Source organism: Microcebus murinus, chromosome 22 (assembly GCF_040939455.1).
Source record: "Microcebus murinus isolate Inina chromosome 22, M.murinus_Inina_mat1.0, whole genome shotgun sequence".
NCBI lineage: Eukaryota > Metazoa > Chordata > Mammalia > Primates > Cheirogaleidae > Microcebus > Microcebus murinus.
The window spans coordinates 1,790,859-2,944,291 of NC_134125.1; the positions used below are offsets into that span (position 1 = coordinate 1,790,859).

General features: G+C 48.2%; 4 protein-coding genes across 7 annotated transcripts; 2 read left to right on the top strand and 2 right to left on the bottom strand.

Moving 5' to 3' along the window:
• The first annotated feature begins 7,987 nt into the window (after positions 1–7,987).
• TMEM132D (transmembrane protein 132D) lies at positions 7,988–536,564 on the top strand. The gene is made up of 12 exons (XM_075996848.1): positions 7,988–7,992; positions 9,216–9,382; positions 12,652–13,305; positions 13,506–13,691; positions 160,171–161,059; positions 258,496–258,642; positions 384,496–384,679; positions 454,747–454,890; positions 524,960–525,165; positions 527,249–527,522; positions 530,080–530,271; positions 534,198–536,564. The coding sequence occupies exons 1-12, from the start codon at positions 7,988–7,990 to the stop codon at positions 535,389–535,391; spliced, it is 4,242 nt and encodes a 1,413-aa protein (XP_075852963.1). The 3' UTR covers positions 535,392–536,564.
• A 37,376-nt stretch (positions 536,565–573,940) lies between these two features.
• Positions 573,941–630,319, bottom strand: GLT1D1 (glycosyltransferase 1 domain containing 1). 4 transcript variants are annotated; one of them, XM_075996434.1, is made up of 12 exons: positions 630,109–630,318; positions 621,135–621,283; positions 615,349–615,454; positions 611,613–611,664; positions 601,031–601,067; positions 599,490–599,546; positions 594,921–595,016; positions 594,217–594,266; positions 590,038–590,081; positions 588,440–588,560; positions 581,248–581,346; positions 573,941–575,794 (listed from the first exon to the last, which is right to left on the bottom strand). In XM_075996434.1, the coding sequence occupies exons 1-12, from the start codon at positions 630,174–630,176 to the stop codon at positions 575,645–575,647; spliced, it is 1,029 nt and encodes a 342-aa protein (XP_075852549.1). In that variant the 5' UTR covers positions 630,177–630,318; the 3' UTR covers positions 573,941–575,644. The 4 variants fall into 4 exon arrangements, with proteins under 4 accessions (XP_075852549.1, XP_075852547.1, XP_075852548.1 ...); XM_075996432.1 differs by lacking the exon at positions 573,941–575,794 and adding an exon at positions 580,268–580,908 and having other exon boundaries at positions 630,109–630,319; XM_075996433.1 differs by lacking the exon at positions 573,941–575,794 and adding an exon at positions 580,268–580,862.
• An 11,771-nt stretch (positions 630,320–642,090) lies between these two features.
• On the top strand, positions 642,091–664,725 carry SLC15A4 (solute carrier family 15 member 4). Its single transcript, XM_020283023.2, has 8 exons — positions 642,091–642,642; positions 648,176–648,471; positions 652,645–652,813; positions 653,263–653,340; positions 653,924–654,092; positions 656,285–656,440; positions 658,818–658,976; positions 663,603–664,725. The coding sequence occupies exons 1-8, from the start codon at positions 642,091–642,093 to the stop codon at positions 663,755–663,757; spliced, it is 1,734 nt and encodes a 577-aa protein (XP_020138612.2). The 3' UTR covers positions 663,758–664,725.
• A 32,971-nt stretch (positions 664,726–697,696) lies between these two features.
• Positions 697,697–851,871, bottom strand: TMEM132C (transmembrane protein 132C). The gene is given in 11 exon segments (XM_012784859.3): positions 697,697–700,492; positions 703,535–703,726; positions 706,324–706,600; positions 708,341–708,546; positions 722,690–722,833; positions 749,496–749,679; positions 781,787–781,933; positions 841,594–842,482; positions 847,322–847,544; positions 847,661–847,804; positions 851,851–851,871. Coding segments are annotated over 11 exon segments (3,828 nt in total). The 3' UTR covers positions 697,697–699,091.
• Positions 851,872–1,153,433: the final 301,562 nt, after the last annotated feature.

Genomic DNA, 1,153,433 nt, shown 5'->3' on the forward strand with positions numbered 1-1,153,433 from the left:
ACGACCCCTTTACCTAGCAACTGTACGCCTCGTATTTATCTTGAGGAACATATCTCTTTGTACGCTAAAATTTACCTATGATAATGTTCAAAGCCTTTTTATAACTGCGAACGATTACAAATCACCTAATCTCCAAGGGAAGGGAGTTAGCAGGTTAGTGAAGAGAGGTAGCTTCATACGCCGCGTCTCTGTAGCTGTGAGAAACCACGGCACAAGTGTGGCCACGGAACAATATTTAGTGGTGATCTCGTGGGCAGGGGGAAAGGGGGAAGGATAGAAACAGGTGCCCGGTACATATTCATGGAATAAATGAATGAGTGGGTGGATGAATGCTGGCCAGTGGAATCGCCTCCTGAGTCACATAGAAATATTAAACGAGTAGGTACCACGGAAGCCTGCGTTTGTCTGGCGTTTCGCTAATCTGCTTCATGATAGAAACTCTTGCCACGTACTGAGTGGCTGCCCAGTTCAGTGTCTTCTAGCTGCGCACCCAAATGCCCCCTACTCGTGACCTCACTTTAATCCCACACCACGCCAACGAGGTGGGCGTTACCATCGCCTCCACTTTGCAGGTGAGGAAACTGAGGCCGGAAGACGAAAGGTAAACTCCCCAAAGTCTCGTTCGAGGCAGGTAAGCCTGTGCGCTAAGATGGGCACTGCCTGACTCCAGCACTCATTTTCTGGAACCAGGACTTGGGGCCTTTCTCCTTGCGTTCTCGGTCCCAAGTCATTCTTTTATGGAAACTTAAGAGCTACCTCCACCTGCACGGATGCTCTCGGCCGATCACGTGTCCATGAGTGTCTTGAGCAAACTCCATTTCGGGTGCTGCGGGTGCTGTGACGGTGATGAGTGCGAGGCCCTGACCTCACGGAGCCGCCGTTCTGGGGGAGAAGACAGACAGACCGTGACAAACACCCAGATAGATGAAGTGCATCTCAGAGAGCATGAAGCTTATGGGGTGCAGAGTCTCTCCGGGGGCGGGGAGACACTTCCGAGGAGCACTCGGGGGAGGACTTTCTTAGGAAGAGACACCTCCGTGAGACTTGGGGAATGAGAAGGTACCTCCCGTGTGACGAGCCGGGGAACCGCACCTGTCCTGATCCACCCAGGTCCAAGGGCGGAAAGGTGGACTCGTATCTGCACAGCAGTGGGGCTGAGCAAGAGCTCGAGGACTCCAGGGGGTTCCTCTTGGGAGAGTTTGAAATCCCGAATACGTGGAAGGGAGGCAGGCGATGAGGGGTGAGGTCCGGAGGACACGGGGCTCCCGTGTTGGGGTCAAGCATGATCCAGAGAGCGCTGGGCAGTCTTGTCTTGAGAGTCCCGGCAGGTGGAGGAGGTGACCATTGCTTGCATTTTCACAGCATTGGTCTGGTGGGTGTGCGCACAGAGGCCCGGAGAGAGAATTGGGAGGATCCGATCCTGCAGCGTCTGGCCAGGGCAGGGGAACTGACATGAGGATGGGTTACATGTAGGGACGGGGACCTCCCACTTGGAGACCCTCAAATGCAGTGAGCCACCGGGATGGGAGGATAGAAAAAGAGGCCAGAGGTGGTGTTTTTGCTGCTATTATAGCGCATTTAAAGGTTAATTATCTGAAGAAGGTAGCCAACAGGCAGCTTGGAGCTCGGTATGGATTTCAGGAGCAATTTCTCGGGTAGATATGGGGCCACCTCTTCCTGGTTTGCATTTGAAATTGTGCTGTCAACAGGAGGCAGAAGGGGGGGGGATGTAGAACTGAAGAAGGAATATATTCCCAGAGAATATTTAAGAGGCAGGGAGATGAAAAGAAAACCCACAGAACAGTATCGATGGAGAATCGTGAAGCAGGAAGAAACAAAAAATGATTGTTAGAAAACGAGGGTATCACAGCCTCGGGGGCGGGGAGAGGTGGGGAGAGACGGGCGGTGTTGAGGGTTACAGAGCAACGGGACAGATGAGAAATTAAACGCGTCCCCAAGATTTACAGTCAGGAGAACACTTGTAGCGCTGTTGGAAATGGCTTCCGAAGACTAATGGGAAAAAGATAAATTGCCGTGGGCCGAAGAATGAAAAAATGTATCCAGTATTGGCAGGTGAAAGACATTTTGGACAGAACCCTTGGATCTGACAATTAAGGCCAACTCATTATTTGTGTGCTGTGACCAATTAATGAGTGAGGCTTCCCGTGAGCCTGACCCATGAATTCGTGATGGCGACACGGAGGATCAAAATGCAATAAATACAAAATACGCGTCGTAGGTGGAACCAGAGAGGTCAAGGCCAACGCAACGTCCGTACCCTTTGAAGGAGGTCTATCATGGGTATGCAGATTGATGCTGCTTCCACGTGGGTTGAGCACAATGGAAGGAAAGCTAATATTTTTGAATGGCCCTTATGAGCCAGAGACTTTGCGCGTCTCGTCCGATTCCGTCCGTCCTTGAAACGCCAGGCTGTGTGGAGCCCTGGGGGACAGAGGGAGGCAGGGACGCCCGTGCTCGGACTTCAGTGGCTTTTGGTTCTTCCCCTGCTTGTCACCCTTTCTCTCTCCCTGGGACTCTTGGGTACAACCGGGGAAGACAAGGTGCCGGCTGTCACCCCTCCATGGGGATGGCGTCTCCAAACGGCTGGGGCAAGTCCACAACTCCTCGGTCCACGTCACAAAACCCGCTTAGAGAGCAGACACAGCTCTGGGGGCGAGAAGGACTTGAGCTCTCAAATCCCCCCAGAACTCGCTCCCTTTTGCAAAGGGAATGTTGACTTAATTCTCTCAGATCTGTTTCCACAACCATGTCAAGGTTATTCCTGGTGAAAACCGCACTTCCTACCCGAGGTACATGTGGAGTCGGGGGGAGGGGGTTCAGCACCTCTGTGACTCAACTCTCATCCCTCCAGATTGTCCTGAAGCTCGGGTTATGGGGATTGATTGAGCAATGGGCCTCTGGCCCTCTTTGGGGTGAAGATCTGAGTTAACAGCATAAGGCAACTTTTTAAAATGGCGAGACTGAGTGGGTCATGAATTCACACGGCAGGGAGGGGCTGTTTCTGCTCCACACCGAGTGGGGCTGCAACCGGGAAGACTTCCAGCAGGGCTGGCCGGCCGGCCGGGCTCTGGCATCTCCCCAGGTTCCAGCTCTCACATGTGTGCGGGGCTTCTGCTGGGGCCTCGGGAACGAGGCTGCCCGTCAGGACGAGGCCACGGCCTCTCCAGGTGGCTCGGCCGCCCCTGCCCCGGGGTGGTCAGCCTTCTCTCCCGTGTTGCTTTGGGGCTCCCTCGAGCCACATGGGTGGGACCTACTCTGAGCTAGCCTCGGAAGCCACCCGGTGTCACCTGTGAGGCTCATGCCCACCTGGGCTCCGGGGGAGCAGACAGGGACCCCACCTGTGGAAGGGGCGTGGCGAGATCACGCTGAGAAGGGCGTAAGGTTGAGAGGTGTCACTGCGGCCGTCCTGGGAAAAGACAACCTTCCACGGCGAGCTTGGGAAGGGGCGTTTGCCAGGAGGGAGGCGGGGGGAGACTGGCACTATCGGGCGAAGTCAGCTATTGGAATCAGCCGTGAATTGTTACCGTTAGCACTCACCCACGTGGTCCTGGTGCCCCCTCGCCCGGCGTGAAGAAGGCAGAGTGACCCGGCCAAGTGTGGTTTGGGGGAGCAGGAAGGGGAAGAGGGTGCCTTCACCAGTCTCGGAAGGGAACGGAGAGAACCTCTGCCTTTAGCGTTGGAGTCGCCGGGTCACGGTCCCGGGCTGGCCGTGGAGCTCGCCAGGGAGGGGCGCCGTCTCCCCAGCCCCGGCTTCCCGCCGCCCCGCGTGCGCGATCCGAACGCCCCAGCAACACCGTCTAAAAAGGCAAGTCTGACACTCAACTCGAAACCCGGAGGTGCAACAACTCAAGTACAAAACCTGAAAGTGTTACACCACGGAACGGTTTCTATCGTCCCAGTCAGCGTTTTCCCCAGCTGTGTGTGTGGAAACGAAAAACCCACAAGCAGAACCGACACCCGCCGCAGACTCCTCGTCACGGAAAATTTGCAATTACGTAAGGTGTCACCGCTGCTGCTGCTGCTGTTTTCTTCTTGCCAAGACTTGGAGTTTTGGTTTTTTTTTTTTATGCAGAAAAGCAAAACTTTCACAAAAAAGACCAAGGTTCTTATTTTAAACTGCAGGATGAGTAAAGTTGATTTGTAGGAATTGTTGCCCTGGTTTCCTGTTATTGATGCTGGCAGAGGTTGAACGTGAGCGTGCTACAGAAAAGAGCTTTGCTTAGGAGCTTTGATCCCCACGGAGGCAGTTTACCCCACGCTAAGAAAATCCAGGCCTGAGATCGATCCTGCAGAAACCCAGTCAGTTATGTGAATAGTCAAAAAGGGAGTGAACAAGGAAAAACATAACATTTTGAAAAACGTGTGCCTCTTCCTGTTGAAAAGAGTAACCACCGTTGGCTTTCTTTCTGCATGTTAACCCTGGGCCGGGTGCCGGGCCGGTGTTTTCTGTGTAAATTGTTTAACAGCCCAACGAGGTAGGCGATAACAGAGTCTACGTTTTTTTAAGGTAAGGAAACTGAGGCTCTGGCAGGTTAAGGAACGTGGCGGCCAGGGTCACGCAGCCAGTCCGGGCAGAGGGTTTGCGCTAGCCACTGTGCTGCACTGCCTCAAGAGCGCGTCGCGTGAGAGAACCGGGAAGTGCTAAGTCATTGTGAGTTTCCCACGAACGCCCCCTTCATGGGAAAGAAAAATATATGCTCGGGGCAAGTCACGTTGCTTCTCTGGGCCTCAGTTTCCCCATCAGAGAAACGGGTGGTCTGACCCGCTGAACTTGTGCGCAGTCTTCGCTAAGCCGAGCAGTTGTTCGGTCAAAAGATCGCGAGGGTGAGCAGCCTCCGCTTCAAACACGATGGCGGACGCAATTGCTCTCAGACTGGGGGCGTTGGGAAGGGCGTGGGGAAGAAAAGCGGTCCGTTCATTCCTTTATTTTAGCAATGGTGCAGGGGGTCTGGGTCATTCTGCACAGTTCTGGGCAGTGAGAGCAGAGCAGTGGGCAGAACGGACAAAGCAACGGCTCTTGGGGAGCTGAGGCTCTAGACCCTCGGGGAGACAGACACTCGACAAACACAACACGTAGGTGTCGATACAGGACACGAAACGCAATGCAGGAGAAGGGGCAGGAGGGTCTGGTCTGGGGGCTGCCGCTGAAGTATGGTGTCCAGGGAGGGCATCGGCGATAAGGCGACGTGGAGAGGAGCAAGTGAGGGAGAAACCTCACAGGCACCTGGAGGAGGGCGATCCCGGCGAAGGCCCCACGTCGGGGATGTGCAGGTGAGTCGGAGGAGGCCTGGCGGGTGGAACTCCAGGGAGGTCCTGGCCGTGGGTGGAGAAGGCGGTTCACCTTCATACCAGGCCTCGAAGGACGTCGTAAGGGCTTCAGCTTTCCCCGGAGTGGGCCAGGGTCTTGAGCCAAAGAGTGGCAAGATCTGACTTAACCTTTTTCCAGGATTTCTTCAACCAGGGTAGACGCCGGTAGATGCCCCGCTAGCAGGTCGAGTTTGAGGAGAGATGAAAGAAGTGGGGGGCCAACTTAGCCTAGACCGGCTTAAGTGAAAAGTGGGTTTACGTGGAAGTGGAGGAGCTTCATGGGACGTGAGAAGTGACCGTCGTCGTCGGGGGGATGGTGGCAGGCAGACACTCTCTGTGTCTTGGATCTGCTTCTCTCGTGTGCGGCCTCCTCCGGTTCCCCATCACGCGGTGGGGAAAGCGGCTGGCAGCTTCTAAGCGTTGCATGATATATTCCAGATGTCCAGAGAGAGATGGCCTTCCCCTCTCCCTACAGGTCCAAGGGCCTGGGGTCAGGGCCGTGACTGGCCCTCAGTCTTGTGCCGTCCCGTGCAGCGTCAGGGCGACACGGTGGCTCCAGCTACGGCAGCCAGGCAGACGACTTGAGAACCTGCCGTCCATTAGCGAGCATCCACTCCAGGTAAAGCACCTGTGCGATTGACTAGTTTTCCCAGCATGGACCGTCTAGCCAAACTGTCACTTCTTAATGGCTAATTTGGGAAAGCATTTTGAAATATTTGATAAATATGTATGTTTTAAGCACAGATTTCTCATAATGGATTTCCTAGGAGCTATTCCCAAAACGGCTGCGGTGCAGGAAAGCCAAACTAAAAGCAAAAGAAAAGACAAGGGGGAGAAAACAAAAACCTCTCAACAGCTTGGATTTTAGTACACTGGAAACGTTGTGAACAAACAGCCACACACACTCCTGAGCAGAAAATTCCAGACCAAGCTGGGAATTAGGACCAGGAGGGTCAATTTGGACAGTTAGAAGCAATTTATCCTTGGATATTACCCTTATGGCAGTGTTTTTAAAAGGCAACAATAAGTCCATGACTTCCCTCTCTGCTTTTTTTTTTTTTTTCTAACACGAGGAGATTGTATCAGGGTGTGGCCAGGATGCTCCAACTCTAAGACTCTCTGCTGTAACTGCCACTGGCCACAAGGCTGGCACCATTCCCACCTCCTACGGCCCCCAACTCACTTGCAAAATCACATTCCTCCAGAGCAGGACACAGCGAGCTCCCTGGCTGGCATCTTTCTGTCTCAGGCCACACTTTAAGCTTCCCACAAAGGAAACAGTGTTTTCGCCTTCACTCCAGAGGCCCACTTGATCCCGATGAATAGGAGACTACATGTTTGCATCCCCCCCCAAATTTGTGCGTTGCAACCCCAGCCCCCAGGGTCATGGTGTCAGGAGGTGGGGGCTTTGGGAGGTGAGCAGATGCAGAGCCCTTGTGATGCGATTGGTGCTAACGTGAAAGAGGTACCAGAGTGTCCCCAGTTCTCCCCTGCCGTGCAGGGTTGGGGCAAGAAGGTGTCGTTTGTGGACCGAGAGGTGGGTTCTCATCAGACACCAAATCTTCCGGCATGTTGATCTTGGGTTACCAGGCTCGGCAACCATGAGAAATAAATGTCTGTCGTTCAAGTCCGTGGCATTTTTTGTTATAGCAGCTTGAGGAGATTAAGTCAATGGAGTGACAGAGGTCAGGGAGGAAGTGGAGGGTACAGCTTGGTGACCTCTTGTTTGGAAACGATTCATTTGAATAGCCAACATTATAAGACCCCAGTGCCAGGTCCCTACACCCATTTAAAAGTAATCAGTCACTTGGCAAGTTTTAAAGGACGAAAGTTTGACTCAGGTGAAGGCGCACGCACGATGCAAATGCTCGCGTGTTCATCTTTAAGTCAATTCCGTGATGCTTTGATTTATAGTTTTAGCAGCAGGTCCAGTGCAAGCTGTTACCAGTGGACGCCCAATCACAGGATTTCCTGAATGAGGGTGCATGGGCTTGGCTACTTTCTTCAATTGTTAAAACGAGGTCAAGGCTGGTTGCGGTGGATCACACCTGTCATCCCAGCACTCTGGGAGGCCCAGGCGGGCGGATTGCTCAAGGTCAGGAGTTCGAAACCAGCCTGAGCAAGAGCGAGACCCCTGTCTCTACTATAAATAGAAAGAAATTAATTGGACAACTAATATATATAGAAAAAATTAGCCGGGCATGGTGGCGAATGCCTGTAGTCCCAGCTACTCGGGAGGCTGAGGCAGGAGGATCACTTCAGCCCAGGAGTCTGAGGTTGCTGTGAACGAGGCTGACGCCACAGCACTCACTCTAGCCTGCGCAACAAAGCGAGACTGTCTCAAAAATTAAAAAAAGAGGTCAAAAGAAACATCTCCAGGTGTTAAAAACGTAGCTGGACTGGAGAAAACATCGCAACAGGTGCACGCAGTCACAATGGGAAATGCAGCTCCTCTGTTCTGGGATGGGGAAGCAGGTGTCCTGAGCTGCCACCTCCGGAGCACTAGGGGTCACTGCAGGCCCACCGATGCCGCGAGGCCCGGCGCCCGGGCGGTACCTCGCCGGCTGCCTTTGTCCCGGGCACCACGGGGGACAGGGACGCAGAGCTGTCCTGGCTGGTGGCCCCTCTCAGCCTTTTTAGTCCCATTAAAATAACGACAATGACGTCAGTCCAGTGTCACATATTTTACCGTCTAAATTATCTTTTAACCCATCCCTCCAAACAGGCAACGCCACCACCGCCTCCCTGCCCGTGCACTGGCTTGCAGACCCAGAGAGCTCTCAGTTGTCACCAGTCTCTGTTTCCGAGCCTCCCAGCCACCAGCTTACAGACAAGCGGTCATATTTAGTCACATCGGATTAAGCCCTTGTCTGCCGAAGTCAACACCAAGCAAACACAGACCCCACGATACGGCGGAAAGCTTGCATTTGAGAATTGTTAGAAAAAGTCTTTCTCTGGCAGAGCCGGGGTCTCCGCGCCCTGCGGTGGACGGACACCCTCGGGGAGACGGGAGGACAACGTAGGTCTTTGCTCTTCCGTCACTGAAATCTCACGCAGAGACATTCGCCCTGTCCGGGGGGAGTTCATTTTCAGGAAGAAATTGGAGCTTACACACTATTTTGCTTGATGCACTTAGATGGGCTTTCATTAAGAGGGGGAAAAAAAATGGGCTCTTCTAAGCCAGAAGTAACCCCGACGCCATTATTTCAATTGGTATATTCCCCAAAGCATCCTTTAAAAATGTCTAAATTGGGCCATTGACAATATCCTCGGATTTCGGCTTTGAAGCTGGTATACATGGACAAGCAACAACATCTCGCATGTTTACATTCTCTTTGATGTTGGCAAACTCAACAAATTGCCGGAGAAAGCCTTTCCCTTGTTGGCCACTAAGAACTGCTCTAGGGCAGGATTAACTGCTCGTGTATCCATTTCATAATGCTTTTTTGTGTGTGTGTGGACGGGCTAGGGGAGCTATTTTCTTCAATAACAATACCGGGATATGTGCATCTGATCTGCAGATCTATGCAATGGGTTAATTCAATCCCACAGGGCCCTCTGTCATCTAATAACCCGGCGCTTCAAGTCCATTAGGGACATTGATTTTTACCGGACAAAAGAAATCAAACCCTCTGGACACTCAGAGAAGTAAACTGATCCTTTCGACACATGTACAATGATGGACTCATTATGGGACACATAGAAATGCCAGTTTTCTGTTTTGTTTGTTGGCCAAGTCCTCTTGGAGAGGGGACGGGGGACTGAATCTGCTCCCGGGGAGGCTGATCTCCGACCGATGGACCCCCACCCCCACCCCGGTCTTCCTTACTGCGTGCGGACAGCCAAGCCCTCCCCCCCCCAGAGGCAAGGCCACCTCCTGCGAACAGCCTGCAAAGTACCCGCTGTCAGTCTTTGCAGCGGCGGGCGCTCCAGACTGAGCTGGCCCAGCGGCTCACGGCCAACGCCGCGCCGTCGAACGGATCCCAAGTCTGGCCTGGACTCCAGCGTCGGCCGACCCCACCGCCCACCTTCTCCTCGGCCCCAGAGCGCAATGGCAGCCCAGCGCGGGGCGTGTTCAGGAGCTGCACAGTGGACACTTGCTAGACGGGGCGTGGAGAGAGGTGTTCTCAAACCAGAAGAGCGAGATGGAAAATCAGAGAGGAGAGTGGAAACGGGCAGGGGGCTGGTCAAACCATGGCGCTGGCACGTCACGGCTGTCCAGGTTCGAGCTGTTCCTGGGAGGCTGCTGTCCCCACCCTGGGTGTGTAATTGTCAGCACAGCCCTTCCCTGGCACACACAGTGGGGGGGGGGCAGGAGGCAGGGGGCTTCCGGGAGGGATGGGGTAGAACCTCAGAGAAGACCACTGAAGGCCTGCTGACCTGTGTGTATCGATCCATACGTCAGTGACGCAAGGCAGGTGCAGCGCTAGCACTGCCCTACCGATGGCCGCAGAAGAGGCTGTTCCTCTGGGTTCACCTGGCGGTCACCTGGAGATGCCAGGGGTTACCTGGGGACCCCAGGTAGTCTGGGATTTTGGCCTCTCTGCCTGTGGAGACGATTGATCGGATCGGGCCTTTCTATTCCCCGGCCACTTCTCATATTTTGGAAAACTGGGAAGAAAGAGAGTGTCGAAAGGGCTCTCGTTTCACCCTGACGACGTTGCCCAAACTTCATTTCTCGCCGTCTTCACCAGAGTCGTCGTGGAGAGAAGATGGCGCGTGCAGCTGCATCGGTATTGATCACCAAGCCACTTCTAAGTCTCCCTTCTTCCAGAACATACGTAACTTGATTTAAAAAGGAACACACCACCAAAGGGAGAGTGAGAAAGCAAAAACATTAATAATCAAAGGAAAAGCGGAGCAACGTTAATAACCTCTACCTGGACTTTGCCACTCTGCACAGAAAGATGTGTTTTCTGTGTTTTGAAGACGTGGACATTTGCAATTGTTAAAAAAGGTGGTTCTAGAGTGGGTCAGGCCTGAGCCTTTTTTCTAAAGGTGACCAGAAAGACTGGAAGAGAACGGGCTTGGTTTTACAGGACGTTCCATCTTTGTAGCGCCTAAAAGCACCCTCCAAGGCTCCCATGGCAAACGCCTTAACATACGTGAATTCCGGCAGGGACACAGGCTCCTTTCTCCCTGGATCCGCTCCCAAACAAAGTTGGTTTCTCTTGAAGCCGCCACAGGGAACGTTTTTGTTTTACTGGAGACCAACAACAGAAACTGCCTGGTGTAAAAGCCTCCTCCACACAGCACGAACAATTAGCGCTATCTAATTACCGACAAAATCAGGCTTACAGATTGATTTATGGCCCTGCGGATGGAACTCATGCTCGTGGAGAGAGGCAGATTTCTTACAATCAATTTGAGAGAGGAAAGGCAGGTGGCTCTGACGGGAAGTCACCCCAGAGGCGCGGGCCGGAGCTAAGGCCTCAGCAGACATCTCCCAGTCCTCCGATACTCCTTCCCCCACAGTTAGCCGTGATAATTACCCAAAGAGGACTAGACGTGTTCTTGAGAACAGCGTACTAGTGAGAGAGAGAGAGAGTGAGAAGCCATTCTTACATCTTATTTTAGCCACCGGTAAGGCATCTGGAGTTGCAGCTTCCCAAGAAAGCTTCCACACCAAACAGCAGAGAAAACTTTCGTCTACCCAACCATGCATAATGAAGCAACAGCTTCACAGTTTAGGCAGCAGCTAGAATTTGTCAATCACCTTTTATCTTAAGGATGCAGATAGAAAAATCTTTTGTAATCACACACACACACACACACACACACACACACACACACACAAAGGTATCTGATGATTGCAATTCAGGGAAAAGACTCACTTTGGTTTAGAAAAATATAAAATGCTTGTTTGTAATGAAGAACAAGGACTATTCATTTATAGCCAGTAAATCTGGGAAGTCTTTTAAATAGAGCCTCAGCTGCACATCAGAATGGAAGTGTGGAGTTAAGGAAGGGACATTGAGGAGGCTTCTCGTGCAGACCGGCTCTGGCCCTCAGAGGCCAGGGGAGGGTGTTCGAGGGAGGAAACCTCGGTTTCCCGGTCATGAAGGAGGGAGGACACCAGCGGCCCCAGCGTGTGTCCCACCACCAGGCAGCATCAATGTCACCTGGAATTTTTTGGGAATTTAGACCTCAGGTCCGCAGACACCTGCTGAATCAGCTCTGGGGATGGGCCCAGGTTTGGACGAGCTGTCCCGGTTCTGCGTACTCTGGCTCAAATTTCAGAAACAGTGAAATGCACGACCTTTCAGGTTCTCTGCAGTTCTTAGGAATTATGTAGGAGAGAGAGATACAAAGAGAATAGGCAGAAAATTTAAGAAATAAACAAAAGAAAATCAGAAAGACAGACACTCAGCAAAGTAAACATAGAATAAAGACCTGCACATCTCAAAGACAGTGAGCCCAGAAAGACCATCTTCTATAGAACAGCAGTGGTTTTTTTTTTTTTTTTTTTCCTGATCTTCCTTGAAACTTTGAAAGCTAAAAACTCTTACAGCTTTGGTATATGTTTGCCACTGCAGGCACATGGAGCAAAACATCTATTGCTCCCGTAGCCACATTGTAATAACCCAATTTTACCCACGGAGGTCAATTCACCTCCTTCGATTTGGCGGTGGTTGGTTCACGATATCGCTTAAAAATTCAGCGTGGTTTCCCTCGCTCTGATTTTGGGTCTGGTTAATTCAGAGACTCCCAGGGAGCAGAGCAGTCCCTGGGCTAGAAACCACAGGTTGGTGCTGAGTGATCTTGGTTTGGGGGGGGCGGTGTTTCGATGAGAGATTCAGGAAGGTGGACATGAATAATCTTGTCTTCTGTCTTCCCAAGGCAATGCTGTCTCTGTCCCACTGGGCCCGCTGCTGGGGAGTCCAGATAATGAAATTCTTCCAGGGACAGTAACCTGGAGGGGTGGGGGTGAGGGTGGGGGTTGGGTTCATTCCAGGGCGGGGCCTGGGGCCAGCAGGACCTCAGGGTGGCAAGTGAGAGGCTCCTGCGCGCTCAGATCATTGGACGATGCCCGCTCGTGCGGTCTGTGCGCTCCCAGCCTGGCCAAGCGCATTAGACCTCCCCACCCCAGGCCGGAGGACCTGCCTCAGCCCGAGGTTCTGAGGGGAGAGGGAGGCGGGTGGCCGCCCTGACACCTGTTGGGAGAGTAGGCGGCTCCCTGCTCCCGGCTCCTCCGCGCTGGCCCTGCACTCGCCCGCCCCCATGGTCCCCTCCCGCCCGCACGCGCGGGGAGGGGCGGCGGGGAGGCTGGGAGCCGGCGGACCAGTGGGAGGTGGGATTTACTTTGCGGATTGGGGCTCGCAGCTGTCACTCCGAAAGGGTGGGGCTTTTTGAAAACGGACAAATTTTTAAGGCAAAAGCCCAAGCCCGCTCCGGGCACTGTGGCGGGCGCCTGCGCTCCGGATGCGGTCCTCGCCGCCGAGCGGGGCCCCCGCGCCGGCTGGCAGGCTGCAGCTGCGGCGGCCGGCCGCGTCCCCGAGCCGCCGGGTCCTCCCCCGCGCACATCTGGCCCGCCTCCCCCGGGCGCAGGGGGGAGCCCCGCGTCTCCGGAGCCGGCCGTGCGCTCTGCGCGCGTAGAGCCCCGCGAGCCCGAGCCGGGCCCGGGCCGGCGGGCCGAGGCGGCGGCCGGGGAGCAGCGGCACCCGCCAAACTTTGGGCCCGGCGCGCGCGCGCGCGCGAGCCCCGGGGCGCAGCGGCCGGCCCGGCATGGGGGCTGCGAGCCAGGGCGCCCCGGGCCGCTCCGCGCGCCCGGCCACCGGCCCGGGGGCCTCCTCACAGCCTCTGCCCGCGCCCCGGGCGCCGCAGCCCCGCCGCCGCCCCGCCGCCCGCCTCAGCTAGCCGGCCCGGCCGCCCGCCGCCCGCCTCAGCTCCGCGTCCGCCTCAGCTCCGCGCCCGCCTCAGCCCCGCGCCCGGAGGCGCCCCGTGCTGGCCCCTGGGGCCGCGCTTCGCTTCGCTTCGGTGAACAGGAAAGGAAATACCCCTCGTGGATTAAAAAAACATTTTAAGGACCCTGTTGGGGGCGAGGGGGCCGGTGGGGTTTGCCCGCGCGCCCGTCACCCCGGAGAGCACCTCAGGAGCCCGCGCGGCCGTCGCCTCCGGACCCGGCCATGGCCCGGCGGGAGGAGGGCGCGGGGCGCCGGGGCTGCGCGGGCCCCTAGCCGGCCGCGCCCTCGCCAGCCAGCCGCGCTCCGGCCCTCGGGCGCTGGGACCCTCCCTTCTTCGCCTGGACGGCGCCGGGAGCAGAGGCCCTGCGCTCCGGCCCGGGACGCGCGCGTCTGAGATGGGGACGCTGTGGCACCACTGGTCTCCTGTGCTCATCTGCCTGGCCGCCCTGTTTTCCAAAGGTGAGGAGGCCGCCGCCCCCGGGCCTGGGACCAACTTCGCTGGGAGTGTGTGTGTGAGTGAGTGTGTGTGAGTGTGTGTTTGTGTGTGTGTGTGTGTGAGTGTGTGTGAGTGTGTGTGAGTGTGTGTGAGTGTGTGTTTGTGTGTGAGTGTGTGTGAGTGTGTGTTTGTGTGTGTGAGGCCGCGCGCGCGCCCGCGGGGGGGCAGCCACGGTCCTTGCTGGGCCCTCGGCCGCAGGACCTGGGTGTGTGTGTGGGGGGGTCCCAGGTGAGGCTACAGAGGAACGTCACTGTTTCCCTCAGGGAATTTTTGTCATCAAGGGAGGGGCGTGGGGGGAGACCTCCCCAGGGGAGAGGCGGCCTCCGGAGTGGGGGGTGGGGGAGGCGCTGAGCTTGCTGTCAGGGCAAGCTGGTCAAGGCGACCAGGACGGTTCCCTCCCGGAATCTGGAAACGACTTTTCCCTGCTGGCGCTGAGCTGTTCGGAAACCACAGGGACGATTTCCGAGGGGTCCTGGAGTGGCGGGCGCGAGCGGGAGCCTCCCAGGCCGCGGAACAGACGGTGCTCTGGAGCGGCGGGGTCGAGCTTTCGCCCCACGTCGCGGGTGCCCGCCGCACGGGAAGCAGGAGGAGTCTGAGCTGTCACTTGTGACCCCGGGCATCCCCGCAGGGCCTGGGGCTCCTGCCACTGAAGGCAGAGCTCCCCAACTCTCCTCCTGTCCCGTGTGTCAACGTCCCCGCCTGTCACAGGAAGAGCAAGGTGGGAAGACCCCCCAGGCCCCCCCCCCAGCCAGTCATTCCTGGAAGAGAAATTGTTTGATTTGCGCAGGAGATGGTGCCAGAGGACCCCCAGTTCCTTCTCGTTGGGGGCTGTTTATTTGTGTGTGGTCGCGCCGCCGCCAAGCTCCTCTTTCCTGGGCAGAAGTCTACTGGGAGGACAGTGGAGCTTCTCAGCGGTCCCCAGCCTGGGCCAGAGACACCCTGTGCCCGTATTTCCCTGAGGGGCTTTGGACATGAGGTCTCTCTTGGAAACTTCAAAAAGCTGATTATCACGCACAGGATCTTTTAATTACACGAACCCTCTTTCTCTGAGTTCTCCCAGCATCACCAGGGGTTGCCTTGCCTTGCCTCTGGTGACAGCTTGAGACAGCTCACTTGTTGGGTTTTTGTGCAGGCACGATTGAGGGAGAGGGTTTTATGCCCACCCTACTCTACTGCCTCCCAAGTGCTGTTGAGCAAGGGGCTCGGTCTCCTGATGATGAGTTGGAACAATCTCTAGGACCAGAGCTTCCGGGATTTACGATGAGACAGGAAATCAAAGAAGAGGCTGGTGAATTGATGAATCCAACTCAGGCAGACATGAGGTTACAAAAGAAAAAAAATAAATAAACCCTAAATTCGCAGCAACAGCAGCTCAGCTGACTTGAATATTGCTACCAGGCATTTTTTTTTTTATTATTGGTTGTCACTTGGTTTCATCATAACTAGGCATAGACTTCTCTGTTTTTATGCTGCAATAACAAGGTTTTATTAAGAAAGGTAGAGCACAGCTTTGTAAAAATGACCTGTTGTGTTTTCTCAGTTATGTACCTAGTTCTGCCACTGATTTCTTTATGAGACTGAGCAGTGTTGAAGAGAACTGTATTTCCCCTGGTAATTTTTGAAGTTTTTTCAAGTGGAAATGCTGAAAATGTCCTTAAATGAGGTACTCTCTGCTGCGGCGGCCTGTTTTCTAGGTGTCCAAAAAATCAGCTTGTGAAATGACACTGTAAGCACAGCATGTGACATACTTTGTGTTTTGAATTTGGAGAACGCAGCCAGAGAGTTCAAAAGAGAATTTGTGATGTGTGGAGACTTTATATGGCAATTAGCTGGGCACTGAACACATGGCAGGTGATTCGGTCATTATTCACAGTATGACAAAGAACAAGGAAAAAATTAACACCCCTAATGTCATCAAATTGTATGGAATGGAACTTCATGGTGCAGATGTAATTTATAAACTCAGGGACAGCTCGAGTTCTTTTCCCAGTGTGTTCCTGTTACCTCCCATCTAAGACTCTCCAGCCACCTGAAAGTTCTCAACCAGCTTGAAATCAAGCGTGGATGATATTTTAAGGGATTTTAATTGGGAGTCAACACACATCTCAAGGGTGCCCAGTTTGTTTAGGGCTGATTGAAAAATAATCATTATCAAATATTAAATTATCTGTTTCAGCAAATTGTCCTTCCCAATAGGAATCCTTGAATAGGAATCCAAAATACACATTTTAATACCAGGCTAATGCCCTTGTGCCCTACCTGTGTTTAAATTTCATGAGCAGAAAACGGCTAGTCATAGAGCAAACCCACCCTCTGATAGATCTTTTAAAAAACAAAAATAAAGTTTCATTGCTTATCCTTCTATGCCCTTGGGACCTTGGAGCTATAGATGAAACAAAAAGTTTTACCAGCAACCTTGTCCCAGGGCCCCGGGCTCTTCTGGAGACTGGCCTTATATCAAAGTGTGAAGAGAGCCGGTGTCTTATGGTTAAGATCTAACCTTTGTTGGAAGCCTGTCTTAGGTCACAGTGGTGCCAGCCTGCTGGTGAGTTTTAACACAGTGCTCCTGACTTCCCCAGAGGGGCGGGTGTATGGAGGGTAGGTGGAGAAGAAAAATTAGTGGGGAGGAGGTTGGAGCTGGGCAGAGAGCCAAGCGATTGTTAAATTTGAAGTCACGAAAGGTTGCCACATGTAGGTCACCTGTCACCACTGTCACCTGCGTGTACCTCTCCAGTTATGTTCTCTCGCGAATGCTGGTGGGAAGTGGACGCTCAGAGACCTGCTGTGCTGCTGGTCCGGGGGGCTGTGGCAGTGATGTGGTCCCTGCATCTGCCAGGGCTGAGCTGGCTGCACCCTCTGCCGCCTCCTGCCGGGGCAGCCACTTTCCCGAAGAGCTTGCACGTTCAGGGCTTCTTGGTGGCAGAGCACCACCTCTCACCTAGGGAGTGCTGTTCTCCAGCCGGCCTGCAGGGAAACAAGCTTCCCTGTGCAGCGATCCCTTCTCCAGGGGTCAGGGGCTTCCCAGGGGAGGAAAAAATATCAAGAAGGGAGCAAGTTAGGGGTGGGGGGTGCATGTGTATCTGTGAGCGGGGGTGAGGGGAGAGGGAGGCTGGCTTTATCGTTTACCTTCAAACTCTGCCTAAACTAACAGGCTGGAGGATGGAAGCCCATTAAGGTTTGTTTCCTCTGAATTAAAGAGTTAAATACAAATAGGATTATATTAAGGCGTATGCACAGAAAGGTAGAATTCGAAGTCTGAGGATCTATTTAATTTAGTGTCATTCTGAACGCCAAGAAAAAAAATGAAAAAAAAACAACACAAAAACTTCAAAAATATTTTATTGTAGAATCTTATACTCTTCTGTATTTCTAATTAATCTATTTATCCATCATCAATTTATCCAATCATTATTTATTCATCCATCCATCCATCATTCCATCAGTTCCATTCATCCATCCATCTATCCATCCATCCATTTATTCATTCAACAAATATCAAAGGCCACGTGCTTTCAGTGGGCACAGAACTCTGCAGGGGCTATTTTCAGGTGCTATGAGGACACAGGTACTAAAGGGTCCTTAGACCAGAGATGCTTAGTGCCAGTCTTCCTCTAGAAGTCAGAGAGCCACAAACCAGAGCTCCATCGCTTTGAGCTGAAAGCCCGAGCCTGGGCCGTCCCATAGCCATGCGTCCCCTCTTCCTCTCTGTCCTTGGCTCTCTCATTCCCTCCCCTCCGCTGCTTGATAGCCACAACTTCCTCCTGCGCACGGAGAAGTGCCCCACGCCAGGCTGGCGCGGGGAGTACGGACGGACGGCAGTGAGGGAGGAACCCTCTAACAGATGCGGGTGCTGCTCTCGTGGGACTTGTAGCTCGCGGGGAGATAGAGAAACATGTTAGTTGCACAAAGGGACCTAAACTTAGCACCTGTGCTAACTGTGACCTGTGCTCCCAGGACAGAGCAAGTACCTGTGAATGCAGGTACCTCGGCATTTGACTGAGAGCAGTTGGGAAGGCTCCCCGGCCCCCCATCTGCAGGTGGGATGGTGTGAGCTGGGTGGCTGGGGCAGGTTGTGCAACAAGAGGGTGGGAAGAGATACCGGGGTGAGAGCACCGTGGAGACCACCATGGTGCTGCACGAAGGCAGGGGGCAGACCGTGGCCACGGGCGGCGAGGGCTGGGCGTGGTCAACACTCTCTTTGACTCTCGAACTGTGCAGGTGCGTGGTGATGAGTCCCGCGTCTCCATTCCGTAGGCTGTGTTGAGGGGCTGTGTCATTGTTTTAACAGTGGGAGGACAGGGATGGATTTTAACTCACACACACAGAGCATGCATGTGCTCCCTGGCTGCCGTAGCAAGTTGCCACAAACGCGGTTGACTTGGAAATTTATCCCGCCGTGGTTCTGCAGGCCGAAGTCCAAAATCAGAACCATGGGGCTGAAACCGGAGCCTGAGGGAGGGAGGCTTTCGGGGGTCATCCTTGTTTGCCCCTTCCAGACCCTGGTGGCGGCCACAGTTCTTGACTTGTGGCCGTGTCACTCAGACCTCCAAAGCAAGGTCCGCCGATCTCTCTCCGCTCTGTGCCCACACCACAGAGCAGAGATAGACCGGAGGACCCTGCTTTGGGTCCTTTAATTGTTTCCTTATTCAAAAATAGTACTGTCTTGCTATACATTGTGATTTTATTATATAAAAGAAAATCAGAGTTTGATTCACTGTATCACTAATAAATAAATTAGGGCTAGGTGTGGTAGGTAGCTCATACCTCTAATCTCAGTGCTTTGGGAAGCTGAGGTTAGAAGATTGCTCAAGACCAGGAATTTGAGATCAGCCTGGGCAACATAGTGAGGCCTTGTCTCTACAAATAATAATAAATTAGCCAGGCATGGTGGCATGAGCCTATAGTCCTAGCTACTCAGGAGGCTGAGGTGAGAGGACTACTTGGGGCCAGGAGTTTGAGGTTAGGGTAAACTACGACTGCTTTTCCCCACCTCTGTGTATAAAACCTCCGCCCTCCTCCCCTTTAAAAGGATGTCTTGCGATTGCATTTCCAGCTCACCCAGATAATCCAGATAATCTCCCATTTTAATTTGGTCACATCCTCCTCTCCCCCCACTTTTTAAAAAATATTTCCAAATAAGATGATAAACACTCATCAGGTTCCAGGGATCCGGACATGAATATATTTTTGAGAAGCGCGTTTTTCTGCCTTCCAGGAGGTTGACATTCTAAAACCATTTTCTGTCCCTTCCTCCAAATTTTAAGTTCCTCTTGGGGCGACTGATGTGTATTTTTCCATCTTCGGTTTCTGTCCGGTATTTAGGATGGTGCTTTGGACATTGCAGGGGTCCGATGAAATTTTTAAGCGTGCTTGTGAGAGTGTGAGTTATTGCCCGGAGAACCTTTTACCCGGCAGTAAAACGGCTCGACGCTGTCTTTTTCCGTAATTCAAAGTCCTGCAGGAAATACTTTGGACGGTAATAATACCAGCTAATTTTTTTTTGAGTATTTATTGCATGGCAGGCACTGTGCCGAGTGATTTATGAAGATAATTTTGGCGACTGTGCAGGTATAAACCTCGTGGGGTAGATAGACCTAAACTGGTGCAGAAACTGAGTATATATAACCTTAACATTTGTACCCCCATGATATGCTGAAAAATAAATAAATAAAAAAAAAAAAAAAAGGAAAGAAACTGAAGCTCGGAGAAGTAACTCATCTGAGCCGCGGCATCTCGGGAGGCAGGGAGGGTCTGAATTCTGATGCTGTGTCCACACCGCTGGCCCTCTTTCGACTCCTCACGGTTATATTTAATAACCAAGAACTAAGCCATTTTGTCCGGCAGGAATTACATGCGAGGGCTGGCTGAGGGTTGAGTGCAGAGAGGTCTCCGCTTGAGTCTCTGCTCCGGGGCCTAGCATATAGCTGACCCTCGGTGTTTATCGAACAGATGAGTGAGCGAATGTCGTGTTACACAGTTTTCTCAGCTTTCGTTTTCCCAATAGCTGTCAGGAATAACAGCGTCCGAAAGGGACTATTCACAGACAGATTCAAGTCCAAGACGGGCAGGGAAGGTCGGAGGGGTTATCTGATGGTGTGAGATGTGCCCGGTGGTCTCCTAGGTGAGGCTCCTTGAAGTCCTTCTTGAGAAGAGCTTGCCCGTGGGCTCAGTGAGCCGTAGTTCGTGATCCGCTTTATCTGTCTGCTTCGCTGCCGTGTGTTCGTGGAGTCTTAGCCAGGGAGGACCAAGACGTGGCCTCCAGCCTTCTGGGGTTAAAAGAGTAGCTGCCGCCGTAGCGGCCGCTGCTGGGAGATTGTACAGAATGAGGAGGAAGCATGTACGGTGAAGACAAATGAATGTTCCCATTTGCAGATGGAGGATGCTGGAGTTTGTGAACTTGCGGATAGGTGAGTTTGACTTTTGATGCCACACAGCAAGCCTGAATGGATTGGGGAAATATTTCCGGGCCTCTAGCACAAGGAAGAGGAAACCAGGTTGGACTTGTGAGATGAGACCAAGGATTCTGAATATCCTTCTATGACTTTTGTCATTTATTTAAAAAAAAAAAAATCTGCTGTAGGAAGAGTAAGAGTAGCCAGCCTCTGGAAGCCGGGGTCACCCTCCCCTTTATTTTATTTTATTTTAGTTAATTTTTTTTTTTTTTTGAGACAGAGTCTCACTCTGTCACCTGGGCTAGAGTGCTGTGGCATCAGCCTAGCTCACAGCAACCTCAAACTCCTGGGCTCAAGCGATCCTCCTGCCTCAGCCTCCCAAGTAGCTGGGACTACAGGCATGCACCACCATGCCGGGTAATTTTTCCTCTATATATTAATTGTCCAATTAATTTCTCTCTATTTATAGTAGAGACGGGGTCTTGCTCTTGCTCAGGCTGGTCTTGAACTCCTGAGCTCAAACGATCCTCCCGCCTCGGCCTCCCAGAGTGCTAGGATTACAGGTGTGAGCCACCGCGCCCGGCTGATTTCAGTTAATTTATTTTTTTATTTCAGGATTTTATGGGGTGTGAACGTTTAGGTTGCACGTATCGCCTTTGCAACTTGCCTGAGTCATGGCTACAAGTGTGCCCATCGCCTGGACAGTGCACCTCTGTTCTTAAACATTTGTTTTTGGGGGTTCATCACCCAAGAAGGCCCCTCCCAGACATTATTGAAGAATTGTTAGGGGAGGGAAGCCCTTGAACTTAAAAAATGAACCCATCTGTGGCATGCATTTGAAAACAGATGAAAGTCCATTTCCAGAACAGGGAAGGCTTTTTTTTTTTTTTTTCCTAGTAACCAAGGCAAAAACACATACATTTGAGAGACGATTCAAATATCCATTTCTACCTCCCTGTAGAATGAAAGTCTCTTAAATGAAAAGTGATCCCGGAGTACATCTGAAAAGACAGGAGGTCGTGGAGAGCTGTTAACTTTTCGTGACGTTATATTTTTTTTCCGCGAGAGTGACGTGAAACGTTCACGTTTATGGGGCTCTCGCTCAGCAGCAGGCTCGCTAAGGAGACCTGGGCCAGGCTTCATCGCCGTCGTTCGCCTGTTTGTTTTTGTTCTGGTCGGAGAAGCCGCGCCGGCAGGAGAGAGAGGACGCTGAAGTTGTCAGAGAGCTCGCCGAGAGTCGGGCGCCCGGCGTCTCCCGGGATGGCGTGGCAGGAAAGCATGTTGACGTGGGGACCCAGGCCGGCACCGCCCCGCGCCTGCCCACTCTCCCTGCCACCCCGGAAGTCTCTCTCTCACGGCTCTCACGGTGGGGTGAGCACGCGGCAGCCGCCGCCTCTCACTGCTGCAGAGGGTGCAAGCTTTGATTCCAAAAGCTGATATCCAACAAAAGAGAAAAGATTTGGAAAAACATATGTTCACAGGCATATGGCTTCTGGGCCTCCCTCTTCTTCCTTCGCTACGTAAATATTTTTTTTTTTTTTTTTTTACTGCGGTGGGGGAAGAACAGGAGATTGTACACAGCAGCTTAGCTGCTGGTGTGTTTTTGAGATGCTCTATGTCACTTATTAGGTCAGTTCTCCAAAGAGTATAGGTTTGAGAGTCACACAGGGCAGCACCTGGCAAAGAAGCAGGAGCAATGTTTTCGTGTGGTGACAAGCCAGCGTGCCCCGGCGCCCGGCCAGGACCAGCTTTCCTGGGCCGCTGGGAGTGGAGCAGACATGGCCCCGGGGAGCCCAATCGGCCCGAGGAGGCCCGTGGCCAAGACCAGGGAGGCACGGCCATGGTCCGCACGGACTGACCACGGGAGACCAGCTGGCGTTCAGACCCCTGGCAGGGCCCTCCTGGTTCTCCCGGTCACTCTGAACCTCCTGGGACGTAGAGCTGATCCCTGAAGTTTTCTGCAGGTGGAGGGGTTGGGCACAGCATTGCCAGAGCCTTTGTTTTGCTACTGGATGAAACATGAAATGAAAATAGAGATTTTCTTCTGTTGTGTACACTTGGAGAGGTCTACATTTGGCGTTTACTGACGTTGGGGACCGAGATTTGTGCTCCGTCCAGCGCTGCTGCCCTCACTACTGTGAAACGTTCCCTGGGAAGTGTTGTGCTCAGGTGGATTCACGGAGCTCGGTGCCTGCAGGTGGCGCGGTGTCAGCACGGTCCAAGGAGGGGGACCCGGGACTCCACCCTCCGATCTTCCCAGGTGCACCTGTGTAGCTGTCAAAACAGGTGGGGTGCCGGCGCACACCTGGGAAGGGCAGGTGCACAGATAGAACAGGGAAGCTGCCCACACGGCAAAACTGTGACCCGAAAGATCTCCTGAGGTTAGAGCAGCCTAACACGTGAGACCGAGGGGGACGCATGACACGCACCGACCCGAGGTCCGTGTGTGCGTGCCCACGGGAAGTCCGGGGGAGAGGCGTTTGGGAGGAACCTGTGCAAAAAAGACTCGGGGATTTGCACGAAAACAAGCTCTAGAGGGGTCGGCAGAGTCGCATGGCTGCCAAGGAAGAAAGAGCAGAAGCCCAGACGGCCAGTGGCGAGATGGGCGCTCTGGGGGTGGGGTTTCGTCGCCACGGCAGCTTAAAGAACCCCAAGTCTGGAAGGCCAGCGGCACTAATGAGTGCTAACGATCGTTACCGTCCTTGGTGCAGAGCATCATCGTTACCTGGGCACCAGCGGGACTCCTTATGTCGCACGCGCTTTAAACGGAGTCGTCCCAAGTGACTTCCAAGTCCAGGCTGGGGCTGGTCGAGGCTGAGCTTGATGCAGGGGCTCTGCCGCTCCCACGGGAACCCCCAGCTCATCCCTCTCCACCTTCCGGCTCCGGCTGGCGTCTGCTTCACGCATTGACCGGCCCGGGCCTGGGAACGGCCGAATGGCCGCACGCCGGGGCCTCGCCGGATGCTGCAGGCGTCTTCCCTGGTGCTGCAGGTGGAGCCTCCTCGGGGTCAGGGCAGAAGGGCCTGGAGGTCACGCTCCCCTGCGATCTGCTCACCACAGGGGCGGGGCAGACTGGAGCCGGGGGCGTCAGGCACCACGGCAGGAGGGCTGGACCCAGGGCGGGACCCGGCGTGGCTTCCAGAGGCGCGTGGAGGCTGAACCACGACGCCTCACCCCGTTACCGCTTATGGGGCGGAGAAAGTATTCTCACCATGCCGCCTTGGCCCTCGTCACATCAGATCCAGAGAGTCCTGCTACGTTTGGACGACTCCTTTACGTGGAGGGGAAGAGTGGGGGACTGTAACTTACTCAGAAAATGAGAAGCCTAGGCGCCCCGTCACAGCGAGGACCGCGAAGGGAGTCCTGTGAGTCTGACTTGGAAAGAGGATGACCGGTTCTTTCTTTCTTTTTTTTTTTTTTTTTTGCCCAGGCTAGAGTGAGTGCCGTGGCATCAGCCTAGCTCACGGCAACCTCAGACTCCTGGGCTCAAGCGATCCTCCTGCCTCAGCCTCCCGAGTAGCTGGGACTACAGGCATGCACCCCCATGCCCGGCTGATTTTTTTTTGTATATATATTAGTTGGCCAATTAATTTATTTTAATTTATAGTAGAGACGGGGGTCTCGCTCTTGCTCAGGCTGGTTTCCAACTCCTGACCTTGAGCAATCCGCCCGCCTCGGCCTCCCAGAGTGCTGGGATGACAGGCGTGAGCCACAGCGCCCGGCCTGAGGAGGACCGTTTCTAATGACAGGGGCAGCTCCCTTTTTAAGGAAGGATGTGCCCATCTCTGTGGCTTCAGGAGGCAGAAGCAGACACGGCAGAACTCCAGAGGAAGGCCTCCCGAATGAGTGGGGGAGGGTTTCTCATCACTCAAAAGAAACAGTAATAAAAAATAGTTATTTTATTATCATTTGTCAGACACTCATTTTTGTGCCAGGCAGGGGTTCTAAAGGTTTTTATGGTTCTTCACTCATTAAATACTCATCACTATCCTATGAGTAGAAGTATTCCCATTTTACAGAGGGAAAAACTGAGGCACGAGAATTTGAGGTAAGTAGCCCAAGTCAACAAAAAGGAGTCCTTAAAACAGGCACAGTTAATATTTAGAGAAATCAGACCATTTAATGAGCGTGTCAGTTTTGAGTGTCTCTGAGCAAAGGCTGCAAGACCTTTTGCAGGAATTTCGTGGCTAGAGTAGAAGGACGGGATGAGGATGGGAGTGGGAGGTCCCTGGGTTTTTGAATAAATCGCAGCATCCCAAGGGCTGCTTGTGGCTCCAGCAAGTGTCAGAGCCTGAGTGTGAAAACGTCGCATTTGCGTTTCAATGAAATAATTACTTTGGTCATTGGAAAAACAATTTATTCAAATTTTGTTTAATGCAAGTGCATTTTTGCAAGGTGTGGAGTGTCCACAAGGGTTGGAAGAAGAAAACAGGAGGAGGAGGAGGAGGAGGAAGAGGAGGGGAAGGGGGAAGAAGAGAGAGGGAGAAGAGGAAACATCCTGAGGCCCATCTGCTCGCTCAGATCAAGCCAGGAAACTGGAAAGCCGGGCAATTTGACTCTCACAGAGTTCTTTAAATTGAATTATACTTTGGCATTAGGTGATTGGCCAGTATTGAGGAATATTCAAGAAACACTTGTAGGGCTGTTTTAAGAACATTATCTACTATAACATAGGTTTTTTTCCCCCCTATTCCAAGAAACATTGGAAAACATTTTCTGGGGTCTTACCGCCAGGAGAAAATAAGCTGTTTATTCTGAGAAGTAGTTTAGACTCTACCCTACCAACACGGCGAATCGTATAAGTGATCACATGTTCGTTTTTGCTTTGGCTGCTGGAACTCTCGGAGCTCAATCTGCTATTTATAATGTGGGCATTTAAGACATGCATCCTGTAGGTGAGCTTTGTCTTTGGCTTTATTCTATTTTCCTGTCCTTGTTCTTTCTCTCTCTCTGTCTGCTTTCTTGCCTACTTATTTTATCTCATTGCATTTCTTCTTCTTCTTTTTTTTTTTTTTTATGTAAGCTGCTTCAAATTATTCTTGAAATGAGAGGTAAAAAGAAACAATTTCACTCCCGAAAGGCGACTGCTTCACCTTTTGAGGTATCTCATTCTAGCTGTTTTTCTATGAATTTTTAAGCTGGTTGTGTTTCTCTCTCTGTATGGCACATATCATTTGTTTTCAACTTTTCCTGAGTTTATGCGCTTATACAAGCATTCCCTCATGTTTAAAAAAAAAATGTATCCTGAATATAATTTTGACGTCTGTATCATAGTGTGCAAGGTTCTGCGTTTGCCTGACATACTTTGTAGTTTTTCTGTTATCTTAAGAGATAATTATCTTTGTGCGTAGTTTTTGTTTTGAGTTCCTTCCCTAGATAGATGCATAGTTGGTTATTTACTGGGCCAAAGCATGCGAGTTGAGACTTTGCCCCCCCCACCCCAGGTTCTTTCTTAAAAGCGCTGGACCATTGTGCACGGGTGCTCGCGATACATGAAAGCCCTTTTGCCGGACTCGATGCCCTTGAGAACGGCAGTGTCCATCTCTGCCGTCCCCGACAGCATCTGCGGGCTGCTGCTGTGTCCCTTGAAAAGCGTTCAGACGTCTCTGAGAAGAGGGTTGACTGCTCTTTGGTGAGGTGGCTCTCGACGCCCCGAAACTCTGTCTTGCTCAAAGTGTGGTCTGTAGGGGACTGACATATATTTATTTTCCTAGTTTAAGAATTAAAGTTAGTGAGTAATGTACGCGTTCTGCCCAGAGCATTTGAAAGTAATGTGTTCCCGACAGGCTCCCTGTGATAAACAGAGGTGTTGCCTAGAGGCACAACACAGGGCCTGAGCTGGGAGTAGCAAGAGCGGCCCCGCCCCACGGCATTGGGGGTCTGGAGGCCACAGGATAAACACCCCATGAGATGGCTGGTTAGTCAATGACGGGTAAGACCCCTCAGGGGAGGGGCGACCTAAGCCAGGCATAGCCGCCGAGGTTCAGCCGAAGATCTTAGGGGGTCACCCTAAGAGAAGCTGGGGATGAGAAATGCCCCCTGTGGCTCACCTTGCCCATCTTTCCTAATCTCGGTCCTTTATCTCTGCCTAGTGCCTAGAGCAACCACCTTGAAATTCAGGGGATGTCTGTTTCCCTAAGGCTACGCATTCTGGAATTTATGGCTATCGCGGCCACGCCTGGGTGGTTACGTACAAGGAACTAACTTTAATCTTTTAGAGTATAAAAATAAAAATTTTTTTATATAAAAATTTTTATATAAAAAGTATAAAAATAAAACTGGTGTATTATCCCGGTGTATTATCACTCGAGTCAACCGTCTGTCTGTGTGTCTGCGTTTTTCTTTGTGTTCTGTGTTTGTGTTTTATGTTCTGCGTTCATCCTCCGTCCTGCAAAAGGGCCACGACAGTGGTCCTTTGCTCTGAGATGCCTTGGCTCTCGGAGAGCGAGCGATTGGAGTGGACGAGGTGACAGTGTCTGTGGGCAGTGAGGAAGACCCAGAATGGCACGCCACGGTGTCTCCAAGCACACACTCTCCCAAGTGGGCCTCGGCAAGAGAACCTCAGTGGGCAGGCCGGGTGGAGATAAAGAGACTTCGGCTTCAAGGCCTCGAGGAAAAGAGAAAATGCACTTAAACGTGGAAAGGAAAGGGCGCAACCCAGTCCGCTGGGAAGACGGAACCTCTGGGGCATGCCGTTTGGGCATCACTGGCATGAAACGGAATCAAAGCAACGGGTCTGTATCTTTAATTTGGAGTCAGAGTTCTTCCCTGATTCTCTGATTTCCACAGTATTCAGGAGGCCCCTGCTGCCTAAATGCACACACAAAAAAATATTCAAGTTCAGTCCTGGGATCTACTTGGTTCTAGTATTGTATTTCCTATAGGGATTGTCACAGGTGTTGCAGAGTGAGAGTTTGCATCTGTTTATCCAACAATTGCTATTTAAGGACAGACGGCAGAAGGAATAAGATGGGCTCTGGGGATATGGATATGAGTATGAGATTAACTGTGCCCTGGCGAGATGACAGTTAAAAGGGAGAAACCGAGGCACGAACAGTTATAAGTATCTATGGCAAGCCTTGTGATACAGGTATAGAAAAATTCTTTGACTATGTGCTGAAAGGAATCGACTTTCCCTTAACCCTCTAGAACCCTCTTTTCCGTGACTGTGGTTCCTTCTGTTTCTTAACTGGTAATGGCTGGTAATGACAGAATCCACTTTGCAAGAGAAGGACTCATTAGAGCGTAGGAGCTAGTGTGTGCTATGGATTCTCTGCACGCACGAAGGAACAACAAACAGCAGCTGGCGGAAACTCTCAGCCACCGTGAGCTCCTGTCCTGCCCCAACCCCACTACCACTACTACCTTCTTTCCAGCACCTGTGGCGTCAGCCAGGGCCTGGGCGCTGCACCTTCCGGCAGGGCTACCCCAAAACACCCAACGCAGCACCACTGCGCTTGTAAGAAGGGCTGATCTCGTGGGTGGCCACAGCCCCAAATCACTCGCTGTCCCACCCCACGTCACAAACGGATGCGTCTGTTCAGCGGGACCTCAGCAAGGCTGGGAACCCTGGCTGCGAGAGATTCCTGCACGTCTGATTCATAGGATTTTAGCTTCTTCAGTTCACCCAGGTACACGAGAAGGGAACTAGAATCGGGGTTAAATGTGCCCATCTTCGGTGCTCGCAGAAATTCTCATCTTGTTAAAATTGATTTTTGAAGCCGTCGGTGTTGCGAGAAGTCATGTTAGAGTATTTCATATAGGTTATTTTGTTGTTGTTGTTGTTTTCCAAGAGGATTCTAGGAAAGGGGAGATAAGGATCTTTATTTTGTGTTTCTCACATTCTTTTTCATAGTATGGGCAAATTAAGGACTCGGTGAATAGCTGATTTGATTTTGATTTTTCTAGGTAGTTCCTTGCTCTTCTAGCGTTTTAAAGTGTCCGTGTTCCTTTACAGCTAGAGTCCTTCAACAAGAAGAACTAGTCCGCGTTTTACCGTCCCGAAGTCTTCCAGACTACCGTGCTGGTAGGACTTGCTGTAAAGAAAGAAATCGAAGTAGGTCTTCAGTTACGAGCATCCTTCTTTAGAATACGAAACAAAGTATGAGAGAATCCCCAAGAAACTGTGGATTGGATGGAAGAGTTCCAGCTAGTTTTATTGATTTCAGGAAACACTTTCTAGTAATGATGTTTTGATAGCAGGTACAAAAAAAAATAATGTTGTATTGCCTGAGGGATATATTAGTTAAAGCTGGCTGGCCGTGATGCAGTGATGGGTACATGTCCGTGTCTCAGTGGCTTAATTTGAGAAAGGTTTATTTCTTGTTCACTTACAGACCATTGGAACCCTTTTCCATCTTGTGGTTATTCCCTTTAGAACATACAGCCTTTGAGGTCAACATCACTGGGGAGGGGCGGGGTGGGGAGCCTGCAGCCTTGGGTCCACATGTGGCCCTCTGGATCCTTGAGTGTGGCTTTTTGGCTGAATCCAAATGTTACAGAACAAATCCTTTTAATAAAGGGATTGAATGGCTTCCTCACTTGAGCTCATATCCCATTGGTTACTACTTAGAAAAGATGGTCTTCATCTAACCTCGAGGAGGAGTAGGAAATACAGAAGAACACGTAGGTATTTGGGCAACACTAATAGGCTCTGTCAAAAGGAAATGTAGGGATTCACATACATAACTGATGTTCTGGAGACAAAAATGGCGTCAGGTAAGGCTTGATCCAGGTGCCTAAGGGAGGCCCCGGGGGACCTAGACTCTCTTACTTCTCCTTAAGTTCTGTTCAGACACATTGTTCCTCATTGAGGGAAGATGGCTCCCTAGCTCAGGATTACACTTTCTTACCCTGAACTTAGTAAACGGAAAGAACATTTCTCTTAGTTCTATCAAAGTTCTGGGCCTGCTGCTTATCGGCTCACATGGCTCCATGGGCCTTCCCGGAATCAGTCCCTGTGTCCAGGAGGATGGGGTGGGCTTGGACTGGTTGGCTCAAGCTTGGACACCAAGCTCTCCCTTTAGAGCCTCGAGCAGGAAGCTGCCCGAATCACTTGGTATGGAGATGGGTAGGGGGTTAGACAAAGCCATTGGGGCGGCCGTTACCCGAGAGGGTCAGTGGATGCCGGGTGGCTAACAAAACAGCAATACTCGACTCTTAGGGTCGCTTTAACTTTAAAGCTAAGATTCAATTGTTCAATTTTCTGTAACATTTAACCACAGAGGGAATTTTGCACTGTTGCCTAGACGGTGACTCAGTGTAGGATTTTACCCTCCTGGGGAAGTTACTTTGTCCTTGGAGTGTTTGTTTAAAAGTGATGTAAGCTTTTGTTTTCTGTGATTGTCATTTTTTCAGGGCCCTTAATTAGATGTAAAGACTATGCACAGTGGAAATTACTGTCCCGAATAAATATTTGCATTATGTGCCATTTAAAGCGAGTACCAAAGCACACAACTCCTTGTTTCACAAGCTTTCAGTATTTTGAGATGCGAGATCAGTGAAACTATGGAGAAATTCCGTCGAAAGGGAGACAGGGCGTCTCAAATGATATTATGCACATTTTAAGGGAACGGCGTCAACGATGGGAGGGAAAACAGTGGTTTTGATGTACAACCATGGTAAAAAAAAAACAAAAAACAAAACAAAACAACAAAAAACAGCTTACAAATGAGTTCTGCCTTACCCCCTCAGGGTCTACGTCTCTTGCCTCCAGTAGAGCATTTTACTTGATTTCCTTAATTAGGGAGTACACCTTAGGGAGTTGGATTTTTGCCTGCAGTTCAGATAAATGTAATCTTAAAACAATAAAGGAAAACAACTTCTAAGATGTTATAGATAGCCTAATATTTAAATTTTTGGAAGGACAAAAGCGTGCAGTGTGCATTTGGGCCGAGTGTCCCATTGTTACTCTCTGGAAGTAATTTTCCCAGAATTGCATTGCACGTGTTAAAAAAGATTTTTTGATAGGAAAGGGAAACTGTTATTCATACCGTCCTTTTACAATCTAAATTCAAAAGCATGCTGTGTGAATCAAACGCATGTAAGACACATGAAACAACACGGCGATGGAGGCGAAGGAGCAGCGTGTACTCAATAGCTGGAGAAGAAGGAACGTGTTTTTGTCGTCCAGTTTCTTGCTGTGGTGTCAGAGGTGTGGCTCGCAGTTGACAGATAATGTCAGGTGTTCTACTGTGGCCTGTAAGTCGATTAAATGTGGCTCTACTATGGATGTCTCGTCAGTATTTTCAAATCAGGGGATTTTCATGAGCAGGTGGATTTTCCTGCTTCTCTTGAGGTTGGGGCAGCACTGGCCTGACAAGTCCCGGCAGGCGCGATGCGGAGGCTCATCCCTTCTGCCCAGGGTCCACTCTTACTGCAGCACTTCTTTGTTTTCTCTACTGGTTGCCCATCGCTGGGCTTTAACGGCTGTGTTTCCTATAGCGGCAGAATATTTAATAGTTCTCCGGCAGCGGAGCTCTCTCAAAAGTAGGGAAGTGGAAACCAGACCGAGTGCCCTGTGTTGTCTCAAGTCTGAGAAGCATCCTGCATTTGTGTTGTCGCCTCACCCTGGTGGTGTATGGATTTACCGTCCCTTCTGTGTAGTGTTTACCTTTAGTTTCAAGGGACTGCTTGGTTTTTGCTTCGTGATGTGTTATGCGATTGTGTGCAGATCAGTTCCCTTTAAACAGGCTGTATGAGTGGCATGCAAAGATGTTCTGAGGGGTTCGGGAATGGCGATGTCTTAAAGGGAATTTGTTTCCATGTCCTCAGCTTCTGTTTTCACTCTTCAACTTGATCTGTCCAGATTAATTCTCAATTGCCTGCTCATTCATTCTCTCTCTCTCTCTCTCTCCCTTTCTCTTTTTTTTTTTTTGAGACAGAGTCTCGCTCTGTTGCCCAGTCTAGATTGAGTGCCGTGGCGTCAGCCTAGCTCACAGCAACCTCAGACTCCTGGGCTCAAGCGATCCTCCTGCCTCAGCCTCCCGAGTAGCTGGGACTACAGGCATGCTCCACCATGCCCGGCTCATTTTTTCTATATGTATTAGTTGGCCAATTAATTTATTTCTATTTATAGTAGAGACGGGGGTCTCACTCTTGTTCAGGCTGGTTTCGAACTCCTGACCTTGAGCGATCCTCCCATCTTGGCCTCCCAGAGTGCTAGGATGACAGGCGTGAGCTGCCGTGCCCGGCCCTTTCTCTCTTTATTAGACACATACTTGCACACACTCCTCTTTGATTTTCCAGTAGAAAGGCACCTCTCTTCTAATGTCTCACTATGATTCATTCCCCTAGATGTAAAAACCTTCACAGTTCCCAAAGTGCAATTAGAAAATTCCTTTAATCAAAGAAGCATAACACTCCCATCCCACAGCTCATCAAGAGATACATTTCCAATAAAAATTACTTTTTGTTTTAAAAGATATTTATTAAAATGTGTAATGTATTTCTATTGTTTTGATTGTTCAGCAATCCACTGTGATAATGCCAGTTGGAAAATATTGTGGAATACTGAGAATCTTCCGGAGAGAAGAGACTTTAAAGAGTTTCAGGTCAATATAGAAACACATTTTTACACACTATGTAAATACATTTTTGTTTTGAGAAGTCGTAGCAAGGTAATGAATACACTACTTTCAAGGTTAAAAGTGTGTTATGTTAGGAAAACATTCAGTGAAGGAACTGGAAAGGAAGGATGAGCTCAAGGAGAAAAGGGAGCAAAATAACATTTCTGATGACTAATGAAGAACTCACCATGGATTTTATAGATGGGTGATGGGTGTCAAAGCCATCCTGTCATTTATACTCCAATGCATACATTTTAATGAGTGATGCAACAGTGTAGTGTTCAAATGTCAAGGTTCACAGTACCCTAGAAACTTCATCCTTTCTAGCAACTATGGAAACTCTGGCGAAAAAGATTAGATGTCGATTTTAAAACGTACAAGCGGGTACATAGCTGTGAGCGTTTTCTGTTAGGGGTTACAGGAGCAATAATGTGGGAAGACGCTTGTTTTCGGAATGGTAGTTCTCAGTCCTGGTTACACGTGAGAATCACTTGCAGAGCTTTGCCACTTTCCCCGGCGCAAGCCACAGCTTGGACCAATGAAATCAGAACGTGCCAGGCCCAGGCCCAGGCACTGGCGTTTTTGAAAGCTTCCCGCGTGATTCTGGGATGCCCTATCAAGGCTGAGAACCCCGGAGCAAAGCCTTTTGGCGGAGGCCATCTGTCCAGGTGTGGAAGGATGGAACCAGGGATTCAGAGCTCTCCTGCTTGTTGAAACCACGTGAGCAGGTGTTTAGGAGGCGGAGGGTCAGGTTAATGGAAGTGCAATTTGCATAGAGTAAAATTCACCTTTTTTTTTTTTTTTTGGTATAGTTCTGTGAACTTTGACAACTACGTATATAGTCTTGTAACCATCGCTATGATCTACAATTGTAACCATTGCTACAGTGTTACAGTACAGAATGTTTCCATCAACCCCAAAAGTTTCCTCTTGCCTATGGATGTCTGGTCCCTGCCTTCATCTCTTTCCCCTGGGAACTACAGATCTGCCTCCTTTCTTTATGGTTGTGCTGTAGCCAGAATGTCATGTAAATGGTGTCATATAGGGCATGGCCTTCTGAGTTAGGCTTATCCCACTTAGCAGAAGGCGTCTGGTGTTCTTACAGGTTGCTGGGTGTACCAGGCGTTCATTTCTTTTCCTTCCTGAAGTAGCATGCTACGGTATGGGTGTACCGGAGTTACCCAGATGAAAGATGCCGGAGTGGTGAATAGTATTTAGCTGTTATGGATACAGCCACCATAAGCGTTTGTGTGCAGGTTTTGTGTGGACATATGTTTTCACTTCTTTGTGGGTAAATTCCTAGGGATGAGATTGCTGAGCCCTCTGCGATGTGTTTTTAACATTATAACTAACTGCCAAACCGTTTTGCAAAGCCGTCGAACCATTTGGCATTTACACCAGCAACGGGTGAGCTTCCAGCTGTTCCACGTCCTTGCCAACACTTGATATTTTCACGCCGTGATTTTATTTTCGCTATTCTAATACGCTGGTAATGGTACCTCATTGTGGTTTTAATTTGCATTTCCCTAATTACTAATGATGTTGAGCAGCTTTCAGTGTGATGATTTGCCATCTGTGTGTCTTCTTGGGTAAAGTGTCTGTTCGAATCCTTTGCTATTTTAAAACTGGACAACTAACCGGGGTTGTCTTCCTGTTCAGTTTTGAGAGTTGTTTGTTTATGTGTATGCAAGTCTCTTAGCACATACGTGATTTGAAGACACTTTTTCTCAGTCTATAGTGTGTCATTTCTTTAACTTGTCTTTTGCAAAGAAGATTTTTTTTTTTAATTTAGTGAAGTCTAATTCATCCTTTTTTTTTCCTTTTATGACATTGCTTTTGTTGTGGTATCTTAGAAGTCTTTGCCAAACCAAAGTTCACAAAGCTTTTCTCTTATGTTTTCTATCCTAATAGTTGTAGGTTTTATATTGAGCTCTGTGACCCATTTTTTGTTAATTTTTGTGTATAGTGCAATGTATGGCTCAATGTCCACTTTTTTTTCACATGAATGACCAATTGTTCTGGGGTAGTTTGTTGTAAAGTCTATTATTTCTCTTTTAAATTGACTTTACATTTTTGTCAAGGTCATTTGACCCTATATGGAAGGAATATTATGGACTTTCCATTTTGTTCTCCTGATCTTTGTGTCCAGTATTGATGTTCTTTGTAATAAATCTTGAAATAAGATACCATGAATCTTCTAACTTTATTTTTTTCAAAACTCTTTTGGCTAGTCTATTTTTTTTTATTGGCAATATAAATTTTGGAACTAGCTTGTGAATCTCTAAAGCAAACAATCAAAGAGGTACTGCTGGGATTTTGATTGGAATTGCGTTGAACCTGCAGAAAAATCTATCTTAGTAATAATGAGAACCGTCATTGTAATAATGATGTGTTCTCCATTTCATGAACATGGTATATCTGACCATTTACTTAGGTTTTCTTTGGTTTTTGTCATCACTGTTTTATAGTTTTCAGCATATAGATGCTGCACATGTGTTTTAGGGTTATACCAAAGTGTTCCAGATTTTGGGGTGCTATTGGGAATAGTATTTTTTGAAAAATTTGCATTTATAATTCTTTATTGCAATTATATAGAAATGCAATTGATTTTTGTATATTGAACTTATATCCTAAACTCACTTATTTGTTTTAGTAACTTTAAAAAATGTTTATGCCAGACTTTTGGGAATGTTCTGTGTGGGCAATCATGTCATTTGTGAATGAGGTTTTGTTGCTTAATTTTCAGTCTTTTTGCTTTCCCCCCCTTTTACCTTTCCCCTGTCTCTTGCACTGGCTGGACCCCCACTTGATGTTGAATAAGAGAGATCAGAAGCACACAGTTTTGCCCTGTTCCCAGTCTTACGGGAAAGGTACTGTATTTTAAACCAGCGTGATGTTAGTTGTAGGTTTCTTACAGATTTGTTTTTTTAAAAATAAAGACGAGGACGTTCTTCTCTATTCCTAATTTCCTGAGAGTTTTTTTCATAAGCGGGCATTGAGCTTTGTCATAGACTTTTATTGCAGCAATTGCCATGATCATGTGATTTTTTTTTAAAATTAAATTTTTCATTGGCATATAATAGTTGTACACATTTATGGGGTGCACAGTGTGAAGTTTCGATACATATACTGTACAGTGGTCAGGTCAGGATAGTTAGCATAGCCATCATCTCAAACGTTTATGATTGTGTTGGGAGGGGGCACACATTCTGGTGTTTGGGATTTATTTCATGCTGTTGATTTCCCTCGTGGCGTTATCAATATTTCATATATCACTTGGGGTCTAAGCAGGGAAACAGGAAGCATTCCCAATATTTCAAGCACAGGGAAATTTAGTAAAATAAATTGGTTTTGCAAATGGTGGAGAAACCGAGTATCAAACAGGGAGAGGTGGGGCACTCAGGGATTAGCTACAACAGGTTGCCACTGTTGGACCAAGCAAGGAGAGGGTGTTCCCAGGGTCCAGGTGCCAAGACAAGCGTATCTTACAGGAGGAGCTTCCGAGAGAAAAGATGTGGCTGACACCTGAGTGGCCGCCCCGGGCATAGTACAAGGGGTGGCTTCTCTCTTCCACCCCCCAGTCTCCTGCCAGCGGCTTTCATTGGTCCACCTCAGCCTAAAACCAGCTGGCACGGAGTCCTTGGAACGTGGCTTGTGAGGTCAGTCCACCCACTGTGTGGAAACAGAGTGGAGAAGGTCATGGAGGGACTCTGAGGTGGCAACCGTCTGCATCTCAAACGACCATGGTGTACCTTCTTAATCAAGCGCATCTCAGTAGGATTTCAGGAAAGGAAGTTCAAGATGAGACAGTAAAGAGTTTTAGGGTTTGACCCCCAAGTAGCTTCAGGCAGCTCCTTCAACATAAGGGTCAGAAAGACACAGGAAAGCGGGGGACCTTCAGCAAATCTTGATAGACCGTCATCTTGTAAGCAAGCTTTTAGCCCAGGCGGGGGGCAATAGATGGTTTAAATAAATCGCTTTTCGGGAGTTTCCTGAAGCAAATGGTGAGGTCATTTATTATATTTCACAGTCTTGTGTGGCTGGGCAGGAAATTCCTGGCACAGACAGGACAGGCATTTTGATAGAGAGGGTCCCAGTTCTCGGTCCTGGTCATTAAGCTCCGCGGATGCAGATGGCCTTCGTTCTCGGGGAGAAACTGCTGGAAACCGGCCCCGGTCTCCCGTGTAGACGCCTCACTTCCGCTGTTGCTCCAGGGCTGGAGATGATTTCACGCAGCCTCACAGGCGTGTGTTGCAGGGAGCGGTTAATGCGAAGACATTAGAATAACTTATCCTGGCACGACTGGAGGAGAAAGAGCGAGCTCTGTGCTAATCTACGGGCACCCAGGAGTCAGATTTCCGAAATGAGTTGTCATCGCTGCCTAGGAACTCTGTAGAGAGGCAGAAAAATGAGGCTTTAGCTTATCCCTGTGAGTGTGTGCATGTGTGCGTGTGTGTGTGTGTGTGTGTGCATGTGTGCGTGTGTGTGCGTGCGTGTGTGTGTGTCACTAGCAGGTAGTATTAAAGCCGCTGCTCTCAAATAGCTGCACCTGCTGTTTTTTTTTTTTTTTGTTTTTTGTTTTTTTGAGACAGAGTCTCGCTTTGTTGCCCAGGCTAGAGTGAGTGCCGTGGCGTCAGCCTAGCTCACAGCAACCTCAAACTCCTGGGCTCAAGTGATCCCCCTGCCTCAGTGTCCCGAGTAGCTGGCACTACAGGCATGCGCCACCATGCCCGGCTAAGTTTTTCTATATCTATTAGTTGGCCAATTAATTTCTTTCTATTTATAGTAGAGACGGGGTCTCACTCTTGCTAAGGCTGGTTTCAAACTCCAGACCTCGAGCGATCTGCCCGCCTCGGCCTCCCAGACTGCTAGGATTACAGGCTTGAGCCACCGCACCCGGCCGCACCTGCTGTGTTGACCCATGGCTGCTTGCAGGCTGACCATGGGAGGGCGGATGAGTGGGGTTCTCCGTGACCTTCTCTGCTTTACGCATTTTAGGATGCTGCCCAGCTGAGCGAATGGGGTGAGTCTGCCCGCTCCCAGCAAATGCCTGAGCGCCAGCTGCCGGTCAGCTGTCTTCTCCAGAAGTCTGACGTGGGTGCGTGAAACGCCTGAGATTTGGGAAAGATCACAGGCCTGCCTTTGAAGTTCTTCCTACCTGTCGTGTAGTTCCGTGAGTGCGTTTTGTTTGCCCGCAGCCACGGTGAACCTTCCACCTGGCTCTGTCTCCGCTCTGGGAGGGCAGGAATAGTCCCCTGTTCTTTTCTTGGCAGCATCTAAAGGAGGTTATTTCTTCATGAGGATTGGGGACACGAATGAGATTTGCGCCCTCACCTTGGTTCCAGCTTCTCATGACAGCACCCTTTTCCTTTTGGGGAACCACTGCTTCCTCTCTACCCGTCCCCTTCTGGAGGTGGGGGAGACAGTGCAGAGGCTGCCAGCATCTTTACCTGGCTGCAGTGACTGGGCCAGGGGCTGGTACCTTGCTCTCATTCCAGCGAAAGAGAGACAGGCTCATGACTTTTGGTGGGAAACCGTGGAAGAAATAAGGTCACATTTTGTGGGAGCTAATAGCAGTAAGGAGGATACAAGCTGGCACTGCTGGGGCCCACCTTTTAGGGCCTGAGAAGGAGGCCAACACAAAGACACAGACAGAAGACAAACACAACGGCATTGTTGCGGCTTGATCCGGCCCTACCTGAAGCTGCAGGCGTTACCCTGGAGCTGTTCGGTTACGTGAGCCCCCGATACGTTATCTTTTTATCTTTGAGCTGACTTGATTTAGGTTTCTGTCGTGTGTTGCTGAAGGACTCCTGGCTAATATACTCATGAAAGGAGCAGAGTGGAAGCCTTGTAGTGACTGCGGAGAAGCCGGCCCCAATGTCCCCAGGCAGAATTTCCAGTGCGTCTCAAAGCAAGCTTCCAAGCAGAGGAGGAATTGCTGAGCTGGAAATGAATGGTGACCTGTCTGTTCTCCCTTTTGCACTTTGCTGGGGTCACCAAATCAGTGGTTAGTCCTTGTTCTGTGTGATAGGGTTTAGTGATGAGGATGCAAAGGGCTAAGTTCAGATTAACAAGTAATCGGATTTGGGAACACTTCTTGGCTCATGGCTCCCTTCCACAGTAGCAGCGGGAATCCGCACACAGCCCGAGGGGCCCCGGCGGTGTTGATTTTTCTGACGCATTTTACCCGTGTGTCTTGTTTCTGGAACCAGACAGTGGGTTGCCGGGAGACCAGAGACTGTGTGTCGTGGGTCTCTTGCATGCAGTCCCAGCATTTCAACGGTGCTGAGAACACAGCCTGAGACCACGTTCCAGCCCCGGTAAATGATGCATGGACGGGCGGGTGGAAACCGCAAGGTTGATGAAATCGGAAATCTCCGGGCCAGAGCTAAGAAGGTGGCAGCCGGCAGCGGGGCCAGACATCGCCTACGGACATGTCGTGTGCGATCGACAGAACGTCGCCGGTGGTGTTTGCCTAATTGGATCGTCAACATTTTTCAAATCAAGAAAATTAACACGAAGTCGGACTTCTGGCGTTCTTGGGAAAGTCGAAGCAGAGCTGGCGTTGCCAGGGGCCCCCATCCGTGGTGGCCGATTGGATCGCACGTCCTTTGGAGGCACACACATGCTCTTCTGTGCCCCTCACCCCCGGCGCCCCCAACCCCTCCAACACCCCTCAAGCCAGCCTCACCCGTTTTGTTATCCGCCAGCCCCCTGAGCTGCAGCTCTGGCCACGGGGCGGCCAGGACAAGCCACCGTCTGTCGTCCCAGCTGTGCCCACGGGGTGTCCACGTGTCCTCCCCGGCTTCTGTCGCTGTCCGAGTGCACCAAGCCTTTCTCCGGTGGAATCCAGATGTCACCACCACCAGTTCCATTACCTTTTGAGTCTGTCGCTACATTTACAAAGAAGAAAGAAGAGGGGAAGCAGAAGAAGAAGAAAAAACGCCCACGTGCCCAGACGGAGCTACCCACGTTCCCGGTGTGCATTCAACGCTTTCATTTCATAAACCAACGCTCCTCACGCACAGGCAAACGCAAGGGCCCTTTAAGGGCTGGTTTGCTCATGAACAATGGTGAATGCTTATCTGCCCTGCGGGGAGATCCTTGGGGAGTGGAATGCCAAAGCCGGGCTCTGTCTGCTGTAAATCTGTTCGTCCATTCAGGCATCATTCCTCCGATGATGCTCGGGGAGCGCTGAGAGCATGCGGGGCCCGCGGTGAGCAGGAGGGGTGTGGGCACGGCTGCGGAATTTGTGTTCCAGTGGGGAGGCAGAAAGACGGGAGAAAGTGACAAATGGAATAATTGCAGAGAGTGCCGGCTGCCTGCAAGGAGACAGCAGGAGTGGATAAGAGAGCGAGCGGGTGCTCTTGGGGCGAGGTGGTCCGGGAGGCCTTTGCCGGAGCGGTGGTGTTTAAGTCGGGACCTGCAGTGGACTGAAGGTCTCGGCCTCTCCAAAATCCGGAGGTTGAAACCCTGCGCCCCAAGGTGATGGTGCTGAGAGGTGGGGCCTTCTCGAGGAGGTGATCTGTGAGGATGTCTGAGACCAGAAGTGTCTAGGGGCAGCATGCAGGCCCTAAGGAGCGAGCGAGCTTTATGCTCTAAGTCACCGCTCGGCAAACCCTCTCTGTGACGGGGCTTCGCGGGTACTCAGCTCTGTGGGTGCGTTTCCAAAGCAGCCCGACCATCTGCAAACGGGTGTCCGTGCCTCTGTTCTGATAAAACTTTACTTATAAGCACTCACGTTGGCATTTCATATCCTTTTTAAATATGTCATGCAATATCCTCCTCTTCTTCTTTTTATTGTTTTAGCCATTTGAAAATGCCAAAAAACGTTTTTTACTTTGCGGGCTGTACAGAAACCAGTGGCGGTTCAGGTTTGGTCAAGGAACCGTGGGTTTTGGATCTCTGTTCTTTTTATTCCTCCCAGCTTCATGGAGGTATGATTGATAAGTAGAGTTGTACACATTTAAAGTACGCAGTGTGATGATTTGATGTACATAGATAGTGTGAAATGATTACCACCATCAGGTTAACTAACACATGTCACCTTGCAGAGTTCCTTTTTAAAAACATTATTCTTAATTGATAAGTAAAAGTTTTATGTATGCATGGTACACAACATGGTGTTTAGATGTGTGTGTGTGCATAAGTCGACCTATTTAATGCATGCATTCCCCCGCATGCTGATTTGTTTTGCGTGGTAAGAGCACTTCAAATCTACTCTCTGAGTACATTTCAGGTATACAGTATAGTGTTACTAACTATGGTCACCATCTGGGCATTAGACCCTCAGAAATATTCACTTTTATATCTGAAAGGTTGTACCTCTGACTCCACCTCTTGCTCCAAGCAGGGTCCTGGGGCTGGTTCGTAGCAGATCAGAGGGCAACGGAATCAAAGATGGGCAGAAAACAGCTCACTTAGGGCAAATCAGCGGGAGTTGCCAGAAGGCTTTTTTTTTTTTTTTTTTTTTTTAAAACGAGTCCCAGGATCCAATCTACATTTTCAAAATTCACCATCTCATTAACTCTCAGTCCAGTCTAGGATACTTTTCTCTTGCAAATTATATGAAATGTATCCTCCTAAAAGAGCCTGTTTTTCATCTTTTTGTGTTTTTCCCTCCAACCCACAAACGGAAATGAAAACAAAGGGCGCAGTTTTGCTCTGGTGAAATCAGACCTTTGGGAGTTTCACTTTGGGTGGGTTTGACCCTATAGGGTCAGCTGCCTGTTCAGGTCTCTTTCTGGAAGAGGCGGCTTGAAACGGGGTGCCAAAGATTCTCGAAGAGACAGACCCTTCCTCCGTGCTGCGGGAGTTCACGCAGGTTCGGAGTCTGGCCGTCGAAACGGTGCAGCCCCCGGGCTGGGGTTTTAAAAATTCCGTCGCCGCCGAAATTTCCTGCTGCTTCCGACAAATCAGCTTAAATTCCTATTGTTTGTTTTCGCAACAGCGTGGGCGACAGCAGTCTGCTTCTCTCTTTAATTGTCTCCGTCTCTGCCCTTCTGAGAGAGGCGGCGAGTCAGGGGAGGGGTGTGAAGATGACAATCACAGCGGCTTGCCCCTTCTTGGCACCCGCTCTCCCTTCCCGTTTTGTTAATCACAGCCGGAATAATGCCTCTGCGTGGAGGCCCCTCCTCTGCCACTCTTGGAACTCGAGACAGAGAGATCTGAAGGCGAGTAGTCTGTGTGCTGTGCTCATCTGATGCCATGCACTCGGAGAAACACAGCCGTCTGCACGCTTCGATCAAAAGAGTGACTTCCGCCCGACAATCCCAGCACAGGAATGAGCGTCCCTCCCTCACCCCCTTCTGTGATGAGCTACCAGTGCCATCACACGTGGGACTCGCCTAGGGTCTCTCTCAAGACACCAAGGAAACCACACTTAGGTTTTCCTAGCAGAGCTGCCTGCTTCGGAAGGAGCGAGTTTCACAACGGAATGATGCTCTCTGATTTTCTCGGAGAGACACCTGGGCCCCTCTTCCTTTATCTGATTGCGTGAAGGGTGGGGCGGCCTGATTTCCAGGTTCCCGTTCACGTACCTGAATCTTGCACGAAAGCAGAGCTTATATTAACGGGTTTGTCGCTGTAGCGGGAATTGCCTTCCCCATGCAAGCATGGGAGGGGGGGTCGGCATTCTGTTTGGCATTTAACCCCGAACCTTTGGTTTGAGGTGTTTGGAAATGTGGGCCTGAGACAGGCTTGCCGGCTTTTGCACCAAAAAAATTTTTTTAGCCAAATCCGTCGGTAGCTTTTAGAGGGATGCACAGCCACCGCCGACATTGTGTTTCTAAACGACGCTCTTAGGACTTTTCTTCCTTGAGGGGGTGTGGGCCTGACCTTTCATGATTTTAGGCTGGTAGGAAGGTTGGTGCTTAAGTTATTCCGCAGTCGGATGAGAAGTCTCTTTGCACGGGGAATGCCTGGGAGATAATATCGCAGTCGGGGGTGGGGGGGCCCCCAACCCCAACGGGGGGGGGGCATCGTAGTGGGTTGTGATGTTCAAACCGGAGGTCAAGAAAGTTGTGTGATCAGAACGTTCACCACGTCCACCGAGCTGTAAATGCCTTCCGCTTTTCCACTCCCTGCACAAACCGGATTAGGGACTCGGTTGCCTCTGAACTCCTGGTTTTTCCTGGGGCGATTTCCTCCTATCGGGAAAAAGAGACTTAAGGATGCAAAGAGGCTCTGCTGTCCGCCTCTTTAGCCACTCAGGAGGGGCGTTTAATCCTGTTTGCGCCAGCTGATGTTGGCTCCGAGAAGCCACGGAGTTAGAAGGGGATGTTGTGTGTTTGTCTTTGAAGTTGGAGGAAGGTGCTCAGCAGGGTGTGTCCTGGGAGCATTGAAGAATTTGGGGACCTGTATCTTTGCCTGAGTCGAGCCCGTGAGTGGAGGGAGGCAGCTCGCTGGAGATGACTGTAGACCCACACGAGCATCCTAGGGAAGCTGCACGCTCCATCCTTCCTTTCCAATCCTTTCCGCCCGGGAGGCTGGCTATGGAAAGGCCACACCAAAGCTGCAGGGGCCAGGGGCAATTTCCAGTGGGCTTCCGAGACTGTCCTTAAGCTCCCCTATGGCCTCTGAAGATAGTTTTTTTGACCCAAGAGCTGGAACCCATTTCGTGCCGGTAAACGTTTAATAAAACTCGGTTCTCACACCACTCACACCAGTGGCTAATTTCACGCCACCAAGAGTTTAGCGACTGACTTGCTAAATTCCTGAAGATTTCACAGTTTGGCTCTCGCAAGCCTGTCTGAGCCGGTTCCAGCACGCCACAGAATAAATCCGATATCTAGAGGCTTCACTTCCGTCTGCCGGAAAAATTTGAGTGCATTTCGGCTTGGCGTGCTTTTCAGGAATCATTTGGAGACAAGGGACAGAAAACCCAACCCAAACCGGCTGGCACAGAAAAAGGGGGGACTTACTGCCTTTTTAACTAAAAGGCCGGGGGTGCTCTGCCATCCGGCTTGGCTGGACAAAGATACTGTAGAATATATCATGAGGACACGAACTCTTTTTTTCGCAGCTCGGCTCTGTTTTGTTCGGTGTTGGTTTGGTTCTCGGGTAGACCTGGCTTCGTGGTCGGAGGTGACTGTTAACTTCCGGCCCAGGTATCATCTTCTCGGCAACTGTGGCAGGGAAGAAAGAGAACACCCCTTTCCCTAGAGGGCCTCCAACGCCTTTGAGACTTCCCTCTCATTGAATTCCAGATGGACCACGGACTTACCTTGAACTTAGCCACTGTTTAGTTCTGTGGTTCATCTTCTCGGGCCTAAGGCCCGCACGGAACCGCGGGTGGGTCAACAACGGTGGATTCCTGCTGCTCCAGGGTTCGGCGCAAGCCAATTTGAGATGGAGACGGGCCTGTCTCACAGCGCCGGGATTTCGGGGGCTGTACGTCGCAGTGGGAACCGAAGAGCTCTCTGCCTGCCGTCTGGGTCCCGCCCTGTTGGCGTGGGGGTCAGCACTGCGTTCCGGCAGCAACTCCGTTGCCGCCTGGGTATTGTGCAGTTCTGTGCAATTCTGATGCCGGCCACCCGGGGTGGGTGTGGACCCCACAGGTTAATGGGCAGAGCCCCCAACAAGGCTGTCTTCATTTTCGGTGCTGGCTTCAAGGTGGGGTCCCCCCCGGGCTGCCTGCACGTCTGAGCAACTCGGCTACGAATCGGTGTGGGGGGGTTCTCAGGATCCCCTGTAGGTTCAGGAAGCCTCTAAAACAGAGTTTAGAGGCTCTCGCAGTTTAGAGTTCTCACAGAACTCACAGGAAGAGTGCCACGGTTATGATCTCAGTTTTATTACAAAGAGAACGACCCTGGGAACAACCGCACGGAAGAGACACCACAGGCACGTTCTAGGGATGGGGCGGGGGGCGGGGGGGGGGGGCTGGAGCTTCCCTGTCCCCTCCTCCGGGAATCCCTGCATCTCCCTCTTAACATGTTGTTGATGAACGTGTTCACCCAGCAAGAAGCCCCACCCAACCCGGCGTGCAGAGTTTTATAGGGGGTTTCGTTTGGTAGAGGTGAGAAGGGCTAAATCACTGGTCCCCTCCTGTCCTCAGAGGTTGGGGGCGGGAGTGGAAATTCCAGCCCTGGACCCATGTGCTTGGTATCTTCTGGTGGTGGGGGGAGCTTTCAGCCCCTCCCTCGAAATTACCTGAGGGCCCATCCCCGAGCCACCTCATTAGCATAAACCCAGGTGTGTAGAAACACGCCCATTACGATGACAAAAACACATCACCCAGGAAACTCCCAGGGTTTTCTAAGCTCCGTGCCAGGAGCCGGGGACAGAGAGCAGGTGGCAGAGCCGGGGACAGAGAGCACCATCAGACAAGCTGTGGCTGTAGCAGTGGGCGTGGCCATGGAGACGCAGACCTGCTGTGTGTTAATATTGTGCTGTGACCCATCGGCAGAACAATTCCTAATTAAACATCCAACCAACCCCTACCAACCCTTGCATAAATTTCTACTCGGTATCTCAGAGCTCAAGAAGCATGTCAAGATAATTGCTCCTAACGCAGACAAAAAGGGGCTGTCATGACTACTTAGAAAAATAATTGCTTTTTGTTGTTTACTATTAATATACGGTTGGTCTTCCATATCTGTGGGTTCTGCATCCCGGATTCAATTAACTGCGGATCGAAAATATTAAAAAAAAATAATGATACGATATAAAAACTAATGCAAATATAAAAGCAATACAGTATAACAGGGATTTACACAGCATTTACATCGTAGTTAATGTAATTCAGAGATGATTTAGAATATGCGGGAGGCTGCATGTAGGTTGTGTTGTAAATATCACATTATTTTACAGCAGAGACTTCTGAGCATCCGAAGACTCTGTTATCCTGGGGGGGAGGGATCCTAGAACCAAACCCCTTTGAGGACACCAAGGGATTAAGCTGAGACCACCGGGCAGTTTCACAACTTGCTTGTTTTCACCCGGTGTCTGGTGGCATCTGCCGGAAAGGGACATGCTTTGTCCGAACCAGAGCCGAGCGACTCGGTCATACTTAGGCACCAGGCTGGTCACCTGCTGTGGGAATCTGCCAGGCATAGGAGCAGGTCTCAGGGGCGCCATGGGGACCTGAAGCCCCCGTCCTGCCTGAAGACATCTATGGTTAAAAAATAAGCAAAAAGCAAAACCAAGCAAAATAAAAAGGCTGAGCTGGCTGAGGAAACAGTGCTCAGGGCTCGATGGATGTGCTGAGTAACCGGCCCATTTGGCAAACCTGCGGGGAGCGGGTAAGTGGAGTTCAGGTTCTTGGGAGTCTGTGGCAAGTGTTGAATCTCTTATGCAAAGCCAGTTTTCTCTTTCACGAGGCGTCTTCCTGCCGTGGTCCCTGTCTTTTGATGGCCGGATGAGGCGCCTTGGAACCTCACTCCTTCTGCTACGTGGTACCCCAGAGACCCTGGGGGCAGGATGGAGGGGCGGCGTTATCCTGAGTGCCTGGACAAACGAACGTCTTGCTCCCGCCCTGGCAAGCCAGCTCTGCACCTGCTAGGTTTTACCTGAATCACCTGAGTGTGCAGGTGGTCCCTGCTCACCCGGGTACAGGGCATTGAGTGGCAGGAAGGGGTTGGATCAGCCCCGATGTCTTTACTCCGTGAAATCTTGTGCAGGTGGAGTTTGAGTTGACCTCAGTGGCCGACCAAGAAGTGTTTGCTCAGGACTGTACCTTCTAGTGAGTGCAGCTGGAGCCACGAGATGACTTTTCTTATGCATATAGGACCTACTTCCGAAAATCCAAGTAAGAAGCTATTTACTAGAAGTGAAAATAGACTTTAAAAAACATTTCAAATCGATTTTATAAAGGTGTCATTTGCACACAATAAAATGCACTTTTAAAAAATGTATGGTTGTTGACTTTTTTGGACAAATGTAGGCACCCTGTAAACACCGCCGCGGCCGAGAGAGAGAACAGTTCCATTCCTGGAAGCACCTGCTCCTTTTTGGATTAACCTGACTCCCTCCATCGCCCCGGCAACCACGTTTGTCGCCGTAGCTTAGTTTGGGCTTAAATAGACATCTTTTACATTTTTGCAGTGTCTTTAGTTTTATTGAGATATAATTGACAAATAAAAATTGTATCTATTTAAGGCGTACCGTCTGATCTGTAACACATGTGCATGTTGCGAAGTGGTCACCACGATCAAGCTAACGAACGTATCTGCTGCCTCATATGCTGATTTTCTTTTTTCCTTTGTGTATGGCGAGAGCACTTAAGATCCGCCCGCCCTCTTGGCAAAGTTCAAGTCTACAGTACGGAATTGTTAACTATAGTCCCTGGGCTGTACCTTAGATCTCTGGAACACGTTCACTTCGCGTAACTGAAATTGTGTTCCCTTTGACCAACATCCCCCCGTTTCCCCACCCCCGCACCCCAGCCCTGGCAACCACCGTTCTGCTTTCTGCTGTGAGCTGGACATCTTGAGACTCTGCACAGCAGTGGCGTCACGTGGCATCTGTGCTGCTGGCCTGGCTTGTTTCACTTAGCGTGATGTCCTTCACGTTCACCCATGTTGTCGCAAAGGGCAGGGTTTCCTTCTTTTAATAGACAGAGTAATATTCCATACATACACACATATGCATTTGTACACACACACACATACATGCATACAGACACGCATATACATATATACACACACACGCACCACGTTTCTGTGTCTACTCATCCAGTGATGGACGCCGCCTTTGACTCATCACGTATGACTTCGCCGCCGTGAAGAGTGCACCGCTGTGAACACGGGAATGCAGACATTTCCCTGAGATGCCGATTCATTTTCTTTGGATCTACACCCAGAGCGGGATTGCCGCGTCCTATGCTAGTTCTATTTAAAAATTTTTTTTTTTTTTTTGAGAAACCGACATGCCGTTTCCCATAACGGCTTTACCAATTTGCATTCCCACCGAGAAGGTGTGTGAGCGAGGGTTCTCTTCTCTCTACGTCCTCACCCACACCTGTTGTCCTTCGCCGTTTTGAGGGTAGCCGTCCTAACAGGTGTGAGGTGGGGCTCCGTCGTGGTTTTGGGTTGCATTTCCCAGGTGCAAGGTGATGCTGAGCATTGTTTCATCTGCCTGTCGGCCGTTTGGATGTCTTCTTTTGGGAATGAACGTGCGTTTTTTTTTAAACCCAGGGTGTGTTGAATAAAAGCACAGCGGTGTGGGAGGGAAACCCAAACCAAACCAAACCAAGACCTTAACAATAGCCTATTAGTTTTGAGGGCACACAATCTGAAACAGCAGGACAGCCCCCTGTCCTACAACACCACAGGGACAGTGCAGCACCACGGTGCAGCTCTGGGGTTCAAATCCAGGCTCCTCAACCTACTGGCCATGTTGCCACCATCTGTGCCCCGTTGCCGTGTCTGCCAAATGCAAATTGTAAACACCTCCTCGTGGGACTGTGCGAATTAAATGAGATAATACCTTGAAGAGCTTAGAGCAGAGCCTGGCACAGAAGGATGCCGAACGGCCCAGTCGGTTGTGCCGGGTTCGATGTTGTGCCCTGTGTGCTAGACTGAATGCCGTTGCTCCCGGCAGTCTGTTCTCCACACGGCAGCTGCAGCACTTAAAAACTGCAAGTCAGATCGTTGCGCTTAATGATAAAACCCAAATGCCTTCCACACCTGCTCATTGCATGACATGTTCGCTCCTGCCCCTTGGACTCTCCTCCTAGCATTCTTCCCTCTGCTCTCTGGTCACAGTGGACATTCTTCTGTCCGTGGAACCTGCACCCACAAATCTAACTTCCCTCTCTGTGGTTTTCTGTCCCTGGACTTCTGCGCCTTTGCAAAGCTACCCCCAGAATCCCAGCGCCAGAAACTGTCGTGCAATGAGAGAGGTCTTCCTTGCTCAGCCCGTGGACATTTAGCCTCCAGAGTATCACCCTTGTGGCACTTACCTCCTCCTGAACTCACCTTGGGTGTTTGTTTCTGTGTGTTTCTGTTGTCTGGATTTCCAGCCTCTCCTACCAGAAAATAAATTCTGCTGTAGGAGGCTCCAGGATGAGCAGAGGTTCTGCGACAGCAGGTCCATGCTGAGCTCGCAGGGAGTTTGGACATAGCGTACTTCCTAGGACCCGTGTCTTGCACCAAACCTTGGTCTAATTGGCTGTGGCTAAGGTAGCAGGACAGTTTTTTGCTCCAAACTTTAGTACTTAGTCCCTTCACTCAGAAGGATATAGTCCGTCTAGTGGACTATCTCGCGTACAATGTGAGGGGCAGTTCAGGCACACTGACTGTATAGAGTCAAGGATATTTGAATACTTAATGACAGACCTTCAACCCAAACTTCCTTAAGGTAAAATTGCAGATGGCTAGAGGAGGTATTGGCTCAAACAACTAAAAATTCTATGGGTGGCTTCCAGGTATAGCTTGATCCAGGGATTCAAGGTTGTGAGCACTGGTCTCTCCCCATCTCTTGTCTCTGCTCTCCTTGGGCTTGTGTTTTTACGAAGGCGGTCTCCTCATGTGGTGGGTTCCAGCAACTCCTCATTTACATCTTCCAAGCTTCAGGTTCAGCAGGAAAAACTTTCCTTTTCCAACGGTTAAAACAAAGGGCCCCTCCGTGAGTCTTACGTGTCTACCCGGGGGCATGTGCCCAGCCCTTGTATTAGTTCTCAATTGCCGTAAAACAAGCTACCCCAACACTGTGACGGTGACTTGCAGCAAGGTGGTTATTTATTATTTCACAGTTTCTGTGGGACAGAAATTCAGACAGAGCCCTGTGGGGATGCCTCATCTTTGCACGACTGAGGCCTCAGCTGGGAGGCTCCAAGGCTGAAGTCTGGGGTCATTTCCAGGCTAGGCTGGGGCTGGAGTCCAGCTCTAAGGCGGTTCATGCGAATGGCCAGCACGTTAGTTTTGGTTCTTTCTGCCTGGACCTCCACAGGGCTGCTTGAGTCTCCTTCCAAGATGGCGCCGGCTTCCCCCAGACAGCAAGACAGGAGTGCCAATGCCTTTCATGACCTGCCTTTGTACGCCACGCTCCATCATCTCAACTGCATGCTATTCATTAGGCGCAAACGAGCAGGTCCAGCCCACCTGGTGGTAGTGATGGTGGGGTTGCGCACACCCTTTAGAGGAATGAGTGATAAAAGAATTTGCAAACTTATGTTAAGACTACCACAGCCCTAAATTTATCGTCGTTGCTAGAGAGACAGACTCTTGCTGATTGATGGGGGAGGGGGGATGATGCATGAGTTCATGTGGACGCCGTTACCAGAAAATGACAGAAAAAATTCTTGTTTTGTTCTCCTCCTCCCCCAAAATCCCAGAAACAAACAAAACCTAGATGTCACTACACTAGCATTTAATTTATTAAAATGCCCCCAGGGATTTAAGACTTTCTTCTTTTCTGGGGAGGACGACTGGTTTTATACTGATTTCCAAAAATGTTTGAATTCTTGTTTTCCATTAGCTCTTAGGATACAAGAATTATACCAAAGCCATTGCTAGCAAGGCTCACTAACATCTTGCTTGAATGGAAAAAATTTTTTTTCTTATTATCACTAGTATTGAGGTTGAATTGAATGGAAATTTTTAAGGCTTGATATGGCCAAGTCGATGCAAAAAAAAAAAAATGACGTCATTATAAAGTGGAAAAATTAAGGTGTCTAAAATAAAGGATTCTTTATTTTTGCAAAATAACTCACCCACAGGTAAGTTTGAGTACCAGACTCCTCCTCCTGTTGTGAAATGCTGTACGTGTTGTACCTGCTCTTTGCACATGTAGCAGCACAGTGAGCAAGGTGTGTCCTGCGGTTTCCTGGGGAAGGATGCGCTTTGGCGTCTGGGAACCCAGCGGTTTTCAGCTGGGGAGGAGGGGCAGCTGGCGGGCCCTCTGGCGACCGTCCAGAATCCATCCCTCTCTGTTTTGTGAGGGTTTCGCAGTGTTCTCAGACAGACACAAAGCCCTATAATTCCTACTTTTGCCCAAGCTAAAAAATGACAGTGACTTCCATGCGACACAGCCCACATTTGTCTGACAACCAGCCTGTTCCCGATTCCAAGCCCAGGCTCCTCCACAGTTTTCAATGCCTCCGTCCTCTGAATGAATTGATGAATGGCCTTACATTCCCATTTAAATCTGTCCTGGAATCCCTCCATCGCTGCGGAAGGCGGAACTGCGCCAGCCAGCCCCGTTCAGTCCCATCAAGATGCAGAGTGTGTTGTGGTGTGTGTGGTGTATGTGTGTGTGTGTGTGTGTGTGTATGTTTTTAACTAAGCTCATCTTGCTGCTGCTCAAAGCATCGAGCTTTCAGCCTAGGCCTTGTCGACATTCGGGGGTGCTTTTATTTTATTACAATGGAACAGTTATCTCCAACGTGGGGTAAATGGCTCGGCTAAGTGCTTTTGAATCACAGACCCATACTCCGATTCTACTTGTGCCCTCTCTTGATGGAATTCAAATAAACAGCTCTCTGGCGTGACAGGCCCTCTATTAGATTTACTTCTAAATTCTCTTAAGGATGTCAACACGTAGGCCCTGGATGTGACGGGAGAGTCATTGCCCATCAACCTCTGTGGCTGTGGTGGATTGGTCTGAACCTGTTGGAAATGGAGAGTTCAGAGAGCACAGATGGGATGGATTGAACTGGTGGCTCAGAGTGGATTGCAAGGGCAGGCGTGCTCCGTGCAGAGAGACACGTGTGCGGTGGAGTGGCAGCACACACACAGCCCTCTGGAGAATGCCTAGGCTCTTGGTTCCTTGAGGCTGGGTCTGTTTGTCTCTTGTATCATCAGACATAGAAATCATAGCCAGCCCCAGCAAGAATGAATTTTCCCAGGGTGGCTAGTTTGAGATCCTCACCCCATATGAAGCTAGAAATTTAGAGATTAGAGTGTCTGCGTTCTGTGGCTTCCTAAACCACAGTGTTTTCAAAATCATTCAGCAAGGCTGAGCATTTCTTGTTTCATTCAAAAAAAAAAAAAAATAGGGAAAGGTTTATCAAAGCATAATTTTCTAAAAATTAAGATTTTCAGAAAGTTAAACATTTCCCAAAGATCAAAAACACAATGTAACATCATCAAATAATTACTTAACTTTTTAAATGAGAAGGCCAACAAGATGACATCACTAGATCAAAGGAGTAATTATATACACAGAGGAAAAAGAATGCTGAGAAAGATCGCAAAGTTTGATGCAGAACAGGTTAATACTCTGTGGTCAATAGAGCAATAAGCTTTGAGGTTTCCTTTTGTATCAGAAAGAATTATTCTCATCTCTATTGGACAAAAGTCATTTGCGACTTATCAATCTTTTATAAGTTAACATCTACATTTCAGAGTCTGGGCCCTAATCAATAGTGAGTAGTAAGCCAGGTAAAGTTTCCTTCCCCTGGAGTCCTCCATGACATTTAGGTGGGCTTGTTAAATGTTCCAGCATGACTTTGAAAGGGCATGCAGTAATCATTTTGTATTATTTCCAAATTCTGCATAGTTTTTCTTAACAGATTGCATTCTCGAATGCCTACAGCAGCAAGAAGGCTAATGGAAGCAAGAGAACAGTCAGGGTGGGGCTGTGGTAGCCGGGGTGTGTGTGCCCTGTCTAGGGAAAAGCTGCTACACAATGCCAAGGGTTAGTTCCCAAGGGCAATGTGAATGCCCTGTGACCAGAACCTCAAATTTTCCATGAGAAAGTATGCATCCAAATTTTTATGTGAAGTGTCTCAATTTTAAATTGTGAGCAGTTAGTTCAATGAAAAGAAAAGGTGATACTGTCTTAGTCCATTTGTGCTGCTATAAGAGAGTAATATGGACCGTGTGGCTTATAAATAACAGAAACCTATTCGTATTTCTCACAATCCTGGAGTCTGGGAAGTTCAAGATTAAGGTGCCAGTAGATCCAGTGTCTACCAGGGAGGACCCACTTTCTGGTTCATAGATGGTGCCTTCTCACCGTGTCCTCTCATGTCAGAAGGGGCAACCGAGCTTTCTCAAGTTTATCTTATGAAGGAGATAATCCCATTCCTAAGGGCTCCACCCTCATCATCTTTCAAAGGCCTCACTTCCTACTAGCATCACTTTGGTTAGGATTTCAGCATAGGCATTGGTGGAGGGTTCAGGGTATAAACATTCAGTCTATTGCAATTACCATGTAGGCCAAACAGAACAGGCCAAACAGAGCCATGCCTTCTGGGACAGCACAGTCAGGAGTGCAGTCTGACCTTGGACAGGCCTTTGCCTCATGGTGCTATCCTTCCAGCAGGCTGAAACAGACCCTTGCTCATGGACAGTGTTCTCTGTGCTGCTTTTTAGGGGTTTAGGACACTGTGGCATTCCCCAGTTGTCCAAGGAAGCCCCTTTCTCTTATTTAAAAACAACATTGATTTCCAAAGTTAAATTTAAACCAGAGTGGATTATGCACATCACTACTTCCCCTTTCCTTTTGTAATTAAGAACTCTGACAGGCTTGGATGGAGGTGGTACAAATAGTTTTAAAAAATGCTTTAAATGAATAATTTTTCCATATGTATTTCTAAAGCTATGATTGGGTCTGGAGCACCCCTCCCCCACAGGAAGGCCATGCTCTCAGGTGGGGAACATTCTCCAAGTTTGATCATATCTTAGGTCACAAAACATGTCTCAACAAATTAAAAATAGAAATTATGCCCTGTATCTTCTCAGACCACAATGGAATAAAACTTGAAATCAATTCCAAGAGAAACACTCCACCTTTAGACAAAGTCATGGATATTAAGCAACCTGCTGCTCAATGATTATTGGGTCAATAATGAAATTAAGACAGAAACCAAAAGATTCCTCAAACTGAATGACAAAGGGGACACAAGCTGTCAAAATCGGTGGGACTCAGCAAAAGCAGTCCTCAGGGGAAAATTTATGGCCTCAAATGCTGACATTAAAAAGACAGAAAGATCCTAAATCAACAATCTAATGACACATCTCAAGGTACTAGAAAAGGAAGAGCAAACCAAACCCAAACCCAGCAGAAGAAAAGAAATAACTAAGGTCAGAGTAGAACTAAATGAAATGAAAAACAACAACAAAAACCAAAAAGCAAAGGATCAACAAAACAAAATGTTGGTTCTTTGAAAAGATAAACGAAATTGATAGACCTCTTGCTAGATTAACCAGGAAAAGAAGAGAAAGGACCCAGATAACTTCAGAAATGTAAAAGAAGTTATTACAATTGATACCACAGAAATATAAAATATTATCTTTAAATACTATGAAAATTTCTGTGCACTGAAACAGGAAAATATAGACAAAACGGACAATTCTTGGAAACACACAATCTCCCAAGACTCAGTCAGAAGAAATAGAACTCCCAAATAGACCAATAATGAGCAGTGAGATCAAAGCAGTAATAAAAAAATCTTCCACAACAACTAAAAAGCCCTGGACCAGATGGATTGACAACTGAATTTTACCAGACATACAAAGAAGAGCTGGTATCCATACTGCAGGAATTATTCCATAACATTTAGAAGGAGGGATGTTCTACAACTCATTCTTTGAAGCCAGTATCTCCTTGATACACAAGCCAGGAAAGGACACAATAAAAAAAAAAAAAAAAGAAAAACTACAGACCATTATTTGTTATAAATATATATGAAAAAAATCCTCATGAAAATACTAGCAACCTTAATTCAACAGCACATCAAAAAAATAATTCACCATGACCAAGTGGGCTTCATCCCAGGGATCCAAGGATGAGTCAATATATCAATTGATGTGATGTGATTCACCACATAAACAGAAGCAAAAACAAAGACCATATGATGATCTCAATAGATACAGAAAAAGAATTTGACAAAATCCAGAACCTTTTCATGATAAAAACCCTCAACAAACTAGGCATAGAAGGAACATATCTCAATATTATAAAAGCCATATATGACAAATCCACAGCCAATATCATACAGAATGGTGAGAAGTTGAAAGCATACCCCTTACGAACTGGAACAAGACAAGGGTGCCGACTGTCACCAACTCTATTCAACATAGTGCTGGAAGTCCTAGCCAGAGCAATCAGACAAGAGAAGGAAATTAAGGGTATCCAAATGGGAAAAGAAGAGTCAAACTATCGCTTTTCACTGACAGTATGATTTTATATTAGAAAAACCCAAAGACTCCACCAAGAGACTTCTGGAATTCATAAATAAATTCAGCAAAGCCTCAGGTTAGAAAATCAATATACACAAATCAGTAGCATTTCTGTACACCAATAACAGTCAAGCTGAGAGTCAAATTAACGACTAAATGCTATTCACAATAGCTACAAAATAAATAAATAAATAAATAAAATACCTAGGAATATACTTAACCAAGGAAGTGGAAGATCTCTACAAAGAATACTACAAAACACTGAGGAAAGAAATTACAGATGACACAAACAAATGGAAACACATATAATGCTCATCAATAGGTGGAGTCAACATTGTTAAAATGTCCATGTAATGCAAAATAATTTACGAATTCAATTCAATCCCCATCAAAATACCAACACCACATTTCAGAGATCTAGAAAAAATAAATCTTTTTTTGCTTCATTTGGAACCTGAAAAGAGCCTGAATAACCAAAATAATCTTAAGGAAAAAGAACAAATCTGGAGGCATCACATTACCAGATTTCAAACTGTATTACAAGTCTGTAATAACAAAAACAGCATGGTATTGGTACAAAAATAGACATACAGACCAATGGAGCAGAACAGAGAACCCAAATATAAACTATCCACATGTAGCCAGCTGATCTTTGACAAAGCAGACAGAAATATACACTGGAGAAAAGAAGCCCTATTCAATAAATGGTGCTGGGAGAATTGGATAGTCACATGCAGAAGAGTGAAACAGGATCCCTATCTCTCATCACTTACCACTCACAAAAGTTAATACAACATGGATAAAAGACTTAAATGTAAGGCATGAAACCATAAGAATTCTAGAAGAAAATGTAGGAAAAACTCTTCCAGATATCAGCTTAGGCAAATAATTTATGACTAAGACCCCAATGGCAACTGCAGCAACAAGAATAAATAAACACATGGGACTTGATTAAATAAAGACGCTTCTGCACAGCTAAGGAAATAATCAACAGAGCAAATAGACAACCTACAGAATGAGAGAAAATGTTCATATCTGTACATCAGATAAAGGGCTAATAACCAGAATCTACAAAGAACTCAAACAAATCAGGAAGAATAAAACAAACAACCCCATTAAAAAGTGGGCAGAAGCCATGAACAGAAGCTTCTCAAAAGAAGATAGACAAATGACCAAGGGACATGTGAAAAACTTCTCAACATCACTAGGGAAATGCAAATTAAAACCACGACGAGCTATCACCTTACCCCTGTTAGAATGGCTTTTATTAAAAAGTCCAAACACAATAGATGCTAGTATGGATGCAGAGAAAAAGGAACACTTATCCACTGTTGGTGAGGCTGCAAATTAATACAACTTCTATGGAAAACAGTATGGAGATTCCTCAAAGAACTATAAATAGACCTACCAGTTGATCCAGCAAGCCCACTACTGGGTATCTGCCCAAAGGAAAAGAAGTCATTTTATCGAAGAGACACCTGCACCCTCAAGTTTATTGCAGCACAATTCACAATCGTAAAGATGTGGAATTAACCCCAAGTGCTCAACAATTCATGAATGGATTAACAAAATGTGGTATATGTATCCCATGGAGTACTCAGCCATACTTTTGCAACAATTTGGATGGAACGGGAGGCCATTCTCCCAAGTGAAGTATCTAAAGAATGGAAAAGCAAACACCATATGTACTTGCTATTAAGTTGGAACTAACCGATGGGCACACATGTGCACAGAGGGACGTAAAACTCAGTGGAAATCAAGCAGTGGGGGTGGGGAGTGATGGGCGAAACCATACCTGACAGGTAGGTACAGCGAACACTGTCTGGGTGATGGGCACACTTATAGCTGTGGCTCAAGCATTACACAAGCAATCCATGTAACCAAAAACATTTGTCTCCCCTTAATATTTTGAAATACAAATGCATATATACACTCGGCAAAGAAAGTAAAACTTGCAAAATCATCTTTCACATCTTTTCTCCCCCCCTCCCCGTGTGGTAGAGGTAATGGCCCTCAGCAGTTTGGTGCAATGTTTTTCAGACTTTCCACATTTGCACAAAGCTCTCATGTAAGTTTTTGCAGATAGTAGATGGTGCAATGTCTGTTGGTGACAATAATATAGATCGGGCACTAGCAATCTATAGCCCATGGATCAGTTCTGGCCTGCCACCTGTTTGCTATGTCCTGTGAGTGATGAATAGAAACAGTTTTTACACTTTTCAGTAGTTAAAAAATCCAAAAGAAGAAGATTATATGATGTGAAAAGTGTATGAAATTCCAATGTTGGTGCCCAAGCACTAAGTTTTATTAAAACACAGCCACGGGCATACGCTAGTGACCGAGCAGGATAGTTGTGGCAAAGACCCTGTGGGTCTCAACCCCTAAAATCTTTACTTCCTGGCCCTCAACAACAGGAAGTGTGCCGGCCCCCGACATAGACTGTGATACGAATGTCTCCCCTGCAGTTTTGCAGTGCACCACATGTACAGCTGTTAGCGAGAACTATGGACACATGCACGCATAATTTAAAAAATAAAACAGTGCTATCATACTGTAATTTACTTTATCGCTGCTCACATTTTAGTTGTCTCTAATTTTTCACAATTACAAATAACGCTGCAGTGCAGAAAGTACAACATCCTTGTACTTTCATGCAGCCTTTTGCATGTTACTCAAGTTACAATTATCTCCAACTGAGAGCGGCGTTAATGCTGGCATGTGTACAATTTAATCAACAATGTGGCGACTTGCGGTAAATGAACAATTTTTCAATTTGATATTTATTGGAGCAGCCCAAGAGAAGAAAATCTGTTCTGACTGGTTAAAAAAAAAAAAGAGTCTATAATAAGTCAGGAGATTTTTTAAAATCCTAAATGTGAAAAGCAAGTCAACTAATTTCCAAATAATTGGGAGACTATTCGGCATAGAGGAAATATAGCTGTTCATGGGCTTGGATTAGCTGTATATGCAAATTTGATCTTGATTAACTTCCTAGAAGTCGGTTTTCCCTACGGATAGCAACATCCACCTGTCTGCATCTGCGCTGGATATTTGGACAGAAGCATTCGGAATATATATAAGCTCTGTTTTCCAGACCGAGCTAATATTTGCATGCGTATGGAGATGTTGTTCCCAGTGCAGTAAATGTCGACCTCAATTTCACCTTTATTTTGGTGCTCAGTTAGACATGCGCCAGTCACTGCTTGTGAGCTTGGGGTTTCATCATGGTGGAGTCTGCAAGAGCCAGTAAAAAAAAAAAAAAAAAAAAAAAAAGTCTGGCTGTTGCTATTTCTGATGAGCTTTGTCTTTTAAAAGACAAATATTTAAAAGAAAAATATTCACGTTGTGTCTTCACATTGCAAAGTCTCCAGTGTGTGTGGCATAGCATTGATATTAATACATCCTCCCTGGGGACAATTCAGAGCGTTGGTGCTGAACACGGAGCCTCAGCCTGTCCCTTGGAGTGAAGGTGCAGATGCCCCTGCAGGAGGTTCCAGGTCCCATGACACCAATTTCTGAACTGTCAGGCAAGTCTTTGTTCAGTTCTGGGAAGTCCTTTAGAAACCATTCTGATTCTTACAGAGAACATGGGTATACAATGTCCTGTGCACAGCTGGACCCCTAAGCAAACTGAACCAAAGCCAAGTTCCCAGCAGCAGGTGTAAGCCCCAGCACCCACCTGAGCCCCTTGAAGTGTGAACCTCGTGTTTGCCAGAATCTGGATATTGTCTTTGACTGACATTTTTGTCCCAACCATATCTTTTTAGCATGTTTCATCTTTGCATGGTGAATTTCCCCATGAGCTTTAAAATAAGTGACTTTTTCCTCACTGCAGGGGTGGCAGTCTTGGCCCGTTTAAAAGACAACTTCATTGCAGGGTTCAGCGTTGAGTTATTACGTAGGGGCACTACGGAACGTCCCTCACCCCGAACTGGGAAGAACTCTTCTGGCCCCTCCTCCCGTCTCTCTGAGTCACATGTCCACTGTCCTCCCAAAATCAATGTGAGCACACACACACACACACACACACACACAGAGAGAGAGAGAGAGAGAGAGAGAGAGAGAGAGAGAGAGAGAGAGAGAGAGAGAGACCCATCACTGCTTTCAGACTCGGCCTGTTGGCTCCCCAGCTCTCATATCTGACACCCCAGATATGAAGTCAGGGATCATAGTTTTTAAGTCTACTGACACATGGGAAATCCGCATTTCAATGGAGGCTCTTACCAGATAGGAAGCCATTGCGATATAGGCGTGAACATTTTTCTCTTGCTGTCGAGAACTTCTGCAGATATTCCCACTTAGTTGATAAGACGGGCTGGGTGGGGTGGGGTGGGGTGAGGTGGGGTGGTATGTTGGGAGGCCCATGGGTTTGTTCAGGTGCTCACATAGTTCCAAGATAGAATTTTGGCCATGGTATTTACTAATTGTTAAATCTGAACATTCTCTGATCGATTCTTTTATCTGCATGATGGGGTATATACTAATGTCATAATTGATAGCACCGTCGGGGAGATTCAAATGCGATAATGTACACAAAATACCTACACCAGTGCCTCCCAAGGAGTTGACCTCAATAAAATTCAGCTCCCTCCCTGAAGTTTTGGTCTCCAGCCTCCTGATCATGACCAACTAGTTTTTGTAAGTGATAAAGCCATAATTTTTTTTTTTTTTGGTTGATGGTGGTGTAATTTAATACTCATGTTGCATATATATATATATATATAATATATTCATGATGTGTAGCTGTGTTCACATAACTCTAGGAGATTCAAATCCGATTATTGCATAGAAAGGACATGGCTTTTTGTGCAGTCAAAGCAAACTGCATCCCAACATTTCCGTTTCCAGTTTTAGACGGATGACTCAAGCTAAGAGGAAGATTTGCTTTTCCCCCCTAGAAAGCTGGGAGTGTGGTTTTATGCTTGTGTTTATTTTTTTAGGGGGGAATATTTAGTTCTGTATTTTAGAAAAGCTTGTTCACATGCTTAAAAATGATGTTTAAAAACCCTGAATATTTATATATAAAAGTATCAAAATGGAATACACTTGGGTTTAGAACATGGCGATTGATCCAACATGGTTAAGCTACCATGGGGGCTTTGAGAGGTCCCTTTGTAAAAGTGGAAACTGGAAAACCAGAGATGCTTCAGGTCTCATTTTTTGCATTATAAACTCCTGTCCAGAACTGCACAGAACACGTTTTATCTGAAGGATCTCCCTCTTAATTACTGCTTTTATATGCAAGCCTGCCAAGTGAATGAACACACCAGCCTTAAAATGATAATTTGCAATTAGTGGAGAGGCAGGAATGGGAAGAAAGTTGGCTGGGCTGCAACAGGAGGATGTTAACAGGAACCATGGCGTGAGAGTTAGGGCAGCAAAGAGGAAGCTGAGTGATGCTGTAAGAACTTGCCTCCTCATCACTGGGGATGTCTGACTTCAGGCCTGTGCTGCAGGGACCTTAAAAATACTTGGTTTGAACTCAAGACACTCAAAAGAGTTGGCCAAATCTTTGAGAGAAATCAGTAAAGTGGGCCCTCAGAATTACGTTTCATCTCATGATTTATATGAAGAAAGAGGAAGATTTTTTCATATGTTTATTGGCCATTAGTCTATCTTCTTTTGAAAAACTTCTGTTCATGTCTTTTGCCCATTTTTCAATGGAGTTGTTTGTTTTTTTCTTGCTGATTTGCTTGAGTTCTTTGTATATTCTGGATATTAGCCCTTTATCAGATGTGTAGCTTGTGAATATATTCTCCCATTCTGCAGGCTGTCTATTTGCTCTGTTGATTGTTTCCTTAGCTGTGCAGAGCTTTTTAGTTTAATCAAATCCCATGTATTAATTTTTATTGTTGCCATGATTGCCATTGGGGTTTTCTTTATAAATTCTTTGCGTAGGTTGATATCTAGAAAAGCTTTCCTACATTTTCTTCTACAATTCTTATGGTCTCATGCCTTGTATTTACATCTTTTATACATCTTGAATTAATCCATGTGAGTGTTGAGAGAGAGGGATCTGGTTTCATTCTTCACACGAGGCTATCCAGTTTTCCCAGCACCAGTTATTGAATAAGGCTTCTTTTCCCCAGTGTATGTTGTTGTCTGCTTTGTCAAAGATCAGTTGGCTGCAGGTAGATGCTTTCATATCTGGATTCTCTGCTCTATTCCATCAGTCTATGTCTCTATGTTTATACCAGTACCATGCTGTTTGGTTACTATGGCCTTGCAGTAAAGTTTGAAGCCTGGTAATGTGATGCCTCCAGATTTGTTCTTTTGGCTTAGGATTGCTGTGGCTACTCAGGTTCATTTCTGGTTCCAGTCCAAGTGTAGAATTATTTTTTCTAGATCTGTGAAATATAGTGTTGATATTTTGATGGGAATTGCATTGAATCTGTAAATCACCACAAATGGCCAATAAACATATGAAAAAATGTTTGACATCACTAATCATCAGAGAAATGCAAATTAAAACAGTAACCAATGAGATGTCACCTTACCCCTGTTAGAATGGCTTTTATTAAAAAGTCGAAAAACAACAGATGATGGTGTGGATGCAGAGAGTAAGGAATGCTTATATACTGTTGGTGGGGCTGCAAATTAGTACAACATCTACAGAAAACAGTTTAGAAATTCTTCAAAGAACTGAAAGTAGACCTATCATTTGATCCAGCAATCCAACTACTGAGTATCTACCCAAAGGAAAAGAAGACTTTTCCTCAAGAAGATTACTGCACTCAAATGTTTATTGCAGCACAATTCACAATTATAAATATGTGGAACCAACCCAAATGCCCATCAATTCACGAGTGGATTAATAAAATGTGGTATACATATACAATGGAGTACTGCTCAGCCATAAAAAAAAGATGAATTAATACACTTTGCAACAATCTGGATGGAACTGGAGACTGTTCTCCTAAGTGAAGTAACTCAAGAAGAGAAAAAGCAAACACCACATGTGCTTGCTGTTAATATTAAGTTAGAACTAACCGATGAGCACACATGTGCACAGAGGGAAGTAAAACTCAGTGGGAATCAAGCAGGGGAGGCATGAGGGGAGGATCAAAAAACTACGGAGCAGGTACAATGAGTACTATTTGCATGAGAGGCACATTCACAGCCGTGACTCCAAGATTACAAAAGTGATCCATGTAACCAAAAACATTGTAAGCCTTTAATATTTTAAAATTAAAAAAATAAAAATATGTAATTCTAATATCTATTAATAAATATAAAATCATTAATAATAAAACAGAAATTGAGCGAATCAAACAGATAAACCCAATTGGAAAAGCCAAAGCACCCAAATTGTCCTGAAAATAAAATGTTTCATTTGCAACTGACATTTCTGCACCTCTATCAGAGAGTCCTTGCTAAGAGTCATATATAGACTATGTTACCTTCTTGATCTATTTTTCTACTTTTTCCATGTTGGAAAAAGAGCCTTTTTTAAATTTTTTTCAAATCTTCTGACTGCTAGGGCCAACTTATCAAAACAAGACATTTTTATCTCAGGATGAAGCTAGAGTGTTTATGTACTGGGAGACAGTTCTCATTACATATCAAAGAACAAAAATTGTCACTTCTGTGTCCCACTTTCTCCATGTTTCATTTCAGGAAAGATTCTTAAGGGACCATATGCACCTGAAATTTTTACAAGGTTGTTGTGATAATTTCCAAAGGAACCATTAGGAAATTATCTTTGAATATTTCAGATGTCAGATACAAAGGAGGTACCCGCAGCTCAGAGAAGAGACCCTACACGCATAAATAGCAGTGCTCACATTCTGGGGCAGGCGACTCTCACTTATATGAGTTAATTGAATAGGTTGGTCAACAGATTATACAAAGCCATTGCTAAACTACAAATTCCATGCCATGCTTTTAATTCAGAGCAGGCACACCTCTGTCAGGATGATATTCATTCTCCCTTATTTAAGAGACATCATGATAATTTGGGTGAGGGAGGTAAATGGTTTGCTTTGGAGAAAATATCAAGTTTGGATTGTTATTTAGCTGTGAACGAAATCTAATAAAATTAAAGCGAATATGGGGATAAATGATTTTTAATGAAATCCTGCTCGTGGTCTTTAGTGTATCACGGGGAGAATTATCTGTCATCTCTAAGACATAGTTGCTTTTTAAATATATGAGGATGATAATTCACTTAAATTGGCTCTCCGTGGACAGACCCTTATTGAATGTCAACTCTATGTACCACCAAGGCATTGTTCTACAGCGGCGATCATAGGCACACAAAGTCCTGCCAGAGGCAGTCAGGTTGGGCTATGATATGCTCAGGTAACAAGTAGCCCCTCACTTTCTGGTGCTTATAACAAAAAAGATTAGTGTCTCTTCTCTCCACGTATCTATTGTTGAGTTTCAGCTGTGGGTTTTGGCTGGTGTCGTTCTCCCTCGGAACCCAGGCTGATGGAGGCAGCCGCCCATCCCCTGGGACCTCAGTGGCCACTCGGCAGAGGGAAGACACAGGTGGCAGAGTGTGCCCCAACTCTACAGATTCAGTCCTGAAGTGACACGAGTCACCTTCACTCCCCTTTCCTCTCCCAGAGCGAGTCACGTGGCCGTGCATGACTATTCCCTGGGCAGGGAGGTGTGAGCCTGGTGTACGATCCAAGGAACAAGAGAACCACGTGCCGCAAAGAGCCGGAGACTGTCACACAGCCCGTACGGAAATGGCTCTGCAGAGGGGGAAGCACAGACGTGTGGTGTCACGTTGGGATACGCTCTATGAAGAAAATGGAAAGGCAGCAAGGGGGTGGGAAATGGCGGACCACGGTGTCCGCTAGAGGCCGGTAACAGCGTGGATCTCTGACCAGTTAACGCCAGAGCAGAGACTGAATGCGGCGAGGGGACCAGCCCTGGGTGTTACTCTGAACACAGCAAAAGTTGCTGCTTGCTGTTACGGCATAACGACTCTGTGCGTAGGACGGACATGACCTCTGTGTCCAGCTACAATTGGCTGCCTCGAGTTGGACCAGGCCTTTTACTGAGATCAAGTGGGTGATATTGGCTAAGTTTAATCTCACACACACACACACACACACACCCTGACACGCACACACACACAGAAACACACACAGACACACACACAGACACACACACATACACAGACACACGCACAGACACAGACACACACAGACACACATACAGACACACATAGACACACACAGACACACACACACACATATACACACAGAGACACACATACAGAGACACACATAGATACACACACAGACACACACAGAGACACACACAGATACACACACAGACACACACAGACACACATAGAGACACACACACAGACACACACAGAGACACACACAGAGACACACACAGATACACACACAGACACACACAGAGACACACACACAGATACACACAGAGACACACACAGATACACACACAGACACACACAGACACACACACATACACACACACATACACACACAGAGACACACATACAGAGACACACACAGATACACACACAGACACACACACAGACATACACAGAGACACACACAAAGACACACATACAGAGACACACACAGATACACACACAGACACACACAGAGACACACACACAGACACACATAGAGACACACACACAGACACACACAGAGACACACACAGAGACACACACAGATACACACACAGACACACACAGAGACACACACACAGATACACACAGAGACACACACAGATACACACACAGACACACACAGACACACACACATACACACACACATACACACACAGAGACACACATACAGAGACACACACAGATACACACACAGACACACACAGAGACACACACACAGACATACACAGAGACACACACAAAGACACACACACAGAGACACACACAGATACACACACAGACACACACAGAGACACACACAGACACACACAGATACACACACAGACACACACAGATACACACACAGACATACACAGAGACACACACAGAGACATAGACATGCACACGCACATGAGGCTGGCAAGCATATAAACCGTGAGGCAAGAGGGTGTTGTGTTTATCCACCATACAGAGGAAGGTCTACCCCAAAGTCAGTGCACGAGAGCAATAATTTACCACCGTCCTTCGTGGTTCTTGGAGCCCAAGAGCTCGGTGGTGTGGTCCCTGCTTGGGGTCCCTGCTACCATCGTGGGCAGGAGGAAGCTGTGGCCAGGGCTCCTCTCTTCTCGTTTCTGGCTTCTGGGCCAGACGACACAGCGCAGCTTCTCCACACGGCTGCCTTGGGCTTCTTCACGGCGTGGTATTTTTAGGGGAGGCAGCTGTTTCACGTGGCGCCTCTTTTCTTCCTCCAGGGCAAGCATGCAGGAGGCAGGCAGCGGGAGCCGCCAGGCTGTTCAGGCTGCGCCCTGAGACTGGCAGGTGTCCCGCCAGCCATGTCGCCTAGGTGGGTCGGGGCAGCCCCAGGGCCGGCTGGGACCGGAGGACACAGACCTCAGGTCCCAGGCGGAGGAGGGCCCTCGGACGTGCAGGGCGCTGTGGTCCAGCCCAGAAGAGGACGCTTGGGACCACTTTTTTGGCCCAGTGCATCAGCTGATTTTAAGCCGTGGCTGGGAGGGGGCAGAGCAGAGCAGAGCTGTCCGACATCCCCAGGCCTGGAGTCCAGGGTCCCCAGGGCAGCCAGGACTGAGGGGAAGGACCCGGGGTGGAGGTGGAAGCTTCTAGAAGGGATCCCAACATACTGCATCCCTGTTTCTCTTGAAAGTGTTTCCCAATTCATAGTGGAAAGGCTGAGGAATCGCACAGGGATTGTCGGTGAAGCGACTGAGAAGGTAAATGAGAACTGGAAAGTATTCAGGAGATGGAAGTAAAACTCAGCCCCCACCAAGGAGGACGGGCCACACACATCCAGGCTTTTTGCTGGGTTCCCAAAGGGCTGGAATTTAGGAATGAGGGTGAGACAGAAATGGAGTAATCCTCAAGAAAGCTCAAAATCAGCTTGGGAATCATTCTAGCATAGGCTGTGTTAAGATCATCTCTTCTTGCTTTAATTGCCTGCTTGAAGCAAAACAAATCCGTGCTGGGGTAAGTTAACATGATCCAGAGTCTTTATCATTTTTTGTTCGCATTGCTGGCATTCAGTCAAAAATTCCCAGGCTGTACCAGAAGCCAAGGCCAAGGCCCAGAAATAAACAAAACAAAACAAAACAAAACAAAACAAACAGTTGTGTACTGAAAAAACAAAGTGTAGAATTTAATATTTTCAATAGAGACTTTCTTCACATTGTAAAATCTATCATTGGGCCATATTCTTTCTTGATTGGAAAAGTATTTACATTTTTTCTTATTCTGAGAAAAAACAGTCTTACGTGCATCAGGGACCAGTCTTTGGAGATTCCCCTTCCAAAAAATGGGTTCTGCAGGCAAACACATTGGAAAAATACTGTTGGAGTCAAACAGCCCCTTAAAGGCAGAGCTATTTAGATATGAATGATATACTATATTCACGAACCTTCCCAAAGGTTTTCAAAGTTAAGTCATTCGTGTTTTACTTTTTTGTTTCTTTCTTTTTGCCATACCTGGAAGCAACGGTACTATTATTGGCTTAATGTTCTCTGTGTGAATGAGATACCTTTTCAACAATAACAGTATTTTATAGTAACGTTTTCCATTACTAATGTAAGTGGGAAACCAGACTTACTTTTGAACAACAGAAGGTAAAAATCGAGCACAACAAAAACGAACAGGATGACCCTTTTCTCGGTAGATACCATGTCCTGCTCTGTCTCCATTAAAAGGTGGGCGTCAGCAATGTTAGGGAGAAATTAAAGAAACACCAGCACCAAACAGAATCTTTTTTCCTTGGTGGAATCAGTAGGGTTGGCAAGACATGGAAAATAGAATCAGTACGGTATGAGCCTTACCATGCCTTCCTCAAAATGTTTAAGCCATCTAAGATCCCTGTGTATACCGGTGGAGGTCTCTGACTCCTTGGGTGACGAGATGTTGTAATTGTCGAGTGGAACATCCAAGTTAAAGCACAGTAGGGCTCACAGGGGGGTCGGGCTCTTAGTAAGTGCTTGACGGACATCCACTGTCATTATTATTATTATTATTACTTAATTTTCTCACATACAATTTTAGTTTTTATTCAAAGGACCAGAGACCCGTTTATTCAGTAGAATATTCTGAAGGCTACTGCTTCGGTACCTTCAAGGGGATTCTCATCTAAATGCAGGGGACGTTTCAGCACCGATGATTCCTGCTTTTTGCTTCCTCTTCCTGCTTTCTATTCTCTGCCCCGCCTGCCGTTCTCTGCGACGTAACTTTGCCTATTAAAGAAATAGAGAACTTAGGGCAAAAGTTTGAGAACTAGTTTAAGCGAAAGTCCCAAATAACATTAACATTCCAGCGCACCTCATTATTATTACAGAGGAGAGGAGGAAATACAAAAGGTAAAATTAACACACTCTTGGCAGAAGTTCATGGCTTTGAAGAAAAAGTTCTCTCTGCGGAGCCCCGGGAACAAGGGTTGATTAAACTGGGATTTCATCCTCTCTCAGCCCTGAGCGAATGAAATAAAAAGTCATTCGATCTAATTAGACAGTCTTACGGGGGCTTTGAAGCACCCACCTATGGTGATATCTTTTTTTTCTTTTTCTTTTTCTTCATTTTAATCTTAGAAATAGATTTCCAGAAGTACATGAATCTTTTCTTTTTTTTTTCCTTCCTTTTGAGGTTTGATACTCTCCAAGAAGGAAAAGCACAATACTGAGCACTTTGGAAACTTTTGGTAACTGCATTATTGAGACTTTTTAAAAAAGTATATGTGTGTGCATGTATATGTCACCTGTGTTATGTGACATGTAGTGTGTTACCTATGTATGTATAGACATGTGCAGGGCTCAAATCTGATTATCTCTGCACTGCGATGAAGTTGACTAAACCTAATCTATGCTATTCCACAGACTGCCCCAGTTTTATAACCGAATAGCACATTCGACTAATAATTATTCTTGAATTTAGTCATCATATTAGCAATAACAATTACAGGTGATATTTATTAGCCAGCCCTTGCACTAGGGTATTGTCTTGTTGAATCCAGGAGGCCTGAGGGCAGGTTGCACTGTTATATTGAGCCGAGATTCACAGGGCCGCGGGACAGAGAGACAGAGTCACCGAGGCTGTAATTATCAAAAGGAGTTTTATTGTCTAGTTCAAGCTAGGGTCCCAGCCCCCAGAGTGCCAGTGCAGTGGCCTCTTCTTCGGGCAGGGACCCCCCCCCCCTTTGTGCTAGTGAGCCTTTTACACCCAAGCTGTGTACACACTGGTCATGCATCCGCCCCCACAGTGATTCTTACTTCATCCTGCCCCTGATAGGCTCCAACCTGTTCCGGGTCCTAGCTGAGAGACTCCGGCTTCCGCGTTCTTTGTCTTTCTCCTCTGCAAACCAAACTCACATAATGCCTTGTGGTTAGCAGACAAGCAGTAAACAGAAGCTGGAAGGTGTCCGTTGTCCTAATAGCCCAGTGTCTTACAGCACAACCCACGGGACTGCACCTCTTACTTCCAATGTAGGCAAGTTTGCAGATAACTAAAAATAAAAATAAATAAACAAATAAATAAAATAAATGTATGGAAAATGAAAACTAAAAAAAAATATTTTTTATTTTTCTCCAAGTAAACTTCCTTTTGTGGATTGAACTTGGAAAGTTTTTGTTTTCCGATTTCTGGGGAACTGTTTCCTAAGCATTTTCATCATGAAGAACCGCTAGACGTACACTCTAGGAAAGGGATTTAACCCTCGGTGCCGGAAACTTGGCAAAGGCCCTGTGGTTAATCCTCAAAGAGGCTGCACGGGGTGGGTGTGAGGCTGGAAGCTCTGGACGGGGTCACTGCCCAAGGTCGCTAGGAGGTCAGGTTTGCAGTCACTCCTAACTCTGTGCCTTCGCACCCCCGTGCCAGGTACGCTCTAAAGAGGAAGGAGTGTGTGTGTGGGGGTCTCTATAGTGGTCGGGCACATGGGGAGTGTGGAAGGAACATAAGAGAGCTTTGATTGACAGTTTAAATTTTATCCCAATTTTTAAAACATTTATGGGTTATATTTTGTAATGCACATAATATATTAATACAGCAGTGTGTGTACTTAATGCAAGCATAATCACATATATTTGGCGGGTGTGTTTTAAGATATTTCTTACTGGTCAGGGGTGCATTTGATTTTAGTAATGAGAGGCATGGATGCCGGTGGGTTTGACCACTTGCTCGCATGGCCTATGAGCCAAAACCTCAGGAAAGTCCGGCGTGGGAGTTTGACTTGATTTGCTGTCACCTCCCGGGCACTGAAGGCCTCTGACAAAACCATATACTATTTATGTGATTCTTTTGGCTCCAGATCTCCTCTTTTTAAGCTCCTATTCCCTTTCCCTTCAGATCTGCCAAGTGACCTTCTGTGATTTGGCTCAACATTCGTAGCGTTTTCAATACTGTGCTGCTGTAACTCTCCTTATATCCATAAAAATGTACTCCCATAATATGCTGAAATAAAAAAAAAAGAAAAGCATTAAAAAATTTGTATGCCATAATATTCCCCCTTTTAAAGTGTACAATTCAGTGGTTTTAGGTTATTAAATATGAAATGTCCAATTTTGGGGAAAAATGTGCCCAATCTTTTTTTTTTTTTTTTTTTTTTAAGGCGTATTCATTCTTAGAAGGGGAATTTCTGGGGCCAAGAGTGGGTACTTCAGAAAGACTTTTAAGTTTAGAAAGTCCTATTCTAAATTTGCCTCCAAAATTTATAGCAGTTCATGCTATTAGTACCACATATGGAATATTAGTGATGTTATTCTCTTACCTACAAGTAGAGATTATGGTTAAAAGAAGAAAAAAAAATATCTCGTTACTCTTTGAATCTGCTTGTCTTTGATTACTGTTAGGTTAAAGAGTTTTCTTGTTTGTTTACCCTCTCCCTACAGTTTTTCTTTGGAGAATCATTCTTTCGATTCATATCCTACGAATACTATTTTAAATGTCGGGGTGTTGATTCTTCTATGAATGTCTAAGAGCTCATTTTATATTGAGGATGACACTTGATCAAATATGTCACATATATTTTTTTAAAATCAAATTTAGCAGACAGAACCCCATCTGCCTTTTCTTGTTTTCCTTTGCATTCAGTTGTTGAAGGGGAAAGTTTAAAATCTGAGTAACTGAGGAATCAGACCTATACAAAGTATTTGCTGGATTGGCAAGACATTCCAACAAGGCAGAGCTCTGTGGTGGTTTTGTCTTTCTCTAGACGAAGAACTGTCGAATTCACTCAAATTGCATCCAGACACAGCCGTTCACGTCAGATTTGTAGGACAGAGGATAGAAAGGGGTCTCCTATTCTAGAACATACCTCAGGGCACTCTTAACTTACTCGTTTTTACCTGGGCTGATGAGTGATTTAGGAAAGACACTGTTGACATCCTGGGTCAACAGTAACTCGCCCGTGGTTTTTAACCTTGATTTATGGCCAGGGTTTAAGACCAGGAATCCAGGGTAGCAATTTCTGTAATGGAGAGAGGAGCAGCTGCCCCTGAGAAACACGTTGGATGATCAAACAAATTTTATTGGTTCATAAAAACGTCAGAGGTTAATGTCATTGGTGGGACAGCTGTTTGAGTCTAACTCTAGGCAATTGCTTTATTTTTTATCTGAGGAGAGGGAGAAAAAAAATTAGATGTTTTGGATTCCATTTTGTGTGTAATTGTATATGGCAGATGTATTAAATTAGGCTTACCAGGGCTTTTGGAGCTCTGCCTCCAAACTGTAAATTTTATTTGACTTTTTCATCTGCAGGTGGCAGGGAACCATTTCATGTATATTTCATGGGCTTGGAGGTCCAGGAACTATGGTGATGTCGTAGCTCATTCATTCTGAGGGAGGCATGGGCATGTTGTTGGAAGATAAATCATCTGCATTTGTGCTGGGTGTTAAAAATATTAGCAACAACTCAAAAACAATAAAAGCTTTTTGTTTCCTGAAAAAAAGAGTCGCTATCAGTAAGGTCTGAACAAGTTTGGAGTAGGAATAATATTTTCTTCTCTTTTGTTTCTTCCTCTTTTAAAGCATAAATGTTTCTGTTTGGAGCTGTTGACTCATTGAGGAAGATAAAGGTGATATTCTTTTATTTATTTATTTATTTATTTATTTTTACCTGTTTCTACTATTAAAAGCTTTAAAAGGTGTTTTGTTTGTACACTTAGCAACTTAACAAATTCATCTGGATGTGTGAATTTTGTACTAAAATCTTCCATACAGGAGTCCCTGCCTTGTAAATAAATCCAGGACTTGCATTTTGTTTGGGTATTTCTAGGTTTATTTCCAATTAAAAAGTAGTATGCTTATGAATACATTCTTTCAGGGAGATGCCCAATGAGAGGATTGTCAGAAAGAAGTTGCCACAAATGTGCATCTTCCAAATAAAATAAGGAGCAGCTATACAAAAATAATTATTAGACATAGGCAGCACATCTGTTGTTGTATAGATGACATCATTTTCTGTGGAATAATTCCTTTAAGTGTTCGTGGTCACACACAGTACTGTTTATTGACAATCAACTGTCCTGTTTCCTAGCAGGTATTTTTTGAATCAAATTCTTCTTTTCTTGTAGGATAAGAATAGATTTTTTTCCTTTTTCGTCCACTTTTTCTCCTTTGATTTGCAAAATTTATAATCAATTAGAGGGATAGATTCCTTAATGGTTGCCTTAATTAGTCTGCTAATAGCTATAGCTACAAAGTGTTTTTTTTTTACAAGCTTCCCAAATGTTTAAGTTTGTAGCGATGTTTAAGTACTGTATAGTAACCATCGCCTCAGACTGCTGTGTTTTAGTAACTGTGTGTGTAAACATCCATAGATGGCTAGGGAGGCATTTTATGCAGTAATTTATCTCTTTTTATGGTGTCAGGGCTCCTTTTTGTGATTTAATGATTCATGGGAAATGTTCATTTTATCCACGTAGAAGGGAGACAGTGTCGTTATGTTGTTATATAAGCACTACTTTTACTCGATAAGGAGCTAATGTATACATCGTTACATTTACTAAATGCAGAATGTACTTGTGTCATAAACACATTCTCTCAATTAGTATTTGCGTGTGCACACACATGCACACACATGCACACACGTGCACACACATGCGCACACATGCGCACACATGCGCACACATGCACACACACACGTGCACAGCCTCCATTCTTGGAGACACAAGACACCCACTTCCATAAATGGACTTGTTTAGTTAACAAACAGCAATTCTACTGATAATATGAAACAACGTATCGAAACCCAGGTCTCAGCCCCAAATGCCTGCAGAGGTCGGGCAGCACATATAGACCAGCGAATTAAACCAGATATAAAATGAGAGTTGGGGAAGGCAGGGCTCTCTTAGGGACTTTGTAAGACCTAAATAAGCACCGTGACCTTGAGAGATTCCATTGCAATCCTGTTATCATCAATAGGTGAAATGCACCCTCCCTCCACGTGAAAGATGACTCGCAGGTAGACAGGCTAGCAGTCGAGTTGTAGTCGATGCACTGACACAGTTTCACATGTGGAGAGTAGTAGCGGGATATGCCGAGTACTGTGAGGTCCCGGGACTTAGAACAACAGAGTTTATGTCTCATCCCTGTTACATATTTAGCACACAATGGTTGAGTCCTGTTGCTCAGAGACCAGGCTGAGGGACACTTGAACATCTGGGAGTTGTGCCACCTGGCTCGGGCGGGTTTCACTGCGTCCTGCGCAGGGGGAAGAACACCTTCGCACTGCAGTTCTGACGAGCTCCGGCAGAGAAGTGGCCAGGCTGTCTCTGCCCAGTGCAGCCGGTCACCCGGCCTCATCTGACTGCAAAGGGGCTGGGGCCATGAGGGGGTGCACGTGGACGTGGGGTGCTCGGGAAACGTCCCTGCCACGCTCAATTAGACAGCTTATACATTTCGGGGATTTTGCATTTTGCCAGTGAACACGATGGGTTTTCACATCACCGTCTTTATTGGGTGATTTTTAAAAGAAAACCTCGTATGCAGAAAATCGAGTTAACCTCACAGTTTGAGGACAGACTGTTATTAACCCCAGCACGGCTGTTCTTGCTTTATTTTCCACTCTTCTCCTAGCGCTAGGTCCGTTTCTCATGCCCTATGGGCACCTGTTCTAGTGTGTTTGATATTTGAGCCTCGGATATGTCTGAATCTTTGTTAAAGAAGCGTTGCTTTGCAGCTGGGAGTTTTGGTGTATTTAGCCAATATCGGGCTCTCTCTGTCCTTGCTTCTGTTTGGTACCTATTTCTTTCAGCAAGTGTTGTTTTGTAAGACCTGGGCGTGTTGCTGTCTGTTCATATAACGTCTGTTCGATTTTCCGTAGCATCTGCTTGCCGTCCCTATCAGTTCCTGGTAGGACATCGAACACTCACAGGTTCTATCCAAGGTGCCCTGAGTTCCCGGTGAGTGACAGGCCCCGGGGTGCAGGCTTTGGGGAATAGACCACGTGGTTTCCGCCTGCGCCGGCTGGGGTGGCTCCAGCCCCTCCGTGTGCTGGGTCCCATCTGTAGATCTCCAGGGTCACTGTGCCACCTGTTGGCTTTGCTGCAAGAACAGCGCTCATCCCTGCTCCTCTTCCTCCTTCTCTTCTCTTTCTTTCCCTTATTCTATTTCTCCTCCTCCTCCTCCTCTGGCTTCCAGCCCTTTAGAAATGCTAAGCCCGTCCGTCACGAGATTGAGTTTCATGATGACAAGGTTTATGGCTCAGAGTCCCCCCTTTCCCACGCTCTGTGAGGAAGCCACCTGGCCTCCTCTCGGTCCGCACCTAGGCTCAGTCTCGGTGCTTATCTTCTTGGCAGAAGTAGAAGTTGTGGGAACAGGAGACTGAAGCAGCTCCGCTGCCACCCCTGGTCCCGGGACTGTTCCAGGAGAGGCTCAGGACCGATGTCGAATTCGACAGAGGTGGTGAGGCTCCGAGTTTGGGTGGACTGGTGTGTTTGGTCTCATTCTTTAAGGGGGTATTTTGTACCGACTTCTTCACTTTGCTAATCCCATAAAAACTCCTTTATCCTGGCAAAAATTGTGCAGTAATCAGTAGTGGAATTGGATTCTCACAAGCTTTTCTTTTTTGCTGCTATCTCTAAATTCCCAGGAAGAGGGAGGGGTAGAGGAAGGAACCCATCTCTTCTGGCCATAACGTTCCGGAAGAGCCACTGCATTCTCCAGAATTTTCAATAACGACAGTCTTGGTCCCTTCATTTTCCAGTTCTCACCGTGATTCGATGCCACCACTTTGCTAACGGGCTAACGTGTGGTTAGGAATCCACTGGCTGCAAGTAAAAGAAATGAGATCGCAGAGCCTTCAACATCTCTGTGTGTCCCACGTAAAGAGAAACCTAGAAGTCAGTAGCTGCTGGCGTGCTTGGGTCGAAAGCACAGTGGTTTTGGGGAGTCAAAGTGGCTTCCTGTAATCCCCCGGCCTCCTCCTCATAGTGCTAACGGCTCCATGTCCTCCCACCTCTTTCAAATGAAGGAAGCAGAAGGTAGTCTGCCATAGGGAATTTTGCATGTTTCTCTCTAATCAGGGAAGTTTCCTTTTTTCCCCTACAAGACTCCAGCCTTCCTTCCTTCCTTCTCTTCCCTTCCCTCCCTTCCTCCCTCCTTCCTTCCTTCTCCCTCCCTCCCTTCCTCCCTTCTTCCCTTCCTTCCTTCTGCCCCCTTCCCTCCCTCCTTCCTTCTGCCCCCTTCCCTTCCTCCCTCACTCCCTCCCTCTTTCCTTCCTTCTTTCCTCCCTCCTTTCTTCTCCCTCCCTCCCTTCCTCCCTTCTTCCCTTCCTCCCTGCCTTCTTTCTCTCCCTTCCCTCCTTCCTTCCTTCCTTCCTTCCTTCCTTCCTTCCTTCCTTCCTTCCTTCCTTCCGCCCCCTTCCCTCCCTCCCTCCTTCCTTCCTTCTTCCTCCCTCCCTTCCTCCCTTCTTCCCTTCTTCCTTCCTTCCTTCTCCCCCTTTTCCTCCCTCCTTCCTTCCTTCTATCCTTCTCCCTCCCTCCCTCCCTTCCTCCCTTCTTCCCTTCTTCCTTCCTTCCTTCTCCCCCTTTCCCTCCCTCCCTCCTTCCTTCTATCCTTCTCCCTCCCTCCTTCCTTCTCCCTCCCTCCCTTCCTCCCTTCTTCCCTTCCTCCCTGCCTTCTTTCTCCCCCCTTCCCTCCCTCCCTCCCTCCTTCCTTCCCATACCCCACAGAGAGGGTAAATGTCCTTTGGTAGCAGATCCACCGTGCGTGCGCCACAATTAATAACACGCCTCTACTCTGCGTGTTCGTGCTGCGCCAACAGAATTGGGGACGGCTGTGGCACTGGGGGGCGGAGGGGGAAGGCTGCAGTGACGCTAATGGATATTTTGGGTGTCTCTGTGTGGCAGAATTAGAGTCGTTAACGTTGTTTATAAAGATAATAATTATATAATTTCTAAATGCACAGAAATAGTTTGGCTTAATGATTTCTAAATGCACATAGTCTAACATTAGGCGGCTTTTATTAATTCTATTTATGTACGGGGAAGCAAAAGACTTAAGATCCTGAATCTTAAATATGCCCAGAGAACAAGCTGAAGAGAATTCCCTTGCCCTGTGAGATGAATTTCTGAGCCTCGGCAAATGGGGGGAGCAGGATCCTTTCGCTGAACCTCCACTAAATAATTCCTGCTTCCCCAAGTGGGCCCCCCACTTGGCCTTTATTTTGCTGCTGCGGGTGCCTTGGCATATAGTTTGCACACAATCATTTTCTCTGCAGTAAAGGAATATAGTTATTAATGTCCCTGCTCCAAAGTTGGGCGAGCATAAGCTTTCATTTACAGAGTCTGTCTTGAGGGCACACTTCATTTCACTTAGAATAAATTATCATACATTTATCATTAGTTAGCAAGTCATTAACATTAATATAAACAAATATGTGGCACATTTCTTCAAGGAGATTACATTTTTAATCACTTAGCGCACGTAGCAGGCAGCTTATACATATTTTATATTTTAACGGGCGCTCTCCCCCTCGGTCTCCACGCTCACGGTAGAGCCGTAGTGTTCAGCTCTTTGCATCCGTTAGCCCAGACTGCTCTTAATTGAGGTGAGTGGGTTAAAAAATTAACTTTTCCCTCCCAGTGACAAACGAGAACTTCCTCAGACACCTTTTCTACACTTGAGACTTGATGCAGTTCGTGCGTTTGAGGCCGTCTCCGTCTGCGGGCGAGGAATGTTTTAAAATTTAATTTAGCGAAATGTCACGGTAGGAAACGAGGCGTGCTGGCTCCCCTCGGAGGTACCTGCCCAGAACACGGGTTCTAACAAGTGATAATTAGGCAGGACGGAAAGTGCTGTGGACTCAGGCTAATAAACCACAAAGCCAAAACAGCGCCTGTAAGTACTTTGCAAATTCTGCTCTTTGCTTATCGGAGAACCAGGCGTAGAGAAGTGGCCAGTGTTGGTGTAGATGCCTGTATTTTTTTGTTTGTTTTTTTGTTTTGCAATTCTACCAGCTTTTTATTTATTAAATCAGTGGCCAATTTGATTGAGAAAGTGACAAAAGCAGCAGTGGACCTCTAAACCGATTAATAAAGCCCTCTACTTACAATCCAAACCAGTAACCTCACCATTGTCCTTGTCCCAGGCAAGCACAGGGTCAGACAGCAGACAGAGAAAACAGAGAACAGAGAGTCAGAAAGGGCACCAACAGCGCACTGCCAGACAACAGTGCAGGAAACCTGTGCACATCTGCTTCCAGATTGTAGATGGATTGCTCACCCCCACCGCCTTCGTGATTCAATCAGGGCTCGTGACTTTCGGATCCAGTTGTGGCCCATCCCTGAGATTCAGTGTCCGCTGCTCCTTAAATGGAGGGTGTCTGGTAACTCAACTCAGCAGCAGGCTGTGGCAGTCTCCCACGTAGGGATAACTTTGTTTACAGAGTAATCGTTGTGCTTGCGTTTTCTAACGCAACGCACGCCACCACGCTGAGGGACCAGGGAAGTCCTGCAGTGGGAAAGTCTGTCTCCGGTCCTTGAACCCAGTATTTCCTGAACGTTTTGGACCATGGTATGTCTTCTACTACAGAATCTAGAAAATGAGAATTTCTGCTTTAACGTGCTGAATTTCAGATTCGTTCTTAAAACAGGCGTAGACGGGGGAAGGGGGGAGGGGAGGAAGGTGAAGAGAGACGACCGAGGCGCGGCCAGAGAGGCCGTGATCGCCACACTTGTCAGCACTCGGCCGAGCCTTTCTTGGGTCCCTTTGGGTTTATTAACTAAAACTTGGGGGACGGTTGATTGGATTTTGCCTTTTTCTCTAGCTTTTGCATGCCTGTAAACCATGTCTTTGCACCCAAAATTTTTGTCCTTCAAGGTAGAGCCACTGTGCATATTTTACCAGTGATGTTCCGGAAGGTATTGGGCATAAAACAGGAGGGAGTGTGTTCGGAATTAGATGGAGTTCTGGCACGCCTCCAGTTAAATAAGAACACGCCATTCAAAGAACTGTGGGGCTGCCTCCGAGTTTGGGGTGTCTGTCAGTCCCCAGAGCGCAGCCCACACAGGTGTGCATCCAAGGACCTGGGCGGCGCCCCGGCTCCCCCACACCCCAGTGACCCCATGGGCGCCCGGGTCTCAGTTCCTGGGCACTACTGGTCCCCACTGTCCCCCCAGGGTTGTTGCAGGTGCAAATGAAATCATGGATGGAAACGGGCTTCGCAAAGACTCCGAATGAGCGGAAAAGCGGTGTTTCTGCCGGCCGGCCCCCGAATTCTAAGAGAGGCACAGTGGTCTTTGAGAAGAACTCCTGAGGGGGCCTGAGGGGACTCGGTCTTGGCTGGGGCCAGCATCCAGAGATGGGGCAGGACTCCCCTGTGGGAGGTCAGGAGCTTCAGAGAGGGAAGGGCGAGAGGGGAGAGGGGAGGCGGGGAGTGGGGTGGGGAGGGTGGTGCTGGGCTTTTTGCACGGAGGAAGGGCTGGGGGAGCCTCAGGCACTGCAAAAGGGATTCTTGGGAGCAGGTGCGTGCAAGGTGCAAGTGGCGTCTTTGGCCCCGAGACACGCCCTCTGGTTCCTTCCCGTTCCACGACCCAGGTCCGGAGCGTGTGCCACACTCATGCGTGCCTGGGGTGGGCAGCACGCTCTTTGTCATTGAACCTGGTGAAAGGCCTGCCTGGCATCCAAGGAAAACATACAATGAAATGACCATTTAGCCACAGCTAAATTGGAATTTATTTAATACAGCCTAGTTAATCAATGCATTATTAATTATCAATAAATCAATTAATAAACTATCAATAAATCACAACCAACCAATCAATCAATAAATCAATAAATTATTAATAAATTAATATTAATCAATACAATTAATTTAATTTTAATTAATGATGTTAATTTATTGCTTAATGCAGCCACATCTGTATTAAGTAATGCAGAAGATGGTAATAACAGTGATAGGAGTGCTAGGGCCGCCCCGCCCCCCACAGCAAGGGCGACAGCCGCAAACACTCAGCACTTGGAATGTGCTGGGCTCTGCACAAAGCCCGTCACGCTCCTCATCGATGGTGAGGGCTGTCTTTGTCCCCATGCCGTAAGTGGAGCGTGGGTCCACCGGCTTCAGAGTCTACACAGGCGACAGAGCCGACCGGAGCAAGCTCTGTGCTAAGTGCCACACGCGAACCTTGGGGCGCAGTGGTGCCTGGTTGATTTGGGGGCTCGTCCTGATCTCAGCCAGGTCTCAAGGGCATCCGAGTTAACTTGTGCACGGTATCATTATTATCTGTTAGCGTATTTTATTTGTCCAGTTAGGTTGTGACGCTAGGGAAAGACGAAACTAGGTTCCAGCTCCTTCTGGTCGCTGTGGATTCTCGTTCGCCCGCGAGTTCTCCAGACGCGGGCTCCACAAGCAAAGCCCGGAGCTCGGCTCTGCGGGGCGGGGGTGGCTCTGACAGAGGATCAGCCAAACTTCCTTGGCTTTAAGGGAATTTATAATCGATGGAGGCGTTCTCGTGTTTGATGGCGTGGATGTATGTCTTCGTTCTGCTTCCAGGCTTTCTCCGGAAAGACGGGAGCCGGGTGCCTTTGGCAGGGGAGGAGGAGGAGGGGGGTGGGCTGTAGTGTGTGAGCCCTAAGACTCCCTCCATCCTTCCTGTCTGCCAAGCTCTGGCTTCCCTGGGCTCTCGAACTGACGACGAAAGGAGCAAGCTCCGAGACTTTGTAGACAGAGCCCCTGAGAAGGAAGGATGGAGAGGAGTTGGTGGTCTAGAGCCAGGCAGGCTTCATTTCCCCCCCGGCTCTTAGATGCAGAGACGAAATCTGTGAACTATGTGTTATCACCTCGGAATCTGTGTGTTCACAGAGAAGGCTGACAAATTTCTCATTGGTTGATTTTTATTTTATTTATTTATTTTATATATATATATATTTTAATTTATTTTTTTCAGCATATTATGGTGGTACAAATGTTAAGGTTATGTCGTATATTGCCCATGCTCCCTCTCTCCCCTCGAGTCAGAGCTTCAAGCATGACCGTCCCCCAGATGGTGCACATCTCACTCATTGTGTTTGTATACACCCATCCCCTCCTCCCTCCTCCCACCTGCCCGACACCCGATAGATGTTACTCCTATGTGTCCACTTAGGTGTTGATACGTTAATACTAATTTGCTGGTGAGTACATGTGGTCTTGTTTTTCCATTCTTGGGATGCTTCACTTAGTAGAATGGGCTCCAGCTGTATCCAGGAAAATACAAGAGGTGCTATATCACCATTGTTTCTTATAGCTGAGTAGTACTCCATGGTATACATATACTACATTTTATTAATGCACTCATGTATTGATGGGCACTTGGGTTGTTTCCACATCTTTGCAGTTAGAGAACTCCACTCTCGCCTGCCACCCGGGGCACTGGTAGAGCACTCAGTTCCTCGTCCCTTGCAGAAAGATGTCACCCGCATGGAGAAACCTAGCAGTGTCTGATGTTCAGTAGGTTTTCAATAAATACACCTTAAGTGAATCAATGCAGGTGCAGAAATTTTGACTGCAGCCATTGCATATTTATAAGAAGTTCATTAACTTATCATTGCTTCAATTTCATGCATTATACCGATTTTAACCGTGCTTTTGCAATCGTAAACATTTTTTTTGTATAATCCATTTCTAGTCTTATAAATGTCAGCTACTTATTAAACTGACTCCTGTCTAATTAGCCAAGTGTTATTCTTGGATAAAATTAGAGGAGTGTAATAAGAGCTGACTCACTATTTGAATAGGAAAATAGGGTATCTATTTAGGTTCCTGTTTTGTGATGAAATTCCAGAATTCTCATCTTTGAGAAAACTATCTCAGTATTTTAGAAATATTCATGCACACATGAGAACATCGTCTGCATTCGGTTTTAGCAAATGCTGTCACCGGAAGTCCTCGTATCAGAGAAGACACATAAGCTATAGAATAAATAGTCCCACGATGAGCTCACGGTGAGCCTCTGACATGTATCTTGGAGAGGAACCTGTTCTCCAAGACTTGGGAGGATTTGTGCTTGCCAGAAAGATCTTTCTTCCATTTCACCTTAATTGTGGTTTTCAACATTTTTATCTTTCTTTTATAGGCCCAGAGATGGAATTTGATGCTCTTTTATTTTGACTTTTCTATTTGTGTGTGTTTTATCTTACCCATAATTAATATTTAGTCTGTCTTTGGTGCAAGGGGATGGAAAGTTGAGTAGGATTTTTGTAGTCAACAGCCTGCCCGACAGTGTTTAAGAAGGGAGTGTCGGTTACCTCCCATAAGGAGCCAGTGAGTCAGCTGTTCCGTCTGAAACAGAGCTGCCACTTTTCCATGTTCCATGGCTCCCAAAGTTTAGGATTCTATAAATGACAGATATTTTAACACGTGCTAATAAATGAAAATTATAAGATGCTCAAGTTTTTATTTGTAGTCACACGCACACAAGTATTTATGTTCTGACAGATCCTTTCCTGCGTTCTCTAAACAGACAGAAATGGCCCTAGAAAATACATCTTGAAGTGTGGAAGTACAACGAGGACAACTAAAAACAAAGTCTGAGTCTAGCTGCCTGCATGGCAGGTCTCTTTGTTGGAGAAAATGACAGGCGCGTGCAAACCTGGGGCGTAACAGCCTTCCTGCACACAAACTGTCCCACACAATGTGGCCAAAGGGGGGACAGAGAAAACAAAATGCCACCGACAAGCTGGTTTGCAGTCGCCACTCTGATGTTTCTTATGCTTACTGGGTATATGTGAGCAACTAAACCTTCCACAACTTACACTGAATTCGTACATCCATGCCATTATTGCATTTGCCTACATTTCAAAAAGGATAATAGCTGTAATTTCTGACTATAAAATAAATACAAAGTAATTGCAGAAAATTCAAGCAGTGCAGACAAGCCCCAAACAGAAAATAAGCTGGACTCCCACCACCTAGAGAAAATAAAACCAATTGCTTTAGTTGGGGGGGAGGGAATTTCAGACGGTCACACAGAGACACATGCGCGCACACACACACACATACACACCCCTTTCTAAACAAAAATTAAGTGCTTGACAGTTATCGCATATGCATCTAAATTTAAACTTGATGCCTGGAAAGTTCTGACTTAAAGTATCAGCTTCACGGTGTTGTAGAAATGCAGTTGGGTCCCTGCAGGTTTGGGGTAGCACCTGGAGCAGTTGGACAGTCACCCCCCGCCCCACACCTGCAGGCTTGGATTGGGGCTGCAACTTCTGTGCTCAAGTAGAATTCTATGTAGATGCACCACTGTGAGAAGTGGCAGGGACTTATTTATTTATTATGTTACTTAACAAGTCTCTCGAACAGTGCCTGGGAGAACCGTATATACACTATTTTGAAACCTACTATTTTCACTCAACAATACATGCTGTGACTTTTTTTTTTTTTTGGTAGAACTAAGAGCTAAATCACTCTCTTAATGGCTGTGTATGAATCCACCACATGTATATTAACCGTTATTTAAAAGATGCCCTTAGGTTGATTACTATACACAATTAACATTCTGGGACACATCTTCACGTAGTTTTACAACAGATATTCATTAGGCGTCTGAGATGTTCCAGGGAAGAGCTCCAACCTCCTGGAGCCCTTCACCTGGGGAGGAAGATTGATGCCAAACAGATTTGCACATAGGTAAAAAGTAATTACAAATGGAAGGAAGTGAGAATGATAATTTGATTGAGATCACCGGGTTGGGGGGAGGTGCTTAGATAGGCTCTGTTCTGGAACAGCCTCTGGGAAGGAAAAGTTCCAGCTGAATCTTGTAGGATGAGACATTCGCGATTCAATGAGCGGCAGGAGAAAGGCATCATGGTTGTTGGGAACAGAGCCCTCGTCCTGGGTCCAGCTGTGTTCAAGGAACTGCAAGGAAGTCAGAGTGGGGGGACCCCAGCCAGGAGGGAGGGTAACAGCTTAGGGGGAGGCGGGGAGGCCGAGCCGAAATCAATACCTACTACGGGACCCCCTACTCCAAGTGCGTTAGATTTTATCTGCAGGAATACATGAGATTTTATTCACAATACGATAGCAACCCAACGAAGGGTTCTAAGCAGAGAGGAGAGGGAGGATCTTATTTATGTTTCCTCAAGTCTGCACTGACAATTGCCGAAGCATTCACCAGCCGGAAGCAAGGGAGGAAGGAAGACCAGAGACAGCTGTTAGCAATGGTGCACACGCGAGATGATGGCGTGGAATCGGGCGGTCGCTGAGGATTTAGATACCGTTGGCTAGATGCACGAGATATTTAGCCGGTGCAATTAATTAGATTTTCTCGATGGATTGAGTGGGAGAGTGGGGAGGGGAAGGACTCGACTATTTCTACTGTGATACTGCTGTGATGGTGCCACGTGCAGAGATGGGGAGAAATGCACACCCAGCATTGCTCTGGACGTTTGAGAAATTTGCGCGGCATCCGAATGTGTGTGACGAAGCCTTGCCCGTATAAATCTGGGGTGGAGTGGCATCGTGAGGCCTGGGGATGTACAACTGGGCAGTGGCAACTTGCGGATGGTATTCAGGGTGCAAGGGGTGCAGGAGCTCTCCTTAGGGGAGAGTATGGAGAAAACAGAAGGGACAGAGTCTTGGGCGTATGACAAAGGATAGTCCGGTAGAAGAGACAGGGAAGGGGAGAGATCTGCCAGGTAAAGGGAAAACCGAGAGTCTGCGGCATCAAGGCATTCTTGATTTCGTTTCAGTTGAGACACGCTCTTTATTGAATTTGTTCTCATTTGCCATAATTTTCTGTTACTCTTATTGGATTTTCTAGGCCTCCAATGCTATCAATGGCAAATATCAGTATGTTTTTCTTTTTCTCTTTGCAAATGTCGCTTTATTTTATCTGGCTTGGGGCTTAATTTTTACATAGGAATAATTTCGGTTTTCCTTAGAAGGGTCATTTGGACGTTGCTCAAGATTGTTTTTCCTTCTTCAAGCTATTAACATGTTGAATGATAAACTAATGTTTTAATGTCCCTTTATTCCCCGAATGATACCCTGTAGTCACAATACTGCTGACATTTATTTTATTTAGATTTTTAAAAATTTTATCGAAGTACTATCTCTTACACATTTTTGCGTCGGTATTTCTGGGGCATGCTCTTCTTCGTGTATGCTGAGGAACAGTGAGTGGTGTATATACGTATGTTTTTCCTGAACATGTGAAACGATTTGCATGTGAAATCCCCAGGGCTTAATTTCCATTCCTCAGCAAAATCCCCACTTTTGTAAACATTAAACACGCAGGTGCACACGTACTCCCAGAAACAACGAAGCAATCACTCAATTACTGACAATCCAAAATGAAGAAAATGTTAACTTTTTTTTTTTTAGGTTTTTTTTTTTTTTTTTAATGAAAACAGAATATTTCAGACTTCTCAGGGGAGTATTTTATTTTTTAAAAATACACATAGGCAATCATTTTGTCTGAATTTTTTTTTCTTTTTCAAATCTGTATACCTTATGTTTTCTTGGTTTCTCCTTCACTAAGTTCTCTACACATAAGTGCTGTAATTAGAGGTATTCTGCTTTTGTTCTTAATATTAAAAGCTCCAGGAATATTGCTCAGTTAATATTTGTGGTTTTTGTTGTGTTTGGATTGCGGGCTGTGAAAATTGCCTTCTGTTATTGATTAGCTATGTGTTCCTCCCCCACTTCCTCCTCCCAATCATAACTGCTTTTCTGTAGAGAGAGCTCCCTGATAGCTTCTTGTGATTCCTTAGACATTTACTTTTCCATTTTAGTCATGTCTTTTCCATAGTGCATTTTTTCTATTCTACAGTTTCCCTCTCCTCCAGATTTTCAAATTTATTAACATAGAGTTTTATGCAGTATGATGTCTCTAAATTTCCTGGGCATCTGTGTTTATTTACCCTCTCAGTTCTAATTTTCATCATTTTTTTTTCTGCTCATATTTCTTCAGGCTAACTGGGTGCTTATTTTTTTATATTAGTCTTTCTAAAGGACTTTTTTTTTTTATTAAAAAAATGCACATCAGCTGCCATTTTCTCCAGAACTTCAGATTCACTTTATAGATGAGCTGCATCGAAGTCAGTAGATTCACAGAAACAACTTGATGATACTTACCATGTATTCACTTGGACACGGAACCTTAGAGCACAGATAGACCCTACTTCTTCGTGCTGGAGATATTTTCCAGCTGAGAGGCAGCTGTGGGACACATCCTCACTCCTGACTCATAGTCAGCTCCTCCCACCCCCACCCCCACCCCGGGTCCCACATCCCTGTTCCCAATTGTGTGTTTTGTCGGTCAACCTGCGTCACGGTTCTGAGTCCCAGCTTGCACCCGAGATTTCCTTAAAGTTCATACATTTGTAAGTAGTTGGCCTGTTGTTGCTATTTTCTTATTTCAAAATGACTTATTACCGGATTCCAGTCCAAAAAAACGTATTCTATCCTAGTCATACTTCTGGGACTTATTAATTTTTCTTGGGGTCAATTTTCCTAAGTGTTCTTGGACCTTTTCAAAAGTATATTCTCTGTAGTGTTTTCTTTAATGTATAAAAATATTAACTGCATTATTCAGTTTAGTATTTATTAGTTTCTTTTATGGTCTATCAGAATTAAAGTAGTTTGCTCGCTATTTCTCTGTTCTGGCAAATTTTTCCTATTTTTTTTTTATTTTATTTCGGCATATTATGGGGGTACAGATTTTAAGGTTTCAATAAATGCCCATTTCCCCCCTCCCCCCACAAGTCTGAGTCTCCAGCATGACCATCCCCTAGATGGTGCACATCTCACTCATTATGTATGTATGTACCCACCCCCCTCCCACCTGCCCAATACCCTATTACTGTAGTACCTATGTGTCCACTAATTTTTCCTATTTTTACCAAATCTTGCTTTATATCAACACTATGCAAGGAAACCCTTAATATGCATTGTATTTTCATTACACACTTTATTCTTCATGTTCATAATTTCTTTGGTCTTATTCTTTTGATCTTGAATTTAACTGTTTCTCATTGCTACGGTGCCCCCTGCCTCCTTAATACACTTGTGCCCTATCGTTATAGGAAACTCCGAAAGGGTAGAGAGAGGGAGGTAGATCTTGTTTTCTGAACCAATCTGAGAGTTTGTCTTGCAGCAGGTGAGTTATGAGAATTTGGGGCCCTCATTCTTGCCCTGCGTCTACATTCTAGAGCTAATGGTATTGAACTCTGCTATTCCTCTGGCTTCCCTAAAGAACAGAGCTCATTAGACAGGAGGGGCAAGAGAATGTGGTGTTGAGCTGTGCTCCACAATATTTCTGTGATTTAAATTTCTTTTATCACTAATAATAACGTTCAGCATGCACCCAGTTCCCTTTCAGCTTAGAATCTAAATCACTGTTTCCTAAATAGAGTCCTGTATTTTGTAATGACATGGTATGAAATAAGAAGACAAGACCTACCGTATGAGTTTTCTTAGCAAAAATAATTACTTTTTTTCTTCTAGGTTTTTCTCATGCTAATTCCCGAGACTTCCTGCAGCTTCGGGGGTTCATTGTTAGTCTAAAGCAGCACCCTTAAGTAAACCTCCTTGTATGATGCTGAGTATTAAAGCCAGGGTGCCAAGATAGCACAGATTGCTTTAAAAGGAGTAATAATGGAGTAATGCAAGGTGGCTGTAAGCGAATGGCTATTTGATTATCGGCTGCGGCTGGACCTCAATCAAATGGAGCCATTTCCATCTGGATGGGCCCAACCTAATCAGAATGGCTCCACGTGGAGCTGCATTCAGGTAGAAGACAAGGAGAACCAGGAGACAGGTTCCAATAATCAGTATTCACATCCTTGCTTAAGTTTGCAAAAATACGGCGTTAAAACCAGCACCAGCCGTGTGCCAAATAGAAGTGATTTATACACGTGCATTGTGAGAGTGAGGGACTCTGGGATGTGGCCTATTGATCAAGAACATTCTATTTCCAATACAGTGGCTTGGAGGCTCCAGGTGTGGTGGGCATTGGGATGGAGAATTTTGTCCATCTGTGAGCTTCGATGCCTGCCTGGCCTCATGGGCGGATGGCACCAAGGGAGACGTTATGTCAGGCCTCACGAGCTCACACCCGTTCTAGGCAGGTGACAGAAACACAGAGGCCAGAGCCAGCCGTTGGAGGGCACGTAGGAGGGGAACAGGCCTGGTCTTGGCTGCAGGAGGCAGCTGCTCCGGGGCTCTTGAGAATCATGGTCACAGCCAAATGAGTGTCCAGGTGGCCTTGTGAGCTCCAGAGAATTCAGAAAACCTGTGTGTGCATGTAATATCCTCTGAATTTTTTTCCCCCCCATTTGGCTATTACTTTAAACCGACGAACAAAAATCTGTTGCTTTCAGGCCAAAGCATGTGCTGGTCATTGTCGAATGAAGCCCAAGAGTGAAGTTGTGCAGGGGAGGTGTGCGTTGTTCAGCCACCTGTTACACCGGGTGACCCCAAAGCCGCCATACACAGGGGAAAATGGGAAATTGCAGCTAAATGTACCTTTTACTTACAAAATATTCATCACAAAGTCTTACAACGTTTTTCCTTTGTACGGAGACTTTCGGGGGTACCGTTCAGGATCCGACAGCGTCCACTGCTCCCCTTTTGTGACGTCAATGAAGACATAATCACACAGTATCTGGATTCATAACTAGACAACCGAGGCAAGGGGAGAAGGGTCTCAAAGGGGCCAAGTCTGGCCCGGGGCTGGCGCAAGGCCCTCCTCATATACTCGGTGAAAGATGATTTATTTTTTTTCTTTGCTGCTTTGACCTTTTATTTCCTTCATCCATTATGTCCCTATCTGCCCCCAGCCTCTTGATTTAAGAGCTCAGGACTTCCAGTTTTGGTTTTAAACATGCCGTTTCCCTACACACTTCTTCTTACCCTTTAAGATCTTGGAAGGATCCTACCAAGATTTATTCCCTGCTTAATGGAATAAGTCGTTTTCTGGAGAAACTTCTGTCGAGCCGCATAGTGAGTCACGTGATGAGGCTCCCCTGTTAGGGGGAGTTCAGGTGTGGCCGGGCAGACGTGTTGGGGTCAGACCTCACGGCACCTGGGAGGCGCTTTGAGGACTTGGCGATTACCAAGGACGACGTTTTTGACTTCTGAAGCTCCTGTGATGAATAGGCACGTACGCCCGAGGCAGCCTGGCCCGAGACCGGGGTATTTCTGTGCTGCCGTCTCGAGGGATGGGATGAGTTTTGGCAGAAATGTGACAGACTCGCAGGAAGGGCCCCCCGGGAGGAGGGCGGGCTGTGCTCCCAGGCTGCGGAGCTGTCTGACGGCAGGAGACCTTCCCAGGACGAATGCCAGTCCCCCCCACCGGGCTCGCCCCACGCCCTTGGGTGGCTGGTGTCACTCTGTCCTTCGTGTCCTGCCAGTTCCCTGCTCTCCCTCCACCTCGGGGCTTCTGGAATCCTCCACGGCAGGGACGGAGAACACGCTTGCTCCGGAGCGCGGTGGCAAGTGCGGGAAACTCGCTGGCCCCTGGTGACCCGTGGCCACTGACATGGCGTCACTGAAGGGGGGAGGAACTCAAATGTACCCGTGAGGACATCAAGAAAATACTAACGAGCAAGTGGGTGATGTCATGTGTTAATGCACCAGCTGGTGTTTTACAAACGTGCAAGAATGGCGTATTAAACGTGCCAACGGTCATCTTGATAAAAGCCAAGGTGCATTTCTGATTTAAAGAGATAAAAACAGTGATATGGGGAGGGAATGACGCTTCCCCTACGTCCTGCATGGCATCTGTCGTCTTAATCCAGCAGCAGTTACCTGCACTTGCAAAGCACCAGTGACAGCTAAATGCAGGAGGTCTGTTGTGGACACCATGACTCAGCAGGGTTCCCCCCACCCCCAGCTGAAGCCAGCAGCACTAGTGCCCTCAAACACTATTTTTGTCAGAGTCACTTGGGAGATTGATCAAAACTTAATTTTTTTTTTCTATTAAGGTGTATGTTTATCGATGTCCATAAATTACTTCAAGGGCTCCAGTGAAATCTGGCTAATCTTGTCATTTCGAACCAGGTTTCAAGCATGTGGCTTTCGTTTGGGGAGCAGGGAATTGAGCCAGGTGTACCGTGCACACCTGGGGAGCTCTCTGGGGTGTGGGCGTCGCCGGTGCTGAGGTTAACAGTGACCGAGGAACTTTATTGCAACCGGTGCAAGGAAAGGATGGTGGCTGAGTACTGGCTGGGATGAGAATAACTACAGTTGAAATGGATTATAATGTTAAGTGGTTAATTAATATTCTTAAGGAGGTTTTTTGTGTTTTTTTTTTTTTAAACACAACACTAAAATAGTGCTAATCTGCTTCTTCTAGGTAAACCTCCTTGTCATTGAGAAACAAAGGTAATACCCTTTTATGGGTTAGGATATTCAAGTACAGTGGTGCAGACAGGTGTCCAGCGAGCACCCAAACCTACGTCCCTTCAGTCTGACTGCTCACAGGTTCAGTTCTGAATACTACTTAAATTCCTCCCAGAAATGCATATATCTGTGTGCCTTCCTTTTTATTTTCCTAGGAGGAAAGTCGTTATTTAGAGATGACTCTTTCTAGAGAAGTAAAGAAAAGCAAGTGCCTATCAATCCAAGAATGGATTAATAAAATGTGGTATATGTATACCATGGAGCACCATTCAGCTCTAAGAAACAATGGTGATATAGCACATCTTATATTTTCCTGGTTAGAGCTGGAACCCATACTACTAAGTGAAGTATCCCAAGGATGGAAAAACAAGCACCACATATACTCACCAGCAAACTGGTATTAACTGAGCAGCAGCTAAGTGGACACATAGGTACTACAGTAATAGGGTATTGGGCAGGGGGGAGGGGGGAGGGGGGCGGGTACATACATACATAATGAGTGAGATGTGCACCATCTGGGGGATGGTCATGCTGGAGACTCAGACTTGTGGGGGGAGGGGGAAAGGGCATTTATTGAAACCTTAAAATCTGTACCCCCATCATATGCCAAAATTAAAAAAAAAAAGGAAAAGCAAACCTTGGCAGTAAAGCCACGACAATCGTTTTCCCGATAACAGCCATGTTTATTTTGCAAACGATATGGAAATCAAAGATCCCACTCATTAATGACAAAACTATAAATGATCTAGGAATAACTTGATAAAAATACCCAATTGAAGGAGTGAGCTGACAAAACTAAAATCTATAAGACATGAATGAAGGCAAAAGAGAACATGTATAAAAATTATGAAACGGTTAATGTCATGTAATATAAGTTTCTGGAATTGATCTATACTTTTAACTTTCCAATCAGAATAATGGTGTTGCTTTTTAAAAAAGGCTAACTTGATGAAATGACCCTAAAATTTATCTAGAAATATAAGTGTAACATGTCAAATACTTAAAAGAATAATGTTGGAATACTTACACTGCAAGATGTTAAAACGCCCTATAAAACAATAAAATACTCCAGTATAGATCCAAGAATAAGGCGTTCAATGGAATAAAATAGACCCAGTATGTATATGTAAGTGTGCTTATATTTGTATAATAAAACCTTTAAAGAAAAATCTTGATAGTTCTCTTACTTATAAAAATTAAGTTCCTATGTGTTTAAAACACCACAGTTAAAGAGTTGTAGATCTGTGACCACATTTTCAGAAGACCTTTGTGGGTTTAACAACCAACTGTTGACCAATAACATAGAAAAAGTGAGGCAGGAACTTTGAGGCGATTAACAAAAAATTGAGAATAAAACATGAAAAAATCTCATTTAAAACCCAAGATATATAGGCACCAAGGAGGTGCCATTTTTTTTTTTTTTTACCTAACAGAGGTTTGAGGACTCTGTTTTGGACTAGGATGGGAAGGGGGCTCCTTCATGTTCAATAAGTAGAAACAGGAAAATGATAGAAAAGTTTCAAAGGCAATATGCTAGTGCCTATTGGAGACGTTGACACATCCCCATGTTTCTGTCTCCCAACTCCAGCTGGAGTTTTTACCCCATAAATAAAAAAAAGCAAACCCAGGAAGATGCGCAAGGATCTACTTTCAGATACGTTCTCTGCTATAGTAGCGAAATCTCAAGATACAATAAGTGAAAAATGGTGGTTTTAATGCACGTGCCCGGGCATCAGTGTATGTACATATACAACATCTCAACTTTATTGTCCTAGAAAGAGATATTTGGTAGAATGAACACCAGCTTCCCTCCCGATGGTGAGATTATGGGTGACATAAATCTTCCTCTTTGTACTTTCTGTATTTTCCATGCTATCTAAATGGAAATACAATATAGTCAGAAAAAAAAATGCCAAACATGAGCTCTCTACCCAGCTCTGCACTTTGATAATGTCTACTTAATATTTTATCATCGCCTTAAGCTCATTTCATTTATGGGTTTTTTTCCTCAGAAACCCCCCGATCTAAATTTAGAGACCCATTGTTTTCTTTTATGGCACTTATTACGGTTATTACTTCTGGATTTATCGGTGTGCTGATTTCTTTAATGCCTGTTTCCCACTAGACCACAGATCCCATGTTATCGGGGACCACGTCTGGCTTGCTCCTATATCGGCACAATACCTGGCACCCCGTAGGTTGGCAGTCAGTATTTACCGAATGGAGAACGAATATGTGGAATGAACCTCGATGGTTATAAAATGGCTAGCATTTATTGAGTTATTCTCATGTGGTAATTTAACACACCCTGTCTCGTTTATCCCCACAACAACCCTGTACACATTAAGCCCATTTTACGGTAAGAGAATTGCACGTAGAGATTAAATAGCTTATTCAAGGTGGTATGCACGGTGAGAGGCATAGTGGGTGTTTGAAATGAACTCCAGGGCTGGTTTTAACTGCTGTGTCCTACTCTTATTTTTTCAAAGTATTAAGGGAGTACAAATGTTTTAGGTTACATTGATGGCTTTTGTAATGCTTCAGTCCCGGCTATAGGTGGTGTGCCCATCACCCAGATAGTACTCATTGTCACCATTAGGTAGGTTTTTGCCCCTCCCTTCTTCCCCCCCCTTCCCCCCTGGCTGATTTCCACTGTTTTACTTCCTTGTGTGCACGTTAGTTAGTTGCTCATTGGTTAGTTCCAATTTAATAGTGTACGTGTAGAACAAACATTTTAATATTTCCATTTGTAGCCTCTGCAGTTAGAGTTTTGCAGTTCTCTTTGTAGAGATTTTTCACCTCCTTCGTTAAGTATATTCCTAATATTCTATTTTGTTTGTAGCAGTTGTGACTGGTATTGAGTCATTGACACTTGGCTTGACTGCTATTGGCATATAGAAATGCTATTGATTTGTATACATTGATTTTTGTATCCTGAGACTTTGCTGGATTTATCAATTCCAGGAGACTTTTGGTGGAACCTTTGGGGTTTTCTAGATCTAAGATCATATCAGCAGTGAGGAGTGATAGCTTGACCTCCTTTTTCCCAACTTGGGTATTTTTTTTTCTTTCTCTTGCCTGATAGCTCTATGTTGAGTAGCAGTGGTGACAGGGGCATCTCGTCTTGTTCTAGTTCTTAGGGGAAATGCTTTCAAGTTTTCTCCATTGAGACCAAAGCCAGAAAGGACACACAACAAAAAAATTAAACTGCAGACTAATATCCTTTATGAACACAGATGCAAAAATCCTCAATAAAATACCAACAAACTGAATATAATAGCACATCAAAAAAATATATATATAACCACCAGGATAAAGTGGGTTTCATCCCAGGGATGCAAGGATGGTTCGATATATGTAAATCAATAAGTATGATTCACCACATAAACAAAAGCAAAAACAGACCATATGATTATTTCAATAGATGCGGAAAAAGCATTTGATGAAAATCCAGCATTCTTGCATGATAAAAACCCTCAACAAGCTAAGTATAGAAGGAATATATCTCAGAATTATAAAAGTCATGTATGACAAACCCACAACCATTTATTTTTGATCAGTATATTTTCAGAGTTTGCTTCCTGAAGCAACTCACATAAAAACCATAAGCCTTCGTGATTCTAATGAGCTAGGACCTGCTGATTTCCTCCTCTGACCAGACACTGCCTAATTTGATTGTGTCTTGCTGGGCAGCACTATGCAAGCTATTGAAATTAAAGAAACGTATGCAATTTGCATGAAACTTACAACACCTCCAGTAGAGAATGTAATAGAGAGATGTCATCAGAATACAGATATCAGAAATAAAACATTAAAGGCCTTAGTACTTCTGACTTTTTGACAATTGCCAGCTTTAACATTTTCCCCATCGAAAACAAATGCAGAATTGTATAGATGCAGATAACTTGACTATTTGGAAATTCGTTAAAAGGCATTTCAATTAACGTCTATTACATATCTTTCTGGTTGAGACACTGTACTCTGGATGATACAGAAGGTTTATTTGTAGGGAAAACAATTATGACTATGATACCACAGCCAGTGTAAAACAACCAAACAAAAAAAACAACACAACAAAAAAAAGTGTCTGTGTTAATCTGCGGAGTTTGGACACGAGTGATTTCCAAATCGACCATCCCATGAGAGAAAGACTATTAAGTTTCTTAGTAGACTTGGAATGGTTCACAGAGTTAATTTCCATGGATAAAAGATGGTGTGGCATGTTATTTTGCGATTATAAGGCAAAATAATGTAGGAGACGTTGTGATTCTTCTCAGCACATCCCAACCCTTGGCTTCTCTCTGCCTCTGATCCCATCCACGCTCCGACCTTTCCCAGGGCATTCTCGCCAGAGCTACCTGGTCTCCTTGCTTCAACTCCTGTCAATTATACCCTTGTCAGCAATGAAAAAGCTATTTCAAAGCATAAAAATCAGAGGATTTTGGTTGATTCTTGATTGAAACTCTCCCATGGCTTGCAGCCACGTTCAGAACAAAATCCAAAACCCGTACCGTGACTCACTATGCAAGCAGACTGTTGTTCTTCTCTGGCTTCTCCTGTCATTCCTCCGAAACTCCAGGCATTGCAGCCTCCCGGGCCTGCCTTCCGTTTCCCAGACATTGCAGCCTCCCCGAACGATGAACAACTCTCCCATCCAGAGGCACGGCTCTTTTCCTTCTGCACCTTGGCTGCTTGTCATTTGTGTCACATGCCACCTCCTCAAAGGGAATGTTATCTCTGCAGGAGCAGAGACCCGTGTGTCTTGCTCCTTGATGAGTCATCGAAACTCGGCACAGTGTGTGGCGTGGAGCACATGCTCACGATGTTTGTTCGGTGGATGAGTGACTCAGTCCATGCAGTATCTCCTGTTTCTCCCTCCTGAGCCTAACTATGCTTCACTTAAATATTTTGTGTGCCAAGGTCTTTTTGCAATACTTGAGCTATTTGTGTTGACTTTTTCAGTTTGGCGATCTATATATCTTTATAACTGTTTCTTCTAAAAAAAAAAAAATCACCATTCCCTTGAAGATCATTAATCACGTTTCTTACAACTACGTGCAATCTATTAAACTACATGCATTTGAAAATCTAAGTAGGTAAAGGGCAAAATCCCGACTCTCGCAAAAAAATCTGATCTAGTGTTTGGAGTTGATCCTGGGGCCATGCATTAGAACACAGGGAATAGAACGTCAAACGGAATTTTGCAGGTGTCTGCTATAGACTGCCTTTCAAGAAAGTCCAATTCCAGAGGGTCTGTGTACATAAGAGAAAAATATCCATATTTCCACCAACATGCGGACCCTTTGCCATGGCCGTGCCCCACCAGCTACTGGTGAATTCAGAGAATGCACCATTTTAATGCCTCGATTTCCTTCTTACTCAAATCTGTGTGAATTCCCTGTGTCCCAGCTGATGGGGGGCAGGGAGGGGTGGTCACCTGGATGCACAGATGGGTGGAGGTCGACTGAAGGTCTCAATTGTTGTGTGATGTTTTCGGGGTCCTGCCTTGTGCCACCTTCCCTGGCACCTGGTGCTCCTTTGGTTGGGGCTTCCTGGGAGTGAGCAGGGATATTCCTGTCCTGTCCTTGGGCTCTGCCCTTCTCTGCAGGATTTGGGCTGCTGTTTGCTCTGCAAACCCAGCTGTCACCGCTTCCCTGGCATTTTGTCTTCCCCAAAATGTCACGGTGCATCTGATGCCGTCTTCTCCCGCGTGCTCTATACCCTGGCGGCGTCTGCCTCTTCCTACCTGCTCCGTTCTGTCCCGGTAATGGAGTTTTGGGAGGAAGCCGAGAGGAGCTCACGGCTTACCTTCTGTTTACCCAGGGGTGGTTTGCACCTTCTCTCATTAAAGGAAAGTGGCCCAGTGGCCTTTTGATTAATGGACAGGACTGAGGCTTTTAGGGAGAGTGAATTCAATGTCTTTATTTCTACTTTCTGATCAATTTGGGCAAACGAAACCTCTCTCTTTCTGGCGCTGAGACTAAGCCGAAGAGTTTTAGAGATCATCTCAGTATAGGGCTTCCATTAACCGTGGAGAAGCAGACTCAGAAGGGAGAAAGGAAGTCCTCCAGGTCACGGCACTTGACTTTGGCCGAGCAGGTGCTGGTGCCTGTCCAGAGGTGTCCTCCTGCCACCTGTGAAACGAGGAGGGTCCTTCCAGAGAAAACGTTCTTCTCCTTCCTTATCTACCTTACATCCCTTTGATCTTTCCCCCTTCCTCCTGTCCTTCCATCAAATGCCTAGAGGCCGCAGTGTTAGCATCTACAAGTTCAGGGTCAAAGCCAGATTAAATGAAGGGATGTCACAGCAACATGGTTAGTGTTTTATTATTTTTTTTTCCTGGTAGAAATCACAGAGAGGAAGGAAAGTGGCATTTCTTTGGTTGAATTTCAGCTGATTTGGGGGTGGTGGGGGCAAAGTGTTCCCAGCCACCCACGGCGTAGCACTCGCCCCTCCCTGGGCCGTCCTGCGCGTTCGCTCTTGCCGGGCAGCCGGGAGCCCTGCGGCTCCTCCAGCGTCCTATTCTAGGATTTCCCTGCCGCATTCCAATGCACAGAGCGGAGATTCTCCCTCTCTCTATTTCACATGGAAGCATGAAACCAGCCAGTTGGATGCAGAGCATGCCATGGCCCTGGAGTGTAGGAAGAAACACGACATTAAACACGATGCCACGGAGCTCTGTCCTTATTCCTACCAGGGAGCTGATTGATTATTGCAAGTCTCTTTTCTGCAGGTTTTTGTTTTTTTTTCTTTTTTCCCCAGTGACAAAACAGGGCATGTTTGAGCAGTACGTGGGGGCTTTGGCAGCTATGATTGACAAGTGTCAGCAGTGACACTTTAAAACCCACATATTTATAATTGGACAGACAAAATAGATTCTTCTACAGGACTGGAGCTATGTAATAAACAGGGCCAATAAAATAAAACTCCACGTAGCTGCCACGAGAGTCAAGGAAAATTAACCTCCTTTCCGATTACTAGAGATGTTAGGTACACACAGAAGCCGTGTAGGGCAGGGCCTGTCTTCCCGTCCCCTGGGTCCTCCCTGACTTGCTAAGACAGTTCAATGGAATATTTTAATCCTGTGGCCATTCTGAGATGCCTGTACTCCTCTGGGGAGCTGTCCCCATGAGACAGGGACATGTCAGGAGGGTTGGTGGCTATGCAAATGGCCTTCAGGCCAAAACCTGCATTTCTGACACTGTGGACCTCTCTCGGGAGCTGCTGGGAGGAGCAGCACATCTTTGCGGATACATCAGCCCCGGAGTCTTGTATCTTCTCATCCCCCAAGGAGCTCCGTATTTGACTTTCTCACGACATACATGCACTAGGGTGTGTGTGTCTCAGTAACTTTTTTTTCCCTCTTTAATCTTTGCTCAGTGTGTCCTAAGATAGCATTCATTCGTGTTTTAAAAATATAAGGAGCAGTTGGGTTTTTTTGCTTCATGTAAAATCTGTGGAAGCCCCGTGTGTGGCAGGAGGGACAGCAGGTGTGGGTGATGGTGGGAGCAATGTTCCTTCACCCCCCAAACCCACCTCTTCCTCTGGTCCTGACAGCTGCTCTTGGAGACCCCCTCCCCCCTGCATAAGCACCGGCCTCTCCCCGGCAGGTTCAGAACCACGGCGCTGTCCGGGGACTTGTTCCCATGTTCGTGCATTTAGCAACCAGTGTTCTTGGGGACCTGCTACTCGCCAAGCAACTGTTTCAGATGCCAGATACTCACAAGCGCACAGAGATGAAGGGAAACAGGAAAGCAAGTAAAATGTGACGGATGTGGGGAAGGGGCCGGGCAGGGGAGGGGAGGTCTCTCCACTGCCCGTCCGTCACTTATATATCGACGCACCAGCTTATTGCCTGGCGGATCAGGGAGTTAAGAGCTCTGGGGGAGCCAGGAATGGACAAGGACGTGGCACGTGAAGACACCATTGGCTCTTATTCTCTCAAGGCACGTGGTGGTGGAGGAGCCACGGGAGCTGAGAGGGGCGGGGACACCGGGAAGGGGTCTTGCCAGGAGTGTGCAAGGCCCTGAGGCTCCCCTCCCCCTGACGAAGGGGAGATGGAGCCCAGGGGTGTGGGGGAGTTCGTGTCTCCCTGGAGCACTTGCACCCAGACCACCCCTGGCTCCTCCTGGGGAAGGATGGTCCTTCTCAGAAAAAACACGGCCACTCTGAGCTCCCTCTCGTCCCCTGCTGACGGAGGTGAGGTCCTCTCCAAAATGTTCTGGATCTCCCGCGAAACCTGTCTGGGCGACGGTGCTAGGGGTCACGGTGCGGAGGTTACAGAGGACCCCTCGTTAAGCTTGCAAAGCATCAGCTCTTACAGTAGCTTGGAGAATTTGTATAATATTAGCTTCCAAAAATTTAAAAGTTGAGAGAGCTTACAAAAAGGTGGGGATTTTTGGTTTTTTGTGGGCAGCCGTGGACAAAAAAGGTCCTTCTGGAAGCGACCAGCCAGAGCTGAGCAGCCGCAAATGCTTGGATGGTCCTGGCCACACCCCCTTCCTTATTTCCTCCTAGACCAGGTTCGAGTCACTAGTCTTTGTCTTTTTTTTTTTTTTTTTTTTGAGACAAGAGTCTCACTCTATTGCCCAGGCTAGAGTGAGTGCCGTGGCGGCAGCCTAGCTCACAACAACCTCAAACTCCTGGGCTCAAGCGATCCTCCTGCCTCAGCCTCCCGAGTAGCTGAGACTACAGGCATGTGCCACCATGCCCGGCTAATTTTTTTCTATATATATTAGTTGGCCAATTAATTTCTTTCTATTTTTAGTAGAGACGGGGTCTTGCTCTTGCTCAGGCTGGTTTTGAACTCCTGACCTCGAGCACTCCACATGCCTTGGCATCCCAGAGTGCAGGGATGACAGGCGTGAGCCACCTCGCCGGGCCAAGTCACTCGTTGCTTCCTGCCTGGAACCTATTGACATGTGAGTTTAATGAACAGCTGGCTTAAAAACAGGAAGTTGCTACCTGTCCTAGCCCAGGTGTCTAGAAAAAAAAGAACCTGAGGCAAAGTCTGTGTGCTATTTTGAGGGTGGGGGCTCAGGGCCAGGGCTGCAGGAGAGAGAGGGAAGAGGGGAGACGAGGGTGGGGGGAGATAGAGGAAAACCAGGACGGGGTGGCAGTTACTGAACTGGCCGCGGCTTCACGGGAAAAAAACACCCCGGTTGCTCGGCCCAGAGAACTGCCGCTTTAGAGAAGCGAAAACAGTGTTACGGTTTTTGGGTTTAGGGCAACGTTCACTAGCAGAGACTGCACCGGCTTACTGCAAAGACAGCAGACACGAGCAAGAGGAGCCCAGCTCTGGAAACAGGATTTAGGGGAGTGTCGTGAACAGGAACAGAGTCATTGTCATGAAGAGCCTGTCTCCTGGTCAGAACATTGAGGAGGGAAAAGAGTGTCCGGATCACACTTCCCACCTCCCCAGCGGTGGGGGAAAGCTGTGGGACTGACGCAGGTGTACAAGGGATGAGCCCAGGCTTCCCTCCACTTTCTTCCTTTCCCCCTGGCGGGTGCCTGGGCAGGGTGCCGGGGACTATTTTGTGACCTTTGCAAGTGTTGTGTCACGTAATTCTTTGATGGTCCCCTGAGCTATGTGCAGTCTGCACCCCCTTCCTGCCATTTTTTGCAATGAAACAAAGGCCCCCCCCCTGCTGTTTTTGCAATGGAACAAAGGTGCACGCACGGGAAGGTCAAGCAGCCTGTCCACGATGGAAATGCTAGGAGGTAGCAGAAGCAGTAATCAAACACAAGGTGTCCAGTTGCAGAGCCCTTGGTCTGAAGTGCAGGTTTTGAGCATCCCGAATCCAAAAAACCTGAAACCCAAAATGTTCCAAAATCCCGAACTCTTGAGCACTGACACGGCACGCTCTAAGGAAATGCTCACCGAAGCATTTCGGATTTAAGGGTTTTGGGTGCAGGTTGCTGAACTGGTAAAGCGTGGTGCAAAATATTGCAGAAATAAAAAATCCAAAATCTGGAACACTTCCTGTGTCAAGCATCTCGGGTAATGGGCGCTCATCCTGTGCTGTGCTATGTTTTCACGTGTCTGTTATGTTGGGGGACATAGGATGTGTTTACCCCATCACGAATGTCCCTCTGTCCATTGCGTTACACACAAGGGTGTGTTCGGAAAGGACGTGAGCATTTTGACATTTTTCTTTCTAATGCAAGAAGAGCTCTCTTCTCCACCATGGTTCTGACTGCTAATTGCACAACAGGATGCTTTCTCACCTGCTTTCTTTGATAACGTAATTCCCGAGTTTTAGCTGGGCCTGTGGAGACCCAGCTGACGTCTGCATTTCCCAGCCTGTGCTGCATCCCAGGGAGGTCAGGCAATTAAGCTCCTGCCAGTGTAACGTGAGAGGCAATTGATGTACCAGTTAGGCCTTTTCTTTAAAAAGGGTAAATGTGTGTGCCCTGGTTCTTTGCATCCTGCTGGCTGGGATGTAGATGTGATGGTGGGAACTGTAACAGCCACTTTGGATCCAGTGGTGGGAGCCACATATTGAGTTTCGGAACTGCCCTACTAACCTAGAATTCTCTAAATGTGAAGAAAAAAAAAAAAAACACTTGTGGGTTGTATAAGCCATCGTATTTGGGGATCACTTTTTAAATGACAAAAATTGATGTACAACATGACTTGAAATATGTTACGAGTTGCTTGTTTTGGGTGCTCCAAATAAGACTCTCAGCAAACGTCCAGCCTCATGTCCAACCGTCGTGAGAGTTTTCTCAGCCTGCTTTGCGGAGTCTGCCTCCTTTGCTGTTTGGAGCTGTTTTTATAACACACAAGACAAGAAAGATCACGACACTCCCATAGATTAAGACAGATGAGCCACTTAAACATTTAGACATAAAAGGCTAGGGAAAAGAAACGTGGCGATTTCTGTGTTGCTATCTGTAGGATTGTTAAGAGACTTAAAACCAAACCCTGATCTTAGAATTTTATAGATAAAAAAAAAAAAAAAAAGTCTTGCAATAAACCTTTTGACTAGACACAATAACCTGTTGTATTCACTCTGTACCCCCACAACATGCCTTTAAGCCCACAGAGCTCAAGCTGCTATCGCTTCCCCGCAGCGCGCACGGCCATGGCAACCAGAACCGTCCTCTCGCTCGCGTGTTCGGGAGCTCGTTAGAAATTAATTTACTATGAGCGTGCCTGACAATGGCTGTTGCTGGAACACTGCTAAGTTCCGTGTTAATCAGCTCTCTCCCCGGAAACATGGTTATTAACATCCCTTTGCTGTAGATCAAAGAGAGATCCCAGCCACTGTTTCAATTTTCTCTTCCATTTAACGATGATAAAAGGTACCAGATTAATAGCCCTGCGGTCCTTTTCGGTTATTTATCTGTGTACCAGGTGCAGCGGGGGCTCGCGAGGCCTGACATCCAGCGATTACAGCCTTGTCTTGCCGCACGGCTCTCTGTCTTCAGACCCTCCCCCTTCCCACGGATGCCCACGGAGCCAGGCAGGTGAAGCAGCAGGTGGTAGTGAAGCGGCCAGGTGAAAGCACGGTCCCCATGCAGATGCGCCCTGGCTTAGAGGTGATGGCAGCGCCTCGGTTTCCGAGGGATGGTTGCCGTCGGGGAACGAGGGCCCGGGGTTCCTGAATCTCCTCTCTCCCGAGAACAGGCGGATGTCCAGATTTCTACACAAAACCTCCCATTTTTAAAGGTTAACATCTAACTTTGACAAAAGCATGCTGGGCCCGAAAGATTCTGTGAGCTAAGTTAAAACCCTGGGCTTCCCCTTGGAGACGTCTCTGCTCACCTGTAAATACCCGAGAGGCAGGAAGGTCATGGCTGTTCCCAGCGGGGACAGAGTAATTATCTGTGGAGGTGAACTGTTCCCCCAGGTGAGAATAGGCGAGTGCTACGCAGTGTGCCACCTGGGGCAGTTCAGTCTGCCGGGCTCTCCGTCCCTCAGTGATGAAATGGAGGGGGGAGTCCTGTTCCGGGGGAGGGTGGTTGTAAGGATTACTGGGGCCAATGGGAGTCAAAGATCTATGATGATGATGATGATGATATTAAAACATGAGACTTGTCCACAATGGGGCTATGACTAAAAGTGTGTGGGACCCTGACTATGGTTAGAGTCTTCTGATATTCGTTCTCCTTCCTTAAAAATAGAACCCCAGTTTAAACTGAGCCCATAGCCAGCTGGGGTAAAAACCGTACTTCCTGGCACTTCTTGTAGCTAGATGGTAGCCATTTGACTCAGCAAGTGAAAGTGTTAATGGGAGATTTCCAGAGCTATCCTCGAAAAGCAAATGCCTCTTATTTTTTTATTATTTATTTATTTTTTTTATTTCAGCACATTATGGGGGTACATATTTTAAGGTTTCAAATAATGCCTTTGCCCCCCTCCCCCAATAAGTCTGAGCTTTAAGTGTGACCATCCCCCAGACGGTGCACATCTCACTCACGTATGAATGTATATACCTGTCCCCCTCCCCCCTCCCACCTGCCCAATACCCCATTACTGTAGTTCCTATGTGACCACTTAGGTGCTGCTCAGTTAATACCAGTTTGCTGGTGAGTACATGTGGTGCTTGTTTTTCCATTCTTGGGATACTTCACTTAGTAGAATGGGTTCCAGCTCTATCCAGGAAAATACAAGGTGTGCTATATCACCGTTGTTTCTTAGAGCTGAGTAGTACTCCATGGTATACATATACCACATTTTCTTAATCCACTCATGTATTGATGGGCACTTGGGTTGTTTCCACAGCTTTGCAATTATGAATTGTGCTGCTATAAACATTCGAGTGCAGGTGTCTTTTTTTGTAGAGTGTCATTGGATCTTTTAAGTCTTTCATCCTTCCTGCTGGCTGGATTTTTGGATGTGATGCCTGGAGCTGTTGCAACCTCTGTGTTGTGTGAGGATGCTTTAAGAGTAGTCATGGGAAAAGATGGAAAGGGTCAGGTTCCCTCCTGGTCAGGGAGGTGCAATTCTAGCCCTGGAATGCTTAGCGCACTAGACAGCGTTTACATGAGACAGAAATAAACTTTTACCTTTTTAAAGTCACAGTTCTTTTTCATTCACATAGCCTTTATTATTGTCCTTTTCATTCAGAAATCTAGAGTCCGTTGCCACATGCAGCAGTAAGCACCTGAATATCGATGATGGAAAAGTCCAGATGTGGCTCATAGAGACAGACCTTAGAACACCCTCCTCCTACGGTAAAAACCAAAATAACATACAAAGCTTAAGCTCACGACGTTAGGATTATAGCAATTCCTCCCACACTGCCCCCTACCCAAACAGGTAAAAATAAAACCATGTTCAGGCTACTGTTTTTTAGTGTCACCGATTCCAAACATTTATTTGCTGTAAAAGACTCATATTCTCTAAAATCATCCAAGTGCATCAGCAGCTTGCAAACGATGTTCTAAAGCATCCTCAACGCGCGGGGTCACTGCACCCAGTGGTGCCAAGTGTTCCCACGGGCCTTCCAGGGACGATAAACAACTACCGACACGTTCTCCAGACCCGTCTTACCCCTGTGTCGGAAACCGCGTAGGATCCAGATCGGCGCGAATCATTGAGACGTTTATAGGGTTGAGCCCCGAGACCCCATCCTGGGTTGTGTGGGCAGCCAAGCCCGGGAGCGAGTAACTGGTGAGATTCGAGAACTGGGTTCTCTAATTTGTCGAAACTCACAAAACTTTTAGAAACTTAAAGAGGGCAATTTCTGGTGATTCTTTTTAAGAATGGGGAAGAAGAAAAAGTTCGTGGTGATTTGTCTTTTTTTTTTTTTTTACTTTTTTTTCTCTTAGATTTTTAAAAATCCTATGGAGGCAGTAGAGTGATAGTTGGCTTGTTCTTAATTTTGTTTTTGAATTAAATTTATTTGTAGTTGGGATTTTTTTTTAAATTTCAGGGTATTATGAGGGTACAAACATTTTTGGTTACGTGTTGTCTTTGCCTCACCCTAGCGTGGGTTAGAGGCACGCCCTTCCCCTCTACAACGCTCACCGAGTCCTTTAGTTGTGAGTTTGACCTCCCCCCCCCCCAAGCCCCTAATCCCTGGTGAATATTACTACTACCGTGTGGGCACTGTAGTAGTTGGGATTTCTTTTGTTGTTGTTTTGATATTTGAGGTGCTCTTGGTGGAAACTAATGATTCTTGCATCTTGTAAAAGGGTGTGATGAGAAATTGGGATGTTACAAGGGAAGAGGAGAGTCCTCCTCTGGAGTGGTGTTTTTTTTTTTTTTTGGAGACAGAGTCTCACTTTGTTGCCCAGGCTAGAGTGAGTGCCGTGGCGTCAGCCTAGCTCACAGCAACCTCAATCTCCTGGGCTTGAGCAATCCTGCTGCCTCAGCCTCCCGAGTAGCTGGGACTGCAGGCATGTGCCACCATGCCCGGCTAATTTTTTCCATATATTTTTAGTTGTCCAATTAATTTCTTTCTATTTTTAGTAGAGACGGGGGTCTCGCTCTTGCTCAGGGTGGTCTCGAACTCCAGACCTTGAGTGATCCTCCCACCTCGGCCTCCCAGAGTGCTAGGATTACAGCGCGCCACCACGCCCGGCCTCTCATGGCAGTTTTGTGTCTACCGGGTGGTGAGTGAATGTGCTTTGCTGACTCTGGCAGGAGGGGGTGCAATGAAGCAGGCCGGGCTGGTGTTCTGGCCCAGTACGGAAACTCCTAATCGGAGGCTCGGAAGTGAGACTTTGCAGGCTGAACCCAGCTTACACATGTATATCCTGTTGGCCCCACACAGAGATTTTTAAAAGTTTGAATTAATTGCCAGTTTTTAACTGCTAGGTGATATGTTGCCACCCAACCGGGTCCATCTGTCCGCTACCTAAGAGGAAGCCAGTACGCTGAGTCAGCAGGGAGTTTACGGCAGAGAAAGTTCACTCTGCAGGGCGCTAAGTGGGGAGATGGCAGAAATTTCTCGAATCTGCCTCCCCGAGAATTTGGGAGGCAGGCGTTTTAAAGGCAGTTTGCCGCAGGCCATGGAATCTGCTGATTGGCTGGGTTTGGGACGGAACCACAAGGTGGTGGGAATTGTCGTCTTTGCTGGCCAGGCTCTTGGGCGGGGGCCACCAGACCCAGGCGAGTCAGTTCCTGGGTGTGGGCCGCTGTCCTGGGTGGGCCAGCTGTCCCACTGGGATGCAGGGCCTGGAAGATACCCCAGAAACTACCCCTGGGTTTCCAAAAGGTGGTGCTGCCTGTGGGGAACGCTGAGAATGGCCACCAGCCCGTGGCTCCGGAGTGGCCATTGCAGAGAAGCAAACGGGGGGCAGGGGGGCAGTGGATGATTGTCATCATTTTTAGCTGGGTCCCCATCACTGTTCTCATTGTGCACCTCCCCTTTTTATTAATTTGTAAGGGCAGTTTCAGTATTACATAGTAGAAAAAAATGAGTCTAGTCTCTCAGTAACGTGGTCTGATTCTCTGACCCCCACCCCCACCTTTGGTACCCGTGGTTTGCGACCAGCCCTGAGCCGCTGCTCTTAGAGAAAGGGCTTCCCGTTCCTGCTTAGACAAGCGTCACACGAAATCACGGTAACAAACATCACAAGTGGCACTTCGCCCTGGGGAAGGTTTACAATTTATAGACCCGGCTGATGACAACTCTTAGCCACTGTCTGGGGGTTTCTAAAGTGACTTAAATCAGACATAAGTGGTGCAGATATTTAACAACACCTTTGTTAACACAAAAACACGTCCAAGAGCCCTACTTTGTTGTTGGAATTGCCGCTATTCAGAGGTATAGATTTATTTTCCTTCCCGAGGGTATAGATGTCGATTAAAAGCAGCTAAAGAAGGAGTGGATTTCATGATAAAAGGCGATGTCTTTTTTTTTTCCCCCTCCTTGGGAGGAAGGAATTTTTTTTTTTTTTGAAGGCTATTATCTAAAAATGTAGCTACAGACCTGACAAGCCGTTCTTGTTACTTGTCTCCTAGCTAAGAAGGTCTCCTAGCTAAGAAGGTAGAACTCGCATAAATGATTAAGGAACACGGTCTTAAGTATCCAATTTCTTAAGTATCCAATTTAAATATGTTTGTTACCAAGTACGCTGCTGTTCGAAAAATAGATTAAGCAACGTTTACAAAGTAGCGAACCAAAATACAAGCAGCAGAGCGGGGCTGTCGTTTCTCTGTGTCTTATACGGAACAAGAGGGGTAACCGTTAGGCTTTCTTGACTAGTCGTCACCCCCTGGTCCCTGAGAAAGATCCAAAAAGGGGGGACACTATGGAAAATTTGGGGGTGAGGGCGTGGGGGACAATATTTGGCAAACGTTGTTGGAAGGGGCTGAGCTTTTCTGTTCCGGCTTCCGAAAGGACTCCCCAAGCGGCAGGGGTGACACCTCTCGAGTGGCAGCTTCAGAGCCCACACCTGGCAGAGGTGCCTTGACCTCAGCCCTGCAGGCAGGCGGTCCCCTGCTGGGTTCTCCCTTCCCTGGGACCCCGGTCAACGCCCGGGTGGAGTCGCTGGCTTCCTGGGAGATGGCCAGGCGTTCCCGGCATGGGAATGAGACCTTTTCCCTGTGTTTCCTCCTCGAGGCTTTGCTTTTATGGAACAAAGGGGATGAAGATGTATCTTTCCCCAGCCTCCTTGGAATGATTCCTTTGAAATCGCCGGCACAACACAAAATTCATTACGGCTCAATTTTCAGGCTCATTAGGTGTGGATATTGGTTTCTTACCAAGACTAAAGGAGAAAGTTCTTGTTTTCTTTATTATTGAAGCAGGGTAGCTCAGGGTACCGAGCATTAGGTAGATAAAGATACTTTATAGATAGAAGATCGATAGGATATAGATTAGGCGGGTAGATCGTAGAACTTTTATAACCTGATAAATGTGTAGTTAGAATTCTTCAAGGGTAGGTGATAGAATAGTGTAGGTGATAGATGATCGATAGGATATGGGTGAGTGATAGATTAGGTGGGTAGATCATAGAATTTCTTATAACCTGATGATAAATATATAGTTATAGACTTCTTTATAGGTAGGTGATAGAATAGTTTAGGTGATAGATGATCGATAGGATATAGGTGAGTGATAGATTAGGTGGGTAGATCATAGAATTTCTTATAACCTGATGATAAATATGTAGTTATAGACTTCTTTATAGATAGGTGATAGAATAGTTTGGCTGATAGATGATCGATAGGATTTAGGTGAGTGGGTAGATCATAGAATTTCTTATAACCTGATGGTAAATATGTAGTTATAGACTTCTTTATGGATAGGTGATAGGATAGTTTAGATGATAGAAAGAATTATATTTTCACCATAATTGTGACTGTGGGATTTGCCAGATGTGTGTTTCCGGGCAGCAGATTCAGTGCCCCCCGATACTGGAATGCGGGGGCAGACGGAGAGGAGGAGGGGTGGCCCAGGGAGTTGAGCATAAAGGCAGACCCCTGGTAACAGGTTGTGCCTTGATGCCGTCCGTGGCGGTTTTATCCCCTTCCTGGGTCTTCCCCTACCTCTCGCCGTTACCTGCCGGAGCCCCCCGGCATCTGCCGGTCACTTCCCACCCCTTTATTGTTTCTGTTGCAGAAATGCTAATGACAGCAGAAATGTGGCAGCCCCCAGCAACCATAGCTGGCAAAGGGGCCATTTGTATTTCCCCCCAGCAGCCCCTGCACGGACAGGGCCGATGGTTTTCCAGCGCCCGACGCTAGCGGATCGCGACGTCTGCTCCAGAGAGAGACTTTGCAAGGTCGTTGCTCACTCTGTGCAGCTGCGGTGGCATCCCGCCCAGACGGCGGATTTTTTCGTAGTGTTCCTGTTGTCATCCAAAGCCCGTGTTGCAGAAGAGTGGGGGCGGGGAGGGGAGGAACGAGCAAGGGGGGGGGACCTCAAATAAACGCAAGATAAAATCAGAGCTGACAGCAGCACCTTCAGTTATCTAACATCTAAAGGGTGCAAGTGTGTTCCTCTTTGGGTCATGCAACTTCCGGGGGAATTGAGGCTAAGCATTTTATTGAGATCGTTCTATTTTTTATTTTTAAAGACTTGAAGATGATAGGAAGCTACATGCCAAACCTGTGACTGCAACGATCGTGGGTAACATTTACTCACGGCTTTCTAAATGCCCAGCACTGTCCTGTGCCCCTTACTTATCCGTGTTTGCAAACTTAATCCTCACAGTTGCGTGAAATAGGGGCTGTCAGCATTTCCTAGTTTGCAGGTGGGGAAATCGAGGCACCGAGAAATCACTCAGCTTGCCCAAGGCCATCCTGTGGAATGCGGCGGACAGGTTAGAATCCCCACAGGCCGTCTCTGGAGGCTAAGCCGGTGACCATTTCAGTGGTTCTTATTTTTGCCTGTTCCTTCGCAGTCTTTGCCCACATCCATGCACAGTTGTAACCGTTGTGTATGTGAAGTTTTTTCCCCCCTGCTTTTGTTCGCGTCACACTGTGTCAAACTTCCTCGTAGTTTCTGCTCTTGTTACGATCTCTGTATAGCTGTAGTGGTCATGTGTTTGGAGCCTCCGCCCAGGTTACAGTTCGCTGTTTGATTACTAACCACTGGGCTTTGGATCTTTGGTTACCGACCCCTGGTTATTCCTCACCCCATCCCCAAACTGATTTGACGCAGGGGGGCCCGCTCCCGTCTGGTAACTGTGTGGAGCTTACCTGGGGGTTACACCCCGTTGAGGAGACATCCGTGAAAACCTCTGCATGGAGAACACAGAGTTGGAACCGAGACAGAGGTGTGCAGCCTGTGATCGTGAGGTCGGACCCGAAGCAGGTTCTCTCGAGCTGTCGGGAGGAGGGCCTATGAAGAAGAGGGAGATGAGTGCATGAGGAGGAAGGAAGATTGAAACCCAAGTCCCCAAAGAGGCAGAGAAGAAAGCAAACGTATCCCAGTGGACGTGTGTGATGTGTGAACATTGGGCTGCGGGGAAAATTGTCACTTGCCCGGGGAGACCTGTGACACACTGCTGATAAGGCAGTGACCCTCTTTATGCCCTCGTGATGCCCTGCAATTCTTATCCACGGAACTCGTAACAGATGCAATTTTACATTTTATATGCGTGATTATTCGCTTAGTGTCCTCCCGACCTCTGTTCGCTGTGATAGTCCCGATCTCCACTTTAGTGGTGAATATTTGTAGCGTGCGTACTGCCTTCCCAGTACCGTGCACCGTGTTCGTAAGTGTCATCCCGTTTAACACAATAACCTACAGAGCTTATATCTCTCATCCCCATTTTACAGCTGGGAAAATCGAGGCGTGAGGCATTTTCCTGAGTCCCCATGGCTAGTGAGTGGTGGAGCCTGGGATTCGGATGAACTGCGCTCAGTTTGCGTTATGAAAACACCACGTCCTTCGTGGCAGCTCAAGTTGATTTGTGCTGCTTCCAAGCAAAAAAAAAAAAAGTCCTAGTGAATATGAAGATACTTTATTCGGTATTATGCTCTTGTTTGGTTTTTTTTTAACCATTCATATATATTTTTGTTTCTGTGATTCCTTAGTCTAGATCAGGGGTCCTCAAACTTTTTAAACAGGGCGCCAGTTCACTGTCCCTCAGACCTTTGGAGGGCCGGACTATAGTTTTAAAAAAAACTATGAACAAATTCCTATGCACACTGCACATATCTTATTTTGAAGTAAAAAAACAAATGGGCAAAAACACCCCCATGTGGCCTGCGGGCCGTAGTTCGAGGATGCCTGGTCTAGATAACCCTGCTCTGAGTGTCTTTTGGGGTGAACAACGATGCCCTCAATGCACCCCCCTTCCCCAGACACACAAGCCCTCTTTCTGTTCTTGGGAGAAGTCCAGCTTGTCTCTACCCCAGGGCCTTTGCACCAGCTCTTCCTTTGCCCGGAGCATCCTGCCGCTTCCGTATCTCCATGCATCCGACAGACTCTTTCTTGAGGGTCAACCCTCACCTCCAGTTTCTCCCCGAGTGAAGGCTTTCCTGCTTCCCTTGAAATGACCTCTGCCCCCCTCACCTGCTGCTCCACGTCATCTCGTGTTCTCGGCTTCGTGACATTTCACATCCTCTGCGGTGGACTTGTGGGCTGCGTACCTGCCTGTCACCTGCTCCCCTCCGCTGCGGCACGTCTGCCTGGGTCACTCTTGCAGTCCCCACACCTGCAGTGCTGCCCGGCATGCAGCGGGCTCCCTGCGTGGAATGCTTAAGTGGATGCCTGCACCTTTTTTACTTTAATTGTTTCATCGGGGTGAATCCCCCAGGAGTGGGATTGCTCTGCCTCTAAAGGGCATTTGTATCCAAGATACGCGGGTGCCCGGGAGCGGCCGGTGCACGGGAAAGCAGGCTGCATCTCCTCCTCCTCCTGCTCCAACAAACCCCCGACTCTTCCCCTGGGGATTTTCTGCCCTGCAGGGATGAAAAGAGTTCTGTTTGCTCGGCTTCCTCCTCTTCTCGGCGTGGCAATGAATCTTGTGCACTCTGTCAGCAGTGCCGTCTTCTCCATTCCCCAGAGGTGCTAAGAAAGATAAATGACCCCGGGGAGTCCAAGCGGGGACTCGCTTAAATGCGTGGTGGCTTCCGCCCTTTGCAGTCCCCGGGAGCTCTGGAAATACCAGCAGAGGACTTGCACAGTCCTGCGTCTCTGATGGCTTAAAGGGTCTCTTTTGTGGCTCTGACTTGTCCTTTGGCTTCCTATCCCGCTTTTAGAAACATCTACATTCTGTTATGTGGGGAAATGGAGAAGAAAAACCGTGGGAACGGACGATAACTCACGTGCTTGCTGACATGCGTGTTGCGGGAGGGCTGTGCTTTTGGGGACCTTTGCCGGCAGCGGGCTGGATTTATGACACGGGGGGCACTGAATGCTCGTGTTATGTGGAGAGGAAGCTCTCTCCCGAGCCCTGGGCTGGATTTAGGTGGTTGAAATGGAAGCATACATTTATTTCCCTTTAAATACGCACCTTGTCCCCTTCCTTCTATGATTCTGTGACTTTTTTTTTCACATTAATGGGCTCACGTTCCTTACTACATAGGGAATCCAAATTATTAAATTCATAAGAAAACTTGCTTTCTGTAAAAGTCTTACTTTCTTACTGTAAAAACCTCAAATTACACAAACTGACTTTTTGATGCATATCCTAATAAATTTAAACTACCTGTGCATGAAATTATTCCAAGAACAATCCTGTTACAGTTTCACTTTGGAATGTTGCCCACCTACTAAAAAGAATGAGACAGGTTGATAGTTTCTCATGCAGAAATGATCTTGCAATACGTTAAGTAAAAAAAAAAAAAAATTAAGCTATTGGTGACAATCAAACCTCTGCTTTCTCGGGGCGGGGAGGTGTCATGGCTGTCCATTGTTTGTGTGACTTCATGTGCCCCAGTTCCTTTCTCCATGTGATAAGGATCCATGATACTGGCCTCATAGACTTCTTGTGCCCACTGATGAGTTGCAACTTGTAAAGTACTAAAGGTTTTGTTAAACTTTTTACGGGTCTGAGTATGTATGAATGTGATTGATGCATTGACCCTAATTCTAATCAGAGATGCACACTGCTCAATATGACCTAGTAGAAACATCTAGTTGTTGATGGGCTTACCCAATAGAAATGGCTCTGCAAATGGTGCTAGGTGGCAGGGATCTCAGGGAGAATTTAACCTTCTTTTTGCTCTGGAGACCTTTTGGCGTTAAGGACCTTGTTGATTTTGGCACACGCAAGCACTGGAAATTATTCCGAAGCACGTATGTGGCCTCGTCGTGCAAGTCGGTAGGCCTGGCTGTGGCGAGAGGCGTAGCTGCGTCAGTTCAAATGGCGACCAAGAAATGCTACTGTGTCTTACTGTGCTATGGATAGCAGCAGACACTGCAATTATTAAGCACCAAGCCCCAAGTTAGGTAACATGCATGTATTATCTTATCCAGTCATCACCAGAACCCAGTGTAGCAGGTACTATCATTATCCACGTTTCACACATGAGGATACCGAGGCACAGAGTAGTTGACTGGCTAGGAACTACACAGTTGGTAAGTGTCAGAGCCGGGATTTGAACCACTGTCTCATGCTGCCTCGGGAGCAGCCTGTGCAAAAGCAAGAAGCACGTCACCTACCGAGGGACCTGGAATGCCAAGTGGAGTCCATGCTTAAGGTGCTTAATGTATGCAAATTCTCCAGACATGTACCCTGGGCAAGGGGGAGAGCCAGGTGCACCCTGGTGCAGGCCACCTCCTGTGCCCTGCTCACAGCCCGGGAAGGAGAAGGGGTGGGTTTGTGCCCCCAAGGACCCCCATGGCCCCCTGTGCGTCTCAGGTCTCAGTGAGATGCAGGTATTTAATTAAACGTTAAGACAGCTATGGAGACTCCCAACTTACCATGGCTCGACTTAGAGTCTATCAACTTTGTAACAGTGCCAAAGCCATGCACATTCGGCAGAAACTGCCCTTTGAGTGCCTACAGGACGGTTCCGGTTTCCACTTTGAGTGCGGTATTCGATAAATGAGATGAAATCAGCTTTATTATGAAATCAGCGTTGCCTTAGATGATTTTTGCCCAGCTGTGGTCTAGTGAAGGCATCCTGAGCTCGTTTGAGGCAGGCTAGGCTACGATGTCCTGTAGGTGTGAGGGACGTTAAGTGAATTTTTTGACTTAAGATATCACCAGCTCATGACGGGTTACCAGGACGTGGCCCCGTCGTCGTTAAGTCAAGGAACCATCTGTACTTCCCTGGTCCTCAGAGATGCGTTCTGGTGCCACATTAGACTGACAAGAGAGCATTCCTGTTGCCAGCGTGGTACACGGATGTGCCTGAAATAAGGAAACCAGCCCCTTCCGTCCTGCGTGGCATCCATGCTGCATGTTCTAAATGCACAATCCTGACTCGCAGGACCACCCTTAGCAGTTTGCTTCCTGGGGCCGCTGTGAGTGTCCTCATGACTCTCAGCACTTCACTCCCTGGATAAGCACCCCTGAGTAGACTCAGAAACTCGTACCCGATAAGTACTGTGACCTCCTTCAAATGTGCACCATCAGCACCTTTTTCTAATAGCCTTCCCAGTATTGGTTAACTTAAAAGATTTCTTCCCCTGCAGCAAGGGTGTCCTTGGGAGGGGGGCGGAGCTCGTGCACTCAGGTTTTCAAAGAGACTTGACCGTCCCTCTGTGTTGGGGACCCCGGGGAGGAGGGGCGCTGCCTGCTTTTGGGCTAATAAGTGTTCTCTCGCCCCCGACAGTGCAGTTCCTAGAAAATGATAAAATCTTTTCAAGCTGTGAGTCTGAGCTTTTTCTCCACGATGGCCACAGTGGTACAGGCTCTCTCACACCGTGTTTACTGTACTTGACGCATGTTCCGGGGGCTTTTCAAGGATAATTGAAAACAAACGTGGTTTTTCTCCTTGCCTGATAACTTTAGAACCGAACTGCTGACATAAGATGCCATTCCAATCTGTCCTAAAGAGTTTGTTGAAAAATCCACAGTAGATCTTCATGTGCCTGATGTATCTAAGAATGCGTTTGGCTAAAATGAACAGAAATCCCAATTTATTTGTGGCTTGGGCGAACGGCAGTGCATTGTTTCTGACTTAACGAGAAGTCTGGAGGGAGGCAGCTTCTACTAGCCTTGGTGGAGCTGCCTACAGGGCCACCGGGCTCCACAGCTCTGTCCCTGTGTCCCACCATCTTTCATGTCTTGCTCATTCTGTCACCCGGAGACCTCAAGTTGTGACAGATGTAGTTCCAAGCTTCATCCCAGGCAGAAGAAGGAAGAAGCAGAAGACATTCTGCTAACCACAGTTAGATAACTAACACACCTGTTAGGATGGCCACTGTCAGAAAACCAGAAAATAACGAATCTTGGTGATGAGGTGACAGTAACATTGGAAATCTTGTGTAGTGTTGGTGGGAATGTAAAATGCTGCAGCTACTGTGGAAAACAGTATGGCAGTCCCTTAAAAAAAATAAAACAAAATTACCAGATGATTCAGCAATTCCACTTTCAGGTGTATAATAGCCAAAAAATTGAAAGTAGGATCTCAAAGAGACATTTGTGCACCTATGTTTATAGCAGCAGCATTCACAACAGCCAAGAGGCAGACACACAACTCGAGTGTCCACTGATGGATGAATGGATAAAGTATGGTGTATCCACACAATGGAATATTATTTAGCCTTTAAAACAGATGAAATACTGACACATGATACAACGTGGATGAACCTGGAGGACGTTGTGCTAACGAGATACCCCAGTCACAAAAAGACAAATACTATATGCTCTCAGTGATACGAGGTTCCTACAGTGGTCAAATTCGTGCAGATGGCAGTAGAGTGGTGACCGTCAGGGGCCAGGGGAGGATGGAAGAGACATTGTTTAATGGATACAGAGGTTCCGTTTGGGAAGATGAGTTCTGGAGATTGGATGGTGTGATGGTGGTACCACAACATGGATGTACTACTGTAAGGAGGCTATAGTTGGCATCTACCCATCTTAGTTCTTCATTGGGATCTTGGGCTGGGGTTACGAACCAGATTAACACAAAACAGATGAACAAAACATACATGTTGTATTAATTTCACACGGGCATGGGGACACTCACAAGAGTGAAGACCCAAATAATTGGCCAAAGGGGTCTGGATTAGGGAAAATAAATTCCGGGAGAGCCACTGGGAGGTAGCTAGAGGGTATAAAAGCTGGTGGAGGATAAGGATAGTTTTGGTAAGTTTATTTATGTAGATCAATTGTCCCAATTCCCAGTCACTGGACATAAGGGTTGTCTTATGTTGGTCCAGGGAAAGTGGCTTTCTAGCAGGAATATCTGTGGCTTGCTCCAGGTAAGAAAGCACAGCTCGTGTAGCCCTTTGTGCTACTGCTTGTTAAGTGCCTTCAGCTCAAAAATATTTGTCAAAGAGGAATATTTTGGGTGATACATTCTGGTTTCCTTCAGTAGTTAGCTATTGTACTGTACACTGAGAAATGATGGTAAATTTCCTGTTATGTGTATCTTACTACAGTTGAAAGTTAGGAAAAACCCCCATAGTAATATAGAATTTTGAATCATAAACACACATACATATACACTTCTCCTAAAAAGACTTTGTTGTTTTATTTGGGGGGAGGGAATGGATTCTAGTCAGCCATAAGTTTAGGGATAAACTAACAACCTCTAAAGAACAGTGGCTTTAAACAAGTAAGGTTCAATTCTGGCTCGTGCTACATGTCCTCTGTGGGTTGGCAGGGAGTCTCTGCCCCTGATGGTCACTTGGGGACCCAGGCACAGCTAGCACTTCTGCATTACTGGACAGCATGCAGGAAGGAAGTGAGGAAGGCAGTGTTGTGCAGGAGTGCTTAACCATCCAATCAGAAGCTCACAGAGCACTTCTGCCTTCACTTCATTGGCCAGAGAAAGTCCCAGAGCTCTGCCTATCCCCAAGGGAGTCAGGAAGTGCAGTTCTGCCACATGCCCAGAAGGAGCAGATGTGAGTGAACAGAACAGCCGACTTGCAGAGCTCTTTCCAGCGCTGCTCATTGGCTGTGCTAAACAAATCTTCAAAGAGAGGCAAAATTGGGGCTCCCTTGCAGACATCAACATGAACACAAATTTAAAAACATTTTACTTGACTCATGATACCAGGCAGATGTTATAACCAGTTCAAAAGAGAATCCAAAGAATGGACATGAATATAGGAATATTGAAATGATTGTGCAAAAGGGAGCAAGCCGGGCTTTCCTCATAAGGGGGTGGGAGAAATGGCAGCATCTGCAAACTTATAGAAGAAATAATTTGCATTGCTATTATCTACTACTTTCAGAGATGTAGAATGGATTCCACAAAATCAGATAACTGAAAAATGTCCCCTAGGATCTAGACCAGGCATCCTCAAACTACGGCCCGGGGGCCACATGTGGGTGTTTTTGCCCATTTGTTTTTTTTACTTCAGAATAAGATATGTACAGTGTGCATAGGAATTTGTTTATAGTTTTTTTTTAAACTATAGTCCGGCCCTCCAACGGTCTGAGGGACAGTGAACTGGCCCCCTGTTTAAAAAGTTTGAGGACCCCTGATCTAGACAATACACACGTTTCCACTAAAGCACAGATATTTCTGAACAGTCAGAACCAGGTCAAAGGCCCACGTTTAGACCAACCACAGGTCAAGAAGAGTGGGATCCTTGTGGTGCGATTATACCAATGATTCGATTCTGGGGCTCCTGTAGGGCCAGCTGGTGCCTGACAAGGATTGATGTTTCCTCACTACCTGAGCAAATAAGGTGTTTATTCTCAGGGAAGAGGTGAGGGTTGGTTATTAGGAAGCAATGAATAGAATTTTCTATATTGCCTTGTCATTTATATACACACAGAAAATAGCATTTTTTTCCTATAAGGACTGTAACATCGATTTCTCAGAAACTGGTTGTGGTGCAAAATCTGTAACCTGTTTATATCCAGCAAAAAGACTACTAGGGAGAGAAGCCTAGAATTTGTGAAGCTCTTTTAAAATCATCTTCCTGTTGCATTGAAGTAATTCTGCTTTTCGACCTTTCTTGACCCTGCTGTTTTGTTATAGTTCGAATTGGAGGTGGAAGTTCGGGAGAGAAGACTCTGTGTGATTTCATATTTTTTCTTTCCTACTTTCCTATGCTGAAGAGATGCCAACGCACATTATGTTAATATACGCCATACACCTCTAGTTCTTATGAGGCAAAAGAAAGAAGAGTTAATATGAAATTATTATAGCTTATGGTTTATACACTGAGGGTTTCTACTCAATGCATTTCTAAAAATGGGGTAATGTCTTATTGGGAAGAATTTCCTGGGTGATCAAACGTCTCAAAACCTAAAAACAATAGCAAAAATACTAACAGGACTTGCTTTAATGAGAGTGCCATCAACTCCCATAATAGCAGGGTCCAGTTACCCATATGGGGAGAGCAAAGTGGGGTGAGACTATAGAGCACAGTGGGGCTTGTAGCTCAATGTCAGTAAGTTATCTGCATTCCAAATACCACACCTGAAGCTTCTGCTGTTTTGGTGTTTCAGAAGAAGAGCCAGAAATCTAGATGACTCAAAATTTCTCAGGACTTAAAAACTGAGTTCTGGCCGGGCGCGGTGGCTCACGCCTGTAATCCTAGCACTTTGGGAGGCCGAGGCAGGCGGATTGCTCAAGGTCAGGAGTTCAAAACCAGCCTGAGCGAGACCCCGTCTCTACCAAAAATAGAAATAAATTAATTGACCAACTAAAAAATATATATATATACAAAAAATTAGCCGGGCATGGTGGCGCATGCCTGTAGTCCCAGCTACTCGGGAGGCTGAGGCAGGAGGATCACTGAGCCCCGGAGTTTGAGGTTGCTGTGAGCCAGGCCGTTGCCACGGCACTCACTCTAGCCTGGGCAACAAAGTGAGACTCTGTCTCAAAAAAACAAAAAACAAAAAACAAAAAAAAACTGAGTTCTGATACAATCAAACACACACACACACACACACACACACAGAGTATCTATCTCTGGGTGGCTGTTTCACAACCTCTGGTTTTAACTGTGAGAGGAGTACTTCTCCTTTTAAATGTAAATGTTAAAAAAAAATATGCCTTGGAGAGCTGTAAGTTAGTGGGCTGTTGATTCCATCTGCATAGGATGTATCCTTTTGTGTATTTTGAGCAAGGTGTGGGAAGAACCACATCTGCAGCGTTCAATAGATACATTTCCACCCACCCTAGTGTGCTTGCACGGGTAGCACAAAACCTACTCGATAGCTTTTTCAGCTAATTGATGCATGCCTGGAACTGTTACAGTGACAACAATAGCTTTCAATCCCTCTCCCCGAACGGGGATAAACCAGTTGATTTGCACAATGAATGTCTAAAGACTCCAGAAACAGACTGCCTGGCTCCAGTGAACTGGGCCGGGCGCTGGGTCAGGAGAAGTTACGCGAGACAGAGAGCCCCAAAGCGTGCGGCTTTGATGACGCATCTTCAGCCGTTAGTACTGTCTGTCTCACCTACTTGCTTACGGAGACAGAATGCTAATGCTGCACTTGAAATGAGTGCACCTGCCTGAGACTTCAGGGGAGGGGGAGAAGAGACGGTCAGAACACCTGCACAGCACAGGGCCTTGGCATATCTGTGGACCAATGGGCCGGACATTAAAGGGGGATGGGCACTGTACCATGGCCTGACTCTGGGATTAAAAAAAAAATTTTTTTTTTTTTTTGAAGAAGCATCAGCTGATTTTATTTGAACTCAATGCACCCATCTTAAGCATGCAGAGATTGTCAGCTCATGTTCTAGGAAATCAGTGTTGACGTACTTTAGTCAATCTCATATCCGTCCGTGTCCTCACTTAGGGTGTTTTGTTTGCAAATACCAGAGAAGACAGCCCAGACTGGCTTAGGCAATGGAAAGACACTAATGGCATATATACGTGAAGCATTTCAGAGCTAAGTTGGCATCAGGGACGGATGGATAACAGGCTTACCGTGTAATGGGAGCTCTGGCTCCACTTCTACCTAATTGTCCAACGTCCATTCTCCATGTACCAGCTTCATCCTCAGGCATGAGTTTCTCATGACAGAAGAATCGCTGCGTTGATTCCAGGCCTGAGGCTCGAGGTGAGCCCTTTAACCCAGTGTTTGAATACAGTTTCTTGATACTCGCTCTGTTAGGGCTCATGTTGGGGTCATGCGCTCACTTGTGCACCAGTTACTGCTGATCAGGAGAATCAAGAGTCCGACGGCTTAGCCTGGATCTTGCAGGTTCGGTTCTGGGGTAGGGCTGTGGCTGTAGCTTCCCAGGAACCTGCTGTGGCCTCCGACAGAGCTGTTTGCAAGTGGAAGGGGATGGAGAGGCCTGGGGAGGTGTCTCGGCCCACGTTCCCTAAAAACGCAGACCCCGGGGGGAAATGTGCATGGGAGGGAGGGGAGATGTGGACAACCCCAGGGAACCACAAGAGAGCAAAAAAGTGACGGGAAGAGAGAGGAGGGAAAGCGAGGAGTAGGAAACGCAGAGCCGGGCAGCAGTGGACATTCAGGAGGAAGCACAGATGGTTGGTCATCCTGGTCAGTGTGTCTGGAGAGGCCCTGGGAGCCCTGGCGTGCTGGAAATGCCCAATGGGGAGGATGCTCGTGGCTTGTTCCGCCAACTCCCCCCTCACCCCACGACTCCTGAAGATCACCGGACAACAGCCCCGTGGGCGGTGACTGCCCTGCAGTGCCAGGCTGCTCCGAGGCAGGTGATGGGTCTGACCTCCAGCAGGCAGGACGGTCGGACCCATCAGGGCGCTACACCTGGGCTCAGAAGCGGTGGACAGAACTCTGTTACGGTTCGTCAAGTTGGTCCTGCCCGGGAGGCTTCCCCCTGGGGTTGGAGACGGTGGGCTCTGCTGGTGGTGACCAAGGCATGGAGTGCACGGTCGAGGCTTGCGGGTCCATGTGACTCTGAGAAAGAGGAAGGGACAGCACTTGAGTGGGGTCTCACCTGTGGGACGCGACAGAACCGGTGTTCATCGCACCCCTTGTTTGCCCCACTGTGTCATCTCAAGAGAAGCTCTTGCTCTCTGCTAACACCGAGTCGGGATGTGCACGACTTGTCAAGAGGTTTTTAGAGGTTACGATCGGGTCCTCTGGTCCCACGTTGACTTGAGTTATCCTCCTAACGTTCACGAGACGTTTGTCTCCTGATGGAAAGAGACGTCCCGTGGACTGTATAGTGACCAGTGTTTCCCGGTTGCCCTCACGGTGTGCCGTGTGCGATGCCAGATGTGATTAGATACACATAGACGTGGGCTCCTGGCAGCTGTGTGTTTCATGACTCAGATTCCTCCCTTTAGAGCATATGTTCTCCACGTCGTCACCTGGTCACGGCTGCTTGGGGACTTCCTGCCCACGTGTCCCGACGCCACGATGATCTGGATGAGCTCAATGCCAAAGGCTTCCCAGGGTGAAGTCGGCTGGGTTGGATTTTTTGTGTTTCTATTTTTTTTTTTTTAATTTACTTTGAAATTGAAGATGTTTTTGCTTATGAAAGCTGTATGTGGTATATATAGTAGACAATCAAGATACAGTAAAACAATGAAGAAGAAAATTTCACTTAGTGTGTTAACACTCAGAAAGAGCCACTGTTAGCATTTTGGTTGAAGATACTTCCTTTTTTTTCCCTATGCATATTTATGGCTTTTTATTTATCCGGTGTCATAAATACTTTGACTTTCTTGTGTGCATTTTGACATATAGCCCATCCTAGCTGGACTAATAGTTATGTTATGATAGAGAAATCCCTAATGGTAGTAATTTCATGCAAATACTTTCTTCTTAATTTAACGCAATGGCTCCTTCACATAAAATTCCTGGTTGGAAGGCTCTCTCCCTCTCAAGAGGAATTCCTCCACGCCTTGACCCAGACGTCCGGCTGTCTGCGTTGTGTAGTTGTTCATCTGGAATTTATGGCTCTCGGGATCACTGTGAAAAGGGAAGAGTTGGAGATTCAAAAGGGGAATGGTTTTAAGGATTAGGTTTGGAAATGACTCACATCACCTTTGTTCCAATAACACTTAAGTCACATGACCTCATCCAAATTTCAGTGGAAGCTGAGAATGGCAAAATCCCTGTGTGTGTGTGTGTGTGTGTTTTAAAATGGCAGACTCTATGTATGTGTGCATGTGTGTGTATGTGTATGTGCGTGTGTGCGCGCTGTGTGTGTGCGCGTGTGTGTGCGTGTGTGTGTGCGCACGTGTGTGTGCGCGTGTGTGTGCGTGTGTGTGTGTGTGTGTGTGTGTGTGTGTGTGTGTGTGTTTTAAAAAGGGGAGGAAGCAGCAAGGTCAGCGGCATCACCAAATCTCCAAATGTCCTTTTCAAAATCCAATTTTAATGTTGTATCTTCTCAAATTGGTTTAGAAGCCTGGTGGTTTTATGGTTTCATGGTTTATAAAAGCGATTGCTTCTAGTGTTTATTATTAATAATGTGCCACTAACCACAGTAGTCCACATTGACATTTGTCTATCTCTGATTTTTTTTTTTTTTGGATAGATTCCTAGATGTAGAATTTTTCTTTTAAAAAAAGTACTTGCCCAAACATGTTGAATTATTAAGTACATCTGCACTGTGATTTTTCACAAACTGTCTCATCTAATGAGCACGGTATTGTAATAATCTCCCTTTTTGTACAGATAAGCAATCGGAAGGTCAAGTAGTAAACCAACCTGTCCACATTCAGTTACTGAGGTGTCTGATCCAGCGTTTTAGATTTTGTCCTGAGAGTAGAGCTTCCACTCCCAACCGCTAGCTCAAAGGGCCTTTGGATCTTAGAGCCAATTTCTCTCTCATAAAGGTTTTACTAATTTATACTTCTATTGGCAGCATATAAAAATGACTGAAGGCCAAATTCTTACAAGTTTTTTTTTTTGTTTATTTTGTCCAAATTAATACTCACAATGACAACACAGCTCAGTGGCTAAGAAATTAAACAAGTGCTTGCAAAGCCGTTGCTCAGGGTTCACTGCCTTCTGATTGCTTTGGTCCGTGCATCTATACTATTGGGAGATCACCTCCATAGACTTTCCACTAGAAAGCCACACAGCATTGCTCTGAGGTTCCAAGAATGTTCTCCAAAAACAATAATTATGAGCAGAATGTTCCAAGGCACTGAAGTTTCAATATTTCTAATTCTGGACACCTCCAGAAAATATTTAGGTTGGAAGGATTTGAAGCAAGTACAAAAGCTGCCAAATGAATTAAATTTCGTATCTGTTATTAGAGGAATTGGCACTACCTATCATACACATTATGTACGTTCATTCACTGGTTCATACAACAAATACGTGTTGGGAAATACTGCCGAGGGCTCTGGGGACAGAGAGGTGAATGAAACAGGTGCAATTCCTCCCAGATTGTTTGTTCTAGTGTAGGGAACAGACACCAGAGCCAAAGACATTTTTGCATTAATAACTTCACTTTTATTAAGGAGGAGTTAGAGTGCTGCAAGAGCTTACAACACGGAATCTGCTCTAATCTGGAGGGTAGGGGAGCATTTCCCCGAGTGACCTCCACTTTGACTGAGTCATGAGCGAGTAGGAATCCTGCAAATTGAGGAAGGGTGAAGAACACCAGGCTAGGCAGATGCAATGACATAGGCAAAGGCTTTGAGGCAGGAAAAAGGCTGGTGTCATTAGAAAACGATAAATAAATGGGCAAGGCCAATACGGTGGTGCAGAGAGAGGGCTGCACTCAGGGAGGTGAGTTTTAGACGTTGTCCTAAGCTACGAGATCCTGTTGAGACATGTTGATGATATCTGCAATTAAAAGAAAGAAACGAAAAGTTACTGCGGATGCATTGAGGGATTTTAAGGGGGACTTGTAGGTAGGGACTTGCAGTTCTAAGGTGGGTGGAGTAGGGTGGCAGCTTTGGGGAGAATGCCCAGGGTGTGTCCGCGTTTCTGCCTTTTGCTAAGAATATATCTGAGAAGAGGGAGTTGGGGAGGGAAAGAGCGTGAGCTCGGGGAGCCGGCAAGACGTCCACGAGGAGCTGTTGAGTAGGCAGCGGGATGCAAGGGTCCGGAGCTGGATGGCAGGATTTTGGCTGAGGATGTGAATTTTTGAGTCACTGGCATATAGATGGTATTTGGAACCACAAATACATAGTCAGAACAAACTAAATTGGCAACCTTTAAGCAATGACCCCTGTGCAAAAACATGAGATTAAAAAATTTAAAAAAAAAAGACATCTCATAATGGATGATTCTTTAACATCAGAATTCTAGCATCCCACAGGCACTATTAATTTCCAAGGTAATGACAGGGTCTGCATGCCGGCGAACCGGGCTGCGTCAAAAGCTCCTTTTCGATGTTAAAACTTTAAAGGCATGTTTCGTAGTCAGGAAAGACAAACCCAAGAACAAAATTGGAGCATGCTCGCTCGTTTTTTCCCCAAGATCTTGGTTTGGCTTGTCTTCCTTTTCATGATAGAAAGACATTTTTCCTTTCTGTTTGTTTCTTTTTTTTAACCCACATATACAAAACTACAGGGCAGAACATCTTTCGAGGAGAGGGGGTGTGGGGTGGCTGAGGGGAAGAGCGAGGGAGGCAGGCACGGGAGGGAGGAAGACCCTGGCTTCCACCTCAAAGGGCAATGACAAAGCACGATCTCTCCCCATCCGAGTGGGTATGCTAGGGAGGAGGGGGGCAGCTAAACAGGCCAGGTTTCAATTGTTCTGCTGCCGAGTAAGTCATTCCTCGGAGCACTTGCTCTCTTTGCTTTTTTAACATTTTGTTTTTCCACTGTGGTAAAATTTACATCGCGTACCGTTTACCATCTCGCCCATTTCCGAGCGTGTGATTCAGCGGTGTCACGCACGCTCGTGTTGTTGTGCGGTCGGTCTCCAGAGCGCCCGTCACCTTGCAAACCCGAAACTCTGCACCCACTGAACAAGCAGCCCCTGCCCCCCCCTCAGCCCGGGGCACCCACCATTCTACTTCCTGCCTGTGTGAGTTCTACGAGCTCCCCGCTACTCTGGGGAGCTCATAGAAATGGAATCGTGTGCAGTATTTGTCTCTTTGTAACGGCTTGTGTCACCTAGCATAGTCCTCCACGTTCACCCGTGTTGCAGGATGTGTCAGAATTTTCTTCCGTTCCGTGGTTGGACGATCCATCGTATGCATGCGCCCCATTTGGGATTTGTTTTCCTTTATTGTGGTCGGTGACAGTTAACGTGAGATCTACCCACATAACAGCGCTGTGCTGTGCATTTAAACATTTGTTAACTACACAGGCACGATGTTGCAGGCAGATCTCTGGAACTCGTGCTTCTTGCATGATGGAAACTTTGTGCTGGTTGAAGAGCAATTGCTCATTTTTCCCTCCCTCCGCCCATTGGCCACCACCATCCTGCTCTGTCTCTGCCCCTGTTAGAGACCTCATGGCAGTGGGATCACCCTGCTCATCGTGCCGAGTGAAGCCACCCTGCCACGGAAGGTCAGAGCACCTGCTCTTGGTTTCGTTCAAATTCGGGTGTCATTTGGTTCAAGCCAGAATTATGGGAATTTTTTGGTACTATGACTGCTCTAGGGAGTGTTCCCCTGTGTGTTTGGGGGCTGGGTGGGCAGGACTGGGGCTGAGGAACCCAGGCTATCGCAGGATAGGTGGGACACTGTGATAGGTAGGCTCTGTCTGTGCTTCAGGCAGGAGCAGGTGGGAGTGGGGAGAGGGTTTCCCACTCTGTTTTTCCTTTTCTGAGATAGATACACTGCTCTAGAAGATGATGACTAGTACCTAGAGGCAAACGACGAGTTTGGGTGGCACCAATTTCCCTTGTTTACCTAGGTACCCAACCAGAGCCTGATGGGTATGACCGGGTCGCAGGTGACTCATGCCCCCGGGGCTCAGACCAGCCCTGCTAGCGGCTACACATGTGATGGACCAGTCCGGAAACTTGCCCACCCTTGTGGTGCCAAAGTATAATTTTCAGAAGCGCGATGGCACACTTTTCATAGAAATATAACACGAGTATGCGTTCACAATTTCATGCACCCTGTTCATTTATGAGGGAACCAGAAAAGATGTTAAGACAAACAACTCGAAGAACCTTTTGAGGAGCTGGGTGTCGTCATACCCAGTCTGGGAACAGAACAAGGTGTGGAGCTGGCTGCGTTCGCCGCTGCACCGGCTCACGTCCTGTCGGGCAGTACGCCGTGATGGCGAGTTAACCTGTGGCTCGACACTGTATCGATGCCAATCCAATGGTAATTAGCAAAGTCGTCGAACACAGGCGCATGTTCCTAGGTAAATAAATAATCCTTGGGTGGTGAGCCGATCAAGCAGTGATACTGACAGGACAGGAGTCGCCATCTTGCTGCGTCCCGAGTTTCGGATGATGTGCTTCCTTACAGAAATGTTGCTGCTATAGGGGAAGGCTTAGATGTCACTGTGTGTGGTCGTGGTGAAAAATGTGGTGGCATTTCCCAAACCCCACTGCCTGCCTGGCTTTCTAAAGATAACGCGAGAGGCCTGCGGTCTGCCCTATAAGTGCGAGTTGAAATGTTTCTCTATTTTCATCTCGAAGTCTCTGTCTAGACTGTGGTAGGGAGGGAGGCGGGACTGCTATCTCTGTGCTCTTTTAACCCCCTTAATGGATGTGATTTGGGTTTTTTTTTTTTTTTTTTTGCAGGCTACTTAAAGGTAAAAGCACTTCAGTTTTAAGCTTCATCTTCTAGCACTTTCTGGCCACCTCCTTTTCTCCCGGGAAGCATCTCCTCCTCTTTGTGCCACCTGGGTCTCGGCCATCGCGACCTCTCCACGCCGGCATCTTCGGAGAGCCTCATCTTCTCTGGTCCCTGGCCGTGTGGGCCAGATCCCGTTCTCTGAGACACCTTGACTCTTTCAGAGCATGACCCCTTTCCGCTAAAGGACTGCGTTCTCCTATTCCTCCTGGGGGTCATGCGACTCTTAGTGCTGCTGCCTCAGTTTCTCAAAGTTCCTGACTTAGCAGCCAGATCACATCACCTCTCTTATAAGAACATATTCATTCAACAGCTATCCGCTTTATTATCATCTTGCCACAGTGGAGTTGGGGAATGGATAGGTTTTAATTCCTAAGATTCTACATAGAAATTCAGGGCATAGATTCTATTTTTTTTTTTTTCCTTTGGATCTGCTGGTATATCTGGAGCTGAGGGGCTGGGGGTGGAGAAGGGATTCTCTCTCATCTCTCTCTCTCTCTGCCCAGCTCCCCTTGCTGGTATTTCCAAGGAGCAAGCTGGGTAAAGGGCCCTTTCTCAGAGACTCTTTCCAGCACCTGCTTTTCTTGCTCTCTCTCTCTCTTTAAATGTATACATATCTCCCTCCTCCTCAGACTGGAGAATTATCCTCTGAGAGTTGGGATAATGTACACGGTCTTCAAAATCTATTGTCTGATGCCAGGTGGACCTCAATTTTTAAAACTCAACAGTCAGGAGTTTGCTTTTATTCTTCACTTCTATGCTGTAACATAAAGGGGAATTTGAGGCCGGTGGAGGGGGTGGTATGTCTCTGGGTCTAGTGCAGAAACGGAGACGAAAGGCATATGAGAAAAGTAAGGAAAGAATCAAAGGTAAGGGAAAAACTGAGTAATACTTGAAACTATTTTCCCACCACAGTTAGCGGAGCGCTTTGCGTACATAAAGATTCCTACGCTGGATAGCCACTGAGTGGGCAAACGTGCTTTGTATACTAATACGAAGCACCCCTGAAATGTACCATTTTAATATCTTTTTCTTGAAATGGAAGGATTTTTAAGTATTTCATTTCCAGTACTTGCTGAATATCACGCGTGTGAGCGCACACGTCTTTTTTCAATTAACTTGTCACTCTACCCTTATTTTTCAGGAGGTTAAAGGAAAAAAAGCATTTTAAATCGTTCTAAATTGTTTAAATAAACGTGCTTTTCCTGATTCGTGAAACGTCCAGAATTGGGCCTGCGGTGTGTTTTTTTTTTTTTTTTTTTTTTTTTTTTTTTTTTTACCGGAATCGCTTTGTGATTTGGAGAACATTTGGAAAGGCCCTTACCAAAACAATTCTTAATCAATTGGATTAAGTGTAGGGGGAAAAGATGCTTTCTGATTTCTTTCAGATGTGAGTAATGCAAGAGCTATTGGCTTTAAAAGGACTCTTTACCTTGCGTTGCACTTTGTTAATTTTCTTCCATGTCGCAGCCCCTTGGGCACTTTTTTAGACAAAGACAATGAGAAATGCTGAGCACGTTCCATTCACTCTGGGAGGTTCTGATGTCAATGCTGGGTGCAGATCAAAGGGAATTTGGAGGGGTTTTATCCTTACATCCCAAGACAGCTGCACAGACGGACCAGGTTCTAGGGAGCCTAAGTTCACAGAGAAGCATATGTTTAAACGACTATCTTTTTTTTTATTGCCCAGGCTAGAGTGAGTGCCGTGGCGTCAGCCTAACTCACAGCAACCTCAGACTCCTGGGCTTAAGCAATCCTCCTGCCTCAGCCTCCCAAGTAGCTGGGACTACAGGCATGCGCCACCATGCCCGGCTAATTTTTTTCTCTCTCTCTATATATAAGTTGGCCAATTAATTTCTTTCTATTTATAGTAGAGATGGGGTCTTGCTCAGGCTGGTTTCGAACTACTGACCTCGAACAATCCGCCTGCCTCGGCCTCCCAGAGTGCTAGGATGACAGGCGTGAGCCACCGCGCCCGGCCATGACTATCTCCAGCTTTGGAGAGAGAATGTTTCGCTTCCCTTGCCCCTCACCGCCACGCCCTTTGGCCCTGGAAGACGTATGTGACACCCTCATGCACAGGGCAGAGGGTATCTGTGGCTCTTGCCTGTTCAACATAGCCATTCTTTTTTCTTCTAATAGCTTCTCGTCCAGGCTGCTTTGAGGGACCACCCTTGCCCCCCCTTTGAGTGCAGTCTTGGTTAAAAACATCGGCCAAGACACCTCCCTTCTCCTAGCCAAGAAATGGACGGTCTCACGTGCCGGACCCGGGACCCGTGGATGCCGTTCCCCAGTGGAATGGCGCACAAAGACCAGCAGTGGTGAGAGTCTGTCCATTGCGGTTGGGACATCTTGAGCTTACGCCTGGGTCCCCAAAGCTGCTCTGGGCCCTGTCGTGTCTTTCGAGTTTAGTTTTGTTTCGGGGACCAACTCTCATCACTGAAGCTCCCTAAAACACCCTACATTGCACAGCTTGGCCAACAACGTTGCTCTTGCTTGCTTGCAGCTGAAGAGTCCTAAATGAATCTTGGATTATCAGGCAGAACTCTCTGGATGAAATATTAGAGACGTTTCAAATTCCCAAATAGCATAAAAGGATAATTTGACAGCTTACCTGGGCACACAAAGGTCTTCCGGCTTACTGCGCCCTCCGTTCTGATGCGTGCACATTTGATGCACTGGCTTTTCCTTCCACAATTCCTGCTATCCAGGTGTTGACAGGATCAGAGCCTTTTACATCAGAGTGCAAGAGGGGAGATGGTATTTACAAAGGGCTGTTTGACCCAAGTCTCACAGTCTTCAAGTTTTTTTACTTTTGGACGGTTTGAGTTACGTTCCCATGATGATACACATATATATGTTGAGGTGTGTATTTTGGGGCAGGTGTTAAATTGTAAACATAAGCATTTAAAATACAGTAAAACCGGCCAGGTGCGGTGGCTCACGCCTGTAATCCTAGCACTCTGGGAGGCCGAGGCGGGAGGATTGCTCGAGGTCAGGAGTTCGAAACCAGCCTGAGCAAGACCCCGTCTCTACTAAAAACAGAAAGAAATTAATTGGCCAACTAAAATATATATATATTTATACAAAAGATTAGCTGGGCTTATGGTGGCACATGCCTGTAGTCCCAGCTACTCGGGAGGCTGAGGCAGGAGGATCACTTGAGCCCAGGAGATTGAGGTTGCTGTAAGCCAGGCCGTTGCCACGGCACTCACTCTAGCCTGGTCAACAAAGTGAGACTCTGTCTCAAAAAAAAAATACAGTAAAACCTTGACCCCTTCTTGACATTTCCTCATGTGTTGAGGTCACCTGTGTTTCTCTCTCTGCCTCTGAGTGGCTGGGGATATGATAGAATCCATTAAAAACATCTTCACAACAGTGTGGGGGCGGAGTGTTTGCAAATCGATGCTTCTCTCATCATCATTTTTAAAGAACTGGGATTTCGTTTAAGCAAATAACAGTTGAGGTTTGATGACACATTATACAAGATTAACGTTGTGTGAATTAGAGTCCCTGATGAGATTAGTTTTAATTAAGATCGCAAGGCAGAGAAAGTATCGAAGGGTGGATTGCAAAGTGAGGAGTTGAGATTGTGCTAAAATCAGCTTTCTTTCCAAGAGAGCTATTCGAGAATGCCCATAAGCTTTTCTGAGATTCCTCCTTAACAGAAGACCAGGTCATCCCGGGTTGGCAGTGGGGTTGCCAATCTCAATGAGTTATGCAATCCGGGGCTTATCGGGCGATCTGTATTTAACGCACAAAAACCAAGCAGCTCTTTGCAGTTTATCACCGGGTGATAATGCAAACATCAGTAATCTTGGCTGGGGGAGGGGAGTCCAACAGCGAATGCCTTCTGAAGCTACCTTTACGTCTCAACCGACAATTTTAGGGCGTGGTCCTGAATCTGCATCTCCCAGCACCCTGACAGTTGCCTGGAGGGTGGGAGGGGGGCAGATGCCCAAGAGGGGCTGTGGGATGCACCCTCCTCTGAGGACTCGGATATTCTGGTTGCGCTGTGGGGGTGTGGGCCCAGTGTCGCCCCAACTTCTGAAGTTGGAGAAAGCAGAAATAGATTTTTAAATGTGAAACTCTTGGCTTTTTAAAATATATATTTATGATACAGAATAATTATATGTATTTATAGGCTACCCTGTGATGTTTCGGTACATGTATCCATTGTGTAATGATTAAATCAGGGTATATATTTGCATAGCCATCACCTTAAACACTTATCATCTCTTAGTGATGAGAACATTCAAAACCCTCCCTCCTAGCTATCTTGAAATGCATAATGCATTATTGTCAACTGCCGTGCAAAAGCACATCAGAACTCATTGTTCCCGTGTAACTGTAGCTTTGTACCCATTGACCAGTCTTTCCCCCTCTCTCCCTCCTTTCCCCTCCTCATCCTCTGGTAGAGGGTCAAAGTCTTGGCTTTTAAAAGTTAACCAGGAATACGATCTCATGAACATGACACAGCTCTCATGGCCTCCTAGTTCAGTTCCTTACTGCTAACCGCGCGCCTTCTATCTGGAAATACTCTTGGCCTATGATGCTGGCCCCTGGGTGTGTTTTGCCACATTGATGGCATGGCAGGGTAAAACCATGTGTTAACAGATGCAGAGTCAACACCATTGATGATAAAAATTCTGAGAGAACAAGGAATAGAAAAGAACTTTCTCAGTGTAACAAAAGACATCCTCTGACAGGCAGCAGCTATCGTCCGTATTGGTGGCACTGTGGCTGCTTTCTAAGACAGGGACCAAGGACAGGATGCCTGCTGTCTGCTTCAACACGTGGCTGGCCGTCCTACCAGTGCAGTAAAGGAAAAAGACAACGAGTAAAAGGACGTCCGTGGGTGAAGATGCATTAAAACTGAGGGATGGAATAGGGTGCAGAGAGGGATTGGAATAGGGTGCATAGAAAATCTTCAAGAATCCACAAATGTCACGAGTCAGGTCAACCTACTATAGAGAGTCTCTTGGACAAAGTTTCATACCTTGGGAAGGAAGGAGAGATTCTTTCAGACTCATTTGTAAACAAATACACTGAAGAGCCAACTGCTGTCTCATTGGAAGGAGGTGCCTGTGGTTGATGACAGCTCATGAAGGTTTCACCTGTCTGACACTGAGTGGGAAGGAAGGGGCACCTGTGCAGGTGTGCGTGCGCCCCGCCCCCAACCCACACACCTGCAGAGACGCCAGGCTGGTTCACGGTGGAGGCTCTGGAACGTGAGACATGAGCCCAGGCCCTGCCGCCTTCTATCTGAGACTGCATTTGCAGCCAGTCTTCAACTCTGACACCGTGTGAGTGTTGTGTGCACGTGTGCAGAGTCAAAGTGTGAATGTTCTGAAAAACAAAGCCAATACCGACGATGATAGTAACAAATCGATAACAACCACTACTGAAGAACCCAGGTGGAGCAGCCGAGTCCCTTTTCTCTTCCCGCCCCTTCTTTCTGCCGATCACTCCTTGTCTGTCTCCTTTCTCGGCCTCTTTTCTTCTGTTGTTTCCGTAGCTCAGAGGTTGTTTAAACAAATCCCCAAGTGGTCCAGGCAGGTGATGTCAGGGTCTGAAGGTGCAGGTATGAGAAGCGAGGGGTTTGGTGGAGCCCAGATAACAAGAGCCGCTGTTTTTAAACTCTCTGTGGCGAGGGACCCACTTCTGCTTCTTAACGTCATGGGCAGACACCTGTCCACATCCAGGTTTTTGGGTGGCACCAGAGGGAGGAGGCTCTTGTCAAATGAGACGTATCCGCAGCCCCCGGGGCGGAAGGATATAGGTGGTGGATGCTCTGGGAGCCCTTGGTGGCCTTCTCTTCTCACTTGGTGTGCTTTGTATCAGAGGATCCAGCCACTCCTGAGTTCCAGAACCTTCTCTTCAGCCACATAGTGGACATCTCCATTGGAATATTGCCCAGATAACTTTGAACTCAACCTGAACTCGTTCTATTTTTCCAGCAACCCTGCTTCCTTTCCTCAATTCCTCTCCCCATGAATAACATCACACGCTCCCAGTTGGCCAAGCTCAAAATTCTGAGCTGCTGCCTCTTCCCCCATTGCACAGGTAAAGCTGGTCGTCCAAGCCTATTTTTTTTTTTTTACCATCAAAATAAAAACCACCCTTGTCAGTCTCATTGCCTCCATATTAGATCAGATGCAGTTGGTACTTTCATGCTTTTGACTCTTTTACCATCCTCTGGGAACGAACCTTCCTGCAATGGCACCTGGAAGATTCTTACTCATTCTTCAGACCCGGGTGCCTTTTGGTGCCATCCTCTAACCTCAGCAGGCAGAGAGCCTCTGCCGCTTCTGCGCCTAGGTGGTTCTGCAAGCCCGTTTCACCGCTTGCCGCTTTCTCAACAGTCATCCATTCATTGCATGGATATCTAGCACGTTCCGTGAGCCAAGCCCTGAGATAGATGCGTGGGAAACTCACTCAGGTTCTTGCCTTCGTGGAGCCTGCATCCTAATGGGGGGAAAGGAAGTACTGCGTGCATTTGCCCGCTCATTCGTGTATGTCAGACGGTGATAAGTGCCGGGTAGGAAAATCGGGGAGGTGAGTTGAGGTGCATGTGTTGTGTGTCCACGTGGCTTCCGAATGTGTGGAAGTGGGGTGGGGCACGGGGGGACCACCAGTCGGGCAGCTCTTCAGGAGGCAACGGGATGAGCCGAGGAGACATCGCAGAAGAGCAAACTCCAGGTCGAGGGACCGGCAGAGGTCAGGACCTGCAAGGGGCGCCGTCGCTCTGCAGGTGGGAAGAAGTGGTGGGATTTGCGTGTCTTCTAGACCCGGAGCTGCTGGCGTGAATGACCCGTTGGATGAGGTGCAGGAGGAGACACAGAGAAGTCGGTGATGGTCCCCAAACCGGACGGCAGGACGGAGTTGCCGTCTACAGAGATGCAAAGGCTGCCGGAGCAGCAGGCTCAGGAGCACGAGAGCCCAGGAGTGTGTTGTAGAACTTCCTCGTGTCTCTCCCACACGACACTGGATCCTTTAGAGTATAAAATGTTTTACTCTCATCACCAAAACCCTAAGCCAGGCATCCTCAAACTACGGCCCATGTGCCACATGTGGGTGTTTTTGCCCATTTGCTTTTTTTTTTTTTTTTTTACTTCAAAATAAGATGTGTGCAGTGTGCATAGGAATTTGTTCATAGTTTGTTTTTTTTTTTTTTAAACTATAGTCTGGCCCTCCAACGGTCTGAGGGACAGTGAACTGGCCCCCTGTTTAAGAAGTTTGAGGGCCCCTGCCCTAAGCCTCAGGAGGCCCTCCACGAAGGCTTAAGTAACTGGTGAAATCTCTGTGCTCCCACCAAGTATGGCTTATGCTGTATGAAGAGAGAGCGTTTCTTTATTGAGAGAGAGAAAAATAGAAGCTGCTTTGTTCCGCGCTACAAAGCGCCCCAGCCCACTGGCCACCCCCATGCCTGGCAATGCTCTTCAAGGCCCGAGCTCTCCTCTGGTGCGTTCTGAGTCCGGTGACGTCCTCCCATCCCCCAGCCTGCTCAGCGGCGACGTCATCTGTCTCCTCATTAGCCCCCAGCTTGGGTTGGTCCCCCCAAACCTGCCCTGCAATCCATTGCCCCCCACACACAGCAGCAAGCATGATCTCAAATGCACGCAGGATCAAGTCTCTGCAGCGCAGAATCCCTGGGTTACTTTTCATTGCCGTGAAGACGAGACACAGACTCTCCACCTACGAGCTCTTGCACAGCCTGGAGGCCGCCCACCCCCACCCTCTTCCCTGTTTCCTCATTGCGCGGTTGCCCTGGTGCGCTCCACCTAGGTAGCTCAAACCTTGCCTTTTCACCAAGGCCTCTAAGTGCAGCTTCTCTACCGCGGGGTTCATTCCTGGCCTTTTACCGTTCCCTGGGAGATGCTGTTCCTCATCCCAGAAAGCTACTCCTGGCTGGTTATCCCTGTGGTCCAGGCCCCTGGACAGGCATCACCCTTCTGAGACACCTCCCCAGCCCTGCCCCAATCACCGAAGGGTTTCTCCAGGGTCCTCGTTCAGCAGGGCTAGGGGGGCAGGGCTGTGTGCACCTGAGAAAGACTGAGTTATGGGATTCACGTAGCACCAGAGACCTTATTACCTCTACATAGGCGAACAATTCGTATCATGCTTAACCTTTGGAAGTTGGTTCCTCCAGTTTGTTTGCTTTTTGTCTTACTAATTTAACAAAGGTCATATTAAGTATATACTGCGTCTTGTATCTCGAGTTACCCCAGGCAGGAGCAAAACAGGTAATATATTTTTATGGTGCTAGGAACAGCTGACACTAAATAGTCCTTATTCGTGTGCCAGACCCTGTCCTAAGCCCCAGACCTGGGCATCGATCGACCTGCTTAATCTGAACGTGGGTGGGATGCGTGGTGGGGTGCTGTTATGATTTCCACTTTGAAATGGAGAAAAGTGAGGGATGGAGACATTGGTAAGAGAGAGAGAGTGGGGTTGGAGCCCTTGCATTTGTGAGCGAGAATTTACTCGGGGGATGGCTGGTCGTGGGAGGGCAGCGATGACCAGGTGACCTGAAGGACAAGCCCCTGGTCTGTTACCAGGTCTTCTGGGGTTTTGCGGGTATCATTTCTGCAAGAGTGTCCCTATCACAAGGAAATATTCTAAAAATGAGCAGATACGATGAAGTGCAGAACTTTTCCTATCCGACATTCCGACCAATCTCAGCATTGGTTTGGAAGGGGATGTTGCACAGGTTAGCAAAACTTTCCTGCCTTTATGCCGTTGCGTGTTCTCCTCTGGGAGACTTTATAAACCTCTAGTTTGAGGACTTTTCTATGCATTCGTGTTCTCTCGGGACGTGGAGTAGGGAGGTCCCAGTAAGGAGCCCAGGGCATAACACTTCAGGAAGTGTCCACTGTCCAGGTGGCACCTGAGGGTGCATGTCCTTAAACCTGAAGCTCTTGGCACCCTGACTCCCTCACCCTGGTCTCAGCCCGGTCTCTGCTGGAAGCCTGGACATCTCACAGACACCATGGTGTTGGCAGGGCTGCAAGACGTAATCTCTGCACTCAGCACTGCTTTTTATAATCACACAAAGATGTGTGTTTGTCACAGACTCCATTTCTGTCTCCTCCGGCTTGGGGGGGGGGCAACATAAACTCTCCCTTCCCTACTCGCTTTTAATAATTAAATGGAAATCTTTTGAACACCTGAGATTCTGGAGTAGAAACTTTGTATCAATACCACTTTCAGTGCAGAGTTGGGGAGAGCACATCCCTGAAACTGTTGTAACTTTGTAACAGTTGCAAGACTAAGCAGCTGAAAATTGACATTAAATAAGTGACAGCTAACATTCATTTTAGGCATGGTATAAGCTGGGCACTGTCTCTAGGGTAATAACCATGAAAATAACTCATGGGATACCGTTTGCCATTACCCCCATTTTGCAGATGTGGAGGCTGAAGATGCCCACAGAGCTAGCGAGCCGGTCACTCAGAATCCACCTCTGCTGGCTGGAGAACTGTGTTGCAACAGTGTAGACACCTGTGGTGGCTTCCTGTTGCTGCTGTAACACACTAGCACAAATTGAGTGACTTAAAAACAACTCACATTTTTTTTTCCCTCTATGACATTTCTGGATGTCAGACGAGAGAAACGCATCTCACTGAGCTAAAGTCAGGCGTCTGCAGGGCTTGGTGCCTTCTGGAAGCTCACAGGGGAGACCCATTTCTTTGCTGTTTCCAGCTCCTAGCGGCTGCCCAAGTTCCACCCTCTGCTTTAATCATCATATCTCCTTTTGTGCCTCTCCTATAAAAGTCCACCATGATAATTCAGGATAATTTTGCTGTCTCAAGGTTCCTAACTTAACCACATCTGCAGAGTCCTTTTGCCACACAAGCAGGCAGGTGGGCAGGTTTCCAGAATTAGGATGTGGAGGTATTTTTTTTTCCCTAAGGGGGAGGGAGCAGCATTCTGTCTGCCACGATCCCTAAGAACAAACCAGGAATTTTCCAGCATGGGGGAGAAGCTCTGTGGATGTGGGAAGACATGGAAAGCAGGTGTCTGAATCGAGAAGTGCAGGGGATGTCGAGGGAAGACCCAGGCCGTGGAGGCAGACCCCTCACCTGTGCATCGGGAGGGGCTTCCTAAAAACGTTCTTGGGGACACTGACATAGTGCGATTCGCCCAGTGTATGTATCCTCACTGAATTTAAACTGAGGTGGTGTGTTCATTTCTTCAATTTTGTCAGGTCAGTGTACTTGGTCTAACTTCTCAGTGGGTTCCTATTCTAGAAGCCAGAAGGCAATTGAAATTGATGCAATTCTTGAATTCTGGTGCTTCAAAGAAAGAACTGGGTTTTCATGAATTTCAGTCCCAGGGACAGAGCCAATCAATGGAGTCATGGGGCTGGAGGCCACTGAGTCTGTACCAGGTGCATGCAGATGGCAATTTGTTCTGCAGGGGCCTGAGGGAGGGAAGACCACAGGCACCCCAGGAAGACAGACTCGGGGCGCATGTTGTTTGTATTGTGGGAGTATTGATGTATTTCCACAACTGTACATGGAGCCAAATTTCAATTGTTTAAAGGACCCAGGAGGGAATGTGTTTTTTGTGTAGCCTACTTTTTGCAGATGGCTGTCCTTTAAAACTTTTTGGTATTTGGACCCTTAAGATGCTTTCTCTTGGAAGTTATTGTAATGTACCTCTGCTACAAGACACTTAACTTTTGTAAGGAGAACACACCAGAAAATCATCTAACATCATCAGGATCATTATTTTGCATACTTTGCGGCACACTAGAGAGACGAATGTTGTCTGTGAACAAATAATGACCTCAGTCGTGATCCTGGATTCTTTGAAACATCTCTGAGGTCAGCTGTGATTATGTGCCCCTTTCTCTTAAGGATAAAATGTCAAGATTTCCTGCTCGGTGTGTCAATATGTCAGACGTTCGAAGCTAAAAACGGCAGCTTGACGCCCGCCCTCCTTTTGCAAATAAGCGTTAAGCCCCCAAGACCTGATGTTCTTCGTCCGAAGTCACCATAGACAGGACTTGAGATCATTTCTCCTGACTTCCAGTTTGGCGACCATCGCCAAAAAGCCCAATCCTAATTGCCCTGGTGGCTGGGATGCCGTTTTGCAGAATTTACAAGTAGAGCCACAGGTGAGGTGGCTTCCTCCTCTTACTTTCCTGCTATCCAGAGACGACGGGTGATCTTCACACTTGCTGTTGAGCATTGGCTTATTAACGTTCAATATACTGTTGGTTATTTAATAGGATCTCGAGACTCTATCACTTTCCCGCTACTCCGCTTTCTCTTGCGAGTAGCAGGTGGTTAAGGAATGCATTTCTCTCTCTAGTGTTCTGTGACAGTAGCTTCTACTTGCTGAAGATGAATAAACAACGCGCCAGGCACTCATTTTCATAGATTTAACACATCAAGGACGACCGATCTAGGAAACGGTCGCTGTTAATACCCATCGTTGACAGACGAGAAAACTGAGAGTTGGAGAAGTCAAGGGAAGTTATTAAAACCGCAGAGCAAACGTGGGCTGGAGCCCAGATTGGAAGCCAAGGGGTGTCGTCCCAGGGCCAGGCAGTAGCCCCTCCCCCCACTGCCCAACACTCCCTCCTGGTAACTGGAGTCTGTTTCTGTTCTGGGCCCCACTTCACAAGGGAACTGGGTGGACACTGCTAATGGGATCTCAGCCCAGGGCCTTCTCTCATCTGCAAGGCTTTGTCTGCGTTCTGAGAACATAACCAATGTGCCAAGGGAGGATCTGGGGGTGGGTGTCTGATTGTTCGTGTCATTTGTCTACACTCAACGTCTTCTGACGTGGTCATGATTTTCCCTCTCTGATACTTGCATATTGATCTGTGCAGGTTTCTGCTGAGTTGTCCTTCTGAAATGCTGCACAGGAGTGAGCCTGCATCCATAACCCATCTCTCTCCACACCACCCAACAGCAGGCTGGGGGTAAGGCTGAGGCCAGTCTTCCGTTTGCATCGCTTGGAAACCCAGCCCTTGGGCTGGAGCAGATGCAGGTGGAACCTACGTTCCTCTCCCGAGGAGGGATGCTGGGACAGCTCTGGCCCCTCGACTTGGGGGGAGGCTGTGAGAAGGTCAATTCCAAGTAAGACTCCTCCCTAGCAGGGGTGTGTGGTGCTCCTTCCTTCCTTCCTTCTGGACAACCTAAGGTGAAAAAGCCCATTGGGGTACGTGTTAATTGTCTTCTGTGGATAAGGTGGTCTTGCAGGCTGAAAACAGGCTCTATGCTACTCGGTTGGCGCTGACCCTACTCCTTTGGGAATGAAAATCTCTGGTACTACTGTGCTCATTGTTTGCTTCTGTCCTGAACCTCCTATCTTTATAAAGGACCCTAGATCAGTGAGAACTGGCCTGAAAGAGAATGAGTTTGCCTGAATCATTTAGGACAGGTGGCTCTGTTTCCAAGTAGAGCTCTCCTGATTTCCAATTCCTTCTCCCAGTAGAAGGTGAAGATTTACAGGGTATCCTGCGGTAGGAACGTGTTCATGTCTTGCTACAGTGTGTTGAGATTTTCTTCCCTTCTGTGTCTCTGCAGTCTTTTTAGCTTGATGCATATTGTTGCATTCACATAACCCAACTGTTTCGCTTCCCTCCCTCCCTCCCTTTGTTTCTTCCTCCTCCCCTTTCCTCTTTTATTTTTCTCCTCTCCTCCCTTGCTCCCTTCCCTTCCTTTTCTCCTCGCCCCCCACTCTTCACTCTTTCCTCCTGCAGTGGAGTCTACCCAATGGGTTTGGTGGAGGGCGTGTGCAGTGTGGAGACAGCTAATGATTATTTTAATCCTACTCATCATGTAGCAAGGATTAATATGACCTCTTAGATTTAGCAGCCAGATTTCCAATCTCATTGATTCTTCCCCTCCCCCTGGTATTTGGTAGAATATTATAATCTATATTCTCAGCTGTAGCTGAGGCATTTTAAATAAGATCTTGAAAAATGAGTGGGAGACTCATTTAATCTGCTTAGCTTGTTCAGTAATGGCTGATCAATAGAGTGCATTATTGGCTACAGAATTGCTGTCGACTTTGTTTCATGATGGATGACCCCGATAAATTATCAGAGGGCAACAGATGATTTTATTACCACTCTGTTGGTTGCAGGTGAGTCTTTGGGGCATTGCCACAAGGATGCAAACCCCAGAGAGGGATGAGCCCTCTCAGAGAGCACAGTGCTAATTTTCACCCAACGGGTCAGATGACGGGCAGCTATCTCGGGCCTCAGTGGGATCATGATGAAGGTTTTCGATGTTGATCTTTGGGTAATTCCCTTACTGATCTTTGTATTTCATTTGCCAGAAACTCTTTATTCATAGCAGAACTTACTAGGTCCTTCGCTTTTTTTGGAGTAGATGCTGCAAATTCAAATGTCACAGGGGCCAGAGACTTTCTGTCTATGAAAGAGACGGGCAGGTGTAAGACGAAAAGACCAGCAATAGGCCCAGTGCTAAGTGCGACAATGGACACAGCTGCTGAGCAGCAATAGGGAGTGGTATAGACTGTAGGAAAATGGCAGATGGAATACCCTTCCTAAATGGGGCTGCAATTTGTGTCTAGCCAATCCATACAACAGTGGAACGTAGGCTGGGAGATTCCTTATCTCTGATAACTGAAGTGATAGAAGAAATGAAGATTTCGGTGGGAAATATGCCAAGTTTTTTCAGTGTGGTCGATGAACTAGAAAATACTAAAACACCATAGGATTAAGCATTGGGAGGGCTAAACAATACTTCTTTTTAGATCAATGGTTGTCAAACTAGGTTGACTTTTTTTTTTATCCCAGGGATATTTGGCAATGTCTGAAGACGGTTTTGGCTGTCATAGCTGTAGGTGTGCTATTGGCATTGGTTGGGTTAGGGGCCAGAGATGCCACTAAACATCCTAGAAGACACAGGACAGCACCTCCCCACCCCCCACCCTCCAAAGAATTATCCAAATGGATTGGTAGTGCTGAGTTAAGAAAACCACATCTTAATTTGATTTAATGCATGGTCCACAAAGACATTCATATTCCTGGAAATATTGATTCCAAAGACTGACTTTCTCTTTTAAGAGGTAAAAATTCACTTTTATAGGAAGCGATGAACAAGGGTATTTTTGTTTCTCCTAGAACATTTTTATCTTGAAGTTTGTATGTGGCAAGTTTACAAGTGTGTGTTGTTTTTTCTTCCAGTGCTTATAAAACTTACTGTGTTTCTTTGAAGTAGTAATTCCTCAAGAAGCCTTGTGGCTCCACTTTCAGCTGCCAACCTTTGTCTCGCTGAACGATGAATGAGTCTTGAATTACACAATCCCTTTTCACGTTAATCTCTTTGCAGTCCCTGAAACATAGTATATTTGTTTCAGAATTATTCAACATTTTATATTATGGGTAAAGTGCTTATAAAAATACTTCGGAAGGGCAATATTTCACAAACAAAATACATTTCCCCCCCCTCTGTGTGAGTCGTGTTTCTACAGCCAGTAAAATAATATTTATTTCTGCCGTGTGAAACCAACATCAAGGGAAAATAGTTTCCATGTACCATAAAAAAGAAGTAGTATCGCACTGTTATGAGTGAAAAATCTATAAAGAAGATGACTTTTGTAGGGCGCGGGTTCCTCTTTAGAGAAACAGCAATAAACACAATTTGTTTCTGAGATTGTCTATTACCTAAAAGAAAGGGAATAATGGAAACAAAAGAGACACCCTTGTGGAGTGGGTATCTGGAGCAGAGCGGGATGTGGATGTGCATTTGCAGGGCAGGGAGGAGAGGGAGTGAGAAGGAAAGTGGGCGGAAATTGGGCAGCCCAGGCACTCGGGATCTAGCATGGGAGACAGTGGAGCAAGGGAGGAGTCCAGGGTAGGGGCAGTCACCTTCCTTTGCCTCGTACGTTCATTGTCCAGCCTTCCCCTACCTCGTGTGTGCCTCAGGACAATGGTCAGTAGGAGTTGCAGGAGGGATGAGACTGGGACCCCATTGCGTTTTCCCTCTGGGCATCACAGTGGAATGGACTCTCTCCTGGGGTGGTGATGGCTCTCTGGGGGGGTTAGTCTTGCAGCACTGCAAGGTCCCTGGGAGATTTCACTGCATTGAGCTCTGCCCAACCCAGCTGGAGTGTTCTGTGTCTCTCCTGATGCATCAATCCATGGCATTTTTAGCAGTGGTCCCAAATCCTCTAATGAAAATAAAAATAACTTTTTATTATATATATATATGTGTGTGTGTGTGTGTGTGTGTTATGGGAGTGTTATAAAAGCAGTACCTTGTCACGGCAGGAAATAGAAAAGAAAAATGAGGAAAAACAAGAAATATCAGTCATCCATCATACATTCTATACCCCATCAGAACCTATGTCGATGTCTTTAAACACACGTGTTTGTTGAAATGTAGCGTCTACAAAGTGAACGGCATGGACAACTGGTTACAAAGTAACATATTTCTGATCAAGAGACAGAGTAGCCTTGGCAGCCAGAACCTCTCCTCAAATCCTCCCAGCAGCCACCCCTCATTCCTAATGTTAGTTTTCCCAGTTTTTGAGTTTTACATAAAACTCATAGTTTTATGTAAAATACAGTGGTGGCCTATAGCATGTACTGTTTTTTTTTATATGCCTTCTCATGCTGCATGTTACATTCAGGAGTTTCATTTGGAGCTTGTTATGTCCGTTCAAGCCTTTTGCCTAACTTACTGTTGGGTTTTCTATTTTTGTTACAGTGTTATTCCTTCAGGTGTGTTTATTTGCATAGGTACGTAGGGGCCTTTGTTTTTGTTTCCGAAAGTATAGTAGCATTGTGTATTTGTACACATTTGTATATTGGAATCATCCTTATACTGTTGCATGTTTTTATTCTAAGGTGCCATTTTAACTGACGGCTGCCTAATTTATGTAACTATTGTGCTTTACTCAACAATTATATATTGGATCAGGGCCTCCCAAATGCCAGGCATTGTGCTGGCAACTGGGAATACATGTTGAGCAGGATGAAGTCCTTGCACTCTCAGTGTTCTATTCCCAGATAATTAAATAAACAACAATGCAAAATGTGATAAAGATGGTGATAGGGAATGTGACACAATTTAATTAACCAGTTTTTCATTGCTATGTAATTAGGTGGTGGTCAAATAATTGCTGTGAATTTTTTTTTCCTGAATCGTCATATTTTGAACAGTTAATTGTTATGAGGACATAATATTTTATTTATGGGGTACATGCAGTGTTTCGATACAGGTGTACAATGTGAAGTGATCGAATCAGGGTAATTGGGGTATCTGTCACCTCAAGCATATTTATTCCTTTTCTGTTAGGAACATCCAAATTCCACTCTTTCAGTTACTTTGAAAAGTATATGATAACTTATTGTTGACTATTGTCGCCATGTGCTATCAAATATTAGATTTCATTCTACCTAATTGTATAATTGTATTTTTATACCCATTTAACCATCTCCCCCACCCCTCCCTGTACCCTGCCAGCCTCTTATAATATCATTCTACTGTCTCCAGGAGATCAATTGTTTTAATTTTTAGCTCCCTCATATTTGAGTAAGAGAGATTTGTCTTTCTGTGCTGCTTTTGGTTGTCCTATTGTAAAATTGGCAATTCATATTTATTTTCACATCTAGTATCTATGGGACTATGGAAGTAACATTGAATCTCGATGCATTTTCTCTGATTGTTAGGCTAACTCCCTTTCGTATAGTCACTTTATTTGGTTGTCTCCTGAGCTTTGTATGCTATCACCACTGAGAAATAAGATATTTATTTAAATTTAGAAATTTAAGTGATGTTTCCAGCATGAGGCTGCCTTTCTGTGATTAAAGAAACCAACGTCTTCAACACTTCAGAGTTTAATCCTTTTTTTTTTTTTCCTTCCTGAAGCAAACTGGGTAGACTGGAATTAAATTGTAAATTTAACAGAATTATTTTCTTCTTTTGTTAATACACAGAAATGTTCTGATTGTAATCAGTGTGCCCAACTAATACAAGATCTTAATTTGAGCAAACTTGCTTTTGATTGAGTTCATGGGGTTAGAGTTTGATAAAGTATTATGTTCATAAAATCTAATCTAAATAGCAGTTCTAGAATAATAGAAGGAATGTCACGTGGAACTCTGAGGGCTAAATTATACAATGAAATGAACAAATAATAATTGCTTTAGAAATTTAGAGAGAAACGGGATCTAAGATGATGGTGGTCAGACAAAAAAGCTTCACTTTGGAGGTGGAATTTTTTTTTTTTTTTTGGCATATTATGGGGGGTACAGATTTTAAGGTTGGAGGTGGAATTTGACCTGATTCTTAAAAGATATGAATAGGGTTTAGGTTAAAGGAGCAGAAGGTCACTGCAGGTGGCTAGAACACCAAAGGTAACCGGCGAGGGGCTGTTGTTGATGTCCTTGATGGCTTTTGTAAGTATGCTCTTTATTCACAGCGTCTTACATGTTCTTTAGGTGAAACGCTGGCACAGCCATGAGTAGAATGAGTAATTTAGCTAATTAAGGGTAATTAAATATGATTTAAAAAAAAATTATTCAAAGGGAGGACTGGCTGGGTCTTACCCTACTGGCGAATGTCGTCCTTTTTCAGTTGTGAGTGACCCATGTTCTCAGTGTCAAGCTGTTTAAGGGACACCATCTCTGGCATTGGATTGGCGACTGTATCTGGGCACAGAGGAGTTGGGCTCCACATCTTAGTCCTGTTCTTCTGTTGTACTTTGCAACGGAACGGAAGATCAGTCTAGGAGATGGGGTTGGAATGCAAGGTGAAAATGAGAGAGGTCGGCTTGGCTGGGTAAGTGCAGAGTCTGTCTCGTGCTCCACGTCCAAACAGCAAATCCTGTCGGCTCTACCTGTGGCATAGACCTAGGTTTTGGCCGCTTCTCACCATCTGCACTGTGTCCTGGCCTGGTGCCAGCCATCATCCCCTCTCACCAGACTGGCCGGGCGCAGTGGCTCACACCTGTCTGTAATCCCGGCACTCTGGGAGGCCGAGGCGGGCAGATCGCTCGAGGTCAGGAGTTCGAAACCAGCCTGAGCGAGAGTGAGACCCCGTCTCTACTATAAATAGAAAGAAATTAATGGGTAAACTAATATATATAGAAAAAAATAGCCGGGCATGGTGGCGCATGCCTTGTAGTCCCAGCTACTTGGGAGGCTGAGGCAGGAGGATCGCTTGAACCCAGGAGTCTGAGGTTGCTGTGAGCGAGGCTGACGCCACGGCACTCACTCTAGCCTGGGCAACAAAGCGAGACTCTGTCTCAAAAAAAAAAAAAAAAACAAAAACAAAAACAAAAAACAAAAAAACAAAAACAAAAACAAAAAAGTAAGACAGAGCAGTGTTTCGAAGGAGAGCACTTTTCTCTTCCACTTGGCCAGAGCCTGAACACAGGGAAACATGATTTACTCCCAGAATTAAAAACGACCATTACTTCTCAGCCCCAGAAATTCTAAATGAGGGCAGAACCTTGCAGATGGGGGTTTGTCCACATTTCCCGATTCCTGTCTGCACTCTGCCATGTGATGTCAAGGCCTTCAGAGTCCTCACGAGAGAGAGAAAAGTGGCTGATTGCTCTAGAAGGAAGAATTTCCAGGCAAAACTGGGTGGACTTCCTATTAATTACAATTACTCTTATTAAAGAGGAAAAATACGCTGTTCTCCCTCAGAAACAAAATTTTTTTGCCAAATGAATCGGGAGAGGAGAAAAATATTAGTTGTGAATTGCTAGTTGTTGGTAAAGCTTTATATAAAACAGTTTTATGTCTGTCCTGGTTTTACGGAACTTTCTGTGCTAATGTATTTCCCCCCTTTTGGTTTCTTACCATATTGCATTCTTTATACTCAGTGTCTGTGTTCATTTTTATTTACAATGCAATGATGGGGGCCTCCTGGGAGGGACCCCTCTTCTGCCCCACCCGATACTTTCAGTGGGTCACCATCCTCCCGGTTTCTCTTGTCTTTTTTTTTAATGTTCTTTTAACACGCAATACAAAAGAGACGCAGAAAGAGAGACAGCATAATGCACCTGGCAGAGAAATGCTGACACGCTGGATACGACCATGATCAGAAAAGAGCATAATTTCCCGATTGAAAAGGATGGTAGTGGGGGGGGGGTGAGGAGATTGTACGACCGTCAGCGCGGCCGGCTGTCTACCATGTTAATAGGGGTCTCTCCTCGCTTTTGCTCTGCAAGATTAGCTTTTATTCTCTCCCCCCGCTCCCCTACCATTCAAAATTTATGTGTAAGGCTTTTAAGGTTGCAGTTTCAAATTTTCTTCCAGTGATACCTATTAATCCACCCACACTTAACGTTCCATGTCTGAATCATTAATTTGATGGTAAATCACTTCAGAAAGGAAAAAGTGTCTCAGCCTGGCTACACTGGATCTCGGTGGTCTGAGCCTGGGGGGGAGCTGATGGGCGGGGGCGGGGAGACCTGCGGCTCCGTCCAGCTCTCCCTCTTGGCCTCTCTGTGACCTGGCCCGTGTCCCCTTTATGTATTTATGTATAGTTCGGGTCACTTCTGTGACTTGAGTGTCCCTTCCAGAACTCATGTTGAAAAGGAATCCCCGCTGCGAGGGATGGTGTTGAGAGGCGGGACCTTTCAAGTGGTGACTACATCGCAAGGGCTTTGCCCCCATGAGTGGGTTAATGCCGTTGTCGTGGGAGCCATTATTCTCTGCAGGGGGCTCCTGATAAGAAAGCGAAGTTCAGCCCCCGTTTTCTGTCTCGCGAGATCTACCGCATCAGCATGCAGCGTGGAGATCCCAGGAGCGCCAGCTGTGGGCGCCGTGCTCTTGGACTTGCCAGGACCCGCACTCAGAGCTGTGATTTGTTGCAGGGGAAGCGTTAAAGCCCGGTCAGCACAGGGAACAGGTGCGTGGGGTGGGGAGTCCCAGGTTAAACCAGGTGCCGGCTCCCAGGCGTCTTCTCCCAGTGGAGTCATGGGGATGTGCCTAATGCCTCCAGCAAATCACACGTGCGATCGTCCACCAGAGAAACTCCTTGGAGACTCAGAACCCCATGTCTTTGCTGGGGGGCTGGTCACGTAGGCATCCTCTGCCCAGCACGTGCTAAAACTCCATTCCCCCAGGAGGGAAGCAGGTGTGCAGCATAAGCCCATGTTGTACAGAAAGCCTGGGCAGGCCGGGCGCGGTGGCTCACGCCTGTAATTGTAGCACTCTGCGAGGCCGAGGCGGGCGGATTGCTCAAGGTCAGGAGTTCAAAACCAGCCTGAGCAAGAGTGAGACCCCGTCTCTACTATAAATAAATAAATTAATTGGCCAGCTAATATATATATATAGAAAAAATTAGCCAGGCATGGTGGCACATGCCTGTAGTCCCCACTACTTGGGAGGCTGAGGCAGCAGGATTGCTTGAGCCCAGGAGTTTGAGGTTGCTGTGAGCGAGGCTGATGCCACGCCTCTCACTCTGGCCTGGGCAACAAAGTGAGATTCTGTCTAAAAAAAAAAAAAAAAAAAAAAAAAGCCTAGGCACAGGGAGGCACTGTTACCACTTGGGGAATGTTTTATAGCAATGCAGGGCCCTGTTTATCAGCCAAGGGACAATCTTGCAAGGGGACTGTCCCAGGAGCACAATCTGTGATGTTAATTTTCTTCTTCACAGGGGCTGTCCTTACCTTTTGGGGATAAAAGTGGTCCTCTTTCTCTGTATCTCCCCCGATCTTTTCCTCACGATACTGGCCATCGCCTGGTGTGTGTGTGTGTGTGTGTGTGTGTGTGCACATACACTTGTGCACATGCACAAACACACACTTAAAACATCTTTTCCATTTAACGTCTTCTGTACAACATGAGCTCCGTGTAGACAAAGGCTGCTTTTGCTCACTGCCGTACCCTAACACCCAGCGCTCACGTCCTGGGGCTGTCTTACACTGGCATGTCGACTTTGTGCATTTCCTGCCAAATCCAGGTTTCAGTAGCATCACAAGGGCTGATTGATATAAGTCACAGTGGGAGCATCTACCCCATGGAAGTTGGAAAATGCTACAAATCAGTGGGCTTTGATTTTTTTGTTTCTAGAAAGCAAGTGTATCGGCACACTACCTGCCAGGTACACAGTAAATAAGTTATTGAATGATGTGCTTCTTCTACCATTTACTTTGTTTCCTTAAATTGACTCTTCTTTTTGGCGTTAATGAGCTCGTTAAGGGCTGCTTGCCTGGCAGTGAGGGAAAAGCAGCTCGCTTGCTCGTGGGGCATATCACGATGACGATGGGTTGGCTTCACGCAGACACTCGGGACCCTCTGCTCCATCTCAAATGCAGCTCCCGCGGTTACCGGAGTAGGGAAGAGACAGCCTGAGGCTCCCAGGGGCTCTGTGGCCAGGCCTGGACACGGTTTCTTAATCACTTTCGTGGACAGCTCACTGATAAGTCAGACACGTGATCCCAGCCCACCTGGAAGGGGAACCTGAGAAGATGATCTTCCTGTGTGCCCAGCTGTGTTAGTTCCCTGTTGCTACTGTAACAAATCGCCACAAACGCAGTAAATTAAAACAATGTGAATTGTTTTAATTCTGTTTTAATTCCTTTGACAGCCTCTGGGGGCCAGAAGTCCAAAGTAAAAGTCCAGGTGTCAGCTGGACTGTCTTCCTGGAGACTCCAGGGGAGAACCCATTTCCTCCTCTCTCTGGATTCCAATGGGTCTCTGGACCCATTCTGGGTCGTCACCTCCATCTTCAAAGCTGTAGCATGAAACCCTAGATCTCCCTCCCTGGCTGGTGCACCTGCTTCCCTCCTCACATCTCCTCTTCTGACTCTGACCCTCCTGCCTTCCTCTTACAAAGACCATTGTGATTATATTGGACCCACTTGGGCAATTTAGGCTCCTCTTCTCATCTTAAAGTCCTTACAGCTACAGACTCCCTTCCACCCTGTAAGGTAACGTAGTCGTAGATCGGGGAATTTATTAGCACGTGGAGGTGTTGGGTGTGGTGGCAGGTGGTGTTCAGCTCACCACACCAGGGAGGAAACTCAGTGTTTGGTGTCTGTGTCCACATTTGTCATCAATAGATGGTGACTCTGTGCTGGGTCCTGGCATGGACAGAACTGACTGCAGCTTCAACGAAGGGGCTGTTTAGAGAGATGCCGACGGGATTGGAGAAGACAAGAAAGATCACAAGGTGTCCGGGAACCAGCAACAGTGGGGGCTGCCGTCAGCCCTGGGAACCAAGCGTGGAGGTCGGGGAACAGGGTCAGAGACTCCAGTGGAGATGGGAGATGCCGAGACCACAGAGGAAGGGTCCCGGTCCCTTTGTCTTCTGGTCCTGTGATACCCTGCTGCTTCCTCTCACTGGCCCAGCCCAACCAGGACCTGAGAGCAAGGAGTACGGGTGATGCCATTGGCACGGGCCAACTTACTGGGGTGCAGGGAGCATGTGGAGGGACAGACAGAACAACTCACACACTCACAGAAACCAGTCAACAAATGCAGAGCGTGTCTTATAGAGCTGGATGCTGTGGTCTAGACAAAACTCTGAGCTCTTCCCCATCTTAAATAAGACGAGAGATTAGTGAACGTCAGGGAAGCGTTAAAGACACATTAGCACTAAACTGGAACATTCTTCTTGGCTTAAATGGAGTGATTGAAAAGTAATCAAAACACGTTCCACTCTTCTGGATAAACTATTTACTATCAAAACAATAAAGTAATTGAAAAGGGATCTCTTTCTCCTTTCTAGCAGCTCCTTGTTACTATTAATAAATGCTATTTCCTCAGACCACTAAATCCTTCTTGCTCCTCTGATGCAGAAGATTATTAGAAATAGCTGAGAGATCTGTGAAAACGACCAGGTATGTGGTTGTCACCCCGAACTCAGCCACAGTCCTCACCCTGGTGACACAGCCAGTTGTGAAATGAAAAGGAGGACCAGCTGGGCTTGGAGAGAACCCAATTCCACCCATCACAGCCGGGAGAAGCAACCCAAGTCCGCGTTCTGGTGTCGGGTAGTTGAATCCAGAAAGGGAGGACTAAGCATTTAAGTCTCTGATAAGGTGTTCCATTTTCTTTGGCTCCTCTCGTTCTAGTATTCCAGAGATGGGGCCAAGATGTGGAGAAGCCTTTTGTAGAACACAGACTGGTGTGGGATTAGACACGGACGTGGCAGGTGCTTGTAGGTGGTCTCGGGCTGGTGTCGCCCCAGGCAAATGGCATTTCAACTCTTATCAGATGCTGCAGCCCGGTGGTGCTCTGGTCCTGCCCGTGCTGGGTTCCGGCAGCAGGTCGTGCGTGGGCATCGGCAGCCTGCTTCTCAGGGATCCCACGATTCCTCGTTGGAAAGGAGGAATTGGGAAACTAATGGGCTATTGATACGGAGGAGGGGGAATTGATAAGATTAGACAACACGGGAAAAGCAGCGTGGGACCTACGTGGATTGTCAGTCATGTGGGCTCGTGGGAACTCTACCACCTGCACACGTGCATGGTGCAACTTGGACATAACACAGGGAAAGGTGGAGGCAGGGAGCTGAAAATGGACTGAAATTAAGTTTATACCACACAGCAGAGTGAGAATCCCTGTAAGCAGTTAAGCCGTGTTATAGACGAATTAAGAAAACTAGATTTCCTGGAATATCTTTCTACTTCCACCCGCCGGGAATACTGCCTCGGCGAAGGCTGGGATGCCGCCACTTAGTGCAGACCTGTCATATGAGTTGATTATTGATTATATAGGTGATTACAGATTATTGATGGTATAAGTGCACTAATGATTGCCTCTGTGAAATCCCAGATGCGGAGAGGAGGCAGTAGCACAGAGGGTCTCCCTTCTCATTGTTGACGGAAATTCAGAAGGACCACTGGGGAGAGGAGGGTCCAGATGGAAGCCAGGTGCACCAGCACACCTGAACCCTCTCTCTGTAGGCCCAGGGATGCCCACACATCCCGAGATGCCACGGCCCTGCATTTTGATTTCAGAGCAAGCAAAGAGAACTCCACTATCTTCCGCCAAATGATGGACAGGCTGCCTTTGAAAGTAATTCAGTCAGAAGAATTTTGCAACTTTCAAAGACTTGGCCAAATTTGTTGGCGTCACTTATATTCATTTTTTCCCCCTGGTATTTATTGAAGAAAATGTTCCAACTAAGCAACGTCAGACAGATTCTGGAATCCTCAAGAATGTGTAAATGTTGAACGTTTAGGAATCCGTCAGCGTGTGAATGTTCTGCCTCTACATGAATTTCTTGCCTAATGATTCAAAAGTAGAGTATATAAGAATAACATTTTAACACCTTCACCCGTGTGAGTTTCTAAGAGCATTGCTGTGAGTCACTCCAATATTTTACTTTAACTTAGGGGATCTTTGTAATTAGTCTGACACCAGGGAAAGAGACACCATTCATATGTGTTGAGGTTTTTTAATAAACCATGTTTTTAAACATGGGTGTATTGCATGTCTAGGGCAACTCCAAGCCTTAGTCCTAGTACATTTACTGCATCCTCCATTCTTTATTTTGTATCTTTTTTTTTTTTTTTTAGTTTCAGAATATTAGCATACAAATGTTTTGCTTATGTGAATTACTTTTGTAAGTTTGGGTCTAAGTTACAAGTGTTCCCATCCCCTGTAGATAGCATGCATTGTACCCATTAGGTGTGAATTTACCCATCCCCTCCTTCTCCCTCCCACCTGCTTGAGTTCCATTGAATTTTCTGCCCTATGTACTCATGAGTGTTGATCATTTAGTTCCAATTTAATAGTACACGGGGTGTTTGTTTTTCCATTCTTGGAATACTTCACTTTGGATGGAACTGGAGACCATCCTCCCGATCGTTACAAAAGGTATTAGTTCTCCATTTTCTGTGGCTGAGTAGAACTCCACGGTGTACATGCACATTTTATTAATTCACTCATGGATTGATGGGCACTTGGGGTGTTTCCACATCTTTGCAATTGTGGATTGTGCTGCTATAAATCAAGTGCACGTGTCTTTTTTATGGAATATCTTTTTTTCTTATCTTTGGGTAAATACCCAATTAGTGGGATTGCTGGATAAAATGTTAGTTCTACTTGTAGCTCTTTGAGGTATCTCCATATTTCTTTCCACAGAGGTTGAACTAGTTTGCAGTCCCACCAGCAGTGTAGGAGTGTTCCTATCTCTCCGCATCCACGCCAACATTTGTTTTGGGATATTTTGAATCTGTAATGGCCTTTGTTTATTTTTTATGGTGGAATAAAGCACCCATGACCCACTGGTCATGAAATCTGAAGGGCAAATCCCAACTGCTAAGCAGTTTTGAAGAAGACAGCAAACGGAGACAGAAGCCACAAAAGCCCTATTTTTAAGAGACTCGCCTAAGTTTGGAACCAGATATTTCCTTTGTCAGGGTGGAATAAACTTGTCACAGAGAGGCATAACATTTAATCAAAAGTTTAAAGTGATTATGGTTACTGTTTGAAGCCGGTGCTCGACTGCACCACTAAGAGCTCTGAAATAAGCACTTTCTGGTAGAATAAGTAATTTAGTGAATCATTTCCAAGGTGTCTGAGCTACCTGATATTTTCAGAATTCAGCACTTGAAGAAGGGCTTTCCATATGGGAAACAACTGAATAAAGGCCCACAGACATGCATCCTATGTGGTTAAACATCTGACTGGGAAAATAAACAACTCGGGTTTTCCTGCATCTGTTGCTCATATGGATTCAGAACTTTATAGAAGGGGGAGCTCCTGAAAGATGAACTGTTTCTTATTGTGGTGTGCAATCAAAGTGTGTCTCTAGTTTTGTTACATTTAAATCCTTGGAGATTTTTTTGCATTCAAGAAATGTGTTTTTCTACTTAGCTGAAGTGAATCTGCTAAGCCTGAAATCACAGCTCTGAGCAAGGCAACTTGGACCTCTGCCTCCAACAACCCACTAAAAGAAGAGGGGTCTGCAGATTTTAATCAAGGAAACAAATGGAAAAGACAGTTTCAGATGTCAGGAAACTAAAATGGCACATGGCAGCCACGAGGAAGGGCTACACCGGGCCATGTCCATGGTTGGGGGCTGCTCTGGGCGGGGGGGGGGGGGGGGGCCTGTTGTGTTGAGATTAGATGAGGTGGAAGAACTGGAACAGCCTCTCTCTCACCTGCAGGTACCAGACGGGCTCATCAGCACAGGTGTGGGATTCGTGTGCAAAAGCTCAGGTGAAACATGCTTGGTGATGATGAGGCCAAACTTGCCTATCAGATTATCTGACTGCCTGGCTAGTTATAGCGCAAAAATAATAAAATAAAATAAAATAACCATTGCATTGGGTTTATCTTTGATTTTTCTTCCCAAAACATACAAAGCTCTTCTGCACACATTATTTAAGGCACTCTTGAAATTTTTATTCAAAAAAAACCCTCACAAAAACATGAGATAAGAGGGACCTCTATTTATTGTTTATTCTTCTACAGATGGATTTGTATACGTGTGCAGTTGTGTATCCATGTTTACGAGCTGTTCTATGCAGAAGAACCATTTTAACTCTGGTAACTTTTGGGCTCTTTTGTAATACTTAAAACATAAACACATCAGACATCTGCACCAAAATATTTTCTTTATAGCCTTATTTTATGAGAGGTATCCTATTTTTAAATTTCTTTCCTTTTAAACTTTTTTTTGGTTATAAAACTAAGACACCAACACACACATCTGCCTAGTCCTACACGGGTCAGGATCACCGATGCCACTGCCTTCCACCTCCACATGTTGTCCCACTTGGAAGGTCTTCAGGGGTGATAACGGGCATGGAGCTGTCATCTGCTATGGTAATGATGCTGCCTTCTGGAACACTCCCTAAGGACCTGCCTGAGGCTGTGTTGCAGTGGACTTTTAGCAATTACAGTATAATTGTATACTGTAGTAATTCTATATAATATAATAACTATCAGGACCCAAGGATGGAGCAAAGAGACAATTAGGAGGCTGCTGTGGTGGTCCAGGCAGGTGACGTTGGCTGTTGGGTTCAAGGTGGTTGTACTCTCTACTCACTCTTCTCCCCTGTAGACCAACTCTTCACCCTTTTCCTCCGCATTCTCCGTCCTGAAATGCTAAATGTTTGTGGACTGCATCAACCAGTCCCCTTTGCTCTCTCTGGCTTCCCTTTGGCTGATGGAAGACAGTGGCGGGTGACCCAAAGCTAGGGGCAGGGCACGGGTTGGCAGAGACGGCGCTTCTGTGCTGAAGACGGCAGCTGGGCCGGGCGCTGGCCTGTCCACCTGCAGTGGCTGCCCGGCACCTGCTCCGCCCTGGCCCTGGCACGCCTGGGACAGAGCTGCTTGTACTCACAACTGTCGCCAGCTCAGGCTGCTGCTTTCTCTCTGCCTTGCATTCTCTGCATAGTCCCGTTTTAGACAACCACCCATCTGAGCAGACCGATGCTTTCTGCGTGGAGCCTTGGCAGAGTGGGGCTGGGATGCAGAGGCCGGTTCAGAGTCCACACCTGTGTCTGAGGCAGGGCGGGAGCCCATGCTGTGGACTGTGCAAGAGGCGTGTGAAAGCAGAGAAGGGGTCCCACAAGACCAAGGCTTTGCCATTGATGCTGCAGTGATGGAGGAGGCAGACAGCTGTGGGGCAGGGGTTTTAGGGGGACTGATACAATGATACTTAGGTGGCCAATAAAGAGTTACGGGTCGAGTGTTGGGTGCTTATTGGATCTCCAAGGCAGGTGTTGGTATGGAAGTGGGGTACGTGGAGTTCAAGGAGGAGGTCCCATCTACAGATGCAGTTTGAAGCCGAGACTGCAGATGAGGTTACCGGGGGAGTGTGCGCAGGTACGAGAGGCACTGTGGGGACCGAGCTCGTGCACCTGCAGACATTGGGAGGCGGAGACGGTGAGGAGGGTGGCAGAGAAGATGGTGCAGGGAGGGGACTGCAAATGGCAGAGGGAACCAGAGCTGAATGCTGTCTGACACCCATTCCTCTCCCTCCAGCTCTGTCTGAATTCAACTTTTAGATGGGGGATCCCCAAGAAAGACACTTCGGAATGCAGTTAGATATTTGGGATGGGCAAGAGATTATTTTGTATGATACATTATTCTAATTAAAAACAATAAATGATCATTAGAGATAATTAGAACATTTAGAGGGGGAAGAAGATCTCAGGAAGAAAATGAACACCTGAATCCCATGAGGGAGATACAATTATTATATTTGGTGGACTTTCCCCAGCCTTCGTTTCTGTGGATTTCCTGTATTTCATTGGTTCTGAGGCTTTTCCGTATGGTACCTCTGAAGTCAGAATGTGTCTTACAGTCCACAGTCTCTCAACATTTCTTTTGTCCTGAAATTCTGATTTAGTTCACGTGGCTAGGCATGGTCATAAATGTTCGTATTTTCATCACTTCTATACGTAAATGCTTTCAAAATAAATTTTCAATAAGAATAAATAAAAAATTCCAAGTGATAAAAGGTTTTGTCAGTTCAGCCTCTCAGTGGTACATAACATAATGGTTCATATTAAAATTAATGGTATCTTAGATTCTATGAAATACGATATGATGCATTTTTGTGTTATAAGCTAAACATCCTTATTTTTTTTTTTTCAATCAGTAATAAATTATGTGATATCTGCTTCAGGCCACCAGGCCAAACTTCCTACTGAGAACAAGTAGAAAAGCTGAACAACACAATGAAAAATCTGCTTTATGGTATTAGAGAGCTTTGGAGAGAGACAGCATTTAAGAAGTGGAGATGTCGGGAGGAAGGAGCCTGCTGGGCAGACTGAGGGTTGTGAGATGTTTTTCTCTGGGGACGTTTGTTTACACTGGCTTGGTGCAAGGCAGAGAAATTCTGAAGCTGGGAGAAAGCAGTGGTTTAAGAGGAAGCTGAACAACGTTTCTCATAGTCTCACAAGACAAAATTGGAGCTCACTTTCTGCCAAGAGACAGAGTTCCTTGGCTGTTCTAATAAGCAGTTACATGTACTTTCTATCAGATTTATAGTTGGTAGCTGATTTTTCAACTTTGTAGCTAACACAGCATTAACTATTCTTATAGACGTTTCTGAACATTTCTGTATTTTTTTCAGAATTGATTCCTAGATATGAATGGGGCAGAGAGATGGGAAATTTCAAGCCTCTTTTAGACATTGTCAAATGATCTCCCTCCTAGAAATATGCTCCCGACTACAGAGCTCTGTGCTTGGCGAGTGTTGCTGTTACTCATTTAAAAAACTCTTGGTCCATTTTGGAAGGAAAAAATACATATATCACTGTGAGCTTGGTGCGACCTTGCCTCTATTTTTGAGAGTCCGGTAGTGACAACTCCTGGTCTCCACGTCTCATTGGAAGTGGGACTTCCACACTCACTCTCTCCGGAAAGTTATGTCACAGTCGTTCCCTGTCTTAATCTGCATGGTCAGAACATTTGCCGTGTCCTTTCCATGTATTATCCATGACGCCTCACCTACGCATGTACCGTCTCCTAAACCATAACACTGAGGCACCGGCTCTCAAACCGGAGTGATCCTGTTCCCCAGGTGGGGTTGCAGGATGTAGCGAACACAACTGCGTGATGTCGAGTAAAATGTCACCTTCAGGTAAAAACGGTTGTCCTGTGCCGTGTGGGGGACATACTTACACGGCAGACTATTCTCTTATTGTGACATTCACATCCGAATGAGTGCCCTGTGTTTATCCGGCACCTCCACCGGGGAGGGGCACTGGGCGTGGTCTGGAGGCATCTGTGGGGTGACCCTGGGCTGGGCGTCTACCGGCTTCCAGTGTGCAGAGGTCAGGGATGCTGGTGTGTATCCGACAACGCACGGCGCAGCCCCGTGCAGCCGGCCACCCCCTTCCGTCCTGCTGAGGTTGAAAGTCCCTGACCAGAGGTATCTCAATTTCCACTCGAATTTCCAGGGTTTTGTATTTAGCATGTTTCCCCCGAAAATAAGACACAGGGTCTTATATTTATTTTTCCTCAAGAAGACACCCTAGGGCGTATTTTCAGGGGGTGTGTTTTTTTTTTTTAAGTACGGCACAGCCATCTACATTTATTCAAATAGAGTGAAGTCATCATCTTCTGGAACATCATCGTAACTCTCCAAACCCCAAATTCCATCCTGAATTTCTTGCGACTCTATTTCCTTTAGAACCGTCGGCCCTGATCTCTCCTGTTGAGCCACAGAGCTCTCACCGGGTGGATGAGAAGGGCTGTGCGTGTTCTTTCCTGCTCTGCGACGACACGCACGGATTGTGCAGATGCGCTGCATGGCCCGCCCATCACTAGGACTTATTTTTGGGGTAGGGCTTCTATTGTGCAAATGCTTAGAAATCCTGCTGGGGCTTATTTTATTGGTAGGACTTATTTTTGGGGAAACACAGTAGCTAGTAAGACGTAAAGATTCATGGGCTAAATAGGATTCGTGTATATGGGAACATACACCTCCCTCATGCCCTCTCCCTGTCTTGATTGAGCACTTCATTGATTGGCTACATTGCTTCCCGTCCTCAAACCCTGTCTCCTTTTTCTCCACGCTCCTTACCCCGCTGTCTGCGGTTATATTCCACACGTTTCCTTGTGTCTCAGTCTGGCCCCCTCCCTAGAATATTACCAGCCTTATGGAGTCACAGACGAGGCTTGCCTTGTGGAATCCCATCCCCCCAGCACCTAGGACAGCGTCTGGCCCGGATATTTGCATCATGAATGGCACCATGAATGGGTGAAGACAGAAATGTATCTTTTAAGATAATCTCACAGTCTCCAAGCCTCGTAACAGATGATCCCCCATGCTCGAGCGCTGCTCACACTTGCGTCTTCATGAGGGTGCTGTGTTCGACTCTGGCTCTGTCTATCATCCTTGTGCACCTTTTAATACTTGGAATTTTAAGACATTTTGTTACATTAATTTGGGGGCTGTATATTTTTACATAAAACATTTGACTATATACTTGAATCGCATCTTTCATTGAAAATTAAGACCTTTAACCCAGTTAATTATTTTTCCCCTTGAATTTAACTTTGTTGTCATATATTAAAGTTGGGACACCAGTTTTCCTTTTCTATGGGATATTTATGCCCATTTTTTTTTAATTCTTAAAATTTCTCTATTTTAGGAGGTCTCTTGGAGATAATTTACAGTTTTAACTAGTTTTTTTCTTTTAACTTTTGAGCCAGACTGAGAGTCTTTGTCTTTTACGAGGAGAGTTTAACCCACTTATATATAGTATCATAACTTATAAATTTGTTTTCTTATTATCATATTTTGTTTTCTGTTTTTCTTATTTGCATATTCAATGTGTTACTCAGTAAACTGTTTCTCTTTTCTCTCCTGACTTCTCTCTAATCTATTAGTATAAAATCCTAATTTTAAGCTTACAAAAAAAGTATAGTTGAGCATATCTTTGGTTATCCTAGATAAAAATAAAGGCACATATGACATCTATAAAGATACAAACTTAGTACACTTTTACTCTTTTTCCCTATTTCTATTGGCATTTTAAACTAAATTTATAAATTTTAAATTCTCTGGGAGGCCGAGGTGGGTGGAGTGCTCGAGGTCAGGAGTTCGAAACCAACCTGAGCAAGAGCGAGACCCCGTCTCTACTAAAAATAGAAAGTAATTAATTGGCCAACTAATATATATAGAAAAAATCAGCCGAGCATGGTGGCGCATGCCTGTAGTCCCAGCTACTTGGGAGGCTGAGGCAGCAGGATGGCTTGAGCCCAGGAGTTTGAGGTTGCTGTGAGCTAGGCTGACGCCACGGCACTCACTCTAGCCTGGGCAACAAAGCGAGACTCTGTCTCAAAAAAAAAAATTTTTTTTTTTAAATCACTATAGTGTTTGGATTATAATGTTTGGATTTTGTTAGGTTTTGTCTGCATTTAAAACTCTTTATTTGAATTCCATGCTTAAATGTTTTCAGAGCTCAGCTGGTCCTCTTTTAACATGACCTTCCTATTCTTGAATATTGCACTGTGATTCGCCTTGTGGTAAACCTGAATATGCCTGAAAAAATACGTGATTTTTCAAGAAGAGCAGATAGGGTGTATACATTTGTATCTTTCTGTTGCCCACACAATTACCAGGAAAAAATCCAGGGCAGATAAATGTTCAGTTAGAACATCTTTCCTCATGCCTGTAAATTATTTCTTTGTTTTTTTTTTTTTAACATCCAATTTTGCACAGTGGACAGGACCGAAGCCAGCCTGATTTCTTTCATTTTTTTCTTTAGTTTTTAAATAAAATTTATGGAATTATTTTTTACCCTTGACATTAATATGTCTCTAGTAAATATCTAAAGGTGATGTTTTCTCTGGAATCCAGTGAACTATATGTGATATATTTTAAAATATGTGTAGCATTGCATAATATCTAATGTATATACGCACACCTACTTAGTGATGTTTTCTTTTCCTTTTTGCCTTTTAAGATGTTTCTGTTGCACTTGCTTGGCATCCTCATTAAGAGCCCTGTCATCCTGTATTGAACGTCTTACGTGCCTCTCACATGGTCACAGCCTCTTACTGATCATTTTCATTTCTTTGCATTTTCCGTTTAGCTGCAGAGAAAGCTTCGAAAGTTCCCCTTCTTGTACGATAAATTGAATGTTCTGCATTTTCAGATCTGTGTTATTACGTCTGTGAACCCATCTTAAATTCCTCAGTCATTTCATTATAAAACAACAAAGGGTCTGCTTTTCTTTTTTTTTTTTTATTTCGGCATATTATGGGGGTACAGATTTTAAGGTTTCAATAAATGCCCTTCCCCCCTCCCCCCACAAGTCTGAGTCTCCAGCATGACCATCCCTCAGATGGTGCGCATATCACTCGTTATGTATGCACCTTTTCTTGATGCCTGTGCGCTCAAACGTTCTTCTGCATGAAATGTCTTTTCATGTTCTGTGGCAGACACTCTTCCAAGGTGTGTTGTTCCTCTACCTCTTGAATGTCTTCCTGAATATTTTTCTTCTGCGGCTTTTATTGATAGGTCCTATTCTCCTTCTGTTTTTTTTTTTAATTAATTTATTTAAATATCCTTAAATGATAGGTGGTCTTTCTTGCATTGGAATTGCACATGACCCTGGGACCACTAATGCACCAGGTGTGCGAGGATGCACCTGCCGGGTGTTGGGTGGGGGTGAGGTACGGGGGCTGCTGACATTTGCATCAGGGGAGACCCAGTGTGCCAGGTGCCTCCTGTGAGGTTGGTGAAGCTGCTACCTGGGCACTGGTTTCCTGCAAGTGATTGTAGGTTGGACCCGGGCTCATTCCAGGGATGGCCCCGGTGTGGCTGTGTCAGACCTTGTGTGCTCCCTTTCCTCCCCACAATCCCTGCCCCTGTCAGGGAGGAAAAGCACCAGCAGGAAGCTTCTGTCAGGGCTTCTGTGTGCTGCGGCCAAGCTCGCTCCTGCAAAGCTTGTTGGCCGCCAGCACTGGGAATACCCCCAGGTGAGGGAGCGTCCCTGCGGGCCATGGCTTTTGCTCTTGCAAATATCAGTGTGGTTCCCCCAGGGGGACAACTATTTTCTTTCTGTGACACCGTGCTGAGAGGTGCCAGACATGCAAATAAAAATACGAGATGCCCAGTTACATTTGAGTTTCAGAAAGAAGACGACACACATTTTTAACATCTATTTTTTTTGTTTATTATAAACGTGCCCCATGGAATACGTCTGTTTGCCCCCATAATATGCTGAAATTAAAACAAAACCCAAATTACAAAAAATAAGTGGGTTCTTGTGTTGTGTCTGGTGGCCCGACCCAGGCCATGTTTTGTGCATGGGGTGTCTGAGTCCCCTGTGACTTTCCAGGAATTCTCGAGGTCCGGAGCACGCAGGTTGTATGTAGTTTATAGCAGGGAGGCAGATTTTTCACTTATTACCATATATACTCTTACTTATTGCTCTTGAGGTCCACTTGGGGGAAAAAAAGTAGAGTCCTGTGCTCAAATTGCCATCACCCTCATGTTTTTTAATTATTTAGGGAAAAATCATCTTTTCAAAAATGCTAACATTACTATACAATCTCTCTAAGATGACTGAGTTGCTTAAAGATGTGAACATGTCAGTTTCCTTGAAACAAGTGTTTACAGCTGTGGCTCCCAAATGTGAATTTTTTTTTTTTTCTTCTTGAAGGATTATTAAGTGAGATTTACTGTGCATGGCTTCCTTGTTGTTTGGCACTTGGCTCATTTTTATGTGGAATAGAAATGGTGTCCTCTGGTTACGAGAGCCGCCCCTGTGGGGATTGCAGGATAATGAGTTTTACTTCGTTCATTCTGTGCATTGTGGAATATAATTGGCATTATTATTATTATTTTTAGTTTATTAGAAAGGAAGAAACTGTAGCTTTAGGTGAACGTGGAGCATTTTTGAGCAATAAACATGCGGGTCAGCTACCAGGCAAAAAGACTATTAGGCCGTTTGTGGAATACAGCGAGGGAGTCACTTACCCTTCCAGTGATGTGCACCCTGACCCCTGATGTCCTTATGGCTTCCCTGAGTAAAGTCAGGGGACCCCACACCGCTGCCCTTGGAATGTGTAATTAGTTGCACAATTAAGTTTCATGTCCGCCAGTGGTTAGGGGGTCAGATGTCCAACAGAGAGGTTCACGGAGCCCTGGTGTGTAGCATTAATGTTTAACCACCTGCAATTTGGTTATCTGGCTTTGGCAGTTTCTAGAATGAACGGCAAGCTTGTGCCAAGGTAGCTGTTCCGAGGACCGCCAAGGTGTGTTTTTAACAATGGGGGGCGCTGTGTGATTCCGTGTAGTTCTTTTGGGAATCTCGCTGTGCAGAGAGGCTCCTGTCTGCGCCTGTCCCGTGTTGGTGAGGTGATGTGGAGCTCTTAATGGGATGACAGGATTGAGGTTCTGATGGCCATGAGGACAGAAGACAGCAAATGAAACCCTAATGTAAAAACTAAAAACTAATCTCCTCTTTGTAACATAGAAAAAGCACAATCCATTCATTGATTCATTCAATCACTTGTTTATCAGATATTTGAGTCCCTGCTATCTGCCAGGGACACTACTGGAGACTTGTGAACAACACAGTGGAGAAAAAGCCCAGCAGGTCCCCTCTGCTCACTGGCGTGTGACCCGCTGGTGCCTACAGGGACCTTGAGCACAGCGTGGAGCACTGTGGCAGAGAGGTGCGGGTGCTAAGGAGAAACACAGGTGGGGAACGTGACCCACAGTCATGCAGTCGAGGAAAGTGTTCCAGAAAAATGACTTTCATGGTGCAGCTGGTGGTGGGACAGGAACAGGGCCGGGCCAAATGGGGAGGGAAGGACACCCAGAGAAAGGGACAAAACACCTTAAAGCTTCAACCCAGAACATGGGGGAGGGGGGGAGAAAACCTCACTGCCTGTTCTTTTCCTTCGCTGTAAAACTCACCTTTGAAAATGCAAGTTCGTAGAAGATACACAGACCAGGCGCCATCTCCAGAAACGTAAAGCATAGTCTTTTTAAGGAAAAGGAGTCTCTTGTTAGGTCTTATAATATTTTGTTTTTTTTTTTTTTAAAAAAAATCCATCCTTTTACTGGGTTTGAACCGTATGAAATGGCCCTGGGGGTCGGTGCAGACCGCTCGCCTATCGTAAGCAGTTCCGAGTGGTTCGGCACCATCAGAGCCTCAGTGGTTAGACTGGAGCTTCTTCGGCTGGCCCGAGTTGGGTGATGCCATTGTTGCTTCCCCCGGGGCTGTGATGTCATGTAGACTCTAGTTGAATGTATGTGGTGGTGTCGGAGTGACGTTGGAAGCAGGTCGGCACCCTGCGGTGTCTCGGCGGGACCGACTGGGGCTTCTGCGGAGCCCACGGGAAGCAAGGGGGGGGGTCGGGGACTTGCTGGCTGCTCGCAAAGCCAGGGGCAGGACCCCGTCTCCGAGCTCCTTGCTGCTGCTCACAGACAGCTGCTGCTGCGAGGGGTCCGGACTCGGGTGGGCGCGTGATGCTTCAGAAAGCGCGTCCGCGGGGGCCTTTGAAACAGGTGCCACGATGGGTGCCAGAATAAGCAAAGATAATTACGCGGCTACTGGCGTGAGAAGGGCTTCAGTGCAGCCGGCGGAGCTTTGCCGAGAAAGCCAGCGTTCCCAGAACCGATGATTTCCATCTCTATGAAACTCCTTACATTGGTGCTTCGGGTTATGTAACCGCTCTGTCTGTGTGTTTCTTACAGCGACCTGTAAAAATAATGCTTTGGATGCTTTCCCCCTGAGGGAGGGGTGTGTTCAGGAAGGGAAAACCAAAAATGTGTTTTTGCTCCTCGGTGACAGGGCAGTTTCGGAAGATGCAGGGGGATGTGACGGAAGTGGGTGCTGCTGCCCTCGGTTCTTGGGTTCTAGGGTCCAGTTTGCACAAGTGACTTGGAGAGCCAGGTGCTTCATACCTGGCATTTTGCTTGGCCCTGGCATTTTGTGGTCGTGTCGTTGTCTGTTTCAGGAGGGCTCTTCCCAACATGCCCTTCCAAAGTCTTTTCCCTGCACCTCTCGGCGTAACCGCAGTTATAACTCGCAACGTCCACGTGAGTTTGTGAGTGCCCATCTGACTTTATCTTGGCCCTGAGTCCTTAACCGTTTCCCCTTGCACGCTGCGTGCTTAGGTGGTGGAGTCTGTGTGTATGTAGGGGTGGAGTGTGAAAAATCGGCACATGGGCTGCAATCAAACCCCGTGCTCAGGAAGTTGCGCCTGTTTGCAGACTGGCGTGGTCGAGTCAATGGGCAGGTACCTCTCTGGGTGATGGGTGATACCAGCACGTTCTCAGCACTTTCTAACACTTGCTAATCTCTGCTTTTAACAAAGCGAGAGCGAGTCTTAGCCAGAACCCCTCAAAGGCACCATTATCAGTAGAGATTTTATTTTATTTTATTTCATTTATTTATTTATATTTTTGAGACAGAGTCTCACTTTGTTGCCCAGGCTAGAGTGAGTGCCGTGGTGTCAGCCTAGCTCACAGCAACCTCCAACTCCTGGGCTCAAGTGATCCTCCTGCCTCAGCCTCCCTAGTAGCTGGGACTACAGGCATGCGCCACCATGCCCGGCTCATTTTTTCTATATATATTAGTTGGCCAATTAATTTCTCTCTATTTATGGTAGAGATGGGGTCTCGCCCTTGCTCAGACTGGTTTCAAACTCCTGATCTTGAGCAATCCGCCTGCCTCTGCCTCCCAGAGTGCTGGGATTACAGGCGTGAGCCACCACGCCCGGCCAGTAGTTGAGATTTTAAAACATTATATATTTTTTGCACGCACAACTTCTTTCTATTGCACACGATACTGGTTTTCTGCTGATGTCAGTGGCATCCCTTTCTCCTAGGACAAAGGTATGTATTGTCAAGTGGGTTGATCTGAATAAGAGATTTGGGGCAGAGAATTGCAGAGGTGGCACGAAGACGGGGTGATCTGTCACAAGGGGGGCAGGCAGGCGTCCGGGATGTTGGCGGCCGGCCCCAGAGGTACTAACGCCCGAACTGCGCTTCCTTCCCTCAGTGTCCGAGAGCCGCGGGATCCTCGACAGCATCCAGAGGTTCTCCCTGCTGCCCACCTACCTCCCGGTGACCTACCACATCAACAACGCGGACGTGTCCTTCTTCCTGAAGGAGGCCAACCAGGACATCATGAGGAACTCCAGCCTGCAGTCCCGCGTGGAGTCCTTCCTGATCTACAAATCCAAGCGGCTGCCCGTGCTGAACGCCAGCTACGGGCCTTTCTCCATCGAGCAGGTGGTGCCCCAGGACCTGATGCTGCCTTCCAACCCCTTCGGACTTACCAGCAAGTTCTCCCTCAACTGGAAACTGAAGGCCTACATCCTGCGGGACAAGATCTACCTGAGCCGGCCCAAGGTGCAGGCTCTGTTCTACATCGTGGGCAGAGACTGGGATGACCACAGCGCCGGGGAGAGGCTGCCCTGCCTGAGGGTCTTCGCCTTCCGGGAGACCAGAGAGGTGAGGGGCAGCTGCCGGCTGCAGGGGGAGCTGGGGCTGTGCGTGGCGGAGCTGGAGCTGCCGCCCGGCTGGTTCAGTCCCCCCACGGTGGTCGCCGGGAGGAAGAAGTTCGTGGACCAGCAGGAGGGCAGCCCCGTGGAGCTCTACTACAACGTGCAGCCGGGGGACCAGAGAGGGGACTGTGCCGGGGAAGACGTGAGGAGAGGCGGTGGCATCCGGGCAGGCCACAACGACATCGACGAGGCCGGGCCCCCTCTGCACAGGATCGGGAGTGTCTTTCTGTACCAGACCCTCGGCCAGCCTCCCCTGCACGAGCTGCGTCTGGACAGCAACGTGGCCATCCATTACGCGCCAAAGGCCGTGAGGCGCGGGGACGTGCTGACTTTTCCCGTTTCCGTCTCCAAAAACTCCACGGAAGACCGCTTCACCTTGAGGTAGGTCGGCCGGGAAGGTCTGTCTGCACCAGCCCCAAGGGCAGGGGTGCTTTCGAGCAGCCCACGGTCTGGTGGAAAGAGCTGTGTGCTCTTTGCCAGGTAGAGCTGGCCTGCAAATCTTTCACCGGACTATTCCTTCGCTCCATAAAATGCAGGGAGACCAGCTTGATCTTTTTGGGCTGGCAAATCGGTTGTGAAAATGCTCTCATCAGTAGATTTTCCCAGGCCGTGGCAGAGCTGCTGGGGGGCTGGGGAGGTTTGCTGACGTTACCCCTTCTGCCTTGGCTCAGGGGGCGGGGTAGGACCGGCAAGTTTTCAGAGTGCTAAAGTTTTACCCACCAGGACTTTGTTTCCGAATTGGAGGGCTCCGTGCCTCACAGCTGAAATGCAACCGCAAAACGGGTTCGCAACAGTTGTCAGAGAGGATGGATAGAGAGCGTGGTTCTGCCAGCTCCAAAGCGATTCCAAGTATGCGCGTTCTAAGTATAATATGGTAGCGAGCTCTCGGAGTTATCGTTTTGTTTCTCCCTGGAAATAGAACTTGGTGCTCAAGAAAATAAATGAGCATAACGTGTGAAGCATATACAGTAGAATTTGTTGGATTTCTTATATAAGAACATAGCAAAGACAAGACATTTAAAATAACTACTGCATGCTTTAGAATAAATATGGGCCCGCTTTCTTTTTGGAATGCAGTGCGGGAGAGAGGAGCTACTTGCCTTGGCTTGATCGTGTTCTCATTATGGAGTTTTAGTACTGTTTTGTTTTAAACACAGGCAAGTTTGCTCATAACAGCTAGTTAGTCTGAGTGTTACCGAGTGACTAACTACGTCCTAACATTGCTACGGAACGCAACAACTTGACCTGAAGGTGCAACATAATAGAACTTGTGTTGTATAACTTCTGAAAATAGGAGTGCAACTGTATCTAAGATGTATTTTATATCTGAGTTTTTGAAGTTTGTCCGATAGTGAGCAGTTCTCTCGTAGCCCTTAATGTGGGATTCCTAGCTGCTGTTTCTTCTTGTGTGCGTTTTTCTTGCCTTTTTGTTACTTTTGAAGGATGGGTGAGTTTAAGAAAACGTTGTTTTGATTCTACTTTGCACATGTTCGTTGTGATGATTATGCCCCAGTGTGAGAAATGCCTTTTCCATTTTAACTAAAGGAGTGGAGACTAATGGACAACGTTAATCTAATGCTGGAGCTTGCCTAAGCTGTGGAGGGTAAAAGCCTTTGGCTTGGACGGACATGCTTACGGGGATTAGCCCCAGGGATTTAGGGCGAGTAAACACATCTGTGGGGCTGTCCCTTCTGCTCCTCTCTGGAAATCAGATCTAAATGCAGCTGGTCACAGGTCTTCTGTGTGGGCTGCTAGCTTTGTGTGTGGCTTTTCCAGGTCCAATGGTCTTGTAGAACGTTCTTTGGGGAGATGGCTGCTTAGGTAGAGAAATATTTTGGTCATAGAAACTAAAGGTTTGGAGTGAGGGGAGCTTTGTTCTTAGACCGTCTCCCACTGTCAGCCCTTCTTTGTGTTTGCCAATTACTGATGGTTGATTTCCCGGACCTGGGGTTTAAAACCAAAATCCTCTAGAGCTTTGCCTGTCAGGAGATGAGATCCACATTCTAATTTTTTTTTTTTTTTTTTTGGAAGCAGTTGTGTGTGTAGTATTGAATTTCACAAAGAGCTTTGTTATCCTGTGATTATGACTATTTATTGTGCACTAAACCTGTCCATCCGGGTCTCAAGGGTGGTTTTTATCTTTAGCAATCTGTAACAAGACCAAGAGAAATTCACTTTGCTGGGCTACACAGCATAAGGCTCCAAACCTTTGCAAATTCAGAAGCAAATGCATTTGAAGGAGCTACATTTGGTGGCTCCACTCATCAAAGATTGGAAAATATATTTGTAGATTTGTTCAGAGTCCATCAGTTAAAATTTGTTTAAAAGACAGTTTTCCAGATGACAGTGAAATAAATATTTCACGACTGTGTTTCACTTGGTAAAATGCTATACTGTTTCTTTAAGGGCTTGCATTAATAATGTGCTTGCTGCATGCTCAAAATGCTCTAATTACGAATGAGTCTCCTCCATTTATGAAAAAAAACTGGAGGTAAACTAGAACCTGGCAATATTACTGGCCTTTTGTTTGAATTCCCATAATTAGAAAATAATAAAACTGTTATATCTTTTTAAATGTAGCCAATTTGACACTAATTTAATTCAGCTTCCAAATATTTAGAATTAGTGTGTGTCTGTTCTATTCGGCCATCTGCTATAAATAACCCAGAAGGATCCAGACAAATATCCTTGGGTGCTCCTGTCTGGATTGAGACTTGTGTTTCTGGACTCTGTGTTGAAGGTGCTATAGCACGGTCCAGAGGGGGGCTCATCTTTCATAGGTCTGGTGCCAGGAGGAAACCATCGCTACCTCGGGGGCTAACCCCAGCCCACCGGAATTTGCAACTCCTGGACTGAGGCAGCAGCTGTGGTTTGAATTCTTTGTTGATGGTGGCCAACCACCACTGTACACCTCCCCGGTTATCTGTGCCTGCAATACAGGGTGGTGTCGTGCTAAGGCACAGGAGGGGGTTTGCACATGCATGCATGTGCATGTGTGTGTGTGTGTGTGTGTGTGTGTGTGTGTGTGTGTGTGTGTGTTGAGAACAAGAAAACCCAGGTGGGGCTGTTGGTCATCTTACAAATTCCATTCTACCCTGCTGCCGGTGTCTCCCAAAGCCGACATCTGCAAAGAAAAGCAAAACGTTTCCCCTCCCTTAGACATCTAAGGATTCCTTTTCATTTCAGAAAGAGTTGCCTTCAAGTGAACGACGGAAGCTCCCCACAGCATTTGAACCCTTCCTCCCGTGTGCTTCTCTCACACATTCTTCTGTCCCTTGTCCCTCCCTGAGAGGGGGGGGGGTCCACAGGTGTTACTGGATCGAGGTTCTGGAGGATGATAAGAACTTGGCTCTTGCGTTCACATCCTCACCTGCTACTCCGCAGGGTCTCTTCCCCTCCACCGGGAGTCAAGTTCAAAGGAGTTCTGGTCCTCAGATGAGAACGAGAGGCTCCCGCCAAATGTTTACGCTACACGGCATCAGTTAGGTTCCCTCTCAGCCTGCAGAAATCAGGTGGAAGGCGTAGAACGGTGGAACAAAACTTAGAAGAAGTGAGGGCTTTTCTTAAAGCCAGGGATGTTCTCAAATGTGTTGAATGAATGAACAATCTGTTGGTTATTAACACATACACATACTTTGATCAGCATTTGCAGTTTCAAATGCTCAAGAATGTAAGTGCCGTGAGCCTTGCTCTAGGATCAGGTTTAAGACCGGCCCGGGGGAGACAGTATCACCGAGGAGACACTCCCGCTAAGATCAAATTTACTAGGGAGAGACTGAGAAAGTAAAATAAGAATGTTTGATGGGTGGCAAGGGTGAGTCTGGGATGGGTAACATGTTAAGGATATCTGTTGGTGATTTGGGAAGCCGGCTTTGCTGAAGGTTTTAAGCTCGTTAGGAAATAATGTGGTGGTTTGAGACTGACCCTGAGCTTAATTCACTTGAATTGGAGTAACCTTTGAACCTACCTTGGCCCTGAATATAGGATCTCTTTTCTTTCTAGTTCAGGTTAAAATGTGCCCTGGGGTGTCCAACAGTATTCTGTGTTGCAGCCCATAAATCCCATTCTGGCTAATTTAAGAAAATAATGAATAAAAGTATTATTGGATGGGTATTGTGGGTCAGAGACAGGGAGGCGGGCTGGGCAGTGCAGGGTCTGGCGGAGGCTGGACAGTGGGTGTGGACACCCTTGACAGCCCCCTCCCACCCACCCACCAAGCAAATTCCTTAGACAATTTTCCCCTTTTCTTGTTACACTCATACAAGACATGACAATCCCCAAGACGCTGCCACTGGCTCACATATTTACTGGCTGGCTGAGGGACCCGAATGGCTTCCACGAAGAGGGACGAGTTCCTATAAGGACACAGCTCATGGGACGGGGCAGCTCCCTCCCTCGGAGAACTGGGCTCTGTTACAAAGAGGGCGGATGCTGGTCTCTCCAAATCCCACCTTTGTCACCTCGTGGGGACTGGTGGAGTTACTTGGAGAAAGGAGTTGAGGGGTGGACAGGCTGTCTATTTCAGAGTAGACTCAGACTTACAGAAAAATCATAACGTCAGTGCAGAGTGTTCCCATGTGCCCCACTGCCAGTTGTCCCCTTTCATGGATATCTTACATCAGCGTGGTGCATTTGTCATTGTCACCCGATGCCGAGCCGCTATGAGCTGATGGCCACGCTCTGTTCGATTTCCCCTGGCTTTTTCCCTAACCGCCCTCGTTGCTGTTCTGGGACCCTGCTTAGGATGTGGCATCACGTTTAGCTGTCATGTTCCCTAAAGTCTTCCTTTTGTTGCCATTTATTAGACTTCCTCTTTTTTTTTTTTTTTTGTGACCTTATCAGTCTTGAGATCCGACGGTCAGCTGTCTCTCAGAGGTTCCTTCAGCTAGGACTTGTCTGTGCTCACAATTAGACCGGGGGAGGGGGGTAATGGGTTCTGGGGAGGAAAACCGCAGAGGTGTGAAGTGCCATTTTCGTGACACAGTGAGGCTACATGTGTAGCCCACGTGGCATCCCTGTGGATGTTGTCCTTGCGCTCCTGGCTGAGGTCACGTTTGTCAGGCTGGTTCGCTGTCAAGTTAATTTCCCCTGTCCTCGCCCCACCTACCCCCCCATTCTTTGGAATGGGAGGGGAAGGATACTCCGTCTCTTTGAGGAGGGGGAGATACATCTCCTTCAGTTCTCGTTATTCTGCAGGTGACATTGGTTTGTTTTTTCCCTCATTTATTTAATGCATTTATTTCAGTGAGGGCACCTGGATATTTATTTTATACTTTGGGTTATAATCCGGTATTTTATTTATTGTGTTTCTCAGACTTTCTCACTTTTGGCTGTGGAGAGCTCTTTCACTTGGCTCTAGTGCGATTTAGAACAGAAGCGGTGAGAAGTTCTCTTGCCTTGTTCCTGATCTTTGGGGAGAAAGCATCTAGTTCCTCACCGTTAAGTGTGATGTTACCTCTATAGGCTTTTGTTTATACTCCTTATCAAGTTGAGGAAATTATTCATCCTGTGAGTTTGATTAGGGGTTTTATTTATATTTTAAATCAAAGCTTGCTGTTAGATTTTGTCAAGTTTTTTTTTTTTCTTCTGTGCCAGTTGATATGCTCATACAATTTTTCTCTTTTACCCTGTTAATGTGGTGAAGTACTGGATACATTTTTGGTGTGTTTATTTAGAGACAGGGTCTCCCTCTGTCCAGGCTGGAGTGCAGTGGCATGATTATAACTCAACAAAGCTTCGAACTCCTAGGCACAAGTGATCCTCCTGCCTCATCATCTTAGGTAGCTGGGACTACGGGTGTTCTCCACCATGCCTGACTAATTTTTCAAATTTTTTGTGGAGAGAGGAGAGTCTCTCTATATTGCCCAGGCTGGTCTCCAACTCCTCACTTCATGGGATGCACCTGCCTCAGCCTCGCAAAGCGCCAGGATTACAGGTGTGGGCCACCACACCTGACCACTTAATAAATCTTTGAACGTTAAATTGGTCTGTATACCTGGGATAAGCTCCACGTGTGTGTGGTGTGTAATCCTTTTTATATACTTTTGGGTTCGGTTTGCTAGTACTTTGTTCAGGAGTTTCATGCTTATGTTAATGAGAAATATTAGTCTGTACTTTTGCTTTTTCCTGTAATGTCTTTATATGATTTTGGAATTATGGTTAGAAATTTTTCCTTATATTTTTTGGAAGAAAGTGTGTATAAATGCTATTTCTTCCTTAAATGTTTGGAAGTTTCTACCAGTGAATCAGTCTGGGTCGGGTGATTCAACTTTTGGGAGGCTATGATTCAATTTACCTAATAGGTTACTTATTCAGGTTACTTGCTGTGTGAGTTTTGTTAGGCTTTGTATTTCAAACAGTTGGTGCATTTCATCTAAGTTACAAAATTCGTGGCCATAGACTTGTCCATCATATTGATATCTTAACTCTGTTTGGGTTTTTATTTTGTAATCACAAATTGACAGATAATGCATATTTATGGGGTACAAAGTGATGTCATGATTTATGAAGACAATGTGGAATTACTAAATGAAGCTAACATATCTGTCACTTCAAATACTTATTTTTTTATGGTGAGAACATTTGAAATGTATTCTCTTAGGAATTTTAAATGTATGATACGTTATTTACTCTGTTCACCAGGCTGTGCAATATATCTCAGTGTGGAAAAAAAAAACTTTTTAATTTCCATGGGATCGGTAGTGATGACTCCTCTTTCATTTTTGTTATTTGTAATTTTTCTTTTCTTTCCTTGTTGATCTAGCTAGCATTTTACCAATTTCATTGACCTTTTCAAAGAATCAGCATTTGGTTTTGCTGAATTTTGTTTCCAATTTCATTGATTTCTTCTTTTATTTGCATTTCCTTTCTTCTGCTTAAGGTGTAGGTATAATTTGCTCTTTCTAGTTTTCTAAGGCTAATTGTAGATTAGGATATTGATTTTTAGATTTTTTTCTAATATATGCTTTTAATGCTATAAATATTTCTCTAAGCATTGCTTTACTTGAATCCCAGACATCTTGAATAAGTTCTATTTTCATTTTAATTTAAAATACTTTAAAATTTCTCTTCTTTGATTCATGTGTTATTTAGACGTGTATTGTGTTATTTTCATTCATGCTTTAGATTTATCATCTGTCTAGCATTGATTTCTAGGTCTGATTACTATTGTGCCCTGAGAAAAATATACTTTGTGTGGTTTATACTTTTTTAAAATTTAAGGCTGTATGGCCTAGAATATAATTGTTTTTGGTGGCCATCTAGTGTGACCTTGAAGAAAATGTATTCCAGTTCTGTTGAGTGGACTATTCCGTAACTGCCAATTAGATCAAGTTGATAGATGGTGCTGGTCAGGTCATCTGTATCCTCACCGATTTTCTGCCTGCTGGATCTATCAATTACTCACAGAAGTGAAGTTTTCAGCTATAATAGAGGATTTGTTTATATATATATATATCAGTTGTTATTTCATAGAGTTTGCGTGTGTTGGGTGCATGAACATTTAGAATTGTTATAGCTTCTTGGACAATTAACCCATCTGTCATTATATAAGGCCTCTTTTCACTCCTGATACTTTTCCTTGTTCTAAAAGCTGCTTAATGCAAATACTGAAGCTCTCTTTTGATTATTGTTGGCGTGTTTTATCTTTTCCCATCTCCTTTTAATCTGTAAGAGTCTTTATAGCTGAAGTGGGCTTTTGGTAAACATTATATAGTTAAATCTTATTTTTTTATCCACTTTGACGGTCCCTCTCTTTTAATTGGTGTACTTAGTCCGTTTGCATTTAAATAATTCTTACATAGTTGGATTAATATCGACCATGTTTTTTTTTTCAGTATAATTGGTTTCCTGTGTAATTCTGAGTGTGTTTTCTTTGATTTAAAACACTCCTCTGAGAAGGAGCTTCACCAGACTACTAAGAGAGGTCAATGTCACATAAAAAGCTAAGCTAAGAATCTTTTATTTCCATAGATTTAGGGGTACAGGTGGTTTCTATTAACTGCATTTGTTCTTTCCCATCACCCCCCCCACCACCACTTTTTCCTACCCTTTTTGGTTCTAATATTTTATATGATTCCATTTTATATTCTCAGTGGATCAGTGATATTAAAATATCGTTTCTCTAAAAATTTTTAATATACACTTTTAACTAATTCAGGTCCATTTTTTTTTTATTTCAGCATCATATGTGGGTACAAATTTTAAGGTTTCAGATAATGCCCTTCCCTCCCTCCCCCCACAAGTCTGAGCTTCAAGCATGACCATCCCCCAGACGGTGCACATCTCACTCATGTATGAATGTATATACCCGCCCCCCTCCCCCCTCCCACCCACCCAATACCCAATTAATGTAGTTCCTATGTGTCCACTTAGCCAGGTCCAATTTTATGTAACACTGCAAAGCACTGGGAGGAGTATCATTTGGGTGAACCTAACTCACATTTCCACTCCCTGATTGTGCCAGAGAAAGGAAAGGAAAACACCCGCCTCCTTCAGGGTAAACCAGTGTGGGACGTGGACCCTGCGTTCGGCATCCACCAAGACCAGCCCCAGTGGGGAGGGCAATGGATACCTCTCCCTGGAGAATTCAGCATGCCTTCAGGAAGGGGGAATAGACGCTGAGTCCCCAAAACATGGCAAACATCTACTACAGCCTCCTTGAGGGATTGTTATCTCCATAGTGGGGAGAAGGAAATGGACACAAATCTGCTCTCCAAAAAGCAGACCTGGAATTCGAACCTATGCACGTTTCACTCCACACTCCTCCTCCCCGCACTTGGTGCTGTGTTGCCTGAGAGTCTCCAGGGCCCCACTTTTCTCGTGCTGCGTGAGCTTCTGCAGCAGGCTCAGAAGAAGATGGGCCCTCCAGTGAAGTGGGTACCACCAGGGAGCCCCTGGGACTCTGGGCAGGGACGCAGACAGGATTCGGGTTGCTCCCTGCGAGGAATTTGAGATAAACACGTTTGAAAAAGGAGGAAGTTGCTCCTAGTGGCTCAAAGCATAGAACCTCCGAGGAAACTTAGAGGAGGCTGGCGCAGTGAGATTCCCATACCCAGATGACTGAAAAACAGCCAGGAGGAGAAAACAAACAAGCATATTTCTATATGTGCATCTCATCCACCGTCCTGTCATTCTCCCGGGAGTAGGGATGGGCTGTTAATGGGAACTTCTGGGAAGCAGAGTCCTAAAGGGGTTATCCGACATGGGTGGATGTGAGCATGGTGGCCTTCCTCTCTCTGTCATGGCTACAAGAGGCTCCTCAGGATGTGGCCTGGGCAGGATGTGAGGCTAAAACACCCAAGTAGTATCTGCCACTGTTATCTTTGATCCAGCTGCTTCCATAAAAAGGATTTTTTTTTTAGCATGTCAGCCTTTTTTGTTTCAATGTCACGGTTACTGTTATTTTAGGGATGTGCACACAGACTAGGTTGTTTCGCAACTAGAGTTGTTTGTGATCATCTTTGGCTATGCCACTTCCAATCGCTGACTTCACGCTCTCTCACCGTGTGGCACCCTTTATCTGGGCATGGGTCGTGCATTGTAGTGGCCTGCACTGCAGGTGCACTGGACGGTCTGTTTCTCAGCCGGACTGGAAGCAACAGGAGGGCCAAAGACCTTTGGTTGCTTCTGAGCCACCTCTGCATCCAAGTGCATGCTGCCACAGCTGCTGGGAATCCCAGTCTGCAGATTTGGGTGAGAAAATGCAATCTGGGTCATTTCAGAGTTTTCCTTCCCCTCTCCCACCCCCCGGCATTGCTGCTACTTGGGGGAGATTAAGAGGCTGGGGTGGAGGAGGATTCTATGATGTCGAGGACAGCAGTGGGTGGGGATGAGGGTGGGTCTTGAACATCGTCTAGGTGTCCACCAAGGCCATTGAAGGAACATCTCCGTGTCCATCACGTTCTTCTCCATGAAACGCTCATGTCTAATTCTCTGTGCACCACTTCTGGTTCCTCCTGGGAACACGGGAGCAACGCGCTAGGTTTGAGAATTTTGTGTGGTTGCTGAATACAGCAGTAATGATGGCCAACACTTACAAATATCTCTGTGTGCCATGCACTCTTCTAAGTACTTAATTTTAAACACATTTGATGCTCAGAACAGGTCCAGGTTGTGGGTGCTCTTATTGCCTGCATTTTTCAGAAGGAGAAACTGCAATACAAAGAGGTTAAACAGTTGGCCCGAGGCTTCCAGCTTACAACAGAATCTAATCTAAGGCCTTGAAAACCTACCCTCTCTAACCCACAGCACCAGAGCACACGTGTTGGAAAATTCATCTTCACGAATGTGAGGTGCAGACAGGCACGGATGCACCAAAATTCCATTTTTTTTTTAAAGCACCAAGGAGAGTGAATGAACTAAAATATTTCCCTCACTTAACATGCATTTGTAGAGCATTAACCTTGGCGCTGGGGAAGTACAGGGAGTGAATCGCACCAGCACAGCCCTGCACTGAGTGGTGGATGCCGTGAGGACAGGCACTTGGAGTTCAAATCGGAGGACGAGGTGCCGATTTGAGTCGGCACTTTGCAGAGGAGACCCGGGGATGTTGCGTCCGCCATTACCAAAGTCTGTAAGTCTTAACTGTCCCTGCAAGTTAAAGAGCTCTGAAGGGCATTGCGTGAATTGCAGTGGCCTTTCCGGGCACTTTACACACTATGAATTACTGCGAGGAATGGCATTTTCCAACACAAAGGCCAGCATTTACCTGTGGGAGACCACAGAGGGTTTACGAGGAAGAGCATGGAGCCCGGAGTCCACGCTGTGAGCACCTGTCTTGACGTGTCTGCCGACCAGACACCTCGAAGGACGTCAAAGCTTGCTGAGTCTCTGATGCTGGGCTGTTACTTCACCCAGGTGTTCCAGGGGCCAACCAAGAGCAAGGTGAACTTTGAGCACACTCTGTCATCCATGGTTAACATTCAATGTGGGATCAATCCTGTCAACCCAGAAACATGCCAGGGACTAGCTGAGACACAAAGACACGCCACTTAAGGTTATTTCTAACTAAGCAGCAACAATTCATTGGGAAAGAGGGCTGATGTCGGCACAAGTGGCAGGTTACCTCTTACTTTAAGCTTCAAGGAATAAATTTTGAAAAGGAACATGTACAAAGCTGCCCAGGAGGCATTTTCTTTGGTAACACAGGGAAGTACCTGACTTAGCGTATTCCAGTGGGAGGTGGCAGAGCTACCCTCGAATCTGAAGTTATGAGAAGTAAATTGAGTTTTTTTAAAAGGAAAAAACCCCAGCATCAACAAACAAAGCCTGTTGTGGGGGAGGTCTTCCGCTAAAGAGTGAGACACATGTCACCCCAAATCGGCTCAGTGCATCTGACCACGGCTGCGGATTCCCCTCTCCCTGGAAGGCTGGTGCAAGGTGAGGTGAGAGAGTACTGAGGTGTGGAGATGGCTGGGTGGTCCTCCACACTCTTACCCTGAGATGTGGCATCTAATCCCCCACTCTTGAACTTGCATCTGGCTTTGTGGATCGCTTAGCCAGCAGAACATAGCAGAGGTAAGATGATCTGGGACTTCTACGTCCAGATCATAAGCTGTGACCTTCCACCAGCATCTCCAGGAACACATGGTGTTGGATCTCCGAGACAGTGTGTGAGAAATCCAGCTGTTGTTCTCAGAGGCCACATGAGAGGCTCTGAGGCTGCGTGGAGAAAGGGAGAAAGGGACCAGGTGAGCTCAGTCTCTCAGTCTCTCCTGTCAAGCCACCAGACACATGGGGGAGGCTCTTGGATCCTCCAGACCAAGTTGACAACCCAACATCAGCAAGTCTAATTCCACGTGGAGCAGATGAATCTCCCAGCTGAGCCCTGCTCATACTCCTGGTACACAAATTCATGACATAGAATAAAGCAGTGTCATTTTAAGCCACTGGGTTTTGTGGTATCTCGTTAAGCAGCAACAGGTAACTGTGGAGTAATGAGTAAACAGGAGTCATGCAAAATGTCCCTAATAAAGCCCCTCTTGCAAAATGGCGGGGGAGAGTAGGTGCAGTAGCTTGTGGTCTGTTTGCTGTTAGATCTATTCCTAACCCGTACCCTGCTGGGCTGTGCTTCTCAGTGGGCAAGCCTCCGCAACCTGCATGTTCTGGATTCCTGCATCACCCAGCTCTGGTTTCTGATGGGGGTTTAGCCAGTGGGAGCCCCTGGCAGGAAAGGGGAGAAGTCAGAAGAGAAGTTCTCTTCTCTCTCACTCCCTGGGCCTTGGTCACGCCAGATGGTTCCTCTACCCTGGTAGGGTCCAGCCCCTTCCAGGCAGCACCTGCCATGGCTGCAGTTGCCACAGGGAGAACCTTATCCATGGCTTCTCATCGCACCACCTCTGTGTTTTGTCCTTGTAGCTCAGGAATAGGGACTTCCTGTGTTGATTAGTATCTGGGCTGCATCACCGTCCTCTAGTTGTCCTTTTGGCAATTTCAGCATCTCTATAACCACTTCCCAATATTAAAGCGCCACTGCTTAGCTATCTGGTCTGGGTTCTGTTCCCCGATTTGACCCTGAGGATGTTGAGGAGATATGTTCTTTCGTTATTAGCTCCCTGTTGTACCAGAGGCAGAGACAGTCACTGTCCCCCCAGGGGCCAGACCAGCTGAGATCATTGCCCTAAGGGAACTTTTCCTGCTTGTCATAGGGTGAATGTCAGTGGAATTCCTGATTCCCGCTGTAACCTGTGCAGTAGTTTTCAGCATGCTTTGTGTCCCTTGCTGCTGCTTTTACTTGTTGTGATTTAAATTCTTCTATCATCAGCTCAGTGTTTTCTAGGCGTTTCTCATGCCTTACTGGTGGGAAAACTCATTTTTCTCTGAAGACAATCATGTTACCCACTTCCTAGATGGTACTGAGATGAAAGAAAAAGCGGAGGAAACTGTTTATTTAGGGACCAAAATGTGTACAGGACAAAAGCAGCCTGCATAGAACAGCAATGACAGCTCTAGTATAACGAACTGCGGTACAGATTCTACAAGGGAAAGCCTCCCAAACCAATTATGGCTTTGGGTTAAAACAGAAAACAAATGGAGAAGTTAGGGTTTAGGCTTGAAATATTTTTTTTTTTTAAACCAAGAACTAGACAAATAAGAGGATAACTTTGCAATTACGGACATGATTTGCTGGGAAAAGATGCCTGGAAACAAGATCACTCCTGGTGAGACTTAAATACACATTCTCAGAAGGAAATGAAAGTTTGACATTTTCCATATAAGTAAAACCTAAGTGCATGAAAAGCCACATTTTTAAGGCGAATTTATCCATTTTCTTTGCCAGAAGGGACAGCTATGCAGACTGTCTGGGTTTCTAGCCTGATGCTCAGAAAACGTGCCTTTGCTGAGCCTGTTCCAAGTCTCTGATGCCTCCAAAATTAGCACCTGATGCCCTTTTTCACTGGTTTGAGGAAGATTTATTTTAATTCTGCTTTTCCAACTCTTGACTGTATTACAGCAAGGAAAACCCAGGGGTGCTCGCGTTCCAGACAGGTACAAATGGAGAGATGCCGGGAGGCACCTAGTTAAGTCTTCTCATGTCACCTGCAGACAGCGGGAGTTTTCTCCGCGCTCTGAGCCCATAGGATGGCTGCGCTCGTGCCTAGAATTAGGTCTGTCCTCCTTACAGGCCTGTCCCCTAGCAAAAAGGGCAAAACCCATATTTTGCCATAGGTTCCCCTGATGTTAGATAAGATCTGTTTTATGGAATTAACTGGCCCTATTTCTGTTCTACTGAGCCTTTGAATCAGACACGTAAGGGACGCTGAGATTGGTGAGGAGTGGAATTTGATGCTGGTGTTTGCCAGAGAAGTGGGGCATTGCAGATTGGCTCTGTTAGACACTGGGTGAAGTCAGACCCTTGGAGTGCAGACTCAGAAGCTATCGGCCCGGAATCTCGACTGTCCACACCCTGTGTCTTGCAAGAACATAACCGTAATTCCAGCACCAGCCTGGCCAGGCTGCTCCGACTCTTTGCTTGGGCACCAGGAGAATGAGGGATGGCTTTTCTTGGTCCTTAAGTCTCTGGTTTCTTTAGTTTTCTTTCACACAGAAATTTATTCTGCTTTGCACGTGGCTGATGTCAAACTGAGATTATTTTTCTCAAAACTTGAGAACTTTTTTTTTTTGAGACAGTCTTGCTTTGTTGCCCAGGCTAGAGTGAGTGCTGTGGCATCAGCCTAGCTCACAGCAACCTCCAACTCCTGGGCTCAAGTGATCCTCCTGCCTCAGCCTCCCAAGTAGCTGGGACTACAGACATGCGCCACCATGCCTGGCTAATTTTTTCTCTATATATATTAGTTTGCCAATTAATTTCTTTCTATTTATAGTAGAGATGGGGTCTCGGTCTTGCTCAGGCGCGTTTCGAACTCCTGACCTCGAGCAATCCGCCCGCCTTGGCCTCCCAGAGTGCTAGGATTACAGGCGTGAGCCATTGCGCCCGGCCTGAAAACTTTTTATCACCAGGATTTTCAGACATGTATGGAAGTCGAGAGAATGTGAACAACGGATCCATGTGCAACAGCACCCAGATGCAACGGTTATCGATTTACGCTGGTTTTGCGTCATTATTCACTAACACCTTTTTAAAAGTCAGTTTTAAAGGCAACCTGCTGAACGAAAGAAGCCAGTCACAAAAGGCCACATGTTTGTACCCTTGCATGTGTCTGACATTCTGGAAAAGTTAAAATTTAGCGATAGAGAACTTGATCCATGGTTGCTGGTGATTAGGACGGAGAGATGTTTCTGCTACAAGGCAAAAGCACAGAAGTGTTTTGGGGGATGATTAAACTTTCTGTGTTCTGCAGTGATGTTTACACGAATCTTAAACACGTCTCAAAACTCAGAACTGTACACGGAGATAGTTATATATGCGTACATACATATATATACACATATGCATGTCTATAGATTACATGATTGCGTGAGTCTTTAAAATGTGAAAGTTCAACATACACTTAAAATGGATGAATTTAATCCCATCTTTTATGATCTAACAATGTTGGATCATATGATCATAACATGTTGGATTTATGATCATAACATGTTGGAACAGGTCATCCGCATCTAGTTGCTCTCTCTTTTTGCCTCTTCTCAGGTGTACAGGCTCTGGTTAACTTGGGTTACCTAAATCATGTTTTTCTCCTTGTATTAGTTATGGTAGGTAACAACGTTCTATGTTCTTTTAATTGACTCAGAAGTGTGTTGAGTTCTAAGAGTGCTGAGAAAAACCTTCTCTGGCTGGGGTGCTGGCCATGTTTATTTCTTCCTAAACATACCCACTTTAGTTTATCAGGGCACATTTTTTTTCATGGAAACCTGTTTTCAAGGTAATATTGGAAACCTGTAGCAAACTGTCATCCCACAACTGAAGCACGTCTATTCTGCAGAGCAAGATACACCAATGATCTCTTAAATTGCTTCTCTTCCCTCGGGAATAAAACAAATTTTTTAATATGAAACGTGTTTTGCACATGGCTTTTAGTCTCTGGCTATGAATTTTTACTTCTCAGTTCCCTTTGCTAGGAATATGATAAAGTGATGTTTTTAATATATTATCTCAATATCTTTATTTTTTTTTGCTATCTTTTCTGTCAAAAGAAGTTTTTAGAGGCTCTGAAAAGAAGGAAATATAAGAAATATTTGAGATTTTAACAAAGGCTTGGAACTTCAGATTTTTTTCTTTTGCTTTTGCAAATGAGGAAGAAATTATTGTGCTAACTCCTCCAAGTATAAATATGTGTATTTGCTCAGCGTTTTCTGATCTCTTGACTCAGGCTCAGAGCTCAGTTTAGATTTTTGGTGGTATTTTGAGGTCTTCTGAGCCATTTCAGAAGTGTGCCTAAACTAGAAATGAGGGTTTTTTTTTCCTTTATAGAGTTAGTTTAAGAGAATTAAAATACAATTTATTTCATGTAAATAGAGAAAATGATTAAAGATCACTCAAGACTTCCTAATTGCAACCTGGGTGGTTTTCAATTATAGAAAAATGTCATAGAATATTAGTTTTGCAGATTTTTCAGAATGAGCTAAAATAGATCCACACTTTGAAGTTCTTATCGGACAATAAAGAAATCAAAATCCATTTGAGCATCTAGTGTGTGCCTATCATTGCGTATGAAATAGAGATATTATGTATACTAGAAGAGGTAATATAAACTATGAATGTGATAGGCAGTAACAGATGGATCAGTAGCTAGTTGGAATATCTAGAAACTGACATGAAAGTTTGCAAGTGACTCAGCAAATCATGAAGCGTTAGGTCCGTGTATGAAAGAGGTCAGTATTTTAAGTGGAATATTAAAATGCAGCACATTTTCCTTTTTGACTGAAAAAAGCCTAGAGACCCTCTGCCTTCTGCTTTTAATTTTCCCTGAGCGCCACGTTTTATGGCCCTTTGTCCTGAATATCGAATATCTTGCCCAGGCACTGATTTCCTGCTCCTCTTCCATATTCATCAAGGGACTCTTGAGTTGTGCTTGCATGGCTCTGAGAATTGCAAATGTCACTGACAGCACGAGCAGTTCCCAGTGCTATACATCTAAACCTTCCTCTGGTTCTTAGTTGTCTAAGTAGCTTCGGTCTGGGCCAGCCCTTCTTGGAGAATCTCTGCTGTTGTATGCGTTGTGGCAAATTGCCACGCCCAGGATGGTACCCTCAACCACACTCGGAAAACCATAGCTGGGGTTGAGGTAGGGTTAGGGATTGGAGCCTACACCTTGCCAATTTTTATGTACAGATGATGTTGGAATCTTTGCAGGTGGTGGGCACCAGGTGCATCACCGTGTGTAGAGCGGGTGATACGTGCAGTGTTTAATCTGGAGACAGGATGCGTAAGTCCTTTGTGCCCTGATCCCTCAACCACAAGAGGGGCACGACGAAAGCACTTATCATTCTGCTGGTGAATGCATACAGATCACGTAGAGCCGTGCCCTGCACATAACAAGTTCTCAGTGAGGGGTAGCTGCTGTCGCTGTCCATGGTGCTGTTATATCCAGGGGTTGAATGATCGTGAATCAATAGTTTTTATTACAAAGTATTTCAGGACCAACAAAAATTGAGGATTCCTACTTTCTCTGAACAAGCCTACTTTGAGATTTAAAAAAAAATTTAACGATTCTAATGAAAATTGCAGAACATCAAGAGAAAGCATTTCAAAGGGTTTCAGTTTCCCTTCATTAGCACATTCTCTTATTATCCCACCAAGTCTGGTTCCAAGCTAGAGCTGGTTGCAGTTCACTCAGCCTTTGAAGGTGGGATTCTTCAATTATCCAAAGGTCCTAGAGGCTGGTGTCCTGAGCTGGGGTGTGGGGAAGCCACGTGGGCTGGCCTCCCTTCCTGGGAGGGCTGTGGTGGGTCTCTCAGATCGAATGACAGTCTCCTTACCTCCATTCAAACCCTGATGGCAGACTTCTCCCTATTCTTTCTTCAAACAGAAATCAAAAGTGAAGCACTGATGATTGCTTGCATCAAAAACATCATGCAGGTGAAGTGCAAACATTACATTTCTCCTCCTTTCTTGTGAATATATAGCCTTCCTTTTGAAAGGGTTCACGAATGGTGATTTTCTTCCTAATTTGAGAATAATGGGTCAAAGTCTGTAAATCCCATATGGTTTGTTCCTATGGCAAATGGAAGGTAAAAAGCACCACATGCTTGTGTGGACAAGAGATTTTTCCCAAGGGTATCTCATGATGCAAAGTGAAGTATTTGGGGGAGGGAAGATACATTCATTGCTTTGGATTAAAAGTCTCTCTTCTTTTGTCTTTTTTTTTTTTTTTTTTTTTACTGGGATGGTCACAGAGACTGTGTGTTACTTTGCTATCGATTATTCAGAATTCTTAGTCACTCTGCCAGAAACTGCTAGTTGCTAACATCCCTTTCTGCCTTATTCCTTGCTAACAGAGTTCTGCTTTTATTCTGGGGGGGGGGGAGAGCGTGTCCAGTTAACATCTCCACTTCCTGGGCTTCTTTGTGCTTTAGTGTTGGTTGCATGATCTGGTATGTTCTGGTAAGAGCTCAGTGGAAGTCTTCAGAGGGTATTTGTAGGGACCCTATTCTTGGGCAGATATAGGTAGGATACACCTTTTAACTGTCACCCCTTCTTCTTGGAAAGGTGTCATGCTGTCTGAGGGTAAAGCTTATAATCTTGAGATGGGGACCCTGAAATTCAGAATCTAAATTGCATATAGCAGGAAGCTGCAAGGGGCCTGGGTCATAGGTGACTATTTTAGTTCACTAGGTCATCTAGCTTGTCTACACCTGGATTTTTTAATAGGAGAACGATAGATTATACTTTTTGTTAAACCACCATGTTTGATTCTGTTACTTGCAGCCTAGTGCAATATTGACTGTTAATGACTCATATTTCTCCCTGTCTTGGTAGGTCGATTGATCTGAGCCTTGACCAAAAAAAAAAAAAAAATAGATTGTGAGTTCTGTCCACGTAGGTCATTGGCTTTACTGAATAACGAGGCTGGCGTGCCTGAACCTGGTCACAGCTTGTAAATGATTTAGCGACTGGTGGGTAATGGGGGCTCCGTGCATGGATCAGACAGCGAAGCCTGTGGCAGAACACCTACAGACACGAGTGCAAGGTGAATTAGTGCTGTCTTCTCTCTGAAAAAGACCTGAATTTAAACCTGCGAGTTAGACATCTCATCCTCTTTGTGGAATTTGTGGCCTGGGTAGCAACAAAAAAAAAAGAGGAAAAAAAAAGTTCAAACTTACATTCAGCTCACCCAGCTCATGTTTGATCTCAAGGCTGAGACCGCATGCCCTATTACAGGTAATTCCACCTGCTCTTATCCAAGTAAAATATTCACCCACCTAAAACTTCTATTACCCTTCTGAGCTGCAGTACAGAACAGTTAAACAATTATACCTTAATGGTTTCCCTCTGTTTCTTTTTTTTTTATTTTAGCATATTATGAGGGTACAAGTGTTAAGGTTACGTATATTGCCCATGCTCCCCCTCCCCTTATAAATCCTATTTACCCTTTTAGTCCGTAGTCTATGAAGATATGACCAATCACATTTTTATATAACCTGAGTGTCTCATACAACACACCTAGATGGTACTGATTTGTAGACTCAGTAAAATCTTATCTGCTCAGTTAAATGGGAGCATATTTGCAAAACAAAGTGATAAAATGCCAGCTACGTCTTTACCAGACCACTATTGTGGTGTTCCTCGTTCTCCTTTTTGTGGAGACAACACGCTCATGTTTTCCCAGGTGGGTGCAGAGCTCCGCTAGAAAGGGACATTTTAAGGGCAAGTGCTCTCACCTGATACCTGATGGGGATCTGCATCAGCAAGTCTCGCCCTCCGATTGTTTAGATGTTGACAACAGCTTGGCCTTTGTGGAAGTCTAATAGAGTCGACACCCACTACTTTCCCGCCTAATGGAGCTCCAGGGACTAATGGGTTAGCACGCCGCCGAAGCGCTGTGTGTTTCAGAACACTGAATCACCTTTCTGCCTTTGCCTTTTCCATTTCTGAAATGTGTTTTGCAGTCTGTGAAAATTGGGTTTTCAGTAAGTTTCTTTGTATTTGTTAACTCCAGAAGCTGCTGAGGAGCAGAAGTCAACCGCTAGCATTTGCAGTTCCATTTCCCTTACAATGTAATGGCCCTGGGACAGCCACTCGTGTGCGCACGTCCATGGCGCTCTGAACACCCCGCGCAGAGCCAAGGAGAAATCGTATGCAAATGGCCACTGCCGGGAGATTTGCTCCAGCCTTGCTTAGTTGCAGACCACTTCTCCTAGAAGGGACTGTTTTCCCCTCTTTTTAGATATTACTTCCTCTGTTTGCCATAATAGTGGCTTGTATTTTAGCAGTGTCGTTTGTGAGTGGTCCCTGTAAGACGGTAGAAATAAATGGAGCTATGAAAAACTAAGTCCTGTGGGACGGATGGTGGTGGCGGTGCATTTCGGTCCTCACTCAGGGAGTTCTGCTACCTCGTTCCTGGTGGGAACCACGGTGATGCTCTGACCAACGTGTGTCTATTTGGGAAAACGAGGGGATGTCAGTTTGAGAAAATACAATAGAGACCATCTGTCATGGAGAGCCCTTTGCCAAATCCCATAGGTGTGCGCTACTCTCAACACAAGGCAGATCGACAGCACCCAAGAAAGGAATGTCGTGATTGGCACATCTTGGTTACAAGGTGTCCAGACTCTTGTACCTCCTTACTCGAGCTGCTCCTCATACTTTACTGGACACCCCATTTTTAACATATAGGCTTTATGCCATCCAAGCCTGCTACCCTGGCCACAGATGGATGGATCAGAGCTTGGGGTCAGCACAGAAGCCCACGAAAGACAGGACATAAGGGTGGGGTGCATCTGTGAGTGGTATTTGCTACAATGCTAGACCATGCCAGTGCACCTGGCATGGCATGGTTCTCCAAATTGCATGGCTGCAGCCTGTTCCACCAGACTTCTGTCAGGAGTATCAGGAGCAGGAGAGGTGAGCAGAGGGGGCAGGAAGAGAGGAAGAGGCTGTCTTTTGGAGGTGGTGATAAGAAAACTGCATCATCATGACTTTCCGTGGAGCTGTTCTTGCATCCTACACACAAGGCACCACAGTGTGCTGCTCCAGGACATCTTAAAGTGGCTACAGAGTGGATTCCCTTTCCCATTTATTTATGACTTCCCCATATATCCATGTAATATTATATCACCTACAGTAATTTGGGCATAGTTTTTTTTTTTTGGTAACATGTATTTCATCTTGTCTCCTGACCTCACCCTTTCCTTTGTTATGTGTTACTCTGTTGGACTTGCCTCTCGCCCCTTCCCGTTAGGCATAACTCTTTCCCTTTCCTGGGAAGGGGAGACAGCTCAGAACTGTGACCCAGCAATAATTCCTCAGAATAACTAACATAACTCTCTGCCCAGACTCTAAGGGACTTCTTTGCATTAATGCCTCCTGGTAACACCATCCATTTTACCCTCCACTCACAGGTGTGCCCAAATAAAATCCCTTGGTCTTGACCCTAAGGATAAGAATAAGTTTTGTTCATAAGATGAAAACTGCAGCTACTTTAGTGACTTAAGAGAGCACCATTAAAATAAACCCAGCCGAACCATTCTTTGAAATAGCTATTATTTTCTTACAAGTAAATTCTGTTTCATAAGAAAATGGTTGTAAACAAAATCTCCACTGTTTCATGTACAATAATGTTGCAAAAGCCATTTACAATAATCTACAAAAAAAGTTATTCTGTATTCTTAAGACTAATTGCATGAAATTTAATGGAGGAGAGTAACAGAGTTTTGGGTTTTATCCATTTATTATTTTACCCATTATTGGAAAAAAACCAAACTGTCAGTTCTCAAAATAACTTTTCAAACTGATGATTCCCTTATGCTCAGTAGGTGCGGGAGATGTGAGTAAACAGATATTTGCTTTTGAGAATTTCTAAGTAGTTGGAACATAAGAAAGTGAATGTTTCTTGTTTTCATGCCAAACACTTGAGGAAATTTTCTTGTGAGTGGCAGCTCAATATAGGAATAGATTTTGTAATGCTGGGATTCTTGCTAAAAAAAATATACATTGTGGTTATTTCTCACAGCCTAAGTAACCACCCTGAACTTAGTGGCTTAAAATAAACTTTTACTCTGTGGTCAGTTTATTATGCAAGACAGTGAGGAAAGGCTCAGCAGGGTGGTTCATCTTGGCTGCAGGTGGCATCAGCTGGAGCAGCTGGTGGTGGAGGTCCCACTTCCAGGGTGGCTCCTAAAACCACATATCTGGCACCTTGGTGTTCCTTGGTCTCTCTGTCTCTTTCGCACAATCTCTCATGCTTCATCGCCTGTTCACATGGCTTAATCTACTCACTGCTTGATGGGCTCAGAGTAGTCACACATCTTGCATACCAGGTGGCTTCCAAAGATGAGTATTTTAAGGGATAGGCTGAAGCTCCAAGGCTTCCTATGATCTAGTCTCAGATGTCCCAGAATGTCATTTATATCACAATCTAATCGTTAATGTGCTGAGGCCAGCCTAGGTCTCAGGGCAGACTTCCCTTTTGATGGGAGGGTGGAATTTTAGCAAATAATTTGCAGCCATCTTCAGTCTGCTGCTTGGTCTTTGCTAATGGGTCTGACAGTCTGTAAGTGCCAGTTTGTAGAGATGGCATGTATAGGATGCAAAGGCTTGAAAACAAGGGAATTGTTTAGGGGAATAACACATGCATTTTTTAGTAATGACAAGGAATAAACCCAGCATTAGACTAAGGGGATTAATTCTAAGACATTTCTGAATTACTTTATCCTAGGTATTTGTAACTATATATCTAAATTACTCTAACTGCAGTGTTTTTTCTAACCAACAAGGGATTATTGGATTATTGATGCTGTTTCCTTTTCCTAGTAGGCTTGTTCCCCTTTGTCTTCGCATAGTTTATGATTTCTTCACGAGCAGGTCTTGGTCCAAATGTTACCTCCTCATCCACCCTCTCAAGCACTTGTCACTATATGAAATTGCCTCATTCATGTACAGTGCACAGTTTCAATGATCACCTATCCCAAGCTGCTGGAAGCTATGCCCACTAGCAGGATGGGTCTGATTTGCTTACTTCTGTACCTCAGAGCCTCACCCTGTGCTTGTGCAGAATGACAATGTCATGATTCCATGCTGAATTAATAGCTGAATGAGCAAAGGAAAATGCAGACACCAAGCTTTTTATCCCCCCCCCCCCAGAAACAAATGTGATTCATCTATGAGCTCAGAAAATTACATATTCTCAGTGACCTGCATTACACATTCAATTTCTAAGTTTAAGGACACCCTCAGACAAGTTTTTCTTTCCTTTGGCCACAGCTGTTTCCCTGTCGACCACGGCTACCCATGACCGGGTTGCCAAGTGCTTTTGAAATGAGAGAAGGGGCCCATGGCCCATTGCATCTGCCGTTAACTTACCCGTGCAGTTTTATTGACTGCGAGGCCTTGTGGCTTCAGAGGGGAGGCTGCCCTCGAAAACCGTGACCTTCACCATTTATTTTAATTACAAAAATGTTTGAATGATGGTTAAAGGGCCACTCGGAGACTTTTATTTCCCCGTTGATGGTGGAAATGAGATACCGGCGGCCCCGTCCTAGCCCATTGTTTCCTAACACACCAGTGCCGGTGATCTCTGTTCAGTCTCCAGCTTCTACACTGTCCGTGTGGGGGGAGGCACCGGGGGCTGGTGCAGCGGAGACGTCCTTCCACTTAGAGATGCAGCTCTGTGCTGCTGGAGGGCCAGGGAGCGTGTGCCTGTCTCCCCGATGAAGGCTGAACTGGAAATGAGAGGCTTGTGCATCCCAAGGGGCTTTTGCTTCTGTGTGTCCAAGTTAGAGATTGCTAACAGGCAACACCAAAGTGGCATCCTTTTGGGCATGCACAGTGTTTTTGTTTGTTTTTACATTTTTTTTTTTTTTTGGATAGTAGATGCTTTTAAATCTATGCTTTATAAAGATCTGGATTTCTGAGTTTCTCGAGAGAATTCCAGAGAGAGAGTGTAGTGCCATGATTAAGAGCACAGGTTCTGGATCAGACAGGCAGGGTTGCCTGAGCTCGAGTCTGAGCTGGGCAACATCAGGTTGGGTTACTTAACCTCTCTGGCCCACACCCTTTTCAGTAAAATGATAAGTATCCATTTCACATGGCTGATTGAATATTAAATGGATTATATGCAAAACAAACAAACAAAAACAAAGTGCTTCAACACAATAAATGCTCAAAAGTTGGTTCTGGTCGTTGTCAATACCAGGCTTACATTTCCACATGGCAACAGTCATCTGTAACTGAGCGGTAGCTGCTACCTGTAGGTGGGTAAGTGCTCTGCATCCAAGTAGCCATCCCTTCTCTGTTGGACCTGGCCAGATTGCTACGTTTAGCATGCCTGGTGTGTAGGTAACAGCACACTCTGGAGCCCGGCTCCTTGAGTGCAAATCCCCACTCTACCACCAGCGAGCTCTGTGTTCCAGGACAGATTGCTTAGTCGTCTTGGCTCCCGCGACATTGAGGTTTCAGACCTTCGAGTTAAGTAGTCATATAACCACCTGTTCCGGCCATAACTGTTCTGATCCCACATGGCCAAGGGGATCTTGAACCCTCCCTCCCCTCTCTCTCTCTCCCTCCTTCCCTTCTTCTACCTGACCTATCTTCTTTCCTTTTGTCTCTTTTTGCTAGCAACTATACCAGATACATTTTATCATGAGGCAAGATTAGCTAACTCGAGTTTACTGGATGGCAAACAGAATTTATGGCTTTGCTAAGTGACTGATGGCTGGGGTTGTGCTATAATTACAGGCTGGGAAATATATTGCTTGCGATAAAATGGGTTTGAGGCAGGCGTGGTGAAGCTGCATCAGTTCTGGTAAATTTGATGCCTGGCAGTAGTCTTGAGAGAAACTGAAAGAGAAGTTTGGTCACTTTAGATTTTTATCTCCATGACAATACTTTACGGCTGCTTTTTTTGTCTCCAGCCCGAGGGGCTCAGAGGCAGGAAGTCACTGACATTTTCCCTTCCTTCTGTGTGTTTGTGTTCCTTGCATAATGTCTCATTATCCAGAGAGATACTACATACAGTTCCATCTTAGAAACAGCTCTTGCAGGATGATGCTGTTTTCTGGTTTGGCAGACAATAGCTCACGGGCAGCTCTCCAGCCGGTATAGAACCTATGCAGGCTTTGCTGCAGGGGCTGGGAGGGCGGGAGCCAGGGCTCTCTGTGGGTTGTAGAGCCAGCTCTCTTGGGGCTCTTAGGTAAATCGTGAAAACTCAGTCCTCCCACTGCGTGATACACAGAAAAGGAATTCGAGGAAATGAAAGTGCTTTAGGACAATAGGGTTTTTGCTTGCTGGTTTTAAAATTTCAATAGATTTAGTGGGTACAGGTGTTTTCTGTTACATGGATGAATTGCCTAATGCCGAAGTTAGGGCTTTCAGTGTGTGCCCATCACAGAACAGTGCACCTTATACCCGACAGGTGATTTCTCACGCCCTGCCCCCTCCCACTCTCTCCCTTCTTAGTTTTCAATGTCCACTACCCCACTTCATGACCATCTATGCCATCATTTAGCTCCCACACTGTGTAGGACGTGACACGTGGTTTTCCCTTCCTAAGAAACTTCACTTAGGATAATGTTCTCCAGTTCCACCCAAGTTGCTGCAAAGCACATTAGTTCATTCCTTTTTATGGCTGAGTAGTACTCCATGGTGTGTGTATATATGCACACCACATTTTCTTTATCCATTCATCAGTTGACAGGCACTTAGGTGATTCTGTGTCTTTGCAATTGTGAATTAATTGTGCTGCCATAAACACTCAAGTGCAGATGTCTTTGATGAAATGACTTATTTTCCTCTGGGTAAATACCCAGCAGTGGGATTCCTGGATTGACTTTTGGTACACAGATTCCTCAAAGAACTAAAAGTAGACCTGTTTTTCTGTAGAGGTTGTGCTATTACAATTTACATTCCCACCCACAGCGTATAAGTAGCGCATATTTTTTCATATGTTCATTGACCATTTGTATATCATCTCTTGAAAAATCTGTTTGTGTCTTTTGCCCATTTTTTGATGGGGTTATTTATAATTTTCTTGCTGATTTGTTTGAGTTCTTCATAGATTTTTGGATATGAGTCCTTTGCCAGATATATAGTTTACAAATATTTTGTCCCATACTATCTGTAGGTTGTCTATTTATTCTGTTATTTCCTTTGTGCAGAAACTTTTTAGTTTAATTAGGTCCCATTTATTTTTGTTGCTGAATTTGCTTTTGGGGTCTTAGTTATAAATTATTTGCCTAGGCCAATGTTCAGAAGACTTTTTCCTACATCTTAATCTAGAATTTTTATGGTTTTAGGTCTTATATTTAAGTCTTTAATCTGTTTTAATTTTTGCATATATTGAGGGACAGGGATCCAGTGTCATTCTTCTGCACGTGACTATCCAATTTCCTTATCACCATTTATTGAATAGGGCTGTGTATGTTTTTCCCTAGTGTGTGCTGTTGTCTGCTTTGGTTGGATTTTTAGAAGCTCTCTTTCCGATTCAGGGACATGCCTTTCATTTGTCTCTGAAATACGCATTTTTCACTATAAGATATCAGACATCCCAAGTCTTTGAGTTGCTCTTGGGGAGGTGGGGACAACTGTGCATTGGCCAGAGTTGATCATTTATCCAATAGTCTTGGGAGAATTGAGTACTTTTAGCAAGAAGAGGGTCCAAAAAAATTGTTGACTCTGGAAACGTTATACGATGACCTAGCGTCACAATGTGTTGGTTTTATTGGGGCTTTCCGTTGTGAATGTGTCTGGTAAAAAGTGTAAATATAAACACAGATACAGATCATGCACTATCAATGGTATTGAAATTGTAAGGGCATAAAATTGGTTCTTGGGGGACAAAAAATATTCTTACTCTCTTCATGTACACAGTACAGGTATACTTACAGTACCTAATAGATGCACGGAATATTTGTTGCCCTAAGATTTTGTTGAGTGGTTGGAAAAAATATATTACCAGAGCTTCTTAGAGCAGAACGAACACACACACACACACACACACACACACACACACACACACACACACACAGAGACAGAGACAGAGACAGAGACACACACACAATGATGGGGTATGTCAGAGAGAAACCTGGGCCGACTGAACCAGCTCCGGGGGCCAAAGCTGTGTTTGCACCCCTGATGCAATGAGAGGAAGACGTCACTTTGTATCCATGGTCTTCCTCCCAGAGACACACAAACTCAGTCTGTTCATGAGAAACTCACCCAACAAATGCCAATGGGGAGACACCCTACAAAATTCCGACCATCTCTGCTCCACACTGCCAAGGCCGTCTGGAACGGCGGGGAGAGAGCCTGGGAAATGAGTCCCAGCCAAGAGGACGGTGAGGAGATGTGATGCCCACATGGGAGGTGGGCGGGGTCCTGGGAGAGCCAAAGCCCGTAAAAACCCTAAGACACTTGGAATATAACACACGGACTGTAGATCACGGTGTGCCAACACCGGCCCATCAATTGCAACAAGCGCACCGTGCTAAGTTTCGATGCCGGAGCAGGGAGCTGCCTGTTGGAGTGCGTGGGAACGTTCTGTGCTCTCTTAGCAATTGTTCTGTAAACCTAAAGTGGTTCTAAAGTAAATTTTTTTCCCCTAAAAGGCTCTATAGGGAGCAGTTAATGTAAAGGGCAAGGGCTGAGAAACGCTGACGTAGATGTGGGTGCAGAGACGCACGGCTGGGGGCTGTTGGTGGCATCAGAGAGGTACACAGTCTGCGTTGCAGGGCAGTCTTCAGACTCGGCACCAGTCTGAAGTTACTGCTGGTTTTCCTGATAGGAATTATCTTAGCCAGATTACCCATTCTCTGCTGTCTCCCTTATCAGTTAGTCTTAAAGAAATGTAATAGAATAGAGGGAGAATAGCAAGCTAACTTGCAGCATGTCCGGCGGAAGAAAAAAATCTCTTTCCTGCTGTGTCATTGTTTACTGGCCAGCGCCTCGGTTGGCCATCTGCACAGCTGTTCCCTGGCTTCCCGATGCCTTCGACTGAAGTCCCGGCTGTGCTGATGACCGAATACCCCCAGCGCGTGGTCCCGCCTCCCTCTCCCGCTCCGTTCTCGCCACTCTCCCCCTCCTATGCCCAAACCACGCGGCCTTCGTCCTACTGGTCAAACCACCCCCTGCTTCGGGGCTTTGCACATCGAGACCCTCCTCTCGGAACTCAGGTCTCTTCTCTGCGTGGCAGGGCCTGGCTGTAATGCCGCCCGACCCCTTCCCTGACTATCTGACGTGGAAGGCGTGGACTCGTTTTATTCTTTAACATAATTCAGGTGCTCTTGCTTTCAAGTCCTAAGGCAATTTTAGACCAGGTATGGTGGCTCACAGCTGTAATCCCAGCACTCTGGGAGGCCGAGGCTGGAGGATAACTCGAGGCCACGAGTTCAAGATCCAGCAAGAGCGAGACCCCGACTCTACTAAAAATATAGAAAAATGAGCCGGGTGTCACAGTGCACACCTGTGGTCCCACTGCCACCGTAGAGCAGCAACTCTGGCCGTACCGCGGTTTCGCACACTTGCAACGGCCACTCTTTCGTGCCGGCCCCAACCAGCCTCTGTGTTCTACTTGGGACTAACACCCATGACAACAGCTGCTGCCTCCCAGGGCCCTTTGCCTTCTTCCACCTGGAATCTGACGAGATGATTTTCAGTAACCACAGAAAGTCAAATTTTAGGAGTATTTTGTTTGGTTAGAAAAAGGCAGATTAATGCCTTTGTGCTTGTAACTGTTCAAAGACTATAATAAAAATTTCTCTTCTTCCTCTGTCTCCATCTCCCCTCCCCCATTGCTCCCCCAAAGCAGAGCCCCCTCCCCCCCAGTTCAGACCTGCAGCAGTAGCAGCAGCCCTTCTGCCCAGAGTCCCCTCCGTCCCCTCCCAAGACCGTCACCCCCACACCTCTGAACTGCCGGATTTTCTGCTCGGCTTAAGATGGGATGGAGCTGTACAGTGTTCTCGGAGACGCGTTCGGTTTGTATTTGGAGAATTTGCATTGATATAACACAGCTCAGTAAGCTACAAAATGAGCTGCAATGAGACATTTGCACTGTTAAAATCTGAAAATAGAATAATGGGCTCTTCAGAGGCATTGCTGCAGGACCTGTTATTGTAGAAGGAGAAGCATCTTTGGAGCTGGTTGGACTCATCTGAAAGATAAGGGCATTGGCGTGGAGCCCGGCGGTCTCGGCCCCCTCCACTCCGGAAGCAGCGACAGTCGCCCAGCCATCCAGCAGGACTCACGGGGCTGTGTGTCACTTGGGCCCTGGCAGCGTGGTGCCCTGACTGAGCAGAGGGATGTGAGGCTGTATCTGCCACATCAGGAGAGTAACTACCCAGAGCCGAAGAGCCCCTGGGAACGGTTTCCCGGTGGGTCTCTGGAAGGCTGCTTTGGAATTCACGTGAAATTCATGAGAGGACCTGGACTGGCTTTGGAAGTTGTGTAGATGCACCTCAGTAGCATCTTGTGGTCTCCCTTTGATGCCAGCCCTCTGCCGGCTGCAGGGTCCATCTGTTCAGTTGTCACGGAGACCGTGTCCTGGGTACCTCTTCTAGGCTCTGGAGACCCTGAGAGGAGCAGACAGACAGGTGGTTGCCCTCACAGAGCTGCCTTCAATTGGGTAGAGAATGCATGAGTGAATTAAACAGATGGATACACAAGTCATGAGTGCACGTTTTTTCAAGAGTGTTGGGATAGAGTAGGGTTTCTTCCGTCCATCTCCTTATCATGCCGTGTGTGTATAGGCAACGATAACGCCGGTCTGTGACGGGGCGGGTGGATGCGTCAGGTCCTGACCAGACGATGAGAGATGGGGTGGGTGATCTCTCCAGCACAACGCCTTAGCGTTTCCGCAGTTCTTTCTCCGGCAGCTCGTCGTGGAGCTCCAGGGTGGTGCCGTTGGGCGGCGGTACTTTGGCTAACGTGGCCGAGAGACACGGTGACTTTTGAGCAGAGGTCTGGTGGGGGGAAAAGAAGCCACCCCCGGGGATGTGGGGGCTGGGGGAGGGCGTTGGCACAGAAAGTGCCAACAGCAGGGCGGTGAGCCGAGCTGCGGCGCAGGTGTTTGTCTGGCCGCCCGCACGCTAAGCGTGGGCTTCATGGAAAAGTCTGATCAGGACACGGCCATGCTTTGATGCTACATCTGTGGGCAGTGTTCACGCTACAGCCGCACAGCCGAATGGTAGTGCAATGGCGATTCCGTGGCCGGAAGCCTAAGGTGTTTACCATCTGGTCCTCGAAGTAAGCGAAAGAGAAAAAGTGTAAGGGAGAAGGTAGTTAGTGTGAAAGGCTGTGCCGTACAGTCTAGTCCTGTTGTTTTGGGAATTCTACATGCTTGTGCATGTGTGTGTGCCTGCCTGTGTGTGCACGCGTGTGGGTGGTTTCCATTTCACGCTGAGAAAAGTGTATGCCAGCTTCCTGTATCACATCAGCATTGGAGGGTTTGATACGAGGCGGTTCTATGTCTGGAACGATAGCAGTTTTCTTCATAAATGCAAATTACTGTTTTAAGGCATTAACTGCCAAGTGAGTTGTATTTAACTCAGGCTAGTTTGCAGCCTGGGGCCTCACTGAAGTATAAAACCCTGCAGTGGGTTCGTGACAATCTTTCTTGTTGATGTTCTTACTGTTATAATTAATATTGACAATTCTAAAAACATGGATTACATTGCATACAAGTCACAGAAAACATTAAAAAAAAACACATTAGAAAGGATTGTTTTGTTTTAATAAAACACCACGGTGGCCCTAAGGAAAAATTTTTTTATCTGGTATGTGGTAGTCAGTGTCTTAACTGATTAAGTTATCTCAGATCTGGACAATGGTATTCAGTTGTCAAAAAAAAAAAAAAAAGGAAAGAAAAAAAATTGCTCTGCATAAAGGGCGGTTCCAGCCAGATGTTTGGACCCAAGTTCCCATAGTTGCCTGTCACATAGGGCCATGCAAAGGACATCAGCGAATTTGGATGTCGTTCAAAGCAGGAAGAAAAACCCCTGGAGGGCTGTGGCCAGAGAGAGAGAGGGCCTGGTTTGCATTTTCAGAACTGCTGCTTGCTTGCGGGCTGTGCAGAAATGGTCTGCAGGGAGCCAGGCGCGAGTGCAGGCTCGGGGGGACGGTTCTCCCGGGGAATGTTCTCCCCAGGGACGATTTGGACAGACATGGTACCAAGAAAGAAAATGAACAAGAAGGCCAAAGGGGGGTGGTAATTCAAAGCCCCTTGGAGTGGAGAAGGACGTTCTGTTCAAGAACATACTGAAACTCGAGATACATAAATGTTTCCCTGACTTTGACTCTTTCAAAATGAATATTTTTCACCAGGAATTAGAAACTGCCACCCCTACTGAAATCCATTTCCAGTTGACTTCTTTTGCCATGTTAACACGATGGCTAGAAATGCACCCCCTCTGACCCTTCACCGCCGGGTTTGTTTTTGCCTTTGAAGCTCCCGATGTTCCGTGGGCTGCAGGAGTCTCCAGTTAATTCAGTGTGCTCTCCCACTTGCCATCCTGAGTGGGGAGGTGGTGTGGACGCCTTCCAGGCTGATTACTCCTTAGAGACATAATCACAGGGACTGCTTATTGCATTAGACCTACGTGGGAATCTCGCTCACAAACATCACACCTGTGTAGTTGATGCATTTCCCTGCCAAAGCCAAGAAGACTTTATAATCGAAAGATGGCAATGATAATCCCGATTGCTGGAAGAATTCCATAATTCCATTTTCTGTGTGCCTTTAGAGGTTCCAGGAAGTCATATTTTGTGATACACTTTTGACAGTGAGAAAAGGAAATTATAAATCGTTGTTTGTGGCTTTTGCTACCCCTTTATTGATAGCATCATCCGAGTAAGTGCTAGACCTGGAACAATGCCCTTTCTATCCAGGATGTATCTCAATATTTGGAATGAAGGTTACAGGTCATTTTATCAGCCAGTAGGAAGCAAAGCTGGGCTTTCCATGTATGGTGGGGTTCACTCTTACATCCCCACTTTTGTAGGAGAAATAATTTTCATAGGTGAATGATTTGTTTGTCCTCTAGAATAATTTGCAACTTCAGGGAATTTATGAAGAAGAATAAAGGAGAACTGGAAATCTTAGACAACCTTATATATATTAGGGCTGGGTGGAGTGGTACATGCCTGTAATCCTAGCACTTTAGGAGGCTGAAGCTGGAGGATCGCTTAAGACCAGGAGTTTGAGATCAGCCTGGGTGACAGTGAGAACCCATCTCTACAAGAAATTTAAAAAAAATTAGGTGTGGTGCACTCCTGTAGTCCCAGCTAAGTGGTTGGCTGAGGCAGGAGGGTAGCTGGAGCCCCGGGGTTTGAAGCTGCAGTGAGCTATGATGATACCACTGCACTCCAGGCTGGGCAACAGAGCGAGACCTTGTCTCCAAAAAAGAAACTTACGTATTGGAGCTGTTTCAGGCAGAGTTCTCTATCATTCTGAAACCAAGATGATGGCACAAGACCAAATTAATAAACCAAGTGGCTCCAGTACTTTTTTCCACTTTCTTTTTGGTGTACTGTGACTTTTTTGAAATTTCCATAGATAATGATAGAAAATTTCTTACGGTTCCTGGCTGGAGGGCTGATTTCTGTGCCATTTTAGTCTTGCAAAGAGGCATTGTGTGGCACCATACCCAGCCCTTTTCCCCAAGTCTGCCAAAAGCAACAACATGGTGGTTTTAGGCCTTTCAGTAGAGGCATGCAAGCTTCGCATAGCTCACGTTTCTTAATCTCAAATTTTGCAAATGAAAGGAAGTGATCCTTAGCATTTCCGGGAAAGATTTTGCTTAAGTGTGACAGTTAAGAAATTTAGCCTGTGAAATGTGGGCAGGGCAGCATGTCCCTTTTTCGTTCTGGAAGTTTGAACTTTTTTTTTTCCTTTTTTTTTTTGTTGTTGCTACCCAGGTCATAAATTCCACAAAGAGGATGCGATGGTCTAACTCGGGGGTTTAAATTCAGGTCTTTTTCAGAGAGAAGACAGCACTAATTCACCTTGCACTCCTGTCTGCAGGTGTTCCTGCCCCAGGCTTCCCTGTCTGATCCATGCACGCAGCCCCATTACCTGCCAGTCGCTAAATCATTTACAAGCTGTGACCGGCTTCAGGCACGCCAGCCTCGTTATTCAGAAAAGCCAATGACCTATGCAGACAGAATCCACAATCTATTTTTATTTTTTATCAAGGCTCAGATCAATCGACATTCATAACACTGACCCATTTGAGAGACCAGGTGATGTGACACCCAAGGTCTTGCAGAACGTGCTGAGATGCAAACTTCAGGGTTCTGCAAGACCTTGGGCGTCACATGGCCTGGTCTCTCAAATGGGTCAGTGTTATGATGCTCCCCTCACAGTTTGTGCGTGTGAGTATTAATGAACAAATGCAGGCATAAAGCCCTCTGTAGAGTTCGACAGAAAAGGAAGACTATTCAAGGCTATTGCAAGCTGGTAAGGAGACCAGAATGCAGTCTGAGCTCAACTCTGCTGAAACAAAGAGCAAACGTTTCTTTTAAATTGACAAATAATAATCGTACATATTTGGGGGTATGGTGTGATGTTTTGCTACATGCATGCATGGTGTGATCAGATCATGGTATTTAGCATATCCCTCACCTCGTAAATCTATCATTTCTTTGTAGCAAGGACCTTGAAAATTCTCTTCCAGCTATTTTGGAATATACAGTGCAATATCCATAACCATTGTCACCCTACTGTGTAATAGCAAACCAGAACGTAGTCCTCCTAGCTGTGACTTTGTGCCGTTGAGCAAACTCTCGCACACCACCCACGGCCTCTGGTAACCACCCCTCTACTCTCTGCTTCTGAGATCAACTTTTTTTAGATTCCACATGTGAGTTTGATCATGCATATTTCTGTGTCTGGCTGCTTATGTATAAATGTGGTGTACACACACATGCACACACACAGTGGGATACCATTCAGCCAAACCAGTGAATGAAATCCTGCCATTTTCAGCAATGAACCCTGGGGGTTATTACTTACGTTAAGTCAAATAAGCCAGGCTTGGGAGAGTTTCAGGAGTAGGGGTGAGATCGGAATAAACGGACCAACTGAGTTTGCTAATTGGTTTTACTCAAAGGAAAAGAGAAATTTAATTGCATCTTCATGATGAGAGGGAGTTTTACTACTTGGGGCAAGAGTCTCACCTGGGTTAGACTCCTTTCTTCCCTGAGAGACAGGGAGAGGCAGGGGCTCTATCTTCCTGGATGGTTACATTTCAAAGAGACTCCCTGCCCCCTCGCACAGAGAAAGATAGTCCTGAGTTGTAAAACTTGAAAAGAGGCCTTTAAAAATATTTGCATCTCAAAGGAGCAGAGAAAGAGCTTACAGGGACTAATTTGCTACAGTAAATGCTCTAAGCAAAGGGAAGGAGGAGGGACCTCAGTGGTTTGTAAGGTTGGTGGGAGGGAGGTCACAGGCCTGGGGCGGGAGCCAGGCTGGGGTTTGGTCTGGCAGTGGGCATGCTGATGCCTTCTCTACCCGCAGGTGAAGTGTCAGAACTGTGTGCACGCCGTCACTGGTAGCTGTTGGTCTAAGCGAACCTGAAACCAGAATATTTGGATTTGTGTGAAAAACGAATTAGGGAGTGATTATTGAGTTTATGGGTGGATTCTCTACAGTTAACACTTGCCCATAAAACTCCTAATAAGGGTCTTCCCCATGTATTCAAAACTCTCATTTATGAAATTCCAACCCAAAGCCCAGTTCCCAAGTTCATGTTTTCAGTGTAAATTTTAGAGAGAGAGTATAGATTTGAATACAATGTAACTGAAAAAAATGACTTAGTCCTTTGTACAAGGAGGGAATACAGTTGACATAGAAAAGGCTATTTGAGTTAAAAACTTTCTAATTAAAAAACAGTTGTAGAGTGATGGGATATTATCTAAAGCAGTTAGAATAAGCTACCGACCCCTGAGTCACCTTTGCCTTGGAAGTTTAGCGTGTGTTTCCAATTCATACTGAGATGCGTGGCAGCCGTCTGTGCTGAGGGATTGAAAGAAGTTGTGTGTCTGTGACATGTTTAACATCATTCTTTATTGTGCTCTATAAATTCAAGTCCTCATCATAACTGTCTAGTATCCATGTTGGTCCTAAATCTTGACGTGGTCTCAGTTGCCAAGAAATGGAGAAAAGAAATTCTCTCTGAATAAAGGGAGGTTCACACCAACTTTTGAACCTCATCAATCTCTCTCACACACACACACCCCTTGCACCTGTGTAAAGCCACAGAATGATTGATTGCATGAATGATTTAGTATAGGTCCAAGAAAGAGGTATACAGAAAACATCGGGTTTATTTCTAAGATTTTGATAGAATTTTAAGGCTCTACAAATGATTCAGCAGATTGACAGCTCTTAAAATGCAAAGCCATCTTGGCCAATTTCTGAAGCAGGCACCGTGTCCTGGGGGCTGAATTGCATTCGAAGGATGCAAGGATCCAAGCTCAAGGAGGTGACAGGGCTGATGGGAGTGGGGGGGAACAGGCTGAGTATATACTGTGTTCCGAGAACTGTCACAGTCTCAGCCAAGCTCCCTGGGCAACAGGAGGTAGATCTTGGGGGGAGGGGGGTGGGGATAAAGTTGGATTTTTTTTCTCTTTTTTCCTTTTTAATATTGTTCTATTAACTTTATAACTGTTAATATTGTTCTATTAACCCAAGTCTCAGTTTTTTGGCGGACCTGTTTTGGGCAGAGTCTTGTTAAGTTTCAGGGGCAAAAGCCTCCCAAGCCCCTGTGTTTGCCTTCCTATTGCTCCCGAGCCCCCTGCGAAGCAAACGCTAGTGGTTTTTGGCGATAAGATGAAACAATATGAAAGAAAAGCTGTCGGCCCCCACCGGTAAGTGGGAGATGGATGAGGAAAGGGATGTCCCCTGACAGCATGGGGTCCCCGGCATCCTTCACACGCCGCCAGGAAAGGGAGGTGTTGGCTGATGGACTGAGATTCCCAAGGAGCCCATAAAATGAATCTAGGTGGGGGGAGGCTCCCAGGCGCCAACTGTGGTCTCCTGGGCTTCAAAGGGGATTAATGCAGATCCAGAAACCCAAACCAGCAGTCTGCACGTGCTGATCCCTCAGGGGGCTCCACGTCCTGTGGAATTAACCTCTTCCCACTCGCCTGTTTGTTCCCATGTGACAAATAGGGAAACTATAACGAGTTTTCCACCTGCCATGGTATCGGCCAGGAGTTTCACAAAAGCAAACTCCTTGGGTTTATGTTGTTGTCTGAGTTTAAATGGATAAGCGCTCTTTGTAAGGACTGGGCAACAGCATAACTTGGGAACCTTGGGCTTGACTGGGTTTCAGCATGTTGTGCTAGCTGGTCGATCCATAACGGTGCATTAAGTGTTAGAGAATGTTGGGAAGAAGTGCAGAGGAAACGCCAGGCCAGGGTCTGTGGGGGGGGGGGGGGGAGAATGCTCGTGTCCCGGTACGTGATTTTCGCTTCGTCCCTAGTGTGGCGGTACAGTGCAGTTTGTTGTTCCGTTGGAAGGACGGATGATGGCTCTGTTGGAATTGAGATTTCAGCAGTGTTGACTACAGGAAGATCCTATTTACAAGCCAAGCTCTGTACTTGCCATGATGTGGGATGCAAAGTGAATCAGACATGGCCGAGGCCCCAGGAGAGTTTGCAGTCTGCAAAGGGCGGTGGGCGGGTGACAGCCTAAGTGGAGAGAAAAAACACGGGGAAGATGAGTGAATGAACCCAAGTGGCTGGGACAAGGGACATCAGTGGTGACGTCTGGTATCCACAAGGCAGTTGGAGGTCAGTAACTGCAGGAGACAAGGCCGCAGGAAGGGAAAGAGGAGGAGGGGCGGGGGGGGGGAGGTCATGCCTGCTTGGTGGGATAAGAGAATTGTAAGATTATCTTTGACAGCGTGGTCAGACTTCCGTGCTGAGCACTGAGAAAACTCCCAGACACAGTGAGCTCGAGAGGGGGAGGGGCCAGCAATGCGCCCAGAGTGGACAACAGCCTTGTCCGTGGCCCGGGGGCTGGCCTGGCACAATGAAACACGGCCAGAGGGAACAGGGGATGAGAATGAAAGGAGAGATTGGAACCTTCCGGTAATAGGTCCTGAAGGCTGAGCTCCAGAGATCGGATCTAATTCTGCGGGAAGGCGCGGAACAGCAGAGGGTTATAAACGAGTTTTGCACCGCGGACTAATCTCATCAGAACCGAGCATGATATTTCTTCCCTGGTTTTACTGCCTGAAAAGCTTCAAGAGGAAGCAAAATAAAACTCTCAGATCCTGCCATTCCAGCTGAGCAAGCCGTCCACGCTTGTTCTGTCTTCTCGTTCTGTTCTGGGCCACCGAGGGTGGGATTTTTTACCCAGTCGAAATTATATGTAGACACGGCTCAGGTTCAGCTTTTCACTTTATATATAAGCATTTCCGGAGATGCTAAATGGTAGTCCTGTGATTTTTCAACCCTCTTTAATAATAGTCTTTCGTGAGTAAGCGCCAGAACACTTACTGGTAATTGTAAGTAATTACTGTTCACTCTCTGGTAATTGCATATTTATGATGCCTTATAATGTTCTGTTGTAAATAATGATGCAGCGAACATCTTCCCATGTTTTCCTTTTGCCTTTATTTACACAGGGATAAGTCCGGTGTGTGTGAATGAACGGTCTTATAAGATTCCTACGTGGTTGAGTTTGGCGATCTTATTTGAACTTCTCCGGTATAGGAGTTAAGGTCATGGTTCCACCAGCCCATTAACGAGGGATTCTTCTCTGAGATGCCTAAGGCTCCCCAAGTTCACATCTCTCTGGTTGTCAGTCACAAGCACATTGGCAATTCACAGCTATTCGGCGATGATCCCAGCTGCACGGGCATCGAGACTTTGCAGGATCCTGCCGTCTCATTTTGTCTCCGAATGATGCTTGTCCAGGCGAATGTCTGTCATTGGCTGCATCCTCAGGGCCACTGGTCAAGCTTTCCTCCCCACCTGCTCCCCTCCATTTCTGTGAGAGCCGCTTTGCTTTTCTAAGTGCGCGAGGAAGTGAATCACTCGGTTGGATTGCTAAGAGTTTTCCCTCAATAGGTCTCGCGTGGCATTTAGTTAACTTGTCGGTCTGCGACTTGCTTCTCGAGCCACGGCCGAATTTGTTGTGTGGACACCATGGAGTGTCCTTTCACGTGATATAGCTACTGCACACCTGGGCTGCAGGTACAGCCTGTTGCTCCCAGGCTGCAAACCTGCCTGGCAGGTGGCTGTACTGAATTCTGTAGGCCAGTGGGCCCCAACCTTTTTGGCACCAGGGACTGGAAGGCAAGGGAAGACAATTTTCCCATGGACCGGTGGGGGTGGGGGATGGTTTTAGGATGATTCAAGTGCATTGCATTTACACAAGTGCATTGTGTACTTTATTTCTATTACTATTATATTGTAACTTACAATGAGATAATTATGCAAATCATCATAGAATTGGGGACGCCTGCTGCAGGCAACTGTAACACAATTTGCGTAGTAAGTATTTGTGTATCTAAGCATGTCTACTAAACATGCGGAGGGTGCGGTAAAAATACAGTATTATAATCTTAAGGGACCACTGTTGTGCATACATGGTCTGTCATTGGCCGCAACACCATCACGCAGTGCATGGCTATATTCTGGGGGGTCAGGTGAATTTCTCTCTCCTGTTCCTGTCCTTCCTGGAGGAGGTGACGGTCGTATTTTTAATCAGGGCAATGCTATCGCCCTGATTAACCCTGTCACATCACAGCCTCTCACGTCACGTGCTGCGGTTCCCAACTCTTCATTGTTCACGTTCTACTTTCTTGAAACAGGTGCTTTTGAGTGCAAAGAAATAAAGTATTGACAGGTAAAACCAGTCCTAGCCAATGCCGACTTTCCTGACCCTGTACGTAGACTTATTGGGGAGCGTATGCTGCTCTCTTCATTCCATGACCCTTAACAGTGAGGACAGAAAACTTCCTAATAAAAGCCATTAAAAAGTTTAAAATCAGCCAGGATACAATCATCATAAGAAATGTCGCACTTGGAAGTAGAAAAAAAAATAGTACGTGTAAGTAGCATAAAATTACCGTGCCCATTGCATGTTGTTTTCTTCCAAAATAGTCTAACTCTTGGTTTTAAGGATAATACTCCTAAATTCTGAGATAATCGGGTATCATTGTCTTGATTGTGTTTCTTCGGATGTTAAATTTTCCAAGAACAAAAGCAAATAGGTTATCATTAAATAAGCTTGGAGAATACTGCATTCTTTGTCTTCCTCGTGGAGAGTCCTGAAGCCTGGACCCATAAAGGCTCTGAGAAGTTGTGCAGAGAAGAACCTATTGCTTAGCTTTACTTAACCAGTGTCTTTGCAGATTCACAGACCATGGAACTTTCTTTTTAGCTTCCCATTGGTTAAGACCCCATAAGAAACTAGTGTTCGAGGAGACACAATTGCAAAACAACTATAAGTTAATAAGTTTGTAACAGCCACGCACCACTTAACTGCTACTGTGAGTTCTATACTTTCCAACCTTAATTTGAAGAGGAGTTCTCCAAGTTAAGTTGTTTAAAGTGAGAATTATTTGTGTAATTTTCGACAACTGCCATCAACTTTAAACATCCCAAATTGAGACTTCAAATACCCTGTGAGTGGGCGTTCATTTAAATGCAACTGTGCACAGGTCCAGGGGAACAACAACAACAAAAGAACCCCCGTAGGTGTAAAGTAACTAAATGTGTTGAAGACAATAAATCCTGATTTTAAATAATGCAGCCATGATGCAGGGCTTTGTCTGAAATATACCTCCTGTTTGACTAGTATTCCCAAAGGGCTACAGATCTCATCCACACTCTGTCGGAGATACGGTGATTGCCTTGCTGGTCTGTAGTCTGCAAGAACTATAGGGATACCGTCAGCATGGAGCCGTGAAAATACCTCCTGTCGGGGAGACCAGAGCGAGCGGACGTGTGTCAGTCCAGCAGAGGAGACTTGGGCTTGAGTAGCTTTTGTTTTACCTTCTCTGGCTCCCCTGCGCACAGACACGAAAATAACAAAGATTTTGACCTGTAGGTGCCGAGAGTGGGAAAAGAACGGCACTTTATAGAGAAGGAAACACGTTAAAAGAATAATGCCACTTGATTTGGGGAAATTACGTTTTTGTGTCTTTGTCTTGAAACTTAAAAAAAAAAAAAAAATGTACCTTGTGCCATAACTGGCTGCTGCTGAAAAGAACGGCTGAGTAGTATCGAGAGAGTGTATACGGCCCTCTTTACATTGTAAAAGCCAGTGAAAAAGTATAAATTACCACAAAGGGAAAAAGGAGAGAGGTTGGGAATGGACAATCTTAACCCTTTGCACTCAGATGTCTAGTGTGACTCGACACCGTTAGCAAAAATTATAGAGATTAAAATTACTCTTTGAATGTATCAATAATTTGAAATATAAAAATATCCAAATAAATAAGTTTGTATGAAAAGAAACTCCAGTTTTTCATCCTACTGCTGTGCTCTGTAAAATCTGGGGTATTTAAAAAATTAAATCCCAAGTAGGATAAAGGAATCGAGGAAAAAGCAAGCGAGTGCAAAGGGTTAAAGAGGGCGCTGGGAAGAGCCAATGAAATGATGACTAACCTTCTTAGGAGTGATGGGGACACCTGGGAGTCAGACCCCCGAGCAGACGGCACCCACACCTGTCAGGTTGGCAGACGTGAAGACATCTGTCCACACCTGCCGTGGGGCAGTGGGAACTTGCACCCTGCCGGGGAGACTCGCCACAGTTTCCCAGCGGCACCTGCTGGGTATTTGCCGTTTGTCCCTCCAGGTCCCTCCTCCTCCCTTTGCCGCTCTGCCACGTGACCCGGGAGTCTGACCCACAGCGAGCACACCCGTGGGGTCACCTGTTCTCTCTGTGGTTTCCAGTGCTCTCAGCCAGCGAGGGGCATGGGCGGGAGATCAGAGAGCAGAGGACAGTGAGGGCTGGGCACTGTTCCCCGTCTCCACCCTTGAGCAGGGCCGCGTGTTGACGGTGGTTGCATCCTTCCCCCGACTCTCCTCTGTGCCCGTCTGCAGTGGCCTCGTCCTGCTGGTCTCGCTGAGCTCTGGTCGCTGCTCTGTCACTGTGTCCCTTTGCAGCTCCCAGCTCTGGCATGATCTACTGTCCCTCATTGCTCTTTCTGTGTCTCACCCACATCTTCACGCACAAGGCTCTTCCTAGAACTCTGCACGATTGCTCCATTTGGGCGTCCCAGCTTGCTTTTGCCGGGTGCACGAAGGGAAGTGGAAGGCACGTGGCCATTTGAACCTGGAATTCGTTCTGAGTTAAAACAGAACCTCTGTGCACTGGCCCTCTAAAAGAAGTAGTAAAGGATGTTTATAACAGCACTGAGGTGGTGAAACAGTATAAACCATCTGCATGCCCATCAAGAGACAGGTAAGATAGATGATATGTTCATATAATAGAAAATCATGCAGTCTCTGTATATAGCTTTCCAACCACACAGGGTAAACAAAGACAAGGGAATATGACTAAGTCATTCACATACTGATTTGTTCAGCCACATATTTTATTTAGCAGTGCCCTATAGGCAGGACATCTTGCTGTGCTGGGGTTGGGGCCAGAGAGTTATACAAAAATGCGTTGTGTGTGTTTAACTCCAAAGTACCCAAGAACCCAGCTAGAGGAACAAAACGAAAGCATAAAAGTATTAAATAAAATTTGTAGTTAGGAATAGTTGGCTGCTGTTTATATATGAGAGAAAACCCAAATTCAACTGGTTTAAACAAAAAGCAAGCTCCTTGCTTCAGGGGCAGCTGCTCAAGTGCCGTCATCAGAAATATCTGTGTTTCTGTCTCTCTCTCCCCTTCCCACCTTCCTCTGAGCTCTGAGTTCCTCTGAGTCATTCTCATCTCCTCCTGTTGCAGATGAACTTGCATTACATCACGTAGCTCAGAGAGATGCCTGCTTCCAGCCTCCATTTGTATTCCTCCACTAGCCCAAACCAGGTCTACCCCAGTGGCTTTAACTGGGTGGGTCCGAGTGAGGGCTCTTCGAGTCCTTGATGGGCTTATCTGCCCAGCTCTGGGCCAGGCACCATGGCAACGAGGATGGGCTGCTTTGATTGGTCACCCCATGTCACATGGCCACTGCTATAGCTATGGGGTGGGGCGCCATGATTGACAGCCCACTGGGGCCACGTGAATGAGTGAGGGGTGGCCCCCAAAGGGGTCTTGGTAGAGAAAACCAAGCTCGTCTCCCCTACAGGGACAGAGAACCGTTCCTGACACTGATAATATTTAGTATAAGAGTTGAGAGAGAGGGACCACCGTGTTGGCTGACATGGTTATGGATGTCTTCCTGAGGCAGGTGAGTGATGGTTATAAGGTATTTCTAGGTATTTCTAAGCGGGACTTGGCCTAGGATGTAGGTATGGGTTTGTCCGAGTGTCGTTTCAATTCGACCTTCCTTTGAACCTTTACTTGGGTACAATTTCCCCGAATTTATCCACACTGCAGTTTCTCACCTTACATATTAGATGTTCAAGGATTCCCCACTGACCCTGCGTTTGCACACAGAGCTGTTGCTAATGCACAGGCAGGTTTCTTCCCATCCCCCCCCCTGGTTCCCCCAGGACACAGAGCTCAGTGACAACTGGGACCCTCCTGGTCTCTCCTGAGTACACCTGTCCCCAGGGCCTCGTAGACACCTGCTGGCATCTGCTTGGTTTCCCCCCTTCAGAATGCAGACGTTGGGCTTCCTCACCATCCACTTCTGTCCTGGACATTTCCACCTCCCCTGGGGTCTGTGTGTGTGTGTCTAAAAAGAGAGAGCTCTCCCAGGTTATCTCGTGAATCTCTGCTTGAGAGGAGGAGAAACTGCCTCGCTTAGGTGGGGAGCACTTGAGGGATGTAACCCAGAGAGGAGCACAGACTTCTCTAAAAATCAGGTGGGTGTCAGGTGGAGAATGGATTGTATAGTAGACAAAGTAGGAAGAGGGAAGGAAGCAGGGAGGGAGGGAAGGGAAGGCAGGAAGACATGAAGTAAGAGTTGCCCACAACTCGAGGTGGTTTCACATATACATGGGAGCTCTGGTCCCAGACCCCCTGGTTCAAAGCCTGCCTCTGCTAAGCAGCTGCGTGTCTTTGAGGGAGTTACTCAGCCTCTCTGTGCCTCAAAGACTCTGCTTTAGAGATGACCGTATCGACTTCAGTTGGAAGATGGTAATGCATTCCTTAAACACAGTACCATAGTAGTTGAAAGATTTATCGTGTTAATTTTTTAAAGCACTTGGAACGGTGCCCTGCACGCTCTGTAGCTGCCCCGAGCCTCGCTCGCTTTATCCAGGGTTGTCAGATCAGAGGAGCAGAGGAGAATGTCGGCACCGAACACCCGCTGAGTGGGCGAGTGGCGCCAGGCTCTCGGTGTTGTCCGGCGGGGCTGAGCAGGGAGCAAGTGGACAAAGGTCCCTGCCTCCGGAACTGCATGCACTGGAGAAGGGACAGAGCAAATGCACGTGTGGATGTATAGCATGTCGGGGGCGGGGTGCTCCGGGGAGAACCTCAGCAGGACGGGGCACGGAAGAGTGTCAGCTGCTGTCTAGGCAGGAAGCTCATGGGGTGGGGGAAGAAGGCTGGTTGGGAAGGTAGCACCTGCCAGGCAGAGGGAACAGCCCTGGAGGAGACCGGGAGGCAGAGTGTGCCTGGAACCTTCTAGAAAGCAGGGGGTGCATTGTGGCTGCAGTGAGGCGGGCACCGGAGGCCGCTGAAGCCGCGGGAGGGACATCAGCGTTCACTGGGAGCAAGACGGGAAGCCGTGGCCAGCTTGGACCTGGGAGGCGAACGTGGCCTGACGTGTTTTTAGGGGACGTCTCTGGCTCCTGTGCGGAGAACCGGCAGGAAGGAGGTGAACGCAGGGAGGGAGGAGGTGGCCACCGTGATTCTAGACCGGATGTGCCGCGCTTGGGCCGGGTGGTGGCTGTCCGAGGGTCCACATGACGCAGGAGGCTGGGAGCTGGTGGTGAGTTTCCAAGGTCAAGTGGCCAGTGTGGGCCAACGGGTTGGTTGTGTTTTTTTTTTATTATTATTTATTTCAGTATATTATGGGGGTATAAATGTTAAGGTTACGCACATTGCCCTTGCCTCCCCTTCCCCCTCGAGTCAGCGCTTCAAGCGTGTCCATCCCCCAGACGGTGCACGTCACACTCACTATGTATGTTAAATACCCATCCCCTCACCTTCCCGACACCCGACAAATGTTTTATTTTAACATTTTGGTTACGTTTTATATCTTCCCCTCCCCCTGTGGTTGTGGTCTTGAAAGGATGTGCAGAAGCCAAGATGACCCCAAAGATGCGGCAGCAACAACTGGCAAATCGCTCTCGTAGGATGAGCAGGTTTGGGGACAAAAGCCAGAGTTGATTTGTGTGGCTCAGGCATGCTGCAGACTTGGGCTGGGGTAGCTCTGGGCTATTTTTCAGGGTCCTGCCCTCTGAGACGACTGATTCTGAATCCTTTCTAGAGTGGAGTTCTGGTTTTCATGTCCTAAGTGCGCCCATTCAGTCAGGATGATACACTCAACTGTAGAATGAAATGTCCTCTCAAAAAAAATGTCTCGCGGTGTTTAAGAACACGGTCACTGAAAATCCGTTTGATTCAAAGAAAGTCTTTTAACGACTCTCATTAACACCACTGATCGAGACCTTTACACCAAAGGTCAGAGGGCCCTCCTACGTAAAACACGGAAAACGGGGAATTTGTAATGGGGACGTTAAGAGAATTCAGTTCAGCAAATGGGATTACCGTGATACCTTTCCTTTTAAAAGTTAATTGAGTTTAAATGAAGGCAATTTGGCTGAAGTTAAAAAAATCACATGTGTGATGGGGGGAGCTGGGCAGATAACCGGAGACAAATGGACGCCTCAGGAAATAGGAACACTTTGGAAAATCATCTAGACGTAGGGGAATTGGCTAAGTGTTTCCATATTTAATTAGGGAGCAAGTCCTTCATGGGCAGGGACATTTCTGCACGTGCATTTAGCCGCTGTGTGGATCCGAGCTGGGTGGGGTGTAGGTGCCCCAGTGCTGTGAACGTATCCCTTGTAGTGCACCCTATTCAAAAGAGCTTCGGCAGGAATGTGGGCATGTTCTGTTCCAGTGTGTGCGTTCTTATGTGCTATGTATATGTATATCGATGTGTATTTTTTGGGGGGGGAGTTCTTCCTTTTTTATTTTTATTTATTTATTTATTTATTTTTATTTTATTTTATTTTTTTTTTTGAGACAGAGTCTCGCTTTGTTGCCCAGGCTAGAGTGAGTGACGTGGCGTCAGCCTAGCTCACAGCAACCTCAAACTCCTGGGCTCAAGCAATCCTGCTGCCTCAGCCTCCCGAGTAGCTGGGACTACAGGCATGCGCCACCATGCCCGGCTAATTTTTTTATATACATATCAGTTGGCCAATTAATTTCTTTCTATTTATAGTAGAGACGGGGTCTCGCTCTTGCTCAGGCTGGTTTTGAACTCCTGACCTTGAGCAATCCGCCCGCCTCGGCCTCCCAGAGAGCTAGGATTACAGGCATGAGCCACCGTGCCCGGCCTATTTATTTATTTTTATTTTGGTGTATTATGGGGTTACAAGTGTTAAGGTTACATATATTGCCCGTGCCCCCCTCCCCCCTCGAGTCAGAGCTTCAAGCATGTCCATCCCCCAAACGTTGCACATCTCACTCATTGTGGTTGTATATACCCGTTGTGGTTGTGTATACCCACCCTCCCGACACCCGATAGATGTTACTCCTGTGTGTCCACTTAGGTGTTGATCTGTTAATACCAATTTGCTGGTGAGTGCATGTGGTGCTTGTTTTTCCATTCTTGGAGATACTTCACTTAGTAGAATGGGCTCCAGCTCCACCCAGGAAAATACAAGAGGTGCTAGATCTCCGTTGTTAAAACTGAGTAGTATTCCGTGTGTATTTTAAATGTTCTAAATCTACAATGACTTTAATTATCATGAAGCTGTAATGTAAGGTGTTTGATTCTCACTATTTGGGTGAGTAGAATCGGGCAGCTGGAAGACACTGTATGATTTGGAAAGCCAAGAAATATTTATTGTTTGGACCTGCACGGGAAAAGTTTGCCAAACCACGGGATGGGACGCTGGCTCGCCCAAAGTGGGCGCAAACAGAGTATCTGTTAAGTGAGCAAACACATCAGATACGTTGAGCCGGGGAGTAGAGTGCAGATTGCTGTCTGTGTCAGTATGATGTGTAAAGTGTCACTACTCTGGCCTCATTATTTTGTCTTTGCTTTCAGTAATTAAAAAAAAAAAAATTAGATTTTTTTTTTATTTAAAAAGAAAACCCCTCTTAAAAAAAATAAAAAAAGCCCTCACAACTATGGGTCCAGGGATGAAGTGAGCATGCCGTCTTTTGAAAACAAAACTGGAAAAAGATCTTTGCGTTCGTGTAATATTTTATATTCGTGGCACCTCACATTGCTGTATGTGATTTAAATCTTACCACCCCCAGGGGCTGTGCGTGGCAGGTTCCCCAGGTTGTCTCCGGTTCTTAGAACAAACCCTGCATGGCAGTTACGGCTTTCCCCGTTTTACAGTTGGGAAGCGAGTGCACAGAGAGGCACAGTGATATGCCTGAGGCCACACAGCTGGGAGTATCAGAAAGGGTCAGACTTCAGATCTGAGACAAGCCCAGTGGGCTTCCAAAGTCCTCTGCTATGGTCTGAAGGCTTGTGTCTCCCCCCCCCCCCCCGCCAAAGTTCACATGTCGAAGTCCTTCCCCCACCTTCCCACCCCGCCCCAGGTGGTGGTCTTAGGAGGGTGGAGCCTTTGGAGGTGATTGGCACGTGCGGGTGGAGCCCTCGTGGATGGGTGGTGGTGGGGGCAGGTCTGTGTTCTGAGAACCTTATGATATTTTTTAAAAGCTCCCATGCACAGATTTTTAAGTACATTTTTTTTTTCCAATTTAAATGTCATTGCAAATTAAACTGTGGGCCCAATTACACATCTCCATGATGGGGAACTGCAAGCTCTGTTCCTGCAACCTTTTCCCCGGACCCTGACTCCAGGGTCCGACAGATACCTGCAGACGTGAGCTTCGTGCAAGACACAGCCGGGACGGTGCGGTTGCCGTGGACACCAGACCCCGCCCGGGAGTGAAAGGGCTCAGTGACGCATCCGCATACAAAAATCCCCGTTCCCCTGTCCCGTGAGTCTGTGCCCAACCTCACGATAGCCCCTGGAGTGCTGTGTGATGAGCCTTTATTTGGGCAACATTGGAGGACACAAAAGCAAGCAAACGTGCCTTCATTGGGTCTGTAAGATTTATCCAAGTGTGCTTTCGATTTCAAAAGATATAAATTACAAGACACGGGGGCCAGGGTTAGATGTGTTGATTAGGTCAGAGTTTTCGAAATGGAAGATTCTGAGACCAAAGATGGGCGTTGAGTTTGGCCTCTACATCAAAAACGTAACTAGGCAAGGCCAACTTTTACGAATCGGGACAAACCACGTAAAATCGGTATTTCCAATATCATCCCAGGAGACCTGGAATTCCTGCGTTCACGTGGCCTCGGCTTGCTCAAACTGAGAGCAGTGGCGTGGGTATGTGTACACATGTGTGCGTGTGTCTTCTAGTTTTCCACAGTCCACACCCAGCCTGGTTGCACTCCTCCTCTTATCTTTTTGGACCCGGGAGGCATTGGCGTTTGCAACTCCTGGATTCAGTTTTGCTGCTTTCTAGCAGAATTTTGTGCTGTCGTTCACAATGGCAAAGAAATTTGAGAGACACGAGTTGATATTCAAAGTCCAGAAATAGAACTGTTTGAACCGAGAGGGACTGCAGCAGCGTGATCACATCGTTATCAACTGCCCATCAATCGCCCTCCTGTCTCCTCCCTCTGCCGCCCAACCCGGGTGAATCCGGGCCACTCACGACAGCTCCTGTCCCGCACCTTTGCGGCCTCCGTGCAGCTGGGGCTGACTCATTCTGGCCTTGGAGTCACGGAGCTGTTGGGACTTTGTCAGAAAGAGAGCAGACTTCTGGACATTCGGTGATGTGAGGAAAATAGATGCCTTTGGTTAAGCCGCTGTAGCTGGATTTCTGTTAAATGCAGCTTGAGCATACTCCTCACTGATGGGGCGTTCAAGAGCTTTGGCCCTGGAGCCGGTTGACAGCTCTTCCTAGATGCTGCTGAGACAGCCACGACGCCCTTGCTCCCGTCCACAGTGTCCCCTGCGTGTCCAGCCGCCTCCGGAGTTTAAGTCGGGGTCGTGTGAACAACCCTGCCATAGATTTTTGTGCTCCTGGGGTGCAGCTGAGATCACGAGTCAGGGGGATTAATGAATATTGCGGTTCTCCCCGATGTAGGTGGATGCTTGGACTGGTGCCTCCATCGGTCCGCTATCGGAATACTGGTGCAGTTGTCAGACTAATGCGCTCTGCGGTATTTAACCTAACGGCCTCGTAAATCCCTCCGATTACGTGCTGTTTACTTCGCAATATGTCCTAGGAACCAATTTGTAATTCACTTAGGGAAGGACAGAGCAGCCTTCTAATAGTTCTCTGTTTCTGTTAACATCGTCAATTACTTATAATTTAAGGGAGAGAGCCCAGCCCGCATGCTCATAAATTTGAGAATTGAAGTGATGCTGGGCATGCTCCTGTGGAAGCCATGGGGCTGTGTCCTCCCTCCCCACGGCTGGGTGACAGAGACTCTCAGAGCGCCCGACCCCGCAGGGAATAGCCCGACTTCTAGAAAAAGAAGCCCAGGTCCTCTGAGTTTGTTTGTTTTAATGCTTTATGGAACTGAGTAGCAGAGAGGAAAGTGGAAGCGAATCTGCTATGTTGGAACAAGAAATAGATGTGTTGATAAGGCAGGGAATATAGCTGTTGAAGCTATTTTGGGGAAATGGAGGCACAAGGTTTGAGACGTAAGACAGTATAGTGCACCTGTCGATTCGACGGTGTATTGCATTTCCCTCTTTCCTTCACTTTATTTAGTCCTGAGGGAGAAGAGCATGCCATCGTCCCCACTGTGCCATCGTCCCCACGAGCTGTGGCTGAAACTCCTTTCTAGGATGAAGGTTGAAGGATAAACTCCCCAAAGCAGGGGGCAGTATGTGTCCCAAGATCCTGGACTGTGTCTTAATTGGACACATATGATGTATGCACACATATGATGTATGTACACATATGATGTATGTACACATATGATGTATGTACAGACATGATGTATGTACACATATGATGTATGCACACATATGATGTATGTACACATATCCTGTATGTACACACATGATGTATGTACACATATGATGTATTTACACATATATACACACCATCCAGTCCACACTGACACAGGTGTGTGGTCCTCATGACCTCTATCTTTCTAGGATGGCGCACAGAAGTCTAGCAGGTGGGACATCAGATTAGGGGACGGGGGCCCCACCCTGGAGCGTGATGAGGAAGGCACGGTCCCTATTCCGGTGTGATCGGGGGGACCAGAGCGTGAACAGCGTTACACGGCAGAACCTGAACTCGCTTCCACCCTGCCTGCCCAGCACCTGTGCTGGGTGGAGCTCCAACCACCTCTTTTTCCCTGGTTGGACCAAGGCTGGGTCCAAACCTTGTCAACGACCAAGACCGATGGCCTTAGGCGTTGCATCATTGTCACTTTTCCTGTCACTTTGTAAGAGGCCATCGCCCCCCTTTTTGGGAGGCCAACCGCACCGACAGGAAGACGGTGGGATGGGACTTGGAGGAGACTCTAGGAGGTGTAGAACCTGTCCGCTTTTTCTTCTGCCTTTTACCATGACGTCCTGCCCTGAGGAGGTTAGAGTTTTCTTTCCAGTGGCGGATGGATGAATCTCTAACACGGTAGTTCTCAGAGGGTGGTTCCCAAGTCACAGGTGTTAGCACCACCTTGGGAGCTTGTTAAAAATGAACAATTTGGGGAGGGGGCCCAATCCGGACCCACAAAGTAAGAAACTTTGAGGGGAGGCCTAGAAATCTGTGTTCTAACAAGGCCGCCAGGTGATTTGGGCACACCTGAGCTTTGAGACCCGCTGCTCTAATAGGTTCCTGTGCAGCCAAGCTAGGTGGAGATTTGGGGATCGTGGAATAGAACGCAAGGAGCAGGGTTATAAACAAGAGGGGAAAAGGCTTCAGCTGACGGCTTTAATTGACTTTGATGTTTGGGGTTTTATCCATTAATAGAAGCCACCTGCTTTTCTAAATAACACATAGGTGTTTGTTTCCTTACCTGTAAACTCGCCATGCTTTTTTTTTTTTCCCCAGAAGAAAAGTCAGTATGAAGGAGAAGCTTGACAAGTGTCAAAAAGAAAATCAATCGCATTTCCATCCCAGGAACAAACCCGTCTCTCATTACCAGTGTCGGGAATTTGCCAAATGCAAGGTTGGGTTATCTGAGACCTATCTTGCTTCAGAGCTTTTGCGTCTTTTTTTGGTGACCGCTGAGTCTTCATCCTTCATCTTATGTCTTTGTGCTCCAAGTTTGCAGGCAGAAAAACACCTCCACGTCTGGGCAGAATGAAAACTGGGCTTCTACAGAGAGACGCTCAGCCTCCTGACCTGGGCACCTGGGCACCTGAGCCCACTCCCTGCAGAAAAGTTGGCATTTGCGTAGTCTTTTGCAAACTCTTCCTGTCTGTTAATTGAAAAGACAGAGCCTTTCAAGTGAATAAACATCAGGGTTCTCATGTCTGCCGCTTCAGGGTGAAGAGGGCTGAATTAAAACTCCTTAAAACACACTTCACTGTTCCTTCACAGTGATTTTAGCTTAAAAGCCAGGGATTTGTGGGTGATTATTCTGGCTCTTCTTGCAGTGTGTTATCTGCTTTCCCCTCACAGAAATCAATATTTCACAGACTGTAGCAGGAACAGCCGTTCATCTGTCGGGTCCCGCACACCCAGCCGGCGCGTTCGTGGGGGGCTGGGCGTTGTCATCTGCGTGGTGCACTTGGGGGGCAGTGACTCTGGGCTTGGGAGAGATGAATGGATCAGTGGAACTAAAAGCTGGATTTGGGCCATGAAAAACCCAGCAAGAAACCTCTAAATTTTGGAGGGTGGTAGTGTGTGTGTGTGGCGGGGGGCGTCTACAGGTGCTCACAGACATGGTAAAAGGCATTTAAAATTATGCATTTCATTTAGTTTTGGAGTTGGTCTCCAGTCCTTTGATAGTCAGCCATTCTGTTTGTTGAATGAATACATGGTGTGTGCAGTATAGGATTAACTATGCCGGAAAATGGTTTGGCCCCTTGTCTTGGGCCCCTGGGTGATAGCCTCTAAGCTTTTGGAGTATCCTGCCTGTTAAGAGTGTCTTTGCTTACCTGGGGGCCTTGGGCCAAGACAGAGAATCTATGCTAGTGAGGCCCTTGATGCACTCAGCATCAACTCCTCTCTGGAGGAAAGCTAGAGATGAAGGGCAACCTTGATGATGGCACTACCCCCAGTAAAAACTCTGGACACTGAGCTCCTGGCAAGCTCCCAGCCTGGCCCTGCTCTAAGTGTGCATTGAGCGCAGGTCTTTGCTGAAAGGAATGCACACCCTGTGCACCTCCCCACCGGGAGACACACCTGGGAATTCTGTATTCTGTCTCCCAGGCACCTGTGTCCTGTTGCTTTTCTTTCTCCTTGCTGATTTCAATCCGTGTCCTTCCTCTGTAATAAACTGGGATGGGGTGGTTATCAGGACGTTGCTGAAATTTGTGAGTTCTTCTAACCAGTTATGGAGCAGTGGGGTCCATCTTGGGGCCCTGCTCGCTTGCAGAGTGACCGCTCAAAAATCCAGGAACGAAGCTAGCACTGGAGGCACAGAGATGAGGACAAAGTTCCCTTCTTTCTTTGTTGCTGAGATGGACGAGGAGAAACACAGAAGAGCATAATATACTTGTAGAAAATATGAGGGGATGAACAGCAGCACCTGTTACCTCTCACTTGCCCCTTCTGTGGACACATGCATTTTTTTGGGACAAGGTTGAGCATTCTGAAAGTTGCTCTGTAAAAACATGCATTTTTGCAGAGGGTGTTTGAATCGGATGATACCCTCGCATGCGTAAGAAATGCAATTTTTCCCACATTTCCCTCTAGAATTTTTATGGTTTCATGATGAGGCAAAGAATCTATGACCAAGGACCCCGAGGGCAAATACAGAAACAGCAAAAGTAAATAAATGGGATTTAATTAAATTAAAAAGCTTCTGCACAGCAAAGGAAAATAAACAGAGCAAATAGACAACCTACAGAATGGGAGAAAATATTCACAGAACTATACATCTAATAAAGGTCTAACATTCAAAATCTACAAAGAACTCAAATGAGGAAGAACAAAGAACCAACCCCATTAAAAAGTTGGCAAAAGACATGAAAAGAAACTTTTCAAAAGCAGATAGACAAATGCTCAACAAACATATGAAAAAATGCTCAACACTACTAATCATCAGGGAAACGCAAATTAAAACCACAGTAAGATATCACCCTGTCAGAATGGCCGTTATTAAAAAGTCCAAAAACAGTAGATGCTGGCGTGGATGTAGAGAGAAAGGAATAGTTATACACTGTTGGTAGGATTGCAAATTAGTATAACCCCTATGGAAAACAGTATGGAGAGTTCTCAAAGAACTAAAAGTAGACCTACCATTTTACCCAGCAATCCCGCTACTGGGTATCTTACCCAAAGGAAAAGAAGTCATTTTATAAAAAAAGACACTTGCACTCAAATGTTCATTGTAGCACAATTCACAATTGCGAAGATGTGGAATCAACCTAAGTGCCCATCAATTCACGAGTGGATTAAGAAAATGGTGCACACACACACACACCCCATGGTTGTATTACTCCACTCAGCCATAAGGAGTGAAATAATGTCTTTTGCAGCAACTTGCATGGAACCGGAGACCATTATCCTAAGCGAAATGTCTCAGGAATGGAAAAATAGACACCATATGTTCTCACTAATAATTTGGAGCTAAACTATGGGCACAAAAATGTAAAGGTCATTGGAAACCAAGAAAGGGGGGAGGGAGGAAAGGAAGTGAGAGGCAAAAACTTACCTATCAGGTGCAATGAACACTATTCTGGAGATGGGTGGACTAAAAGCCCGGACTTAAGCCTTATACAAGATACCCACGTAACAAAAACATTCATGCCCCTTTAATACTTCGAAATTTTAAAAAAGTGAAAAAGCAATTTTTATTTCCCCCATTTATTGTAATTCCTCTTGTCTCCCACTTTCTACCCAAGTGAGCAGAAAATGTATCTGTCAGTCACAGGGAATTTGTCATCTTGTGTTAGTCAATTCTGAGTTCTTCTCATCCTTTGTCAAAAGTTGCCTTATAAGTTTCGGGTGTTTTTGTAGTGCCTGTCCTGGGGCTGGAGTTGGGGGAGGGGGATGACTTTGGTGTGGTCATCGGTCCACACTGTCTGGTCCTCAGTTACCCATCTGCTCACACCACAGCTGTGTGGTCGCCCGGTTGCTTGCCGGCTCTCTGAGCTTGTCCACACCGCCTCTGGGGTGCAGAAGATTCTAGCAGCTTCCCTGCGTGGCTCTGGGGCTGTGGGGGGCAAGCTCTGAGCCTACCTTAGGGGCTCTATACCTTGCACACGACAGACCACGTCCACCCTCGTGCATACTTCTTGCTAAATTCCCCCAAGCCCTACTCAAGGAACACTGTGTAGTCTGTGGTTTGGCTCTGCCAACACTCACCCCAGTTTGCTTCCAGCTCTCTGAACTGCAAAGGATGGAAATCAAAATGACATCACAGGTGTAGGGTTCTACCTGTAACCTCAGTACCTGCGGTCTGCCGTGAAGACCTAAGGGGGGGAGCAGTGGGCGCCACCCAAGCTCAGGCCATGCTGTGCACAGGAATTGGCTTTCTTTCATACCAGCCACGGTGGCCGAGGGGTCTGGTCCTTCCTGCCACCTTGACGTTGTGTCCATTTTTCCATCTCCAGCACACACAGCTGCACAGGAGGTCATGGAAAGAGCGGTGGGTTTGCCGTGAGACCGGTTCCGTGGTGTGGGTGGGCCATTTCTCCAGCTGTTTCCTTGGCTGCGCTGTTTCTAGTTTTGTAGCATCTGTGCTTGTCCATTTGGTCTCTGCAGATTCAGTGTGCCTTATGGTGACTGCAACCGAGAATTCTGGCCCATAAAAGGGGGTATATTAGAAGCCCCAGGGCCAGTTTATTAGCTTACAATGGGAAATATGACTGTCAAGGTTTCCAAATGGGTGTTTGCTGATCAGCACGCTTTCTCTCTACCTAGAGATGTATATGGAGCCAGGTGCGGTGGTGCACACCTGTAATCCCAGCTACTTGGGAGGCTGAGGCGGGAGGAACTCTTGAGCCCAGGAGTTCAAGACCAGCCTGGGCAACATAGACTCTGTCTCCAAAAAAAAGCTATATATATATATATATTTTATATATATATATATATATATATATATATATATATATATATATATATGGATATATGAAACCCATTTCCCATAATAGTTTAAAGGCTGTTTAGGAGGCATGAAGTAATTCCAAGGGGAACTATGTGGTTTTTAGTGCTTGGGTGCAGCATTAGTCAAAGACTATTTTGAAGCATGCAAGATCTGACAGTGCCACTTTTCTCTGGATGTGGAAGGCGGATAGAACCCCCCTGTGATGTTGGAGGTTTAAAGCTGGTACTTTGGTGTTTTCCTCCAGAGAGCTTCAGTTGCCTCTTACTTTGTATTTTGCACATACGCTTCTAGACATGAATCCGTAAGAGGTGAATCCACAGTACCATGATTAAAAAAAAAAAAATAACGTCCCCACGAGTGCACATCATTTTGATAGCCACGCCCATCACTCCAGAAAGCATTTGGTGACACGCTGATGTGTTTTGCACGCTGCACGGCACAGCACACGTTGCAGAATATGTAGGGGGGGGAAATCATAAACTGGTACAATGATTGGGACATTCAAGAGTGAAGCCCCATCCAGGCTGTCTCAGATTTATATCATAGCACATCTTTAAGGGTAAACGATTCATTTTTATCAGTATCTACACCAAGAAAAATACCAAAATTAACATGCTCATAGGTTACTAAAGTGGTAAAAAGGCTCTGAATTAATATTTCACACCCTCTCGTCTGCTACCCCTTCTCTCCCAAAGCCGAAGCTGTTTTAATTAGAACTGTTTTCTTAGGAGAAAGGTATGCATGTGGGTTGTTTAATATTAAGCCTGCTAACGGCGTCTTAATTTTGCGCCTTGGCGGGGTTCTGCGGCGTGGAATTCATTTGGAGCTAGTCAAGCTTAGGTAACGGTAATGATAATTAAATCTCATGCCTCAGTGTCTAAGTATGATAACGCCTCGGGCATATGAGGGAGGGAGTTTTCTTCCATTTCTGCCATTTTTTTCCGATTGGCTAGGTGCATTGTAGTGATTCGAATGCGCCTTTTCTTCCCTGATTCAACGGGAAAACAATTATCGGAGGCTGCACGGCTGGGTCGGGTCTGGACGCGCTGACAGGTGTGGCGTTCTGAAACGGCAGCAGCCGCCACGTGACCCAGCAGCCACGCTGCTCCTCGGTGTTCACCCGAAGGAGTTGGAAACTGAGGTCCACACACACACACACTCACAGGGATGTTGACAGCAGCGCCATTCACGATTGCCAGAACTTGGAAGCGGCCGAGATGTCCTTCAGTCGGTGAACAGACAAACTGTGGTGCATCCAGACAACGGAGCATCATTATTCAGTGCAAAAAAGAAAGACGCTATCAGGCTGTGAAAAGACGTGGAAGAGGCCGGGCACGGTGGCTCACGCCTGTCATCCCAGCACTCTGGGAGGCCGAGGCGGGCAGATCGCTCGAGGTCAGGAGTTCGAAACCAGCCTGAGCAAGAGCGAGACCCTGTCTCTACTATAAAATAGAAAGAAATTAATTGGCCAACTAATATATATGTAAATATATATATAGAAAAAAAATTAGCCGGGCATGGTGGTGCATGCCTGTAGTCCCAGCTACTCGGGAGGCTGAGGCAGGAGGATCGCTTGAGGCCAGGAGTTTGAGGTTGCTGTGAGCTAGGCTGACGCCACGGCACTCACTCTAGCCTGGTCAACAAGCGAGACTCTGTCTCAAAAAAAAAAAACAAAAAAACAAAGACGTGGAAGAAACCTTCAATACATTTTTACCAAGTGAACGAAGCCCGTCTGAAAAGGCTCCATGCTGCCTGTTGCCAACCGGGCGGCATCTGGGAAGGGCAGCAACGTGGGGATGGTGGGAACGTCAGCGGCTGCCAGGAGAAAGGGAAGAAGAACAGGCAGAACATGGGATTTTTAGGGCGGTGAAGCTACCCTGTGTTCTGTATGATGCTGTAATGGTGGAGACGCACCGTAGTACGTGGGTTCAGGCTCATAGATCAGGGGTCCTCAAGCTTTTCAAACGGGGGGGGGCCAGTTCACTGTCCCTCAGTCCATCGGAGAGTGCGCACTGTGGGTCCGGGACGAGTCGGCCGCTGAGCAGGACAGGCAGCGGCGGCAAAAACACCCGGAGGGGCCGGATAAATGTGCTGGGTGGCCCACGTGTGGCCCGTGGGCCGTAGTATGAGGACGCCTGTCATGGAATGTACAATACCAAGCGTGAACTCTGACGCCGACTGTGGACCTTTGGTGACAGTGATGTGTCAGTTGTGGGGTATAGTTCACCGGTTGTAAAGACTGCACCATCCTGGCGGGGCATGCGGTGGGGGAGGGGCTTGGGAGATCTCTGCGCTTTCTGTTCAATTTTCCGTGAACCTTAAACCGCTCTAAAAAAAACAAAAACAAAAAACAAAAAAAGTGTATTAAAGTCATATGACCCTGTGACTGAAATTAGTAGCATACCCAAAGAATTTGAGTGACTGGGCCAACATGTTGATGTCATGGGGCTGGGAGGGGACTGGTATAAACTGCTCTCTTTCTCCTTTATTCTTCTTTCCTCCCTTTGTTCTTTTTATCTCTTCTTCCATTTTTTTTCCCTCCCTCCTCTTGCCATTTTACCATCGTCTTTTCCCTGCAATATAAACGAGCCAGTGGAATCCCAGGCAATAGTTCTGTCTACTTTATGGAGCAAACTTTAACAGGATTATTGATGGTGATATTGGTACTTTAGTCTCCCACGAATACTAGTTTTTCGGTACATTATTTTTGGAAACATAGAATATTGAGATATAGGAGTAGATATTTGCACATTCTGACCTACAGTGTGGTTGCAATGATTGCACAGTCTGTTCAGCTTTTACGTTTTACCTTTTACCTGGTAGTCTTTAATGCTACAGGATGAACCTTGCAGCTCTTCTGTCGGTGGAGAACTAACCTCTCTGCCAGGTGCTATCCCAGGTACCAAGGTGAGAGTGAACAGACTCCAATAACGGAGGTAAAAGAAGTAGTTATAACACCACTGTGTACAAGTGACAACGAAAGCACAGGCATACCTCGTTTTACTGTGCTAATCTTTACTGTGCTTCACAGATGTTGTGATTCTCACAAATTGAAGGTCTCTGGCAACCCTGTGTTGAGCAAATCTATTGGCGCCATTTTTCCAGTGGCATGTGCACATTTTGTGTCTCTGTGTCACATTTTGGCGATTCTTGCCAAAATATTTATATTACTTATTGAAACAATATTTCAAACCTTTTCATTATCATAGTATCTGTTATGGTGATCTGGGACCTGTGATCTTTGATGTTGCTATTCTAATTGTTTTGGGGCGTTGTGGACCACGCCTGTATAAGATGGTGAAATTGATTGAAGTGTGTGATGACTGCAGTGTCAACCAGCTGTTTCCTCTCTCTCTCTCTCTCTCTCTCTCGGAGCCTTCCCTGTTCCTTGAGACATAATGATATTGAAATTAGGCTAAATAATAGCCCTAGAGTGGCCTCTGCTTGTTCAGTGAAAGGCGCAGAGCCCTGCGTCTCACACTTCAAATCATAAAGCTAGAAATAATTAAGCTTAGTGAATAAGGAATGTCGAAAGCCAAGACAGGCAGAAAGCGAGGCCCCTTAAGCCCGTTAGCTAAGCTGTGAATGCAAAGGGAAAGTTCTTGAAGGAAATTAGAAGTGCTACTCCGAGGAACACACGAACGGTAAGAAAGCGAAACGGCCTTATTGCTGATACGGAGGCAGTTTTTCAGGGGTCTGGACAGAAGACCAAACCAGCCACGACCTTGCCTTAAGCCAGAGCCTAATCCAGAGCAAGGCCCTGACTCTGTGCAATTCTGTGGAGGCTGAGAGAGGTGAGGAAGCTGCAGAAGAGAAGTTGGAAGCCAGCAGAGGTTGGTTCATGAGGTTTAGGGAAAGAAGCCGTCTCCATAGCATAAAAGCACAAGGTGAAGCAGCAAGTGCTGGTGTAATAGAAGCTACAGAAAGTTATCCAGAAGATCGAGCTAAGATGATCGGTGCAGGTGGCTACACTCAATGTATCTTCAGTGTGGATGAGCCAGCCTTCTATTGGAAGAAGATGCCATCCAGGCCTTTCATAGCTAGAGAGGAAAAGTCAGTATCTGGCTTCAAAGGGCAGGCTGACTCTCTTGTTAGGGGCTAATGCAGCTGGTGGCTTTAAGTTGAAGCCAGTGCTCGTTCACCATTCCAGAAATCCTAGGAACCCAGAATTATGCTACTCTGCCTGGACTCTATAAATGAAGCAAAGCCTGGATGACAGCACATCTGTTCACAGAGTGGTTAACTGAATATTTTAAGCCCACTGTTGAGACCTACTGCTCAGAGAAAAGATTCCTTTTTAAATATTACTGCTCATTGACAATGCACCTGGTCACCCAAGAGCTCCGATGGAGGGAGGTGTAAAGGGGGGATTAATGTTGTTTTTGTGCTCAGTAACGCAGCATTTGCAGCCCATAGACCAAGGAGTCATTTTGACTTTCAGGTATTGTTATTTAAGAAATAAATTTTGTAAGGTTTTTACGGGCTGCCATAGACGGTGATGCCTCTGATGGATCTGACAGAGCAAATTTGAAAACCACCTGGAAAGGGTGCACCATTCTTGAAGCCATTAAGATCGTTCATGACTCGTGGGAGGGAGGTCAAAATATCGACATCAACAGAGTCTGGAAGAAATTGATTCCAGTCCGCGTGGATGATTTTGAGGGGCTCAAGACTTGAGTGGAGGAGGCAATTGTAGATGTGGTGGAAACAACAAGGGAACTACAGTCAGACGTGGAGCCTGAGGATGTGGCTGAATTGCTGCAATCTCGGGATAAAACATGAGCAAATGAGGAGTTGCTTTTTATGGATGAGGAAATACAGAGGGCTCTGGAGATAGAATCTACTCCCGGTGAAGTGAACATTGCTGAAATGACAACGCAGGATTTAGACTGTGACATGTAAACGTATTGGTAAAGCAATAGAATTTCAGAGGACCAATCAAAAAGCGATGATCATTATCAGTTTGTAGCAATAAAATAAGGCATGCACATAATTTTGTTTTTTTGTTTTTTTGGTTTTTTTTTAGGGATAATGGTATTGTGCACTTAGACTACAGTATAGTATAAACACAGCTTTTATATGGGCGTGGAAACCCAAACATTTGTGTGACTTGTTTTATTGTGATGTTTGCTTCATTAAGGTGGTCTGGAACCAAACCCATGATACCTCAAAGATAAACCTGTAGGCACTAGATATAGGTGGCCCATTTAAAATATATGCATTATAAAACATATGAATTCTGCTGATTGATGGCAGCCAACATTTTTATGGTTCCAAGGTTATGCTTAATACGTGGTGACTTCAGAGTAATTATAAATTCTAACTGATAAATTGGGTGATACCAGCAGTCATGTCTTGGGTTCAAATTCACTTTTATTTGACCGGAAGGAAATTTTGTGTATGCGGAATACACAACCAGTGGTATTTAAAGCTTCTATAATTCAAAAACACATATTTACTATTTCTTTTGCCTTAGATTACAAGCAAAGGATTGCTAATATATTCACCAGAATGTATTAAGTGTGAATATGTTAATTGTAAGTGACAGAAAACCTACTCAAACTGGATTTTAAGAACAATTAGGAGTGTATTGGTTCATAAACTGGAAATTCCCAGCATGACTGGCTCTGGGATTTAGGGGAGTCGTGGCAATAAGTCCTTTTCTGCTTCTCATCTCTGCTTTCCTCTCTCCACCCTCTGCTTGGTCCCTTCTCGGGTGGAAACATGGCAGTGACCCTAAGCAAGCATTCTGCTCTCAAAAATCCTGGGGGAAAGAGACCCTCTCCAGTCTCCTTCAGAAATCTAGCGATCTTTGGCGATTGGCTCGGTGGCAGTAATGTCCATTTCTGATGCAATGCCATGGACGGTCTGACCAGCCAGGTGGTCCTGATACACCTACCTCAGCTTGGGGTAGACTCAACCCAGCAGTCCATATGGCTTATGGCACCAGAGAAAGAGGGAATGGACTATTGGAAAGCAGGAGAACAAGTGTCTAACATCATTCATATCTAAATCTTTAGAAATCATAGATCTTTAGAAATCATAGATCTTTAGAAATCATAGATCTTTAGAAATCAATACAATTTTTTTGTATGAAATGTGACTTTTTGTGTGCATGTTTTTCATTTCTTCTCTTGTTATTTCGCTGGCTTATATTTATCATATTGTAGCAGTTCTTGCTATTTACTGCTGTTACTGCCGATAAGCACTTAGAACTATAGCAGCCACAACATAAAAGGCAAACACACAATGCATTTCTAATTTGCGGAAGAGGTAGGAACCCAATTCTGGGGGGAGGGGTGCTGATTCTAGTAGGGGTGAAAATTGCATAGAAAATCTAGAGTGTGGGTTGTTTGCTAGGATGACAGTCAGATCCATCAGGGATGAGCTGAGTGTGTTTATGTGGCCAAGGGTTTTCACATGGAGCACCCCCGTTTTTACAGCCCTCTTAGAGGAAGTCCCCTGAGTTCCAAAGTCTCAGTACTCCTTGATAACCCATAAAGAGCAGTTTATGGGATGTCTTTTCCTCACAGAAGGTGTAGTGTGTGCAAACACACTCCTAAACTTCATAAGAATCTGTCCAAAAAATTCTGGTTTATAACATGCTAGAATTCTACACCTTCCAAATGTGTACAATTTATATTTGTGATTGAATTCCTTTGTAGATTTTTCTTTACAAGTATGTCATAGCTGGGTCTACTTTTGAATTTCTTCTTCTATTTGCCCACTTGGTACTTTAGATTGGAATTCCATATGCCTCTGACCTCATTCAAATGGCATTTTTGAGAACTCATGCTTGAATATATACCCTTTAACCCGTCACCAATAAAGTATTTCTAAATACAGAGCCCTGTTTGGACTCCGTAGGGGATTCTGTGATTGTCTGAGCTCCACAGGTGGGCCAAGCCAGGCAGGAAGAGAGAGAGATTCTGTCCCTTGCAGAGAGAACCTAAGCTGGTGTACCTACACCTCCCTAATGCTGTAGCGTGGTTGAAATGCAGGTGAGAATGTGAACATAGTGTTCGAGTTTCCTGCCTTATATATTTTTATTTTTAAAGTGATTTCTTTCACGTTTCACTTAGGGGAATAGCATTTTAGTCCTTGGACTGCCCGGGGGAGCGTGGTTACATGATGGATTGAGAGACGCTACCACTGTCTCAGGGGACCATCCTGCTTGTACTGCGTGGCTGCGTTATTTGCTTCCGGGGAAGCCTGATGGAGCATTTCTGTCTGTAATTGTTTTACTTACCTTGCCTGGAAGTGCTACCGCTCTGTGTTATGTAAATACAGCATTTTCATTATAGAAAAGTAGGTTGATTTTTATCTGTAAATACCTTTTTTTTTTTTTCAACACTTCAGGACCTGAAAACTATTTTATGATATTATCAGCGACATGTGCAAATAAAGTAAGCAGGAGCATATTGCTGTTTGTTTTAAATATTCCCCCCACCCCCTTGAGATCAGCACAGATACTGTCCTGTGTCTTGGTCATATTCAGTCAACTCTCCTTTTCTGTGGTCTCCTTATGCATGGATTCAAGCAACCGCGGGTCAAAAATATTCAGAAAAACAAAAAGTCTCTGAACTGAACATGTACAGATCTTTTCTGGTCATCATTCCCTAAACAATACAGTATAACAACTGTTTACACAGAATATACATTGTACAAGGTATTATAAGTAACCTAGAGGTGATTTAAAGTGTACAGTAGGATGTATGCAGGTTATATTGCAAATACTGTGCTGTTTTATATCATGGACTTTGAACATCCTTGGATTATGGTTTCTGTGGATTTTGGTCTCTGGGGGGGGAGGGCGGTGTCCTGGAACAAACCCCCCACAGACACTAAGGTACAACTGTATGTAAGACATCTGATATATCTGATTACATACAGGTATCCATACATATGTGTGTATATGTACACATACACATATGATATACTTGTTCGAGGAAGTGAAGGAGGGTTTTGTCTCACCAGAACCATCACAGTAGTCTCTCTTCATCAGTCTGCCTTTGTTCTCACCTGCTGGTGTCCTGTGCTCTACAGAGTAGCCAGGTGTCTGTGAACAAGACCTGTAGATCATGCCAGTCCCTTGCTTTATGACTCTCCAAAGTCTTTGCATTGCACTTGTGATGAAATGCTGCTCATAGGCTGTGGGACCAGACCCTGTCTACGTGTCTAAAATCACGTTCTATCATGTCATCACACAAGTAAAGAGCTGCTCAGTGATACCAGACCTGTTTGTGTTCCTCAGACTCTCACCTATACTCTGAAGCCTTTGAACTCATACCTTTTGCTGGAATACCTGTTTCCAAATTCTTCCCCAAGTGTATCAGGGGACTATGGCCACCAGTGCTACAGAAAAGACATTCAAAAAACATGTGCAGCATAAAACAACCAGTATCTCTGTGGCTCGTGTCTCTGGGTGGCTGAGGGTCAATTGGAGATCGGCTGATGCAGGCTGGGCTCAGCAAGGTGGCTCTTCTGGTCCCACCTGGGCTCCCTCCATGTCTGCAGCCTGTTGGCTCTTCTAGGGGTAGCTCTATCCTGCATACCTCTCAACTTGCTCCTGGGGGGGTCAGCAGGCTGTTCTTCATATGGCCACAGCCAAAGTGCAGGAGCACAGATGGAGATGCCTGAGACTGCTTGGGGACTGGCCCAGAGGCTGATCTGCCTTACTCTGTTGACTGAAGCATGCCCCAGTGGCTGAATTCAGACTCAAAGCAGGGAGGAAAATCCACTGCCCCCTTTGGGGGAGGAATTACAAAGTCACAATCGCAAAGGTTGTGCACACTGGGAGGGATGAAGTGTTGGGTGGGATATTTCAAGCTACCATGTCTTGGCTGTCTCCTGACTATTTGGCCGTTAGCTCCTTTGAGACTCCTCCCAGAAGTTACAACCATCCTAAAGAAGCATTGCACCATTACGTCTCTATCACATCACTGTACTTTATGTCCTCAAATTGTCTTGTTTGCGTGGGCTCTGTGTCCCTCCTACTTCCCTAGAACATAAGATCCATATATCTCCCGCCCGGGATCTAAAAGACTGCTACAAGGTAGACACTCAATACAGTGTTGTCGAATAGATGATAGGTTTAAATGTCAGTTGCTGTTCACATTTAATTTTGCATATTATCTGATTCCAGTTAGAATTAACGAGGAGATTAGGTTTCTGGTCTAGCATCTGTTTTTAACATTCTCCGCGTCTTGGAGGAAGTTACCCCTCTCTCACCCTCACTTCCTTATCTGTAAAACAAAGCTGTTAACCTATATAGATTGGCTCTTTGCTCTCAGCTCTGCCCGTCTGTGATTATAGAGCCTGAGTCTATAGAACAAGGTAAATTTGCATTGCCTCATTCCTGAGTGCCCTGGGAAGGGATGTGTCCACAAACCGAGCAACAGTCCCAGATAGTGAATGCTGTCTTGGCAAGTGTCAATTAAGTCCCTACCATGTACATAGCCTTGTTAGAGTGAGAAGGGGAAGACAGGATACCAGTGGAGGGGGGATGAGGCCCCTGCTCTGGGGAACATACGAGAGTAGCAAATGTGGAACGGGAGTATGAAAACATAAAATGTGCAGTACTGAGAAATAATTTCCATGGGATTCAGGAAAGCTCTGAATGCATGGGTAAAACACTATAATTTCTGCAATCATTTGTGTGTGTGTGTATATATATACATTCCCTGATCTTAGTGAAAAACTATTTAGCCACTTTTTGATAGAGTGCCATACTTTCAAATATTGTATATATGTTGGCTTAACATGCAGTATGTGATATTCCCTTTCTACATTTGTTCTGGTGGAAATTAGAGGCAACTGACTGTGCATTGCTGAGGGTCTCCCCTGATTGTCACTCCCCCGCCCCCCCGGCCAGTTATGAAGACAGCATAGCAGTTTCCCCTGGACTTTGACGTGACGTGACTATCAAGAAAATCTCTTGACCAACCTTAAATGTACAGATCACACAGAAGCAAGTCTTGGTCTTCAATGGGGCCATATTGGCTTATGGGATTGCTAAGTGGAACCAGCGTTTAAAAGCTTTTAAAACTCTTTCTGAATTTCGAGGGAAAGGACTAAAAAGTGGCCTGTGTTAGGATCTTTAAAGCATCCCTGTTTCCTCAGTGTACCCTACATGTCAGAATGACATGTGCTCATGGACTCCTGGCTTAAACGTGAACTGTGAAAGCCCACAAGTAAGTGCCTTGTTTTTCTTTTCCTTTCCTTTTTTGTTAGGATGCCTCGGGAATCTGTCACAATGAGACCTCTGAGGACGTACCTCCATCTGACACTAAATGATACGTAACAGGGAGTTGCTTCATATCGGGACGGACGTGCAAAGCTGAGGGAGGGGAAGCAAAAGCGTTGGCCAATTGTAATTGAAATCTTCCAAGCCTTTTACAAGCCCTGGAAGCTTTAAGGAATTTAATATTTTAGAGAAACACACATCCAGAGGAACAAGTTCCCTATGACATGTGACCCAAGCCACACCTCTCTATACCACCCGATGCTTTAACAGGTGTGAAGCAGGGACTTTAAGTTTATCACTATGCTGATTGATTTTAGCCTCCAATATTGAATATTCAGCAAGTAAAAGAAAGACATCTTCCACTCTGAAGTTGGCCTTAACTCCTTGGTAATAATTGCTGGTCTTTCCAAAAATCCCAAACCACAATATTTTAGTGTTCATCATTGATATTTTTTTTGCCCATTCATCACTGCCTCCTGTGCGCCCCCTACTTTCCAGCATACTGAAACCAATCGAAAACTCTTCCCACTTTGCAAGTGTCTGAGATCTGGTTTGTGTCATGGGTATATTAAAAGGTACTTGGATCCGGCCAGGGTGTGTGACCAGCTTTACTTGACTGTCTCCTATGCTGGTAATGGAATTTTTATAGCATCATAAAATACCTGGGGTCACATAACATTTTTATCCTCTGTTTCCTTGCGTTGGTATGGTTTTACTAGCACCCGTTAAAGATGGTGTACTTCACTGCAACTGTGTTAGGAGGAAAAACTGCCTAGCATTCCTGCACCTGCTAAGCTTGCAAGTCAAAGACCAGCTGGCCCATCCATCCATCTATCCTCAGGTCAGTGGGATAGGCAGGAAATGTATTCCCTGTGAGGTGGAAGTTCAATAGAGGAAGTCCCGTCACCAGCTTTGTCACGTTTGCTCACATCCCATTGGCTAAAGCAAGTCACATGGCTGAGCTCAATGTCAAGGACAGGGGAAGTGATTTCCACTCATCATGAGGACAAAGGAAATCACATGGCCAGGCACAAAGGTCCCTAAAGTGGCAAGTCATGCTTCTTTACAGAGACAGTGGAAAGGAGGGTGTGCTTTTAAATAATTGGTATATATCAAATTATCTGCATCAGTCTCTAAGATATATTATTAAGTGAAAAAAACTAGTGGTGAGAATAAGAGAAAGCTATCATTTATGTTAATAATAAACCAGAGATAGAAATTGCGTCTGGGCGTGAGAAGTAGCACATTGAGCAGCAGAGGGGAAAATCATCTTTTCATTTCTTCTTTGAAACTTCCAAGACATCTTGAACTTTTTTTTTAACCTTGTGCTCCTTCAGTAAAAACCACAGCAATCAAAAGTTCTCAAAGTTAGGATGAATTGTTACCAACTAATTACTTCCTGCTCCATTACTGTGGAGTGCAATTTAAGATTCCTGACTCTTGGATCATGTTTAACAGAAGGTATTGTTAAAAAAAAAACAAAACACAAAAAACAAAAAACATTAAGTGCTCCATGTTGAACAAAAGGCTGGCAGCTTTCAGATGTTGAAACATTTATCGATAGAAGAGAAGGGGTATAAGAATACTCAAATTAATTATCAAAGAGGTCTAACTAATCATCAAAGAGACGTTAACTTAAAACAGAAATAAGCTACCTTCTCCCTGCTCCACCACCTTTGCCTGTTGAATCAGGAAATAATTAAAGGAAAACTCCAGATGTGTTTGGGAAAGCTCCTGTATTTTTTTCTTAATTCTACATGCGGCTGATCTCCTAGCCATTCCGTGGTCAGCCGGAGACCTTCCTGGGAGAGACCCACTTCGTTACTGTATCTAAGGAAGGCTCAGTCTTCCACTGATCTTTCTGTATCATGTTATCCCATTTTATTGTCTTCATAGCATTTATCTTGGGTCTTTGTTTCCTGATCTGTCCGCACCGGAGTGTAAGCTCTACCGAAGCACGTGTGTTTACCTCTGTGTCCACGGTTACAGCAGCAACTGCCATTGATCAATTTAGATCTTAATTTATACACAACAGATAGCACTCTTTCTGGTGTATAGTTCTATGAGTCTTGACAAATGCATGGATTTCTGTAATCGCCGCCATCCGTATATAGAATGCTTTGTCATCCTCAAACTTCCTTTCACGCTGATATTCTTTAGTGAAACCTTCTCCCTCCCTCCCTCCCTCCCAAACCTCTGGTGATCAACAGTTTGATTCCGATCACTAGACTGTCAAATAAAGGCAATTATACAATATGCAGCCACAAGTAACGTTTTGGGGGGTTTACTTATGTGCCAAACTTTATTCTAAATGCTCTATATGGAAATCTCGTAAACACTCTTTGTATGGGCCACCCTCCTAAATAAACCAGGTTTCTGATGAGTTTCCACTGCAGTATAGCTGATAAAAATGGAAAGAAACCAAATGTCCAACAACCTTGGTGAAAGTACAACAGCCTCATGCCCCCTAAACTTCTAGCAGGAAAAATAATTTTTGCTGCTGTCAAAATTGTGATAGCAGAATCAAAGGTACATGGGATTGGTGCATGTGAGCTGTGAAGTAGAAGTCATTGTCCTGCTGAAATGGGGAAAACCAGACATGTTTCATCAAGATATGAAATAAAACGAGAGAAAATGCTGCAGCTCTTGGGCATGGCGCAGTCGATACCAGCGCTTCTGTTTGTGCCAGCACTATCTCGTTGACGCTATTGCTGTTAGCACAAATGCCCTGTGGCCTGCGGTGGTGGTGTGGGCACGTGGGATGGCTTGCAACTGATGTTACAGCAGAGGTTGTGTTTTGACTGTCTTAGTCTGTTTGTGCTGCTATAAAGGGATACGTGAGGCTGGGGAATTGATAAAGAAAAGTCTATCCGGGTCATGGTTTAGAAGCAATGGTGCAAGCATGTGTGTCCAGTGAGGGCTGCAGGCTGCTGCTGCCCATGATGGAAGGGAAGAGGGGGCGGCTGTGCAGAGATCACATGGTGAGAGAAGAGGGTAGAGAGAGAGGGGAGGGAGGTGCCAGGCTCTTTTTAACAACCAGTTGTCATGGGAACTAACAGAGTAAGAATTCGCTCATCACCATAAAGAAGGCACCAGCCATTCTTGAGGGATCCACCCCCATGACCCAAACACCTCCCATGGGGCTCCACCTCCAACACTGGGGCTCAAACTTCAACATGAGGTTGGGAAGGTCAAATATTTCAACTACAGCATTGACCACAAACATGCTCAGAGTGCATGGAGAAGTAACTGAAATTGAGAAGTCTAGAACAATCAATTGTTATCAATTATTAATCATTGCCTATCTGATGCTGATTGGGAGGTATAGATTTTCACACTGAGATCCCGCCCATGACTTGAAATTTCTAAAGATCAGTGATGGACTGTGTCAATCTAATTTACACCAGCAGGATAAAAGTCAAAACAAATTGTGGGTTTTTTTTTAAAGACTCAGTATTTGGATGTCTAGGTTTTTTCAGGAGATAATCAAAAGTGGAATTCTGCTACTGAATGAGGATGATCTAGATGCATCTAAATTTCCCCAAAATAGTTTATGTGGGGAACCTTCTTCTATAACACAATGCATTTTTGTGTCGGACACCATTGGGCACTATTTCGAATTTTGTCAAATCTGACTCTAATTCGAGATGTGGATGTGGTGACCAGTCCAAGACAGGCTTCAGCTGGGTTGGTGCAGGTGCAATCTGACAGCTTTGTGTTTAGGTTATACACTGTCCTGTTTCCCACCCCACAGTTTCTCTCACTGGGGAGAAACCACTTGGCATTCAGGCCTGTGCATCCCAGACATGTGGAGGAGGAAAAGCCTCACGGGGTGGCCTTGACCGACTGGGGAAGTGGGGCCAACAGGTGCGCACCTCCCCTCCCCCGCCTGAGTAGGACAGACAGAGAAGGGGAAGGTAGGATTAGCTCTACCTGACTGCTGGGGTGTGACCTCGACCTTTCAACCCTCTCCTGCCCTAAGCACTTGGGTCTGTGACCTGCAGACCCAGAGTGGAATCTGCACCATCAGCCTGCCAGGCCCACATCGATCCCCCACCCCGACCCTTCCATCCCCCAGTTATCGGGCCTTCAAACCGCCTCGCTGGATTTCCCAGGTGGCAGAACGTGGGATGTCTCGGCCCCTGTGGTTCTGTGAGCCGCGGCACCTTATAATAAGTCTCTTCCTAAATATATGCTGTACTATTCAGGGTTCTCCAGAGAAACAGAACCAATAGGATATATATAGAGAGATACATAAAGGAGAGTTTATTATGGGGTTGGCTCACAGGATTGTGTAGGCAGAGAAGTCCCGTGACCTGCCTCCTGAAAGCTATAGATCCAGGGAGACCGGGTCTGAAGGCTTGAGAACCAGGACGGGGTTGCTGGGGTGTGCTGGTGTAAGTCCCCGAGTTTGGGGGCAGAAGAGCCAGGAGCCCCAGGGTCCAAGGACAAGAGAAAGATGGGTACCCCAGCTTGAGAGAGAGAGAGAGAAAAATCCACCCTCCTCTGCCTTTCTGTTCTAGTTGAACCCTCAGTGGATGGGACGATGTCAGCACCTTGGAGAGGGCATGTCTACCTTATCCAGTCTGCTGATTCCAATGCTAATCTCCCCTGAAAACACCCTCCCAGACACACCCAGAAATGATGTTTTAACAGCTGTTTGCATATCCCTGAACCCTGTCAAATTTGCCACGTTCAATTAACTGTTCTCTCTCTCCACCTCTTACCCCCCTGCCCCTCCCTCCCCCCCCCCCCCCCACACACACACTTGGCCCTTTGAACAGCCCAAGTTTGAATGCCTGGGACCACGTAGAAGCAGGTTTTTTCCAACAAATATATTGGAGAAATTTTGGAGACTTGCAACAGTTTGGAAAAACTTGCAGGTGAAACTTGTAGCCTAGAAATATATAGGAAAGACTTAAGAAAAAGTTAACTGTGTCGTGAGTGTACAAAATATATGTGGATACTAGTCTATGTTATCAATTGCTGTTATAAAACATACAGAAACCTTTTGTTAAGAATTCATCGAAACTTCTGCACACACAGACCATCTATGGCATTGTTTGCAGTCAAAGAGAACTGCAGACAAAGGTGAAAGTGCGGTATCGGATCATAATTGCATAAAATTAACTACAGCGCACACTGTGCTGTCGTGACAAGTTCCCAGTCACCTCCTGTCACTGCTGGGGTAAGCTCCAGTGTCATGATTGTCTACTTAAAATGCCATGTGATGCAACTCATCTTTGAGCAAGCAGAGCAGTCCGTCTCTCCGGGAAGCTGTGTTGCAGTAAAAGTGACCTCTTGCAGTTCTCGTGTATTTTTTTTTTTTTTATTGTGTTCGGTGCAACACAGTAAACCTTCACTAACACCGGGAGACCCACACAGAGCGCCACTAGTGACACTGGAAGTGCTTCCAAGGAGCAAAGTTACGACGTTACAAGAAGCCGAATTGCTTGACGTGTCCTGTAGATTGAGGTCCGCAGCTGTGGTCGCTGCTGTTTCGGACAGTTCATCCCGTAAACGGGCAACATAAACTTGCGGTGTCGACGAATTCAGTACAGCACTGTAAATGCATCTTCTCTCCCCTGTGATGTTCTTAATATATAGCATTTTCTCAAGCTTGCTTTATTGCAAGATTACAGTGTGTAATATGTATAACATACGGAATACGTGTTCATTGACTGTGTTATTGGTGAGGTTGTAACAGTGGGCTATTGGGTGGGTGTTTGGGGGAGTCAAAAGTTGCACGTGGATTTTCAGTTACAGGGGAGGGTCCCCTTCACCCCTGAGTTGTTCAAGGGTAAACTGTTTTGTACAGGTCTTGTTCTTCCTGTTTCTCTGGGGAATGCTAATACAGTACCCGATTTCTTGGTGCTCATTCTGTGAATTTCAATTTTAATTATAAACTCAGATCATTATTAATTATAAAAAGTCATATTGAAATACCTCCCCCAGGAAGTATTAAGGAAAAAATGTTCTTTTTTTGACAGTCTCTTACTTTGTCTTCCTGGTAGAGTACAGTGGCATCATCATAGCTCACAGCAACCTCAGACCCTGGGTTAAAATGATCCTCTCGCTTCAGCCTCCTGAGTAGCTGGGATTACACGTGTGCGTATCACCATGCCCAGCTAATCTTTCTATATTTTTTATAGACAGGGTCTCTTGCTCAGGCTGGTCTCAAACTCCTGAGCTCAAGCGATCCTCCCATCTTGGCCAATGTTATCGTTTTGACCTGCAGAGTCAGAGTGAGCTTGTTAGGCAGCATTGTCGTTGATATGGTTGACTGACACAAGGTATGACGCTTCCTCCCAGAGAAAAGAGAGCAGAGGTGGCACCAAAGCCTCATAGGCTGAAATTGGCTCATAAAGATGAAAATTGGGCTGAAAAATATTTAAGGTGTTCCCGTATGCACGTCATTGAATTAGCCACCGACAAATCTACAGATTTCCTTCAAGAGAAACTGGTGTCTTGTCTTTTCGTTAAAAAAAAAAGAAGACCTGACAGCACCAGGTCCACATTTGTACTTGGCAGCAACGAGTCTGAGCTTTCTAGCATTTTCTGACTTTAGCAGGGCATGGATTTGCCATTTGGCAGGTATTCCCACCACTCCCTGTTTTTATTTTTATTCGATGCTTAGTTTGTTTACATTACCCACCAGCCCTTGGGATCATTTCAGCTTTTGACCATTGCAATAAAGGGTTATCTCCACACTACTTGGGAAGAGCTTTCTAACATCTGCATGCAAGCAAATGGCCCCGAATTATCTCAACACAGCAGGTCGGAGCCGAAGTCATGCATGAACCAGCAAGCGCGCTGAGCAAACCCGATGTGACCGGCCTAGTCCGTGGAACCGAGGGCCCCCACGTCAATGTTCGCCCGGAAAATGTCCTTATGTGTTCCGGGTGGCAGTGGATCTCCTCTGATCTGATACATAAGACCAAGCAGAAGCGATGAGAAAATGAGCCGCTTCCTAAAGAGTTTTGGCCACATTGGTTCGCTGGCTCTGTTTCTATGAGCAGCAGCAGGGCTTGGTGGAGCATTTATTTGGCTTTTGCATCTAGTTTTCTCTGGCATCGAGCTTCTTCTCGGCTTCCATCGCTTTAACCTGGCTGCCCCGTAGCCGGGGGTCTTTCTCGTTGAGTTTGTTTTGTGCTCTGTCATCTGCCATCAGATGTCTGGGTGCACCAAGGGGCCCAGCACCCCTCAGAGTCCCAAATGGCTCATGTCGGGACCCGGCTGTGATACTGTCGAAAGAGCCCTGGACCCGATTCTCAGATTCTTGTCCCACCTGGGATGCCGGCTGGTTACGTAAGTGTGGACACATCACCTTTTTCTTCTCTGAGCTGCAGTTTTCTCCACGTTCAAAGAGGCATTAACAGCATCTGACCCCCGTGCCTGGCCCTGGTCTGACAGTTAATGGAGACGAAAACGTCTCAAAATGTGTATTTTGCTCCTTGCACATCTGTTGCTCTGGCTAGCGTAGCATCATTCCACCCCTAGTAAAAGCAGAAAGCCAAATCCTGGTGCAGATGTTGTCTTTGCTTGTTGTTAGCTTGTTAGCTATTTTTTTTTTTTTTTAAGTTTTGCGGTTTTAACGCTTTGCACTCGGATATCGAGTGTGACTCGGCACGGTTAGCAAAAATTATGGAGATTAAAATTACTCTTTGAATGTATCAATAATTTGAAATATTAAAAAAATCCAAATAAGTAAGTTTGTATGAAAAGAAACTCCAGTTTTTTATTCTACTGCTGCACTTTGTAGTTAAAAAATTAAATCCTGAGAAAAAAAGCAAGTGAGTGCAAAGGGTTAATATTCCCAAAGATTTTAGTGGAGGTAGCCTGCCCATGTGTATTTCCCTGATATTTTATTAAAAATTTTAGACATGTAGTTATGCTGATTAAATTTTACAGTTGACATCCATGTGGCCATCACCTAGATTCTATGGCATTTAAACCATATCTGCTTTATCATGTATCTGCCGATCTTTTCACCCTTCTTTGCATGTACTCACTTACCTTATTTTGAGGTATTTCAAAGTAAGTTGCAAACATAGGTATACATCACCGAAATATCTCAGCATGCATATCATTAACTAGAGTCTAATATTCATAGTTCTTCTTAATATAGCATTTACGTGCAATGAAATGCAGAAATCTTAAGTGCACTAGTTGGTGAGTTCCAGTAAAATGCACACTCCTTTTAAGATGGACATCATTCCCATGACCCCATAAAGTTCCCATTTGCCTTCCCTGGTCAATTTCTATCCTTAGCCCACTAGGAGAAATCTATGATTTTTCCATTACAGAGTAGATTTGCCTTTTTTTTTTTTTAGACTTTCCTTATAAATGGAATTGTGTAACATACTCTTCTGTATAACACTTCTTTAACACAGAAGGTATCTCGAGGCTCATCCATGTAGTTGCGTGTTATTAGCATGTTATCATTGACTGCTAAGTAATCTTGCATTACACGACTATACCATCGACTGTTTATCCCTTTTCCTCTTAGCAGACACCTGGGCTTTTTCCAGTTTGGGGCTATTATAAAGTCCCTATGAATATCTGAACAAGGAAAATCCACTGGCATTTGTATACCCTGAATCACCATGATGTATAATTTTATTTTTTAAAGTTTCCAGCGGAGACTTTGGATTGTGACGTCTGATCTGAGGACAAATTCCACCCCTTTTGCTGACCGGGTGATCTTAAGCAAGTTGTGTTAATGTCCCCGAGTTATTTTCTGAATTGCTCGTGGTGGATACTCCACGGATGGAAGCTGCTAAGTGCTAGCAGGGGTCCTCAAACTTTTTAAACGGGGGGGAGGGGGGCAGTTCACGGTCCCCCAGACCATTGGAGGGCTGGACTATAGTTAAAAAAAAAAAAAAAAAACTATGAACAAATTCCTATGCACACTGCACATACCTTATTTTGAAGTAAAAAAAAAAAAAAACAGGCAGAAACACCCACTTGTGGCCCACATGGACTGTAGTTTGAGGACACCTGTTAGATGATCAGCGTTGATACATGTTACCAGGGCAACCAAAGTATCCCGCCTCGGTCTAGCCTCACATCTGGCTCTTGTGTCCCCTACAAGGAAGTAGACGCTCCGGTCTCGGGTCTCCCCGGCGTTGTCCACTGTGGACTTCTCCTCCACACACACCCTCTGTGCTTCCCTGTCCCTGGCCCCCAGCCGGGGTGCGGACAGTCCCCACGGCAGTGATTCCAGCCCGTGGGCTGAACGCAGCCCCCTCACGAGAGTCGCTTTGCTTGGGTGCGGGGTCTCCGTGGCCGCTGCCTCGGCTGCGCCGTCAGCCCGAGACCACCCCGCGGAGCTGCTGTGCTCTCCGGGGCCCGTGAGACTCACGCATTTATTTGTGTTTCTGTAGCACACGAGAACTATTTTAAGTAACGCCTTCTAAACGTATCCATCAGATCCTCACTACGAGCATTCATGCACAGTGAGATGACATTGTCCTCAACTAATGTGTAAGTAGCATGCTAAGAATCATCTTTTATTTTTTTATTTAAATTTCCATGAGAGTAACTAAAAAAAAAAAAAAAACACTGGCACTCAACTGGCTTTCCTCAGAATCCAAGTAAAAAGAGCTAAGGAGTAATTATTTCAACCCCGGAGGTCCTGCACTCTGTGAACCCACACTTCAGAAACAGACCCCTCCGCCCTCAATCCACGCCTGTCTCCCAAATTCCCTCTCCCAGCTGCTCTTCTGACCCCGCATGGGACGCGTTTGCTCAGGGCTGTCCCCCTCGTGCCTGAGAACGCCGCGTGATGTAACACCCAACGTCGAGTCAATTCGACGTTGCTCCAAACATTGTGCATAGAGTGAAGCTTGGTCTGCATTTTTTATATAGCCCCCTTTCAAATTCAACGTGGTGCAAGTTCATGTGAAACATGAGCTGTGTCCCCGTGTCTGAGTCAGTCGGTGCAGGTCCCTCTCCAGGGTGTTGGTGGAAAGAGCAATGAGGCCAAGTGCCATCCACAAGTGGCATCCACCCGAAGTCCTTAGCAGAGAGGATCGGAGCTCTCAGTCCCCACCAGGTGAGCTAGCACTATTGGAGCTCAGGTTTCCTCGAGGGTAACACCATTGGCATAGATTTGGGGGAATATCTGGTTGCTTCTACCTGTTACTTTGGATGAATGATCCTCCTCGTCCTTGTTTCCCCAATCACAAGCATGTACCGTCTGGGATTGTGCTGTCTAAATCCTATAATCAGGGATGAAGTATTTTTTTTTTAACTTGTTCACAATGCTTTCCTGTTAAATTTCTGAGTATCGTCCTTCTATCCGGTGGTGTGTGGAATCTTTCTTTCCTTTGCATTGGGAATAGCAGGTTAAGAACGGGAGCGATTTGCTTCTGTTTGCTTGCTCCCTAAATTCAGGGAAACACGCTTTGACCGTGCCCAATTTTTGGAAATGAGCACAAAGTGCACAGGCAAGCTCCAAACACACTGTATATTTTAAATTAACACTTGATTAGATAATGAAGAGTAACCTTCAAGTAACTTCTACCGTTTGTAGAGACCCTGTAGTAGGAATGGGATTAAATCCCTGTTGAGCAGTGTACATCTGGGAAAGAAGAAAGAGGATGGCCTCTCTTTGGCTGCATACAAGTGGGAACGGGATTTGCTCTAATGTCGCATGATTACAGCAAACACATGGATTTCTCACCCATCAGCCCCTCCCCTCTTTTGCCTTGGGTGATTTTTGACCTTGACTTTTGTGTACGGATCCCAGGTCTCAGACGCCGGTCACTTCACGGTGGAGCTTGGTGGGATGAGGCTGTCGCGTCCATGGACTTGCTGCGTGACACCTGCAGGGGCAGCCCTGAGGGTTGTCCCCTAAATCGGCATGCCTCCTGACCTTGAGCAATGCTTTCATCTTGTGCTGCCATCTTTTGCAAATTCAGTTTTGAAAAATTCGAATAAACTGGTGTCTTCTATTTTGAATGCAAAAATGTCTTTCCTTCCACGGTGTGACACAGTGGAGAAATGCTTTTATTCTCCTCTCTGTCATCGTGTACTTCATATAGATCTAGCATGCAGCAGGGTCTCGGCGCATTTTAAATCACAGGTCAGACCCAAAAGATGGTGGTGGCATTTGCATAATCGCTAAGCCCAGTGCCAGGAGTGGTACTATTGTGTCAGTCTGAAAAACATTGTGCATGTTTTTGTACCTATGTAATGAGACTCTCTCCGAATAATGTCCAAGTTTACCTTCAGTTGAATTCCAACCGTTGTTTTCTCTGGGCGTTTTCGCACTTTCGATGCACTGGTGCGATAGATAAATGGATCGATTAAGTCAGAAGGTCTCTATCTTATTGTGTAAGCAAAAGGAGTATCCATCTGAAATCTTATTGATCAGGTTATTAGGTTAGGACACCTGCTGTTCTCCCTCTTCCTACTCAATTCTTCTTCCTACTCAAATCTTTCCAAATCTGGGTTTCAGAAGCTTTAGCAGCTGAGAACGGACCATGTCGTGGAACGCCGAGACACTGTAGGGTGGGTGAGTGGGTTCTCGTCGATTAATAGAAAAGAGAGCACAGTGAAAAACATACTGGTTTTATTATGGGGAAAAAAGTTTGACTTTGCAGAACCCCTGAAAACATCTTGTGGTTTCCCCAGGGGTTTGCAGGCAATTCTCTGAGAATCACTGACTTAAGCCATCCAGAACATCCCTGTAGCTAAGAATAGGGTCATTTCCATCCCATCCACAGGGCCTGGGAGTGGGCGAGGGAAATGTTCTCTGGAAAGACAACAGTGAGCTGCTGCCTTAGCAGAAGAAGGTAAAAGGGAAAGTGGAGAGTGACAAAAATAGCAGATGCTCGAGATAGCTGTCCAAGGAGAGGGTAGACGTCTCCGTCCACAAAGTTCTTCAAGAGGAGGAAAAGAAAAAAAAAAAAAAAAAAAAAAAACACCTTGTCCCAGACGATTCAATAATCCCCTTGCCGGAGGCACCGGGTTGTCATACCACGTCGCTTCTAGTCTGTTAATTCTGTCGGCTCTTGTGACCGTGCTGTAGCAGCTTCCGTGTGTTTTGTGGGAATGACGCCACGTGACCTATCAGAAAAATGCCTGCTTTTGCTTCAGCACACTCGACACGTCAAGGAGACTTAGACTCCGAGGCCGGAGCTGCCGCTAATTAGCATCCTGTCTTGAGGCATGTCATCCGCTCCTCCTGGTGTTGGGTTTCTCATCTATGAGACGCGGCAGGTCGGCGAAGCAATCGCTGAGATTGTTGCATACCCGATTCTCCGGGACTAATGAGTGAAAAATCCCGTGGAGCGTCTCAGTTATGCCCGAACCGTTTTCAGCGTGTGTAAAAGTAGCTGTGGCCCCACCGTCAGAAAGAAGGGCTCCTTCCTATCAGCTGGGGGTTCGAGTCTCTCTTTGGCAACATTTCCTTTTACTGTGCACAGTGTCTCGGGTAAGGGACTCCAGTATAGCCATATGCCCATCCTGATGGGCTCCTTAATATTATTGAATATTTATTCTACATGTATTTTTTATTTCAGAATACCACAGGGGTACAAACACTTGGGTTACGTATATTGCCTTTGCCCCATCCGAGTCAGAGCTTCAAGTGCGTCCATGCCCCCCAGATGGTGCGCTGCACCCATTAGGTGTGAATGCACCCCTCCCCCCCTCCCCTCCTCCCACCTGCCCAACACCTGATGAATGTTACTACTAAATGTGCACTTAAGTGTCGGACAATTAGTGCCAATTTAGTGATGAGTACATAGGGTGCTTGTTTTTCCATTCCTGTGATACTTCACTTCGAAGAATGGGCCTCCAGCTCTATCCAGAACTCGGGAAAATTAACAAGAAAAAAAAAAAATGAAACAACCCCTTTAAAAAAGTGGGCAAAGGAAATGAACAGAAACTTTTCAAAAGAAGACAGACTAGTGGCCAGGGAACATGTGAAAAAAATCGCTCAACATCTCTAATCATCAGGGAAACGCAAATCAAAACCACAATGACGAGATTATCACTTAACTCCAGTGAGAATGGCCTTTATCAAAACATCCCCAAACACCAAATGCTGGCATGGATGCAGAGAGATAGGAACACTCATACACTGCTGGTGAGACTGCAGATTAATTGAGTATTTTGAGCTTTACCACTGGGTGCAAGATTCCCTCTCAGATGGTCATTCAGCTTAAGGGTTTGATGTTTCTGGGGTAACCCTCTCTCTTCCCCATAATCTTGGATCTTTTCCAGCCAGGCTGTCCTTCCCCCGGGGTCCTGAATCCATCCTGAAAGGACAACTTTATTTGGCTTTTGATGTTCAGTGTAGGAGGCGGCTGTACGTACTTCAGATTTTTCAGGATGAAATATCTATCTGCCGGAAACACGGACCAGCTCTCTTCTAACCTTCCTCCCAGGCTGGCTGCAGCACTTGGTCATGCAGACTGACTCTGCATCTCTGTAGCACGTCTTCCTACTCTCCCCTCCAGAAGGACTAAGAGGGAGATAAAAGAAACAGAGATGGGAAGAGATGCCCATATATACCCTCAGCTATGCACAGACACAGACTCATAAGCCAAGAGCGATGCGTATCAGAAATACGTGAACAAACAAAAGCTGTGTGCAGCCTGGGCACGGTGGCTCATGCCTGTAATCCCAGCACTGTGGGAGGATCGCTGGAGGCCAGGAGTTTGAGACCAGCCTGAGCAAGAATAAGACCCCGTCTCTACTAAAAGTAGAAAAATTAGTCAGGTGTTACAACGCATGCCTGTAGTGCCAACTACTTGGGAGGCTGAGGTGGGAGGATCACTTGAGCCCAGGAGTTTGAGGTTACAGTGAGCTATGATGACACCACTACACTACAGCCTGGGTGTCAGAGGGAGACTCTGTCTCCAAAAAATAAAATTTAAAAAAAAACCTGTGTGCGTTCTGGAAAGGCAGAAATTTTTGTGACTATGTCCCTTGAGCAAGATCTTGAAGGTTTTATGGAAATGGACAAGAGAGAACAGAATAATGTCATATATTTCAATGTTCTTTTAGAGAGTTACATCTTGCAGTTATTCTCTGCTGCCTCCTTTTAGCATCCCAGGTCTGTATTCTTTGGAATAAACCAAAGTAACTCCCCACCTGACAAAAATAATCAATACGCACACGGTGATTGAACACGTGTGTTGAGCACATCCTGTGCACCGTGCTCTGCTGCAAGCCAGAGCTATCTTGGTGAAAACCACACAAGCATAGGAACTTACTGTTTGGTGTGGGAAATCACATGCTGGTTGCATCGCTTCTAGCACAGGGTGGCAGATGCCATAACAGAATTATCTACGGAGTACTGGTAGGGTACTAGAGGATGTTCATATGATTTGGGCCAAGGAAGATTAAATCGGGGAAGACTTTCTAAGAGGACCGTCTGTAAACCGAGTCTCAAAGGAAGCAAGGGACTTATCCAGGTGGGCGAGGTTGGAGAACCTTCTAGATCAAGACACAGCATAAGCAGGAGTGCTTTGATGTGCCTTATAGGAGCTTGCAGGTGGTTTGGAAGGAGGAAGGAGTGTAATGTTCTTGTGCAAGCACAGTCTTAGCTAACCCCCTGCGAACCCTGCAGGTTGGGCTGAGCGAGTTATCACCATTTCCCCCGTCAGAAAATTGCAGTTCAGAGATGCTGTTGTCCACAGAGGAAGAGCTGGTAAACGCCAGGTCTTGGTCTGGCATCTGGGTCTTCCTTCTGCCAGAGCAGAGATGTTTCAACTCTTCCATGAGTTTCCAGGATGGGTGCAAGGACTCGGGGCTGGCTCACAACCTCCCTGTTTTAATCTGCCCTCTGCGTGGTGCTTTATCTACCTGCAAACGACTGGTTTGATAACTTTATGGGCAGTAAGGCTGCCTTCTACTAGGGAGCGACCTTCAAACTGGGTAAACTGCCAAACGGCAGCAGCCTCTTGCATGTGCCCCACATCCAGCACATTCCACTTTGGAAGAGTTGAGTCTTTAGACACGTGATTTGGGAACCCAAGTATGACCTGGCTGTGGACCTGATAACCAGCTAAAACACACTATCCGCAAGGAGAAGTGTGTTCCTTTGGGCCAGATACCTGGGATTTTGGAAAACTCCTCAGTTAGTTGAAGCCCCAAGTCCCCCATGAATTTTATGGATTAATTAATAAATGCACAGCGTATCTGTACAAAATTCCAGTGTTTCACTTAAAACGTTTCTCAAGAAGGTTTTTTTTGTTTTTTTTTTTTAGATACAAAGGCCATAAAAATAAGATAACATTTCTATTTCCAAGAGAGAAATCCACTTCTGCTCTGGATTAATCTACATAAAAACTTTCACCTTCCTTCAATTCAAGCGGGCAGTGTCTGACTCTAACGCACGGTGCAAGCAGTTCATAAGCTGAGTCCCAGTTGGTCTTCTGCCCTTTTGATAATTAAATTTATCTCTGAGAACCTCCTGAGATTTATATTCTTAATATCTCGAGTTGGATGAGGGCTGTCCTCGTAGCTGGACAAGAATGCTTTCCCTTCTGAAATGTTAATTGGGCGGAGAACCCAGAGATAAACAAATTGATTTAATTTTAATCTGTTTTCGTGGTAATGCATGATGATAGCTGGTTGCTGTCTCACAGGGTTGGAAACCACAGCCCTTCACAAGAGTTTGTGGGTATATTATGCAGCTTTTAAATAGCTTATGTTGTGCTAGACTGCTCCCCATAAATTATTCTAACTCATTCTAACTCCAGCGGCGTCTCAGGGACTCCCAATTCTTGTCCGCTGCGCACTTTCAATCAGCGAAACTATTAGTGTGACATGAAGAAATTCGGAGCCCTGTGCTATGAGGAACGGCAGAGACTCCATGCCCAGCGTTCCATAAATGAGATTAGTTCTGGAAAAACTAACATCGCTCTCTGTTGCCAGCCGAAAAGCAACACACGATTCGGGGAGGAATGCAAAACCCAGGGCTTCCGTGCACGGGCGCTAGAAAGTTCTGCGTGGAGCAGGTGCTCACGTGTGGGTAGGATGGGTGGTTCGGGGTGTTTATTGTCAATCAGGGAGAGTTGGCATCTGGTCAGAGTCAGACAAGTGAGGTCACAGACTCTCAAAGATGCACTTTTACATATCAACTGATATCACCTCCTCTAAGAGGCGCTTCCTGCGTCCCCGGACTCAGGTTAGGCGCCCTGTTCTTCTCTCTCATGGCACCTTAGACTTCTCCTTCATTGCACTTGCCACTCTCTGTCACTGCGTAATCATGTTTAACGTGTCTCCCTGCCGTGCCCATCGCTGGTGTCCGTTGGGCAGAGAGGTGATTCCTCCTTCCCCATCACTGTGAACCTAGAAATGCTTGTGTGATTCTCTCTGCCGAAGGGAAAAATAGATGAAAGTGGCACGTCACTTCCAGGAGGGACGCAGGTGGAACTAGCAGGCGAGTTTCCACCTCTCCTTCTCTGGTGGGGGTGTCCGGCGCCGACCCAGGTGGTAGAGCCGTCTGGGCGGCTCCCCGGGGAGGAAGCAGGTACCCGGGTGGGAAATGAGCGTCTGTTGTTTGTTCTGTGGATGCTGTTTGCTCTTAATATCATCACCTACCCTCACCTGGGATTCGCTCCTACCTGGTGGTGAGCTCCAGGAGCGTTTGAGGCAGGACTGTTTTGTATTCTGATCTCTCTCTAGCAGTTCACCTGTGCCAGACACACAGAAGATGCACATTAAATGCTTTTTTAAAATTTCAGCATATTATGGGGGTACAAATTTTAAGGTTGCATATAATGCCCTTGTCCCCCTCCCCCTACAAGTCTGAGCTTTAAGCGTGACCATCCCCCAGACAGTGTGCATCACACTCATTACGTTTGTTTATACCCATCCCCTCCTCCCCCCTCCCACCTGCCCAACACCCGATAAATGTTATTCCTATGTGCCCACTTAGGTGCTGAACAGTTAACACCAGTTTGCTGGTGAGTACATGTGGTGCTGGTTTTTCCATTCTTGGGGTACTTCACTTCGTAGAATGGGTTCCAGGTCTATCCAAGAAAATACAAGATGTGCTAGATCACCATTGTTTCTTGGAGCCGAATGGTATTCCATGGTATACATATATACCACATTTTACCATTACTGGGCATCTACCCAAAAGAACAAAGGACACTCTAAAATAAAGACACCTGCACTCGAATGTTTATAGCAGCACAATTCACAATTGCAAAGCTGTGGAAACAACTCCAAGTGCACATTAAATACTTTAAAAAACTTATGACATGGTATCTCTCTGGGTCTTTTGCACAGGGGGCTCATCAGGGGATAGTTGAGCCAGTTCTTGGAAACCTACATGTTGCCACACACGCGTGTTCACCCACTGAGGTTTCAGTTAGCTTTGAGTGTGACGACGCTTTTCATATTGAACTATAACATACCTTCCTTTAACAATCACCTGTGGTTCTGGCCTCCACGCTGTTGGTTTCCCATCCACTCGCTCCTGCACTTGACACCTCTCTCTTTATTTGAAGACAGCACCTGTGTTCCACCTGTGTGTGATTTTTATTTTATCAGATTTTCTATATGAAAATGCTCCGTGTATGGTTGCGCTTAGATTAGGTTCACATGACAGAAAACGAGGCTGTGCTTGTTCCTTTCACATCAAAGAAAAGTATAAAGAAATTGAAGTCTTGTAAGGTGGCTTCAGTATCAAAGAGTCTATCAAGCTGCCTTGCTTAGGGGGGTATTCCCCTGTGGAGACCAGGGTAGAAGGGATTTTAATACATGGTTCTGATTTACAGAGCAAGCAGAATTCTAGGTTAAATCACGACATCTATGTTAGAAGAAGAGGATGAAATTAAAATAGAGGTTTACCACCTATGCACTCAGGTGTAACTCATGTATCTTCTCAGGCATATAAAATATTGCATGTGCGAAAGACTCAGTCTTTGTACCTGCTGGGGGGGGGGGAAGTAGCAGGTGTCTTTGGTTTGAGTTGCCGGGTTGTGCTGTGATTATTTATTTAGCAGACCCCTAGTCTCCTTGTCAACTCCGGAGGGAATTTTTAAATTGCAGAGGTCTTGAGATTTGAGCACCTGTGCTGCCTTTCGTTGTGCAAAACCATTCAAAGGGGGAATATAGATAGTTTCAAGAGAATCTGTGTTCTGAGTTTTCTACTTCCACATCTATCCTAGAGTCCATCTGCCTGAGCAAATACCTGGAGTCCGAGGGCTCAGCCTCACATGTGCCTTGCACCTGCCTTATAAAACCACAGGCATTTTGCTCGTCCACCCAGGATCTTGCTAGGATGGCTTGCCCTGGCGTTAGGGGACCTTCCCAGCTGCCAGTCCCCTAGACCAGGGCTCCTCAAACTTTTTAAACAGGGGGCCAGTTCGCTGCCCCTCAGACCGTTGGAGGGCCGGACTATAGTTTAAAAAAAAAACTATGAACAAATTCCTATGCACACCGCACATACCTTATTTTGAAGTAAAAAAAACAAACAGGCAAAAACACCCTCTTGTGGCCCACGGGCCGTAGTTTGAGGACACCCGATCTAGATCATTTGGTGATAATCGCATCTCTGAGAAAGCGGATCGCGCCGATGAGCGCATCACAAATCCTTCTGCGGGTTGCACAGTTTCTCATGCTTTGCTTTCAACAAAGCAGAAGGAGGAGAACTGGATCAAATTGTCAGATCTGTAACCCTTTGCACTCGGGATGTCGAGTGTGACTTGACATGGTTAGTATTGGTTATAGAGATTAAAATTACTCTTTGAACGTATCAGTAACGATTTGAAATATAAAAAAATCCAAATAAGTTTGTATGAAAAGAAACTCCGGTTTTTTAATTCTACTGCCGCACTCTGTAAAATCTGGGGCGCTTAAAAAAATTAAATCCCGAGTAGAATAAAGGAATCGAGAAAAAAAGCAGGCGAGTGCTAAGGGTTAAATATCACTTCTGATGGTGGATCGCAGTGCAATTATGTCACAGGAGGAGCTGAAAGTGTCCAGTGTCGTTGCTGTGACAGAGCGGGCTCGATTCAGTGTCTCTCACACGACGTCTATAAAATTGAAATGTAGGGAATCGAGCGGACGCCGCCATGTCTCGCGCTGGCAGTAAGTGGGTTGCCCTCGCCGGTCCTCCGACACACACGTGTCCTCGTCGGGGAAGATTGTCCCCGTGCTAGCTCATCTGATACGTTGATGTCACCATCACGGAGGTCTCCTTTGAATTCTCTCCTGCATCTCAGGGGAAGCAACTGCGCCTGCCCTGGTCAGGACTCCCCCTTTCTCATGCGGTCCCGGGTCAGGCTTAGCCCACCAGAGGCGCGAGATTCCAGAAGGTAGAAAAGACGCCACTGTTCTCCCGAGGCTGCTTCACCAAGATCCCCGATGTCCCTTCCCAGCAGCTTGGGAGCTAACGCTGGACACCACCCCCCGGGACGGGACGGGTGTGGGGGCGGGGTTGCTGGTAGCGGCGGCGTCTTGACTCTTACTCCCGCCTTGCAGGTGGTTTCTATGACATTTCCTCATGTTAAATGCTCTCTTCTTGGAGTTTCTGCAGTTGCCTTAGTTTTTAGTTTTTTTCTGGCCAGATGGGACCCTACAGGGCTTGTTACACTTCCCCGACCCCGTGAATTAAGGCCGAGTGACTTGCTGCGGCCAAAAGCAACGTGTGTCACCTCCGTGCGGGAGCATTTCTAGGCTGGACTGTGCTCTCTCGGGCTGTGTCTTCATTTGGGAGATTCGGGAGCTCTGTGTGGGTGAAGGCAGGGTCAGATGAGAAGGGTTCCGTCAGCCCGTCCCACGCAGAACCCGTCCCACCTATCCACGCAGAACATCAAGTTTCGGCAAAAACAGATCTTTGTTGCTTCATGGCCGGTAAGAGATGGCGTTGTCTGTTCCTTCAGCATAACAGAGATGATCTAACCCTGTTCCTGATAGCCATGCATTTCTGATGGGGTACTGCACTGCTTTATGCTTGAATAATTGTTCTTGAAAACTTGCATTTTAATTTTTGCTTTCTGCTTAAGTGTGTATCTTTTTTTTTTAAATTTCAGCATATTATGAGGGTACAAATGTTAAGGTTACGTACATTGCCCTTGCCCCCCTCCCCCCACGAGTCAGAGCTTCAAGCGTGACCATCCCCCAGACGGTGCACGTCACGCTCATTATGTTTGTATATACCCGTCCCCTCACCCCCCCACCTGCCCGACCCCCGATAATTTTTTTTTTTAACATTTTGGTTACATTTTATATCTCTGCCTCTCCCTAGCAAGGGTTTAGAGGTATGCTCTTCCCTTCCACAATGGGTATTGAATGTAATTACTGTGAAATCCCAATGTAGAATTTTTGTTTTCATTTTTAACTTTTTGTTGTTGTTGTTTGTTTTTTTGAGACAGTCTCACGTTTGTTGCCCAGGCTAGAGTGCTGTGGTGTCAGCCTAGCTCACAGCAACCTCAAACTCCTGGGCTCAAGCGATCCTCCTGCCTCAGCCTCCCGAGTAGCTAGGACTATAGGCACGCGCCACCACGCCTGGCTAATTTTATATATATATATATACACACACACACATACACACACACATACATATATGTATGTTGGCCAATTAATTTCTTTCTATTTATAGTAGAGACGGGGTTTGGCTCTTGCTCAGGCTGGTTTCGAACTCCTGACCTTGAGCAATCCACCTGCCTCAGCCTCCCAGAGTGCTGGGATGACAGGTGTGAGCCACCGCGCCTGGCCTAAAATGTTTAATGGATACAGATTGTGCATATTCAAGGCACACGGTTCTGGTTCCACACAGGCCTACGTGGGGTAATGATTTTCACAACCAGATTAATGAACACAACCATTGCCACCCACGCTGGACATTGGATCCCCGGAACTTGTTCATCTTGTGATTGAAACTCTGTGCCCTTTGACGAATATCCTCCCATTTCTCCCGTCTCCCAGCCTCTGCCAACCACTCTTCTACTCTGTTTCTGCAAGTCAACATGTAGAGCCGGTAGACACAGAGAAAAAAATAAATTTGAACCTACGTACATGTTTTTGTCACAGATAAGTTGTGACAGAATGATCCATTAAAGACACTCAGATGTAAAAATAGAACACACGAGAGTAAAAGTCTGTGGAAGACGTAAACTAGAAGTAGAAGCTAAAAGAGAAAGGAAATAACCAATATAAAATTCAAATCCGGTAAGGAAGAGGCTGTCTATGTATTTCTTTAAAAGTGAGTAATGGTGGGTATCAGATCACTCTGGTATTTAGATTCCAGTGAATGCTTTTTAAAAAAAGGATATAACGGTTTAATTTTAAAATGTCAATAGTTACAATGTACTGAATTTTTCAACCTTTGCAGCTTGGGAGGGGAAAAATTTAAATGTCAACTTTAAAATGTGCCTGGGATGCAAAGTTTTGTCGAACCATGCCAGAGCGTTGAATCACTGCTATGGGGCAGGATTTTCCCCGGAGACGGCAGCATTCCGTAACCGCGCCCTCCCATGAGGAAGCCCCCACCCATGTGTGGGCGTGAGTTCTGGAGAGGTTGAATTTATTCTTTTGATTTGAACTTATTTGAAATGTAAACAGATGCACGTGACCAGGGCTGTCGTTTTGGACAATGCGTTCTGGGTTGTGTGCAAGTGAGGTCACTTGGTTACCGGACCACCGGGTATAAAAAAGATGCGGGTAAAATTGCAAAGTTATTGATATGTCTACTCACTGCTTTAAAAGGAAGTGAGTACTCTCCCTACTCACCTATGATAGTAGCATTTAATTTGTTTCCCTGCAGTTTTCAACCACCGTTAAGACGACCCTCTACTTCTCACTAAGATACCTTGAACGATAAGTCCCCCACTCCATTGTCCAAGCAAGACCTGAGAGGACCCCATGTCGTGATGAGGGGTGTGTCGGGGTCAGAGCTGAGCTTGGACTCAGGGAGCGGAGGCGAGGCTTTGGGGTCCCTCTCTGCCCAGTGCTGACTCAGGGGCAGGTGTGAGCAGGTGCGGGCAGGTGTGCCCAGGTGCTGGCAAGGGCTGGTGGCCGTGGCAGAAATGGCACCTCTTCCTCCACGGTTGGAGCATGGACAACTGACGGGTGGGATGGAAGGCCACAGAATGCTTGTGTTAGAGGATGAAACAGAAACAGAACGATCATCCTTCCCCACCCCCTGCACCTTCCTCAGGACAGTCTTCAGGTAACTTTGACACGCATGTAGTGAAGGCAAGAAGGAAGTGTGAAACCTCACGTGGCGACTCCTATGCTTCACCTTAGTATGTCCTTCATGCATATTAATGACAGAAAACTGGTATTTTAATGGAGAAATACCAAACAGAATATGGTAGTCCCCTGTAACCCGATCACCCAAGATTTACCTATCAAATTTTGATGGGTACGTCCAGTTTTCTTATGCATGGCTGTGTTTTCATCTGTGTCATCTACGGAGAGAAGCGTAATTCAAACCGTAATGTCAGAATATCTGTTCACTTATGGGTCTGTCATAAACAAGTTTTCTTTTTTTTTTTTTCTATATTTTTACTTTGTTTTTTTTTTTTTTTATTTCATTCAGGTTCCAGGGTGTCACATTGTGGATTAGCAGAGTCACATTATTAAAAACTGGAAAAGGTATGAGCGCAACGCAGGGCATACCACGTTCACCTTTCTGTGATAATTAGTTTGAGATGTGAACAACAAACTATCAACCACAAGATAAGTTTTAAAAGGTCCAAAAAGTCTCTTTATTCCCCGATGAGTATTTTGATCAGAATCTTTGAAATAAAAAACAGTGGCGTTTTCCTAGTTACTTTAACATGTGTATAGTTAGCACGGCCTGACATTTATTCTGCTTATTAGATAATCCACCCGTGCTCAAGCCCGGAGGTCATCCTGGAGTGGCTCCGGGGCTAGCGGACCCGACCTTCATCCCCTTGTTAGGCTTGTTCTTGAAAGGTGCTGCCAGAAACAGACCTCCCTTTTTGTGAGGGCATTCTCCAATTAAAGCATGTTCTAGTGTAGGCTACACGTATTCTCGTACATTAGTTACCGGCAACGCGCACAAACCTCTGTCTGGACCCCCCTGGGCTGTGGAGCACTAATGAAAGATGGGATGAAGTTCTGTGTAATCAGCTTCTCTTTGCAATTTGGAAAAGAAGGTGTGGCCGTGGATTTAGCAGCCACGTGCCGTGGCTTCTGTTACTGTCCTTGTTTCCACTGGCAGCCTAAGAACTGGCAGGCTATTTGGTGTCTCGTGGTAGACGCTGGCTGTCCCCTGGGACCAACATCGGCTGGGTTTATGAGGCAGGACCCCGGCTCGTGTCTCCGCCCTAGGTTGGGGCTTCCTCACAGCATGGCGGCCTTGGACCTCTTAACCCTTTGCACTCACTTGCTTTTTTTTCTTGATTCCTTAATTCTACTCGGGATTCAATTTTTTAAATACCCCAGATTTTACAGAGCGCGAATAAAAAAACTGGAATAAAAAAACTGGAGTTTCTTTTCACACAAACGTATTTGTTTGGATTTTTTTTATATTTCAAATTATTGGTACATTCGAAGAGTCATTGTAATCTCTATGATTTTTCATGGTGTGATATTTTTTTGAAACATTCACCCACACGAAGACCTGGTTTACATTCACATGTTTCGCAAATATGAATCGTCTCTCCTTCCTTAGATTTTTTTCTGTTAGAACAAACAACACAATCTTTGTGTTTATTGTCAGGGTGAGGTGTGATTATATGGAGCTTTCCATGTAAACGTTGCTCTAAGTCAGTGGATAATAGTCTACCCCTGGAAGTCAGGGTGCTGTCTCTGCATTTACATTTTACTTCTCCTTTCATGCTAATGAAAACAAGAAAAGATACTGAGAAAACAGACAAAAATCCCCCTTCCCCACCGCGGCGAAACTACGTGTCGAGTGCGGCTCCACATACGAGCTGCTACCGATGCTAACCGTGTCGAGTCACACGCAACATCCGAGTGCAAAGGGTTAAAGTGGTGGCTCCAAGCTCCAGATGCAGACGCCCCAAGAGGAGGCAGGAGGGTGCAGGCTGATAGACCTCAAGTAACCTGACTCACAGTCTCCAACCATCCCTCCTACCTTGAGTGCATGGCTTCCTCCTCCTCCTCCTCCTCCCCATGGGATGGGGAGGATGGGCACAAAGGATGGGAGGTAGATGCCTCTGCTGTCGTCTTTGGGAAAAACAAACCACCGCATCTGCCGAACATCAAGTGGCCGTAGGCGACAGGAAGGGCGCCGAGTGGAGACTTGAATCTCCAGCGTGTACGAGCCGTGCCTTCTTACTTACACAAGAGCCTGTCTTCGCCTCCCCTGGCTCTCTCTGTGTGTGGCGGACAACCAGCGTGGCACTTAGCTTTCCACCGGCGTCATTACCGCAGACTGGTGATGGCTGCCAAATTGTCGCCTAAGTGTGGTGGGCAGTGGAGCCGCTGGCCAAGGACAAACACCGGGGTTTCGGCGTGGGGGCTGCCGAGCGCCGCGGCGCAGTGACCGGTGGGCGGGGGGAGCGTGGTGCTCACGGTCCGTCCTGGAGAGGCTGGAGAGATGGAGCCAGGGCGATTTCAGAGGGGCTGTCGGCGAGGGGGGGTGTGATTCAGTAAATCCCATTTTACGATCGTGAAAGCTGAGACGCGAATGTTCTCTTCCAGTCCCCAAAGCTACCAAATCAACAAGTTTCTGTATCAGGGTTTTTTTTTTTTTTCTCATCCCTTTTTTTCTTTTTTTCCTTCTCATCCTTTTGTTTTTCTTAAATTTATTTATTTTTTTCAGCATATTATGGGGGTACGAATGTTAAGGTTACGTATATTGCCCTTGATCCCCCTCCCCCCTCGAGTCAGAGCTTCAAGCGTGTCCATCCCCCAGTTGGTGGGCATCTCACTCATTATGTGTGTATATACCCCTCCCCTCCTCCTCCACCAGCCCGACACCCGATAGATGTTACTCCTATGTGTCCACTTAGGTGTTGACCAGTTAATACCAGTTTGCTGGTGAGTACATGTGTTGCTTATTTTTTTTCCATCCTTGTATAGGAAAAATATCAGTGTGGAGTGATAATTAGTTTTGTCAAAAATAGGTTATGCCCTCTGCTTTTTCATTCAGTGCTTGTAGAGTCTGGAAAATTCTCTCTGCTCTATTCAAAGAATCCATCTTTCTAACAACTGCCAGGTCAGTGTGCCTCTTACGTGATCAGGGTTGGGTAAACATCCTCGAGTTCATATCCCGGCTTTGGGTTTCTATGTTTCTATCCTACTACGGGAAAGAGCCAGAGGAGGTTTTCTCTAAGAGCCGTATAGTCTAGGTTGTGCCGCAGCGGTAACCCCAACACCTCCGCGTTGTGAAGTCATGGGGTGTTATTTCTGTCTCACGGTATAGATGTGCTGAGGTTGTGCCTTAGTGGGTCCTTCGGCAAAAGCCCAGGGGAATGGAGCCAGGAATCTTCTAGAACATTTGCGATCACTGATGTGGAAGGAAATGACACCAGAACAAAGCGCTAGCACTTTGAGCTTCCATCAAATGTGATATGAGTCCCCTCATCTCATGCTTCCCTGGACAAAGTGAGACATATCACCATGTCTAATATCGGGGGGTGGGGCTAGGCAGGTGGATTCTGCCTGTACCTGGAAGAAAGGTGAGAATGAGTCCTACCAATCGCCACACTCAAAGAGTCGCACAATTTCATACGCACCCTTTTCGCTCTTGTGTCCAACAGCCTTCTCCAGTGATCTAAGGCCGTGTCCAGTCTCTGTAACCTCTTTGAAATCTCGGTGTTGTCGTTTGTGAAATGGGAAAGGTGCTCATTTGCTGAAGGAAAAGACTTTAATGTGCTTTGTCATCTGCATTTCTGGGCATGTGACTTGTACACACATATACACACATACAGAGGGACCTAGACTTACAGTGATTTGACTTAAAATTTTTTGACTTGACTTGGCTGGGTGTAGTGGCTCATGCCTGTCATCCTAGCTCTTTGGGAAGCTAACGTGGGAGGATCACTTGAGGCCAGGTGTTTGAGACCAGCCTGAGCAATGTAGCAAGATCCTGTCTCTACCAAAAAAAAAAAAAAAAAAAATTAGTTGGGCATGGTGGCATGTGCCTGTAGTCTCAACTACTTGGGAGGCTGAGGCAGGAGGATCGCTTGGGTCCAAGAGTTGGAGGCTGCAGTGAGCTATGGTGACGTCACTGCACTCTACCCTGGGCAACAGAGTGAGACCCTGTCTCAAAAATGACAATTTTTTTTTTGTTTTTTACTTTGTGCAGAAGTGATGCTCATTCAGTATAAATTGTGCTTCAAGTACTCATACAACAATTTTGTTTTTCAGTACAATATTCAAAAAATTACATGAGACATTCAACACTTAATAATATAAAACAGGTTTAATATTGGGTGATTTTACCCAACTATAGTCTAAAGTAAGTGTTCTGAGCACGTTTCAGGTAGGCTGGGCTCTAAGCTACGATGTTCAGTAGGTTAGCGGTATTAAATGCATTTTTGACTTATGGTATTTTCAGCTTACAGTGGATTTACTGGAATGTAACTCCATTGCAAGTCATGGAGCCTGTGTGTGTATATACACATACAGTCATGCATCACTGAAGACAGAGATAGGTTCTGAGAAATGTCAGGCAGTTTTGTCCTGTGAACATCGTGGAGTGAACTTAGAGCTAGATGATGCAGTCTACTACACACCTAGGCTATGGGGTATAGCCTAGTATTGATTGTAGGCTATAAACCTGTACACGCATTTTACTCGACTGAATACTACAGGCAACTGTAACACAATAGTATTTGTGCATCTGATAGTATAACAATGTGTGCAGTGTGTTGCCATTGTATATATATTTTTAAATCCACATATCTAAATACGTGGATCTCCCAAAAATGCACACTGAGCTGGGGCGAGAAGATTGTGGCAGGAGTCTACTTTGAGAGAACTTTTTCTGTATCTTCACTCTTATTGTTGGAATATTTACTACTTGCCTGTATTATTTTTCCAATGAAAGAATGTTAATAAAAAAGCTAACAACCTCCCAAAAGACATCCCTGAAAATTTCAGTTTATGAACCGTAGTTCTGGTTTTGATTTAGATGCTTTCGTTAATTAAAGAAGTATATTTAAGCAATTCCTCTGAAACGTGGGTAACCAGGAAGGCTGGAGAAAACAGCAAAACAGTTCTATTACGTGTTGTCGTGAAATTAGAGGGTTGGGGCTCTCAGCAGACAATAAAATTAGGTATTTTTCCAAACCCAGAAAAGCAGACACATTTCGGCTCCCCATGAATTGGGATGCCTGGGAATGTGGAAATTAGTTGATTCGAGTGTCCTGAAACACTGGGTGACAGGGACCCCCTCACCCACCCACCCCGAGCTGCTTGTCTGCAAATATCCGTCCCGTGGCTCTGCTGAGAGAATTGACTTGGCTAAATTTGGGACTTCTTAGGCTGATTTGAACTTTGGATCTGTATATATATTACAATGCTCCCTTGCATTGGAGTGCAAGGATTGTGCCGATTTTTTTGTTGGTGGTGGTGGTGGTGAGAAGAATCAAGGCTTTGGTTCGCAATTGTTGCATGGATGTGATGGAAAGAGGGTGGAAATTGATTCAAATAAAGAGGCGTTCAGGTTTCTGTGTAACAAGAGAAATAATGGTGGTAACAACAACAATAATAGCTAAAATCTATTTTCCACCAGATCCCATGTTAAGGACCTGACTTGGCTTAGAGTTCACCATGCCCAGCAAGGAGCGGGTCTCCTCTTTTGCACGTCTGCTGGTTGATTTGATGAGTCGGTGTTAGGAGATTTAATAGCGTGTGTGGAATGAAGCTGCCCCGTTCTAATCACGGACCCATGGGCAGTTCAGAGGGTGCTGCCATTTATGGGCTTGGTATCGATGAACCGAACAGTTGGATCTGTCTTTCTAGAAACGGTGATGGGCCAGTGTGGGTCCCCTCCAATGTGGGCATCCCTTTCTGGGAGGCTGCATCAAGTGATGCTGTCTAGAGCCAGCAAGGTTTAGGTTTTCCAAACGAGGACAGCTGGCTGGCTTGCACAAAGTCATGATGATTCCTGCGAAATCCATAAACCACGTTCTCACCTGATAATCTGTGAAATATTCACATACCATCCTCGACTGTTGGGTGGCGGTTTATCTTCAGCAGGAACAAGGAGAGTGTGTGAGTGAGAGTCCCACTCACATACTAGGCACAGAGAAGACCGAATTTAAGAAGATGTCTGTCTATGTGTGTGTTTCCCTTCTGCCTGCTCATGTGTTTTAATTGCTGGCTCCACCGTTTGTCAGGACTGTGGGTAAGAAAATAAGGTGTAAGTCGTTTGAAGATGGCCACTCCCCATGCTGTGCCTTCTGCCCTCTTGCTTTTGCTTTGTGTCTTCATGGAACTTATCGATATAACGAAAGTGTGCATACGTGCATGTCCCGTTTCTCCCACTGGGATGCTAGTGCTATCACAACAGGAAACATGTCTGTTTCCTTCCTAACTGCCTTTCCAGGATGGCGAGGAGTTTCGGGAAAAGAGGCGGGTCCCGGAAAGTGTTTGTTGAATGAATCCGTCAACAAAGAAAGAGGCAGGGGTGGGTCTACTCACCTGGTGTTCGTGGCTGCCTGCGCCAGTGCTTTATGGCCAAGGCTTATTTATTTACTTGTGTGCTTTTGTGTGGTGGGGGCGGGGTGGCTCTCTGCAAAGCTTCTAACAGCTGGTGCCGGGCTTGTCACGCCGGCGAGGTTGCTAGCTGTTGCCAGGTGCCTCCAGTCCTGCGTCTACCATGCACAAGCACGCATCTCCCCTGAACTCTAGTGCCCGCTGGAGGACTGGCCGTGTGGGCCCTTCTCATGCACTGAGAGTCAGGACAAAAACCAGGCGCTTGCAAAGACTAAAGATGACGTGCAGAGACCATTTAGCTCCACGATGGCTTTTAAAAAGTCATTGAGCATCTGTCTGTGCTGGCAGAGAGAGCCCGCATGCCAGGTTTAACGGGACGAGACAGGTGGGCTCATGGATGGGAAGAGGTGGGGGGGGCATTTCAGGGGCTGGTGGTCAGGTGACAACCAGGTTCAGAGTTGTTGAATATTCCAGGAGCCAACGGACGGTTGCACCAGAGCCATGGTGCTGAGTGAGGATCCTCCAACTTTTTTTCTTCTTTCTTTTTTTTCCTCTTTTGCTGTATCTCTTTGCTCAAGATTGAGCTCCAGAGAGACAGAGCTCTGCGTTGCACTGGCATAGGTCAGGTGTCCACCGCCTTCCCAGGGGGGTCGGATGAGCCCCTGACTTACAAGTCCATCGCAGTGGTACAGAGTGGCAGGAGGGTGAGTCACACGAGCAAAATCGGGGCACTGTCACCCAGGATAGGATAACGGGAGTCAAAACAGTAGTTGTGCACCCCAGTTCTGAGCCCGCATTACTATTGATGGCTGCTTCAATTATATATTACTGGGTACTGTGCTTGGAAGATTGTGTTTGTGTATGTTATATATATATATATAATGTATATAATATGTGTATTGTATATCATATATGCATGTGTATATAATTATAGATGTGCAATATATGTTTTAGTATACACATACACTGCATGTATGGCTCTGTTATGTTTTAACAATTCAGCATTGTATATCATATATGCATGTGTATATAATTATAGATGTGCAATATATGTTTTAGTATACACATACACTGCATGTATGGCTTTGTTATGTTTTAACAATTCAGCATACCCTTAGCCTAAGAAGGTTCTGTTTGTGCTAACCCTCGGTGCGTGTGCACACGCCATGGGGAAAATTATGCCTTTTCCCCTATCGCCACAGTGGATATATTATTAAGTATAAATCTGCAGCACACTGTCTTCAGAAACCGAGTGCTGTGTTTATCTCTGCGTAATGAGACTGTCAGGGTAACCTGTGTTTATTGAGCCACAAGTAGGTTGTAAAACTTCCATTAATGAACGTAAGTAACTCCGTTGTCATAAACAAAGGAAGAAATTAGCGTCTGGCTGGGGCCCGGTGGAGCGGAGCTGCCCGTGTTCCCAGGACTGCCTTAATGGCTTCAAAACGCTGCCGCTTACGGCTCCGAGACGGGTGTCTCAAAATTATTAGCCCGACACAAACCGCGTTCAGTACGCACCACGTGTACGTCTCTAAGGAACAACCACCCAGTTTCTTGCACACATTGACGTTCGGTATTCACACACCAGGCACGGATGCCCCAGAGCAGGTGTGGCCACCCCACTTCAGAACGCCTGAGGCCAGCGTCTCCTCTTGTGAAAATGTCCTGTGTCTAGGAAAGACAATTCCCGGGGTCCTCTCCTAAATTCCACAAATCGTTTTTTTTTTCCCTCAGAAATGATGCTATAAATTACAGCTTCCTGTAGCTACAGTAGAATTATTAGCACCGAATGCTGGATACTTTATGGATTAAATAAGCAACGGTGTGTCCTTTCTTAAGAACTTGAAAGCAAGCCATTGGAGAAACATCATATGAATTCCAAATCAGCTACTTATAAATCACATCTCAGAAAAACATAAGCCCACCACTGCGCACTGATACCTTCTGCATAACCAAAAGGTTGTCAGAGCCAGGGTTGATGACCTATTTATTTAAAGCAAAGTTGATTCGATAAAACTCCAGTGCGCAGTAATTGGGACAGCTGTTAGAATTCATCTTAATAGAATAGTATCTGTCCACAGAGGATTGCACCGTCTTTCAGCACCGCATCTGCTCGCCTGCGATTTAATTGAGCTTCTGCAAGGCGGGAATCCTAACCGTGGGCCTGAGCGTGTCACCTGCGTGTCCAGAAGGCCAGGTGGCTTTTTGGCCTATGCGTGCCGTTCCCAATGCATAAATCACCATGTTCAGGATGTTTGCTTGCACGATGATTGTTTAAGATGCAGAACACGTCACTTTTTTCCCCCATAGGAATAACGTCACGCATGACCATCACTTTCTAAAAATGCTAAGTTTTGCACCTGGGGCCACGCCTCAAAAGCAGCCCCTTTTCTCTTTGCAAACTAGGCAGGTCGGTATGCGTGCTGGGCGTTCGGGAGTCCACCCCCAGATTTGGCGAGTTGCTGGGCAAACTCGGGGTCATGATCACTGCTGAGATTAAAGCACAACCGGCAAAGGAAAAGGGTGCGTGAAGAGGGGGCAGTGGGGAGACCAGGCACAAGATCCCAGGAGTCTCCCAGTGGAGCTGCACACACTGAATTCCTCCAGCAAATAGTTGTGACGACACTCGTGCTTTCTACTAAGGACCCTCACCTAAGCCTGGGAGTTCAGGGTTTTTACTGGGGACTGGTCAAGTGGGGCACCCTCTGCCTGGATGTACCCAAACTCCAGACTCCCAGAAGGAAAGCAAGTGTTGAGCGTGTAAACCACAGGGTTTGCTCATTTCAGGTACCTCGACCCCCTTTTAGCTTGGGACAGGGAGAACCCTCCCCAGACTCAAGTAGGGACAGGTGTCTCCAGCTTTTTCTCCAAGCTCTGGCCCTGGGAGTGCCATTGTGCCCTCATTCCTTGTTGCTAACAGCGGCAGGTGATCTCCCTTTCTCCTCTGATTATATTAATAACGGGATTTTAGCAGTGTGGACTCTGGAGCCATTGCCGTGTCTGTATGTTTGTGTGGACACAATGATTGCAAACCCAGGGTGTGCAACCCCAGCTGGACACCCCTCGTGTCATCTTCCTGGCCAACACCATCAAAGCACTCCAAGTGCCCCTTGGTCCTTTGGCTTCAAAACTTTTTCTGTTTTCCCCTGCAGGAACTAAGAAGAGAAAATGCAACAGGAAACATGCAGTTTTCAGACGTCTAGGCTAGTTTGTGAATGAAACTGTTTGCAATGTAAAATCCTGTCCTCTTACCACGTACTTCCCATTCCATGTGTGTTCTTGAAGTTTCTTAGAGAAAAGTGAGGACGCACATGGTGGTCACATTCACTGGGTGTCGTCTGGCAGGTGGGAAGGGGAGGAGGGGATGGGTATATTCACACCTAACAGATGCGGTGCGCTCCATCTGGGGGTGGACACACTTGTAGCTCTGATTTGGGTGGGGCAAAGGCAACTTATGTAACCTAAACAATTGTACCCCCATAATATGCTGAAATTATATATGTGTCGCCAGGCGCGGTGGCTCACACCTGTAATCCTAAGACTCTGGGAGGCCGAGGTGGGAGTATCCTTTGAGCTCAGGAGTTCAACACCAGCCTGAGCAAGAGTTGAAACCCCATCTTTACTAAAAATAGAAATTAGCCGGGCATGGTGGCGCATGCCTGTAGTCCCAGCTACTCTGGAGACTGAGGCAGGAGGATCACTGGAGCCCAGGAGTCTGAGGTTGCTGTGAGCTAGGCTGACACCACGGCACTCTAGCCTGGGCAACAGAGTGAGACTCTGTCTCAAAAACAAACAAAAAAAAACACCCAAAAAAACGTGTGTGTGTGTGTGTGTGTGTGTGTGTGTGTGTTTGTGTGTATAGATAATAAGGACACACGAGAAAACCAGTCCTGCCAGGCTTCCTCCTTCCTCATGTGTCCAACTTTTCTTAAGAAACAGAGTCACCGATGTCTAGGAGAAAAGCCTTTTTTGGGCATATCATTTATCCCTTCCATGAATGAAAGAAGGAAGGGAGAAATGAAGGAGGGGGAGCAGGAATAGGAAACGAAGTCAGTGATGGGAAGCACGCTTGCTTTGGTAAATGAGTTTTTGCGACAGTCCGAGTAGATCCCAGATAACGCGGCTGGCACCGGCCGGTGCTGAGTGACAAGGATGGGGACGGGGTCAGGTCGACCAGCCTCAGCCCCGCAGAGTTTGATATGGCACAAGGAGGCACCGGGCGCATGGTGGCCGGGAGCCAGTTCAAATCTGCTCGGTGAAAATTTAAGTGGTACTGACCTCATAGGGCATATGTCAGAGTTAAAGGAGATATAAAGTCATAATGAATCTGGAAGAGTGTCTGATTCAAGGTATGTGATCAAAGCGTATTAGTAGTGGTGATGATGATGATGATGATGAAGTAGGAAGAGTGCAAACGTGCAAGTCAGGCCTGTTAAGATCTCAGCACCTGCCTTCCCCTGGGGGCATCGTCATTCTCTCACCTGTCAGGGACGCGCCTCCCTCACCTGGAAACTTGGGACGTTGGTGGAAAGTTAGACGGTAGAGGCCAGCTGCCCAGCGCTGCCTGGCACATGGGAGATGTGGTCCGTGAATGTGTCCTCTTCCTGTACATCTTACCTTTGCACTTTTAATTCATGTCCTTTTTCTACTTAGTTTTTACCATACTAAGGGTTTTCGGGGACTCCTTTGTTTTGTTTTGGTTCCACCTGAAGGTATTACATAAGCCAGCACTCTGGCACTAACGTTCGCTTGCTGTCAGCCTGCTGTCACTACTGCTTTATTTAAAGGCAGGGATGACTGTGGAAGGAAATCGGGGCAGATGGGTTGGAAGGTGATTACAGATTTGTGTCTACCTCCTGCCGTCCATGATCTCACACCTGCAAGGCCGTGGCATGCTGTCAGGGTCCCCCCGTTCCCAGAACCTGAGGGGACTCTCCCAGAGCTGACTCAGACCACACTTGTGTCTCCACCAGGGCCAAGGTGAAGAAAGGCGTGAGCATCGTGGGCGTGCGAGCCAGCAGCCCCTCCATCTGGGACGTCAGGGAGAGCAGGGACTACACTGGCAAGTATGCACCAGCTGTCATCGTGTGCCAGAGGAAATCGGCTGGCTCGGAGAACAGGTGAGTCCCGACCGGCCTCGATGTATTCAGATGAGCTGCTGCGTGTGGCCGCCTCCTTCCTCGATTTGCTCACAGCCGTTTCCCACTGAGGTTTGCACTTGCTGCCTGTGTTAGCAGAGCCTCCAGGTTAAAGGGGGATGGAATCCTTCGTCTGGGAAAGGTGTGTAGTTATTCACAGTGGGCCCACTTGAAACCACAGCACAGCTCTGTGCCTGTCATCTGCAAGGCCTGCTCCAGGTGGGACAAATCCCACAGGTGGCATTAATCCACAGAGGAGGTTTGCTTCACCACCACCTCTTCCTCATCTATGATGTTAGGAGAACTGAGGGTCTGGCGCTCTCCTATGAAATGTCCCGTTTTGCAAGCGTTGAAAGCAAGAGCACGCAGCTCTCTTTGCGCACAGGCGTGCATTCTGCGTGTGCCGTGTAGATTTAAATACAATGCACGCCATGGGATCGGTGTGCAGGCATTTTCTAAGACAGTACAGCAAACTATCTACTGTGGAAGTGGGAGGAATTGTGAATCACTCTAGGGAGAAATTAAAACCCGGATCTGTCTCTGATCTCCACCAAATTAGAAACAATCAGTTCACAGCTGGGCAGAGAGAGACTTGGAAACTCGGAGGTTCTTGTTTTATTACGCGTTCCCGAAATCTCATTTGCGGCTCTGGAGAATTCCTAGTCTGGTCACGTATTTTTTTTGTCACTGTTAGGGTTGCTTTTTTGCTCTTTATGTGACTGAACATTTGAACAATAATTGAAGGACAAACTCAGGTATGTAACACGTTATTTCTGGAGTGCATTTTCCAACTCCGTAGCTCAGTGTTTGGAAAATCCTACTCATTTCTCGTTAGTTACTCTAATAGAGAGGTCGTGAATCTCAGCTGATAACTACTTACAGTTTTGCGTTTGGTTTCTTACCAAGGAGCATTTGAAGTTGATTTGGAGATGATTTGATTTGGGCTCTTGCCCCTGTGCTCAGCGCCGGTGTTTGAGAATTTTGGTTATTAGCAGCTCCGGTCTGCATTCTCCCTGCTCTTCCTTTTGTGACCATGTGAGCAGGGTTTGCAGATTTCTTTCTTGAAGAATTTGCTTGTAGAGAAAATGAAACGAAAAGAGAGAGAGAACATCGGCATTTGAGTCCTGCCCTCAATGGTTAGGTGGTGACAGTGTGTCATGCTGATTAACTCGATGAACTTGCAGCTGTGCACATGTTCACGTATGTCTGTGCCCGTAATGTAATTTGGGAAATAAGGTGCTACCTCGATAGAAGGTTTCCTTTGTGTGTTATAGCTGGCAGAAATGAGGACAAGTGGACGTGTGGATGGGCAGGTGCATGAATGAATGGGTGTATTGATGGGGAGAAAGATGGACCCATAGATATGTTCATCCTTTAGCAGAAGAGGATCAGTTTTGGGGGGCAGAATCTCAACCAGTGCATTTTCATTTTCTCATGTGCTTTTTCTACTTCCATGGATTAGTGGTTGTATTGTTGCCTGTGAAATGTGGAGGGATATGAACCATTATAAAGCATTTGTTTTTTAATTTTGAACTTATGACTAAGAATTAGTTCAGTCCATCTCCTGCCTGGAGAGGACTATGGGACTGGCCAAGGGTGGCTCCTTCCTTCCTACCAAAGTATAAACTGCCTTTTTGTGGCTCTGGGGGCTTCCAGAAACTCAGCACATTCAGAGTATATACAGAAATGCAAATGCGCATGGTGTCTGGAATTTATTTTTCTTTCATTTGTGTCGGTATCTTTAAGAAACAAGCACCCTGAATAGAATATCAAGTTATTCCTTTAAAAGTCCTGATGTCAAAAAAAAAAAAGTCCTGATGTCATGTGGCCATTTTCTATGGAGAATATTCCTCATTTCTTTGCACATTCTGACGCCAGCTTTCTGCTTGCTACCATGGGCCCAGGTGATGGAAAAAAGCTTACACACACGTGTGTGTATATGTGACATGTATTTGCACATGCACATATGGAATGTTATATGTGCATTTAGGACATATATGTGATTAGTATGCAAATGCATGCCTATGCATGTACATCTTAAAAGTGTTTTAGGTATATACATGTATATGTTGAAGTAGAGATTTCGTGCTACACCCAGGGAGGTTTTGCTTAATGAGGAAGCTCTACAGTGGGACCTCTTCCAGTTTGGGAATCGGGTCTTGTCTGCAGCTGTGTTCCCAGCCCTCACGTCAGCATCTGTTACACAGTGGACTCTGTGTAGATATTTGTGTAACAAATTTCTAGCATTAGACCCTATCTTAATCACTATCTATGTTATGATGCTAATCTATATGTGCATATGTTTGAAGGGTTTCCGATATACCTGTTCAAAAATATACCTGTGCTTAACTGCATGTGCAATGGAACTCCATTTGGGGAAGACAAGAGAAAGGTGCTTTCACGAGCGGATTGTGTCTCAGGAAGGCTACGCAAGAGACCGGCAGCTGCGATTTCTGCTGAGGGAAAGATGGGAAGCTGGGGGAGAAGGCTGAATGCGAATTACTTTTCACAGCGAACCATTTGGACTTTGTTTTTATTTTACCATGTGTATGCATTATCTATTTAATAGAAAGTATATAGTTAAAATAGTTTATGAACATGATAAATTCATCCACTTTTATCCTCACTTTAAAACTTTTCATTTTGCTTTGTCTTTAGGAAATTAAATAAAGGGAAAAGAGCACACGCCATCATTTCCCATAGTGATGGACTGGGATGGGATCTTTTCTCCAGGGTAATTGGAGAACATCATACAGAGTAGATGCTTTAATAATGTCAGTGGGTTTTGCTTCAGAAGCCGTTCTGCTTTATACAGCCCTCACACTCTCAGAATGTTTTCCAGTGATTCTTGAAAGTCAGAATCTGTTGATCGTAATGCAAAAGAGGCAGCCTTAATTAGCTTGTGAGTTACAGATTTTGTATTGCTAATAATTTACCATGGATCAGGAAGTTGCGTTAATGAAGTTAAGCCTCTGTGACAGGTGTGAATTTTATGGATGAAGGGAGACACTTCTGTGCTTGTGATAACTCAACAGGAAAGAGTGAAGATCTCTTATCTAAGTTGAAAGGCATCCTTCCTCGCTGAAAGAAGTTTGGTTGCTGAGAATCTAATAACAGTATTAACACATGAATGTCATCACAGCTATCAGATCTGTTTTGACTAAGCGTTGCCAGTGAATATTACCAAACAGAAGCAGAATAACTGAGTATGCTCTGTCCCTCAAGTTCCATTTTGCATTTCAGGGTCTTGTTCCCTGCAGTCCTATGTCAACTTAGATAAATGTGGAACAAAGGCCATGCATTTGTATTTCTTTGTAGCTCTCCGCATAGAGGTTTCCCAGAGCTTACCACAGTTGATATGTAGATGGTTTTAGGTGGTACACAGAGATGAGATTAAATAAACCTAAATGACAGAAGCATACATTTATTTCAGTTCTCCGGTAGGACTTCTCATTAAAGATAGTCCCTCTCTTTTAGGGGCTTGTATGCCTTGAAAGCCTCTATACATTGCTCATAGATTGTAGACAGGCAAGAAGACATGGCTAGAATTTAATCTCTTTTTCATAGTTATCATCTGTTCATTCCATGCCATACCAGTTTTACATTTATTTATAGGTAATATGTTTTATCTTAAAACAAGCAAGTTGTAAGTAATAACATGAGCTGCCATAAGTAGAGGTAATTGATATTTCAAATGTAGACAGATGTGATTATAATCGTGAAAGTATACTGAACATTAGGATAGGATAGCCATCAAAATAACATGACTTTCCTGTGGGCAGGTGTGATTTTTTTTTGATGCCTTAAATAGTTTTGATATCCTCATCATTGACTGAGGATTACCATAGCCATAATTATTGCCATCCGAATGAGGATTCCTTGAAGAGAGAGGAAAGAAGACGACAGGTGTGAGATTCAGAAAAATCTAATGTTGAGCTTGTGTTTTAATGCTTTTCATGGTGGTGATGTCTGGCAGGTCATCAGGGAGGGAAATAAACATCCTCTTCCATTCTCCACTGTCGTGAGAACCAGATATGATCATACATGTGCACACGCTTTGCAATAACCAAGAGCAGCGTTAAAAGAAAACCATCTCTTAATTGTGTTTAGACTGTTAAAATGCCTATATAGCATATACAACACACATATCCAAGTCCTTTTAGGCCATGAAAGATGCTTTTGTTTCCAGCATCTAAATTTAAATTTCCCAAAGTATGAGATGAATCACATTAGTTGTACTCAGAACCCATATTGAGTATGGACAAAATTTCCCTGTTGCGTTTAACTTTAGAATCTGTCAGAAGCATTTCCAATCAAGTTTGTTTTAATTACTTCTGCATCAGGGAGACCACAGAACAAGATGTTGTTTCCACTGCTGGTAGATATCATTTCTCTTAATTATATTGGCGAAAAACAAAGATGAAAATATGTTTTTTTTCTGAGGATGAGGGAGAACAGAGAAGTCTTACACACTCCTGGAGGAATTATGAAATGGTTCATCTACTTTAGAGATCTGTCAGTATCTGGCTAATGAAATTTAAAATGTGCATCCATACGACCCTGAAATTACAGTTCTAGATCTACAATCTGCTCTAGATAAAAAGGTTTAGCCATGGATGTGGAGAGATGTGTGCAAAGCCATTCATCATAGCATCCTTTGAAATAACTGACAGTTGAAAACAACCTAAATGCCCATCAAGAGGTGAATCGGTTTTCTTAAAAAAATGTACAATACATTCATATAATGGAGTCTCATGCCGCAATCATGAGGCATACTGTAGGTCTGAGTATATCGATATCAGATTGACCTGAAAAATGTAGTATTGAGTGTGGGCAAAAACTTGAGTAGTAACACGAACAGTATATTACCACTCATGTCATACATATTTAAAAAGCCCTACAGAAACGTGTTGTTTTAGAGAAAAGTGCTGAGTTAACACAGGCGTAGATGGGGGTGAGGATGCGGCTGCCTCTTGCAAGACCAACGTTTGGGAGACAGGTGGAGGTGTGCAGTGATGTTTTTCAGTCATAGAGGATAGAGCTTTAGATGGCTCTAAAGCAGAATTTTGGCTCTGAAGCACTAAGTTTTGCCCCAGTAAATGTAATGGATCTGTGTGCTCTCTGTTAGAAACGTGTAGACTATACTAAGCAGGGAGGCAACAATGATTCAAGCACAGAGTGTTGTAGTTCAGGGAAATGGTGAGCCCAGTTCTCTGAGACCATTCCTCAGGCTGGCTCCTTCTCCACGTCCAGAACTCATCCAACCCCGTTTTACACGGCAGCACGGGGGAGCGCTCGGTTTGCCTTAACTTACCCTCGTTGTTGCTTTATCGCATCCATACATTTGGTATTTAACATCTTCCATTTCCAAGTGGAGTACTGACTTCAGAATTAAATTATTTAACATTGGCTTTCCGCGGGTAACAGCCGCAAGTTACCGCTGAGTGCCTTCATGCGCAGAAGCTACCATTGCTTCTCGAATCGCATCTCCGGAGTGCCGTAAACACTGAGATACTGACTGCCCTTTTTTACTGGGGCTGCAAAAGGAATGAATGCAGCATAAACAATAGCCTAATAGCAACATAATTACGTGATGCCTCTTGCCTGGTGTTCATCAACATGCTTCGTATACGCACTCTTGGTGTTATAAATCATGGCTCAGGTTTGGTTTCTGCGGGGTTTGTGATTTCGCAGAGCCCTACTGAAGGGCAAAACTCTGCGTTTATTGGAATTACCAAAAGTATCCGCAGTAGCAGAAATATCTAATGTGACACGTGACATTCCATGCGGAAAACCACCGCGTGCTGCTCTTTCTTCATGTAAGTTTCTGAACTCGGAACTTCAGAGCGCGCGCGCGTGTGTGTGTGTCTGTGTACGTACGCACATATCTGTGGCCCTTAGAGATCTCTCTGAGCATACACATCTTCAGTAGTAGTCCTACAGGGAAAAATGTGTCTATATAGTTTGACATCTATATACTCATATCTCTGTCTTACTATGTATATATGTGTATATATATGTGTATTTATAATATATATGCATACTATAAAACCCAAAAGTATCTTTTTGTTGCTTGCTAAGGATCCATGACCATTTGTGGTCAAAATGGTTCTGCTAAGTGTTCACTGAAGAAAGGTGAATACATTTCTTCACTTCCCCGTAAGTAGCCTGGGGTGTTTCTGAACCTTTGATCACTTGGCCACATGGGGCCACCACAGTCTGAGGTCTGCACCTTCGTTCTCCGTGACAGCCCTTCACCGTGAGTACTTTATCGGACATCCCGAAACCTGTGGATTTCCCCGGTGAGCTCAGCTTGATGGGGAACCAGGGCTGTGTTTGGATGATCTGTTTCCAGGCAGGGCAAGGAGTCTGCAGAGGCAGGTGTCAGAGGCGGCCGGGGAGCAGTTTAGGAAGATAATTGTATTTCATGGAACATTAAAAAATAAAAAGAGAGAGAGAGAGAGAGAGACAAAAGAAAAATTATAGGATCCATCTGAAGAAACTTTATTTACAGTCCAGCTGTTTCAAGTCTCCTCTTGTTTCTTATGTTCTAAAATTTTCATTCTAATTCTCGTTCTCTTGGACAGGATGTCTTATTTTAGTTTTTAAGTACGCACGATTTGGGTTTCCTATCATTCTGAAAGCAACTTTCCTTTGGCAGCTTTCAGCTTCCACAATGTGTGTTGATTAGTTCAAGAAGTTTCCTTGGTGACTTCTTAGTCTTTTAACCCCGACTAACGATGACAACAAGTCCTACTTAGAGACTTTTCTTTCCAGCTCTTGAGTTATAAATCATGTAATACGCAATTAACCCATTCTAAGCATGCAGTTCAATGAGTTTTAGAAGATGTTTTTGACTAGCTCAGCCATCACCAGTTTTCTGTCACTGAAAGTGTCTTTTTACCCATTTGCATGGATTTCGTACCTCAATTCCGATTCCATGCAATCAGTGGTCTCCTTTCTGTCTCCAGTTTTGCCCTTTTGTAACGTCTCCAAACTAAATAACCCAAATGCCTGTCAACATTGAGCGTGTAAACACACCATGGCGGGCTTAAGCAATGGACTGTTACTTGGCAGTGAAAAAGAACAGGCTACTGATACATTGTAGAGCACAGATAAACTTCAAAAGCGTTATGCTCAGCGAAAGACGCCAGAAACAAGAGAAAGCCATATTTTGTGATCCCATTTATTAACTAATTTACTAATTTTAGATCTCATTTTAAATTAATTGATTTTCAACTTCTCACTTGGATCCACTAAATTCTTGAGCAACTGGTTAATTCTTTTTGAACTGCTCTTTAATTTTCTTTTTAGTTTGTATGTATGCTCTTTTTTTTTTGTTTTTAACACTTTTTCTAAAAGGAATGCCTCACTTCCATGTAAACACTGTGTGATGATCAGCCACAGAAGAAATGACCTACTCACTGGCCATTCTAATCACAGGTAGCATTAAATTTTTTTCATCTCACTATATTGAAGAGGCTTATCTCTTTAAACAAATGATTCTATTCAAGAAATGCAGGGTGGTTCTAGATGTATTGGTTTTATTAATCACAAAAAAAGTATACAGAGATTTTAATTCTTCTTACAAACTTGCCGTAAAGAAATGTAAGCATTTCTTCAAGTGTGAAATTGGGGTTGATCTGAGGTGGGGGGGACCCTCAAGGTATTGAGAAATAAAACTGTACCCTTGGGAGGAAAAAAACTTCATTTGAAAATTACTGCATTCTGATGGTCTTGAAGTGACATTCATCAAAACATTTTTTTGTGTTGGCATTGAAGAACCCAATGCCAAATTCTCTTTTGGCTGGAATGACAGAAATACCCAAAATGTTTAAGTGGAAGGCTGTGTACTGATGATCTTCTTGCCAGGTAAGTTTGCATAGACCTATTATACAATCATCTTAAGTTATGTATTAGACACAAGATAAATCAGTATATGCCGAGGCAGTGGATGGTGTTGGAAGTGGGGTTTTTCCTTTAAAGCATGAATGTCATCAAAAAGAATCCAGGCATAATTTCTCCCCGCTCCTTATTCAACCATGCCTGCTACATAGAAAACTGCCTCCAAACTCATTTTGGGGTGACCTTGTGATGGGGTTATGAGCCTAAGAAATTGTATCGGGAGCCTCAGGCAGGATTTATGAGAGGATGTGAATTGAATTTTGCATGGGGAAGGAAAATTTCATTTAGTATTTATCGTCAAGGGCTATTTTAACATCGGGCAATGAAACACCCTGATGCCCTTAAAGACACCCACCGCTCCCGCGCGCCCCACCCGTAATCAGTCGCCGTCTCAGAGATGGAGCCAGCTAATGCCTCCCCCCAACCCCCGGTTGATGGTTGTGTCTTTCTCTTCCCCAGACATTCCCAGAGCCTCCCACTAGCCCCCTGCCATTAAAGTGCCACATCTACCTTTAGACCCCGCCCATCGGTGGTTTGAATAACTAACATCTCTCATTTGTGAATAGATACACATGGACCAGCCTCCTCTAGGTGTTTTTACCTTCTCTCAGTGTAGAGAAGGTAACTCCTAACTCGAAAGGTAGGCCAAAATAGCACCCCCACCTCATGGGTGGTGAAACCGAGGCACCCGGCAAAATTTACGTACCGTGAATTGCTCCCCATGGTGGCTGAATAATACCTCCCACTCCCGCCTACGCCCTCAGCCCAGACCTGTGTGTCCCGGATCCTGTAGCCTGTGAAGACGTCGTCTTGTGGGGTGAAAGAGGCTTTGCAGAAGCGATGTAAGGTCTTGAGACGAGGAGGTTTTGTCGGGAGGCTCAGTGTCGTTACCATGGAGACGGGGGGGGGATTTTGGACCACCGAAGTGGGAGGTGTAACGACGTGATCAGATGGATTTGAGGAAGGCGCCAGGAGCCAAGGACTGCCGGCAGTCTCCAGAAAGGTCAGGACAGGTGAGGCAGCGGGGCTGCCCTGAAGTCTCTAGAAGGAACAAACTCTGCGGACACCTGGATCGCAGAGTTCTGACCGCTGGAACTGAGAGAGAGTAGATCTGTGCCGTTCTACGCCTCTGTGTTTGTGGTGGTTTGTGACAACAGCTGCGTGAACATGGGGCACTTCCCTCGTTCACTCCTGTAGTGATGACGGGAACCAGGTGTGGGACCCCAGGGAGGCAGGCGCAGAGCTGCAGATCGATCTTCTCCATGATGCTGCACTCAAAGGAACTTGGACAGTGAGGTCCCAGGGCGAGAAAAGCGAAGCAGTGGCGTGAACGGAAACGTGGACTCACGTGGTCTGGGTCGGTCTAACCTCAGCCCTGCTCCGTCAGTCGTGTCTTTGGCCACGACGTGTGGCCTCCCAGCCTTCACTGCCCAAAATGGCATAATGGTGACACCTGTTCTAGGCGTGGTCCCGAGGACAGAGGAAGGTAATGCACGAAGAGCACTTCGTCTCCTCAATGCCGTCGTCAGGGAGAAAGAAATACCTTTCCTCACTCGTTGCGAGCTTCGTGGCTGACACCCCTATAACAAAAGGCAGGTTAGCAAGAGGAAAGCGTAACAAATGCGTTTAACTGAAGTTCTGTGTGGCCTGGGAGCCTTAGGGCAGACTGCGTTTCTATGCTCAGATTTGGGGAAGAACAGACCACCGTGTGGGAAGTAGGATCAGACAGAAAGGGTGTGGTGGTATGGCAATGAACTTGGGGGATGGAGCAAGGCCTCCAGGTGTGGGGCAGGGCACCTCTGGAATTGAGGTTCTTGGGACCCACTTGTAGGAGAGGCAGGTTAAGGAATTCCTTTATGACCGGCTTCAGAGGAGAAAGGCAGGTGCAGGTCAGAGAACAAGAACACCTTGCTTCTGCAGTGTTCTGAATTGCCAAAGTGCCGTGTTCTGGGCCCTGGCGTAGTGAGCACATTCAATGATGTGTCACGGCGGGACTGCATAAGGACATACGGGTTTCAAATGTCAAATTCGGTCGTGTTGCCAGCACTGTACATTTGTTCATTCACTCAAATTTATTTTTTATATTTGTAATTAATATGTAGGGGGAGGTATGTGTGTACAATCTTTTCTGAAATGAGTGCAAAGGATTGTGAAGAGCCGAAACACGTGTACTGAAAGCGGCGTGCCCGTGATCTGACTTCTGGGGAGCGTTTGGTACGTGGCAGCCGGTTTCTCGCCGGGGAGGTCAGGAGGCGTCTAAGCGAAGAGAAAAGTGAGATGACGTGGGCGGTAATGTACACGTGGTGCTTATGGAGCAAATATTGACTGAGAACACACAGAATCGGGGCTCTGAGGACACACAAGAGTTAAGGCTCTTCCAGAAAAGGGTCTCTCGAGCCATAAAGCAGCGGTTTACGCTCTGGGGCTTTGATTCAACGAGTCTCTCTGAGTGACGAAGGAGCCACGCTGTTGTGGACAGTCCTGGGTTTCCATCACCAGGCTTTCTGTAGCATCGCTAATCGCGGTGCATGTTGTCTCTCACGCTGGACCGCATTTTCCTGCAGGAACGGTGCTGCAATTTGGAGAAGGGGGTGTTGCATCCCCTCCCGAGGGGCTCCAGCTTCAAACAAATCACTGTCACCAAAAGAATGTATCCTAAAAGCAACATCCTACCTTAAAACATCAACCATCGTTTCAAGCAGTGACGATGTGTCAGTTCTCTCCCGTCCGGCAAATGCGTGCGAGGCGTGCAATCGACGCCAGGCACTTTGTTAGGTGCTGAGGGTGCGGCAGGCGATAGAACACGGTCCTGCGCGCTCATGCAGCTCACAGGCACAGGTAAATCGTTTTGCTTCACTGAGGCGAGCGTGACCAGAGCTGTGCACGCTTGCTAGTGATGTTCTGAGAGTCTCCGTTGTTACACCCGCAGCATAAACATCTAGCCGTTAAGCGTCAAAACTCAAGCCGTAATTTGTCAGCTGCAGCATTATTGGGAGAAAACTTAGAGTGCGAAGACACATTTTTTTTGCATTTCTGTGTTGGAATTTTCTCTGTCTATTGCAAGAGACAGAAAACCCAGCTCCAACCAGTTTATTCAAGGGAGGATAAAAAGAAGATACAAAGAAAATGTTTTGAACGAGATGACGGTGGTGGCGGCAATGGAATTATCAGATCATAAAACAAAAAGGTCTGGAAGGAGTGTGTCCCCACCAGAACTCACGCTGACATTTGGCCCCCACCGTGGCGGTGCGGGGAGGTGGGTCTGGTGGCAGGTGTTTGGGTCCCGAAGGTGAAGGTGGGTCCCTCGTGAATGGTTTGCAGCTGTTCTCACCGCGGCCAATGAGTTCTCTTGCTCTCACAAGACTGGATTGGTTCTGGGGGGGACTGGGTCAGTTCCTGGGGGAGTGTGTGTGTTGTGCTAAAGCCAGGGCCAGGACGCCCCTCAGGTTTCCCGTCTTCTCACGTTTGCTTCCTTTTTGACCTCCTCCGCTTGTGTTGGGCCGTGGCACGGAAGCCAGCGCCATGCCCTTGAACTTCGCAGCCTGCAGAACCGTGAGCTACAGAAACCTCTCTCCTCTGTCATTTGCCTAGTCTCAGGTATTCTTGTGGAGCAGCACAAAAGCAACTACGACAGAGACCCTCAAGTGTGGCTGGTGTGGTGGTTTCAAAACCTATCTAGCAATTCTTTTGACGCTCCTGCCTGTAAGAGGCAGAGTCTGGCAGCCCTCCTCTCGAACGTGGGTCAGACTTGGTGACCTGCGGCTAACGACTAGAGCCCGGCGGGATGACGGGTTGTGACTTCCGAAATTAGATCAACGACTGCGTTTCCACTTCTGCTTTGCTCTTTCTGGAAACGCTCACTCTGCGACGAGCCGCCCAGCTGCCGGGACTTGCGGACACACGAGCAGAGGGGTGCACGTGAGGTGAGCTGAGGACGCCTGCCGCGGTTGGCACCGGCTCACGGGGGGACTCACGTGAGCCTCCTTGGGGAACAGGAGGACTACAAGTCCTGGCTGACCCGGCACTGAACCCCTGAGCCGCAGTGCCCCGACTGACTGCTCCCAAACCCCCGACCTGCAGAGACCATGAGGGCGTGATAGATGTTTGTTGCATGGTTTTGTTACATCACCACACGGCAGATTTAAGGCTTAGGATCAATACTCGGCATCTGTCTCTCTCGGTTGGCTGTGTTCTCAGAAGGGCTCTCCTGTCTCAGTGATAAAGTGGATACAACAGTTCCAACGCCACCCCATGTTCAAGTTCGGTAGGAAAGACGCCGCAAAGCCCCTCTCCCGGGGTTCCTCTGGTCATGCCAGCCTCTGTCCCGTGCTGCTCCCTGGGGCAGTCCTGAGGCTGGGACAAGCTCAAGGTGCAGGAATAGGGTCACGGCCACTGCAGCTCAGGAAGAGATGGGGCGAGAGGCCATGTGCCACCAGCTGGGACTACGGGCTTGTCACAGAAGGAGGGAGAAATTTAATCAGTAGTTATTTGAGTAGCTACTGTGTGTCAGGCACAGTTATAAGCACTGGGGGTCTATCAGGACAAAACAGCAGAACAGAAATTTCTATTCCACACAGCTTTCTTTCCAGTGGATGGATTCCGGGTGGTTAAACCCACTGTCAATCCAGCAGATGGTCCCATAGTGGTCATTTAACAGCTGTGTGACATTAAACAGGCCACTTTCTTCTAAGTCTTATTGTCCTCATCTGAAACATTAAGGTTTAAATGTCTTCTTTCTCCTCGGCAAGTTTTTCCTAAGGATAAAAGGAGGTGACGGATGTGGAAAAAAATACAAAAAAAAAAAAAAAAAAAAAGAACCCAAAGAATATTATTGTTTTCGATATTGGAGGCGAATTTGCAGCGTTGGGAAGATATTTGCAAGTCATGTGCTGAGAAAGGACTGATATCTGGAATGGAAGACAAATGACCCAGTTAAAAAAAAAATGGGCAATATGTTTGAGCAGAGATTTCACAAAGGATGATAAACAGATGGCAGATGAGCACATGAAAAGACACTCGGCACTATTAGTGATCAAAGAAATATAAATTTAAACTACGATGAGATACCATCCCATGTCGAGTAGAATGGCTGCATTTAAGCAGACGGACAAAGACTTGCACCTATGTATGTATAGCAGTCTATTCACAATAACTCACGGTCCAATGTCAGGCGAATGGAAAAAATTTTATGTATCCATAAATGGAATAAGATGCAAAGATAAAAGAGTGAAGTACTGGTGCATGTAACATAGATGCATTGCAGAAAAAAAAAATTGGGTGAGTGAAAATTCAGACGCAAATGATTATATAGTGTACCATTCCATTTATATGACATTCTATAGAGGGAAAATCTGATCAATAGTGGCAGAAAGCAGGTGAGAAGTTACCTTGAGCAGGGGCAGAGCTGGGATTGGGTGCACAGGAACTTACCTGGGTTGCTGGGTGTGTTTTGTATCTTGAGGGTGATTGTGTTTACAAGACTGTATTTATCAAAGTCCATCCAACTGCATTTTTTAAATGGGTACACTTTACGTAAATTGTGATTCAACAAGTTTAACTTAAAAATAGTATTTAACTACAGCCTCATCGACCTTCGGAGATTTCAGAATGGCGCTCTGAACATGTGTAAGAAGAGGGACAAGTGTCTCTAAAAGTGGCCTCAGGAAACTTTAGCTGATGTAGCTTTTATCTGCTCCACGCATCAGGCAGAGGCATTCGGAATCCCAGAGTGGTGTAGAGTTCAGGAAAATGTGTGTTCGAGGATTGCAATGTAGTGAACTGCTGCAGGCCAGTTCAAAGTCTACGGATGTGTTCTAGCTCACAGACACAGTGCTTTAGAATTGGGAAATTTCACATGCAAGCGTAGACCTCTGGCTTCTCCTGGGAAATGATAACATCAGCTACACTGGGTCTGTTGTGTTTGTAGCGACAGTCATTGGGAGTGGGGGTGTCCGGTACCCTCTGCAAGAGAAAGTCTGCTCCGGTTTGCATCAGTGCACCTTCCCCATGGACCAGCATCCATCCTCCTCTTTGAGATCTGATTACTCCTCGTAGGGTTTTTTAATACTCTTAATTTGCTCAGTATACATACTTTGGTGTATGCATTTACAAGCACGTTGATGTGTAGGCAGCATCTCCTTTAATAATTCTGCAAGGTAAATACTCTTATTTCCCTTTTACAGGAAAGGAAACATTAAGGTCGGGAAATGAAGTAACTTTCCACAAGCTCACTTAGCTAGGAAGCCCTAGATCTGGAATTCAAGTAGTCTCTTTCTCTTATGTGATACTTCCTGTTAGGAGGAGGAGGACGAGGAAGAGAAGAAGAGCAATTATTTAAAACTAAGAGCTGGTTGTCATTGTCTGTCTCCTTTATGCGTTCATATCTTAGTTTATCCAGTGGTCAGACAGCTCTCACAGTTAGTGCTTAATTGTTGCTGTTGACCTAAATTGATTTTTCTCCTCAAATAATCCCAGTTTCTTTTTTTTTAATCAAATATTTCCTCCATGCTGACACTCAAAAATAATTTCCAGAGCATTTGTGGCTTCTGTGTATTATATAACTCGAAAAGAGCATTTTACATTAACAATAAAAATTAAACTCTTTGGCATAGTATGTTCATAGGTAACCATTCACGTTCTAGATTCTACTTGTCTGTTCCACATGCTTTGCACATAGCTTCCATGATAACAGCTCGCTGCTCCAAAATGCAGTGAGAGGTTCCACTGCTGCCTCCACTCTCTAATGCTAGGATGGATCGTTTATCACAAAGCTGATGGGTTGGGGTTGTATACTCGAGAGTACACGGAAAGGGGGACAGTGTGAAGACCACACACTGAGATGCCATTGGATGGGATAGAATGTGGGAGACATCAGGGCGGAGCCATGGGAAGTGCCAGAGATGGAACCAATGGGATTGCAGTTGTACTTGCAGGAGCCATGCAAACTTTGGAACTCCAGAAGGACAAAAGAACAGTAGCTGAAGAATCAGGTGATGATGGTGGTGGTGGTGATAGGGATGGTGATGAAGATAATGATAGTGATGATGGATGATGGCAGTGATGGTAATTGTGATGGTGGCCATGATGATGGTGCTGGTGATGATGGTGATGGTGGTGACAATGATAGTGGTGGTGGTGGTGATGATGGTCATGGTGGTCATGGTGGTCATGGTGATGATGGTGATGATGGTGATGGTGATGATGGTGATGGTGATGATGGTGGTGGTGATGGTGGTGGTGATGGTGGTGATGGTGATGATGGTGATGATGGTGGTGGTGGTGGTGGTGGTGATGGTGGTGATGGTGGCGATGATGGTGGTGATGGCGGTGATGATGGTGATGGCGGTGATGGTGGTGGTGATGGTGGTGATGGTGACGATGGTGGTGATGGTGGTGGTGACGGTGGTGGTGGTGGTGGTGGTGGTGATGGTAGTGATGGTGGTGGTGGTGATGGTGGTGATGGTGGTGATGATGGTGGTGATGGTGATGATGGTGGTGATGGTGGTGATGGTGGTGATGGTGGTGATGGTGGTGGTGGTGGTGGTGGTGGTGGTGGTGATGATGGTGATGGTGGTGGTGATGGTGGTGGTGGTGGTGATGGTGGTGATGGTGGTGATGATGGTGGTGATGGTGATGATGGTGGTGATGGTGGTGATGGTGGTGATGGTAGTGATGGTGGTGGTGGTGGTGGTGGTGGTGGTGGTGATGATGGTGATGGTGGTGGTGATGGTGGTGGTGGTGGTGATGGTGGTGATGGTGATGGTGGTGGTGGTGATGGTGGTGGTGGTGGTGGTGGTGGTGATGATAGTGACTATGATAGTGATGGTGGTGGTGATAGTGATGATAATGATAATGTGGTGATAATGATTATGGTAATGATAGTGATGGTGATGAAGATGATGATGGTGATAATGGTGGCGGTGGTGGTAATAATAGCAATAAGAGGAGAGGGAGGAAGGAGGAGGAGAGAATCTATAAAATTATATTTCAAAACTAAAAAAAAACAACTCAGAATTAATTATTAGACTCTCAGATGTAGCTACAGAGAGGAGAATCATTCTGGAAACTTCGAATCCATCTTCCTGTCTCTTGTCCTTCTGGACACACATTTCAACTCCCTCCATAGTAGTATTGTGGTTACTTAAATAGTTTTTAAAAAAAAAGTTAGCTTCATAGATTATTGTGGATACCATTCGGGGGAGTGGATGACCCGTGAGAAGTGAGTTGTGGAGCTGTGAAATTCAATCTATAAAATGACTGCAGTTTCTATATTAAAAAGGTGTGAATAAAACATTTAAGATTGTTTTTAAAAAGTCCCTGTGCATGTACATATGCTGTTTTCTTTGCCTGGAATGTCCTCCTCTTCCCTCTTTTCCTCTCAAAATATACTCATCTTTTATTATTTGAAGTGAATAATGTCTCCAGTTTTGGGGGTCTCCAACCCCAGCTCCCTAAACAAAGATGAAAGGATCTTGTCCTTCCTGTCTAGTCTCAGAGCATTCTGTTCATAATCCATTTACCTATTTGGATTTTTATCTCCCTATATGGACATGTGGACTCCTTTGATTCTTTCTATAAACTCTTTCCATGTAGCGTGTGCATATTAAAGGGAAACTAGAATATAGTAAACAGCATACAATCACTTTGACTTAGCATCCGTTGTCTAGAAGGAAGTGCAGATTTTTTTTTTCATTGCTACCAGATACTTCATATTACTATACAGTTACACATTCTCCCACAATACCGGGCTTCACTTGCCTTTGAGTAACCATCACCCATTCCTCTTTTTCATTCATTCTTCAAATATTTATTCAGTATTTATTATATGGTATGCAGTATTGTAGGGAGTTGTACAGCGATATGACAGATGAGATTCCTATCCTTATGAACATTACATTCTAGTGGGAAAAGACCAGCTAAGAAACTTGCAAACAACCCCTCCTAATACCTAGTTCATTTGCTTGTGCTAGAGCTAACCAACCCCATCGTCTGACCCTCAGGAGGGAGTGGTGTGGTTCCAAATCTAGCTTATTCCGCTGGCCACACATACTGGTCCGTAGGATGGATGGGTCAGTGGTATATGTAGGTCCAACACATTATCGATACCAGGAATTTTACAGGAAATAAGCTTTCTTTCTTTCTGGTAGACTGCAAACTTGGAGCTGCTAGCAATTAGTTTGCTATTTCCTAGCATAGCTCTGCCTGAGAGTATACTCAGAGAGGAAAGAAGCCAATCGAAGGAGAGGAGGGGTGGAGAATCTTTATGGCCATATTTGTACACCTGGATCCAGGTGTGCCTGAAGTCAGTGTTTTCCATGCACTTTTTCATGAGCTAGTAATATCTATTTGCTTAAACTGGTTGAAGCTGAGTGTCTGCCATTTGTAGACCTGTCCTATACACCAAGTTATGGTTCTATTAGGTAATTAGCATGGAATTTTTATGTTTCATTTCACAATCTATGACATGGTTGCTGCTTACAGCAGCTAGCAAAAGCATTTATTTATAATTACTAAGTGAATAGAGCTTCAGATTACTAGGGCTCTAAAGTTGGGGATCACTCATAACAAGGATACTTTGAGTCTTTGGGGAAGAGTGAGTACCTCTTCACTTGATCTGCGACTTCAAGTGGGAAATATATCCATATTTATTCTGTGACTTTATGTCTTTTGCCTAATGGAGAAGCCATTATATCTTGTGCTTTTGATGTTCAATCTCAGTGATGGTCCCAATGTCAGGCGGATTAAGAAAGTCACAGAAATAAGGGGCATGGATTACAAAGTCTGAGACATACATTTCATAGATAGAGGAATTGAACGTGTGATGCACTGAGGGTTTTATTCTGAGCCTAGATGGTTAGAAGCCAGTTCTCATAACATCCAAGGCAGTGATGGCCACAGACCCTAATTTGGCTGTTAGCGCTTGTCGAATTTCAAATCTGCTGCTAACTTCTTGGTTTTTTCCTGTGTATTCTTTTGAGAACATTCTGGAAATTTGGAAGTTTTAGAACATTTTAAAATGAGAAATGAGCACATCTCTCTGATGGAATCAGATTTCTCTCTTTTCTTTTTTTTCAAAAAAAGAAATTGCAGAGTGGCTCCCCAAGCTACTTTGCTTAGCAACCTCAGAAATCATGAGACGTGAGATCGTATTTTCGGATTGTCTAAGTAAACTTCCATTTCTCCCCTCCTGCCTCTTTTTTCTAACCTGAGGAGATAGATCTTGAGTCCTTCAATCTCTGTGAAATGGTTTTCACTTGGTTGTCACATTAAATACGAATTTCCCCTTAATCCTAGAAGCTCTACTTCATTTTGCACCTTTTCCCATAGCCTGGGAATTTAATTTTGCCTTAATGCTACAATTTCTAGATTCTGTTCTTTATGGTATTGTTCTTTGGGGTAGACAAAAGGTGCTCAGACTATATCCTCATTTAGAGGAGAGACCATAGAGAGAGAAGAAAGCAGCACTCACATAATTGAAATCATAATGTTTTGAAGCTAAGCTCATTTTACCTGCCCGGTTTTCTTGCAATCCACTGGAATCCATCATAAAAACCTTATTAGTGCCCTGTGTGATGTTTTATGGGGTACCTACCGAGGACCAGGGTCATCTGTGCAGGAAATGAAATGCATAAAAACACAGATACAATTGAGCATTGGGTCATTTTGGCTGTCCAGGAGCTATGAATAGCTAGTTTATTTTTAATTGGAGAGGGACTCAGCTCAGGCACAATTAGGCACTTTCCTGGTGACCTGTGGTAGAACTTCTCTTTGTCCATTCGGACAGAGGAAGGAGGAAAATGGGTCATCGTGGCTGAAGTGGAGCTTCTAAATACCTAATAGCGTGTTTTGTCCATCAGAGGTAGAACTTGATGTTCGATATCACATCCTGTCTAAGGTAGACCCCACCCAGTTCCCTTTGGGCAGGTTCTACCCTCTGTGGCGGCAGCCAGAGGTGGAGCAAGTGAGTGTGAATGCAGACTGCACGGTTGCTGGCAAAGCCATCAGTAGACTGAGCTGTGCCCTGCAGGCTATAGGACTCTGTCTACACCACACCAGAGATGGGGGATGGAGGAATGAAGCCATGTGAGCTGCCGCCTTTCTGGTGTTATGTGGTGTTTGTAGCTTACTGTAGGGGGAATGTCAAGCAACGCCATCATGCCTGAGAAAATGCTTTAATTGCCACCTGACCAGCACGGGGAAGAGGTCCATCTCTGGGGCATTGGGAATGAGTCTCACCTATGGGCTCTGCCCCACTTGTGCTGTCAGTGCGTGAGTTTTTGCTGTTCCAAGAAGGTAAAAATTCTGCCACCTCTTAATCTCACCTGTGTCCTCGTTTATCCCCCACCTGCCAAAGTCGATCGGTAGAACGTTCGTTGCATTTCTGATACTGAAACATAGAGACTACCTGATGCGTACTTAACCCCTCATAGTCATACCTTTGCATTCTATATGCTAAAATGACTGATCCTGTTACATTTATTCTCCTTGTATGATAAGTTTCTTTTCTGACCAATGCTACCCATGAGTTTCTTTCCAGGGACTTTGGTTTTACAAATGCAAAACTATCTGAACCTTAAACATACTACTATGTGAGTTTATTATTTATTTATATGACAGTAAATTAAATAAAATATATAGCTTTTTTGGTTTTTTTTTTTTTTGTAATATTGACTGTCTCTGGAAGAAAGAGTCCGTAAGAGCAGTTATCTGTCACTTTCCTTTTCCTATTCCCATACTCATTCCAGCTCCTACAATAACACAGCACATGGGGGGCAGCCCCTAAACACTTCTGAATTGATGAAGCAATGGAGGCAGGTTGGCACTCTACTGTACTTGGCAGATATATCATTTGAAGATAGAGTAACAGAAGAACGTGGCAGGGAAATAGGGAAGAATGAAGTGGTTCACCAGGAGGAGCAGAAATGAGGAAAAAGACAAAAAGAGCCCTGACCCTGAAGCCCCCAAATTTCAGTTCTTCTTGGAGTCCCCTTATGTCTGAGCCTTAGATCCCATAGGCTAGTCCCATGTTCTCATGTGAGCCTTTCTTTCTTCTCGAACGATTTTGAGTAGAATTCTCTTACTCGAGACCACGGAAACTTAACTGAAAAAGTTATACAGGAGGATCATGATAGATACGTTGATCTACACTGAGCAGGATATTTCATCTACTCCGGAGTGCATTTGGATCATGTGCTTGTACCTCAAACCTTGCCATCTGACCCAAGCCAGCTGTCCGAGTTCCGAGCGGGAGAAAGACGTGGGAAATCACAGTTAGCACGGCTTCTGTTCATCGAGATTTTGGACAGATGTGTCTCATCGTGAGCGAGCAGCACACCCCTGCAGTGGTTCATTCTGACGGCGCTTGGAGATGCTTGTCCCGCTGAGAATTCACCGAAAAACCTCCTATTCCCGAGCTTCCCATGGTGTCTTTCTTCCCTGGCTTCACGTGAGACAGCCATCCCTGCAGAGAGAGTGTCGGTGTGATTTTTTGCAATTTCATTTTCACTGCTCAAAGGGGGAAAACAACCAATGCTGGGAAACTTTGTCAGTTTTTGTGGCTAAACAAGAAAAAAAAATTTTTTCCCCAAATAACAGGATTGCTCTAATCTCTCTGGATGCCAATGCATGGTTGGTTTGTGCCTTTTAGTCACAGATAGGCATGTGCCGTTTCCAGACCAGGTGTGACTTTGGTGAGAGAATGCTCGCAGGGGCCGAGAGAGGAGACGGCAACGTTGGTAGACCCAGAGACCCATGGTGTCGGGGGCTGTCATGACCCCCAGGCCTGAAGAGACAAAGGAAGGGAACAGTGTCCCCGGACCCGGAAAGGGTAGCTTCTTGGAGGAGGGGCCCCTTTACTGTAAGCTGCAGTTTAGAAGGAACACAGGGACCATGAAGAGTGTGGGGCAAGGCGGAGAAGTGGGGGGAAAAACCCAAACCCACCCGGCCCCGTGTTCTCCTGCCAGGAACCCCCCGTGGGCAGGGTCCACCCGGAGAGTGGAGGCCAAGGTAGACCCCCTGGTGTGTGTGGCTCACCCCTGGGAGCAAGAGCAGGTGAGAATGGATCATAACAAGGGGACCGGAGAGAACAGTCAGAACAGCTGGTTGTCAATAGTTTCCCAGCTTCCAGGTTTGGTCAATTTGTAGTGTTTGCAGTGAGAGAGCCATTTTCTCTTAATGTATTAACAATGTAATATTTTTATTTATTTATTTTTGAGACAGAGTCTCGCTTTGTCGCCCAGGCTAGAATGAGTGCCGTGGCGTCAGCCCAGCTCACAGCAACCTCAAACTCCTGGGCTCAAACGATCCTCCTGCCTCAGCCTCCCGAGTAGCTGGGACTACAGGCATGCGCCACCATGCCCGGCTAATTTTTTCTATATATATATATTAGTTGGCCAATGAATTTCTTTCTATTTATAGTAGAGCCGGGGTCTCGTTCTTGCTCAGGCTGGTTTTGAACTCTTGTCCTCGAGCAATCCGCCCGCCTCGGCCTCCCAGAGTGCTGGGATGACAGGCGTGAGCCATATTGTTACTGCTGAGATCCATATTTGTCTCTCCTTCCCCTGGAATACTCCTTGCTGTCAACTTGCCTATTACCATCTCTGGCAGGTTTCCAGACGTCATGCTCACCTTGGTTGTTGTTCATGCCCGAATCACTTCCCGCATTGCCTGGTATAATTTCCTCCTTTAGGATCTTCTTTATGTCCCTACTCTTCACACATCAGGGGGGTCTAGACTGAGTCAGCCAAACAATTTTCTTTCTCAACAAGCCAGCTTTGTCATCAGCAGTGAGAATAGGCTTTTCCCCATTGCTCTCTATAAACCAGTCCAGGGCGGCATTCCTAATTCTTAAGATTCCTCACTAAAGGACTTAGTCATTTCTCCGAGTGCTTGCATGCTTTAAAACTCATTCCTAGACTGGGCGAAGTGGCTCACACCTGTACTCCCAGCACTCTGGGAGGCCAAGGAGGGAGGATCGCTTGAGGCCAGGAGTTGGAGGCTGCAGTGAGCTACGATGACGCCACTGCACTCTAGCCTGGGCAACAGAGCGAGACCCTGTCTCAGTCAATCACAATAAAATAAAATTCATTCCTGCCACCTATCTTATGAATGCTTCAAAATAGTTCAGCTCTCGTTCTTGAATGGCTTAGTATGCTGCCTAAAAATTTCCAGGTATTCCATAAGTTAATTCCAGAGAATATTAATTATATGCATATTAAGTACTATACTCAACATGAGGGGTTCTGTAGTGAGTATTGTAGGGAATTTGTAAAATTAGAAATGAAGTTCCTCAGTGCTTTGTAATCACATCAGCAGACATTTATTGAAAGGCTGCTGTTTTAATCCTAGGACTGAGCTGGGTTCAGACACCTGGGACGCAGCCCTCACCCCAGGGAGCGTAAAGTAGCGTCTCTTCTGCCGGCAGGGATAGGGACATCTCTGCAAAGCACAACCATGGCATGCCACGCCCCTGCCGAAGCCCTTCAGAGCTGTCCCTCAGTCTAGGTTTGCAAAGAAAGGATGCTTCCTGATCAGTTCTCTCCCGATATGCGAGGGGAGTTGTAGGAACAGCTCAGGGAAAGGAGGGAGGTCCCTCAGCCTCAGCTTCTGTTGGCTCGCAGCCCTCACCTCTTGGCATTTGCTGGCGGGTGTGCCTTTTTCCCTTGCTCATGCTTCTAGCAGGTCCTACCTGCTCCGCTAGGACAGCTCATGGCAAACCTGGAATGTGGATTTATGGGATGTGGCTCCTAGGAAAACCTCTCAGCTATGTGTAACCCTCTGAATATAAAATGAAGGTGCTTGATGACGGACCAGTCCTTCTGAGTGGCCTCCACTGTGGACATCAGGGGGAGCTTTCAGACAAAAACCCGGGCCAGCTGTGCACAAGGTGGGGAGAGATCAGGGGGAAAGGTCATGCACCTGCTTCGACTGTTCCAATTGGTCATGTGTCGTCTTGAAATTATTGATCTCTGATATGTGTGACTCTGATTGGACAGTGCAAACTTTTGCATTATCTCAAGGCTGAACTCTTTCCCCCTTTGCAAAGAAAAGGAGGCTTTTCAGAATCTAAGCAGAGCCTTCCCTGCCTCTGCCCACTCCCCTTCTGTCTTCCCCGTGGGCAGGGGCTGTTTCCACGCCGAGAAGCTGCCATGGGCCCTGACTCCCTGGCCGGCTCTGACACCTGCCTCTGTGTGCTCCTTGCCCTGCCTGGACAGCCCTGCCGTCCCTGGCTCATTTTCTCAGCTCATGTTCTGAAAGCCTGGGCCCAGTGTCAGGCACTGTTGTAGACACTGGGCGTCCACTCCTGAGTGCGGGAAAATACGTCTAGATGTTTGAGGGTCTCAGAAAGGCGGGGACGACTGTAGCTGGGAGGAGGGGGAGGGAGGGAGGCAGGAGAACAGAGAGTCAGGCAAGGACTGGGTCACATGGGAACTCAGAGGCCAACCTGACGACTTTGGACTTTATTCAGTGAACGGAAGATATTGGAATATTTGGAGGAGGAACATACCATGTTTCATCCTTTTTTTTTTTTTTTTTTAAAGGATGCGGTAATTACCGTAGAGCCGTATCAAAGCTCAGCAGAGGCACAGAAATAGAAATCGGGGCTATGCCAGCGATCAAAGCTGAAAAATCTATTACATGTAAGCTGATTCATGTTGCTTTGTGCACTTCTTACCATGCAAATGTGGAGAATTTCCATACCCCGTCCACATGGCATATGCTTGTGACGTTAAGGAAATCAGATGCACGAGGAATGCCAGAGACAAGGCGCGTGCCTACAGGTGGCTTCTGGTTGTCGGCCCGGCGTGTTGCTGGGAGCTAGCTCGGCGCCGTGGGGGCTCACGCCTTTTGGAGCCGGACCATTTTCTGATCCTGCCATTGGTGCTTAGGCATATCTCCTACCTCCTCTGATCCCCCAAGTCCTCGTATGTTAAATGTGATTTGCACTGAAAAAACCACGACTCGCTCACCCTCATGTTTCCATGCAGAGCCCCAGGGGAAGCACGTCTGCTCGCTAACGGGCTTGGCGGTTGACTTCCACCGATCCCGGTTTCTATTTAAATGCCTCAATCACGGAGGTTTTATCTCTTCGTGTTCCTCTCTATCCCGCAATAGCGTGAGGCAGCGGGAATCTTGGATGAGCGTGCATTTGTCGACTCTAACTTTTAGCCAGGTGCAAGCTCCAAACTCCATTGGATGGTGGCAGGGGGACACGAAGGGGGAAAGACAACGTCACCTACGTTGCTGCCTGCACCTCAGCCCTTATCACAGCACATTTTGAGCTCTGTCTCTCTGACTCTTTACTCCTCAATTTCTTGCAAACCCAGCTAGAGAATTGGGGTGCTCTCACATGCCCTATTCCCTAACATGTCAGCGGAGCAGGGCGGTTGCCACCAATTCATGCTCCGAAGGCTGCCTGCCTGGTTTGTCTCCCAGATTACCGTCTGGACACCAGCTTCTGCTGACATCACCTGCCGTGGAATGTAGTAAGAACCCAGTAGGATAGCAGGTGCATTGCAGCATGCTTGCAGTGTGCTTAGCACATGGTAACAAGTCAGTTAATGATAGCTGGTGTTTGTTAAAGATGAATGCACACATACATAGAGCTGCACGTTTTATCATGCATATTTCTTTATATAGAATATTTCCGGAAGAATACAGAGTGACTGGTTGTGGTACTGATTCTGAGGAAGAAACCTGAGAACTGAGGTCTTGGAGTTGGTGGAGAGACTTAATCGTATACCAGTTTGTGCTGTTGGAATTTTTTTTTTTACAATGTGTACATATGACTATTTCTCAGTATGTAAATCATTTAGAACAATGCCCAGCATATAGCAAGTACCTAATAAATGTTAGCTGATATTACCCTTTGTGCTGTTATAGATACTCAAGTGAGTTGTATCAATTAGCTTGGGTGATGCCCTTCACGTAATAGACTCTCAGGAATGGCAGCTAATGGAAAAGATCTCCCATTAACCGTTAGATTAATTTGGATTCTTTGGTTGATTGATAAAGAAACTGAGATAAGATTAAGCAGGAGGGATGAGACTTTGTTATAGTTTATTGGCTCAAGAACCTAGAAAGTACGTGAGCACGCTTAGCTCTAGGTACAGCTGGACACTGGGGTGCGCGTGGGTTCATGAGGGCGTGGTTTCCCCACAAGTGGACTCAGAACGCCTCGAGTCGTCGCTGTGGTTCTCGGGAGGTTCCGTGTGGTGTGGCCTGGGCCTGCCAACTCGGTAGCAGTCTCAGAAAAGGGGGATTGTTTCTTAACAGCCATCCCAGCCATGGTTCCAGGGCTGTGTCTCTCTCTGATCTGGCTTGGACCACGTGCTCTTCCCCCGCCACGAGCCTCTCAGAGTCCGGAAAACCCCAATCGTCCAAACTTTGTTCATGGGTTGGCCAGTGTGACTTGAGGGTAGGGGAGAGAACGCCCACAAAATATTTAGGGTGCCTTTGCTGAGAAAGGAAGAAGAGAAAGATGCTATCGTCAGGTAAAAGGGCAAAAATCAACAAGGAGGATGACTAAAGCCAGCTTCTGACTGTACGTGCATGATATTTCCTCTGGACATCTGAGAAAACAATTTCTATTGAGCAAAGCAACAAAAATAAAACAAGATGCTATTAGGTAACGCCACGTGGGTGGAATGTGCAGTGTGATTTAGGAAAGTAGGGGCCACTTATGGTTATTTTCTGTGAGCCAATTGTCATGCTATTACAGTGGCTTTAATGCTGTGATGTATAATTAGATGTTCTCTGCTGTATATTTAAGTGTACTTATGTTCCGTCACTTTATAGACAAATTTCTTTCTTGATTTTCATTGCTCTGCACTGAAAAAATCTTTCTCATGTTTCCTTAAAATAAAAATTAATTGCTTTTCAGAGGACTCAGTGAGGCACCATGATGTGTCTCCCAGGAAGTATTTCATAATCAGTCAGTTTCCAAGTACGGCGTTTGTAACCAAAACTATTCTTAATTGGCTCGAAACTGACATTTGCTAATTTTCCTCACTAATTTTAACTACAGAAGAGAGAGAGAAATAGAAAAAAGACACTCAATTCAGGAAGTTTTTCCAACTTGACGTTCTCTAGACATCACAAATTCCTGGTTAAGTGACGCTAGGTGTTTCACAAACAAACCCCCAAATTTGATCACGGCTCATACACAAGGGAAGTTTCTTTCTAATGCATGTGAGATGCAAACAGTATTGCTTATAGATAGCTTTCCAGCAAGGAAAGATTCAGAAACCCAGGCTCCTGCAAACGTTGGTTCGGCTGTCTCCAACGCATGGTTTCCAAGGTTACCCAAGCATCTACATCAAGGCAAGGAAGAGAGGAGAGAGCAGGGAGGATCCTGCAGGACTTTCTTGGATGAGCCCGGAGATGGTGCAATCACTTCCCTTCGTGTTCCATCGGCCAAACCGGCCACCTCTCCCAGAGGGGAGGCTGGGGAGTGGTGTAGACCAGCACCGCACCACGAATAAAAGGAGATTGTGTCCAATCAGTGGTGGGCTTTTTATCTGTTTGGCTTTTGTTGCCATGAAACTTGCACGGAACTGTGCATATTTGATAGAGCAGGAAGATTCCCCACTGGGTAGAGGAGCGTACCCCGCCCGTCTGTTAGGCATCTTTCAGTATTGGACGTGAGTTCCCGCAGGTGAGATTCACCAGCACCATGCAGGTGAGCCTAACCCGGTCATGGTGACCGATGGGGAAATTCATTCTCAAAGGGACTCAAGCGTCTCAAGTCAGGTATCTAGTAAGTTTAGAGTCGGGACCAGGTGGTTTGGCCCAGATCCCAGGGTTCAAAAGCTTAACATAAGGTCAGTGTCATTAAGTGACCAAGAAATGTGTGGGGAGCAGCAGGGGGCCATGCAGATGCCTGTTGGGGAGAGGGGCAGGTGGGATTGTGAAGGAACAAATGAAGTGGGGTGCAGGAGGGGGGGTCTCATAGCAGGCAGGGCCCAGACCAAATGGGTCCCCGAAACTCAGACCTTGCCAACTGCTGCTGTCCGGGACTATGTGAGTTTCATGGGAATTCTTCCCTCATGAAAAGGAAGGAATTCAGATGCTCAGGTGAAGCGTTCAAATACATCAAATATTACATAGTGCAAACTAAGCCCATCTATGGGGCCATCCGACGGCAAACTCTTGGCTCAGGGTTCGAAGAACTGATTTTTTGGCAGATGTCAGAAACCCAAGTGGATATAGAGAGGTCCAAACCCGAATAGTTTGGCAAATTATATCAGGTACACTAAGACGAATGCAGAAGATTATTTGCTTTTGAGTATTGTATGTAGCAGCTTGGTATTAGGAAAAAAACCCTCAACTCTCCAGTGGATATTTGGAATTGACTGAATGAATTGTAGCAGGTACATTTAACAAGATACAATGTGGCCCTTAGATGTGATGATATACATTTGGAAAGACATCCTGGGTGTCGGGTTAAGCCCAGACATTCCCCCCTCCCCCCTCCTCCCTCCTCCTCCTCTCCTCCCTTCTCCTCCTCCCCCTTCTCCTCCTCCCCTCCCCCTTCCTCCCCCTTCCTCCCCCTTCCTCCTCCTTCCCCTTCCTCCCCCCTTCCCCCCTCACTCCCAACTGACCACATGTACAATTGACAGGCGGGCTTAGTCTCTTTCCCCGAGGTGGTAGGTCAGCTCGCTGTCTGGGAAAGGATTGGGTTACAAATGTTATAGAAAAGGCTTTAGAAGAATCTGCACCAAAATGTTAATGTGATTATCTCCAAATGGTGAGATTACATAATAATGATTTCTAAAATCCGCTTGCTATATCTGTAATTATAAACTCATCTACTGTTTAAAAACACTATTTGTATGTTTTAGAAAATAATGAAAGTTTTAAAAGAGACAATAATATTCTACTGTGATGATTTCCTTTTTCTGCAAATGGTCTCCCAGGAATAAAATACATAACATTAACATTATTTAAAAGGCCAAGACCGAATACCATTTACAGCCGCAATTGTCCATATCATAGGCTCCAGGAAATGTGTGTCACCTAACATATGTGGGTATCTTTGTCATTTTATTTTAATACATGTACGGTATTTCCAAACTATGACCTAAGGGGAAAAGATCCTATCTTACGCGTCATTTTATTTCAGCATCTAACCTGGTATCCAAACGCCATTCCCCACCTGATACGAATTGACAAAGCATGATGTACCCCCATATCCTGCAGAGTCTCTGAGACCAGGAATGCTCATGCCTGTTATTTCTATGGGGGTGAACAGGCTGTAATCCCAGAGCAGTGAGTGCCCCACACTTGTCCTGTGACACAGGAAGAGGGACACGTTAAAGGAGACAGACTTGCCTTGTCTCTTAATGTGATTGTAGGACTCAGCTGCCCCTTCAAAATAATTTTTATTTCCATACGAATGTTAAGAATGAGAGACTTTCCTAGAGCCGACCCCCACATCCCTGGTGTTCAGGTTGCATTTTTCTTTGGTTTGCCTTTGGCTGTGTTGTTATTGATGGCTATGAACGATTGATGGCTATTGACGTCACTGGGGTCCCTGACACTCCCGGAGGGCTTGCAGTGGCCGCGTCACCTGCTGTCTGTGATCCCAGCTGGAGCTCTGACCTGTGCAGTACTGCCGCTCTGCACGTAATGAGGTCTACTGGGCTGAACGCTGTCACCCAGGCAGGCCGGCCGGGAAGCAGGTGAAGTGCAAAGTGCTCTGGGGAGGAGAAGAGCGTTTGAACTAAATGATGCTAATTTAGTGGCATGAGGAGTTTGGAATACAGGAGTCCTGACGGAGAGCTCCAGGGTCTGGGGAAAGACACAGTAAGGTCCCTGGATATGAGGTTGAAAGGGGGTGGAGGGTTGGGGTGAGTCCTGACAGTGTCATGGTCCACTTGTGCTGCTCTAACAAAATCCCATAGTCTTGGGTAATTTAGAAAGGAAAAAAAAAAAAAGGTATCCCTCACGGTTCTGGGGGCCGGGAAGTCCAAGATCACGGTGCCGGCGTTAGTGTCTGGCGAGGGCCGCTCTGGAGGGAAGGAATGCATGTCGTCACATGGCAGGAAAGACGGAGGGGAGAAACAGCACAGTTTTCTAACACAGGGGCCTGGCCCGGGAGGGGTACCACCTGCCACTTAGTACGCACCTAATAGACGGTACTTGTAATTATTATATAATGCGTTTTTTAAGAAACTAGATTTCTTGAATTCTTATTTATTCAGATACATGCCAATCATTTCCAACATGTGGAAGAAAGCTGCATTTAGGTGTGATTTTCATTAATAAGCCTCCTTGAATCATCTGCGGAGATCACTGCTTAAACGAGCGAAGAATACTAAACTTTCCTCTAGCTTCCCCAGAAACTGGGGATAGAACAAAGAGAGGGGAGAAGATTCCGTCGTTTGCCCCATTCCGGGAGCCAGAAGAAAGCACGTTCGCTCTTCTGGGAAAAGCAACACCACGCGGAGTCTGTCTCACTGCCGACTTGCCAACCCCCGGGAGAGCTTGGGTGACTTTTCCTCAAATTTGCCCGCATCCCCGCGACCTTTCTGGAGCACAGGATGATATTTTACAGCAAATAGAGTTGCTGAGCAAAAATATCAGCCGAGGGAGCAGACATTTAATCACTCTGTGGCCGCACACCTGGCCCAGCGGGGGGCGGACGTGAGCCCACGGAGAGGTGTCCGTGCAGGTAGAGAGTCACGGGACGTTTGCTGCAATGAAGCAAGCGCCCATGGCTCGGTTTCAAATGTAAGGCACCAGATAGAGATCAGTTCAGAGCAAGTTCAGGGTTTTAAATAGAGTTCATACACATACGGTTTGGCAGGTGCAAGCAGCCAAATCACAACAGAGTCATCTCGGGAGTGCAGAGGGTTACTCTTGTGGAGGGTTGCCCTGCGGAAGGAATCGTGTGAGTGGAACTCTACCGTCCTGCTGCAATGCCCCAGCAGAACCGAAAAGTGCTCCCCCGTCCCGGGAGGAATGCCGCGTTCTGCACCCATATTTTGCGCTGACACAGAGTGGCCCGTCGACATTGGCATTTTGGTGGGAACCGCACGTTTCGGCCTCTTCTGAAAGCCGGTCCTCTCTGCAGTGAGTGCATGAACTCCACTCGGTGTTCCCGGTTAACTGAATGTCCACACAAAATGGCTTTTTTTTTTCAATACCCATTTCCAAATGAGTCAGCTTCAATAAAGTGTGGTCCGTCTTACAACGATGTGGAGCATAATTCATTTTTTTTTTATTTTGGCATATTACGGGGTTACAGATTTTAAGGTTTCAAGAAATGCCCTTTCCCCCCTCCCCCCACAAGTCTGAGTCTCCAGCATGACCATCCCCCAGATGGTGCACATCTCACTCATTATGTATGCCTATACCCACCCCCCTCCCACCTGCCTAATACTCTGTTACTGCAGTACCTATGTGTCCACTTAGGTGCTGCTCAGTTAATACCAGTTTGCTGGTGAGTATATGTGGTGCTTGTTTTTCCATTCTTGGGATACTTCACTTAGTAGTATGGGTTCCAGCTCTAACCAGGAAAATATAAGATGTGCTAGATCACCGTTGTTTCTTAGAGCTGAATAGTCATAATTCAATTTTTCATCCACTCAGAAGATACAAGATTAGAATATTTTAAACGTTCATTGAGAATGTTTATCACTCCTATTCGATATAGACAGATGTTTCTTAAAACCTTGGGTGTATGTTAGAATCAGTGCTTCCCGAATCGCAACGTCCAAGCTCTGTCCAAATTACATCAGAAATTTCAGAGGTGGGACCCAGGCATCTATATATTTTTTTTTCCCAAAGCCTTCTGGAAGATTCTATAAGGAAGCTAAAGGTGAGAAACCACAGGATTAGACCAAAGAAGGAGCAGTCAAGCACACTGGCACGAATGTGTCCAGATTCTATTGTGCATGCAGGTAAGTCTGTCAAAAAAGAAACATAAGGACAGGTATCTGACAGCAGATTTTTTTCAAGCATTTGTTTAATGAAAACGATCTTTACAAAACAAAATCTGTTTTTAAGCGTTCAGATGATCTGAATTTCAGAGTAAAAGGGATTTCTGAAGGTTTGGTTGTTTGCATACTCCTTGAGCCTCACATACACACGCTCTCACCCGCACTGCAAATATGTTCTCGGAGATAAAGCCAGAAGTTTGCCCTCCTCAATGGGACATGCTAGGAAAACAGTGAAATAACCGTATTAAATGAGTCTCGAAAACCCAGGTGTACAAAAGCTTAATGAGACTTTTCAGAGTCAACCTGAATCCAAGGTTGGCAAAAAACGACGTTGCTTTTAAAATCAGAAAAACCTTGGAGAGACCCCTCTCAGATTTATTCTCAGAGTTTGTTTGCAATTAATAGATAGGATTTCAAATGCTGATCGTTTTTAAAAGCTGTTTTGTTCTGCTTTTTTCTTCCTTTGACTTTCTTTGTTTACCTGAGCAGTACCTGTAAGGAGGGAATTACTTTAAAAAGTTAATTGCGAATTTAGTAATCTCCACCTCTCCCCACCCTCCTGAGAAAAACATCCCACTCTCCTGAGAAAAACTAGTGGCAACCACCTGGTGTAGGCGTCCACATTTTTCTGTGTTGCTACAAACATTTATTTTGCATTTAAGGTTTAAACATATGTTTACCAAACTGTAATCATATATGAAGCTGCCATGTGCTTTCTCACTATATATATACCGTGGTTATGCTCAGATTGGCAGACGGAAAATTTCTGTTGCTATAATCCTCACACAATTCTATATTATGAATGCAGCACGATTAATTCAACCATTCCTTGATTAAGGGACACTCTGGTCACTTCCAGTTTTTCACCTATTCCGCACACAGTGGTGCAGTTAATGTATCAACACAGCGGAGGTGGCTCGGCCGTGCTCCGTGACGTCTGGGGGCCCAGCCGGGGCTGCTAGCCTGGCTGGGGGGTGGCTGAAATAGCTCAACCAGGGCCATATGTCTGGGACCCCCTTCTGGATGTCAGCAGGGTCCTCGGTTCTGTGACAGATGGCCTTCTCCACATGGCTGGGTTGGAATTCCTAATGTCGGGGCCTCGGGTTTCCAAGAGGGGTTGGTGCAAGAGGAGAGACCTGGATCCTTGGGCAAGGCAGTTGCCTGACCAAGCCCAGTGCCTCTGTGTGTGTGTGTGTGTGTGTGTGTGTATGTGTGTGTGTGTGTATGTGTGTGTGTATGTGTGTGTATGTGTGTGTGTGTGTGTGTGTGTGTGTGTATGGGGGGGAGTTTACATCATAGCGTGAATAGCTATGGGACATGATTCATCAGAGGCCACCAAAAGAACAGGCTGACTTGGTCCAAGGATATACGTGGCTTTAATTTTCATAAACACTGCCCAATTACTTTCCCCAAAGGTTGTGGTAATTACCATGATCACCGGTAATGTCTGAAATAGCTTATTATTTCCTAAGTCGATGCTCACAATAAATGCGAATTCTTTTAATTTGACAGTGTTACAGCTGAAGACGATCGTGTTTAATTCCCATTTCCTTTACCGTTAGGTTGGAAATCCTTTCCTTATGTGTGTTGGCAAATTGTGCTTCCTCTTCTGTAAATGGTTTTATGTTTTTCTCTGCTTATGGGGTTGTTGGGCATAGTCCTGTGGGATTTTTTTTTTAAGTTCTTAAGTTCTGCTTTGATAGGAACTACTGTTCTAGAGGTCTGAACTGGAGGTCATCCTAGACCTTGCTCTGGGTCCTGCAGATCCCCAACATGACCCTGGTTTGACAATCCGTCTACGTCCCTGTGTATATTTCTGGTTGGCTACATCTCGCTGCTTCATAACATTTCAGTGGGCTCGTCCACCACGTTTGTTTACAATGTTTAATTATTATGGGTACGTGATGGTCGTATATATTTGTAGGATACATGTGATGTTTTGATACAGGCAAACGATGTGAATCAATCCAATCAGGGTAATTGGGGTATCCATCACCTCGGGCGTTTCAGCATTTCTCTGTGTTAAAAACATTCCAGTTCCACTGTGTTTGTTATTTTAGAGCACGCCCTAGCTTATTCTTGATGACAGTCGCTTTGTTTTGCTGTCACCTCCACCACGTTTTGTTGACTTGTCCCCAGGGAGGGAGGCCCGGGCGTCTCCAAAGTCCTGCTACCCAAACTCTGCCGTGACGAAAACCCTTACACATGTCCCCTTCTGGTCCCGTGTGAGAGCCGTTCCGGGACACATCTCAGAGGCGGATTGCTGGGCCGAAGGGACGTGCCCGTTTTGTCCCAGCAAGTTCTTCCGGTTCGCTCCCTGGGGGGTTGTGCCGGGCACCGCGGAAGGACTCCGCCTTCCCCCACTTTCTTGCCGACACTTGGCGCCGTCCAACTTTCTGAGGTTTGCGAACAAATTAATCTGGACCCCGGAAACCCATCGTCCTCCAGTTGTCCCCGAGGAAATGACTGAATGTGGGCTTTTACAGAAGATGACGGCTCGGAGCTACAGGATCACGTGTTATAGAACATTCGCAGCATTGCAGGAAGGTCTGCTGGACGGCCCAGCCCCGAGCTTCCTCCAGGCTCCTTTCTGATCTTGTCCATACACAGAGAGCAGCTCTCCCCTGGGTGACGCTGGGAGCCTCCTGGCTTGGGGTCCCTCCTCCCATCTCGACACAGCAGCCAAACAACGACACTGTTAGAATCGCATCCGGTCGCTCCTCTGCTCCCGACCTCTGTGGCCACAGCCCCCCCTTGCACTCCAAGCACCAGAGTCTCTGCTGTGCTCCACAGTGTTTGCACTGGACTCCCCTCATCCTCCTCCTGCTTTCCTGGTGTTTTCCTGAACCTCATTGACTCTCCTGCAGCCCACAGCCCTCCTTTCTCTCCCCGGCGCACTCACCAGGGCTCGTGCCATTTGCACCTAATATTTCCTCTGCCGGGAGACTCGCTCAAAGATCCAGTTCCCAGCAGCAACTTTCTCCCACCACGCTCTTAAGATGACTCCACCCGGGCATCCTTCAAACCCTGGTGTCATGTGTTAACGTTTTCCATGACCTTGCCATGTTCTTTCCTGCACCCCCGGCCCCAGAATGTAATCACCACGAGGGCAGGCATTTGTTTTGTTTTTGCTGGTTTTCTGCTTTTCTGTGTCCTGAAGCCGGTGCCTGGCACACGTGGGACCTCAGTGAATGGGTGACCGGGTGGCATGCCGGCTGTGTCCATCGGAATTCCACACTCCCGGGAACTCCGGATTCCCATCTTCTCTCCAGAGACCTTTAACCAGTAAACATCCTCCTCTCTCTCCCTGAAATCAGTACACTTAAACAATAGCCCAGGGTCCTTAAATCGGACGCAAAGTGGATTTTTTTTTTTTTAACCTGAGCCTTTCCACACGGTACCTCCCAGTCTGCTTCTCTTAATGAAAAGGGGACCGTCTTCAGCACACCTTTCCACAAAGAAAATCAAATCGTTCGGTGCTCATTTATTCAGCCTCTGCCCTGTACCAGGAACTTTGCTGGATTCTTGGAAGAAAAGGATGATTTAGAGGACACCTTTGTCCTCGGTGAGCTCATTCTGAACACGGGGTGCTCCAGGGGGTCTCAGCTAACTATGGTGGAAAGAAAAAAAAATGCACCAGAAGCCCACAGGGAACGTAAGAGAACAAAGAGAAGGAACAATGACTTCGGCTCCAGCAGTGGCCTGCGAATATATCTGCGCACAGGGTGTAGGGTTTTTAAATTACGCTTAACATATTTAACATTTTTTTTAAAAAAAGTCATTGCAAGGTTGGGGGAGGACAAAATGCCAAATAGTGAAGGAAACAAAAAAAAGAAGGGAGGACGGAGGAAGGGAGGGAAGGAAGGAGGAGAGAGAAAAAAAGGGGGAGGAGGGAAGAAGGGAGGGAAGGAAGGAGGAAGGAGAGAGAAAGAGAGAAGCAGGCACTCACATTTTATTCTGGCTTCAATCCCTTTTAAGGAGCACTTCTTCATAAAGCTCAGATTCTAAGATTAGGCATCGGCGTCCTGCAAAACCCTCTCCCAGGTCTGGGGTGAATGGTCATCGGGAATGTCTTCCAGCCTCAGATACGAAGAGTGAAATAAGATTTATTGAACGCAACAAGATGCCTAATCAATTTTGAAACCAAGGAAATCTAAGTGCTAAAATGCTCTCAGTAAACCTAAAAGGGTTTGGCGTGTAGGGCGAAGAGACTGCATGCCTGAGTCTATTTCCGAGTATAAATACTTGACTGCACATTCTGAACCATGCCAAAGGTGAAAGGCCATTTCAGACAGCCAGACTTGGGAGTTTAATTTCATTTGGATGAATAAGATTATAATAGAGCTCAGAAATGTCTATCACCTAGTGGTGTCCCAGCCATCGTGACATCATAGCATCATTATTTTTCTTAAATGTGGTGCACCCTGAATGTCCAGGTGCTTATAAAGTCTACTGCGGGTGTGCAGTCCTGTCCTTGGACTTCACATGCACTGAGTGTTCGTTCACTAACTCACCCACCCAGAGGAACTTCCAGTCCTGCGAGCTCCATTCATGCTCAGTGCCCTATACAGGTGCAGCGTGCCATATTTTTATTGTACCTTTTCTGTGTTGAGGTGCGTTCAGATACGCAGATACTCACCATTGTGTTACAGCTGCCCACAGTATTCAGCACAGTGGCACGCTGCACAGGTGCGTAGCCCAGGGCAGTAGGCTACGCCGTGCAGTCTAGGTGTGCGGCAGGCGATTCCAGGTAGGTGTGTGTAAGTGATGTTCGCACAGCAACAAAACCATCTAATGATGCATTTCTCAGAACACGTCTCTGTCGTTAAGCGAGGCATGACTCTCTCATATATGCACCAGTATGTGTGCATATAATTATATATTTTTTAAAACTGATTCTCTCTAAACTTAGACCTTAAACCATAGGCAAGGTTTAGGAGGAGGAGGTATTTTTGGAATGGAGGACGGAGATCTGGTGAAGAAAAAGTGAGACTTAAAAAAAAAAACAACAACAACTAGTCTGTTGCTCTTCCCGTTGGTCCTGAGGTATCCAGAGAGCAGGGGCCAGGCTGGTTACCTTCTTTTCCTATGACTATAGGGAGAGATCAAACACCTCATCTGACAGCCGTGGTTCTCAGCCTTGTGGATCTGGCAACATCTAGGGACGGTTTTGGTTGTCACGACTGTGGTTGCTACTGACATCTTAAAGGGTAGGGCCCAGGGATGCTACTTGCCAACCCTATCAAAAATAAAATCACATTTTTAAACAATATTAAGGATTGGGTGCGTATACTGTCTGTATAAATGTTAGCTTGGCTTAATTATCATGGAAGGCAAATTTTCAACTTTGTTGTGTATTTAGTTTCTTCTGTATTTTTACTCTGGACTCTTGTCTTTCACAGTAACAAAAAGCAAATATGACAGTGAAAAAAAAATAACAAATGAATTTTTAGGGTTTTTGTGCATATACAGAAGAGCAGTGCTAGAACCAGGTCTCAAATGGAAAACGGTGAGACATAGCGAATGAAGCAGTGACGGGTACGTTGTAATGACGATGATTGCTCATTACCGTCAGGACTCTAAGATGATAGGCGATTGGTTAAAAGTGACTGTCTTGTGCTATTTTCGGAAGGCAACTTAAGTTCTGTCTGTGATGGCCAGAGACGTAAGAAATAACTTAAGTTTCCCTTGCATTAAGGCTCGATTAACTTTTGCTTACTTGGCCTAATTGGTTTTGTCTGCTCGGGGAATTCTTAAGCCTGGTCTCTGTTTAATTTATTTGAATTTCTTATAGTGCGATCCAGCCCTTGCAACAAATGCTTGTTTGGCCCAGAATATCAAGGTCGAGTAAAACTGAGCCTGACCGAGGCTACTGCAACCTGGGCCACTCGGGTCTGTGCTCCTTCCTAATTTACAGGGTGTGAGCTTCAGCAGGAAGGTGAGTAGCAAGCAGGTGGCATCACACGTCCTAAGGAGGAGGGGTGGGAAGATATAAGGCCGGAGCAGCTTGGCGTCACTCTGCACACCCAGGCGACTCTGCCACCTAGGCGAGGTGTGGCGCACCTGCAGCATCACTGACGCCTGTTGGGCGCTGCAGGGAGTTTGTGTAGTGGGTCCACCGTTATGTTTACATGTGGGTGGGGGTCACTTGGTGGTGTGAGGTTTGAGAAGTTATTCTCTTCCCTCCCTCATCCTGATCTCTGGCAGCAATACTTCTCAGAACAGCGATTCCTAACAAGAAGGAATAGCCCTGTTTCCAAAGCATTGCCTCCCCCTGTGGGCAACAGGCCACGCAGATACATGCACACGCATGCACATGCATGCAGATACATGCACACGCATGCACACACATGCACACAGCCTAGGGGTACTTTATCAACATGAGGGAAGTATTATTTGTGGCTGTCACACCTGTTGGGGGGTGCTGCTAATATTTGGGGGACGGGGAGCAGAGATGCTAAGTGCCCTGCAGTGTGGAGGCCAGTCCATCCCAACACAAAGCACCGTCCCTTTGCTTGGAAGACCCTCCATCCCTCCAGTCTTCCAATGGCCTGCTGGACACTGATGTAGGTGAAAAACCTACTTACAAATACTGGAACATAAAACGACCCCATTTTCTACATAAACAGCACGTTTGCATAGTTTGACTATGTACCAAATTTCCAAGGAATGCAGTCGCTGGTTAGTTAGATCAAGGCAAGATTTTGTCTTGTCCAGAACTTTTTGGAAAGTTGTTCAACTTTCCAGAAAATTCTGCCTCTTCCCACGGAACAGGCCCCCTGGCTCCCGCTTCAGAGCAGTTTGGCCTGGGCATCTGTGTGTTGAAACGGCACATCGTCTGACCGCAAATCCCTTTCCCTTTTATTTGTTCGTTTACAGTACGATTAGGCCATCGTATTTCTTTTGAATTATGTATGCAGATAATTATTTTATCCATGAATTTCACTTTAGTGACAAAAGACACAATATGTATCAGAAAATGGCTCTCAACCAATGCCATGAAAGATTATGCAATCTTGAGAAAATAGGGTCAAGCAAAATGTAGATTACTCAAACAGGGCTTTGACTTTATTACAATAAAATGGCATCTGCACTCAAAAAAAAAAGAAAGTGGCTCTAGCGCCGTTTGGCATAAGAAACGCAATCTCAGATTGAAAACAAAATCTATTTTTCGGGAAGGTCCGACCCCCTTATTTCCCATCTCTGCCTCTCAGAATTTTCCTTCCTGGCTGCTTTAAACTGAGGAAGGGATGGGGGTGGAGGAGGCACTTTCTTGGAGGTCCTGCCCCACGTGCAGGATTGGGACACTCAGGAACAGAGAGGAGGGAGGTCAGTGTCCCACTGCCGCTCCCCTCATTGTCCGGAAGGGCCTGCACGGTGGCTGCCTTTGTGGTTCCAGAAACACCCGGGCATTTCCGGCACTGGGCCGGCCCTCCCCGACTCACACGGCCGGGCCAGCTTATCCCCTCCCACCTCAGTGCGCAGTCCCTTCCTGATCGTCCTGGCTGAGCGGGTGTCCCGAGTTGTTCTCTTTCTCAGCACCGTTGGTTACTAGCTAGCAATCGCCAGGTTTGTGATTATGCGTAGATCACAGATACAGCTCTCGTCCCCTTGAGTGTTTTCTGTCCACCCTACCCGACGTTCAAGCCGCAGAAGGGCTCTGATGCCCCTGTGCGTGCCCAGCATCCAGCAGGCGATCTGGGGCACACAGTAGGTCTGGAATAAACACTCACATGGTGAGTGGATTATGGCCAGCAGCCCGTGAAACCCCTGGCCGTCCATGTGTCCGGTTCTGTCTCAGGTATTCAGGAACTAGAACGTGTTGTCATCCTCTGGAGGTTGATGTCACCTCTTCCAGAAGATACCCCTGGGCACCGTGACCAGAGACCTGAACTGGACAAGAAGGATCGGGGGACCGAGCTGGTGGAGGCGTCGCATGGTGTATTCCTTCTCGTTGCCCTGGCTTGCCTGTGCTGGGGCCTGTGGCTTAGTGTCAACGGTGTCCTGGCCAAGGGGCATTTGGCTGTCACCGAGAAGTGCTGAGGAGCCTGGCAGTCCACTCCTGCGTCCCTGGACCCCGTCTGCTTCTGACAACGGGGCCGGAGATGGCAGATTTGGTGCCCGCAGGACACTGGGCTGGAAGTCAGGCCCACAGACATTGGAGCCGTGGACCTCATCCGAGCACCAGTGGCTCCACTTGTTTGTCTGTGAGCTTAGGTGAAGCTTCTCACCTCTGGGTTTCCGTTTTCTCAGCCCTAAGCTGAGGATAATTATACCCCATTTCATCAGGTTGATGAGTCGACGTGAGAAATGAACTGTAATAAACTACTTAAAATGCCAATTGTAGGTGGCCCGGAGCAAGCTCTCAGTAAATTGGTAAATACGTGAAGTCCAGAGAGAACATGAGCACGCACACATTTATCCATAGTGAAACTATCACGCCAGTTTTGGAGACTTTTTGCATCCTGTCATCCTCTGTTGCAGTGCAGATGCCTTTAAAGCGATTAGTTAACAGCCAAGAAACAAAAGTGTCACCCATTGACCAGAATGAACACAGGTGTGGAACTATTCGAAGGGAAAAGAGGGCCGGGCGTGGTTACTGTTTCTCTGTTAAAGTTCCATCATGACATCGAAGCAATTCACTCATGTCTTCGGGCTCTGCTTCTAATTCTAGTTTTCTTGCTATTTCTACCACATCTGCAAGTTACATCCTCCACTGAAGTCGTGAACCCCTCAAAATCACCCACGAGGTTTGGAAGGTAATCTCTTTCCAAACTCCCGCTCATGTTGATACTTTTACCTCCTGCCGTGCATCACAAATGTTCTTAATGGCATCAGGAATGGTGACTTCTTTCTGGAAGGTTTGCAATATACTCTGCTCAAATTCATCAGAAGAATCAGTATCTATAGCACCTTGCAGGCTTACCAAATATATTTCTTTTATTTATTTCTTTTTTTTTTAATTTCAGCATATTATGGGGGTACAGATGTTTAGGTTACATGTCTTGCCTTCCCCCCCCCTTCTCCCCCCTTCCGGAATCAGAGCTTCAAGCGTGTCCATCCCCTGGACGGTGTGCAATATATTTTTAAAATAAAACTTACAAGTGGAAATTACTGCTTAATCCATGGGCGGCAGGATGGGTGGTGTTGTGTTAGCAGGCATGAAAACACATTCATCTCCTTGTGCGTCTCTGTCAGAGCTCTTGGGTGGGGCCGGGTACCTTGTCAATGAGCAGTGATATTTTGAAAGGAATCATTTGTTGTAATAGTTCTCAACAGTGGGCTTAATAACTGCACCATGCTGTAACCAGATGAGCTGTCCCCTGGGCTTTGTCACACCGTTGATAGAGGACAGGCAGGGTAGATGTCACATAATTCTTAAGGGCCCTAGGATTTTGGGGGGATGGTAAATGAGCGCTGGCTTCACCATAATGTTGTCAACTGCATTAGCCCCTAACAAGAGAGTCAGCCTGTCCTTAGAAGCTTGGAAGCAACCCAGTGACTTCTCCTCTCGAGCTATGAAGTTCCTAGCAGGCATCTTCTCTCAATAGAAGCCGTTTCACCTGCGTTAAGAATCTGATGTTTGCTGTGGCCACCTCGATCAACGACCTCATCTAGACCTTCGGGATCACTCCCTGCAGCTTCTCCATCAGCACTTGCTGCTATACCTTGCACTTTTATTAGGCTTTGGCTCAAGGGGATGGCGCGGCTGGTTTGATCTTCTATCCAGACCACTCAACTTTACTCTCTATCATCAATGAGCCTGTTTTGCTTTCTTATCTGTGTGTTTGCTGGCAGAGCACTTTTTATTTCCTTCAAGAACTTTTCCTTTGCATTCACAGCTTGGGTAACCGTTTGCCTAAGACGCCTGTCTTTCCACATGCCTCTGCTTCCGACACGCCTTCCCCTCTCAGCTTCATCATCTCTAGCTTTTGATTTCAAGTGAGAGGGGCGAGTCTCTTCCTTTCACTTGAGCCACTACGAGGCCGCTGTAGGGTTTATTAATCGGCCAAATTTCAGTATTGCTGGGACTCAGGGGATCGGGGAGGCCCAAGGAGAGGGAGGGAGGGAAGTGGGTAAAATGACCGGTTGGTGGAACAGGTAGAACACACAATATCCATCAACGAGTCATTGTCATGTCTGAGGGGTGTGGTCCGTGGTGTTCCGGGACAGCCACAGTAAGTAACACCTAAGCTCACTCACCACACATCACCATGACAGGTTGACGATGAAAAAGTGTGAAATATTGTGAGAGTTGCCAAGACCTGGCGCAGAGAGACAAAGTGAGCACGCGGTGTTGGACACATGGCTCCGATAGACTTGCTTGATGCAGGGTTGCCTCAATCCTTCAATGTGTAAAAAACGTGACAAAGTGGAGCGTTGATAAAACCAGCTATGCCTGCAGCTGCTTGCTTGGAGCTTCCAGCCAGGTGCCTGCCTAATTAAGGGGACATTTGATTGCCAGGAGGAGAAACTCCTTCCTTATGTCATGAAGATTTATAGGAATGACCCAGATACTAAGCCTTAGTTTGGTCAGTGCTCAGCGGCCCTGGAAATTTTCATGCACCTTTTGTCTCTACCTGTGGGTTCTCACGATCTGTCTTCTGTACCCCATTCTACTTCTTTCTTCTTACGCTGAAGATCAGGTTCCCTGGTCATGTCTTGACTTATATGTAGCACTTCATAGTCACCTCAAAATTCTCACAATGACCATCTTTCTCTACTTTCTTGGGGAAAAAAAAGGTGATGGGACTACGTACGGATCATTTTAGCCCCCTGGAGGAGCAGCTAGTTTAGTCAATGTCAACTTCTTATGTAGGAATCGGTTTAGAGAATTATACAAATAATTGTATCTTGTCATATGGCCGGGGACTCTGTGTGTACACTTTCCACACTGTTTATAATCCCTGGAAGAGTTTGAAGCTTTGGAGAGAGAGACAGACCTGAGTTTCCATCCTTGGCTAGTTAGCTATGGGACCTTGGGCAAGCCGCTCTGCTTCTGTGAGCAGCCATTTCCTCACCTGAAAAATAAGAAAAAAAAATAAAAGGTACCCACCACATAGAAATTATCAGGATAAATTAAATTAGGAAACCTAAGCAAACCCCCTGGCATATGCCTGATGCAGAGTAGGGAGGACTTAGTGAATGTTACTAGTGTCATTGTCATTCAAAGGACCTCAGAGGACCTTCGATATACACTATATTTCAGATAGGTTGGTATTTGCCTAAAATGACCACACACACAAAGAAAGAATAGGATATGCTTTAAACTATTAATAAAATAATAGAATTGGAACGTTCCTAGCACGAAGAAATGCTAAATGCCTGAGGTGATGGACGCCCCAATTACCCTGATTGGATTAATCCACATTGTATGGCTGCATCGAAACAGCACATGTACCCTATAAAGATATACAACTACTATGTACCCATGATAATTAAAAATTTTAAAAAAAAATTTTTTTAGAACCCTTAGAACCTGCCTTGGTAACTTCACAGAGAAACCTGCTCCTGCAAAATGTTGCACGGTTTCCCTAAGGAATTGTCTTTGAAGTTAATCATCCAAATGCATTCATCTTATAAGACCGTCCCCCCAAAACAAATCGCTTTTATAGTCCGCACTACAAATTTAGACCTTTGGATCAATACCTCCATTTTATGAGCTGTCTATAGGGAGACCTGGAGATGCTGCCTTGCCTGATTGCCTGGGAATAAAGATTGATCGGTCCAATATCTCCCCAGGTATAGATTCTGGGTTGATTCACATACTACTCATAGGCCCAGCAGCCAGACTCCATCCCTCTTCAAAATCACATAGTCAATACCTTTTCCGGGCAGCGCACCTTATAAAGGCTTGCCGGGGATATCGGCCCCAGGTGGAAAGACCTGGGAAGGAGCCAGCAATTCACGGAGGTTCACTTTGCATCCAACGGAGACCCTGGGGTTTTGGTGTTGAGTTTTTCAGCACCGCACATTGCAGAACGTGTTCCGATTCTACTTTGGAGGCGCTTCTGGGGCTCTGATCTTCAACAGAGGCGAACGACAGGACAGAAGTGATGTGAAGACAGAAGCTGAGGTTTGTCAGTTCTCCTCTCTGCAATCTCATCTCCTCCTCTCACCAGATTGTCCCGGCGGGGAGACTCGTGTTATGCTTTTTGTAAGGAAAGGCTTTGGGTTAAATTAAGAAATCCCAAAACAACAAATGCTGGTGAGGATGTGGAGAGACAGGAACACTCTTACACTGCTAGTGGGACTGCAAATTAGTGCAACCTTTGTGGAAAAGAATTTGGAGATACCTCAAACAGCTAGAAATAGAAATACCATTCGACCCTGCAATAGCATTGTTGGGCATCTACCCAAAAGAGCATAAGACATTGTATTATAAAGACATCTGCACACAAATGTTTATGGCGGCACAATTCGCTATTGCACGGTCATGGAAACAACCCAAGTGCCCGTCAATTCATGAGTGGATAATTAAAATGTGGTATATGCTCACAATGGAATATTACTCAATTCTAAGAAACGACAGTGAGCTAGCACCGCTTATGCTATCCTGGATTAAGCTTAAGCCCGTTGTCCAAAGTGAGGCGACACAAGACATGGAAAATGGGCCCCACATCTACTTGCCATCAAATGGTGGTAGTATTTATTCACCAGGGATTTGGGGGTGGGGGGAGACCCACATCTTAGGGATGTGGCGAGCATTGTGCAGGGGAAGGGCATACCTCTAACCCTTCTTAGGGAGAGGCAAAAATATACAATGTAACCAAAATGTCAAAAAAAGCAAACATACAAAAAAAAAAAAAAAGACCCTTTTATCGGGTGGTGGGCAGGCAGGAGGGGGTAGGAGGAGAGGGGTGTATATTTACATGTGTGCGGTGCGCACCGCCTGGGGGCTGGACACGCTTGAATCTCTGGCACATCGGGGCAATACATGTAACCCTAACAATATTTGTACCCCCATAATACGATGAAATGAAAGGGGGGAAAAATAATTTCGGAAACACGCCAGGACTGTTCTGGAGCCTGAAGACAGGGGGCGCTCTTCGCCTGAGCAGCAACGCGGACGCTCTGTGCTGAGTGAGCCGGCATCGCCACCTACCTTGGACAGAGCAGGTGCTCAGCGACAGCTCCGGTGATGGATGCAGTGAGCCCTCCGTTCCCTTACTGGGATGTTCTGATTTTTTTTTTTTTTTATTTTGGCATACTATGGGGGTACAGATGTCAAGGTTTCAATAAATGCCCATTTCCCCCCCTCCCCCCAAAAGTCTGAGTCTCCATCATGACCATCCCCCAGATGGTGCACATCTCACTCATTATGCATGTATATACCCGCCCCCCTCCCCCCTCCCACCTCCCCAATACCCTATTACTGTAGCACCTGTGTGTCCACTTAGGTGCTACTCAGTTAATACCAGTTTGCTGGAGAATATATCTGGTGCTTGTTTTTCCATTCTTGGGATACTTCACTTAGTAGTATGGGTTCCAGCTCTAACCAGGAAAATATAAGATGTGCTATATCACCGTTGTTTCTTAGAGCTGAATAGTACTCCATGGTATACATATACCACATTTTATTAATCCATTCTTGGATTGATGGGCACTTGGGCTGTTTCCACAGCCTTGCAATTATGAATTGTGCTGCTATAAACATTCGAGTGCAGGTGTCTTTTTTGTAGAGTGTCACTGGATCATTTGGGTAGATGCCCAGCAATGGGATTGCTGGATCAAATGGTAGATTCACTTGTATCGCTTTAAGGTATCTCCATATTGCTTTCCACAGAGGTTGAACTAGTTTGCAGTCCCACCAGCATGTTCTGATTTTTAAATCCTCATGTAACCTACGGCAGTGGCTCTCAAAATGTCACATCCATCCTCTTCACCTGGAGGGGTCCCTAAAACACAGAGTGCCGGTCCCACTGCCAGAACTTTTGATTCAGTAGAACTTGTGTTTTTATTTATTCATATTTCAGCATATTATGGGGGTACAAATGTTAGGGTTTCGCATATTGCTCTTGACACTCCCTCCCCCCTCGAGTCAGAGCTTCAAGCGTGACCGTCCCCCAGACGGTGCACATCTCAATCATTGTGTGTGTATGTACCCGTCCCCTCCTCCCCCCTCCCACCTGCCCGACACCCGATAGATGTTACTCCTATGTGTCCACTTAGGTGTTGATCCGTTAATACCAATTTGCTAGTAAGTGCATGTGGTGCTTGTTTTTCCATTCTTGAGATACTTCGCTTAGTAGAATGGGCTCCAGCTCTATCCAGGAAAGTACAAGAGGTGCTCTATCACCGTTGTTTCTTAGAGCTGAGTAGTAAGTACTCCGTGGTATATGCCGGGGCACACCCGGAGAACCTGAGGACGGTGAAGGCAGAGTTGTCTTCCCATTCCGGAATCGTTCTCAGGGTCTGCAGAATTAAAAGCAAAGATGTCTGCTGTCAGGGTTGGGTCTTTGAAGGAGAAATGTCCCGGTTCTTTGGCTCCTTGCTCGGGAGAATCGCAAGCAGGGCGGGTGTGACGGAGTGACCGCACACAGGAAGCGCTTACACACAAACAGCTTTCATTGCAGAAAAGGAGGAAGAAAGAAGAATGCTACACACTCTCGCAGAGAAGAAGGAAGCTACCCAAAGTGAAAATACGTTGCAGAGAGGAATGGGTTAGTCTCCAGGATTGGAGAAAGGTGTTAAGGACTCCCAGGTGGTTTCCTCTTATTGGCCTGGTCAGGGAGGGCTTACAGGAGGCGTGGGATGTTACCAGGTGATTGACATACCTGCTTGTCAGGTGTGCTGTGTTTTCCTGCAGTCTCTCCCCTGATGGGTCCTGGTTTCTCCACCCCTAGGAGCCTCCTTCCTGGTCCGTATCTGCCACCTGCAGATTTGGTCCCTGCCTGATATCTACCATACAGGGAAGCCAAAAATAAAAAAGGGAAATATTTTTAATCTCTTGGGTCAAGGCAGTGAATAAGTGGCTGCTGTACTAACGGAAACAGCAAGTAGCTCCTGCTTTTTCTCAGTGATTGAGCAGATGCAAGAGATCTTCGAGACATAGAGTAGCATGCTTTTACTTTGATCTTAAGGTCCCTAGTGTGTGGACCAGCTTTCCTTCTTAAGTGAGCAAAAGAAAGAATGTTTTAACGTCTTAGGTGATGTGCAGGTTTGGAGCACAGTGTAGGAGGCAGAGTGTTTATTAAGCTGCATGCCGTTACCCACTTGGGCGTCCTTCGGAGAGTACCATATTGAAACAAGCACCACTGAGAAAGCAAAACATCTGTTTCCATCTGGAAGAAGCCAGATTTTAAAGGTGTGACATTAAAATTGATTTCTCTAACCATAAAGAATAAAGCAAAATAAAATGGAGCGAGTAGCCTAGGCTTGCAGTAACTAGAAATATACATACGGCTGTCGGAGGGAAGTATCGTTTGCAAAGTATTTTATGTGAAATGTTTTATGTGGTTGGTGTAGAGAGAGGGAGAGGAGTCCGCCCAGGGGCATCGAGAGGAGGAAGAGTAATCACCGAGATGAAATTGGGGGACTATTTATGGATCCACTTGCATTTTTGATTAATGTCTGATGACTTTCATTTTTTAAAAAATACAAAAAGGTAAAAACATCCATGAGTAAGGACAACTGTTATTTTTAAAAATAAAAAAAATTAAAAAAAAAAAAAGGTAAAAACAAAGCAAAAATCCCGTTGGCTGTGGCGGTCTCCAGGCACCGGCCAGCCCCTCGGAGCCTCTCTGAGGCTGGAGGTGTGGACGGGTTCCGTTCGCTTCCTGGTCCTCCTGTGGGTGCAGAGACGACACCTGGATGACCTTTGAGTCCACACCTTTCCCATCTTCCTTTGCAGTGACCAGCACCGATCCGCGTGTGTCAGGGAAAGGAACGGGGGTGGGTTTTTTCCGTCGCCTGAGTCCTCCGTCGTGACAGCCTGCAGAGGAATCAGCCACCAGTGGCCTCGCCACGGGGCCAGTCTGCAGATGAAGATGGAGCTTGGCCTTATTTGCTCACCGCCCCACTTCTGTCTGCAGAAGAGAGAAAAAAGCCACCCTTTCCGAGTCAGAAGCCAGGAAAAAAAAATTAGAAAAAAAAAAAAAAAAAAAAACCACTGCAGCTTGTGTAATGCACAGTAATGATAGCCCGTGAAAATATCTTTGCTTTGTCTCTTAAATGCCAGCCTCAGATGCAGAGTGGCTGCAGCAGAGTGGCTGGCTCGGGGAGAAAATACTATTTCAGGAGTGTCAATTATGTCCCCAGCTGCTCCCGAATCCCGCTGTCACGTGCGCTCTCTTCTCAGCACGCGGAGGGCTTCCTTATCTGCTACCTGGGCTATCCCCATGCTCTCTCTGCGTTCCTTCTGGCACATTTTGCACACACCTGTCTGATTAATCTTTTTGAACTGTGACTCTGGCCCTGCCTCCTTCCAGGTGAAAAGATTAAGTGGCCTTCTGCTGCCTTCTGAACAAAATTCCGATCCTGGGATCTGGGTCTAACCTGCATTTCTAAGCACGTGGCTCATTATAACCTTTCAAGCACAAAACTAGCTCCTACTCATTCTGCCATTGTCTCCCCCACGGGCCCAAATGCTTCCTGGTTTTCAGGCAGAGTTCACATGCCTTGACCTCCACATTGCCACCTCCATCCTCATTCCAGACTCCGACGATAGCGCTTCGTTTTCTAAGTTTTTTTTTTTTTTTAGCCTAAGCTTTTATTCAAAAATGCCAGGCAAGAGAAGGTTCCAAAGGAGTATTGGAACATGAGGAAGGAAGGGCAGAAGTTTCTAAAGGGCTTCAGCAGGAGGGGTTAACTGGAGTTCAGGTAGTTTCAGGAATAGTTGGATCAGGACAGTTCTCAGAAGAGGGGGGGCATTGTGCTCAGGAGTTAGCCTTTGTTTGGGCAATTTGAATTTGATTAGGAGGGATAGCTTTATAAGGTTCTTAACGTGGGCATCCGCTCTCGTGTTGGCCCAGCATCTCTTTCCCTTTTGATAACTGCGTCCTGAGCATGTCGGAAGAACCTCCTCTCTCTCTCCATCTCTTCCCAGCCCCCAACCCAGTAACAGGTGTAAGTGCATCACCCAGCCCCAGCCAATCAGGATGCTTAACCTACGGGCCACAGCGATTGGTTGAAGATGGTCATGTGATTCTACCACGGCCAATGAGATTCTGTCTTGGGACTTTGGCTGGAGCTGTAGGGAGGGCAGCTCTCTTCCTAGTGAGGATGTGGGGCTGGTATCACTTAGGCCCTGAGCTGCTCCTCGCCATCTGCGAGAACCTGCTTGGGAATAAAATCGAGGTGGAGAAAAGCAGAGCCAAGAGCATGTTCCGAAGACAGAGTCTCAACCACATCTGGGTCCAGATGCACCATGCGAATTTCCCTGTCATATAATCCAATTAATTTACTGTTTGAGCCACAGTCGCATTACTGTCTGCTCCTTCCAACTACTTACAAAAGCAGTTCTTTTTTTTTTTGTCAGATCATAATTACCGATGCATATTTTTAAGTTTTTAGTTATTCCTTTAACATACGTTTTCATTAAACGCTTAATATGTGTCAGATCACACGTGCAGCACTGCGGAACAGTCCTGCCTTGTAAGTTCCATCCATCCAAGAAAGGGAGGAGATAGAAATAATTAGAACAGTGCAAAAGTAGGTCAGTGGACGCTTTGGAGAACCTACCTTGTTCATGAAGCCTGGATGTAGCTGAGAAGGCTTCCTGGAGAGAGTGGCATCAAGCTGAGTGTTGAAGGAAACACAGAAGCTCCCTAAGCAAGCCGCAGGGAAAGATGGGACTGGCATCCCAGGCTAAGGAAATGATGTGTGAGAATAAGAGTGAGCATCGTGAATTGGAGGAACGATAAGTAAGTCAAGGCCGGGCCCCGCAGTGCCTGACGCCTGTAATCCTAGTACTCTGGGAAGCCAGGGCGGGGGGGATCGCTTGAGCTCAGGAGTTCGAGACCAGCCTGAACAAGAGCGAAACCCCTACTCTACTTTAAAAAGTAAAAAAAAAAAAAAAAAATTAAAAAGTAATTCATCATGGCTGAAAGACTGTCTGGTGTTTCCTCCTGAGGTCTCAGGCACTTAGAGAACAGTGTGTTCCCCAGGGATGGTAATTAGTAGCTGTTGGGCGAGTGAGTTAATGAACAAACGTCACTGGCAAGGTTGTTACAGGTGCTCGGGGTTTCATAACAGTGAGTAAGGGAGGAGGAATGATGAATTGAGGCCCAGCTAAATAAATTGTTAATTAAAAAGCACTCAACCAGCCATTGATACATCGGCACTCCCTGTGGTACCAACTTTCTGGTGACTTGGGTGAAGAAGCAGGTACATTGGCTTTTGTCACTTAATTGGGGAAAGCCCACAGAAAACTTTAGTGACCGTAACAAAAACGTTATCGATAATAATGACTCACTTGTGGAGTGTTTGCTACGTTCTAGGGAGGGTGCAGAGCAACGTACTTGCATTGTGTCAGGTGGTCTTTACCTGAGCCCCGTAACACAGGTACTGTGCGTGAACCCGTTTGTAAAATGAGGGAGCTGAGGCTGAGGGGTGTTGTGTAGCTTCACCCGGTTCAGTCACCTGCTAAGTGGACGTGCTCGCTCAAACGCCGGTAAGAGAGAGTTGTCAGAGTTTGACCCCAGGCAGAACCGTGCGGGTTCAGAGCTCTTGTCCTGAAGAGTCTGGTGGACGGTCTTGGAAACAAGTGATGCTGCTGAATTCACTTTCCCTTTGTGTGTCCCTTGGGTCCGATCCTTTTTTATTTTTTCAAAGTATCACCAGGGTACAGATATCTTTGGTTCCATGGATCACTTTTGCAATGCTTGAGTCATGGTTACAAGTGTGCCTGTCACCTAGATAATGTTTGTTGTACCTGTGAAGTAGGTTTTCTCCCATCCCCTCCTCCACCCTACCCCTGCTTGATTTCCACTGAGTTTTCCTTCCCTCTGTGCACATGTGCGCTCATCAGTTCCAATTTCATAGCAAGTACTCGTGGTGTTTTTCCATCCTTTAGATACTTCACTTAGGATAATGGTCTCTAGTTCAGTCCAAATTGTTGCAAAAGGCGTTAATTTATCCTTATTAGTACCTGAGTAGTATTCCATGGTGTGCGTATATCATATTTGGTTAATCCACTCATAAATTGATGGGCACTTGTTTTGATTCTACATCTTTGCAATTGTGGATTGTGCCGAAACAGCATTAAGAAGTCCCAAAACATAGATGCTGGCGTGGATGCAGAGAGAAAGGTACACTTTACACACTGTTGGTGGGGCTGCAAATTAGTATAACCTCTATGGAAAACAGTATGGAGATACTTGAGAGAGCTAAAAGTTTACCTACCATTTGATCCAGTAATCCCATTACTGGGTATTTACCCAAAGGAAAAGAAGGTCTTTTATCAAAAAGACATCTGCACTTGAATGTCTGTTAGATCTGATTCTTTAGGTTAAGAATGTCAAATGTTTGTCAGTTTGAGATTACTGGCATTCATCCTGGGCTGTGAGAAGTCCTGGGCTGGGTTTCCCAAATCTAAGGCAGTGGAGCCCACCTCTCTCTCTGTCCTTCTCATAGGAGCAGTGAAAGACATGGATCTGGCATGGGTAGGCTGGCATCCAATGGGTTAATTCTCTACTGCCTTGACCTCCCATTCTCAAAGTCCTGTTTGTAATTAATTTGAGATCATTAATGGGACAAAATAATTCTTTATTACCATATCCCAAAGGTAGCCGAAATGTAATTGCCAGAGCCTTGTCTGTGCAAGTGGTTTCTGTTTAGCAAAGAGGAATATTTAGTGCTGCTGTAAAGTTAATTAGGTGTGCGGTGCCTCGCCCCCCCCCCCATGATCAGAGGGTGACGAAAGGGGCAATGTGAATAATGTTTATTAACCACATGGCTTTACCAATGATTTCCCTTGTAGCAGCAGCAGTTATGTTCTGTCCTAAGTACTGTGTAATTTCCATCTGACAAATGTGAAAGTTACAATTCAGAATGCAACAGTTATGTGTGTGTTTTTTGTTTTTGGTCTGTGATACCATTTCAATTTTTAGAACTCTTTGCACAGTTCAAGATGAAAGTTGAGCCCTTCTCCTTCCTTTTAGGTTTCCTCTGAGTGTCTCTGCTTTTCTTTTTCTGCCTCCGTGGTCTACCTCCATGCTTTCTCTGCACCTCTCTTCAGTGTAGTGAGCAGCTTCCTGAGTGCTTGTTTATCCTGTGTCTCCAAAACCCTCTCTCCAGCAACTTGCAGAACAGAAGGCTCCTCCAGTACTCTTACTCCAGAGACTCACTCTGCCTCAGTTTGTTTATTTCTCCTCTTCCCTCTTGCTCTTCCTGGCTAAGGACACTCCTCGCAGTAGAAAAACCCTGGGTTTTTATATCATTCAGAACTGGCTGAAATCATAGCTCATAACCCGTTGGCTCTGTGGCCTTGAGCAAGTTTACTTTGCTCTTTTTGCTTATTATTATTTTTTTTTAAATCTGTAACATGAGATGATAGTGCCTTCCTGCTTGGGTTTGGGGACATCAAAGAAATGACTTTTTGGAGTTCTTGGAAAGTCTTTCCTGGAATGCTTCCCTGTTTTCTCTTGGTCTTCCTGAATTTATTCATATTTGGTAAGAATATGCATGTGTGTGTGTGTGTGTGTGTGTGTGTGTGGCTATCGGACTTTCCTCTATGTATCAATTGATATCAATCAACTGATATCTACCAATTATCTGTCTCTCCACTGCTTATCTAATCCATCCATCCTCTATCTACCAATTACCACATCCATCCATCCATCCATCCATCCGTCCACCCACCTGCTGACCTGTCTACCTGCATCTCTCAACTGCCATCCTTGGGTTCCCTCTCTCCTTCTCTGCTCTCTATCTCTGCGGCTGAGCTCATGCATCTGCTGTGCTACATGTTGTCTTTCTGTCGTGATGTCCAGACCTGTAAGAAGGCCGATCAGTTATTGGAGGGATGAAATTTTAGCTCTGTCCATTCATGTGACACGAGGAGCAATGGTCCATCTCATTTCCCAGGCTCTGTTTGTGTCCTTTACTTTTTCACACCAGCCAAGCTCCACCCATCTGCACACTGAACACCCCCCATCAGCTCTCAGACCACGGTACAAACGCAGCCCTTCAGTGTGGGGTCTTAATCTGTGTTTCTGCTCCTGTCCTTTGACTTGCACTTCAAATGTGTCCCCCTGCATCCACTGACAAGCTCAGATCAGACGGCGCACCTGGGCTCGGCTACCAGAATCCGCCTTCTAGGTCCTTCTCCTGGGTCTGGCTTCATCTCCCCAAACTGCACCCTCTGTCTCATGGAAGCACATCTCAGGCTACAGGTCTCTGTGCTGTTCTTTCTCGCGTCCCCTGCTCCACCAGCCGATCTCTCCCGAACCTCTCCTCTTCACAGTTCACGGGGACTGCCCCCACCCCTACCTTTGACCTTTCTCAGCAGAGCAGCATCAAAACTCCCAGCTCCACTGCAATTCTACCCCATACTGGTGAGTTTGACGCCAGAGAGCATTCTGAGGACCTCTGCCGTCAGCATCCGGCTGGCTAGAATTGGCCTAACTCACTTGATGCACCTCCGATGTGTAACGATGCACAGTCACATGTTTGTTTGCTTCTTCCGTGTCTCTGTCGCGGGCAGCCTGCATTGCCTCTGTGACCACGGCCATCTGAAAGCGGAGCTGTCCTCAGTACCCTCGTGGGAAACATGGTCTTTGTGACTACCTAAGCTGTTGTCCGTATGGCTCTCCTGGTTTCCTTCTCTTCCTTATCAAGGTGACCAAGTTACATAAGTGCTCATCACACACACATAAAAAACACATAAGAAATAAGTCATTTACAGCCCGTGGTCTTCAGAGACCCATCCCTGACCATCCATAGATGGTACTAGCTCTCCCAGTGCTGCCTCTTTAACAAGAACTAACATTTTTTTTTGGGGGGGGGGACTGCTAACTGCCTGCCAAACACTGTTAGGGCTGCTTTTATATATTATATATATATATATATATATATATATATATATATATATATGAATTCGATCTCGCTGCAGCCCCATGCCAAAGGTGTTCATTGTGACACCATTTGGCAGATGAGGGAGCAGTCGCATACAGGTAGATGACATGCCTGTGATCCCAAAGCTCTGGCAGGTGCTCACAGATGACACAACTGCTCCTCAGACCCAGGTGGCAAGAGCTGGCCTTCCCTGAATTTCCCAAGAACCTCATCTGCTTTTTCAAATCCCCAATCCTGGAGAGAGAGAGAAAAAAAAAAAGAAATCGGTGGAGAAATTGGGGAAACGTTAGGGTTCCCATGTGTGCACTAAAGCTTAATGATCCACATAGAAATGTCCCTGGTTTGCAAGACTCCGCCAATGGCGCATAAGAAAGGGAGAGCAGGGAATGCAGAGACTGGTGTCAGGGGCTGCGGTTTGACATTTGGGGTCAGTGGGGCTGGAGCACATAGATGTAGGGCTCTTATGGTTTCACGGGTCAGTCTTGCTTGTGGCCGTGGCCGTGTTATGATGTCTGTTGGTGGCCCTGTCTGCTGCCGATAACAGGCATTGTTCCTGATAAAAGAAAGGCTAATATGTTTATACGCGCTGTACTTGATGCAAATCCCAAGAAAGATGCATCCAAAATATTAATAACACACCTTGGGAGCAAAGTAAGCTCTTAAATTGGCAACTCTGACACCTGATTCTGTGCATTGCTGCTAATCTTAGTATGAAAAATCCTGATGTAACATTATCCAAGTTCTACTCAATCATGTCTGCTGGTGTTCTACAGTGTCTGAGTATTCACTATAGGCTGCAGTTACTTGTAAATGCACCTAAATTTAGTATTTCCGATTCATTATGCATCCATAGTCATGAGTAAAGGACATGAAGAACGTTTGAGATGTTTTAAGAGCAACCTGTGATTTCAGGAATCCCTGAAAATCCCTGGGAAGTTGCAATTTCTCTTTCTTGAATCCCAAATGTATTCCTATCTGTGAAAATTCAGAGCCACTGTCCGGAATGCAGAGCCACGCTCCCAGCCACATGTCCGGAATCCCCGTTGGCATGCTTTCCTCACTGTTTGAAGTAAGTGTTTCCATCTGAAGTGGAAATCATCCTGTTTACGGTCTGCCCCGCTCCCTGGAATGGAAGCTCCCGGAGAGAAAGGCTCCAGCTGTTTTGTTGCCTGTGCAACGTCAGCACCTAGGACAGCTCCGGGCCGTTCTATCGGAGCTCAATAAACATTTGTCGGATCGATGCCTGCGATTGCATAGCCAGTCGTTAAGAGTGTTCCAGGGAACACTGCAGGAGAGGAAGGAGTGTTCTAAACCTGGTCCTTGAACAAGACAAGACAAAGGCTTTCTTGATTTTTGGCTGCAGAAAGGATCCGTGCATGAAATCCCGGCGGTCGCCTGGCCCTGCCTTGTCCTCATTCCTGGGCGCTGTGCTGAGCAGTCCCGGGCCACTCATCAGACAGGGGCTCCCCGTGAGTCAAAGTGCAGGGAAAGTCACGGAGACCTTTCTGGGGGGGACGTGGAGGAGGAAGCGTTTCTGGTGCCATTACAACCCGCTGAGCTCAGCGTCCCCATGTGCTTATTCAAGTAGCATGTGATGTTCCGAACCTAGGACAGCAAAGCTAGCCTTAGGAGTTTCTTGGTAATTGAGAGAAAAGAAAAAACCTGCCTTTTCCTTTTCTGTAGAACGAAGAGAGTGGAGTCGGAGGTTTTTGAGATGCCTTCCAGCTCCGACATCCAGGGTCCAGTGCGTCTTAGATCCCCACCCCTGAGCTCAGCGTCATCTCTCCCCACTCCAGCTGGCCGGGACCGTGTCGGAAGCCCAGAACCAATTTTTTTTTCCTGCCTGTTCCACCCCTGTCTTTGTAGCGCCAGCTGAATGTCAGGGCTAATGTGAGCCCGCGCCTGGGAATGATTTAGCACCTGCCAGGGGCTCCATCCAAGCGCCGTTGTTTAGCACGCTGCCCGTTCCCCGGCATGTGTGACTCCTGGCTGGAAGGGCGTGAGTTCAAATCCCCTTAGGACCCGGTTTCATTAGCGGGTTTTCCAGATCCATTCCTCTCCCTGTGTGATGCCCAAAATCACACCATGTAATTATCCTTATCAGACGTATCTGATTAAGCCGTTTCAGGAGGTCTTTTAGCAGAAAAGGCAGCAAGTGGTGATGAATTTAGCTCGAGCCTCATTAGCAGTGGACCCAGCCCCACCTACGCAGACAGAAAACAAAAGCCTCTGCCCACTCTGATATAGGCAAATACTAGCTTGAGAAATACCGACACTGTTATTTTATTGGCTTTTTTTTTGTGTGTGTGGTATTTATTTTTTCATATGGGGATAGGGAGGACTGAGATTTTTGCCCCACTTGTTGTGACCATTAGGAGCTCAGTAGGGAAGAGATGAGATGCTCACTTAGGGTCTGGAGGGAAATCTAGTGAGGGACCCTTTACAGGGGGGTGGGCAGAGTGTGCAAGACCCCACGAGGGATATTGAGGCACCAGTTTCTGGAGGAGCCATCTCCCCTGGGGCTTGAAAGGAGGAGGGGGGGAGGTAAGGATGATTTGGGCAGAGCCCCCCGGTCAGAGCTGAACACCTGGGGGATGAGCCCAGGGGTAGGAACCTAACCACAGAGACACACGGCTGCTGTTGGGGACCAGGCAACATCTTGGGGACGGGTGGGGAGTGGGGAATACATACTCCCTCCTTCTCATCTCCTACCCTTCAGTAACCTGCTCGTACCTCCCTTTGGCCAAAAGCAAGCAGAAACCAGAAAGCCAGGGGCTCTGAGAGATGTAGCCCATAGAGAGGGCAGGGTGTGGATTGGGGGTGGCATTTTTGTGGGTGGGGTAGGGGAGTGTCAATAGAGAAAAACCAGCTCCGTTCACCACTTACTTGTAAAGAGAACAGATGAATAAGATTCGATTACCTGTGGCTAAAAAGAGAATGTTTGACAGTTCAGCCGGCTTCAGTTTCCAGGGACAAACTCGAATTCTTAATTTCATGGACAAAGAACCATTTGTATCACACCTGCCACAGGAGAGCCGCGTGGACGACAGCTCCGTCAGGCCCTGGAAGAACCTGGCCAGGTGCTCGGTGACCAGAAAGCAGGGCAGATGTCGGGGTTGTTCGGTGCCGAGCCACAGCACCTGCGAGACAGGTGCACCAGGCAGGGACCTTTCTGAGAAAGGCGAACCTCTGTGTCCTCTTCCCAGCTGAGGCTACCTCAGTCGTATTAATAGTAACGTAGGGATAAAATCGGGGATAACAGCAGGTGACATTTATGGAGCGATTTCCATATACCCGGCGCTGTGCTCATCTGTTCTCTTATTTAATCCTTATGGTGATCCTAAGAGCCACTACAATTATCTCCAGTTTAGAGATGAGGAAACAGCGTTAGTAGGCATTGCATTAATATTTTCAGTAGCGGCACTTACAAGTGCAATTCAGTTAAGCACGTAGCTTTCCATGCGCTCTGCTTAGCTCTTGGCAGGAAACAAAGTTCAGTGAGACACGGAACCAACCCCAAGGAATCACACTCTGGCCTGGAGGAGGATCAAGCCGGATGCAGATTTGTAATGCAAGGTCTAAACCGGCTGGTGCTCCATAGTGCATGTCGTCGTGGTTGCTGCGTGGTTCCTTGTTAGAGACAGATCTCCTGCTATCTCTGGGAAACTGCCCTTTCTGTGCTGTCGGTCCACGTGGTTGAGGGATTACTGGCATTACACAAGCTCCGGGGGCAGATGCGAGAACAGGGTCAGACCAAACAGAGCAACACACACACACACACACGCACATGTGCACATACACGCGCACAGTACTAACAGCGATTAGTTCAACAGTGAGCGTAGGACCCGAGCCAAGGCAATGGGACTCAAGGAGACTGAGCTCTAGGACTTTTGGGGAGCCATTGAAGGAGAGACATTTCCAACCTCCTGGATTTAACAGCACCGGGGAGGCAAGCCTGGAGCCGCCAGACCTGTCCACAGTGGCAGGTGGAGTCGGGGAGAAGAGAGCACAGCCTGGAGCTAGTCGGAGCCCCTGGGTCCAGCCAAGCCTGGATGTTTTCATCCCATGTCAATAGATACTTTTATAATATATATATATATATATATTTTTTTTTTTTTTTTTGCTTCAGTGAGATTGAGGTTGCTATCGTTTGCAACCAACTGAGATAAAAATGTGTTGTTACCAGGAAAGGTCATATCTGGTTGAAAGGAGCAGCCCTGACCCTTTCTTTGAGCACTGTGTGGATGCAGACAGTCTGGGATGTTGCGGGAGGGAACTCCAGGCAAGGGGACGCCACGACCAAAGGCAGGATTGCAGACAGGAGCGAGCAGGTGTGGACGTTCACTCAGCAGGTGCACCTTCTCAGACTACCTACGGCATGCCTGGATTTGTGCTGAGGGCCAGGATGCAAAGATAATCCTGAGATAATATAAAACAACCTGTGCACTGTATTCTTGTTTGTTAGGAGGGCACTGTGTGTAGGGAGGGGTAAAGTGGGACCAGGAAAACAAAATAAGCAAAAAATAGGCAAGTTTCTCCCTGTCTCCCTCTCTCTTTTTCTCTTCCCCTCTTCTTTCTTCTACCTACATTTCCTGGCTTTCCTTCTGTCTTTCCTTTTTCTTCTTTCTTTTAAAAAGTATTCCCCATGCCAGGTGTGGTGGCTCACACCTGTAATCCGAGCACTCTGGGAGACCGAGGTGGGAGGATTGAGTGAGCTCAGGAGTTCGAGCAAAAGCGAGACCCAGTCTCTACTAAAAATAGAAAAATTAGCTGGACGTCGTGTTGTGTGCCTATAGTCCCAGCTACTTGGGAGGCTGAGGCAGGAGGATCACTTGAGCCTGGGAGTTTGGGGTTGCTGTGAGCTGTGATGATGCCACAATACTCTAGCCCCGGTGACAGAGCGAAACTCCGTCTCAAAATAATAATAATAATACTCACTAGGAGTCATGAATCCACAAAGGTTCCAGAAAGCAATATTACCATCACCTTATGGATATCTGGGACGTTCCCACTAAGGTCACGTGAGTGCTGACCTGGTCATCTCTTTAATGTGCCTCGACAATGAGTAGGGGACTGAGTTGCAGACCAGGGCCCCCCGCCAGAGCACCAGTGCTGAGTTGCAATGAGGATAAAGCCTCGTGCAAGAACTGAGTCAACATCCACTAAGACCAAGAGGAAGGGCTGTGCCCTGGAATCACTTTATAAACGTGGAAGATGAAAACAGCACCTGCCTCTTCAGAGACGGCTTCCACGTTTTACGGGTCGACTGCAAAGTTAAGTTTGAAGCGTTTGGTTCTTAGTCCGTCAAACCCAAGTCTGTTTATAGTCGTCCTCACGATTAACGGAGAAGTTTTTCTTCCGACATTTGGCATGCTATTTATTTATTTTTCCCCCAAGACAGCCCCTTTCTCAGGCAAAATCCAATAATTCTCTCCACTGTTCTGCAAAGTGAGCCAGAGGGAACGGCGCAGAGAGATCATCCATCATGATTCCTGTGTGTGTCTCTCGGTGGAAATGCGGAGCTGGGAGGAATTCACCACCGCTTAGAGATGGTCTTTTATCTTTTTAACCTGACCCCTGGGAACCCAGATTCAATACCTGCTATTTATCCCAGCTTTATATTGCAATTTTCCCACGTAAAATCCTTTCTGCCTCTCTCTGACTAGCAATTTAAGGTAGTGATGCTCCAGGTCAGCCCCCTCCCCAGACTCCCTTGCAGCTACGAGTATCCATGTGCCCCAGTTCTTGCCAACTGAGTGCAGGTGGAATGTTCTAGGTGGGGCTTCTAGAAGAATATTTTCCCGTGGCATATTCCTGCAGTCTTTGCCCTCTTCCTTCCTGCCTGGGTTCCCATTAGCACCAGGATGCTGCTGTACCAGTCCTTGGGTGTCTTTTCTCTGGAGTGCTTATTACATGATGAAAACAAAAACAAAAACAATTTGGGCATGCTTCTGTGGTCAAGCTTTCTAATTTTTGATGCCCTTAATGAATCCACTTTACCAAGGCTTCGTGATTGAAATTCTTTCATTGGATTTACGTATTTTAGCATAAGACTTTTGTTTGGTTATCAATATGCTAGCTCCCCCATTGCGTGACATTTCACCAGTTTACGTGATTTATTTCCCTGTGGTTGCTACGCAAACTTCTGCGTGAGGCATCTGGCAGCTGTAAGTAATGCTCACCCCGCGGCACCAGGTATGCAGCAGAAAGTTCACACGGGAGAGCAAGACGCAGGAGAAGGGCAGCTCTGCAATGATGCAGGTCCGAGTTTCAAAGACACTTCTGCCACGGTTGCTGCCTGCTTCTGGGAGTTCCGTGTTGCCAGATGGGTAAATGCTGGCAGGTTTTTCTGATGCATGTTTGTGAAAACCTCCTTGCCAGCATCTGTGCTTTTTATTTACCGTACCAGTCTTGGGCAGCTTCGGTCACTTGGGAGGAAGCCCATCAAGGGAGCATTCAGGAGCAGGCAAAGCACCTTTGCACCGTGGTTGGAGCTTCGTGCTTCAGGAAGGAAAAGCTGACACTTTTTTTTTTTTCCCCCGCTGGAGCCCAAGAAGGGCTGCTGAGAAGTTATGGAACCTTCTCGTTGCCAAAACGCCCTTCCGGATGCTCAGGGCTTGCTTTAATGAGCTCTGGTGGGTGCCCGGTCATAGGGACGCAAACAAACGTGCAACTCCAGGTTTGCTGTCTCCCTGCTGATGCACAATCGGCACATCGGCGTCGACCTGTTTTTGAGAGATGGCACTTTGTGTGTTCTTTTTCCCTTTGCAAACCGAAGTGCATTTCATCCCTACTTCAATGCTCATGTTGGATCTTAACTTAGGTGAGGATTAGACTGTGAAATCAAAACATCATTGAAACTCATTGAGAGTCAAAAATTGTTTTCGGAAATCCCTCGCCCCAAGACCTTCGCACCCAACTTCAGCCAAGTAAACTGGTGTGCGTTTGTTGCCCAGCCCTGAGCAGATCCCTGTGTCTGTTTCCAGTGGGGGGGGGGTTGCTTTGTTTTGATTGAGCACCCCAGGAAGTGGTTGGCTTTCCCGGAGAGAGATACAGTATAAAACTTAAAAGTTTTCAGACGTTGGACTGGAACTTGGTGTGCTGAGATTGCTCATACCGTGAAACACTGGACAACAGCATGTTCCTGACTTCTAGCTCATACACTTGTAGGCATTGAATGACCTTTGAGAGTGGCCATCATGGTTGTCAGTAGCATCGGAAGTTGCATTTGTGTAAGTAAACACGCGTGTGCAGAGGTTCCTGGGTGCCTGTGTTGGTGTGTAGCATGACCGAGGAGAGCCCCGTGGACATCGTAAGGTGTGAGTGTGTGTTGCACCTCCATACCTTAGAGCTCTGCTCCTAAGCCCCAGATAGTCTGGTGGATGTGGGAGAAACCTACACTGAGTTCTTACCTAACTCTGCATGATTAGGTGCAGGAAGTTGAGCTGTTGGGTCCTTCATCCGGATGTTTATGGCGGCACAATTCACTATTGCACGGTCATGGAAACAACTCAAGTGTCCGTCAATTCAAGAGTGGATAACTAAAATGTGGTATATGCTCACAATGGCATATTACTCAATTCTAAGAAATGACAGTGAGCTAGCACCGTTTATGCTATCCTGGATTGAGCTTAAGCCCGTTATACAGAGGGAGGGGACACAAGATCTGGAAAATAGGCTCCATAGCTACTCGCCATCAAATTGGTACTGACTGACCAAAACTATGGTGCTCAAATAGTGGCGGTGTTCACCAGGGATTTGGGGAGGGAGGGAGACCCACATCCTAGGGATGTGGCAAGCATTGTGTGGGGGGGGGGAGGGATGGTTACCTCTAACCCTTCTTAGAGAGAGGCAAAGATATACAGTGTAACCAAAATGTCTAAAAAAAAACCTGGGGGTTTTTTATGGGGAGGTGGGTAGGGTGGAGGGGGGAGGAGGGGAAGGGTGTATACTTACATAATGAGTGTGGTGCACACCACCTGGGGGTTGAACACACTTGAAGCTCTGGCATGGCGGGGTGGGGGACAGGTGGCAGGGGCAGTATATGTAACCCTAACAATATCTGTAACCCCATAATATGAGGAAATAAAAAGAAAAATTATTTACAAAAGAATATCAGACAGGGCTATGCACTGTGACAGACATCACCTAACTTACTCTCGAAGCATTCCTACCAACTCGATGGTTTTTCTTTGAATTGTCACCACTGAGTTGGGTGAAGGTCTGAGGGTTTACAGAGCTTTCCCAGGTCAAAGATGATGTAGTGACTGACCTTGGCTTTGAACCCTGCCTCTTCTAAAGCCAACAGGCAGGGTCTTCCCTCATGATGACAGCACCCCATTCTCGTCACGGACAATGGAATCTCGCTGTATCAGACCATGATTTTTAAAAAAAAAACAGACAAAACAGAGCGCTACAAAATATTCTCCATTTTCTCACTGCCGATGGCTGGATGGAATTCCATGATGTGTCATCTTCCCTTCAGGGATTCAGGACACCTAACACGTCTTATTGCTTCAGATCCTTCAGAAATATTTGATCTGTGGCACGTTACCGGCATTGCGTTAAACAGTAAGGAGAGCGTAGGAATTAATACGTCACGTAGATCACTTCCAGATACCTTAGCCTCAGAGTATCAGATGAAGCAAATATGGCAAAACTCAAACAACTGTTTAAATGCAGGTACATGTGTTCATTGTACCCTTCCCTCTGATTTTTCCTGTAGGCTTGAAGTTTTTCATAATAAAAAAAAATTTATACTTCAGAATTTATTCTTTTAAAAAGTTATGTAACCGGACTAAGCCTCAGTTTCCTCATCTGTAAAACAAACATAATGAACACCACGTTGTATGATTGTAAGGAATAAAAGGATTAGTACATGGTGATGGTGAAAGTGCATGACACACTGCAGTGGGCGCACATGATTCATTCTGCATTAATTTATTGAGCACTGCAAGTACAAACATTTTACTCAAAGCTTTACAGACTTTACCTCATTGCGTGCTTATTCTCAAGATACAGATTCTTTAAAAAAAAAAAAAAATACTACTTGTGGCCAGAAGCAGTAGCTCATGCCTGCAATCCTAGCACTCTGGGAGGCTAAAGTGGGAGGATCGATCAAGGTCAGGATTTCAAGACCAGCCTGAGCAACAGTCAGATCCTGTCTCTACTAAAAATAGAAAGAAAATTCGCTGGACAGCTGGACAACTAAAAATATATATAGAAAAAATTGGGCATGGTGGCGCATGCCTGTAGTCCCAGCTACTCGGGAGGCTGAGGCAGGAGGATCGCTTGAGCCCCAGAGTTTGAGGTTGCTGTGAGCTAGGCTGATGCCACGGCACTCTAGCCCGGGGGACAGAGCGAGACTTTGCCCCCCCCCAAAAAAAAATTAAAAAAAAAAAACCTACTTGTTATCAAGAAACTGTTTTCCAGAGGCTGAAAGACATCTTGCAGGTTATAACAAACCAGAGAAATGTTTCCCCAGATGGGCAAAATGATTATCACCTGGCTCCTTGGTGACAGTCAACGAAGAACTAATGTCCCCGATCCTAATGCTACTTCCCTGTCACCAAATGCTTTCGTTTGGGGAATGCTGATGCATCTCTTTTATTGTACTCCTAGGAAAGTCTACTACCCCAGCGCTCCCCAGAGGAGAGGATGTTAGTGTGTATAGTGTTCACGGACGTGGTTTTCATGTAGCAAGGGACCTCTTGGGGAGAAGGTTGTTGACCTCTTTTCAGTTCTTTTCCAATCATTCTGATCACCTCAAGGAGAAAGGCTCTGTTTGATACCAGGCTGTCTCTAAAGTCTAATGTTTGCTCACCTCATTTTCCCCAGGAGAGAGCAAGTTCAGAGCGGAGCCTTCAGCAGTAGTTAGAATTAATAACATCGCTTTATTTGCTGCTTGGTGGTGTTGGCGGCCGCCTTCTAGAAATCGTGGCGGGATGATCCCGGTTTTCACTTAACCAGCAGTGCGATAAAGCTCCCTTTCGAAATGAGGGCGTCAGTACAGAGAGACGCCAATTTAACAGGAAGCGCCACGTCTGCGTCACGGGGCCGGTCGGAAATGCCTCGGGGAGGAACCCCGGCGTGCACATGCAGACTGTATCCCCAGATGAAACGGACTCTTCTTTGGCGAGCAAGCGAGATGGGACAAAGTGCTGGATTTGGGATAGCAGGTGGAAAGGCAAAGCGTCGCGTTGCCCGTGTCCGGGAAGGCGAGCAGAGAGACGGGGACGGTTGGTTCGCGCTGGGCAGGGCAGCCCCAGGGCCCCCTCGGGCAGGACCGTCTCTGCCACTGCAGGCCAGCCTGCTCTAGACTCGAGTGACTCGAGTGACGGCGCCGCATCCCACGCATTTGCTTCCTGAAGACGGTTCACGCCGGCGGGTCTCACGGCCAGACGAGCTGATTAAAACTTGGCAGGCACAGTTGCCGTGCCTAATAAAGAAATCACCGCGGCAGCGTTCCCCCCTCCCCCTTTTTAAGTAGCAGAAGGAAAAATTGTGAAAAAAAAATCAAAGCCTGAAATACATTGACGACAGTGGCTTTTAATTTCCCACTTTTAATCGGCGTTTGGCAACACCTGCCTTCCCCGCTGCATGCGGAATGATGATGTTGTGGATATTGTCACTGCTCGTCAGCACTCGGGCGGGGGGCAGGGAGGACTGAGATCTTTAAGGGCTGAGATTGGAGAAATGTTAATGTGACGAAATGGACATTAAATGTCAATTAATAAGCACAGTTGCACGCTGCACTGACATAATGTGTTTATTTGTTGCAAGAGGCAGCGATTCTGTCTCTCTTTCCCTGCTACACCCTCCGCTGCTGAGACATCTTATCCTCAGTAAATACCTTCAAGTGAATAGACGCGTGGGCTTCTGCAGGGCAGTTGGCAGGGAAGCTGAGTGCACGGCGCCAGAGGGTACCAGCCACAGCCCTGGGGGTCGGGCTGTGCGAAGCCTGGACATCAGTATTGTACCGGAAACTCGGTGTTCCTGGGTGTCGGGGATGGAAAAGCTAACCGAGTCACGCCATGTCCTCTCCAAGATGACCCCTTTCCCTGTGTCCTCAAGGACCCACGGCACCATTGGTGGGGGCCTCGGTTCCTCTCCCAGTCCCCCACCCAGTACTGAGATTCTCACCCCGCCCCTGCTGCTAGGAGGGTTTGGTGCCGATGCCTGCCACCCAAGTCCCCTTCTGGACTTGCCCTCAGCAGCAGTGAGCCACCTGCCCCTTTCTGACCCTGATGCAGGTAGACAGAGCTGTATAGAGGCCCGGCCCCTGGTACCCATTTGGAACAACCCTGCAGGGACCCCCCCCCAGATTTTTACCTCCCCAGAGTGATCTGGGGCCTCTGCTCTCAAGCCAAACTCAGTCACAGGGACGAAGGTACCAAACGTGGCCAGGGTTGTGTGAGAGCAACTCACACCTGCTCTGCGGAGGGCAAACAGTCAGAGGGAGGGCGTCATCGCTGTGGATGTGGGAGGGGGGAGGCTGGGAGCAGGGAAAAGGGGGACGGATTGTACTCAGGGAGCAAAGCAGCAGGCTGACTGCAGTGGGGAAGGCTGAGTGAGGAAGGGCCGGAGATGGAGGAAAGGTGCAGAGGGGACAAGGGAGAGAGAATCACAGGAGAAAGAACAGGTCTGCAGGGAGGAAGGGCAGGAGGTGGGGAGGAACCCAAGGACACCCCGCAGGAGGGTGCCCTCGGGCACGAGGCACTGCTCACCAAGCTGGGCTTCTATCTTCTCGAGTTTGCCCTCAGCTCGGAGTGCACGTGGAGCGGTTTTGATGGTATCAGAATGGGACTCAGCATTTCACACGCTAGCGCTTGGCGGCACCCACAGGTTTATACAGACCTTGGAGTGTGGGGACAGCTGTGTAGGCAGCAATCTTGAGAGTCCCCCGGCCATGGTGTACACCTGTCTAGGGAGGGCTTTGCCAGGAGCCAAGGAGGAGATGGAGACTCATGTGCAGGGTGTCTTCCAAGCAAGGGTGCCCACGCTGAGAAGTCACCGTATGACGCTTCCTCCCCAAGGGCCCCGGCCCGGCCCCGTGGGAGGTGACTCTCTGCAGCTGGGGAGTGGTTCCCGGAGTCCCCCAGCCACCAATACCCTAAGCAGCCAGGGGAGTGGCCACCTCCGTCCTGCACGGGTGACCTGGGCCGCACGCCATGGCATCCCCGACAGTCCCGTGTGGACCCCAGGGTGGGTGGAGGGTAAGACGTTTAGACCATACGCCAAATGCGTCTGACCCCGTCTTGGTCCTGGTTGGGGTCGACATCCGGTCTTCTCCGAGCATGGCCTAGATGCGTGTGGGTGTGGAGTCTAGCACTACCCAGCAGACAAACGTGTGTGCGGTTTTCTGCCGAGCTTTGAGACGCCAGCCGTTCCCAGCTCCCCTCCTTTGAGGATGCTCGAATGGTGGAAGGTGGTTAAAGAGGGAAAACTGTTTAAAAATATTGACTCGTTATAAAATGCAAACATGATATTGGCCGTCAGATGTTTGGGCTGAGCTTATTCTTGGTGGGATTTGTCTGTTGTCAGAGATGGGCATTTGGTGTGAACAGAAGCTCTCTGACTTCTGTTTCCGCAGCTCCCAGAGAAAGGAATCTGCCGCTAAAGGTAAGCTCGGCTAGATGTGTGCGTTTCGGTTTCGGATATTCAGTACTAATTCTCATTTATTTAGTAATTCCCAGAGTCCCAAATCCTGTTTCACTTTCCTTTCCACCCGACTTCCCACGGCACCGGTTGTGCAAGGAAAGCCCCACAACACAAGGAAGCCGCGAATCCTGGGGCTGTGGGTCTATTTTTAATCCTGGGCCGGGAGTAACACCTGGAGATCTGTAACGAGGACACGGTGGCCAGCAGCTGTGGCCGGAGCGGTTCCAGGGAGAATTGCAGGAAGGGACTTTCAAAGCAGACCCCATATGGCATCCTGCACGTGGGACGGGTGGAACTACGTGTTGCTCTCTGTGAAATTGCGTCTGGAATTACCCTTTGCCCCTTTTGATTGCGATTTATTTCTGTTCAACGCCTAGTTGACTGATGCTGTAAGGGAATTTTAAAAGTTTGTTTATCGTTGAGTCGTAAGATAGAAGTGCAAACGTCCTAAGTGTATAGGATGATTAAATTTTGCGTGGGATGCGGGCACCTACCCGGGGGCCAGACCTAAGTATTTTCTCTCATCTCAGCAGGTGACCTCCTGCCCTCCCCGAGCAGTTCCTGTCCCCACCCAAGGAAGAGAGTTAGTTATTCAGGCCTCTTTAGCCACAGGACCAAGTGTCTCCTGTTCTTGAACTTCGTGTGAATGACGTCATGTAACGTTACACCCTTTTGTGTCTGGCTTCTCTTCATCACGATGCTATCGGCGAGATGTGTAATTTCGATGTGATCGTGTGAATATTTTTCCTGTTGGTGTCTGTCGTGCACACACCGCACATTGTTCATCCAGTCTGTGGGTGGGTGCTTGGTCGTACGCCTTCATTCAGACTTAACTCTTACTAGCATTTAGAAATGAGTTAATTCACGCATAGGCTCGGTGGCTATACCCCAAGTATTTAAAAGGCAGCTGCTCTAGCCGAAAGTGTCTTCTCTCTCTCTCGGGGCGCTGTCCAGAGCAGGGGGAGGGCCCTGATCCGAGGGATTGTCCCGGGCGGGGCAATTGTGTGTGCGGGGGAGGCTCTGCTGTCCCTAATCTGTGGCTTATCGGCCATTGGGCCATTACAGTTGTCCATCCCCAGCTGGCAGGAGAGGAGCAAGACTTCCTCCTTGACTCGCAGGGCGAAGGCATCTGTCTTTAGTAAGGCGATCCGATCCAGATGTTCCTCGAGTCTTTTCCTGCCCACATTCCGTTAGCACAGACTTTGTCATTGGCCACACCTAGGAATTCTAGGAAGTGTGGACTCTAGCTGAATAGACATGTCCCCAACTTAAACTCAAGGGGTCTTATCACCAAAAGGAAGGTGAGGCAGAATCTCACCCATGGGCAGTCCCCATCACAGGCCATTTTACTTACCTTCAGTGCTTTTTCTCTGCGTAAATGTGACTGAAGCGCTGTGACCAGGTGGCTGCCGTGGAAACTGGGAGGGGGGTGGCTGTGGCTTGGGCAGGGCAGGAGGGTGACAACGGTGCCCTGCAGTGTGAGACCCTGGATCCGTCTTTCGAAGCAGAACCCACAGTGTGAAACTCAGCACCCAAAAGGCATCCCACGTGCATGGTTTTGGAGAAGACAAGAGATGCTCTGAGCATCTGGATGCTCAGGCTCTCCCCAGCACAGATGTGACAGATGTGGATGTTCCCCAAATCTCCCAGGAGGCACGAACGCAGGAGGGAATCTGGCTTCTGGAAAATCCGAGGCAGACAGGAGGAAGCCTTTGGGGGAATCCGTAAATGCACCACCTCTCTCCGGGAAGCAGGGACGGGCTTCAGGCTCAGCTGCTGGGATTGCTGAGCAAGTGGCTGAATCTCCCTGACACTCAGCGTCCTTGTCCCTAAACGGGTGATAACAGCAGCGGGAGGGGACCGTCATCCCAGCTGCTGTCGTCACAAGCAGAGCTCTCGTCCCCCCTCCTGGAAGCCCCCAGCACAGGACAGGAGAGCGTTGAGTCCCAGTTCTGGGGTTGCACCTGCAGGTCTCGGCCGACCACAATTGATATTGAATCGCAGAGAAGGTTCCCTCCACCAGGCGTTTGCCCTGAAGCCCAGCCAGGATGCTCCAGGCATTCAAATGATGTGGCTTAAAAGTGAGCCCGTCTCCCCCACTCTCCTGAGTTCTCCTGCCATCCACCTCTCTGACTTCAGAGGAGTAAACACAGGGACATTTTTTTCCTTTTGGTAAGTCTCCGTCTCATCATCGAGTGCGGCGGTTGGCAGCTGGGCAATGGTGCCAAGGCACAGGGAAGGAAAAGTGAACCAACCAATGCTTCCTGTGTGTCTTCCTGGTGCCGGGGGCTTCAGAGAGACTGTTTTAACTCTCACAGTCAACCCTATGGGAAAGGTGACTGTATCACCATTTTACAGATGAGAAAACCGAGACTGAGTGGAATTCAGCAATGTTGCATAGCTAAAGAGAAGAACTGGATTAAAACCTAGATGTGGTAGGAAGTCTAAAACGGCCCCCTCGACGGCTGTGCCAACATCCTTCGGGAATGGCAAAGATTGAAAGCTAAAAACTATGCTTTCTGCACACCCTTGCAACCGGGGTTTCAGATGGGATTGAGGATCTGTTAACCATATGCTCTCGTGCAACAGTCAAAGCTTGGAACTAAGATGGTGAGAAGCAACGGTGCGTGAAGCATCCTTTTGCTGGTGTGGATCCACCTGGCCCACGTTGCACTGGATCTGACAATTCTGGTAGCACCTACCTGCCAGATGAGGTACAGCTGAGGTGTGTTTTAGACGACAACAGCGTGAGACAAAGGTTTTCTGATTTTCCAGTTTCCTGGTGGTAGCCAAGGCAGCAGCTCCCTGGTGGGTTGTTCCGAAAGTCACTCCCGAGTCCCAACCTAGAGCCTGTGTTTCTTCGACAGGGATGGAAATGTCGTGAAGCAATCCCCTCTGTTCAATACCTTTCTGCTCACAGCCACTGGAGTGGTTTCTGGGAATGGCGGCTCTACCCTGACTGACGGATCTGGCCAGCCTAACTCTAAGTCTAGGTTCTTCCCTTTGAGTTCAGAACAGAATCCCCAAAGACTTAAGACAACTTCAAAGATTTTGGACTATGGGGAATTTGAACTGGTCAGTTAAGTGGCAAAATTCACACTTCAGCTGCTTTCATTGAGTTTTCTGTGTTTCCAAAGGAGCCCTCTTCAGCTTTGCCCAGACCAAATTCTGGGAGCCTTCCAAGTGGTTGCTGAAGCAATATCCCCCTGTCCCCTCTCACTCAGTGGTGATATTAATTCACTGTTCTCACCAAGGGTTTTCTTGTGGAGTAAGGACTAAGCAATGGAAAGAAATAGCTTTTCCCTTGAAAAAATGACCCATGAGTCATGCATTTACATAAAAAGCATGATGCCTTCTGAAGCCTAATATTGTTTTATATCAGCTACCATGAATATGTAAAATTGAGAACTGACCATGGCTAATATGTTTCTTTGCCAAGGAAAGGGAGATATTTATTTTTTGGTCCCAGGGCTCAAAATAAATAAATAAATAGAAATCAAAGTTTCTATCTGAATTCTCTCTAGCATGTGTAAGTGATGAAATCCCTTATTCAAGTAATAACACAGGTTAGGAATTCTTGAACATGTATCACATTTGCTACAAAGTTGCAAAGTAGAAAAATGCAAATTTGAAGCCTTTTCTGCTTTGGCATTCATCATTTAAATTTCACACTTGGGCTGTGATGGGTTTTGTTTCTTGGTGTTACTGTTGTTGTTTTTTAAAAGAGTGATGTTTTTGAATATTCTGGTAATAAGATGCTATTGTGTTGTGGAATCTTTGCAAAGAACACCTGGAGGCTGAACTATCCAATTTAAACAATGATTTTAAAATTTTTCACTTTAAAAATGCATTTATAAATTCTTGGAAAAAGGAACAGATTTTTGTGCCCTCTAATGACATCACACCTGACATTTCATCTTCTTGGTTTTCTTTGTTTCTTGGCCCCATTTTCACTCTTTCTCTTCATGGATTTTGTGTTTGGGTTTATCAGGTAGGTGAAATTATTTATTATTATAGATAAATGTGTGCAAAAGTATAAATTTCTCATGGAGAAATTTCCGTTGATCTCAGAGAGGATTGGGAACACAGAGCAGTTGGATCAGAGACAAGATGGCAAGGTGTTTTGGATCAACTCGGCGGGACTTAATACCTGCAAAAATCTTTTAATACTGCAATTAAAATAAAACCGTCTCTTGAAGTGAAATCAAAGTCTTAATACCTATTGCATTGTAGCACCCTAAGACTTGTGGGGTTTTTTTTGTGTGTTGTTTCCTCCTCTAGGAAATTGACAAGACTTACTTTCTTCTAGAAATGCAATATTTTAAAGTACACTTTAGTTTTATCTTTTTCTAACAAAAACTGGGATGCGCAGTGCACGCAGATGACTAGGATCAAATCCTCAGGAGGGGACTTAGATGCTTCCTCTTTATGGGGCTTCACCTCCCAAAGAAGAGAAGGGAGGATGCATGAGGCATGATTGCTCTACCCTGTTGTGCGAGCCTTCACCGTCTACCTTGGCCTGCCTTCCTGTCTTTGACCATCCACTTATCTTTGTTTTTACCCTAAATAAGATTACAATCCATATACCAGAGGATAAATGCAACAGGAAAGATGTATTTGAGCACGGTTACGCCGGGATTATTCAGCAGGTGGGCTTCACATGTGGGATCTCGTTTATTCCTCACAGACGTCGAGGTTTGTCTCACCACCTGCTATATTACCAGGAGCAAATTAAGCTTTATCAAAAAAGTGACTTGCACAAGGCCCTGTGTCTCTTAAGAGGTGCAGGTCTCTAAATGAGTCTGCACGTTCTGCCTGCAGGAGGCCATGGGGCAGAACAAATACCCACACACACGTACCACACTGCGCACACAGAGCAATGACTCCCACTTCTGCAACCTCCTAGCTGTGTGGCTTTGGGGAAATTGCTTAACCTCTCTGTGCCTCAGTTATCCCTTTTGAAAAACAGTGATGATAACAACAGTCCTCTCCCCACATGGTTGCCGTGGGATTTAAATTTAATTCTTATGTATGGAGAGTTTGGCTTAGAGTGGGCACCATATGTTTGCTGTTATTATTATTAACCCTTTGCACTCGGATGTCGAGTGTGACTCAACACGGTTAGCAAAACTTACAGAGATTAAAATTACTCTTTGAATGTATCAATAATCTGAAATATAAAATAATCCAAATAAGCTTGTATGAAAAGAAACTCCAGTTTTGTTTTTTTTATTTTACTGCTGCACTTTGTAAAATCTGGGGTATTTAAAAAAATTAAATCCCGAGTAGAATAAAGGAATAGAGAAAAAAGCAAGCGAGTGCAAAGGGTTAATATTATTTAAAATCTCATGCCCAGTGAATGCTCCCACCAGTATTTTAACAATCTGAGACAGGACTGGAGAAGGAATGTGTTCAGTGACTCTGAATGATGAAGGACATTTCTTAATATGGTTCTCAGACCACTGGAGCCTGACCGATGGCCTGGCTGAGACACGAATGTGGCAGCCACTGCTAACTGCCCCCCCACAGCCTTTTACCCCCTTGGTTTACAGAATCCCGACTTTGTGCAGGGCGACGACAGGCCCAGGTATGAGACTACATTTCTGGGTCTCCTCTCCTGCTAGGTGTGGTCATTTGAGACAGTCCCCGAGAGGTTTCTGGAGAGGTTTTGCTTTTCTGATTAACACCTATTACATTGCATTGCAGTTCCCCAAGACCTATTTTACTTTCTTCTAGGAATGCAAACTTTTTTTTAAAAAAAAGTACACTTACATTTCACCTTTTTCTAACAAGAACTGGGGTGCATAGTGCGTCCAAATGACCAGGATTAAAACTAAAAGCAGAGGACTTTCTCCTTGTCGTTTTCTTCTTCATAATCCCCCTCCCCCCAATATGTTGGCCGAGGGAGGGAGATGGTGCAGCCGTGTTGTGACCATGAGGCAGTCACAGATGATGAAAGCCACACATTCATAACAGTAGACCTTGAAAGCAGAGGCTGTCGTGCAGGCCCTGGCGTACCTAGTGCTGGACTCTCGTTATTCAAGGAAAATGGACCTTTCCTGTGGTTTTGGTTGTAGGCATCTGAACAGAACTGGAACCAGTAAGAACAGGGATCCTCCTTGCAACCTGGCTGGGCAGGTGGTTATCTTTGTGCTGCCGCCACGCTCTGCACATGGCAACACTCTTCCTCAAAGCGCCTGCCGTTTGTCACACTCTCCCGCTAAAGATTCCGAGATCCAAGGGCATCTCTTCCCAAGTTGGTGCAATGCTCCACTTCCTGCTTGACACTGGGGACTCCACTCAGCTTTTCCAAACGTTAGCCTCCACGTCTGCAGACTGGAGACAGTAGCAGCCGCTTCACGGGGGTCTTTAGTGATTACACACAATAAAGCAGGTAATGGCCTCGGTAGGGACCTCTTCTTGGAAAGCGCCCAGTAAACATCAGCTGTGGGTTCCGTGCACTGCCCACCGAGTTGGCATCACAGAATCGCCTCCGTTGATGAATTGTGTCAAATAGGAACAAAATCCCACTCCGGAAACAAAAGGCGGGATTAAAGTGTGCTGGTGGTGTGTGTATGTGGCCGCTTTATTCTTGACCACGGTGTTGTTTGTTAGCCATAAGCATGTTTATGCTGCTTCCAAAGTGCGGTTTAAAGAACATTAAGCCCATGATGTTCATCGCTGTAAAATCAGCGAGGCTATAAAAGTTTCTATTATGGTAGAAGGAAAAGTAGGGATAAAAAAAAACCAAAAAAGCAAAGTGCCAGCACTCAGGCAAACCAGGAACCCTCATGCGTGGCTGGTGGGTGTGGAGAATGGGGCAGCAACTTTGGAAAACTTGGGGAGTTTCTTAAAACACTAAACATAAACAATGTAGTATATGACCCAGCAATCTCAGTGCTAGGTATCCACCTGAGATCAATGAAATCCTATATCCACACACACACTTGCACATGGATGTTCTTAGCACCATTATTCATAATGGCCCCAAATTAGAAAGAACACATGTGTCAATCTACTGAAGAATGGGTGGACGCAATCAATGTGTTCCACCCATAAAATGCAGTACGATTCAGCAATAAAAACTAAGGGCTCCTGATATGTGCTTTGACACGGATGAATCTCTAAATTATTGCCCTGAGTGAAAGAAGCAGACATCAGAGCCCACATATGGGATTCCGTTTCTATGAAATGTCCAGAAATGGAAAATCAGTAGAGACAGAAAGTAGATGGCTGGCTGCCTGGGGCTGAGGGTGAGAATAGGACTGACAGCAAGCGTTAGGGATCTTGCAGGAGTGACGAAAATGTCCCAAAATTCATCTACGGTGACCGTTTCAGAACTTGATGAATTTAATTATTAATAAAATCATTTTGTTGTGTAGTTGACATGGTTGAGTTAAATCATATTCAAAATGTATCTCAATGAAATTGTTTTTAATATCCTCAAACAGCTTGAAAGCAAGGAATTCCTCATGTGTGTTGAGATAAGCCCTTCGAAAACACAGAGAACCCCGAACGATACAGAGTAGTTTATACAATGGGTGGGCACTGCCTTTCCTAAGCTAAAATCAGGGAGAAGCAAGGAATAGATGATATAGAAAAAAATTTGAGTGTGTGACTCTAGAGTCAGTATCGATATTTGGTGCCTACTGTCCTGGCGAGAATTCAGGAGAAAACTAAGATTTTTTTTTTTCTTGAGAAACATAGTGTTGAAAACTGCGCTTTCCTCTTAGAGAAGATTCTTCATAGATCCCTCTCGATCACAAACAAAAAGATCTACAAATAGCTTCTTGGAAAGTAAACCATTCCATGCAGAGAGATGCTCCTCCATTTCATCAACATTATTCATGTGAATTGTAGTTATTATAATGCTATATATCGATAATCAACTGCCATGATTATCAAAAGAATGTACTGCTTCTTTGCTGAGATGATAACAAAGGGCTGGAAAAATTTTTATGTAATTTCCTAAAAATGTCAAATATTTTCTCAGCCAAAGCCGCCCAGGAGACCTGCCCTATGAGGCTGTTATGAACAGAAGTAATTTCAGACTTGCGATCTGTTTGTCTTTAATGAATTGAATTTCGTGCGCTAAATTGCTCTGATTGGAAAACATTATTTTTTTTTTTTTAAAATGAGGATGCAGTGCGTGTCGGCTTTCTTTGTCAAAAGCTGTGACGTGTTTCTATTTCAAGTTAATGGATGTTTCCCTAAATGATACTGGAAGTTAAAGTCTTTGAGGACATTTTGTAAGTGTCTGGCCATATCTGTGAGCCAGTTCTGTTGACGGGCACAAGGTCCTCTGCTTCCCATCGTAGAGTGCCTGCCTGAGCACACCTGGAGCTAGGTTAGCAATTTACAAGCCCTCTTGTCTTCCACGGGTCTCCCTCCCGAGTGGAAGACTTTGATAATTAATCCCGGACCCTTTTCCACCAAACCCTGATGACATGGTTTTCAGGCAACCACCACTGGTCAGCTGCATTTGTCTCCTGAGATCAAATCCATTTGCTAACCCGAGCCTGGAAGAGCTAGACCTCCTAATGAGAATGTCACCCAGGTGTTAGGGAAGAGAGTGGCTTTCTGTTGCAAGACAGGGCAGACACGGTTGCCGCCGATTCAGGACGTGCAATGCATGATCGGAGACACTGGGTCGTGTCATTGCACTGTGGCTTATTGTCATCCTTAGTTTTATTCTAGTTTAGAGAACATTATTTCATGTTTACATGCAGGGAAAGGAGGAAAGAAAGGAAATTATCAAATGGTACATTTCAGACTTAAAAACGTCAGACACACCAGTCTAAATGAGTGTTTGTACAAATGTGTGTGTGTGTGTTTTTCTGAATTGAGGTTAACTTAACTTACTTAACTTAAAAATTATCCCGTGGGCCAGGCATGGTGGCTCACACCTGTAATCCTAGCACTCTGGGAGGCCAAGGCGGGAGGATCCCTTGAGGGTCAGGAGTTGAATACCAGCCTGAGCAAGAGTGAGATCCCATCTCTAAAATAAAATTAAAAAAAAAAAAATTGTCCTGTATATTCTTCCAGATGAATATACGTAGATCGAATTATTTCTTTTTAAAATATCTGCATATGATAATTAACAGAATAGTTCTATCATAATTTATTCAATCATTCCCCTGTTGACAGGGAGTCTCTTCCCAACATTTTCATCAGTATAAGTAATTCGGCCATATCACGGCCTACTGGTGATTGCATTTCTGTAGATAGTTCCCCAGTGAGATGGACGGCTCAAAGAATACGTGCACTTTTGATGTTGATGGACATGGCCAGATTAATTTCCAGAAAGTTAAAGCGGTCCGTTTGCCCAAGAACATTTGCAAAAACACTAATTTACCCACAGCCTTCTCAGACGTCGATGTTAATCTAATTCTTGCTAATCTGATGAGGGAAAACATTATGTTTGTGGCAAGAGTCTGCATTTAATTGACTACTAATGAGAAGAGCATTTTTCAGATGTTTACTGGCCTTTGGCATCTCACTCTGTGACTTGCCTGCTGATGCTCTTTGCTAATATTTTGTTCTGTCTCCTTGTTTGCCTTTATCTTATCGCTTTGCGGGAGCTCGCGTGTCCCATCACGGCTAGACAGCACGTATCTGATACTGATGTTGTAACACTGTGTCTCTCCCTTGGTTTTGTGTGTGGTCATTCTCACTCACAAAAATGTTTAAAATGTATGGGTATTCTCTTTTTGCCTTTTGCCTAGAAAGTTTCCTTAAACCCAGATAGGTAAATAGTCTTCTTAAATATTAACATTAGTGCCACTTTGGGGAGGGTTGCAAAGGGGAGAAAAGTAGAACAGCATTTTTAAAAATACTGCTGTGTGGTGTATTTAATATGGTTGAGTTTAAATCATATTCAAAATGTATCTCAATGAAATTGTTATTAATATCCTCAAATAGTTTGAAAGCAAGGAATTCCTCATGTGTGAGGATTAATTGCCATAAGCATGGATTAATTTGATAATTAAAAATATAGTTTAAAAAAAGGAAAGATGGGGGAGGATTTGACCATGAAGGGGCAGGGAAAGGGAATTATTTTGGGGGGATGATGGGTCCGTTCCGTGTCTTCACTGTCAGGGTGGTCACATAACTGTGCATTTGCTGAAACTCACAGAACTATACTCCAAAAGAGTGGATCTTCTTGCATGTTAGTTAAAATTTTTTTAAAAAAGATAAATTTTAAAAGGGAAAAGATTCCTCCCTCTTCTTCGAGTCTAGCTTTACCCTGATGACAAAACTTGGCAACAATAGTTCAAAAATAAAGAAAAACGTATGCTATGTCACTGTTTATAAATGTAGGCACAAAAACCATACCTAAAATATTAGCAAATCAAGTCCAGGAATATATTAAAAATATGGTCAAGTAAAGTTTACCTTGGAATGTAGCTCATTATGAAATCAATATTAGATTATCAAGGTCAATATTAGAAAGTATATCGAGTCAGGGTTCTCAATCTCAGCATTGTTGACATCTTGAAATAGATAAATCTTTGTTGTCAGGGTGGTTGCTTTGGGAACTGTAAGATGTCCAGGAGCATCTCTGGTCTGTACCCACTAAATGTCATAGCATCCTCCTCCTGGGGGTGTGGCCATCAAAAATGTATGTGGAGAGACAGGAACACTCCTACACTGCTGGTGGGACTGAAAACTAGTTCAACCTCTGTGGAAAGCGATATGGAAATACCTTAAAGTGATACAAGTGGATCTACCATTTGATCCTGCAATCCCATTACTGGGCATCTACCCAAAAGATCCAATGACACTCTACAAAAAAGACACCTGCACTCGAATGTTTATAGAAGCACAATTCACAATTGCAAAGCTGTGGAAACAACCCAAGTGCCTATCAATTCATGAGTAGATTATTCAAATGTGGTACATGTATATACCATGGAGTACTATTCATCTCTAAGAAACAATGGTGATCTAGCACCTCTTGTATTTTCCTGGATAGAGCTGGAGCCCATACTACTAAGTGAAGTATCCCAAGAATGGAAAACAAGCACCACATGGACTCACCAGCAAACTGGTATTAACTGAGCAGCACCTAAGTGGACACATAGGAACTACAGTAATTGGGCGGGTGGGAGGGGTGAGGGGAGCGGGTATATACATACACAATCAGTGAGATGTGTACCATCTGGGGGATGGTCATGCTTGAAGCTCAGACTTGTTGGGGAACGAGGGGCAAAGGGCATTATTTGAAACCTTAAAATTTGTACCCCCATAATATGCTGAAATAAATAAAAAACAAAAAGCATAGGAATTGTGGATGCATTTTGCTTAATGCAAATTAGACCTCAATAAAATTGATTTGAATATACTGCTCTTAAAAAAAAAAAGTGTGCAGACATTGCCAAATATCTCTGGTGGGGGTGGGGCAGACAAAATCTCCCCCAAATGAGAACCACTGGATTGATGTAATTGATTTGCAAAGTGAAAAAAGAAGCGTGGTTATCTCAGTGGATACTGCATACAAATGTCTCATAAAATCTAATCCAATGCCCTCCTCTTTAAAAATAGATATACAAATAGCTCAAACTGTTACACAAACGGGAATGGATAGGAATTACCTAGTTCAAGACTTGTCTATAAAACAAACCTAAACTCAAACTCCGTACCTAATGATTAGATGTAAAAACACAAACACCTTCCTGGGATGTTTGCTAGTTAGTGCACTCACGCTGGGTGTTCTAAGTCCGTACCCCAGAAGGTATTGGAGGTTGCAGTTAGTTTTTTGTGATGTTAGTTGGAGACAGATTTCAGAGTGAGGCAGAAGACTCCGGTGTCGAGCTGGGGGGCTTTCTTTCTCCCTTGCTGTCTTGCTGGGATGTGGTTCCGCTTGACGCATCCTCGGAGGCAGGCCTAATTATTTGCCTTATGACTTCCTGCAGGACTTGGGGTTGGTGAGAAGGCACCCAGCTAATTTAGCAGGAGTAGCAACTTCCCTGAGCTTGCTGTGGCTGTGCTGATGGCTGGAATTCCCCCCTGCTGTTTTCTTCATTTATTTGACGGGTCTTCGGTGATGCTCTGACTGGAAGCCTTGCTTGGCTGTTTTTGAGGTGGTTCGGGGACTGGGCTGCGCTCACTTGCAAACTGGTGTAGGGCCTGTCAGAGGCAGGTGATGTGTGGGAGATGATTGACAGTCATCCTGGCAGGTGGCGGTGGCCCAGATAATGCAAAAAAAACACAAGTGTGATCATTTGCAATGAGCTTTACAATGTTGTTTGTGATACATTGTGTGCCAATACAGCTACAGTATCTTGGCTCTGCGTTTCTCCCTGCCAGGACCACATCCATGATAGGGGTCCCGCTAGTGCCGTGTCAGAAGTCAGGAACTGCCCACGGCACGCTTCTCCTCTGAGCGGGCCTGCGTTTGCGTCTCTCTCAACGCAGCTCACCGGGACGTTACTACCGAGCTCTAAGGAGGGACTTTCAGGATGTGAAACAGTTTGCCTAATGTGTCTCAAATTTACATTTCCAAGAGTTTCAATCTTCTAGGCGTATTTTGGTTAGATGGTGAGCTTGTTGGTCAACTGGTACAAATCTTCAGTTATTAGATGAGTAAGTTCTGGAGACCCAATGTACAGCATGGTGACTACACTTAATAATAATGTATGCCTAAAATTTGCTTAGAGAGTGGATCTCAAGTGTTCTCCCCAGATCTTCCCCCCCAAAAAAATGCTAACTAGGTAACGTGTGATGAGTGCTGCATATGTTCATTAGCTTGATTGTGGTAATCACTTCACAAGGAATGTGGATATCCAAACATCCCATCATGCACCTTAAATACATACAATTTGTATTTGTCAGTCATACCTTCCTAAAGTTGGAAAAAATGGCCTCTGCGTCAAACCAGATCTGGCTGCAAAGGCAGAAGTGGCTTCTGTCTAAAGCTTAAGAATGACTGTTAGGTATTCATAATGCCTTCAAATTACTGTATCTAACATATAGCTTATGGAGTGCTTGTTAGATGCTTGCTGCTAGGATACCATGATGAACTAAAAGAGCCACTCTCTTCTCTCATGAAGGCTTCCATTTAATTAGTTGAAAGGATCACAGAAAGAAATGCATAATTTCAAATTGCGGCAGATACAGAAAAGAAAAAAAAAAAGGTGCATGGTGTCAGCAGGAAGAACAATAGCAAGGCATTCCGCTTTGTTCAGTGGGGCCCTCAGGTGGGACCGAGTAGAAGTTAGCCAGACAGACAGTTTAACTTTGGAGACCTGATTTTTGTTTCTTCATCATGATGCAACAGAGCACCAGTGTCCCCATAGACGCGTGCAGGTGGTGTCCTGTCTGGAGTCACGGCCAAGTATTTTGATTCCATTTAGAAAACCTTGTGTGAGTACCTGTTGAGTATAAGGCATTGTCAATTCCTGGCCAGCGAAGATATTTCTGATAATTCATATGACTTTTCATAAAAGGAAAAAAAATGACATTTTTTTTTCCTGTGCATCTCAATAGCTCACCGTACAAACCTCTATGATAGAATTTGCCATAGTGTTTGATTTGCCCCGAGAATAGAGCGTGGCCTCCCTAAAGTTGCATTAAGGCTTGCTTTTTCATTTTGCAAAGTACTCTTGGTGTCAAGAAGCATCTGTGGAGCTTAGACACCTCAGGGGGAAAAGTGTCATCATACTCGAAAGACTAATTTTAGTAGAGGGGTGCTTGCTGAAAAGAAGGAATACTTATGATTCTCCCTAATATCGCCTATATTTCTCTAAGGTGAGAAAAATCACCCCCATTCGTCAATTTTATTCCCTGACTGCAGAAAATGACATAGCTTACAAACTATAGGTATTTTCGATCTCAAACTAGTGGATAGTGAATAGTAAGTACAGAGCGTGTTAATTAGATGAGCTTTGTCTCTCAGCTTCAGACACTGGACTACCGTAGTTTATCTAATAGAGGACTATGCTTTGCGCAAGACGTGGCCCAGGTGAAGCTTCTCACTGACCCCCACCCCCACCCCAACACTGGCAGCATCGGAGACTGGCTCTCTCTCCCCACTCTTCCATCCCAAAAGTGTGGCTTTTGTCCTAGTGGTTTCCAGACAGCTCTTCCCTCTCCTCCTTTCTCTATGAGAAGGAGCCACACTCGCAGCAGGAATGAAAAATGTTTCCAGGATCCCTAGTGGACTCCCGCATCTTAAAATATCAAGCAAAACTCTGTCCTTCCCGAACCCGACCGCAAGGAGAGTCCTTGTTTGTTTTCCTTAAGGCTAGGCTCATTGCCAACCCAAACAAAATTAAAATTCTTTTAATAAGGGGAGGGGGGGGATGAAAATGGGAAATGGATTTTGCATAGACAACCAACCATGTCTTCCACAAAGCATTCCTGAATAAGCAAATCACCAAATTTAGGCTGTTTTGTGCTTCCGGGAGAGAGAGCCCAGCCGTGTTTTCTTCAGGACGGGAATTTTGGACCCTGCACAAAGAAACGTGTTTCATAGTTTTTTAGAATGGCTTTGAAATGGGATTTTCTGATATTTTGGCTTATTGTTCTAATGTAGATTATTGGCTAGAAGCTAATTTTCAAAACAAACAAAACAAAAAAAAACAGGCAGATTATTAGAGTACTGTATTTTAGTCAAATTGTCATTTGGTGATTCTAGTTAAAGGGGGAGAGTTAAACAACCCTGTTCCCTTCCTGGCCTGCAAGGGTGCTATGTAGAATACAGGGAAGAAATGGAAAAGGCAATGAACGTAGCACAGTAAAGAGAAGGGCCAGTGGGGGCGATTAGGGGAGAGTGGATCTCAGAGCACCTGTGGAAGACAGAACTCACGAACGGGAGATAACATAGCCGAGGAAGGAAGACTAGTGCTGAGATATTTGGTCTCCTCCAAACGCCAGTGAAGGTTATTGCTCACAAATACCAAGTCTAGCTGAAAGCAGATGTTAAAAAAAAAAAAAAATTGAAGTAGAGGAATTCACTAAAGTCAGGAACACGTCAAAGATGCCCATTCTCTCCACCACCGCGGAGCGTTGCGTTGGGGATTGTTAACTCCTCGAATAGAAAAGTGAAACTATTAGGGGCATAAGAATTGAGGAGGGAACAGTAAGACTCTCTCTTAAAGAATACATCATCACGCACCCAGAAAATTCCAAGGAATCAATGGGAAACATACGAAAAGCAGAAAGAGAAATTAACAAAGTAATGAGTTCATAAAAACCAATGTAAAATCAATAGATTTTTATATTAGTAAAACACCACCACCACAGCAAGACTGCACTTATAACAGCAAAAATAATTAAATAGTGATCTCCTTAGGCATAAACTTAAGAACAAAAACAACACAAAAAAAACAAATTTAAAGCATAAATATAGGAAAGCATAAAACACCCTTAAATATCCAAAAAAAAAAAAAAAAAGAAAATGCTAGAGTTGGAAAGATATATTGTTACTGTGCCTTGAATAAGAAGTCTTGATATCATGAAGATGCCAGTTTTCCTTCAGGTAACGTATAGATTATTCAATGCATTTCTAATAAAATTGCCATCAGGTGAGTAGCATGAAGATATTGGGATTCTAAAAGGGATGGCTTTGTAGCATGCCCCCTAAGAAAGATATAGAGTGGAATGGGGAAGGGGTGAATTCGTTATTGCTTCCCCATGAAAGGCTAGGAAAAACACAAGTTGTAGAGTCAGAAGTCTAGGGTTCAATTCACGTCTCTGACGTTTTCATGAACAAACCCAGGGCTAACTTTCCTTCAAAAAATTCTGCTTCGGAAAAGAAAGAAAACCCTTATGCCCAAGTCCTTACGAAGTTTCTTGTATTATAACCTTTTATCAATATTTTGAACACATACCCAAACAACAACAACAAGGTCTATAACTTTTGAACAGCAGAAAAGGGAAAAATCAAGGATTACAGTGACACTAAGTAAAATTGCTTATGGGAAAAATGCCGTCTCCTTGTATGCTTGTGAAAACAAAGATTTTCAGAGGAAATATTGCTCAGGGGAGTGAAAGCCTAAGTTCAAAGACAGGGATGGGCGTATGAGACCCTCTTATTTACTTACCAGTAACTACTTACGGAGGATGCCTCAGCTGAACCTCACTCACTCAGTGCTGATTTTAGGTGTTTACAGAGTTCGATTTGGAACCAATTTCAAGTAAAATAAGGAGGTGATGAAGTTTAACAAAAACGTAGTTGTTAGTCCTGAGGAAATGACATAATTGTAAACAAGATTTATGAGATTCAGCAGAAAAAGCAAGGCAGTCAGTGGATGCGTTTTGAGGCTCATGAATATTATACACCTACTGGGTAAATGAAGAAACCAACTGTCAAGTATTCTATGAATGAGTTCTCACAAGGTGGAGTAAAACGCACTGTGCCCACATCATACGTGGTTACACGTGTGTCTCAAACAACTTCTGTGGGAGTGACAGGCAAGTGCTCTGACACTGTGATGAAAAATGACATCTGTGATAAAGCTATGTTGAAAAGGCGTGTGAAGAGTTTGCACAAAATTGTGTCGTGAGAATGGAAAATATGAGTATCTCTAAATCAATATACCATTGTACATATTGTGCAATTCTAGATATGTATGTGTAAGGGTTGAGCAAATACTTGATAGTTGTTCCTTTATAACCCTACAGGAGCATATACCCAATTTGCTTAAAAGTAAATTGGAGACGTATTCACACTGGGAAAATAATATAGTTAAGTCATAATTGGGGTGAGTTGGAATCTCAAAGGTGACAGTGTTATCCAACCAAGAGATTCTAGGACATAGAGTCCCTGTAAAATAACAGTAAGTCCCTGGGAAATGTGACTATAATACATTGATCAGCATCTTTGCTAACTGTTAGGAGCCAGGATTTGTAACAGGATGCCTGAGTGCATGGAACGGTGATTTTTAAAAGCAGCTCTGCAAATTGATTTGAAAATCAGTCTTTTCAAATGTGATTTCATTCAGACTGGACTTAGATTTGGGCAACTGTTCTCCTTTTATGTTGTCAATTAATTGGCAAGGTGACAACCCGAAAAGTTGGGGTTTTTTGTTTATTTGGGGAAGGTTGTTTGTTTTCTAAATCTAAAATCTAAAATCCCCAACCCTGAATTACAGGCCACTCAGCTGCTGGGTGACCCCCCTGTAGGTGGTAGGTAACCTTTTAAATTGTGGACTGTACCCTGAAAATGCAATGGTGATGCTGTTCTATCTGGCTCTATTCATGTAAAGTACATTGGCCAGTGATCTATTAATAATTATATAGAGTTTTTTGTTTCTTCTCGAATTACTCTAGCCCATTCAAATGATTTTCTATACTATTATGATTAATCTACTTTCTCCCCTTGAAATATAAATAACTGAATTGCTTTTTCTGGTTATGAATTTTATTATTTGAATGGTTATTTTAATAGCATTCAAAAATTAAAAATGTGTAGCAAACAAAACACGTGTTATAAACATGCGTGTTCCCTCCCTTAGTATACCAGAGTTAATCGAATTTTACAAAACTTTAGTTTTTTTTGCTCTGTGCATTTATAAATATGCTCAGCACTCAGGGTCACTCAAGCATTTGAGTCGTGTTTGTGCGTGCAGATCAAATCCCGTGAATGATGCTTACCAGTTTACATGCATCATATGCTTCACACTGTGAGCTCAGTAACAGAAGAATGTGAAGTAGCATCATGTTCCAATATGTGTTTACTATTTATAGGTGCCCAGTGTTTTCACACTCCATATGTAAAGGAATGCTTTTATTTATTTTAGAGGAGTTAAGACAATATAGGAGGATTTCATCATGTTGGTGACAAATTAGCTTCCCAAACTGCCGAAAGTGGTAATTCATAATTTATATGAGTGATTCACCCACCAGGTTCTCAGCATCTACAGGATGAAAATTTCTTTCACGTGGTGCATTTTGTTGGTAGAACAGAAGTGACTAAAAAACATAGAAAGCTTTTTACACATTCTTCGAATGTTTACTCCATGATTATCTGGTAAAATGTTCACATTATCACGCTTCCATGGCTTGTTCCCTTCCAGGTACATGCGTGTGTGTGTGTGTGTGTGTGTGTGCGCGTGCGCGTGCATGAGAGTGTATTGTCGTACGTGAGTCAGAATTTCTACCTTAACTTTATGTTTTACTCTTCTGTTTTTCCCAAAAGAGATGTGAGTAAGTTGGAATGCAGACAGACCTATATAATAATCACTTTGAATAAAAGAGCACTTCTTTCTGCATGTGTACCAGTCTCTCTCCTTAGAAAGTATTGCAGCAGGTTTGCCTAACATGTGGCCCGTGAGTAGATTCGGAATCCATGTGTGTAGACCTGGAACAGTGTGATCTGACACAGTATGATGCATGCACACACACATATCTGCACGTGTGTACACATATGTATATATATATATGCACACAGATACATATGCATGCCTTTATTTGTACAAGAGAGTTCATAAATATCTTAAACCATCATGCTCACAGGGGGCTTCTAACTCAAAAAAGTTAAGAGCTACTGATTTAGAGCATACTTTTTGTTATTTTTTTTTCCTGAACAGCTCTCAATGGTATACATAAACTGTCTCATGTAAAAATTTAAAGTACCCAATAACAAATTCAAGAACAATGGTTTGGGAACAATATGAAAAAATACTCCCAGACTTTTCTAGGGGAAAAGAAATGAGACTTAAGAAATTGGAATGGCATTTCATAGTCTCAGAGGATAAAACAACATCAAAATGTGGTTGATTCACCACAAAGTAATCTGTACATGTAATCTGACACTCATTCAAATCCTAAAAAGTTAAATGTTCTTATTAGTATTTTGTTGTCTTAGAGGAAGTTGAAGGTCTTTGAAGGAGACTTCCTGGCTACCCTCTTTCACCCAATCCCCCCAGCAAATCCTGCCCAGCAAATCCTCAGAGAGACGTCCTGCCCTGGCCACGGGTCAGCAGGTTTGCCTAACTCCCACCTGCACCCCTGGTCCAAGCTGCATCATCTGTCCCTAGGGCCACTGGGTCCATCCTAACCCATCTCCTTGCCTCTGTCTCCAACCCCACAGTCTGCTTTTCCCAAAGCAGCTGAGGATTTCCTCATATTTGTTTATTTTTTTCAATAACTAATTGCTGTGGACTGAATGCTTGTGTCTCCTCAAAATTCACACATTGACACCCTAACCCCAAGGTGATGGTATGTGGGGGGGGCAGGGATTTGGAGGTGATTAGGTTTATGTGATGTGAGGTCATAAGGGTGGGCCCTCCCCATAATGGGGCTAGTGCCCTCAGAAGGTATCGGATAGCTCCTTCCTCTGGGTCTCCCCAATGTGAGGGCGCAGTGAGAAGGCACCTGTCCATAAGCCAGGACCAGAGCCTTCAATGGGAACCTTGGTCTTGGGCTTCCGGTCCCCAGAACCGTGTGGAATGCATTTCTGTTGAGTACGTCACCTGGTCTCCAGTGTTTTGTTATAGCAGCTCAAGCTGACTAAGATCTGATGCCTTCAAATAGTTTCAGAGACTAAAACGATACGGAAAGACATGCCTTGATGAGTCTGGTCCCATTTCATTCACGTCCACCCCACGGTCCCACTCTCATGCTCTTATAACATTATTCTTATTTTACATGCACTTTTCCATTTTAAAAAATGATCTTTATGAAAAAATGCTCAACATCTCTAATCATCAGCGAAATGCAAATCAAAACCACAATGAGATATCACTTAACTCCAGTGAGAATGGCCTTTATCAAAAAGTCTCCAAACAATAAATGCTGGCGTGGATGCGGAGAGAGAGGAACACTCCTGCACTGCTGGTGGGACTGTAAACTAGTTCAACCTCTGTGGAAAGCAATATGGAGATATCTTAAATCGATACAAGTGAATCTACCATTTGATCCAGCAATCCCATTGCTGGGCATCTACCCAAAAGATCCAATGACACTCTACAAAAAAGACACCTGCACTCGAATGTTTATAGCAGCACAATTCATAATCGCAAGGCTGTGGAAACAGCCCAAGTGCCCATCAATCCAAGAATGGATTAATAAAATGTGGTATATGTATACCATGGAGTACTATTCAGCTCTAAGAAACAATGGTGACATAGCACATCTTATATTTTCCTGGTTAGAGCTGGAACCCATACTACTAAGTGAAGTATCCCAAGAATGGAAAAACAAGCACCACATATACTCACCAGCAAACTGGTATTAACTGAGTAGCACCTAAGTAGACACATAGGTGCTACAGTAATAGGGTATTGGGCAGGGGGGAGGGGGGAGGGAGGCGGGTATATACATACATAATGAGTGAGATGTGCACCATCTGGGGGGTGGTCATGCTGGAAACTCAGACTTGTGGGTGGAGGGGGGGAATGGGCATTTATTGAAACTTTAAAATCTGTACCCCCATAATATGCTGAAAGAAAAAAAAAGAAAAAAAATTAAAATTATAAGAGTTTAAAAAAAAAATGATCTTTTTAATATGGAAGTCAGTTAGCTTCTCTGCTAAAAAAAAAAAAGGAAAAAGAAAATCTTTCCATTTACTTCCCATTTTATCCAGAATAAAATCCAAAGTCTCTATCAAGGCCATCCAGTTTCTGGTCCACTTTCTCTCTGACCCCATCACCTCCTGACCCCTTCTCTGCTGATTCCTTTCCACCTGCACGGACATTGATGCCGTACCTTCGACATGTCAACCACACGTCAGCCTCAAGGCCTTAGCTCCTGCTGTTCCTCCTGCCTGGAACAAACTCTCCTTTGATACCCCTTGTCCTTCCCCTCACCTCCTTCCAGCCTTGGCTCAAATGTCACCCCTCTCCCGACCAACCCTCCGGATCAGCATCCTCTCTCCTGCCTTCCTCTGCATACGTGTGCCGCCGCCATGCACTGGCTTTTGGTCTGAACGTCCCGACCCAGAGCCTGTCCGTGGAATGCCTGTGGAAGCAGCCCGTCTCTCTCTCTCACCTTCCCCTGGCACCTGCCTGGCACGAGGCAGATGCTCAGTCAAGGGTAACTGGACACATGCGTGAATATTAGCAAGTTCAGGAGGGGCCCTTTGGTCTGGTTTGCTTCTCCTGCTACGAGTTCATTGCATTTCCCACAACAGATGTGTTCCTCAAGAGCGCGTGTGAGCTGAATTTTCCCAGGGCAGAGTCTATTTTAAATGCATTGATGCTGAGCTTCTACCTGCGATTTCTCGCTCCACACAGATGCTTTGCAGTCACGCCTGACATCTGCTTCGTGGCTGCAGTCCTTGCTGTGCTGCTGCTTTCGGGGGGAATATGTGCGAGTTCTAAGAGCATGTCTGGATTCTTCTGAGACACACATGCCTGGGGGCAGTCTCCTAGCCCATTTGCTGTTCCTCAGCATCCTACACGAACGTTCCAACCTCGCTGGTGGGAGCTTAGCCTTACCGGACGAGTCTCTGCGGTCCCGTGAAAGGAATCGTTCAAGTCATAGTACCTTTTTCCCTTGGAATACTGAGTTGGTTTGCAAGGAGGGTTCCAGGTGGAGACTGCTGTGTGTGCATAACTAACTCTTGCAATCATCTGTGGTTACACCCACTTTGGGTGGATGGAGTGCCTACCGCAATTCCGGTGAACGTTTCTCTGGCCGCTGGGTCTCCTTCAGTGGCCTGTGACTGAAAGCGCAACCCAAACTGGTAAAATAACACAGGATTCACTGGTTTGCATACGTGGAAGTTCCAAAAAGCTGACTCTGGGTGCTGGAAGAAATACCCCGGAACTGGGTCCCCAGAGCTCGTTTTGTTCATACTTGCCAAGTGGCAGCAACCCCACACCCAGACGCCCGCCCGCCTGGCAGCCTCGTGGCCAGTGCAAAAGAATTTCTCTACTCTTTCAGTTAAAAAAAATGAAATAGTCCCCCCCCACCCCACCCCCCGCCCTGTCCTTGCCCCTGGGGGTTTATTGCCTGTTGATTAGCAGAAATTTAGCATTTCTGGTTGAGCGCTGAAGTAAGGGAGTCTCGTGGACCTGTGTCGAATGCAGTGTGACCTGTGCCTCCCCGCACGCCTTTTCAGAGGGACTCTGAGGGACTGTCACATCCGGGCCGCCTCCTGGTCCCGCAGTGAAAATGCCGTTGCGGCCGGGTGCGGTGGCTCACACCAGTAATCCTAGCTCTCTGGGAGGCCGAGGCGGGCGGATTGCTCAAGGTCAGGAGTTCAAAACCAGCCTGAGCAAGAGCGAGACCCCGTCTCTACTATAAATAGAAAGAAACTAATTGGCCAACTGATATATATATATAAAAAAAATTAGCCGGGCATGGTGGCGCATGCCTGTAGTCCCAGCTACTCGGGAGGCTGAGGCAGAAGGATTGCTCGAGCCCAGGAGTTTGAGGTTGCTGTGAGCTAGGCTGACGCCATGGCACTCACTCTAACCTGGGCAACAAAGCGAGACTCTGTCTCAAAAAAAAAAAAAAAAAAAAAATGCCGTTGCGCTAGAGCTGTGCAGACTCCAACCAATGCCGGTGTACAAATGGGTGCACAAATGTCATGGTTATGTATATTGCACATATTTTTGAAGTTTGGACCGTATGTGTGCCTCCCCCTTTCGTGCTCTGAATTTGGGGCCTGACTTGTAACTCCTGGATACGGGGTAAGTTGTTGGGTATCGGGTACTCTCCAAATTCCTCTGAACCTGTTCCTGGAACATACTAAATGAAAACATCCTATGTCTCTGTCTGGAGTCTATTTTTATAGACAAGTTGAGAGGATCATGACTTCACTTTTTTCATGTAGCGATCCATCATCAGAATCACTGGTTCATCAAATAAGTTGTCTTTTTCCCACTGACTCTGATACCACCTTCTGTAATAAACTAGATAAAACAACCCAAGCTGGGCCAAAGCGAGCTCAGTGTAGCCGACGCAGGTGTCAGTTCCCAAAACTGGATAGTGCTGTGGAGGTTTCAGCCCTGTTCTACGCAACTTTGCTGGGGGAAAAAAAGCTCCGGCAGAAGACATTGGATCTGTTTGTAAAAAATGGTCCAACCAACCAGTAAGAATCACTAATGATGTCAGACGCATTTCTGGGCACTGGGATGACGCAGGGAGATGTCATCCTCTCCGTCTTCCTGCAGTCCCAGCCCCTGGTTTCCTTTCTCTGCTTATTCTCGGTCTGAAGACAGGCTTGATGTGATCGTTTGGACCAAAATGGGAAACTGTTGGGTTTTTGATGGATACCACTCTCACTGCCTTCCAGAGCTATATTCCGTGTAGTTTTATGGTGCACGTGGAAAGGCTAAACGCGTAACATCATTTAGAGTGAGCATGTCTTAGAGACCCCTGTTCATCAAGACCGCAATTAAATCTAGTCTCTGGCCCTGCCTGGCAAACACACACTTGGTGAGGGATGGGCATGGAAAACTCTGTCTCCCACACACCTGAGACGGGACTCTCTTCCGGAAGCTCACGGGGCAAAGATGAATTTATAGAATCGAAGAGGATAATAAACATTCATTGAGTTTTCTGTACTGAGATGTTCTGAGAGAGCTGACCTGGTCCAAGTGGGAAATGTTCTCTGTATCTACCTTTGAACCAGGAAACTAGGGGAATATTGTCAATACACCTACAAGGTTAAGAATAGGGCTATTTTTTCTGCTCGGGGCTTGGGAGAAAAATATGAGGCGGCGAATCAATTTACCTGCAATCCAGTAAGTGTGTTTACATGGTATATCCCTGGTGGAAACAAATCCTGAATCGCAATTTCAGTTGTGTGAGCAATGCGCCTGTCTTTATATTTCTTTGGATAGATGCATACATTTCAAGAAAACATAAAAAAGAAGACCAAAGACATAGCAATACCTAGATAGACATATCTCACCTCTGTAAAAAAAAATAAATTAACAAGAATATGGTTTTATCATATTTGGACTTGAGTTTTTTAAGGAAAGAAAAGTGTTCAGGTATAAAGACATCTTTAAACATGCCGTGCCTTTATGTAGAGCGTTGAGTTTAGGTACTTTAAGACTCATTAGCTGTGTGTGAAGAAGATAAAAGGTTTACTTCTTTATTGCTATAGACGCCAGGGCTGCTAAGAGACCCAGGAAAGGAAGTCAGGTCTGTTCTCCATGGGCTTCCAGAGACCCAGGTTCCTGCCGTCTTCTTGCTCTATGGTCTTTTAACGTCCTTGTCCACGTATATGGAAATGGCCCAGGGACATCCGGTCCTCCTCCCAGCCAGCCGGTAGGAAAGGGAAAGAGGAAGTAGCTGATAAGCCAGTCCCTTCTGTGGATGTGATCTTCAAATTGTGCAGGTGCTTTGAGCTCCTCTCCCACTGGCTGGAACCCACTCACATGCTCGCCCTAAGCACATGGCATGCTGTGGGTGTACGGCAGGGGTCCTCAAGCTTTTTAAACAGGGGGCCAGTTGACCGTTGGAGGGCCGGCCATTGGAGAGTGCAGTGCACACATTCCACACATGTGCACTGTGGGTCCCGGACGAGTGGGCCACTAAGCAGGACAGGCAGCGGCGGCAGCAAAAACACCAGGCGGGCCAGATAAATGTCCTCAGTGGTCCACAGTTTGAGGACGCCTGGTATATGGGGTATATGCCCAATCTGCACATCAGGGGCTTTTGTTTTTAAAGAGGAAGGAAGAAACGTGAAACGAGAGATAATTAGGAGTCTCTGCCACAAACACCTTCTCCAACCCCAATCTCGTCCCCGCTGTCTCATTGGGCACTTCTGCCCTTTGGCGTGTACCTTTTACTTCTCCGTAAAAATGTATTTATTCCAATTTTACATACATAATGATAGAGAACATGCCATTCTGCTATTTGTATTGAGTTTGATCTTAAGATTTATTCGTAATAAGACATATATATGTGCCTATATAAAAATATTTTTATTTTATAAATGTATCTTTTCTTTTTTGGCCATTTGCCTATTTGGACGTTTTTGCTATCCCCCTTTTCACTAGGATAAATGTTGCCGTCACGAACATCCATGTGCCTATTTCTGTAAGCGCGTGAAAGAGAGTTTCTCTTGGGCATATACCTAAAGCGTGTGTACTTTCAGACTCCAGGTTTTGAGGAGTTTCTGTTTCATCGAATACTGACAAATGTCTCTCCGAATTGCTTTCCCAGTTTAAGGCCCTGTCAGCCTTGTCTTAGAGAGCCACTGCCCATTCTCACTGCGCTTAATATTGTCAGGTGAGTTTCAGCTTGCATCGGTCTAGTGGGTAAAAGTGGTACCTCGAGTTTTCCATAATAAAAATTAATGTCTGTCTGAGCCGCCCATTCCTCTTCCCGGTGGAATTCCTGGGGTGATTTGAGAGCACGAACATCCTTGGAGGGACGTTTACGGAGAGCCACGGTGGATGGATTACACTGAGCCCTCAGTGTCGTTATCTTTTTAGGAGATTTATCGGGCTGTCATTTACATTCTGTGAAATTCGTCGGTGTTAAGCATTAAATTCTGGGACTTTTGAGTGTATTTACAGAGTTGCGTAACCATCACCGAATCCAATTTTAGAACATTTTGTTCATCCCCGAAAGATCCCCGAGAGCTTTTGCGGTGAATCGATCACCTCCGGCTCCAGGCAACCACGAAGTTTTCTGTGCATGGGTTTGCCTTCTCTGGGCTTTCCCTACAAATGAAATCATACGGCACATGTTCTCTTCAATGTCATCATGTTTCGAGCCGGCGAGATGTCACGTGCCATTACAGCCACGCGTGGGCATCGCATGTGTGCGGTTTAGGACGCGGGCACTACGAAGCCTGGAATGTCACCCAGATGGAACGCTGCTACCCCCCGATTCCCGAAGTCCTCCCCGGGGGCATTGCTTCCGCCTCCCCCCCCCTCGTCTCCAGGGTGGCCTCTGTTTGGGGATACTTTGTCGTCGTCCCGTGCCGCACAAACGGCACCCAAAACTTCCCAGGAAATCACGCAGGCCCTGAGACACTCAGCTGTTTCCGTGGTAGAGATGAGTGAGAAAAACACTTACTGTCATTTCCAAGCCGACCCATCTCAATAATTTCATCGACCAAACGGGGTCAAGCGGTTGGGCTCCGGGTGGCGTTTCAGTCCAGGCAGGCGGTCGAGACGGTCCTTTCATGTTCCGGGTTTGCATTCCCAGCTCTCGCAGAAGTGTGTCGAGGGAGGCGGCAGCCGGCGGGATAAAACCTCCTTATGTTCTGGAGCAGAAACCGTAACTGAGAGCAACAGCCACAACTCCCAGGCAGAGGCCAGTTTTTCTTTCTTTCTTTCTTTCTTTTTTTAAACCCATCAGTCTGAGAATTGCACGGTCTGATCAATGGCGTAGCATTCCCAGCTCGTTACTGAAAAATGCGCCATGCCACAGAACCACTTCGGGAATGGAGTTATTTAATGCAATGTGTAATTTTGCCCTGTTAAAAAGGAAGGGGAGATAATGAAAAACATTGTTGCTGTGGTGTTTTTTTTTTAAATATTAATTTTAAATGATGAGCCTGTCCGGAAAATTATTTCTACTGCAGGGCGGGATGGATGTCTTCCGAGAAGCCTGGAAGATGAGTGACTGAGTTCTAGGGGGATGTTTATGTTTGCCAGGGAACAGTCCGACTGTGGTGCCTTCATAGCCTTTCTTCACTCCTCCCGCAGTGCACCTGTCACTGCAGGTTTGGTGGGTGTGTCTGCGTGATGTACCTTACCTGCTGGAGGGAAACCACCTCCGTGCGGCGTGAGTTCCTTGCTCAGGTGCTTAACCCCTTCGGCACGGCGCTCACTGGCCGCGAAACCTCGCCCACAGCCGGCACTCACAGTCCGCACGATAGTTTGCATCGTGCATTGACGACGAGTCCGTTTTGCTCTTGTGTGACGAGGAAAGCTTGAAAGCCCTGAAAGCTTGTTTTCCTTTACAGGAAGCTTTACTTGTCATGTCAATCAGAATAGGTAACATATACCTATATGTTTTCACTACGTTATTTTTAAATGTTCACAATTTTATTTTGATAAATGAAAAATTAGGAAAATCGTATCGCGGCTGTCGGCTAAAGTTGCTGTGCGCGTTCATCTGTGGCTGTTGACTATAGTTGACGCTCGTACCGAAGTGGTTAAGCTACAGTCTATCCGTCTTCACATGGGGAAGCCCCCCAAGACTTCTCAGGGGGAGCCTCTGAAAAGTTTCTTGGCATGGGCAGAAAAGAGTGGATCTCAATGTAGCTGAGTTCCTGGGAAGCAGCTACAGCGATTATGTGAACTTTGCTCACCTCAAAAAGAAAACATGAAAGTGGGTTTGTGTCTTTGGCAAAACCCCCTGACATCCTCTCAGCCATCACCTTCGGACGCAGCCACTGCTGTCCTGGAAGGAAACAGGTAACATCTCCAGGAAGCCACTGCATCCAGATTTCGATCTGTTAAACAAGCTGCCCCACCAGAGACGTTGACATTTTAACTAACAGCCCAGGTGGTGCAAGCCTGGGTTTGTTCATTCATTCATTCACTCCCTCCCTCCCTCCTTTAATTCAACACACGTGTCTTCCGAACCTCCACGATCATGTACACGGGGCAAGGAAGATGCGACTCTTGCTTTGAAAAAAATTCAGATCAATTATCAGAAATTTGCAGCCGTGGGCTAAATCTGTTGACAGCTGATTCTTGGATTGGCCCGTATAGTGTGGTTTGAACTTGGTTTAAAATGACATTAATCGCATGCCTTGTGGGAAAAAATCAGTAGCTTTCACCTAAAAATCTAGGCTTCTAGCATCTTGAAAAAATGTCCAGTCTGGACTTGTGTTCCCCCCCAACCTCTGTCACACAGATGGGAGACGGGTGGGGGCTGCCCTCCCCAGGTGTGATGAGGACCCTCCCAGCTTATCACGACCCCTTCCCCTAACGTTGAGAAGCGTGCCGTGCATCATTTATCACGCATCCTGTCGTCTTATTTTTCTCAGACCTGGCCCCGTCTCTTCCCTGACCTGCCCGGTCCCCATAGGCATTTGAGTTTGCCGCGCCAGGTGGTGTGTGGCTGTATGCAAATGGGGTGGTCCTGGGACTTCACGTGCAGAATCGCTGGGGAGAATTTGGGGGTGACTTGTGGTGTCAGGACCGGGGCCCCCACCCCAGAGTGTCTCTGGTTGGGTAGATGTGGTAGGACGCTGTGAGTTTGCGTTCTAACAAGTTCCCGGGTGATGCTGCCGTCGGCAGCCTGGGGACCACAGCCTGCGAGCCCCTGGCCTCTCAGCACCCCTGGGGGAGGGGCGTCGCCAACAGCAGGTGCGGATTGTGTGTCTGTGTGCGTGCAAACCCATGAGCTCAGAACCTCTTAGAGAAGAAGCATCAGAGGGAAGGTCTCCGGCAGGTGTCTTCTGGAAATGCCCTGCAGGTGGCTCTGACTTGCCCAGTCTTGACTGTCAGTCACCTGGGAGCTTTCTTTAAAAAAAAAAAAATGCTGATGCCAGCCCAGGACAATTTAATCAAAATCTCTTGGAGTGGGAGCCAGGGTGGGTTTTTAACACACACACACAAAATAAAAGCACAACTGGTGATCGTAATGTGCAGCCAGGGTTGAGAACCGATGGATTAGGGGAAGAAGATGATGAGGGCGGAGGAGAAATGTTGAGTTCCGAGACTTCGCTGGGGCTGAGCCAGGCAGTACCTGGGCAGGAGAAACCCCAGCCGGACCCAGGGTCCCCTCGCCCGTCTACACCTGAGCATCAGTGCTCCGTCCTTTCTGACAGCTCTCGGTCTCTCTTTAGACATCTCCTCCCCTTCCGTGACTCCACTTGGTGGCCTTCTAGACCCTCTCTTCCTACCCCACGTGTCTCCTTCTACATCTGCCCTTCATCGCCCATAGTTTGTTGTGAGAACCGTATTAATTAACACCTTCAAGGTGTTTAGAGGTATTGCAAGCACACAATAAATAAATGCTTGTCTGCTAATGATTGTATTCGTATTATCATATCATTGTCGTTATTGTGTGGGTACAAATGAAGTCTTGAGAGTAACTGAGTTCACTTAAGGACAACAATGACATCACAAGTGTGTTGACGACAGAACCTTGGGGATGACTTTATCAGGGCAAGCGGGGAAATAGCAGCTATGAAAAGAGGAAAGGTCTGACGAATCAGCAGAGACAATAATCACCAGACATACAGTATGTGCTGTGCTATGTGCTGGAGATGTTTTAATATGTGCATGTGTGTGCGTGAGGGTTGGCACATATTAAATCACTTATGTCTCACACAAAGCCTATGAGGTAGGAAATATTAAAAATCCAAATTTTATAAATCAATAGACTGAGATGAAGATAATGTAAGTCACTTGCCCAACATCCCTCCCATAGCGTGGAGCTGGGGTAAGAATGAGTCCTGAACCCGTGTCCTCAATCACGGCGGTCTCCTCCCCACGCGACACCCTGAGATAGAAAGGGGTGGTGGAGGTAGGGTCACCTGAAGTAGCTGGGGCAGTGGGTTGTCGGTGTCAGTGTTGGTGTTGGTGTTAGTGTTGGTGTTTGTTGGTGTGGGTGTCAGTGTGGGTATTGGTGTCTGTTGGTAGTGTTGTCAGTGTTAGTGTTAGTGTTGGTATTGATGTTGGTGTTTGTTGGTGTCGGTGTCAGTGTGGGTATTGGTGTTGGTGTTTGTCGGTGTTGGTGTTAGTATTGGTATTGGTGTTGGTGTTTGTTGGTGTTGGTGTTGGTGTTTGTTGGTGTTGGTGTCAGTTTGGTGTTGGTGTTTGTTGGTGTTGGTGTCAGTTTGGTGTTGGTGTTTGTTGGTGTTGGTGTCAGTTCGGTATTGGTGTTGGTGTTTGTTGGTGTTGGTGTTAGTGTTGGTATTGGTGTTGGTGTTTTTTGGTGTTGGTATTGGTATTGGTGTTTGTTGGTGTTGGTGTTAGTGTTGGTATTGGTGTTGGTGTTTTTTGGTGTTGGTGTTAGTGTTGGTATTGGTGTTGGTGTTTGTTGGTGTGGGTGTCAGTGTTGGTATTGGTGTTTGTTGGTGTTAGTGTTAGTGTTGGTATTGGTGTTGGTGTTTGTTGATGTTGGTGTTAGTGTTATTGATGTTGGTTTCTTGGTGTCAGTGGTGGTGTTGGTGTCAGTGTTGGTGTCTATTGGTGTCAGTGTTGGTGTCAATGTTGGTGTCTATTGGTGTTGGTGTCAGTGTTGGTGTCAGTATTGGTGTTGGTGTCAGTGTTGGTGTCAGTATCAGTATTGGTGTCAGTGTCAGTGTTGGTGTTGGTGTCAATGTTGGTGTCTATTGGTGTTGGTGTCAGTGTTGGTGTCTATTGGTGTCAGTGTTAGTATTGGTGTCAGTGTTGGTGTCTATTGGTGTCAGTGTTAGTGTTGGTGTCAGTGTTGGTGTCTATTGGTGTTGGTGTCAGTGTTGGTGTTGGTGTCCATGTTGGTGTTGGTGTTGGTGTTGGTGTCAGTGTTAGTGTTGCTTTTGGTGTCAGTGTTGGCATAAGTGTTGGCGTCTGTTGGTGTTGGGATCAATGTTAGTGTTGGTGTTGCTATTCGTTGATGCTGGCATTTGTTGGTGTTGCTGTCAGTGTTAGTGTTGATGTCTGCTGGTGTCGGTGTTGGCATTGGTTGTTGATGTTTGTTGGTGTCAGTGTCAGTAGCCCTGGGAGAACACTAGGAATACTGTGTTTTTCACGTGGTACTCTAGCGACTGGCAGTGCTCCCACCAACTGGGCAAGGGGATGTTCTTGGCGTCACTAACGAGTGTCAGATATCCCGACGTGGACCGGGGTTGAGGGCTGTGCATTCCCCAAACCACCTGGTCGCACAGGGCTGTGCCTCGGTGAGCCGCCAGGAGACAGGCTGTTCTGCTCGGCCAGTTTGTAAAGAGAACACCGGAGACGGGAGCTGCAGGGACAGCGTGGGGACCGCGTATGTGGCACAGTCACTCAAGGGGCTGCTCCTCCCCCAGCCCGTGTGGGGATCGTGGGAGTTGGCGCCCAGCCTCCTCCCTAATTGGCCTTCTCTCCGGGGAGCACGTTAAGTGTGCGCCAGGGGGTTTTGCCTGCTGGCTTGTTGCTTTCTGAAATTCACAGTCATAAAATATGCAACAGAGATATTGTGTGCCTTCTGCACAAACAATTCAAGCTCTAAATTATTAAACCTGAAGATAAAACGGAGAGGCATTTTTAGCAGTTAATCTTGTCTCCCTGCTCTCTTGTCAGAACATAGGAGATGTGATTTGTGTTTTCAACTAATTTTGCTGTGTATCCGGAGGAAGAAGGAAATTTCAGTTTTGTTCTCTTAAAAACCAACCTGGCAGTCACATAGCAATAACTGGGCTGTGGTGGATGGCCTGGAGGTTCATGAACAATCTGTTTAATTTCGGGTCACTGGGAGTAACTAGGATGCAGAACTGTCTTCTCCTAAATGCCCGAGTAAATCTACAACAACCCAGTATGCTCAAGAAGTACATCTGAAATGCTCTTTAGGATGCTGGAATGGACACACCTGCAGGTTCAGAGAGTGCAAGGTATAACAGACAATTTGCAATGGATGGAACCGTGTCAGACTGTGTGGGTGAATAAACACATTCGGTCACAGCAGGGCTGATGGGCTCAAATCTAACAAAGCAGAAAGCTGCTTCTTTTTCTAGGTCTTCAGAAGTTCTTAAAGAAGATGTCATGTGTCAAAATGCAGCCTGCATACAAGCAGTCTTAAGAAGTGGGAAATATAGAAAAGTCTTGTCCCGTGTTCTCGGACTTTAACACATGTGTAAACGGACCACCTGGAGATTGTGTTGATAAGGTGCAGGTCATGGGGGTCTGCACTTGTAGCTCCAGGTGACACTGGTTCATGGACCACACGGTGAGTAGCCAGGGTCTGTGCTTGCAGAAGAAGCCCTTCTGAAGTCACGGGAACTCGGGTGCAAACCCTGTAGGGCCACTTCATCATTGATAGATAGAGCAAAAGAAGCAGTGTTGTTATCTCATTCGTTTCCCAGAAGCCCATGCAATAACTTTGAGTACGGAGATCCTTTTTGTCTGCAGAGAAGATGAAAGAGTGGTCTACACCCCCGGGAGTATTCTGCCTAACATCTTTTCCTTGGAGATCAGCCTCAGACAGCTTGGCAGAGCCACCCTTTTATGGGCGGTGCGGTTTGTTGTGGGCTACTACCTTTTGTTTATTTTCCTTGGTTTTGTACTGAAACTCTCAAAGTTTCAATAAGCTCTTTTAAATTTCCAGAAGTCGACTTAGCAGCTCGAGACTGCATTTTCATTGTTCTTGCATGAGCTTCTGCTAATTAAAATGCCCCCCAAACACTTGGGATGGAGTTTATGCCCATGATAAGCAGGTGCTATGGAAGCCTTTGGAGTACGATTTCAAATCGTGTGTGTGTGTGTGTGTGTGTGTGTGTGTGTGTTTTGTTTGGGCAGTTCGGTCCTGACTCAGTAAGCACAACTTGTACACAGTCCGTGGGGTTCTATGGCTTGCAGAAGACAGCAGCCCTGAGTGACCGCAGTGCCGCGTAGCTCCAAGCTGATCGGCTCTGGCTGCGCCCACCAGGCTGAGTGAACCAGATCTGGGAGCAGAGCTGGGACCCAGATTTCTGTACCTTTTAGGTTTTCCACAGGAATCCGCTGTGCATCAAAGGCAGAAAACCATCGTTCCAATCAGTGGAAATCTCAACTTCGACGAAGGTGGTCTGCAGGGTTGGCTTACACTCGGGAAGTGATGAAATGGGCGTTGTGTGTTTCTGTTGACCGTGTCTAAACGCTGCGTGCCGAGGGCTGGTCGGCTCACGTGTCCATCTGTTCTCGTGAGCAGCTGAGGACCACGTTTCCCAGAGGTGCTTTGCAGTGAGGGTTTCTGGGTGTGATTTAGGCTTCTCCAATCAGATTCACACGTGCAAGTTTGGGTTTGGACCTGGGCCACACGTGGGGAGGGAAGCAGGCCAGGGTCTTTTCCATTGCTGGTGCAGACTGGAGCTGACAGCTCACATGGGCAGCCCCGGATCTGGCTGGGGCAGAGGCTGCAGCTTCTTGGTGGTCCCGTTCTGCCCGATGTGGCTTTGGGAGTTATTCCTACGAGCTAGAAGCTCGGCTTAGCGTCTCAATGATCCTGTGTGTCATTAATACCTTTCCACAAACAGAATAGGGTTTGTCCCCTGCAACTAAGCTCACGCCAAGAGAAAACACAAACAGGCAATTACAGATTTAATAGCAATTCTACCGAGGATGGAGAGGGGGGAACACACTGCAATAGCACCGACAGCCGTCAGCGAGGACTTCCCCTCCTGTCCTCGGCTCTCTGGCGCTCAGGAGAATGGAGTCTGTACATTTTTTCATTCCAATTCTCATTCCTTCCTTCTCTCAAAACCCTACGTAGTCACACAAAGAAGCCAGCTTTCTAAATCCCTTTTGCAAGGTAGACAAACGAGATGCTGTGGCATGTAAACATTGACTTTTGATGCTTATAATTAGGGTCTCCCTCTATTCTCTGTGGCTGATTCAACTGAATCCATATATATATTTTTTTACACCTGAGATTTAGGACTTTATGTTGTCTGTTATCAAATTGGGATTGCCAATCCCAGGATTGCCGCAGTGGATGGGCTGCACTGTTGCACTTCACAAACCACCTTAGCTGTAAGCCCCCCTGGCTGGACCGGAGGGATCTCGGGTCCAGCACTATCTTTCAACGTGATGGACAGCCAGCAATTATTATTTTGCTAGAGCGAGTCTCTAAGCTGTGAGCATTGCCTGGAGACGCTTTCCCAGTGATGATTATACTATGGTAATTGAGTGCCCCTTGTCAACTTAATGGACTGGAAGGAATTTAAGTGCTCCAAAAACTGTGATCAGATGCTCCAATCTTGATTAAAATGGCAATGGCTTTGAAAGGTGGTAAATTTCGAAGAAAGAGCCTTGTAAACCAGCTTCTCAGTTTATGTTTGATTACCAGACAGAAGTGGGAGGGTTTGATATTTAAATGGGCTGCTGGATTGAAATTCCTTTTTGGTAGCAGAGTGGAAATTTGAATTGCTACTGAAATTTAACAGGCTCTTATGATATGTACCTGCACCACCGGCAAAAGTGGTTTTCAAGAACGAGACCAGAAGAGCTACAACTGCACACGGCAATAGCTCACGTTAAATGAAAGAAGCCAGACACAGGCCAGTGCAAACTGTATAATCTGTTTACATAAAGTACCAAAGCAGGCTAAGCTAATCTGTGCTCTTAGTAATTGAAGCCACATAAGTGCTCAAGTTGGGCAGAGAGTAGAAACTGGACAGGAACTTCCAGAATGCTGCCAGCCTCCTGCGACTTCATGCAGATACAGACCACAAGGGGACCTCATTCTGTGAGAATTCGTCAAGCTTCACCTGTGTACCACCTGTGCCTTCCCGTAGACCTCACATCCTTCCACAAAAAGTCTGAGAAATACGAAGGGCAGAGTATAGTCAGCTCTGGAGTCAGACTGCCCGGAATCAAACACTGGCTTTTCGTGTCACAATCATAGAAACCTGGGGGTGGGGGGGAATATCTGATAACCTGGCCATGTTGAAGTTTCCTCCTAGGTACCATGAGCATCATTACAAATTTACCTAAGAGATGGCAGTAGACACTCCAGAAGCATTTGCTAAGTCAAGTCTCAAACACAGAAAGGATGTCCCAAACCTAACTGCAAGGAAAAGCTGCAAGTACAGGTTGGTGGGAAAAGTGGAAGGAAGTGTTTTCTGATATTCTCAAAGGCAGATGATCCTTCTCGAGCCATGCAAAGCGTAGTCTCCCTGCTTTGCTAGGTTTTCTTTGGCGACTTTGTCTCTGCTTATTTGTATATCTGTAAGAGTCCCTAGGGCGAAAGAAAAGAAGAAATCAAATTACCAGTTGGCATAGTTGCTCTTAGTTAACAACTTGGGCTCAAAAAGAAATCACAGGGCATTTGAGAGGAAGGGTTTCGGGAATTTGCCTGTGAGTTTTATCTACTTCCTTCACCCCTTTTGTTTCTTTCACAGGCGTGATCGGATGACTGGGGTGATTTATATCAAAGTTGCTACCCCCCACCCCCGGCGTGTAGGGGCTCTTCTGTTACCTAGGGAGGCCACACAAATGACATTCTATACACACTTACCTAGATAAGCATTCCATACAGTTCTCAAATGATTGCATACCCATCTTCTTTCTTTAAAAAATCCTTGGTTTAGCCATACAAAGGATTGAACTAACGGTATATGCAGTAGCTTGGAAGAATCTCCAGAAAGTTATGCTGAGTGAAAAGAAAAAGTCCAGTTCTAACAGGTAGCATACCGTATGATTCCATTCGTATCACATTTTTGAAATGATAAAGGTTTGGGCATGGAGAGCCAGAGTGTAGTGGTCGCTGGGGGTCGGGATGGAGGGAGGAGGGGTGGGTGCTACTATAAAATGGAAACAGGAGGATCCTCGTGGTGCTAGCTCTGTCCAGTATGTTGACGGTTGGGACGGATACACAATCCGATGCATGTGATGATGTGATCTAGAACTAAATATGCATGTGCGCACACACACATATGCAAATGAGCATGAGAAAAACTGGGGAAATCTGATCTGTGAACTGCGCCGATGTCCACGTCCTGACCCTGGTATTTGCACTACAATCACACAAGACGTTACAACGGAGAGAAGTTGGGTAAAAGGTGAAGGATTCTCTCTCTGCTATTTATTGTATTAAATAACTGCCTGGGAAACTATGTCTATATAACTTACAATGAAAATGCTTAATTATCAATACGATAGAAATAGAAACATTGAGTATTGACCATTTTAGAATCATTTTCTGTAAGAAATGGGAAATTTTCCTCTTTGAATTATATGTTTGCTCAGTGAAACATAAAGATAATTAGCAGTTTATTATATATTTGTGGAATATTCCTTAACATGGACCTTCTTTTTAAATAATTGCAGCATCGTGTAAATGGATATTATTTTCTACTGGATCTAAAATACTATAGATTATAGCATATACTATTATTTTGATAAGGAAATATGCCATTTGAACCATGATACATTTCATTTTCATACTTTTCTATACTTAAGGAACGATCCCTTTTAGACTCAGCCTTTTATCATGTGCTACTACTCTTGTATATACCTAACAGTAAAGTAAAAGCAGCATACATTGCTTATGTTCTTTCCAGCCTCTTCACATCGAGTATAACTTTCCTTAATCACGTCAACTCTAAATTGTCACCACCCATTTTTCCAAAGCATGGCCCTCTTACTTTCAGGAGGCAAGCATCCTGTGAAAAGGGATTCTCAACTATTGTCTTCAGAATTTCCTTCCAACCAGTTGCCACCTCTTCTACACATTAGATTTTGGCTCTTTCTTGGTATTGACAGAAGATGTCGGTAGACAGTTTTCAGAGTACTTCCAGGACTCACATTCCTCCCTCAAATGTTACTTGAAACGGATTGTCGACTAAAATGTCAAAGGGTTGCAGCTGTCCAGTTATACCACCAGTAAAAGCAACCGAGTTCACAAAGACAACATCGTCACGCCAATTTCATGGATGTTAAAATGTAAAAAAAAAAAAAAAAGAAGAAGAAGAGAAAAACACCAAGCAAACAAAAACCCTCATCTCAGAATTGAAGCAGTGCAGAAGTACCAGACCCTCTCTCTAAGGTGCCAGGGCATTCTTAAGGTCCAGGAAGTCACATATAAAGACAGAGGTGTCATAAAGCCATATAAGACATCTCGAGTTTGCCACGTGCATCCTGAGAAAATGGACTACACGTTTCAGCAGGGTTGCTGTGCTCTACCTGTGTATGACCCCTCCCTAAGTTCACACGTCGAAACCTGACCCCCGGTGCAATGGTTCAGCAGGTGAGGCTTTGGGAGGTGACGAGGTCATGAGGGTGGAGCCCTGGTGGATGGGGTTAGTGCCCTTATAACACAGGCTCCAGACACTCCCTTGCTACCTTTACCGTGTGAGAACATAGCAAGAAGCCAAAGCTTCTTGAGCCAAAGCACCAAGAGCAGACCCTTCCCAAGCACCAAATGTGCTCCCCTTCAAGAACTGAGAGAAATAAGTTTAGGTCGTTTTTTTAACCACCCAGTTTTGTGGCATTTTGTTACAGCACCTGAACAGACCACGAACAAGTGGTCTATAGGCAAACGACTTCTCTCTTCCTGACATCCTAATTTATATGCAAAACCTTACTGTCAACGACCTCATAAGATACATCTTTTCAGTGTCTGTCTTCTATAGAAGCCCAACTACGCCAGGTGAGGAGTCCTGGAATCTGGACATATGTAATACGTATACATGCTATAACAGGTGCGTGGGGAAATGTGGGTTTCACGGTTAGTTCCCAAACAGGTTCAACAGCTGTGTTCCCATGGGTTCTCAATCCAGATGTCTGGTTGTGGGAGGAGACATTTCCGTCACAGCATCCTTCGTTCATACTTCGTGAGTGCTGCCACCTGGCAGACAGGTACTGCTCTGAGCACTCTAAGCACCGTGCAGTCTCGTTTCCTTTCTATTCTTACTGACCACGAATTATTAAGCTTGCAGTTTCACTACTATGCATCCCTTCCCGACTCCGTGTGCGTGGAGTGGACGGCGGAGTCTCGGCCAAATTCAGGTCCGGAATGCACAGGAGCAGCGCTGTGAAGGACAGGGCTAACCAGCATTTCCGCGACATTAAATCACGTGTCAGAATGGAAGCTTTCGCCAGGGCGACCCGTTTCCATCGTTTATTACCCATCATCGGGCTCGTTACACACAGTCCGTTGACTGAATGAGCGCTGTGGTCCCGGGGGAACCTATCCGGGTAAGATCGCCAGCATTCCCAAGTGATTACCTCCCGACAGCATCCAAAGGCACATTTGGACGGAAAAGAGCACTCAGAGTTTGTACGGGTCATTCCCCTCCCGGAAGCTGCTTAAGACGTTCCGAAATTTACACCATCGGCCTCCGAGAACTCTGTGGACTGGGCGAAATTTCCCCGTGGCGTCTGAGTCCCCGCCAAAAAAGTGCAGCGAGCAGTAACGGCAGTGGCCGCGTTACAGAATCCCTGGGCTGTGCCACGGTTCACGGAGCGTCCGCAGCCGGTCAGTGGGGTCCGGCGCGTGGCTGGGTGGGAACCGGCGGCCCTCCTCCAAGCAGAAGCAGCCGGGGGCTGTGACCACACCTGCCTCAGGGCACCCCGCCCTGCAGAGGAACTAGCACAGCTCAGGGAGGACCCCATTATTTAATTCTCCGTTTCAGCCGAAGCTCTCCAGCTTCCAGCTGCCTTTGAAATTTCCCGTCTCGGGGTCCCCAATAAAACCTTTGATTAGCTCCTGAGGAAAACCGACACCTGGCGGTGGAGAACTTTAAACGTGTCTGCGTTTCCGAGCACAGCCTGACTGAGACTTTCAATTAGTTTAGAGAGTGCCGGGTGGCGAGACCGCTCCCGGCCGAAAGAGACGTTGCTTTGATCAACGTGGGATTATCATCCATGGTAGCCGGTAGCCGCGGAGGGCGGCCTCAGAGGCTGGGTGCGCTTGTCCCTGCGAACCTGCACGTGCGATGTGCGGATTCCCACCCTGGAAACATCCCCGCATCTCCTAATTACGGCCCCCTTTGCGGCCTGGGGCACCTAATTGTTCTCCGGTATGTCTTGAAGTTTCGCTCTGAGGGAGTGATTATCCCAGCGTGGTCCTGAAAGAAGGAAGAGGCTGTCATGATTACATGTCTTTAAAAAGGGTGGGTGCAAAATTTCAGAATGCTGTCCAGCAATAGCAAAAACTGGCAAGATTACAAAATAGGGTGATGTGTTTTGGCTTTGTCTGAAGATGGCGATCACCGGTCAGGAACACTGAAGATCGTGTTTCGTACTTTATCCTGACGGCATTCCAAAAAATGATTTGAAGTGACTGGGTTACCCTGTTTAAACACAGAAAAGAGAAATAATCAAGGGAGTCCACACAAAAGGAAAACATGGGGAGAAAATAGAACATCCAAGCTAGGATCCGCAGCGGGAACTCGCAGCACGTGGTTCTGCGCTGTTGGCGGGAGGCAGGCCAGGTATTTCTCTCTAAACGTCCTCGTGGCCACCAGACAAAAGAACACGAGAGTGAGTGTGAGATTCGCAGCCACCACAAAGCGAAACCAAACCAGCTCCTGCAGGGATGGGCGGTCCCTCTTCGTGACAAGACTGGAACGAAATGTCTTTTGTGTGTCTTCACAAGAAGGGACATCGGAATACGGTAGAAGAGACCTTTGACGACATCTCGGCAATTAAAAAGGAGAGTTAATTTTATTCTGCCTTTTCTCCGAGCATTTCTCTGTGCAGGTTGACAGCTTAGTGCTCTCATGGTCGAGAGAAGAGACATGCTCTCCTCTCCGAGGTCCCCTTGTCACCCCTGTTTCAAATAAGGACACCTTCGAGATGTCCAGTCCCCAGAGACACGCCCTCTGTGTTATTTTTCTAGGGCTGTAAAAACAAAGTCCCACAGCCTGGGTGGCTTTAAACCACAGGAATTTATGTTCTCACGGTGCTGGAGGCAGGGAGTCCAGCAGGGAGTAGGTGACGGTGGGGGTGGTTTCTTCCGAGGAGGCCACTGTCCTTGGCTGGCACGTGGCCAGATGGCCGCCACCTCCCTGTGTCCTCTCGTGGACTTCCTCTGTGTGTGTCTGCCTCCTAACCTCCTCTTCCCCTAAGGTCGCCAGTCTTACTGGATTAGGACCTGTTACAAAGGTAAACTGAGGCACGGTAAAAAAAAAATGTTTAAAGAGTCTGAGGAAGCAGGAATTCATGCATATGTGGAAGCTTCAGACCGGAAGTGGTTCGGGAGCTCCACTGAGGGGTGGCTTGGGCTGGGGAGGCTTATAGGGTGGGGTTGGAAGGACAGCAAAGGAAATGATTCAACTGCAAATGTTGCAGTTACACAGCTGCCTCATTTGCTCTGTTCCGTTGGAAAACCCTTAGTTGTGGAATTAGAAGTCTGTTGGCTGCTTTGGATTGATTGAGCTTCAGTCCCATTTGTCTTTAATATATAAATGTATGAGAAATAGCTCCAGTTACGTTCGTTTCACGTATGTTTGCAAATCAAGCAAGGTCAAGGTCACGGGGGAAACCTAACTGCTTTTAGTCTGCTCGGGGATGCTTCAGGCCTGGCCTCCAGTTTAACTCACTTGAACAAAACCTACCCTAGTGACTTCATTTACCCCTAATTACTACTTTAAGAGCCTCGCCTCCAAATAATCACATTCTGAGGTGCTGGGCGCTAGGATGTCCACATATCAATGTTGGGGGGCGGGACACGGTTCAGCCCATGGCACCTTCGCTGGCCACCTTATTTGAAATGGGACTGTGGCAGTTCCCCCCGGAAAGCTAGAGCTGACCTTTTTCTTCAGGAACCCAGAGTCCTGACGCCCAGGTTCATCTCCTGGACGTAAACATCCCGTCTTGACCCTCGTCACAACTGTGCATCACTCTGTCCCCCTAAAATGTTTACACCACCTGTCTCCAACTCTGGGTGCTTGTAGGGTCCCCTGAGATGCTTAAAAAAAATTATTGCCAAGATCCTCCAGATCGATTTAAAATCAGAATTTCTGGGGCTGGGGCTCGGACATCGGTTTGTAAAAGTCTCAGGTGATTCTAATATGCTGAGTGGGCTGAGAACCCGCAGTTAAAAGCAGGAGGTCTCTGCGGCATCTCACCTGAGGGCTTTGAAAACCCAGGTACCCGGGCAGCATCCTAGAGCAAGTGGAACCAGCGTGTCTGGCGTTAACCCAGGCTCAGCTGCAGTTGCAGCTTCCCAGGTGATTCTGCTGTGCCGTTCAGGTTGAGAACGACTGTTTATTTGTTTACTTATGAAGAGTACAGGGGTACACGGATTGATTACACGGATCGCTTCTGTACTGCTTGAGTCCAAGTTATTAGTGTGGCCCTCACCCAGACAGTGTACATTGTACCTGTTAGGTGTGATTTCACCCATCCCCTCCTCCTCCCTTCTCCCACCTGCATAGTTTCCACTGAGTTTTACTTCCATCTGTGCACACGAGTGCTGATCGTTTGGCTCCAATTTAGTAGTGAGCACACGTGGTGTTTGTTTTTCATTCTTGAGATACTTCAGTTAAGAGAATGGTCTCCAGTTCCATCCAGATTGTTGCAAAAGGTATTCATTCACATTTTTCCTGGCTGAGTAGTACTCCATGGTATGCATGCACCACGTTGTATTAGTCCAATCGTGTAATGATGGGCACTTGGGTCGATTCCACATCTTTGTTGTTGTGAGTTGTGCTGCCACAAATGGAAATGCAAACCCAAACCACACTGAGATATCACCTAACACCAGTGAGAATGGCTTTTATCAAGAAGTCCCAAAACAACAGATATTGTTGTGGCTGCAGAGAGAAAGGAATGCTCACCCACTGTTGGTAGGACTGCCCACTAGTCTAGCCTCTATGGAAAGTAGATGGAGATTCCTCAAAGAACTAAAAGTAGACCTGCCATTCAGTCCAGCAATCCCACTATTGGGTATTTACCCAAAGGTTAAAAAAAGTCATTTTATCAAGAACACCTGTGTCCAATGGCACATTCGCCCTACTTCTTCCACAAATTTGACTAAATTGACTGCCCCCGTACAGCTTTTGGTTTCCTTGTAGCTCAAAGACAACGGTGTCTTTACGTTTGTATCGTGGGAGGAATCTTTTGAAACACCGGGGGCGCGCCCAACGTGTGCCCCAGACAAATTAACTCAGAATCCGTGGCAGGTGGGACCCCAGTGTCAGCATTACCTGAGAATACAGGTGGCCTACCCACATCCTAAGCCCCTGTTCTAAAACGACACCAGTTTTGTCTGCAGTGTAGACACACAAGCACAGACGCCTAGCCTGAACCATAATGTCTCATGATTGGGCCGTTTATAAATTGCTCTGTGTTCACTAACTGCTGCGCTGAATAATTTATTGAATTACAATGAGGCTGAGCGTAACGTTGTTGATGTTGATATATCGTCTCCTGTGCATAAAGTGGCGTTGCCACCGTTGCACCTGTCGTGGCAGAAACAACGGGGGAGGGGGTGAAGGAGGCCGTCCCGCGGCCCGGGCGCCCTGAGCAGAGGGTGCGGCTGAGGTCGATGCCGCTTGGAAAATCCCCCAGGTCTGCGGTGCCAAGGGCGCGGTGGATCCAAGGGCTTCGGGAGGTCAGGCCCCTGAGAAACGAGGCCCAGGCGGGGGCCGTGCTGATGTCCAGGTGCTGGGCGGAGCGCCATATCAGCCTCCCCGCTTCTAGGAGGGCAGCTCTCCAAGCAGCGACCTTAAGCCCCACCCGAGCTCGGTTTTCAGACCTTCCACGTCCCGTCTCTGCCACCCCTCCGGCCTCCCTTCTCCAGTGCTTCCTGGGATGTGGTTAGGTCAGCAGTGGGTTGTTTGCATCGAGCAAGGCAAACTGGGCCAGGCAGTCAGGGGGTGAAAACGGGTGCCCTCCTTGCTGGACACTTCAGTGTTGTGGCTGTGTTGAAAGGAAACACTGACCGGCAGCCGCTGGAAGGTCCCTGGGTGGGGACCATGTCTGTCTCTAAACGAGGCTGAGCATCCATGTGGTGGCCCTCCTGTTCCAACCCTCTCTGCCTTCTCATTCTCCACCCCGCAGACCCCCAAATTTCCCCCCCAAATTCAACTGTGAATCTCCTCCTACTCCCAGGCCCAGGCATCTGCCGTTGCATCCCCCAAATTCCCATGTTAAAGCCCCAACCCTTCATGTGACTGCATTTGCAGGTGGGGCTTTTGCCAGGTGAATAAGATTAAATGAGGTCTCACGTGTAGGCCCTAAGCTAATAGGACGAGCATCATCTCAAGACGAGGTGGAGAGAGATCTTGCTGACGGCAAAGTCTCCCTGCTGCCCACGCCCAGCCAGGGACATGGGGGGAGGGGGGTGTTCCAGACCCTTTCTTGTTAGCAACCGGAATTGTATCACACGTGCAGACTGACCGAGGAGTGCTGGCTGCAGGAGTTGGGGCTTGCAGAGAAGACAGAACCAGTGAGATGCAGATGCAAATATGGGTATTTATTATGGGCATCGGCTTCCATGAGCATAGAGGCTGAGAAGTTGCGCCATTGCCGTACGCAGGCGGGAGCCCAGAGGTATATATCATTCGGTCCGAGTCCAAAGACCCCAGACCCGGGAGCCCCGATGTCCCAGGGTAGGAGCAGGTGGATGTCCCGGCTCAAGGAGAGAGGGAGGGAGCTCACCCTTGCTCCGCCTCTTTGGTCCTATCTGGGTCCTAGATGGGTCGGAGGTCACCTGCTCACATGGAACAGGGCAGAGCGTCCTTAATCTGTTGATTCAAGCCCCAGTCTCTTACAGAAACCCCCTCCCAGACACACCCAGAAATGACACTCTGCCAGCCACCTGGGCATCCCGTAGCCCAGTCAAGCTGTCACGTGAAATGACACGGTCACGCTGGCCTCACGGTGACCGTCACGGCAGCAAGAACGTCAGTGTCGTGGGGGTCCGGGCTGTATGTAGCACGCGCCTCTCTCACCGCGAGTGTGACCCCAGCACGGGGACATGGGGGCAGCTGGGACGTAGGCTGTCTCTCCTTGTCACCACGCCACCGCGCTGGGTTTAGCAGACACGCACAGCTGTGCGTAGATTTCCTGGTCTTTCCCATTCTTCTGGTCAATGCCTCCTTCTTATCGTCATCACAACAAGAATAATTAATAATAATAATACAAGTCATCTTTTTAAAAGTCAGAGGGTCAGTGCTGCTTTGTTTTGGGAAGTTTTTTTTGAGACAGAGACTCACTCCGTTGCCCGGGCTCCGGTGAGTGCCATGGCGTTAGCCTCGCTCACAGCAACCTCAGACTCCTGGGCTCAAGCAATCCTCCTGCCTCAGCCTCCCGAGTAGCTGGGACTACAGGCATGCACCACCATGCCCGGCTAATTTTTTCTATATATTTTTAGTTGGCCAATTAATTTCTTTTCTATTTTTAGTAGAGATGGGGTCTCGCTCGGGCTGGTTTCAAACTCCTGACCTCGAGCAATCCGCCCACCTCGGCCTCCCAGAATGCTAGAGTTACAGGCGTGAGCCACTGCGCCCGGCCGGGAAGTCTTCTCTGCAAGTTTTATTGCTCTATCAAGTTTTATTGCTCTAGCTGCACATATGTTGGGGTACACGTGCTATTTTGACAAATGTTTCTAGTGTGTGGTGATCCAATTGGAGGCATTGGAATATCCATCACCTCAAATATTTTTAATTTCCTGGTGTCGGGAAGATTGCAATTGTTCTCTTATTGCTGTTTTGAAATATGCAGTAAGTTATTGTTAACTTACAGTTTTCCTACTGCTAGAACTTACACCTTTTTTGCAACTGTACTTTGTAGCCCTCGACCAGCCCCTGTTCATCGCCCCTCCCGCCTCCCTTCCCCACTGCTGGTAACCACCATTCCACTCTCCACCTCCGTGAACCCCACCTTTTCTTAGCTCCCCCATGTGAGCGTGAGAGCATGTGATATTTGTCTTTCTCTGCCTGCCTGATGTCCCTTAACATGACGACCTCCATTTCCGTCCACGTTGCTGCAAAGGATGGGATTTTATTCTGTCTGTGACTGCATAAGATACCACATTTTCTCCATCCACTCCTCCCTTGACGGACACTTGGGTTGATTCCATATCCCGGCTCTTGTGAACAGAAGTGTTTATGAAGAAAAGGGAGCTCTCATGTGATCTGGAGGGAGGGAAATACATCTCAAACACTGAGACTGGGACCCGTCGGAGACCCTCTGGGACAAGGCTGATAGCACAAGTTGTGCCTCGCACGAGAGGCTCCGAAATCCAGCTGCCGCCTGCCGTCAGCCTTGCAACTGGCATGCCCTTCGGGCACAGAGAGGAGGAGCAATTTATTAATTCACACTAAGGTACCCAAAACCCCAGCCCCGTCCCGAAACCGTGGATTTGTGAAACTACTAAGGAGGATTCTCCAGAAACCCTTCAACTGTGGCAGCTCCAAGAACAGCAAGGGACGAAATGCGGAGTCGCTACGTGTGTTTGCAAACATCACAAACCAGAGGGGACCCTGCGCCAAATCCGGAATGAAGAGACAGATCTGTTGGGCCTGCTTTATTTAAAAAAAAAAAAAAATCAGAATGTGTTGACAATGTTTAAAAATCATGGCTTTCAATTTTCTAAAAATGGATTTGTGACTTTCTCGTGGGGGAAAAAAATGAATCAGAAAAATCTGTTGACACTGGCCTTATGCTCTTTTCCTGCACAGCAGGTGAGACCTGGGTGGGGAGCAGCTTGGGGGGGGTTCCAGGCAAGTTGGCCGAGCCCCACTCCCACTGCTGCGCCCCACGCCCACGGGCTGTGCCCCTGACCGGGTGACCCACCTGGCCGCTGCAGTGTGAACCGGGAGGTCCTTTCCCCATTGCTCTCATCCTTGTGTGCGTCACAGGTGCGGAGAGCTTACAAGCACGTCCAAGTTGCTCCATCTACACCTGGACTTAATGCCTTCCTCTCTCCTCCCTTTCCCCATCAGTAGGGGCTCGATGACAGTTTGCACGGTCAGCTGTTCTCTTTGCCGCTGGAAAACCCAGTGGTCACGTCTCCTGCCACTTGCAGCGTGCGGCAGTCGTGGCAGGTAGAGCCCCGGCTACTCAGATGTGCCCCAGGCAGCTTCTCACCGCGAGGTGGGGCGTTCAAACAAATAACACGGGGCCGGCAGCCCCTCCTGGTCTGACCCAGCCGCCCGGGAGCGTTTCAGATGCGATGGCCGATTCCTCGATTGCGCTCCCAAGCATCCTCGCAGAGATTTAAGGCAGCGGGAGACAAGTGCCACCAGCTTCCCGCTTAATTCACCTGATAAGTGAGATCAGATACCACACTGCTAACACAGTGGGACCGATAGATGAATTCGCTTTTTAAAAAGCAGCATGAGGAACAGATAAGTCTTATCAAGTGAGATTTTTAAGAGACAGATCGCGGGTGAAGGAGGTGGGTGAGGAGCTCTGTGTGTGTCACCTTCTATCCAGGAAGACGAACATCGTTTTCCCAGCATGGGTGTTGCTTTCTGCATTCCAGCAGGTCTGCACGCAGAAGCCACAGGCATACCCACACACACACACAGAGGCATGTGCCTTCCGTGTTGTTAGCATGACACTCAGCTTCGTGAAACAAAAACCTGCATGTAATAGCCTTTCCATGCAGGTTGGGGTTTGTGTGTGTCAAAAAACAAGGAGACATAGGTAGGGACCCCACGGCTGGTATGATGGCTAAATGATGATGCCACGGGGTCTCTCCCTCCACCCTCCCGCGTGGTGCCACCTCACCTTCACAAGGTGGCAGCTGCACTTCCGGGCATCACATCAGTATTCCAAGTGGGAAAGAAGAGGAAGAGAGGGAAAAAAGCCTCTGCCCTCTGAAATAACACCTCTTTATCAGGCAAAAAGACTTGTTTTCTGGAAATTTCATAGAAGAGACTTCTCCTTACAGCTTATTGGCTGGAAGTACACACGTGACCTGGAGCCAGAGCCTTTTGTGTTTTTTTTGGTGGGAATATTGACAGCTTGAGTGAACTGGTTTCTGTTGGTGAGGAGGACGAAGACAGTGGATTTTGAGCAAATGGTTTGCAACATGGGCCACAGTCATGGAATCCCTCAGTCACCGAATACTCTTCTGCTCAGGGCCCAGAACACATGGGGGTCTATAAGGTTGGGCATTAAAAACATAAGTAAATAACAGTTGGAAGGAGAGGAAGGAAAGAAGGGAGGGAGGAAAGAAAGAAGAGTTTCTGTCCTAGAAGCATTCGCCTCCGCTAGAGGAAGCAAATATGCAAATAGATATTTAGATTAAGTGAACATAGAAGACACTATTATAGGGCATGGTATAAGCTCAAACAAGAATGGGAAAATGGCAGAGGGGTCAAGGAATATGTGAGACAGACAGACATGCATGTAAGATGAGGTTACATACGATGTGAGCCTATACACAATGTGCATTTGTGTACGTGTAAACACACACGTTCTGTATGTGCAGATTATCAGCTAGAGTTTAACTGCATGACAGGGATGACACCTCGTTAGCTTTGAGCCACGGTGCAGAAAACTAGGAGTGTCACTCAGTATTTCAGTTATAAACAACAGCAAACCAAATTTTAGAAATAAGGGATAGAAAAAGAAAAGGGTTCATGAACCTACTGAGCTAAAAGACATCCTGGGGTGGGAGTAGCATCAGGTCTGGCTGGATCCAGGTGCTCATATTGTGCCCTCAGGACTTTCTGCTTCTTTCTCCTCCTTTGACATGTGATTGTTCCTATTAAACAGCTTGTTCCTATTAAACCCCAGTACCTGTTTTCAAGAAACCCCGCTAGGACAAGCACTAATTACCCCCTTGCTCAGAGCCTCAGCTTTGGGTAAGAACAGTCAAGTCTCTTACGACAAATTACCTCTTGACAAGGGTATTGGCGCCTCGCCTTGGGGAGAGCAGCGTCTTTGCTCCCATGGGAGGCAACTGGACCACCTGCAGCAGGCGGGCGGGGCTGTGCCCCCAACCTGACGGCGAAATTGCAGGTGGAATCCGACAGACACAGAATCTAACACCGCCAGCTCAGTGCTGAAATAAATGACGAGCAAAGACGACGTGTGTTTATCTAGCCATGATCTCTCTGAGCGTGCAGTTGAGTTGCTGGGGTGGAAGGAAATGCTCCCACATTCACTTAGAAATGCAAGCGGGATTCTTGGACAGCGGCGATCACTGCTAAATCTACCAATGGTTTCCTCCACTTCCATCCGACGTGACAGAGGAAGGTGGAAAGTGTTTGGGCAGATGTCAGCTGCCCTCTCCAGCCCAGGGGAGGCTGAGTTTTTACCTTCCACGTGTTTCCATGGCGATCGCACATCCACTGGGGCATGGTCTCCATGAGAGCAGAGGCCTTTCCTGCCGGGGTCATCCAGCACCACGAACAATCCACCGCAACAACCACGCGGGGAGTGGCTGAGCCGTCTTCGAGGACTGAGATGCGTGCTCCTTCGATTCTCACAAATGGGCCCATGGTGCAGTAAGAGGTCAGAGCCCGATGCTAGACAAAGTGAAACCAAAGCATTAACCTGGAAATAGCAATTAATACCACCTAGGAACCCCAAAAACACTAAACAAAACTTATGTCAGGCTTGATGCCGAATTGCAACTGCATGCAATGCCCAATTGCAACTGCATGCAATGCCGAATTGCAACTGCATGCAATGCCGAATTGCAACTGCAAGCTGACGTTAGATGTCTCCCAAAGGGCTCTGCGATCTTTGCACAGGTGTGGTCCTGAGCATTTCACGTAGATGATCTCGTTTAACCCTTTGCACTCGCTCGCTTTTTTCCCATCACCCACTCGACATTATCCACACTCGACATCCGAGTGCAAAGGGTGAGTTGTCAGGCCAGTGCTAGGACTGCCTCATACAGCTGTGCAGGGCGTGCATTGCACAATGTAGAGATGCACCGCATTGACTACACGAGTGATACCACGTGGAGTTGTTCAGTGCGCTGCCCGCAGTCCGTACCTAGAGGCCTGGTCATCACTCAAAGAGATAGTTACAGTTGTTGACCATTTCATGGTTTGGAAACCTGAGGCTTAAGGAGTTAAGTATTGTATGGCATAACTAGCGGCGTATGTGGATTCTATTCTGGGTGTAATTCACTCCAAAGTCCATTCTCTGAACCACTCCGTTCCAACTGCATATACTGAGATCTTACCTGGGGAGCGTTCGTGATGAACGAGTGATTTTTCCACCCTGGAAAAGCTCTCAGCGAGTAACTTGAACTGTTATGGTGAATAGATGGGTGTCCGAAGCCTGAGATAGAAGCAGATGCAGCCGGCTCTGGCTCTGTCTCTTCGCCGTGAAACTGATAACAAACACACCTAACCGGTCGTATGAGAAAAGCAAACTTTCTGATCAAATTCTTCTTCCCTGCGGCTTTGTGAGATTTTTTAGTAAATCACCCCTCATCCCCCAAACCGAAAAGGCAACATTGACTTAAAGTTTGTCTTTAATTATATTTAAATCGCGAGGCTTAACTGAATGTATTGACATTTATACCAAGAAATTAATTGACATTCTATTAACCTCAACCAGCAAATTAATTCTTCAGCCGCAGACCTTGAGCACTCAAAGGCTGAGACAATTATGTATTGATCGCTGATACCGCATAACTTTCCCACTTGGGAATTTAGCAGCCGAGCCTCAGGGAGCAGAATCGTCTCTTTCACACGAGGAGTCAACTAGATACAATTTTGAAACTCTTTAATCGCAGAAGAATAAAACATCGGAGCCTCCGAGCACTTGGATCTGTCCTGTCGGATGGAAGCAGAGGGAAACCACTGGTAGATTTGGCAACGATCATCTCTAGCCATTAGGAATCCCGTGTGTATTTTCAAGTGAATTTGGGGCATTTCCTTCCGCCCGGCAATTCAACTGCACTCGTAAAGAGATCATGGCTAGATAAACACAAATGGTCTTTGCATTTATTTCAGCACTGAGCTGGCGGTGTTAGAATCTGTGTGTGTCTGATCCCACCTGCAGTTTAGCCGTCAGGTGTGGATGTTTGGTGATGCAGCCTCACCTCTTGCCGGAGAGACGGAGATGTTGCTTCTCCTAAGACTTGTCAGGACCCTAAGATTCCCACGCAGAGCTGTCTTCTTTTTTGTTGTTGTTGTTATTTCATATTATTACAGGGGTACAAACACTTTGGTTACACAAATTGCTTTTGTACTGTTTGAGTCAAAGGTTCATCCATCCCCCAGATAGTGTGCATTGTACCTGTTAGGTGTGAATCTACCCATCCCCCTCCTCCTGCTTGATTTCTGATGAATGTTATTTCCATTTGTGCACACAAGTGTTGATCGATCAATTCCAATCTGATGGTGAGCCCATGTGGTGCTTGTTTCTCCATTCTTGAGATGCTTCACTTAGTAGAATGGGCTCCAGCTCCACCCAGGATAACACAAGAGGTGCTAGATCGCCATTTTTTTATGGCTGAGTAGAACTCCATGGTATACATGTACCACATTGTATTAATCCACTCGTGTATTGATGGACACTTGGGTTGATTCCACATCTTTGCAATTGTGAATTGTGCTGCTGTAAACATTCGTGTGCAGGTGTCATTTTTTTATGGAATGTCTTTCTCTCCTTTTGACCTGTCTGATGATATATCCTGCAGAGATGGAGTGTTAGAGAAATCCCTCCTTAGTGGGTTTTCTCTTAAACAATAAATATGGAGGAAGGAGTATAAGCAGCAGCACTGAGTTTCCAGATGTAGCAGATGAGACGTTTCTAATTAAACATTCTTGAGAACAAAGTGGATGGGGGAACGCTGGACCACGTGCAGTCGTCAATTCGAGTTAGTGGGTTGAAGGAGTCCGTGTGCAAAGCCAGAGCCACCCGCTTCAAAGACAGACCCTGCTTCCCATCCCAGGGGAGGAGAGATTTAGACATTCAGGAAGTAATCATGTCTAATTGGTTTGCTTGCCTTCCTCGCCAATTCCACCTTTTTCCGATCTTGGATTTTCCACCCGAGTCTCAGCCAGGGCTTCTTGGCAGATGCCAGGCAGAAAGAGTCCACGGCAGCCCAGATACCTGTTTATGCAGACGAGATGTGATCTCCAGCAGTCTGCGGCCCGGCACGAATGCTAATGTGTCTGTGGCATACAGATTGGATTTTTTTTTTTTATGGAGAAAAATTTCCCAACAAAAAGAAATATATAAAAATATCTCTGCATCTCCAAGTGGATGTGTTTTCTCAAAAAAAAAATGTCATGATGCAGAGATGAAAGAGTTAGCTTTATTTTCTCTCTATATTCGTCTGTAGGAGAGATTCCAGCTCACGTGTGGGAGCGCCTTCAGACTGAGGGTGGGTGGGGAGGGGCAGTTCCAGGAGGATTCAAGGACGTTTCACTTATAAATAGAATTTTGCCTTTTGTTGTAGGCTTCCGGTTCTACACCTCCCACCCTAGTCCCGCCTTTATTTTACCTTGGGAGTGTTGGAAACCTTCTTTCACGGGAGATAGCAGGGACCCTGCGAAAGATGGTTGAAAGTCAGTCTATGTAAAACAGAGACTGAAAGGTCGTAATAAAGACAGGGATAAATGAGGTTTGATTGGCATGTTTGTAAATGAAGCTTCAAGCCGAGAAGGTAAGGTTGTTTCATCTCAAATCAACAGAAGTTATGATTAGAACTATGGGTTTATTCTTAAAGACTGAAACTGGCATTGATTGTATGGAAAAGGTAATCTATCCGGAAAAAAAAAATAGTTTAACACTCCTTCAGTTTTGATCAATTTGGGAAAACTAATCTGTGTCCTCATTAAGTTTTCCAAACAGCTTATCCGAGGCTTGTGTCAGTCACATAGCCTGTGTTCAAAGTGCCTAACTCATCGTCATCCTGGTCAATTTTCTGGGGTTTTTTTTGCCCCTAACATATTTAATTCTACCACATCCTTGTTCAGCGATCATTTTATGTGTGAATCAAGTGGTACAAGCAGTTTTCTCCGAGATGCCATTCTTGTTTTGATTATAGATGGCATCTTTTAAGAGAATTGAAATACCCCTTTGCCAATAGCATTGTGTGGCATTTGCCTGTCATTGTTTTAATTTATTATAGATTATTCCCACCTCAATTAAGATCATTTTGTGACTTTTATCATCTACACAAGTCTGATCTATGATTTTTTTTTAATTTTTTTTTTTTAATTTCAGGAACATATGAGAGTACGAACATTTTGGTTGCATTTTACATCATTGCCTCTCCCTAGGAAAGGGTTAGAGGTATGCCCTTCCCCTCCACAATGATCACCGCATCCCTCAGATGTGAGTCTACCCCACAACCCCCGAATCCCTGGAGAACACCACCACCGTTTGAGCTCCATAGTGTTTATAAGTCGGTACCAAATTTGATGGTGAGCACATGTGGAACCCATTCTTCTGGTCTTGTGTCACCTCACTTTGGATAATGGGCTCAAGCTCAGTCCGGGGAAAATATATAAGCGGTGCTAGCTCACTGTCCTTTCTTAGAGTTGAGTATCCTTATTGCAACTCATGTCCCAGTGCCGTGCGCATCTCTGCCCCTTCGTTCATCTTCCTGTTCTTCTTACCCGGAGCAGTCTCGGGTCGACTCTTAAATTCACACTCACTCATCATCAGGGAGAGTGAGTATCTGACATGTGACGTCATACTGTCTTCTAGAGAAGATGTTCCCAGGCAAATCACCCATTGAAGTAAATGTTATTTTATTATCTTTAAAGTCTTTAATAATTTCCCATTTGTCTCATGACAAAAGACCGGGGATTGGCAAGCTTTCTTCCTGCGAGAGTGAGATTGCGATTATTTTGGGGTTTCTGAGCCATACACTTTCTATGCTGCATATTCTTTTTCTTCTGAAACTTAAAAATATAAAACCCACTTTTAGCTCAGGAGCTGTGCATAAACAAGCTCTGGCTGGGCTGGACTGGCCAGCCGCAGTTCGCCGACTCTGAAAAAGATGATGCTCCGTGTGGTTTAAAACGACCTGGGTGGTCTTGTCCTGCCCACAGCTCGATGCAGCCCATGCTGCAATCCCAGGCCCCCTGGCTAGTCCTGCCACACGGGTTTTGTTGTTGTTGTTGTTGTTGTTGTTTTGGGGGGCTTTTTGTGGCCTGTTCTGGTCTCTGCAGCAACAGAGCCTGCATGCATGGGGATCTTTCTGCCAGGAGTCCCCTCTGCCTCCCCATTCACCCTTCATGACAATCACACTCCCAGTAAGGCTCCCCCGGGGAGCCACCCTTAACCTGCCTGAGGTCCTGGAAACAGGCTCTTCTCTCACACATTCCTCTGCTTCTCATCCTTTCTTGCGGGTGCCAATTTGCATGTGCCAGTCCGATTGTTTATTAAATGCCTGTCTTCCCCACAGACGTGGCTGTGCTCTAGAAAAGCAACCACTGTCAGCCATGTGCTCTCTGGGGACTGGGCAGGGGGAAGAAGCCCTGGTTGTTGGTGGTTGCCAATTCCCATGGTGTAAACACTCCCCCGTGGCCAAGTTCACGCTCCCCGCCTGATTGCTGCTGCCCCTGCGTGTGGAGCCGGGCAGAGACCTGCAGGGTCAGACCTCAGGAGCCAGTGCCTGCCCCCGGCCACCACTCGAGCTGAGTCTTCCGTAGCTAACCCTCGAGTCCCCGCCACCCAGAACGGTGGCCAACAAAGGACAAGAAACCCACAAGTATCATTTGGATGACTGAAGAGACGGCGGAGATATCGGGATACAGAACAAGGAAGCACAGGAACAAAAGGGAGAAGAAACGCAGCCTGACTCAGCTCATGCTACAACCTGTCCACTTTCTTATTCTCCAGAATGACCTCAGGGTATTATAAGGTAGAAGCAGAGGACATGCGAAGACAAATTTATGGTGACAAAAAAAAAAAAATCTCATTCTGCAGTACATACATTCAAGGGATCATGCATATTTTAGTTTATAATGAAAGGTTTCTTTAATACTGAAAATGCTAATGAAAAAGTCAGAGCGAAGATGTCAGTAATGGAAAACTTTAATGCTGTGATAATATCTAAGCAGCAGCAATTGGTTTGAGTAATATCCTTATTGTAATCTTGGGAATGAGATGTGAAGGAGGGGAGACGGGGAAGGAGGACCACAGCTCCTCCGTTTGGGAGGCGACTCGTGGCCCATGTCTGATGCAAATTTCCAAAATGCCAGCGCGGGTGGACATGGGCTTGGTCTGGAGAACTCGTGCACGCTGGAGCTGGCACTGCCCGGCGCCTGGGACGACGCCATCTCCACCCGCCACTCCCTCCTCCTCGCTCTCTTAGTGCCAGAATCTTTCACATGGCATTTGCAAATTGACTTTGATATCCTCTTTATTAAAAAATAAAGTAAAATTCCTTCAGTTTCCCTAGAAGCAAACTCTGAGACTCGGATCTGTGTGCAATTGCTTTACGAGGCAAATGCTCCCGGGAGAACACAGTAATGGCCCAGGGGAAGCGGAGCGGGTCGGGCAGAGCCCTAAGGAGGTTTCAGGTGAAGTCACAGGGACGGGAGCTTCTGCCTGGTCCCGTGGGAGACCCTGGAGTGTGGGCAGTGCCCCACTGACCCCTTGACCCTGAGGCAGGGGACCGGGGCAGGCATCCTCTAGCACTGACAGGGCCACCTGGCAAGGGCCACCTCCGAGGGCATTTTCGGCTCTTTGCACCTGTGGGCCAGGTAGCACCAGAAACTCAAAAAGACTCACCTGAGAAAAGTTGCAGGTACAGATTGTTAAGACCAAAAGCACACAGAAGCCAGGGTTAGGTTAGATGGGAACAGTAAAAGGGATGTGGGCGGATTTGGGAAGAATACCGACATCATCCATCATGATTTTCTACCTAAACATCGATGTCTCTCATTCAGATGACCTTTAGAAAGTGCTCCGAATTGTGCAGGAACATTCTAAAGACAGGGTTGTTTCTTTTCTAAACTTTCTAAAGAAAGGGTCATTCAGATGCTAGATTAGCCCCCTCTCCCTCTCTCTCTCTCTGGCTTCACTTTTGTTTGCAGAAATTTTACCAATTTATGCTTTCGTGTACCATCTGGAAAATCCTAAGTTGGGAATGGAATTTCTCCCTCTGCTCTCCCCCACCCACCCCTCCACGTTATCCCAACACTCACGCAGTCGCTGGCAGCCAGGCGCCCATGTGGGAGGCTGCAGGGTAGTTTGGTCGTCGGCATGCTTGTTAAGGACCTATCATAATATGTTGGTTTTCTCTTCTGGAATAAAAAAAAAAAAAATACAGGTAGCTTTAAGATGCACAGACTTGCATCTCAAATGCGTTTCTCTAAATAGTTCTAGTGCCCACGGGTCAATGTCTACATTGATCTGCGTTGTCTACAGTGTCTATTTCCATCTCCCCACGTGGATGGAAAGCTTTCGTATCTAACGCTGTTGTTTCCACATCTCTACTTTGATTTACAGACATATCATGCAACTTAAAAGTTGGCAGGAGACCCTAAAGGCAAGGCTGATTTCAAAGTATCTTGTTACAGAAATATCCCAGCTTCGCTTATGAACGACGGATTAGAAGCGTCTGTAGCTAAGGTCTCAGGCGAGCTCGGTATCCCGTGCTGACCTGTGTTTGCAGAGGGGCGGGAAGTTGCGTTAGCGGTCCTCGTTCTCAGAAGGGGGTGCCCGTCCTTGCACTGAAGAAAGAGGTGAGGACGTATAACGTGGGGGATTAGGGGGGACGTTCTGTAGCCTGATCTCCTGACCCCTTTGCTTATTAGTGGGGTGACTGGGACAAATGTCTACTTTCTTAAGAGACCAGGTTTCTCCTCTATAAAAACTGGGAGGACTCACATCACCTTATTCATTAGAATACTGTGAACATGACATATGAGGTAAGACACAAAAAGCTCTTAAAATCGTGCTTGGCACATTAAAAAAAAAAACCCAATAAAGGTTAGTTGTTGCATCACACTGGAAATAGATGCAAGAGAATCCCAAAATAAGATTTACTCTCTTGGGAAAGATGTCCTTTTTCTGGCCTTGAGAGGTGGCCACTCGAGGTGGCCCTGCAGAGCCTCAAGTCTGGTTTTTGTTCTTGGGCTTCTGAGCTTTGGCCTTGGAGGGACATGGTCCTTGTCTGTCCCCGAGCTGCCCCAGGGCCGTGTTTTCAGAAAGCACATGGCGGGCTGTCACCGATGCCCACAGTTTTGACTGTGTCTGTTTAAATGAATGCCTTTCTAGTGGAACAGTCTAGATTTTGAATCCAATGCACAAAGGAGTGTACACCGGTGAAGGTTATTGAGAAATAAGGAAGGCTGTCCAAATTAAGGAGGTCTTATTCCTTTTCCTGCACGAGAGGACTAGACTGCTAAGAAGACACCTCCAAATCCACGCATGTGGAGTCAGCCAGGTGGTATTGGAGGTGCACGGAAGAGGCTGCACTTCCCTTCTGTTCCCTTCCATGTTGTGGACAATGGCCACATGGCCAGGAAGGAGGATGGATTTGGGGCTCACCTATGCTTGGGGCAGGACACCTGTGGGAGAAACTAAAACTATGGGCAGGTGCCATGCCCAGAATGCTTCCAGGTTTACAGGTTTGATAGAACTCCGAGCCTTTCCCTGAGCAACCACTCTCTGTCCTCCATGCAAAACCTGCCCAAACTCAGCTGCAATGCTGCCTTCTCCACAGGCTCCCAAATCAAGTGCTGCTCACCTTTGCCAATAGTCACCTATCGATGCTCACCTTTATCGACTCACCTGTCGGGAGGAGGGGGAGGCTGGCTGGCTGGGGCTGTGTCTAGGGCCACCCCAAATGGTGTCTGAATAGTCCAGGTCTGCACAGACCCTGTGTTGCCCTTGGCTGAAACTGTCCCCTCCTGGATCACACTCATGGACACCTAAAATTCGAATTTTTTTCTCCTCTTTGTTTCACCTGTGTCTCCATGTACTCTCTTTGCAATGAAACGAATTGATAAATCAGCTATAATTTTTGTAATGTAGACTAATGTGATCCTACTTGAAATGTTTATTAAACAAATTATTTACTAAACAAATTATTTCAGCATAAAGCAAAGCATCTACCATGGCCAACAAAATGGGTTTCAGTAGCTCCATTTATTAAATCATTGCCAATCACGTCTCCCAAATCCGCCAGCTCAGTCCTCTCTATTTCTGGTGTCGTTATATAAGGGCTACTTCCGAGAGCACAGATACCCACACGGGTAAACTTTTATAAGCCTCCAGCTTAGTTGTTCACAATCCCGGTTGCATGTTAGAATCTCGTGGATAAGAAAAGACAGAAAAGTAGAAGGAGGGAAGGGAGGAAACTTATGCCTGGCCCTGCTCAAGAAAAACCAGGAATCCGTAGGGCAGTGCCTGGTTGCCAGGCTTATTTGAGAGGTTCCTCCAGGCAATTCTGATGAGTGGGCAGGGGTGGATACTACTCTGACCGGACATAAACTTCCCTTTAACCTGCTGCATCTGTCTCCCGTAACAGACAGAGTGTAAGTCCTGACAGTCCTCAGATTCCCTTCTGTATCGTACGTGCAGAACGGGGTAAGGATAAACATGTCTCAGGACACACGCTCTGACAATCAGACCGAAAAGGCACCCTCCCTGGCTTTAGAGTTAAACATGAAAGAGTGATCAATATTGTCATACTTGCAAGAGCCCTGGAAGCTCTCGGGTGTTAAACGCTTACAAAAATGGTACGAAAATTCAAATCTCCACCGATTCTCCAAGATTCAACGTGATGAGATACTCCAAAGCGAGATCTCCCTGCGCAGAACGTACAATAGAAATTGTCAGGAGCTCGGCTCAGGACCTCATCGCATTAGAACTATTGAGAAGCCCGTGCAGGGGAAGGAATCTTTCAAGAAACACACGGGCACGCCACGTCTTCCACGCAAGGTCAAGATGCACGGCCTGCCGGAAGGTCGCTGTGCTCCCAGGTTGCATCTACACTTCACCGAGAAGAGGACACAGACAGCTCCAAAGGGACCTGCTTGCTATCACATCTCGGCTGGGGAGGAGACCTAAGGAAAAGGAAGAAGTCTAATTTTTATAGAACAACTACATAAGATTACAGAGAGAGTAAAACTAGATGAAGTAAATAGATCACTTATTGCATTATTGCAGTTGGCGGTGGTGCCAATGGATCTCGTGGGAAGAACTTAAATATATGGAGAGATTTGTTAGGTATTTCTGATACAGTGAACTCCAAAAACAGAAGTGTGGGGCTGGGTGGTGAGAGAAGCCCGGTGTTGCAGTGGAGGGAAGGATTTCTCAGTTGTAGATGCGGCCAAGGGTACCCGGAAGGAAACGCGGGTAGACCGTGATGCGGGGTGGATGGGTGGCGTAGGGTCACCTTACTGTATGTGAGGAGTCACCGCTACGTGGGAACTGCCACGGCCCCACAGTCGGATTTGAGTAACTCCGTCCCATCAACCTCCCTTTCCTTGCGACGAAAAATACAAGGTGTGTCCCAGCGCAGCCCAAAGAGAGGTCATCCCATTCTCAGCCAGGGGAAAGTGGTACCCAAATTCTCACGCATGCCAAACACAGAAACTAAGGTGCCTTCTAGCACCCCCATCCTCTGTGTCCTCTAGTTGTGGATAATGACTTCAGCTTAGGGGCTCCAAAAACACACCTGCCTGTGGCTTATGAAAAGAAAGGTCGGGGAAGGGAAAAAGTCCACAGCGACCAAGGTGGGTTTTGTTTTTTTGTTGTTTTTTTTTTTCCTTTCCTGGTTCCTATCACAGCTGCTGCTTCTCAAAGAGCTAAATGCCTGTCTTTCAGGATCCCAGAGAGAGTGCATCTTGCAGGGTCCAAGAAACAGGTGTGTTCTTCTGCCCATGCTCTGCTCACAGCCGGCCGCGGCCAGTCCGGTTCCACGCAAGCGGCGGCGGACTAATTAAGCTCTGAAACTGGGGTTCTTTCTCTCGGCAGTTCTCCTGATCTCGTTACTCTGCTCCCTCTCCCTCCTCCCCTTCCTCCTCCTCTCTCCTCTCCTCGTTGGAGTCAGGTTGCAGTGCTCCCCCTCATCCTTTACCTTAGGATGAGAGCGTAAGGGAGCAGTCGCCCCTCCTCCCACAGGTGTGGGAGGGCAGGGGGCGCCTCTCGCTCTCTGGGCTACAGGAGATGCCTGTGCTGGGGAGGTCCCGGGTGGAGGTGTCAGGATTCCCTTCAGAGACGAGATGGAGATAGGACAGTTAAAGTCATCAACTGTAGCTGAACAGCAACTGCCTAAAACTAAGAACCCACCCTTCAAAAGCTCTGCGTCTCTGCTTATTATTAAGATGTGGACATTTTTAGACTGGAGGCTCCGTTCTCTTCGTTTGCCGACAAATCAATAAATCTCTTTCCTTCTCCTCCAACCGCTTGTCCTCATTCTTCCGATGGGGCCTCGAGGACGAGGGCCGAGCTTTCGGCAGCAGAAGCTCCCGGGAGCCCCGCTGTCACTTGTCTCTGAGCTGCTTACTGAGAAACTCGCGCAGGTTGGAGGGTGTGATAAAAAATGTCCCCATAGCGTTGTCACATACACAACCTGATCCTCCTAAACGTCAGAGTGTGGGCATGGTTTTGCAAAGATGTAAAATTTGAATCTTTAGAAATGGATCTGACAGGTAGGCGTTGCGTTGGTCACGAGGGCTCTCGAAGCACCTTTCTCAGCTGTCACCTGTGTGAATTCTCACCTGCATGCTCTCATCTCCCCCTCAGGGAGTGGCGGGCACCAAACCTGCCTTTTTCCACCTGTCACGTGGAGGAACAGTTATTATATTAAAAATTGGCTATGAGAGGCAGAAGAGGCAGCTGGCTAATTAAACCAACTTAAAGAGCTGCAAAGATAAATCCTGAAAACCCTGGTTGAATTTCTTCCCGGGTGCCTGTAGGAACACGGGATGTCTGCAGACTAGCATTCGTCACAATTACTCCTGTCTCCAGGTGACACCTGGCGAGGAGTCCCTTGGCCCTGCCGTCTGCTTCACGCCTTGCCTCTGTCCCTCCCCAGTCCCTGCCCCACCATCCCCGGGCGACAACCCGCATCACCCTCCGGAGCCCTTAAAACCCTGTGCCCTCAATTGCAAGGCTGTGGAAACAGCCCAAGTGCCCATCAATCCAAGAATGGATTAATAAAATGTGGTATATGTATACCATGGAGTACTATTCAGCTCTAAGAAACAATGGTGATATAGCACATCTTATATTTTCCTGGTTAGAGCTAGAACCCATACTATTAAGTGAAGTATCCCAAGAATGGAAAAACAAGCACCACATATACTCACCAGCAAACTGGTATTAACTGAGCAGCACCTAAGTGGTCACATAGGTACTACAATAATAGGGTATTGGGCAGGGGGAGGGAGGCAGGTATATACATACATAATGAGTGAGATGTGCACCATCTGGGGGATGGTCATGCTGGAATCTCAGACTTGTGGGGGGAGGGGGGAAAGGACATTTATTGAAACCTTAAAATCTGTACCCCCATAATATGCCGAAATAAAATAAATAGATAAAATAAACAAAAAAATAAAACCCTGTGCCCTTAACTCAAGCGGGCTGTGGCTCTGGGAAATCCAATATAAGTAGTGCAGAAATTGAGGGGGGTGAAGGAAAGAGTCCTTGTGCAGAGAGGAAGGACCCAGTTAAGAAATGCAATCACGGTTTCCTGTCATCATCCACCAACACCTGCTCTCGAGGGCAGCTGAGCCCCACCCCCGGGGAGAGAGGGGGCTGGGCACCTGCAGAGATGGCGTGGGAAGCGGGGCAAATGCCGCAGAGGATGGCTTTTCCCTTTTGGGGATTGCGTCTCTGAATGCTGTTCACGGGCGTGGTGTAAGCACACACGTGTGCAAACGGGTTACACGGAAACAGCCCGAGAGCCGCCTGTTACCTGCCGAGTGTGGCCGTGCCACAGCCCCTCAAAGCTGTCCTCCTCTTTCTCTTCCCTGCAGCGTGGGTGGCACCTCCCACGAAGTCATGCAGATCGACCTAGAAGTAGAGGAGCCCAGTGACCTGCCGGCCACTCAGCTGGTCACGTGGCAGGTGGAGTACCCGGGAGAGATCACGTCGGACTTGGGCGTGTCCAAGATCTTCGTGAGCCAGAAGGACCTGATGGGGATCATCCCGCTGGCCATGGTAAGAAAGTCCCTGCCTCGGGCTGTCCCTGCGGAACTCCGGGAAGGGGACGCCTCTGCATGGTGACCAGAGCTGGCGGGAAAATGTCAGTGAGTCAGGAACCCAGATAGGGGAGGGACTGGACCACAAAGCTCACTGCTGGTAGCCAATGCTAAAGCATATATTTTTCTAAATAATATTCATAAAGTGTTATTTGGAAAACATGCAACCCCAGGTATCAGTTTGGGTCTGCCATTGCATGAAAATTAGTGATGACTTGAGTTGTGCGTTTGCTTCCTACAATGCAGGTTATTTGCATGATCTCAAACACACACAATTGCGGAGACCACGTGGCTCAGGTATGCGCACCTGACGTGTGCTGAGGGGATTGGCCAACACCTGCCCCACCTAAAGGCCTCAGCCGATGTTTGCCAGGCAGGAAAAGCCAAGCCACACTGCAAACTTTTAAGATCTACTGATTTTTAAAGAGAAGCCACAAATAGTTTTAACGTGAAACATCAACTTGTTTATGTTGGTGACTTTTTTTTTTTTTTAATTTAAAGCACTACCTAGGAAGGAGTTAACTGTATTCCATTCATAGGCCATCCGTAACTTGTCATGTACAGGATTTGGTACTGTGAATCTGTCCATGCATTTTCTAGAATTCGTGTGACAGAGATGGGCTCTAGGGTCACCAGCAGACATACTCAGTCCCTGTCTGGGGGGCGGTCACTCCCTCACGTGCACCTAATCAGAACACGCTGCCGTCCTGCACAGCCCACCCTGCCTGGGACGCTTCCGGGGCCCCTCCAAAGGAATACTTTGCCGTCATCGATGTTGTTTTAATTTGACTTTTCACAACGCAGATACTCGGCTATGGTAGTCTGCCGACAATAGCTTGGGTTTTCTCTCGTTACAAAATTACTTTTCCTATCGGGGGTGCGGTATGAGTTGACTGCTCTAGGTTTCCCCTAGACCAACAATTAGATTTTTTTCTTGTTCTAGCCCACCTACTATGCCACCTCCTCCAAGAAGCCCTCCTGATCCTCATAGCAGGATATATATGCTTAACTTCATTGTTCCTCAGTTTCCTCATCTGTAAAGGAGGAAAATTCTTACTCATAATGGTTAGTTGTAAGGATGAAACAGTAACTCAAGGGTACTTATGAGAGCACCCAGCCTAGAGCAAACATTCAAGAAGTGTTAGTTGCTGTTACGATTACTTAATTACCAAATGCAAAGACACAAACAATACCCTGGCAACAATGTTGCAAAAGAGTTTTATTTTCAGGAAAGGGACATGCCCATAACCCCCGTATCTCATGGTGGCGTGTGTGTGTGTGTGTGTGTGTGTGTGCGTGTATGATAGTCTTTTGACTGAGATACGCCAAGTATTCTTGCCAATTTACCACTTGCCTTCTAATTTCACCTGTAATATCTTTTTGGCATGCAGAGGTTTTTGCCTGTTTGTTTAATTTTTACCGTGGGCCAATCCATTGATTTAGTTTCCCATAATGAAAATCTCTCATCTCCCCCTAATTTTTTCCAACAGTAAAAAAAAAAAACAAAAAAACACGAAAACTCCAAATATTAGAATATCCGCCCACCATGGTACATCTAAATAACTCGATCTACAGTCTTCACAACATAGTGCTGAAAAGAAAGTCAATGCAATTATGACACCTTTACACTGTTATTAAGGATGTGAGATCAATTTGGGACAGAGCTCACAGACTCCGTTCTCTGGGATGTATAAGTTCAGCTCCAGGAAAGCTTGAAAATGAGATGCAATTAAGCACTTGCATTCAAAGCCACTTTCCCAAAAGATGTTTCTTTTTTTTTTTTTCCTTTTTCAATATTTTACATTTTGTTTTCTTGACATCTTCTTCACTATTTTTTATTTTCCCACTGATGTCCGGGGCTTTGAAAGCTTTTTTATCTTCTTAATCCAGTCAGGTATTTCTGTGAGTTTTATTGCATTATGTTATTCTGTTTCGGGAAATCGCGCCTTTCTGTGTGGTAGGTAAATGTTGTTGTCTTCAGGGAGGAAAAAATTCAGAGGAAAGGGGCCATTAAATGTGCATTATCATTAATCTAGCAAGTGTGTTATCTGTAACCAGATATTGGTGTCTGAGTCTGGAAAACGGGGGTTTGCGCCTCTCCTAAGACTCGGGGTTTTCTTGGCAATGACTCGACTTTCCGAGGAGGGAGGTCTCAGTTTCCCAAAGCTCTTCGACATTCTCCTCGCTTAACCGCCCCCTGAATTTTGGCTAAGCCGAGTGTTTTGGGCTCATGCCAGGGTTCAGAGACGGCAGTGCAGATACACGCTTTATCTGTGCGCGTGCCGTCTCAGCTTAGTCCTCGCGAAGGACACATTACGCAGTCCTCTTCACGCCGGGATGAAGCAGATGTTATTGTCATTCCTCTGGGGTGGCAGCCGTCTGGGTACGGTGGCGGTGGCTGTCGCTGTCCATGTGGGGAGGGAAGTAGGGGACTCTCCTCTCCCGTGGGATTTTGGGAACATACTGGACCCCTGACCAGCCTCTCCTTTTGCTTTGTGTCTCCACTTTGGCCACCAAGTTGGAGTTTTGTTAGAATTGACCTCATCACAGCCCCGCCTCGAAACACAGCCGCCACCTGGGGGATGAAGTTCCAACACGAGCTTTGGAGGGGACACTCCAGCCGCAACACTCACGCAGAACCCCCCAACCTCCGAGCCCCTCTTCCAGAGTGGACGCAGCGGGACTCTGGTGCCCGGCCCCTGACACACCCGATTTCATACTCACGTGTTGTCTTCTCACAGCCCGAGAGTAGGACCCCATGACCCGGACAGCCAGGGCGGGAGCCGTGCGGTCATCCTTGGCCAGAGCCTTTGCCTTCGTGGTTGGACGCTGAGTTCTGCCCTTATGTAACCCCTGGGATCACGATAAGTCATCGTTAAAGAGTCCCTTCCCGTCCCACTTGCATCTTCTCAAACCCCTGGGATCACGACAAGTCATCGTTAAAGAGTCCCTTCCCGTCCCACTTGCACCTTCTCAAATCCCTGGGATCACGACAAGTCATCGTTAAAGAGTCCCTTCCCGTCCCACTTGCATCTTCTCAAATCCCTGGGATCACGACAAGTCATCGTTAAAGAGTCCCTTCCCGTCCCACTTGCATCTTCTCAAACCCCTGGGATCACGACAAGTCATCGTTAAAGAGTCCCTTCCCGTCCCACTTGCATCTTCTCAAATCGTCCCGATGAAGGCACCTTCCTCCTACATCTTTGCTTCAGTGGGAACACTCCATTTCTGTGATCCTAGCGGGCAAAACTTACATTCTCATCACCACGTATTAATAATTTTACTATCTACACCTTCTGATGGGGAATACGTGTTAAATAAAGCTATGCTGAGTCGAGTAAATCTCTCTCTTTAAATAAACGTCCTTTTCGCCCATCGTTCTCTCCCCTCCTCTGTGGAGCCTTCAGCACTCGTCCCCCGGGCACAGAACCTGCTTGGACTCCTTCCTCCCGGCACCGTCCCTGCCCGCAGTCCACGTCCCCTCCCTGGTGGCACACCCAGCAGACGCATGGAGACACCCACGTAGACGCCCCGTAAACGCTTGTGCGGGAGCCGTCTTCCCACCTGCTGGAATCCACGCGGGCCCGTGAAGAGCGGGCTGCACGGGGTCCTTCACCTCCCCGCACTTTCGACTCTGGCACACGTCACGTGCCGTGACAGTCACCTGCTGCCATCGGGACTTGAGAAAGGCCCTCCAGATTATGGGCGTAGACCTCCGCTCCCTGCTCCGGTAATAAAATGTCTTTTTATTTTTGTCATGAAAGCATAACCGTGGCTTTTTTTGTTTTTTTTTTTTTTTTACTTTCCATAGCATTCCTTTCCCGTGTCAGCCTGTTAATTAACATGCCAGGGACCCTCTGTTGTTTTACGCAGACTTTTTGAAAATTCAGTCACACCGCGCGGCACACTCCCGCGTTCATTTTGATACTTTCTCAGCCAAGTGCAAATTAAGACGCCAAAGCAGCCCTTGAGAAAAATCTCTGCTGTGAGGTGCCGCCTTGTTTTGCGTGTTGAGTGGCCATCGCTCCCCGAACAGCGTCCTCGATGATCCCACCACGTCCCTGTTATTTATTAGGACCAGGTCTGGTTCCACCTGCTCCCTTGTATACGTTAACTCATTTCATTGCCACGGTGACCCAGTTGAGGTTGGTACCTCAATTACCCCCATTGCACAGATGGACGAGGGCTCAGGGCTTGAAGAGTGGTTCCCGGCTACCCTGCCAGGAGCCGAGCCGGAATTAGATCCCAGCTGGACGTGCTCCAGGGTCCAAGCGCATAACCAGGACCCTGCCCCCCACCCCCATTCTCCTAGGTGGAAACTGAGAGTTCAGGCTGCTGATCAGTTCAGTATGCAAAAGGATCTTTGGAAAATGCAAGTTCAAGGACGCGCACTCATAAAGCTACGCGATCGAGCAGTCCTATTGAAATAGGAAAATTCTTCTGCAAATGAATTATGTGTTATGCACAAAGCCACTGCCTTTTCTTCTCAGCCCACTCTGCTGCCTCTGACGCCCGTAATGAGCCGTGCTCTCCAGAGGGGATGTGTAACGAGGCAGTGGTGTGGTGGGACTGCCGCACCTTAAAGGCACATAGGACAAAACAAAACCAGCGGAGGCGTTGCTGCTGCTGTTTGCCCAGCTGTGGTGCAACCGGTTGCCGACAGCAAACAAATGCACGTGATGCCAACCGGGTTTGCAGGCTCTGCCGCAACACGGCCCCCTGGAAAACCAGGTACTCCGAGCCCCCACTGCGCGCCAGGTGTTGGCCATCCTGTGGGGCAGGTGTAGCAAAGCTCCTGTTCCCCTCGGGGAAAGTGGCTGGTAAATAAGTCAAAAATGACCGAGCAAGGTAACTTCAGAACTGATGCATGCTTGGAAAGAAGGAAGACAGGCTGTCTCGGGGGAGGACGACGTCGAGGTGAGCTCCTTCCGGTTTAGGGTGTCCCTGCGGAGGTGACGTGTGAGTTGGAGACATAGCGCCCGGAAGGGCCCCCAGCCTGGAAGATGAGAGAGGAAGGGCTGGCTCTCCAGATGGAAGGAGAAGTGGATGCCAAGGCCCAGAGCAGGGGCCAGCTTTGCAGCGCTTTGCAGCAAAAGCCCAGCATAGCTGGGTGTAGCAAGAGGGGAAACAGAGGCAGGAGATGCAGTCCGAGCAGCCAGCCTGGCACTGAGCGATGCCCTCATCACCTGTTGTTCGTGCAGCGGAGTTTCTGACTCGAGATGTTTACATCTGACCTGATTCACGGTTTATGTTTAAAGTATCGTTCTGAATGCTACGAGGATAAGGGACACCGGGGAGGTCAACAGTGGAGCTAGAAAGCCTCTCTGGGGGCCCTGGTGACAGTGCGGGCAGAGAGGGTGACAGCGTGGACTTGGGTGACGCTGGTGACATCGAAGGCAAGTGACGTTCTCAGGAGGTCTCTCCAAGTGTAGACACCAGGACTCGCCTGTAGACTGCGCAAGGCGTGCATGTGAACAGGAGAGAGCAAGTACGCGTCCGGTGCAGACAGCGCCGCTGAGCGCTTTCTGAGATCACGTGAACGTTCCACACTCTTCTAAGCCGCCCGAGACGGCAGCACGGCCACTCGTGGCTATTGAGTTCTGGAAACTCGGTAGTGTGACTGGAGAAGTGAGTGTTTTTTAAACGAACGTAAATGTAAACAGCCACGTGTGCTGGCTCCCGGGTTGTGGCCGGGGAGGTTCGGGGGGCGTCATGCTCCCTGCTGAGACAGTGCTCTGCTGCGTGTTCTCCGCTCGCTCCGTGGACCCCGCTGCTGCTCCTCCTCCGCTCTGCTTTGTTACCCCTAGGGTCTTTCCTTTGGGGGCTGCACCAAATGGTTCCTTCTCGGGGTGAGCCGATGCACGGCACTGGGAGGTCAAAGGAAGCTCCTTCCCTGGCAGGCTGCAGTCTGCCGGGGGCTGTGTGCCCTGCCACGGGCACCTGCTGTCATCAGTCAACTCATTAAGCCACAGCGGCGCTACCCGCCGTGGTGTTCGGGTCTCCAGCTCGACACCTGTCCCGACCTGCACTTGCCGTGGTCTCGTTCCCACCCCTCTACGGAGAGGTGCAAGTACCTGAATGCACCTGGACTGTGTCTTACAGTGCAGTTCCTGCCCCAAAATGTATGCGTTCGAATACGTATTATTTTATCGTAAGCTATGTGCTATTTCATTCCTCTTTTAGAATTCAGTTAAAAATAGCATACCGGTTTTTTAAAGTATGCGCGTTGGCGGATTCTATTCCTGGTTCTTATTTCAGGACGATAAAGTAAGTGCAGCTTTATTTGTTACATAAATATTTGTTATATAAAAGGAGCATTAGCTCAGATACAGTCAACAACAATGGGGCTGGGAAATATTTTCCGTGCAGGGATGGGCAGTTATACATTTCCACACGGTCTCCGTTGCAACAGTGTAACTTCTGTGTCTCTAGTCCAAAAGCAGCCATCCACACACAGGCAAATAGACGTAACTGCTTTCCAACAAAACTATGTATGGGCACTGGAATTTGAATTTTTATATAAATTTTCACGTGTCACAGAATGGTGTCCTCCTTTCGACTTTCGACCCTTCATACGTGTGTAAACCATTCTCAGTTGCACGGCGTACAACTGGCCTGACGCCGACGTAGCCTCTCCTTACCCAGGTCCTCTGGTGAAGAGGAGGCGTGAAGAAAATTGCCCAGAAAATCCTTAGCAGAAAAACACAGGACACATTTGACTACAAGGAGTTTTGAGCAAAGGAAGTGTCTGTCTTTCCATTTTATTTACAAATCTTTAAAACTTTCAAAAAAAAAAAAATCACTTCCTATAGAAAAGGTACTGGAACAAAATAAAATAATGGAGGGATGTGAAAAAGTAACCCATGATTACTCTTTGTAATACACGCGTGTACAACAGGACAGAAATCGCTGCCCTTTTCAGGGGGACGTTACTGGCATTGTGTCCCTGACAAAGCCAAACATGGTCATCGATACCTGTAATGTAATGTAGATCATTACATACCTGTAATGATTACATACATACAATGATTATATAATGATCAATGATTAATAATGATAATTGTCATTAATATAATTATTAATTATCAATAATTGATTGTCAATTATCAATAAATATAATCATTAATTATCAATGATAATAATGATAATGATTAATGATTACATACATACGATGATTACGTAATGATTACATACCTGTAATGTAATGTAGATCATTACAAAGTGCTTGGTTGGTTGGTGATATTAGAAGTTAAAGGTTGGGCATAAGCCAAGGTGTCAAGCTTTGAAAGGGGTTTGTTTATAACTTGTGAACTGTCAAAAAGGATTTAACAAGCACAGAACAGAGTTATTGGATCATCTTAAACTCAAGGGCAAACTCTGATACTTCTAATCGTATTTTTTTTTCCTAAAGAATCAGCTATCTTCTTCAGAATCAATTTATTTTTCCTACACTTGCCAGCAGTGGTAATTTTTGCTTTGTTACTTCATCTAACGCTGGATCTCTTCTGCCTGTTTTTCTGTGTGGAAGATTCTCAGAAGGCAAGGCGTTAGTCCTCAGGGCACAGCGAGCGGGTGTGTGTCCATTTCTCTAACGGAGTGATGGTATGTGTCAGGTAGCAGGATGACTAGATCAGAGAAAATAGGGAAAGTTGTTATTTAGGCTTTTTTTAATTGCAAAATCATGAGAAAAAATAGTAATAGGAAGGAGGGACTTTTTTATGCTTTGTGGGTAAGCTGTATCATAAAACAACAGAATGGCCACCCAGCAATAGGTACTCTTTAAAATTACCACCTAAGGGAATATGGTAGTTACAGTTCAAAGTGACTTTTTATAGAACTTTATTTTTCCTAAACCTAGCAGCAGCAAACTGAGTGGAAGGAAGTATTTAATCTCTTCTGTGTGTTCCACGCAGATCTATTTTCCTGACGATTTTAAAATGGAAATGGAGTCTATCAGTCTTTATAAATTTGTAGTTATATGCAAGTATAATAAGACAACATATGGAAAAGCAATGGAATGATTAAGAAAAGGATTTTGCAAAGCGTGTGAACAGGGATTGGAGAGATGTATCCATTAAATCTTTCATTTCCATTTTGAAAATGTGTGTGACTACCCAGTTAATTATTTTACTTAATGTAAGAATGTTAGGTATTGCACAACCTTACTCTGTAGAACAGATCCGTCTCTAAAACATAGGAAAAGGTTAGACTCCTTCCTGAGATATGAAACAGGTGGTGAATTTAACATGCTGGTGTATAGATCGAGGTATCATGGTGGAACCCAGGACCCATGTCTTTCTAGAAAAATTTGTCCTTGGTTTAAAAGAATTCCCCTTTATTGTAATGAAATTGGGATGTAATAATAAACATACAATTCAACTACTGAGAAAAACAATTAAACCCTGCAAAATAAACAGCCTGTCTGCTTTGTTAAGCGCCTAGACGGTTATGGTATTTTGCTACCTGGTTCACCGTGCAGACCAGGGGTCTTCCAACTTTTTAAACAGGGGGCCAGTTCACTGTCCCTCAGACCGTTGGAGAGTGCTCACTATGGGCCCAGGATGAGTCAGCTGCTAAGCAGGACAGGCAATGGTGGCAAAAACACCTGGAGGGCCGGATAAATGTGCTAGGCGGCCTGCATGTGGCCCGCAGGCCATAGTTTGAGGATGCCTGGTGTAGACTCTTTACAAAACATCTTATTGATGCTTTACAGTGAGACCACTAAGAGAGGCCTCATGGTGGGAAAACAGGGATTTGTGGAAAGAAAATAAGTTACTGAAAGTCACATGGCTAGAAGGTGCAGCGTCTACACAGCCCCCTGAACACGCACAAAGGGCAGAGCTATATCTGTGCACCTGCACAAGAGCAGAAAGTAAAACACTGGCACCGCACACAGGTGGATGGAAAGGCCTGCCTCACACAGTGGCCCTGGGCACATTAATCTCTAAATGGAAGGTCATAGAGCAGAGCTGTGTGGTGGACGCAGAGTATGAGGAGCTTTCTGAATGATGGGAGGAAATGACCGAGACTCATGAGAAGGAAAACCCGTGTTTCTGTCACCTCTTCTTATAGCAGCTCCGGCAAGTGTCTGACTTGAATGTCACCTCTTCTTATCTATGAAATAATGTCCCGTTGACCTCATCCGTTTTATAGAAGTCTTGACATTTTCTTAGATCAGTGGTAATGTGTTTTGAAACAGCCTATGAATTTTCCATATTATGACTGAATTCTCTCTCTCACGTCTCCACAAAGGAATTTGCCTAGCTCTCACTTATCTTCTCTGGAACCGGATATGATGCACTACCTCTTTATATGCACAGGTATAGACAGGTAAAGATAACTATATATGGGTAGAATATGGATGTGGCTATCAATGACAGAGAGGAAGGCAATAGGGCTAGAGATGCTATTAATGTATATGATACAGACATAGATGTAGATATGGAGATATAGATATGGATATAGACATAGATAGCTGACAGACTGATAGATCTGTATTGTTGGATGTCTAATGATGACTCTTCCATTTTTTTTTTTACCCATTTAAATCATTCCTGGCATCTTTCTTTTCCATGTCCTTATATCCAACCCACTAATGCCAACTCCTGTGGATTTTACTTCTCATCTATATTTCAAACTCATCCTTTTCTTCCTATGTCCACTGCCCCATTGTACTCTAAATTATTCCTGTTTCTAGCCTAAATCATGACAAAATGTCTCATCTACTCAATCCATCTCCACTAGTTTGCTACACTGCGGATGGTTATCTTGTAGATCTTCACCTTTCATGATCTCTTTTCTCTCCTCCTCAAAACACATCGGTGACTTCCTTTTGCCCTTAGAAGAGACACCAGAATATTTAACATGCGTACAAGGTGTCCCACCTGTGATCTAACCCCTGCCTGCCTTCCCCGCCCCTTCCAGTAGTGTCTTCCTCTACTTTTCCCAACTGCAGGACGGCTGGGAAGCACTGTTTCCCCTGCCTAAAAATGAGGTGGCAGATTCATAACAGTCCCCAGCACAATGCTCCGCGATGCGTCTCTTTTTCAGATCAAAGCATCCTTCAGTGGCATCAGCATTGTCCTCTAGCTGTTGTGGGCATTCTCCGCCAGGTACCCGGGGACTGAGATTACTGTCTGCAGAGGATGACAGTTTATCTTCTTTTCAGCATTCAGCTGTCCCCCAGTCTCCGTTTGGATCCCAAACTCAATCTGTAGTTCCTGAACTGAGCATGGTGTTCCAGGTGTCAGCCTGGCTTTAATATACCATTTTAGGCACCTCGTTTTCATTAATGCCGGCCAACTGCGGTGACTCCTCTTGGGAAGCCGCAGTGCATTGCTGTCTCCTGAGTACCTGCATCCCTCTGTCCTTTCTACTAGTCCTCAGCTGCACCTCCACTGTGATTGTTCTAGTACAGTGAGGGCTTCGAGCCTGGAAACTAAATCTGGCATTTTTCTCCAGAATAGAATTGCACTGGACACAGTCCATCGCCATTCCAGCCTGCTGAAATATTTTGGGATCCCAAATCTGTGGTCGAGCATTTTGAACATAGCTCTCAGTTTTATGTCGCGTGTAACTGAGATTAGCACACCGTCAATTTCTCCTTTGGTTCATTAACTGAAATCCTGAACACAGACAGGGATGGATGATACCTTTGCTCTCAGGTCCAACATCCAATCTCTCAGTTGATCCTAATAGTTCTATTTTCACAATCCTACCCAGACTCGGACCATCTCTGCTAACAACCTGGTCCGGGGCATCCTCTGATGCACCATCTATTTTACTTGTTTTTCTGCTTAGTGTTTCTTCTTTTGCACTAAAATATACATCCAAGGGGGGTGGCAACAATTTTTGTCTGTTTTGTTCACATCTTTATTTTGAGTATCCAAAAAAATTCTTAATATACAGTAGGTGTTCAAAAAATGTTTTCAGATGAATAAATGAATGAATACATGATAGATACCCTTTCCTTCAGCTTAATATCACTTCCTGTTGTCCGCAACAAGATCGTAAGATACTTTATCATATATGTGTGGCCCACACCAGATGCACTATGCCTGCCGTATTCTAAGATGTAACAAATGTTTTATCTCCCCTAAAGCTTTCCTTCCGGAGGTTTTTACACTAGCTCCATAAATTGCACCTCCGTCCTCCCAGTTCCTCCAACTAACAGGTGGGAGCTCTCCGTGGTCCTGATTTCTCTCCTGTCGTCCCAGAGGCCGTCCGTTAGTTTCGACTCCAGAGTGCACATGGCTTTTCCACACCGGCCACTTGCAACTTGGGTGTCATGTGGGAACTTTCAAGGTGTCAAGCCTGACTCTGTCATGGCTTTTAAGAGCAACTTTCTGGCTTTGCTTTTTTTTCCCCCAGGAGTCCTTGGTTATCTTCTTTGACCACCTCTTAACCTTCAATGAGTTTGGAATGCACTGTGCTCCTCTTTCCAGTACGAGCTTTCTGGAGCACGTCTTAATTGTTCAGTCTGTGAGACGCCTCGCTCTCCTAGTGTTTGCAGGCCATGTAGCAAATACCGGCACCAATGAGGAAGATCGTGTTTCACCAACCCTGCATAAAACGTCACCCTCCTCCAAATGGTCAGGGTGGGGTTGCTGGCGAGATTGGGCTGTAGGCTGATCACCTGCATAGGATCTTTAAACAGGGAACTACTGGGTCAAAATCCTAGAGACAGCCACAATCCCATTCCTAAGGAATTTTACCCGCTCCCTAGTACATTGTTATTAGAGAGAGAGAGAGAGACAGAGAAAGGGCCGAACGCACATTAAAGAGACAAATCCAAGAGGACTATAAAGACCAATACTATTTGGATAATTTGGTGCCTAAGCAGTGATCAAGTAATTATTAAACCGGTAATTAGATAGGTAATTGGACAGTCTCTTCCCTCCACATTTAAGCATGAAAAAAAGTCACCAACAACCATGAAAAGAACATTAAAAATTGACTAAACTTACAAAAGGACCAGAGGGAATGTATGCTCCAGGGTCTAAGAAGAATTCCCTAGCTGAAGAAGATATTTGCAAAGCGTTTTGCTATCAGCAACCAAAGGACATGAGTGACTTTTGAGTGTGTGTGTTCAGGAGGTCACACGGTGACATACGGAGCATACAGAGAGGGAGGGTGGAATTCTGTCTACGTGAGCTGGTGCTCAGAAGCTGGGAAGAGCCCCCAGTGTGCCCTGAAGGTGGAGGGTCCATGGCTTTTCACCACCTTACACAGTAGCTTACCATAGACCAGGCGTCCTCAAACTACAGCCTGAGGGCCACATGCGGGTGTTTTTGCCCATTTGTTTTTTTTTACTTCAAAATAAGATATGTGCAGAGTGCATATGAATTTGTTCATAGTTTTTTTTTAAACTATAGTCTGGCCCTCCAACGATCTGAGTGAACTGGCCCCCTGTTTAAAAAGTTTGAGGACCCCTGCTGTAGACACTCGGCCTTGCAAATTTCGACTAAAAGCTAGTTACCTGCTTCTCTCTGCACAATTTCACATCTAAAATGGTGAGCTAATATCCATCCTTAGCTACTATTTACCTCTTCCAGGCACATAAAGATCTCTTATCTAGGATGTTTTTATTCCATTGAGTACTTCCTACATGTGTGTATCTTAGAATAGCGCAGGAAGAATGCCTGAATTACGGCCGCTCTTTCTTTTCCCAACCTCTAGTTGATAAATCCATCCAGCGTCCAAGTGGTATGTGCTGCTTATTGTGTGTTGGTATTCATCTGAGAACTAACTAAGAGGCGTTCTGCTCCTTCTGAAGGATTGTTTTTATCTCGCCACTATTTTCAAATTTATGATCTCCTAAACAAGGCAACGGGTCCTTGTGTGTTTCAAAGACACGTAAGAGTAAACAAGCCCTGCTTGCATTTTGATATGTTGGCTAAAGTGCTTTTTGTGGCAGGGAAATGGAAGGGAATTAATTAATGAATTGTCCTTTCCTGGATGCTTTGTAAATTATTTACATGATGCACCATAAATTCGAATTAGATTCCTCTCTTGTAAAGAACCCTTTGTAGGGTTTTTTCCTCATTTGTGCATGCAGATACTCCATGAAGATTTATATATCATGCTGAGACTGCATTAAGTAAAGTTTAAGGCTTGGTAAATGAGTCAAGCCTGGGTCCCACTCCCGTGGAGTCCGCAGTAACAATGTAGGCGACAGGTAAGGAACAAGTAGACAGACAAGTTATTCGATAAAAATTACAGGAAGGGACAGGAGAAAACCTATGTAAGGGCACAATGAACAATAATTAGGTGATGGGCACTCTTGTAACATGACTCTAGCATTATAAAAAGGATTCATGTAACCAAAATTATTTGTATCCCATAATACTTTGAAATTAAAAAAAAAAATTGCAGGTACCAAGTAGCATGCTCTAAGATAGCAAACAGAATATTGGGCTAGAGAAGTAAAGACTGGGTGAAGACTGGACCTTACTTTGGAAGAGCAGAGAGGGCCAGCCTCTGGGCTGAGGCCCGAGGGATTACAGAGGTGTCAGTCTTGCAAAATATAGGGGATGCAAATGTCGCAGAATGCAAAGGTAGCCAGTGTGGCCGGAATGCAACAGGTTCGAGGAAAACGTCTCGGGATGAGGTTGGAGAGGGTGTCTGGATTTTACTCCAAATGCAATAGTTAGAATGTGGGACACATCTGCTAGAATAGAAGAAATCACATACATTTTATAGTCTTAAAAATACTTTGAGACTGTTTGCGGAGACCATTGTAGAGTCTAGCTGAGGAACAGTCATGGGTTGGACAGTGGGCAGGGTAGGTGCATAGGGAAGAGGGAAGATTCAAACTATCTGTAGTCCCAGTCCTGAGAAAAAGCTCTCAAGACTCGCTCCTGGGTGGTCATGTGGGTGTTCAGGGAAAGAGGCCAATTTCTGTTGGCACCTGTGTCTCTGATTCCAAATAAATAGGTGGGCTCAGAGGTGGCATAAGGAAGAAGAGGAGACTGTGTGTTGGTTTTAAAGAGAAATCAAGCATTTTGTTTCGGATAAGTAAATTTTGAGAAACCTGGGAAGGGGTGAGGTTATGGATTTCTTTTAGATTGTATAATATGTTCACTCCTCCCCCAATCAAAAAAAAAAAAAAAAAAAAAACTCTAGACTTGAATTAGCAACTAAGTACCAAGTTGAAACATAAGTTGTGGTGGTGAAAAATTAGTAACAGTAACAAGGTGACAGGTGGTCCTACTTTACTGACCGCCCACTCTCTGCCAGGTGCAATAGGAGCCTCAGAGCCACTGTCCTTTGGACGGGTCCCATGGTGATCTCAGGTTTCTCCCCAACTCTCCTGGAAACTCTCTAAAATCTCTCCGCGTTAGCATGCACAACCATTTTAAAACTAGTAGCACTAATTTTAAAACAAATTTGAATAGTACCTCTAAGAATGTCATGAGTTACATTTGGAATGGCTAAATTTGCTTAAGCAAAGGGAAGAAAAAAAAATCAGTCTTTTGATCATTGTCTTATGTGAAATCTGAACATATCTGAAATTTGAGTTAAAGGCTCATGCAATAGTCCCCCCCCCCCAAAAAAAAAAAAATGATACATGTTTCCAGGCTTGCCAGTCGTTCATTAGCAGATGCTTGTAGTCACTCACGTCCCTGCCTCTCCTCCTTCTGCAGACCCTGGCTGCCAGGTCTGCAGCCCGCCCGGAGTGCACTGACCTGGCCCTAGATTTCTCCGCCTTGTCCTGGTTGCTCTTCACACCATGACGTCCTCAAGTCAGTGTTTGCTACGTGAATGAGCCACAGGACACCAGTGCTCTGAACGGCATTGATTTTATCCTTTAAAAATGCTCTTCCAAGAACATGAATTGCTAGGTTAACCAAATTCTGCATGCCTCTCTGCTGCAGGGCCACTCAGAACCATAATTAACATGACGAACATGGTACGTTCCACACAGCTGTTTTGGTCTCGGAATGACCCAATGGAATCAGTCAGTGGAATCTGTAGTTTCCCAAGCCACAGCAACCAACATCTGCATTACTCCAGGGAATGCAGTTTATGATAGCTTATTTGACCTTTTAACTAGAATACCAATTCCCTTTTAAAAAAAAAAATTTTTTTTTTTTTTTTTTTTTGGAAAGAGGTGAAGTATAAGTAAGGAAATTTAAAATGTGAAATAAGGTAAACTGCAGAAGGCGTATGATGCTGGGGTTGGTTTTCAGACCTTTTTTTTTTTAGCTGTGAAACTTCTCTACTGGGCGAGCTGAAGAAGTCACTTCTTTTTTATCTCTTCATCTACAAATGGGATAATATTACCAAAGTCTCTTAATTTTGCATGGATATTGTGAAAATAGACATAACTACAACACTTGGATGTGCTTTTTAGCTTTGGGGAGCCGAGGTGTTATATAAATCCCGGGCCTTGTTTATGCTGCGGTTATAATAAGCAGTGCAGCTTTTCTGCTGGGCAGCCCTCAGATAACATTGTCAGCGAGTCAGAAGGGGCTGAACAGAACCACTTCTCCGAGTTAAACCCGGTCCCCGACAGCTGGCTGGTGGGTGAGTTGCTGAGCTCCAAGATTTGAAGTGGCATTTACAGAAGACCTTATTTTGAGAAGGCACCATGGGGAAATTATAACAAGTGTTATTTAACAGTTCTAATTATGATTTTTTTTTCTCTCTCTCTCTCTCCCCCTGCTTTTGTATCTACAATTGGGTCCAAATTAATATTTATTTATACTAATAATAGCAAGCCCAGATGGATTCTTACTATGTAACAAGCACTGCTCACAAAGGGCTTTGCACGAACTAACCCATTTAATGTTCCTGATACCCTAAGAGGCACACACGCTTTTATCCTCATTTTAATGGCTGTGAAATTGAGGTTCTGAGAGGTTAAGAAGAAGCATCTCCAAAGCTCTAACTCAGGCAGTCTAGCTCCAGAGTTCAGACTCTTACCACGTGGACTTTTATCCAAATTGCAATGCATCCCTTGAGCGGTCTGCAGTCTGTCGGATATTCACACCCAGTTCCTGTACCTTTGCCTTGTAACTAACACGTAATTTGACATCCTGCTTATTTGGGGGTTGCAGGAGGCCCTTTGTCAGGCCTCAGGAGAGGCAGTGGAAGTTGGACTCCCTACAGTTCAATCAAGCTTCCATTTCCCAAGTATCAGAGATGTGTGGAGAGTGTGTTGAATTTGAAGAACTGCTAAAACTTATAACGTTATTCTTTAGGCTTGGGTGATTTCTTTCTCCAACTTTCTGGAGTGCCTTTCAGTTCATGTGCATTTTTCTCTGTCTGATTATATATATATTTTTTAATTCAACAAATGTTTAGGGAGCCCTCACTGTTGTAAACTGGCACTGTGCTTGTTACAGGGGGCATAGTGGTGCATTGAGCTGATCAAGTCCCTGCTCTCAGTTAAACTCTTTTCTATGAGAGGTACTGGCACTCCCTAAGTAAAAAAAAAAAAATACTGATTAGCTCATTAGTTAGTGAGTGGTGGATGTCGGGTGGGTATGTGCTTCTGTAGACAGACAGGTAAGCAAAGGTCTTGGTGAGGTCACAAGAAAGAGCTGGCGATGTGAGTATCTGGGGCGAGGCAGAGAGAACAGTGGATTCCAGGAGCAAGTTACAGACCCAGATGTGTTTGGAACGCAGGAGTGCCTTGGGGGGACTGCGACAAGATGAGGTCCGACAGGTGGGCAGGGGATTGGGGATATATGTCGGGGATATGGAACCACTTAAACCACGATCTGGAGCAGGAGTCCTCAAACTACGGCCCGCGGGCCACATGCGGGTGTTTATGCCCGTTTGTTTTCTTACTTCAAAATAAGATATGTGCAGTGTGCATGGGAATTTGTTCATAGTTTCTTTTAAACTATAGTCCGGCCCTCCAACGGTCTGAGGGACAGTGAACTGGCCCCCTGTTTAAAAAATTTGAGGACCCCTGATCTGGAGTTTGCACCGTATTGCAAGTGCCCAGTAGTAAGGGAGGGTGTTTGCATTTCAGAAAATCACACCGGCCACCGCGTGGTGTCAATACCACTGCTTACAGAACACGATGGTCAGTTTTACATGTCGACCGGACTGGGCTAACGGGCGCCCAGATAGCTGGCAAGACATTTCTTCTGGGTGTGTCGGGGAAGGGGCTTCAAAAGAGACTCGCACTTCAGCCAGTGGGCTGAGTGAAGAGAGACCCACCCTCACCCACATGGTGGGCACCTCCAGCCCAAACAGAAGAAAAAGCGTGTAGGAAGGGAAAATTCTCCCTCTCTCTCTCCTTGAGCTGGCATAGCCATCTCCTCCTGCCCTCGGGCATCGGAGCTCCTGGTCCTTGTGACTTCGGATGCTGAGATTCACACCTGCAGTGGTTCTCATGCTTACACCTTCCCAGTCCTCCATCCTTCTGCCTTGGAACTGCACCCCCGGCCCTCCTGGGTTTCCAGCCTGCAGGTGGCAGATCCACAGACTCTCTGTGTCTGCAATCACATGAGCCAACTCCCATAATAAACATCCTCCTACGTGTCTGCACGAAACGTAGCACGTTGGTTCTGCTTCTCCGGGGAACCGTGACGGATGCAGAGGCTCTCGGGATCCTGGCGTGTGAGCGGTGATGGTCGTGGGCTGCGATGGAGGGTCGTGGTGGTCAGGAGCGGACAGCACCAGTTGACCAGCATGCTGCCTGTGGAGCCGCCTGCCCTTGGCACTGGACTGGACGTGTGTGGCAGGTGGAGTTAAGGGTGGGAGCTTGTAAGAGGCGTGGAAGCATTGAGCTATATGCCTTGGTTCTTGCTCCACTGAAGCAGCTGTAGACATGAGGGCATCCCAGCCAGGGACTAAACTGGAACTGCACAGCCTGGGCTGGTCGACCTCTAGGGTCCAGCCCTCTAACCCTCGTTGTGTGTCCATGTCCTTGCCATGGTCTCACGTGGGGGGGGGGCTTCTCGCTCGCTCTCCTGCCATCTTTGAGCTTGAGCGTGCTTTGGCCAAGGCGGAGTTAGCAGATGTGAAGAGGGAACACACTGAAAATGCGCTTGCAGGCTGGGTGGGTTGTCCTCCTGCTTCTGCCGTCATTGTGAGAAAAACACGTCCCTGAGGCTGTTGGTCACAGAGGAACAGGAGGTACGTGGAACAGCCCTGAACCCAGCCTGGAGCCTGGAGCGTGTCCCGCCGACCTCCTGAGCCCAGCTGACCCCCAGGTCCCAGGCTGCCCGCAGCAGAGCATCGGGCTGCCCCCAGGCAGGGATGGGGGGGTCTCGCCCTTCCCGTTATGTGCCAGGTTCTGGCTGGGGGTGGAGCCGGCCAGGGACACATCCCACCCGCCACAGGAATGGAACAGATGAGGCTGACGGCCACAGACAAGCCCTTTTGTTGCTTTGCTTAAGCAAATGTTCTGAACCCAGAAAACCGCGAGGACTCACAGGAGCTACAATTTGTGTCCTTTAGAGAGATGTTGTGACACTAGGCTAGCATAAAAAGACCTCTTGGTGCCATTGTAGTCTTTTTCAAGGTACCTGCCTAAAATATTATGTCCCCTCTCAGCCACATCATAACCTGAGACAGCATAATATGATTCTTACGAGGCAGGTCCTTGGAATCGTATGATGCTGGTGTCGAATCCTGAGTCAATTCTTTGCTAGACCAGCATCAGGTGTTTTGTTTCATCTCTCTGAACTTCAGTTTCCTTGTTTATAAAATGAAGTGATCACACACACACACACACACACACACACACAGCTTGAGGAGGAAGGTAGGTTTAATCCGACAGTGTATAAAATCACCTAGAGCGGTGCCCGGTACAAAGTGATACTCAGTAAGTGTTAGCTGTTGTCTTCATGGTGGTGGCCGTGATTGTTGCTGTCGTCGTTAGGGATGAAGGTGAAGAGGTCAGACTCTAACCTCTAACTGTGCCTCAGTTGCCAACCTAGAAAATAAGAATGATGCCTGTGCTTTTGAAACCAGTTTGATGATGAAGTCATTACCACGGACACTTAAGGTTCCTACCTGGGCCTCTTTTCTGTAAGCATGCCTAGCGGGGTCTTTGTTCAACAGTTATTGGGCGAATGTTAGGAAATACGGGGAGAAGGAGGTAAGAGAACTTGGCCCCCGAGCCGCCATAGCCTATATGACGTATGCTGTATACCAACACCCAAAGGAGATTCAGACATTTATAATATAGCGACTAGGTAAGACCAACGTTTGGAAGAAATATAGCATTACCAAGAAGCTGAAATAAATGGAGCAGCAAGACCAGGGGGCTGGTTCCCTTGGGGTGGGAGAGTTAGTTCTGTGATGCCCACCTCTTGATTTCAGGACTGGGGAGTGCTAAACCATGTGCTCCCCGGCCCCAGGTCCACACCCCAAACCCTAAACCCAGGCACCCGTGAATGTTGACTTTCATGGAGGAACAGACTTCGAGGTTGTAGATACGGATGAGAGATGAGATTGTCCTAGTCATCGTGCATATGAAATCACAAGTGTCCTTTTGAGAAAGGGGGTGCGGGGTGTATGTTAACTGCGTTAGGGACAGTAAATACAAAAGAGGGAGGCTGAAAGGAGGCAACAGACCGGGGTGTGTATGTGAGGAAGAACCACACGCAAGGAGAGGCAGGCAGCCCCGGGATGTTCGAAATGACGGGGGAACAGATTCTCCCCTGAAGCCCCCGGGGGGGCACACGGCCCTACCAAGGCATCAGTTTTATACCTCCAACCTCCAAAATTTAAAGATAACACGTGTGATGCTTTGATCCAGTAAGTCCGTGGTAACGAATTACAGCGGCAATAGGAAGCAAGAGCAAGGACCTCACCAGGTCAGCTGTACGCGTGAGGTCTCTCAGGTCAGGTAGGCGCCCAGCCATCACCTGCGGCCGTATTCTTCCGTCCCAAGCCCTGGCTCCTAAGCAGACATCGACTGTCTTTTTAACCTTAGTGGGTCCATGACATTCCTATCTCTACGACTCTCAGAATCTTCTCCTCTTTTGTAAGGTAACCATTTGGCCACTTGCCTTGCTCTGTGAGTTAATCGCTCCTCTGTGCCTTGTTTTGGCCTTGAGAGTACCGGGTCCAAACCACACGCTCCTGCATCTTTATTAAGTAGCTCAAACAGCTACCATGTCCTCTAGGATGACTCACCCCCTCCCCCAGCAGGTTTTGAAAAGCCCGTTAGAACAGCCGTCATGCCACGAATCTTCTTTGTGCTCAAGTTGCAAATGTGCAGAGACTCTCGAAAGAAAAGGTGTGAGGCGTTATTTCTTCAGTTTTGCACCTTTTCTCATCAACCTTTTAAGCACTTAAAGGGATCTTTGCGTGTTTGACTAACTTCAGATTTTGAAAGCACAAGGAAAGTACTTGAGGTTTGAAGTTTGCCTGGGAAAGTGATGAAACGCGATTGGAAAGCATTCAGCCCGGCATGGTTCATTGAAGAAACCTGTTTAACTTTACAGCACAAAAGGCTTCTAGAAATATTAGCTTCCTCCTCGCCAGCACTACTGAGAGAAGGCCTTGAAGGACATCCGGAAACAGTGCAATGTCCGTTTCTCTTTTGTCTCAGCGGTGAATTAAATCTGATACCAATGAAGCAGTGAAAATTCCAACCAAAACTTTTCTCTACATTTTTTTGTTTTCTCTTTCTTCTCTACTTTGTACTTCAACAATTCATCCCACCAAAATGGCATAATTAACTACGTACATGTTACGTAATTGATGATTATCAATTATGTAAACATGTTACATAATTGATGATTATATTGCGCAGTATTAAAAATCATTTCCTTATAATCTCAATACATGCAGTAATAGCGAGTGTACTTTCTGGGCGATTATACTTGAATTTATCCACACGTGTCTGCACCAGCAAAAATTGGTGGCCGGATGCGAGGAACCAGAGGTGTAGGTTGATAAATCCGAAACTGGAACTCAGATGCTCAGGAAAGGGGTTGGAGTGGGCTAGTGCGTTTTCCTTTGGTAATTAACCCTTGCCCTCCTCTAATTAAAGGACTCTCTGTGGAGGATGGATCGATCTTATCCACCCTCCTGGGTGTGCGCTGATTAGCAATGAGGGCCTCCCACAGCTCCCTCACTCCTGTCGGGATCTTGGGCTACTCGGGTGTTAGTTGTGGCTGCATTCAGGCTGCATGGATAGCAAGGACGCAGGCTTCTTCCCTGGTTTCTCTCATGACCACATTCGGGCTGTATTTTACTTTTTTTTTTAAATTGTAGAGTATTATGGGGGTATAAGTGTTAAGGTTACATATGTTGCCCATGCCCCCCTCCCCCCTCGAGTCAGAGATTCAAGCGTGTCCATCCCCCAAACATTGCACCTCTTACTCGTTGTGGTTGTATATACCCATCCCCTCCTTCCCCCTCCCACCCTCCCTACACCCAATAGATGTTACTCCTATGTGTCCACTTAGGTGTTGATCCATTAATACCAATTTGCTGGTGAGTACATGTGGTGCTTGTTTTTCCATTCTTGAGATACTTCACTCAGTAGAATGGGTTCCAGCTCTATCCAGGAATATACAAGAGGTGCTAGATCACCGTTGTTTCTTAGAGCTGAGTAGTACTCCATGGTGTACATATACCACATTTTATTAATCCACCCATGAATTGATGGGCACTTGGGTTATTTCCACAGCTTTGCAATTGTGAATTGTGCTGCTATAAACATCCGAGTGCAGGTGTCTTTTTCATAAAGTGACTTTTGCTCTTTTGGGTGGATGCCCAGTGGCGGAATTGCTGGATCAAATAGTTAGATCTACTTGTATCGCTTTGAGGTGTCTCCATATTGCTTTCCACAGAGGTGGGACTAGTTTGCAGTCCCACCAGCAGTGTAGGAGTGTTCCTCTCTCTCCGCATCCACGCCAGCATTGGTTGTCAGAAATAGGAGAGAAAGTGCTGTTATGAGAACCAAGCTTCTTATCTACCCGTGAAACAAAAGGGAAGACTTCAGAGTCGTCTTATTGGTGAGAGTGGATTTGTTTTGCTAAATCACAGGGAGACTACAAGAGGGCCACTAGATGTGAACGCCATCCCATGTTTGTGTCCTCCAAGCTCATGCTCATACTTTCCTCCCGATACGACAGGCAAGCCCTACTCATACCAACCTGCGACACCTCCTCCCTGCCACAGCTCGTGCTGTGGGCTCACACTAAACAGCTCCCTCCTCCATCCCCCGTGAGGGAAGCTGGGGGCCCTAGGGAGACTGGTGAGGACCCTGTGGGACCGGTGCCGTCAGAATAACCTAATCAAAATCACTCCCGGAGAGCCTGGGTCCTGACCCCACAGCCTGTGCCCCGAGGTTTACAGGCATCTTCTTCCGCAGCCCCTGTGCTCTTGCAAAAGTAATTCAGGGTCTTGAAAGTTGGCCCGTCCAGGTGCAGAGAGAAGAGATGAGGGCCTTGATCACAGTTTAGGGAGCAGCACACACGCAGGCAAAAAAAGGCATCTAGGATGAAAAGAAAACAAGAGATTTATAATTATTTGAGACCGTTATATGGAAGAGTCAAATGGGAACAATATGGACAGGATGCCCTTTTCTTGAAGAAAGCTTAGTGGAGTTGCACTGTGATTCCTCTTAACCTACGAGCTGCCTTTAGAAATGAATCCAGGGGAAACGAAATTTCATTGTTTAACTTAATCCCCCAATAATGCAGTCATCGATTAGCATGCATTAAAATTATTGCTGCATCATATTAAAGCAAAAGAGAACACTTCTTGCAGGTATATGTCCTCAGCCATGTCTCATGGACCGATAGGGATTTTACGGTTAACTTCCAATGAGAAGAATTTATTTAGCCCAGACACCTGCAACTAAAATTTCATCTGATTTTTCTCATTAGCCCAGTGTTTCTTTAACATTCAAGTCCATGAGAATCACTTCAGTGCTTTGCATACATAAAACCATCTACACTCTACTTTATGGATGATTTAAGGAAAATTTGAAGAGTAAATGAACTTTATGCAATTTCTGCTTTTGGCTCTGACTCTGGGATTGAAATTCCCTGGGAAAATGCAACTTCATTGTAATGTAAATAGAGAGTCTGGCCCTACTAAGTTAATGGGGTCTGTATTGAAATGTATCTTTGTCGCGGGTTACAAGTCATTTAGTTGAGGTCAACAGCTTTACAGAGTGCCTATTTTCATTGTGAATTTTAAGTACACGCATGATTTCTGAATATGGCATCATGTTCAAAATACAGCTACTGCCCTGATGCCTTCTCCCTTCTTCAGAAATGACCACCATTTCAAGCTGAATGTCCTTCCAAACCTCTTTCTATGCTTTTATATACACATTCATACACACATAAAACCTATATTGAATGTTTGTGTTTTTTTTTTCTTTGCAACATAAACGGTTTCATTCTGTAGCTCTTGTTTTACAACTTACTTTTTCCTTGATCAACAATAATTCTTGAGAACTACCCAGGTCTGTATGCATAGAAGTAGCTCATTCCTGCTGATTGCCACATAGTTGCATTAATCAGAACAGTATAGGCTATGCCGCACAACGTTCTTTGAAGCATCGGTGACTTAGCATAGTAGAAACACGATTCTCATTCGTGCAAAAGTGACTTAAGGTTGGCAGGGATGTTCTTTCATGCGGTGACTCAGGGATCCAGACTTCTCTGATTTTGAGATTCTCCACGGCAATGCATGGCTTCCAGGATTAACCTGGAAGTTCGAAGAAGAGAAGAATGAGGAAAAATACTGACCTTCTTATTTGTTAACTTTTCATCTGGAAATAAATTGAGGTTTAAATACATGTTACTAATATAATAGAAAGAACTCCCATAGTTCCTTTACTAAGCTTCCCTAAATATTAACGTGTTATGTAGCCACAGTAGAGTTATCAAAACCAGGAAATAAAAAGTGATGTGAACCTATTAACAAATACAGACCTGTTCCGTCAATTGGCCCATCAATGCCCTTTCCTGGCATGAGTGATATGTTGTGTAGGGTGGCCACGTCTTCTTGAATCTCCCTTAATCCAGGGTAACTCCTTGCATTTTCTTAGTTTTGTATGGCCTTGTCATTTTTAATAAATACTGGCCAATTATTTAGTAGACTGCTGCTCAATTTGAGTTCGGCTAATGTTTTCTTGTGATTCAATTCAGATGGTACTTTTGGGGTTTTCTTTTAATTGTGGAAAGAACAATTAACATGCGATCTTTCCTCGTAACAAAATTTCAAGTGCCCAATACGCCATTGTTAACTATAGACACAATGTTGCACGGTGGCTCTCTAGAATGTATCCGTTTTGCATACCTTAAACTTTGTATCCATTGAGCAACGTCTCCCGTTTCCCCTAAACTCCCAGCCCTTGGCAATCACCATGCTATGCTATGCTTCTGTGAGTTTGGAGCATTTTAGAGACCTCCTATTAGAGGAATCATACAGCATTTGTTCTTCTGTGACTGGCTCATTTTACTTGGCGTAATGTCATCAGGGTTCATGCATGTTATCACGTGTGGCAAGATTCCTTTCTTTTTGAAGGCTGAACAATAACGTGCATATGTAGCACATTTTCTTTCTTCACTCATTCATTTATGGACATTTAAGTTGTTCCCATGACGGCTATTGTGAACATTCTGCAGTGAACATGGGAGTGTGGAAGTTTATAGATTTAATAATAATTTTTTGCACCATTTATGTGTCTTTTTGATGATTTCTGTTGACTTTGCTCTGAATTTTCCTTTTTGAGAGGGATTAAAGATTAAAGAAATATTGTGAATATTAGAAAAGCAAGTGGTGCTAGGCCAGACATTCATGTGCAAGAGGTTATGCTTTTGGATGTGAAACCATGGAAGTTACCCTGGGCATTCTCAGCACATCACTTGGAAGGTGTATGATGTTGCTATGTCCTGGTACAGGTGATGTTAGCTTTACACCTTTGGTTAAGATAGTCTCTGCCATATTCCTCCCCTAGAAGGCTCCTATTTTCCCTGCGTATTAAATAAATGTAGCAATATTTTGAGACTATGTAAATATCCTATAAATTGTCATGTTGCCCACACTTTTTAGCATCCATTGATGATTCTTGTCCAAAGCTATTGTCACTGTGACATTTGCCAAATAGCGATTTTCTATGAATATTACCACCATTCCCACTACTTTATTAATTGGAATTAATTTAAATTTTAAGTTATGTTCTTCTGTCAGCTCAGAACTCATGGATACTTCTTTTATCCTATGAACTATAATTTGCTACCATCGTTATTTATTTTCTTGCAGAGTGTCCCAGATTTGTTCATTCGTAGTACTTCAAGTCACTCTCTGTCCTCCCAACATGCCTCCATCCTTTCCTGAGCACTTTCCTTGTTTTCTGCCCTAAGAGGTCCCAGCTCATCAAGTACTTTTTCTGTCTAAGGCTGGAATCAGCAGTTTGTCCAAGGATATCTGGCTCCTTTGATTGGAGAACGTTATTTAGACTCTGGGTTCTGCATGCTGAGGGTACCCGCTTGCTCTCAGCGGCTTCTGAGAGAGAGAGAGAGATGACTCGTCAACATTCCCGATGGCCAGAGCTCGAGCACATGAGCCCAACCTAAGAGCACGGGACGCTGAGCAATCTCTATCCTGGGTTGCCAGAAAAAAAAAAAAAAAAAACAGTGTGACGGACAGGTGGCATGGCCACCTCTGCAACAGAATCCCACCATGTGGAGATCTCTCTGTTTATTTAGCCGCATACTGTGTTTTTAATTGTTCGTGCTTAAGGCAACCCTGTGGGGTTGTTTTAACCTCATTTGAACCTGCCTCCTTGCTCACATTCCCAGTAGACCACCCCTGCTCACCCGCCCCTAAGAAATATAAGAAGGTGAGGACGGCTTCTGATATAGCCACGGTGATGTGTTTTCCGAATTTCATTGAACACCGTACATGAAACACCAGTTGCCCACGTGTATTTGGAGGTCTGTACTCTTTCTGGTTTGCCGTGAGCTATTTTTCCTGTATAACCACCTCAAGTCGATCGTGACAGGCTGGGCATGTCTGAAGCTCAAACTCTAGTCATTTTATTTTTAGCCCAACTTCCTTCCTAATGAACCTAAAACTAGAGAAACTTCCCTTCCAGAATTGGACTCCGAGGAGCTTGCTTTCCCACAGCCTCCTCTAAACCGCTCACCTAAAATAAACCTTTCTTGTTAGCGAGAAGAAAATCATGGGCTCTAATAGCATATTTTTTTAAAAAGCGTGTCGTCTGAATCAATAGAAATATGAGGCTGTGAGTAGTGTTGATAAAGAAAATCCGGAAGTCTCATTGCTGACGGGCAGGTCCCAGTGAGCTGACTGGGGAAGCAGGAGGCAGGTGCTCTTAGGAGAGGGAGAGAAGAGTGATGTGGACTGAAATTACATTTTTTTTATAGTGATGGAGGGAGGTAAAAAAAAGTTACTTTTCACGCCTGTATTGTAGGCAGCTTGATTTGAATGCAAATTGCTGCACTCTATCGAAATAGATATTTATTTGAGAAAATGATGAAAGTAAATTTCAGTTACTCTGCTTTTATCATGATATCTTTTTCTCCGGTCAAGTAATATGCCGACAATAGCGAGCCCAGGAGTGGTTTTTTCCCCCACTTCTGGGATGGGAGCCGTAGCTTCCGTCTCGTTTTACCGTGCAGGTTTCCGCACGCCGGTCCTCCCCTGCGCCGTAGCGCCAGCTGGTCCCTCCTGCACGGGGGACCCCATTACCTCTAGGGGTGTCGACGCCAGGGCGTGGAGTCAGCCACGGGGGTTTCTCCTGTAGGCGACTGACAGAGAGGGATCGTTCTCTGGAGAAACCTGGAAGGATGACACCAGAGTCCTCCACCCTCTGTGTGCAGGAAGGAATTCGAGTTCATAGGCACGAGAGAGGGAAAAGAGTTCACACACAAGATATGAGCAAAAGCAGAGAGGTTTACCGAATGCAAAGGACACCCTTACAGAAAAGAGAAGAGTGGAATGACTGAGAGAAGACAATGCCACCCCAGGGGTAGCGTCTGTCCTTTTATGCTGATCCCTAACAAGATATTGAGCTGGGAGTGGATTATCCATGGGTTTTCTGGGAAATGGGGAAGAGTCCCTAGAGCTGGGAGTCCTCTCCTTTCTTGACTTTATAGGGAAACTTGCTGGAGCTGCTGTGGCATGTGTATGCTGTCATGGTGCTGGTGGCTGTGAGTTTTACTGTGTCAATGAGGGTAGTTCATTTAGGGGACACTGTCCTCTCACCTCACCTGCACACTTGCCCCAGTTAAAGGAATTCCCCTTTTTACCTCGGATAAAGATGTTATGAGCTGGGCGCGGTGGCTCACGCCTGTAATTCTAGCACTCTGGGAGGCTGAGGCGGGCGGATTGCTCGAGGTCAGGAGTTCGAAACCAGCCTGAGCAAGAGCGAGACCCTGTCTCTACTATAAATAGAAAGAAATTAATTGGCCAACTAATATATATATAAAATTGGCCGGGCATGGTGGCGCATGCCTGTAGTCCCAGCTACTCGGGAGGCTGAGGCAGCAGGATCGCTTGAGCCCAGGAGTCTGAGGTTGCTGTGAGCTAGGCTGACGCCACGGCACTCACTCTAGCCTGGGCAACAAGCGAGACTCTGTCTCAAAAAAAAAAAAAAAGATGTTATGGCAAAAGTAAAATAACCAAAGGGTCCCTACTGTTTATGTTTGTCTTAGCTGAGCACGTTCACATTCTTGTGAATCTTTCCTAACCTCTGGCCTTGTCCTGCCCTAACTGCCTGCAGGCATCCGGCTCCCATCTCAAGAAGATGAGGAAGGGAGGGCAAGGAGCCGGGCAAAGAAGTGGGTCCACGGGAGGCCAGCCGCAGCGGATGCCCAGCGAGCTCTGGAGCAGGCGTGGTGTCACTGAGTTGAGCCCCTTGAGACAAGGAAACCGGCCTTGCGTTCTCCCTCTCATCCACGCACTGGCGGTGGTTTGGGGTGGCTTGCGGGAAAGGCATGCCCTCCCAGGTAATGCCGGGAGAGGCGGCTCCCATCGGCCAAGGCAGGTCTTGGGAGAAGGGCGAGCCATGAGATGTTAGCATCAGCCGTCTCAGTGGATAAAGGAGCATTCGATTGTCTTGTCGGTCTACAATCTGGATTAACCACATTATTCCAAAGGCTGCCAGACACATGCCTTTCCATGGGCAACAGCCAGGACCATGCCTTTGAGAAGTGAGTGAGTACGTGTCCACCGGCAGTGCCGGCAGGAAGCTGGTGTCTCACTGTCTATGGTGGAGTGGAGAGTGTGCTTTTTTTTGACCTAGAAACCTAGGGAAAAGTGTATTTGTTGTGTGTAAAAAATAATAATAATCTGTTTTTCATTTGTTTGTTTTGGAAAAAAACAAACCCTATGTTATGAATCTTACTGTAAATACAACTTGTAATTATATTGTTTTAAATTGCACCTGCAATAATAAGCCAGCTTCGTGTGTTCTCAGGGTAAATGTATGTGTAATGGATATTGAGTATGTTTTATAGATTGGAGCCTTTATAATACTCTACTGCTATCCCACCAGCCTTTAATCCCTTTGATGAAATGCCTACTAATACTTACAAATTAGAGAGATGGCGAGAGCTATTTAAAGAACTCAACAAGACAGCGCTCCTAGTTTCTATCTCCACCATTCCGTGTGTATTCCTCTTCCTTTCCTCTCTATGCAGCTACAATTGTTAGGCCTTAATTAGAACGTTTAAACGCTATAGTTTCCCTTTATGAAGCCAGTAGGGTTTTTCTCTGCTGTGAAATGAGCGATTCAATTACCCTCCTCCTAATGGACAAAGTGTAATTAACATTGTCTTGAGGCTAATTTCCATTTACGCTGCCGTGCCTTATAAGCCGAACATCACTCTCTGGAAAAGTCAATGTGTCACTTTTATTAGCCTAGTTTGCACTTTAACACCGAGAAAATTAATTCGAGCCACATTAGCACCCTTAACTTCAGATAGGATGGAATTATCTGACCCTGTCCTTCATGAAGTCATGTCATGTAGGAGCGAGTTGCACGCGGCCACGTGAAAAATGAGATCACCATCTGATTTGGAGGCGGCCATTGATTCTTCCCAGTCGTGCGGCAATGCTGGGGAGAGGATTTCTTCCACCGTTGCCCGGTGTTCGCTCTCCAGACCGAGAGCTCCAAGCCTGGGAGAGGTGGGATCGCCAATGAGCGCATGCCCCTAACAGATGCCCGCGACCCGTTAGCGAATCCCTCTACCCAACGATTCTCTGCGTTTTGCATTTTCTACTCCCCAGCCAAAAAAAAAATCAAGTCAAGGGAACCAAATATTGGTTCTGTAGTCACCCGGGAATTCTCAGACCCTTTTTCCAAGAGCGTGAAGTGCGGCTCACGACTTCTCGGCCGGGCTTGCGGTTTGGCAGTGATGTTTCACGAATCGTTAGAACGCTTTGTTTCAGTTCTCTCCTTAAATAAGCCTTTATTCTTAAAAAAAAAAAAAAATTCTTTAGGAAGCAGAGGAAGTGACAAAAAGAATCCTCAGCCAGAACATGTCGTATTTTTTCAAGGTCCGTGAGAGGCACGCTTATTTAATGTACTACCGCTCCACTGAATTTTAGGTACCATTAGCCACTGAGAGAGAATTCTGTCTCCTCAGCGTCTTTCTCAAACACTAATTAGATGATACAAACTTCTCCCTGTGTATATCGAAAACTGCAAAGTGATCTCCCATGAGTTGGAAATATTGTGTTTGGGCTACACGGGTTTTTGGTTTTTGTTTTTAATTAAATTTCCTTGCTGAGTTGAACTTCAGGATATTTTACATAAAGCTCTGGATGTCTGGGTTCTCTGGTAAAATTAAAAACTGCCACACAGGCTAGAGCCCTGCTTGATATAACCACCAGGTGACGCTTCTCAGAGGCACTTCCCCGTTCAGACATTGCAGTTCCTGTGGCCGCGGGACCTACCCTGCTCACTGCATCCTGGGCCCCACCTACGTGTGTATGTGTGCGTGTGTGTGTGCATGTGTGTGTGTGTGTGTGTGTGTGTGTGTGAGTGTGTGAGTGTGAGCTTCGATCTAGACAACAAGAAAGTGATGTCTAAATATTGCCCAAAAGTGCCGGGCGTGGTGGCTCATGCCTGTAATCCCAGCACTCTGAGAGGCTGAAGCAGGAGGATCGCTTGAGGTCAGAAGTTTGAGACCAGCCTGAGCAAGAGCAAGACCCCATCTCTGCTAAAAATAGAAAAATTAACGGGGCATGGTGGTGTGCACCTGTAGTCCCAGCTACTCGAGAGGCTGAGGCAGGAGGATCGCTTGAGCTTAAGAGTCTGAGGTTGCTATGAGCTAGGCTGACACTACTGCACTCTGCTCAGGGCAACAGAGTGAGAGATTCTGTTTCAAAAATATTTTAAGAAAAAAAAAATAAATATTGTCCAAAGGTCAGCTAGTTGCTAATGCCTGTGGCACTTCTCCCGTCGCCTGCTAATTTCTGTGCATTTCTTTTACCCTCTGGATGATTGGGGACTGGCTTTTTGGACCTCTTAATGGTTTCCTTCAGGGAAAACGTTATCCTTTCTAAGGCAAAATTTTCTTTATTCATCTTTATTCCATCTGTCAAGGGATGAGAAGTTAGGACCTGACCCCAGCTGCCCTAAGACCAGATCTGTCTACGGCAGGACTTGCCCCAGGTTGGCCCCTTTCTGCTGCCCCTGGCCTGGTACCAGGTGCCCCGATCTCTCACCTGGACTGGAATGTCTCTTTGCAAAAGAGAGGTGGACGACCAGGCTACCCGTGCTCCTGTAGGGCGCTCTTCTCCACGGGGAGGTCGGGGTTTCAAAGATGATGTGAGATGAGCTCCGGGATCATTCCCTGGGTCAGCACTTCTCACACCTCACCTACTTCCCACCTTGAGAGTCCCTGGAGCGGATGGGTTTCCAGAGCATTTGAGGGGGCTTCCTGGAAAAGTTGTTCATTTCTTAACGTGACACCATCATGATAAGAAAAACACAATATAAGCAATTAAGAAAAAACATCGGACACGAGGTTTGTTTGTAACACCCAAACACAATGTTTCAGAAAGAGCAACTTTAGCCTGCGTGACTGAGCATAACTTTCAGATATCTGGTTTTACTCTCGAAATGGCTGTGCGAAATCTTTTGCAGTGATCCTTTCAAATCCTTCAGAGCATTGGCGAGTAGGTGATGAAATTCTTTTACAGGCATTCCAAAATGCACAACAGTCGAAACTGCACCCTTTTCTTTCCTGCACAAATGCGAAACGCTGAAAATCTATGTGGCGGTATGAGTAGATCTCTAATCGAGTAGAGGTTTTTCAGATCAGACGTCTCAAAATAATGATGAAGCCCGAATTCCGACACAAATGCCCCTAAGTTTGGATTTCATAATTGAGGGTAATAAATCTCTCTTTCTAAAGAGATTCACAAGTACAAAAGAACAAATATCTTTAGCCAGAAAAAAATAAATAAAAGGAGAAAGCTGAGAATTTTTTTCCGAAGTTTTTGTTCTACACACACCCACTGTTTTCTCACATCCGTGTTCTAAGACCCTGAAGTTCTCCTCTTTAGGATTAAGCCCCTTCTGTGCTGGTCCACGTGCATGGCTTTGGCAACCCCCCGGCCTTGAGTTCAACTTTGCAGCTCCTCCGGCAAGACCTTGAACTTGAGCTGTGCTCTTGCTTGGGCGTCTCAGGCAGTGGGACACCATCAGACACTGCAGCCAGTCTCGAAGGGCACCTGGCTCTGACACATGGAGACTCACTCGAGTGCGCAGCAGTGGTTTTGATTTTGCATAATGAAGCACGATCTACCCAGAGCACTTTGCATAATGTAAGAACAATAAATCAGTTTGGCCTCGCCGCTAATTCTCGGGGATGTGCATGAGGTAAACAAATCGCATGTCATCCTACTTAAAAAAAAAAGTTTGCAGGAAGCTAGGAGGCTGGGAAGCTGTTATTGTACTTCTTAAACAATAAGCACTCAGCGATTGTTTAAAACTACGGGCGTAAGTGGGCCGCGGTGCGTTTGTATTTACCCCCTTTGTCTGGTGCCAAGAGAAGACACAAAAAGCCACCTCCGCAGAGTGGCTGCATGCCTGGAGCTGATAAAGGTATCACACGCCTGCACGACTTTATCTAGGAAACAGATTTCGATAGCTCGCTCGGATTTGGGTCAGGGGATAATTCCGCACAAACAGCAAATCTTAATGCCATCGACAAAAGGAGAGACACAAATAACCGGCAAGTTCCATAAATCCCGGGCTTATAGGTAGCTCTCTTTTCATAGCTTTACCCTAAGTGTTCTTGAAAGCTATCTGCAGGGAAAAAAACAAACACAACCCTAATCTACGTTCTCCCAACAGTTTGACAGCATCATTTTCAGAGTTGCCAATAACCGAGTTTCCAATGACGGAGTTTCCTATAAAAGCTGCTATTCCACGGAATGGTGCCTGGGAAAGCCGGCATTTTATCTTTGGCTAATAACGCAAAGGGAAATTTCACATAGTAGGAAGTGTGGTCACGGAGTTAGAGTTACATTAATATTGTGCTCCTGAGTGGGCGAATCCTTGACCATTTCCTTTAGGGGTGGGGGGAGGGGGCGTGGAGACTAAAACGTAGGCCTGGGAAGAATCCGGCTGTGGTGTGCTGACGTCGGAAGCCCCGAGTCTGTGTTCCGAAGGGAGCAGGTGCGTCCCTGCATGAGTGCGGAAGGCAGCGCCTGGAATGGGAGGTTGAACTCTTGCTAAGAGGAGCCTGGGCCACAGCTTGGTCCACACGGCTCCTCTCCGCCCTAACCACGCCCGATCTCAAACTCCCTCTTGCAGCCCGCTTGGCTTGCTTGATGGGCTGATTCTGGAAGGTGTCCCAGAATGTTGAGGCCCATCTTGTCTTCTGTTTCCTGCTCACAGCCTTCTAGACTGCGGCTCTCCTCCAGGGAAGGTGAGATCCCTGCTTTTTCAACACTTGCTTGAGCAACTCACGTGGGACCTCGGACCCGGCAGGTGTCCGGAAATGGCTGCTGGGTGAACGCGAGGTGCCAGTCACGCTGACCTGGGTCTCCTTGTTCCACTGTCCCTTAGATTGTGTCACTTGCACTGGCTGGCATTGGGTTAGAGCTGTGGTCCCCCACCCCCAGGCTGCAGACTGGTACCGGTCCGTGGTCTGTTAGGAACTGGATCGCACAGCAGGAGGTGAGCGGCGGATGAGCGAGCGACACTTCATCTGTATTTACAGCAGCTCCCTGTCACTCACCACCCCCCCCAACCCAGTCCATGGAAAAAGTGTCTGCCATGAAACCGGTCCCTAGTGCCAAAAAGTCTGGGGACCGCTGGTCTAGAATGATTTTATTTTGCGAATCTCAACTCTGAGAGGAGTTAAGTTTTCTGAGCACGTGGTTCGTGTTTTTAGTTTCTTTTCAAGGTTGGCCAGTGGCACGAAAATAAGCCTGCACTAGGTAGTGAATAAGTATATTATTGTTTAATCACAGCAGCGTTGCCCAGATTTCAGTTGTTTAAGTGTAACCCTGGTGATTGTTGGTGTTTCTGTGTTCCTATTTCTGCTATAAACGTAATGCTCTTCTGTAAATAGACTCAACTTTTAATTTAATATATATACATATATATATTCCTAAGGTTATTTTATATCAGTTTTATTACTGCTACCACCTGCAATCAGGTAACTGTAAAATAGATATATTATAAAGCGAGCAATTCCAGAGCATCTTCTTGCCAGGAAAAGGCTTATTGCTCTTTGTTAAAAGAATAAAAAAAAAAAAAAGGAGGTGGTGGGCAGCGTTTGAAGGATGGAAAAGTCATGCCAGCCCCAGACTGACATCATCCCTGGGAAGGAAAGAGACGGGCCAGAGGGTTGAAGAGGGAAGACCCAACTCTCGCCGTGTAACCCGATGCTAGTTCCATGCAATATTCATGCACTAACTCAAACTGCTCCTAGTCCCGTCTTCTGAGAAAGTCTAGACCCAAGCATTCCACTACAGGGACGACATTTGTTGGAGCAGACACTGTCCCAAGTTCCATCAGCCTGAAGAGCCAGCAGTTCAAAGAGACAAAGCGGCCCCCATTGCCCAGGGCCCCGTGTGACTTCTGGTCTCACCCTCAGCTCTCTGTTTGTCTTAGGGGACACTTGGCCATTGAAAGTTCAGGTGTTTTTTTTTAACTCCACGACTGTGGGACTCGCATGAGAAGAGGGTATGTCTTCCTTACTGTGACAAGAACAGAGCATGTCTAAACTAGGGGTACTTTTCACATGTCCGTGAGAAGCAAAATAATAAACGTACTGACTCCTGAATTAGAAGTCAGGTGCAAATACTATCCATTGCAGAGTTTTGTGTCTCACAAATAAAGACACACCCAATTTGTGAAGAACGCCATAGGACCAAATTGTTAAAACATGTAGACCAGGGGACCTCAAACTTTTTAAATGGGGCCAGTTCTGGGCCCGGGACGAGTCTGCTGCCATGCCAAGCAGGACAGGCAGCGGCAGCAAAAACACCCAACGGGCCGGATAAATGTCCTCTGAGGGCCGCGTGTAGCCCGCAGGGCGGGCCGTAGTTTGAGGATGCCTGATGTGAACTTTCAGATTCAGAACTTAATAACTAATCCCAATCCCAGTGAGCTCATCCAACAAAGCTTGTAGGGGATCCTCCAGTATTGCAGTTGGGACTTCCTGAGGCCCCCGTTCCCTGGCTTGCTAGAGGGGTAATTCTCAGATCAGTAAAAACTCCCCAGCGATCTGGTTAAAATGCAGCCTCAGTCTGGGCAGGGCAGGCGGGCCTGGGACCCTGCACTCCTGGCAGGCTCCCTGTGGATGTGATCACTGCTGGTCCCAAGACCCTACTTGGTGGTGCAAAGTGCCGTGAGGGTTGGGTGTTTTCTTCCTTGCAGCATCACTCCTGAGATGTCTTAGTTCCCAGTCTCCAAACACCCCCACTTTGCGGAAGAAAAACCCTCCTTGGGGACCTGGGTGTCTCTCTCTCCCCCGGAGAGGTCTAAGGTTTCTAGGCAGAACATCACCGGGCAGGGCTCTGTTCCCACTGTCAGCGTCAGTGTTACTAAGCTGAGAATAACAACCCCTTTGAAGAGAGCGCCCCAGTCTTCCAAGAGCAGGTTGTCTGGATGTCTTGTGCTTTTTGTTTGTTTGTTTTTCCTAACTGACAACACCACTCAATTCCCCGTAAAGCATGTTCTGGTCTTTTTTTCTTCAAGTGAGTTTCACAAACGTTATGTAAAAAAAAAAAACCTACTGCTTTGGGGAAAATGCACTCCAAAAAAATCTGTCTGTGCATGTCTCTGGCATTATAAAACGCAAGCGTTATTCTTTTGCTCCGTTCCTGACAGCGAAGGCTTTGGGGCGGCGGGGACGGCGCTGCCTGTGGCAGGCGGAGCCCGAAGACGCCGTGGCGAGAAGCTCAACAGCACCCGCTGCGGAGCCGTCCCGGTTGGATCTTGTCAGACTGCAATTATCTGTGATGAATTCCAAAGCAATGCTAATATTTTGACATGTGACCAGATTTGAGGATGAGTTACTAATTCGAGAGCACCTCAGCCTTTTGTTAATGGAGCGCTTGAGAACCCAGCCGCACGGGGAAACAGAAAAGTATGCGCCGTTCCCGCTTCGCTCCAACCGAGAGCTGCTGCCTGACGCCCGCTCTCGCGACACGCACCCTCCCGGGCACGCAAGCGGCGTGAGATTCTGACGCGAGGGATTACGACACACTCCCGCAGGTCAAAGACAAACCCTCAAAATATGCAATTTCCTTTCCTTCCATCACTCGATCGATGGAGAGTTGCCTAGACCTGTCTCCGATGGCATCTGGGCCCGGTGCCTGGCGGGGCATCGTTTCCCAGGGAAGCGTGTGACGAGGTCACGTCACACACGGATGCCATCCCACGTAACGACGTGGCCGTCTCCCAGATACGTTGTTTATAACTACCTTAATTTTCCAGGAGTCTGAGAACTTGGACTCAGGTGGTACCCGGTGGTCCCTGGGGTTTCCATGGTAACCGGGCCAGACACACACACACACCCAGGAGGGGGGGCTGGGTTTGCCGTCTCCGTGCAGCTATTGAGCTTTGGTTAGAGGAACCCGCCCTTGACAGCACTTACCTTGCTGGCAGAGACGCCGACGGTAAGTTGTCGCCGGAAGAAAAACGAGGAAAGAACAAAGGGGGGAGACCTGGGACAAGCTTATCTGCACACAGGACCACGGCGCCAACGGCAGGATCGAGACTTAACAAATGGCGACTCCGGAAAGCCGGGCTTATCAGATTCCTTGGAGAGCCTCACTGCTCGGCCCCCGGCTCCCCCGTTCCGTCCTGGGGCTCAGCGTCACTCGCTCATCAGAGGGAGACCCTCCCCAAGTTCAAGTTGCTGCCTTCCCTTTGGGGGGCTGCCTTGGTCACATCCTCATCCATCATCACATGGCAGTGGCGGAAGCCCTGTGGCTCCAGCCTTGTCACCAACAAGAGGCCAGGCTGGGACATCTGGGCTGCCTGGAGGGTTGCCTGGAGGTGACAGCCACTCAGAGGAGGCAGAGCCAAGAGGCGGAGGCGTGCGCCCTGCCGCCCATCGTGCCACGAGGCCAGGATCCCCGAACCTACGTCTTCTCTCCACTCTCAGTTCCAGGAGCCAACAGGCTCCTTTTCCTCTCTGGCTTAATCTGTTTGTGATTGACTTGCTGTCACTGGCAGCTGACCCAATACTATTTACGCTTCCTGTCCCAGCCCTCGGGATGCGGCGTCGGAATCCTCTTTTTTGTTTTATTTCAGCTTATTATGGGGGTACAAATGTTAAGGTTTCGTATATTGCCCTTGCCCTCCTCCCCCCTCGAGTCAGAGCTTCAAGTGTGACCATTCCCCAGACGGTGCACATCTCACTCATTATGTTTGTATCTACCCATCCCCTCCTCCCCCCTCCCACCTGCCCGACACCCGATAAATGTTATTCCTGTATGTCCACTTGGGTGTTGATCCGTTAATACCAATTTGCTGGTGAGTGCATGTGGTGCTTGTTTCTCCATTCTTGAGATACTTCACTTAGTAGAATGGGTTCCAGCTCTATCCAGGAATATACAAGAGGTGCTAGATCACCGGTGTTTCTTAAAGTCTTCTTGATCTCTGAGGTTTCCCACTCAGTGCTTGCATTCCTGCCTTCCCTCGGGGCAGGAGGCGGGGTCACGGAGCCTGGCTGCTGGGTTGAAATCCCAGCTACTCCAGCTCCCCATTTGGGCAGCCTTGGGCCAACCCCCCGGACTGCTGCACGCCTCAGTACTACCGTCTGCAAAGTAGGGATATTGTGGTATTCAGGGAAGTGAGTTAAGCACTTGGAAAGGTCATCAACCTCATTGTCAGTGGTTCTGGGTCCCAGCAGGAAATAAAAAGCACATCCGCACCCACTGGGTCGTCTGAACAGAGCATGGGAAAGGGGCACAGGGAAGCACAAGGTAGTGCGTCAGGATCGGGAGCAAGGAGATGGTTCTGCCCTTTGGTATGAAGAAGTGCAGGGCGGCTCTGACCCAAGAGGACTGCTGTGTGGATGGCACAGCCAGACAGGAGCCACAACCTTCAGATAAGGGACAAGGCCAGCCGGGGTCCCCTGCAGAGAGGGTGCCTGCGGGAAAACGGAGAATGTGTCACTCTCCCTTCTCTCTGCTGTAGCTGGAATCCCCCTCAGCCCAAACCAAGGAGGAGCCGGGGGCCAAGGGAGCCACGGACGGTCCCAGCTGTTCAGCCTCCAGGCCACCGAGCAGGGCAGGGGAGGGTGGGAAGGTTCCGGAGGGGCAGATACAGGAAGCTGAGTGTCAGTGGTGGTTACCTCTGTCCCACCTGAGCTGGGTTCTGAGCTCCTGCCGTGGGCTTTGCTAACGACACCACCCTCCTCCGTGCGGACCCAGAGCCCCTGAGCGGCACAGAGAACTCGACGCTCTGGGGTCACAAAAACCGGGGAGTCACAGGTCTTTACCTTTATAAAAAGTTTGCATTGATCATCAATCTGCAAAATGTAACAGATTGCATATAAAAATACAGATGCGAGGCATCTCCTCCGAGACCAGTCAGAGGATGCTGAGCTCACGTTCTCCCCTGGCGACATCTGTTCCATGCTTTCCCCACCCCTGGGGCTCTTGTGTGTGTGTGTGTGTGTGTGTGTGTGTCTGTCTGTCTGTCTGTCTCTCTCTCTCTCTCTCTCTCTGCATTCACGCTCCCTTTCCTGTTCCATGGACACTTGCGTTTGGTAGACCTGCCTACACTGTTAAACTCCCTAAAATCCAGTTTAGGAAGCTGCTGATATACCTGTACGGGTTATAACATAACTGCTAGAAACCAAAACAGCTGATGTTTCTGGCAGGGAACAATGATTAGCAACTTCATTTGTCATGCCTTGGTGTGCACTAATGTTTTCAAAGCTAATTGCTTATTCAATTAAGGTCTTTTGCCTTGATCGAGGATATCACCATAAGAAATTAGCTGATATTGTGCTGTATTGGTGCATTGTTTTCACAAACAGCGCACAAGCAGCCGTGGCAGGCAGGGGCGGATGAGGGCAGGCTCTGGGTGCAAAGTTTCAGCCAGAGATTTCTGGGGAAAAGACCAGCCCCTTGGCAGGTGCCCCGAGCCCCTCACCACTCACCTGCCCAAGGACACGCCCTCCCCAAATTTCTCCCTCTCTTATATTGTCAATTTCTCCCTATCATTGAGGAAATGTGTTCTAGAATACTGTTATGGGTTGAAGAGTGTCTCTCTTCCAAATTCACATGTTGCTGTCCAAAACCCTCAGCACTTCAGAATGTGACTGTTTGGGGACATAAGGACTTTAAAGATGTAACTAAGGTTAAGCGAGGTCATATTGGTGGGCTCTAATCCAATACGACTGGTGTCCTTATAAGAAGAAGAGATGAGGACACAGACACACAGAGGGAGGCCCTGTGAAGACAGGGTGAGCACAGTGTCTGCCGGAAACCCACCTTGCTAACACCTTGATCTTGGACTTCCAGGCTCCAGAACTGTGAGAAAATAAGTTTCTATTGTTCAAGCCACCCAGCCTGTGCTATTTGTTGTAGTAACCCAAAGAAACTAATACACATCCCTTTAGAAAACAAAGCAAAATAGTCCCGGGCTCGGTGGCTCACACCTGTAATCCCAGCACTTTGGGAGGCCGAGGCAGGAGGATCTCTTGAGGCCAGGAGTTTGAGGCCAGCCTGGGCAACATAGTGAGACCACATCTCTGAAAAAAAAAAAACAAAAAACAAATTCAAAGATTAGCCAGGCATGGTGGTGCGCACCTGTAGTCCTAGCTACTTAAGAAGGCTGAGGCAGGAGGATCGCTTAAGCCCAGGAGTCTGAGGCTGCTGTGAGCTATGATGGTGCCCCTGCACTCCAGCCTGGGCCACAGAGCAAGACTCAGTTTATAGAAGTTAAACAAAACAACAACAACAAAAAAAATGTCTCTTAGATGCCCCCTTTCCTCCAGCTACAGCCATTTTTTTTTTTTTTTTTTTTTTGTGAGCATTTTAAAATGAATGTCTCCAGTCCCCTGCTCAGCTCCGTTTCTCCTCTGCACAGTCTGGGCTCGCTGTGGTCCTGAACACTTGACTAAAGGAGGCTTTCTCTTATTTTATCATATTATGGGGGTACAAATATTATTAGGGTTACATATATTTAAAAAAAAATCACCGAATTCGTGATTGTGATTACCTCTGTGATAGGAAGGAAATGCAATTAGAAAGAGATATTCAGTATGCTTCATCTATATGTGAAATTCTTTATTTCATAAGCTTGGTTGTCAGGTATTAGGGTATTCATTAGAAGAGTCTTTATATTTTTAAGTCTGAAATATTTTATAATAAAAACAACTGTATTGAAAAAAAAAAGGAGCCTTTCTCATGGCCTCTGGCGCTGTCCGTGGTGCTGAGTGGAGCCGAGCTGCACGCCCCTGCTGTCACGGTGCTGTGCCTCAGTGGTACTGATCCAGCGGGTCTCCCTCATCCTTCAGGTGCTTCACATCCTCTCGAGTACCTGGATCACCACACTCCAGGCTCTTTCCTCTCCTACAGCAAGGGCCTCCCCTTCTTGGTCCCCCGCTCAACCCCCAAATCCACAGGCTCCCAAGCCTCTGCAGTAGCCCCTTTTCTTCCATGTCTGAGCTTTGGCTCCCAAGTATAATCTCCAGCCCTAACGTCCCTATGACTTCCAGACTCATGTGTCCAGTGGCTTGCGGATTCCCTGCAGATGTCTGTCTGTGCATCTCACACTCAGGTGGAGACAGGTGGCTCTCGTCCTGCCCAGGCTGGCCCTTCCCCATCTCAGCAAACCGCCCCAGTGTCAGCCCCATTGCCCAAGTCAGTGGACAAGGAGTCAACCTGGCCTCTTCTCTGACTCTGATCCCTCACGTCCAAATCACATTAACTGTTCTCCTAAAATAGTTCCCAAATCTGTCCACTCCTCCCCACCCCCCAGCACCTGCTCAGTGACTTCCTTTGCCCAAACACCAGCACGTCACACCTGGGCCATCGCAACAGCCTGTCACCTGGCTTCCCCGCTGCCACTCCTGGCTCTTCCGTCGTCCCTTCTCCTTAAATACATCACTCAGCCGGGTGCGGTGGCTCACGCCTGTCATCCTAGCTCTCTGGGAGGCCGAGGCGGGTGGATCGTTTGAGCTCAGGAGTTCGAAACCAACCTGAGCAAGAGCGAGACCCTGTCTCTACTATAAATAGAAAGAAATTAATTGGCCAACTAATATATATATAGAAAAAATTAGCCGGGCATGGTGGCGCATGCCTGTAGTCCCAGCTACTCGGGAGGCTGAGGCAGGAGGATCGCTTGAGCCCAGGAGTTTGAGGTTGCTGTGAGCTAGGCTGACGCCACGGCACTCACTCTAGCCCAGGCAACAGAGTGAGACTCTGTCTCAAAAAAAAAAAAAAAATACATCACTCAGGTCATGTCACTTCCACACTTAAAAGCTTCCAGTAAAATTTAATAAAACACACCTGCCACCACTGCAGGGCAAACGCCCCCTGGGCACTGCCTCCCTTTCTCACCTCACTGTCTGCCGTTGGCTGTGCTCAGCTGTGGCTTTATTTTCGGTTTGTTTTTTTCCCCTGACGTATTCAGACCTCGGGACTTTTACAGTGACGGTGGGTTCCTGCCTTGCCTGGGAAGTCCCCCCTGGTCTGCACACGGCCGGGTCTTCTCCACGAGGCAGCGGCTCAAGGGGCACCTAGGCAAGGCCGACCACCACCACCAGACCAGCTTCTCGCACTCCCTGTGCGGTCGCTGCTTGCTGGCGCCCCGCCCAGCCCCTCCAGCACCGGGTGTGTCCTGCTGAGGACACGGCCCTGCCTGCCCTCCCCGGAGCTTGACTTTCGGAGACGCCTGGCCTGGCCTCTACGCAATTTATGCAAATAAAGCACTCTTGTACTCTGAAGGTAATTCCACAAGGAGGATTTCCCAGGATATTTTGGGCAATGAGATGAGTAGGTGATTTTCCATTTGTTAGAGATAGAAGACAACTTTGGAGGGCCCAGGGTGCTCCTCCATAGCATTGCGATGCATATGTTGAAATATCAGTCTCATTCTTCAGCCACACTCCATTCATTCATTCATTCATTCACTTATTGGGTTCATTTGACGAGTTCCTACCAGGTTGCAATTTTCACAATAGGTGCATGTGGGCCAGAAGGAAGGGCCCCCTACTTGTGTGGAGTTTATCGATCGCTCTGTCAGTCAGGGTTCTCAGCTGTGATCACAGACACTCACCTGGGTGGATAGAGACGGAAGAGAAATGTAATTGAAACAACACTGAGGGGTCGCTGTGAACACCTAAGAACCTCGTTTGGAAAGTGGACAGTCGATGAGTCAGAGTCCCCACAGAAAATAGGTGGTGCGCTCACGTTAGGATGATCTGAAGACAGTTTAGCAAGGAGTTTGGCGAGGATGTCAGCAAAGTGTGGCAAGGGCAGTAACAACAGGCCCTGGGCCCTTACAGGGAGAAGGGAGAAAGCAGTTGCCAGAATTGGGGGACCAAAAGGTTGTGTGTGAGAAGGCAGGTTACACTGGCAGGAACCAGCCCACAAGGAGCCCTGCAAGGCGGCAGCCGGGGTGCTGGGTGCCCTGAACCAGGGGAGACCCTGCAAAAAGGCAGACGGGGTACTAAATACACCAATTACGTGTTGTTCCCTCCATCACATCTTTCCTGGCTCTCTCCATGGGATGAACCTGACCAGCAGCCACTCGGGCAAAGGGACTCATTGCTAGTGTCCACACAAGCCACTACCCAGGCCAACCAGCTGAGTGAGGCACTGTCCATCTGGAGAGGTAAGTGGCAGAAGGCCAGCAAAGGCAGTTAGCAGGAGGCCGAGTGGCCGTAATCACAGCCACAACCACGTCACGCAGCAACCTCACAGGGACAACACAACTGTCACCCTCATTCCGGCCACCTTCATTCTCTCCACGATGCAGGCGGTGGTCCCTTCTTGCCTGTGACTCCTTTCTGGGGAAGACAACTAGTGAGTAGACTGACAAGCAGGCACGGTAATCGCACGTAGTAGCAAGAAGAGCTTTGCAGACATTCTTTAAGCAACTGTGAGGTGCACGGATGTGCAGGGGTACTGGATTATGCAGTCAAGGAACACGTGGAAAGTGTGTTACTGTATCCCTAGGAAGTACTAATCATAAACATGATTTTGTTTTTCATTTGCAATTTAGTGCCCGTTCGATATTCTCAAACCTCACAAAGCACCTACTCCGTCAGGGTCAGGTGCCTGGCGGCTCCCAAGGTGACTTCGTTATTGCCTAATGAGCTGTACTACAACATCGTGACATCTCAGAGGATGAGACAGCTTCGGCAATAACTGATATCGTCTGCAAAGAAATGTTAGAACGTGCACTCTAATAAAAAATCAGCCCCGGTTTCTAAGTCCGTTGTGTAGTAGTAAATAGCAATTTATTCGGTTCCAGCACTTTCTGGGGATGGCTGTGCTGTAACACCATGAGAATCCTTCAGTGGACTTGAGAGTTAATCCATTAGAGCTCTCTTTATTTTACTTGTCTGCTATTTTCCTTGCAAGGAAGAATGCCTTTCCTACTTTGTAATTTTAGGAGTTTCTGCAGAGTCCTTTCGTGAGCGTTGAGTTAATTAGCGCAGGATCAGCGGGTCATATCGAGTTCATTATCACTGGGTTGGTGGGGAAACCAACTACCTATGACACAGTTCCGGTGTGCAGCAAACAAACGTTAGTTCCTTCAGCAAACGTTTCAACAAACACAGATTCCTCAACCATCATTCTTAGTCTCCAGGTTCCAAGTCAAAATTATCCAGGACCGTTAGACCCCTCGATGCTACTCGAAAGCACTTTGCTGTTCTTTGCGGGAAGAATTAGGTAACGATATCGCCAGCGAGGATAATTATAAATTTGACTTAAACCTTACGTTAAAGGCATGTGAGGATTTATTCAGTGCGACCTTATTTATCTACGAAGGTGCAATTGCTAGTTTGGAGCTTCGTTTGTTTCCAAGCACCTGAGTTTTCCTATTTCTTAGAGTTTTATCATTAGCAAAACCGCTCACTGAGGCTGGCAGCCTCCAATGGCAGTGACACTTTTCCAGCCAGGCAGAATTAAGGGACATGGGGCATGTGGTTTTCTGTTTCCACGGCAGCCAGACCCCCACCTTGACCGCAGGTAGGGGAGGCGACACCCCGCCCAGCGCCACTGCAGAAAGAAAGGAGGACAGTGTGCAGTTTAGGCTAGGTTGGGGACCCTCCCCAGGAACCGGTGACCATGCCAGCTGTCCTAGGTGAGATTGCATCTATCCGTCGTTCCCTGTCTGTGTGAATCTCATTAGGGGGATGCATGATAAAACTCCGTTTCCTATCTCTGTGCAAACAGAACAAAATCCACAGAACACTGTTCCAGCTGCAATACCTGTTGAGGATTTGGCTTCTGCGATCACCCCGGTGCTGGAAAATGCCACTGGATTGCCACATCCGGAGCATGGTCTGCTTCAGTAATATTTCCCAAGGTGGAGAGGGAATTATGTGTTGAGAATTCCAAAAGCCAGATCGGGAGATGTTGGGCACTGGCTCTAGACTTCCCTTCTAAATGTCATCGTTTTAAAAATAGATCTTGGCGCTCACAGCTGCAGGCACGAGGACCGCCCGCCCACCCGCCGTGCTCTGGGGCCCGGGATGCGGAAAAACTCGATGACTAACCCCAAATTCGAAGAGTCAGCGAGATATAAATTGATAGCAATTTGTCCACTTCCCAAAGAAAAAATCTGTCCATTGACGTCCAGATTTCTTAGCCTTGGCAATTTCCTGATGCACATTTTTAGAGAAAATGAAACGAGCTACTTAGAGGGCTTCCGAAACACCTTTTCCATTAGGGAGGCAAAAACATAACAAAATAATCCCTAGCGCGACTCGCACAGTTTTCCTACCTTCGATAACCAAGTTTAATGAACGGAGAAAAATTGGTTGCATGAGTATATAATATATTCTGGCTCTTAAAAAGGTCCTTCCATTCCAGTAAGTGAACAGAAGTGGCATCTTACTGAATAACAATGTGTCTGGCACGTAAGTTTTTCCTGTCGCCACGGAAGATACACGTCTCGGGTATAAATCATGTTGATCTCACCGCACAGGCTTTCGTCTGCGACCTTGTTGGGCCGTAATTCCATTCCTTTGCATTAGTTTCAGCTTCTTTCTTTCTACCAGCTCGGGCCTGTTATGTCTAAAAGAAAAGGCAGCCCCGGTACACCTCTTCGGCACCGTGAGTCCACGCGCGACCCACCATTTCTGCTGCTGCTACTCTCAGGCATACGCCCCTAAAAAATTCAAGTATCGCGTCCACCCCCTCGTGTCTGATGTTCAGCTCCCATGAAACACACCTAGTGGTCCGATGCAAACCGTATGCACACGTTTGGTGTCACGTGAGTGCGGAAGGGGACCGGTCCCCCTCTTACCAATCCGGGTATCAGCGACATTCCGATTACAGTCTTAGCGTTAGGATGGCTCCTCCGTGGGCACGGCGACTTGCTTTTGTGAGGCGGAAACCTCGGCTGTTTGCAGGAGCCACGGGGTGCTACGAAGTGGGGCCAGGCGAGGGAGGAAAAAACGAACAAGCAATGTGTATTTTGTCTGAAGGGGGCAGCTGCCTCTCAGAGCAGACAAGGGATGTCATGCTGCCAAGAACCATACCCAGGGGCAGCAGATTTTCCAGTTTTTCGACAAAACCCAGAATCGTGTATTTTTATAAGAAATGTCCTGATTTTTAAAGGCTGGCCGCTAATCCTGTTTCTTTGAAAACACCAAAGCAGGGTAAACAACGCCAGTCTTCAGGGCAGGTCTGGCTTCTGGGCTGCGGGTGTTTCCACGTCTGTTCCTACATCACACCTGCCACCTCCTGCCCCGGCCATCTCTCTCCCTGCACCCTGGGACACCCCCACTGCCGTTGACAAACACCCCACGACCCCGTGAAAATAGGGGCATGGAAGTTATTAATCGACCAGCTGGGAGAAAAGCATTCTTTAATCAGAAAAATGTTCTGATATAATCGAAAGAATTATATGGGCTGCACCCAGATGTTTACAGCAGCTTCATTCGTCATTGTCAAAACCTGGAAGCAACCAAGATATGCTTTCACGGATGAAGGAATAAACTGTGGTACACACATACAATGGCATAATATTCAGCACTAAAAATTCACGAGCTATCAAGCCATGGAGACACAGGGAAGAAACGTAGAGTCCTATCACCAAGTGAAAGACACCAGTCTGAAGGCTACATGCTATGTTCATCCAACTATATGACATTCTGGGAAAGATAAAACTACAGAGACAGTAAAAAAGAAAAATCAGTAGTTGTCAGGAGCTGAGGGGAGCAGGGGTGAACAGGGGTGAAGAGTTAGAATGCAAGGGGTTTCTGGGGCGGTGAACCTGCTCTGTAAGGTGTATAATGATGGGTGCATGATCCTATGCATTTGTCAGTGCCCAGAGCGGTGCAGTACCAAGGAAAAGTCTTAATATAAACTATAGACTCTAGCTATTAATAATTTAGGATGATCAATTTTTTTATAAACCCAAAACTGCTCTCAAAATAAAACATTAATTAGAATAAAAGGATATCGGCTTAGAATTTGAAGCAAACTAAGCTCCTCTTAAATCCTGGGAGCCTAGGTGTGTTCTCATAAAAGAATAACACACCGGCCGGGCAGCGTGGTGGCTCACGCCTGTCATCCCAGCACTCTGGGCAGCCGAGGTGGGAGGATCGCTTGAGATCAGGAGTTCCAGACCAGCCTGAGCAAGAGCGAGACCCTGTCTCTACTAAAAATAGAAAGAAATTAGCTGGACAACTACAAATAGAAAAAAATTAGCCGGGCGTGGTGGCGCATGCCTGTCGTCCCAGCTACTCGGGAGGCTGAGGCAGGAGGATCGCCTGAGCCCAGGAGTTTGAGGTTGCTGTGAGCTAGGCTGATGCCACGGTACTCTAGCCTGGGCAAAACAGTGAGGCTCTGTCTCTAAATAAATAAATCAATAACACCACCGACTCTGATGGGGTTTGTGAGGAACCACATACTCTCTCAAGGCCTTCAGATGGGTGTTTATAATTTCTAACGTTCATCTTCCCAGCCATAGCATAAGCCTCATCTCTACATGGTAGGAGCATCAGTAGAAGTTTGCTGATTGAACAAATGAGTAAGGGGTCTTGTTCTTAAAGGCTAGCGATTCAGTTGCTCCTTAGACTTGTATTTTCTGGCTTGATAAACAAACCCACCACAAGTTTTCCCTCTTCATTTATCCTCCTTTCTAATCCCTTTCTCATCCCTCCTTTCTGATTTCTCCACATCTGACTCAAGACTCATAAAGACACTTTTTGTTCTGTGATCAGTGGTGGTTTTCTCCTTCTTCCTCATCACGGGCCCCGGTGTTTGGAAAAGTGACTCTTAACATCTTAACATAGGAGGTCCACTCTGCCCCCAAGCACTTTCTCCCCCTGAGGGGTGTTAAGATTCCAGGTGTCAACCTAAGCCGGGTACCCACTTCATCTACCGAAGCAAATAAAATCAATCAAAGTGAGCACATTTGAATAGTTAATTAAAATCCTGAGATGTAGCATTAATAGAATAATTATCTCAGGTGTATTCAATCTGTTGGTAGCTAAACCTATCAAAAACTAATCAAGAATAATTTTCTATTTGATATTGACATTTTATATTTCTCATTCCTGCTAAAGAAAAACCCATTAAAGAATCTAATTTACTTTGCATTAAACTCACCTTTACAAGAATGGAAATCAAACCTGGCCGGATGATAATAGTGAAACTAGCAAAATAACTGGAGAATGGAGCCCTGCGTGAGAAAGGAAATCAGTCCCAGGCCAAATTCTTTCCAGTTGTTGTGATCTTGCTTGCAAAAATACATCTGTTCAGTAGCTGCGTGCATATGCGAGGAGTAGGACTAGCTGGAATCTGCACCCCCAGAGCTCCTAACATCTACAAACTTACAAATGTCACCTACAGATGCCACATATGCAAATGTATGTAAATTGTGCTTGGCCTGTGATTGCCATGTGGTAGAAAAAAAAATACTGGATGTGTTCATAAATCCGAGGCCTAATGCTTATGAAAACAAACTTGAAAGTCCTCGTGTATAAAACTGGAATCAGAAATGTACTACAGCCATGAATAACTGTGACGAAGTGAAAGTGTTTCTACTTGCAACAAATAGAAGGGTATATTTGCTTACATCACATCTGGAAAAGTCCTTAATGTTTGGTGCTATGGTTGATGTATTTTGACCAGAGAAGGCAAAAGTGTACGTGTGTGCATGTGTGTGTGTGTGTGTTGTGTGTGCACATGCACACGTCTGCTTTGCTTTGCCTTGTAGTATTGGAGGGCTAACTCAAACCATCGATTTTTAACAGAATTATGAAGCTAAGTCTAGATTCTGCAGCCAAACAGAATCCATTAGCACTGTCTTCGACAGACAAGACCCTCATTTAGAAGCATTGCCTCTCTTGCTAGACTAAGCCGTCCTCAAGCATGTTGTTTTATTTATTTTTATTTTCCTAGCTCTTAGCATTTTAGAATAGCTCAATAACAATTAAATGATTAAAGAACTAATCAATGGCCTTCAGTAAAAACAAAATCTCCGGGATAATGACTGAAAATCAGGGGGGAAAAAAAAGAGTGTATGATTTCCAAAAGTAGAAGGGGAAGAAAAATGGAAAAGGAGAAAAATCTCATCCACAAAAAAGAGGCATAAAAAAAGAAGAAATAAGCTTCAAAAGCTCCAAAAAATAGAAAACAAAGATAAATAATAAATGAATAAAGCACAAGAGGAGTGAATTCAAATATACCAGTGATGAGAACCCATGCAAATGAATTAAATTCCGCAGTTAAAGACTAATGTTTTTAGATTTTAAAAAATTGAAAAATAATGACATGGGAAGACTGAAAATAAAAGATTGGAAAGTTATATGCTAATTGAATCCTAACCAAAGGACCGTTGGTGTGGATATATAACCATCAAGCAAAGCAAACTTTAAAGCACGAAGTATTCATAGACATAAAAACAGTCTCTACTTAGCTATCGAGCTAAGTACCTATCCAGATACTTACATTCTCTGGGTGCAAAAATAACCAAAAATCACACGCTTCTAAAACTTTACTCCTCTCCTTGGTTGAAAAAACAACATTTTTAGAAATAAGGAAACCCACTGTGTGGAGGATTACACCATAGAACTTGTCCATGGGAGGAGTTATAAAACCCCATTCTCCGGGAACATTAAAAAAAATAATAGGGACTAAGACCATTTTTGGAATGAAATTGTGATTGACAGACTTGAATGTCTCAGCAAAGACCCTTGGGAACACATAGAATGAAAGCCGCTGAGTGCCCGGTGGCCAAATTCCCAGGGTTAGTGGGTCATTCTTCAAGGGACAACTCTTGAAAGAGCCTTCAAAGTAGTGAGCATCTTTCTCCCTGGTGCTTAAATAAGTTTGGGTTCCTTCCATGCACTCATCCCATAATTACGGGCCGCTAACACACGCCGTCCGTGCAGCACCTATCTTTGGTCGTCTACTCTTTTCCAAGTACTCTATTAGGAGCCAAAGATAAGAGGTAAACAAAACATGCACAGTCCAGTCTCTGCCCTTGTGACACATGGACGCTGGTGAGGAAGATAGATCTTAATCAAATAATTACACAAATAAATATAAAACTTTTATCCGTGACAAGTGCTACCAAGGAGAGATAAAATAAGCCAAAGAGCTGCCGCTGGGAGGTTGTCTTTTTAGGACAAGGCAGGGGTGGCTTCTCCAAGGAGCGGTGCTGCATCAGAGACGTAAAGGGTTAACGGGGGTCGCTAGGGTGACGGGAGGGAGAGGGGAGGCTCTGGGTGGAGGAAACAGCAGGTGCAAAGAACCCCGGGTAGGAGAGGGCAGGCATGCAGAGATGCTGGGGACAAAGGAGAGTGTCCCACGAGGTGTGGACACTGAATGGGAAGTGGCTCCATCGCTCTGAGCCCTGTGGAAGGATTTTGCTATTCCCAAGTGATGGAAAATGATCGAACTTGGTTTTTGGGGGGTTGGTGGGGGGCAAAGGGGACTGAGAGATAGGAAAGACATTTTTCCCCGGCTGGAGTATAAAGAACAGATTATTGATTAGGATTTAGAGGTGGGGATGCCAATTAGTAAAGCATTTCTGTGGCCATCAACTGGTGATATGTCCATGTAGAGAAATATCACTCAGCAAGAAAAATAAGCTACTGATACAGCAACAAAGACCAGGCTCAAAACCATCATGCTAAGTGAAAGAAAGTAATCACAAAAGACCATATATTGTATGATTACACATCTATGAAACTGCCAGAAAATGCAAAACTATAGCAAAAAAAAAATAATAATAGAGCCAGGGGTTGAGAGAAATAATTCAGTACAAAGAGGCATGAGGGATGTTTTGGGGGATGATAAAATATTCTATAACTGAGGCTGGGTGTGGAGGGTCACGCCTGTAATCCCAGCACTCTGGGAGGCCAAGGTGGGAGGATCGCTTGAGCTCAGGAGTTTGAGACCAGCCTGAGCAAGAGCAAGACCCGTCTCTACTAAAAATAGAAAAATTACCCAGGCATGGGCATCATGGTATGCGCCTGTAGTCCCACCTACTTGGGAGGCTGAGGCAGGAGGATCCCTTGGGCCCAGGAGTTTGAGGTTGCTGTGAGCTATGATGAGGCCACTGCACTCTAGCTGGGGTGACAGTCCAAGATTCTGTCTCCAAAAAAAAAAAAAAATCTAAAACTGTATTGTAGTGATAGTCGCACTATCACTAAATTGAATAAATTTAATAAAACACCTCAAATTGTGCATTTATAATGAGTGAATTTATTATATGTAAATTATACCTAAATAAAGCAATTATGAAATGCATAACTAGCAGAGACCAGTTTGTTTCAGAAGAAAAAATATTCAATGCAGTGGTCTGTTCTCAAAGATAAACTGAGAGTGACACGAATTCTAGTTTTAATTTGACTAGAATTTTTATGAAAGTTATGCAATAAAGCCCACTGCGTCACTCTTAATGAAGTATCTCAAATATGGCTTAAGCGCACTTAATGTACATCTAATGAGGTTCTTTGGCCAACTAATTATTAAGCATGTTTAATGGAGTTTAACAATTGCATATGAGATGCATAGCTCTTCCTACATAGATTTATCCTTATCAAAATACTTTTAAGATAATGGATTTCACCCACAAAGATTGCCTTTGTGAATAAAAACCATTATATTCTTCCACAATAAGAGTACTTATATTTCTATCAGTTATTAAAAACTTATCCAAGTTAACATGCAGAAGTCATTACTGTTGGCATTCTTTATGGGGATTTGTGATTCTGTGCGCCTATAATATTTTAAAGAGCTTTAAATAAAACAGGGAATTCCCTGAGATATGTATATTTCATTTTGTAAAAGAAGTAGAAAAAATTACTGGTTTTGTGTTCAGGGCAGGTGAGAACAAGTCTTGCAGGTTATTATAAATCAGATTTCAGAGAAATGCAGCTTTTTCGAGGCACAAGCTTTGAAAGTCAAATTCAAGCTTAGATTTATTTTCTTGAGCACACAGAGTAGGTATTTAGATAAATTCTCTTGGAGCCAGTTTGAACAGATTAGCTATTTAACAGTTGCCGTGGAGCCTAAGATGAGAAAGGATCGGAATCCTTTGCTTGCATGTCATTTCTAAGAATGTTATTACAGACAGATCACGTCTCTTCATAATAGCGTCTCAGATTCCACATTTTCAAAGCTTCCTAGATTTGCAAATGATCATCAGTATGTTCTACACGCCCGTTCTCTTCTTTTAACTCCTTAAATTCAAAGCCTCCTTTCCGCATTGCAGTAAAGCAGCTAGGAGAAGTGTTATTTCTTGTTTTCTTCTGCAATCGCTTTTACGATTTTTTTTTTCTTAATGGCAAACTCTTAGAGTCCTATTTTGCCAGGAGCCAAAGAGAATGTACAAATCAAGACCCACCTGGATGCCTGAGTCAGACTCCATGTGTGAGAAAATGAAATAATCTTTATGGCCCGCATTAAAGGATTGAGTTTGAACGATACGTGTTTACATTTGATGTTATTTTGTTTCTGTTTCACTTAGAATATCCACTCCAAAAAATTACGCAGGTTGTGACTTTTTAAATATATACTTTACTGTTTTTATTTGAATCCATTGACCCTCAGATAAATAGAGACACAGTCATGTAAAAAAAAATTAATAATGTCAGTTTCTAATTTAGGTTCATACCCCCATGTTACACTGACATTTACCACCTTGCTGGTTTCAGAGTTTCTCCAACGTACCAGGAAACAAGTTCTGTAGAATCCATCCTGCCCTCACCAAAAATATGTCCCGTAATAAGGCAGGATGTAAGAGCTTCCAAAGTTGCTATCATAGAACATAATTTTAAGAAGATAAACAATCAGTTGGTATGTGGGGGTGGGGGTCGAGTATTGGAAAGAGGAATAACTTAGAGGAAACAAAGAAACTTTTTTGTAGAAAAAAATTTCAGTAGATTCGGGGGATGCAAGTGGTTTTTTGTTACATGGATGAATTGCATAATGCTGAAGTCAGGGATTTTAGTGTGCCCATCACCAGAACATTTTTCTAAAGGCTCTTGGTGACATCCATTCATTCATTCAATCATTCATTCAGGCACTGCCCCCTGCTGCTGATGATGATTATGTACCAAACTCTGCAACTCAATGGGATCCACATGTGACCAAGACCCACAAGGTCCCATCCTCAAATATCCTGCAGTCTAGATCGGGGGCCCTCAAACTTTTTAAACGGGGGGCCAGTTCTCTGTCCCTCAGACCGTTGGAGAGTACAGCGCACATTCCACACATGCGCACTGTGGGCCCAGGTCGAGTCGGCCACTAAGCAGGACAGGCAGCGGCGGCAAAAGCACCTGGAGGGCGGGATAAATGTGCTGGGCGGCCCGCATGTGGCCCTCGGGCCGTAGTTTGAGGATGCCTGGTCTAGAATGAGGGACAGTTGGAAAAGCAACTGAATGCACATAAAAATAAGGTGACTTCCAGGAGTTAAGTGCTACAGGAATGGCAAAGGAGGCTTTGTCCTGGCAGTGGATGGGCGGCTGTGAGGGAGGTTTGGTGCAAACGGGGATAGCTCCGCGTTCAGAGAAGCCCTGGGAAAGGCTGAGATCTGAGCTGAAACCTGGAGGCTGTGCATCTCACCGCGGGCTGGCATCCTCTCTCTCCAGGAGCACAGCGTGGGATCTGTGCACCAGAAAGCTTTCTGGCGTGCAGGGCGGAGCTCCTAGCGTGCTTGCTGCCTCGAGCTCCGTGTAGCGTGTTTTCCTTCCTTCCGTGCTTACTTCACGGCACCATCACGCTCTCTCTCAATGTTCCTTAAGCATGCAGCAGTAAACCTCTTGCCTAACACTAGTGTGTCCGTGGGCCGTCTCTGTGGAGTCCCCTGCCTCGGGCCATATCTGTGTGTGTGTGTGCGCGCGCGCACACGTGTGTGCGTGTGAGCCCAGCAGCGTGGAAGGCACTCTGGAATCGCCAAGGCTGGTGACCGTCCTTCCCGGACAAAGATCATTCCCAGTGGTGCTCAGACTTTACTGCCGCTAGAATCATCCGGGAGGATGGTTTTAGCCTCCCAAGGCTGGGGCTACACATTATGTAACAAATTAATTCAGAATCTGGGTGTGGGACCCAGCACAGGTATTGCTTTATCTCCCCAGGAGGTTCCAGTATGCAGCTAAGTTTGAGAACCCCTGGGTTAGGATTGCCTGCAAAGATTAAAAACAAACAAAAAAAGTACCGATGCCTGAGTCCCTCTCCCCTGAGTTTCTGATACAATTGGTTTGCAGCAAGCCCCAGGTGTTGATATTTTTGTCAGCTCTCCTTGTAGGATTATGTTCTATAGCCTGATTGAGAACCACTCCTCTGGACCCAACCTCAGGGGTCCCAGATCCCTAAAAAGAATGGATGGTTTGGCTCTGGTCTGTTCCTGTTTTCTCATGTAATTGTTAAGCTGTTAGCCAGAGTTAGGGTTACCATCTCAGCCTGCTAATTTTGGGCAAACCCATAGCCAAGTGGGGATTGAACCCACGACCTTGGACTCACCAACGCCAAGCTCCCACCAGCTGAGCTAATCAGTGGCAGATGCTTTCTTGGCTGCCCATCCGTTGGTTGGAAGCCCAGTTAATTAAATGAAAAAAAAAAAAGACATAATGATGGTAACACAAATGGTAATAGTGTGGACAGCCCAGAGAACTCCAGTCCCTTAAGTTCTCCCTCTGAACTAGTGAAACTCTGATGGAGACTGGCAGCACACACACGTTTCCTACCTCAAGCATCACGATTGGGACGAGATTTCCCAGTTCTAGCCAGGAAACGTAAGGCCCTAGAAAAATCCAGAAGGATTTACCAAGGATGTATTTAGCTTCCAACGTGGCACAAATCACCGATGAGGATGTGGCCATAATGCAAATTGTCTGTGGGGATGGGGCTGGATTGAAGGGACTTCAGCAAACTGGTTCCAGGAGAGCTCCCTGAGCCTTGTGTCCAGAACAAGGACACACTAAGGTGTCACATGGTGCCTCCTGAGTCTGGCTCTGGGCTTAGAGGTGAATAACAAGGAAGACCTCTGGTTCTGGAGCTTATACTTGGGTGTGGGTCACCCAGGCAGTAATTCATAGCGTTGGGTCGGTGAACCACCATGTAGATTTAAGCTTAAGGACATGATAATTAGTCTTAGGTTGTCCTACGTCATCTTTCAGACTCTATGGTACTTGTTCTGCATTCTCGGTTCTTGGTGTACTCTTGGCCAAAGCATGACCACACGCACCAAAGTGAGGCAAGCGTGGGGTGACATTTATTGAGGAGGATCAAGATAGCATTGTAGAGCAAGAGCAAGATACGGGTTTACAGAGCAAGATACATACGCCACAGATGACAACCAGACCCTTTGTCGTAGCAACAGAGACCTTGGTTATGGTCTGGGTCTTGTCTTATAGCGTCTGGATAGGGACCTCCCTGTGGTTCAGACGTCACCATGGAACCACTTTAATTGGACAGCTGGGAGTCACATGACCTGAGTCTGACCACACATGTGAATCTCCCATGAGCCTCTCCAAAAGCCCGTTTTGGGGGATGAAGTGCAATGTAGAATTAAGCTAATAGTTTAAGCTAATAATTAGTCTTAGGTTGTCCTGTCTCACCTTCCAGACTCTATGGTACCTGCGCAGCTCGGCCCACGGGCCAGCGGGTCCTCTGCATGCATTTGCAGTTGGCGTGCTACGTTCTGATTGGCAGATTCATAGAGTGTTCCCTCCTCCCCCAGGTGTGGCAGTCACCCACCTTGTCCCCAGGAGGGGCAGGCAATCTTTAGCTGCCTACCTAACAATAGAATGACAAAAAAAAAAAAAAAAGACTTCTGAGAGTGACAAACACTGAATAAGCAGGATGGGTGGCTTTGAAGGCTTTTGCACAACCCTGGCTGCATACCCTGGTGGCCTGATTTAAGGTGGTCGCCACGGACAGGAGGGAAGTGGCGGGTGGCGGGGACATTGGCGGCCGTGCTCAGGGGATGCTCTCACGGATGTGATCTGGGATGAGCAAAAGAAACCTGAGCCGTGACTCCTGGGGTTGGGGCTTGAGTGACCTGGGAACTGCTGGTCCCCCCTGCGAGTCTGGAACCATGAGGGAGAGGATAGCGAGAGTTCAGCCTTGAACCCGGGAAGCCTGAGACTCCCCAGTGGACACGCCGAGTACGCAGGGGGGGATATGTGAGTCCGGAGCCCGTGGGAGCGCCCGGAGGAGAGACAGAAAGCTGGAGACGATCGGAACATAAGTCCCCGGGGCCTGGGTGAGGCGACCTCCTGGGATGTGGCGTCCACAGTAACCCAGCTCCACCCCATCCTACAAAGAAAACAGAGCTGCTTTTACTGTAGCGCGGATTTTGCTGTCATTTCAATCAGGAGTGAGACCGGTGTCCACGATCACAGAGCTTCATTTTGAAGAAGAGTCCAATACCCATCTTCATTTTCTTCAAGCCGTGACCTTCATGTGCCCTTCACTCAGCTGGGTGGGAGGGCAGACTGACCGCTCGCTGAATCCTAAAATCACAGGTCTGAACGCCCAGGAGGGACCTCAGAGTGAGCGAACCGAGGCAGGGCGGCAGAGAATACTAATTTTGTTCCCTTCCCCAGGAAATGGAAGGGTCGACCTGAAATGCGTTTCCATCCTTGGTCAGCAAGTTCGGGGCCTTCACCGCCGACGCAGGGACGGCTGTGGCCAATTTAAAGCCCCAGATTGATTTCGCCCTGCCTCCCAGAATACTCTTAATTGCATCCATCCTCATCTCAATTAGTGTGGGCTGAAGACATGTGGATTCATTTTTGCATTAGCCCAAGAAAAACATAATTAAGAAGTTGTCTGCCGAAGGAAAGGGAGAAAAACAGCCCGTAATGTATTCCAGGGCCAGGCTGCAAGTGACTTTTGGGTTTTTCACGCGACTGGGGATTAGCCACGTGGCCGTGTTCTCATCAGCACAGAGGATCAAGACTCGGCTCCAAGCCGCACCGGTAAGTCCTGCTGAAATCCGCACGCCCTGCAGGTCAGTCGAGGACTTAGGACCAGGCAGGGTCACCAACAAGATTCTAAACAAGACCCACACGTAGGTCCACCCACTTAGCTAAACGAAGTCTGCAAACAGCCCTTTGATGTTTGTCCGTTTTGTACGTCCTTTCCGCACCAATTGAATTGATTCCTTAGTTTCGTGCAGCGTGAAACTGATGGCTTCTCCCAGCCCACGGGCGGTTCTGTGGCCTTTGACAATTTGACATGCCTTTTTCTGTGGCGCTATAGCAGGAGGATGAGAACCCACTTATTTAGTTAAAGGCTAGGGGCGAAACCTCCCCCGGGTTCGAAGAGCAAATGTCTCCTGACAGCAAGAGGACTCCATCCACAGACAGACGTTAAACATTCGTGCCGAGTTTCACGGGTTTGCTCTCGGGAGGCTATAAATGAAGTGTAAGTTTCTTATAGACCGTCATCAACGGCCGTAGCTGCCAATCTTTGATGTATGTTGAGTGTACTTAACAGCATTTTTGTCATGTTGTCAGACTTTTCTTATCAGGGAGGGCAGTGAATCACTGGATTTAGTGTTTCTGGCACACAGAAAGGCTTGTTTCTTGAAGAAAAAAAAAAAAAAAAAGGTTATAAATGAAGCTGAGCACCTACCCTGTGTTCTTCCCATTTCTTACAAATTTCAGCTCTAGCTGCTGGGCTGGGATGATGTTTGCGTCCTGAATCGCATGTGTGTTGACAGTCTAGAAGCTTCTAGACAAAGGACCCGTGATTCAAAGCCCCCCCGGGGAATCATGAATCTCCCATGTTGAAGGAGACTTGGACCCGCGTGAGGTGGAGACAGACCACACACACGCTGAACGAGGCCCTGGAATTGCCGGAACTTCCGATTTTCCAAGACAAACCAGAAGTCCAGAGTTTAAAATGCATATTTCCCAACTTTTAAATGTCGCAGCTCCATTGAAAAAAAAAAAAAAAAAAGGGAAATCTGTACAGCCAAGCAAAACACATACCTGGGCCGGATTTGGCCTGCGGAACCCTGGTTTGCAAACTCTGTGGCAGCATCAGAACCGATTGTTCGTTAAGGGGAAGCACTAAAAGCCTATGCCTTGGAGAATACGATTCCACCAGGAATGGAAGGAACGTAGGGATGAGAGGAATGCAGCACTGGTGCATGCTATAGCACGGATGGACCGTGACAACACGGCACGTGAAAGAAGCCGGTCACAAAAGACCACACGTGGCCTGACTCCATCCACATGAGATGTCTGGAACAGGAAAATCTGCAGAGACAAGACAGTGGATTGGTGCAGGCCAGAACATAGCGAGTGACGGGGGGATTCTTGTAGAGGTGACAAAAATGTTCTAGACTTGACTGTGGTGATGTTACACGTATCTGTGGATATATTAAGAACTAATGAATTGCATACTTTAAACGGATGAATTATGTGGTGTATGAGCTCTATCTCCATTAAGCTGTTCAAACAAAACAAAACAAAACAAACCCAAAAACATCTGTGTGTTGAGCAAGGAGCTGAGATTTACAGCACCCAGAATCAGCCCACAAAATCCATGGGCGCCACCCCACTCCTCACCCGCCTAGCTTCCTACACACATGCCCCTAAAACTCAATCCGAAAGTTAGACTTGTAAGTCCTGTCTCTAAAAACTTCAGGTGGATGGTGTGTTCTCTGAGGCACACATGGTGTGCTCTTTTATGGCATTCTGTCCACGCCGTGTTCTGTTACCGTCTGCCCAGTGCTGCCCAGCTAAGGATTCAAAAGGACAAAAAACCCACAAAAAACCACATCATTTTGTACCGTTTTTTTCTTTTTTCCTTTTTTTTTTTTTTTTTTTGAGACAGAGTCTCACTCTGTTGCCCAGGCTAGAGTGAGTGCCGTGGTGTCAGCCTAGCTCACAGCAACCTCAAACTCCTGGGCTCAAGCGATCCTCCTGCGTCAGCCTCCCGAGTAGCTGGGACTATGGGCATGCGCCACCATGCCCGGCTCATTTTTTTCCTATATATATTAGTTGGCCAATTAATTTCTTTTTTTTATTATTTATTTATTTATAGTAGAGATGGAGTCTGGCTCTTGCTCAGTCTGGTTTTGAACTCCTGACCTCGAGCCATCCGCCCACCTCCCAGAGTGCTGGGATTACAGGCGTGAGCCACCTCACCCAGCCTGTACCAGTTTATTTCAGTGCTGATGTCCCGAGATGTCAGCCAGCCTCAGCCCCACATTTAAAATCTGACAAATATTGTGGTTTCCCCTGTTTCTTGGAAATTCCGCTTGAAAAACATCCGTCTTAAGACGAAAATTGGCTTAAAGTCTTACACATGTTCATGAGCCTTTGTCAGACAACTTGGGAGGGGTTATAGACAACCCTTTATGTGGGGGCCCAGGGTTAATGCAAAGGCCTTCCCCTAACCCAGTGCACTAAAGGTACCGACTGTATACACTTCACCAAGGGCTTTTGAGGAACCCTATTGATGCCGTGTGTGTTTCTAATGCAGGACATACTTGTTTTTAGCAGATCCCAAGAACTTCTTGTTGTTAATGCCATTTGGCATCTCCTGTCCCAGTTAATGTGATAAATAGAACTTTGTATTTTACCACATCCTCGAGGATGGCAAGACCTCGTGGTCGATTGGTGCAGCCGCTGACGGAATTCAAACAGAGGCGGCAGTGACTCGGCCCTAGGGTCTCCCAGAGTTAGAAATCCCGTCTCGGGGGGATTTCGGTAATGCCGCCTAATCAGCTTAAGGAGTTAATTAAACAGCTGTCACTTAGCTTCTTAATTCCGAAGCTTGATGCTAACTAAGATTTGGAATTAGTTATGCAAAACCGAGAAGTGCATTGGTGAGCCCAGGAGATGGCTTCAGGCCGCACGGGATAAAGGAGGCTCTTGTTCCCAGACCGCAGGGGTTGTGGGATGACCCGGACAAATGAACTGGGGTCCTGGGAAGACGCCGGCCTCTCTGTCGGGTGCAGAGAACTCGGCCAGGGTGCGTCATCTTTTCGTCCAAAAGGGACCTCACAGTTGAAGAGGTTTGTTGTCTGCTGGGTGACATCCCAGAGAGGAACCCAGCGGTCCCTGTGCCCTATAAAATAGTGTTTCAGTCCGGCTTTGCAGTGGTCTCCACAAAAGTTGAACCAGATATAAAAGTCAGGAGACTTCATGTAAAAACACTGATTCTCGGCTCCTCCAGAAAAATCGGTATATGGGCGAGCTGCCCGGATGTTGCCGCCTGAGATAGACTTGCTGTGAGTCTGCATGGACACGAAGGGGACTGAGAGCTCGTGGGTTTATGTGCCGTGCAGCCGCTCTTCCTGCAAGCCAACGCCACTCCGGGCACCCAACCGGAGCTCGCCGCGTGTGGCGGCAGCGAAGCCCCATCCGAAGGAGGGATTTGGGTTCCAGAGCGAACCCACGATGGGACGACAACATGCAGCCAACGTCGCCCTTGGAAATCCCTCAACCCATCCACAAAGTCCACCCTCACAAGGCTCCAGTTTCTCCTTCCGAGTAGAAACGTTATGGTTCCGTCATTGAGCACCAAGCGCAGCTGGCTGGCGCTCAGGGAGCCTGGGTGGGGAAATGTGCCTCTTTCATACTGAAGTTGCTGTCACCGCAGTGAGATGTCCACTCTGTGGGTGGCTGCGGGTGGGGACCAGGGAGGGAAGGGCGATGTCTGTCCCCACCTTAGCCTCCCGCAGGACAGAGCATGAGTTCGTAGATAGCTCGGCAGGTTATGTGTGCCTCCCTCCCCTCCTCCCTGCCTCCCTCCCTCCATCCTTCCCTCCCTCCCTGCCTCCCTCCCTCCATCCTCCCCTCCTCCCTGCCTCCCTCCCTCCATCCTCCCCTCCTCCCTGCCTCCCTCCCTCCATCCTTCCCTCCCTCCCTGCCTCCCTCCTTCCCTCCATCCATCCATCCTTTCCTCCTTCCCTCCCTCCCTCCCTCCTTCCCTCCTTCCCTCCTTCCCTCCTCTCTTCTTCCCTCCTCACCTTCTTCCCTCCTCCCCTCCTCCCTGCCTCCCTCCCTCCATCCTCCCCTCCTCCCTGCCTCCCTCCCTCCATCCTTCCCTCCCTCCCTGCCTCCCTCCTTCCCTCCCTCCATCCATCCTTTCCTCCTTCCCTCCCTCCCTCTCTCCTTCCCTCCTTCCCTCCTCTCTTCTTCCCTCCTCACCTTCTTCCTTCCTCCCCTCCTTCCTCCCTCCCTCCCTCACTCACTCCTTCCCTCCCTTCTCTCTCCATCCTCCCCTCCTCCCTGCCTCCCTCCCTCCATCCTTCCCTCCCTCCCTGCCTCCCTCCCTCCATCCTTCCCTTCCTCCCTGCCTCCCTCCCTCCCTGCTTCCATCCTTCCCTCCCCTTCTTCCCTCTCCCCTCCTTCCTTCCTCCCTCCTTCCCTCCCTCCCTCCTTCACTCACTCCTTCCCTCCCTTCTCTCCCCATCCTTCCCTCCTCCCCTCCCATCCTTCCTTCCTCCCCTCCTTCCTCCTTCCCTCCCTCACTCTCTCCTTCCCACCCTCCCTCCCCCTCCCTTCCTCCCTCCTTCCATCCTTCCCTCCTCCCTCCCTCCTTCCTCCATCCTTCCCTCCTCCCATCCTTCCCTCCTCCCTCCTTCTCTCCTTCTCACCTCCCTCCCTCCCTCCTCCCTCCCCCTCTGCCTCCCCCTCCTCCTCTTACTTACTCTTTTCCTTTCGCCAAGAACATATTGAATCCATATAAGTCACTGCATGTATAATGATCCTACTAATAAGCAACCTTCTTGAAAAGTTAACACTTCCAAGCACCACTTTAACACTTTGCATGCCTTTGCTGGTGGAGCCTCCCAAGAACTCTCTGAAGTAGACACGACTGGGGACCTTGTTTTCCAGATAAGGAAGATGAGGTGCAGAGAGTTTAGGTAACTTGCAAAGTCATGCAAGGAGGAAGTTGCAAAGCTGGGTTTTGAACACAGGCAGCCTGAGGCCAGAGCCCGTGCACCTAACATGTAAATAGGATTTCTAGCGTATCTCATTTAACTCTCGGGGAAACTCAGCCCCTGGGTGCTTAACACAATGTGGCCAAAGCCTCGTAGCTAACTGTGCAAAGCCAGGGCTCGAACCCTTCAGTCTGGGCTCCCTTCCTCCACTCCTGCTCCAGGAGGCTAAAAGTGATGACAGTAGCATGGTAACGCGTGTTTCTGCTCATCACATGCTAACTACTGTTGTAAGTACTGTCCACATACGCAATCCTTTGCATCAACCCAGTAACATGGACATTTTACCGATCCCCATTTTGCAGATGGGGAAAACTGAGGCAGTGTGGTCGCTAGTTTGCTGAGAGCCACAGAGCCGGTAGATCTGGGAGCTGGGGTTTGACACCAGGCTGTCTGACTGCAGAGTTAGCACTCCTCATGCTAAGCTCTCCTGCCTCCGAGCATAACGTCTCCAACAAACTGTGAACAGTAGTGCACACTGATTACTTCCACTTGGGGAGATTAATAGAGACATGCAGTTGAGTTGGGCCTTGAGCTCTCTGTTTTAGGATAATTTTCAATAGCAAGCTCCAGTGGTACAATAAAACATGATTTTTAAAACTTATTTATATATTCAGTTTTCAAGGCTGTGTCTGTTACATAAAGCCAGTTCTAGCTGCACAAAGCCCCGTGCGTGGTGGAGTTTGTTCTCGCTGCTGACATGAAGAAAATCAACAATTTTCCCTCTGTTTCTTCATTTTGTAAATTTCTCCCGTTTCTTTTTTGTTAGCGCATATTTATTAAGACAAACCCTGCATCTAGTAAAAAGAAGTCTGTGCGGTAGGTCTAGAGCATGTGTTCATTGGAACAGAGACGGGAAAATGCTGAGGTTGGCGAAGAGCTTGGCAGGAGTTAAGGTTATGACAAAAGTAAACTGTGAGAGACAGGAGAAAAGAAAGGCAGTTAGCAGCTCCGGGGTGCACAAAGTATTCTCATGCAGGGAAACAGAATCCTCGTGTGAATCTTAGCCCTGCTGAGTGACTTCCTCCCCCGGGGGATGTTTGGCAATGTGTGGGGACATTTTGGGGTGGTCACAACTGGGGATGGGGGGGAGAGGGATGCTGGTAGGTAGTATCTAGCGGGTAGAGGCCAGGAGTGCTGCCGTGCACATCCCATCATGCACAGAACATTCTGGTGGCGAAGAACTACTCAGCCGCGAACCTCAGTGGTCCCAAGGCCGAGAAGCCTCCTCCGCGGCAGACAGGGCGCGTCTGAGTGCGATGGACACGTCGCTGGCTTTCAACGCTCAGGCGCGGCCTTCGTGCAGAGCACGGACGGCTTCGCTGCGTTTCGGAGCACGGCATGGGTGTTCTCAACCTTGAGAGCACAAAAGCAAAAGGCAGAAACGAGGGAGGCCAGGAGGTTGTCCTGGGAGGCGAGCCCCAGGAGAGCTTTAGCAGGGCCGACGTTCTCCTCTCACGGGGCGAGGCAGAGGGGGATCGGTCACCCATCCCTGCGTGGGGACCCACCAGAACGCGCCCATAGCAGCATGACACAACAACAGCCCTTGGTGTCAACTCGTGCCACGGCTCCGGCGGCTGCCAAGTGGGCTCCTGCTCAGAGCCTCCCGTTCAGGGCGGTGAGGTGGGGGCCGGGCGTCCTCTCCAAGGCTTCCTTTACACACCTGCGGGGCGGGTGCTGGGTTTCAGCCCGGGCTGCCGACCGGATCACGTACCGTGGCCTCTGCGCGTGGCCCGGGCTTCCTCACGGCGTGGCGCTGGCTTCCCAGAGCAAGTGCCCCTCTCCTCCCCGAGAGGAAAACAGGAGCCATGTCACCTTCTAGGGTCTAGCCCAGGAGGCAGCCAGCCATCAGCTGCACTGGCGACTGCGGACGTGCGTCACTGGGGCCAGCCCGTGTTGAAGGGGGGGCCCCCAGATACCCCCCCGCCCCCACATGGCAGGAGTGTCAAAGAACCTGCAGACGTGTTTTCAAACTATTTGGGGACCAAGACATCATCTCTCCCCCAAACCCAGCTTGACTGAGGTATAATAGATGAGTAGAAATTGTATACATTTAAGGTATACAGCGTGGTGTTTTGATATACATATATGCATTGTGAAATGAGTAACGCTAATTAATGCAACCACCATCTCACTTAGGCACCATGTTTTTTGTAGTGAGAGCATTGTGATCTACTCTCTTAGCAAATTTCAAGCTTACAGTACCTTATTAACTATAGTAATAGTTAATTAGGTCTCCAGAACTTATTCATCTTATAACTGAAAGTTTGTATCTTTTTACCCTCCGCCCCCCCCCCAATTCCCCAGCCTGGACAACCAGCCTCCCCTCCCTGTTTCTACAAGTTCAACATCTTTAGAGTCTACATAGAGATGTGAGATCACACATTTATGCAGCACAGTGTCTTCCATTACAGGTGTTTTTTTCCTTAAAGTTTTAAATATAGCCAATAGAGAGCTCAAAACAGAGATATAATTGTATCGGCTGAGAAAAGAGAGAAAGTAGAACGAAATAAGAAACAAAATGTCATCGATCATACCAGCAAGTCAGTGGCTAATGTCTAAACCCGCTACATCAAGAAAGTATAATACAGCATATTGTTTAGATATATAGGGGGAAAAAACCTTCCATAACATAGTTGGAAGAGTTGAAAATCGTTGCCTGAAGGGAACAAAAATAAGGTTAGGGAGAGTGGGATCCCTTCCGAGGCATTTCATTAGAAACCCTTTCGCAGGTGTGATATTTTAACAAGGAGCTTGTGGAACCTCGGTCAGATTTTTAAATTCACATAAAAAAAAGGCAAGGGATGTGTTTCAATGGCTTTAAGACACCATCCTAGCCAGAGGCAGATGTGAGCAGACCGCCAGCCCATCGTGGGCTCTGCAATACAAAGTCTCGCTGCTTCTCCAAGAGTGAAAGAATTATTTTATTTTATTTCAGTGTGACATCTAAAATGCAATCACTCTGCATTCCACGCCACAGCTATTAAACCCAGGCGCTGATGTACTTTAAGAGACGGAGTGCTTATAAATCTGTTTGCGACACAGGTGCCAAAGTGACTGATGTCCCCTGTTTGTTAAAAGGAGCACACAGGTTGTTTATAGCAACACAGCATTATTGCTAATTAGACATAGTATTTCTAGGGTCATCTAATAGCTCTTCCGTTTAATGTGGTAGAAATTAAAAAAAAAAAAAACTCACAGCCCATCATCACTGCAGCACTTGCTATGTATTTGGGAGGTGGGGGAGGGATGGCTGGAATAACAGAGTTTGGCCAAACAAGCAAAACAGAAGGACAGGGTGATTACTCACGATTCTGTTCATTAGGTTATTGATCTTTGTTGGGAAATGAATTGAAAATGGTTTCCAAAAAAATCAACCAGAGTTAAGAAAACACATTGAGGAATGTCAGATCCCCAATGCTGGCTTAGGCTGGGTCTGCCCAAGCTCTTGGGAACAGAAATCAGGGCAGTTACCCCAGACGTGAGGGTCTAGCCACCTAGCATGTGTAGGAAATTTTGAAGTTGCATACCTGAGCAATCTATCCCCCTAGCTTGGGACATAGTACAGAATTCAGAATTCAAAGAATGTGTGTGTGTGTGTGTGTGTGTGTGTGTGTGTGTGTGTGTGTGTGTGTTTTCTTGAGGCAGAAGTTGGAAAGTGTGTATTAATCAGGATGGATTAGGTGATATCGTGGTAACCAGCTGCTCCCAAATCATGTTGCTTTGAGGCAAGAAAAGCAGAGTCATGGCTCCTGCTACCTGTCTTGGGTGAGTCAGCAGGAAGCTCTTCTCCACGCAGGGACCCAGGTAACCAGGCTAACGGAGCCTGTTCCGGCATCTTGTCTCCATGCCGTCTGGAACATGCAGCCTCCTTGGTCACCGGGGCAGATGATGAGAAAGACTAGATAAATTGAGCACGAAAACTTTATTGCTTCAACCCGGAAGTAATAAGCAAGAGCGACCCTCACATGTGAGTGGCTAGAAGTGTTCACATGTCTCTTGCTAACTGCAAGGACCTGCAAAATGCGAACGAGCACATGGCACAGTCACGGGGCCTGCCTTTGCCTGCCATCAACTGGGATGCGTCTCGGTGGCACGCCCACCAACATCCAGCCCGACTAGCCGGGCATCTCTGCTGCTTGGTCCATGGCATCGCCATCCTATACTACCTCTGAATATGATATGTTATGACAGGAGGAAAAATAATTTTTAATCTGATCTGGGCATCCATCTTTAAGCAATGTATTTATTTTGCCATGGAATCTAAATCCTCACTTCTTGTATATCCCTTTCACATTTGATGTCCTGGAATTCAGTTAGCCATGGACAGAAACAATCTTATAAGGTACAATTTCTTTACATCTTTGGGAGGTAGGGTCAAGTGTAGAGGGTAAATAATGCCAATAGCAATAACATTTTAAATGAAGAGAATGAATAGACTTAGCAGAATATGCCTTCTTCGTGGCTGTGTAGTGCTCCGTGGTATACCTATACCACAGTTTGTTAATCCACTCGTGTATTGATGGGCACTTGGGTTGATTCCACATCTTTGCGATTGTGAATTGTGCTGCTATAAACACTTGGAAGTGCAGGTGTTTTTTGATAAAACGACTTATTTTCCTTTGGGTAGGTCCCCAGTAGTAGTATTACTAGATTGAATGGTAGGTTGACTTTTAGTTCTTTGAGGAATCTCCATACTGTTTTCCATAAGGCTTGTACTAATTTGCAGTCCCTCCAACAGAGTATAAGCGTTCATAAGTGTTCCTTTCTCTCTGCATCCACACCAGCATCTGTTGTTTTTGGACATTTTAATAAAAGCCATTCTAACTAGGGTATGGTGATATCTAATTGCAGTTTTAATTTGCATTTCCCTGATAATCAGGGACATTAAGCATTTTTTCATGTTTATTGGCCATTTGTCTATCTTCTTTTGAAAAGCTTCTGTTCATGTTTTTTGCCCACTTTTATTTTTTATTTTTTTATTTTTTTTATTTCAGCATATTATGGGGGTACAGATTTTAAGGTTTCAATAAATGCCCATTCCCCCTCTCCCCCAACAAGTCTGAGTCTCTAGCATGACCATCCCCCAGATGGTGCACATCTCACTCATTATGTATGTCTATACCCGCCCCCTCTCCCCTCCCACCTGCCCAATACCCTATTACTGTAGTACCTATGTGACCACTTAGGTGCTGTTCAGTTAACACCAATTTGCTGGTGAGTATGTGTGGTGCTTGTTTTTCCATTCTTGGGACACTTCACTTAGTAGTATGGGTTCCAGCTCTAACCAGGAAAATATGAGATGTGCTATATCACCGTTGTTCTTAGAGCTGAATAGTACTCCATGGTATACATATACCACATTTTATTAATCCATTCTTGGATTGATGTTTTGCCCACTTTTTAAATGGGGTTGTTTGATTTTTTTTCTTGCAATTTTCCTGAGTTCTTTGTATATTCTGATTATCAGTCTTTTATCAGATGTGTAGCTTAGTAGGTAAGTTAGCTTTTATGTCCATTTCTTCAAAATGCCCATTTCCCAAAGTTGTTAGACGATGGAAACACGGGCTTGGAGGTGAAGGTAGTGGGCTGTGAGCGGCTCTGATGGGATGAGCCCCAACTCCACCAACGCCGGTCCCCAAGCCAACCCCACCCACAGCGCAGGGGAGGCTGGTGAATCTGCTGTTGCTCCATTTTATTTGTTTTATGGGATGTTTGCCCTCCTCTGATGGGGCGCTCAGAGGTTATCTCTGCGATGCTTTTGTTTAAAGAGGAAGCTGTCAATGCAGCTGACCCTACATTTATTTTTATTTCTTCCAACCTTATTCGTCTATTTTAACAGATATGGGATCGTTTCAGAACCATATATTAAAATGGCAAGTGACCTCCAAAGAGGCTGTAGTGACGTTGGAGGGAAGGAAGGAAGGAAGGAAGGAAGGGAGGGAGGGAGGGAGGGAAGGGAAAGGAAGGGAAGGGAAGGGAAGGGGAGGAGGGGGAGGGGGAGGGGAGGGGAAGGGAAGGGAAGGGAAGGGAAGGGAAGGAAAGGAAAGGAAAGGAAAGGAAAGGAAAGGAAAGGAAAGGAAAGGAAAGGAAAGGAAAGGAAAGGAAAGGAAAGGAAAGGAAAGGAAAGGAAAGGAAAGGAAAGGAAAGGAAAGGAAAGGGGAAGGAAGGGGAAGGGAAGAAAGGCAGTCACAGGTCCTGTCTCAGCCAACGCCAAGGCTGCACGGTTGCTTGCCACGGTCTCCGTGGTCCTCCCCCCTGCTCCCGTCCGTCTGAAGATTTCTGTGTGTCCTCCCCATACTACCGTTCCCTCCTGCAGAAAGCAAAGCTTTGCGAGAGGGAGAGAGAAGTCTGGATGTCAAAGCATCGGGAATACGGGAATACGCAGAGGAGGCAGGGGAAGTCGCTACTCCCCACTGAGAGCTCGGTGGGCGGCACCATGACACCTGCTACTCGGGGGAGACACGGAACCCCCCCGGACATATGGGCTCCCAGCTGCCCCTGGCCATCCCAGCGTCATTTCTCCTCAAACCCGAACGTGCACAGACACCCGAGGCCTTTGATTTTTGTTGTTGGCGTGGAGACAGGCTTCACTCTCTACCACGGCTGTGCAAAGCCGTCTTGCCTTGGATGAGTGACAGCAATGACAGAGCCACCCCGGCCCCCACCCCCACCTCACCGCCTCTTTCTTCCCTTGGTGATGAGTCAGTCTGGGCCAGGGACTTAAGAGCATTTTCCGCTCCTTTTCACAGTGTGACTTGTTCCTTTTGATCCTCACCCTTGAGAGTAAAAAAAAAAAAAAAGTACATATGGCCTTTTTCTTCCCCAGAGGCAGCAAGTAAAATCATATACTGATTTCACCCCTTCTTTTTTTTTCTTTTTTGCTATGTTTCACCCAAAATGAAATAAAATCAGGCTTGGAACCCCACAAAGGAGAGAAAGCAGAAAAAATGTGTAGAGAAAGGAGCCTCTGAAGGCCGATGCGTATTCAGACGGTTTGAGGCGCGGTCTTTGAAACTTAGGAACGTTCCAAACTGGAGTCTTGTCTTTTGGAATTAAAATAATGACGGAAGATAGATATTATTGTATCCAACCGCTAAGCCACATGAGCTAGTTATAGCGGAGCGTCGTCCTATAAAGGAAAAATGAGATCTTAAATAAGAAATAAAAAGTTAACATAGGGAAAATCGTTACGTAATTTCAGGATGATAAACTCCTGTGCCGTGTGCTGGCAGGCTTACTAGCAGGCATTTCGGATTTCACACAAAAATCAAAGCGGCAAGAATCTCTGCAGGGCTGTCGCTCAAAGCGAGGCAGATGCAGCCTCCCCGAGGCTGCGGTCTAGAAGGAGGATAAAGTGATCGGGTCGCCATAAGTGAAAGCGAAACGACAACTGTGTCAGGTGGCCCCTGCCCAGCTCCCAGCACCCACTCACCCAGACTCTTTGCTGTTATTCTATCGAGGATAGGACAGACAAGTCGGACCCGCAGAAGAAATGCAACGCAGCGTGTTGGTAAAACACCCCTTAGGAACGCCACTGCCGTGAGATGAACTGGAATTGAGGAAAGAGTAATGTCCTAGGCTGGGACTTGGACGCTGCAGTCATACAGAGATGCGGGGTGACGCGGGCGCCCTGTCTTTGTGTGACAGAGGAGACAACTTCTGCGGGGCAGAGTGAGGTGCACTTGCTGGTTCTTGGGGTTCGGTTTCTTTCTATCTGAGAAATGGGCTCGTGTGCGATCTCCCAGGCCCTCACCTGTTCAAAAACCACAAGAATTCCACCAGAGTCGCTGAGGACTGGTGCACTGGGGGGACAGGTGCAGAGGGTGGCATGCTGCCCCGGGGTGTGGGGAAGGCCACCTGCGGCACAGGTGTGCCACGAAGAGAGGGTCGTGTGCTTAGCGTGCGAGGGGCTGGAGAGCAAGAAGGTGGTGCTGTGGATCCCAGTCTCCTCCCCGTCGAGTCCTCATCCGTGCACTCCACAGATGTTTTTGCCGTTGGCCGTGGCCGGCACTGTGCCAAGTGGCAGAGAGTAGACACAGCCCCGCGGGGCTTACGGTCTGGAAGGGAGGTAACGTGCTTGGGCCACTGTACGTGGGAGAAAAATACCACCTGTGCTAGTTGCTACCAAGGAGAACAGCTCGGGATGCTCTCAGCTCTGCAAGCACATGACCAGGCAGCTGGGACATCCCTAGAGACACATCTCCCAAGCCCGTCTTTGAAGGAGGAGTCTCGTAGCAAACAGGCGTGCTTGGGTGTGCGTGTGGGTGTGTGTGTCACGCACACGTGCGTCATATCAGTGGGGGTGTCAGTGGACCCGTGATAGCACTGCAAACACGTCCAGAGGCCAGGACCCAGGAAGAGCCTGGGAGATGGAAGGAGGTGGCAGGCAGTGACAGCGACAGAGCACAGGGGGCGAGGCCTGTCCCACAGCCTCTGCGTGTCTCCCGAGCACGCGGTGACGCCAGGTGGCAGCGTGCTCACCTAAGCGCCTTTCCCCATCCCTTCCCCCTCTGGCCAACCGCTGGCTGCGTATTACGTTGGCATCGTTACGTTAGCACACAAGTTTAGGTCTACTGGAGTCCCGCCTTCTCACTTCCCAGCTGTGTGACGCTGGCAAAGTTGCAAAACCTCTCTGTGCCGTCCATAAAGTGGGAAGAAGAACAATGCCCGTGCTGTCAGGATGCCCTGAGGAGGGACGCACGGGTCGGTGTTTGTAAAGCGCGTGGAAGGGTGCTTGACACGTGTTTGCCCAATGCCATAACCCTATCGCATTTGTTCACTTCCTAGTCCATCCCTCCCTCATAGCGTCCCTGCAGAAGCCGGGCGAGGACAGGCAATTGTCTCTGGGCCGCCGCGGCCACTCGTGGCAGGTGCCGCGGCCCCGGCTTTCCTGAGCCCGACGGGACAAGCAGGTGCTGTTTGCAGGGCGGCTGAGGGGAGGGGGCGCCGCACGTTCCCAGGGCTGGGCGTCTCTGCAGGGGTGTGACGGCCGGCCGCGTTTTCTCTTCCAGGAGGCGGAGATCCTGAACACGGCCATCCTCACGGGGAAGACGGTGGCCGTCCCGGTGAAGGTGGTCTCCGTGGAGGAGGACGGCTCGGTGGCCGAGCTGCTGGAGCCCCCGGAGTGCAGATCGTCCGACGAAGACGTGATCAAGGCAAGTTGACTCCTCCCCGCCCCCGCCCTGCAGAGCTCGCGTGTGTCCCCTGTCGGCTCTGACGGCCACTGGCCGGCGGGGACCTTGTCCCGCCACTCGACTCTGGAGATTGTCCCCGGCACGAAACTGGAGCACAGTGACAACCGCTCTGCACGGTGCTGATGCCGGTCTGTGAGGTCTCCTCTTGACCCTGCGCCCTCTCGCGCCCTGGGTTCCAGCCACACCGGGGCCTCTGCCGGTCCTCTAACAGGACGGTGACCTCCCTCCCCTGCTCACCTGAGCTCTTCCTCGCACCTGTGCGGCCGGCCCCTCCCTCACTGCTCACAGAGCCTGTCCTGGGCAGCGTTGGGGAAATCTTCACACCCACATCCCTGCTGAATTCTTGTTCTCCTGTGTGTACACATATCATACATATCACATATGTTTATTTGTTCCCTCATATACTACATATATTTTATGTATTTATTATATCCACGGTGGGTCTGACGTCCCCACTGCGTATAAGCTCCCCGGTGGCAGTGCTGTTGTGACTCGCCTGTTCACTGCTGTGTCCCTATTACTTACAACGCTAGTGTTAAAAGAAAAACCTCAGACAAATTCAATTTAACGGAGTGTAACTGCGCACAGAGCGGTTTGAGAACTGGGTGCCCCCCCCCCCCAGGACCAGGATGGGTTCAGAGCCTCCAGGGCTGCCGCGTGGCTGGACGGCACTCATGGGCAGAGGGGGAAAGTGACGGGCAGGACACAGAAGTGAGGGACAGAAGCAGCCGGATTTGGCTGCAGCTTGGCCATTGCCACATGGGTGCAGTTGGCCGTCTGTGATGGGTACAAGAGCAGGTCACGGCCTGTCTGCACGTCCAGTTAGGTGACAACTCACTGTGCGCAGAGAACCCTTTAGGCCACGCTTTAAAAAAGAATGTCAGGAGGCAGCTTTGGGCTAAACTTAGCACGAGGCACACAGTAGTTGCCCAACTGATGTTTGTTGATCGAAGGAGCGATGCAGTAATGGACAGGAAACACAAGAGAAGACACGACTAAATGGCTTAAGGTTCCCCAGGGAGGTAGCACCTGCAGGTGCGCAGGCGTGCAGCCCGCAGAAGGGCAAGGCAGGAAGGGACATTGCAGGCAGACGCGTTGCCAGGAAACGGGGTCGGAGGAAATGTTTCTGATGCATGTGGTCACAGCACCAGGTGCAGGAGTGGCCATGTGACTCCGGGTGGCCAATCAGAGCCCTGCATCATTCTGGACGTGCCATTGCCTCGGGGATGGACGCAGGGTCCAATCAGAGCCCGCAAGATGCAGTCCTGAAGACTTTGCAGGAACCCCTGGGAAAGAGGCGTCTCCCCGTTGGCTGTGCCGGTGACTCGTGGCCCCACCCTCAGACCCACAGCGGACGCAAAGGAAGCTGGCAAACCTCACCGCGCTTAGTTTCCCGTCAGCCGCCAGGCCGCGCAGCCTGGCGCACGACTTAACCAGCCCCGCGGCCTGCGCAGGTGTCCCGGCGCCGCCCTGCACGGCACAGGTGCGCGCAAAAGAGCCACCTGGCGCGTGTGACGTTCTGCTGTCATTTGGAGGCCCCAGAGAAGGAAAGCCGCCGAGGGATCCTCGCAGAAAGTGTCACCTGCACCGGCCCCTGGAAACCAGGCTTGGAGCCGGGCAGGTGCACTCGGGAAGCCTCCAGTCTTGGACTTTGTTTGTTTTTGAGACAGAGTATCACTCTGTTGCCCCGGCTAGAGTGCCCTGGCGTCAGCCTAGCTCACAGCAACCTGAGACTCCTGGGCTCAAGTGATCCTGCTGCCTCAGCCTCCCGAGTAGCTGGGACTACAGGCATGTGCCACCATGCCCGGCTCATTTTTTCTATATATTTTAAGTTGTCCAGATAATTTCTTTCTATTTTTTTCAGTAGAGACGGGGTCTCGCTCTTGCTTTTGCTCTTGCTCATGCTGGTCAAGAACTCCTGACCTTGAGCAATCCGCTCCCAGTCTTGTTTACTTGTATCCACTTTCCCTTCTTTTCCCCAGCCAGAGGCCCAAGAGCTCGCTGTGTGGCCTCCTCCCTGCCCAGGAAACCCGCAGGGGAGCTCGTTCACCCTGAGCCGCAGATCACATCAAGGCCCCTTATCTTGTGCCTCCCCGGGGCGCTTGTTTATTTTAGGGCAACAGATCCTCCCTGGCAGCCCTTCAGATGTTAGCAGTAAGGTCCCTTGCGAGTCACAGGGATTGGAGTTAACAGAAAGTCCCACCCACACCAACTCCGGTAAAAAAAATAAAAATAAAAATTGTCTTGCATGATGGAGAAGTCCAGAGTTGGGGCTAGCATTTTTTATTTAGAGCCGCAAAACATATCGCCGGAACATTCTCTCTGTCTCCCTCCCTCTCTCCCCTCCTGCTTACGCTGGTTCTCCGTTGCCTTCTCACAGAGCTTGCTCCTGTGCCAGCCGGGTGGCCCCTCGCAACTGGCTCAAGTCCGGTAGAAAAAAGGTGTCAGCTTGCTACGACGCTCCTGTGTGCATTCTGGAATGTGTTCCTAGGGGGCCCGGTGAGGTCCCCTCCTTATTCTTGAGCCGAATCGCCACAGCCCAGGGACCCAGCGTCACTGGTTGCCCCAAAACCTACATCACATGAACTCAGTGAGGAATCTGGGGAGGGGGATCCCCGAGTCTGATCTGTGTATCGGGTTACCCCAGAATAGGGCCACGCACTCTCCGGAGCAAAAAAGCACGCACGTCCCCTGCAGCCACTGAAGAGTGGGAGAGCTTTGGGGACTGGGGACCCTTTAGGAACCCACAAAGCCGCATGGTGCGGCGGCTGGCCCGTGCTAAAGCCACACGCACTTCACACGCTGGGAAGAAGCCTGATTTGGCCTCGGGGGTTCATTAACAGGTCCCGAATAAGCCCGTATCTACCTAATGTCTTGGAAATATCCACCGGTAATCAAAGGAAGATCTGGCGCCTACCTCGTTAGGGCTGAGCTGCGGTGGACTTGTTTTTATCTGGTGACGTTCCAGCGGCATCACGGGCCACCCCTGCGGCTCTGCCAGGGACGTGCCAGTTGGAGATGGGGTGCGACAGAGTTTGACACCGTCTCTGAAGGCGGATCAAAGCAGAGGTTTCCTTTCTGTGAGGGCAGCAAACCGCCCTGGCGGGGAGGAGTGTGATTTCGGGGCTGGGAGTGCGGCGCTTAACAAGCCGGGGGAACAGCTGGGAGGAAGAGAAGACTGCAAAGGCTAGGGAGCTCTTCTGCAGCTGTTGCCAGCCTCCCTGGCGGAGCGCTTTGGTGTTGGGGCCTGATGTCGGGTGGCCTGCTCTTTCTTCACGGCAGCCTTGTTCCCGAGCAGGAGGGGTGCAGCGGGGGTTCCCGCCACACTGGGCAGCTCTCTTTCAGCAGTGCAGCCGGCCCTCCAATCACCCGGACGGCCACAGAGACACCCCGGGCGGCGGATGCCTAATTAGTCGCTCCTTCCTTCCCCGGCTGCAGAGCCTGTACTCCTGCCTCCCGACCGGCTCTCCTTGTCCCCACCCCAAGAGTGGAGCCAAACGGCTTCGAATATCCGGCTAAGGAACGGAGAGGTGGCAGGGGTTTTTCCTGCTCACTGATCCCCGCTGCCTGCTTTGAAGGCTTTTCTTGTGTCGGCTGCAGGGAAGAGCGCTGGGGAAGCAGGCCGACCACGTCCGAGACAGCGGTCTCCGGGCGTGAGCTCGGCGCTGCGGCGCACTAATGCAAGAGCCTCACTCATTATCGGGGAGCTGGTTTCTCTCCGGTGTTTCATTCGGCAGGGGGGACGGGTCAGACTTCCTGCAGTTGTCACCCTCTGCAACGCCTCGTGCAGGCAAAGGGGGCTCATTTTGAAAGTAAATCTCCAACACTGGGGTGGAAGTTGTGGATGCAGAGTGGGGCGATCGATGGCAGCCGCTCTAGATACGGGGGCTGGCCGTGTTTGTCGTCATCACCCGGTGGACACCCAGGAGGGACTCGTGGCGGGGAGAGTTAGGGGACAATGAAGTTGAGCGATCAAGCTGGGCTGTGTCACATAAACGTTGCACGTACGTCTGGCATTATTATTATGTTTTTAATCATAGCATCTTATTTGGACAGCAAATAGTGGTGTTCCTCTCCTGGAGTTGCCTTCCTGAGGTTGGAATGTTTCTCTTGCTTGATTGGAAGTGAATGTTTTAGCTGATAAGAAATAAGATTTCTGTTTCCCGTACATACATAGGCCCATCTTGTAGCTTTCCTCTTCTTCCTTATCAGTCTGTGTCTAAAATCTGACGTATGATTTTGAATTGCTTGTGGGTCATCAGACCCCTGGTGCAGATTAAAGGCAGGTAGGAGGGTTATAGCAATGATAAGAGTAGGAATAGCAATGATTTAATAGTTATTGGATGCTGACTTCATAGCAGGCAAGCATTTGCCACTTTAGTCCTTGCAACAACCTTATGGAATAGGTAAATTTTTTTTTATCATTTATAGCATAATACACTTATTTTCTTTTTTTCTTACTTTATTTCATTATACATTGACAATGTATAATGGTTTATATTTGTGGGATAGAATGTGATGTTATGATTTATGAATGCAACGTGGAATAATTAAATCAAGCTGATTAACATATTTTTCACCTCAATTATTTATCATTTTTATAATGAAGACTTGAAATTTACTCTGTTAGCACTTTTGAAATGTGTGTGTGATATATTAATACTATTGTTAACTATATTCAACACACTGTGCAATAGATCTCAAAAAAAAAAAAATCTGAAAGCTTATTCCTCCCGTCTACCTGAGGCTCTGTACCCTGTGTCCGCCATTCTCCCGCCCTCCCCGCGCCAGCCTCTGTAACCACAATTCCACTCTCCGACTCTACGACGACAGCAATAGGTTTTCATTCCACATACAAGTGAGAACATGTGGCATTTGTCTTTCTGTGCCTGGCCTATTTCTCTTAACATGACATTCTGCAATTCCATCCATGTTGTTGCAGATGGCAGAATTTCCTTCTGTTTTTTTAAGGCTGAATAACGTTCCATGGTGTACATGCACCACGTTTTCTTTACCCACCAGCCATCTGCCAATGGCTACTTAGGTTGATTCCATATCTTGGCTACTGTGAATAGTGCGGCAGTGAACTTGGGAGTGCAGGTATCTCTTAGATATGCCGATTTCAAGTCTTTTGGGTAAATACCCAGAAGTGCAATTGCTGTGTCATATGGTGATTCTATTTCAGTTTTGTGAGTTTAGTCTCATAGAGTTTTCCATGGTGCTGTGCTAATTTGCATTCCCACCCACAGTGTACGAGGGTTCCCTTTCTCCACATCCTCACTGACATTTATCTTTCATCTTTTTGACAGTAGCCATTCGAACAGGTGTGCGGTGATCTCTCATTGCGGTTTTAATTAACATTTTCCTAATGATTACCGATATTCAGCATTTCTAAAAATATATCTGTTGACCATGTGTAGGTCTTCTTTTGAGAAACATCTACTCTGGTCCCTTGCCCATTTTATAATTGCTTTTTTTCCCCTCCTTGCTATTGAGTTGTTTGAGTTCCTTATATATTTCAGATATTAACCCTTTATAAAATGAATGGCTTGCAGATATTTTCTCCTGATCTGTAGGTTGTCTCTTCATACTGCTGTTTCCTTTGCTTTTTAATTTGATTCAATCCTATTTGTCCATTTTTGCTTTGGGCATCATATCCAAAAAACCATTGCCCAGACCAGTGTCATGTAGTGTTTCCCCTATGTTTTCTTCTAGTAGTTTTACAGTTTCTAGTTTAACGTTTAAGCATTCAATCCATTTTGGTTGATTTTTGTATACGGTGTGAGGAAAGGGTCCACTTTCATTTTTCCGAATGTGGATATCTCGTTTTCCCAACATCATTTATTGAAGAAACTATTTTTTCCCGTTGTATATTCTTGGCACCTTTTTTCATAAATCAAGTGACTGTACAAGTGTGGGTTCATTTCTAGGCTTTCTATTCTGTTCTGTTGAAATAGGTTTTACTTTTATCCCTGTTTTTCAGATAAGGGGATTGGAGCACAGAGAGGCGACACATCATCAGAGACCCATATACACGGTTCCCATATCCAAGCCTTTTCTGTCTCCTCCACTACTCATCTTCCAGGGACAGGGTTGGCAAACCATGCCTGCTGGGGACCAAATTGGGCACGTGTATATATTTTGTATTGTCTATGGCTACTTTTGTGCTACAATGACAGAGCTGACACATAAAATTTATATAAAATTCAAAGTTTAATATCCATAAATACAGTTTCATTGGAGTACAGCCACACCATTCATTTATATATTGTCAATCAATGGCCTGCTTTTTGCATGGCCACCACAGAGTTGAGTGGCTGTGATAGAAATCATATGGCCTTCAGACTGATTTGATGACTCAGCTCGGAATGGAAAACGGTTCTGGCAGATAAATCTATGTTTAGGCACGGTCACCTGGGTTTCTCGAGGAGTAGGTAGCACCAGTTTTGAAAAAAATCATTATTTTAAATGTTATTTCACCATTATTTCACCATCTTGAAAGGCCAAAGAAATCATATGGACTGAAAATTCTTACTATCCAGTCCTTCATGGACACAACTTGCCAGTGCTTGCTCACACTCTAATGCATTGCCTCTTCTCCATGAGTGATTATTTCTGTGAAACACTGAAACCCTACTGCCCCAGCCAAAAATAACTCCTCCACCATGCTTGCAACCATTCCAACAAGACTTCATACCACCAGGTTAAGCCTTAACCTCTCCCTGCTATCCTTTGTTAAAGTGAATATATTTCTAGGTGAAATTGTATGTATAAATTCCCAGGAAAAAAAAATTTCATAATGAACATCTTAGATAATTTTTCTCTTTGATAGGCAAAATCAGAACAAGCAGAGAGAGTATGCCTCCTGGGGAAATGGGGAAACCTGGAAAAATTGGGTCAAATGGGTCAGAGGTGGGCCAACCTTGCTCTATAACCTGGGTTAGACTAGAGCAGCATCAGCAAAAACATCACACACAAGATACCCCTCCTGGCACCATACCCACGGCAGACATCACCGGTCAAATACAGCGCATCATTCCGTCATGCCCAGGCATTGGTCCAACCATCCTTCTCTATACTGTCAATCATGGGCATAAGAGATGAAACCTCTTTGTCATCTTAGACCTAGAAAGAAACCACAAAACCTCCGCACAACACTCCTACCCATGTAGAATTTACATAAAGTATATTAGAGAACAATTAGACCAGAGATCGCAGCCCAGGAGGATACAGGAGCCGGGAGATAATTTGAACGCATGAGGACGATAGGGAGAGGTGGAGATTGCGGCAAACTGGGAAGCGCATGCCCATCTGAAGGTGCAGCCCGTGTAGCACCTGCTGGACTATGGATGCCTGCAAAAAGGGTATGACATGCTGTTCAAGCATGCAAGCTCTCGAGTCAAATTGCATGGATTTAAATCCTGGCTCTGATATCTACAAACAATAAAGACCCAGGGCAAGCTATTTAAACCTTTCATTCCTCAGTTTCTTCCATTGTAGAATGCATGTGATTCTTACAACAAATTTCGAGTCTGCATCGTGTCGGAAAATTAATCTATTAGAGTCGCTTCACCCTCGTGTCAATTCACTTATCAGTAGGAGTATGCCTTTAGCCATATTCTTAATTTCAGGAATACCTACACACATCCTCCCCAGGCTTAATTATTTAGAACCCGATAAGTGGGTCAAGGTTAGAAGGTAAAATGAATTTTCCATGAGCTTCTCCCCGGTGCTGTTGCTTTCGATCTTGTCTCCCACCCCCAAACCTGTTCTCCACCCAGGAGTCAAAGCGATCCTTTTAAAATATGGGTCACGTCGCATCACTTCTCCACTCAGAATCCTCCCACGGCCTCCCCGTCTACCCCAGAGTGAAAGCTAAATTGCTTGCAATTGCCTCTAAGGCCCATGCAGCACCCCCACCCCACCCTCCTCCCGAGTCCCTGCCGCCCTGAGCTCATTCCTGCAACTCTCCTTCCAGCCACACCGGCCTTCTGGGCGACTCCTGGTGTCCGGACCTCAGGCCGCCTGTGGTCTCCCGCCTGCTGGGTGCACACACGGCTCGCTCCCTGACTTCCTTCACGGCTTGCCCCAAATCTTCCCCGTCTCAGCAGGAGTATCCCACCTCTGCATGTCCCGTCTCCCTTCTCTGCTGTGTGTGTCTTCATGGAGCTTATCCCCAAAGCCACTGTCTGCCTCTACGAGGGCTAGGACCCTGTTTTGGTTTCCATCATCACTGATTCCCAGTGCCTGGAACACCACCTGCCGCCTACCGAGCTTCCTATCAATGTTTGTTGAAAGAAATAATCACAGCAGATGAGAATGAAGAGGGCCGTCTCCCTTGGTTGTCACACAAAGGATCCCAATTATCGGGGAATGGGAGGGCTCTTCTGTAGGAAAAAAATATATACACAGCTCAGAATAACATTCCCCTCCTTTGGATAAGAAGATGCATGTGTACTTACTCTATGGTGGATTTTCTCTAAACCTTCATGTAAAAAAGTAAAAATATTCCATGGACAGTAGATGGAACTCCCTCCAGACCCAGGAAGAAATATAGAGCGTCAAGACCTGACTTGATGGATAATGTTTAGAATCATAGTAAAATGGCCCTGTTAGTCCAGTTCAGGAAAAGGTAAGCACAGGAGGAGAAAGGCTGTAAGAGATAATGCCCTGGCCACAAAGGCAGGAAAACAGGAATAAGTTTAGGATAAAGGGATCCAGCTCTACTTGCTTCTCCGTATTTTCTGTTTTGCACCTGGAGAGAAAAAAAAATGGGTCAGCAAATTAGAATTCTTTGGTGGCTTAAATAAGAAGCAGCAGCCATGGGCCAAGGGTTCCTTTAACAGACACCAGGTTGGTAATTAAAGTAAGCATTGGAAATTTTAAAAAGTTAATTTCCCAAACCCTAAAGATCAAAATGACAAAAATCAGGCTTTGGAGGCCAAACAATAGATCTGGTTGAAAGAGCTTCAGTTTTAGAGATTTGCAAGAGTAATTTTCACGATAGCTGAATTTTACCTTTAGACTTTAAATCTTATTTTTTAATGTGATTTTACTGCACTTAGCACATTGCAGTCCTCATTTTTTCACATGTGGACACATGTGACAGGTTAGGAGGGATGCATGACTGGGGACATGTCTTATTTCTGCATTCCTGGACTTAACAGGAGGCTGGTGCATAGCAGTTGCTTAATAAATAATCATTATCCAAATGAATGAATAACAAAATAGACCCGGCTTTGTATTAAAAATTGATAAACTTCCAGTGAAGTATAAAGTGTCAATGCCTTCACTTCCTTTCTGCAGTATTTCCAGTTAAATTGACTTCGTTAACACACGTCCTTTGTGTTTAATGGACTGCTTTTGTAAAATTGGATTTTAGATGTGTTATTTGCTAATTGCTCTGAGGCACATGGACTCTGAGGCACATGGAGCAAGATACTCACTATAGCCCAAGGGTTTCTTAACAAGCACCCCCTAGTGGCAGCAGCCCAAATTGCAGGCATATACCTTTAGGTTCCTAGTGTGCCTACCAGGGTGAGCCTTGCTAATTCTTCTCCATTTCTGTGATGGAAATTATGTATCAGACATTTAGTTCTGTGACTACAAAAACACATTTCTATATGAAGAAGAAAACATATCTACAGCAGGTGGATTAAAGCATGAGTTATATGCCATAAGTCACTTGAAAACCTCTAACTAAACATGCAGGCAGTTAAACTCTGCACAGAATGCATGTACAGAATGCATGCAATTGGCACAAAGCTGTCGTGTCTGTGTTTGAGGCCCAGCATTAGAATGGCAGTGTTTTGCATCACGATTTAGGAGTCAAACCTCCCTGGGTGCTAAAATAAGGCAGGCAGCTACCACCTCACACATCCCCTTTAAGATGTATCTGAGCGTATCACATACCCACTGTGAAAACCCCATGTACCATCACAAAATCTCACTAATGGAGATAGTGGTAGATAATTAGTACCCAGCCAGCAGCATGGCCCTGTACTCTGATACGAGAGAGTTAAAATTAATGGGAGAAAAAATGGCAAAAATGTATGTGTGCAACCCTAAATTTGAGATTGTACTTATTCAAAAGGAGTATTTTTTTTCATTATCAGTCTTTTGTTCGAGGTCTTAAAGTTTCTTTTTGATAGGAACCTGCCACAGAGTCTTAATTTTCATTTTAGGGTCAGTTACAGAAGCTTCTGCCATTTTTCCCCTAAGGGGAAAGTACTTGATCTAAGAAGAGAGAGGACAAAAAAGTACCAGGAGGTATATAATGAGCATTTGTGACCAAAATTCAAACCCAGCTTAAGGCCCTTCCAAGTGGAACTAGAGATGCGAAACTCCTCACTTTGGAGGTAACAGCTACAGTCAATAAGGAGTGTCTGAATGTTCCTGAATCCCTTCATTAGGAAATATTCCTAAGCCATATTTCTCATGACAAATCAACCAGGATGCAGGGCCCCTGGGTCCATTCTAGACTTCTCCACCAAGTCTAGACACAGGTCAGGGCAGCAGGAACCATTCGAGGCCCAGCCAAGCGTCAGGTTCAAGGGCTGGTGAAGACCAGAGATGAGCAGGTGCGAGTCAGATGCCTTCTCCTCCTGGGACTTCCCATGGGAGTGCACGGCCTTCACCTAGAAGGACCGTCACCCACCTCTGTGACAAGGTGGATTTCGCTCCAGCTCCAATGGCAACAGCCCCGTGTGTGGATCGAGATTCTGCGCATCCCTCTTTCCTCACGAGGCGATGGTCTCCAGCAAGCACAGACCTCTCCCGCCGCTGCCCAAATCATCTCTCCTCTTGGCTCTAATTCTGAGGTCTGAGCACGAGCCACCTGCCTTACTTCTCAGTGACTGGAAGCTTGAAAGAGCGTCCTTGCATCAAAACCATCTCTTCACTCTCACGGCCATCATCTCCAAGCAGCATCAGGTGCTTATATTAGTCTGGGCTCCCAAAACTTCACATTAGAGACAGTCACCTACCCTGACTCTGAGGGTGTTCTTTTGAGACTATGTGTGAATGAATCTTTTGGGCGTCTTTCCAATGGCTTCACGGGAAGTCACCTCTCAGGGACTTTCTCCCCTCTCTCTTGGGGAACTGAAGGTCCGCCATAGTCCTCTTCAGGACTTCTCCCTTCCTGGTCAGTACCCTCTCTTATCTTGCCAGCCTACTCTTTTGTTTTTTTTTTCCAAGACAGAGTCTCACCCTGTTGCCCAACCTAGAGTGCCATGGCGTCAGCCTAGCTCACAGCAACCTCAAACTCCTGGGCTAAAGCGATCCTCCTGCCTCAGCCTCCCAAGTAGCTGGGACTACAGGCATGTGCCACCATACCTGGCTAATTTTTTCTATATATATATTAGTTGGCCAATTAATTTCTTTCTATTTTTTTTTTTTTTTTTTTTAGTAGAGACAGGGTCTCGCTCTTGCTACGGCTGGTTTCGAACTCCTGACCTTGAGTGATCCTCCTGCCTCAGCCTCCCAGAGTGCTAGGATTACAGGCATGAGCCACCATGCCCGGCCTTGCCAGCCTATTCTTTTGTTGACCAGCGAAGGGTGGGCAGCGTCAGTTCTGTTGTAACCTGATGGAACTGCGAGTGCTCCGGAAAGTGGGTAGTCCCAGCTACCCACGTGCCCAGAAGGTAGAGCAGGTGCACCAGGAACCTGTTGCTCTCAGCTGTGGCCTTCATCATCCAATCAGTGAATCCAGATTCTTCAGAGCCACCCTCCAGCAGGTCTGAGGACATGTGATTTTGGCAACTCAATTTAGAGGTTTTCCGGGGTGATGTCAGAGCGAAATAACTTCATCAAGACAAGAGCATTTCCAGGGCCTCTGGCTGGTGTCAGATATGCTAAACTTCAGAGCAAAGTTGCTTAAGTTCAGCAGTAAGGTGCATAGACGGTGGTTGGATGGGTGGATGGATGGAGAGACAGGTACATAGATGAATGGTAGGTAGAGATACAGAGAAAAACTTTGAGCATTTTCTGAAGAAAACTTAGATCAACCAACTTTGGAGGAGCCCATTAAGAATATTGGACACACTAAATTAGCTATGGTTGATGACTTTGGAAACAACTGGGAAAATCATTCCCTTTCTCGGTGGACAAATTAATCAGGAATGGAACGTGTGTTGACTTGTTTTCACCAGTTTGTATTTGTTTTGTTTTGTTGTTTTCAAAAGTTCTTTTGAATTGAACATGCGGTTCTCTTTCCTGTACTGCACATTTAATCTTGGTGGTGACAGGTGACAGAAATCTCCATTTCTGTGAGAAGAAATGCTTTTCCACCCGTACACGGTCCTTCATGCCCCGGATGGCCCAGACATCCTCCAGTCCACGCTGTGAGGCAGGGAGTCAGAATGGGCCCCCGGGTCTTCTCTCCCCGCAGGTAGAAACTGGGAATTCTAACCTCTGGTTTTGGGCTTCAAGTTTAATTCAGAGAATATTCTGTAATTTTAGAAAATAAATAGGTTCAGCCCAGGTTCGACTCAGCTCTCGGTAATTGGTTTCCGACTTGAGATTCAGAGAAATAATTTCCACCCGGGTTCGGTTTGGTTTGTTTAGCAAATTAGTTCCGTCTCTTCCTGTGCAGGGCTCAGCCCTGGGTCGGCCGGGGCTGTGGATCTCAAGCCCAGAGCCTGAGGCGGAAGCTCCCACCGGCCGCCTTCTCCCCGGACATTCGCCCTTTTCTTTTAAATCGAGCTCGTCGCTTGCCTGATGAAACAGCCAAGGGTGACTGTCTAGGAAAGAGAAAGCGTGCCCAGAGCTCAGCACCTCTGCTAGATGAACTGCCTCTGAACGACAGGGAGCTGGAAAGACAGGAACATTAAATAAACAGAAGAGCCTCGGGCATCACATCACAAGCTGTAGCTTCTTAAAGCGGATTGTGCTTGTGGCCGTGTGAACTTTGGCCACGGAGAGACTAAATCCATGTGCGCTGCCTGCTCCATCCCAAATCCACCCCCCAGCCCTGCTGGGCTGGCCCTGCAGGCTATGGGAATGTCACCAAATGCTCCCAGGAGTCACACATGACGTCAAGATCAGCTGGACGCCCCAAAACTCAGCCAATCCCGGAAGTAGGTGCTTCTGTCTTTGTTTGCAGGCAGCCGGCACAAAGGATACCCCACGGCCCAGAGCAGCTGTGAACCGCTCCGTCCTCTATTTAAATGCGCACACAGGCCCCCTTGAAAGGCAGCCAGTTTCTGGGTTTGATATTGGTAATTAATACCAGATAAAGCATTCTGGCCGTGAGGAGCGTGGGGTGAGGAGAGACTCCCCGAGTCCCTCCGCCTGCCTCCTTGCTGGCGAACACCCGCCGTCGCCTGGCCTAGTTCGGGGCGGTCCTGCCCGGAACCGCAGACTCAGTGGTAGCAGGAGCAGGTGGGGGACGTGGCGGGGAGCCTGGGGGGCGGCGAGCGTGAGGAACACGCTGTCCTCCCAGCCTGCTGCTGCTGCTGCTGCTGCTTCCTCACTTGCGATAAAAACATGGTCGCAGACAATTTTGCCGCTACTGGAAAAACAGAAACAAAAAATGCAGCATGAACTCAACAATTCAGGACCATGGACACACGCCTTCGTTCAAGACAGCAGGAGCAGTTGGATCTCTGGTGAACTGAGAGCATGTCCCCGCCCTGTGAACTGAGGGACAGCCACCTGCAGGAATGTTTCTTTCTTTTTTCTTTTTTTCTTTTTTTTTTTTTTTTTGCTTTTTAATCGGTTCCTGTTTGCTCTCAGTCCAAAACCACCTCGTTTACCTGGGTAACTGCCACCTCCTCCTAATTGATTTCCGTACCTGCTCTTCAGGTGCCATAGTCCCCATCAAATCATGTCCCACCTCTGCTGAAACCTTCCAAGCTGTCTCATCGTACCAGGAAAAAATTTCTAGACCCTTCTCCTGGGGCCATAGAGCCCAATACAATCTGTCCTCAGTTCCTGTCTCCATCCCTAACTCAAACCAAGTTCGCCTCACTCGCCACATTCTGGGCACTCTAACCCTAAAGCTAACACCTAAACACAACCCTAAGCCCCAACCCTAACCCTAAGAGCTAACCTAACTCCAAACGTTAACCCCAAACCTAAACTCTAACCCTACCCCAACCATAATCTGAACATCTAACTCCTGCCCGAACCCTAACTCTAAGCCCAACCTTAATCCCTAACCCCTAATCCCAACCCTAGCCCCAACCATAATCTGAACCCCTAACTCCAACCCCAACCCTAACTCTAATCCTAACTCTAACCCCAACCCCAATCCCAACCCTAACCCTTCTTTCTCTCAGCGGCCAACTCTTGACAAAAGAGGAGACAGAGAAAGTGTTTGAGGGACTCAGCCCTGCCCATTTCCCGTCTGGAATGTTCTTCCTGCGGGTCTGGAAGTGGCCTCCTCCTTCTCATTCTTAAAGAGCCCTTTCCTGAACCCCCTCCCGTCTCAGGCTCCCCTCCTTGTCCGTTCCCGTTAGTTTCCCCCACAGAACTGGACGCTGCCTGGAGCTTTCCCGTGAGACCCACGAAAGCAAAGGCCTTGTCTGTCTCATGTCCTCACATCCACCACGATCCGAAGGCGCAGCGCACCGCGGGGCGCACAGTAGGCGCCTTGCTTGCAGACGCCGCGCACCACGTGAGCGGGCGGGAGGGTGGGCGCGAGAGCAAATGCGCGCACAGGGGCCGGACGCCAGTCAGGGCGCCTCAGAGGAGGACGGGCTGGAGGGGACGGCTGGGGGCCGGGTGGCGGAAGTTCTCTGCGGAAAACACCTGAGCGGACGAATCGTCGGAAACGCGAGCAGAGTGAGAAGAAACATTCGAGAATAAGTGCGGAGTGTGTGCACGAGTCGGACACCCTCGAGCTGTGCGTGCTGGGTTCCCGGCGCAGAGAGCGTGGTCGAAACCCCGGCTTGCGTGGCAGTGTCCAGCGGGCCGAACGCTGTCACTTGTGGCCGTGGCTCTGAGCTGCCTGGTGCCCCCGATCTTAGAGCCGGCGAAACATAAAAGCTGCCAGGTCTTCCCGCGGCGCAGGTGCATGTTCCACAGAGACACAGTCAGGCAGGCGAGCGTGGGGAGCGCAGCAAAGGGAAAAAGCCGATGAGATTTTGCACGATTCTTCGTGGGTTTGTTTGCTGTCCACAGAGGAAGGAGCAGATCGAGCACGGCTCGGATTTTCTCCCCGCCTTAGTGGGTTGGAAATTAAGGGCGCAGCAGCAGTGTTGCTCTGCATCCCTGACGTTAATCAACTGGGGGGAAATCGCTCCCAAGTATTCCCCTCCCACAGACGGGACAGCGGATCCCCCCACTCTTGGCTCCCAAACTGGGGAGGTTCTGGGAACATTTTACACCTTTGCCTTACCAAAAAAAAAAAAAAAAAAAGCCGTCTCCGGAGCTCCAGAGAGACCACCCTTCCCACCCCGTATCTGCAAAATTGTGGCTTAAGCACAGCACTTCTCAGTTTTCACTGTTGGAGCAATGCACTGGGTGATTTCTCCTCCTGCTCACTCTGCATCCATTCCAGCTCTGCTAAGGGCTTTCCCAGCCTCCACCAGGGACCACGATGCTTTGCACACACCCAGTTCCGCATGCCAACGGGCAGTTCTTCTTCCCTGAGTCCCCTGGGCCAGCTCAGCCCAGGTCCCTTGGGCTACCGTCCCCGGGCGGCTAATGTCCTCATTCACACGTCTGACGTCGGGCTCGATGACACAGCTCCAGTGTGGTGTGATTTGGGGGCGTATCTTTTGCCACCTAGAAGCCCAGCTGGGGCCATTCGCTCAGCGGCCCCAGAGTCCCCGGTGCAGCGAGAGAGAAAGCCCCAACACGCATGCCCTTTGCGAGCCTCTGCTGGTGGGCGTCACACCTGCTGACGTTCCCTCGGCCACCTGGCCCGACTCGGGGTCAAGGACTGGAGACGTGGGCTTTGCCTCCTGGTGGGAGGACCAGCGAAGCCCCTCGTGGCAAATGCATGCACACGCTGGCATGCAAGAATTTGCGGCCATGTTTGGGGTTGACCACGCCTGTGTGTGCTGTGATTTGCAAAAGCAGTTTGAGGGATTTTCAACAGCACTTTTGACTGGCCCCCGTTCCTCACGTGTTTGCTCAGACGTCACCTGAAAGAGGCCTGTGCTGCTCACCTTTCTTAAAAATCACACGTGCTGTTGGACGTCTTAGATACTCTCAGTCCCCGCATCCTGATGCGTTCTTTCCACATCACCTGCCACTTTCCCGCACAACAGAACTTCCTTATTTATTATAGCCATTGCTGTCTCTCTGCCCCTCAGTAGGCTATGCGCCCCATCTGAGCAGGGCTGTCTGTCTGTGTTACTGAATAACGGATCTCGTCTAGGGGTACATCTCATTAGGCACTCAGGAGGCCCCCAATACACACTGGTGCTTTTTTTTTTTAAATGAATGAATCCATTGACTTTAGAATCCAACCCACAAGTAAGAATGAGATGCTCATACTTGCGATTTCGCTTCCAAGTGTTTAATGTCATTTTTACTTTTGCTCAATTAATTCCCCATTTCCTAAATCTTACTTGGCTCGCCAATCGCAACTTTGCCAACCGGGTGCGTTTCAGGACTACAAGTGCTGCACTCGGTGAGGAACTCGCAAACCACGCACCGTCAGAAGGAAAGCCTCACCGAGCAGCTCGCCCGGGACAGTTGAGGGCCTCGCTGGCAGGCTTTGCGATTTCCCTTGCGGAGTGCAACACGGGAGATCTCCCCACGTGCAGTTTTTGTTCTCCGGCCAAACGCACCTCCGTGCCGGGCACTTTACCTCTTAACAGCTGCCACCGGGCAACGCCCGGGACGCGCGTCAGGGAAAGAGTTCTGTTTCCTTAAGAGTTCATCGCTGGACTCGGGCCTCGCACCTGTGGCGAGCAGCACCTGCCGCCGTGGCCGCCCTTCAGCAGGGCTGATTGCCAGCAGGAAGGCGTTTCGTGTTCTCTCAGAAAGTCTCAACATGGATTTTAATTCACTCTAATTAGAAGAAGTGCATTCTCTGCGGTGCCGTGTGGTAGAGAGAGTCATCCAAGCGAAGTGGACAGGATACTGCCAGTCCCCGGAGACAAGGCGCAGCACCCTCTCTGGGGAGAGAAAACAGACTCCGTTCTTTGTGTTCTCACTTCTCCTGGAGGTCCACATTCTTCCGTGGCCTTGGCCCGGTGGAGGGAACATTTCCGGAGATGCAGGGGCGAGCGTTTGGGGTCCTAGAGACTGCCCAGGGCAGCCCCGTGGCGGCCGCATCCCTCTGTTCTTCTACAAAGTAATTGCACTTTGTCTTCTAAACAGTGGGGTCACCGTGCATGTGGATTCGTCATGGAAATCCAATGGCTTGCATAAAATAAGCTTGGAGGGGTAAAATTATATGGAGTGAAATAATAATTCAACCATGAGGGAGACTTTGCCTACCGTCCATGCGCTGAGGAGCTACCTTGCGGCGAAGATGAGGAGGGAAGTCAGAATCTGCCCTCCCCTTTGACAGTCTTCCTTTCCAGGTGCCTTTTGGGGGGGTGTGTGAACAACTGGCTGCACCTGCATTTGAAGATGTCCAGTCCCACACGACGTGGTCCCTGAACATAAGTTTCCTTCATGGGTCCAGTGTCCAGCCAAAGGAACTGTGGCTGATCCACTGTCTGGGAGGAGGCAGGGCTCTGTTGGAATCACTCCCGATTCAGCGTGGCACTGTTCTAGAAAGTTCGCAGGCGTATTGCGGACACAATGAAAGATACATTGCCTTGTGTCCTAACCCCTATATGAGATTCAACTCTACCAAACCTACAGGGTTTTAGGAAAAGAGAACTGTGAACATGACAAGCTAAGGATACTAACTCCAGTAAGTTAGGTGGACAAAGTAGCATTGCCTTTGCAACAGTAATCAATTTTGTCAGCTAAGGGAGTTGCCTGGGTACAAAGGCAAGATAGCTTTGCCTTGTTACAATGATTTCATTTATTTACAGCACTTTACACGATTTGGAATAATTTTCTTATGTAACCTTTCCGTTTAAAAATATTTGTAAGATGGCTAAGGAAATGGAGGTATGTGACATGAAGTGACATTCTGGATATCAGATGGACAATTCAGCAGTTGGCATCGGACCCTGGCTCTTGGTGTCAAGTCCTGGCATCCTTTAACTCTAACACACTCCCTCTGCCTTGAGAAAGCAGGGCGGCTTTATTTCGGATGGCCTGATTACTACTTTGAGTGAGTATTCATATAACCAGGCTATGGTTTGTTCTGGTCCGATTTTTATTAAAACACATGTGTATTTCCCTCTTCTCTTGAACCATGACTTGAAATGGCGATTTGGAGATATGGTTGCCTCTCTACCGAACATCTGAAAACCCTGAAAAAGGATCGCCAATGCTCTTTGCCTCCTCCGCACATGCAGATTGTTAAGAACGCTGAGCATTCGGGGGGCGGAGTGGGGCAGTCCATTAGGCAGGAGCCAAAGCTCCATCCTACAGATCCGATCAATGCATTAGCCATTACTGACATTCTTAAATATAATCGCGTGCATTACGCCTCGGTTCAAAAATGCAAAGTGACAGCCGATGACTTAGCTACAAAAATGATATTATCGAGACAAAAAGAACCCGAGAGGAAATTGAGAATGCAGGAAGAAGAAGGTGATGGGATTGAACATCGGCATAAACATAAATCACTAAAGAAGATGGGTTTGATGCAATATGAAGAGCCAGCAACCGAAGGGGTTAAAAAAGCTCATCCACTCCTCCGGGGAAGAGTCCTCGGGATGGGAATCCTTGGTGAGAAAAAGTCAGGCTTTGGACAAAGAGAGCCAGCTACATAGAGGCTGTGTAAGCTTACATGAGAAATAGCATATTGTCAGGAAACGGCCTGTTTTATAAATTTTAGGTACAATAGAAGTATGTCTGGGAGCACGAAATATCTTAAAAGTAGTTTTTCTTAGAAGAGTTCATTTTGTTAGGGCCAGGGCTTACTGACCCTATATAGGCGTGCCTCATCTTATTGCATTTTACAGATACTGCATCTTTCCTAAATTGGAGATTTGTGGCAACCGTGAGGTGAGCAAGTCTCTCAGAGAGATTTTTCCAACAGCGTGTGGTCATGCAGTGTCTCTGTGTCTCGGTTCGGTAATTCCTGCAATATTTCAGACTTTGTCATTATGATAATATCTGTCATGGTGATCAGCAATGTTTCACATTAGTATTGTAATTGTTTTGGGGTGCCACAAATCGTTCCCGTAGAAGACGGCAGATTTAATCAATACGCGTGTGTTCTGGCTGCCCCAGCGACTGGCCGGCCGTTTGTTTCCCTTCTCTCTCCAGCTCTTCTGGGCTTTGTATCCCCTGAGACACGTTTTTAACAGGACACATGTGCCAAAGAGGTGATGAAAATTTGTGTTGAAATGAGGCTAAATTCACAACCTTACCATGGCTGCTAATTGTCCAAGTGAAAGAAGCAGTCTCTCGTCTCTCACCTTCAGTCGAAAGCTGGGAATGTTTAGGCTTAGCGAGGAATCCGTGCTGAAAGCCAAAAGCTGAGCCCCCCCCCCCCCGTGCCAAACAGCTACCCAAGCTGTGAACACGCAGGAAAAGCTCTTCACGGAATGACAAGTGCTGCTCCAGTGAACACAGGGTGATAAGAAAGCAAAGCAGCCTATTGCTGACACGGAGAAAGTGTCCGGGGTCTGGGTAGAAAATCAATCCAGCTACAACCTTCCCTTAAGCCGAAGCCTAATCCAGAGTAAGGCCCTGACTTTCTGCAATTCTAAGGAGGCTGGGAGAGGTTGAGGAAGCTGCAGAAGGAAAGTTGGAAGCCAGCAGAGGTTGGTTCGTGAGGTTGAGGGAAAGAAGCCGTCTCCATAGCGTGCAAGTGCAAGGTGCAGCGGCAGGTGCTGATGGAGAAGCTGCAGCGAGTTGTCCCGGAGGTCTAGCTGAGATCATGGATGAAGGGGGCTCCACACAACAGCAGATTTGCAGTGTACATGTACAGAAAACAGCCTCCTATTGCAAGAAGGTGCCATACAGGACTTTCACAGCTAGAGAGGAGAAGTCAGAAGCTGCCTTCAAAAGCTTCAAAGGGCAGGCTGACTCTTGTTAGGGGCTAAGGCAGCTGGTGGCTCTAAGTTGAAGGCAATGCTCATTTATCGTTCTGAGAATCCTGGGGTCCTTAAAAATGATGCTAAATCTACTCTGTGCTCTACAAATGGAGCAACAACACCTAAATAATACCATATCTGTTTACAGCATCATTTACTGAATATTTTAAGCTCACTTTTGAGACCTACTGCTAAGGCAAAAAAAAAAAAAAAGATTCCTTTCAATGTATTATTGCTCACTGACAACCCACTTGGACAGCTAAGAGCTCTAATGAAAATGCACAAGGAGATGAATGTTGTTTTCACGCCTGCTAACTCCACATACATTCTGCAGACCGTGGATCAAAGACTCGTTTCAACTTTCAAGTCTTATATTTAAGAAATGCATGTTGTGAGGTCACGCCTGCCGTAGACAGTGATTCCCCTGATGGATCTGACAGAGTGAATCGAAAACCTTCTGGAAAGGATTCGTTCATAGACGTCATTACCAACAGCCATCAATCATGGGGGGGCGGGGGGGGGAGGTCAAAACATTGACGCTAACGGGCGTCTGGGAGAAGCTGATTCCAACCCTGCTGGATGACTTTGAGGGGCTCAAGACTGGAGTGGAGGACGTCACCGCAGAGGTGGGGGAGACAGCGAGAGGACCAGGATGAGACGTGGAGCCCGGAGATGTGGGGCTGACCTGCCGCGATGCCCATGATAGCACTTGGACAGACGGGGAATGGGCCAAAAAAAGTGGTTTCTTGAGATGGAATCTACCCCCGGGGCAGATGCCGCAGACGCCGTCGAAATGACAACGAAGGACTCAGGATAGTCGGTAAACGTAGCTGGGAAAGTAGCCGCAGAGTCGGAGAGGAGCGACTCCAATTCTGAAAGACGTTCTGCCATGGGTAAAATGCTGTCAAACAGCCTCCCATGCGAGAGAAATCCTTCACGAAAGGAAGAGCCGGTCAATGCAGCAGACTCCGCTGTTGTCTTATTTTAAGACATTGCCGCAGCCGCCTCGGCCTTCAGCTGCCACCACCCCGATCCATCGGCTCCTTCTGCACAGAGGCACGAGCCTGCACCAGCAAAGAGATCGGGACTCGCCGAAGGCTTGGGTGATCGATAGCATTTTTTAGCTATAAAGTTTTTTTTTTTTTTTTGAGACAGAGTTTCGCTTTGTTGCCCAGGCTAGACTGAGTGCCGTGGCATCAGCCTAGCTCACAGCAACCTCAGACTCCTGGGCTCAAGTGATCCTCCTGCCTCAGCCTCCCCAGTAGCTGGGACAGGCATGCACCACCATGCCCTGCTAAGTTTTTCTATATATTTTTAGTTGGCCAATTAATTTCTTTCTATTTTTTTTAGTAGAGACGGGGTCTCGCTCTTGCTCAGGCTGGTCTCAAACTCCTGACCTTGAGCTATCTTCCCGCCTCGGCCTCCCAGAGTGTTAGGATTACAGGCGTGAGCCACCGCGCACGGCCTATAAAGTATTTTTAATTAAGGAATGTACATTTTTTAGACATCGTGCTATTGCATACTTTATGGACTCCAGGATAGCGTGAATGCCACTTTTCTATGCACTGGGAAACCCCAAAAATTTGCATGACTCACTTCACTGAGATGTCCGCTTTATTGGGGTGCTCCAGAACTGCACCTGCGGTGTCTCCGAGGTGTGCCTGTGTGAGCAAACGACGCCTGGGCTCCCTTGGTTACTCCCTGCACTGCAATCCATGCCCCAAGTCTGTTGGCGAATTGGCTGCTGCTCCGAGGATCTCTGCTGCCAGCCACAGACCTCGGCATCTTTTATTTATCCACAGTTTGCATATGGTAAGAGAGCCCTTGGGAGCGGCTGCCCCCCTCCACCTCACCCCTGCCCTGGAAGGAGCAACTCTGAGTCAGAAAGGGATCTGGAGAACTCATGATTATTCACGAGGAAGTCAGACCACCTGGACCCAATTAAGCACCGGCTGCGGTCTAGCGTGGCCTGAGGTTTAGACGTGGCCCCAACCACGGCAAGTGTGAGGACTGTGGGTGGCAAATGGGTCTTTTTGAAATAGAATAGTTGGGTCTTCAGCTTGATGCGTTTAGAAAAATACAAGCGGCATATCAAAAGTCGGATTGTAAATATTTTGCTTAGAAGAAAGTTAAGGCTATTTTTGGGAGGAAGGAGGGGAGAGAGGGAGGGAGGGAGGAAGGCAGAGAGGGAGGGAGGGAGGAAAACAGAATGGCAGAAGTAGTATTTAGACACATGGCAAAATAAAAATGTGAAAATGGCATACACACACGGTTAAAGGTTGCGAAGTCTCGTTCAATACATTCCTCGTTCCCTTGATAAGTGCCTCTTGAATCCCCTCTCTGTCAGCTCCACTTCTAGATGATAAAAATATTAAGGTAAACAAAAAAAAATGCATGAAGTAGGTTCTGCTGTTGCCTGTACATGCTAAGAGGGGAACGTAGCATTTAAAAGGATGCTATCAGATGGAAATAACAGAACAACAGACCAGAAGTGGCTCAGAAGAGGAAGCATGACATCAACCTCAGAGACTGCCAGCTCTAGATGTCATTGTGAAGCAGCTCTGCGCGCTAGCAAGCCCAGGCCGGCTGCCTGGCAACAACCTCGACTCCAGACCTCCTGTCACATAACGGCTGCCATAGCTCCAGCCACAACATCCTCACACCATCACGTGTCCCAGTTATGTTTCCTGCCTGGCCACAGCAGATAATGTGTTTGAGATTCCTGGTCCGCAGGACAAGTATAGCATGAGTTCACTACTGTAGGGTCCCTAGAACAGCAGCAGCACCCGAGAACTGGACAGACATGCAGATTCTCAGGCCCCCACCGCAGACCTACCAAAACCAAAACCTCTGAGGTCGGGGCCCGGTGATCTGTGTTTTTTAACAAGCCCTTCTGGTGACTTGGTTGCTTGTGGAAGTTTCAAAACCACTGCTCTAAGAGATGTCCTGTTTGGGTAAAAAGCAGGCTGCTCTCGGCAAAGGTAAACGTGAAAGGCAGGTTGCTAAAAGGACACAGAATGGGCATCAAGTGTCAGGGCTCTAGGCCCTCTCTTGGCCGCTAGCTAACTGTATGATTTCAGGAAGTAAACTAACCTTCCAGATTTTATGTATTTAAATGGTGATGGGCGTGGGGTTCATCTCGGGAAGAGATTTGGTTAGATCTGCGGTTCCCAACCAAGGACGATTCCTCACCCAGGGGAGACATCTGGCAGTATCTGGGTCCAGTTTTGGTTTCCACCAAATAGGATGGGACGCTACCAGCATCTAGAAAGTAGAGAACAGGGACAGGACTAAGCAACCTGTAATGCACAGGACAGCCCCTCAGAACAAAGAATTACCCAACCTCAAGTGTCTGTAGAACCAAGGGTGGATGAACCCTGGACTAGATGAACTTAAAAGCACATCAATCCCAGGCCTAGGAATGCTTCAACACGGACGAGCTCGCAAAAGCCACACACTGTACGAGTCCGTATACCTGAAATGTCTAGAACAGGAAAATCCACAGAGACAGAAAGTAGACGAGTGCTCGCCAGAGACTGAGGGAGATGGGAGTGGAAGTGACCACCAGTAGGTATGGGGTTTCTTTAAGGGTGGCGAAAATGACATAGCGGTGATGATGGCACAACTCTGTGAACATCTTAATATTAGAAGTCACTTAATTGCACGCTTATAAAGGGTGATTTTCATGGTATGTGAATTATATGAAGCTGTTATTGGGGGGGAAAATGATATGGATTGAGGAGCCTGAATGGAGGAGTCCCTAATGGAAACCATAGTTACAGCCATTGGAGAAGGTTGCAATTTTTTCCAGGGCTAATACCTTAACTTTTTGAAAAGAGAACGCATTTTCCAAGAATCATCATGACTTTTCCTTCTATTAACTCTGAATTTGTCATTTTAGCTCAGTGGATATGGCTGTCATTTTTTTTACCTTTCGCTAAAGATTGGTTATTTTCAAATCTGTTAAGAGAAGACGAAAGGAAGAGGGCTTATTTTCGACAGCTTTCTTCTTCCTCTAAGGGGTTTGCTCCCTCCATCCGCAAACATCTCTTGACGGTGGCAGGGTGCCAGCCCTATTGCTCCACGCCGTCTTCTGTCTTCTGGGTGAAGGGCAGCTCCTTGCAAGTCCAAGAACTCCTTTTTTTTTTCTTTTTAACTTCAGAGTGTATTTTAGAAACACCGACCCCAGGGCTTGGGCTGGCTCTCAATTTGGTCAGTTGCCATTCGGATTCACGGTGAGATTATTATGACATTACGTTAAAGACACGTACATTATATCTGCGATTGTGTAAGGTGGGTGAAAGCAAAATCCACAATTTTACATGATATGTGTTAAAGAAAGGGCTTTAATGGGGGAAATCATAAATCCAGAGGCAGCAAGAAAAGACAAAGGCCCCCCTGCTCTTTTATTCTCCTGTAGGGGCGTGAGCCGAGACCAGCGGCGGCTGGCTGCCTGCAGAGGGGCCGTGGGTCCTGCGGCTGCTGCCCACCAGGCAGGCGTGGAAGCATCCCTGGCGCTGGTAGACAGACTGCCCGGGTACCACAGTCTGGGTTCAGGTGCCAGCTGTCCACGGGAGTTGTGCGTGGAGCCAGCAGACACGTAGCTGCAGACGTTGGGTGGTGTCTAGCCCTCCTGGTCGGGACAGCAAGACACCCGTCCCACAAGGGGCTGTGAGTGCCACTGGTCCCCGCAAGTCTGGAAACTTATCAGCAGAATTCCGGAGGGCCCCTTGCTACCTGAATCAGCATTGGCCTGGCTTCTAAGATGCCAGGGAAGCCCAGAAGCAGCACTTGTGTGTCTGGAGTTGACAGCAAAAAAAAAAACACCCCAAAAATCAATATGGGTCCTTTGCACAGTCCTGGAACAGCCTGGCGGTCTGTGTGTCGGTCATATCCAGGGCTTCATGTGTAGCTGGCACATTCTGTTTACAAACACATTTGGTTTTATTTCGTCCCTACGTTTTAGTAGTCACATAGTGTTGGCTAACTTGGAGTGTTTAATTATTTAATTGGTTGCCAACCAATTTAAATACTTGGGTAGTTCAGGTCAGAATCTAAATTTGGCCTCACCTCGAAATACTAAAAAGGCCCGTAGCTCTCAGCCCAGGTGCGTGCGTGCCGGACGTTGGCTGAAGCCGAAATATATCCCACCCTTTGCGCGGAGTGGGGGTTCTCCGCTTCAGCCCCAACACGGAGTCCAGTGAGAGTCAACAGGTCCCTGCAGCGGCACCCGCGTCGCTTATTTTTACCTGTCTACGTCCTGCGGGCGTTCGGGTTTGTGATGCCTGTCTTCGCAGTTATAAAGAGCAGGTGCCAAGCCCCGGCTCCCCTGATGATTCTCCCTGGAACTGGGCAACTTACGCAACCTCCCCGGACCCGGTTTTCATCGTCCGCAAAACAGCGGTAATAACAGCCGCTGTTTCACATGGCGGCTGTGAGAATTAAAATAAGATGATGCCCGTAAACGTGACCACTCGGCCCAGCACATCCAGTGAGCATTGTACCGACGGCCACCCTATTCACATCACGAGCACCATGCCCGGGGTCGGCAGGCTTCGCTTTTTGTGATTTAATGTTTTTCTGTACTTACGCGAAGAAAGATAATCTGCCATGGGAAAAAGTCTGACCAGGGGGAGTCAAGACTCCCTGGGATGGCAAACTTGGTAACATTGTTTCACTTTCTATAGCGCTTTGTTTTCAACTCGGCAGAGCATCCGTTCTGTGGGAACAGAAGAAGAAAGGTCTGACACGGCTCTGTCCAGAAACAAATTGTTATTTTTAACATTAGTCAATTTCCAGTTAAGGGTTGGGAAGAAACACCCCTATGTTATATGGAGAATAATGTGGGAGAAACTAGGCAGGGACCAGTCCCCTTTTTTATTTTGCAGTTGGTATTTCGCTACCCTTGTTTTATCACACATGTGTCCGTTCATTTGTGCAACCACCGATCCATTTCTTTGTGCGTTTCGAAGTTAGTTGCAGCCGTCATCACGCTTCACCCATGAGCACTTCAGATTTTCCATCGTTAATTAGTGTTCAGTATTTGTTTTCAGCTTATTTATTATGTAAGACTTACATGCCATGGTATGCACAACTCTTAGCAATGCCGTGTGACGGGTTCTGGGGCATGCACACGCGTGTGTGCCCCAAGCGGCTGTCCAGGCGTGGACCACCACGACTGCTCCAGAAAGTTCCGTCGTCTCCCTTCCCGGTCCATCCCACGCTCTCCAGAGGCAACCGTTATCCCGACATGTTTGTGGTAGGTTCGTTTGCCTGTCCTACCCTTTCGCATAAATTATTCGGTGCATATAGAAGACGTGTGCTCTGTCTTGGAGGGTTCTGGAGGGCGGGTGAAGGCACCGTGCACTGCTCACGCAGGGGCGACCCTGGCGTGGCGTGAGAACAGCGTGTCTGTGACCAAGAGGCCATGGAGAAGAGAGCTTTGCCGGAAGACCGTGAAGCTCTTGAAGTTTGTAGATATCTCAGGGCCAGGAAAGGTCTGACCACGGACGCTGGAGGGGAGGCTCAAACCAGTGCGTTCGAGTGTTCACGTCAAAGTTGATGCCTGGGGCCTCCCAGCTTGGAAACATCCGGATTGTGTGGACTTCAATATTTCCTGAGCTGCACCTGGGCACAGTGATTCCGTCTTTTCCAAAACTGCTGTCTTTTTTCCTCTAGGCAGCCAGTCTTAGGCCAAACAAGATTCTGTGCATAAAATGTTTTATTTATCTACTTTCATCTATTTTCCATAATTTTTTTTTTTCCTAATTTGCAGAGACTTTGCATGTCCGTGGTAAGGCATGCAGCATCAGCTCCTGGCACATGTATGTTGGGCCCACAGTGGGCATATATTACTCTGGTCTCAACCACATCCATCGTATCTTCTGTTGTGGCTTTTTTTTTTTTTTTAAGTAATTCATATTTTCCTACTCTCAGGCCCTATGGCTAGAACAGCTGGCTTCGGAAGTCATGTGTGACCCAGGTGCAGCCAACCAGTGAATTCCTTTCTTTCTATCTGGCTTCACTGATTGGTTCAGAGATGAGCCAATCACTCAAATTGAGCCAATCAGACTCAGTTCTGGGACATTAGCTTGTATTAACGAGTGAAAGGAGTTCTCTTTCTTCTGTGTTGCTGGCAGAGTAGGTCATGCAACTGAATCTGCTGACGTCCTCTTGCTAGGGAAGGAAGCCAATGTGAAAAGAACCAGTGCCGAGAGACAGACAGAGAGAGGTTCTGTTCCTCCCGTCGGAGCTCATCTCCCCGTTCAGCAAGCTCTTTTCTCCGCTTTCAATAGAGGGTGTCTCATCCTCATCCCATCCTCACCCCACCGTCTCCTGATCTTATCTCTCCACCTCTCCCCCTTGGCAACATCTTCTCACTTCACAGAGAAACCAGAAACTGTGTGGCCGTTCTCACTGCCCTGCCTCTGGCCACCACGGCAGGTCCGGTGGCTCCCGGCCTCCCGTCACAGAATCATGGTGGCACCTGTTTTTCTGTGAATCCCAACGCCCCTTGTCTTAATCAGATGTTTCTGTTCTGTTCTGCATATTTCATTCATCTCTCTTAGTGGTTTCCTTCCCCAGACACGTGTACACATGTTTCCTATAATAAACAGATAAAACAGGGAATGGCCTTCTATGGAAGGTGTCCTTCCAACCACCGCCCACTTTCCGGTTTTTTGTGAATGGGTCGTCTACACTCCCGAGGTACCTCAGCCCCAACCCAGTGTGGTCTGCTTTATTGCTGAGTTAACGTTGCTCTCACCAGGGTGACAGAACCCATACTTGCTGTCAGAACCAACGAATGCAGTTTTCACGCTCATCTACTTGAACTGTCAATAACATTTGATAAAATTGACCGTTCTTTTTCATTTTGAAAGACCGCCCTTTCCTGAAATTCCACAGCAGGCTCTTCCAGTGCTTCTCCTCGCTGTTCCCTGCCAGGGGCTCCTCTTCCTCGGGCCAAGCCATAAAGAAAGATGTGCTTGAGGCTCATTTGGAGGGATTTCATCCACGTGCATGATTCGATAGCCCCTGGGTACAGCTCTTTTTGCCAGCAGACGATTCCTTAGCATGAAATCCCAGCCCATCCTCATGTTTTGAGTGTCATTTGTCTGTGCCACATACCAGCTTGGTCAGCATCACACGGATATGTCAAACTCAAGGTGTCTGAAACCAAATGCTTATTTTCCCTCTAAAACCTGCTTGACTGCCTGCATTTTCTCTTTCAAAAACAAAGAGCCCATCTTAGTTACTCCCTCGTCTTAATGTTGCCTCTTTCCCTCTGCAGAACACACATTTGTGCATGCAAACACGGAGTCAGGAATTAAGTGTAATGTAGAGATGGATACAATTTTTATATATAGTTTTTGTTTTGGTTTTTGCTAGAGACGGGGCCTTGCATGGTTGCCCAGGTTGGTCCTGAACTCCCGGCCTCAAGCAATCCTCCAGCCTCAGCCTCCCAAAGTTTCAGGATTACTGGCGTGAGCCACCGCATCTGGCAAAATTTCCATATATGTGGTAAAGCAGTTCTGCTCTCTCCACTACGTCATCCCTCTTCTAAGCTGTTGCACCACCTTTTCTCACGTGAATTTCCCCAACTCTACATAATCCTTTGTCTTCTGAATGGTCCGGTCTCCAAACCACTGTTTCTCTAAAACACGAAACTGACCTACCCTCTCCCAGTCCAATGGCACCTCACAATCTTGCCCTTGCTTTGCTTTAGTCTTGTTCTATTTCCGCCGCCCTGTCTAGTTCTACTTCTCCAGCCAAACTGGACTAAAACTCCATGAGTGGGCCATGCTAAAACCCTCCCTCCCCCTGACTGGGCCCCTTCCCTAAGAGATAATATCTAGCAGTCCAGCAAGGGGGCTGACAGCTGCAGAGGAAAAACCAATGAAATTATATACATCATACATTTGAAAAATAAAACTCATGATTATCCAAGAGGCCGCATTTTATTCCCAATAAGCATGACGATTTCAAAGTTACATAGGCATCACGAAGACCAGATGGTCTGTGGTTTTGCATTCAGATAACGTTCCGTTTATCAGGCTAATGTTCGTATCGGCTAATGTCATCTTTGTGGAACGCATGTGTGTCGTTTGCATTGGCGAAGTTTGCAATGTCTGTTGTTTCCATAGCGTGGGCATCATATTTCCAATCCATAAACTAGATCGATGGCTTCACACAGGCTCACTGAAGTGTAAAACGTGGTGATTGAGATAGTAATGCCAGATTATGGCCAGAACGGCGATAGTAACATAAACAGCGGACAAATGTCACCCTCAGCAAGCTCAGTACCGAGACAAGTGAATCTGCAATATGATGGTGGAGCATTGAAAAGAACAGGGGGTGCTGTGCCTTGAATGTGGCCCCCAAAGATTATGAGCTGGACACTTGATACCCAGTTCGACAGTGTTGAGAGGTGAGACCTTCAAGACGTGATTGAAGGTCATGACGGCTCTGCCCTCGTGAATTAGGGTTAGGGTTGGGGAATGCAGTCATCTCGGGAGGGGGGTAGTCACAGTGGGAGCCAGTTCCTTATGAGGTGATGAGTTTTGACCCCATCTGCTGTCTTGCTCTCGCACGCTGTCTGTCTTTCCATCTTCCGAGAAATGGTGACGCAGCACTCAGACCCCCGCCAGATTCGAGCCCCTTGGCGTTGGGTTCTCCAGGCTCCCGGACTATAAGAAGTGAATTCCTTTTCTTTATAAGCTACCCAGCCTGTCGTACTCAGTTACAGCAACACAAAATGGCCAAGCCAGGGTGAATAGGAGGAAGCATAATGACTCCCCTGAAAACTGGATTTTTATTGAACTGATACAAAGTCACGAAAATGTTTGCAGCATTTCAAAAGAAGTACCTCTCTGCTAAACCTGTTATGAAGCGAGCAAAAATAACGCCTTTTACACCAAACTAACATCGTGGCGAAGGGTAAGGAAAACAAAACTCCATAATCACCATCAAAGATGCATGCACTCCTCGCGACGTAAAACGAGTACGAATTACACTTGCACTGAGAAGCTTGCAAAACCACGTGCAAACCGAGAGCCAGATATGCTTGGGGAGAGAGTGTGCAGCGTGGCATTGGCAAGTTCCTTTATCGGATGGCATTCTACGTGGGAAAGTAATTGCTTGCATCTGTGTGTTCTTGCAGATGTTTTGTTTCGCCATTGTAAGGGATCACCGATGTGTGTGTGTGCGGTCCACGCAACAGTTCTCAACACGTATGTTGTGCTTGCATGAGGGAGGAAGGCTCCGTGACTTCACGGTCTGTTCGTTATTTTGTAGTCAGCAATGTACTTCCCGATCTTGTTCCATGATGCCAGAAAAGTGTAACTATGCTCAAAACCACACCGAGAATGCGTCTTTTTAGAGGAGTGTGTGGAGAAATGGGCAGTGATGACATAGTTTTCAGAGAGCCCTCAGCCACACGATATGCTGTGTCCGTGGACACTTCAGCCATCCAGAGCCAAGAGAACCCACAAACTCTAGCTGCCGTCTCTAAGCAGTCTGGAAGCTCTGACTAAAAATAAATAATAATAATAATAAAGGCAACATAAGAAAAGGAGCCAAGAGTGGATGAGAAAAGTGGCTTGGGGCAGCAGCGTCCATCCTGGAGCCAGATACAGACATCACAAGGAAATATCACAGACAACATCATGCTGCTTAGCAATGTCAGGACCATTAGTAGTAACTTTTAAAATATTGAGTCTTATTTATAAATTTATGATTTGTGCCCAATCCCCAGACACCCATTTAATGGTCTCAGGATGCCGGATATCGAGGAAACAGCGCCCAAAAGCAGAATCCATCTTTTTTTCTTCTACAACCCTGGAGTCTTGTATCAGGATGGGTGCCTGGGAGTCAGCATTTGTGGGATTAATGAAGACGTCAATGTCCTCTCCTCCAAGCTCCCTGATGTAAATTGCAAAACTTGGGACGCTTCTGCCTGTTTTCCGTGGTTTCTAAAAATGTGCGTGAGGGCAGCCTTCATGGATGTGAGTGGCTCGCACAGCCCTTTGGTCCCGGTGCCTGGTTCCCCTCCGCACGCTCTCTCCCCACCCCCTCCCGCAAGCTCTGTCCTCTGATCCTTCACCCCACAAACGCACGGGGTCCCCGGGATGTCTGCAGAGGTGGTCTGTGCACCAGCGTCCATCTGTCAAGCTGTTCTCCATGGCCAAAGAGAAGATGATGAGACTTCACCTGTCACAGATTTTAAGTACAAGATTAATTACGATTTCCAAAGAAGATTCTGACAGTGAAAGAGCAAGCAGAACCGAATACACGTTCCGAATGCTCTTGCCTAGAACGCACAGCAGTCTCGGCCATACTATGTCACCTCCCACTTGCTAAGGAGCTTCACTCCTACTACGTGCATTTCTGGGGTCACCTTCTGGAGCCATGGAGTGATTCCCTGATGGAATGAGAGGCAGAGTCGTCTGGGACACACAGGAGAAGGTGCAGAACCACCACTGTCCCCCATCCCTCCGAACCGTTCCAGTAAAATCCACCGGGTGCATCTTCCTCTAGCACTCAATTTCACCTGAAGTCGGGGGAAGGGGTCCCCAGGAACCCCTGGCCTCACTGCTGGGGGCCACCCCCAAGTAGCTGAGTTTGGGGCTTCATGAAAAGCCACCTTCTTCCTGATTTTAGAGTTCTGAAAAGCACTTATTTACTTTTCGGGAGGAATATGGTGTATTTGTTTTGGAGTATGGAAACGCCTCATGCAATCAGCTTGTGAACATCATTGAGGGAGGCACAAAAAAGCTGTAGGTAGAGATAATTACCATGCACAGCTCTCCTTCCCTCTTCACAGCCAAGCCTGGAGTGTTCTGACATTTCCCTGTGACCCGAACTCTGAGCCCCGGCCTCACGGAGGAGACAGAGAAACCTTCAGGGCATTTATTTCCTTCTCTCTTTTTTTGTTTTCTTAAGGCAGTGATCTCTGGTTCCACCATTTTCCACCTCTGTGTTGCACAAGCAGCACCACATTTAAATCCTGTGTCTGGTGAGCGCCACCTTTCCATATACCACGCACGCACCTGCTGTCACTCGCACCTGCTGTCTCCCATCCTGCCCCGCCCCCACCGGTGTGTAGCCCAGGGCCGCGCAGGACACGTGCAGAGCAAAGTCCAAGCAGGAGAACAGAAACTAAGGCAAAGAACTCAGTGGAGGGAATTTAGGGTGTAGAACCAGCGTCGAAGGGCTGGAAGGACAAAGAGAGGGACATGAGACGAGAGAGACATCGGCCGTGGCAGGAGGCAACTGCCGCTGCTGGGGCTGCAAAGACGATTGAAGGATGTGGTGGCGTCTGAGCTCGGAAGACTTGGCAGGAGGTGCCTGGTGGGAGCCGCCATGATGGAAAGGACCCAGCTGCTAAAAGACATGTCCAAATCACGGAAAGAAAGAGGCAGAGAAACACCCGGCATCTCCTATCCTCTAGACCTGCCCCCTCTCTAGGGCTGCACCTACCTGGATGCACCTACCTGGACACTAGTGGACCAGGGAGCCTGGGACGTGGTTTGCAAAGCCAGCGATACGGAACCCAGCAGGGGAGAGGAGGAAAGTGACACAGAGAGCAAATGACCAGCATGCCGGACCAACAGGAAATCGTGTCTGAATTTCTGCAGAGCGAGATGAGCCTTCATCTGGGAACACACTCTTCCCCAGGATTGCTCCCAAATTCCCTCTGTCCGTCGGGGAGGCCTCTCTCACCTCCTGGGGATCAAAATGCCCTACAGACGTGATGGGGGATTATGGAAATGGCCCTGCCCAGCAAAACCACTCACAACTGAGACGCCTTCCATCAGCAGCCGGGACTCATCTCAGGTCAAATCCGGGGGATTTTTGAGCGGCCTTTTGTGCCGCTGCCTCGCTGAGCAGGAGGGCTGCGAGAGTGGGGAGATGACGAGCCCAGATTGCCCCTCCCTCGGTGTTGATTAAAGGACAGATTGGAGACGAGACGGATTGGGGGCTCTGCCTTGCTAAACCCTGGGCTAGGGGGACTCTTGCGTTGGCAGAGAGATGGAGAAATGTTCTATTGCAACACCCTCTGGTGTGGGAGGGTCTGGAGGATCTCACAGAGGAAGCCCAGGCAACCCGTGGAAACCGAGTTTCCTGGTTGTTTGCTTTTAAGCGAGTTGATTTAAAGGTGAGTTGAATCACAAGGCACACATTAACCAAATAATAATATTGGCGGTGCCGGATCTGTCCAGGTGATATGCAAATATTAACAGAGGGGCCGGAGGAGCACGGAAGAGTCAGAGCAGAGGCGGGCAGCGGGCGTGGAGCAAAACCATGAAAGCCTCCCCACCACGCGCTTCCCGCCAGCTGCCGGCGGGAACGGGAAAGTCTAGCACATCCCGGGGAAGGGGCTGCAGGAGCCGAGGACATGGATGGAGTCCCAGAGAAATTGAAGCTGTGCCTCTTTGACAATTCGCATAGAAATATTCCAGAATATTACAATCGCCGGAGCCACGTCGGTGTTTTCCAGCTAGGTGTTGCCCCTGGTGCACGTCCCGAATATGGCAGGTTGCAACTGACACGTGTCAGGGAAGCAAGACAGGCCCAGTGGCCTGGGAGATGTCTCAGAAGCCGGGCCCGCAGCTGGAGGGAGCGTTGGCCCGCGCGCGGTGTCGTAAATGAAATAACCTGGGTCATGTTGCTTGAGACCCAGAACTACTCCACCGGGAGCCCTCTGACCGCCGTGGCAGAGGCAGCTGGTGTCGGCTCCTTTGTCGGAAGAGTGGCAGAGCGGAGCTCCTCCCCCATCAAATAGATGATGGGATGGGCTCTTTTGGGGTTCCAAATGAAGTTTAGAATTATTTTTTTCTAAATCTGTGAACTATGATGTTGGTAATTTGATGGGGATTGTGTTGAATCTGTAAATCACTTTGGGCAGTACAGACATTTGAATGATGGTAATTCTCCCAATCCATGAGCATGGGATGTTTTTCCATCTGGTTGTATCATTTATGTTTTGTTTGTTTGTTTGTTTTTTGTTTTAATTTCAGAGCATTACTGGAGTACAAACGTTTAGGTTGCATATATTTCCTTAGCACCACCTGAGTCAGAGCTACAAGCATGTCCATCCCCCAGACGGTGCACACCACACCCATTAGGTGTGAATTTACCTATCCCCTCCTCCCCCTCCCATCTGCTGCACGCCCTATGAATGTTACTACTAAATGTGCACTTAAGTGTTGATCAGTTAATATCAATTTGATGGTGAGTCCATGTGGCACTTGTTTTTCCATTCTTATGATACTTCAATAGTAGAATGGGGTCCAGCTCCATCCAGGATAACACAAGAGGCGCTAGATCACCATCGTTTTTTGCGGCTGAGTAGAACTCCATGGTATACGTAGATCACATTTTATTAATCCACTGATGTATTGATGGGCACTTGGGTAAGTCTTGTTTTTTTATAACAATTTTGTTTTTGTTTCTAACTTGTGCTCATACGTATGTATACTATGTTTCAGCCTATAAATATATACAATAATAAACATTAGTTGATATATGTGTTTCAGTATATAGAAACACAAGTACCTATATATGTAAATTTGTGTGTGTATAGATGATTACTGAATGACAGACTCCCCCAAAGTGGCTTAAAACAACAAACAATTTGAGTTCTCTAATTGTAGCTTTATACATATATGTGTGTGTATATGTGTACATATATATGCATATGTGTACATATATGATTCTGCAATTTGGGCTGGTCTCCCCTGGGGTTACTCGGGTGGCTGAAGTCGTCTGGAAGCCCAGCGAGGGCTGGCTGGTCCCAGAGGCCTCAGTCATGTGTCTGGCAGTCAGGTGGGCTGTCGAATCAGGGCCTTAGCTCTCCCCATGAGCTTTACCCACATGGCTAGCTCGGCCTTTGACACATCGCACCTCAATTCCTAAAGGACAAGCGCTTATCGAGCCTCCCTGCTCATCGTGCCTGCTGAGGTCATGCTTGTCTAAGCAAGCTGGAAATCATTTCGACTGAAGCCCAGAGTCAGCGTGGGAGGGGACGGCACAGGGGTCTTAGTCCTGGCAGACGTGGTTCGTGGGGGCCACTCACCTCACCTCTGCCACAGAGTGACGTGCACACGGTGACTCGTGTGCACTTTCCCTGTTCTGCCTGTTCTAGAGTTTTGAGGCTTTCACTGCACCCTGGCTCATTCCAGCCTCTCACACTTCCTTTCCTTTCTCCCTCCGCTAGTCCTTCACTATGCGAGACTCTGCAGGTAAACCCTGCGCCAGGAGCAGAGGATGGTGTAAGAGAGGGAAGAAGATATCCTCCCAGCCCGCAGGTTACTCATAAACTATTTTTGCAGATAAAGGTCCTGGAAGAAAAATGTTAAATATTAAATCAAGGGCTGCTGCTCAGCTCCCAGCTAAACGTCCCAAGAACGGCCCAGGCAGTTTCCTCTGGGAGTTCAGCCACGGCCAGGGTCATCGTGGTCCTTTTGCAGGGCTGGTCGCCCTCGCTCTGAAGGGCGTAATTTGGGTTCTCAGATTGCATCGACCTTCAGGGGAGAAAGAAGAACAATGTCAAAGCTTGGGAATTTGATAAAAGGCTTTTCATCTGCATGTGCATGTGCTACCAAGAACTCAGAACTAAAAAATGACATTTCTCCCCCCCCCCCTTTTTTTTCTGCAGTTGATATGAATATAGGGTTGCTGGTTCTGCTGGGCTGTTTCCCAGGGAAACGCCCCGTTGTTAGGACGGACCCACCCAACCCTTTCTGGCACAGGACTGCCAAAATAAAGAATTTCTTCTTTTGGCCACAGTGATTAGTTGAGAGGTGGCTGTGGGACCCAAGCGGGTCCAATGAGACTCAGTCTTGGAAATTAGGAAATTGGGAAAGTGCCTAGACTAGAACTGCCGGCAGACGTCTCACGCCAAAGGGGCTCCCTTGCCTGGGACAATCTATGACTAGGCAGCAGCAAATAAAGACAGGAGAGGCGCAAGTTCCTGGTGACACCGTTGGTTTTGCAAAGCAGTGCTCACAACTACCTGAATTTTATCTCCTGTCCAATTTACCGATCTGTAAGCCATTAACATTTCTCTAGACAGTTATATGCTATTCACACAACCCAATTCATACCCTATTTCGTAATCACTTGTTCTGGGTAATGCCCCGTCTGATTCAGTTAAGTCTAAAGACTTTTGACAACTTAATCCACTAAGTTCCAACTTTTCTTTCCTACTGACAGTCCTCCAGGAGGCCTTCCCGGACCACCTCGTCTGCAGAATAGCGCCTCATCACGTTCCACGGTTTTAATTCCTCCATCATATGCATAATAACCAAAATCATCTTTTTCACTTATTTCTAATTTTATGTTCCTGCTGTCTCACCCTTTATTTTAAATTGTAATCTCTGAGAAATGAAGACCTTGTCGAACTCACACTTGTGTCCCCAGATTCTAGAGCCGGGCTTGACATAAAAAGTGCTCCGTCAACATCTCTCGGGTGAATGGATGATTTCCCATCTAATCATGTTGGCCGCTGAACTTGAGAAGGATCATAAAAGCCCAGAACATAGACTTTCTTGTGGCTGCAGTAATTTTTAGCAATGCCAATGATGAGCTTGCTTAGAGCAAAGCTATTTTCCACTTCTCTATTTCTATGTAATACAAACTAAGATGTTCAAGGTCACCTAGACGGTGTGCAGCGCTATAACCAAGCCAAAATGCAGGGCTTGTAATATTACTCATAATAACAAAAACCTGGAAGCAAGCCAGACATCCAATAACCGGTGAATAGATAAACAAATTCTGACACAGGCATACACAGGGGCACTTCTTTGCAATCGGAAGAACTGTCGATATGTGCAATGATGTGAATGGATCTCAAAAACATGACGCTACATGGAGAAGTCAAACGTAAAAGACTATAGGCTGTAATATTCCATAATATTTATATGGCATTCTAGAAAAGAATAAAACCATAATGACAGAAAGAAAAGGAGCAGTTGCCTACGATCAGGGTTGGGGAAAAGAACAAGTGCAAAAATGCATAAGGAAACTTTTTTGAGGGAGAAATGTCTCGGGTCTTTTTAAATTGTCTACATTTAAGTTGTACAACAGGATATTTTGATACTATAAATAGCAAAATGGTTACTACAATCCGCATATTAACACATTCATCTCCTCACGTGGTTACTTTGTCTCTGTGTGTGGTAAGAGCACCTAAAAATCTACTTTCTTGGCAAATTTTAGCATGCCATGCAACTGATTGTGGCGGTGTTCCCACAATTGCACACAATTGCCAAAATGCATCAAAGCATATGCTTAAGATCATTGAATTTTATGATATGTGAGTAATATCCTTCAACAAAGGGAGGGGGAAATTCCAGGTTGCTCCAAAAATGCATATTTCTCGGCAGATGTTAAAGACAACAGAATAGTCCTTTGTGTGTTTGACCAGGTGACACATCCATGGCAGAGACAGGATTTGAGATGCACTTTTTTTTTTAGTTTATTTATTTTTCTTTTATATTTCAGCCTATTTCTGGGGTACAGATGTTTAGGCGATGTATATTGCCCTTGCCCCACCCAAGTCAGAGCTTTAAGCGTGTTCATCCCCCAGATGGTGTGGGAGAGGAGGTCAAACTATCTCTCTTTGCTGACGATATGATCTTATACCTAGAAAACCCCAAAGATTCTGCCAGGAGACTGCTGGAATTGATAAACAAGTTCAGCAATGTCTCAGGTCACAAAATCAGTGTACAGAAATCAGTAGCGTTCCTGTACGCCAACAACAGTCAAACTGAGACCCAAATCAGAGACTCAATACCCTTCACAATAGCAACAAAGAAAGTAAAATACCTAGGAACACTTAACTAAGGTGATGTACACTTTTGTTTGCTGTCATCTATCTGCGGCCAGTGGAATCAGTTGGGTAGGATGACTCCACTGGGAGTCTCTAAGACCCTAGGACCAAGGTGGAAATTCCGCAGGATCTTGCTGGGGTGGCTGGACTGATGGTTTATGGCTGGTGTCTGACTGGGCAGGTGGCCACTCCACCTGGCCAATGCCCACGCTGTGCTGGTGGGGGAGTATTTTGAAAATCACCAGTGCATGTGAGAACAGCTGCAAACCTATTCGAATTTCTCAACATACACACATACACACACACACACACACACACACACACACACACACACACACACACACTCCTTCTTTGAAGCCAGCATCTGTCTCCTGGAAAAAGGAAGGGTTCCAGAGTCGGGCTTCCCATCACTTCCTCCAGGAGAAACCAAACTTCTTCCTGTAGGACCTCAGAGAGTAGATTTCTCCTCGCTCCGTTTTCCTATCTGTAAGCAGATGCATCATTCCCAACCCCTGCTGGCCTCACGGAATTCTGCAACAACCATTTCCAAGTTGGGCGGAGGGGAGGGTGTTACTGGGCTTGTGCTCAGCCCGTCTGGCAGGGTGGCCGCGCCCACCGCCGGGAGTCGGGTGTCAGGGCTGAGACTGCAGCGGTCGTTTGTCATCAGGAGGAAGGCAGGATCACGGGCGTGGGCGTGACAGTTAAAGATGCTCAGGGACCCGGTGGACGGTTTCCCGTCACGATATTTCATGCTCTCCAGCCTGGTTGACGGATGGTGGCGATGTGAGGAGACCCTATTTGTCAGCCCGTGTGGCAGCTTGTTTTTACTACCGGTGCAAAGATCAGAGAAGTTCCAGCCTGCTTTCTTGCGACGTTTTCCTTCTCCCGGATCCCGAAAATAAATAAACGCCGTCATGAAGTTTGCAGTTGCGAAGGCTGCAAATTAAAGGTCCTTGGGTCATCTCTCGCTGACAGGCGAGTTGTGTTTGGCCTTAAAGGTTTCGGATAGTGGCCAGCATTTAAAAATCTAGAAATTGTTACATTAAAATTTACATTAAAATGGGATTTATGGCTTCTCTTGGAAAATGGAATATCTGGCAGCACTGAGCCCTTCTTATACAAGGCGGCGGTGGGTGGTCTGACTAGTAGTCGCCCTCCTTCAGCCTGGGAGAGTGCTCTCCAGTTCACATCTAGATCATTGATCCGTGTTATTTGCCCTGTGTAGCCAGGAGTTTGCGGTTTTCAAATCAAAGTAGCATTTTAGAAAAAAAATTAGAGACTCACATATCTTAAACACAAGGGAGCTACAATCGTAAGAGATGATGATGATGGCAGTGACAGTGATTACGATGGTGGTGATGATGATGATGGTGGTGATGGTGATGATGGTGGTGATGGTGATGATGATGGTGGTGGTGGTGGTGGTGGTGATAATGATGGTGATGATGATGATGATGGTGGTGATGGTGATGATGGTGGTGATGGTGATGGTGTTGACAGTGATGGTGATGGTGATGGTGATGATGATGGTGGTGGTGGTGGTGGTGGTGATGGTGATGATGGTGGTGATAGTAGTGATGGTGATGGTGGTGGTGATGGTGGTGATGGTGATGATGATGGTGATGATGGTGGTGGTGGTAATGATGATGGTGATGATGGTGGTGATGGTGATGATGGTGGTGATGGTGGTGATGGTGATGATGATGGTGGTAATGGTGGTGATGGTGATGATGGTGGTGATGGTGGTGATGGTGGTGGTGATGATGATGAAGATGATGATGGTGGTGATGATGATGATGGTGGTGATGGTGGTGGTGATGATGGTGGTGATGGTGATGATGGTGGTGATGGTGGTGATGGTGGTGATGGTGATGGTGGTGATGGTGATGATGGTGGTGATGGTGGTGATGGTGGTGATGGTGATGATGGTGATGATGATGAAGATGATGATGGTGGTGATGATGATGATGGTGGTGATGGTAATGATGGTGATGATGGTGATAATGGTGATGATGATGGTGGTGATGGTGGTGGTGGTGGTTGTGATGGTGATGGTGATGTTGGTGATGGTGGTGATGGTGATAATGGTGATGATGGTGGTGATAGTGATGGTGGTGGTGATGGTGGTGATAATTGATGATGGTGATGATGGTGGTGATGGTGGTGGTGGTGATCGTGATGGTGATATTGGTGATGATGGTGGTAATGGTGATAATGGTGATGATGGTGGTGATAGTGATGGTGGTGGTGATGGTGGTGATAATTGATGATGGTGTTGATGGTGATGGTGATGATGATGGTGATGGTAATGATAGTGATAATGTTGTTTTTTCATTAAATGGAAGCTATAGGCTTCTCAAATAGAATTTTAAAGAGTGGCACCAGTGGACTCTCTGACATGATTCAGCACACATCACCTCTGTGGTACTTTTCCCCAAAATGCTTAACCTCATCTTAATCATGAGAAAACATCATATAAATCCACACTGAGGAACATTCTGCAAAATAACTGACCAGGCTACCAAAGTCAAGAAGGATATGGAAAGACTGAGGAATGTCCCAGGTTGAAGGAGGACAAGGAGTTCTGACAAGTAAAGATGCGGGGTGACCCCGGACTGGCTCCTATGACAGAAAATGGCTAAGTGGGACAATTGACAGCATCTGGGTAATATCTGTAAATCAGTGAATACACTTCGATACACTTTAATAAATATTCTGTGATTATGTAATATTTCAACATTTGGGGGGGAGTTGAGTGGAGGGTATATAGGAACTCTCTGTACTATCTTTGCAAGTCTTCTGCTAGTCTAAAATTATTTCAAAATAAAAAGTTTCAAAGTTATAAAAAGCAGTGCCAAGTATGATGTTAATAAAAATTGCTCCTGACATTTTCTGGATCCGAGGCACTCCAAGGGAGTTTTGGAAAGAGCCATCTGTTACGGGTGGAGTTATGTCCCCTTCCAAAGGTTTATATTTTAAAATCATAATCTAAGGCACTTCGGAATGTGACCTTATTTGAGAATAGGGTCATCGCAGGTGCAATTAATTAGTTAATTGCCGGAGCAGGGTGAGCCCCTGGCCCGAGGTGGCTGGAGTCCTTATAAAAAGGAACACCAGGTAAAGAGAGAGACACCCACACAAGGGGACACCATAGGAACATGAAGACAGAGATCGGTGTGATGCAACTATGTGCCAAGCAACACCAGAGATTACCAGCAAACCACCGGAAGAGAGGAGAGACGTGGAACGGATCCTCCCTCACTTCCACTGGGGGAGCCAAGGCTCCAGGGATACTGGTGGCCGGGAAGGGTAGGAGGGAGGGAGGGATAGGGAGAGACTAGTTACAGGGTACAAAATTACATCCTACGTCGGAGGAATAAGTTCTAGTGTTCTGCACTGCTGTAGGATGGCAATAATATATCATTTTGAATAGCCGGGAGGATATTAAATATTCCCAACACAAAGAAATGATAAACGTTAGCGATGATGGATATGCTAATTGCCCCGCTCTGATCGCCATACATTATATATATTGAAACATCACTATGTACCCCACGGATATGTACAATTAATTATCCGTCGATTAAAAAAATACATAATTTCTTTAAAAGAGAAGGGACCAAGGCTGCTAGCATCCTCATTTCAGACTCGGAGACCTTCAGGGCTGTGAGGCAATGAAGCTGTTTCTTCCAAGGCCCCCAGTCAGTTTGTGGCGCTTTGTAACCGCAGTCCTGAGAAACGGACACGCCGCTCTTTACTGGCCTCGGAACGGTGGGCCTTTCTGGGGGAGAAGGCTTTGTGCACCGCTCACCTGTGCCGGCTCTTGCCGGAACTTGCTGTCCGGGCAGCAGAGGCGGTCCTTCCTCCCCCTCACTGGCTCCTCCCGTGGCACCTGAAGTGCCTCCTTCCTGGAGCCAACCCTGTGCTCCCTGGCTTGTTCCCGGAGTGAAACAGAGCCGAAGCTCAGCGGAGAGAGGAGTCACCCCTCAATCAGTGACTCCCCTGAGCATGTGACAACTGTCCCCGTGTCATTCGGGACTCCTGGTTACAAGCGACAGGGGGGATAAAGGGGGATTTGTTGGTTTATATATCCAAGCTGCAGACAGAGGAGGGCTGGAGTTCAGCTCTGGGATGACGCGTGGACTCAACCACAGATACCTCACTGGTCCTTCCCAATCTGTCTTGACGGCTCTTCCCGTCTGTGTCCGCTCGACGACCCCCCCACATCCAGCAAACCTCCCCACGCCATGGGCAGCATGACCTCAAGCCATCCCACCATTTCTTCCACCTGTCCCCAGAAACAGAGACGATGAAAGAACGTCTCTTTAGAAACTCAAGTTCGAAACAAGATACCAGGGAAGGGCTCTGATTGGTCCAGCTAGGGTTTGGGGCACACCTGAGACCAAGCACTGAGGCCACCCACCGTGACCGGCCCCCGCCCATGACTTAAGCTGCCTGTGCGGCTCTGGCATTGAGGGCTGTTCCAGAAGAAGAAGGATAATCAAAGACGAGGCCACAAGGGGATTCACTTAGGCCTTTGGTCAGTGCCCGACACCACGCCTCGAACATGCAGTCAAACAGCTGGCCTCAAACGCAGCCTGTCTGTTGAAGCTGGACTCCATCCATTAGTTTCCAAATAACATCGGACAAGTTGTCCTCTTGGAGCTTGAGTTTTTTAATTATTAAATGGGAAGGATAATATAAATTATCTCATACGCTGATCATCTGGCCTCTGTGAGACAATATATAAAAGATCATTGGAATAATTCCTGCCAAGAAATAGGGGCTCTAAATCATTTCCACCCCATGTTCAGGTCAGGACAAAAAAAAATTCCCTTGAGCTGAGGACATTGACATAAGGAAGAAAAGGAGCCAGCCCTGAGCCCCAGAGAGGCAGAGGGAAAGCAATAGCTCATGCTCCTAACATACCCCATGCCATTTGTCTTGTAACCTTGCCCTTGAAAAAAAAAAAACAAAAAAACATACATTTCCAAAAGTGAGTAAAGTCCAGGGTCAGATGTAATTGCATTGTTAGTAATTTGGGTTTTCATAACTCTTTCCTTTGCAAAGGACAAAAACCCAATTCAAGTTAATTTGCACACACACAAAAATGCTGTATTGGTTTCTATGCCTTCAAAAGTCTATGAGCTTCAGATACTGCTGTATCCAGGGGTTTTTAGGAATGTCCCCAGTAATACCTTTATCTCCCTATCCTGGCTCTGCTTGCCTACACACCCACTTCTTTCCCAGGTAGGTTCTCCCCGGGAGGTGGCAAAGATGGTCTCCAACCTTGCATTCCATCAGCCTAACAACCCCAGAGGAAGAATATCTCCTTATTCTCACAGCTCCAGAAAATGTCCAGGATATAACTTGTATCATCCTAAATTGCATCATTTGCCCATCCCTGAGCTAACTGGAGAGTGCGAAGGAACGAGGAACTCTACCCAGGGACTGAGGGGCCGCCTCACGTCAGCTGTCTGGACTGCATGGGGGGAGCAGAGTGTCTGAAACCAGCGGGGATGGTTGGCCAGGGAGACAAGAGCAATGTGTGCCCACCCACCACCACCATCACCACAACCAGGCTCCATGCACCTTCAGGTCCTGCAAGAAGCAGACACCAGGACAGGCTTGGGTGTTTCAGTGATTTCCTGGGAGAATAGAGGAGGAGGGGCAGGATACGGCAGGGAAGTCTTCAGGTCGAGATGCAGGCGTGCATAGCACCTGCCAGGTCCCTCTGCACCGTCGCGAATGGCAGGATCCCCTGCTCTTGTTAAGGCTGAATGATACCCCCTTGTATGTGTGGACCACCTGCTGCTTGCCTGTTCATTCATCGGTGGACATTTCAGAAGATGGGGGTTGTTTCTCAACAGGTGTCAAGCTTCGACTATGCAAGATGAGTGAGTTCTAGAGGCTTGCTGGACTCTGGGCAGCGTGTGCCTAGAGTTTACAGTACTGTGTAAAGGACATCGTGGAATGTCCTTTAAAAATGTGCAGATGGGAGGTCTCATGTTAGGTGTTCTTCCCACAAGTTTTTTAAAAGATGCAGATCGAATGCCTGGGAAAGCGGGGGGCGGGGCGTTAAGGAGGACTGCAGTGTAGCCCGAGCAAGCGCCTGAAGGACACCTGCCCTGCAGGCCTCCCTGGCCACCGCAGCTTAAGCCTGCCAACCTAGGGTCCCCTAAGTCCTGCTTTTTTTCCATTTTTATCGAAGTGTGATTGGAAAATGAAAATGGTATATATATTGAAGGCGCACGGCATGATGTTCTGGTACACCTGTGCGTCGTGAAATGACTGCCACTACCAAGCTAACTGAGGTAACCATGAGGTCACATAGTCACACATCAAATGCACAGAGACCAAGAGTCGAAGGGTGGTTGCCAGGGGCTGGGGACTGGGGGAAACAGGACGGATTTTGGTCAAAGGGTACAAACTTCCAGTTGCAGAATGAATGAGATTTGGAGAGCTAATGCACAGCAGGGTGACTACAGGTGATAATAATGTATCTATCGTGTACTTGAAGTTTGCAGAGAGAGTAGATTCAAGTGTTCTCAGCACAAGTACATCCTACATACATCCCCAAATGGCCTGTCGTTTGTCTGCCAAAAAAACCCTCTTTTTCCTATTTTTACTAAAAGTTTCTGGAAATGGAAACGATTGCCTTGAAATTACCGAGAAACAATCACACCTAATTGAACAATTTAAATATTTTACGATGTACAAAGACCACATTCCCAGCTCCTGAAGATTGTATCTTTCTTATACATTTGGGAATTTAATACGATAGGTAGATAGGTGATCAATACAGATGGATAGATGGTAGATGAGCAGAAAGATGATAAACATTGTCTCCTTTTGTACGAACAGGTACAAACATATCTAAAGGAAAAACATTTATTTTTCTTTTAAGAGTAGTTGGTTGCCCCAACTTTCCTTTCCTTGCAAAACGTGTTTTAAATTACTTGTTGCAAATAAAGACGACAGAGAGGTAGAGGCTAAATCTTGGAATTCAACTCTTTTGTCAACAGAGGATAATTGCTCTACCCTAGTGTATCCCTGTAGTCTTGTTTCCAACAATTTAGGAGAGCTAAATTTAAAAACCATTCAAGTGGAGCCTAGCTAAAGGTTCAGTAAGTGTCCTCCTGTAAAAGTTTGGAAAATATTTGCTTTTCATTTTGGTTATTCCGCTTAAAGTGTCCAAGAGCAAAGATTGTGCACTCTTTGTAGGAATTTAATTATCGGAATGAGTTATTGGGGTCTGACAGGTTCCACCAAAATTCAGAAAATTAGAGCATGATGGCATTTAAGCACCAAGTCATCCACGGTGCTTGGCGACCCCATTCTTGCGATGCTTTTCACATTTTACTCAGTTTACCTTGAGTATGCTGGATTCCCACGTCTGACGGCAAATGTGCAAATTTTTAGGATAACTTCTTTTATGTGGGTGTTTGTGCTCTCTAACAAAAGGCATCTTTAGACCCCGAAATCAGGAAAATGCACTGGAATCTGGAATTCTGTCTCACGTGCCCTGCGTGTACACCACGCGTACATACATGGTGCATGTAGCTGTGCACATATATAATTTCTCATACAAACGCAATTTGTTTTCAGGTTCTGCATTAGCATCTGATGTAGTTTGGACGTGTGGCCCCTCCAAGTCTCACGTCGAAACTGGATCCCTGGTGTTGGAGGTGGGGCCTGGTGGGAGGTGTTCGGGTGATGGGGGTGGATCCCTCATGGTCCCCTCCCACGATAATGAGTGGGTTCTCGCTCTATTAGCTCTCCCGAGATCTGATTGTTAAAAAGAGCCTGGCACCCCTCCTTCCCTGTCTTGCCCCTTCTCTTGCCGAGGGACACGCCGGCTCCCCCTCCACCCTCCGCCGTGAGTGGAAGCTCCCGGAAGCCCTCAGCAGAAGCAGATGCTGGCGCCACGCTTCTCGTGCAGCCTGCAGAACCGTGAGCCATATCAGCCTCTCTTCTTTATAAACCACCCAGCCTCGGGTATTTCCATATAGCAGTGCAAACCAGACCAGCACGCCACCTTCCGTGGTCCGCGTGTCACAGTCTTGTTCATAGATCAACTGCATGAGCGTCAGGTCACTGGCGTCAACCCGGCTGCGTGCAAAAACACCTTGGGCACTGGCTATGACAATACAATGCTGACGCCCGGGGCCCCGCCATTGCTCAGTTGAATCAGAACCTCTGGGTGGGGTCCTGAGTGCTGGTTGCTGAAGCTCCGCAGGCGATTCTACTGGGGAGAGAACCACGTTCTGCGGGCGAAGCTACTACACGACCTTATTTTTAGCCAGCATCTCAGTATGTACCCGGCGTAACCCGCAGGTGCGTTTCTCTGGCTAACTTCCGTGACACACACACACGTGTGCTAGTCTCACTCGCGGTCTAGACTTGCCGAGTCCTCTTTAGAGCTCAGCATCCCAGAAGTGCCCCGACCCACCGCGTGTCTCTCTCTTCCTAGCCCTAACTCTGCTTCACCTGTCTTCATGATGCCTCCCTCCCCGGCATCACACTCTGAACACGTTCGTTGCTTTGGCCGCTGCCTGTCTCGGCTCCTAGAACACAAGGCCCCACGAGAACTGGGCTTTCCGTCTTAGCTGTCACGTCCCAAGGGTCTCGGCCATCCTAGAAGGGGCGTGCGGCAGGCCGGGCTGCCCAGGAAGCAGACCCGAGGTGGGGGGGCAGGCGTGCCGGGCATTCATTAAGGAGCACCTTGGGCTTCCTCCGCTGCGGAAGGAATGGACGCAGGCAGGAGGGTCAGAGGGGAAACTGAGGCAGTGAAGTCCCCAGGAGGGCTTGGCAGACCCCACACGGGTTCTCCCCAGAGCTGTCCTGAGTAGGGAGGAGGAATCCGGACCTCTCCACCTGAACGGGGAGACCCTCGCTGGGCGCAGCATTCCTGGAAGGAGAAGCCACCCGGGGCAGGGCGGTTTCTTCGGCTGCGGGTAACGGAATCAGCCCCAGCTGCTCTGCGGTTTGGACTCGGGGCCAGTGAGGCGTTTGGCACCAAGAGGGAAGAAATGTTTGCGCAGTGTTCCGCAGCGAGTGTTAGTCTTTCCTTAAAGGATCACACGGTGAGGAGATGGAGTGCTCTTGGGCTGTGAGGGATTGAATAGACCAAAAACTTAATCAAGGAAATGCGTGCTTTGCTACAATTTCGTATCAGTTCGATAGGAAAAGCCTGGAAGCCAATGTGTTCATTCTTTTCATGAATCAGTATTCCTCCCTCTCCCTCTCTCTCCCCGTCGTCATGGGTGGGCAGGTCCCTCATGCCTTGGCACCAAATGTCTTCCTCTGCAGGGTGCTCTGAAGCAAACACGTTGGTTCCGACTGCGTCCTGTCCCCAATTGACACCCCGTTTACCACTGTGGGCATCTTGGCACTCCAGTGACAGGGCTGTCAGCACTCGAGACGAATCCTCTCGTGGAGAACTTGGGCTGCTTATTTGTAACCGCCGGAGGCTAATAACGAGGAGGGAAGCTCTTGGCGAATTTAAAGATTTTTATGCTACCAAGATAGGAGAAAGCCATGCAGGGCTGGCTCGTTGTATCAGACTCTTGCAAGACGTATTAAATCAGAACCCGGCATTAATTCAAGGAATGCTAATTCAATACCTAACATAAAGCCCTGCCAAGCGCATACATCTTGTGCCGTGATTATTCCCATAGCATGCACCCACCACCCTGACGGCGCTGGCACCGTTCTGTTCTTCAATTAGCCAAGTCCCCGCGGTGTGCAGATGGGACGTTCGCAGCCGTGAGTGGGTTCGTGTGCGCGAGATGCTATCTGCACTCGTCAAACTGAGATAGAAGGAGCCCGCTGTGGCACTTGTCTCTGCTACTTGTAATAACGTCCATCCCTTCCTTATCTGTCCTCCAAGATGGAGGAGATCCCACGAGCCAAAAATAAAATGCAAACGGGATCACTGCTAGAGAAAGAGAAACTGAGGCAAGAGAAGGGAAGCCGGAGCCCGGGATCACAGAGTCACCAAAATATTTCCCATTGGCTTTGGAAGGCTGCTGAGACAGGTGCCACAGCTAGGACGTGACTATGGAGACGTAGAGAAAAATAGGGGTTTGTAAGATATTGATATCAGCGGATTTGACCTCCCTGTGTGTTTTCCCTGGGCTGATTTTAAAGACGTGTATCTTGAGCAAGAGTAAAGGAAGACGGATTGGGAAACCTACAGGCAGAGAAGCTACAGCGCACACACAGTCCCTGTGAGGCCCCATCATCTCACAGAGAGGCTCGGGTTGGGCGTGGTCCCCCTTGCCCCCACCCCGAGAACATGCCCTAGCAGAACACCTGCCCAGGGCTCTGCAGGGAAATTGGGAAGGGCAGGAACACCCTGTTGCAAGGGGAACCCTCTCGCCAACGAAGCAACCACATCCCACTGCTCTGCAAAGTGTGGTCTGCGCACGAGCCCAGAGCTGCGCACGAGTCATTCCTGGTCCTCTGTCAGACGGGCACAGACGTGGCGAGTGAGCACGTGGAAATGTTTACAGCAATTCGATATCCAACGCCATCACATTCCGCAAACACATTTCAACACATTGACGGCCACACAAAAAGGGTCAGAAACCTTTCCTGGAGGCCACAGTGTTTTAGGATGAAAATAGAATAAAAACTTTGCCTGCAATTGAAAGGTAAACATACATAGAAGGACAGAATTTATTGGCTTCTATTCATTTAATCCACGTTTTTAGAAATAAATTGTCAATGTTCATTGTAGCAATAAGAACAGCGACAAGCAAGATTTCATATACGCTGCACGCAGCACTCAGGGTCAAAACCAGAGTGAGTTAAAAGCGACTGTCTTGGTAGGTAACGTGTCCGCTGGATTTTGCACAAGGGTTAGTCTACACCGGGTTGGAAATCAGAAACAAAAAGCAAAAACGCTGTATCACAGAAGGATTACAAAGCCCTGTGCAGAGGGGAATCCTGTTCTCCTGCCGGGGTGCCTCAGGACGGCTGAGCCAGTCCTCGCTAACCTCTGCGAGGGTGCAAGGAACCCAGAGTGCATTTCCCCACTTTCTCTTTTCTCATCCCACTGATCCCGTATGACTCCTCGTAGGAGACAGTGGTGCAGAAGAGGGTTTCATAGCTGGTCTCAATTTTTCAGATATCAAACTACATAATTCCTCTGGAAATGAGCACGCTTCCTGGAATCCGTCACGTTATTTCTGGGCGTGTTTGCACTCTTGCCTCGGGGGGTTTCCAGGAGAGCAGGAAGCATCATTAATACGACCCGGACGTCCTCCTGCCCCCAGCCGTGTCCGGACGGCCTTCACCCCAAAGGCAGACAATCAGGATCAGTTCTAGACACAGTCACTTAATTGTAACGAGGTGGGGAAGTGTCATTGCGTTAATAGCTTGCACCAGAACTCCCTCTGCTAGAGGGAACTGAGTTTGCTGGCGTGGACGGGGAGGGGAACCCTTGCAAGTGCTGAGGATGAAACATGAACATGCGTCCACGCAAACACCAGGAAACTTCCCAACACTGTGAGAGCGTAGACTCGACAGGAGTTATGTACGGGAAGGTTCACGGCGACTTTGTTCATAATAACCCAAAGCTGGAAATGACCCAGACGTCCATCGATAGGTTCTGTGCTTGTGCAGCAAACTACCATGTTTCCCCAAAAATAAGACAGGGTCTTATATTTATTTTTCCTCAAGAAGACACCCTAGGGCTTATTTTCAGGGGGGGGTATTGTTTTTTTTAAGGATGATACAACTATCTACATTGATTCAAATATAGTTAAGTTGTCTTCTTCTGGAACATCATCATCACTCTCCAAACCCCGAATTCTATCCTGAATGTCTTGCAACTCTATTTCCTTTAGAACCATTGGCCCCAATCTCTCATGTCGAGCCATACAGCTCTCATGGGGCAGATGAGAAGGGCTGCTCCTCTTCTTTCCCGCTCCGAGACGACATGCACGGGTTGTGCAGATGTGCTGCATAGCCACGCCACTAGGTCTTATTTTGGGGGTGGGGCTTCTATTGTGCACATGCTTAGAAATCCTGCTGGGGCTAATTTAATGAGAAAGTCTTATTTTCTGGGAAACACGGTACTGCTCAACAACAAAAGATGAACCATGGAGGCATGTACACCCACAGGTACATTGCCCGGGCCCGAGAGTGCCCAAATGGTTTAGGATGAGTGGAATTGAGGTTATGGTTAACTGGGATGAGGAAGGGTGTAGACGAGGAACAAGGGAGATGGGAGGAGAGTGAAGGTGCTCTGCATTTTGACCTCAGGCAGGGCTTTGCTGGGCTGCACAGGTGCAAACATCCATTGGGTTGCACAGCTAAGATTTACACGCGTGAGAGTGTTATCACTCATATTTTCAAAAGTAGAAGTACCTATGCTGATAAGTGAGTCTTGGAGGTCCCGGATGTGGGTGGGATGGATCCTCACGAGGCCAGGGGAGCCCTGTGCTTGCTGTTCTGGGGGAGAAGGCAGAGGCAGAGGGTGGAGCAAGGAGAGGGCCTGAGGCCATATGAGGGCCACGGAGCCCTCCCTGTAACCCTGGCAATCTGTGGAGAATGTAGCAGCATGTCGAAAACTCACGGTGAAGGTGTCCATAGTAGTCAGCATTCTCCAGAAAAGCAGAAGCAATAGGAGATACGTAGAGACGTATAAGAGGAGATTTATTTCAGGAGTTGGCTCACACGGTAATGGAGGCTGGGAAGTCCCTCGATCGGCCATCTGTGTGCTGGAGAACCAGGAAAGCCAGTGGCGCGGTCCCCGTCTAAACCCAAAGGCCCGAGAAACAGGGGCGTCATGATCCCAGGGCAGGCAGTGAGGGATGTCCCCGCCCAAGAAGAGGGAGGACTCACCTTCCTCCATTTGCTCTTTCATTCAGGCTCTCCGCAGACTGGATGAGGCTGGTCCACACTGGGCAGGACAAATCTGCTTTACCGCAGTCTGCTAATCCACATGCTGACTTCTTCCAGAAACACCCTCACAGACACACCCAGAAGTAACACTTTGACAGCCATGCGGGCATCCCGTAGCCCAGTCTAGTTGACACGGGAAATCAGCCACCCCAGCGTGCTTTGCGGGGACCAGTGAAAGAGCATTCGCTGAGAACTTGGCTTGGGACAGAGCCCAGAGGATCCCATGTAGACAGAGCAGAGAGAAGGACAGAGTGCCCAGGAAACACAGGACGGGGCTAGGGCAGAGGCAGGTTCTGCAGGACTTGGAGCTTCTGCAGCTGGGCTGGGGAGCCGGGGGGCCCACGTCTAAGGTGGCGCCTGCAGGTTTCTCTCCTGCAAAGCTGCTTCCTTCCTTTGTAATTAGCCTGACACCGTGCAGATATCCTGCTTCTTTTCAGACTTTTGCTCACCCATGTCAGCATCCACCGATGTCTCCCGCTCTTGCCCATGTAGTCCATCCTCATCATGTAGCCACAGTGGCTTCTTCAGGCCATATCGCTCCCATGCAGTGCTTCTAATAAAATACAACCTTCCTCACCACGGCTGTGCAAGCCTTGTGTGATCTGACCCCTCCAGCCTCCTCTCTCTCGAACTTTGGCTTCGGCCCCAGAGTCTTCCATTTGTTTTATTTCTCCAAGTTTTCAAGCTCATTTCCACCGTTTCACTCTTGCACTTGATTGTCCCTCTTCCTGAATACCGTTAGCTCAGGTCGTCTTATGGCTGACACACGACGTAAGAGTCAGGTCTCAGTTAACATGTCACCTCCCTGCCCTGTCCCCTTCCCTCCCACACGCCTCTATTTCATCTTTCTCAGAGCCCACACTATCTGAATGCATGCATTTCCCTGACTACACTTTCATCAGCTTCTTGAAAGCAGATACCTTCTCTCCCCTATCCAAGGCTCTGTCTCCAGCACCAAGGACAGCGCCCAACTCACAGGAGGTGCTTGTCAGCTATTTGTGGAATGAATGAATTTCCTTAACCTCGTGTGGTCCTGTTTATAGCTCTTCTCAATGCTGGATTTAGATTAATTTTTTTCTCAAAACAGTGTCTCATTTTGCCACCCCAGGCTGGAGAGCCGTGGCATCATCACAGCTCACTGCAGCCTCAAACTCCTAGGCTCAAGCGATCCTCCTCCCTCAGCCTCCCAGGTAGCCGGGACTGCAGGCATGCGCCACCACACCTGGCTAACTTTTCTATTTTTTGTAGAGGTGGGGCCTTGCTATGTTGCCCAGGCTGGTCTCAAACTCCTGGCTTCAAGCAATCCTCCAGCGGTTGGCCTCTCAAAGTGCTGGGGTTACAGGTGTGAGACGCCACACCTGCCTGGATCATTTTCATGGATCCACATGACCATTTTTAGACTCCAAGATGGCTCCTAATTCTAGCACCTCCAGATTTGGCAACTAAGTCCCTTCGTATAGAAGTCTGGTCAGAAACACCATTTCCATGTCTTGGTTGTCCAAGCTGCAGTTCTCCTGATCATATCAATGGCCCCAACAGCATCCTCCTGGTCACAGCACTCACCCTCCTCTCATAAAACAGCTAGCGGAATGTGCTTAAAAGGCCAGGGAAACATGGATTTCATTATTCCTCTTTTGAGATGGCTGTTTTGGGGGCAGGCAAGCCTTTTCTAAGAGCAGTCCATTTGTCGGAGCAGCGAGACAGCCTTGTAGAAGAAGGCCCGCTGTTGGAGACAGGAGAGTGGGCAGCATACGGCAGCTGGGCAGCAGAGATGGCCATGCCCTGCGCCTCTTGAAGTTCTCTCCCCCGAGGCCGCGAGGTGCCCGCCCACATGAGCCGCGGCACTGTGCCACATCTAAGGCTCCTACATGAAAACCAACAAGCTCTGTTGGACTTGGAGCCTTGCCTGGAACGGCCAGGACATTCAATACCTTCCGCGGCCCGCTTCATTCAGGGGCATTCCACCAAAGATCTTTTCTCAATATCAAAACAGCCGCACCAAGTACGCTTCGCTTTGATGTTAATTGGGAGCGGCAACGTTTAATTCACTGCCCTCCAAAAGCCCCTTGGGTTGGTCGGTAAATGCAGACATTATCAGAGAACACACGCCGTCTCCATGGGCCACGGGCCAGCTCGAGATCCCTGTGTCCAGGTGCCACTGGAAACTGGAGGCGCCCCAGCACCCTCTCTGGGGGCCAGCTCTGCACACGAGACAGACGATGAAAGAGGGGCGCATAGCTCCCCTTGCTCCGAGGCAGCGGTGGGGCTGGAGAGGGGGCGCTTCATGGACACCAAGAGCTGACGGACACCATGTCCCAGAGCTGCAAGGAGGCTGCCCCTCCACTGCTTCCTATTCCGTGACCGTGAGGGACATTTCACAACAATTCAGAACAGCACTTTTTCCATTTGTGCCTGCTAGGCTTAAAGGAAAATTGGTGTCCATCCTCCATTTATCTAACCGTCATTGTCCAAAGGATGGCCTTGATTCTTGGACTTTAGAATATTAGAAATCTGAAACTTACCGAGAAGGATTTCGAGTATAGCTGTGAGCTATATTTTTTTTTTAAGGAAAAAAGCACAGAACGTGGAAAGCCGGCCATTGTGTTTAAAAAGAAGAAAGTACATGCTTGAGTGCTTGCCCATGCAGAGACGGTCTCTGAAGGAGGCAGGAAAGGCTGCCAAGGATGGCTGCTCGCAGGGGCCGGAGCCGGGACGTCAGGGAGGGGCTCACGGCACCTGCTTTTCTCTCCAGTTCGACATTTGTAGTCATGAGCCAGCACCAACTTCCCACCTCTGTAACAACAATAATTAACAGTGGTAAACAAAGTCTTCCACGAGACATTCAGATGTCGAAAGCCAACATGAAACATGCGTAAAATATGACAAAGCTTTGTGAAATAGAGAAAAAATAATTCTTAACCGCTTCTGTGCGGCACTCACCGGCCGCAAAACCGTGCCCGCAGCCGGCACTCACGGTCCGCACGGTGGCTTGTGCTGCGCATTGACGACGCGTCCGTTTTGGTCTCGTGTGATGAGGAAAGCTTGAAAGTACTGGAAGCTTGTTTGACTTTACAGGCAGCTTCCCTTGTCATGTAAATCAGGACAGGTAACATAGACATATCATGTTTTCATGGCGTTATTTTTAAATGTTCACAATTTTATTTTGATAAATGAAAAATTAGAAAAGTCATATCACGGCTGTCGGCTAAAGTCGACGCTGGGCTGTGCACGTTCATCGGCGGCTGTCGACTATAGTCGACGCTGGTACCGAGGTGGTTAAGAGAAGACACGTACCCTTGCTGCTAGGACGTTTCCTTTCACTGCAGTGGAGTCTGAGGTCAGACTCTGTCGTTTCTGAGCTGTGGCCCATTTTTAAGAGGTGTTTTCTGAGTTTGTGCTGGTGATGGGGTGGAGTGTGTAAAAGCGAAGGCCCCCCCCTCAAACCCCGGCGCTGGCCGTGGGCCACTCGCTTGGGCTCTCTTTGCCTCTCATAAAATAGTCGTGATGATAATACTTTCCTCCTTGGGTTGTTATGAAAATTAAATAAACTGATGTGTGGGAAATGCTTATAACAGTGCCTGGAGCACAGTAAATACTATATAAAGGTTAGCTTCGGCGGGGCGTGGGCAAAATCAATGCTTTATTATTTTTTAAATCTCTGTTTGCTTTAGTGTCCACTCCTGGCGGAGAATGTTCTCGGTCCTGACTCACGCATGATGGCTCGTGTTCACCATTATTGTGTAACACACACGCTTTCATGGCCCTAAACATCCCTGTCCCGCCTGTTTGTTTCTCTCCCCTCCTCCCCCTGAACTTCCGGCCATCACCGACCTTTTTCCTGTCCCTCCAGTTTTGCCTTTTCTGGAATGTGATATGACTGGAATCCTACAGAATATAGTCATTTCAGATTGGCTTCTTTGACCTAGCGATGTGCATTTAAGTTTCCTTCATGTCCTTTCGTAGCTTGATAGCTCATTTCTTCTTATCAGTGAATAATATTCCATTGTAGGGACATACCCCAGTTTATCGATCTATTCACGTACTAAAGGGTGTCTTGGTTGCCTCCAATTTGGGGCAATTATGAATAAAGGTGCTATAAACATTCATGTGCAAGTTTTCTGTGGATGTTTTCAGCTTATTTGGGTAAATACCAAGGAGTGCAATTACTGGATTGTATGTTAAGGGCATGTTCAACTGCCAAACTGCCTTCCAAAGCGGCTGTACATCGTGCACTTGTACCAGCAACGGCTAAGATTGCCCCATTGCTCCACATCCTCACCTGCACTTGGTGTTGTCGGTATTTTGGATTTTAGCTGTTCTAACAGGAGTGTAGTGATAGTTTTAATCTGCAATTCCCTGATGATAAACGATCTTGAGCATCTTTTCATTTGCTTATTTTCCATCTGTGTGCATTCTTTGGTGAGGTGTCTGTTCAGATCTTTTGCCTATTTTTTATTGTTTTTTTTCATTATTGTTGAGTTTTAAGATTTCTTTATGTGTTTTGGACACCTGTCCTTTATCGGATACGTGTTTGCAAATATTCTCTCCCAGTCTGTGGCGTGTCTTTTCGTTCTCTTCACGGGGTCTTCCTGAATAAGCATTTGCTTTTATTACTGTCGTTCTCCACTGGCCGTAGATTTAGGGTCGTGGTGTTACCACACCTCTCCCCCTGCTGAATCTCCAGGATTGAGGAGGATGGTGAGAAGTGACAAGTCATCATTTCTACCTGCGTGCCATGCCATAGGTCTTACTCTGCGCCCTCAGACCTTCCCACCTTAACCAGCCCCAACTCCACTCACCTGCCAGGTGAGCACCTTGCACTCCCCAGACGAAGACGCTTGGCTCCATTGGTGCAGACGGACCGGACCCTTCTCTGCACAAGGCTCCCTCCCCCAACCATGGGAGACCCTGGCTGGAGGCAGGAGTTTCATTTGGTGCCTGCCCAGAGGCGGTAAGGGGGGATTTTTATTTCTGTGCCTGAAGAAACCTTTCCATCTCGGAATCCATCCATAAGCCAGCCAAAGAGTTTGTGCTCGTGGTTTTGAACAACACCAGCGTCCTGCTGCTCCTTTGGTGCCCTTTGTGAAGACCCCCCCCCACATCCTCAGGGAGGGTGCATCTATCGAGGCTAACTGTTGCTTAGGGATGTCTTTACGTGAGGCCACCGAAGGACAGACCCTCAGCCCTCGGCGGCTGGAAATGAACCCCCTGCACTGAAGGAGCGGGAGCTTCGGGCCATGGCATCCCTGCGGTGATGCTCACGGGAACGGCCAGGGGACAGGAGCCCGGGAGGAAGACATGCAGGAGCAAACCCCTCTTCCTCCTCCAGCCTGGACGTCTCCTCCTAATTCCTCCCATTGCCAGAGCCTAAAAGAGAACAGCTGGGAAACCAGAAACATGTTCTGTAGGGTCACAAACGGAGCAAGGAAGGACGTACCTGGAGCTCAGAGGCAACAACTGCCTTCCACGGCGTTTATTTCTAAAATGTGCCAAAATGCGCGCCTACTGCATCTCATTCTACAAAACCACCTTTGGTCTTGCTGTTATCCTGTTATTATCCCAAATGTGCTGAGAAGTGGGGGGCCCTGCCTTCCCAAGATCGTGGTTCTGCGAGAGAGTCCAGGGCCGTAACTAGGACGTGGACATTCGGGCCAAATACGAAGCAGGCGTATCTGCTTGCTCAGTGCCCAAAAGAAGAGAAAAAGAACCAAATCCGGTAGTTTCCAGAAGTGGGCTGTGGATTTGGTTTCCAAAAAGCATTAAAAATTATTTAGGGAAAGTTTTAGCAAGAGAGGAAACAAAATTCAATAGCTGGTGGCAAAAGAAAAATCAGTCCATTTAGGGGGTTTTTTGAGGTTTCCTATTTTTTCCTCTGTATACTTTGCCCATGTGTGTGTGTGTGAGAGAGAGATTAAAGGTGAGGGTGTTTCCACAGCAGTTGCAAGACTTGTTCTCCAATTCACTGGCTTGATTCATGGATGCAGCACCTGTTCGCTTTCCTTCATCATCTTCGAGGATGAGGAAGGTGTTAAGAGCAAAGAGCGGCCAGGTGCGGTGGTGCATGCCTGTCATCCCAGCACTCTGGGAGGCTGAGGCAGGAGGATCACTCGAGCCCAGGAGTTTGAGGTTGCTGTGAGCTAGGCTGATGCCACGGCACTCTAGCCCGGGTGACAGAGTGAGACTCTGTCTCAAAAAAAAAAAAAAAACAGAGAGAGAGAGAGAGAAAGGGAAGAGGAAGGGGAAGTGGAAGAGAGATGGGGAAGTGCAGGTGATGTCAGGGGAGGTAGGAAATGATTTTAGGGGAATTCAATGGACGTGAAGACCATACAATGGCCTGGGGCAAAGTCTGCTGGCCCGCAGAGCAGGCAGTGGTCTGTGACGCAAGTCTGTCCAGGTGCGCAGACAGACTCCAGTCTTCCTCCCTGCGATGTGAGCTCACTCAGCGGACACCGAGTGGGGGGGGGACCAGAGGTCACCGCTTCCTGCTTGGGCGGGTCCAGGCCTTAGGCAGACAAGGAAGTTCAGGGGACAAGTTCGTCCAGTGCTTTGGGAGACTTGCAAGGAGAGGAGAGGGGAGAAGGTCAGAGAGACCTGGGGGCTGCTGCTTCAGTTCGGCAGGTCGGGGGGGCACCCAATTCCGGGGCGTCCGTGTCTGAGTCCACCACCAGCCAGTCACTAAGGCCAGCCTGGATTCAGGCCGAGGGGGTCAGACGCCGCCTCTCCAGCGGGGGCGTGGCAGGGTCACTCTGGAGAACAGGACCTGAGTAGGTGGGAGGGCTCGTCCTGGCTGCCTTCCGGACGTGGAGTCTGCCTCACGCATTCCCGTCCCTGGGCTCAAAGTTCTGTGTCCAGAAAAGCATCCATAAGAAGAGAAAAAGAACCAAGAACCAAATTCAGTAGTTTCCAGAAGTGGGCTGTGGATTTGGTTTCCAAGGAGCATTGAAAATTATTTAGGGGAAGTTTCAGCAAGGGAGGAAACAAAATTTCCAAGGAGCATTAAAAGTTATTTAGGGAAAGTGTTTCAACAAGGGAGGAAACAAAATTTCCAAGGAGCGTTAAAAATCATTTAGGGAAAGTTCTAGCAAGAGAGGAAACAAAATTTCCAAGGAGCATTAAAAGTTATTTAGGGAAAGTTTCAGCAAGGGAAGAAACAAAATTTCCAAGGAGCGTTAAAAATCATTTAGGGAAAGTTCTAGCTAGGGAGGAAACAAAAGAGAGGTCATGATGCCAACCTCAGAGGTCCTTACCAGCTCCGTGGGGAAGGGCAAACAGGGCTAACGGGATTAAAATTCTGCTTCAGCCTCCCTCTAAGCCTCGCTTCTTAGCCCGGATCCCAGGAAAACAGGCCTCTGTGCACGCAGGGGTCACACGCAAGGACATTCGTCACTGCGCGGTTTGGAGGGCAAGATAGGGCGAAGGGCCCGTGAATTCGCAGGGCCCCCTCGGCTGTGTCCAAGAGACAGTCAGGAATCTGTGGCGTGAGGCTTAAGCTGTGGGGCGGCTTAAACGGATTCATTTCGGGAAAAGCGCTTAGAACAGCGGCTCTCCGCTGGAGGGGATTTGCCCGGGGGTCGCCTGGCAGCGTCTGTATAGACGTCTGGCTGCCACAGGTGGGGCGAGGTTCTGCTAAACACCCTGCGGTGCCCAGGCCTGGCTCATACAACGCAGGGCCGTCCCGGCCCAAGGTGTCCCTAGGGCTGGGGCCACACCGGGCGCATGGCAGGCGCGACCGGGGCGGGCGGTTATCCAAGTCGTCTCCTGCCGGGGCGCTAGTTAGTGACCAGGTGAGGACAGCTGTGATCTTTCGGCACAGGCCAGGCGGTGGGCGATTTTGAGAACAAAGGCAGGAGAACATTCCCTGAATGCGAGGTTCTTCCGACCCAGGAGAAGGACCGAAAGTGGAAATTTGGGGTTGTGTAAAAACGTTCCCTCTCTCATTTAAAAATAACAGAGCTTCCTGGTAATTTAAATTTATGATTTTCAGAAGAAAAATAGGCTATAGGCTATAGACTGTATATATATATATATATATATATATATATATATATATATATATATATATATGGAATCTGCTGGTATAGATGATTGCAAAGACGCCAGACTGTCCCTGTTCGGTGTCATACGTATAAAGAGGCCCGTCGTGGCAGACACAGGAAGAGCCTCAGACGTCTTCCAGAAAGGGCTGTGGCTCAGCCTCGGGGAGGGCTGGCAGCAGGCATCCTCCGGCTCTTGGCTCCCTGGGGTCCCTCGGGGCTGAGGTGGAGTCAGGCTCTTCTTGGGGTAGCCCTAGCTAAAGACTAAGACAGCGGTTCCAGGGTCCGGCCAATTTCTTTCCCAGGTGGGACGCCTCCCCTGGGCATCCACCCTCTGCTCCGGGCCACGCAGGTGAGCTGGCGGAAATGTGCTCCGGCCTTTATCTGTTCCTTTCTCCTCCCAGACATCCCTGCCTACCTAAGCTTCCCTCTCCGCATCCGCTTCTTGCGGTCACGCCATGTCACGTGAGGCGTCAAGGGGGCAGCCCTGGAGCCGGAATGGCCCGGATTCAAATCCCAGATGCAGCGCCAGCCTGAGCGCGTCACCTAATGCCCCCGTGCCTTGCTGTTCTCACCTGCGCAGTGGGTACGGCAGTCATTCCTGCCTGGTGGGGTTACCGTTGGAATGGAATCAGCCAGTGCACGTGAGCACGCAGGAAGGTTGCCAGAAAGACGGCTGTCCTGGCGTGGTGTTAACCATCACCAATATATGCAGCCCCCGCTCTCAGGGCCGCTCTCCCCCGAGTTCTCTGCCAGCCTCCCCTCCACGCAGCCCGGCAGTCTCCCCTGGACCAGGACAGCAGTCCCTTGGCAGTGACCAGACAGGTGACTGCATTGCGGCGTGGTTTGCTACACCTGCCACGACACAATACCGCAGACCTGGCGGCTTGAATAACCGAGATTCACTTTCTCGCAGCCCAGAAGGCTGGAAGTCCAAGACCGAGAGTGTGCAGGTTTGGTTTCTCCTGACGCCCCCTCCTTGGCCTGCGGACGGCCACCTTCCGGCTGCATCCTCCATGGCCTTCCCTCTGCAGGTGCATGTTTTGGGTGTCTCTGTATGTCCTAATCTCTTCCTCTTATCAGGACACCAGTCCTATCACACTGGGGCACTCCCTGGTGACCTCATTTAACTCAGTCACCCATCTGAAGACCCCGTCTCCAAATACGGCCGGACTCTGAGGCGCTGGGGTGAGGACTGCAGCATATGCATTTCAGGGGGGAGGGGGCACGATTTGTCCCACGACAGGGTCATTCAGTGCTCAGGTCCACTCTGTTTCCCTCTGAGAGTCTCCGCTGACTGTAAGTATCAGCCTCAGGTGCACCTGCAGTGTGTGCCTGCCAGGAAGGTCGTGGCTCTTCCTCCTGCTGCCCGTTCACTTAGAACTGCCTCCCTCTGGGCTCAAAAGTGTCCCTTGCACATTAACAGATACCCCCGAGAGTCAGGTACGGTTGTTTCCCAAAAACATTAGCTCAGTATGGCACGCTAAGGTTCTCTTCCCACGAATGAGCCTAGTGTCGCAGGTCCCTCGTGGCCGCGGGACACTTGGACTCAGTTTTCTAATCTGCAAAGTGGGGGTGACAGTCCCTGTCTACTAATAATAGGTTTATGGCGAGGATCAAATGGAATAAGGCATCAACACTCAGCACAGTGCTTTGCACGTGGCGAATGATAAACGTCAGCCGCCACTATCCTTGTGGCCACTGTTATTGACGTTGCCGCTGCAGTACAGGATACAGACCAACCACGGAAAGCCCCTACCTAGTGTGAGATTCCCGTGCAAGTGGGATGTCTACTTCTGCCGAGCTTGATGGGGAACAAAAAGACAGAATCTCAATTACCCTTGGCTTTCGCTCTTGAAAAAAAAAAAAAAAAGGAAAGAGAAAAATATTAGACGGACATAAATTTCACCACGAATGTTGGTGATATTTAAATAAGATTTAAATTCATTCAGCATTTAAACAGAAAAGAAGGAAATGGCATTAAATTCACATAAGTGCCGGATTATGCACACCGGAGTGAGAAATATTAACTGCAGCCGCACCAGAGAACCCCGCCACTGGCTGGAAATGGGCTGAGAAAGGGGTTCGGCAGTTTTAATAGATCACCCCTTCGAGCCGTCAGCATTGCAAAGCGGCAGTTAATAAATTATTTGACACGTACAGTTAGTCATATTTTAACAAGAAGTAATGAACAGCTCTCGCCAGCTCACCTAGACCGCTGCATTTCCGCAGTTCATCTCCCAGAGGGGAGTCTGGAGTGTTTCTCGGTCTGATGCGGTGAGCACGGGTGCAGAGGGACAGACGGACGGACGTCAGGACGTGGGGAGGAGAAGGTCTGCCCCACCTGGCTCCTGAGGGAACACGTTTCCGCCTGTCTCTGCAGCCCGGGACCTGTCTGGGGCCTGGGTCCACACTCGAGGGACTAGGCTCGTGTCTTCCTGACGGAATTCCAAACCAGCTAACGTACGGTTCTCCAGAGCCCAGGTGAACTTAGGTAAGAGCCCTGGAGCCAGGGTGAGCTCAGGTAAGATTCCCAGAGCCCAGGTGAGTTTAGATAAGGGCGCAGGAGCCCAGGTAAGCATGGGTGCGGTTCTCGTGGATCTCAGGTGAGCTTACGTAAGATTGTTGGAGCCCAGGTGAGCTTAGGGAAGATTCTTGGAGCCCAGGTGAGCTTAGGGAAGATTCTTGGGGCCCAGGTGAGCTTAGGTAAGATTCCCAGAGCCCAAGTGAGCTTAGGTAAGATTCCCAGAGCCCAAGTGAGCTTAGGTAAGATTCCCAGAGCCCAAGTGAGCTCAGGTAAGTAGCCTAGAGCCCAGGTGAGCTTCGGTATATGCTGTGGAGCTCAGGTGAGCTTAGGTACGATTCCCAGAGCCCAGGTGAGCTTAGGGAAAGGCCCCAGGGCAAAGCATGATGCGGCTGCTCATGCGCCCATGACTCGTGGTGGGGGGACTCCCAGGAGAGGCAGGGGGCATGAAGGATGCAGGCAGGGCCAGGAGGCTCCAGGACGAGGCTGCTGGGATAAGTTCCCACAAGCTCGGTGACTCAAAACAACAGACACGTGCCCTCTCACAGTTCTGGGGCCAGAAGCGTGGAATCTCGCCCTTGCTGGAGGCTCCTGGCCTCTGCCAGCCTCTCGTGGCCACCAGCGCTCCCTGGTCCTGGCCACGTGACTCTGGCATCTGCCTCCACCTCCGCATCACCACCTCTGCGAGCACCAAATCTCCCCCTGCCTCTCTTCCAGGGGCGCCGTGAGTGCATTTAGGGCCCGCCTGGATGATCCAGAATAATCTCATCCCACAGTCCTCAACTTCTCCTGCAAAGACCCTTTATCCACAGAAGGCAACATTAGTAGGGTCCAGGGAGGAGGAGCTGATGTCTTTGGGGGATGTTTTCCAGCCGACCACAGACAGCGTGCAAGGGACGTCCAGGCCACACTCTGCTCCCCCAACCCAGGAGCTCCGGATTAGGAGACATAACACGGAGGCTTCCTGGGGGCAGGCAGTTCCCATCAGCCAAGGGAAGGCTTCCGAAGAAAGGTGCAGGTGTGAGCTGTCAGCCGCCAGCACCATTAGCAGCGAGGTGGTGCTCGCTTCAGCTCTGCAAGGGAGATCGGGTCAGGGCACGCCAGCACCCGCCAGGCGGGGCAGCATGTGCTCAGAGACCACCTTTCCTGTCGCCAGAGCTTCGTGCCTCCTGGGGGCCCCTGTGGAGTGAGGGAGGAGGGCCAACTGCATGAAGAACTGGGGACACATGATGCTCCTCACTCCCCGGGCTAACACGAGTCCACGTATCAAAACAGCAAAGAGAAATCAGCTCCTAAACTGCAGGGTTTTGAAGCAACCACGCCCTTCTCTGTCTCATTTCCCTCATCTGATGGATGCGGAGTTGATCAGGATGATCTCTAATGCTCATTTACGCCCTAACATCCTAAAATTTGAAACAGGCGGCCTAAATGAATGCAACCCTATGTAGATTAAACGAAAGAAAAAGGACACGTGTGGACCCACAGAACTATAAATTCTAGGGGAGCCTGCTTCAGGCACAGCTGGATCCAGGCACCAAAGTAATGTCGTCATCACAACTTGCTGTTTCGCCATCAGTCGACTCTCGTGCTGGGTGGGTTTTCATCTCGGCCAGGCTCTTCAAGTGGCATCTTCTCACAACTCTAGGGTTATGGCTAACCAGCTTACCAACATGTCTCTCCCATTGCCTTCAGTTTGGGTCCCATTAAGGCTCTTATTGGCCTGGCTTGGGCCACCTGCTGACTCTTAAATCAATCGCTGTGGCCAGCGGGCTCTGAGTGGCCAGGCTTGAATCATGCCTGCTCTGGGAACAGGGGCTCAGGCTCCGCAGAGCCACATGGACCAGGCGCAAAGGAGGGAGACTGACCACAAGGGGGCAGCATGGCCTTACGAAAGACAGAAACGCACCTGGCTGGACCAGGCAACACCTGCCCCAGGTGAACTTCTGCCCCAGTGATCAGGAAGATGCTGTGAGAAACCCTGTTTGCACTGGAGCCGACTTCCCCCGGGGCAGGCACGGTCCAGTAAGTTGTCTACGGATATTTTTTAAATTACACTAAAGCCCACTAGCAAATGTGGTTCCTTATACCATGAGCCCACAATTCTAAACAAAATCTCCCATGAAACACTCCTTCCTGCCGGGCAGGCCACGCCAACCCCTCCATGTGCTCCCCAAAGCTGGAACCCCCTGTCAGAGACACATCCTGGACCCTTAATCAGAAATTGTCTGACTGCAAGTCCCAGAGACCTGCTCGAACTCATGGGAGCAAAAATAGAGCAAAATCGTGGACAGACACAGGAGGCTCTGGAGGGCTCCAAGAGCAGGGAGAGAGGTTGGGCTCATGACGTGCCAGACACGGGAAGCAGGTGCAGAAAGCAAGGTGGCAGAGGGCTTTTCCCCTCTGCCCCTTTTCTCTCTCTCCCCTTCCCCTTCTCCCTCCCTCCCTCCCTCCCTCCCTCTCTCTCCTTCTCTGGGTCTCTCTCTTCCCCCCACCCTCCCTCAGTCACCCACTCACCCCCATCACACAGCGATCATCCCCACGGCCTTCTCCAGGCCGGATTTCTAGGCTCCGGTTCCCCGTCACCAGGGCCTCACTTCCTCCCCTCCTCCTGCAGCTGAGCGACTTGGTCCTTGGCGGGCTGGAGTCTCTGTGTGCGGATTCCGGGTTCCTGGAAGAAAGAGCCGCAGTGCTCAGCCTAGGCCGGCTGTTCCCAGCTGTCCAGTGCGTGTGGCCAGGGCAGGCGCCTCACCCGGGTCTTCCCACTGAAATGCGACTGAAGATGCTTCGCCGTGAATCCTCGGTGACCCCACCTGGCACAGAGCGGCGGGAATTTCTCATGCACCTCCTGCAGCGCCCACAGCGATATTTTTTTCGGATTCTCTCCCTCTTTCTGCTTCCTCTGTGCAGGCTGGGTTGTATCTGGTAGCCACGGGGGCCGCCGGGAGGACTACGCAGGCAGCAGCGGGTCACCTGCGGCCACCTGCGCTCAGTCGCCAGGCCCCTCCCCAGAGAGAGGCGGCAGGAAATGGGAGGTGCAGGTTAGAAGAGACAAAGTAGCAGATACGTAGGATGAGCAAGTCTAAAGATCTAAGCTGCGATATGAGCGCCATCGGAAACAAAGTTGTGCTGTTACGGGATCCACGCTGAACGTCTAGATTTCAGCTGCTTTTGCCACAAAAACAGAAAAAGCGTGAGATGATGATGATATGTCACGTTGCTTCACCCTTTCACTATCTAGATCAGGGGTCCTCAAACTTTTTAAACAGGCGGCCAGTTCACTGTCCCTCAGACCGTTGGAGGGCCGGACCGTAGTTTTAAAAATAAAACTATGAACAAATTCCTATGCACACTGCACATATCTTATTTTGAAGTAGAAAAACAAACGGGCAAAAACACCAGCATGCGGCCCGTGGGCCGTAGTTTGAGGACGCCTGGTCTAGATGTATCTTCATGGTGTCACATTGCACATCTCAAATATACAGGACAAAATTTATCTTAAAAAAATGTTTTAAGAATCCAAAAAATTAAATTTGCAAAAGCATGTGATTCGTGAGCATTGATTTCACCGAGCATTTATCTCAAAACTTCCAAGCACAGGAGCTCGGCAGAGCCCCTTTTATTCGCCACCAAGGTGTGTCCCCCACGGACCCTTAGAGTCTTGGCATTCTGCTCACATGCTTCCCGGCCTCACCCCAACCTCCTCCGAGGTGAAGCTCGCCAGGCTGCGTGGCTCCTCCCTGAGTCGTTCTTACTTCTCGGCAAACAGTTTCAATCGTTAGAAAGTCATTAGCATGAGGAAGGGGGGACATCCCATAACGGGAGCGTCCAGGAGCGATGCGAGTGCAGCCTGTTTACAGCAGAGACCTCTGCCCCTCCGTGCAGGCCGCAATTACATTCCCGGCTCGTTTTGGGTTTGCAGGAATTGGAGTCTCCAAAGCCGCGTCCTCGTTATCTGTCTTCATCCATCTTGCTCACCCAGACGCGGCCCACTGAGTCCGTTCACCGGGGGCCTTCCGTTTTTATTAACGCCGAAGTCAGAATATGTCCCCGTGCACGTGGCGACAGCCAAGATAAGCTCAGGGAAAGCGAGACAACAGATAGCCCAGAATCTCGGTGGCCTAAGAAAGGCACGATCCTCAGGAAGGCTCCCTGCCCGCCGTGGCTTAGCGGGAGCCTCTGTTGCTCTCGGGCTCTAAGAACCCTCGCTGACGGGCAGCCACCACCTCGAACCACAGCGGGGTCCTTGCCAGAGAGAAAGCCAGCTCTTGGATGGCCCCCAGTCAGAAATTAAACATTGCCGCCGAAAGGAAATGGCACCTGCCACGCCCGTTCACACCGTACGGGGCACGGTGGTCAGGTCCCCATCCGCCAAGGAGTGAGCTACAAGGACGAGACTACCTCGGGCCCGAGGAAGAGCCGGAAAGCATTAGCAAAGAGTTCTGCTGGCTGCCTCCGGGCACAAAAGGCAGACTGTGGCCACGCCGGGGCAGCTGGAGAATTGCAGGTGTGAAGGTCTACACTCCCTCTCAACACAGCGTTTGCTTTTATTCCTTGACCTAAACAACACCACACACGCATGCACACACGCATGCACACACGTGCACACATGTGCACACAGTGCACACACAACACACACGCACACATCCCCATCTCCACGCCCTGCACCCGCAGACCCAGAGTTTCTATTCCAAGTCTCATGCACAGACTACCTCGGTTTACCCCTGGTGTGAATGGACAGCACAGGTGTCGGGACCTGCCGTTCTCTGCTTGACTGCCTCATCTCTTTACCAGCGTCCAGCTCCCACTTTGTATTACCTGGAAAAATAAACGCTGAGTGAAAAAGAAAATGAGGAGGGGCCAGGCGAGCTGGCTCGCACTTGTAATCTTAGCTCTCTGGGAGGCCGAGGCGGGCTGATGGCTCAAGGTCAGGAGTTCAAAACCAGCCTGAGCAAGAGCGAGACCCCGTCTCTACTAAAAATTGAAAGAAATTAATTGGACAACTAATATATATAGGAAAAAAATTAGCCGGGCATGGTGGTGTGCGCCTGTAGTCCCAGCTACTTGGGAGGCTAAGGCAGGAGGATCGCTTGAGCCCAGGAGTTTCAGGTTGCTGTGAGCTAGGCTGACGCCACGGCACTCCAGCCCGGGCAGAGTGAGACTTTGTCTCAAAAAAAAAAAAAAAGAAAGAAAGAAAAAGAAAACAGAACAAAATGAGGAGTTGGTTTTACACTCCTAACTGTACGTGGTCCCCCCAGGCACCCACTCCCTACAGCAGAGGGGATTTCGTGTCCTGCTCATCTGGGACGCACATGAGGCTCATTTTCGTAGAACGCCTGGTTTGGCAAGAAGGCCTGGAAAGTTCAATTCATCAAGGAGCCTTGTTTCTCTGAAAATGAGTCTTATCGGACATTTGTGTCAGTATTTCTTTTCTTTCTTCTTCCTTTTTCCTCCCCTCCCTCCCTCCCTCTTCCCCCTTTCTTCCTTCCAAGAAGCCCACCCCCCTGCGACAATTCAGCCTGAGACAGAAGACTTGAAACAGGAAAAGCCTTAGATTAAAGACTGCCGGCCCCTGAGGCAGGGAGAGCCGTAGCCAGGCCACAGATTACAATAAAGCCACCAGAGCTTGCAGCACGTCCGTTCAGCTTTTCCATCAGATTTAAGCTACTGACAGAGATCGTGGACGACAAACACCTCCGACTCGTAAATGCACCTGGGTCTACATCTCTCTGCGGCGCTATCGATCATCCCCCCTGGATTCGGAGGCGCACGGCAGGCAGCCCGCCTTGTGCGATTTGCATCTGTTGCCTCCATGGGAACATAAAAGGCCCCTTCGTTGGAAATGCCTCTTACGATGCCCGGACAACCTGATCATTTCTGCTTTGCCTTTTCTCTCTCCGCTTTGAGTGCCAACGTGAGGTCTGCATCCCCCGAAAGGGCGGACTGCAAGGGACCCGCAGGCAGGAGTGACACCATCCGTGGAGAACGGCGGCAGGTGCCGGCTCGGCTCGGGACTGAATCTGGCCTCTACCGCTTCCTGGTCCCGTGTCCTCGGGAAAAGTGGTTTGGTATCGCTGGGCCCCAAGTTTCCTGTCGGGGAACCCAGGGTCATAATGACACGGAAAATGTCGGGCGCTGGGACTCGGCCGCTTGCCACCTCCCTGTCGCTCCGCATCTCCGCGGGCCAGCGCTGCGCGTGGCCAGTTGGAGGGTGCGTTGCTGGGGCCGGGCCCCGGGGCAGAGAGCCACCCGGGGGCCCCCACGTGGCCGGAATGCCCCCAGCCCAAGAGCCATTGCCTGTTTCCAGCCCCTGCTGCTTGCGTGATCCTGATTGGGTAATTTTTGAATCCCACTGTTGTTGATTGGATGTTAAAGCTTGTTGCTCATTGGATGTTAAAGCTTGTAGTTGATTGGACGCTTTTTGAGCTTTGCGACTGAATCGGCACACATTTGTTCTCCCCTAGTTCTGAGGTCGAAAGGCTGCAACCAGTTTCATCCAGGTGTTGGCAGGGCAGCGCTCCCTCCAGCTGCTCGGGGGGTGGGGGGGCGCGGGCATCTGTTTCCTTGAGTCTTCCAGCCTCCAGAACGCCTGTCCCGGGCCCTTCCTCCCCCCTGCAAAGCCGGGGGCACAGCCTCTTGCTCCTGTGGTCATGCACCCCCTGCCTCCTCCCTCCCTCCCTCCCTGCTGCAAGGACGGGTTGGATTACATTCAAGGGACCACTCAAATAGTCCAGGATAACCCCCCCTCGCAAGATCCTTAGTTTAACTATTTACCGTAGCCCAGATATGGAAACAACCTACGAGTCCGTCAATGGATGAATAGATAAGGAAAATGTGGCGTACAGACATATCGGAATACTATGCAGCCTTCAAAAAAGAAGGAAAACTCGCCTTTTGTGACCACGCGGACGAACCAGGAAGATGTTGTGCTGAGTGGAACAGACCAGGCGCAGGATGATGCCAGCACTGCTCCATCTCACTCCCAGGTGGAAGCTAGAAAAGTCAGACTCGTGCAAACAGAGAGTAGAAGGGGGTGGTTCCCGGGGACTGGGGGTGGGGAAAGAGGTGGGGGACAGGAAGAGATGCTGGCCGAAGGGTACAAAGTTGCAGCTATGCAGGTTGCTACATGCAGGGATTTAATGTGTGTACCCATGTACACTTAAGATTTGCCAGGAAAGTAGACCCTAAATGTTCTCATCACTCACACGCAAAAGCAACTGCGTGGGGTGACGGGTAGGGGGACTAGCTTGATCGTGGCAATTATTTCACGTTGCACGTGTATGTCAACACGTCACGTCATACACCTGCACACGTATATGCAATCTCATCCGCCAATTACTTACTTGCAAATAAAGCCAGAAGGGGGGGGGGTGGAGAAAAGACCCTTAATGTAGTCACATCCACAAAGTCCCTTTTGACACTCGAGGCGGCATTCGCAGGTCCTGGAGATGAGGGCGCGGATCTCTTTGGGACCAGGGTTCAGACTCCCGCACTCTCCCAGAGACCGACCCCAATTCTCGTTCAGGGCCAGAAGCGAAGGACTCTCAGCCCTCCCTTGAAAGCTGGAGGACAGACAGGACCCCAGAGTCCTTTCTCTGGCCTTGGTTCTTCTCGTGAGCGTTGGCGTGGAGAAGAAGGTCCGGTGCCTGAGGTCCTGGCTCCGGAGCCAGACTCCCGGGGCTGCCTCCTGCTCTGCCCTTCCCAGGGCTGGGGGGGGAGGGGACCACAGGCGGGCTCCTTTGCTCCCGGTTTCCTCGGCTGGAATGTGGGACTAGCAGTGAAACCTGGTATCGCAGCTGCTCCGAGGATGCAGGGAATCAACACGCTCGGGTTCCGGGGGAAGCAGAGATTGCGGCGTGGACTTGGAAGCAGGGGAGAGGGGGGTTTGCTTGGGGAGCGATCCCTGGACGCAGGGTGAGGGAGTGAGCAGCCAGACGGGGCACAGGGAAGACCCCACGGGAGGTGTGTTACTGGGCCAGTTAGCATGGTGAGCGGCGTGCGAGAACCCCACTGAGCCCCTCTGAGGAGCCACAAGTGCGAGTTGGGCCTCCGGATCCACCCGCGCCCGAGAGCGAGAGCTGTCGGCTCGAGGTTGGCCGAGGACGTGCTCGGGATGCACCTGCCGGAGCGAGGGGGCAGGGCGGGAAAAGCAGAGAAGCTGCGCCAGGGCAGTTCCAGGCGAGGTGGAGCTGGGTCCCATGCGGGGCGCTGGAGAGTCGTCCAGACCACGCGGCTTGTCCCTCCGTGGGGCAGAGGCTGGGCTCATGCCTCACAACGGTCAGTCACTGGGCAGAGAAGCAGGGTGGCCAGGGCGTCCTGCCCGGGTCACTCCGAGGGGCACAGCTCCAGCCACCTAAGCGCCGTCTGCGTCCAAAACACGCGGCGTGAGTTGTGAGCAACACGGCTGCAGCTCCTGTGCGGGTTGCAGCGAACCGATCAAAACGGGCGCCAGGGGACGGGGGCGGAGCTCGGACAGCACCCGTCGTAACTGCACCTGCTCGACTCGAAAGCAACAACCGACCTCTCCTCTGTCCACACGAGCACTCACTCCCCCAGCAGCGACCCCCAAGCAGCCTGGCGTGCCCTCCCGGGGGGCTGCATGCAGAATAGGACGGCGGCTCGCCCGCCCATCCGCCCCCCGTTTCTCTCCTCTCCGCAGGTCTCTGACAGGTGCGACTACGTCTTTGTCAACGGGAAGGAGATGAAAGGCAAGGTGAACGCGGTGGTGAACTTCACCTACCAGCACCTGAGCGCCGCCCTGGAGGTGACAGTGTGGGTGCCACGGCTGCCCCTGCAGATCGAGGTCTCGGACGCCGAGCTCAACCAGATCAAGGGCTGGAGGGTCCCCATCGTGGCCAGCAAAAGGTGGGTGCTCCCATCCAAGTCTGCGTTGAATGCGCTCAGGCTAAGAAGGGAACTTGGGGGTATGCCTGGACCCGAGGGTCCTCACGACGTCTAAGGATGGAGTCTCTCTCCGTCTCTCGGCTCCGTCTGCTCCGTGCTGGCCTCACCCGCCCTCCACTGGGCGCTCTCCTACGGCTCCACGTCGCGCCCTTCCTGTCTCCTCTGCAACGCCAGCAGAAAGGACACCCTGTCCTTCCCACCAGCCCCAGCAAAGTCCTGGATTTAAGTCTCATCTTGCCTTGGTTGGAGTTGGGTGCCACCCCTCAGCTAGTGAGTGCAGCCAAGCGGAGAGAACACAGGGGGTGGCTATGGTCTCCTGGCCGGAGCTGGAGGGGACAGAGGAAGAGTCTCCCCTGCCCGGACCGACGGCCCAATTCCAGGACAAGGGGAGACTGAGGCAGGGAAGGAGCACACAACAGATATCCACTGGAGGGGGGAGGGCACAGGAACACATGCCACCCGACCAGGGCTCCGAGCTCTCCGCCTCGGTAAAATGAGGTCCAAGCTAGTCCTCCGTGTGTTTGATACTTCGCTCTGGTGGAGTCCGATAGAGTTTGATCAGAGTCTCCACGATCCGCCGTGCAGTGAGCTGCAGGCAGAGGGAGTTGCGGAAGAAGCTCGGGCTCTCTGCTCACAGGCCTGGTCATCTCGGAAGGCCCCGTGCATGAGGACCCATGCCTCAGGGACAGGCAGAACGCCAAAAGTGAGTGTGTGCAGGGTCAGACAAGGAGGTGCACTTATCTGAGAGTTGCACTTATCTGAGAAGTGACTCGTGTGTCCCTTCCCCCCAAACCCACCCCTTAGTCTTCATGAGCCCTGGGGGGACAGGATGCTTCGAGGGCTGAGGTCGTGGGTCTCACGTAGGTAAGTTAGCTTCAGCGATGACCCTTTTATAAATCGCTGGGGTGTCAGGGCGTTGAGTTGGAGGCTGGGTTAGGGAGGGACTATTGATGCCACAGGGAGGGAAACGGCAGGGACAGATTTACCAAATAACCTGCTGAGTCTGGTGGTGGCATGTCCCAGATGCCGCCACGGCTGTCCGGCTCAGACGCGGCGGCAGAGGGTTCGAGAGGCGAGCGGAGCCGCTGGTGCTCTGACGGGGACCACGGCGGTGCCATACAAGGCCAACGGTACATGAGGCATTGGATGCTGCGAGAGCAGCTGACACCTGTCCCCTCAAACCATCCCGGCCTCGTCCGCCTGCCTTTCTCCTCCCACTTTGCCTTTCCCTGGGCTCGGCACCCACCTCCTGGGTGTGCTGGCTCATAGGGACACGCTAGCCGCCCACAGCTCCTCCATGTTAGTTACCTATTGCTGAACAACTTAGCGCCTTGGCCCAAAACGTAGTGGTTTAAAAATTACCCCAAAACTTAGCTCAGCTTAAAAGAATAACATATATTATTCCGCAGTGTCCGCGGACCGGGAATGCGGGTGTGGTTTTTGCCGGGTCCTGTGAGCCGGGTCTCTCCCAAGCTGCGATCCCGCCGTCAGTGGGGCTGGGGTCTCCTCTCGGGGCTCTCCCGGGGAAGGATCTACATCCGGGTCCCTCACGGGGGTGCCGGCAGGTCTCGGTTCCTCGCCGGCTGCTGGCCAGATGTCACCGTCAGATTCCGGCCAGGGGGACGTCTCCAGGGGGCAGCTTGCTTCATCAGAGCAGCCAAGCGAGGAGAATCGAGGGCAGAAAGCACAGGCAGGACAGAAGGCAGAGCGTTTTAAAATCTAACCGTGAAAGTGACCATCCGATCATTCTGGCTGCAGTTTTCTCATGGCAAGAAAGTCACTAGGTGCAGCCCTGGCTCAAGGGGAGGGGATTTCACAAAGCAAATGCCAAGAGCTTGGGCAGGGGGGTCTTTGGGAATATCTCAAACTCTGCCCGCCACCCCAATCCATTCCGATTGGTCAGTGCTCGTACCCGACCACTCTGGTCAAATCCCCCAAATGCCGCCTCCGTGTGGCTGGCTGTGGATTCCTGGAGGGCAGGGCTCGCGGCTTGCTCACCTTCCCCATGGTTCCCGTGTGCTGACCCCGACTGACTCCTCGACAGGCCGGCAGGGGACAGTGAGGAAGAGGAGGACGAGGAGAGGAGGGGCCGCGGCTGCACGCTGCAGTACCAGCACGCCATGGTGCGGGTCTTGACGCAGTTCGTGGCAGAGGCGGCCGACGCTGGGGCCCACCTGGCCCACCTGCTGGGCTCCGACTGGCAGGTGGACATCACGGAGCTGATCGGCGACTTCATGCAGGTGGAGGAGCCCAGGATCGCCACACTGCAAGGGGGGCAGGTCCTGGTCGGGCAGGAGCTGGGCATGACCACCATCCAGGTAAGGGGTCCCCCTGGCAAGGGCTGCCTGTCCCCTGCCTCTGCCCTGCCCAGGTGAGAACTCAGTGGCTTGTCACTGCATAGGACCGTGGCTGCTTTCAGGGCGAGAGCATTTAGAGAAACAGTGCGGGAGAAACCGCGTAAGTGACCACGTAACGGTGCGATGAGAATCTCGAAATCCCGCACGTATGACGTGCACGTGAGGAGCCCTGGACTGGCTCCTCTGGCGGGTCGTGTTTGAAGCTCCAAGGCGTCATGTTCCCCCCAACCCTGGTAGTCGTCACCATCTTGGTGAACAAAGCCCTCGAGGCGAGCTCACCTCGTCTCAATCGAGGGCGTGAAGGCAGCGTCGTCTTGCTGAGCCACTTTGTCCTCGCTGAGCTTTGCTGCCTAAAAGCTTCCGTCCTCTGACGACATTGCGGCCGACTCTACCGCGTGTCCACCCTGCGTCTGGTGGCCACCGGAGCATCCCAGAGACATGCCAAGGCAGGAACGAGGAGACTATGACTCGGTCGGTCTTGCAGGCCCCTCCTGCCGGGGAACGGGAATGGCGAGAGCCGGCGTGCAATGCCATGGGGGTTTTGAAACAAACATTTTTACAGAACAGTGTTCTGGAAAGCTTGCAGAGGGCTGGTCATTTGCCTCCCCTGTGAGAAAAAAAGGAAGGCTTTGTTCCTCAATAGCTGCCCATTCAGAGACGAGGTGGCCATCTCCTTAAGCAACCTGTGAGGCACCTACGGCAGCGAGCTGCACGTGAGCAGTCCTTACAGCCCAAACTACGTTGGATCATGAAAGATCTAAAACATCCGTTCTGGGATATTGGCTGGTGTGTTGAAAAGATCATTTCATTCAAGGAGGAAAACAGATGGGTTTAGGCTGTAGACCGGGAGTCGAACGCGCAAATGATCTCTAGAAGCTGAGAAGGCAACGTTCGTGAGGGGGGCAGGCTGGACGTGAGCTGAAAGGTGGTGACTGGTTTCGCACTCGGTGTTACAGAGACAATAAGGAGTGGTGAGGACTGTGACAAAGTGACAACCTGCTAAAAAGCTGCCCAGCAGAAATGCGAGCCCCGTGTGGCCACATGTTCCAACTTTTCCAGAAAAGCCGGAAATCTGTCTTTTCATGTGAAACCTTCTGGCTTCCGTACAATTATGATCATTAATTCCATTTTAAGGTATTACATATGACAGACAAAATACACCGCCCCGTAGACAGGAGCTTGCAACCTACACAATAGACGGAGGAGCTGACAGACCTGCATTCCCACAATAAATCCGTAGGCTAAACTCACGCCTAATGCCTGGAGATTCAGACTCGCGTGAGAAATTGGTACTAACCACCCACCCTGAGCGATAGTTTACGTGCAAAGAGGAAATGGCAAAGTATTCAGAAGTCACGTATTAGGAAGGAAGAGATTGGGCCAGCTTCCCACACCTTAAAAAAAGAAAATTGAGACCCGTAGTTCTTTTATTTGTTCTCCCTGTGCCCTCCCGAGTTATAAATCCACTTGTCCGCTTCCTCCTGGGGACTGGTGTCCCAAGCTCACTGCCGTCTGGATGGCCACCATCAGACCCAGAAAGCAAAGATGGCATTTAGGCAGAAGGACGCAGTTTTGGTGCTGGGCTTAAGGAGCCCCGGGAAGACAGTTCTCTTGCCGTACACCTTCATAAACATCAGCAAGAACTTGACAAGAGAACGGGGTCAAGAAAGCAGGTGGATGAGGGGGAAACAATTTCATCCAGGAGGTCAAAGACCCACGGCCGGCGGCCGGAGCGAATCAGAGGAGGGAAGAGTGAGGCCACGGATGCCCCTCGGAAGCAGGATTTCCTGCTCAGGGTCCACGTTGTCCATAAGCCTCATTTTTGAGGTCGTTACAGGCGTCCCGAGGAGAAATGAGACTTCGGGATCTTGGCGCCGGGCGCAGACACTCGGAGCTGTGCTTATCAGAGTGTGACCGGCACCACGGCTCGGCGTCGCTCAAGGCATCGAGTGTGGACTCCTGGTGACACATAGCATCACCGAGATGGTCCAGGACCAGCAAGCTCTCCCTCATTGTGGCACCTGGATGTTCACGTGCAAGAGAGCAAGGCATAAATACATACAACTGGGGTATCAAGCCCATGGTTCTTTGGTGATGTGAAGATGTTTGAAAAACAAATCACTTCGGTAAAATACATAATTTTAAACAAAATTCACATTAAATAATAGTAGGGCAATCTGTGCTGTAGAAGAATCACAAAGCCAGCACTGAGATGCTAACTACTGAGGGCAAGGGTGGTGGGTGGCGGGAAATGGAGTTTATTCGGGGGGTGCAGGGTGGACACCAAGCCCTGCCTGTCCACACCTCAGCACCTGCTTGCTGGTAGGCGAAACGTGCATCATGTTTTCTCAAGCAAGATGTATGTTCTAGAAGGGGCGTCAGCGGGGGGACCCGTTCTCCTCCACTCTGGCTCACTTGCCACTCTGTGCCCTGCCCTGCGCGCGCGTCTCTTGTGCGGTTGGAGGAAGCCCCAGGACCACAGAAGCCTTTCCCTGTCCTGCCGCTTCTGCCCCTCCAGATCCTGTCTCCCCTGTCGGATGCCATCCTGGCCGAAAAGACCATCACTGTGCTAGATGAGAAGGTGACCATCACGGACCTCGGGGTCCAGCTGGTGACAGGGCTGTCACTGTCCTTGCAGCTCAGCCCGGGGAGCAACAGGGCCATCTTCGCCACCGCGGTGGCTCAGGAACTTCTGCAGAAGCCCAAACAGGTACGGAGGCAGGGCCGGACACACAGCTCAGGTGGGTCACTCAATGGGGGTCTCACACCAGGTGGGGGTCTCACACCAAGTGGGGGGTCTCACACCAGGTGGGGGGTCTCACACCAGGTGGGGGGTCTCACACCAGGTGGGGGGTCTCACACCGGGTGGGGGGTCTCACACCGGGTGGGGGGTCTCTCACACCAGGTGGGGGGGTCTCACACCAGGTGGGGGGTGTCTCACACCAGGTGGGGAGTGTCTCACACCAGATGGGGGGGTCTCACACCAGGTGGGGGGGTTTCACACCAGGTGGGGGGTCTCACACCAGGTGGGGGAGATCTCACACCAAGTGGGGGGTCTCACACCAGGTGGGGGGTCTCACACCAGGTGGGGGGGCTCACACCAGATGAGGGTCTCACACCAGGTGGGGGGGTCTCACACCAGGTGGGGGGGGTCTCACACCAGGTGGGGGGGTCTCACACCAGGTGGGGGGTCTCACACCAGGTAGGGGAGTCTCATACCGGGTGGGGGGGTCTCACACTGGGTGGGGGGGTCTCACACCAGGTGAGGGGTCTCACACCAGGTGGGGGTCTCACACCAGGTGAGTCACACACCAGGTTAGTCTCACAAAGCAGAGGGATCACCTGTCCAGTTTATCAATCTGCAAAGACACCTGTGGCGCAGATGGCTGCTCTGCCCCATGGCTCCTAGCTCCCCCCAAACAAAGATGCAAGAAATAAATATGTAAATAAATATGCAATTAAAAAGTTACAAGCTCCTGGAGGCAGAAGCATGGAGAAAAGCTCCCAGCCACCGTGTGGCTTGCACACGCAGGCTCACGCCCTCCGGTCTCCCCCAGCCCTGCGGGTGGCCGGACCCCCACGGCAGTGGGAAGTGGCAGGAGGCTGGGTACAGGCTCAGAGGAGATGCCACAGCCTACTGCCAGGTCCCTGCAGGAGCCTGGAGACAGTCTGGGCAATGGTAAGAGACCGGAGATTGTCCCCACACCAGTGACTGCATAGCTCAGGCAGAAATAGCCCCAAGGTGATGCCAGTCCCCACTTGACTTAATCTGAAACCAGTGTGTGCTAACAGAGTGTACTGTGTGTGTCTGTGCGTGAACCTTGTGTGTGTGCATGTGTCTTCTGTGTATGTGTGTATATGTATACATGTGTGTTGTGCATATTTGTGTGTATTGTATGTTGTGTGTGTGTTGTACACATGTCTTGTATAAGTATTGTGAGCTGTATGGCTATTGTATTGTGTATGTTGTGTGTGTTTGTGTTACATGTATGCCCATGTGTATGTGTATCTTGTGTATGTATTGTGTTTTGTGTTGTGTGTGTGCCTGTGTGTGTGCATGTGTGTATGTGTTGTGTGCATGTGTGTGCTGTGCACGGTTGCGTGTTGATGCACTGCTTTCCAAACAAGCTCATGGGGCATTTGTGTTTGTTCACGTCTAGCAAGGTGAGTAGACATTACTTCGTAGAAGGAACACAGAGACCCGGGTGAGCCTTACCTAACAAGAGACAGTGGTCCCGGCCATTCCCTTTCCTTGTACCCCATGACAAGGGTCCATCCTCCCACAGGATGCTGGGAGCCCTCTGGCCCACATGCCAGGTTTTTCTGGCAGCTTCCACTGTGGGTCAGGAGCCCCTTCCCCGCAGCTGCCCCTCCGTAGGACAAGTGACCAGACTCCGCCATCCCCTCATGCTCCAGCTGACGTTGTAACTGTCTTCAGAGCAGGAGGAAGCACTGACCGGGCTTGCCTTGGGGCACGTGGGGCCCCCCATTTTCCCGCCTGCGCCTGTCACATGATGCTCCTGGTCGGGTATCCGCTGACCTCTCAGCCCTTCCACTCTGGTCCTTGTGTGTAGGGTTAGGGATTAGAGAACACTTGAAAGCGGATGATCCCAGGAACAGATAAGAATTCCTGGCCAAGGCTAACTTCCTTTTTGTGGAGGAAGGGAGCCAGCCAGGAGGCAGGTTACAGACAGCCAAGAAGAGGTAGCCCGAGGTGGCTTTCTGTCCTTGACATGATAAGACCAGGGATGATAAGGGATGATAAGATCAGGGATGATAAGATCGGGGATGATAGGATCAGGCCACTGCCAGCTAGGAGTTAGGGAAGTGATCGGATGCAGCTAGAAAAAGTCCAAAGAGCTCATCTATTTCTGACGTGGGGAGCTACACACGCCACCCTGCGATCCCCTCCGTGGTCGGTCTGCAGGGCGCTTACCAGCCGCGCAACTCGGCTCTGGCGTGGTGGTGTCGGGAAATCCATTGCGCATCTGAATGTTCTGCTCGGATTTCGCGGCAGACCGAGACCTGGTAAGTCAGTGCCATGTGCAATGACTTTTGCGCTGTGTCTTGGCCGGGTTTTCAACGTAGCAGCTGGTCCGAACCAACATCTAACAAAATGAGCAGTTATCGGCTGAGCCGAGGGAAGACAGACCCAGAGTCCACAGCCACCCTCGAGGTGCCTCTCTTCTTACTTCCAAAGACTAAACAGCAGCCGGGTACGATTGACTTCTGTCTCGGTCAGGGGCCGGTGGGTGCACGGAGTAGAAACCCACTCGGGCAGGTGTCAATGACAAGGGATGTGTTCGGAGGATGAGGGGAATCTCATAGACCCAGATGTGGGACCTTGGAGGAAACGGAAGGTCAACAGTCTCTCTCCCGTCCACTCTCTCCCTCCCCTCTGTTTTTATCTGGGTCTACTTCATTCTCCTCCTCCTGTGCATAAATGCTATGCCCACACACTTGCCTACGCACGATCCATCGTGATTGCTCCAACGCGGGGCTTCGTTCCCTGATTTTACACGAGCTCCCGCTGCTCACCTTCCCACACCTAACTTCCTTAGTCCCGTCTCTCTTATTTGAGGGGAGAGAGAGACAATCAGAGAGAGAGAGAGAGAGGTGGCGGCCAGCTCCACGCTGCCGAGACTGACGGCTCTCGCAGCAGCTGTCTCTGTCTCCCTTGCCCAGGGTGGCCGCAGCCAGGCAGGCAGGGTCAGGCGGCTCACGGAGCGGTCCTCATTCCAAGCATGGGGTGGAGCCGGTTCTCCAAGGGAGGGGGAGCAATGGCCCTGACAGGTCACCGTCAAGCACAACGACATCTTCATCAAAAGGAAAGTCTCGCCTTAAGTTGGACGTTACCTCCAACAATCTGCCTGCTCAGACTGCTCGCAAAGGCAGTTGGTCTAAATCGACAAAGGGAACAAGGCAAGGGGTGGGGGCGTGGGCACACCTCGGCCCGACTCCCAGTTTCCTCCAGCTAGGGCTGGGAGGAGGGCACGGGGTGGAGGGGGAGACAGACTTTGGAGCCGGGGGCGTCTCCCGCTCTGGCTGGCTGGTCTCACCTGGCGCAAACCCATCCCTGCAGACCCCGGGCCGCTGAAACCAGAGCCTGCTGGGGCACCCCTGTCTAGACGAGGGGCTTTCCTCTGTGTCGTGGGCATGGGCACTCAGTATGGAAGTAACTTAAAAATAATGTAATAAATATTTTTTCATTTAAATGTGTAATGCTTGTAAATGACCCCACTGACTGGTAATCTCCTTCGACGTGCAATTTATTACTGTGCAGAAGGAGATTCGGAACAGCCTCAGGGTCCATCTTGCCTTTAACACCTCCAGATTAAAAAAACAACAAAAATTTAAAAAGCAGGTGTCATTAGGGAGTGTGCACATCTGTCCTGTTTTGTTGCTAGCATTTTCTTGTTGCTGCTGTATTTTGCTTCTACGTCTTTATAAGAATTCGGTCTGTTTTATACCCTTGGCACCTCCTGTCCCCTTATTTCTCCACTGTTTGAAAGGTCCCTCTTTGTTCTTGTAGCGTTATTTCTGCCAGGATGTGTGTGTGTTCTGCCTTGGTGCTCGGTGCTTAGTGCTGGGTGAGCGACGACTGGCCCGCTTTGATTAACTTATCCTTCTCCACAGGAGGCCGCCATCAGTTGCTGGGTCCAGTTCAGTGACGGCGCAGTCACGCCCTTGGATATCTACGACGGGAAAGACTTCTCCCTGGTGGCCGCGTCCTTGGACGAGAAGGTGGTCTCCATCCACCAAGACCCCAGACTCAAGTGGCCTGTCATCGCCGCCGAGACGGAAGGCCAGGGCGCCCTGGTGAAGGTGGAAATGGTAATCAGCGAGTCCTGCCAGAAATCCAAGCGCAAGAGCGTGCTGGCCGTCGGGACGGCAAACATCAAAGTGAAATTCGGCCAGAACGACGCCAACCCCAACGCCAGCGACAGCAGGCACCCTGGCGCGGGCCAGGTTCACCTGGGGAACGAGGTCGGCGAGCGCAGACCCAAACAGCCCTTGCAGGGGTGGGAGAGCCCGGAAGGAAGGTTCTACAGCAGCTCTTCCTCCGTGGGACTCTTGGAAGGGAGGGGCCCGGCCACGGAGAGGCCGCCCTTGCGGAAGAAGGGCCAGGGGGGCTTCTTGGACGGTGAGGGCCACCTGCAGACCCTCCCCATCGACCTCACCAGCTTCCCAGCCCAGGTGGAGCTGCCCAGGGGCACGGGGGGGCTGGATGAGAACGACCTCATGCAGGCCTCCAAGGGGCTGAGCGACCTGGAGATCGGCATGTACGCGCTGCTGGGCGTCTTCTGCCTGGCCATCCTGGTCTTCCTGGTCAACTGCGCCGCCTTCGCCTTGAAGTACAGGCACAAGCAGGTGCCCTTCGAGGAGCAGGAGGGCCTGAGCCACTCCCACGACTGGCTGGGGCTGAGCAACCGGACAGAGCTGCTGGAGAGCCACGTGAACTTCACGTCTTCCCAAGAGGAGCAGATCACGGCCATCGACAGGGGCGTGGACTTCGAGGAGAGCAAGTTCCTCCTCAGCACGGACTCCCAGAAGAGCATCAACGGGCAGCTGTTCAAGCCGCTGGGAGCCACCGCCACGGACGGGAAAGAGCCGAAAAGCGAGCCCCCGGCATCCCCTACCTCAAAACGGAAAAGGGTGAAGTTCACCACCTTCGCCGCCGCCCCCGAGGACGACACCTGCCCCGCCAGGGACCCTGGGGCGGCGAGGGGCGGCGGCGGTGACGACATTAAGTGGGTCTGCCGGGACCTGGAGCCCGGGGGCTGTGCGGAGCTGCATGGCTACATGGAGCGGTTACACGAAAGCGTGTGAGCCGGACACGCAGGGACACCTGTTCTCACTCACCTTTCAGCCTTTAATTCCAGGATGTGTAGCCACGGCGCGCCCGGGACAGAAACGGGACGGCGGGACGAGACGAGGGTGACCTTGTCCATGCAGCCTCAGAAAACAACCCCTGCTCGGCCGGCGGGGGTGGGTGCGGAAGGGGGCCCCCCGAGTCAGCACGGGCACCCGCATCCCAGCGTAGGACATCTTGCTTAAAAGCCCAGGGGTGTGTCCCACGTGGCAAGATTGTTAAAACTTGGGACAAAAAGGAGATCTGAGTCCCCTCGCCTCTGAGAGGCTCCGGGGGGGACAGCCTCTCTCTTGCTGCCTCTCGCTGAGCAAAGCGATCTGGACACTGTAACATCCACGTGGCCTCAACATCCCCTGTCGCAAAACGGCGGGAGGAAAGCGAGATTCGGGCTGGGCGCGGCGTGGATCGAAGGGAGGGAGCGTGCCATGCGCCCTGCAGCGGCAGGTGACCACCGGCCATCTCCCGCCCAGGCGGCTCCAGGAGGCGTGACTGCCAGTCCCTGCCTCTCAAAGACCGGGGCGGGGCCTCACCGGGTCATCGGCCGAGCGAGGCAGTTGCTGACCAGGCCTGAAAGGGGACAAGTGACAAAATACCTTTGTAACTACATGCCAAGAGCAAACACTCACACACACACACACACACACCCTCTGAGCAGCTCAGAGCGTTTCTTTAATTTGTAAACTAAGGATACTGGGCATAGGATTTCAGTCAGGTTCAAAGAACCCAGGCTCTTTCTAGCAAGTTCCCCGTGTTTAAGTTTGCATTCCTCCACTGTGTGGCCACCTTTCCAAAAGCTGTCAGTCATCTGCAGGTGAGGGTGGGGGCCTGGGGGAGGGGAAAGTTTCCAGTATTCCCTGAGTCCCCTCCCCCCACCGCGGGCTTTGTGTCAACTCCCAGGTGATGGCGCACGCCGCCCATCTTTGACGAGCCTGGTTTTTGGGGCTCGCTGGGGGGGGCAGTATTCACGGGGGTTCAGCACCAGGGGGTGTCCCTTCCTCACCTTTCCGGACAGACGACAGGGCTGTTTTGCGATGGCTCTGTCACCATTCGTGGTGGGTCTCCTGTCCAAGAATTTACCCTCCAGGCTGTTGAGACAAAATCCAGGTGTGTGTGTGGAAGGTGCCAGGGGAGCTGGGGTGTGCGGGCGGGCGGGGAGGGGGGTGGGTCCGGCGGGAAGCCTGGGCCCCGCCCTCCCGACACACACCGGGACAGCACAGGGGGCTGCTTCGCCCCGGGGGCTGGGAGGGACGTGAGGCACAATGGCAGGGGGTGGGCGTGCAGGTTGTGTGAGCACCTGGCCCTAAAGGCAGCCCGGGAGGCGTGAGGTTGCTTAAGATTGACATGACTCTGAGGATCTCCCCAATCCCCCGGATGCGAAGCCCCGGAAGCTGGAGGGGGAGGGGAGATTGGAGGATTCTTACCCGTCTAGTGCTGGCTCCAAGGCAGAGAAGAGGGTGGGTGGGATAATGGCCAACGTGACATTGTCCTGGGAGAGAAGGTGCCGGGGACGGGGAGCCAGAGGGGCCGGGCAGTAAGATCAGTCTCTCTCACTCCCTTTCTTCCTTCTCCTCCTCCTTCTTTCTGCTTTCTTCTTCTTCCTTCCTTCTTCTTCTTCCTTCTTTCTTCTTTCTTCTTCCTTCTTCTTCTTCTTCTTCCTTCTTCTTTCTTCTTCTTTCTTCTTCCTTCTTTCTTCTTCTTTCTTCCTCTTCCTCTTCTTCTTTCTTCTTTCTTCTTCTTCTTCCTTCTTCTTCTTCCTTCTTCTTCTTCTTTCTTCTTCTTCCTCCTTTCTTCTTTCTTCTTCCTTCTTCCTTCTTTCTTCTTTCTTCTTCTTTCTTTCTTCTTCTTTCTTTTTTCTTCTTTCTTTTTCTTCCTTCTTATTCTTCTTCCTCCCTCTCTCTCTCTCTCTCTCCATATAATTCAATTCCCCTTAGATAACGCGTGCAGATTCCACGGTTCACCGTCTCAACCCCAGCCCTCTCCCCTCCAGCTGTGGTGCTATGAGTTTTCTCTGAGACCGGGACTCCTGCAGCCAGCACGTCACCTGCTCCTGTCCCCAACTCTGCTCCCCTCGTTTGCTGGGGCGATGAAACGGTCGCCCCTTTTCGATGACAGTTCTTTGCTTTCAGCAGCCCTCTCGTGCTTCTTTGCCTTCTCACCCTCGAGACGTTCCGTTTCATGCCGCAGCCTCCGCCCTTGCCCGGATCCACCCACGTGTAGAATGTACTGTAGATTGTAAGAATGTAATATATATTTATAAACCCACCGACTGTAAATACAAAGTTTGCACTCCGCGGCTTTACGTGTGTCCGTTGTCTTTCTGCACGCCCAGCCCCTCCGAGGGCAAATGGCTCTCCAAGCACTGTGGCTCTTGGCCAGTGACATGCAGATTTAAGGATCCCAGCACAGTCCAATCACGCCCTCACGCCGCGTGCTGCTGCCGCCGTCTGCCATGAGATGTGGACACATGGTGACAAAGTGCATTGCTAAGTACTAAGCATCTCTCCTTCAGGACCTGAAAGGATCTGCAGACAAATCACACATGCAACTCTGCCCTAAAAGCCTGCTGACTAACGCGGTGAGTGAGAACTCTGGCAGGTGAGAGCAGACTCCAGCCTCCGTTTGGGCTGGAGCAAGGGAAATGCTCCGTCCTCCCCTTGGGGGTCTCGGACGTCTGTGCACACGGTAACCCCGGGCTGGGTTAAAAACGGTTGATACTTTGTTACATTCCTTCATCAAGGGCAGCCCCCGTCACCACTGCAGGTAAAGAGGGGTTGCATGAGATCCTTGCATTCGTGCGAGGCGTAGCAGGTATCGGATCATTCCTTCCCTCAGCCGGGACTTACTGAGCAGCTGCTGTGCCGCGCACCAGCCGCGAGCCCTGCAGACAGAGCCGAAACCGCGGCAGACACACAGACACACGCGTGTGCTCCCGGAGACCTGACTCACACCTGGCGGGGCCGGGGGGGGGAGGGGAGTGGGGTGGGGGCACAAAATAATTTTTGTATTGTCCTAAGTTTTCTAAAAGACAATAATAAAAAAGGTCACAGAATAGAGAAAAATCAAGCTAACATTTAACACTTTGATGATTTCACCTAAAACTTCGGGATTTCTATCGTCACTTGCGAATTCAGACACTCTGGCGAAAAGGGGCTTCCAATGCGTATCGGCGTGATCGGGTGGAGTCAAGGTGGGGACGCGAGTCCCCTCCGCCCCTGGTGTCTCCCCTGCTCACCGCGTCGGTTTCATTTACAATCCCACTGCTCTTCTGCTCATAGACAAGTATTTCTCCCGAGTCATGCCTCTGCCCAAAAATGGGGGGAACAAACAAAGACGGAGGGAGCTGTGTGTTTTGGGGGCAGTTAGGAGAGAGCACATGGCTTTAATGAAAGAGCAGAAATGTCCCTCCCTGTCCCCGAGGCTAATGTAGAATGTCATCATCTACAGGATACAGCTTTGCCATTATAATGCAAACTGTAATGTGACCCACGTGCCCAGGATTCGAGACAGGAATGGCACGAAAGTCTTAACCGAAATGTCCAGGGTGTCTCTCTGAGTGTGAATGAAGGAAGTGACACTGCTGATCTCTCCGGCCCCGGCCTGAGCAATCATTCCTGCCACCCGACGGACCCCCGGAGGCCCGAGTGTCCCGGCCGGCGGAGGAAGTCCCCTCCCCAGTGCTGGCGGGAAACTCAGGAGGGAGGAGACGCACTTCCCTGCGGCTGGCCCGTCCTCCCTGGACCCCGGGTGCGGGTGCTTTGCTGTAACAAGGTCCACTCACTGGGTAGCCTGGACAACAGAAATTTGTTGTATCACTTTTCTGGAAGCCCCAAGTCCGAGGTCAGGGTGTCGGCAGGTTGGTTCCTTCTGGGGGGCTGCGAGGGAGACCCTGTTCCAGCGTTCTCCAGGCTCCTGGTGGCCCCAGGCAGATCTTGGTGTGCCCAGGCGGGTGGACACATGGCTCTAACCTCTGCCGTCTCCCGGCGTGCCTGTGTGTCCGGGTTTTCTTTCTTCCCGTAAGGACCCCTGTCGCTGGATTTGGAACACGCCCTCATCCAGCGTGACCCCAATCTCCTCTCCATTGCGTCTGCAACTGAGCCTGTTTCCATGCAAGGTCACGGGGGTCGGCACTGGGGGTTAGAGCTTCAGCTTCTTGGAGGACACGTTTCCAGCTACCCCAGGGAGAAAGAAGTCCCCATGGCATGGGAGACGTATGTCTTGCTATTCATTTTAGAGAGAATCTTTTCCTTGCATGTGATTTTTAAAAACAAAAATTAAGCGGGCTTATGGAAAAATTAAGTGGGAGGAGTGAGGAACAAAGTACGTTACTTGCTAGGAGCGGACAGTAGAGGGGCGTGCGTCTGAGCATGGATCACCTGCCCCGGGGCTGCCTCTGTCTCCCTGTCTCGCTCTGTGCCAGCCCGTTTGGCTCTGTTCTCGGGCAGAGTCACCCCCAGGGCGGCCTCTGGAGGCCCCGGCCTCGTTAGTTTCCCAGAGTGAAGACAAAGATGGCAGCTGTCCCGGCACCTGCAGAAAACACCTTCACTGGCCCCCGTTGGCGGTGGGAGTTGCTCACTGAACACACATGCGTCTCCTGGCATGTGCAACGGTCATAGGTCTTAGTGACAGGTGTCTCTCCCCAGCCCCGGAACCTGGGGCGGGGAGGAGGAAGTCCTTACCTGAGCCATGTCTCGGGGACTCAGGGCGGGGAAGGGCCAGTTTCCCAAGGCGGAATGCAGAGCCTGTCACGCCGCAAAACAGGGAGCAGGTGTCGCTGAGCAGAGCCATCCAGCCCACCCCCCTCTTCCGTTGCCGCTTTCCGGCTTCCGAGCTCCCCCAGCCCTGTTCTCACCAGCTTTGCTTCCCAGACACTCAGGAAGACTCTGCAGCCACAGACTGGGGACCCCAGGAAACCGTGGGCGTGGTGCGGAGTGGGGACAGGTGCCCTTCTCAAACACCCCACGCCGGCCGCCGTGGGAACTCTCTCCTCTCGGGCTGGTGAGCGGGCCCCCGGGGCCGGCACGGTTTCTGCCCTTTCTTGGACTGAGCGACCTTAAACAGCCGTTTCTCCTGCTGTTCCATCAATCCCGACCCCCCAGTCATGCTAACGGGCTCAGAGCGCCGCCGCCAATGGTCGTCCGATAACTCTGAGAGCTTCTCTCTCCCCTTGCGGCCACCACCCTGCACACAGAGCATTCCAAGGCTCTCAGGTGAATCCACGGAGCAGGCGGTCGATGCTTTCTAAGTGGAAATTATCGGGTGACCTTTTAGAAACCTGATTCATGGCCAGGTGTTGTGGCTCATGCCTGTGATCGCAGCACTTTGGGAGGCTGAGGTGGGGGGATAGCACTTAAGGCCAGGAGTTTAGGAGTCTGAGACCAGCCTGAGCAACACAGCAAGACTGTCTCTACAAAAAAATTAAACATCAGCCAGGCGTGGTGGTGGTGGCGCACACCTGTAGTCCCAACTCCTCGGGAAACTGAGGCAGGAGGGTCACTTGAGCCCAGGAGTTGGGGGTGGCAGTGAGCTGTGATCACACCACCGCAGTTCAGCCTCAGCAACGGAGTGAGACCCTGCCTCAAGAAAATAAAATGAATTCACAAAAAATAAATAAACATATGATTCAATTCACGTCGCTCTCAGCTGAACCCTCCAATAATCCGGACTCCGTGCTGCGACCCCAAGGTCTCGTGTGATGTAGGGTCACCTGTTGTGTGCCCTCATACCCCATCACCTGCCCGCTCGCTCACGCAGCTGCGACCACACCGGTTTCCTTCTGTCCGTTCTGCTAACAAACAAGCTCTCTCCTCCCTGCCCCCTCTGCTCAAGGCCTTTGCTCTTGCTGCTGCTACTTTCTGGAACTCTCTTTCCCCCAGATGTTCGCAGATCGGCCCCCTCCCCATCACGCTGGGAGTCCAGCTCCTAGCAGCCTCACGCTGCCCCCCCATCCAGACCGTCCCATCCCCCTCATCTGGACGCCGGGCCTTGCGCCAACACAGACTGTGGTCACCGCCGCGGAAGGGGCAGTGGGTGCTGCTTCCCGGACCGAGGACGGGCACACTAGGGCTTCTGGTGCCCTGCCCAGCAGTACTGCTGCCCTCTGGGGAGGTTCTCTAGGCTCCCAAGGGGCCTTTGCGGGGCCGTGACTGTGGCTGCTGTTTACCACCCGGAAGGCACTCTCTGGGCCTGCAGGGGCCCCAAGGAAGAGCCCGGGCACCTGTTAAGCAAGGAGACCTCCCAAATCATATTTTTCTCCATGGATAAACAAACACAATCTAAATCCTCCCAATTCAAAAAAAGCCTCAGGGAATATGCAAAACTCACTGTTGCTCCAACTTAGGTGTTCCAAAATAACTGTGGTTAAAAAAAAAAAAAAAAGGTTTAAAGTTTAGAATCATGCAAGCTTGTGACCCAGTGAATCTTTCTTCCCCACTTTTGAGATGCTTTAAAGTACATGAAGGTTTTTTTTAAATAATTCCCGTCTGCCTCGCTGTCCCTGCAAATAACCAGACACAATCAATATGTGCCGTTAGAATTTTCCAGTGCGGATGTGCAACTGGACAAACAGCCCAGGTCTGTGTGTGTCACTGTATGGATCCCAGAGAGGGGGCTGCTCTGTGACTAGCAGCTACTGCTCACGTTATTCGCCCATGCCAGTGGGTCTCGGTAACTTTGTGTGGGAGGGTGTGCATCGTTAGTGACTCCAGTTTTGAGCTTCAGGCTGCAAAAGTCAAAGGCACTTTCTCAGAGTCACGTGGCTAGCAAGTGACAGAGCTAAGCGTCAAAACTCACCTCCTGGCCGGGCGCGGTGGCTCATGCCTGTAATCCTAGCACTCTGGGAGACTGAGGCGGGTGGATTGCTCAAGGTCAGGAGTTCGAAACCAGCCTGAGCAAGTGCGAGACCCCGTCTCTACTATAAATAGAAAGAAATTAATTTGCCAACTAAAAATATAGAAAAAATTAACCAGGCATGGTGATGCATTCCTGTAGTCCCAGCTACTCGGGAGGCTGAGGCAGGAGGATCGCTTGAGCCCAGGAGCTTGAGGTTGCTGTGAGCTAGGCTGACGCCACGGCACTCACTCTGGCAACAAAGCGAGACTCTGTCTCAAAGAAAAAAAAACTCACCTCCTGACTCCCAGGCCAGAGATTGTCGGTTAGGGTTGCAAGAGCATCCAACCCCCTTTTCTAGTAGCACCCCAAATTCCTTGGGGCATCACCCCTCTACAATGTGTGCATTCCTGGCGGGACAGTAAAGGCAGGCGGCTGACCTTTGACACAGAAGTCAAAGGGTCTACCGGAGACTGCCTGGCTCTGAGCCTTCCTCCCCGCACAGATGTCCAACCAGCAGGTGTGCACACCTGGGCTGGGCGAACCAGGCAGGTGCTCTTTCTTGGGCCGTTGACTCTCAAACAAGTGACCCGGGACAGACGAAATGCAGCCATTCCCCCAGGAGCCACCTGCCCCGGCCATGTCTGCTTGGATCTGTGCGGCAGTGTCCATGGCCCTGCCTCCAAACCACCCTGCTCCCTGTCCACTTCCCAACGCCCCAGCGAGCCGCCCGTGGCCCCCTGGGAAATCACACTTCACTCTCAGGAACGAGCCTCTGCTGGCAGTCAAACATCCCGACTGCATTGGTCTCTCTATCTCACGCCGCCTGGTCATAAAAGGACGTTTCTGTCCTCTCAGTGTGACGCCCGGGCCGCGGTCAGCAGGGGATCTCTGACGCCCTAAGCTTTGATGAGGCTCCGCATCCTGCAGGGCACAAGCTAAGCTTCTAGGGGAAAAAATAGAGACGTTTATTTCTATTTCAAGAAATAGCTCAGAAAGAAACAGTCCAAGCCTGGTGGGTGTTTCTGATTCACCAGGTCATCCGAGGACTCGGGTTGCTCCCCCCATGAGGTTCTTCTGGGGCACAGGCTTCCTCTCTGTCCCTGCCCGACCCCGGCACGATTGACACCTTGGGGCCGGGTCACTCCTGAGGTCGGGGCTGTCCCGCCCCTCCCTGGATACTGGATAGCAGCACCCTGGTCTTGCCCAGCAGGTGCCGGCTGCACCTGTCTCCACGATGACAACACAGTGGCACGGCCACTGTCCCCTCATCCCAGCCCCCAGCAAGGGGAGGGGAGGAAGAGGAGGCAGGAGAGCATGTCTGGAAGGACTTGACCCTAAAGCCGTACCCCTCCCTTCTGCCTGCTCGGACTTGTCCCTGGTCCTCCCCTCACTGTAGCAGCCGTGGGCTGCCTAAAGCTCAGGGGTGCTTTTTATTAACGGGGCGCGGGAAGGATGGAGGGTGGGGACGGTATGCAGTCTCTGCCACAAGCCCTGACAAACCACCTTAAAAGCCCACTTCATGGGGTCCCCCGGAGGTAGTGCAGAAAGGCACGAGGGTTCAACTTGTGTGGGGATGATTGGGCGGGTGTGTGTGCGCAACATACACATAGATCACACGTACAAAACATACACATACATAATACACACATATCCATATACTGGCGTGTATTCATAATACATATATATAACACATGGATAGATTGATTGATTGATAGATATTCTCTTTTTATTGTGTTCTTCAGGGGGACTAGAATGAGTAAGGGTTGTAAGAAAAGTCCGTGGGCCTCATCTTTAGTGAGCAGAAGAACACCCTTCGGCACTGCGGTGTAGCCCGTGGGTTCAGCTCATGGCTTTAGGGTTGTCGGGATTTGGACTTGAGCAGGCCACTGCCGCTCACCCATTTTACAGACGAAACAATTAAGGATTAGCAGGGGCCGGGCGCGGTGGCTCATGCCTGCAATCCCAGCACTCTGGGAGGCTGAGGTGGACGGATTGCTCGAGGTCAGAAGTTCGAAACCAGCCTGAGCAAGAGCGAGACCCCATCTCTACTATAAATAGAAAGAAATCAACTGGCCAACTAATATATATAGAAAAAAATTAGCCAGGCATGGTGGCGCATGCCTATAGTCCCAGCTACTTAGGAGGCTGAGGCAGGAGGATCGCTCGAGCCCAGGAGTTGGAGGTTGCTGTGAGCTAGGCTGATGCCACGGCACTCACTCTAGCCTGGGCAACAAAGTGAGACTCTGTCTCAAAAAAATAATAATTAAAAAAGAAAAAAAAGGATTAGCAAGAGCAGAGGCTTTGAGGGTGGTCAGTCTCCGGTTTGAATCTATGCTCTTCTACCTCCCAGCTGTGGAAGTGACTTCCTCTCTGAGCCTCAGCGATGACTGCCTTGTTTATTTACTGTCTCGATTATTTCATACGTGAGATGGGGTGGTGATTGTATGCACATCACAGGGTCGTGCGGAGGAATGATGGAATGGTGCCCGTTGCCTGGCCGTAGGGACCCCTCAGTACACAGAAGTTATCATTGCTGCGAATATTCACAGGTATTGAGGCGTGGATTGCAGCCTTGGGCCATGTCAGTGGTTCCTGAAATTTACCTGGAGAGTTTCGACAAAATATAGATGGAAAGGCCCACCTGCAAGAAATTTTGAGTTCACAGTTGGGGGCCAGAGGCAAGGGGGGTTTGTGTTTTTTAAAAAGTTTCCCCTGGTTGATTCTGATATATGACCAGGTTTTGGAAGTGACTCTCCAAACTCTAAGATTTTTGTATTCCAATTCTTTAACTTCACTCTGCCCTTTCATCTTCATGCCAGAAATCCCAGCCTCCGCCCCTTCTCTGGCCATTAATAAGCATTTACGACTCTCTGTCATCCTTCCTCCTTCCCGTCCTGATCAATAGCTCTCTTCTTAGCTTTTGGCATCGCTCCGTGTGCACCGGGCGGGCTCCCAAGGTGAGAGACGGGCCAGGAATCTTCTTCTTAAACCAACCCGCAGGGTTTTGCATTCCTGAACCGTTTTTGCAGATTTGATTTGATTGAATGCAGCCCTGTGCCCGGTGGATGCGGCAGAAGGAGCCGTAAGAGGCTCACTCGGTTGGAAGCTGCTGGGAGCTGAACGTGCAGAGGCGTGGTGAGCGAGTGGGTTCGGTGCAGAGGACAGCTGCTGGCCCCAGACGCCGGGGCCTGCACTGATGAATGAGCCTCCAGGAGCAGGTTGCAAGGAGCTCAGCTCCTGTACGGAGCCTGGTTGCAGTTACTCAGATACCTCGCCAAGTGACCCCCAGAAAAGAAGACAAGAATTCCCTCTTCAAAGTGCACTGGGTAATTCCCCCTGCAGTTGGACATGCACATTTGCATAGACAGATGGAGGCATAGGGCTATTTCCTGCAGAGCTCATTGCAGTGGCGAAACACTGGGAACTACATAAACGTCCTTTAACGGGGCACTGGCTCAAGAGTTCGTGGGGTTCCCTGGGACTATGACCAGCTTCTCAGGCCTCAGGGACTCAGCACAGGCTTCCAAGGCCCCCCAGGACTGGCATGTGCTCCCCTGTGTAGACTCCAAGAGCGCCTCCAAGCTTGGAGGGCAGTGTGGACTCTATGGCCCAGAGGTGTGGACTGGTGTGATGGACTGATCACAAAAAGGGGCTCCAATTCTTCTCCCCATATGCAATCCACTTTTCATTTCCTTTATTAGCTTAAAATATTTAATTGATATAGAAAGATTATATGCACTCAAGGTACACACCATGATGGTTTGACATTATGTGTACATGATGTATGGTTTTCAAAGTAGCTTTGCACTCTTCCTATCCAGGGGTGTGATGATAAAGGTCAGGACAGCGGTTACATTTGGGGTGATCCTGCCTGGAAATGGCAGGAACACTGACAGTGTCCTATATCTGGATCTGGGTGGTGGCTTTGTGGGTAACCACAACATGCAAACATTTATGGTTTTGTGCATTTTCCTATATTTAAATTATACCCCAGACAATATAATAATGATGATAATAGAAAGTATAAACCAACATTATGCTAATAAATATGAAAACCATACAAAGAGATTACAGTTTATTGAGCACTTACTATGTGCTGGGCCATTGGCCAAAGGTTGTCCGCACATTTCATTCTCACAACTACCCTATTAGGTGGCAACTTTTGCTACCCCTAATCTATAAATGAGAAAAGTTTAGGTTCAGAAAGGACATGGGACTGTCCCAAGTTCACACAGCTGGTACATAGCAGACCTTGGATATGAAACTAGACTGCCTGGCTCTAGAGCCTGTATTCCCAACGCCCGTGCTATGGATAGATGTGGGGTGCATGCACCCTCACACACGCTCTCAAAGTGACTAACACGACTTGTAGCTGTGTATGTCTACTGCAGACAGGACTCAATTTCTTCATTTTCTATTTTTGTTTGCAAAGCACTCAGCTGTTGAAATGAGTCTGTAACTTCTCAGTGACTTAGTAGAGTCTTCCTCAGCTGAAGAACAATGCGCGTTCCCTGTCATTTATACCCACAGATTAAATGTCCTGTGTGCAAAGTTATCATATTAGTTGTAGCTTCTCAATCTGTTCGCTGAGCTGGGCTGGTGGCCATGCATTTGTGATCCAGAGGTTGGACCCAGAGCCCGGTCATGACCACCAGAGGCAGAGGGCCATGGACGGAGCTGTCCGTGGTGCTGATTAATGTAGTAGCGAATAAATCGGGCAGTCATCACTCATCTAGAGGCAAACCTGGTATGTCCACTTGCTCTGAAGAGGAGGAGATGGGGCCACAACCACTTGAGAAAAACTGGATTTGATTTCCAAATTGGCCAGATCAAGGTGAAGTTGGCCAAGCTGGAAAAGCTACAGCTGGAGAAAATGTACCAAGCCAAAGTTCAAGAAGAGCCATGAGGAGCAGAGGGTTAGTTTAAAAAAAATAAAACAATTACAGAAAAGCACTTTAGTGAATAAATGTTATGCATGTTACAAATTCTGCAATAAACACAGAGGATATATTTTCAGAAAAGGTTTACATAGGTCTGTTCAGGAGGATGTTCATTCAAAGCTGTTAATTTCGCATGGGAATGGCCAACAAACATGAAAAAGTGCTCGACATCTCTAATCATCAGGGAAATGCAAACCCAAACCACAATGAGGTATCACTTAACTCCAGTGAGAATCGCTTTTATCAAAAAGTCCCAAATGTTGGCGTGGATGCAGAGAGACAGGAACACTCCTACGCTGCTGGTGGGACTGCAAACTAGTAGACACCTCTGTGGAAAGTAAAATGGAGATACCTCAAAGAGCTACAAGTAGAACTACCATTTGATCCAGCAATCCCAGTACCAAGCATCTATCCAAAGGCTAAAAGACATTCTATTAAAAAAGACATCTGCACTAGAATGTTTGTAGCAGCACAATTCACAATTGCAAAGATGTGGAAACAACCCAAGTGCCCATCAATGCATGAGTGGATTAATAAAATGTGGTATATGTATACCATGGAGTTCCACTCAGCCACAAAGAAACAATGGTGATCTAGCACCTCTTGTATTATCCTGGATAGAGCTGGAGCCCATTCTATTAAGTGAAGTATCCCAAGAATGGAAAAACAAGCACCACATGGACTCACCATCAAATTGGCATTAACTGATCAACACTTAAGTGCACATATAGAAATAACATTCATCGTGCGTCGGGAAGGTGGGTGGGGGGAGGAAAGGATGGGTATATACACACCTAATGGGTGCGGTGGGCACCGTCTGGGGGATGGACATGCTTGAAGCTCTGACTCGGGTGGGACAAAGGCAAAATATGTAACATAAACATTTGCATTCCCATAATATGCTGAAATTTTTTTAAAAAAATTGCATGGTAAATGGTAGCAATGGTGTCCTCCCTGTCCAGGGCTGTGGGAAGTCCCACATGGGGCTTAGCAAGCCTCCTGCACCCCTAGCTACGTGACTCTGAAATAGCTGTGAAGTATCTACTCTACAACTACCTTTCCTGGTTTCAAAAAGGACTGTTTAGAAGCCGGAACTTCTAAATCTCACATGCCATTTCGAGAAAGGTTTTGGATATTTTCCTATGTTGTCCACAGATTATATGAAAACAATAAAGCATCACCGGTGTGAAGTCATGCTTCAACTATTCAGTGGGGTCTTTGGACAGAGGCAATCCAAATCCTACCAGGCTTGAGAAGGACTAGGCACAGGACTCTTAGCCAGAACCTACGCAGGAAGAGCGTGGCCACCAGGTTATTGCTAAAACACAGCAAATACTTTCTCCAGTATTTTCCAAATACACATATTTAGCCTACTTTGCTATATTAATGACATGACAGCATGGAGCATAAATGCAATGGACAATTGGGGAGCGGAATTGCTCTCAGAGACTCTGTTCCGGGTGGGGGAACCCCCGGTAGTACCAACATCAGCCTCATCCGCCAAATAAGCCACTTAGTCTTGTGGCCACACCTGTCTGCTGCTCTCTAAAGAAATTTAAACCACAAACTTGGACTCATTGTCATTTTTCTTTTCCATGCCTCTCTCACATCTCTTCCCTGGTCTTGGACTCAAAGAATTACTGAAATTAAACGTAGCCACTGAGGCTGCCTGTGGTTTTCTGGCATGGGACATGTTATAGCGGCACCTTCAGACCCGACCATCTGTTGGAATCGCCTCAGGTGTGTGGCTCACACAATGGTTATTGTTGTAAAAAGAGACCCAGGAGGCCGGGAGTGGTGGCTCACGCTTGTCATCCTAGCATTCTGGGGGTCCGAGGCGGGCGGATTGCTGGAGGTCAGGAGTTCAAAACCAGCCTGAGCAAGAGCAAGACCCCATCTCTACTATAAATAGAAATAAATTAATTGGCCTACTAATATATATAGAAAAAATTAGCCGGGCATGGTGGTGCATGCCTGTAGTCCCAGCTCTCGGGAGGCTGAGACAGGAGGATCGCTTGAGCCCAGGAGTTTGAGGTTGCTATGATCTAGGCTGATGCCACAGCACTCTAGCCCGGGCAATAGAGTGAGATTCTGTCTCAAAAAACAAACAAACAAAAAAAAAAAAACAAAAGAGACCCAGGAACGAGCTTGTGCATTATTCACTTCATTTATTTTGACACAATATTTGGAACTACTTCATTAAATTTGCTGCGAATGTCCTGTCATTTTTCCCTCTGCCAGCGTCTGTTTCACATAGATAATGTAACACACAGAAGGTAAAAAAAATAAATAAATAAACAAGTTTCCTGTAGAAGGAAATAGAAATTATTTAACTTGATTTATAGATTAGAGCTAGCTGCTTTTTTCCCCCCTTCTCTCAAAGAATCCAAATAGCATGAAACATTTCATTAGTGAATGTATCAATGCATTTGGCTACTTGACGGCTGAGGCAATTAAGCTGTTGCTCTCCCAGAAGAAAGGAGACGCCGTTGGGGTGTGTTTGGGGGAGGGGTTTCGTGCAGCTACAGCCAGCTCCGACAGCAGGAACGCTAAGCGGGCTGCCCAAATGTGTGTTCTTTCAACTCTCATCAATGTGAGAGACGGGAATCTTCAAGTTCTAGGCCAGCTAGCTTCTCAGTCGGAGGAAACAGCTCAAAGACCAGCGTCTGTCTCGTTCGGGTACCGTTGTCTTTTTTACAGCTGATGAATGTGACACTTGTCGCTGAGAGATGCCAGACACACAGGAATTGGATGCCGGCGAATTTAAAGGTCCACAGTCCCAAGTTTGCAACGGGAAAACCGACCCAGGTGGAACAGCACACGGGACCCAGTTGAAGGAGACGAGTTGGAGTGACAACATGTCAGCATTCCTTACCTTGTTCTCTCCTCATCAGATGCACTGGTTCCAAAATTATCCTGAGATGAATATGTAGGGAGGGAAGACAATGTAAACAAGAAAAAAACAGTATGGGTTTTTTTGGTTTTTTTTTTTTTTTTTGCATTATTTTTTACTTCTCTAGCTTTCAGAAAAAGAGAAATGTATTCTGCAGCTGTGAAATTCTGTCCACCTGCAGTTGGTGCTGTGGCCACCTGGGATGCCCCAGCAGTGGCCTCACCGTTGCTATGGCCAGTTCCCCTCTGCCCAGGCAGCATTCACACTGGTTGCTAAATATTTTGAATGCAATCCCAGTGTCAATCAAAAGGGTCGGTCCAAGAGGAAGTGGACCGTTCTACCTTGTTCTGGCGATAGCATCCCATCTTTGTTTTCAGGGGGCTATTATGCTTTTCCCCCTATCAGATGCAGTCTGCTGTGGCTGTCGCCCAAGGTGGCTTCATCTCTCCCACTCAAGGGACGCCCACATTGGTGCTCTGGGGGAAACCAGCCACTAGTTTCTGTTACCTCTACCTCCCTCACTCCCATCCCAGCCATTGCAAGCCCAGTTTTTCAGCCTATGTTTCTGTTTTGTAAGATGCCCAAGAACCCTCTAATAAAGCTCATTCCTCTTTGAGTTAGTCAAAGTCAATTTCTGTAAAAAGCAACCCAACCCAAAGTACCTAGGATAAACCTCAAAATATAAGTCCCTTAGTTTTCTAGCAATAATAAGTCAACCCATGAGATAGTATTAATAAATCACACCCCACAGATGGAATTAGATGGCCGCTTGCAGGAATGCTTCCCGAGGCAAACTGTCCTGAAAAGACAGCTTGGAGACAAGCTATTGATGAGATTAAAGAGCCCCTCTGTCTGTCATCAGGAAGCATCCTCTAGGAAGAAAACGCTGTAGCTGTTAAGGCTCAACATGTTATAAAAAAAAATCTGTTGACAATAAAATATTGGCTATGACAATCGTCAGCCTCAGGGAAGAATGGTCTTATACCAAATAAGGTTTGGGAAGAGTTTAATTAATCTTTATCCCCAGAACTGTGAAGAAAAGTGATTGCTTATTTTACTGAGACATTATTTTCCAAAGGCTTGTGTGAGTGTACTTGGAGGCATTCCATGCACTCACCTTTGTTCTGCTTTCTGGCGAGAACAACCCTCTGATTCCCGCAATGATGATCACTATGCCTGCGTTTATTAGAACCCTCTAAGTCAGTTGCACACGACAGACTCCGGCTGAAATGGTTTTAAGCAAAAAGGAGGTGTTCACAGGCACGTGTAAAATAAAACCGTGTCTGGAATGCACCCAGACTGAGACGCTCTTTGTCGTCTGCCTCCGCTTTCCTCTGAAATGACATGACTCTCTCGTGTAGTCTCTTTCCACACGGTAATTCTCCTAGAAGCTTCAGACTCAGGCTCTCCCAATTTCAATCTCTACAGAAAGATTCTCCCCTCCTGGCATTTCCATGGGATGTCCGAGAATTGAGTCTCATTGGCTGACTGAGTCCCGGGCCCATCCCACAGCCAATCACTGCGATGCAACCTTCTGATTGGTCGGGGAGGAACCACACCTCCATTTCTGCAGGTGGGCTAGCTTCCCAGGGACCCCGGGGAAGAAGGGATGTCTCCCAAAGGAAGGCCAGATGCCATTGCCAGAAGAAGGGGCAAATTCCAACGTCCACTGGCCTCTTTTCACAGTAGACAGGGAGGTCTTCGGTTCATTTCCAGAATGGCTTATTAGTAATTGTCTTTGGGGGTTTATGAAGAATTCTTGGAACATTATTTTGCTGGACCTGAAGTCTTCCTATTTTAGCTCCCACCTACAAACCCGGAAACGGAAGCAAGCGTGATTTCAAATCTTCAGAGCTGGAGCGCTCCTCTTCCTCAGCTTTTCCTGCAAGTAGCTGCCCTCCAAACAGCAGATCGCACCTGTGCTGTGAGATTCTTCATTGGCGACACCTTCACACCCACCTGTTAGTCCCCCGCTCCCCTTGAGCCACACCCGGAAAGACTCAACTCCTCCCGTCATCCTCTCTCTTTTGAAACTTCTTCTCGGTGGAGTGCTGTGGGCGGCTCACACCTGTCATCCCAGCACTCTGGGAGGCCGAGGCGGGAGGATCGCTTGAGCTCAGGAGTTCGAGACCAGCCTGAGCAAAAGCAAGACCCCGTCTCTACTAAAAACCAAAAAGTTATCGGGGTGTGGTGGTGCACCCTGTAGTCCCAGCTACTCAGGAGGCTGAGGCAGGAGGATCGCAGGAGCCCAGGAGTTTGAGGTTGAAATGAGCTATGATGACACCACTGCACTCTAGCCCCGGTGACAGAGCAAGACCCAGCTTCAAAAAAAAAAAAAAAATATTGAAACTTGTTCCCATCTAAGTAATCATGAGCTAGAATAGTCCAATGAGGAAGGAACAGCAGATACATACGAAGGATCGGCCGTATATTGTAATTGGCCCCATTTTCTCCCCTAAGCATGTCTGGCCTGTCTGGTGTATTCCACATAACCCAAAGCAGTGGCTGTGACTGCGGAAATCCTCGGATTGGCCGGGGAAGGGGTCACAGACCCACAGAAATTCTGCGATGGTGATGGGACAGGTGCTTCTGAGAGCAGAGCGAGTTTACCAAACAGGAGGTACACGTACTCCCAGGTCGCCCTTGGGGATGTCAACCGGCATTGTCACTCCTTTTAAGACTGACCTCCCGGGGCTGGCTTGGGCATTTGTGCCCAAGAATGAGCCTCACTTGTCTGACGCTTCCCCAGCGGGGACAAGGAGGCTGCAGCTCCTTGCAAACGTAGAGCAAACAGAAAACTAAAACAACGATCTCGCACCTTGGATCTTAGTAGCCACGGGGCGTTTCACACACAGTTGATTTCCCTGCACCACGGGGCACGGAGGGGACATACGTGTACACGCGCGAGTGCATGTCTGTGCCGTGACGTGCGTGTGTGAAGGCCGAGTGTCCGGAGACAAAAAGTCGAGACTCAAAGAGGATTAATAATGTTTGAGGACTTTTGGCTGCGCAAGGTGCTTTGCTTCACTCTCGGCGTCAGGGTAGAATCTGAGCGCGCCCTCCCCCTCCCGGCAGAGACGGCGCCTCGCCAACCGGGGCCTCATCTGGCGGCATCTGCAAAGGATACACCTCCGTTCCGGGTTTCTGACGATCGTGGTGGCTGATTATAGCAACTAATCCTTAATAAAAGACTCGCGGTGAGAACAGGCCGTCTGGAGCCGTGCTCTCCTGTCCGAGAGCCACAGGACGGGGGAGAAATCCGTCTGCTGCTGCCGCGTGCCGGAGCTGCACGCAGGCCCCCTGCACCGGCCGCCCGAACGCAGCATCCTGCAGCGACATAAATCTCCCGTGAGACGGGGTGGCAAGCTTCGAAGCTTCGCAGGCAACGGCAGCCCAGACGCTCTCTCATCCTAACTTGCCGTGCGGCGGGCCCGCTCCCGCCCAGGGGCCTCGCTGAGTCACTGCAAAAACCGCGGCTCGTCCGTGCGCGGGAGGCTCCGGCCGCCGCGTGGCCGCCAGGAGCCGGTCTGCCCGTGTGTGCCGGGCACGGTGGAGAGTTGGGGGCGCTCTGGGGGGTGGGGGTCAGTTCACAAAGGCAGCGACGGGCCGTGGCCATAGCTGGCGGGGAGACGCGGCACCCCAGCTTTGCTACGACTGTCCCGTGCGGCAGCCCTGCCTGTCCCCAGGGTAACTGTGGGGCGCCAGGCATCAGCGTGGGACGTGGCATCCTCACCAGCAGGGAGGTGGCCGGCACTGTCCGCAGCCCCATCAGCCACGTCCACGCACCAGCCGGGCATGCGTCACGCAGAGGGGACCCCGGAGAGTGCCGCTTTGCAGCCCAGGCTGGAGGAGCACCGTGAGGGGGCCGAAAATAGGTCCCCGGCTGCTCACGGGGGGGGGGGGAGGGGAGGAGAAGGAGCTCGGTTAACCACAGCCACTGACCCCCCCCCAGTCCAATCTGCCTCTGCTTTAGACATTGAGACTCTTAGGAGTAAAGGGTCCCGCTCCAGCCAGGACGCCCCCATCCGTCCTACAAACTCAGGTGCTCCCGGGGACCAGGTGAGAAGCGGTGATGGTGGTGGGGGCTGCCAGAGACACCCCCCAACCCCCCGTCGGACAGAAGCAGGGCCACTCGGTGCCAGCCCGTGGTTGCCACATGTGACTCCTGAGCGCGCCATCGACAGATTTTCTGATTTGGGAGAAGGAAGGGGGGGGAGATGGGAAATTAGCCGCAAATCGGGATTTAATGCGAGCCCCTCCAACAACGTTTTCACATCGGCTCGTTGTCTAACCCTTTGCACTCGGATGTTGAGTGTGGCTTGACACGGTTAGCGTCGGTAGCAGCAAGAGAAAAAAGCAAGCGAGTGCAAAGGGTGAAGAACATTCAGAAACCCAAAGCAAGCCAGTCTGCGGCTCGGAAGTGACGTGGAGGCCACCCGGTTGCAGGCTGTACCTCCTTCCGGTGAAACCTCTTAATGATAATGAGGGCAGGCAGCATTGACGGAGCACCAGCTCCACCACGCCCTGGTCCTGCCCAGAGCTTTGCTCGCCTCTTCCCGTGGAATTCCCGAGCCCCTCCCCCACCCCAGGCGCTCAGTTCACTTCTTCATTGGTTCAAATCCCTCTTGAGCTCCTCCCACGGGCCGGGCAGTGCTCAGGGCACCGGACCCAGTGGGGTCCACTCTCATCACAAGGGTGGGGTGAGGGAGGACGGTGAACAAGGCAGCGAACGAGAGGAAGGTCGTCTCAGATGGTGACAGTGCTGCAAAGACGACAGCACGGGGTGACCCGGTGCAGAAGCCCGGGGTACGTGGCTATTTGGAGCCTGGGGGTTAGGTGACACTCTGCACAGAGACCGTGACGGTGCAGCCAGCCTCGGGAGCAGAGGGAGGCAGGTTGTCCCAGGAACACAGGACTTCGGGACCCAGGGGCCTGTGTGTCCAGGGGCGGGGGGGGGGGAAGGGGGGGTGCAGGGGTGGGGCGGGGGGAGGGGGCAATGCCGGGAGATGAGATGAGACGGGAGCGGAGGGCCTAGGTGGCTGGGGTGGGAGTTGGAATTTTAACATAAGTGCAACGGGAAGCTCCGGGCTGGGCCAGGGTCTTGTTTGCGACCTTCTCCGCTCGCTGTGTGTGCAGGGGAATGAGGCAACTCGGGGAGAGCCCTGGGGAGTGGGGAGCCGGCACCCCTGCTGTGCAGAGGAATATGATGATGGGCACTGTGTCTGGAATATGCCGGAAGCCACAGGAAGCACAAGGATCACACGAACTTTCCAGAGGAAATCGAGGCACTCACCTGTCCGTCCAGGCGCCACCTGGGCAAAGCATGGACTGGCCCCAGCGTGCGCTGAGCTGGGACTCCCGGGGGCAGACTGGGGGGAGAGCAAAGGCAGGCGCAAAACCCTACTGATGCCCCCAAGCCTGAATCCAAGCAGGAGCCGGACATCCCTCCCCGGTCTGAGCACCGCAGGCCAGCACGCTCCGATTCCCCAGTCTGGCATTAGCTCCCTGAAGAAATGTCACTTCGTTCAAAAACAAACCTGACCTTTGAGTGGGTTTGCGGTCGTGGGTAGGAGAGAGGTGCTGTGACTAATAGCCTCCCTCGCGGGATCCCTAGGGCTCCCTGGCAAAGCGGCCGGCAAGGGCTGACCGGGGCTGACGGAGCAGCATTTGCTGCAAATGTTTCCTCCTGAAAAGCAGAGAGATCCCACTGACAGTTAAACGTGCTGCCAAGGAGGCGTCCTGACCTTGGAGAGTCCTCAGACTCCAACTGTCGAAGGTCGCTAGAGGCCAGAAATTCCCGCAGTGGAAATTCCTTTACGTGAAGATGCTTCAGGTCCTAGGTGAATGCAGGTGTAACCCGGGGAAGAGTGACTTCAAACCTTTATTTATTTATTTATTTAGTTAGTTAGTTAGTTAGTTAGTTAGTTAGTTAGTTAGTTAGTTAGTTTTGAGACAAGAGTCTCACTCTGTTGCCTGGGCTAGAGAGAGTGCCGTGGCGTCAGCCTAGCTCACAGCAACCTCAATCTCCTGGGCTCAAGCGATCCTCCTGCCTCAGTCTCCCGAGTAGCTGGGACTACAGGCATGCGCCACCATGCCTGGCTAATTTTTTCTATATATATATATATTAGTTGGCCAATTAATTTCTTTCTATTTATAGTAGAGACGGGGTCTCGCTCTTGCACAGGCTGGTTTTGAACTCCTGACCTCGAGCAATCCACCGCCCACTTCGGCCTCCCAGAGTGCTGGGATGACAGGCGTGAGCCACCACGCCCTGGCCAAACCATTATTTTTGAAATGGCCCAATGAAACTGGCTGTCCTCACTCAGCAAGCTTAGAGAGGGGAGCACAGAGGACTGGAAGGTTTACGCCGGGGATTGACAAAGGATGGGATCAGGATGGAAAGGCTTTGGGCGAGGTCCCCGCTTACAAATGAGGAGACAATTTCCCAGGAATGATGCAAGAAGAGGCTTTGCTGAAAAACTCATGATGGCAAAGAACCTCAAAGCGAAGCAGAGATAATTCAGTTCAATGAGCTCATCTATACTGGTTCAAAGGAAAAGAAAACTAGTAGGAAAGAAATAAGAGGACAAAGTATGTGTGCTGGTTGTCCCGTTCATGGGGACGGTGACCCGGGGCCCCACGCAGTGCTTTGGCAGGGAATGGGCATCGAGGTTTTGAAGACTTGAGAGCAGAGACTCAAACAGTTACTCGTGCACCACTTTGCACCAAGATCATTCACAACAGCCAAAGATCAAAGTGACCGAGCGTCCGTCAACAGAGGAATGACCCTGACATAAACCCCCAATTATAAGTCACTGATATCCAGAGGAGGGACAGTGGCAGGGAAAAAAAAAAGAAAGAAAGAAAAATAAGTCACTGAGACTTGGGGTCGTGGTTTCCTGCTGCACAAATAACCCTAAGTTGACTGGTGCAGGACTCACCTCACGACCTCGGTGCTCCATACGGGGTTTAACTGAGGCACAGAGAGGTTAGGAAACTTGGCCAAGATCACACGGCTGGCCACTGGTGGCGCCTGACCTCACACTGGGGGGACCTGGGTCCCAAACAGACTCTAGCGACCATCACACCCGACCTCCCCTTGCAGAGACCACTTCACTCCTAAGGCGACTTCTCCTTTCCTGGGAAGTTCAAAGCTCCCAGGTTCAGACTGTCCCCGGATGCCCAGAATGTTCTCTCGCATGACCCCGGCCTTGTTTCCTGTCCGGGGAAGCCCGCCCTCGTGTTGCCTGCGTGCTGCCTCGGACCAGCAGGACCCCCGGGGCGCTCAGCAGAGAGCCAGGCCAGACCCGGGCAGGTCTCCGCAGAGCGCTGACCTCTTTCCTCGCCCCCTGCGGCGAGACCTGCTTGGGTCGGTCGGAATAAGGGATTAGGTGCCGCGGCTCCCCAGACGGCGGCGATGCTGTCCCCGGTCCATGTGTAAAACAGCGGCTGCCGGAATGTTCTCTTCTGCAGCTATAAACACAGCACAGAGCCGCCTCCTTACCTGGTTTGCAGCCGGCCGCCTCCTTCTTTAACTGCAAGCTCTCCCGACGTCTCCGACCGAGATAATGACGGTGCTTAAGGGGCTTTAGGCTTTGCTAAGAATCCTGAGCCAGGGCGTGCCCAGCAAGGAATGCAGTTATAGGCGACCCGACAGAGACTCCAGCGCCTCCCTCATCGGGGCGCTCGAGGCTGCTGTCCCTTCCTCTTCGATACGTCCCCGTTTCTCCCATATCCATGTCCTCCTTGACCCCTGACCCCTGACCCCTGCTTCTGGAGCCAGCAAGCGCAGGCAAACCCGGTCCTGCCTGACAGGCCAGCGAGGACATTCCCGGTTTCATTCCGCTGCGGTGGCGAATGCTGCTGCTTCTCGTTCACCGAATCCCAACGTCTCGTCCTCTTGGGAACACAAGTGAGCTCCAGGATGCCTTGGAGTTAGATGAAGCCAAATGACTGAGATGTGGTCGCTGGAATGTGGGTGGAAGACACCCCCAGACACGCCTCGCCCTCCCCGGTCCGGCAGCAGGGCGGGAGGCGCTGCAGTCCCGGCTGCTGGGGGGCGGGGGCGGGGGGAGAGCCTCGCCCGGTCCCCTGTGCTGAGAGAGTCGTTCCGGCTGCTCTGGGGAAAACACACCGAGGGGGCCCAGGGGGAAGAGGAGACAGTGAGGAGACCGTCCCAACAATCCAGGGGGGTTTCAGGAAGAGGGGCACAATCGGACCTAGTTTCGGTGGATCCCCGTGCAGCAGGCAGGAGCGGATGGGGGGAGAACAGGCAGGACACTATGCAACAGCCACCCCAGGCTAGGGGCGAGGGGCCAGGACGTCGCCAGCTCCCGACAGAGCCAGAGGGTTTGCCGGCCGTGCCGATGGACCGGCCGTGCGGCCGGAGAGAGGAAGGACGGTCAAGATAGCTGCAAGGTGTTTCGCCCGAGCGGCTGGGTTAATGGGGCCACCAGCGTCAGAGACGGGGAAGGGGCAGCGTGAGCCGGGAACTCGGGAGCTCTGCGTTTCACGTCCCGCAGAGAGGCCTGTTAGGTACGTGCGGAGGGGTGGAAGGAAAGACGTGGGATGTGCAGACCCGGAGCTGGGGTGGATGTCCCGGCCGGAGGCACAGATTGGACGGCCACCGCCTGTGTGTTGCATTTAAAGAGGAGGGAGAGAGAGGAGAAAGAAGAGACCTAAGGACCTGGGAAATAAAGAAGACGCAACGTAGCAGCGTGGAGACCGGACACTGGGCAGGAGGAGCCGGTGAGGGAAGGTAGCAGGTGGGACGGGGCAGGGCCTGGAAGGGGAAGGAAAGAAGAGATTTGAGAAGCGAGATGTGGCCAGTTTGCTGTTTGCTGAGGGAAGGCAGAGACTCGAGCATCAAATCCAGCAGCGAGGAGATCGCCGGGATGTGGACCAGGGCTGTTCTTCTCGAGGGCCGGGAGCGAGAGCAGGATACATCATCAACCTCTTTCCCAGCGGGTGTCGCTGTAGAGAAGAGGAGAGGAAAGGCAGCGGCATGATTTTCATAAAAACTAGAGAGATTATAGCGCGCTGCATTGCTAGCCCAGCAGTGAGAAGAGAAATTGTAGTGCAAGGGGTGAGGGGACAGCGTACAGAGTAAGGAAGTCCGCCCGCAGTTGACAGGGGGGACGCAGTGAGCAAGAAGACGCGTTGACCGTAAACTAGAGCACAGACAGTTCATTCGTAGCAACGGGAAGGGGCCTCTCCGAAGGTCTACAGATGTAGTGCTGAGAGCTACCAAATTCTCTTCTTTCTACTTCTGTTTTTCTCAGCGAACAGGAAGCTTCGGGAGCTATGAAGGGATGGCCGGGCTGCACCAAGGACCTACTGGAATTGGCGGTCGGTGAGATGGCTGGGCATGGGGCGGGGGGTCCCAGACACTTCCAGCTGCCCGGCGCATGTGTGAAGTGAGTGGATAGTTGATTGAGTTATGGGTGGTGCTTTTGCGGGTGATTCTCACGCATGGAGAGAGGGGCTGAGGGTGTAGACAAGGGATTGATGATTATTGTGGAAGACGGTGTCTAAGCGAGGCAAGGAGGAGGGCGAGGCTGAGCTGTGTGTTCTGGTGGGAGGTCGGACCCTCCTCCCCGAGAGGAACAGAGAGGAGGAGGTGAGGACAATGGGTGGCAGGTGCAGGTGTGAGCAAAGAGCTGTAGGAGCTGAAGCGCGAGGAGTGAGTCGGGTTTCTGGCCACCACGCTCGGTGAGCTTTCGCTGGCTGGCGGTAGCTCACGCGTGTGGCCACGCCTGGTGGCGGGGACGAGCTCGTGCTGTGCGCTTGGCTCACCTGGACCTGCTCTGTCGCCCTTTCGGTCCGCAGCCTTGCAATTTGACAAACTGGAACCGTGAGCATGACACCATCGCAGAATGCTGGGAGCAGCTCCAGTGACTCTCTGGGCCCGAGGGTGGCCTTGAGGACGAAGGAGATCTGGTTAGTTACAGACCTGGCGTCAGGAGGCTTAAAAATTGCCATTTCCACAGGAATAAACAATAGATAGAAAGGAAAAAATGACTCCTAGACATCGGGGAGAAGGGTTCAACCCGACTCCATAATATCGCTGGTATAAATTAAAAATAGTTTGAGGATAGCATTTTTTTTAACCTAGGCGATTGGAAGGAATCCCACCACCTGGCAGCGCAGAGCCGTGGGGACGCAGGGCTCTCGAGTGGCTGGTGACAACGCAGACTGAGACAGGTGCCATATGGGGAGGCGATTCGGCGACACCCAGCAACATTGCAAGGCACGTACCTTTGACCCGTCCTCCCTGAGTCTGCGAGTTCGTCCTCCCCAAGCCCATGCGGAAAGCGTGTGCAGAAGAACGTGCCTCGCAGATCCGCTGTCTCTTTGGTGATAGCGAGAGACTGAGAACCAGCCCGTGTCCATCAGCAGGAGACCGGGTGAATAAACCACATTGCACTGTCCGCTGGAATACATAATCGAGTGCCGCACAGCTGGAAAAAGAGGAACGAGAACGCCGAGTGCGGACGCAGAAAGAGAGAACGTTCTGGTGGAAAGAAGGCAGTTGCAATGCGGTACGTAAGGCAGGGAACTGTTTACGTAAAAAAAAAAAAAAAAAAAAAAAAAAAAAAAAAAAAAAAAAAGATAGAGAAGTAAGGATTCATGTTGCATGTGCTTCTGTTTGCATGTTTGCATGAAGGTGCTCTGTAATGACACACAGGCAATTAATTACAGTGTTGACCTGTTTGGGGGAGAGGAGAGAAAGGGGAACAGGAGTACTGTTTTCGTGCCATGTGAATGCATTGCTTATTTACAGGGATACATTTAAAAAGAAAGGAATGCTACCTTCTAAGCCGCAGTGCATGTTTGAATGCTTCTAAAACATGGAATGAAGGTGGCTGCAGAAAGGTGGTCTGTGCGGACTGTCCACCAGTGTGGCCGGAAGCCTTCGAGATGCACCCCCCTCCGGCCCCCGGCTCCTGGCGTCCTGCCCGCGCCTGAGCCCCTCTCCTGGCCTGTGACCTGCACTTGCTGATCGCTCCCAGCAAATGGACCATGGCACAGGTGATGGGATGTCACCTCTGAGACTAGGTTAAGGAAAGACTGCACTTCCAGCTTAGGTGCTGCTGGGAGCTGAACTGTGCCCCCCAAAACTCACATGTTAAAGCCCTAACCCCCAAGGTGAATGTGTTTGGCAATAAGCCCATTAAAGAGATACTTAAGGTTACATGAGGTTATATGGGTGGGGCTCTAATCCCATAGGGCTGGTGCCCTTGTAACAATAGGAAGAAACACCAGGGTGTGCTTGTGAGCTCCTCTTTTTCCTCTCTTCTCCTCTCCCCTCCTTCTCTCCTCCCATCCTCCTCCCCTCTCCCCTCCTCTTCTCCCCCTCCCCCTCCGCTCCTTCTCCTCCTCCTCCTCCTCCTCCTCCTCCTCCTCCTCCCCCTCCCCCTCCCCCTCCCCCTCCCCCTCCCCCTCCCCCTCCCCCTCCCCCTCCTCCTCCTCCTCCTCCTCCTCCTTCTTCTTCTTCTTCTTCTTCTTCTTCTTCTTCTTCTTCTTCTTCTCTCTCCCTCTCCCTCTCCCTCTCTCTCCCCCAGAGCCACATTAGGGGCAGCTCTATGCAGAGGCTCAGGACACAAGGACTGAAGTGACTTAACAGCCTTGGGCAGACCCTTTCCAAATCCAGCCTGAGACGCCGTCACCCCCGGCCGGCTTCAGGTCAGGCTGAGCCAGAACAACTTGATCAAGCTGCTCCTAATTCCCACCCACAGAACCTGGGTGGTAATAAACGTTAGTTGTTTCAGCTGCTGTGTGTGGGGTAATTTGTTCCATAGCAATGGGTAACTAATACATGCACACAGCAAAGTGCCCCAGACTCAGCAGCGGGAAGCAGCAGCACACACCCACTGTTACACGCAGTGGCTGTGGGTCAAGGATTTGGCAGCGGCGTGGCCAGGTGGTTCAGGGCCCCTGTGGGGCAAGGTGTTGGCCGGGGTCGAGGGCTGGGAAGAGACTTATCAGGCAACCACTGTCACCCATGCAGCATGTTTCCTTCATGTCCTCTTCCTATGATTTATATGGAACCTATGCAAAGGGGAGGGAAGTAACATAAATTATAATACACCGAATATACCTGTTGCCAATTTTCTGTATAGCAGTATGTCATGAAATTCAATGTCAGCGCATGTAAGTCTACATTACGGTATTTTAACTGTTACGTGGTACTTCAAAGGGTATTTAAAGACTATTTAAATATTCCCCTATTGGTGTACTTTTAGATTAGTTTCAATTTTGCACTATTAGAAATGATGGTAGCCGGGCGCTGTGGCTCACACCTGCAATCCTAGCACTCTGGGAGGCCGAGGCGGGAGGATCGTTTGAGCTCAGGAGGAGTTCCAGACCAGCCTGAGCAAGAACGAGACCCTGTCTCTACTAAAAGTAGAAAATTTAGCCAGATGTTGTGGTGTACGCCTGTAGTCCCAGCTACTCGGGAGGCTGAGGCAGGAGGATCACTTGAGCCCAGGAGTTTGAGGTTGCTGTGAGCGAGGCTGATGCCACGGCACTCTAGCCCAGTAGAGTAAGACTCTGTCTCAGAAAAAAAAAAAAAAAAAGATAGGCAATCTCAAAAAGTTGTCTGCCATGGGATTCCATTTCAGTGATAGCATGAGGGTGCTGCTCCAGGGTGGCCTGTAGGAAGAGAAATCAGGGAGCCACAGGTCATCACATCTCTGACTCCAATACTTTCTGGCAAATTCTTCTCCAAAGTGGCTACATAGATGGGTTTTTCTTTTTTATATAAATAAATTTTATTGTGTTTTTCTTTTTTATATAAATAAATTTTATTGTGTATATTTGAGCTTTACAACATGCTGTATCGGGATACATGTAGATAGTAAGATGGTTACTGCAAACGAAATAAAATGAAATGGTTACTGTAGTGAAGCAGATTGACCCACCTGTCATTTCACACAGTTACTTTGTTTTGTAACAAGAGCTGCTACAACCTACTTACTTAACAAAAGTCTCTAATAGGATTCAATTTCGTTAACTGTAGTCCTCATGTTGTACATTCCCTCTCTAGACTTGTTTATCTTACGTGTCTGCTACTTTGTGTCAGACTACACTGAAGCATTTTTCACAGTAGCCAAAACATGGAAACAGCCTAAATGCCCACTGGTGAATGAACGGACAAAGGAAATGTGATTTAATGCACTTGATCCTCACAACAAACCTATAAGGGAGGTTGCCTTCATGCCCCCATTTTACAGATGAGGAGACTGAGGCACGGAGGCTGGGCAATATGCCTGTTACTGCAGCTATAGAAATGGCAGGGCTGGGACTCTGCAACGCAGTCTGGCTTCGGGAAGCACAACCTTAGATGAGTGCAGTCAGCCAGGGTTGCAGTCCCGACATTGCGTATTGCAACACCGCGCCTGCCTGCCGGGTCTGGAACGGGAGGGGCAGGGAGACGGGGGCACCTTCCGCAGAAGCGGCAGCCAAGAGTCGGCTCTGCATGTTGCTCTCCCGGAGAAAACACGGATAGTTCAGTTTTTTGATAAAGGTCAAAATTGAGGTTCCTTTATAAAATGTCTCAATTGGAAGCTACCGACTCAGGTTACTTTTAATAACCGTGTAGGTCGTGTTACCATTTCTGAATTAGGACTAGGTAATATTTGTGTTTGAAAATGTTGACGCTGACATTGTGATTTCTTTAGACCGGGCGTCCTCAAACTACGGCCCGTGGGCCACAGGCGGCCCGCCGGGTGTTTTTGCCGCCGCTGCCTGTCCTGCTTAGCCACCGACTCGTCCCGGGCCCACAGTGCACATGTGTGGAATGTGCCCTGCACTCTCCAACGGTCTGAGGGACGGTGAACTGGGCCCCTGTTTAAAAAGTTTGAGGACCCCTGGTCTAGATCCAGTTTGAGGAGCTCACGCCAGGATACCCTCTCTGTTGCCTATTATTGCCTTACAAACCACACTAAATCTTAGTGACTTAAAACGAAAACGGCTTATTATTATTAGGGTTTATTAATGGTAACGTGTTACAATGGTGCATTAAATGTCATACCTATTGCGTGTGAGTCATGCACCTCAGAGATACATATGCTGGTGCCTGCGTGTGTGAGCCTGTTTGCACACATGGATTTTGATGGGTCACTTGTCCTAAAGTCGTTGCTTCTCATTTTATTTCCCCAGTGCCCCAATAATAGCCCGGACCTTTCCGTGGTGTGGATATTCTCTGCAAATCGTTCAGGCCCCGCTGGGTGCCTGCTAAAACTCGATTGAAATGAGCTTAAACCATCAATGACCTTTATCCAGAGAGGAGATTATACAAGTAAAAGATTTTTCATGCAAAAGGGTGGATTTCACGCCAGTTCCCATCTCTCTCGAGAGCCCTTGTGGACCTAGAAACATTTCTCTCTCAAATACCCCTTGCATCTTGCTGGTGCCCGTCCTTGTTTCTCTGTGGAGAAACCTGCGTTTGCTCATATCCAGCAAGCACTTACTACAGAGTCCTCTTATTTTTTTTTCTCTCTGGTTCTTTTTCTCCCGAACCTTCACTTGTGTTGTGTGTGGAAGGATGGGCTAGACATTGCCCACATCTTGTGCATATGCAAGCAGAGTGACCCGGGTCCGTACGGTAGAAGTGTGTTGGTTTGGGACATTTCTGGAAGGACAGCCGTTGTGATTTGGTTTTGCAAAGCTAATGAGGAAAGTGGTTTTCTTGTAGGGAATGAGAAAGAGACTTATTTCCTGTTGTGCAGAATCAGGATTAATAATTCATTAATTCATTAGCCCTAAGCTCCATTCGTGTGCATATAAATATCTATTTGACATCTCTACCTGAATATCTAAAAGGCACTTCTAACTCATCCTAACCACGCAGACTTGATATTTGTTCTGCCGTTCGTTCAGGGTAAGCTCAGCTGCACAGAAAAGGAACCCACCTGCTGGCATTCGGGCCTGGTGGGAACTGGAGAAATAGTCACTGAGGAGTGACTAAGTCAGGACATAGTGATTACTTTTCCTGTTTCACTGCCTTAATTATTTTTAAAATATGATTTTTTTTAACCTATCCAAAAAAAAATGCTCACTTCAGAAAACTTGAAGCTTTTCAGCAGGTGCTCAAAAGTCGTTTGTCGCATGAACACATGAACGGATAAATGAGTGGATCCTGGATAAAACTGGGAAAGATGGGGTGCATCGGGGATAGGGATAGCATCCGACCATGCACCGAACACACCATGAACAAGTTATACCTAAGAACTGATTTCCAGCAAAATAGCAGATAAGAAGGGGCCCGGTGAGTGAGTGGGCTGCAAGAATCCTACCCGGCCGCTCAGCGGGACGCCCAGATGGAGCTGTCGACTTTCTCGTGACTTTTTTGTGTCCGACACAAAAGAACAGAAGAAAGGGGAGCACTTCCCAGAGGGATGCAATTGCACTGGACAACTTAATGGAAAACTCTCAGTTCCCACTGAGGCATCAAACAGTTGATTTCGACATGGGAGCCTCCACCGCCTGGGACAGACCCTTGACAAGCTGTTTATTTTTTTTCACAGAAATGTTATAGAGGAACAAAGATTAACCAGAAAGATCCTCCCCGAAGTGCAGCCCTGTCTTTGAGCCCCACTGCTCCCCAGGAAAGACTCAGCTAGAGGCGGGAGGACCAGAATGCCCAAAGACGGATGATGTTTTGCTTCCAGTTGCAACCAGCTGTTAACCACTTCGGGACCAGGGTCGACTACAGGCGACAGCCACAGATGAACGCGCACAGCGACTTAAGCCGGCAGCCGTGGTGTCACACTTCTAATTTTTTCGCTTACCAAAATAAAATTGTGAACATTTAAAAATAATGTCATGAACTGGCCGGGCGTGGTGGCTCACGCCTGTAGTCCTAGCACTCTGGGAGGCGGGCGGATTGCTCAAGGTCAGGAGCTCGAAACCAGCCTGAGCAAGAGTGAGACCCCCATCTCTACTGTAAATAGAAAGAAATTAATTGGCCAACTGATAAATATAGAAAAAAATTAGCCAGGCATGGTGGCACATGCCTGTAGTCCCAGCTACTCGGGAGGCTGAGGCAGGAGGATTGCTTGAGCCCAGGAGTGTGAGGTTGCTGTGAGCGAGGCTGACGCCACGGCTCTCACTCTAGCCTGGGCAACAAAGCGAGACTCTGTCTCAAAAAATAAATAAATAAATAACGTCGGGAAAACATACATGCATATGTTACCTATTCTGATTGACATGACAAGTAAAGCTGCCTGTAGAGTCAATCAAGCTCTCAGGGCTTTCAAGCTTTCCTCATCACACGAGAGCAACACGGACGCGCCGTCAGTGCGCGGCGCAGGCCGCCGTGCGGACCGTGAGCGCCGGCTGCGGGCGAGGTGTCGCGGCCGGTGAGCGCCGCGCCGGAGCGGTTCATGACAGGTTTCCCGTTGGCTTTTTCCATTGTAGCTCCGCCTCCCGCCAGGAAAAAAAAATCAAGCCTCTCCTTTTGGAGGTTCTCAAATTCTAGTCACTGAGGCTGTTAAACAACGAAAGGGGAGTTGGGCTCGGAGAGCTCAGAGATAGTTCACATGTGGCTGTCTTGGCGCTCTGGGCTTGGGCGCGAGGCTGTGTGTAGACGGCTCGGGGCAGCTCCGAGTGGAGGCCGGCATCCCGAAAAGTCTGCCACTAATCCAGTGAGCACGCTCGCCACTGAACGTCGGGGCCTCGCTCCATAGGCTCTCAGAGCACCCCGACATGCGGGTAGACTGACAGTCGCTGGACAGCGCTCTCTCTCGGCTGGGCGAAGACGCACCTCGGCCGTGTAGACCCATTAAGCACCACGCCATGTCTGAGTGGGAGGTGACTCCAGGGCTCCCTCTTAAAATCCTCTCGGATTAAGGCCACACAGTCTGGGTATGGAAGGAACATTTCACACCCTGCTTTTACGTTCAGCACCTGCCTCGCTACCATCCTATTAAGTTTCTCCAGAAGACCAAAATGCAGCCTGAAGCCAGCAGCCCAGGAAATACTTCAGCGAAATAGGGTTTTAGCGTTTGATCAAGATGTCGAGACTTTGGAGAAAGAAGTGCCTCCAACGACACACCTGGAAAGAAGAGGGAAGGACGCCCTCAGCTCGTTCATTCCAGAAATGACACATTTTCCACCCCCCTGTTGGCATTCGGACCTGGTGGGAACTGGAGAAATAAAAGTCACTGAACTCTGAAGAAGTCAGGGCGTAGTGGTTATTTTTCCTGTTTCACTCCCTTAATTATTTTCAAAATGTCATTTCTTTAACCTACCAAAAAATTGTTTTAAAAATGCTCACTTCACAAAACTCAAAAAACCACAGGGAAAAAGGTGCGTAAGATAATAAGAACATCGGTTGTCCCGGGGCACGGGCCACCCAGGCAGGCGGTTCTCCCCAGCTCAGCCGTCACCAGAAAGCGCGGGGAGGGCTGAACACGACCCGCAGGACTCCCCAGCGCTGGGGGGACAAGTCCTCCTTCCCCGGGGAGGGTCTGACTGGCACAGCTCGGCGTCCACGACAGTGAGTTAACTCAAACTCTCTGTCCAGCCCACACTCTGCTGGGCAGAAAAAAAAAATCTGGTCACTTTTAGAAGGTGAACTTGTCACTTCGGTGTTTTCTGTGCCTCCATGTGCCTTCATGTCCTTTTAAAAAAAAAAAATGTTTAATGATTACGAGTACATAACAGCCGTGCATCTGCACGCCTTTGTTTCCTCCGGTGTACGATGCAAGTCACAATTGCACCGTCTGTGAGCCACGTGAGAGTGAGAGAAAGAACAAAACAGACTGTCGGTGTTGGTGCAAGGATTAAACAAACACCAGGCACGCAGGGTGGAGCCTGGCACAGAGTGAGTATTAATATTGTTGTCATGAAATGTCTCACATATCAGATTTTAACTCCCCCATTTCAGGGCTCCCCAGCCCCTTCTCCTTCCCCCCCACCAGCCCTCGACAGGACACTGTGTTTCCACCTGCTGTGAACTGATGCATTGTCGTCTGCCCCACAGGTGTGTGCCCGGCACTCCCGGCTCCCTACAGGACTCTAAGGTGCTTGAGTCACCCTGCCAGGGCTCCTACCTCTCTCATCACCCCCACCCCCACCTCGGGCAGAGTCCTCCCTCCGGGGCAGCACTTTTCAAACACACACACACACACCCAAGTCCACACCCACGACGACCTCCCTTGTGGGCTCCCACACCCTGGGTCACTGTGCTCCCGCCACGGCCACCCCAGGGCCAGGGACCGGGCACCTGGAGACAGCCCTGTGCTCAGAGCCCACAGAGCCGTTCCATCGAGTGGGTCCTGAGCCCGGTCGCCCTGCCGCACCCGTCCCTCCCCAGGGAAACCACAGTGAAGGGTCTCGCCTGCATTCTCCCCTCTCTCTGCCTCCTGGCAGACACTGCTGCTTCCTGGGGCCCCCGAGTGGTGTGGCGTGTCCCCCCTTCCTGGGGACTGTGAGTAACAAACCATCTGTTCAGTGCAGTTGGCTCTGATCTGCTGGCCTCACTGTACCCCGAGTTTCCTATTAATGTTCTAGAACAGACACCCCAAGAGCATCTCTTCCCCTCCTGCCCCAAGGTCACTGGGCCCCCCAATCTCCCCAAGCTCCACGTGGAGAGGGGCAGCCTGTGCCCTCTGTTCCCACATCACTGCATTTAGCTGATTTCCCCAGGTGGGGGTGGAGGGGAGACAGCACACACCACACCCACCCCACCCGCACCACCTGCGACCTCCCTCGAGGTCCCCAGCCTGGGCCTGTGTCTCCTAGTTCCAGCCACCTGCTCCCGCATCTGTTTTCTTTCCACTCTGATCATTTAAGCACAGACATCATGCCTGAGTCCTTCAGGACTCTGATTCTGAGACACGTCTAGACCTTGCATTTTGAACATTAATATCTTTCTCTCTCTCAGAAAAAAAGAAAAGAAAACCCTGCTTTGCAATTCAATAGCTTTGGTTTTCAAGACTATTGTTTTCTCTTTTATAACATTCAGAAACCTCCTCAGATGCTCAGAGCCAAGAATTTGACTCTTTATAACCTGAATTTGGTTGCAGCAATGCAATGCCCATCTCTACCCCCAAATGCTCAGCATGGCCTCATTTTCACGTGGATTACATGTGTGTATATCTGTGTATGTGTGCAAAAACAAAAAAAAAAAGCAAAACAAAAAAGCATACTTACCGGTGAATACATCAGTGCATTATTATGCTGCCAGGAAAATAGAAAAATTTTTGCAGAGGCGGTATCAAAGCTTATGAGGTTTATCCAAAGAGTATTTCTAGACTACTAAACACATTCTAAAAACAATAAAGTCTCATTGTATTTGAGGCCCCGTGATCAAAATTTCCTCCTGGTGCTACTTAACAGCAAACGGCAATCCTTATACTATTGCAGCCTGGTTAAAATCAGTGTGCAAATATTAAAACTGATCATTTCCTTTGGCCTGGGTTGAAGATCTTCATTACCCATGTGCAAACTGAATTTCTCAGGGTAGAGCTGGCATCTGTGAGCCTCACTCAAGTCCCGGGGGAGGCTGATCCTCACAGAGAGTGGTTCCAGAAGATAAAAGGTTGAGAGGGGCAGGCATGTCTTAACCTTCACTGTCTTTCCGAGCTTGGGTGCCAGTTCCGCGTTGCCAGCGCTGACCACTACCCTTGGCACATAGTAAGTGTTCAATTAACGGCCGCTGTTACTCACAGACTGGAGCAATAACCCCATCTGATGCACACAGCTGCATGTTAAGCCGTGCCGCGCAGGGCAGCTGTTTGTGTGGCCCCTGAGCTGATGCACTGAGACACGGGGAGGGACAGGAGAGAAAACCACAGAGAGGGGGGGACGCCCTCACCAGCTGGGATCTAGCAGGTCTGCGGTCTTTGTAGGCTGTTTTTCCAGATATTTCGAAACCTAAGAAATACCAAGTCAGAAAGCTCGTCCACTCTATTGCCCGGCTCCTCATCCTCTGCCTTCTTGCAAGCATCTGGCTGTTAACCTTTCTGATTTGGGGACATGTTTACCATATTTTTTTATATTAGATGCTAAGACGAAAATGCTGATTCTGGGAGAGGACAGTCCCTTTTAAATGAGGCATGACTCTCTAATAGTCGGGAATTTCCAAATGCCTGAGTGGTGTCAAAGGCTTCTACTGAAAAAGGCATGGCTGTGTTCCTCTCTCTCTCTCTCTCTCTCTCTCTCTCTCTACCCACCCCAAGGAGAAAGCCTTTGTCACTTAGCAGACTTGTATCATTTTCTGGAAAGACATTTCTCTCAGCCTGGATTTTTTTTAAAGACTATTCATGAGTCCTTTTATGAAAGAAGAGGTATATTGTAAAATAATCTCTTTAAGATAGACTGTGGCCACAGGTAGAGATGCAGTCACTCCTTTTAACTGACACCTGCTTCCCACCTTTCTCGTATGCGTTTTTTTTTTTTTTTTCTTCCCAGAAATTCCTTTGGCGTCTACAAAGATTCTCTTAGAAATTACTTGCAGCATCTTTCATGGGAATTTTACCCTGAGAAGTGGCTGGGGCTTCATAGCCATGCAGGTCCTGCTCTCGGCGACTTTTGATCCTAACTCCTTTGTTAGAGATGACTCATCATTAGACCCTTCCAAAAAGAATGTGTTGAGGCAGACACCAACCGTGCGGCCCCTCTAGGACGTCAGTCTTCTAAGGCTCTGCTCACCGCTGCACCCTCAGCCCCTGGAGCTGTGCCTGGCCCAATCACGCCAATAAAAACTTGTTGAATGAACGGACAAGTAGTTATATAGACATGGCTGAAATGGGACAAAATAAACCTCACAGGAAAACAGAAGATATTTCCACACTTGCTGCTGGGGAGTCGATTCTGTATCTCAAAACAACGGTTCGGAAAACCAGACATTCAGAGCCTTTCTTTAATTGGGCTCGGGGGTTCTCAAACTTGGCTATGCATCTATCATGTTGTGGCCGGAGCATGGGCAGCCACCTTGCACCATGAGGTAGGGCCAGCCACACACGGAGGGTGGAAGGAGTCATGTCTTTATTTGAGAGGGGAAACAATGCATTTTTCCCTTGCTGAAGCCACTATTTATGACCGTCTGTTTTTTGTAGCCAAATGTAGTCTTAACTGATACCCTCCCACTCTGTGCCAATTTCAAGTTGATTGCTCTTCCTTATTGTTAAATGTTTAAAATGCTAACACAATGTAAACAAAGCACAATTGCAAATGTTGCAAAGATGCAGGCTTTGCTGAAATTGATGAAACAGATGTCGGAGAGGGAATTGAACCACAGGCATGTGAGGCTCTGGTCTCTGGAAACCAGCTAACCAGTGAAGAAAGAATAAAGCAACCCAGGAAGCATGAGAAGACAGGAACTGCAAAAAATAAACTATTAAATACCAAAGGAAGGAGAGAAGCTCTCCACGTGTCCGGGAAACAGTGATGAGGACCTGGCGTGTTGCTTTATTTCTTATTTGTCTGTGTGAACTATTTCTTGGTCTTATAGTCGTAATTTCTATTTTGCCTGCATAAACAAATTGTGTTAAACACAAGACAGATTTAACCTATTTTCTTAATTTGGGGATTCATTTTTTGCAGCGCAAAGTCACAATCTAATGTTTTCTTAGCTTGTCCCTGTTTTCCATGAAATTCCAGTCCCTATTGAAACAGATCGTGTGAGTCAGTAGCTGTCAGTTTAGGCTGCACCTTGGGTCATTGGGAAGCTTCGAGCCTGGGTCTACCCGCAATGACCCGATGGGGCTGGTCTAAGACCTGCCCTGAGCACCCAGGTTTCTCAGAGCCAAGGCTGGGAGCCGGTTTTAAGCGGCCTTCCAGGCATCGGTTGGCTCTGGGTGGGGGCGGGGGGGTCGTCCCACATGGCTTTACCACGTCAGCCCCTGCCTCTAAAAGGATAGATCAGAGAGGGGAAGTGAGGTGGGGGGAGGAGATGCAAGGAGAATTTTTTAAAAGGAAGGAAAGAGAGGGAGGGAGGGAGGGAGGGAGGGAAGAAGACAACTGGGTGGATGGGAAGAGTTGCTTCCCTGGTCCCACAGGGCTGCGGTCCCCAAACCCCAGGCCCCAGACCAGAACCGGTCCATGCCTGTTAGGAACCGGGCTGCACAGCAGGAAGTGAGTGGCGGGCGAGCGAGGAAAGCTTCATCCATATTTACAGCTGCTCGGGCTCCCACCGATTCCGCATTATGGTGAGTGGTATAATTGTTTCATTATCTATCGCGATGCAATGATAATAGAAATAAAGCTCACAATAGATGTAACACACTTGGATCATCCTGAAACCACCACACGCCCTCCGTGGAAAAATTGTCTTCCATGGAACGGGTCCCCTGGTGCCAAAGAGGTGCAAAGGCTGGGGACGGCCACCCCGGGCTGCCACAGACTAACGATCCGCAGGGCAGGTCCAGCTGCCGGGAGCCCTCCCAGGAAAAGGGCTCTGGGCTGTGCAGGGTCCTGTTGCCGAGGCCAACACAGGAGTGCAGTGACCACATGGAGCCAAGTCACCTGCTCAGAGTTCAAACGTCTTCGAAATGCCATCCTGAGCCACGGGAGGGGAGGACACTTGGCAGCACGCCTAGACCTCCTGTGCCCACAGGGCGCCCCACGGACCCCCCCACACAATCGCACGGCCAAGGGGAGCCCACGGGGTCTGTTTTTGCAAACTTTTTTTTTTTTTTTTTTTGAGACAGAGTCTCACTCTGTTGCCCAGGCTAGAGTGAGTGCCGTGGCGTCAGCCTAGCTCACAGCAACCTCACACTCCTGGGCTCAAGTGATCCTCCTGCCTCAGCCTCCCGAGTAGCTGGGACTACAGGCATGCGCCACCATGCCCGGCTAATTTTTCTATGTATATTAGTTGGCCAATTAATTTCTTTCTATTTATAATAGAGACGGGGTCTCGCTCTTGCTCAGACTGGTTTCGAACTCCTGACCTCGAGCAATCCGCCCGCCTCGGCCTCCCAGAGTGCTAGGATGACAGGCGTGAGCCACCGCGCCCGGCCTTTGCAAACGTTAAGATGCGTGAGGAGCCATTCAGACAGAAGGGACGTTCTGGCTCAGCACTCCTCGGTGTGCACCTGTCGGAGAGGGACAGAGGTGACAGGCAGGGGAGGAGTTCTAAGTGTCACCTCCTCACCGGACTTGGAGCCACGTGGCAGCTTCGCGTCTTCCTCATCACACTAGGTTATTAACGTCGATGTTGTACTTTCCCTCCATATTCGAAGTTTCTGGTAGCTTAGTTTTACCCAGAAATTTATCCTTGGAGTCCTTCCAACCTGTACATCAGCCAACTAAAAAACCCACACCCAAAATGTTCCAACATAAAATGGGCCGACCATAAAACTGAAACTGTCTAGAACACTTGTAGAAAAGCCTGTGTCTATATCTACATACATTGGCACTAAAATAGCAACAGCGTGGCCGGGCGCGGCGGCTCACGCCTGTAATCCCAGCACTCTGGGAGGCCGAGGCGGGCGGATCACTCGAGGTCAGGAGTTCGAAACCAGCCTGAGCGAGAGAGCGAGACCCCCGTCTCTACTATAAATAGAAATAAATTAATTGGCCAACTAAAATTATATATAGAAAAAATTAGCTGGGCATGGCGGCGCATGCCTGTAGTCCCAGCTACTCGGGAGGCTGAGGCAGGAGGATCGCTTGAGCCCAGGAGTTTGAGGTTGCTGTGAGCTAGGCTGACGCCTAGCCTGGGCAACAAAGCGAGACTCTGTCTCAAAAAAAAAAAAATATCGACGGCGTGTCCTACCCCTCTCTGTTGAGATGCTAGAGGGCCAGTGTTTCCCTCTCAGGTGCAGGGACTGGCGGGTGGGGAGGGGCCCCATGCTCAGGGCGGGAACAGACAGTGACAGTGGGGATCTCTGCGTGGCGGGCGGGGACGCTCTTTATTGACTTGCAGGCTCGCCCTTCCCCCGAGCGCGTGCGCCCTCTCGGACAAGGACGCTCACCAGGGATGCTGGCGAGGGTCGGCGGAGGTCAGGGTCTGCAAGGTCACCGGATGGAACAGATTCCGAGCTTCCAGAGGTCGGCTGGCATTTTGCAAACAGCAACATGGCTGGGCGGGATCCGAGACAGTGCTGGGACCCAGCAGAGGCCTTGCGAATTCCGGGTTCAGAGGGAGCCCTCCCCGCAGGGTTTCTCTCCCTCCTCTCCTCCCTCCCTCTGCCCAGAAATGGAGCCAGAGTCACGGGGCCGCTCAGAGGCAAAAAAAAAAAAAAAAGGGGGGGGTGGGGAGTGGACGTGGCTCCCCGGGCCTCCCACCCTCGGCACCCGCTGTTTCCACGTGGCTGTCTCTCTCTGCACAGCGACTCTGCTCGGCGAGATCGAGGCGGCAGGACGGAACATGGTGCAGCTCTGTCCTGCTGTTCTCACCCCCGAGGCCTCAGGGCTTAAGATGCTTAACTTGAGGCTGCTGCTTTTCCTTTTTCAAAGAGAATGCAGGTTTCATCACTGTTTGAAAGCTTGCTGGTCGTAAAGCAAGGAGTCCGAGATGCCCTAGGACCTGAAGCCGGGATGGGACGGGCCGCCACCCCTCCTGCGCCCTGTGGGGTCTGAGGGCGCCCACACCAGCTCTTCTGGCAAACCGCCCTCCCCGGCGGGGCCCCCGAGTGGCTTCGCCTCCTCTGCCCGTCACAGGAGGCAGGGGACGTGCCGCCCCGTGTCTGAGGCAACGCGTGTCCACCGGCAGGCAAGGACTTCCGAGTCCGGCAGAGGCTCTTCCCAGCTGCCAAGGGACAGTGACGGCTGCTTGTAGGGAGGATGGGCTGAGGTGGGCCAGGCCTCCGTGACAATGGCGGCCGGGCCGACCACGTGCTGCGTCTTCTGCAATGTCCTGCAGGCCCACTTCCTGGTCTTGCCGTGGGCGGGAGGCTGGTGGCCTGTTCCGCTCCCCGGCTCCCCGACACTGGTAGGGGATGCACAGCCCACCCTGCACCCTGCACCCCAACCCCCATCGGCCTTCCTAGAACGCTCGCCTCGTCTTTCAATGACACCCCGAAGAGCAAGACGTGTGGGGCACGAACCGGTTCGAGCACTTCCCGGTGTCTAAAGAGGTCCTGGGCCACCTGCGCCGATGAGGGCCCCAAGTTCCCAGCAGAAACACCGCGGGGACTCCATTCGGCTGACATTTCTGGGTTTTGCTTTTGCTTTTGGGGACGGGCGAGGATGGGTAGAGGTCCCTGAGAAGCCGGGTGAGGAGGTCCGAGCCGTGACTTCTTGAAGATGAGCCTCTGTGGTCCGTGTGCGAAAGTCCCAGAGCAGCTGCTAAGCAAAGTCCCTCCCGAATTCCCCCGGGGGGGACCGGCTACCCCTCCCCGCCCCCACCGGCCCACTTCGCTCCTGCACCGTCTTCAGGACCGGCGGCGGGTGAACACCTGGAACGGGACCTGAGCGCCCAGGAGGGCTTGGGATGCACTCGGTGTCCCCGGGGACTCCACGGCCATCGTATCCACGGTTGCGCCGAGACCGGCTCGATCTGCACTGGGCTGGACCAAGCTGCCCAGGGCCTCCTCTCTGGGGTTCGCCCCGAGCCGGGCGTCCCAGCGCAGGCATCTGGGGAGACGGGACCCCCTCAATCCTCGAGCTTCCTGAGGAGGCGTTGGTAGGTGTCTCTCTCCACCCGCCACGAGTGCTGCACCCTCACGTATTCCTTGCCGTTTGCCACGATCGCCCTTTCTAACGCGGGGTCGCTGACCAGTCTCTTGGCCAGCTGAACAAACTCCTGCAAAAAAAAAAAAAAAAAAAGTGGAAGAGAAACAGATGTAAATAATGGAAGGGGGAGTTTGCAGGTGCGACCCGGAGCCCGTGTCTGCCTCAGCTCCAGGTCTGCTCCTGTGTGCCTCCCTGAGCCCGCAGATAATGGCTTTTAGGAGGGATGCGAGTCCGTGCAGACACTGGGGTTGAGGGAAGAAATAATAGGTGTGTGCACGCATGGAGTGCCGTGGCATCATTGGAGCTCACTGCAACCTCACCTCCTGGGTCGAGCGATCCTCCTGCATCAGCCTCCAGAGTAGCTGGGACTACAGGTGAGCGACACCACGCCCTGGCCAATTTTTAAATTTTTTGTAGAGATGGGGGGGTCACACTATGTTGCTCGGGCTGGTCTTGAACTCCTGGCCTCAAGCAATCCTCCTGCCTCGACCTCCCAAAGTGCTGGGATTACAGGTGTGAGCCACCACACCTGGCATAGGGCAGACTTCTTGGGCCAGGAGGCCTGGACTTAGATCCATGCCCTCCCCTTTATATGAGTGATGCTGAATACATTTCTTAACCTCTCTCTGTGCCCCAGTTCTGCAACTATAAATTAGGGTTAATCACAATTACCTGCTTCCTCAGGTGTTGAAAGGATATTAAATGAGTTAATACAAACAAAGGATTTAGGGCAAAGCCTAGCATGTACTTACTATCACTATCATTACTATTTTGCCCCAAAACCCATGGAAATTCCAAGACGCCAAGGATGCCTAAGATTAACACACAGTACTTGATGTTTGAAAGGAATGTCCACATATTCTCAAAATTATTGTTAATTAAATGTTGAATGCCTTTTATAGCCAGCAATATAAAATAGCAATATTTATGATAGAGTAGAATTATTTTTTTATGTATTATGTTTATGCTTTATAGTAAATTTGGTGGTATTTTTATAATAAAATATAACATATTTATTCCCATCTTATAGCAGAACAACATTCTTATTAAAAATTATTTGAGAGGCTTATAGCTTTGGAATATTATTTTATGATGCTGGTCATATCTGTGATTTATCTGAAGCAGAGACTTTGGATGAAACCCAGCCCCACTGCTTATTATTTCTATAGGTTGTACGGCCGTTTTATGACAAAATCCTGAGTTTCTAGGAAGAGGTTGTGATAAAAATACCCTTTTTTTTCCCCTCTCTGCATGGAGGACTAAACAAAAAACATAGACCTAAATAAAGCAAGGGAGATATGAGTTAGAGAGAGCAACATCTAACATCTTGGCTGTTGGCATAATATCAACAAAACCCTGGGCAGGTGGCAGAAGGAAAGAAAGTAGCAGCATCAAGGAAAGAAGAGAAAAGAAAAGGAAAATCTCTCTCTTGAACTATAAGAGTTACTCCCTAGGAATCTGGGAGACGCTAGCCCCGCCCCAAACCCTGCACACCTGCCCACCCGCCCTGCCCCGCCCCACCCTGCCCTAGCCCCGCCCTAGCCCCACCCAGCACCCTGCACACCTGCCCACCACCCCCACCCCACGCCCACCCTGCCCAGCTGGCATCCGACCCAGAACCCTGCGCAGCTGGAAGGACCTTGGGGAGGGTCCTTCCTCCCCAGGAACAGGCGGCAGGGTTGAGGAGGACCCTTTAGAGGACTGTGAGGAAAGGGGCGGCTTCCTTCCCACAGCAAGAGAGAAGGGAGGGCAGGGAGGGAGAGAGACAGAGACAGAAAGAAGGAGACAGAGACGGAGGAGAAAAGAGGGAAAGAGAGACAGAGAGAGAAAGAGACAGACATAGAGATAATGAGAGATAGAGGGAGAGACAGAGAGAGACATGAGAGACAGAGACAAAGGGAGAGACAGAGACAAAGGGAGAGACAGAGACTCAGAGATAGGGAGAGACAGAGAGACATGAGAGACAGAGACAAAGGGAGAGACAGAGACACAGAGATAATGAGAGATAGGAAGCGACAGACACAGATGAGAGAGGGAGATACAGAGAGAGACATGAGAGACAGAGGGAGAAACAGGCAGCACTTGGGAGGGAGAAGAACACCTGCGGTGGGTGCTGGGCGTGGGGGGACCATCTGTGTGCTCAGACACAGCCTGGCCCAGAGGACACCAGCCCAGCCCCCTTCAGAGCCGGCCACATGGCCCAGCCGTTGCTCTCCTCCCTCCTGAGAGCCCATCCCACACCTGGGAGCCCCGTCCCACACCCAAGAACCCCGTCCCACACCTGGGAGCCCCGTCCCACACCCAAGAACCCCGTCCCACACCCGGGAGCCCCGTCCCACACCCGAGAGCCCTGTCCCACACCCGGAACCCCGTCCCACACCCGGGAGTCCCGTCCCACACCCGGGAGCCCGTCCCACACCCAGGAGCCCGTCCCACACCCGGGAGCCCGTCCCACACCCAGGAGCCCGTCCCATACCCGGGAGCCCGTCCCACACCGAAGAACCCCGTCCCATACCCGGGAGCCCCGTCCCACACCCAGGAGCCCCGTCCCACACCCAGGAGCCCCGTCCCACACCCGGGAACCCATCCCACACCCAAGAACCCTGTCCCACACCCGGGAGCCCCGTCCCACACCCGGGAGCCCCGTCCCACACCCGGGAGCCCCGTCCCGCACCCAAGAACCCTGTCCCACACCCAGGAGCCCGTCCCACACCCGGGAGCCCCGTCCCACACCCAAGAACCCTGTCCCACACCCGGGAGCCCCGTCCCACACCCAAGAACCCTGTCCCACACCCGGGAGCCCCGTCCCACACCCAAGAACCCTGTCCCACACCCGGGAGCCCCGTCCCACACCCAAGAACCCTGTCCCACACCCGGGAGTCCCGTCCCACACCCGGGAGCCCATCTTATACCCGGGAGCCCCGTCCGACACCCAAGAACCCTGTCCCACACCCGGGAGCCCCGTCCCACACTCGGGAGCCCGTCCCACACCCGGGAACCCATCCCACACCCAAGAACCCTGTCCCACACCCCGGAGCCCCGTCCCACACCCGGGAGCCGCCTCTGAGCGCCTGACATGTGCCCTCCGAGCTGCACTTTTAATTATCACTTAAGTTTAGTAGATTCGAACTTCAAATTTAAAACTGACACTCCATTCAGCTACTCAAAAGCTTTTAAGTGTGCTGGAACAGCTTGGATACGTGGCAACCCCATCGTCAAATTCCATAAGGAAGACGAGAGCCAGAGCGAGGGCGAGATGGGAAATCCTCTCGGTCCTCCGGCCGGGAGCAGGGCAGGAGTGTCGCCGTGGGGGCGGAGTCTGGTGCTTGCTGATCACATGCATGTGATCCCATGTGTGGCTTCCCAGCGTTCAGCTCAGGAGCAGTGAACTGGCCGCCTGGGAGTGCGCTGTTGTCATCTCAGGTGAATGAAGGGACAACACCGCACATCCCGGTTTCCCTCCATTATTCCCGAAGGACGGGTCGTTATCTCCATTTTATACACAGAGGAACACGTGTGAGATGAGAAATGTGTCCAGCGTCACTCGATTTCAAGTGGAAAATGCTCAAAGCCCAGCTTCGCCAGACCAAAAGCGTGGAGGTTGATATTTTTCCAACACATCTCTCTTTTTCCAGACATCAAACTGCTGCTTGACCACTAAAGTCATTGTTGCTCAAGGAAAAATAAGCTCTCTCTATTGAAAGTGTAAACCGGGACAGACTATGAGGACAGTGCCGGGAACACGGCACGCACGTGACAATGCCAGCTCTCCTCCTCATTCGGCAGAAGTTCACCTTTTCCCTGCCATCGTCTGCAAAACAAACCGAACCTCCCGGCAAAATGAGTGCGAGCCAGACTCTGAAATTCTGACCCTGAGACAGAGAGAGAGAGACAGCACGGATTCACCGTTTCTAGTAAATGTCAAATGGATTTTAATTTTGAAGCTATAAAATGGAGCAATAAAATACTCAGCAAAATAGCTCAACGCTTTTCTTCTTCTTAAAAAGAGAAATAATGGGATCGTTGCGGTAATGAAAAATCAATGTTTAGTAGGTTTGGAAAGCTTCCCTTAAATTGAAGTTTTCCAGAGGTGAGGCGTCTAAAAATAGAGATTGTTCTGTTCCTAACATGGCTGAATATGTTTAATCATCAATTTTATCTTTTTAAATCAAAAATACACGCCGGCAGCGTGATGGTTTGCTGGAACTTTTCTAACTCTGCAAAGGCTGATGCCCTGGCACGCGTGTTCCTTCTTAATAAAAGCAGAGCTGGTTCGCACGCATATCTGAATATATACACATATAGTCTTGCCCACACGGGCAACCGGCCAGCAGTGGATGGCACCTGAGTTCCTGTGGTGAGAGCAACATAGCCACCGTCCCCCACTTGCCTCAGTGCGTATTTGTTTGAAAGCCACAGCCCCCGCCCTGTGCTAGGTAAGGTCTGTGTGAGACGACAAAGGAAACAACACCAAGCCACGAGTGACATCCGCGTCTGGCGCGCTTTTTCCGAGCGTGTTGAGACACGCAGCCTCCTCCCACGCGAAGCCAGAAGTTCTCATTTTATTTGATTTTTTTTTAACATCCTTTGCGAAACCCGAAAATGCTGGAATCAGAACACGTCCACAGCCGAACACCGTGCGTGCCTCCAAGTTGGGTCCGGTGACGCAGAGGAGCGGAGACTGTGTGCGCGGACTCAGTCGATGCCCACGGCACGGCCAGACTCGGAGTGGAAACTAGCTCCGCTCGTCCCGAAGAGGAAAGGGGGCTTCGACACACACAGGCACCTCAGCCCGGGCCACGCACCGCCGGGGGTCCCCAAGGGTGTCAAACGCAGGCAGCCCCCAGAGCCGCCTTGCAGCGGGCGACACCTTCACACGCTCCCGTGAGGTCGTGGGCCACACATGGGTGCCCCAGAAGTCGCCCCAGAAGTCGCCGGGTGGCCACCTGCGCCCGCCGTGGGCAATACGGCGCTTTATTTTACTTCCAGGTGCCGAGGTGTGTTTCTGTGTTCACACGGCGCACTGCCGTTCGGGAGGACCGACCGCGGTCGCCCGTGCGGCCGTCCTGGGACAGCCGGCAGACGCTCCACACACGTGGGGTCGCCTTGGAAGGGGACCCACTGCGGACACCGGAAATCTGGACGCGGAGGAGGTGAGGTCCCTGGCTCAGCCCTAGGGCGCAACTGACAGGCAGAACCAGAAACGGAACTCGGCGCTCCGGCATCTTGAAACTTCCCATGTTTCTCCCGGTGGCACGTCCATGGCCTCGGCCCAGGAGACAGCCACGCTCCCTAGTAGGCGCCTACTGACTACACGCTGCCCAGGAGACAGCCAGGCTCCCTAGTAGGCGCCTACTGACTACACGCCACCCAGGAGACGCCCATCCTCCCTAGTAGGCACCTACTGACTACAGCGGGAACACCCAGAGTGAGCAGAAAGACGGGGGACCCCAGACGCTCACAAGGAAATGCAGGTGGAAACCATTCCCCCAAGGTGAGCGGAGGGAAGTGGCGTTTCCTTACCTGAGGGTCTGAAAACAGCAGCCCCGTCACCTCGTGCTTCACCACGGCGGCGTTCCCGGGGATGTTCCTGGCCAGCACCGGCACTTCCAAGTCCATCGCCTGGGGGGACAGGAGGAGAGAGGACAGGTGGGCAGTCGCCCTGGAGCTGCTGTGGCGAGACACGGGCCGACCTGGGGCAGAGCAGCTCCTTGGGTACCCCTGGCACCTCTCGAAACATGCGCCATGCCCAAACGACAAAGCACATCCCAATCCCAACTCCGCACGTTCAAAATCCTGCTGAATTTTAACTACGTTACTGTAGCTAGAAGCTCCAAAAAAACTGTTACGGTTTGTCCGACATAATTACTGCCGTGCCGTGTTGCTACAAGAAACCCCTGTCTGCAAATGTTCATCTGACGCTCCTTCGCCGGCCGTTTGGAGTCTACATTTTCAATCACCGTCATTGCTCCCGCTGGTGAGTAATTGGCCTCCGGCACGGGCAGTGTGAACGCCACCAGCACCAGACCCGTCTCTCTGGCTCGCAGGCAAAAGGAGGAAGGAACGTGATCTATCGTCCCGATTATTCGAGGGACTGGCTTTCCTTTCCCAAAGGTCTGGGGACTGGGACCTGACGCCCCACACACAACTGGGCGCGAACTGGCAGCGAGGCCACAAGAGGGAGCCCCGAACGCACAACACGCGCAGTGTTCACCTTTGTCACCTGGTCAGGCAGCGCTTGCAGGCTCTGTCTCTACGGCACTCAAAAGTTAAAGACGCCGGGTCAAAGGACACAGGTCAGTGGCTGCCTAGGGCTGCAGGGTAGGGGACAGGGGGTGGGACACGGTAACTCATAACAGGTCCAGGATTTTTTTTGGGGGGAGGGGTTGATGAAAACTTTCTAAAATTGAAAGAGGTGATGGTTCGCAACTTGCGGATATTCTAAAAACTATCAAACTGCACATTCAAACCATGTGGCGTGTGACTTACATTTCAATAAGGCCATTACATTTAGAGAATAACATTTCACATAGCACCAAATACCTCTGGATTTCATTCAACAAACCTCAACCGTGTGACCTGCAGTCAATGACAAAAAGCCCCAAAGAATAATCTATAAAGCGTAGAGTATGCCCAAATATTCTTTTTCAGTGAATTTATTTGCATAGTAAATTAATATTTTATTGCTGACTTTTTATTGTTCTAGAGACAAATAAAATATGATACGCCTGGTGATTTCATAGAACAGAAATTGATGAGCTTTCCTTTATCTCAGGAACTTGTTTGTTTTTCAATCCAGTGGCAAATTTGGGAGCTTCATCTTTCCCTAAGGCCACGTGTTAGCCGTGTGAAAGTCGATTCTCAGGGATTGCGTCCGCTCGGGGGGAGGCGAGGCCCAAGTGACAAGCAGGTTCTCTTCCTTGCAGCCAAGTAGTTTCTCCGTAGTGCTGAAGCTGTGCAGCCTGCAGGTGACGTTTTCTGTCTGCAAAGCAATGCCACCCTCACGGGTGCCGGGGACAGACCCGGCATTCGGTCCGTGCCGTTCTAGCGACGCTAAAAGACTTGCCGTTTCTTCCAGCAGATGCTCTCCCCTGCACTTCTTAATGTGACCGGCTTTTCCCGCCGTTGACGGCTCAGCCCAATGCCACGTCCTCTCTGTGCTTCCTGGGGCTGCAGTGACAGAGCATCACAGACTCGAATCACACAAGGAAAGTTTGTTTCCTCGGGGTCCCGGGGGCCGGAAGTCTGGGACCAAGTGTCAGCAAGGCTGGTCTTTCCGGGGGGGCCGTGAAGGGGACAGGTCCGCCCCAGGCCTCTGCCCGGCAAGGAGGTGGCCGTTTCTTCCTAGTCTGTTCACACCGACCTTCTCTTCCCTGCACGCATGCACACCTGTGTCTGTTCCGATTTCCTCCTTTCACGACACCCCTCACACTGGGTCAGGGTCCACGCCGATGACCTCCCTGCATCTCCAAATACATTCACGGGCTGAGATGCGGGGGTCCGGGCTCCCACACGGGAATCTGGGGAGGGACGCGGTCCAGCCCACGGCCCCCACCGAGCCCCGGCCCGCCACTTCTCAAACTGGGGCTCCGGCCCGTCCCGCCGTCCCCCTTCTCCAACTGCGCTTACCACGTTGTAGGCATCCCACGTCCACGCATCCATTTGCCCGTTTCCTGCCCTTCCTTCTGCCCCTCAAAGGGCGTCAGCTCCACGAGAGCAGGGTCGGTCCCCCGCTGCGCCGTGTCTCCGCAGCCTGGCCCCCCGTGTCGGCTCAGCGCTCGGGCACTCGATGAACTTGCTAACCCTTTGCACTCGATTGCTTTTTTCTCAATCCCTTTATTCTACTCGGGATTTAATTTTTTAAATACCCCAGATTTTACAGAGCGCTGCAGTAGAATAAAAAACCGGAGTTTCTTTTCACACAAACTTATTTATTTGGATTTTTTTGTATTTTAAAGCATCGACACATTCAAAGAGTCATTCTCCTCTCTATAATTTTTCTCGGCGTGAGCTGCTACCGATGCTGACCGTGTCGAGTCGCACTCGACATCCGAGTGCAAAGGGTTGACCGAGAGAAGGAACGGACGAGCGTCTCCTGACGGCCTGCGGCTCTGCGCTGGGCAGTGGCGGAAAGTTCCAGGCCCCGCCTCCAGGGAAAACCGAGGTGCGGCAGAAAGGATGCAACAGCACGCCCTGACACCCACCTGGCCGAGACGCCGTGTCGGGCGGGGAGACAGGAGACCTACCCGGGGTCTCAGGGATGCACAGCCGCAGGAAACCAGTCCCGAAGTTGCCTCTCCAGAAACCAGCGAAGCGTGTCTTTGACAGCAGGGACACCTCGGACGGGAAGAACTCCCAGACACAAACGACAACGGCCCAACGGACGTGGAGCAGAGCAGTCCGGGCCGGGAGTCAGGACGCCACGCCGGGGCCGAGACGCTCGAAATGCCAGAAACACAAGACCCGTCTGGCACCCGTTCGTTGGTGCTTGAACTCGCTTGATTTCTTTCCTTTCAAGATTCTAGCTGGCAACTAAAAATCGTGCAGGTCTGCAGCGTGTGCCACGGGCTGTTTGGGCGTCTGCAGGCTTTGTGGAAGGGCCACGTCAAGCCCACCAACACAGGCATGCCTTCCTGCCTTTCCTTTTTGTGGCGAGAGCACTTCACATCTTCTCTTGGCGGTTTCCAGGGATACGATGCCTGTCATTAACCGTAGCTGCCGTGCCGCACAATAGCCCCCTCGAACCCGTCCCTCCCAGCGGAGACTCTGTGTCCCGTGGCCAACATCTCCCCACTGCTCCCAGCCCCCGCCTCTGCTACCCACCGTTCTACTCTCTGCCCCTGTGAAAACTCACTGGAATTCTTATTTTCCTCAGAGGCGCCCTTCAGCCTCTTATCAGGGGGACGGAACCTTCCTATTTGTAGACTCTCTGCAAGAGCCTTTGCGGCGAGTCCACCACCTTCAGCAGAGCTGGCGAAGGCTCGCATAGACACAGGCTCTGGTCTACACTGCAGGCCACTGCAAGACGCTCAGCCGCCAGGCCCCACCCCAAAACAAGCGAAGTCCAGTTTTTTTTTTGGCGGGGGTGGGCACCTGTCATCTGTATTTATGGTTTTTTAACACATTGACTACCACACTAGAAAAATATTTTTTTCCCCTGGAGCCACGGTGTTTTATTAATATCACAAAAATAGAATAAAAACTCGAAAAACAAAACGATTCTTTCCAATTTAATGAACAATTTGTTATTTTTTTTATTGTTTTCTGTGCGTGGGTTACATGCGACTCGAGAAATAGCTCATGCGGCTCCAGGTAAAGAGGCGTGGGAGCCGCGCACGCTTCACGAGGCCCCCCGGCTCAAAACTAGCGCGAGTTAAATACAACTCACGTGGCCGTTAACGTGTTAAGCTGCAAGGTCATTCTGATGCACGCCCGAGGCCGAAAACCACCGCGTCTAGATTTTCTCGCAGAAAAGTTGGTTAGTTTGCAGTTCAATGGCCTTGACGGAGAGGGTCAAGCGAAGTGGCAGCCGTGAGTCATGTGGAGATGGCATTGGCCCGGGTGTGCCCCTGGTATGCACACGAGGCGCATGTGGACCTCACGTCATCGGGGATAGGGTGTTTCTCAGCAGGGATGCCAGTGGGGACACTCTGGGGACAACTTTTTGATGCAGAGGACCGTCCAGCACCTTGAACGACACTCCACCTCCCTGCAGCCCCTCACACCTGGGTAAGCACCAGTAGCATCTTCCTAACTACGGCCACTGAAAAAGCCCTTCACTTTCCAAAGCGAGTAAGGCACCGTACTACCCGTACACGCGCGTGCACACCCACACACGCACACACTTCAGAGCCAACTAAGGTCACCATGACACATAACCACATGGCCTTCGAAACTTGGTTCTCAACCACTAGGGCTTGATCCCGGAAGCTAAGAGGCCGAGAGTCGTCTTCTTCCCTGTTCTTTGCTTTTGACGACGGCCCTTTTATTTTTCCTGGGAGCTTTGTGTGCCTGCGTGCGTGCGTTCGTGCGCCTGCCCCAGCCGGGGGGTGGGGGGGGGAAGCCTAATTAGGAGGACTAGGATACAAAAAATGAGTTTTTTCACGTTCTTTTAATGCAACTCTCTGTGGGACCCAACTCCATGATAAGCTCAAAACTCGAAACAGCTGATCAGTTGCGGGAACCTTCGCCCTGCTGCCCACACATCCCCAGCTAAAGTTTGCTTTCCGGAGTTTATCAGCAAGAAACGTGTTTCAGCAGATGGGATGTTTATACGCTTCCAGGGGAAAACACAGCTGATTCTGAAAGGCCGAAAGATCACTTCCTCCAGGAGCGACGGGCGTTCATGGCACGATGAACCACCCGGGTTATTTGAATCGGTCCTAATGAAATGCGCCCTCACCACTCCCCTAAAATCAGTCTCATTCAAAACCCTTCGCCCAAAGGTTATTTTGGAGTTTTCGAAGGGAACACAACACGTCAACAGTTTAAGGCAGCCGGAATTGCTAACAGCTGCCTTCCCTTGAAGCAGATGAGGTTCGGCGGCGACTGTTCCGCGGCGAAATGCTGCGTGTGCTGCTTGTGAAATCATCCCCGGCTCCCACTTCACCTTTCCTTAAAGGAGTTGTGGGGGGGGGGAGTATATCTACATACAAAGGAGCAATTCAGCGATAGCTCAAGTCCCGGCAGCAGAACAGTGCCCGCTTTTAAAGCTAACACGAAGAGTAAAATGCATGGCTCCGGTGACTGCAGTTGAAAGCGCGGTGGAGAGATTGATACTGATCACTGAGCAGACGGAGGTGTCGGCATCGGGCTGAAGATGAAGATGTCGCAAACTCACGTTACGTGCGAGATGGTGCTACCAAAGCGTGCAACGCCGGACTCGCTCTCGGGTGTGGGTGTCCGGCTTCTACCAACTCCCCTGTGCGTTCCGTCTGGGGCGTTTTATTTATTGATTGCTTTCGAAAATGATGCCAGATTAAAAGAATATAATCAGGCATAGACATCAGGCATTTCTTAAATTTAGGGAGAGGATATTTTTCTTCCCCTACTTTTACCACGTTCTCCGGAAAACTTAAGGTTCGCAAATCGTACCCTTGGTGAGTAAATTCGGTACCTTCAATCGGCACCCAAAGAGACAACTGGATGTCACAAATATGTATGCTAGCATCATGGCGTCGCTCTAAGTAGACGTGGAAATAAGAGCTCCGCACATTAAGAAAGAAGCCGTGAACAACCTGACTCAAAGACCTCGGGAGCCCGTGGCCAAAGGTTTCCCCCCCTACGGCAGCAGGTCCCGGCATGTGCTCATTGACCCTTTACGCCACCGTGTCTGTCACGTGCAATGCACGTGCCGAGAGCTGCCACCCCTGCAGTGGCTTGGGTTTCAAAGACGTGAAAACCCAGTGCCGAGGGGCCTGTTTAGCCAGGCACCCGCCGAGCCCGGTCCTGGCTGAGCTGGCTCTCCGCGGGGAGGAGTCCTCGATGCCACGAGCCAAACGACAGACTCAGGGAAGGAGGAGGACCTCTCTGTGTTGGACACACGCTGGTCTAGCACCCAGCCTCGGGCAGTGAAGACACCCTGCCCCAAGACACTCTGCTCGCGAGGAGATGCTGTAGGCAGCCACCTTGCGGAGGGGCACAGGGACTGTCACGCCCAGCTATAGAAGAGGCAGCACAGCCGAGCCAGGGCCCGCCAGGGTTTGGGGAGCGGAGCCCTCTCACTCAGCCCTGCGAAGGCATGCACCGGCAGGACCCGCAGGAAGCCGCAGGGGTGCCGGGAGCTCGAGTGTGGCCAAAGGACAGGAGGCGATGTGAGGGGCCTGGATTCTGGGTGAGGAGAATGGGTCCACCCTGGTCCCGGCCACCCCATCATCGCCCGCGACTGCCACCCCCTCCCCCATCTCCTGCCACCTGCGGAAGTCCAGCCCTTCCCCTCCCTCAAATCCGGGGGTGACAGAACGTGCAGACGAGAGGGAGGAGAGACCGGGCTGAAGGAGGCTGCTTGCAAAAAGACGCCTTCCTCCGTCTCCCGCCTGGCCTCTCGTAACCTCAGCTGCCCTCGGGCCAGAGGTCTCGGGGGCTCAGAGAGGCGCTGCATCCCAGCTTTATTGTACGTTGCGGCCGGCAGAGGGGGGCAGCAACGAGAAATGCCATGGCACTTTTTTTTTTTTAACCACTTCGGTGGTACGAGCGTCGGCTGTAGCCGGCAGCCACGGATGAACGTGCACAGCGACTTTAGCCGACAGCCGCGATATGCCTTTTCTAATTTTTCATTCACCAAAATAAAATTGTGAACACTTTAGAAACAACGTCGTGGAAACACATATGTCTATGTTACCTATTCTGATATTTGCATGACAAGTGAAGCTGCCCGTAAAGTCCAACAAGCTTTCGGCGCTTTCAAGCTTTCCTCATCACACGAGAGCAAAACGGACCACGGTCCATGCGCGGCGCAGACCGCCGTGCGGCCCGGGAGCGCCGGCTGCGGGCGAGGTGTCGCGGCCGGAGGGCGAGGTGTCGCGGCCCGCGAGCGCCGTGCAGAAGCGGCTAAACTCCCAGACAGAACTTTGGGGGCCCCTTTACACGCCAAACGAGACGCCGGTCGGTTTGCTCTTTCAGCTTTGAGAAGTGCAGAGCTTCCCCAAACACGAAAAAAAAAGTGACGGACGGTTCCGTCCTCCCGCCGTGGGTGCTCGAGTTACACGGTAATTACCTCCAGGATGGCAGCGGACATGCCTTCCGAGACGGAGCTGTTCACCACGGCGAAGCAGTTCTTCACGGCCGCGTGCAGGTCCCCCTGGGGCATCTCCCCGATCTGCCGGACCCCCGAGGCCCTGAAACGACACGGGGCGGGGGTCGGGGGTGGCAGGTCTACTTCCGGGTCCCCCGGGGGGGTGGGGAGCTGGGGAGGAGGAGGGGTGACAATCCTGGAGACATACTGTGGGTCGCAAAGCAAGTTTCCTGCACGCGGGAAGGAAAACCACGTGGGCTGAGCCTTCATCACAGCTCACACCCCTGACCGGGGCGGGAGGGAGCCCGTAAACGAGCCTGTTCCGACAGAGACACCTGCTCTCCAATACCGAAGAGTCAGAGAGAAGGTTTTTTTTTTTTTTTTTTGACATTTTCCTCTGTATGATCTAGAAAACATTTTCCTAATAGTTCAACCATTTTCCCCCCAATAATTTTAAAAAATACTAAAGGGACAATATGAATAGAAATCATAAAAGGAGAGAAACAGAAGTGCTCAGATAGAGAGGACAATGCAACACGAGCCTGTGTTCCCAGCACCAGAGTGGGCAGGTATTTCATTATACAGGTTCTGCTTGGATGTGTCTTTTCTCATCAAACAATGTATTATAGATCTGCACCTGTCTTTGATAGTCTTCCCCACGCCCCAACTCTCTCGTGGTTTGGATGCACGTCCCTTCGCGTACCTGGTTTATACTGTTGCAGACATGCGCCTGCGTCTCGGAGCAGTTTAAAGACCCCTGATTGTATGTGGGGATAAAGTCAGTATTGCTTAGACCCCCGTGTGGCTGGCGGGGGGCGGGGGCGGGGCGCCCATGGGATCTGGCTGGAATCCTGGGGGCTGTGAGGAAATCGCCTTGCAGGGGGATCACCTAGACAGGGGATGGGTCCCTCTGGCCCTCGCTCCTTCCTATCTCCCCAGTTAAAAAGATGACCAGGGCAGACCTGGTTCTAGGGCCACCTTGCCACCAGCAGGATGGGAGCCACAGGCCACATAAAGGCAGAACAGAGACCAAACGCCCCAAGGTCTCGTCGATGTCTCGGGGGAGCCCCCAGGCCAGTCCTAAGGCGATCCCACTCGGGTTTCCGTGAGGGAGCAAGGAGACCTCCACCTGTCTGAGCCGGGGCTGCTGGGCTCCTGGAGCACAAATGCAACCCGTGACCAACACACTGACGAGCTGGTCTCCAAAGTGGCTGCACCAATGTCCCCCTCCTCGGCAGGGCATGAGAATGAGGCCGTTTCCCTCCATTCCTCCAAACTCTTGATACTTAAGTCTTTTCCATTTTCCCCCATGGTGCCAGTAAAAATTATAATCCCAAAGGGGTTCCCATTGGCATTTTCCTGGTGACCGGGCAGGTTGCACATCTTACGCTCTCAGTAAGTCGGTTTTCTTGCCTGTAAAACGGGCAAGTAACGGTGCCGGGAATCTCCTAGGGCCATCGGGAGAATCGGATGGGGTGGTGTGCGGAAATCGCGTGGGACAGTGCCCGGGAACTGTAAAACGAGAACCAGCCTCTCTGGTTTGCTCTGCTGCAAAATGCCCGGGACCGGCCTGCGCTTACCTTTGGACTTTGGCTTTTACTTCCCGAGTAAACACCGGGTCAACCTGCAAAGAGACAAAGACGAACATCAACAAGAGCCCACAAGGAAGCTGCCTCCGGTGAATCTCACGTACCTGGCAATCCGGAGACCGGAAAAATAAGCAAGTAGGAAACGGTACCCCAAGCCCAGCTAGTAAATAACAAAAACAATAATGGTAATAAAAAGAGAAAGAAGGGAGACAGGGTTCCAAAGAAATACGTGTTTATGCTCCTGCTCGTCCTGGCTGAGCCCGGGCGCAGTGGGGGAGAAGGCGTGGGCCGACCTAAGGTCTCGAAACAGATTCCTTTTATTCAGATTATCCTAAACAATAGAGTCACAGTATAACCCTAACATCTCATAATGAAAAAAGCGAACAGTCCAGTGAAAACCTTCTTTGGGCTCTACATATTAATTTTCAAAGTAATATTAAATATTTTACTGATGATAACTTTTAGTTACAAATTTCTCTTAGTTTTTTTTTTAAATCTCATTGGCATGCCTCTGCTCTCATGATTAACTATTCAGGGAAAGGTAATTTGTCGAGGAAAAAAAAACGGAATTTTTATAAGACTGCTGAAATGCCTAACGCTGTAAGTAAAATTTAACCGAAGGTATAACAGCAGCTTTCAAGTTGAAACCAAGACACTGCCTTAAGTTTCTCTGGGTCTTACCTTCCACATCAGTTAATTTTCAAATCTCTTAGTGAAGCCGAGTGGAACAAAACACAAGATAGAGACAAAAAAACAACAAAAAAAAGAAGGGTGGATATTTTTATTTAACGAAAGCGCATGTTATGAAATTTTAAAAGGCAAAGGCATCTCAAGCCGCAAAGGAAATTCTCATTTCCTCCTTCCAAGCTTATTTATTTTCCATCGAAATATATTGTTTCAACTCCCGGGCTTAAGGGAAATAATGTTTGATACGAGGAGTTATCGAGGAAAGTCATTAAGCTGTGCCGCTCGAGCCGAATGCTCACGCCACGCTCCTTATCAGAGAGGGGCAGAAAGCGCCCGCCCCGGCACCCCTGCAAGCAGGGGCCACACGCTTCGCTGAAACGGTCGAACCGAGAGATCAAAGCCGCTTTAACAGAAACCGGAGCCAGGCTCGAACCGCCCTGCAGCTAAAACAGAATCCCAGCCTGTCAGAGCGGCAAAGGGACACGGGCAAGAAAAGATCTTTCATGTAACGCTCAGGGGATGCAGCCCGAGAGCCAGGCACCGTTCCGGACGCTGCTCGAGTCCTCACTCACTGGCCCCTCGCGGCAGACGGCGAGGCAGGTGGCGGTGGCTCCGTCATCCCCACGTTACAGGTGGGGAAACCGAGGCACGGGGTGTTTAACCACTTCGGTACAAGCGTCTGCTATACTCGACAGCCACAGATGAACGCGCACGTCGACTTTAGCCGACAGCCTCGATGTGACTTTTCTAATTTTTCCTTTACCAAAGTAAAATTGTGAACATTTAAAAATAGCGTCATGAAAACATATATGTGTATGTGACCTATTCTGATATTTACATGGCAAGTAAAGCTGCCTGTAAAGTCAAACAAGCTTTCGGTGCTTTCAAGCTTTCCTCATCACACAAGAGCAAAACGGACGCGTCGCCAATGCACAGCACAGACCGCCGTGCGGACCGTGAGTGCCGGCTGGGGGCGAGGTGTCGCGGCCGGTGAGCGCCGTGCCGAGGTGGTTAAGTAGTAACGCGTGCCCAGGTAGCTGGCTCTAGGGTCCACGACATGCGTGTATAGCCATTCTATGATGCTGCCACGCAGAGCTACACTTGTCGTGGTTCCGACAGTGAATACGGATCAATGGCAGTTGTGGTCGGGGCAGAGGGTGTCACCTAAGTTGCCAGCAGTCAGCACCGCGAGTGACGGTGTGGATTTCGTTATGGCACTGGGACCTGTCTTTTTTTTTTTAAGTGCTTGCTAAGAATGACCACAAAGATAAACATACGTACGGGCTCTAAAAAATCACTCGTAATAGACCGGGCTCTCTTATCAGCACACGGGGCCTGCCGGGACCGGGTTCCTAGCAGTCAAACTAGGAGGGGAGAAAACACTTTTTACACTCCCTGTGCTCACAAAAAAAAAAAAGGAGGCAAACAAAAGTGTCAGGTGCAAGGTGGTGCGCCCCAAGAAGAAATGGCAAGAAGAGACGTGTGTTTCCTCCGGGAAGTGAAAACCATCCCTGACGGTTTTGCGTGAAAACAGCCGCAGCAGCGGCAGCGGGGGCAGCGGTCCTCCTGATAGGGTGCTGCTTACGAGGCCGGGAAGCAGTTGGTGGCACCTGCCGCTGCCCCGCGGGCCGCAGAGTTGAAGGTAACAGAGAAGCTCAGGACGGGGCGCGGCGTGTTCTGGGAGTCCCGCTGCCACCCCCGCAGCTCAGACCAGCCTTCGCTTCCCGCCACATACCAGGCGCTACCTGTGCGTGCCCAAGCTCGCCCCTCTGCAGGCTTCCTGAAAAGGAAACGGGAGCCGGAAAAAAGTCAAGCACGGAGATCCGACCATCCTCAGTCGGGCGTGCGCGAAGGTCTCTCTCTCCGGCAAGCCTTCCTGCTACGGGTTCCTCCCGCCACGCACGGACACGCTTTTATCACGCTTTCCCCCAAACTTCAGCCGTTTGCGTGCACGTTAACTATTTCTCACATCTGCACGCCACCTGGACTGCTGTTCATTTGATCCTTCACGTGGGGCCGAGTTATTTTTAAGGGAAAGTTTCGTAGCTGGAAAGCCGGTATCGCGTGCTACACATAGCACGTGGCCACAAAAATAAAGACAGTGAGAAAGACAACCATATTATTAAATGCTTTTTAGATAATTTTTTTTTTGTCACCAGCCCACAGCTCTGAGCCTGAGGCTTTCTTTCCTGGTCGGCAAGAATTTTAGCATTGGATGAAAACTTTTTCTTCCAATGTTCTTCAAACAGAAGGATGAAAGGAGAATTTAAAAAGTAATAATAATGATTTTGCTACTATGGGGCTTCACATTGATTAGTGCACCAGGAATTATCTTAGTATCACCAAAAGGCTAGCATCTAACGTGTGTGTGTGTGTGTGTGTATAAGAATGTGTGTTATACCAAGCAAACTGCTGGATTTAGGGGTGATTCATGTTCCACACAGTATTCGATGTGGCTACACAGATTCCAACCCTTGATGTTTTTAAGAGCTTATGTGGCCTCTCTCCGGGTAAACGTATTATTTCCAAGGGCCTCTGAGAACACTTGAGAAGCGCTTGAGACCCCCACGGCACGCTCTGCGGGTCCCCAGGGAAACAGAAAATCTACATGGGGAAGAACCGCAAAACACATAAGGCTCTGAGAAGCCGTGCAGAATCCCATTCACTGGAATCTTCAGGGACGCTCTTATTTTAGGGGCATTCCAGTGTAAAGTGAGAAAGAGTGAATCCGCGCACACATTTAACACTCACAGACTCAAAGACCCCCAACTCCAAAGACCATCACACTGAGGAGCAGGTCCCCACATAAGAATTTGCGGGCACAAACATTCAGACCACCTGGAAACACTTAGTGCTTTGTTTCCCAAACCGCTTGGCGTAAATACAAGGGCATTCTCACGAGACGGCCGGCGCGGGGGACCCCGAGTCTCTGAACCCTGAGCGCTCAGGGACTGGGTGTGTCCGATCCACGTCTGTTGGGGGATGAGAGAATGTCATCCCCTGGAGCCGGCACAGGTGGGAGGCCACGTCCGCGAGTGTCTCCAAGGATCTCCGTCCCCAGGCAATGGCCACCCTGGTCAGGCGCGAATGTCTCCCCACCCCAAGTGTGGTTCTCGGGCTTACAGCTACTTATTCTCCATGCAACGAGGCTCCTAAACACAAGTCCACCGCCTCATCCGGTGCACGGCTGCAGAAATGGCCCCATGTTTGGGTGTGCATGACGTCTCTCCGTGTCTCCGTGAGACTGTTGTATTGCCTGCCCTTCGCAGCAATCAACTAGCGGTAAAGATTAATCGTGGTTTTAATGATCTCTAACCCTGGTCTGGCTTTCATTTTTAAAAAGGAAAACTGACTTCCTTTACTTAAAAAGAGAACATGCCCCCACTTGGTTAGAAGAGTAACGTGAACTAATTTTAGAAAACACGTTAAAAGCCTAAAGAAGAAAACAAAGATGAGATGGAAGTTCAGAGCGTAGCAACTCACTTCGGGACCTACGATGACCAGGTAAACATTGGGCTCTTCTTGGTGCCACTCTGGGGGAGAAAAAAAGGAAAAACTTTTAGAATGGTTTTAAGTCACGGCTGCAATCACAATGAAGTTTATAACATAAATTACCCCATAATATACTAATAAATCATTTCATATCAGTTGGCTCTCATTAATAGTATTTGATTTAGATTGTATTTATTTAGGGTTTATATGTTTGGGGATTTTATGCTTTTAAAAAGCAGCGTATTTTTTTCTGCAATGTTGCGCATGATCCGTATTTCTGGAGTATTAGGTAACTAGGATGAATATGCCTCCACAGCTCAAGGTGGGATTTAGAACATACTGAGGACGATACAGATAAACAACGAGCAAGACTCCGAATGCATCACACAAGTTGGCATGTGCGAAACATTTCCAGATAAAAGTCTTTGCGCCTTGCAATTATTCACTAATTTCACGAACCGTGACCCCAGAAGCTACGCGCACAGGACATCGGAAACTAAACTGAGATTACTGCACAGAGCTGCTCTCCCCGTAAATCATTTTCCCGATTGTTCTCATCATGACACTCCAGAAGCAGCTCTGCTCGTGTGCAAAGGTGGAGGAAATAAAACTCAAAGTCCTAAAGACGGATGCCCAGACACGTGCCCGGGCGGAACTCTGCAAACGGAGGGAGAAGGAAACCCCAGAAAACCTACCTGAGAACGCGTCCACCAAATAGAGAGGGTCTTTGACTTGTCGAAGCCCACAGATGAGAAGGAACACGTGCAAGGTGTCAGCGCTTTGGTTAATCTCTGCAAGGGAAGAGTTCAGGATGTGGTCAGCGAGGAGGGCACGCCCCCGCCGCCATGGCAACCGTGTGCCGCAGGTGCACCTGGGAAGTAAGTCTCTGCCTCCCGCGCCGGCTGCTTCTACGCTCGCATTTATGTCCGTTTCCTCGCAGCAAACGAATCCCTTCTGCTGGGCAAACCCGAGCTGAGCCCGGCCCGTGCAGCACAAGTGTGTCTCTGCTGCGAGGAGGAGGAAGGACGACAGCAAGAAGTGGTTCGGCCGGGCGCGGTGGCTCACGCCTGTCATCCTAGCACTCTGGGAGGTTGAGGCGGGCAGATTTCTCGAGCTCAGGAGTTCGAAACCAGCCTGAGCAAGAGCGAGATCCCGTCTCTACTATAAATAGAAATTAATTGGCCAACTAATGTATATATAGACAAAATTAGCCGGGCATGGCGGCGCATGCCTGTAGTCCCAGCTACTCGGGAGGCTGAGGCAGGAGGATCGCTTGAGCCCAGGAGTCTGAGGTTGCTGTGAGCGAGGCTGACGCCGCGGCACTCACTCTAGCCTGGGCAACAAAGCGAGACTCTGTCTCAAAAAAAAAAAAAAAAAAAAAGTGGCTCAACTATCACAGAAATCGGAGCCAGGGGTCCTAGAGACTATTTGGATCCAATTCTGGATGGGAACGGGATGAAGCTGTGAGCACTTGTGTTAAATGGGGTCCTTCCCCCCCACCCACTGCCCTTGATGTCAAGGTGAGCGGCTCGTCAGAGTCCGGAGCGCGAGTGTCCAATCCCTGACAGTCTGCATCGGACTCACTCCGTCATGTGCCTTCGTCACTGTCCGAAGCCCAGAGTGGGAGTGACAAATCACAGGCAAGGGCTCCAGATGCTCCGGGGGGCCGGGTGGGGGGAGACAGAGTAAGGATGCTCGGAGGACAGCCCATCCCCAGGGTGCGGAGTGCGACAAAGACGGATGGCCCCGCAGATGAGAACAGACGCCGGCTCATAAAGCCCAGAGATGCGGACTAATTACACGTCTACCCTCGAGCCGATACCCACCCCTGCCGGCTCCCCGAGCCGCCACCACGGTCTCCCCGAGCCCGTGCATTCTGCATACATTGACAGCGTCTAATTGCACACATTAGGATTAAACCGTGGCCACGGAGGCCTCCAGAGAAGCGCTTGCTCAGGAGGGCCTCAAATCTCCGGGCTGTTCCGCTAATCACTCCACGCCGAGACCCGCAGAGCCGTCAGCCCCGAGCCCGCAGAACCTGGTGACGGATCGCCCTCCCTTTGGAGATCACGAACCTCCGTTGCAACGCAGTTGCGTCCCGTGATAGATTGGAGACGGAATAACCCTACGAGGGACGGGCCGTCTGAAAGAGGCCGGCGGTTCTGAATCGCGGCTCGCGGCTGCCGCGTGATGGAGCGGTTGGACCGCGCGGGCTCATCTGTAACGCAGCAGCCGGGAGCAGCCGGGCTGCCGTCCATGGGATTGATGACCACGCTAGGAAGATCATTTCTAATAAAATGCTTGGGAGTGTTTCTTTTCGAGGAGCCCAACACTGACACACAGTAAACAGCGGGGGGCTTTGCTTTTGAGTTTCTGGAGTGAAGACAGGCTTGGGGGTGTCCTGCTGTTTGTTCAGGGCCGGGCACCGGTTTTGCATCTTTCAGTCTCTTCTGAGATGTTTAAGGCAGGACCTACGACTCCAACTCTCCCCGGACCCCGCGGTTTGGGCCCTCTAATGCTAACCAGCCTGGCTGCCTCGAGGGAACAACATTTCTGGCTAAAACAGATGAATTCTTGCGCTGCAAGTTGCATGGGGTGTAATCCTAGCATCCTGGGAGGCCGAGGCGGGAGGATCCCTTGAGCTCAGGAGTTTGAGACCAGCCTGAGCAAGAGTGAGATCCCGTCTCTACTAAAAATAGAAAGAAATCACCCAGACAGCTAAAAATATATATATAGAAAAACTTAGCCGGGCACGGTGGCGCATGCCTGGAGTCCCAGCTACATGGGAGGCTGAGGCAGGAGGATCACTCGAGCCCAGGAGTTTGAGGTTGCTGTGAGCGAGGCTGATGCCACGGGACTCTAGCCCGGGCCACAGAGAGAGACTCTGTTTAAAAAAAAAAAAAAACCTAAATTGCATGTGGTGAGCCAATTTTAGCTGTTCTAGTAACTTTGCCCAAAATTACTGGGATGTCCAGCCATAAGAGAGTTACGACCCCAAATAACACACACTGGTGGGACTCACCTGGGAACGACTAAACTTTCTATATTCAGGGACATTGCACAGTAAAACTTTATTTAAACGTCGTGACTACGCTTACATCACCCCGTGCGTGGAAAACCCAACGGCCAGACCATCTCAGCGCCCCCCACAGGCGCTAAGGAAAATCACATCCCACCAGCACCGCTAAGGACAGGTGCACTGAGGCCACCTTCCCGGGGAACAGTGTGGCCGTCAACCAGACTTCAAGATAAAAAACTTCAAGATAAAAAAAAAACTTCAAGATAAAAAAACTCTGCTCTTCAAAGACATGGTGAAGGAAATGACCATAGAAGCCAGAGAATGGGATATTCACAATACATACATCTGACAAAAGATTTGTACCAAGAATATAAAAAAATATTCTACAAATCAACAATGAAAAGAAAACACAATAATAAAAGAAAAAAGGCCCAGGCTTGCTAGACATGTCACAAAAGAAGGTGCTCTGATGGCCCAGGTGCACATGGAAAGTTGCCAGACGCCACTCATCGTCCGGGGAAAGTGAACTGGGAGAGCCACGATGAGACAACACCATTTCGTCCCCCCAAGAAGAGCTAAAATTAGAGAGGCCGTCAACAGGACTTGCTGGCGGGGCTGTGGAATAACTAGAGCTTTTGTCGGTCTCTGCAGAAGTGGAACCGTGCACACCCTGGAAAACCGGCCGCCTTTAACAACGTCAAGCACGTACATAGCCAAGCTATTCGACGTATCCGAGGAGGAATGAAAACACAGGTCACCAGAAACCTTGCACGAGAATGTTTACAAGCGGTTTCATCTGTAGCAGCAAAAAAAAAAAAAAAAAAAAAAAAATGTAAAACAAGCCAAAAGTCCACCACTAGGAGAAGAGATGCACAATGTGGTACTCGGAGTGTCACATGCCCTTCCTAAACGGAATACTTTACCCGGCAGGAGAAAGGAGAAACCTGCAGAGACAGGCGCGACGTGAGCAAGTCTCAGAAACATCGTGTTGAGTAAAGACAGTCAGGCACAAGAAGGTGCTCAGTGTGTGCAGCTCAAGGACAGGTGACGCTAGTCCCTGATGACGAACATCGAACACGAGTCACTTATACAGGAACGAGAATTAAATATAGAAGAGGGCACGAGAGAACTTTCTTGAGTGGTGGAAACATTATCTCTATCGATGAGGGCATTTGCTACATGGGCGTATACATTTGTCAAAAATTTACCTAATTTTACACTTGAGATATCTGCGTTTCACTCCATGTAAATTTCAGAATTTTTTTTTTAAAAAAAAGGATGAGTGAGTTCTATTCTTATTGTCATAACGGATAAATAAGGCAGCTGAGAGTAGTAAGGAAAGTTTGGTTTTGCTTTTGTCTTTTAAAAAAATCATCTCATATACATACAAAATCGTTGAGAATGATCACACCAAACATCAGTAACAATTCCTGTTTGGTGCTGAGATTTCAAGTGATCTAAACTTTTGTTTCATTTGTCAGATCTACGCGGTATCATAGCTACACAACGGTCATTCATTGCGTGTGTAATTACGACAGTAAAATGAAATGAACACATGAGGTTATTATTCTTAAAAAGGACAAATGTTGCAGGAAGTGACACTAAACATTTGGGACGTATCCTCCAAGCACAGCAGAAGGAAGGGGCTGAGCTTTCTTCCTCCTGCATTCATTCTCCTAATCTTCCCTTTCCTTGTTCCAATTCATGTTACCGTATTTCCCCCAAAATAAGACCTACCCATAAAATAAGCCCTAGCAGGATTTCTTAGCATGTGTGCAATAGAAGCCCCACCCTGAAAATAAGACCTAGTAAAGATGAGCGTGGCTACCCAGTGCATCTGCACGACCCGTGCATTTCATCACGGAGCAGGGAAGAAGACGAGCAGCCCTTCTCATCCGCCCCATCGTGACAGCTGCTGTCCCAGAGGTGACCGGAAAGGTGCGGGCAGCCCCACCAACAAGGTCGGTTCCCCTGTCAGGTCCCGGCCGTCCTGTGCGTGCTGCAAGCTGAGGCTTTGAGGGGAAAACAACACGTCCCCTGAAAATAAGCCCTAGGGTGTCTTCTTGAGGAAAAAATAAATATAAGACCCCGTCTTATTTTCGGGGAAACACGGTACTTCCTGCCCTTGTTCCACCTGAAACAGCACACTGCTTGGACCTGACAGCCTCTTTTCCAAAACCGTGTGGGCGTTGCAAGTCACTGGTACGCTTCCATCAAAATCCCCTACGAAGATTTCACATCTTACCTGCACATTCAAGAAAGGTGTTCCAGTTAAAGGCGGCATTTGGCATTGTCGTAATTCCTGGGTCAAAGGAAGAAGAAAAAGAGAAAGGCGACTTTGATGAGACTGCTGAGACACAGCCAGTCATTTCGTGTTGGAGTTTAAGCAGTGGTGGGACTTGTTTCTTTACAAAGCTGCTCTATGTTCTGAGTATTTCAGCAAAGTCCCACTAATCCCCCAGGACGAGGGGGTCTGAAGTGAGCCCGAGGGCCCCGGATGAGAAAAGACCCACCACTTTCAACCCCATGATCCACTACTGGACCAAACTGCCTCGGGCTGATACACACCTTGAGTTCCTTTTTTAAAAAACGCGTGTAAGTAACAGGTTTCTAAAGCATCATGGGCCAAACCCTAATGGCCCTGAGCTCAGCCCTCACCGAATCCCGTGTGAGTGACCGAAGTCTGTCTATGTCATTTCCTCAGACAGACCAGGTTACTTTTAACTTGTTCTGGACAAACAGACGTTTTCGGATTTAGAAAATTCGGAGGCGACACTGAACAGAAAAAATGGTGGGGCAGTCTCGCAAAATGCAAATCGAGCCATCCGGCCACCTCTGACACCACCTGGGTGTCACTCACGCTGAGTATCACAAACAGCGGCCACTTAGCAGGTGTCCTCTCCGAGCCCAGCCTGGCCTCGGACTGTCCACACACACCGCTGGGAAAGAATCCTTCAAGACCCGCTGAGCAGGTCAGTTCCCCCAGTTTATCCCACTGGAGACTGCTGAGGGCCGAGCAGCCGGCAGGTGCAGGCGGCAGGCTGCAGGTTCAGACCCCCACGCTGCTTCCAAGCCTGGGTTTTTCCTGCTGCACCAGCTAAAAATGTCATTGAGACCACCAGAGCAATGACACCACGCCCCTCCGATGGTGTGCCCCAGGGAAGGCGGGCCCCTGGGCCCTGTGCATTCTTGGTGCAATGCAAAAGTCCCCCTGAGACTCGGCCTCCTGGCCTTGGCCTCTGAGCCTCCCCAACCTGGGCCTGGAATCAATTCTGTCAACATGTTCTTCCTCGGGCCTCTGACATGGTGGCTCACCAAGCATGTTTCGGCCTCAGAGTGTTTGAGGACAGGCGTCAGATGCCGCCGCAGGGGCAGGACTGGGGGAGGGGTGGGGGCCGGTGGGGGCAGAGGCAGTGCAGGCCACCCCAGCTCGAGTGAACTTAAACAGAGACGCTCAGCCTTTGGTCTTGGGGTCCACACCACCACCAGTGGAGTACACTGCACTTTCCTCCGGTAGAAAAGGTTACGTGATCTGCATGTTAAACTGTCTGCTTATAATTTCTCCTATTTATAGTTTATGCTAATGTTAGAGAATAATAAAACTGTATCCATTCTGATTGCTTTTAAGTAAATCTCAGAAATCATATTCTCTCCTCCATAACCATCTCAGCATGTGTCTCTAAAGGACAGGACTCATTCTTTAAAAAGTATATATACATGCATATTTATAACCTTTATCCCTTTTCTAAAGAATAAATAAAAATCAATATATTAAAAAATCCTTACCTTGACTCTGGACATAGATCTTACCCTTAGCATGTGGCTTTTGGAAAAGAAGGGAGAGAGAGAGAGAGAAAAAAAAAAAGGTAAATTGGATCGTCCACAACGACTGCTTTATAGAAATTAAATGAAGGTCGTTAAAAAGTCCTCTTGGAAAACATCCCTAAGAATTACCTACGCAGCTGCTCACAAACCTGTTACTCTTTAAGAGCGCAGCGCTACCTCTGCTCTTAATGGGTTTTGCCGTTTGAAAATACGGCATCTATAAGTTAAGAAGCACAAAGGGGAGAAAATAAAAGTCTCTTAAATTAGGCCTGATGCGTTTTTACGATTTCCCAGCCTCTGCGTCAGCAGAGACGCCACTCAAGTTCAGCGGCAGAGCTCGCCAGTGATGAGGCCAGCCCATCTCCTGTCCTGGAGCAGAAGGTGGGAATTGTGGTTTAGGGGGCCCACGTCCTAACCCCAGGAAAAAAGACGAAAGACAAGAGGAGGAAGAGGAGAAAGAGGAGCCACCTATATGATGGCAAAACCTAGAACAGGCGCACGGGGCCGACTCTTCCAATCGGGGGAGGACGGACTGGCCCCGGGGACCTCGCTGGGACCTCCCCAGACTCTGCCTCCCCGACTTCAAGGAACAAGGTGGCGTGTGCGTGACTGAATCGGATGTTCCCACTAAGGTACCGACTTCCCATCTCCCACGGCGCCTCCCGGGAGAACCTCACAAAGCTACTAGAGAAAAAAAAAAAAAAAAGAATCCATCTCTCCGGATCCTTTTGAAACCGAGGCAAAATCATTTCCAACATCCAGCTCAGACGCAGAGGTGGAAGTGTGGGGGGAGAGGGAGGAATCTCCTTGAAATGGCAGAGGGGTCAAGTCGATGCCAACGCCTGCTTCTCTCACATGATCAGAATTTGGGTGAAAGAGTCCAAAAAAAAAAAAAAAAAAAAACTGTGCATCTTGTGGTTTGAATTGGACAGTCTGGATCAGTGCATGACATGGCTGAGCTGGCTGAGTAGCTGGCGTCCGGGACATCACACCTGTGTGCAGGTGCACGCAGGGACCCAGCGAGGTCCCGGGACGGGGGGGGGGGGGAGGTGAGGCAGGGGCACAGCATGGGGTGTGCCAGTCCACTTTGGACTTTGTCCCCAAGCCAGTTCTATATTTGGGGACACAAGGCAAAGGTGAAACAGCCCGGCCAGGGCAGAGAAGGTCGGTGGGGAGGTGGGGAGGTGGGGAGGTGGCCTCCCCACTCCCCGGCCCAGCCGAGGGGGAGGTTCGGCAGGAGGCGGCGTCCAGGCAGGAGGTGGAACATGCACTCGAGCCCCGGGGCGGCTTCGGTTCTGGTTCTGTCCTGAGCGTCACATTCGGTATGTAACCGCGAGGAGCACCTGCAACCTCCCAAAGTGGTACAGCAGTGCCCCTTCCAAAGGCCCTTACGACAGTAAGCCTTTGACAAAGAAAGAGGGAGTGTCCAAAATCTCTGCTAGTTAAAAAAGAATAATAACTTTAATGGGGAAAAAAATGGCTAACGGCAATCATTTGAGATTGCTAATAGACACTGAAGTTCGGAACCCTAAAATGCTCCTTTTGTTTAGTTAAAATTTCACTGGAAGCCTGGAAAAATGTTATTGGGATGCAGTGGACGCCAGGAGAGCTTCTTTCTTGGCCAACTCTATGCCTAAAACGCTGACCTGGGAAACATTTTTAAGATGGATGTTAAAGTGCTGTTTAACTGTATCGACTTCAAAGTTAATCCAAGTGTTTGGCAATAAAATAGTCAACAAATTCTTGATGAATTATAACGTGAGGCAAAATAGAGTTTATATTCTCGCCACTACCTCATTGGAAATATGCTCTGAAATTAGAAATCTATAAACTCAAAATGTTCCTTTCAAAAAAAAATTCCTTGGCTTGGCGTGGTGGCTCATACATATCAACCCAGCACTCTGGGAGGCTGAGGCGGGAGGCTTGTTTGAGCTCAGGAGTTCGAGACCAGCCTGAGCAAGAGTGAGACCCCGTCTCTACCAAATAGAAAACTTAGCCGGAAGCAGTAGTGCCTGCAGTCCCAGCTATTTGAAAGGCTGAGGCAGGAGGATCGCTTGAGCCCAGGAGTTTGAGGTTGCTGTGAGCTAGGCTGACGCCATGGCACTCTGGCCCGGGCAACAGACTCTGTCTCAAAAAAAAATTTTTTTTTTAATTCCTTTATCCACACTCCCCAAAATTAATCAAATTAGTATCTCAATCCTAGCAGCAGCAGGAATTGACTGTGTGTGGAGACTTCAGGATTTATCTGCTGGTCTTCCTGCATCATTTCTCTAAAACCTCTCAAAAACCTGAAAAAAATATATAATAAGTACCAAGTCCTATATAGACTTTTAAAACATATCATAAACGGTACTTGAAGATCGTATCCGAGCAGATCAAGGAAACAGAGTTACAGGAGGAAAGAAGTATGGGCCTGGTGGGCTGTTATCAGCGATCGTAGTGAAAGGAAGCCGGCACCCGTCAACGGCTTGTATTGATTTAGAAACAACACTTTCCATATTGAAATGTTACAAATACGAATTAGCTTTCTTGGCTCAATATTTATTACTTATTCATTTGCTCTGAAATAACACAGGAGTCGAAGTTCTCGTGCATTGCCTGCCCTGTAGATGAGCTCACTGGTGCATAAAATGACCACGGCCGGCCGAGGTGTGAGGGTGGACGGGACGGGAAGATTAGCCGTTTGTCATGTCTGTCAGAAACCACCACCTGCTTGGCCCAATACTGGCTTCAGGAAGCCAGTCTCCCCTTGGATAGAAACCTCTGAATAGGGGAGGCTTTGTAACAGACCTAAGTGCTAATTGCTACCTTTTTAACATAGTGGATTGATAATAGATAGCAACAACAAAATGACTTCCCATTCTTTGATTGATCAGTGCCAACCTGAACAACGCATATTGACGAGCCATTTTGATTGGATTGCGCTCTTTTAAATTTGATAACCACTTCAAGAAATATTTACTCAAACTCAAGATTTTTTTAAAAAAATAGCTCATGAATATTTGAGTTTAGATAATGCCCTCTTAGCGGAGTACTTATTAGAAAGAGAGCAAGAACACAGGCATGAGGGGTTTTGAATGCAATGCTGACATATTTAACCATAATCATTGCTTCTGCTGGGAGAACAGCCTTCCATTAAGACGTACATTTAATTTGTTTTTAATTTTTTGGGTGAAGTCTTTACATTTCCTGGCAAATGGTTAATTTATAGAAAGCATTCTAAACCTGGGCTAGAACTAGAAGTGTTTACATTTGCATCCTGAACATCTATTTCATATTGTAACAAGAAGCCAAAATCCTTTATAGGCAACTTTTTTAAATTTCTGCAATGTGCATCTCACAGTCGGAAATGGGTGGTGAATCAAACTCTTAAAAATGCCGAATCAAGGTTAAATCATCACAAACCAACAGAGTACTGTGATCCCAAAACACAACCTCTATTGATCATGAGTGCCAAATATTAACGGCATAGCCTGCCCACCTGGTGAGGACCCCCCGGGGACCGTGTACTTCACAAAGCCCATACGATGTCCACACTAAAACATAGCAACCTGGTTGTGAACACAGGAATTTCAAAGTAAAAGAGATAAAATAGGCCGGGCGCGGTGGCTCACGCCTGTAATCCTAGCTCTTGGGAGGCCGAGGCGGGCGGATTGCTCAAGGTCAGGAGTTCAAAACCAGCCTGAGCAAGAGCGAGACCCCGTCTCTACTATAAATAGAAAGAAATTAATTGGACAACTGATATATATATATATAAAAAAAATTAGCCGGGCATGGTGGTGCATGCCTGTAGTCCCAGCTACTCGGGAGGCTGAGGCAGAAGGATCGCTCGAGCCCAGGAGTTTGAGGTTGCTGTGAGCTAGGCTGACGCCACGGCACTCACTCTAGCCTGGACAACAAAGCGAGACTCTGTCTCAAAAAAAAAAAAAAAAAAAAAAAAGATAAAATAAAACCGCCTTTATTGAAAGCCAATCAAACCAATTTGTGAAGATCAGCCAGAGACAGGTAGGTGAACACAAACACAGCCTCCCAAATGATGTTTCCAAAAGAGCACCCAAGCTTTCTGGGAGGGTTAAAATTAACCCAGGGGTTACAAAATAAATCCTCATCTGGCACATGTCTGTTACTATGTCTCCCATGATCAGATACTATATAAGTGCTTTAAAAACCCTAAGCCACGGCCGGGCACGGTGGCTCACGCCTGTAACCCTAGCACTCGGGGAGGTGGAGGTGGGAAGATCCCTTGAGGCCAGGAGTGAGATCCCATCTCTACTAAAAATAGAAGGAAATTAGCTGGACAACTAAAAATATATAGAAACAATTAGCTGGGAATGGTGGCGCATGCCTGCAGTCCCAGCTATTCTGGAGGCTGAGGCAGGAGGATCGCTTGAGCCCAGGAGTTTGAGGTTGCTGTGGGTGACGATAGCTGGGGTGACAGAGCAAGACTCTGTCTCAAAAACAAAAGAAAATTAATTTTACTTATTTCTATTTAGTTCTTTAAGTGTAGCTATTGAAAACTTTAAAATTACATGCATGGCTCACATAGGTGGCTGATGTGATATTTCTATTAGACAGCGCAGGTATTGACAGTGTGCCTGTGTTTATGTGTGTCTTCATTTAATTATCTTTCTAAATTAAGTTTCAAAAAACAGTCTACAGCCATACCTCCAGGAAAGCACCCAATCTGGTCTTAAAAAACACACGTTTTAGACTACATTTTATGCTCAAAACTACATTACCTACATAGACTCTAGATATGTATATATTTTGTCTTTTTTTTTTTTTTTTTTTTTTTGAGACAGAGTCTCGCTTTGTTGCCCAGGCTAGAGTGAGTGCCATGGCGTCAGCCTAGCTCACAGCAACCTCAAACTCCTGGGCTCAAGCAATCCTCCTGCCTCAGCCTCCCGAGTAGCTGGGACCACAGACATGCACCACCATGCCTGGCTAATTTTTTCTATATATTTTTAGCTGACCAATTAATTTCTTTCTATTTTTAGTAGAGATGGGGTCTCGCTCTTGCTCAGGTTGGTTTCCAACTCTTGACCTTGAGGGATCCTCCTGCCTCGGCCTCCCAGAGTGCTAGGATGACAGGCGTGAGCCACCACACCCAGCCTGTATTTTGTCTTTTGAAATGACAAATGCAATAAGAAGCAAATGCCATAATTATTTCTAGTCTGGGATTATTGAAATTTGACTCTAGTTTGGTAATAATTAAGCAGGATTAACTAAAGTGTAACCTGAGCCAAGCCTGCTCACTAAAACAGAGACTGTAAAATTAAACACCAATGCTGGCAATTCTGTGATGAAGAGCAAAACTCAATTGCTCAGAACCGGTATCCCTGTTCAGAATACATAAAGAGAAAACAGTCTCTCTATGGAAATCAATCTGAAATAATTATATAAACACGGGTGAATAATGAGCCGTTACATTATTTATACACTTTTTTTTACTTGCAAACACTAATCATATAAAGATATGGAGCTGAACTTTATTGAAAAATCATCCACCAAAAATATGCAAAAAGGTGTGCTAATAATAGCTTCAGACGGGGGTGCAGCAACTCACACCGGTAATGCCAGCACTTTGGGAGGCCCAGGTGGGAGGATCACTTAAGCCCAGGAGTTCAAGACCAGGCTGAGCAACATGGTGAGATCTCCACCTCTACAAAAAAATTAACAAATTAGCAGAGCATGATGGTACAAACCTGTAGTCCCAGCTACTCCAGAGGCTGAGGCAGGAGGACCCCCTGAGCCCAGGAGTTTGAGGTTGCAGTGGGCTATGATCATGCCACTGCACTCCAGCCTGGGCAACAGAGCAAGACCCCATCTCTAAAACATTTTTAGAAAAAAAGAAAACAAAAAACGAGTTTCACATTCAAATTTAACAACTAGCCAACTATGCCCCACTCTTTTAAACTAGAAAATTAGAAAAACAAATATATCCCTTCCTTTATTAGCTTTATTGTAGTGCCTCTTACATCATCACTCAAGATCAAATAATCTTTCCTGCATTCTCCATTGTTTTCAAGTGCCTTGTCATTATACTTATTTTTTTTTAAAAAAAAGACTTTAATAAGGTACATTTACAGGTAAAATGGCCTATATTAACAGTTGAAATGCCATGGTGTCTGTGATGTTTTAAATGGGGTGCGTGTGTGTGTGTGTGTGCATAGGTGTGTCTTTGAACGTACAAGAGAAAGTAGATGAAATAAGAATTGAGGAGTGGTTACCTGGAGGTCCACGCTACTATTCTTGCTACTTTTATATACGTCTTTTGTTTTTATGTTTGTTTTATGTTTGTTTTTATGTTTGTTTTTATGTTTGCTTTGTTGCCCAGGCTAGAGTGAGTGTCGTGGCATGAGCTCACTATTTTAGTGAGCAGGCTTGGCTCAGGTTATGCTTTAGTTAATCCTGCCTAATTATTACCAAACTAGAGTCAAATTTCAATAATCCCAGACACAGCAAACTCAAACTCCTGGGCTCAACCGATCCTGCTGCCTCAGCCTCCCCAGTAGCTGGGACTACAGGCATGCGCCACCATGCCCGGCTGATTTTTTCTGTATATATCAGTTGGCCAATTAATCTCTTTCTATTTATAGTAGAGACGGGGTCTTGCTCTTGCTCGGGCTGGTTTCGAACTCCTGACCTCGAGCGATCCGCCTGCCTCGGCCTCCCAGAGTGCTAGGATTACAGACGTGAGCCACCGCGCCCGGCCTGTGTACACTTTTTGTATATGTCTATAATAAAAGTTCTAAAGGAGGAGCCATCTCCAGCAAATTCAATTCAGCGAATACTCCTTGACAGGAGGAGATATGTTATCCTCTGGGGAAGGCGAGTCACCACCTCTTGTCCTTTGCTCAGAAAACTTGCCAACCACATGGGGAAGAGAGTTAAGAAATGTCACCATCGTTAGGGACACACATTGAGTGTGGCAGGTGATTAAAGGGGCCATAAGTCCCCCTGCCTTCATCCATGCACTCCTAAGGCAGCCCTGCATGGGAGGCAGAGCCCGAGTCTCCGCCCCTTGACTCGCTCTGGCCAATGGGACGGTCGCCAAACAGTACGAGCAGGGACCTGGGGAATGCTTGTGCCTTGCGGCCTGCCCTCTCCTGCTGCCCAGCCTAATTAAAGCGTGGCAGACCCCATGGGGACAGGCCTCAGGGGTCCCGGCCAACCCGGCTGAGGTTCCAGGTGTTTTAGTGAGGCCACCCTGTTCTTTTTAAGACTAACTTGGTTTGCTACGTAGCAGCAGCTGACTGACAGAGTGGCTGAACTCATCTGCTCTGACTTTGCAGTGTCAAGAAAGGATTTGTGGAAAAGGGTGGCATTTGAGGCTGAGAAGGGTAGGAAAAGGGGCAACGGATTCATGGAGAAGGAGCATGCTTCAACAGGTAAAAGATTTCCTTAAACGTCTGACTTAACAGAAGACAGCTGGGTTCTCAGGTTTGCTGCCTGGTTCGAGCTGCTGCGGCATGTTGTTTTGGTGGAGGTGCATAAAAAAAAAACCAAAAAAAAAACCCTGCCTCTTGCAGATAGGTAGCTGCAAAAGGGAAGGGTATTGCAATAGCCTCTTCTGACTGTGGTAGGCATTATTTTTGGACACTACACTGAAACTCAACAAGGGGCGACTTCTAAAAGGCCGGCTGCCCGATGCAACCTGAAATCAGGGAACTTTTCATACTCGGACGTATTGAAGCCCGCTGGTCTATCTTGCACTTTGAATGGCTCCTTCGCCTATCCATGATTCTGTGGGCCATGCCTTGGTCATGCATGTCCTCCAAATGTTGAAGCATTCTGTCGTCCAATCCATTTAAAGGCTCACGTTTGCTAGTATCACCACTGACCCTCGTCAGAAGAGCCTTTATGTGCTGGGAAGCTGACAGCCTCACGTTGGCTTTCCAGGATTCTAATCTTCGCTTGAAAATTTAAATTTATCTCTGGCAGCAAACACTGCCAATAGTTTTTCTCGAAATGACTGGCATAATCCGCCCAGTTTTAACAAAATGTCTGCCAGAATTGCCCAAGTTTGAATGACCGAAGTTTGTCGGTGATTCTTTCAGGTAAAAAAAAAAAAAAAAAATGGTGTTAAAAAGTGGCCAGTTCAGCTCACAAACTCAGCCACACAAGGGCCTTTTCCAAAGATAACTTTCGTGGTTCATATAGTGTGCGGCAGGGGTACTTTGTTTCCTCACATTGAACATTTAAAACACGTATTCGGCCAGGTGCGGTGGCTCACGCCTGTGATCTTAGCACTCTGGGAGGCTGAGGCAGGAGGGTTGCTCAAGGTCAGGAGTTCAAGACCAGCCTGAGCAAGAGCGAGACCCCGTCTCTACTAAAAATAGGAATAATTAGCCGGGCCTGGTGGTGTGCACCTGTGGTCCCAGCTACTCGGGAGGCTGAGGCAGGAGGATCGCTTGAGCCCAGGAGTCTGAGGTTGCTGTGAGCTAGGCTGACGCCACGGCACTCTAGCCCAGGCAACAGAGTGAGACTCTGTCTCAAAGTAAATAAATAAATTAAATTAAAAAAAAACCCATGTATTCAAAGGTTAAAATTTGAGAAATTAATTATTTGCCTCATTTCACCAAGGACTTTTTAGGCGACACTGGCTGACCAGGGTGGCAGTGGCTGTCCCACAACTCACGGCACTGATTGGGGGCCATGGCTTCATTAGTATGAAGGTGGCAGCAGATTTACTCATCATTACATTATGCACCAAGAAAAAGGCAAAAAAATGTCTTAGCTTGATTATGAAAATGGATTGGACTTTGTGGAGGCCTCAAAAGAGTCCCAGGGGTACCCAGAGGTCCCTGGGCCCCATTTTGGGAACAACTGGTTTAAAAAAACTACTTTTTTAAATTTCAGCATATTATGGGGGTACAAATGCTAAGGTTACGTAAATTGCCCTTCCCCCCTCCCCCCTTGAGTCAGAGCTTCTAGCGTGACCATCCCCCAAACGTTGCACATCTCACCCATTGTGTTTGTATATATCCCTCCCCTCCTCCCCCTCCCACCCACCTGACACCCGCTAAATGTTACTCCTGTGTGTCCACTTAGGTGCTGATCCGTTAATACGAATTTGCTGGTGAGTACATGTGGTGCTCGTTTTTCCATTCTTGGGATACTTCACTTAGTACAATGGGCTCCAGCTCTAGCCAGAAACGTACAAGAGGTGCTCTGTCACTGTTGTTTCTTATAGCTTTAAGAAGACAGGGAGGTAGTCAAACTGGTACAACAGCCGAACACCGCAAGCCAGGAAGCCCTTTGGGTTTTTTACTCAGAGATTCACAGTTCATTCAGCTGCATGAAGAAATGCAACCTCGGTTCCCTGCCTGGAAAGAGTTTGATGTGAAGAACAAAGCTACACGCAAGCTCGGGGCTTGGAGAGCCTTCAGATGCACCCTCGTGTGGCGCTCTGAGCTCTGGGAAGAGACCACTGGCCCCACGAAGGGCTGTGCCGACCCTGTCCAAATCAGTGGTCTCCAAGTGCTGAATTTTGCAAACTGAAAGTCCGTACAGGATGGGTCAAGCTTGTAAAAAATCCCAGCAGCAGGAATAACACCTGCAGATGACAAAGGCATAAGCTTTGTGGGCATGGGCTCATGGCAGCCTACTCCACCAGAGGAACCTGGCCCTGGGCTTTTTCGTTAGAACTGCCACTGCGGGCCCCGACTCAACGGGGCCTTTGCATCACTCCCCACTGCGGACTCACCACCAGCTCAACCCACCTGCCCCCTCGGGTCACAGTGAACGCAAAAGTCAGCGAGGGAATTACCTGGTAGATCTACAAAACCCTGACTCCCTAACGCTCTTCAAATAAACAGTCCCACCTCGGAGACCACCTCTGCCAGCTACGGCACTGACCCTCTCCGTGGGCACCAGGTTGCTGCAACATACACAGCGCAGCCTGCAAACCACCAGGCTGAGAACATAAACAGAAAACAGACGAAACACTGAAAGATTTGGCTACTGGGCTGTTTTTGTTATTCAATAACAACAATCAAGAAAACAAAACAGTCCAGGCGCGCGGTGGCTCACGCCTGTCATCCTAGCACTCTGGGAGCCCGAGGCGGGCGAATAGCTCGAGATCAGGAGTTCGAAACCAGCCTGAGCAAGAGCGAGACCCCGTCTCTACTATAAATAGAAATAAATTAATTGGCCAACTAACATATATAGAAAAAATTAGCCAGGCATGGTGGCGCATGCCTGTAGTCCCAGCTACTCGGGAGGCTGAGGCAGAAGAATCGCTTGAGCCCAGGAGTCTGAGGTTGCTGTGAGCGAGGCTGACGCCACGGCACTCACTCTAGCCCGGGCAACAAAGCGAGACTCTGTCTCAAAGCAAAGCAAAACAAAACAAAACCTCAGTGAGGTTTTTAGAGAATCCACATGCAAAAAACATCAATATACGGGAAACCTGATACGCTAACGTGTCTACGGCAGGCATCGTCCACGGGACACCGTCGGTTCCGGGGAGACTGCCTTCCGGTTCCCCAACTCTGTGGTCTCGCCAGCACGACCCAAATAACGACACGGGATCGACACGTACCCACTGCACGTGTGCCGTCTCCTTCATGGACTCCGTGAAAGCCACCGCAAACCTGGTGAGTGGACAGAGACAACGGAGACGGTTAGCCCGGGGTGCGACCGACGTGACCGTGAGACTGCTCCTCGGAGCAAATGACGAGGGGCAAGGCGAGACGCCAGATTTAAAGTGCAGTCGATCTTGATTGCACTTGTGGCCGCTGGCCGTTAGATTTAATCTTTACTCACAAATCAAAAAAAAAAAAAAAAAGAAAAGTTGTGTGTGTTTAGGAAGTAAAATAAATGGAGCCCCAAACTCCCCGCTTTTCCTGTTCTGTTCATGTGAGGTTAGAGAAGCAGGGATAAGGCAAAAAAGCTGCAAACCCACATGCAAGAGAGAAGCGAGATTTGGGGAAGCCACCTGCTTTGCAAAAGAAGACTACGGCGTTCTGAGAGTATGCATCTGAGAATTTAAAATAATAAAAAAAAAAAAAAATAAGAAGACTATGGCGAAATGCTCAATGTTTCCTGAATGTCCATGGATGAGAAATTTGTTGTTGTTTTTGTTTGTTTGTTTTGTTAGATACTTCATTTTACACTAAATCTGCTCCTTTGCTTAGCAACATCTTCTCCAACACGTACCTGGATGGTCCTTTGCAAAACAGTTTCCGTAAGCTTCAAATGCTCTTTCATTTTGATACTTACAATTGCCAAACACTTGTAATATTTACAAGTCAGAAAGATGATGCTAAAATAAGTTTAAATGCTATAGGATACCGGAAAAAGGTTCAAAGGTACTAACAAAGTTCAAAAATGTACCCCATAGGAAAAAATACAGCTATTGAAAAGTATTCAGTTAAAAAGGAAGCACTCATTATAAAGCCAAACAAGTTGAGTGCTTTGTTTTATAGAAAAGTGTGCTCTATCGTGTCGGACAAGAAATCTATGATTCATGCAGCTCTCCTGCCCACTCACCTTGATCAATAACTCCCCCAAATAAAAATCAATGTTTGTTTTAATAACAATGCTGTGAGTAATACTAATGATAATACTATAAGGTGAATTCATTCAATATAGTTCCTGGTAAACAGAATTATTTTCCTTCTATTAACACAAGGCAGGACATTGCAAACGACACGAATCTAAAGGTAATAAATGTTAAGAGTGTAAGAACAGCAACAAAAAGAAAACTTGTAATGACAGATCACCTTTGAAGGTAACCCCAGAGTGCTCTAATGCCTCTGTTCATTGCAATACACACACACACATACAAAACACACACTTGTGTGCACACCGTGTGTACTCCGTTTTAAAAAGATTGCACTGCCACGACATGTATGTTCGGGAAGTTCTAGACGAGCTAGCTTCCTAAGCATAGTGGCATCCTCTTGTAACCCTGGGTTTGTTTTATATTATTGTTGTTATTTCAACAGATTTACAGGGTACAGGTGTTTTTCCTTACATGGATGAATTGCACAATGCTGAAGTAAGAGATTTTAGCGTACCCCCTGACCCCACCCCTACCCCCCCCCCCCCGGTGTTAAGAAGCAAGATCAACACCTCCTATGTTACAAAAATAAAGGACCCTTAGTCTGTGCAACAGAATCTGAGTTCTGTTCCTGGTTGGAATCCAGTGACATGAAGACCTGAAGGGTTCCGGACTCCCCCGCCAGAGCTGCCCAGCCGTGAGAAGGCTATAGACGAGCCGCGGAAAATTGAAGGTTGGTTGTCTATTGGGTGAAAATCAATGACCTGTTATGTTTTGTTTTGTTTTGTTACTACAATGATTCAAAGATGTAAAAGCTGAAAGGATTCTTAGATGGTACTTGTTGGTCTGTCTGTAAACTCAACGCAGGGCTATTCTATGCACAGGTGCGGCTTTCTCGTAGCACCAGCTGCGAGCGGATGCTTGCAGGGGCACACCGCACACAACCCCCCAACCTGTCTGTGGGATCACCCCAGAAAGCCTGTTGTGAAGCCTCACAACTTTATCATCAGGAAAGTTTTTTGTTTCAATCTCTATTGAAAAGAAGAAAGAAATGTGCTTTGTTTTGGGCACGCATGCATATTTAGTTCTTTTGATTTAATTTCCTCTTCTTTCACAATTTTTATATGATCATAGAGGATTCATTATTGCTTTTATCGCTCTTTTCACCTTCATGATTGCATCTGTCATACAAAGGAATTGGAGCGATTGTTTGTTTTTTTTTTCCTAACCAAGCCTTCCAATTCACTCCAGAATGCTGTACAAATGTAATTTTCTAAATACGCCTTGTCAAAAGACACAATTACAACAAACTTAAAGATCTTAATTGGCTTTTATTAGCCATTCTAGTGTCGGGCAGCACCTCATTCCACAAAACGGGAATGAGCGTTTTGGTGGGCCGAGCAGAGGAGGTTGGCTTTGTAGACAGAGACGGACTGGAGACAGCAGCAACAGAAACCAAGACTCGGATGGACCATTTCAAAGTCGCTCTCCTTACAGGATGAAAGGCTTCCTTATTACGGCGACACAGGCTGTTGCAATCTCCTGCCTTTTGGAAAACGGGCCCATTTCAAGGTTCGGTTTGATGACACGGCACCTAGCACCAGTGACTCCATCCTGGTTTGGTCTGGCCTGCGGGGGCCAAATGCAGGAGGCTGGTCCAAATCAACAGCCTCCCTTAAACTTCGCGCCTCACAGCCCTAGCAGGTGGCTCACACCTGTCCTCCCAGCACTTTGGAAGGTGGGGGCGAGAGGATCTCTGGAGCCCAGGAGTTCAACTCTATGGTGAGCTGTGACTCAGCTGCACTCTAGCCTAGGCGACAGAGCAAGACCCTGTCTCCAGAAAAAGAAAGAAAGAAAAAAACAACAAAAACCCCAAAACCAACTTCCTTTCACAGCCTCGGTATGAAAAACACTGACAAGTACAGCTCAGGCAATAATGCTCAACCGGCAGTAATAGCAGGGCAGTCAGAACCGGGCGGAGGTGTGTACTAGTTTTTCACACCTGGAGGGTGCTGTCCACAGGTAGGACCTGCCGCTTTGAGAAGCAAGCACTGCCCCGGGCTGATACAGCTGTGCTCACGGCAGCCACCGCTCGGGTCCCCAGGATGGCTGGAGGGACACAGGGGAGAAAAAAGACCGAGCCACCGTTGAGAAGTCTCACCCGGTGACCCGTCTATAAAATAGCTCAGGAAGCTGCATCATTAACAGCCGTGCCACGAACAGTCTCCTTGGGCAGATTTGATGCAAAAAGACCCTAAAGTCTGTGCTGATGAGGGTAGAGCAGGCGTCCACAAACCTACGGCCCGCGGGCCACATGCCACCCACCTAGCACATTTATCCAGCCCGCCGGGTGTTTTTGCCGCCGCTGCCTGTCCTGCTTAGCAGCCGACGCGTCCCGGGCCCACAGTGCGCACTCTCCAACGGTCTGAGGGACAGCGAACTGGCCCCCTGTTTAAAAAGTTTGAGAGACCCTGGGCTGGAACGTGCCAGGACTGCTGTCTCTTAGGAAGCAACGATGCTGTGTTTTCTACCCTGCGGAACATTCTAAGAACGCTTACCCAGCATTAACTGCAACTGGAGACTTATTCCAGCGCGACCACCTGTGAACGGTGACCGTTCGTGGCAAACTAAAAATGTGCCAAAAGATAGGAAAGATGACGTGAAATTGGCTTCTCAGGGGTGAGACTCGAACCTCCCCAACGACTGGTTTCCTCAGTCTTTCGGACTCAATTCCATCCGAACGGTTTCAGTGTTCGGCTCCTTTAAGCGTTACCTGGCTTCCTCGAGAACTTTTCCCATCACTTTGTTTTTTTCTCCCCGGTTGACGTCTTCATTTAAATCAGTCCCGCCAAAGATGACTCCAAAAGGGATCCGATGACCTGCAAAATGAGGATGGTCAGCAAAGCAAAACTCAGCTTCGGAAACACCCTTCACCACCGCGCCCCAAGCCAGGGTCTTAAGCGCCTGAAGTTCCCAGAACACCGGGGACTGTTGTTTGTTTAATTGTTAACTGTTCTGTTGTTTGTTTAATTTTGTCCGACTCTCCGGAATAGCAGAGCGGGTATCACGAGCTTAAACATGACGCTGAGCGGCCGTCACGGGAGACACCAACCACTGGTCAGGACTGTTTTCCTACTAATCTGCTTTAGAATAAACAGATACAAATATTGTTGGCTACCGTCCATCGAAGCCAAGTGGTATCATTCCTAGGAAATGAGCTAATCCGGAGCCAGCACAGTTTATCACAGGAATGAAAGGGCGCTCCAAATGTACCGTGTTTCCCCAAAAATAAGACCTACCCATAAAATAAGCCCTAGCAGGATTTCTAAGCATGTGAGCAATAGAAGCCCCACCCCGAAAATCAGCCCTAGTGACGGGCGTGGCTGCGCAGCGCGTCTGCACAACCCGTGCGTGTCGTCGCGGGGCGGGAAAGAACACGAGCAGCCCTTCTCATCTGCCCGTGAGAGCTCTAGTGCTCCACAGGAGAGATCGGGGCCGATGGTTCTAAAGGAAACGGAGTCTCAAGACATTCAGGATGGAATTCGGGGTTTGGAGAGTGATGATGATGTTCCAGAAGAAGACGACCTAACTCTATTTGAATCAATGTAGATGGCTGTACCGTGCTTAAAAAAACAATAACACATCCCCTGAGAATAAGCCCTAGGGTGTCTTCTTGAGGAAAAATAAATATAAGACCCTGTCCTATTTTCGGGGAAACACGGTAGCACTTGTTGTGCATCGTCACCGACAGGTACCCGGCCAGCAAGGGGATTCAGAGAGAGCGAGAAACAACCTCGACAATGGCTTTGACCAAGGGAATGATAAATTGCAAATGGCACAACCAAGACGAAAGCCAAAATGACTCCAAATGCTGGGCGTGTGAATGGACAGAGGCTTTTCGAGGGGAGAGGTTGTCATGTACCCCAGCGAAGGGCCCCTGCTGGCGGGGGTCGGGGGGCGAGTGCGCCTCCGGCTCACACAGGGAACACCTCGCGAGCACGGACGCCCAAGGCAACAAGCGTGCACACAGCGCGGTCGCCCGTGCGCTCATCCACCGCGAGTCCCGGAACGGACGTCCAGAGTTCTACGGGAAATTTCAAAGGAGACCATGGCCGGCAAATCACCCAACAGACCTCAGTGAAGTGGAATTCGCCCAGGGGCTTCTCAAACAAGCATCTCTGCTAAGAGGCTTACAGGAGAAGATACTGATCTTTCCTTTTATTGGCCCTAGAATAGTTTCTGTCATGCAAATGAGCAGATTCCATCTTTCTTATTCCCCTCTATCTAGGTCACTTCACCCTGGAATTTCACTGCTGTGAATTCAGCCTCCGGGTACTAAGCATGACAATAATATATGCAGGTGCAGCAAGGCTGCTAAAAGTAGCAAAATTTGAGAAACTACCTACTGGTGCATTGGGGAAGACCAGCCCTTTCTTTTTAGGAGCTGTGCGTGTGTGCGTGCGTGTGTGCGTGTGTGCGTGTGTGTGTGTGTGTGTGTGCGCGCGTGCTCACAGACATGGACTGACAAAATCTAATGTTAAGCACAAAAAAACTAAGTGCGTATTGGTGGTGACTATAAGCACGTATAAAAATGACAAACACACACGTCTATATGCATGGAACATCTGTGAAAAGATACACAAAATACTAGCAGCCGTCACCTCTACAGAAGGGACCTGGAAGGCTACAGATATGGATAGAACCGAGACCTACTTTTCACTGTATGACATTCTATTTTGTCTGGATTCCTGGCGTTGGGTCTGTACAAGTTGATTCCATGTCTTGGCTATTGTGAATAGTGCAATGAACGTGAGGTGCAGATCTCTCTCCAACCTATCAATTTTATTTTCTTCGGATGTATATACCTAGTATCAGGATTGCTGGACCATATGGTCGTTTTATTTTTAACTTTTTAAGGCTATATTTGCAAACTCTTATTCACCCTTCAAAACCCTATGTAGTCATCCTCTCCTCTCTGAAATCTTCTCCCAGACTCTCAGTTAAATCCTCCCCTTCTGTGTCACATGTCAGAAGACACTAGGTTTTGTCTGTGGACTGCATGATTCTCTTGCTTATTCCCGTACCCCTCGCTCCTCATAGGGTGTCTGCTAAAAGTTAAGTCGTCAAACAGCATTTGTTGAAATGAACAGAGCCTGAAAAGTGGTATGCGAATATTTTTCAAGTGGGTTTACTCACAGCCACCCACATAACTGGTATTATTTCAGAAATCAGTGTTTATACTGAAGATATGTCACTCCCAGCAGTCTGCTGAGGATAAAAAAAGAACATAATAGTTTCACAAACTTGGGATTCTTTCTTTTGTTTGTTGTTGTTGTTGTTTTTTGTTTGTTTATTTGTTTTTAAGACAGAGTCTCACTCTGTTGCCCAGCCTAGAGTGCTGTGGTGTTGTAGCAACCTCAAATTCCTGGGCTCAAGCAATCCTCCTGCCTCAGCCTCCCAAGTAGCTGGGACTACAGGCACATGCCACCACTCTTGGCTAATTATTTCTGTTTTTAGTAGAGATGGGGTCTCACTCTCTCTTGGGCTGGTCTCAAACCCCTGAGCTCAAGCAATCCTCCCACCTTGGCCTCCCAGAGTGCTGGGATTATAGGTGCGAGCCACCGTGCCCGGCCCAAACTTGGTTTCTTAATCGGCCAGCTGACCCTATCTGTTTCTTTAGTAGGTTCAAGCCTAAAGCACACAGTCAACAAGAAACAGGAAGGGCTCCCTTAAAACACTCCCAGCCAGAGTCACATTAACTCTGTGAGTTTTCTCTTGTGTGCCATTTAGGGCGTATGAGAGAGCCCAGAAGACAGTAGATAGGGACAGGTGATAGTATATCTTAGGTAAGGATAGCTATAAAAATCTGTTCTTATGCACTAGAAAGACTGGCATACAGGTCAAAAACCTTTTTTATAGGCATGCTCGAGAGGGAGAAACAAATACAATGTGTTGCCTCGAAGTCCACATGGCAATTGGTCCATAACTTAAAGCATTAAAATTGATAGTGTTTTTAAAGATAACTGCAACGTGTATTAATGTTGTTAATGTGCTATTTCCCAGTGTTTGCAAATTCTACTTAGCAATTTATTGACCTAATCATTTGCTCGGCCAATATTGATTTTAAACAAAAAAGCAAACTTCCATTTGTCCAGGTTGTTATGGTCTTACTTAGCTGTATCTAATACCCTCCGTCACATAAATGTCGGTAGTTACTACTTGGCAATATGTATCAAACGCTTCAAAAATGAATATACCCAGGAGCATACATTTAGGGGAACTTGAATCTATGCTCCTGGCTAAAAAGGTTTATAAAAAATTTAAAAACTAAAACCGCATATCCCCATCCATCCTTCAACATCACTTCTGCAAAATAGGAAAGAAAATGGGCTCCAAAGGTTTGTGCAGAAGTTTGTTCATCACAACATTGTTTATAATTGAAAGGGAAAACAGAAATAAGATGCGACCATTTATAACCATGTTGTAGAAGACCATTTAATGATGAAGGAGCTTTTCTTAACGTATTGTAAAATGCTACTAAACTATAAGCACAGTATGATTGCAATATTTTTTTTTTTTTGAAATAGGGTCTTGCTCTATCACCAGGCTGTAGTGCAGTTGTGTGATCATTGCTCACTGCAGCCTCGAACTCCTGGGCTCCAGTGATCCTCCTGCCTCAGCCTCCCCAGTAGCTGGGGTTGCAGGCATGGCCCACCACACCTGGCTACCTTTTTTTTTTTTTTTTAGAGATAGGACCTCACTATGTTGTCCTGGCTGGTCTCAAACTCCTGGCCTCAAGGAATGCTCATTGAGGAGCATTCATGCTTCAGCCTCCCAAAGTTCTGAGATTACAGACCTGAGCCACCACACCCAGCTGATTGCAATTTTAAAAGACACACAAACCACGGAGAAAAAGAGCCACATACAGCAGTATCCCTGCATTTGAAGCATTTAACACAGTGCTTAGCACATAATAAATAGCATGCAAAAAATTTTAAAAAGAAGTTGCAAGTTTATATTGTAAGAGTATATATCTTTTTTGCAAACTTAATTTTAGATAAAAATATAAATAAAACCAAACACACACTCACAAGCTGTGGTCATCACTGGGTGGTAAAATTTCAGATGCTGGATTTTCTTCTTCTTTGTATTTTTATATAGTGTCCAAAGCACTTACTTTTGCAATTTTTAAAAAATAATTATGTGCTATGTATTTTGAAATACAGTTTAACCAATAGAAGACCATCCACAAAACTTATGGTGCAGAAAAAGAAAGAAAAAAATTTAAAAAAAGAAAGCTTAAAAAATAATAAAAACTTATGGTACATCCACAGGCATCTGGCAACAGTGTTGGGCAGCTCAACATGTATAACTGGAACGGAAAAGGCCCCATAACACCTTGTTAAGTGAAAAGGTCATGGTGCACAGGAAAAGCCCTTCTCACTAATACTGGATCTAAAGCTTTCTACACAGCACATGGGCTTCCTTAAAAAATCCTAGGAAGTGGCATTGAAAAGCTCCCCCAAGGCCGGGTGCGGTGGCTCATGCCTGTCATCCTAGCACTCTGGGAGGCCGAGGCGGGAGGATTGCTCAAGGTCAGGAGTTCGAGACCAGCCTGAGCAAGAGCGAGACCCTCGTCTCTACTATAAATAGAAAGAAATTAATTGGCCAACTAAAAATATATAGAAAAAAATGAGCCGGGCATGGTGGCACACACCTGTAGTCCCAGCTACTCTGGAGGCTGAGGCAGGAGGATCGCTTGAGCCCAGGAGTTTGAGGTTGCTGTGAGCTAGGCCGATGCCACGGCACTCACTCTGGCCTGGGCAACAGAGTGAGACTCAGTCTCAAATAAATAAATAAATAAATAAATAAATAAGAAAAGCTCCCCCAAGGATTAATTTCTAAGAGAATGTATCATTGTTTGGCTTCACTATTTGCTAATCATTAAGAGCTCGTACTCTGTGAAGTTACAGTAACTAATTTGTAGCTTTGTGTCAAGTAGGGCTGTAAATCATTTCCACCCAGTAGAAAAAAATAGTCTCCAAGCTTAGGGTTCACCGCCCTAAGCTTGAATGTCAATCAGTTTTGCAGCTGACCTGGTCATCTTACTCTGATCTCCTTTTTATTAAATTGCCAGTTTAAACCACGGCTGCCCAAATGTGCTTTACACCAGCGTTAGCTTCTTAGCAATTTCCTCATTAGTTAAAGGGTTGAATAAAATCTTTTATCATTAAGTGTTCATTCTATATTTGTAAAAGAACTCTATTTTTTAAAATTCGTAAATGCTTAGAAATACGAACTATACACTGAACAAAATTCAGGCTGATACTTTGAATACGGCAAGAGCAGCTTTAAATACACATCTATTCTCGATCAGCACGGTTGTAACATTTTAGAAAATGACTCGGTAGAAAAACAAACCGAAGAAATCATTGTATCCCATCCATTTCTGAGCCAGGTAAACAAGAGACGCGATTTCCTGCATTATCGGACAGGACAGGTGCCTCCGGTTCCCCATATTTCTAGTGTTTGACTTTGAGGAGAAAGAGGGCCGGTTACCTTGCAGGAGCCTGCCTCCCCGGTACAGATGAAGGGCCAAGGCGGCCTCGCACTTCTCGGAGGTGATGAGGTTTGCGATGTCAGATGGGCTTTCAAAGTCAAAGGCATCTTTCAGAATGCACACGTGTCCCGCCGCCTCTAGATGGACCCTTTATCAAAAAAGACAGAGAAAGTACGAGATGGGGCGGGGGAGACATTAATATGCCACAAGTGGCTGCTCTGGTTAAGATTTTAAGTCGCTGTGCCACTAATAATACTTATTTACTGCATTGCCCTTTGTAGGCAATCTGCCTTAAGGACAAGGCTCATAGTCAATGACAAGAAACACTCATGCACCAGCCTCGGATACCCGGGACCAGGCCACGGGGAGGAAGGCTAATCCAGGAGGGCCTGGCAGCTTTGAGATGCCGGGCACACACTCCCATCCTCAGTGGCACTTGCTATACCAGCAATCTCCTTCTCTATTTCCTTAATTCCACTGTTTTTTTTTCCTGGCCCCTTAATTGTGAAGGGTACCTAAAGTTTGTTTTCAAGCCTCTGCTATTCGGTTCTTTAAAAAGACTTCAAAACTCACCTATTATCATAAAATACATCAAAAAATACATCATGGCCTTTCCATTCTACCTGCAATGTGTGTGTGTGTGTGTGTGTGTGTGTGTGTGTGTGTATGTCTGTGTGTGTAAATTGCAGGTAGAATACACACAGTCACTCAAACTCTCTTTCTCTCACCTTAGTTCAGTTGCTGGTAACAAATCTAAAACACACATCTGATAAACAAAAAAGGATGTTCCGATTGGTGACAAGAGCGTGCACAAAATCAAAAGACAAAGGAGAAACGGGGGGGGGGGGAGGGAAGTATTTACAATATTTACAAAAGGAAAAAAAAATCCAGTTTACTTAATATGTAAAGATCTCTCATAAATCAATGAGAAAAGACTAAAAACACCATTAACAAATTGGGGATGGGCATAAAATTACAGTCCGTGGAGAAAAAAGAAATACAACCTGGCTTTTGGAAAAAAGGAAATGGGGCTCAACTGCAGTCTTCTTTTTTTTTTTTTTTTCCTGGAATATCTGTAAAGATTAAAAAGTCTGCCTGAGGCTTGATGAAATAAACACTCCCATACGTTATTTGTGTCGGAGTAAATTGGTGCAACCTCTTCGGCAGGCAACGCAGCAACGGCTAGCAAATTTAGGATGCACCAGCCCTGTGACCACGTAACGCCACTTCTAGGGATTTACTCCTAAGATATACTTGGAGACGTGCCCAAGCGCATTCACCCGAGAGTAGGCACTGCAGCTGTGTTTGAAGTAGCAAAAGAGATAAAAGCCACCTCACAGTGCAAGGAGCGCACCGGTCATTAATATGTTGTGGTAGATACAACCACTCGTGTTCTCTGTCTTTAGAAGAATGAGCAGATCACCATGAAGTAATTTAGAATGACCAAGACACATTGTTGACGAAAACAGAGCGAAGTGAAGGCTACTTTGTGTGTGTGTGTGTGTATATATATATATATATTGCATGTGCACAGAATATCAAGGATACATAAGAAATAAATAGCAATGATTATGTCCAAAGTGGAAAACCAGAGACTACGGTGGGAGAGAGACTGTCTTCTTACCACATGTCTCTTTATGTTGTCCGATTTTTTTTTTTACCGTGTACATATATTATCTTTCATAATTGTTTGAGGTACGTGTGTGTGTGTGTGTATAAACAAATGGCAGCAGGTCTCACCCCTGGTGAAAACTCTCAAACAGCTTGGATCGTAGCTGATTTGACGATACATTGCATGAGGATGGAGCCCACACCTGTCCTGCTTGAGGAATAAACCAACGGCCGACCGTGTCTCTGGGATGAGGGGCAAACACCCCAGCCCAGCACCCAGCAAGCCCTGCCCAGCACAGCAGGGGTGGATCTCACGCCTACCGCCCTTCCACCAGGACGGCTGACCCATCCTGCTGCCTTTGTGAGCCTCTGTGCCTGTGACTTGACACTTCCTAATGCCAGCTCCTTCTGAAGTCCCCGTTCCTACTGCAAAATTCCCGTTATGCTTTGAACCTTTCTCTACTGCAACCCTCTGCACTGCACTTACATTACTCCGAACGGTAGAGTCACATCTTACTTAGGGCTTTGGTTTACAAACTCAGCACATAGGTGAAAATCAAGTACACTTAAAATTGCCCTGAAAATCTCTTAAACTATCTAGGCAGTGCCACAAAGTTCAAGTTCAATAGCCACTTTTTTTTTTTTACTCCTGCAATGAAATAGTTATTAATATTTCTCCAGTGGGACACCAGACAGATTAGCTGGCTGGCATTTCAGGGAAATATTGTATTAATACCAAATCCAAAGAGTAAGAATAGAAGAAAGAAGGGGGAAGGAAGAGGGGAAGGATGACATCTGGAATCTTCAAGCACTGTGATCATAAAATAATCAAGTTGCCGACACCATAGGAACCATGTGGGAAAAAAAAAAAAGACCCTCTGAAGAAATGCTAGATTCAAACCCTCAAGCTCATATCTGCCCTGGGGCATAGGCGGGATCCATCCCCAGACTAATACGTGAATGATCATGTTTCTCTCTTTTTGTTTCCTTTTTACAATGTAATTAAGTACACAATGTCGCAACATCTCTATGCAAATGAAGAAAAGCTAAGGTGTGGGGCCTACCCAGGTTTAACCTACTGCAGCCCATCCTGACCTGACCATTTTCACTGTTAACCCTGATCCGGGCATCGCTGATCGACGACACCACTTCTCTCCCCCATCCTCGGGAAACCTGATGATGGAAACTGACAGGCAGAAGCAGGAAGGGAGCTTGTAGACAGCCCAGCTATCGGCTCACTTCAGCCTAAAAGATATCTCATGCAAAAATAAGAATTCAACATGCTTCTGAGCATAGGTGAATAACTGCCATTGCATCTCTTCTTCTTAAAGGTCTAAGAAATGAGAAACCAAAAAAAAAAAAAAAAAAAGTGTCGATACATGGAAAAGAGAGGTTTGAATTCTATGGAAATGTTCTGGAATGATAGTAGTGCCGGCTTTGTGACTTTATGCGTACACTAAAAACCACTGACCTGTATACTTTAAAAGGGTAAATTTTATAGGATGTGAATTATATCTCCAATTCTAAAAAAACTGCATGGCAAAGAAAAAGTTATCTCTTTTTTTTTTTTTTTTTTTAAACGTGATCATCACAGCAAGAAAAAGTTATCTCTTAAAGACCCCTTCCCAGACCCTTGCTGGGGCTCAGAGAAAGATACCCCAAAACAAAGGTCTCAGAAACAGCCCCCGAAGCAAACGTTTCTCTCTGACCTTCTGCCCTCCTGTCTCTGGCCCCTCTGCCCCCCCACCCCACTGCCCCAGGCTACCCATAGAAACTAATCTTTCTTCCCCAAACTAGGGAGGTCATAGAAATCAGACCCCTTTTCCCCAAAGCCAACCATAAAACCTAAAAATACTGCTCTAACTTTTCCCCCCGCCTTTCTGGGTAAAAACTGGCCGTAAAGAAATGATCTGACCTACCTTGTTTTATAGCATGTTATAAGATGACACCACCCCCCACTCCAGGGAGGGTCCTGCCCCACACCCAGAAGAAAGGATGCTGCCCAGAGAGGCCAAGAAGAGTCTAGACAGACGGGCCTTGCTGGGTTTCCACACTGGGTCTATACGCATCAGATCACACCCTTTGCGTCCAATCCTATTCCTACCTGGCTGCCCATGCTGCCTGAACCGAAGCATAAAATTGGACGGTTTCCCCTACGTCTTTGGGTCTACAGTCAAAGGCTCCCATGTCACTAAAAGTGTGGCCAGATAAATGTGTGTGCCATTCCTCCTATTAACCCGCCTTGTGTCAGCTGATTTTCAGTGAACCTTCCCCGGGCAGAGGGGGGCTGTCCCTTGGTCCCACACCCTCTTAAACGGGGTGGGCTCCCTTTGGCAATGCTCTGTCCTCACTCTGCCCTTCTTCACAGCATATCTGTCTTCCATGCTAGGATGCTAGAGCCCCTTCCCCCAAATGACCAGGCTCAGCACCGAGCGGAGGTACAAACACTCTGGGTAGCTGACCGGCACCTGCCCCCGAGGGCAGAGGGCTGCACTCCACGGAAGAGGCTCAATATCTGTTAAATGAAGATATTAACATGCCTGTTACTTAACGTGGAAAAAACGAAATAGTCTCTTCCCCTCCACTCAGTGTACATCCACAACTTCCTTTCATTCCTCTAAAGAAAAACTAGAAGACATGAAAACTTTTCCTTGGGGAGAATTTTTTTTTCCCTTTCCAGATGCATGGCAATCCCAAAATTCAGAATGAAGACGCCAAAAAGCAGCCGAGCGCTAAAAGCAAACGCTGCCCTACGTGCAGATGATTTCTGCGTTCCTTCCTGTCTCCCTTTGCCAGACAGTATTGATTGGGGCTTCAGTTTGCTCTCGTTCTCTGAAGTGCTTCCCATCCAAAAGAAAACACCGTTGCAAACTACGTCAAAGGTGCAGAAAGAGAACAGTTGCCGCCCACCGCACAAAGTCCGGCTCGCAACGCAAGGACGTTTGCAATGGTTCAGATGTCCTCACGCTCACCTGAGCATGGAGCTGACGATCGGAGTTCTCTACTCCGGGCTGAGGAAGCCCAAACCCTTTTGCTTTTTCTCCGATTTCCGTAACCATCTGCACGCATTTCCCCCGCACCTGCGGCAGCTCTGCAGACAGTACGCTGCGCGAGGAACTCGGGCACTAGCAAACGTCTGTTAGTCTGTTTAGAACAGCGGGGTCAGAAAGCCGTTTCTGGACGTGGTCAGAGCAAATGTCTTTGGGTTTGTGGGACAAAAGGAGACAGAGGTGTCCTAACTGCCCGATTCTGCCATCGCACTGCAAAAGCAGCCCCCAGACCGCACGAGAGAGAAGGGCTGTGGCTGGCTTTCCACCGTGACTTTATTGACAAAGGCACCCAGTGGCCGTATTTGACCCCAGGGCGCTAGTTTGTTACCCTGGGTGGTTCTGAGGCCTCACCTCCCATGTTAGCATAACGGGAGGCGCCCTCTGAAACCACTCTGTTCTTGCTATGTGAACATCTTTTACGTCCGTTACCTGTGCAATTTATTTCTCCTGCGCAGGTGAAATGAAGCTGCTTTTTCTTTTCTTTTTCTTTTTCTTTTTTAATTTACCAGAGTTGCTTTAACTTCTAACTTCACTGTTAGCAGGAACTGGCCTAGCCCGATTTGCCAGGTTCAGCGAGGACCGTCCTGAGCTTCTGACAAATGTTTGCAGCCTTAGAGGATGCGAGGTGGATGGGAACCCTTTTGGCCTGTCCCTTCCAGCGGCACCACCAGGGCTGCCGGACAAGGAGAGTGACTCTCAGTCCACATTCGGCCAGGAAACCCGCAGAAACCCACACCGTCCAGCCTGGCAGGGTGCAGGGCCCTCTCTGTCCTCCAAGCACCTTGCCCGAAGGGGTGAGTCCACGCCAGACCGCACTGACAGCCAGGCCATCTGTCAGTTGGGCCAGATGACAGAGGGTTCCAGAAGGTTCCAGAGGAACAGAGGACCGAACGGCACTGTCAACTTCAAAAGGCGCTCTGCAGGTGTGAGCCTCCTGACCTGACTTCTTGTTCAAGGGCCTGTGTCATCTTCCCGGCAAACCACACACCGTGGACACCGCTAATTATGTCTGAAATGTTTTATGCTAATGAACAAATCCTCTAACTCGGGTTTCTAATACTTACAGTGTTTAAGAGACGTCTCTAGAGAGCAAGTTCCAGATTAGGGTATTTGAAATGCTCACTGACAGCTCCGAGGTGATGCTTAAAGGTGACTTACTCACCCCGCACGCTGTCTATACTGAAGACTGTTCAAAGCGACTCACAGATAAGGTAACATTGACTCTCAATTTATTGGTCCCTGGATTTCCCCCCCAAAATACTTATCTACGATTCCATCACCTACATCTTCTAAAAACCTACCAGATTTCAGAAGCCCTTGCTTTCTACAAAGACTCTTGTACAGCCAAGATTTCCCCATTTTACCCCAATATTTTCCCTCTATAAGGAAGGAAGTCGTAAGTGTTCTCCCCCTCGAACCCCACATTCAGTCACCCAGCCCTGATCATCTTACTTCTTGAATATTCTGACCCAGTGAGAGAGGGGAGGAGGGGATGGGTATACTCACACCTAATGGGTGCGGTGCGCACCGTCTGGGGGATGGACATACTTGAAGCTCTGACTCGGGTGGGGCAAAGGCAATATCTGTAACCTAAACATGTGTACCCCTTAATATGCTGATATTAAAAAATAAATAAATTTCTAATGTAAGAAAAAAACTATGCCGGCCCACCTGCGTACCTCTCCCCTCTCCGGCCACACCCATCCACCCTCCACGCCACCGCAGCCGGCTCCGCACGGTCCTCCCCTACGTGGAAATCCGATAGCCTCTGCCGGTGCGAGCCTGTTCTTGGCACAACGCTGCAGGTGCGGTGTGACACGGGCCCGGTCTCCCTCTCCAGACCGTACCTGGAGCAGGGCTTCTGAGCCGTGGCACTGCCGACCCGTTGAGGGGGGTCACTCTTCGTGGTGGGGGCAGTCCTGTGGTGAGCGGCATCCCTGGCCTCTACCCGCTCGATGCCAACAGACCCCCCCCCCCCGACATGGGCTGTGGTGACCAAACATGTCTCCAGACATTGGCAAACATCCCGGGGGGCCTCCCTCCACCTGGGCACACCCTCTCTGCCCAGTTTCTAACCAGCGGGCTTTGCAAGCACCAAAAGGCTTCCCCTGACCTCTGTCCTGGGTGGGTCCCCCACCTGCATGCGCCCAGAGGGCCTCGTACTTCCTATGTCATTGCACCCATCTTGATGGAGCATGACCATTCACACACATTTGCAGCTACCGACCTGAGGGTGCGAGTCTGAACCCACCTCTTCTTGACTCAGACGCCCTGTGTCCGCCCTGTGTCCGCTAGGGGGGCTCCCCAGCCCCGCCCACTGCCCAGGGCCTCTGCAGTCTTGTGCAGAGAACGTTAGAGGAGGCGCTCCCGTTCCCACTGCCCGCTGCTGATTGGCTCTCGGGGAATCTCGGTCGCCATGGGAACCCCCCTCCTCCCTCCTGGGACGCCAGCATCATTTCCTCCAGGAACCTGAGCTTTCACAAGACAGAAAGTGTCTTCAAGCGACTTCTGCTTTTTCCTTTCTCATCTTTGCCTTCCTGAGGCAAAGGGTGACGAAAGGAGCCAACACCAAAGTGCAAACAGCAAATGTTATAATGCTTTGTGCACAGCCAGGAAGACAGAGGACAGAATAACCGACGGCCCTGCACTCCAGCCCTCACTAAGTCAGTCCTCCCCGGGGGGGGGGGGCCGTGCCCACCTGGTCGCCTTCTGTGTGTCCCCCAAGGGCTGGCGCGGGACACTGGAGATGCACGGCAAACACGCCCGGGTGCAGGAGCAAACGAAGAGCAAATCTGGGACAGCAGCCGACAGTTATTTTTCTGGTCTACTTCTGAATCGGGTCGAAAGCCACCAGTGGCCTTTGGAGTGGGTTTGCGTAGGTGCGGGTGTTTATGGTTCTCGGTGGAAGCCAAAGGTCAAGTGACAGGCACTCGTTAGGCACGAGCTGTTCTCCCCGTCTCGTGTACGAGGCAGACAGATCTGGCCTGTGCCTCTCTCTCTCTGACCTAAATTCCTAGCACTTGCCCCAAATTCACTACATCCCACGAGCCCTGCCTCCTCCCGTTGCTCTGGCGCTTCCAGCTTGCTCCCACCCCACCGTGTGTTCTCTCTACCACCCTCCCCAGGACCACCACCCCCAGAGCCTGGCGGGGGGGGGCTCCTTTTGGTCTCAGGGTCAAAGTCATCTCCTTTGCCCCACCCCAGCATCTAAAGCAGCCTCAGCCTCAGCCACCACCAGCCTCCTGCTCACCGAACCTAGCCACGTTTCTGAGCACCAATCGCTCTGTGCAATCACCTCCTTCACCCCTGTCCGCCGCTGGAAGGTGAGCAGGGGCGGCGGTGGGCTTCCGCACCACCTGGCCCAGTGAGTGGCTGGAAGTGGTCGCTCAGTTCCACTTAAGACACACCTGCACCCAGAAACCCCTCACTGTAAACTCCCCAGGGGGACTTCAGAGACTCAGGTACCCTCTCTGGGTCACTCTGACGTGCGATCTTGGTCATTGTCACTTGTGATCTTTAGAACTGGAACACTTTTTACCCGAAAGGGACATGAAAGAGTCGGTGGAGGCTCAAGGAGGAGGAAACGGGCCCACACAGGGGCAGTACGTTGGGAAATTTCATGAAGCAAGTCAGTGTGCCAAGGAAGGAAAGAAAAACTGGGGCTCCTCTTCGGCCTCGGGCACTAATCCCGGCGCCGCTGCGTGTCCTGCCTCACCTAATGCGTTCATCCAGCGAGTGCAGACCCGCACCCGGCTCCTGGGGCTGCGTTAAGTGAGTCAGCCCTTCCCCGTCCGCTACGCTGTCCAGGGACCAAAGACAGAATCCACAAGCAAACCGATACAGCCAGGTAACTGCACACGAAGATCTGCGCTGAGATAAGCAGGCAGGTGCGAGGATGGAGGGTGCGAGGGGAGGAGGGAGGCTCCTCCAGGGAGCTCGGCCCAGGGCCGCTCTCATGGCTTTGCACCTGCTGGGCCCTGCGCCAGGAAATCGTCCCCACTGGAGCGCCACTGCCATGCTCCGCGTCTCCGGGATTCTGCTCGGATCCCCGGCAGGGAGGCCTTCCCCGAGCATCCTCGCTCAGCTCGCCCCGCGCCCTGTCTGCTTTGCTGCGGCGCTCTCGTGCGGAGGAGCGAAGGCAGACGAGGCCGGCGGCGCTGGGGTCTGCGGGGGACAGCGCCGCGCGCCCGGCGGAGCCGACCCACCCTCCACGCGCGGGGACCCGCCCGCCTTCCCCGCGCGCCCCCGCGCCCCTGCACGGCCGTTTGGGCGCGCTGGGGTTCTGCCCGGCGCCCCCGGTCCCCGCACCTACCGGACGCGCTCCGCCGTGACCGCGTTCCCGGTGTGCGGCCGCAGCACCGCCAGGAACAGAAGCCGCATGCCGCCGCTCGGGCCATCGACTGCCCGCCGCTGCCGCCCAGGCCCCGGGGAAGGCGCAGACGCGGGCGCCTGGGGCGCAGGGGCGGCGGGCGGTGGTGCTATGTCTGTCCCGCCCGCCGCTCCCCAAGGCCGCGCCCACGCTCGCAGGTGCCCGCGCCGCCGGGGCAGGGAGGGGTCGAGGGGCAGGGAGGGGAAAGGACAGGGAGGGGAGAGGATGGGGAAGGGTGGGGAAGGGAGAGGACGGGGAGGGGAGAGGATGGGGAAGGGAGAGGGCGGGAAGGGGAGAGGGCGGGGAGGGGAGAGGGGGCCCCGGACGGGGAGGGACCGAGATGGTCCTGGGAACGAGAGGGGAGAAGGGGCCGCGAGGCGGGGAGGGGGCGCGCGGTGTCTGGGGAGCTGGGGTTGGGGGTGGCGCGGGCCGCTCCCACCGGGACCAGGATCCGGGGTGACCGCGTGTAGCTCCGCAGAGACCAGAGATCGGGTCCACCCTCCTGGAGCACCCTGCTGGCAGCGGGTCTGTGCCCACGGGGACCAGCCGAGACCCGGGGTCCTCTCCCACGAGGTGCTCGGAAAGCATCTGAGCCTCCTTGTGCGCCACAACCTGTGCGGGGGCCTCCGTCCCCACGAAGCCTCGGATTCCTCTCTGCTCATACTCCTGGTGACGTGGCGCAATCGGTTGCATATTCTTTCCGCGACCCAGGCAGCCCTAAAACTAGCCGGAGCAGGGAAAGGAAGGGATGGTGTCTGAAGACAGCGACAGCCACGAGAGGACCTCTCCTGTGCGGTGAGGAAGAGGTCCGAGCCCCGGACCCGGGCCCGTCAGGGGCGAAGTGAGCTGGGTGGGCTGTGCGCGCACAGCTGGGTCTCCGAAACAGGACGTGTTGAGTGAGAAAAGTAGGGGCTGAAGGAGGCTTAAGGCAAAATGCCACCTGTGTGGACTCAAAACACGCCCCCACCCCGACGAAGCTAAGTGCTGAGAAAGGAAAGGCAAAAGGGGTGCACTCAAACGGTGCGTGTCACGTTAAGGGGTTTTCCTGGGGAGTCACACAGCCCTGTGCCTTTCTCATATGGGTCACGTGACCACTTCTTGCATCGGAGGGAGCTGAGAAATGCAGTCTATTCGCTGGGCGCGTTGCCACCTGAATAAACTGATGGACCCTAAAGAGAAACGGGAGAATGGCATCGAAGCAAGTCGTCTCCGCAGTAGCAATACAAATGGGGCCACAGGAGGAAACCACGTGACCCTCTCCTCCGGCACAATAAGGACATTCAGTCAAATTCACTCATTCCTGATGACAGAAAAGAAATAAAAAAGGAAAGAAGAAAGAAAGTACCAAGAGAAGGAGGGAAGGAGAGAGGGAGGGAGGAGAGATGGAGGGAAAGAAGGAAAGAGGAACCTAAAAATTCAGTAATGTTACCGAAAGTTCTGGTATTTGCCCCCGAGGCTGCATCAGAAGAACGAGGGCAAGGAGAAGAAGATTTGAGGAGAAGGAAAGGGGAGTTTATTAATTTGCTGGCAAATGAGGAGGCTGGCAGACTCCTGTCTCAAAGTACCAACGTCCTCTGAGCAGAAGTACGGAGCTTTTAAAGGTTCTGATTAATCCCATCGCCCCACCTTTGGCTAAAACAATCTCATGACCTCTGCCAGGATTGATCCCACCTTCTATGGCACAAAGAACAAAGGACACTCCCTCCTCTACAGCTCACGAGAGGTTGAACCAGATGCAGAACTGCTCTCCAGGGGACTTTTGAAATTTGGGGGTGTGGAAGGAAACGGTGTTGTCTGAATGATTAAGGAATGCTGTTAATATTTCACAACAAGGCAAGGAAGGTTTAACACTTCGCAACATACAGAACAGCCCTGCCCAAAGAAAAATTGCTCTTCCCCAAATGCCGATAGATAGCTGGATTAGCCAGAGTTCTCCAGAGAGACAGAACCAGTAGATTTACATACAAACGTGGAGATTTAGCATGAAGGACCAGCTCGTGTGATCCTGAGAAGTCCCACTGCCGTCCGCAAGCTGGAGCCCCAGGAAACCCAATGGTATAATTCAGTCCACACCCAAAGGCCTGAGAACCAAGGGAGATGAAGGTGTCAACCCCAGTGCCTGGCAGAAAAGATGAGATGAGATGTCCCAGCTTAAGCAGGGGGGGGCAGGGAGGAGAAAGGAGGAGGAATTCCACCTGTTCTCTGCAGGCCCTCCAAGGCTTGGGGGTGGGCACCTACTTTGCAGAGTCCTCTGATCCAAATGCTAATCTCACCTGGAAACACCCTCACAGGCACACCCAGAAGTAGTATTTAACCTGGGCGCCCCCTGGCCCTGTCGTCACATTGATTCTTAAGATGAACTGTCACAATACCACTTCCTCTCATGGTTGGGAAATATTGGACGTGGCACATTCTCTTTTGTTTTCCAAAACGGAGATGAGACCACTTTTCTACTTCTGGTTGTGACCTTCTGTGCTCCAGACTGCTCTTTCCTTAGCCCAAGGCTTCTTAAAGCAGACCTAACGGACGGCCACAAACTGAGTGGCTTAAAACAACAGGAAATTTTTTCTCTCTCTCACAATTTGGGAAGTCAGAAGCCTGAGGTCGCAGTGTCAGCTGGGCTGTACTCTCTCTGGAGACATTAGGGTGGAATCTCTGAGTTGCTTCTTCCAGAGGCTGGTGGCTGTGGTTGCTCCTTGACTTGTGGCCACATCACCCCAACCTCCGCCTCCATGGTCACAGGGCTGCCTCCTCCGCCATCTGTCAAATCTCCCTCCTCGAGCTTCTTAGAAAGGCACGTAATCGTTGGATCTAGGGCACACTGGATAATCTAGGATGATTTCCAAATCTCAAAACCCTTATCTTAATTACAGCGAAAAACCTCTTTCCACATAAGGTCACTGCTATGGTTGGAATGTCCTTGTCCTCTCCAAAAATTCATACTGGAAGTGACTCCGCAGTGCAACAGTATCAAGAGATGAAGCCAGGAGCGGTGGCTCACGCCTGTAATCCCAGCACTCTGGGAGGCCCAGGAGGGCGGATTGCTCGAGATCAGGAGTTCGAGACCAGCCTGAGCAAGAGCGAGACCCCCGTCTCTACTAAAAATAGAAAGAAATTAATTCTTTAATATATATAGAAAAAAAAATTAGCCGGGCATGGTGGCGCATGCCTGTAGTCCCAGCTACTCGGGAGGCTGAGGCAGGAGGATCGCTGGAGCCCAGGAGTCTGAGGTTGCTGTGAGCTAGGCTGACACCAAGGCACTCACTCTAGCCTGGGTAACAAAGCAAGACTCTGTTTCAAAAAAAAAAAAAAAAAAGAGATGAGGCATTTATGAGGTGATTAGGCCACAAGTGCTCCATCTTCACGGATGGCATTAGTGCCACATGTCACCTGAAGAATGGCAAAGTCCTTACCTTTGGAAAGGAGGGCTTTATTTCCTATGCGCAGCCTGCAGGTGGTCACTCGGACAGGCTGGGAAGCGAAGCCTCCAGCCAGAAGCGGGAACCAGGCACTTTGAGGAAGATACAGAGACAGAAATGTATGCTGAGCACGGTGGCTTAATTTACATATTTAACAAGCCGTAGGAGGAGTCATGAATATTTATGAAAGGAGAACCCTGTGTGGGCACAGCTGAGCTTCCTGGCCCTTCATGGGGCCCATGTTCAAAAATGGTGGTGTCAGCGTGATCCCAGGGTGAAGTTTTCAGCCCTCTGATGCTAAAAAGGGAAGCAGAGACACCAAAGTACTCAGTGCTTGACCTCGGCAGACCTGCCAGAGCCACTCGGTGGTGGGTGGTCTCTCACGAGGAAGAAAGGAATGCAGGTCAGTGGTGTTGGAAGCACAACAGGGAGGGGCAGTCGAGGTTGGTTGAACCCAGCAGTGAGCTGAGTCTTTCCAAAGGGCCAGCTCTGTCCGGCCCTTAGGGACAGAGCCTGGTGGCCATCAGCCAGGGAGAGGGTATATATATAACGAGGCATGGTCTGAGTTCTCCGTCCTGTCGTGGCCGGGAACTCAGTTTTAAGGTTTCTATGGGGTCCCCTTGGCCAAGAGGGGGTCCGTTGTTCAGTTCACTGGGGGCTTAGGACTTTATTTCTCACTCCCCACCTAAGTCACTCACCTCTGCAATTTCTTCTTGCCTGGGACTATGTCTTGTCCCAGGAGCAATGGCCATGGCAGTCAATAAATGTTGAATTAAACCCAATCATTCCATGTGCACGGTTGCATGAGATTTTATTCCTATGAGGATGCATCCCCGAGTATTTGTGTTTTTGTTTTTTGTTGTTTGTTTTAGTGGAAGCCAGTGCTGCAGCAGGATTTGCTAGGCTGAAATTTACCCATATTTGATTTTTCTGGAATACACCTGTTCCATAAGGTAACCCTCACTTATAAGAGGGTTCACGGGGGTGAGTTTACCCCTTCCATCTCTCCTGCATGGGAGGACACAGCGTCCATGGCACCTAGATGAAGCGGCAGCAAGTCACCTTCTCGCAAACAAGAGTAGCCCTCACCAGACACCAGATCTGCTGGCACCTTGACCTTGAGTCACTGCCAGCCTCTAGAACTGTGAGAAACAAATTTCCACTGTCCATAAATTACCCAGTCTTGATATTTTGTGATGGCAGCACAAATGGACTAAGACCATCGTCATGTTTACGGGTTCTGGGGCTTATCTTCCTTGGGGGCCACTGTGAGGCAGGCCACAAAGCCCCATTTCAAAGACTGTTGCATTTACTAAGATCCCTTGATCACTGCATCTGGGGCTGTCCTCCACCTTCCCTAACCCCCATGGCTCTTGGTCCCCCTCTCGTCTGTCCTGACCCCATTCTGCATTATAACCACAGTCAACCACGGCGTGACCTCCCCACCTAAGTCACTCACCTCTGCAACCACTTCTTGCCTGGGACAATGTCCTGTCCCAGGAGCAATGGCCATGGCACTCAATAAATGTGGAATTAAACCAAATCATTCCATGTGCACGGTTGCGTGAGATTTTTATCCCTATGAGGATGCATCCCCGAGTATTTTTTTTTTTAGTGGAAGCCAGTGCTGCAGCAGGATTTGCTAGGCTGAAATTCACCCATATTTGATTTTTATGGAATACACCTGTTCCATAAGGTAAGAAATATCTAATGTGTTTTTGGGGACCCATTACCTGTCCGTTGCTTCAGTTTACCCATTTGTAAATGAGAAAAAAAAACTATAAGCGATATTACAGTTAATTAGCTCATTTTGATGAGGTCTTTTATGATTCTCCCAAGTGGGTAATGTAAAAGGGCACAAAGGCAAATGTTTTATTACGGAATAATGTAGAAATAATTACGGAGGAGGACGGGGATAGGACAGAAAACGTCGCAGGCGTCTCTTACGAGATTTCTCCAGATGCTTCTGACATAAGGGCCTTAAAATAAATGTAAAGCAAGATCTGTTTTTCCCTTTGATCATAGTGTTTGCTCAGGCTATTTTTCCAGTTCCTAGCGCCGGGGAAAATGAAACTTTATTACCCACCCTGTATAAAAATGATAGCATTTTCGAGGGAAAGCACCGTGGGCACACCGGCTTCAGAGATGATTCTGTGATAAAAATCAACATGGTATCTTTTTTTCCCACTGCCTTTATGATATTAATAAGAGAGGCACTCTACCTCCTTGTTTCTATCAGAGATTTTAGACTCTGTGTCATTATTTCTCCCCATAGTACTGCAACCTACGAATGCTGCGTGTGCGTGTGTGAGAGAGACAGAGACAGAGACAGACAGAGAGAACAGGGCAGGAGAGGAAATGAGAGAGAAAGAGAGAAAGAAAGGAGAGGGAGACAGAGATCGATCCTCATTTAAAAAAAAAGAAAGAAAGAAAGAGATGCATACGAAACTGTGGTTTGTGTGTCCTGGTTCTGTTTCCTTTTCCTGACTTTCACGAACAGCACTTGAAAGTGACCAAATGCCAAAAAAAATAAATAAATAAATAAAATAAAAAATATTGCTCTGAAAGTATCTGGTTCCTGCTGCTGTTGCTTTAATGAACATGGTGAAGTCAACCAACCAGAAATAAGCGATCCCTCCCTTTGAGCTTTTGGCAAGAAATCAGGGCTCTGACTCCCACTGCTGTTCTGATGACTGAGCAGACCGGAGCCTTCACTTTTCAGCACAGAGGTGCCCGTCACTGTCAAAGGCGACAGCGAGCACGGTAGCGTTTGGCGCGGCTGCAGGGACTTGTCTGGCTGCTGAGGCAAGAGGCACGGCTGCGAGGGAGGCTGGAGGCCCCACTCTGGGCATATCAGAGACTCGCCAAGGGGAAGACAGGACTCCCTTGGAACCGCTTCCGGTAGCAACCTGTTGTTGTAAGAGGCCCACACGTATTCTTTTCACATTTTGATTTATTTTTATTAAATAAGCAAGTACCATGTTTAACGAATTCGGAGGAGCAAAACAAGACTTGCACACACACAAAAAAAAATCACACACAATCCCACTACCCTGAGATAACCAATTTGGTCTCGAGTTCTTCCAGTCTTTATGTATAAACATAAGCACCATAATAGTCCTGTTCACCGGAATGCACCATGACCCTGACATTGCTGCACGCGCTGTATGTAGCATGTCCGCCCATTAATCCCCCCACATCCTGAGCTGTAGGAACGGCTGTGCTCACCGTTTCTAGGCGCAGAACCAGCGAGGCCTGACGCCTCCCCACGGCAACACGGGCAGCGGCCACTCTCCACCATGCTTTTGCGGCTCCGTTTGTACGGACACAGTCTCTTTGTTGTTGTCCATCTTCGCTCTGTTTTGCTTTGTGTTTGTCATTGTTGCTCCAGAAAACAGGAACACTTGGCCGGAGCTTGGTGGCTCACACCTGTAATCCTAGCACTCTGGGAGGTCCAGGAGGGCGGATCGCTCAAGGTCAGGAGTTCCAAACCAGCCTGAGCAAGAATGAGACCCCCCCCCCATCTCTACTATAAATAGAAAGAAATTAATTGGCTGACTTATATAGAAAAAATGAGCCGGGCATGGTGGCACATGCCTGTAGTCCCAGCCATTCGGGAGGCTGCGGCAGGATGATCGCCTGAGCCCAGGAGTTTGAGGTTGCTGTGAGCTAGGCTGACGCCACGGCACTCACTCTAGCCTAGGCAACAAAGTGAGACTCTGTCTCGATTAAAGAATAAAAAAAGGAATACTCTATGCCTTTTTTTCCCTGTAATATGCTTGTTTTTACTTCATAACTGTGGCAGACAAAATTCTAGCCTGGCTCCCGGAGCATCCCCTGGTGGGACACACACATACCTCTCCCTGGTTCCATCGAACACCCACCTGGAGACTCCTGTGAGTGAGAATTTGCAGATGTGATTCGAATCCTAAAATTGGCTGACATTAAAGTAGGGTGATGATATAGAATGAGTCTCCCCTAATGACTGTCCCTTTATTTATTTATTTATTTGAGACAGAGCCTCAAATAAGTGGGGAGGGCAGTGAACCACAATGCAGATTCAGGCTGGTGAAGTAATAATTACCCTTAGGTTACTCTAGGTCACTTTCCAAATCCTATCGTGCCTGGGCTGGGGATTCCCTGATGGATGAAGCGTCCCTCCTTCCCCAGGTGGAGCAGTTGCAAGGGATAGAATTAAGGGTGGGGCAACCCCAAAACGAAGTGCCCACCCTTATCCTTCTTCCCAGTTGGAGCAATTGCCCCAGACAGCACCAAGGCAGGGAGCCCTTGTCCCTAGAAGAGCCAGAGATCCTAACCGTCTACCTAACAGTATCATTTGAATAACTACATAGCATCCCAGTATATGCCCACGCACTGGGCATTTATTTTTATCAGTGTCTTACTGTGCCTCTTTGCTGTTTCCAACCTTTTGGCTAGTTTAAGCAACATTGTAATGAACATTTTATAGCTAAGTCTCTGCACACATTCTTAAATTCCAGAAGTGGAATTGCACAAAGTGTAGGCTAATGTGGTTTTGATACACAGCACTAATAACCCTCCTGAAAAGCTGTACCAATTTACCTTTCCATTGCCAACACTGGGTATTTCTCAGGTCAAGCGACAAGCCATGACCCCTTCTTTTGTATTTGGAAATTGCTGGTGTACGTTGACCTTTTTATTTTCATGAAAGGCGTTTGTATTGATTTCTTTTCTGTATACGTGCATGCGTGCCTATGTATTGCTTATATTGGTGGGGACTTTTTTGATTGCAAGTGACAGAAAGTCACATTTGCTTAAGTGAAAAGAGTGCTTAAGCAAATGTCAGCAAGAAAGCCACTTTTAGCTACAATCAGAACCAATACCTACAAACTTTCTTTTTGAAACAAGGTCTTTCTCTCATTTCTACCTCCCTCTGGGTTGCATAATTCTCCGGTTTCACGAGATGGCCCCTGGCAACTCCAGGCTTCTATCTTTATAATTCCAAGCTCCCCAGCAAGGAGAATCGCTTCTTTCTGCCCGTTCCAGAGTAAGCCCTGAGATTGGCTGTGACCAAGGTGGATCCCACACCCATCTCTGAACCAATTACTTTAGCTCAATAGATGGGACACTGCTGATTGGATGGGCTCAGGTCAAGTGCCCACTCCCGGATCATGGGGTCCAGCCAGCCCTCCCTAAACCACAGGAGAAAGTGATTAAGGAAAATCTAGGTGCCCTTACCAGAGAGAGAAAGGATGCTGAACTGGCTCCTCCAAGGAGCCCGGCCATTCACTATGTGAGTTTCATTTATTGGATGTTTATCTTTTCACAAGATTCTTAAAAACTCTTTATAAAACAAGAACATTAGTTTTGTCTTATGTATTCCAATTTTTTTTCAGTTTGTTTGCTGTTAACTGCGATAGTTATTTTTATATACATAGTTTTGCGTCTTTATGTAGTCAAATTAAGTTTTCCCTTTATGGCAATATTTTCTCCTAATGATTTCAATATTGATGTCAATATTTTCAATATTGATGTCAATATATTTCAATAATGATGTCAATATTTTCTCCTAATGATTTCATACTTTCAGTTTCTTTAATATTTAATTCGCCTGGAATTTATGTTGGTACAGAATGTGAAGCCTGTCTGTCCCACATTTAATGATTTATTTCAACAGAATTTATTCAACAATCCATCTTCCCCTGGATTGCAAATCCCTTTATTATCATAGACTGAGGGTTTTTTTTGGCTTTTATTATTATTATTAATTGATGTATAATTGTACATAATTATGGGGTGCAAGGTGGTATTTTGATCATGTATAAAATATGTGATTAAATCAAGGTAATTAGCATATCCTTCTAGTCTCTGCTTCTATGAGATCACCTTTTTTAGCTTCCACATATGAGTGAGAACATGTGGTGTTTATCTCTCTGTGCCTGGCTTGTTTCACTTCGTACATTGAGTTATTTTATATTTGTGCTTCAGCTCTTGTTCCTTCTATTCATCTCCATTGATCTTTCCTATAAGTCCCAACCTAAAAAAAATACACTTATAACTATCAATTATCTATTTTATGATTACAATATAGGTTAAGATTACTCATGAAAAACTATAAAAGTGGCAGTTAAAATAAGATGTTGGGTGTGGTTGCACATTTGTTAATATCTTGCATTTCTTGCGTACAAGGAAGCAGAAGTTCATTTTCTTTCACTTACTCCCTGTCTTCTACCCCCCCCTTCTATTGGTGAATGCCCAACTTTTGCAGATGTCTTGTGGGTTTTCAAAACACAAGAGTGAAGGTACCCAAGAAGTAGAGGTCGATACTTATAAGGGACAAATAAAATGAGTGCTTGAAAAAAAAATCAAATCAAAACCCACCTTCCTGACTATATATATGTACTCTCAGATCCTCTGTAAAAATAAACCCAAGTCATTCTGAGAGCTGAATTCATTCTGCATGTAGCTTTGGTTTGGGCTTAATAAAAGACGTGGTTCCATTCCATTGGTTGGCTGTGTTTTTCCTTACTTCACTTCTTATCTTTCCTACTTCTATTTAGATCATTTGTAGCCAGAAAGAACCATTGCAACAGCGACTCCCTGAAATAAACGGAATTTATGATGACTCTCTGTACCCAAGGACAGGAAGATGTATCACATGGCCCGTGGCTATAACAGGGATAACCACTAACACAGTCCCTCCCCAGGGGACTGGGAAATCTGGAAAAGCACAAACATTGGCCAGGAGTGCTGAGGCTGAGCCATCATGACTGATGTGGTCGGTGTTGAACAGTTATTTGTTGACTGAATGAGTGAGTAATGTGTGGATGGCACAGAAAGGCCGTGACGGCTGCTTCTAAACCAAAGTTTTGAGGCAGTTTGAGGCAGCAGACACCGTGAGGAGATGCAACTGTCTGGCAGCAACTGGTGAGCAACTTAATGGAGATGCGAAACAGGAGGCGGAATGGTTATGAAAAAAAAAGTCAGAGAAATCAGGCAACCCCTGAAACCGCCCGTCTCTGATGGTTTCTGAATTCATTCCCTCCAATAGCAAATCTCCTCCCAGCTCTCACCGGGTGAGGCTCAGGGGACAGGGTGGTGCGGGGCAAGGCAGAGTCCTGCGATTCACAGCGAACAGTGCATTTCCAGTTCTAATTCATGCCACAGTGTCCCCCTGGGATAAGGTCTTCTTTTCCAACAGGCACTTGAGGCGAAGAGCCCGCCTACAAAAATATATTTTGTAAGACAATGCTACCTGTCCTGTAGACACCTTGCTGTATGAGTTAGGTCATTTATATGCCTATTTTAGTTGCAAAGGAGAGACTCCCACGCTCGGGAGCAGGGGTATACCGCAAGCATCCCCAACAAAGAGGTTAAGAGTCAACTCACGTCAATCCTCTACACAGTCACTGGGGCTTAGTACCAGGGCTGCAAACTCAACGATTCCAGGAACCAGGCAGAAAACTCCTGTGCCAGACAATTACTTTTTCTATTTTTTTGTAGAGATGGGGGTCTTGTTCTTGCTCAGGCTGGTCTCGAACGCCTGGCCTCAAGCCGTACCTCCCACCTCGGCCTCCCCAAGTGCAAGGATTACAGGCGTGAGCCACCACGCCTGGCCCAGTTTAGCTAACTTAAGTTCAGATAGCCAGTTAAGTGGTTGGTGGCTGCTGTAGGAAGACTGTGTGAGGCGGGAGTCTGAGGCTGCAAGTGAGCTACGACGACGCCACTGCACTCCGGCCTGAGTGACGGAGTGGGACCCTGTCTCAAAAAAATACTTTAAATAAATGAATTTATAAATACAAAATGGGGGAGCTGATCAATGTGGGAGGTTTGGCACAGAGACATTTGAGCTGGCAACCAGGAAATGATTAGCACCAGCAACAGACAACCGAGAAGGCCCACTTCTGGCGTTCGGTTTCAGTCTCATTATTATTATTACTATTATTATTATTTGAGACAGAGTCTCGCTGTGTTGCCCAGGCGTGGCGTCAGCCTAGCTCACAGCAACCTCAGACTCCTGGGCTCCAGCGATCCTCCTGCCTCAGCCTCCCAAATAGCTGGGACTACAGGCATGCGCCACCATGCCCGGCTGATTTTTTCTATATATATTAGTTGGCCAATTAATTTGTTTCTATTTATAGTAGAGACGGGGTCTCGCTCTTGCTCAGGCTGGTTTCGAACTCCTGACCTCGAGCGATCCGCCCGCCTCGGCCTCCCAGAGTGCTGGGATGACAGGCGTGAGCCTCCGCGCCCGGCCTCAGTCTCACTATTAAACCTAGACCGCCTGCAGCGCGCCAACGCCTCGGCCCACCCCTTCCCCGCGCCCCAACACTACAGAGCCCCGCTGCCTGCCGGGGCAGCCGGCTTCCGGGGCGGGACCGGAAGCGCCCTGCGCGGGGAGCTGAGTGGCGGCGCGCCCGCCCACTGGGGGGAGCGGCCGAGGCGGGGTCGGTCTCGCGAGAAGGGCGGCGGCCGCGGGGGCTTCCGGGCGGGCGGCGCGGGCGGCGCGGGCGGGCGAGCGGCGCGCATGGAGGGCGCGGGCGAGCGGGCGCCGCTGCTGGGCGCGCGGCGGGCGGCGGCGGCGGCGTTCGCGGGCCGGCGCGCGGCGTGCGGGGCCGTGCTGCTGGCGGAGCTGCTGGAGCGCGCGGCGTTCTACGGCGTCACGGCCAACCTGGTGCTGTTCCTGAACGGGCCGCCGTTCGGCTGGGAGGGCGCGCAGGCCAGCCAGGCGCTGCTGCTCTTCATGGGCCTCACCTACCTGGGCTCGCCGTTCGGCGGCTGGCTGGCGGACGCGCGGCTCGGCCGGGCGCGCGCCATCCTGCTCAGCCTGGCGCTCTACCTGCTGGGCATGCTGGCCTTCCCGCTGCTGGCCGCGCCCGCCGCGCGCGCCGCCCTGTGCGGGGCCCCGCGCCCGGCGCGCGTGCTCAACTGCTCGGCGGCGCCCGGCCCCGACGGCGGGGCCGCCTGCCCGGACGCCGCCGCCCGCCGCTGCGCGCCCGCCACCTTCGCGGGGCTGGTGCTCGTGGGCCTGGGCGTGGCCACCGTCAAGGCCAACATCACGCCGTTCGGCGCGGACCAGGTGAGCCGCGCCCCGCCCCCGCCCCCGCCGCACCTGCCTCGGCGCCCCCTGACCCCCCGGGGAGCCTCTTGCTAGGGCGGGGAGCGAGCCCCCCCCCCCCGCGAGCAGGTGTGACAGGTGCAGGGGAGCGATGGCAAGCCACCACCTGCCTGTGCAGGTGCCCTGCGGGTGGAGACGTGAAGGGTAGGTGGAGGAGGTAGCAGGTGTTGTTGGTGGAGCTTTCGGGTTGGGGGCTCTGCAAGGGTAACAGCCCCGCGGCCAGGAAGCTGAGGCATGGGAGGGCCCCTAGGGCTGGCTGTAGGTTTTACAAAAAAAAGAAAAAAAGCGGGAAAGCTCTCCATTCCTTCTTTGTTGTGTTAAAGGAGTCCTGGGATAGGGTTGGTAGGGGAAGGCCTGGTGAAAATGAGTTTGAGTTAAGTTAGCACCAGGCTCACTCTCTGTTGCTCAAAACCGCCAGGATCTCAGGGAGGAGACTGGAAATGATCACCAGGTGCAGACGAGGCAGCCTTAAGAGCAGTGGCAAACTGGAATCATTGCAGGAAGCGTTAAAAAGGTGAGAAGAGAGGAGGTGGTCGGATGAGGCTGCCATGCAAGGTGTGTTAAAGAGTCTGAGGTCTGTTTTGAATACAGTAGGAAGGCTTGGTGGTGTTTGAGAGAGGCATGGTGGTGGGATGGCGTGTCCCGCAGGAGTTCCTTCCTTCCTGTTGTGGCGGGAATTCCAAGTCGGGTCTACTTGTTTTTCTGAGGATCCACAAGCTAAGAGTGGTTCTTTCCTTTCGAAGTGGTTGGAAACAGAATATTTCGTGATAAGCGAAAACTTTGCGAAATTCACATTTCAGTCTCCATACATCTCTGTTAGAACACGGCCCCACCCGTTCCTGCTCCATAGCTGCTTTCACCAGCGGCGGGATTTAGTTGCGACAGAGGCCAGATGTCTCATAAAACTCAGAATGTTTATACTGGCCCCTTCACGGAAGGCTGTGTGGGTGTCTGTCGTGGAGGGCAGGGTGTACAGAAGCGACTCCCAGGCAGGTGGAGTCTTACCACCGGCCCGTGGGAGAGGCTTGGGAGGCAGTGGGCGTGGGAGAGTGGAGGGAGGGAGGGAGGGAGGGAGGTCGCAGAAGTAGAGTGGGTGGGTCGTGCTGGTGGATCGTCGCAGCCTGTTTGTGTTGCTGTAAGGGAACACCTTAGGCTCGTAATTTATGAAGAATAGAGTCATTTTGGCTCACAGTTCGGTGGGCTGTATGGGAAGCCTGGTGCCAGCATAGGCTGCTGGTGAGGGCCTGCGGCTGCTTCCACTCCTGGTGGAAGGCGGAAGGGAGCAGGCTGTGCAGAGGTCACGAGGCAGAGAGGAAGTGAGAGAGAGAGAGAGAGGGAAGGTGCCAGACTCCTCACAACCATGTCTGGGGGAACTCATACAGGAGCACTCACTCAGTACCTTGAGGAGGGCGCCACGCTGTTCCTGAGGGATCCGCCCCGTGCCCCATACACCTCACCTTAGGCCCCGTCTCCAACGCTGAGGATCGAGTTTGAAGATGAGATCTGGAGCAGGTCACACAAACCAAGCTGTGGCGTGGATTCTGTGTGAGCCATAGGGAAGGTGACTCCTAGGCTTTTCGCACTGGATAACGAGGTGCCTGTCTCTTCCCAACGTTTGCTGAGTGCTTACCAAGCACCAGGTGCTGTGCTGAGTACAGGACTTTATTAGGCCACATGACATGCCATTATAGTGTCCGTTTTACAGATGAGGGAACGAGGCTTGAGAGGTTAAATTATTTGCTAAAAGTTACACAGCTAGTCGACATTTCTGCAGGAAAAGTGGCTGATCTCTTCAAATGTAACACTGTCATGGAAAAGGGGGACCATTCTGGATGGAAGGGTGCTGGGGAGACTTGGCAGCCCGGCGCAGTGCGTGCTCTGTGATTGGATCCCATTCTTTTTGGATACTTAGGATGATTTGTAGAGACCACGTGTTAGCTAACAACCTATTGATCTTGCTTTGCTTTTCTTAGGTGTATAATGTTATTGGGGTCACATGGACAAGTGTCCTTATTTTTAGGAGATTCATAACGAAACATGGAGGTGAAGTATGTTGCTGTGACTTATTTGCAAATAGTTCAGCCTGAAATACTTCATATATACAGAAAAAAGAGTGCTAAGAGTCTAAGTGCAGGGCATAGAAGTGTACGCTTCACGATTCCTGCCACTTTTCTATAAATTTGAAATTATTTTAAATGAAAAGTTAGGGGAATATCCTTCAACTGAAGAATGGATAAGTGAAATGTATTATATCCACGCAGTGGATATTACTTAGCCATGAAAACAGGTTAAGTACGGGTGACCCGTGAAGGCATGATGCTGAGAGGAGGAAGCCACACACGGAGGCCGCCCTTGCGTGACTCTGCTCTGTGGAACGTCCAGGGGGGAGGAGTTGGTGGGGACTGGAAGTGTTAATAGACGGGTGGTTGCCAGAGACTGGGAGGGGGGCCAGGGAGTGGCTGTTAAAGGGAATGACAGTGGGATGAGAATGTTGTGGCTGTACCTCGCTGAGTATCCTGGAGACCATTGGGCTGTTGGTTCTGCAGGGTGAATCTGACGTGTGTGAGTTACACCTCAACCAGAGAACATGAGGAGGAGACGTTAGCACCTTTAATGCCAGGCTGCTTGCTCGGTGCCCGGTGTTGGCTGGTCTTTGAGGGGGTTTCAGAGGCCTTGCTCCCCAGGTGCCATCTGCTTCGTGGGGGCCTGGCTTGGGCCCTGAGGTCTGCAGGGGTGCGGCTTGCTCTCCTGCTCCCCAGCACGGGTTGGTGCCCTGCTCTGGCCCTTCTCCTTTGGAGGACATCTGTTTGTGTTTTTAAGGCACTTTGTATGCTCCTCTGTCACGCCCCTCTTTACCTTGACGTAGGGCCCCAGGAGACACTGGGCTTGCAGGAGTGAGTGGGGGGGGGTCAGGCCATGTGAAAGACATGTGAGCTGGAGTCCAGGGTGACATAGATTGATGTAAACGGTGTCAGTCTCACGTTTTCCCCCAGTGCTGAACCCTTTTCAAAGGTCACAGTCCTTCTTGATGGATGGATGGATGATTTTAAATAATGACCTTGAAGAAGGAAAACTTGGTTTAGAGTTAAGAGAGCAAATGATGCATATTTTTCCTAGAGGGAAAAAATGGCGGCACTCTTGTGCCTTTTAAGGAATTTTTCCACGTCGGCCAACTGTTTGACTCGCTGTACACAATTCTGTTCTTTTAGCTTTACTTTGAATTGCCTTTGGTGGTACCTTTTGGCCAGTCCACGTGAAGGGCTTGTTTAGCCCCGGTGGGCACGTGGCCACTGTACACGGGCCAGTGTCAGGTGACTGGGAAGCCGCAGCTGTGCTTGTCGCCAGGGTGGGGGAGCATGTGATGTGCCCGTAATAGCAGCCAGCTTCCCCCTTTGTTTCAGACACGGCTGGTGTGTGGTTCCTTGGGGCTTAGTGATAGTCTTCGGTTCATAAAGTGATTCTGACGGGTTACCCTCGGAGGTTGAAATAAATTGACCACCACGTTTACTCAGGATATGAGGATGGATGGGATTTTAAGGTTAGGGTTTTGCTAGAGTCATGGGATGCTAATTTTTTTCGTGCTTCACGGGAAGAGGATCTGTGCCTGAGAATGTGGGAAGATGTGCACAGGGCCCCTGTGGGAATGCAAGGGCCCAGCTAATTGCAGCTAGTATGTAAATTGTGTCTCCATGAAGTTTGGTATTGGGTTTGCTGTCCTCTTCCTTCTGAGGCTGTCAAAACGATTACTTTCTTTGCTTGTTTGATGTTGCATTTTGTACTTGTGTCTTCTCTGTAACCATTTCTCTGCTCACATTTCTTTTTTTTTTTTATTTCTGGTCTGTGTCCAGTAGAGCGTGAATATCATATGCCCATGGTTTAGTAAAATTTAAATGTGTTGTGTCACAGTGAAGAACTGTGTTTCTGTCTTAGATGTGGAAGAAATTCTCAGTCCAAACTGTTTGTTCAACAGTGTTGCCTGCATTTGATCTAGGACCTCTGTTCATTGCTGATGTGAATAGGAGAACAGTTTACATGAATGAGAATTGTGTTGTTTTTTTAAACTCACATTTTCAGTTTGCAATGGTGGATACTATATAATTAATTTCAAGCACATTACTTGCCAACACAGTAGCCTTGCTAAATCTTTTGGACTTAAATTTTTTGTTTTTTGAGGAGCACACAATTTTGACTGTATATTTTACACTTCTACTTTAGTCTTAAAAAGTAGAGCTTAAATTGACGTATCAAGTAATATGACTGCTAAAAAGATGCTTGTACTTACTGCATAAAAGTGCAATAAGTTTGTTTTAGCCCCGTTTAAAACTTGTTATTCAGTAGAAGAGATTGCTTTTAAATCTGGATGTGGATCTGGATCTGGATCAAAAACCAGATCTGCTACTGGAACAGGAATTTTCTAACCCTTTTGTAACCTGCGACTCAAGGACAAGACAGTAGAAGTTTTCAAGACAGCAAGGCTAGACAGTCATTGTATGAGATCCAGCATCAGCCTTTAGCTAGTAAGCTTCTTGAAAAATTTGATGAAGTGAAACCCATGAGAAATGTCTGTGGCTGGTACAGGGCTCATTCTTGCCGGGTCTGTTGAGATGTGGCAGTGCGGGTGGGAGAGAAGGCTCACGCCATGTTTGCCGCCAAACCAACTGTCGTCAGCCTCATGGTCTCCGTTGACGTCCTCTTGGGCAGGGCATGAGCCAAGACATTGTTTGAGTTCCCTTAGTGCTCTTGTCTGAGTCCAGAAGTCAGTGATTTTTGAGCCCTTAAGGGATCCCTGCCCTTACCCAGGTTTCTCTTATGTTGACAGTCTTTCCAATGTAGAAATAGTAATAGCCTGTGATTTTTGTCTTTGTATTTTCTTCTTTGCTTTATCAAGATCTCTGATTCTCAGGAGACCAGACACAATAGGTGTGGTGCCCTGGCCTCTTTGGACAAACAGGAGCCGCGGTGTCTCTCTGTGGGCCTGTGCGTGTTTGCCGGGTGTGCCATGGCACTGGCGTTGGGCTCAGTGACGCGCGGAGCTGTGTGACAGTGCTTCTGAAACTCGCCTGTGCGCAGAAGTTTAAAATGCAGACTCCTGGGCCTCAGCCCCAGAGATGATGATTCAGTAGATGTGGGTCCTGTGAGTCTCTATGTTTGAGGAGTATGCCAGGTAATTCCAAGCAGGTGGTTCTGATACTTTGAAAAATTTTAAAGCAGGTGGTCCACAAACTCTGAAAAACTCCGCAGGATTTGTTGGGATTTAGCATGTAATTAAGAGAAACCTACCTGGCATCTGCAGTAATTAAAAGTGTAGGATATGGTTTTGTGGGGAGACCCTTGAATGTATCTGTAAACACCGTTTTGATTCTGCTACATTTCTTAAAGGTTGTGATGACAACAGTAATCTTAATCGCTTTATCATGTTTTCTTTGTTGTTGTTTGTTTCATCCTCAGAGATTATCGCACGTTTTCAAGCGGTTTTTCCTCCCTGTTATTTTAGGTTAAAGACCGAGGTCCCGAAGCCACCAGGAGGTTTTTTAATTGGTTTTACTGGAGCATTAATTTGGGAGCGATCCTTTCGCTAGGAGGCATTGCCTACATTCAGCAGAACGTGAGCTTTGTCACGGGGTACGCCATCCCCACCGTCTGCGTCGGCCTGGCCTTCGTGGTCTTCCTCGCCGGCCAGAGCGTGTTCATCACCAAGCCCCCCGACGGCAGCGCCTTCACCGATATGTTCAAGATACTGACGTACTCCTGCTGTTCCCAGAAGCACAGGCGGGAGCGCCGGGGCAGCGGGTAAGTTCCGGACTCTGGTCACTCACTCAGTGCGAGATGGGTTACCCGTCAGTTTAATTAAAATACAGCTTGTGTCTGCCGTGTGCTTATTGTGTGCGGGGCGCTGGGCTAAGTGGTTTACTCGTCTTGTCTCCTTTAACCCCGGGATCACTCGAGGCGGTGGTGGCTGTGCTGTTGTTGTCGTGTCCGAAACCCAGGCCAGGGGCCTGACCCCGGGGCTCGTGTTGTGACCCCCGCGTTGAACGCCCCTCGCTGAGACAGGAGCTCCTGGCTGGTCACTGGCAGGTTATAAAGGTAGACGTGTACAGAGGGCGTCGAGGAGGCAGAACACGTTTCTTTTTTACTTTGAAAAGCTCTGAAACGCAGTTGAAAGAGAAAGTAGGCGGCTGCTTGTGTGGTCAGCACCGTGTGTGCTCTTCTGGAAGCGAGCTGCGGCCGGAGGAGAGGTCAGCGGTCCAGGGCGGCGTGGGCTCTGTTGCCCAGCGGACCCTTCGTCACTCTGCGACAGGGAGGCGCGGTGGCAGCACGTTGCGGTGCACTCAGGGTGACCACGTCGTCTTTGATTTCTCGGGACTTACCTCGCTGAAAGTCCCACGAGCTTGGGGTTTTAAAACAGGAAGCCCTGTGTCCTCGGAGCCCCTCCACATCACCTGCAAACTGTGACGGATGCTCGCTGGGTCCCGGTAGGTGTAGGTCAGTAAAGAAAAGTCCAGATCTTGGCCCAAGAAGAGATCTCGGAAATTTTTGTGTTGTTTGTTGAGGCGTGATTTACATGAAGTAAATTTGCCCCTTTTAGCTCTGTGGTCCTGTGCGTTGTGGCAAGTGTATTCAAACCACGTCACCAGCAGTGCAGTCAAGGTAGAGTGCGTTCCATCACCCCAGAGAAGTCCCTGGACCTTTTGCGGTCAGTCCCCTCCGTGGAATATTTCGATCCACTGAGGAGTTTCTGGTAGAGGCTGGGTGGGAGGGCGATTGCGCGGTGATTGCAGCTTGCCGGCCGCTCTCCCGCAGGTGCCTGCCATCTGCTGCACTGGGGCCTGTTTGTGCACTTGGAGCCGCAACAAGCTGGTGTCTAATGTTCCTTCCACGTGGCGGATTTGAAGCTGCACCAAAATAGCTCTCACGGGCCTGCATTCTCGCTCCAGGCTGAGTGTCTGATTTCTTCAGCTGTCCCTGTGTGGAGTTCTGGCCGATGACCACCCCGGTGACCTGCTGGGTCTGCGGGTGGGTCGTCGTGGCATTTCAGATGTGTGATCAAAACTACACGTGGTGGGGCCGCACTCAAGAGTTTGTTAAAATTAAAGTAGCAGCAGACATAGTCTTTGCCAGGACCTTATTTTGGTCAGACGAGCAGTGTTTCGGGTCCTAGATGTTTATTCTGTAGGTTAAATACCATTAGCGCAGTACAGCCCTTTTCAGGAGCAGCCCTTAGTGTCTCAGTGTGTCTGTGTGGGCGGTGCCGGATAGACATTTCTGCAAGAGAACAGCATTGGTGTGTTGCTGCTTTGGGGGTTTAATGCACAGAAAGCAGCATGAAGAGGGTTTGGAGTTACTTAGGAAACTTATTTCTCCTTAGGTCTGTTTTTGGAAGTTGTCTTGGGCAAAAAACAAGAAAAAGAAGGACTAGGTTTGCAGAAAAGTTGATGAGCTAAAGAGTTCTCAAACTCTGCTTTTCATATGGACCGGCCTGTCACCGTGGGCAGGTTAGTGACCTGGCCAAGCCCGCCTTTCCGTGTCGTGTGGTGGAGGTGGACCCGTAGGGTTGTGTCGCCAGGCCTGAGGAAGGTGATGTGGCAAAGGCCCCGGCAGCAGGAGGTCGGGGCGCGGTCATGGAAGCCCCTCTGACCAGGGTGCCTGCGGGAAGGTGCGGGGCGCAGAGGCCCGAGGAAGGGCAGCGTGACCCAGTGCCATCCTAATTGTAGCACTCAGCGTCCCGGCCCAGTCTCCGCCTTTGCTCTAGGTTGATCTGTTTTTTGAAGATGATTTAATGCTGATTTTATTTTATTTATTTTTTAATATTTTTAAACTTTTATTCTTTCTTTAAAACTTTTTGCTAGTTGATTCAGCAGCTGAGTCTTTACACACTACTTAGTGGATTCCCAGCTTCCATGGCCTTCGTCCTGCTTTAACGCTGACTTTAAATGAGAAACGAAGATGTGTTTTTTCAGTGCATCAGACTGGGTGGAAATGGTCCCGCAGCTTTTGTGGGACGCACACCTGTTTGGGTTGAGACTCTCCGAGGCCCGGCGGCCTTCCTTCCTGGAGAACGGACATGTGCCTGAGTGCGGCCTCTGTGGACTTGGGCACAGGTGTCTTGACTTTGGGGCACACAGACTTTTGGGGGCAGGGACGGCGGGCGGACTCTTGTCCGTGTTCTGGTGTCATTTGTGACGGTGGCTCTGTGTGGGACCTGTGTATGTTGCAAGACGGCACACTAACAATGTGTATGAACCAAGTGAAGCTTTAGCTGCATGTTGACTTAGCAGTTTTTAAAATATTTTAATGATGTAAAGCAATAGTTATATACCCGGTGACCTGTATGAATGATTCCTTGTGTGAAAATGGATTTATTTGGCATTTAACTGTTTTTATAGAAACACTTATTTAATATGATATGGTAAACCACTGATAGCATCTGTATTAGGTCCATAAAGACTTTAAATTCCCTTTTTGGAAAAAAAATAACTTGAAGAAGTAATGAATGTTCTCAAATAAAAGTATGCACAATACTTGGAAATTTAGAGTTTCAGTGCCACAAGGACAGGAACCTTGTCCTTGGAAACGGGTCCCGGCACCCAGCTTGGACAGTGCTGGGCTTATAGCCCGTGCCTAGTAAATATTTGTTGGATTAAATTTAGTTTCTTCTCCAGAATTTGGCTAAAAAATATTAAATTACAATTTTCAGCTTTTTAATTTTTCCCCACTCTGAAAGTCTAGCTTTAAAATGCCAGCTTTATAATATAAAAATGATTTAAAATAGTGGCACCTTATTAAATGGGACATGACTTTGTAAACTAGAAAGTGGGCATTTGCCATTTCTGAGTTCCAGCTTTGGAAGCGATCTTAATGGCAGCTGATTATCTCCTGGTATTTCTGGCTTTAGAGAATAGCGTGCCTTTTCTTTTTTTTCCTATTTTACCCCTAAGATCCATGTGCGTGTTGCTCCATTACAGTGGTTCGGGGCTGGGAGAGATCTTGGAGCTTCCTAGTGGGACCTGTTCATTTCCTAAATAATGGAGCAGGCCCAGAGTGAGTTGGTGACACTTGATAGTACAAGAGCCGCAACACCAGGTTCCTGCTCCAGGCTGCTATGGGCGCAGGTGAGGGTGGGGGGCAGAGGGGGGCAGTGGGTCAGGCCTCAGGCGCAAAGCCAAGACTGCCCTGTCCAAGTCCCAGCCCCAACTCCACCTTCCTTACCTGGGGCACATTTTTTACTCTTTGCGTGCCCAGCTTCCACTGCTGTGGAATGAGGCCACATGGGCACGAGCCGGCCTCATCTCCACCCAGCATTCCCCTCCCCCCAGCGCTTCTTCCCACGAGAGGGCAGTTTCCCTACTAGAGCAGAGCCCTTCCTCAGGGTCATACCCACGACTTAATTTGTTTCCTATTTCTATTTTTTTTTTCTTGTTGGACTTCTTTATTATCAGACAAACCAACAACTCAATTTAAAATAAACCAGCATGGTTTTATTTAACACATTAGTATTGGCTATCAGGTCTTGATATTTGATAAATTAGCTACTTAAAATCAGAAAAATCCAGCGCATTTTTTTTTCTTTTTGCTTGTTTTCGAATATTACCGCAGTGGCTCCCAGCCTCAGGTGGAGGAGCTGCAGGCTCTGCACAGCGTAGTCGCCCGCTGGACGGCGTGAGCACGGCCGGGGCCCAGGTCAGCCGTCAGCGCGCTGTGTCTTCTCGCCTCGTTAGTCAAGAGCGCAGTAGCGCAGTTGCACTCTGGGAAGACCTTTTGTTTCGCCAGCGCTTTCCGCACACACTGGGGTGTTTAGAAATAGTTTGGGTAGCCGAGTCTGGTGAGCGAGTTAGTCAGCGACGGGAGGAGTTGAGGCAGACTCAGCATAGCGAGCTCGGCTCCTACCTCCAAACTTAATTTGTGACCAGATACTTGATTGCTGGGGGTGGAAGAAAACTAATTCCTTCATTTTATTTCCCAAAGTGAAGGCATTGGAGTCTTTCAGCAATCTTCTAAACAAAGTCTGTTTGATTCATGTAAAATGTCTCGTGGAGGGCCATTTACAGAAGATAAAGTGGAAGATGTGAAAGCTCTGGTCAAGATTGTCCCTGTTTTCTTGGCTTTGATACCTTACTGGACAGTGTATTTCCAAGTGAGTGGTGACAACCAGGTTTACTTTCCTTTATCTTGCCCTAGCACTTGTTCTGGCCATTATGTGGGACTCGTGATTTTTATCCACGAGTCTCTCTAGGATCTCGGAAATTTTTTTAGTTATGGGCTCATTTTGGCGGCTTTAAACATTTTGAAAATCTTCCCCTAAAAAAGAAGCTAAGAATAGGTCTGCTTCTGGCTTTTCAGGCCCCTCCTGTTAATTTAATGTCTCATTTGAATAACTGGCAGTTCTTTTTCCAAATTGGTCTCCGGAGGACGTTTATGATGACCAAGTAATTGACTTGTTCATTTTCAAACTTGAACCATCATCTGTTTCTGGGAGTCATTGCTGTGTCTCATCAGAGTCTAGTCCAGGGGAGGGGCGATATGCTTAAAGTATTTAAAAAGCACGGTTGGTTCATGTATAATAATACTGCTTTTTATACCCAGATGCAGACGACGTATGTTTTACAGAGCCTTCACTTGAAGATTCCAGAAATTTCAAGCATTACAACCACTCCTCATACGGTAAGAACAACTGAGATGATCTGAAATCGTCACTCGGGGCTTATGTAAGAAATGGATCCCTTCTACCAACCGAAGAAATTTTATAAATGTGTTAGCAAGTTACCACGAACTAAAAACAGTTACCGAAGTTGAGTTTTTACTTTCCTTAGAGAATTTTTTTCATCAGTCAGTGTCATTTACTAGATGAAGTTGATTAGTATTTTCATCTGTTTTTTTTTTTTTCTCCCTTTAGAACACAGAAAAGCAAATGTGGATCCATTTGCTTTTAGAAATGAGAAGTAAGACTTGTTTAGAAATAAGTCTTTTCCCTGTTCCGGCGTCTTGGGACTGAAATCCTTTTCCCAGGGGCTGTGCTTTGTGGGGGGGAGCCGGGGTTTGCATGCGTCTGTCCCGGGTAGACGTGGTTTAGGCACGTCCGTGGGGGGTAGACGTGGTTTAGGCGCGTCCGTGGGTAGGTAGACGTGGTTTAGGCGCGTCCGTGGGGGGTAGACGTGGTTTAGGCGCGTCTGTGGGGGGTAGACGTGTTGTTGGATGGCGGCCGCTGGCTCGCGCTGCAGGGCCAACCGTCCCGTGTCTCGCGCAGCTCCCGGCCGCCTGGCTGACCATGTTCGACGCCGTGCTCATCCTCCTGCTCATCCCTCTGAAGGACAAGCTCATCGACCCCGTCCTGCGGAGGCACGGCCTGCTGCCCTCGTCCCTGAAGAGGATCGCGGTGGGGATGTTCTTCGTCATGTGCTCTGCTTTCGCCGCCGGTGAGAACCCTGCCCCCGCCCCGCAGCCCGGCCCCGGGGCCTGCCTTGTGTTGCTCAGGACGCTTCCCTCTCAAAAGCATTTTAAACCCCCCCCCACACTGTTCTTTTCTAATTTTTTTTTTTTTATGAAGTTTAAAACTTTTTTCCTAAGGGTATGTCGTTTTTCTTCTAAAACCATCAGAGTGCTGTGGAAAGTGACTTTTGGACTGAATTAAAGGAGGCTTGTTCTCTACCTGTTGATGTAAAATTAGGCTATTGATGCCCGAGTAGATGAGTTTGTATAAATTAAAGGTGTTATATAATCCTCAAGGATGAGAATTCCACCTTTCAATTCCCCTTTTTTTTTTTTTGAGACAGTCTTGCTCTGTTGCCCCAGGTAGAGTGCAGTGGGGCCAGCGTCTTTAATTTACACCCGTAAAATCCCTGGAAGTATAATGGTTGCACCCTTTCCGGGATCTGTGTGGCAGGTGGGGAAGGGCGTGTCTCCTCCACCACCCGTGGCCGTGGCTGCCTGGACCCCTCCCGGAGCTCCTCTCTCGCCCACTGCTGCGTTCGGGGGGCTCCGTCCCCCACGGCCGTGGCTGCCTGGACCCCTCCCGGAACTCCTCTCTCGCCCACTGCTGCGTTCGGGGGCTCCGTCCCCCGCGGCCGTGGTCAGGCAGGAGAGCACTCCTGGGCCTCAGAGCAAGGACGGGCATCCTGGGCCTCAGAGCAAGGACGGGCATCCTGGGACTGGGCAGATTCAGTGGGGAAGAGGCCGTAGCTTTCATCAGAAGAGGGTTAGGAAGCACTGAGCCACAGCAAGTTGTTAAAAGTTGTTATCGCAGTCGGTCCCTGGTCATTAAAAGTGCAGATACAGGAGGATCCTGAATTCGTCCGTGCCCGACCAGCTGGAGATGAGCACCACATACTGTTTCTATATCTTCTAGAACGTTTTCTGTGCACAGCCAAATTACTGTGTTTAAAAGAGAGATGGAACAAGCGACTCAATTTATAACCTATTTTTTTTTTTTTTTGAGACAGAGTGTCACTTTGTTTCCCAGGCTAGAGTGAGTGCCGTGGCGTCAGCCTCGCTCACAGCAACCTCAAACTCCTGGGCTCAAGCGATCCTCCTGCCTCAGCCTCCCGAGTAGCTGGGACTACAGGCATGCACCACCATGCCCGGCTAATTTTTTTTTTTTTGTATATATATTTTTAGTTGGTCAATTTATTTCTATTTTTGGTAGAGACGGGGTCTCGCTCAGGCTGGTTTCGAACTCCTGACCTTGAGCAATCCGCCCGCCTTGGCCTCCCAAAGTGCTAGGATTACAGGCATGAGCCACCGCGCCCGGCTATAACCTATTTTTGTATGTTACATTCTGTATATATTTTTCCATGTGAATAAGTACACATTTAAATTACACTTTTTAACAACTGTATCATATTCAATTTTTGAATGTTACCTTATTTTTAAAAGCCAGTCTCTCTTATTAAATATGTTGGTTGATTCCAGTTTATTTATTCATTTTTTTTTGAGACAAGGTCTTGCTCTGTTACGCAGGCAGATGTACAGAGATGTGATCACAGCTCACTGCAACCTCCAACTCCTGGGCTCAAGCCATCCTTTTTGCCTCAGCTTCCCAAGTAGCTAGGACTTTAGGTGCACACCACCATGCCCAGCTAACTTAAAATTTTTTTTTTTAGTGACTGAGTCTTGGTGTGTTGCCCAGGCTGGTCTCGAAATCCTGGCCTCAAGTAATCCTCCCGCCTCACCCTTCTCGAGTGAGCCACTGTGCCCAGCCGGAAACTAACATTATCATTAGTTATTGTAATGATAATGATAATAAATGAAGGGATCGCCTAAATCTGTCATTATGATCAGAAAAACATTGCATAATTTATTGCCTCCTAAGTAAAATGGCGGGCATGTTTAGCTTTCCCCTCCCACTTTGTAAAAGAAATGAAGGAAATGTGGGTGAGCAATCCAGATACCTGGGTATTAAATTACTGCGGTGTGACCTCGGAGCAGCCCGCCAGGTGCTGACAGCAGGGACTTCTCCGTCTGGGGCTCGGACCGCTGTAATTGGGCATTGTCTTTCCAGCAGTTTTTAGAGCCATCAATGAGCATCTTGTAGCAAGCATCGATCAATAGTTTTTAGCTTAATCGTTATGTTAATAAGCAAATGCTACACTGACCTATTTATGAATTCTAGGAATTCTGGAAAGTAAACGGCTGGATCTTGTTAAAGAGAAAACCATCAACCAGACTATCGGCCACGTTGTTTACCACGCCGCCGACCTGCCCATATGGTGGCAGGTTCCACAGTACGTGCTGATTGGGATCAGCGAGATATTCGCAAGTATAGCAGGTGAGGTTTCTTCAGCGCCAGAGGTGTCTGAGTAAGTCGTAAAATACTAGGTCCTTAAATACGAAATGCCCGATTTTGAATCAAAAATGGGGTTGATTGTATCTCAAACAAGAAACAGTACAACTAATCAGAGTGTTCACCTAAGCTGTCCACACAGTTTTGCCATCTCAGTGGTAGCTTGTTTATGCCATCAGCGAAGAGGAAGTTGGACAGTGAGTGGCGATGAGGGCGAGAAAGGCGTTTTCCACAGCTTGCTGAGAATTGGATATTTTTTCTTGCAAGAGTGGTCCAAAGCCTGGAAGAAGTGGCAGGCAGTTGGTGCAAGGTCTGGTGAATACGGCGGATGACTGAGTTTCCAAGTCCAGCTGCTGTAGTTGGAGCAGTGTTGTTTTTTGTGACATGGTCTTGCAAGAGGATTGGCCTGTCTCTCTCGACCAATCTTGCCTGCTTAATCACAATCACCCTTATCAGTTCATCCAATCAGGTGCAGTAGACACCCGCCGTCATCGACTGGCCAGGTTTTATGAAGCTGAACTGGATGACACCAGCACTGGATCACCTAACGGACACCATTAGATTTTTTTATGACTATTCGGTTTTGGACTGTGTTTTGGCGTTTCATCTTTATCCAACCATTATGCCAAACACTTGCAATTCATCACATGTAACAATACAGTTTAGAAATGGTTCGCCTTCATGCTGTGACAGCAGAGAAAGGCAGGCTTCCAGAGGATATCCCTTCTGACACTCGTGTAATTCGTACGGAATCCACCTATCCAGCTTCTGACCTTGCCAGATCGTTTCAAATGGCCCAGTACTGTTGGAATAGTGATGTCAAACCTTGCTGCTAATTCACCCGCAGGTTGAGATGGATTTGCTTCCACTACATTTTCATCTCATCGTAATCCACCTTGGTCTCAGGTTGCCCACGTAGCTCATTTTTAAGATGAAAATCACCAGAATGGAACTTCTCAAACCATTGGCGCAGTGCACGTTCATTAGCCACGTCCTTCCCAAACGCTTTGCCGATATTTCGAGCTGTCTGCGCAGCATTGGTTCCAGAACGGGACTCATATTCGAAAATAACTTGGATTTTTGACTTATCCGTGGTTTCACAAAAATTGCTCTAGAAAAAATTTGAAAGATAATCACGAGCCAAAATGTGCTTTTGAAAGGCTGAGGATGTAGCTTCACAATAAAAATAAAACAAGAAGTGTCAAAGTGAAATGTCAGAGCTATCGACTCTGAAACTAAGTACTTAAGGAAATTGGATATTTCATGCTTAATAACCTAAGAATAAGAGCTATGGTGTTTTTATTACGCTGTTAGAACACGTTGAGGCAGAAACAGCACAATGCTTTTGTAGTTTTTGCCAGAGACCTGTGGTTCAGAGTGTGAATTGGCAAGTAAATACGAAGGCTAAGGCTGAGGTTCCTCTTTGTTGGTATAAAAGCAGTATTCCCAAAAATACTTTCATGGAAACTCATTAACCAACTATAGGTGCCACAGGAGACGGGAGAAGGCAGGTCCCCGTCAGTGTCCCTGCCGTGCCTGGCGCCTCCCGGCAAGGCCTCGGCGTTGGTGCCGCGCCAGCCAGGCCCGGGCACGCAGCTCTCAGGGCTAGTGCTTTAGATTTGTGTAAAAAAGCAAATCTAATTTTTTTAAAACATATTTTTGCAGGCCTCTCCCCCTGCTAGTGAGATGGTTCAGTGGTGTGGCCTGTGCACTCGGCGGCCCCGAGTGGCTGCTGGGAGCGAGCGAGGGGAGGGGACTGAGGGATGAGGAGCAGAGGCTGCAGGGGCGAGTAGGGCGGGTGGCGGTTTCCGCCTCTCAGACCCCTCGTGCGGACTGGGCTCGTGGGCTTACGAAGGGAATAAATCAGAGCCGAGTGGCCTTTCCTTTAGAACACACTGCAGATCTCTCTGTCTAGTTGTTAGGAAAATCTGCATTTGTGGATGGACCTGCTTAAGTTGTTGTGAGACATATTACCTTTGAACTAGAATCCTCAGGTCGATTCCTGTTCTAGGGTTTGTACTTTGTCTTCAGATTCCCGTTATTTGAGAAGATAGGAACGTTTTGTTTCTTTAATCTCTCTTTTCCCATGAGCAACAAAAAACTTTAAGAGCTAACAAATCACATTTTACCTTGGAGTTTGAGAGCCAGGAGTTGACTTTCTGCTTCGCTGGGTGTTTTTAGGGGTGCTCACGGTGGGCAGGAGGACAGGCGGCTCGACCTCGAGTGGGAGCCGTCTTCACGGCGGGGCAGGGTTGGCCCCGAGTGACCCTGTGCTTATCTGACTGCCGTGCCGGGGAGGAGCGTGGGTGCTGTGTGTCAGCCTGCTTCCTTCTCAGAAACGAGCCTCCCTCTTCTGTCCTAGGTCTGGAGTTTGCGTACTCGGCCGCCCCCAAGTCCATGCAGAGCGCCATCATGGGCCTGTTCTTCTTCTTCTCCGGTGTGGGCTCCTTCGTGGGCTCGGGCCTGCTGGCGCTGGTGTCGGCCAGGGCCATCGGGTGGATGAGCAGCCACACGGACTTCGGTAAGAGCCGGCCTGTCTCCTCTCTGGGGCAGCGGGTGATGGAGAGGTGGGCACTCACACTGCCGTGGGCTGTTTGTGACCACGGGCGGGCCTGTCCCCAGAGCTGCGTGTCCCCCGTTCCTCGCCCTGCGGTGACCCTCCCGTGGCTGGATTTACGTAGATCATTCACAGTCCCTCTGGGAAGCCCGGCGCCCGCCACACCCTGCCGGCCGCCGCCGCGCCCTCGCCCTTTAGGGAGCGTCCCCGAGGGATGGCCGCCTTCTCGCCCAAGGGCCAGCGCCGCTGTCATGCGGACGACGCACCTGTGCCTGTCACAGGTTTCCCTTTGTTCAACTTGGTCTTATGTTTTCTTTCCCTTTAATTTTTTGAGGTTAAAAAAGCAGGGATAGATAACAAGTCACTTTTTACAATGCTCATTTTACGATTAATACCAGCAGGGCCTCTTGTCAGAGCCACTCGCAGGGGTCAGCGTTTCCTTCTCCAGATCGGTGACGGCTTTTAAATGGACGCAGGAGGCGAAGGCTTCTTTCTTTTCTCTCTCTCTCTCTTTTTTTAAGCCTGATCTGTGGAAACAGCCTCACTACTTTTTCTCGTGTGGTCGGGCAGCACTGGCTCTGGTCTCGTCATACCTAGCCAGTTTTAGGTCACACATCCCCTTGAAAATCCGAGGAAAGTTTGGGGACTCGCAGAATTCCCCAGGCCCTTCCGCAACCGAGTTGAAATTCCTGTCTCCACGGCTGACTTTAGGCCCGTGGAGTCCCGGCGTTAGTTCCAGGACCCGAGCCACCACCGTCCCCGGACACCGGTCACCAGGGCCCCCGGCTGCGAAGCGTCTCCCTGGCGGGCCCAGCTGGTGGCTCTGAAGGGGTAGGCGGCTCCGGGGCCGCTGTCCGTTCTCGCCCCCCCCCCAGGATGGGCAGCTGTGGGATAAGGTGGGGTGACGAGGGGCGGGCTGAGGACTCTCCTGGGTCCCCGGGAGAGCAACGACAGACCCCTCGTTACAAGGACCAGACTCTGTCGGTCTTAGGACGGAGGTTCTGCTTCTTTGCTTTTGTTTGATCTTTAAGTGTGTCATAAAGGATTACTGGTTTCTGTCATTCTTGCCGTTCTGCGGTTATTTCACCCTCTCATCACTCACGTCACATCTGAAAGTTTGCTGCGGTCCCTCCCTCCTTTCTGGCAGGCTGTCTGCCAGCTCCCACTGTGACACATTGGCATTCCTTGTGCCGCCGTCCTCGAGACGGGGGCCTGCGGGGGTGTTCTTGAGCAGCCCCGGGGCCGTGCCCTCTGTCACACGGCTGAGCAGAGGTGCAGGCAGTTCTGCCGAGCAGACCCCAGCGTCCCGGGAGAGACGAAAGCTGTGATGCGGGAGATGCACAGATGGATGCCCACTCCTCGCCTCACTCGGGACACTGGCTGGCACAGGTGGCTGTTTTGGGGAGGGAATTACCCAAATTCTGCGGGGTAGCAGCTCTCGAGCCAGGTTCCTGCCCCCCCCCCATGGCTGGCCTTTGCTCTGGGCTCTGCTGGGGGCACCTGCCTCCTGCCCCAGCCTCGGGGCCGACACAGGACGTGGCTTCTGCAAAGTCACGGGGCTATGCTTCGAAGGGAGATGCACCCAGATTGTTCCTTTGTTTCCTTTCCCCATCCCCCAGCAGGCCTTGCCTTCACTGTTATTAACGTCCTTTAAATTGGGGGTGACATCCACGCCGCAGTAGAGTGCTCTCGTCCTGCGTGCACGGCGGGGTGTGTGTGGCCGGGTCAGAGTGGGGACGGTTTAGAGCCGCTCTGTGTCTTCCCGAGGGACTCCCCACCCGGGTGACGCTGTTCTGCCTGCCCTGCCCTGTGCTCCCCTGGGGCGGCGTCTTTCGCTCGGCACTCGTGCCTGGGGGGCCCTTCCCCGCCATCCCCGCTGCTACTTCTGCGTAGCGTTCGCCGGTGTGAGCGTTTCACCAGCTCATGTGTCCTGCTGTTGACGTGGGGCTGTCCCGCGTGGCACTGCCATGGATGTTCCCGCACACGCAGCCGGTGGACGAACTCCAGTCCCTCGGGGCCAAGGGCTGCCCTAGACGTCACAGCCCCGGCTTCGCCGTCTTCCCATGCAGTCGTCCTGCTGTCTGTGACCAGGCCAGGGCGGCAGGGCGGTGGCGCATTGCTGGACACCCTGCGAGGCGTGGGCCTGCGTCCTGCTCCCTGGCTCTCGGCGCCGCCTCATATCCTCGGGAGCACGCAGCATGCAGCCCATTGGCCAGCTGGGCGCTTCGGAAGTTTCCCGTGGCTCTTTAATTTGAGGAGATTCCTTTATTAAAATGGGCACGTAAAATGTTGCTGATATTTCTATGAGAACCTCGTCACGGCCACATCAGATGCTGGTCCTGGAACAGCAGTGGCAGCAAACAGCAGGCTCCAGGAGCGCGGGCTCTGTGTCTGCACCAAGTGCCCCGGTCCCAGCCTCGCGGGGAGTAAGGGCCAAAGCGATACTTCAAATGCATGCAGAAAAACGAGGCTTTGGTAGAAATTACAGGTGTTAGCAGATCTCTTCCCAAATCAGTAGACATAGGAGATTATTGTCTTCTATAACATATATGAATGAGAATCCTTCAAAAAAATCTGAAGTCTTACTACGCAAACACGCATCTCTGTTTATCATGTCTGATAAATGCGTCATTAAACATCTGATAGTGATTACATGTTCAGATAGAAAAAGGAAGGAAGTTTCAGAATAACCCAACTTTAAAAAGATCTTCTGAGGGAAGGAAGTGTCGCTTTTTTTAAATAAAAAAATTAGTGCTTCTGAAGCGTGTCAGAAAGCGTAGCCACGTGCATGCCAGAATACTCGCTTCCTCTGGCGACGCTGCGACTGGGTGCGTCTGTTGAGCCGTCTGGGGCAGGCCAGCGCTGCCTCCCCGCCGGTGGCAGGTGGCGTGACCGGTGCCACGTCAGCCGGCTGGCGGGGACAGGGGAGTCTCGGGCCACGGGGTGGTGGGGTCAGGCTTGGCAGGGATGCTCGTCTGGCTCTGGGTGTGTCTGGGCAGTCCAGACAGGTGAACGTCCTGCGTGTCCCCCCACAGGCACACCCCTCCTGTGTCTCCACACTGAGCGGGGAGTGGGGGTGTGGCGGGTGCTGTCTGCCTCCGAGTGCAGTGGAGCCGGCTCACAGGCTGCCAGCCCCCGCCCTCTATGTGCAGTGGGGCCAGCTCACAGGCTGCCAGCCCCCGCCTCCATGTGCAGTGGGGCTGCCAGCCGAGGTGCGGGCGGAAGCTCTCTCGGTGTCCAGGTACCGCCTGCACGCACCTGTGCCCTTATTTGTGGTGACGCCGGCTGGTAGGCGAGCGCCTTCCCGCTCTGCAGAGTGGACGCTGAGCTCAGAGGTGCCAAGCACTTGGATCTGAGCCTGGTCGGTGGGGCCCCACCGTCTGTTATCCTAACGCCTGCATGCTCAGCTTTCTCGGGATTTGCTGGGAATTAAAGGGAAAAAACTGACATTGCGTTTAAGCTGCCTCCGTGGTGCCTGGGCCAGAGTTGGAGTTCCGTGTGCGTGCGCTGTCCGCAGCAGGCCGTCCAGATGTGTGCGGGGCGTGTCAGTTTGAGGGTGCCCAAACCTGGAAGTGTTGAGGAAAAATTGAGAGAACAAACTCACGTTCCCCTGTGACGCGTGGAATGTATCCTCGGCCCGTCTGCCCGGTACGCGGTGTGCGTTTCCCTGCCGGTGGCGTAGCGAGCCCAGAGTTCGTGACGGTCGGGCTGGGTCCTGGTGCTCTCTGTGACGTTGGAGGGTCACAGACTCTTTTCAAGGATTGCAATTTGCTAAAAGCTCCAAAAAGCAAAGATTTGTGATGCTCTGTTGTTTGAATATTCTGATGAGAGATTTCCGTCTGATTGCGAACAGAACGCAGTCAGAATCTCAAGCTTTCACAAATAGTTCGCTACCACTGCGGGGTCAGGTGGGAGACCAGCAGGCTCTGCTGTCCCCGAGCACGCGGCCCTCAGAGCCCAGTTCCAGGCCAGGCGTGACGGGCGGGGGTCCCCTTACACCAGGGAGGACAGGCGGGAGGAGGCGCACCCCACTGCCCCGCGCTGCTTGGTGACAAGAGCCCAGGGGGGTGATGTTTTCACTCCCCCTCCCCGTTTTCTGTTGGGAGGTCAACAGATCAGATCCGTGTTTTCCTCTCGCTGCCGGCTTACCCGGGTGGGCCCCGCCACGCACCCCGCACCCTCACGTTCCTCGGTCTCCACCTCACGCTTCTGCCGGCCGAGCGGGGACTGTCCTTAGTCTGGGGCCGCAACTGCAGTTGCTCAGGTCGCTGCGCTTCCTTCTCTAGCCGGCGCCTGGGCCGCCCGGTTCACCTACAGAGGGCCTGGCGGGAGCGAGGTCGGGGCGCAGGAGCCCACACGCAGGGCCTGCGGGGGACACAGCCGCCCCAGGGGGCTTCTCTGCTGGTGTGGAAACAAAATGCTCCTGTAGTTTGAGTTGCGGAGATGCGGTGGTTTTCTTTTCTACTTTTTTTTTTTAATGACCACAATGAAAAGTCACCTTGACCTTAGTAGGACCCAAATGAAATAGTAAAATCTTTCAAACTCTCTCTAGAAGTGCACTCACCTTCCTCCCCCGCCCGTGTCCTGCAGGGAACATCAACGGCTGCCATCTGAACTACTACTTCTTCCTCCTGGCCGCTGTGCAGGGCGCCACGCTCCTGCTCTTCCTCATCGTCTCTGTGAAGTACGACCGGGACCGCCAGCGGGCCAGAGCGAGCGGGGCGCCCGCCCTCGGGAGGGCCTGAGCCGGCGGCGCCCAGAGGACCGTGAGGAGCGCCGGGATGGGGGAGTCGGGTCGCCCAGGCCCGGCTGTCCGGACGTGCACGTTGCCTGGGTGGTCTCCTCTACCCGCCCGCGCCCGGTGAGTGCCTTCCGTGCTCAGCCCGGCACAGGGCCTCCCGGGGGAGAGACGCCGGCTTTGAGTGTCGCTTCTTGCCACCGAGGTCCTCTGAGCCCCGGGGCCGGGTCCCTCCTCGGCGGGCGCCACGGCGGGGGCTGCAGGGTCTCGGGCGGCCTCCTGGCGCATCCCAGTTGCGGAGACGACGTTGCTTCCTCCCTCAGCCACGGGCTCGGCTTTAAAAGACATCGGTAACGTCTGCTTATGTTGAAGGTTCTTTTTTTTTTTTTTTTTCTTTTTTTCTTTTAAGAGATAAAAGTGTGGGCAGGTGCCTCGAGGACTTTATGTCAGGGTCGCGTGGTTTCCTTCCTGAGCCACACGTCTTGCCATTGCCGGAGTCTCTGGTGTAGGCTGGTACGAACGAACGTGTTTCATCTGCTGCTTCAAAAGATACTTGTTTTTCAAACCATTGACATTATTATTATTATTATTATCATCATCTTTTTTTTTTTTTTTGAGAAAGAACAGGCGTAAGAATGACTGGAGAGCGTGTGTCCTGTCTCAGCCCACAGAGCGGCATGGAGGGGGTTTCAGACCTTCCCCAGTCAGTCCTTACACGCGACTTCATATTTTGGGTGCCATTGAGACTGGAGGCGGATCGCGGCTGGATGTGAGAGAACGTCCTCTCGAACAGAACTGGTGTAATCAAAGACAATCCGCGGTGTTTGTTACATATGAGCTCGAGCTGTCTGACTAGTCACCAGCCTTTGTGTTGTTGTTTTGCGTGTGCCTAGGGGCTCTGTGTCTGTGAAACTACTCTGTATTTGTGGCTGTATTTTTTGTGTAACTTTATTATAAAAAGCATCTCAAGTTTGAGACCCATGACCTGGTTCTTTGTGGGGTTCGCTCGGCGCCTGCGTGCGGGTGTGAGAGGCTCGCGTACCGCGGCACTGAAGGGACCGAGTGTCCCCAGTTGGGCACCGACGGAGGGTCGTGGTGAACCCGCTCCCGACAGCCCTCAGATCCTCACGGGCGTTGGGACTCCTGAGCCTGCTCTGCTGTAAAATACGGCTTCATCATTCGCAGAAGACAGAAAACAAACCAAAAACCGCTCACATTGTCTGTTCTGCAATATAAAGTATAGGAAAATTACAAAAAGAAAATACAAGGGGGTCTCGACCGGTGGAGTCAGGAGAGGGTGCAGACAGAGGGCTCTGCTTGTCCCCGGGACTCTCAGGGGCTGGAAGTGTGGGTTCGGATTAAAAAAAAAGTAAAAAGGGTTGAAGAGCACTGCCTCAGGAAGGAGCCATCCTGCGGAGCTGCGGTTCACACAGCTCAGGGCACGGCTCGTGCGGATACTCGCTAGTCCTGGTGTCAGAAGGTAGATTTTCTTTGCACGGATGAGAGGAGAAAAGGGAGGCCACATCGTGACAGCCCCAGCCCCTCCCTGTGTGTCCCGCTGTTGACTGGGGGCGGGGGGCGGACCCCCCCACGGCCGCCGCCTGCCGGTCTCACCAGCCCAGCCTCACCAGCCCAGCGAGAGGCGCCCTCGAGGTGACACTCTCCAAAAAGTCCGGGAAGGATTGACAGAGTCATCAGGGAAGCAGCCTGGGACGGAGAGACGTGACAAGAAACGCTATGTGGTCTCTGCCGGTAGGCTCTCCCGGCACGGAGCTTGCACATGGGGGTGCTGGAGAGTCCCGCCCTCATATCTGCCCTTTGACCCCTGACCCCAGTTCCTGTCACAGCTCCTCAGACCTTGTGACTCCCTGGGCGATGGGAGCATCTTTTGTGTTAGTGAGGCTGCCCGCTCCTGGGCTCCTGGACAGCCCCCCTGCTGGTTGCCGAGGGAACCAGCCACGTGATGGGGGGGGGAACTCCCCGCCCCGGCCCGTGGGGCTGGTGGCCAGTGGTGTGTGACAGAGCCTCCGGACGGTGGTACGGCTGCCTGGTGCCCGGCGGCGGGGCTGTCGCAGGCAGGGCGGGCAGCTCCACGCCCCTCCCAGGCGCCTGGCCGGCCCTGTGCACGTGCCCATCTTTTTATATACACAGGTAAGTAGGAGCGAGACGTTTCCCCGAGTCCCGCCAGTGAGCCACGCCTGCAGGTGAACCCGACGGGGCGCACGGGAGCCAGGAACGACGGAGGGTCGGTCAGAGGTCAGAGGGGCGCCGGCCTCCTGCTGTGACTTGTGTCCGCAGGGGGGGGGGTCGGTGGGACTGAGCCCCCAGCCTATGGGCGTGGACACCTCTCCAGGCAGGTGACGTCAGAGCCGTATCTCGGGACGCCCGCCGGCGTCTGCGGGAGGGTCACGTGGGGAACCGTCCCCACGTCCGGTGTTGGTGCTCTGAGCCAGAGTGGAGAGAAAACGCTTTTTTCTCCAGACGACTTGTTAAATTTCCTGCTGAATTTAGATCGTGGGTGGTCCTGTTCACCCCATGGCACTCAACAGTGGTGTCAATAAATACAAAAAGCCCAGTACGCTCGTTTCCTTTGGAAAGCGAGGCTGCCCCGAGACTCCGATGTGCGCCGGAACCGGCTTCCGCTGGCGTCCTGGAGCGGACCTGGGTGCGCCCGCGGGAGGACGCTCGCCCGGTTTTCTGTTCTCCAGGCGGGCGGCACGGAGCTGCGTGTTTCCCCGCCGTGCCGCGGGCAGACGCGAAGGGGACGTTCTTAGCGAGCCCAAGCGTCACCGGGGGCCTGGCAAACTCCAGCCCGGTGGCGTCGGAGCGGGGCCGCCGCCCCTGCGTCTTGCTCCGAACTTGCCGAAAGGCTCCTGTCCCCCCGGGGTTCCCCGGCGCCTGTGGCCACCTCGCACCCAGGGCCTGAGCTGGCCTCTGTGGGGGCCTGGGGAGGGCCACAGGTCCCTCAGCTCAAAATATGTCACATCAGCTTCAAAACAGTCATTTCGCAATGACACGGGGCCAATCCCAAACCCCCGATGGATCACTTCCAAATTCTAGCTGATAAAAAAACAGGCGATTCCTCACTATTATCCCATTGTCCCACCCGTTGTGAAATTATTCCGTCACTTCCAAAGCAAAGCTCATTAAGGTAGACCACGGTGCTGTGGTGATTTGAGATCGCTGTGAACCACAGAGCGATTCACTGTTGTTAAGACGGGCCCAATACTTTATGGGGATTTTCAAGTGGAATGAAGTCATTTGAGTAAATATGTTAAGATGTTCATTTTAACACCTTGTTTCCTTAGGAAATGGGACCTTTCCAAGGGAATAACACCTAAGACGTGATTTGTTGGACGCGGAACATAAGAAATAAATGAAAAGTACAAAATGAAAAGGGAGGGGAGGAAAGCAAAGCCAAACAAAGCACAGCAGGCTGGGTGGACTTGCGACTTCCGGGGTGGAACGGCCAGCAGTCCCCGCAGGCCCGGCCAGATCTCAGGCCACTCTGACTAATGGCTAGCGGGCGGCTTGCCTGAGTCACCTCGGGGAGCCGGAACGTGCAGCTTCACTTCTGCGTGGGTCGTCTCGTCTCCTCGGGAAGGGGTGGGTGGACTCAGTCCGGGGGTGATCAGAGAAGCTTCTGGGTGGATTCATGCTCCAGCGTTTTCAATTTTAAACCCACACCAAGCCCAGGAGACCCAGAGGACTTGCTGCTTCCTGCTCTGCATGGCGTGGATATTGCAAAGACATCATCCACCAAACCATGGAGGTTGGCAGTCGCCGCCCGCCCACCATGGGAAACAAAGTCAGGACAGTCAGCGGAGGTCGTTCACTCATTCACTCGTATCATTCACTCACTCAGCAAATACCCCTTGGCCACCTGTGTAGGATACAGCAGCTCTCCTTAGACGTGGGGGGCCCAGCCATGAGCAAAACCAAGTGCCAGCTCCCCGCCCCGGGCTCACCTGTCAGTGACAGAGACAGCCAGCATGCGGGCAAGCAGGAACATTTCGGGAAGGGGAAGGATCACAAAGAAAACAGTCTATGGAAGGGACACGATGACACCCTGCAGTTGTAGGAGGAAGGCGTCCGCCCGGGAGTGACTTGTCCAGGGAAGCCTGTCTGGGACAGGGGTGCCCGAGCATCACACGGGAGGACCAGGAGCCAGCGTGGGATACCGAGGGACAGGGTTTCCAGACAAAAGCCCCAAGTCGGGCGAAAGCTCTGTGTGTGCAAAGAGCAGAAGGACAGAGAGCCTGTGGGGTGGGCGCAGGTGGGCAGTGGGGGGGGCGGCAAGGCGGTGAGAGGCAGAGCAGGCTTCAGAGCACCCCCTTTTTACAGACAGCCCCACCTTTGCTCCAGCCCCGGCCTAAAGCCAGGTGTGGTCACCGGTGCCCGGCCGGCCTGCCCTCTAGTGGCCGAAACGGAGAACAACAGGCTGTTTTCAAAAACCAGCACTGCGGAGTTTTTTTTTTTCTTTTTTGGTAGACATACCGTGTAGAGAAGGAAAACACTGTTAGATTCCACCAAAATGATCGTATAGAACCCGATCACTCAAGTCGTTTTTCCAAAACCCTCTTAGGTCCACAGTCAACAGGATTACTGAGAACTAATATTTATTAGAACTGAAATGATTGAATTGCTATGTCTCTAGCTTCGTTCACACTGATGGTTTAGATCAGGGGCCCTCAAACTTTCTAAACAGGGGGCCAGTTAACCGTCCCTCAGACTGTTGGAGGGCCGGACTATAGTTTAAAAAAAACTATGAACAAATTCCTATGCACACTGCACATATCTGATTTTGAAGTAAAAAATCAAAGGGGCAAAAACACCCGCCCGTGGCCCACGGGCCATAGTTTGAGGACGCCTGGTTTGGAGTCGAACAGAGACTTGCAGATGTGCTTCTCGGACATGCCCGGGCCACAGAGCCAGCCCTGCCCTGGCGTGGGAGCCGGGCTCTGGGAGGACGGCCGGGCCTCGGAGCCTGGTCGTGCTGGAAGGTGGCCCCGGCGTGATCTCAGGAGGGCGGCAGGGACGGGGAAGTGAAACCAGGGAGAAGAGAAAGCAGACGGCGAAGTGACCGAGCTGGCGGCGACTGCAGGTGCCTGGCACCGCCTGGCACCGCCCCCCGCGGGTGCTTTTCCGGAGCCTGGCGAGGTGCATCTCAGAACTGCCCGCCTGGGCACGAGAGAGGGGCAGGGGGTGTGTCCTGTTTGCCGGGCGTCCGTCCTCGAGCATCACCTGACTGCCCCCGGGCTGTCCGAGGGCCATGCGAGCAGGTCCCCAGGCAACCCCCCCCCCCCCCCCCCCGTGGAGTCAGGATTCCCAGGGCAGGAAGCCGGAGGGCTTTGAAACCGCACGAGAGTGTCCAGTGACCGCTGCAGCTCCATCAGCCCGCCCGGGCGGGGGCCCAGGAGGGAGATCCTGTCCCCACACAGGGACTCGTGAGCAGAGACTGCCGACTCTGGCTCCCCGCCAGGCTAGCCTCCTGTACACGTGCTTGTTCCTCTCCCAGGGTGGAAAGCGTTAGGGCGCCGGGGACGTCCCATCCCGCGGCGTCTCACGCAGACATCCCTGTCCTCGCTCACCGGCTGAGACGCTTCCCCAGCAAGCCGTGCTGCGGGGCCGGCGTGCCCCGCTCCGCGTTCCGGAAGCCGCGTGCGTGCGTGTGTCCAAGGCTGCTGGCTGGGCACGAGGACCCTGTCATCCTGAGCCAGGCTGCCCGGGTCACTGAGGCACACGTGTGTGTGTGTGTCCACTTTTGCTGGCTGGGCACAAGGGCCCTGTCATCCTGAGCCAGGCTGCCCGGGTCACTGAGGCACACGTGTGTGCGTGTGTCCACGGCTGCTGGCTGGGCACAAGGGCCCTGTCATCACTGAGCCGGGCTGCCCGGGGTCGGGGCGGGTCCAGGTTCTGGGCCCCCACCCAAGGCTGGGACCTCGGCAGGTGCCCCGCCAGCCACGCCTGGCCCCAGGGCCTTTGCACAGCTTGGAGAGTGTTTTTTTCTATGCATCCCTTGCATTCCTTTCCTGGGGCTGCAGAATTGCCAATTGCCGCAGGCTTCGTGGCTTCAAACAAGTGGAATTTATCCTCTCTCTGCTCTGGGGGCCGGAGGTCCGAAACGGAGGTGTCAGCAGCACTCGCTCCCTCCGAGGGCCCCGGGGGAGGCTCCTTCCTGCCTCTTCCGGCTCCTGGGGCTCCCGCTCCCCAGCTGTGGCCGCCTGGCTCCAGCCCCGCCTCTGTCTTCTCTTCGCCCGCGTCTTCTCTGTGCGTCCCTGTGTCCTCCTCTGCCTCTGACAAGGACACTGCGGTTGGATTTGGGGCCCGCCCTAATCCAGAGTGACCTGAGCTCCACCCTCACCCCCCTCCCTCGTGCTTGCAAAGACCCTGTTCCAGATAAGGCCCTTTCTGAGGAGCCGGGTGGGCGTGGATTTTGGGGGAACATCCTTCAAACCGCGGCACACAGCATTGCAGGATCGGGAGATTTTGCACGAAAAAAATCCAGGCTTCCGAAGACATCGGAAAATCGGTCACGCTTGGATTCCAGTCCCTGGGCCACAGAGAAGCTGGCCGCCTCCTCCCGGGAGGGGCGTCCCTTCCGGTTTTTCACCGTCCTCGGTCCAGAGGAGTCATCAGTTGGCAGAGAGCGCTGAGTCAGCAGCTGGCTTCGTTGCGGCCACTCGGAGTGAAACAGAATTGCTTTGCTTAGGAAAATCCCGGCAGCCGGAGAAAACAGGCCATTGACGCCACTGTCCTGAGCACCCTCATCGTGCCAGGTCACAGGTCAGAGCATGACACCGCAGCGCGTTTCTCCGCCTTGTGCAGACAGCTCCCATGACGGCAATTTGTGTCACTCCAATTAAGAAAAGCCATTTCTTCCCATCCTCATTAGCCCAGATGGCTTTTACCTCACCGGGAGAAGAGAAGTTCTTCCAGGAGACAGAGACGTTCTGCGGTCTTCTTATCTTGCCTGCGGTAAGAAGCGGGCCTGACTCCTACCGCCTGCGCCCCTGCAAACGTCCGTCTGCGCTGCAGAAATACGTCCCCGGTCATGAGGCCGTAGGCAGCGGAGGTCCAAACCTGGTCAGGCTCCGGCACGATGGGAGACTATCTGGTTTACATAAGCGAAAAGCCCACACGTGGATTTCAGGCATGGGTGGATCCAGCGGCTCCCATCATGTTGTCGGGACTCAGTCTCCCCCCATCTGTTGAGCGCGGTTGTGTCTGTGTCAGCTTCACTCTCAGGTTTTCCCCACGAGGGTGCGAGAGCTCCGGGTCCCCTGGGAGCTCCGTGCTTTCTCATTCTACCAGCTTTGGATCCTGTGAAAATTGGCCGGGGCAGGAGGATCACTTAATCCCGGGAGTTGCAGGTTATAGTGAGCTGTGATCGCACCGTTGCACCCCAGCCCGGGCGACCGACCTCCTGAGACCTCCTGTCTAAAAAAACAAACTAAGGTTTAAAGACTATTTTCAAAAAAATCATGTCCATGTAATAACACATTACACAGGAAAAATGTCGAGTTCGTTATATTAATTTAAGTATTTATATCACTACATCTCATGCAAATATTTTACACTATTTTAAAAGTAACCTAGGTAGGCTAATTATCCTTGGTGCAGATTCACGTTCTTTCATCTCTTTCTTAGTCGCATATGTCTCCAACACTGTGCCACTTATATTTTTCTGCTGAATGCATTTTTTCGATGTAGTCTATCTAACACAAGCTCAGAACCAAAGCTGCTACATCAAGAATAGTCTCTTTGATTAGCTCTTAAAATATTGAACTCAATAATAAAATATTCAGTCCAAATATTTTCACAGGCAAAGGCTTTTCCGCCTCCATCTAGAGGACCTTGCTCTGACAAGTGTTTCTACAACACAAAATCTGTGCAATTACCTCCACTTAAGGTTTCTCGATATATTTTACCAAATTTAGACCCTGCGAAATTCTAAGCTTTCTCAATTTTACTTCATTCTGACACAGAATATAAATGTATCTAATTAAATACAGGGACTCGATCAAAACTTTCTTCCTCTGGGTCAGGATATTTTCAAAGCACAGTCCCGTGATTTCAGAATTAAATCTTGCCTGCCGTTTCAGACTCTGTTTAATTTGTTTAATTTGTTCCGTTCCTGCTCTGCTTCTAGAGGGAAAAACTTCAATGCCTTTCTACTTTACGGCTTTTTTTTTTTTTTTCCCAAGGATCGCAATTTGCTAAAAGCCTCAAAAAGCGAAGATCTGTGATGCTCCATTGTTTGAATATTCTGATGAGAGATTTCCGTCTTGATTGTGAACAGAATGCAATCAGAATCTCAAGCTCTCAAAAAATAGTTCGATACCATTGTAGGGCACTCAGGTGGATTGACAAAGCAGTTCTTCAAAGACTCAAACATTTCTCGCGTTTGATTGAATAATGACACCCAACAGAAAACGAGAGCTGCTTTGATGGGGTTTTTTTTGTATCCACTTCAACTTCGTTGAAACATTTTGAGGTCCACTTACTCTGCATGTAGAGAAATACATGTAAACTTTTCCAGCTAGAACTCCGTATTCCTTATCTATTGTTGCCTAACAAACTGCCCCCACATTTGGCAGCTTCAAACAACGCCCCTTTCTGGCAATGCACCCTTGTGAGTCAGTAATGCAGGCAGAGCGCAGCTGAGTCCTCTGGCTTAGAGTCTCTGCTAAGGTGGCCATCACGGTGTCGGCTGGACCTGCCATGGCCTCAGGGTTCACGTGGGGGGACGACCCTCGTCCAGGCATCTATAATACTGTCAGACATTTCATTTTCAACTGAACAGACGTCCACACACTTTGATTTCATGAGTTGCATGAACAAGTCCAAACCATTATTGTCATTGCTAATATTTTATTTGAAGCACTGGATACTGCATCAGCATCATTTATTTGTTTTCTGAGATTCATCTCTGCTAGTAGAGCTCATCTCATTTTCTTCACTGTTTGAACATACCCAAGAAAACAAGGAATCAAAAACGAGCAAAATTAATTTAGAAGAGCAATTATTTGATCTAACAGGAAAGTCATGCTTCCCATTGAAAATATAAATGCTCCTGCTATAGGTCTGTGCATCAAACACTCAGCGGGGGAAGAGAACATTTAAATAATGACTAATTGTTTAAGTTCTTTATTATAGAACATATTCACATATACACATATTTAAAATAAAACCCTATGTGCTCCAAATGCATCTTCAGCAATTGCCATATCATGGTTAACATTGTTTCATTTATACCTTCGGCCGCTTCCCTCATACAGGTATTACTTTGTAGCAAATCTCAGACATCATGTCATGTCATCCATAAATATTTTATGTGTATCTGTAGAAGATTAGAGCTCTAAAAAAACCTATAATACCATTATCACACCTAAAAAGTCAACACTTACTGCCCATAGTCTTTAAACACCCAGTGGCTATTCAAATTTTCAATTGACTCATAAGTGTTTTATGCACTTGTTCATTTTTCCAGTGTGTGTGTTTGAGTCAAGATGGAAATGAGGTCCCCAGTGCAATTGACCGATACACTGTATCTTTTTTGAGGTCCTCATTGCAATTGACTGATACAATGTACCTTTTTGAGATCCATTGCAATTGACCGATACAGTGTATCTTTTTTGAGGTTCCCATTGCAATTGACTGGTACAATGTATCTTTTTTGAGGTCCCCATTGCAATTGATTGATACAGTGTATCTTTTTTGAGGTCCTCAATGCAATTGACTGATATATTGTATCTTTTTTTGAGACAGAGTCTCGCTCTGTTGCCCAAGGTAGAGTGCAGTGCCATCATCACAGCTCACAGCAACCTCAAACTCCTGGGCTCAAACGACCCTCCTGCCTCAGCCTCCTGAGTAGCTGGGACTACAGGTGCACACCAAGAAGCCCAGCTAATTTTTCTACTTTTTAATAGAGACGGGTCTCGCTCTTGCTGAAGTTGGCCTCAAACTCCTGGCCTCAAGTGATCCTTCCGCCTTGGCCTCCCAGCATGCTGGAATTACAGACATGAGCTAACACGTCCACTGGTACACTGTATCTTAACTGCCATTTAATCTCTGGGTCCCTCCTCCACCATTTCTTTATTTTAGGTCCCACAAAAACTGGATCCACTGTCTGGCTATGGCTGGATCAAACCTAGCTAAAGTCAGAGCTTAGACGTCATTTTTTTAGGACCCGATTTCTTTCCATCTTCGGCTCTGTGTTCTGTGTCAGCGTCATTCTCAGGCTCCAAGAGTTGGCGAGACGGCTCGCCGTGTAGCAGGAAGAGAGAACACTTTTCTTTCCGCTGCTGCCGCGGGACTGCCGGGATTCCCCGGGATGGGGCCACGCGGGGGCCACGTGCTTCCTTTCGACCCACCGCGTGGCCAGGGGAACAGCGCATGCCGCACGGCTCGATCCCACTATCCCCAGGAAGGAAGGGAGAGGAGGTTCCTACCAAAACGCGGGGCTGAGAGTGGGCACAGGCAGATCCGCAAACAAACACAGAGCCTTTTTTGGGGGAAAGAGGGAAAAATAAATTCTAGGAAAGCAAGACACAAATGTCTATGATTCTTAGTGTCCTTCTGCTCTCTTCCTTTGGGACCAGATGTTTCCCCTCATGCTTTTCTCTTTTTTTATTGTTATAAAGACAGGAGGTCAGGCAAGGACATGCAGGTCCGGGGCTGCCTCAGGCCGGGAACGTCCCGCCAACCCATGTCCCGTCTCTCTGCAGGACCCGCGCAGAGACTAAGAGACACTCCGCTTCCCGGAGTGGCGGCGGCAGCGTAGCTGGGTTGCTTCTGATTTGTTTTCGTGCTGTCTAAATATTGACACTGCCTGGGAGCAGCAGATGCTGGAACAATCTTCAGACTTTCTTTGCAGCCACTTCAGCCTAAGGAAGCACCCGCAGGGAGAGTAAATATTTTGTTGAAGTGCGCGTGGAGAGCGAAAACAGAGAGAGAGACAGACAGACAGGCAGACAGACAGACAGACAGAGAGACAGACAGAGATGCTTCAGCTGCAGGGCTCCTTCGCCAGACCGGCAATGCCAGGTGGGCCCCGCCCTGGGGGAGCGAGGCCGGCCGGGCAGATTCTGCTCAAACACGAGGGATGGATGTTGGGGGGGACCACCACGGCCATCATTTCCATCCCGGGGGGCTTTGAATGAACTGGGGAGAAAATGGGATCATCGGGGAAAGGCTTGAGGCGGGCAGAGATTTTCTCAGAGAAGCGGCAAAGCTACAACAACCAAACCCTGGAGCTGAGACAGGACAGGAGGGCGGCGGGGCCCAGCGCTGGGAGCTCCTCCCTGGGGCAGTAGCCTGCGTCTCGCTCACCCCTGCGGGGTGCGGACTTCACAGCCCTGTTGTGTCCACACAGTGCCGGGAGGGGCAGGAGCTCTTCAGCTCCTGAAACAGAAGGCAGGGAGTGCAGGTGACCGTGCACACCCTGTAGTCATCCGGCAAGCGTCTGCCAGCCCCTGGTCACGCTCCAGGCACTGCAGAACGTGCAGGAAGGAGACGGCCCCCAGTCCTGCGTTCACGGAGCTTAAAATCTAGCAGGGGCTGGGCGCGGTGGCTCACGCCTGTGATCCCGGCACTCTGGGAGGCCGAGGGGGGCGGATTGCTCGAGGTCAGGAGTTCGAAACCAGCCTGAGCAAGAGCGAGACCCCGTCTCTACTATAAATAGAAATAAATTAATTGGCCGACTAATATGTATTAAAAAAATGAGCCAGGCATGGTGGCGCATGCCTGTAGTCCCAGCTACTCGGGAGGCTGAGGCAGGAGGATCGCTTGAGCCCAGGAGATTGAGGTTGCTGTGAGCTAGGCTGACGCCACGGCACTCACTCTAGCCTGGGCAACAAAGCGAGACTCTGTCTCAAAAAAAAAAAAAATCTAGCGGGGGCCGGGAGGGGCAACCGCAGGCAATAAGCGGGTGTAGACTTGCTAGACGGCATCACAGAGCGAGCAGCGCTACGTGGGAACCAAACAAGGTGGCGCGACGTTCCCACCTGGAACATTGGGGACGCCTGGGAGAAGAGAGGAGGGGACAGCGGTCCGAATAAGGATGGGAACAAACCGCAGAACGGCACCTCCTTTGTTTGCCCTCCCTGGGGGAAGGGTCCGGCAGGCAGAGAGGGAAGAACAAAGATCTCGTAATCAGGTCTGTTTGAAGGATTAAAAACAAAAAAACAAAAAACCGTGGATGTGGTTTAGTGAGGAAGGGGACCGGGTCAGCGCTGAGAGCAGAGAGGGGGCAGGTGACAAAGGGCTCCGTGTGTCCCGCAGCCGGACACGGTGCAGACAGAGCCCCCAGGCCCAGCTGAGCGCCGCGCCCAGGAGATGCGCTTTCAAAACCAGCCCGTTCTGGCTCCAATCCACCAGCCCTCGACGCAGACGCAGACGTGGAGCCCCCGGTGGGACGGCTCGGGGCAGGTTAACTCTTTGCTAGACCGTCCCACCGGTCGTGGGATCTTTAGTTAGAAGCCCCAGTGACGCTCAATGCCAACTGAGTCCTCTCGTCACTGTGGTGACCCCACACGATGTGTCCCCATCAGTTCATCTGCCCCCCCCCCCAGCCCCACTCACTCTGCTGCAGCCACACTGGCCTCCAGAACCTACCAGGCGGGAAGCTGCCGCGGGGCCTTTGCACACACCGCTGCCCCTTTTGCACGCTCTGCCTCCAGGCAGCTCCTCTTCCTCCCTGCACTGGAGCCAGCTATCTCCATTCCCTGATTTATTTTTCTCCGTAGCACGTACCACCTTGAACAAACTGTGTACAGCGTGTTGCGTAGTTTGCTCTTTTGGCAGCTGTCCCAGCACCCTGGTGGGCTTGGGAGGGTGGGCTTCCTGCTTCCTCCACTCAGCCCTATTCTCTGGGAAGCCCCTCCCCAGGGTGGCCTGTTGAGCCCCTTGCCTGGCCGCTGTGGGGGGTCCTGAAGGGGAGGGAGGGGCCGGCTCCCCTCTTCCGCTGCGCCTAGCGGGAGACGCCCTCACACGCGAAGCCGGGGAGGGCCTGGGACGCACAAAGCGCGCAGCCTGCCTGCCTCGCAACCGCCGGGCTGCTGCACCCGACAAGTCCAGAAGAAACATTGGAACGACGAACAAAAGCAGGCATTTCGTTCCTACCACCTTGAGGATGCATTCTTCCCATGACCCCAAGTCCGCAGCCTTTTTCCCCGTGAGTCCCTGGACGCGTCCTTGAGGCTCAGACGACTTCATCCGAGCCGCCTCTCCGGCAAGGCCATTTCGCAGCGGGCCCGCGGCGGTTTGTCACAGTTTCCTCCTGGGGACAGCCGCTCCGCAAGCCCGGCCGAGGGGCGTGGGTTCTCAGGCTTGAGGAGACAGCGGGGGCGACGTGGCGGCTTGGTTAACGCGAGGCGGAGCCGTGGCCCTGCAGGGTCTGGGCTGCCGTGGGGGGACGGGGCCGTCCCCTCGGTCACAGGCCGGGCCGCCACCCAGGTCACGGGACCGCGGCCCTGGAGTGAGTTCTGAGCGGAGGAGGGGCGGCCCCTGCAGGTTCGTGGCCAGATGGCCGCTGTGTCGGGGGCAGCTGGGGTGGGCTCTGTGTGGAGACAGATGTCCGGACTCAAACAGGAACGGAGGCTTTGGAGCAGGTTAATCTTTACTCTGAGACCCACCTGCGAGCCCCACGTCCTCTCTGACCCTGCTCAGCATGGCTCGGGGGCGTGGGTGGAAAGCAGCTCTCCCTGCCCCTCCTTTGCCTTCTTTCTGTTCCCCTCTTTCTTTCTCCTTTCTCTCTCCCCTCATCCCCTCCTCTCACTCTCTCTCCTTTTCTTCTTCCTTCCTTCCTTCCTTCCTTCCTTCCTTCCTTCCTTCCTTCCTTCCTTCCTTCCTTCCTTCCTTCCTTCTCCTTCCCCCACTTTATTCCCATATCTCCTCTCCCTGTCTTTTCCCTCCCTCTCTTCCTTCCTTCCTTCCTTCCTTTCCTTTCCTTTCTTCCCTTCTCCTTTCCTTTCCTTTCCTTTCCTTTCCTTTCCTTTCCTTTCCTTTCCTTCCCTTCCCTTCCCTTCCCTTCCCTTCCCTTCCCTTCCCTTCCCTTCCCTTCCCTTCCCTTCCCTTCCCCTCTCCTCTCCTCTCCTCTCCTCTCCTCTCCTCTCCTCTCCTCTCCTCTCCTCTCCTCTCCTCTCCTTTCCTCCCTCCCTTCCTCTTTCTTTCTTTCTTTCTTTCTTTCTTTCTTTCTTTCTTTCTTTCTTTCTTTCTTTCTTTCTTTCTTTCTTTCTCCTTTCCCTTCCCTTCCCTTCCCCATCCTTTCCTTCATCCTTTCCCTTCATCAATCTTTCCTTCATCCTTTCCTTCATCCTTTCCCTTCATCAATCTTTCCTTCATCCTTTCCTTCATCCTTTCCCTTCATCAATCTTTCCTTCATCCTTTCCCTTCATCATCCTTTCCTTCATCCTTTCCCTTCATCAATCTTTCCTTCATCCTTTCCTTCATCCTTTCCCTTCATCGTCTCCGTGCCTTTCGTTCTGTCTTCCTGCAGCCGGGGGCAGATGCTCATCTCTGCTCACCACTTCCTCCCCCGCCCTGCTGTGCACACAGTAGGCGCTCACAGGAGGCCGGGGCTCTTCCGGCAGGGTGGCCCCCTCTTCTCCCTCAAGGCTTGGGGAGCATGAGGGGGCTTGGCCGGCCCTCTGTGGGGCAGGATTGGTGACGACGGTGGTGACCAGGGCGCTCGGAGCTAATGTGCCTTTCCTGAGCCCTGCTGCGTTCCTGGCAGGGTGCGAAGCTCTTCCCACTCTTCTCATTGAACCCCGTGGCAGCCCCGTGGGGAAAGACCCGCATTACCCCCATTGTACAGGTGGGGAAACTGTGGCACGGGCGGGCCAGCCGCTCTCCAAAGGTGGCAGGGCTGGGGGGGCAGCCTGGCTTTGAACGGAGCCCCCTCATTCCAGAGCAGGTTCCCCGAGCCGCTGGGAATAACGGTGTGGACACTCACGGATTTCTAGGGGACGGGCCGCACACCGGGCTGAAAGGACGGCCTCGTCCATAAACTAGCTAACAGAGAAAGGCGAACTGTGAAGCAAGAGTCAGAGGAATAAACTCACAGCACGGCTGTCCCTTGTTGTGTTTGATCAAACACTTAGGACTCAGCTTGCTGTCTTCAAGGTTAACTCGTCCTCTCTAAGGGTTTGTCCTCACAGCCTGGAAGAGCCCTGAGCGGAGAGCAGGGGTACAAACTCCCCACTCCTTTTCTCGACAGACGGCATCGCAAGGACTCTGATAAGCCGGCCCCACAGAGGAGAGAACAGTGTGAAAGCAACACGTCTGTTACCAGCTGACGGCCGTGACTATTTTGTTCCTCTCTCCTTTTCGTCCCCATAAAAATCCCGACCTCCTTCTGCTCAGAGGCCTACAGGTCTCCTTTCTCTCTCTCGTGTCAACCCCTTCTCACCCTTTGAGAAGTAAAATACACTTTCTTCCTTTAAAACTATTCTAGTTTTAAAGGGGGAGGGGCACGGGCAATATACATAACCTTAACATTTGAACCCCCATAATATGCTGGCAAAGATTAAAAAGGGAAAAGAAAATAAAAATAAATAAAATTATTCTAATCTTCGTGTTGAGAAATCTTTCTCCACCCGTGAATGAATTCACACCCTAACCGTATAGCCGTCGATTCAGAGAATCACTCATCTTCCCTGTGTGGTTGTGTAAAATCAACTCTCCTGGGATTCAATTTACATGTGACCCATTTTAAATATCCAGTTCCAGGCCGTGTGATGATTGTGCAGATGTACGTACGCACCACTGTGTTGCATGTCGTTACACGTGTGGGTTATTATGTGCGTGTCCGTGTCATAAGGGTCGGGTGTGGTCACCTCCACATTGAAGATGGGGAAACTGAGGTTCTGAAGGTCGGGTGGCTTGTTCAGCTGGTTGGCAGAGCTGGGACTCGAACCCAGGTCCATCTGAATCTAGAATCCATTCCCGTCTATCGGAGTCACCTCCTATTCACCCCGTTGGTGGTTGAGGACGCAGACGCGACACGCGGCGCTGGCTGGATGAGATCGCAGCCGGGGAGCAGGTACCACGTGCCACGCAGGGAAGGGGCCTGTGGGCGCAGGCCGCATGGGGCAGAGGGTGCTGGCTCCCCTCGCTCCCCCCGAGGAAGGAAGCCACTGGCGTGTTTCTTAATTCCGTGGACTGGCGGGGGACTGAGGCCTGGCGCTCAGGGACAAGCGGGCACCGTGCCTGGCCCTGTGATGAGGAGGGTCGAGTGGCAGAGGGACCGTACCTATGCGAGCAGAGTGGACGGGGGGCTCGCAGTCAGGCCATTTGGGGCGTCCCCATTTCGCCCCAGATGCCAAGGCAGCCCATAATACTTTTTTTTTTCTCTGAGACAGAGTCTCACTCTGTTGCCCAGGCTAGAGTGAGTGCCGTGGCATCAGCCTAGCTCACAGCAACCTCAGACTCCTGGGCTCAAGCGATCCTCCTGCCTCAGCTTCCCGAGTAGCTGGGACTACAGGCATGCACCACCATGCCCAGCTAATTTTTTCTATATGTATTAGTTGGTCAATTAATTTCCTTTTATTTATAGTAGTGACGGGGTCTCGCTCTTGCTCAGGCTGGTTTCGAACTCCTGACCTGGAGCAATCCTCCCGCCTCGGCCTCCCAGAGTGCTAGGATTACAGGCGTGAGCCACCGCGCCCGGCCATAATACTTGGCCTTTCTGTTGGGCACTCGGCCCAGCCATCTCCCCTTGACCCAGTAACTGCTCCTGGGCTGAGTCTATCCCCATGCCGGGATCTTCCGAAAATCTCCGACGGCTGCACAGAGCAAACCCCACCCCACCCCCACCCCCGCCCCCCGCCCCATGCAGCCCACTCTGGAGGAGAGGAACCAAGTCCCTGGGAATCAGAGGCACTCACCTGCGGGCACACGGCTGGCAACGGGCGCAGGTGGGATTTGGGCCCAGGTGTGTTCATGGCTCACCTGTGCCCCCCGCCATCTGCCCGCCCGGCTCCCTCCCTCCCTTCCCCCCTCCCCTGCAGGTGGCTCCTGACACATCCAGGCCTGCAGCCCTCCCTCCTCACACCCGGAGACTGGATCCCAAACATCCTTGAAATCGAGACGTCTCTGTCCAAATCAGATTCTTCAGGCCTCTTGTGCACTGGGGACTGGCAAAATGAGTTTAGCTGAAGCGAGGAGTGATTGGAACCATCACTCGAGCTTCACGCGGAGCCTCGGCCGTCCCCGGAATCACCCGCCTGCTTCCCCCGCTGCTACAGAACTCGCCACGTGCAGGCGCCGGCCTGGACTGGAGCCGGGCGTGCAGAGCGTGTATCGGGGGTGTCGTGACGGCTTATACCTCTCTCCCTTCCTTGGCTGAGCAGCCCGAGGTCTGCCCGGACGGTGCCCAGGCCGGCACGAGTCACCCGGCAGGTGCTCTGATGACAGGGGCGTGTGCAAACGGGGACACTGCTCCCCACGGGCCAGGCACCCGCCTACCTCTGCACCCCGTGTCAACTCATCAAATCCCCCCATCAACCCTGTGGGGCAGATCCTCTCATTGTACACATTTCCACGTGGGGAAACCGAGGCACAAAATGCCAACACAGCCCTCGACACTCCCTGGCTCTGAATCCTACGTTCTTCCTGGTTGGAATTTCGCTTTGCGTGGAGCTCTCTTTGTGTTTCTTCTGCTTTCAGGAGGAGGAGGAGCAGCAGGTTCACAGCCCTCTTGAGCAGGGAAGAGGAAAGAAAACGAAGGTGAACCGGACGGGCGTCGGCTGTGGGCGCGCCCCGGCAGGGCCTCTTTGGGAACAGGTGGTCCCTGATGGGAACGTTGCCCAGCGGTTCCCCGCCCGAGAAAAGTCTCCCCAGGTACCTGGCGATTCAGATTTAACACTCTTACAGGTTTTTCGGCTACCAGACTGTTGGGGGAAGTGTTAGATTTCTAAAAGCTATTCGCTGGGATTAGTCTGGGAGCAAGTTTCCCTGACCAGCGGATACAGAAGTGGAATGAGGTTGTGGGGAAAAATCATAATATGAAACGGGAGAAAAGCAGATAAACCAGGCTGCCCACGCTTCCTCCCTGTACTCTCCTGCCCGGAGACCTCCCCGCACCCACAGGGGGGCCGCCGCAGACTGCAGGTGTTTTGCAGACGGCTCACTGGCCCAGAGATTTGAAACCACCCATTTCTTCCCACCCCAACCCGATCCCTCCCTCCCTCTCTCGCTTGCTTGCTTGCTTTCTTTCTTTCTTTCTTTCTTTCTTTCTTTCTTTCTTTCTTTCTTTCTCTCTCTCTCTCTCTTTCTTTCTTTCTTTCTTTCTTTTTCTTTCTTTCTTTCTTTCTCTCTCTCTCTCTCCCTCCTTTCTTTCTTTCTTTCTTTCTTTCTTTCTTTCTTTCTTTCTTTCTTTCTTTCTTTCTTTCTTTCTTTCTTTCTTTCTTTCTTTCTTTTCTTTCCCTCCCTCCCTCCCTCCCTCCCTCCCTCCCTCCCTCCCTCCCTCCCTCCCTCCCTTCCTTCCTTCCTTCCTTCCTTCCTTCCTTCCTTCCTTCCTTCCTTCCCTTTCCAGAGTTTCACTCTGTTGCCCGGGCTAGAGTGCCATGGAGTCAGCCTAGCTCAGAGCAACCTCAGACTCCTGGGCTCAAGAGATCCTCCTGCCTCAGCCTCCCGAGTAGCTGGGACTACAGGCATGCCCCACCACGCCCGGCTCATTTTCTCTCTATATATTTTTAGTTGTCCAGCTAATTTCTTCCTATTTTTTTTAGTAGAGGCGGGGTCTCGCTCTTGCTCAGGCTGGTCTCGAACTCCTGAGCTCAAACCATCCTCCCGCCTTGGCCTCCCAGAGTGCTGGGATGACAGGCTTGAGCCACCGCGCCCGGCCAAACAAACGTGGGGGCTTACAGCAACATTTATTCTTCTACAGTCCTGGAGGCCAGGCGTCCAGGACGAGTCTGGGGGGTGTTAGGGCTGAAGCGTGTCCCCTCAAGTCTATGTGAGCGAGTCCTAACCCCCAGTTCCTCAGAATGTGGCCTCCCTTGGAAGATGGGACAGTCGCAGATGTAATTAGCTGATTAGCACGGCTGGCGTCCCTGGGACAGGGGAAATCTGGTCACGAGAGCCACGCAGAGGGAAGGCAACATAAAGACAGGTGGTCACCGGCAGCCCAGGCGAAGCCGGGGGCAGAGTCTCCCCCGTCACAAGGCTCAGAAGGGACCACCCGTGACGACACCCTGATTCCAGACCTCTGGTTGCCAGAACTGGGAGGGAACACATTCCTGTAGTTTAACCACTTCCGCACGAGCGAGGACTGTAGCCGACAGCCACAGGTGAACGTGAGCGTCGACTTCAGCCGACGGCCGAGATGGGAAGGCGCACAGCCGAGCGCCGACTGTAGCCACCGACAGCCAGGAGCTTTTACTTTTACAGCTTTTATCTCTGCCGTCGCGGTGTGTACGTTCAGCTAATAAGTCACTACGACTCTGTGACCTTTTAACAAGTCCTTAGTAGGAGTTATAGTTATTTTCCTAAAGCTGCCTGTAAAGTCAAACAAGCTTTCAGTGCTTTCAAGCTTTCCTCATCACACAAGAGCAAAACGGACGCGTCGCCAATGCACAGCACAAGCTACTGTGTGGACCGTGAGTGCCGGCTGCAGGCGAGGTGTCGCAGCCGGTGAGCGCCGCCGTGCCGAAGTGGTTAAGCCACTCCGCGTGTGACCGCTTGTCATGTCAGGAACCTGATGCATGGGGTTGAACCGGGCTGCCGGCAGGCCTGGCTCCCTCTGGAGCCCCGGGGAGGGTCTGTCTGTTCCCTCTTCCAGCTCCCAGAAGTAGCCGCCTCCCTTGGCTCACGGCCACCTGCTGTCGTGGTCCAGCTGCTCCTCTCTGACCCTGTCCTGGTGCCACCGACCTCTCTGCCTCCCCCTTGAGGGCCCTTGTGAGTAAGCGCCCCTCCTCCCCACCGGGCACGGTCCAGGGTCATCTCCCCGACAGTGACCTTTAGCTCAATCGCGTCTGCAAAGTCCCTTTTACTGTGTATGGCAACCTAGTCACGGGCTCCAGCATTCAGATTGACGGTATCTCTGGGGGCCACTGCCGGCCGGGGACACTCACGTCCTGCGGTGGTGGCCCTGGAGGTCACATGCTCTGTCTAGGCAGCTGCAGGGGGACTTCCCGTCCTGCCTGGGACACGATGCGGGGGGGGGGGTCCCCAAGATTCCCGGGCACAGGCTGCTGTAGTCTGTGCTCTCGAGCAACGCCTCCTGGTAGGCCCCGTAATACTGAGGACCGTCTGTGAAACCCAAGAGGCTCACTCATCCCCGAGTGCATTTCTGCAGCGAAGGGCCGGGATTGCAGACGCCTGGGGTGTCAGGGAGGAGCAGGCGAGGGAACAGCCCAAGAGCACAGCACGGGGAACGCGCAGAAACCACGAATAACCTTTCGCGGTTATGGACGGGACGGGGGTCAAGTCTCACCTGCTTTCTGAGTGACAGCAGCGCTCTGCTCCTGCCTGGACTCCCGCGAAATGCGTTTAGCACACTCTACATTTTTTTTTTCTTGCAAATATTAGATAGTTCTGTATTCACCGCCCCTCCGGCCCCAGGCCAACCCCACTCAACCGTTCCTCCAGCAGGGAAAACCCTGGGATTTCCCGCGCAACGTCCGCGAGAAAGCAGGATTTCTTTCCCGTAACAGTGCCGGCTCCGCGTCTGAGATCTGACGTCTCTGGCCACTGTGTCCACACCGCTGTCACCCCACAAAGGGCTCTTCTTTCTGGTCTTTGTCTGAGGATGAATCGCCGGCCTCTGTGACTTCTGAGAACTGCTGCCTGGGGTCCTCCCGGCCCCATAATTATTTCCCCGATACGACATGATCCTTAATTGCCTCTCGATCGATTTCTCTCCCTGGGAGCTGGTGGTTGCTGCTAAGGTGAAGCTCAAGGCTGATGGAAAATTCAATCGCATCCACACCGTCCCCAGCCCCGCTGAGGACTTTAATAGGCAAGAAGGCGTCACTGTCTGTGTCCCTAGGCAGCTGGGAAGTCTGGGGACGCCCGGGGCAAGGTGGCAAAACGCTGACCGCAGCAGGGCGTCTTGAGACGTCGGCCAGGAAGAAACAAAGGGAGCCGCCCACGAGTCGGGAAGGAAGGTTTAGGAGATTTGAGCCTTGAAGGAGTCTCTGCAGGACCCAAGGCTGGACAGATAGAGGGACCCACGCAGGGCGTTTTGCCCAGGTGAGGCTGGTCCTTCGGGGATGGGCTCAGCGGCCACCTGTGCAGGCAGCCTTCTCTCATCTCCCCTCGCAGGTGCTGAAGGAACCTACGCAAAAGCGTTTTTGTTTTTGAGACAGAGTCTCACTGTGTTGCCCGGGCTAGAGTGAGTGCCGCGGCGTCAGCCTAGCTCACAGCAACCTCAAACTCCTGGGCTCAAGCGATCCTCCTGCCTCAGCCTCCCGAGTAGCTGGGACTACAGGCATGCGCCACTGTGCCCAGCTAGTTTTTTCTATGTATTTTTTAGTTGTCCAGCTAATTTCTTTCTATTTTTAGTAGAGACGGGGTCTCGCTCTTGCTCAGGCTGGTCTCGAACTCCTGAGCTCAAACGATCCTCCCGCCTCGGCCTCCCAGAGTGCTAGGATTACAGGCATGAGCCACCGCGCCCGGCCGCAAAAGCATTTTAAAAGCAAACTCAGAAGCTGCCTCCTCTGTAGAAGGGCCTTCCTGTCAGCGGGTTGACACTCACTGCCTCTCAGGGTCCCCGAGGGGTGGGGCGAGTCCACCTCCCAGCCCAGGGCCCGCCTCTCCCCGTGGGCGGTGGCCTCCAGACCCGCAGGCTCTGGCCATGGTGGCTTCACCCTCCCCAGCCCCCGCCCTTCACATGGTCAGGGGCCCTGCCCTGCCACAGTTCCCTGGGGGACAGGGCTGGAGGAGGCGGGGGACAGAATCTGCATTGTTTGTCGGCCTCTAGGGATTTCAGCGGGCCCGAGCCTTTCCTTAGAAGTCTGCACCATCAACAGGGAGACGGCAGCCCATCCCGGGGAGGCCAGGATTGCAGCTGCAGTCCCGGCGAGAGACCCGGAGTGGAACGGCGTAGCCCAGCAGACCGGCCGCGTCTGTTCTGGGAGGCCTGGGGAGGTGGGGCGAGGAGGGGGGAATGCTCGCGCACGCGTGTTCATACGTGTGCACGTGTGTTCATACGTGTGCACGTGTGTTCATATGTGTGCGCACGTGTGTTCGTATATGTGTGTGTGTGTCCCTGTCTTTGTGTGTGCGTGTTTGTGTGCACAAATTAACTAGGTAGCAACCTTGGGGACAAAGCCCAGGGAACTGCCACTTCCCGGCTATCTCATCCAACTTCTCTGCAGCGTCACGACAAAGCCTCAGTTGCAGGTCCTCAGACCAATGGCTTTTCTGACCTCCAACAGCCTTTCCTCGTCCTTGTCCAGAAGAATAACCCGCCTCCCCCCCCCAGCCCTACCAAATATTAACAACATCTTCCGGTCTTCTCAAGGCAAACTGCTTTGTAATAAAAAAGAAAATGACTTGATTGTGCGCGGACCTCAAGTTATTCACTTCCATCCCTCAAAAACTTTTATACGCTGCTAGCGTATGGGAAGCCAGCCGCATTGACAGCCCATAATCAGCTAAGATGAGGAATCGTGCATTTTCTCTCCTACGATAAAAGGCTCGGCTCTGCGAGGGGCGTGGAGTGAGCCGGCTGGTTTTCCTTTAGCCGTCACACGGGAAGGTCACTCGTGTGCTGGTGAAGAGACGTGATGTCTTGGAGGGTGGCGGGCTCTGGGGGGCCGTGAGAACTGGGGTGGCGGACCCTCTGCAGAGCCCCGCTCCTGGTCTCCCCCACCCCGGCCCCCGCACTCCTGTCTCCCCGGCAGCCCTGGTCTCTCCCCACCCTGGTCTGCCGCAACGCAAGCTGAGTGGGATTCAAACACCAGAAACTCGTGCTCCCAGCGTTCCGCAGGGAGGAAGTCTGAAATCCAGGTGTTGGCAGGTGGCTTCCTACGGAACAGGCCTCTGTGTCCCTCGGCGTGCAGGCACGGCCCCGCGGTCCCTGCTCTGTCTGCACACGGCGTTCTCACACGTCTCCCTGCCTCCGATTTTCTCCCCTCTCACAAAGAACACCAGTCGCTGGATCAGGGACCCCCCCATCCCCCCGCCAATCCAGTATGACCTCAACTTAACGTGATCGCACCTGCGAAGACCCTATTTCCAAATGAGCTCGCAGTCTGAGGCTCCGGGTAGATATGAATGCTGGGGCTCACGATCCAACTCAGTTCCTGCAGGATGGTGTTACAGACGGCGCACAGAGCGAACGCCACGCATGACCAAGACGGCCCTTGACAACCCTGTGGGAAGGTGCCCAGGTGTGCAGCTCTCTCTTCTTGGCCAGGTGCGGTGGCTCACGGCCTGTAATCCCAGCACTCGGGGAGGCCGATGTGGGAAGATCACTTGAGGTCAGGAATCCGAGACCAGCCTGAGCAAGAGCTCCGAAAAGAACTTTCCCGGAGATTTTTTTTTTTTTTTCATGCCTGGCTTCTTTCACTTTTAATGTTTTTAAACGTTCTTTCCACACTGCAGCATAGCATCGTTACGTTTTATTGACAGTGTTAGGCATTTAATTGCATCCTTATTAACTGTCTGTCTTTTTCTAGTAACATTTAAGATCCGTGGGCTCAGGGGGGTTGCTTCTTTTCTCCATTGCAGCTTCTTCCTCACCCAGAACTGAGCTCTGCACCCACAATGCTTCTCCAATGAATGAGTGAATGAATGAATGAATGAGTAGGAAAATTAGTTTGTTTCTTTCCCCTTATTTAAAAAAAAAAAGATTGAGTGACTATGTAAAGAACTGAAGGGGCACTGAGTTATAAGCTTGCCCGAGTCAGGGCCAGTCTTGGGGGTCCCACGGTCCCCCAGGGGGCCCAGGAGCCCCTTCCGAATAGTCCCGCTCCACCGGCCACCTGCGCGCTTCCGCCAGACCACGGGGTCACCCACTTCTGCCTCCAGCCTCGTATATTTCCGATCCAGAGCAATGTTCTTTTCATCATTGCATAACAACAACCACAAAAATTCCTCCCTTTTGCTCCTGGCAAAATAGGCAACATCGACAATGAAGACGAAGGGAATTTCCTTACTGAGTAATGAGACCAGCTTTGCCTCGGGTGGGAAATGTGTCCCCGGCTCCATCACTTTCCCTCTGAGCCGGGCGTGGCAGGGAGGCCGAGCTCGTGTCTGCAACCCACGCGACCACTTTAATTCCGGGGCCCCGGGTGGGAGCGAACGACAAGGTTACTTAAACCTGTTTCATCATAACACTTGCCAGAGTCTTTCATTTAAAGAAAAAAAACGTGGCCGGGCGCGGTGGCTCACGCCTGTCATCCCAGCACTCTGGGAGGCCGAGGCGGGCGGATTGCTCGAGGTCAGGAGTTCGAAACCAGCCTGAGCAAGAGCGAGACCCCGTCTCTACTAAAAATAGAAAGAAATTAGCTGGACAACTAATATATAGAGAAAAAATTAGCCGGGCAAGGTGGCGCTTGCCTGTAGTCCCAGCTACTCGGGAGGCTGAGGCAGGAGGATCACTTGAGCCCAGGAGTTTGAGGTTGCTGTGAGCTAGGCTGACGCCACGGCACTCACTGTAGCCCAGGCAACAGAATGAGACTCTGGGAAGGGAGGGAGGGAGGGAGGGAGGAAGGAAGGAAGGAAGGAAGGAAGAAAGGAGGGAGGGAGGGAGGGAGGGAGGGAGGAGGGAGGGAGGGAGGGAGGGGGGAGGGAGGGAGGGAGGGAGGGAGGGGGGAGGGAGGGAGGGAGGGAGGGGGGAGGGAGGGAGGGAGGGAGGGGGGAGGGAGGGAGGGAGGGAGGGAGGGAGGGAGGGAGGGGGGAGGGAGGGAGGGAGGGAGGGAGGAGGGAGGGAGGGAGGAGGGAGGGAGGGAGGGGGGAGGGAGGGGGGAAGGAAGGAAAGAAACGTCCTTCATTTTCGAGACCCGCTGCCAGCGGTGGAGGCTGCGGTCCGCGCTCTGTTCACGCAGCCGCTGCGTGCTGTCCTCCCGTCCTTGGGAAAGCCTCCAGGGCATCGTTTTGTGCAACCAGGCGGGAGAAAGAGGCCCGGCCACAAACCACCTGGATGAGACCCAGGTCTCGAGGTGCAATCGCAGCCCAGCCCGCGCCGGGGGGGGGGGGGGGGGGCGGGGGCTTGCTGTCAGCCCGGAACGTTCTGGCCTCTTCCCAACAGCCCCAGCGAACTTTGGGAGGCCACGGCCTGCCTGCCGAGGCACGTAACTCCCTGCGAAGGGCGGACGCGTCGGGGAGAGGGGCGGTTTTCAGACCTGGGGAGAGCCGTTTGCTCTGACGGAGGCACCTGACTCACACCTGCAAAAGGCAACGGCAGGGGTGAGGGCGAAAAGGGGACACATCCCAAAGAAGAAAGACAGTGGCAAGGCACTCGGGCCTGCCGCCAGTAATTCACCGAAACAGAGACCCTGCGCAGCCGGTGACGGCCCCGGGCAGGAGGGAGCAGGGACCCAGTTCCGTGCAGCCTCCGGGCTGCGCCGGCCCAGGCGTGTGCATTCCTCCAGACCTCGGGCCGGCCGTGCCAGCCGGTCGCGGTGCACGCGGGCCAGGACGCCCCGAAGCCGGGCTGCTGTCTTTGCGGAGTGAAACAAAATCACCTATTTCTATCCTTCGTTTGCACTCGGCGACACCTGCTTGCTGCAAAACTTCCAGTGATGCAGCGCTATAGAGAGCCACACACGAGAGTCCTTCCCCACCTCTGTTCACCCCCATCCTCTTCCCTCCAGGAAGGAGGTCTGTTTCTTCCGGCCCGCATCCCAGGCGGCATCTGAAGGAGGGACGGCGAGGAACACGGAGCCTCGGGGGGCTCAGAGGAGGAAGCTGGGGGCTGCGGTGGCGGGGCAGACCCATTCTAGTCATTGCCAGGTCACGGGTGAGCCTGGGGAAGGGAAAGCGTCCAGCGCTGGCCAAGCGCAGAGCCCAGGCTGGGTCTCGAGGACCCGAGTGCCCCTGCCCCCTGCCTGGACTGCCCCGGTGCGACCCCCCACAGCAAGGCCAGGCCACCTGCCCCAGTGACGTCGCCATCCTGGCCCCGGCAGAGAACCTGCACGGCGCGTGTCCTGCGTCTGCTCTACCCTTTCTTTCCTCTGCACTGCCTCTCCAGCGGCCTCTCCACGTGTGGGGACTGTCTCAGCCTCCCGTTGCCGCTGTGACAACCCCCCCCCACACACACACGTAAGAGGCTCGGGACAACACACCTGTGTTGCTTTGCCGTCCTGCGGTCGGGAGTCTGCAGCGAGTGTCGCTGGGCTGCGCTCGGCATGCCAGCAGCACTCGAGACTTCGGGGGCTCCAGGTAGGACCCCGTTTCTCGTCCTTTGCAGCTTCGAGAGGCCACAGCAGCCCTCGGCGTCCGGCGAGAGGAAGTCCAGCCTGGCGCTGCCGCTGTTTCCGCCCCGGTGGCTGAAGGGGGCTTCCGCGGTTGGCGGTGGGAGCCACGGGGGTCCTTTCTCGGGACTGTATGGCCAAGCTCAGGTGCGGAGGTGGGGTCGCTGCGGGGAGGGGTCGTCACTCCCGGGCGGGGGCCTCCTCTGCACCCGGGGGTCAGAGGCAGCCGTGTGGGATTCCTCCCCGGGCCAGGCCGGCCGTGAGATTGTAGACGCGGTTCCCGGACGCTCGGCTTCAGCGTTGCTGCTCCAGTCCGGCCAGGACGCCCCCGTGCCCTGGAGGGAAACCTGAGTTCGGTGGTGGTGAGCAACCTCTGATATTTGCAGTGGAAAACTTTGATCTTAACCAAAGCTGTTTTCAAAACATTCATTTTGTCTGCTGGAGAATAATTCCCTCTTCCTTTGTCCATCTGGGCGAGCGTGCGTGGCTCCGTGGAGGCTGAGCCCCCGCGATCCTAGGGTTCGTGTGCGCGTGTGTGTGTGTGTAAATGTAGCACAGGAAATCTTCTGGCAGTTGGCTAGATTTTGTACCATCTCACAGCATTTGGATTCTTGACAACACGGGACAAAATGTGTCTGATAGTTGTGCTGGTTCTGTATGTGGAAATTATCTCCCTAAACGCACTTGTCTCTGTGGGGCAGGGTGAACTTGTCTCCAAAATGCACTGTCTCCTCCGCTGAATTCTAACCCGGTGTCTGCGGAAATGTAAACGGGAATCAGAGAGAGAAGCGCAGTATCAACGCTTTCAGTCTCTGGACCAGGAAAACCCGGCCCGCGACTGCTACTGATTTGCTTTCTGTTGGGAGAGGTGGTTATTTGCGCTGATGGAGTCGGAACGCAGCTTCCTACGCTATTCCAGCATCGCCCGGGTGCGAACGCGCCCACCCTCCCCTCGCGGATCCGACAGCGTCCCAGGGCCGGCCGCCAGGAGCTCGGAGAAGCCCCGTGCACTCACCTGGCGTTAAGGCCCTTGTGCTCTTTTCCAAGCACCTGTGGCTCGCGCAGGGCCGGGCTGGGGCTGAAGAGAAGGGAAGCGAAAAAGAGGGATTTGCCATTTTCCTAAAGAAGATGTGTCAAAACCTCGAAAGTATTCACCAGGGCAAGAAAAAATGTTGAAATATACGTTCCGTGCTGTTCAGCTGCTTCTGAGTCCTTTTTCCAAATAAACAAGCACTTTGTTAATACCCGTGTGTGGTACCGGAGGGAATGAGATGCAGACTTCAAATATCACTTCTGCACCCCAGTGCTGCTAGTTGGGGGTGGGGAGGGGGAATTGAACACAGCTGGAGTCAGTTGTGAACAGCACGTGGCCCCTGAGACGCACTGATCCTCTGAGCGCTAAGTCGTTGGGTAGACCCATGCTGTCTTTATACTAACACTTCCTCTTCCCAGTTCTGCATGCGGTCTGTCTTCTTTTGGTAAAAACAAAACAAAACAAACAAATATATATATATAAAATGAGGCTGGGTCCAGTGGCTCACGCCTGTCATCCTAGCACTCTAGGAGGCTGAGGTGGGAGGATCACTCAAGGTCAGGAGCTCGAGACCAGCCTGAGCAAGAGCGAGACCCCCGTCTCTACTATAAATAGAAAGAAATTAATCGGCCAACTAAAAATATATAGAAAAAATGAGCCGGGCATGGTGGCGCATGCCTGTAGTCCCAGCTACTCGGGAGGCTGAGGCAGGAGGATCGCTTGAGCCCAGGAGTCTGAGGTTGCTGTGAGCGAGGCTGACGCCACGGCACTCACTCTAGCCTGGGCAACAGAGCGAGACTCTGTCTCAAGAAGAAAACAAAAACAAACAAACACAAAAACAGCCATGTAATGTTTTTGGGAAGGAGCCCACGCCTGCTTTTCAGTCTATGATGAGGTTTTTCTTGGCTCTGGAGATAGGCGTTTGACCCCAGCAGTGAGAGCATCAAATACTCTTAGTCACAGTGATGGCTTTAAAAGTAGACACGTGATGCAACGGTTCAAAGAGATTCAATTCTAAGTATTTTGTCCAAACGATTAGGGAAAAGAATGATTCTTTTTCCCTGGAGGTACTGAGAGGGGACAAAGCAAGCCTGGCACCCCCATGTCCACTGTTCCGCCTGCCTAGGAATGCAGAGAGCACAGAGAAAGGCAAGACTGAGAGGCGGAGGGAGTGGCAGCACTCAGGACCTGCATGAGCACCTGGATCCAGCTGTGCCTGAAGCTTCCTAGACTTTCATTTTAGCTAGGCTCCTCCCCCATCATTTTCCAACTTTTTTTCCTTAAGTCATTTTGAGCCAGATTTCTTGCCTCTTGTAATTAAAAGAGTCCTGACTCATACAGAAATCATGCCACACTCTCCATTTTTTTCTTCCCTACCCAGAACTTCCGTTTGTATCTTATTTTGCCCTCTCCATTGCTGCTGTTCTCATTTATTTTCCCTTCTACTCACTTTCCAAGCTCTCTGCTAGTACAGTGCAATGTTTCTTTCAGAACCAAAATGAATGAACGGGCACTGGTGTCACTAAATAGCTTTAAAATGAAGACATACAGGGGGTTGATCCCGGGCAAAGCTATTTCTGGTCCCAGAGAGTTTCAGAGGTTGCAAAATCAAGCTGCATTTTTAAAGCTCCTTTTGAGAGCGGACCTTCCACACACAGAGGGGCGCGGACTGAAGAGCCCCATGAGATCCGGGAATTAATTTTATTTTTGCCAATTCCCGCAGGTTTCATACAGATACTCAAGTCTGTGCTTTCTCCAGTTCTGTGGTTCTTCTGAAACTGAATTATAAGTGATCCCGAAGCCAGCAGCTGTGAGCGAATGGATTCCAGTATTACTCCTGCCATTTGTGCAGTAAATGTTCTGCCGGGAAAACAATAAAAGAAGCTTAGCGTATAATTTCTCCTCCCTTTGCACAGCAGAAAGCCCCCAACGGAGCCCACGGAAGCTGCAGCCTTTACTCCACGCACCTGCTGGGCAAGACGCACCTGCTGGTCTTATTACCCGATGGGGAGGAAAAAGAAGACCTTTGACCCTCTGTTTTGGGGACGTGCCTAGGAACATATTGGTGGACTTGTTCCCGGGAAAGGCACAATTGCACTCTGACCAGGAAACACACGGAGAAGTGTGCTCCTTTATAGGAAGGTCAATGATGGAGGTGGCAGCTTCGGAATCATTAGAACACGCTACAGCTTTTGTGAAATGCACATCTGGACATCACGCCCGGGAAGAACCTGAGTGTGGACCACAGAGCCTGAGAGCGGTTTCCATGGTAACGCCGCTCTGCCGACGATGCTGAGTAACCGCTGGCCGTCACCCATGGTAGGTGAGCCCTTCCGCGTTGGCCCTGCCTGCCTGATGGGCATCTCCTTTCTGTGCCTTTTTCCCCCCGAATACGTCATCCCTGATTCGCCTTTTAAAATACACCTGTACGGCTCCAGCGCCAGGTGTGTCGGGCTGGGGCGCTTGCTCAGGCTGGTCTCGAACTCCTGACCTCAAGTGATCCTCCCACCTCAGCCTCCCAGAGTGCTGGGATCACAGGCGTGAGCCACCGCGCCTGGCCAAGGCAACTCAGCTTTAAGTGCCTGAGTCACCCAGGTTTTTTTTTTTTTTTTTTTAAGTGTACAATTCGATCATTGCTTTACTATATCCACAGAGCTTGCAACCGTTATCATGGTCAATTTTAGGACATTTTCATCACCCCAGAAAGAAACCCCAAACCCTTTTAGCTATCTCTTCTCTCGTCTCCATTCTCCCCAGCACAAAGCAACGATGCTCGACTTTCTGTCCCTGTGGATTTGCCTGTGCCGGACACTTCATGTAGACCAGGGGTCCTCAAACTACGGCCCGCGGGACACATGCGGGTGTTTTTGCCTGTTTGCTTTTTTACTTCAAAATAAGATATGTGCAGTGTGCATAGCAATTTGTTCATAGTTTTTTTTTCAAACTATAGTCCGGCCCTCCAACGGTCTGAGGGACAGCGAACTGGCCCCCTGTTTAAAAAGTTTGAGGACCCCTCACGCAATAGGAGAGCCTTTCGTGTCTGGCTTCTGTTCACTTAGCGGCGTGTTTCCAAGCCTCATCCATGTTGTGGCGTGTGTCCGATCTTGATTCCTCTCCGTGACTGAGCACCTGTGTCCTTGCATGGACGGACCACGTTCTTGCTTGTCCGTGCGTCCACTGGGGACCTTCAGGTCATTTTCCTCTATTGTGAGCGATGCTCTGAGCACTGCATGCAAGTTTTCGCGTGAGCACCTGTTTTCAGTTCTCTGGGGCACATGCCTAGCGGTGGAATCTGAGCCGGGGTCCGAGCCGGGTCTGCCCGGCCGCTGTGTTTCTAACCAATAACTTTGGGGGGAAGCAGAGCTCTGTTGCCTGTGAAATGGCTCGGGGCGGGGACGAGGGGGCTCCCAGGTGATCCGGTTGACCCCCCGGTTCTCCAGATGTGTCAATCGCCCGTCTCTCTCATTTCCTGCCACAACCTCTCAGTTGGATGCGACAATCTACCCACTTCCGCCCAGCATCCGGCCATCAGGAAAGTTTGGCCTTTTCCTTGGGGAGTTTATTCTCGCCGTTGCTGTTATCCGAAGCGCCGCCAGGTGGAGCTCGCGCTCCCCGGCTCCAGCTGCTCACCGCGGCCTGCTGAGCTCTTTGCAGCGCCCGCCCGGGTGGACCCTGGAAGCCATTGCCAGGGCCGGCAATCACCCGTGGACCAGTCCCCACAGCACCACCAGGAGGCTGATTAGAAAGGCAGAACCTCGGGTCCCACCCCGGCCCCCCGAATGATAATCTGCATTTAACCAACGAGGTCCACAGGAGACACCTGTGCGCGGGAAAGCTGCAGCAGCTCTGGGCTGAGCGCTGTGCTCACGGCCCTTGCTCTGCACGGCTTCCACAGCAGGGGGGAAGACGGACACGGGGGCTCGGCGGTGCCCAGCTTCCCGGACACTAACGTTTCCCCCCTGCCAAGACCCTAGAACAAACACGCGTGTTCGTATCTGGCGGGATGAGTCTGACAATTGGCTTCTACCCCCTCAGGGTATCTGAGACAGACCGATCACGCACACACCATCCCTGGAGAGGGGAGCACTTAGCTAGTCCTTTGGGGACCTGGAGGGGCTGGAACGTTCTTGGGCAAAATGTGGAAGGGGTCCGACCCATTAGCTTCTTTCTCGTAACAGGCTTTTCTATGGGAATTTAAAAAAATTAACTTTTATGACGATGTGAGCCATCTGTATTTATTATAACAAATCTGGAACATAAATAAAAGCATGAAAAAGAGAATAAAGTTACTCCTATCCCACACAGAAGACATGTTGCCCCCAAATGCCTACGTAATAGAATAGTGTATTCTCTGCAAATACACAAGCCCGTGCATGTGCACGCATGCCCACGCCCTTCCTAACCACTTCGGTACGAGCGTCGACTGTAGCCGACAGCCACAGATGAACGCGCACAGCAACTTTAGCTGGCAGCAGGGATACGACTTTTCTAATTTTTCATTTATCAAAATAAAATTGTGAACATTTAAAAAATAGCGTCATGAAAACATGTATGTATACGTTACCTATTCTGATCGGCATGACAAGTAAAGCTGCCTGTAAAGTAAAGTAAGCTTTCTGTGCTTTCAAGCTTTCCTCATCACGCGAGAGCGAAACGGATCCGTCGTCAATGCGCAGCACAAGCTACTGTGCGGACTGTGAGTGCCGGCCGTGGACAAGGCTTTGAGGCCGGTGAGTGCCGTACTGAAGTGGCATAAGTACAAAATTGAAATCGAATGGCATGCACTGTTTTGTGAACTGTTTTTCCCACCAAATATTTTTAAAAACATTTTGCAGATTCATAGAGTAAGTTTTTTACATTCAAATTTGATTTTTACCTATCAGTCAATACTGGTCTGTGGCCGGCAGAATAATGTTCCTGAAGATGCCCAACGTCCCAATTCCTGGGACCTGTGGATTGTTCATGGTTTTAAACATGCAGATGAGCTATGCATATTAATGAAAAGCAATATACTTTTGTGCCCACGTCCACCATTTCGGGAATCAAATCATGTTTTAAAGAGTCAACATAGTAAAAAAAAAATGCAAATTTCACTACTATACTAGTTTATGTTAAGGCAGAGAGACATAAAAACCTGCATTGAAGGCCGGGTGCGGTGGCTCACGCCTGTCATCCTAGCACTCTGGGAGGCCAAAGCGGGAGGATCGCTCAAGGTCGGGAGTTCGAAACCAGCCTGAGCAAGTGCGAGACCCCCGTCTCTACTATAAATAGAAAGAAATCAATTGGCCAACTAATATATATAGCAAAAATTAGCCGGCCATGGTGGTGCATGCCTGTAGTCCTAGCTACTCGGGAGGCTGAGGCAGGAGGATCGCTTGAGCCCAGGAGTTTGAGGTTGCTGTGAGCTAGGCTGACGCTGCAGCACTCACTCTAGCCTGGGCAACAAAATGAGACTCTGTCTCATAAAAAAAATAATAATAATTTCTGGTATAGGGGAAAAAATGAAATTTCTATGTTTTACATACCTGAGCCTGTGGTCGGGAAGGCTCTGTCACCGTTCAGTAGTACGGGCAGCTGAGCTGTGAGCAGGCTGAGGTCTCTCCTGCAGCCTGGATTAAGATTAAGGAACAATCACGGTACATTAGTCCCATCTGCGTCTCCCAAGCAGCAACATTGTTGCTTGGTGACCTCATGGGGATTGTAACCCACTGGGAGCGTTTTCAGGAGGGTCTCTCGTAAGGATATAAATCCCGGAACCTCTATGCAAAGCCGTGCAGACGGGACGTGGAGTAGCTGTTGCTCAGGGCTGGTGAGAGTAGGGCGTAGGGCAGTGACAGCTAACGGGTACGGAGTTTCTTTTTGGGATGATGAAAATGCCCTAAAATGGATGTGTTGAAGGATGTGCAACTCTGTGAATACACTAAAAAACATTAAATCGTGCAGCTTCAATGGGTCAAGTTTTTGCTATGTGAATGGTATCTCAATAAAGTCATTTAAAAACACACAAAAAAACCCCTTGACTACTTCTACCAAAAAATTTTCTTCCCCCAACTCATCGACAGCAGTAACAGTCCCACGCAAACTTCAAACACGCAACAACAACACACACACAAAACAAGCGGAAGTAACCCCTCTCCCCAGAGGGGGGGTTTGACACCATCTTCCATCCGAGGCCAGGGCTTCCTTCTGGGACGAGGTGGGCAGTTTGCAAAGTGTGGGCTCGGGTCGGTGGCCTCGGCCTCACGCTGGAAATTGTGAAAAAGGCACATTTTGGAGCCCGGGTCAGTCCCACTGACGCGCACGGATGAGAGAGAAAGGTTTTCTATTTGGGAATGACTCCGGGTCAGCCAAGAAACCAAGGAGGAAAAAAATAGAAAGAGACAGGCAAACACGTTGTCTTCCCTGCATCCTAACAGCCTAGCTCTTCGGCAGCTGGGCATCTCAGGGTGGGAGGGAGGGAGGAGCTCAAGGAAGCAAGAAACACCCAAAGAGACGCTGAACGTCACACCATGATACGCCTTTTAATGACAATTGGCATCACAGGTATAAATAAATATCTTCTTTCCGTCTACAACATGTGCTACAAATATACTTTTTTAAAGGTCCCACCACGGGGAGGAGGCTTGAAGGACCCTGTCTGAGCTACTGGTTTTAGTAATTAAAAAAATAAACACGATAAACACCCCTGGCGTCTTGGCTGAGAGCACGGCGTGCGGACGGTGTCCCCCTCCCCCGCCCACCGTGGCCACCGCGCCGGCCAGCAGGAAGGGGGTTACCTCACTCTGCCGTGGTCTTCCGGCCACACGCGTGCCGCTTTGGATGAATGCGTGTTTTGCAATGTGCTGCTACACAATTATGCTGTTCAAAAACACAGTTGATTGACAATCTAACATAGATTTTTTTTTTTATCTTTAGAGTTTATGCTGGTATTATACCCCACCCAACAAAGTAAGAAAAACAACTGAAAAACTCCCAGTTGTTTTTTTTTTTATCCTTTGTTCATTTTTTTTTTCAGCATCGGATATGTCCTGGGGCAGACCCATCCCACCAGGTCGGCTGTGGCTATTCCTGGGCACGGTGTCTCTTTTGCATTTGACCCGACTTGCCCCCCCCCCCCACCTCGTGCAGGAGGGGAGGAGTCACCGCGTGGCCGGGTGGTCCAGGGTGGGCGTCGGCTGCCGTTAGCGATGTCCTGCCGTGGTGGTGGCTGTGGTCGTGGCCCAACCACGGTTCCCACGAGAGGCTCTGAGCGCTCCTTCTAACTGTGAACACCCGGCAAACGCCAGCCAGGCTGGAGGGCTATAGAAAAGCCTGGACGTGACTACTCAAAAACCGGATGAATGGACCTTGTTTATAGGAATCCATCTAACACACAGGAATATAATTTATATTTCCCTTAAGAAAAAATATACCCCTTGATCCTTAGAAATAAACATTAAATATAAACGAAATAGAAGTCTAGGACACAGAAAGGAAAAAAAAAACAAAACCAAACAACAGGAAACATGGAAAAGAGAAGAAAAGATTACCAAGTAAAGATTTAAAAATCCTTCGTTCTATCCCAAGAGGCAGCCCCTTGTAGACAGTCAAAGCGGGAATGGTGAACTAAAATGGAAAATGTCTCTTAGAGGGCCCTACTTTTATGTTTTGCTCCTTTATTAGAAATATAAACAGATTATTATTTCTATCTCTTTTTATTTGTCTTTTTTCATTTTTTTTAACAAATGATTTTTGGTAGATTGTCTGTATTATAGGTTGACTCATAAAATAACCTTTCTAATTTATTTCACCATGTGCAGTTTAATATCTTGGTCTGCAGTCCCTTTACCCCCGAGTTTATTCCTCTGGCTTTTGAAAATCCACCATCCCTGGACTGCTAAAACAAACAAACAAACAAAAAAAAACCCTCTTGATACAAAAAAAAGTCCCTTACCCGGCTTCAAAACTTCCCACTGCCACTGAGGCCCAGCCCTGCCCACTCAGCCCAGCGAGAACTCCTGCCCCACGAGGCGGCGCGGGCCAATTTTTGGAGCCTGCATGGACTCGCGGACCCGAAGGAAGGCAGCCGGGCTGCGGAGCGCTCCGGCCAGAGGACACCCGCGCGCCGCCGTCTCCAGACCGGCCCCCGAGTCCTCGGGGCGCCCCCGCCCGCGTCTCAGCACACCCATTTGATGTCCTCGTCGTTACCGCCGAGGATGGAGTTCACGGTGGGGCAGCCGTCGTCCGCGGGGATGGTGGTGAAGGTGGTGAACTTGACCTTCTTCCTCTTGGAGGTGGGCGAGTGCGGAGGCTCCTGCTTCGGGTGGTCCCTGCCCTGCCGCGCCCCGGACGCCAACCCCACCAACCCCGCCGCGCTGTGCACCTGGCTCTGCACGTGCTTCTGGGCGCCGCCGTTGAGCAGCAGGTGGCTGCCCTCCTCGTAGGCGCCGGCGACCGGGCCGCGGTCGATGACTGTCGTGTGCTCGCGCTGGGGCGGCGGCGGCGGCGCGGTGCCCAGCAGCTCCGCCTCGTTGCCCAGCCACACCCAGTCGTGCGAGTGCGTCCCCGCGGCCTGGCCTTCCAGGGGCGCCTGCTTGTGCCGGTACTTGAGCGCGAAGGCGGCGCAGTTGACCAGGAAGACCAGGATGGCCAGGCAGAAGACGCCCAGCAGCGCGTACATGCCGATCTCCAGGTCGCTCAGGCCGCGCGGCGTCTGCACCGGCTCGTCCTCCGCCGCCGGCTGCGCGCCGCCCGCCCCGGGCAGGTCCACGCGCGCCGGGAAGTTGGCGAAGTCAATGGGGATGTTCTGCAGCTGCCCCTCCCCGGCCAGCCTGCCCGCGTCCGCACGGCTGTTTTTCGCCACTCTGTTGTCCAGCAGCGACTTGGCGGTGGTGGTGGTGGCCGCCGCGGTGGCCCTGCCCGGCGCCCCCTCCTCGCGCCCCAGGGAGGAGCTGCCATAGAGGGGCGCGTCCTGGCCCGCGCGCTCCTGCTCGGCTGGCCCCTTCTGCCGGCGCTCGCTGGCGTGGTTCTTGAGCTCGTCTTCCGCGTAATCCCCCGCGGGGCCGGGGTCCGCGTCGTTCTGCCCGAACTTGACCCTGACGTTGCCCACGCCCACGGCCAGGACGCTCTTGCGCTTGGATTTCTGGCAGGCTTCCGCGATGCTCATGTCCACCCGGACCAGAGGCCCCTGGCCCTCGCCCTCCGCCACCACGACGGGCCACCTGGGGGAGCGGGCCTGGGGCACCGACACCACCGCCTCGTCCTGGGAGGTGGCCGCCAGGGAGAAGTCCTTGGTGTCGTAGATGTCCAGGGGCGTCGCCGAGCCATCGCTGAACTGCAGCCACGTGCTGACCACGGCTTCCTGCGGGGAGACGCAGCGTTAGAAGGCCACCCTGGGGGAGGGGCTCCTCTCTAGAAGCCCCGTCCTAGAGAAGACCCTGAGAAACAGGGGCGGGACCCCGAACCCAGACCCGGCGGCCGATGGATGCAGGCGGGAAACCTACAGGTGCGATGGCCAGGTCAGAGAAATCACCTCAATGTAAATGGGAACAAATGGAGCAGCAGCCTCGCCAGGAGCAAACCGACAACCCACAACACAGGGAAGCCCCAGGCAGTGCCATCCGCTAGCACGCGGGACATCACTGCCCCCGGGTGACAGCCCACCTTCCACCGGGCAGCAGATCAGCCATAATGGGCGAAACATGCTGGTTTCCTTATTTTTCAGGCAAAGTTGAAGGTGCCACCGCATGGCATGGGGGTGCAGAGAGAAGAGGGAGCTTCCACTTTAAGGCCCTCCGCCCTGACCGTGTTTCCCGCCCTCCCCCGCAGTACCATGTTTCCCCGAAAATAAGCCCTATCCATAAAATCAGCCCCCGCAGGATTTCTAAGCATGTGCGCAATAGAAGCCCCGCCCCGAAAATAAGCCCTAGTGATGGGCACGGCTGCGTAGCGCGTCTGCACAACCCATGCCTGTCGTGGAGGATCGGGAAAGAAGACGAGCAGCCCTTCTCATCCGCCCCACGAGAGCTCTAGTGCTCAACAGGAGAGATCGGGGCCAACGGTTCCAAAGGAAACAGAGTCACAAGAAATTCAGGATGGAGTTCGGGGTTTGGAGAGTGATGATGATGCTCCAGAATAAGATGACTTCACTCTATTTGAATCAATGTAGATGGTTGTACCGTACTTTAAAAAAAAAAACACACGCACACATTCCCTGAAAACAAGCCCTAGGGTGTCTTCTGGAGGAAAAATCAATAGAAGACCCTGTCTTATTTTTGGGGGAACATGGTACCTGCATCAATTCCAAAGACCAGGCCACTAATCAGTGTCTGTGACCAGGGGATGAGGGCCTGTTGTGGACGCCGGTCATCGTTGTCAGTGATGCCCGGACCCGCTGACTGGTTCAGCGGTATCTTGGTTAATGAAACCAGCTGCCCATGCAGGTGGCTGAGCTGGAAGCATCACCTGCCGGCTTCCCTACTGGGCTTGTTTTATTCCGCTAGATAAAGTCCTTGCACTCGAGTCCTTGCTCAGGCGTAGCTTCTGGGGGAACCAAACTGACACCAGATGATGCCGGCTCAGCAATGCGGTTCCCGCCCTGTCCCCTCCCCCCCCATCATGGCGGCCGATGGGTCCTGCACCCCCGAGAGCCCCTCGCTAATGCCTCAGCCTCACGCCTGAATCCCACGGGATTGGTCTCGTTCTCCTATCCTGGCTTTCTGCAGAACAAGCAGAGCGTGGGGGGCGGGGGGACGCATGTGCCAGGGCCCTCATATTTGTGGCTGCGAAAATCTTTCAGATTTTGTATTTCCAAGTTGAAAATGGTCACAAACAAGGTGCCAGCCTTCCACACTCCCCGGGCCGAGAGCAGGCCCTGTTGGCAGTGTGCAAGCTCACTGTGGCTGACTTTTCCTCTTGAGTTAATTTTCCTTCACAAACTCTAGATGGAGAAAGAAGTTAGCATGAAATAGGCTCCCCAAAGGGCAGACAATCGGAGCTAAAGCCCCGAGCGCCCTCGGCCTGCCAGAATCCATCTCTGTCCGAACCCGCCGTGTGATTGAGACCAAGTCCTTCCATTAGCTCGTTACAGAGAGGTGGGGACCTGGCGTTTTTATCAGGAGAAGCCAACGCGACTCCCCAAAGATGAGAAACTCTGAACCACTTAAAATAACACCCGCCCGGGAATGATTGAGAGCTCCATCCTTAAAACAGCCCTGTCTGCAAATCAGATGCTCCGTGGTTCGGCCGTAACCCGAGAGTCGGTGCTGGGGCCGCCAATTACTGTCACCTGATGAAGACAGATGGGCCACGTCGGGGAGGGGACCGGTGGCCTCGCCCCTTGCCAGGGAGGTTGCAATGCCAATCGTCCGCCCTAATTGATTACACATTCTCGGCAAATAGCTCCACGCCCTCTCCCCTGCACGTCCCTCCGCCCGCTTGACTCTGCCCTTTATGGACTAGAAACCGCCACGCCACGCCAACTGCCTGCCCTGGAGAGAGGAGAGGAGCCGGCACCGCGGGCTGGACGTGGACCCCCCGGCGTTCCAGGGACACTCCGGAGCAAAGCCAGGTCGCAGCTGTCTCCCTGCGGTAGGCAGAGCTTCCAGAACGGCCCCACCAAGGATGTCCCGCCCTAAACCCCGGGACACGCGTGCGATGAGCGGGATGCTGCTCACGGCTGTGTTGTCGGGTGGCCTGGAGGTGAGGAGTGAGGAGATCCTCCTGGGCCACCTGGGTGGGCCCAGTGATGCCCCCTGGACCCTCACTTCAAAGCAGAGCGGTTTCTCTAGCTGGTGGCAGGAAGGGGAGGCAGGGAGGCTGGGGTGTGAGGACCCCGCACCGCTGCTGGGCTGAGGCCCGTGGGGAGGGGCGGGGAGAGAGGAGGGAGGAGGACTGTGGTGGCCTTCGGTCGGTCGCTAAGAGAAGCTCCCAGCCAGTCACCAGCTGGGGGCCTCCATCTCAGGACTGCAAGGATCTGCTTCTGCCGACGCATAAATAACCACGGACGCAGACCCCGACCCAGAGCGTCCTGGCCAGAAGCCGGCCAGCTGCACTTTGATTTCGGCCGCGTGGCGCCCTGAGCGGGGAGCCCGGCTGAGCACCCACAGCACCGGGAGCGGACAGGCGGGCGCCGTCCTGAGCGGCCGGGTTTGTGCCAGGTGTCACAAAGCACCAGGTAGCGGCGGCACCTCTGTGGGCTGTGAGTCACCGCAGTGCTCTGGTTCATCGCTGACCCGAGGTCTGTGTGACCCAACAGCCACGTGGGTAAGACGAGCACTTCTGTCTGCAATGACGGGGCCTCCATGGCTCTGCCGACATGGACCCTGGTTCTGCCAGCCCGCCCCGTTCCTGCCTCCTCCCTCCCGCCCCTTGCCCTCCCGCCCTCCGCCCTCCGGACCCCTACCTGCTTGGGGGTCCGCAGAAGCTCTTCCGCCGTGGCCACAGCTGTGACGGCCTTGCTGTTCTCTGCGTTGGGGTGGAGGGTGACGGACAGCCCGGCCACGAGCTGGATGGCCAAGTCCGTCACCGACACTTTGTCATCTAACACGGTGACCGTCTTCTCTGCCAGGATGGAGTCAGACAGCGGGGACAGCACCTGTGGGATTGGCAGGACACGAGGAAGGGCTGTCACTCCTCTTTCTGGATGTCAGACCCTTTCCCGGCAATATTTCTTTTAGATGAGGTGCCCTCGCACCATGCACAACCTGGTCAACTGTGCACGGCGACCCCGTTGACCGGCCCTGCGAAGAGCTGCATACAAGCTGACTTTGTGCAGCCTGCACCCAGGTCTAAGTGGACCGTGGAGCGAACCGGGGAGACGCAAATTATAGATAGTCCACTCCTGGCTTCACCACCGCACGCACCCTCTGCGGAGACAGCACTCTCTGCCTCGTCTCATAAGCCACGTGTTGGGCTTGAGATGCCTGGGCGAAATGATAATACATGTACCGGTCATTTCACGACGACATTCCACAGAGGTGGAGTCAGTTGCCTGGGATCTGAGGGGTGGGGGAAAGGCCGTGCATGCCCCGTCCGTCACCTGTCCCCAAATCCTACCATTCCGTCCGTTTCCTGATGGGGGCGAGAGAGACAGAAAGAGAGGGGGAGGGGGGGGAGAGGGAGGGAGAGAGAGAGAGAGGGAGAGAGAGAGGTCGGGAGGAGGGAGGGAGAGAGGGAGAGAGAGGGGGGAGGGGGGGAGAGGGAGGGGGGAGGGAGGGAGGTGGGGAGGGAGAGAGGGGGGAGGAAGGGAGGTGGGGAGGGAGGGAGAGAGGGAGAGGGGGGAGAAGGAGGGAGGGAGGTGGGGAGGGAGGGAGGTGGGGGGAGGGAGAGGGGGGAGGGAGGTGGGGAGGGAGGGAGAGAGTGGGGAGGGAGAGGGAAGTGGGGAGGGAGAGGGAAGGAGGGGGAGAGGGAGGGAAGGAGGGAGGGGGGAGAGAGGGAGGTGGGGAGGGGAAGGGAGGGAGGGAAGGAGCAGGGAGGGGGGAGTAGGTTGGGAAGAGAGTTTGGGGCTAACTGAACGGTAGGAGGAGGCGGCGAGGGGCGGGAGGGGCACGAGAGGGAGAGCCCGTGCTCCTTCCCGTGCTGCTGGCAGAGCCGTGCAGAGAGGAACGGAGCCGTGCCAGGGGCCGTGGGCAGCTGCACCTGGGAGAATGGGAGGTGGGACAGGCAGCGTCACCGCGGCGGGAATGTGGCGGTGGGGCGTGGGGTTGCAGGCGTGTTCAGGACGTGCAGCCACCTTCTCAATTCTTTTTTTTTTTTGAGGCAGAGTCTCACTCTATTACCTGGGCTAGAGTGCCGTGGCATCAGCCTCGCTCACAGCAACCTCAATCTCCTGGACTCCAGCAATCCTCCTGCCTCGGCCTCCCGAGTAGCTGGGACTACAGGCATGCGCCACCATGCCCAGCTAATTTTTTCTATATGTTTTTAGCTGTCCAGCTTATTGCTTTCTACTTTTAGTAGAGACAGGGTCTTACTCTTGCTCAGGCTAGTCTGGAACTCCTGACCTCAAGCGATTCTCCCTCCTCAGCCTCCCAGAGTGCTGGGATTACAGGCATGAGCCACTGCGCCGGGCTAATTTTTTCTATCTTTAGTAGAGACGGGGTCTCGCTCTTGCTCAGGCTGGTCTGGAACTCCTGACCTCGAGCGATCCTCCCTCCTCAGCCTCCCAGAGAGCTGGGATTACAGGCATGAGCCACCTCGCCCGGCCACCTTCCTGGTTCTGTCTGGAAGGAGACGGGAACGCAAGGAGCTGGTCCCGGCTCAGCCTTCTGTGTCCGCAGGACACCGTCCGGGGCTATCGTGGAGACAAGGAATTGGCTGCGATGGACTGTCCTCTTTGAGTCTCCGTCTGCTCCGCACAGCACGCTGCGTGCGGGGGACACAGTAGCTTCCTACCTGGCTGGTCGTCATCCCGGCCTCCTGCCCCGGCCTCACAGAGAGCCGGGATCACAAGTGTGAGCCACAGGGACACGGACACTTCCTACCTGGATGGTCGTCATCCTGACCTCCTGTCCCGGCCTCACAGAGAGCCGGGATCACAGGTGTGAGCCACAGGGACATGGACACTTCCTACCTGGATGGTCGTCATCCTGACCTCCTGTCCTGGCCTCTCAGAGAGCCGGGATCACAGGTGTGAGCCACAGGGACACAGAAGCTTCCTACTTGGATGGTCGTCATCCCGACCTCCCACCCCGGCCTCCCAGAGAGCCGGGATCACAAGTGTGAGCCACAGGGACACGGACACTTCCTACCTGGATGGTCGTCATCCTGACCTCCTGTCCCGGCCTCACAGAGAGCCGGGATCACAGGTGTGAGCCACAGGGACACAGAAGCTTCCTACTTGGATGGTCGTCATCCCGACCTCCCACCCCGGCCTCCCAGAGAGCCGGGATCACAAGTGTGAGCCACAGGGACACGGACACTTCCTACCTGGATGGTCGTCATCCTGACCTCCTGTCCCGGCCTCACAGAGAGCCGGGATCACAGGTGTGAGCCACAGGGACACGGACACTTCCTACCTGGATGGTCATCATCCTGACCTCCTGTCCCGGCCTCTCAGAGAGCCGGGATCACAGGTGTGAGCCAGAGGGACACAGAAGCTTCCTACTTGGATGGTCGTCATCCCGACCTCCCACCCCGGCCTCCCAGAGAGCTGGGATCACAGGTGTGAGCCACAGGGACACAGAGGCTCCCTACCTGGATGGTCGTCATGCCGACCTCCCGCCCGGCCAGGACCCGGCTGTCCTGCAGCGTGGCCACGCGAGGCTCCTCCAGCTTCATGAAGTCTGCCACCAGGTGCGTGACGTCGAACTGCCAGTCGGGACCGAGCAGGTGGCCGGGCTGGCCCCAGGGGCCGGCCGCCTCGGACACAAACTGGGTGAGGACCCGCACGGTGGCATGCTGGAACTGGAGGGCACAGCCCCGGCCTCGCCTGTCCTCCTCCTCCTCCTCGTCCTCGCTCTCTCGGGTGGGCCTGGCGGGGGAGGAGAAGGGGCTCTCAGACGCGGGTGGGGGGTCCGCGGGGCTCTGGGGACAGGCGGGTGCACGCCTCCACCCGGGGGGACGGCATCCAGACGGGAGCCCCGAGCACCAGCCTGTCGCCGGGCATCTCCTCTTCGAACGTGTTTATCGAAGCACGAGAGACGTGAGGGCCGGGATTCACCGCGCCCACGTGTGGCTATTTAGATTTCAATTTAAACACGTCGAAACCCAGTACATTTTAAAAATTCAACTTCTCCAGGCTGGCTATAGTGGGAGCGCTCCACAGCTACGTGTGTGCTATTATGGGTGTCACCGTACTGGGCAGTGTGGTTCCAGAACATTCCACCACGATAGACAGTGCTATCGGACAGAGCTGTATTACACTCCAGAGACGGGCCGGGTCCCACCCTAAGCCCCCTCGTGCATGAACTCCTTTAACATCATGACGCCATGAGGCCAACCCGTAAGCATATTCTCATGTCCAGATGAGGAAACTGAGGCACAGAGAGTAGGTCGCTTGCCCACACTCACAAAGCTACTAAGGGGCAGAGCTTGGATTGGTTGTGCAGTGCACAACCTGGTTAACCGTACATGGTGATTCGTGTGGTCCTTGGAGCCCAGCAAGCCTCAGTTCTCCCTTGGGGACGTGGAACACACCCATTATCTTGGCCGCTCGTGACTCCTAAATGATCCGAATGCCTGGCCGGACTGTCCTCCTCCAATCAGGCCAAATTCCTTCAGGCTCTCCTTGTAGGAATGGATGTGTTGTCTCCCTGAGGCACACTCTACCTTGTCCCTTAACAGGAAGGCCCTGGTACCTGGGGGACGGTCAGGAAAATAGCCCTGATGGTTTAGGATAAAGAATTCCAGGCAGGGGGCCGGGAACTGAGCCACGCCCTCACTTAGCTAAACACTCACTAATCTGGGGGCCACGGAGCTGAGAAAACGAGACCCCAAACCTCCTACCCGTGACAGACAGACCGGAGTCACAGAGAATAAATGAGGTGCCTTTTGCAAACAGTATCCCATGGTCCAGTATAAATGCCACTAGATTGCATCCAGTAACTTGACCTGCACAGAGCATCCCGAGCTTACAGACATTCATAAAGCACAGGACAGAACTCTGATGTTTACCTTAACCCTTTGCACTCGGGTGTCGAGTGTGACTCGACACGGTTAGCAAAAATTATAGAGATTAAAATGACTCTTTGAATGTATCAATAATTTGAAATATAAAAAAATCCAAATGAATAAGTTTGTATGAAAAGAAACTCCAGTTTTTTCTTCTACTGCCGTGCTTTGTAAAATCTGGGGTGTTTGAAAAATTAAATCCCTAGTAGAATAAAGGAATCGAGAAAAAAGCAAGCGAGTGCAAAGGGTTAAGAGTAAATAAGCTTAACCTCAAATTCCCCGGTGACTGAGAAGCCAAAACATTCTATTTATCTCCATGGCGGCATTTTGGGAGAGCCACGTGCAAGAGACAGTCCACCGTGAGCCAGGTGTGGGGTGCGGACAACCTGGGTTTGGCACGGACCTGCTGTGCACCAGCTTTCGGGCCGGGCTGGATCCTCTTGGAGGCTCAGCCTCCTCAGAGGCGGTTGCTAGGATTTAGGGAGGTGGAATAGCCGAGACAATACCAGCACCTACTACGCACCGGGTCCCTTAGTGTTAGGGTCAGTAAATGATGCAATTGTCCTCATAGCTCCAGGACATCTCTCCCACCCAGGCTCACCTCTTACTGGCCACGATGGGGACCCTCCAGCCCTTAATCTGGCTGAGCTCCGTGTCAGAGACCTCGATCTGCAGGGGCAGCCGGGGCACCCACACGGTGACGTGCAGGGGGGCGCTCAGGTACTGGTACGTGAAGTTCACCACCGCGTCCATCTTGCCCTTTATCTCTTTGCCGTTGACAAAGATGTAGTCGCAGCGGTCAGACACCTGCGGGGACAGAGGAAGAGAGGATGGAGGAGAAGTTCGTGGGGCCCTGGAGACCACCATGCTCTGGTTTGTCTTATTCTCTGGCCAAGCACATGTGCCTCATTCAGGTTCCCCACCATCCCCCCAACGCAGAGCCTGAGGCAAGGATTCAGTGCAGTTGGTTTAACTGGGAGGTGAGCCCAGACAGCAGGGGTGAAGGCACAGACTGAGAAGGACGGAGAAAGAGGGAAAGCCAACAGGAAGGCGCATTTTTAAGGCTACTACAGGAACCATCAGACTCAGCTTCTCCAAGGAATTGTCCACCTGGGGGCAGGAATATAAGAGGCTGGAATATTATCTACCAGCTCCCATTTTCTGCTGGGTCAAAGATTTTCCCCGCCTGGAACAGGAAACAGAAAACAGGTTGAGGTGAAACCACAATCAAAAAGTGAACTTGGACTTGCACACAACTGCGGCTGTGGCTGAAATCTGGGTGGGCCGAGGGGGTGTGATGTGAGCCCCACAGACGTCTGTGCCCCAGACTGCCGTGTGCTCAGAAAGGGAGCTGCACCGGCCCCACCCCAGCCGGCCTCCCCGGATGCTGGGCCTGCGGCACCTTCCTCCCGGCAGGGTCCACACGAGCCTGAGCTATGTCCCTTCCACTCACACACGGTCCTGATGCTTCTCCAGGGCCCACAGGCCTTGGTGGTGCAGGTCCCTTTGCCCGGGAGCACCCTCCCTGGGAGCACCCATCCTGTGTGGCTGGCCTGGCCCAGCTCACGGGTCCCTGGGACATGCCTCCCATCCCCACTGGAATACTTTACGCATTTGTCTTGTAGCTGTTCATCATGCGAATGGCAGATCCCTGTGCGTGACCACCAGCCTGCGTTCCCTGCCCTGCAGTCCTCCCTTCCAGCTCTCCTTTCTAGCAGATTGCTGTCTCACAAAAGGGATGAGATGGAGCAGAAAGCAAAACAAACGCACAAAGAAAATAAACATAAAAGTCTAAAAATATCTGGCTTGTGTGTTCCAAAGCCATTCATTCGCAGATGAATCTATCTATAGCCCCAGGGACATTCCCAGTGCGGCAGTGAAACAGCAGAAAGATGCCTGTGTTCTCAGGCAGGCAGGAAGGGCCAATGTAGATGACAACAAGGCCATCATGGAGGCAATGCCCGTGGACTGACTGCTAAAGGATGTCCTCCTAGGAGCTGTGAACTTCTGGAAGACTAGAAGACCAGAAACCCCCTGCCCCAGTGTCTTGGCAATAGTTAGGTCCCTTGGAAATTAGGCTGGGATTCTGTTTCTGCCATAGTAATGAACTAAAAACTGAAACCAAGTTGAGTTGCAGAGAATAAATATGACCCATCCTGCAGAGCCAGGTTGTCTTCTTCATCTTTGATCTTGTGGTTCCTTACCCTAGCTGCTCATGATGCAGAAGCTCAGCAAAGTGGGTATGGGATGGATGGACAGACAGATGGATAGATGGATGGAGGAATAGATGGATGGATGGATGGAGAGACAGATGTGCAGATGGATGGATGAACAGATGAATGGATGAATGGATGGACAAATGGATGGATGAATGGATGGATAGATGGATGGATGAATAGATGGATAGGTGAACAGATGGATGGATAGATAGATGGAGACAGATGGATAGATGGATGGATAGATAGATGGACAGATGAATGGATAGATGGATAGATGGGTGGATAGACAGATGAACAGATGGGTGAATGGGCAGATGGATGGATGGACAGATGCATGGATGGATAGATGAATAAATGGATGGATGGATGGGTGGTTAGATGGATGGATGGGTAGATAGACAGATGAACAGATGGATGAATGGGCAGATGAATGGATGGACAGATGAATGGATGGATGAATAGATGAGTAGACACATGGATGGATAGACAGAAAGATGGACAGAAGGAAGGATGGATGGATGGATAAACAAGGTCTTCCACTCATGGGAACACCTGCTTCAAGATAATCATCAAGGATCTTGGGGTTGGTGGGAGATGCAGGGAGAAACTGAGAAGAGGTAGAGCCCCAAACAGCTGAAACACAAGAACTTAATTCAAAAGCTTCTAGAAAGCTCTCAGGCAATGTTTCCCAGTCTTCCTGGGGTTACCGGCTCCTCTGAGAGCACACAGAAAGCTAATCCTTGCCGGAGAAAGGCACACACGTACAGTTTGGCGCTCAGGGTCTCCTCAGGCGGCACACACCGCACTGAGCTACAACGGCTGACCTGCCTGTCTGTCCCCTGCCCCGGCCGTGCCCTGGGGAGGGATTGGAGTCCTCTTCTGGGGCTCCGTGGACCCCGTCTCATATCATCGTGTGCTGCCCACTGAGCTCTCCTGCTCAGAACGCCCTCCCTTTCCCCAGCTTCCGGGAGCTACGGGCGGCTGGCCTGGGCCCCGTCTCCATCTTCTGTTTGGGGGGCAGCTGGCGAGGGCTGGGCTGAGACGGTTCCTTCGTCTGCCGGGGACTGTGGCAGGGAGAAGCCGGGAGGGCGTCCCAGGGATGGGTCTTCTCATCTGTGGTCAAGAGTGGCTCGAAAATGTCTACATGCTGATTAGGGGTGGGAACCAGTTCCAGTGGCTGTGCAGGCTTGTCATTAGCATGTAAACACTGTCCCGGTCCGGGCTGGCATTAGCATAATAGCCGAGCTCGAGTTACATCAGCAATCACTTCTTTAATCAATGTTGTAATTTACAGACCATTGACTTTTCTCACTTATTACCTTCCTGAGCTCTGGTGGGAGGAAACCTGGCCGCTCCTGAATATATAAATAACTAAGAGCAACGCCAAGGGTGGGAAGTGGCCGTGCGTGATAGAGCCATCGTCACTGCTGCTCCCGAAGGTTTCGTAAACGTCCGGGGACGTGTTAGGGTGCATCCGTCACCCCCTAAGTGGCTAGCGGTGAAAACCACAACGTCACAGAACGGTCCGGCTTATCTACAAAAAGGAACGGAGAACCCCACGGGGATCTCTCCGGTCCCTTGGCTTCGTTTCTTGGAATCTCTTCCGTCTTTCCACGAGGGTGGGCTGGCCACTGAGAAAACTGTCCCCTGGCCTCCGCTTGCTCCGACCGTTGGGCTGAACCCACGGTGGCCGTGGACCAGCCCGTGGGGACCTGGAGGGGCTGGGGTGAGGGGGGGTTGGTGCGTGGGTCAGGGTTGAGCCGAGTCTGGTCGGTTGTCCTGTTGTGTTGTCACTCAGCTTTGGCAACGTTGGTGACACCACTGCCACGCGGGGGGATATGTCTCAGGGGCCGCTCTCCAAGGGACAAGCGGAGGTGGCTGATGGTGGACCGCTGATGCCCAGTGATAGCTTCTTCGCCTGAACCCTCCTCTGGCCAAGCGGGTTCTCAGACCTGAGCGAGCACCAGGGAGGACTGGCGGGCTCAGCCTCCGACCAGCTGGTCTGCCGGGGGACCCAGGCCGGCACCTGTGACCCGTCCCCGTGTGACGCTGCTGCTGCTCCGGAGGCCGCGCTCCTTGCGTCTTGTACGTCCCTCTCACTGTTGCAATCATTGAGTAACGGTGCTTTGAATATCGCCTCTGAGCTAACGCCTGCCCCAGTCCCGTCTCCGGGTATCCAACTGCTCATTCCACATCTCCGCTTGGATTTCTGTTGAGCATCCCAAACTCAACATGCTCCCAAATCAGACGGCTAGCATAGGGCTTTTGTTTGTGCTTTTAATTTTTTTTTTTTTTTGCCACTCAGGGGACTAAGCCTGTATATCTGAATTAAGTTCAGGCAGAGAAAAATCAAATTTGCATCTCTCTCACACCCGCTCTGGGAATGCGCACGAAACGCTCTTCTTGCAACGTGCTTTCCCACCCCTTTCACACTCAGTCCTCGCCCGGAGCTACGCGCAGCAATTAGGCTCCATTCTGCAGGTGGGGAAACTGAGGCTCGCCGAGGCTGCTGCTCCTCGTCTGAGGTGGAGAGGCAGCGCAGGGACCGCCTGTGACAGTTTGCTCTGTCGGCTGGCCTGCTCCAAACGGTGTTTATCCTGGGATTATGGCCTTGGCCGAAGCCGTCCTTCCTGCCATGTGGCACTCGGGGTCATCCGTTCCTGCGGGCAGGTGGGGCTCGGGAAGCAAGGCCGCTGCCCAGCAACCGGGGCCCGGCCGTGCCTGGGGGCCAGAGACAGTCCGGATCTTCTCCTGGAGCTGCCCTGGCCCCGGTTCGCTTGGCTCATCCCGAACGGCCCACTCAGACAGGCTGTCCCTCCCCGCGCCCAGGCAGGGAGCAGATGGCACGCACACACATGCACACACACACACACACACGCCCGCAGCTCGGGGAGGGTTGCGAGAAGGGGGCGGGTGGGGTTAAGGGGAACCCGCGTGAGCCGGCGAAGGACGCCAGATGGGGGGGGGCACTGGGTGGAAAAGCGACCTCCAAAATTCGTGTCCGCCCAGAACCTCACACCATGGCCTTAGCGGGAGGCAGCCTGTTTGCAGGTGTGATTAGTTAAGGCTCAAGATGAGCTCACACTGGCTTGGGGTGTGCCCTGAGTCTAACGGTGTCTGTGAGAAGAGAAGAGACACAGACGCACACACGGAGACGGAGATGGGGGCGGTGCATCCCCGAGCCAAGGAATGCCGAGCACGGGGGAACCACCAGGGCCGGGAGCCGCAGGCAAAGAGCCTCCCCCGGAGCCCTCAGAGGGACAGCGGCCCTGTCCACACCTTGACTTTGAACTCGGGTCCCGAACGCATTATTCCTGTTGTTTTAGCAAACCGGTTTGTGGTTTGCTACGGTGACGCCGGACAGTAACACGAACGGCTCCAAGGAGTCGCTGCACCCGAACGTCCTGCCCTGGAGTGGTCAGTCGGAGGACGACCCCTGGACCCCACGTTGGGACGCTCCCTTCTCCGCCGGCCCCTGTCCTCCCCGCCCCCGCTCCCAGCTTCATCTGGGATCTTCCCTAGAAGCCGCCCTTCCCCCGGCAGCTGCTGGAGTTTCCATCTGGAGGAGGTCTCGGTGCAACTTCAGCAAGTTCCCTCGTTACCAAAGCGCACGGCAGCCGCTTTCCGGACTTCTCTGGGGGAGGAGGACCAGGTGTGCGTCCCGCTCGGGGAGGATCAAATGAGAAAGCCGACCAGCGCAGGCATGAGCCCGGCGCCCGCAAGTGGCAGGCAGGCAGGCGTCGCAGACCCGTGTGCGGGCGGAAACCTGGGCTGGCAGATGGCCGTCTGCGGAGGGCCGGGCAGATGGAAGGCGTGAGCCCCGGAAGGGTGTTTACGAGGAGGTCTGGCGGGGAGGGCGGCAGGAGAGCCTTAATCAGATCCGACCACGGCGTGCACGCAGGCTTCCCGCCGCAGCTCGCGCCCGGGGTCACCCGCGCCATCTGCCTGCCCTCTCCTTGGCCGCGGCGCTTGAGACCGGGCAGGCTCGCCCTGTCTCAGGGGTGAGGCGGGAAGGGACCGCCTCACGGGGCAGGGCCGGGCAGCCAGGATGGACACCATCCCTGGACACGGGTCAGCAATTGAGTTCAGGGAGGCAGGTGCTGGGGCCCCGGGGCAAGCCCTGCCGGCCACGGAGACACCTGTCTTCATTCCGGGAGCTCCGGGGAGTCGGGGAAGCTGGGACGCTGACCGGTTTAATGTCCGGCACGTCGTCACGGGGCCAGGCCAGGGTCATCGCCTTGTTTTGGGGACAGGCAGAGGCTCTCAGACTCAGGGAACCTCCCCCCGGCTCCACGCCCCACTCACGACGGCACCTCGTGCCCGCTCTTCCTGCACGCACGGTGGTCGCCCCTTCAGGCCCCTTCCCAGCTTCCCGCGCCTGCCTCCCCGAGCGAATAAGCCCGAAGCCCTTTCCTCTGCAACTAGAATAAAGTCCACCCTGCCCACCACGGCTCACAAAGTGCCCGGGGCTGCTCCTGGCCCACCCCCCTGGGCTCGGCTCCCATCACCGGTCTCTGCCCCAGCTCTGCCCCAGACCCACGTGAGGGGAGGGTTTCTCCTCGTTCTCATCTCAGAGTCTTTGCACAGACTGTTCCCTCGGCCTACAAACACCACGCCGCCCCGGGTCTTGACCAGACTGGCTCCTTCTGTCCGTTCAGGTCTTGGAAGAAAATGTTACCTCCTTAGAGAGACTTTCCTTGGCCTCTATAAAGTAATACCTATCCATCCACCACCCATCTCTCCATCCATTTTTCACCTATTAGGTATCCATCTGTCAGACCTATTTATCATCTATCTTATTGTCCATCCATCATCTGTCTGTCCAGCTCCACCCCTCTGTCCATCCAGGTAGGGCACAGGGTGTTGAGCACCGTGGACTAGACTGTCACTCAGGTGCCCGCCCTGCCACTCACCGGCTGTGCGGAAATGAAAGTGAACTGCTCCTTCCTCAGTCCCCTCCTCTGCCTGCGAGCGAACGGAGCCACCTGCGGCACTGCCGCGGGGGTCAACGGGTTGCCCCGCGTAAAGTGCTCAGGGCAGGGACTGGCCTGGCTCCCTGTCTGCCCGTCACAGCCCTCCCTCCGTCCCCCGCCTTTGCACCATCCTGTCTTACTGTCTTCATGGTGCATACGACTGAAATAAGCTTGTGGGATTTTTTTTTTGCCCATTTATTATCTTTCTGTGCATTTCCTGTGTCGCCTTATCACAATGCCAGTGCCGCAAGGACCAGGACCTCAAGTCCGCCTTGCTGCCTGGAACTCCCCACGGCGCACCGGGGTTTAGGAGATGCCTGCGGAACGAATGGATTCCCACTTTTCCCGCGAATGCGCTCAACTGCATTCTCCACCAAGCTCGGGTTTCCTGTCCCAGCAAAGCCTTCCTTGGTCTGCACGGCGGGCGTGCCCCCTCTCTGGAAGCGGCAGTTCTGTGGTGACGCATGTGTCGCCTGGAACCTTCCCCTAAACGTGGGCCAGCCAGGTCTTCCCAAAATGCCTGTGCTGTGGGCTTGGCCTACAGACCATCTCGCTGGCCAAATTCCGATTGGGAAAAGCACAGTTCCTCCCTCCACTTATAAGCCAGCCTGAGGGTTCTACGCCAGCGCCCTCCTTGATGAAGGTATGACAGGCTGCATAAAATGCTGCCCAGACCGAGCCCTGCTTCCCACGTCGCTCTCAGCAGCGGGGGTCACACGGATGGCAGGGATTATGGGATCTGGCAGGAGAAAAAGCAAACCCAGGAGAGGAGAACTGTTTTCCAGAATTTAAACCTTCCCCGAGGCAAACCAGGCGCCCAGACCCCAATCTGGACCCTACCCCGGGCTTCAGGGATCTGGTCAGAGGTTTTCGTCAACGCAAAGACCAGCTGCAGGGCCCCCTGGGGCTGGAAACCCTCTGTTCCCATTTGCGACAACCCACATGGGGCCCGCTTGGATTAAGGAGAATCTGACTCGTCAATAAATGGCTTTATCTTTGGCAAAAGTCTTTTATTAGAACAGAATATGCTTTGCAGCTTAAGACTTTTTTTTGGGTCAGAACAACCTGATCTTTCCTGGCCGGTTCCGGGTGTTTATTTTTGACCATCAACCTGTTCCAGGAGCGAACAGGTGGTGTAGCTGCTACCGCCAGAGGCCTGGGGGCGTGCTTCCCTGGGAACTTTCTGCAGTGATGGCAAAAGCCTATGTGCTCCCCGTCCGACACAGCAGGCACTGACCACGTGTGACTGGCGAGTGCTCGGAATGTGGCCGGAGCATCAGAGGAACTGAAGTTTCCACTGTATTTGATTTAAACTAATTTAAATAGCTGCACGTGGTTGATCGGTGGCCACCATCGTAGACAGCACGGCTGTGTGCAAATTGCATCACCCGTCAGTGAGGAGGGCAGCACCCTCCCACGCTCGCCTGGGCCCACGGGGCCAGGTGATCCGGTAGACCTCGGTGTGAATCCCAGCTGTGCTACTTACCTGCTGTGTGGCCTTAGGCAAGTCACTCAACCTCTCCGGGCCTCAGTTTCCTCATTTGCAAAGTGAGACTTACCATAGTTCCCACCTCATACTTAAAATCCAAACCAGAATCTCCCACGGTGTCCTGTTGCTCGTGGAGTAGAACAAAACTCTGACCACAGCCTCCAAGGCCCTCGACAACCTGGCCTGTCCCACCTGATCCATCCGAACTTTTGCTCTTTCCCTTCTCAGTCCTCATGCTCCTTTGCTGTGGCTGCTTTCCTGTTCCTCAAACATGCAAAGCCTGCTTGCGCTCTGGGGCAGGTGCTCAGGTCCTGGGGCAGGTGCTCAGGCCGTGGGGCAGGTGCTCACATGCTGAGGCAGGTGCTCGAGCCCTGGCGCAGGTGTTCAGGCCCTGGGGCAGGTGCTCAGGCCGTGGGGCAGGTGCTCACATGCTGAGGCAGGTGCTCGTGCCCTGGGGCAGGTGCTCAGGCCCTGGGGCAGGTGCTCACACACTGGGGCAGGTGCTCATGCCCTGGGGCAGGTGCACTAGCTGTTCCTGCCACGTGGGAAGCTCTTTTCCAAGCTGTTGGCATTTAGATCTCAGCTCAGATGTCACCACCTCCGAGATACTTCCCTGACCCTTCGTCCTACCCCAGCCCTGCCCAGCGTCTCCTATTCCACCACCCACTGGCTGTCTTCAGAGCGTTCATGATGTTTAACGGTCTGCTTACTGTGGCTGTTTGCTTAGACATTTTCTCCCCTTGCTGCTGCAGAGGCATTGCGAAGGCAGGAGCCAGGGGAGGCGGTTTGCTGCTGTATCCTCGGAGTGAGGCAGGTGCTCAACCAGTATCCATGAAAAGAATGAGCCCTACCTTTGCTGCAAGGATCCCATGACATCCTGCTTGTGACATGGGACGCCAGTGGGTGTGAGGTGACCAGAGGCCCCACATGTGCTTACACGGTTTGGCTTGGCCACCTGTGCTCCCCTGAGCCAACGTGACAAAAATGTCCTCAAGGTGCTACCGTGTTTCCCCGACAATAAGACCTACCCATAAAATAAGCCCAGCAGGATTTCTAAGCATCTGTGCAATAGAAGCCGGAAAATAAGCCCTAGTGACAGGTGTGGCTACGCAGTGCATCTGCACAGCCCATGCATTTTGTTACAGAGCGGGAGAGAACACGAGCAGGCCTTCTCATCTGCCCCGTGAGAGCTCTGTGGCTCGACAGGAGAGATCGGGCCGATGGTTCTAAAGGAAACAGAGTCGCAAGAAATTCAGGATGGGATTCGGGGTCTGGAGAGTGATGATGATGTTCCAGGAGAAGATGACTAAACTACATTTGAATAAGTGTAGATGGTTGTACAGTACTTAAAAAAAACAACACATCTGCTGAAAATAAGCCCTGGGGTGTCTTCTGGAGGAAAAACAAATGTAAGACCCTGTCTTATCTTCGGGGAAACACGGTACTGTCCACTGAGCACACAAATGGCACACATGGAGCCCACCATGCCCCAAGCAAACCTGGACCCCAGCCCGGCCAGCCAGCATCCCGCGCAGGGCTGCGCTAGCCGCCCCCTGCCCCCGTGGGAGGAATCGGCACCTGCCGGGGTGAGCTGTTGAGTTGCCGAGTTTGGGGGTGTTTTGTTATGCAGCACTGACCCCAGCAACAGCCGTGGGACACGAGCCTCGCCCTCCAGTTATCAGATAAAGACCCAGGTCCCCCAGCTGATGCGGTGGGGTGAACTCCGCTTGGAACAGCTGCCAGCAGAACCCGGTTGACGCTGTGGCCGCCGCGGCCGCCGTGAGCGCCCACTGCTGAGAGCTCGTCCTGTGCCAGGCATCTCACACGCTTTTTCTCTTTAAATCTTTGGTGGCATCTATGTGACAGGTCTCTTTTGCCCTCCGTATTCGAGATGAGAGCACTGAGGCTCAGAGTGCTTCACTTCCCCAAGGTCATTTGGAGGGCAAGTGACAGAAAGACCCTACTCCAAAGGCAGCGGTCTTTACCTCCACGCCAAGCCACCACGTCTGGCGTCTCCCATGACAGAGTGCATCCCACCACGGAGACCAGGGACCCGTCGGCGTCCGCTGAGTCCTGGGCAGGACTTCTCCACCCCAGCGCTGCTGACAGGTGGAGCCAGGTGATTTTTGTCATGAGGGCAGCCCTGGACGTTGTAGCATGTCCAGCAGCATCCTGTGCTCCTACCCACCAGATGCCAAGTAGTCCCTGCTCCGGGCGTGACAGCCAGAAACGTCCTCGGACATTGCCAAATGTCCCCTGGGGGTACGGACACCCAACAGGGGGCCCCTGGTCTGGGTCCACCTGGGTGGTAGGAAGAGCCGACACAGAGCGCCATCCTGTCTGCCTTCCAGGTACTGTTGCATCGGAACGCACACGATCGATCGCATGAGGCAGGTACGGGCGTCCCCCGCTTTGCAGATGAAGGAATCGAGTCTCAAAGAGAACCGCCTCAGTGGCAGAGTGTGAGCTCTAAATTCGCCATTTAAACTGCGTTTTGAACCCCGGATGGAGGGGAGGTGGGGGCTAGAACCCCTCATGGAAGGAGCTTCCTCCCCTTATGGTGGGGTCCTGGGTCCCAGGTCCCGAAAGGGGGCGTGGCTGGGCAACGTCACCAGCCTCACCTGGAGCCCAGGACTCCTGGATTCCAGGAATTTCTTTGTTCTCTTTAATTTCCTTTCATCTGAGAACCAAACGGCTCTTCTTTTCTTTTGAGACAGAGTCTCGCTTTGTCATCCAGGCTAGAGTGAGTGTTGTGGTGTCAGCCTCGCTCACAGCAACCTCAAACTCCTGGGCTCGAGCGATCCTCCTGCCTCAGCCTCCCGAGAAGCTGGGACTACAGGCATGGCCACCATGCCCGGCTACAAACGGCTCTTGAGAACAAAGACTTTCCAGCATTTCTTCCAAGGCCCCTCAAGCGTGACAAGCACAAACGGGAACCTCTGCCCACCTTCCTACCTGGGGAGGGATGTCGCCTCAGAGGGGTAAGACATCCTGCACGTCAGGCTCTTACCAAAGAACTAACTCCTCTCTCTTAAGGGCTGGGAGCCTGTGAAATCAACGGCTTTCTTGATGCCTAGAAAGTTTAGTGCTGACGGGAGCCCGAGCTCAGGGAACGACGGGGCCGTTGGCTGAGCACGGCTGCTCCCCACGCACCGGAGCTAAGGCAGGCGCCGCCGCCGGTCACCGGGGAAAAGCCAGGCCCGCGCGCTGCCCGAGTGCGTTATTTTTAGCTCTGCGCTGGGATCCATGAGCTGGAATCGTGCCCCGGAGGTCAGGCGGGCTGCGCTGGGGACTCCATAGATGAACTTTCTCTAATGACGCTTGAAGTCTCAGCATCCCGGCCCCGTCCTGGGCGGCCCCTGGCGGCCCGTGGCCGCGGGAGCTCCTGGAGATGGTAGACGGCGCAGGCGGGACTGGGGCGCTCAGGCGGGAGCACGCTGCTCCAGCCTCATGAGGACAGGGTGTGCACAGAGCACTGTGCAAACTGGGGGTGCAGTCCAGGGAAGGCGCTAATTCTTCCTCGTTACTTCCCCTGTTAACTGGCTCGAATGTCCCCTCCTTGGAGACCACCCCGTGCAGAGTCACAACCACCCCAAGCCACCCTCTGGCTGGCGCAGCACCCTCTATGCACCCTTCACTGCCCTAATCACCCTGGCAATAGTCTCATGCATGTGTTATATCTGCCTCCCTCGGACACCAGAATTCGGGGTCCCGCGACGGCCCGGACCACACCGGATTAAAATTTTTTGCAGCACCCCAATACCGGAATGGTAGCCAGAGAACAGCCGGCACCCCTCTGTTGAATGAACTACCATGGGTTTTATGGAAAATGCTGACTAGATATTGTGGAATCGAAGACACCACAGGTAGGAAAACCACCATCCAGTCGTCTGCGCCGTGTCGGCCACGGCCAGACGCAGCTCTATCCCGAAGACCTTAAAACGTGGACGCGTGTGGATTAGATTCCCCTCGGGGGCTGCTGGGGCTTTGCAAGTGCCTCCCTGTGCCGCATGTTCTTCTTCCTGCCCTTGTCCCCGGGGCTATGGCTGGGCAAGGCACAGCTCCTTCGTGTCTCGAATGTGCATGGACACAGAGGCCAGCAGCCGAGGTCCCCTCCCGTTCGGATGTGATGAATCCTGTTAACCTGCGCACAGGACACCTGGCCCGCCGCCCTGCTCAGCTCTCACGACTCTCTGGCCCCGCACAATGGCCTGGCTTCGCTCTCTGCAACCCCCTGCTCCAGGGAAATTCATGCATTGCAGGGTGAGAGGAAGGAGGAGGCAGAAATGCATAAGGGATATGACCCCGTTTCTGCAAAACAGAAATGCCTGGAAAACTCCTGTGTGTGTGTGTGTATAGATTTGCCAATAAATATGTGGTCAAACACTGGTATGTATGCTACGATCCCATTCTTACAAAATTATCTCTCTCTGTATGGGCACATATGTAAAATAAATGACTTCCAAAATGTTTGCAATGATTTTCTAAGGGTGAGGGGAATACGGGCGGTTCCTTCTTTCTTGGAGTTTTCTGAAACAGTTGATTTATTTATTTTTTGACAAATAGCATACACTACTCACATAATCAGAAGGAAGACCTCCAAAACTATTTCAAGGTGATAAAAAAAAAAAAAAAACAACTCAGGACAATGAATTAGACAAAACACACACACACAGTTGTCACTTACGTAGTCATCCTTGCCGGGCATGCAAACCCAACCCTAAAAGTGAGGAAATATCAGAGAACCCCGAATGAGGACTATTTTATTAAAAAGGCTAGACAAGGACTGGATTCCACAAAAATGTTCCACGTCTTAACAGACAAGGAAACGCGGAAGAACTGCTTCAGCTTAAAGGGGATTAGAGTACATGACAATGACACGTGACATGTGACCCTGGATTGGACCCTGGACTGCAAAAGACTATGCTCCACAGGACACAGTTTGTCAACTGACGAAACCGGAAAAAGCTTCTGCACAGCCAAAGTCACTACCACGAGAGCAAACAGACAGCCTACAGGATGGGAGAAAAAATCTGCTTCCAATAAAGGGCTGATAACTAGAATCTGTGTAGAACTCAGGAAAATCAGCAAGAAAAAAAAGTCTAACAGCCCTACCAAAAAGTGGGCAAAGGAAGGACATGAACAGAAACTTTTCAAAAGAAGGTAGACTAATGGAACGCACCTAATGGGCGCGGTGTGCACCGTCTGGGGGATGGACACGCTCGAAGCTCTGACTCGGGCGGGGCAGAGGCAAAATACACAATCTAAACATTTGTACCCCAGTAATATGCTGAAATTAGAAAATAAATAAATAAAAAATATCTCCTTAATCATTGTTATATTCATAATGTGGAAATGATGATATTTTAATATAATTGGTAAAACAATGCATTATTAAAATTAAATTCACTTTTTTTTTTTTTTGCTTTTTTGAAAGTGGCTATAAAATTGCATATGTGGTCATGTTGTGTTTTCACTGGGCAGTGTGGTTTAGAACCCCACCCCCTTTTCCTCCCAGTCTTGGTGGTCTTTCTGCAAAGCACTCTGGATTCAAGGCCATCACTAGCCCATATATCACTTTGGGGTGAATCAGAAACGGCAACAGTTTGTAGAAGGTTCTCTTCTAATCAGACACCGGGCTTTCGATACCAGAGCAAAGACTGATCGCTATCTGTCAGACTCTATTTGGGGGTGGGGGGGAGTGATCACCTGGATGCTTTTCTTAGGTCCTTGTTTTATGTAGGTGTATTTCCAAGGATTACAAAGAATACAGAGACCAGATGCATAATGTAGAGCCTGAAAAAGTCCTTGCATTGTCTTATCCTTTAAGCAAACATCATGGGTTCTAATGGCGGCAAAGACCAGGGATTACCGTTCTTCCCGCAGAAACCTAAGACCCTGGGGCGGGCGTTGCTCAGGGCAACCCTTTTCCAGGACGGGCAAAACAGCAAATATATTGGACTTTCCAAGCCTCATGGTTTCTACCAACTACTCAATTCTCCTGTCGGAGCACAGAGGGAGCCACTGGCAGTATGAAAACAAACTTGAGTGGTTGCTGTGTTCCGATGGAACTTTATTTACAAAACAGCAGCGGACGAGATCTGGCCTGTGGTTTGTAATTTGCCAACTTCTGCTGTAGAAGGGTGGTCTTGAACAGCTGCCTCACGGCATCTGCCACTCTGCAGATGCATTTTTATTTTTAATATTTTGCCCATTTGTGTTTCCCTGTAAGAGTCCCCAGAGAACCCCGTGGGCGTGGACTCACGTACTTTGATGACATCCTCGTCCGCGGACTTGCACTCCACCGACTCGGAGATGTCCGTCACGGTGCTGTCCTCCTCCACGGAGACCACCTTGACGGGCAAGGCCACCGTCTTCCCCGTGAGGACGGCGGTGTTCAGAATTTCCGTGTCCTGCAAAGGAACCAGACGCACCTGGGTCAACGGGGACGCTCAGTTCTGCTGGGTGCCGGGCAGAGGGGGCCTCCCGAGGCAAACACCGGGATGTCCCCGTTTAGACAAGACTCTCGGCAGTGCTGACCTCAGGAACCTGCGCAAAAGGTGCGTTCTCTGTGGAACAGTTTCCTAAGACTGTTCAGCAGTTCGCTTTTGCTTTGTGCACGATCATCTTCCTAGTTCCCGACAACAATTGAAAAATGTCTTATTTGTTTTTCCCTCTGTTACAGAGACCAGGCAGAAGGAACACATTAGTTGGGTGCTGGCTGCAAGGAACAGAAACTAGCCCTGGGCACCCTGAGTAAGATGGGACCGTGGTGGGTTGAAGGGCGCCCTAGCTTGGCCCCCTGCAAAAGATACCCGTGCTCCAAATGCCAGGACCCGAGGCTGTGTTTCCGTACACGGTAAAGGGGATTTCACAACTGTGATGCAATTAAGGATCTTGACCGGGAGGAGATCATCCTATATTATCCAGGTGGGACCAACGTAACCCTAAAGTCCCTATAAGAGGGTGCCGTCAGGGTCAGGGGCGGAGAAGGGGGTGTGGCAACCAAGGCAGCAGTCAGAGTGACGCGGCCATGAGCCGAGAGATGGGGACAGGCCCTCGCAGCTGGAAAAGGCAAGGAACAGACATTTCTTCCAGAGCTCCAGGCCCTGTCGACACCTTCACCGTAGCCCCAGAAGACCCATTTCCGGCTTCCTCCCTCCAGAACGACAGGATGGCGGATTCCCTTTAATTTGTTAGAGTGGCGTCAGGCAACTGACACAGGTACCCGTTGCCTAGATCCCGGGTTGCTGCGGGAATCAGAGGAAAAGCAGAATGAGGCTCTGCAAAGCCCAGGTCACCTTCGAGGACGGGGACAGCAGGAAATAAGGGGCATGGTCCCAGAGTGAGGCGGTGTGCCTGCCTCCCACCATTTCTGTGCCTGAGCCACTGGCTCCTCCCAAGATGCAAGTTCCCTGGAGGGAGGGCGTGATGACGGGTCTCACGTGGGTCCTTATCCAGAGGGGAGCAGGGTGCTGGGCCCAACAGCACCACCACGACTGATTGCAACAGGACAAAGGCAGTTTTTAAAGATCGGGATCCTGCTCTTGGAAGTATATAGGATGCATAGATTCCTGGCAGGCAAAAAACAACTACAACAGCAGCAGCAGCAGCAGCGATGTCTACCACACAACCAACAAGTCAGGTCATTTTTATCCCCAAATGCCTACCATCCCTGTGCTTGGGCAACAGATGCCAGACCACTGGGGCTTCCCTTTTAAATGAAGACTGAGGCAGAGCAAACCGTGGTCCCCTGCTGCTCCATGGGGCGCATTCCATCACAGCCATGGGACTCTGGCGTAGCCCGTGCACCCCGACGTCACACAGAGCTATTCAATCTCATCACGCCTCTCATACACGAGTCGTGATTTGCAAAGTGGTGAAGAAAATAGCTGCTTTTTGAGTTTTCGGGACACTCCCTTGCTTGCCCTTTGGCAATCCTACTCTTTACGGCCAGATGAGAGTGGAAAAGGTCGTTTGGCTCTGGGGCACCTGGCGACACCTTTCACCTTCGGGCCAATTTCTCCCGAAGCCTCTCTCCGGAATCGCTGCTCCGGTTTGAAGCGGGCAAGAGATTTCCTCTGTGCTTTCTCCGGGGAAGCAATTGACACCAACATGACCTTCTGCATTAAACAAGAGCACAGTTGAAAGAGTTATGAGCCACAAGCAGAGTCTCGGCTTCTCTCTGATGCTCGCACGTCGGCCGGCCGGCAGTTAAACAACCCTCGGCTGCGTCTCCGGGTTCCTGGGGCTGGGCTGCAACCCGGGCAGCGTGCGCAGCGGCCATTACGCATGCTAAGAATACCGCAGAAATTCCCCAAGTCCATGCGCAGGTTCATTACAGGTAATGTGCTCGCGGTTCCGTCTTCACATTCTCTCTCTCGGAATGGGCTTTGGCTAATGGCTTCATTAAGGCAGCACACTCCTCCTGGATTAATTGTGATTCGCTTTCTAACGGCTGTTGCAGTCTTACACACACACACACACACACACACACACACACTCCCAACACCTAAATTGCATTTCTCTGAAATCAAGACTGGCCGGACATTAGGTATTTTTCACTGATGAATATTAATTTCAGGAGCAGAGAATTAACAGACACAGAAATAACAAATGATAAAAGGAAACCTTGACCACCAGGACAAACTGCCTATGCCTCACGAAAGAAGTTCTCTGTATTTAAAGATAACTCTCTTGACAAATAACTCTGGGGTAAGTTGCTTGCTGGGCGCTGGAACTCCGGAATCCCAAGTTCTACTTAGTTCTACTTGGCGCTTTGCCATTAATGTTTGGTACCACCCTGATTCCACCTCTTGGAATCTTCATTTCCTCACTTTACAAATGAACGTTTGGGCTACCTTATCTCTAACTGTCGTCCCGACTGTCAAGTCCTAGACATCTGTCTTAGTCCATTCAGGTTGCTACAACAAAATGTCACAAACCGGGGAGCTTCCAAACAGCAGGAATTCATTTTTCACGGTTCTGGAGGCTGGGAAGTCCAAGTCCAAGATGCAGGGGGTGGTGAAGGCAGAGCGTTAAAATAAAAATGTGTGTGCCTGTGAGTATGTACACGGGTATGTGTATGTACACGTGTGTATATATACACACGTGTACATGCAGGTGTGTGTGTGCATGTGTGTATGTACACACATGTGCATGTGCCTGTGTGTGTGTATTTTGACATAGAGGGCACAGAATTCTATGTGTCTGGTTGCACCTCCCAAATATGCTTTTTTTTTTTTTGAGACAGAGTCTCACTCTGTTGCCTGGGCTAGAGTGCCGTGGCATCAGCCTAGCTCACAGCAACCTCAAACTCCTGGGCTCAATCGATCCTCCTGCCTCAGCCTCCCGAGTAGCTGGGACTACAGGCATGCACTACCATGCCTGGCTAATTTTTTCTATTTTAGTTGTTTGGCTAATTTCTTTCTATTTACAGTAGAGACGGGGTCTCGCTCTAGCTCAGGCTGGTCTCGAACTCCTGAGCTCAAAAGATCCTCCCACCTCGGCCTCCCAGAGTGCTAGGATTACAGACATGAGCCACTGCGCCCGGCCCCAAATACGTTTTTGGCCCATCCGCAGGGGTGTGCCTTGTGCACTATTTCAGCACATAAAAAATCAGTATTGTTTTCTGGAACCTACCCAGACCCCAGCTGGAACTAGAAGAACATGTCTTGTGCGTGGCCTGGCTGGGAGCAGATGCCGCCTCCCTTTACCCGGTGGCTTAGGGCCGCTCTGGGGACAGTTTACACTGCTGGCTGCCTTCCCTCTGTCCCCACCTGGGCCACAACCAGTCAAGCATCACAGAAGGCAGCCCTGTTGCTGAAGGTGCAGAGGTGTACGATTCCTGCCGGCTCCAGCAGGTAGCAGAGAAAGCTCACCAACGCCGTCACCTGAGGGCCTCGCAGAACACGACTTGCACCTGGGAGCTTTTTGTGTCGTCAAATGTTTCTGCTCTGCCTCCACTCCGTTCTCTCTGCCTCCACCCCTTTCATCATAAATCAGAGAACTGCTCTGTTCGGCCGCAAAGAATCAATAACACGGGGTACGTTCAATCACCGTCGTATCACATTTGACAAAAGCCCGAGGCTTCTGGGAAACCGTGCTTGGTTGCTCGATTCGCCCTCATAAATGTAAATTGGCCCGGCCGTCTTTAGGGTGAATTGTATTTTTAATTTTTAAATAAATAAAGGGCACAGAATTGCTTCTGGAGTGTTCAAAGGGCTCAGGAGTGTGAACGGACTAGAATCACGTTGGGGGGGCGGTTCCGGCTGGCCGGAGAGATGGGGCGTTTAGCCCCTGGGTGGGTGTGAAATACCCCACTGTGAATGTCCTCTGAGGGTCCTCGTGCAGAGTAGGAAGTAGCGAGGAAATGCATTATGTCCACGCAATGAAATACTAGTCGGCTATCAAAAAGGATGAATACATGCTGCAACGTGGACGGATCATGAAAATGTTATGCTAAGTGAAAAAAAGCCAGACACCAAGGCTACACTTCATATAGTTACACTCATAGGAAATGCCCGGGACAGGCAAATCCACAGAGACGGAGGGGGCAGATTAGTGCTGGCCTCGGGCTGGGGGAGGGCCGGGGGAGGGGCTGCTCAACGGGTTCCGGGGTTTCCTTTTGCTGCGATGAGACTGTTCTGGAAGTAGATAGCGGCAGTGGTTGCACGACCTTGCAAACACTAAGAACCACTGAATTGTGTACTTTCCAATGGTGCATTTTATGGCACGTGGATTATATCTCAATTAGAAAGAAAGAAAGAAAGAAAGAAAGAAAGAAAGAAAGAAAGAAAGAAAGAAAGAAAGAAAGAAAGAAAGAAAGAAAGAAAGAAAGAAAGAAGTGAGGGATGAGGCCAGAGCCGTGGAAAGGCCACGGCCAGGCTGAGACCAGGACTTGACTCTGGGCGGGCCGCGTGGCCTCAGACAAGCCAGCTGCTGTGACTCACCCTGGAGCTGGGACTGAGCCTAAACACACCTGCGGCTCAGAGACCAGACACCAGCCTAGTGGACCAAGGTGGGGCGGGGGTTCAAATCCCAGGCGGGTCTGAGCAAAAGGTGAGCTTAATCTAAAATGTCCCAGACAGCAGAAAAACCACCTTTCTCCATTCATGTGTCTGGGAGTCAGGAAGAGGTAGCAGTTAATAAAAAGATGAAAAAAAAGTGACACTTGGGGACCTCCTGGTGCCTGCTAGTTGTGGCTAAATACTCTCATCACCGCCGTAAACATGCTGCAATGAAGCAGGGAGTCTTGCTATCCCCAGGTGTCATATGGGGAAACTGAGGCACGAGCTATCCCCAGGTGACAGATGGGGAAACCGAGGCACGAGCTGGGTGGCTGGCTTGCCCAGGGTGCACTGCCCATGGGAGGTCTAGCCTGGCTGCCACGTGCGCTTGTTCTGGGCCACGACTGCCCGGTAGGGGACTCGAGACGGAGCAGCCTTCGGTCCCGGCGCTGCCCTCTTCCTGCTAGTATTTAAATTCTCCAAGCATCCGTTTCTTCCACTGTGAACCGGGGGAATAATTAGGGCCGCTGTGGAGATGGCATCGGATAATGTTTATGGATCGCCTGTCAGGGCTGGGAACAAAGTCCAAGTTGACTGAAAGGGCAGCTCTTACTCTCCGGTGTCTCGAGTCCGGCGGTGGGTGGAGGGAGGGGAGCCAGATTTTCCCACCTGAATCTCTCTTTTTTTCTCTGAAAACTGGGGCCGTGTCGGGGGAGGAATAGAAAACCAAATCAAAACAAGTCAAATGTGTAGCCCACATCGAAGCACACATATAATGCATTAAAAACGAGCACTTTTTGTATTTGTTTCAGATTTTTTTTTTTCTTTTATGAAAGAGAGAAAACCTGACTGCTAACTTTGAACTCTCCTCTGTCTTTTCCTCCAGCTCTGTGCCTCGATTTCCCTCCCCGGAGGCAACCGCCATCGGGAATTTGGGTGTATCCTTCCAGTTTGTGATTTTACACTTTTACCGAATATCCGTGTCTCTGTAAAGAAAATACGGCATTGTCTCCTGCTTCCTTATTTTATACAAGCATGTTTTATGTAGTTTCTATATCAGATTGGGCTTTCATCAGCTTACTTGTTTTTTTCCCAGCTCAACATGATGTTTTCGCAACCCACCGTCTGTATCCTGGACCACTGGTCCCTATTTAGATCCGGATCTGCGTACCGATCCAGGTCATCTGTCTTAAAGACTGGCTGCAGTCCCATCACGTTCCTTTTCCGTATTTTACTTCTCCATTTCCCTGTCGGTGGAAATTTAGAGCGTTTCACATTCTTTGCCTTCACACGCAGCTAAATCTCTCCGTGTGTGTGAGCACCCAGGGCTCGTTAGTCTCCGATCCTGGATGTGAAATTGCTAGACGGAGAGTCTGCACCTGTTCTTCTTTGACACTCCCACCCGAGGCTGCCCAGGGGTTGTCCTTGGTCCTGCCCACTGGGGACCCCGGGAGTGAGCAGACAGGTGGCCGCATGGACCTCACGCTGGACTGGACACGCACAGCTTCCGTTCCTCTGGGACTCATTTCCTGACATCAGATGTGACTCTCCAGTAGTCCAGGCTTCCACTTCCTTCCACCTGCAGCCAGAGAAGCAGCCCACCCCCATGAGCTCCTCCCAGATGAGTGCTCCACCTGCACCTGCCCCTGGGCAGGTGTCTGCACGCAGAGCCCAGCCTGTTGTGCTCCGTCCCCTCCGGGGGCTCGTGGGGCTGACTGCAGACCAAGCCTGTCCCGTTCCCCCTGAAGAAGGTAACTTAGCGCGAATTCACTTGATAGGCAAGTCTACTATTTACCCATTCAGAGTAAAGGCTGAGAAGAGAGATGGCAACCACGTGCTGTTTCTTGGAAAGAGAAAGCAAAGGGCTGGGTTTTTATGGAGAGAGGAGCACGTCGCGTTGGATTCCACAGATCGATTAATACGGCGCAGAGGCCGAATCCTGCCGGTGTGTGATTTTCTGTGAATCTGTGAGCCAAGAAGGATTTTTACACTTGTCAAGGCTTGTAAAAAAAAAAAAAAAGGAAGAAAAGAAAAAGAATGTGCAACAGAGACTGTGTGTCCTGCAAAGCTGAAAATATTTACTCGCCAGCCCTATGTAGAACAACTTTGCTGATCCCTGAACAAGAGCATTTTTGCAGCACGAAGGGGAAGAAGGGGCGTCTTGTGCCCAAGGGGCTCTCCTGACCCCTGAGTGTCAGGTCATTCTCTGTGGTGGAGCCGGGGCCTCCTCCTTGTAGATGCCAATGCCTGTCCTTCCGTGGTTCCCGTCTCTGATTCCCCGTGAAGCCCGGCAGCCAATGGCTGTGCTGATTAGCTTGAAAGGAAGGTTCTGGATTCAGGGCAGAGAAAACCAAAGGAGTGTCATCTGATTAACCAGCTGACTTTGTTACCATGTTTCCCCGAAAATAAGACAGGGTCTTATATTTATTTTTCCTCAAGAAGACACCCTAGGGCTTATTTTCAGAGGATGTGCTATTTTTTTTTAAGTACGGTACAACCATCTACACTGATTCAAATAGAGTGAAGTCGTCTTCTCCTGGAACATCATTGTCACTCTCCAACCCCCGAATTCCATCCTGAATTTCTTGCGACTCTATTTCCTTTAGAACCATCGGCCCCGATCTCTCCTGTGGAGCACTAGAGCTCTCGTGGGGCAGATGAGAAGGGCTGCTCGCCTTCTTTCCCGCTCCGCTCCAAGAAGGGAAGATGTGTCTCTCGCGCACCCTTCCACCCCCGGTGCCTGGCCCAGCGGCTGTGCGTGGTAACTGCTCCACAGACGTACGGGGCCCGGTTGAATAAGGAAAACCACTTGCAAGTCGTTCCGGTTCCCGTTTCTAAAAGCATTTAGGAGAAAGGAATTTGGGGCACGGCACTCTTTGAAGACGGCCTTGCATAAATAAGGAAGAAGAAGAGGGACCTCGGCCCGTTTCCCTGGGGAGCGGGACTGAGGTCCCGGACGCAGGTGTTGCCCGACCTCGCCGGCCTTGGGAACGAGGCCAGGGCCCCGCACTCGGCCAGAGACACCCGCAGACGTAAAGAGCCCGTGCTCCAGGAACAACGGACAGCGCAGGGCAACGCGTGTGTGTCAAGGTCGTGAAACAAAATCTTTCCCCAAGCCACAGCCCTGCCTTGGGCAGTAGGAGATTCAAAAACTATGACTCCCCCAAAACCATGACGGGGGCTGAAACCCCAAGAAAGACTGGGCTAGACGAGTTTCTGAACGCAGACAGGATGGAAGGTGCAGTTAGAAATCAGGGCGTGGGACAGGGCAGAGAACGATTCGCACACCAGACCCTGTGGCCGGGGATTTGTGTCTGGGGCTGACAGGCGGAGATCACCTCCAGCTCCTTTCTGATTGGTCAGTGCTACACCCCTGCTCTGTCCTGATTGGTCGGAGCTCCCACCACTTCAGCTGATAGAGTTCTACTATCACCCATGTCCCGGCTCACCACATGGGGAATTTCAGTAACTGCTGAGACTCCCTCTGCAATGTCCCAGGTGTCCTCTCAGCGGCCACAGTGACCCCCCCTTCTTCTCCCGATGGACGTGGTCCAGCAATGACCTTTTATAAAAAATCTTTAACCCTTTGCACTCAGATGTCAAGTGTGACTCGACAAGGTTAACAAAAATTATAGAGATTAAAATTGCCCTTTGAATGTATCAATAATTTGAAATATAAAAAAATCCAAATAAATAAGTTGGTATGAAAAGAAACTCCAGTTTTTTATTCTACTGCCGTGCTTTGTAAAATCTGGGGTATTTAGAAAATTAAATCCCGAGTAGAATAAAGAAATCGAGAAAAAAGCAAGCGAGTGCAAAGGGTTAAAAATGTTTTATACATTTCTATTCCAATGACCTTTGAGTGAGACTCTCACGTGGAGTATTCATGGGCTTCCTTGGGGGTCCTTGGAGAGCCCAAGGGCAAAGAGGTCAGCGTATAAAAAGGAAAGTCGTCCTTGCAGAAAGGACCTGCAGGGGCCCAGGCGTGAGCGGCCTTTTGTCCCTGGAGAGCTGTGCCGCCCAAGTCAGTCACACGGAGTTAAAAACAAGCCTCACCGCTCTTCCCCGCCGCAGCCCCGACTCTCTGCCGGCAGCCCCCGCGGAAGAAACAGGCTCGCAACAGTAAACCACTTAGCAGATCGATCCTGCAGAGCAGCACATCTCATCTCAGACGGCCGCGGAGCAAATTCCCTTCCCTCCCCCAGGACACAGCTCACAGCTCTGCAGGCCCTGCAGGAACAGAACAATAATTCTGGGTCCTGTCACCACGGGGAAACCCAAACCCCACCTCATTTACTTCCAATTCCTCCCCAGCGCAAGCTGCGGTGCAGGAGACAAACTTCACTTATCTGTCAATTTGCTGAGTAGAGAGACTCTATTCCGAAACGTGCGTCTATAACAAGAGAGCGATTCAATTTAAGCTGGCGCTGTAAGTGACATATTAAACAGATTGTCCTTTGGGGTGGCCCACGCGGAGTACGTGGCATCAGCTTCCCCGAGACACGGCCACGTTTGTGTAATCCAGTCGAGAAAGGAGGCGCCTGAGGAACACACACTTTGTTTCCCCAACGTTGCGGCGTCTTTCACTGTTTTCAACACCGTGCATCGCTTACGTATAAACACGTGCCGTTGCCATGAGATCGAGGGTGTTTCCGAGGCCAGTCCTGGGGGCAGAGCCTGCCTGGCGATATTACGAAGGAGGCAGAATCGGCTGGGGGTATCCGGCCTGGGTGACGTTTTGGGTGTGCAACCAGCCCTGGATCTCCTCTCTTTGCTGAGCGACAAGGAAGGGTCTGTGTCCCCGGCTGACCCCTTGCAGCCGACAATGTCTGAGTGCAGATGATGTGCATCCCTTCTGGGCAGAGGCAGGGGGGAGCCAGACTGCCAGTTTGCTGCTTTCTCTCTCCCCAAAGGGACAGTCTGTCTGGGCTGGCAGTGCCACGGCACGGTGCCAGTGGAATCCCCGAGTCACTGCCTGGAGGAGAGCCCAGGACGATGCGTCCCACACCGTGGTGAGTGTGAAAAGTACACCTTGGCCCTGTCACACGTGCCTGCAATCCCATCTGGGATTGGCCGGACAGGTGCCGGTGGGTCACCCGGGGGAGCCAGGCTGGCGTATCCCCGGGCGCGAGAGAGCTGCCCAGCGCTCACGCTCACGCTCACGGCCGTTGGACTGCACTCAGATGCTGACTCCGCCAGGAACGCCAGCATTCCGCAGAGAAGCTCGGATAAAGGGAGACACGGCAGGGAGGGGTGAGCTGGCGACGGTGCTCTTGGAGCCAGCACAGCACGGGTCGGGCATCGGGGAAGAGAACGCTGGCGGCAGGATTCCTCGGTGCTCGTAAAATCACGTAGAGAGCGTTCACCCGGCGGGGATTTGCCGGTGTGAGCGCCGAGTTGATCTCTGGGTAACTCAAGCCACGGGGGAATTTGCAGGAAGGGTCTCGGGTGCCCCATAGCACGGGCGGGCGGGCACCAGGACTGGACCAGGCACAGTCAGGGCTTCTCCGTGTTTTGTCAGGGAGATGCTGATGAGTGGAGACCAGGAGCCGGTTCCTGTCCTTGTGTCTCGCCAGCCAAGGATGGGAAGGATCCAGCTGGGATTCCACCCCGAGCTGGGGCGAGGCTGGGAGAGGCAGGAGTCTGCGCTGGGCTTGGGTGGATCCACAGCCCCATGGGCCACCCAGGCCCTCCATGGACGGTGGCTTGGCCGCAACCACGTCTGGTCTTCAGGCTTTGTCCGGTGGGGTTAGAGGCTCTCGCCGGACCAGAGGTCCTCGCAGAGTCTACGGGCTGCCTCTTTCGGGGAAGACCAGAAAGTTCATGCATCTCAGTGCCCTGTGAATTCCCCTGCAGTTGTTAGCACAGGGGACACGTTTTCCCTTTCGGCATTGCCTGCCCAGGTCTATCAAGAAACCCCGTGAATCTGCCTCGACCCCAACTACAGACAGAACGCCCAGCATCTGCCCCACGACTAGACGATGACACTACCCCCTAGCGGCAGAGCCCGGCCACACAGCGTGCCCAGCAAACAGATGTTTCACTTGTACCAACTTTTCTGAACAAAAACAACCCACCGCTCACACGGCTGATCAGCGCAGGACGGGAGCGTGCGTGGTCACCTGCTCCAGAGCCCCGTGGAGGCGAAATACACATGCCGCAAAATCTAACCATTTTCACCACTTGGGCACGGCGCTCACCGGCCACGACACCTCGCCCACAGCCGCGCTCACGGTCCGCACGGTGGCTTGTGCTGTGCACTGACGGCGCGCCCGTCTTGCTCTCGTGTGATGAGGAAAGCTTGAGAGCACTGAAAGCTTGTTTGACTTTACAGGCAGCTTTAGGAAAATAACTATGATAATTCCTACTTAGGACTTGTTAAAAAGGTCACAGAGTCGTAGTGACTTATCAGCTGAACGTACACACCGCGACGGCAGAGATACAAGCTGTAAAAGTGGAAGCTGTTGGCTGTGGGCTAAGGTGGGCGCTCGGCTGTGCGCCTTCCTATCACGGCTGTCGGCTAAAGTTGACACTTGGCTGTGCGCGTTCGCCTGTGGCTGTCGACTGTAGTCGACGCTCGTTCCGAAGTGGTTAAGCACAGTCAGTGAGTTTCGGTAACTTTATACACTTGTGCAACCTTTGAGACAATCCGGTTTTGGAACACTTCCATCACCAAATCGCACAAATCCCTTGTGCGATTTGCAATTAATCTCTGCTCCAACATCCAGCCCCGGGCAATCGCTGATCTGCTTTCTGTCCCTATAGTTTTGCCTCTTCTAGGAAGTTCCTATAAATGGAATCCTACAATATGTGATTTTTTTTTATGCTTGCCCAATCTCATCCCAGATTTTTTTCTTATTCTATTTCCAAAGAGTTTTACATTTATTTTAATTTATTGCTTTATTTTACCGCCAAGTAAGTGTTTGAATGGTGATGCCGCACTTTGTTTATTCTTTCACCAGCTGTGGGACACATGGATTGATTTCCGTTTGGGGAGATTATGAATAATGTTGCATAATAACACCTGCCTACCTGTCTCCAAGTGGATGGGTGTCTTTAATTGTCCTCGGTACCCGAGAGTAGAATTGCTGGGTTGTGTGACAAGTGCACATTTCATGTGCTAAGAAACTGCCAAACTGTTCTCTAACGAATTTTCATTCAACCACATTCCCACCACCAAAGCAGCTCGCCCAGCTCCACGTCAACTCTTGGTATTGTCTGCCGCTTCCAGTTTAGCCATTCTGGTGCGTGGGAGGTGATACGTCATTATGGCTTTAATTTCCCCAATGACTAACGATAGTGAGTGTTTTTTTGTTTGTTTTTTTTAGACAGTCTCACTCTGTTCCCCGGGCTAGAGTGCTGTGGCATCAGCCTAGCTCACAGCAACCTCAAACTCCTGGGCTCAAGCAATCCTCCTGCCTCAGCCTCCCGAGTAGCTGGGACTACACGCATGCACCACCATGCCTGGCTCATTTTTTCCCTCTATATATATTTAGTTGGCCAATTAACTTCTTTCTATTTTTTTTTAGTAGAGAGAGGGTCTTGCTCTTGCTCAGGCTGGTTTCGAACTCCTGACTTTGAGCAATCCACCCGCCTCGTGCTCCCAGAGTGCTAGGATTACAGGTATGTGCCACCGCGCCCAGCTGGTAGTGAGTGTTTTAATTCCATTCACATTTCAGGTATAATTACTATTTTAAGTTTTGGCTAAAACTCATTTTTTAAAAAATTTTATATGTAGATATTTCTTCTTCTTGGCTCAAATGCATCGAATCATTGCTCTGACATTGACTTGATCTTTACGTTGGAGAATTTGAAAAGAACCAGATAATAGGATGAAAAGGAGGCATTTTGGTTCATTACCAGCCCAAAATAAATAAATAAATAAATAACTGAAATCAATGGAAATCTAGAGAAAATGGGACATGCAGTCAGAAAGAGCTGATGCAGCAAACAAAACAGTAACTGTTTTACGTTACTGGACACTTACATTCACTATCAAAATGCATATAATCAGGAGTACTTAACATGCTGCCCTTCCACGCTTGCTTGTGAAATGGAATTGTAAGACATCCTGCCTGTGGTCCATCCCAGCGAACACGGCGTCTGGTACCGAGATTTTGAGGGCTGCAAATGGACACCTGTGCTTCCCTCGGCCAAGCGTGCAAACTGCTGCCCCTCCCCGGGTGGCTGTTCTCTGCCCTCCAGGAGCCCGGCTCCCCGGGCGAGGTTTCATCACCTCCCCCCTCAATGGTTAACGGGCGTGTCTGCCCAGGCATCCGAGAGGGCCCCCCGGAACGTGGGGTCCACATCAAACGGGCACCTCCAGACGGCAGCCGCTGGGAGGCCACCCACCACCCCCCGCTGCCCGGCGCCGATCCCTACGATTCATTCCAACCTTTTGCAAATTCGTGGAGAAACATTCCAGTTTCCTGTGCCCCAGCCCGGCTCTGCAGGTTTAATTTTGGGAAGCACAAGCAGTAATCCGGTCACCAAATCCCTCAGCTCACATGGTGCTCCTGACATATTGGACAAATAAAAGCCTCTGGGGCGGAAAAGAAAAAAAAAAAGGATCTTGTCTTTTTAAGTGATTCAAGGAAAGAACGAGTTTGTCGACTCCTTGAGTTTTTCTGGTAAATTCAAGAAACAGGAATTCTCCGAGGGTTGCTGAGAGACGATGACAGTGAACGAGCAGAGACTCGGGCGAGGCAGACCCAGGCACACGCGGCTCCTGTCCGTGGGACACTTGCCAGAACCCTCCTCGGTTTTCGCCCGGCTGGCCTGCACCGTGGCAGGGAGGTTGGCAGCCCACGGGGGGCCAGGTCACCCGATTCGGGCCACAGCCTGCCCCTCGGCACCTGTGTGTCCTGGGAGGGTTATCTGACCGTGCTGCGGCTCAGCGTCCTTCCCTATACCAAGGGGAAGACACCGGTGCCAAGCTTGGGTACCCTATAACACGTCCCCACAAACGATAATAAGAGATTCATCCTCTCGTGGCTCCAACAGCACCGTGTTGGGAGGATGCTGCTCTCTCTGACGGCTCGTGGGGGGGTCCGTCCTCGCCTCTTCCGTCTGCTGGTGGTGGCCAGAAATCCTCGCGATGCCCAGCATGTGGCGGCATCACTCCGATCCCAGCCACCATCTTCACATGGTGTCCCCCTGTGTGTCTCTGTCTCCCTCCCCTTTCTGTCTCTTATAAGGATGCTTGTCATTGGTTTAGGGATCACCCCGATGCAGCATGCTCTCATCCTGGTCCTCACCTTGAGCTCATCTGCAGACCCTATTTCCGAGTCAGGTCCTATTCGCAGGTACCGGGGGTTAGGGCTTGTCTTGGACGTGTCTCTTTGAAGGACAATGCCACCCGCTGCAGGCCTCGCAGGGACACTGGGAGAATATGTCTTACCATGGTCGAAGGAGATGCTGACTACGGACCGGTGAGGAAGGCAATAGGAGACATGTCCCGGCAGGGACGGCAGCAGAGACGCAGGCAGGAGGCTGCAGCTAGCGCATTGCGTGAAGGAGAAACCACACGCGTCGGGACTCGAGCTCGGCTCTTGGTCTTCAGACTCTGCATAGTCCAGCTATGGGTGGTCTCGCGCCTCCCTCTGGCAGCCCTCTGTGCTTTACTCGTCACCTCTTCGGCCCTCATCCCCACAGAGGCTGTGGCTTTTGCGCTGGCACCAGAGCTAGGCTGCTGCCCTTTTTTTTTTTTTTTTTAAAGCTTTGTTGAGATATAATTCACACACCCTGCAATTCCCCCATTAAAAAAGTATGAAAATCCATGGTTGTGGAAGATTCAGACTCGTGCAGGCATCTCTACAATGCATTTCAGAACGTTTGCATCACCCCAAAGAGAAACTCCGCCTACCTTAGCTGCACCCCCTCATCCCTCCAAGCCCTGGGCAGCCACTGCGTTACTGCTTGTCGCTGTGGATTTACCTTTTCTGCAGTTTCATGTAAATGGACTCACGCAGTGCGGTCCTTTGCAACTGGCTTCGTTCACTTAGGGTGATGTTCCCAAGGCTAGTCCACACTGCAGCGGGCGGCAGTGCTTCATGTTTATTGCTGGATGACTGTAGCACTCTTGAGACGAGAGGTGTAATTGTTAAGCAGGAATCAGAAATTAAAACGGTTGTGTCCCTGAGTACTTCCCCCATGCCAAGCACTGTGCTAATTATACGCATTATTTCCAGTGAAATGCAGACAGAGGTGGGGCAGGCAAAACAAGCAGGTGAGACGGACGTGGTAGACATTGTCGTAACCCTGGTTCGTGCCCGGCCCACAACAGACAGGGGTGCAGCCTCCATTCAGCTCCTCGGTGGCTGCCTTGTGGGCTGTGGGTTGCCAGATATAATTCTTTCAAGAGAAGCCAGAAATCCAGATTTATTTGTGTGAAGTCTCTCAAATGATAAATATGGATGATAAACAAAATTTGTCTTAAGGCCAGATTCAGACAAAAAATTTCCCATTGCCAGTCTCCACGTGTAAAGCAATAATAACTTCAGCGGCCCATACACGTCCTGCTTGCAACCCCAGAGTCAGTCTGGGGAAAGGGTGACCCACTCACCCGGGTTTGCCCAGACTGGCTCAGCGTTAGAATCGGGAGTCCCACATCCCAGCCTAGGCAACCTCCTCAGCCCAGGCAAACTGGGACGGCTGGAGAAGACCTCAGTCTACCCCTAGGAGGTGCCCACGTTGGAGATATTGGGCTGTTTGCCTTCGGAGCTACACTCAGAGTGAATCCACAAGGAGGGAAATAAGTCAATCTTTTCAATTCATTAACAACTCCTTTTGGGTCAAAAATACCATTGTCTTTCTCCAACTTCCTTATTTATAAGATCTGATTTTTTGGCTGTTCTCAAAGATGATATCACCACTACCACCATGGCCACTGTCATCACCATGACCATCATCATCACCATGATCATCATCACCATCACCACCTCCATCATCATCACTGTCACTATTATCATCATCATCACCATCATGATAACCATCATCATCATCACCATCCTCATCATCACCACCATCATCATTACCATCATCATCATCACCATCACCATCATCACCATGACCATCATTTTTACCATCATCACCACCACCATCATCACTATCACCATAACCATCATCACCACCACCATCATCATCATCATCACCATCATCATCATCATCACCATCATGATAACCATCATCATCATCACCATGGCCATCATTTTTACCATCATCATCATCATCACCATCCTCATCATCACCATCATTATCATCACCATCATCATCACCATCATCATCACCATCATCATCACTGTCACCACCATCATCATCACCGTCACCATTATCACCATCACCATCATCACCATCATCACCATCACCACCATCATCATTACCACCATCATCATCACCATCACCATCATCACCATCACCATCATCACCATCACCATCATCATCGTCACCATCATCGCCATCATCACAACCACCACCACTACCATCAATGCATCATCATCACTGACCTCCTCTTCACCCTTTTACTGCAAATATTTTCCAGTTGGAGATGTGGTGGTTGAAAAGGATAAACTCTGGAGTCAGAGGTCCATGGGTTCGATCCCCACGTCCACCCTTTCCGAGCTGGGTAACCGCGGCGTGTCCTCTCTGCCCACAGGCCTCGGTGCCCTCACCCATGCAGCGGAGATAACGTAGGCTCAGACACCGCTGCAGCAGCCCATATGAGGACTAAATGAAACAGTGGACACGAGGCACCCAGCACAGCGCCAGCACTCAGCAAATGCTAATTACGGTCATCGTGGACATGAAACGCAGTATGACTCAGCAAACTTTGATGTTGCAGATTCACCAAACCTGGGCAGCTCTGATTTCTGGAAATCCTTGTCAGTTTTTGCTCAAGCTCTCCCAGGTTAGGTTCTCCAGGATTACACAGCCACATTCTTGGGGGGATTTTCCTCCGAGGGGGATTTTCCACAACAGACACTGACAAACAAAACCAGGGCCAAATGTGCGAAAGCATCTTATAAACTGTAGAGTGCTGAGCGGGTGTCAGGGAAGGGGATTAGGACTCCCGCTGCTTTGCATTTCGTCGTTCGTGGAAACAACTGATCGGAACCATCCCACCTGTTCCTTCACCCCGAGCCCTGTAGGACTGAGGACAAACACCCGGAGCCAGGCCCGCCACGTGCGGCTAGAAGCTTTTGGAGGTTTTGCAGGAAAAGAAGGCACGCTCGTGTTTCTCTATAGGAAAACTATTTTATAAATAATCTCAATTAAAATTATGGGTGACATTTTCTCAAAATTATGGGTGACATTTTCTTTTGCTGACTCTGACAGTCCCAGAGCTGCCACCTAGACACGGGAGGCCGCAGAGAAATTAGGTCGGAGAAAGGCGAATGTTCGCAGTGAACTTGGCAAAGATCTGTTCCGGGAACTTCCACTGTGCCAACTGTGGGATCCAACCGAGATGTCCACAGTGGTGGTGGGGGGGGGGCTCGTTTAATGTGCGGAGGTTTCCAGAAGCCGGACAGCATGATGGTAGGAAGAGGGACTTGGGGGAGATGCTTTAAAAATAAGACAGCAAAAATGATTTGGAAAAGATTGCAAGAAAATAAAAAAGGAAAAGCCTTAGGCTATAACTACAGGTTCTCAGCGGGTTTCTCATCTTCTGGAGTTATTAAAGGGAGGGAAGACGATTTCCGACAGACGGTGGTCAAACCCCCTGGCTGCTCCTTGCAAGCTGTGTGGTCTTGGGGGAGTGACTTTGCTTCTCTGAGCCTGGACTTTCCCATCTATAAAATGCAAGTTAACGCTTGCTCCTTGTGGAGCTTTGGTAGGAGATATCGTACGGAAAACACGGAGCACGCGGTAAATGCCCCAAGACGTTAGTTCCTGTCGGGGGATTACGGAGTGTGGGAAGGATGTCTAACAACCCTTTCAGAAAATCAACAGCAGGTGGATGAGAAGACCTTTACAAATTAAAAATAGAACTCACACTTCTGGGTATGCATCCAAAAAAAAAGTGAATCAGCATGTTGGAGAGACATCTGCACTCCCACGTCCATGGCAGCATGATTCACAGAGCCAAGGCATCCATGCACAGATAAATGTGTCAAGAAACTGTGGTAGATCCACACAATGGAATACTATTCAGTCATTAAAAAGGAGGATGTCGTAACTTTGGTGACAATATGGATGTCACATATTGTCACATATTGTCATAAGCCTGGAAGACCTTACGCTACGTGAGATAAGCCTGTCCCAGAAGGACGAATGCCGCGGGATTCCGTGTATAGCAGGTGTCTGAGGTCATCAAGCTCACGGAAGCAGAGAACAGATTGGTGGTTATGGGAGCAGGGGAGGGGAAGTGGGGGAGTGGTTGTTCTGTGGTTACAAAGTTTCAGTTATGCCAGATGGCCCAGCTCCAGGGCTCTGCTGTGCAACATTGTGTCCACAGCTAACATCTGGGTATCCTGCACTCAAACTGTGTTATGAGGGTAGATCTCATGTTGACTGTTCTTAATTAAAAAAAGAAAAAGAGAGAGAGACAAACTCACCGAAACAGAACAGAACCCACTAAGAGACTGAAGGAAGCTCTGGGAGGTGAAGGATATTGTTGCTTTGATTGTAATGGTAGTTTCCCAGGCCTCCGCCTGTGTCCAAACTGGTGAAATTCTATAAATTAAATGTGCAAAACAACGGAGATCTAGCACCTCTTGTACTTTCCTGGATGGAGCTGGAGCCCATTCTACTAAGCGAAGTATCTCAAGAATGGAAAAACCAGCACCACATGCACTCACCAGCAAATTGGTATTAACAGATCAACACCTCAGTGGACATATAGGAGTAACATCTATCGGGTGTCGGGCAGGTGGGAGGGGGGAGGAAGGGATGGGTACATACAAACACCATGAGTGAGATGTGCAACGTTTGGGGGATGGTCACGCTTGAAGCTCTGACTCGAGGGCGGGGTGGGGGGCAAGGGCAATATACGTAACCTTAACATTTGTACCCCCATAATATGCTGAAATTAAAAAAAAAAGAAAAGAAAAAAATGTGCAGGTTATTTTCCTTTGGCATATCGATTATGCCTCGATAAAACTGTTTGGGGAAAAATGTGGATGAGAAGAATTTCAAACGTCCCCCGAGAGCACAGAAGAAATGGCAGAGCTTGTCTCCCGCTGGGGCATGGAGTTGAGTTGGGGGGGCAGGGGTGGGGGCGGGGAAGGGAGGTGGCTGGACCCAACTTGTGGGGCTCTGTGGACGGGATGTGTGCACAGAACTTTCGTCCTCGGCTGGACCTCTTTCCCACATCTTGTGGGCAAGAGGAAAATCCCGCTCAGAGCAGGGTTTGGGGGCAAGGAGGAGTCACGCCCAGACTGTGGGCTGGGTGGATGGCACCCACCAGGGTTGCCCTGGCTCTGCAGAAGTTTCTAGATTCAGAAATAGAACCGCAAGCCGCCGAGGGCTCTTAAAACGTTCTGCCGCAGCCCTGAGGGGTTACAACCTGGCTGCGGGTGGCTCTTGGTTAACAGAGACCCGTTTCGGGGACTCATGTGTCACCTGCCGGCAGGTGGCCCCTGGAACGGAAAACGGAACTCTCCCATACGTGTGTTGGGAAGGCGAAAAGTACACTTTGAAATAAAATAAATGAATGTGCTGATTTTGACCTTTCTAAACTCTGCGACAAAAATCCAGATGGGAGCAAAAAAAAAATAATAATAATAATAAAAGATCTCATTTCATGGAGCTGTTCTCATATTAATTTATAAAACAAAATAACCCAGATTAATTCTCATTCAAATCTGTACCCACCTAAGGTTCTCGAAAATGAAATTCCATTAACGATTCCTTTTCATTTCTCCTTTCAAGACGTTTTAGTATGCAGGGACTTTGGCGCTGGTGATTTCTGCACTCAAGCACAGCGGGGGATTCTGTGCGGATTCCGAAAACTTCTTTTTTCCCTCTCCCATTACAGGGCACAATGATACAGTATCTTAAGAAGTTTGTTGTTTAGAATCTCTTAACATTATGCAAGCTTGTGTCTGAGATAATGCCAGGGACGCATCTGTAAGTGAATTTCGGGTCTGATTACAGTAAGTGCTTTAAAACACTTGCTCCGAGTAACTACTCAATCACCACCGTGTTTGCGGGCGGCGTGCACACCCCTAGCAGCCCCGCATCTATTGCGTGAGTAAGAGTGAAGACCACTTCTGTGCTGCAACTGCCTGCCAGAAATACTTGGAAAAAGGAGTTATCCACTGCTCACGTACACATTTCCTAATAAATCCTGCCTTTTCAAGGCCCCTTCAGAAAGCAATGAGATAAAGGGGAGGCTACAGATCTCAAGCCATTAATGACGGTCGTGCCAGGCTCAGACACAGGCAAAAGCAGAAATCAAAGTCTTTGGTTTGGTGCTGAAACCTAAAATGTCGGTGAAAGAAAAACTGATGGAGAAATGAACCCTAGATAGATGGTTTCTGTGTTTTTTTTTTTTTTTCTCTCTCTCTGTAACTAAGGAAAGTGGGTCTTACGTGGTTTGCAGACAAGATCAGGCAGGGCTGCCAGGTACCGTTGGGCAGGCTTTGTACTGCACAAGGACTCTGCACCTAAGCAGGTGTCACTCACGTGAGAGACATCGTGCATTTTGTGAGAAAGGGAAGTCAAGTGTCACACAGGAAACCCCTCTTTCTAATGTGCGGGAAGACATCCCTTGGCCCTGGGTGTGGCCTTCCCCCAGGACATGGTGAATTATAAAGAAGCAGCGCACAGATATATTCAAAGCCATCCCTTCTAAGAGAGAGGCAGAGGTTTCTAAGTCAAGCCCAACTTCCTTGCCTTTTTGATTTCGCTAATGAAAGGCAGGTTGGTTCATGTAGCATGTAAACAGGATCTGAGAGTACTTCATTCGCTCTGGAAACTCAGAGTGTAGAACACCTGTCTGGCACTCCGGGGATATGAAATAAATATCCGGTTCAAATGAACCGACAGTGATTCCGTGCATGGAGCTACTCCTACAGTTAGCCTGACATCTCTGCCCTTAGCTCCGAACCCCCAGCTCTTCCGTGCACGCTCAAGTTTAAGGACCCCTGAAACAGAAACATACCCTTCCCTTAGCCCTCAAACTGCATTTGAATTATTTTAAAAAATGTTTTTATATTTTACTTTGGTAAGAGCACCTAATGTGAGGTCTACCCTCCTTGCACATTTTCAAATGGACGACGCAGTGCTGTTGGGTGGTGTGTGCAGATCTCTAGAACTAACGCATCTTGCAAAATTGGAATTTGTGACCCTTGGTCAGTAACTCCCCATTTCTCTTGCCGCCAGCCCCAGGCAACCTCCATTTTACTCTTTCGTTTTATGAATTTGACTAATTTTGATACCTCATATAAGCAGAATCATAGTTCTTAAATCTTTTTTTCTTTTAAAGACAGAGTCTTGCTCTGTCACCCTGGCTAGCGTGCCGTGGCGTCAGCCTAGCTCACAGCAACCTCAAACTCCCGGGCTCAAGCGATCCTCCTGCCTCAGCCTCCCGAGTAGCTGGGACTATAGGCATGCACCACCATGCCCGGCTAATTTTTCTATGTATTTTTAGTTGTCCGGCTAATTTCTTTGTATTTTTTAGTAGGGACAGGGTCTCGCTCTTGCTCAGGCTGGTCTAGAACTCCTGAGCTCAAAAAAATCCACCTGCCTCGGCCTCCCGGAGTGCAAGGATTACAGGCGTGAGCCACCGCGCCCGGTCTCAGTTTTTACTTTCTAAGCAAGCCGAGTAACATCATGGAAAGCATAAACTTGGAAAAGACCAGGGCCATCCCACAGCTTCCTATCAGGGAGGGAACCAAAGCTCAGCCCATCACGGTAAGAACATGAATGACAACAAGGCTGACTCACATTTTCTGAGCGCCCACTTTGTTGGGAGGCAGTGGGCAAGGTATCATTCACTGGATAATTAACCGGTAACCCTGCAAACATTACTACCAAGGCAAAACAGCTTCAGAGGAGTCAGAGATTTCCTTTTCAGGCAAAAATCTGGGCCAGTTAGTTGGAGGGAAGGGATATTTTTAAACCTAATCCCAAAGCAAATCTCCAGCTGTGACAAGAAAACACTTATTCTGCCCATATAGTTATTTTGCAACCGAGCAAACATTTTTCAATTGCCCTAGAGCATCAATGCCATCCTTAAAATACTCTCAGAGAGTTGCAAATGAAACAGCTTCAAGTCGAAATAGGAGAGTGGGAGATCGGGGTAGGATGTGTTTGAAAAACAATAAAACATCATTTTTCCATTGTCTCTTTAAACACAATATTCCTCCAATCGCCGTCAGAGGAGACCTCCCTCGAGTTCTCTGAAACGCCTACCTTTGCCCTGCTTGAACACAGAGGAGATATTGCCCCACGCTTCCCCACGGACCCCAGAGCGGAGTGAAGCCATCCATCCATCACGCCAGATTGACGTGGGGGCCCAACGGCAGCTCTGGGACGACGCTACAGCCCTGCCGCTGCGCCCTCGCCTTCCCGCACCTGCGACTCTGGTCTCAGCAAAGGTAGAGGATGCGGGCACGTAACCGCGGGGCGCGCTGTTGGGGAAAATCCAACCCTGGGGGTTCGAGATACCCCAGTAGGTCCCTCCGGGTTTGATTGTCTTATGAAGAGGGGGAAGAAAGTGACCCTGGGAATGCTTCCTGGTCGTGTCTGCTTTGGGGGACCATCTTGGCGTGTCCCCTGGGACGGAGACTCTAGAGGGAGCGTGTAGCGTTGACCGCTCGGGTACCGCTCGGGGTGGGATGCAGACCCACGGATGCTCAGAGGGGTTGACGCGGAGGGCGTGTGGCCGGGGACTGTGAGCGGGGCTGTGGGCAGGACGGAAGGAAACAGCCAGGGACCGGGCGGCACCAGGCACCGGCCCCCGCTGGGAGCTGCTTCCACCTCCAGGCACGGGGCGGGGGTTGAGTTACTGGAGCCCAGAAAGCAAACTCCCCAACAAGGGCAGGAGCCGAGAGCACAGAGGACCACGGCCCGGGCAGACACCGTCAGGTGAGCCAGGTGTGTCGGGGCTGCACAGTGTCCCAGGGCTGCCCTAACCAAGTGCCAATAACCACAGACGCCGATTCTCTCCCCCAGCTCTGCAGGCTGAAGGTCCAGAGCACCAAGGTGCCGGCGGCGCCTCGCGCCCTCTGAAAGCTCCAGGTGAGGACGCACCCTGCCTGTCTCCTGGCTTCTGCGGGCGGCTGGCCACCCTTCCTTTCCTTGGCATGCGGTCCCCGCCACCGACCTCATGTTGCTTTCTTCTCGAGTCCCCTCCATGCCCAAATCTGTGTCCTTGTCCGGACACCAGCCATGGCATCGAAGGCCCACCCTAATCCGGTGTGACTTCACCTCAACGTGGTCAATCAGCAAAGGCCTTGCTTCTAGATACGGCCATGCTCCCAGGCACCAGGAGACAGGACGTCAACATACTGTCTTGGGGACATAATTTAACCTATTTCCTCCAATTACCTGGACGCCTCCCAGTGGCTAAAGCCCTCCCGAAGCCAGAGTGCAAGGGAGTCTGGGGGCCACGGTCCACGCAGGTCCAGGGCAGAGCCGGGAAGGATCTGGAAGGGCAGGCCCAGCTCGGCAGAGAGGGTCCTGGCTGCCAGCTCTCTGCCGGCAGTCCTTTCCTGCCGCGTACCTCGACCCCCGTGGGCTCCCGGGATCTCTCAAACCCTAATGAATCTCCATGACACCCCAGAGAGGTGAGAATTAAGATCACCATTTTTGCAGACTCCGAGAACAAGTAGCAATCTCTCCTTTAAACAGCCCTACTGATTGCCACTTTATTTTTAATTTGATTTTATGCAGAGACAGGGAACATGTTCGAGGAATGTTGAAAGCTCCGTAGAAGAAAAAAAAAGCTCCCAAGTTACCACCACGTTTCAGGGGTCGAGGAAAATGATTTCGCATTCAGTTTGCAAAGGGTGCAAAATGACAATCATTGGAAACTTTTTGAAATTCCGGGTGAATTTCACCACCTCCCTGGAAACTCAATCTGGGGAAAAAATACATCATTCCTTGGGCAAAGAACTTCTTCCCACACCTGCCCAAATTAGAAGAGAAATATCCAGAAATACCCTAAGTCTGAGCTGCTGGCCTTGAGAAGGGAGGTCAAATACCCCCTTCTAGGAATTGTCCCCTATGACCCGTTGGCAGGCCTCAGGCCATGCAGGACACAGCTCGAACCGCACCTGCAGGCCATCACTTTACAGGTGACTTGACTCTGGCATATGTCCGGTGGCTTGTCTGTGGTTCACAGACTTCGTTATCTTAAAACATCAAGCGTTTAGAGAAAGCTTCATTTCTTTAACCAATCACAAATCAAAGAATCTTCCAACCCACCTACAACCTACGATGCCCCCCTTGGAGATGTCCTGTTTCCACCGCAGCCTGGAGTGGGGAGGGGTCCACGGTGGCCTGGGCATCAGTGTTTTTCCAGTGAAATAGCGCCGGGGGCGGCAGCGCCATGCAGGTGGCTTCTGCCTCAATGGGTCACATTGTGGGAGAGTCCGGAGCTCTTTTCCCTGCTCCTCCCATCTCGCTCCCAACCAGGCTGCAGAGGATTCGTCTCATTCGTTGCTTTCTCCCTGGGTTTAGGCAGGGGCTGGGGAAGTCCTCATTTTAAAGGCAAGACATTCCCCAAGGAAGCAAATTTCCCACCCGGTAACCCCCTATTTTACCTTGCTGAAGTCTGTTTTCTTTCACGTGAAAACAACTGGGGAAATTTACTTAATTGTTTTGGACCTAACCCGCTGTCTCCCTGGCTGCTAGCAGACAACATAGGACTTGCCTCTTCTCTTGTTCCAGGAGGTGGCCTGACCTCCCTTCTCATGGCCAGCAGCTCAGACTTAGGGTATTTCTGGGTACTTCTCTTCTAATTTGGGCAGAAGTGGGAAGAAGTGGTTTATATATTTTATACCATTTCTTGTCCAAGTCAAGCTACAGTTTTATTTGCTGGCTATTTCCAATAAAAGTTTCTCTTTTTTTTTGGCTGGTTATTAATATATTAAAGTTATGCTTCATTAAAACTCCTTACATAATAGGAGACTAGAAGTTCATCCAAACTGTCTCATGTGTTGTCTAATTTCCATGCTGCTTTGCAGAGTTGAGGTCAGGTCCATATTCCAGGGGATGCAAAGTGGTGACAGCACACGGCCACCTAAATCCAGCTTTCAGAGCCCTGAGCCCTACGCTGGGGCTGCAGAGATGTTTGTCTGTTTGAGTTCACTAGCATTTACTTGCAAACAAAAGGGTTCTGGGTCCTGACATCTGTAGTCATTTCATTTTACCTTAAAGGCATTATAAAAATGCAAAAACCATAAAAATAATAATAATATGTTGCTTCAAGAAGGACTCTCATGTTTCCTTGAACATGGGCCGCCATAACATCTCATATCCTCATGATGGCTTTACCTTTTCAAAGTATTTGAAACAGGTGGGCTGGGAACTGGGCACTCACCCCTTAGAACTCATGTCAGCGTGTGCTGTAGGACACAGGTCTGCAAACCTTCTCTCTAAAGGGGCAGATGGCAAATATTTTTTAGGGTTTCCGAGCCAAGAGGCAAAACCGAGCCTACGCACGCAGCAGCTCGACATAACCCTACAAAACGTAGACATTTAACGGCGTTCGAACCGTTCTTCGCCGGCATGGCACACAAAACCAGGCAGCAGACAGGATGTGGCCCCCGGGCTGTGGTTTGCTGAACTCTGTTCCGGGACATGGAAAGTCAAAAGGAATCATCCTCCAACCTCAAAGACTTTGCAGATCCTGCCGGCGGCTGATCCCTTCCGGGGGGGACATCTGTTGTTTTCGTGTGTCCAGCGTCTGTTCGCCCTCTTTGTGCGGGAGCCAGGTTTCCCCCAACGCGCCATACGCCGCGGCTCAGCCTCGATCCTCGCCTGCCCCAGGCTGGCTCCATGGACTGGCAGGTCAGAGCGTTCTAAGTCATATGGGCATCAACCCGGCGGCAAAGAAGCCTGCTTTCCCCAAAGCCGCACAGAAATGAGTTTTGGAATATCCACGCTCTGTCTGCGGGGGAGAATCCTGGCAAAGACAGGTGGAGCCACACAGGGAAACGTCCTTTATGTGCCTCTGAAGCCCCGTCCTCTTAGCATCCTGTAGAGGGGCCAGTCACACCGTGCACAAGCACAGGAGGGCCCCAGGGGACAGTCCTGGGGCGTGGGAGACTGCCGGTGAGGGGCCGAGGGGCAGATGTCCAGTTCTGGCCTCTCACTGTCCAGCTCCACAGGGGCGGTGGCTCTGGACACACCGTAGTATTTGCTCTAACGGTTACGTCCCAGTTGTGTGGATGCCACGGGTTCGCCTGATCCCACAGGGAGGCAGAGACGGTGGCATCCGCCCTGCTCTCCCTCTGCCCCTGGGTCTCCCAGCCCAGTTGCAATTTGATGGGGCCGTGGAGCTCCTTCCGGCCAGCAGTGTGTGCATGGAAGTGTCCCATGTCCCTTCTAGGCCACTGCTTGGAAGAGCTTGCGTGTGAGACCCTCCAACTGTCCGTTCTTCTGCCTGGTGGCAGAGAAGACCACGTGCTCTTGAAGCTACAGCTACAGAATGATCACGCGCCCATCAGTCCGGGCCCCTGAGAGGCTGCACAGAGCAGAGCCCCCTACCAAAAAAGCAAAAATGACTTGTGTCTCGCTCTGGGCACCTGAGATTTGCGGGTTGCTTGTCGCCACGGCATAGCCGAGCTCATCGAGACTGGCACACACAGTGGTCTACAGATTCCTTATTTTTTTTTTAAAAAAAAGGACCAGAAGAAACAACTGGAATAGACTTAAGGAAGTAAATAACAACGCATTTGGCATGGGGCTTCGGTAAAAACATCACGAGGGGGTTGCGAATAACTAAGGTCGAGAACGGCCGGGCTGATGATCCCGCAGCCACTTCCAGGGGAAGATGGGAAACCTGAGAGTAAGCGCCCCACAAAACAGCTGCGGCGAACACCCCGAGAAAGACGGGCACGGCCCGGGAGGCGACGGGACACAGACCCAGGAGCAACCGCGGCGACCCAAGTCTTACCGCGGCCAAGGGCACGATGCCCACCAGGTCCTTCTGGCTGACGAAGATCTCCGACACGGCGATGTCCGTGGTCCCCTTCCGTGGGTACTCCACCTGCCACGCGATGGGCTGGGTCCCCGAGAGGCTGCTGAAGCTGGCGATCTCGAAGTTCATCTGCACCACCTCGTTGAAGGGACCGCTGCTGCTCCTGGAAGACAGCAGGGGAAAGGCTCTCAGCCGGCTTTGTCCTAGCGACTCTCCTCTCGCTCTCAACCGCACCCAGGACAAGGGCAAAGAGGACGTCTCGCAGGGAGGGAGAGCTCCGGGGCTTTCTGAGGCACCTGGGATGTGGAAGCACCTGCAAGCCAGGGGCCGGGCATCGGGGAGAGAAGGACTCACAGGCGAGGGGTCTGCACAGAGCGTTTAAGAGCGTTAATCTGCGTGAGCACTGCTGAGCTGGTTTCTGCCTGCTTTTCAGACAGTGAGTTAATCCGGTCTTGCCCCCTACCTGCAGCGTGCACCTGCGTGACCTTGCCACTAACTGCCCCCCACCTTCCAAGTTCAAAAGCAAGTGGCAAAATAAAAAAATAAATACAATGCCCCCCCTTTATTTTGCAAACCGCACCCGCAGGCTCCCGTGCCGCTAGAAGCAGGACTGAAGCAGAGTTTCTGCCGGTCGGATCTACCCGTCTGCGGTTTAGAGGCAGAAGTGGGTTATGAATCAGTAAGGGGAAGGGAGTTGGGGTTTCTGGTGAGCACAGGGGTCCTGGTTCTTCTAGGGTGGCTGTCGGGAGCCTCCTGGCATCCAGGTCCCTAAACCATTGAGCCACGTGCTGGCAGTCATGTGCCCACTACCCTAGTCCTCTGCAGAGCTTGGACGCTTTTCTTGCCTGTGTCACCCCTGGCTGCCCTGTCCCTGGATGTGCAGGGTAAAATCAACTCAATGTCCCTCCCAGAGACTCTCTGCATTGCCTGATATCCTTTACCGGAAACTCCTCTGCTTAGAGGCACTGCTTAGCTAGGGGGAGTCCGCTGTCTGCGCCTAAGAGTTCTCACCAATGCCACACCTTCCAGGTGGGCCCAGATAGAGGTATTTAGTGAACTACGGACAGTCCACACTTTTTACTTTTTAGATGATCAGCTCAAGGCCGAGGAAGGGAAAGTGGCTTGCTCACGGCCACGCGGCTGGCAGGTGCAGAGTCGACATGCCACGTAGCGTGCCCCGTCCCCCAGTCCGACGCTCTGCACAGCGACCTCCCCTAAACCAGCTGGTGGCCAAATTCGACATCACGAGGCACCCAGACGACCTCCTCAGGACAGGGGACAGCAGACTGTGCCCTGCAGATGAAATCCAGCTGCCTGCCTATTTTCGCAAATAACATTGTACTGGAGCTCAGCCCTGCTCATCTGTTTATGTTTTTCTGTGGCTGCTTTTGCGTTCCAAGAGCATGGTTGGGTGACTGCGCCAGGCGGTGTGGAGACAGAACCTCAAATATTTGCTAGCCGGTCCTTTACAGAAACGGCTTCCCAGGACTTGCTTAGGAGGTTAGGGTAGGGAGATTGGCCGGGCTTTCCAGAGCTGTTGAATAAACAGAATCAATATTGGTGGGGGTGAGAAAGAGGAGCGTTCCGGGCACAGAGCTGGGTTTGCAGGGTGGGTCAGGGTTCTGGTGAGGCTTGTCACCCGGCCTGGGGTGCCACCAATGTCCCCTGTCTCTTTGCTGAGGATGGCTGCAAGGGGAAGGCCACCAGTCAGGCATCCCCTGGGAAAGCCACCCATTTGCAGGTGAGTTGAAGGAGATTTCTCAACGCACATTAAGAAGGGAACACTGAATATACTTAAAAAATGCATCCCGAGCGTGTACCAGCAGGAATGCAGCGTCGTCATGGAAACCCCGCCCTTCTCTGGGGCGCTAATGAGCAGCAGATGCAACCAGGGCTTGCTCAACAGCCAGCAATGCAATTCCTCGCCCGTCACCCTCAGCCCTGCTCCGTGGCTGGGGCAGGGAGGGATGGGAAGGTTACTGCACCAACCCAAGCACGGGGACTTGTGAATCTTCCCCAAGTTCTCTGGGCCAGTAGTGGGGCCCAGATGATTTGTGAGATGCCAGAGATTCCTAAGTCCGAGGTCTGGACCATCAAGCCCTGGCCTGCAAGTCTCAAGAGCAAATCACCGGTCTTGAGAAATGAGGGAGTGGCGTCTGGACTCTGGAGTGTTTCCAAACCGAGAGATGTGTTCTTGGTCCAGCAACCTGAGCCCACAGGCATCTGAGCCCACACAACTCGACAACATCCAGGAAATCCTTCCAGAACGTTCTGGCCCCACCTCTCTCTCCTCACTGGGCCACAGACACTCCTTGGTTTCGGGGAGTATAATCTTGTCCTCTTAGCAAGAACGTCTGGACTGGCGTCCCCTACCTGCAGCAGAGCTGGTACAGGTGTTGAGCTGTCCAGCAGCCACTCGATGGACTGCACTCTGCAAACCATTCACTCCCCTTAGTACTGGATGTGGCAAAAGTCCAGCCATCCAAAGACACCCCGTCAGCCCCCAAGGGGTGCCTATCCTGGCACAGCGCTGCGGTGTTGCAATGGTCCTCAACCTGCACCTGTCTCCACACCGTTATAAAATTCTTTTGTGAGCATCACAACCGTGCAATTAACCTCGGAGACTCAGCGGCACCAGTCAGAAGACTGAAACAATGGCACTGCCCTTGTGCGGGCAGGACCGCAGCGTGCAGAAGAAGCCGGCACGGCCCCTCTTGCCCCAGCTGTGCACCCCTGCACGGCAGTCCGGCTAAGGAAGAGCGTTAAAAAGGTGCAATGTTGGACAAGAGAGAAGGGAAGCAGTATTTTTCTATCTGGCTTGAAAGACATTGCTATGTGATTTTCACAAGCAATGGTATTAGCTTCCTGAGGCGTTTTCTGCACGTTAACATAAGAATAAAAACAACACGCTACTGTTTATGAAATTCTCGCCATGTGCCAGGCCTGGGCCAGGCTCCATGCAAACATGATTCCAAATCCCAGCAAAATCCCTCGAGGTTATTAAGGCTCCCGGAGGCACAAGGGCCAGCACGGATGCTCTTGCAGCCAGCGAGCCTGTTTGTGTCAACTTGCTCCTCAACCACACACGGAAGGGACCGACTCCGCGGGCACCCACTCGAAACCCTCTGTGGCTCCCTGCACAGACCCCCCACTTGTGAGCCAACTCCACCTAATCTTGGCTTCAGTACAGAAAAAAAAGAAGAAGGAGCAGCAGCAAATTTCACAATCGGAGGCAAACTCCAGCTCTCCGGGAGCTGTGCGGAATTCCGGGTCGCACTGACACTGGGCAAGCTCCCAGGTGCAGCGTGGAGCACACGTGTGGTTCGGACACTCGCATCCCTTTTTCAGGGTGCTGGAGATCTCAGATGATGAGGAGACTGTTCTGTGGCCTCAGGGACCTGAGAGAAAAGCCTGGACGCTCCGACCCAGCAGAGAAATGAGCCCCTGGGAGGCCTTAGGATTAAACATTCCGACTCAAAGGCGGGGAATTCCTTTGGGAAGCAATAGAACAGACTCATGCATTTGTTTATTTTTGTTCATTCATGTTCCTTCCGGCTCCTCCTCCATCTCCACATAGCCTTTATCTTCTTCATGTCTAAAATGCATACTGTGATATGTATACATTTAAGGGAGTGCAACTGTGTTTTGAAACTCAATCATTTTGCAGAGATGAGCAGAGAGGGCCGTTTGGTGCCCCTGGTCCTTCCTCTGTTCTGCTCAAGGGGGCATCCTCCCCCCTTCCTGCTGACGGCTGCCTTTCGGAAAGCAAGGATAGCAAAATATTTTCCCAGAGAAGCTGGGAATCTAGATTTTCCCTCTAAACATTTCTGGATTTTTCGAACTCCTGACCTCGAGCAATCCGCCTGCCTTGTCCTCCCAGAGTGCTGGGATTACAGGTGTGAGCCACCACACCCGGCCCAACATTTCTGGATTTTTAAATGCAAAAGCCTTAACTGCATAGCCACAATGTAGCTCACACAGCATCTCTGCTGTCTCTGGCTTAGGAAAACGGCTGTGTGGTCTCGCTGCGTTCTGGGGGAAGCATTTCACAGGAGCGCCGTGACTTTGAGGTGGGAGGTGCCTGTGCTGAGACAATGCCGTGTGGGGATTTCCCCACACGGGGAATTATGAGATGCTAGAGATTCCTAAATCTGAGGTCTGGACCATCAAAGCCCCGGGCTGCAAGTCTCAAGAGCGAATCACTGGTCTTGAGAAACGAAGGAGTGGCGTCTGGACTCTAGAGTGTTCAAAACAGAGAGATGTGTTCTTGGTCCAGCAACCCAAGCCCGCAGGCATCTGAGCCCACACAACTCGACAACATGCAGGAAATCCTTCCAGAGTGTTCTGGACCCTCCTCTCTCTCCTCACTGGGCCACAGACATTCCTTCACCCTTCTGCAGGGCCAGGGATCCTTCGTGCTCCGAGGGGGTGGGTACGGCAACCTCCATGGGGCCTGGGCTGATCCCTCGCCTCACCCCTGCCTTCCAACACACTCTAGTCGCAACAAGAGCACCTCCGGTCTGATGTGTTGCAAATATCAGGCCTCCAAGAAGCATTTTATTCAAAGAATGAAGAAGAAGAGAAGAAATGAAGGAGGGGATAAAATGATGGAGGGAGGAGGGAAGGAAGGAAGGGAGAGAGGGAAGGAGAAAGGGAAGAAACTTAGGGATTCCGAACCGAGACTAAAAGCCAGGGCTCCTTTAGGGGGGCCACACTGAGTGTCAGGGCTTGTGCTGTGGGCTTTCAAACAGGTTCAACTCCTGGCTTCCCAGATACTGGCTGGGTGGCCACGGACAACTCTGCTCCCCTTTCTCTATTTGCAAGAAGGGGGCACTAACCCCTCCCATTTCATAGAGTCGTCGTGAAGGAATAAAGTCAAAGCACTGAGAACAGAGACTGGCGTCAGCGAGCATCAACAAATAGTAGTTGTTCCCCATTTTTAGCAGGACTTGGCATCACACTCGTGCTCAGGGACGGCAGGGTTGGCCGCCTAACGCCATCGTTAGGACGTGCTCTCTGAAGGCTGGTCCAGGAGTCCCCCGGGAACAAGACACGGCAGAGGTGCAGAGCCGCTGACATCTGTTCAGATGTGTGCACGGTGCGTTTGCTCAGTTCCTGCCCCTGCCCGGCACAGCCCCACCATCACGACATACTGGCAGACGGGGAGCAAGGAAAGAAGAAATCCGTCTGCAGTTCTGCCTGTGGCCAGTGCCTTCCTGGTGCCTCTGAGCAGACTGAAATATTTGCTAAGCTTCTGCTTGGAAGGGACCGAGAACCTCCGCATCAGCCCGCACGGGGCTTGTGATATTGCCAGAGCAATAAAGAGAGACACTTAAGTGACTCCACAAGCACCCAAGAACTGCCCGTGGCCAAATCAATAGTGCAGATTCATTGAAGTAACTCTTGAAAGAAAATTTCAAAATTGGCTTAAAGAGCTCTTACTCAAACGCAAATAAATTCCCCCGATAGTCACAATGAAGTTTGGACCACTGGAAACCCAATTTATTAAACCTCTTAAGCGATCGGACTCTATTTGGCAAAAAGGAAAAAAAAAAAAAAAAGCAGGGGTGGGGTGGGGAGTGTGGGTTATGTTAAAAAGCCAAAAGGGCTTTACCTGCCCGCTATGGGGTATAAGGCATTCCAGCTCCCAGATGGCTGCTGTGGACAGCTTCGCGCCTGGGGACGGAAAAGAGACTCACAAAATGAAGAAATCAGCCTTATAATAGGGAAGCCACTGCAGGAGAACGGAATCCGTTGACCCAGGCTTTGTTTTATTCATTCTGCTTCATGCGTATTTCATGAAGGTGAGGACACGGGTGTCCCCTCTGGGAAAGGCTTTATTAGAAAGTCCCATACTCTCCCCTCCCCCCTCCCCAATACCCTATTACTGTAGTACCTATGTGTCCACTTAGGTGCTACTCAGTTAATACCAGTTTGCTGGTGAGTATATGTGGTGCTTGTTTTAAGGCAAAACAAAAGAGAAAAATTTGTAAATCCCAATAAATAACAAAAGCAAATAGAAACAATTTACAAATTCAAAAAAAAAAGAAAGTCCCACAGACTTGAATGTCCCGGCACTTCCTGGGAGCTCTCCGTGGTGCTGAGATCTCATCTCTGTCTGAGCCGCAAGCTGCAGGTGACGGAAAACACCTTGCGCTGACTGAAAACGAAAACGGAAAAGGCCCAACAGTGCCAGGAGTGGTGGAGACATAGACACGGAGTCCAGGTGGGGGCACAGGAAGGCCACAGATCTGGAACCTCAGACGCCACCAGCTCCAGAGAGGCCAACGCCTCCGATGCCAAGACAAACTTTCTCCTGTCCTGGATTCTTGGCACCAGTGACAACCCCTTCCCCCTTTCAAAGTCCCTGGCTAGCTGAGCTGAGCTAACACACACCGACCCTATATGCCACAGCAACGACAGAGAATCTGGGCTTTTGCGGGGGGGAGCCACCCACCTCCATCCCTGTTCCCTGCATGTGGGACACAGGATGGGGTTCGGGGCACAGGGTGAGAGACCGGCGGCAGCAGGGGCAAAGCTCGCCCTGTTTCCAAGCACACTTGGAGATGATTGTGAGTTCAGACTGCAAACAAACAAATAAACTGCATTTTACTTCCCTCTATCCCATTCCCCAAAACACAAACATTTCCAGGAGCAGGGAAATGCATGCAGAGGTGAAAAGAGAGAGAGAGACAGAGAGAGACAGAGAGAGAGAGAGAGAGAGAGAGAGAGAGAGAGAGAGAGAACTTTCTGCAAATCAGACTGACGCCAATGGCATCGCTTAAAAGAACTGCAGCCCTCACAGAAGCGACCCGACCCTCTGCGTCCTCTAGCACAGGGGCTCTCAACCTTGGGTGCTTGTTATAATTACCTGGGGAGACCAAAGGGAAAACTAGCGATACCTGGGTCTACCCGACACTAACAGAATCAGAACCTTAAGTGGTGACACTCAGATGTCAGCACCTTGTCACTGCCCCGGCATACTGGATCAGGGTGTGTCGTTACCCCAAGTGGGCCCCTCGGCGATCCACACGGGGCACTTTGAGTGACGGTGGCTGGGGCAAAGAATTGAAGACAGGAGACAGTTGGTTTCGGTGCCGGTGGCCTCGTCCTCTCCAGACTGATGCTGTCAACATAAAAGGGAGGTCTCCAGCACTGAGGCCTGCTCCCTTGCTGGGCTGCTGCGAGCTGGGGGAGAGGGAGGCAGGGAGGCATGCCCACCGCTAGCAGAGCCGGCAAACTCAAACGCCTCGTGGGGCCAGGCCGGCAAAACCAGCAGGTGACGTGTGCCGAGTGGTCAACGCACGCCTTGATGGAGATTGTCACGGACGGGAGGTCCCCTGCCACGTCTGGGGTTGGGGTGGGGAGCTGCGCCCCAGTTCTAGCTCACCATAGCCAGGTGCAAGTCTGGGCCCCGTGTTGCCAGAAATTCTGTTTTCCAAGAGAAAAGAGGAATCTGATTTTTTCTTTTTTTTTTTTTAAATAGGAAATCTCCTGCTGTGTAAATGTTGGCAGCTAATCCAATTAATGGAATAAATAGGACGGCGATGGAAACACAGGCAGGCTGAACAAAACCGTGGATTAAATGAAGTCCCTGAGAGATGGGGAGAGAGACCATGGAAGCTTCCAGTTCTCCCAGGGCCCCTTCTGTGTGCAAGCCCCCAGCAATGCTCCAGGGAGCCCCAGGGCCACTCGGGGTGGGGGGCTCCACCGTGGTCTTGCACGTGGCTGGTGTTTATTTTCCATGCAGGCTGCAACTTCCTGAAGCGGAGCAGGTGGCTCATGTGGACCTGGCACCCCAGAAGTATGTGTTCCTTCCCATAATAATAGGCTCCTTCCCAAGCAGCTGAACTTGAAGCTAAATTAGGTCGCATTGTAGGAAGTGCAGTTGCTGAGAAGGCCTTTGAGGTCCAGGCAGAAGGGGCAGAGCCTCCCAGGATGCCCCTGCCCAGGCAGGGCCTTGGTGATCCATGGCCGTCACGGTGGCTTCCCGTGCGGGGTGGCCCCTGTGCCAGCCGGGGGTTCGCACTGAGCCCAGCCCTGCAGATCCAACCTGGCCAGGCCATTGTCATGCTGCTGAAAGAGAACAGAACCTTCCAAAGAGACGCTCAGAGAAGATGGGGGTGGGTGCACGAAGGTCTTGGAGACCCCACGTGCAATCTCAAGCGAGAGTGATAAGAAACCCAGTAATGCCTCTCCAATATGGTGTCCTCTCCTCTACCCCTCCCTGGCCCCCGCCAATGCCCCGGGAGGCTGGCCTAACACCCCCGACCACTGAAGACGCCCAAGGCAGCAACAGCAGCTGACGCATGCCTGGGAGCGAGGGCCAGTGTTCACCCCCACCCTTGAGTCCCATTTGGTCTCCGTGATGGTTCCTTTTTATGCATCAACTTGACTGAGCCACGGGGTGCCCAGACATTTGGTAGAACATTATTTCGGGTGTGTTTGCAAGGGCGTTTCTGGATGAAAGTCACATTGGAACCGCGTAAAGCACGTTGCCCTCCACAATGCAACGGGGCTTGTCCAATTCCCTGAAGGTCCAGGTAGAACAGGGCATTAGACCCTGCGGTAAGTTACTGAATGGTCTCACATTCTTCCCATCGCAGCGTGCAGCCCTTTGCAAGGTGACCCTGCTGCACACCCCATCGAGGGGGGCGCTGGTTCCTCACCGCCTTGAATCTAGGCTGGCCCTGCGCTTCATTTCGTTTAGACCCGTAGCTGAATGTGAATATGGCTTCGCAAATGTTTACAGAGTGACATGTTTATTTTGAGCCCAGCCCCAGGATCGGCATAATGCCTTCACCTCCATGTACCCCGCTGACCTCCTCTCCCCGGGGTCCTGCCAGGCCGGCCTCCTTGGGATCACCCAACCACACCGAGCAGTGTCCCACCACAGGGCCTTTGCACGTGCTTCTCACCAGGGCTCTCCCGCCACAGAGTCTGTCCTGCTCTCCGCGGCTCACTCGTTCTTGACATGGACCCCTGTTACCTGGGGCTTATTCAGCCACCCTAATTCTATGACCTCTTGACAGGGCTCATACATTTCTACGCGCTTGCCAGTTCACCGTCTGCCTCCTTGTTCTCAGACGCAACCTCCACGGCGGCACTGCCCCCCCTCCCCCGGGAGGTGTGCCACGAATGTTTGTTGAATGAATAATGATGGAGCGATCGCCCCGGGAGTGTAGCTTCCTGATAGTCACAGTTTTATTCTTCCACCAGTTGGGTCAATATCAGTTTCTACTGCCCGGCCAAGGAGCAGGGGTCCCTGCCTCGTTGGGGAGGAGGCGGGGGCAGCCTCTGATGCCATCAGCCCTTCCAGAAGGGTTGAACCTGTCCCAAGAGGAGGGCGAGGAGCAGAGCCTCGGTGGGAGACCGCCCAGGAAAGACACGCTCCGAGGTCCGTTTCGATTTCTCCAAACGTCACAGGAGGCAGAAACCGCGTCCACCCCCGCGCGTGCTCTTGAATCTTATGCCTGCCGGGCTCCGCTAAATACATAATGAAGGGGCTGAATTAACCATGCGCAAGTGCAACTCACAGCTAATGTTCGCGGCTCACGAGTCTGGGTCTCTGTGGCAGCACGAACTGCTGAGGCTGAAAGGTCCTGGAGGGGACGAAGGGACGTTTTTATTTTTATTTATTTATTTTTTTATTTCTATTTTCAGTGGGCCAATTAATTTTTATTTTTATTTTTTTTATTTTTAGTAGAGACAGGATCTAGCTCTTGCTCAGGCTGGTCTTGAACTCCTGAGCTCAAACGATCCGCCCGCCTCGGCCTCCCAGAGAGCTAGGATGACAGGCGTGAGCCACCGCGCCCGGCCGGGACGTTTTTGTTTTTAAGACAGAAAGTCTGCGTCCCCTGTGTGCGTCCAAGACGCTCACCCATCCACCAAGCACTTGCCAGGCGCCGGGTCTGCGCCGGGCACGGTGGGAGACACGGACATGCAGTCCCTGGGGGGGAAGGGGTGTCCCCAGAACGCCACAGTGAGCCCCCCATGCCAGTCATCAGTGCCCCTCCCTTTGTTATGTTTGGCTAAAGATCCGCGAAGAGACCGACTGGGGTGAACGGCAGGAGGGGCCCACCGCAGTGGAGAGGAAGCTGACTCTGGCCACACTGCCTTGTATTTGGGGGTCCATGCCGCACCCCCTCTGGAGGAAGTCACACTGAGGATCTCTGTGACGCTGTCCAAGGTCCTGCACCCCGGCTGCACTGTATTAATAGCGTAACTTGGTGAGCTTAAAAAAAAATGGAAATGATTTTTTAAAAACCCAACTCTCTCTCTCTCCCTTTGAGATATGACTGGTGAGTGATATAGCCCTGGGTATTGTTTTTCATTTTGGTAAAGCTTCCTCGGATACCCCAGGAGAAGCTGGGGCTGGGGCTGGACATAGCCACCATCCACCTGGCGGGTGGTGCTGGGACAGGCAGTCTGCAGGGAAACAGAGCGAGGGAGGGGCAGGGACCGGACAGGCAAATGGCCGCACCCACGGCCGCACCCACGCCCGCCGACTCCCACCCACTCACCCCCTCCAGCTCGGCAAACTCGCCCCCTCCCAGCCCGGTCACAGGAAGACGTGGCGAGGGAAGAAAGCTCGGGACAACCCCAAAATCAGGACGACCAAACCCGGGCAGCTGAGGACGCTTCCCTGAAACAGGGTCCGTGGGCTGAGTCCCTAGCCATGGGTGGGGGGACGCTGGGGACGTGAGGCAGGGTGCTCTAAGAAGAGGGGACGTCCAGGTGAAGATGCCTCGAGGGGCTGGAAGCAGGCAGTGGTCCCGGAGCTGACGCACGCAGGTGCAGACAGACGGCAGCGTCCAGGGCAAGCCTGGGCCCGCGTCACTGCTGGGTGGCGGAGTTGGAGTGGAGGGAGGGTTGCCGTCCACGCTCCTTCCTCCACCAGCTTGTAGACCAGTCTCAACAACGTTCAGGTCATCGTTTTATTTAGAAAAAGAGAAGAGCATCCCTAATAGGAAGCAGATGAACTGAAAAGAGCTGCCCCCTTGGAGACAGCAGAGTCTCTCTAGTCACTCACGCGCTTGCCCCTCAGAGACCCTGGAGCGCTCTCGAAATCAGCGCTGACAAACGGGCTTTTGCAGGAAGAGCTCCTGAGTGGCTTCAGACCCTGCTCCCACCTGCACTGGCCCACGCGGGAGGCAGCTGAACACGGGGCTGGGAATCGGGGAGCAGGGGACAGGCCCTGAGGTGGCCCAGGCATCTCTCGTCTCAGAGCCTCCCGGCGCCACCCAAGGTAACGGCACGGCGGTACGGCGGTTCTGCCTGGGGGCGTCACCCTTCCACCGCACAGAGCTGTGCTGGGAGGGTAATTTCTAGGGTCACCTCCTGAGTTTAGCGCTGGAGGGACCCTCTGTCTTTCCGGTTCTGTGCGGTCAGTGTGGCGTGACCGGGAGGAGGTCCCTTCTGGGTCCTCGCCAGGAAGTGCTGCAGCGAAGGAGGAAAGGAGGGCTCTGCCTCGAGGCCGTGCTCGGCGGCTGCTGTCCTGTCCTCTGCATTCACCAGCTGGTCCCCAAGTCCACCCTGCTGCCCCTACAGTCCTGTGACCCCCTTTATTCTTCACGTCACGCATCCTCTTTGGCTCGAGTCGGCCAGATTCAGTTTCTGTTGCTTTGCAGCCAACAACTCTTGCCTTGACTGCTACCCTTGCCCTGCCCAGGGCCTCAGTTTCCCCTTTAGCACTTTCTTGTCGCAAAATGGAAATATGTTAAAGTGTCTACTGCCTTGCGCTGTTACGGGGATGAAGGAGTTAACGTGTATAACAAGCTCGGCCCAGAGCCTGGCCCGCAGCGAGCTGTCTCGAGGAGGTGGGTGCTGTGTTATTTTCACTGCTGTCCTGCTCAGTTCAGGTCTCCACACTTGGCATCTGGAAGGCACACCACCTGCCAGACGTTCGCCCAAACCCAGGTGCCTCTTGTTCTGTGAAGTGCCCTGTGCCTTCCCTCTAAATGGACTCGCTTTTTTTTTTTTTTCTTAAACCTGTACACATTTATTTCACAGAGAGTTTTACATCAAGACGTCGAGTGGAAGATGAGAGTCACCTGTTGATACCCGGTAAACCGCGTGGGCACAGCCGTCAGTCCCCGCTGCAGGGGAGAGTGACGGGTCGGAAAGGCGCCAGGAGAAGAACAGACCTGGGATCACCTTCTCACCTGCTGACGTGATGGGTCTGATGCCATCGCGTGCATGGTCCACATAAAGTCATCTTGTGTGGTCTCCCCCAAATTCCTCTGCTGACACCTTATCCCCCAAAAGGTGGTGGGGAGTAAGGGCTTTAGGGGGGTGATCAGGTCATGCAGATGGGGCCCCCCACGAATGCGATTTGTGCCTTAATGAAGGAGGCCCCGGAGAGGTCACCTGCCCTCCGTCCACGGGAGGTTAGAGAGAGAGCACAGCTGCCTCGGAGGAAGCCCTCGCCGGGCACCAAATGCACTGGCGCCTTGACCTTGGACTTCCAGCTTCCAGAACCATGAGCGATGCATTTCTGTTGTTCATCAGCCATCCAGGCTATGCTATTTTGTGCCAGCAGCCCACATGGGCTGAGTTAGACACCCTCATAGGTGATGCTTTGGGAAATAGGGCTTATTTGGCCACTGACATCCTCTGTTGCCAACACTCAAGGCAGATACCAGCACCAGAACGACACCGGCTCCAAACCAACCTACGGATGATAAGATCCCTCCCCGAGAGGGCCTCCCCCCACCGTTGCCCTCCTCCCGTGTGGCTTGGCGTGTCCGTGAATAACACCCTAAGTGGCCAATGAAGGGCAGGAACTTCAACTCGGGGTGCCCAGGCCTCTCCTCCACTTCCTCCCATTTCGCTTGGACTCTGCACCCCCAGAGGTGAGCGGGAGCTGCCCAGGGCGGGCGCCCAGGGAGGCAGAACGTGCCCCAGCCAGCGGGGAGGGCGCCGGCCAGTGCCACCGACTCCAGCCGGACGTGGATGAGAGACGTGGACGGGAGGACAAAAAAACAAACAAACAAAAAAAAAACAACAACATAAACATGGGATGCTCGCTGCTGGGGGTGCTTGTTTTCAGCTTAGTGTCGTGTGAGTTCAAATCAGCTTTACGTAGGAGAAGCATCTTCCTTCCTGCTCCGGTTTAGCTTCCTGCTTAATATTTGCCACAATTTGCTTTCAGCAAAAGGCGCAGTTGTTTTTGCAAAAGAGAGAAAGAGAGAGAAACAAAACAAGCAAGATGCCGAGGAAAAGTCTCACACACCATTAAGGAATATTTAAATAAAGACGGCAGTTCGGCGGTTTTATTTGCTTATGTAATAGTGGAAAAATACAAGCCCAAATTCCATTTCGCCCTGTAGCTAATAATCCTTTTAACCAAAACAGAGCAGAATTCTAGTCTTGCAAAGTAGGTCACAGATTGCTAAATATATAGTGCCAAATATATCTTTATAATATGCAGTATATATTTGTAAAAACACAATGTATTCATATAACTATATACTACAAATTACTGCTAAAGTATATTTGGCCATGGTCACTATTTACCATTTTTTTTTTTTTGGCATTTATAAGAGACATTTTAAAATGCAACATGTGCTTGCAGTAATAGACATCCCGACATTACAAACAAGAATGTGGTAACAAAGTTTCCCTCTCATCCTTGACCCTCAGTTTCTCTAATCCCCTCCCACCGAAGCTTTCCAGAGATCTTGGTAAAATACACACGACATAAAATTTACTGTCTTAACCATGTTTAAGCGCACAGTTCAGTGACTTAAGTACATTCACATTGTTGTGTCACCAAGTACATTCACATTGTTGTGTCACCAAGTACACTCACATTGTTGTGTCACCGTCACCACCACCCATGTCAGAACTCTTCCTCTTGCAAAACTAAAACTCTGTCCCCATTAAAAACATGAACTCCCCATTTCTCCCTCCCTCTCCGCCATCGCTGTTCTATTTTCTGTCTGCATTAATCTGACCACCCTAGGTACCTCCTATAAGTGGGATCACACAGTGCCTGTCTTTTTGTGACTTTTTTCCCTTAGCATAACGTCCGTGAGGGTCACCCACGTTGTAGCATCTCTTTCACGTTTTTTTTTTTAAACCTTGAAAGCAACGTGCCACACACACTGCTGGGTGCCTGGCTTTTTTTTTTCACGTCGCAATGTTTCTCAGAGAACTTTCCAGATCAGTGGATCCCAACATAACTCATTTTAAATGGCTACATCATATTTCATTGCATGGAAGTGCCAGAATGTGTTTGCCCAGTTCTTTCCGGTCTATTACAGACGGCGCTGTGATAAATGTCCCGGGACACGGGTGTGAACGCCCTGCAGGGTGCATTTCTGCACAGAGAACTGCCGGGTCATAGCTTCCGGGCAGTCAACACTGCCTATCCCCAAACTGCTGTCCAAAGAGATGGTATGAAATTGCAACCTCAATAGCAATATCCTAAAATGTATGCATTTCCCACATCGCTGGTCCTTTTGCGTCAAGAACATTGTGTTCAAAAAAGTGACCACAACTTACGGGAGTGGAAACGTCTCACGGGGCTAGGCATGAAGACAGCCCTTTCGTGCGTGGCTGGTGCATTCGTCTCTGGCCCCATGAACTGCACATCCCGGATTCAAGACCCTATTTGCCTTCTCCCCTTGGATCTAGGCTGCCCCTGGGCAGGGCTTTTCCAAAGAGAGTGTGGCAGAGGGGACGCCACGCTAGCTGGGGACCTAAGTCTTAAGGAGCCGTGGCCACTTCTGCTTTGTGCTCTGGGGAAGGGCAGCTTCCGACCACCGAGAGACCACTTGGAGGGAGAGCCCGCCCCCTGGAGAGGAAGTCAGGCCCCAGCTCTTTGTCCAGGTGGGGCGCCCAGCTGACAACGGCGGCACCAATTTGCCGGCCAGGTACGTGAGGCCGCCGTGGACTTTCCTTACTCAGCCCAGCTGGCCCCAGCCGATGCCACAAGGAACGGTAACGAGAGTCCCTGCCGGGTCTTACCAAAGTTGCTCACATTGCTCAAGCAGCGGAAAAACCGGTGCAGAGAACGACACGTCGGGGTTGTCTGTGACACAATAGTTATCTTCACAAGGCATTCACAACACGGTGGAACATGTATGAGACGTAGGAAAACAAACCTAGACCCCAATAATGTCAGTGGAGAGAGACACACTGGAAACAAATGCCCACGCTAGAATATGCTACGGGCAAAAAGAGTGCGTGCAAAGTGTCATGAAGAAGAAGAGTGAGAACAACTCACTTTACCGGTCGGTGGGATTCAGGGAGGGCTTCCTAGAGGAGGTGACGTTTGTTCTGGGACTCGAATGATATTGCAGCTTTCAAGCATAAAGCTCTGGAAAGTTCCTCATCAATTTGCGATGGTTTCTCGCTCTTGAGGAACACTTTCCTCTCAAACGAAGGTCAGGGGCTTTCTCTGAAACATTCCCCACTTGGGGTGGGCGCGGGGGCTGAGAACTGGAACGACGTGAGATATATAATATTTCCAACCCCAGCGCCAAGGTTCCCTCATCCACAGCTCAGCTAACCCTTTGAGTCTGGAATTAAGAAATATGTCTCGGCAGAAAGCTGTGTTCATCTTGCTACAAAACACCCCAAATGCACAGCCAGCGACGAGCCGGGAACTTTTCTTTTGGCTTCTCGCAGGGTGTCAGATGCACAGTTAGATCTTCCTCTAGGCATTTGCTCCTGGGGCTTCCAGACTCCTGCAGAGCTGTGCAGCAGGGGCACCCCAGGGAGGCTCCCCCATTCAGCTTGTCTTTCCAGGAAGGGAGGAACGGTGGATGGGTGACGTCTCGACACTGTCCTTTCTGCCCAGGAGGCACGGTTTCTGCCAAGCTCCTCCAGCCCTGGCCGGCGTAGCTCAGGGGAGGCCTGCGGTGTGGGTGTCGGGCCTCCAGCTTGGTCTAGGGGCGCCCGGGAACACTCAGCACACTCGAGAACCTAGTACCATATGGTGCTGCTTCCTCTCTGGTCCTCTGGGCTCCAGCCACTCCCAGAGCTCTTGTGGCCTGGGGTCTCCCCTGTGTCCAGCATCCTGGGACCAGTGAGGGCTGTTCAACACCAGTCTGATTTCAGGTGAGCTGTGGCTTCAGACGGAGGACCCTTTTCCACCCGGAGAGCAACTCTCCGTCCTTCAGAACTTAGCTCAAAATTCTCTTTTCTTGTGAAGTTTTTTTTTTTATAGCCAGTATTTCCTCTCCCCAATTTTCTGCATAAGGGAAACCTAGGATCTCATCAGTGAAATATTCCACACCCCCCCCCACAGTGTGTTACTTGCCTTTTCATTTTCAAAGGTCTCTTATTTAAACATGTGTTGTGCAGTGCATGATACCAGCACACAAGTGCATCTACATATCCTGAAATAATTGCGCCTGTAATGAATTGCATGCTCAAAAATTACTTGTAATTCGGAGTATAAGATCAAAGATGTTTGGAAACCAACGGTATCTAGTGATTTAATTGGCCACCTCCCTGTTGATGAACTTTTGGATTGTTTTCAATATTTTTTCTCTTACAAGTAATGCTGCAACGAGTGAAGTCTCAATGCCTTGCTATGAGTCGTCTAAGAACGGAACTGCGGTATCCTAGGGGGTGAGCATCTACAAATCAAACAGAAAATTCCAAATCGCTTCCCATAGCATCTGTACCCATTCTCACTCCCACGGAGGGTGTGTACGAGTTTCTGTTTTCCCAGTTCCCAGCGATGTGAGCATCATTTCTCAGGATTATTGGCAACGTCTGTTCCCTTTTCAGTGGATTGCCTGTGCGTAGTCCTTGCCTATTTTCGATGGGGTTGTTTATCTTTCTCTGGTTCGCGATGCTATTCCGCGTCCGTTACCTGGGCTGCAGGTATTTTCAGCCTCCTCTCAGGGGCGTGTCTCCTCCACGAGTCCCCGGGACCACACTGCAGTCATCTCTGTCCCTCTAGAAGCTCCCTGCCCTGCCCCCGCCTGCCGCAGAGCTGGGGGCCGGCACCTCCCCCCTCCGCCCCGCTTCACGACTCCATTCTCAACCTTTCCTCCATGCCATGAAATCACAGGCTATACATCACCCCCAATTCATCTCTTCGGGGAATCTGAATAAAACATCTGCTCTCTCCATTCCCTAACTTTGTTCCTTTGTGACTTGGCACGGCTCAGATCAACCCGAACCGAGAGCCCTCGGGCTGAGGCAGCGAAAAAAGAGAGGAGGAGTCGGCAAAATCGACATCAGCTGCCTGGCTCTGAAATGCCCTCCAGCTGGGTCTCGCACGAGTCTAATCTCCAGGCTGGTCATTAGGCCCGGGAACTTTGCATTTTAAAGCCTGGAAAGAGGTTCAGATTCAAGGAGCCCTGGTTTTTTTTTTTTTGGGGGGGGGGGACCGCTGTGATGAGAATCGATCTTCTTCAAAGGAAAGTCAAAGCGAGCCGTGAAATGCTGCTCAGCCCGCCAGGGTGACATGCCCTTTGCAAACGCTCGTTCAATCCCCCGCTGCGCTGGGGAGCTCACCGCGATGGGCAAATTAAACATTTCTTTTGTTAGTGAGTACTTATAAAAGGAAAAAGGGAAAAATAAAAAGATTCCGGGAACGGGGACTCCAGCCGAGCGGAGGTAGAGTCGAAGAGCTCCACCTGGGCCACATGTGTCCACGCCCATCACCTGCAATGAGCCAAACCGTGTCGGCCCGGGATCCATCTGGCGGTCACTTCTCCCTGCGGCTCCGGCGCTCCCGGAACTTCCCGACTCCAGGTCCCTCTGCTGAGCGACAGGACGCTCCGCTTCTGAGGGTAGCGGGGTGTCTGGAGTGACCCAGGGGTTCTCAATCAACCGCCAGGGCAATGTCGCTCACTCCCCCCCCTCCCGGCCCCCCAGGGGACACTTTTGGCTGTCATCCCTGGGGCGGGGGAGGGTGTGCTCAAAAATCCCACGAGGCACAAGTCGGCCCCAGCCCCACAAAGAATCACCGGCCAGAACTGAGACGCCCTGGTGAAAACCTCGGAGCCCCCCAGGGTGGGGCAGGCCGCATCACTGCGGGCAGCGGGCGGGTGCGTGGGGGGAGTGAGAGTGGCGTCAGGGGGCCGTGCTCGCTGTCCCTAGAAGAAAAACCCATGCCCCAGCCCCTCTCCATCCCAGCCGATCCGAGCCACCTGCAACGCATTTCCGTGCTCTGCCAGAGAATCCGGAAAGTCAGGTGTCTAGGTAAAATGTGTCGAGTTTAAAACCTGCGAGTGCAGTGGGGGGAAAAACGTGCTCTGGTGGACCAATTCCCCGCCTTGGACTGAGACCCTGGACTCCTCCTCCTCCCCCGGCTGTGGTGATGTGGGGTTCGTAATAACACGCCCGGCTGCTTCCACGCGCCATTTGTGTTTCATTCTCGCGATGATGGTTCAGAGCATTCTGCCCACTTCAGAGACGAGGGGACTGAGGCGTGGGGAGGTGGAGTCTTCCGACCCCGGTCCCCGATCCAGCCCACGCAAGAGGAAGGCTTGCCTGGAGGGCGCAGGGGGTTGGGGCCCCCGGCCCAGATTCCAGAGCTGGGGACCCGCGCACAGTGGGTTTGGACTCATGTCTGCCTGGGTGTCTCCCCGATCTTTGTCAGAGCGATTCCCTTACTCTGGCCTTCCTCCTCCTCCTCTTCACTTAAATTTCAGCTGCCTGCCCGGGTCTCGGGCAGTTCCAATCCCGCCAGGAAGCCTTGACCGCCCACAGGCCACCCTCGCCTCTCTCTGGATTCCCGCAGCCCAAGGGATGGAGGGAGGCATCTACCCCGGCTCATTCTCCTCCACTTCTCTCCTTGAAGGCAGGGACTCCAGTTCATCATTCTCCTCCCGGAGCTCGGCTCTCAGCTGCCCAGCACGGAGGCAGGCACGGGGAGCACACAAAGGCATCACTTCTCCGAGTGGCCTCTGCGGGCCATTTCATTTGTAGATCACCCCTGCAGGAAGAGAGGTTCTGCCTCTCTTCTGATATATTTGGGAGGCAAGTTTCCTTCCTGCAGGACTTATCAGTACCTTTCCCACGTAACGTGCATTGGGATGCTCTAAGAAAGAAGACACAAATTGTAATATCTTCCAAACTTATTGGACGAGAGGACCAGGGGGGCAGATGTTTGGAGGAGGGGCGGGCAGTGGGAGAGGATTTTTGATGTTCTTGCTCCAGCATGTTTTCATGAAGTGGCGTTTTTTTCCCCAGCAATTTCAGAGTAATTTGATGACATGTTAAGTGATGCACACTTAATGGAAGACATTAGGGTGGAAATTTATCAATACGGGCCGGGTGTGTGAGCCGGGCTACCAGGCAGGGAGATATGGAGGGAAGACAGACTAAGGCCCCCGATAGACACCTTCTGCATCACCCAAAGGCACATGGTACCCACCACGGGCTGGGGGGGGTTCCCTCATGGTGCACGTCCCCGAGGCTGCAAGAGGGTGTCACTTGCTACTCCCCAAAAACAGAGCTGCTTTTCTTCGGCAGTTTTGTCTGTGCGTAGCATCAACACTCCGCCGAAGAGACTTCAGGAAGTCGCTCTCATTGCCGGAAGGCCGGCATAGTGTGGCTAATCCTCTAAAAATAAAAGTCCTCTAATCACTTCTATCTGGAGCCATAGTTTTATGATTTTCTCCCCCTAATTATGTTTATCTATTACTTTAAAAAATATATTAAAAAGCTTCACAGGAGGAAAGGATCTATTCGGGAGATCATTTGCAGCTGATAACTCCCAAGGAGGTAACAAGCAGACGTGGAAGGCGCGGATGGGTTTGGATGGAAGCGCAAGGAGAAGGGTGTCGCCGGTGGGAGAGGAGCAAGAGCAAAGCTATGCACGGGCCTCCAGGGAGCTCAGGTCAGAGAAAGGGGCTCTGGTTGAGGGCGAGGGACACCTGCTGACACATTGGCTGTGGCCAGCCTGGGAGGTGGAGGTATGCAGTCACCTCGCTCCCAGGCGTGACCTGTACGCTAATCCCAAGTGCAGCCTTCTGTTCCGTCCAGCAGAAGAGGAATAAGGAAGAAAGCTCTCTGGGGCATTCAGAGACAAGGAGGGGAGCCTTTTAGGATCACTCGGCTCTGTTGGCACGGAGGGAAGTGGGCCCAAGGCCAAGAAATTAATTGCATTTATTTTTACGGTTGGCTTTTTATTTATGGCAAATGATACTGGTTTCTTATATTCAGTAACGACGCAATGTTTCCTCTTGAAATATATTTGTTTAAGCGGGGGGAAAAAAGATGAGTTGGCTTTAATAGACAATGCTAACTAAATAGTAATAGCATGTCATTATGAGCCGTGGCTACAGCAAAAACTGCAGTGGCATTTAGGGAACTCGGACATGGGTACCCGGAGCCACCGTGGCGTCCTCCTCTGAGGTCAGCCGCGAGGAAGGCGGTGGACCAAAAGGGCAGCTCTCTGGCTAACTGCAAGTGGGGAGCAGAAGCTCACCCCATGCCCTGGGGGAGAGTCAAAGGCCACTGCTGTCTTTGCAACCCCAAGATGAGACGGTAAAACTTTTAAAAGATCAGAAGCCACTTCGGGAGGGCACGCCGAGAGCGGAAAGCCGAGTTAATAAGAGCACAGGGCTCTGGCGGCGAGAGGCACAGTCCGACCCCTTTATGGGCCAATTAGCTTCCGAAGGGAACATTTCCAAGGCTTGGGGACAGACCGCTCCCCCGCCATTTCAGCCAGAGACTTCACAGAAGCACCGAGTGGGCTCCAAGGAGCCTGGAAGAGGAGGCTGGCTTGGGGAAGGTGTGTCCCCAAGCCTCTCCTGCTCCAAGTCGAGCCACGGCGATAACCTCTGGGCATCAATTGCGATGCATCCCCACGCTTAATTCACCAATGTCTCTGCCAACAGCGAAAAGAGGCAGTAAAGGATGAGATCAAGAGCACAGGTCCCCGTGGTCTGTCCTCACGAGGGGAGTATTACGCAGCCATGAAAAGTAACGGAGCCCAAACTGGTGCCACAGGATGAATAAACCTTGGAAACGTGGTGCTAGGTGAGAGACGTCAGCCACAAAAGACCACTATTGTATGATTCCTTCGGATGAAATGGCCGGGATAGGCAAATCCACAGGGACAGAAAGTGGCTCATTGGTTGCAGGGGCTGAGGAATCGGTGTTGAAGGGACGCTGAGTTTCAACTGACGAAGATAAAGCTCTGGAGGGGAATGGTGGCGATGACTGCACGGCACTGTGACTATATTCGATGCCGCCAGAACCGCACACCGAAACTTGGTTAAAATGGTGCATTTTATACGGTGTATATTTTACCACAGTAGAAAAGTGCATTAAGAAAACACTCCCTTCTCCACAGGCTTGCCCGAGGGAGATGGAAGACCGCGTCGGGTACAAGATTTTGACTGAACATCCCAGAAAGCCAAACTGAGACCGGACTCAGTGACAGTGGGACGTACCTCTTAGCCACACAGGGAGGCCGGGAGGCCGGCGGGGGAGGGAGGTACGCCGGGGGCCGGGCAGTGCTGCCACGGACCCCGGCGGCTCCTCGGTTTCTGCTCTGCCATCCTCAGAGCTCTGGCTCTGGTCTCCGGGCTCGGCTGGTACAGTGTCAAGGTTGCCAGAGCAACGGCGTCCGCCACTGCCGCCACGCGCTGCACCCCACGGGCTGGAGGAAGGGTGCCCCTCCTGTGTGTTGGGGCGGCCGCTGCCGGCTGCTTGTCCAGCATCCCCTCTTTGCCTCTTCCTTACTAGCAAAGCTTCGATCTGTCCACGATGGTGGTGTGCCCACGTGGAAGCATTCACTTCCCCAGACCTCCTGGCTGCCAGGGGTGGCTACGCCAGTCCCGTCTCGCCCTGAGATCCAAGCAGACGTCTGCTGGCAGCGTTTCCAAGGACACGATTGTTTTTCTGACCCCAAGAGGCCGCCTCCGCCTGTTTTGTGTCTTAGCCACACCCCTTCCCCAATTTCTTCTACCTGGAACACAAATAAGGTGCCGCCTGGCGAGCAGGAGAAAGGGAACCACGCTTCAGACATGGCAGAGCAGGAAGAGAAAAGGAGCCCGGGTTCCTAGTGGCTTTGTGGCACCACCCACTCAGCCCCAGCCCTACCCTAGCCTCTGCATTTCATGCTGAGTCAAAGGAGGGGAAAATGCCTATTTTGTTTGGCCACTGCAATTTGCTCTCTGTTCATGGTGTCAGCAAGAACACCCGTCAGGGCAGGGAGGGAAGATAAAAGGAGAGAAAAGCAACCAAATTGTGGAAGGAAGTCGAGCCCAAGACCCATTCATCAGAGTAGTTTTTCCCTGACGTGCATGTCAAAACAAGATTTGTGAAGGCCCATGCATGCGCTCAAGTGTTCTTAATTATTTGGAAAGGAAACTGACAACAGAAAGCACATCCCAAATGGCTGTGCTCCAGCGAAGTGACAGATTGCGTCTTGTGTCTTTTCTCAACGTGACCATCGTGTGCATGTGTGTGTGCGTGCTTGTATGCCTGTGTGTGCCTGTGTGTGTGCATGTGTGCACATGTATGTGTGCATATGTATGCATGTGTGTGCACATGTATATGTATACGTGTGTGTGTGGAGGGGGTAGATATTTTTCAGTCCCAGAATTTCTTTTCTTTTCCTTTTCCTCTTTCGTGCTGGGGGGCTTTAAGATGAGAACATAACCCTAGCCATAGTCACGGTGGGTCACGTGCTTTTTCCCTATTTTTTTTTTTTCCTAATATGGTTCTAGTTTATTTTTCATCTCTCCTTTCGCTTCTCATGCTAACAGAACGATAATAAAAAACAAAAGCATCGGAATTGATCAAAGGAAATATGGCGAAGGAAGAAAGAATCCAGGGGGCTTGGAGAGCAGAAATGACTTCCATGTATCTGAAGTTGGGTTTTGATTTTAGTTAACTTCTTCTTCTTTTTCTTCTCCCCTGGTATTTTATGATTTTGGCAAGGGATGGAGTGCAATCAGGCTCCATTTGAGGCAGCTGTGCAAGCAGTCCCCGCTTAACTGGAGACAATGAAAAATTAATCCGAGCCCAGTGTGACTGAGTTTTCACAGAAACAATGAAACCCCTTGCATATTATCATCCTCGGCAGATGTTTGCTGACTGTCCCGATTCACCAAGTCACCTGTCAGGGTTTACTGTTCCCTCCTCGAGCAGCGTCGAGTTCCAGCTCTGTCTTCGTGGCATCCTGGTTAATCTAAGGCTGAGGGTATACACGGGAAATGTAAACCGTGCTTTATTTCTCTCTCTTTCCCTTCTTCTCCCCTCCCTTCCCCTACTCCTCACTCCTTGGTTAGGAAGTCTCCGTCCTGTTCTTTTCTTGTGCCTTTTATAGACGTAGATGCCTTCGTGGTGGTAGGGTGAAAGCGCCTTTTCTTTTCTCAGCACTTAAGAGCTCATTAGCGCTTTCAACATCTGTGTTTGCAAGCGAGGCGGAGGGAAGGATTGGGCCGTCGTCATCTGCCCTGGGTGTGCTCACCCTGATTGAGGAAATCGTGAGCGGCCCCTGCGTTCCTCCCTGACCTTCATCAGCCACTCAGGCCCTGTGGAGACACCCGGCATGGTCCCACACTCGGGGGGCTGCCCACTCTCTGCCTGAGCTCGTGCACCCTGCACTTGGGTGTCAAACATCTTCTTCCCAAGAGAACGTGGCTGACCACTCAGGCTCCAGTGGGACGGCCTCCCCTGCCTCCTCGCCAGCTCTCACCGCATTCCTCCTCCTCCGACACGCCACGTCTGTCTGTCCTCACTCCTGTCTCTCTCCTTACTCCCCTGGGCCTGGAAGAGCAGGTGCCTGGCACAGGGAAGGACCTCAGCGAGTATCTGCTACGAGAATGAATGACATACAAGATGGCACAGAAGAACTCCGGGAGGCGAGTCCTTTCTGGCTTCAGCTTGACTGTGGCCTTCCCTGGGCAGGCGGTTCCGGTTCCCAGACAGACCGGGCGCTTTGGATCTTGCGCCTGGAATTCCGGGACCGCGGCTGCCAAGGAGAGGCCCCGGCGACCGCGGCATCCTTTCGCACTCCTGGCTCAGTCTCACTTTCCCACCTTCGTTCTCCCTCGTCAGCGTCCCGAGAGGCGAAGGGCACGGACTCTGAGTGAGACGCCTCTGCCGAGACCCGCGCTCTGCCACCGGCCAGCTGCCTGACCTTGGGGAGTTTCTGAGACTCTCTGTGCTTCAGGGTCCTCGGCTGCCTGCCGACCAGAGATGACGACGGCCCCCGCCTCGCGGGGACGTGGAGACTAAACGAGTCTGCATGGAGTCCTTAGGATGGCGCCCGGTCCGTGGCAAGTGCAGTGTAAGAATTTGCTGTTGGCATGTACCCGTAATTGGTTTTGGGTTCCTATATTGGATGCGGTGTTACAAATTGCCTCAGATCCTTTGTAGAACAAGGTGTGAGCGTAGATGACAAAGCCGTTGGAGCACAGCCAGGAGGATAGCGCATCCTGGCTGCAGTGAACACCTGCGTCCTCCCAGTTTCACTTGCTTTGGCCACCTCCTCCTTGCAACCCCTGCCCCTTCTGTGAGCCGTTAAAGGTGTCCACCAACAAGGGCACTTGGCCTGCAGTCCAGAGAGAACTGCTTCCCTTTTGGATGGCAAGATGATTTCCTTTATTTTTATTTAAAAGAAAAAATTTTTTTTCTTTCAAAATATTATGGGGGTACAGAAATTTTTGGTTACATGGATTGCTTTTGTAATGCTTGAGTCCTGGCTATAAAAGCACCCATCAGTGGGGACAGTGATCACTGTATCCATTAGGAAGGTTTTCGTCCATCCCCTCCTCCCCCTCCCTTCTGCTTGATATCCATTAATTTTGCTTCCCTCTGTGCACAGGTGTGCTCAATGGTTAGCTCCAATGTAGTCAGGAGTACATGTGGCATCTGTTTTTCCATTCTTTAGATACTTCACGTAAGATTATATTCTCCAGTTCCATCTAAATTATTGCAAGAGGCATTAACTCATCCTCTTGTATGGCTCAGTAGTACCCCATGGTGTACATATACACATTTTCTTAATCCACTCATGAATTGGTAGGCACTTGGCTTTATTCCGCATCTTTGCAATTGTGAATTACTCTGCACATAAACATTCAAGTGCAGGTGTCTTTTCATAAAAATGACCTGGTTTCCTTTGGGTAGATACCCAGTAGTGGGATCGCTGGATTGAATGGTAGCTCTACTTTCAGTACTTCGAGGAATCCCCACACTGTTTCCCACAGAGGTTGTACTAGTTTGCAGTCCCACCAATTGTGTGTAAGCGTTCATTTCTCTCTGCATCCACGCCAGCAGGCAAGATGCTATTATGAAGGGATGTTTTCGGAAGGAGACAAAGCAAACCCCGCTGTTGAGTAAACACACCCCCCAGCATCACTTGCTCCCTAAATCACAGCCCTCTCGTGGACACCCAGGCAGAGCGGGCAATGCAGGCAGGAGACGTCTCTGCAGGTGGCCCTTCCCTGAGCAAGGCTGTGCTGGACCTTGCTTCCCACTTCGTCTAACTGAGGGGACTCCAAACATCTTCAAATTCCTACGTGTGGCAGAGACGACTGGCTGTCCCCTTCTTTCGCTGTGCCCTTCTCTCTCGGCGCTTGACTAACGAGGATAAAAGGTGACACCTCCCAGCTTCCCTTGCAGCTAGACGTGGCCGTGTGTGTATGTTCTGTGGTGAGACACGCCACGTGCAACTTCTGGGCCCTGCCTTCAAAAGGAAGAGACAGGCTTCCCTCCTTCCCTGTGTCTCTCCCCTCCGGCTGCAGTTTGCAGTGGGGTCAAGCCGTCCTGGGCTGTGCTGACCACGACAACATTTTGGGGGTGACCGAGCAACACGCTTCTGGGGGAGTCTACATCCCTGACACCCTTGCCCAGCGAGAGCTGCCACGTGAACTCGAACATTCAAATGGGAGGGAAATATGCTTCTATGCTGCTGAATCAGTGATTTGGGGGTCTCCCTCACGGACGCCGATCCTTTTACCTGATTCGTTCTATACCTACCTGGTGACCTCGTGGTTTCCAGGTAGCGGCTTGGCCTTTGTCTGCCCCGTAGCAGCAAGGCGAGGAGCCGAGATTCTCTGCCAAAGCGGCCAGTGAGGGATTAAGGCGACTTGCTTTCGTCCCAAACGTAAGCCTCGGTGCTTCCTCCCAAGGTGGAAAATTAAAGGCGTGATGAATGAGGTGCCTTTGCCACTTAGCTGGCCTAGTTTACACGCCGCTGGTGAGGAAATACTGCACTTGAGACGGAACGAGTAAGGAATAGCAAGGGCCCCGTATGGAGAATTAATGTGATGCTGAAAACGGAAGGAAAAAATGTTATTTGGTTACCCAGGAGAGGTATGGAGAACAGAGCCTCGCTCCACCAAAAATACAACCAATACTTCACATACGCTACCCCGTTCGATCCTCATAAGTATTCCACAGCAGAGGGATGTTTGTATTCATCATTTCACTTTCATATAGGACCCAAAGAGGCCGACTGATTGGGACAAAACCACATATGTTCCCAGTGGGGGAGCCGAGCCTTGAACCCCAGTTTCCAGGCTGGCTTAGGAGGCCACGTTGTTACCTGTGGCACCCTGTGGCTTCATGGGATACCTGGGCATGCAGGTACCATGTGAGCAAAACCTTTACCTTTGATGCAGAAAAAATAAGAATAATAATTTTTTTTTTCAAAAATGGAAATAGGCTCATTTCTACTGTCGTTTGCCATTTTCTTATGCAGATCAGCCAGGTAGGAGAAGGACCCTCAACTTTAACAAGAGTCCCTAAAACTTAAAAGGATTTGGACAAAGTGGACAAAGCCAGCATTGCATGGTGGCTCGGTGGCTGGGAGAACTCTGAACACATTCTCTGAGACACACAGGGACGGGGGGGACATTGGGAAACCAGCCCCGCAGCCCTGCTCCTGTATCCAGTTTGTTCTCCGAGGACCAGTAGCTCAGCGATGGCTGCGGGGCAGGGGGACGACCTCATCGGTGCCTCTCGCGAAGGCAGGGTCTCCCGGGTGAGGACACGCACCTGCTAGCGTCAGGACCCGGAACAGCGGCTGCTCAGCCTTCCCCGAGTGACTGTTTTGGCGAGCGCTTGAGAGACTTGTTAACTTGCTGCTATAAATCATCTCCAGACAGATGCTAGGGATATATTTACTTTGTACATTTTCAGTTTTGACCGGGGACCGCATGTCAGACTGCGACGGGAGTGAAGAAAAAAAAAAAAGAAAGAAACTCTTCATTCTGAACGACCTTAAACCAGGCTTGCATGCGTGAAGGAATAAACTGCTGGGGGTGAGGCTGGGCCGGGAGTTGGGAAGGGTCTCTCGGTGTACGGGGACAAGTTCCTCAACGTTTCCTCACTTAGGGATTTCTTCTGTTTTTGCGGGAGCAGTAGGGGCCTTTAGAGTCAGACGGCCAAGGATTAAAATACTGACACGGGCTCTTCGTAGCTGTGTGAGCTTGGCAAGCAGTTTAGCTCTTCTGGGTTCTCTGCTATCCCAGTGATACGTTGCTGTGGTGCAAACACCCCAAAACTTAGTGGCATAAAATAAAAACAATCGTTTTCTTGTCTTTCGTGGTTTCTGTGAATCAGGGATCCCAAAAGGGCTTGGCTGGGTGGTTTTGGCTTGGACCTCTCGTGCAATTCCCATGAGACAGTGGCTAGAAGTGGAACATGGGGCTGGAGCAGCTGGGAGCCGGCTGGACATCATCCTCTCTTCATGAGGCCCAGGGGTCCTCCTGGTGGTCTCTCCGCACGGGATAGTTGGGCTTCCTCACGACATGGCGGCATTAGGGCAACAGGACTCCCTCCATGTTGGCTCAGGGCTCTTTTATGACCCAGCTTTGGAAGTCACATGGTGTCACTTCTGCTGAGCACTAATGCCCAACCCGTCACAAAAGCCCACCCAGCATCAAGGGGAGGAGACAAAGTCACCACCTGTTAATCCAAGAGTAGTGAGATTCTGGAGACGTGTGGGTTGGGAACATGGATGGCAGGTTCACTGGGAATATTTCTGGAAAAATACAGCCAGTCAGGCACAGTGTCATCATTTCAAAACTGAGCATACTCATAGTCACCGTGTAGGGTTTAGGGGAAACGGGTGATGGTATGGACATTGTGTCCAATAGCATGCAAGTCTTCACGCCCGGCGCGTGCCCTAAGCACTTGTTCTACCTCCCAGCATCTATTCCTCCTACATGGAAGCGTCCGGATTTCCCCTGAGGAGGAAATTTCCCTGCATTGAAGGCAGCCCCTGATGGGGTGACAGGCCACGGGAGGGGCTTGTCCCTTTAAGCAGCACTGAGCAGTGGAGAAGCCCCTTTGCCATTTGAGACATCAGGTTTGAGAGGCCAGACGTGGCTCTTCAACACCAGGAAAATCTCTCGGGCACCTTCACAGCTTCTCCCCAACAGCTTCCCACCTCCCGCCCCCCAGGTGCCTCCAGAAAATTCTCCTGGAAGAGTTCAGCTTCTGCAAACGGCAGGAACCAACGGACAATCTCGACTATCCTGGGCTTTAACTTTTGCCACAAACCTCCAAGGAGTCGGGGAAGTTGCCAAAGGTCTGGCGCCCGCTGCAAGTGGGAGGGAGGGGAAACTTTCTGCGGAACCCCACAGTTTGTAGTTCAGTAAGTTATCCTGCCACAGACGCGAACAGGAGCCTGCTAGAAGTGTGGGGCGGGCGCCTCATTTAACTTCCTTGGGGACCCGGAATGTAAGCTCACGCCGCTGATTGGGAGGTTTTTAATTTTCTGCCTTTGAATACCTGCTACCAAGGGAGGACTTGGTCTCTTTTAGGGAAAAAGCAGATTATTTTAGCATATCGTTCCCTAAGCGCTGCCGAAACCGTTTGCACTAAGCAGCTGGGAGCACGTTCACATTCCAGAATTCTAACAGAACAAACAGCTGAGTACAGCTATGGATATAAGGTATGCGATGGAGACTGCTTAAATGAATACTAATGGGCACGGTGTGCACCGTTTTCAATGATTTTAGTTTTTGGAAAAGGTCTTCTGTTTTATTATTACCTGCATGATTTGCTTCTCTCCCCTGCAGCAGAGAGTCCCCGAAGCAGGATGTTGGCTGTTGAATGAAGGACCTTGGGGGCTGCAACAGCTGCTCGGGTTGCGGGGGGAGGGGGGTGGAGGAGGATGGGGGAGGCATCATCTGGCGTTCTGTGGGGGCACAGAAAGGACCCCAGGAAGTCTCCCCCAAGAACGCCCAGAGAAGGATGGCTTAGCTGCCACCCCAGGGACCCAGAAGCTGGGCTGGAAAAATAGCAGGCAGGGAGGGAGGAACAGCATGCCACGTGCCGGGTCCTGGTTAGGGCTGGCACTCGGTTCAAGCTACGGTAGACGGCGGTGAGGAACTGGGGTTCGCCCACTCGGCCGCCCCTGTTCCTCTCACAGCAACACCATCCAGCCCGTCACACACCAGGCGCCGAGTTCAGGTGGGGACAATCTTCAAGAATCTCTCCCCCCGACTCCCTGCTACGACTCCCATGGATATGCTGTCACCTTTTGAGGCTCAGCGACCTGCAGGTGTGATTACATTAATGGTCTTGAGATGGGAAGATGCTTTGAGTGGGCCCAGCGTGACCCCCGGGTCTTTGTATGGCTGACGGATACACCAGGTTTTCAGGCAAAAACACGTTCACGAAACAAGTCCATTATTCGCAAGCAAAGAGGCCAGGTGCGCCAGGCGAGAGGGAGGGGCGCACACTACGGCTAGCCGGGGATTTTGTGCGTCCCGTATCCATGCGTTCTCTCACAACGCCGTATGTTTGCAAACAAACGATAGATGCCTGTTGTTTTCAGCCACCACGTTCGCAGCCACTTGTCACAGCAACAACAGGAAACTCACACAAAGACACAGGCGATGCCGAACTCACAGAACACATAACTAAGGCAGCGGTTCCCACATTGTTAAAAGTTCCTCCCTTCACCCTCTCTTTGCTTTCCCAGAGATCTCCTCGTGGCCCCGGAGGTGAGGGGGATGTTTAGCAGGTAACTGGACGACTGTTTACAATCACATCTATGGATTTGCACTTATTGTCGCGCACCTTCAAAAATAACAAACACAGATTCAATGTGTAATTCTAAGGATATTAGCACTAAAAGTGAAAGTGAATAGTTTAAATACCGAAGCAATTGAGAGTGGATTTAAGGAAAACTCTTAAGCGCGTCGTGGTCCAAGTGGAACACGGGGGCCAGCTGCTCTGAGGTTCTGGTGGTGCTGCCCACTGACCAAGCCGACCCCGCACGCTCTCGGCAATACCCTTTGGACAAATTCCTCTCCTGCTTAAATAAGACGGGACCACCCCTTTCTGGTGCATCTAAGCACATTCACTGGTGTAGACACCGGGATGTCCTTAGAAACAGCATGGAGTTTCTCTTTTCATCAACTGACTTAAGTTAAATTTAAAAAGGGCAAATCAATCTGAAGACTGGGGCGGGTGATATGTGGCCGAGGGAACCCCAGTTTGGATGGTGGGGCTGCCATTCAGGTCCCCCCCCCATTGAGCGGTCCCTTCCCGGAACAAGCTCTCTCTATGTCATGAGTCTAACTGACCCTTTGCAATGCTTCTTTCTCTACTTTTGCCTGTTCAAGTTCTCTCCTCCTGTCCGCCCTCTCCCAAAACATTGGAAAAAGACTAGCCGAGGAAACTCGCGTGTGATGTTTACTGTAGCTGTGACCAACAGGACCGGAATGAAAGTGGTGCTCCCAGCAGCCTCAGAACAAACAGGGTGGTCACCAGGATTTTGCAGAACTCCAAGACCACTGGGCTAATCTCCCTCACTTTCATTCTCATTCAGGTTCCCACTGAAGAAATATTTGCATATGTATATTCACCCTCAGCTAATTAACACATTCACTTTTATTTGCATAATCAATGCTAATCGTATGGGTTAATTAGACTTTATGTGCATTTGATTCAGGAGATTTCATTTGGCCTCTGATCTCCAGCTTATAACAAGGTGCCCACACACACATTTTTCCCCTGTCCATTTTTTCACAAGTTCAAAGATTTAGACACCCAACCCTCACCCGCCAACCTCACCCACAAGATGCACTAAAAATCCTTCTTGGGGTAATGAGGGTGAGGCTTGGTGTTTGAGTCAGTAAGTTGTTCAGGACACTACATTTTCTTTTTCTTTTTTTTTTTTTTTGTGGTTACATATTGAAGGCAGGACTGCAAAGGGGGTTCTCTGGACAAAAGAACAGGGTGTTTCTAAACAGAGCAAAGAATCTGCAGAATTTTTCATGGCAGCCTTGCAGCCTTTGCTTAAGAAAATGTGTCCAATAAATGGAACATTTCTTCCCTTAATACTAATCCCTTCAGGAAAACACACTGATGGAACATACCAAGAGCCCTGGAAAATAATTTTGCTTTTCGATTCTAAGAAGCTACCCTAAGGACTAAAAGAAGTGGGCAAAGATTGATGTGGAAGGTGTTTTGCTGTTGCATTATCTATATGCATGCAACTTGGGAGCAACCTAAATGTTCAAAAACACAGATATGGCTATTTCTATCAAGCTCAATCCACCTGATGGAATATTATAACATTATTAAAATGTTTTTGAGAATATTCAATGTCAAGAGAAACTGTTTCCAATATGAGTGAAAATAAAAGAGTCCTAGAAATCGGGATGCATGTGATGATACCAAATTTGTAAAATAAACAATCTACTATACATTTATTTACCATATTTACCATATAGCAATGTTACATATGCATAATACCCTGAAAGGAAATAAACTGGTAAGTTCGCCATGGTTACCTTTGAGTAGTAGGGATATTCGTATATGATCTAAGTTTTTCCCCCCTCAAGTAACTCTGCTTTCCAAATATTCCAAAACGAGTGTGCATTGCTTTTATAACCAGAAAACAATCATTCCAAACAATCGTCCAGGCTTAGGGACTGTCACATAGCAGGTTTCTAACCTCAACTTTAACCCATTATTGTCCTGTCTGTCACCTCCTTTTTTTCAAATTCCTTCTCACTGAGGCCTAATCCTAACCCTTTATGCAAGCGTGAGTGCTTTGTAGCAGAGTTTCTTCTTATTACCTAGGAGGGGCAAAGCCCCCAGTCAATAAGCTCAGGTGCAGAGAACACGGGAGCCTTGGCAGAGCGGAGGTGACATCACACTGTCCCGGAGCCCACGACCACAGGACCACCCTGCCCCGCTGCGTGTGGCCGGTTGGGACCACCGCCCCTGGTGCAAGTGCCTCCAGGTTTCCGGGCTGTGGGTTCCAAAGCTGCGCTAAGCAGCGACTAACGTGAGCCCGAGTCCAGCCTCTTAGGCAGTGACCGGGCCCCGGAGCGGCAGGTGCCCGGGACAGGCCCGCTTACCTGTTGCGCGCGCTGGGCCCCAGGCGCTGGCAGGCCACGGTGGCGGTGACGTGCTTCCCGCCGCTGCCCAGCTCCTGCTGGACGCCCCACTGCCGCGGCTCGCTGGTCTGAGCGCTCAGGATGTTCACGCCCTTCTTCACCTTGGCTCTGCAGGGACGGAGATGGGCGAGAGAGAGCCACAGGGTTAGCGACTTGGCCTGTCCCCACGAGCCTGAGCCCCGAGCGCCACCAAGCTACCTTTGTCACTTTCTTTTTTGCATTTGCACTTTCTTCATTTCTGGTGATGGGCAGGCAAGGCACAGGGGATGGTGGAAATGCTCAACCAACACTGGGGCGGGTGGCAGTGGGATTTGCCCCAGAACTTGCCGTCCCGGTCAGAGGGCGAGAAGAAGGGGCCCCTGGGACGGTCCCCAGACTAAGAGGGCACACTGCAAAGTGGCTGAGGCCATGCACTCAGCCTGCCCAGGTTAGCCATTCTCCACCAGGGGCATCTGTGCCCTGCGGGAGACATCTGGCAATGGCTGGTGGCACTTCTGTTTGTCACAATTGAGTGTGGAGTGCTGTCATCCAGTGGGGAGTGGCTCCAGATTGGAGGCTAAACAGCCCACAATGCACAGGACAGCCCCTGCCACGCAGAACCGGCCAGTCCCTTGTGCAAAGAGAGAAAAACTCGGGTCTAGCTGTATACTCTAGTCTCACTGCTTTCTGAGCCGTGTGATGCTGTGCAAGCTGCAATTTCTCTGTGCCCCGCTTCCCGCCACTCTAATGACAATAATGGCCTCCATTATAAAGCTGTCGTAATGGATATAAAGAGATTGGAACAGTATTGGGCACATGATATGCATTTAATAAATGTTAGCTAATGTTGAATGGCTCCAGGGACGCCCCCGACCTGCTTAATGCAACGTGCCTGGCGCACACTCCAAAGGCGAATTAAGTCAAGGACCACTCACTCAGCCGTTCTAAACTTCACTTTCCTCATCAATAAACTGATGAGAGACATGGCAGATTGAGCACAGGCATCCACCTATGCTGTCTTCCCAAATCCCGCCTACAGGAGAGTAAAGGAAAACCGACTTTAAAGGCATAAATCCCTGATGGGTAGAGGGGTGGACCTTAGAAGCCGGAAAGCAGGTGCACAGTGGGTGACACGAGTTAGCAGGTGACACAAGTTAGCAGGTGACATGAGTTAGCAGGTGACAGGAGTTAGCAGGTGACACAAGTTAGCAGGTGACAGGAGTTAGCAGGTGACAGGAGTTAGCAGGTGACAGGAGTTAGCAGGTGACACAAGTTAGCAGGTGACAGGAGTTAGCAGGACACCAAGAGTCATCAGCTGTTTATGAGAGAAGCTGAGAACCAATGCAGTTTACACTGTGGAATCCCCCCGACTCTGGGATTGGGGTACCAGCCACCTCTACAAGTGGGAGTGGATGAGGACTAAAGTAGAGAGGCTTAGCTAAAAGCCTGTTTACAAAGCAGCAACGTGCAAGTGTGCTTTGACTTCAGGAATCCATCCCTGGCATGGGGCATCAGAAGGAGTTGAGAATGGGGTGCCATACTAAACACAGAGGGACTACATGAATATATATAGTCATGGGGTACCATACTAAACACAGAGGGACTACATGAATATATATATATATATATATATATACACATACCCAGGAAGGAGAAAAATAGGCCCTTGAAAATTAAAACTATTATAGAAGAAATGGAAAATTGGTGGAATGGTTGAAGGATAAACCATTTGTGGAAATCTTCTAGGAAGAATAGAAAAGACAGAGATAGAAGATAGGATAAAAGATAATCTCAGAGGATGACTTTGAGGTTCAACATGTAAATAGGAGGGAGGGGGGAAACAGAGAAAAGAGAAAGGCGGAATCATCAATGAAACAATTCAAGAAAATTTCCCCAAATGAAAGGATATGAGTTTTCAGATCGGAAGAGCTCACTACATGATCAGCACAATAGATGAGAACAGACTCACAGGGAGCCACACGATCGATACATTTCAGAACATCGGGTACCTCGAAGTGAATTCTACAACCCCCCAGAGAGACAAAAACTATCAAGCGATCAGGATGGATTAAGAATTCATGACTGCCACTTTGGAAACTCAAAGACAATGAAAAACATCCTGAATATTCCAAGGGGAAATGATTTCCAGCCTAGAATACTGTATCTGGTCTAATTATGAATTCAATGTTTCCACACATGTGAGTTCCAAAAAATTCACCCCTTCCAGCCATGCTTGAGAAACTACTTCAGGATGTGCTCCATCAAAGCAGAACAGAAACCTAGGAAGAAGACACAAGATGAGGGGAACAGAGTCCAATCCAGGTGAAAGGAACCACGGTTGATGTGAATAGCAATCTCAGGATAGCAGCAGAGCATGGGGCGTAAGGAGAATTCTGGCAAAGACGTCTCCAGGAAACTAAAATTTTCCTAATAAATGTGAAATGAATGCCTGCTTTGTGAGGATATTTAGACAACTAGTGGAGAATCTGGAAATAAATATGAGCTAAATCCACAGAAAATCAAGAAAAGAATAAAACCAAATCAGTTTTAATTCTGAAGACAATAACTCATTATGCAGAAGAGGAAAAATAATCATAATTTAATACTGGATTTTACTGTAATTAGCATAAGTATTTATATTTTAAGCACCGAATACAAATCTAGACCAAATCTTACTGTAATGGAAGGGGGTACACAGATAAAAATGAGGGCACTCAATGGGGGAGAGACATATCCTGATTCTCTATAGTGGGAAACTTACTGCCTAAAATGCAAAAACAAACAAAAAAATTAAGAAATATCAACATCAATGTGTCACTTTATGATATGGATGTAAATGCCAGACTAGAACAGGATTTTGCCTTTGTGCACAGAGAAAGACAGCAAAAGAGAGCAGAGTACTGTAGTATTATTTTAAATAACTTTGTATTTTGAAATAATTTAGCGATTTGAGAGTAATAAGAAATTGCAAAAAAAAAAATAAATAAAAATAAAATACAAGCTTCCCATATATCCTTCACCCAGTTTCCTGCAAATGATAATATTTTGCATAGTCATGGCTCACTGCTAAAGTCAAGAAATTGACGTTGAATAATACTATTAACTCAAGTATGTGAACTAAAATAAAATCTTAAGCCCCCCCAGCTGACTGAATGGACTCCCTCTTGGCCAAGGGGACCCCAGAAATACCCTAAAGCTGAGTTGCTGCCATGACAAGGGTCATGCCCGCCAACCCCACTCTTTTCTTGGAGGTATCCTTTGATATCCTCATGAACAGGCTTAAAGCCATGCAAGACAAAGCTTGAACCACACCTGCAGGTCATCAGTTTACTTAACGGATCACTTGAGTCTATGTCGGGTGGCTTGTCAGTGATTAACAGACATGCATATCTTAACTTAAAAAAAAACATTCCAAGCCTTTAGACAAAGCTTCATTTTTTTAACCAATCACAAATAAAAGGATCTTCAAACCCACCTGTAACCCGTAATGCCCCTTGCCTAGAGATGTCTTGCCTTTTCGGGTCAAACGGACGTACACCTTCCATGTATTGATTTATGACTTTACGGGTAATCCCGGTCTCCCTGTAATGCATAACACCGAGCTGTGGCCCAGCCACGGCGAGACCACTTGCTCAGGGCTTCCTGCGCGTGGCTCTCTGGGCCGTGGTCAGGCATAGTCAGCTCAGAACCATCCTCTCTCCATGATTTTACGGAGTTTGGGTTCTTTTCCACTGACAGGTACAGATCTTGTTCATATTTTATTTGTTTTCACATGAACTTTGTTTCTAGTTGTATGAAATTACGTCACACGTGCAGACGGGAACAACCATCGCCACAATCGCCACGTGACCTGGTTCCATCCCCACGAAGCAGCTCTCTGTTCCTGGCGGCAGCCACACCCTCCCCTGACCCTAACCCCTGGCAAACACTGATCTGTCCTCTACCGTTTCAGTTTTGCCTCTTTGAGAATGTCAGATATTCGTTTTTTGGTCAAGGAATTCTGCAGGGCTATTTGACTTCTTAGATTATATGCAAGGTTATATCTTATGAAAGTGACAGCTTAACAGATTACACACACACACACACACACACACACACACACACACACACACACACACACACGCCTCTCTCCCGCTGACCTGCCAGAGTGGAGGAGGCAAATCCTTGTGAATGGTTAACGGGCGGACTCGGCTGAGAAACACAATAACCAAATGGTCCCCAGGGGGGAACCAGCAACCACCCAAGGGGGTGGGAGCTGGTGACAAACCACATTGTCACATGACAAATTAGCGTTTTGCAAATCAGCATCAACCTGCACAGCAGCGAAAGTATACCGGCCATGGCAGCCGCCTTCTCCCTTAGAAACTTCTCCTGAGTCTTGCATTTAAAATGATTTGCTAAAGACACTTAACACACGTGCTGCCAGGAACACGAGGAGACCACGGTGTGCTGGAGGGACAAGGATTAAAGACGCACTGGCCTGCAAAAGCCCCCACCACTGTTGTAGCGGGTAAAATAAACACCCCGGTCAGTGTTCACGGCCCGGACACCTTCAACCCCCGCCGCGGGCAACGCCTCAGGTGACATGGCTTTGCTTGAAATTCGCTTTTTGCTGCGTGTGGATTTTGCTCGAGATTCCACATTTCACCGAAGCTACAGATTGTCCTTTCCAGGTAAGAGCCTGAGCAGATAGAGGGATCCTCACCGGTGCCGCACTGGTTGGTTTCGCCTCTGACTAGGGTGGGAGAATGAACCGCTGAGGCACAAGGCTTAAAAGGCTGATTTTGTTCATTAGATGTTTTCTTCGATGAAAGCAATGGTCTTCCTTCTTACTGCAAGGAACTGGCTATCGCGGGAGTTCGGGTCCCCAAACCAGAAGTTTTGCAACCAGAGTCAGCGTTAAACAAACACACACACACACCAGTGGGATGGGAAGGTTTACCTTGAGGGGTCCTGGCTGCAAGAGGAGGCTGCCCTTTCTCGGAAGGCTGCGGGGAGGGGAGGCTGGAGAGGAGGGTGGGCGGGGTGCAGACATCCCCCGGGGAAGGTGATGCAGGGGTGCTTTTCTGTCACCATCTGCCGCACGCAGGGGGACCTCAGTTAGGGGTTTCCAGTCTGTGAGGCTGCTTCTGCTGATAATCCGAGAGGTGGCGTAGAGTTCACAGACAGAGCCCCGAGTAACAGTGACGCCGGCATTTTTCACTTGCCACGTCTGTATGGAACCGGCACCGACTGTTCTTGGCACCGAGGCCGGCCTGGTGCAGCGTCCGGTCCTGTCTGGGGTGCCTGAGCGGGGCTCGTGCCAGCTGCACAGCGGTTAAAAACAAAACCATGAAAAAGAAATGTCCCCTCTTTTGAAAATGTGCTTGGCTCGGGCGCAACAGGGATGATTGAGCGTTCCTTAAGGAAAATCAATGTGCGGTACAAATTGTGGACACGGGAAGCCTGATTTCCATTCCGCAGGCCATCCATCTCAGGGTCAGATACAAGCTCCTTGGGAGATGCTCTGTCTACAACGCTCAGGTCTGCCAGTGTACGCGGGCACCTGCGTATAACGCGGGGTCGGGTGTGCGTTGCAGGGGTAGCTGACACTTGGTCTCTGGCCCCGGTAGGGCTGTCAGCTCAGGGGCTGAATCTGATCCTCAGAGTATGTTTAAAAGGAAAAAAAAATTATAATTCGCTGTTGCGATGGGCTAAAACAACCCCCCTTCCGATTCATATGTTCAAACTGCAACACTCAGCATCTCAGAATGTGATTTTTATACCGAGACAGGGTCTTTACAAGGTAATCAAGTTAAAATGAGGTCATTAAGGTGGACCTAATCCAACAGGACCGGTGTCTTTACGAAAAGGGGAAATTTGGAGACAGACACCACCCAGGGAGGACGCCACCGGGAACTTGAAGATGTCCATGTACAAGCCAAGGAGAGAGGCCTGGGGCAGACCGAGTGCCCTTCAGCCTCCAGAAGGAACCAGTGCTGCCAACACCTTCATCTTGGATTTCCAGCATCCAGAATTGTGAAAAGCGAAATCTTTGTTGTTTAAGCCTCTAGTCCACATCCCTGGTCCACGGGCTATTAGGAACCTGGCCACACAGCAGAAGGTGGGTGGGCCCCCAGCCAGCGAAGCTTCATCTGTACTTACAGCCGTTCCCCATCGCTCCATCACCACCTGAGCTCCCGCCTCCTGTCAGATCAGCGGCGACATTAGATTCTGCATTGTGGTGATTCGTACAATTATTTCATTATATGTTACAATGTAATGATAACAGGAATAAAGTGCACAATAAATGCAATGTGCTTGAATCATTCTAAAACCATTCCGTCCACCCCATGGTCCATGGAAAAATTGTCTTCCACGAAACCAATCCCTGGTGCCAAAAAGGTTGAGGACCCCCCCAGCCCCCACCGAAAGCCCTCAGTCTGCGGTGCTTTGTTACAGCAGTAGTGCTACAAAATGGATACAGTTGCTAACAGGAAAACAAAGCAGCAGCAGTAACTGTAGCAGCAGCCCACTCCCGGCCGGGCCCCTTCGGAGGTGGAGCTGCCGTGAAGCAGAATCGCCGCAGCCCCCAACAGGCAGACTTCCGGTCCCGCTGCATTCAGCCTGCCAGTCGCGCGCCTCCCGCCAACGTCACTCTGGGCACCGTGGCTGGAAAGCCTCCTGCTTGTTCCACGTGCATAACAGCTTCTGCGGCTGGTAAGAGGGGTGACCGGCCCTTTGCCAGCGGCACATGCCGCATAGGAAGGCGTAATACACCCGCGTGTGCCCTTCCGAGAGAGAGTAAGACCCAGAAATGTATGTGCACATCCACCCCTGACCTGGCGGCGGCCCTACAAAGCCGCTTCCTACAGAGGAAGAAGGATGCGGGTGTGCAGCATTTCGAGACACGAAAGAGAAAACAAACATGTGTCCAGGAGCAGGTGTCGCTGCTACTCTTGTGATCCCATTCGGCCAGTGTGGTCACCCCGGGCACCATGGGCAGGCAGCTGAGGTGCTCTTGCCGGTCAGATAAACGTCCCATAGCCACGTGGTCTCTCCAGGCTCAAGTTCTGCTTGCAGGATCATTGGCGTGCCCACGCCCTCTGTAATATAACTTACTTAATTTTTTTTTCTTTAATTTAGTTACCCCACTCTTTTTTTTTTTACCCTAGAAAATTTATTTTAAAAAGCAACTATAAATGACTCTCTATATAATAATTTTTTTTTAAAAAAAGCCCTTTCTTTTTGTAAGTATACATTGAAGTAAATAGAAGACAGCACAAATAAAAAAAAATTTTGTTCACGAGCCTCATGAAAGAGAACATCTCTTGCTGCAAGTCTGCATAGACGCCCTGCCAAGCTCTGATAGTCATGTGATTTAAAATGCGCAGAGTTTCCTTATGTAAGTGCGGCTTTGTATATACAATTCTTGAAAACACGGGAGGGAAGGTGACCAGCAGGGCCCTGGGTAGTAAAAGTACTGAAAAGTGTTGGAGATTCTTTTGCCCTTGTGTTTTGTTCTTAACAGTGTGCACCGGTTTCCATCTCCCCGTCTGCCACCAGGAGCCCTGTGGACATGGTCATCTTGTTCCACCAGCGACTTTCTGAGATAGGGACAGCTGAGTGGGTCGGGGCGGGGGACAGTGTCCTTCCCGGGCCAGAACCCCGTCTCCGCCCATTTGTGCCACCCCTCCTGGATCTTTCCTGGACTAGGAGTCAGGGCAGACTCGCTGCCCAGGTGGAAGGGCGGGTGCGGAGGTCCCAGGAGATGGGGAGGGGCCGATCGGTTCCAAGGCCACAAAAGAGGCTCCAATGGTCGCCGTTGCGATTTCCCAAACCAAGTCCTGAGTACATGCACGTGCGTGAGCATGTTTGTGCGTTCATGCACTTGGGTGTGCGTGTGCGTGTGTGCGCGCACATGCATGGGTGTGAAGCCATCAGAACCCAGCTCTTCTCCCTGCCTGTAGAGCCCCCTGCTCCCCACCTGGCCAAGACAGCAGCTGCAGCTGGTCCACCAGGAACAAACGCTTCCAGCGGGCGGTGGAAACAGCTGCAAACACTTTCCCAGCTGAGCGGCGCTTTCCGCTTCTGTTTAGCTGATCGAACACTGACCCCTCGTGGCCAATACCTTTCCCTGCCTTGAATCTGCTGCAATGCCGGGCGCGGATGAGATAAAGCACATCCAACGCCTGGAGTGCGCGGGCTGGAGCCCAGAGGAAAGTAGGATTTCCTAAGCACCGTCGCCACTTCAAGCTCTGTTATTTTATTTCACTTATTTTTTTTTTCCTGTTCTTCTGGTCCCGGGCAAGGAGCTAGTGCCTCTAGTGCACAAAGAATGTCCATTCATAAAACAAACACCAATGTTTTGCTTTCCTAGCTTTGCTCCTACGAACCCCCAATTGCACCTCCCTACCCCCGGAGTCCTCTGCCTTCTTGGAAACTTCAGGCTGAGCAGCATAAATGTATTTAATTCCCGATGTGCTGGCTGTTGCACTTTCAGGAGTTTTGCAAGCTAGCCGCTAAACACAGCAATTATTCAAGTGTGAATCGTACCCGTGTACAAAGTGGATAATCCATATTAGAAACAAAGGTAATACATGCTCAAAACTCATATCGCTTCCTAATTATTCCACTACAGCTTGCTATTTACCTGGGCTCCGAGGTTGTTGGTGTGTGCGCCTGTGGGGAGGAAGTGCTACATCGTGCAGTGATGCGGGACTCGCCTCCACTCCTTGGTCAGCGACAGGCATTGGTAGCCTGAAACTGGCTCCTGGGAGAGTATTTACACCCCAGAAATTGGCAAGCACCGCAAATCGATGCCTTCTCCCTCCAGAGAGCCAGCTGTTAAACATACACCGGCGCCCCACGGGGGAAGGGCCAAGTGGACCACTGTCAGAGGGGGGACTGACGCAGAAGAGTGTGCCCAGCATCCTGCAAGGCAGTGGCTGCTTCGCCGCATCTAATCACTGTCAGTCCGGATGCATGGTCTCCGTGCGCAAGAAGGGGCTCCACTTGCAGATTCCCTGCCCTACATCTACTTCCTGCCTTTCTATGTTCTGCTCCATGCTTTAGGGGGCTGACCTCTAAAAATAGAACCACTCAGGGAATCCCCTCCCTTCTGGCTCCAGTGGAGTTTGACCAGATATCAGATTGAAGGGCAGAAGGAGAGTTTTTTGTTTTTCGTTTTTGAGAAAGAGTCTCATTCTGTTGCCCAGGCTAGAGTGAGTGCTGCAGCATCAGCCTAGCTCACAGCAACCTCAAACTCCTGAGCTCAAACAATCCTTCTGCCTCAGCCTCCCGAGTAGCTGGGACTACAGGCCTGTGCCACAATGCCTGGCTAATTTTTTCTATATATTTTTAGTTGTCTGGCTAATTTCTTTCTATATTTAGTAGAGACGGGGTCTCGGTCTTGCTCAGGCTGGTTTTGAACTCCTGACCTTGAACGATCTGCCTGCCTCGGCCTCCCAGAGCGCTAGGATTACAGGTGTGAGCCACCGCACCTGGCCTAAAAAAATGTACATATATTACCATTATCATACCTAATGAAATTAATAACTTTCTCCAGGCATGGTGGCGCATGCCTGTAGTCCCAGCTACTCAGGAGGCTGAGGCAGGAGGATCGCTTGAGCCCAGGAGTTTGAGGTTGCTGTGAGCTAGGCTGACACCACGGCACTCACTCTAGCCTGGGAAACAAAGTGAGACTCTGTCTCAAAAAAAAAAGTAAAAGCTTTTGGCTGTTGGCTAAAGTCGATGCTCAGCTGTGCGCCTTCATATCCCGGCTGTGGGCTGCAGTCACTGTGCGCGTTCATCTGTGGCTGTCGACTATCGTCAACGCTCGTACCGAAGTGGTTAAGGGCACGTGCACTGGGGTCAACCCTCCTGGCTTCAAATCCTGTCTCTGCCACTTCTGAGGTGCTTTTCACTCTTGCTCAGTCCTCCAAGGCCCTGCGTGGTCTGCCGGCCATGCCCTCCCTCGCCCCTGCCTCTCTGACCTCACTCTGCAGCCCCGACTCGCGACGACCCAGTCCAGGGTCCTCCTGCCGCACCTGCCTCCCAGCTTTGCGGTCACTGTCCGCCACTCCTGAGTGCCCTCCTTCAGACGCCAGCTCGGTTGGTATCCTCGCTGCCCCCAAATCTGCCCACAGCTCCCCTGGAAGGGACCACCCCACAGAGTGGGACCGACCTCATCTTCTCTGTCCCTTTATTTGACTTCATCTTCCTCCACATCCTCTATCACCATCTGACAAAATACGGTTAGTTATTTTTTGAGAATGTGTCTCCTCCGTGAAAATCTAAACACCCTCAGAGCAAAGACAGCACGGTCTGGATGTTTGTGTCACCCCGAATTCGTAGGTTGGGGTCCTACCCCCCAAGGTGAGGGTAAGGGGGGCGGGGGCGTTGGGAGGTGAGCAGGTCACGAGGATGGCGTTACTGCCCTTATGAAAGAGGCCGGAGGGAGCTTACTTGTCCTTTCCACCACAGGAGGACACACTCAGGTCACCAACCGTGAACCAGAAGGTGAGTCCTCACCGGACGCCTAATCTTATAGCGCCTTGATCTCAGACTTTCTAGCCTCTGGAACTGTGACAGATTAATTCCCGTTGTTTATAAGCCACCCAGGCTATGGTGCACCTTGTCCCCGCAGCCCTGAAGGACTAAGACAAAGCACTTTCCCGCCTCGGCACGCGCAGGACTTCCAGGATCTAGAACCGTACCTGGAACGTGGCACAAAAGCGGAAAGTATCTGCTGACTGATTCCAACAACTATTTACTTGGGGAGCGGTTGCCCCGCGACTGGCGTGGAACTTGGTTTCTGAACCACAGAGACAAGAGGCAGAGCCATTCCTGCCTCAGAGGGCTCGTTCTGCAGTGCTCAACTCTCCACTCGAGCATCCCTGCTCGGCTCCGGTGGAGCGGCTTGTCACCTGCCGGCTGGGACCGGGAGCTTTCTCTTGAGGCAGGGGCCGAATCCACGCGTCCTCCGCGCACGAAGACACACACACCTGCCCTTCCTGAGCCAGGGGCACTCTGCATGCATGTCAGGGAAGGCACGGGCCTGGGTGTTTATTTCGGAGCCTTGCTCGCGCCCCCCCCCCCCCCCCCCCCCCCGGCTAATGGCTAAGCTCGTCCGATGTGGGCATCTTCTTGAGAGCCCGGGCACAGGGCGGGTCAGTCACTCACAGCCAGACAGGGGTAAAGCCGCCGGCTCCAAGTCTGCTCTCTTAGCTCTTGCACTGCAACAAAGTGCGGGTCTCCAGGAAGGACACATGCCAATCCGGATTCCCCACTGGGTGCCGCGGGCGGAGAAGAGAGCATCGCAGCCCTTGCTGTTCTGAGTATTGATGCTCTGGGCTTCAGACAGGCAGCCCAAGCGATGCTCAGGAAAGAAAGACACTTAAACTATCTTGGAAAGCAGGATGATGGGGGCTGGCATGTGTGGGCTGGCGTCTCCATGATTCTCTGAGATTTTCTTTCATTTATTTATTTATTTATTTATTTGTTTGTTTATTTGTTTATTTCTGGAGACAGAGTCTCACTCTGTTGCCCAGGCTAGAGTGAGTGCCGTGGCATCAGCCTAGCTCACAGCAACCTCCGACTCCTGGGCTCAAGCGATCCTCCTGCCTCAGCCTCCAGAGTAGCTGGGACTATAGGCATATACATGCCACCACGCCCGGCTAAATTTTTCCTATGTATTTTTAGTTGTCCAATTAATTTCTTTGTATTTTTAGTAGAGATGGGGTCTGGCTCTTGTTCAGGCTGGTCTCGAACTCCTGATCTGAAATGATCCTCCCGCCTCGGCCTCCCAGAGTGCTCGGATTACAGGCGTGAGCCACCGCGCCCGGCCTCTCTGAGATTTTCTTTCATTGTTTTAGGACAGTTGCCACAGCTCTCAGCATCATAGTGCTTTTACCACTATTCAAAGCAGGGAGAGAGGGAGAGAGAGAGAGGGAGAGATAGATAGATAGATAGATAGATAGATAGAGAGAGAGAGAGAGAGAGAGAGAGAGAGAGAACGGGGATTGGAAAAGGTCGAGCTGGCATAAGAGATTGCAACTCGACCAATCATGATTCATCCCCTGAGACCCTACCTAACAAGACCTCAGTCTAGCAGCATCAGACTTCCATGAGCGGTAAGAAGCTAGGAGGGTTCCCGGGCATGGAATCGGTTCCCTCAAGGCTCTGCCTCACCAGACATCCCAGGGGCTCCTTCTAGACCAAGCTACAACAGCTGCTACACGGGGGATGGTTAGGGACGGACAGTCCCATCACATCCCGTTTCCACATTCATGGAAGCACTCTGGGCGGAGCAGGGAGAAGGCGGCTTCCTTCGGGACTCTTGAGAAATAGGATTTCGTGGCCGGGCAAGTGGACGGTCGACATTTACAACCTAAGCCCGCATATTTATAGAGAACTGACACGCTGCCCATAGAGAAGCCTGTCGTGTCTACATGCGACCTTTCTGTAAGGAGAAAAAAAAAAAGGGAAATGAGAGCAAAGATCCCACCCACCCTAAAGCCTGTTCGGGAAGGACGTTTCAGCCTGAACCCTCATCGTGAGTTCCCTACTGCAGGATTTTAACGAGTAGGGTCGTTCCCTCCCAATTCACAAATTACCGCCTATAGCTTCCTTTTCGATGAATTCCGCCCCAGAGTTTGCCGCCCAGGGTTAGGATTATATTCTTGGTTGAGAACAGGTGAACTAGGCAGGAATGAAGTAGCGCCCAGGGCTATACATGGCAGCCTGCACACGAGCTGTGTGGAGCTGAGGCCAGCGGGAGAAGGGCTCCCCGCGGAGAGACCGTTCATGCCACTGCTGATATTTCTGATGCTCACTCCCGACACTATCACGCTCTACAGTGACTGCGATTCTGTTCCACGCACCCCCCAGTGTTTCCCTAAACGTCCCTCCCAGATCAAGGACTCGGTTGCCCTGGACTACGGAACAACCCTCTTTCCTCCTAATAACAGAAGCCGGCTTCACACCAACAGAGCCCATCCCCTCTTGTCCTAGAGCAGATAGACTCGTTACCGACCCTAAGAATCACGTCCCCCTGGCCATGGCGATGGGCTCAGGAATGGGCCGTGACTCGGGCTTGGCCAATCAGAGATGTTTACAGGTTTTATGGCATAGTCACAGGAAAGGAGCCTGCTTTTCCGGGGTTATTGAACTGGGGGATTGTGAGTCACGCTGCTGGTGGCTTCTGGTCTACCGCATGTGAATTCCTCTCATTCCTCCTCTCCTGAGGAATGGAGAGAGAGGCAGACCCTTGTCAACACTGCTCAAACTCCTGGATTCAGCTCTGCCTGAACCTAGTTCTAACCCCAGACTTTTCAGATCAGAAAGCAAATCAACTCCCTCATTTAAAAAAATGCGATAAAATACATATAACATACACCCAAACATATAGCATCGCACCCAAACATATAGTTCAGTGGCATCAAGTGCAGTCACGTTGTTGTGCAACCATCGTCACCACCCGTCTCCAACATCTTTCGTCTTGCAAAACTGAAACCGTCCTCATGAAACACTGACTCCCACTTTCCCCCACCCCCCTGCCCCTGGTAGCCACCATTCTGCTTTCTGTTCCCATGAACTTGACTACTCTATGCCCCTCCTGTAAGTGGAACCATACAGTGTTTGTCCTTCTGTGACCGTCTTATTTCGCTTAGCATCCTGTCCACCTGCTCATCCATGTTGCAGCATGTGTTAGGATTGCCTTCCTTTTTATGGCTGAAGAATATTCCATTGCGTGTATACACGCTGCGTTCTGTTTATCCGTTCATCTGTGGGTGGACGCCTGGGTTGCTTTCACTTTTTGGCTATTGTAAGTAAGGCTGCTATGAACATGGTTCTTTAACTGTCTCTCTGAGTCTCAATCAAACTACCTCTTTGGTTTCAATCCTTTTGCATATATATATACCCAGAAGTGGAACTGCTAGGTCATTCAATTTTCGTTTTGCATTATCTTGAACAGAATGATTTGGGATTCTGTTACTTGCAACCAAGAGAATCCTGCTTAGTACTAATGACACCTCCAGCATCCGTGGCAAAAATGATAGCAAGAATATTCCCAAATAGGCATTTGGCCCGACTTGCCTACCAGCACACCTCAGCAGTCATTTTGGATGGACAGCAAACAAATCAAACCTCGTTCCATGTTTCTCAAACAGAGGTGAACTGCTCAAACTCCAGGAGCTGTTCTGGCTGCTCTGTTTGTCAAAGACATTAGAAAGAAGCTGACACCACGCCAATGTGGCAAAACACGAAGCATTTGCCAACCAGCGATGAAGGCTGCCTGGGGACCGGACACACACCAGCCCAACCCTCTGCTGAGATCCAACAGAAAGTGAAAAATAAAACGGTACAACCAAGCAATATCAACGAGAGGCTCTGATGGAAAACACAGATTCCGGAGAAGTTTCCAAGGAAGGGAGAGGTCAGCTCTCCCCACTGGGGAGGAGCTAGCAATCCGGAAAGCCTTCCTGGAGGAAGCTACGTTTTGCGTCTGGTTTTGCCATGAGCAGTTCTAGACACCGCTTGCACTTATGAAAATAGAACCGCCTGGCTCCTTGAATACCCACAGAGCCGTGAGGGCAAAACCTGAGCGTGCCGTAGCAGTCTCCTACTCGCTGTGTGCACTGCTAATCGCTGTGACAAGATGTTAAAAGCGTAAGTCTGAAATAGCAGCAGGGGACACACCCCAGCGTTCTTGAGAGAGAGCCTAGAGCTCCATGTCTCTCCCCTGTTGCCTGGCCGTGTGTCAAATTGTCGTGTCCCACATTTGGGTCTGGAGGAAACGGTCTCCGCAGTACCTGCGGGGGTACCTGCCCGGCACGGACACCATCTGAACTTGACAATGTGAGCGCCGCCCGTCCGAACTTCCTCTCTTTCTGAGCTATCACAGGCAAACCTCACGGGTTAATTGCACAACGACTCCAGACAAAAATAAAAGGCTCCCGGAATATGCGTGCAGGTGCTTTCATTTCCATCTCATTAATCGTCTGCACATTATTTCATTTTCTGCACAAATAAATCAGTGGCCCAGAAAACGCAAGCTTTACCCACCGAGGGCCCAGACAGCGCGGGGCCGACCTCAGAGCCTTCAGCGCGCATTTGTTGGTGCCACATAAGATGTCGATTCTAATAAAAGAGAAAAGGCCGGAGCTTAACCATGCTCTCCCCCGAGGGTGAGGACTCCTGCTACCTGAATTTTAATGCTCCTCGCTGAAACTTTCAATGCAACATAATCCTGAGGTTCCCTGCTTATGGGTCTAGTCTGGTCTTTGAGGCTAAGCTCATTTGGTAGCCAACGTGTCCCCTCTTGCACCTGTCACAGGCATCCCTCCCCGGCGTTACACGCGGCTTTGCATAAATAGTTCAGTCTCAAGAAGCTCGGCTCCACCCCCGGCTCATCTACACCCCTGGGTCCAAATCTCATTTCCATAAAACCGCCTTCACCATAGAAAGCACATGGCAAAGCATGGAGGATTTTATCCACAACCATTTCTGCAATGTCTATGCTAATGACCTCCACCCCCCGCCCAAAATTTTATTAGGAAAAGTTCAAACATACAGAGACGTTAAAAGAATTGCCCTGTGAGTGCCAGCAGAGCCGCCGCCCAGGGTGTGCCATTAGCATTTCATTACACTTGCTGTATCATGCATCTATCCACCCCTCCATCCATCCATCCGTCAATCTTATTTTTGGATGCATTTCAGACTGTTAAAGTACCACTCACTCCTAAACACTTTCGCATGCATATCATTACCTTGACTTCAATCTTTCCTTAAGGTTCTTTTTTCCCCCCTTTTTGAGGTAAAATTTGCCTACGATGAAATGCACAAATGGCAGCATGTTGCATGCACCTGTGCCAACTAAAGCCCTATCCTGACATGGAACATAACCATCAGCCCAGAAAGCTTCCCTGTGTCCCCTTCCCGGCCCTCCCCATCCCAATCCTCTGGCGGCATTCCCACCCTGATTTTTCCCACCACAGTTAAGCTGCCTGTTACAGAACGTTTCATACAGGGAATCATACACTACGCAGTCTGTGCGTATGACGTATTCCACTGGGCACGGTGCATGACAATCACCCGTGTGCTTGCATGCACCAGCTCTATTGCCTGCTTTCTTTTATTGCTGAGTTGTGCTCCATTGGATGAATATTTCCCGGATTGTTTATTCATTCTGCTGTTGATGGGCACTTTGGCTGTTTCTGGCATTTGGCTGTTATGCATAAAGGTGTTACGAACATGTTCATCAAGTCTTTTTGTGGACATCTCAGTGTTTTATTGGGATGTATTTCTTTTAAAGAACGCATCGAGGATACTTAAAACTGCAAATAAAACAGAATCAGACGTGGCGAGAACATTTACTTTTTGTTAAACGGAAGCCCCCCAGAGGCAAGTAATCCTTCTGTTAGTTCTACAGCTTAGGGTTTCAAGAGCAGAGGTACATTCAGTCCTTGCATTTTTCCTTCCTCAATGGCTTTTGCACTTTGGCTTGAAGACTTCATATGGACAAAAAGGCTGCCACAGCTCCTGATATCATATCCTCTCACTATCAAGTATAAATGCAGGGAGCAAGGGTGCAGGCCTGGCAATGCAGGAGAGCTGTCCATTTAGATCTCTCTCCTTTATGCATTTGCCAGAAATCTCCACTGTGTTTAAAAGGCCACAAATGGGTTATACGACTACCTCTAGCACGCAAGGGAGAAATGGCAGGTGGCTGGCTGGCTGCTAGCTGACCTGTGAAACCTACCATGAAAATTCATGAGATTTTAAACCAGGAACTCGTCTGACATGCTAGAGATCCAGTTATCTACATGGCAAGGCATGTACAACTTTGCTTTATCCGTGTCCAGACTCCGTCTTAGCAGTGTAGACGCTGCAAAGCTGCCCTGCCCTCCAGTGAGTTATCATTATCTTGGGTTTCATTCCTCGGGGACGCAGAACCAACCGCCAGGAGCCGGCCCACTCTACTTACGGGTTTTACTTATTTAATTTGTCTGTGGTCAGAGTTGCCTCTCTACAACGTGGAGCCAGGAATTTTGTGTCCATCATTGGATCTCCGGCATGGCGGCTCGCGCAGCCCAGCGGCAGGCGTGGCGTGAGCGAGCGCCACCTGCCGTCCGGGCACGAGCCCTCCTGCCGCAGCGAGGGCCGCTGTCTGCAACAGAGGCGCAGGGCGGACTCTGATTCTCGGATTCCACTGTCGTCACTTCCGCTGCCCACAGTGGTCTCCCTCATAACTGGTTTGTTTTTTTTTGGGGGGGGGGGCACAGTCTTCCCATGAGGGGCCCCAATCGGGCCTTTGCAAGCACTGAGCACTGAGCTAACTGTGTCGCCCGTCCCCCCTACCCCACCGCCCTCCAGGGGCACAAACATGGAAATAAAATGAGAAAGCGGCGTCGGTGTCTGGAAGGCTGGTGTCCGGCCTTGGGGACGTCACTCCGTCAGTCTCTGGGGTTCAGCGTTCTTATCTTGATGTGGAGGGAACAGTAGAGCTCGCACCGTGGCGGTGCTCGGAGGGTTAAATGAGAACGTGTTGGTCAGGTGTCTTCGCGCGCAGTAAGGGCTACATGAGTGCTTGCCAAATAGGACAGAAATATGAACTCGTTTCCCACATGACCACTGCCTCGATTCCTTTTGAATGATCCCATTATAAATTGTTCTTCCATAAAACATTTTGGGTGCCTGGGTTGTTTCCAAAGTCCCCCTCGAACCTGGACCATTCTGCCTCCTCTCGCAAAGATGCATCCTGCGCTTCGACCTTCACAAGAAAGGGAACCGGCGCCTTTGTGGGCTGGACGGCCGTGGCATTTCCGACTACCCCGCCAGGGGGTCATTCTATCTGGCAAGCACCCGAGCCGCGAAGCACGAGGAACAGCAAGGCGGACTTAGATCCGCCAAAGGCAGCGCCACCTTCCCCGGGGCCTCTCCTGTGGCAGGGTGGGCTTGGTCTGGGGCCGCCTGTCTGCAAGGAGGGAGGCTCAGCAGCTCTTATCGTGACAGTGCAGACGTGGCCGACAGCAGGTGGGGGACGCTCTGTCTGATGGTATTTGTCCAGCGGAAGGAAACATCCTCAGAGCTCCTGGACGATTTGGGGAGAGGCGATCTCTCTCCGTGCCCACCTCCCATTTTCATACCTGTCCCCTCTTCTAATCGGCTTTTCCCTGCTTCTCCAGAGCAAGATTCCCATTATAATGGGAGCCGTCACGGCTGTGCTCGAAAAAGGCAGGGTCTTTCCCTGCAACCAGAACTCGCTGCCTGGCAACTGAGTAGAACACCATCCGAGATGCTGGAGCCCCATATCTAAGGTTCTCCGCCAGAAGGAAAGAGCTGGCCCTGGAGGAACCCGGAGCCAGGGGACCCCGCTCTGCACGGAGGATGGTGGTTGATGCAGAGCGTTCTTGGTGGCCACAGGAAGAGGCTGGAGGCAGCAGCCACGCCCCAGGGCGCCCAGGCAGCAGGACCTGGCGCCTCCACTCTTCTTCCCTGTGTCTACTGTTGCCGGGAGAAATGGTTATCAACTCCCCATCTCGAGGGTCACGGGGCAGGTGGATGCCCCTCGGACGGGTCACCTACAGACAAAGCAGCCTTGTCCAAGTGACCCCGGCTGTCAGAGTTAATAGAGCCACCCCACGTTTAGTGTTCAGCAAGTAGCCACAGATCGGACAGTACGTCGGCACCTGGGTGTTCCATGCCGGCTAGACCAACGGCTGGGTGGGTTTCCCTCCGTTTTCACCGACGGTTTTTGTCAACCCCACATCACAAAACGATCCTCCAGTCCCCACGTCACAATCAATGCCCCATCGCCGAAACGACATGACTACCCACAGAGAAATCTGCAGCGTCTCGGGAGTGAGTCCTTTTCTGCTTCCAAGCTCGCTCTGGGAGAGTTTGCTCACTTCATCAGAAACGTGTAGCGTGGGAGAGCGGTTTCGCACCTTTCAGAACACGGGGAGCGTTTCAACTGTTTGATGGCTTGGGATTGCGGGCCACGTCTGCATCCCTGAGAATGGCCCCACCAAAAAAAAAAAAAAAAAAACAACAAAAAACAAAAATAAAACCACAAAGCAGCTCCCAGTCATGTTGTCATCCCCGGGGATTTTTCAAAGATTTCTCGCTGACGTTTCTGGAGCGTTTTCCTGCGAGACGGTCCAAGGAAAGGAAGCACACAGGTGACGTCTTGGGAGGAATCTTGTCCTTGGGACTCTCATCTGAATGACAGAGCTGCAGGGAGGGTTTGGTCTTGCACAGAGACATGGTCTGTGCAAACACTCACACACAATTGCAAGCGTTTCAGTTTCTTCTCTCTCTCTCTCTCTCTCTCCCCTAAAATCTCATTATCACATCCCTTCCCTCTGTGGCCCGGCACTTCTCAAGCACAATTAGGTCTCCAGGTGACGTCTGTAGTCGAGGAATAAAAAGTAAACCATGAACAGGGGTCACCCAGCGCATGGGCACCGTGTGCCGGTCGGGAATGTTTCGGTCGTAAGCAACAGAAACCATCTCAGACCGACTTACGAAAAACACGGTGGAAAATGGAAAAGCAAACATTAAATTAATCCAGGGGACCCCAAAGGCCACCAGAACCATCCCTTTTCTCCTTCCCTCTCTCTCCGTCCCCGGACGTGGGCTTCGTTTTCGGGGCTCGCTCTTCCCCCCACTCCCCAGTGGTGGCGGAAGTGGCCACCATCGGTTCATGGCGCCGGATGCAGAAAGAGGGAGCCTGTTCCCACCAGGCACCGCAAACCCCCCAGAACTGAGTCGTAGGGGGGCATTTGGGCCACAGTCACACGGCACAGGCCTCGCTGTGAGCCCGCTGCTCCGGTTTAGGGCAGAAGCCCACTCTGGAGGAGAACACTGAGGCCCATGGGGATGAAACACCGGGATGGGCCAAGTACGTGTCAGCTGCACGTGCCCAGCTTTGGCACCTGGTGGTGAGGGCGGGGCACGGGAGCCGCAGGGACGGAGCGTGGGAGGCTGGGCGTCGGCAGCAGAAGCAGAGACAGGTGGTTAAGGCAACAGATGCCCACGAAACCCACAGACGCTGGCCTCAGGTAACGCTGCCCCAACATAAGGAGGATGACTCATGTGCTGCTTCTGCATTCTCCTGGGACAGCTCCCCGCAGAGCCCCCTCCTGTTCCCCAGTCTGGTGGAGCAGGAAACCTGGGAGGCCTTGGGGTAGTCTTTGCAGGTGCGGTGAATCCACCCTGCATGGCCCCTGCCTGGAACTCTGCAAGGAAAACCCCAGCCTCTCCCACGTGCCCCGCTGAGCACCTGCCTCTGTTTGGAAGGAAACTCGTGCTTTTCAGTTTGCAGTGCTTGCTCTCGGAGACCCCGACTGAAAAGTTGACCCTGGAGAGATTGTCAGGTAGTGTGGCCAACGCTGAGGCTGGCTGGCCCCGCGACCATTCCCCGCTCCTTTCCCGTAGACCTGGCAGGTTGGCGTGACGTTTAGAGGCGCGTCGGCCATGTGCAGACCATGAGGATGGAAGCCGCACATTAACCGCGGCAAGGCGGGAAGAACGGAGGAGCTCGGGTCTTGCGGAACAGCTGAAGCTGCTGTGCCAGCCCTGAGCTGCTTCTCTACAGACTTGCTGTTCCGGGAGAGTAAAATGAAAACCAACGAAAGCCGAAAAGCACCCTGACCAGTTAAGTTGCCATGGCCTGGGTTTTGGTTACAGGTAGCAGAAAGCAGTGCATTCTGATGGAGGAGGAAAAACACTTAGAGTCTGGAGCTCTGTGTAGAAATACCAAGTCCGCCCCAAATTACACGGGGCCTGACCACTCCCCAGCTCCTCCGACCTCCCTCCTCAGAATTGTCACCTAGGAGGGAAGCCAAGCCTAGAGATAAATCCCCTTGTCCTTCATCTAGAGAATTAATCTGAGGGCATGCCACCTGTTCATTTAGCCCAGCACTAAGTTGACAGTGAGCGGTCCTGATGGCAGGACAAGGCTTAGACACACACTGGACAGAGGAGTCATAAAACACATATACTATGACTTTTAATAATTGTAATGATCACTGAGGGATTCCCAGGTGCCAGGCACCAGGCTTGGCACTTTCTATGTATTATCTTTCATTTTTAGAATAGCCCTGTGAGATAATGTGATGGACGTTTGTCATTTTTTGAGGGGGTCGCCATACATTTCTCCTGTTAGTGGGTAACAGAATCCCTGTTTCATCACAAGAAAATGTAGAATAAGTAATGCCTCACTCTCCTTTGATTTTGACCTTGGTGGAACTGGCTTTCAAGGTGCCTTACCTAGCCAGGGGCTAGTTGAGCAAGTAACTCACACTCCAGTAGGGGATGCTAGTTGAGCAAGTAACTCACACTCTTGCCAACAAGAAATGTCACCTGGGATTCTGAACATTGGGCAGAGGGATATGAGTTGTAGAGGGCAGAACAGCATGCTGAAACTACTCCATCCTGTCGGTGGGGCCCTATCAAGACTGCTGAATAGCCACTGATACACGGACCCCTGAGCTGTCTGTCCTCATCTCTTTTTCTGCTGAGATGCATTTTCATCAGGCCTTTCACTTCTGTGAACCACCCCATATCCTTCCAGATGATTTTGCTCAAGCGAACCAGTGTTGATTTCTGTTGCTTGCAATCAGAGGACTCTAACGTGTATGTGTTCACTCTGGGATCTCCAACACTGAATGTCTCTAACAAGGCTCTGAGACATTCAGTGACTTGTTCGTACCGACACAGTTGGTAAGTGACAGAGCTGGCCCCCAAACCCGTGGATTTCTTTTTTTTCTCTTTTTCCCACTGCACTAGCCATTTTTCTACAAATGCAGTGAAGCATCTAAGACTGTGCAGTTAGGAATTGTTATGGACTGAACTTTGATCTCAAAATCCATGTGTTTAAGCCCTAAGCCTCAATGCGACTGTATTCAGAGACAGACCCTACAAGGAGGTGGTGAAGATTAAGTGAGGTCATAAGGTGGCCCTGATCCAGTAGGATTGCTATGCTCATAAGACGAGGGAGAGACACCAGGGCTCTGTTTCCATGCACACACTGAGGAAAGGCCATGAGAAAATGCAGGGAGAAGGTGGCCAGCCAAGGAGACCGGCCTCGCGAGAAAGCACCCTGCTGGCACCTGGATCTTGGACGTCCAGCCTCCAGAACCATGAGCAATAAATTCCTGTAGCTCAAGCCCCCAGTTGATGGTATCATGGCGTGGCAGCTGGGGCTGATGAGCACAGGAATCGTGTGGCAGACTGTACTCTCCAAAGATCGCCCTGCAATGACTTCCACGGCTCACGTTCTTCTCACAATGTAGCTTTTACGTTCCTCCCACTGACAGGTGGAATGCACGATCCATCCTTTTGAAACTGGGTGGGACTCTGGGACTCTTCTGGCCAAAACAGTCAGGGTGGTGCTACTGCAAGTGATGCTGCGTGTTCTCCAAGGCTAGGTCATAAAGGGTCACTCAGGTTCTAATTTGGATCCTGGATCCACTTGATCTTAGATCCCCCGAGTGAGTAGCTCCCGAAACAGCCTGCCTGCCCCAAGCCCACCGTGCTCTGGTGGAACCGGCTGACTCTCGGGGGAAGGCCACCGGGAGAGGCCCTGCGATGACAGTGACATTGCAGGACAGAGGAGAGAGGCAGATGCAGGAAAGAGAGAAGCCCAGTAAGTTCTCTGTCTCTCTAGTTCTCGTTCCAGCCACTGTCTGTCTGTCTGTCTGTCTGCAACCATGTGACAGGCCACAGGCCAGAACCACCCAGCCAAGCCCTTCCCACACGCCTGACCCAGGTAAACCGTGAGAGGTAAAAGAGGTGGTTGTTGTGAACCACCAGGTTTTGGGGGTGATTTGCTGGACAGCGCTGTATAGGCAGAGCACAGTCAGACCTCGGTCTGAGGCCAGCTCTGACGCCTACTAGCCCTGTGATCTTGAGCAAGACACTTCCCCTGTCTGCACTTCCGCCCGTGCAATGAAGAGGACGCCGGGACCTACCTCACAGCACTGACCAGGGGATTAAAGGGTGTAGACAGCACGTGCTAATCGCCTGGTAAGTGTTGGCTATTGCTATTAGAGTATTTTTGCTGTTCCAGTGCACCCATCTCAGAAGATTACGCCGATATGCAAAGATCGGACACGCCGAAGCTCAGAATTAGAAGTGCTACGAGCCTAGCAGAAACCTCTGCTCGTTGCCTGCATTGCGAATTCCTCACTGTTTTGAATCGAAAGTGGGAGAATTTCCTTGACTCTGAAAACCGTGCATCGAGCTCCCGCCAGACGGACTCAGAAAATGCATCTGCAAGTGCAGGAGGCTCTGCCGTATTGAGGTCAATGATAGCCTTCAACTTTTCTCTCCTTCCTTTGAAAGAAATTATTATTTAAAGGTGGAGAGCATCCAAAGTGAGGCCTGGAGAGGTAATGGGACCATTTGGGCTGGATGCCATCGCTTCTGAGCACCCGAATAATGAGGCACATTTTACCCTTCATGTTTCAACAATGTGCGAGGTAATGGCAGCGCTATTTTCCCGGCCTCTGAGTGACAAGGCCTCCTAAAATGCTCCGCGACTGGTTAAATGCGAGCAAGAAATACTTGAGAGAACAGAGCAGATGGAAAGTTCCCTCTATGCGTGTTTTCTGTTCAAAGGAAGACAGCATCCTGGCCCGGGCTCGGAGCCGCCGAGACCCCTACCGCAGTTTCGGGAGGTCTTTGGGTAGCCAGCATCCAAGCTCCCTGTTGCCTCGGTTACGCCGAGTCCGAACCAACAGGCTGGCGGATGCGGGTGTCCACAATTGCCTGTGCACCTTTCTCCCCACCCTGAGGCTGGTGCGGTGCCACGGACCGTGGGCCTGGAGCCCCTGCCGTGTGGACGACAGTTGGCCATGCCATAGCACTTACCTCCTTGGGACCTGCGCTCTGGGGTGGCAAAAGGTAATGACTTCTGTCCATGTGTTCTTCCAGAACAGCCAGGGAGTCAATCAGATCCTGACCAAGTTACAGGAATGGGACCTCCAGGCCCTAACGGAGCTATAATTATCCAGGTCGTCCCCTTCTAGAAGCCCAAGAGCCGCCCCTGGTCCTCAAAGGCCCTTCAGGGTTTCCTCACGGAGAGTCGCACACACTCATCTCTGTCTACGGCGGATGCCAGGCTCACCTGATTCAGCCTCCTTGTGCTACAAGCTCCCAGGGGCAGGGGCGGCCTCGGTCACCTGTGTCTCCCGAGCACAGCTCTGAGCACATGGCCATCGAGGCCGATGCCATCAGTTGCTGCCACCCTGGCTGCACAGTCCCATCACTCGGGGAGGTTTACCTCATCTGTGTACCTCTGGCACGTAGCCGTAAAATAGGCCGGCTCTTTCCCTAAACACAGCCGCAATAACACTGCGCGCAGAAAATAGCAGAATTCCGGGCAGAATTTTTAACAGGATCGAGACTCACTCCTCTCCCCAGACGTACTGACTCAAGCTGTCCAAGGGTGGCACCCAGAATGTTGATTTTTCAAAAGTGCCTCAGACACAAAGCCCTGAGAGGCAGTGACAGAAAATCACGGTCTAAGGTTTAGAACGGGGGTTCTCCTCCACCCAGACATAACCAGCCTGGGGCCTCATAAAGACAAGGTCTCATCCTGTTGCCCAAGCTGGGGAGTGGTGGCATGATCACAGCTCACTGTAACCTCCAAAGTTAAAATATATTTTGTTTTGATTTTTAGAATTTTAAAGTTTGCACAAATGTATGGGGCAAGAGTACAATTTATATGTATAGAGAGGGGGGGGGAAAGACTATGCAAAAGTCCAGAGAGAAGTAAAAGTAGCTTGTGCTCGGGGAGTTGGTATAAAATTGTTAGGGGTGATTCGATTCTGGTCAAGTTCTCTACTTGAGAGAGGAGTGACATGGTGACATCAGTCAGAGGAGAGGGAGAGCAAACGCCGTCACCGGGTTGCTAGAGAGGGCAGATGAGAACCAGCAGGAGCGGTGAGGAAGAGGAGGAAACGAGCCCCCATGGGCACCTTGGAACGAACGCCAGCCCAGTCTGGGCACGCCACCCTTTCGGGGAACCAATGAATGAGTCGGCACATCCGAGCTCCGAGCACCATCGAGCAGCCCAGGAAAGTGCCTTGGTCTGTGCCTCAGTTTCCAGAATGCCCCTTGTTCACGACTGCTCTCAGCTGGGTTTAGGCAGGTGCTGGAAAGTCTCTGCCCAGACGAGGTTCAGGTGACGGTGACAATGAGACAGTAGCGGTTGCCAGAACAACGCCCGTCCCCTGGACTGCCCATGCATGGAGGGGCCGTCCCAGCCGAAATCTCTCCCCGACGATGTAACTTAGCTGTCACCGTGTCTTCAAAGACGGTGAGGATGTAAAAAGGCAAGACAGAAATAAAGAGAGAAGGCGTGTTGTCAAACACGGAAAGCGGATTTTTTCCCGGAAGTAGTTAGGTCTCTTCAAAGACTTACTGCCCCCCAGTACCCGCAGAGCAGGGCGTTGGAAACATCCTCGGGGCTCAGGGAGAAGAAAGGGTTTGGCAGGAGGGGAGATTCTCTTTGTCTGAACTTGCAGGCACACGTTGAGCCCATCCCCACCCGACTGATTTCCCTTCCTGGCGTCCAGTTTTGCGTGTTCCCGTAATGCCTTTTCTTATACCCGCGAAGTACGAGATTCCTCCCAGCTCTCGCCTGACTCACCCCGGCGTCCGACTCAGAATGTGGGAGACAGGAATGTCTGAGTAACGCCATCACTTCTCAGAGTCAGCCAAGGTCACCCGGGGCTCTGGATCAAGGTGACAAGGACTTTCGAGATAGCAATACCTCGATATAAGCCCGTGGCAATGAAACCACGAGACCTAAAGGCCTCCCCGCCCAGCCTGCCTGCCCGGCAAGGTGCGAGGCCCAGAAGGTGTCGCTTCTGGGTAGAGCACAACTGTTTGACTCTGTCCCCGCAAAAGACTGCGTCGCCCCACTTCCAAAATAAAATTGCCACATGACAACGAGTCAGTCCCAGTCTCCTAAATATGAACAGAAGTCTCTGAGTATCAAGGCAGAAGCTGTTTTTTTTTTTTTTTAACTCGACATCTCCGAGTCTAACCTTGGAGCGCTGCATGCTGTTAGCATGATGTAGGGCTGCTAGGAAAGCAAAGGTGGATGGAAATCGAGACGAGGAGGGCTTGGAAGGAGAATGTGGCTCTGCTGTCCCTAAGAAACTCTCCTGCACGCCCCGTCCGTCCACGGCTGGGGTTTAGGATCCGGCTGCACAGCAGGGCAGAGACCCGACAGTATTGAACCTCGAAACTCTTCTTCCCTTTCCCTTTCCCTTTCCCTTTCCCTTTCCCTTTCTTTTCTTTTCTATTTTTTTTGAGACAGAATCTCACTCTGTTGCCCGGGCTAGAGTGCCATGGCATCAGCCTAGCTCACAGCAACCTCAGACTCCTGGGCTCAAGCGATCCTCCTGCCTCAGCCTCCCGAGTAGCTGGGACTACAGGCATGCGCCACCATGCCCGGCTAACTTTTTCTATATATTTTTAGTTGGCCAATTAATTTGTATCTATTTTTAGTAGAGACGGGGGTCTCGCTCTTGCTCAGGCTGGTCTTGAACTCCTGACCTTGAGCGATCCTCCCGCCTTGGCCTCCCAGGGTGCTAGGATGACAGGCGTGAGCCACCGCACCCGGCCAGAACATTGAAACTCTTAACGTATCATCTTATCCATGCCCGGGACGAGAAGCTTCATGACATCCCGGGGCAGAATTTCTCAGCCTCGGGGCTACTGACACGCTGGGATGGCTGAATCTTTGCCGTGGGGCTGCCCTGGGCTTTTTGGGGGCATTTAACAGCATTCCTGGGATCTACCCACTAGAGCCAGCAGCATCCTCCCACCCCGGGAACGACAACCAAGGACGTCTTCAGGAATTGCCGCATTCCCCGGGGCAAAACCTCCTCTCCGCTGAGGACCGCTTAGAGCTAGGGGAGCCCTAGTTCCACCCCACTCTCTTGTCCAGGGTCCCCTTCCCCAGCATCTGCTCAGGTGGACAAGAACAGGCTCTGCTCAGCCTCTCAGGGGCTCACCTCCGGCTGCTAAGTGAGGTGTCTGCCTTTCATTCGACTGGACTCTGCTTCCCAGGAGCTTCTCCGCATGGCTGGGTTACTCCTGCCTGCGGAAGAGCCCTTTCCATACTCGAGAACTGCCGCCAACCTCCCACAAGAGAAGCCGCTATGATGAAAAGAAAGAGGTTCCTTGGAGGGGGACGTCTGGGCGGGAGAAGTGGCCAGAACACAGAAATAGCGGGAGGTCCCACGGACCTCCAGCAGGTTCCTGGGAAACACCCCGGTGTGTCCACCGGCCACTGGAAACCCTCCTCCCTGTTTCACTCTGCCCCCTTCCGAGTTCACACCCCGGCCGGCGCTGCGACCTGATGAAACCTCCCGCTCTGAGACGTTCAAGGTGAAAGTGTCTTAAGATGTCATTCCCTCGGGGTCTCTTGCCGAGCCTCAGTTTCCTCTTCCGTAGGGTGGTAGCGTGGGTTCTAGGGGACCCTGCTGGGACTCCGGAATGCTCTGGAAGGGTCCGAGGTCTCCCGACAGCCGAGAGGCGGAGGGCTGCAGCTCCAAAGCCAGCCAGCCTGGCCGACACCCTGCCCGGCCCCCCACCTGCCTGCAACCTCAGACAGGCGCCAGAAACCCCCTGTGCCTTGTTTTCCGAGTCTAACAAAGATGATTAAGGTTGCCGAACCTTAATCGTTTAATTAACCTTAATTAAACTACCTAGCCCATGGCAAGCGTTTGAGTCGCGGCGGGCACCTGTGCGCCCTTCTCGGGCACAGGTGACGTTCTTTCTGGGACGATGACACAGGCCTCTGGCTCCAGCCACGGAACACGCAAGTGTCTGGACGTGAAGTCGTGATAAAAGCAGGACCGACCACGTCGGAGCCTGTGTTCCGTGAGCAATCCGCACGCACGCGTCCGTGCAAGCGTACACTCACTAAACGCCTACTGTGTGCCAAGGTGCCATGCTAGGAGCTGGGGACCCTGATAAACACGCTGGCTCCGTGCCCGTCTCTGAGCTGACGGGGGGACCTGTTCACAGACCTGTGCCAGCAGCCGAGTGCTTCTGCGAGAACGGCAGGCGGGAAGGCGGTCATGCCTGGGTCCCAGCTCTTCTTGCTCAGACAGCTCGAATCGGACACGTCAGAGGCTCCTCCTAGTTTCTGCCTCGGACGCTCTGTGCCCTCCTCACGCCATCCTGGAACCGAGAAGAACGGTGTTCCGGGGGGCCGTTCCGGTCCCACAGCCACACACACTCTCGATTGCCGTGCTACAAACCTACACCCTAAACGCTAACGGGGGGCTGCCTGGGAGTTCTCACAGTGCAGCTCTAGTGAGGCCATGGAGCAGGTGACAATTGTTAGAAAGTCCCGGTTTTCTGCATGCACCGTGCCTGCAGCCTCAGGAAAGCCTGAGCCCGGTCACGCGCCCCCACCAGCTCACAGCCCGGGCGGCTCTGCTTTGGGCTGGGGCGCTGCCGGCCCTGCCTCTCGGCGCCGGGGAACTGGGACCGGGTATCTGATACAAGTCCGACCGCTAACTCCGACTTCCGGCACACGGTCTGGGGCTTATTCCCGCCTATTTTAGCCTAAGGCGTGCAGAGGTTTTAGATTCCCCAAGGAAGCTCCAAATAGAACGATCAGAGACGCCAGCCATATCAACCCGGGGCCGATTGAGCATGAATTCGAGGAGAAACGTCAAAACGGTGACCTTGACCTTTTTGTATCCCATAAGGGGTGTTTACTGGGAGAATTTTCTCCATCGCTGGGATGATCGTTTTTATGTGTCAAGAGAGCGCTTCTGAAGGCTTCCACAGCATACACATGAGCACTGCCGTCATCCCTGTTACATAGGTGGGGAAACCGAGGCTCAGCGGAGTCAAGAAGCTTGCTCAAGGTCACACTGCACACGAGAAGCAGAGCCGGGCCGGGTCCCAGACGTCTGGTTCCTGAGTCTATGCTCTCAGCTGGGGTCAGCGAACGGTCCCCGCCAAGGGCCAGGCCTCGGGCCGTCCTGGGTTCTGGGCCGCACGGTCTCCCGCGACCACTGGGCTCTGGCCTTGGCACGTGAAGGCAGCTGCAGCCAAAATACAAACAGGAGCGCGCGGCTGTGCTCCAGCAAAACTTTATTTATGGACACAGAAATGTGAGGTTGGGGATAATTTGCACTTGTCACAACATATTTTCTTCTTTCTATTTCTTTTCCCTATGATTTAAATACATATATATATATATATATATATAAATAACTATTCTTGTCTCACAGGCTGTACAAAAACAGGTGGCCTGCCAGATTTGGCTTGCGGGCCGCAGTCTGCCAATCCCTACTCCTAGCCGATACGCCACGTCACCTGGATTTAAATCCCAGGTGACTCGGTTTCACTTGTGTGACATTGTCACAGGCCAGCCTCATGTGGTCCCTTGCCCCTTAACTTTTTATTGTGAAAATTCAGAAACCCACACCCAGGTGGAGAGGATGTTTCCGTGCATCCCCGACAGGCAGCCCCCCAGGTGAGAGTTCTTAGCACAGGTAAGGAGTTTGGGCAGAGGTGATCAAACAAACAGGTGCGTCCCAGTCCTCACTGAGCCCAACAGGTGCATGGAGAATTTAGGAGGCTAATCTGCCTTTGCCTTAGCTCTGGACTTTAGGGACCAGGGTGCCATTAGAAGTCCTCCAAGACTGGGAGATGGTTTTTCACTGTCCATTGACCTATAAGATCCTATAAGAGCTATAAGAACAGGTGTCATTTTAAAAGGACAAAGTGAGTAACTACTTCACAAGTTCAGCCAGAAGCAGAGGATGGGTAGGCATTAAACACTCTCCACTCCACCCCTGGAATAAAAGGAGAGTTTGGGATAAGAGTCCGGCCAAGAAAACTTCCCAGCGCTCTGTGGGCCAACACCAGGGATGGGATTGCCCCCCGGAAGGAGGAGGTCATTCCATCTTTCACTCCTTCTCTCAGCCCCGTTGGTTTCCTGAAGTTAAAAGAGGCGGAAGTGAGGCTTGGCTAATTCTCTACAAGGATTTATTTTGTTAAAGAACCATAAGTGCTTAGAGATTGAAAAAAAAAAAAGAATTAAAAAAAAAAAAAAACGACAACAATCAGTGTATTTCAATAAACAGCTGATGGCTAAATTGAAGATGGAAATGCAGTCATAATCATCGCGGATGAGTATTCATTAAGCATCTCTCTGCATGTGGTGCGTGCTTTAAAGGAAATGATGCATTGGCCTACTTTTCTCTCATAGAGATGGAGGCTTCACCTGTCTGGGTTTGGGTAGAGTTTGCAAACTGTAGCAACTTTTGAAAATAGCTGCTCATAAATTTTTGCTTGCAGGACCGAGGAGAGGCTGTGGATGTTTTTTGTAAGAAAATGTCGCTGTCTTGCGATGCCATCGTGTTCTCTGCATGAAGCAGGCCTGTGGTTAGGAACACAAAGCCACACCCCAGCTTCCATCACGGAGGGACCAGTGCCAACTTTCGTTCTAGAAGGACGTCCCGGTAGGATGGTGCCTACCCACTCTAAGAGACCATATTAATTGCCTCAATTTTTTCTCTCTTCCTGTAACCCTGAAATGTGGTTTGCAGTGCCCTTATAGGGGCGTGGGGGGGGCATCCCATTCCTCACCTCCCGGCTCAGCCATGGACTTTAACTAATAGAACAAGATGCAGATGATCTTTGACACTTCCGTGTTTGGGCCTGAAGATGCCAGGGAGGCATTTGTTTGTTCTTTTATTTTCTGCTATGGGCAAAAGAAGGTCATTACCAAGCTAGCTTGCTGGCCCTGGAGGAGGTTGAGATATTTACGGCACAAGATGCCTCTACCCAACTGATGTGCGAGTGAGTCCAGCCAAGATCAGCTGCAAGATTAGCAGGACTCCCACCCCAGCCCAGCCCAAATCACCCAACCCATCCCTGCTCTCAGCCAATCTTCACAATAGAGAGAGTTTTGGGTGTGGTTTGTTACACAGCTAGAGCTCACTGATACACCAACTCACTTTAAACTTAAGCAAACCATAAAGCAGGAAGGTAATTTAGCCAGAAAAAAAAATAATAATGATTGTGACATATTCTAAGTCAAGTGAAAATGAGGCTTTATTTTAGTGCAGGTCTGGATCTTCAATATTTATGTGGATAATTGAGACTCAGTCCTACAGAATACAGAAAATGTCATAAAATTCCTTATCTAGGGAACATAGCAGGCAAACATAAAAATCAAACTTTTCTCAACACTGGCTGTGCAATACATTAGTCTGAACAGCTGTCCCCTGGGCCCCACTGCCATAGGTCAAAAATTTCCTGGCTGGGGGTTGAGGACCAAGTATTTTCTACAATGCCCCCCCCCCCCCCCCCCCCGCCCCGAGTGAGTGAGCGTACTGGCAGCTCAGGCTGAGAGGCTCTGGGCTCTGGGATGCTAAGATCTAAAGCAGGCATCCTCAAACTACGGGTTGTGGGCCACATGCCACCTGCTGAGGACATTTATCCAGCCCACTGGGTGTTTTTGCTACTGCTGTCTGTCCTGCTTAGCAGCCGACTCGTCCCGGGCCCACAGTGTACACTCTCCAACGGTCTGAGGGACAGTGAACTGGCCCCCTGTTTAAGAAGTTTGAGGACCCCTGATCTAAAGAGTCAAAGTGTGGTCCAGATTGTAGCAAATTCCATGGGTCCCCCCCCCCCAGACACTAAATGCATTTCCCAGTCACCACCAATATCAGATCAGACAGGAAGGATTACATATATATATATATATATATATATATATATATATATATATGTACGTGTGTGTGTGTGTGTGTGTGTATATATATGATTTTCTGACGTAGACAGAAAATGTCCCACTTCCAGGCTGCATGCAGCTGCAAGCCACGTGAGAAATGTTCCTTCCTCACCCCTCTCTCCCATCACAATCTCCCAGAGCCATTAGACCCTTTCCTGCAACCTGCTTTTATTCTGCACTGTATAGCTTGTGAGACATGACGGTCCCCTCGCCACCCCTACCCCCCCGGGTACTGCCACGTGCCAACTGCGGTCCTTCCCAAATATTTTGTGAGGAAGGACGCCTGCCCGGGGGAATGCTGGGTCCACACCTCGTGGGCACAGACGTCAGACGTCACCGCCTTCCTTCCAGGTAAGCAAACGACTCCACCTGCTAGCCTCGTGTGGTGGCCCTCTGCCCGTCACAGGTCCCTCAGAGGAGAACGTGGGGCTTATCAGAGACCCACGGCGGAAGGAAGGCCCGCCCTCTGCTGCCCGCCAGGCGGAAAGCCGGCCCTCCTCGGTCTCCCACTCGCATCTTGTGGCCCAACACGTGGCTTGATTTCTCGCCTGGATAAAGTTACAGAGCCGAAGTCACTGCTCTACCAGAGCAGAAGTGTCTGCAAGCTCCCGAGCCACCCTGGGCAGGCAGGGCCTCAGCTTCCGCATCTGCAAAATGGGCGGCTTGGGGTCTCCGTCAGATGGAGCTGCCGGAGGCCCCGGTGAGGTTGCAGGTGTGGTCCTGACGCCCGTGACCCCATGACATTCACGCTGCACATGGTAAATGCCCGCTCGATATTGACATAAATGCTTGGGGAAAAAAAGTGACAAAGAGATGGAATTTGACTGCACTATTTACTTTTTTTATTCCCCCACTTTCTGTCCTCCTCCGATACAGCGGGCTTCGGTATAACCATAAACCTGAATAATTTTTTTTTACTGATGTAGTTCACATGCCACGTCATCCACCGTTGTAAAGTGTGTTCAGTGTGTATTCCTATAGCCACGGGGCTGTGCAACCACCCCCACTATCACATTCCAGAACATCTTCATCACCCCAAAAAGAAATGCTGAGCCTCTCAGCAGTCCCCCACGCCCCGCCCGGGTCTTCTCCTGAAACCACTCATCCATCCACTCTGTGGGTCTGTGGATTTGACTGTTCGAGCTGCTTTATATAAATGGCATTATGTGTCAATGGAATGGAAATAATACAATATGTGGCCTTTTGTGTCTAAGCATGAATCTTTTTTTTTTTTTTTTGAGACAGAGTCTCACTTTGTTGTCCAGGCTAGAGTGAGTGCCGTGGCGTCAGCCTCGCTCACAGCAACCTCAACCTCCTGGGCTCAAGCAAATCCTCCTGCCTCAGCCTCCTGAGTAGCTGGGACTACAGGCATGCGCCACCATGCCCGGATAATTTTTTTCTATATATATTAGTTAGCCAATTAATTCCTTTCTATTTTTAGTAGAGACGGGGGTCTCGCTCTTGCTCAGGCTGGTTTCGACCACCTGACCTCGAGCAATCCGCCCGCCTCGGCCTCCCAGAGTGCTGGGATGACAGGCGTGAGCCACCGCGCCCAGCCTGAGTCATTTTCATTAGAAAAAACAAAACTTGCAGGTAACTTCCTGGATGCCCGAGAAATGACATACAGGTGTGTGGGGGAGGTGGCAGAGGGTGTTGTGATCCCACCAACGGCCCCTTGTCTTCCCGCTGTCGCCTGATTTCCCGCCTGGGAGCTGTGCACGCGGTTCTGGAAACAAGCCTCATGCAGAGGCCCCTCCAACCCCGCCCCTAACCACGGCCGCCCCGCAGAAGCAGAATTGCCACCGCACCCTGGCGTCCTCGACTCCGGGCTCCCTTCCATGTGTGGCCCCGCCGCTGGGAGGGGAGGAGTCGCCGGGTACCTCACTGACCTGCGTGGTGGGGCAGCGTTCCAAAGTGGGCACCATTGTTGCCGAGCGCCGGCCTCGGCTCACACGCAGAGCCGCCGCCGTTCCACGCCGGAGCGGCCGTCCCCAAGGAAGGGGCAGGCCGCTGTGGGCATTTACAGTTTTGTGCCAATTTGTGCAGCCTGCCACTGTGACGATTTCAACAGGCCGCTGCTCAAAGGAGAGACACAGCCCTGATTCCGGAATTGGTAACAAAGACCCGGGGCCGGCGTGGGGAGGGACACACGGCCGATATTGTCGTTCCCCCTCGCAGGACGTCGGAGTTTTCTCCACTTCAATGCGCGCTCTCCTCGGGCACTCTAATTACTGTGACAAATATCAAAATGTTGCCTCGGTGGCTGCTGCAATCTTACTTAAGAAAATGTGCCTGAATGTGCCGACTGCTGTCCTGTTGCTCGGCTGCAAAATAAATCGGCTCTCCGTGGAAGTGGCTCCATCTGGCAGTGGGCAAACGACTCCTGTGGACCAATGGCGCCGTCAGGTGGGACGCTTTTCCGGAGCGTCTCGGCGTGTGCCCAACGCGGCCAGGCCTCCGAGCAGCGATCTGGGGAGTCGGGGCGCAGTATGTCCAGGAACACAGGCAGCCCGCAAACGGTGGGCCTGGCAGGGTTGTGAATTTCCTCCTAGAGAGACCCCACGAGACCCGCTTGTTCTCAAAGAGCCTCTTGGACCAGCAACATTAGCATCACCTGGGGATGTCTTAAAAATACAGATTCCCAGGTCCCCGCCCTGGACTTGCCAAATCAGACACTCTGCGGAGGGAGCCAGCAATCTGTGTCTGAACCCTGGACAGATTAAGCCCTTCCGGAGAGCCAAAGGCTCACGCTGTTTAAGAAGTACAAGTACAGTGGCTCGCACCTGTCATCCTAGCACTCTGGGAGGCCGAGGAGGGAGGATTGCTCGAGGTCAGGAGTTCGAGACCAGCCTGAGCAAGAGCGAGACCCCGTCTCTACTAAAAATAGAAAGAAATTAATTGGCCAACTAAAAATATGTACAAAAAATTAGCTGGGCTTGGTGGCGCATGCCTATAGTCCCAGCTACTCGGGAGGCTGAGGCAGGAGGATCGCTTGAGCCCAGGAGTCTGAGGTTGCTATGAACTAGGCTGATGCCAAGGCACTCTAGCCCGGGCAACAGAGTGAGACTCTGTCTCAAGAAAAAGAAAAAGAAAAAGAAAAAAGAAGAAGCGCTGTTGTAGGGTTTTACAGCAGAATGACTCATCACTGCACGGGATTAGTGTAACAGGAGCCCAAAACATCAGTTAAGTCACTTGTCGTCAGCAGCACTGGCAGTTTTCAAGAAAACGCCGCCTGTAGTGGGTTGAGTGGTAACCACCCCCCCCCAAAGAAAAAAAAACATATGCCCACATTCCGGAAACCGTGAATGTGACCTTATTTGGAAGAAAGGTTTCCGCAGATGTAATTGAATTGAGGAGCCTGAGATCATCCTGAATTATCTGGGTGAATCCCTAATCCAACCACAGGCATCCGTATAAGGGGCACAAAGGAGAGACTGGGAGGAGAAGACACGATATGTGGAGATGAAGACAGAGATTGGAGTGACGCTGCCACGAGCCGAGGGACACCCAGAGCCAGCAGAAGCAGTTACTTGCGGGGTTAGAACTCAGGTTAGTGGGTGTCACGCCGTCTCTGGTGAGGAATGACAGAGACTAGAGAAGAAGCCTTGAGTGGCATGCAGAGCAAAAGTAAAGATTGTTTTGTGAAACTGTTTCAGATATAAATACACACACACGTGTGTACATATAGATATACATAAATATGTGCAGACATGTAGGCATAGAAGCATGCACGCTATACGGTATTGTTTTAAGCATTTCTGCTCACACATGCGTTCTGAGTCATAAAGTACAATAAATTTCTGTGTGCAACCAAAAATGGGAAACCCTGCTTTGAATGGTATCGTCATTATCTGGGGGAACCAGAGCTGTTCTCTGGACGGTATAGCTGCTGGGGCTGGATGGAGTCAGAGAGGAATGTGCCCATCTCCTCATGTCATGAAAACATCCTAAAAAACTCCTTGTGCTTCCCCTACGAGTTCGGTGACTCTGATGTATCTCCACTCGGCGGGTATGTTTGCTACGAGGGACGAGTGTCATTCTTTGTGTTTCAGAGACCTAAGGAATGGTTACCAGCCAGAAGGAAACGCAGGAAAAATAAAGTCTGACGCTTCCCACACTGAATCTTTGGAGTGTCACCATGATTTTTGTTAAAACCATGAGCCGTATTCTATCACTTAATTTTTTTAAAACTAATTTTCAAAGGTTTTGTCTTAAGCAATCATATCTGTGCCATGGCAGGTTTTATGTGATAGTGTTTTCTTTTTTTCTAATACACGGTCAACTAAATACATAATTACACTAATAAAAACAGTTCCTGTGACACCTAACATCAGCGGTACACGTGGCACCTTTTGGGGAAGTGATTCTCCCCGGCGGTGGTCAGAGTGATCTTTTAACAAATGTAAACCTGGTCCTTCCCCAGTAGCTTCCCTGCGCTCTTAGGAGAAGTTCTAAGCCCCCCATCCTCCCTCGGTGCCCCTCACCAGGGCTTCAGGCTGTGCCACCAACTTGCCATCGTCCTTGCCACGGCAGGGCTGGTCCTTCCATCTGGACCACACCCTCTCTGCGCAGCTAACACCTGCATCTGGCTCAGCACGGGTTCATGGAGCCCCAACACCTGCTCACCTGCCACATCCACTCAGAGACCGAGTCACCACCAGGTAGATAGTGCCTGTCAGCAGGGTGCAGTGGCTCACGCCTGTAATCCTGGCTCTCTGGGAGGCCGAGGAGGGAGGATCGCTCGGGGTCAGGAGTTCGAGACCAGCCTGAGCAAGAGCGAGACCCCGTCTCTACTAAAAGTAGAAAGAAATTAGCCGGCCAACTAAAAATATATAGAAAAAATTAGCCGGGCATGGTGGCGCATGCCTGTAGTCCCGGCTACTCAGGAAGCTGAGGTGGGAGGATCACTTGAGCCCAGGAGTTTGAGGTTGCTGTGAGCTAGGCTGATGCCACGGCACTCACTCTAACCTGGGCAACAAAGCGAGACTCTGTCTCTAAATAAATGAATAGAATAGAATAGAATAGAATAGAATAGAATAGAATAGAATAGAATAGAATAGAATAGAATAGAATAGAAGATACTGCCTGCCCTTCTCAGACTTCTCCCGTAGCCAGATTCCCTGTTGGTGCTGGAGCGACCCCGGCAACGTTCCTTTGCACCCCTGATCACAGACCACGTGTCTGTCACAGACTCACGTGCTCATGTGACCGTCCGAACCATGCCTGTCTCCTCCACTGGGCCTGCATACCTCACGTGGGTGGGACCATTCCAGTCTACCAGGGGATGGGCCAGCTGAAACGCCTGTGGCAGGAAACGGGTGAACGAAGAGACGCACGGATACGGGGCAGATGGACAGACAGCCGTGGGCGTCCTGCAGGTGGAGAGGCAGGATCGGCGGGGGCGGGAGAGCGAGGCCTCGCTCCCAACACGGCAGGCCAGCAGCCGAGTAAGAAAACTCGGGCCTCGGCTCCGTCCTGCCCAGAAACCTAAAAAGCACTTAGCTAAATAAACGGGGGACACGCCCCAAGTCAGCCCCGCGCCCGAGCGGGGCTAGGGGGGTCTCCACCTCTTTTATCGGCGCGAGCGTGAACATCCAAAATCCGAACCTGACCCTCGGTGCCGGGAGGCCTCCAAGCCAAGTTGCAGCCGATTCGATTCGGTCCATGCGACGACAACAGCAAATGGAAAGAAAGGCGAAACAACAAAACTTGGCCGCGCTGGCTCACAATCACCCGCAAACAATCGGCCTCTGATTAGCCACCTCGTTAAAACATAAACGGATTTAATCCAGTCATTCAAGCAACAGCCCAAGCCAGCACAGCCCTCATCATGGAGAACGCCGTGACTCGAGCTCTCTACCAGACGGGACAATTTGGCGTTTTTATAGAGACTATGAATTTCCTGCCCGTGTGGAGAAGAAGTCCCCGGGCAGCTGTCGTTCTCCGATCGTGCCTGCAGGCCCATGGCGTCTTGTCAAGTTTCCCAAACAAAGCATCAGGGAGAAACCGCCCAAACAGGCCCCGGGGTATGAGACGGCAGTGGGTATATGAATAGTTCATAAAAGATGGGCTTTTTTCCCCCAAATTAGCGGCGTGTCCGATGCTTGCACGGGGAACGCGGTGCGTCCCAGTGGGACGGGGGTTCCCAATAACCCCTCCACCGCCGCCCGCGCCCCGACCTTCCAGCCTCTGCACACCTTCTCACTTCCACCTGAAAACGCCGTCTTTGTCCTGTGGAAATCCTACTCATTCTTCAAGCATCAGCCCAAGACTGGCGGGCCGGGGGGCTGGCACCCGCCGAGGCTGAGCCGGTGTAAGGATCGCTGAGTGCTCTGCTGTAGGGTGGAGTCGGTGGGGGGGGCGTGAGGCCAACGGAGCAGGAGTTTCGCTTCGTCCGTGTGGTCTGAGATGAACAGCAGAGATCCAACGTGGAAAAATACCACGCGTGAGGCTGGATTTCTCGGACAGGGAATTCCTCCCACGGGGTGGACGAAATGCAGACGGCTTCGCTGGGCCCTGCTCCTTCTCCGATCTTCTCTCGCGCCTCTCTCCCGCTTGCTTTCAGCGCTCCGGCTGCAATCATCCGCCCGTCCTTAGAGTGTGCCGAGCTTGTTCCTGCCCGCGGGGCCTTTGCACTTGCCATTCTTGCTGTTCTTGCACCCTCCCCTCAGGTGTCACCTGCTCAGGAGGAGCTTTTCTGACCACCCAGTCATCAGTAACCACTCCCACGATCTGGCCTTTTCTCCCTCAGCGCCATCTGAGATTGTCTCATGTCTGTATTTGCGTACTTATCCAATGCACGCTTCCTGCTACTGGAATGCAAGCCGCAGGGAGAAGGGACCCCGGACGGTGCCATTCGCAGACGCACCCCAAGAGCACCTGCCGCACAGCAGGTTCTCCGCGCACCTGTGCCGAATCACGCCAAGGCGTACGCAGTTATCTCAGGCTTCTCCCTGTTTCCTGACACAGACCACTGCATTTGATTCTGGTTTCGTGAAACAGATGCAGTGGGGAATCTGGGCTAGCTCCCAGGTCCCCACGGAGGTTGAAGGAGTAAAAGAGGTGCCTGCTTTCTGCCGGGCACACAAGAGCACACGCCCGGCGCTCAAAACCCGACGGTTTGCACTTGATGCTGCACGAAAGTGAGAAAAAACAGCAACTCTCGAGGTGTGGCACGAGATGCCATCCAAGTAGTGCCGCGTCGTCTGCCCGAGAAGTCTTTCAGGGAGGAGGTCCGAGGCCAGGAACTAACACTAGCCCCGGAGGATGGAGCTCAGAAAGGTGGAACTTGAAGCAGATCGGAGGCAGAAGCCTCTTCGGAGGCCTTGATGGGGAGTAACAGGCCACTAGCACACACACGCACACGTCACCTTTGAAAGCTTTCTCTGGGAAAGCACAATGGTGGAGGACAGGTGGGCTAGATTGCAGCCCCCATCACCCTCTCAAACGAGCCTACTTGAGCAGTGAACAACCTGCACAACTGTGCACAGCTGTGCTAGGGAGTGAGGAGGAGGGGGCTCCCTGAAAAAAGGGGCAATGAAACCTTCACTTCATTTTTTCAGGGGTCTCAAACTGACAGTCTTCAGGTCAAATCTTTCTCCCAGGCCATTTTCTTTGTCTTTTCTTTTCTTTTCTTTTTTTTTTTTTTTTGGGGGGGGGCGTGTTAACCTGTATCAAGTTTTTAAATAACTGAAATTATTTTAGAAAGTCTTTGGACAGGGCACGTGTGCACGTGCCAGCTGTCCGTAGGCCCCACCACTGGTCCTTGCTCATGACACTCCCCGTGCACAATCTCGCGTCCCCTGCCTGGCCTCTCGTGGAACCTCAGGGAAGAGAATTGGAACGTGCAGGGAAAGATGTTTAGGATGCCAACTGCCTCTTTTTCCCCCCCTCTTCTAATTAACAGCTGCCAGGAGCAAACGATGTGAGGTGAAGCTCGCACACAGCGAAGATAAATGGCTTTTTAATTTGGGTCGCTGACAAGGTCAGCCGCAGAGCTACGTTATTTGTTATTTTTTTCCTTTTCCTAAACATGGCTTCATTAACTTTCGTTTAGAAAAACAGCACGAAGATGTCCCAAGCTTTTGATGACCATATTTCCTCTGCACAGCTACTCATTTTCCAATCCGGTAATCGCCGAGGCAGGCTGGAGCCCCCGGGGGCCTGGCGCTGGGCTGTCCCTGTTGCTCAGAAGGTCTGTATCAAGCCCTCCCCGGCCCCCCAGTGGGTTGGGAAGCTGTGAACGGCTCCAGTGGCCACAGCCCAAAGCTGACTGGAGTTTGAGGACACCTGGAGTCCAGGCAGGTCAGGGACGAGAGTGTCCGTGAATTTCCCTGACGAAGTCTGGCCAAGTGGGACACACCACTATTCAAATCATCAGCATTTTGGGTCTCTGATACAGCAGAGATTATAATCTATCCTAATTGTAGTGCTACCATATAAATACGATATATTCCGATTATAGACACTGATGTCTAACTAATTACAATGTATATATTTAACGCACTAACCGGAATATCTCCCCATGGCGGACAACAGGTATCTCAAACAGGTGATCAGCGCCAGCTTTGTCTGGCTCATTCAGTGTCGCGAAAAACTAAAACACAGACTTAAAATGAGCACGCTGCATTGAAGAAAGCATGGGATTCTGGCTTCTCGGGAGAAACGGGAAGACCGGACACCTCCCATCTCGTGTGGCCCCCTGCGCAACACCCCAGGACAAGATCTTTATTTATTTATTTATTTTTGAGACAGAGTCTCGCTCTGTTGCCCAGGCTAGAGTGAGTGCCGTGGCGTCAGCCTAGCTCACAGCAACCTCAGACTCCTGGGCTCAAGCGATCCTCCTGCCTCAGCCTCCTGAGTAGCTGGGACTACAGGCATGCGCCACCATGCCCGGCTCATTTTTTCTATATATTTTTAGTTGGCCCATTAATTTCTTTCTATTTTTAGTAGAGACGGGGTCCCGCTCTTGCTCAGGCTGGTTTCGAACTCCTGACCTGGAGCAATCCGCCCGCCTCGGCCTCCCAGAGTGCCGGGATTACAGGCATGAGCCACCACGCCCGGCCCCAGGATAAGGTCTTAACATATCCACTTTGCTGATTAAAACGCTCAGTGGCGGGAAATCTGCTTAGCGTAGCAAGGCGGGTTGGGGGGCATCCTCAGGCGAACACATCCGCGCTCACGTTCCTGCCTCTCCTTCTCCCTGGTTCCTGGGTCATTTTTCGGGACCCCAAATGCAACCTCCACGTGGGTAAGGATTGCACATTCCTGTCTGGACCCGGGCAGAGGTGGCCGAACCACAGAGCATGCACCTGCTCCCCATGTGTCTACTTGTGCTGTTTCGGGGATCAGCCACCTCCACGGTGCGGGGAGAGGGAGGCTGAATCCGGGCGAGGCCTGCTCTCTGCAGATCCGCTAATTGGATGTGACAGGCGTGATTTATCTGCCGAGCAGCCCTTTGCTTCAAGCCATAATCACACCTAAGACTCATCTTCTCGCCAGCTTGCTGGGAGTACACAACCTTCAGAGTCTTCCTGACACACTGTAGAAAAGCAGAGGGAAAGGAAGAAACCACAAGGGACTTTAAAAAAAAAATTCAGTTATATGGCCTCGAGTTTCTGCCTTTCCCTCTTAATTTGGTCAGTTTCGAGGAGAAAGGAAATGGGTTTGCAGCACCCTAACTCGATCACTGCCCATAGGTAAGCCAACGCCACCTGCTCTATGCCTCTAGGACAATTTTAGAAGGGGCAGGACCAGCTGCCTTCTTCAGCAAGACTGGAGCATCTCTCTGTGACAACCTGTCCTCAGGACCCAGGGCAGGTGAGACACTGGAACCCATGCAGGTGCCAGAACCCGGGATGCCGCTGAATATCAGTTTGCACACGGACTTCTTCCGGAATACACCTGCTGACTGTTGGTTTCATTGTCATGTCTTAGGGTCGGGGTACACATGGCTGACAGTTGCCTGAGCTTCCAGCCATGCCAGTGAGCCATCCTGGGGCGTCCTGGCCAGCAGGATTCTCAGACAATGCCAGCCTCAGCTCACATCTCTGCAGTTCCATGAGAGACCCCCCCCTCACCGCCCGTGAGAACTGCCCAGCCAAGCCCTGTCCCACAAAATCATAAGCAAAACAAAGTGGCCATTTTAAGCTTCTAAGTTTCCAGGTAATTTGGAAACAGCAATAGGAATCCTAAAACCAATCACACCAACTTCTCTGAGATGGACATTCTCTGAGGCACGTGGTTAGGTACCAAGGAGCAAAGCAGGGACTTGAACATAATCAGGATTCTGTTAAGATGAAGGGAAAGGATGCTGGGTAGGAAATCAGCAGCATTTTCTGTAACTCTGAAAAAATTCAATGCAATAACCTCCCGTGAATTAATATGCACAAAGCATTAACACGGTGTCTGGCAGATAATAAGGACTTTATGAAAGATAGTTACTGCCGTTATTTTCCTACATGTGGGATATACCTAAGAGTTTCTCATATGCCTTCCCAATGAGTTCACAAGTGAAGTTTGGTTACCTCGTCTACTTCTTTGTTGATGTAGATGGGGAAAACGTGCAGAGGGAAAGACGCATACATCTACCTCTCAGATAAAAAGGTCCCCCATTGCTCGATCTTTGTCACATAAGTCTTGTGTCTCTTCCTCCACCTCCTGCCCACGTTCTCTGCACCTGTCTCTCGCTGAGTCTCAGAAGTCTCTCCCTATGTTGGGATTTTTTTCAAACTTGAGCCTTGAACCCTGCCACACCTGTCTTCCTGTCTTTCGGGGCTTTCTGTAGAAGGCCACAGAACCAATCCTCCTCCTCTTCCTTCTCCTTCTTATCCTGAAACTACCCCCGCCCCTGAGGCTCCTGACCCCACAGCACACGTACAACCCGGCACAATCATGCACTTTTTTCCATACGCTTCCTGACTTGCATGGTTCTGGGTCGCTCCTACTTCCAAAGGTTGGATCGTTGTAGATTTTTACCAAAGATGCTGCAACCATCATTCCCATCCCTCCCATCTGACTGCAAGGTGGTCCTGTCACTCCTAACCAACCAGGAGTTAGACGTCTCCTTTCCTAACTCTGGGCTTGCCGGGTGACTTACTTGGAGCCTGGCACCTTCTACATTTGTCCTGTTGGAGCCCCAAGCTGGCACGTCAAGAAGCCCACGCCAAAGGACAGAGCCTTTAGAGCAAGGGGTCCCCAACCTATGGTGAGTTGTATAATTACTTCATTATAGATTACTATGTAATGGTAACAGAAAGAAAGTGCACAATAAATATAACACACTTGAATCATCCTGAAACCATCCCAAGCCCCGGCCCGTGGAAAAATTATCTTCCAGGAAAATGGTCCCTGGTGCCAAATGGTTGGGGACCGCTGCTCTAGAGGGGGAAAGACCACAGGGAGCAAGAAGTCCCAGCAGGCCTGGCCTCCCCCCCAACCAGTGAGAGGCCAGACATGGGGCGAGGCCATCTGAGATCTTGTACCCCAAATTACAGCTGTGTGGGAAAGCCCAGCCTGTACCCGCTGGGGCAGAGTCAGAGTCCCCGTGCAGCCCTGCCTACTGGTTCATTTGAGCCTCCATGCTAAGCAGCAACAGGACACGGGGACAGGTAGGGACACTCCGTCACACTGCAGCCATTAAAGAATCCACGAAGCCTCATGCACTGCTCCCTCCTCCAGCTATTATATGTTGAACAGGAGCCATGTCCTCGCAGCTACCTGGGACAGCCATGTCTGTGCAGGTTCCCATAGAAAGTTTCCTATAGTCCACCATTTCCGTAATGTACTTCATTACTTTTCTTTACACTTTGCCTTTTTAACTTACAAATTTACTAGAAAATAATACTTTATATTACCTTCGTGCATGGAAAGCCGATGCCGCTTGATAAAAACGGAAGGTGACCCTAACAGTAAATGCGTCATTATCACCGTTTAAAGATGCTGATCACGCGCCAACCACACGGCGGAAACATTGTCTTACGCGCACACACACGTGGAAACCGCCTGCTTTTCTGCTGTCTACCTTCCCTCTCTGTTTCAAGTCATTCCTGCCTGTAAGACTCGCTAAATAATACTTAAAGTTTAATTTTTGTTCTTGGCACTCATCGCCGTATTTTTAAGTGACTTTATTTTATTGCCTGATAATTGCCCACCTAGCCACACAACGTAATCTCCATTAGGTTACTGCTTTGGTCTGTCCTGTTCACTCTGGAATGCCCGGTACGCAGAGCTTACGCTTAGTAGGTGCTCAGTAAATATGTGTCGCTTAGTAGGTGCTTAGTAAATATTTACGGACAGAAGGAATGGGCGAATGCACTAATGCTTCATGGTGCAAAGCCTCTAGCTCACCCCTCGGACCAGGAGGAAACTTGTTTGATTACAAAATTCCTCCCGGGAATTTCTTTTTCATAAATCAATTATTTTTTGGACAGCCCCAAAGTGCAATGCTTACTCCCCCTCATACTCTAGTCGCTGTCGTGGTACATTTTTGATGGTGTATTTATTTTCTGCCAAGTAACAATAGGCCTCATGAAAAATGAGTATCTCTGCACGCCGAATGCGCGAGGAGCAATAATGTGCTGATTAATGAACCTCCCCAAATATGCAGCCTCTTTCCCGCCACGGGGAGCGGGCGGGGACGTGTGCAAATTAAAAAGGATGAAGAGGATCGATTTTCTAGGAATCAGAAAGCAAAGGGAACCTGAGAAAAATCAAAGGCACATTTTTAGCCTCAGACGCCTGTGTCTTTTCTTCCTCTGTAGGACAACCTGGAAAAACAATATTTCTCCCTTTTTCATTAATCGTTTTATCTCGCCCTCCTCTGATGCTTAAGAATAGAAAATGGTAATATAGAAATGTCATACTTTTTTTTTTGCATTTTTTTTTTCTGCAGGGAGATAACACCTTAGGAACTAAACATCTACGTTTTTAGCAAAAGTAAACAGTGAATGACCCAGGTCCCTGCTGGCCACCCTTCAATGGGGCTTTCTCTCTCTGACTAGAGAGCCACAAATGAAAAACTTAGCATCCATTTTTGTTTTCAATAAAAATCTTGTTTAACAGCTTCATGAATATTCATGCTTTCGGCTTACTTCCAAATTAAAACAAGAGAAGCCAAATGAAACAAGAAAAAAAGAAAGAGGAGTTCACTCAGCTGCACAAAGGTTTGAAGGACAAGATTTTATGTTTTAAGGCATGTGCATCTGTTAAAAAAAAAAGAGAGGAAAAAAAAAATACTTGTAATAACCAGAGTACAAAAAGTGCCAGCATCTACATCAGTATTTCTCATATTTCAGTCATTTCCTTATCTACTTCGTACTATTTGCCATCTCTTAAGACCAACTTACCTCATTATTTATATAACATTTTTCTGTAAACTAAATTCAATCTAACTGATTTTTTAACAAAATAATTTAGCCTCAGTTCCTATCTATGGCATTAATAGTTTCATAAACTGATTATATTTTTCTTATATATATTAAAACAAATCACGATTAGCAAATTAAAGAAGTGTGTCCAAGTGGTAACTAAAATCTGGTATATTGGCAATGGCATGTTTACCATGTTTTTGGATAAAAATTATCTGCCTTCACGTGGGGCATTTCATTGGTCTTTAATCTTCATGCAACAGTCATTGACTGCTGACCCACGTCTGCTGAGGGCCTTGGGGGGATAAAGTGGCGGGAAAAACAGGGTCCCTGATCCCACAGGCTTATTCTTTGATGCGACTCCCACACTATAAAAGGAGTTAGTCTCATTCTACCATTTATTTTTGACACCAAACACCCAGAAGTCAGAGGTTCAAGGCCCGTCTTCTGAAAGCTCTGTGCTATCCAATATGGTAGCTGGGAACCACAGGTGGCTCTTTAAATTAAAATTAATTAAAAATAAATAAAACAAAAAATTTAGTTCCTCTATCATTTTAGGTGCATTTCAGATGCTCAATAGCTACCTACAGCGGTAGATAGACTGATGCCAGCTGGCACAAATATGGACCATTTCCGCCACCATACAAAGTCCCACTGGGCAGCTCTGTTCTAGATAGCACAGTGCACTCCTTCCACACCACTGACCTCCTGGTGGTAATTTACGTGTGACATCCAGGGACCCACGACCCTCTATAAGCAGGCTGGGATCCTCAAATTTTTATAGACATTGTAAATATTTCCCTGGAGAATCTTAGCATCCACTGAGTATAAAACTTGATTCCATTTTCCAGTACGTTGTCCCATTTCTGCCTCGGTGTGTCAGATACACTTCCTCCCCTGCCAAAGAGTTTCTACATGGAAACTTCCCTGGGAGGCAGTGGCTTCCTTCACTTGAATCGCTGCATACCTAAGAAGACACCTGCCAGAGAATCACTGCTATTTTTGAGATGATGGGATTACCCATAGCATTCTGATCCTGTACTCTGGCGGGTGGCACTGAAACATGCATAGCAAAGCCCTGATGAGAATGCATCTTCACACATTACGTATTGGAAATCTATGATGACTTCCCCCGTAATGGAATCATAATAACATCAAGCCAGGATGAGGTTTTTGTCTTGGCTTCGGTCCAAACGGAGAAGTCACCCTAATAAACTGTAAACAGACTCAGAGCATGGACTAATAAGAAGGTATCTGGTGTGTTTGTTTCCTCAGCAGTGGAGTAGCTTAACCCAATTAACTTAATGAAGTCAAATACTTACACACGGAAACACTATCACAGACACTGCAAACAGAAAGACCTCCAGGGATCAGGAGAACAATTTAATCAGTGAGGCAGAGCTGTGTTCAAGGTACAGAGGGCTGGGGAGAGCCCTCCCCACCCCTAGAGCAGCCACGGGTGGGCTCCAAGCTCTTGAAGCATAAAAATGGGCTCAACTTTCAGACCTTCTATTTTTTAAGAGAAAAATAGAAAAGCTGACTCTTAAATAAAAATTCTTAACTTTTAAAATACTACATAGCGCCCCCCCCAAAATACTTCTTCAAACCACCAGATTCTAACAACCCATGTACTAAACAATGTTTTTATGAATTGTTTAATAAAGGAGAAACAAAGGGTATAATTTTGTCTTCAGGTTATCCCTGTGGTAGATTATAAAAATGGGTACATTTTTCCTTCCCTGTACCCAAGTCCCTTAGCAATGTGACTTTGAAATTCCTCCCATGAGGAAGTGGGATCTATTTTCCTCCCATGAGGAAGTGGGTCATGGGATAGTCTTGTCATTTCTTGTGACCCAAATAAGGTAGTGGCAAAAGCAGTGTTGTACTAATTCCAATCCAGGGTCTTGGCTCTACTCTTTTTCTTGGAGCCCTGGGACTTCATGTAAACAAGCCCAGACTAGCCTTCAAGATTATGCAACATACATGAGGCCCCTGTCATCCCACATGACAGCCAGTCCATCCCTAGAAGCACCTAGGTGACTGGCGGTGAATCTCAGCCACTTGAGTGAGCCTGACCAACATCAGAACAACCGCCCAGCTGAGCACAGTCACGTTATAGACAAACGAATTGCAAGTGAAGGAAACAGTTGCTCTAAGCCACTAACTTTCAGGGTGGTTTATGATGTAAAGAGTTACATAACAGTTCATCAGTGTTCAAATCCCAGCTCCAGCAACTATTAGCTATATGATTTTGGAACAGAGACTTAACCTTCAGTGCCACCAGTCAATTTTCATCAGTAACAACTGAAAAAAAATAGTGGATTTTTATCATTCTGACATTCAGCAGGCTACTTGTGGCTTGTTTTAGGGATTATATTAGTATGCTTTTCTAAAGAAGCACTTGAAATAATGTCATGTGTCTAGGTGCATGCAGAAGCTGACTGTTACTTGATTCTGAAGGCTGTGTGTTAAATTTTCAGGAATTCAATGAGCCAGCTGATAACTTGAAATTGTTCATAGCAGGAGTATTACACCAGAGAAATTGGCAACCACTACAAATAAGGGCTGTCTTTTGTCTACTCGCTGGAGAGCTGTGGTTAAATACTTATCTGCATCCCTCTGCATGAATCCCTTAAATACTAATCAAGGCATCTAGTGTAGCCCCTTTCTTAATAAACATTTGTTTTAGGACCTCATCATCTGTTTACTTCCCTAGTGGCACCAAATTCTTTTGAGGGGCTGATCTCTTGCCTGTTGTGTGAAGTCTTGGTAATAGACTAATTTTGAGGGACTGGCCAAGAGTTGCATTGTCTCTCCCCTGCCCTGGGACAGCCAGGGGAGAGTGCAAGACAAAGCTCAGCCCATTCTGCTTCTTCTCAAGGAGTCTGACCATTGAGCAAGTGAACACAGGGCAGGAGGGATGGTGGAGGTCACCTGTCACAACAGCAGTGGCTGTTCCTGAGCCCCATCTTTCTAGTTCTGGCCCCACTCATTCCACACGCTGCCCAATACCCTTCCCACGATTTCACTTTTGCTTAGGACACCTGCACCTTTTGCATGTGATGGACAACTACAAATGAGAGAGATCTCAGCAATGGATTTGGAAACATTCCTCCTAATTCTCAGCCTAGTTCCTTGGACTTCTGCATTCCTCAGCCTCTCCATTCATTTATATCTGCAGCTATGGAAGCACTTTTTAGAAAATAATGGTGCAATCAGTCCCTGGGGGCAAAGTACAAAGGTATTATCAGGCCGTTTAGTTTTACAAAGGCCATTTCTTATTGCATCACTTCTTAAGTAAGGGCGGAATGCGGCTGGGGGTGCCTGAACCACAGCAGCCCGCCCGAAGCACAGCAGCCCACCCCATGCCTGATACAATGTCAAAGTCAAAGAATTCAAGGTCAAAGACGGGCTCAGAATTCAGAGGTCCACAGAGCTCATCTATTCATGGGGCCGACCACGCTGTTTTCTTTCACAGTTGCCATGAAGTCCACTCAATAGACCGTTGCAAAACAGATAATTAAATTAATGAGATAGAGAAACTTAGACGCCTCAGGGGAAATGGGAGAAGAGGCATCTTACACTCTGGGAAGTTTGGTGCTTCTCAAGGTGTGGTCTCCGGGGCAGGAGCTAGACTTATGGAAGACGGGACACCCGGCTTGTGCTGACTCACGGACATCTTGCATCCCGACGGAGATCCACCGTTTCTTTGCAGCTCACTCAACCACAAGGCTGGAGTGTCTGTCTGCACTCCACTTGTGCAGCGCGTTTTCAACAGGTTGATCAAGCATCAACCTGTTGTAAACGGGGTCACCTTCCCATAGCTGAGACGGCAAACCATTCTGACCAAAGATGTATATTGATTGGACTATGGATCCATCTCACACGTCCTCCTTTGCTTTCTTCTTTCAAGGTACAAGGAAACAATGTCTCAGTGTCAGGGGGAATTAAAGGACCTATAGGAACATACAGCACTGTACAGTTGTCGGCGGCTTTGAAGACGACAGAGATTAATTATCTCACGTTCATTATGACTCAATTATGGGGGTTCTTTGGTGTTTTGCGCCTTCTCCTTTCATGTTCTACAAACAGGGGCTTGGCTGCATGTTGGAAGACGGAGCATTCTAGAAGCCAGTGTAGAATCCCCAGGGGGTGGCTATTGAATCGCCATTTATTCCATCGTGCAGTGTTCATTCTTATGCACACAGACTTTGCAGCAAGTGCCAGAACTCGGGGAGAGACACAGCTCTCCTGGGGGCCCTGCAAACTCCAGGCACTCAGGGGGGCCCTTCACAAGGGTGTCCCAGCGGCAGCAACAGGGATGTCCAACCAGAGACAGGGGGACAGGCCAAGGAGCAGGGACAGCTTGTCCCTCAGCCGGTGAGCGGCTTCCTGAGGCTCCGGGCCCCTTTGCTGGACACCCCAGGACCAAGGCACAGCACCTTGAAAACTGACGACTCTCGTCACATCACCTGTGAGGCTGGCTCTGCCTAAAGCTTACCGAGGGCTTTGAAAGCGCCTCGTGAAAGGGCAGCAAGAACAGCCGCCAGCCCAGAGCTCGCAGCCCCGGGAGACGGAATGGGAGGGGAAAGGAGGCCACTCCAATCTTACAAACTGCACCCTCTCTTTTAATCCATTTCTTTGTTCAATTTAGTGCGAATGTGCACACTGCTGCACTGTTTAAATTAGATGGCCAAAACGACAGCAATCTGGGCTCAAGAAAAAAAAAACTTGTAGGTATATATATATTTTTTTAATGTAGCATTTTCTTTAAATTTTCTTATGCAAAAAAAAAAAAAAGAAGAAGCCAGTGGTCTCCATAGCAACGGGCCTCTGCCTGCTTTTCTGGAGACAGTTCAAGAATTAAGGACTAAGCAGCAATGCCAGGTGAGTGAGTTCCAGAAGGCTGTATGAGGCTTTCACAGAATTAAAAGGCAACTTTTTATTCTATAGTGAGCAATGCTCTGAGTGGCTTCCGTTAACCTCAGGGGAGGAGCAGCCTGAGATCATGGCCCTGGTGTTCAAACATCTTCCTTTCCGTTTCACCCATCTCTGTCGGATGGAAAAACATAATTTCTTAATGAGTTCTTTGATCTTGACTGAAGACCCCTTCCTCGTAGTTATCACCCCTCACAGAGATAATTGCCCGAATCAGGTTCAAGTGCAACAGAAGAGGGAGCGGAAGGGGGAGCCCTCACCAAACACCGTCTGCACCAAGGGCCTGGGGCCGTGCTCGGGTTGCTAAGTTCCCTGCTCAGAGCAAACAGGGAAGGTATTTACTGCCACCGTCTTCGGCCAGAGAACCTGGAAATTGTTTCTTATGGAAGAGTCACCTGCCTGAATGTGGCCCGACCTGAAAGCCAGAAGCTGAGGCTCTGCCCACACCAACCACACAGACCCCCTTCCAGGCATCACCCCTGGGTGGCCGTCCTCAAACACCGGTGACGAGAGAATCTGAACATTCACTGACTGCATCACCAGCCTGTCCCCTCCCTGCCTGCAGACACCAAGGGCATCTTTATAAAACCAGCAGACCTCGCCCCAGACCCGGACTCCTGCTACCCACTAGTGTCGCCTGCTGTCCTTTAATAGTGCCAGGAACCCTCACCTGGGCAGGAGCACCTTCACATGCAAAGGCACCATCCTGGCTCAAGATGAAGCCCACAGGGGTGTTTTCAAGTTTGCAAACCCATACAAGATGGTGCAAAGAGGATAAATGACAAAAGATCGGTACAGAGAGAACCCTACAGAGAATCTGCAGAAAGGTAAGCATCCCAGAGATTCAGATTTAATTGGATTAGGGTAAGGTTCAGGCATTGCTATTTTTTTCTTAAATGTTTTTTTTTCAAAAGAATTAGGTGAACAGGGGTGAGAATGAATTGGTGCTCGGTCCTGAATGACAAGAAGGAACCCAATTTGCAAAGGCAGAAGGAAGAGGAGCATTCCAGGCAGAGCCAACAGCAAGTGCAAACGCCCTGAGGCAGGAATGAGCTTTGCCTGCTGCAACAGTACATAAGTGAGGCTTTAGCACAAGGAGGAGGGGGGGGGGGGAAGGATAGAAAAACTCGGCTGGAGACGCAGGCTAGTCTGGGGCTGTGAATTTCAATTCTGACCGTTCAGTAGAATCATGTGGAGAGAAATTTTAAAATACTGATAACATCCAGCTGCATCCCAGACATTCAGATTTAACTGGATTAGGGTAAGGTTCAGGCATTGGTATGTTTTTCTTCAATGTTTTTCTCAAAACAACTGTAAAACTGGAAAAACTAAAAGGTATACTATCCTAAATGCCTAACTTCCAGCTAAATTCGCAAACTTTAAGATTTTTAAATCTATGCTTTTGCTGCTCTCGCTCCCTCTGTATATTGTACGTATCTGTTTTTGTTCTGACCCATTTGACAGTAAGAAGCAGACACCATCACACTTGACTCCTGAACACCCAACCTGCACCTTCTGGGAACGAGAAACTTCTGTGACTGCAATGACCTAATCATATCCAAGGCGGTTTTTACTGATCCGACAATGACCATTTAATATATAAATGGCCAGTTTATAGTCAAGTTTCCCCACTTGCCAGGGGCTGGTGGTGGAGGGGAACGGGAAGTAATTGCTTTGATGAGTCTGGAGTTTCCTTCCGGGGTGACAGAATGTTCTGGAACTAGACAGGGGTGGTGGTAACACAATGCTGTCACTGCACTAATCACCACTGAATTGTTGCCTTTAAAATGGTGAATTTTATGTCATGCAATTTCACCTCAATAGGAAAAAAAAAATCCTCGATGGTTACAAAAACACCCTTTGTATCATGTTTTTGATTTTGAGTCCAGCGTCATGCATTACAGGTGTCATCATGCTTTTCTAGTTTCTGTCGCTTCACCATTGTTTTAAAAGTATCAGCAACTAGGTTGATGTTCGATGATATGGATATGCTAATTACCGTGATTATTTGGTCATTACGTGTGTGTGTGTATGTGTGTATATATATATATATTGCTCTATATCCCACAAATATGTATAGTTACTATGTGTCAACTAAAAAGAAAAGGAAAAAAAAAACAAATACAAACAAAATAAAAGTATTAGCAACTAGGATGGACATTTCTGTATGCCATTGTTACATGTGGGAAGTGGTTTCCATTCCTGGGAACATCCTCAGGAGCCAAAAGCCAGAAACTCACTTTCCCAGACTTCTTTGCTGCTCCATGAAGTCAGGTGACCGGGTCTCAGCCAATCAGATCTAGCCGTGTGAGACACTGACATGGAAGAGAATAAAAGGATGTATTCCTGGGCAGGGGGAGATTTCTCAGGGCAGCAGAGATGTGGTCCTGGCACCCGCTTCTCAGTGTCGCCGGTGACAGCTGCAAGGGGCTGTGGCGGGGGGCCTTTCTCTGGAGATGTCCCCATGGAGGGATTGGCCATTACTCTGGGCTCTGTAGGTCCTAACCCTGCCTCTACTTCTCGTGAAGATCTGTGAACTCCCTGAGATCCTCTGCTGTGCTCATGTTCCGCCTAACCCAGCTGGAGCCCATTCTGCTATTCACAACTAAGAACTACAGCTAAAAGAGCAACTAGTTGTTTTTATTTTTAAAGTCTTGCAGACACCACACCGAACACAACTGTGGGATTGATTTGGCCAGAGGCGGCTAGTTGTGCCACCTCTGTGTCACACATGGAAAGTCCAGGAGAGGAGAGTGAGAGAGATATCCCTTAGCCAAGGCCATTATTTCAAACTGAGGTTATTCATAAGGATCTCAGAAAGAGCTATCAGCAGACAATTTCTCCCTTCAAATGATACCTCCCGCCAGAAAGAGGAAACCGAAAGCTCTAATGTCGTTTTGCAATATACGGTGCAAAACATACTCTACGAAGCAGCCTGACAGGTCCCTCGGGGAGGCTGGGACCGGGAATTGATCCCTCAAAGAGCACAGTTCCACCTGACTGTCCTCTACGGCTGCTCACAAACTGCCAGGAGCATCACAAAAATCACTCGTTGTGCTGCCCCATCATCCGCTCCTCCTGTCCACACTGCCTGCCTTTCCCTCGCCATAAGGGGTGCTGTCAAATCCGACCTCACCCTCCCCTTGGCCCCCTTTCCCCTCCAGTGAGCTACAGAGAGGAAAGATGAAAATAGACCTTGGGAGAGATGGCCTCCACGTCCCCAGATGGCCTTGAGCAGGCTGTGCTGGGAACCGGTAGCAGCATCATTCCTTCATCCTGCTGAGAAAAGAAAGGTTCTTCTTCACACCTTGTATGGGAGCATTTAGGGCGTGAGGTATTAATGAACTGGCCACAGAGACTGCCTCCACCAAACACACCGTCAAGAACTAGACAATTTCTTTCTCTTGGACAATAAATCTGACAGGTACAGATCTCACTCTACACACTCAGAGTTTGTACCCCTCTCCCGGTAATTGAACAAAAATGTATCTTTCAGGCCATTATCTCAAAAGATGGTAGAAATCAGTCCCAGTGAGTTGATAGTATTGTCTATGGCAGGCACTGCTCAATCCCTACGTGACAAGCAGCCCCTCATCTTTCTGGCTAAGTGGCTCCCAGTGTCATCTGGGCAGCATGTGTACAGCCTCAGGGGATGCAAAAGAAATAACTTTCAAATTTTCTTTTTCCTGGCACTGTGGAGGCGAGTAGCTACTTCAGGATGAAGACAAGCCTCTCCTTCCGAGTGAATGGCTGCCGGAAACTCACTGAAGTGGATGATAAATGAAAACTCTGTACCTTTTTTGAGAAGCGTATGGTCACAGAAGTTGCTGCTGACACCGTGCTGAAATGCAGAAGGGTTTGGGGGTCTGAATCAGTGGGGAGAACAACCAACAAGTTTTCCCCATGAAGCAGGGTATTTCGACCTTGTCCACCTGGTACTGTTAGAGATCCAGGAGAACAGGAGGGGGGAAAATGGAATATCTGCTTGGGGTTGCATTGTGCAACCTAATCTGAGTGTTCTCAACTTGGCTGTTGTCAATAAACATGAGGTATAGGGAAATGCAAAACAGGAAATCCAGAGAGCCAGAAAGCAGATTGGTGGCTTCCAGGGGCTTTGGGGAAAGAGGTGGGAGGAGTGAGTCCTTAGTGAGTAGGGGATCCCCTCTTGGAGATGATGAACATGTTTTGGGACCAGATAGAAGTGGTGGTTGCACAACCTCGTGAATGTACTAAATGTCAGTAATTCATCACTTTAAAATGGTTACTTTATGCTAAGAAAATTCTACCCCTAAGAGGTGTCTTAGTTCATTTTTTGTTGCTATGACTGAATATCTGAGAGGAGGTGATTTATAAAGCAAAAAAAAAAGTTTATTTGGTTCATGATTCTGATGGGCTGGAAAGCTCAAGATTGGGCATCTGCATCTGGCAAGAGCCTCATGGCAGGAGGTGAGCTGGCCTGTGCACAGAGATCACATGGTGAGAGAGAAAGCAAGAGAGAGAGAGAGACAGGGGAGGCACCAGGCTCTTCTTAACAACCAGCTCTCATGGTAACAGAGTGAGAACTCATTCACCCTCTACCAGGGCATTGATCTATTCATGAGGAATTCACCCACCCCCATGACCTAAACACCTCCTATTAGGCCCCACCTGCAATAATGGGGATCAAATTTCAACAAGTCTTGGAGGGGACAAATATCTAAATCATAGCAGGGGGGGTTAAGAAGGCTTTTCCAGGACTGAACAACACTACTGTGTCTTGTCAATTAAAGTCTAAAAGAGCTAACTGAATCTGAAAACTTTCCAATCTCTTCAAAGAACATGATTTCCATTAGTATGTTTTAAGAAATCCCCCAAACAACGAAGATAATAAACCAAGGACCAAAGCTCTCCAAGATTCAGCATTTTGTTATTCCATTTTCCCTAGGACACAAACTTCAGTATATTACTCTGAAAAAAAAAAAAAAAACAATGTACTAAGAAAAATACAGAGAGACCACAGAATACACTAAGCTTTTGGCCAAAAGACTAAAACAAGCCAAGGACAAATATCAGAAACAGATTTCCAAGAGATGGATGCTGTCCTTTCTGAGAGTTTCTACTCTGAGTCCCATCAGAAATATAATTTTCTGAGAGTTACAAATAAATAAGATCAGACATTTTAAAAAAAGGAAAGAAAAGATGATAGCATAATTTCCCTTTCCTCTCTGCCAGAGATGGCCTAAGGGAGCTCACAGGACCCAGTGCTAGCCAATGTGCTGTAATGAGAAGTCTGCTGCCAGGCTTATGGCCAAGATTTCCCTCCCTGGAAAGGCAGCTCCATATAAGGAGATAGCCTTTTATCTTTTTATCTTTGCCCCATTCCTTCCTGCACGGGCCACTCGCAGTCGGGGAAATTTATATTCACAGTGGTGGCAGCCATTTTGTGAGGCACGGTGCATTATGGGTACATCCTGAGGAAGGCAATGGAGCATGATGGGAAAATCCTGAGTTCGTGATGGCATGGGGCTGCTGAACCCCTCCTGGGCAGCCCACACCCAGGCTCCTTGCTCACTACACAATTATAAGCCGCTGGTTCTCAAAGTTGGGTCCCTTGACCAGCAACAGAAGGAGCACCTGGTGCATTCGTTTCCTAGGGCTCCCATAACAAAGCACCAAGTGCTGGGTGACTTTAAACAGCAGAAATGCATTGTTGGACAGCTCTGGAGGCCAGAGGTCCAAGAGGAAGGTATCTGCAAAGTGGGTTCCTCCTGAGGGCTTCTGGTGGTTTGCTGTTAATCCTCGGCACTCCCAATCTCTGCCTTCGTCTTCCATGAGTCTCACCAGTTTAGGGGCCCTCCACTAGGACCCCCTCCCTGCCCTCCTGATCCATGGTGGCTCCACACCCTCCTCCTGTAGCCCGTAAGCCCCCTATTTCAGGACACAGCCTTTATAAAAAACTGAAAAATAAAAGTTTGTCACACCTCTGGAAGTAGACCTGAGCCCAGCTGGGCCTGGTGACAAGTGAAGGGACTTTAAACACACGAGAACATGCCTGACATCTCTAGGAACACTGAAAATGGGAGCTGAGACAGCAACGAGATTCCAGGAAAGAGTTTAAGCAAGGGGGGATGCAATCAGAATGCTTTTGAAACAGGTATGGGCGCCCCTCCCTCCCTCTGTCTCCCTCCCTCCCTCTCTCTCTCTCTCTCTCTCTCTCTCTCTGCCCCCAAGATTTTAATTCAGCTAATAACGCTTGGGATTTTAAGACATGAGTGGTTCAGATTTCCGATATTTAGGAACGCTGGAATTAATGATAATGACACCAAACCAAGCAGCAGCACAGGAGCATTTAAAAATCCCTCCATCCCCCCAAATACTGAATGCTCTTTCTGCGACTTTTCCTGGCCACCTCAGACCACCCCATAGAAAGGGACTGATGTCCAGAGGCCATTGATTCCTGTGTTAAATAGTTCACGACAGACAGACAACGCTGTGATTTGGGGGAACTCAATGACTTTTAAATGGGTTAAAGAACGTGGAAGAAAGGGGGCAGGATTCGGGTCGCAAGGGCTCTGGTTCCTTTCTCTTTTCACAGAGCTGGAGTCAATTTTGTGTCTCAATGTTTCCCACAACAGTAAAATCGCTCTCCGCCGTCTCGCGGAAGCCCGGCTGCCAGGCAACCCAGATGTGTTGTGGGGGCCGGGAGGGGCCGGGGACGGAGCAGGAAACATTATTTCTCCACTTCTTCCCAAGCAGAAAGAAAATTGTTCCTCTTCTCTGCTCCAGAAGAATACATTTAAAATGACAAGCTGGAGAAAATGAAAACAAACTCTTCCTTTGGAGATGTCTGACAGGGGAAATGAATTTTGGAGTGTGGGAAAATGAGTTTCCAGAATTTTCTGAATTAGCTCCAAATGTTGGAGTCCACGCGGAACTCGATCGGGTTTCAGGGTCTCCTCTTTCCGACGCTGGTCTATGTTGTTCATGAGGGGTCTACGTTGCCCGGTTGCAAAAGAAGCGTCTACAATTACCCGGGGCAAGCCTAATTCCAGGATATTTTTTGTCACCCCAAAAAGAAACCCCACACCCATTAGCACTGGCTCCCCGGGGTCCTGGCAACCACTAATCTGCTTTCTGTCTCTGTGCATTTGCCTGTTCTAGGTATTTCACATAAATGACGTCATACGATACATGACGGTTCGTGCCCAGCTTTTCTTCACTCAGCATCCTGTTTTCATGGTTTATGCATATTGTAGCACGATCAGAGCTTCACTCCTCTTTGTGGCTGAACAGCAACATGGCATGGTCTGGACAGATCACATTCTGCTTCATGCTGCTATGGGCATCCGTGCATCTTGTGCAACTGTGTGTGTGTGTGTTGTGCACAAGAGGACTCAACTCTGAGGACCCACGACTGGCTTCAGTCCATCAAGACAGACGTGTTCCATGAATCCCCCCATCTCCCACCCACCAGCGCGGACCCGTGGCTCTGCCCTCCGCCCTGGGCTAGTTGGGAACTAGGTCTGTCTGTCTGCAATGGATTAACCTCACAAAGTCCTTATAAAGGCGAGAGCCGGTTTTGCAATTCTACCTCAATACTCTTGTCACACAGTTAGATGCAAGAAATGATTCCACCTACAAGCCACACCCTGTTTGGAAAAATAATACCTCTCTCAGTATTCCTGCATACAAGTTGCCTGAGCACTACTCTTTAAGAGCTTTCTTCCCTGCATCCACCCTTTACGCTTTTTATCTATTTTTTGGAGCATGCGAGGAGCACACCGCTGCTGCTGAGCACATGCGGCATTGTGCTGGCTTGGTTGGGAGAACTTCAGTTACAGCCAATAATGCCTGGGCTCCACCCACCAGGCAAACCAGGACGCGTGATTGCCACCGTCGCTTCCTCGGGTATCAATTTCAGTTGCTTGCTGAGGAGGCTGAAGGGTTCAGGGCCGCCTCCAGTCTTCTCTTTAATGACCTGCGGGGTCAAAACTGAGCTAGCTACCTAAGAGCTGCAAATTCTTGAGTTACAAGAATGTCGACTGGACCCTGGAGTGATTCTGCAAACTCAGCGAGAAGGTGAGCGCAAGGGGAACAGTCACATGGAAGAAGTTTCTTCCTCAGCGTTCTAAGTTTTCCCGGAGCACGGAGGAACACTGCCATGGCAACAGGAATTTTCAGAACCGAGGACCCCGATCGCCAATACATTTGGAACATCCTTGGAATAGTGAAGGCTTCCTGTGCTTGCACTTAGCAATCTCGATCTTTAGTTCGGGAAACCTCACCTAGTCAGTTATGAAAAAATAAACCCACGAAAAAAATGTTTAGGATATAGATTTGCTGTTATGTATTTGGTTTTGCATTAATGCAACACATTTTTATCGGGGCTTTATTTTGTGCTAATTCATATGCCCAGGGCTGGGGACACAGCAATGAGCGGAGAGACAGACAGACCCTCAGGGAGCATGCTTATGAGTATTTGTGAAACACACCTGCACACGCATTTCTTCATGTATGTTGGTGATTATTTTTGTTTTGTTTTGTTTTCCAAAATGGGGTTCCAAAACAACATTATGGATACAGGAAATAAAGGTTCTATCACCTACACCTTGACTTTTGAGTTTCAGGAGCTAACTGGACCCTAAAGCAAGGGTTGCCTCCGAGTTCAATTTGTTGAGTTGCAAACAAGATCCAGGCTGCCTCTGTTTGCTTATGGACGAGCGTCACTTGTGAAAATGACCCCACACAGGAGGCTGGTGCCAAGTTTCTATACAGGTTATTTGTACCATAAAAAGTCCCCCAAAGTCTAAGCGTTCTCCAACCATCATAGCTTTGTCAGTGACCCATCTTTCTTGTTGCCAGAAAAGCAAGATTAGCAGGTGTTCTTGGAGTGTCAGAGGAGGTGCCCTGGTGCCAAATTTTAGAATCATCATACAGAGTGACACAGCAGCCCTGTTACAACTTTGGTGCTACCTGCCAAACCAGCAAAGGTGAGGGCAGGTGGGTTATTATGTTGTTGTTTTAATTTGAGTGTTCTTTTGTTTGCTTGCTTATTTTATGAGATGGAATACCTCTGCTAAAGAGCTTTCTGTTGGACCCGGTCCTTTAATCATTGCTGAGCCACACTCACGAATGTAGGCTTTCCCAGACACTAACTAGCAACATTTAACCCCTCCCAGTTAAAAATAAATGTACTATGAACACCATCCAGCGACAGATACTTTTAACCCCGAATGGAGCATCACAAAAGTGATCCATATAACCAGAAGCTTTTGTTCCCCCGCAATGCTTTGAAATTTTAAAAAGTGTATTATCCTTGGTTCCTTTCATGTATGCACCCACAGTGAGATATCACAACTCCTGTGCCTTGTCTTGGACTTTCAATCGTGCAGCCCATGATGGCCCATCTGCAAAGGAATCCTAAGCCAAGGACAAATCACGTCTCTCTTCAAATGTGATGACAAGTCAAGGTCAAAGAGGCTGATGACTTTGACCTTGCTCCTCTGGCTATAGTTCCTGCCCTCCCTCCGCCCCCTCCTCCCCCCACAGCACGCAGCGCAAGGAGAACGGCTGAGCTCATGAGGCAGGTGCACGATGTGGCTCCCACTGTTAGCCTGAAGGGGCCCTGAACGTAGCGAGAACCGACTCTTCCGGAATATCTACCAAGCCTGCAGCCCAGTCTCACACCAGGCACGCCAAAGACGACCCAAGGGGCCAGGCTGGGCACCTACCTCAAGATGAAGAGGTCCACGGTGGAATTGCTGGCGATGGTGACATAGGCAGTGACCACGTCCCCCTGTCTGACCGGCCGGGAAGGCAGCCAGATGACCACGTTGCCATCCAGACGTAACTCGCTGAGCTGGGCGCTGTCCTGGGTCCAGAGCAGGCTGACGCTGCCGATCCTCTGCAGGTGGGACGTGGTCTCCCCCAGCCCGTCCTTTCCCGGGCGGATGGCGTTGCCCTTCCTGAAGTCACCCCCGGCACAGTCCCCTCGCTCGGCCCCCGGCTGCACGTTGTAGTAGAGCTCCACGGGGCTGCCCTCCTGCTGGTCCGCCGACTTCTTCCTCCCGGGCCCCGCCGTGGGGGGACTGAACCAGCCGGGCGGCAGCTCCAGCTCCGCCACGCACAGCCCCAGCTCCCCCTGCAGCCGGCAGCTGCCCCTCACCTCTCTGGTCTCCCGGAAGGCGAAGACCCTCAGGCAGGGCAGCCTCTCCCCGGCGCTGTGGTCGCCCCAGTCTCTGCCCACGATGGAGAACAGAACCTGCACCTTGGGCCGGCTCAGGTAGATCTTGTCCCGCAGGATACAGGCCTTCAGTTTCCAGTCGAAACCAAACTTGCTGGATGCACCCCAAACGTTCGAGCTCAGCATTAAGTCCAGAGGCACGGCCTTCTCCACGGAGAAAGGCCCATAGCTGGCGTTCACGACCGGCGGCTGCTTGGCTCGGTGCGTGAAGAAGGACTCCACGCGGGACTGCAGGCTGGAGTTGCGCAGTGGGTCCTGGCCGGCGTCCTTGAGGAAGAAGGACCTCTCTGCTCGCAGGATGTGGTAGCTCACGGGGAGGTACGGCGGCAGCGAGGAGAATCTCTGCACGTTGTCTGTGACTCCACGGCCCTCTATCACTAGAAGGGGAGAAGAGAGAAAAGACAAAGTCGGAATCATTAAGGAGCTCCTCAGAAGTCGTTAGCCCTTTGCACTCGCTTGCTTTTTTCTCCATTCCTTTATTCTACTCGGGATTTGATTTTTTCAATACCCCAGAATAATAAATACTGGAGCTTCTTTTCATACAAACTTATTTATTTGGAATTTTTTTTTTTTGCATTTCAAATCATCGATGCATTCAAAGAGTGATTTTAATCTCTATAATTTTTCACGGTGCGAGCTGCTACCGATGCTGACCGTGTCGAGTCACACTCGACATCCGAGTGCAAAGGGTGAGGTCTGTGAGCCGTTTGGAAAGGAGGGAGGGACATTCTGAAGCCCACTTGGCTAGAATCGTTAAATCCCTCCTGGAATCCGCCGGCACATGGCTCTCCACGGCCCACGCGCTGTGTGCGTGTCCTTCTGTTAGTTTGAAACAGACGAAAGCGAGCATCGTGTAGAGTAGGGATCATCCCGCGGTGGCAGTTTCATAGAGCTCGACCTAACAGAATGCTGCTAAATAACCGATGAGAGTGAAGTGGGCATTTTTACTAATAATTTGTATGAGTTTTAAAATGTATTTGATGCCATTGGTACACGAATAGCAAAATAGACTCACGGGACAGAAAAAAAAAAGGTCCCTAAATAAACCCAAGAACATATGGAAGTTTAGTAGGTGATAAAGGAGGCATCTCCAATCCTGAGGCTAATAGAGACTTTTTAATAAATGGTGCTGGGACAACTGCTAGATTTTTGGGGGGAGAAAAAAGATAAAATTAGATCCATACCTTACACCATATGTAAGAATAAACTTCAAATGGATTAGTGCTGTAAATCTAGGAAGATTCAATCTTCTAAGTGCTAAAAAAAACATGGATGAATTTCTCTATGACCTGGGCATAGGAAGAGCTTTCAACACCAAGGCAGAAAAGAGCAGCACGTCTACCCCTGTCTTCCTGGGATGTTTGAGCCATCACAGACATCGACAGCACACCGGCAGGCTCCTTGCTGTTTGAATGCTGTCTGCACCTAAATCCTTCCCCGGGCTTATACTACATTGTTGGGGGTGCCACCAAGAACTTGCTACCGTATTTTCCCAAAAATAAGACAGGGTCTTACATTTATTTTTCCTCAAGAAGACACCTTAGGGCTTATTTTCAGGTGATGTGTTATTTTTTTTAAGTACGGTATAATCATCTACATTGATTCAAATATAGTGAAGTCGTCGTCTTCTGGAACATCATCATCACTCTCCAAACCCCGAATGCCATCCTGAATTTCTTGCGACTCTATTTCCTTTAGAACCATCGGCCCCCGATCTCTCAGGTCGAACAACAGAGCTCTCATGGGACAGATGAGAAGGGCTGCTCATCTTCTTTCCGGATCCCGAGACGACACGCACGGGTTGTGCAGACGCGCTGCGCAGCCACGCCCACCACCAGGGCTTATTTTCCGGGTGGGGCTTCTATTGCGCAAATGCTTAGAAATCCTGCTAGGGCTTATTTTAGGGGAAACACGGTACATACCCAGGACCCCAAAACGTAAATTGTCCCAATTGCTAACTTAGCAAACCCAAGAAACCCCAACTCCTTGCTCAGAAAACCCAAAGGAGCCTGGATTCATGTACTGAGAGAGAAGAGGAGAGGTCCTCTCTGCTCTCTCTTCATTCCAACCTTCCAACCTTCCTGCCTGTCCCACCCTCCCGGGGCGGCGTGTGCAGCCCACCAGTGTGCGTGGCGGCCGGCTATGCCCTCCTTTGGGGGCACCTGATCCTTTCCCTGGAAGGGACACGGGCCGGGAGATCCAGGCTGCCTTCTGTGCCACAGCCGGGCGGAAGTCCTTGGGTTGTCCAGATGCATCTTCAAAGAGGTCACATCCCTTCCTCACCTCGGCCCAGAGGCCTTGCCCTGAGGTCACCGGTCAGCAGGTCTCACTCACTTCTCTCTCTTCATGGACGGCTCAATCCTTCTGCTTTAAGCCCCGGATTCCAGAACCGGTTTTAAACACGCCCAGGAGGCCCTGCCACGGCACAGCGTTCCAGAAGGAGTTCTTCACAACGACTCATAGGACAGGTCTGACGATGACCTTTCCCAGGTGAGGGAGCTGAGGGATGCAGAAGGTAAGTAATTTCACTCAAGGTCTCCTGGTTGCGAGTGATGCAGCTGAAATCCGTGCCCGGCCGTCCGGTTCCAGAGGCTCCTGTCCCCTGGGTGCCAGGGCCTGCATCCCCTCTGCTCCTTCCCTCCCAGGTCTGCGAGGGTTTGATGAGACGACGCCTATAAGGTACTCAGCAAGCGCCTGGCTCATAATGAGGGTGCAAATAGCGTTATATCTTGACATGCATTTGTTCTTGATCATGCAAACTGCTATCGAAATTTAAACGCACATTGTCTCTTCATGTTTCCAGGGCCTTTGCACGTGCCAGTCTTTTGCCTAATTATTCCCGCTCAGTTCCCAGCTCCGACCTCAGTGCTTCTGGGAAGGTGTCCTGACTCACTTCCCCATGAGGTCTGGTGCCCCGCCATGCACTCCGATAACACCATGCACCTGCCTTGCATGCCTCTTTGCACAGCTGTACTTTTATGTCTATTTGTGTGTGCATATCCGGTTAACCCTTTGCACTCGGATGTCGCGTGTGACTCGACACGGTTGGCATCGGTAGCAGCTCGTATGTCGAGCCGCACTCGACACGTAGTTTCACCTCGGGGGGAAGGGGGGTTTTTGTCTATTTTTCCAGTATCTTTTCTTGTTTTCATTAGCACGAAAGGAGAAGTAAAATGTAAATGCAGAGATAGCACACTAACTTCCAGGGGTAGATTATTATCCACCAACTTAGAGCAACGTTTAGATGGAAAGCTCCATATAATCACACCTCACCCTAACAAAAAAACACAAAAGATTGTGTTTGTTCTAACAGAAAAATCAGAGGAGGAAGAAGAGAGACGACTTACATTTGCGAAACATGTGAATGTAAACCGGGTCTTCGTGTGGGTGAATGTTTCAAAAAATATCACACCATGAAAAATGATAGAGATTAAAATTACTCTTTGAACGTATCGATAATTTGAAATATAAAAAAATTCAAACAAATTTGTACGAAAAGAAACTCCAGTTTTTTATTCTACTGCCGTGCTCTGTAAAATGTGGGGCATTTAAAAAAATTACATCCCGGGTAGAATGAAGGAATCGAGAAAAAAGCAAGCGAGTGCAAAGTGTTCATGATTCTTTCCCCTGGCAGACTGGAAGCTCCGTGAGGGCAGGGATCGTGTTCTTATTCCTTAGGGCGCCCTCCCGCCCTGCACACTGCGTGACCCAGTCATCACGCATCCACACTCGGGGAATGCATGAAGCTTGACCAGTGGCCCAAAGAACAAGCCAGCCAGGCAAATAAATGGTGGAAGGAGCCACTTCGCAAAACACAGTGGCAAGGCGTGCAATGAGGCAGAGTGTAGACAGCAGCAATGTGAAGACAGAACCTCCCACAGGTGGTAGGAAAAACTGGATTCAATGGCCACGGACACTCCTGCATCCACTAGCAGGGGTGGTGATTCTCCGTGACCGTTCTACGTCTGCACATCAAATGTGTGGAGCAGGGTTCCTCAAGCTTTCTAAACAGGGGGCCAGTTCACCGTGCCCCAGACCGCTGGAGGGCCGTTGGAGAGCGCGGCGCACATTCCACACATGCGCACCGTGGGTCCGGGACGGGTCGGCTGCTAAGCAGGACAGGCAGCGGCGGCAAAAACACCCGGCGGGCCGGATAAATGTCCTCGGCGGGCCGCTTGTGGCCTGCAGGCCATAGTTCGAGGACCCCTGGTGTGGAAGAAATGTCATCTTCAGGTAGGGACCTTCCTTTGCCTTGCAGTTACCTACTTTTAGAGTTTCCTGTCTCCTGGAAGTAAACTAATCCAGACAATGATTGCAGCAGGCAGAAAAAAAATCATTTCCATTCGCCAATGAAATAGTGCACTGGCATCGTCCGTGAGGCTGCCGGGAACCGATCACGAACTTACTGAGAGTGGATACACCCAAGACCGCCTAGCGCGGCTGTCTGCACTCAGCGCTTTCAACTGATGGTGGTTTCCTAAGCTTCAGACATCCATCACTTTCACAACGTTAGCCAGATGTTTATGCACTTAATCATGCAGTTCATTAATAATTGATAGTTTTATTGACTAGACTTGCAATTAATAATGTGCTCCTATCAATGACTTAATAATTTTGTTTCAATGATCCTGCTACAAATGAACCGCCAAGATCTCACCCTCCAACTGCACCTGCCTACAGCCCTGAGCCTTAGATCGGCCATTTCTTTGTTAAATGGAGAGATTATCTGTAGAGGTGGGTGCTAGGAAGATCGAGTGACAGCAAAATGAGATTTTTCTCTTAGATAGAGCAATTCCATCAGGAGTGAGAAGGGAATCGCTGTCTCGTTTGTGAGAGTCAGGTCGTTTCACACTATGTCCACGGACCCCCCCAACAGCCGTCCAAGGAGACACTCAGGGGACGGACCCCGTGGAGCTGTGCGGGGCCCACCTGCAGCCCCACATGCCGTGACGCCGTGTGTGTCACCGAAACCCATCTCACTCACTCAACTCAGCCCGGATCGAGCAGATTAAGGAAGGAGAGGCGATTGCCAGCTTTTGTTGTTATGTTTTCTTTCTGGAAACTTTATCTCTTGATTGCCAGGAAACAATCCCAGGGTGCCGTGAGCTCTGACAAATACCCTTCCATCCTCCCCCTCACTCGGGTTCATCTGTTCACGCCAATGTCTCCCAGGAAGGTAGGACAATTGAGTCATTGGTATTGATCTTAAACAATACCGCTGGAGAAGCCCAATGCTGGTTCCCTGGGCCGTGGGGCGGGGTGGAGAATGGGGGAGCAGGTGACAGCCGCCCCCGTCTGTCTGGCCTCCACGCCGACAGCCACGTTCATCTGCCGCCTCCCTTCCTGTTTATCCATTATCTCTATCTGCGCCCACCGGCCGGCGTTGGGGACATTGCGTACTCCCTCAGATATTCGCCGGAGAGCTCCACCACCAAACCGCTGCCGGAAATTGAGTTTTTGAGATGCCGAGATAGTGGACATAGGAGATGGCCACCACGTCACTTAGTGGCCAGACAGGAAAAGGCTGGGGGGGGGGAATGACACCTTCCGCTAACGTGATGCACCACCTTCCCCGGGATGCCCACTTTCAGACACGCCGACTGACCAGGGATGGACTGTGTAGGGTTGATGGTCTCTGGGCTGGGGCGCGCAGGAGGGGTAGGGCTTGGGGAGGTGGCATGAAACAGGGTGAGGATTCCCTGGAGGGGATGGGCCAAGGCACAGGACTGGCAGAGGGAAGTCCCAGGACTTGGGTGTGTGGGGAGTGGGCAGTCGGTCCAGGCAGGTGGGACGGGGCCAGGTTTTGCTCTGAGTCAGGTTAGGATGTGGTAAGAATACTAGGTCCTGCTTCCCTCATCAATTGGATGAAATAAAAATAAAATCCCCTGGAAGAGTCCAGATGCACAGGTGGAATTGTTTTAGAGCATGCAAAGGACTTCCAAAAATAGCGTCTAAGTCAGTGGTTCTCAACGAAGGGTGATTTTTTTCCCCCCGAGGAGACAATTGGTGATGTCTGCAGACGTTTTTGGTTGTCCCAGCTGGGAGGGGGCTGCTACCGGCATCTAAGCGGGTGGAAGCCGGGGAGGGCTCTAGACACCTTCCAACGCACGGGACGGCACCCCCACCGCAGAGAATTATTCAGCCTACAATGGCAGCAGTGCCGAGGTTGAGAAGCCCTGATCTCACCGGATCCGCACAGAAAGTAAGTGGTTTGTCAGATCTTACATAAGTAGGAAGAAACAGAGGAAGGACTTTAACCAAAGCCTTCTCCAGCGCAGAAAGAAGAAATGTATCACAGTGCTCAACAACATTCCTAGAGTGAGACAAAATACAACAATGAATCCTTGAATCCTACCCCAACGACTGCCCCCATAAGGATTCTTTTTTTCCCAAATACCTTAATCTTTTCAGCCTCAGAACCTTCATCTCTATAATAGAAATCACATAAAACCACCTCACTTAAAGCCGTAAGCAAAGGACTCGACATGCTTCACAACTGGGAGATGTGGATGTCACTATTATTATTATTATTGACATTGTTTCAACTATGTTGATAAGTTATATACTAAAAAGCTTTGAAGGCTACAGAAATGTGAGAGAAAAAAAAAGGGTGATCTTCCTATGTGAAAAAAAATAATTGGGCGACTTCTATGTGAGGAAGAAAAGATCTGAAATCAAGGCAGACGGACTCTTTTCATGACTTCGGCTGCATATTCTGCGTCAGGCATCTCCGGTTCACTCACATGATACCAGACACCTGCAGAACAGAACTTGCCTTTCCCCAAATGCTGCACGGGGAGCCCCGATTGGATTTTCCTCCCAAGTCACTGCGGCTTACTGGAAACACAAGCCAGCCCAAATATTTTTCCCCCCTCTCTCCATTTGTGATTTATTAACATTCCCCAGACACTGAATGCCTCTCCATGCTAAATATGGCCCGTTGTTTCTTTTCTCTTGAAACAAAAGGCACCTTGATAAATGGATTATTTGATTTCAATGCCTCTTCTGAACAAACCCCGAATATCCTTTGCTGAAATTACATAGTGCGGTTTGCAATTTCATAACAGTAAAACTCTCCTTTTAAAAGACACATTCTCCCCAGAGCCCCTGGGGGGATATTCCCCCACCCCATCCCTCCACCTCCACCCCCCGTTTCTCTGGGAGAACTCTATAATCACTCTCAGGTGCTACTCACATGGGCCCCTAGAAGTAGAGAGAAGGATTCGTGCCTTTCAGAGACAAATGCTCTAAAACATTCAGGATCTTAGGCTCTATCAGCAGGGGGAATGGTGCCTTAAGTAGGCACAGAGGGAAATATTTACCAGGCAACGTTATAAATCTAAAATGGGATGTTTTAACTGCACGGTGTTAGTATTTCCTGAAGTTGAGCTTGGCAATCAACCCGTGTTGTGGCCACCGGGCCAGTTCCTCCAAATCTGCCCTGCCCCTGGCCCCTGCGCGGACCCAGATCCATCCACAAGTGGGTTCTGATTGGCTGCAGCCTCAAACTCCTGGGCTTAAGCGATCCTCCTGCCTCAGCCTCCCCAGACGCTGGGATCACAGGTGGACAAACTCTTTCTTAAAGGGCCACAGAATAAATATCCTAGGCTTTTTATTTTCAGTCTGGGAGACAAAAACCAATATTATATAAGCACTTATGTAACCATTTAAAAATGTAAATACCATTCTTAGCTTATGGGCCACGCAAACAGGTGACAGGCTAGATTGGGCCCGTGGTTTGTACTTTGCCAATTTCTGGTCTAAATAAAACAAAGTAATTCCAAACCTGTTTCCAGGAACTGGTTTCGTTATGCATAGGCCTAAACCTGCAGTGCTCAAATAGAGGCGATTTTGCTACCAGGGGACGTTTGCAAGTGGCTGTCAGCACTGGGGGGGCAGGGAGGATTCCGCTGGCCTCTTGTGAAGGCCAGGGGTGCAGTTCCCCGCCTTCCAGAGCACAGGGCGGCCCCACGACATGGAATTATCTGGCCCCAAAGATCGACACGCTGAGGTCGGGAAGCCCCGCCTTAGGCCAGTCTGGGCCAAGGGCCACGAGGAGAAGTTTGTGAGGACTTCCGGGGAGGAGGTCCCCTCCCTCTCAGGAGAAGCAAACGTCTTCCGGCCCCAGGGGCCAAGGAGGGGCCAAGTCACGGCATCAATGCCATCACCCATCTTGAAACTATGAGTGACGTCCCCAGAGACGCACTCCAGCCAGGGGGTGGGCACAGAGGAAACTTCAGGCCGGGGGTCTTGACAACAGTGAGGGAACACGGATGAACTCGGCCGGGACCTCACCTGGCTGCAGGTACCGTGAGTCAGCGGACTTCCACCACGAGCAGGGTTTCCTCCTGCTTTCAGCTAAAAGCTTCTAGAATGATAACACCCTTCGCTTCATCCAAACTGAGGTCACTTGGCTTCCAGAGTCACACAAAGAAAGGGGTCAGCACCCTTTCCCTGCAAAGGCTCAGACAGTAAATACGTCAGGCTTCAGGGCCCGGATGGTCTCTGTCTCGATGACTCAAGGCCTGCTCCGGCTGCTAAGATGTAACCAAATAATCGAGTCTGCGTTCCAATAAAACTTTATTTAGAAACACTGAAATTTGAATGTCACGTCATTTTCACATGTCAGAAACATTACTCTGTTTTTAACATTTTTTTCCCCCAACTATTTAAAAATGTAAAAACATTCTTAGCCTCCAGGCCACACAAAAATCCCGTGGAGGGCTAGAGGTGGGCTTCTAGCTATGGCTTGCAGACCCCTGGTAGAGAAGGAAGACGGCTCTCCGAGTTGTGTTTCGTGCAGATGAGAACTTTCTCAGGGCTTTCTCCAGTGCACTTTATGATCTGACTTATATACCAGGTTTACCTCTTGGATTCAAGATGTAAACATGTTTTTTTATTTTTTTTTTATTTTTATTTTTTTTACCATGCTTCCAAAACAATTTGGAAATGAAAACCAAAAAAAAAAAAAAAAAAAAATGAGGAGGGATTTCGAGTTGTATAATGTACACATTTACAGCAGAATTTAAATAACTGCATTTGCTGCTCACATAGCATATGGTTTGAGGATGTTGAGCTGTATCCATTCAAAGAGAAAGGCATCCATTTATTGCAGATGGTGGTATTATTTATCATGGAACCTTACATTAATCCAGAGAGTCCAAATTATCTCAATTCATGTAAATAAAAAAGGAACAGCGTTCCTGTTCTTTTCGATGGTCTTTTTTCCCCTCAAAAATAAAGAGCTTGTTTTTAATAGAGTCCACATATTTTCTTTCCCACTAATTACAGATAATTAAAAGAAAAAAAAAAAAAAACAACTTCTCTATATCATTGAGTCATCCATATTTTTCCCCCACAGGAGAGTCTCATTTGCCTGCCGGTTAGCATCTGTAGTTTTGTTTGGTTATACCAGTGTTTAGGATGATTATATTAATGAGAAGTCTTAGGGTACAAAGTAGAAAATGCTTTCCTGATGGTGGGGTAAACAAAAAAAAAAAGAAAATAGAAAAGAATATCAGAAGATGAAAGCAATTTTCTCTTTCGTTTCATAGGCTGTAACTTGTGAAAAAGGACATTTAAACCGAGCCTTCCAAGGGGGAATGGAGAATTATAGGGGAGAATCCTGGAAAAGTCAAGGGGAAAAAAATATCCCTCAAATTGTAGGTGGAATCTTAGCCTGGTGAAACTTGGATCATCAAGACAGGAGGAGGGTGAGGGTGAGGGTGAGTCCAGCATCACCCACCTGCGGGTCCAGGTACTGCATGTCGTACGCCGAGTTCTTTAAACCTTCAGCATCCCCGTGGGTGGAGTCCTTTGATCATCCCCATTTTATATTAATACATAAGGAGATCGAGGCCCGGAGACAGTGGGCAATTCACCCAGGGTCACCCAGCCAGGAATGCTGACATCAGAATCAGAATTTGAACTTGGGGTTCACGTGCCCACTTCCGTGCTATACCGCCTCGGGGTACAGGCTCGATTTCAGATCCACATCTCGCTTCCGGCGATGTTTCTCCTACGGAGGTACAGTGTCAGTGCTTGGTAATCGGTGACAGCACTGCAATGATCTAACGCCTGTGTCAGTCTACAGATGCTAAATCCCATCTCGAAAGTGTGTGAAGTTAACATTGAGACTAAAACAGTCGGGAGATGGAGTAGCTCTTGGGTCCAGCCATGCCTGGAGCCAGAGGCTGCTCGACTGTTTCCCTGCATGGTTTAAGCCCCCCCTGAGATGCCCCTCACTGTCGTTTCGATGTACCTTGATACTCAGACGTGCTATCTTTGATTTGTGAGCCCACTGAGCCTACAACAGTTCTTATTTAATATTGCAAGGGCAAGACATCAATCCTGATCTTAATGTTAATCTTAGGGGGGAAAAATCCACTGGGAGATAGTACCGGGAAGGGTCTTCTCTCGATAAACTTTAACTAAGAGGCTTTTTTTGTGCCCCGTGCTGCCTTGCTTCTTTCTGCAGGGAATATACAGATAATTAAACCCTGTTTATCACGCTCACCGGGTTCTAAAGCAGAGAGGAGGCGGCCGCAACAGGGGAGCGATCCGATGGGAAGAAGTAACCATGTGAATAGGAGATAAGACTCAAACCCTCACAATTGCTTAGAAGTAGAAGGTGGTTCTGGGAGGAGAAGCAAGGAGACGCCGGCTGTGGGATGGGGAGGCAGGAAAGCAAGGCCAGGGAGGCACGCCGGGACCGGGACCTTGGAGGAGGTGCTGCTCCCCGGGAGAGAGGGGGGAGGGGTCCCCCTCCCTGGGCAGCAGTATGTTCCTACGCCCACTTCAAATTGCCGGCCATGGAGGGGACGAAAGGCAGACCCGCTTTGATTAGTTTTATTGCTGGTTTTGAATTCTCTGTGGAATACAGATGCCCCGGTCAACCCCGCCCGACCTGGCGCACTGCTGCAGCTGGGTGTCCAAGGCCACCGAAGTTTGCAATTGTTCCAGAAAGATGCACCTTCCTTTGGACACTCACAAACCAAAAAAAAAAAAAAAAAAAAAAAAAAAAAAAAAAGGCAGGTGTGAGGGAGAACATATGGGCCCTATTACTACAGAAAGCAAGCTGCAAAGCCTTGTCCAGACCGTCTCTCCCCCTTATGGGACCAAGGTGAGAGAAAAGCTACTTGTCCCGTGGCCCCTGGTGCCCAGGAGAAGACCCGTGTGCTGGGGGGAGAAGACGGACCACCCTTCACCCATGGGCGAGGGGCAGAGAGATGTCCCCGGTCCAACCCCTGGAAGGCTCCTCCCGGGGGGCAGGCGAGGCCGTGAGAAGACACAGCAGGTCACGGGTAGGAGCCGGCGACACCACCAAGAGGGCATCCTGCTGGGAGCCAGTGGTGTTCTCATCCACTGACCTACGGTGGTCCCTGGCCAGTGTCGACCCCGGCCACTGTCACTCGCGGGCACAGGCGGACGCGTCTGAGCGGTCCACTGCAGCATTGCCCCGAAGTGGACGCAGTGTAAGTGCCTGTCCCGGGCAAAGCCCCTGAGCACAGACAACCACAGGCCAGGGCACAGCGAGGATGAAAGAGAACAGAGACAGAGGACAGGGCCTCCCGGGGAAGAGGGCAGCTCCAAGCCCAGCCTTGCCACCCCTGGCCCGTGCCTCAGTGTCCCCACCTGCACAATGAACTTACTGGCAGCACACTTCCTCCTGGGGCCGCTGTGAGCATGAAACGACTCGCTGATGTAAAGTGCTCAGACTCAGGCCTGGCACAAGGTGAGGAGCTTGAAAACACGATCTATTAATCTTCAACTATGGTTAGGCAGCAGTCAGAAAAGGAGAACTACACGCGAGATCTTGCCAAGAAAGATTTCCAAGACATAGTACTGGGTGAAAATTAAGGCAGAGCAATGTCACTTATGCAAAAAAAAAAAAAAACAAACAAACAAAAAAAAAACACCACAAAACAAAACAAAAACAAAAAACCACAAGTATTTATAATAATTATGGGTTTGTTTTTTTTTTTTTTTTGCAGATTTTCTTCCCCACAGAGCTTTACAGACATAGTTACCCAGGGCTTATGCAAAGGCTCCCTGGACTCATGAAGGACCCAGGATCCATTTCTCTCTCTGCACCAACCTCTCCGACGAAGGCTCCCACACCCATGATTGCAATAAAGCTGCTACCCATCCAGCCATTGCGTCTGAGTTCCAGAAACGAAGAAAATAAGGACAGAATGTCTGTACCAGGTTAATGCATTTCTTAATATTAGCTTTTTCTTTTTTCTTTTTTCTTAATTGGCCCACAAAACACAGTGAACATAGCTTACGGGTTCTTGCCGGTACTGACTCACTGTCACAGGGCTGCCAGGGAGTCTGGGAAGGGGTTTACAGACGGTCCTCAATTTAGGGTGGTTTGACTTAGTCTTTTTCAGGTTTATAATGGTGTGAAAAATCAACGTGCATGCATTTGTTATAAACTGCAAGTCGAGCACCCATGCACACATTCCCTGACCCCATGCTCCCCGGACTCGAGGCACACAGACCTGCCTGGCATGGTCATGCCAACTCAGAGCCGCCGGGCTGGCCGTGCCCTCTTCCCGGCGCCCTTCCCCAGCTCTTCACGGGCCCTCTCTCACACTCAACACCACTCACCAAGCCCCGACTACGTGCCGGGCTCGGTTCTGGGCGGTGGAGATGCAGTAGGGGGACAAGACAAAGTTCCTACGGGAACTCAGGTCCCAGGCGGGCAACACACCTCGACCACACAGCGCGGGGTAAGGTCCCTACCCAGGCGGGAGCCGCCTCCTTCCCGACCGGCCCGGCGGAAGCAGCCCTCACCCCGGCCCCGCCCGTGGCCAGCGGCCCACTCTGCTGCCCACCTTCTGGGCTCTTCTCCGCTCTCTAAAGCGACCTGGGTGCGTTGGCTGGTTTCTTTGCTTAGTGACTCCTTCTAACTTCCTCCCAGACTGGGCAGCCCGGGAAAGAGGGGTGTCATCTCCTCTACCCCCAGGCCGGCACCCGGAACCCGCATGTGCCCCGGAACACGGATGCAACGAACGAGAGAACAGCCACGGCGGGCGCGAAGGCACCCCGTGACCTCGGGCCGCCAAGTCCCCCGGTGCCCCGAATTAACTTCCGAGTCCCGCCGGGGTCTGTGGTCTTCGCTCCCCGGGACCCTGGCGGCGTGTGAAGGTAGCCGCAGGGTGGACAAAACACGACATGCCACATCCTTCTGGCTGCCTGGGCGGCTCTTTTTCTTTCCTTTTTTTTTCAGAGCTGCCTCCTGCGAATGTGGTATCTGGTATGTGTTTAGGCAGCTGCCACTGTTTTCCTCCAGCTACGTGTGAAACCGACACTCTGTGCAAAAGTGGAAGCAAGATCCTCCCAGTTATTACTGCATCAAAACTAGGGCGACTGAAACAAACAGCGCAAAACAAAGACGGGGGGCGGCGGGGTGGGGAGAGGAGGGAAGGAGTCAGTGTCCGTGAGGCAGGGACACGGGCCTTCCTGGAGGGCGAGCCACCCTCCGTGCCGGGACGGCCACGCAGCAGCCTCGCTCCTGGGGAACCAGCAAGGCCCTCGGGATACCCCAACGCAGCTCTCCCGCCGGCAGCACCGGCTGCGGGGCCACGGAGAGGGGCTGCGGCACTGGCCGGGGCTGCTCCGGGAGCATCTTGCTCTCAAACGGGGGCCCCGGGAGCCAGATTGACCTCAGACGTGCTGACTGCAAGGCACAGTGGGTTAAAGACCGATGGCGAGGGAGGGAGCAAGGGACAGAGGCTGCACGGGAAACTCTTTCAAATCAGAGAGAACTTAGGTTCTCAGTTATCTTCCGAAAAACTGGCATTTGGGGCGATAGCAAGCTGGCTTTCCCGCCCTGTTGCAATCGGCTGCAGCCAATGGGGAGAGGCCCCCTTTGGTCTCCAGGTCACCCACATTTCCACCTGGCCACTGCATTCTTTGGGGTGGCCACTCCAGCCTTACACAGGTGCCCCTTCCTCTCTCCACCTGAGCCCGCTGATCCCAGAGGAGGAAGCTAATCCAGCCGGCTCCGCACGCAGCAGCCGCGGACCCCGACGCGCTGCCTGGGCTCAGGCTCTCAGAAGGGGCAGGAGCAGCTGGTGAACCAAAAGCCTCAGAAGTCAGGACCACACGGGGCACCTCCAGCCCAGGAGCCAGGGGACAGCTCTGTGCTCAGCCAGTGGGGGACACGCAAGGGGCGCAGGGGAGGCTCAGGAGACCTGCTGCCCACCCCCCGTCCAAGCTGCTGCCCCCCCCAAAACACCCCTGCTTCCTCACGTGATGCCAGGCACCACCCGCGTTGCTGCCCAGGCCGGAGCCCCCGGCACCGTTCCTCGTCCTGCGGGCTCCTGCACCGAGACTTTGCGGACGGCCAGCACATGGCACCACCCACCGAGTCGGCAGTGTTTTCTATCACACCTCCACTCACTCATTCACTCATTCATTCATTCAGCAAGGACGAATTACGCGGCGACTATGGGCGGAGAGATGCCCCAGCGGGGCACCCTCGTCTTGCCTGGGCGTCCGCACCTGCAAGGTGTGCCAGGTGGACGGTGACGCCCACTTCTCAGGGTTGCCAAGGAGAGGGACGAACTCGAGGCATGCCACGCCACACGCTTAGGACGATCCCAGCCCCGAGCAGGCGCTGCCAGGGCTCGCGCCGTGTCATCTTCCCTTCTCGCCCGGCCGATCTCCTCACCAGCCGTGAGATGGGGCTCGGAGGGGACGAGCGTTCCGAGGGAGCGTAAGCGGAGCAGGGAAGTGGAGGGAACTTCTGCAGGGCGGCACTGGGCGCGGCCGCCTCCACCCCAGGTGGGCGCAGGTGGCTGGCGATGGCCTCCGTCTCTGCACCCCTGGAGGGGAAGAGCCAGGCAGGCTCCCTCTGGTCCAAGGGCAAGTGCTGGCCCTTGCAGCGCTCGGGAAGCAACGGAGGCAAACGCCGGTGACAGGGAGGACTGTGCCCCAATCAGAGAGAGACAGACCTGTCATGTCCACCAGATGAACCTTCTGGAAGGGGCACCTGGGAATGAATAAAAGTCCATCTCTGTGCAAACACCGCTGGCTGATGAGGAGCCTCCTAGAGCTCTGATGGGGGAGGGGGGGCGCTCTCGCTCGGCCCTTCAAGCAAATGATGATCACACAGCCCCCAACACGCGTGTGTCCAGGTCTAGGCAGGAGGGGGATCCCGCCAGCTGCCCCACTTCGAGCCAGCCAGGGACAAGCACTTCCCAACGGCCTGTCTCTGCCAGCCACAGCCCAGCTCTCTGTACAAAAGCCAAGGCCACGAGCGAGCCCGAGGTCCCCGCTCGGAGCAGGAGGAGCGAAACCGAAAGTTCCTAGACATACATGCAAGAATCAGAACGAAACAAGACTGATTCCTAAGAAAGAAGGTCTTCAAAACCGCCCTCTCACTTCGGGAAACTTTAGCAGGGCTCCCAAGACTAGGAGTCGGGACTGGGGTCCCCGACAGGGTGGCCTCATAGGAAACAACAACAGAAAAAGCCACCAAACCCATGGTCACAAGGCTCGCTTTGCTTTGCAACATGGAAACTTCGGTGCCTGATCTTTAGCATGAAAGCAGAGAGCCCTGCCCTCTCGGGCCTTAAAAGCTCTTGATGCTTCTTGTCGGATGGACGCCAACAGTGAATACCTGCTCACTCCTGCCACGACCACTGGGACCACACGGCTGCCGGAGGTGAGGCGCCCCCAGACCTGTCACCAGGCAGCTCCTCCGTCCCCTGGGTCTCCTGGGGGGAGAAGGGAGCCCCCACCTCTCCGTCCGCTCCACGGCCTGGGCCACGCCCAGCACACCTGAAACCATCGTCTGGATTCGATTCATGCCTTATTCCCTAAACTGCTTCCTTTGCCTTCCAGGCAGGGACAGGTCAGACTTCACCCTCTAATACCTGAAGACAGGTTGCTCACCTGGCTTTTCCCTTACTTGCTTTTCTGGAATCTGATTGCCTCCTTTTGTTTTGTTTCTTAGGAATTTTTTGTTTGTTTGTTTGGGTTTTTTGGGGAGAGGTGGGGAGTGGCTTGTTTTGTTTGTTTCTGTTTTGTCTCTAAATGGTGCAGCTTGGCTAAAATCCAGCCTTCGGTATTAGCAGTTGGGCCAAAGCAGTCCAGCCAAACAGAGGCAGTCCCGCCCATAGCTTTAAAAGCGTAGTTATGTGGATAATCCACAAATATCCTGATATCGAGGGATTTCTCCGTAAGAGAGTGGTTACAACACAAGGGTTCCTCGAAGCAAAGCAGAGCGTTTCGAGCTGCTAAGAAAGCAAAATGGCTTAGCCTTTTCCGTCCCCGGGCCTCTGATTCCTTCCTGCATTAATTGTGCCTTTATGGGAAAGTATTCGCCTGGAAAGACTCATTCAAGCGAGCTCCAGACACACGGATGGGCCCTGCCCTGCGGAGAGGGGCGCGGGGAGGGGGAGAATAGAATCCCCTGGGGGTGGAGGGAGAAATTCCGTTTGAACTTAGGAATGATAAGATGATTAGGGGAACAGGCAGGCTTTGTGCCGCTAATCTGACCTGCCTTTATCCTGCCCCAAATCCGGGGACACCCAGGGCTCCCCAGTCCGATGCCAGAGCCCCGGCGCCATGGGAAACGGCTCAAGCATCCGCCCCCCAGGAGGACGGGCGGCCCCGGGCATTGCTGCGAGCTCCTCCGGCGCCCGATTGCGTTTGCACGTGGAGTCTGCGGCGCAGCTCACGGGGAGGGACCCGCCAAGGCGCAGCTGGCAGTTGCGAAGGCGGAAAATGCACCTACCCCTTGGCCCACTGCTAAGCTTCTGCCCTGGAGAAATACACACACACACGTGCACACATATGCACATACACAAACATGGAGACACGAGCACATGATCACATGCACATAACATGTACAGACACATGTGTGCACATACAGACATGCACAGATGCACACATACAGACTCTGATACCCACACATACACATACCCAGAGAAATATACACGGATACACAGATGCACAGACACCGATGCACACAGACATGCACACACATACATGCACACGCATATATGCACACGCATACAGAGACACAGATACACAGGCACACTGATGCATACAGGCACAAACACACACAGAAACACAGACATTCACGTGCACACACACGGGCAAACACTTATAGACACATACACAGACATACTGAAAATACTTCGAGGGAGGCGGTATTCCCGCAGGGGCAGGGTGTGCAGCACGCTAGTATGGCAGCGTTTGCGTAACTTTTTAAAACGGAGGGAAAACGCACTTTTCTGTGGGCACGTATCTGTGTGTCCAAGGGTCTCACGACCAAGCTCAGAGCAAGGCTTCCTTTGCAAAGGAGAGGCTGAAATGCCGTGGAGTGGTGGTAGGTTGCTGAATTAGCTTCACCATTAAGGCATTTACGTATGATTTGCGGACCTAAAACAAAATTTAAAATGAATAAAGGAAACACAATTGAGCCCGCCGGGTGCGGAGTGCTGAGAAGGGTCTTCGCCAGGACGGAGCGGAGGAGGTGAGAGACCGAGTGCACCCAGGGCGAGACGGTTCCCCCTTGGGTGGCTGCCCCCTCTTAAAAGCAAACCCCCTCTCCTCTTCAGAGGCGGCAAGTCCGCCCACCACTTTTCACTGTTGACAGAAAGCAAGGGAAGCTTCCGAGAAGTGCTTGTCTTTGAGCCACCGAAGTTTGTGCCTTGCCACTGGCACGCTTTCAAGCCGCCAGATGCCGTCCCCCTGAAAGCCGGTCTTTGTGGCAGGGGCTTGAACCCTGTGCAGCCGCCCAGCTGGGACGGCTGCTTCTGCTCTCGGCTCTCTGCCTCTGCGGGGCCTGCCCGGGGACCACGGCGGCCTTCCAATGTCGTCTTTGGGGCGGCCTTTCCTCCAGAAATGACTCCCCAGGAAGGACTGAGAGTGAGCTGACTTCCTTGCTCACACCCGTGGGTTTCAAAGGAGTAGCCACAACTCACTCAGCAGAGCCCCTTGTGAATTCTAGAACGCCATCTCGTCTCTCTCCAAAGGGGGAGGGTGCCCCCTCCCCCCGCTTGCCAGGTGTGTTCAGCACGGACAGCTCTGTGATTCCTAGCACAGGTGCGCGGAACCAGCAGGACAAGGCCGCCTCTTCTCTGCAGCTACGCGGGATACACAGTCGATCCTCACTCCTTGCAAATCCACCTGTGTGCTGGAGCCCACTGCTACCCCTGGCGTTTCCCGGGCAGTCTCTGGCAGGGCTGCGCAGAGACAATTCTGAGTGACCCGGAAGTACACGCGCTCGGCTGAGGTCACCCCAGGCCAGGCTCTGCCTCCTGGCTTCAGGGATCACACTGTATATAAACAGGTGTCCTCTCTGTGGTCTGTTTAGTTTCATGGTTTTGGGCTGTTTTGTGCTTTTTTTGTCTGTGGATTTTGCTGTTGAAAATATCCCTCGAGTGTGGGGCCGAAGTGCCGTCTGGTGTCCCTAAGCGTGCTTGGGCTGGGCTGCGCCCTCCAGAGACAACAGGTGCGTCAGAGAAGCTTCCATCACACACAAGTTATAGAGCAGGTGCCCGTGAGTTCAAGGTGAATGAATCGACAGCATGCATTAGATCAGGTGTCTTTGTACAGGAAAGCACATTAAGCCAGGTTATGTATTAATCGATTGATGAGAATGCTGTGACCAGAGGCTTGCAGGAACCCAAGTCTGCATTGCCCTTAGAGCAATAATTCAGTATTCGTTAATTCAGTGTTCACAGAGACTTCATAGAGCAAAACCACTGTGAATAACAAAAATCAACTGTACTTCTCACCATTGTCTCTTCCAAAAGATGCAACATTCAGACAACACATTCTGCCATGTTATTATTTAAGAACCTACGGCATATTTCTTGAATGAGCGCTACTCAAGATATTATGGGTCTGATGCAGAAGTAATTCAGGAAATGGGGGAGGGAAAAGGAGCTCACTCACATTTACACAAAGATCTGCCATCATGCAGAGTCTCTGACTAATTTCTCACAAAACCCTGATGGGCGCTGGGAATGGAGCAGTCAACAACATAGACAGACAGCCTGTCTCTGGGGAGCTCACTTTCTGCTCGAAGGAGATGACGAGACTCAACCCAGCAAGCCAGATTGGGTAAGGGCTGGGCAGTCACCTGAGAAACAGGAAAAGGGCAAGGGAGTGGGGTTTTCTCAATACGGTGATCACAGATCCTGCTGAGAACGTGACTTTTTGAGCAAAAGATGTGAGATTTTGCAGATAAGGAAAGGGAGGCACGCAGAGATTGAGTTCTCACCAGAAGTTCTTCGGCTCTCCCACGGCAGAGCCCTGATGGCCACTGACTGGCTGGTCTTCTGTGTTCCCACCTGTGCTCACGGACTAGCCTCAGTGCATGGCACTGGGCGAAGGCTCGGCAGATAATTCCTGAACACAGCGTTCTCCGACCACAGGAGAGTCTATTTCCTCTCTTGGGCTTACAGTGGGTTGAATATCATGCACACACCTCTCCCCCAAGATACACACATTTCTAAGCCTGGGACCTAATTTCCTTAAAGCAGAGGTCTCTGCGGGTGGAATTTGGGATCTTGAGATGAGAGCATCCTGCATGTAGGATGGGCCCTTGCTCCAATGGCTGGCATCACTTTAAGAGACAGAAGGAAAACAGACACAGGGGGGAGAGGGCGGTACGTGAAGATGACGAGTGAGAGATCGGAGTGATGCAGCCACAAGCCAAGGGACGCCAGAGCCACCGGAGGCCGGATGAGGCAAGAAGCTCCCTCGGAAGGGGGCGCAGCTTGGACTTGTGGCTCTAGAGCTAAAGGGGAACACGTTTCTGTGGCTTTCATCACACCCTCTGTTGTGGCAGCCCTAGGAAACTAACGCAGGTGGTAAAACGTCTGGCTGAGGAAGACCAATCAGACCCCCCAAGTTGCACGGGCTGATCTGCCAAAGCAAAGTATCGCCATACCGCTTCCCTCTCCCTGACCAACGAGACCCTAACCCGACGCGATGGCTTGACGCACACACGGCATGGGATGGACGGGGCCAGGGAACAACCAGCGCGGTGCAGCCTCTCCCAGCCTTCCCGCCGTCCCAGAGCAGATGGGACTCCAACCATCTTTTGCGCCCGCCCGGTGAGTGGCGAATTGATCCTCAACCTGCTCTCCGGGCCGCGGAAATCAGCATGACTATGACAGCTCCTTCCCCCAGCAAAGCTCTGGGCTCCGGGAGAGAGAGGCGCATTAATAGCGCCAATTAGCACGTCGATGAGGGCATCCTTGAAACCTCGCTCTCCTGTCAAAGTATGAGTGGCATCAAACCTGTCTGTTCTGGTAAGTCTTGATCTCGCTGGGTAATGAAGGTGTAAATGAAAAGCGATACTGTAGGCTTTAAAAAAAACAAAAAACAAACAAAAACTGTTCGCTTTTTATGCTTCCAAGTGATCTTTGGAAATGGGGGCAGTGGCCAACCACAGGTTGGAGGGTTCAGGGTTCCTGGCTCCAGGCCCAAGGAGTCCTTGTGGCTCAGAACCAATCCGGGAGGCCACCCTGGCACGAGTGACTTGCCTGTGGTGACTTGCCGGTGGTGACGGTGAGGCGGAGGAGACTGGAGACGTAAAGGTGGAGGCACAGGAGCTCAGAGTCACCCTCGTGACCGCAACTGCAGCCCGAGGGAGGGAGCCCCCACTGCTCTTAAGAAAGTCCACCTCCAGGGCGATGCTGATGGACTGATGTCATTGAGTCTGCAGGCTGACTATTCACAAGCCTGAAGCACACGGCGTTGGCGCTTTCCGTACTTCCAGACTTAACAGCGACGAGGAGATGGGAGGTGGATTTGACGGTGACGGCTTTCAAAAGCGTTGAGGTGCGTCCCAGGGTCTGAGGCGTTTTCACCAGGATCGGGGACACACGCACACACGCACAAATCCATCTCGCCAAACGACGAGAGCTTCATTACGCAACGCGCTGTTTTCTGCTCTGTCCCTTTCGGCTCTGTCCGTGCTCTTCTGCTCTCAAATACCTGCTGCATTTATCTCCCCTGCTTCCGATGGGTGGTTACTTGCCATTGGAAAAGCACCAGCCGAGGCTGCGATGAGATCCCCCGTCTTACGTGGTGGGCAGGGCCCACGGTGAGCCCGTGGGGCATACAAATGCAGCATCCAGCGTACCGTGGAAGAAAGAAAGCTCCCAGGAAAGCATCACAGTGGAGAATGACGCAAAAACCTCTTAGCTCAGCGGGGCCAGCGGCGTGTCCCTCCGGCGCCAGGGAAACGGGTGTCTCCACGGTGGGACGCCAGGGTCGTGGGCACGATTGAGGGCTCCATGCTAAACTCCCGCTACGCAAAGCACAGCAGAGCCGCGATCCTCTTGGGGGAAACAGACAGACTGGCGGCTCCCGCTCACTCCAGGGCACATGCCCGTGCGTGCGGTGGCCAGAGGTCCCCCTTTCTTCTAACTTTGCTGGTTGTAAATACAAAAGGAGACGCTGACCCTCTGTGAGGTCTGTTTTCTCATCTGTACAATGAGCATTCATTCATCCAAAACGTTTTTTTGAATGCCTATTCCGGTGAAAGCATGCTTCTGGCTTCCCAAATCCCAAGAGACTCTAAATAAACTTCACGAATTGGACCCACCTTTTACAAGTCGACTCACAGATCGGCACCCAAATCTAGAAACCCCTAGAACCTGAGTGGTTTCCCTAATGCATCAAGTTCAAATGCCCCACAATTCTCTCGATATTTAAAGCTGATGTTTTACAAGAGACCTCCTGAAGGCTGTTTTTTTTTTTTAAAAAACCTATTAACCCCCTGAGCAAATAATCAAAGAAACTTTACTGCGAGACAAGTCGAAGAGTTTCAGATTCCTACGACAACATCCCAGAACACATTCTATCAGCAGTTTCAAAATTTGGACCCTGAGACCATCGTAAATCAGAAGAGGGGATAAAAAGAAATAATAATCTCTTCAATGCACCTGGTTACTTCAAGCCTGAGAAATAATCAGGGAGGGCTACACTGCAGTGTTTCTTTGCTTTACTTCCTTCTGAAAACCCTGAACTGATGATTCCAAACATTCTCTTAGTGATTACAGCTTCCTGGCTATCAACAGCTGCGGAGTCATCACTATTCGCGCAAGCCGTCTGTCTCCACAGGGAAAACCGGGCGGCATGGAAAAGCGGGCAGCAGAGCCCCGCTTGACGTGCTCAAGCTCCCCGCACCCGGCACGCAGAACGGAATCCACACGCGTCCCCTGCTCCGAGACCCCGTCCTTCCGCCAAAGCCAGGGGGTCCCTGTTGTCATCATTGCTGCTTTGCACACGGGCAAGTGGAGACTCAGAGGGTTTAGGCAAGCAGCTGCCCCAGGCTGGGTGCCTGGTGGGAAGGTGTCAGAGCTGCACCGGGTACAAGCACGTCTGGTCCCTGGGACGCCGCCTTGACCACGGTGCTACCTCGCTCGAGACACAGCCTGCAGGGGCTCCAACCAAGCGACTTCGGTTCTGGCTGACGGCAGAGCAGGGGGAGCAGATTCGTCCTGGGCTGCTACCTGCTGCTGTGCACACCGTGACATTCCTAGGCTCGAGGCTGCCAGGGCGGAGCGGGGCGAACTGTGCCCCTGTCTACCTGCCAAGCCGTGCGCCCTGGCTGGGGGCCGGGTCGTCCTGAAAGACGGGGTCTTTCTCCCTCCTTAGTCTGTACAGGAGCAGCAGCTTTCTCTAACCCACGCAAAGTTGCCGTGTCTTCAAGTCCAGAGGTCTGATGATGCCCCGAACGATATGACTTCCTTCACCTGCACACAGTCCAACAGACAGGCCGCCAGCACTGGCCAGACCGGCCGCCCCCAGCGGATAGAATTAGAATGCAAGTCTCGAGTAGGGACTAAATATATCCCAATTCCTAGCAGCCCCATTAACCCTTTGCACTCGGATGTCGAGTGTGGATAATGTCGAGTGGATAATGAGAAAAAAAAGCAAGAGAGTGCAAAGGGTTAAGAAAGTAGAAAGGAAACAGGTGAAATTTTAATAACATTTTATTCAACCCAATAGACCCAAAATATTACCATTTGAATATGTAATCGCCGTATCAATTACCCATGTGACTTTACGTTTCTTTTCCGTACTACAACTTCATAATCTGGTGGGTGTTTTACACGCTGGGTACATCTCCGTGGGGGCTAGTCCCATTTCAAGGGTCTGCTAGTCCGTGCGACTGCTGTGCTGGGCAGGGCGGGTCTGGACTCCGGGAAGTGGCCGCTCCAGTGGCCTGTGGGCTCGGCCAGCACACGCGCCGTGGGCAGCGCCAGAACACTCGGACTGTGCGGGGATTATCCGCTCAGCTTGGAGCCATGCGGTATGTGACACAAGCACAGCTCAGCGGGGACCAGCTCATTTCAACAGCACATCAAATGGGACTGTTCTTAATTCACACCTCTATGTTGTTTCCCAGCCCTTTGAGGTTGGGGTGGGGGATCGCACCCAGAGGCAGCTGCCAACAGCAACCCACCAGAAAACCAGCTTTCTCTCCTGCAGACCACTTTGCATAACGAGCAAAGTACCCAGAGCTCGCCTTATTTCAGACCTGGAGGAAACGCCACTCGAGGGCAGTGCTCCAAGTGCGCACGCGTCTTTGGGTGTGTTCTGGAAACAGACGGATGCCTTGTCAAGACCCCCGGTGACCCTGAACCTCACCTGCCCTCTCCCAGCCCCCGCCCTGCGTCACTCTAACCCTTCCCTGGCCTTACGCCTCAATCACACCAGCTGCTTTCCTGTACGGCCCAGGGATTCATTTTCCACTACCCCAGGGCCTTTGCACGTTCTGATCTCAGTCTAGAATGCTCTGCCCATGGCTCGATCCACCTTTTCATTCTGGTCTCAGCTCAGTCGTGACCTCTGCAGAAAGCCATCTCTGATCCCATCGTCTCAGGAGCATTAAATATTTGTCACTCCCCAGGTGCTCTCTGCCACCCACTTTCCTTTCTACTGCGTCTGCTTTTCTGAATTCACCTTGCTTGTTTATGCACTTGCTTATTTTTGGTCTGTGTGCACAGAAATGGCCTGTGGGACCCCGTCTTCCTTATTCAGGGTTATTGTCCCCCATTCTATGTACCCCCAGCATGCAGCACATAAGAGGTACCGAATAACTGAGTGTTAAATAAGTGGATGAAGCTGGGAGGGGTCTTAGCGTGCTTCTAGGGCAATCTCCAGATTTCCCGGATGAGCCTGGTGAGATCTAGCGGGAGGCGCCGGCTTGGCCGCTCACCCACCTGCGGGAAGAACTCTCCTGCTGCCCACGCCCCGGCTGGGACTCGTTTCCATCACACGTGGCTCAGACGGAACCAACAGGGAGGGAGCCCAGGGCTACTTCCACGTCCCGTTTAACTGAGGGGCCAGGCGGCCGCTGGAGAGACCCAGGAAGCCATCAGAGGGCTCTGTGATCGGGCTCACAAGACGCCGTGTCCGGCTGAGAAGCTGGACTGTCACAAAGGGTGTCCCCGTGCCCTGGCGTCAACACCGGTCAGTGCCTTTGTATTTTAACCCCCTCCCGCAGGGGCAGCCAAGGGCGATAAGCCAGTCTGCCCTGCCCTCGCTGGGGGCGGGGGGACCAGGGGTAACCGTTTGCACCACGCAGCTTGGACGGTTCCTTGCACGTGGGCGGCTGCAGGAGGAACAGCAGAGAGGAGCAGGCCAGAGCTTCCGGTCTGCTAGGAAGCTTGCTGGTGACAGCGAGCCGATCTTTCTCCACTCTGGCCGGAGGGAGCAGTGCCGCAGCCCACACCGTGCCGTGGGAGCCCGGCAGAGCGAGGCGCGTTCACGGCGCCTTCCGAAACGCCACCGCGGCAACAAAGCGGGCAATGTGTTCCACCCTGGGCCGCGGCTCCAGCTGAGCTTGCCGCGGTGGGTGGCTTTCAAACCTAACATTTGATCAAAATGAAAAAGGGGCCCTTCCTTTCACCCCGTGACAAGCCCGCACGTATAAATCACAGCCTTCCCCGGGAGGGCTCCTCGGCGCACAATCGAAGGGACAGTCTGGCCACCGCTGCCATCCCCATCCGGACAAAGGGGGCTGGGGGTTTTCGAGGGGCCCCGGGAGATTTTTAAAGGCCCCTTGCACAAATGAAACTCAGACACCACCCTTTCCAGCACAAGTGTGTATGTGTGTGTGTGTGGGGGGGGGAGAGGAGCCGTCCCCGCAGATTTGCATTGGACCTGGCTTGAGAGCTCAGTGGAAGCCACAGTTCTTGCTAGGACCCCGGCACTCCAAATCGAAGCCTGGAATGGGAGGGTGGGCAGGGAGTTTCTAGCTTTCGGACGTAACATGCTCTAGGGTTCCAGCAGAAAGGAATTCAGAAATGTGCGTGTGGTTGGGAGAGAAGTCTAAGAATGACGACGATCTTTAAATTAGTAAAGTCAGCTGTTAATTAATAGTCAAACTATTATGTTGGTGAATCAACAGGAACGGTAATAGTATTGTAGTATAAGAGACCGTCTAATGAGATAACAATAATGACAACAGCAGCAGCAGGGAATGATTTGACTGAGTACTCACTGGCTAGGTGTTCAAACACCTGGACATCACCACGCCTTTAACTAAATAAACACTCACAGCCCTGCCTTGTGGCGCTGCGATCCCATTGTACAGATGGGGCAAAGAGACCCAAAGAGCTTGGCCTTGACCAGACAGCCGGCTGAGGGCAGGGTGGACAGAGGAACAGGTGATGTGACGTGACTCCAGGTGGGTTCCTCCCCCCCCCCCCGGGGTTCACCTTGGAACACCTGCCAAGGAGCAGGTCTCCGTCCTCACTGTTAAAACTCGCACGGGGCTTGTTTTATAAGAACCTGCCTGTTGTTCAACTCCCTCCCTCAGCAATGCTGAGGGAACAGGCGGGGGTGGATCAGAAACCCCCAGCAAGAGTGAGGCAGGCAGAGCTTTGGGGACCCCGAGCTACCCCACAGGCGGCTGACATGGGGGGGTGGTTCTCAGCCCATCACAACACCCTTTCTGAGCGCAAAATCCAGAGGGCCGGGCGTGGCTCTTCCTCAAATCGGAGCTCATTGGAAGACCCAGAGCCTGGAGGCTGGGAGAGGCCCTTAGTGACCAGCTCGGCCGCATCCCGCCTGAGGTCGCGGTGGTTTCGGGTGGGGAGGGAACTTCCCCCAAATCCCATGGACACCCTCGGGGGAGGCGGAAGGTGAGCCTGTTCCACAACTGCCACCGGCTTTCCTTCTGCGGACGCACCGCCTCGAACTGGCTGCCGAGCGGAAATGTTTGGGGGCCGAGGAGCCAGAGGGAGGGACCGTGAGAAAGATGGAGCCAGCCGTTTGGGGGGAAATGGCCCGTCTCTTAGACTCCGCCAGAAACTCTGCCCTGAGGGGCCACACGGGGACGCCTGCTCAGCGTGGTGCACGCCCACGTGTGAGGGTGAGCGAGGGGGACCCTGAGGGGTGGCACGGCAAGAAACAGACACGTCCTGTAAGAGGGAGACTCCACTCATGTCTAAGTGTTGGGGCAAGTGTGCATAGACGTGTGCACACACAAGAGAGAGGGATGCTCTATAAATGTTGCAAACTAATCTCAACGTACAGTGTGTCTTAAACGTGGTTATGGGTCAGATCCTGGATCACAAGCCCCAACTTTGCAACCTCTGGTTTAAGCTTGAGTTGCTTCATCCCCTTGAAGTTGTCCAGCCAGGAGAGGCTTTAACTGTACTCCTGCCGCCGCCGCCAGGAAGCCTTCCAGGAAGGGCTGCTCTCTCTTCTTTCACCTGCTATTTTCCTGGGTTGCAATTATTGGAAGGCATAGATTTACCACCTGCCCCACTACACAGAGCACGTGATTTGGGGGTACGAGAGCCCATCTTGCTATTTATTTATGTAGTTTCTCCAGTGCCCCGGGGGGTGGGAGGGGTCCAGCACAGACCCTGTTACTTGTACTGTGATCGGGTCAAAATGCTGAAACAATGTGGGCACCTTACCCAAGGCACCCCATAGACCGTGGACAAAGTCCTCGTTTTTCCAGAGTGATTAATCCTGGGAATTGAAAAGTATAAGGAATCTACTTCAAATGGAAAGTAAAATGTTATTGTAAATAGTTCAAGTGGGGTGGGGAGAGGAGGTTTGACTGGGATTTCCTTTTGAAAAGTGAACGGTGTGAAAAAAACAGTTGCATTTGATCTGCCTTTTAACAAAATATTGAAATTTTAATTGAAACCATGTGCGCACTATTAGCGCAGACAGAATGAAATGAATGTTACTTTTGGTGAAAGAAACGGCGGCTCGACTGTTTCCTACCGAAGACCGAGTGACGGTATTATAAACAAATCTTTGTTTATGTTAATATATGACTTTGGCAGCTCAATCATCGGGAAAAACCGTCGTGGTTTGTTGTGTTTTGTTTTTGCACGGGCTGAGAATGTTCCCTCGGTTTTGCTCAGGCTCTCCTGGCCCTTTGATATTCAAATCTTTCTCTCTGTATTTTCTCTTCCTCCTGGATTGTGGCTGGTGCAAGCCCACCAGACGCTCACTTTGCCATGGTTTCAGCGGCTCCCCCCAAAAAGGTAGGTTTCATGCACTTCGGGAAACCCTGCATCTTTTTGCAAGGTTGGCAAACTCACTCTGTAAAACACTGCGCCGTTTCGCTTCGTACGAGTTGGGCATCCCTCATCTGAAAATCCAAAATCCGAAATGCTCCAACGAGCGTCACCTTTAAGCGCGACCTTCGAGCATCACGTCGGTCGGCGCTCAAAAAGCTTCAGACTTTGGAGCATCCTGAATTTTGGATTTTCGGATGAGGGGTGCCCAGCTGGTATGTGTATGCAAATATTCCAAAATGAGAAAAATGTCCCCCAAATCTGAAACACTTCTGGCCCCAGGAGTTTCGGATAAGCGATACTCAGCTTATATTGGCGGATAGTTCCGGTAAGCCCAAACTGGAGAATGAACAAGAACGAGTCTCATCTCGCGATAGCTGCAATAATAACTAACTAGCGTTTTTTCACGAGTCACGCCATTAATGGATCTTTCCTTGAGATGAAAGCAACACGATCTCATAACAGGCAATCAGATAACTACCAACCTTCTGGCTACTGAGAGGTCTTCTAACAAGTTGTAGGAATTTCACGAATCTCAGGAATTTCAGGAATGACATCCCCACCACCTCTGCCCCATCTCCAGATCATATTTACTCTCTTGCCTGGAGTTTCCACGCCACCTGCTCCTGGTCTATGGTGACACGTCTTCATACCTTGCCTTTGGGAAAGGCACCAGGAGGGACTTTGAGTTCAAGTCCCAACTGGTGCTTGCCTACCCTGGTCATTTCACAAGTAAGAAAGTGGAGTCTGGTTGGAAACAGCACAGTTGGAGGAGGGAGAGATTTGCAATGCCAAAAAAAAAAATGTTATTCTCTTCGGGAAATCTGGGACAGACAGAACTCGGCGTCCCCCCCCCCCCCAACCTCCTTGTTCCAGGTTCTCGCCAGGGTCTTTTCTCATCTTTACTCACTCGCTAATGAACGAATTCTACGAGTTTTTAACCCTTTGCACTCGCTTGCTTTTTTCTCGATTCCTTTATTCTACTGGGGATTTAATTGTTTAAACACCCCAGATTTTACAGAGCGCCGCAGTAGAATTTAAAAAAACGGAGTTTCTTTTCATACAAACTTATTTATTTGGATTTTTTAATATTTCAAATTATTGATACATTCAAAGAGTAATTGCGCTCGACACCCGAGTGCAAAAGGTTAAACCTGCTGAAACGGCACCGTCTTGGAGCCTCAAACCTTTCTGCAACTCGAGTTTGTTTTCTAACGGGGAGAGGAGGCGCCTCCCCTTCCTAAGGAAACACGTGCAGGGGAAAGAGCTTATCGAAAGGGCTCCGAGTCCCCGGGACGGCTGCACATCAAACATCTTTCACCCCGGTGCACTTTGGAGAGTTAAGTGCCCGGGAATTGGAAGCATATGGTCTCCTTCTCCTCCCACAGGCGCAGGGCTATTAAAAAAGTAAAATAAAAAGACAGAGGAGTTTGGAGAAATATGTTTCAGTTTTGGTAGAGTCTCAAGCGCCTGGAAACAGTTCAAGATGTTGCCCACCGAGCCCAGCAATCACCGCGTGTCCCTTCCCCAATTACACAGTCTTTTGAGACCACCAGTGGAGACCTCTGGCGCTATTTGGGGGCAGTCCTGACTTCAAAAGGTCTCTCCGGCAAGGGTCAGGCAGGCACCTTTTGACTCCTCTAGCGCCCCCAACTTGGGATTCCCCACATGGACACAAAGATGTCCTTAGAACCTCTGGCCAACATGTGGGCAATTGAACCCAGCAGTCCCCGGAGAATACTTTCACGTATTCTCCGCACGTTTCTCCCCTCCTTACGGACACCCCGGAGTTTCAGTTCCGTCCACCGCCTCTCTGCTTTGTCCTGACACAGGTTTTAAGATGGAGGGAAATGCCCGGTCTGCCCCAGCCAACCCTTAGGGTTACCTACAGATGCTGGAACTCAGGCACATGGAGGGGGAGAGTTCCTGGAGAACAATCGGGCTCAAACTCGGGTATTACGGATTGAAAGCTAGCGTGACACGCCCTGTTCCTGCACCTGGAGCTTCGTAAGTGCAAAGGCTCCGTCTCATTTCTGGACCCCCAGTGCCTTAAACAGCAGGTACACAGAGTAGGAGCACGTTAAATGTGTGTCGAGCGAGCGATGGCGTCTGTGGTCAGCACGGAGACACTCAGGAGACGGGGACTTGGCTTGCAAGCAAAGGGCGACAACCTTGGCTCGTGTGTGTAGAAAAAGAATTTACTGCTGCACTCTGGCCGGGATGAGGACACACAGAGAGAGTTGATGGGGAGGTCCGAGAAGCAGGCACAGAAGAACTCCAACGAGGGCGGCTTTTGAGATCCAAAACTTTCTCGGACTGAGAGTCTGTTGGGGGAATCACCACTGGATTAATCAGTTCCAACAGCCTTGCTCAAGACTCAGCCTCCAGGAAGAGACCATCCAATGGGTTTATCCCTGCACCATTCATTGCAGCCAGGTCATTGCCTTTTTTTTTTGAGACAGAGTCTCACTCTGTTGCCCAGGCTAGAGTGAGTGCCGTGGCATCAGCCTAGCTTACAGCAACCTCAAACTCCTGGGGTCAGGCGATCCTCCTGCCTCAGCCTCTCGAGTAGCTGGGACTATAGGCATGAGCCACCATGCCCGGGTAATTTTTTCTATATATATTAGTTGGCCAATTACTTTATTTCTATTGATAGTAGAGACGGGGTCTCACTCTTGCTCAGGCTGGTTTCGAACTCCTGACCTCGAGCAATCCTCCCGCCTCGGCCTCCCAGAGTGCTAGGATTACAGGCGTGAGACACCGCGCCCGGCCTGCCTTTTTTAAATTTACTTTTTTGATAATTCTGGCTGGGATCTATGCTCTGTCTTGGAGTGATCAGTGGGATCAGTTACTCTTGATCATATGGAGCAAGAATGGGAGACATGGGGTTCACTGGGAACAGGAGGTGCCATTATCAGCAGGCACCTGTGGACATTTGAGTTCAAATGAATTAAAATGAAACAAGGCTAAGAATTCGGTTCCTGAGTTTTGCTAGCGGACTCTGTGTCGGGAAGCAGAGAGGTGGAGTATTTCCATCATCACATAAATGCTGTGGGACAGCATTGCTCCGATCAAGTCCTGGTCCCTTCTGTTATTGTCTTATGTTGCTTTAAGGAGGGGTGTGCGTGCGTGCGTGCGTGCGTGCGTGCGTGTGTGTGTGTGTGTGTGTGTGTGTGTGTGTGTGTGGCATTCACCCACCTAAAATTGTTACTGTATCCTTACTCATCTCACTTTTGATTCTTCCATTAGACTATAGGATCTATTAGACTCTAGATCTCCAAGATCAGCCACCGCGTTGGTTTTGCTATCGCTGTGTACCTACCTAGCGCTAAGCAAACCGTGAGCACGGATCAGACCACTCGGTCAATCCCCGTGGAAAGAAATACACGCATGACACACAGACCCAACCACAGTGATTATTACCATTCTACTTGCAATTTCGCAGAATTTATTTAAAAAAATAAAACATTCCTTCATCACCAGTCCCCTTGGGTTCTAAATTAATATTTTGCCTTCCCCGTGATAAAACTTCACTCTCATTAGCATGCTTCGAATTAGTTTCATCCCGCTATAAAGACTAATTAGCCGCTATCTTTAAATTAGCACCAATCAAGTTCCTGTCGAGAGCAGGGTCTCCGTGCAGAGCGGTACCAACACGACCACCCACAAAGAACGCGCCGTGCTCTGTGCGTGTGGTCTGTCTCGATGCCACACGTGGGCTGCTCGAGACACATCTCATCCAGGGATTTTGCAGGATGAGAACAACCTCAGACGACACAAACAGAAGTAAGAATCTTACTGTGTGTTTGATTTTAGAATAGGGTCAGGGATAGAAGTGGGTAGACTGTTTTTGTTTTCTTCTCATGTAACTTATAACAAATGATAAGCGGAAGGTTCTAGAAACTTCAAAAAGACAAAGAAGGTAGAATGACAAAGTGACTAGGAGGTGAGCCCCAGGCTCTGCCACCTTATGCCGCTGGGTGAGTCCCGCAGCCTCTCGGAACCTCAGTTTTCTCATCTGTAAGGTGGGCATACTGTTACCTTCCTTGCTGTTGGGGGCCCAGACTGGGCTGGCGTGCACGTGTCTGGCACGACGTGGAATGTGCACCGCACCCTCCAACAGTACGAGGGACGGTGAACTGGCCCCCTGTTTAAAAAGTTTGAGGACCCCTGCAAAGCATGCGGACATGGAAAGGAGAGCTCCGTGGGCAACGGGCAGGGTGTGTGCAAAGGCCCTGAGGCAGGAGTTTGCCTGAAGCATTTGGGGACCAGCCAGGAGGCCAGTGCGGAGGAGGAAAGGAGGGAAGAGAGTTGGGAGGTGAGGCTAAGGTGCACATGGAGAGAGGGCGCAGGCACACCTGGAAGGTGGCAGAAAAGATTTGGGCTTGCATTCTGAGTGAGAGGGGGCCGTGGAGCCTGACAAGCAGAGGGCCACCACTAACTGACTTAGGATCTAGGGTTGCCACAGAGGACACATTTTCCCAAACGGGGATGGTTTCCCTGCTGAGGGGCCTGCCCACCACACCTGGAGGGAGCGTGGAGAGAAGATGCGCTTGTCACCAGACCCAGAGAGCTGGTTTTCGGTTTGCCTGTGGATCAGGTCACGGGAGGGACGGGGGAGGGTGGGGATATGCCCCGACCCCTCTGTCCCCAGCTTGCATGAGCGGCTCACGCTCCTCCGCCCCGAGCTCCAGGCCAGCGTCAGGACTCCTCAGATAACCACGTCTCGGGGAGTCCGTGGGTACAGCGCAATCGTGGAAAGCCAAATGACTCCTGAGAAACCTCCTGAACTGTCCATAAAGGACAGGACAGTCCCATCTCTTCTACCTCCATCCTCCTTCCTTTCTCAGAAGGACCCCAGATGATGCCAAGGACTCGAGTTTAGACACCAAGAAGGAAAGAAAACAGGCACCCTGCTGCCGAATGCCCGTCATGCCACCAAGTGGAGTGGCCAGAGCAGGTGCAGGGCTGGCCTCTCCCTGGCTCGCCCGGCTCTCACACACAGAGGGGCCCCCGGAGGAGGCCGGTCTGCTCCTCTGTCCTTGCTGTCTGTCTGTCTCTCTTCCTCTCTCTTTCTAAGCACCTGCGGCTTATTCTGCCTAAGTTAACCAAGCAGTTTGCAGATAGCGCTTATCCCAACTGGGTAACCTGGGGGTGCACAGACTCAAACCCCCCAACAGGGTCCACCCCTATTCCCGTGGACCATTTAACACATTGGTATAGAAACCTCATTAGAGCACACAACTTTTTAATTACCTGATGTGTCAACTACCGTGTTTCCCCGAAAATAAGCCCTACCCATAAGATAAGCCCTAGCAGGATTTCTAAGCATTAGAGCAATAGAAGCCCCACCCCGAAAATAAGCCCTAGTGACGGGTGTGGCTATGCAGCGCGTCTGCACAACCCGTGCGTGTCTTTCCCTCGGGGTGGGAAAGAAGACGAGCAGCCCTTCTCATCTGCCCCGTGAGAGCTCTATGGCCCAACATGAGAGACTGGGGCCAACGGTTCTAAAGGAAACGGAGTCGAAAAAAATTCAGGATGGGATTCAGGGTTTGGAGAGTGAGGATGATGTTCCAGAAGATGATGACTTTCACTGTATTTGAATCAATGTAGATGGTTGTACCATACTTAAAAAAATAATAATAACACATCCCCTGAAAATAAGCCCTAAGGTGTCTTCTTGAGGAAAAATAAATATAAGACCCTGTCTTATCTTCGGGGAAATGCGGTATCTTATTCAGGTAGCTCAGAAAAGGAGAAACAAGCTGCAAACAACAGCAGCAGAACTGAGGACTCAGCACCCACTGGGCGCGTCTCTGCGCCGGGCGCTGTTCTTCAGCACTCGACACTGTTCCTCTCTCTTAATTCTCGCCCCAACCAGATCGGTCCGGCTGTTATTACCAGGAAGGAAATGGGGACTCGGGGAGGTTAAGGGACCCACCCTTGGCCCCAGAGCCAGGGCAGAGCCAGGACGCCCAGCCAGGCTGCCTGCCTCCCGCGCGGGGGAACAAACGGCACCGTTATCCGGACGCGGTCACAGGAAGCAACGCCCCCAATAAAAAGCCTCTCGAGGGGAGGAATTGAGCAAAGCAGGGACCATAAATAAAATGGCTCTTTCTGAGTTGGCCTTTGTGTCGTGCCTTGGGCTTTTGCTCAGAGAACGCTACGGGGGGAAGCTTTTGTGAACGCTGCCGCTGCCCTCTCCAAGGCCGGTCGGCCCCGGCAGAATTTTAAGGAGAAGCAGACTCTGAGGGTCTCGGACCTCGGCTGAAGCACCTCCGTTCTCCGTGAAACTCCTGGGGTGATGCTGCATACCTGGGCGGCAGGAGACCTTTGCCGCCACCACGTCTCTGTCCTGGGAGTGAGAATCTCGGGTCTAATCGGGTTTCCCTTCTCGCTGCTGCTGCCGGGAAACCTCAGGAGTAACATTTGCGTTCACCGTCAGTAAACACGGAAGACTTTCTGGCCTGGGTGACAGCGTTCGAATTCTCTCCCTCTCGGTTTTGCCCCCATTCCTGTTGTCTCTGGCCTTGGTTCCTATCAATCTCTTTCATTTCCCTGCTGTGCTGAATGCACTGCGAGGGCCAGTTCCGATCTTTTGTGGAAAGCGGGCGGAATAGCCGAGTGAAGAACAGAAACTCAGTGCCCTTGAGACCCCTCCTCGCGGGGACCTGCTCCTCCCCCGGCCGGGGCCCTTCCCCTGGCACTGGGCTTCCGCGCCACGCTTTCTCACGGGGCAGAATCGGAAAGCAGCATCTCCTGCCTTTGCCCAATTCCTCCCTCAGCAGAGCCGTGAAAATGACAGCTGGCTTCCAGGGGGACCCCGTGGGGAGCGCCACGAGGAGAAACTGCAGGAGACAGGAAAGCAAAAGCAGCTGCAGAGGTGTGAGCCATCACGTGTCCCGTGTGCTTTAAGAAAATGCTTCGATACGGCAAGTCAAATCTCTGCGCCCGAAGGCAAAAGTGCCCGACACGTGACCGCGTCCCGGCGTCCTCCTCTCTCCCGTCCCTCATCTGAGCCCCCACCGCTGCGAGGGCTCATTTCGTGCTCATGTGTCAACGTGGCCGGGCCACGGGACGCCCAGGTGTGTGGTCAAATACAATTCCGCTGTGTCTCTGAGGGTGGCTTGGATGAGATTTAAGTTTTGAATTAGTAGACCGAGTAAAACGCATTGCCCTTCCTACACCTCGGGAGGGGCTCGTGCAGTCAGCAGAAGGCCTGAGCAGAGCACACAGAGAGAGAGTCTCCCACGTGGGAGATGTCCTCTTGCCCAGTGGCCTTCAAGCTGGGACCTGTTGGCCTCCATAATCGCGTTAGCCAATTCTTTATAATAAATCTCTAAATCTCTTTATGTATGTATATATACACATATATATGACACATGGCTAATTGCTACACGTTTATATATATATATATAAAAATATGTGCATGACTGTATAGGGTATATATGAATATATGACATATATAAGTGTATGTTATACATGAGTATCCTTCTAATTGGTTCTGTTTCTCTGGAAAACCCTAATGCAGTTACCTTCTACCTGGGTAACGACAGTGGCCCCAACAGACCTTCCTGTCTCCCTTCTTGGCCCCTTGGGGTCCAATCTCTTCACAGCACTCGGGAGTGAGCCTCTTAAGAGATGATGAATCAAATCATGCCACTCCTTGGCCCCAAACTCTCCAAGAGCCTCCTGGTGAGTTAGAATAAAATGCAGAGTCCTTACCATGGGGAATGAGAAAAGTTTAGGTTCAGCTGTGAGTTGCAGAGAGACCCCAAATAGCACAGGCAGAAAGAGGAGGACAGTTCATCTCTTTCTCAGGCCCTTGGACAGGTGGAGTGTGTGACAGTGTCAGAGACTCAGGCTCTTTCCCTCTTTTTGTTATTATTTCCCACGGTTACCTCGTGACCCAAGTTAGCTGCTGGAGTCCTGCCATAACACTCACATCCCAGCCATTAGGAGGGAGGCATGCTGCCTCCACTTGAGGTGACTTCCTGGAAGTCAGCAGTGCCTGCTGTAACGTATGTATGAATACATGCCTTTTACATGCCAAAAGTCAGATGGCATTCAGGGTGTTGGCAGTTCTGCCCTGCAACCCAGGTCACCTGTCAGTGGTGGTTCTGTCTTATTGGAACAGAGACTCAATCTCTAAGACCACTCTGAGTTCTGCTGCCCCTGTGCCACTTCAGAGCTACAAAACAAACAAACAGACAAACAAACCCTTCAAAACAGGAGCATCTTTCAGTCAGGAAACACTTTGCAATTGGCAACTGGCATTTTTAGCCAATTCTCTCAGTTCTATGCTCTTTCCGGATCTGTAGCGACATTTTATGAAGGAGAAAAGGATTCTCAGGGATGTAAAGAAACTGAGTGTTTGTGCTGAAAAGATAAGCCCTAAAGGTGACTCGCTTTCAGGAATTAAGTAAGTAAACACTTCAACTGTGCAGAGAGAGCAGAAAGCACTAGGATGGCTGGCGCTTCTTGGATTGGCAGGGGATGTTCCAGCTTGAGCACGGGAAGTCTCCCGTCTTGGGAATCCCTCGGTGCCGCGCAAACTGGGATGTCTGGACACCCAAGAAAGGGGCTGAAATACCAGTCTTTTTTCTACAAAAGCCCTCAGGGGCCCAGGGCTGCCATCATACTTAATGGTGACAGACTGAATGTGTTGCCCCTAAGATCAAGAGTAAAATAAGGGTGCTGGCTCTCCCCACCCTACTCAGTGTATTACTGGAGGTTCTAGTTAGGGCATTTAGGCAAAAAATCTCTCTCTCTCTCTCTCTCTCTCTCTCTCTCTATATATATATATATATATATATATATATATATATGTATATATATATGTATATATATATGTATATAGATATACACACACACACACACACATACACACACACATCAAGGAGAAGGGAAGAAGCAAAACAGTTTCCATCTTCAGATGATAGGATCTGCATATAAGAAATCCTAAGGAATCCATAAAGAAAAATTACAGCTGATAAATGAGTTCAGCCAGGTTGCAGAGCACAAAATTACTACGCAGACATCAATTGTATTTCTGTAAGATATCAATGAACAATCTAAAAATGAAATCAAGGAAATAATTCCATTTATAATAACACCGAGAAGAATAAAATACTTTGCAGTACATTTAATACAGGAAGTGCAAGACCTGTATTCTCAAAACTATGAAACATTGTAGGAGAAAACCAAAGAAGGTTCTAAATAAACAAAAGGACATCCTGTGTTCCTGGAAAGAAGACACATGTTGTTAAGATGGCAATGGGGGCCGGGCGCGGTGGCTCACGCCTGAAATTCTAGCATTCTGGGAGGGCGAGGCAGGTGGATCACTCAAGGTCAGGAGTTTGAAACCAGCCTGAGCAAGAGCAAGACCCCATCTTTACTAAAAATAGAAAGAAATTAATTGGACAGCTAAAAATATATAGAAAAAATTAGCTGGGCATGGTGGCATGTGCCTGTAGTCCCAGCTACTTGGGAGGCTGAGGCAGGAGGATCACTTAAGCCCAGGAGTTTGAGGTTGCTGTGAGCTAGGCTGATGCCACGGCACTGTAGCCCAGGCAAGAGAGTGAGACTCTGACTCAAAAAAAAAAAAAAAAAAAAAAAAAAAAAAAAGATGGCAATAGTCTCCAGGTTGATTTACAGATTCAATGCAATCCCAGCTGCCTGTTTTACATAAAATGACAAGCTGATCCTATAAATCATATGGAATTGCAAGAGACCAAGAACAGCCAAAACAATCTCAAATTAAAAGAACACATTTGTAAGACTCACACTTTTGGATTTTGAGACTTATTGTGAAGCCATATTAATCAAGACTATGTGGTACTGGCATAGCATAGATGTATGGATCAATGGAATAGAAATGACAGCCCCAGAAATCAGCCCTTGTGTTGATGGTCAATTGATTTTTGACAAAGGTGCTAACACCATTCAGTCAGGGGAATCAAAGTCTCTCCAAAAAATGCTGCTGGAACAACTGGATATTCACATGTAAAAGAATGAAATTGGATGTGTATTTCACACCATATACAAAAATTAACTCAAAATAGATCATAGACCTAAATGTAAGAGCTACAACTAAAAAAAAATAACTATCCAAAGAAAATGCAAGTATAAATATTTGTGACTTGAGATTAAACAATTGTTTCTTAGATATAACACTAAAAGAACAAGCAACAAAAGAAAGCAATAAATTGGTCTCAATCAAAATTTAAAATTTAATGTTTTAAAGGACAGTATAAATTTTAAAAAAAAGAAGAGACAATTCACAGAAAAGAAGAAAATATTTGCAAATTATATAGCTGATAAGTGACTTGTATTAAGAATATATAAATAATACTTAACAACTCAACAAGAAAGACAAATAACCCAACTGAGAAATGGGCAAGTGATTTGAATAGACATTCTTCCCTAAAAGATAGACAAATGGTCATTAAGTGCATGAGAAGATACTCAACTTCATTCATCATTCAGGAAATGCAAGGCAAAATTACAATGAGATTCTACTGCAAAGGCAGTAGGATGACTAAAATCAAGAAGGATGGACAATAAGAAGTGTCGGTGAGGATGTGGAGAAATTGGTGTCTTCCCAAGAGCTGTTCTGGGGGATTCCATGGTATGGTAACTTTGGAAAACCGTCTTGACACTTCCTCAAAATGTTAACCATAGAGTGACCATAGGACACAGCAATTCCACTCCTAGAATATACCCAGAAGAAATAAAACATATATACACACAAAAAAACTTGCACATGAATGTTCCTGGCAGCATCATACTCAACAGCCACAAAGTAGAAGGAACCAAATGTCGATCAACTAAAGAACAGATAAGCAAAATCTAGAATATCACTGGCCATGAGAACAAATGAATTACTGATCTATGCTACAAAGTGGATGAACATCAAAATCATTATGCTAAGTGCAATAATCCAGTCACAAGGCACCACATATTATATTGTATAAGTCTTTTTTTTGTGTGTGTGTTTATGTATGTGTGTGTGAGTGTGTATATATATATATGTATATATACATACACATGGAATTTTACATACATACATATGGAATTTTACTTGCATGATTCCATTTACAGAGAATGCCCCAAATAGGCAAACCCATAGAGACAGAAAGTAGATAATGGTTGCCCAGTGCAAAAATTGGAGATGGGAAGTGACTGCTGAATGGGTATAAGGTTTCTTTTTGGGGTGAATACCATTGATACAATTAGATAGTGGTGGTGGTTGTACAACTCTGAATGCACCAAATGCCACTGGGAAGCACACTTTTCAAGGGTTAACTTTATGGCATGTAAATTCTGTCTCGATAAAACTGCTATTAAAGAAAACAACAAGAACGAAAATCATTTAGTGGAATAATTCCATCACTCCCTGTTCCACAGCATCAGATAACTCAGTAAGGTCCAACAGTTTTCCAACCTGGTGACAGTGTGACTTGTTAACAGTATAGAGCTACTTTCTGAAATATCTGAAGAAGGGAGAGTGAAAATCCTTCTCAACCCCCTGGATGTACCTGTGCAGACTCCTAAACCGTCCTGAACGGTCCCCAGTCGCCACCTGGCATCCTGTGCTGCCCTACACTTCTTCCTGGCCTCCCTGCTATTCCTGTCTGCTAAGGCCCCCAGGGGACAGCTCGGGAATCTTGCTCACTTTGCACCATAATAATCAGGATGTTCGGACCCTCTGAAACCTGCAAAGAACAGAGGGTCCCCATCAGCACCCTCTCCCGACTGCCATCAGCACGTGCACACGCACACACACACGCACACGCACACACACACACACACACGTCACGGCTGGCCAGGCCGGGTCCTCCCTGCTCTGAAGGGAATGAAGGAAAGAGACAAAAGAAACAAAGTCTGGCCACCACTAATAGAAAACATCCCCAAGCATCCCACGGGGCCCGGGTGCAGAGGAGGAGAGGAGTGATGTCAGGCACAGGATTCCATCTCGGCCATCGCTGGGAAGGATCAAAGCGAGACGGCACCCACACCCATCTGGTGGGAAGAGGGGCCTTGGCTGGTGGAGCATAATCAGGTGTAAAGGCTTCTCAGCACTCGCCCTGCTTTTCTGAAGCACCCCACGGAAGGGAAGAAAAAGAGGCAGGAAGCGGCAGCCTGTGATCAGACTCTCTGAGGGCGCCGAGTGACACCTCGGCCAGGGGCACCCGCTGGGAGGTGCTGCCACACCTGGGCTGCTCTCTCCCATTCTGACCGGCTTGGGAGCATCTCCGGCTCAGGTTGTCAAGACAAGGCGACTCCCTGACTAATACTTTCGTATGGCGGTAGTTACGCAGGCGTGCTGAAAAAGAACTTAGCACAAAAGGATGCTTTTCTTCCCTTCCTGCATCTTATTGAACACGTTTGAAAAAAAAAAAATGTGGCCAGGTGAACTTTGAACCGGAGAGGTGGAGTTGGCTGTGGTAGTGGGAGAGGTGGGGGATATAATATATAAATATTCGTTAGGATAACTCAAACCACCAGTGGTTTATAAAGTACTTAGATATTTATTTTTGTCTCATTTAAAGTCCCAAGAAGTGAAGTGGTCCAAGGGCTGGGTTGACAATTCTATGGTATGAGAGACTCTACGTGCCATTCTCAGATTCTACCTCATGGCCCAAGATAGCTGCGCCAGATCAAGCCAACACAACTGTATTCTAACCAGCAACAAAAAGAAAGGGGACGAGATCTGCACCCAGTCCTCTTAGAAACACTTCCTAAATGTTGCACACTCCATGCTCATTTACATTTGTTGCACAGTTAGCTCTGTTAAGCTTCAGGGGAGGCTCGGTAAGGAGTCTTTTTTTTTTTTCCTCCTAGTTAACCTACATAATTTTTCTTGAGTCCTGACTTTCCCCCAAAGCACGGTTCACACGGAGCTATTTAAGATATTTTGAAGTCCTCTGGAGTAAAATAAAACACCTTGGGAGAGGAATGATTAGTAATGACAGCAATTACTTTTTTTTTTTTTTACATCAACAGACTACTTTTATCTTTCTTTACAACTCTAAATTAAAATACTTACTGAGCATCCTCTCACCCCCCCTGCCCCCACCAAAGTCAGTAAAAAGAACAAGTGTGGTCAGACCGCCTTTCCATTCTAGAATCGGGGTAATAAATTCAGAGCAGCACGGAAGCTGGCTCAGCCTTTATCAGCAGAGCCCCAAAGAAAGACCGTGAGCAGTGCTGTTCCCCAAACATCCATGTTCCCTGTGTCCTTAAGGAACCCCGTTTCAGGGTGATTAATAGTTTAGAGGGGGGAAGACTGCTGACACCCGAATTCACAGACTAACTCGTGGATTGATTCCTTTAATATACTGGGTCTTTGCTCCAACTATTTACGGCCCCTGCTTTGTTTTTTTTTGTTTGTTTGTTTGTTTTTTTCCCTGCTGGTCTATTTATATTTCCCCTTATGGATTTGTAACAGCTCTTTATTTATTAAAAATAAAATACCTGTGTCATCTTGCCGCAGCTGAAACAAACTTTGTAACATCGTTAACGGAAAAAAAAGACCTAAACTCTGTCAAACGATGTAAAGAGGTTTCATTCCGAGCCGAATGTGTGTGACAGGCCTGGGGCACACGGCCCCAAGAGGCCCGGAGAAAATGTGGCCGCGGCCGGTGGGTTACAGGTAGGGTTTATTATGCATTCACGAAGACAGGAGTCACAGGTAAGGCCGTAAGTCAACACGTGGAGGGCGTGCACTGGTTTGTCTTGAAACCAACGAAAAGGCGGGACATCTCAAAGTGTGTGTGCACATGTGTGCGTGTGGATGTGTGTATGGGTGTGTCGGGGTGGGGTCACAGGTGAGTTTAAAGATCCTTTGCTTTGTGATTGCTTCATTAAAAAGAAATGAAGCTTTGTCTAAAGGCTTGGAATGTTTTAGCTTAACATAAGGATGTCCGTTGATCAGAGACAAGCCACCGGACATCTAGGGAAACTCAAGTGATCTGCAGAGTAAAGTGATGGCCTGCAGGTGTGGCTCAAGCTGTGCCCTGCATGGCCTTAGGTCTGTTAGGGAGTCATGAAGGACATCTCCAAGAAGGGAGGGGGCAGGAAGAGGCATGTCTGACCTCCCTCTTCATGGCCAGCAGCTCAGCTTTAGGGTATTTCTGGGGTCCCCTGGGCCAAGAGGGGGCCCATTCAGTCATCTGGGGGACTTAAAGGTTTTATTTTGGTTTACCATATACCAGGCATCCTCAACCTACAGCCCGTGGGCCACATGAGGGTGTTTTTTGCCTGTTTGATTTGTTTTTTTTTTTTTTTTTTACTTCAAAATAAGATATATGCAGTGTGCATAGGAATTTGTTCATAGTATTTTTTTAAAAAACTATAGTCCGGCCCTCCAATGGTCTGAGGGACAGTGAACTGGCCCCCTGTTTAAAAAGTTTGAGGACCCCTGCCATAAACTAACAGGTCTTTAAATGAAACAATTCAGATTGAAGAGCCACAGGTTAAGTTTCCAAGTTGATAAAGGGAATTGGTAGGCAGAAAACTTTTCAAAACCTAGAGATGTCAGATGAAGATGTCAGACAGGGTGAAAGGGGAGAAAAACATCTTCAAAGTGAGCACCACTCGTTTTCAAGGTCTCCCAGTTGTTAAGATCGCTGTGTTTCCAAACTCTGAAGGCCTTTCGCACGCCCTCCCATTTCCAATCAAGGGTGTCTCTATCAATGCAAAAGCAAAAGCAAAAAAATAAAAAAATAAATAGCACCTAAGACTAATTTGAAGAAGCCACTGGCTACATCAATGTGGGAAGGAATATGGAAACTCCCTGTAAACTCAAAGCAATTATCCAAATATCACCAGCCACCTTTTTATCCGGCTGTCTGCACAAAGACGTGCATCGATGATGGCCATGTTCGTGTCAGAGCAACACGAAGAGGTGGCCAGGAACCGTCCTCCAGAGAGCAGCTGTTCAGACACAGTTCTGGCAAGATTCCCCGGCCTGTGGGCTCCTGGTTGGCATTCGGGAGGCAGGGACCTGGCGCTGCCCAGCAGCTGCTTGGAATGGGAGAAAGACTTTCCAACCCTCCTTCTTCCCTGTCCCCAGGGCCACGTCGGGAAGGGCTGCCCCCTCAGATGCATGGAGAACTGCAGGCCATGCCGCCCGGAGTTTCTTTTCCAGTGCTGGAGTCTGGGACTAGCGGGTGGGCAGAGGAGGAAGAGCCCACTGCAGCTGTGGGAAGACAATGCACAGCCCCAAGAAAGCAGTCCCCGGTGCTGGGACCACTCCATGGGTGAGACTCAGCTCGAACCAAGCAGAACAGGCACATCCTGCGAGCAGCAGGCTGCTCCGAACCACAGAGCTTCATATGCAAGTGAAATGAAATCCGTGCACACCTCCTGACGCCTCTGGATAAACCAGCACCGGCAGGGTTAGACCAGGAGAGAGACATACCTCCAGCCCCCTGCACTGACCTGGCTGCCCTCCCAGATGAACTTAAAAAGAAAAACCCCTGTAACTGGATCCCCCTTGGCTGGAGGTCCCTGGCAGGTCTCCGGGACTCAGCCCACACGCTGGCAGGAGGCGGCTGACCTCCAGTGCTCTGAAGGAGGGAACCCCCGCCACACAGACCCTCGCTCAAACAAGGCTCCGGAAATCAGCAGAGAGGAAGAGAGGCTCAGAAACCCTTTTTAAATTCGCCTTCCAGATGTGCAAATCCAGGGAACGCAGGGGGTGCACTTGGAGAGACACAGAAGAACCTTAAATGCTTAAGTTAAGTCCTCCTTAAGGATCTCACGCTAATCGCTTAAGCCAACCCAACATCTTTACAAAATCAAGGGAATTACCCAAAGCCCCTTTGTGCGGGGTACTTGCAAGTGAAGCCGGGGCTTGCCTCCTCCCCACCCGACATCATGTGAAACGACTCAGGCAACAGTTAATAAATCGTAAGACCCTGGGATGGATTTCATCTTCTGTGTAGAAAAAAAAAAAGAAATATATATATATATATATATATATATATATATATATATATCTGCAGAAGGGAAACAAGAAAGGAGGACAGGATCTGAGGGTAATCAGCTGGCTGATCAGAAAGCTTTAGTCTCGGGCAGCCAAAGGCTTAGCGAGGAGGGGGAGGAGGTGCGCTGAGAAGTGCTTTGGAGAACTTTCCCCACCGTCCATGCCTCTGTTCAGCAATGCTGACCGAGCACGCACCCGCTAAACGCTGCCGTGCATGGGCACGTGGACACGCCAGTGGGCAAAGACCCTGCCCGCGAGCGTTCCGTCCAATCCGGGACTGGCAGAGACAGACTATAAATGACACACGTGATAAATAAGTCTGCTTCATAAACAGGCTTTATAATACAAGGGAGAGCCAAGTAAGGAACAGCAGGAGAGGAGAATGCAGGTTGCATTTTTTTTTTTAATTAATAGACTTTATTTCATAGAGCAATTTTAGGTTTATAGAAAAATTAGGTGGGAAGTACAGAGAATTCCCATATTCCTCCTCTCCCCCTTACACACACACATGCACACACACATACACATGCACACAAGGCACACATACACATACACACAAGGCACACACATACACATGCACGTGCACACATACACATGCACACACATCACACATGCACACACATCACACACATCACACACATGCACATGTACACACATACACAGGCACACACATGCACACACACACACACACATAGCTTCCTCTATTAGTAACATGTTGCATTAGGGTGACATTAGTACCATAATTGATAAACCAATATTGATATATAATTATGCATGCAAGCCCATACTTCATCGTAGGGTTCACTCTTTGTGCTGTGCAGTCCATGGCTTTTGCCAGATGTGTAGTACCATGTCTCCAGCATCTCCAGGACACACAAAATGGTTTCAGGGCCCTGAACATGCCCTGTGCTCTGTGTGTTCATCCCTCCCCACCTGCCTCCAAACCCTGCAACCACTGACATTTTTATTGTCCCTACAGTTTTGCCTTTTCCGGAATGTTACAGAGTTGGAATCCTACAGTACCTAGTCTTTCCAGACTGGCTCCTTTCATTTGGCAATATGCATTTAAGGTTCCTCTATGTCTTTTCATGGCTTGATAATTCATTTATTTTTATCCCTGAATACTATTCCATCACAGATGTTCCACATCTGTTGTTTATCCACATTGTTTATCCATTCGCCTGTTGAAGGGCATCTTGGTTACTTCCAAGTTTTGGCAATTATGAATAAAGCTGGTACAAGCGTTCGCATGCAGGTTTTCACGTGGACATACCTGTCGAACCGATTTGGGCAAATACCTAGGAGTGTGATCGCTGAGTCATATGGTAAGCCTGTGTTCAGCTTCACAAGAAACTGCCAAACCATCTTCCAAAGTGGTTGTACGTGTTGCTTTTCCACCAGCAACAAATGAGACTTCCCATCACTCCATATCCTCACCGGCATTTGACGCTGTCACTGTTTTGGACGTTTGCCACTTTAGTAGATACATGGTAGTGGCCGGGTGCAATTTTAATTAAGGTGCTTTCTGAGAAGGTGATATCATAACGCACGCATGGTGGACATGAAGGGGGAAGCCACGCGGATGTCCAAAGCCTAAGTCTGTAGCTTTGCTGATGACTTTCTTTGTATTTAAGTTGGATAAAATGGAAATGTTGCTTCTTTAGAGAGAGAGAAGGATTCGACTATCACAACAGAAAAATACAAACACACCTAGAATGTTCTGATGTAACAATGCTCACCCAGGTCCCAGGAGTGATAGCTGGGGATCTTTCGGGGACAAAAACCATCGGCGGGTCCCCATTGCTGTTCCCCTTGGGCGTACCACGCTCCTGTCATGCCAAGAATCAACCTGTCTTCCCATTGCAGGCTTCTGAGAACACACGTTACTTCCTCCCACGCGAGTCCCTGAAGAGAACTCCATGGTCACAGTGGACCTCAGCAGACCTCACCATAACTTTCCTCTCTCTCTAAAACAGCTTTCACTCATACTTTTTTTCTTGCCATACTTTTCCCCAAGAAACGCTCTCCTTGGAACTCCAGGCCCACTAGAGCACAAGAATGTCTCATCTGCCTCGAGAGAGAGACTATGAAAACGACACCCACTACCCAGAAGCCAGTCTGAAACCAGAATTAGGCCTAAAACCAACGCAAAAAGCCTTTGAGCATCCAAACGTTTCTGTTAAAGACCGCTGGACTTGATTTCTTAATGAAACACCTAGAAAAGGAAGACACTGCCTTTTCTATTCTATTTCTTTCAGACAGTTCTAACAAGCTTGGTCATGCTGATTTTTCGAGTTTATTAAAATGGGTTACTGGAGGCTGACAAAGCCAGGCTTCCTTTGGGGCCACCTAAGTAAGGACAGTGGTAGGGAGGGATGAGAGTCCCGGGGAAGGAGCTAGACAGTCAGACGGCTGCCCTGGGTAGCTACTCTCAAATCCCAACCACAGGGGGTCACTTCCTGTAGGGAGGAAGGAACCTCAACAAGTTTGCAGGACAGCACCACACGTCCGCCAAATTCGCCACGATGAACCGGAAAATGGCCCCGACTAATTTCTGAGCCTGATCTTTTGTTTCTACAGTCGTAGAAGTTTGTCACATGCCTGGAGATCATCCCTGCCCCGGATGACTAAGCGGTTCCAGTGCCGGTGACCGTACTGCCATTCATTCGTCAGAATATGCACTTGTCTGCTCCTCGGTAGTCCCCCCTGCAGGGGTCTCAGCCCCTCCCGAGAGTTCTAGTCATTTCCCCCTCGCTGTGATCTGAAAGATGCCAGGGAGGAACCTAACCGGTGACTCCTGACATCGCCCTTCCTACTACAGAGAGAGCCTTACATCTGCTGCTCCTGCGAACCCGGGACATTGCTCTGAGAGCTTCTCTAGACAGCAGGTAAAAATCAAAGGAGGAAAAAAAAAAAAACCAGGCAGATGTAAAACAGCGCCTGGGAGTGCAAGGAGTTCAACGCGGGGACAAGGAGGATGCAGTCGAGGATGTGCGGCTCTCTTTTCCTGGCTCCTATTTCAGGAACATCATACAGCTGGCCTGCCCCTGGGGTGTTGGAAACCTCGGTGCTACTACAACATCAAGAGTCTCACATGTTTGTGAACTGGGATTTAAAAAGAAAAAAATCTACCTTCAAGTCAGTACATCCATTTCCAGAGCTCCACAAGGAAGGAATTAAGCAGACAGGAAATCGCCCGAACATGAGGATGAAAAGGTCTGATGGAGAGTGTTTGAAATATGAGAAGGGGTGCTACGAACTCCCCCAGAGCAAAGAAACGGCGAGGAGACCAATCGCAGAGGGCTGCAGGGAACAAAAGAGGGATGCCAGCAGAGAGGGAAGAACTTGGAAACCCTGAGACCCACCCTCTTCAACGTGTAACTTTATTCAGATGTCCAGAACTGGTTCTGGGCAGGGCAGAGGCTAATTTGGATTCCATAAACCCAGGGACATGATTCTTAGGATTTTTTGCTCTATCCAAGTGAGAGAATGGCTTCGACACCTTTTGCATCAGTGGCACTCCAACCTGAGCAGCCAGGAAAAGGTGGAAATGTCACGGAAAGCCCTCCTTGGAAATGTCCACACTCTCTTCCAAAGTCTCTTCCTTATTTAGCATCGGGTAAGCATCACGGCCCCGCTAGCGCTAACTAACGAGGAGGCTGAGCTGCGAGCACAACAGAAGTCCCCGGGAACAATGGAAAAACATAATCAAGGAGTCAAACCCCAGCACAGTGATAATTATTCTTAGCGAGTCATTCCCCCGTTGAATATAATAAACCAGACACTATAATCTTCAGGCAAAATGTTGCAGAAACAGCTGTAGTAATGAAAGAACATGCTAACAAGATCAGAGACCATGAAAAAAGGGAAAAAAAAAAGGAAAAAACAAGAAACTCCCATACCATTTCTTCCATAAGTTCGTTTTCTCTCTCTCTCTCTCCCTCTCTCTCTCTCCCTCTCTCTCTCTTTCCCCCACATTTCTCTACTTCTCTTATTTCTCTTGCTCTTTTGAAGCACTTTCTTCGAGGCTGACCGGTTTCTGATTTCCATGGCTTGAGACTGAAGTTCGTCATGCCAACTTGGAAAGAGACCAAACTGGAGATTAAACAGAAACGTTCCCCGTTAGCAGCCCCGGAGTCTCGCACGCCAAGGCCTGCACAAATGCCTGGATGGAAGGCGAGTCATACGCCTCGCTCTGGGCCACCCTCTCCAGGAAGCCCCGCTTGACTTAGACCGAGAAGAGACGTGCTCCCTCCCGGCTGCTGCGGGCAGAGACGGGAAGAAGACGGCCGACATGCGGGGTTCTTAAAGCTGTTCACGGTTAGGCTGAGTCGTGGAGACTTTTTGGTAGTGAATGGCACTTCACCCAGTGTGTGTCCCCCGAGGGGGAGCGGACATGTCTCTGTGGCTTGGGGACAGACAGATGGCTAACCAACCAAGATGGTTTCTCATCAAAGCTAGATGGTTTTACCAGCGCAGCAGCAGCCGCAGACTCTTTGGATAAATGGTTGCACGTCTGAGAAAAATGACACATAGTTGATATTTAACTCATGAGCAAAATAAAAGGAATGACTTAACCTTTCGAAAGAATGGCCTTGCTAGAAATAGTAACTTGGTTTTAAATATACAGCTGCAGCCGGGACGTCTTCATCATGTAATTACCTAACTGGTGGCATTCCCGTTAGGCAAGGGCCACACGGTGCCAGCAAGTGCCCCCCTCCCGTGGAACTGCAGATCGTGCGGAGAAAATTATATTTCTCACACATCTCCATAATGACCATGTATATAAATAAGGAGGCAGCTATTTACATACGCTTACACTTTAAATGTAGTATTATTATAGGCACGCACACATTTTTATAAATGCAGCCTCTTCCCATCCAATGAACAAACTCAAGGACAATTCTATTTTATGCACTGCAATAGTGTGACTAGTAATTAAACCGAAATCACTGAAACATTTATTGCCCAATATTAGACAAGTATTTTCACAATAAAACAAGGTTCTATGTATTTAAAACCACAAAATGATAATGGAAAATTGCCCTGATCACTTAAACCCCAATACTACAGAGGCAAAATAACACTTTCCCCCCCACTGATCTAATTTAATGAGCTGGGATAAAGCATTGTGAATAAATTAAGGATTAGATCCCAGAGAATGTCTACACGTTCTGTGTTTCCAATAAAATAATTCTGAGGAGGGGAGAGAGAGGGAGAGGGAGTTTATTTTATTTATTTATTTATTTTTGAGACAGAGTCTCGCTTTGTTGCCCAGGCTAGAGTGAGTGCCATGGCGTCAGCCTCGCTCACAGCAACCTCAAACTCCTGGGCTCAAGCGATCCTCCTGCCTCAGCCTCCCAAGTAGCTGGGACTACAGGCATGCGCCACCATGCCTGGCTAAGTTTTTCTATATATATTAGTTGGCCAATTAATTTCTTTTTTTATTTATAGTAGACAAGGGGTCTTGCTCTTGCTCAGGCTGGTTTTGAACTCCTGACCTTTAGCAATCCGCCCGCCTCACCCTCCCAGAGTGCTAGGATTACAGGCGTGAGCCACCTCGCCCGGCCAAGAAAGAGAGAGTTTAGAATAACAGAAAGGACACCCAAGGAGGGGGCAAGCATTAATCTTGGGTTCTTACCTTGTCTGTCCATGCAAGTAGCCAAGAGGCTGGGACTGCACAACCATAGTGCTTAGATATGAGTCCCAGGTCTTCACATCTACCCTCTCCCTGCCCCTAACTGGCTGGGTGTCCTTGGGCAAGTAACTTACCCTCTCTGTGTGCTTCATGCTAACACATAACTAATACTGGCCTTATCACTTAGTTACTGAATGAACAAGACAACTTATTGTACTTGTTTTGCTTCAAAGTTCCTGCCTTGTAAAAGGAGGACAATAACTATTGGCCCTTCTTCACAGGCTACAATGATTACTGAACGAGATCATCCAGGCATGGGTGCTCTTACACGCAGGGCGCATTTGAACAAGTGTTGGCTACCACGGATCTCCCTTGGCCCCACTCAGTGTAACGATGGGAGGTTAGGGTCACTCTTTCTTAAAACATTGATCGCTCTCTTTTTTAAAAAAAAACCTAAATGCCTATATATAAAACATTCAGAAAGGCATTACTGATTGATTGTATAAATTCAAATTTATAAAATTATTTATTATAGAGTTCAATCAATAAGAAAGATGGGGATGTTTTAGTGGATACACACATACCTAAAATTAATTTGCAAAAGCTAAAAATTCAGATGTTACCCAAAAAGTCATAAAACTATCCCCTACCACAATAGCATCACAAGTCATATTGATTTTTCACCAAGTAGCAGCAGCTGAGGCTTGAACAACACTTCCCCGAGAACACAGAGAAGAAGAGAAGTCAGACACAGAGTTTTACATAAATCCAAATAAGCAGGTCTAAATTTAGAAAAAGAAAGCTGGTGTAATCCTGTAACTTTTGCAATCCATAGCACATCTAAATCACTCTTGACTTAAAGAAAAAAAATGAAAAAGGGAAACTCCCAACTATTTAGAACTAAAGTACAGGAGCACTGGGAGATTCAGCCAAAGTGGCAATGAGAGGAACATTCATAGTCTTGCATGCCTACAGCATTAGAAAACTGAAAAAAGAATTAGTAATGTTTAATTTCAAGAAACTAAGGAGGAAATCTCAAATAAGTAGAAGGCTAGGATTTAAAAGGATTAAAAAGGATTTTTGCTAACAGAATGAGAAGTAAATGTTTAAGTATCTTCTAAAGAGGATTAGTGATGGCCTGTAGCTCCGTGGAACCCAGTTGGAAGCCATTAGGCTCCAAAGGGAGATACTCAAAACCTGGAACAGCTGCTGGCGCCGGGCACTGAGGAAGGAGGAGTCATGCTGGCCCCAGAGCTGGGGCAGGGTCGGCCTGGGCAGGTGTCTTGTGCTTTGAAACTTGAGGACACAGGGGGTGGTGGTGGTCCCAGGGCAGGGGCCAGGCTGACACCGAGGTGGGCTCAAGTATTTCAATATTTCAGTTTTTGCAACTGCTGCCACTTTGCTAGTCATCTGATCTGAGTGCTGGTGCTGAAACAGGGTGGCGTTTGCAAAGTCTTCCAGCTCTCTCTGAAATCCAGAAGTTTCCAGTGTTTGTTCAGGTGGGTGGGGTGGCGGGGGCAGTCCTGACACCCAGACAAGGAGCAGCGGCTCCCTTCTCACACCAGCCCCCCGCACGGCACATACCCAGTCACATGGCCCCACATGCACGCAATTGACACTCACACACACGTACACACAACACTCACACACACACTCTCATACATACACAACACTCACTCTCACACATACAGGCGTGAATACACATACACCCACACACATAACAAACAAACATACAAAACACACACAGACACAAAACACACATACACAACACACACTCTCACACATACATGCATGCACACACATATACATAAATAATACGCATACACACAACACCCACCCACATACATACAGCACATGCACACATACACATAAACACAATGCACACAATGCACACTCTCACACAGACATGCAGGCTCACACACATATATATAAATACAACACATACACACATACAACACTCACTCTCACACACACATGTGCACACATGTATACAAACACAACACACATGCAACACACAGTACTCACTCACATACACACAATACTCACACATACAACAAGCGCGCACACGCCCACATAATCAGTGCACCTAACTTTTTAAAACCTGACACTCTGCACCCATCCCACATGTTCTAGCCATGGAATCCAAGACGGGCATTTTCCGTAGCAGGTTCTGGTTGCCCGGAGGGTGCCAGGCCTCACAGGGCCCCCGGGCCGGTGTCCAAGACCCCAGGCCACTGTAGCTCCTTGAAGAAGAAAGGTAACCTCAGAGAAGACTGGGGACATGCTGCCGCCCCTTCTGGAGGAAACTGCTCATTTCCTCGGCTGGCACAGCAGGGGACGGGCCCATCCCTGGGGGAGGCGCCTTCCTACAGCCTGGGACTAGGAGCCTCCCTGCCAGGCCAGGTGTGGGGGTGACAGGTGCACCCAGGAGGTGCCGTAGGAGCCTGCCTCCGCTGAGAGGGCTACGACCTTTCCTTTTTAATCCTGCAAGAAAATTAGAAGCAGTGCCTGAGGGCTTTGGCTTAGAACCTTGACATGTGAGAATTACATGGTCTATCACTTCCAGGAAAGCCACTGTGACTCACAGCAGAGAGAGAGAGAGAGAGAGAGAGAGAGAGAGAGAGAGAGAGAGACTACATCTTCAATGAAGAGCTGTTAACAATTTTCAAACAGAAGACAGAAAACGGATGTGGCTCTTCATATTAATATTTCCAGAGGATAGTCCCGGGGCTGGGTGAAGAAACAGCTTTTCTAACAACAGAAAAAGAACCGCAGAGGCGCGGGGAGGCCGACCTCCTTCAAATGCATGGCCTTGCTCTGCCTCCCCGAGAAGCCAGAGAACTGCACGGGGCTCAGATGTCTTGAGACCTTAAGGCACGCATTTTAAATAACCTCCCTGAGAAGCCCTTTCGCATGTGCTGGCCCTGCTTGGGGCATCACTGGGTGCAACAGTGGAAAAGGAAATGTCATACCTGCCTGTGTCAACGGAAAAGAAGCCAGACTCTGTAAAATAATTTTAAGGAGGTTTATTCTGAGCCAAATTTGAGGACCATGACCCGAAGCCACGCCTAAGAAGCCTTGAGCAAGTGGACTAGCTGTGGCTGGATCACAGTCTGGTTTTATACGTTTCAGGGAGACAGGGGTTACAGGTAAAGTCATAAATCAATATGTGTGAGGCACACATTGGTTTGGCCTGAAAAGGTGGGCCGTCTCGAAGCAGGGGAGGGCGGGGCTTACAGGCTATAGGTGGGTTTGAAGATTCTTCGGCTTGTAATTGGTTAAACACACGAAGCTTTGTCTAAAGGTTTGGAATGTTTTAAGGAGCTGTTAATCAGAGACAGGCCACTTGACATGTATTTGTTGGGTAAATTGAGGACCTGCAGGTTTGTCTTGCATACTCTTAGGCTTGTTAATGGGTTACAAAGGATGTCCCCAAGAAGGGAGGTTGGCATGATGAGGCATGTCTGACTTCCCTCCTCCTGGCAGGCAATTCAGTTTTAGGATATCCCCTTGGCCAAGAACGGGTCCATTCAGTCAGCCAGTGTGTGTGGGGGGAGTCTTAAGATTTTATTTCAGTTCACACCTGTCACCCAAGAAATGTGTGCAAGTGTGAAGCATCAGCATAGGGTGGCATGAAAGGCAGCAGGTGACACCATCCCACTAGACCCACAGATCATTACGAGGCTGGGCCTGAAAGTATCATGCTGAGTGAAAAATAATCAAGTGGAGAAAGATACACTGTTATACTAAGCAAGCTCAGTTTCAAACACACTAAAAAACTTTGTGGCTTATGGACAGGGGTAAATGTTCTAAGTGTTACATATTGTTCTAAATGTTACTACACGTTCAAAGTTACATATTGGAAACTGTAACACCACGTTCGCATCGGTGATTGACTCAGGGTAGAGAAGCTGATGGAAGGAGGAGTGGGGGGGAACTGGATTGGGGGAGGGGAGGAGGACAGAAAACAGGGTAGGGCTGGGGGGTGACCCAAATAACAAGGAACTGGGGGAGTGATAGGGAAAACCCCCATCTATTACTTGGCAGCCCATCAGCCACCAGAGACCCCCACCCCTCAAAGAAGACCTCCATCAGCCTAACACTAACCTATTACCTGGCCCAGCAACTAATCTATTACCTGGGCCATCAGCATAACACTGAGCCTATTACTTGGTGCACCAACTACCCTATTACCCGGTGCATCAACATAATACTAACCTATTACCTGGTGGGCATTAGTCACCTGATACTTCACCCCCCAGACTACCCCAACTCAATAAAAGTGGGGAAAATCGGGTAGACGGGTTCAGAATTTGGTGATGAGACCCCTCTGAGCCCGCCAGCAAATAAACTTTGATTCTCCGACTCTCCATGTGCCACTCGGTTTGCCCTTAGGACCACCCCGCTGTGACACTTGCTGTATCAGGAGCCCTGGGAGGGTGCAAAGAGCGTTTCAACTTTGTCAGTGATGTCTGCTTTCTTTCTTTCATTCATTTACTTATTTTCATAGAGATCTGAAGCCAACATGACGTGATTCTAGCATTTGTAATTTTACGACGGACACCTTTTGTCATTCGCTAGGCTATTCTCCATTTTAAATGGATATATACATATATTTAGTGGTGGTTCTTTTTTTATAACAGGGAAGTGCTCACAGTCATAGGTATATGGAAATCTGATGTTTCTCAGAGCTTCCTTTGATTCTGCCTTCCTAACTGAAAACCGATGAATGCCGACCTCCACTAAGGATTCCGAGTGGGGGCGTGAGACAGGAGGCATGCGAGAGAGTGCGATTTTACAAACGAAGGGAAAAGAGTCTTGAGGGATTCTGGCTACATGGAGCAGGCAGGAAGCCATCTATAAAATGAATTTCCTCACATCCATCTATGAGAAATAGACTTTTTAAGAGACTTTGTGTTTGCATAACATGCTCAAGGCTAGTTGCGATAAAGGCGTAGCAGAGAGGAATAGCCACCAGGCTCTGGAATCCTGTTAGTTGACTCAATCAAATCGCTTGCCATGGCAACAGAAGGGTAAACACAGGCACAAGTGTGGGCTTTTGTTCCAGGGGCTGTATTGGCACATCGTGGGGTATGCAAATATCACGTGTATGTGTGTGTATATGGGTTTGTGTACCTGCAGAGACACCTGTGGGCAGTGGCTACTTAGCTTTAGGCGCTTTCTTTCCATGCAATAAAGCTGAACTCCCGGCTAAACAGTTTTCTCAGCACATGAGACGGAACCGAGGCTGCGGTGTTGCTGCTTTCTACTCACTGGCTCCCTCGGCCCCCTGAGTTGCTTTCAGCGGTGCTGTGCACACACAACCAGAACAAAGAGGGGCCCTCGCTGCAGGCAAACACAGCCTTCCTCGCCATATGGCAGTAAAGGAAGACACATGCGTGAGCAAGGACAGGGGCGCCTAGCACCGAGGCTGTCAGGCACTTCCTCGAGGCCGCCTTTTACAAGTTTCCATGCAACATGACAAACCCAACCTCAGCACCTTTAATGAGGACAATCTTAACTAAATATTTGGCTTTGTATGTTGGAGGAACATTTTTTTTTCTTATTAATATTTAGCTGCCCAGACATCTTGGGACCAGCTTAATGGCCTGCACATGCCTTCTCCATGGGGGCCCAGCCCCTGGAGCCGCCCCCAACCCCCAACACAGCAGACCGGCCAGCACAGAAACAGCAGGAGGCGGCCAGAGCTCAGCCCCTGGGGGGAGCGGGGGCTCGCTGCCAGACCTCTGCATACCATCTTCTGATCAAGGGGCATCCATCTGAGGGATGATAATTTAAACCATCTCCCTGCCTCACAAACATGGAGAATTTAAAATAAATAAATAAAGACCACAGGACTCTGCTCTTCCGCAGATCCCAGGCTGGGAAAATACTACTTTGTTCAACTTCTTCCCTAAGAACTGATATTCTCACCACAAACCAATAAAAGTTAATCCTCTTGCCGGGGAACTACCTTTACAAACCAGGCATCTGGCATTGTACAAATGGCCAGGAGGGCTTTGAGGTCACAGGCCCTCAAAGGATTAATCTTTAGCCTTCCCAAAGGCTTTCCTTTCTTCCAGACTCCCTGACAGAGTTTACAGAGATCAGAGTATTAAAAAAATGTCTTTTGAGCAGAAAGCAAAAAAAAAAAAAAAAAAAAAAAAAAAATTACTACACTAAGACTGGAGTTTTCATGCCTGAAATAATTCCAATGTTCAACCATCATATTGGGGTGTCTAAGAGTGAAACACAGAATTACGTAGATGACACAAATAGAAGTGCTTGTCAAATCCCTAGGTTACCAAAACCTTTTCCTTGGCCAGTGGTGTCTGCGTGGGATTCTTCACCCCTGGAGCAGACATGTCCCTTCCCCTGCTAAGTCCCTGGGCCCAAGGCAGAAATCTCAGACTTAGGACAATAGCAATGGAAGTTCCCATGGAAACCAAGGGTAAGGAAAACATGGAGAAAACCAAAGAGCAAAAAGAATAGCCAGGGATAAATCACAACATTTGTCCAAATCTGTGCTCCCCAGGTGTACCAAGGGAGATTTGGGTAGGCAGAGCCCCACCAACCTCCCTCCCCCCTTTGTATTCGGCTCAAATAACATGGCGTTTTAGAATTGTGCTGCCTCCAGTTCACTGTGGCTAGAGGCAAGTGTTATTTTGATAAGGAAAAGCCCCGTCTATTTCTTGGCAGCTCTACAACCAAAGAAGACCCTTACCCCTCAAGGAAGACAGGCATCAGCATAACTCTAACCTGTTATCTGGGCCAGCAAATAATCCATTACCTGGCTCATCAGCATGACACTAACCTATTACCTGGTGCATCAGGATGACACTAACCTATTACCTGGTGCATCAGGATGACACTAACCTATTACCTGGTGCATCAATTACCCTATTACCTGATGCATCAACTAACCTACTACCTGGTGGGCATTAGCAACCTGATACCCGACCCCTCCGACTACCCCAACTTAATAAAAGTGGGGAAATAGGGTAGACAGGCTCAGAATTTGGTGGCGAGGCCCCTCTGAGCCCGCCAGTGAATAAATTTAGATTCTCCAACTTTGATTCTCAGACTCTGTCTGTGCAGCTCAGTTTGTCCCTTGGGACCAACCGCTGTAACACTTGCTGTAACAATTTCTGCCACAGTATTGCCTTCCCTGTGGTCTTATACAAACTCCCCATTCCAATTTGGCCTTATCCATAGATTTTAAAAAAATAGTGGTATTTTTCACCTAATGATCATTCTTTCTACCAGCTCACCTAAAATTTAGCCTTGTCCTCAGCAATTATATCTAGGATATTAAGGGTTTGATGGGCTAGTTATTTTAAAATAGTTCAGCCTAGAATTAAATGCAAAGCCCTCCAATTACCTCTTTCACACTCCTTAATTCATCTGTATCACAACCCAATTTTCTCCCTCATCTACCTGTTTGCTTCTACCTGTCTCCCTCCCTGGGTAAACCCACCTCCAGGGCTCTCTGCCCAGTCGAATCCACGCAGCTCTGTTCAATGAGTACGTGAATGAGCAATGTGACCGGACACTGATTCAACTTGTCTTATGATGTCATTTGTCACAAAAGCAAAGGGTTTGGGGGAAGAAGAAGACCTAAAAGTAAAAATAACATCCCTAAAAGTGAATTTCACTTACATAGCTTTTCTAACTTTTTCCCCCCTTACAGCATAGCCAATCTTGAGCTTCCCAGAATTAAGCAAGTTTGATGTTAATAAACAAAACCAAAAAAAAAAAAAATACTATGCTCGGCTTTATTGAAAATGCAATTAATTTCAGAGTGCTGTTTCACAATATTGCTGGAAAAGAAAAAAAAACACATATTGTGAAGTAATGAGATTTTGGAGCCCATGAAGACATGGGATGAATCTGCAAACTTCCCCGTCTCGTATCTCCCAGCTGGCTCTGTCTTGGCAGTAGGTGGCACAGAGGCTAATAGAGATCCTGCTTCGGTACCCCCTTCCTGGAGAGTGACAGGCTAATTACCCAGGCTGCAGTCTCCAGGCTTTGTGGGAGCTGTCTCCAAGCACGCTGTCTTTTCCTGGGGCTACTGTTTCAATTCTAGGTACCAGGGATGCGGGGCGGCTGTTCGGCCTCACACTAGGCTCAGGGTGGGATGGAAAAGCAAGCCCCCTCTGGAGAAGTGGGATGATTTGCAAATCTGCATTTGCAAAGATATGTGAACCAGAGGGAAATGAGCATCTGCCAAAGGCACAGAAGTATTCATCTTTATAATTTTTTTTTTCCTAGCAGATCTGGCAACTTGAAAAGTGAGAGCCTGTTAACGCTGGACACAACAGCGATCTCATACCCAGAGAGCCAGACAAAGGGAGAAGGGTCAGGGGAGGCTGGAGGTGAGCGATGAGGGTGGGGAGGAATGGAGACACCAAAACCAAGAGAGATGTCTGCCTTTCTTGCTTCCTTTGGAACTCCATAAACAGTGGTACAGTTATACAAACAGAATACAATGTAACAGATGATGCATTTCCACCTAACTGGTTGAAATGATATTTACCTTTGGAAAGACCTGCATTCATTTGTTTATTTACTCATTCATTTCAGTGCTGCGTGGATAATGGCAACGTCCCGAGTGCTGCTTCGGCACCCAGGAATACCTCTGGTTACACCTTCCACACACCTGCAAGGAGGGACCACATCTGTCCTGCTCCCAGGACAAGGGCCACAAACCCAGGAGCAAGGAGCTGCCACCACAGCACTTGCTCTCAAAGAAAGAGAAGCTTCTAGCTGTCCAACCACCGCAGGGGGATGACAGCTTGCCGAGGGCTTCACTTAATGGGAGGGTGGCCAGGGGGTCGGGTCACCAGGGCAAAGCATGCCCAGGTCACTCCAGGTCACCAAATGAAGGAACACCAGGGTGGAACTGGAAATAGGCACAGTGTCTCCACAGTAAGGCACGGCTAAGTGATGGTGACATCATGCAGGAAAGTCCCTGCTAACGTGAAAACATCCCCAAGATGCACCAGAAAACATCACAGTGCAGACGAGTTTGCATAAACTGCACATTTTAGGTGACATTTATGAAGAATGCACACATATACACATGTACATATATACATGTTACACACACATTTATACGCATTTATAAAAGCACACACATGCACGTGTGTATTTTTGTTTGCTAGAAAGATCACAACAAACTGTTAATGGTGACCATATGGAAAATGATCTGTAGAAGGGTTGGTGGCATTCAATGTTCACGTTTACAAATTTTCTAACCAGACACAGACACCAGTGTTGTTGACATTGTTGTTGTTGTTTGAAACTCCCAAGAGGATTCTGGCATTGAATGTATAGATCCGCTATTAGCTTATTCCTTTATATTTGCCTGTATACAATTGCATTATTGCATTGTGTATACTGCATTGTCTATGCATTAGCGTTATTAATTGCACTAGCATTATTATGACAATAAAGGAAAACAAGAACTAAAGCAGTACTTAGGTGTGGTGAACACACTCCCACATGGGGGCTGGGGCGGGAGGGGTGGCAGGGACCGGCCGCTGGCCTTGTGCAGGGAATCAGCCCTTCTCACAATGCCCCTGCTCTCACCTCACTAACTCTACTTTTAGGGATTCAGTCCGAAAAATGTACTTCTAGGAATGTAAATAGGTTTACTTTAAAAGTTTTCCATGATTTACACCTAAGACTGTTTACGAAGTGTTACAATAGTAAAAAATCAGAAGGAACTGAAATATTCATGAATGCAGTTGAATAGAAGACACAATCACTAATGTCTTGTTCTCAAAGGTAATTTCTTGAAGTCAGGAAATGCTCACAATACTATTATAAATGACAAATAAACCTGTACAAGCCACCTGGCTTTAGCTCTGTAAAGAAATATTATTTATACACCTACACACACATATCGATGATGTATATGCACACATTATATGATGGATATATATGCATATGATACGTGGACACGTGCATGTGTGGAGAGTGAACAAGCAAGCAATAGATTAAGTAAAATTGGCAGGAAGTCCATGAAAATCATTGACAGCCGAGGGGGAACTGCTGGTAGCTTTCATGTCATTCTTTACAGGTTCTATTAGTTTTGTAATCTGAAAAAAAAGGTGACCCTAAGCTGGCCCCTGTTTAGTCCCAACGACTGACATCTGCTAAGCGGTCCTCGGTTTGCACGTACACCTCCGAGCTTGGGGAAGATGATTCCAGGCAGCCCCCTGCCACGTGAGCGACTCTGCCAACACTGAATGAAGACGCGCCCGCGAGGAGGCCCTGAGCACATCATGCGTTCAAAAGTCAGTTCCCATGTGGCGCAGAGCACATCTGGGAAAATGCGTGTGTGACCTGTCCCTCTACTCAAACTACTGCGTTTTCACCAAAGGCCTTTAAGGGGAAAGTTTTCTCAAAGAGCAGCTTCTGCAGACCTTCCTTCTGGGCTTCCCTCCTTCTCGCCCCCCCTCCCTGCCTTTCCTCCTCTGTTTCTCTTTCCTCCGCTTGTCCTCTCTGAAAAGACGCCACCTCCCTGGCATGTGGTGTCTCAGCTGCACACAGACAGGTACCCCGGCTTCCCTTCAAAGACTCCGGCCGGCAGGGCCAGGCGCAGCTGAGCATACACAATGAGGCACTCCGCTTCCCCGCTCAGGGGGGGGGGGTGCAAGGGAATTACATTTTCTCCGCAGCCATTGGCCGCCCGCCGGTCCATGATCCACACTCTGTCACTGTGCTTATTGGCAAAGCCTGCAGATTCTCTCTGGAGCCCGGGGAGGGACAGAGGTGCATCTATCAGTAATCTAATTCCACACGCCTGGTGAAAGGAGCCAATATTATCACAGCAAAGACTCGCCTCTCGCTATATTGATTTTTATATTAACAATAAAGGACAGCAGGTCCCCTAGCGAGCCAGGCTGTGAAGAGAAGATGAACATCCCCTCTTCCCTCTTGGCCCGAAATTTGTGAATATTCTTCAGCGAACATCCCTGCTCCGTCATGCCTGACAATCTCCCTTCTTAGGTTGCTGGGCTGTCCGTGCTGTGGGCAGTGGCTCCCGGCCAATCCTGCAGGGATGGGCCTGACACTTTGCTGTCCACGTCCCCAACCAGCCCTGGCTCGGGAAACTTAGCTGCTTTTAACCGACAGAATTCTTGGCTTCTGTTCCATGTCCCTTGCACGGAGCCAGGACCTCATTGAAATATTTCTTCCTGGAGTTGGCATATAGATTCTGCATTTTGCTTGAAGTTTTCTTCTGTGATGCTATCAAGGCTTCACCCGTAAAAACAGGGGAATTGGCTGGTTTGCTTGTCTGCCTGTTTAATTCAGTCCTGCCCCACTGGAATAGCAGAGCCACGGGAACAGAGACCTGGTCCCCTTGTTTACAGATGCACCTGCAGTCCTGGAACGGGGCAGGGACTCAAAAATGTATGCTGAATGAGTGGATGGATTCTGCTTTATTTTACATAATGATGTTGCATATTTTAGTCTTCCCCGAGCCTGTGCTCCTGCTTTTCATTTTAACGGATATCTCTCCTTCCACAAGGACAGAGCGGCATGGTTAACGAGTTAGTCTATGGAAAAGCTAAGAAACCTTACAGTAAACACAGGGGTGTTTGGCTAGAGATTATCCAATGCTTACACATAATTGATGCACAGAATATTAAATGAAATAGCACCCACTAGATGCTTCAGAAAGACCTTTTGGGGTGGTTTCTTGGACCCGATTTCTTTTGGCTGCCCATGTCCCCCTAACTCCCCGGCGTCTCAGAAGTGAGCTCTTAGGAGCGGCAGGCATGTGGAAAGATGAAACTGGCACATGCCCCCGAGGAGCAGCCATATGTTGTTTTTAACTGTCCAGCATCATCCTACCAGGGAACTTCCTTTTCCCCACTGCGTGTCGTGTTTGGGAAGAAGGCGTTCCAGTTACTGACCGCTGTGTCACGAAACACGCCAAAAATGTCTGGCTTAAAGCAATGTCAGTTTTTCTCATGAGCCTGTGATTTGGGCAGAGCTCAGACAGGGCATCTTGTCTCAGCTCCACGTGGCATTAGTTTGGGATAGCTCAAAACATTGGGAGGGTCCCTCCGAGGGTCCCTCCCTCACTCGTCTGGCCCTGGATCTGTCTGCCAGCTGGGCTGCAAGCCGGAACGCTCACGGGTGGCCTCTCCACGTTACTTGGGCTTCCTCACAACATGGCGGCTGGGTTCCAAGAGCAAGCAAACCACGAGAGACACAGGGAGAGGCCGGCAAAAGCCACGACGTGGTCTTAATGTCACATGGCATCACCAGCATGCCTGAGCCATGGGATAAGTCCCAAGACTCCCCAGGTTGAAGAGGATGGGAAAAAGTTTTCACCTCTTATTGGAAAGCGGCAAGATTCTGGGAGAGTGTGCGAGGCTGGAAATATTACTATGGCTATTTGGGGGAGATATATTCTGCCACATGGGGTGAGCTCAGGTCCTGGCTTCTGACCACACAAACTAGGGTCTCTGATGGATCTTACCTCATGTCCTCTATTCAGTCTTGTTTTTGAGTAGGCAATAGGCCAAATGGACACTCTCCCAAAATGTCTTTTCTGAATCCAAAGTGTCGATTGAGACAATTATCGACGTGCATGCAGTTGCAAGAAATAATACAGAGAGACCTCCTTCCCAATCATGGCATCTTGCAACATGACAGTACAATATTACAACCAGGACATTGACATAGACACAATTCGTGGATGTCCACAGTTTCCCCTGTACTCATGGTGTGTGTGTTTGGGTATTTAGTTCTAACGATTCCATCACATGTGCAAATTCTGTATCCACCACTACCAGCCAAGATACAGAGAATTTTACCTATACAAGGGTCCCTCCTTTTGCCTGTTTATAACCAAAACCATATCCCCCTAACCCCTCTCCCATCCCAAGCTCCTGGAGATCACTAATTTGTTCTTCATTTCTAAAATTTTGTCTGTTCAAAAATGCTGCTTACATGGAATCATACAACATGTAACCTTCTTTTTGAGACAGAGTCTCACTCACTCTGTTGCCTGGCTTGAGTGGCATGGCATCACCCTAGCTCACAGCAACCTCAAACTCCGGGGCTCAAGCAATCCTCCTGCCTCAGCCTCCCGAGTAGCTGGGACTACAGGCATGCACCATCATGCTCGGCTAATTTTTTCTATATATTTTTAGTTGGCCAATTAGTTTTTTTCTATTTTTAGTAGAGACAGGGGTCTCACTCTGGCTCAGGCTGGTTTTGAACTCCTGCCCTTCAGCGATCCACCCGCTTCGGCCTCCCAGAGAGCTAGGATTACAGGCGTGAGCCATAGTGCCCGGCCCAACATGTAACCTTCTGAGACTGGCTTTTCATCACTCAGCTCATGTCCTTGGAGATTCATCCAAGTTTTTGTTGGGTATTAGTAGTGTATTCCTTTTAATGGGTAAGTAGTATTCTGTGGTAGGGACATAGCATGGTTTGTTTAACCATTGCCCTACGGAAGGACATCTTCTCCCAAAATGTTTAATCGTATGCAATGACATAGGGCAAAAGAAATAGTTGGAGACGTTTGTTTTACAGGAATGGCGCCTTGCACAGAATCTCCCACTGCAAATCATGGCTGAGGTTCCTCCCTGGCTGTCACGGTCTACAAGCCAGGTGTTGTGAGGTGGTGACAGCTCTCTGACAGGTTTGCTTTGGCTTAAATTAGCCCAGATCAATTTCTGTTGCAGGCAACCAAAGAAGCCTAATTGACACACTCCTAAATGGGCTTCACATCAAAAATCTAAAAATAGATATTGGATCCAAAAGTAGATATGTCCTCTCCTTTCCTAGACACCTATTTTAAAATCTCTCCTTCTTAAACTATGATATTTTTACTGTCTGAATGTGTGAGTGTCCACTGGACTTTAAAAGGCAAGTAAGAATCTGCGAAATAATATAAATGACAGAAGCGTACATCCTAAATATTTTGGCACAATAAATAATTCAAGAAAAAAACCATGCTCCAAAGTCAATAAAAGGCAACAATCACAGAATGGTCTTACACAACTCTACAGAAATATAGATGTGCAGGCATTTAAAATGCAAAAGAAAAGTTTACAGAGTCTCACTCTACCTTACACTTCACTACAGCTCAAACGGTGAAATAAAATGGGTTAATTTTATGACAAAGGCAATTCATCTAAAAAATATACATTTGGATAACACAACCCACAAGTACAGAAACATTAGTGATCCTAACTAACAACTTTTGAGGACTTAACGTTGTGTCTTATTATTTGGTGAGATGATTAAAGAAAGTTTTTCTTTCTCTCCCTTCCCTCCCTCCCTCCTTTCCTTCCTTCTTTCCCCACCCCTTTCTTTCTCTCTTTCTCTCTCTCTCCCTCACTCCCTGCCTCCCTTCCTCTATCCCTTCCTTCCTTCTTTTTCAATATTCTTGAATCCACAATCTTTAGTATGACTTTTTTTTCTAATTACTGTTGCCAACAGTTTTATCACTTGAAAATGCCCAAGATCTCAGGCAGAGCGGGGCATTCTCAGACGCACCACACATCTGTTCAAGAAAGGTCAAGATGGGAAGGACAGCGAGGTTTGTTCTTGTACGAATAAACACTGAATGTTCCTTCATTTGGTCACAGCACCCTGATTTCTCCGTACTGTAACTGCCTCTGCAAGACCGGCAAGGAAGGGGGCCTGTTCTCCCCCAGCCAAGACAGAGCACCTGAGCCAAGCTTGGCCCCACAGACTGTCTCCAGGGATTGTGAACCCCAAGTGGATCTGGGTGAGATGGAGAAGATGCAGGAGTCAGCATCCCATCAGCAAGACTCCAACAGGGCCATTCTCTTTCCATCCACTGATGGCTGATATTTCTGTTAAGGGCAGCCTTCACTGGTCCTGATTATCCTAATGTCTTTCCTGGAATCCCTTCTCTGTTTGTTCAGCCAGAGAGTTTCTGTTGCAGACCGCCAAGGAGCCCTGCTCTATAAAGGAGAGCAGAGACTCCACATCCTAATAGTTTGCCTATGGACAACATCCTGTCTACCTTCCCTCACTTGGGCATCTGACCCTCAGTCACAGAAGTAGGATATCGAAGTTAACAGGGATTTTTACAGATCCCCCCTACCTCTCATTTTGGGGGACAGAGACACTTAAAGACCTAGGGGAGAAGTGTGTGGCCACAGGTCATCATAAGAAAGGGACCCAGGCAAGGACAGAACCCACAAATTCTGACTCCTGGCGAAGTGATCTTTTCTCCTGCCAACCTGGCCTCCTGCAGAGCAGCAGAGTCCGTCTACCCAGGGCTTCTTTCCCAAATGCCAGGGAGGCGCCTTCACGGATCGGTATTCCAAGGCTGCCGTGCTAGAATGTAACTCATCGCTCAGCGATCACTTGAAAATATTCAATCTATCGATAAAACCCCAATTAAGTTCCCCCTGTCAATTAATTAAAGCCGAGACAAATGAAATACTGGTTTTTATTTAAAGTTTAGTGGGAAAATTGCATGCAATTAGCTGGCAACAGACATGATCTCAGCAGGGTTTCAATTATGTTATGGATGATGGCCGCCTAATTCAATACAAAGCTGTAATTAAGAATGTAATTAACTCTTGAAGTTGCACTGACATCATGCACCACCAGAACACATAATGGCCCTCGTTGTTCTTGCACAAAAGCCTTTGGCAAGTCAAATTATTCCCTTAGGGGAGTGTGTGTTTTTACTTATCATTTAAGTACCAAAAATGATGTCTCATGGGCACTTAGCTGGTAGGCTGGTTGGATGTGCAGTGCCAGGAAAATTGAAGCAACATCAGTTCTCGGGCACCTGCCCTGCAGAGATGCAGGGAAGCTAGGAGTTGGGAGTTGCTTTTCATTACTGATGAAGGTCCAGTGAAACAGAAGAGGGGACTCAAGACTGGGTCTCTTTGAAAGGATTTATCTTCAAACACAGGTCAGGCTCAATATCTTTTCCGAACTTCTGTTTTTGATTCATTCCTCTGTAAGAGTGAGGGATGGATCCACGTCCATTTCATTCACCTCGAAGCCCAGTCCCAGCCTGGCATCAAGTAGATCCTCAATAAACACATCTTATATAAATGAGCCCCTTATGTCATCTTTCCGAAATGTCTATGAGATATCGTTGCTGTCTTGTCTGAGATCATAGTATACACAGATGGCAGAGCTCAAATCTTTTTTGCTTCTGAAATCTCTACAATTTCCACGAATTTATAACCTTTGTTCTTCTCCGGAGCACTCCTTTTCCTAAAAATCCCTGCGGGAATGATGGGAAAGGAGACAGAGCAGACACGCAAAGTACATCAAGTTTTCTCTTCCGCTTACTGACTCATCTTGTGTTTGTTGGTTGGTGTGTTTCTTGATCGATGTTGTGTGCCTGTTTTTCTCTCTTCCTGTTTTATCATTTAGTATTTGAACTCCCAGTACTATCCCAGATCTATCAGAACCCCTAAACGCTTAATAAACATTTCTGGCTTGGACGGATATGCTTGTTATCAGCCAAGTTTACTGAATGTCTGTTCTTACTTCTTTTTATTATATAATAACCACATGGCAACCTGGGTTGCTCTTGGCTTTGTTCCTCAAAGAAATCAGTTAAGAAAGGAGAAAGTTTTGCTTAGGAGAAAAGAATTGAGTACAGAATTTCATTTGGTACAGGTCAATAGAGAAAAGTCTACCCAGAGGACTATGATGGAATATTCGGTTTTGAGCACCAAAAAGTCTCTACCCGGGGATTAAACACATGTCTGAAACAGATTGGGTTCCTGAGCAAAAAAAGAAAAAAAAAATCAAGCCCTCAGAGTATTTATGTAACTACATTTTAAAGTACATAAGGGTGATAGCTATTCAAAAAATATTGAGGTTAAATCAATGTATTGTTAAGATGGCAACCTTTGTTTTGGGTGGTGGGTTCTAGGTGCTTATTACATGCAAGTGGCTCTATAAAGACAAGCGAGTCCCAGCACAAAGCAGAGTGTGTTATAGAACAAGGGTTATGATGAAGCCCATCCTGCTCCTGTGGTCAAAATAATAGTAAGAATGATTATAATGAAACAAACAAACAAAAAAAATAAACTGAAATGATGGAACATGACACATTTCAGACAAAACAAGCAACCCAAAAGCTATTCACACTAATGAGAGAGAGAGAGAGAGAGAGAGAGAGACAGTCTCTCCCTCCTGTTCACGGAAAGGCTTCGTGTTTAAGCTGCAGCATGGTCTTTCTGTGCCTGTTTTCAAAAGCTGCATTTTCTAACCACAGAGCCTGGCTTCCCTCAACGACTGCACGGTTGGCCCTAACACGGTTTCCTTCTAAAGCTGCTGCCCACCGAACCACCCTTCCCTTCCCCAGATGGAAAAGTCCCGTCTCCAAAATCAGCCAAAAATCCTCAAAGAAGTCTGTTGGGGTCTGTCTTACTATTGGGAGAGAAAGAGAGAGAGAGAGAGAGAGAGAGAGAGAGAGAGAGAGAGAGAGAGAGAGAGAGAGAGAGAGAGAGAGGGAGAGAGAGGGAGAGAGAGAGAGAGAGGGAGAGAGGGAGAGAGAGAGAGAGAGAGAGAGAGAGAGAGAGAAAGGAAACTGAGGAAGGAAGAGGAAGGGAAACTTGGCCCAGTGGTTTCCCAAGTGGCGCTGAGATGGGTGCTCCCGGGGACCCCGCATACTCACAGCCACCACGAGGGACCCCAGCAGGGTTCCTGGGGGTTCCTGATGGAACAACGTCAGAGAAGCAGTGGCAAAGGGGACAGATCAAATGACTTTCTTGTACATGGGGGTTTATTTTTTTTGGTTCTCAAAACACCACCCTGGTCTGTACCATTCTCCTTCATCTGCTGTTATAAAGTGCCCCAAACCGTGTGGCTTTAAAACAACAGGAATTTATTCTTTCACCGTTCTGGAGACCAAAGGCTGAAATCCAGGTGTCGAAGCTGGCTCACACCTCGGGCTCCAGGGGAGGATCTCTCCACACCATGTGGTGGCTGCTGGTGGCTCCCGCAGTCCACGGAGTCCCGTGGCTCATGGCGTCGTTGCGTGGCATAGTGTCCTCCTCTGCGTCTCTCTGGGTCTTCACGTGGTCTTCTCATTAAGACGCTAGTCACTGGAGTAGAAGCCCACCTGCTCCAGCGTGACCTCAGCTTCACTAACTGCGTCTGCAATGACCCTGTTTCCAAAATAAAGCCACATTCTGAGGCCCCACATGGACACAGGTGTTTTTTTTTCGGTGGGGGGGGGCATGCTGGTCAATCCAGGACACTGCCCTGCTTCAAAAACACATCTCTCCTCGGTCTCACCCCACTCCTCTTCAGCTCCCATCCTTTCCTGAAGGAAGACAGCCAACCTGAAAGCACATGTCATTAAAAAAAATTGATGGATTTGCTAAGAGAAAGGGCATGGGTATGCTGGTAGAACCATCGCAGGTCCCACGCGAAATGAGTACCCTCTCCTTCCACAGCCTTTAAATAAGGCATCTTCGAATTTTGCCTTTATTTCTAGCACGAATTCATCTGTCTGGCCTTGATACTCGGTGTTTTGTTTGCAAATGCATATTAAACATGCTTATCAGTATCTGCACTGGAGGCCCCATCGTCTCCCCACGTGGCTTCCTGGGCGTGGCCGCACTGGCGGCTCCTGGACATCAGACCTCACACTCCCTCCCTCCCCGCCTGGCGAGCTTCCCGCACGGGCCACCTGGCAGGTCCTTCACCGGTCCAGGTCTGCAGAGGGGACATCTTCAGACGTCTCCTATTTGAAGGAACTTCCCAGCCAGACTTTCCACCTGATTTCAAATAGACTCCCTCACCTGACTCTTGGCAACATATTGCCTGGTTTAATGTTTTTCAATAACACTTATGAAAATAAGTATTTGTTTCTTTGTTTATTGTCTATCTCCCCTCTCACAACCCCCACGGCTAGAGTATGAGCTCTGTGAGTTGCTAGTTTCCTGGGGCTGCCAGAACAGAGCACCACAAACTAAGTGGCCTGAAACAACGGGAATTTACTCTCAGATGGATCTGGGGCCCGAAGTCTAAAATGAAGGTGCCAGCAGGCAGCTCCTGCCTCATGCTCACACACGCTCCTTCTCCGTGTGTGCATCTCTGTCTCTTGCTGTCTCTTGACCTCTTTCAAAGACACCAGTTCATGGATTTAGAGCCCACCCTGATCCAGCAGGGCCTAATGTCAATTTAACTAGTTACACCTGCAAATTCTCTATTTCCAGATAAAGCTACGCTCAGAGGTTTGGGATGGACATGAACTTTTTGAGGAACACGGCTCATCCACTATGAATTTCCACGACAAGAAGCAAATAGTAGGTTCCTGATCAAAGACTGCATAAGAAGTGAGTAATGAGTACCAATGACACATTCAACTATCACTTTGAACAGCCTCAAATAGAAAGTCCAAAAGTCAGCTATGAATTTATGCCTTCACCAATTAAAAACAAAAAACAAAAAACAAAAACCACGTTCCTTATAAAGCTCAGAAATCACCTGAAAAGCAAACACTCAGATTTGCAATAAATACCAAAATGGACAACACATTTCTTCCTTCTTTTCTCACTCCGGGGATATTTTTTGGCTCAAACAATAAGTGATTGAAGTAACAGATTTCTCTGCTGAGCGAGATAAAAGTCCTTTGATCTCCAAGAGACTCTTGTTTGCTTTCGAGCCAAGAGCTATTAAGTAGATTCCAAGTTCAAGTGCCTCCCAGGGACCCTAACCATTTCTGCAGTTTCCCACCCTTTCTTCTCAGCTGTGAGTGATGGATTTAATCAACTTCTCAGACAACTTGCAGTACGAAGGGAATAGCTAACCGCTCAAACCAGGGGCAGCTTTCTTTTCTTTGTGGGAACTCACAGATTCTCTTAGGAACTCACAGATATAATAAAATAAGTTGATCCCCACATGCTCAGCCATTTCTTCGCCCTCCTCGTTCCCCCTCACTTCCCCCCCACACACACACTGTGTTGTGTTTTCATGGAAATTCTGCCCAAAATGTCTGTGCCGTGAATCACCCCGTACAGCAGAAATACCCATCTTCATCACCAGTGCCCTCCTCTCCTTCCCAGCAGGACCCCAGCGTGACCAGCTGCTGTTGTTCCTCCACCGCCCCATCCAGCATCCCCGGGGCTGGGCCTAAGCTAATCACAGGGGAAAGAACCCTTTGCTCTTGCAGGACCTCGCAGAAAAGAAAGGAAATGTCTGCTTCTGTTTGGTCCAGCTCATGCACAATCCTCCTATCAGAAGTGTTTTCAGCTCGCTGTTAACAAAAACAGAGAAAAGCCTGGCATGAGGACTGGATAGCTTCAGCCTTGGGTACAGAAATCGCACTGCTCCTGGGTCTCTGGTCTGCCTTGGGGCAGCAGAGCAGGGAGGGACTCCTGGCTTAGAGACAGAGTCTGTAGCCCAGGCTGATTCTGTCATTTAATGTCACCAGGTGACCTTGGACTAGGCACACAGCTTCTCGGAGCTCTCCTCCCCGGTAGTCATGAGATGAGTGATATGTGTACATGGGGGACGGGCAGTAGAGATAAGAACAGCAGCTGTTACCGACAGAGGAAGTCCCTGAAGATGTGTGGCTTGCAGGGGACTCCCTCAAGGGCTTGCTCTATGTTGTCTTGTGGGTTAGACCCATCTCCCCAAGGGCTGCGCCTGCCTGCTGGCCCTGAGCGGGCGACGAGACGTCCCCGCTGCAGGCAGGGGGCCTCCAGGGAGAGCAGCGGCTGGGGCTGAGCTTGCTCCCTCTCCTCCTCGCTGTTCACACACTCTTACTCTCCTGAGGCACGAGAGTCAGCGTGGGGTCTGAGTGCAAGGCTCAGCGTGCAGCCTGGACAGCTGCCCCACGGAGGAAACATAAAAATAAGGGGGAAAGCCTCGCCCCTCCCCAGCCCTGCTTGCAGGAGGTGGGCTGAGTGCAGCTAGGAGCCGTCTTTCATGTCGCTTGGTCGGAACGAGCCTGCGAATGCAGGTGTATTACCTTCCCAAGGGCCGCCAAAACACACCAGCACGGGCTGGGAGAGATCTTTACCTTCTCACGGCGCTGGAGGCCGGATGTCTGAAATCAAGGTGTCCGCAGGGTTGGTTCCTCCTAGAGGTTTCGGGAGAGATTCTTTCATGCCTCTCTGCAGCTTCTGATGGTCGCTGGGAATCCTCATGCTCCTGGGCTGGTGGCCCCATCACTGCAACCTCTGCCTTCGCTGTTGCATGGCAGTGTGTATGAGTGTGTGTATGTGTGTCCCAGGTGCCCTCCTTTTTGTCTTAATAAAGACACTAGTCACTGGATTGAGGAACCACCTTGATTGAGGAACCACCTTAACTAACCACATCTGCAGTCTATTTCCAAATAAATTTCCAAATAAGACACATTCTGTGTCTGGGTAGACATAAAATCTTGGAGGAGGACTCTTCACACCCACGGAAGGCGGCCCAGAAGAAAGCGAAACGAGAAGAGGAAGGTACCCATGGGGTCCTCGGGGCACCTTGAGGCAGCCGTGCCTGAGGCAGTCCCCACTGCTGGACTTTGCAAACGATGAGCAAGCCTCATGCGTGGGTCCCTTTCGGTGCACGTTGCAGTTGGGTTTCGGTCACTCGCCACTCGGGATGCTGGGGAACCCAATCCGAGAGAAGCTTAGCATGAGGCCGAAGGATATAACGCAGCTTCTGAACGTCTTGCGGAACACAGTCGGGGGGCGGCATGGGGAAATACTGCGTAGCGGGGGGTCAGGGAGGGCTGGGGATAGGATGCCCCGGGTCCCAGGTGTCAGAGAAGAGGCGGGGCTCGCTGGCCGTGCTGGACAAGAAGGTCTGAGCAGGCAGCCAGTGTGGGGGTGGCAACGGCATCTCCAATGGAGTCACCTGGCGCAAGGGGTGCGGAGTGTGGGCCGACTCAGCCTCACCTAGACCAGCCTGTGTGTCCACGTCCCCCCAACAGAGGAGAGAGGGAACAAAGGACTGCTGGGAGCAGTCCTGTGCCTGAGCTAAACGCACCTCCAGGCAAATCTAATTGACTTGATCAGCATGCGGGGCTAACTCTGTCGCCATGGCAACACGTTCGCGACTTTTACCTTTGAAAAACAAGAGTGGAGAACAGAGGCGGAGAAGTGGGTCCCCTCCTGGCCAGCGCCTGTTGTATCACTTTCCTCTGGGGCCCGTGGTGGCGGTCCCCTGCGGTGCAGTCTAAATGGGTAAGAAGCGGGTAGCTTACTGAGTGGGCGACACTCCCCAATCCCGTAATTACGCGAGTAGCGGGAAGACAATGGCAGAATCGAGACGGTGCGGCCAGCAGCCTTCGCACGTGGCTCGGCTGAGTTAATAAGTGGTGGCCAGAGAGGACCACGGGTCTTATTTGATCAGAGCGAGACTCTCAGCTGGAACTCCTGGGAAATGTGAATAAAAGAATGAGCAGACGCCGGCCGTCTAGGTCTGACCAATTAGCGCTGTGGGCAGGCCACGTGTTTATTACCATAACTGATATTCACAGGAATAATAGTATTCATGGAGTAGTTAACAAGAATATCTGAAAATAGAATTTATTTTTAAATTAAATTTCATTTTTTTTATATTGACGCATAATAGATGTACCCGTTTTAGGGGGCGTGTGATCATTTAATACACTCGTGTAATTTGTAAAGATCAAAGCAGTGTACTTGGGATAGTCATCCTCTTAAATATTTGATTCTTCTTTATGCTAGAACCATTCCATTTCTTCTCTTCTAGCTATTTTGGAATATAAATATAAAATAGATTATAAACTACAGGCACCCTGTTGATCTAATGAACACTGGGTCTTATTTCTTCTCCTCAAACCATTGATTTGTACTCATTAACCAACTTATCCCCCATACCCCACACACACACCCTTCTACAACTCTCTATCTTCATGGGATCCTTTGATAATATAATTTAATAGTATTTAATTAATATAAACAATTAATAATAGTATTTACCATCTCTCATGGTAAATAGATCTTTCAAATACTTATGCATACTTATTAGCTTATAAATGCATGTATAAGCTGACCACCTAAGGGAACATTACCCAGCCCTGAAAAAGGAATGAAGTGCTGACACATGCCACAGTGTGGGTGAAACTCACAAACATGACACGATGCAGAAGAGGCCGGATTCAAAGGTCACTCACTGTTTGACTCTATTGACACATGAAATGCCCAGGACAAGCAAGTCCACAGAGAGAGAAAGTAGAGTGTGGTTTCCAGGGGCCGGGGCAAAGGAGTGGGGAGTGGCTGCTTAATGGGTACAGGGTGTGTTCTTCTGGGGCAATGAACAAGTGTTGAAACCAGAGGGTGGTGGTGCTTGCACAACATCGCAAACACACTTCACGCCACCGAATCGTGTACTTTAAATTGTGCACAATTTAGTTGTGTGTTATGAGAATTTCACCTCAATGATAATAACAATAATAAATGCACGTGTCCAGTGCTTGTTGTGTGCAAAGCATTTCGAGTTCACAAAGAAGGTCCCGAAACTCTGTAAGGGTAGGTGACTTGCCAGAGATCAAGGCGAAAAAGAAGAAAAGCATGAATCTCTCTCTCTCTCTCTCTCTCTTTTTGGCTTCTCATTTTGGGGCCACAGCTCTCCAATGAAACACTGCTTCGCTCCAACTCTGCTTTCTTCCCACCCATCCCTGCCACCCCAGGTCCCGGCCGGAGGTAGGCGGTGACATCGTGGAAGATCACTGAAAGGACCCTGTCTTTGCTTGAGTTAGGACAGCGACCCCCTCGCTGTCTCCACCACCTTTGGTCATCACAGGTGTCCCCAATATTCCAGAGGACTCAGCTCCTCCCAGCACGGCGATGTGCCACCGCTGGGGGAAATGCTTCCCATCACATTTCAAAACAAATACGATGTCCCTCTATGGGGACTGAGGGAGACAAGGCAATGGGGACCAAAGAGTTCCCTAGTTCACACGAAGGAAGAACCTCGGCACCAGGCGATGAGACCAGGAGATTTCCAGCATTTCCCGTAGAGTTCTCCTGACGGCAAACTCCAGCCTCGTGTGCAGGGGCCAGTGGATGCTTAATAAGGGTCAGCTCCACCTGAGCAGGTGAGCCCCGGATTCTCCGTCCCGGGGAATCTGCAGCTCACACCCCCCGGGGGGGGGGGAGTTTCTCCAGGCTGCAGAATTCCTCGTGAAGACAGGGGAGGCCTCTCGGGAGGACAGAGGACGCGCCGAGATAGGCTTGCAAGTGCTCTTCCATTCATTCGAGGGAAGATTCCGTGAGTGCCCACAATGTGCCAGACACAACACCAGGTCTCTCTTGTATCTTGGTGACAACCTCCCCAGGTGCCACCGGCTCTCCTAAGCAAGGTGCTTCCAGAGTGGGGAAAAGGGTTCGCATTTCCAGAATCGGATTCCCTAGAACTGAGAGAACTAGGGTCCGGGAGAAGGCAGTGTGCTTGGTAAGATTCAGCAATAAGTTAAAAAGCCGAACTTGCTGAGGCTGAAGCACAAAGCGGAATGTGACCGGCTCCGAGGAATGGAAGGTCCAGCGGATGCCCCCGTCCCAGAGAGACTGGATCTACGAGCTGGGATGCTGCCTTTAGATCTATAGGTGTGTCCACCTGTGCGGGCTTCATTCTTAGGCAAAACAGCCACCGGGAGCTCCGGGACTCACAACCCAGGGGAAAAGCGAAAGTCCGTTTCCAAACTGCTGTTGTCCTGGCCTCTGAAGGGCCCACTTTGAGCACCTGCCTCACCCTGAACCCATCGCTGACCCCCCATGGAATGCGCCGCTCCCATCGGACGGTCCTGGGTCACGTGACCACCTCGGGAGCCTGGGGGAGGGGCCCCCACCATAAGAGACTCACAGCCAGGGAGAAGCAGCTCCCCCCCAAAAAAGCAGCTTCCCCCAAAAAAGCAGCTCTCCCCAAAAAGCTCCCCCCAAAAAGCTCCCCGCAAAAAAGCAGCTCCCCCCAAGAAGCTCCCCCCAAAAAAGCAGCTCCCCCCAAAAAAGCAGCTCTCGCCCAAGAAGCTCCCCCCAAAAAAGCAGCTCCCCCAAACAAAAGCAGCAGCAGGAGGGCACTGACTTCTGGGGATGAAGGGAAGGGCAGGGCTGGGGGTCACATTGCCACATGCAACAGCAGGACTCATGGAACAAGGGCATAAAACTCATGAAATAGGGTAACCCGGGGTTCTCTGGGATCCTGACATAGCAAGAAAAGCACTGGGAACGTCTCCTCCAAAAAAGAAACTAAAAAGTCAAAATGCTATTAAAGAGATAATACAGTTTTTGCTTCCCTTAATTATTAATAGACATCGAGGAATAACTTAGAGTTATATTAAAACTGGATGAAGGAATTCATAATACATTTGGGTCACAGGAGATTATGAAAATATCTGGCCTCATTTTCATGTCACCTGATAGAACTTCATGCTGCAAAACAATTGTGAGATGTAATAACGTACATTAAAATATGCAGTCTTGAGAGGGCTGCTTTTTCTTTTTTTTTTTCTTTTCCTTTCTTTTTCTTTTTTTTCAAATCCGGAGAGCTGGAGCTTACAGTTTTATGTGCAGAGGATTCTGAACATCTTTCCTCAAACATTCTTGAATTTCTAAGACACAATTTGGCTCCCAGTTGGGGTGAGAGTATTTGTACATTTTGACAACTCAATATCCTTTCTCCTTTCACGATAACTCTCTGGTTTGGGTGAAGAGACAGTTATTTCTCCTCCCCAGTCCTGCTCAGTCCAAGAGGAAGAGCTAAGCTGATAAGGTCCTTGGAGGCTGCTTTCCTCTCACCTGCCACATGGCCAGTTGCGGTGGGGGGGCCTAACCCTGGTCAATCGCACCCTCACCAAGGATGTAGGGTCTTAAGGATGCCAGAAGGACGTTCATTCATTCATTCCAGCAGTAGGGAAAGGCTTTGTATAATCCTTCCTTCGATTCCTCAAAAAATAATTCAGAGGTTCCAGCCTTCTTCTTCCTACTATGGGTCAGGGGCTAGCTCACATCCTCTTTAAGACAGAGTTCCCTCCTTGCTTACGGTCAAAGACCCCTAGTTCTCGTGGTGCTTAATCACGCTGCAGTACGCCGCCCTTTCCCCAACATACCAACCAGCACACAAAACCTCATCTCACATCTCTGCAATAATTTAATTTTTGGTGAACCACCATCCGTACTTTCATTCTTCCCCTTTTCTCCAGAAGCTGAGCGGTAATCCTGCTGACAAACGGGAAACCGAGTCGCAGTGGAAGTCCAGAAAGTCCCCCACTCCCTTTCCTGTGCCCTTTCTGAAGTCCTCAGAAAGCAGAAAGGCAGCTAAATAGATACCTCCTACAGAAACCCTGCTGTCACACAAATATCACACCTCAAACAACCATTACGAGCCCCCTTTAGCCTTCTAAAAATAACACTACGAAAGAGAAAGCACGAGCCCCCAAATTGCATGTTAGAATGTCTTCATGGGGTACAGAGGTACCTTCTAAGCTGAAATTTTTACTGCTAAATATTTTAAATCGAAGGCGCTAGGATGGAGGTCTTTCTTGGGGGAAAAATCCACACACCCAGTTAGAAAATGAAATCCACTCTCATTGGTGTCAAACGCGGCACCATAGGGAAGAATACAGACTCAGACCGACTTCGCTAATCCTACGTGAGAAGAGATTTTGGATGCCTGAACTAAATCTCAAGCAAACCCCAGAAATGGATTACTCACTCCCCTAGATAATCTCTAAAACAGGAGTCAAGTCATAATTGTAAACGTCACCGGGCTATTGTCTGTTCGAGGCATTGTCTATACAGGTGAGCTCCGAGCCGTCAGGATGGGGATCACACTGGAAAGTTCTGGAGAAATCAGCATAGTCTTCAAAAATCCAGATGCAGGTGACACTGGTGTTACACTTCCTCTGAAAACCCCAAGCAACAGACTCAGGGGTCTCCTTAAAGCGGGCGATTTGCAAATGGCAATTCTCCCGATTGCGGCTGCTGGGAGGTCTTGTTTTTAATCAGCAGCCAATTCTTCCATTAGCGCACGTGATAATGATGTTTAAATGTCATCTAATGCCCACTGCTTAACAGCTGTGGTTTCATCATTCCAGATAATTTAATTTTGAATGGAAAAAAAAAGCCACAAAACCACGAAGCCACAGAATCATCTAAAGTTCAGTGGAAATGTAACACTTAGAGAAGGTATTGGGCTCTCAAGCTTGGTAGTAACTTCAGGTATGAGGCCTTCCAGGGGTTGGGCAATTTGGGGTAAACAGAGTCACTGCCAAGATGGGAATGGCATCAAAATAATGAAAACGTTAAGCGTCCTTCTCTGTACAAATGAAACTCTCACCCTTCAGACTGAGACACCCCACACAGTGCTTGTAAGGAAAGGTTGGCTGGAAGAGGGTAATGAGGGCAGCCCCGTTTCCCACATCTTGAACCCGCTGAGAATCAACCCTCTCCTTGACACTCAGCCACGGTCCACGGCAACCCCAGCCTCTGTGATGGGCTCGTGGCACTGCCAGGTTGGAATCTACCCTCCAGCTCCCTCCTGCGTCCAACCAATGTGCCCATCCTGTCCCACCCAAAAAGCCTTCTCCAGCTGGGCTGGTCAGACTGACTTTTCTCCACCCCGGAACCCACAGAGCTGTGGGACCTTTGAGTGGCCACAGTCTGAAATGACCACTGAGGCAGCACCCCTGGACCTGGCACTTAACCCCCCTTAATTGTTTTCTATGAGCTGATGCTGTCTCTCCAGATAGATTTTATATTCAGTGATTATAAAATGGTGTTTCCAAAGTTTAGCATGCACTTATTCTCTCTCTCTCTCTCCCTCTCTCTCTCTCTCTCTCTCTCTCTCTCTCTCTCTCTCTCTCTCTCTCTCACACACACACACACACACACACACACATACACACACACAAATACCATTTTTGAATTCACAGGGAAGCTCCTCAATCCTACATTTGTTCTCAGGTGGAGAAAGAAAATGATAACATGTCTTCACAAAAGACAAATAGGAGGATGTGTTTCTCTCTTCAAAAATGTTTCTGACAATCTAATATCTTTGTTACTTATGCACTCTGGCATCACCAAGGGTATCCGTCAGCTACATATTAACAGACCACGACAAAACTTAGTCGGGTTGAAACGGTAACCGCGGATTCAGCTCCAATCTGTCGTGGATGTGGGTGTGGACGAACGAAGTCACGTCGTGGTCTGGTGCCGGAAACCAGCTCCCAGGCAGCAGCGCGGAGCCCCTGCTAGAGTGAGTCTCACGGCCGGTATCTCCAGTGTTTGAGGTTGCGAACATCAATCCCCTTCAAAGTCCCAGCGAGGCAGTTAAAGGGTAGACAGCGGACACGGGCTCAGCGTCTGCACGCGTGGACTTTCAGGCAAAGCCTCCCATGAACCAGCACGGGGAAGGGATCTCATTCGCCCCACCAGTGCACACAGCTGCCCTCAGCTTTAAACACAGCCCCGCTCAGTAAACTCAATGCCATCCTGGGGAAACTGAATAAAAGTGAGAAAACCTTTTGGCCTCATGGAGCCTCAAGTTAAACCAGGACAACACACCCAAGCACGTGTCTACACACATGGTGCGTGCAGGGAGGGGTGTGTATAAGGCACTCGACCTCAGCCCTGGCCCACTCCCAGCTGGAAGAGAACGTTCCAGAAGAGGTGAGCCGAGGTCCCAGGCGTGAGCAGGCAGGTGTCAGTGGTGAGGACTCCAGCCTGGTCTGTGGCATTCATTCCCCCCCCCCAAGGGGAATGTATTCACTTATCATTTACATCATTAAAAATGGACATAAAACAAATTAAAAGGGAGTAGTGAAAAGCAAACCTCAAAGGGCCACACATTACACCAGTCAATTTATATGACATTCTGGACGTGACAAAACTATAGCGATGAAGAGCGGAGCGGTGGCTGTCGGGGGGCCGAGAAGGCTGGCGGGAAGGGTGTGAGGCCGCAGAGACAGCGGGAGGGAGGCTGTGGCGTGGGGCACAGATCTGTGTCTTCCACCCAGCGGTGGCTGCAGTGACACCTGAGACACAGTGACGTAGAGCCATGCACACACATGTCCCGTGGCGACGTAACGCGTGGTCGCTGGGGGAAACTGAGTCAAGGGCAGTGGGGGCTCTTTGCACCATTTTATGCAACTTCCTGGGAATCTCTATTTCAGAAGAAAAGTTAAAACACCAATCAACAGACCAAAAAATAATAATAACAATAACATAACAAGTTGCCCCGAGGTAGGAGGAACATTTGGCACATTAAACAAAGCAGAATGGCCGAGGCTTAGGGAAAGGAGGGGAGGGTGGGAAGGTTCTCAGACGCGGATCACAGGAGGTCGGGGGTTGATGCTCAGAACAAGGGCAGCTATAGGGTCTTCCGTAGGGAAGGGCATGATTGGACGTGCATTCTTTTTTTTTTTTTTTTTTTTTTTTGAGACAGTCTCTCGCTTTGTTGCCCAGGCTAGAGTGAGTGCCGTGGCATCAGCCTAGCTCACAGCAACCTCAAACTCCTGGGCTCAAGCGATCCTCCTGCCTCAGCCTCCCGAGTAGCTGGGACTACAGGCATGCACCACCATGCCGGCTAATTTTTTTTCTATATATATTAGTTGGCCAATTAATTTCTTTCTATTTATACTAGAGACTGGGGTCCCACTCTTGCTCAGGCTGGTTTCTAACTCCTGACCTCGAGCAATCCACCCACCTTGGCCTCCCAGAGTGCTAGGATTACAGGCGTGAGCCACCGTGCCCGGCCTGGACGTGCATTCTTAACACAGTGCTCTCTGGCAACATCCTGAACCTTTTAGGGCAGATGGGGAGAGGATAAAATGGGCTGAAAACAGGACAATGCATGGCAACCTTTAAAGTTCCGTTCCTCGCTGATGTTTCTAGCTCTAAGCAGGGCCAGCTGTCCCCACAGGTAGTCCCACCAAGCACAAGCCAAACAGAGAAACTAAAATGATGGTAGGGTTATTTTCCTAAGGCATTTGCTGTCGAAGTCATAGTCAAGAGAAAACACATTATTTTGTTGAACTTTCTTCCATTTGCTCGACGGGAAGGTGCTGTTTTAATTGTGAGTCGCAGACAGGTCGTGGGGGTCCCTGAAATTGGTCCTCAGTGTTTGGGGGCGCTAAGGGACTTGATCAGCTCCAGCCAGGGTAAAAAGATTATGTTTGAAAATGAAAACAAATCATTATGCACAGAAAAGTTTGCCCTTAGAATCATCATGTGGGTGTCAGGAGGAAAAAAAGTTCAGCTGGGATAATGAATCCTTAAAAAAAAAAAAAAAAAAAAGGAAAACATCTTAAAACATCTTGCCCAGCAGGAGATATTGTTATACGCTCCAAATAGACTAGAGGAGGGAGGTAAGAATTAAAGTGGGACCGTCTCGGTTCGTGGCCAGAGAGCCTCCTCCCCCTCCCAGCCAGCATCTGCAGGCCTCAGTTAAATGCTAACCCAAAGCAGGAGGGACGGAACGGGAAGACTCCACATTAATTAAGGCAAGACAGTCCCTATCCCGAGGAGGACGGAGCTTATTAGAGACCCGAAGCCCTGCTAGAGGCCATCAATTACTTGGAGGCATGACCAAGGAGTAATCCAATAATCCATTTATGACTTTAAATAAATCTGGCTCCACACTAAAGCCCTTCTGAGTTTACAAACCCATAATATTCACAGCCACAGGCCCCACACCGGCAGGGGACCAGTGCGTCCAGCCTGACTTTGGCACGGTGCTCATATTACAGAAAATTAACCCGGGCCGAGCAGTCAATACCATATTATCTCCTCCACCGCGGTTATTTATTCTATTTGCTGCTACTCATTTCAGGCCGGCACCAAGTGAGAAGTCAGCGGGGCCAACCCTTAAAAAACAGACTCTGCACGCTCGCTAGCGGATCATGAAAGTTTAAAAAGACAAGAGCTAACATATGCACGCTGCAATTAGGGAAAAAGGAAAAAAGAGAGAGAGAGAGAGAGAGAGAGAGAGAGAGAGAGAGAGAGAGAGAGAGAGAGAGAGAGAGAAAGAAAGACAACTATTTGGCAGAATTACAGCTGCATCTCCTATGTCCATAAAAAGGTGGGGTTAATTCCATGCAAAGGTCCTGGGGTGGGTTTCAGTGAATTATGCAGGTTGGGAAGTCAAGTCTAACGCCGGTCATTCCCCAGGTGATGCACAGGTAAATATCTTTTACTTATATTATTATGTATTGATTTTAACGCCTGTTAAAAGAAGTATATCAAAAGCCTGACATTTTTTAAAAAAAATAGTTTTGCTAAATGAACGAGTCCATTTAAAGAAAAACACAAATTCCTGACCTTCTCCTGATTGTATTCACCCAGGCTCTGCCTCACCACGCACGTGGGCATCCACCTTGCAAAAGAGCATCTCCATCCTCAGCTCCGGGATGCTGTTCCCACCCCTTTGTGGCTGACTGGGCTCCCTTCCCAGAGACGGGCTGAGGACGGCTCTGTGGTCTGAATACGGCCAGGGACACAGGCAGGGAGGGGACCGGCTAAGGTGGCCCTCCCTCACTCTTGAGAGAAAGCCCTGAAAAGCTAGTCTCTCCCCCCAGCCATACACAAATAAACCATGCACGCTAAGGACCTCCGACATCCCTCCTGTGACCCAGAGAGCCACCCGTCTGAGGACGCAGCCAGCCCTCTGGACGTCGTGGGAAAGACAGGGAGACCCCAACCATGAAAGGCCACACTAAGCCACGACATCAGTTAACCTGAGAACCAGAACCCTCCTCCTGGAGCCTGTGTTCTCTAAGATAATCCATTTCCTGGCCCTTTAAGCAGACTGGGTTGAAGTTGTTAAGACCTGCAGCCCAAAGCACCCTACTTATCACACCTGAATCCCCAATGGTCAGGAAACCCTGGTCTGAATGCGGGATCCACCGAGTCCCGCCTCCCACCCCGGGTCCAGGCTTCGGGCCATGAGCTTTGATTATGGAGTCAGCACATGCTCTCTGAAATGCCTGCTGCTCCATGTGTCCCCATGGAGGGGACAGAGAGACACAAAGGGATGGGGCGCAGGGAAGACAGGGAGGCAGTGAGGAAACAAGAGAGGAAAACAAGGTTTATTCACTCTTTCGAGAAGTCTCCCCCCCCCATCATGTGTTGGAGGCCCCGAGACACCACGCAGATACGGAGACGGCTCCTGTCGTCATGGCATGGCAGAGCGGAGGGAGAGGCAGGTGAGCACCCCACTAACGACACGGCATTCTGCAGGGACAGGCAGGAAGTGCGGGGAACTCAGGTTTGTTATCAACGAGCTGGGCTTGGATCTGAAAGACAGAACAACAGGCTGCTCTCCGAGCACAGACAGGATGATATGCAGGGCTTTTCTTTTTCTTCTTCTTTTTTTTATTTCCTTTGTCTTTTTTTTCCAGGTTGCCTCCCCTTTGAAGGAGTCAAAAGGCCCCCGGCTCACAGGGAAGAGAACTTGTGGGAAATGAAGGAAAGGGTGACGTTACACCCAGCAGAGAGTGGAAGGGGACGGGCCGCTGGAAAACGGAGGTCTGGGATGCGAGACATTCGAGACTGTTGTTATTTATTTCCTATGTGACAACTGAGTGCCTCGGTTTCCCCATCTGTAAAGTGGGAACGGTCACTGCCTTGCTGTCCAGTAGGTGTGAGGCTGAGAGACAACAACGCCAACGGGAGGCTTTTGTCAACAGCTACATAGAACGTCTGTCCGGGGCTCCCGGCAAGGACTGGTTTGTCAGATGCAAGACAAAGGTGAAGAAATGGAGACATTAGAATAAAATACTTGGAGTCTGATCACGGTGTGGCTATGGGCTGAATGCTTGTGTCCCTTCAAAATTCATGTGTTGAAATCCTAAGCCCCAAGGTGATGGTCTTAGGAGGTGGGGCCTTTGGGAGGTGACTAGGTCAAGAAGGTGGATTAATCCTGAATGGCATTTCTGCCCTTATCAGAGAGGCCCTCAGGGGGCATCTTCTTCTGGAAGAAGGCCCCATCTGTGAACCAGGAAGTGGCTCTCCCCACACCCTGAATCTGCCCTCGCAAAACCAGCATGAGGAACGAATTTCAGTTACTGAGAAGCTATCCATTCTATGGTATTTTGTTAAAGCAACCAGAACAGAATCTAAGACAAGGATCAATCATAGAACATCACATTTCTTCCCATGCTCAGAGCACCGTTTAGTCTTTTCCCCAACTGCTCACACGTTATACTCTATCGAGAATGGGAGGGGGGCGGATTTGGGGGGTAGTTGTTGAAGCCTGAGCCCTTGGTCGGGCCACCAACCTGCCACGGGTCACTGGGGAGTGGTCTTTCTGTTGTTCAGTGTGGTTGGCTGGTTTCAGGGGGTTCAGCAGGCCCCAGTTGACACACCACGAGAAGAGACACACGTGTCTGTTGCCCTCATTGCTGCTCTGCATCCACCAGCCTGTTTCGCCAGGACGGCTCTGGGCAGCTTCACATGGGGGGGGGGTGGGCTCGCAGGAAAAGAGGCTGAGCTAGGGGTGTTGGACGTCCCCAATGCACCCCTGGAAATAGCTCTCATTGCTTCCCCTTCTCCTGGAGATGCTCCCATCCCCATTCCCCAAACCCAAGACAGGTCACCGTTTCATGTCACTCCGATTCCCCCGGCAGATCCAATCATCCCATTCCCCTTCGGAAATGCTCCGCGCCAAATGAAATCTGCGTGAGGTCATTAATTATGAAAATTCACAATGCATAATTACAATAATTACTCTGATCACATAAACATTAAACCACCATGAATAATTTAATACGAACCGTGCTTTTGGAGAGCTTGGCAATTAAAATAAAACCAGGGAGGTGACAGGGAGGAAGCATGAAATATACATGCTGGCTTGTTCCCAGGGAAGCCGGATTATCACGAGGATGTTCGTTCTTTGTCATAAGAATTATCCCTGACCTCAGGATCTTGGGAAACAAAGAAACAGGAGACCACAGAGTTTATAAATGGGCTCCCCTTCTGAAAAGTGGAGATCAAGAACTCAAAATCGATGGGGTTTTTTTCCCCCATAAATAAAATAAATTCAAGCTTCTTCACCCCCTAGCAAAAGAAAACCCTTCTTGAAGATGAAATGATTCACCCCATTTTATAAAACAAATAGATACCAACACTCAACTGCCCTGAGGTTCTTTGAAATTCTGTATCAGGCCATTGCTACAAAGAAATACAAGTTTTATGGCCTCTCTATGGGTGGGGTGTACAATGAAGCAAAAAGTCAGGGTGGAAGGAATTATATTATGCGTAAAAGATAAGAAATCAAACCTAACTCACCCTGTGACTTTTATTCATCATGACCAAATCATTTTTTTTTTCCAAATCATTTTTTAATGCCTTACTAACTTTGTAGACAAGCAACAATGTCTTCCTGAAACAGCCGCCTGAGATGAGGGAATTAAGCTTTCTGGAGTGGATGGGAAATAGGGCTTCTACCGGGAAGAGGTTTGAGATGAGACCAGAGAGGTGGTTTGGGCCCAGAGGTTAAAGGGGACCCTCTTCACTCACCATAGCCACTCAGGAAACGCTCCACTGTCAGATCCACGCAGCTCCTTATGTTCACAAAAAGCTGACCCATCATCTTGCTCATTGGCTTTCAAACTTTTTAAAACCAAGCCAGCTCTAGGGGAGGGGTCTTCCAGGGGACAGAGCCCACCACGGAGGCTGAAACAGGTGGGAGGGGGCTGCCTCGGGGCAGGACAGGCAGAGCTCTTGAGGAGGCCCGGCTGCAGCTACAGACTGCACAGGAAGCAGAGGAAGAGCAGGATGCAGATTTTAAAAGAGATCTCCATGCCTTCCCTCCACTTCCCATGTTCTCCTGTGGCCTCACAGTGGACTCGTGTGTGTGTGTGTGTGTGTGTGTGTGTGTGTGTGTGTGTGTGTGTGTCTAGAAGCCAGAAGGCGAGAGGACCCGGGAGGGGCAGCCCCCTGCAACCCAGAAGTGAGCAGGGGAGACAGGGATGGATCTGGGGACAGACAGCCCATCAGCCAGCGCAGGTGCCTGCTGGGAGAGCTCGATGTGCACCCCTGAGTGGTAGGACCAGCAGGACAATCGAGCCCTGGGCAAATAGGAAGCTGCACTAAGGACTCCGATCCTCAAAGGCTCTCCTCTCTCCTTCCTTTACTTCTGCCTCTCTCAGCATCCCCGCTTCACTCGCCCCTACCAGCATCCCCTCTTCACTCGCCCCTACCACAGACCCGGCTCCGCCACACAGCTGGCGCGGCTGCAGGCGGCTCAGCCCACCTGAAGGACGCGGGCACTTGGCAAGGCGCAGGGGACGTTCTGGCTGTCACCACCGAGGGGCGGGAGCTGCTGGCACCTAGCGGGTGGAGACAGAAACTAACTGCAGGGATGAAGTGGTGCCCAGAGCAGAGCACAGGGCTGGGCTTCATCCGTCAGTGGCATGCCCACTGGGAGAGTCATCCCATCTCCGGAAATGTCCTTCTTCTTGCAAGTCCTCTCGGAAGCATGCTGGGCTCTCCTCCTAGCAGCAGGCTCAGATCACAGGAAGGTGTCTCGACAATTCCCAGTTTCCTCCAGGCTGGGGGTGTCCGCCTGGTATGTGGTCTGAGAGCCGCAGCACCCCGCCTCGCCAGGAGGGCGGCGCTAGCGCGGCCGGCGCTTTCTGCCCCCGTGGATTTCTTTTCCGAAGTTACGTGAAACGTCCACTCGGGCCAGCAATTCTCAGCTGGGCGGCGGTGGGATGTGTGTACGTCAGAATCCTGGGGATACGCTTAGCATTAAAACGCATATTCGATAATTTATAATATAAAATTGGGAAATTGCTTATGTTTAATGATAGCTGAGCTACGGAAGGCAAAGTTCACATATTTGTTGCTTTTGTGGCTCGGAGAAGACAGGGCAGGGTCATCAAGGAATGGTACACTCCTCCTTTTGGGAGAGGGAGTGGGAAAAAAGTCTCTGGTTTATATATTTATTTGAAAAGGAGCATCTGTGTTTAAAGTTGGGAAATGCTGACTTGGATACCGTGTTTCCCCGAAAATAAGACAGGGTCTTATATTTATTTTCCTCAAGAAGACACCCTAGGGCTTATTTCCAGGGGATGTGTTGTTTTTTTTTTTTTTAAGTACGGTACAACCATCTACATTGATTCAAATAGAGTCAAGTTGTACTTCTTCTGGAACATCATCATCACTCTCCAAACCCCGAATTCCATCCTGAATTTCGTGTGACTCTATTTCCTTTAGAACCGTTGGCTCCGATCTCTCCTGTCGAGCACTAGAGCTCTCACGGGGCAGATGAGTAGGGCTGCTCATCCTCTTTCCCGCTCCCTGAGGAAATGCACGGGTTGTGCAGATGCACTGCACAGCCACGCCCACCACTAGGGCTTATTTTCGGGGTGGGGCTTCTATTACGCAAATGCTTAGAAATCCTGCTAGGGCTTATTTTATGGGTAGGGCTTATTTTCGGGGAAACACGGTACTGATTGATTGACTAGAAGCCCAGGAATGTCTAGAACAATTTAGCACCTGATCAAGGAGGATGCTACCTTGGTGACAATGCAATGGGCTGGCACAGTAACTCATCATTTCCTTATCCTCAGTATCCTGTCATCAAACGCTCCACCGTGTTTAACACGGCTGCAAACAGCATTCCTTTCTTTGCTTTTGGATTCGCCCTTTCAGAATTTCAGGAAACTGTTTCCCCGCCTTTTCTGGAAACCCTCCTTCTAAGTTGCATGTGGATTCGCCCTTTCAGAATTTCAGGAAACCGTTTCCCGCCTTTTCTGGAAACCCTCCTTCTAAGTTGCATGTGGATTCGCCCTTTCAGAATTTCAGGAAACCGTTTCCCGCCTTTTCTGGAAACCCTCCTTCTAGTTGCATGACAGGGGACACAATCAGGAGATTCCAATCAGGGTAGAAAAAGCCACTGATACCAGATCTGCCTGCTCCATCTGCTCCTGGGCCCCAGGCCAGGGCTTGCCCGAGTGCCAGAGCAGAAAAAGAGATAAATTGGGGTAAAACACAGAAGGACCTTTAAACATGCTATCAGCTATGTGTTTATCTGAATGTTTAAGGGGGGGAAATGCAATTAGTATGTAAAACAGCAACTTTCATGGAAATGATTGCTTAGGGCAAAGCTCAGATTAAAAGATTTGAAATAGAGAAAAACTGTTATTAAGTAAATGCAAGTGCAGATGATACTAATATATGCCAAAAATTATAGAGAATCATATAGGGCAGACTGCAAATTAGAAAATGCTGATTTAAAAGTTACCAGCAATTTTCTGTCTTTGAGGGGGGGACTTAAACACACCTCTTGGGCATAATTCCTTTTTTTTTTTCAAAATATTCCCCAAAATGAGCTGTGTGTGTGTGTGTGTGTGTGTGTGTGTGTGTGTGTGTGTGTTCAGCCACATTTCTATAAACCAAGAATGCTATCTCCCTGGAGAAAAGTGAAGTCACCATTAACCTGCGTGAAGATATTAAATGTTTTGTTTAGTCTGGCAAACAGGTGGACTGATGTGTCCCACTGTGTCCCACAGAGTCAGGGACTTGCTTTATTCCTAAATCTGGATTTAGATTCCCTTATGCACCCAAAGTAACGGCTAGTCCTGGGGGGTGCATGCGTGTGCACGTGTAGCTGTTTGTGCGTGTGCATGTAGGTCGTGAATAAGCGTGTGAGAGTGTGTGTGCTTGTGTAGGTACCTGTGCATTAATGATGTGTGAGAGTGTCCAAGTGTGTGTTATGAGCATATAAGTATGCACATGTGTGTGTATGTGTATATTCATAAGCATGACAGTGTGCAAGCGTGTGCATGTATGAATGTGTGCGTGTGTTGATGAGCATGGGAGAGTGTGTGTCTGGGTGCATCTGTGAAAGTGTGAGTGTGCATGTGTGTGCATGCATGTGTGTGTGCGTGCACGTCTAAGCATTTCCAAGGAAAGCAGGTTGAGCCGGGGGCAGCAGGGGGAGGGGTGGAACAAGAGCATGTGCTTTTCCCTCAACGCTGACGGCCTGGGAGGTGGGGAAAAGGGACTGTCCGGACCTGGGGCACTCCAGGACGACGCTGCGTGTCAGACTTGAGATACGAGTGGGTTTGATGCAGGAGCGTGTAAGAAGGTCCGACTCAGCCGCGATGTGCAGCCCCATCGTTTTGTACCTTTCAGAAAGTCCAGTAAAAATCCCCCTGCCCGGTCCCTGTCGTTCTGGGGAGACTGGGAGCAGGACCCCTGCCCCAGCCTGTGCCTGGTGACAGTGGTGCCCACATCTGTCCCAGGGAGACCCCAGCAGCAGCAGAGCACCCACAGCTGGAAGAGGCCAGCGCAGAAGAAACCACATGCAGGCAGGACACCCCCAGAAACCCCGGAGCGGGGTGGGGGGCTTTCCCACAAGGGGGCCGTGAGCCCTCCACCCACAGTAACGGGACAGGAAACGGAAGCCTGGACCCCGCAGGGACAAACTGGGAACACCGTAATGTGAAGACTGCAACCACCCGATTCAGAACCCGGCATCCAGAAGGGCCGGGTCAATTGGGACTGAAGATGACTGTTACTTCTAAATTGACATGCATCCAACTGAGGGACAGTCTACCAAAAAAACCCTGGTCTGTACTCTTCACGCTCATCAGTTATGAAAGACCAAAACAAAAAAGGCTGAGAAATCATTTCTGACTAACAGACACTAAGGAGACATGACAAGGAAATGCAGCATAAAATTCTGGACCAAGAAAATGCCGTTTTCTTTGGCTACAAGTAACGTTAATGGAAGAACTGGAAACATCTAAGTAAAGCAGGTGGATGAGCAACAGCACTACAACAATGCATTTCCCTGATTTTGCCATCTTCCTGATCGTTTGTAAAGTGGTTATGTAAGAGAATGGTCTTCTTTTAAGGAACGCACAAGGAAGGGGTGTATCGTGTGTGCAACTTATTCAAAATTAGTTCAAAAAATTGCATGCTCACACAGAGAGAAATAGACATAGGTACTGAGTAGAATAATGATAAACATGGTAAATGTTAACTCGGAGAATCCAGGTGAAAAGTATATGGGATTCTTTGCACTATTTCTGCAACTTTTCTGAAAGGCCAAAATTACTTCCAAGGAAAAAGCTTAAAACAATATTTTGATGCGGGAAATACTTTATACACAGTGGGCAGTATTCCAATCAGAGGCTCCCAGGGTGCCCAGGGGACATTTGGCAATGTCTGCTGGAGACACTTGGGTTGTCATAACTGCGTGTGTGTATGTGGGGGGTTGTTGTTGCTACTGGCATCTGGTCCAGCACAGGACACCCCCCCCCCACCATCCAGCCACAAACAATTATCTTGCCCAACATGTCAGCAGGATTGAGATTGAGAAACCCTGATTTTTCTTTTTTTACCCAAGACAGAATCTCGCTCTGTCTCCCAGGCTAGGGTGCCGTGTCGTCAGCCTAGCTCACAGCAACCTCAAACTCCTGGGCTCAAGTGATCCTCCAGCCTCAGCCTCCCGAGTAGCTGGGACTAGAGGAGTGCACCACCATGCCCAGCTAATTTTTTTCTATTTTTAGTAGAGACAGGGTCCGACTCTTGCTCAGGCTGGTCTCGAACTCCTGAGCTCAAGCGAACTTCCCACCTCGGCCTCCCAGAGTGCTGGGATTACAGGTGTGAGCCACTGCGTCCGGCCCCCCTGATTTTATAATTTAAAGAAGAAGGAGCAAGATTCGTAGCAGACACCAGCCGCGGTAGCCTTGGGGAAGACGCCTCCCGGCTCACAGAGGCGGCATCATTTGGCAGAGATAGCAACGTCCTTCTTGGCCTTCTTTCCATCTGTCTCTTACTCAAAGTCCACTGATTTAAATGTGACTCTCATCCAGAAATATCTGCACAGAAACATCTAGAATAATGTCTGACCCAATAGCTGGGGACCATGTCCCAACAAGTGGACACAAACTTTGGCATCAGGGACCCTCTGACCACCGGGGACTGGTAAGAAGCTAACGTTTGCAGACTTCCTGCCTCCGTGAATGGGGGAGGGGACCCCTGTCCCCAGGACTCACTGCCGGCTGACACCTCCAATGGCATCCACTGCAGGGGGAGAGAGGCTGGGTCCAAGGGCCAGGCCAGGGCCTGGGAGACGACTGACCAGCAGAAGGAAGTGACATATCCCAGCTACAAAATGTCATTTTGTTAATAGGACACGAGCACAATGGATGAAAACGTGGAGTGTGAAGGCAAATGAGAAAAGTCTGTTCTCTGAGTCAATTTGTCGCTTGCAATTAAAAAAAAAAAAAAAACGGAAAATAAAGAAAATGATAACCTCGGGCTGTGTACTGACCCAAAAGATTTACATAAATGGAAGAAAAGAGCTAATGCCACATAGGAGGCAGTAAAGACAAAACAGAGTCAGTGTAGAACAAATGCCCCTGAAAAGGAGACTCCCCAGGGAATTTAAGTTTCCTCCTAAATCAGGATGCCAGAAGAGGAAGCCTTTGGGGGCTGTCTTATGTCGCAGAGGCGTTAGAAGCGGAAGGGCTTTAGGAACTCAACGCAGAGCCCAGCTAGCGCTGGGGGTGAGCACCTGGGGTAGAAGGTGAGCTCTCCAGTCTGCAAGGAGGGTCAGCAAAAGAAGGTGTCACTATTGCAGTGCCCAGTCCACAGTCAGTACTCGAGGGACATCTGAGGGACGCATATGCATGAAATAAGAATGAATGAACAGAGAGCACCATTCACAAATGCAAAGGTGTGGAAACAATGCAAGTGCCCATCAATGCGCGAGTGGATTAATAACATGTGGTATATGTGTACCATGCAGTTCCACTCAGCCACCAAAAACGATGGTGATCCAGCGCCTCTTGTGTTATCCTGGATGGAGCTGGAGCCCATTCTACTAAGTGAAGTGTCACAAGAATGGGAAAACAAGCACCACATGTAATCACCAACAAATTGGTCCTAATTAATCAACACTTCAGTGCATCTATGCGAGTAGCACTGATCGGGTGTTGGGCAGGAGGGGGGAGGATGGGATGGGTAAATTCACACCTAATGGGTGCAGCGTGCACCATCTGGGGATGGGCACATTTGTAGCTATGACTAGAATGGTGCAAAGGCAGTATATGTGACCCCAGTGTTTGTTCTCCCGTAGTATTTTTGGTTTTTTTGTTTGTTTGTTTGTTTGTTTTTGAGACAGAGTCTCACTTTGTTGCTCAGGCTAGAGTGAGTGCTGTGGCATCAGCCTAGCTCACAGCAACCTCAATCTCCTGGGCTCAAGCAAATCCTCCTGCCTCAGCCTCCCAAGTAACTGGGACTACAGGCATGCGCCACCATGCCCAGCTCATTTTTTCTATATATATTAGTTGGCCAATTAATTTCTTTCTATTTATAGTAGAGACGGGGTCTCGCTTTTTCTCAGGCTGGTTTCGAACTCCTGACCTCGAGCCATCTGCCCGCCTCGGCCTCCCAGAGTGCTAGGATTACAGGCGTGAGCCACCGCGCCCGGCCCCCCGGTAGTATTTTGAAATAAACAAAACAAGAGTGAATGAATGAATGAATGCCAAAGCAAGCGGAGAACAATAAAAGCCACCTTGAATTGGAGACGTGCTGGGAGGAGGAGAAGCCTCCCAAGGGGAGACGTCCTTGACTTCGCTGTTTGCAGGTAAGCAGGAGAAACAAGCTGACCTCCCTGGAGGCTGCTCCCCCAACGTGGACTATGCCTGGGAGAGGCAGCCATTCAGGGGCATTTGGTTTCCTTCATTTTCTTGGTCTGCTTGGTGGGATGGGGTTTTGCCTGCTCAGCGTCTGTTCTCGTCGTCTGATACAGCCCGATGCATCTCTATCCATCATCACACCCACTGCACACTCTACCTTAGAGGTTTGGGTGGAGATGACCCCACCCCCAGGCTCCCAGGAACACCGTGCCTGACATCCGACCATTTAGTAAAAATCCCATTCCCTGCAGTCAACGGGGACTGCTCGGGGCTGGGCCAGCACCCTAGTGAGTGCTGTTAATTCACCCTGCAACAACTTCTACAAGCATTTGCAAAGTCACTTTCTTTTAGTTGAGTAGGCTATATGAAAGAAATGTATGCCTGGAGCCGCTGGGACAACAATGACCTCTCCACAATGAAGACAGCATGGAGGACACAGGAGCCGAGAGACGGGGGGAACAGAAACAATGTCTATCGACATTGCTTGATCCCTGGATCCAGCCGTGCCTGAAGCCCACATGGACTTTTCAGTTACCTGAGCTAATGCTTCCATGTGTCTGTCGCCCACCATTTTTTTTTTTTTTCTTTTGCTTTGGTATGGTTTGCTTAAGCTGTGTTTTTCAGCATTTGCAACTAACGGAGTCATGACTAAGACACTGAATAATCTGAGAAGATTCAAAGAACATTTCCATCATGCAGGTAGCGTGCTTCAAACACAACCTCATCGTTTCCAATGGAGACAAAAATCACATTTTTAGTGTCAATCCTATTTATGGCATGAAGGTTTTTGATTTGTTTGGTTGGTTTTGGTTTTGTTTTGGCTTAAAAGCATCACTAAGCTGTAACTCAATGGTAAGACCAGAAACTAGCCCTTTGTGTGTGTGTGTGTGTGTGTGTGTGTGTGTGTGTGTGTGTGTATTGGGGTGGGGGGGGACAGTGTCCTAAATGTTCTTTTATTTTTAGAAAATGAGAATCCCTTGTTGCCTCAAAGAACTGCTAATGGACCACCCTGTGCCAAAGTGGGGAGTGAGTGTTCTATCCACATTTCCACAGCATCTGGGTCTGCAGAGACAGTGAGAAAACACAGCAAAAAACAAACATTGTAATTATGGGGCCAGAGGGACTGATTGAGCAAGAAAGATGAAAAAAGTCAACTGCAGAGTTGGAAGAAAAAATTAACCTAGGAGAGACCTGGGAGCTGCTGTGTTTGGTTTTGAGGACTCTGAGAACTCAGAGGGGGAGAGGGTGTTTCCGACAGTATCAAGAGCAGCATAAAACTAAGCCAAACGGAATCATGTCCAAGCTCTCTATTTAAGCATTATATGGTCAAGGGATGTCTCAGAATATAACCCCCTGGCTCTCTGTCTATAATAAATGGACACCTCACACTTCACCAATATTTTCTATTTTCTGACATTGCCAAATGCACTGTTGTTTTGTTTTGTTTTTACATTATTCTCAGGTATTTAAAAAAAAATGATCTATGTGTGGTGTCCACTGTATCATATTGGGTGATTCTTCTTCTTCTTCATGGCTTTAATAATAATACAAATAATAACAGCTACGACTTATTGAACTTTACTACATGCCAAGTCTTACTGTCTGAATGGCCCCAAAAAAGGTCTGTCCACTTGGAACCTGTGAATGCACCCTTACTCAGAAGAAAGGTTTTTGCAAATGTCATTAAGTGAAGGATCTTGAGGGGAGATCATCCTGGATTAGGGTGGGCAAAAAATCCAATGATAAGTGTTCTTATAGGAGAGAAGAGAGAGGAAGGCAGAGAGAGAAGACGGCCACGCAAAGACAGAGGCAGAGAGACTGGAGTGATGCCGCCACAAGCCAAGGACACCGGGCGCCAATAATGGATGGAAAAGGCAGGAAGGATCCTCCCCGGGGAGCCTTAGGAGGGTGCGTGGTCCTGCCAACACATGACGCTGGGCTTTTGGCCCCAGCACTGTGAGAGGATATACTTTGTTACATGAAGCTACCTAAAAACAGCCCTTGGAGGTGAACACAGTGGGCTGGGTCTCAAGCTCACTTTTTCACTAAATATTCTCAATGATCCTACAAAGTAGGTATCATCCCGACTGTTAGAACAAACCCGGGGCTCAGAAGAGCTGACCTCTAGCTTTCACTGCATGCACACTAAGTCTTAACGGTCGCTGGGATGGACACAGGTGATTTTTGCATCCAGCGTCCACCGCGCTTTCTTTAATAACAGCTCTTCACTTTCTCTCTAGGAATAAACGCTTTCCCCTCAAGACACCATTGTCATCACCATCGTCTCACGCTTTTCCAGACGGAGACGGGTCTGCGCCACCTCTTCACACCCCTGACTACGCTTAGAATGACCTGTGGAGCTTTTGAAGAGCAAAATCCATCACCCTTGTCTCCGTGCCCGCCCTACTTCAGCCCTACCAAAGATCCCGCTTCAGTTGGTTTGGGATATAAGGCACGTCTAAAAGTTCCCCAGGTGACTGCAAAGTTCAGTCAAGGTATGGGCTTCATTCTCCCTGGACTCTAAGACATGAGCATAGCGACAAAAGTAAATAAGGTGGTCTGAGCCCCTGTCGCCCAACAGTGGCACCCGAAAGAAACCAGATGACAATGACAGCCACAGGGACTCCAGATAATGATAATGACTCCAGGACGGGCAGCTTCCTATTCTTGGAAATCCCCGGCCCTTCAGCTCTTTCCAGAGTCACGTGCTTCCAACCCCTTATTACTTATTACGCAGGGGGCATGAAGACGTTTCTGCTGCCACTGACCAAAGACTTCTGACCACTTCGTACAGGGACCGGCAGAACAGAAGCTCACACCTGAGCTTTTGTTTCTGTGACACTGAACTCCCTAATTAATCCATAGTGGCAACTCAGCACATTGCTGCAATCCCAGCTAGGTGCAAACTTCACACTCCTAATATACCATTAAGAACATCCTTGATCAGAAAAAAAAAAAAAAAAAGAATATGTACACACTGCAGAAGACAAGAAACTATTCTTTCGGGCAGAGCAACTAGAACTGATCATCTTGGAAATGTTGCTGATTCAGACTCTAGATGGATTTGTATTTTGCCCTTGTTCTCTCCTTGAACGCAGCAATTTCTAAATTCCTAGGGTATATAAGTAAGAGAGCTCAGCACATAGCTAGGAGACAGAATAATGTCTTAAAGAGGAAACAATTTTAAGAATATCAGAAGTACCTACTCTGAAACAAAAGCAAGACAAACACGATTTTTATTCTTCTTTAAGATATACAAAAATAATCACTAATTGGCAATTCTCTTCATCACACTTGGGGTGTATGGATGCATACACTTGAAAATAATTATAGTAGAGGAAAACCTATTGTGAGTACAGTTGTATGGTCCTCACACAACATATGGAACAGTCTAACATAATTTTAATATGAGCTACGGTTAATTAAAGATGTGTTTTGTAAATGTGAGAGGAATGGCTCAAATTTTAAAAAGAAGTATAAATTACAAGCCAATAGTGGAGATAAAATGGAATCATAAAAATATACTCAATCTAAAAGTTGTCAGAAAAAGAAGGAAAAAGAAAAAAGATGGGATACAAAGAAAACAATGAGGAAAATTATATATTTTAATACAAACATGAATAATCACATTAAATATAAATGGACTAAACATGATGATTAAAAGATAGAGACTATCAGATTAGATAAACAAGTGAAACTCAACTATGTGCTGGCTATAAACAATCAACATTAAATATAAAGGCAGAGTCTGGGGTGGGCAAGGGCATTATACGTAACCTAACATTTGTACCCCCATAATGTGCTGAAATTAAATCAATCAATCAATAAATATAAAGGCACAGGCTAAAAGTAAAAAGGTGAAAATGATATTACCATGTAAGTACTAATCAAAAGAAAGCTGAGGTGGCTTTATTAATATCAGATAAAATAGATTTCAGGACAAGGGATATTTCTAAGAATAAAGAAGATAATAACATAATAGTAAAGTGATTGATTCACCAAAAAGATATAACCATCTCAAAAAATCAACAGACAAAACCATAACTTAGTTGGAGACTTTAATACCCCTCTTTAAGTAACTAACAGAGCAAACAGATCAATAGGAATATAGAAGACCTGAACAACACTATACACATTTAGAGAATCACTGTGGGCTTGCGTTAGGCAAAGATTTCTTATAAGTGACACCAAAGCACAATCACCAAGAGAAAACATTAATAAATTAAGTGTCATTAAAATTTAAAACTTCTGCATTTCCAAAGACACAGATTAGGAAAAAATGTCTGTAAAATACATATCTGAAAAAGGACTTGCGTCTATAATGTACAAAGTGCCCTTAAAGATAAATAATAGGAAAATAAACAACCAATAAAAGATGGGCACAATATTTGAAAGAGACATTTTGCCAAAGACAATATAAGGATGGAGATTAAGCAGAAGGAAGAATGTTTAACATTATTATTCATGAGAGTGAAAATTAAAACCTCAAAGAAATATCTACGATACACCTATTAGAATGACTAAAGAAAATCAAACAGAACAAAATAGATAATAACAAGTGCTGAAGATACAAAACAACTGAAACACTTATACATTGCAGGTGTAAATGCAAAATGTTAAAACTATGTTTAAAAAGAGTTTGCAGTTTCCTATAAAGTTGTCTGTATAGTTACCATACTACCTGGCAATACCAGTCCTAGGTACTTATTCAGGAGAAATGAATACGTATGTTTGTATGAAAACTTGTTTGTGAATATTTGTAGTGACTTTTCCCATAATTGCTGCAAACTAGAGTAATCCTAATGACCTTTGACTATGAAGTGAATAAAAAAAACCAAAAAACTGTGGTGCATCTATTCGATGGAACACTATTCAGCATCCAAAAGGAACACACTTTTGATACATTAGGTGAATATCAAATGCATCGTGTTACATGAAACACAGCAGATTCAAAGCTGTGGGCTACACGGTCCCATTTTTATGGCACTAAGAAAAGGTTAAATTCTAGGGACTGGGAACCAATCAGTAGTGGCCAGAGTTGGAGGTAGAGAGAGAAGGTAGCTACAAAGGGACAGGGGAATTTTTGGGAGTGACGGAAATGCTTTATACATCAATTGTGGTACCGTTTACTCGACTGTGCATTTGTCAAAACTTAGAACCACGTACTCAAAAAGGCGAATCTTACTGTATGCAAATGATACCTTAATAAACCTAATGTTGAAACAAAGCAGATGGCTTGAAAAATGTTCTGTCAATCAGATTTCCATTTATCCCTTTAATTCAGTAATATTCTCCTTGACTCCAATTAATATAGCCAAAGACTCACTTTGATTAACCTTGCTTTGCATGACTACGGATGTTATGAAATAGCTCATACATCCAAATGCTTGTTTTAACCTCTGCTCGTGGAGGTGTTAACCACTAATATAACTGAGAGCTCTGAGCTCTTCTCAGCTTGACTACAGCCACCTTGTGATTACGCAAACGGCAGACAGGGAGATGAACCAAGAAGAGGATGAAACAAAACTCAGCTGCCCCAGGGAAGTGCCGGGCAGGTGAGCAGGGGCAGAGAGGACCTGAGTTAGAGGTTGGTGACTTGTCCCTGTGCAAAGCAAGGACACAGGGACACCCTGCTCATCTTTGGCACAAGGCAGCCATACAGGAATGTGCGTCCAAGTTTGGCAGAGTATATGCACTTTTAGAGAAATTGGAAGTCTTGATTTTTCTCATTTTTTAGAATAAAGAAGAACATTTACTTGATCATCTCAGCAGACACAGAAAAGCATTTGACAACATTCTATATGCAACTCCTAGCAAACTAGGACATACATCTTTTTAAAAAATTGGTAGATGAAAATTATATACAGTTGTAGAGTACAACATGATAGTTTGATATATGTAGGTATTGTGCAAATCCTCATTTTTTTTTATATGTGAACTTTCCCAATTTTTAAATGTTGGGCACCTATTCACCTTTTTAAAGACCATGTGGACAAAACAGTACTTTGTCTGAAGGTCATGGAGTTTGCAAGCACTAGTCAAAAATGTGGGGGTACAGAAGACAGAACCAGGACAAATTCAGATCTGATGGTTTAGCAGGGTGGTTTACAAGATGCTGAAATAACCACTAAAAAGCGGAAACAGAGTGGGGACTTTCGGCTCGAGGAACAGGAAAGGATGGATGAAAAGAAAACCTACGTGCATGTGGGCCAAGTGTGCGGGGTGTACACGGTGTCAGTGTACGCAGGGAATGGCCTAAGCATCACTCCTCCTATGAGCATGACACCTCTCTGCCCTGGCAACCTGCTCCCACTCATCTTCCCCACAACAGCCCTCAAATCCCTCATCAGAAACCCAAAATCTCCAAAGCACTGTCATTCCAAAGGTTTTGTTGTTTATATTTAATTCATTCAGAGTCCAGCCCTGACCTGAAGTGAAATGAAGTCATTATAGGTCTTTATTATTCTCCTTTATGCAAATACTCACACTTTTCATGCAAAATTACCAATGTATGCAATTACAGGATGCAACTCTAGACCAAGATACAGTATGTGCATATGACCCTGTGCCTCTCTCCATCCATCCATCCATCCATCCATCCATCCATCCATCCATCCATCTATCTTGCCATTCAAAGATCTCAATAATACTGAATATTGAAATATATTTGGCTCCACAGATTTCAGAAAAGAGATCGTGGTCCTGTATGACCTTTCCAGGGGTCGTGGGGGAGGGTCCCAGAAGTAACTTACAACCATCACTAAACTTCTAAGGGCATCTGAGCCCAGCACCAACCTTCCATTTGTTTACACTGGGACACTTCATCAACCTCTAACTCAAGGATATTGTGCTTGCCCAGCCTCAGCCTATGTCTTAAATCTTAGGAAAAGATTCCCTTCTTTCAATGCCCTGTCCTACTTATGGAACCTCCCAAGAATAATTATGTCCTTTTCAAACCCTGACAAATTGCAAAGCCTCTAAATCCACAGTCAAAAATAAACATACAATTGGTATTAAAAATTAATCAGTGGTTTCAAGGATTCCAGAAATCAGCACTTAAATCCTTGTGCAGGAAGAATCAGAGAGGGTTTTTTTTTTTTTTTCCTTTTCGTTTTTAAAGATAGCACAAATGTGCACAAGAGTCAGAAGACCTTCCTCTTCTGTGAGCTATTTTATGAGGCACACATTGGAATCATGGAGAAACCAGGGGGGGGGGAAGGAATGAACGGCTGCTTTTAATCATAAGAAACAAACCGAAAAAAATATTTTACAGCTAATGAGTTGCAGACCCTAAGACACCCCAAACTACATGGCGAACTTTGCAAGGCAAAAAGTAAGGAGAGAAAACCTTACCAAATTGAGGTTGTACTAAGCGCCAGGGCAGGGGCGGTTTTGGGCAGGGGTGGTTTTGGGCAGGGGCGAGGCTTCCCCGTACCCATCCTCTTCTCCACTGCCCCGAGCCGTGTAGACGGCATCCCTAAAACAGCTCCGCTCCCCAACCACACTGCTGCCCCCAGCAGGGTCTACATGGATGTTTGCAATAGCCACACACCAAATCAAAGGCAAAATCCTCTCACGCACACACACACACACACACGCACACACACACACGCACGCACACACACGCACACGCGCACACACACACGCGCACGCACACACACGCACGCACACACACGCACACACACACGCACGCACACACACGCACACACGCACACGCGCACACACACGCACACACACACACGCACACACACGCACACACACACGCACGCACACACACGCACACACGCACACACGCACACACACACACACGCACGCACACACACGCACACGCGCACACACACGCGCACGCACACACACGCACGCACACACACGCACACACACACGCACGCACACACACGCGCACACGCACACGCGCACACACACGCACACACGCGCGCACACGTGCACGCACACACACGCACACGCACACACGCACACGCGCGCGCACACACACGCACGCACACGCACGCACATGCACACACACGCACACACACGCACACACGCACACACGCACACACACACACAGGCAGTGTGAGCTTCAGTTAAGAAAAGCCCACAGCTTGCCTTACACAAGGCACCCAGAGTGCTCTCCAGGACACGTGGAGAAACCTGAAGGCGGTCTGCCCCCTCCATCAGCGGGGCACCAACTTCCTTGACAAAGTGCTCTACCTGCTCAATCATTCTATCCTCAAAACCTTCTGCGAGGGGAGGTTAGGAAGGGAATTTCTGAATTGCCACTTTGCATCTAGGGCAATTGAGTCCTAGAAATGCTTGAACCTGGAGCTGATCAATAGCAGAATTTGGGCACCAGGGTCTTAGGTGTTTGTCCTTTTCAATAACACAGAAACGCGCTCCCCACCCCCACCTCCACACACACTCCTGTTTGCCCGACGCTCGTGGAAGCAAGGGACGCCCTGTGGAACACAGCAAACTTGTCCAGTTCTTGTGTCTGGGAAACTGCAGCCTCCAGGAAAGTAGATTTTTCTGGAATTTCAGACAGTGCGTAATGACTTTTGAAATGCCAACGCTACTTTTTTAACATCGATCGATCGGCTACTTGTCTGCCCCAGTGCCCGTCTGGCCCAGAGCCTCCTCCGAGCGTTAGGCGGGAGAGAGGTCACGATGCCCATCCGGGTGGGTTCCAGGCTTGTCTGCCGGGCGCCCCGGGGCTGGGACGGAACCGCGGCGCTGCGCAAACGCAGAGGACACGCTCGTGCACACCTCGTTTTAACCAAATGAACCCGAGACCTCCCCCGGGGCGCGGGCAGCGGGAAAGTGGCGCTCTCCTTTTCCTACGGGCTGACCGCACCGGAGACTCCGGGCAGCTGCCATCCGTGGCAGAGCGCAGGCCTCGCCCCCCGCCTGCCCCGCGGCCACGCGCGCCTGTGCCCAGCTGCTCCTGGGGCTCGGGGACCCCCCTCTCCCCGCCCCTCCCGCCGCCGAGTCCTCGCGGCCACCCGGTCCCGCACGCGCGTAATAACAATAATAATGGTCGTAATAATAACAAGGCTACCTCCTGTGGGCCCGTTAGGTGGTTGAAATCTCTCCAGCCTGGGGCGGAGCGGTCTTTCCCAGGGCAGAGACGAGGACACCGAGGCGAAAGAGCTCCCAGACAGGACGGCCGGCGAGCCAGCCGCGACCGCGAGAGGCGCGCCCGCCGCCCCGCCCGCGCTCCCCAACCACACCCGGACGAACGTAGGGTGCCCGGAGACAGCCCGGGTTTCTGCCCATCTGGGGCCCCTAGTGAGCCGCGCGAGGAGTGCGTGCTCCTCTGTGGACCAACAGAGGTTCCTGGGACCCCGTGGTGGCGGAAAGGGGACGCGAAGGACCTGGTCTCCCCGACTGGATGCCCAGTCCCCCAGCCTGAGCTGCGGACGGGGAGCGCGCAGTGAGAGGCAGGGGGCGCAGAGAGCAGGGCCCCCTCCCCCGACTGTCGCCTCCACCGCGCGGCGCTGTGGGGCTGGGGGCAGATGCCTGCGGGACAAGCACAGTGTCCTGCGGCCACGCCCCCCCTCGCCCCCAGGTAGCCTGGGTCTGGAGGGGTCGGGGCAGGGGATTTGGAGATCCTGCCTCCTAGAAGAGCGGCCGCACGGCGCCCCTCAGAGGCAGTGTTGCCCGGACCGGCGCCCTCAGCAGGATCCCCCAGACACCCCCACGTTCCGGGTCCCCTCAGCCCGAGCTCACCGGGACGTGGGGGAACTTCGCGAGCGCCACCCGCGCCCGCCCGGGCCTTACCTTTGCCCAGCAGCGCGCCCAGCACCAGGCTCAGCGCCCCGCACAGCGGCGCCGCCGGCCCGGGGGCCGCGCCCTCGGAGCGCATCCTGCGTCCCGGCCGCTCACGCCGCCCGCCGCCAGCCCGGGGCGCAGCGCCCGCCCGCGGCCCTCGCCGGCTGCCCCATGCCCGGGCGGCGCCCGCAGCCGAGTCGGCCCGGGCCGCTGCGTCCTCGCCGTCCGCGCTCGCCCCTGCGGGCCCGCACCGCCGCTCCGGCTCCGGCTCCGGCTCCCGCGGCTGCCGGCGCTCCGGCCGGGACAACTTTTCTTCAGAAGCCGCCGCCGCCGCCGCCGCTGGGCCCGCCCCCGGGCCCGGCCCCGCCCCCTCCCGGGCCCCGCCCCGGCCCCGCCCCCTCGCGCCGCACCCCCGCCGCGCCGGCCCGAGACCCGCGGAGGGCGCGGGAGGGAGCGCGCCTGAGGCTCCCGCCCCAGAGCTCTGCCAGGTGCGCGCCGCTCCTCGCACAATGGACCCTTCCTCGGATCCCGGGGTCCCGGCAGGGCCTGGTGGTCGTCACTCCCCTTTCCTCAACTTCGGGTGGTGCCTTGCGTTAGCCTGGAGGGCTGGGGACGTCTGGAATTCCAGGCCCCTTGCAGCTGTGGCGCGCAGATCAGATCTCGGGGTTAGACCTTTGAGTGGGAAACAGCACGGCAAGGAGCGCCAGGGACACGGGGTCCGCAGATGCGTGCGTGCGCCTGTGCGTGTGTGTGGTGGGGCAACGCACGAGGCAACAGCGGTCTCTGGAAGGGGACTAGGACGCAGGGTGAAAGAAAGGCTTATTTTTCACTGCATGTCTTTATAGCGTTGCCCCCGCGCCCCCCGTGTATTTTTATTAGCTATTCAGGGGAAAGCACCGTTCCCCCCTCCCAGACTTGCTCCCGCAGCCGCAGTTTCTCTGCAGAGCCAGACAGGGAAGACCTGTGCTTCCCATCCACTCCTGTCCTGTACCTCCTCTCTCCACTTCCCCAGCGCTGCCCTCCTCCCCGCGCGGATCCGACTGCCTCCCTGCCCTGTGCTATCTGCGCGCAGGCCTGGACTCCCTCTCGTGTCTGGCAGTGAAAGGCGATTGGTCCGAGGAGGCCTCCACCGGCCTCCCAACCACCACTCTTTGCAGATCCTGGGGGGTCCCCTCCTGTCCTGGGCCTCTCACAGACAGGGCTCAGCGCCCTGCTCTCCCCCCCTCCAGGCTGGATCAGTCCCACCTCAGGAAGAGGCTTGCCTGGGTCTCCTCTCACCATCAGTCCAGGAAAGAATTTTAAAATAAAAGGAAAAAGAAATCCTCCAAACACTGCAAACCCAAACCTCATCCCGCATCTCAGCCCCAGGGGGAAGATGGACACTGGTTCTCCTAGACCCCTCCACCGGCCTGTTGCCGGAGAAAGCAGCCGGTAGAGTAGCCAGGCCCAAAAGGTAGCTGCAAACGTCTGGTTCTGACAGTCCCGGATAGCAGAGACTGGATTTTTTAAGTGGATTGTACAATGATCAGAACTGGGCGGACAATTGCCCAGTTCTTCAGTTCATTCTGCTGGTGTAGACAGTGTTGGGTGGCGGGGTTAGTCGTAAGGTGGGCTTGGGCCCCCACATTTTCTTCTCCTAGTTTGCAGCCTGGAAGTCAGCCGAGAATGAATGTTGTTCATTGCAATGTTTCTAGCCTCCTGCCACAGGGAAGAAATTCACCACCCTCCACTCTCCTGCCCTGCTCGCAGGCTCCCAAAGCGCGCCTTCCCTGCATGTCATTCCTTTCCAGCCGTCACAAAGCTTTGCTCTCCCCATGGCAGAGACAAGTGCCCGTCCAGGGCTAGGTCTCTAGGGTGCAAATATTCAAAACAGGGCGGTATGGAACCAGCCACACCAAAATACAGATCTGTGCAAACAGAGGGTCCTAGGCAGGCCACTTCACAGCACCCCACAGAGGTCCTCTGTCTTCATATGTTCCTGAATCTCAAATGTCCCCCGAGACCGTGATGTCTGCAGGACCCTTCCTTCCTAGTCCCTCTAGAATGTCCAAAACCAGACCTAGGAGAAGGGGGCTTCTCTTCTGCAAACCTTAATTTGGGACCCCATCTAATCTAGCGTGTGCCCTGCTAAAAAGTCAGCCAAACAAGCACGCAAAACTGAACAAGGGATGCGTATAGTCTAGTTAGGCAAATCCACCAAAATGGAGGTGTGAACGCAGAGGTTCATGGGCCAATAAAGTTTGCTGTATTTATTTATTTTTTAAAGTCATGTATTATTTAACCCCGAAATCATTAATTCCTTAACTTAAATTGCTTCCAGATGCTTTCCTGAATTTCATAAGGAACATCAGAGACAGCTAATCTCCTCAAAGGCTATTGCAAAACTCCCTCCGGGCTGTGGCGCCTGGATGCAATGAACATAATTTACCGGCCAGGAGAGTTGCTGGAAAGAGAAACCTGCTGCTTCCACATCTGCTCGGGGTTCCCAAGTCAACCAGGCAACTGCAGAGTTCACTTTTTTTTTCTTCCTTTGGTCATACATAATTTCCAAATTGTTACTATCACGTAAAACGCGGAGTGCAACTTGTGAATTTAGCTCAGAAACTTCTTGCACTGTCTGCCTCTAGGACAAGAACCTATGGGGTATATATTCCATCAATGAGGACATGGAAAAGAAGGGCTATATATTGTCCTCATAAAGCAGCTATGGTCATCCTGCAAATCCAACGTCATGTCTCGACTATGGTGCTTACTGTTACAGGTTAAAAATAAAGAAGGAAGAAAGATGGAAGAAAGGTCTATGCCTAGCACTCTGCACTGGTGTTGTTCTTAATGTTGCAGACACCATGCCATTTAATCCTCATTACACTCACGGGGTGTAGCATTCTTGTCCTTAGACATTTCATCCATTCGTTCAACAAATATTTGTCACTTGCTTACCATCTGTCAGGCCCGGGTTCTGGGGTTCTAGCAGTGACAAAGGTCGAAACAGACAAAAGTCCTAAACTCAGGGATCTTACCTTCTAGTGGAGGACACAGACTCTAAAGAAAGGATTGGGGTGGAGGGTGCCACATTGGGGAGGGTAGGTGAAAGAGAAGGTGAGCACACAGATTTCTGGAAAAAGAGTTTCTCAGGCTTCAAAAACCCAATAATGCGAGGTCAGAAGCTGGAGACCTGAAGGACCTTATTTTTCTCCCCGAAGGATCACTCTGGCCACTTGTAGGGTACATGAGGGGGGCAGCCCCGGGAAGCCTGGAATCCGAGTAAGAGCTGACTCAAGGCACCCAGGCGTCCCAGAGGCGCCCGTGGACTGGGGTAGGAGCGGCACTCTGGAGGCGTGGGCCCAGGTAAGGATGCCTAGGCAAGGTGGAGTCTGCAGAACCTGGGGAGGGAGCCGTGTGGCTAGCGGGAGGGGAAGAAGGCCCAGGGTTTTGGTGCAAACAGCTGAGCACCTGAGGTGGGGAGGACTGCGGTGCAGGTGGGTGCATTGGCACCGATGGGGAAACCAGAGCTGACAGAGGAGGTCGAGCCCCTCGCCAGCACCTGACAGCACAGACATTACAAGTCGGCTGTCTGCCTGCCGCAGAAGCACACACCTGAACACAGATCCGGCGTGGGCATGGTTGTGAATGTAGACTCTAAAACCTGATGGTGCAGATTCAATCCCAGCTCTACCACTCCCTACCTGGGGGACCTGGAACAAGCCTGTCTTCTTGACAGCTGAAGTTAAAATTCAGTATTGCGTTGGTATGCACCATAAGCCCTACATCATATCCTTTTAAAAAAATAAATTAAAATATTTGTTATTCTTAATTGTGACAGAATTAAATCTTTTCTCAAAATATTAAGGGGGTACAAGTGTTTCTGTTACACGGATGAATTGTTACGATGTCAAAGTCAGGACTTTTAGTGTGCCCGTCACCAGAACAGCATGCATTGTACCTGATAGGTAAGCTTTCTTTTTCTTTTTTTTTTTAATTTCAAAATGTCACAGAGGTACAGATGTTTTTGTTACGTGGATAGCTTTCGCAATGCTCGAGTCAGGGCTGCTAGTGAGCCCATCACCCGGATGGTGTTCATTGTACCCGTCAGGTGGGCTTTTGCCCCTCCCCTCCCCCCTGCTTGATTTCCCATGCCTTTCGCTCCCCTCTGTGCCCGTAGGTTAGTTCCAATTTATTAGAAGTGCCTGTGGTGTTTGTTTTTCCATTCTTGAGATACTTCACTTAGGATAATGGTCTCTAGCTCCATCCCATTTGGGGCAAAAGACATTAATTCATTTCCTTTTATGGCTGAGTAGTACTCCCTTGTATATTTTGGGTCGATCCACTCGTGAATTGATGGGCACTAGGGTTGACCCCACATCTTTGCGGCTGTGAGTGGCGGTGCAATTCTGTCTCACAATTAAACTCCAGGTCTGTGTCTGGCTAAGGTGGAGGCGGGGAGGGGGGAGTGGCATGCGGAAACGATCTGTCCTCCCTCCCTCCCTGTGGGCGTGCGGACAAAGATTCCACCTTCGTATCATCCAATGAAAATAAACGTAGGGGATACTTACTGGGGGCCAGTCGCTACTGCCCCTGTTCCTTCCTGTGCTTACGTGCTTAGTGTGCATATTACGTCAGCTCTGCCAGGGAGGGTGTCCGGGGATGTCGCTGTACTGCACGTATGTGCAGGAAGGGAAACCCTGGTCCAAACCCGGGGATCAATAGCCCTCTGTTACCAACGAGGAGTCTGGAAGTCACACATTTTACCTTTAGTTCATTTAGCCAGTAATAGGGAGGATGATGGCCATTGACATTTATTAGGTACTTGCTAATTGCCCAGTAATCCTGTTAACAACCGTTTGTATCCTCTCATCCGCCCGCAGTCTACGGACAAGGAAAACCGGCATTAAAGAGGTGAAGTGGCTTGTTCAAGGTCGCCCGGGTAGGGAGTGGTAGAACTGGGACTGAATCTGCACCATCTGGCTTTAGAGTCTACATGCACAACCATTCCCACGCCTGATCTCAGGTGTTCCGGTGTGTGCTCAGGTGTGTCCGGTTCCTGTTACCTACGCCAGGTGTCTGGGTAAGCTGTGTCAGGTCTCCCTTGCTAGGTCCCTCTTTGTGTCAGGTTTACCTTGCTAGACCTTTCTATTTGGAATTGCCACTGTAGAACGTTTCCCTTTGTAACTTCCACTTAACATCGCGGACAACCTCCCGATACCCTCATGCTGCTCTGTGGCCTTTACCTGAACTCAGCCTCTTTGGAGCTTAATCTTCCCCAGGTAAGACACAAGACGCAGGTGACTTTTAGCCGGGAGAGCAACTGTTAAGACTGATGCTCAAATGCCCGCACCTGGCTTCTAACCCATGCGGCTCCTGGTCGATGCTCAGCCCCCTCTCACCTTTGTGGAGAAGACCCACAGAGTGGAGTCTCTTCTCTTCCCTTCCACGAGGGTGGGCTCAAGGCCAGCAGATGGCCCATTTCCTGCAGGCACTGGGTTAATAAAGCTTCAGATTAGGTTACAAATGAAGGTAATGGCATGGCCATGTCCTTTAGTGTGTTTGTGTCATTGTCACTACCATCGTCATCATCTCTGACACTCACAGATCCCTTGCTCTGTGCCAGCCACCGTTTTAGGTACTCAGACAGGTGCCAACGCCTTTAATCCTCCCAACGATCCTACAACGTTGCTGTTGTTATTAACCCCACTGACAGCTGAGGAACGTGAGATACTGGGTTCAGGTCACTTACCCAACATCACAGAGCTTCTAATCGGCAGAGCTGGATTCAAACCCAAGGACTGTTGACTATTGAATTCCTGCTCTATATAAACAGTTCCCAGATCTTGCTGTGCATCTGCATTACCTAGGGAACTTGTTAAAATGTTGAGTCTGACTCAGTGGATTACCGTGTTTACCTGAAAATAAGACAGGGTCTAATATTTATTTGTCCTCAAGAAGACACCCTAGGGCTTATTTTCAGGGGATGTGTTATTTTCCCCTCAGAGCCTCAGCTTGCAGCACGCACAGGACGGCCGGGACCTGACAGGGGGAGCCGGCCTTGTTGGTGGGTCTGCCCGCACCTTTCCGGTCACCTCTGGGATAGCAGCTGTCACGATGGGGCAGATGAGAAGGGCTGCTCGTCTTCTTCCCCGCTCTGCGACGAAATGCATGGGTTGTGCAGATGCGCTACGTAGCCATGCCTGTCACTAGGGCTTATTTTTGGGGTAGGGCTTCTATTGTGCAGGTGCTTAGAAACCCTGCTAGGGCTTATTTTATGGGTAGGTCTTATTTTCGGGGAAATTCGGTAGGGGTAGGGGCCAACTATTCTGCATTTCCCACTTGCCTTTGGGTGGTCTCCATGGCGTGGGTCAGTGCACCACCCTCTGGGTAGCAAGTCCCTAAATCATAACCCTTCTCTGCCCCTTAGGTCATATTATCCAGGCTATATGTATCTGAAAATATCACCCAAATTAAACTCTTTCCTGCTTCTCAACACGAAGCAACCGTGAGCACGTTTGACACGGTCCATCGTTCCAGAAGATGGAGCTATAGGACAGTTTGTCCTGCAGCCAGTTAATAGCGGTTACTCCTCACATGTGTCTCAGTAAACCCAGTGTTTGCAGTGGGTAGGCTCAGTGCCCAGCTTTGGTCAACTGCTGCATCAACTGAGACCCCGAGTGACCTCACTGAGCAGAGACCCCAGTCAACCCTCGGTGGACACAGAAAACGGAGTGATTGATGCATGTGTGCTGCTCCGAGCCCCCGAAACTCTGGCATGGTTTGACGCTGCACCTTTACGCAGCCCATCCTCACCGGAGCGCCTGGCATTCGAGTGTCTCCGTGCTCACTGCCCCAGCTGCGGCCCTGTGCCTTTGGGAAGGTCCAGTCTCGCTCGCAGGAATGAGACTCCCTGCATGTCTGGTCATTTTTTATTCCGTAGGTGATTGTGGAGTGATTGATTGCCACGGGCCGGGCAAGCCTCCTGTTCTCCCAGAGCCCCGTGGGGGAGGAGACACGCATACACAGATGTCTCGGGTCAACATCAGGAAATGGGTGCACAATAAAGGTCGTAAGGGCCCAGAGAAGACAAGAAATGACCTCACTGCTTACCTGCATCCATTTATACTGGCCTTATTCCTGTCCCTCTGTGGGCTCTGCTCAGCTCTGCCTTAAGAGACTTCGCACTTCTCTCTGTGAAAGCGTCTCGCTACCATTTCCTTCTCCTCTCGAATGTTGGCCCCTCGGCAAAGTCTTCCTTCCTGTGGTCACATCCCCATGACCCCGTCCTCAATAACTACCGTGTTTCCCCAAAAATAAGCCCTGCCCATAAAATAAGCCCCAGCAGGGTTTCTAAGCATGTGTGCAATAGAAGCCCCACCCCGAAAATAAGACCTAGTGATTGATGTGCGCGGCTACTACGCAGCGCGTCTGCACAACCCGTGCCTGTCGTCGAGGAGCGGGAAAGAAGAGGAGCAGCCCTTCTCATCCGCCCCAGGAGAGCTCTAGTGCTCCACATGAGAGACTGGGGCCAATGGCTCTAAAGGAAATAGAGTCGCAAGAAATTCAGGATGGAATTTGGTGTTTGGAGAGTCATCATGATGTTCCAGAAGAAGACAACTTCACTATATTTGAATCAATGTAGATGGTTGTGCCATACTTAAAAAAAAAAACCAAAAAAACCCACATCCCCTGAAAATAAGCCCTGAGGTGCCTTCTTGAGAAAAAATAAATAAAAGACCCCGTCTTATTTTCCGGGAAACACGGTATTGCTGAATAAATCCTGAAAGATACACTTGAGCAAGTGACCTTTGATCACAGGCTTCAGGGACAGGGGGAGATTAATAGTGAAAATGGAAGGAAAGAAAGGTGAACGGGGTCTTTACGGCAGGAAGAACAGGGCAGGAACACTGGACAGCCTGCCAACAGGAGCAGAAATCGCCAGAGCCGGTCAGCACCGTGACCACCAGCCGGAAGAAACGGTCGGATTAAGCTAACTCCAGCGTCTTTGGCTGTGAGTTTGGATGGGTGGAGCCGTGATACTGACTTCACCCTCTCCACCCCGAAGTCTTTGGTTTTGTTTCCCTAGCTTTAGAGTCCTTATTCATAAGGACCTAGGTTTTCAATTTCGAATAGGAAATAATTCAATACAAACTCATCCATGCTGTGAGATGCACCTCTGAGCTAAGTTGCAATATTGAACTGTCTGTAAAATGTCCCTCCTGGGCGACCCTGGTCGGAATGACGACTCATGATCCGTGACAAGGAGCCGGCCAGGTGCTGGGGAGGAGGAGCACCGGCAACTTTGACAATCGAGTCACTGTTCTCAACCACTTTTCTCAGGTCCGGACAATTTGGGTAACAAAGGAGCCTCATGTTATGCTACACGGCTCTTAGGTCTCCTTAAAACTCTCTGTTGGCTTGTTAAAAAAAAAAAAAAAAGATGGAGCTTCAAATGGAAATCTGCCCGACACTTTGTTGTTTTGACAGTTGGAGCAATGGAATGCCAATTCTGCTAATTTATCTGAGAACTAGACGGGGTCTGCACCAAAACCTCGGGCAGCCTGCAAATGGTTATAGGGTCAACAGCGCCCTCTCGTGGCGCTGCCTGGCATTTGCTGCTGGCAGATTAAAAATAATCTCAGATTTTGGGGGGGGTCAAGTGGCACGTGATCCGAAGAGTGTCACTAGGATCAGCAGCTTCACGCTAGTGAACGTCTTTGTTCTTAAGAGGCAATCGTGGTCACTCCTGGCTGTTTTACCTCTGCCTTGTGAGGACGTTGGATACCTCCTGGGGAGGTCCACCTTTGATGGGGTTTCGGTAAATACCGATTTTTCTTTAAAGCTGTGGCCTTAACGGAGCTCCGGAGACTGAGATCGGATGTTCATGGAGCATGTGAGAGATTAAAGCTCGGGCCAGCGGGGACTAGGAGCAAGCTTGGGGAAGGGAAAGGAGCGGAAGTGGTGGCCTGCCTGCCCACCGCAAAAGGCGTTCAGCGTGAATGTTGAGGTTGCCTTTCTGTTTATTGGTGGGGCGCAAATGCCACTGCATCAGTCAGGGTTCGGCGAGGCAAGCAGAACCCCGTGCACGGGGAATTTATCCAAGGAATTAGATCTTACGTAACTGTGGGAGAAGCCAGGAGGGGGAGTCCCAGGATAAGCAGACATGGCTGGCAGACCTCCGGAGCAAGGGCGTGGGGTTCTGGGCAGGCTGGGCTGGCTGGGGTTTCAGTCTCTTCATCGGGGGACAAATTGGAACCGGCAGGGGGGTCTTGGGAAGTGGGGGTGTCTGGCTACCAGAGCAGGGTGATGGAAGGGGAACTGCTCGAAAAGCATTTGAAGGAGCCCCACTTCTAGAGCGGCCAAGTAAACGCCCCCTGGGTCAGTCTTCACACACATAACAGCCATAAACGCTGCACAAAACACGAAACAGACAGAGAAGCACAAACGCTCGAACAAAGGAAAACCTTCCAGAAGGCTCTCAGGCGTGAAGGAGGAAGGGGGGGTTCTGGAAGGGAGTTGAGATTTGGAAGAAGAAAAAAAAGGCATCAAGTGAGTTTCCGTTTGTTTTGGATTTCCCCCTAAGAGGAGGCTGCAGTCACTGCCGTGGGGGGGACAGCCAGCATCCCTGAAGCAGAAAGCCACCCTCTCTGGCCCAAGGAACCAGACCACCAAGTCCGGAGCAATCGCAGCTCCAGGAATGTGTCTGGAAAACAAAGGGAACAGCCAGAAAGGAAGACCCCCAAAGGAATTCTTCCTATAAGCGTTGCCCGTGTCCCTGGGTAACTCATGACAGCCGTGTGCTCGAAGGCTCGGAGCAGGGCGCAAGAACTGCATGGATTCGAGCTGAAGCCCAGGAGACGTTTTGTAGTTTGAGTCAAACCAAACTGATGGCGACAGGGGGCATTCCTTCCCCTATTACAGCCTCTAGGGGAGAAGTCACTTGCGCTCATTTGCCTGCCGGCAGAATTTGGTTCTGTGCAGGCGTAGTGTGACGGAGGTCTCAATGTCCCTGCTGGCCGTCAGCCAGAAACCGTCCTTGGCTCCCGGAGGCCTTTTGGGGTGGCCGTACATAGCACCCCTCATCTCTGAGCCGGCAACAGCGCCGAATCCTTCATGCATGGGTCTCTCCGGCTCGGCTGAGAAGTGCTCTTTGATTTTAAAGCTGCCCGTGATTAGACCGGCCTCACCTGGGCATTCCGAGATGCTCCCCCATCTCAAGGTCTGTACCCCTTGGTCAAGTCTGCAAAGGCCCTTCTGTCTCGGAATATAATATAATTGCAATTTTCCAGGGATCAGGGCATGGACGTCTTTGGGGGAATCGTTATTTTACCTATTCCCTTTGGGGGAATCGTTATTTTACCTATTGCAAAATAGGAAAGACTTTCCCAGCAAGAATCCTCCAGGTCGATGGTTTCTTGGTGAATCTTATCTGACATTTCAGGGAGAAATAGCAGCAAACTTACACGGAATCTTCCAGAAGATGGAGGAGGATTAAATGCTTTTCAACTCATTTTTATAAGGCCACCGCACAAAAATATTACAGAAAGTTACAATCCGGTAGTTTTCATGAACATAGACACAAAAACCTTTAACAACAAAATGTTAACAAATCAAAACGAGCAAACTATATATGTATAAAATCCAGCAAACTACATATATATATATATATATATATATATTTCCCCCCCCCTTTGGAGTTTTTTTTTTTTTTTTTTTTTTTTTTTTTAAGCTGTCACTGTTCTGTCTCCTACAGGCCACTGCTGGTTTCCAGAAGGAGCAGTCAGCAAGGACAGCCAGGCGCGGGCAGGAGGGGAGACAGCGGAAGCTGGGACCGGCTCACCCTCTGTCCGTTTTCCCTCTGGTCCCTGTCCCCAGTGACTGCTGCTTCTTTCCCAGTCTGACACTCCCTGAATTCCAACTCTGTGAATTCACGTTCGGCCAACCTTTATCCTGGAAACTTACAGGGCAGGAGATGCTTGTGAACTTGCTTTCTTCCTAACTGAGCAAACGTGTTCCACATCTCCTCCACGGCCGCTGCATACTCCCTTTAAAACCGTGGTGACGCCCCGAGTGGGGAAGCCCTTTAGGAGGGACCAGTAGAGGGCACCACCTTATATTTAAAGCAAGAAGGTAAACGTTTGATAGATTCTTACAATTATGCAATTAGACTTGGCATCCGTTCTTTTTTCTTTCTTTTTGCTGAATTCTTAGGTTTCATTTGAAAACTGAGGTGCAGACCACGAAGGCTCTACCCATTTCAGCAGCAATACATCATCAACGTGGGAAATTAGGTACATCAGCGAAAACACACACATACATGCACCGCTGGGAGAGAAGAAAATGCTCAAATGCTCAGTGCTGCAGATCACTCCCAATCTCCATCTTTGCTTGCACCATCTCCCCCCAGAAATGTCTCACCGGAGCACATACTACTGCTCCCAAATGTCTCCCTTCTGGAGCTCTCTGTCCATTCTTGGGAGGTAGCTGCATTGCAAAAAAAAAAGAGAGATAATTTCAGTGAAGACAGTTTTGATTTTGCTGCCAACTTTCAGGTGTCAAGATTCTGGGAAGGAGAAAAGAATAGACTAATTTTTGTTTAATGATGCGGGGAGGAGGTGACAGCCTCCCGGTAGGTAGATGCCCTGCTTGGCTTGTAGTGAACACTCGGGTCAGATTGTCCTGCAGGCAACACCTAGACCTTTAATGCAGAGTGTCCATGGCCCCCGGGGACATGTCGCAGGTCAGGCGCGGTGGAGGGTTGTCACATAGGTCACAGAAATGTGGGGCTTGGGCTGGAAAGAACGAGAGGTCACTGCAGAGTGGTAATTGGAGTCGAGCAGCCGCCTCTGTGATATACTCAACACGATTTCTAGACGAACAAAGGGCAATAGTTTAGAATTCGATTGTAGCGTTGTACGATGTTTTATCGTAATGATCTCAAAGTCAGCACCACCAAAGATTCCTTTCTCCGTCCATCATTTTGTAAGTGCAGGACTTGTTAGGGTCATGAAAAAGGAAGAGAAGGAGGGATTTTAAAAAGAAGAAAATCCCAGTCTCATAGGCAGGGGCCAGCAGGCCAAGTCAGAGTGAGGTCATGAGGTAGGCTACGGTCAGGGCTAGCCTTGGGCTATGACGTCATTCAAGGGACCCCCTTTTCCGGGCCCTGTGGCGTCCCAGAATCCGTTCCCAACCACTCGCAATTCGCTTCATGCTTTGAGCGTGGAAACTCTGTTGCATATTTTGCATAGACATTCCTGGAGGGCCCTTCTTCCTGCGGGCATACATAGCCGAGAGTGAAAGCTGGCACCTTGAACTTGTCACCATGACAGGGCTGGCCTGAGGGCACAGCTGGCATCCTGTGGCAGAGCCCTAGGAGGGCAGGACCCTGGTCCCTGGAGCTGTCTCTCACTTCCATAAATTACTCGGGCCTGGCTCAGATGCCCGTTTATGAATGAGAAAATAAATCCCAGCATCCCCGAAGCCGCGTCAGTTTTGTTTTCCGTGGCTGCAGCGGTACACGGCCCCTGGAAGGATGCAGGGCTGTCTGGCCCGCATCCCCTCCCCTGCTCGGCCGCTGACCCGCTGTGACACCGAACCTGCCACTTGACCTCTTTAGCTTTTCCTTTAATAGCATCGGTACACGAGGGCATCGCCCGAGACCATCTCTAGGACCTTGTGATCCCTGAAATTTTAATTTCCTGTGGTTTAGCTTATTTGGGTTCAGCGATTAAAGGACTAGGCTTCCGCCCGAGGAAAGCCGAGGGGAAAGGAAGGAGCAGCTGGTAGGTGCTGAGTGCCTGAAACCGAATGTTTCACTTCATCCAGCACAGGAACCCAGCCCGGCGAGGTTGCCTGTCCGTTGCTCAGATAGATGATAAAACCAAGGCGCAGAGAGGTTTAGCCCCTTGCTCAAGATCACACAGCGGGACGGTGGCGGCGCAGGACTTTGGATCCTGATCTGCCCCAGTTGCAGTGCTGCGATTTTGCTATTTCCCTCTTTCGGGGAGAGAGGGAGGAGTTACTACTTTCTAAGACTTTCACGGGAGAAAGTTATACACGCCGCAGACATTTTCAGGTTTCATCACATTTGTCCTATTTTCCCGCATTTAGACATCACCGTAAGACCAAGAGGATGAAACCAGCAGAGGCTGTGGCATCTGTCCGGGCTCCTGATTGGCAGGTCCGGCTCCCATTCTGCAGCCAGCCGGCCGGGCCAGCCTGGGCCACAAGTCGGCCACTGGGAAAGCCGGCACCAGCAGCCTGCTCAGCACACGCTTGCCGCGTTCCCAGAGACCTGCCCGCAGCTGACAGCTTCTCACCAGCACCGCATTCAGTTAGGCCTTTCCGCTGTCGGATTAGCATCGCCGGACGAGCCATGGAGAGTCCACCCCAGTAATTTGATCAGGTGAATAGAAGATGCTCCACCGGTACCTTCAGACGTGGGCTCATCGCTTTTTGTTGTCCCATCCTTGCTTTGATGCCAGCGCTCAAGTAATTGTAGGTGGGAGCGTAGCTTCCCTGGGTCTTAATTTTTCAATCTGTTTTATTTTCTCAGTTCATATCAACAATGATCAAGACATCTTGCCACCAATGAGAGCACAGTGGAAATGCCACAAAGATGACTAATTAATCACATATTCTGCTCCAGGGGGCCTGCCACCTTGCGTCTGGCTCACGGGCTACAGGACATTTGGTAGCTTCTGGTCTCATAGGTGAAGAAGAGAAAATTCCAAGACTCTAGCTGCTTTGAAGCTATTTCCCCCAACCTTGCAAAGTGGGGCAGGTGCTTCAAAGGGAAAAAGTCACGGCTCCGTCAAAAGACCAAAGATTCTTATTTTATTACATCCACAAAGCCCACGCTGGACGTCCGCACGCCAATGAGAAGGGACGTTCTTCTTGTTGAGCCAATATGCTGAGGCCGCTTTATGCAATAAAAATCAGATCAAAGCCCTGTTTACTCAGACGGGCCGGGAGCATGAGCGGATTGCATTACCTGTCCGACCACGTTAGGCTCCTCGCTGGCAAACGGGCAGGGCAAGACGATGCGATTTGCGGTGTGAGCCGGAGGGCGGGAAAGACAAGAGAATTGAGGCTGTGACCAAGCCCGGCTGGACCAAGCCAACAGCCAAAGCCGGGAGTCCTGGAGAAGGGCCTGGCCCCGAGCATGCTCCATGGCAGAGATCAGGGGTCAAGGCGGGTCTGGAAGCCACTGTCACCACCTCCTCCACACCTAGTCGAGAAAATGCATGTGAGTTGGGGTGCATTAAATCATCTGGGGAAAGTGGAAGGGCCGCCTGGCATATCCGAGAGGATTGCATTGGGCAGATTGGCAGAATCTTCCACCCCTTGTAGTGTGAGCAAATAAGGTTTTATTTGATGCACATTACCAAAAGTGTAGAGGTAGAAATTCCAGACTTTGTGAAGTGGTTCAGTTTCATCACATAGTTCTGGGATCTACTGTTTTTCTGCAAACCATAGTTTGCATTTGGTGGCATTAGGGTTGCACAGTGGCAGTTGCACCTCCAGGTGCCATGTCTATGCTCCAGGCAGAAGGAAGGGGTGTAGGAAGAAGGTGGGCAGAGTTATAAGATGGCCCCCTGAGACTTCCCTCTCTAATCTCAGGAATTGTCAATAGGATGAGATACCTGCTTGGGATTATATTATACTCCTGGGTGAGTGAAATTTTGCAGATGTAATTAAGGTTGCTGATTAGGTGGCTTTGTGTTCATGCTCAGGGAGGTCATCTTGGGATGGTGTTATCTTATCACGGGAGTCCTAGAAAAACAGAGAGCTTTCTCTCTGAAGTTTCTCGGCAAACCCTCTTATGATACAATGAACAAAGACTGTAAGTGTGCAGTTCCTGAAGCCTGCTCAAGGAGTTTTCATTGGACGAGAATTTTGATCACTGACAACAAGTTCAAAACTTATGTGTATATTTTATAGGACATTGATAATCCTGAGCTCTTGAATACGGCATTGCTGAGAGAGCAGCAGGCACAGAGGATGTTGGTAACTCAGGAGTGTAACATTCCAGAGACCAAGAAAAACCTCAAATACAACCAAAATTGGGCGAGTAACTTTCGAGCACAGCTGCAACTTAATACCCTGCCGCCAAGAAGTGAAAATGAACACACAGCAAAAACACATTTGCCAAGTCCTAAATCTCTGATATGGCATTGCAAATGTTGGATTTTGTTCTTCCATCCAATATTACTGGGGTCTTTGTTTAAGACAGGGATCATGCCTGGCTTGTTCACTCATGTACTCCCAAGCATGCAACATGGTATCTGCCCCAGCTTTCATGCTCAGTAAATAATCATTGATTAAACTGTTAGCAAAGCAGCCTGTATTCCATAGACCACAAACTCAAGTCTAGAGAGGCCAGCGGGGCATTAGGAATGTGTCAAATAGAGCAGGTATCAGACAATAGGGAGAGGTGGAGACTGCGGCAAATTGACACGCACCATCCCCATTAAAGATAGCCTGTTTTCAACTCTGGCCAATTATTGCCATGTGCGAGTGGGGGCCCAGTGTGGCTGAATTGACTGAGTTTTATGTAATACCTAAGTGTTGGCCACTGATTTAACTTCTTTAAAACACAACATATAAGCCTTAAAAAAAAGACCGTGGTCCTATGAGATTTTCTGGCTCCTACTTTCTGCTATTTGTCCTAAATACACAAGCTGAACTCCGGGAGAAATTTCCCCGTAACAATACTCATAGAAACCTCGCTGGCAAGTAATCCTTTCCATTTTCTCGTTTCTGCTAACACGCAAAGGCTTAAAAACTGTGAAAGTCCCCAACACAATAGTGGACAGAACTCGTGGCTTCTTAGACAGGCTGCTCCTCCCTGCAATTAAACCTCGGCCGACCAGCGTCGTGCAATTGTGCTTGGACAAGGACGAAGTGGCTCGGGCACGGGAAGGAAGGCAGGCAGGCTGCCTGGGATTTTGACATAAATGAAAAGCAAACAAAAGGACGCTTTCGAATCTGGGAAAGCAGAAGCCGGGTGTGACTGGGGTCTCCGTGCAGACGTCGCCGCTCTCCGCGGAGCCGGTCCTCGTTCGGGGCTGGAGCCATAAAAGAAGCCTTTCTTAGGATTACGAGGCTTGCGTTTCCCTGCAGAAATGGACTTCTCTCCCTCACTGTCACCCAAGGAGGAAAACATCTCAGAAGGCAGCTGCTCACCTGGGCACCACCAACGCCCGCTGAGCAAAAACGTTCTTGTGTGTTACTCGGAAAACGCGGACGCCGCACAGAGATGCTGGGTGTCGCCGGGGCTATTAGGGTCCCTAATAGAAATAGTTTCCTGATTATGATCCTGGGCTGCTGATGACCACAGTCCCAGAGGCCAGAAGTCCAACATCAAGGTGTCAGGAGGGCCGTGGTCCCTCCAGATTCTCTGGCGGAGGCTCCTTCCTGCCTCAGACACCTGCTGGTCACCCCAGGTGTTCCTTGGCTCATGGCTGCATCGCTCCAGTCTCTGACTCCGTTGCCTTGTGGCCTTTCCCTTGCACCTGAGTATGTCCTTTTCTGTCTCTCCTTGGACTTGCGGACCACCCTAACCCAGTATGATCTCATCTCCATCCTTCCCTTCATTACTCCTGCAAAGAACCTATTTCCAAATAAGGTCACGCTCTGAGGTTCCAAGTGGGCGCACATTTTGGGGAATGCCATGGACCCACTACAGGATCTAAAGACAGAGTCCTGGTGTACAGGATTTGAGAAATCTTTTCAATCAACCCCCCCGATCTACAGAATAGAATGCTGGAGCTGGGCGCGGTGGCTCACGCCTGTAATCCTAGCACTCTGAGAGGCCAAGGCGGGAGGATCGCTCAAGGTCAGGAGTTTGAAACCAGTCTAAGCAAGAGCGAGAGATCCCGTCTCTACTAAAAACAGAAAGAAATTAATCGGCCAACTAAAAATATATAGAGAAAAAATTAGCCTGGCATGGTGGTGCATGCCGTAGTCCCAGCTACTCAGGAGGCTGAGGCAGGAGGATCGCTTAAGCCCAGGAGTTTGAGGTTGCTGTGAGCGAGGCTGGCGCCACGGCACTCTAGCCCGGACAACAGAGTGAGACTCTGACTCAAAAAAAAAAAAAAATAGACAGCCGAGGGTGCTGGGGTGTTCCCTCCCGAAAGGCTCTCAGGGGTTCAGACCATCTGAGGGTACAAGAACATCACATTTGTACCCCACCCTCACCCTGGGGCAAAGAGGGGTCATGTCCAGGGTCACGCCCATCATTTAAACTATTTCTTCCTCTCCCTCTTAGCAGAAAGGATGTGGTTAAATCTGTGTATGGTAAATGTGCATCTAGTGCAATATTTATGTTCTTATTTTTTAATAAAGGAAGACGAGGATTGGTCAGAGAACGCTGCAGACAGCGGGAAGGACGAGGGCGTTAAAAATCACTTCCCCTTGTTAGCTGATTACAGGATTCTTTCCGGCGCCCTGCAGCTGCGGTTCTGTGTGCACAGGCGGCTCCCAATTGCACCCGGGCGACAGAAGCTTCACGATAATCACGCACAGACCTATTTATTCCTGGCCGTTGGTGTAGACACGGCCCGGCCTCTTCATAGCTGCCTAATGAGAGGAGCAGCAGAGGACGGAAGTCACCCTGGGCAGAGGCAGCTGCCGTGAGGTGCAAGCGGTGGAGATGCCGCGGTTCTCTCTCGGGGTCCTCTGCGCCACCCCCGCCCCACTCCTGAGAAGCCCCTCTACTAGCAAGAGGGGGTGTGGACTGCCGGGAGAGGTGGCCCTGCCATCACGCTGTAGCGGACACCCGTTGGCCGTTTTCCTTCAGGAACCCGCCCCTCCCCTGTGGGCGGGGAGGCCGAGCCGATTGGGGCTCCTGGGGGGATGTGAGGTCACGTCTGGAGAAGCCAAGACCCACAGCCTCAGCCACGAAGGTGGGCTCAGCAGGGGGCAGTGCCCCAAAGCGGGCGCGTGAGCACTTTGTTGGAGAGTCCGCTCCACCTGTTGGGAAAGCGCTTCCCTCCCGCCGCTGGGGCTGTGCGGCTGTCGGGTTGTGAGCCCGCCGGTTCCCACCTTGCCTCCAAGCCCACTAGGGCGTCCTCGGCCCCTGAGTGAGGGCGGGTTGGGCGTCAGCTCAGGGCCACCTGTTCTCCCTGGTGGCACCTACAAGATGTCTTTGCGTCCGTTCAGCAAAAGCCAAGCCCCTCCACGAGGTTCTGCGCCGTTGGAGAGCTGCCCATCACAGCCACCTCCCTGCCCTCCCCTGCCACGGCCGAGCCACACCCCTTCTCTCCTGCTGCCACGTGTGGCCACGTGGCTGGGTCCCAACCCCGGCGGTGCAGCTGTGGCCCTCCAGCCTGGACCACGCAGTCTTCCTGCGTCACCCTCTTCCCTCTCTCGTCTCGTGGAGCGTCCCGTTGTCAACCCTCAGGTTGTCACCTTTGTCTACACGTTCAAGTGGCAGTGCCTCCTCCAGCCTGGACCATGCAGTCTTCCAGCGTCACCCTCTTCCCTCTCTCATCTCGTGGAGCGTCCGGTTGTCAACCCTCAGGTTGTCACCTTTGTCTACACGTTCAAGTGGCAGTGCCTCCTCCAGCCTGGACCACGCAGTCTTCCAGCGTCACCCTCTTCCCTCTCTCGTCTCGTGGAGCGTCCCATTGTCAACCCTCAGGTTGTCACCTTTGTCTACACGTTCAGGTGGCAGTGCCTCCTCCAGCCTGGACCACGCAGTCTTCCAGCATCACCCTCTTCCCTCTCTCGTCTCGTGGAGCGTCCGGTTGTCAACCCTCAGGTTGTCACCTTTGTCTGCACGTTCAGGTGGCAGTGCCTCCTCCAGCCTGGGCCCCGAATGACGACGTGGAGCTGAGCCCCCTGCCCTCCGTCCCTACCCCTGCTGCCACCAACCCCAAAATAAACTTCTGCTTGCTCATCTCCCCATATTTTGGGGTTTATCTGTAGTAGCAACCATGTCACCGTAATGACGCGCCCTTGCCCACTTCTTCCACTCACCACCCCACGAGCGGGGAGCATTTATCTGGCCCCCCGGTCGCCAGGGCTAGTCTCCTCCCCATCTGCCATGCCTCCAGCTCTGGTTTTCCCCGCCCGTCTTCCCGCCATCTTGCCTTTTGAAAGTCCCAGACTCAGACCTGCCTCCTTCTGTGCCAAGCTCTGCTCTGAGGTCACTGTATCCCCTGCAGGCCGGACCGGCTGGGGAGGAGGAGGGAGAGATCGAGGAAGGGCCAGGAGACCCTGCAGCCCCCGGATGTTACAGTTATTTTTTTTCAGGCCAGTGTGTCAGCGCCCTATTGCTGGTACGACGAATTAGCACAAATTTAGTGGGTTAAGACAGCACAGATTTATCATCATACGGTCCAGAGGTCAGCAGTCCAAGACGGGTCTCACGGGGCCAAAACCAACAAGCTGGCAGGGATGAGTTCCTTCTGGGGGGCTCCAAGGGAAGAGCCATTTCCTCGCCGTTTTTGGCTTCTAGAGACCACCTCGGCCTCTCGGCTTCCAGCTACGTCCCTCCGATCTCTGCTTTCATCACACGTCCTCTCTGGCTCTTCTGTTGTCCCCTTCCCTTTATAAGGTGCACAACGAGCACATATTGGACGAGAGAACCAGTGAAGACCTACCTTCTTCAAAAGAGGGTGCAGCTCTTTCTAGCACCTGAAGCTTTATGCATTTATTTGTTTATTTTGGTTGCATCCAAACAGGCATAACATAAACTGTATTGTCTTGACCATTTCAAAGGAAACCTTTCCGTGTCATTGAGAAAACTCACCATGTTGTACAGCCATCGCCCCCCTGCTCGTTCCAGAACTTTCCCATCACCCCTGCTGGGGCTCTGGGCACACCACCCCAAAATATGACTATCAGAGACCAGAATACACCGAAATACACTTCTTTCATATATTTTGAGCTGATTATTTTGAGAAATTGCAGACATAGGAGTAGCTCTGAAAAGCTGCCCTTTGGTTAAAAAAAATAATAATAACATCTCTAAAAGAAATCTACTTTAGTAAGAGTATCTACAGGAAGAGGCTGCTCTGAGACAACTTTTACTAACTGCACAACTTTTTATCTGCATAACAAGACAACCTGTACTCACTACACACTTCCTCCCTGCCCACCGCCCCTCATCAGAAGCCCTTAGCTTCTATTCTTTGCTGCAGCTCAAGATGGGATACAAGCTTCAGTCACCTGGCTCTTCTTCGAGTCTCTCATTTTTGTGGGACTCCCGTGCATATGTACTTAATTAAAATTATCTTTTTCCTATTAATCTGCCTCATGTCGATTTCAATTTAGAGCCCAGCCAAAGGACCTAGGAAGCTAAAAACCAAGTCTTTCCCACCCTTCCCTCCAATCCCAAAAGAAACCCCATCCCCGTTAGTACCCATTAAGCAGACATTGCGTTTTTAAATGGTGAAATGCCTTTTGCTTCGACCGTTTGCACGGAATGACAACGTTCAATAAGTACCTTCACGTGAGCCTCTCTCCTTGTTGGAGCGCTGGCAATTCATCCTAATAATGCCGCCCCCACGTGCTCAGCTTCCTCGAGGAGATTAAGGTGCAGACCGTAAGGAGCAGAGGCACAGGTGGTGGTGGAGTGGCGATTTGACCTGTCGGGCGTGGAAACATCTTCTCGAGTGTTGACGCCATCACCGTGTGGCTTCGGTGCAGAAACGGGCAGCTCCATGGAACAGAAATGGATTAAACATGTAAAGAAATCTCATATTTTATAAAGTCCCACCGTCCTTTAGCCAAGAGAGTCCTGCCCTCCTGCCCGCCAGGTGGTCTGAGTTGAAGGGGGTGCGGGGAGCGGGGTACTCCAGGATGCTCGGCCTGGAGCAGGACAACCGGGGCTGGGGAAGTCCAGGGAAGGGCTGTGGCTTCTGGCCTCCAGGCACAGGCGGTCCTGCTTTCCCCTGGGAGGTAGCCCTCAGCTGCAAAGTATTTGGGAGGATTTCGCCGCCGGTGTAAAAGACTCAGCCCGGAACTGGGGCGATCACCACGGCTGATGGGTTACCGTGGTGAGCTCCTGTATAAGTGACAGAACATTTCTGGTGTCTCATCAATTTCTCCCTGAATGGTTATGGTCAAAGCACCTTAATCTCCATTGGAGTTCCCCTCTCCCCTCCCCTCCCTCCCCTCTCTTCCCTCATCCTTCCTCTTCCTTCCTTCCCTCCCTCCCTCCTTCCCTCCCTTCCTCCCTCCTTCCCTCCCTTCCTCCTTCCTTCCCTCCCTCCCTCCCTCCTTCCCTCCCTCCTTCCCTCCCTTCCTCCTTCCTTCCTTCCCTCCCTCCCTCCCTCCTTCCTTCCCTCCCTCCTTCCCTCCTTCTCTCTCTCCCTCCCTCCCTCCCTCCTTCCCTCCCTCCCTCCCTCCCTCTCTCCCTTCCTCCTTCCTTCCCTCCCTCCTTCTCTCTCTCTCTCTCTCTCTCTCTCTCTCTCTCTCTCTCTCTTTCTCTCCCCACCCCCTGCTTTCCCTATACAGTTCCTAAGACCTCACGTGTCTTTTCCATGGCGAGTAAACTAAATTCTCCAAGCTAAGTCCAAATTCAAAAGCCAAACCGGAACACCAACTCCGCACCCACGCTCCTCACGAATCCCACTGAGACGAGCCCACTGTGTTTAGATTCTATTAGAAAATTAGCATCAGCCTAAATGTCCCCCGACATTGTCCCCTGTGCTGGGAGGGGACAGCCACAGTTCCCGCAGAGAGGGGCTGTGCCCGGGGCTGCCTAAGGGAACGAGGAGAGCGTTGGCTATTTCTCACGTGCGTGTCTACAAAGTCAGATAGCAAGGCTTGCTGGAGAGTGGAGCTCCGGTAAGCCCGGGGAGTGGCTGACAAAGAAGACAGGTAGATGCTGGAGTTCATTGTTAAGATGCGGGTATTCCTATAGCTTCCATTGCGGTCTCTGCCCCTATCCCTTGCTGGGCTGGAAGAGTGGATTGCTATTCTGAGGTTCTCACGGCAACCCGGAGCCTTGCTCTTCCCCCTCTTCTACTCCTGGAGGGAAATCAATGCCCCCTCCCTGTCACCTGGCAGCGCCGAGCGCGCTGACTGTTCAGTCCCAGCGCTGCGCAGGTTTCCGATAGCTGGCGCATGGCTAATGAGGGCAGGAGACCTGTCAGGAGGAAGGTGGCACGAAAAGCCGAGCTGACATCCGGGGACCCGGCGAAAAGTCTATTAGTAGAATCAGAAAACATTTTCTCCGTGATCAGCCAGCCCGAGGATGCCTCGGGTTCCCTCCACGCTCCAGGTGGCTGCCAAGCCAGACACGAGAGGAGGACCCATCCATCAACGTGCAGAAGTTTAATTTGAATCCATTTGCATGTTCCCAATTTCTCACCCTGAACTTGGTGCCCGTCGCTTGAGAGAAGGCACTGGGAAACTTGGAGTGGATTTTCCAAACTATTGGCTCCAAGTGGAAGTTCTGATTTGTGGAAGAATATGCAGATTTTTGCGGAAGAGATCACATTCTCGTTTCTGTGCCTGTCCTGGGAAAGAGCTTCTTTGCTTGGTTTGGGGCTCTCGAGCCCCCAGCCCCTTTTCTTGGGCAAGGTGCTGGTGGGTTCCCGGGCGGCAGGGCCAGGGTTCTTCTGTGCTCCGGCGATACGAGTCTTCCCAGACCCAGATTCCACTTCAGCACGCCCGGGTGTTCCCTGCACCAACAACCGCAAAGAGTGAAAGTCAAGTGGCCCCAAAAAAATATGTTTTCATTTTCCTCCCTAAGTCCTTCCGATGACCTTGACCTTATTTGCCTTTATTCGCAAAACTTGCATTTTTAAAACATCCATATTCAATATGGAAATAATTAAAAATATCCATATTCTACGTTTACAACACCAAGTTCTAATTTGTCTCTCTCCAGTTTAGAGTGATTTTTTTTGGGGGGGGGTAGCGTCTAGGCAGAGTAGAACCCGGAAGCCCCGTCCCCTCCTCATTCTCGCGGTGAAAGACATTCCCATCTTTCATGTCCTGCATGTTCACAAAGGTGGGGACCCCCAGCCTTGACAACCCCTGTGGACAGGACACTTCTCCACTGTTTTTCCCCGTGCCTTCGGTCACAGGCTAAGTGACGCCCTGGATCTCGGCATCAGGGCTGACGCTGCACATACAGCTTGGTCTACGCCGTATTTCAAAACAAACAGGCAGGGACTGAGGACTGTGGCAACTGCTATGAGCCAGTTTTGCTCACTCCGTGGGGGGGAAGACGGATGACAAGAACCCAGTTTGTGTTATGAAACAAACGGAAGACACTGTGGAGAACAGAAGTATTTGGCGTGCATTTATTGAGCCCGGTCACATGTAAATAATTTCCTCGTCTCTCCATGAAACCATCAGCAAAATCAAAAGCGTTCGATTACGTTTTGTAGCATGGACCCGTGCTTGGCGGCTGTCACAGGCTGGGTGACAGACTTTATCATGAGAGGGTGGGTAGGTTTGGGCTGGGTTTGCTCAGGGAAGGACAGAACATGCAGTTGGTTAACAGCCAGGTGGACCTTCTTCCTCTCTACAGCACCTCAACACCAGGTGCCTGGTGGAGCTCAGCATTTTGGGGATAAAAGGGGCTTTCTGGCAGCCAGCCAGGAGCTTAATGATGGAAGAGAGTGCAAATGTGAGTAAAGATCCTTCCAGCAGGAAATAGCAGAAAAGCCAATCCCAGGTACCTGCGTGATAAGGAAGACCTAGCATCTGGCGTATGCAGATGCCCTAAGGTGTGGAGGCTCCAGCACAGGTTAATCAGCAGCAGCTGGGAGTCAAGTTTCTTTGCATCTTTCTGTTCACCATCCTGGGCTTGTTAGCTGTGCCCCGGGCTGGCTCCCCTAACTGAGGCGAGACTGACGTTCCAGGGCTTCCGTCAGCACCTGGCAACCTTCTGTGTGTCTCCTTTCTAGCAGGAAGGAACCTATTGCAGGCACGTTTGGGTGCATTTTCTCTCACATCCCATTGGTCAGAATGGGTCACGTGCCCACCCCTAACCCCATCTCTGGCAGGGCAGCGACCACCGTGATGGGCTTAGACTGCTCCGGATGTATCTTTGTCCCAGACGTAGATGGGGTCACCTACTCTGAGGGTTGAAGTGGATTTGGGGTAGGAAACCAGCATCTTTTGCCACGTGTAGGGGAAAAAAATGTCCGAAACAGGGGATGGAGACATTTTGCAGTTCACGCCTGACCCAGCGCCTTCCTCTGAGGTGGGCAGGTTCCCGTCACAGGCTGTGGGTTCTGGTTTATTCCCCGGCCAGCACCTGTTCACTAGCGGACTGAGAGGGGTCGGAAGAGTGCCTGAGTGTCGAAATAGTCACTTCTTCTAGACCAGGTGCACTTGGGGGAGGGGAAAAACGCAGACCATGCGCCACCTCTTCTGCACAACTTCACACAAAGACGGAACAGGAGCATTGGGAAGTGTCTTTTGGTCGATGACCAGAAACGCAATGATTCCTTCTGAAATGGCACGTTTGGCACGGAATTATGTTGCTGTGAGTCGTGGAGAGCATCGGCACTTTTAAAAAAATTTTTTTTGATTGTTTTTTGGAGAGTGAAATGTCTGTGCGATGTACAGTAGGAAGATGCAGTGTCTCTGCTTCCCCATGTTGCGTGTTGTTTCTTGTGCAGAACAGCCTGGGGTTTTGGGAAAATAGACTTTAACCACTCAGCAGACTATCAGACAAATGCCTGGCCAGGGAGTGGTGTTGTTGTTGTTTTCTGTGCACAGCTCTTAAAGGGGGAAGGAATTGTAAAAGATCACACACACACACACACACAAAATTGGCTCCCCGTGTCCCCAGGGGATCATGGTCCTTGGACTAGGTAGATAGATATCGATGAGAAGATACAGATATCGATGAGAAGAGACATCTCTAATAATGAAAGCAGCAGGGGAGGGAGGTGTGGGGAGCCTAGTTTGAAGCCTTAAAATGTTTCCCTGCAAATGCAGGTCTCAGTAGCTATGTGACTGTCATCTTCTTCAGCTTTATTTTGTTTTCGGGAAACTTCTACTAACAACTCAGAGACCCCTCCAGGCCCCGGGGGTGCCTTCCCTCTATCCAATGCGGCATCCCAGCAGGCCGCCCGGCGCCCGGTGTCCGGCGCAATTATCCCTGGATCTCAGGTGTCCTTTCAGCCAGGGGTGAGCCGATCTGCAGAATGACGCCCCAACTGCACCCGAGTTTCAGAAGCTCCCCAGACTCCTGCTGGGAGGACGGACACATTTGGTGCCCACTACTGACGTTCCGAAAAGGGGGTTCCTCCCTTTCTCTCAATGTAACCTCCTCGACTAACTACCGCGTAGCCTTACCGGTGGTTTATAGGTCACCAACCATAAAATCGCAGCCCAGAGCATCATCATTACATTTGGATTGAGTGGAATTAAAAGGCTTGGGCCGGACAAGCACGAGGAATTTAGAGCTAAGAGCTGGATTTTCTTGGAAACTTAGAAAAGGAAAGGAAACATTTTTGACAAAGGAAATGTGTATGAATGGGGAAAGGCAGGGAGGATGATTCCTCTGAATCTAGTCTACAGGGTTTGTCAGCCACGTAAATGGTCTTTTCATTAGGAGGTTGCTTATAAATGCAAGCCCATACTCCTACACAAGCCCATCCCCTGACCTCCCTCAGGGCTGTCTGAGGACTAAATAAAATACTCCGTGCAAAACGCAGTGCTCAGTCGATGCTACTGCGATTTCTTTCCAGGTTCCCCTGCAGATCCAACCTGAAGTACTAATTTGCTGACTTACAAGATACACCAGAGTATGAAACACATTTGATTTATGGGGAAATTAAAAATCTAAATACTTTTCAATCATAGATACCTTGGAAGTAATTTTGGAAGAAAAAATATAGATTTTTTTTTTGCCTGTAAATCCAATGTATTCTCCATTGGAATGTGATAGGAAACAATTCTGGCTATGATATAATAGCCCTTCAGCCCTGGAAATAAATGACAACATTGCAAAGCTTTGCATAAGAAACAAATTAGCAACAGCAAATACCGGCACATGAACAATATCACACGCCGTCTGGCAAATGGTGTCTCATACCTTGCGCATTTTATTGTGAAAACGAACTGCCAGCTCTATAATGCAGGGAATATTGGTGACTAAGCACCAAGCCACGGTACGAAATAAATAAAAATTAGAATGGGTTCCTCTACTCTACTTGCAGGAAAAGCAAATAAAGCCACAACAATAACGACAGAAATCCCCATAAATTTGACTGAATTCCCACCCAGCTTGCCACAGTATGTGTAGGTAAATCAATATTTCAATAAAAACATACAGGGGATAAAATAAAGAATCCCAATCACACTCACGCATGCAGTAAAAACAAATATTTTCCTGACTGTTGTTAGACTCTTGGCAGCAGTGGAAGAAAAAAAAAGAGAGAGAGAATTCTAACAGAAGTAGCATGAGTCCTAATTCAAGAACTCCTTAGAACCTCCATGTCCCTTTGAAAGAAATTTCAGTCTGAAGTGTTAAGTAAATACGTCTAACTCTACCTCCAATTTTCTGATTATCTGGGTAGCAAGAAAGAGAGAGTTGTGTGCAGCCAGGAGACTTCCGATGGAAGTCCCGTGGGATGAGCACACATGTGCACAGAGGGAGAAGACGTGTGAAAATGAAGCTTCTTTCCTCTACTTCAGCCTGGGAACAGCATCCCACCCGTGGCTTCTGTTAGGCTACAGGGCTCGGTGTCGTGCAATGACACTGGTGATCATGCGTGGGTAATGAAGACAGCATCTGGGCAAGGATGCTGCCCCGACAACCACGGGTGGCCAGGGAGGCATTGGCCAGCTCCATGCAGGGCACCTCTCAGAGGGACACTTCTGTGACAAAGACCACACCCCACTCAGAAAGGTTCTTGCCAACCAAGGGAAATAGATGGCTTGTGGTTTGAGAAACTCGGAGACGATATTGAAGCCTGAGAAGCTTGAATAGAAGATGGGCTGACTTATCCCGTGTCTAGACCTCCAGGGTGGGCTGTAGGCAGAAGACTCACTCGGGCTCCAGCTACAACCTAGGGGGACCACCCAGGTCTCTCCTGCATCTTCCTACATCTTCCCATAACAATTTCTTTGGTGCAGAAACCTTGAGTGAGAAGGAGAAATACTTTCTGTTTTAGCTTCTTCATTAGTAGAATGGAAATAAAGATATTACCCAACTTAGAGGGGTGTGTGAGGATTAAGTGAGTTGGCACCTACAGAAAGATTGGAGCAGTGGCCAGCACACAGATGTATTCAATAACTTCAGTAAATAGTTACTGTCATTAATTCCCTTCGCTGGTATCCCTTGCCTGCTTTTGTATGGTCCACACTCTAGTCTTGGCAGTTCTATTGCTGGACAACAAAGGCATTTTCTTTTAAGAGCTCACATTCAGCATTTTTCATAGGAATTTGAATTTTCGAGAGGGGGTTTTTCTGAATACCCCAAGAAAGGAATTTCAAAATCGATGGACCTGTATTTTGACTGTGTTTTTGCCAAGATGATTAAGTTTTCTTTGCTTCGGTTTTCTGATTTGTGAAATGTGGATATTAGTATCTACCTGTCTGTGAAATTTGAAAGACAAAGGCAATATAACAGTGGTTGGAGCCACCTGGGTCCAAACCCTAGTTCTCACAGAGTGACTGCTCCTCTCTCTGTTTCATGATGCAGGTCTGTAAAATGGATAAAGACAATGCATTTTGAGGATGAATTGTAATAGTCTACGAAAAAATGCTTAACCTAGTGCCTAGTGCAGGCATCCTTAAACTACGGCCCGAGGGCCACATGCTGCCCACCTAGGACATTTATCCGGCCTGCCGGGTGTTTTTGCCGCCGCTGTCTGTCCTGCTTAGCAGCCGACTTGTCCCGGGCCCACAGTGCCCGCTCTCCAACGGTCTGAGGGACAGTGAACTGGACCTCTGTTTAAAAAGTTTGAGGACCCCTGGCCTTGTGTATAGTCATTACTCAATAACCATTTTTATCATTATTATTAGGTATAATTATATTATATTAAGTATAATTATATTATCTTAATCAGGCAGTCCTCTTTCAACTGCATGTGGTGAAAGAGCAATTCGAAATTGTTTAAGCAAAATGAAAAACATATTGATCCACATAACTGGAAAACCCAGGAGTGGGAGTTTTCAAGCTTCAAGTGGGATGGGATTTAGGTCAGCGATGTCAAGAATCTGTCTGTATATCTTTCTATTTCTGTCTGTTCATCTCTTGGATCTTCTTTCTCCTGGCAGGATCTCAAGGTGATAGACAGATGAATGCCAGCAGTTGTAGACCTATGTGGTGTATGCGTATTTTACTACACACGAACCCCAGACCCATTGCACCAATTGCTAGAAAGCTCTGTTGGTTCCTGGGAAATTTAAGCAACAAGGCTTTGTGCTGGAGTTTTGTTATTTTCATGGAACCTGCTCTCATCTATCCAGGAAAAAAATATATTTCTCAAGGACACACCTGGCTTATAGATTGGGAGCTTTATTTGCTGCCAACATCAGGTGCCACACGTTGGAAAATTGGGGAAGCGTTAACTCGAGTTCTGCTGTAAACAGCATCCTTAGAGAAGGTCTTGTCATAACTGTCAGGCAATGAACTCATTACCTGCCAGATTTAAAAATCGGTTCCCTCCGAGGTGGATAGAACACGTACCATTATCTCAGAGAGAGGTCAATGAGACGTGGCGTAGGCCAACGTTATCCTCACCTGGCCCACATAACGTGGGTCTGATTGAAATCGGAGTCCTTCAGAAAATGACATCATGTTCTGAACACCCACTTGAAACCGAAGCTGCAGTTCTGATTTACAGTGTGTTCTTCTGTGTGGCAGAGTGGTATTTTAACACAAGAGAGACAAATGTCTTTTGAGACTCTTTTAAATAACGTCCACGTGCATTCTCATTTAAAATGCTTACAGTTTGGCCAAACCTCACTCTTTGTGAGGGAGGTTGACAGTTCTTGGTGGCCTAGTCCTCCTCCTGCATAAGATGGGGTTGTGGTCAATGTCGTGGGCTAGAATGACCACCACCTCCTAACAATTCTTGTTAGCCTCTATTTACTATTTGCCTTACACCTACTTAAGATATATATATATACACACACACACACACACACACACATATATATATATATCTGGCGTGAGGTCCAAGAGTTGCACTGATATACCATTATCCCATTTTGCAGAACTAGTCGCTGAGGCACATCACTGAGGAGGCCTATGTCCACAGCGATGGCAGATTATATATGTGAATCCGGGTCTGGCTGAAGACCCTCTGAAGCACAGAGTGTTTTTCCCTGCAAGGAATGATATCCTAAATGCTCTCCCGCAGTTCTGAGGGAGAATCCCAGAATGGAAAGAACTTCAAAATATTTAAAAAAGCGGGTGCTTGCAGGTGGGTTCTTAGGGTAGGAGGTTGCATTAGATTTCTGTTGCTGCTATAGCCGTTACCGTAAACGTAGAAATTTAAAACATCACAAACAACAACAATGTCTGTTAAGAGGATAAAACCACTGCATGGGTGGTGCAGCATTCATTCCATAGGCTGCAGGGGGAAGCTGTCTCCTTGCCTGATCCAGCTTCCAGAGACCGTGGGGGCGTGCCTTGGCTCTCGTTCCCTCATCATGGTGGTCTCTGGTTCCATCCCCACAACTCCTTCTCCGACTCTAACCCATCTCCCTCCCTCTTGCAAGGACTTTTGTGACTACATCAGACCCCCCTGTGACTCTGCGTGGTTCAGCCTCGTGTCCGAATCTCTGCATTGTTGTGTCTGCCTTATGCTTTCAGGGTTCATCCTCCTTGCAGGGTGTGTTAGTCCCTCATTTCTTTTTATTGTTGAATAATGTTCCGTTGAGTGTATTTACTACATTTGTGTATTCGTCCATCATTTGATGCACACTGGGGTTGTTTCTCTTCTTTTTGTGAAAAATGCCGCTGTGAACATTTGTGTGCAGTTTGGGGGCTCTCCTTGTTTCTTGCTATATGTTTTTTAATAAAACACCTAATTTGAGCATCTCAATGTGGTCCGTGAGCCTTTCTGATGCATGACCGCCGGAACCGCTTGCTGGGCAGTGTATTTGGAGGCTACCGTTGCACTAGGACAGTTCCGTGACCCTCCAAGATGCTGCCTTCCAGGGCAGACGTGGCTATGGGACATGAAGGCTAATCCACATGCTGTAAGTAAATGGGAAAATCGATGCCTGGAGCGAGGGTGCAATTAATGGAGCCCTCACTCACAAGGAGCCGGGGCAGGAGCAGGGCCAGTATTAAAGCTGCCACCGGCTTTCATTACTCTGCAGCTCTTATAACCCCAGGCTCCACTCTCACGAGACTTGGCAAACGCTAAGTACAGCTTTGCCTCCCTTTGTGCGACCCAGAGGCTGGTGCAAAGCCTGTGAGGGTGGCGAATGCTGTCTGCGCAGCCCGGGAGCCACAGCAAGCCTGCGTTTCTTACAGATAAAGCCGCTCAGCAGAACTCAGTAAGAGGTGAGCTCTGCTAGGGGCACATGACCACCCTGATCCAATCATTGCAGCCAAGGGGTGGCTTCCATGGATTGGCCAAGCACGGGTCACGTGACCCCTCCAATGGAGGTCATTTGACTTCTGAGAAGGGCAGAGTTGGATTCCCAGTGAAAATCCCATGTTGTTAATAGAATCTCAAGAAGGGATCTAAGGCAGGGGGGAAAAAAAAATATATATATATATATATTACAGCAGGCCTGCAGGATGCTTGCAAACATTTCTGAATCTTAGCTGCATTTTGTAGTTAGGACATAGTTTCTGGGAATATTCGGTAGATACTGACCATGAGAAGACAGGTCCTGTCCTTCAAGGAGGAATTATGTTTTATCTCGTAAGATATTTCCTTCAGAAGGAAACAACGCAAGCAGGGAATGACACACACACACACACACACACACACACACACACAGAGACATGGCCAAATGGGTGTGTGTGTGCCAGGGAGCACACAGAAGTGAGAGCACTGATCTATTTTAGCATTCCCGACACTCCCCAGCCCTGGCCCTGGTCTTGGGGGACGTGTTTTATTCGCAGGGCCATTGCTCTTTGATGCCTCACTGTCCCTCACTCCATGTATTTAGGTTTTCCTCTCCCATCTCTGTTCCAGAAATGCCTACAATGATTAAGAAGTTGATCCAAAAAAAAAAAAAAAAAAAGAAAGAAAGATTTTCTCAAAGCCTCCTGCATGCACGCATCTTCCAGACTGTTAAGTAACCCAGTTCTGACACCTGCCCTCGCACTGGGTCTATAGAGATCCCGGCATTTATTGACAGACAGTAATTAGTCCGAAGCGGCTGACTCCTGCCAAGCCCGTGACCCACGCTGAGTCGTCTGCCCCGTCCTCTCCTCTCGCTCTGCCGTTTGCAGGAAGGCGAACCCTCCCTCCTCTGCCGGCCGCACACGGTGCCCGCTCCGGGCGCACGCCGAGGACGGCTCTCCGCCTTTCGTCTTCCCGGATGGACCTTGTGCACGTCAGCACCGAGGGCCGTGTCTCTGGGGCAGCCCAGCGGTGCATGCAGGACCCCGGAGAACCAGGGTGGCAGCCAGTCTCCTTCTTCCAGGCACACCGAGCAAAAAAAAAAAGGCAGTTGCCTAATGGAGCGTTCAAACCAGGGTGGATCCAAGAGGGAGACGGGGCGTTTATCAACAGGTAGGCTGTGAGCGTGGGCATAAGCCAGATTAAGCAGGGCGAGGCAGGTGGTGCAGACACCTGCCCAGGAGCATTTCTCTGTCTCTACGTTTTAGCTCCTGCCGTCCACTCTTCCTGGAGTATCGCTCCTCCCTCCGACGGCACGCTCCGTTCAGCTCCGCACCGCCTGTTCCCACACTCGGTTAAATTCCCACAGACGTTATTCAGAACTAGGGAGGCTTCCCCACCTCTGTTTGCATTTCAAGTGGGGGACGTCCCCAGTGGGTCCAATCTCAGCTGTTCCCTGCCCACAGGGGACACCTGCCCTGACGCCTGGCCCCTGGATGGAGGGACACGGCCCCTCCGTATCTATTCTCTGTCCTTGGAGCCTCTATACCATACAACGAGAGCAGCAGGCAATGTCTGCACACACGGACACACATATCCCCGAAGCCCGGTGACCAGCCGTGTGTCAAAGATTGCAGACAAGATCCAGTCCCCAAATCTGGAGCAGCCACTGCGATAAAACAAAGTTATTTTTCCCCCCGACATTTCCATGTTTTAAATTTTAAGTACTCGTTTTAATTTTCATCAAATGAATATTTGAGTTAGACATCTCTCATTGAGCTCGTGGTCTGTTTCCCTGCTCACTATTTACAGCGTGAGAAGGGCAGATAGCGAAATTATGAGCGCATCCAGGGAAGGGCCTCTGAGCATGACACACGGGCTTGAATTCTTGCATTATTAAAAACGTTATTTAAAAAACATGAGCTAATAATGTGACGGAGAACTTTAGAAAGAAAAAAAAACCAAAACAACAGGAAAATGATTTCTACAAAAGAGCCTCCCAGGATTATTTGCCTGATTTAAAAAAATGTAAGTAAACTGTTAATTTTAGAATAGTTTCATGCTTGCAAAAAAGTTGCAAAGATAGTAGAGACTTCCCACATACCCTTTGCTTAGTTTTTATCATTGTTAGCATTTTACACTAGCATGTAAATTGATCAGAACTAATGAGCCAATATTGATAGGTTATATTAACAAACTTTACACTTTATTCGAGTCTTTCTAGTTTTTCCCTGATGTCATTTTTCTCTTCCAGGATTCTATGTCACCTTGTTACAAAATATTAATACGTTTAGTTGTCATGACACCTTAGATTCCTAAGGTTTGTGCCTAGAGGTGACTTTGGAGTGTGTTTAATCTATGGAACACTCTGGGGAAATTAAACAGCTTAATACCACTAAGCTGTCCAACCTATGAACACCACTTATCTCTCTCTACTTATTTAGGTCTTTCTTATCTCCTAGCAATTTTTTCTAGTTTTCAGTGTAAAGGTCCTTTTCATAAAATTTATCCCTAAGTATTATACATTTATATAAAGTAAAGATTCTATAGAAAGTGGTGTTTTCAAAAATGTCCTCTCAACTGTTTATTTGTTGGTATATAGAAAAATGTTTTTGATATAATGCCTATTTTTTTTTTCTTTTTTTGGAGACAGAATCTTGCTCTGTCGCCTGCTAGAGTGCAGTGGTGTCATCATAGCTCACAGAAACCTCAAACTCCTGGGCTCAAACGATCCTCCTGCCTCAGCATCCCGAGTAGCTGGGACTACAGACATGCCTCGCCGTGCCTGGCTAATTTTTTTTTTTTTTCTATTTTTAGTAGAGACAGGGTCTCGCTCTTGTTCAGGCTGGTTTTGAACTCCTGACCTTGAGGGATCCACCCACCTCAGCCTCCCAGAGTGCTAGGATTACAGGCATGAACCACCACCTGGCTTGTATAATGCCCTTTATATAACACTTTATCATGATGGCTTGCTTTGTTTTTGCCATTCTACTGTGTATACAGTGGTATCTCAGTATAGTTTTCATTTGCATTTCTCGAATAGCTAATGACAATGTTGGGAATATTTTCATTTGCTCATTTACCAGCTGTCTGTGTGCTTTTGTGAAGTGTCTATTCCATTTTTCACTCATTATTTTCTTTTGTTCATCCACAAAGGGTATCATTAATTTACTATCTGATTTTTTTTGTCAGACTGGTTGACAAAAATTCATACATCATAATTAATTGAATTTTCATTTTTAAATGATATGTGAGGTAGAAGCTCTTTTTCGTGTCTATTGGCCACCTGTATTTCTTCCTATAACAATTTGCCATTTAAGTCTTCTTTGGGCATATAGTAGCAGATGTGGGATTATTTATTGCTGGCACGTTACTTAATTTTCAATCCTACTTGCACCCAGAACCAAAATGTTTTCATAAGATGCTCAGAATCTCAACTCTGTGGAAAGTATCTTGACAATTTTCTCATGCCCCATCCATTTGTCTGTTGGGATAGTTGCCTTTTTCATATTGATTTGCAAGTGTTCTTTGCATATTAAAAATATTGGCCCTTTGTTTCTTCATTTCAGAGGATTTCCTTGGAGACACTCAGGGCTGTGCTATACTGATGGCGTCTCGTGATTATTAGCTTCTTAGGGAACGAAGCTGTATTTTTATTTTCCAATCAGACCCGGGAAAGTGAACTCACAAAGCCCTTCCATCAGAGGATTGCTTTATAGCTGCGATTTTCCTGGTAACAGTAAAATAACTTCATCCAAATGGTAAAAAAAAAATGGAAATACAAATGTATCTAACTTCCTCCAGTTTTTGGTATCATAAAAGGAAAAAGAGTGCAAAATGCAGGAAAGAAAATTCCTATAGCTGGGTTACAGTTTCCAGGTATCTGTCATATCAGAGAAGGAAATGTGAAGACAGGAATGGAAATGGTGGGAATGACACAGCAGAATGCCTATGGTATAGGATCAGTCTGAAGTTTTCTGCATAACGTTATCAAAGCCTGGAAGTGGAGAGCAAGAAGATTTCTTCTCCGCTCCCGGCCAGCCCAGGGCTGTCGGCTTCTCTGTGTCTCCCATCTGCTTTGCACATGGTCCCCCTAAGGAGCCCAGATAAAGTCTACACCTCCTCCAGCCTCCTGCCTTCTGCCCCCGGCCCCCTGGTGTCTTCCCCACGTGGTCCTGTGTGGCCGCTGGACCTCGCGCCTCCAGGACCCGTGAGCACCATGAACTTTGCCTTCCTGAGCCTCCACTCTGCCTCCTCTGCACCTGGCCGACCACCTTAGAAAAGAATACAAAGCAGTTTGTTTTCATAAAAAGAACATCTTCTTGCGATGTCATGGGCTCGAATAAAAACATTAATGGGTTTTTCTTCAAGATTTCTTAAGCCTGCATGGTTTCTTTGCTTTCAGATGCCTTTCTTGGCTTAAAAAAAATTTTGTTTTTAAATCTCTATATTTCCCGTTAACTCTTTGCTGAGCTGCCTATTCCGGGTTGATGCGCCCAAAGCCGACCCCAAGTTCTGCCGGCATGGACGGGGCTTGACCTGGGAGAGGCTCCCTTGAGTGTGACCCACCTGCTGGGTCGTCCTGGCAGAAACACCTGTCGGTATTTGTTCATTTTTTCCAGGCTGGGCATCTGCTCAAAGAGGCATCCTTCTTCTCCTTCTTTTTTTTTTTTTCTTTAATTTTAATTTTTTTTAAATTTCAGGACATTATGGGGGTGCAAACATTTTGGATGCACGGACTGCTTTTGTACCCTTTGAGTCAAAAACTCGCTCGGCATCTCCATTTGGCCTGATGTCTTGGGGACAGAGGCCAGCGCAGGGCAACTAGTGCAGAGTCCTCCTTTCCACCCTGGGACATAATTCCCCCCATTGCAGGAAAAGGTTAATGTCCCCGACATCTGCCACTTTCACACCCCTGGCAATTAAAATAATGTTTCTCCAAAGCTGTCGTGTCCTAATGCCAGAAGATGTGAACGTGTTACCTTAGGTGGCAAGAGGGAGACGCGGTTGAATTTAAAGGTCTTACGGTGGAGAGAGTATCCCGGACTCTCCAGGCAGAACCGACACGAGCGCAAGGATTCTTAGACGCGGGAGGCAGGAGGGCCAAGAGACAGAGCACAGCTGCGACAATGGAAGCCGAGGTCGCAAGGATGAGAGGACAAGGGCCGAGGGACGCCATCGGGCTCTCGACTCTAGAGAAAGCAGGGAAGTGGATCTTCCCACCGAGTCTGCAGAAGGAACACAGCCCCCAAAGCACCTTGATTTTAGGGCTTCTGGCGTCCGGAACAATAAGGTAGTAAATCTGTGTTTTCCTGGGCTGCTGGGTTCGTGGAGATCTGTTGTAGCAACAACAGGAAACTAACACGGTGCCTGTCACTGAGCCATCTGCGTGGGCATGAAAGGGCTGGACCTGGGGTGGCTTCTAACGACGTATCCCATCGAGGAAAAAGAATTGTGTTAGCAACTTAACAGACCCCTGCTCGCCCGAGGGCTGAAACACTTTAGGGGTTTGCTGCCTTAGATTTTTTTTTTTAATGTTACTTTTTAAAGAGGAGCTTGACGTCAGCGTAGATTCTGAATGATGCCCGGTTCGCTCGTCCTGGCTCACGGCTCCAGGGGAGAGAGGTTCCAGTTGTGGGGCAAGTTCAAGTTCGCCCACTGCAGGGAACGGCCCCAGGTCTCAGAGACCCCCAGAGACAGGGGGAAGGAAGATGAAGTCCCCGCAAGCCGGCGGTTTGCAGCAGGGAAGGACAATAGGGGCAGGGAAACCAACGGAATGCAGCAGGGCTTTGTGTTTCCACCGCTTTGCGTCAGCTTTCCTGTCCTGCACGTGAGAACATCCCCCATTTCTAGGTGGCCTCGGTTACGTTTTGGAGGCGCCGCCGTGCGAGTTCTGCCAGGGAGAGCCTGCCTGTCTGTGCCCTGGTGCACAGCCCCTGCGGTGGGCTTCCTGGGCTGGAATTCTAACACACTGCAACTGCCAGGGAGTGACTGTGGGCAGGTCACTTGGTGCTCTGTGTCCTGGTTTTCCCTGTCTCTAAACAGGGACAATCTTAGTACCCGATCACAGGGCCTCTGCGAAGGCTGCCTGGAAGCAGGTGCAGGGCAGTCCCTGGCACAAAGTAAGAACTCGAAGGATGAGGGGCGTTGAGTGAAGGGGTCTGAGCAGGTGGGCTTGAGAGCCTAAAGGTGTGAGTTCAAGTCCTACCTGGGCCACTTGCCAGCCAGCCGTGCAAGCAACTTGGTGCTCTGACATCTCTTCTTCTGTTCTCTCCTCTGCAACACTGGGTCGACGAAGCTTCCATACGAAGTGAACCATCACGAGCTGCTTCTCGGGGACCCCTTCCACTCCCGCTGGCTCCAGAGCCCCTGATCAGGGTCTCTCTTGAGCCCACGTGCACTGGCTGTGTGGTCCCTTCCACGGCAGCCCTCACCGCTGGGTGTGAGTGACGCCCGCTGGTCCATCAACCCTTCTCCTGATTGCTACAAGGGCTGTGCTGGTTGTGTTCATGGCAGGGCTCTTTGTTGATAGCATGATGCCTGGCACACAGTAGGCGCTCACTAAACACCTGTGCAGCAAGTAGCTTTCTTTTAATCATCATAATTCTATGTGGTAGGTGCTATTGGCCCCTTGCGTTCAGAGAGGAGAAAATTGGGGCACAGCTGTCGATCTGCCCAAAGTTCCACAGCGGAGTTTCCAAAACTGCCTTGACCTTCAGAATTACATTAAAATTCCACAAATGCACCTGCTCCTGCGCTCCACCCTAGAACAAATGGATGGGAGTCTCCAGGGTGGAGCCTGGCATTTGTATTTTCAACAGCACCCTCCAGTGATTCTTTCAGTGAGGGAGTTTGGGAAGTTTTACTTAGTACTACAGTCTGAAGAGGCAAGATGCTTATCAAATTAATTTCCCTGGGCTTTGTTCAAGGTAAAAGCGAATCAGCCATCTCTTTAGTGAGTATTAACTTCTAACTAAAAGATTCTCTCTCTCTCTCTCTCTCTCTCTCTGTTTTCCCTTCTGCTCATTAAAAAAAAAATAAATACATCAGAGACAGACCATTAATCGATTATCACCCACTGAGAGCAACAGGCCAAGATTCAAGAAGACCAAAGAGAGAAGAATAAGTCTGTGATCACGAGTGTTCTCTTTTCTGGCAGACACAACATGATAGCTGATGCAATTAGTTTTGAGTCAGTGCAATGGCAAGAACTTGGTTACATAACATTAAATCAACCATTATGCTCGACTTTGATGGCATCTGCCCTCTCTGCGGGATGTCAAAGGAACTCGGTGAAGTTAGAAGACCCTCTAGCATCTGGAATTGGGTCCCTGGAGAGGTAATATGGGTGGGCATTTATCTTACGGGAATCCTTTGGGTTCCAGAATCTTCCTACTCCTTGGACCCAGAGAGGAGACAAAATGTGATAAATGAGACTTAAACTCCCAAACTTTGTGGGGATTACGGTGATCTTGCAAAACTTGCCGCAGGAAGGTGAGCTTCCTGCAGACTTGGACAGAGTCAAACTGGCCAGGTTCTCCTCTGAGTCCCAGAGACCTCAGACAACCCTGTTAGTCTGCAAGTAGAACTGCAAGAGGAACATGTTCACCCTCCGCTGGCTTGGGGATGAGTTTAGAATCAGCTGTGATGTGAAAGATGCTTGACAGCTCAGCCCAGTCTGCTCACAGGCTGGGGACGTCCACCTGTCTGTCCCTCCTGACCCTTCAGACCTGCGCTGGCCATGGGAGAGAGGTGAGCTCATCGTCTCAGGGATCTAAGCACGGAGACTCGTGATGGGATTTCTCCTGAGATGCTTAACGTCGCTGTCGAGGATGGGAAGCTGATCGTCTTAAAATCGGATCCTAAATCATACATTGTAATATCAGGAAGAAGAGCATAATGATAGAAAAATGTTTCCCCAGGAAAAATGACTGGTCTTAGGCTGCATATCAATAGGGATTGTAAAATAAAGAAGCTCAAGAAAAACTGAGATCAAGGGAAGAAAGAGAGATTGAAAGAATTTGGGGATATTTGGGGATACTATTCCATGGCTTAGAAATGAATGTATTTTATATTTTTAAAGATAACATGTATTCAGCTTCCAGGAACACGCGTCCCTGTCAAGTTATGTGGGCATGCAACAGATCGATGCCTCTGTCTACTTAAGAGAAATACACTTGTGCTGTTGCAAGATGTGCAAGTGGCAGCTAAGTTGATCGATCGTTCAGAGCAGGTTAGGATGAAATTCAAAAGCCATCATTCCACCCGTCTGCACATTCGCTTCTAGGCTTCTGTGGCATCTTCTTGTAAACTCTGAAGCTTTTGATTCTTCCCTTGTTCCCCTCCAGGATGTTATGATATGCTTATAATGCCATTTCTATGCGTGCCACCTTCACACCGCGTTCGTTGACTCTTCTAGGAAAGATGAGGATTTTTCCCAATCACAAACCTCTTCTTTCTCCTTCCAGCTCCAAAACATAGCTGGCGAGATGATTACCTGGGCTTTCTTTTACTGGTGGTCTTGTAATTTTAATAAGATACCAAGGCTTGCATTCCACCTCTTGTCCCATCAACTCTACCGGGCACTTGCGGTTATATAAGGCGACAATATCAGAGCTTCCTGCCTTCCTTTCTTTCCTTCCCCCTCCTGGCTACCTCCCACCTCCTGCCAGCCACAGTTTAACAGTTTCAAGGTTATTAATATTTACATTCCACTCCATCAATAGGACCGCAGATTTAGTGCTTTGTCCCGAGTTGACTCTCAGAACAGAGAAGTATCAAACGTCAGTCACTCTCGTAGGATGTGGCGTCAACCATGCAGGTCTATGGTGGATTAAATAAGACAATTATGAATGCACAGCGCTGAGCTCAGGGTCTCTCAGGTGCATCCTACGTGCTTGGTCAACAGAAGCTTTCAGCAAATATTGCCAAGCTACGGACTATTCCTGAATTAGTTGATGCTGAAGCAAACATACCGTTTAAACCTGTCTTTTTCCCATCACCAGTAGTAAGCGGGGATGCTCGTTGCTCTGATGTGAAAGATTTATATCTTCTTCTGCGGCACCTTCTCTGCTCTTGTGTGCCAGCAATTAGTCGGAGTGTGTGTAACGAGTTGGAGAAAGTGGTATTCTCCTGGCAGCTGGTCCTAGAATTCCTCCATAGAGGGTAGGAAACTCAGCACACCAGCTCGGCTGTGAAAGAAATGTATAGCCTTTCTTTATTTGTATGTAATCCGACATCTACTTTAAGCTCCTGTTGTCCAGAATGGCAGAAAACTTGACCAGTGTAGGGTTTCGCCGCATTTTCTTTTACACGGGATTGTATCTTAGTTGCAGGGTATTTACACAGGGGCAAGGTGTGTGTGCACACTTATGTGTGTACCTGTGTCTTTTGCCAGCGTCGGTCCATTGTGGTGTTCTCTGAACACCTGTTGTCTCCTCATGTCCTTGGTCATCAAGTCCCTGAGGAGGAGCTTAACTTCCGTCACAAACCTCACAGATGCTCATTACTGGACCACCGTCTTGTTTATTGGTCATGGTGAGGCCATTGCAGTGGGTCCTTCCTCACACCGGACTGGCTGCCAGGCTTGGCATTGGGCCCCTGACACTACCAAATGGCCACTGGTCTTCCTCATTTTTTAAATGGGCCCCCGATGAAAGAGGATTTGGACTAAAGCGGAATGAAGTCAACTCAGAAGAAGAGGAGGTACTAGACGAGGATTTAGAATGCCAGCACCAGCCCCGTGTGCCGGGCTCTCTGCCGGTGTGCAGAGGGGGTGCCTGAGCTCTTGATGACTTCTTCACGAGGAGTCTCTGAGGGAGAAGAGATTTGCATGACCTGGAACACCGGATGGCCCAGGTAAATCTGAGGTGCTGAGTGGAGGTGAATGTCTCCTCCGTGTACTGTTGGTTTTCCGTCCTGTCCTGGGGCTCACGGTTATAGCTGAGCGATTTTATCTAAACATTTTGGGAATGTTGATATTTTAGGTATATTCCAGATATTTTTCAGGTTTATATTTTAAAACATACACATTCACATAGTTTGTTATCCGGGCAAGAGTAGGATAGGCTCCAACCTGCAGAAGAGGATTTGCAAGTGTTTTCTTGGTTTCCATTTCAAATTGAAAGCTAAGTATGGGTACATGTTCCAAACTACACACATACACACACATACTCACTGCTCGGTGTACGAGTTTTCCTTGGGTCCCTTCCCCAAAGATGCCCTGTCTACACCAAGTGGGATCTTTGGAGCCCCTTATCTGGTTACTCCTTATGAGCAAAGCCTGCAGAGTAATTCTAACCCTAACTCTCTCTGTGCAGTCTGACCTTGAAAAGAGACACCTTCTTCCCAGGAACATTGTTGTGGGTGCACATTATACCAGAGGAACCCACGTAAAGCTGTCGGATGGCCATGCTTAGGAGAAGGTGGGCTAGTTCAAAATAAGATGTTCATAAGAGACTGGTGAAGACATGATGAAGAGCCCTGTGACGCTGGGTTTCTGCTCCCAGAGGAGGGACCACCCTCTGCAGTCCTACTGACATATGGCCAGGCCTGCTAGGGGCTCTTCTCTGCAACCAGCACAGGAGTTTTCACCTGATGCAATTCCCAGCACACCTTAGGCAACCTAAGAGTGACCCCTGCTCCCGGGAGGTAACCACACTGATGTCAAACTTAGTGCAAACACCTGCTCAGCAGCACACTGGAACCCAGAGTCCCTGGCACGGCCACCCTCCTGGGTACCTGGGATTACAGGTGCAGACTGGCGTGTCTCGACTCAGCCACTTAAATGGGATTGATGGCTCTGTGGCATGTTTCTCTTTTGCAACCTTTTGTCCTATTCGCCCGCACAGATACACAATCAATCAAATGCGAGTGATTGCCGTGGCAGCATGCCCTGGCAATTTATTTCTTAAGCATCAAAAGGTTGGAGGAATCTGTGCAGAGATTTCTGATAATGCTTCAAAAGTTATTTTAGTTCTGAGAAGTAATTTCACTTGTTTATTCTAGTGAAGGTTTATTCTAGCTTTAGGCTTTAATTTGGCTGGAAATGAAATTTAATAACTGTTTGGTTTATTTTTTTATAGAAAAGTGAAATGATGTTTAGCTTTATTCACTTACCTTTCCTCTGAGTGGTATTTTTGGAATATTGTCTGCATGTCAGAGGCCAAGTTAAAGGGTTGTCATATGGGAATGAACGAGATTAACTCAGCTCCTTCTCGGGGCCCCCTGGGATTAAGGGAGGCAGGCCTTGGACCGCACATTTCACAATCACTCACACGATTATAATTGCGGTGAGAGCTGCCAGGCAGAAGAAGCAGGAAATATGACAGTGTACAACTGGAGAACCCGATCTAGAAAATCGACATGTCTTCATACCACAGTAGTGGAAGAAAAGTGTGTCCAAGAGGGATGTCTTCAACTAAAAGTAGCAGATGTGGGAATAAAGGCCATCCCAGTGAGAACCAGGGCAGATTGCTTCCTCAGAGCGAGCCGGGCCCAGGGAGGCAGCCACCGCCAGCTGCTCAGAGGGCAGAAGCTCAGCGGCGGGTGGAGGAGCAGGAAGGCCACATCCCTGCCTCCGGTGTGCCGGGGTGGGGTTGGAGGTTGTCTTCGTGGGGAAGCCTCGGGCAGGTTAACTGGAAGTGGAGCATCTCCCGTCTCGGGTTTGGGAAGCATGCTTGGTTTTCTCCGGTTGGTCCCGAGCTGGAAGCGGGGGCAATTGTAACGGGGGCCTGGGAGTCGCTGTCCAGGTTCTGACTGTGCTGGGTACCGTCGGCTGCACAGGCAGGCTGCGGTTTGGCTTTTTGGGGCTGTGCGCTGCAAAGGTAGTGGGTGGGGGTTCCATTCTCTTCCACGGCCCAATTGCATATTTTGGATATTCATATATTCTGTCTCTTGCAGCATCCCCTGCTGACAATGGCTTAAATTCCTCAGTGCAGATGGGAGCAGAGCTAGGGCTCTTCAGCAGCTCTAACATATCAAGATGGTGGGTCCCCTTGTGTGTGACTCTCTTGGCCGCCTTCTCTTGGGGGTAAATGGCTGTGTGGCCAGTGTAATATGTCACAGAAACATTGTGTCCTGCCATGACAGCCCCCTAAGAAAGGATGGTTTGGATCCATTTGAAAGGGATCTTCTTCCCTTCTATTCTCAAACACCTCCAGCAAATCTCTCATTTTCTCAGTGTATACCCATAGGGGTACGTGTAATATTTGGTTACATACATAGAATGCATCACGATCAAGTCAGCGATTAAGGCATCCTTTACTTTGAGTATTTATCAAAGTATTTCCATGAGTCGGGAACAGTTCAAGGCCTCCTTCCCAGCAACTTTGCAATATACAGTGCATTGTTAACCATGATCGCTCTGCTGTTGAACGACAGAATTTAAACCTTTTATCTAACTGTACGTTGGTACCCTTTAACCTACCTGTCTCCATCTTCCCCTTCCTAGCTCTGGTCTCTTTCATCCCTCTCTCTACCTTCCTGAGATCAAGTGGGATCCGTCTGTCTGTGCCTGGCTTACTGCACGTAACAGAACGACCTCCAGTTCCATCCGTGTTGCTGCGAATGACAGGATTTCCTTCTTTCTTAGGGTCTAATAGTCGTCCACTGTGCATATGTGCCACATTTTCTCTATCTATTCATCCGCGGATGGATGCTTAGGTAGAATTCGTATTTTGGCTGCTGTGACTAGGGCTGTGATACAGTTGTAAGTACAGGTGCTGCTTTGATACGCTAATGCATCCAATTTTCCTTTGGACACATACCCAGTAGTGGGATTCCTGGATCATATGGCAGCTCCACTTTTAGATTTTTGAGAAATCTGGGAGAGATACTGACTCCTACTTTGCCTGTGGCTGTGTGGTTCCCTCTGCCTCTTCTCTCCAGCCTGTAGTCTGCTCCCTTCACTCTTTAGGACATTTGGGGTTCTTCTTTCCTGCCTCCATCTTTTTGTGCATTGCTGCTGCTTCTGGCTAGAACACCATCCCCATCTCTTTTATTGATTTATTCCTGCCTGACCTTGAAGTGGATCCAGACAATATTTCTCTGTCTCTTTGTGGGACTTTGATGCCCCTTCTTGTGTCTGCAACACCTGCCTTTACTTCGAGCGTTGATTGCAAACTGCTGTACATGGTGCCGGCCGCCCTGTGCAGGGAGCCGAGGATGGGATGGTGGACGGGGCAGGTGCAGCTTCTTATCCCAAGGAGGCACACTGTCCAGCTCACTCTCAGCAAGCTCTGTGTCCTTCCCCATCCACACAGCTAACACTCACTGCGGTGAGACGGCGGAGAGGAGCTTGCTTTGCTATTCTGCTGCAGGTTCATAGGACATTAAATGCCCATTGGAGTACGATGCTGAGAGACACAGCTCAACTCTAATGTGGGTTTTAGGGCTTTGGCCAGCAGTGGGGGATTTAGAAGGTTCCACACAGCTGGGCACCTCATCCAACTCCTCCTCTCTCTGGCTTTTTCTGGTCCAGGGCAGGGATCAGTCGCAGGGGTTAGTCAAGAAGAGATGTGCTGGTTCTTGAATAATGTAAAAATGCAATTACTACATGATCTCCTGGGTATAGACCCCAAAGAATTGAAAACAGGTGTTTAAACTTACAGAGTGATGTTCACAGCAGCACCGAGGGAGAAACAACTCAAATACCCATCAACAGATAAACAGATAAACGAAATGTGGGAGAGGCCTGCCGTGGAGTGTTATTCATCTATACAAATAAATGAAGTGCTGGTACATGATCCCACGTGAAAGAAATAAACAAAAGAGCACATATTGCGTGATTCCACTCACAGGAAATGTTCAGAATAAGCAAATCCATAGAGACGGACACGAGACCAATGGTTGTCAGAGGCAGGGGAAGGAGGGAACAGGGATGTCTACTTAAGGGGTACGGGGTTTCCTTTTGGGGTGATGGAAATGTTCTGGAACCGGATAGTGGTGGTGGCTGCACAGCGTGGTGACGTCACTAATGGTACATTTTGTGCTTTGCGTACTGTGCCACTGTGGAAAAAAAAATGGCATGCTGTTTCCTGCTCTGTATTGGCTCTATGGGATCACAGAGCCCCAGAAACCTGTCTTGACAGTTATTGGTTTCCCAGTGGTCACCTGCCCAGTGTGATTTGAGAGTTTGCGAAAGACCACGTAAGAATATCTAATATTATGCATGCCATCATATTTGATAATCCCAACTGACTCATTTGCCAGGGGCTCCAGCTTTCAAATGCTAATCTAACACATGGTCAGAAACATCTCTGATGAAGGCATTGCACACACAGAGAAGACATTTGCAGGCCATTAAGCAAGCACTCCATAGGATCGCTCATTCTGACCGATTCTCCTCTCAAGATCAGGCTAAAGAGAGTTGGGGCTTGGGAATAGAAAACTAAGAGGAATGAAACAGATTTTTGCAGAGAGGGGTGAAAATACTGAAACCCAGCCTGGTCCACCAGCTGATGAGTCTGTAGAATTTCCACTTGCACTCAGCTGACCAGACCGGATTTGTACCGTTCACGGAAGTCTTTGCAACCCAGCTCTCCTCTCATTTCCCCCGGCCCCTTCCTGAATTTGAAAACTTCTGAGGAATACTAGGCAAAGACTTTCTGCCTCGATTTCTCCCTGGCTTATATTCCAGTCACATTCCTGGGCCATAGAAATGTCAGGGTGGCAGTCTGCCCTCCGTTCTTGGTATGCTCTTGGCCAAAGAGTGACCAAAAGTGTCAAGTCTAGACTATTATTATCCTGGTCCTCTGGCTCCTTGCTTGAGAAAATCGCCAGCAGAGCCAACGTGATGGGGAAACCTCAGGCAGGGAGCGGTTTCACAAGAGCAGCTCTTTGTTGTAGAACAAAAGGGGTCTGCCTCTGCAAGTGGAGAAAGACAGGCCAACTCATTGACTGACTCACTCACTCTGTCTGAATTCCCGGATTGTTTCCTTTTATTAGCCCAGTCGGGGAAGGGCTCTCGGGAGGTGTGGGATGTTATCAAATGGTCAACAGGTGTGCTCAAAATGCCATCTGCTTATACGAGCTCCCTCATACAAAGCCCACCTGGGGCTGGTGGTGAACCACAGTGCAGATTCAAGCTAATGACATAATAATTACCCTTAGGTTACTCTAGGTCACTTTCCAAAGCCTATCATGCCTGGGCTGGGAAATTCCTTGATTGATAAAGCGTCCCCTCCCCCTTCCCCAGGTGTAGCAGTTGCTGGGAGAGGATTAAGGGTGGGGCAGCACCAAAATGGAGCACCTGCCCTTATCCCTCTTCCCAGGTGGAGCAATTGCTCCAGACCACCAAAGGAGGGCGCCCTTGTCCGGAGAAAAGCCGTAGATTCTAACTACCCACCTAAGAGAAATAAAGCCATAATCAGTTGGGCTTTCCCCTACTCCTACTCCAGGAAGGTTGTTAAAAATAAGAAAACTTTCTCCAAATAGCAACAGCTCTCTGGCAGTCCATCTTTCTATAAGAACCAAAGTGCCTTATAATTTCTCATTATGCATCAGTGAATTAAAACAAATAATTAGGATGAATCTGAATTATAGGCTTTTTCAGAGGGGGACATTAAGTACAATTAAAAATGCAGGCAGTCAGATAAAACCCAGGGAAGTATTGAGGAGCTAAGAAAAGATATTGAAAGAGAATCTTATTACATAGGTAGAAGCTTGCAGATAATTCCAGACCAAGTTGGGATGTTGGCTACTTAGATTTGCTTCCAAGAGGCTGCTAGTTTTTTGGTTATTTTTTTTTAACTTTTAAAACATTTTTTAAAATTTAATAGTTTTTCTTTGAAAAAAAGAATCAACACGTTCTTAGAGGAATATAAGAAAAAGTTGAACACATTATAGCTAAAAATTAAAATGTTCATTGTGGCTTTATACAGAATGAAGAAATCCTTATTAAAAAATGTTATATTCAGGAATGCATATTTTAAAACTGTTTTCCAAAAGGCCTCACTATCATATCAGGATTTCATTAATCTAAGGTTTATGAAATAGGTAATATTTCAAAATTGTAAAACATAAAATAGGCTCAGATGCCCAACATTTGCATATAAATAGAAAAGAACTCAGATCCACACTACTGTGGGAAAAATGATTTTCTACATTTTTCATACAATTTTCACTAAATTAGCCTTTAAAAATGTCCTTGTCATGTAGATTGATTTTTTACTTCCTATTTAAACAATGGAAATGATTTTTTTTTCCCCATAGAAATTGCGGCCTGAGACAGTGGAACTCAATGAAAACCTTTGTTACTAAAATGCCAGAAAAATAAATAGAAACCCATAAAATGGTTATGTTCACTGCATTTTATTTCACTGTTTGGACCTGCGTTCATTGACCCACTGCTCTCCTCTCCATCAGAGTCTGGGCATCCAACCAGGACTGTCAGGGGCCCAGGGACCCCTTGCTTCCATCCGAATAACTCACCTGGGCACTTTTTGGAAAACACTCTGTTTGCTCGGTGTTCACTTTCTCAAAGGGTTAAAAAAAATGTGGAAGCCAAGAAATGTGTCCTATTAATCACACACCATCCTAGGAGGGTCTAGCCTGACCCCTCTCTCTTTTGAGGTTCGGTCCACTTCCCTCCCTGCATTACTTTTGCATCTCTGCTGTAAATGTAGTGACTTAACACAGGTGTGTTGTTTCACAGTCCTGCCGGCTGGAAGTCCAGTCGGGTTCTCCTGGCTCCTCTGTCCAGCTGGCCGCGCCTCTTACCCGGAGGTCTGGGGAGTGAACCTGTTCCCGGCTCATCCGCATCACTGGCAGGATTCAGTTATTCCTGGCTGTAGGGCTGACATCCCTTTTCGCCAGACAGACGACCCTCTCTGCTTACTGAAACCCCCTGCAATGAGACGTTGGCTCCCTGTCACCTGTCCGATCTCTCCGACTTCTGCCGCTACGGATCTGCTTCCAGCAGGAGACAATTGTCTGCTTTTAGGGGCGCATGTGAGTAGATAGATCCCACTTGGATAATCTCCCCACCCCAAAGGTCTGTACCCTTAACTACATCTGCAAAGTTCTCTTCTCTTTTTTTCCCATGTAGCCTATCTAGTCACAGGGGATTAAGGAAGGGGCATCTAGGGCCGGGCGTGGTGCCTCACACTTGTAATCCTAGCTCTCTGGGAGGCCAAGGCGGGAGGATGGCTCAAGGTCAGGAGTTCGAAACCAGCCTGAGCAATAGCGAGACCCCATCTCTACTATAAATAGAAAAAAAATAATTGGCCAACTAAAAATATATAGAAAAAATTAGCCGGGCATGGTGGTGCGTGCCTGTAGTCTCAGCTACTCGGGAGGCTGAGGCACGAGGATCATTTGAGCCCAGGAGTTGGAGGTGATGCCACGGCACTCACTCTAGCCTGGGCAACAAAGTGAGACTCTGTCTCAAAAACAAAAAGGAAGGGGCATCTTGTGTGTCTTGGCGGGGGAGGGGGGCATTCTGCCTATCATACTGCCCAAATAGTCCGATACACAAGTGTTATGCACTCAAAGCACAACAAATGCCACGTTTCTTTGTATTTCTAAATGCAATCCAGTCTAGCTCAGCTTCCGCCACAGTGGTTGGCAGGAAATCCGGTCTGGGTGACTCTGGCGACTGTCCTCCCTCACTCCCGTGGGATGCTCTGGCACCCCGGGCTTGCGCTGTCCAGCAGAATCGAGCTACCAGCTGTTTAGGAACAGGCCCCGGAAATATTTAGGGAAATAGCATAAAACACCAGAGAACGTTGTTAGAGAGATCGTTGGCACACACACACACAAAAACATCGTCGTGCTTTGCTTATAGTAAAACGTATGAAAGGGCGAAAAGAGCCAGGGGTGACAGGGTGAGAAAGAAAGGTCTCGAGGAAACTGCTGCCCTGAGACCAGGAGGTCCACCTCTCCAGGGAGGCCGATGCACTCAGAGCATGAGAACGTGCACAAACAGGGCAGACGCCTACGCTCGAGCCCTGGCCTCCCACTCACAAGCTGTGTGGTCTTGGACACAGGGCACACAACCTCTCTGAGCCTCTGTTTCCCTGTCTGTAGAACGGCTTTAACAATCCTGCCTTGACTGCTGTAAATGGCAACAGCATCAACCTTGGCAAGCGGCTTGGAGCAATGCTTGCAGGGCAAGAACTCTGTGCTGCTTTAAAGCTGCACTTGATACAGTTATTATCAAAAACTTTGCTTTTGTTTAATAATATTAAAGCCCTCCAGCTCTTAAAATCAGCTTCATTATTGGAACTTCTTGTTTTAGAAAAATGACTGTACTATTTTGCGAGCACAACTCTCCACCCCTGTTTGGCGGGGAGAGCTGGGCTGCTGGCTTTACACAGCATGACAGCCCCAGCAAGAGGTCCCTTGTCACTCAGCAAGTCGGCTTATCCGAAGCCAAGAGGCATTTTTGCTTTGGGGCGCAGATGACGTCAGGGTCTTCGTGGGAGGTTACCTAAGGCACAGCTATGCCAGGGAGCAGTTCCACTCTATGCATTTGTCACTGATGTTAATATCCCAAAAACGCTACCTGGCAGGAAGTACACGTAGCGCTAGGAAGATGCTTGGACGGATAGAAGATGCTGGATGTGGGTGGTGAGATTATTTACTCTCCACGTATCATAAACTCAATTGCTAAAGCCTGTGGGGTTTGGCAGACTCGGCGTCTTGGAAGCCTTGCCGAGGAACTTGACTGAAACATCTCAGGGTGTTGGTGGGAGTCTTCCGAACTCGGTCTTCGTTAAACCTTTCTGTGTTTGTTTGGCTCTAAGTGCTTGAGGGCCCTGCAGCCGGAGAGCTGTCCGTTGTGCTGAAAAGGAAATTTTCCAGAGAGGAAAACAGTACACATCTCTGAAGACGCAGGATTCCCTGTCTGTAACTGGTTCAGGCGCACTTAGCGTTCAGTTACAAGCGATTGCCGTGTCATAGTAAGACGATACTAATCACTCTACATTTTTGTGCTATGATTAACATAGGAATTTCAGTACCCGAGGAAGATATCCTCGTTCATTTTCTCTTATCTCTGATAATGCCAATGCCTAATTTTGCTTATGACTAGCGACTATAATAGAAAGAAATGAAATCAAGACTTCTGTACAATGAGAAAAAGAAAATTATCGGAAGACCCCTAAAAGAGCCAAAATGAAATATTTCATCTTGCTTCACCGTGCTGTCACCACACTGCAGCCCTAGATCCACACTTCTTGTCGTGTGTGTTTGAAGTTGCAGTGGAAAGGGATAAACTACATTCGTTTCTGTTGAGCCAGATGATTTCTGGCATGAATTATGCATCAGCGATGTAAGCCACAGAACCTAAAAGTACAAATAAGTAAATGTCACCTCGGAGTTTTCCTCAAAGAGCATTCTTATTTGAAACACACTATGGACATAAATACTGAGACTATTCTCTTAAATGTCAAAGAATGCAAAATTTACTCTCCGTACATACAAATTCTCTCTCTCTCTCTCTCTGTCCCTCTCCCCCTTTCTCTTTCTCTTTGGGTTCTCTATGTGGTATTTATGAAGATTAGTGTTGGTAAATGAGCTTAGAAAATTCAGTAATTTTTGTTCTGTGATGTCTAAATGTGAGTACTCGGTTTGGCGGCGTGACTTATGAACCAAGTGATAACCTACTCGAATTATAGAAAAAGTAGCGTGTTCACTGTGTCTGTAACGGATCATCAGTACCTCCCAAAATAATTACAGCAAATCCAGCTTTCTACACAGCAAAACTGAAATGTAAATTCTAAGTCCTTGGGTTTGCTAGGAATACTGGAATGAAGGAAAAAAAAACCTTAATATTGGAGAGATGTTTATTATCGTCGGCTTAATGGTCAAAATGTCATGCAGTGGCTTCTCATTTTTTCTCCACCTAAGGATTTTGATTGATTTGAGCTCTGTTCTGTTGGGAGGGAGAGATCTCTGAGCAAATGACATTGGCATCCTGGTGTGTTTCACAGGGCAACTGTGTTTTGCAGAGCAAGATGCTGAGTCGTAGTGATGCACACCCCAGAAAGGAGTTGGTGACGTCCCAAACCAAGAAAGGCCAAAACTCTGTCTATGGACAGAGGTTGGTTTTGATAGTGAAAGTCTTTAGTAGGAATCATTTCCATCCAGACACTTGTAATGGTAGGGACAAGCCCATGCCCTGAGCCTGCACTTTGAAAGTCACCGCCACCCTTTGCTTTCCATCCTGCTAATGACTCTGTGCATGATGCCAGCAGGAGGCTCAGAGCTAGAGTCCTTGCTGGGCTGTTCCAGGGGCAACCTGGAGAATGCTTTCCCCAAATAGCTCTGCTCCTGGTCCTTGTGCAAGCCCACTGTTGAGCCTGCTCTTCGGCTGTGGGGAAAGGGGGAAGAGACGGTGTGGGTACGTTTTGTGGAAAGGGGCAGGGTTGGCCCATGTTTTCTTAAATCTTGTACTTTTAAAAGATGATTCTCCAAAGCAACGAGACTCAGCAGAGGAAGAATCAATTTGGATGCAATTCTCTTCCTCCCACGTACCTTGGCACTCCGCGTCTCATCTCGAGTCCCAGGTGTTACGCAGAGGCTGTCCTGTTTCCCGGCTTACTACTTTTTCTGAAACCCTCCAGCACTTCCAGTCTGCAATGCATCGTTTAATAGTCGGTGTGCTTGTGTGCTTGCTCCGTGGAGCTGTGGCTGACGTGAAGGATGGGGACGTTTTCTATACCCCTTGCCTTGACTCTGCTCGCCGCCCACGGGGCCACTCAGATGCTGGGGACATGGAGGGTTCCCATGGGTGGGGACCTGAGGCAGAGCTGGCTACATGAGTTGGGAAGGATCTGTGACCCCATGGCCGGCTCCGGCAGGCAGCACACTCAGGACCACTGGCCCTGCGGACAGTCAGGTTGCCCTCCTAGGAGTGGGTGTCAGGGCGTGGACCATCCTGCATCTGACTGTGACCCATCACGACCCTGTGGGTGCTTCCCGAACAAAAGGGCTCAACTAAGCCAAAGTCTGAGTGTATGGGAGGGTGATATCATTACTAACAGTATCAACCATTGGATAGAACAGTTTAAGCCAGAAATCGGTGGCACAAAGTGTGAAATGCATGGTGCAGTGTCTTAGTGTCTGAAACGATTCAAAAGCTACAACTTGTTAATAGGATAGAAAACAAAAGCCATCGAAATCAGGCTCATTGGCAGACCTCTGGCGAGGTTATAAGGTGCTGGGTTTAGGAAAAATGACTTTTTTGAGCATAGTTTCAGCATTCAGAACACTGGGCAGTGCTTAGTGATCTCGCTGCATCTAGGAATGGAATGGAACGTGTCGCCAACCTTATTTTTCTTCTATTAATTCTCACGGACTCTTTTCTTTCTTCTTTTTTTTTGTGTCAACAAATACACCATGCTCGTTTCTGCTTCTTATTTCTTTATCCTCTATCCCCTCCTGCCTGAAGTCTGTCTCCATATTTCTTTTTGATAGTGAGTGTATTTTTTGCAGTTTAAATTACACTCCGTGAAAGTCACCCTTTTTAGTACATGGTCCCGAGTTTTGACAAAAGTATGTGGCTGCATAATTACTACCACAATCAAGAAGTAGAAAAGTCTTCCGGCTCTCTCCAAATTCTCTTGTGCCATGTTGAACTCAGCCTCTAACCCCACTGCCAGGCCTGGACAACCGCTGATACACTTTTCGTCCCTGTAGTTGTACCTTTTCCAGAATGTCACACAAATGGAATCATATACAGAACCTTTTGAGTCTAGCTTTTTTCATGTATCAAAAGCATTCTGATATGTGTTTTCATGTGCATTTACTTTGTATTGCTGAATAGCAATCTATTATCTGCACACACCACGGTTCGCCCATTTAGCACATAAAGAAAACGCGGGTGGTTTCTAATCTTGTGTGATTATGAATAAAGCTGCTATAAATATTCACCTGCAGGTTTTTGTGTGATCATGTGTTTTCATTTCTCTTGGGCAAATGTCTAATATGGAATCACTGGGTTATAGGGTAAGTGCATATTGAGCTTTATAGACAACTGCCAAATTATTTTCCCAAGTGGCTATAGTGGTGTGCACAGGTACCAGCAATGTGTGAGGAGAGTTCCAGGTGCTCTGTGTCCCCCCGAAACTTGGTATTGTCACTAGACAACAGCAGCATTGCAATAGAGGTCTAGCAGTGTCCCTTTGGGATTTTGTTTTGCTTTCCCTAATGACTGATAATGGTGAGCATTTTTTCATACATATGTTTGTATCTTTTGAAATTAGAGTATCCAATTAGTTTGCCCATTTTTATTAGGATTTTTGTCTTTCTTTTGAGAGTTCTTAATATACGCTGGGTACAAAGTCTTTTCAATATGCTTTGACAAAAATATTTTCTCCCAGTTTATGTCTCATCTTTTCATTCTGTTTTATTTTTTTCCCTCCCTTTGACAGAGAGTCTCACTCTGTTACCCAGGCTGGAGTGTAGTGGCATCATCATATCACAGCTCACTGCAGCCTCCAACTCCTGGGCTCAAGCAATCCTTCTGCCTCAGCCTCCCGAGTAGCTGGGACTATGGGGGTGTGCCACCACACCACATTAATTCTTTTATTAGTAGTAGTAGTAGAGATGGGGTTTCACTATGTTGCTCAGGCTGGTGTGGTACTCCTCGGCTCAAGAGATCCTCATGCCTCAGCCTCCCAAAGTGCCGGGGTTACAGGCGTGAGCATCGTGCTCAACCAAAATATAAAGTATCGTAAAATATAAAGTGACCAAAACAAAATTCTTTGATGTGAGCACACATTGCCTGTATTTCTATCTTACCAAGACTCAATAAGCAAACATCTTGGGGCCACAAAGGAGCCACAAAGGTAAGTACTTCAGATGGCACTTGAGTTGGAGGTACCGTGTTTCCCCAAAAATAAGACCTACCCATAAAATAAGCCCCAGCAGGATTTCTAAGCATTTGCACAATAGAAGCCCTACCCAGAAAATAAGACCTAGTGATGGGCGTGGCTATGCAGCGCATCTGCACAGCCCGTGCATTTTGTTGTGGAGCGGGAAAGAAGATGAGCAGCCCTTCTTCTCATCTGCCCCGTGAAAGCTCTATGGCTCTACATGAGAGATCAAGGCCAATGGTTCTAAAAGAAACAGAGTCGCAAGAAATTCAGGATGGAATTCGGGGTTTGGAGAGTGATGACGATGTTCCAGAAGATGACGATCTAACTATATTTGAATCAATGTAGATGGCTGTACCGTACTTAAAAAAAAATAACACATCCTCTGAAAATAAGCCCTAGGGTGTCTTCTTGAGGAAAAATGAATATAAGACCCTGTCTTATTTTCGGGGAAACACGGTATCTAATCGTCCATACATGCTCGCACTTAGCAGGAAATGCACTGAATTCTCCCTCCCCTAAACCAATAACCCCGCAACACCCACTCCCTTTTCCTTCCTTCCAACTTGCTTCATCCCAGTGGACTAGCATTTAGCAGGTGCCTAAAGTGGGAGTTCTTCTTCAGAATCCAAGCAATCGGGAAACCCAGTTTGCAGAACTGTTCATCAAGAGTATCCATTTATATTATGTAACTTAAAGAAAAGGGAAAAATAAATTTAAAAGCAAAACTTGTTGTAGACTGAATCGTGTCTCCCCAAAATTAACATTTTGAAGCCCTAACCCCCCGATGTGACCGTATGTAGAGACAGAACCTCTAAGGAAGGGATTAAGGCTGAATGAGGTCATAAGGGTGTGACCCTAATCCAATAGGACTGGTGTCCTTATAAGAAGAGGAAGAGGCCAGGCGTGTGGCTCATGCCTATAATCCCAGCAATTTGGGAGGCTAAGGTGGGAGGATCTCCTGAGGCCAGGAGATTCAAGAGCAGCCTGGGCAACATAGTGAGACCCCATCCCTACAAAAATAAATAAGATAAAAAGAAGAGGAAGAGACACCAGAGATCTCTCTTCATATGTTCACAGAGACCAGGTGAGGACACAGCAAGAAGGTGGCCATCAGCAAGCCAGGAAAAGAGCCCTCGCCAAAAAACAACACTGGGAGCAACTTCTAGCTCCCTAAACTGTGTGATAATGAGTTTCTTTTGTTTAAGCCATGCAGTCTGTGGTATCTGTTGTAGCAGCCTGGGCAGACTAATACACACTTGATAGTCTTTAAGATTTTTGAAGGCTAGAAGGGCTTTCCCTTTCTTTGCAAAGCCTGTTGCCAAGTGAAGACAGTGGGCAGAGCTATTGCCTGGTGCCTCTCATTCACAAACACCTGAAGATCTAGACCAGACACAGCCGGCACAAGGTTGATACACATTCAGTCTCGGAAAGGCAATCACAGGACCGACAGAAGCCATTCCACGCAAATCTTCAAACCCGTATCCAAAAACCATTTGGGTTGTATTATAAATAACTTCCTACAGTCTTCTGATTATTTTGAGAATTTCACCGTTAGATAGCATTTTATGTTTCTATTACAAGAGTTATTGTGTTAAATCTTAGCATTCAAACTATGTCCCACTTTTCGTAACTTTGTTTCGGCACACCTTCCTTCGCAACTTTCCGGGACCTTGGAGCAAGGCCCCTGGTTTGGTGCATTTGGCCATGCATGTGTTTAAAAATAAACAGTGTTTCTCTTGCCTATCATTTGCTCCAATATTTAGAAACATCCATCAGCAATGTAACAGGGGGAAAAAAAAACCTAAACAAAGGTCGTCTTTTAAAATAAAGGCATTTCGCTATTGGTACTCTCAGGGGAGCCAATTAGCTGGAGATAATAAGTACAATTTCTGGCTTTCTGGCCCTGTCTTGCTGCTTCACCTCTCACACACCCCGGTGTGGGCAGGAGGGAGGGAGGGTGTCAGTCTCTGTCTGTGATTTCCCTGCAGACAAGCCACAGTGTTGTCAGCCCTGATCACGTAACACGCTGACCCTTTGGAGCAGTATTTATTTACTTATTTGTTTTTCTATTGCTACCTAATATTTGTACGTCTTGATGGGGTACCTGTGTGATATTTTGATACATGCATAGAATGTGCAATGATCAACTGAGGGTAGTGAGGATGTTCACCACCTCGATACTACAACAGTATTTATTCCAGTTTGTCTTAATCTCATTGTAACTTTTTTTCCCTAAGAATGCACCAGGTGTGCATTCCCATTGTTCTCACATTCAATCCATTATACTATAACTCAAATATTTCTTGCACCCTCTGCATGCCAAGCGCTGGCTAGTGGAAAGTGGGCAGACCCAGGTCCTGCCTCCAGAAACTTGCAGTTGGGGGGTGTGTGGTGTGGGTGCCCCTGGCTGACTTGGACACGTCTCTTAGTGTGTCTGTCCCCAGTCTATGTTGAGCTCTCTGAGGGCAGAAGGTGTGTGCGGGCCATTTGCCCATCTTTGGTGGTCAGCCCAAGGGTTGGCAGACTGATGGTACCTCCTAAAGGAAATAAAAGAATAAACCCCATCTCCATTTTTTACAAGATGTGTGAATTAGAAAATTTTGTGCAATCTAATAATCTCTTTGCACTTTCCATTCCTCATGTAAAAATCAGGGATACTAGTGGTGATCTCTCAGGGTTTGGTAAAGAGTGCTGGATATAAGTGACAGGGGGTGGACCTTGCAGGTGTCAATGTTTCCTGTGTTGGGTGACCCATAGTCCCTGCTATGAGAAATGCCCCACCCCTGCATCTGCAATAAGGTTGTCAGCAGTTGATGTGCTTGGTGATGCTTCTAAGATTTGTTTCATCACCGAATAAGAGAGAATGAGATAGAAGTTTATTTTCTCTTGTGTAAAAGTGATCTAGATGTGAGAAGTCCAGTCTCCATGGTGTTACCAAGGACTTCTGCTCCTGGCTTCTTCTTTGCTGTCATTATTCAATAATGAGCGTGAGTTTATACTCAAGGTGGCCTCATGGCTCAAAGTGGCTGCCAAAGCTCCAGCCATCCCATCTATTTTGTCAGGTTGGCATAAAAACAAGATGAGGATGACAAGAGGGCTCCTTCCAGTGGACTCAGTCCCTTCTAAGGAGACTTATCTAGAGCTCCATGCGACATTTTCATTTATTGCTTGCAGATCAGAAGTTAGCCATACGACCAAATCTATTTATAAGGGAAGATCAAAAAAATGTAGATTTTTTTTTTAAAAAAACCTCTCAGTTGCATTGTACCCAGTGAAAATGTGAGGCTTTACTTAAAAAGTCAAATTGATATTGGCAAGTGTGTCAGTTAGAGTAACTCTAGCAGCAGCACCTACAGTCTTGCTGAAAGTCACAGTTCAGGACCAGCGTTTTAAACCCAGTTGCCTGCAGAGACCCAGCAGAGAAAGAGAAGTGGAGAGAGAAGACAAAAGTCAGTGGTGTGGGGCGTGGTGAACTGAACTGTATTTCAGTTTGAATGAAGAAAGCCCTACTCACCTGATTCCATTCCCAGATCAAATCAAATGATAAACAAGATGTGTGGCTGTGGCTGGGTCTAACCAGATTCGAACACTCTTCATCCACATACCTGTCTGCTCACACCCCACCCTTTCTTTTTCAAAAATTGTGTCTGTAGTTTCATGTTGTTGTGACTGAGGTCTTCTTTACTCACGGATTGAAGATTTGAAGACCCCAGATGTAGATTCCCGTAATAGTTCTCACCTGGGTAACCTCTCTGGTGCTCAGAACGTCCAGCCAGGTGACTGGAGCGGGGGAAGCAGGCTGGACTACAGCCAGGTTGGCGCCCAGGCTGATGGGGTCTGTGCTCCTCCACCCTGGCCCCCCGGCTGCTGTGGGAGTCCAAGCCCAGCCTGCACAGGTATTTTCAAGAGACTCAAGAAATCTTAATTCTAATTTTACTGATACTTATTGCTGTTGCTTGGATTACGTCCCCCCAAAATGTACGTTGATGGCCTAATTCCAGGCACCTGTGTGTGTGTGATTTCTTGAGTTACTGACTCTAGAAGGCCAAAGCGTTATAAGTCACGTACGACAAAGGATTAACTCACAGGCTGAAATTCGTCCACGGTGAAACTGCTTTTGATTAATTACAGTTTAAACGCCTCAAATTTTTTTTTGACCTGAATTGATGCAAAATGCAAAATCAAAGTACCGCATAAACCGGGCATATCCCATCCTAGAATTCCAGGATTTTATTGTTGGAAGAGACATCATCCCAGCTCCTATCTCTCCCCACAACTTATTTAGGTTCACCTTGTCAAAAGTAATACGTTTTTTTTTTATTCCCTTGATCTCATCCGACAACTTGCTTAGCAAACATTATTTTTGGTCTCTAAGGGCTTCTCAGAATCCTATGTGGCAACATCATCTCTGGGTGGCACATAGAAACCGGTATATTTACCCACCGATGAGCTTGTAACCACTACAAAATGATTACTACGGACTCAATCGCAAATGCCGCACGTTCACATTAGTTTGCCGTATTCATAATTGCCGCGAAAGATTTCTCTAGAGGACTTGCACTTTTATTGGGCCAGGAGAAAAAGAAAAAACTTGGCATGACCTACATTCCATCTGTCACCTTTGTATATTTCTGTCGTGAGTGCAAAAATATTAGAGTAATTTAAGATCATGCTGAGTAGTAAAATGGAGAGGGGTAACTGCCTGGATAGTTGCTTTTTCTGTTCTGGCTAAATAGATTCAACAAAATCTGGGGAAATTTTATAGTACAAAATAGAAACTTCAGGGCAAAGATGCAAAACATGTATTACTGAATAGCAAAGTCAGTAAGGGGAAGAATATTAACGGGGTTAACTCAATCGGGGTCCAGTCCAACTTGGTCACTAATGAGACCAGACACCAAAGGAGATGAGGTTTGGTACAATAACCCCTCAGTTAGAGACACTCGGCCTGACCTTGACCTTTAGGGAGAATGGCCGGAGTCTGGACGGGGTGGGTGATTATGGGTTCAGTCCCGTGGTTGTCCTCCAGGGGCTCAGGAGTGACGGATGCTTGGGGTCCTTGCTTTGTCCTCGCTCAGCCTCAAGGCGTGGGGAAGAGTTCTCCCCGCAGTGGTTGCCTCCCCACAAGGTCAGGGGAATGAACCTGGCGTTATTGTGCACTTAGACAATTAAATATGCACAAACCCTTGGTGTTTCATTGGAGGAGATCCGAAAACCACAGAGGTGAAGAAACTGACCCCAAATCGCAGAGTTTGTAAGTGGCCTTGGATTTTAATCTCAAGAGCAGTCAGGAGAAATGAGGAGAGTGTGGCCGGGGCTGACTTTCCCACTCGCGGGGAGTCTGTTGGGTGCACAAGAGCAAGACTGAGGTCGGGTTGAGTCTCCCTTTTGGGAGACAGGAGCTTCCCTGGAGCCAGCGTGCGGTAGGGCTTGCGGGATGCTCTCTCACCCTCTCTCCAGCTCCACTGCTGCTCACATTCCCCAGGATTTCTTTAATCCTGGTTGGTTCATCTCCTGCTAATAGTGCTGAGTCCAGGACGAGCAGAGGGGTCAGTCCCTGGCTTCTTGCTGCGCCTGCTGGCAAAGGGAAGCTCTGTCCAGGGCTGGGGGGCAGTAAGGGTGTCACCTGGGACTTCTCTGAGTCTGCCTGGGAGGGAGCCCACGCAGGCCTGCCCTGGTGAGAGCTGGCATTGGGTCAGCACCTTGACCCAGGCACCAGATCCGTCCCCCATCCCTTTCCTTTGACCTTGAGAACTGGCAACTGCAAGTCACTTATTTACCGAAGTCCACAATCAGGATGTTACTAATAAAAAAAATGGCTCCAAAAATGAAAATGTATTTCACGATATTTCCGAGCAAAGACTTCGGGATCTATTTATACTCGACACCAGCCATCTTGGGTATCTGATTTTTTAGTCCACAGCAGCTGCTGAGCTGCAAATTAGGAGGAGAGGATGCTCAAGGCTGTCTCAGGGAGTCAAGAGAGCAGGGTCCCGGGGAGGAAAAAGATCAGACATTTCTCAAAAGAAGACACACAAATGGCCAACAGGGATAGGCAACGATTCTCAACATTGCTAATGATCAGAGAAATGCAAATCGACACTATAGTGAGATATCATCTCAGTCCAGTTAAAATAGCTTTTAGCCAGTAGACGAGCAATGGAGGATACTGTCTAGGATGTGGAGAAAGGGGAACCCTTGTTCGCTGTTGCCGGGAATGTAGATTAGTGCGGCAGCTACGGAGAAGTGTATGGAGGATCCTCAAAAAAAGAAAAATAGAACTACCCTATGATCCAGCAATTCCACTATTGGATATATATATATATATATATATATATATATATATATATATATCTCCATAAGAAAAGAAATCAATGTATCTGCACTCCCATGTTTATTACAGCATTATTCATAATGGCCAAAATATGAAATAAATCTAAGTGCCCGTTAAGGAATGAATGCATTAGAAAACGTGGTATGTATAGGCGATGGAATAGTATTCAGCCGTCCAAAATGAAATAATTCTGTCATTGGCAGCAACATGAACAAAACTGGAGGTTATTATGTTAAATGAAACAAGCCAGACACAGAAAGATAAACATCACATGTTCTCATTCATATGTGAGAGCCAAAAAAATTGGATCTCATGCGGACAGAGAATAGATTGGTGGTTCCCCAACTCTGGAAAGGATTTGGGGTGGGGGAAATAAAGAAAAGTTGATTAATTGGCACAAATATACAGTTTAATAGAAAAAAATAAGGTCTAGCGTCAGATCAGTAGAGTGAAGATCATTTATAATAATGTATATTTCAAAATAGCTAGAAGAGAAGTGGGATGGTTCTAGCAATAAAGAAAACACACGTATTCCAGGGGTGAATATTCCAGGTACACTGATCTGATTTTTACAGATTATGTGAACGTATTATATTATCATCACATGTACATGTACCACTAAGTATACTTATTATGCATCAATTTAAAAATAGCTGAAGAAAAGGAAAACAGAAGGAGGAAGTAAAAATGCACAACAGGAAGGGGTGGCGTTCGGTTTGGGGAAAGACTGTCCCACGAGCGTGAAAAGTGCCCTAGCGCATGTGTACCCAAGTCACACGTGATTTGAGACACTGTTGCCTCAAGCTGAGGGACCATGGGCTGGAGGAACAATCTTTATGGTTCTGAGAGTTTCAGATGCCTTTCCTTCTTAGCACGTGCTTGTGCTAGATGCAATTAAATAGTAAGTTATTCAATTGCTTCTTTGATACCAGGGCTCCCTTTCTGGAGTGTCAGCTCCAGGGGACAAGGACAGGGCAGTCTGATGGTCACTCCTGGGTCCTCCACACCTAGTACAATGCATTTAAGGTGCTCATTAAACATGTGATCAATTTTTTTTAAAAAAAAAATCATTAAAAGGAATGAAATAACTCAGTTTTCTGCAAACCTAAAGTATGTGCAATGCCTTTTTTGCTTGTGACGGGCAGAGTTGAAATATTGAATAAGTTATTTTCTAGCCTCCCCCCCCCCTTTTTCATTTTCCTTTTCCTTCTTCTGCTTGAGAAAAGGAGTCCTGTTGTGGGTTCCGTAGGGGACTGTCTTCCCCCAAACACTCCAAGCCCTATTCCCAAGTCAAGACCCATTTACTCTTACAAGTTGTCATTTTTTTTTTCCTGGACTGTTTCCTGTGGTGAGCATGAGAGGTGTGGAGATTTATTTAGAACTCATCCCTCCTACTTTCTGAAATTCCAGGCCCTTTTGTGCCTTACATGGTGTACACAAATTCTGCCTGTACAAAAAGCCTTCTTAATTCTACCAACTCTTAGTTAAGCCTTTTATTCCCTGCATGAACTGGGGTGGGGGGAAGAAACCTATGCACGCAGCTGCACCCACACTTCCCTTCTCCATGTGTATTTCCCAGTTAGTTGCGCATGCTTTGGACAGATGGTAGCAGCTCGGGGATCAATTAGACCCTGCGCATCCTTTGCTGCGGCCCAGGTGCCTCCCGCCGCCCGGAGGCAATGCCGGCGTGGGCAGGTGTCCGTGGAGAGGCCCCGGCTCACTCTGAGCCGGATAAGAGTGACTGGTTGTGGCCAACACCGAAACACCCTGTTTCTCCCAAATGGAGACCGGCAGCATAGAATGATGTCTCTAGTGGAGAGCACACGGCTCCCCATTTGAACCCTCCTCCTCTCTGCACTGCCTGGCAGCTGTCTTCTCTGTCCCCAGCGTTTGCTAGCAGTGCAGCTAGCCGGCCACCTTCCCACCAGCCCACGCGCTGATGGCATCTTCCTTGGCCAATAAGCCGAGCGGTGCAGTAGGGACCTCAGAGCTCCCTACGCTGGCTCGGAGCTGGCGGAGGGAGGGCTGGGGGCTGACGGGGAAAAGCCTCTTGAGATGAGTTTTATGTCCCTACAGCGAGGAGAGTTCCAATGCAGGGGTCAAGCAGATGAAAAGACACCAAGCAAACGCACAAACGAAAAGACTCAGAAAACAAATGAACAAGAAAAAAGCTCAGGCAGATTGCAAGCTCGGGGAGCCTGCTTCCTTCTTAGGGGGCTGTGAAGGTGGCCGGGGGAGGGGCAGTCCTCCCTCAGCAGCGTTATTTGAGAACGAAAGGGCCTGGTCCCTTTGTGGTGGACACAGACTTTTCTGTCACTGAACATAGAATCCTCTTTGCCCCGGGCCACCTTGCAATAGGATGCCGCAGGGACCTTTCCAGGCAGTAATGATGCCACCTTGATTTAACGGGGTGGAGACCAGGTGCTTAAACCAGCCTTTATTCCACCCATTTATAGGTCCTGTTACAGCTGCCGCCGCGCTTAGAGACTGCAGAAGGGACAGGCAGCTTTCTGAGCCTCCTTGTCATTGCCTGAGAAAAGGCTTTGGGAAATATTTTGAGCGGCGTGTTTCTTTTCAAAACCATTTCCAGGCTTTCTGGAATGCACGGAGGCCACTGGTGGAACTCGGGGCCGATGGGGAGGTGGGGAAAGGAGGACAGTGGAATTCTGAATTTATAGGATGAATTGCACACATGCTGGAAGAAAGGTTAGCCTTTCGTTTGCCCTGAGCCTTGCAAATTCCATAGCCTCATCTCTGACCACCTGGTATGGGCGAGGGAGAGAAGACAAGCTAGACAATCAGCATTATAAACACTTATATTCATAGTGTGTTAAAGAGTGGTGCGTCGTGATAAATAAGCAGATTTTCCGATGCACAGGTGTGGCAGGGTGCAAACGTGACAGGATGTCAGGATAAACTGCGTGGGACATGGAGGAGGCATGTTTTACTGCTCATCGGTGTATGTGTGAGTGTTTAGCAAACAGAGGGGAAGCAGTTGTTTATTGCTCTATGGCAGGCAAATATAATTGTAGGCAATGGTTAACGTTTATCGATAACTGAAGTTTGCTAGGCAATATTTACTATAATGTGGGGAAACACCGATTCATTCAAGACGGCGATTTTTAACAAATGAGGAAACTGACGTGATTCTCATAGTGACTTTTGAAAAATTTTAAAAGTAACTTTTTATTGATTACATATTGAAACAACTTCTGATGCACTGGGTTGCCTAAAATATATTACGAAAATTAATTTCATTTGTTTTCCCTTTTTAATGTGTCTTCCAGAAAATATAAAATTACATATGTGGCCCACTTTCTTGACTTACATAATCTTTCTTTCTTTCTTTCTTTCTTTCTTTCTTTCTTTCTTTCTTTCTTTCTTTCTTTCTTTCTTTCTTTCTTTCTTTCTTTCTTTCTTTCTCTCTCTCTCTCTCTCTCTCTTCTTTCTTTTCTTTTTTTATAACTCTTTTTTATTGCAGAACATTACGGGGGTGCATAGTTATATTTAATAAACACACAAACACACATACACACGGCTTTTTAAGAAGGAGCTGTTTATTGTCTCAATTTTATAAGGAATGAAACTAATGCTGAGATGTTAAGTATTTAGCCCAAAGTCACTTCAGTGATAAACGGCCATTGGGGAACTTGAGCAGAGATGGATCCCTCCGAATCCCACGCCCTTGGTCGTACAATCAAATCATTCTGTGCAGAGGTATGAACACCGCAACGTGCTGTCTTGGAAAGAGAGCATCGTCGTAGCTGTTGGGCGGTGGTTGAGCCCAGGCTTCCGAAACTCGACGAGACTCTGCCAGCATGGAGGAGAACATCTCTGGTACATGTGAGTAGCGAGCGCCAACCCCAGCAAGACTGCAAGACTCTTCGAGAAGACCACCCCTGTGCTCTGCCCTAGACTCTCAAGGGGGTGCCAGAACATCCATCCTCCAATCGCCAGATCCCTGCTCCTTGAACCAAACCTTTTCGCTCCCCCATCTCCATCAGCCTGGACACTCCAGGGGAAGGACACACCCAGGCACACAGAGTCATGGGCAGGATTGTGAGCAACTACACTTGATTGCTCTTCCCCGTTAACTCTGAAATGCTCCACAACATGCTAAGAATTTATGCATAAAACAAGGTCCTGTTCCTTCTCTCTCACACTGTTTAGCATTGAGCCAGTACCTCACTGTGCCCGAGGGCGTTTTATAACAAACCTCTCTCCGATGATGAATGAAAAATCACATCTTGATCCATTTGCATAACTTTCCTCATCTGTAAAACAGGAATGGATAATAGTACCTACCTCATAGGGTTTTTGTTCGATTAAAACAAGAATCATTGCAGGTAAAGTGATGGTTGACACCATGTCTAGTGTGTTCACTATTACATTACTATTATGCATTTTTAGCCTGGCCATGCAAATATTTATATAAGCTTTGTGATTCCCCACCAGTGGTGAGTGAAATTGTTAAGATTATTGCTTTCTTGACATCTTCTCTTGTCTCCAGTGGTACAAATGGTTTCTGTGGCAATTGCCTAAAGTCTGCCGATTTCCACATTTATGAAATTAAAGTAAGAGCACAAAGTTCTCTCTGAAATATACTTGTATATAAATTATAACATCCTATGTTTTTGTTTTGTTTTGCTTTTCGCAATTCTCTTTCATTTTGGGGGAAAAGTGGCTATTTTGTATTCTGTGTACTGACATCCACTGTGTGGCATTTAGACATTCTGCTACACGGAGCATTTCATTTTTAAAATTATGGATGAATTAAGTCTTTCTCATATTGATTCAAATCACTTTACTTTTATTTTTGGGAGAGAACAACAGGCAGTGGGTGTTTGGGCTCCACTCTTGTCTCTTTGGAATTTTACAATTATATTTATTATACTGGTAGGTGCTCTGCATGGATTCTTAAATACTGTAGCACAGACTGGATCCCTGGTCACCAAACTTTTTTTTTTTCCTTCCTGCATTATATACTATTTCCAGCCTCCTTGCAGCAGGCTATGGTCATGTGACTGGTTCCCAGCCAATGGCAGGTAAGAGATACAGTCATGTGACTGTTTCCCAGCCAATGGCAGGTGAGAGACACAGTGCACCTGCCTTCCCAGCACTGCCTATGTGAACCTCCGACAGGTGAGACTTCACGTCCTGTCCTCTTCCATCAGCTCAGGCACTCCGCTGCACTGCAACCTCAGGAGTCAAATGTTAAAGATGAAGATGCCACAAGACGGCAGGAGCCACAAGACAGCAGGAGCCCCAAGACGGAAAGAGCCTGGCTCCTGAATCCTTCCTTGGGGGAGAACCACTTATTTATCGGTAGCATTGGCTTTGGAATTTATGAGTGAGAAACGAATTTCTATCCTGTTTGAACCATTACATATTTGGGGGGGGGTTGTTTGTTCTAGTATCTAGTTTTACTTTAGCATAAAGACCGAAAGCAGAGAGAACAAGGACTAGGGCTTTGGTTTCTAAGCATTGGAGAGCCTTTGAGTTCAGCTGCTGACTTGGGTTTTTTTGGCCAGCACATCCATTGTTTCTTAACAATTTCTCCTACCAGTTCTAGGAATCAAACAATCAGTGAAAGAGATGATTCCACATCTTTAAGGAATGCCATGACCACGAGAAACATTTCTGTGATTATCCCTTACTGATGCTGCGAGTAGATAACATGGTAGTGAAGTGAGCTCGGCTGTGTTCTGTCTCGAGGTGGTCACCCCCATTTGGGTTTTGTCCAGTGGGTCCTGACGCTGGGCTGGGAGCAGGGTAGCATTTATACAATATTCTGCTAATCAGCAATTGACCAGGCATCTACATTGTCCAGGAATTTCTAGTAAACATTTTGAAAACATTTTTTTGACTTGTTGTTCTCTAAGGAGGAGGAAGCCTTCTTTTTCTTGACTTCTCGGGGAACCAGCTCAACTGGGTATATTTTTCCCTGGAACCAGCTCAACTGAGTATATTTTTCCACCTAAAATAGTAAGACTGTGAATATATCACAGAACATGCAAACAGATGCAAAATGCAGGTTTGGGCGACCATGATGTTATTAGGAAGAAATACCTAACTTCTGCTACATAACTGTAGAAATACAAACCTCAACCCCTAGCTCTGTGTAGAGAAAGGTGGACGCTCCCCACCCCACGCCTCCCACCTCTCAAATGAGCACAAAGACTCCCCAAGAAACCCGGAACCCTTTGCCACGCCATTGCTCTGGCCTTGCTTCATCTATTTCCATTTCTGATCTGCACAGAGGGGAATGACACAATTTATCATCTCTTGGGCCAAAACATCCATTTGGGAAAAATCTATTTTTGTTCATGCAAAACAATATCCTGAGCTTGGCTGATTCCACAGGAAAATGGCACGGTCATAGCCAAAGAGTCCCCAAAGGGCTGCTAACTCCCTCTACATATGACCAAGAGAACTGTGTCTCCCTTGATATTAAAAGTCAGGCCCTGTGAGAACTTGCCTATTAGGTCAGGGTGTGGGGGTGATGGTGTAACTACAGATGGTAGAAATGGCTTCAAGCTGTTTTCATGGATGTGACTAAAACAATACCCTGAGTGATACCTTTTGGTTGTTGTTTTATTTTCCAGCTTTCTTTTCCTTTCTCAAGTGGAAACTCAGCTCAGGCGTTCACTGCCACGGGAGATTATGGGGCAGGGAGACAAACAGAGGTGCCCTCAACTCCTAATGGTATTGTTTTTTTTTTTTCTTAGTTGTTATTATTTATTCTTCTTTTTTTTTATTTTGGCATATTATGGGGGTACAGATTTTAAGGTTTCAATAAATGCCCATTTCCCCCCCTCCCCCCAAAAGTCTGAGTCTCCATCATGACCATCCCCCAGATGGTGCACATCTCACTCATTATGTATGTATATACCCGCCCCCTCCCCCCTCCCACCTCCCCAATACCCTATTACTGTAGCACCTGTGTGTCCACTTAGGTGCTACTCAGTTAATACCAGTTTGCTGGAGAATATATCTGGTGCTTGTTTTTCCATTCTTGGGATACTTCACTTAGTAGTATGGGTTCCAGCTCTAACCAGGAAAATATAAGATGTGCTATATCACCGTTGTTTCTTAGAGCCGAATAGTACTCCATGGTATACATATACCACATTTTATTAATCCATTCTTGGATGGATGGGAACTTGGGCTGTTTCCACAGCCTTGCAATTATGAATTGTGCTGCTATAAACATTCGAGTGCAGGTGTCTTTTTTGTAGAGTGTCACTGGATCATTTGGGTAGATGCCCAAAGCAGCAACAAAAATAAATAAATGGGACATGATGAAACTACAAAGCTTCTGCACAGCCAAAGAAACAGTCATGAAAGTAAACAGACAACCTACAGAATGGGAGAAAATTTTTGCATCCTATGTATCCGATAAAGGACTGATAACTAGAATATACTTAGAACTCACGAAAATCAGCAAGAAAAAATCAAATAACCCTATTAAAAAGTGGGCAAAGGACATGAACAGAAACTTTTCTAAAGAAGACAGAAGAATGGCCAACAAACATATGAAAAAATGCTCACCATCCCTAATCATCAGGGAAATGCAAATCAAAACTACAATGAGATATCACTTAACTCCAGTGAGAATGGCCTTTATCAAAAAGTCTCCAAATAACAAATGCTGGCGTGGATGTGGAGAGAGAGGAACACTCCTACACTGCTGGTGGGACTGCAAACTAGTTCAACCTCTGTGGAAAGCAATATGGAGACACCTTAAAGCGATACAAGTGAATCTACCATTTGATCCAGCAATCCCATTGCTGGGCATCTACCCAAATGATCCAGTGACACTCCTAATGGTATTGTTAAAGGGTGTAGGACGTAGACATTCTATCAATAGGAGTACCCAGTACTTAGCCAAGTGCTGGGCACAGTGCTCTGTGCTTATGCTTGTTAACTAATCAAGTCTTCACCGTATTACGAAGCGGGTGCTGTTACTATATGGAAGCACATGAAGTCCTCCCAGATGAGAACATGCACGGGCTGCTGTCTACCCAGATCGTACTGAAACAGGGGAGTCAGCCGCCATCGTTTGCCTTTGGCAGAGACTCAAAGGCAGGTGGAAGAGTGGGGAAGATCTATAGTGAAAAAAGAGAAGGGAGGTTTCCAGGATTCTGGGTCTGAGGTTGCCAGTCTGGGAAAGCCAGGGGTGAGTAACTAGAGGCAGCATATCTTCTGGGATGGGTTTGGGGAGCACATTCGGCTATATCTCTAGTAGGACCAGGAAGGACTAGGAAAGTTGACAGTCACTGACCAAATCATGACTATTCTGAGCTGATTGCTGCAGAGGCGATGGCTCAATTTCCTGGGCTGCTGGTCTCCACTCAGGTGCCTAGTCCGGATTCTGCGGTCAGATATGGTCTGACTGTCGTCCGATTTTGCATTCAGTCTTTTACCCGTCATCCTCATACTGCAGAAGATGAAACTGATGTGGAGAGAGAAAGACACTTGTTCGCAGGTGTATAGCTAGTGGCTGCCAAGCCAGGATTTGAACACAGGCACTCTCGTGACAAAGCTGTAGCCAGGGACGGCACCGCCCCTTCTCGGTATAACCTGCCCCACCCTGACTGATACCTCACCTGGACTCACCTGACCTGACACTGTGGTCACAATCTGTCATTTGATGCTGAGTGATTATGATGCGCATGAATTACGGTGCTGACAGGGGGTTGCATTTCTCGTGCTAAATAATGAGCTAATTCCAGGCTTCCCAAGGGTTGTTTGTTCTGAAGAAGATGGTGCATCTATGCTATCTCTGCTTGTCACTGGTCCATCTAGTCTGGTGACAAAGTGACTTCACTGTGGACATGGGTGCATCCTGGCCGAGCCCGTGCCTCCTCGCTCCAAGTGGACCAGGAGCTCTGCCTGTGTGTTTGTTGAATAAGCAGCCTCCATCCTCACTGAGCCCCGATTTACATAGCTAAAAATTCAACAATGCACATACATAAGCATCAGCAATCGCACAAAAGTACCCTTCAGGCTTCTGTCAAGCTCAGCCTCGTTTTTATAATGTGCCTTCCGTAAAGGATTGGGCGTCTTACTTCTGCAGTGTGTTCTTTTAAAGTTCGTTGACATCAAAGGAGATTTAAAAGCAATTCTTAGTATTCTTTTACTCGCCTGTTTTAATTTATTTTTTTTTTTTCAATCACATCTTCCCGCTGCATCGGTAAACGTCGAACCCTCCTGACAAGGCCACTTAATTATGGGCCGTCCTGATGGGAGGGGCTCCTGCATCAGCCTGGAGCTGCCTCCTTTGTGCGGGGAGCCAGGGTCCCCGCCAGACTGCTGCCTGTGCACGCATCGCCGTTTGGAGCCACTCTTAGAGCACGCCGTGACTTCAGTCTCTCTCAGGGTTTGTCTGTCTCTGTGACTGGGTTGTCTTGGCATTAAACAGTTGCCCCATCAGCCCACCGATCCTCCAAAGAGATTGTGTTTGAGAGTCAAGAAGCGATGAGCAAAGAAACACAAGCACAGGGACGTGCGGTTTATTCACCCCCTTGACCTGCTTTGCTGGGGCCACACCCTGCCTGTGCCCACCAGGGCAGCAGTGGCGAGCTGAGCTGAGTTTGGGCCCGGGAGAGAGTTGGGAAGGTGTGTGTGCTCCTGAGGTCCTGTAGAGCAGATGGTTTCGCTCCTTGGGGTATAGCAGGGCCAGGGAGACAGAAGAGAGGGAGGCTGGATACTAAGTGTCTTCCCTGCTTCTGTGCTGGGAGAGGGAGGGGATTAGTAAGAAGTAAAATCAAGAGGGAACCAAAAAAAGAAAAAAAAAAAAACAATGAATGCCATCAGATTACAAGAGATGGATTATTTTCTTTCTCTCTTTTATTTTGTGTGTTTCCTAATGGTTTAGCAGCAAACATCAGCTATTTGTATGGCTTAAAAGAAAAGATTAAAAGAAAATAAAATCCCACTTGCATCATCCTTATCAACCTCTCTCCCTTTTTCTACCTTCTGAGACCCACTGGGTGGTTCTTCATCCTCATGGCTGGTGCCTCGCAGCCGCAAAGGAGCTGAAGGAGCTCCAGCCCTCTCATCTCAGTACCTGAACCACACGCAGAAGGAAAATGGGGGAGAAACCACAGACTTTCCTGTTCTCCAAGGGTTTCTTCTCCCAGAAGACTCTCCGGTTCATGCCCTTTGGTCCTATAGTCACTGCAGCTGCAAGGGACGTGAGGACAATGAGGGTCCCTGCACGGGAGGCATGTGGGCGGCCGATTTGCTGTCAGGATTCACGGGCAGCTACGAGGACGGGATCAGGAGAGAAGGAAGGGCTGGCTGCAGATGACAGCATTAACAGGGGCTGGCCACCTCCTCCCTCCCCTTGTCCAGAGCCTCCCAAACCCTGGTCCCCCACCTCAGTGTGGACTCTGTCCTCCCCTCTGCGTCCCCATCCCTAAGGAGCTCCCATTCCCTTGGCCTCTGATACCCCACGCCAAGGCCGAGTACCCAAGTGCCAGCCACTCCAGGGTGACAACCACCCCAGGTGACCTGAAAACTCCTACAATCCCGACATCTTTGTTTTTGAAAAGCCAGAAAATGACCCTTCAGTGAACCTTTGGGTCTTAGACAAGATTTCTAGAAATTTTGTAAATTAAAACCTTGAGAACACCCCCCTTGGAGACTGTTGTCACCAAGAGAGGAGATTTCCCCCACCGTTTGGATAAAGACAGTTAATGTGGAATTGATGGGTTGCATCTGCCTGGTTATATAAAAGGGTGCGATTTCTTTCTCCCTTTCTCTGCCCCTCAGACATAGAGTTTGTTTGTTAATACAACAAAACTTAATCCTTCCCTACTGAATCACACATACGTGTGTGTGTGTGCACGGATTTTACACAAATGGGGCCATGGGCACTTAATCCTTTTCCCCAGCTTTGTTTCCCAGTGAAATATCCCATAGACAGATTTTCCACTTATTTATTGAGTCATTCATAAATTAATTTACAAAATACTATTAAACAAGATCATTACGGGCGACATGGGAATAAAAGTAAATAAATAAATAAACCAGTGACAATTCCAGTTGATCCAAAAAGGCATCTCCACGTGAATTATCCCAATGTTCTTGTCTTCTTATTTGAAGATTGTCATTAGAAATGTGTTTTGCCCAAGTTTTCCTTTTTGTTCTTAAGGGGGGGGGGGAAAGTATAAAAATAAAACTACATGTAACTAGGATCCCTTTAGTTGCGTTTTACTTTGAGCAGCTATTCGGGTTCATGATCAGTTAATCCAAGACATAAGTTCACAAAGAAAACCCAGCGTCAGATGAGCTTTCCTGGTAATGCTTCGAAAGAAATGTCTCCCACAAACGCACATCCTTAATCTGTGATTAAAGAAACTGGTATTGCAAATTAGTTATCAGTTATGTGGTTTTTTTTTTTTTAAATGCAGTTGCTTTGTGATGAATATAGAATGTTTAAAAAATGCAATTTTATCAGCACCTTAGGGTTTTTGGCATGGAAGCTTTTTAACTTAGCATTGCAAATAGATGACTTGAGAACAGAAGTCTAGGTTCTGATTATTCAACAGAACTGGTGAATTCTGAGTGAAGCTTTACTCCTCCACCTCAAAGGAGGAGGGTATTTTTTTATTGTTGTTTTTTCTTGAGTTTCTCGGTTTTGATTTTTTTTTATTTTTTTAGTCTAAGAAAAGAACTACTTAGCTAACAGCAGGCATTGCAAAATCCAGCTGAACGTTATGTGGGTGAAATGATGCAGGAGATGGGCGGGTGGGCAGGGTCAGGACAAGCATCTGCAATGGTTCAAGGAAAAAATAGTAATAAAAGGTCGAATTGCCCTAGAGGGATTGCGTGGTCCTGGTGTTCTTCCACACCCTTTTTTTTGTTTGCTTTCTCCAAGAACCTATGCATATTGGCAACTCTGGAGCTCATCACAGACAAGGTCATTTATAAAGGGCTTCACATTTACACAGTATCTCCAAGTGATCTTGTGCAGTCTTGGGGTCACCCTTAGAGTATTGGGAGAAGTTCACGATACAGCATAAGAAAACCATTACTTAGTGATAAGGGCACATTTCAGAGGCCCCTAACAAAGGTGAATTATTCTATAGCAGCCTGACTCTAATGGACCCGATTTTCAGACTAAGGAACTAACTTCCAACCCTCTCTGGACTCTCCTATAGTTTCTTACACAGAGCAAGAGCTCAGTCTCTGTTTGTAACGGTTAATGACGATGGCAAAGTCTCACATTTGGGAGTCCCCAGAGAGAGACCTGCTAACAGAAACAAGGCCAGAACTCCGGGTGCTCAAACCTCCACTTAATTTCTCCCTTTGTGCGCAAGACTCTGCCAAAAGTTTGACTCTGGAATCCTGCGGAGGGACGGGAGACAGAGAGAATCGTCTGATTAAAATAAATAAACAATCACGTTTCCCGTTCTGCCAGAGACGACAACGGCGTGCGGACGACAAACAAAACACAATGCCAATCATGGCTTATTTCCCCAGAGCAGGACTCTGTTTCTGGCGCCAGTCAAAAATAGACTCCCATTTCCAAGTGCTTGACTGTCAATAAAAATCCATTTTCAGCACGAACTTAACTGTCTCCCGACTCAACACGTGGGTTCTAAGGAGAAAAGAATGTCCTACTTAAAAATAGCAGCCTCTGCCTCTGTTTTTCTCTCTCTCTCTCTTTTTTTTTTATTCCTGCCCTGCCTCATTTGCTGTTGCCAGACGCATTTGCACACGGAGAACACAGGAGGGGACACGTGTTGCCAGACGTGTCCCCTCCCATGTTCTCTGTGTGCAAACGCGTCCTGCCGGTGAGGGGCGGGGGCTTCTCTCCTGGCCCGGCAGAGCTTGCAGTCTCCGCAGAAGGTGCTGGAAAGGTAAAGGAAAAGATGGTCTGGACGCTGGGGTGCTGCAAGAAGCAAGAGAGCCCCAGATGACAGTGCCGTGGTGTGGGCACTCTCAGGTCCCCAAGCAGGACAAACCTACCAGGAACACGCAGTGCCAAGAACAGAGGCCCTGAGGCAAAACAAAAAAAAAAGGAGAAAGTAAAAGCTTTTATTTGTCCCCCAGCACTGGTGACAGTGCATTTCCAAAGTTTCACACGTTTTTGGATGTGTTCAAAGGCAACGCTGGGGCCTCGGTGCAGCTGGCCTTAAACGTGATGCAAAAGGGTCGAGCCTCTGTCAGGACCCGGGGTTTTGGCACCACAGGTGTGTGGTAGTCGGGGAGGGGAGGGGGATCTGCCCTCGGTTCTTGGAGTCACCAGACACACCGAAGTGTCAAGTCCAGACCGTTATCCCAGTCCTCCGACCCCTTTTTCTTGGAAAAATCGCCAGCAGGGCCAATACGACAGAGCAACCTCAGGCGGGGAGCAGCTTCACAAGGGCGGCCCTTTTATTGTGGAACAAAACGGGTCTGTCGTCCAGAGTGGAGAGAGAGAGACAGACAGAGCGACTCACTGGCTGACCCAATCGCTTCCTTCTGACTTCCCGGATTGTTTCCTTTTATTACCCCAGTCTGCAGAGGGCTCTCGGGAGGTGTGGGCTGTTAGCAAATGACCAACAGGTGTCTTCAAAATACGATTTTGGGGGTATACGAGCTCCCTCATAGAAAGCCCACCTTGGGTGGGGCGTGAGCCACAGTGCAGATTCAGGCTGGTGACATACTAGTTACCCTTAGGCTACTCTGGGTCACTTTCCAAAGCCTACCGTGCCTGGGCTGGGGAATGCCCACGTTGACAAAGCGTCCCTCCGTCCCCAGGTGGAGCAGGTGCTGGGACGGGATTAAGGGTGGGGCAGCCCCCAAATGGAGTGCCCGCCCTTACCCTTCTTCCCGGGTGGGGCAATTGCTCCAGACAGCAGCAAAGCAGGGAGCCCTTGTCCCGAGGTACCAAAGACCCTAACTATCTACCTAATACCTCCTTTAACCTCCAGGTTTTGTGCAGCCGGCCTTGAGCTTTCCAACGCACTCTTGGCCTTGTCCTGAGCGTGTGTCTGGCCCTCCGATGAGAGGCAGGAAGCCTGTGGGTTTTCTTGGATCCAGGAATTGTTTGGAATATTTTTTGGCTTGTCTTTAATAGTGGATTTTGTTTTTTTTTTTTTTTTAAAAAACTAGTCTATATTATTTCCAAATTTTAAGGAGTATATACAATATGCAGGCAAAGGTTTATTTAAGTAAAGAATTACAGAAACAATATGATATTTGGGGTTTTTTTGTTGTTAGGGGGAGGATTTAAAAAAATATATGTTAGTTGGGACTGTTGGTGTTAAGAGCTGGGGACTGCTAAGAACACAAGAGCCTTTATTTGCTCTCGTGCTGGTTTTTCCGTCCACATCCCGGACTCTGCTCTTATTTCTGTGGGTTCATTTTTTGCTCAGTCCCTCCCCTTGAAAATACCCATACAAGTGTCAGGCTCCACCATCAGCATCCCAGAGTGAGATTTCTATTATTTTCTCCTCACTTCTTATCAGTTTCCCAGAAGCCCTGGAACCACGTGTCATTGGAGTAACCGAGACCGGTGCCTGGACCCATCCCCGGGGCTGGGGGTGAGAGGCTCTCATGGGTCAAACGCTTCCTGTGGCCACTCCTGAAGCCACACGGAGGGTGGGGACGGTGGGCTGGGGGCTCGTGGTCTGTCCTCTCTGTGTGGGCTGAGGAATGTGTACTGGGCAGACAGCACAGCCACACACACACACACACACACACACACACGGACATAAAAACAGACGGCTGCGTAAAAGCTAACGAGACAGTGTCTACTTTCAGGAACTTACAGTCTTTTAAGGATTTTAGCAAACGTGCAGGCTACTTTGTGATAAGGATCATAGCAAGAGCTAAAGGCGAGGGTAGATGATTTTAGTGCATGTTTCAGGTAGGATGATTTCAAAAGCAGGTAATAAAATACTCTCGTACAGGTAACTTCTCCAACGCGGCCACTGCTGCTTAAATGATAAGGCAGCGCAGAGATGGCTCCAGGGCCCAGCAGGGTCATTGAAGACCCACGATATTTCTACCTCTTTGCTGAATCATTCTCATCACGCTGTTTATTCCATCCAGGGAGTGCATGGGGCACACCTTTACCTTGCAGCTCAGATTAACCTGAGCAGGTAAACAACCAGCATGGATCACAAGCTTTGAACCTGAATTATATTTACAAATTTCTCATCATTGTTACCAGCTGTGTCTGTTTCATGGGGCATCCCGTCTTAATGCGACGTTTAAGCATCCATAAAGTCAGTGGTACTCGTGCCAAGCCCATTGCTAAATTGACTTCTGAGTCATCATTTAGTCCTAATGCTTCTTTACTCCCATTATCTCCTACACATGTTCCGAGCAGGGACTTCTCCTTGTCCCTTGCCCCAGTTCCTGTGAAAACCGACTCAGTTCACATATCCTGGGTAATCCACTTTGAATTGGTCCAGCACATATTAAGTGCTCAATAAAAACTAAGGTATTGCTATTATTAACAGTAAATCCTCATTGTTTTGCTCAACAACTATCAATTAAACATCTACTCTACTGCCAGGTTCTGCAGATAAGAGCGGGTGGAAGGCAATTTAGTTAGGCTCAAGTTAATTATCCTGGATTCCATCACCCACCCAGGGGTGGAGGGAGATGGAATAGGGAGAAAAAGGCAAATTCTCTCCTCAAAATTGTATGAGCTTCAGCACATAGTCTGAAACCTAGAACTTACATTTAATAGTATCCATGGTGTAGTTACATGACGATTCATTGTTTCTCATTTTTTTTTTTTTTTTTTCTGTTTATAATCAGAGATGAAGCAATCAGGAGGCCGATTCACCTCCTCACCAATTCAAAGTGAATTACCCAGGATATGTGGACTGAGTCGGTTTTCACAGGAACTGGGGCAAGTGACTAGGAAAAGTCCCTGCTCAGAATATGTGTAGGCAGTAATGGGAGTAAGAATTAGGACTAAATGATGAATCAGAAGTCAATTTAGCAATGGGCTTAGCACAAGTGGAGAGAACAAGAATTGACGCTACAGTGTGACGCCACCAGGTGGCAGTCCATGCCTTCTTCATAGAGCCTGCACGCCAGCCACCCTCATTATTAGCAGCTGTTACTATTAGAACTATCAATACTACCAGGAACATTTTATTAGTGACATCAGAAATAGCAGGAATGGGTTACCAAGGCCTGTCACATCATATCTGTTTTAGGCACATGATCCCCATTTAATCTTCCCAACAACTTTGGGCAATAGTGTCATCTCCACTTGCAGATAAGGACGGGGAGGTTCGCAGAGGTTGATGAAGGTACCTGAAGCCACACAGACCTTAAGTCATGGGCTTGAAACTGCCAGACACTCTTATTTCCATTCCGCTGAGAGTTTTCAGAGTGCTCCTAATGTCCAAAAATGTATTTAATATACTTTTTTAAATTTAATGTCAGTAAACTGTACGTTTAAGATTATATATAAGGAATTTTTTTTTTTTTGCAGAAAAAAGATACACCTTGAAGGGTTTAGTGCCTGTTCTGGGTTGAATCCCGGTTCCCCAAAAGCTGTTGAAAACTTAACCCTTAGATTGTGTCAAGGTGGCCTTATTTGGAAATAGGGTCTGGGCCAACGGCATGGACTGAACGGTTTTGGTCTCCTAGAATTCACACGTTGAAGTCCTTTATTGCCAGTGTGATTAGGTCACAAGGGTGGGGGCCACGTGGAGGAGATTAGCGCCACTAGAGGAAGACACACAAGAGAGTGATCTCTCTCTCCACCACGTGCAGACCCAGAAGGAGGCGTCCACCTGCAAACCAGGAACGGAATCAGCCACACGTTGATCCTGGACTCCCAATCTCCGGAACTGGGAGAAGTAAATATTTGTTGTTTTAGCTGCCCAGTCTGCGATATCTATTGTGGCAGCCTGCAGGAAGACAGCAGATGATCAAGGTACAACGAGGTCATTAGAGTGGGCTGAAAACCAGTGTGACTAGAACAAAGGGCAAGTTCAGGCACAGAGACGGACGTGTGCACAGGCAGGACACCCCGTGAATTGGAGGGATGCTGCCACAGCGAAGGAAGGAACCGGATACTGGGACAGAGGCCTGGATCCCATCCTTCCCTGGCATCTCCAGAGGAAGGGTGGCCCTGCCCAGCTGCCTTGATTCAGATTTCCAGCCTCCAGAACTGTTCGAGAAAAAAAAAAATCTCTGTTGTTTGAAGCCAACTCGTTTGAACTGGAGGCTTTGTTGCCGCAGTCCTAGGAAACGGTACAGAACTTTCTCCCAGATTTTTTTTTTCATCTACTGTTGTGGCTTCAATGAGAAAAGTTGACATAAAAGGGATAATATGTATAATGTTTTGCCTGTTTTAATATGTAGTGGGCGTTTATATATAGCTCTTTCTTCTATTAATTATGTGGATATTTTAAAATAGTCTTAAAGTCAATATTGGAAATAATGATAAAATGAATTCATTGCATTGAATTGAAGTTTTGGAATAAACTAAAGTCTAAAGTACTAATAAGGGTGATTAATGAATTCTCGTCTGTCTGGGACTTCCCTGGGATCAGCACCGAAATTCTCCCTTACGGGGTGTCCCCACTTCTTCCCAGTCCTCGGCAAACGGAGATTGTTGGTCAACATAGGTAGTGATACGTTTTTATGATGATTGTGTTTCTGTGTATTGTGTTACGTCACGTCTGTTAAGACTCAAAAAGAGCCGGCCATGATAAATTTTTTAAAATTAACTTTTATTGTTTAAGGACATTTATTCACATTGCAAATGATTATTTAAGGCCTCAAAGAAAGTATAACTAATTTTTACCATCATTATAAGCACTTCTTTTTGCGCACTCAAATCCCCACTTGAATGTTAACGATTTAATAACTAAAATTCAAATAAAAGCACCACGAGGAATGGCTGGAAATGTTAGGAGCATGAGAAGGGGCTGGTGTAGCAGAAACCCGTTTCAATTAGGGAATGAGCCGCCAGGCCACAGTGGGACTGAAACACGTGCGCTCGGTTCTCAACGTGGAGCCAGCCCTGGTGACTTCCACAGGAAATGACGTCTCTGTCCCTGGGGAGGCGGAGGTAGCAGAAGTCCCAAGCTCAGGTGCCTTGGGAAGGACCTCAGACTTTCAAGGACAGGGCAAGCCAGGAGCTGAGAAGTGCAAGGAATCCAATGCAGTGTCATCCCGATATCTGTAAGGGCCCTGCCGCTGCCGGGCGGGAGGACACGGCCACAATTCAGCACAGGATGGAGCAGTGAACTGATGGGTTGGACCCAGCTGAGGTGAAGCAGCCTCACAGGATGGGTTCAGACTCAGATTGGAATTAGCTGATGTAAGACTCAAAGCCGGGCAGGTGGGTTATAGGAAACCTCCGTTTGGAGCGTGGGGACTTGGAGTCCCTTTCTCATGGAGACTCTAGAAAAAGCCTGGATGACCCCGGTCTTTGATGGCTCCAGATCATCTGTTCCAAACCTGATCTAGAACAGGTTCTAGATCACCTGCTCCCAAATTTTGGCCCAACAGCCACTTTGGCCAAACCTTCCAGAACCTGATCTAGAACAGGTTCCAGATCACCTGTTCCAAAATTTTGATCCACCAGCCACCTTGGCCCACTGAGGAGAAGATCACAGTTATTGTGGATGGATTGCAATTTACTAGAGAGGGCAAAATTATTTCCTTAGTGAGTCTAGAATCCAGAAAGGTTAATAATTAGAATAGTGGTGATAAAGTAAATCATGTTAATTAATATATTTGTATTAAGCACAGTAATTATGGGGAGGTACTTTGTATAGACAGCGTTTCTAATATTTAAGAGGATTCATCACATGAGGTTAGAGATGAGCCTGGTGATTCCAGCTAGAACAGGCATTTAGAAATTAATTTTAGATTTACAATTTTGTGCTGAAAAGTAAGAGAATTTACCTGAGTACAAATAAGACTGGAACAGAGGACTCAAGAGTCCTCTGTTAAGTTTTATTTGTGAGATTTACTAGGGCTGTTTAAGTTTTGGAGAGAGCTTTCCGTGTTAATTAGGCACATACATTGCTTATAAAGCAGCCGGATAGATAATATTTATGAACATATTTTGAGATTTTTAAAGGAGTGTAATTCACTAAGTTACTAAAACTTCCTCTTAAAACTGTATTAACATACTAGATATGTAAGGAGGGTATTAAAAATTTCCACTTGAACTTGAAGGCTTTGGCGAGAACGTAGCTTTTGCAATGCCTACTTTGGTTAAGTCGAATATGGAATAGAGCACAAGCAAAACAGATAGCTGCATAGAGTCTTCGCTGCTGGGAAGACGGTGTTAAGGAGCGACGATGATGAGAATTAGGACAAGGGAAAACATCACCAAAGAGGGCTTCGTGGGTGGTCTTGTCATGATGGCACCATGAAGTAAGGCGTGTGGCCACCTAAACCCTTTGGTAGCTGAGTGCAAAGCAAAGGAACAGTAGAACAGAGGATACCAGGGGTTGAGAAGGGTAGGAGGAAGGGAGGGACAAGGAGAGATTAAAAGTACAAAAATCACAGCCAGATAGGAGGAGTAAGCTGTAGTGTTCTATATCACTGCAGGACAGCTACTGTTAGCCATGACATGTCATTTAGTTTCAAATAGAGAGAAGGAGCCTAATGAATGTTCCCAAGACAAAGAAGTGATAAATATTTGAGACGATGGATATGTTAATTACCCTGATCTGATCACTATACATTGTATGCATGGAAACGTCTCTATGTACCCCATGAATATGAACAGTTATCACTCATCAATTCAATTTTTTTAAAAAGTAAGTAAGTTTAAAAGTCAGGGAAAAGAAGAAAAATTTCTCTTGTACAGATATCCAAAATAAATAAGCTAAGCTAATCTTGTTAAATTAAAAAATAAATAAATACACGAATGAACAGACAGACAAATGCCTCCGGGTTGTATGTATGATTCTCACCTGGCTCTCCCCAGCCAGGCTCTTGAGTTCAGCTCCCCTACCACAAATGGCAAAAGGTTTGGAATGAAAACCCTCAAAGAGTCGTCCAGTTCAGAAGGAGACTGGCTAATTCCCTGGGCTGCGGTGATTCTAAACGTGATCTCATAAGCGCCCAACAACAGCGGGAATTACAAGAGCAGGGTGGGGTTTTGCATTTCAGCTCTGTGTCCGTAGATGAGATTGACTTTTCTATTTTAAGGATGTTCCTGCTTTCTTTGGTTATTGCTTTCTGGACTAGAATAAAGCAGAGTGAAAGACAGTGGCTCTCCCCTCATTAACTTAAGCAATTAATTATTTGATCCTGGGTCCTCCCGTCGGTTGAAGCCGTTCAGTGCTGCGAGAAGTTGATAAGGTTGGGGTCTTCCAGGAGCGTCTTTCATTGTGATATTCTGACAGTTTTGGCTTTCCTCCAGGGTGAGCTACGGAGCAGCAAATAGGAAAAAAAATATTGCCTCCAAAATGAGACAGGGCCGCACCTGGCTGTCTAGGCGACACCTCCGCAGGTGAGACGGACCAGCGCTGATTGGAGACCCGCGGTTGGCGCAAGAGGGGCTTAATAAACACTGGCCGGGAGAGAAGGCAGAAGCTCAGGGCCTTTGGTCTAGGGCTGTGGCAGAGACAGTGTGTTCACAAAACCCCTTTGGTTTCCCCCATTCCCCCCGGGCCATGTGGCTGGACCCACCCTTCCCAGCCCTTCTTATGGTTTGGTTGGGACCATGAGACTAAATTCTGGCCAAGGAAGTGTGGGAGGTGTGATGTGAGCCTGAGCCACGCACCCCCGGCAGGAGGCTCCGGGCTCTCTCTTCCCGTTCCGAGGTGCGGCATGGCGTGGCAGCACATTCCTGTGGGTCCCCAGTCGCCCCGTGGAGCAGAGCACGCCCCACCCCCACCCAACTCCAGCTGGAGTCTACTGCCTGGAGAAGACTTGAAGCTAAGAGCTTGAAGTTGTTTTTTTTTTTTTTTTTTTTTTTGTGAAAAGGGAGATTCCCAGGTGTTAAAGTGGTGTTCAAGGGATGTAAGTGCCAGACTGAGAATCTCAAAGTCTGACCCAAGAGATTCAAAGGAACTGATGGGTCTCAGCGCCCTCACGGTGTGATTTGAATCATACCTGAGTGCTGCCCACGTCTTCCCACCATTCCCTGGACGGGGTGATCCTGGTCCCCTTTGGACACTGGGACACACAGAGTGCCCTTGGCTATGACAGACCACAGCTCCTCATGGATAAAAGAAAGTAACTTCCTACCCAGAACCTCTGGCTATTCACGAATTAGAATGTTTCCTTTCGGAGGAACGGGATGTGTTACGTAGAAGCCCATTCTGTGCTTGTGCTATAAAATATATCAAACAGGTATGAATGCTCTTTCGAGAGAAATCTATTTGAGAAAAATAAGCTTTTATTCTACAAATATTTATTGATCTCTCTGTCTGCATAGCCCTTCAGGTTAAAGTTACTGCAATCCGTAAGTGGTTTTAGACGTTTTGTGTTGTTCAGACACAGCAATTATGACCACGGGGTAGCTGTGCAGAGAGATGCTAAACGTTTTACCGTTGATGGAATACACGATAAATTGGCTTTTATTTTACTTATAAATCCATTGCACAAATATTTATGGTGCATACATATGTATCTGGTGCTGATACTATTGCTCTGCCAAGATATTTCATTTTATTTATTTTTGATGCATCAATTAGAATTAATTAATTATAGTTAATTAAACATCCAAAGAAAATCCCTTCATTATGGTTGGGAGACACATGTTTAACAATAGGCTCACTAAAAGTTATTAAGTATGAAACGTCCTGTTCCCTTAAGTACTAAGTTTGACGGTTGATCTCTCTGACATTTCACCTCAACACTTCTTGTTTTATTTTTATGGTGAAGGTACATCCTCATTCTTTCAAATGCATGGTTTGGCTTGTGATTATCTTTCAAAATTTTTTTGGAGCAATCTTTGTGAAACCACGGGTAAGTCAAAAATTCGTGTTATTTTTGGATATGAGTTCTGGTTGTGGAATCACTGTAGCACAGATAGCTTGAAATGTCAACCAAGTGCTTGGTCTGAGACCGCCATCCTTAGAAAGGCTTCTTGCAAAGTTGGCCCTTGACCGGCACATGATAATTTAGATTTGGAAGAAGTTTCTTCCATTTCTTTTTATTATTATTATTATTTCAGCATATTATGGGGGTACATATTTTAAGGTTTTGAATAATGCCCTTGCCCCCATCCCCCCACAAGTCTGAGCTTCAAGCGTGACCATCCCACAGACAGTGCACATCTCACTCATTATGTATGTATATACCCGCCCCCCCACCCCCTCCCACCTGCCCAATACCCTATTACTGTAGTTCCTATGTGTCTACTTAGGTGCTGCTCAGTTAATACCAGTTTGCTGGTGAGTACATGTGGTGCTTGTTTTTCCATTCTTGGGATACTTCACTTAGTAGAATGGGTTCCAGCTCTAGCCAGGAAAATACAAGATGTGCTATATCACCGTTGTTTCTTAGAGCTGAATAGTACTCCATGGTATACATATACCACACGAAAATCAGCAAGAAAAATCAAACAACCCTATCAAAAAGTGGGCATGAACAGAAACTTTTCTAAAGAAGACAGAATAATGGCTAACAAACATATGAAAAAATGCTCAACATCTCTAATCATCAGGGAAATGCAAATCAAAATCTACCATTTCTTAATAAGAATGGCTCACAGTTCCAGGACTGTTTTGTCAAACCATGTGGCTTATGTTGAACACTTGCTTTCCTTCTGAGAATCTGGAATCTGGGCACACGCTGGGCAGAGGGTATCTAGGCAAACAGCTCCCATCACACACCCTGGCCCTTGACTCTCTAATGAGCACCGTTTATACACAACACTGATTGTCACAGCTCGGTGCTGGACCAACTGAGCACAACCCGTGTGACCCACAGGGAGAGGGCTCTGGCACTTGCTACTGGCTTCCTTCGGACATTGCCCAGGTACACCTCTTCCCTTTACTGAGTGTTCGTCGTATCCTTTTATGGTAAGAAAGCACAGCTGCCGGTATGACCGTGTGCTCCTAGTCCTGTGCATTCTTCCTGGGAACCTTCACACCTGGGCTGACCGTGGGCTCCCCAGCACCGATCCCAGAGAACCCTGTCCATTCTTGAGTGGGGGGAGGTACAACTCTATTGCATTTCATTCTGTCCTGTGATTCTTCTCCGCGGTGCATGAGATAAATGTTTCCTGAAAAAAATGATTTGCATAGACGCCAACAGGCAGGACATCTGGGAGAAAAAAAAAGAAATACATGCCTCATTCGAGCTCAGGAGGCTATAATTTAAGGACAGTTAGAGAAACAAAAGCCCACTAATTCTTTCCTACACTTGCTGTTTCTTAGAATGTGACCCACCTCTCAAAGGGGCCCTTCCACCCTGGGCTAAAAAAATGCCATTTTTATGGACACCACCATTGTAAATGGAGCGGATGGATACTGCTTGCTGCCCAGCTCCTGCAAATTTCTTCTGCGAATGGAGCGCACGTGCATGAAATAAGGTGGCCCGCAAAGCAAACAGGGGCACAGCCAGGGGCGCCAGTGCTTTCTAGGACTTAAATCACACCTGGAGGAGTGAGCGCCTGGCTCTGGAAGAGAGGCTGTGTGCTCATCGCGAGAGCCCAGTGTACCCAAGAGACAGGCAGAACAATGCGCGGTGCACCACAAACCGCCTGAAATCGTACTCAGAACGTGCTTGTGGACACTGTCCTAGGAAGAGGCTTACTAGAGTGTTTTAGGACCTTAGAGAGGTGTCCCCATTGCTCTCCTGTGAGTAGAACGAAAGTCGGAACAACACGAAAGGTAGCTATGAAAGATACAGAAAACTCCTAAGTGCCTTCCTAACTTGCTTTGCAGGGTCTCGAAGTCAAGTACTCCAAATTTACATGCAGTGATTCTCATGAGAACACCTGGTGTGGCACGACAGAAACCAGAATCGCTCATTTACACAGCAGGGGAGTCGGCGTCACATCCTGGTGCCATTTCTGGCCACCGTCAGAGCCATAATGCTTGGAGAGTGTCAGCTAAGACGACTGTTGCAAGCTGGGGTACCTGGGGACAGGTCTGTAAGGTGGGGCATCACTCGAAGAATGTTTATTAGATAACACCCTAGGGCAGGCTTCCTCAAACTACGGCCCGTGGGCCACATGCCGCCCGCTGAGGACATTTATCGGGTCTCTCTGCGTGTCTTTGCCACTGCTGCATGTCCTGCTTAGCAGCCGACTCATCCCGGGCCCACAGTGCGCACTCTCCAACGGTCCGAGGGACAGTGAACTGGCCCCCTGTTTAAACAGTTTGAGGACCCCTGCCCTAGGGCCATCACTTTGAAAAGGCAGGAGATGGAATTGGATCGAGCAGGGGATAATGCAGATCACCAGTCAGGTCCGAAGTCGGCCTGAGCTGACCTCACAGCGAGCTTTGGGGTGGCCCAGCCCAGCACGGCCGTCCCTGTGCAGCTGAGCTGGCCGTGCCGTTATACTCCTGCAGGGACCAGTCACGGGGAGGGGCTGCCCTGGGGGAAGCTGCCTCGGGAGGGGCAGCTCTCTGCAGCCGAGGCTGGCCGAGCTTTCTGGGGCTGGCAGCTGAGACTCCGCTGATAGCATTCCCGGCAGCTGGGGCGGAAGCCTTTCTCTTCGGAAGGGGCCCCGGGGAAGGCACATGGCAATTTAAAGCACACAGACAGAGTATGACGGTGATGATGAAGATGGTGGCGATGATGGGGCACAGGTGGCCCACAGCAGAACGAAAGATGTCACTGTGTGGGCTCGTGTGATGGAGTCGGAAGGAACCCACTGTCCTCCCTGCTTCGAACCTGCCTGCCCCTCTCCTGCCCTGCCCACTTCCCCGTCACCGGCCAGCTGCAGGAGATTTGGCGTGGATCTATTTTAAGACGTGTTTTCGGCGGAGCTCGGATTGGGGCGCCGTGGAGGGCTCTTGGAGACCCGTTTCAGCAGCCGCACAGTTTCTTTAAGTGCCACCTCCCCGTGGCCTTGTAATGGGCTCGGTGTGATTACAGCTGACATGGCAATAGGATTTCGGTCTTAGACACTCGGGGGAAAAAAATCCTCCAAAGGACCTAGTTGAAGTTTATCAGCTAGTGTATCTTGTCAATGGATCTTTATCTTCTGCGACCATCGCTTGCACGTGATCCTGGCTCTAATTAAGAGAAAAGCTGTTGAGGCCGAGATAGAAATGTGAATTCCCTTGAGAGAATTCCCCAGAGACAGGGGCCTGGATCACAGCATCGCCGGGTCCAGGCCATCGGTCCCTGCAGTGGGTTAAAGAGAGTCCCCCACCCCCAATTCATGTCCACCCGGGACTTCAGAATGTGACCTTAACCCTGTTTCCTGGCAGTGGCTGCAGTCTGACTCCATACCACACCCGTAACATTTATAACATTTGTATTAAATTTCTAGGTTATGCACTGCAATTAAAAAATATTCACACTTTAAACGCTGTGCTTTCAAAATTGAGAACATCCACGCAATGAACAATGTATGTGGTTTAGAAATTTCAAAACAAATTGTATCACACACATGTTAACAGGGTGATTTGGGTGCGTTTTTCTAAAATGGCTATTTCAGTGGGTGCAGCTCCGTCATCCTTCCGATGCATGAGGACTTGGAAGAGAAGAAAATTCGCCAACTGAAACCCATCCCCAAGAATCAAATGCAAAGTATGTGCAAAAATCAAGTGCAATCAAGTGCAAAAATCCCTGGCTGTTTCAGGGATTTTTTTGTTTTTATTTTTTTCTGACAAAGTCTCATTCTGTCACCTGGGCTAGAGTGTGGTTGTGTCAGCCTAGCTCACTGCAACCTCCTGGGCTCAAGCGATCCTCCTGCCTCAGCCTCCCGAGTGGCTGGAACTACAGGCATGAGCCACCACACCTGGCTAATTTTTCTATTTTGAGTAGAGATGGGGTCTTGCTCTTGCTCAGGCTGGTCTCGAACTCCTGACCTCAAGCCATCCTCCTGCCTCAGCCTCCCAGAGTGCTGGGATTACCGGCGGGAGCCACCGGGCCTGGCTGTTTCAGGGATTTTGAGTGGCTCACTAAGGTGGATATTGGTTAATGATCACGGGACATTTGATTAAGACAAATGCACAGAATTAATCCACTTGTTGTCTCTGTGTAAGATAACCTTTTAGGCATCATCACCCATTGCCTTTCTTTACTGCCAAGAGGAACACCCCAAGGGGAGGGACCTTTGTCTTTTCTAGTGACTGAATCTTTCCTCCATGTGGCTACTGAAATTTAGGTCAGAAAGGAGGAGGGGGGATGCCGTCTCCACTTTCCAGGAGGGTTAGTCCTACAAGGGCTAAATTAGACTCAGAGATCAGTCCATTTACAGTCTCAGGACCCTAATTATCCTAAAACAACAAGGCTGATTTCCTGAGGGCAGAGAGTAGATCCCTAATAGGCTGTATTTGTCCACCCGGCAAGCACCAGCCTGAACTGAAGCAATGCAGTCCTGCTTGGAGACACTTGCATGCACCCAATCCTTTTCCCACCACTGCTAGCATCCTCTCCAGACCCCATCATCCCGGCCCAAACCCCCCTGCGCAGGTCCTGACCGACCTGGCTCTAATTCATTCCCTGCTGCCCAGGGTGACGTTCTACAAAGCACAGTTCTGACCACGCCGCTGCAACTTATAACATTTGTCACGGCTGCTCATCATCGCTCCAAGATAGAACGGAAAACTCTTCAGGTAGTCAGCACGGCCTCGTGCCTTTTACTTAGGGTGTTTGATGATTAGTGGCTTCCTCCAGTGGACCCCATCCTGCAGCCAAATGTAACTCCATAGAGTCCCTGAACCCACTGCCTCTGTCCTCTGGGGTTTCCGCACTTCCTGCCGCTTCTGCGTGGGCCCGACTCCATCCTCCACCCCCTCCAAACCTGCTTCTTGCCCAATCTCGGCCTCATCTTTCCGGAGCTTCTCTTGGGGGTCCCCCCCCTCCTCCGGGAAGAATTCCTTGAGACATGCTAAGACATGTCTTTGGCATGGTCTGCCAAAGTTAAGAAAGCCTCCTTCACCCGGGCTGCACAGTCTGATTACGTAGATGAGAATGAGACAAGCATTCAGGGCACCCTGAGACAGAATCTGGTCCGAGGTTTTTGCGCTTCATTCCATCCCTTCTCAGACGCGGGGCTCTGTCTGCCACCCCCCGCGTGGAGACCGGAATGCCAGTTAACCGGGTGTTCGGAGTGCAGGCTGGCACCGCCAGCTCACAACCAGGAATGGAAGACAGAGCAGCTGCCTGCGCCCTCTTCATCCAAGCCTCTACGTGGAATGTGTGTGGGCTGGTGAGGGAGAAGGAGTCCTTGCCCTCCTGTTTATTTACCAGGGCAGAATCTTTGGCCATTGCCACCTGTGAAATCCAGTTCCAATTTCCTCTTGATGGGCTAGGGCCCAGTGGGCCTCATCTGCCTGATTTTTTGGGGGGTCACAACTATATCCACAGAGCCTGTTCAAAGGCTCTTGTGTGAGGTGAGCCAGTTGCACGCCATTTATGTCTTCTCAGTCCTGCCCTAAGGACGGACATCTTACAGGAATGGATGTAGTGACTATGGTGTAGTCTGTAACAACCATGAGCCCAAACAGAACATTAAATGAGGATGCCTTCTCTGGGGATGTTCCAGAAGATCCTTCATGACACATTCCCATCAGCTCCCGTGGTACCAGGTTCGAGTCCTAACAGAGCAATTAATGTGTTCCGTTATAAACATCTTTATTCTTCAGTTGTTTATGGGCTAGAGAATTCATTGTTAGTCCTGTCAATAAATGCTCATTGATCGTACAGATGCATGAATGAGCTCGCTGTGTTTGTTTTCAACACAGAGGAGGTGTGCATTTGCTCTCTCCTTGTGGAGAAGTTCGCTGTCAGGAAACCCTCAGAAGCCCTCTTGTACCCAGATGACACTCAAAATAGTTGGTTCATTCAAGGCTCAAAGATCACTTGCCCCACACCCCTTACTGTCTGCACTCTTGTCCATTACCAAGAGAGCCCCTAGATTCCGTTGGGAAGTCCAAAACGAAGCAATTAATTTGTTCTCTGTATTTATTACTCGAGTAGTAGATGCGGTATCTGTCATCTCCCGGGGGCAATTAATCCTAAACTTTGCTATGTGGGATGAGTGTGATAAGGGTGCCCTCACAATGCCTCCTGTCCGGATTGGCATTGTGGAAGATATCCAACAAATGCGCCTCCAAAAACTATTCAAGACGTTTAATGAAGACATTCTTTTCCCCTCCGTGTTTGTCTTGGAGGGAAAAAAAAAATTGTAGTTAATAGCTTTTCCCTCCCAATTGCAAGCACTTTCCTAAATCCTCTATCTTCTTAATGGAAGAAAAGATTTCTATCTCGGCTCCCGTTATTTGGGAGAAATAAAGAGCAGATGCCCAAAGTCTATGTACCGAACAGAACGAAACCAGTTTTCTTTGAAAGTACAAGCAGTGGCGTGCACACAACACAAGCTAAACCCATCCTTCCTTCCTCCCTGGTTAACTTTGGAGCCTTGTTAAAAGACAAAGACTTTGAACAAAGAGTTCTTCAGAAGAAAAAAAAAAAGAGTTTCACAAATGCGGCCAGCAATTCCAAACGCTGTTGGAATGGGCCTCAGACTCTCACATTGGAGCCAGGGCTGCCCAAGGCCGTTCCTAATTACATTGCCGAACTTGGGCTTCGAGCAATTTGTTTCCATTATCTTTCTCTCAAGGTGGGTTCCGGAAGGGTCTGAAACGTCTCCTTGTAGGAACTCTGTGGACATGTCATTTAACTGGACTTCACTTGTTAGAGACGGATGGGAAACCTGAGAGTGGGTCTGATGCACTATGGGCTTGCTTTTTGCAGCTAATGAAAACCAGCTCCTGAAAGGATATGGATTTGAGAAATTGTGCCGTATTCATCATTAGACACCCTTTCATTTAACCTACTCTCGATCCCTGAATGAAACGGCAGAGCGACAGGTTTCAACCTTGCATCAATCATCACTTGAAAATGGGAAGAGGGAGGCAGGGCGGCATCTCCGTGGGCCATGGGCGAGGAGAGGTTTCTAAGTAAGTTACTAAGGGGAGAGACCTGAATTCGGCTTTGCATAGGCAAGTCGGAGCAAGCCTGCACCGGCCGGGGCTGGAGATGTTCAGAAGGTACAGCGGTGGCAGCACCTGAGAATGAACACACCTTGATTCCGTGAACTCATTCGTGCAACGGAAAGCTCAAACCATGCCTTCCCATGCCCGAACGACTCTAGGATGCAGTGTCCATTATAATTATAAAAGCCAATCAAATGAGGACTTTTCAAGTTTATGGAGATTTTAAGTTTTTATTATAAAGGTAATGCATATTTATCCATGAATATATACAGTGACGATTACCCAATGATCAGCTCTCCAAAGCCCAGTTGCCGGGGCTAGAGTGCAGTGGTGTCATCATAGCTCACAGCAACCTCAAACTCCTGGACTCAGGTGATCCTCCTGCCTCAGCCTCCCAAGCACCAAACATATTTTTTTTTTCAAATGTATTTTATTTTTTTTAAAAAAATGTTTGCTTTCTAGTGTTTAGAAAAATACAAAATATATAAGATGTCCTCTGGTATACTTGAATTGAATTTCCTTCATATTACAAAGGTTGGATTCTTTTCCAAGCACAGTTTTGATGTGTGTGTACCATGGTGCACAATGATGGATTCTAGGTTGGTTCATGAATGATGCATTCACGAATGAATCGTAAGGAAAACCTCCCACTCCCAGCACTTTCACACTGTATAGGGAAACAATCTTTCAACTTTGTATTTGATCCATTGACCTTCGTGTTTTGAAATCGGGTTAAGTGTTAGGTATGGCCATACATGAATAGAAAATGTCTGTGACTGTACCCCTTGGGGCAGAGAGTGAAAATAAAGTTGCCTGAGGTTGCAAACCTGCTCCTAGAACATCTCTGTGATCAATGCGGAGAGAGCAGCTGCCAGCCACATCTCATGCTGTTCCAATCAGTAAGAACCTGAAAATCACTTCAGATTTCACATGCGTGCTTTGCTCATGTTTCAAAGCGAGAGACTTCTTATACCCACAAGACAATACAATTTCTTAGAAGCCCCTCTGATTCTAAGGACAGCCACCCACAATTTCAAACTCCGTTCTCTTGAAATTACACTGTCATCTAAGAGCAGCTAAGCCCTACAAAATACGTTTATGGGCGATGCAACTTTTGGCCTTAATGTAGGTGAAGCTCAATTTTACCTCTAAAGACGTTTCAGTGTGATGGCAGAGTAGGGTTTCACTGCTCCCTTTAATTAATAATAATAGGATGTTATTTTCACTTGAACACAAGGAAAATCTTTACCCATTATCCTTGATGCCTGGGACCGTTTCTCATGGTGTCAGAGTCGGGTTTCTTTATGCAAAGCTCCTCTGCTACGACAGTGCAGGAGAACCCTCTCTCCACAAAATAGGGATCTAGACCTGGGAGCTCTGCTGTCTTGCAGTTTGGGGGTTTCCGTCCCAAGTGGCAGGTGACTTGAGGACGTGGGGAGAGGAGAAGGAATGCAGAGTGGTCTCTGCCTCCTGTCAGTCAAAACGTTTCAGCACAAAGCCTCCCATCAACGTGCACCTCCCTGAGCTTTTACATTGCACGTTTGGGCTGATTCGCCAAACGAGGCAGGCCTCATTCCGATTTCAGGTGAGTCAGTTTCCCGGTGGATGACCGGAAGGTAGGTGCCGGGGGGACGGGAATAGAAAGACATCAACAAACAGAAGGGAATTGAAGCACCTTCTTCATGGCCGTGGAAACAGAGAGCTAGACGTGTCCCGAGGGCGTCTAAGAAGCGATGAGCGTCTAATCACACTACGGAAACTGTGAGCAAGCAGGTGCGTTTTGGAGGCTCCCAGGTCGATGTCAGATTCTGCCTCTGGTTCATCCTATTTTTTTTAACCGGAAGCAGCCAGTGTGTGTTCTGGTAACACGATGCCTAGCACACTCCGCTGGTCTGTGCCAAAGCAAACGTCGCCACGCCCTCCCCGTGGGTCCGCGCGGCACTAGTGAGTGCGTGGCCTTTTGCTGAAACGAGACGAGAAGGTCGAGCAGGGACCAGGACACGTTCACAGCGTAGGCTGCGCCCAGACCTTGTCTGCCTGGTGTCCAGAGATGTCCGGCTGTCGTGATAGCGGAATAGCATCAGAAATAAAACTGAAGTTCGCTTGCATCTGTGTCTCTGCAGCCGTCTGGAAACGTATGGGTGAGTTAATATCCACCGTGTTGGTGAAGATATTGAAAGTGCCTTACATGAACAAACACAGGTTGAGGTTCCACCAAAATGCCCCCCCCAGAAACTCTCTGTCGTGATGGTTAAAGGAAGATGCACCTGCCCAAAGCGATCTCGGTCGCTGCTGTTTTTAGAAGCTTCCACCATTTGCCGGCCCTCTCAGTGGCAAGGAAAGGCAGCGACATTCAGTGTGGATTTTGTGGTTATTGCAGGAGTCTGACCTCTTAATAGCAGGCATTTAAGGGGAGATAAAATGGAGAACAAAAAATGCCCTGATGTAGTGGAGACGGGTATCTGTGGCTGGGAATAACATTTCCAGAAAAATAATTGTACAAAGAGCCTGTCCTCAAATTACCAAGAAGTAAAAGGGACATCTTAAAAAAATGAATTAGATGAGTCTTGGAGTGATGAAAAAAATATATATATACTAACTTCAAAACTACATGGCAAGAATGTGAAATACAATGTGAGTGAACGTGTACAATTATTTGTATATGTGTAATTTTAAACAAACGAAGAAGCAAAGCATGCCTGGCCTATTGACTATTTCTAGTTAAAGGCACTCAGAAAATAGCAGGTGCAAGATTATTCTGACCTCTTTTCTGTTTCTTAAAAGCCAGAGATGAAATTCTCATGTGAACGACTCCCTCCCCTATACCAAAAGAAATAACATCCTTCTTCTCGAAGACTAGAAGTGGAGACCAAAATAATTCTGTACAGACCTTGTTAAAATAACTCTTACCTTTTGTGTCTGCCCACACAATTCGGTTGCTTCTTTACAGCTTACTATGTTTTTTGTCCAGTCTAGTATATAAGTAACCGCCTCTAACCCGTTTCCTTTGGGTCTTCATTGCTTTACGGAGGTTCACAAAAACTGCATTCAATACATTTATATGCTTTTCTCCCTCTGGGCTGTCTTATGCCAATTTAATTTTCAGGCCCAGCCAAAAATAAACTCTAGAGGGGGGGCCCCACGCACACATGAAACTAAATGAATTGCTTATGTGGATTATTTGACTATATATCTCTAAAACTTTGCATATTTAAGTTGGCCCCCCAAATACCTACGTTTTTAAACACTATTCTTATAATTTGAAAAATGGGGCTGTCCGGCTCGTATTTGGGTTTTGCATATCGTGGTCACTAAAACGCCTACCCGGGTGCCTTCATTGGAAGCTACCAGACAGCTCTTGTCTGCAGGCAGCTCAGAGGTGGGTCCTTCTTGGGGAATGTCTCCGGCCAGAGGGAACAGTGTCTCAGAGTTACTACACACCATCCCTGGAGCAGTCTGCATCCCGTAACTGTACATGGCAGAGGGAGGCTCCCTCAGGGAAGGCCCAGCCCCCCTGCTTCGATCCAGAAAAGCCAGCCCGCCCAGCATTAGAACGGCCCCCCAGGGATTTCTGGAGGTTGATGTTGTGGCTCAACCACAGATCACTGTCTGCTGCTCGGAGCTCTTCCTCCCTGACGCATTCCCAAATGCTGCCCGTGGGAATTCTACACCGAGAACCTCTATCTCCGTGTTTTCCCGAAAATAAGACAGGGTCTTCTATTGATTTTTCCTCAAGAAGACACCCTAGGGATTATTTTCAGGGGATGTGTTTATTTATTTTTTTTAAGTACGGTATGACATTCTCCATTGATTCAAATAGAGTTAAGTCGTCTTCTTCTGGAACATCATCCTCACTCTCCAAACCCCAAATTCCATCCTGAATTTCTTGTGACTCTGTTTCCTTTAGAACCGTTGGCCCCGATCTCTCCTGTGGAGCCATAGAGCTCTCACGGGGCGGATGAGAAGGGCTGCTCGTCTTCTTTCCCACTCCTCGACGACACGCACGGGTTGTGCAGATGCCCTGCGCGGCCACGCCCGTCACTAGGACTTATTTTCGGGGTAGGGCTTCTATTGCTCAAATGCTTAGAAATCCTGCTAGGGCTTATTATATGGTAGGTCTTATTTTCGGGGAAACATGGTCTAGGACATTTTATAGAGAGCGTCCTTTTGGCAAATTGCACACCCACAGGCAGGGTGTGCAAGCCCTCGAGGGCCACGTCGGGTGGGAGAAGCAGGAAAGGCTCCATGCATTCCTCCAAGACGTGGGCTGTAGACTCGGGGCAATGAAAGTGCCGAACTGAGCTCACAGATAACGTTTCCTGTGATTTGCCCGATGGTTTAAAAAGGTTCGCACCCATTGCCAACAAGTACCATCAGAGGACTGTAAATGAAATATTAGATTATCTAGCTTTTATTTAAAAATAAAACTCGGAGATGCAGCGGTACTGGGCATGCTTTTAAACAGCTGCCATCAGCCAGGGAGCAGGGTGGCAGCCACTGCCGTCCTTTCATAGCGTGACAGCTCTTCAGGGAGCCACGGTCCCCAGGGCTCCTTACTGCCTCGCACCAGTTAGTCCTATTCACCTACACAACCTGCCCGGCCCCTGTGGGCGTTCGAGCTTGTGACTTCAGTCTTGTCCGTGGCTTCCGTGTATATTAGAAGAAACGGAAATTTCCAAGACCAGAGATGCTAACCTCCCTCTAGGATTTCCCCTCCCCACAGAAACCTGACCTTTAACCTTTGAGAGTTTGTTTAGTTGGTGATCCAGACATGTGAGCTCGGGGGAGAATGAGTCCACACCCGGTGGTCTGTGGAATCTATCTAAGTCACTAATTTATTTTCATTTCTTTTTCTTTTTTTTTAATTGGATGGCAGAATTAAGTTAATTTTTCTGCTATTAATACATATCTTGGCCTATGCAAATATCCCTCTTATTTAATTTATCATTTATATTTATTTATATTCATTTTATTATTTTATTCCCTTTTTTCATTCCCATACCATTCATAAGCATGACTCTAGCATGCATGATTATCTGTCCTCGATACAGTGTTTATTTTGTGTGTTTATTGTGTGTGTTTATTGTGTGTGTTTATTGTGTGTGTTTGTGAATATGCTGCAGTTTTCATTTACATAATTAGCATTTGTGCTCATCCTCCTTTCTAACATTTTTCAGTCAACATTGTTTCTTATACCCTAATATATCTAGGATATATCTAGTTTATGTCCACCTGGGGAAAGTTTTTGGCTGTGTGAATGCACGTGAATCTAAATAAAGGTTCTAATTATCTAAAACTCCATCATCATAAACTATTTCCTGAATCCGTGGTACATGCGACTTACGGTGAAGTCCAAGTGCGTGAGGTCTGGCCCTAAGCCAGGGGGCGGCCAGTTCTCTCCATGCATCCCAGGTCACTGAGGACGGGCTCGGAAAATCAGGAACATTCCCCACTTTCCCCATCGGTGAAGGATGCTTTTCTATCGAGCCTTGTTTCGAAACGTGTTTTTCTTGTTTGCCCGTTTTTTGTCGTCCAAGGATGGAATGTCATTCCTTTCTTGACAAAAACATCTTTCAAAGGGCAACTCAAAACCCACGTGTCCCCAGCCTGCCCAGACTGCCATTTTCCGGGGGAAACTGAGGCTCGACCCACAGGCTACAGCTCCACCGACTCCCCCTTTGGGCATTTCCATGTCCTGAACCTACTGGGACGGCGGCTGCTACTTCCTGAGCCTCATCCTCCCTTTTGGGGCACGGGAACCCCGAGGGCAGGGCCCGTGTCGTGTTGTTTTCTGATTTCCACAGCCGCCCCGTAGGCCGGCACCGGGCCGGCAGCAGACGATCAGGGACAATTTGCTGGAAAAGCAGATGTCATTTTCTTCCGATGGGAGTTCCAGTTCAACAGGCTTCTCCTCCTTAAATATGTTTCCAGTGTGGCGCAGGTGCCCACAGACAGGCACACGGGAAGGTGTGCCCTGCCAAACACACCTGCTTACGGTACCGCTTTGATCACTGGAAAAGCCAAGGCTCCTCGTGCATCAATAAATCTAAAATAAGTGCTGTAGCGTCTTTCATCCCCTCTGCCATGGGAGTGCCAAGGAAAGACGAAATAAACTCTGAAATACACTCTGAAAATAGCAACATAACTCAATCTTCTGTCCTCAAAACAGTTTGACTGAAAATTGAAAGAAACTGTTTTGTCTGTTGTTAAGCATATAAAAGTAGGACAAGCTATAGGAGATCAATTTTAAATCATCTGACGCTACAGGAAACATTTTTTCCCTGAAGCTTTTTTTTTTTTCCCCCAAATGAGGTAATATGTGTTTCTGCGGTGGCCTTTTAATAAAGAAATCATGCATTATGCAAACATTAACATTTAAACCAATTATGAGCCATTGAAGTTAATTCTTTTAAGAATATAGAATCCAGTGATGGCTCTCTTCTCATGGAAATAAATGCCTGTACTAAAATAAAACCATGAGAATTATGTCTGATGCCTCAGCTCACACTGTTGGAGAAAAATCATTTCCTGTTTTTGTCTTTTTGGATGAGAGCACATTATCAAAATGTTTTATGTGCAAAATATTATGTCCCTCTCCGAGAATGTGGGGGGGTAAGACTATAGCACGACATGTATTCACCTCTCACCACAACACTGGGCGTGACTACACAACCCCCACTTTACAGATGAAAAAAGTTATGCATCAAATTTCTATTCTTTACACGTAGATCAAGAGGACTTGAAATGCAATGCTTGTTGAGGTTTTTTGTTTAAAAGAGTGAACGCCCAATAGGATAGCAAAAAATATAGCATAGTTAAATGTTCATATTTTTAAGGAATGACGCTTTTAACCCCCATAAAATGCAGCGTTATCATTATGCAATTCACAACATAGATTTGAGAAGCTTGTGTGTGTTTAACTCTGAAAGTGTACGCCCGATACACTTCATGAATGTGAGGACAAGGTCTCTCTTCCATATAGGAATAAACTTATTGGTGCGCCCCGGACTTTTCTTTTCTTTTGGGAGAGCCATGGAGTGAAGGTACAGGATTGTGTGTGTACTAATTTTTAGTTCACAGTGACCTTGGGCAAACCTTTTCTTCTCTCTAGGCTTCAGATGCAATCTGAATGGTAAAGGGGCCAAACAGATAAATTCTTTTCTGTAGCTTTAAAGAAGATGTTGCAACTCATTGTACTAAGTTTGCTCTGCAGACATGCGGCACATATTGTCTGCCTCAGAAAGTGTTTTAACAGTTTCAAGTCAGTATTTTACCATTTGAAGATTTTTTGCATAAACATCCAGGCTTCTTTTGTCCCTCAGAATATCTGAGGGAGGTTTCTGTCAGGAAAGATGAGATGTCTGTCAAGAAAAAGGAGAGTTCGGCCAGAAAAGAGGAGATTTCTGTCAGAAAAGAGAGATTTCTGTCATGAAAGAGGCAGATTTCTGTCTGAAAAGAGGAGAATTCAGCCAGAAAAGAGGAGATTTCTGTCAGAAAAGAGATTTCTATAGAGGCAAATTTACGTTAGAAAGGAGATTTCTGTAAAAAAAAGGACATTTCTGTCAGAAAAGAGAGATTTCTGTCAAGAAAGAGGCAGATTTGTTACAAAATAGGAGATCTCTGTCAGAAAGGAGGAGATTTCTGTTAGAAAGGAGGACATTTCTGTCAGAAAAGAGGAAATTCCTGTCAGAAAAGAGTAGATTTCTCTAGAAAAAGAGGAGATTTCTCTCAGAAAAGAGATTTCTGTCAGAAAATAGGAGATTTCTCTAAGAAAAGAGAAGATTTCATTCAGTAAAGAGATTTCTGTCAGAATATTGAGGCAGTGTGTACAGCTAGCATTACAGCTCTTTTTACAGCTCTTATTCGTTTCACCGGGGAAAGAACCCAGCGGCACACGAAGAGGCGGGGAACAGCCTTTATTCTTCTACAGCAGGCTCAGCACACCTAGTGTTATAGCTCTCTTCACATCTTCCAATCTTCTCCCCTTCCTGCCCTTCTGCCCCTGCTTTTATACCCTTGGCAGGGCTCAAGAAGCGTCCAATCAACTACAAACTTTAACATCCAATCAGCAACAAGCTTTAACATCCAATCAAAAACAGTGGGATTCAAAAATTACCCAATCAGGATCACACAAACAGCGTGGCTGGAAACCGGCAGCAGCATGTGGGCCTGGGGGCATTCCGGTATGCGGGCAGCACGGTGCCTTGGGGGTCCCAGGCGGCTGTGTACTGTGGGGCTGGCCCCAGGAGCGTGCCCCCCAACTGGTCACACACAGCACTGGCCTGCGGAGATGCAGAGCAATGGAGAGGCAGCAAGCGGCCGCGTCCCGGCGCCCGCCATTTTCTAGGGGAGATTTCTGTCAGAAAAGAGGAGATTCCATCAAATTTCTGTCAGAAAAGGGAAGATTTCTGTCAGAAAAGAGGAGATTTCACTCAGAAAAGAGGATATTTCTGTCAGAAAAGAGAAGTCTGTCAGAAAAGAGGAGATTTCTCTAAGAGGCGATTTCTGTCAGAAAAGAGGAGAATTCTGTCAGAAAAGAGGAGATTTCTCTAAGAGGCGATTTCTGTCAGAAAAGAGATTTCTCTCAGAAAAGAGGAGATTTCTCTAAGAAAAGAGGCAATTTCTCTCAGAAAAGAGATTTCTGGTAGAAAAGAGATTTCTGTCTGAAAAGAGGAGATTTCTGGCAGAAAAGAGGAGAATTCTGTCAGAAAAGAGGAGATTTCTGTCAGAAAAGAGAATTCTGTCAGAAAAGAGAATTCTGTCAGAAAAGAGGAGATTTCTGTCAGAAAAGAGGAGAATTCTGTCAGAAAAGAGGAGATTTCACTCAGAAAAGAGGAGAATTCTGTCAGAAAAGAGAATTCTGTCAGAAAAGAGAATTCTGTCAGAAAAGAGGAGATTTCTGTCAGAAAAGAGATTTCTGGCAGAAAAGAGGAGAATTCTGTCAGAAAAGAGGAGATTTCACTCAGAAAAGAGGAGAATTCTGTCAGAAAAGAGGAGATTTCTGTCAGAAAAGAGATTTCTGGCAGAAAAGAGGAGAATTCTGTCAGAAAAGAGGAGATTTCACTCAGAAAAGAGGAGAATTCTGTCAGAAAAGAGGAGATTTCTGTCAGAAAAGAGAATTCTGTCAGAAAAGAGGAGAATTCTGGCAGAAAAGAGGAGATTGATGGCAGAAAAGAGATTTCTATCAGAAAGGAGGAGATTTCTGGCAGAAAAGAGGAGAATTCTGGCAGAAAAGAGGAGAATTCTGGCAGAAAAGAGATTTCTATCAGAAAGGAGGAGATTACTGTCAGAAAAGAGGAGAATTCTGTCAGAAAAGAGGAGAATTCTGGCAGAGAAGAGATTTCTATCAGAAAGGAGGAGATTTCTGTCAAAAAAGAGGAGAATTCTGGCAGAAAAGAGGAGATTGATGGCAGAAAACAGATTTCTATCAGAAAGGAGGAGATTTCTGTCAGAAAAGAGGAGAATTCTGGCAGAAAAGAGATTTCTATCAGAAAGGAGGAGATTTCTGGCAGAAAAGAGGAGAATTCTGGCAGAAAAGAGATTTCTATCAGAAAGGAGGAGATTTCTGGCAGAAAAGAGGAGAATTCTGGCAGAAAAGAGGAGAATTCTGGCAGAAAAGAGATTTCTGTCAGAAAGGAGGAGATTTCTGTCAGAAAGAGAGAGATCCCTTAACTTATATGGGAGCCAGGGTTGGAGCTGTGCTGTAGCCAGCCTTCTGGACAAGGAGGGCACCACAGGACTGTGGAGTGGCCGTTTCCAGGCCACAGGCTTGTCTCTCTCATCCTGAGATAATGTCACTGTAATATATCATCAGGCTCGCTCTGCTGGTTTTCAAGTAATGAGGAAAGAGGATTGTTTCTTGTTCCTGTGTCTTTCTCAACACAGCACCAGTGATCAACTATGGAACCGCTAATTTCAATAAAAGCAGCCCTTGTAGGCATTTGGGTTTGCCACCCTTTCCTTCGGAATATTAAAACATCCTTTCAGTCTAGACTTCTTTTCTACTGACCAGAAAAGCCACAGCAATAATTCCCTTTTCTTGGGCTCCGAACTCTTATATTTGTTTTTTCTTTGGCTGTCTTTGTGTTTCCTATCTACATGTGTTGCCCAGGTTCAATCACAATTAAACATCCATCATATGCAGGGGAAGAGGTGGAAAAGAGATTGAACACACCTGGTTTTCTCATGAGGTTTACCCCCCCAAACCACCACAAATACAGGTCCTCATCTAGCTCAAAGTAATAGTAGCAAAAGCAACCAGTTATTGATTGGTCAGTCTTTGCTGGGAGCTGTTCTGTATATTACCTCTTTTTAATTTTTTTTAAAAAATTTAATTGTCATAAAATCATAACATAAATATACATCCAAATATTAAAACAGGATTTTATCTCTTTATTAATATTATTTTAAAAAATACACATAATCTATCATATTCCCCATATTTCTGACACCTCTTAACATACAGTGCACCATCTTGACCATTTTTAAGTGCCCAGTTTCATAGTAGCTGTACTCACATTGTTGTGCAACAAACCTTTAAATATTTTCCATCTTGCAAAATTGAAATGCTATACCCGTTAGACAATGACTCCCTGTTCCCTCATTGCCGCAGCCCCTGGCAACCCACCGCCTTCTACTTCCTGTCTCTGCGAAAACGATATGCTAGGTACCTCATAGAGGCGGAATCATATGGTATTTGTCTTTTTGTAACTGATTTCTTCCACTTAGCATCATGTCCTCAAAGTCCATCCACTGTATTAACTCACTGACTTATTTAAAATAATCCCGAGGGGTGTGTCTTATTTACAGTCTTCCTACCTGCTGGGCCAGGGCTTTCCAAACCAGGATCTTCTGGGAAGTCCAATGCCATTTTGTATAAGGTGTTCAAATTCTATTTTTATTTTACTGCCAATCTTTCCCTTTCTTTTACCTGGGGGAGAGTTGGGCTCAGTGCAGATCCTCAATCACATTTTCTCTAGTGGTGCAGTACATTCGCCAGCCTGTAGGACTCCTTTCCTCTCCTATGATAGACTCTTCCTCCCAAGTCTTCTTATTAAATCTACAGCGAAGGAGCGTGCACGGGTGTGTGTGAGGGCGTTCCCATTCATACACATGGTATGGCGCCCTCTAGCTGACAATCTTATCTTTTATGTTTTGCATTGCTCTTTACTTTATCAGCGTTTTCATTTCATGCATTTTGAAGAATCAGCAGATAGACAGATCTGTAAAGCATATGACGAAAATGGAGAAATTCTGTCCATCCGTTCTCCTCCTATTACTCTCTCCCCAGAAACATTTTCAACACATTTAGCTGAATTATTTTGGCACGCATCTTCAAAGATCGAAATGGCACGTGTAGGTCTTGTTGCATTTTTGTATTGATTAGTGTTGGGTACCATCTCCCTTGGTGCCTACACTGCTCATATGTGTGGAGCCTCCTTTCACTGCCCACCCAACCAAGACACACCCTTCCTATGCCCAACCGTCACGCTTTTTATCGCACACGTTCTGTTCATACTCAATGACAGGCAAGCCCCTAGCTTTCTGCACTGTAATCTGGGCATTGGGTGTGCACGATAATTCTTTTTGAGTTTTGCATGCTTGAAAATGTCTTTATTCTTAGCCCATATTTGATGAACACCATATATATATATATATACAATCGAATACTACAATGGACACCCATCTTCATTGGAATGTTAATGAATCCAGCTATTATTTTCTATCTTCTCCAGTATGTTGTTGAGAAAACGGAAACTACTCTCATTCCAAACTCACTTTCGCATGGCAGAAACATGGTAACTGTTTCACCCGGCAAGCGACATCCTACGTTTCAGCATCTTCACTCACGTAGAGGCTCTTAATTGCTCTGGCATCAAGTGGACACTTACACCAGGACAGCATTGAACTTTCAGTGCCGTTGTAGTCAGAATGCAGATTGTGGACTCCAGGGGGTACAGACAGACATTCCCGAGTGTGGCCGCATCCAGAAGGAGGCTGCCAGTTTTCGGGTTGAGGACCTTGCTCCATCCCACGCTGCGTGAACAAAGCCAGGTGGAACCATCTGGACTCCAGGCGGTTATGAGGACTGTTCACTTAGAGATGGGGTGGCGAGGAACAGTTTTCCGGAGAAGGAGGTCTTCAAAAGGCGGCTGTTGGTAGAGGGGAGGAATCCTCCTTTCAGACCAAAGCTCCGTCATTGCTAAGCACGTTGGTGAATGAAGCCGAGAACGAAACTCTCCGTTAGATGTTACGAAGCTGATTTGAGCACAAAGAAATGGTTTGCAGTCTGGGGAAATAAATTAGAATATGAAAGCCTGTAAGCAAAATAACTTAGACAATAAATAGGTGCATAATTTAATAAAGACAAGCACAAATGCTCTCCTTCAGCCTCCCAAGGACCAATTTTTCCTACCGCCGTTTGACATTTTTATTGTGATTTTTCACAGTTTATGAAAAGGGGATATAACCATCGACATTTATAATGTGAAATGATTTGCATGCATCATGTTTACTGTTCTCTGCACTAAGCACCCTTAGTAGCAATTAATTCTTAACAGCTGTGCGTGGAATTCTTTAAGGTATCTGATCTGCTCGCCCTTCTTACGGCTGATGAAAAAAGTTTCTTTTTCTAGAGGAAGTGAAAGCTTGTTAGGAAAACATTTCACTTTTATGCTGAGCAGCCTTTCCTACAAATGTCATCTTTCTTTTTCATTTTCATAATAACCAAACCGACTTTTATAATAGAAAAGAATAGAGATGGCATGGCTATACCTACTTTTGCTCCTGGGTAATGGAAAATGTGTATCAACGTAGAATAAATGACCTGAATCGCGTGGCCCAGCTGTGGAGACCCCATCACTCATGTAGTCATGACGCATCGTGTCGGTGTTGGCGAGGAACGAAACTGGGAGGCTGAGAATAGACACTCATTTAGTCCTTAACGGTATATTTGATGCCTCATTTTAACAGGAACATGTCTGCATTTTTCAGAGTCAATAACAAAGTGTCTTTTCCACCAATCTAACAGTCCATAAGCAGATTCTTTTTTTTTTTTTTAATTTGGTGATTGTGGGGAGAACACCCAGAAACGAATGCATGTTAAATAATATAATCATAATTATAGTCTCTGCTTGCAATAAAATATATAGCACCTTCTGATTTTACTCTCACCCATTAAAATGTAGGCCAGGCAGTGTTGCAATGCAAACTCTGTAGATAAGGCTATGGTTGGCTCTAGCTCTTCGAAAGAATGCGGTTCATGACTTATGAGATTTTTCTTTGAAATCTCCTTTTTCTTCACATTTATTCTTAAAGAATGATACTTCATCACTCATAGTAAAAAAAAAATGCAAAATGTTGGGTATTTGTGGAGTGGTCCCAAGATACAGAGCACTGGTTTGAGACACCAATTTTTCCTTTCAATATGTTTAGTACTATTTTTTTTATCCTTGTGGGGTAGTGTGTTTATAATTTTTAAGCTTTAACAAATCATAATTCCCTAATGTGGTATATGTATACCATGGAGTACTATTCAGCTATAAGAAACAACGGCGATATAGCACATCTTGTATTTTCCTGGCTAGAGCTGGAACTCATTCTATTAAGTATCCCAAGAATGGAAAAACAAGCACCACATGCATTCACCAGCAAATTGGTATTAACTGATCAACACCTAAGTGGACACATAGGAGTAACATTTATTGGGTGTCGGGCAGGTGGGGGGAAGGGGATGGGTATATAGATACATAATGAATGTGCACCAACTGGGGGATGGACACGCTGGAAGCTCTGACTCGAGGGGGGAGGGGGAGCAAGGGCAATATACGTAACCTTAACATTTGTACCCCCACAATATGCTGGAAAACAAATAAATTAATAAATTTAAAAAAGAAGCAGCAATAATAATAATAATAATAATTCCCTGATGATTCCTTTAAAAAAAAAAACACCACACGTGCACAAAGAAATCATCAGTGCATCGTGCCTGGAATTATCACAGAGTGAACAGAGGCACACAGACGTAACTACCACCCAGGCCAAGAAACAGGAATTTAGAAGCATCCAGAAAACTCCACAGCAGTGTTATTTTCCTCAATTTTAGGTCATACTATTATCAGTCTTTTTGATCATCCTGCCTTTTTTTTTTTTTTTTTTTTTTAAGCAATGTCTTGAGTCCTTGACATTCCGGTAGGGCCTGTTTGGAATCCCTTCTGCAACGCGGCTGTATCGAGGTGGCCTCACATGCAGGCAGCAGCCACAGCAAAGACCATCCTTGAGCAGAGAGCGTGTCGTGGAGCTTTTGCCAGGACTTGCAGCGAGACCACGATTACTTATTGTGTTGTTGCCACGCAACGGCTTTCTACAGCATTACAAAATCCGACAGAACTTCATCAGTCACTTCAGAAGGTGTAGAAAAGAGAGTTGGGAATTCTGATGCCCATTCAGGAATTCCACCTGTTTTTCATTCAGCTAGAAGACATTGAGGTTTGTGAAAGAAAACGGCAAGATCCAAAGTGAATGCCAAATGCAATTAATCAGGTGCCCCGTTTTCATAATATTTCACCGCTAGAATCTATTTGCTCTCTGAAATGTTCTTTGCTTGTTCTTCCTAATAATAGTTTCAACTAGGAAGAGCTGGGGGATTTCATCAAAAATCTGATAACTGGGATTTTTTTTTTTACAGAAAACATCTAAAAACCATGACTTACAAACCTATTTGCGATTATGGATATTATTAATCTATAACAAAATCTCAAGTTGACCACGAAAATGACGGCAAATGGACACTCACTGGAGAAATGGAGACGCAGTTCGTTTGACTCAGAGAGCATTTCAGTGAGGACATTCTGTGGGAAGAACGTTCATTTCCCTCGTTCCACTCTGCACGCCGGCTTCACTTCAGTGCAAACCTTTACAATCCCATCAGTTCTCGTGATATTAAAATGAAGTGTGTGAAATTAAGTCATTTTATGAACAGCATTTCAACCAACCCCTTTTTAACTCAACCTGACCTGCTTGCAACTAAGATGGCAAAATAGCATCTTTCAGATTTGTCTGCTAAGAAAGGGGAAGATATTTAAACGGACACATAACTCCTGCAACTGTACCCCTTTCAGCTCCGATTTCTCACACTGGACCAGCCTCTTAATTTTCTCAAACCAAGTGTGATTTCCAACGCAAAATTGGATTTCCCCATAACTCTAAGCCTAGCTATAAAGCCCTGGAAACATAGTGTAACAACTTCAAGGCAATGAAAATAAGAGCCTTTTTCAGGCTAATGACACAGTAAGCTCAGAAAGACACAAACCAGGTGGGACAGTGAAACTGCTCTGTGATGTTGCCATGGTGAGCCCCCCGTCAGTGCACGTTTGCCCAAATCCATAGAACGTGCAGCACCAAGAGGGAGACCTAATGCAAACTGTGACTCTGTGTGACAATGATGCGTTCACGTAGCTTCATTTATTGCCCCAAACGTCCCACTCTGGCGTGGGGGGTGTTAATGGCAGGTGGAGGTGTGTATGTCTCCAGGGGGTGTGTGGGAAATCTCTGTTAGTTCTGCTGAATTTTGCTGTGAGCCCAAAGCTGCCCTAAAACACTGAAACCTATTGAAAAAGAAAAGAGAGGGAAGAAGAACAGGTAGGAAACCAGGAATCTCTGATGCTAGATGACTATACATTTCAGAGTCTGCTAACTGGTAGTTCTCAGATGGAATCTTTCCCACAGTGGGTTTTTTTTTTAAGGTCCTCAGTGATTATATTTATATTTAATTAATTACTAATTTTTTTTTAAGTAGGTAGATTTTACATGAACATCCCAATTTCAGTCTTCATTTCCGTTAGGGCAAGGAATGGTGCGAGGGGGGTCCCCACCTCCCTGGCCTAAAGGGTCCCCCAGATTCCACAGACCTAAACACTTTCCCTTATTCCTCAGTCTCTCACCTCACTCAGACGCCGGGGTTTGCCACCCCTGGGAGGATTCGAGACTACCTGTACCAGGGTAGGTAGGACGTGCCCACTGAGGACCTATGTCAATGAAAAATTTGCTCACAAATAAAATGAAAGCCTAAGTTGCGTTTACAACATAAAATATCCACAATGTGTCAGAATACGTTATTGATTCTTGTACAAACTATTGACACGGAGTGGTAATAAATCCACAAGAGAAACACTCCGTCCGGTTACAAGTGGAATAATGGCCGTGAGATAGTTCCTTGGGGGGAAAGATGTAATCACCCCCGCCCACTGCGGGGCTGGGGTATGAAGCAGGGCGTTGGTGTTCAGGGTTACAAAGTATCAAACCATCAGGAAGGATGTGTTTTCTCTCTTCTCATGCTAAGCTGCTGGACACAGCCCTCCAGCTCACTGAAGTTCTTTCCATTTGGGAGGGATTCTTTGTTTCCTTTGTGTTCCGTTTTTGATATTTTATATCACTGTGCTCGTAGGTTCAAGGATCTTTCCTTTTGTAATGTCTAATCACCGTTACTCTCCAGATGACTACTTCTTAATCCCAGGCACTTTCAGTTTTCATCTTTAGAAGTTTAATTTGTGTCTTTCTAAATACTGTCCATGTTTCTACTTAACTTTGTGAACATATGGATTTTCAGTAGCTGGCTTCGTGCTCTTACCTGCTAACCCTCACTCTGCCAGTTCACTCTGTGTTGACCGAATGATTGATTATTCTTCTCATGGGCTGTGTTTTCCTGTCTCTTCCCATGCCTGGGCATCCTTGGATGGCAGCCCTTGTAGATTTTACCTTGTTGAATGCTAGACGCTTGTTATATTCCCGTGCATTTTAGTATTGTTCTGGGATGCAGCTAAGTTATTTGGAAGTCATTCGATCCTTTTGGGTCTTGCTTTTTATAATTTTTTTTTCAGGTGGGACCATAGCTGTCCTCAGTCTACAATAAATTCTTCCCCACTACTGAAGCAAAACCTTTCTGAGTATTCTACATAGTGCCCCGTGGATTTTGAAGTTCTCCAGTCAGCATGGTGGTGATAGGCACTCCCAATGCTCCTTCCAATTCTGTTGGATAATCCCTTCCTCAGCCTCCCGCAGTTTCCCAAAACTGATGAGCATATGCTCATCAGTTCTCCGCTCCGTGCTCCAGGTCTTCCGGGTCCTCTTCCCTCTTGGTAACTTCCCTGTGAACTCCAGCTCCCTCAGCCTGGGAGCTCCCTGGGCTACCAGCTCTGTCTCTTCAGTGCAGGGAGTCTTCCAGGCTGTACCTCAGTTTCCCCTCCCGTGCTGCAAATTACCTTCTCAGAGCCGCAAGCTGGGGCAAGCAGAGGGCTTACCTTGCTTGTTTCCCGTATCTCAGGGATCGCTGTCCTTCCTTACCTGAGGTCCGGTGTCTTTCAAATTGTTTTACCATATATTTTTTATTCCATATATTTTTCATTTTTTTGGTTGTCAAAAGTGAGACAATAACATGGTCTCTCTTAGTCCACCTTGGCCAGAAGCAGAACTCCTTCGTTCGTTTTTAAATGGAGCTGGAATGCCAAATACTGATACTAACAGTTCTTCTTAACGTGTCTGCCTTTCTTACCTTGCTCTGTTACTTTTGGGGAGCTGATTCGTGTTTGCCACTATTTATTCAACTTGGCCTGCTGATTATTACACAGATTTTAATGGCTATTTTCCTTCAAATATAACCTCAAGTGCTTTTTTAAATTTTTAACAGTCAGATATTCGAACATTTATTAAATACCTGCTCAGGGCAATCACTGTACTAAAGATAGTGGAGGGAAAACATGTATAATATAGCACTTTTCTTCAAGGATCATGCATTGCATCAGCAAAATAAACAAGTAGGAAACAAGAGAAGACAGTAGAAGGGATAATAGAAATTTTAAAAACTTGTTAAAATCAACATTTGAGATAGTTCCTGAACTTACTTGAAATCCAATTCAATCCATACAAAAATGAAGGATTTTAATTCACTCTCTCGGGATCCTAGAAACATCTCTCACTTCGTGATCCAAGACTGATGGCAGACAGTTTGGATTGGCCGCCCCAAAGCTGTTCTTCATCATCTTCTCTTTTCCCTTGTCTTCTTCTCTTGTAGAGGCTGAAAAGCAAACACAACAAAACAACAGACTTTCACTGATTATCTTGTGGCTCTGAGTCACTGTATGATTCAGTTTGAGCCAATAACACCAAATACAGGAAAGTGGAAATCCTTACAACGGATATCTATCTGTCTGTGTCTCCTTCAAAAAACACCCAAAACACAAACAAAAAATTCTGTTGAACAGAAAATATTTTTTGATTCAACCCCCCCCCTTTTTTTCTTTTTTCTTTCTTGGAATATAGCTATGTTGCCTGGAGACAGAGCAGCCATCTTGTGACCATGAGGACCAAACCGCATCCTGAGGAGAGAGGAGAAAACTGACCCCTTGAGGGCCACATTGAGCCACATCAACAGCACTAAACTGCCTAATCTGAAGTGAAAACTGAACTCCTTCACATAGTTATGCCACTGTAGGAGTGATTGGCGTTATTTTCAACCATACACAATACCTCATAATATTATGTCATCTATAGACAAATTATTTTCTTTGGCTTAATTCTCAGTCAAGCCACTCCTAGAAACCACGCTTTTGTTTCCCCTACAAACCTTTCCATTTTTAATGAAAGGATTCTACTTCCCAGTGGCAGCCATCGAGACAATGGGATATAATGGCAAAACAATGGGTTTTCGAGTCTAACGAGTGCAGGTGAATCCTGGGTCAGCTATTTATAGAGTTGAAGCAGAGCTGCTTCCCTGTGGTTTCTTTGAGTATCTGTCAACCCAACGTGGGTTACTTCATTTCTCTTTTGACTTGTGTCTATTGAATTGCACTTACTATGGAGATCAAGAATAATTAAAGAGCCTCGGTCACGAAACATGCAACTTTGGTCTTCTAGTCTTCAGAGAAGCTTTAGAGCATGTGATTCTGCTTAGGAGGAGGGGTTGCATTCCCAATGCCATGGCTCCTCACTCTCTTTCTTCGTGGTGGGAATTGGTCAGAGTGGGATGATGAGGCAGGAGCTGGAAACACTCCACAGCTGCATGTGAAGCCCTGTCCTGTGGACATTTGCCTCAAAGGCTGTCTGTGATTAAGAAGTTAAGAAAACAGCCGTGCACATTTCGGCTCATCTGAGCCCCGAGAAAATTATGGTTTTGCAAAATAGCATTAAGCTGTCATAGCCCAACCGTTCCCATGATTATGTAAAATACTTGAGTTATGTTTGTCCAAGCTAGTAAAATAAACTTCCTGTGCAAAATGTATTGATTAATAAAAGATGAGCATTTTTAATGCTCACGTGGTCTTTGCCCATCTAAACCCTAGCAATTTTTATATCTTTTATTCATACAACGCTTTCTGTAAAAAATTTTTACTTTTTAAAATGTAATTATGGTTTGGTACGCGTGATTGAAGAGCAATGCTGATCACGTTTTTCTTTTTTTTTTTTTTTTCCAGTTATGATTTTCAAAAAGACTTTCATTAAAATGAGTTTTGCACCAGGGCTCACCCAGTGAATTGAGTCTTTGACAACAGAATAATGTACCACCTGCCCAGCGCGTAGTTTTAAAAACTCTCTGTACATATTATCCATGACTGTTTCTGGAAAACATTATTGTTTCCTCAGGTATGGGAGCTAGGAGGTCAGTGTGCTATAAATACTGAAACAACTTCAGCACAGAAAGTGCATGCGGTGCTTTCTTTTGACAGCTCTTCAAACTTTCTGATTTATATCGAAAAAAGTAAAAAGTAAAAACAAAACAAAACAAAACAAAAAAACCCTTGCCATCCCAGAAATAGCTCCGGTGGAAGAAAATGGCCTCTGAAGAAGTCCTTTATGAGATTTCTTGTTGACACTGCAGTGCCTTGGCCAGACGTGATGTACTTAAACACTCACCTGCAGCCACTCTTCCCTGTGGACTTGGCAGGAGGAAGCACCTGGGAATGCCCCGGGGAGAGGCCAGTGTGCATTCTGAAAAAAGATCACTTATGGTGAAAAAGTCCTTGTGGAAACAGCTGAGTTACTTGTGGCATCTTATCATGTACACTGCACACACTTAAGTGAGGGAACCAAAATACGAAATTCAATTTCCCTGTAGCTAAAAAAATCATTTGCAATAAATTCCATCCACAGACCCCCTCTGATTTTATATCCCCACTGCAACATTTTGTGCAGAAAGCTCTCCAAAGATGTTTCACCCTCGAGTGTTTCTTCTGCATGGTTCACGTTTGAAAGATGTCTCGTTACTGTCATTACGTCCCCGAAACTACAAGCCCCCCGTGAGCAGACAGTGACTACCAGGCCTGGAAGATGCAAGACTGTGTTGTCTTCTCTGTGTAGAGAGAATCGTGGGCAAAATGCACATGTGTGCTACTTTTTTGGAAATGAGTGTGTTAGAGTTACAAGGGACTGATACGTGGCTACAGGGAGAAAATCAAGACGCTGAGTCGTGACCGTCACGTAAAGTTGAATCGCTTCCGCAGTGTTGAAATTGCAGAATGAACCCAGTGGGGCCACAAGGCTGTCTGTTGATGATTACAGGTTACATCGGTTTCCTACAGAGCATCGATGACCCCATAAGTGATCAGACACATTTTCCTGCGATAAGCAACTTAACAAACACCCATAGCAAGCACTCATCGTCTCAATGTTATAAGTCAGTGATCCTTCAGCTAATAAGTCAAACCTTTTAATGTCCAGGAGACCCCTTTGCCCTCCTCTATAAACGATTCACATTCATCTCGATTTTATGATGGTAATACATACACCAGGTCAAGATGCAACTCGAAGGTCATGGCAGCTGGTGTATAAATGTTCACTAACATATCCCCCATCTCCCTGTATGGTGGGAGGTACTGACATTTTTTGTCCCTTGCAAGCACTTGAGTCCACAGGTTCTTTGCAAACCGCTACGCGCCACTCCCCACTGTTGGCTTCTGGGGTACTTTCTAGCCAACATTGATTGAAATTTAAGGAAATGGAGCCAGTTTTCCCAAGACTCCCTTAAAGTATCACTGAACAGCATTTCCGGGTGTATCTCTCCAAAAACGTCACTCTCGCCCTTGCGTAATGCCTGGTACTTGCCACCGTGTAGAACAGATATGCGTCCATCTTCATATTAGAGGGTCGAAAACACAGGTGTGAATGTCACAAGGACCCCATTCCACTCTGTCCTCACCGTCCACCCTGGGGCCCTGGGGGGTCACCGAACAGCTTTCATACTCATCTCCTCATCTATAGAATAATAGTAACGGCTACCTGGCAGGGTGGGTGAGAAGATGAAATAAGCAGATACGTGAAAATCCTTAGCAGAACGCCTGGCAATCGTTCATGTGACACGCGTGTGTCACGCATGGTGGCTTTTGACTTCTCGCAGGCGGCAGAGAGCACCTGACCAAGTTCCACCATCCACATGGCCTGAGGTGCAGTGCCCGTGGGGTTCTAAGGCACGTGTGTTGGAGATAACAGGAAAGAAAGGGGCTACGTTTCGAAAACAAAAAAAAATAGGTAAGATGGACACTGCGACTATAGCATCTTACCTGGAGAAAGGGTTTTTGCAGATGTGATTGCAGTCAAGAACCTTGAGGTGGGGAAATCATCCTAGACTATCCAGGTGAGGTGAATCTCATCACAGGAGAGTCCACAAAGCCAGAAAACCTTCCCCAGCTTCAGACAGAGAGAATGATGGCTACAGAAGAACAATCAGAGACATGGTTGTGTCAGAAGGACTCAGAGCAATGTTGCTGGTTTTGAGGATGGAGGATGAGGAGCAGGAGGCCATAAATGTGGATGAGCCTCTGGAAGCCAGGGCAGGCAAAGGGGTCTGATGGTCCCGTAACTCCTGCAGGAAGGAACGCTGCCCTGCGGACACCTTGATGTGACCCAGCGGGACCCACGCTGGACTTCTGCGATGCACGCTGCCTACCCTTAATGTAATGTGTCTCCCAAACTGTAAAGCATTCAATGCGTATTGTTTTAAGCTGCTCAGTTTGGGGGTAATTTGTTACAGCGCCAATCAAAAATCCATACAGGAATCCAGGACCATCAGAGATGCAAGCTGTTATGTGGAGTTCAGGGTAATTTCTTAGGGACTCCTTGGCAAAGTGCAAGAGACCTTGCACTTGTGGGGGCTTAACACAACATAAAGTTATTCTCTCTTAACACAACATAAAGTTATTCTGGTGACCAGGTCTCAGAAATCAAGATGTCGGCAGGTCTCTGTGCTGCCTGAAGCGTGTTGGGGAAAATCGGGTTTTGTGCCTTTCTCTTGGCTCCTGGTGTTGGTGGTGGTGCTTGGCATTCCTTGGCTAGTAGGCGCATCACGCTAGTCTCTGCCGCTATCGTCACATGACCGTCTTCCTATATGTTCCCATCATCTTTCTCCTATGCATGTGTGTCTCTCGGTCTCTCCTGTTGTTATGAAGACAGCAGACACATGGGGTTAAGGACTCGCCTCTCTGCAATATGGCTTCATTTTTAGCTAATTATATCTATAATCACCCAGTGACCCTATTTCCAAGTAAGGCCACATTCTGAGGTTCCAGGGAAAACTATGAATTCTTAGGGGTCACTATTCAACCCTGTGCAGGGTAGGTGAGATGCTTCTAAGCACATCCCAGTATGGCCGTGCTGTGAGAAGAAGTTCTTGCTGTGCGTGCACATTGGAAAAGACATATTGCCAAAGACCAACAATAAAGACTTTTTTTTTTTTTTTCCTTTTTAACTGGCCGATACTCAAAGAAAATTCCAGCCGTCTGCTGGTAGCTGTGGAGTGTGGCTCTGTCCACACAATACTTCCTCTAAGGGACAGGGAGGGGCATATGGGACGTCCAGACCCCCTGGTTTTAGTGGAGATAACATTTTCCCATCCTTGCAGTCTTCAGTCAGAGTAGTTATTTACCCACCCACCTTGTAGGAATTTACTTAGGAAAAAAAAAAAAGTCACATTCATCTGCTGAGCATCGACTCTCATAAATATATGTGCCAGCGATGAGCCAACTTTTTTTTTTTTTTGTAAAAGGACCTAATAGTAAATATTTTAGGTTTTGCGGACCATATGGTCTCTGCTGCAACCGGTCGAGTCTGCTATTGTGGCAGAGTGTGCCGTAGATGATATGTAAACAAATGAGTGTGTCTGCGTGTTCCAAGAAAAACCGAATTAACAAAAATAGGTGGTGGACAAGATTCAGCCTGTGCTGTAATTTGCTGAGCTCTGAAGTAGGCTGATGAATAAACTCTGAAGATGCCTTGATCATTCCTCGTGGAGCAGACTCTAATCCAAGCTTCTCATGCCAGAGCATGCTTTTCATCCTGCATGTCTTTCAGTAAATCTAAGAAAAAAAAAAAATCTAGTAAACTAATGCTGCATCAAAACATGCAATGTTAATTAAGATACAAAAAAGGAATTTTTTTTTTGTTTTAAAAAGAGGCTGTTTCAGTCTTTTTACTTCTCAATCCCATCTCTCTTGCTGGATGGTTGGGTTCACTCCTACCCACACAGGTACAGACCTACAACCCAGGTGCGTGTCGTACCTGTCTAGAAACTCGCTGCCTGATAATTGTGGTTGGAAGGAAAACGTTGTCTTAATTGGAGACTTAGCACGTGCAGAGGAGAAGGGTCAAGACTTTGGCATCACCCAGAGCATGAAGAAGCCTCAAACTTCAGAGCAACACCTGAAAAAGGGACCCTGCCCCGACTCTACCTCCTTTGTGTATTTTGCAGCCTTCGTTGCTTGGGGTCCTCTCTGCTCCTACGAGATTCTTCAACACTTCAAGGACAAGTCTCATTTCTGAATGTTCAGCAGTTTTGAGGCTCTCTTTTTTCAGAGACTGCTTTGTCTACTATGGTCAAGTTTTATGTTAATAAAATGAATGTAAATCCAGGGCTTAATCCTTAGCAACACAATACCTAAAATTTGGGCTCCACCCATGCTTCTTCTCACCTCAAAACAAAAATTAACTGCGAGACATTATACAAAGTTCCTAGGGAGCTGCAAAAATTAATAAAAACTCAAGCTCAGAACACATAATGAGTGACTTACTTGCAACTATAAAATCGTGCAATTAACCCAAAGGAGACTAAGAGTTGAGCTGTATCAGCCCACGCTCTTGTTTTGCAAGTGAGGAAACTGAGGCTCGGCCAGGACAGTAATCGGCTCAGGGTTCCATGTCAGATATTGGCAAGATTTTCTTCTTGTTTTACTCTCATGCCATCAGTTTTTATCACTGTCGGCTTCCAATATGTGAAGATCAGCAGGCTACAGTGAGACGGGGAGGCTAAATGTAATCTCACCAAAGGGAATGGTGAAAAAGGCTGCGTATTGTCTTCTTTATCTCTGTGATAACCAATTTGCAGGTATCTGACAACATCCAAAGCTTTAAGGACTTCAATAGTTACAAGAGGATTTTTCCCCCTTTGGCAGGTATATAAGAAGATTGAACTTCAATGCACTTGGTTCTACGGAGGCACAAACTTCAATCTACAAAGCTCAGGTATGCAGGAAAAACACATCTCTTTTTTTATTTCAATAACTTGTATTAATTTTTATAATACATGCTCTTGCTATTAGATACCTGAGTGTTACTCTCCATCAATTCAGGAACCCCACAAGACTTCCAAACTCAAGACTAGAACAAAGGTTAAGATGTCACTTGCCCTTCCAGGTGCCTAAATCAGCCAGATATCTCTTATTCCCTTCAAATTATTTTTTTTTGCCTCAAATTCTCCACACTTTATCTCATCTTGAGAAAAGACAACCTTCCTCAAATTCATCAATTTTTAAATCGTATGTCTTGAGTTCCTTTAGGATACAGAACTTTAAAACCCAAGAGCCTTTCTTTGATACAACATCTCTTCTCTGAAGCCAGAGATGCTGGATAGGTTGACCCCACAAATGTGAAAAAGGGTCAGGGAGTGAGAAGAAATGCCAAGAAAAAAAACTTCAGTTCATGTTTCAAAACTCAAATGCCCCACAAGTGCATTTTTAATGCCGTTCTTTTATCTAGATCAGAAATACAAGTAATGGGCATAGAGGGAAGGAGCATTCCTATGATTTCTCCCAGTGACACACATGAGGGAGCCTCCCAGGGCTGTCTCATGGCTCTGAAGTAGACGTCCACACACTCGGGGCACTTGGAACATGATGAGAGTCTTCTTTGACCCATTCACTCCTTCTAAGCGAGGACTCAGTTTTTGCCTTTAGAAAAATGCAATGGCTGAGGAACATGGTTTCTTTTCTTTTCTTTTCTTTTCTTTTTTTTTCTTTTCTTTTCTTTTCTTTTCTTTCTTTTTGTTATTTCAGCATATTATAGGGCTACAAATGTTAAGGTTACGTATATTGCTCGTGCCCCCTCTTCCCCCTCGAGTCAGAGCTTCAAAGGTGACCATCCCCCAGACGGTGCACATCTCACTCATCATGTTTGTATATACCCGTCCCCTCCCCCCCTCCCACCTGCCTGACACCCAGTAAATGTTATTCCACTGGAACCCATTCTACTAAGTGAAGTATCCCAAGAATGGAAAAACAAGCACCACATGTACTCACCAGCAAATTGGTATTAACTGATCAATACATAAGTGGAACCATATAGGAACATGGTTTCTAAGACATTATTTTTTTAAAAAAAAAACAACGTTATTTTTAGAGCAATTTAAAATTAACAGCAAAATTGAGCAGAATGCACCAAGAATTCCCATATACTCCCCGTTTTCCACACATGCACAGCCTTTTTCACCATCAAACCCCCCCACCGTTGTTTGTTACAACTGTGGTGCGTTTGTTATAACTGATGGACCAGGTCTGACACATCGTTACCACCCAAAGTCTGTAGTTTATGTCATGGTTTGACAGCTCATACCTTTGTAGAGCTGAATAGCATCCTATTGTCTGCATGTACCCGTGTATTTATCCATTTACCTATGGAAGGACATCTCAGTTGCTTCCAAACTTTGATAATTATGAATAAGGTTGCTATAAACATCCGTGTGTTGGCTTTTTTTTTTTTTTGACGTAGGTTTTCAGCATCTTTGCATAAATATGCCGTACTTTATTCCTCTTCATTCCCAAGTAGTGTTTCACGGTGTGGATAAACTACATTTTATTTCTGTTTCAGTTGCCGGCATTTTGGTCCCCACGTGTTGGCTCTCATGAGTCATCCTGCTGCACACACTCGTGTCCGAGATTTTGTGTGGATGTGTTTTCACTGCTGTTGGGATGTCTGGGGCACAAGTAACTCTTTTAACTTTCCGAGGAGCTTCCAGACTCCTTTCCAAAGCAAGCGCAGCTCAAAAAGACGAAAAGAGGCAGGACTTTGTTTTGGTCACCGCTGCGTCACCATTGTCCGGAACGGAGCGTGGGGCGTCACAAGCTCTCACCACACGTTGTTGAGTAAAACAATGACAAAGTCAATGCCACAACCCGGACTCTTGAAATCCACGCAGTAATATCAACATTTCAAAATGTATTCGCTAAGAGATTTAAGCCAAAAATCACACAGGGGTTTTTGATCCTTGTTAACCGGATACTTTATCTTCAATTTCCTTATTTTAAAATGGGGATAAGTACCTGCCTTACAACAGAGTTATTATAAGGCTGCAATGTGCCTACGCACATGAAGGCGATTTGGAAATTACGAAGCCGTACAGACAAGCCAGTTGCTGTTGCTATTTTTACCCGGGCTGTTTTTGTTAGGATTATCACTCTTCCTGTCTGCAGTCCCGAAGCCGCCTCAGAGGCACTGAGTCACTTCCACAGTTATATTTGTCGCCTGAGCATTTCTTGGCAATGGGGTCTACAGAGCTAGATCGGTGGTATTTGCTCAGTTTATTCCTACTGATTGCACGCATAACACAAACGCTCCTAAAACCATTGTCCTTGAGGGTCGATATTTTCCGATTCCTCCTCCCAATCTGTTCTTACCCCTAGTGCGGCATCCTGTGCTGCTTGGACCTGGAGATTCACCTCTTCGTGGTGGTCTCCTAGGCTCCTTTGCCCCCCGGCTTCTGGGTAGATGGGAGTTTGGGGTCCAAAGAAGAGAAAAGTCAAGGGATTTGTGGTTCTCCCCCTCTGCCTGCCGTCCCGGGAGTCAGCATGGCCTTAGCTTCTGTGGCCTGGGTTGGCTCCCTCCCACTGCCAAGGATCTCATTGCTATGGCAACCATCGCCCCCTCTTGTCCCTGTGCCTGCGGTGGGGGTGTGGGGTTAGTGCATGCTAGTTCCTGAGGGCAGTGCCCTCTCCTAATTATTTAATCTGGACCAATTTACTTAAATACTACCATTATCCAATTCAATCCCACTTTGAGTGTACCATCGATTTCCTGGGAGGATGCTAATTAATTTTCTCATGATGGTGATGCTTAATACTACTGCTAATAACAATGCTTGCCTTGTGCTATTTGCATACTAGGTCCTGTTCTGGGTGTGTTCACACCTGCAGGTCCACAAGAGATAGGCACTCATCATCTTGCTCATTTTAGGGACGCACGCAGAGCCCGCCTGGTCCCTCAAGGTCACGCAGCTGGTAACTGGAAGAACCAGGATTTAAACTCACCAGCCTGCGTGTAGATAGGATCCACGCTTCAGCCTTCGTACTGTGTAACCCATCTTCGGGGTTTCAAGTTCTGAAATGAGGAAGGCTCAGGCCAGTGACTTTCCTTAGCAAAACGTTGGCAGTGGGATTTATTACGCTGTTTGGTTTTTATTAGTCATCATTAATTGTAAGAGTGCACGTTCAATGTCACTAGCTGAGCTTCTTGAGCTTACACAGCAAGACTTTCCATTAGTCTACTAAGGAAGCTCTGTGCCCCAACTAATGCCTACTTATTAAATGTCTGATTACTGCAAAAGGTCCAATGTTTTTTTCTTTCTTTTTTTTTTTTGTCCAAGGAGATGTTAAACTGGGCAGGAGCAGGAATGATTTAGACGTAATCAGAGTGCATCACGCAGGCACAAGCACATTTTCACATTAATAGGAACAGTAAAAGACTTCACAGCCATATTTACACCCGAGCCTGCCCGTATTTTAGAATAAAGACAGAGGATAAAAGAAGTGGGTATATATAGCGCATTTACTGTTTTCCAAAGCTATCTGCAGCTGCCTGCAGTGCTCTGAGCTCTGGGAGAAAAATCACAAAACATGGAAAAGGCCCCCATCACCTATAAGGGATTTTGTTTTATAAATGTGAGAGATGCAATTAAATAGCTTTATTAGATTGTATGAGTCGCAGTGTTAGGGCTAATAACAACTCTGATATTTTAATGGATTATTCCATACCAGGAACCCTTCCAACATGTATATGTTTTAACTTCTTCCATCTCATAACAATATTATCATGTAGGTCCTATTTTCAGTTGCAGATGAGGAAACTGAGTCACAAAGGAGTTATTTAACTGGGGTGCAGTTATGCCGTCAGTATCTGAACACAGGTTTATGTGGCAGATTCCAAACTATAGGTTCTAACTATCATGTGATCTCCCCTAATAAAAGCTTCTACTCAATGGTTTAGCATAGCTTTTTTTTTTTTTTTCTTTTTTATTTGTTTTATGGGGAAGCTTCTGGATTCATGGGCCTGGAGTTCAGCTGTGGCCCTTAGTAAACCCAACAAGGAGATTCCAGCCTGAGTCAATATCTGCTGCATCTCAACATGCGAGGAACAGACCAGGAGCTTGATGACCCCTACCCTGACCAGCAGGTGCCAGGTGTCACTCACGGAAGACTTGGCTCTGGGATTTCTAATGAATTTCCTGAGAGAGTTAGTATAACTCTCTCACCAAGTCTGTGAAGCCTTCTCCTCAAGGCCAAGTCTCCCAAGGGTGATCCCAACACACAGTAAGATACTCAGAGTTCTAGAAACACAGCTAAATCTACCAGGATCAGAGACATGTCCTGTGGGAGGGAATGAAAATACTCAATTGTGGTTATACTTTTCCATCCTCCAAGGCCTTGCACCTCTGAGGGGCCCTAGAGGTCTCAGGGAGGATGGTAGGATGGTTCATAAATGCCGCCATCTTCATCAGCGAGTTAGACAAATGACCGTCACGTTCTGCTCTTATGAATAAATTACAGCAAGAATAATCTGCTCCGTAGGACACCGATTCCTATCTCTTCCCATTTTTACCCTTGTTTCATCTTGATTAAAAAAAATGATAACGATGGTGATGGTATGTGTGCTGATATCAGTTATTATGCATTGAGCGCTTGCTTGGAGCTAATCACCATGTTGAAAGATTATGAGTGGTTTCTTATTTAAGTCTACAACGGCCCCAATTTATATTTATTGTAAACAATCAGAAATAGAGATTTCAAACACACAGAAAACACATATAGCCACACACAATCAGTACAACACAAAATAACCACCTTTTGAGGCTATACCCATTTAGATGGAGGCACATTTAGAATCATTATATCTTCTCAATGATTTTACACTTTTATGAAGTTTCTTTCTTTCTTTGTCTTTCTTTGTCTTAAAGATGACGTCATCAGATATATTTCCAGAAACACAATCTTTCTTTGGTGTTGTTTGTATGGTATGATTTTTGTGATATTTCTCTGTCTCTACATTTTAAATGAGTCTCCGGTAAATACGGTTTCTTCTTAATCCAGAGAGACAGACATTTATTTTTGTCTTTTAATTGGGAGATTCAATCTCTTCATATAATGCGATTTTTAATATATTTGGGCTGTCAACTTACTCTGCTTTTTTTTTTTTCTGTGTCGACTCTCCCTGTTCTGTCTTTCCTTTTGTCTTATATCAAATATTGGAAAATATTTACTTGCTATTCTCTCTATGAATTAGGAAATTCTAAATACTTAAAATAATATCAATGTTAACCATCTTCTCGTGCATCCCTCTTGTTCAGAAAAATCAACTTCTGTACAGTACCCCTCCCCCCCACACACACAGGGTAGCAAACAGACCAAATTTTGATATTGTAAAAATTATCCAATTTGATATTTTAAAAGGTATTCTTTCCACTGAATTCTTTTGAATCAAGTCTTGACAACCCTTTTTCCTGTCAATCTTTACCTTTGTCCCTGCCCTAGGGATGCTCCTCTGGCTACTACAGGAAAGGCGGGTGTGGGCTCCAGGGCTCATGCCCGTGTTGGGCACAGGGCGCTCCCAAGGCAGGGAGGCCTGCACCACCCGATTTGGCTGCAAGACACCTTTTCCATCAGAAACTCGTTAATGCTGGCTCAGAGGCTCTGACAACATTACCCTTGCTTTTATAGGTTCACACAATAGAGGTACGCTTGCAAAGGCCACGGTTTGCATATTTCCCTGTTAACAATTAATTCCTCTCCTAATACGGTATGTGATCCCAATCCCTCCAGAATGCCACGTGTTCTTATTAGTGCTGTCCCTCAGACAGGGGGAGACTTGTGTGTTTCCCCGAAGGGCTGAATGAAATTGAAGTTTAAGTTCTCCCCTCGCCCATGCCCTACAAGATAATCACCATGCTCACTTCATTTCTCTGAAGCTGAGAAAGACATTCAGCAATTAGGAGGGAAACTCTCTCTTCTTTTCTCCAAAGATGCTCATTCATCTACAACCATCTCTTCTTGTGCCTTTATCTTTGTTACGAAACACCCTCTCTCTCTCTCTCTCTCTCTCTCTCTCTCTCTCTCTCTCACACACACACACACACACACACACACACACACACACATATACACACTCACACATGAAACTCACCGTTTTCTTAGTTTCTCCAAAGAATTCCTATTGGTTTTATTGGTTCTTCCAATTGCTCCTTTTATTTACTTTTAACTAATTTCTCTATTATTAATCATTTTCTTTTGTCTACTTGCTGCTGCTGCTTTTTTCTAACTTTAAAAAAAAATTCCCTGTTCTAGAATGTATTGACGGTTATGTTTTCCTTTTAATACCGTTTGAGTGTTTTAGTACATCTCTGATGACCTATATGTGTGGGTTTTTTTCTTCGTAGTTTCTGCTTTCACCTAAGAATTCCAAATATATAAAGTTTTGGCTCTCACTTTTAATGTTTTCTGATAACAAAGTGTTTTGTTATATGTGATCGTTTGAAATGTTTTGAGAGAATTAAAATGATGAGTTTGGAAAGAATGCAGATTATTTCACATAAGGGATCTGTATAAGTCCTTTCATTGAATCTTGTTTAACTATTGTTTATTTTTACTAATTTTCATCTGTTTGGGACTTTAACTTCTAGGTGAGATATGATAAGTCTTCCTACTGTTATAAATTATTTGCCAACCTATCTAATAATTCTGACTATATATAATAATTTATATTTAAATTTTGTGGTTAGGTACATACCATTTGAGACTCATCAAACATTTCTTATAGATTTTTAATTTATTTATTTATTTATTTTGAGACAGGGTCTCAGTCTGTCACCTGGACTAGAATGCAGTGGTGTCATCATAGTTCACAGCAACCTTAAATTCCTGGGCTTAAGCCATCCTCCTACCTCAGCCTCCATTGTAGCTGGGACTACAGGCATGCACCACCACACCTGGCTGTATTTTTCTATTTTTTGTAGAAATGGGGTCTTGCTTTTGCTCAGGCTGGTCTTGAACTCCTGGCCTCAAGTGATTCTCCACCTCAGCCTCCCAGAGTGCTAGGATCATAGGTAGGCATGAGCCTATCTGGCCAACAGAGTATTTCTTAAATAATTATTTGGTATTCTTGTATTTATAAAATGTTTGCCTTGAATACTATTTTCTCTAATATTTGATAACATTTCATCAGGTTTCCTTTGGTTGATATTTATTGTATATAATTTTTCTATTGGTTTTCTAGAATTCTGTCTATATCATTATATTTTTTAATGATTCATATTATTTGTTTTTTAAATTTAAATATTAGGTCAGAGTAACATAATTTAAAATTATGAACCTAACCACATAATCTTAAAAACATGTAATATCAACTGCCAGAATTATATTACCTAAAATTTTAGCATCACTTGATTTTAACACTCTCAAATTTAATTATTGTTAAATTCATCATAATTCTTACTGTTTTCACTGTCTTATATTTTTTTAAGCTTGCTTGAATTTACTTGCCATATGCTCTCTAGACATGGACTTTAAAAATCCTGCTTGGGATTCAATGTGAATTTTTGAATTTGAAGATGTATTTTGAAAAAAGAATCAATTTAAGATTATGCTTAAATTTAGCTTTTTAGATATTGCCTCTACCCATTCCTCCTCTCTTTCCCTATGGAGCACCTGTTGTTTTATCCTCCACGTCTCTTGACTTCTGTTGAACATTTTTCCATGCGTTGTTCCTCTGTGCTGTGTTCTGGGCAATTTCCCCAGACCTATGTTCCAGTTTATTAATTCTGTCTTCCCCTAAGTGCATGGTCTTTAAGGGGGAAAAATGCATCTCCATATCTATTTCTCTCTCTGTGACTACCCCTATGCCTGTATCCACCTATTGCTACCCCTGTACCTACGTCTATACATGCATGTACACACACGTATGCACATACATGCAGATACCACGGCCCCTCTTCCCTGCAGGAGATACTCCCCAAAACCCCAGTGGAAGTCTTCAACCACAGAAAATCAGAACCCCATAAACACTATGTTTATTCCTAGCCATACATACCTGTGATAACATTTAATTTAAATATTAGGCACACTAACAGATTAGCAGCGATAACTAATAGTAAATCAAACAATTATAACGATATACTATAATACAAGTTATGTCAATATGATCTCTCTCTCTTAAAACATCTCAACATTTTGGGACTGTGGAAAGTGAACTGTGGGAAATTAAACCACAGATGGGGGAGGACTGCTGTATACATACAGGAACATGCAAACAAACATGCAGCCAAGACTGTGCAGGGCTTCAGGGGAGTCATAATGAACTCGCAGCACGGATGGGCAGATCTGATCACCTCCCTTAGGCAGGTGAACAAATGGAGGCTTTGCAGGGGGGAAAGGGAGGGAAATAGGTGGACCATACCTGGCCACAGCCAGGTATCGGCAGAACCAGATTTTAGACCCCAAACTTCCTGGAAGGAGACAGAGGAGAGAAGCCACTTCTCTGATCATATCCCTCGTTGACCACACCTCCCCGAGTTGCTTATGGACTATCTATAAAGAGCAAGGTCTGCAGAAATATAATTTTGCACTGACAGGTGGAACCACAGCAGCGAGACGAGGAGACCGAGGGACCAACAGGAGCAGAGCGGCACGCAGGGATGGCCATGCAAGCCAACATCAGGGACTGTTCTCCGGAACAGACCTGCCCGGCATTGGCTATGTCTGCCTGCCCGGGATTCTGCAGGTGTCAAAGGGGAAGCAAGAAAAACGCACGCGGTGATGTTCTGTGGGAAGGACCACACGAATATTTGCGCAGGGAGGAGGGAGGACGAGGGTGTGTGTGTGGGGGAGAGTTCAGAAAAGCCTCTGTTGATGATACTCAGGTCCCCACTTCTGTGTTTCACGTGTGTGTCCCCTTCACGCCGGCTTTGATTTCTCTTTCCGAAGGATAAATGAGATCTAGCGTTGCTAAAGCGCTGGCCTTTACCAGGGGCTGCGGATTAATGATGTTGACGGTTCTCTTGTTAGTCCAATGTTCCCTTTGTTCAGACTTCGAATCGCGAGGCCCTCATCCCAGGGACTCAACTCGAACAAAAGGAAAGCTTCATTCACAACGTCTTAGTTAAGAGAAACCAAGACAGGCCAATGAGGATTTTTTTTTCCCCATAAACACTTGAAACCCACAAGACTGACAATGAACTCTGGAACGGTGCTGTCTCCGCTTGCGTGGTTTTCAAAAGCATAGTGACCTATCTGCAGCGATGCTTGCTCTGCGAACTGTTAGGTAGGCACCTCATCGTGTTCCATGATGAGAAATCAAAGGCATGCTTAGAGTAGCTCCGAAATAAGGGCAAGTATTTCAGAAGCCCTAAGTGGACAGAGATAAATGGAGTTAATATTTCCCACACTTCTTGCCCAAGAAGAATAAAGGCTACGTTATCATTCCTCGCCCAAAGATGCCAACCACTTATCCCCCAGTTTTTAATGGGCTAAAAGCGTGCATCTAGCACACACGCATCGAGCCGTTCTTACATGCCAGGTGCTGTTTCAAGGTCTGAGATGCAAAGGGTGCAATCTCAGCCCGCACTGGGACCAATGTCACCCAAGGCACGGGACGGTCCAGCAGACGTTGACCCTGCAAAGTGGCAGCCCCGGGACGAGTCTGCGTCTGATTGGCGGGGTGTTTTCCTACTGATCGAATCGATGACCTGTTAGTTCTCTTTGCTGCTGGGACACATTGCAACAAGCTTAGTCTTAAGGCACGCATTTATTACCCTACTGTTCTGGAAGTCAGACATCTAAAATGGGTCTTACTACGCTAAGAGGAAGGTGTCCCCGGGGCTCTATTTCTTATGAGGATCTAGGAGAGAATCTCCTTGCTTCCTTCAGCTTCTAGAATCTTCTGGAACTCCTTGGCTCACAGCCACATCTCTCCTCCCTCCCTTCCTCCTTGCTCTCATCTCCTCTCCCTCTGACCCACCTCCCTCCCGCTAATAAGGACGTTTGTGGTTCCACTGGGCTCACGTACACAATCCAGGGAAAAGCTCCCGTCTCTCCGTGACATTAATTCTCAGTCACATCTGCAATGTCCCTTTTTCCCACGTAAGGTAGCATGTTCGCCGGTTTGAAAGATTACAGCATCTTTGGCATGTTTGAGGGGACCAATCATTCTGCTTGTGTGCTGGGGGGCCTCTTTAAGGGGACTAGCTGTTCTGCCTGTCCCAGTGATTGATATTTAAATACCAGCGCATTTACCCATCTCCTTCTGAGTATAACACAGGCTTCGGTGAATAATGAAAAATGTACTGTGACAAATGCACCGTGTGAATGTAAGACATCAATAATATGTGACACTGGGTGGTGTCCCTCATCAGGTACACGGAAACTCTCCTATTACTATATTTGCAGGTGATTCTGTAAATTCAAAACTGTTTTGAAATAAAAGGGCATGAAGGTTATATTTCCCGCTGTCTTGAAAAATCAATAAGCGCTGGGGCATTCTGGCGTGGAAGCGATTGACTGGCCGTGAGTCTAGGCCGATCTCTTTGCGGATACACACCTTTTTCTGTTAATTAAGGTCTCCAAAATGACCCGCTGCATTAGTCGATGTCATTTCTCCGGTGGCTTTTGGAATTTGAGATTGTGACTCTTGACAAAAGTAATTGCACAGATAATTATGCAATTACCCCTGTGATCCACGCCACGGCGGAGGGGGTCAGTCAGCTCCGAGCCTGCCTCCGGAGGGCTCGGGTCCCTCCGCATCTGTCCAAGTCAGACGGACGGCCAGCAGCTGATGGTACAAGCAGGTGAAACTCCTTTTTGCTCCTTGTACTTTGCAGATTACAGTAATTTCAAGCTCTATTAAATAAGGGTTCATCTCTGCTGGCGGATGTCCTTGTTTTTCTCGCTAAGTTCGTTTGTTTCCAGGAGCTGATATGCTTCCAGAATTGGTTACCTAAAAGCTGGGCAGGTCCTCCCCGTGACTGAGTGGGAGGGAGAGGGGAGGGAAGTGGGTTGTTAAAAGCTGGTGAAAAATACGCCTGTGGCTCAGAATAATGTAAATCCTGGTTTTATAACTTGAAGCCGGGCGCTGAGGCATTACGGCATTCAATTATTTTGATGCTTCAAGGCAAATGTTTCCGGGTCTGAAATTCTAGTCTGCTTGACATTCAACAAATGATGTTGTGTTTTTATGGAGTGATGCCCATTTGTGAAGGCAAGAGCTCATGTCAGCCAGCCTGTCCCCTGCCTGCTCTAAGCACCCCCATTAATACACCTGTTACCGATATAAGGTGATCCCATTTAATCACCTTTTTCCCCTTGTGAAGAGGGAAAAAAATCTATAGCTTTCTGGGCAGGGAAAGCCACATAAGGGAGAAACTGGCCTTTCTTTGCATTCTATTTTGAATCTTGGAGCTGTAACAGCGTTATTTCATGTTTCTCATCTTTATTCCAGCCTCCAGTTGCTTCTTAGCTAAGTTAGTCTCTCTTAACCTGCCCCAGAGAAAATTGAGAAGCAAAGACAGAGGGTCCCAAGATCTGTCTTCACAAAGCCATATGTGATCTTATGGGTTATGTATAAAAACATCTGACTTACAACGCTGACTGTCACTTGTCAAACGACTCCCATGCGTGAGGTGCTGCGCCCCGTACCTCACACGTAGCGTGTCACTTACTTCTCACCAAAATGCATTGATGACGATAGCCAACGTTGATCTAGTGAAGCAGGCATCAAACTGCAGCTCCGAGATCAAATCTGCCTCCCCACTTGTTTTGAAAAATAAAGTTTTATTGCAACACAACCATGCCCATTCATTCATATTAATATATCGTCTGTGGCTGTTTTCCCATGAAAGGGCAGAGTTCTGTCGTTGCAATTCTGCCCACGTGGCTCGCAAAACTGGAAATATTTTAAAACCTGAGACTTTACAGGAAAGAGCTCGCTGGTGCCTGATCTGGTGCCACGCCATACGTTCATTTAGACCTCCCCCGAAACTCGGGGAGGGACATATTATTATTTCCCCAGTTCTGCAGATGAAGAAATGAAGCATGCAAGGAGTTAATCTGCACAAGGTCAAAGAGCTTATCTATAGTAGAGCCAGGAATCAAATCCGGGTCTCTTACCCAATAGCGCATTATCCTTCTACCACAAAACATGAAAGTCATCGGTACTCAGCAGCCCAAACTATTTTCCCAGAGCCGAGCTACTTTATCAAATGCACGTGTAAGTTCTTTCCAGAGGAGATCCTAGTGTACTTGCAAAACCAGCGGTCCTTAGGCTTTAGGGTGCATGGGTAGACATCAGCACGTTTCGTAACACGAGTACAGTATAACCTTATGACTTCTGTTTGTATCCTTTTTATCCACCCAAATAGTGTCTTTCCTAATTTGTTTCCATCACTTATTCACTCAATAAACTTTAACATCAACGCACTCGTGCTAATGTTTAACGAGAACAGCGTGGCCTCCACAGGGATCCAGAGAGTTGCATTTGCTAATTTCCTTTTAAAGATGCATCACGTGCTTGCAATGATTTTAATCTAGCTTTGCGGTGGGACGTTTGTTTCGATAGACAAAGCTCTTGGCTGTCTGGAAGTGTGATGAGGGAGTTGTGTGTTTTGTAGCTCAGTGGCTGGGTTTTGAACTCATGCTGCAAAACTCACTGTCTCTTGTGACTGGGAGGAAGTTAGTTAATGTCTCTGTGCCTCGGTTTCCTCATCTGATACTGGTCAGTGATGCCTGGCACATACTAAGAGGTGCGCATGAGTCTGCTAATATGGGGGAGAGGGGACCGCCCTTAAACATATCTCGGTATTCCGTAACTCTTTGAACAAAAGACTACAGGGTTTATAAGTCTCCTCGGAGTATCCAGACATCGTGATTATAAATGCCCTTCTTGACGATGTGATGGAACTTGGAGGTAAACGTGGGACCTTCTGAAGATTTCAGAGCTATGTGCTCTTACATTCCATGGCCCAGACTGATTGTGCTTCCAGGGGTCCCTTGCCTGCGTTTTGCATATTTATTTTTCCTTATTGATCACTGCCATTTTATCTGCGCTTTGCTCTGTTTCATTTTGCAATTTGCTATTTCTGATCTTCTGTGGATTTAAAACCTAAATAACCAAACTCAGACTATTTATGTGCAAAACAAGTTGTTATTTTTTTCATGGCTGACCCTTTGAGTTTGCACTAAATATTTTCATTTCGATTCTTTTTGTCCCAATTTTTTGGATAGTTGCGGGACCACAGGTTTCCTACACTCATAAAAGGCGTGTAATGTCCTCCCAAACCTGGGCAGCTAACACTAGGCATCGGTGCATTTGACCCTGAGCCCCCAGGTGCTAGAAAACATTCCCACTGCCCTCTTTCCATGCTAGCTCACCCAGGCTCCCCTCCCAGCATTCGAGCGTGACGATGTCTGAGGAAATCCACAGCTGCCAATTCTCATCCCAGCCAGGGAACTCGAGCTGGATTCTTCATGAACCAGAGTATTTCATTCCTGACACCTGATGATGAATCTGACCGCCTGGCTATGAGCACTGTCGTGGCCAAATTGCAGCATACTTGGAGATCTAATTACATTCATTGATTCGATTTTCGTGTGACTGAGTTATTGACACGGATGTGAATTAACTTATTTGTCTGCAGCCAAAGGCCAGTAACAGACTTCAGAGAGAAATGATGTCTGGATCACACTCAGCGTGGGTGAGAGCATGTCTAATTCAGAGACTTACACAGCAAGGGGAGAAGCCCGGGGCATGAGAGTTAGCAAGAAGTTCTCTGGCACATTAACCCCAGCTACCATCAACCCTGTGGATACACCATGTACCAGGGTAGCAGATAACTACAAAATAAGTAAGAAAGGATTTATGTGACTCTTTTCATGGATCTAACAATTCAGAAATTTGGGGAGAGGAATGTATTTTATGCTATCAGGATCAAACACCTGCTTCATTCCTTGGGCGAGGGATGCATATATTAAATATAACAAAATAAAACTGGTTCAAACATTAATGCTCCGTGAAATAAACTAGTCACAATAGGCAAACACTGTAGGATTCCACTTATAGGAGGTACCTAGAGTAGTCAAATTCCTAGAGACAGGAAGTGGAAGGGAAGTTGCCAGAAGCCAGGGAGATGGGGTTGTTAATTAACTGTCAAGGTGTTTTGCAAGATGAAAACAGTTCTCACTATTGATTGCACAACCATCTGAATCTACTTAATACCAGTGAGCTGCACACTTACCAGTGGTTAAGAGAGTGCATCTTATGCGTGTTCTACCACATTTCAAAAAAAACAACAAAAAACAAAAAACAACCCCACAAAGTTCAGTGGATTAAAACAAACAAAAGCAACCAAGCAAATGAAAACAATAACAACTGGTTCAGTGAATAAATGTGCAGCCAGAAGGATATTTTAATAGGAACGGTTTCATATAGGATATTAAAGGTTTACCCGGCATGGGGAGGCGTGGGCAAGCAAGGTCAGAAGAACTGCTCTGGAGGCCCCCGTGAATTTTGTCAGCTTTCTACAGCACTCAAGTTTCTGCTGCTCGGGAGGGATCCAGGAAACCTACGGCAACAAATCCATACCCACCCACCAAAGCCCACACTCATTTCTGCACCTGCTGCTGGGCGCCTTCCCTGCTAGTCGGTCTTTCAAATCTCCTGCAAGCGACTCTCACTGGCAGGCACTAATTGGAACACCACTGCCAAGGGGGCTGGGCCATCCTAGATAGAGTCTTTGAAGCACAAAGGTAGTAGTACTAATGGTTATCACACAATCAAGTACTGTCTCCTGCTGTAATCTCTTAGAGCTGAAAATTAAGAGGCAAACCTACGCATTTTTAAATGACCACCGTAATTGGAGAAAATCAAATAGCTGGGGTAGCGAAGGAAACAAAATGCAACAGAGACTGGCATTTCACTGAGCACGTTACACTCCGACAGTGTTTCACAGTGAGCAGAAAACTGGTGATAGTTGATTCTTAGGAAATAAGAGTGGACTATGAAAACATAGGAATTTGTTTTAATGTATATTAGAGGGCATATGATTAGCCCAGAAAACTGTGACTTCGGAGATGTTATGGATGATGCCTGGCTTAATTTGGTAGTGACATGTTAGAGTATCTTCCACAGACAGCACAGATTTTATTTATTTATTTATTTATTTATTTATTTATTTATTTATTTATTTATTTATTGAGACAGAGGCTCACTCTGTAGCCTGGGCTAGAGTGCTGTGGCATCAGCCTAGCTCACAGCAACCTCAAACTCCTGGGCTCAAGCGATCCTCCTGCCTCAGCCTCCCGAGTAGCTGGGACTACAGGCATGCACCACCATGCCCAGCTAATTTTTTCTATATTATTTTTAATCGGCCAATTAATTTATTTCTATTTTTAGTAGAGATGGGGTCTCCCCCTTGCTCAGGCTGGTCTCGAACTCCTGACCTGGAGTGATCCACCCGCCTCGGCCTCCCAGAAGCAGCACAGATTTTAATCTCAGGACTCAAGCAGGAAATAAATATGCTCTGCTGACCAACAAAGAAGAGAAATAGATGAAAAGGAGATTACGAAAGTTTGGGTAGACTGGGCGCGGTTGCTCACGCCTGCAATCCTAGCACTCTGGGAGGTGGAAGTGGGCAGATTGCTCGAGGTCAGGAGATCAAAACCAGCCTGAGCAAGAGCGAGACCTCGTCTCTACTATAAATAGAAAGAAATTAATTGGCCAACTAATATATATAGAAAAAATTAGCCAGGCATGGTGGCGCATGCCTGTAGTCCCAGCTACTCGGGAGGCTGAGGCAGAAGGATCACTTAAACCCAGGAGATTGAGGTTGCTGTGAGCTAGGCTGATGCCACGGCACTCACTCTAGCCTGGGCAACAGAGTGAGACTCTGTCTCAAGAAAAAAAAGAAAGTTTGGGTAACACTGAACGTTGTTGGGTTATTGCTATTTGTAAACATTTTTCTATTTCATATTTTGATTTTTAGTAGAAAGATTAGCAAAGAAATTTTAGACAAGGTTTTTTTTTAAAATAGCTTTATTGAAGGATAATTAACACACAGTAAACTGCACACTGAAAGTTACAATTTGATAAGTTTTGATACATGTACGCATCTGTGAAAAAAATCCCCGCTATCAAGATAATGAACACAGCCGTCTCCGGAAGATTTCTCACACCACTTTGCAATCCGTCCCTCCCACTGCTGTAGTGGATAATACCAGTGCTGGGCCATCAAACAGACACCATTAGCTTTTTTTTTTTTTTTTATGAATATTCAGTTTTGGATTGTGTTTCGGCACTTCATTTTTACCCAACCATTGTGCTGCACGCTTGCGATTGTCAAAAATAATCCATTTTTCATCACACTTAACAATATGGTGTAGAAACTGTTCGTCTTTATGTCGTGACAACAAAGAAAGGCAAGCTTTGGGACGATCTCTCTTCAGTTGCTCGTTTAAATTCACTTCTTACCCATCTGTCCAGCTTCTTTACCTTGCCTGTTTGTTTCAAATGGCCCAATACTGTTGGAACAGTAACGTCAAACCTTGCTGCTAATTCACGTGCAGGCTGAGATGGATTCGCCTCCACTACAGCTTTCTGCTCACCATTATCCACCTTGGTCTCAGGTCACCCACGTTGCTCGTTTTCAAGATCAAAAGTCACCAGAACTGAACTTCTCAAAGCATCAGGGTACTGTGTGTTCATTAGCCACATCCTTCTCAGACACTCCGTTAATATCTCGAAGTGTCCGTGCTGCATGGGTTCCATGAGGGAACTCACATTTGAAAATAACACGAATTTTTGACTTATCCATGGTTTCACAAAAATTGCTCTAAAAAAATTAGGAAGATAATCACAAGCAAAACCATGCATTTGAAAGAATGGGGATGTTCCTTCACAATACACATAAAACAAGAAGCGCCAAAGTGAAATGTCAGAGATATCAACTGTCAAACTTAGTACGACGTAAGGGCACATTAAGTATGAAACATCCAGTTTCATACTTAATAACCTGAATAATTCTTCCACATCTTCGAATTTACTGCTACACAGCCGTTCACGCTCTTCTGTTACCATCATTTTGACATCTTTAGAGTGTGTAGTGATGTCATCTCTATGACTGCTGGTATTATTAATTTGTGTATCTCTTTTTCTTGATCAATCTGGAAGGCGTTTATCAATAGTTTTCATTTTCAAAACCAGCATTTGAATTCACTTTTCCCTGTATATTCTTTTTCTATTTTATTTCATTGACTTCTACACCAATCACTTTTTGAAAATCTATTCTTTCTTCTGACTACTTTGACTTTTATTTTATTTTTCTAGTTTCTCCAGATGGAAACTAAAGTCACTGAGGTACTTTTCTTATATAATCGTTTAAATACATTACCATCCTTATTTTATTACTGTATCTAATGTGGTTTCTTTTCCCCTCTCTGCTTTTATGATTTTCTTTTTATGACTGGATTTGAGTGATTTGATCATGAATGTGCATTTGTGTGTTTTTCTTCACACTTCTTGTGCTTCGGGGTGGTCTGAGCGACCACCTTGGATCTCTAATTGTGTGATATTTTGGGGGAAAAACTTTAGTCACCATCTCCTCAATTTTTTTTCTGTCATTCCTCCTTTAACTTCTCTTTTTGGAGCTTTAAACACAGATACATTAGGTGATTGGAATAGTTTTGCAGCTCACTGATGCTTCTTTCATTTCATTTTCTCTTTTTCTTCTTTGTTTCATTTTGAATGCATTCTATTGCTGCAACTTTAGGATCACAGATCTCATCTTCTGTAATGTCTTATCTGCTGTAATCCCTATGTGGGATATTTTTCATCTCAGACATTGCAGTTTTTATCTCTAGAAGTTTTAATTAGGAAGGATAGATTTTTTTATATGTAGAATATTTATATCTATATATTATATATGTACAGATGTCGAAAAATTATGTATATGCATATAAATATATATATACCCATGTATGTCCATATATACACAGACGATCCCAGACTCATGATGGTTCTACTTACAATTTTTCAACTTTATGAGGGTGTGAAAGCAATATATTCAATAGAAACTATATTTTGAGTACTCGATTTTTCACTTTCAGCATAGTATTCAATAAATTACATAAGCTATTCAACATTTTAGTATAAAAATAGGCTTTGTGTTACATGATTTTGCCCAACAGAAGGCTAACGTAAAAGTGTTCTGAGCACATTGAAGATAGGGTAGGTTAAGCTGTGATGTTCAGTAGATTGCATATCTCAAGTGCATTTTTGACTTCTTACCTTGGGATTATCAAGACATAACCACATCATAAGTCAAGGAACATCTGTGTTATGAGAGTGAAAGAGATAGAGAGAGAGGAGATATCTTCACCTACCTCTTTGGATCATATGTAATGCAGTTATAATAACCTCATTGATGTTCTTATCTGATAATTCTAAGATCTGTGTCATTTTCCTTTTATTTCTTTGTTTCTGAGGGATTGATTTCTCTCCTTACTAGGTATAGTATTTTTTCCTGCTTATTTTCTCTGCCTAGAATTTTGGATCAAATGCCAGACACTGTAAAATTTTCCTAGTTGGGTAGGGTTATGTTGGTATTCCTAAAAACAGTCTTGGTTTTTGTTCTGGGATGCCATTCTATTTCATGAACACGGCTTGCCATTTTCGGACCTTGCTTTTATGATCTTTCAATCTTTCAGGTGCAACTTGAGCGGTGCTCGTTGTTGGACGAAAGGTTTTCCGCTGCTTGAGTGAGATTCTTCCGCGCACTCTACCCACCGCTCCATGAATCATGGAAGTTTCCAACCTGGCTGGGGAGAACCGGGACTCTTCTTGGCTCTGAAACTCTTACCACTAATTCTTCTTACCACTAATTCTCTCCCCAGCTTCAGGCCACCCCTCATATGCTTGGACTGACTGTGTCCTATTTGGAATTCGCTGGGGCTCCTCTGGAGAACTCTGGAGTCTCCCCCTGTCCTGCCCCGTCTCCATCAGAGTGTGGTTCCATCAATTCTAGCTCTGCTCATCTCTCAAAGTCCCTGCTCTGCCTCCTCCGTTCAGAGAGGCAGCTGGTCTCCTTCTCCTTCCCGACTCTACAGCAGCAACGATCTCTCAAGGCAGTGAGCTGGAACGGTCGTAGTACCCATCTAGGTCCCCCCCCCCACCTCTTTCATGTCATTGGGTTAGGCAAAGATTTTTTAATTAGTATAGGGGGAAAAAAACACCTTATAGGAAATGATCAAATTAGCTACATTAAGTTGAGGAATTATATTTATTAGTAAACACCGATAATTAGCTTGATTATAGTGAGCATTTCACGGTGTATCAGAACATCCCATTGTGCGCCTTAAATTTCTCCTTCTCTTCCTTCTCTCCTGGATCTTAGCCCTTAACATCCTGTCCACCTGAATGGCCATGAATTCCAACGTTTCTCTCTCCATCCGCAGGAAGCTGCGGAGAATGCCACCTGGCTTCTGTTTCATGCGTGAGGGGTCGCTGGTTTCTGTTGGCTGAGATCTAGTGTCTTGAAATCCATTGTTTCCCATTACTTTTCTGTCTGTGTCAGGACAGCCAGGAAACCCAGCTCCCGCTACTCCACACTGATTGGAAGTGGAAGCGCTCTCTACTCTTTAAAGTAAAATTTAATTGAGTAATTTTGAGTAAAAATTCCATACATAGTGGACATAAAGAACAATGCACTAATCATAGGTGTAGAACTCAATAATTATTTTTTTTTTTAAAGTTAACACACTGGTATAGCCACCACCAGAACTAAGGAATACATATACCACCAGTATCCCAGAAAGCCCCTTCCCAACACCCTGCATCCCCACGTCCCTAAGAATTAACTAAAATATGACTTCTACTGGCCATTTGGATATGTGTGTTCTTTTTTTCTGTGTGTAAAATGCTTGTTGAAAAATTTCACAGCATTTTAGTTGAATTTCCTCTCGTTTTTTATATGTTTATAGTGGCTCTGTAGCTTGCCTTTTTTATTGTTTTTTTTTTTTAAAAAAAAACAGATATATTGAGGTGTTATTGACAAATAAAAATGGTATATATGCAAGGTGTACAATGGGGTGGTTTGATATACAGATACATTGTGAAATGATCACTATAATCATGCTAATTATTTGTGTTTATTAATAAATAAAACTCCTCAACTTAATGAAGCGAATTTGGTCTTTTCCTATAAGGCTTTCTGTGTACTAATTAAAAAATCTTTGCCTAATCAATGACACAAAAGGATTCTCTGTGTTGCATTATTATTTTATCTCTCACTTCTAGATGTGCGGACGATTTAGAATGTTGTGTACAGATTTTAGATATGACTCAAGATTCCTTTTTTGTCCCTATGAATATTCATCTGATCTAGCACCATGTATTGAAAGAGTGATTCTTTCTGCCACTATACCATGTTCTTGTCATAAATCAAGACAACCATTAACTGTAATTTTCATCTCCCCAGAACTACAGGACTGCTGAAAGCTATGTTTAGCTTCCCAGTCTTTTAACGAGTTCTCTCTGCGGGTTCTTTGCTCCTTCCTCTCTGCAAATGAGGCCTCATCAAATGCCATGAGCAGAGAGGAGCCTCACACTACCAAGTCCATTTCTCACTTCTTTCCCCCTTCTTTTCTGGATCTTAGCCCTTCTAGCTACCTGGATACCCACGAACTCCAGTGTTGGTCTCTCCACCCTCAGGAAGCTGCTGGGAATGCTACCTGGCTTCTGATTCATGCTGGGACCTCTGCCGGGATTCAGAGCGTCTTACCCCATCTCAGGTGCAGCCGGTAAATACCTGACGTGCGCGGCTGTGCGAAAGGTAGCTAACATCGGCAAGACCCCTTTTCACTAAGGTGTTTAGCCCTCGTCACCTATCCCCTTTGGTAGCTCTCTTGTGCCTTCGAAAATGTGTTTTTTAAAATCTTTTGGCCAGGTATTCCTTATTTTCTCTTGTTAGGAGATTTGGTTGGCTCCAATCTTGCAAATTATGCACAGAAGCAAATTCAATTTCCATCTTTTCTGTGATGTAATCTTTTACACACTTTTTTTTTTTTTTTTTTGGTTTCATATACCACTGCGATTTTGGCTTATTTAGACCCAATGAAGAATTTCTGAGTAGCTCAGAGTTTAACCCAGGGGAAGACAATGTATTTGAAGATTGAAACCAAATTCTCATTTACCTGAGCATAGCTATAAAGTGAGCAGCTTGCAGATTAGCCTACGTTCCTTTGGCGTTCACTTAGAGCGGTGGGCAGTGAAACCCAATAACTCAATTTATTAGTCCCCAAGGAAGGGTTTTATTGTTATATGAATAAAAAGCCTTTGACTGGTCCAAATAGGAAGCTTTAAACAAGGGCTTACTGGATGGCAGAAAGGGAGGATTCTATAGTGATTAGCATTATCAAAATATTTCCCATGACAACAGATCAGGGGTCTGGGGAAATGACATTTCAGAGTCTGTGAGGCTGCACACGGTATCTCATGCCTGTAATCCCAGCACTCTGGGAGGCCAAGGCGGGAGGATCACTCAAGGTCAGGAGTTCGAAACCAGCCTGAGCAAGAGTGAGACCCCATCTCTACTAAAAATAGAAAAAATATAATTGGCCAACTAAAAATATGTAGAAAAAAAATTAGGTGCATAGGTGTAGTCCCAGCTACTCAGGAGGCTGAGGCAGGAGGATCGCTTGAGCCCAGGAGTTGGAGGTTGCTGTGAGCTAAACTGATGCCACCACACTCTAGCTCTGGCAACAGAGTGAGACTCAAAAACAAAAAAAGAAAAAAAAAATGCATGCGAGCAACAATATGAAAATTACAGTTGTATATGTCATGTTGACCACATCACCTTAAAGAGTCATCTTCTTTGAGGGTCTGGGCACATGGGTGACCTCACATCCTAACAGCAGAGGGACCTAACAGATGAGGGACCCGCTTCCCTGCGAGATGAACCACTCTCCAGTGAAGATCTCCCAGGTTTTGCTTGCTGGGTCCTCAGCACACTCATGTTCCACGTGGGCATCAGTTACGTTTTTTATAGAGCCGCTGTTTTCAAATTCCAGTTGTACGCAAACTGAGGTACCACTGGAGAGCCAGACGGGATCTTTTTCCTCTTTAAATACAACCTTCATAGATGGACGAAAAGAAGTAATAAAAATCGTTCATAAGCCCGTCACATTTGTGAACATTTCAGTTATTTCCTTCCATTTTTTTCTATCTATGAATGAGACTGAATTTGTGTGTGCAACATTTTTTTCTCATGCATTCTTTGATGATACATTCCCATGATGACAGAAATAAACAATGTTTCCTTACTAAGATCTAAAAGAACCAAGGGGATGACTCCTTCCCTTCCTCTGCTCCAGTTCCATTTCACACTCTTTCCCTGGCACTCGGGGCGTGCCGGCCACACAGGAGCTGGTGGCTTCCCTGACCACACCAGTGACCTCTCTTTACACACGTCTGGTCCCTCCTCTCCCCGTAAGTCCCAGGGTAAACCCCTCCTCAGAGAGACCTTCTAGGATTACCCTGTGGAAAATAGGCTTCCCCCCTCTTTTTGTATTATATAAACGGCTTCCTGTTTCTTTCCTTTACACAGTTATTGCTGCGTGTGATTATTTACTTTATTGACTTGTTTATCCTCGACCCCACCCGCTGGAAAGCAAGCATCAACTTTTTCAATGTTGTTTCCCTGGGGGCCACGCGAGAATATGAGCATGGGGTACAATAAATATTTGTTAAATAAGCGAATGCTTTCATTAAAATTAGTTTTGATAACTGTGTAATAAACTATTGGATGTAAGTTCTTATCAAATACGTTGTTGACCATTTATGCTAACACTAGATTCTGTTGTTATAAGTACGAACAGATTTGCTGGCTGTGTCTGAGCTGAGCAGCACGGAGGTAGCACCCAGTCACTTGCAGATTCATGGGGACGTGGACATAAGGAGATATTGTGAAACATTGTCCAAGGGGGGCTATGGTTCCCTTGGACCTAGGATCTGAAACCTCAAAGGGTCTCAGAGAAATTTAAGGTGACACCTGTAAGCCCCCTGCAGGGGCTCTGGGTGATGTATGGATGGGTCAACCTGGATGCAACTGAACTCAATAAACGTGTGGTGTCTCAGATCACGTCTCTACGACGGTGGCCAGTTTCATCCTCCCCACCTAGTGACGTCTAAAATATGCACGTTACAGAGCAAACTCTGAGACCAGCGTCAGTGAATGTACCTCTGTGCAGACATCACTCGTGTTAGAAATGTGGCTCCAGGAAGGAAGGGGGGGGAAGGGCAACACATGTAACCTAAACATTTGTACCTCCATAATATGCTGAAATAAAAAAAAATAATAATAACAGACAAAAAGAAAGCAAAAACTAAAAAATAAATGTGTATTCGTTATGATTCCAATTCAAGCTGGCTTAAGCAAAACAACATACACACACATACGCACACCAGGAATGTGTTAAATGTCATAACTGGAAAATACAGGAATAGGTTGGCTTTAGAAATAGCTTAGTCAAGGTATTTAAGTGGTCTCATCAACATGTTGTTCCCCAAAGTCTTTTCCCCACAAACAATTAGGAACACCTCCCAGGTGACACCAGTGGTGGCAGGGATGCAGTGATTCACACAGGACCTGCCCTCATGGAGCCAATAATCTACCTGCCTGATAAGAACCTAGGCTTATAGTCTCAGCCTTGCTGTTAATATTTCCTGTGACAGATACTTTCTCAACCAGGCTCTTCCATGTGGTGGCACCCCACATATGCAAGCTTATATCCTTCCAGCAATAAGTTTGATTAAAAAGAGACCTTTGTATTTCCCCAGTCCCCTGCATGTTCTGGGACATGTCCGGCCCAGGACCAAATTGGGCCACATTCCCAACCTCAACCGATTCTGGTGCCAAAGCAATGAAAGGGACCCATTTCTCAGACCTGAGTCACAGGCTGGTCTCTCTGAGCTGGGGAAGGCATTCGCCCCACCACAACACATGGATGGAAAGTAGGTAAGAGAAAAGCCCCCAGAGGAAAATTAGGATGCTTTTGGCAGAAGGAACAATGTTTTTAGGGCAGACAGAAGCAATAGGTAACTACATCATTGAAATTATTTCCTGAGGATATATTCTTAGAAATGAAATATGGATTCAAAGTATAAATACATTTTTTCAGGCTTTTGATGCAACTGCCCATTGTCTTCTAAAGTGTGCCAATTTATTTGCACATTTACTCCTTTACTTGTGTGATTTCTCTCTTAGTGATGTAATATGTTAAAAGTACTTAGAGTATATTGCGTTCAGCACCTAGTGATAACTAAAGACTTTCTTTCTCTTTATAGGTGTGTTGGCCTGATACTATTAGTACATTAAGTCACGTTTCAATTACAGCTAAAATAAGACCCTGGTATTAGCTGTCAGAGAGAGAGAGAGAGCAAGCGAGTGTGCGAGAGCGTTTTTGGAGAAGACTGAATGCTCATTGCACAGGCGATACCTCCATTTCCCCATCTGTTCCCTTGTGCACTGGTAGAGCATTAATAACTCTCTGGGGAAATGGCCACACTCTTCTGTTCTCCCCGGCAAGAAGATCAATATCAAGACTTTTAAAAAAAACTGCCTTCTCAGAAGTAACAATAAAGTCAAACAGAAGGGAATTGGAACCAGAAAGGAACAACAAAATCCAAGGTGATCGCTTCAATGTCAACTTCACCACAAGAAGCAACGATGCAATTAGACCTGCTATCCGATTAGCAAAACTGCCTAGATCTTTCTGAATTTCCAAACCACACGTTTCCAATCAGCCTCGTGCTGCCCGGGCTTTGAAATATTGTGATTTCAAGTCAGAACAGTCTGATTGTGATGATGACTGTTATCCCTGCGGAGGGTTTTTGCAGCTCTTGCATTGTGGACTCCTCTCTGAACCCAAGGGTGAAAGGGAAACAGGCCCGCCTTCCCCACGCTGGCTCTGAACGTCGACAGGGACGTCGGTGACTCTAGGATTCCCTTGCTCCGGGCGGCAGCTCTCCCAAGGCAAAGTCCAAGTTCGATGGATGAGATAGTCAACCACCCTCACAGAACCTTGCTTGTTAGTCTTGCCTCTGCAGTCTCATTTCCTACCTGTCTTTCTCCCTCACCCTGACCTTGAAACGTCCACCCAGCCACTGGATTGGCATGTGTGCATCCCCTGGTCTCCATGGCAACTGCACCAGAAAATCAGGACAGAGACATGGGTTCAGTATCCATTTGTTTGTGATACTTTTACGTCTATCCGGCTGTTACGTCTCAGATCTACTGACATCACAAGCCGGACAATTCTTTGTGGCGGGGGCTGTATTGTATATCGGAGGATGTTTGGCCACATTCCCAGCCTGTGCCCGCTAGATGTCGGTAGCATTCTCTACTTGCCACACCTAAGTAATCTCCATACATTGCCCATTGTCTCCTGTGGGGAGAAATCACTCCCAGTTGAACAAATTCTTTGTAACACAGGACCGGATTAGATAGGGTCTCATATAACATACAATTACTTTTCATTTTTTTAAAATGAACTAGTTCCAAGGAAGCTTTGTCTGGTGGGCAGGTATCTTCAGGTGTTAACAGGTATCTTCTTAGCATGCAGGCTTTAAGACCTAGAAAGAATTCAAAGCCGCTACCTCACGTGTGTTATTGAGACAGCATTTATACAATTTATAAAGTATTTTAGTATTTTTCTTTTATAAAAGTAGTATGTACCTCTCATAAATGATTTCAAAAAAAAATTGAACTGTACAAAGTAGACAATGAAAGACGCTCTTCCTTCTTCACACATTCTTCTCCGGAGGTAAATATTCCCGGCTTTCTCATGTGTGTGCTTCTGAACTCTGTGAATAACTTAAAGCTACAGATGGATGCCTGAAAAGTTTAAGGCAGGTTTTTGGCTGTTCCTCGCACAAGCCAAGGAAATGGCACATTTCCTCGCTGTTCTGCTACCTGGAACGCTCTTCCGGCAGACTTTGGCAGGCTCGCTCCCTCCTGTGCTCTGTCCTACCGGAGTAGCCCTTCATCAGGGCTGGCTTCTCTGGTACCTTGAATCCGCTGCCTACCTCCGTGCCAGCTCTCTCTTTCTTTCACACTGCTTTATTTTCCCTCCAACTACCCAAAGTCACGACCTAAAATTTTATTATGTATTTACCTGTTCATTCTATTATCCATCTTTATTGCCTTCCTTTCATAGCAAAGTTTGTCTTCTTTGTTCACTTCTGTATCTTCAAGACCTAGAACCCAGGTTCTAGATACATATCGCTTTAATGAAAGAATGAATTTCACATACGTGGTGGCATGTGCGTCACCACTATCTCATCCTGCACCCATGGCAGACATTGCTAATCCCACACAGCACTGTCCCACTAAGTTCACAAGTGACATTAGAGTTCTTCTTCCTGGTTGCTCAGTATGCACACGATGTCATCATCCTTACTCTAAGGCCAAATGCCCATCGCTTTAGAAAACAAATTGAAAAAAAAAAAGATACAAATCGATTTTACGTTAATAGGATTATTAAAGCAAATTCCCATTCACATCTTTTCTCTATATGATAAGATAAAAAAAAAATGTTGCCAAGGGAGCCAGGGAAACAGTTTTAAGAACATGGGCTTTCTTTTTGTCTTTGAATTCTAGCTCCACAACTTCCTAACAGTGCAACTTTCAGGAAATTACTTTGCCTTTCTGTGATTAAGTTCCCTCATTTGCAAAATGAAGATAAATAACAATGCCAACTCCAGGGGTGTTGGTAGTGATTAAATGAGGTAGTGAAAAATCAGTCAACGGTCAAAAACACTTAGAACGTGGCCTGGTGGACAATAATTATACGTGTGTGTGAGCGAGTGTGTTACTACTATTATCTTTTTTGTTAATTTAAAGCTGAATACTGAGGATCAGTGTTTCTTTTAAATTAACATCGCTATATCTCCCACAAGTGTCCGTTCTCTGCTTTTAAGTGTAAACATGAGTAGTTTCATGATATACGTTCGAGAAAAGTGAATTTCCTTTTTTTACAATAACCCACAGTAAGAAGTACATTTGATATCGATGTCTCAGTATATGATCATATGCATTCAAAACTCAAACAGAAGGTTCATAAATTTGTGTACACCCTTCCTCTTTGCAATGGACTCTCTGATAGTTCTTACTGTATTCTCTTCTGTTTTAGCCTATTCTATGTTTTTAATAGTTGGTGCCAATCCATTAAATTTATTTTATAGCACTAATATATTGTGAGCAGTAGTTTGAAAGTCAGGGCTCTGGGACCAAGCTCTGAGGGACACTGCTTGTTTAGCAGATGCATTACTGAAAACAGACACTGCTGGCTCAGGGGCCAGGGCCCAGCCTTTGAAAGCTGTTCAAATGTGTTCTGATTTATGAACAATGGTGACTTCAATGGCCAGTTGCAGAATTGAAATAGCCCAATGAACAAAATGAAATTCAGTGCCCGAACTCTGCAGTAAGGTCACTTTGAAGAGATTCCTGAAGTAATCACTGTTGTAATCATAAAATTTCAAAGGTCATAAGACAATGCTCTTGGCACAGCAAGTCTGAGCTCTGCTGATTTTCAAAGGCCCTATTGCACCATACAAGGACTGCTTCCACCAGAGGACCCGGAAATGGTTTTTGTGGAGTTGGAAGATGAGCCGGCCACCTGCACATGGTGAATATTTTTCCTTCTAAGCCAAAAGGCAGGGAGAGATTACTCTGCTGTGTGGTGTCAATGATCCAAATTACCAAAATGAAATTAGGTTATTGCTCCACAGGAGGAGCAAAGAGTACTCTGCCTGGAACCCAGTGATTCACCCTGGTACCTCTTACTTCTTCCTTGCTTAATAGGAAATGGAGATTAGAATGCAAGGCAACAGTCAAAGGTTGGGAAGATGTTGGCTAAAGGATACAAAATCTGTTAGACAGGAGGAATAGAATCATGAGACCTGTTGCATAACATGTCAACTATGGTTAATAACCTAGTGTATTGTGACTGAAAGACTACCTTCACAATACACATAAAACAAGAAGTGTCAAAGTGAAATGTCAGAGGTATCAACCGTCTAACTTAGCAATTAAGGAAATCGGACATCTCATACTTAACATCCTAATAGTAAATTATCAGAATCTATCAAAAAGACTCAAAGTAAGACATGATTTAATTATGGCAAACCTATTGATGAAATATTTGGGGCATTAATAATATGTTTATGAAGAATGTGGAATTATCCAAAAACATTTATATTTAATACTGACCAAAGAGAGCAGGATTTGAAATTATATGGCCCATGTGAACACAATCCAATTAAAATGTACATGGGAAATTAAGGAAATGGACTTTCATGTTCACAGTGAATATATTTGGCTGGGAACTTTTTCCTACCATCTGCTTTTACTGTATCTTTAAAGTTTTATATGATAAGATTTATTTTATAATAACGAAAAAGGTTTCATGCTTTGAAGAAAAGCATATTGTCTCTTAAACTTCAATTATGAATCCATTATGTATTAGGAAAAACACAGCCCACCTTGAGAAGGCTTTCCTTCCTCACATTAATATATAAGCAATGAGAAGGGAATTCATTAGCTGAAATGGCTCTGTACAATGTTAGCTCTTTTCTGCTAACGTTCCAGGCCAAATGACAAAACAGCTAGTTGAGATTTGGGGATATTCTTGCATGAGCTATTTCCCCAGGGAAAGAGTGACAAAATATCTACATCAATTTCCGGCCCACAAATCTAAGATTCTGTGATTATTCCTATGAAAGGGTTTTTTGGGGGGGGAAGTACATCAAAATAATATGTGAAGCAAGCATTTGCAATGGAGAAGGGGAGCTATTATCAAGGCAATGGGCAACCCTACTCTGATTCTCCTGGGCGCATTTCTCCTCCTGGTGGCTTGGCGTCTTTGTTCCAATGAGCATAATGAATGCAGAAAAAAATAATGGACCTGACACTGTAAAACCAGGGAAACAGACAGAAGGTGACGGCTCTCACCATATATTTTCTTAAACGAGCCAGTTCCTCCCACCAAGCTATAAAGGCTCCACCGTATGAACTTGCAAGTAAGTATAGCTTAAGAGTCCAAGTAGCACATATGTCCCTCCCCTCCCAGGGAATTGCTAATGAAAGCTCATCATGAATATGTAAAAGCCAGTGCCAATTGGACCTGTGTTCCACTGGACTTTGAATTTCTGAGCAAATAAAAGTCAATTTGCTGTCAAGAGTAGTCTTGTTCACAAGCCAGTCTCGGTGAAACAAAGGATGTTTTCTTGAGCATCCTTTTAAATTTATTTTTTAAATTAAGGGCATTTGCCGCTACGGTTGGATAATGGGAACAGCCGCCGTTTATAGGAGCTCACTGGGTTTAGTTCATGATGCTAAAGATTTAACCTGCAGTGTCGATGAGATCCTCACAAGAGCCTGATGCATGCATGCGTGCGTGTGTGTATGTGTGTGTGTGTGTGTGCACCCACATGTGTGTGGCATCTCTTTTTTTGCAGATGAAATCCAGAACTTAAAGAGGTGAATCCAGTAACCAGATGCAGCAATGGAAGCTAGGATATAACTGAGGCTTGCCCACTCCAAATCTGTACTCCTCAACCTCACACGGATACTCTTAACGTATGCTTTCAAATTCCATTCATTCCGCTAAAATTCCATTTCAGGTTTGAAATGTAAGCACTCCTCTTTACCTTCATTTATTTTGGAGTATTCTCATGAAACTGAGCATAGAATCCACAGGGACAGGCCCTGTTTTGTCAGAACAAAGGCTGTGGCCTGGTGCCAGCTGACCCAATGCTGTTTGCAAACACATTATGTTTAGCCTGCAGCATGAAAAAAAAAGATATATCCTTTAAGATATAAATCACTTTCTTTGACCAAAACAACTAATGGGTCCTTCATTTTATATCAAGTTTCTCTGGTTAGGTGAGAGCCACACAGACAACACCAGGCACCAATCTGAAGATTACAGTGTGTTTATTTTCCCACTCCACCTTTAGGTACCCCTCTCCCCAATTTTTTTCCTTTTATTTCATCATATTATGGAGGTACAAATATTTTTAGGGTTACAAATATTGCCCCTGTTCCCCCCTCCCCCCCTATGTGTCCAATCCCCTGGTGGTGCGCACCACACAGGTTGTGTAAGCATACACCCCTCTCCTCCTACCCCCTCCCACCTGCCCACAACCCGATAAAAAGTTTTTTTTTTCTACATTTTGGTTACATTGTATATCTTTTCCTCTCCCTAACAAGGGTTAGAGTTATGCCTTTCCCCTCCAAAATGCTCGCCACATCCCTAAGATTGGGTCCCCCCGCCCCGAATCCCTGGTGAGCATTGCCACCATTTGAAAACCATAGTTTTAATCAGTCAGTACCAATTTGATGGCGAGTAGATGTGGGGCCCATTTTCCATGTCTTGTGTCGCCTCACTTTGGATAATGGGCTTAAGCTTAATCCAGGATAGCATAAGCGGTGCTAGCTCACAGTCATTTCTTAGGATTTAGTAATATTCCATTGGGAGCATATACCACATTTTAATTATCCACTCACAAATTGACGGGCACTTGGGTTGTTTCCATGACTGTGCAATAGCAAATTGTGCTGCTATAAACATTTGGGTGCAGATGATTCTTTGTAATAGAATTCTCTCCCCCATATTAAGTACTGTTAAATAAAATTTATGGGAGGCCACTGATTTGGACTGAGCTCTTGCACAAAGTCCCAAACACACCAAACCAAAATGGAATCAGTCATGCTAAAATTTTGAGTCACCAAACTTGGAACTAAATTGTTTATCTGACCTTCAAGAAATAAGGAGAGAGATGATAGTCAAATCTTCAAACAGGCCTGTTTTAACTGGCATGATAAAGAAGTCTCCTCTGCTTTAATCTTTGCAAGAAAAGTAACCTGAAGTAACATAGCTTGTTAAACAAACCACTTTTGTATTACGCTGATTCCTTGCTCCTGCTCAAGCTACCTAATAAAACCCCACTGTTCTGCCATGCCCAAGGGGAATGCTTATTTATTCTTTAGATGAGATGCTGCCCGATTCATGAATGAATAATTAAAGTCAACCAGATATTTAAACTAAATAAAATAAAATTGGTATTCAACACGTAAAAATAGAAAATAAAAATATTTTACATGAAATATCAATGTCTAGCTTTTTTTCTGGAAATATTAGATGATGTGGGAATACCAGAAATGCATTCCCACTTGGCAAAGAAGACCTAGATTCCTCCGCCTACAGCTCCCACCTGAGCGCAGGGTGCTGGCTCTGGCAGGTGTGGTCTCAGAGGTTTCTCTCCTTTCCCCTGCAGGGCCAGAGCGGCGAAGCCTCCTAAATCCAGGGTCCCAGTGTGGGCTGCTCACTCCCCGGGGCCCCTGACTGCCCCTCCTGCAGCAGGAAAGACGGTCATAGAACATCCTCCATCCCAAGACATCTGAGACCCTTCACTGCAGTCTGTTGTTTCCCATAATAATATTCAACATTTACTTAACAATAATTGTGTGCCAATATTATTTCATAGACTCTCCACAAAAAAAACCCTCTGGATATGGTCAATATTATGATCTATTTAAACATGAGACATAACAGTGATTTATTTCCCTGGGCACTGGAAGGCATCCAGTTAATTGATACATTTTTTCCCCTTCGTAATGTTTTTCTTAAAGCTTTATCTACACAAGAACTCAGTATCCCATTGTATCTAAGTTTGCACAAACTAGCTGAGCAGTGTTTTGTTACTGTTGCTGTCTTCTTGGGAAACGTGAACAGGTGTCTTGAATCCAGGGATTCAAGAACATAGAGAATAAGGTAACAATCCAATCTACCTGGGTCTACACTGATGTCTACACCAACACTCACCAGGAAGGGAGGCAGGGCCCTGGCAATCAATAGTCTATGTGGATCAATGGGGGAAATTCATGGAGAAAGTGACTTAAAACAATGTATTTAAACTTTATGTCTATTCCCTCATATCTTTAGCCTTGGACACACATATGCTTTCATTTATCAATAAGATACCGAATTCATATTGTGTGACTGATTAATCTACAGGTGAAAGATTCGATTTAACTTCCTGAAGAGGACTCTCATGCAAAGAGCACCTACCCTGTGTCAGCCCCTGTTCTACGTATTTAGTATCTATTACGCTGTTTGAGCCTCAGTATATCCAATGACTCAGGGACTCCTAGTATGACCGGTAAAATAAAATCATATAGGTTTGCATTTTTGCACAAGCTATCTACTTTCCATATGGTCTCTCATTTGATTCCTACTGCACCTTCTGAAATAGGCATGCCAAATATCATAACCACAATTTTGGATAAGATGATGCCAGTTTTCAAGAGAAGGGAACTGAGATTCCTTGGGGGCAGTTAAATATCTTGCCACTGAAACTCAGATGCACTTGTTTCTATTCAAATGCCTTCGTGACCACTTGAAGGAACACACAGTCACCTTGTAATGTGAAAAGTGTCCTATCATGTACCTACATTGCCACAGACGATGTAGCATACCTGACCTGTACCTGGAATTGTGGGCACATTGAATTTTAGCCTTCACCATTTAAAGGCAACTGTTATTTCCTGTGGAAGAGACTGCTAGCTGTCCTCCTATGCATTTTCCCCATGATAATAGGGAAGTGCTGTTTTTTAACCTGGTAGATGGCTGCCCAGAATGAAAAAAAGCACATTACCCAGTGCCCCCTGGGACAGGGGAGAGTCAGGTGACTAAATCCTAGCCAATGGGATAAAAGCAGAAATGTCATGTGACAGCCACCATGACATAGCAAAAACATGCCCCGACATTTTCCTACTTTCTTCTTTGTTTCTTCCCCTCCTATGGACTTTAATGCAGAGATGTTGTCCACAGCTAATGCTGCCATTTTGCTAATGAGATGAAAAGGGTTGGAGATTAAGTGCGAAGCAACAATCTGGAATGAGCCTTGGTTCTGAAGACCTTATGGGTCTGAAGCACTAACTCAGCTCCACACTCCCTCATTAGGATGTTTCCATAAAAGAGAAATGAACTTCTCTCTTATTTAAGCAACTATTGTTTTGGCCTCTTAATTCAAATGGACACTATTCTGAACTGACAAAATTTCTAAACAAAACATTAAGATCCACCTATTTAACACTGTGTGATTTGGATATAAGGATGATCAAGACACACCCCTGCCATTAATAGGAAGCAACACAATGTAATGACGTTCTATGTCTTCATACATTTTAAAAAACATATTTAGCCAAATCCCCACCCCCTTAATATAACCTCACTGTTCATTTTTGGGTTTTAATGGGGAGAGGATTAATCCTACTTCATCCCTGTCTGAGTTTTGGAACCAACTGAAATAAAAACAGAGATATATCTATATTAAAAATGTATCAAAAATAGCAGTTTTATTTCTCCTAATGCTGGATTGGTAGACATGGGTGGGCCTTAAGTAAAATTGTCCTCGTAAATTTTACCCAGTAATTATAGATCTTCCTTGGGTTCCCCCTCACATAGAGGACCAGGGCTGCCTCCCACCTGGCCAAACATAAATAAACCAGGAAACCAACAAGCGAGGACGCCTGGGACCACACTGTTTGCATATCGACCTTGCTTTTTAGGAAATAGAGAACAAATGCTGTTAGTATCCTGCCCTCTCCATAGTCAGACCCATTCTTCCACCTCCCACAGAGGTGAACAGGTAAGGAGGGGGAGACGTTCGGTTTTATTCCAACACTCGTGAAAGTCGAGACACTCCCACGTCACTGACCGGCTGGAAGAGGTGGGGAGTGAGGGGCGTGCCCTCCTGCTCTTTGGGAGCCACCACTCAAGAGAAACAAGCACTATTGCTATTACTGCAGGTGAGCAGCACAAGCAAGTGATGGTTTTCAACTTGACACAGAGTTAGAGAAGAGTAATGAACTAGACAATTTGGAAAGTAAAGACAAAACAAATCTCTAGAGTCAGGTTTCCTTAGACGTATCCACAAGGAATATGGAGTTGACTGCAGGATTCTTGCTCTCCCAAGGTATCACTCATGCCATGGTCATTATGGTTATAATTTTAGCAACAGCCAACTTCATTCATCTGTTAGGAGGTATTCCTGAAAGCCAAGCCATAACAGATATGATTCAAATGCAATATTTGCCTCCCATTTCTCTACAGCCTCTGTTCCCCTTTGATGTGGTATCTACATCTATTCAGGTCATAACTGTGCCCATGCACCTTGTCACCCATACATTCCAGCACTCGGTTTTCAACTTACACATTTGTAAGCATTTCTCTGGGCAAAGGACAGTACATAACACAAAAGGAATGTCTATCAGAGCAACAGATGAGCTTGGCTAATGAAGGGAATGGAAATTGGAGCCATCATGAGCTACTGTATCATAAATGAGCATAAATTACATTGTCAGTGTTATTTACAGTTTTACATGGCGCAGAGCATTGCAATTATGTCTATTCAATTATTGCATTCAGGGCATTTTTCAATAAAGATTTCTCATTGTGGCCAAACAGCCCATTTGGAAGCTTCTGTTGTACATGAGATTCAAAACTGGCCATGAAAGGATTCGTTGCTGTAGATTCAGAAGGAAACTCTTGGCTAATTGCCCAAAGAAGGGCAATTCTTGAAGAAGAAATGTTCCCCTGTTTAGGAATAAGCATAATGGATATGACCCCTCTCTATGGTTCTGGAAACGGCGAGTTGCATTCCAAATGTCATGGCAGTTAGGTCAGCTTACCCTTGACAAGAAAAGCAATACAAACAAAACAAAATTTAGAAACAAAATGTGACCTGAAAATTTTGCAAAGTTGAAAGAACCCTTCTGAGGTTGTTGTTTTTTAAAATTTTTTTACATACAATACACAAATACTTCCGTATGCACGTTAAAAATAAGGACCTTTTAAAAATATGATTATAAAGCCATCATCATTCTTAAATATAATAGAAAATATACACTCAGAATCATCAAATATCCAGTTAATGTTCAAATTCATTTTCAGGTCTGAGCCTTTTTAAAAACCTCTGGCATATCATTTGTAGATGTTACTTTCTTTCTTTCCATAGCTGAGCATGGCAGCCTTTCAACCCACTTTATCTCCACCAAACTTAGCAAATCCCATAATTGCATTCATCTTTGCTATAGTACCCACTGCTACTCATTCCATCATGACAGAGCTTGGTTTTCTGTAGGAGTCAAGCTAAATAGCCCAATTGTTGAGACAAAACATGGCTTAGCTTGATTTAAAACTTGAATTGTGTTGCCAGCATAGTGGAAAGTTCCATCATCTGATTGAAAGAAATAAATTCAGGTTTTCAGAGAATGAACATGAACATTAAACTTCTAGCTACAGTAGCAGAGGTGAGAACTACAGCCACTGAGGCAAGAACATTCCATTAGCATCAACCGACCCTGTCATATTTCCAAGGCAATGTCAAGCTTGTTTTACATCTATTATCCTACGACTTTGACTTTAATTATAAGTGGCACACACCAATTTCAGATTATTTCTTATTGCCGGAAAGTCAAGCAAACATTGTACTTGGGGAATTCCTACCAGAATAACAGATACAGGAATGCCAAACTTCTGTGATCTAAATTGGTCTACCTATGGCCTCAGTGAATCTTCTGGCATTCCTACCTTGATACCCAGGCTTATTAGAAATAAAAATAAACACACAAAATGATTCAAACATTATATTCTTTGGTTATTTTTAAAATCTAGTGCTTCAGACGTTTCCTATAAACTGTCTTGTTGACATATGGTCTCAGAGTAAACACACACAGACACACACACACACACACACACACACACACACACACACACACACACACACACACTGACCCAACAGGTCCATTTCTGTTTCTGGAACAAGCCAAGCCCATGCCTGTTCTAGACCTGGCATCATTACCCAGACCGTGATGCAACTGGATTCAATGCACAAGAATCCCAAGATGATCAGGCACAAATTGTATTGGCTTCTCTGAACTAAAATGAATAGTCCCAACAGCCTAACTTCTGTCACTTCTATCCTTTAAGACAGTTACAAAGCCTGGTTGAAAAGGGAGAGAGAAAAGGAAACCAACCAACCAACCAACCAACCAACCAACCAAAGCACTCTAGATTTTAAGAAGAGCATGTTGTGGCCACTTTTGGAAAATACAGTCTGCCACACCAATGATACTCATGATTGTCAGAGTTAATGTTTCCCACGTAAAGCACAAATACTCAGTGTTTAACCAGGACCATGTAACCTGTCCATCACAATGGTCATCTTAGGAAGAACCTGTTGTCATCCACATCTCCCAGATGGAGAAAGTGAGGCTTGCAGAAATGGATGGTGTGTCTACAGTATACAGGTACCAAGTGGCAGGGTTGACACTGATATAAAAATGTGCATAAAATTTTTTCTATTCAGGTCAGGAAAGGAGAGGTGGAAATGTAATCTCCAGCTCAAACTGTATCCATGTTAAGACTTTTTCCTATATTGTTTTTGCAAAGTCCATTGACTTCCTGCCTAAAAACAGCCTGGGAATCTGTATCCCTAATGTCCTCCAAGACTTCTCCCGACTCAACCAATAAATCTCCTGGACTGAGAAAAACAACCTATTTGTTGACTCTGTGACCAGATAAAGACTGAACATTTAATATGCATTAAAAAAAAAAAAAACATTTTTCCTTCTCCAGGTGATGGAATATCGTTGAGTTGAGCAGGCGAAAACTTCCAGATGCCTGTAACAGGGTCACGTTTTTCTATTTCACATACCCTGAATACAAGCCTGTTAAAATGTGAGCTCAGCTTATGCAGCTGCAAAATGCCGCAGGACAAAGAAAGCAGCAATCATTTTGTGATTCCCAGGTCACACGGGAGAGGTGACCCTGGTATCAAGCATGGATTTTTTTTTTTTTTAAATTTCTGTTTTCTGACCCTTTGACCTCTGGGGTGTTGCTGACCTGGGAGTGGCTGCCCCTTGGAGGGTTTGCTAACTGCTGGAGATAACAAAGGGATTCACACTTTTCATATGCAAACTAACTAATCCCAGCCTAGCTCTCCAGCCCCTCTTCTGTAGGTCTCTCACACTCAGCGCTGCTGATACCTGCCCTAATCACCCCCAGGGCCAGGTGGCAGAAGACCAGAAAAAACACTACACTGAAGAGTCTGCTGAAATCCTAATCCTGTTCACCTTGCTTCCCCTGCTAATTCCTGCAGAAACCACAGTAAGGGCTTTTGCTCCTCACTCAGTCTCTGACATAGCCTGGCAATACCCCTCCTCCTGGGAACCGTGAGCAACAAACTGTCTGTTTAATGGCAGCTGGTCTGTTGGTCTCCGCACACCTGAATGATAATAAAATCTGTGTTTTAAAGCATCCTTTGAATACAAACCTCAAATTAGCTAAGATGGTCATGTAATTGTCTAGTGACGTTCTATGATAGGAAAACGAGAGAGGCATTGAGCCCTGCAGGATAAGGAATGGCCACGATGTTCAACGTTTTCACTTGCCTTTGACTCTGTAGATCAGAGCTGCAGATGTGATAAATTACTCTGCTTTTCATCAGCCCTGCTGCCAAAGTTGATGACTAGCCAAGCCATCAGCCCACATCAGCCCCTTGTGATGGGGCTCTAGCTTTCAGAAAAGAAACGACTTGGGATACCAGGATAATGGGAAGAAATTCCAAAGCTCGTGGGTGACCCTTGATTGCTACACTAGTGAGAGAGAGAGGGAGGGGGGTGAGACAGAGACAGAGACAATTCAGAGACTCAATTTTATAGCTTCAGCTTGCGTTTGTTAAAGCCTAAAGCAGCTACAACAGATGTCTCAGGATTTCCAAAAAGAATTATTGGTAAATGAGAGCTATCCACTGACCTAATTATGTTCATTCTAGCAAAGGGGAAAAAAAAAAAAAACAACACATTTGTTTCAGAGAACTTCCATTAGGGAGCATGCAGCATAATAAACTGTGAAAAAAATGTATATTCCTTTTGTGGATTACATAAATTAAAATGTTGATTATCAGTTGCGAGACCAGAGCTAAGACACATCTCTCTGTGTGATTCTGTTCGGGATAAAAGGGTTTCTGGAAGATAATAATAAATCCAGACTGGTCTCTGAATTCCAGGAAGAACGTGACCATATTCCTTCACAAATTACATCTCCACAGTTCTATCAGAAAAAAAAAAAACAAAAAAACGACTTTTGTTTCACCTGCCAGCCAGAAAAGTCCGTTTCAGCCCCACTTGGGATCCACCCAGGAATGGAAGTGGCCTTCTTCTCTGCTCTAAGATTTCTTGAACATCTCTCTCCTTCCTCCTTTGGAGGGACGTTGAAGCAGTTGGACCCAGGTGTGTTTTTAAGGCTTAAAACATGAGAAGGAAGAGCTGTGTTGGTTTGGAGCTTTGTAGCAGCTTCTGGAGAGAAGAAGAAAATGAAAGAAAAAGATAAAGGTAGCGGCGGTGTTTGGGGAACAGCCTTTTCAATAAAATCTATGAATTTCCTTGTGAATCATTTACTTATATCTTGGTCTAATTCTGTGGCTCTTTTCAAATATTTGCTTAATTTTCCCGAGGATGAGAAAAATAAAACATCTCCCCGGGGAGACTCTACGAGTTGGCTTGGAAGTCATGGGTGTTTAGGGCTTCACACGGGGGGTTGGATGCGTAGTCCTAAATATTTAGGAAAATATTAATAAATAAGTCTTTCTTTGCTACTGGTATGAGATGGTAAGGCCAGAGCTACGGCACAGAAAAATGATATTTTCTGTTTCTTCTGTGGAATAAGGGTTGCAATTCAAAAGAAGAAGAAAAATAATTGCCTTCTTAACTCCAGACTTTGTGCCCAAGGAATCTTTTCCTGTTAAGTTTCTAAAGAATCATTACTGCAGCAAGCTTGGGTGTCTCCAGTTTAATTTTCTTACTCCTTGTGTTTTCTTAGACTTTCCAATTTGTGAGCAGTCTGCCTCTGAGCGATTGATCCCTCCGTAAGCCCCACGACCTGCACCTCGTCCTGCCAGGGTTCCCAGATAAAATACGGGACAGGCAGTTGCACTCAACTCTCAGATAAGCCACGAATACATTTTTAGTATAAGTCTGTCCCACATATCTCATGGGACATACTTATGCTACAAAATAAGAACAAACCTATTGTGAAATCCGGTAGCGCCACTCCCTGCAATTCTGGGAGAATCAGATTATGGAGTTGGTGTCGTCTTGCGGGAAGCATGTTTGCAGGTGAAAGAGAGGGTTGGATGAGCATTTTGGATCGGGCAGGCGGAGCGGGTCTATCCGTCTCTGCTCGCCGCCTGATTAATCCATGTGGGGAGCAGAAAGGAAGGAGGATTTCTCAGCTTGCCGGGTCGGTCCATCTTTCACTTTTCCCAGGTTCCTCTACCTAATGCCATTACTTTGCTAAAATAGATGACAGCCCAAGGCAATATTTACAGAAGCTCTGGATACCTGTTTCAGTTAAAAAAAAAATTAGAGCTCTCTCTCATTTCTGCTTCACAGCCTGGTCTTATTTCTGGACCCAAATTTTAGTGTCTTCTAAATTTTATGTATTTTTCCTTTAGTAAAACTTTATCAGAAGTGTGTCCTTCCTCTGCACCGGAGACTGACTCCCTCCCATTTCCTTATGCTGCTGAGTCTTTTGATAAGCCCCGTGATTTTTGTTCGCCCAACCCCTGGATGCCTCTGTGAATGGGAAAATAACCTCCAGGCCTGGTGCTTTGCCACAAGCAGGTCTGAAGAAGCCGCTTAGATGGGTTGGCCGATGTGCATGCGGCTGAACCTAATTTCCAGCGAACTTGGACGGGCGACACCACCGTGAGCCTGGGGGAGAGAGAGCCAGATAGCAAGTGTCGCCAGGACGACCACGATTGTCCCACGCACATCCGTCTCCCCACCTGAGCGGGAAGGCGAGCTTGTTACGGATAATGACACCTCTGGAGGATGCAGCTGACAAAGTCAGAAGCACGGAGACGGCGCCCTGAGTTCGTTTTCAGTGCCCTGCGTCTTGCCACTCTGCGTGGCCCCGTTCGGCACGCAGAGTCACGGTGACCTTGTGTCTAATGAGGCCACCCGGAGTAGCACCCTGAGCAGAGCTCCTCCAAGGCTGCAGCTGGGAGGACCGGAAGAAAAGGTTTCCATGGTGCTGGGGTTCAGAGAAAAAGGGTCGAGGCCCTCTTACTGAAGAATGGCGAGTGGGGACCGCCATTGTGTGGTTTAGAAATAGTCACCGGGAAGAAGAGCTCATCCCATCTGCGGGTTTTTGCGAGCAAACATGTGAGACGCATTTGACAAAGGAAGAAAACAATGGAAGTTTCTGCTTAATTAAATCATCTCTCTTGAAATCAGTGTAATTGTGGTTTCAAGAACCCCGGATGGCCCCATTTGGTCATCACCTGCCTCTGATTAATCTGCGGTAAACAATGGCTGTGGCTGATAAATCGGGCCTGCTATCCTGCCCTGAAATTAAGCAGGAACAAAAGCATTTGGAGATGAGTTTATTGTGCCAGTGGGGATGAGGTATGCGCCTTGCCGAGCCTCCACGCTGAGACGGTTCTCAGAACTGCCTGGGGCCTTGGGGACAGTCTTCTCTTGTGCAGTTTTTAAACTAAATACAGCCGAATATATTCTCATCAAGTCCGTATTGCAATGACAGTTGGCTCCATAGATCCACATGACTCTACACATCCACGCAGGTTTTCTGTCCTGGCAGAGGGGTTTTCTGGGATGTGGGGCTCTGAGTGTGAGAACGGGGACAGTCCTGGGAAGTGTGGGAAAGTTGGTCACCCCAGGAGTGACAGTGGTGGGAGAGGGCTTCCAGCTCACAGCGGGCCTACTTGAGAAATAAATCTTCCTAGTGTCACGCCACTAATTATTCGGGGTTCGTCTGCTGGGAGAGCGGGTGTCGTTACCCCTTTCTAATGCCGAACGCCCCTCTCCGCCGCCTTTCTCCAAGCCCAAGCAGCCCGTGTAGACATGTCTATCCCCCGACAGCAAAATCCAAGAGCAGAGTCTCCGGGGTTCAGCCACTGGATGTTGTCGAGTGAGAGAATTTAAGTTCCCAAACTCTAAAACAGGCTGAACGCCTTCTGCGTTCCATTTCTCCCAGCCCCAAGGAGAAATGCATCTACCTGGGTTAGATGTGATGGATGATGCTCACACAGCATAAGCAGCTTTTATAAATCACGGGGAGCTTTTTACCAAAGGTGGCTGTTCCGTGAATTAAACTGGAGCCGGCAACCTGACATTTCGCACAACTTGAATTAAGAATAACGGGTTCCTTTTTTGGCCATCTACTCAATAGATAGTATCAAATATCAGACCTGAAGTGGATTTGATGAATGCTCTAATTCTAATTCCTGTAATTTACTTCAAACTTTTTTTTTTTGAACGGCTGCTGCGTTTTAAAGACTGAGACAGACCATGGGGATTTAGAAGTAAATAATGCATTCTTTTTTTTCTCTCTCTCTTTCTCTCCCTCTCTTGTGTGTGTGTGTGTGTGTATACATATACATATATATGTTTGTGCACATATTGAAGGTAAAATTCACATGATAAAATTATTAACCATTTTCAAGTGAGCATTTAAGGGGCTTTTAGTATACTCATGGTGCCTAGCAACCATCACATCAATATAGTTCCAAGACATTTTCATCATCCCAGAAGGAAGATCTGTGCCCATCAACCCATCCTTTGAACCCAACCACTAATCTACTTCCTATGTCTATGGATTTACCTATTCTGGACATTTCGTATAAATGAAATCACACCACATGCAACCTTTTGTGTCTGGTTTCCTTCACTGGCATACTGTTTGACAGGTTCCTCCACATTCTATCCCGTTCTCAAACGAAAACTTGCGCACTTGTGTTGACTGTAGCACTGTTAACACCAGGCGAAAGGTGAAAACAGCCCAGATGTCCATCAAGTGTTGAATGATTAAACAAAATATATATTCATATAGTGAAATATTATTCAATGGCCTTATTTTTATAAGTGAAAGACCAATACATAAAGAGATGATTTAGATAAATTTGAATACCGCTAAAATTAAATGCAGGGTGCAGTGTGGTTTGTTGAAGGAGGGATACTAAATACAGCCTCGGGATTCTGAGATGGTTTGTACGCTTGGAGAACCACCAAACTGTGCCAAGACAGAAGGCAAGTTTTAATCTTATTTTTTCCTGTGGTGGTTGGTTTTTAATGTATTTTGATCTTTATCAGTGAAACATTATATGGTCACATTTCTAAAGTATCAAGTGCAATTCTGATCAAGATAGAGTGGAACAATTGTCAAACAGTATACTTCTGTTTTAGCAAGGAGTTTTTATGGAGTTTCACATGTTTCAAGGGGGTATGTAGGGTCATTCACTATGAGGGAATACATTCTCCTTATAGAACATGAACCAAACAAGTGCCAGAGAGAAATGTTTGAGTGATTAAAAGTCATTTCCCAAGGGATTTTTTAAAGGTCCTGCTAAGAGGAGAAAACTCATTTATTCTCAGTGTGGAAATAATTTTACACTCTGGACTCAGGTCCCACTGGACCATGCAGAAAAACTGACCGTCGCTAGTTTGAGGTCCCGCTGCTAACTATGGAGCAGAGATTGAGTCTCCCCGGGCTTAGAACACATAGACACAATGTTTTTGTACTTCCATCACAGAGGAAATGAATAAATCAATGAATATACACTTTGGACAATGAGAAAAAGAAAACTAAATTAAAATGGAGACAATTTATTTATCTGTAGGGAATTTTTTCCACATCCCCGAAGTTCCTTTTTCCATTATAAAGATAGATTCCAACCTAATTTTTAAAAATGAATCAGAAGCCATAGTGGTGCTGACAGCATGTGGCTCTGTCCCAGGCATGGCAGGTGGGTCATTGTTGTCCCCTGCCTTTGTTTCAGAGGCTGAGCTGTTCTGCACTTGTTCCTCTCCATGGGGGACACTGTAGCTACTGCTTAGGATAAATTTTGCCAGTTGCAAATAGACCTTGATTCCTGAGTGTCACACTGTCACCAAAGATATTTGAGGAACAATCTCCACCCCCCAACACATACCTAAAAAAAAGGCTGGTTAAAAAAAATAGCTTCATCAAATACGTAGAAAAAATTCACACAACCATGAACTTCCTTTGCTGGAATGAACATGGGCCTTATCTCTTTCCCAATATCACAGCAAAATAACAATCAAATAAGCAAACAACGGACGAAAGCAACAAGCAAAAAACACAAAAGCAGCCATCGCCCTAGTAATAAACCCCATAAGTGATGTGCAGCACCCACATAAATGAAACCATAAAACTCGACTGAAGACGATAAAAGAAAACATGCCATAATCCTGGATTGTAAGGTCTATGAGGTAGTAAAGGGGAAAAAAAAACCCCACACAAACCATTTCATAAAATCAAAGTTAGGACAAGAAACTTCCAGATGCGCAAGAATTCCAAGAAGATATTGAGAAAGAAGTTCCTTGTTAGAGAGAGTTTCTCTGCCTAATTCTCTATTGCATATTCATACTGCATATTACAAGATTGGGGTAATGATCTGAAACCATCTGATGCCCCTGGAAAAGCACGGACAAGTCCATGCACAGAATAAAATCCCTAGAGACAACGGATTCAGGATTTATTAGAATTTTATTAGAATTTGAAACACAATAAATGTGCTAATTCCAGTTCCTGGTAGATCTCATACATACACGTGCACACACACACACACACACTTATAAATGTTGAAAAGCCAGCTTACAAGCTATACAGAATACATTTTTTAAAATGGTAAATCTTTACCTTGCATTATACTCAGATATAAATTCACTGGCTTAAAAAGCAACACCCACACCCACACCCACACCATAAAATAGCTTAATGGAAACAAACATGAATCCCTAAATTCAGACGTCCAAGAAATGCCCCTTTCTTTTTCTCTCTGTTATGTGATTTTTATTTGTAGCGTTTATTCCTTACAGCAGCACAGATTTTAATCTAATTCCAGGTGGGGTTTTCTCAGTCAGCTCAGGGTCCAGGGCTGGTGGCCGTGTGTGCAGGTGCTTACAGAGCGCATAGAAATTGGGCATGGGCGCCACATCCTTGGTGCTATTGTCTTCTCCCCCAAGTCCCTGCCATGCATCTCCTGGGCGCTCTCATAGCCTGTCCTATGCACACCGTGGGCACAGGAAGACATTTGGGAGCTCCAGTGGTGACACAGGTGAGAGTCCGTGCAGGACAGTCTGTGCATCATCTCGGGACCATCCACCCGAAATGCCCACGTAGGGGCTGGGAACACGGTGAGCCCGGGCATGCCCCAGACCCCCTGAGAAACACAGCACAGGAGTCTGTGACATTTCCGTCCTGCCCCTGCTCCCAGCCCTGGAATCCTCGGGGTCAGCAGGAGAAGACTGCTGGGGATTTTCTGCAGGAAGCAGAAAACAGTCTCTCCTTAGGGGCACTCACAGCGGCTTCTGCCATTCCATCATTTTTCCATTTTCACCACCCGACCCTCTCCGAGGCAACTGGTGCCTCCTGGTGTGGCTTAAATGAGAGGAAAACCACATCGTGGGCTAGAAAAAGAGATTCCCGGGAACAACAAGAAATGTGTAAGCTAATACATCACTGTGAAAACCCGTTTTGATAAACATAAAAATAGAGGGTGCATGTTTACCTGACATACAGATAGAAACCTTTTTTCATCCTAAAAGAAAATTAATATGCTGTAAAGGAGCACTTACCCATGTGCCTACACAACGTTGAAAACTCCAGTTCATTAAAAGGCACTGTAAATAAACTAAAAGGCCAATGAAAACTGGGGAAATAATTGTAAAACATAAGACAAAGCATTTGCATCCTTAGTGTGCGAAGAGCATTTATAGATCAACCAACATAAACACAGACATATTAATAATAAAAGAAATAGGTTACGGTTAGAAACAGGCCAGTCAGGAATGAAGATAATATAATATAGGATATATATATATATATTTTAGAAAAATATTTAACTTCATTATTAATTTAAAAAAAAAACACTAAACATTCATAATTGCAAGGCTGTGGAAACAGCCCAAGTGCCCATCAATCCAAGAATGGATTAATAAAATGTGGTATATGTATACCATGGAGTACTATTCAGCTCTAAGAAACAATGGTGATATAGCACATCTTATATTTTCCTGGTTAGAGCTGGAACCCATACTACTAAGTGAAGTATCCCAAGAATGGAAAAACAAGCACCAGATATATTCTCCAGCAAACTGGTATTAACTGAGTAGCACCTAAGTGGACACATAGGTACTACAGTAATAGGGTATTGGGCAGGTGGGAGGGGGGCGGGTATAGACATACATAATGAGTGAGATGTGCACCATCTGGGGGATGGTCATGCTGGAGACTCAGACTTGTGGGGGGAGGGAGGGGAGGGCATTTATTGAAACCTTAAAATCTGTACCCCCATAATATGCCAAAATAAAAAAAAAAGATTAAAAAAAAAAAACACTAAACAAAACTTCAACATGTTACATTTTACTCCTCAGCCTGGAAAATAATTTTCAAAAATGATTTCCTTTGTTGGTAGAGCAGGTTGGAAAGGGTATTTGCATAATGTGTTTTAGAGAACAGTGTTGCAATGTGGGTCTAACTCTAATAGAGCACCATTGGTTCCCCTGATTTCACCCCTTAATATTTATTTGCAGAAAATAATTAGACATACAACAGGACAGAGGTGCCTTTGTGAAGAATAGAGTTTCCAGTTTCGGAAGAGCTGTAGGCAGTGGCAGGACACTGACTTTCAGACAAACCAGTATGGGAATGAGCTATGCTAGATGCACCACAGATTACTCCAAGTCTGAAATTGCATTATTCCGCTACTCTGTCATCAGAACACAATTCGACTTTATAATAATTTTATAAAAAATGGTAAAGGCCAAGTTCTCCCTCCAGACATCAAGCTGGGTGTTTATACAAAACCGGACATGATTGTCCACGGTACAGCTGATTCCAATCATCCGTACGGAGTTTCGCTGTGGGACCATCTGCTGGCCATAGCGTCTCCATGACCCCAGTGACCTTTTTAAGGTGTCGAACACCTCGTTTTACACCCATCCCCCAAAACTTCCCATTCTATTTTGAGTAAAATTTAAGTAAGCTGTTCCGGTCTATGAGGTCCTGCATCTCGGGTCCTGGTGGCCTTTCTGGCCTCAGGTTCTATCAATCTAGGCTTCCTGCTGTTCTTGGGGAATGTACCCAACACATTCACACCTCCTGTCCCTTGCATTCTCTGTGCCCTCTGACTGGAATGCTGTTCCCCGTGGTCTCTGCGGGGCTCTCCTGTGACTTCGATTAGGTCTCTATTCAAATACCACTTGTCAGAGAAGCCTCTTTTGGTGCTCAGTCTGAAACAACACTCCTTTCTCAGAGACTCGGTCTCTCTTCCCCTTGATTTTTTAATATTTGTTTTTAAAAGTATTTGCCAGACTTGATGTTTTTTTTTAGATCACAGTCTACTTTCTCCTCCCCCCACCTCCGCCTCCCCAATGTACTGTCTGCCCCATCATCCAGAGTGGAAGAGCCCTGGGACAGAGACTCATCTCCCCTGCGAGCTTGGCGCTCGGTACAGCACCGGGACACGGAAGATGCTCAATATATTGATTAATATAATCTTCTGAGTTAATCAATGAAGGAATGAATAAAATAGGCATTCATTTTCCCCTAAAATTTTAACTGAGTGAAGCCCTGCCTTGGGGGTCTAGAAACAAATTAAAATAGCAAGTCCAATTACATAATGAAATTGTGACTTCGGGATTATTCCAGGGTTACAGACTTTCCTTTTCAGAAGTCTGGACATGAGTCCACCCTAAGGGTTCGTCTCTCTATTCTGCCAAAAGGGTAAAAGAAGGGGATGCAGGGCTGAGCTGAAACCCCATCCACAACTGAGTGGAAATAAATAGGAATGGAATGGAACGGAACAGCCAATCTGTCTCTGTTACCAGCAGTTCCCTCCCTCCTGCTATTTTAGCAGTTAATTTCCCAGCTCAGCTGTGGAGGCCCCTCTTCTGTAGAAAAACAGATGACATTTCACTTCAAAAAAGGAATCCATTGTTCCCTGAAATGTGATATACTGAAAGCCAGCACTCCCTTTCATTTATACAAACGCACTTTTCAAACACAACTATTAAAATAATTAGTCTGAGTTACAAATAACCTTACTACTTTAAGTACTATTCCTTCCTTTCTATATTAGGTGCAAGAGGGGTGGTTTTTTTTTTTTTTTTTAAATAAAGTAGCAATTATGCTTGCATACACAAACTCTAGTCAATCTGGTAGAATTCCTAAGAGCAATCCACTTGATGGAAGGGAGTGAGCTCTGTTTATACTTCTGAAAAGAGACCTGAGGAGCACATGCATTTCCTTGGTTGCATTAGCCTGGTCAGTGACTTTTCCAATAATTAAAAATGAAATGGGGGGATTCCAGGTCTCCCGGGGGTGAACGTGGGTACGGCGGCAATTCACTCCCACGATGGGCTTTCAGAGAGACTCATGGGAGATCTGCATGCTGCAGTAAGACTCAGGTCGTGTGGCTCCTGACCGTCCAATCAAAGTGGTGCCATGGTGACGTCTGAGCCACCAGGGAGGTCCCAATCCGGGCACCATAAAACAAGATGCAGACCTCAACCAGGCTCCCTTTTTGTCTTTCTGTTTGTTCTCGCCTTGCTGTGACAGTGAGCCTGGCCGTCAGCTGTGGCGTATGTATGTATCACAGTCTGTAAACCTATATCTTGCTCTTGCCCTATAATCCTATCCTGCTCGCCTCAATAAAACTCATTTTCGTGCTTGCCTTAAATAAACAAACAAACAAACAAATAAATAAAGGAAATTGGAATGATGTCTGATACATGCTTGGTGGAAAGGACTTGATAATTTATTTTTCTCCGGTCACCGAAGTTTTGACCAGGCCCAACACTGGGATACGCTTGTCTCTTGCTTCTTCAATCAATCACGGAAGGGAAGCGCTAGCTATCACCAATCCCAGCCGGGTTTCAAAAAATAAGGCACCCTTAACATCACACGTATCCGCTTTGAACCAGAAATTCTGCTTATGGGATTTTTATCCCAAGGAAATAAGTGCATGCCCAACAATTGTCAGTGAACAGAAGATTGTAGCAGCTGGCTAAAGAATTAAAAGCTGGGAAATGCCTAGATGTTCAACAACAAGGGGTGGTGACATATATCCGAGGGCAATTTTTTTAACAAAAGTGACAGCAATTGATTACTTACTATGGTGGGCACTATGATGAGCACTTAACACTTTTCACAGAAATTTATTAGCATGGCCCCAAAGGATGTATGCGTGCCATAATGCACAGCTTCAAAAATGATAACTTTGTTTTAATTGACATGATGCCTGCTGTTGCTACAATAATGCAGTATAAGAAGCAATGTCCAAATCTCAGCGGCTTTTAACCACAAGCAGGTTCTTCTCTTGCATGAGGGTCTGCATGGTGGTGATGGCTGACCAGCGGTCAGTTCTGCTGCACAGAGTGCCTGTCATGTCTCTTCCTTGGACCAGCAGCTTCCCAGGTAGGCTTTCTTCGTGGCGGCTGGTGGAAGGACCGAAAGTCACACGCACGAGGACATTTACAATTTTGTTCATGGTGTCACAGCTTATATTCCATGTCTGGGGGCCAAGAGTATCACATGACAGAGTCCCAAATCAGTGGGTCAGGACCTGAGCAGGAGATGTTCCAAAGTCGCGTGGAACAGAGACCATGGTCTACTTCTATCTACTGTGAAGAGAAGGCGAATATCTGAAAAACAAAAAGATAATCTACCACAGATGTTCATAATATCATTTTCAGAAAGAAAAAATGAGGTTTAATGCCTTTTGCTTACATATCTATTATGTACCCATTTAATGTGTATATAGACATTTGTATTCATACATGCAAAAGCATATGCACAAGTATAGGCACGTGTGTGTGTATGTGTGTGTGTGTATAAATGTAGACATATGTGCGTGCTAAAAGTTAAGTGGCTATCTCAGAAAGGATGAGCACTTCAGTTTTTACCTCTGGCCCATCTCTATATTCAGGGATTTTGGTAATGAAGCTGGGATGAGCACATTTCATTTTTAGAAGAGAACCATGTTGTGATGGGCATCCTGCAGCCCGTGCTTGGCATCCCGTGTGGCAAAGCTCTTTCTCTGAGACCCCAAAAGTACTCAGGGCAGGAGGGCTCCCCCCACCCAGGCCAGTATTCTTCCCGTCTGCCATCTGAGGGGGCTCCTTCGATGGGGCTCTTCCCACCCTGCCAGACCTCGGGCCATGGGGCTCCCAGGACAGTAGGCGGTGAGCATCCGCAGGTGAGGCACTGCAGAGTTAGCCAAGAGAGCGGGAATTCTCTCTTTTCTACCCCAGACCAGCTCAGCTCAGTGGGAATGAGGGTTCCAGGTCCTGCTCTGCTTGGTTTTCTCCCTCTTTCTCTCTCACAGTTCAAATTACCTAGGTTAGTTTTATGAAGAAGAACCCCAAAGCAATCACAGCAACAAGAAAAATAAATAAATGGGACCTGATCAAATTCAAAAGCTTCTGCACAGCCAAGGAAACTATCACAAGAGCAAACAGACGACCTACAGAATGGGAGAAGGTATTTGCATGCTGCACATCTGACAAAGGGCTGATAACCAGACTCTATATAGAACTCAGGAAGATCAACAAGGAAAAGAAAATCAAACAACCCCATTAAAAAGGGGGCAAAGGACATGAACAGAAGCTTTTCCAAAGAAGACAGACTAATGGCCAATATAGGTTTAATCAGAGGATTCTTTCGTATCGTCTCAGAACTCGGTCCCAGAGATGGAAACTCCAGGAGGGGACAGAACAGTCTGCAGCGAGCAAACGAGATGTGACAGTGTCCACGTCCCGGGGGCTTGCTGGAGTCTGCAAGGCAGGGGCACGAGGAGCCCGTCGCTGGCTCAAAATCCATGTTGAGCGCCCGAGTCTCTGGTCTTGTGGTCTTGCTTGTCTGCCGTGTTCACAGCCCCTCTGCATGTAGGTTTTCTTCCCCATGTGTTGCTCATCTTCTCATCACCCTTAGGTTGTGAGATCATTTTCCAAGATGTGAACAAGGTAGAAAAAGACTGGAAGTGGCCGTCACCTCTCGTGACTGCACCCACGTCCCCTTGTGGGAAGGCGTGTGCAGAAGGCCACACTCCGTGGCTGGGTGGCTGCATGGAGCCCCGGCTGTGGGGCTTTTCTGGGAAGCGATTAGGAACTGTGGGCACTGGCTGGCTTCTGGGTTCAGCTGTTTTATGGCAATTACGTGATACTCAGAGAAAAGAAGAGGTAATTTCACTCCAGTTCTCTGGGCTCACTGTGCTTTGATGAGTTCTAGCAACGACAGGGTCAGAATCCAAGGCAGTTAATGGCTCTCAGAGACGCTGCCACGCGGCACCCAGTCCTCCTTGCTCAGCCACTGCCAGCTTCCACTGAGAATGGCGGCTCAGGGACTGTGAACATGGAATGAAACTTCCCCGTGAGAGTTTTGCTTTTTTAATTTCCTAAGCCTAGAAAATAAATTAAATTATTTGGATATAAATTGAATGCGTTTAACCCTTTTCTTTCGTCTAAACAGAAACTCTGCAAAAGCACCGTTAGCTGGTGGCTTCGGTTCACAGAAGGGATGACCTCCCAAGAACGTCCACGTTTGCTCTTCTCCTCCTACCTTTCCAGAAACTCACCCTTTTCTATCCCCCACTCGCTCCTTCTCACCTCAACTTTAGCAGTGTGTCTTTATTTTTTAAATGGTTTTTAAACCTTTCTTGAGGCATCACTGACAAATAAAAGTTATATACATGTAAGGCACACAAGGTGATATTTAGATACAGGTGTACATTGTGACTTGATCACCCTAATCAAAGCCATTGGCATCTCCACCCCCCGGGCATAGTCACCGTTTCATGTGTGTGTGTGTGTGTGTGTGTGTGTGTGTATGAAAAACACTTGAGATCTACCTTCCTGGCGAATTCCAAACGCGCAACGTGCCATTATCAACTGCAGTCACATCGTTGTGTATTGATGTTCAGAACTTACACAGAACTGAAACGTTGTCCTCTTTGACCAACATCTGCCCATTTCTCCTTTCTCACCAGCCCCCCGGAAACCACCATTCTGCTCTGTCACCACCACAGGATCTGGCAATTCTACTTCTGAGCATTTATGAAAAGGAGGGGGGGAGCCAGGATCTGGATGAGGTATCTGCACCCCCGTGTTTATTGCAGCATTTATTGCAGCATTCACAAGAACCAAGATATGGAAACAAACAACCTAAATGTCTGTGAGCAAGTGAATGGATAAGAAATTACACATGTATAAAATATATATATATAGTGTGTATATTATACCTTGTGTGTGTTTGTGTATGTATGTTTGTGTGTGTGTGTGTGTGTATAAAATGTTATTCAGCCTTATAAAATAGGGAGGAGGTCCTGCCATGACCCTACTGGGGGTTTCTCATCAGCTTTCATTTTCAGTTGCTTAGCTCCCTCTTTTTCCAGCTCCTTTTTATTTATTTATTTGCTATTTCTGTTATTTCTAATTTGCATTTATTTTCTAATTTGCTATTTCTGTTATTTGCATGTCTTCATGCACCTCTATGTGCAGAACAGTTCAGCTTCCCCTGTTTTCTGATCTCTTTACCATACATCTTTGAGGTTGTGCTTTTCCCATCTGGAATGGTTAATCAAGGGAGTTTCAGAGTCAAAGGGAATTCGTCACCTGATGGCTGTTAAATTAGGGGGAGGGGAACATTTCACTGGACTAGAAAAAGGAGCATATCAAAAATCTCAGACCAAAAAAGAAAGGTGAGAACACAGATGGGCCACATGAGGCCAGAGCTAATATCTGTGGTCAAGTGACCGAGATTAAAAATATAGGACACCTGTAAAACTTCACTTTATGTTATATCTTAATCATTAGAATGCAGGCATTTTCTGTTTTTCTTTTAAAGAGAGAGAAAAAAAATGCCTCAGATTTATTTCTTTTAAAATATGTTATTGTTCTGCACCATTTATTAGAAATATCTGTTCCTAACATCAAAGATCTCTCTTGGAGTGTTTATGTTCCCTGCTCAAATATTTATGGGTTTCAGGCTTGAGATGACTTATTTGTATTTGCTTTTAATTTCCTCATGCAATGTTTCAAATGGCACCGCGAGTTGTTACGAATGGTTTGGAGTTGAATTATGTAGAGGTGCCACATTGCTTCTGATTGCCTCCGTGTGATGAGGTTATTAAAACAGCAGAAACATAAATTACCCTAGCAACAAAAGCATAAATTCATAGCCTGTTTCATAATCTTGGGCCTGAGAAGAAATTGAAAGGCTCTTTTAACAGCTTAGGCATGATGTAATGCAAACACGTAGCTGAGTCATGCAGAGTCCAGGAATCCATCAACGTTGACTGGTACTGAGTCCTTGGAAAAGTCGGAGTTGAGTAACCTGGGCCGTTTCTTCCTAACTTTCCGCCCGTCAGAAAGCATGTTAGTGTGCGCAGTAACTCACCCCCTGGCGTGTCCATGTGTCTGCCGTTAACGATCGCTCGGAGAGTCAATTGTATGGCCATGAAAAATCACCGCCTTAGAAAAGCGCGATTTCATCCACTTACACGCTTTCTAAGTTCTCCCAATAAGCAATCTGCTTTTATCTCCAAAGTAACACATGCGTGTCAAGGGCAAGGGAAAACAAGGAAAGAAAACAGAAAGGGAGAGGGTAGAAATATTACAAGTTCCATAATAAAATATATGGCTAGAAAATATACAAGACATCAATGTACTATGCGTTGCCTTGTCTTTGATTGACAGGCCATACAGTTTGCTTGCTGCTTCCGTTGATCACATCCCAGATAGTATAATAATAAAAGGAGGCAACTGTGTCCCCACATGGGATTTTATAGGCTTGGCTGCTATCACGAGTGTAACTGTATTTTTGATAGAGCCTACTGTGCTGTCCTGGAAGGAGCGAAAAAGCTTCGGAAGAGGTTGATTTGATCCGGATTCTTTTCTTCTGGCTGCAGAGTCATCTCTGAGTTCAGTCTCTCCGTCGGTGGTTCTAAACAGGCTTGTTGTTATACAATATCATTTGAATAGCAATGCCTCTTCCCCGGAATTTATTCTGCATCGGCGGTAAGCTAATTGAACTTCATATTCTGGTACCTGGGAACCAGGCAGAATAATAATGCTCACAGAGTTGGAGACTCAGGATTCTAAATTAACGTAAACCGACCACCAGCCATGGGGTAGAATATCGCCCGGCGTGGCTTCAGAGCCCAACATGTCCACCATTGACTTGAGGGAACAAGCACCTCCCGACTGTGCAGCACGTTCTTGCAGATTCCGAGTCTGCAGGTGGGATGTTCACCTGCTCTGCGCCAGGAACGGCACATTGAGGTCCCAGTGGGAGCACGACAGTGGACCAGCCTTGTGTTAGGTACGGACTCTGTGCCACTTACTCCATCCATGAAGCCCGCAGAATAGAGACGTCAGTGCCCGTTTTATAAAAGAAGACACTGAGCTGAGAAAGACAGATGGGTGACTCTGTGGTTAGGAGCTTGAGGTCCCAGTTTGAAGACCCTACTCAGCAGCGGCGTGATCGTAGGCAGGTCCCTTGACCTCTCTGAACCTCAGGTTTCCCCATTTTCAGCATCTCCCCGGCTGTGCCACAGTGAGGATTAGATGAGAACATGCATGTGAAAGTTTAGTCTAGATCCTGGAACACACGAAGTGCCTAATTATCCTCAGTGGCTGTGATTATACTTCCGACAGCCACATGGGGGTTGGTGGCAGCCAGAGGTCTTAGGCTGAGTCTTCACTCACCTCACTGACTCTTCGGTAGGTGGGGCAGGGGTCCTAGGGAGTTCGGTTTCAGAAGGGAGAAGCTCCCAGGTAAGGGGGAGGCATTAGACACAGGTCAGAAAGATGAGAGAAAGGTAGACATCTCATCACCTGTTAATACTCATGAATGGACATTGTTTGACAGACACCGTATAGGATGATTTATACGCTAATGGATAATTTTTTAAAAATGGATAAAATCATGACCCCCTCATAGAGAAATAAAATAAGTACATCATTTTCCTCATTCACGAGGGGCCACATAAAGTGTTGAATGAGAGACATGGTAAACAGTTCAAAGGAAAAGCCAAAGAATGTATAGGAAGTGAAGTTACATGAAATGAATTTACACATAGATATGAAATTGGCTTTGCCTGTGGAGGAGAGGGAAGTTAATTGGATCTCCACTGGAAGGAATTTATTTCCTTATCTATGAAAATAACTTTGCATCGTTATCAGTTATCTGCAATTTATAGGTTGTAAAACAGCTCGAAGGAAATGTTGCTTCGGAATTAGATAACCTGGTTGATATCATTAAACCGGGTGTTAGCAAACTAGAGCCGCAGGCCAAGTCCAGCCTCACCAGTTTTTGTAAATAAAGATTTATTGGAACCCAGCAGTGCTTGCTCGTGTGTTCGTCACCTACGCTGCTTTCGTACACAGTGCAAGACTTGTGTGGTTGTGTAAAAGACAGTGTGGTCTCCAAAGCCTGCAATATTGTTTTCCTGGTCCTTTATGAAAAATGTGTGCTGAATACTGCTCTAAACAGTTCGTAGTTTTTGCACTGAAGCACTTTTTTTATTTTTTTGCCCCCTACAAAGGTAAGAGAGAAGGAATTGCTATAAGGAAAAGATGAAACCATTTGATGAGCTGACGGGGCCCAGTACTACTTGCTCTGGGGCAACAAAATGTATCTTAGGGTCCTGCAGGCACCTGGCAAAGCGTCTCATCCGGAGCAGCCACTTTGTTCTTCATGAAAAGATCCAAGTTTGCAGTTTGAGCAAGGGCCCCAGGGAGTTTACCGCAAATAGAAGCAGGAGGCATGGAGCTGTCAGGCTGGTCCTTCTCTGGGGAGAAAGCGTTGACACTTTGGAATCGGCGATGAGCTTTCAGGACATGAAGACAGGCTCAGAAATGGGCTGACTGTCTGAGGTCCAGCCTGGGGCTGTCTTGGATGTTGGCCTTTGGCCCAGCATGGGGAGGGTTCTTCCAGGCTCCATCCTCTCCTCCCCCGCCCCCAAGAATTTCACACGCTGCCACTTCTCCTTGCCTTAGGTTTTGTTAAGGAGCCCAGAACAGTGATTCGCTCTGTTCTTTGCATGAACATTGGCCCAATCCACGCTACCTCTTTGCAGGAGGAAAGTAAAATGAACTTGAGAGACACAGCAGTGATCGCTGTTCAAAAGTGAACCTCCCGCAACAAAGTGGATGCACTTATGGCCACTCAACTATACACTTCAACATAGTAAAAAGGGTAAATTTTGTGTCATGCATATTTTACCACAATAAAAAAAATTTGAAAATCTAAGATGTCCTTCACTCATGATGTGAAACAGTGTGACTATTTTAATGACACACACAAAAAAAATTTAGCTGGGTTATGGACTCTTTACCTTAAGTCTACGAACCAATGATGCTTCCCCTCAAAATTTGTCCATTACTTATGAAATATTGTGAGAAAAATGATATTTTTGAGATGCTGTATTTGGAAGGCTGCTATTACAAGGGATTATTTTGGCTATCCTTTTGGAAGGGGTAATTAACTAATTAAATTCTACACTCAAAGTGTTACTGAAAGCTCAGAACTTGTCCTCGAGGCCACATCAGAAGAACGAGAACAAGTGGTTTGAGGAGACAGAAAGAGGAGTTTATTACTTTGCCAGCCGAGGAGGAAAAATGGTAGACTCTTGTCTCAAAATCCGAACTTTGCTGAGCACAAGCAGCAATGGAGAGCTCTTAATGGGAGGGCCGTCAGTCCGAGGCTATTGTGGTGGTTAAGCATTCTAATCATCCTGTCTCATCTCTGCCGAAGACAAAGCCTGTGGCCTCTGACCACCTGGGAGGCTGCTGCCAGGGTCTGGGATGGCTGAGCTATCTCCTGTAACACAAAGAACAAAAGATATTCTCCCTGCTTGAGACAGGAATATAAGCCAGGCCACAGTTCCCCAAAATAGTGGGGGAAGTTTTAAAGAGACAGAAATACCTTTGCGCCCCCCCCCCAACAAGGCCATTCCCTCTGTTACAAAAGGAGAAAAAAGGGAATTCAGAGACTTAATCACTTGGTGGGGTGAGGAAAAGCCAGACTATGAAGGGCTGCAGGGCCTTCTCCCTCCCTTTCTCCTCCAAGGAAGGAATATTCTCTCCTTGGCCAAAGCTGGTTTGGTAATTAAATGCTCACCCCATCTGCTCACAGCTTGAAAAGCAAAAGGAAAAGGCTCGGTCTCAAACAGTCTAGAGCTTTCAGTCCACACCTGAGTATTTGGGTTAAAGTGCAAAGAGCCGGGGAACTTTTCTGATTATTACAGGTGGAAGAAACGAGAAATAGTAAAGTGCGGGGATTCAAAGGAGACAGACTCCCGTGGTAAAATGTGCCAACCTCCCAGCAAGATTTTGTCTTGTCCATGGAAAATACTGATCAGTTATTGACAGCTGACAGATTGTGAAATAGCTCAAAGGTGACGGCTGGGACATTTTCCAAATAAGATCAAGAGCTCTCTCGGCTCTAAAAACAAAATTAAAATAGTTACAGAGGAAAAAGAAAAAATAAATTAAAAATATGGGCAGGGAGGAAGCTGTGAAGTATGTAGAGCCGTTTTGTTCGGGTTTTTTATCGCCTGAACACATGCTTCGCTTTTCGCTACGCACAGCACCCTTCCTGCTTTGGGGAATTATGCGCCCCTGTTGGATGCACTTCATCAAGTTATCCCGACCTGCTAGCTCAGTGTATTTTCTGCCTGCAGTCAACTGAATGCTCCCTTGGTGGAAATGTAATGCTGAGCAAAGTGACAAGCGCGCTAAAGATATTTGGAACCCGATCATTCGTCAATGTATCCTTGGAGACAAGGTCAGATTGTTCCTCTTTCCTGGGCCCCGAGAGATCCCTTTGCTGAGTTCCTCTCTCCAGTCTTCTGAAGATTCGGGGTCATCTCTGCAGTATAAACGCCTCACCCCGCACATCTTCCCCCTTCGATTAAACGCCCCCGAGCCCAGCTCTCTGCAAGTGGCCGCAGCCCCTGTGGTCTCCCCTCTCCCGCTCCTGTCTCCAGCATCTCGGACCTGGCATCTCGCAAGTCTCTCTGCATCCACGACACAGAGTTGCCCACCTTTGGTGGGTTTGGTGTTGGAGTCTTACAGACGACCATGTCATGTCCACATTTACCTTTCAAAGTGCCAAGTTCCCTCCTCTTTCCAGGTTTCTTGGCATCTGTAGCCCCACTCCCAGGTGCAACTTCCTCTGCAGCACTCTGCCTTCAAAAAATCATCCTGCATTTGGGAATAATTCTGTAGATACAAGTTGCGTGAGCTACTACTGGGCACTTTGCTACTGGTCACATAACACTCTTAGGTATTTATCCGAGAAGAAGGAAACCTATGTCCTTACAAAGCCACATGCGCGATGTTGATAGGAGCTTTGTATGTGACAGTCAAGCTCAAATGTCCACCTACTAGTGAACTGATGGAGAAATTGTGGTGCATCCATGCAATACAACCACTTAGCAATGAAAGGAGATGAGTTACTGATAAGTCAAACAACAGGGGTAGATCTCTTAATGCTTATACTGACTGAAAAAGCCTGACAAAAGAGAGTACACACAATATGAATTAGTTAGGATTCTCAAAGAAAACTGAAGCAATATATATATATATATACACATATATATGCATATATATGTGTATATATATATATATATATAGCGAGTACAGAGGGACAAGAGGAATTCTTTGTGGCTGATGTACATGTTAGTTACCTCAGTCTTGGTGATGGATGGTTTCATGAGTGTATTAATCGGTCATAATTTATGAAATTGTACTTTTAAACATACATAAAAATTTTAATGTCAATGATGCCTCAGTAAAGCTGCCAAATTGTGTCATGAATAAAAATATTTGTGGATATCAACAGAGTTCTGGAAGAAGAAATTTTGATTGATTGTACAGTTCTCACAAAAAGTATAACGTAGTTTAGTTAACAGCGAGTTCCACACAGTAATCTCAGGAAAAAATAATTCCCTGAGAGTTAAGCTTTTTCCTCTTCATTTTTTCCGCCCGACCTTTGGTAGACTAGCCTTGAAAAAAATTGAGCTAGTGAAATAATGGAATATTTCAAACGACTTTATTACTGAGTTTAATGAAATAGACCAAGCCCTTGAAAGACAGAACCTACAAAAGTCACATAAGCAGAAATAAAGAACTTTAATAGTCCAATATAATTCAAAGAGATTTAATTCAAAGGGGAAGGGAAGAAAAACTTCTCAAAAAAGGGAAAACCTAGACCCAATGGCATGCTGGTACATTTGCTAAATATTTAATAAGAAATAATGTGAATTGCACACAATATCTCCTAGAATGTAGGAGAAAATACTTCTGAATTTATTTTATGAGACAAGCATTACCCTGTACAAAACCAGACAAAGATATTAGAAGAAAACCAAACTACTGACAAATACCCCTCATAAACAGAGAGGCAATAATCCTCAAATTATTAAAAAATCAATGGCAAAATACATTACATGCTACTACATCATTCTACATCTGGATCTGTGGTGGTCAAGTGAGTGTTTAACTTTGAATTTTTCTCTTAAGATTTTGTGTTTTACAGCATGCAGGCTATTCCTCAAAAGAAAGTGATTTTTTTCCTATACCTTTTTTTGGGGGGAATATAATAGACAACAGCTACTGAATCCTAAAAAGTTTGCATTTCTTTGGGTGTTCACTTCTTAAAACAATTATTGGATAGCAAATTGAATCTTCCTTTCTTGGATGAGTTAACTGAGACCCAAAGAGAAAAAATACCTTCCCCAAGTCTGCACATCAAGTGAGTGGCAGATCAAAAGAGAAGGAAGGGGCCAACAAACATATGAAAAAATGCTCAACATCTCTAATCATCAGGGAAATGCAAATCAAAACCACAATGAGATATCACTTAACCCCAGTGAGAATGGCCTTTATCAAAAAATCTCCAAACAATAAATGCTGGCGTGGTTGGGGAGAGAGAGGAACACTCCTACACTGCTGGTGGAACGGCAAACTAGTTCAAACTCTGTGGAAAGCAATATGGAGATATCTTAAAGCGATACAAGTGAATCTACCATTTGATCCAGCAATCCCATTGCTGGGCATCTACCCATATGATCCAATGACACTCTACAAAAAAGACACCTGCACTCGAATGTTTATAGCAGCACAATTCATAATTGCAAGGCTGTGGAAACAGCCCAAGTGCCCATCAATCCAAGAATGGATTAATAAAATGTGGTATATGTATACCATGGAGTACTATTCAGCTCTAAGAAACAATGGTGATATAGCACATCTTATATTTTCCTGGTTAGAGCTGGAACCCATACTACTAAGTGAAGTATCCCAAGAATGGAGAAACAAGCACCAGATATATTCTCCAGTAAACTGGTATTAACTGAGTAGCACCTAAGTGGACATATAGGTACTACAGTAATAGGGTATTGGGCAGGTGGGAGGGGGGAGGGGGGCGGGTATATACATACATAGTGAGTGAGATGTGCACCATCTGGGGGATGGTCATGATGGAGACTCAGACTTTTGGGGGGAGGAGGGGAAATGGGCATTTATTGAAACCTTAAAATCTGTACCCCCATAATACGCCGAAATAAAAAAAAAAAGAGAGAAGGAAGGAAGCAGATATACATGAACATGAACCTGCTACTTCTGGGAAAGAAGGGTGAGAAGGAAAGTGAAGGGATTTGTAATCTTTACCTCCACCTCTGCAAAACATGACTTATCAAAGTGTGACTTCATGAGCTTGATGCTCCTTGGATTTATAGTTCAGAGGGGAAAAAAAAGTAAAGGCTTTTGCATTGATTATGGTCATTAAGAAGAGAAAATGCATAGGTTCATTTCACATCATGTCTGTTCAGGTGAAGACTGTCTTTTGAGGAGTTATGTCACTTTTTGGATGACTTCTATTTGGCATTATTGTTCTGGACAAAGATATGCTCACCACTTTCCAGGCAGAGGCTATCTTACGGAGCAAGGCTGAGTCGATTTGAATTGGGTGTCATGCGTGGCTATAGACATATAGAGATGAGGAAGTAGCATCTTCTACAACTCTTCAGTTTTGGGAATTCATGAGTTTCAGGTTTCGTGAGTTTCACGTAGGCTAAAGCAGAGGAGAATGTTGTGCAGAGCTGTGGGTGCCAGGGAATGTGGATAAACGTTGGCGTTTGGAGGAAGGAAATAGAAGTGAAAAATGGGGTTCACCGCTTCCCTCTCTATTTGAAGTTCACTGGAGCAGAGCTGGTGGGTCACAGCTTTTGGTACAGATTCATTTATTGGCTCCACAAAAATATATTGATATTTGTCATTGTCTTGCTCACAAAGAGCCTAAAATCTAATAGTGAATCCAAAGCCTTCTATAGCTCAGGGTAATACAATAAAGCAAGTGTAGTGGTTGGAACTATACCGAAAAGAGGCCACTAGCTCAGGTTGCAGACTCACAGGTTTTTTATAAGAGGGCAGAAGCAAGGCAGGGCTTAGGAACATTTAATGTAGACAGAATAGCCAGACTTAGACAATGATGCAATAAGTTGCAGGATGTGTAGCAAGCAGGTGGGTGTGGCTGGAAGAATTAAAGAGCAACGTTGCCAGAAAGCACGGCTTCTGTAACTGATTTCTGGAAAGATGTTAAATCTCATTTTGTTCACACTTATATAGTGATGTCATCATAAGAGGCAAGGAATAATTGAAGAGAAAACCAGAAATACCCCAGAAAAATGGTTGTAGGTACTGATAAAAGCTAATTCCTCCAATTATCTGTAGCAGTGGAAAATTACCATGAATTATAGTTGTGTTTGCACTTCTATTCCCAAGGATCATGATTTAAGATTTCTTGGGCTTTGGCTAAGAACATTAGTAATTGAAATATGTCTCTCAAATGTGACTGGATTTTGCAAATTCATTCAGCAAAAGGAATCTAGCTTCCACAGGTGATTTATTAACTTTTAAATACGTTCAATGATTTCTGTGCCTTTTGGTAACATTTACGTAACTCATAACTACTCTCTAGTCTGAGATAAACAACGGGCTTCAATAGTGTAATTCTGTTATTTGTAGAAAGCCTATGATGGTTCTCTCTAGCTCACTGATAAGGTTTAACTACGTTAAGAACTAACATCAGGATGTATCATCAGGATATATGCGTGCAAAGAAAACTATAGAAGTAGCACCCACCACCAAGACATCCCACGCCCCTTCAATGTTCATCCTCTCTGGGCCTCCAGTGTGAGGACTGTTGTTGATTTATGTTTGTTTCTTTCTGGAGTAGATGTGGTCACCAGCAAAATGTTGTTGTTGTTGTTGTTGTTTTTCCTTTGAGATGGAGTCTCACTCTGTTGTCCAGGCTAGCATGCAGTAGCTTCATCATAGCTCATGCAACCTCAAACTCTTAAGCTCCAGCAACCCTCCTGTCTCAGCCTCCTGAGTAGCTGGGACTACAGGTGTACCCCCATGCCTAGCTAATTTTTCTATTTTTAGTAGAGACGGGGTCTCACTCTTGCTCAGGCTGGTCTCAAACTCCCGAGTTCAAGCAATTCTCCTGCCTCAGCCTCCTAGAGTGCTGGGATTACAAGCGTGAGTCACTGTGCCCAGCCACCAGCAAAATGTGAAAGTCTCCTTCTAGATTATGTTCCAGTTTCTTAGATTTCCATCTTCTTTGTCCTGGGGTCTGGTGGTACACCACATCTCCTCTGTTTCTCTCGCCTTCTCTGTCTCTCTCCTCTCTCTCTCTCTCTTTCTTCTTCTTCTTCTTCTTCTTCTTCTTCTTCTTCTTCTTCTTCTTCTTCTTCTTCTTCTTCTTCTTCTTCTTCTTCTTCTTCTTCTTCTTCTTCTTCTTCTCCTTCTCCTCCTCCTCCTCCTCCTCCTCCTCCTCCTCCTCCTCCTTCTTCTTCTTCTTCTTCTTCTTCTTCTTTTTCTTCTTCTTCTCTCTCTCTCTCTCTCTCTCTCTCTCTCTCTCTCTCTCTCTCTCTCTCTCTCTCTCTCTCTCTCTCTATCTCTCTCTCTCCTGCCCTTTCTTTCCTGGGGGCACACACATCCTTTGAAGAAATAGCCATGCCAGTTTGCTGTAGAAATAAACAAGGCAGCAAACATTATTCTTGGATTCCCTTCTACCTCAGCTTCGAAGACATTATTTGGCTAAACTCCCAGACAAAAACACAGACAGGGAAGCATTTGAGCTTTGTAGTCATTTCTCTGAGGTTGAAAGGATTGGAACTTATAAAGCTAGAATTTAGCTAACTGCTGTATTATGTTAAATAAGAATTAATAAGATATTTTATTGGGCCCTTGGGGAAAATGTGGCAAATGGAATATTTTTCATGGGCTTAACTAGGGGCTGACACAGGAGTTGCCATTGCAACAATGGCACAGGCCAGTCAGAACACGGTGACATGGGACACGCAGAGAGTGCCCTTGGATTACAAAGCGCACCTCTGGCTCTTCCTCAGTGCGTGGAAACGAGCCCATTGCTTCCTTTCTCTGAGACTCAGGCTGCTCATCTGTAAAACGGGGATGGAGATAGAGCATTCCTCACAAGGCTGTTGCAGTGAGTGGGTGAGATAATGATTTGTAAATGCCTTAGCATGTTATCTGGTATGTGGCAGACCTTGCATAAATTATTATTATTCCTGCAATTATTATTATTATTATTATTGACAAAGATCACCTGGCTAAATCTATGCAAAATCTGGGATACTAACTCAATCCCATTTCCATTTTCTTAGCCCAGAATTTATTTTTGCTATATGGCAAAGAGACAAACAAATAAAACCAGCATTCTTCGAGTTCTCCAATCAGGCATCTTTAAACCATCTTGTTTGGCTGAGGGTAAGAATTGAAAAATGGATAAATTAAACAGATGATAAGAAAGCGAAGCCTCTGCCAACTCCCGCCCTTTGCAGAGGAGGTGCCTGACTTCGGCCTGTGAAGGGCAGGGTCATTTCGGAGCCGCGACGGCTCTCAGTTTCCAGGCGATGCTGATCCCTCTGGTCCGGGCACAGCCGCTGTTGACAGGCCGGCCAACTCTCTGGGTCTGAGGGAGCTTTTCGGGGCTGCATCTCTTCGGGGAGCCCTCCGAAGCCATTCTCGCCCACGTGGGTGGTCCTAATGTGCAGGGCTGCCAGACACATCTGCGGCAAAGTGGCTTCAGCTGCAGTGTGGGCAGATTGCAAACGAGTCTACTCATTATCAAGTATCGACGACTGGGCAAGGTTAGAGGGAGCAAGTGTGCTCTGGGGACGTGCATGGCACTTCCAGGAAACTTTCTCAAAAAGGGAAAAGGCAATGCTTTTAAAAACGTTACAAGGATAACAGAAGCATTATAAATCGCCTGCTCTGTGTCGGGCACAGAGCCCGGAAGACTGAACGCTCACAGAAAGAGACTCAGAACACTGTTGGACCAAGTCAGAAATGTGTATGATGACTTTTTTTTCTTTGAAATCAATTTGGTTTTTTCGTTTTCACTTATTCCAAGAACCTGATGATGACTTTTTTTTTTTTTGGTGCAATTATTCTTTGACCTCATGAATCCACTTTCAAACATTTGCCTGTTGTCACGCACCATGCTGGATCCTGGTTGCCAATGCCCTCCAGCAAAAAGTCAGGAACACCTGACACTGAGCACGTTGCAGTTATCCCTCTGCACGTCTTGGGTACCGTGGAGCATCTCATGAAGAAGGTGCCAGAAAGAGCCTGTTACAGGATTTGGACTGGTGCTGGCTGATCTGGGAGGTCCCAGAGAAGCTGGATTTGCTCTGGACAGGACATTGTCAGGACGTGGGAGTGATTCTCTGATAAGACATCTTCATCAACCTTATCTGGGAGTAGGGCAGACCAGAGTGAGGCTAAAGTATAATTGCTAAAAAAAAAACAAAAAAACAAAAAAACAAAAACAAAAACAAAAAACAAGCTGCAGTCACTCACATTAGCTGAGAGAAAGAGAAGTGTGGCTGGGATTTTGTGGCTTGGCAAATGCTGGGGTTTTGTCTGTGTTTGGAAGAGATTACAAGGCGGTTCTTATTGTGGTCTTAATCCATCATGCTACAGAGTGGCTTCCCTGATGCCAGCGCTCTGTGAAAATATTCATATTTAATAGGAAAACTCCAAGACCTATCTAAGATATCAAGAGTTGCTTTTCCTTTCTTCTCCCTGAGCTATTAAAAAAAAAATCCTGTCCTGCTCTTATTGACCTTACAATCAGCAAACAGAGAGAGGCATTAAGCAAGAGTTGGTCAATATAACTAATTAATTCCTTAGCCCCGTGGTAAGTTCAGTGAAGAATAATTTCAACAGAGGTCTGCATGCTAAGGACAGCAAATCTATCGTGGGCGGGAGGGGCAGAGTGGAGAAACGAGTCCCAGAGTCCCAGGTTTTTCAGTGGTTGAGGAAAAATCTATGCTCATACCAATTTTATTCCTGTTTGCGCATTGAAGAATGAAGAGGGCATACACAAATTCGTTGTATTTTAATGATTGCAATTAGCAAACCAATTATGCACTCAGGTACAATAACTGATTTTGAGAGGATGATGCGTATCCACACGGGAGTCCCCAGGTGGGTCGAAAGCCAGAGGTTAAATGATTACCTAACCATTCATTTTTGTTCCTCATCTCATAACAGCCCCTGAACACTGTGGTGGCACGACCACATCTCAGGTGGGGTCATTTTGGTCAAGAGGATGTCAACTCAGAAACTTTCAGGGAAAACGGAATATGCAATAAAGAAGTCATTGTTAAACTGCAAACTGTGGCATCTTCATCCAGAAATTGAGGAAACAGTAGACACTGCGGCTTTAAGGATGCATCCAGGATTAACTCGCAGAGGAACCCGAGGGAGCCCGAGTCACCTGTTCCTTACAACCTGCAAGGGCAGATGGGAATAAATATCCATACTATACTCACTTTCCCTTGTGCGTCTCCTTGCCGTACCACTTGGCGTGCCAGTTTTAGGAGTGACCCCCGAATCGATTAACAGTGAATCATTCATATTAGCAGCTGCCTCGAAGTGTTTACCCAGCTGTTATTTCACGAAACACAGCCTTGTGCTTTTCCAACCGTACCCTCTGCTCTCGAAAAGGACCAAAGCCATCATCAAAATGGCCGGGACTTCCTTTGCCTTTTCCAAATATGAAGATGCACTCTCACACGGGGTCCCTGAGCTCATTCATGGGAAGATGAGATGTCAGTCCTTGCTGTGCAATGTTAACTGTCCCCTTGCTGGGTGGGACTTCACGGCCGGGCTGCAGGGTCTAGTCTAACGTGGACCCACCTGCGGTAGGTTCTCCCCGACCACTGCATGCAGATGCTCTGAGAGTCATTTGCAGACTAAAATTCACCTGTGCTCGGAGTCTATTTCTGCATAAGTGATGCCGTTGGTCAGACCCCCTCTTGTGATTCGTACTGGCTTTGATCGCTTCCATCTCAAACTCTCTGCCCTTGTGGTGCAGGTGACAGGATCACACTGAAGCATTGTCACTGGACACCGTTTTTTGGTTTTATCTTCCTACCCCTGAGATTGACAGAAGCAACCTCTTGTTTTATATGCGCCAGCCACATGGGCCTGCCTGGGACCCTCAAACGGGCCCGCCCACTCCTGCCTTGGAAGTCCCTTAGTTCCTTGTCCGGTGGTTTTCTTGGTTTTTTTTTATTATTATTTTTTGAGACAGAGTCTCACTCTGTTGCCCAGGCTAGCATGAGTGCCGTGGCGTCAGCCTAGCTCACAGCAACCTCAATCTCCTGGGCTCAAGTGATGCTACTGCCTCAGCCTCCCGAATAGTTGGGAATACAGGCATGCGCCACCATGCCCGGCTAATTTTGTGTGTATATATATATATATATATATTTTTTTTTTTAAGTTGGTCAATTAATTTCTCTCTAGAGACCGGGTCTTGCTCAGGCTGGTTTAGAACTCCTGACCTCGAGCGACACCCCCCCCTTTGGCCTCCCAGAGTGTTAGGATGACAGGCGTGAGTAATATAAATATTACTTTATATTAAAGTAATATTGAAATGTGCGAAACATTAACTGAGTAACTTCTGCTGGCTGTGGACTTTTGTGTGCTAGCTAAAGTGTGTATAGATATGATGGCATCAACTCGTTTAATTTAGATGTCCAACTAGTCCCAGCTTATCCCCATCTATCTCAGTTTAAGCATTGAGAGTCCCCCAGTCTCCAATACCCACTCGGTTTGATTACACTAGGACAGGGGTCACCCTGCACTTAATGCCTACAATAACCACCTTGCCAGGTGGGAGCCAGTACTACCCTATTTTATAGATGAGGACCACTGAGGGTTAGAGAGGTTAAATGTTTTACTTATGTCCTTCCTCCCTCCCTGTCCTCCCCCCGCCCCCAGGGTTAGACAGTGATAGAGCCTGGGTTTGAAGCCCTAACCCTACACAGTCACAGCCAGGCGGGAGTTCTCAAACAGTTGTTCTGGAATCAGCCTTAAGTGGGGATTATTAAAAGATGCCCCAGGCAGCTCCAACGTGCAACCCCTTAAGGGCCATTGTTGTAGAGTTAAAGACCCAGAGTGCGGCTGATCTCCCTCCATTTAAGTCCTGGGTAAGCCCCTTATTGGTTTGGTGACATTAAACACATCACCTAACAGGTCTGTGCCTCGGTTTCCTTGTCTGTAAAAGAGGGGTCACCGTAGCACCTACCTCATGGGGCTGTCCAGAGAATAAACCGCCTCAACAATCGCGACGCCCTTAGAGGAGCATGTGGCGAAAAATAAATGCTGCACCAGGGTAGCTGTTTTATAGGATAATAACCTTCAAAGTGAAAATAAAAAGTAATGTGACATAAAGATTCCAATCCTATAGGACCTGTATTATTTATTTTCAAACAAAATATTATTAAAGTTTAAAACATTGTCATTGACTCAAAGAGCATTTTTTCTCCCTTGGCACTTTGGACAGGATGTTCAGGCTGCCTGGAAGAAATTGAAGTTTGCTGCTTGGGCTGCTGAGCATTCATTCATTTTAATATAGGCACGACCAACATCTCATCCAAAATGTGAAACATAGCTTTTAATTTAGTTCCGTGGGTTCCTGCAGGACTGAGCCGACACATTGGAAAATATATCAATTAGGTTTGTTTCCCGGGAAGAAATACCGAGCTCCTACCAACAGCCTGGGATAGAAGGTGCCAGGCTTTGAAGGTGACCCTAACGACCAAGGTGCTTAATATGGGATGCAGCAGGTGGGGCAGTCATTGCTTTGTTTCTAACCACGTGTTCTTGCTCAGAGGTGCAGAGTGACCTTGGAAAGGCATCAGACCAGATGAAGGGAGCCCCGGGTTTGGGAGAAGTTCGGTGTCTTTCCCCCAAGTTGTAAGGTGCACTGCACGCCCCAGCTCTTGCAAATGGAGAGTGGCATTCTGCAACCTCGAGTTGATATCATGGAGACGGAGGCTGATGCTTCCTTCCAGGGTCCTGCTTATGCGTTGCACGGCAGTTTAAAAGCTTGCATTTACCTCCTGCTTTGGGGCAACCCCTTTTAATTTCCTCAGCGGTGTAAATTTAGATTTTTGTGACGTTTGGCGGAGCTCCCCATCACACCTATTTTTAGAAAGGGCTTAGGGAGAGAAACACACCGAATTGATTTGCATTTTCATTTTAAGAGAGGCTAGCCCAGCTACGAAGGGTTTTGCTTATTGTTGTCGTTTTGTATTTTTAGCTTTTCATCCTTTTTGTTTTGTTTTGTTTTGCTTCTTCCCCAGGTGCGTTCTCTCTGTGCCAAAGGTAAGTGGTTTGTCACGTGATTGGAGGCCGAGGCATAGAAAAGCTTCCAAATTCCGGCGTTTCTGGAAGCAGTACTAGGTATTTTAGTATGAGATGGAAACACAAGGTGAAGTGGCTTTTGATCTCACGCCTCTGTGGTGGGCTTTGGAAAGATAATCTACGAGTTCTGGGGGTGATTTTACAAAAACCCTCTCTGGGACCCCACGCCCAGGCAGGTGGAATGCAGAGTATAGACGCCCCAGTGGAAGCGTCACCCCTGCCTCTGGTGTGCTCCCCCCCCACGGAGCATCAGCGTGGCTTGCTAAGCAGGACCTCCTTTGTCTAGGAGCCTTTCCCTCCCCGACATTCATGCCCACACCTCTCCTTCCACCCTCCCCTTGAAGGCAGGTGGCAGTTACTCAGGGCTTTCCTGGGGTGGGGGTCACCTGCGCATTTGTGGGCGGAGAGCGAGTGAGAGGGGAATGAGGCTGACGTTCCTGACGCTGCCCTTCCTGGCTGCACCTGCCACATCCCGGCGTGTGCTACACCTGGACCCTGGCTCCTTCACACCGGAAGCCGGCACCAGCCTGGCCTTCCAGCGTGTCCTATGGAGACATGTCTGGGAAGGTGTTAGTGTTACAGTGAAATAAATGGATTCCCCCCAAATAAGCAAGTTTTGTTTTAAGATGTTTCCAGGAGACATCAATATATTGATATTCATGTGCTTTGTGAGTCTCTAAGGGGGAGTGGTGAAGCAAGCACAGTGTTTTCCAAAGTGACCGTGCTTCCCCGAAAATAAGACAGGGTCTTCTATTTATTTTTCCTCAAGAAGACACCCTACAGGCCGGGTGCGGTGGCTCTCACCTGCAATTCTAGCACTCTGGGAGGTCGAGGTGGGCGGATTGCTCAAGGTCAGGAGTTCAAAACCAGCCTGAGCAAGAGCGAGACCCCGTCTCTACTATAAATAGAAAGAAATTTATTGGCCAACTAATATATAGAGAAAAAATTAGCTGGGCCTGGTGGTGCATGCCTGTAGTCCCAGCTACTCGGGAGGCTGAAGCAGAAGGATTGCTTGAGCCCAGGAGTTTGAGGTTGCTGTGAGCTAGGCTGACGCCACGGCTTCTTTTCAGGGGATGTGTTATTTTCCCCTCAAAGCCTCAGCTTGCAGCATGCACAGGATGGTCGGGACCTGACAGGGGAACCGACCTTGTTGGCGGGGCTGCCCGCACCTTTTGGGTCACCTCTGGGATAGCAGCTGTCATGATGGGGCAGATGAGAAGGGGTGCTCGTCTTCTTTACCACTCTGCAACAAAATGCATAGGTTGTGCAGATACGCTGCATATATTTTTGGGGTAGGGCTTATATTGCACAAATGCTTAGAAATCCTGCTAGGGCTTATTTTATGGGTAGGTCTTATTTTCGGGGAAACACGGCATCACCTCCACGGACACTTTTTCAGGGACGGGGACCAGTGCTCTGGAGAACACAGGTGTGTGTGGGTATAGCAAACAATGGTGGCATTCACTGGGCCCCCACTGGTTTCCAGGCGCTGGGCTCCAAGCTGGGGATTTAGTTCAACAGTGGGCAACTCAGATAAAGACTCTATTCCCCGTGAGCCTGCATTCTAGAGCGGAAAACAAAAATAAACAAAGAAACATCTATGTTATACAACAGAAAGAGAAAAGTGATTAGAGGAAAATTAAATGCAAATGAGGAAAGGGAACAATAAAAGTGAAAGTGGAATATTTTATATTTATGCATCTCAAAACGTTTTATTGTGGAAATATTAGAACTCAAAAGTTAAAAGTAAATTTAATAAATTCTGGGCTTTGAGTCTGAAAAAAACAAAACAACAAAAATAATGATTCTAAAAAGTATATTATTATAAAAGAATTATTACTATGTGATTATTACTTCACTAATTATCATCTCATCTTATAGTTAGACTCACCCGCTTTTTTTCTGGTGTATTTTAAAACAAATTACAGCCATATTCTATTGTAAATAACTGGTGTCTTAGTGTATGAATCTAACAAATAATGACTTTGTTGGCATAATTGCAATACCATTATGGCCTCTAAAGCATTCATCATAGTCATTTAATATTACAAGTTGAGTATCCTGTATCCAGAATGGTTGGGACTAGAAGTCTTTCAAATTTCAGATTTTTTCTAGGTCTTTGGAATATTTGCATTTAAATAATGAGATATCTCAGAGATGGGATCCAAGTCTAAAAACGAAATTTATTTATGATTCACATGGGCCTTCTACATGTAGCTGGGGATAATTTTATACAATATCTTAAATAATTGTATACATGAAATAAAGTTTGCATACATGAGGTCAGGTGTAGAATTTTCCACGAGTGATATCATGTCAGTGGTCCAAACTTACAAATATTAGAGCATTTTAGATTTTTGGATCAGGGATGTTCAACCTGTACCCAACACCCAGCGAGTGTTAGAATTGCTGATTATCTCAAAATGTTTTCCAGTGTCTTTGAACCGAGAGGGAGAAGCATGAACAAATAAAAAGCCCACACACACTGCATTGAGTGGGTAAGTCTCTTAAGTATCCCGTTAAGAAGTTTCCCTCCCTCTTTTCTTCCTGTTGTTTGCTCAGTGAAAACGCTTTGTCCTGCGCTTATTCGTCTCGCATCTGTGATTGGCTAATAAGATCCTGGAACTTTCATTTAACACTTCCATCTGCACCAGGCATTTTCTGTTAATTGGTAGATAGATCTAGAGGCCTCACGGGACTTGGTTGCATCCTTGAGGCAAGAACAGTCCATCGATTGTGTTGATGCTTCCTGTTGGGCTGTATCTGGAGGCAGGTGCCAGGGTCGTCCCATGGGCTGTCACCATGTGGACGCGTCACCCACCTGTTATGAAATGGCCTTAGCAAATGTTGATGCTCCTGCTCTAGGGCCATCGTTTCATGAGGGCTTTCAGGATGCTGGCTTTCCATTTCCTTCGTTTCTTATGCATACTCAGCCAGCATTTTGTCCGCGGAAAAGAAACCGCTTTCTGTTTTACTTCACCTGCAAATTAGGACTATTAATCGGATAGGGGTGTTGCATCTAATTCTGCAGATTATATTCTGAATTCGCTCCTACGGTAAAAAAAAAATCAAAAAAAAAATTGGTTGCAGTAAAATTTATTCTCGGGGCCCCCTGACTCCGCGTCAGTGACAGCATCACGATCGTGGCACTCAGCAACACGAGAGCCAAAGTTTGAAGCAAAGCCGAGCTCTCCAATTCCTCATTGCACCCAGGAAATCGGACGCTGGGAACCAAACCAAAATTTGGGATCTCTCTCCCTAAGAATGTGTATTAAAATTTTCTAAGTTAAATGTGTGTGTGACGTGATGACACTTTGTTAATCTAGAAGGTTCCTACGAGGAGCACAAGAAAGCACGCACGTGTCAATATTTAAGAAACGTGAGCTGCTATCTCACTGTGTGATCGCCGGGCTCCCCGTTCTGCGCCAGGTGCCCCCCCCCAGTATTTTCGGGTGTGTCTTCTCATCCTCCCTGGCATGTGCTCGGCTCTCTCAGGTCTGGGCATCTCTGCTGTCTGTCTTCCTTCCCAGCCAGCCTCAGTGTCCAGGACGGGTGGGGAGCCCCCGTGGGAAGGCGACTGTCCCCTGCCTCCTCACGGCTCATCTCTGCACCTGGGCTGCAGGCTGCAGCTCCTACATTTCAGCCTCCCCCAGGGTGTCTGATACAGTTTTGGGTACACAGAAAGGGTCAAAAATTACGGCTAATTAAATAATTGATCCATGATCTGCCTGCCACATACACCTGAGTTGATTTCCTTCCGGAGAGGGTTGCAGATATTGGGGAACGCCCATATTTTCACTTTCTACACTGTACGTATAAAATGACACGGATTAGAGACTCCTTTAGGAGTAGTTGTTGCTGCGGCTGCTGCTGCCGCTGCTGCTAATGATGTGTGTGTTGCTTGCTGTGAGATAATTTGCGTATGATTTGCACACCTGTGTGTGATGTGTGAAGTGTCCTTTGCAACTCGTCTCTAAGGGGAGATTGCGTGACTAGGAAAGACCCTCTGAAGTCCGCACGTAACGGGAGTTCTACGGTAAAAAAAACCCACCACCTAAAGTGAGCAGCCCCAGTGCTCACTCAGCTGCATCCTGCAAGGGGGGACACATCTCCTAGAGTTAAAGCAGTTTTATATTTTCTTATGTTTAAAAAGCCATCTGGTCACAGCGTTGTTGACACATGGTGCCTCTGGAGTCTGGGTTTTTCTCGGAGGCTGGGTTGGGTGCCAGGGTCCTATTTGCTTCCAGGATGTGGTCATTTTTCTTCATTTCTCCTGGAAACAAGCGCAGCGTGCTGGCGCTTTCCTGCAAGAGGCGTTATTACCCTCGTACGTCAACATCGCAAACAGCAGGGACCTGGATTTGGTAGAGCAGGGACCGTCAGGAGGACGGAGAGATAAACATGGATACGTCCCAATTAAGCTTGTCAGTCTTGTCCAAAGCACCTCGTAAACTTTTAAGGCTGTGCTCAAGTCCTTGTTTTTGCAAACTTTTTTTTTTTCTTTTCCCCCTGAAGATGAGCAAATATAACTTTCAGTTAGGCAACTCATGATGCCGATGACATTGGGATGCTGGGAGCTGGTTACACACACGGTGGCCTGGCCGACTGTAACAGCATCTGTGTGCACCCCTCCTCTCACAGGGCTTTCGGGATGTGCCCGTTCTGCATAAGCTCCTGGGCGTGCTGGCTCTCGGGTGGTCCCATGGCTGCGTGAGTCAACCTGAGATTCACTCGACCTTGCAACGACATTGAACCCCAGGGACAGCTCCTCCCCCATGAGGTCCCCCCTTCAGTCACTCTTGCTCTGATTCCAACTCTCTGGCCACTTATATCCGTGCTCTGCACGGGCTCTTGCACCCCTTTCTCCTTCCTTCACACACCGGCATGCCCCAGATCTGCATCTGCGCAAACTGTTTCTCCGTGCACTCGTCCATTCCCTAGCTAACCCCTTCCGGACCCAAGGGTTCCGATAGCCTGCTTTGGCAGGTGATGGATGAATGTATTTCCATGTGATATCTTTACTCTCCACCCCAAACTCTTATGTCTCGTTGTTTCTCGGCCATCTCACCTGGATGCTAACAGACGTCCCAAACTGAATTCTAAATGTCGGCCAGCACTGATTGTTCTCATGTTAGCACGTGTTGGCGAATTGGTGCTGTGACTCGGAGCAAAAGTCCTCATGCTCTCCTTTGATCCCTCTCATTCTCACGGCTCATGTCCAATCTATGAGCAAATCTTACTGCATCTTCTCAAAAGATGCTCCGAGGATAAACAACTCCTGAACACCACAACCCACTTACAACTTCCTGGCTCAGCATTTTCTCTCATCAGGCTTATGATAAAAAGTGCTACCATATGTAGTCTTGTCTTTCTTCCTTCCTTCTTCTCTCCCTCCCTCCCTCCCTCCCTCCCTCCCTCCCTCCCTCCCTCCCTCCCTCCCTTCCTTCTTTCCTTCCTTCCTTGCCTTGCCTTGCCTTTTCCCTCCCTCCTTCTCTCTCTCTTTCTTTCTTTCTTTCTTTCTTTCTTTCTTTCTTTCTTTCTTTCTTTCTTTCTTTCTTTCTTTCTTTCTTTCTTTTCCTTCCTTCCTTCCTTCCTTCCTTCCTTCCTTCCTTCCTTCCTTCCTTCCTTCCTTCCTTTCTTTTCCTTCCTTCCTTCCCTTTCATTTCCTTTTCCCTCCCTCCTTCTCTCTCTCTCTCTCTTTCTTTTCCTTCCTTCCTTCCTTCCTTCCTTCCTTCCTTCCTTCCTTCCTTCCTTCCTTCCTTCCTTCCTTCCTTCCTTCCCTTCCTTCCTTCCTCTCTTTTCCTTTTTTTCTTGTTTTTAATCTCTACCCCTACTTCAGTCCTCTCTTAACATAGCAGCCAGATTAATGTTATTAAAATACAGATCAACTGTGTTACTCATCTAATCATCGACTCAGAAATCTAGCAATGGCTGTAATTGTACTGGGAATAAAAGGCAAAATCCTTACAATGACCTGTGAGGCTGGAGGACTTGTCTGTTACCTCTCCGAGTTCTTACCAGCCTCCTTGTGTGCCCTCGGCTTCTGACAGGCTGGTGGCCCTGCTGATCACAAACTCTCCAGTCACACCTGTGCCCCAGGGCCTTTGCACCTGCCATTCTGGCTGTCTTGAACCCCAGAGAGCCTCATGGCCCTTCAGAACCTTTGAGTCATTTGTTCAAATGTCACTTTTCAATGAAGTCTTCCTTGACCCAACCCTGGTAGAATAGCAACTCTTCTCCCCTCTTAGCAACAATCTTTATCACACTTAATCTTGATACATATTCTAATCTAAATGATACATATTCTAATCTAAATGATATATATTCTAATCTAAATGGAAAAAAAAACAACCTCTTGCATTCATTGCAAATATTTCAACAGCGAGTCTGTGATTCTCATCCCTGGCTACATATTTGAACCATCTGAGATGCGTTTGTTAGTTAGATTTTTTTTTTTTTTAATACTCATGGCTTGGTCTCTTCCCAGAAAACTTGAGTCCTTGTGTCTGGGATACATCCTGAGCATCTGCATTTTTAAAGCTCCTGAGCTGCTTTGGCCTGACCTCCCAAAGTGCTGGGATTATAGGCTCATATGAGCCACCACTCCCAGTGGCTTGGGAAATTTAAAATAAAGCACTTTCGATTCTCATGTTCTGATGAGTTGTTCCTTACCTGAGGTATTGACACAAAGAGTTAGACTCTAAAGGAGGAAAGAGCCACAACAAGAAGGAAAAGTTAGGGGAAAACACACAATTTCAAGAAAAAGTAACACAGTGCACAAATACAAACACAATGCACACCTAGAACATGTCCCTTTCACCAACCCACCATACGGACCTCTCAGTGCCTGCTGTTCGATCTCACATTTCTTTTTACAGTGTCTCGGTTCTCTCCTAAATAGAATTTTTCCCCAGTAAACACTATGGCATCATTAGAAGGGCATTCTCCTTTCTATCCAGTGCTTTAAAATATAATAAGCACTATGGGCATCAAAATTTGATGTTTTGATAGAATTGTTATTGCTGTCATTGGGCTCTAGGAATTTGTTCATCCCTTCAGTAAGTACTTGTGTAACATCTAGTTTGTGCCAGACACTCCAGGAATTTGTGGGCACATGTAATAAAACACACACATACACACACACACACACACACACACTCACACATATGTCTTCACACTAACAGATCAAACATTTTGCCCACAGCCTTCTAGACAGCACAGGGTTGGTGCGCAGTTTTTGGAGTCTGTGAACTGGAACAGTTTCTGAAAACGTCCTATTAAATACCCTCTAAGGATTAAGGATTTGGGACTGATTGCATGGCAGAACTGACCTTGGCCATGGTGAAATAGTCACCATATTCTTCTACTCTTTAACATGCATAGAGTTTGTGAAGTCCTTCGTATCTCTGGAATCCGATCACACCTACAAGAGGGGATGTTTCATGAATTTTCAACACAGATCTTAAGGCTTCTTTAATTAGACACTTATATAAGGTGATTCTTATATAAATATGCTGAGTTCTCTTTCATCTTTAATTTCTACTCTCCCCTTTAGGATGGTTAGCTGAGAATCAGAGAAGCTAAGTGATTGTTCCATGTCACCAAATGGGATACCGGCCAGCACCAACATGATCCTAAAACCCATTGTCTTAAATTCATCCTGTGCCTTCCGTGGTACCACCGAGGTGATATAAGAGAAAGAACAAAAGCTCCGTGGTCAGGCAGGCTTGGGTCCTAATCTCAGCTGGTAGGCTCACTCTGCGGCTCTAAGACAACCTTTAAATTCTTGCAGTCTCTCCATTGTCCTTGATGGTAGAATGGGGATAATTGCACCCCATGATATCCTTTTAATGATGGGATGAGATAATATAAAGTTTCTATCTGACACAGTGCTTCTGTGAGCTGAGTGCTCAGTCCTTGCTAAATTCACATGTCGGCTTGGGATCGTTGATGGCTTACCAATGTCGGGGAAAGCAGATTTGAAGGTATAGCCAAGCAAAGACGCATGCTCAAGATAGATCCCATTGCTAGAGGAACATTTATCAAATGTGTCTCAACGGTGCTCGTGTTTCCAGGCTGTTGGTCATCCCAGCGCAAGAACGGTCCCATGAAACATTCATTCATCTGTGCTGGCTTGTCACACTAACTGATGGGACAGATGGTGACAGTGATGATGAGACATTAATGAAGTGCTGTTTGCTTTTATTAAATCTCTCACAAGCAAATTGTTCTAGAAAAAGGAATAGGTGGGAAATAGAGAGCAAGTGTAGCCAATTAATTCAGCTTTTATTACAAAACCCTCAGACAATGATTGACATCCAGACATGCTTAATCCATTAACTAGCTCGGGCGCAGGATCAACATTTTGTCAGCAGGAAATAATTCATTTTTTTTTTTTAGCAGAAAGCAAAGGGAACGACTCTGAATAATGGATTGCAGACAGACGTGCCTCTGTCTGGATTAGTGTTATTTAATATTTAACAATCAATGTTCTGGAGGAGGGATTTTAAGTCTGCAGACGATGCTGAGCACTTCTGAGTTGAAATTATCAAGAGAAATTGATGAGCTAAAGATTCTCTCACAACATGCACAGGAAGAAAAATGGAAGCCGAGTTTCCCTGTTAATAAGCGTATATTCCTGGGAGTTAAAGAAGAAATTATTCAGATAGTTTAAGAAAAAGATCTAAGTATACTGTTGGTGAATGATGCAAAGTAGCAAGAAAATGATCAGGAAAATAAAACCTGAAAACACATTTCCAATGCTCTGGGGTGATCTATAGTGTCAAAAACGGTATGGTTATACCTAATACATAAAAATTCCTCAATGGCTATTTATTTATTTGTTTATGTTGACTTTTCCATGGAAAATTTCAAATATACAAATTAGAAAAAGGGAAAATGCAAGTCCATTGTCTCTAATTGCATATACTTCTGCATATCTGTAACCCCCCCATATATGTCAATTAGCCAGCTTTAGTCATTCCACAGTGCATATGTACTTGAAAACATCATGTTGTATAAGCAACACGTATGATTTTATCTGTCAATGTAAAAAGTTAAATTAAATTAAGAAAAAAGACTTCTGAGCTGCTCTCTGCCCACTGGCGTAAAAACATCAGCAAGAGGCCGGGCAAGACCAGCCTGAGCAAGACCCCGTCTCTACTGAAAATAGAAAGAAATTAATTGGACAACTAAAAATATATATACAAAAAATTAGCCAGGCATGGTGGCGCATGCCTTGTAGTCCCAGCTACTTGGGAGGCTGAGGCAGTAGGATCGCTTGAGCCCAGGAGTGTAAGGTTGCTGTGAGCTAGGCTGACGCCACGACACTCACTCTAACCTGGGCAACAAAGCGAGACTGTGTCTCAAGAAAACATCAGCAAGCAACCAACAAAACCAACAACAGACACTGTGGCACAGACATGGTGGACATTTCAGGAGCCTGAGTCATAGTGACAGCGGTGATCAGAGCCCCCAGCTCCTTTTCAGTGGACAAGTATTTCAAGTAGGGGACTATCATTTAAAACCCCCAAGATCAGAGGACTGTTTGTTACTGCAGCATTGCCTGCCCAGTTCTGACTGAAGGAGGGTTTTGGCGGTTTGATCGTGGCATTTTCACACAACAATAGCAGATTTTAGAAGAGTGGTGGGTGGGGGTGGGAGGTGTCTGGTCCTTCTGTTTGTCTCTTTATCTAAATCCCTAGGATTTAGATAAAAGGGGAAGGGGCTAGGAAGGGGCCCCTCACATCGCCCTGGCTGCTGTTGGGTTATACACATAAGCCCCGGCTACAAGGGAGGTTGGGAAGGCGTATGTGTGACATTTTCAGTCTCTCTAGTGGGGGAAGGCTCTTCCAGAAAGTCAAGGGGAGATAGCAGTCTCGGGTGCAACCAAGGCGTGGCCACAGCTTATGTGTTTATGTCAGAGGGAGTGGGAGAGGCTGGGTGGCTAAAAGTTGGGCTTCAGAGACTGAGCACATTACCACAGACTGGTGGTTTATAAACAACAGGAATGCACTTTTCACAGTCCTGGTGGCTGCAAGTTTGAGATCAGGGAGGCAGGAGGGTCAGGTTCTGGTAAGACAGGCCCCTTAGAGGTTGTAGATGGCTACATTCTCCCTGTATCCTTGCATGGCCCCAAGAATACTGGGGATCTCTCTGGAGTCTTTTTCCATAAACGGGGCACTAGTCCCATGTGGCCCCCACCCTCACAACCTAATCACCTCCTACAGGTCCCGCTTGTAATATCAACATGTTTGGGGTGTGTGTGTGTGTGTGAGGATTTGAACCTATGTGTTTTGAGGAGACACACACACATTCAGTCTACAACAGAGACAGTCACGTCTCGGCTTGAGTTCTGGTTTCTAAGTTCAGTGGTGCTATAACCCTGGGGACAGCACTCTGAGCCTCTGTCTCTTCCTCCGTAAAATGAGGACGTGGTGAAGTTTTATCTCACCAGTCTGTTGTAAGAGTTAAGGGACCCCAAACGTGCAAAGTGCATGTCCTCGATGCCCATCAGTTGACATTACCAGCAGAGAAACAGACGCTGAGCACCTACTGGTGGCAGGCATGGCGAGGCATTTCACACGGGGCGTTAATCTTCCCTCTTGCATCGTCACAACCACCATTTGAGATGCAGTGTGACCCGGCAGTGCCACGTAGCTGGGGAATCGTGGTAATGGGCTCAGAGTTAGCACTCTGAATTCTGATGAAGGGAAGTGCAGCTGGCATCAGTGCCCAGGAAAATAATCATGCAAATTTTTATTAGGCAGGTTGGATAATGGATCTTAAGAGAAAAGTGTAGCTAATGGAAAAAGACCCAACTTGGAGGTGCAAAACACAAATTCTTACTGAATTGAATGAATAGGCTGTTTGGTTTTGTATGACAAAAATTCAGCATCTATGGGTTAAAATCTATATCATCAGATATTCAGTGAAAGCAATTTTATTGATTAAAAAACAAACACTAATGTGATTCCAAATTTAGCTGTGTTAATGAGCAGAGTCTGAAGAAAACATATTTTATTTTAAAATTTTCATCGAGCTAATAGGGCCATTGCAATTAATATTTTAATTTTCAAAAAATTAATTTGAACCATAATATCTCCATTAACTAGGCATAATAACAGAATCAAGCTAATAGAGCCATTTTGGGAATTAAATGAGTAGTTATACAACTGCCTGTGGTTTAAGTGCAGACTATCATGACTATTATTAACCAATTGATTTTCTTTTGGTAACACTAAGAATCATGTGTTTAAAAGTGGCGAGATTATTTTCAGGAGAACATAGAAAGAAGTAGCTTAATGTAGTGTTGGCGTTGACACTCAGGTATTGGCATCTGTGGAAATCTGTCTCCTTTATTTTCAATCCATGAATAGTATGCTCATTGCAATGCTAATACCAAAGTCACAGGAAAGAAAAAAAAGAATAGAGCAGAAGTATCATCCTCTTGCCTGTGATCTAAAAAGACCACACTGATATATATCTCCTGATAGCATTTTCATCAAGGGAATCCTTGTCAATAGGAAATATGAAAAAAAAAAAAAAAAAAAACAGTGGAGAAATTAAATGTGCCCTGACAGTGACTAATTACGCTGCCAAGTAAGACTTAATTTAATTTTGAATATGCACAGAGAAATGTGCACATGATTCGATTTGGGTCTTTGCTTAAACGTGAATAAAGTAAATGAGTTCTTCTAAAGTCCTACGTGGTGTTTGGGGGATTGCCATTGTATTACCTTCCATTCAATTTTTACACAGCTTTACCGAGATACAATTCACGTACCCCCTACAATTTACCCAGTTACAATGCAGAATTCATTTTTGGTTTTTTTTTTAGTAAATTTACAAAGTTGTACAAACAAATCCACAATTTAATTAATTTAACACCCGTTAGCATTCATGTCATGTTCCGGGGCCCCACTTCTTGACGGTCACTGGTGGAGTTTCTACCTCTGTGGAGTTGGAGTTGCCTCCTCTGCATATTTCACATAAATGGGCCCATACAGCTCGTAGCCTTTTGTGCCTGTCTCTCTTCCCTTCACATGGTGTTTTCAAGACTCATTCACGTCGTAGCATGCATCAGCACTTAATTCCTTTCAATGCCAGACAATATTCCGTCGTATGAACATATGACCTTTTCTTTATCCATTCATCAGTTAATGGACATCTAAGTATTTCGTTTTTTGGCTACCATGAATAAAGCTGCTGTGAAATCTGTGTATGGTTTTTGTGTGGCTGTATATTTTCATTTATCTTGACGTTCCATTTCTAAGCAACATTTTCTCCCTTTATGACTGAAATAAATAAGTATGTCTGCCGCGGTTAGGTTTGACTGCTTATACGTTTAAGTCTTTTAATAATTTTAATTGACAGCTGGCAACACAACTCTACCGGTCGCCATAAGGAGATGGATTGTTCTCAAAATTGCATCCATAGAGAAAATTTCATTTTTTATTTCCAAGGCACCATTTAATGTCAAAAGTAGGAGATAGTGTTAGACATAATTGAAATCTCTGCCCCTCTGTGTTCCTGAATAATGAAAATCCTCTCATGTGTCTAGACCCAGTGATATTTAATTTCAAATATTGTGATGATTCATTCATTTGGTTTTGTGCCTTCTAATTATCCTCCAAAGCTGCCACAAAAGGGTGAATTTTCTATGAAGATGAAGCCTCCAATGAAATGAAAATAAGTAATTGAAATGCAAAACAGGGGGCCCTTGGTTCATTGAAGTGTGAGATGAGACCTTCCAGATGGGGACAGTGATGCCACCCCCATGAGCAGAGCCCCGTGCCTGCGCCTGGGACGCTGGTCTCCATGCTCCATCCCCAGCAGGTACCCCCACCTGCTGAGCTGCTGCAGGAAGCAGGACCCCAGGCATTGCACAACAATGGCAGGGAGGAAGGAATAAAGGTAGATTTGCTGCGAATCGGGAAGACCCTAATGCCCAGCATTAGGGTCTGAAATGTGAATATGGAGAGGGAATACAGGGGACCCCAGGTCACCCCACCTTTTCACCCTGTGATCCACAAAGCAGACACCAGGAACCCCTGGGAGACAGGAGTCCCCTGTTCTCAGGGAGGACCCCCAGGTGGGTGGTATCCTCAACACCCAGCGCACAGGTGGCTCCTGCTTCTTTATGGAGGTAGATTTAGCCAAGCAATCTGGTGAGTGAGTAAATGAGATTTAAGGAAATTGTTCAGAACACTTCCAAGCACTGCATATCTTTTGGGACATTTTGGGAGCAGCCTTTTTTGTGTAAACAGCGAGCAGCTACCCGGTGTTTTCTATGTATTTACCAACGAGGATCTGCCAGGGCTTTTCTAGCAACAGCAAAGTGCCTGTGTTTTTTGTATGTCACTGCTGTCACTTAAGGGTGAGCCACGCATTTAAAAATATTTTATAAAACACCTGCCGTTCATACTCAACATCGTGTAGTCTGCATCTCACTTTCATTAGTTCGCCATTCCTGCAGTAAGGTGGTAGCCATGCATGAAACAAAAACAAAACAAAGTACGCAAAAGAAAAAAACCCATGAGACTTCCAAATGCACATTTTCTTACGTGGGGTATTAAATAAGAATCCCTGAGACATACCGATTTCTGTAGCTAAAAGCATCTGGGTTTGAATCCTGGTCTAGTCACTAACGTTTGCACCCTTTCACTTATTTAATATTAAGTCTGAGTCTTCGTAATGAATGAATCCTGAGGACATGTTTAAGCCATTTGCCAGTCAGTCAACAAAGCAAAAACCAACAGATGTGTGAAGTCACGAGCTATCACTGGTACAGCTGTGCTGCCAAAGAACCCTTCATTCAGCCTTAGGCCTGAACAGGAAGCTTTATGAGGTCAGGACTTGTTCCGTCGGGTTTACTACTGTGACCAAGAGTACGGGTTGGTATGCAGTAGGCACTGATTTAGGATGTGGCAGGATCAGGAGTTAGACCAGTGTTGCTGGAATTAGCACGAGGAGGTGAAACCCAGGGATAGGCTAATAGTCCTGCCGGCCAAGGCAGAGAGTTGGGCATATTCGCAGCAGCAAGTGGGGCCACTCCATCTTCTGAAATTGGCAGGTCAGGATATGATTTGGGTTTCGCGAAGGTTATTCTGCCTGGCACATAGATGGTCGACTACAGGGGAGGTGGAGTTAGGAGGCTGTTGCCAGGCAACAGATGATGGCAGTGTGGACCAGGGCCGCTGGGGAGTGGGAGTGACCTCAGAGACGCTGCTGCCCCGTGGCAGGCTGAGGAGGGGTGCACCCAATCCTCCACCCCCCTAAACCTGAGAACATACAACTGAACTTTATGGAAACTGAATGAGGCTCCTCTTCATATGTGGTTCCTGGAAGTGGCTGAACGGGGAAACTGGAATTGCCCGGTCCAGACCCCACATCCCTGGTCCCCTGCAGATGACTCTGCAGAGAGGTCTGGGACACCTTGCGTGAGGAGCCACCAAGGCAGGAGTCAGGCTGGGATGCACGGGGCTCACATGTGGCCCCGTTTTGAGCTTGGCTCACTACAGCTCGAAGGGATTAAAAGGCTCTGAAATGGTCTCCGTTAAGCAAAGGCACAGGCAGACCTTCCCCCTCAACGTATGGAATCAGTAAGCACGCAAACACGCTGATTAGAAAGAGAAGGGAGGCCTGGATTCAGTCAGCCCAGCTCCTCCACCCCAAGGCAGGCCTCACCGCACACCTGCAGAACCCCAGCTCTGGGAGCAAAGGTTGGCAATCGCTTCTCCGAGTTGATCTGAAGTTTACAAAGAATGAAACTGAAAGGCAGAAACACAGTCGGCCTCACAAAGATCACGTTTCCACCTATAGCGTGGGGGGCCCTCTCAAACCCTCCCTAATGATGACAATAATGGTTTCCATTGCAACTATCCACATTCACATAGCACCTGTTAGGTGCCTTTCGCTGAGCTAGGCATTGAGCTTTGCTTATTTCATTTAAATTATAAAAGTCCTCAGCAAGACACTTGTTTGTGGCCTTTTATATACAAGAGCAGGGTAGCCTAACTCAGTGTTCTGCAAAGAATAGGTTGTGATCACCGGTTTTATTTGAGGTCATTATTAGCTGGTGGTTATGCCATTGAATATCAATGAATCACAAAGCCATTCTCATGGCTTTTTCAGTGCTTCCTGTTCAACCAGTTAGTTTGACATTAGGAGGGAGTTTTTAATATCACTTGAATGCTTCCTAATCCCCCTTTTATTAAGACTACTGCCTTAATAAAAAGGCCTTGGACATGGAACAGTATCAGGATGTGATTTAATAATATTACCATTTTCCCCTGGATCTTATCTTTTGTTGATGACAAGTAATACCAACCTTGTGTTCATAAGGAAATACAAAATATCCTGAAAATAAATCAGTTCATTTGGATCCATTTAAAAAGTATTTAGTGGCTAGGACAGATGTTTTATAAATACTGAAAAATCTTATAAAGGTGGTTTAAGGAGGTACAAGGATAAAGCCAACATTATGAATGTAGTGGCTGATGTTTGAGAAAAACAGAAGTGACCTGCACATTCCCTAGAACTGGGAAAGATGCGCGCCAAGGCTCAAGCTAAGCATTTCCTAACAGGCAGTGGTCATGGAAACCTTTGAAGTTTAGAGAACCATTAGGAAGCCACGGGAAATAAGGCTCAAGGGCAGCACCCTGGACAGCGCCCAATTCATCTCCCTTCTTCCTCCACTTTTAAAATCAAATTGGCACATAAGTAGCACGAACATACAATTGACGGTTCAGATCAGGACACTTTGAAAGCAAATGGAATTGTTATTAATAATTACATCAGCAAAAGAGGCCAAACAGTGCAACTGTGCAAAATAAACTGGAATGCAGGGTCACCTTACGAGTGAACCCAGTTGCTAACCCTATTAGTGAGCAGTCACTGTAGGCCTTCAAGTTAGACGAGTTCTTCACTCCCAAAGAAGGTGGGGTGTCCAACCATCTGCACAGAATTTCTCCATGCCTGTGGTCTGGATAATATTGGGTCTTGAATTGTCCATAGTAGGACTAATTCTCTCTTTATGGGACTCTCAGTTTAAAGCTCAGCATCTCTTCCAGGGTCTAGGTCATGCCCTGGAGGCTGATTCCTGTCCTTGAGACTTGGCCTGGAGCTCTGCACTGCCCTGGGGGAGTCATCTTGCAACAAGATTTTAGAAATTTCATTGAAATTTCCGACAGAGGATGGCGGCACCCGTTTGAACAAAACCCAGTAGCTCCCCTTGCTCCTTGTGCGTCTGTGTCCATGGCTCTTGCATCTTATTACTTGTCCCAAACCAGGACAGATTTCATCTCGTGAAAAACACAGTTGGAAGTTGAACTCCACACCCACCTGGCCCAATGGCACCTGCTGGTTCTCCCTTCTTCATGAATTAGTCATTTTCATGATGGCTTTCCTAACACAAAGAGACATTTTAACCACAGAAAATCCACATAGCCATGAGATGTTGGAAAACAAACAAACAAACAAGCACCATTTCCCTCCAAAATAATCCAGTCATCAATCTGTTATGAATTATGTGCGTCTTGTTTTTCCATCAACAACAGATGTTTGAAGAGGTAAGTTGGTGGTAAATTCTGGGTTCTGTGCTGAAATGGAAAAGATGGACTGTGGGGTCGGAGGATGAGGCTCCTTTTGCATCCTGTGGGTTTTAGGGGTTTGGATGGAAGCAGAGGTGGCTCCTTTTGCGCAGATGGGATGACCCTTTGGCACTTGGGAAATAGCAGACTGTTCAACGACTGCCAGTGAGGATGTTCATTTAAATGTCCCCCCCTCCCATTCCCTAGTGACTCCAGCCAGCAAGCCAAGGTGGAAATCTGCTTTCAGAGCCTGTTGGTTTAGCCACACCCTTGCAAGGCATGTCTCTTCCCTAAAGTTTTAAGAGCTGAAGTGTTTTCTGTGGCTTTGAAACTACTTCAAAGCAAAGGCGAACTTGGTTCCCCCTTTTGTTATCTTCTGGAATGCAAGTGAGTTATGTGTTGCTTTTTTTTTTTCTCAGCCCAATTAATTTAACTTGGGGCCTTTAATATTTTAATTGAAGTGGAAGGTTTTTTTTATAAATATTCATCAAACACAAATAAGTTCTCAGGATCATCAGGACACATGCCAGGAAGGAAGGACATGGATGTTTTTCATTTCCTGGAGCAAGCTCACTCTCATGAATGCATAAATAGCTCTGGGTTCTGGTAGAACTAAGGAGTTCAGTGTTCATCTATTTGTTCAATAAAAATTTACTAAGGGTTAATTAATGGGTATGAAAGGTGTGGATGGGAACTGTGGATACAGGGTGAGCAAGGTGTCTCCATCTACTTACATACATGCCTTTCTGCACTTTTACCCGCCTACCTGTCTACCTGTGGTGTAGTTACACCTACACCTATGCCGTAGCTCTATCTCTCTGTCCACATCTATGGAGCTGACATTTACACACACATACACTCAGTTGTAAATATTTATATGTATATACACACTTATACATATGCACATATGAATGCATGCATTTGCATATGTGTATAGATACACATATATGTTAGATGTAACTACAGATATAGAGTCATAGAGGTGGAACTCAAAGAGTTGGGAAGAGAAAAGGGGTCTAGAGCTATATAACACAAGTGTCAACTATGGCAGAACTATAATTATTTATTCTTTTACATGTTTATCCATCTGGCAGTCAGAACAAGCCACTTTTTGCTACACAACCAATTTCTCCCAAATCTTAAAGGTTTACAATACAAAAGCTTAATAATTCTCACTCACATTGCATGTGGACTGTGGATCACTGTGACTTCACTTCACATCTTTTTCTCTCTGAGACCCAGGATGACAAAGCAGCCGCTACCTGGACCATTTCTGGGCATCACGTTGGATGAAGAAGAAAACATGGAAAACCACATTTCATCTCTGAGAGCTCCTTCATGGAAGTGACACATGTTCCTGAGGCTGGTGCTTCATTGACAAGAGTTTGCACTCACTTGAGTTCCAGAAGTTGAGCACGCATGAACTCCCTGCAGGAATAGCAATGCAAGAAAGGACACTAGATGTGGGTGGATCCATGAAGTATGGGTTATCTAATTTTTTTTTAATAAACATACTGCTTGTATATCAAGAGAAGAGCCAATGAAAGTTAATGTCAGAAAGAGAGCACATTACCTGAATTGTATAATAGTTTATCTAGGGTACTGGACTAGAGTCATCTCTGAAATCCCAGTGTCTGGTGGAGGAGCTGGGATGGAATACATGCAATTAATACTTGTTGAAATAGAGGAAGAAAGAAAGGAAGAAAGGAAAGAAGGAAGAAAGAAAAGGAAGGAAAGAAAGGGAAAAGAAGGAAGGAAGGAAATAGGGAGGGAGAGAAAAAAGAAAGAAAGAAAAGAAAAGAAGGAAGGAAGAAAGGTAGGAGGGAAGGAAGGAAAGAAGGAAGAAAGAAAGGTAGGAAGGAAGAAAAGAGGGAGAGAGGGAAAAAAGAGAAAAGGAAAGAAAGAAAGAAAGAAAGAAAGAAAGAAAGAAAGAAAGAGAAAGAAAGAAAGAAAGAAAGAAAGAAAGAAAGAAAGAAAGAAAGAAAGAAAGAAAGAAAGAAAGAAAGAAAGAAAAGAGAAAATGATAAGCTCAGATATACCTCATTTGAAGGATTTCTGTACAGCCACGGAATGCCCTATTATTCCAGAATGATAGACATAAAATTCAATCTATAGCTTCCTTTTCTGCCATGACATCCCACCAAGAAGGATTTCTTATTTCTGCCTGACCCTCCCATAGAAAGAGCAGCTGATCCAGCCACTCTGGGGGCTTGGAAGCATCAGTGAGAAGAAATAAACAATGTCAGGCAATCTCGAGGCTCTGCTCATTTCTGGCTCTCGGCGTGAAGCAGTGGGGAGTGCAGGTCTCCGGCCCTGTCCTGGTCTAGGCCTTTCTGGGGCGACTATGTTGCAGTCAGAGCTGGCGTCTTTTTCCATCCTCGAGGCCACATCACAGTTGGCCAGGAGAAAAACTCAAGTAGAAAAAAAAAACTTGGAAAACCTGATTAGAAGGCACTGTGTGTCTGGAGAGAGTTAACCATCCCTTTGTTAACCATCACATGAGGCTGCGTTTTCATCTGATCTGAAATGAAACTGAAAAACAAAATGAAACAAAAACCCCAGCGGAAGTTCGGAGAGAAATCCAGGTTTAATTGATGTGACTGGTTCAAAAGACACAGTGAAGTGTAATAAGGAAAGACGGTTTTTGATCAATTAGGTTAAGATTTTCTCTGGGCGAATAATAACATTGTTTCCCGATGAATTCCAGCAACATAGTTTGCTCCACTTGCTGATAAACATCATATTACTACACGGATGGTGCCGGGTTTCTTCTTCTGAACACCACATAATCCCTTTAGAAATGCCAGAGAGGAGAAGGAAGTAGTTGTTTCAAGATTAGGCAAGTTAAGTGATTAAACAACTAATTCGGCACAATGGAACAAAGACAGTCTGGATTATTGAGCACTTCATAGAAACAGTTTCATATTAATTTTGAATGGATACGCTGTTCTGTTTATGGAGGAAGCCTGCAAGATGGGTTACTTTAATCAACATATTAGAAACTACTTGGAAACTGATACATTGTATAAGGTGGTTATAGCAATTTCTTATTCACCTGTTAAGTACAGTCCCTGTAATATTGGTGTTACTGTTATTTTGTGCTTCCTTCTATGGAAATAAGAAGTATGCCTTTGCAACATACTATATATTTTAATCTTTCATGTAAGGTCAGTTATTTCAGCATCTGTATCATTTGCCAAAGATACATAGTCCAGTTTCCTATTGGTTAAGAACAGGTCATTTAATAGGGACAGCAATCAGGGAAGAGAAAGAGAGGAAAATTGGGTCATATAGTTGGCTTCACACTGTGCAACATATAATGAACCACTACCACAATCCCCAAGTACTCAGTAAGGCCAATTAAAATCATAAAATGCTTTGTATGAGTTAGCAGTCACCATAATAATGCTGCGTAACAAATGACTCCAAAAATTCCATTTTGCTGATCCTGGCTAGGGTTAGTGTAATGATTTTTTCCAATCCTGTCTGAGGTCCATTCACCTGTTGGCAGATATGGCATGACCTCATCTGGGAAGTCCAGCTCTGCATCCCATGGTCTTGCATCCAGACTGGGCTGGTTTAGGCATGTTTTAATGCTGGAGGCTCAATTCCAAGAGGAAGAGCAGAAGTATTCATGATCTTCTGAGACTTGGGCAGGTAAAAGGTACATTGTCCTGTCCACTTTATTCCATAGACTAAAGCAAGTCACAAGGCTACAGCAGAGCACAGGTGGTCAAAAGGTTGGAAATCCAATTCAAAAGGTTGGAAATCCAAATCCAATCCAATCCAAAAGGTTGGAAAACCAAAAGCCATTGGTTGATTGAGCTTTACCAAGAGGCAGGGAGACAGTAATTGCTCTGCCCATCTGACCTGCCCTGCAGCAGGGTGGGAGGCAGGACGCTTTCAGAAGTTTGAGAGGAGCAGGAGAGACACAGAACTGCAGGTGCCTTCAGCTGGAAGGTGGTCAGAACCAACTGGACAGCCCAGGGGATGGGAACAGGGCAGTGACAGCCACTGACACCTCTACTGTCATATCTACCTTACAACCTCTCTCTACTTCTCTTGCTTGGTCTACTTTGAATTGACCTTGAGCTTTAGCTTAGACATGTATTTCAAAGGAACATCTTTCTTCTCCTAGCATTCTGGTTTTTGCCCTTGCTACAACGTTTCAGTTTCTTGAATCTCCCACCATAGCACTGATCATACTGTCATTTAAGTGCTTGTGTGTTTGACTCTGTTCCAACTTAAGAAAACACCGATGACAAGCGGGGGTTTTCCTATGCTCCTCACTACGGAGGTCCACAGTACCTGGCCCAGAGCAGGCACTCAATAAACATATCTTTAAAATTGTATTTTATGGTGGTAAGAACACGCAGCATGAGATCTACTCTGTTAGCAAAGGTTTAAGTGTACAATAATGTGATGTTAACTACAGATACAAAAATATTTGATGCATTTTTGAATAGCATTTAGCCAAGTGTTGGAGCACATACCTACACTCGATTTTATGACAAGCCTGAGTTAAATTTCCCTCTGGGTTCTGAATAACTAGCTCACATTTTCTCATAAGGCATTTGGCAGACATGAACTTTGGAAAGATCATCTTCTCTCTGTCAGGTAGGAAAATCATCTTTCAGGACATTCAAATGAAAAGTGTGCAACAGCCAGACAGGAAGCTATAAGGTAAACTTTTCTACTCAATAATTATATATATATATATAATGTATTTTTTGTAGCCAGTAATTCCCAAAGACTATTTTGTAGTTAAATAAAATAATATATGACAATAATAGTAGGCACATGGTGATTTTTTTTTCTTTTATATCTGGTTAAGTAAAGAGGTTGTTGCAACGTGCTCCAAAGATAAGTGATTACCATTATTAGGAGAAAGAGCATGTGGGTACTTGGAGCAAGCTGCTACTTTGGAATAATCCCAACACACAATCCAGAGGAGTCAGCCTTAGACTCTGAACCTAAGCAAGGTGATTACAATTATGATTAGCTATTGATCCACGGCAAAGTGAGTTAGGGCCTCTATCGGGAAGTTCAGGAAGCTGTTGGTCAGGGAATTTCTCCTCTTCCACTAGCTCTCCCAGTCTGATTTCTGATTTTACCTTTCCCTATATCATGTATATACATACTCTTTACGCTCAAGGGGTGGCAAACTCAAACATCTCCCTGGACCGAGTAGGTAACCTCAATGTATGCTCTGTTCCTGAGCCCTAGACAATTTTATCATGCTGGAATGTAGATTAAATGTAGCCACATTCTCTCATTATATTAGAGATTCCAGAAACATAAATCTACCAATGCTTAGGTCCCCTGACAATGTTTGTTGCCATCTGTCCCCATGTCTTGTGAATTCTGTCTGCAGCTACGCACCTGCCCATCCCTGCCGCCTTGGCCCCAGTTCATCCTGGGGTTTTTCTCCCTGCCTTGTAAACTCTTCCATGAACAGACCACGTGGAATTGATCTCAGACTTCTCAGAATGATTAGCTGTAGCTTATCTACATCAGTCATTCTCAGAAAATGGTTTTTAATATTTTAAGCCATCCTTGTTATGTAAGGTTATATTTCAAAAGTTTGTGGCAATTTAAAAAACACCTAAAGGGTGTCTTGTTCACGGTTGGAGTTAAAAAGAATAATCATGAATTATAATAATTATTAGGAGCTTATTATACACTATACCCCAAGCTAAGGATTTTACCTGCGTTCTCTTATTTAATCTTCACAGCAGTCTTATGAAGAAGGTACTGCCTTTATCCTAATTCTATATATTGTGAATTATGGGAAAAAAATGAATTGGGGAAAAATTGTGAGTGACTTTGAGAAAGATCAAAAAAGATTACTGGGCACTTTCAGTGGGAAAGTAGGCAACGTTGATGTGTTGATGTTATGGAGGTCTTTCTCCCTTTCATTGTTTTTGACCTAAATTTGTAATTTTGCAAATTATAGAATATTTATAGTAATGCAGATTGTTCTTGTCCAGAAACCTTTTCAGTTTCTAAGAGGTTATGGGCTGAGGTCTCACATACACATTTTTATGACTCATTTGCTCAAATCTCTAGTGTTTTAAAGGTTGTACCAAGGAAATTGGGCTATAAGTTGAGGATAATTTCTAAGAGAAAAGTTTTTATTGGACCTTAAGTACCTTAGATTCATTTCCTATTGTAACTTTTATTCAAAATTAATAACCAAAGAAGAAATTTTTAAGTATTTTTCCAAATTTCTGGGTTTTTTAAAATAGTAGTTCTGTATTTTACAGGAGCTAATTTCTAGAGCGTTAATGTCGCCACTCTGTCTTCAATCTTTTGACTGAATTACCTGATTATAATTTGCATATCATTAGAAATAATTACCTGTAAATTTCACTAGTAAAGCTCAGCTTGGAACTATGACATTTCTCCAAAAGAAGTGGTTCACTGAAGCAAAATTGCATTCATTGATTTAAAATTAAGCCAATATTTGATAAAATCTTCTATCTAATTTGGGGAAACAAAGAAAGTTAATCTCTGGAGCCGGTGTCAAACTGCCCAGAGCTGTTTTGTTGAACTTGTTAATTCTTATTATAAATGGTGAGTAGGAACAGTAATTGTAATTTTTGTAAGAGAGTACCTTGATGGGATGCTTAGTGATGCCACACAGAAAAATCTGTTGTTGTTGTGTTTTTTTTTACTATTTCTTCTAGGATCATTACCTTCGAGAGAGGAAAATAATAGGTCTTATAAATAAAAAGCATATTAATTTAGTGTAATAACCAAAGAGAAATATAAAATATTCCATTTATCTCTTTATATGTTTAAGGATGAGGAATACAAAACTATTAATACCATGCTAAATAATTCCATCTTTTATTTCTGTTCTACATTATGGTCAATTAAGGGTGAAGGTGAGGAGATAGGAGGCAGAGGCTGAAAAAAATGAAAGCAAAAATAGTAACTGTTGCAAATCAAGAGACACTAATCTGTCTGGGGCTGGCTCTAGCCCAGGAGGCTGTGAGGGGTGTTGGGCTGCAAAGCAGAGAAATGACACTGGTGGTCTCTGTGGTCTCGTCTGGCTGAACCTGTGAGTCAGGGTCAGAGAGGGAGAATCATTAGCAAGGAAAGAGAAACCCAGGGACGCCCACCCACCTACCCACCTACCCACACAGAAAACACAGAAGGAATCGGGGTGTGGGGGGGAGGTGTCCCATGATTGTGGGAAACAACAACTACTTTTGACCTGTCAAGGAACCTATTCCCAGACATTTTTCTTTCAAATTTCTTTGATCAATGCCTTCTTAAAATTCTTCCTTATTAATTGAAATCTTTATTGTAGTTACTGTCAATTTACATGCAATTGTAACACATAACACAGAGAGAGATGATGTGTCCACATTACCCATTTTCTCCCAAAGGTGACACTTTGCAAAACTATGATACAATATAGCACATTAAAGAAATTGGCGTTGATACAATCCACCAATCTCATTTGGATTTCCCCAGCATTATTTGTACTTTTGTGTGTGTGTGTGTGTGTGTGTGTGTGTGTGTGTGGTCAGTTCTAGCACAACATATAGGATCATGCAACCACCACTGCAGTCAGAAGACTGCCACAGTTGTGTACATAACTACACTCACCACCCCCCACCCTCACAGCAGGTGTCTCTAACACCTGGCAAGAACGAATCTGTTCTCTATTTCTATAATTTCATCATTGAAAAATGTTATATAAATGAAATCATACATTATGCAACCTTTTGGGGCTGACTATTTTAACTCAGCATGACTACTTGGAGATTCACCTGTAGTGTTGCATGTGTCAATAGTTCCTTCTGTTTTATCGCTGAGTGGTATCCCACGGTATAGATGTATCCCAGCTTGTACAAAAACAATCACCTATTCAAGGTATTTTTACTTTTGGACTATTACAAAAATAATATTCCATTGTCTGGATGTACCACAGTATGTTTATCCATGAACCCATTGAAGGACATCTGGGTTGCCTCTAAGTTTTGTCAATTATTAAAAATAAAAAAGCTACTGTAAACATGTCTTTGAAGATTCTAATATGAACCTAAGTTTCCAACTTATTTGGGTAAATGCCTGGGAGTGTGATTTCTGGATCATATGACAAGTCTGTTTAGCTTTGTAACAGATTGCCAGACTGTCTTCCAAATTGGTCACATCATCTTACCATCAGCGGCGAGTGAGAGTTTTTGTTGCTCAATGTCCTCCCCAGGATTTGGTGGTGTCAGCATTTTGGATTTTAGCCATTCTAAGGGGTGGGCGGTGGTATCTTATTTTAATTTAATTCACATGGGTCTAACTTACAATTCCCTAGTGACACGTGACTTTGGGCATCTTTTCATGCACTGACTTGCCATTTCTGCACCGTGTTTAGTATTTTGTACTCACTCTGCACCCTCCTTGCACGGGGCTTGGAGAGTTCTTCCCTCCCAGTCACCTCGAGCACTCACGGCTCCTTCGGATCTCAAGTCAATTGCCACTTCCTCAAGGAAATTCTCCAGAAGTCCTTGACTTGACTACTACAGTTCCTCTCATCAACGGCTCTCGTTACAGTTGCAATTTTTCTTTTAATTATGTAAATATTTAATTTACACATCTCTCCTCAACTGGATTGCCAGGAGCTCCGTGCTGGTCCCGATAATAATGGTGTCTAATTAATGGATTAATCAAGTCCAACTGATAATTAATGGGTATTAACAATGTTTACACTATTATCCTAAACCATCTGGTTACAAATATCGACTGAAAGCTTATACGGATCAAGGCTCCGTCACTTGCACTGGAGATATTTAAAAAAATAAACAAAATGTTTCTCTCACAGTTTATAGTATAATTGAGAGCTACATATAAAAATTGGATACAAATTAGAGGTAGGAATGTTCCAAAGGTGTTATGAGAAATTTGGTAACTGCTCTGATAATATTAAACATTATTTAGAGAGGAAAGTGAACATAGGCATATATATATGTGTGTGTACATAAATATACACATATGAATACACGTGAGTAGGCATGATAAATATGTCACACATATCACACACATATACATTCATATATGTGTGTATATGTATATATATGTATATACGTGTGCATGTGTATATATATTTAGTTCTTAAATTATGCTTGTTTAGAAATGCTGTACCCTAACTAGAGAAGTCATGATTTCATTGAGAAGGTAAAAATCATCTGGCATGTAATCCAAATGATTCCAATTGTAATCATCAATGTATATATAGTCTGCATTTTTCCATAATTTCAACATGAAATTTTTATTTTAGTTGATGTTTATGATATATGAAATATTTGTAGCTCAAAAACTAATTATTATTTAATGCAGCTATTCATTAAATCCTATAACTTGTTCTATATGTTATGGAAATACATAATTATTTTATAATGTTCCCATAGTCAAATCTGTTTGAAAGATATTGGTTTATGTAATAAGCCATTAGGTGTTAAGCTAAAATAAACATCTGTAACAAAAGGACATTGTAAATTAATGAGTTACTTAATGAGAATTTGTCTGTAATGGAAGAGGCGTCAAAATGTGCATTAACATAATGCAATATGCAGGCAATTAACATTACATTTAACCATAAAGGATTAAAGGTATGGAATGAAAACATCACACTCTGCCACAAAGCATAAAAGGGCAAGAGTCAATAATACTTTGATATTTTCATGTTCCCAAGATGGCATCATGGTAATTATATATATATATATATATATATATATATATATATATATATATATTACCCAAATGTGAAGCTTTACCAAGGCCACATATATTTTTGTTGATACTTGAATCATCGTTTTGAAGAAGGGACCACAACATGTTTTAGCACGCCTGTTCTATCTTTTAATAGATCAGTGGTTCTCAATCTATGTACCATGAAACCTTAAGTTCTAAAGCAGTGACCACTATGTTTGGGGACGTGGCATGGGGAAATTGAGGGGAGAGGTAATTTGGTGTAACATTCACCAGTTCCTAACAGGAGAAGCATATGTGTAGTTTAGGTTCTAGGTCAAAGGGCAATGCTCTTCAACAACAACGAAAACAATGAAAACAAAAATTAACCTCACAAAGATGAGAAAAGAGGTATATCTTCTACATTATGTTCGCCTGTAATTAGCACACTGACTTAAAACATAAAGGCATTTGCTCTTGACTTGAGATTCCCAGTGGCACCTGGTCTTGGGGTTGGTGCAGCAGCTGCCTGATGCTCAGGAGGAGCCTGTCTCTTTCCTTCCTCTCATTCTTCCTCCCACATCATGTTGCTTTTTCCCCTATGGCTTGTGAATTCAAAGTCCCGGAGTGGCTGCCTCAGATTCAGAGTCACAAATAGCAAGCACAAAGCTCACAGGTCTCAGAAACGCTGAGTTTACGGGGACTATATTCATGTTCATGGACGTCCAAGATACACACGCCGGAATGAACTTGTCCAGGTTAGACTGACAGCTGAAGAAGCGACTGGGGTTCAGTAAGAAGAGACTATCACATCCAATCAGACATTTTTTGCTACAAACGCATCCGTAAATTCCAGAGTTTCTCAGCAGTAATTCATGCTTTCAAGAATCTTGAGGGGATAAAAGAGTATAAGGCCAAGTGAGTTATAAGTCCCAGTGGAGTGAATACAAATTGACATAAATTAGTCACCACAAGGAAGACCATCATTTTTTTTTTTAACCCATCAGCTGAATCACAACAAACAAGAAGATACATCGGAACACACATCAAATCCAGAATGGCAAGTCTTCAGGGTCTCCTTTTCAAATTAATGCAGTCCATCCTGATGTCAGTTTAATTTCTCCAGGAAACGGATTCCAAGGCAGAGCAAGAAGTGCAAGATGTATCGAGCGTGTCATCGATGACAGATGATGAACAGGGACTGACAGTAGGAAGGGACAGCTTTGTCACAATGCAGCCCTGACACCAGCAAAAGGAGAAGTTGAAGGAAGGAAGATTAGGTAGGTGGGGCCCCGGACTGCAGTGCAACTCTGTAAAAGCATTGGCCAGTCCATCAGGGGAGCTCCTGCGGAAACAGTGACCACAAACAAGTCTTGCATTGAGTAAAAATAGCCAGACCCCAGTGCCTCATTGGTGTCCTGCAAAAGTGCTGTCCTCAGAGACTGCCAGCCCACTGTGCTCCTTGTACAGGAATTTCTTGAAGAAAAATCTGAATGTTACAATTCCATAGCAGCTTTAAATGACATGTTAGACAATAATTTTAAGGAACAAAAAAGAAGACATATAAATAAAATAAAGGAAGGATCATTGAAATTGCCCAAACTCCATCCATCAAGAACAAAATGTCTAAATATTTGAGTCACATTTTCCAAGCAATTATAAACTGATACATGTAGACTTACATAGGATTGAATGCTTACAGCAACACCTTAAATTGTTAAACAATTTTGATCTCAACTAACATGTCTAAAATTATGTCATACTTATAAAATGGTACAATTCCAAACCAAATCAAATATTAAAAAATGAAGTAACATATGTTATGTTTCTCTGAGTTATTATTTCTGAATATGGAGCCCAAATTTATATGATACATATGTTAAAGACTGAACTCCACTCCAGTCTATTAATAACTTTTGGGACTTAGCTGAACTACATGTCATTGGAATTATAATAGTTTTAAAGCATATTCCTCATTGCAGGGCTATTCTATCTAGCTCAGTTTCACAAGACACTTTGAAGTCTTTGACAGGCCAAGTCAATACCTTTTAAACACATTTCCTCTATTGAAATCAATATCTATTAGTTCAATGAACTCTTTGGCTCTTCTAAATTTGAGAAATGTTGTGTCATTTTAAACAGTTTCAGCTGGAGGTCTACTGCATCTAACCTCTGGCCAGGTGTAAATGACCTTTTGCTGCTCAAATAATAACAGGCATATGAGCAGGCTGAAGGGTATTTTGGTAAAAGTCTATAAAACTGAAGCTATAAAGCAACTTTTTCCCTCAAAGAAATTAATTCATAGCACATAGAAATTCATCTTCCTTGGAAATGAGTCAGCAGGTGCTACATTATATTACCAATTAAATTATGACCTTGTTTCTGCAACTTCTAGTTTTCTTCCTTGGTAATATCTTCTTAACTAAAATGCTGGTGTACAATTATTTATATTACTTAGTTTTTCTATGTCCAGTCTCTGTATGAATGTTTTAATGAGAAGTGTATTCACTATTACTATCTCCTGTAAACCTTAATGAGCAAAAAAAAAAATGAATGTATTTAATACACACACACACAGAGCCCTTGTAGGAATTATGGGTATGGATAAAATGTAATTTTGCATTGTGTGCTTGTGTAATTTTATTCTGCTCAACTCTATACTGTCAGTTTTTTCTCCTAAGAAAAAGGAGATGAAATTTAAAACTCCACAGAAAGCAAAATGAAGGGAGACAGTATCTGATGTTGATGCAAAACTAGATGATTTGTGAAAACTAAATAATTATAAATAATGAAGAAATACACTATTTTCTAGTAACTCAGTTTTCATTTTTTTTTTTTTTTTGCTGCTCTTCTTCTTATTCTTTTTTTTTTACTTTTAGAGACATACAAAAATGTCTTTGGCAACAAGTTGGGGTGTATAAATGCTGTTATGATTTCCAAAACTTGGAATGAGTGGCTTTATCTGAAGTCCTGTAGACATTAGCAATAAATGTATCTACATGGTCACAAAATATCACCCTTTTGTTTCGCTTAACTATTTTTGCTTTCAAAATGGATGCTTGAATAAGCACAAACTTTACTGTCTCTATCATTGTGATCTCTGCCATCACTACCACCAAGATCACCACCACCACTATCACTGCCATCGCCATCACTACATCACAATCACCACCATCATCATCACCATCCCCACCACCACATCACTACCACGTAAACCATCATCACCACCACCCCCATCACCACCACCACCATCATCACCATCACCACCACCATCATCACCATCACCACTACCATCATCACCATCACTACCACCATCACCACCATCATCATCACCATCCCCAC

What these genes read in the sequence shown, in the direction of transcription:
- TMEM132D (XM_075996848.1), top strand. An exon ending in CTCGGCCCCAGAGCGCAATG is followed by an intron (nt 9,383 to 12,651) that starts GCAGCCCAGCGC and finishes TGGGGCTCGCAG; the next exon opens with CTGTCACTCCGAAAGGGTGG. An exon ending in CCGCGCTTCGCTTCGCTTCG is followed by an intron (nt 13,306 to 13,505) that starts GTGAACAGGAAA and finishes GCGGGCCCCTAG; the next exon opens with CCGGCCGCGCCCTCGCCAGC.
- GLT1D1 (XM_075996432.1), bottom strand. Translation starts at nt 630,176, where the DNA reads ATGCGGCTTCTGTTCCTGGCGGTGCTGCGGCCGCACACCGGGAACGCG. An exon ending in GGGAGGCAGGCTCCTGCAAG is followed by an intron (nt 615,455 to 621,134) that starts GTAACCGGCCCT and finishes CTCATTTTGCAG; the next exon opens with GTCATCGGATCCCTTTTGGA. An exon ending in TGTCCGCTGCCATCCTGGAG is followed by an intron (nt 581,347 to 588,439) that starts GTAATTACCGTG and finishes CTGTCCCCCCAG; the next exon opens with GCGATGGACTTGGAAGTGCC.
- SLC15A4 (XM_020283023.2), top strand. Translation starts at nt 642,091, where the DNA reads ATGGAGGGCGCGGGCGAGCGGGCGCCGCTGCTGGGCGCGCGGCGGGCG. An exon ending in GTGCTCTGCTTTCGCCGCCG is followed by an intron (nt 654,093 to 656,284) that starts GTGAGAACCCTG and finishes TATGAATTCTAG; the next exon opens with GAATTCTGGAAAGTAAACGG. An exon ending in GAGCAGCCACACGGACTTCG is followed by an intron (nt 658,977 to 663,602) that starts GTAAGAGCCGGC and finishes CGTGTCCTGCAG; the next exon opens with GGAACATCAACGGCTGCCAT.